The sequence below is a fragment of the Eptesicus fuscus genome, chromosome 11 (genome assembly GCF_027574615.1).
Source record: "Eptesicus fuscus isolate TK198812 chromosome 11, DD_ASM_mEF_20220401, whole genome shotgun sequence".
In the NCBI taxonomy this organism is placed as follows: Eukaryota; Metazoa; Chordata; class Mammalia; order Chiroptera; family Vespertilionidae; genus Eptesicus; species Eptesicus fuscus.
Window position 1 is genome coordinate 37,949,162 of NC_072483.1, and position 1,102,281 is coordinate 39,051,442.

Here is a 1,102,281-nt window from a genome sequence, read left to right on the forward strand (position 1 = left end):
TGGCTCGCGAGCCGCAGTTGGCCAACCACTGAGTAGGGGAGACAGGGGTTGTAGAAATTAGTGTTTTCACTAATCGTCTCAATGTACTTCTACAAACAAGTGACTGTTATCTTCTAAGGCAGACAATTTGCCTTTTTGCTCTAGCACCCACCTCCAAAACTTCAAGGCCCCAGGCAAGAGACAGTATACTCTTCACTGTTTACATCGTTTTCAAGGCTGACTAACTTCAACACGATGCCCATGTGCCATCCTGCTCACAGAATCGAGACTTGTTTTGTTGCTGGGGAAATCCCCCATCTGCACAGGTATGTGTCTGTGTGATAACTCAGATATCCCTGCATACCTCTCTGAATTATTAATAGAACCTTTGTTTTGGGTGCAACAGAGAGAGAAGACAGCACAAGTTTGCTGCTAAAGTACACCAGGAATTTCAAATGTCCCTGGAGAAAAGGAAAATGTGAATATTTTGAAGAAAGGGGGGAGAGGAAGGCACAGTCCATCTTATAAACAAACAAAGGAAGCTGGTGAACCCAGGCAGGCACTGGAAGCTCAGAGATCTCTTACAAAACAGGGCAGGGCCCCTTGAAGGGAGTGTCCCCCTCAAGCACCCTACCACATGAAAGCCATTATCCTCCTGTTAGCTTGCTTGCCGATCTAACACAGATTTCTCATACTTTCAGAACTGGGCATTAGATGCAGCATCTAACTAATGTTAAGAGAAAAAACTGAAATATAAAAATGAGACACACAGGCAAAACTATGAGTGCATGAGTAAGGTAATAATGGCCCCCACACACAAACTAAAAGAAGAGAGTACTTTAATGAAAGTGTTGTATGACTTTGAAATGTTATTAATGTCTTTCATGTTATATTGTCCTTTCATTTAAAAAACAAAAGGCCATCTGGCAAGCTCAGTGTTGTGAGAAGCCATTTTACTAGGCTTTTAGCATTACTCAGCACAATTCCACATACTTTGGTCCTAGCACGAACGACTCTCCCACTGCAGTTAACTAGACAAACGACTCTCTTAAAATGAGCTTTATAAGCCCACTTAAAGGGTAATAACATGTTGCCTCCCTTGGTTGAGACTTTCATCCTGATGGAGGCTATCGAACATCCTCAGAATAAATAACCCAGGCTCCACTCACCTCGCAGTGCACACAGCAGGCCAGGGCTTTTAATGACTCACGTGAGGCAGGGTATAGAAGACCCCACCTGCCCCCACTCCCCCCACCCCAGGGGCTGCCTTGTGGTGGAGCTCATGCACCAAAGAAGTCAGGGTGGAGACTTGGTCCTCCTACTCCTGTGGAAGCAGAGTGGGGAAGAGGCCACCAGAAGAAAAACACATAGGCCTCGTGTTCCCTGTTCCCCATCGTCTACTCACATTCCTACAGTTAAGCGGGCTCTTTGTCTCTTTGTAAATTATGCCATTCTTTTATTATATCCCTACGAGAGGCCCGTTGCACCAAGAGATTCGTGCAATAGGCCTTTCTTCCCCTGGCTGCCGGCACCGGTTTTCCTCCAGCACCCAGGACCCAGGCCTTCGATCTGGCTGCCACCTTCAGTCTTTGCTCTGGGCGGAGCGCCACTCCTATAGCTTCCTCTGCCCCCTCCCTCCCCCTCATAGCAGGCGTCCTGCCCCACCAGGCCCCTTCGAACCTGTATGCGTGCTGCCCAGAGGACTGGAGTGGCTGGGGGGCGGGGCCATCACCATCTTTGTCAGGTTAATTTGCATACTCACTCCTGATTGGCTGGTGGGCGTCGAGAAGGTATGGTCAATTAGCATGTTTCTCTTTTATTAGTGTAGATTTACAGTTATGTTATTACCGTGTAGATATTTTCCATTTTGAGATAATTAGAAAAGCAAAAGTGAACATGCTGTGTATGTAAAGCTCATGTTAAATATGTAGGGTTGGGAGGAGTGGAATAGAGAGGGGATGCCCTGTGGATTCTAATGATTTGTACCCTCCATATTTCTCCTAAGGGGTGGTTTGCCCTTGGATGCCCTCCTCGCCTTCTACAATGGCAGATATAGAGGGTAATCAATGAGATCTGGGCAACAAACCATCACATGACTAGGTTTTATGCTACAGACACATGTTGTCAATACAGTAGCCACAGACCAGGTATAGCTATTATATTTAAGTTAATTGCAATTAAAAACTCAGTTCCTTGGTTGCACCAGCCACATTGCAATGCTCAGATCACATGTGGCTTGTGGCTACCAAATTGGTCAGAGCAGACACAAAATGTTTCATCATCACAGAAATCCCTGTGGATCACCATTATTATAAACCTTGTTAATCATAGAAGGTATCCTCTTATCCTTCTCATGTCACCCTCAACATCCCCTATGAGACTGTGAGATTTGCTGAAAGCAGGAATGGTGTTTTGTGTCACCTCTAACCCCAGCTCCTAGTCCAGGGCTATGCAAGACATACAAATAATATGATTATTCTTTCTCTTTGCTCCCATAGTAGCTACTTATCTTGGTCATAGCACTTTAACACATTCCCCCCCCCCCCCAAAAAAAGTTTTTATTGTTTTAATTGAGATATAATTGATATATAACATCACATTCGTTTTAGGTGTACAATGTAATGATTTCATATTTGTATATAGTGTGAAATGATCATCACAGTAAGTCTAGTTAATAGAATTATCACACATAATTTTAAAATATTCTCTGGTGATGAGAGCTTTTAGATCTACTCTTTTAGAAACTTTCAACTAGACCACACAGTATTATTGACTAGAGTCACCATGCTGGGTGTTACATCCCCGTGGCTTATTTTATAACCAGGAGTTTGTACCTTTTGACTACCTTCACCCATTTTGCCCACTCCCCAGCTCCTGCCTCTGGAAACCACCTATCGGTTCTCTGTATATATATGAGGGGTTTTTGTACATTCCATATATAAATGAGATTATATGGTATTTGTCTTTCTCTGCCTGACTTACTTCACTTAGCATAATGTTCTCAAGGTCCATCCATGTTGTCATAAATGGCATGATTTTTTCTTTTTATGGCTATATAATATTCCATTGTGTATATATACCACAATTTCTTTATCCATTCATCCATTAATGGATACTTAAGTTACTTCCATATTTTGGCTATCTATAATAATAAAAGCATAATATGCTAATTAGACAGGAAGTTCTTCCAGACAAAGCCAGGTCTGCAAGGAAAGCCTGGATCCCGGGTGCCTGCCAGCAGCCAGAGGGAAGCCAGCCTGGGTCCTGGGTGCCAGAGGGAAGCTGGTGCCGGCAGCCAGGGGAAGGAAGGCCTATTCCTGCACGAATTTCATGCATTGGGCCTCTAGTTGTAAATAATGCTGCAATGAACATGGGGGCATATATCTTTTTCTGTTAGTGTACATTTCCCCCAACAGTGCACAAAGGTTTCTTTTTCTTCACCTCCTTTTATTTCCAACAACTCTTATTTCTAAGAGAAAGTTTATTTAGAAAGTAACAGAGGTAGAAGAATTGAGCAGTAGAAGAAATGAACTCAGGAAACAAGTTATAGAGGCAAAAGAAGGGGCCTTGGAGCTTAGGAAAGAGAAGGGTATTTCTTGCCTTTTTTATAAAATAGTCATTCTAACAGGTGATATTTCATTGTAGTTTTGATTTTCATTTCCCTGGTTAAAGTGATATTGTACACCTTTTCACGAATGCACCTATTGATCATCTGTATGTCTTCTTTGGATAAACGTCTATTCAGATCTCCTGCCCATTTTAAAATATATATATTTTATTGATTTTTTACAGAGAGGAAGGGAGAGGATAGAGAGTTAGAAACATCGATGACAGAGAAACATTGATCAGCTGCCTCCTGCACACCCGTCACTGGCGATGTGCCTGCAACCAAGATACATCCCCTTGACCGGAATCAAACCTGGGACCCTTCAGTCCGCAGGCTGACGCTCTATCCATTGAGCCAAACCAGTTAAGGCTCAATATTTTTTCTTAAAAGAAGTAACAGACACTGCCTGTTATCCTATACATGCCCTTGACCAGAATCGAACCTGGAACCCTTCAGTCCACAGGCTGACGATCTGTCCACTGAGCCAAACTGGTTAGGGCTCCTGCCCATTTTTTTTTAAATCACTTTGTTTGTTTTGGGCTATTGAGTTATATGAGTTCCTTATATAATTTGGATATTAATAGTTTATCAGATACATGGTTTGCAAATATTTTCTCCCATTCATTAGGCTTCCTTTTCATTTTGTTAATGATTTCTTTTGCTGTATGGAAGCTTTTTAGTTTGATGTAGTCCCACTTGTTTATTTTTGCTTTTGTTGTCTTTGCTTTTGGTGTCTCATTGACTTTTACTGATTTAAAAAGTAATACAGAAAAAAACTGAGAAAAATAATAAAAATCAACAGGTAATACTCCCACATATAAATAGCCACACTTAACATTTTAGAGTATTTTCACCCATTAATTTAACAAATAGATATTTTATTGTATAGTGAGGTATAATATGAGGTATGTACTGAGGTACAATTTGCTACAGTAAAATTCACCATTTTTGTATGATGTATGGTGAATGTAAACACCACCACAATCAAGATACAGAACATGCCGAAACCGGTTTGGCTCAGTGGATAGAGCGTCAGCCTGCGGACTGAAAGGTCCCGGGTTCAATTCCGGTCAAAGGGCATGTACCTTGGTTGCGGGCACATCCCCAGTAGGGGTTGTGCAAGAGGCAGCTAATGGATGTTTCTTTATTATCGATGTTTCTAACTCTCTCTCCCTCTCTCTTCCTCTCTGTAAAAAATCAATAAAATATATTAAAAAAAAAAGATACAGAACATTTCTGTCAGCCCCCAAAAGTCCCCTCCTGCTTCTCTGTGGTCAAACCACTCTCCCCACCCCCTCCTTTGGCAGCCACTGATCTGGTTCTGTTCCTGTAGTGTTGACTTTTCAAGAATGCCATATAAATGGAGTTATGCAGTAAGTAGTGCTTTAGTCTCACTTTCATCCTATCTAATAAAAGGGTAATAAGCAAATTAAGCATCACACCATCACAAAGATGGTGGCGCCCATAGCCACAAGATGGCGGCACCCAGTCCTCTCAGCCCTGTTGGAATCCCCCAGTCCTGGGGGGGCGGCCGCTGAGAGCAGGCAGCGTGAGTAGTCGTGGTGATGAGGCAAGCGTTCCACCCTGGCCGCGGAGGGCCTCTGGGCAGTGGGCATGGAGCAGCCGGGGAGGGGGTCGTCACCCCAGCAACGAGGCAAGTGTTCCGTGCCCGGCGGCAGATGGGCCTCTGGGCCACGGAGAGCTTCTGGGCAGTGGGCACAGAGTGGCCAGGCCCCGCAGAGAGCTACTGGCGCACGTATTCGTGCACAGGGCTACTAGTTTAGTATAATGCTTTTGAGATTCACCATGTTGTTGCATGTATCTGTTCATTCCTTTTTATTGCTGATTACTATTCTATTGTATGGATGTACCACAGTCTGTTTATTCATTCTATACTTGTTTTGGGTTGTTCCTAACTCTTGGCAATTATGAACAGACCTGTTATAAACATGTTTATATAGGTGTTTATGTTTGCATATGTTTTCATTTCTCTTGGGAGAATTCCTAGGAATTAGATTGTTAGTCATATAGCAAGTATATGTTTAATTTGATAAGAAACTGACTTACAAAATGGTTTTTACCAGTTTACATTCCCACCAACATGTTGTAGTTTCCTTTTAGTTGTTGAGCCATTCTAATATATTTCAGTGTGCATTTAATTTGCATTTTCCCATTGATTAATGATGCGGAGAGTCTCTGTATGTGCTTACTTGTTGTCAATATCTCTACTTTGTGGAGGTTTAAAAATATTTTGCTTATTTTTATTGATTTTTTAGAGAGGGGGTGAGGGAGAGACAGAAGGGGCAGAGAGAGAGAGAGAGAGAGAGAGAGAGAGAGAGAGATATTGGCACAGCACACTGGCCAGGGATCAAACCCACAATGTAGGCATGTGACTGGGAGTCGAACCAATGACCTTTTAGTGCATGGGATGATGCTCAACCAAATGAGCCACACCGGCCTGGGCACCATTTTGCTTATTTTTAAATTTGGTTGTTATTATCAGAAATGTGTTTTATAAATATTTTCTCCCAGTTTGCATCTGGTCTTCATTTTTGTAACTTTTTTTTTTTTTGAAGAGCAGAACTTCTTAATTATATTCAAGAACAAAGAGATATCTCTAAGTACCCGCCATTTGCTAAATGTTGAGCAGCACAGGAGATACCATAATGCTTAAGTTCATACTTTATCTTTTTAACAAAATTGGCACCTATTGGTTTCTAGCCTGCTTTTCCACTATCTTATTATAAATATTTTTTCACATCATTACATAGTGTTTTAAAGCATGACTTGTAATTGTGTACTCTCATGGCTGGCTATATTTTATTTAACTATCTCTATTTGGGGATGCTTATGTTGATTCCAATGAAAATTAAAATAAGAAACATATGATTACCATTATTATTTACATCGTTGTTTACATCTCCAATCATTTTCTTAGTATAAATGCTTACAGTTGCAAAGCCTGGGACTAAAGCATAGCACTTTGTTTTATAATTGTGTCTTCAAAGAGATTACAGATGTCTTGAGGCAAAGATGTAGTCTTCCCCTCCTTGTCATGCCAGTATGTGACAAACAGCCTGTCACGCTGTAGCTTCTCCATATCTCCTTGATGGATGGATAGTTAGAGAGAAAAAGTTTTCCATTGAACTTCGTCCTCTCTTCTCCCTTTGGTGAAAGAAAATTAGAGTTCCCTTAGCCATCTACCCTGCCCTCTCAGATGGAGGAAATAAGAAGGAAGTTTCCTTCTAGGAGAAAGCTTGCCAAGGAGATGCAGGTTCCCAGAGAGCTAGGTGACAAGCCCTGTTGCTGCTCAGCAACGCCCTGAAGGGGCCCCGCCCCCAGCCTGTATAAAGCCGGGGTGCAGTGGGGCAGCCACAGCTGGCAGGGCCTCTGGAGCACCGGCACCCACACCGGCACTGGCACTGGCACGCGCTATGGCAAATGAAGTGCAAGTCCTGCCCTCCCCGCTGAAAGGGGGCCATCCTCCCGCAGGTAGGCTGCCCACCTGCCCTCTGTCCTGTAGGTAGCAAGGGCCTCAGTGCTGCTGCCCTGCCATCTATGCCTTCAACCGGGAGGGGGGGGGGGCGCCCAGCAGAGCAGAGGTTCTCGGCCTCCCATGGTTACTCACTTCATGCAGCCTGACTTCCTCCTGTGCCTTTGATCTCTCTAGGCTTGTGTGTAAACCACCTGGGGGTTTGTCAGGCCCCACATCAATTAAAACCTGATTATGTGTGAGGGGACAAGGGATTGGGTGCTTGTGGGAAGAGATAGGTAGCAAGGTTGGCCCTTTCCTCCCTGGAAGGTGATTTACTGCCATGGAAACCTCCTCCCTAGAGGTTCCAGCTCTAAGACTCAGGCTCCGCAAGATACTGTACGTCATCTGACTTCACAGCCCGGCAAACCAGCTTCCTCAGCAAGGACAGCAACCGCCAGTCTCTCTTCCTCCTCAGGCATTTGGGTTGGGCGGGGGTATCGGTGATGTATTTGCCTGTCAACACGCTGAGGAGCACTTTCTAATAAGGACTCAGACACTGGAGGGGGCTGCCTGGAAACCGTGGCGTATCAAGGTGCTTTGCAAAAAGTATCCACAGTTCGTTTTCTCTCTCTCTCTCTCTCTCTCTCTCTCTCTCTCTCTCTCTCTCTGTCTCTTTCTCTCTCCCTCTCTCTTCCTCTTTCCCTCCCTCATTCCCCCCCCTCCCATTTTAAATGTATGCTACTTATATCAACTCTCTGGAATATGGAAATTAGTTTTATTGTACTTAACCGTATGTTCATCTAGATTGACTGAGGCATGTAGGCCTATTTTTAGCCAGTTTTATGTTCTTTCAACTGCCTGCCTTCTCTTTTCCTTTCCCCGTTTGCAAAATGTACTTATTGGTCTAACTTGGCACCTCTAAGCCAAGGTTATTTCAGTCATCTGTGCTGCAGAGGATGGCGGGAATAACCTCTGCCAAGCTGATACACTGACACAGAGGATCAGTGGTTTTCTGGTGAGCAGCCTTGCTGAGAGAGTCGGAATTTTCACTTGTTTCCAGTTCTGGGCTCCATGCCCTGTTCTCCTGTGGCAGATTCCTGACACTTTATATTGAATTGGATTTAGCAGTGTTTAACACTATCTCTATTTAAAGTTAACGTTGCTACCTAATGGTCAGGAACGATAAATGCTAATTATTAGAAGAGAAGTCATCGCACAGATGATGACCAAAAAAAAAAAAAAAGACACCATTCTCTTCTCACCACTTCCACCCCAATCCTTCGTCAAACAGTTAAGCCAAAACCTGATTTACTGAATTGCGTTCATGCACAAAGGACGCAGAGATAAACCTAACCAAATGAGCATTCGAATGAAGCCACCAAGAAGTTCCTGTCCTCACCACTAATGACTGCTAATTACTCTGTGTACATAGCACACCAGGAATCCATCAAGCATGTCACAATGCCTCTAGCATGACAATTAATTATTACGAACTGTGACACTACAGATAAGAGGTTTGGGGTAATTAGAATGGAGATGAAGGCAGACTTTTGCCTCCCCACTGAGAGCAAGGGAACAAGGAAGCCTCCTCCTTCCTCTGCCCTTGCTACCTATTTTAAGTCCAAACCGGTTTGCGATGGTGCACAATTTTATTTACGGAATAACAATAATTCATCACCAGAATTCCATCAAATCTTCACCTGATTTTTAATAAGCAATTTACAGATCCCGCAAAGTGGGAAGCAGGCATGATATGACGGGAAGGATTTGACATGGCCTTCGGAATTGGACAGATGTGGGTTTAAACCCTGCTTTCGTTCCACATCTCTGAGCATCAGTTTTCTCGCCTCTAAACCAGGGAATAATAACTAACGTGGATATTATAAGGTTGTGAGGATGATGAAAGGCGATAACCTCTGTAAGGTACCCAGCACATGAATGTTAATCCCCATCAAATGCAGGCCTCATAAAACACATAGCCATCAGGAGAAATTACCCTCCCCAATCGCAAGTCATCGGATGTCTGAGGGCTGCTGTACTAGATACTATTGCAGTAGGCAGAATAAGGAAAATGCATAGAAAATATACACATGCCCGCCCCATCGCAGTTAAAAATGAAACCACTCGAAAGTCAGCCAGCGGTAACTCTTTCCCACCTTCATGTCGAGTGCTTAGCAGTTTTTCTTTCATGTATATTAATATAATATATTGCAACTCCATTAGCCATGGCTATAAATTTATGCTGTGACACAAGACTACATTAAACATGAGCTGGCCTGGGCCCTAGTAAGCTTAGCTTTGGATTTTTGCTTTTTATATGCCTCACTCTCAGTTTTATAAGAACCTCATCACAGTGAACAGCCAAAAATGTGTGTGTAGAAGGTGATCGAGGAAGCCAAGTACATATGTAATGAACTAGAAAGAGCAGGAGTTCATGAGTTTTTCTGTATATTTCCTGCACTTTTTAATTCAGTTTTAGTCAAATGAATCGGAGCCATCAGAGAGGATACCACAGAACCCCCAGAGAGAATCCGTTTTCTTGCTCATTAAAGAGAGAACGGCCCAGCCAGTGTGGCTCAGTGGTTGAGTGTCGACCTATAAACCAGGAGGTCATGGTTCAATTCCCGATCAGGACACATGCCTGGGTTGTAGGCTCGATCCCCAATGTGGGGCGTGCAAGGAGACAGCCGATCAATGATTCTCTCATCATTGATGTTTCTGTCTCTCTCCCTCTCCCTTCCTCTCTGAAATCAATAAAAATATATTAAGAGAGAGAGAGAGAGAGAGAGAGAGAGAGAGAGAGAAAATGAAATTTGGGGATCAGATCCCCAAGTGTGAAACTAATGCAGAAAGTGGGGGGGAGCCATAGCTGCATAAGGGCCAGCACCATTAACAAAAAAAGCGGGGGGGGGGGGGCAAAGGCTTAATTCTCTCAACTTCAGTCTGCTCAAGTCAACTTACGGGGTTTGATCTGTGAGGTTTGAGAGATACGCTGGGAGACCCACTTTCCCAGGCATCACGGGGATGGGGTTTGATGACCACAAGGACAAGAATAACCGCATTCACCCCACACTGACTGTGCACAGAACCGCTAGACAGGGCAACACCCCTGCAGACGGACTATGAACCATCCTCCTCCTCCACAGAGGAGCAAACTGAGGTCAGCGGGGTTGTGGGACTTGTCTGAGGCTGCACACCTGGAGGGCAGTGGGGCTGAGGTTTGGGAATAAAGTGGAGCCCATGCCATGTGCTCTTGCTCTAAAGCCTTCTCTCCTTGCTCCCCACCTTCTTCGGATGGGGGTCTTCTAGGTGTTGATTGGCAGCTTAAAATTTGCCGAAAAATCAAATGTAAGTGCAAATGAAGAATTTTGCAAGCATTGAACCTTTGAATTAAGATCTTCACATAAAAATTATAAGTCACAAGGCGAAGTTTGCACAAACCTTTGTGGTGGTCAGTTTTTTCACATACATTTTCTACCAGTTAGTGAAGGGGAAAAGCTTAATTTTTCTGGCAGGCTTTTCTTTCTTTATCTTGACTGCCTTCTACAAAAAACTGCAAAATGTCTGGGAGATCTTAACTGCAAAAGTATTATGTAGTATTCTAAATTCAAGGGTCTATTTCTGGCATTGTAAACTACAAAAGAAGCCACAAGAATATAACTCTTTCTCAGAGATGGGCAAAGTTTCATTTTCCCCACATAAATTTTATTTTCTAATGAAACTATCCAAAAGAGTGTCTCTCTCTTTTACATGTTTTCTCTCTAGTTTATTGTGCTTATTGAAAGGACCTAAAGTTTTACCCTATGTATTCATATTCAAAGGCCTGTTAAAATGTTAAATCAGTTCACATTTCACTTCACCCAATTCCAGTTCATCCTTCTACAAAGGTTCAAAAGGCTATAGAGTCCCAAACACATAATTATGTAAATGTTACAAATTTAAATGAACTAATTTAGTTACAGTGAGACTTTGAAGAGGTCCCAGGAGTCAGACCTATCTGCCATAAGCAAAATGAACAAAACTCGACTGGGTTGGGTTGTAGATGTTTCTTTACAACTAGAGGCCCAGTGCAGATATTTCATGCACTTGAGGGGGTCCCTCAGCCTGGCCTGTGCCCTCTCACAGTCTGGGAACCCTCGGGGGATGTCTGACTGACCTGCTTCCCACAGTCGGCATCCTTAGCGCAGCTGCAGAGGCTTCTGGCTGAGTGGCGCTCCCCCTGCATTGAACATCTGCCCCCTGGTGATCAGTGTGTATCATAGCGACCGGTCATTCCACTGTTCAGTCGATTTGCATATTAGCCTTTTATTATATAGGATGGTTTGCTATATCCCAGGAGACCAGGGTAAGCAGTGCTCCTAGCAGCACTTTGAAGATGACCCTCCCACAAACTGGTTCCATCTGGTCCAGTTGCCTCACTGTAGAGAAAGACTTAATCTGTGTATACCTCCATGTATCACTATTGCATGGGAATATTGTCTTCTGCTTCTTTCTGCTGTACATGGCTGACCAAGTGGGATTACCTACCAGAACAAGAACTGTGCTCTGGACATTCAAGCTGTGGTTCACTTCTTGAAATCACTCATTTAAAGCCCACAGCCCTATACCAGAGAGGATTCAAAGACTCCTGCACGGAAGTAGAAATCTTCGGGGGGGGGGGGGGGGGGGTTTAATTTACCCTCAAATGTCTCTAGTTTATTGTTCTTAAGAATGAAGGACTCCCATGTTTGCATTTTTAAAAGTTTCCTTTTGTATTTGTTTTTCCGTTAAGTGCCTTATATTCTTCCAGAAGGGAGGGAAGTGATAAGTTTTCTTTTGTAAATACATGGGAAGCGTTAGAATTATAGTAAGGACTTCATAATAAGGATCATCTAGTTAAACTTCTACCAAATTCACCAAAGTCCTCCTCAGATATTCATGGCAGGTAGACTTCTTTCCTTTAACACACTGAGGGACAAAGGACATACGAGGCACGCTACATGACTCCAAATAACACAAACTGCTATATGCAGCCAGACTCTGCCTTTCTGGAATTTCCATTCTTTGGTCTTCATTCTCTTCTCTGGAAAAACATAAAATAAATACAAATAATAATAACTACACATTATGCTGTCCCTACCATGTACCAGGTGCTTATGTCACTTCTATTCTCTAGGACAACCTGAACAATCGGTACTATTCCCTTTTGAAGGATGCAGAAACTGAGCCCCAGAGGGGTTTAGCATCTTGCTCAAGGTCACAGAGTTCAGGAAGTGTAGAGCTCTTTGACCCCATATAACATTTCCTCACCAAGAAACCTTTCCTCGTCCCACATGACAACCCCTCGGATCTTTGAAGAGGCCCCTGCGCTCCGAGTCGTGGCCCCTTCAGAAGTGATCTCTCCCAGTTCCCTAGTCCTCCTGTGACCTGCTCCCTTCTCCACTCTGGTCACTCTCCTCTGGGCAGTCTCTGGTTTGTCAGTGTCCTTCAAATGAGTGGCACAAAACTCAGCGTTTTGAAGTTCACATTTTTAATTGTTGTTTATTTTACAATAACAATTTGCGCTAGACTGCATCTAACATTACAAAATTCTAGTGAGAAGCTTTTATAATCAATTAAAAAAACCAAGTTGGTGACTCAAAGTGACCAAATAGAGTTTATTCCATGAATACAAGAATGGTTTCACATAAAATATTTATTCATATAATTAATACAATCTATAATAATAAAAGCATAATATGCTAACTAGACTGGATGTCCTTCCGGACAACCCTCTGGACGAAGCCGAGGCTGCAAGGGAAGCCTGGGTCCCGGGTGCCAGAGGGAAGCCGGTGTCAGCAGTCGGGGGAAGGAAGGCCTACTCTTGCACAAATTTCGTGCATCGGGTCTCTAGTTAACAATAAGCAGAAAAATCATGATGTCTGTTTATGCTAAAAAGGCATTTGATAAAATTCAATATGTATTTGTAATTTTTAAATGCAATGAAATGGCACTAGAAGGATATTTCCTTAACATGATGAAATAATATATTTATGAAAATATATGTATTTACTTCTCATGTATATAGCCTTCTAAGTGCACATTATGCTTAATAGGAAAACACTAAAAAACAATTCTTTAAAAATTAGGGTGACAAAGATGTCCACTATCACCACTATTAAACATTATTTTGGAGGAACTAATATAATTCTTTTTATGTTAATCATTTTTAAACCTGGAAAGCCTAAGAATCGATTTAAAACTATAATAAACAATAAGAGAATTTAATAAGATTTAGATATAAAAATCAATAATAGTAATATAAGAACAACAGTCTGTTAGAGTTATAACAGAAGACTAGACCTCATTTATAATAGCAACAGCAATAATGAAGATAAAATTACTTAGGGAATAAATCTAATAATAAATGTGTGAGATTATGTGAACAAATTGCTGAGGGACTCAAAGGAAGATATAAACAATAAAAAAACACACCATATTTTTTAACAGAGAGCTACCAGGAATATAAAGGTACAAAGTTTTTCTTTTTAAAAATCTATAAATTTAAAGCAAGATCTTTAAAAATACCAATAGGATTTTTTATAGGAAATTATTAAGCTGGTTCTAAAGTTCATATGGAAAAATAAATAAGAATAGCTAGTAATATTTTTCAAAGGAAATGTAACAAAGAAGGACTAACTGTCAGATATTAAAGTATACTATAATAATTTAAATAGAGTTATAATGGCATATGAATGGACAGAGAGATTAATGGAACAGAAGTCCAGATATAGCCACTATAATATGTGTGTATGCATGTATACACATGTGTGTACATATGTATACACATGTAATATATACACACATATACATGAGTACTTAGTATATGATAAAGATGGCATTTCAAATTAATAGGTAAAAGATGAATTTTTAAAATATTATTAGGATAATCTAAAAAAAACTATTATGCCTCCACATGCCTTACACAAAATACATTCTAGAAGGGTCAAGGATTTAAATATAGCATCGAAGATTGATTTTGCAAAATGAAACCATAAAAGTTCTAGAAGAAAATATGAAATAATATTTATAAAACATCAGGAATTCCTTAGTGATACAAAACCCATAAGGGGTTGACGAAAATAGAAAATTGCTGACTGCAAAAACATCAACAAAAAAGGCAGTAACTGCCAAAATATTTTATACTTGTGATACATCTCATAGATAAACCGCTCCTATCTTATGTAATAAAAGCCTAATATGCTAAGTGTCCGGTCATCCAGCCATCTGTTCAACCAATCAAAGCATAATATGCTAATGATATGCTAAGGCTGCTCAACTGCTCGCTATGATGTGCACTGGCCACCAGGGGGCAGACGCTCCGACTGGTAGGTTAGCTTGCTGCTGGGGTCTGGCCAATCAGGACTGAGCAAGATGGGCTGGACACATCCTGGAGCCCTCCTGTGGTCCCTCCCCAGCTGGCCAACCTCCTGCGTCTCTCCCTACCCCTGATCATGCACTAGTGGGGTCCCTCGGCCTGGCCTGTGCCCTCTCACAATCTGGAACCCCTCGGAGGGTGTCGGGGAGCCGGTTTTGGCCTGATCCCACAGGCCAGGCCGAGGGACCCCACTGGTGCACGAATTCGTGCACTGGGCCTCTAGTGAATCAATAAAAGCATTAGAAAAAAGAATTTTAACAGCTCATGAAAAGAAAATATAAATGGCTTTTAATCACAGAAACAAACTCAACCTTTAATAAAATATAAGAAATGCAAATAAAACAATGAGAAAAAAATTTTTAAAAAGACTTATTGATTGACAAAATCAAACGTTTTCTAGTTCACATGGTTGCAAGGGACTTGGGAAGACAATTGCTAACATTGTAGCTGGTGAGATTGTACACTGGTGCAAGTTCTGGGAAGGGCAATTTGGCAAGATTTAACCAAATTCCAAATGTATATTCTTGAGAACTAACAAGATCACTTGTAGGAATTTACCCCATGGATATACTTGCATTTTTTAAAATTTTATTTTATTGTTTAAAGTATTACAAGTAGTAGTACATATGTCTCCTTTTTTTCCCCATTGACCTTGCACTTGTGCAAAATTCTGTATATATGAAAGGATATTCATTGCAGCATTGTTTGTAATAGCAATGGATTAGAAACATCTGAAATGCTTTAACATTTGGGAATTGGCTAAGTAAACACAGAATGTTCATATAATGAAATGTTAGAGATGCTAAAAAGGAAGATACATTTCTATATGTGTATTGAAATAGAACTTATTCCAAAACATATAATTGAAGAAATATATAAACAGATAAGGTGCAGACCAATGTTTATCTTATGCTACCATTTAAAAAATAATAACATGTAAGTAGACATATAGAATACTTGTGGATGAATACATGGGAAACTTGTAACATAGCAGCATTTAGGGAGATGAACCGGGGGGCTGGGAAATAATGGTAGGAGGGAGACCGCAGACCTTTTCATGCTCTTTGAATTGTGTGCTTTATGTATATATTAGAATCAAAGCAATAAATTAAGCAATCATTTTAAAAGAGCAAAGACTAAGTCAATTCACAAAGGCATGGAGAAATAATTTTCCTTATTTTTCACTTTATTGGAGCTAGTTTTAGAAAACTGTCCATTTGACATTCCCATAAAAGGAATTAATAGGTTCAAACGAATCAATGTCTGTTTAAGCTTTTTCTCATTTGAGCTTGTCAGATTTCAGATGAGCAAATTTCCTGGGAACAGAAAAAAGTATTTGCTTTGACTTGCATTCTGAAATGGGTCATTCCTTTAAAAAGTTGATTTCATCTGACATTGTTAAACACTTGAACGGCTGTTAGGTCATCTGTAGCCTGATTAACACTAGTTGATCTATTGAATGGCAGGATTACTAATGCATTTTAGTTGCTCACTACAAAATCTGAACTTGGCCAACATCCCAGGTTCGGGGTCTGAGATGAAAGGTGGGTATATGGTGGGATCAGAAGCATCTCTGTTGAATTAAATGCCTGTTATCACTACCGCCCTCACGTTTGACTCATTCTCAGAATCTGGCTTTTGGTTGAAAAAAGAAAAATGCAAGCCTTGCACAAACTTTAATCTTGTGGGAGAACAGGAGGGTCACATTGTAATTGTCATTTGCTATCTTGAAGAGTATAATTGGTTTGATAACAAGAAAAAATGTTTTTCAGTGAAATGCCTAAGGGAGTATGTTGTTATTCATCTCCCCAAATGGAAGATGTACCTGCTGCCTTGGAAAGCTCCCTGAACATAAACAAGCAGACCTCAGCACTTCTTCTCCCCATCTTGTTTGCACGAAACATCTTTTTTTCGTATCTTTATGCAGTTCCAGGGTAACTTTCTTATTGCTCTGCTTTAGATGAAAGTTTAGATCTTTAAAAAATAAGTTCTAGCCTGACTGGTGTGCTCAGTGGTTGAGCATCGACCTATGAACCAAGAGGTCACAGTTTGATTCAGGTCAGGACACATACCCGGGTTTAGTGCTCAGTCCCCAGTAGGGGGCGTGCAGGAGGCAGCCAATCAATGATTCTCTCTCATCATTGATGTTTCTATCCCTCTCCCTTCCTCTGAAATCAATAAAAATATTTTTTAAATAAACTAAAAAATAATTCTAAATTTTTCCCCAAATCTAAATGCATACCTTGAATAACAAAGCATGCCTTCTCTTGCTGTTCTAACCCTGACTCCCATATTGATGTTTATTTGTTTATAGTAAAAGCTGGAGGGAAGCGAATTTCCAAAAAACAAGAAATTGGCATCTTGGAGAGACACACCAAAAAAACAGGACCTGAGAAAACAAGGTAGGGGACTGCTTGATTTCTTTTCCTGTGTCACCTCGAGGAGTTTTCAGTGACTCTTCTTCCAGAAGTCAGAGGCCTCCCAGTCCCCCTAGGCTTTTGCTAAGCAGGGTTACAGACAGCCGCCAAGGTGGGGTGTGGTGGGGGTCAGGATCAGTGGTGATGCAGACTGGAGGTGAAAGGTGGCTACCTTCTGGAGGACTCTTTCTGGGCCCCCATCACTAACCCCACCCATTCATTCTCCCGCTCGCTGAGTCCAGCCCAGCTGTCTTGTACTTAAATGACACCATCCTCAATGCATTCAAACCTGACGCACATCCCTTTATCCTATCTTCACATTAGCCTTTAAAACAGGGTCCCTAGGCTGCCCTATTTTCATAGTATGCTTTCTGCTGAAGCAAATCTACTGAATTAAAAATAAATGCTTTTTAGTTGTTGTTTTGAATTCATCACTCAATTATTTAGAAACTATTCATGGCTTCTATATTTGGCATAGCAGGAGGGCCTATAGATACTGAGGCTGGTTTCTCCCTGCCCGTTCCACCATAACCTTGACACGCTGCACTATTCCCAGAGCTAAGCAGAAAGCTGTGGCTGGAGCCGACACGCACATGGCCCAGTCACTCTATGCCTTAGTTGAGGAAAACATGTGGAACTGGCTTGTCCAAGTAGTGTAATGATGGTGCTTCAGAGACTATTTCAAGGTGGTTTCCATAGGTGAGTTGGTGAGTATTTGAAAGGAGTTGATTAGATGCTCAAGGTACCTCCTTAAGAGGTAAAATGGCAACAGTCTCAGAAGGAGAATACGGAGGGACATAGACGATGGACTGTCTCTACCTCTTTCATATAACACATTTTTTTTTATCACTTTTAAACTTTTCTTTCTGGTTTCTGTGGGGGAGATTGTTTGAGGATCTTTTCTACATTAAAATAAAATACTCACTAGCCCCTTTAGCAGTGTTTGTTTCTCCCGAATCCAGAAAACAGCCATCACATAAGGAAAGCTGTGAGTCCTCTCTGGCGACCCAGCATGGAGGCCAGCTCCTAGAACACAGAGAGCACTCTGTGGATGATAACACATGGTTGTTGAATCACAAGCTGATTGATTTGGAACATGGACTCTTTCTGACTTAAGCATAAGCCCTGTTTATGTAACACACCGGGGTCAGGGGCTCAGCGACTGGAGTCATAGCTTGGAAATTACCTTCTCGTTGGCAGCCAGTGGACAAGTCCTATTTCTCTGCACCTCAGAAAAAAGGGGACTTACTGTTAATTCCAATGCCAGCTGAACAGTGAAGGAAGAGGAGTTGCCTAGAGAGTAATACAGTGGTGACTGGACCCCTCTTTTAAAAATGCAGTTTCTTTGTAATAGTCATTAAAAGATGGGAATTGGACTACTACAGAACGTAAACAGCAAGAAATCAACCTCTCTCCTCATTTGTCAGGGATAGATATGAGTAGGTAGGACCTAAAGCTTATGGAACTTGCGTGCCATTTTTAAAAGATAATAAAAGAAATTACCAGTGTGAAATGGCCAGGGCCCTCCCTGTGCAGTGAGCGGCGGTGCAACCGCAGCTTCACCAGCTGCACCATCAGTTCGCCCCTGCCCTCACCTCTGCTCCAGGAGTGTGTGCACGGGATGGGAGTGCCTCGTCTTCATGGACAAACAGTCCCCTTACATCTTCTTGGAGAATAGCTTTTGAAAAAAATAGACTCTGGCAAATAAGTTTCTAGGCATCATCAATCTATGTCTGTTTCCTAATAACGTGTACCAACCAACACAAACCATCCAGAAAAAGAAACTATGTCGAGCTCAGAGTTTCTGTCAAGAAATTGTACTGCAGGCTCGTCCCTGATTGAAACCCTCCTACAAAATAACCTGACCTCGGAAGAAGCCAGACACAATAGAGCGTATGCTATATCATTCATGTTATGAAGTTCACAAGCCGTCAAAACGAATCTATGGGGCTATAAGTCAGGGTAGTGGTTATCCTTAGGGGCAGCTGGTTAGACTAGTGTTTTAAGTATCTGAATATGTGCTAAGCCACGTACTGATAATAGGTGCACTTTTCTGCGTATGTAATATACTTCAATGAAAAGTTCAAAAGCAAAAGTAATAATAAGTTGGCCTATAAGGCTTGTTGTGGCATGTGGGCACAAGGAGGCAGGATTGTTTGTCTTTCAGATGTAGCCAAGCAGAGTGACGTTTAAAGGCCAAGTAGACCTGCTTCTGTATAAATCATTTAACCTCTTCAGTGGTTAAGTTTTCAGGTCCTATATGAAGTTTCTTTTCATCTTTTCAGTGCTATTATGAATGTTGCCAAAATACAGACGATGGATGCCCTGAATGACACACTGGAGAAGGTGAGCTGTGGGTGAGATGCATCATGGGATACTCCCAGACAGTACTCCCCCAACCATCAGCCTGCGTGGGTGAATGACCACTGAGGTGTTTTCCAGCTCAGAGGATCAATGTCCTTTTGAAAGAATCTGCTCTCAGTCCCAAGAACACAAAGAGGTCTTGGCTAGAAAAATTGTTTCTCCCAAATTCCTAGTGTCCATTCAATAAATCATCTCCAAAATAAGATAGAAAATAAAGCAAGAATCGTGACACCAAATTGGCAGGACTTTACCTTGCCATCCCAAATATTTCTCAAACACATTGGCATGGTTTTATAAAAAGGCAGCCCATGTATTGGGAATTCTACCGTTTTGCCCTTCCTCCCCAGCACTGCATTCCGGTGAGGCAGTATTTGACTGGAGGCGAATGTGGGTGGTGGAGGGTTGCACAGTTTTGGGCTGGAAGAAGGCTGGGCGCTGGCTGGCTTTGTCCAGAAAAGTCTGTTTAAATAAGTGGTTGAGTACTGCTATTGTTATTTCTATATCATGAATTTCTTCTAAGTAGCTCAACAAACTAAGAAAACTTACCAGAAAGACGGTGGTTTGGTTTTGTATTCAAGAGTTTTTTCAACTATGTAGGTGAGCTGAGTGAGAGCCTTATTCTTATTTCTGGAGGACAGATACATTGCATGTAAGGCAAGGAAGAGCCACTCTTTCAGCTGCTCCCACGTTAGCTGAAGGGACAGGACTGAGCATCCTTTATAGAAGGGAGACTTGTCATTACTGCCAACATTAGGGATCTGAAAGAGATGAGAGCAGAAACTGTGCTAGGCCTCTGAGTCCCCATCTGGCACTAGCTCTTCCACTTACCAGCTGTATGACCTTGAGCAGGTTACTTATTCTGTGCCTCAAATTTCTTGTTTGTAAAATGGAGATAAGAAAGAAAATACACTTCACCGTTTCATTGTGTGGAATAAATGAGTTCACACAAGTTAGCTCTTAGAACGGTGCCTGGCACAGTCACCTGTTTGCACTGTGCTCCGGGGAGTAGCATGGTTTCATGGCAGATAAAAAGGTACATCTGAAGTCCTGGGATGTTACGAGGCAGAGAATACAAGACAAGATCTTGATTATAGACGATAGCTACAGAGCCTTCTCATGTGGGGGGCCTGCTTCTCCCATCAAATAGATTTGAGGTGAGGTCGGAAGTGCCTCTTTGCCTTGCTGGGTTTACAGGAAGGGCAGGGGTGGAGGATGCCCTGCCAGGGCAACACCAGCTGCCCGCTCCTGCGTCCCACCTTCTCTTGCACCTGCCCACTAAACGCCTTTTCCTCAGGGGCAAGAGGATGCCACAGTTGTTGGTGAAACCGGATGGCACGTTCCTCGAGAATATATGTTAACCCAAAATGAAATGTTTAAGGACAGTGGTCAATAAAGGTTTACACTGTGTGTAGGTATGATGCCAGGGTTCATATATATATATTTTTATAGACCTACTAGAGGTTCAGTGCATGAAATTCATGCACTCAGGTTGAGGGGAGGTCCCTTAGCCCAGCCTGCGCCCTCTTGCAGTCCAGGAGCCCTGGGGGATGTCCCACTGCCGTGGAGGTGGGAGAGGCTCCTACCACCACCGCTGCACTTGCCATCCTTGAGCCCGACTTCTGGCTGAGCAGCACTCCCCTGGTGGTCAGTGCGTGTCATTGCGACCAGTCATTCCGCTGTTCGGTCAATTTGCATATTAGCCTTTTATTATATAGGATATGCATATGTCTGTGACATAGAAGGGTTCTTCCACTTTCAGTTAAAATACCAATTCTCTATTTCAAAGATAAAAAGGAGAGTCAAGTAACAACAACAATAATAATTGTGTTTGGAAAAACAAGACAATAGTGAGATGGTGTACTGTTAGAAATATGTTTAACAGCAACTATACATGTGAAAAGAAAAACTTTAACATGTAGCTCAGTGTTTACTGGGGTAGGAATGTGGCCAACACCGTATAGATTACTGGCTAAAACAGGCTCTGGCATCAGACATCAGATGCCTGGGTCTTATGCCGGCTCTGTCACTCCCTAGCTGGGTATCCTTGGCCAAGTTTCTTCACTTTCTGTGCCTCTGTTTCCTCATCTGTAAATGGGAATGTGATTAATAGTATCCACGTCAAAGTGATATTGTGAGAATAAAAGGAAGTTATATAACCCCTGCAAAGTACTTAGCACAGAGCCAGACACAACTAGCCCTCAGTAAGTGTGAGCTCCTCGTCCCAGGCAGATATCCTACAGGGCGCCATTTGGATTCCTGGGCAAAGGATAAGAGGCTAGAAAATCAAGTCCCAAGATTGCCATAGTGACTATCTTGAATATGGGAGTTAATGGATCCACATATTTCCTTACAGCTAAGAAAAATCCTCCCTGAATCCATAATTCAACCTGACTTGTAATAGGATTTCATAATAAAGGTCAACTGGGGTAAAAAGACCAATGCCTTTTAAAAGATAGATCTGCTGCAATCAGTGGTTGTCAGGAGCTTCAGTGAGAGGAGGGGTTGACCACAAAGGGATAGGAGGGAGTTTTTCTGAGGTGGGGGAGTGATGGAATGGTTCTGTATTTTGAGTGTGATGATAGTCACAGACTGTATGTACTTATAAAACTGTGCACTGAAAAGGGGTATATTTTACTATAGAAAAATTCTACCTTGATTTTTTTCTTTTTGTTGTTAGTCCTCACATGAGGATATTTTCCCATTGATTTTTAGAGAGAGTGGAAAGGAGAGAGGGAATGAGGGGGGAGAGAGAGAGAAAGAGAGAGAGAAACGTCGATGTGAAAGAGACACATCGATTGCTTGCATCCCACACATGCCCTGACCAGGGCTGTGGATCGAACATGCAACCCAGGTAAGTGCCCTTGACCGGAAATCAAACCCATGACCCTTCAGTGCATGGGCCAACATTCTAACCACTGAGCTACACCGGCCAGGGCTACACCTTAATTTTTCAATAATAAATATGTATGCCCTGGCTGGTTTTGCTCTGTGGTTGGAGCATCAGCCTGAGGACTGAAGGGTTCCCGGTTCGATTCCGGTCAAGGGCACATGCCTAGGTTGCAGGCTCGACCCCCAGTGTGGGGCATGCAGAAGGCAGCCAATCAATGATTCTCTCTTATCATTGATGTTTCTATCTCTCCCTCCCTCTCCCTTCCTCTCTGAAAATCAATAACAAAAATATATTAAATAAAATAAATATGTATAAACTATATGCCTTATACCAAAAAATTAAAAGGCATAAAAATCACGATAAAGATATTGGCATCTGCTGATAAATTTTCACCTGTATTATAATGATCCCTTCCGCAAAATATATTGTCACAAAGACCTAACAATATGCAATTGGTCAGAAGAAACACCTGCACTTATTAACATTCATTCATGCCCTCTGCTACAATTCTGTCTAGTTCCAAGAACCCATGTTAATTCTCAGATCAACTTAAGAACTTAGAGTCTAAGACTGTAAAAGTACAGCCCGACTCATAGGATCTCATCAACCATTCAATCATGGTAGGACATTTCTTTCCATATGCTGTTTATCTCAGGATACCCTACTTCAAAACCAACCGAGGGTTTAAGATTTGGGAGATTGAAAAAAACTGTACAAATCTAAGTGGAATTTCCCCTCCCACTATCTTCCCCACTCCTCCCTGCACACAGACCTCTGTCCCCACTACCTCTCCCCTTCCCTCCCCACCTCTCCAGCCCTAGATAATAACAGAATTCCTGTTGCCCAGTGACAGACCACAGAACATGGTATTCCTGGCAGAAGAAGGAGTTATGTAAGCTTGAAAACTCTAGGCTAAAAAGCAGGGAGACCTGGTCTGAGACCAAATTCCACCTACTCCTTAGAGATTGTTTAACCTCTTAGAAGTCCCATAGCTGCTCTGAGACTTATGTTTGCTCATTTACTTCATTTTTTAAGGGCAGGGATTGAGAGAGAATGGTACTGCCAAGTATAATGCTTCTCCGGATGGTTATGGAAGTTAAATTTGGCATTCGTTGTGAAGCCTCTCAACATGAAAGTATCCAGTTGAAACATCACAACAGGGTTGCGTTACGGTGTGGAGGGGGGTGGAATGTTGAAGCCCAGTTAAAGTTGGGGCCACTTTTCAAGTTGCCAGATGCGTCACCCATGCCCAAGTGAGGGAGATGGATGTGCAGTGGGGTCCTGGGGGAGAGGAGACGATCAAAGGCACCTGCAGATCTGGAAAGACTTCTCTGTTCCATGGATGAACGTGGCCGTAGGAGTAGCCTTGAATTTCATCGACTCAAACCGAATGTCTTGTTTTAAGCACTTTACCTAACGGGGTGTGGAAATCCAAGTGCCACGTTGGAAGCTAACCGCCGGGAAAGATGAATGGAGGCCCTGCCCGTCTGCAATACTACCTAACCTCAGGCTCTAACACGAACCCTGCCGCTGATTTTCCTGCAGCTGGGATTTCTTTCACAGCTCCAGTCCTAAAGACTTGTAACAGACTTCTTTTGCTTTTTCTCTGAAACCAAAAATATAGGTTCTGAGGTCACCGCTACCCAAGGTGAAGGTAAATTCTCAATGTGGGTGTTTCTACGGATCTGCTTTTTAAGTTCCGTGTGTTGGCCCTTATGTGATGGAGCCACGGCAGGACAGAGTCCTCACACCTATGCCAGCCTTGAATTCTCTCTCTTGTGGAGTTACCCTCGGTTCCCTTACCCTCATGAATCAGACAGGAAACAGCCTTTCATTCTACAAACCCGGTCAGTTTACAGAGACGAACGATGAAGAATCCCAGGCTTCCCTCAGTGAAGATGCCAGACTGAAGTCACAGCGGGCTGGAGGCTGCACTCTGTGGAGCTATCCCTACTTATTTCTAGTTCGGACTTGAAAATAAAATCTTTCTCTCTCCACTGATATGGAACCTAAACCTCAGAATTAGGACATTGAAGGGTTGACTGTTTTATTTACAGTTTCCATTCTAGTGGAGGACTCTTTGTAGACGCCCCCAAGTCCTTTCTACATTAGGATGTTCCTGCTGGAGCGGTGGGTATCAGAGACGGCGAACTTGACTCTCTTGCTGTATTTACAGGGTGTGGCAAAAGGAGGTTTACAGTTGTTCGTATGGAAAATAATACAGTAATTAATAAATAACAATACATAAACTGTTTCATGTACTCACAACTGTGAACCTACTTTTGCCCCACCCTGTATAAGTGGTGCTAGAGAAGCCTGTACTGCCCCCCCCCACCCCCCAAACCTGTCCATTTGTAATTTAATAATTATGGGCAGTTTCTCTAAGACGATTATCTTTGCTTGAATTAATTTCCACTTCCTTCTCAATCCTGTTGATTTGATTTTTTTTTTCTCCTAAGCTTTCCCAAACCAGATGTAGATGGCCAATGAGCCCCAGAGGCAGTCTCTCCCTCATTCTGACCTGTGGCAATCCCCTCCAGAGAAGCAGCTGAGCAGAGCTTTTAGAACCTCAGTTAAACGCCTTGGTTAAATGTGACCCCTAACCCTGTGCATTACTGATAAGAATGGAAAATGGTGCCATCCACTATGGACAATAGTGGTTGCCAGCGGCTAGGGAAGGAAGGAATGAGGATTTATTGTTCAAGGGGTACTCGGTTTCAATGTGGTACAATGAAAATTTCTAGAGATGGATGTAGTGACGGTTGCACAACAAGGTAAATGTATTTAATGCTACTAAACTATACACTTAAAAATGGTCAGAATTTTATGTTGGGTGTATTTTACAGAGAAAAATGTAAGCCCTAAATTGTGGAAATAACCCTGGAGATGAATTAATGCCACATTAAGCAATACGCGTGTTCCAGCAAACTCTCTCCTTTCCGCTTTGCTTTCCCATCTCCACCCATCATCACCCTCGCACCTTAAAAACAACAATCAACATCGTGGCTTCCTCTCCTCAGTCTCAACTTGTCATCATGGGCCATCTCACCTTGGCTAATTGCCCAGGTGTCTGTTATATCATAATTACTTGTTCATTTCCTTTCTCACCACCCCCCACCCCTTTACCGTACATTTACATTTGACTTGAAGTAACTTGCCAGGTTGTTCTTCCTACCTGTAATCTCTTGAATGTGATTTAGAGCTAACCTGAAATAATCCATCTGTTTTAGTTGATGCTAAAGACACCCAGTCTGGAAGAAAATCACTGAAGTCGGTGACCTCTTAAGTTTCCTTCTGGTTCTAATGTTTAAAGAAAAACAAAACAAAGCACTCTGCCTTTACCACACTATAAAATGCATGTCATGTGGCCTGATGATAACTGGTCTGACCAAAATAAAGGCTTCAGTGCTTTTGAAAAAGGATTTTTCTTCCTTTCTGCCAGAATGCTAGCATCAACCACCCTTGGGTTTAATTATTGTAAAAGAAAAATTTTAGAAAAATACTGATAGGCAACATAAGGAAAAAAGACTAGGAATTGCCCATAATTCTATCCCCCAGAGATAACCATTGTTAACACTTCAGGTTATATTCCTCCAGTGTGTTTAATTTTTTAAGACCAAGAATAAAGGACTTTCTAGTGTCAAGTTTCACATGAAAGGGAATGCTGTGTGCCTAGAGCTCAGGGACATTTGAGAAGAGATATAAGGCACCTATGTTTTCCTGGCTTAGGAGAGTCCAAACAAACCATAAACAATGTGATGCTTGGGGTCATGATCAGTTTATCTCCCCTTTTAGTTAATTTGAGTGTCAAGGCAAGGGCATCTTCGTCCAATGGTGATTAAGTTAAATTCCTAGTGAGCTGAGGCATTCCTCTTTTGCTTGCTAAGGAAGGTATCTGTAGGTGCCTTTATGTTTGTATCAATGGCTTGAAAAGTAGGAACCAGCGTAGACCCAAAAGGTCACTGGGTCCAAACTCTCCTCCTAGGAAAATTATATCTGAAGTCCTTGCAGCATTGGGCATCCTTTTGATTTTAAGCCATCCTTAATGTAAATTTCATAAGGTCTTTCGGTTCCATATGAAATTTATCTTATTGTCAAATAGTCTCAGTCTGTGTTAACTTAAATCTACTTAAGACTGTTTCCTCATACATGTCTTCTGTGGAGATGACTAATGAGAACTTTTGGTACCTGCAGCTAGTAAGTCATTCCTCAGCTTTCTTTTCATCAGGCTGTTTAGATTGAACCATATGAAACAGCCAATATTACACCATTTTTGACCTCTTAAAATAGAAGTTTTACATGTTTCAATCTAATAAATAACCCTAACTCCTTCTAACTTCTTACAGAGGTTCTCTACTTTTGATCTTTTGACAACTGAGCGGTTCTTTCCCTTCAGGACTTTCTCAAATGTTCCCGTAGCCTTCTTAGAATATAGTGATTCATATATGCATACTGGTGCCAAAATAATTGCTAATATTAGAAGACTGATGCAGAAATAATGAACCATTTCTACTTGTAAAATGTCACTTCAAAACACAGACATAACATATGTATTATGTATATTATTTTAATATAATACATGTTATAGTTTTACAAATTAGAGATAAACCAATGAGTGAAACCCCAAGTTAACATACTATGGACCCAGAGCTGGAAGTGGTATGGGAAAAAAAAGCAATACTATCAAAGTAGTAAACAAAATTGTGAAATTTCCATGACCAACTGTATTGCTTTCTACTACTTTAATACTTCATGGTCAAAAAGATCCAATATGCTTATTTTTTTCTTTCCTTCTCACATTTAGCTCAGCCATAAATTTCCAGCAATAGTGCACATGGCACATCAAAAACCCAGACCTGCTCTGGAGAAGGTCACTCCAATGAGAAGGATCTACATTATTCAACAGCCTCGAAAATGTTAAGCTGGGACGTAAAACACAGCCGTCTGCCCAACTGCCTTCAACATCTGACAGCTTAGCTAAAGGACTAAAACTTTCCTTAGGCTTAGTGCACTTGCTTGGTAAATAAAATAGCCTTTGTATCTTCTCTTTGGATGTTAGATAATAAAGCATCCCAAATTGTGAATGCAATGCATTCTGGGGCCTCATTTTGGTCCAGGACAAGATCCCATTGATAGTTACAGAAGAATTCTGAAGAATAAGTGGAGAATCCAGAAGACTTGACTCCTCCACTTTACCTCCTTGGACAAGCTCTCTTATCCTTGATGCTGACTCTGAGTTGTTCCACCCACAGTGAGTTCCCTAAGGCAAAGGTTAGAGAAGTGTACACTGAGCTTGGCGAAGACCAATATTCTGTGCAAACATCAGGAGTTATTCTTCTCCGTGTGTTTGTCTTCTACTTGAGGAGAAATGTCTTTCCATTTCACACATAAATCCATGGCTTAGTGCGGGGGGTGGGGGGGGGGGATGAAAAAATTAGATTCATTACAAACATATTCTCTTCTGCGAAGCAGTCAAGGATGGGAAGTTGAACTATAGTTTCAATAGGAGATTTGATCAGGGTCTCCCAGAAGGTTCATGCTCTAAAAAGAAATGGATTATGATACTGCAGGGTATTGTGGTTGGGGTATAGAAGTTGATTTTAATTGGAGGTGGGGCTAAGAGGGAAAGTGTTGCCACAGCTAAACCTGCTCTAGCTCTCCTATCTTCCACAACACACACACACACACACACACACACACACACACACACACACACACACACAGAACTTCATATACTCACATCAAATAGCCAAGGGCATCCTCAAGGGTTTCTACAGAGGTTAGCTGCCACTCACAATCCCACCATTCTAAACCTCTAATTAATAACGCTATCCATGATTCAGCACTTCTCTTTACCCAAGGACAGGGTCAGCACTCTAGTCCATTATTTTACAGGTTGACAACCCTTAGAGTATGACCTGGTGCCAAGCCTGTTTCTGATTCCTGGAAATCCAAAGGCACCTGGCTAAGGCCCAATTGTCATAATGATGTATCCCACCTCCTCCCCTGTGTTGTTTGGATCTTTTTCAGGAGTAAGAGAGTTGTTTGAGACAATATCAAGCCTCAGTCAGTGCCAGCATTAATCAATAAGACAGTCCTAACCACCTCCCACTTTTGCTTATCTTAGTTCTCAGTCTTCTGGGACTGTGGTTAGGAATATTCTAGAATGGTAAGTGTTGCAAGGCAAATAAATGCACAGAAGTTCAAAGTCAGCCACCACTTCCCCACAGTAGCAAAGTATAAGCCTGACGGTGGATGCTAGCTGGACCACTGAACTGAGATTAGGAGACGGGGGTTCAGCTTCTGACCCTTCCTAGGTTGTCAACCTTAAGCCACTCAACCTTTCTCATCCTGGTCAAACAAGGATAACAACATCTGACCTCCAGTTTAACCTTCCAGTGGCATACTGAGAAGACAAGAAGAAGACTACTCTTTAAATGGCTTATTGGGATTTGCAATAAGTCATTTAAAGAGTAGTGAGAGCAAGGTGGTACCAGGATGGCTGCTCTACAAGCTGACAGGATTATAGTAGTAGAACTAGAAGAGATAGTATAGGGTGGCTGAGCCTAGAATAAGAAATTCAAGGGAAAGCTAGATTTGGCTAGACAGAAGCAGGAAGGAAACTGGGGAGGAAGATAGGGGAAATGGGAAGCAAAGGTGGCAGCACTGCTTCATTCCACTTTCCTGAGGGTAAGATTAGTCCAACCACCCAAAGGAAGTGAAAAAGAAGAAAGCACCATTCTCTCTGTCAGAGATGGAAGATGCATTGTAGGGGAAGAGAGGCTCCTTGAAGGGAGCCTATGCCGTGAGGACCCCAGCATTAATTGAGGTCTACAATTTTAGTCATTTAAATCACCAAATCATGGAAAGTAATAAGTTGAGTGTGAACATATATGAATGGAAACTGGAATTATCTTGGAGAATTTATCAGGAGAAAAAGGAATAGGCTGATAAGAGAACTTTCTGGTAACATGACCGCATATGTAGAAAGCCAAAGGGGCCATTCCCTCTCTCTCCTGAGGAATAAGCCCTGCATGTGCCATGGTTCCACTCAATGAGAAGCCCCCTACGATGTGTTCACAGGCCCAGAAAAGCTATGGCATCAGGAGAGGAGATGTCAGGAGGGGCATGGCTACAGATTCGCTGGCAGATCCTCTTCTTTAGCTCATTTCATTTCAGTTCGAGAGACTGTGCTAGGCGCTGGGACACAAAGAGGAGGAAGACTCTGTTCCTGCCCACCAGGAGCTCTTAGACCAAAGGGAAGTAGGCATGCCAACAAGTCAATACAGGAGGAAGTTTAGGAATGACTTGGTGGTTGGGTGGGTGGGGAGCATGCTGGGGAAGAGGGTCATGAAACCAACCAAGGTTCATGTAGAGTCCAAAAAAAAAGTGTTGGCTATAGCAATCAATAACCCACATGCAGCTCTTAATAAACATATTTTAATTAAGCTTTTAATGGAAATTTTAAAACATACACAAAAGTTGACTGAAAATTATACTGAACCTTCAGGTGCCCATCACAGAGCTTCAAGAATGTGGACAACCTTGTTATATCTATGGTGTCCAGCCTCCCACTTCCTCTTCCTTGTTCCTCTCCCCTCTGGATTACTTGAGAGCAAATCCCAAACATCATAGAGACACTTCAGTATGTGAACTCAAGAGGTAAGCACTTGTGAGTGCACATTCTATCTCTTTCTCTCTCTCTCTAAACTGAATTTTATAAATATTATGGAGAAAAAGGGAGTATTTATGTAAACCATCCAAGAATCTTTCACCATAAAAGAGAGATGGGCATTGCTATGCTAGCCACAAGAGCCAAAAAAACCCAAAACAAAACAACACAACTCACACACAACACACACACACAGCTGAGCCAGTAACACCACAGAAATGACTGCCGGGAAATTTGAGAAAGCAGGGGAGCTAGAAAATGAAGATGCTTTCAAGTTGAATGAAAGAAAAAGGTAAACAAAGCTATTGGAAGTAAACAAGAGGTACAGGAAGAATACACTAGGGAAAACCAGCTTTTACTAAGAAAACGGATATAGAGAATATTTAAAAATAGTTATTTATGAAACCACTCAGACAAAACGTGGGGTAAGATAGGAACAAAAAGAGATAAATTAATGGCAGGAAAAACTAAAATTGATTTATTCAACAAACATTTATCAGGTTCCTCTTGTGTGATGGGTTTTCTTTAGAAACCCAAAACCAAGGAAGATACGGCTGGCATTTGTTACATATTATGTTTTAATCTGAATGTCTAGATGTCAGCTGGAGTTACCATCCCTTTCAAATAGGTAAGATAAGCTCAAACTACCATCCTTCCCTAGTGGATGTTCAAAGGCCTCCTACAATGTCTGTGAATCTCCAAGAGGGTTACATTGTTATGGTCACCTCTGATTTCCAACAAATTCATTCATTAAATGTTGTCCCTGTGTCCCACCATCCTGATCTGGAGTTAGGATTTAGCCCTTTTCCATGATTTCTCCAAATGTCTACTCCACAGATTTTAGTAGAGAGTTTATATCATAGTAACCAGACAACTTATAATAGGATATTAAATATCCTTGATTTTATATGTATGTCCTTATTCCATTACTTCCCATTCCCCCCCAAACCAGGATTATGAGCATCCCTGGCCATCACTCCCCTATTCCTCACATCATCTTGTTGGATGCTTTCCTCCTCCTACTCCCCCTTTCCTCACTTTTCTCCACTCCTCTTCCTCCTAATACCTGTTCAATTCCAAATCAACAATTAGTATTTCTTGGGTTGTCTTGACTCCCAGAAAACCACATCCTCAGCGAGTCACCTTACCCCAAAATAGTCTCCCTGAATCTAGCAAGTCAAACTTCAGCTGTCAGGATGTCAACATTTTCATCCAAATAGGATAGAATGGATGAATGATTAGTTGATGGATTAATTAAAAGGAGAAAAGTGACAGAGAACCCAAACCAAGAAAAATGAGGAGACAAAGGAAAAGAGAGAACTTTAGCTTAGCCAGCATGGCTCAGTGATTGAGCACTGACCTATGAACCAGGAAGTCACGGTTCATTCCTGGTCAGGGCACATAACCAGGGTGCCAGCTCGATCTCCAGAGTGGGGCTTGCAGAAGGCAGCCAATCAATGATTCTCTCTCATCATTGATGTGTCTATCTCTCTCTCCCTCTTCCTCTCTGAAATCAATAAAGTATTTTTAAAAAAGAGAGCTTTCATAGGAAATGTTGAAGGACTGAAAGAAAAACACAGACACAAAATTAGGGTGAACAGAGCTTCAACTAAAAATACATAAACATATAGAATTGTGAACATGATTTTGCATACAGTATTTCATGAAATCTTCACATGAATCATGCAAGGTGGTAGCTATCATTATGCCATTTTACAGATGAGAAAAATGAACCTCAGAGAAGTTAAGAGGTTCCCAAGGTTTTACAGCTTATTAAAAGGAGAAACTTCTATGGGAATTTTTAAAAATGTTTTTTGTTTGTTTTTTATTGATTTCAGAGAGGGAGAGAGAGATATGATGAGAGAAAATCATCGATAGGCTGTCTCCTGCACATCCCTTACTGGGATCAAGCCCGGAAGTAACTTGGACATGTACCCTGACATGGGGAATCGAACTGTAACCTCCTGGTTCTTGGGTCGATGCCCAACCACTGAGCACCACCGGCTGGACATCCCTAGTAATCTTTTAATCCCAAATCCAGAGCTGTCTCTATTACCCCATGAGAACACAGGCTAAAGCTAGATCTTGGAAATCTCCAAAATGAGAGGACCTGGGTGTAATTTTCACTTAAGAGATAGGGCTAAATTTGAAGAGAGAAACCTGTGTGTGAAAGGACTGGTTTGGGATTAATCCAATTCCTCAATACTGGAAGAATCAGTCAAGTTCAGATTTTCAGATTTTTGTTTAAAAGAGACAATATGGAAGTTTGAAAAATCATGACAGTGAGCCAGGTTGGGGGCAAAGGTACAATTTATAGATATAAATTCTCAAAAGAAAAATGAAAGCTAAAAAAAGGAAAATGCTCAAAGGATGTCTTCCTGTGTACAGCCGGAGGCATGAGGCTAGGGAAGATGTCAAGTGCACCTTGGGAAAGCAGCGAGAGCAGTGGACAAACAAAAGGTGGCCTCTACCGTGAAGTATTATCAGATGTAAGATGTGGTAACAGTGGTGTGGATTTTTCTACACGGGCTTCCCAAACCAGCCTAAATAAATGCAAAGGCATATTTTGAGTGACTTGTATGCCTATCTTACGAGCAGGCATGCCACAGGACCTCAGGCCCAAGTTTGCACTGGTGTTTCTAACCCCACTGGCGTAAATCATAAAATTATCAAATACCTGTGAGAAAAGAGAATAGGAAGACTCAACGCACAAATGTTCTTCATGAAAAAAAAAAGTTGCAGGATAGTTTCAAAGGAATACACAATGTGAGATAATCGAGTCATCATAGGCTTGCTAAAGTCAAGAAATTGCCCAAATTATACAAAGCCATATCTATATTAAAACAACAACTTAACTATGAGTAAAGTAATTTAGGTCAACAGTTTGGGTGCAGAAGAGTCTTTTTATTTTTGTTTCTGCTGTCTATCAATTATTAGTTTAAGAATCATTAGACTGACGATAGGGATTTATTCAGCTGCCGATGCTAGCCATTTGAATATAGTAGGATTAAGAATATCGTTAGCAAAAATGCTAGAGGTCATAAAATGTAAAGTAAAAAGGTCTTATCATTTCTATTTATGCAATGGTAGAGATTGAAATTAATTTCTTAAGACATAGGGAAGTGGGTAAAGAAGTGAAGAACCGAAGTTGTGCTCCCTAAAGATTTTAGCATAATAAAACATGTTTTAAAATGACACGAAGACAGCTTTCCAAAGAAATACAGCCAAAGACTTTCAAAAATAAAATAGATATTGCCACAGAAGCATTTAAGGGAGAGCACAGAGAGAGAAAACCAAGGTGAACACACCGGGGCAGAAATAGCAAAATCAAGAACAGATGAAATAGAAAGAGAGGCAGTGAGAGCAGAAAAAGGTCACGCAAGAATAAAAACACAGCCGTCAGAAATCTAAGGTCTGTGAGAAGAGAGGATTGTTGCAAGATTAAAATGGGCAGAACAGGGCAGGAAAAAAGAGCCTAGAGACAATGGCAGGGTTTAACCAAATGTATCAAGTGCAAGGAAAGATGAAGCAATGAGCGTGGCTGTGGGCTGACGAAGAAACAAGCGATCTGACAGCAGACATCCTGGGTCAAGGGGTTCAAAGCGAGCCGGGCTTTGAAGCGAGGAGGCACTGCAGGTCTGACAGACGTGCCGCTTAGTTCTATCAGGCTTTTAAGAACTGAGCAAACCGCTGTTTTCAACGGCAGGCACTTCAGAAGAAGGTGAAGAGACCTGTGCAATGAGAAAGGAGCTTGTGATAACATTTTTTAAAGGAAAGAGGGTAGATGTCGAGAACTATATAAGCATGGAGTAGGAGACAACAGAATACTCAACAAAGAAAAAAAAAGTTGGAATGTTATGAAATCACAAGACCTACCAGGGGCTTAGCAGGGATAAATGACAATGGGAGCTCCCTCCACTGTAGCCCTGCAACACACCAAAGGGAGACCCTGGGGTAGGAGATATCAGTCTATTTTTATCATGCCCAAATAAAGGCCCAGTATTGGCACAGCATCTGATTTTTTTTTTCAAAAGCAATCTGAATGTAGTTTTCTGTGAAATCTCCTTGGTTTTATATATTGGTTCAACTTTTTTTTTTTTTTTTTTTTTTTTTTTTTTTTTTTTTTTTACTGTGCGCTGTGCAGACCAAACAATTTCAGGCTATGGGTTGGGTTTGACCATGACCACCATTTTATATAAGGTGAGTTTTCACCTTGGGTCTGCACAAGGATGTGAAGATCCTGATGACCTGAGGGGTATAAGAGTAGGGCTTGCAGCATGTGTGTGTGTGGGGTGGGGGATGGGGGGAAGAAGTTAACAACAAGGAGAATCCAGCTGGAAGTGGGAGACAGAGAAGAAAAGGGAATGGCTTACTTCAGGTGGAGCTCAGCTTTGGTTTCTGCAGGTGGTAGCATTCTGGCAGTTACTGATGAAATCCTATCTAATAAAAGAGTAATATGCAAATTAACCATCACTCTGCTACAACCACAAGCCACACCCACCAGCCAATCAGGAGCGAGTATGCAAATTAACCCAACCAAGATGGCTGAGGCCACGGAGAGAGCAGGAGGGAGGCTTGGGTTTCCCCGGCGATGGAGGAAGCCAAGCTTTCCACACACCCTGGCCAGCCCAGGCCTCCACTCCAGGCTACAAAGTTTTAATTATAGAAGATAAATAAATCCCAACAAAAATGGCGGCAGCCATGGAGTTAGACAGAGCAGGAGGCTTGAGTTGCCCCTGGTGATGGAGGAAGCCAAGCTTTCCGCACACCCTGGCCTGCCTTGGCCTCGGCTCAAGGCTACAAAGTTTCAATTATAGAAGATAAATAAATCCCAGATTCCAGGGCCTCCGCTTGGGTCGCCAGGGGGCATGGCTGGCCTGCAAACCACCACAGACCCCTTGCCCAGGCTGCCCCATGCCCCAAGGGAACCCCCACCCTGATCTGGGACACCCTTCAGGGCAAACCAGCTGGCCCCCACCCATGCACTAGGCCTCTATCCTATCTAATAAAAGAGTAATATGCAAATTGACCATCACTCCAACACACAAGATGGCTTCTCCCATGTGGTCAAAGATGGCTGCCTCCATGTGGACACAAGATGGCCACCACAAGATGGCCAGCACGGGAGAGCAGTTGGGAGGGATCAGGCCTGCAGCGGAGGGCAGTTGTGTGTGATCAGGCCAGCAGGGGAGGGCAGTTGGGAAGGACCAGGCCTGCAAGGGAGGGCAGTTGGGGGTGATCAAGCCTGCAGGGAGGGCAGTTAGGTGTGACCAGGCTGGCAGAGGAGGGAATTTGGAGGCTTCAGGGCCTGCGGGAAGGGCAGTTGCGGGGGACCCAGGCCTGCAGGGGGGGCAGTTAGGGGTGACCAGGCCTGCAGGGGAGGGCAGTTAGGGTGACCAGGCCTGCAGGGGAGGGCAGTTAGGGCCAAACAGGCTGGAAGGGGAGCAGTTAGGTCTCAATCAGGTTGGCAGGGGAGTGGTTAGGGGTGATCAGGCTGGCAGGCAGAAGCGGTTAGGGGCAATCAGGAAGGCAGGCAGGCGAGCAGTTGGAAGCCAGCAGTCCTGGATTGTGAGAGGGATGTCCGACTGCCCGTTTAGGCCCAATCCTACCGGGATCGGGCCTAAACGGGCAGTCGGACATCCCTTGAGGAGTCCCAGATTGGAGAGGATGCAGGCTGGGCTGAGGGACACCCCCCCCCCCCCCCAATGCACGAATTTCATGCACCAGGCTTCTAGTAAAATATAAGGTTATTCAAAACAACACAGGAAAATCCAATAATATCAATGTATCTATATATATATATATATAAGGCTAATATGCAAAGTGTCCTCTCGGGAGTTCAACCGGGAGAGTGGGAGTTCAATCGCTCACTATGACATGCGCTGACCACCAGGGGTGAGGCAAGGAAGGAAGGAAGGCCCCGGCCGGCAGCTGGAAGGCCCCAATCGGCCCTGATTGCCAGCCAGGCCTAGGGACCCTAGCTATGCACGAATTTCATGCACCAGGCCTCTAGTAGACAAATAAAGAAGGTAGGCCTGTAGGATTTTTTTTTCTTCAAGGTTAGGAGAGGATAGAATAGTAGCTATCATTTATTGAGAATATACTGTGTATCAGGGGTCTTCCATTATATGACATCTCTAATATCTATAACAACCCATTTTACAGATGCTGAATGGGTTGTCCAAAGGGGTTAAACCCAAAGCACCCCTGTCCCAGGGCCTGCCTTTATGTTTTTCATTTGACATGGCAATCTTTCCCCAGTCATGAATATCTTGAATGCCTAGATATTATTCAGCAAATGAAGTACAGTAGCCCCCATTATCTGCAGTCCCACTTTTCACAGTTTCAGTTACCTACAGTCAACCACAGTCCAAAAATATTAAATGGAAAACTTCAGAAATATATCGTAAGTTTTACATTGCTGTTCTGAGCAACATGATGAAACCTTTCTATCTCACTTCATCCAACCTAGGACGTGAATCATCTCTTTATCCAGTGTATCCACACTGTATGCAGTCCCCTCCTGTTAGCCATATAGTAGGCCTCTCAGTTATCAGATCCACTGTAATAGTATTGTTCAAGTAATCCTTATTTTACTTAATAATGCCATTTTCACATAAGTTTTATCACAGTATATTGTTATAATTGTTCCATTTTATTGTAAGCTATTGTTCTTAATCTCTTACTGTGCCTAACTTATAAGTTAAATTTGATCAGAGCTATGTATTATAGGAGAAAACATTATCTAGAGGGTCTTGGAACATAACTCCCATGGATAAAGGGTGACTGCTTACTGCATGGACGAATCTTGAAAACATTAAGTGAAAGAAGCCAGTCACAAAGGACCATTTATATGAAATGTCCAAAAGAGGCAAATCTGGACACAGAAGATAGATTAGAGGTTGCCTAGGGCTGGGGTGGGAAGGAGAGACTTGGGCGTGGCAGCTAAAGTATATGGGTTTCTTTTCAGAGTAATTAAGGTGTTTCTGGAATGCTTTTGAAATATTTTATTTTAATTACCTAGATCTTGGACTTTAAATTGATATATTCAAGTAGGTTGAGGTAGCTGTGTGAGACTCTAGGTTTTTGACAAAGTCATGCTGAGGAGTGTGGGGTGCAAGGCCAGCCCCCTTTCTTTCCTTAGACCTCTCAGGCTTACCCCACATCCATATTTCTCTTTCTCCAACAGGAGCAGGCCCAGCTTGGAGTCAGGAACAAAAGAGAAAGGTCTGTAACCTGACCACCTTTACCACTGATGCAGATGGAAACAAACAAATAGATTTGAAACCAGGTGCCATTTATATTTTTTAAATTACTTTAGACAAAATGTCATTGAGGAATCTTCCTTTTTCCAAGTCCATTACTGAACTATAATGGGAGCAAGTACAACTGTTTTATTTAGGACTTTGGGGAAGTGGCAGGCATTTAGAAATGAATGGCTTGATTTCTACCAAAGGGAAGAAGAAAAAAAAAATCTTCTGAAACTGACTGATGAGCACTATTTGGAGTGTTTGATGAGCTCCACAGTGACACATTGATTTGCCTTCCTCACCTGTAACAGTAGATTGTCCAATGACCATTTTGCACAATATAAAAGTTAAGATGAGTCTTATGTTTAGGAAACATTTGTTTCCATAAGAAGACTTTCTAGTTCATATCATATCACCATAAAACCACAATGAACTTGATACTGTACTATGGTTATATTCTTAGGAAATATATACTGAAATATTTAGAGGTAGAGGGTCATGAACCTCAGATGGTTCAGAAACAAAATGATAGATAGATAGATAGATAGATAGATAGATAGATAGATAGATAGATAGATATAGATGGATGATAGAGATGGCGAGTTCATATAGAATAAAAGATTAACAATAGATCAATCTGATAAAGGGCACAAATATCTTCTTTGTGCTATTTTTATTTTTATAATTTTTTAAAAGTTTTAAATCATTTCTAAATCAAGGGTTAAAAATAAAAAAGACTCTAGGCCAGAGACTAAGAATACACTGTTGCTTCTCAAATGTTAACACACCCAGAATATAACGGGCCCATATCTGATATTACTTTATTTTTCCATAATTGCTTTAAATTGATTATATATTCATATGATTGAAAAATCCGAGCACTATAAAAAGGCAGATACTGAGAATTGTCACTCTGCCCCACTCCCACCAATTCAGTTATCTCTCACTCCCTGCAGGTAACCACATTTATTAGTTTCTGATTTACCTTTCCAGTGATTGTGCATGCAAATAGGAGTCTATGTTATCCCCTCTTCCTCACACTAAATGGGGTATGCTGTGCACACCAACCTGTGATTTGCTTTGCTCACACAGCAGTGTGTCATGTAGATCTCTCCATTCTGATATCACTGTAGGATGCTCTCTCTATTTGTAAAGAAATGGATATAATAACCACTTCCTTTAATTATACAGAATGTGCGCCCAACATACTGCTTGGCCAGGGGTTAAATTAAATGTACTTTGAATTTACGCTTTACAAATAACTAGAAAAGTCAACTTTTAAGGATGTCATAGGTCAAATTCAAAATGCTTAGACACTTTCTTCCGTATTCTGACCAGTTTTGAATATGAAGGAACAATAAAACCTCAAATATTTTCTTGAAAGGACACTGAGAAGATAGATGGGTTGACCACAGAGTTACTGACATTTTCATGGTTCCCTTTTAAATGCCTCATTCTGGGAGTTTTCAGACTATATTTGTTTTCTGTTCTGTACTCTACATGGCTGCAGCACAGAACTGTGAGGAGGAATTATGTTTGTAAAAAAAAAAAAAAGCTCCGAAATATTTGAAATATTATGACCAAATGAAGTACTTCTTTTCTATCTGCAATGCAATTCAATTCAGTTCAATAGACACTTGGCCTTGTACAAACCACTGAACTTTTAAAGATGGATAAGAAATTGGTCCTGAAAAAATTTTTTAATTAAATTAAATTTTTTAAAAAAATTGGTCCTGGCCTCAAGATGCTTACAAGTACAGCCAGGGGCCACTTAACAACAGGAACATGTTCTCAGAAATGTGTCCTTAGGCAATTCTGTTGTGTGAACATCAGAGAGTGTACCTACACAAACCTAGATGGTATAGCCTACTGCACACCTAGGCTGTATGGGGTAGCCTGTTGCTCCTGGGCTACAAGCTGTACAACATGTTACTGTATTAAATACTATAGGTAATTTTAACACAATGTAAGTATCCGTGTATTTAAACATATCTAATCATTGAAAAGGTACAATAAAAATATGGTATACTAGTAAAAGATAAAAATGGGCCCAGCAGGTGTGGCTCAGTAGTTGAGCATCAACCTATGAACCAGGAGGTCATGGTTCAATTCCTGATCAGGGCACATGCCTGGGTTGCAGGCTGTGCAATGGGCTGGTTCCCCAGTAGGGGGCATGCAGGAGGCAGCCAAATCAATGATTCTCTCTCATCAATGATATTTCAATCTCTCTCTCTCTCTCTCTCTCTCTCTCTCTCTCTCTCTCTCTCTCTCTCTCTCTCCTTTCCTTCTTCTCTGAAATCAGTAAAAAAATATTTTTTTTAAAAATTGGTACACCTGTATAGGGCATTTGCCATGAATGGAACCTACAGGACTAGAAATTGCTCTGAGTGAGTCAGTGTGTGGTGAGTGAATGTGAAGGCCTAGGGCAGCAATTTTCAACTAGTGTGCTGCAAGAATTGTTAAAACATGCAATTCATGACTGTTTAGTCAAGGGCACTGAACGCTTTTTCCCTAGATTATCAAATAAAAAAATGACAACAGCTGAACACAACAATAGCCATCCAGTGTGAATGAATCAAAATTATACCCTTTTTTTGTCAGATGGGAAAAATACATACTTTCTGGTGTGCCCCAGAATTAGTATATGTGTGCCATGAGATGAAAAAGCTTGAATACGGCCTGTGGAATTACTGTACACAACTATAGACTTTATAAACAATGCACACTTAGGCTACAATAAACTTATAAACAATAAAGTCAAGCACAAGAGAAGACCATGCAATCAGGAGACACGGTAAAGAAGAGATGCATGAGGCTGCTGCCAGCATAACATGGGATACTCTTACAGCAAACTTTTTTTTAATAAGTAAAAAGAGCATACTCTAAAATAACGATAAAAAGTATAATGTAGTAAATACATAAACCAGTAACATAGTTGTTTATTATCATTATCAAGTATTATGTATTGAACATAGTTGTGTGTGCTATACTTTTATACAATGGGCAACGCAGGTTTGTTCACACCAGCATCACCACAAACGCGGGAGCAATGCGTTGTGCTGCGAGGTTAGGATGGCCACAATGTCACTAGGCCATAGAACATTTTTAGCTCCATTATAACCTACTAGTAGCCCGTTTGCATGAAGATTCGTGCAATAGACCTTCATTCACCTGGCTGCCTGCACCAGTTTTCTGCCTGCACCAGGGACCCAGGCCTTGGCTGTGGCCACCGCCTTCTACCTTCTTTCAGGGTCCCGGTGCCGGCAGAAAACTGGTGCAGGTGAAAACTACACCCTAGCGTCCCTGTGACCCGATCGCAGGAGCGAGCCAACCCCCCAGGTCGGCTCGCTCCTGCGATCGGAGCACGCACCCGGCTGGCGCCCAAGGCCCGAAGCCCGGGGCTTCCCGGGCCTTGGGCTCCGCCCGCACCCCAGCGTCCCTGCGACCCGATCGCAGGAGCGGGTTCGGCTGGCTCCTGTGATCGGAGCAGGTGCTTCCCTTCAAAGGTTTCCTGGTGGGCGTGGTTGATGGGCGTGGCTTGGTTGGTGGGCGTGGCTTGGGCGTAGCGAAGGTGCGGTCAATTTGCATATTTGTCTATTATAAGGTAAGATGGGACCACCGTCATCTGTGGGGTCCATGATTGACTGGAACATCATTATGCAGTGTACGACTGTAATGTCTCTTTCATGTGCAGATTGCTACACTGTATAGACAGGCACTGTACATACTGCAGGAGCTCAAAAGGACACCTAGCCCTGCCTCATGAGAGAAAATGATCTAAACTGTAGACATGAGTAAAAGCTGATGAGAAATGGGAGGATGGGGCAGCAGAGGGAAAGGCCCTGAAGTTTCATGAGGACGTGAAGTACCCAGTGTAGCGGGGGGAATGGCAAATAGCTCAGTGTCATTAGAGTTCCAGGCGGTAAACAGCAGACGTTGTGGCTGGAAAAGGGTGACCTTTGCATGGCCTGCCAAGGAGCTGGGACTTGACCCTGGGCAGTTGTTAAAGGAAGGAGCTTGGGCAGGTTTGCGTGTGAGAAGGCTTATCTAGGTTTAGATGTGATGGATGGATTTGAGAAAGAGATCATAAGCAGAGAGCCATAAGAATGGAGAGGAGGAGGCACATTTTTAAAAGTTTTTGGAGTACAGGGTTTGATGATGATGGGCTGTGGGTGGGAGAAGATCAGGAAGACCCTGGGTTTCTAACTGGTGTGACTCAGGAATGTGGCTCCACTAAATGAAACAGGGAAACGGAGAAGATGGGAGGCAGTGATGAGTTCTGGCTGGGTCATGTGGAGCTTGAGGCTAGCAGGCAGAGGCAGCTAGGACTCTGATGACCAGAGGAGAGTCCTGGTATTAGAGATGTAGATTTGGACGTTGTGTTTGTTTCCTGAGGCTACTATAATAAATTACCACCACCACCACCCCGCACCCCCGCTGCCCAAAAGTAGCTTAAAAACACACAAATTTATTCTCTTCCAGTTCTGGAGGTCACAGGTCTGAAACCCATCTCACAGAGCTAAAAATCAAGGTGGCAGCAGGCTGTTCCTTCTAGAGGCTTCCAGGAAGAACCCTTTCCTTACCTATTCCTGCTTCTGGAGCCCACCTCTATTCCTTGGCTCTTCCTCCATCTTCAAAGCCAGCATTGTCGACTCCTTCCTCCCTTTTATAAGGACACGTGATTACACGGGATTCACATGGGTAACCCAGAATAATCTCCCCATCTCAAGAGGCTTAACTTAAACACATCTGCCAAGTCAAATAAGGTAGCACTCACAGGTTCCAAAGATTAGGACCTGAATACATATGGGGGCCGTTATTTAGCCCACTACATTTGCTGTTTGCATAATGTTAGAGTAAATGCAATCACAGGGGTGCAGGTCTATGGTGAGGAGAGCATTAGATGAAGAACAGAGGGCCGGGAACACCAACGTTAAGGGAGTGAAGGGAGTGAGCAATGGAAGAAGGAACCCAAAGAAGATGGAGAAGGAAGTCTGACAGGAAGGGGCGTGCCAGGAAAGAGCTGGTGTCCCAGAGGTGGGGAGCAGAGAGTAACAGAGAGGAGGAAGTGGTCAACAGATGAAGTCGGGTATACCATCCAGAGGTCCTGGTCATCGTTTCCATGGCAGCATCAGTGAAGTACCAGAGGTAGAGCCCATATGGCAGTGAGTAGCAGTACTGGGCCATGAGGAAGGGTGGACCCCCTTCCAACAAGTTGGCTAAGAAGAGAAGAAAAGAGATGTGCTGGCAGCTAGAAAAAAATGCAGACAGATGGGAAGTTAGTTTTATTCTGCTTGGTTTCTAAGAAGGTGTGAGTCTGTGGCATACTTGTAGGCAGTCAAGAAAGAGCCCACAGCCCTGGCCCGTGCAGCTCATTTGGTTGGGCGTCGTCCCGTGTACTGAAAGGTTGCCGGTTTGATTCCTAGTTAGAGCACGTGCCCGGGTTGTGGGCTTGATCCCTGATAGGGAGTGTGTAAGAGGCAACTAATCAATGTTTTACTCTCACATCCATGTTTTGCTCTCTCTCCCTCTACCTTCCTCTCTCTCTAAAATTAAAAAAAAAAAAAAATCAATAGACTACTGAAAGAAAGAAAGAGCCCACAGAGGGGAGAAGCTAAAAATTTGTGGAGGAGAGGGAATACCTAATAGAACAAGGTCCCCAAATAGGCTGATGGATGTGAATTTCAGGAGCAAAGATAAACAAAATTTGAAATAGGCCTATCCTTTGATCCAGCTTCTAGGAACTCTTATAAAAAAAAATCTTACCACCCCCCAAAAAATATTTTAAAATGCTCACATAAGAGAAAAAATGTACAAGATTCTTGAAAGATATGTACAAGCATGTTCAAGGTAGTGTTGCTTATAATAGGGTAAATTTGAAACAGCTTACATGTATATCAGCAAAGAATTAATTAAACTTTTTAGTTGAGAAAGCTTTTAAATCTTGGAGTGGAAAGGTTTCCCTATATATATTATTTCCAGACATCATAAAAGAAGGTGTTACAGAATTGATAACAAAGCAGACAGCTTCTGAAGACCCCATAAACAACTAAAGACTAAAAAATACATCTCGAGTCTAATATATAAAGAATTACTTCAAATTTATTTTTAAATGACCAAGCAGAAAAATGGACAAAATCTATAAAACTGAGCCATTCATAGGAGACAAAAATCATATGCCATAGCTAATAAAAATATTTTTAATGATCAATCTCATTAGGGATGAGAGACATGCAATAAGATACCATTATTTTACCTATAAGATCAACAAAAATTAGAAAGAGTGATATCTGTTGGTAAGATCATGAAGAAATAGATACTCTCAAACATGGTTGATAGAATTTAAATATATATAACAGTTTTAGAGAGCAATTTGGAAGTATCTATCAACATTTTAAATGTACCTGTCTTTTGACTCGGCAATTCCACTTCTAAGAATCTTTCTGTACATATAAAAAAATAGGAATAAATGTTTACTTTTACCAGATCATACTGTTATACTTGCCTGGACATGAGTTGAATGTCCATTAAGAGAAGAGCAGTTAGATACCTTATGTAGCAAGTATATAATGGAATGCTGGGGAGCTATTAAAAAGAATTAGATCTAGATATAATAAATTATATAATGCAGGTTTATAATATTTAAGTCAACAAAAAACACATACAGTTAAATTCCAGGTATAGCATAATCCCATTTTGGGAAACAAAAACTATTTCTACGAACTAGACAAAAGAGGGATTCAGTAAAACACACATCAACATGGATGAATCGCAGAGGCATTGTATTAAGTGAAAGGAGCCACACTCAATAGGCTGCATACTGTGTGGTTCCATTTATCTGAGCCCCTGGAAAAAGCGAAGCTATAGGAACAGAGAACAGGTGGCCAGGGCTGGGGTCAGAAAAAGGTCACCATAAAAAAAGCGCAAATGAGGTGTTTCGTGACAATAGAAATGTTACAAATCTCAATTGTGATGTTGGTTCCACACTATATGCATTTGTACATTACAAGGGGTAAGTTTGTGAATTGTATGTGAATTTTACTTCAATATATCAAATTTACCCTATTATTTGAAAAGTTCATAAAGATTCCTAGTTAACTGTTAATAATAGTTACCCTTGGAGAATGGGAGTGAGGGAGTATGGAAAGAGAAGAATGTTTCATTTTTTATACTTCTATGTAATTTGGGTTCTTTTTAGTCAGCATATACTACTTTTGTAATTTTTGAGAAGGTTTGATAAGTATGACATGCTCAAACAATGGAACATGATAGAGTCTTTAGAGGTAGGTTTGCGTCTACTAACACATAAAGGCATTCATAATCTCTATTAAGTAGAAAAAATCAAATTGTACAACAATATACAACCGAGGTTTAGAAAAAATACAATAAAATTATGTGTATTCATATGTATGCTGGGTGTCCCCAAAAATGTATACGCACTTTAACAGCTGATAGCACAACTGATGTTTCTTTCTTTTCAGATTTAACCCTTTGGAATTAATAATGGCAGCCAAAGTGTGTATACATTTTGGGGGACACCCTGTATATGTGAGTGTCTCTGTGTATGAGTGTGTGTGCGCGTGTGCGTGTGTGCAAACTAGAAGGGTATCTGCCAAATACTTAGCAGTAATTTAATAGCATTTACTTTGGGGAAGTGGTATCATTGTGGGTTTGTGGAGGGGATTACTTCTGTTTTTAACTTTGGTTGAGTAGCTTTGAGGATATATCATTTCTATAATTATAAAAAGCATTGTTTGCTTAAATTGCATAACTGAAAGAGGTTGACCAAAAGAAGGACTGTTGATCCTCTGAGAGTGGAGGCAAGGTCTGTACAGATCCAGGAAACTTTGTGGTTGGACAGTAGATAAAAGAGTCAGTAGCTGGGGCCTCAATTTTCTCAATAAAATAGGTCATCTGGTGAGAGTGCAGGGGAATGGGTGTTGGGGAGGCGGGAGTTTAAGGAAGGGGCAGAAGTCTGGAATAACTTCTAAGAGGTATGACGAGGAAGGACACCGAGGTTCACTGAAGAGTGCTGTCAGGGATGGGGGTTACACATGCCCTCAGGAGCTGGGCCATGAGGCGAATGTGGGAGGGGGAGGAGGGGGCTTCAGCAAACGGGGGCAGGCAGGATTATCCATCGTGGGTCTGGTGACTACCACAGCCCAGTGTCACCATGATGCCCGGAGAAGGCAAAAGTACCGCTCTTCAGAAATCATCCCATTGGAAATAGTGAAATAGTGGCAACTAATTAAATGTTTCCAATGCCGTCCAGGCCAAAACAAAACCTAACAGCCAGCCCATTGCTTAGCTGGGGTGCGGGGGTGGGGTGGGGAGGCAGGGTGGATTGTCCATACTTTTTTCTAACATTACCCTAGGTATTTTTTAGTCCCCTGTTTGCAGCCCAACACGTTTCGAAAAAAACATTTTTGTAATGTTGACATTATTCCAGGTGTCCACCTCCCCGCCCCCCTTTGCCTAACTCTGTCCAACCTCACCACCACACTATTGTCCATGTCCATCCGATATGCATATATGTTCTTTAGCTAATCCCTTTAGTTAGCTCAACATCTTTTAACTCACTAAAGCTTGTTGTGCTTAGAGGGAGGTGAGATACATTTCAGAATAACAATCAAAATCATTGCTCAGTTGTAATGTTCAAAACATACCTTTTTAAAACAATAGTTTTGAAATTAACGCTTTCAATGGCCAGAGTCAGGTCCTTGAGAGAGAAGAGAGCTCTTTGTGCTCTAAAAATCTCCTCTGAGGTCTCTAGAACAGGAGCCTGGCTCCCTCCGAGCCCGCAGGGGAAGGAATTCTGCAAGATGTAGGCAAGAGAGTTTGACCACTTGGTGGATGGGGTGAAGAGGTACGGCTTGGGGCACGACCTGCTTTCCTCCCGAATCCTTGGGAGGAGGCTGCCTCTTCCAAGCCCTTTGCCAGCATTCACGTAGCGACCTCAGTAAGACAAATCTAGACAGAAAGAGGGCCCGAGCTAGCCTCTCCTTTGATAAGCCTCTCTGACTCTCAAGAGACCTGGGTGATACCAGAATTTCCCACAGGCCTCAGAGCAGATGGAGAAGATGAGCTGAGAAGGTGGCCTGCAAGCCCACGGGTCACCATGGTGAGCGATGAAACAAGCCCTGGGGCCTCAGAGTGTACTGTCCAGAGCCCAGAAGACCTCAGGGTACCCAATGTAACCTGGTAGCCAACTGTTTCCATAACTGGACGTTCATCTAACGCAGCCCCACAGGCATGTTATATTGAGTGATGTGTTTACACGGAGTACTAACGTAATTACACATTGATTAATAGCATTGGTTATTTTCTCATGTTTGTCAGATTTTAACAAAATTAGGATCCATGCCCAATATTAACTCTGTACTGTACTGCTTACTTTGTTTCCTATTAAATACACATATAAACTTCTTCCCAATTTTTTTAGTTGCTGAAAGGAAACATCTTATCTTTTTAAAAAAAATTGTCTTTAAACAGTTAAAGATGGACCCAAGTTACCAGGGTAACCCATTCTGTGCATTTTTACTTGACATTCAAAATGAGGTCACAGAGAAAGCTGTTTATTCAATATAAACACCTCTTTTCTTTTTTAAGTCTCCAGAGAAAATTACTACCCAGGAATGATTTTTTTTTTAACTTGTTTTCATTTTCCCTGTGCCAGGCTGAGTATTCCTGAGAGAAAGCAGACCTTGTCAGGGAGTCCAGACTCAGTGCTGTAAGATGCAGTTCTGAGTAAATTCACATTTTTCCTATGGAGAGGAGCAGAAAGCAGGCTGCAAGAGAATCCGAGTGGACTCCTAGTTAATCTTTAGTTTTCACAGCACATTAGCCTGCCTTTTCTCTTCAGTGATGTAAGCATATGATACCAAGCTTCCTTGTCAAATAAACTAAAAGTCTGGCTTAATTCTATCTTCAACTTTGTAGCTAATATTTACCTGCGGCCTGGAGAAAGAGGTCACATGGGTCGTAGTGGAATGTATTTCTACACATATCATCTGACACTGTGGGAAATGGTGATATGGTTACTGCCACTTTATTTTTTTAATTTGTTTTATTTCTTTATTAAGGTATCACATATTTGTCCTCATCCCCCCATTCCCATCACACACCCCTCCCCACCCATGCCCCCACTCCCCTGTTGTCTGTGACCACTGGTTAGGCTCATATGGATGCACACAAGTCCTTTGGTTGATCTCTCCCCCTTATCCCCACCCTCCCCTACCTTCCCTCTGAGCTCCAACAGTCTGATCTATGCTTCCTTGTCTCCGGGTCTGTTCTTGTTCATCGGTCTATGTTGTTCATCATTTCCCCTAGATGAGTGAGATCATGTGCTACTAGAAATACACTTATAAGAACTGAAAATGAGACAAGCAATAATGGTTATGCTGAGAGGCAAATGAATCAGTCTGTAGTGAGTTTCTTTCTGGGCCAACAGTTCTTTTGAGTCCCAATTTCAATGTCAAACAGTTCCTTATGTGTACATGTCAGCAATGATATTTCAGTTCTGGATGGTGGACAAATGGTGGTAATGCAGGTCCGACCCTCTCTGGTTTGGTCCTGGGCAACCTGCAGGGACGCACAGCTGCTGACTGCTAGTATGGCAAGGCGTCGTCAGCGTCTTCCATCTTTGGATTGTTTCTCTTCTGTCTTCATGGCTGGAGTAGTCCTGTCAATTACTCTCTGTTGCAGGAATCCACATGGTCTCAGAGTTGTTTTCTGAAAATATACAAACATAGTCTCGACCAAAAGTTAATAAAGGAATCTTTTCTATAAATTTGACTTGTGATCCTTTTTCATTTTTTGCCCAAATGATTTTCCTTTGGCTTGTTTTGACACCATGTATGTTTTACATGGGTGTCTTGCTGTTAGCATTACAAATGAAAGTTAATTTTCTAAAGTAAAAATTTTCTAGATGTAATTTACTTACAGGATACTTTTGGTTACTGCCACTTTAAATGGTCAGGTCTGCCTACCGAAGGAGGTTCTTTTTGTTTCCCCAGCAATGTCCACTTATTTTCTCTAATTTTTCTTGTACTTTGCTATTGGAGACTTCTGTAAGATCTGAGGCTGCGCAGGGTCTAGTCTGGGAATTGGCAGACTGAGGGAAATCCTGTGTAAATGGAAGCAAGCAGTTTGATATCCTTGATGCAGTGGAGGAAATGCTCAGTTGTCCCTGTAGAGAGGGGAGAGATTTAGTGAGGGAAACCACAGACAATATAGAAATCCTTCATATTCTCCTTGGATTCCTGTCATGATGCGCGTACATTAATGTCACGTGTAAATGGAAGCAGGGTGCTGACTGCTGATAGGAGGATTTCCGGGCTTGCTGTCCTAGCTCCTTGGAGTCTTCAAAACTGGGAAGGGTGTGTTGTGGAGCAAAGGATCTTCAGGGAAAATTCTGAGAACCACTAAGTCTCCTGACTAGGCAGGTTTGTATCATACTTCAAACCAGGGATGTTATTTTTGTATTGCTATTGTATCAAATTACCACAAATTTCGTGTCTTTAAAAAATGCAATCAGCTATCTTTTTCCAAAAAAAATTTTATTGCCTTGGTTTGGCTCGGTGGATAGAGCGTCGGCCTGTAGACTGAAGGGTCCAGGGTTTGATTTCAGTCAAGGGCACATGCTCTGACTGGGAATCAAACCGTGACCTCCTGGTTCATAGATCAGTGCTCAACCACTGAGCCACACCGGCCAGGCACAGTTGGCTGTCTTACAGCCTTGGAGATCAGATGTCCAAAAGGGTCTCATGGCCGAAAATCAAGGTGTCGCAGAGCAGTGCTTCTCTCTGGAGGCTCTCGAGGAGAATCCATTGTCTTGCCTCTTCCAGCTTCTAGAGGTCACTTGGATCCTCCATCTTAAAAGTGCATCACTCCAACTTTTCCACTTCGGTCGTCACATCTCCTCTTTCTAACTTTGATCCAGTTGCCTCCCTTTTCTGAGAACCTTGTGAATACATTGGCCCGATAATCCTAATTAATCTTTGCATCACAAACTGTTAAATGAATCGCATCAGCAAGGTCCCCTTTCCCTTGGAAAGTGGCATAGTCACAGGATGTGGGGATGAGAACACGGACGCTGTTCAGCCTATCACACCAGGGCCGGCCATGCTTCCTCAAACCTGGGACTGACCTTGGTCTCCCGTCACTACAGCGGGTCTGCAGCAGCCCCTCAGTGCACCTTCCGCTTGACCCTTGACCCCCTCCACAGCTTGCTCCTGCTCTAATTCGTCCCAGCAGCCAGGACATAGCCGAACAGGCATAGATGAGAGCTGTCAGTCCCAGCGAAGAACCCACAGAATCATTTTAACCCACATGACATGATACGGTGAATGAGCATGAATTATGATACAATCGAAATATACCTTTATGTTTGTTTTCTACTGTCCTGTAAAACCGTGTTCAGGGAAGGGGCGATCCTGTCCTTGCCGCATACCAAAGGGGGCACTTGTTAGCATTTCAAGCAGGACAATTTTTAGGGTATTTAGCATCCCAGGCCCTTGCCCTCTAAAGGCCAGTAGCACCTTCCCCACTGATCATTATGACCATCGAAACCCTCCCACACATTTCCTGATGATCCCTGGGGAGGAAACCTCAGGCAGCCCCCGACTTCTCTGTCCTCTCTCAGGCCCTCGGGGAGTAGTTGTTTTCTGGTTCCTTCGGTTCACACACAGTCTCTGTCAGTAATCGGGATGCCTGATTCGATGCAAGAACCAGAACTCGGATGGATTTTGAGCTGCTGCTGGGAAATTCTGCAACACAGGAGCAGACTGTGGTCAGCTCCCCCGGATCCCACCCCGGGCCCCAGCTTGCTCACTGATTCGGCATATGGTGATGGGGGCCTTCTTTTGGGAGTGACGTCCAGGGCACCGTGACACCTAGTTGAAACTTCCACTTTAACACCTGATTGTGGTCAGGAATTAAGAGGAAAATTTCAAAACAAACAATTTAGAGCTGTATTCTCGATGGTGGAGCACATCTGAGGCTCTGAGTGTTCACAGCATTGTAAAGTACATACAGTTCATTTTTATAATCCAAACCTTTTCCGCTGAATTTTGAAGATAGTACTTTTGTCTGGAAGAATGTTTAGGAAGGTGTGTTTCTTTCCCCCCTCCCATTAAAACTGTTTTCTTGTATTTTCTCCTAATTTTAAACTTTTAACCCTGCTGCTTTATATTCCAGTCCCTGTCAGGTGGAGGTGGAGGAACTCACAGATAACTACCTTCTCATCCATGTTCTTTAAGGAATATCTGGAACACAGAGGAATGACTTTCTCAAATATAATGAAAATATAAAGACCTGTTTCACAATAACAACTACCACAGGCAGCGCTTCCCAGCTTACAAAGCATCTGCTCACAGTTTTCTCCTTTGATCCTTATGAGTTGAGAATAAAGCCAGTCCCATTTCACAGATGAGGCAAGTGAAGCCCACACAGAGAAAGAAGGGGCACTAACATGCAGTGAGTGCAGTTATGTGCTGGGTGGGTTTTTATACATTTATAATTTCATTTAATGTCCCTAGAGAATATACAAGGTAGGTATTATTATCACCCCCAGGAAACCTCAGAAAGGTTAAATAATTAACCCAAAGTCACACAGCCAGTACATATGCCTTTTGGCTGTACCATTCGATTAGTTTCCTCTCTTGAATTAAAACGTGATCAGTTACCCATAAAATGCTTTGATCTTCACCTCATACAAGAAAAAAAAAAGGGGGGGGGAGGTTTAGGCATGTTTTTTTGGATTTTAATGCCAGCAGAAAGCCAGATGGCCAGAAAGAGTAGACTTAAATTGTTCCCAATTTTGGCATTTAAGAGTGAGTGAAAAGGAACATGGATTTGAGGAAATGGTGCAAGGCATCACACATCCTTGTGACGTGATTACTTTGAGACCACAGTCAAGCCAAGATAAACACCGAATCATTTCAAGTGAGGCAAACACAACCCAGTCTCTATCTTGCTCATTAGGAGCCCAGAGCCTACAGCTCAAGGGGCTGGGGGCAGTGGGGGGCAGGAGGGGGAGTTAGGTTAAAGCCCCAGCACTCCTATAAACATTTCCAGGACCTCCTTCACCCTTTGTCAGCTGCACACTAAACAGCGTCCTCAGGGCAAGGGGCGCCTTCTTCTGCAGACCTCCCGCTGGGCAGGGCCTTCTACTCAGATTTCTCTCTTCACCTGTCATTTCAGAAAAGCCCTTGGCTCCCTTCATTGCAGAGTTCTTCTCGGCCCTGAGTACACGGGTTTTCCTGAGCCCCTTGACCCGGAGGTGCTGTAGCTCTTGCCCACTCTTCTATCCGGTGTGACGCTTCACCATGGATGGTATTCCTGGTTATCATTATGCGCATCCAAGCATGCTACAATCAAGCCTTTATAAATAATCGAATTGTGGCAGTGGACTGTGCAATGCACGCTCAGATGACGATATTTTACTAGACACAAGAGATTCTTAGGAGAACAAAAAGCATAGATACTTAGCAGTGGTGATATGGCTACCCTACAACAGCAAGCAAAGTGGGAGAGACTGGTCAGCACTGTGCAGAGGACCCTATCCAATAAGACGATGTGGTTATTATATGTAATTAATGGGAGAGAATTAAGAAAAGGACAAGGCCAGTCTGAAGTCTGAACAGCTCCCCAGAAGGAAACCTCTCTTCGCTGAACCCTGTAACCTCACTTCAAAGCACTTTATGGTGCCGATAAGTCTATACGCACATAGTGAACTTCTCGCCTTCAGTTAACAATGGAATCAAACCCTGAGAGTCATGGTAAGAACTCGTGCCCAGCAGCTGTTTCCCATCAAAGTGGTTAAAGCACTGATCGTAGGTTTATGGAAGCAGCTCTGCACTGCCCAGGCGTGGAGTTCACTGCTGCCCCACATTAGACTCTTTGGGGTTGTCAGGAAAAAGGGCTCAGATGTCCCGCCTTTAGTGGTGGGGGGTTATGATTAACACAGAAAAGTAAAATCCCAAAGTGTAGTATGTAGCTAAAACCTCAGGCTCTGAAGTCAGGCTAACTGATTCAATACTGGCTCTCCCATCCCTATGTTGGTGTGTAAATTATTTAACTTCACTCAGCCTTCATTTTCTCATCTGTAAAATGGGAAGATTAATATCTAACTTATTTAATTTTTGAAATTAAGTGAAATAATGCTAGTAAAGCACTGAAAAAAGTGTCTCATACTCAAAACAATGTTAGTTTTTTCTAAAATTTCACCATTAAGAAAATGAATCAGCAAGCCACAGACCAGGAAAAATATGTACAGCATATTTAGCTGAAAAAGTATCCATATTTAGAATGTATAAAGAACTGTTACACATCAACAACAAACAGATGAACCACCCAATTTTTTTCCAAATGGGCAAAAATCTTGAAAAGATACTTTACAAAAAAATGATATACAAAAGGGGTGTGGGGTGGAGGGGGTCCATGGGGGAAAAGGGAAACATCTGTAATACTTTCAACAATAAAGATAAATTCAAAAGAAAGATATACAAATGAGCTAAATGAGCACTAAAAAGGTGCTCAACATCATTAATCCTCAGAAAAATGCATATTTGAGGTACAATGAGATGCCATTTCACACCCAATAGAATGGCTGACATAAAAACGACTGACCGCTGAATGTTGGCAATGGTGTGGAGCAACTAGAACTCTTGTGCACGGCTGGTAGGAGTGTAAAAAGATAGTCACTGGGAAACAGCCTGCAGTTCCTCAGACATTTAAGCATACAGTACCCCAATGACCCAGAAATTACACTCCTTGGTATTTATCCAAGAAAATCCAAACATATCCCCAGGAAGACTGAACATGGATGTTTTTAGCAGCCTTATTCTTAATAGCCCCAAAGTGGAAACAATTCAAATGCCCATCATCGGGAGAAAAGATAAATTACAGAGGCGAACGCGGGCGGACCCTGCACCGGTCGCGGACCCGCCATGGGCCCGCCCGACCCCGGGCTCCGCGCCGCGCGAGTACCATGCTAAAGCCAGAATTGAAGCTACAAGATGGCTGATCAGGACCGTGGGGGCATCAGCCCCCTCCAGCAGATGGTGGCCTCAGGTGCCGGGGCTGTGGTCACCTCCATCTTCATGACCCCCCTGGACGTGGTGAAGGTCCGCCTGCAGTCTCAACGGCCCTCAGTGACCAGCGAACTGATGCCTCCCTCCAGACCCTGGAGCCTCTCTTACACCAAATTGCCCTCTCTCCGACCCACAGGGAAGTGCCTCCTCTACTGCAATGGTGTCCTGGAAGCCCTGTACCTGTGCCCAAACGGTGCCCGCTGTGCCACCTGGTTTCAGGACCCCACTCGCTTCACTGGCACGATGGATGCCTTTGTGAAGATTGTGAGACACGAGGGCACCAGGACCCTGTGGAGTGGCCTCCCAGCCACCCTGGTGATGACTGTGCCAGCAACCGCCATCTACTTCACGGCCTATGACCAACTCAAGGCCTTCCTGTGTGGTCGAGCCCTGACCTCTGACTTCTATGCACCCATGGTGGCTGGTGCATTGGCCCGCTTGGGCACCGTGACTGTGATAAGCCCCCTGGAACTGGTACGGACAAAGCTGCAGGCTCAGCACGTGTCATACCGGGAGTTGGGCGCCTGTGTCCGAACCTCCGTAGCTCAGGGCGGCTGGCGCTCGCTGTGGCTGGGCTGGGGCCCCACTGCTCTTCGGGATGTGCCCTTTTCAGCCCTGTATTGGTTCAACTATGAGCTGGTAAAGAGCTGGCTGAGTGGGCGCAGGCCAAAGGACCAGACATCAGTGGGCATCACCTTTGTGGCTGGTGGCATCTCAGGAACGGTGGCTGCCATCCTGACTCTACCCTTCGATGTGGTGAAGACCCAACGCCAGGTTGCGCTGGGAGCCGTGGAGGCTGTGAGAGTGTCGCCTGTGCACGCCGACTCCACCTGGCTGCTGCTGCGGAGGATCCCAGCCGAGTCCGGCACCAGGGGACTCTTTGCAGGCTTCCTTCCAAGGATCATCAAGGCCGCCCCCTCCTGTGCCATCATGATCAGCACATATGAGTTGGGCAAAAGCTTCTTTCAGAGGCTCAACCTGGAACAGCCTCTGAGCCAGTGAGAGGAGCGAGGGGATGAGGGCCCCATCTCTTCCTTGGATGGTGTGGGGCAGGAGTCTGAGCCAAGTGCCTTGTCCTCAGGGGAGGGGGCCTCATTTTTTCCCTCTCAGCTCAGCCCCAAGGGTACCAGCCCATCCGTTGGGCCTGCCCAGGCCCCTACCAAACAGTTTTCTTCCTGCTGGTCCTCATCCCAAGCCCCAAGGATAATCAGTTTTCCACCCAACCCCCCAAGTTCAAGACCAAATCTGTTCACTCTTTCCTCCCCCTGCCCTCTCGCCCATTTTCCTGTGTTTGTTGTAGCTGGGCCTGCCCCCAAGGCCCACAGAACCCTGGACCTGGCCGGTCTGAACCCACTGCTATTAATTCATTGAGTGTAAAGATGATGAAAAAAAAAAAAAGATAAATTACAGGATATCCCCCGACAATGGAATGCTACTCAGCCATAGAAAGGAAATAACAACAACATGGATGACTCTAAACCAGTGATGGCGAACCTATGACACGCGTGTCAGCACTGACACGCGTAGCCATTTCTGATGACACGCGGCCGCTGAGGCGGCTGCATGCCGAGGATGAAACATTTGCTGCTCCTGAGAATGAAACATTTGAGAAATAATGTTTTTTCCTCAAAGTGACACACTACCCGAGTTATGCTCAGTTTTTTCGGCGAAGTTTGACACACCAAGCTCAAAAGGTTGCCCATCACTGGTCTAAACTATCATGTTGAGCAAAAGAAGCTAGACCCCAAAGGCACCCTGTACTTGAAGCACCAGAGCAGGCACATTACACTATAGTGCTTACGGTACAAGAAGGATCGGCTAGGAAGGAGCACAGCAGGATTGTCTGGGGTCATGAAAATGTTCTCTCCAGTTTTGGGTGGTGGTTGCATGAGCATATGCATTTTTCAAAATTCACTGACTGCAACATTTAAGATCTGTGGATGTTGTGTTAAATTGTACATCAACAAAAAACAAAGGAATGCTATCTATTTCATCATTGTTACAACAAATCCCCTCCTCGGCAACACCACAGGACTGGTGCGGAACTGGAACACGACTTGCAGATGTACAAAACGCCAGCCTTTGGTGGTCCCATCAGAACCGGGCGTCTGTGATTTCCTAGGGAGTCCGCACTCCTATGACTCCGGTTCTCTCTCTGAGAGACTTCTACTGCTGTCTCTGTCTTTACTTACTCTGGCTCACCCCCAGGGGGAGTAAGATTTGGGGAGTTAGCGCTCTGTTGTATCCACCTTGCTTTGATTTCTCATACCCAGCCACCTCAGAAGCCTCTGCTGTCCTTGCTGGTGACATAAAGTTGCCTTTGTCAGAACTCTATTTCTTTCCAGCTTTATTGCGATATAATTGACAGCAAGTTTAGTTAACATCTGTCATCTCATATAGATACAAAAAAAGGGGGGATGTTTTTCACCTAGTGATGAGCACTCTTAGGATCCACTCTCTTAACACCTTTCAATTATACCATACAGCAATGTTGACTAGAGTCATCTCATTGTACATTACATTCCCAGTACTTATTTATCTGTTAACTAGAAGCTTATACCTTTGACCACCTTCGTCCAATTCCTCCACCCCCGCCATCTGCCTCTAGGCACCACAAATCTGATCTCTTTCCTGATTTTTAGGTAGTTTTTTTATTATTATTATTCATTTTTTTAGAGAGAGAGGAAGGGGAGAAAGAAAGAAACATCGATGAGAGAGAAACATCAACATCAATTGGCTGCTTCCTGTAAGCCCCCCACAGGGGATTGAGTGGCAACCAGGCATGTGCCCTGACCAGGAATTGAAATGGTGACTTCTTGGTGCATGAGTCGACGCTCAATGACTGTGCCACAACAGCTGGGCAGTTTTATTTTGTTTTTAATTCCATGTGTAAGTGAGATCATACAGTATTTGTCGTTTTCTGTTTAACCTATTTCACTTAACATAATGTCCTCAAGTTCGACTCATGTTGTTGCAAATGATAGGATTTCCTTCATTTTGATAACTGAATAATATTCCATAGTATGGGTGTGTGTGTGTGTGCGCGCGCGCGCTTAACTATTTTAAATAATGCAGCTATGAACATGGGGGTGCATATATCCCTTCAACATAGTGTTTTCGTTGGTCAAAACCCTATTTCAGGTCCAGTCTGTATGGCCAGATTGGCAGGGTGTCATGACACACTTCATGGCTACTTGGTCAGAGGCAGGAACTCAAGAGGCTGTGGGTGGGGGGCAATGGGAGGGTCCCTGAGCCAGTCATTGCAATGACCATGGTCTATCACAGGGAAGCAAAGCCCCTGGGCCCCCAGTTTTTACATCTTGGGCTCTAGTTTTGGAACACATGTCACTGCAGCAGGAAGGATCCAAATGACTGTGTTTTACACCCACATGACTGCTCTAAGACCTGGTGGTCTAAACGATAAAGTCACAATGTTACCAGAGCTATGTCACTAACTGTACGCTGCTGTCAACTGTTAACTCCTCAGTGACGACCAGAAAGACCTGTTGTAGGGACAGGATATTTTCAGGTTTTTAGGACCTGAATGGAGTACTTTTTATTTTTTTAATTTATTGTCTAAAGTTTTACATATGTCTCCTTTTTCCCTCGATTGACCCCTCCCCCCGAGCCATTCCCACCCCAGGCAAGCCCCCACCGCCCTAGTGCCTGTGTCCATTGGATATGCTAATATGCATGCATACAAGTCCTTTGGTTGCTCTCTAACCCCCCTCCCCTGCCATTTGTCTCTGGATCTATTCTTGTTCATCAAATTATGTTGATCATTATATCCCACATATGAGTGAGATCATGTGATATTTATCTTTCTCTGACTGGCTTATTTCGCTTAGCATAATGCTCTTCAGTTCCATCCATGGTGTTGCAAATGGTAAAAGTTCCTTCTTTTTTATAGTGGCGTAGTATTCCATTGTGTAGATATACCACAGGTTTTTAATCCACTCATCTGTTGATGGGCACTTAGGCTGTTTCCAATCTTAGCTATGGTAAATTGTGCTGCTATGAACATAGGAGTGCATATATCCTTTCTGATTGGAGTTTCTGGTTTCTTTGGATATATGGACTGAGGTTTTTTTGTTTTTGTTTTTTTAACAGAACTTGCATGGTAAGGAATTGGTTGAAATTAAGCAGAGTTTATGATACAACCCCTTTGCATTTGTGGGCTCAGTGAGATGAGGGAATTGAGGGGCATTTTGATGAGCAAGTTGTTGCTATTGATTGGAGACTGTTTAGTTGGTTTGTATTCATCTCTCAGGAGTAAGACCTTCCTGGAGCAAGCAACTCTATCCCAACATCCATTAACACGGGACAGAGAACTATTGTTCAGTTCTCACTGATTTACCTATAAAATTTTTAAAAACAATTTCTCACTTATTCTACTATAATCTCCTGCCTTCAAATCCAGCAATCGCAAAACAAGGTTTTGGTGTGAGTCTCAGGTAGGGGGAGCCCCCGGACCGTGAGAGCAGGTTGTGATAGGTGTCTATTGTTCCTTAAACCCCTATGAGACAGTCAATGCTTTTGAGATTGTATCTGCTCTTTTCATTGTATTAAGTTTCTGGCCTGGTCACCCCTAACTGCCCTCTCCTGCAGGTTGATCACCTCCAACTGCCCTCCCTTGCAGGCTTGGTCCCTCTCAACTGCCCTCCCTTGCAGGCCAGGTGCCTCCCAACTGCCCTCTCCTTCTGGCCATCTTGTGGTGGCAATCTGTGTCCACATGGGGGCAGCTATATTATGTGTTGCAGTGACGATCAATCTGCATAGTAGGATAGAGGCCTGGTACAGGGGTGGGGGCAGCTGGTTTGCCCTGAAGGGTGTCCCTGATCAGGATGGGGTACCCTTGGGGCGTGGGGCGGTCTGAGCGAGAGGCCTGTGGTGGTTTGCAGGCCAGCCACGCCCCCTGGCAACGCAAGCGGAGGCCCTGGTATCTGGAATTTTTTTCCTTCTACAATTGAAACTAGCCTGGAGCAGAGCCAAGCCTGGGGCTCCTTCCGAGGCCCGAAGCCATTTGTGGTGGGGTTATAATTGAAACTATGATCCAGGGCACTCTTGGATTTCCTCATTTGCAAAATAGGGATAACAAATGCATCTACCTCATGGAATTGTTGTGAGAATTAAATGAGTTGCATAAGTGTGAAGAGCTTGGAGACAGCTATTATTACAGTATCATTATTTCCTCTTTTCTCCAAGCCCGAACTCCAAAGCAATCTGTTAGGCCAGGAGCAAACATGTCTTGACAAGTTTTGCGGTGACACTCACACCTCACTTCTCACCCTCATAACCAGGAACACCAGTATGGCCAGAGTAGTCATTTGAAATATTGAGAAACTCACATCCAGTTGTTCCAAGTTCCTCAAGTGTCTTCCCCCACCACCAGCACCACCACCAGCACCTCTGTTTTCTCTCTCAGGCAACCCCTTTCCTGGGTTTCCAGAAAGAGCTCCAAGGCCCTGCTCAGCTCAGCTCTGGCTCCACTCTCCACCTCCGCTCCTGGTTCCAGCCCCCGGCACCCTTTTTGCTCCTTCCTCTCCTGATACTAACCTGTCCAGATAATAATGGGCAGTGTTTTTTAATGTTGCTGCAAGCCTGGGGCTATATTCAGGTGCACACAGTTATAAGTAAAGAGTCTTCGTAGGTTAATCACCTCAGTTTAATTTCATTTAAGAATTACTTACTGAATTAGGCATTATGTTGAGCTAAGGCAGTGGTTCTCAACCTTTCTAATGCCGCGACCCTTTAATACAGTTCCTCATGTTGTGGTGACCCCCAACCATAAAATTATTTTCGTTGCTACTTCATAACTGTAATTTTGCTACTGTTAATGAATCGTAATGTAAATATCTGTGTTTTCCGATGGTCTTAGGTGACCCTGCTAGCGGTTCTCAACCTGTGGGTTGCAACCCACAGGTTGAGAGCCGCTGCTGTAGAGTAGCGGTTATTACAGTTATGAAGTAGCAACGAAAATAATTTTATGGTTGGGGGTCACCACAACATGAGGAACTGTATTAAAGGGTCGCGGCATTAGAAAGGTTGAGAACCACTGAGGTAAGGGTTATCAAACAAGGGACTCTTCTCAAATCCTCACCTGGAGAGTGTCCTGGGCTGGTAAGACTGTGCTACAGAGCCCACCTCAGCCTCGGGGCTCAGCCAACTCCCTGGCTCCTGCCTGTTCCTGGCGACAGCCGTGGGTCTCAGGTTAACATGCTCTCCTGGTATCCAGCCACTTCCAGATTTAAGCCTTTTCCACCAGCAGCCTTCCCTGCTGCACCCAGATGGCCGGTTTCTCCTGCTTTTGTCAGAATTAGATGCAGTTTATCTCCCCGAAAGGGATAAACATACATTCCTGTTTCCCTACTTACTGCTAGGCACATGTCCTAAATGCGGAAGCCGTAATCACATCATATTATCAGACGCATCCACAAGGTGGGAGTTTGTGGGGGACGGACATTCACCACAGGCCTCCTTTTCTCAGCCTCCCCACGGTCTCAGTGTCAGCAGCAGCAGTCCTGTTGGCTCAGGAGTGGGAGGAGGCACAGCCTGTGTGAAGGAGCAGATGGCTGCAGAGGGGTGGAGGCTGGGCCGCTCCACACCCCCTGCCTGGCTGGTCCTGGCAAGTTCACTGACACAGCACAGCCAGGGCATGGCAGCAGCCGCCTCCCTGGTCTCCCACCTCCCCTCGCGCCCACTGCCATTTGTCTTCCACTGAGCCCGCCTCTCCTTGTCAGCAAGGAGCCCTATCACGCTCTGTGCAGCAGCCTTTGTTGACTCTGTAGCTACAGGAGAAAATGCCAGCTCCTTGGCTTGGCCCAGGCCACTTCCCACACTCCATAGCGTGCTCCTGTCACACGACCCTCCTGTCATTCCTAAAGTCATTCTACCTGCAGCCACTTCTACACTTTGCCCCAGGGCACAGGCTGTACCTTCCACCCAGAATTCCTAGGACCTTCCCTCACATCCTTCCCACCTGCCAAACTCCTATTCGCCCTTCAAGACCCACTCCAATAGCCATTCCTCTGGAAAGCTTTCCCAAAGGCCTTTGTGGGAAGATAGCTGTTCCCTCCTGGAGGTCCCCTTAGCACTGGATTCATACATCTAATAACACACATTTCAGGGTTTCTTATACTTTATCTGTTTACATATTTCTCTCCCCCACTAGATGGTATGATCCTCGGGTACATAATTCTTGCCATAAGTTGATGTTCAATATATTTAGTGGATGTATATATATAAAAGCCTAAACAACTGAACAACCGGCCGCTATGATGTGCACTGACCACCAGGAGCAGACGCAGGAGCTGCCCCGGGGTGGTCAGTGCACTCCCACAGCCAACCTCCCACAGCCGGCCAACCTCCCGTGGTCCCTCCCCCCTGGCCAGCCGGCCCCAATTGGCCCTGATTGGGACTGGGTGAGATGGCCCCTGACCAACCCCGCTCACCGGCCAAGCCAAGGGACCCCACCCATGCACGAATTTGTGCACTGGGCCTCTAGTAAGTTAATAAAAGTCTAATACACACTACTTACAGTTTCTTCTTAAGATTTCATATACTTCTTAGTACTGTCAATATTTCACACTTCCCCTTTTTCTTCCCCATTCACTCTTCCTGGGGCTTAGGGGTTTGAGGAAAAGGGAATTATAATGACTGTGAAGTGAGGCACCCGGGTCTCTAGAATCTTCTACCTGCCCTTTTCCGATGCCCTTTCCCTCCTTTGAAGCCCAGAGGGAGAGCACAGCCAAACCCCACCTGCCAGTGGGTGAACATGGGTGAGCCACTTAACATTCCAGGCTCATCTTTGACCTGAGAGATTGGCACACAGTGGTGTCTTAAGGTTATTTGTAGTTCTTTCACCTAACAGTCATAAAGAAAGCCACTAGAATTCTAGGCAGTCCCGACTCACTGGAAAATCACTTCTTCGCAGAGGCCTCTTCAGTGTCTACCTGTGAGTAAGAGCCACCTGGGGACAGCGCCCTCCTGTCCTGGTACAACCTTCCCCCCTGCTTGCCCGAAGCTGCCTCCTAGCTGCTGGCTCAGCACCTGGAGGACTTCACTTTGACTCACTGTGACGCAGCAGCCTTTCAACCGCTGCAACTGGAATAGTCCAGACTTCTCCATTCACAGATGTCTGTGTGTCCCCATCTCCTGGAGCTTTAAAAGCCACCACTTACACCTGGACTATTTGCAGAGCCACTCAGAAGTGAAGCTCTTTGTCAGGGCCTGGGAACCTCAGGCAGGTAGCACATTACACAACTCTAGGGGCATCCTCCAGGCCGACATCACTGTGGAGTTGTACATGCATGGGAATAATTCCCAGCCGATAGCAGCAAGGTATGCCGGGAAAAGGTGCCTTTTCTCACTCACACAAAGATACATTGAGGTTAGCTGCAGTGGTGCCCTCCCCGTTTTTAAACTATGCTAAAATAAGATTATGCAAATTGTGGTGAATTATTAATGTTTCCACATAAAACATAATATATTTTTAAATTGTGCTAAAATATTCATCACGTAAAATTTACCATCTTAATCATTTTTAAATGTAAAGATCAATAGTCTCGAATACATTAATGTACAACAAATCTCTGGAACTCTTTTCATCTGGCAAAACTGAAATTCCATACCCATGAAATAAATCTCACTTCTCTCTCCCCCTGGCCTCGAGCAACATCCTTCTGCTTTCTGTCTCTGTGGATGTGACTACCCTGGGCTCATCTCAATGGACACAAACACTCATTCCACAACACTGGATAAACAGCTCCTTCTCAAAGCAATCGGTGGCTCAGCTGAGCTTATCAAATAATTGTTTACTTTTTGAAGACTCACTCCAAAGTCCTAACTTCACTGTACTAACCAATCTAAGCTATTATATCATGAAGCTTGTCCAATCCCAATTCCGCCTGACATTGAAAGACCCACCTTAAACTAGACCCCAGAAACCTCAGAAATATCCCACCTCTGGGCACCCATCACAAAATCCCAAGCCCACTTCTTACTCTATGCCAAAATCATCTCCGTTATCCTGAGATGGGGGTGCGTGGATGCTGGAGGCACAGTGGGGCTCTGAGGGGCCTTCGCCTGCCCAGGGCCTCATCTTGGGGAACCTAGCCCTCACTGGCATGCCCAGGTCACCAGCAGTAGCAGTGACACCTGCCTCTGGCCCTGGCCCTGGGTGAGGGGAGAAGTGGGGAGCCCTACACCAAGGCCCCTCACGCTTACTTTGTTGAAGAAACAAAACCCTCGAGATTCATGTACTGTATTATGTAGAGAAAAACGTACCTAATGTTCCCCCCAAAAGACCGTATATTTTGTACTTTGTAAAGTGTTGATTAAAATGGAGACAACAACGGGAAAAAAATAAAAAATCCCACCTCCAACCTCCCTCTTCTGAGATGCTACTAAGACTTCACCAAGGTAGTGATCTCTACACAGATCAGCGGTCATCAACACAATTAAGTCAGTAAAAATTTTAATAAAAATGTAAAATAAATATGTTAGGACACAAAAGGAAACATGTAATGGGTTGGTACTTTTAAAAACGTTAGTTTTCTTGAAAAGAAGCAGAGCCTCATACCTACAGTTAGTGTGTTGCGGTAACGAATGGCAGGCACTGCAGTTTGTGTTTTCAAGCCTTCACTCCTGCACATTTATTTGTCAATGGCTGTCAAAACCAACGTTCTCTACCTGTTTACAGAGAACATAGCTGTCTCCACCCGTATTACACAAGGTACACTTCAAATACTTTAATTTTGAAAATCTTCCAGAAGAAACAATATATACACAAATAGTTAAAAAGGATGGGATTGGCAGCGATTCATAATAATCCCACTTCACAGTAAATCCCAGAGCTTGTAATTATAGCAGTTTTCAAATGCATCTACAGTTAAAAAAAAAAAAATCCCCTAAATTTTCTTCACCAAAACGTCATCATACATTTCCACTGTGTTTGGTTAAAAACTTCCCCAATTTTTCTTTTGCAAAAATCAGAGAATGTAGCTGAATGACAATAAACATTGATTGTATTTGATCCTTTGCCTTAGAATGAGGATTCAGTTCTTGGTGAAAATGATTGAGGCATTCAAAACATTGTCCTTTTGGTTTCTCCTGCAATCTAAGACCAGCATCTTCTGTGGTTTCTCCTGACAGTCTTCTTTAAAACGTCCATTTCCTCATGCTTTGGTGTCACAGGGTTCATGGTATTCTCCACCATTTCTGTGGGCCAGTCTTCAGTGAACAATTCGAAAGCTGAGCGTTTCACGGGGCGTTGTTCTAGGTTGATTCTGGCTATTTGCAAGTGTGTGTGTAGGGTCACAGAGAATGACAGAATTAAAGTTACTGTTTGTTTTCATAATCGCTGTGATTGATAATTTCAGATCTACAGTTTAGACTCAGGAATATATGACTCCGCTGTCCCCAAGTTGAGGCCTAATGGTTCCAGTTTATCATGAACCTCCTCCTGAGACAAATGCTTCCCTCTGAGTCCGCATGTGCCCTAGGCCAGCGGTATACTGGAAGTTCTCCAAATTAACGTCCATGATATTGAACACAATGCTTACAAAAGGATAGGAGATAGCCCTACCTGGTTTGGCTCAATGGATAGAGCATCGGCCTGCGGACTGAAGGGTCCCAGATTCAATTCTGGCCAAGGGCACATGCCTGGGTTGTGGGCTCGATCCCCAGTAGGAAGTTTACAGGAGGCAGCCGATCAATGATTCTCTCTCATCATTGATGTTTCTATCTCTCTCTCCCTTCCTCTCTAAAATTAATAAAATACTTTTTTTAAAAAAAAGGATAAGAAATAAAATAATGTTAAATGGAGACATGCATATTACTGATACTTACCTAAGCAGAAACCAAAGTAGTTGTTCAGAATTTAGTCCAGAAAAAAATTTTCATGAAGAATTATTTTATCACTATCACTGTTTAGACTTGCAGGCTGATGGTGATAATAAAAAGCAGACCCCTTTTTAGATGGCTTTATTGTTGTTTTTAAATTCCCGGTAGACAATGCGCCCCTTACTGCCTGCACAAACGGGGTTGTTCCCATTGCCAGCGATGGAGACTGAGGGACAGGAGAGATGCGGCTGAGACTGCTATGCACAGCAGCGGGACTTCTTCCTTGTAAACAGAATTTTCTTTAGGTCTCTGCGCCTCGGGGAAGAGGGCCCAATTCAGGAGAGTATACTGATTATCTAAGACTTTGTGTTAATTCCATTTCCTTGCCTGTGATTGGTTTAGCTGTGGGTATTTATTGAAGTTCTAGCCAAGGAGCCTAGAAGAAAAATCTGTTGTAAGGGCTTTCAAACCCATCAATGTGCCCCAAGCATTGCTTATAGCTAAGACTTATAAATAAATTACATACACACACACACACACATGTACATATATATTGGAAATAAGATGATACATACATATATAAATTTGTATATTAGAAAAATATAATACATATATACATATATATCATCTTATTTTCAATGCTTTTGTATGCTTTCGAGATTAATAAAAATGCATTCACATAAAAGAGGTACTAAATTCATGGTAGCTCTTTGTCTTTATGTATTTTTTAGTCAAAACATACTAAAAGTATAAATACTACCAATACAGGTTCATGACTTATCTTTATGTTTAAAAGGTTTCCTCTTAAGGGACAGCATTCTCTTGAACAGATAGCCATAGCATCAGAATTTTCTACCAACCACTAGAGGGCAATGTAAACCAGCAAAAGGCCCAACCGCCCAGTTCACTGCCACAGCCCTGAGAACACCTAAGCCTGATAACAACCACTTCATCATAATGGCCCATTTAGGCAAAACAATTCAGGTCCCATTTTTAAAAAAATACCTTTACTAATTCCCAAGAGAAATGTGTATAATCTCAAACTTAGACATTAAGTGCTCAGAGTCTAAGGTCAGAGTGACTGGGTTTAAATCTCACCTCCATCTGTGACAGCAGTGTGACTTTGGGAAAGTGTTTCTACCTCTCCGTTTCTTTATTTGTAAAATGATAGTAATAATGTAGTTAGAACAGTACCCACCTAGCACAGAGTGAGTATGCTCCATTAAGTGTCAGCTCTAATTAAAGGTTAAGCATTCAGGCTCTGGAGTTACACTGCCCAGATTCAAATCCTGTCTCTACCAAGTTACTTTCTTTTAAATATATATATATATATATTTGGTATTGATTTCAGAGAAAAAGGGGAGAGAAAGAATCATTGATTGGCTGCCTCCTGCATGACCCCTACTGGGAATTGAGCCTGCAACCCGGGCATGTGCCCTTACCGGGAATTGAACCATGACCTCCTGGTTCATTGACCTCCTGGTACATTGGTCGATGCTCAACCATAGAGCCACACCGGCTGAGCTTGATACTTTCTTTACCTCAGCGTCCTCACCTATTAAATGAGGCCAATAATATCAACCCTGTGGCAATGGCTTCAAGATTAAATGTTCTTAGCAGAGTCCCTGGCACATAGTAAAATGTAATATATGTTTATTGTTACTATTAATTTTAATATTCTTTTTATAACTACTAATGGTATCATTACACATGTAACAAAAAACTTGGCACTGATATTTGTGCCATTTATTTTTTACCTGGAGGCCACTTGAGAAATAGCAACATGGAGTGTGATTTCTGCTCACCGCTGTTAGATCTGAAGCTTTGCCTCTGCCAGAAACCAAAACGGAAAGCCTGTGCTTACCTGGAGCGTTTCGCCTTTGTCAACAATACATACGATGCGTGCCCTCTGTAGGACCTCCTTTCTCTTCCGAAAGAGATATTTTATTTGGATCCTTCCAGAACTTTGAGTTTCTGCTCTCAGACTGTGCACAGGTGTTTTCCTTTGTTTATTTCTGGATGGTTTATGGATCAACATGTCCGCTTTCTCCCCAAGCTGGTGCCTGCCTGGGTCTTACTTGTCATTGAGCATGCATGGCTAGGCATTGGTCCCCCAGTCTCTCCCCCCAACCCCCATCTCCACAGAGAAGCTCTCTTTAAAATAAACAAAACATACTTCAAAATGAATTTTTAAAAATCATCAGTCATTTTAAGTGTTTTATTATATCTGCCAGAAGAGCTTGATGGGGCTGAGCTGTTGCTTAGCATGTAATCTCTGTTAGGAAACATGCACACCCCCATTTTTTTTTTAATTTTAATGCTGGCAACAAAAAAATAAATTGACTTCATGAATTTACCAATAGTATCAGAGGACACATAGTTTGCCAAAATGGACCGAGAGGGCCACCTGCTTTGGCCGACCTATACATCCCACAGTTGCCAGCCAAACCGGTCCATTCCGGGCAGCGGATTGACTTCCCTGTTAGTTTTGCTCATCTCGCCTCTGAACTCCCTCTTCCACTGGACACCATCGCTGCTCAAATCAACCCCTGAGTGGCCAGAGCTCCAGTGGTGGCGTCAGGGAAAGACAGAGAAAGGGGCTGGGTCGGACGGCCACAAGCCCTGGATTCCTTCCAGGAGACAACGTCCCCGTGCTAGCCAGTGAATCTATTTTTACCAGGTTAGGAGTTCCAAAGACTTGTCCAACACGTCAGAACTTCTGGAGCTGGGCAGTTGGTGTTCCAGTGTGGTCATGTCTGCCCTTTCAATGTGACAACTGAAGCACTTTGTAGAACCTGAAAACAGTGTAAGACATTAAAAAGACACACACATCCCCCCAACAAAGGAGGAATTTTCATGCACTGTAGAAACCATTCAGAGGCAGAACATCACATCCCAGTGAGTATAATAGGGTCTTGCATCCCCCTCTCATTTGAACACAACTCTCATTGACTTAAAAGTGACATTTTCCAAACTGGCTGCAGGAATGATTTGTCCTCTGAACAAAGCCAGCCGCGTTTGTTCTGGTGGAATGGCTTCTCTTCTTTGTCTCCGGATAATTTGATACAGCATTCATTCATTCAAGTGCGACTCTCACTTGGAAAATTTCTCAATGAGACCATTTAAGAAATATTTTTTAATCTGGAGCTTTTATGACTTTCTCTAAGGCTTCTTTCAGCCTTCAGCCTTGCCCCTGGTAGCGTAATAGAATGGGCAAAAATTAATCTTTTGCAATAATTGTTTTTTCACAATAAATTTCAACTGAAAAGTGATCCTTTCCCCCCCTGAAAACTTAGTTTGGTTTATGCATGTGCAGTTTATGTCTACCATACAGAGAGCAGGGACTTTCTAAATGCTTCAAGATCTTTTTTTCCAGATAAAATGATAGGTTATCTGCCTTGAGACTTGGAAAGGAAAGGGGAGTCGCTTAAATGAATTCTGTGTCTTCCACATGCCTTAGGCTATTTCAGGAGGAGTAACAAATCTCTCAAGTATTTAGGAACAGTGCTGTGGAAACCAGAGCTGCAGGTAACATCATTTTCTCTGCTGGGAAATGCGCCCTATCACCCTAACCGGCAAGGGCTGGTCTCCTCGCTCCCCACCTCCTCCGGTTTCCTGTGCTTCTTGGACCCCCGAGGTCAGAATTCCCATAAATTTCAGTCTTTGCCATGTTCTCAGGGCAGAGGTGAGACGGGAAGAGGAGACTCCAAAGTCACATCTTCATTAACTCAAACAAAGTAGTCTTGCAGGGTTTACATTTTAAGCCTGTGCGTCTTCTTGATGGTTCCCATGGCTCTTGAAATAAACAACGTGAGGGGAGAAATATGATGGTCTCTGTAGCATTTCATTCTGAAAAATCACTTGTGCGGGAGAGGTGAGCGAGTGGCGCATGCCCGGGCGAAGCTCGCTGACTTGGCTTTCGCCCTCCCCTCCTCCTAACAAACCACCGGCTCACCAGTTACCACCATACCTGCGAGCACACAGGAAAGCCAAAATTAAAAGGTCTCTTTAACACCAAAGCGAAAATGGGACTAATCAGAAGGCGGTCTGGGTAGCTGTACAGTGTCTTGCCTTCAACTTCTGTTTTTAGCAAATGAACAGGGTTTTAAAAGAATTATCAGTATTTAAAGTCCAAGCAGTTCTTTAACATATAAACGACTGAGACAATCGATGAGATTGTTAAATATCAAAGAGGTCACATTACTACATCCTAACCATCCTAAATTCCCCCTTGAGTGAGAAGTGAACGATCACGTTCAGAAACACCTCATTGGATAAAGCTCGTCGTTGCTAATCTCCTCCCGAGATTTTGCTCTTCCTTTGAGCAAATTAACTGAGGATGAACGATGATCAAAAGAAAAACTCAAGAAGCACAAACTCCATAAATTGCTGGTGAGACTGAAACACAGATCAGAAAAAACAGTCTCCCTTTAGTCAGATCGAGATCAGAAGCAAAAGACAGAGACATAAGCAGGAAATAGCCTCTACAAAATAAATAGAGGAACAGAAGCTGGAAGGTTTGGAGTGGGGGGAGGCTGCCCTCCTCCTACACCTTCCTTGGCAGGTAGAGCCTGGACTAGGAGGAGCTCCCAATGTGTAACCCCCCACGCTGACCCCGTTCACACACACACACACGCACACACACACACACACGCGCGCACGCACACACACACACACACACGCACACACACACACACCAACTTTCTTTTTTATAAATAAGGTTTACACAGGGTCCTTGAGCCGAGTTGAAATGAAGAAAGGAAATATGCATAGAAGTTAAGAAAGGCTGTGCTTTAAAAAAAAAATAGTAATGTGAAAAATCACTTCTGGGATGCATCCTACAGCTGAATACTACCTGCATGTAAGGTTATTCCTTGTAGTATTGTTTGTAAAGAAATAATCGGAAACAACTCGAACATCCTTTACCTAGGGGACTGGTTAAATAAGCCTCCTCCCCACAATGGAATTATATGTAGCTGAAAAATATTCTAAATCTGAGGATACTCTGCAGGATATACTGGTGCTGAGCAATGTACAAAGTATGTCATTTCTGGTGTAAGGATGGAAAGGAGGTGGGAATTTATATTCATATTTACATGAAGTAGCTCTGGAAGCAAACCTAAATTAATGAGCTTGTTCTCTGAGGCAGGGCTTCATAGGGACAGAGATGGGTATGTCTCAACAAATCAACTTATAAAACAACTTTTGTTCAAACATGTAAATGTATTATCTATTCAGAATTTTTTATTTAAAATAATAATACAACTCATTAATAAAACAACCCAATTTTTTAAATGGGTGACAAATTTGGACACATCACCAAAGAAAAGATACGGGTAGTAAATAAGCACATATGCTCAACATCATTCGCATTACAGAAATGCAGATTAAAACCAGAATGGCTCAAATTTAAAAATCTGATAATATCAAGTTCTAAGGAGGATATGGAGCAACTGAAATTCAAAATGATGCAGCCACTTTGGAAGGCAGAGCATCAGTTTCCTACATACATTTACCATATTATCCGGCTATCCCACTCCTACATTTTGAACCAAGAGAAATGGATACATATATTTCCCCCCAGTCCCAAATAAAATTCCAACAAACTCGTACACAAATATTTGTAATAGTTTAATGATAGTCACCAAAAACTAGAAACAAGAAAAATGTCTGCCAACTAGTGGATAGATAAATAGTTATATTGTGGAATAACTACTTTGCAATAAAAGGAACGGACGACTGATACATGCAACAACCTGAATACTTTTCCAGTGCATTCTGTTCAATGAAAGAAACCAGACTCAAAAGGCTGCATAATGTATGATTCCATTTATGTGACCTTGTGGAAAAGGTAATACGATAGAGACAGAAAACAGATCAGTGGCCAGGGGCTGTAGGTGGAGAAAGATTGTCTACAAAGAGACTCAAGTAAATTTTGGGGGGTAGTGAAACTGTTCTATATCTTGATTGGGTGGGGGTTAACACAGTATGTATTTGTTAAAATTCATGGAATCGTATAACTTAAAAGGGTGAATTTCACTATATGTAAATTATATCTCAACAAATCTGTCATTTAAAAAATTATAATAATAAAAAGGAAGGAGATATGTTCAACACTTCCGTTTTGGAAAGACCACTCTGGTTGCTATGTGGTAAGAAGACTGGATTGAGCAAGAGTGAAAACCAGTTTTCAGCTATTACAATGGTCTTGGTCAGACATCTCTCCTGACCTCCAGGACCTGGTGGCAGCAGGAGGATGGAGAGAAGCAGGCCTATCAGAGACATTTTGGAGTGAGAATTGGAAGACTTGCTAATGGACTGGATGTAGGTCAGGAGAGACCTAGAATTATCAAAGCAGATTTTTGTATCCTATGTGTCTTAGTCCATCCAGGCTGCTATAACAAGAAGACTGCTGACTGGGTGGCTTAAGCAATAAACATTTATTCCTCATGGTTCTGGAGGAGAGGAAGTCCAAGATCAAGGCACTGGGAGATTCAGTGCCTGGTGGGGGCCCACTTCCTTGTTCATGGACAGTTATCTTCTTGCTGTGTCCTCACAGGGCAGAAGGGGCGAGGAGGTTTTTGAGGGTCTCTTTTCAAAGGGGACAAATCCAAATCTTGAGGGCTCTACCCTCATGACCTAATCATCTCCCAAAGGTCCCACCTCTAACACCATCACATTGAGGATAAGGTTTCAACATATGAATTGGGGGCAGCCGCGGGGGGGGGGGGGGGCGCGGGGCAGTGGTCCCACAAATATTTAGATTATCCAACAGTTCTGTGGCTAATTCTACCATGAATTACCTGCAGAATCTCCAGCAGAGTCTCTCAATGTATGTTAAGACTGGAATTATAATACACAAACTGGAGAACTGGAGGTCAGGAATCATTTTGTTGCCCTGGCTGGTGTGGCTCCATTGGTTGGGTCAGACATCTCTCCTGACCCAACCAATGGAGTTGTCCCGTGCACCTATAGTTTGCCGGTTTAATTCCAGAGAGGCACCAGCAAAAAGATGAAACTCTGTTACTTGTGTTTTCTGGTCAACAGAAAATTGCCTAACAAAGAAAGATGAGGGAAATGACTGAAAAGGATTCCATTTTTATTAATACTAACCATTATAACTTATTTGTATTATGTTTTTCTCTACAAAGTTGATTTCCAATGCTTGCATGTATATTTACTTTGGCTGATTATGGTGGGGGCTAAAAATATGACTACTTTTCTTCCCACCATCTTAGTTCTTCTAGATTGGCTAATAATGAACAGAGACAGAGTAACAGGAGAAAATCAAGAGTTTAATACATGCGCATGGGGAATTCACATAAACATGATATTCAAAAGACAGTGAGGCCACATTGGGAAATATGACATTTTGAACAAAGGAGAAAAGGCGGCGTACAGGATATTAGATTTCAGAAGTAAGAATGGGCTGTGTACAGGTAGTTGAGAGAGAGTGGAACATACGTGGCAGGAAGAGTGTTGCTAGGTGACTCAGAAACAATGGCACTCAGGATATGTAGCTCACAGGCCCCTGCATGAAGCCCTCTTATTTACCAGACTTAATTCAAATCAGGCTAAGGTGAATCTCCTCGGATCTCCTTCCAGAAGCAGGTTTTTTTTTTGTCTGAATCTTGAGCAGAGAAGGGAGGAGAGTCAAAGATTCTTTCTGAGTCTTTTGTTTCTAAATAAATTGCTTAAAATCAGTATCCCCCAAAGGCAGCTTCAGGGTGGCAAAACTTCGGTTCCCCTCCGGATGGACTGACAAGTGACTGCCTGTCAACCTAGCTTCCCATTAACATGCCGACTCCAGCTGGATCTCACAATCCAGAGCAGAGTGGTTGCCTTTGGGAACCTCAGTTCAGACTCATTTGGACAAAGTGGGTAAACCAGATATTTTTTTATTTTTTTGTAATTGTACAGTTTACATTCAATATTATTTTATACTAGAGGTCCGGTGCATGAATTCATGCACTAGTGGGGTCCCTCAGCCTGGCCTGTGGGATCGGGCTGAAACCGGCTTTCCGACATCCCCCATCGGGGCGGGCTGGCTGGACCCCACCCAGTGCACCCGGATTGCAAGAGGGTGCAGGCCAGGCCGAGGGACCCCACTGGTGCACAATCGGGGCCTGGGAGGGATGTGAGAGGTTGGCTAGCCAGGGAGGGACCGTGGGAGGGCTCCAGGGCGTGTCTGGCCTATCTCATTCAGTCCCAATTGGCCAAACCCCAGAAGCAAGCTAATCTACTGGTTGGAGCATCTGCCCCCTGGTGGTCAGTGCATGTCATAGCGAGTGGTTGAACAGCCTTCGCATATCATCAGCACATTACGCTTTGATTGGTTGAACGGCCAATCGGTCAACCAGACACTTAGCATATTAGGCTTTTATTATGTAGGATTAACTTCAGGTGTACAACATAGTGGTAAGACATTTATATAATTTACAAAGTAATCCCCCTGAGAAGTCCAGTACCCACCTGGCACCATACATACCTATTACAATATTATATACTACTAGAGGCCCGGTGCACAAATTCGTGCACTGGTGGGGTCCAGCTGGCCTGCCCTGATGGGGGCCATTGGGGCGGGCCAGCTGGGGCGGGGGACTGATTAGGGGTGGGGCCAGCCAGGGCAAGGGGCCACAGGCATTCTGGTCATTCTGCCATTCGGTCTATTTGCATATTACCCTTTTATTATATAGGATGCTCCATACTCTGTACTTTACATATCTGTGACTATTTTGTAACTACCAATTTGTACTTCTTAATCCCTTCACCTTTTTCACCCAGCCCCCTACCACCTTCCCATCTGGCAACCATCAGTTTGTTCTCTGTATCAAAGAGTATGTTCCTGTTTTGTTTGTTTATTTTGTTCTTTAGATTCCACATATAAGTGAAGTCATATGGTATCTGTCTTTCTCTAACTTACTTCACTTAGCATAATACCCCCCAAAGACCATGCATGTTGTCACAAATGGTTTCATTCTTTTTTATGCCTGAGTATTATTCCATTGTCTCACTTCTTCTTTATCCAATAGTCTATTGATGAGCACATAGGTTGCTTCCATATCTTGGCTATTGTAAATAATGCTGCAATGAATATAGGAGTGCATATATATTTTTGAATTAGTATTTTGAGTTTTTTCAGATATATTCCCAGAAGTAGAATTGCTGGGTCATACGGTAGTTCCATTTTTATTTTTTTTAAGAACTTCCACATTATTTTCTATAGTGGCTGCACCAGTATGTAATCCCACCTACAATACATGAGGGCTCCCTTTTCTCCACATTCTTGCCAACACTTGTTTGTTGATTTATTAATGATAGTCATTCTGACAGGTGGAAGATGATATCTCATTGTGGTTTTGATTTGCATTTCTCTGATGATTAGTGACATTGAGCATCTTTTCATATGTCTATTGGCCGTCTGCATGTCCTCTTTGGAGAAATGTCTATTCAGGTCCTCTGCCCATTTTTAAATTGGATTGTTTGGTTTTTTTCTGGTGTTGAGTTATATAAGTTCTTCATAAATTTTTAATATTAGTCATTTATTGGGTATATTATTGGCAAATATCTTCTCCCAGTTAGTAAGAAGCTTTTGCATTTTGTTAATGATTTCCTTTGCTGTTCAAAAACTTTTCAGTTTGATGAAGTCTCATTCTTTTGTTTCCCTTTCCCCAGGAGATACATCAGAAAAAAATATTACTAAGAGCAATGTCAGAGAGTTTACTGCCTATGTTTTCTTCTGGGAGTCTTATAGTTTTGTGTCTTACATTTAAGTCTTTAATCAAGTTTGCATTTATTCTTGTATTTGGTGTAAGACGGTGGTCTAATTTCATTTATTTGTATGTATCTTGTCCAACGTTCCCAACACCTTTTATTAAATAGACTATTTTACCCCACTGTATGTTCTTCCCTCCTTTGTCATGTAGATTGATTGACCATGTAGGCCTGGGTTTAATTCTGGGCTCTCTATTCTGTTCTATGATCTATATGTCTGCTGCTTATATGCCAGTACCATTCCATTTTTATTACAATGGCCTTATAGTATAGTATAGTATAGTATAGTTTAATATTAGGTAGTGCAATATCTCCAACTTTGTTCTTCTTTCTCAAATTGCTGTGGCTATTTTAGAATTATTTGTTCTAGTTCTGTGAAAAATGTCATTGGTGTTTTGATAGGCATTGCAAAAAATGTATAGATTGCTTTGGGTTGTGTGGACAACCAGATTTTGAAATGTCATGTGAAGTTCAACAGGAAATCCTTTCAGGTTTGTGCTAGTGAAAAAACGTCACAATGAAGGTGAAGACAATAACAAACGGTAGTAATAGATCTCAAACTTACAATGTAAAACCTCATATGTTATTTTTCATATACTAGTACACACACACACACACACACACACACACACACACACACACATATATATACACAAATACATTCTGATCATAAAAATAATACACAAAGGCTGTAAAACCCTCCCCCAATTCACTTCCCAGATATCCACTGTTACCTTTGGTTAGGTATTTATTCCTCTAGATTGTTTTCTACACGATACGTGTTTGAGAGTATTACTTATGTGAAGATAATTTAAAGTCAAGCCAAGATATAGACACTGATATTAATATTTCTGTGCTGATTAGGAGGAGGAAATTATATAAGGGATATATCTAAATTTCTCTAAGAGATATGTCTAAATAATTTACTGACTTTTGAAGTATTAGAGTTGTTTCCTTTGATGGTTATAGAAAATTCATGTAAAAGGGTAAAATAAAATTACAGAATCATCTGAGTCTATATAAAGATTCTTAGCAACAATATTTCAAAAAAAAGCTAGTACATTTAATTTATGATCATGACAGGGTTCAGAACATGCTACTTCAAATTACGGCCCCTTAGCATACTGCATATTTTAAGCTGAAGGGATTTGAGAAACAGCAGCTGCAGGAAGGACTCTCTGACCTTTCCTTCTCTCTGAAAGGTCATAAGACCCTTAGATAAGAAATGCTCTCCCTACTCCCAGAGAAAAGGAGCGTTCTTGTCTTCAAAGATGGAGAGATACTAAGAGGAATCCGCACAAGCAGGTCTTGCTAAGTCTCCCCCAGTTTACTACTCTTAGCTTATACACTTTTGTCCGATGACATTTTTCCATTACTTTTCACTCTTAATCAAACCTAGTATAAAAACACTCAGGTTTAACCATTTCTTGGGGTGTTCACTTTCTCATGAAGGCTCACATAAAACTTACGTTAAATACACTTGTATATTTTTCTTTTCCTAATATGTCTTTTGTTACTGAGCTCTAACCAAGAATCTAGAAGGGTAGGAGGAAAAGATTTTTTTTTCTTCAATATTAGAAAATATTTTACTTTGATAGACATACTTTCTAAATAATATAATAAATTATATGCCATCATGTATTTCACCATTTGAGTTAAGTATTTGGATTTTAAAAATAGTGATTAATAATTAGAAGGCAAATAACATCAAGATATCTTGTTTGTCTAGACCCAACCTTATTCCAGAAAGATTTTTTAAAAATGTGTAGCCCTGGCTGGTGTGGCTCAATTGGTTGGGTGTCATCTCATACACTGAAAGGTCGCTGGTTCAATTCCCTGCCAGGGCACACGCCCAGGTTGTGGGCTCAATTCCCAGTAGGGGTTGTGCTGGAGGCAGCCAATCACTGTTACCTTCTCACATTGATGTTTCTTTCTCTTTCTCTCTCTTTCTCGTCCTATCCCTCTCTCTCTAAAAATCAATAAGAATCTTTTTTAAAAACCCACAACCTTTAACACAAATGTGTTTTATATCATCTTATGCACAATTTCATTTAGTCATAAAAATTTGGGGCAATAAAAAAATACCCAGATATGGTTTAAAAAGTCAGCTAATATTACAAACTTTATAATTACAAGTAGCATTGAAAACAACCACAAAACAGTCCAGAATTAGATTCTCTAAAAGCAGAAGCAACTTCAATGCGTTAGCTATTTCTTTCCTTATATTTAACTCCTTGTTTTCATTAATAGCCTTATATTGAGTAAACAGTGTTAGTCATCATCTACTCACTTCCTACTATGCAAGATAAGGACTTAATACTCTTTCATCACCCGTGTACACACACACACACACACACACACACACACACACACACACACTAAAATAAAAGGCCAAAGTGAGAAGCAACAAGTGTTTATTTGAGATCCAAAAGAATAGTTATTCTGGAAGCACTGATTCAAACAGAAACCCAAATTGTATGCAGATAAGGAGGTTAAGGCAAGTGGTATTTTTGAAAAAGAGGAGGGAAATAATTAAATGAATGGGAGGAAGGAATTTGTGTGTTAATACCCAAAGAAGGAATGTCTGTAGGTGCAGACAAGCTAACATGGTGATCCTAATTCTAAAGAATGTCTTTAATTTTCAAACTGGTAGTCATAACAAACAGTTGCTTGGAATACAATGCTGTTTCAGGCCCAGTCCAATGGTTATTTTGTCCAATTTTAACATTCCATAGGTTTGAGGAATTAGACGTGCAAGGCAATTCCTCTGGCATGTCAGCTCTGAGTCCATTTTAAAGTGGCTGTGTTTATGGTACTTATGTATTGACTTTAAAAATAAATTTCATTTCTTTAAAAATGAAATCACAAGGTCTTTAGGTAGCCAAAACGAGATTATTTGAGAATAACACAAGAATTGCAACTCGGGAACAGCAACTATTTTGAACCATAGGAAAGTCTGGGGAGACAAAGGGAAGGTCAGCTTTTATGAGGCTTAAGGAGGAAATGGGGAAGGGCTGTGGTGGGGTGTTTTATTGGCTGTAAGCAGTGGGCAGCTTGTTGCTGGGTCAGAAGGAAATCTGCTTTCTTCCCTCTGGGGTCTTCACGCCACAGTGAGTGATCTGTGAGAGCCTCCCTTCCTGGCTACCCATCTCCATTTTTTTTACTTCAGTTTCCTTTGTTCGTTTTCACAATGTATACGTCTCTATTGGTCCATTTCTCTGGAGAACCCAGACTAATACAGCGTATTTGACAATTTCTGCCTCTCTTTTGTTTCCTCTCTGAAATCCCTATCAATCAGATATTGAACCTCTTGAATTGCCCTCATTAATATCTTTTCTCTCTTTTTCCAGCTTTTTGGTTTCACTTTTGAGGGATTCTTCACTTTTACTTTTCAACCCTTCTCTTGAATTCTATTTTTTTACTTAAATCAACATATTTTAATTTCTAAATCTCTTTCTTGTCCTTTGGTTAATCCGCTGCCTCAGCATCCTGTTTTTGTTTGTTTGTTGTTTTTTAAAATATATTTTATTGATTTTTTGCAGGAAGGGAGAGGGAGAGTCAGAAACATCGATGAGAGAGAAACATCAATCAGCTGCCTCTTGCACACCCCCCACTGGGGATGTGCCCGCCACCAAGATACATGCCCTTGACCGGAATCAAACCTGAGACCCTTGAGTCCGCAGGCCGACGCTCCATCCATTGAGCCAAACCGGCCAGGGCTCAGCATCCTGTTTTTATTTCACAGATGCAATATCATCACTTGTCTTTCTGAGGATATTAATAGTTTGTTCAAAGCTTTCTTGTGCTCCGGGCGCTGTCTTTGATTCTTCTGAGTTGCTTTTTTCTTGTGTGTGTTTTCTTGCTATTTTTTCATGTCAGAGGTTTCCTCAAAAGTCTGCCCCATCCTATTAAAAGTAAGGTGCTAAAAGGCTGATTGGAAGCTCTGAATACATGAATAGGGCTTGTTGACTGGTGAGTTTCACTGAGGAGTAATCAATTGGAACATGGACAGTTTGCTGGACAACCCTAAATGTCAATAGGTCTTTTTTCTTGGAACTTCTCCAAGGAATTGTCCAGTCTGCTGAGTGAAGGATACAATACGCCTTCCTGCCAGCATTCGGGGGCCGAGGGTGGGAAAGGCCAGGGCTGCCTTTGGTTCAATCCCACCTTCAGTTGTCCTTGAGCCCAGAGTCTCCTGGGCATACTTTCCCCATGGACCAAACCTCCCATCTCCTGCTGCGTTTGGAGGCATGTAATCACTGGACTTCAGGGAGAGAGGCAGAAGTCCAAGGGGTCTAATTGCTTCTTACACAAACTCTCAACCAACTTTCCTGCGTGTTCCCACATCTTGTCCCTCCTTGGAAGGTACATGTAAAAGGAGTAATCTGAATGTCTAAGGGAAAACTGGATGCTTAAAAAGAATCAAAAGAAAATTCCAAGTGAGGAAACAAAGGAGAAATGAAAAATTAGTTCTAATTGGGTAAAATATTTTTCAAAAAGCAGTTCGACGTGCCTAGTAAAGTGACTACGTGATTACCCACTGTGGGGGGGAGGGGGGGCTGCAGTCCCCGCTGATTTTTGTATACTGTGCTGTGAAGACAGAATGATTATGCCTGGCCCAGCTCTAAAACAGGAAGAATGAAGGTTTTAAATCACTGTTTTATTGAAGGGGAAACGCAGGCTGCACCAGAGGACTCAAAAAACCCAGGAAGTGAAGCGTAGCCAACTGCTGCCTAGGGCTGTGGGGGGCACCAGTCTGTACCTGGATCCAGACCAAGTCTGTTTCAAGTTTATTTGATTGACAACTTCACTTTGAAAAGAGTGTTTCACAGGACCTTTGGGAGCTGTCAAACTCTGCCCCAGGGCAGAAGATTAACTGCTCTGCGGACCAGCGGGGAGAAGCCTAGTAAATCAGAGGCCCCTTGTTTGTGGGGCTGTGGGCTTACAGGTGGCAATGTAGCAGGCTGTGCCTCCCTGCAGGCGCCTCGGGACTTCACAGTTTATGGGTCAGAACTAGTCATGTGGATGGGGAGGAGCATCTTAATTCATTCTCCAAACTGCTGACTGAAAAATGGTCTTGAATGAGCCTACAAAAGAAACATTTTCTTGAATTATCTATCTTCTGGAAGGAGCCCCAAGAAGCTGGTAACAGTGGTGGCTTCTGGGGAGGGAAACAGACCTTTTGTGTCTTTTCACAAGGGGTGGTCAAGTGTATCGGTTAAGAGCATGACCCTGGAAGCTTTGGTCTGTCCTGCAGTGGTTGTGTGGGATTTCAGCCTTCAATGGTCTTAGCTTTGGAACAGGGATTTAATGAGGATTAAATGAGTTAATTATAAGGAAGCAGAACAGTGAATGTAGCCAGTGCTATATAACTATAGGCTTTTATTATTACACCCAGAGGCCCAGTGCACAAATTCGTGCATAGGTGGGGTCTGGCTGGCCCGCCCCAATCGGTGTTGGGGGCGGGGACAGCCAGGGGGAGGGGCCGAAGGCCATTGGCTGGCCAGCCCCGCCCACTGATTGAACTCCCGGTCGAACTCCTGGTCAAGGGGACAATTTGCATTTTATTATATAGGATGTATTTGCGTGCATTACTTACTGAACATTTAATTTTATGTTTTTGTAATTCAGAAATATTTTTATAAAGCAAATAATTATCTCATAATCTTTTTTTGGATTTTATTTTTATAAAAGGTAGAGAAAATAATATAACAAACCCCACATATCCATCACCTAGATTTAATAATATTAACTTATCTATATTTGCTTCTTTTTTCTTAATCATTTTAAACAAAATTACAGAGCGTGACTTTTTTTTTACTCTTTTTAAAAACATCTTTATTGAGGTATAATTCACACACCATACATTCTACCTATTTAAAGCATACAATTCAATGTTTTTTAGTATATTCACAGGTATATGCAACCACCACCACAATCAATTTTAAAACATTTTCATCACCCTCAACAGAACCTTGAACCCTTTAGCTGTTGACCTCACTTCCCCTCACACGCCCAGCCCCAGGCAATCACCAATCTAGTTTATGTCTTTATTATACATTTGTCTATTTTAGACATTTCATATAAGTGGAATCATGCAATATGGCCTTAGTGACTGGTTTCTTTCATTTAGCATAATATTTTCAAGGTTCATCCATGTTGTGGCAAGAGTTAACACTTTATGTTTGAATAATATCTCATTGTTTATATATACCATATTTTTATTTTTCCTTCATCAGTTGATGGATATTTGGGTTGTTTCCAATTTTTAATACTGTGAATAAGGCTGCTATGAACATGATATTTTACCCCTAATTTTTTCTATTCACCTCTAAAAGATAAGGACACTTCCCCACAAATTAGCAATCCATCCAAATTAGCAATCCATCTAATAATCCAATCAAAATACAAATTTCTCCAATTTCCTCAAAATGTCTTTTGTGTTTTATTTTTTCAAATTAGAATCCAATCAATGACTTTTACGTCTCTTGGGTTTCTTTTAGGTAGAAGCGTGCCATTCCCTCCCCCTTTTTTCTGACATCCAATGGCAGCCTATGAGAAAACAGCAGATGGGGCTTACAATAGCCTCAATTCTAGTCAGGTTCATTCATTCTTTTTGTTGTGAGTTTGAATCTCAATCCACAAAATAAGTATAAGTGTCTTTTTCTATACAGAACACTATGAGCCCTGCCCTTATCTACTAAATGGTAGAAACTTCATCATGATCAGTTTCATCTTTCCCCAGGGTGGTGTCCAAGTTCCTGGGTGTTTACAGAGTGTGGACTGGTGTAGAAGGGTGGGTCTCCATGGCATCCACTGAAACATCCTGATTGCCTGCCCTCTATCTACTCAGCCCATACAGATCATGTGCTATTGATCAGTTTCCCTTGAGCCTGGAACAAGAGCTCCTTCGGTCATCTGTATGTTTGGTCTTGTCTGTCATATTCTTGAGCACACAAGAGACATTCTGTGGCTCCAGTTCTCAGCAGTGCGGTTAGGCATTTCATGAGTCTGTTTTAGGTCTGACTGTGTAGACCTGTGCAGGCCTCCAGCCATAGGTGGCTACTGAAAGCTTAATTAAAATATGGCTAATCCAAATTGGGATGTGCTGTACATACCAGGTTTCAAAGACAGTATAAAGAAGGCAAAATAGGAGAGGCCACGCGCCCCCGGGTCCGGGTGAGGCCATGTGTCCCTGGATCCGGGTGAGGCCTCGCGCATCTAGGTCCGGGTGAGGCCACGCGCCCGTGGTTCTGGGAGAGGCCACGCGCCCCTGGGTCCAGGTGAGGCCACGCGCCCCTGGACCCGGGTGAGGCTGTGTCCCTGGGCCCGGGTGAGGCCACGTGCCCCTGGGTCCGGGTGAGACCACGCGCCACTGGACCCGGGTGAGGCCATGTGCCCCTGGGTCTGGGTGAGGCCTTGCGCCCCTGGGTACAGGTGAAGCCGGATCCTGGGTCCGGGTGAGGCCATGTGCCCCTGGATCCATCCGGGTGAGGCTGGGTCCCGGACCCGGGTGAGGCCACGCGCCCCTTGGGTCTGGGTGAGGCCACGCGCCCCTGAGTCCGGGTGAAGCCGCGCCCCTGCGTCCGGGCGAGACCAAACCAGAGGGAGTCGGACCTGCATTACCACCACTTGTCCACCATCCAGAGCTGAGGGGTCAGTGCTGACATGTACACATAAGGAACTGGTGGACATTGAAATTGGGTCTCAAAAGAACTGTTGGTCCAGAAAGAAACTCACTACAGACTGATTCATTTGCCTGTCAGCATAACTATTATTGATCGTCTCACATTCAGTTCTCATAAGTATATATCTAGTGACATATGATCTCGCTCATCTAGGGGAAATGATGAACAACATAGACTGAGGAACAAGAACAGAACCAGAAACAAGGAGGCATCGATCGGACTATCGGGCCTCAGAGGGAGGATAGGGGAGGGGGGGGAGGGAGGGGGGAGAGATCAACCAAAGGACTTGTGTGCATGCATATGAGCCTATCTAACGGTTAAGTTCAACAGGGGGTTGGGGCATCCGTGGGGAGGTTTGTGGGATGGGAATGGGGGGATGAGGACAAATATGTGACACCTTAATCAATTAAGAAATTAAAAAAATTAAATTAAATTAAATTTTAAAAAAAGAAGGCAAAATATCTCATTAATAATGTTTATACGGATTACTTTGATTACTTGTTGAAATGCTAATATTTGGATATATTGGGTTAAATAAAATATTTTCATAAAATTTATCTCACCTGTTTCTTTTTATTTTCTTTAATGTGGCTACTTACTAGAACATGGAAAATTACACATGTGGCTCAAATTCTATTTCTGTTGGACAGTGTGCTGGTCTAGATTTTCCACAGGGCCATTTCTTCCCTGCTCTTCTATGCCACATTGACACGGGGGGAATTCTGGTGTTGCTTCAACTTCACAAGCTCTGCTCTGGAATGGGGTTCAGCAGGGTGGGAGGTACCACCTAGGCGCCTGTCTCAGGAACACACAACTGTGTCTCACTGGTTTTCTTTTCCTCAGTTACCCTTTCTCCTCCTAATTAGACCATATTTAGTCAGGATATGGATAAAATAGCTTTTCAGCGATCTTCTCTATCTGTTGTTCATATCCAACCTGAGCTTTTGAAAGTCAAAAACTAAGAATTGCCCTAGTCGGTTTGGCTCAGTGGATAGAGCATTGGCCTGTGGACTGAAGGGTCCTGGGTTCAATTCCGGTCAAGGGCCCATGCCCAGGTTGTGAGCTATATTCTCAGTAGGGGGCATGCAGGAGGCAGCCAATCAATGATTCTCTCATCATTGATGTTCCTCTCTCTCCCTCTCCCTTCCTCTCTGAAATCAATAAAAAATACATATTTTTTTTAAAAAAGCTAAGAATTTGACTCTGGTTCTATTGTGTTAATCTTATCGTAAGGCAGTTTGTGCATAGAACCCCCTACCTGCTTCTGGAATGAAGATATGATGAAAAAGTGGGAAATACTGAAAATGAATACTGCATCAGTTACTGTACCAAAACATCACCCATCATTCCAGAAACAGGTGCTGTGCAATGATTCTGTGACAAATGCTGTGTTAGAACCTGGGAATGCCATAGTGAATGGGACCCATGTCCTACCATCAAAGAGTACAGGTCTAATGGGTGGTTTACGTATGTAAATCCATAGGTGCAATGAAAGGTCAGAGCTGCTGCAGGTGAAATCTGTTCAGGACACAATGGAGCACAAGGAAAGGGCTAGACTGCTGTGGGCAGAGCAACCAGGAAATGCAAGTCAAAGTGCTTCAGAAACTGCAAAGAACTATGGAAACCAAACACTTCATTATGGACTGTCTTAGTGCCTCAGGGAAGTCACTCACTGAGCCTTAATTTCCTCAGCTGAGAATAATATGGATGGCTTTGACTGGTTCTCTCTACTGTTGTGAAGAAGCAATTCATTCAACAAATATACCAGACTGTTAGCTGGTGTGGCATTGACTGGTGGGATGATGAGTGACTACTATTTTGTTCTCTATTGCCCAATTTTTATATAATGAACAAGTATTACTTTATAATCCGTTAAAATGAGAGAACAATTTTATTTTAAATTTTGCCTTTGCTGCCAAACTCCTTGAACTAGTGGTCTATCCTGGCTCCCTCCACTTCCTCCCCATGCACTGAATCCAACCATTGTAATTTGGCTTCCACCCCCTCATCCGAAGGTCTCCCGTGGCCTCCCACTTTCCAAGCCAATGACCTCTTTCAACCCTCATCCAACTTGACTTCTCCATAGCATTGACACAGCTCCTTAAACTTTCTGAAAAGCACTGTTTAAGTTAATGTACCTATACTACAAAAATAAAAAACCATCAGCTAAAAGTCACGATCATAATACAACCAAGGCCATTTTGGACTATTTCCTGCTAGATTTTGTTTGTTTGTTTGTTTGTGGGGGTTTTGGTTTTTTGTTTTTTTGGTTTTTTTTTTGGTAACTTAAGCATATTTTTACATTATCACAGTTTGAATGTATACCCAATTTTGAATTCACACCTCCTTCTTGAAACTCTCCTTATTTCCACAAAACAATCCTTTTCTGGCTTTTCCACAATTCACCCATCTCTCAAACTTGCACACAAATGTGCAAGTGGTTGAGGGTCGACTTATGAACCAAGAGGTTATAGATCAATTCCTGGTCAGGGCACATGCCTGGGCTGCGGGCTCAGTCCGCAGTGTTGGGCATGCAGAAGGCAGCCCATCAATGATTCTCTCTCATCATTGATGTTTCTATCTCTCTCTCTCTCTCTCTCCTTTCCTCTCTGAAATCAATAGAAATATATATATTTTAAAAATTCAGATGCCTGGACCCCATTCTGCCCCTTCACAAAGATCCTATTGCATTAGGGTTGGTTTCCACTTAAGAGCCTACATTTCCTGATTTCTGTAGCATGTAGTCCAAAGACACTCCTGAGAAACACTATTGTAGACATATCCCTCCATTGCAACCAGCTAACTAACCAACTAAAAGCCAAAAGCAACCTAGAAAACCTATACTAACATTTCCTAATCATCAGATTCTCTAGGAATGAGGTCTGAGTATCTGTATTTAGATATTTTTAATCTCTCCCAATGATCTGATGAATCACTGTCTCAGTGATGAACACACTTTTTTATCTACATTCCCCGAACACATGGCTCACTTTCAAGTCTCAGAGCCTTTGTGCTGTCCATTGGCCTGGATTTTCATTCCTCCTCACGTTCCTTCTTGAAGCCCAGCACAAAAGTGGCCTCCTCTATTAAACTTCACAGACATTTCTCTTCTAGCTCCTCCATCTTCCTTTCTAACTCACAAATTAGAATTAGTCGATTAAATGTTTTTGTCTTTAGGCTGGGCAATGAGCTACTAGAGAGCAAGTGTAGTGGATGTATTAGTTATCTATTCCTGAGTAATAAATTATCCCAAAATGTATTGGCTTAAAAAAAATAAACTTATTTATTTCATAGCTTCTTTAGTGCAGGAATTTAGAAGCAGCCTAGCTGGGTAGTTTAGGCTCAAGTCTCTCATGAAGTTGCAGTCAAGGTATAGGTCAGGGCTGCAGTCAACTGAATGAAGGCTTGACCGGGGCTGGAACATTCACTTTAAACATGGCACACTCAAGTGGCTAGCAAGCAGGCGGCAGCTGTTGGCAGAAGGCATTAGTTCCTTTTCAGGTGGACATCTCATAGGGCTGCTTGAGCATCCTCACTGTGTGGTGGCTGGCTTCCTTCAGCACAGGTAACTCAAGAGAGAGCAAGAGGAAGGCTGCAGTGTCTTTTATGACTTAGCCTTGCAGCTTTCACATCATCACTTCTGCAGGATTCTATTGGTCATACAGGCCAGCCATGATACAGTGTAAGAGCAGATTATGCAAAGATGTAAATACCAGAAGCAGGGTTCATTTGGGGTCATCTTTGAGGCTGGCAACCACAGTGAATATCTGCTTTGCTTTTTGTCTGTTCACGGACCCTTTCTTTGTGTGGAGAACACCTTCTTCATCTGAGGTGCGTAACCTAGGCCTGGCCAATTGGAACACTCCACACCCATGGCTAGAGTGGTCAAAGGGATATGAGATCAACTAGGGCCAATTAGAATCTTCCTTGATTTTTGATATATGGATTCCAAGGAGGAGAGGGTCTCTATTCCTTGCTATTTCAAGCTCTGAGAATGAGCTAAGTGCAGCTTCTTACAGCCATTTTTCAGGTCATATTGGAGGAAGCTATCTTTAGTAAGAGAAAATGAGGCCGGCATACAAAGAGAGGCAGCGAAGAGCAGAAATGGAAAAAGAGAAGGGGATCTTGATGAAATACTTTGAGCACATGATCCAGCCATGCCTGAAATCTGCATCAGACTTTTCAGTTACATGAGTCAATAACTTTCCTTTTCTGTTTGAGTTGCATTCCTATCACTTGCAACCAAAACAGCTCCAGCAAATCAACAGAATCTTATTCTTCTTGAATTTCCAACACTGGGTTCAATTCCTAGTCCTAGTACTCAATTCAGGTCTGATGAATACATTAATTAATCTTTATGTTTTTACATAAAAGCATCTGATATATGCACACATTGGAGTTTTGTTGTGTTTTTTTTTTTGTGTGTGTTTTTTTTTTAAAGAATTGGCGATTTGCCAAGTAGGTAACAGTTACAAGAACAATCCTAGAACCTTGTAAAGTTTGGTGATCCCCATAGAGTCATTGTATTAGTCTGCTGCGCTCAAGGTCAGTTTCCAGCAGTTCTGTGTGATGTGGTTGCGTGAACGGTTCGCCAGAATCCTGAATACACACAGAGCTACGTGGAGAAAGGAGGACTGCTGGAGATGTGCGCCACGTTGCCTGGGTGACAGGGAAACGGAAAGGGCCCTGAGTGGACCTCTAAGCACTTGCTTATACAATATGTGGGTAAAATTATGTTTCAGGGAGGAAAGTGAGGAAATGGGTAAAGGACATCCATAGAATGTTGGCTGTGGGTTGGTGGTTTCTCGCCCCCCTAAGAACCATGCCCACAGAGGAACATGCCAAAGAAAGACATAAGATCAGATGTATAGCAACAGTTCACCAAATCGCTGTGCTAGTAATCAGATTCTCCCACTCTTGCCCCAGCTGAGGAATTAAAGGAACAGAGGGAAATATGGTTTCATGAAGGAATGTTTTGCTGTGGCTTAGATCAGTCAGTCGCCTCACACATGTGAACAATTGTTCTCACATAGGAAGATAGAGGGAGATATAAGAGGAAGGAAGTCAAGTATGGAAACGAGAGAAGCAGCTTGGCTGCTGCTTGCGTTTCTCTTTAAAGTCTTCTGATGCCCGGCAGCTTTGTTGCGTCTAGGAAAACTGCTATACACGCCATCAACCAAGTGACAGGTCTTTATATTTTTAATTCATCACAGAAGCCCTGGTGCCCAAATGATGCCTGACAGAAAAAAATCTCTGGTTGGTTAGGGCCTTTTCTCAAGCCAAGGAAAACCTCAGAAGTCCTTAGTTTTCCCCTGGGCTCTTATAGCACATTCAGTTTTCTTTAACTCGATAAACTCCCGTGGCTCCTGTCACTTACCGGCTTTAGAGAGAGGAGACACTGGTGTCTGTGACAGTCAGAACCTGGATTCTGGAGTCAGACTGTCTGGGTTCACGTCACTGCTTCCTCATTTACTCGATCCGATGATCTAGGCCAGTGGTCGGCAAACTCATTAGTCAACAGAGCCAAATATCAACAGTACAATAATTGAAATTTCTTTTGAGAGCCGAAAACCGACTTCTGCGCATTGGGCCACGAAGTTTCAATCACATTGTACGTGCGCGCCCACACGTGGTATTTTGTGGAAGAGCCACACTCAAGGGGCCAAAGAGCTGCATGTGGCTCGCGAGCCGCAGTTTGCTGACCACTGATCTAGGACAAGTCACACTTTGTGCCTGGTTTCCTCATCAGTAAATATGCAATAGCATCTCTTTATACAGTTGTGGCAAGTATTAAATGAAGAGAGAGAGAGAGAGAGAGAGAGAGAGAGAGAGAGAGAGAGAGAGCAAGCGAGCTTAGAGCAGTGCCTGACACACAGTAAGCCCTATTTAATTTGGATAATGTCATTACATAGACAAAACCCCATTTCGCTATGAATCTCCCTTGACTCTTTGTCATTGTATGTAGATGTGTGTGTTTTTTCTATTTCCATGCGGCCCTCAATTATTTTTTTCATTTAATACTTCTCATCGTAACTATTTGTGGGCCAAATGTTGTTAATAGGCTTAACCCAGTTTAATAGTACATGACTGTCAGTGTCTTGGGGCCTCTGCCAATTTGTGTCCTTAGAGCCTGGGCCTTTTCAAGTGCAAACACAGATTAGCAAATTAGCATGAGTCAGGCAAGTCACCCATGAATTCCAGACTCCCAACTAGAACCTTCGTGAAATGTTCACGTGAGCTGGACGCCATGCGTCCCAGCCAAGCGCCCCACTGAACCAGGTTACAGAATCCTGCAGTAAGAGGAGGGCACAGGGCTAAACCAACACCCAGGCCTAGAGCACTGTCCTGGGCTCCCCCAAAACATATGCCCCATTTGTTTAAGGGTGAGGTGCCTATGTGGTACCCATTCCCCAAAAAACACGTGTTTCACCAATGAGAAGTTATTTCTAACACCAAAAAATAAACCCTCTCGTGGCGCTGCAGAAACAAGTAGTTGATGAAGCTGTAGGAGGCACAGATTCCAAGTCCAAGGTCCCGTTTAGGCCCCTTCAGTTCTCATCAACCAGCCCCTGGAGTGCGTACTTCCCATTAGAGCTTCAGAGTTGATTAACAACGCCTCGGGTGAATGTTAAAGCTAACTTCTAAAGCACACACGTATATCTTGCTCTCTAAGCGGAACTATTTAAGTTGCGACAATATTCACCCAAGGTGGGTGGAATCCTCAGCCCGTAACTTGATGTTTCGGTGGCAGCGTACCTATTGACTGCAGTTTGTGGAGATACTCATAGGTTTCTCATCAAAAATGAATAATTAAAATAGCATCGACTGATAAAATGCTTCCTCTGCAAGGAAGCTCTTGATTTTACAGCCGCCGTAAAAGGTGATTTCAGACGTGGGTGGGTTGGAAGTGCTTCTGCAAGCGACGCGGCACATCAGAGCGCTTTAACACCAGGGCTATCCGGGGGAGACAGTCCTCAGAGAAATAGATTTTTGATGGAGCAAGTGGAAATTCAGAACGTAAATATCAGTGGATGTACACAGATCTTTTTCACTTGCGCTGTCTGTAGAGAACAACGTTGGTTTATGGTATAACAGCCGTGCAGCAGACACGGTAGGACAGAGTTCACTGGTGTGTTTATTTAGAACACACGTCATCCCCTTGTTTTTGAAATTAAACTAAAAGTAGGTCACAGTAGGCAAAACATTAAAAGGAAATATAGACATTTATTTTTAGTGTCCTTGATGGTACATAAGTGTGGCTCCAGTTAATTGCACAGAGGGCAGCAGGATAAAGGAGAGGAGGCAGAAGGAAAGAAAGATGAAGACAGGCAATTGCCAAAGACGGGCTTTGTCTAGTTTGAAACCTGAACTGAAGTTTGTTTTGTGCTGTTAGGGGAAATGAAGGAACCCTATGATTATTGAGGTGTAACAGTTCACTGGGGTGTAAGCATGGAACTATTTAACTGCTCCCAGCCTCTGGGGGGTGAGGGGGGTGGATCCCTGGGCATTGGGCTCCTTTAATATCTTTTTAAAAAATATTTTTTTATTAATTTTAGAGATGAAGGGAGAAGGAGAGATAGAAACATCAATGATGAGAGAGAATCATTGATCCACTGCCTCTTGCACGCCCTACATAGTGGGTCAAGCCCGCAACCTGGGCAACCTGATGGGGAATCGAACCATGACCTCCTGGTTCATAGGTCAACGCTCAACCACTGAGCCACATGGGCTCCCTTCATATCTTAATGATGTCTCCATCCAGTTCCATAACTTTCCAATCTATATGCTCAGTCCTATTTTTAAATTTCAATCTCAAAAACAAAACAACACTGAACTTGGATGTCTATCTGGTGGGAGTGTGAGATGTGTCTGCTCTCACATGCCCATCTTCTCCCTGTTTCCCAGGTTTGGAGGATGGAATGAGAAAGAGCATCTCCTTACTTGACTCCCGTAGACAGGGGAGCAGTGGGTGCTGCCACCAAGGTTGCTGCTGCCTCTCTAACACCATGTCTCTGGGTCATGTGTCCTGAGGCACACAGTCTCTTGCCTTCTGGCTCAGGCTCAGCCTCTTCTCTCTCTCAGCCCAGGCCTCCCCCTACTCAAGTGATCCTCTTGTCCAACACCCTGCTGGGTGTGGTATCAGCAAGATCTAGCTCAGCCACTGCTCCCTGCCACTGACAGGAAATTCTGTCCTTGCAGTGGGAATGCAGTCTGGAGCCTCATTAAGAGTGAGTCAGAGCACTTTGTAGGAGACAAGGGGAACAACAGAAAACAATCCATCATTAACTCAAAAGGAATTCACCATTCCTGGAAGTAAAGCTGTTGCAGGCTGAGGCAGGGAGTAGATAGAGCCAGCTTCTGATTCATCTCCTAATTCCAAACATTAATTTAATGCCCAGTGCACAAATGGAGAATACAACAGATGCTTTCACTGGTAAGGAGATACCCCATTTGATTTTAGCCAATAGGCAGAGAAGGGATCATGATCCCACTTACGACACACAGCTTCGCTTTCACACTTGATGTGGAGACTGACACCTCCATGCTCCCTACACCCACCTCTCCAGTGCCCACAATCTCTCCCTGATACTGCCCTGGCCTGAGGTCATATTCCTGAGGAAACATCTTTCTCACTGGAAGTAATCAGTTTTGATGCATTCTTTTTTGTTAATCCTCATTAGAGGATATTTTTCCATTGATTTTTAAGGAGCGTGGAAGAGAGAGGGAAAGACAGAGAGAAACATCAATGTGAGAGAAATACATAGATTTGTTGCCTCCTGTATGAGCCCTGACCAGGGCCCAAGCTGGGGAGGAGCCTCCAACCAAGGTACACAGCCTTGACCGGAATCAAACCCAGGACCCTTTGGTCCGCAGGCCGACGCTCTATCTACTGAGCCAAACAGGCTAGAGCTTGATGCATTCTTTTTGAGGCCTGATCCAAACACCTCTTTTGTGTACTCATAGTTACTAAACTTAATCTGTCAGGTGCTTTCTCCCAGCTCCCATATTTTCTGTACCCCTTTGGGAGTCAGAAACAACTCTAGGACTCAGGTCAACATACTATTTTAAAAAATATTTTCAAACCTAAACAAAAGTGGAAAGAATAGTATGATAAACTGGCATATATTCATCACCCAACTCAATAATTAGCAGCTCATGACCAATTTTTATCCTCACCTAGTCTCCCCCCTGGACTATGTATCTAAAATATTTGAACTCTTTTTGTTGTTTTAAACATAACTGCGATATCATTAACACACCTAAAAATAAAGAACACTTCTTAATTATTATTAAATATCCAGTCTGTATTCAGATTTCTGCTATGGCTTCATAAATTGGGACCCTAACAAGATTTATTTGTTGTATTTGATTGGAACATTTCTTGCATGAATCAGATTACACTAGGACCTAGTGACTAGGTTATACTGTAGCAGCAGACAACTCGAAAATCACAGTGGCTTACAACAGCTGGCGTTTAATTTCTGCTCATGTGAATTTCCATTGTGAGTCAGCCCCACAGACTCTTCACTCCTGGCCATGGACTGAAGCAGCAGTCCCTGTATGGGATGCACCCACTTCCTGGCAGATGGTATAAGGAATGGTTGAAACATACAATGACTTTTAAAACTTCTGCTCAGAAGTAGCAACCATCACATATGCTCACATTTCATTGGTCAAAACAAATCACATGGCTAAAGCTGATGTCAGTGGGGAAAAAGGAAGTATAATTTTCCCACAGGAGAGGGCAGCAAATATTGGGAATCTATCATACCTCTTAATCTGTAGGTTCCTCACCTCATCTTCACCCATCTTCCCCAATTTAGTTGAAGAAATTGGGTAATTTGAGCTGTAGAATTGTCTGTATTCTGAATTTTGCTCATTGCATCCTTGTGGTGCACTTATTTAACATGTTCCTCCATCACCTCTACTTCTTCTAAACCTGTAGTTAAATATAGAGGCATTATCAGATTCAGGTTCAAATTTTTGGCAAGGATACTTCCTAGGTGGTCATATTATATAATTTTAGTTATCTTCTGCTCTATAACAAATCATCCCAAACCTTGGTGACTTAAAACAATAGTAATCATGTATTATCTTATGGTGTCTCTGGGCCAGGAATTCAGACAGGGCACAGAGGATTGGTTTGTCTGAACTTTATGATTTCTGGGGTCTTAGAAGGAAAGCCTAGAGGCTGGAGAACTGAAATCATCTGATGGCTTGACTGAAGCTGAAGGTTCCTTGGTTAGCAAGTTGGTGTTGCTTCTTTTCAAAGTAGGCCTGTCCACAGGGCTGCTTGAGCATCCTCACAACATGGTGGCTGACTTCCCCCAGAGTGATTGATCCAAAAGACCAGTGCTGGAGCAGCAATGTCTGCTATGACCTAGCTTGTGAACTCAGACATTGACACTTCTATTGGTCACAAAATCAGCCTTTATTCAGTGTGGGAAGTCTCCACAAACGCCTAAATGCCAAGAGAGGAGTTTCATTGAGGGCCATCTTGGAGGCTGGATACCATATTATCAAGTAAGTAGCTTTTGAAGTTAAAAAAGGCAAGTAGAGATTATCTATACCAAGTAGTGTGGGATAATAATTGTCAGCATTTGAGATGTCATGGTCCAGTAAAATTTCAGGAAAAATAAGAACTAACTGGAACTACTAGATCTTTATTTTGTCATGCAAAGTCATTAAAAAAAAAAAAAGTCACCTGTTGCCCTAGCCAGTTTGGCTCACTGGATAGAGTGTTAGCCTGCGGACTGAAGGGTCCTGGTCAAGGGCACATACCCAGGTTGCGGGCTCAATCCCCAGTAGGGAGCGTGCAGAAGGCAGCTGATCAATGATTCTCTCTCATCATTGATGTTTCTATCTCTCTCTCCCTCTCCCTTCCTCTCTGAAATCAATATATATTTTTTAAAACCCACCTGTTAATTCTACTACTATTATTATTTCACTTTTTTATTTTTTGAGAAACATCAATTGGCTGCCTCTCGTATGCTCCTCAACCAGGGATCAAACCCAAAACCTAGATATGTGCCCTGACTGGGAATTGAACCACCAACCTTTTGATACATGGAACAACACTCCAACCAAATGAAGAACAACCTGTTAATTCTACTATCATTATTTTTTCACTTTTTTTGAAAGATCTGTTTCATTCAGAATACATGATCTCCAAATAAAGACATCATTCTAGATGAGGAGCAATGAGAACTCTCCTAAACTGCTGGTGGGGCTGTACATTGGGAATCCACTTGGAAAACATTCTGTAGTCAAGTTGAGGAGTCACGTGTTCTATCACCCAACAATTCCACTTCTAGGTATGCACCCTAAAGAAATGTGTACACACACACCAGGAATCATGTACATAGCAGCATGTTAGTAGTAAGTAGCCCTGAACTGGAAACAAACCAAATGCCCATTAATAGTAGAATAGACAGACAAACTGATACCTGTTCACACTGTATGATTCCATATAGATAAAGTCCTCATACAAACAATACTAGCGTATAGTGCTTGGGATGTATGCTTGGATGAAAAACTTACTTTAAAAAAGAGCAAGACTGTGATTATTATAAAGGTCTGGTGTGCTTACCTTTGGTGGGAGGGAGGGTTTTCTGACTGTAAAGAGACACAAGGTGGAGATGGTTGGGATGATGGCAATGTTTCATTTATTGACCTTAATGGTAGTTACACAGATATTGCTTAAAAACTCATTAAGCTTCACATTTTATGTATTTTTTCTACCTATTTGCTATGTTTCACCATAAAAAAGAATTTTTAAAAGGGAAAAAATTAGGCTTTTTAATAAAAAATTTTAGCTTTAGTGAAACTTAAAAAAAAAAAAAAAAAGGCCATCTGTTGTTTTTCAGCTCCGTCATCCCTCTCCCACCCCTTTCTCTATACCAGGATCTCTGGTAGTCCCAGCACTGGCAGCTTTACACTTGTGGACTCTCCCATGTCCCTGACTCAGTGGAGCAGGAGGGGATGTGGCACACGCAAATGCTCATCCCCCTTACACACACACACCCACACACACACACACCCACACACACACACACATCCACACACACACACACATTTACTCTCATGGGGCTCCCCTCTTTGTGCTTCAGGAGGAAGAACCTTTGTTCCTCTGCCCAGGTTGGTCAGAAGATGGAATAGCCTCCCCCTGACAAAAGGTCCCCCCACTTCTTGCTCCCAGGCAAGAATGACAGTAAAGTTGATGGCGCTTCTGAAAGGCACCGTCAGGAGGCCCTGCTGGCAGCCCCAGCTCCTGGCAGTGCCCGGGACTGAGCCTGTGGTGCTTAGTGGGGCAGCTCTCAGTACTGGGCCTGGATTTTGACACTGAGCACTTTACCCATTCTGTTTTACCACTGTTGATGGCACAGCTATTGTATGCCAGGAAGTATGCTATTGTTTTACATTGTGGAATGCTTTATAATTTACAATGTTTTATTTCATTTCCCTAACAAGCTTATGAAATTGAAGATATCTAATTATTGCCACTTTTTATAGAGGCCAATGAAGCTCCTAAGGTTTGAGTGTCTAAAGTCACGGTAAAGGGCTACCTATACCTCTGAAAACTTGCCATACCACAGCCTTTTGGCAGAAAAGTACCTCCTGGTGTTTCCTCAGACAGGTTTGCTGGATGGTGTCTCCTGACCCACCACCCATAGCTGGTTTGTCAGAGTGGTCATCTGACTCCAGGGCAGCCAAGTGACAGAGCAAAGATATATATGGGGTGGCTTGGGGAACATATCCGCCTAAACAGGAATACAGTGATTGGGTAGATGATTAAATTATCGTGGGAACATTGTGTGAAAAATACCAGGAAACTGTCGTTATAACAGGAAAAGCTAAAAGACACCAGAGATGAGAAAGTTGTACAAAGATACCCTAAGGCAGTCCGGGTCATCAATAAACAGGGAGTAAGAGTAAGGTAACTGTGAACAGAAGACACATCTCTGATGTAAATAGAAGGTGAGTTATCTAAATGGCATTGGCAGGAGCACTGAAAGCAAAGACCCATAATGACAGCGAAGCGACACTCCTGGCTTAGTCCAGCCTCTGCAGTTCAGTTCTCTCTCTCCCTCCCCCTCCCCCCCTCTCTCTCCTAAGTTTAAGTAGATGACAAGGTTATAAAGATATTGATCAAGGAAGACTGAGCCTACAGACAATGAATATTATATCTAATCTGATGACAAGCACTGACAGACAAGTGGTAGAGAGAAAATAAGGAAGTGAGATAATCAATCTAGGAAGTTTGTCATCTGATTAACAGGACTGAGAGATTAAAAAAAAAAAAAAGGAAGGAAGAAATTATCAGAGAAATCATAGAAGAAAAGTCCTAACAACTAGATGATGTGACTCTTCATAGGGTCAGGTCCCACTGAGTGCTCAGTGAAACAAATGACACAAACATACAAAAAGCCATGGCATATTTCACATAATCTCAGAACACTGGGGAGAAAGAGAAGAGTCCATAAGCTTCAAGAAAGAGAAAGGTGATACCTAGAGAAGTGGGTAGAAGAATGACCCCTGACTTCTTCACAGCAACACTGGATGCCAGAAGACAGTTTGGGGGGGAAGGGAGCTTATTGATTAATACCCAGCTAAATTGTCAATCAAGCTTGAAGGAAGAATAAAAATATCTTTAGTCATGCAAGACCTCAAAATATTTACCTTCCAGGCACCCTTTCTCAGAAAGCCACTAAAGGTTGGGCTCCAGCAAAATGATTGAGTAAACCAAGAAATAAGATAAGAACAACAATAATAACAACAAAAAATAGGAAAACACTCAGGCTGGTGCAGTTCAGTTGGATGAGCTTCATCCTGTGCACTGAAAGATCACTAGTTGATCAGGACATGTACCCAGGTTGTGGGTTCAATCCCCAGTTGAGGTGAATGGGGAGGTAACTGATCAATGTTTCTCTTACATCAATGTTTCTCTCTCTCTCTCTCTCTCTCTCTCTCTCTCTCTCTCTCTCTCTCTCCCTCTCTCTCTCTTCCTCACCCTCCCTCTCTCTCTAAAATCAATAAAAACATATATTTTTAAAAAATAGGAAAGCCACAAAGGGAAACCTTAGGCAGTACAGGACGCCTAGAGAACAACCACTCCCTATTGAAACAGGACGATGATGAGCTAGGAGAGGGTGGTCTCCAAGAAAAAATGATGGTTAATACATTTGAGAGTCTGGCAGAATTCCTGTTTTCATGATAATGTCTCATTGATTTATTCCTTTTGAAAAGAAATCATTATCTTTCTTTTCAAAATTTGATCTTTAGAATAAGTTAAAAACAACTTAAATTGCAAAACAAAAATCTATTTTTAGTCCATGAAAAATATTATTGGGATTTTGATTTAAAATTTTTCATACAAGTATAGTAGGATTAGTTGGGATAGCCTTAGCCAGTTTGGCTCAGTGGGTAGAGTGTTAGCCTGTGGACCAAAGGGTCCCGGGTTCGATTCCAGTCAAGGGAACGTACCTTGGCCCAGACCCTGGTCAGGGCTCATGCAGGAGGTAACCAATGGATGTGTTTCTTTAACATCTATGTTTCTCTCTGTCTTTCCCTCTCTCTTCTACTCTCCCTAAAAATCAATAGAAAAATACCCTTGGGTAAAGATTAACAAAAAACAAACAAACAAAAAATCATTTAGTATATATTGCTTGGTTCTTCCAGTTGTTTGCAATTAGCATCTATTTTGATTGCTTGATATCCATGATGTAGCAATTTTAAATATTCTTAAATCCCTGTGGCCAAAAAAGCTAGCTAGGCATATAGTTACTCAACTTTATCATGTTTCCCAGCATCCTTTGCAATTCTATCAATGAAATGTGAGTGGAGCAATGAATAACACTTCCAGGCCTAGACCAATAAAAATTCCCAGGCTTGTCCCTTCATGTCCTTTTCTCCTTCTCCATTGCTTAGAATGGTGAAGGTGACAACCAGAGTCATAAAGATGGCATGAAGATGGCAGAGACACTACAATCCAGGATTTCTGAAGGGCTGTGTAGATAAGAGCTGCGTGTACAAACACCTCCCATACTCCAGGCCCACTGCTACTGTTGGGGAAATTTGCTTTGAACTTTACAGAAGAGAGAAATAAACTTATCTTTAAGCCATGGAAAAAATTTATCTTTCTTTATTACTGTAGCTTAACCTACTCTAACCAATACAATGGCTAAATGAATATTGTTACACTTTTGGAGGGAAACTTGATAGTAACTACCAAACCAGCAAAAGCAGAAATGTTTTGATATAGCAATTCCATTTATAAGAATGTATAAAATACAGAAATACCTAGACAAGCAGGTAAGGCTTTATGTACCAGGCTGTCCACTGCAATATCATTCATAGTTAACAAAAGACTGTAGACAACCAAAATGTCTATCTTTAGGGAAATTATTAAATAAATGATAAGTTCTAATGAAATGCTATGCAGCTATTAAAAAGAACAAGACATGTATTATGAGGAGAAATTATGTCCTTAAATTATCTATTGAATAAAAATTTGCATGTTTCTAAGTTTTATAAAACAACCATATATGTATATAAAGCATGTAGCAATATATAAATACATATGAACATAAATATATTTGTATGTGCATAGAAAAATGTCTAGAAAGTTATGTACCACCTAGGGGCCCAGTGCATGAAATTCGTGTATGGGGAAAGAGGGTTGTCCCTCAGCCCAGCCTGAACCCTCTCCAATCTGGGACCCCTCGGGGGATGTCTGACTGCCGAAGGGATCAGGCCTAAACCAACAGTCGGACAACCCTCTCACAATCCAGGACTGCTGGCTCCTAACCACTCGCCTGCCTGCCTGTCTGATTGTCCCTAACCACTCTGCCTGCCAGCCTGATAGCCCCCTAACTGCTTCCCTGCCAGCTTGATTGATGCCTAACTGCTCCCCTGCCGGCATGATCGTCCCCAACTGCTTTCTCCTGCGGGGCTGAGGGGACTGCAGGACTCTGACTGGATGAGGCAGGGGACTGGGGGACTGAGGCTGGATGAGGCTAGATGCTACGGGGACTGGGTGAGGCGGGGCTGAGGGAACTGGGGGACTCTGGCTGGATGAGGTGGGGCTCAAGGGACTGGGGGACTCTGGCTGATGAGGCAGGGCTGAGGGGACTGGGTGCTGCCATCTTGTGGCCATGGGCATTGCCATTTTGTGAGGGCGTGGCAGTCATTTAGCATATTCCCTCTTTATTGGCTGTGGGTGCTGCCATCTTGTGAGGGTGTGATGGTCAATTAGCATATTCCCTCTTTATTGGAAAGGATATATTAATAATAGTAACTGCTGCAGAATAGGAGCACTGTTGTGACTTTAAATATGTTCATAGTCATGCTCCTCTCTCCAAAGGTAGGGTCCATTTTCCCTTCTATTGAGTGTGGGCTAGAGTGTGTGTGTGTGTGTGTGTGTGTGTGTGTGTGTGTGTGTGATTCCCAAGATTAGGTTATAAAAGACATTTGACCTTGCTCTGTATGTTGCACCATGCACCCTGGGCACAGCCAGCTTCCATCTTGTGAAAACAGTGTTATGGTGAGGTCCATCAGGCAAAGAACTGAGACCTGCTGCCAACAACTAGCACTGGCTTGCCAGGTGTGTGAGCGAATCTTCTTGGTTGTGGATCCTTCAGTCCCAGCCAAGCCTTCCTGTGGGAGACTCTGAGCCGAGAACCACCGCTAAGCCACTTTGGATTTCTGACCCACAGAAAGCGTATGCACAATAACACTGGGGGTGAAATTAACAGCGCCCCCCTCCCCTTTTTGGTTAATCCTCACCTGAAGATACCTTTTCCATTGGTTTTTAGAGAGAGTGGAAGGGAAGAAGAGAGAAAGAGAGAGGAAGAGAAACATCGATGTGAGAGAGACATGTCAATTGGTTGCCTCCTGCACATGCCTCTACTGTGGCCAGGTATGAAACCTGAAACCCAGGTACCTGCCCTTGACCAGGAATAGAACTTGTGACCCTTCAGTGCACAGGCTGACTCTCTAACCACTGAGCATACCGGCTAGGGAAACAGTCCCCTTTAAAGAAAAATAAAGAAAAGAAAAAGAAACCGGGTGAGATCATATATTGTTTTAAGCCAGTAAGTTTGGGGGTAATTTGTTCTGCAGCAATAGGTAATTAAAATGAGAATGAATAGAAGAGTCGGAGAGAACATTTTACTTTAAAAACTTTTAATATTCCTTTTCATTGTTTATCCTATATAATAAAAGGGTAATATGCAAATAGACTAAATGGCAGAACAACTGAATAGCCAATCAAAGCATAATATGCTAATGATATGCTAAGGCTGCTCAACCACTCACTATGATATGCACTGACCACCGGGAGTAGGGGGGGGGGGAGGGGAGGAGGGGAGATGCTCCGACCAGTAGGTTAGCTTGCTGCTGGGGTCCGGCCGATCGAGACTGAGCGAGATGGACCGGACATGCCCTGGACCCCTCCCGCGATCCTTCCCAACTCAATCGTGCATTGGTGGGGTCCCTCAGCCTGGCCTGCATCCTCTCGCAATCTGGGACCCCTCGGGGGATGTCGGAGAGCAGGTTTCAGCCCAATCCCACAAGCCACTCCCCTTGGGAGGGCGCCAGATGCAGGCCTCAAGCCTCTCCTGATTGGGACTGATTGGGCACGAGCCGATGGCAGGCACAGTGGGGCAGGGATGAGCGGGAGCGGCAGGTAGGAGCTGCAGGTGTCATTGGACTGCAGGATTTGGCCCGATTCCTGCAGGCCACCCAGAGGGACCCCACCCATGCACGAATTTGTGCACTGGGCCTCTAGTATTTTTATAATTAGCATTCACAAATTTTAACAAAAACATTTTAAATTAAAATGAAAAGGGAATCTTAAAGAAAAGTACTAGTTCATCATTTGCTGGACCTAGAAAGAACAATACGTATTTCAAAAACCATGTAAGAAACTCTTTCAATGACTGGTAGTGGTGACTGCATAGTCTCTAGACCAAAAACATATAAAATATCTCCTCCTAGTGACATAAAACACAAGACATAGCCAGTCATCAATCATTATTGTTTTTCTCAATGGATATTACCCAGCCATCCCTGCCTTGCAAAGGAGAAAAACCCCAGAGGGCCTTTCTTTCTGTTGTACAAATGTTTATGTTTGTGTTAACAAAGGACAAAGAACCCTTTTCTGATTTTTTCCCTTAGAGAACCAGCACTTAAACGTGCGGTATTGATGAATGGTAGTGCCATCAGTCAAGACACAGTTAAGAAGTGAAGCTTTAACATCTGCATCTTTCCCTTCACCTCCATAGCCTTCCTCTGAGATGCACCCATTAAAACTTCAGCATCTGTCTCTTGCTCACATCATTTCTTCTCTTCTACCCAACAAATCAGTCCAGCAGTTTGCAGAGTAAGGACTTCTAAAAAAAAACACCACTGACTTCATGACCTCCCCTGTTCATAGTCACATTTAATTCCTGTTGAGCTCATGGCACCAGGGGACTGACGTCTGCATCCTGTAGCAAATATTCCCATTATTTCTTGCTCTCCACTTAAAAACATTCTTCAGCTCTTACTAAAGCTAAGGGCCCCAGAGTTCTTTGTGTGAGTATTGAATGTGCTGGTATATGGGTTTTACCCATGTCCTAGATTTTTTTTAAAAAAGTGAATATTAATCTTGCCTGTTATATAAACTAAACATCTGCAATTTCCCATATGAATGATACCATCAAGGGAGGAAAGAGTGTAAGAGAAGAAGGGGGAAAGCCATTAAAAAGAGAGTGTTAGGCTAAGACAAAGGAATCTAGACCTAGACCGACTGTCTGAAAAGTTAAAGTAACCCGTTCGACTTGAATTACATCATCAACCCAAGTTGGGGGTGTTCGGGGCATTCCAGTCATGGCCATTCCAGCTCACCACCCAAGCCGTATAAAGTCTGCTCTCGACCTGCGCCTGTGCATTTTCAGTGTCCAGGCTTAACTGTGTTCAGACAGGAATGTCACACTTCTTTGACACCTGGATGTCAGGAAAACAACTGCCCCCAGTCCCCTCTGCTCAGATGTTAAAGCATCTACGATAACAGTCCCCAAAGAGAGTCGGGGTCTATACTGTTTGACTATGGAAAGCAGGTCTGACTGCTTTATGTCTCATTTGGATTGTGGTGGGCAAATAAGAGCGAGATAAAGTCTAAATAAACTGGCTCTGAAATTCCCATGCTTGTGTGGATTTATTTGGTCCTTTGATGTCTCCCCCCTCCACCTCCTCCGCCCCCCCCCCCCCACCATTGGAATGTTTCAAATGTGCACTTAAGTCACCCATAGAAAGGCTGCTAACGTAAATGAACGTGTGTTTAGAATGGGCTGTCATCTTAGCCCTCCCGGAGATGCAGAGCCCGTGAGACACACAGGGTCAATTGGTGTTACCTCTTCTGTTTCTTCTTTTAGACACGAGGGGCTGCAGAGTTCAGGCTGCCCTGTTCTTCTCGTCTCTCTATTTATTCAGGTGACTTACATTTGGGCTGTTATAAGGAGGGGTGACCCTCAAGTCTAGGACATTCCTCTTAAAATTGAGTTTTGACTTCCATGCCTGACTGATTATTTTAAGAGGACCATTTGAGTCTCTGATACTCTATCTTCACTGTGATTTCCATTTTTTTAAAAAAATATCTGTGGAAATATAGGAGTGTGTAATGTGAAGCACTTGACCTCATATTGTAAATGCTCTTCAAGTTTAAAAGCGATTTTTATCATAAAAGCAATGCTAAAGAAAAATTGAGAAGCAGGGAAGAAAATCCTCTGTGATCTATAACTCAAATATAAGTAGTGCTGAAATAGACCCAATCAGGGGAGAGGTGGGGCATCGACCCTTCCAAGCATATCCAGGTTGGTATGTACATATATATTCTATACATTTTTATTGATGTCAGAGAGGAAGGGAGAGAGAGAGAGAGAGAGAGAGAGAGAGAAGAGAGAGAGAGGGAGAAACATCAATGATGAGAGAGAATCATTGATCGGCTGCCTCCTGTACGCCCCACACTGAGGACTGAGCCCGTAACCCCGGGCATGTGCCCTGACCGGGAATCAAGTAGGTTCGTAGGTTGACGCTCAACCACTGAGCCATGCCTGTTGGGCCAGGTTGTATATTAAGGCCAGTGAGTACTGCTGCCTAGCAGCTCCAGAACTGAGGGTGCTGTAAAAGCATGCAGACTGCCTTTTACATGTAACATTGTATGACAAGCATTTTTAGGCAGCCTTCGTAAGAGAAGGAATTCTATTTCTCCAGATTTCTATATTTTTTTAGGAGTGTACTTAGAGAAATCAAAACCTAGCGGTATTAATCAACATCTTCAACTGTGGTTGGATACCTAAGGTCATACCTTTACCTTTGTAGTAGAAATGAGACACGATGTAAACGCAATCTTAAAAGCTTCAAGGACCAGCCTTTCCCTGCGGAACACTGCGTCCCCGGTGGAAGCAGGTCCCGGGTTCGCTGCCACGCTCGGCCCGCGGCGTCCAGGTAGAAGCAGGCTCTCCGGCATTCTTGAGTGTGCACTTCACTTCAAAATGTAAACCCCGCTCAGAATTAGTATATTCAGAGCAGTAATAGAAAAATATCGGCATCATGCTTTTAGGGAACTTTTCAAAATCTCAAACACTCTTTAGGGATTAAAGGGGAGAATTACATAATAGCAGGAGAGCTCCTTAAAGCCACTAGCTAGGATCACCCTGGGTGATGGGAGACCTTCTGAAGTAGTGACCACTTGAAGGTTTTGAGGAACAGAAACAGCACATTGCTGCCTCTCAGTTTGATGGCCCTGCCTGTCTGACCCACTTGGCATCCCCAGGGCCTCCTTCTCCACATCACGTTTCAATCACTTTTGTTTCTGGTCTTACAGGGTTCAGTTTCAGCTCCTTGGTTAGGTTAGTTCAGTTGGTCACCTCATTATACTAATGAGGCCGAGGAAGTATGGGCCATTTGGCCTTCTGGAGAGAAGTAACAATAAGCCCTTTTCTCCCCTTTTTACCCCCCACCCCTGTCCCCTGGGCCCCCCAAGGTTGTGAGCAGCTAAGCATGTTATACTAGGACCGTGGTCGGCAAACTGCGGCTCGCGAGCCACATGCGGCTCTTTGGCCCCTTGAGTGTGGCTCTTCCACAAAATGCCACAGCCTGGGCGAGTCTATTTTGAAGAATTGGCGTTAGAAGAAGTTTAAGTTTAAAAAATTTGGCTCTCAAAAGAAATTTCAATCGTTATACTGTTGATATTTGGCTCTGTTGACTAATGAGTTTGCCGACCACTGTACTAGGAGGCTTGGGGAAAGAATGGATAAAGCATGGACTTGGGAATCAGATAAAATTAAAATAAAATCTATATATTAGCCCTGGCCGGTTTGGCTCAGTGGCTAGAGCACCGGCCTGTGGACCAAAGGGTCCCAGGTTCGATTCCAGTCAAGGGCATGTACCTCGGTTGCAGGCTCCTCCCAGCCCAGGCCCTGGTCAGGGCTCCTGGAGGAGGCAACCAATCAATGTGTTTCTCTCATATTGATGTTTCTCTCTGTCTTTCCCTCTCGCTTCTACTCTCACCCGGTGCCCACAGCCACCGTTTCTGGGCTGGGCTGGGCTGGGCTGGGCTGGGCTGTGGGCTGCATTTTGCGCCATGGAGTCTTGGCAGCATCGGCTATGATTTGGTTGGCTATCACTCCGGGGTGGTGGCAGGGCCTGTGTCCCACTTGAGGGAAGCCAAGTGTTGGTTTGTCGGCACTAGGTCTGCGGTGCTGTTTCTTTTTCAATGGCCAGTGCACGACATGGAAGCTCCTCTGTTGAGTGTCTGCCCCCTGGTGGTCAGTGCATGTTATAGCTACTCGTCAGAAGATCGGACAGACACTTAGCCTTTTATATATGGAGATTACTGCAGCCTAACCCAACCTATATTGTTGATTCCCTCTCCTTCAACAACACAGTATAAAGACTGAGAGAAGAGGAACACTTTAATTCATGGACTGGAAGGCATCAGGTAGGTTTTCTGATAATCTGGTCCCATAGTGAAGTTATATTTCCAGAATGAAGCTTTTCTGGTGTTGGGGATGGATCCATGTTTCAATACAAGAAGAGGAACTTGGAGAAACAGAGAGGTGAGGGCAGGCTATTCATGGTGTCATATACTAACCCTTGGGGAAATCTTGAGACATCTCCTAGGGTCTTTTAAGTATTTCAGATTTACTCTTATGTGAATCAACAACATTCTAGTTTCCCTACTTCCCCATCCTCCTTCTTACTTAGACAGCATTACAATATTCGTGAGTTCCAATGAAACGAATCTATTATGTTTATAATTAAAAATAAAGAAAGCATTTCTTGGAAATGAACATTCTGTTCAAATGAAATTTGATTTTGGGGAAAAAAAAACTTAACATATTTAAATGCCTTATTCCTTTCCCTCTAAAAAATGTACTAGATTTAGCAATAAAATCATCTCCTTTGATAGAGAGCTAGCTGAATATAACCTAGCAGCAGCAACAAAATTACAATAGAATATAAAATTCTATTTTTAAAAGCGTTATTACAGCCAGGTCTCTGAATAATGAGAATGCTTACCAGCCCTAGTTGGTAATGGAGAACTGTATGCATTATTTTCCATAACCAAATTTCAGAACAATAATTGTGAACCTCTCTTAATGCTCAGTGCAGTGACATCTGACTTATCATCATGATACTTTGTAGAAACATAAAAGGTAACCTTATTAAGGTATGACTATAGGCAGGCAGTATGCTGAGTGCTTAAGTCAGGATTGTATTCAGCTGCATATAACAAAACCCTGACCACAGCGGCCGAACCAAATGGAGTTAATTTTTCTCATGCCACAACAAGTCTGGGGGTACGTAGTCCTCTCCTGGCACAGCGGCTTGAGAGCAACATCGAGCACCCAGGTTATTCCGAGTCCTGACCCACCATCCTTAGCATGGAGCTTTTGTTCTTAGTTGCAAGATGGCTGTTTTTCTTCCAGGTATCCCCATTCTATTCAGAATGAAAAAGGGCAAAGGGCAAGATACACATCCAGAAGCTGTCTCTTTCCTGGAAGCCCCTCCGTATAGAACAAAATTATATGGCCACCATAGCTGTGGGGGGAGTACTTTAGCTGAGCACATTGCCACTCCAAACAAAATCGCGTTCCTGTCCATCACAAAGAAACATAGACTAGATCTTGGGTAGACAACTAACGATAGTCTCAGGCTTTCGGAGCATTATCCCAGAACTTTGCAGCACAACTATGAAGCAGTTACTGCTATTTCCCCATTTTATACTTCAGGAAACCAAGGCATTCTATTTTATGTATTTTAGACATTTCATACCTTAGGAAACCCAAGGTTACACAGATGGTAGGTGGTTTATCTGGACTATGAAGCTAGGCACCCTTTGGAAGATGATTCTCAAGTAATCACAAAAGGCAAACATAGAAGGTTGGTCAAGTTGGGAACTCGCTTCCATAAGTCCTCTAACTGCTTCGTCAGTCACACGGAGAGCCAGCCCAGGGCATGGCCGAGGTCTCTCGGGCAATCTGCCAGCAGGTCCCTGGGGGAGGCAGTTATGCTGTCATACTTTCCCTGCTGTGACCACATACGAATAGTCCCGAGGCAGCTGTGACAAGCATCTGCATGAGCCTGCTAATGAGGCAGAGTTCATGAGTCCAAAAAACTTGGCAGGTCATGATTTGGGGAAGCACCATGGATTGGGGGTGGGGGGTGGGGCGTGAATCAAAGGCGTGGCCTTTCTGCCCCCCCTGGGTTTAGGGAGTTTTGTTTCAGGCAAGGTGTAAGGCACTTCCAGCCCAGGGAAAGAAGAAACTGTTTGGAAACAACAAATATTTACAAAAATTCAAACACTCATTAAAATACTGTAGGGTTTTGATTTTTGTGTTGTTTTTTGTTTGTTTGTTTGTTTTTTGTATTCACCCTGTTATCTTCATTCATTGCTGTAGTTAACTTTAACAGCCCCTGGCCTAGAGTAAGATACATGAAGTATAGCAACAAGAAGAAAGGCTGAGCTTACCAGCAGTGCAGGAGAGCAGAGGCTCTGGGAGCCAGCCAGTGTTCTCAGGTTGTAAAATAAAATCTCTAGGCCAATGGGACACTGGCCTCGGGCCATGGCAGTGATTAATGCCAGAGCTGTAAAAAGTGCTATGGTGGGAATGGTTAGAGGGTTGTCCTGTGTGAGCATGTGTGTGTGTGTGTGTGTGTGTGTGTGTGTGTGTGTGTGTTTGTGGTTTTTTTCTTTAAAGCAGCTTAACATGAAACACATACTTTTTAGTTGGTTTGGAATCTAAAAATAAAATTAAAGACTCCTTTACTTTTCTTTTCTAATTAAGAACTTAGGCAAATGTATAGACGAAAAGAAGCCTAAAAAGCTTTAAGTTCTAAACTAGTTACATCACTCCAAGTCTCCCTGATCTTTGTTCATATACTTTCATGCATTTTTACACAATTGAACTTATTGTAATAGACATTCTGGGTTCTACATGTTTCACGTAAACTTATTTCACGTGAACATTTTCATACTTATTTGAAATATGTATTTCTTTTTTTTTAAGCTTTTGAGTATTTTATTACATTAATTTGCCATAACTTGCTTAATCATCTCCCAATTGTGGAGCAAAGGGGATGTTTTCATGGTTTTGCTATTATACATGATGCCCCTTCCAACATCTTTATATAAGTTATTTATTTCTTTGTTGCCTTTAGGTCATTTCTTTCACTATGTTCCCCAAAGTGACATTATTTAGTCAATGGGTACGAAGAGTTACTTATCTTGGTGTTCCAACTTACAGTCTCATCCTATATAATGGAAGGCTAATATGCAAATGGACCGAACGGCAGAACGACTGGTCGCTATGATGAGCACTGACCACCAGGGGGCAGATGCTCAAGCAGGAGCTGCCCCCTGGTAGTCAGTGCGCTCCCACAGGGGAACGCCGCTCAGCCACAAGCCAGGCTCACAGCTGGCAAGCGCAGTGGCAGTGGCGGGAGCCTCTCCTACTTCCGCGGCAGCACTAAGGGAGTGGGCCTAAACTATCAGTTGGGCATCCCCCAAGGGCTCCTGGACTGCGAGAGGGCACAGGCTGGGCTGAGAGACACCCTCCCCAAGTGCATGAATTTCGTGCACTGGGCCTCTAGTCAACAATATAAAAATACATCTGCTTTTCTATCTACATCACAGGACAGTATGTGCTGATTATTTACCTGTTGTCTCTTAGCTCCACATCAACCTCCTATAATCCACTTAGAAATGCTGACTGGGGCTAGGAGCCTGCACAGCACCGTTCCCAGGCTTCATCCTAGCTGCTTCCTGTTAGATTCTGCCAACAGAAGGTGCCAGCAGGAAATGTGAAGGCATTTGAAGGAAAGATGGGAGAAGTCATAGTTTGCTTTCTTTCTGTTTCCTGGCAGTATCTCTAGGAATGACTTCATTTCCGGATGCCCTCTTCCCCGAGTTCCCAGCATCCTGCTTAGCACTCCCAGCGACACAGTAAGAAGTACAGGTCTGTCCTAGTCCAGGGTTTCCTCCTCCTTTGTCTCCCTCAGCTGCTTTCTGTCTTTCTATCTACTAACCTCGGGGCACCTACCTTTCCCTTTTTGACCTTTCAGCTCTCCCAACAACATAGTTTCCTGTAGTGAAGACTCTCTCTTTGAAATACCTAGTTTGGTTTCTATTTTCTTGACGAGACTCTGACTTATAAGCTGGGTCTTATCATTCTAATATAATACTTTATTAGGACAATATGTGTATAATTTCTCCCCCAAGTCCAATTTTGCATTTTTAAAAATTACTAGTGGAAACAGATTTTCTTAAACTGTAAACACTTCGTCCACTTCTCACTTAATTGCATGTGTTTTAAGGGTAACGATTAAAAAATCTCTAGAGGACTATGTTTATGTACATTATTTCAGTACATCAAATTACTTGTATTAAACAGAAAAAAATAAAAATAGAACTGTGAAGGTTTCATTAGCAAATATAATTGAATTGTAAACTTAGATTTAGACTTAAGATCTTTGTTCAGTTTTGTTAACTTATTTTTCTGTTTCAACAAATATTTTAGTAGTTGAGTGGTGGCCCCACAAAAAAATATGCCCATGTCTAAATACTTGGAATTGTGAATGTTACGTTATTTAGAAAAAGGGTCTCTGTAGATGTAATTAAACTAAGAGTGTTGGCATTAAGACTATCTTAAATGATCTGGATAGGGGCCCTAAACCCAACATTGAGTGTCCTTATAAGCAACAGGCAGAGAGAGATTGGAGACAGAAGAGTGAAAGATGCAGACACCGGGGCAGAGAAAACCGAGTGAAGATGGAGCCGGAATCAGGAAGTCTGCAGCCAGGAACCCAGAAGTGCTTAGAGCCATCTGAAGCCGGAAGAGGTGAGGAAGGGTTTTCGCTCTGAGCCTTCAGAGGGAGCAGAGAGCACCACCCTGCCTCCAAAATTGTGAGAAAATAAATGTCTGTGGCTGTAAGCCAGCAAGTTTGTGGCAATTTGTGGCAGCAGACATGGAAAACGAACGCAAACACAGTATCATTTCAATATGTACTTGTAAACACTATTTTTTTTATTTCAATTGTAATAATCAAAGCATTTATACATTAAAAGGGAAACGAATTGCCGAAACCGGTTTGGCTCCGTGGATAGAGCGTCGGCCTGCGGACTCAAGGGTCCCAGGTTCGATTCCGGTCAAAGGCATGTACCTTGGTGGTGGGCACATCCCCAGTAGGGGGTGTGCAGGAGGCAGCTGATCAATGTCTCTCTCTCATCGATGTTTCTAGCTCTCTATCCCTCTCTCTTCCTCTCTGTAAAAAACTCAGTAAAATATATTTTTAAAAAAATACATTTAAAAAAAGGGAAAAGAATCACATAAATATTGCCACGGATAGTTGGGTTTGAGCTACTTCTTCGTTTGTATCCATCTCTTATTTAGGATTTGTTTCCACCTTTTTTTAGGTGAGATTTATTACAAGTTGTTTTTGTTCTGTTCTTTTCCATTTTGCTGATGTTTCTAATAAGCCTTATAATTAGGCTTTTGTGTCATTTTATGTTCAAGGGGGGGGAAAAAAAACCATTAGTTTCTTATTGAGCCAGAACTCTTGCAATTAATTTATCTTTTCCTATCATTGTTTTTTTTTTCCTTCCAGTCCTCCTTATTTCATTTTCAACCTATTATCCTGTCCTCTTCCCTTTATTTTGCTTCTTATTATATCTGTGATTTCCAACCTGTTTTTTTTCTAATTGTGGTAAAAATCACCAAAGATGCCCTTGATTATTTTTATAATACTTGTTACCATTTATTATCTGCTATGCTATTCTATTGAAAAGTTGTTACAGCCTTGGCTGGTGTGGCTCAGTTGGTTGGGCATTGTCTCGTGCACTGAAAGGTTGCTGATTTGATTTCCACTCAGGGCACATACCCAGGTTTCCACTTGATCCTTGGTAGGGGGCATGCAGGAGGCAGCCAATCAATGTTTCACTCTCACATTGATATCTCTCCCTCTCTTTCTCTCCCTTCTTCTCTCTCTAAAAAACCAATTTAAAAAAAAGTAGTTACAATCATCTATATATATAAAAGCCAAGCGACTGGTATGACGGAATGCCTGGAACGACTGGACCAACCAGAACGACTAGCTGCTATGACGCGCACTGCTGCAGCCAACCGGCCCAATCAGGGCCCTGATCAGCCCCTCCCAACCTCCCACAGCCCCTCCCCCTGACCGGCCCCGCCCCCGATTGCCCCCCCAACCCCAATTAGGGGAAGGGTCGGCCAGCCAACCACCCGAAGCCCCTCCTCTCGGCCCTCCCAGCCCAAACAGCTCCCACTGGGCCAGGCTGGCCAGACCCCACCTGTGCATGAATTTGTGTACTTGGCCTCTAGTTTTCACTGAAAGTATAATTCATGTCAATTACAGAGGGAGGGAGAATGGCACAGAACCACACACAGAATCAACACATTACTTACAAACAACTTTAAATTTAATAAAAGGCACACTCCCTCGTTCTTAAAATGTCTTTTAGCCACCGATTGCAGGGAATTTCTGGGGTTGGGACGGTCCCTCATAAGCACTGCTCTGTGATTTTTGCTATCTTACAGTTTCCTCCTACCCCCTCCTCAGAAGCAAACACAAATTCCTCTCCTGTCACACTCAGAGCCATCTGGCACTTGTCTGTCATGCCTTGACCCCTAACTCACACTCAGGACCAAGGTCTCACCTCTGACCCAATGGATGGTTTCCCAGTAAAGACCTTCTAAAGGGAAATTCTGATGCCAGTTATTAACATAACAGTTTCACCTTGGGTTGCCAAGAGGTTAGATCACTTTGCTCAGGGCTCATAGCTAAGAAGGGGAGAACTGGGTTATGGATGCAGGTCTGCCTGCCTCTAAATCCCAAGGTCTTTTTGTTACAAACTCTCAACAAGCGCATTAAAGGTGGCTGTGTGACTTCTGAGTCTATGTTAGACAAGGCTGCACAGCTTCTGCCGTTGCTCTTGGAAACTCACTTTGGGAACCCTCAGCTGCCGTGTGAGAGGTATTGGCTATGCTGGGGCTGCCATGGGGAGAAACCACCTGGAGACAGAGAGATAGATGCCTAAGGAGCCCCAGGCTTTCTGTGTCTCCCCAGTCCGGGTGCCAGTCCCCACCAGAGCCGCATTCTGATTGCACCTGCATGAGGATTCCTGAGTGAGATTTGCCCAGCTGAGCCCAGTCAAACCCTAGCTCATTTTTCTATAAAGACATTGAGTGTGGGTGGTTTGGTGCACAGCAATAGATAACTGGGGGAAACAGCACAATTTGTGTTCATGCGGTATGTTCCTTGTCCTTATGGAGCACACATTCTAGCAGAAAAACCTGTCAGACTCACTCCGACCAGCTTTTAAGCCGCTCTGCCATTTGGTATCAGCATTACTTATTGAACAGAGCACTCATCTCAAGGGCCTCTGGATGTTATGTTTTAATATCTGGGGACGGTTTTCTGCTTTTGATTCATTTGTCATTCATTGGAAGGGATGATACACAGGGCCTTTTTTTTTTTTTAATGGCAGTTTTATCTATTATTATTTTGGTTTTCAGGTTCCTGATTTTTAAATATTAAACTTTTTGTTTTGAGACCATTGTTAATAACACATGCGGTTGTAAAAAATAATACAGAGCTCTCTTATGCTCTTCACCTAGTGAACGGCAAATGGCAATATCTTTAAAACTTGAGTACACCACAAGGTGTGTACATTGACACAGGAAAGACAAAACATTTCCATCATGACAAGGACCTCTTCTGTTGTCCTTTTATAGCAACATTACCCTCCCTCCAACACACACACCATCCTGACCCCGGGCAACCACTAATCTGTCCTCCATTTCTATAGTTTTGTCATTTTAAGAATCTATACATATAAAAGCCTAAGTGACAGTTGCAACCGGACAACTGGACGACCGGCCAGTAGCTATGATGCGCACTGACTACCAGGGGGCAGACTCTCAATGCAGGAGCTGCCCCCTGGTGGTCAGTGCGCTTCAACAGCCAACTGTTGGCCAGGCCAAGGGACCCTACCCATGCACAAATTTGTGCACCAGGCCTCTAGTAGTATATAAATATGTTATTGAGTGTGTAACCTTTCAGAACTGGCTTTTTTTCATTCTGCATAATTCCCTGGAGAGTCTACCAAGTCCTCTGCAACAACAGTTCATTCCCCTTTTTTTTTGCTGACTAGTATTCCATGACATGGATGAACTCTGGTTTGTGTGACCATCCATCTATTGAAGGACCATCTGGGTTGCTTTCTCTTTTTGGCCATTACCAATGAAGCTGCTATAAATATTTGTGTATAGGTTTCTGTGTGAACACAAGTCTTCCTCCCTCTGGGATAAATGTCCAGGAGTGCAATTGTTGGGACCTATGGGAGTTGTGTATTTTGTTGTTGTTTTTCAAACTGCCCAGCCATTTTCCAGAATGGCTGTATCATTTTATATTTCCACCAGAAATGTGTGAGTGATCCAGTTTCTCTGACTGCCATCTGATTCTGAATAAGATAATGTAGCTTCTCAGATAAATATTAGGACTTTCTCCCTCCCCCCCCCCCTCCCGATTGCATATACCAATTCTTTGTCCAGATTTAGACCTCTAACATTCTAGTTGGCTCCTAGGGACAGGATGAGGGCCTGGGGAATTAGAACCCAAGAGGACACCATCTAATTTTAACCCTCAGTGATTGCTGTCTTATTTTGGGTTCCTGACACCTTGTTTTAACCTGTTTCTATTGTTATTGTATCCGTAATCTCTTTCCCTTCAGGTGGTCTTTTCAAAGGCACTGAAAACCTTGAAGAGTGAGAGGCAATAGATTAGCTGTAAAAGCAAAAGGAGGCTTAGGAAGAGCTTTGCATTCACTGAAAGGTAACAGGGCTTTCACTACAGCTCACTAGGTAGTCAAATCAATCTTGACTAAGTAGCTGGTTTTTAGAGCAAATGCTCTAGATAAGGAGTGACTTCTCTAATGAAGCCAGTAGTTTAATTTCTCCTGATGATTACATAGTGCCCTATTTTCTCTTAGGCAGACATGACTCCTGTTAAAACCATTGAAACATTTAGACATGACAAACACGAAAGAAAGAGAGAGCAGAAGTTTGTATTTAAACATTTCTGCCCCAAATCTAAAATGTTCAGATCTTTAATAGACTTAGATAAGACTTCTACTTATTGTATTAAAATCCCCAAACTAGTTTTAAAATGTAGTCTTCTAGATGCAGGAATCTTGCTTTATACACATTTTGGCTTGAAAGTTGATTCTATCTATTCTCCATTGTTCTTTAGTGGGGAAACCTCTCTCCCTTCTAGAAAATTGATTATTATCATCAGCATCAATGGTATCAGTATTCCTCAGACTTTTCTGGATTAGGTGGATCATTAAAGGGGGAACAGCAAACTGATTTTTAAATGAAACCAGTTTCCGTTTGGCTAGACTCTCCATATTTATGCCTCCCCCGCCCCGCCCCCCCCTCTTAAACCAAAACACTTGGTAGGAGCTATTCTCCGACCTATAGTTATTCAAATAAGTATGCAGCTGCAAAAGTTTTGACTAGTACTTGTTCTTACAGAAAATATTTGTATGAATTCAAGCTCGTTCATGTTTATCAGTACTATTTCACAGAATTGAAAGGATGGTTAGTAATTAAACATGTGAATAAGTTGTAGTGGCAATTGCAAAGAATCTCATCTAGAATTTTTAAAAGATTTCCTTTAAATCAGTATGTTGTATAATTGTTTTTGTATGTCTATTTGCATAAAATGAGATATACCTGCATTGTTTATATACTACCAAGTTGCCTCTTTATAACACTAACACAGGAGAAAAATATAACTCTGTAAATGACTCCTGACTGCTATTGTTTGAATAAGAATTGCCAATTTACCCCCACATGAGCCTCTGAGAGCTTAAATGGAGTTATTATCTACTACTAAGTCATCTCTAAGGCTCTCCTCCTTTCACATTTGGCAAACGTGGCATTCTGGACTGCTCCAACCAAGCTTTTAGGCTGTTATTGCAAAGTGCTCCCAGGTAACAGGGAAGGAAAACATAGCTTATTATCTATTAAGTAAAAGTTAGCCCCTGTATTTTCTAATTTATTAACTGCTTTCCACCTTACTGTATTTAATCTTCCCCACAACCTTGCAATTTGACATTCTATGCTATCCTCCTTATTTCATAGATGAGGGACCGGAGGCTCAAGAAGTCTAAATGAATTGCCAGGAATTGCAATTTGCAAACAACTGCCAAGTCAGAACTGGAGTCTAGATATTATGACTCCTATGTCAGTGCCTTGTTATACAATTTGCTGGGAATAGGGAAAGAACCACTCCCAGGAGGAGATATGAAAACGCAATTGTAATACTCAAAGTTAAACAGCATATTTCTTTAAAAAAGTCACATATTTTTATTGATTTCAGAGATGAAGGGAGAGGGAGAGATAGAAACATCAATGATGAGAGAGAATCATTGACTGGCTGCCTCCTGCATGCCCCACACTGGGGATGGAGCCTGCATCCTGGGCATATGCCCTGATGGTTCATAGGTCGATGCTCAACCATTGAGCCACACCAGCCGGGCAAATGGCACATTTCTTTGTAAGCCATCTTAGCCAGACTCAACATTTATTGGAGGGAATAGCACCTGATTGCATTTCTTCACCCTTCCTGAACATGAGAAATTTCTATTTCCCCTTATTAAACCATTTCACCATCAGAAGATTGGATTAAATCTATATTTAAATTGCTAGTCAGATAGTATGCCATCTTCGATGAGGATCGAGGTATGTGCCCTTGACCGGGATCAAACCCGGGACCCTTTAGACCACGGGCCAACGCTCTATCCACTGAGCCAAACCAGCTAGAGCTACTCTTCCATTCTTATAAGGAAATGTGAACTCCTGAATCTATCTCCCTGCTTGCTTCCCTCAGTGGAGTCCTTATCGGTTTAAATAATTCACTACCCAACCCCTATTGGGTGAGTTCTACAATATTGGCAGGCCATATGCTAGGCCTGCAGAGGGGTTTAGATGTCTCATTAGATGACTCTTTTAATTTAACTTCCTGGCTAACTGTGCACAACTGTGGCTTTCAATATTTCTGGAGGGAGGTCTGCCATTAGTCCACTTTTGACCATGGCATTGGTATACATGTGTGACCACGGATCATTACACATGCAGGAACTGTGTAGCAGTATGTAATTTCATTGCTTTTCCCAACTGTTTTCTGACTATAACCCATTTTATTATCCCCCGTGTCTTTAAAACTTCTTTTCCTCTCCAAAATGTTAAAAGGGAAAGGGAGATTGAATAGACCAAAGCAGAATGAATTCTGTAAACATTAAAAGATGCTCTGAAGTAGGTGGGAAGTATTTGTGGGCTGGATCATTTTGAGTCTGGATTTCCTACCTTGCCTTGATTTTTTTTTTAAGTCCTATCTCAGGTTTTGTATTTAGTTACTACACTGTTTAAAACATTTCACTTCTCACTATGTATTCTATACTATATATTCCATAATAAACACTGGCTCTGATCCTAACTTAGGCTTGATTTAAAATAGAAGTACTTTGGAATCTGAGCAAGGGAAAAAGCATTTTAACACTCACAAGTCACATTCATTTCTCACGCCTTCCTCAGCCTATTGCCCTGGGCAGTAAATTGTAAGGTAAAATAATAGTTTATTATTTGTAGTTTTCTTTCACTGTGCTGAGAAATGGTACATTGTTGGCAAACTGACAGAAAATTAAAAATGGAATCCAGTATATTGTATGTATGTTTGGTGAATGTGTTCAACATGTAATGTTATGTGCTCTCTAGTGCTCTTTCAATTTTTTTTTTCAGATGGAATCAACAGCAATGTAATGAGTGAACTTTTTAAACTGAATGGCATGAGCAGAAATACCCTAAGAAAAGCGGTAACTCTTGCTTTTCCCTCTCCCTAAAAATACAAACAAACATCACCTAATAACTAACTAAAAGCATCTTATATTTTTAAAGGGAAAAGCATTAAGATTCTTATAAAAATATTTTGATTGACTTCAGAGAGGAAGGGAGAGGGAAAGGGAGAGATAGAAACATCTATGATGAGAGATAATCATTGATGGCTGCCTCCTGCACGCCTCCTACTGGGGATAGAGCCTGCAACCTGGGCATGTGCCCTTGACCGGAATCAAACCTGGGACCCTTCAGACTGCAGGCCGATGCTCTATCCACTGAGCCAAACCAGCTAGGGCTAAAATTCATTTTTTGAACCTGTGCTCAGCTAATACTTTCACACACAGGGTGGGGCAAAAGTAGGTTTACAGTTGTGAGGACTCAAAACAAAGTTTATTCTTGTATTATTATTTTGTAATCATTGTATTATTTCCCATATGAACAACTGTAAGCCTACTTTTGCCCCACCCTGTGTGTAGATGCTTAGAAAATATTCAAATATTTTTTACAGACTTGATCTTAATGTATCCCCCTTTTTCCCTTACCCATGAATTTTTATTCCTCGTTTTTGGCCTTGTTTTCTATTAAAATGTACCATTTTCACTTACAGCTTCAGACAGCTTTGATGTTCTTAGCATGACATACTGTATGTAATGTTAGCCGCTTAAAGCTGGGAATCAGATTGTGCATACCAACATATGTAGTTTGGATTATATAAGCACTACAGGAAGAAAGGGAGACAGAACCCTTGTGTACAAATTTCAGATTGCTAGTTGCATGCCTGTTTTGAATGTTAAACACTCCTAACTACGCAGTGATGAAGTTACTTCTTTAGTGACTGTGACTTCTGAAACTATAAAGACAACATTTTTTTTTTCAACTAATCTAAAGATGATGTCAGTAATTATGTGTTTTTCTACTTGCTACTTAGGGACTTCTGAGGATGGGGGGGGGGGGATGGATTTCATTGTCTTCAAAGCCCAATTTAACGAAGCAATTTCATTAAAAAAAAAAAAAAAACTTAGAGAATATAGCTTAGAAGAGCCAAGACAGAACATGATACAAATTATAAATTTCATCCACTATACATTTCACCCATTATAACGAATGCTGAGGTAGGGAATTGTAGCAGTTTATTTCTCTAGGATTGTTTCTTTTATATCTTAATATTTCAGATTAAACAAAGTGGAGTTTGTTTGTTGTTGTTTGTGTCATTCTTTTACCATGAAGGTTGCTCTCTAGCGTTTTCATCTGTTGTTGAAAGATTGGTAACTTTTATGCATTTCATCTCAGGAGAAATTAGATAAAACCTATTACCATGTTTTTCAGCAGCGAGACATTTCAGAGTGAAGGAATAAGTCAATAGCTGTTCTGGTTTAATAAGTTTACATTTTATTTTAAATATTCATATTCTGCTCTGCTGCAGGAAGAGTTTGAGGCTGCTGATAATGCTTACTGCTCAAATATCAGCCTAGCAATCCTCAGGCCTTTGAAACTACGGGTGAAAAATCCAGCAAATTTCAGTCATCTTTTATTTATGCAGAGCAATTGTGTGGCATTTTGCTTTCTTTCCCTTTGCATAAGAATTTTAAATTTGGGCACTCCCCTCCCCAGATATCTTTATACTGGAAAGTTCTGCGTGAGGTTGAAGTTTTTATGGGCGAACTTGTTTAAAACAGTTGTCTTTAAAGGCAGGTTTGCCACAGCAAGGTTAGAGGTTGCCAATAAATCCATTTACAGCAACTTCTGTATTCCTCGCTCCAGACACACCATTGGGTGACCCGTGCACAATGCCCGCAGGCCACACCAGGCAGCAGGAGTCCCGGTTGATCCTTCCTGGCCAAGGCCCCTCTAAAGGGTTAGGGGTATGGTCTAAAGTGTTAGGGGTACAGAGTGGGCTGAGCATCGCCCCCCCCCCCCCTCCGGGCCTGAAATGGCTGCTTGGGATTCCTGGGTGAAGCCGGTGAACCCAGGACTTCTGAATCCGTAGGCTCTATCCCAGCTCTCGCTGTGCTGGGGAATAACAAAACATTTTGGGAACTCATGAATTTAATTTACTGCTACCAACTGAAACAATAATAGCATCTTTGTGTTGCTCCTGCTGCATACCTCCTCCTCCCGCCCATTGAAGCCCTCCGGCGATGGAGCCCAGACAGCACAGGGCCAGCCCGGAGCGGTCCGAGGAGGCTGCAGGCCCCGGGACCCCTGGACGCCGAGGCAATCTCCGCTCCCTGCACATCACTAATGCGCTTTCAGGAAAGAAAAAGACACAGCAGGAGAGATGCCCCCTTTCACCGTCCACCTCCAGTGGCTCTATCTTGCCCCAGAAAGTGTGGGGAGGGAGGGAGAGGGAGAGGGGGGGGGGCGGGCGGGAGGAGAGAGAGAGAGAGAGAATGAATGAATTCAGGACAGCCACACAAGTCACCTAAAGCATTCAAGAAAACTTCAGCTTGGCTAATTGCTCCCATATGTCCTCCTCGGTTGTTTTTAAAAAGCAGCAAGGAGGGGAGGCCATGTCACTTCTCTGATTTTAAAGAAATGGGGGGGGGGGGGGGAGAGGAGGGAGAAAAAGACTATCCCTCATCGTCATCCAGTCCCGGAGGGGTCCAGGCTCAGCCCCTAGGGACTAGCCCCCAGTCCCCTGGGGAAAGCTAGGGACTCGACCCGGAGCCGTGGGGCGGGGAGCGCTGCGCCCGCGTCCGGCGGAAAGTTCTCGCTCCGCGTCCCGGCGGGTCCCGGGAGCCGCCGCAGCGCCGGGCGGGGCGGGGCGCGGGAGGCGCGGCCGGGCGGGCGGGCGCGCGAGAGGAAGGTGCCTTCGGGAACACGCGCGGGGGCGGGGACTCGGGCTGCCAATGAGGCCCCGGAGTGGGCCGTGCGGGGCGGGGGGACGGGCGGGATCGCAGCCTTCGCAGTGGCAGCTGCGGGAGCAGCGGTAGCCTCGGAAGCCAGAGGAGAGGCACCCGCCGAGCGCCGAGCCGACCGCGCCCCGAGGCCCGGCCCTGGGGGTGGGGAGTCGCGCCGAAGGCTGGAAACTTTCCCGGCAGGTAACTCCGCCGCCCGGCCGCCGCCGCCGCGGGCCTCCGGGCGCCCCGGGCTGGGCCAGACGCCGCGGTGCAGACGGGAGGGAGAGGGTCCCGGGAGGAAGAGAGGGTGATGGGGAGAGTGAAAAGGCGTGTGGGAAAGTTTCTGGAGCCTGCCCGCCTCCCCCTTCCCCGGGCGCACCCGGGAGCTTTCCGGGGACGGGCACGGACATGTTGTGCACCCCCGGCCTCGGCGCTGGCGGCTCTGGAGAGTCTGCGCCTCCCCTTCGCCATCCCCTCCGCGCCGGACAGAAGTGCCTCCGGCGGAGCTGGGGTTTGGGGGGGCTCCGGAAACGCGAGGCGGCACGCTCGGGTTTCGGGACCACCCCTCCCCGGCCTCCCCGACCCCTTTCTCGCCTTCTCCGTAGCCCTCGGGCTTGGCCAAGGCCTGGGCGCTGCGCCTGGTACCTGGGGCGGAGGCGGCGGCGGCGGCGGCGGCGGTGGAGAGGCGCGCCGGGCACCGCGGGGTCCAGGGCGCCCCCAGCGTGTAGGGGAGCGCGGGTCGCGAAGTTGCCGGGTGAACTTAAACCGGAGGGGAGGGTCGTAACGCCCGAGACTGGGCTGAAAGTCTATTGCTCAGCTTCCAAGAACACTGCGATGAGCATATCCACGGTGTTGGGGGTGCGGGGGGGTAGGTAGGTAGGATTAAACATTGAGGAGCTGAGGAAGACGAGAATTCTGTCAAGATTGCGAGTACCCCTGTTCTTGGGAGAGTTGGAAAGTGGTCGCTTTGGGGGTAACCTGTGTCAGGGCGCACCTTCTTCCTGAAGGACTTTGGGGTGCAGGCGCACAATGCTGGGGGTGTGCGGGGCTGCGGGCTTCGGCGCGGCAGCTTTCCGGGAACGGCGGGCTGGGAAGGAAGCCCTCGGCATTGTGTGTGGTGGTGGCGGATGGAGCGTCTCTAACATTGACGAGACTTAACTGTGCGGGGCTCCGGGAGGAAATGCGGCGGCGGCCAGGTAGGAACGCGGCGCCGCGGCCGGGGCGTCTGAAGATGCGGGCTTCAGACACGGTCTCCCCCTCCAGCTCACTCCGGGCAGCCCAGGTCCCCGTGCCCGGAGCGATGGGAGTCTTTTTCGGGAGAGCTGCGCCCCGTGAGAGTCAGGAAGGTTAGGAGGGCACCTTCATCTTGAACTTGACCCGAGTTGCCGCGCTGTCTGGGCGGATTACAAGGAAAAGAGAAGCCGACTCTTCCCCGTGGGATGGGCCTCGAACTCGGCCACAGAACGGAAGTGCCTGGCTCAGAACCTTTGAGGACAGGGCTCAGGACAGCTGGGGGGGTTTTGGGGGGGGGGGGTCGCTAACTCTGGAAATACCAGCCCACCAGGCTGCAGAAGTTACTCATGTGTTTGCAGGAAGGGCACAGAGAGTTGGTGTTTTCTCTGTAGAGGAAAGGAAGGGAGTCTGCATCTCTGCTTTCACCAGATCGACTGCTCTCTCTCTCTCTCTCTCTCTCTCTCTCTCTCTCTCTCTCTCTCTCTCTCTCTCTCTCTCTCTCTCCTTCCTGGGTCATCTTTATTCCTGCCAGGCTGGCACTCCCGTGATGGGGGTGGGGGAGGGGGGTAGCAGAAGAAAGAAGTTGTGACGCCTCTCTGGCCAGCGTGGAGGCATTTCAGATCTGCTCCTAGGAAGATTCCTGGATTTTAACAGCTGCTTCTTGATTGCTGGGAATGAAAGAATTTACGAGCCACTGAGACACGCTCATTATAGTAGTCGTCTGAAATGTTTTACTCATCTAAGCTACTTAAGGGATCTCACAGGGACCTCCCCTAGAGTCAGCCAGTTTCTGCAAAGTTTGTGTCAGTCAGAGCGCTTGGTTGGTGGTGTCAGTCGGAACACATGGTAGATATATCCTGGCGGTATGGAGATGAAAAGGGTGCAGGAGAAAAGGAAGTATGGTATCTGACATCCTTCAGGACTTCCTCCTAGGCTTGCTCCTGTTACCTGCCAAGTGAACTCCCGTCCAGGCTTCCGGACTGTTGTGATTTGACAATAAGGGATGGGAAATAGTGTCATCGATGTTAGTGGCGTCAGGAAGGTCCAGAAATAAGTTTAAGGTCACTTTCCATGGCCCTGCCTTTCAGTTGAGTTGCCACAAACTTAACTTTTGCAGGGGCTTGGAAACGATGGTTTTCCTGCTTTTTTTGGTTTAACCGCCAGAATGTCCAAATTATCATAATTTATGTCCACCGTGGAACTAAAACATAACTGATTCATAGTCAGCCTTTTTCTGCTTCCCATAACAGCTTGTAGAAAAAAAGAACATTTTGCCTCTTAACCACATGTAATTTCTTTGGTGCCATACTGGGTTTTTGATACTGGGTGATTGAGGGCACAATTTTAAAAACAATGGAATTGTCTCCATTAAATTTTCCACTTTTAGGCAACATCCCCTTCTAAGTTGCTGATTAATTCTTGATCTCCCCAGGGAACATTAAAACCAGTATCCCTGGGCTGATAGCGCTGTAATCCATATTATAATGATGCCTGCCAATGTAGCTGGAGGTTAATGATATGTTGATATTTCCATTAGGCATTTCTAACCCAATTGTTAAGGTTTTGTCTGGGTTGGATTGAAAATAGACTGCGAATCTCATAGCCTGAGAACTGGCTTTACTTTTATCTTTCTGATGAAAAGTTTAGTTTAACTTTTAAGTTATAGGAGTAAAGTTTACAAAAGCAAAATAAAGCAGAGGATTTATACAGATAAATAGATGCTCCTCGACTTAGGATAGGTTATATCCTGATAAATCCATCATAAGCTGAAAATATCAAAAGTCTAAAATGTATTTAATACTCCTAACCTACTGAACCATGAGTATCATAGCTTAGCCTGGCCTACCTTAAACACACTCAGAACACTTACACTGGCCCACAGTTGGGTAAAATCATCTAACATAAAGCCTAATTATATAATAAAGTGCTGAATAACTCATGTTATTTATTATGTGTATCACTTTCATACCATCGTAAAGAAAAATGTAAGTCGGGGATTGTGTGTGTGTGTGTGTGTGCGTGTGTGTGTGTATGTATGTCTGTGTACATGCATGCTATATCGGGGGGGGGGGCTTTAGTCCTCAGATAGTTTTGTCTTGAGCTGTCTAAATTTGTATTTTAGTGGTGTAAAACTAGACCCTGATCAAGGCTGTATAAGACTTAAACTTCTGGGCTGATAGTTCAATGACCTTTCAGCCATAAAGTTCTGTGACTCTCCAAAAGTTTGAGAAATGCAGGCATTCTGGAATTAGTGCTGTAATATTAGAACATTACTTTTGGGTTTATCAAGGGGTTAATTTACATGTTTTATCCCTGAACCCTGTTAAGTAAACTGAGACGGGCAAGTTAGATCAGTTTGTTCAATCCTCCTATATAATAAAAGGCTAATATGCAAATCAACCCAACAGCAGAACAACTGGTCGCTATAACACGCACTGACCACCAGGGGCAGATGCTCACTGCAGGAGCTGCCCCCTGGTGGTCAGTGTGCTCCCACAGGAGGAATGTCGCTCAGCCAGAAGCTGGGCTCATGGCTGGCGAGCACAGTGGCAGTGGTGGGAGCCTCTTCCGCCTCTGTGGCAGCGCTAAGGACCCCCAGGTGGACATCCCCTGGGGGGCTCGGGGTTATGAGAGGGTGCAGGCTGGGCTGAGGGTACACCCCCCCCCCAAGTGCACGAATGTCATGCACTGGGCCTCTAGTATTATCTATAAGTGGTGAAATTGAACTTGAACCTTGGTCTTCTTAGTCTCCCCTTTTCCTCTCCCATACCTCTGTTTATTCATGGAGTCACCTGTGAATTGGCTAAAAACTGACAAACAGACTAAAGTTAATCTGTGGCAGTTTCTCACAGTATTTTATTTATGGGTTATTCTGGTTTCAGAACCCCAGGGTTAACATCTATGCTTTGATGTCAGAGATTAAAAACAGTTCCCTAATAATGGTAATAAAACTTTCTCCCTTAAGAGAGTTCAGAAATTCACATGCCTCAAACTAATCATTTGTTTATTCTTAACTTCTTTTTTATTAAGTAGGCTTCAGGGTATAGTGTGATTTATTATCTGGACTAGTAACCCAGACAGCATTCTTAAGGAAATCACTTCTCAAATCTGTACGTCTTTTTAAAAATAAGAAATGAACATGTCATTTGCTTTTTATCTCGGTATCTCTCAGCTTAATTTACAAAGCCTGGATGAATGTCCCTTTTTAAAAATTAAAATTTTTTTTAAATTGATTTCAGAGAAGGAAAAGGGAGAGAGTGATAGAAACATCAATGATTAGAGAGAATCATTGATTGGCTGCCCCCTGCACGCCCCCCCATTGAGGATCGAGCTCACAACTGGGGCATATGTCCCTGACTGGAATTGAACCCGGGACCCTTCAGCTCGCAGGCTGATGCTCTCTCCACTGAGCCAAACCTGCTAGGGCTGAATGTCCCTTTTTTGGTGCCATCCTTCTTGGGCTCTTTTACTGATGTCTGGGTAAATCTAGTTTTGCAGTACTTTCTGTTCTAAATAAATCCTTCCCTTATCGTGCTATTGATTTAATGGTAAAGAAGTAGTAGGTTGCAGGTGACCCATTTCACTGTGACTCCAAATGTTTGTCCTGTCTACTTAAGGGCACCGAGTGCAAGTTGACACTCATCTGGAAGCTGGTATGGACTTTCTTTAGAAGGTTCTAAAATAAAATTATGCGCTGAACTATAGGCTCTTTTATGTCTGAGCAGACCATCTTCAGCTTTTTAAACTTATTCTAAGAAGAATATCTCTTCAAGATATTAAGCAGTGGTGTTTCAACCACAAAAAAGAGGATGTATCCATCAGTACCGACTGACTGGCTGTAAGGCTGCCATTTATTTCCTTGTGTGTGAGGAAAGAGAGTATTATGAAGCAGGGTTTGCTAATGAAGTTGGGAGACTTTGTAAACTGTGTACTGGAAGGGGTGAGAGCAGCAAAGCCAAAGATAGGCTTCTGGTTGTTATTATCAGGAGAATGGATTTTGAATGACGGGAGGACTATTGATAAAGAAGGTTATCGAGGAAACATGATGTTAGGGAGAATGAAAGAGATTCTGGTTGGTTTGTCTGGGTCGCTGCTGAGGGTTGCCCTTCTGGGGTAGATGCCGTATTTAGGGGCTCCTGCAGGTGTGTGTGACCAAGGAGCATGTCCTGGATGAAGAGTCCATAGGCAAGAATGTCAAAGACAAGTAAAGTCTTGCAGGGAGATGGCAAGTCCCTAGATTTCAGCACAGATTTTGCCCCTACCATGGGGGAATTATAGTAAAAGTCTCCCAGCCACAGTTATATATACTGGTAGATGTGAACCCAAGATACTCAGCCATATAGCCCAGAGCCACAGTGACTCACCACCGTCCCTGCCCCACCCCAGCATACCTAGGGTTACTTGTCTCTCACGAACAGTCCATTATTACCTCTGAGAGTCGGGGTGTGGTGGGGCAGTCTCTAAGAAACATTTGGCTGTGACCTTTTCATGCATATATAATCTTGCAAAAACAGGATCCTATATTTTGTGTGCTTCTGAAGAAATATGAAAAAGATTCAATACACAAGGGTCCATATAATGACTTGCATAGTTTAGACACAAGTATATAACCGTGTCTTGTGTAATGTGCTTTTCCCCCCTGTCATATCAGTACATTCTTCTTTAGCACTGTTTTAATGGCTTGTGTAGTAAATCTATTACATACCATAATTTATGTAATCAGTCCTTTTTTAAAAAAAAAAAGTTTTTATTGATTTTCGTGAGAGGCAAGGAGAGGGAGATAGAAGCACCAATGATGAGAGAGAATCATTGGTCGCTGCCTCCTGCACACCCCCTACTGGGGAATGAGCCCGCAACCCAAGCATGTGCCCTGACCTGGAATTGGACTGTGGTTCATAGGTTGACGCTCTGAGCCACAAGGGCCAGGCTTACCCAGTCCTTTTTGACAGTTAGGTATGTTAGAAAGAAATATCTCCTAGGCCATCAGAACCCTTTGGCTCAGATGTGATTCACTCATTAGATCTCAGGGCCTAACCCAGTGCCCAGCACATAGAGGCTGTTGGTAGCTTCATAACCTCACAGCATCAAGAAACTGTTTGCTCTTAGTTTCAATTTGGGAAAACCCTGAAGAGAACCCGATTGGCCTGATGCCAGCCAAAGGAGAGCTATGGTTGGCAGTCCCCATTCGACCCACAAGATGGGACTGTGGGGAGACAAAGTGTCCCACAAAGAAGGGGGTTATTGTTCATGGAAGAGGGAGGGAGCTGGGTAAACAAAAAGAGCTAGCTGTCTAATTCCGGATGTGATTCCACAAGTGGTATTGCTGGTCATAACAACATACCGGTATGCCAAAGGGTGCTCCTGTGATGTATACCCTATGGTCTTGAGAGTAGTGGACTTTTCCACGTTCTGTGGGGGTTTAAATCGCTGCATATCTTGGAACTTGTGTATTGAATTACTGCAAAAAAAATCTTGGGAGTTCATCATTATTCTCATGTAACCCATTATACGCCTCTCTCTCTCTGCCATGCTTTATTCTGAATCACTTGGGATTAGTAACATGAATTATTAATGTTTTTTGAGTGCTTGCTGACTCTGGACTGAATTTAAAAACAAACATCTGAGGAAATTAAATGTTAGAGTTGTTGTTTTTTTCTTCCCCCATTGTCCTACATACATAGAGTGCTATGGCAGGGTGGTTTGTTGCTCATACCACAGTGTTCCTTCATGTGGCTTAAAGCAACAGCCGTTTATTTGTGTGAGATCAGAAATTGGAGCGGGGCTCAGCTGGATGGTTCTTCTACCTGTGCTTAGGCTCACTCACGCTCTGGTGGTTACATGATTCATTGCAGGGGCCATTGCTGTAATAATTTACCACATTGCTTGACAACATAACCCTGCTTTTGATTAGTTTTCTGTTGGCCATGTACTTCAGGGTAAATTGTGTGTGTCCCCTACCCCAGGCAGTGTATCTTGATTAATCTAAGTCAACTTGAGTAATACCACACTTGTTGCCAGTGACAGGTTAGTGAATGGGGATGTGGCACCATATTGGGAACCTAAGGTTGTCCGAAAAATAGAAGAGGTTGTCATTCTGAGGCTCACAGAGTCCAAAGATGGAAGGTGCCTAAGACCACAGTGACTTTTCTAGCTGCTGAATTAACCGACCCTAGAACCACTGTGACTCAGAACTTCTTTTGTGAGAAAAATGTTTTATATTTTTAAAATATATTTTTATTGATTTCAGAGAGAAGGGAGAGGGAGAGAGAGCTAGAAACATCAATGATGAGAGAATCATTGATCGGCTGCCTCCTGCACGCCCCCTACAGGGGATCGAGCCCGCAACACAGGCATGTGCCCTTGACCCGGGATCTTTCAGTTCACAGGCCAACGCTCTGTCCACTGAGTCAAACCGGCTAGGGCTGTTTTATTTTTTGAGACAGCAATCTCCAAAGTGGAGTGTGCTAGGTAATTTAGTAGAGAAGGAAAGGTTAAAGTCTTATCTAGGAAAAAAAATTAAGTTTTTTAAATATTTAACAGGTGGTTGACACCAGTTGGTATATATGAAAGTCTCCTGTCACTTAGGTGATCTGAGGTCGCCCGAGGGAAGAGTGGGCATTGTACAACCTGGTGAAATTGATGATAGTACCCTCATTCTTATTCTTGGTCTTTGGTGAATTCTATCCATATAATGCTATCCAAGTAATTCTATCTATATAATGGATTTATGAATTATATTACCTAGTAATACACAAAATGGGCAAGTGGCTTAGAGTCTTGCAAAGAAAGTGTAATGATAATAAGTATACAGGAACAAGAAAATGTCTAATTAGGAGATTAGGAAATGGCTTAAGTTAAATTTAATATGCAGCTGGCCCAAAATTATGTATGGATTTGTATTAATAAATAAAAAAACCCATAAGACTACCGTTTGAGTGATTCTCATCCTTTAAAAAGTGTTTAATGTATGTTTTATGTACATACTACATTGGCATATACATGTAATTCATAACTCTAGTGCTTTAATTATGTGTAAATTGTAGAATATACAACTTAAAACATATTGGGTGTACATGTTTAATTTTTTTGCTGTTAGGGCTGAATGACCAAAAAATTTGAGACCACAGTTTACATGTCTGATAATCACTCATTTTTTGTTGCTTGCAGCTGAAAGTAGCAGAGCTGATGCAAGGACAAGTAAGAGCTGTGGCTGTTCCCTTTACAGTTGTAGCTTCCAAGACTCTCTGTGATCTGGGTCATAGCCTTCTTTTCCAGACCCCTCTCGGTGTCTCTGCAGATGCACTGAGCTCCCGCCCATTCTATGCCTGTCTCATACTGGGTCCATTTTGCCGTTGAGGAGGCTGCTCTCCCCTCCCCCACCAATGAAATTTTCATTGTCCGTCAAGGCCTTGCTCAAATAAATACTGCTTTCTCGTTAACATTTTTCTGTGATTTCCCCCTTGTGCATTTAAATGGTTCTTGCTATTTAAACCCCCTAGCACATTGCTGGTACATTCTTTATGATATTTTTCCTGTTTTGCCTTTTATTATTAAGCTGTTCCCCTGTGTGCTTTGCCTATGGGTTGTAGGCTTCTTGATGGTAGGGGCCTGTCTTGCCTGAGTCGTATTTTTTTAATTGCTTGTTTTCCCGTCTTGGAGAAATGGAGGCAGACTGGAAAGCCACAGTTGTTAATTACACACAGCTCATGCCAGTTGCTGTGGGGAGGTGCTCTGGCCTTCATCTCTCAACAACCTTAGGAGGGGGAGCACTTCATGTGCATGTAAGGGATGTGAGGGCAGGGAGTGCATGTGGCCAGGACAGGAGGATTCAGGAAGCAAACCTGGGTCATGTCTTGTCTGCCTTCACACCTGTTGCCTGTAGTTGCACATTGTCCTTCTCTCACGATGGATCACCGACACGGGTGAAAATGGGAAACGCCCTGGGATGATGGTGCAAAAACATCACTGGACAATCCAGGCAGATGCAGGAAGTTCAGAGCAGAGACTTCTCTCCTTGTGGAGTGACAGGAGAGTTCTGGCGGATGAGATGTATGAAGATCTAAATGCCTGTGGACAGCCGTCTGCAAGGACCACCAAGCGGAATCCTGGGAGCGGGGCCCTGTGGTGGGGTCGCCTGGAGCGTCCCTGTCCGGAGGCGGGAGTCTTGGACTCTACACCACTCAGCTGAATCAAATTATTTATGCCGATATTCTCTCCATAGTAAGGATAATTGAGGGTTGACAAGTTGTCGGCTTTCAAGTTGAGCCATGTTAAATATATGTTATCATGATGGAAAACAGACATCTCTCCAGGGTTTTGAGGGTCAAATGACAGAATGTATATGAAAGGGTTTTGAACGTTGTAAATTGCTTCCCAGATGCAAGGGAGACATCAAATTTGATAGTTTCCTTGTAGCAGTGACTTCTAGCTCAGATTTCTTTGTTAGCCATTTTTGTTTTCTTTTAAGAGTGTTTCCAAAGTTTTAAAGTGTTGAGGCTCTTAAATGGAATAGGATGCAGTTTTTCGCAAAAGAAAAAAAAACACACACACAAAAACCAAAAGACAAAAAAAAACCCACAAAAAAATCTCCAACCAGATATTAGTGGAAATCTTGCTATAAAACTTTTAACCGTGAAGCTCTGGCAGTTTTGAAAGCTCAGTGGTTAGAGCATTGGCCTGTGAACCTAAGGGTTGTGGGTTTGATTCCTGGTCAAGGCATGTACCTATGTTGCAGGTTTGATTCCAGCCCTGTGGCAGGTGCTGGAGGCAACCAATTGACGTGTCTCTTTCACATCCATGTTTCTCTCTCTCTCTCTCCCTCCTCCCTCCCTCCCTCCCAGTCTCTCTAAAAATCAATGGGAAAAATATCCTTGGGTGAGGATAAAAAAAAAAAAAAGTAAATAAAAAACTATAAAAAACAAACAAAACTTTTAGCCAGGAAGTAAGTAGGATTTGTGGTAAGATGAATCTGTCTTGGGATCTAGTTGTTCAACTAGCCAAAGGATGTGTTTATAACAATGGGACCACTTCTCGTGCATAAAGATGGAAATCTGGCAGACTTTGAGGTAAATTACTGGAAACCCTTAAGTACCACCCGAAAGACCGTCTTAAGAGTTTTGATTTTAGGTGTGTTTTTTTTGTTGTTGCTTTTTTAAATTTTTTATTAAGGTATTATATGTGTACATATCTTACCATTGTCCTCCCCTGATTTTAGGTTTGTGATATGTTTTATTACTGTGAAGCCAGTAACTTATTTCCAGGCGTCATTGGAGAGAGTTGGGGAAACCTGTGAAAAATCGTAAGGTAGTTTTGAAAGTGAAAACTAGATGTGGTTTGACAGCTTGGGTAAACTTGAAATCTATTCCGTTACAGATTTCCAAGTAAAATTTAACTGCATTTGAGGGAAATTTTACAGTGGTAATTTCATATTATAGAGCAAGCATGTCAAACTCTAAGGCTAACATGGGCCAAATAAACAAGGTCTAAGTTTATGTGGGCTGCAAAAAACAAAAGCTTCAGTTTTCATAGAAACGTAGGTTTATTCTAATAGAGACGTGCTGAATACAAAGGGCTTAAGTAAATGAGTAATCGTAACATAAAATAATAGAACATTTGAATAAAAATTAATATTTTTTCTTGAACATTAACTTACCAGACACAGAATAACTGCATAAATTAATAAGCATCATGCAAATAAACCTATTTTTCTTGTTCTCCAAAAGCAAAATATTTCCTGTTGTGGACACCAAACAAGTCAGTCCAAGACTAATGACACGGCAATCGGCTGCTAAAATATTTGCTGCTGGTATTAGTGGAGAGAAATGGTGCGTTTGCGCGCAAGGTGTGTAAGGGAAATGAATGCAACACGATTATAGTAATCAGTCATTATCAAACATTGTAGTTCGTTATTAATAATTATGTTCAACAGGATCTTGTAAAAATTAAGTTACGAAATTTTTATTAAAACATTTCTTACACACGGTTATACTGGCTGGGCCGCAAAAATATTCGTTGTGGGCCTCATGCGGCCCGCGGGCTGCGCGTTTGACATGCTTGTTATAGAGCGAGTCTGAATTAAAATGAAAACATGTTAACTTACAGAGTAAACATCTACTTATCTATAGATGCAAAAGATAGAAAAAGTGAGTAGCCCCTAAGTTGCAAATAGATGCACTAGTGAATTTTTTATTATTCAGAGTCCTTGAAACGTGTGTGTGATTTAGAGAGCTTACCTTTGGGAATTCCCAAAGTGGGTTCCATAGGAAACTTGGGTGATGGCTTGGGTGTTAAACATTTTTGGTGGTTAAATTTGATTCAGAATGACAGGGTATCTGAATTGCAATGTTAAAACACTATTCCATAAAGATTTATTTCTAAGCCCATTGATTTAGGAATATGCATGAATTCTTCTATTCTCAAGAAATTCTCAAGAAATGAATAGATGGTATGTAGGGAAAAACGTTTCTGTGTTCAAATAACTGGGACTATCTGGGCTACCGAAGTAAAACAGATATTTTTGTTTTTAACTGCAGGAATTTTGAGCACCCTTACAAATAATGTTCATTCTGAAGCTCCTTGAAAGGGAACAGAGTGTTTAGTACTTCCCAAATGCGTTGAGCTGTAGAAACTTTGGTGCAAAGCATCTTTTTGGCTAGAGAACAGTGTTGGGCTGCTTATTTTGCTGAAATATCTTAAAGGTAATTTCAGACATTACATAATTTCACCTAACAAACTTTCATATGCATTTGTAAAAAATATCACCACCCATTATCACTTTTAATAAAATTCACAGTAATTTCTTCATGTCATTTCGTTGTCCCCCATATGTCACCCTTTGGTTTTCTGAAACCAGGATTCAGCCAAAGTTCACATATTGCACTGTGTGTGTCATTGTTTTTGTCCCTTCAGTCTTTTTAAATGTAGACGAATGCTACCTCACCCCTTCTCCCTCTCCCTGACTTTTAGGAGAGACTGGTGGGCTGTCTCCTCTTCTGCAGTTGTTTCCTGTGGTGGTGTTTGCCTTGTCCCTTTGTCTCCTGTATTTTTTATAAAGTAGAGGTTAGATCTAAAGGCATATTTAGATTCAGGTTAAATTTTTTGACAAGAATAGTCCCTAGACTCTGCTTTTTTCTCCTGTGACTTGTGAATAGACATTAATTTAGCAATACATAAGTAGTCTTTTTTTAAAAAAGTATAAAGAAGTAAAGGCTGCCAGCCAATTTGGCTCAGTGGATAGAATATTGGCCTGCAGACGAAAGGGTCCCGGGTTCGATTCCAGTCAAGGGCACGTACCTTGGTTTCAGGCTCTTCCTCGGCCAGGATCCTGGTCGGGCTTGTGCAGGAGGCAACCAATTGATGTGTTTCTCTCTGTCTTTCCCTCTCTCTTCCACTCTCCCTAAAAATCAATGGAAAAATATCCTCGGGTGAGGATTAACAACAACAACAACAACAAAAAGTAAAGGCTTAGAGTATGTTGGAAATTAATTTTATTAGTATATCAAAGAGGTGCTAGTTTAATTTATTCCAGTTGTGGTTGGAACATGATGGTATTCTGAACAGTTGGCCTGGTTAAATGGGTATAAGTTTTCAGTATATTTTAAGACTAGAAACCATGTGCCTCTTGGGTAAAATGGCTTGGGTGTTAAACATTTTTGGTGGTTAAATTTGATTCAGAATGACAGGGTATCTGAATTGCAGTGTTAAACACTATTCCATAAAGATTTATTTCTAAGCCCATTGATTTAGGAATATGCATGAATTCTTCTATTTGATAAATTTTAACACAATGTTTTTTTGATAAATGCTTTTGCAATTTGAAATACAGCCATAAATCTAAGTATGCCCTCAGGGTGATAATTTTTCTTTTTAAAAACAATTTCTTTATTTTTCAATTATATCTGACATATGGACGATGTTTATATTAGTTTCAGGTGTGCAGCATAGCGATCGGACCTTTTTGTAACGAAGTGACTCAGAGCGATAGTTTCATGGGTACATTGTCTTGGAAACACAAGACATGTAAATAAAAGTTCTTATCGTTGCTGACTTTGCTAACTTAATTTGCTGTTTAAGGGTTTTTTTTCCCCCTTGATATCCTTCCAAGTGCTTGTTGTATGTCTGGGAAAAATTAAACATAAAGGAATTTTGTGAGTCTTAATGAAGAATAGCGTACTATACATAAAGTTGCTTTGTGTGATAAATGGTAGCTATCACAGGCAGTTCCCAGCACATTCTTATGTTTAATCCCTTAGCAAGCAAGAATACTGTTTTATGCATTAAAATTTGCCTCTTTTGAATAATAAGGTGCCTTGGATAGAACAGGTACTTTGTAACTAGAACAATACATTAATCTCTCTCTCTCTCTCTCTCTCTCTCTCTCTCTCTCTTCTCTCTCTTCCTCCCCCCTCCCCCTCCCCCTCTCTCTCCTTCCCTTCCCCTCCCCCTTCCCCGCCCTCCCTCCCTTCTTCTCTCCCTCCCTCCGTCCCTCATTTTCTTTCTTCCCCTTTTAAAAATACAAATATATAGGCTATAGTGGAAATTTGTGATCTTTGAAGCCAGATGCACCGTGGTTTTGTGTGTAGCTCCAGGCAGCTTACTTGACCTCTGTTTCTTTGTCTGTAAAATGGGGTAGTAATTCCTGTTTCATAGGGTTCCTGCCAAGACTAAAGGTGAAAACCTACATAAAACACTTAGCATGAGGCTTGGCTCATAGGTGCCCAAAACAGGTCCTTTTCTTTCTTTTCCTTCTCTTCACTATATTTTAAAATTCAGCTTTCTGGATCAGTAGTTTAATGGAAGTTTTTGTCCTGAGTGTTGTTGAAACTGCTAATTTTAAGGTGCTCGTTACGGAAGTCCAGATAAGACCTTGATTTCAAGATGATTTGTTTAGTTAGTTGGTTGCTTATATTAAAAGTTAGATGTTTAGCCGAAACCGGTTTGGCTCAGTGGATAGAGGGTCGGCCTGCGGACTCAGGGGTCCCAGGTTTGATTCCGGTCAGGGGCATGTACCTTGGTTGCGGGCACATCCCCAGTGGGGGGTGTGCAGGAGGCAGCTGATCGATGTTTCTCTCTCATCGATGTTTCTAACTCTCTATCCCTCTCTCTTACCCTCTGTAAAAAATCAATAAAATATATATATTTTTAAAAAGCTAGATGTTTATATGAAATGTTTTAAACAAACAAGTGGGGCAGTTTCAGATGGTAATTTATAGAAAGAGGAACCAAAGAAAAAAAAGGGTATTTTATTATTGGCATAAGGATACTGTTAACCAGCTGTCTGGTTTTAATGAAAATCAGTATTTTCAAAACCCATTTATTTAATAAGACCGAGAGAACATGAGCCGCTCCTCGACTTCAGTAGAGTTTTGTTGGTAGTCTTTGTTTTATTTCCGTGGCGTCTGTAGCACCACCCGCAAGTCCTAGGTGTGTGTTTCTGAAGAGGGCAGTCGCCAACCAGGAGAGCAGGCTTCCCTAGAGGAGAGGGTCAGCGTGTCCCTAAAGGGCCAGGTCCTCACCGTGGGGGACGGAGGCGGGGAGAACGCGCCTCACGGTCCTTGTGCCCTATTAAAGACTCACGTAAAGGGAGAAGTAAGTTTTGAACAGAAGTCAAGGAACACTTTGGAGGCTGCTTCAATAGACATTTATGGGCCTGGCCTTCTTGGCATTTATGGGTAAACCAAGGAGTGTTCCCTCTGGCGGCTGCCTTCATGGGTCGGCCGGGGCATTTGGTCTGGCTGTGGCTTACGCAAGAAAAGGTCTCAGGGACGGGGCTCCCAGGCTCCCCGCGCATGCAGGGCCAGTTCTCTGAGAATGGACTTGGTGCCCTAAGGACATGCAAGTCCAGCTGCTCGCGAGCTTCTTGCACCTTTCCCATACCGCTAAGCAACCGTTTCATTTATCCCTTCCTTTTGGAAACGGTTTGCTTAAGGACTCTTTAAGCTGTCCAGCTCCACATACCGAAAGCCAAGCTAGGAGGAGCCGAAGAGCGTGATTGCCCTCTCCCATCACGGAAAAAGTGAGGAGATGCCATATCTAGAGGGGTAGTGATGGCCTTCTAAGCCGAGGGAATTTTGAAAGACATTTCACCTTCACAGGATTCTTTTTTTTTTTTTTTTGCTTCCTTCATAAAGAGCAGCCTTAGCTTGCTCAACAAATATAATATCCTTATGAGTTTTAGAAGTAAAAAGTTACCATGAAGGTGTTAACTGTTTGACAAATTAGAAACTGTTTTCATTTGCGGAAGGGTGGTGGACGTCTCGCATTCATTTTCCCAACAAATATTTCCTGAGGGCTGTCACTGTGCCCTTCTGAGTGTGAGGCCCAGCTCTGTGTCAGAGGACACGAGTGCATGCATAGTACACATGCGAGATGTGTGCAGCGGGAGAGTACAGAGGAGGGGGAAGGAGGAAGAGGAGGAGGAAGGGGAGGAAGAAGAGGAGGTAGGGAGGAGAAGAGGAGGAGGAAGAAGGGAAGAGGAGGAGGAAGTGGAGGAAGAGTGGGTGACTGGAGGTGAAGGGTGCTAGGTGGGGAGAGGTGAGGGGCTCTGCATGAAGGAAGCTCCATGAGCAGAGGCCCAGAGGCATGACAATACAAGTCATGTTTGGGGTGTTGTTACTAGAGCAGATGGCGCTCGGCATTTGGGTACAGTGGCAGGGAGGAGGGAGCCAGATTGCACAAGGCGGCCCTGCCTGCCAGCCTGAGAAGTACGGACTTGATCGTGTAAAGTAAGCCTGAGCTGTCGAAGGTTCGGAAGCGGAGAGGTGATGTAATCAGAGCTGGGTTGGAGGAAAGCTTTGGCAGCGGTGGTGTGGAGGAGACCGGCGTGGGGACAGATGGGCGGCAGCGCTCTCCGTGATGAGGCTTTTGAAGGAGGTCAGGTGAGAGATGATGTTTGAGCCAGAGTTGATGGGAGGAAGAGAGCTCCTGTCCGTTGAATTCCTTTTATTGTGCATTTAGGGAGCATTAGCCCATGTCATCTAAGCAAGAAAACTTTTCACAGAGTGCTGTCGTCATCCTCCTCGTTTTGCAGAGAAGGAAACGGGCTCTAGGTCACCTGGCTCAGCCGAGATTTGACCTCAGGTGGACAGTCCTGAGCTTGTACAACAGAGGGAATGAGAACACAGAGAAGGCCGGCCGTGCATGGGCGGTGGTTTTCGGGGTGGAATGGAAGCTTCTTCCAGAACAGAAAAGGAATGCAGCAGGCCCTTGAATAACATTGTGCGGTTCAAGGTAATTTCTTTTGTCACGCCGCTGTGATGCAATGAGATGCGGTAGGAACTTAACCTGTCGTGTATAGCAGTCTAGGGCCAAACTGATTTCCTGACTCACCGCCGTTTCGCTTAAAGTCACAGAACCTGTGGATGATAAGTGAGGACTTACACTACTTGGCAGCTGACTGAAGGCAGAGAGGAAAGCTGTTGCCAGGCAGGGCAGCAAGGTTGGACAGTGAACGAACAAGTTACTGAGAACTCTCTCAGGAGGGGAGAGGCAGGGTTTGGGCCCCCCTGGGATACCCACTTGGAAATGCCAGGAGGCAGCTGGGAATTTGGTTCTTGGAGTGGCATCCCAGCCTCCCTGTAGACACCCCTGGAAGTCCTCTGGGTAGAGTTGGGATAGAACAACTCTAGGAGGGTTGGGTAAGTAGCCCCTAGTCCTAACCAGCATTGCACATGGGGAGCCCCTGGGGCACTTACTCTGCGCACACATTTCCTGGCCCTGCCCACGGGGGTTGGTTCCGTGGGTCTGGAGTGGGGTTTAGCGATCTGCATTTATATCAAGACCCTGGGTTGAGGGAGGCAGGTTGTGACGGGATCATGCTTTTAAGAATGGTTCATTTCCCTTCTTTCAGGGAGCTTTTGATGGCTCCTTCAACAGTATGATGTTGCTCTCTGGTAAAAAGCCACATGTAAGGAAATTTCTTGTTTTTAGGAATTTAGGTACATTGATATTTAATTCTGCCAAGGATGCTTTTTAGTTATTTGGATTAATACTCAAAAGTACCAAGCCCTAAGAATTAGGTTTGTGTTTTTGCCTTTTATTAAGTGGACCTTTGGCAAGAGATCTCTAGTGAAATTAGATTCTGAGTGTTTTTCTTGCTTCTGGAAAAGAGGTTGGAGGAGGGAACCTGGCACGTGGAGGGTGAGGAGCCTGGGGTTCTTGGTTTGCCTGGGACTGGCCTATGTTGTCACAGGTTAAAGGTCACTGAACGGGGATCTAATGTACAGCATGGTGACTGTATTTAGCAAAACTGTATTATATATTTGTAAGTTGCTAAGACAATAGATCTTAACTGTTGTCAACACACACACACACACACACACACACACACACAAACGGTAATTATGTGATGGGGTGGTGGTAAGTAATCTAATTGTGGTAATCCTTTTGTGAAATATGTATTAAATCATCACATAGACCTTAAACTTACATATGTTCTATGTCAATAATCTATATATATAAAAGGCTAATATGCAAAGTGTCCCCTTGGGAGTTCGACTGGGAGACCGGGAGTTCGATCGCTCGCTATGACATGCACTTACCACCAGGAGGTGGCATGGAATGAAGGAAGGCCCCAGCCAGCAGCCAGAAGGCCCTGATCGGACCTGATCGCCAGCCAGGCCTAGGGACTCTACCTGTGCATGAATTTCATGCACCAGGCTCTAGTATCTCAATAAAACTGGAAAGGAAGTCACTGAAAAATACTCAACTGTTTGAAATCTAGGTTTCAAACCCATCAACCAACTGGTTATTTGACCATCTACTTGTTATTAGTCATAACCACAGTCTGAGGTCCTTCTCCCTTTCCTCTCTGTCAATTGTGTCTTTTTAAAAAAATGAGATATAGTTGACATGTAACATCAGACTCCTTTTAGTTTCAGGTGTACAACATAATGATTCTATATTTGTATATATATTGCTAAATGATCACCATAATGGCCTAGCTAACATCCATCACCACCTATAATTATAAATGCTTTTTCCTTGTGATGAGAACTGCTAAGATTTACTCTCTTAGCAACTCTCAAGTATGCAGTACAGTATTGTTAACATCAGTCACATGCTGTACATGGTATCCTTAGGACTTACCTATAATAATAAAAGCATAATATGCTAATTAGACCGATGTCCTTCCGGACAACCTTCCTGACAAAGCCGGGGCTGCGAGGGAAGCCCAGGTCCCGGGTGCCTGCTGGTGGCCAGAGGGAAGCCCTGGTCCCCCGTGCCAGAGGGAAGCAGGTGCCAGCATCCAGGGGAAGGAAGGTCTACTCTTGCATGAATTTTGTGCGTCAGGCCTCTATTTTATAACTGTAAATTTTTACCATTTGACCCCCTTCACCCATTTTGTCACAGGTGGTGCTTTTGGATGAGTGGAGGCTTTGAAGCCAGGCAAACTGGGTTCAGGTCCCAATTTAGCCCCTTAGTCTCAGCGTGACCTGGGCAGGTAACCCAGTCTCCCTGAGCTTGTTTTCTCTGACTTTGGAAGGTGGTGGGTATTTTTGAAGGTTGTTTTGGGAATTGAGTGACATAAAGTCAAACCATGTAGACCTGAACCCAGCCATACTCCCTTCATCTTGGGAGGGGGCGCTGCCTCCCTCAGCCACCTGAGTGCCTGCTTACGCCAGTTGGCAGTGCATTTCTTTATAAGCATGACCTGCCTTGTTCTACCTTCCTTCTAGAATTAAGAGGCATTCTTATTTGGCTGAAAATAGGAAAGAAAGTTTTGTTGTTGTTCTGTTTTAGTGTTCAGCCTATTGGTCTTTTTTGTTGGTACGTGGTTACCCTTGGAATAATTTTCGCTTCTTTGTCTCCCCTTGTGAACAAGTTTGGGTTCATTAACTGCTTGCTGCTGATTAGTTCATTTTTTCTCATGTGTGGGAGGGAGAATCAGCTTCCTCTTGTTTTCCCACCTTTGCTAAATGTCAATCATAGGGCTTCCCAGCGCCCTGCCCTGGTGGAGGGGACAGGAGGCGGTCGGCTTGCTCTCTGGTTGATTTGTTCAGTTACTGAAGAAAAGCCAACTGAGCCCTCAACTTCGTGCCTGACTCTGTGCTAGTTCTTTTCCTTAAATCACCTAATTTCTTTCTCTTAAAGGCTATAAGAGAAAGCAGGCATTCTTACTGCACCCAGTTTTCAGATGAGGGCCCATGCCCGGCCCCAGCTCTCACAGCCGGGTAACAGGACCCTGGCACCTGCTCCTGCAGTGCGGCCGTTTTGTCCAACCCCTTGCCCATTGTGGGCATTCTGGGTGGTTGTCTGTGCAGAATTGGTCAAATTTGAAATCTTTTAAGGGTGTTTTCTGCCATTTTAGTCCTATATTGTAAATTATTTCTGTCTGGATATTTTGGGGGACTACAGTGCTCTTAGATCATCCAAAATAATTTTGAAGATATTCTGTCTTTCAGGACTGTGTATGTGATGTGACCTCTTCACTTGACTTTTAGCATCAAAACATGTAAGTGAGCCCTGGCCGGTGTGGCTCCCTATGTCCTTGGACAAGTTTCTTAATTTCAGGGCCTCGGTTTCTTCATCTGTAATATGGGTATCCATTGTACTCAGTGGTTAGAGCATCAGCCTGCATACCAAAAGGTCTTGGGTTTGATTCCCAGTCAAGGACATGTACCTGTGTACCTAAGGGTTACAGGTTCGATCCCCAGCCCAGTTCGGTTGCATATGGGAGGCAACTGATCAATGTGTCTCACATTGATGTTTCTCTCTCTTCCCTCTCTCTCTCCCCCTTCCTCTCTCCCTCCCTTTCACTCTCTTTAAAAAAAAAAAAATCAATGGAAAAAATATCTTTAGGTGAGGATTAACAACAACAACATGTAAGCAAGACCCTGGCCAGGTACCTCAATTGGTTAGTGTTGTCCCAATATGCCAAGATTGTGGGTTCGATCCCCAGGCAGGGCACATGCAAGAATCAACCAATGAATGCATAAATAGGCAGAACAGCAATTAAATATTTCTCTGTCTTTCTCTCTCAAATCAATAAATACAATTTTAAAAAGAAACACATAAACAGCAAAATGGAAAGAGCAATGAATGATTTTGGAGCACACTTGGTTTCTGGACAAGTTTCTTAACTTCAGGCCCTTGGTTTCTTCATCTGTAAAATGGGGATCATTGTACTCATGGGGATCATTGTACTCAGTGAGAAATAATGTTTGTACAGTACATCTAGAATAGGGCTTAGCACCTACTAGGTGTTTAGAAGTTTCCTTATTCATTTCACCTTGACTCAAGTTAAATATAATTAGTGTGCCCGACTTAGTACCAAACTCTGGCCCTCCAAAAGGTACGTAAGATAAGGTTTCTGTCTCGGAGGAACTTGAAATTTGGTGGTCAGGGCTGACATACACATTCACGATGAGGAGGTTAGGTGCCGAGACCTAGGGTGTAACTGGAGCTGATCCTGCAGCAGTTCCTGTGCCCCGAGGGTTGGGAGATCCTCACCTTCCAGGAGGGGTTATACCTGAACCCTTTCTGGAAATATTGAGTAAGAATTAACCAAGCAAAGGAAGGTGGGGTGGGTTTCAGCCAAAGCAACAGCATGAGCAATGGATGGAGTATTTCGGAGAACTATACTCAGCTTGGGTTTGGCTGGGAGCAAGGGAGTACTGGGAAGTGAGCCCAGAGAGCCTGGTGTCTGTGAAGGTTCTGGTGCCTGGCTAGGTTGGAAAATCAAAATGTAAGGAAAAATAATTATATAGATAGTGTTTAATGGCACTGTCAGACATTTTTGTAGTGCGGAGTCTGATTAAATAAATGGTGCGTCCATACAATAAAGTCATCTGCAGATGTTAAAAGAAGGGTTTATATGTGACCTTAAGGAGAAACTTCCAAGAGTATTATTATATTCTTGCCTTTGGGAGGGAGATGACAGTCTGGGACAGACGACGGCCTTGGATTTCACTGCAGACCCTTTTGTACTGTTTGGCCGTTTTTCGCATGCATGTATTTCTTTTAAAAAGGAAAATACTGTAAAGAAATGACTAATGTTGTGCATTATCAGGTGAGCCAGAAACCAAGCAGCCGGGAGTAAAAATAACTCGTGCGGCTGCACTGCAATGCTATTATGCAGAATGCTGGATTAGTTCATGCTCTGACGATAATACCATTCATGGGGGGTTTTAGAGTTTCCCACTTTCACATACATTATTTCAGTCAGAATTAATCACTTCCATCTGTGCTCTCACAGCAATTAAAATACTTTAGGAATTATAAATGCTAAAGGATGCCCTGTACAGTTTGGAAAAGGAAAAGGATGTTATTTGTTTGATACAACATCCATGTTCTTATTCCCTCCCATTCCTTGCATATGCCTTTGTAAAAAATGTGACTGTGATTAAAATACACATTCACTTATATAGACTTTTCTGTTTAATGTGATTTCATGCGTTTCCCCCAGGGTTGTGCCGTGGTTCCCCCTACCTTTTTGAATAGCTGCTGTTTTGTGGAACACGGTGGTTCCTGTACCATTGGCCCCGGAAGCTCTCTACCTCAGAACTCTCCATCACAGCTGTCTGCTTTTCTGGGATGAGGTTTATTTCTTCCTAGACCCTTGGGGCAGGGTAGCCTCTTTGTCACCACAGTGCAGGGCACAGGAAAACGGCTCAGCAAGTAATTTTTGAAGGAGTGGATGTTCCTTTTGGACTTTACAAGAGCACTTTATGGTAAAGATGGTAGATATGGTTGTTTTTGAGCCAAGGAAAGAAATTTAGGTTAAGCAGTCTTCCCAAAGTCACACGCAGCTACCTGTAAGGGGCTGAACTCAACCACAAGTTCAGTTCTCCTAAGTCCCTGTTCCTCTTTTCTTTTTTTCAACCCTCACCTGAGGATATGTTTTTATTGATTTTTAGAGAGAGAGAGAGAGAGAGAGAGAGAGAGAGAGAGAGAGAGAGAGAGGAAGGAGAAGGGTGTGTGTGTGTAGGGGGGAAGATGGAGAAGGGGAGGAGAGAGAGAAAGAGAGATTCGAAACAAACCGATCTGTTCCCTCCCATACTCGCCCCAACAGGGGATAGAACCTGCAACCTAGTTATGTGCCCTGACCAGGAATCGGAACCTGTAACCTTTTGGTGTGCATGACAACACTCCGGCCAACTAAGCTACCCATCAGCCAGGGCTTCCCCTGTTCTTAAAATCAGAATTTTCAGTTGGTTTTGCTGGGAGAAGAGATGGCTAGGTTTCATTTAGAATGAGTGAACAGGACTTTTGACCTTTTCATGAAATTTAATTGCTCTGGTATGTAGAATCTGAAGGTAAATGAACTGGGGTCAAACCAAAAGCAACATCTTTAGCAAGTTGTATGACCTCGGGCAAATCACTTAACATATCTGGGTATTGGTTTCCCATCAGTTGAACAGGTCTAAAGTGCATGTGGACACCTGCTGACCTCCACGGGGCTGTCATAATACATACGAGGTTTTAAGATGGCACTGTAGTAGGTGTTCACTGAATATAACTTTGTTTTCCTGATGGTTTGATGAAAAAGAATAATGCCAGTGTGGGTAAGGATGATGGGTGGATTAGTACTGTCACATAGTGTTGGGATAATAAATGGGGACAACTGTTATGGAGGGCAACCGTCAATGTGCTAATTTAAAACATGCCAGCCAACTCATTGACCCAGAAATTCCAGCTCTAGAAATGTATGCTAAGGTAATAATTATACAAACACATAAAGTTATATACATGGGTATTCACTGAAGGATTGCTTCATAACAACCAAAAGTGGGGAAATCAAATGTTTACCTCAAAAGGAGCTTAGGGGAAAACCTTGCCACCCATACAATGGAAAAGTAAGGAACTTCGTACAAGGCAAGAGGGAGCTGAGGGAAGTGATATGGAAAGATGTCTTCTAATTACTGTTGTTGAAAATAATAGCAGGTTACAAAATAGTATGCATGCTGTAATCACATTTATGCCTTTCTCCCCCTTCAAAGTATGTATTAAGTAATTATTTGACACATTTAAGGTTCTACCATATGCAGGTTCTAGGCTAGGCCCCTTTAAATGTATTTGTGTACATAGAAAAAAACTGCAAGCTATTTGGGTGGTAGGATTGGACAATTTTTCCTATTTAAAAGTTGTATACTGTTTTTTTCATTATTTACATACTTTGTTAATGTAAGAAGACATTCAAACCTGTGAAGAATTTTTGTGGGTTTGAGTCAAACTGTAAGCAGAATCTCAATGTATTGGGATAATGCTCCAGAGAATGGTGGTTTTTCACCTTGTTTTATACATGACAATCAAAGGAGGAGACGTTAAGTGGGTTACGTGAAATTCATTGGTGATAGATTAGGGAGGCAGGAAAAAGCAAAATGGGGAAACCTCTGGGATTGGATGAAAAGTAAAATGATAGACACATACTTCTTTTACACAGGTGGGTACGTGATAGCTGACAGTCAACAACTAACAAGATAACTAACAGTGAGGGAATTTGTGGTCTGCACCCAATTGTTGTCCCCGAGGGGTCCAGAAAAGGGGAAGTTACAAGTTACCCTGACATCCCACAGATATGTTATCTTAGATGCAAAAATACGATAGGCTTAGTAAAGATCCAAGTTGATCTTTTTCCCGGAAGATACTGGCCTAGGACATGACTACCCATTATAAACTGCTTTTTAATTAAAAGGTTTTAATTTCAGACCATCCTTTGTGGTTGCTTTAGGTCTTGTAAGTTTGCAAGGCCGCCACACAGGCCTTCCCTGAGTTAGTCAGGTTAGCATGTGGCCCTTTTTTGTCCACACTTTTATAGTCCATATTAAAAAAAAAAACACACACAAACATTTTCCTCTCCTCTTCAAAATATAGGTATTTCCTTTCTCCCCACCTCCAAATTTCAACCCTCAAACTTACTGCTTAAAATTTTAAAAGGTTAATTACTAAAGTTCTCTAGTGTTTTTTCCCCCCTCTAACTATAACATACTAGAGGCCTGGCATATGAAATTCGTGCACGGGTCCCTAGGCCTGGCCTGTGATCAGGGCCATCTCCCCCCACTGCCCACAGCCGGCCCCGCCCCCCGCCCCCACCCACCCCCAGTTCCTCGTTCACCATCGCGTGATCGGTGCCTGATGGCCGGGGAAGGGACCGAGAGGTCAGCTGTTCCTGCCTGCTCGCTGGCCCCGCCCCTGCTGCAGTTCACCTTCTGTGTGGGGGGGCGACCGGCAGGGCAGGGGCCTTGGCCTGACACTGCCCGAGTCCCCCACCACCCACCACCCACCCCCGGTTCCCCGTTCACCATCAGGCGATCAGAGCCTGCTGGCCAGGGAAAGGGACTGAGAGGTGGTCAGTTTGCCTCATAGTGACTGGTCCAGCAGTCTTTCTGGTTCTTCCACCGTTAGGGTTAATTTGCATATTACCCTTTTATTATATAGGATTGTCTTTTATCCTGAGTTGCTTTTACTCCTTAGCAAGTAGCATTTGAGTGCCTCCTGTGTGAATGAATATGCTGAGGTGTTTGGCATTAATTCTGCAAACATCTGTGGAGTGGATTTGACAGTATCACTCTAAATCACCTAAAGAGTGCTAAAGAAGTTAACGCATTTTAATATGAGAAACTCTTCAGGTGGTTTACAAAGAGTAACTGGTGTACTTGACATACCTAGTTTTAACTTTCCAGGGGGATTTCTATCTCAGGACAATGTAGATTAAACTGTCAGTGAGTCCTAACCTTTTTTTCTTCCATGGTTTATACATCACAAAATAGAACTGTTGTGTTGTTCTGCAATTAATGGTAGAAGGAGAACCGCTTTTGGGGGAACGGTGGAGTGAGTGGAAGAGGAGGAGAAAAATAGAGAGAGGAAGAGGGTAATACAGTTTAGAATACAAACTAAATTAGTCCTCATTGAGAATGAAAAAAATCAATCTCGATGTTTATGTCTCAATTTGAGATCTTCATATAGCCCAAAAGTTTTTATTATTTTACATTTGCAATCTTTTTTTTAACTTACAAATTATAATTAAGTTGATTTATTTGTGGGCTTTATAATATTATTTTACTAAATTGAAAGTCGTTAAACTATTGCATTGGGGCTTGAATATGCTTTTAGATTTTTAACTTGAATTCTTGGCATCATATCAATTATATTGTAAAAGAACTATTTTGAGAAAACTGATTAGATTTTTTAGAAGTGATACTAAAGGTATGTTTAAGTCTGCCTTTGAGTTTGTTGACACATACGGCACCACTCTAAGTGGAAAAAATACATGCTTGGAGCTCGACAGAGCTGAGGACGTATAAATTTTGCTAGTTTGGAATTGAGTGACCATTTATAGGGCTAATCCTCCCTTCTCTTGCTGGCTGTGAAGACTAAGAGAGAATGTGCATAAATCACCTGCTGCCCTGTATAGTTAAATGTTCAGCAAATACTAGTTCCTCCTAAACTTTCACTCTTTGTATGGAGATTCCCAGGGTGTGTTGCCAATGTGTTTGCCACTGTCCTGTAGCTCTCTTTGGGTTTGCACCTGTGTGGGATCTGTTCTCTAGGTGGCTGGCTGGTGGGCACAGGGCTGTGCATGAGAAGCTGGGAGTTGGTCATTATTGCCGTTGTACTTTTTCAGTGTAATGGATGGTTACCATGTGTTCATTTGTGCTACTCTCTTTTATAAAGCACTTTTTACAAATAGGGATGGGAGTGTAAATTCCAATGTAAAATGTTAAACTTTGAAAGCCCAGAGTTAGGCTCCTGTTATCAGCCACTTGAGTGTTTTCAAATCTGCTAGAGGCTAACCAGATCCTATTAGGTAATGCTCCCCATACTTACCCCCTGAGCGCCTTGCCAGAGGGCGGATTGCCAGAGGGCAGGGCACTTTCAATTGAAGCTGACTTGTGGCTGTCATTGCTTAAGGTCTTCCTTGGATTTTTATAGAAAGGGATAATGAGAAGACTTCTAAGTGAATGGGGGTAGGAGCGGGGGGTGGGGGGGGGTGGGGGGGGGCTTTAATGCCAGCTCCATTGACACTGCTTCCCGCCCCGAATTTAAATCTTTCCTGCCCTTTATCCATCCATGCCCTACATTTCTCAGGATGCTTCCTAGACACTCTCTGTTCCACTGTTACACTTCTGTCTGTATAGTAAGCATATTAGCACAGGAACCACTGTCTTTGCCTTTTATATGTTAGTTTCAGGTTATAGCTGACCCAAGGCATTCACCAGCCATGCAATTTTTGATCACATTTCTTTGCATCTTCTACCTGGATGTGATGTGGAACTTGGTACACAGCCCCTGATGTTGTTTCTTCCTGATTGTCTGGTCAAACACATGTCTTAGGAGAATCCTCTGTGAAGTTGCCCAAACAACAGTCAGTCATTCACTCAGTCTTCTTTCCTTTAATTTTGATTACAAATTAAGGCAAAAAGGAACACAAAAAATAATTTTTGGGCATGTGTCCTTTCAATGCTTTCTTTTCATAGACATACACATATATTACTTATGTTCAATGATACACTGTACTTTTTATTGTATAGTTTGCTATTTTTACATACACACACCTATGGTGCATATTAACTCATACTGTACGTATTTTATAAATGATTTCTAATGATTGCATGTATTTCATATTCCAGCCTATAGGTTGTAACATAGTTTTTTTTTAACTACTTACTTATTATTGAATATTATTTTTTAAAAATGATATTGATTTTATTGATTTCAGAGAGGAAGGGAGAGGGAGAGAGATATGATGAGAGAGATGAGAGAGAATCATTGATTTTGTTGATTTCAGAGAATCATTGATTGGCTGCCTCCTGCATGCCCCCGACTGGGGATGGAGCCTGCAACCTAGGCATGTGCCCTGACCCAGAATCAAACCATGACCTCTTGGTTCATAGGTCCATGCTCAACCACTGAGCCACGCTGGCCAGGGGGCTAAATTTTAAATAACACGGGAATGAGCATTCACTTTCCACAGTTATATTGAAAGAACTCCAGCAATTAGACTGTGTTAAAATCAACTTACCATAGTAATTTAAAAAATAAGTTTGAAGCCCTAGCTGGTTTGGCTCAGTGGACAGAGCGTCAGCCTGCAGGCTGAAGGGTCCTGGGTTCGATTTCAGTCAAAAGAGCACATGCCTGGGTTACGGGCTTGGTCCCCAGTAGGAGGCCTGCAGGAGGCAGCCGATCAATGATTCTCTCTCATCATTGATGTTTCTCTCTCTCTCTCTCCCTCTCCCTTCTTCTCTGAAATCAATAAAAATATATTTTAAAAATTAAATAAATAAATAAATTTGGAGAATCTGTCCATTTTATTAGTATCTGAGTTATCACGTTGTGAGGTACACTTAGAAATAAGTGTTAAAGTACGAAGGATAAAATAAAACATGTAGACCATTAGAAAGCAATGCCAGGTATTTAAATAGACTGCTTCTTTAGATAAAACAGGCACTAGAGAACTTAAGCAGACAAGCTATGCATCCATCAGCCCATGAATGAGTAAAGAAAATGTGGTATACTAGTATATAAACAATGGAATAACATTTAGCCTTAATAAAGAAGGACATCCTGTCATTTGTGACAACATGGATGGAACTAGAGGGCATTATGCTAATTGAAATGAGTCAGACAAAGACGAACACTGCATGTTATTTATATGTGGAATCATTAAAAAAAAAGTCGAATTCATAGGGACAGTGGAAAAGTGGTTGCCAGGGGCTGGGGGAAGAGGAAATAGAGAGTTTGGTAGAAGGTTACAATTGTAAGATGAATAAGGTCTGAGGACCTAATGTATAACATGGTGACTATAGTTCATAACACTGTATTGTATAATTTAAATGTGCTAAGAGAGTAAAATTTAAATGTTCTCACCAAAAAAGTAAATATATGAGCTGGATTTGTTCATTAACTCGGGAGGAATCCTTTCATAATGTCTATGTATTATCAAAACATCACATTGTACACTGTAAATATCTTCCAATTTTATTTCTCATTTATATCCCAATAAAGCTAGAAAAGAACTTTATGCAGGAACTGTATACAAATTAAAAAAAAAAAAAAGCCAGAGAGGGGTGTGTGCCCAGGGTGAATGCAGACTGTGACAGAAGAGTCTACCTGATTTACAAGTATGACATAACCTCAGCGCAGGGGGTGAGGACAAAAGGCATGAACCTAAGTAACGGGAAAATGGTGTTTTGACCAGACACTGGCAGGCTAAAGACAACAGGAACTGTACTTTTACACTGTACCCTAGTTGGTAAGGGTGTTTCTCATGGACGTACAGGTTAACGATTCTGAAACTACTTTACATGTATTCAGGAGTCGAACAAATAAGTACATGGATGGTGGATGGTGAGCTGGATTTCCCACTGTTGGAGAGGGACGTTACAGATAAGCAAGGAAGGCTGCAGTGAGTCAGGTAGTGCTAGGTTAGCACGGAGACATCAGTATGCGGTTATGTTTAGCTTAGGATAGATACAGAAGTCATTATAGATGTGTGATGCATTCATGGGTTAGTATGCATCTGTGCATTTCCTGGATCTGTCCACTGCGAGGGCTTGGAAGCAATGACACCCAGAAGCAACAACATACCCAGATCTTGGTTTCTAAATACCATTCTCCAATAAGAGTAACCAGGGCTCCTTGGAGAAATGGGTAATTATAGGTACAGAGCGTCTTGTATTGCCAGAATATAAGGAAGTGCTCAAAAACACACACCAAAGGATGTGGGCATGTCAAGAGGACTAGGAGCCAACAACCCTCAGAGAGCTCCCAATAGCCAAAGCGAGAGTGATTTAAACGACAAAATACACAGTGTAGTCCTGCATTATGACCCAAAGGAGTGAAATAAATATATATAAATTTATGTAGAGAGCAGAGCCATCTTCCTTGTGGAAGAATCCCCTTCCCCTAAAAAACAAAAAGACAAAAGCCTGTTTCAAATGGAGCTTCTGCCCCGGCTGCCGTCCAGCGCCTGCCAGGGACTCAGAGTTGACACTGCCCGTCCTGCCCTGCTGATCACAGAGGAGGAAGAAAAGTTGGAGAGGATGTAGGCTATGCAGGCACTTGCAGAGGTGATCACGGATGTGTGTGATTAGGGGACCATGCTTGACTGAAATGGATCTGTGCTTGGGGGCATGGGGCCATTGTGGGGTCCCAGGAAATAGCGGCCACATATTTCCAATACCTGCCTTGGCATTAACCAAGGTGGGCAGCTTTCAAGACAGCGGGAAGGGATGGCGCGTCTGGACAGGGACGGTGCTGAGCGTTCACGCTGTCAGGTATAACGCCCAAGCCTCCCTCCCCACAGCATTCTTCCCTCACCCCTGGTCCTCTGGGAAGATAAATAGAGCCGGAAGGGAGAGGCTTTAGCTCCTGATGGGGGGGTAGGAGGACTGATCAGCTCATCAATCAGGAGAGTGTAATTATACGGAAAGGACAGAAATCACTCCCCGAAGGCCACAGACTTGGGGATCTGCCCAGAAGAGGACTTTACAGCTGCTAACAGTAGCCCTATTCAGCTTGGGCGCATAATGATTTTAAAACTAATCAGGAACCAAAGCCGGAGGCCGGGGACAAACACAAATATCTTGTTGACAGAGCACACATCTAGATTTTGTCGGATAGGAAGTTGCTGAGGAAGGTCAGAGTGATGTCATGGTGTACGCCAAGCTTTCATCCTTAAACCGATGGGCCCCCGGGGCGCCATCTGCAGTTCCCCGGGGCCCTTCGAAATGGCTTCCTATAAAATAAATCGTAAGTTAGTTTCCAGAAATCAGTATGGAAGCCATACATGAAGTAAAACTAAACAAAGCAAGGAAATTTCCACCGGAGTTACTCGCTTCCTCTTCCTCCCTGGCCTTATAAATAGACCTGAGACTTATAATGATGGTCAGTTTTCTTATTTAGGACTTGAGTATCGTTGCCTCCCTAAGTAGCCGTCCAAAGTAAACTTCCCTTTCTGCTCTTCAGCCTGGACAACAGCGCTTATTCCTACCTAAGCCAGTGTCAGCTGGATATTTTTCATAAACTGCTATTTTAGGTTTTCTGTTTTGGTTGAGGAGGAAGTAGTGTTTTGTTTTGTTTTTTTTTTTCTTTCATCAAAGGAATACTTGTTCTGGGAAGGCAGAGGGAGGGATGTTTCTCAATCTAGATCAGAGGAAGAAAATGTATGGCATCATGTGCAAGTGGCTGGTTATGAATCTTAATCGGTCCTGTTTTTAATAAAACATTTTAATAAAACACTGCAGGGCTGCTGTGCTCACCCTTTGATTTATTCAATAGTTATTACCCCGACTGGGCGGGGCCCTGAGGATTCACAGCGGACCCTGAAGCCTCTGTTCTCAGGGAGAGACACAGTCAGAGGAAGTGGCACAGTGAGGTTTGCAGAAGTTAAAGGAATCTGAGGAGTGAGGGGAGACTTCCTGGAGGAGGTGGTTCTTGAGCTTCATCTCAAGGGCGTAGCTAGGTGAGGCCGTGTGGGTGGGGCCGAGAGGACAGCTGAGGCGTGGAGGGTAAACAGTGAGAGAGGTGTGTGTGTGTGTGTGTGTGTGTGTGTGTGTGTGTGTGTATGAGATGGGTGAGTGTGGAGGCAGCGTGGAGGCAGGAGGGAGCTGCAGGAGGGGCCCATGGGATGGTTGACGGGAAGAGCAGTGAAGGGGAGAATCCGGGCTGTGCATGTATCTCCATGGTGGGTCAGGAACAGGGGCAGGAAGTTAGTGCTGGCGTGTCACGCTGGCTGGGCTGGTTTTCTGGTTAAAGGGAGGAGAGGGCCTTTGTAGAGCAGGGTTGAGGGGAATGGTGGTGGCAGTTTGAGATGGTTGCTGAGGGGGATGGAAGGGGCCTTTTTTAGGATACTGAGGGCCTTTCTGGGTCAGAGACATTCAAATGTAGTGAGTGGTGTGACTTCCCTTTGGGAACGTTGGGTCCAGGGGTTCAGTGTGGGGACGCTGAGGTGTGGCATTGATTCCCACGGGTGAGACAGAAGAAGAGGGTTGCAGAGAATGGAGGGTGTGGCAAGGGCCTGAGTCAGATGATCAGCGATGGGGTCCACACTGCTAGGGAATGAAGACGGGGACACACTCCAGGGACCACTACAGGGACAGGAGGTTAAGAGTGTTGAGTTGTGCCCTCTAACTCTAAGGAGTGGCCCTGGGAATGGCAGACTAGAATCAGGAGCAAGGGGTAGAGGGTCACGTGCAGTGAGGGTGCCAGGAACTGGAGTCCCTCGGTGCTGTGTGCTGCGCTCTGCTCTCAGTGCTTCGAATTGCTCATTCAACAGCAGCTCTGTGAATAGGTGCAGTTATCACCCCCATTTCTATGTGAGGAAACTTAACCTCCCCAGGGCTTAAGTAATTGCCCAGGTCACATAGTTAATAAGTAACGGGATTCTAATCCGGGTGTCCAGGCCCCTCTGACCACCCCCTTCTTCACCCCTGCGCTCTTGTTGTTTTAGGAGCTGACCTCTGGCTGAAGAGAAAATTGAGAACGAAGTCTCTCTCCCATTTCTTTCCCAGTGAACAGAAGTTATCAAAAATAGGTAGGTGCCAGTGAGAACTCTGAGAGCCTCCAAGGAGGCTGAATTTTTACATGAGGTTGGAAGAGAGATGGGCTCAGCCAGCACCTCCCAGTGGAGAGAGGCCCTGTCAAAGGGTTGAGAGCGGGGATGGCAATTTAGTATTTAAAGGGTACAGTTTCCGTTTAGGAAGCTGAGAAAGTGCTAGAGGTAGATGGTGGTGATGGCTGCACAACATTGTGAATGTTCTTAATGCCACTGGAGTGTGCACTTGCTAAAGTGGATACATTTAACGTTGTGTGGATTTTACCACCATAAAAAATTAAAAGGTGATGGAGGGAGAAAATGATAATTGCTACCATTTATGAAACCTTTTTCTGGTACAAAATGGGAACTTATTAAATATATGAATGTATGTTGGGGGTTTTGCTAAATGCTTTATGCGTATTTTTCATTTAAACCCTGCTGGATAGGTGTGGGTGGCATCTCAGGTTTGAAGAGATTAGTCAACTGTCCCAAGGTCATGCATCCAGAAAATGGTAGAGACTGGTGCTGCCAGATCCCTCTGACTCCAAAGCCTTTAGTAGTAGCCCCTAGGAATTTAACAATAAAAAGAAGGTTCCAGAGTCTGTAGTGGAGAAGGGAGAGGGAGGGGTTGTTGGCATAGGGCTGGATGAGGAGGGGAAGGGGAGGGGGAAGGGGAGGGAGCAGCAGGACCACAGGATTGAGAGGTCGGATGCAAGGACAATCCTCTGGTGTCCAGGCTGTGCGTGGGCTGTGAGGGGGCTGGTGGGAAGTCCAGGTAACACTGACCTGGTCTTAGAAGGAGGTTGGGGCTCCAGAGAAGCATCGGACCCGGTATTGGGGGGGATATGTTTGCTGTCTTCAGACAGTCTTGTTGGTAGAAGATTCTTCCCAGATTGGGACCCGTAGTGGGAGGTGTGGACAGCGCAGAGATAGGGCTAGCCTCTACCTACTTTCCCCTCCCTCCCTCCCTCCCTCCCTCCCTCCCTCCCTCCCTCTCTCCTTCCCTCCTTCCCTCCTTCCCTCCTTTCCTCCTTCCCTCCTTTCCTCCTTCCCTCCTTCCCTCCTTCCCTCCTTCCCTCCTTCCCTCCTTCCCTCCTTCCCTCCTTCCTTCCTTCCCTCCTTCCCTCCTTCCCTCCTTCCTTCCTTCCTTCCTTCCTTCCTTCCTTCCTTCCTTCCTTCCTTCCACCCATACATCTGAAATCAACAACGTGAAGTTGAATTTAGGGGCATGACTATGGGGAGGAGGCAGTGGTGCGGAGGACTGACTGTTTTTCTAACGCGGACAGCAGATTCCAAGGGCGAGGTCAGACCATGGCCAACTCCCTGGCTTCGTAGCCGATCATCGAACGGCCGCAGATTTTCTTTCCTTTTAGCAGACTGGTATAAAACACATATATTAGGAAATAGACTTGACCTGGCTCCTCCCGAAGTTTTTGAGGTCGTAACCTAAGACTCCTAAGGTGTATCCTGTCCTCAGGGGTGGCCAGGGGCACTTGTGACCCCTGGCCGGGGATGCGGGCCTGTTCAGATATTTGAGTTTGGTGAGGTGTTTGTGAAGTGATCTTAGCTGTTTATGAGGGAAGTGCTCCTTTGAGAGTTCCTGTTATCATTTTACTTCTCGTGTTTACTTTGGATCCAGCAGACTCCTTTCAGTCTCCTGCTGGTGGTTTTAGATTCTGCACTGAAAGAAAGGCAGGCTTCTTGAGCAATGCTTGCTTCGTCAGTGGTGGCCATGGAGAGCGAGGCCTGTGTTCGTGATTACATAATAACGCTGAATAAATAAAGAGGTGCTCTCCTGGCAGGTCCTGGAAGGGCAGCCTGGGAGCCAGCATCACTAGGGATTCGGTTGCTCTGCAGTTAAATTTTGCAGCTGTCAGATGCGCAGCAGCAGCAGCTGAGCGGTAACCTCCAGGTGTAAATGGACCTTCATCAGCATCATCAGAAAGTGAGTCCTGGGAGGATCCAGTGCAGCAGGATGCTGCTATCTACCAAAAGTCGTTTGCAGAGCCTTGTTCCTGGATGTAATATGTTTTACCCCAGTAGCTGGCTGGATCTACCGAGCTTTGCAACAGTTCTTTTCAAGAAAAGGTAGAGGGTCAATAAGCTTGCTGGCACCAATTCTGATGAATCATTTAACTGTCCCCTTCTCTGCCCTTTTTCTCCGGCTGAGAAACATTTGGGGCTTAGGTAGAATAAGGCAAATTGGATTTCCCTTAAAATGAAACTAGGCCTAAGATAATGATGACTAAGGTAGCCCTTAGTTTAGTGAAATAATAATGGCTAACATCATAATGAGTGGTCATCTTCTGGGCCAGTGCCTTCCTGGTGTTACCTCAGGCTCCTGGAGAACAGGATCTTGTCTTTTGTTCACTGCTGTATCCCCCAGCCCAACGAACTGGGTAGGGACCCAATGGATGGCCTGAATGCAGATAAGCGTTCTGAGGCACAGAGAGGTTAAACGGCACGCCCAAAGCCACACATTAATGACAGATTCCTAGACAGTAGGTAGAAGAAGAACGTGGAAGGCACAGAGCATTATGTCCTCAGAAACCTCTTCCTGAAAACATCACTCACTATGATTTTAAAGTTGGCTTAAGTTTCGCAAAGTTAAATGTCTCCATTGATTAAAAACATGAATTTTTGAAAACTTTATTGTTGAAAGTATTACAAATGTCCCCCATTTTTTTCCCCTTTGACCCTCTCTACCCTGCTCCCGCCCCCTCCCCAGGCCTTCCACACACTAATGTTTGTCCATGGGCTATGTGTATATACATATAATCTCTTCCTGTTTAATCTCTTCCTGAACTTTTAAAATTCACTTTATTAAAATGAATATTATATGATATAGTTTTATAATTATAATGTTATGAGGACTAAATGAGAAACAACTTAGCATAGTGCCTATACTTTGTAAGTGCTATATTTGTTTGAAAATTTTCCTTGAGTGTCATTTATTTTTAAAAGGATGTTTGTTTACTTGGTTTTCTTTTTGAAGTAAAGACTAAAACTTATTTAAACTATGAAGACTATCTGTAAGAACAGACTTGAATGAGAAAATATCAGTCAAAGATATAATGGGAAAGCTAAGAGTGAGGTCTGATTTTAGTAATAAGAATATTATGTTACCATCTGAACACGGCATGAATACAAAATATTTTATTAGCCAAACAACTAGAATAAACATTTTAGAAAAAGTTGTCCATAGAGCACCAAAATTACATATTATAAGAGGGTGTTAGTGTTTGGCCCAGTAGCCTAAACATTTTTGACACAGCAATCCTATCAATAAAATACTGTTTGCTTATACCTGCAACATTTATGAATTATAATCACAAATTGTTTATAATTAAGCTATTTGCATTATAAAATACACAAAAATAAAAATAAAAGAATTAAGTGAACACGATTAGACATTCTAATATTTCTTTCTTATCCAGGAGATCACCTGTACCTTCCTCTTTTTATCTGTTTTAGAAGGACTGAAAGTAATCTAGAGAAGAAAGCACGCGGCACTTTTTGAGGAAGGGTTTGCTAGTTTTTTGGACTGATATGTGGATGAGAAGTTGACAGAGAGGTAGACCATCAGGCAGACTGAGTGTAGGATGTTTTGGGGTGTAAACTAGAAGGCTCTCCCTAGCCATCTGCTTGAAAACGTTGGTGAGGTGGTCACACTCCTACAGATTAACGTGTCCCTGTTAGAATGGTCTAAACCAGTGATGGCGAACCTATGACACGTGTGTCAGCACTGACACGTGTAGCCATTTCTGATGACACGTGGCCGCTGAGGCGGCCGCATGCCAAGGATGAAACATTTGCTGCTCCTGAGGATGAAACATTTGCGAAATAATGTTTTTTCCTCAAAGTGACACACTACCCGAGTTATGCTCAGTTTTTTGGCAAAGTTTGACACACCAAGCTCAAAAGGTTGCCCATCACTGGTCTAAACGCTTCCTCCTAACTAATTATGCCGGACATGCTGGAGAAAAAAAATATATAGTTCATATGCGAAGTATGCAAAATTGCTTTTAAGTTTGAAAGGTATTCCAGCTATTTGAAAGGAATAGACCTGAATGGAGTGGCAGGGAAGTCAGGTTAATCATTTGGAAGCGAGAAAATGGAAATAAGGTGAAGTCACTGGACTTGACTTTGGCAGGAGCTGTGGGCGGGTAGAGGGGCAGGGAGGCGGCCACTCTGATTGCAGCCCCAGGAGAGATTAGGGTAAAGGCTCCGGAAGAACAGGAGCAGAGGGCCTGGAGTGGGGCACTGACTGTCGTTATTGTGGGATATTTGGCAGTAAACTAGTCTTCGTTTCCCTACAAATTAACATTTTCTGAGACTGTCAGATAGTTCACCTGCTTTTGGATTAAAAGCTCACAAATGAAGGGATCAAGTTAACAAACCACTGTTTGGGTACCTGGGAGAGTCCTGTGGCAGCACGCACAGTCGACGCCATCAGCCTGGCGGCATCGGTGCCCATCTCAGGCCAGTGGGTGGTAATGACTTTGAATGGATTTGGGAGGATGGTTGGGGTAGACCATCATCTCCAGTTTTCTGTTATTCTCTGGGACTGGGTTAAACTGCTATGAAAAGTTGGGAATTCCAGACAGATTTAGAATCGAAGTGATTGTTTCTGAAGGAACTAAGAGCAGACTGGAGAAAGAAATGGTAGATTGGGCAAAGTTTCATTTGAAATTGTGCAAAACTATGTACTTAGTACTGAACAAAAGTGGAATCTGAGAGCATCTCAACAGTGATGGCATTTTATTGATTATCCATAGATTAAATACTTAAGTGCTATTGGAGTATATTCTGCAGAGCATTTCACAACAAGAGAGGAAAAAAAACCTTTCCTGAAAATAGGTGGGCCGGATAGTAAAGGAGTAGAAATAGCAAATAGGGACGTTTTTGGGTACCTTTCATTCCCTTAGCAACTTCCTTAAAAGATGGGATAAGTTTTCGTAAATGACATAATATCATTCAGAGAGCACCAGTAGTAAATATTTCTGTCCTCAGTTCTCTGTAAAAGAGGCTTAATCACGCTCGCTATCAACTGGTTGATGAGTTTGTGGCTTTGATGGTCGACCTGAGACACTGGGATAGCGGGCAAATACTTAGAAGTGACTGGGATCGAATTAGAAACTGATAAAAATAAGCATGTGGGGTTGCCGGGAGTCCTTGAGAAAAGTGACCTCACTAAGAGTGACTCAAGGAAAAGTTATACTGACTTCAGAAACATGACTCATCAGGGGAATGCGGCTGCCCTTCCTCACCCTTTGAATGAGAAGCCGTGGGAGCGAGAGCCGAGGGCCCGGCCTACGGCGGGCATGCCTGCAAACCCTGTGAGTCCTCCTCCCCACTGTCGGTCCACGTGGCTCCAGTGCACAGATTATAACCTGTCAGTTCTATTTCAAGGATGTGGGGAGGAAACAACATTCAGAAGTATGTGTTAGTAGAAGTGAATGAAAGCTTTGAAATTTTTTTTCTTCGGTGTGACCTTTGGCAGGTCACTGACTCACATTGGGTCTCAATTTCCTTGTCTCAAGATAAAAGAAAGGTTTATTGGAATAATCTCCTAGAGCCCCTTTGGGTTCTAAATGAGAATGTCCACTTGGAATAGATGAAGGTGGGAGGTGGCATTAGATAGCGCTACCTATGTGTGTGTTCCAGGTACATGATGTGCAATAGTTAGTCCACATTATTTCATTCACTGTAAGCCATACATACGAGGTAGGGATATCACTATTTCCATTTTATAAACGAGGATGAAGAACATGGACAGGCTCACTCAGCGGCCACTACATGAGTGGCTGAGCTGGAATACCCGGAGAAATGGTCCTAATAGCTGTAGCAGTGATCATCTGTGCTTTGAATGAAATGAAAAAAAAAAAAAGTCAGTGTTTTGGGTATTAGAATTGTTCTATTTTCCCAGAGTTTACTTAGAAGTAAAACTTATAAAGATACCAAGATATCAAATTCTGCTCCTCAAAGAGGAAAAACTCATTTTTTGGGGGGGATTATTGGGACTTGAAGGGGGCCAATAAATGACACCCCAGGTTTTCCTGCCAGTCTGAGTTCTGAACTGGTTCTGATAGAGACAGAAAAAAGAAGACATCAGGAATTCAAGTTGTATTTTTTTTTAAAAATGACAGAACTAATGTTGGAGAATATGACTTTAAATGCGTGTCAACAGTGGGCTTCCTAATACTGAATTCCACGATCGTCGGGCTTGCCGGGCTGCCCACAGGTAGTGCTGGGCATGGAGGCCTGTGTCCATGCAGCCGGACTGTAGAAGACTGAAATGTGTGCATCCAGGCTAGCCTGGCACCGGAAAGGGAGAGTGGCTGGGCCCCTGTCCTCAGCTTCAGTTCCCAAGCAGCAAGGGCTTCTAGGAAAGGGTGAGCGAGGGACCCGGAGAGAGACCCAGAGGTAAACCAGAGGCCTGCCCTCCACACGAAAGGAAACAGGAGCCAGGCAGACCCCGCTCCGTCCCCTTTGCCTCCCCACCAGGAATAAATGCTGTTTTGCTCCCCAAAGCCAACCACCTTTTGGATGCATTGATTTTCTTCTGTTTGAGATCCTGGTTTTGTAAGAGTGAGGTTGGATTTAAAGACAAAAACAAAACCAAAAAAAGCCATTAACCATATTGTTGCTGAGGCTGGTGTGGCTGTTGTGTCCATTTTAGTGGAAACAAATGTCCCAGGATAGATTCCTCACACCATGTTCTAAGAAAGTCACTGTAATTGAGTGTGCTGATAGCAGTGTCTTTCAGAAACTGAATTCAAACACGTTTGGAACTTTAAAATACCTTGGTATGTCTAGGTTTTTTTGAATCCTCCCTCGAGGATATTTTTTTCCTTTGATTTTTAGAGAGAGTGGAAGGGAGAGGGAGAGACAGAGAGAAACACCGATGTGAGAGAGGCACATCGATTGGTTGCCTCCCGCATGCCCCAGACCAGGGCTGGGAGACTGCAACCGAAGTACATGCCCTTGATCGGAGTCAAACCCAGGACCCTCTGTCCGCAGGCCAGTGAATGCTCTATCCACTGAGCCAAATCGGTTGGGGCTAGGTTTTCATTGTTGAGAGATGGTGAATAGATGGGAAATTTCAGGTAAACAACACGGCCCCTTCCCATCTGGCTGTTGAACCTCTGCCCTGCAGGAGACCCAGTTTTTAAAGATGTTCTCGCCCCTCATGCGCCATTTCCCCCTAAGACTAATGGAAGCTATTCAGACTGAACATTATTCTGGGCAACTGGCTTGTCATTTTCTAAAGGAACATTTTTATTCAACAAGTAAAACAGATTTGCCCAACTAAATTATTCATAGGAATTGCAAAACCTGTCATTTAGAGTGGATGTTGGGATATTCAGGTCATTTAGAAGGCTGTGGTTAAAAATAAAATGACCTAAATATATAGCTCTACTTTTTTTTTTTTTTAAGGGAAATTTAAGCTTTTAATTTTTGTTTGACATTGGTCCTAATTCTGTTTCTACTGGGAGTGCGAGTAACTATGCTTTCAGGGTTCTGAAGAAAGACAGTTCCTTCTTGTCTGTGGTCACTTCTCATCCTGTACGTGGCACTGTTCCCTATATGTGTCGCGACCCACAGGTTGAGAACCGCTAACAGGGTCGCCTAAGACCATCGGAAAACACAGATATTTACATTACGATTCATAACAGTAGCAAAATTACAGTTATGAAGTAGCAACGAAAATAATTTTATGGTTGGGGGTCACCACAACATGAGGAACTGTATTAAAGGGCCGCGCCATTAGAAAGGTTGAGAACCACTGCTTTAGAGGAAGGAGCATTTGAAATGTGAACTTGTCCCAATCTGCTTTGGGGCAGTAACTGGAGCATAAAATGTTGAAAATCAATTATGTATTTAGGGAGATGAAACAGGCTGACATATTGAAGGCGTACGTACTGTGTTCTCTTTGGTGGACAAAGCGGGGCAGTTATGTCCTATCGCTGCAGTAAAATTGTGTCCCAAGGGGGTGAGACACAGAGGATAACACATTCCGATGTACCCAAACTTCACCGAACACGAGACCATTTATGACGTACTTGCCATTAGTCCTGGGAAAAAGTCCTATCTTAAAAGTGGGCTCTGCTCTTTTGCTGGTTGGATGACAAAGAATCTGATTTAAAATAAAATACATTCTTGGCCCTGGCTTATAGCCGTGTGGCCAGTCTGCAGTGCATCATACAGTCTCTGTGCCAGCTAGGTGGGAAGATCCTGCGGGAGAGGTTAGAGAGGGTTTTAGATTTCTCCTGTAACCCGCTGTGCCTGACGCCGTGCTGACAGGCTACGCAGCCTTTATCGATTGGGGTGTTGCCTTGTATCCACCAGATTGGAGAGGCCCTTGAGGACTGGGTTGTGTGGAGTCTGAGGCCTCAGGGCTGGTGAATAGCTGTATTAGTCTGCAAAGGCGGCCATAGCAAAGTACCACAGACTGGGGGGCCTGGGCCACCGAAGCGTGCTGTCTCCCAGTTCCAGAGGCTGGAAGTCCCAGCCCAAGAGTTGAGGGAAGGACGTGTTCTCAGCCTCCCTCCTTGGCTTATAGATGACTGTCTTCTCCCTTGTCACATCACCTTTCCTCTGTCCACATCTGTCCCTGTGTTCAAATTTCCCTTTTTAAAAAATTATTTTTTTATTGATTTCAGAGAAGAAGGGAGAGGGAGAGAGGGATAGAAACATCAATGATGAGAGAGAGTCATTGATCGGCTGCCTCCTGCTCCCCCCGAACTGGGGATTGAGCCCACAGCCCGGGCATGTGCCCTCCTGGTTCATAGGTCAATGCTCAACCACTGAGCTACATTGGCCGGGCAAATTTTCCCTTTTTATAAGGACACCAGCCATACTGTGTTAGGGCCCACCCTGATGACCTCATTTTAACATGATTACTCTGTTTAAAGACCCTATTCTCCCAATAAAATCGCATCCTGAGGTACTGGGAGATAGGATTTCAACGTGAATTGGGGGGTGGGGGGTAGGGGGAGAGTGCGCACAATTCAGCCCTTAACAGCAGCAGATCCTGGGGTTACCCTCTCTTCTCAGTCTCCTAATTAAAGTGACTGTCCCGGCCCTGTTGAATATTTGCTGTTTGGTTTGTATGCAGCTTGGACAGGGAGGCCACGTTTCCTACTCACAACAGAAGCAGCCATGCTCCGCAGGCCTGCCATGCTGGTTGGTGGACTGAAGCCATTTCTCAGATGGCGAGAGTTTTGCTCCAGGCTGTTTTTCCAGGTTTAAAAACATTTATCTTCTCCCGCTTTGATGCCTGGAGTATAAAAATACTTGCCGTTTGATGTACACATTGGTTTTAAAGAGATGTAAACTGTGCACTTTGCCTATGATCTTTTCCCTGTTAGTCTTTTTGGAATCTTTTTTTTTTTTTCCTAGCAGGGGAAAATGATCCCCAGAGTTTGAGGGTTTAAATATAGGACTCACAGGAGCTGGTCTCTTAATTATCTGGCAGCGGTGGAAATCAGGGTACCAGGTAGTTCTCCCACTCAGCAACTGTGGGTTGGTACTCAGAAGGTAATTATTTAAAGGATAAAACATATTGCTATATGTTGAATTTTGAATTTTCAGTAATATTTAAAGGGATCTTTCCTGCCCCCAAATCATCAGTTTATTTAAGAAACTTCCAAGTGTAGTGCAGTTTCCTCTGAGAGAGAACCAGGTGCAGTTTGTCCGACTCAGTTTGTCCGACCCTCATTACAGGGAGGGTCCTGTAAATGTTCGGAAAGAAATACTTAGAGTGGTTCTGGGTTGGAAGACTGCAAACATATACTGGTCATACCTTTGGGTTGTGTGTGTTTCTCAGGTTAAATGCCGTTTTCAAAATTGCTTTAAAATTGCTTGTATAGAAATATATAATTTAATGAAGGACAGGTACCATAGAAAGTAGCTGTATGTAGAAATTTAAAAACAAGACCCTGGTTGAAATGGTTTGGGGCACGCTCTTGTGCGTGTTCATTTATAGCCTGGCAGGACTCGGGCGTGTGTGCATTTTGAATGCTATTCTAGGACAGGCGTGGAGATCAACATCTCTTGTCATGGTTGCCCAGCATCCCACAGCTCACAGGTAGCCATTTTTACAGTGCTTGGCGGGAAGCCTCCCATTCTGTATATTTGTTGAGAGAAAAGAGAGAACGAGGTGTGTGTGTGGAGCATTTCATAGTGAAGGAAGGGCAGCCCGACTGCTGGAGGCAGGTATAAAAGTCCATCCCACCGGCCTCACACTGTATTTGCTACAGATGCATTCCCACGAGGCCCCAGGTTGAGAAGAAAGCCCACTGCACAGCTGTTAAGATAATTAATATTGTTTTTTCCTAAACTATTATGGGAAATGCAGTACATAGTTGGCTTTTGAATACATGAACTTATAGTGCATTTGGGGTCTTTGTGATCATTAACGACTTAATTCTAGCAAATAGCAGCAGGCCGAATTATGTTGGCACTAGTACTTCATTTAAAAAAAAATTGTGCTAAAAGATACATAGCAAATAAAAATGTTTATTATTATAAAAATGTACCTGAAACTTATATGTTATTAACCAATTCACCCCAATACATTAATTAAAAAAGAGAAACAACAGGCATGTTATGCACTCAAACATTAAAAAAATAAAATATATATAACTAAATTTACATTTTAACCATTTTTTTAAATCCTTACCTGAGGATATAGTTCTGTTGATTTTTAGAGGGAGAGGAAGGAGGGAGAGGGGGAGAAAGAGAAACATTGATGTGAGAGAGAAACATTGATCGGTTACCTCCCCCTGTAGGCACCCCCACTGGGTATTGAACCCACAATCCTGGCATGTGCCCTGACTGGGAATTGAACCAGCAGCCTTTCGGTGTGTGGGATGACACACACCAGCCAGGGCCATTTTAAACATTTTTAAGTGACTAATTCAATGGCATTAAGTACATTTAGATTATTGCACAGTCATCACCATCATCCATCCATCTGCACACCTTCTTCATCATCCCCAAGAGAGACTCTGTACTATTAAACACTGACTCCTCTTCCCCCACTTCCCCCGCCCTTCTTACCTCTGTTCTACATTCTGTCTCTGTGACTTTGCCTCCTCTAGGTACCTCATGTAAGTGAAATCTGTAATATTTGTCATTTGTGTCCAGTGGGTTTAGTAATTCTCAAGTTGTATTTGAATAGCTTTTGCCATATGCCATTTTCTTTTGGATCATAACAAATTTAGTACATCATGTTAGAGTGCTGAAGTTCTAGGACAGAAGCTCCAAATGCATGTGCCTTTAGGGACCAGAAAGTCGTAACATCTAATATTTATAGAGCAGTTGCTGTGTATCAGGCACAGCTCTAAGCACAATTCCCCTCCCACCAGCCCTATGAGGTAAATGCTATTACTACCCCAGTTTTGCAGATGGGAAACTGAGAGGTGAATTACTTGCCGAAGACAGTAGCATGACTAGTATGTGGCAGAGCAGAGATGCTAGTAGCCCAGTAATCTCTGCTCCAGAGCCTGAGCCTGAGCCGCTCCTTGATTATGTGCAGGAGGAGTGGGCAAAGGAACATGGTCAGAGCAGCCCACCCAGCCCCAGGGTCAGGGCTAAATAAGGGAGCACTGGAGGTAAAGGTGCCACTTGGCTACTGTAGGTTGCTGCTGAGTGGGAATGCGGGCTCAATACCGCTGGCACTTCCACATTTCCAAGAGAAGTTAGAGCTCCTTGTTCATGTGCGACCTGTCAGTTTCTAAGTGCTGGCAACCTCACTCAATCACAAACACCCAGCCTGTGAGCAGCTAGTTGGAGACCTTTGCTCCTGAGGTTGCAAGATAACCTTTCCCAAATCCAGGGCGCTCTGCAGTTTGTGCCCTGGGGACACTCTTCACTTGCATTGTTTGGACCCAGAGGCAGGGCCTTGCAGATCTTTGCTTCCCCAGCTGCAACTTCCATCTAGCAGTTTTCTGATCGTGCTGGGCAGGCGAGTCTTTCCAGCACTCCTGCTTTCTTCCCACCTGTTGCCAAGAGTTCACTGAGAGCCCAATTTGAAACAAAACAAAGCCAGTCGCTTTTGAGAGGCTTATATCCTTTCATGGAGAGCTTCATAATTTATTGTTTCATTTTGGGCTCCGTTGATTTAACAACGCTGATTAAAATGGGACTTTAAAGTGTGTGTGTGTGTGTGTTTTTTTCCTTTCGAAAATCCCACAAAGAAAGGCAAATCTATGCTCTGTAGAACACACGCAGACCTGAATCTCCGTGTTTTAATAATGGCTGCTGGCATTTATGTCGTGCTTACGGCACACTGGCCACTGTGCTAAGGATTTTACACACCTTACTTCTTTTAATTCATACTCAATTAAGAATATGTGGATTTAGTTTGAATTTCAGAATTGGAAGAGCTTGAACACATCTCATCCAATTTGCTGCCTTTGCATATGAAGCTAGTCAGGGACAATGAGTTTAAGAGACTAGTCCAAGGTCATACATCTGTTTTACGGTACAGCCAGAGCCCTTTGGACACACTCATCTGTTGAGCGGTATAGACAAAACCCTCTTGCATACACACATCTGTTGTGTGGTGTAGCCATTGTCTCCATTTTTTCTGGCTTCCTGTCTAAGAGTCTTTTTCCAGACACCATAGTGCTTCTGCTTTTATCTTTCTGTTATCTGTGGGAAAACAGGGCTTGTTAAGTTAACGTGTAGTAATGTGTTATCACTCATATGTACCGCGTCTGACTGGTGGATCATTTCCAGGTACTGGAAATGGTTTGGTAGTACTGATGTGGTTTTGGACCGTTTCCTGTGCTTTGTGAGATGCCTGGAGTCTGGAGTGACCAGAGGCTAAGGAAAGAGACTCAAGTTCTTACTCATTGGCACAGGACCCTAAACTAAACGATGACCTGATCATCTTACAGATACTGCTGTCCATGAGAATGTTAGGAGAAAGTTTGACAGGTCGTTTATATATTGAGTATTGTGGTGGTCATCACATTTATTTCGTATTTGACCCCTTGCCCACACACTTCTGTAGGTGTCAGTGGTTCAAATCCATGTTTGAAGCTGGAAGGCAGGGTTTGGACCCTTTTCTCATTCAACTGAAAATTACTAAGGCTTTCCTTTTTAAAAGTTATTTTCTCAAGGACAAAAAAGTAACCTGTGCTTCTGGTTCAAAAATGTTTCAAAATACACAGAAATGTAGTTTTGTCATTCAGAAATTTACTGCAGATGTTTAAAATAAAATAGTAGGTTTAATTTTATTTAAATTGAACAGAGTACAACTGAACTTAAAACAGAAGAATTACCAAACTTAAGATATGTGGCTTTTTTTTTCTTTCTAAATTTAATGTCTCCCACAGACACTCAAAAAATTGCTCTAAAGTTTAAAAAAAAAGTATATGAAAAATACTGACAAGCCAGCCCAAGAATCCAGCTTATTGTGACTTCAGAGTTCCCATCTTTTCTACTTTATCATATTGTCCACATGCAAGAGAAGGATAAACAATAGATGGGATATAATTAAAAGCCAGAGTGTGATTCAGGCCATCAAGTCAAATTTGGAAGACTGGTGAGGAGACTTGTAAACTCTCATTAAAAAAATTTAAAACTGAAGATAGCTGAAAATTTTCCCTAGGGAAATTAATAGAGAGATCAACTTCTTTTCATCACTTCAAAATTGTACAAGAAAAGAATTCCACTTAAAAATAGGTTTGAAAACTCTGAATATACATTATTTTACTTGTTTTACAACAGCCTTTGGAGGTACTCCTACTCTGATCATTGAGGACTTGAAGGCCAATCCATGTTTCTCCCATCGATTCCCTCCCACCCACCCTCCCTCCCTTCCGTCTCTCCTTCCTTCCTCCCTCCCTAGAAGAAGAAGAAAAGAAAAAAGACTTGAAGGCAGTGGAGGGGAAGTGTTGTCACGCCCTGGAGGTGGCACTACTTGTCAGGGGAGTGGCCGGAATGCCACTCTTTCTCCATTGGTGCTCTCAGTGGTCTGTTATCAGGAAGGAGATGGAGATAATGCACAGGCACAGCTGTCACCCAGCAATCTTGTCCTCCCCAGCACAGTCGCGGTTTGGGAATTACGCAGAAGTGCCCTGTGTCCAGAATAGCTCGTTCATGTGTCTTACATGCACCTTTCTCCTTCGTGTGTGCCCGGGGTCTCTTCTTTTACCTGGAGGCCACTGGAACTGTGAACAGGGATGCGTGTCGGGGTTCTGCCCGTACGAAATGACAGCCTGGAAATGGGAAGTGGAGGCAGGCTGCACAGTCCGTAGGCTTGACTGGGCCAGGACACAGGCTGTGCAGCCTGACAGGCCTTCCTAAGACCCCGGGGCGGCACGGTGACTGGGTTTTTGTGATCACCCCAGACGAGGTCTTACTTTTAATTTCCAAATATTTATCTGGTGCATACCATGTCCTGGGCCTCAGGCATATTTCTTACAGAATAGGGGGAGCACATGGATTCATATGCAGATAAACGGTCATGTAATATGGGGTACATCATAGAGAAGAATGGGGTATAGTGGGAGCCCAGGGGAAATTGAGAGATCTGCTCTGGAGTGAATGGAGGGAGCTGGCAGGGACTTGGGGAGTGAATAGGAGTTGTCTGGGTGGAAAAAAGGACAGTCCAGGTAGAGAGATATCTTTGTATGCTAATAAGATAGCTGGAATCGGGGTCGTAAATGTTAGGGACAGTTTTACTGCAAATGGCTCTTAAAAGTCATCATAGAAATCGTCAAAAACATTCAAGATGTGGGGCACATAATGATCTACCAGCGTCACAAATACTAACAGTTTGACAATCTTGTTTTCTGACCGTGCGTTGTGTTTTCACTTCTAAAGAGTTCGGTATGCATCTCTTAACTGGTAAGGAAAGATGCCCACCCTCCGTGCCATTATCACACAATAAAATGAGGATAATTCCCTAATACCCATCGATATGAGTCTGTATGCAGGTATCCCCTGTTAACACAGGTTTTGCTTAAAGGGAACAGTTTCATTATCTAAAAGATTCATTTATTTAGCATTCCCAATGTTTCAGGAATGTTAGGTAAGTGAGGCATCACTCTAATATTTTTATTCCTTCCTTTAGAAATGGTTTATAGTTTCTCTGGTCTTATTTCTGACCATTTAGGTCAGACTCGCCCTGATGGAGGGCTGTGCCTTAGGACTTTTTATATTACTTATTTGTCCTACAGCAAGGCCATTTCTGGGGTTTGGAAAACACTCACCTCTGAAGACTAGGTTATAAATGGCGTAGGGTACTCGGAGCAGTTCCTTTGGTTTTGCTTCAGTTTTCAGCTGTCAGTGTTTTACCTGACACTACCCCGGTGGCCTTTGAAAGCTCTTTTCCTCGCAGGCCTTCTTGGCTTGTGTCTGCACTCAGTCAGGTGCCAGGCTCGTTGCCATCTCCACAGGCTCAGCTTGATCCTGCAGGGATCAGACTTCCTTCTGGAGCTTCCTCAACCACTCCATCCTTCTTTGGTTTCCTGTCCCCTCTCCATTCCCCCCCACCCCCCTGCACTCTAGACCTTAATCATATTCTAATCTGTACTGATTGTATTTCCTTTGCACAGAGGCAGTGTGAAGCGGTAGAAGGGATGGGAGCTTGGAAACTAGCATAATCTCAAATCCTGAGCCTGTTTCCTCCTCTTAAAAATAATTGTGGTAAAAGAAACACATGACATGAGATCTGCCCTCTTCCCAAAATTTCAAGAGTACAGTATATATATTTTTAATTTCTTTATTGATTAAGGTGTTACATATGTGTCCTTCTTCCCCCAATACCCCCGCCCCCCCTCATCCTCCCCAAGGAGTACAGTGTTATTAACTGTAAGCATAATGTTGTCTTGCAGATCTCTGAAACTTTTGCATTTTTGCATCACGTTATAGCCATTGAACAACCTTTCCCACTTCCCCCCTCCCCTCAGCCCCTGGCAGCTGCCATTCTACTCTCTGCTTCTATGAGTTTGACTGCCTTCGATATCGCATCTGAGTTGGGGTCATCTAGTATTTGACCTTCAAGAATCATCTGTGTTGTAGCATGGGATAGGGTTTCCTTCCTTTTAAAGGAATAATATCCCATTGAGTTTGTATGCGACATATTCTTTACCCATTCACCTGCCAATGGACATTTAGGTTGTGTCTACCTCTTGGCTACTGTGAATGGTGCTGCCCTGAGTATGGGAGTGCTAATATCTCTCTGGGATCCTGATTTCAGTGCTTTTGGGTAAATACCCAGAAGTGGGATTGATGACTCATATGCCTAATTTTTCTTTTCTTTTTTTAGGTTTGTAATAGGCAGCAGTGTGTCCCATGTAACGCGTGGCATACAGACTGGGTCTCCTTCTGTCTGGAGTCACAGGGCAGCCCCTCTTGTTCATGTGCATTTGCTCTGTTTGGTCATAGGTAGTTAGTCCTTCCTTCTTCACGAAGGCCTTACTGTTGTTGACCATGTTCAGTAACTTGGAGAATTATTTTAAAGAGATGCCATCATTTTCCAAGAAAAGAAAAACAAACTTTTATTCACTGGTCACTCAGAGCAGCTGTGTCACTGAGGAAGTGTTGACACTGCTTTTGGTTTTTAAATGACTGGTGTTATTCCTTCCCAGGACTGAAAAGAATGGCAAGGTTGGGGTTTTCGGGATTGTTCAGATCAAAAAGCAAAGATACAAAGCCAAGGCGGAAAAGCCTTTCTGTGAAATAGTGGTAGAAAGTAGAAAAAGGCTAGAATTCTGTAGAAAATGATGGGTTTGACCAGAAAATGAAGGTTTCTGTTTTGCATGTTATTTTGAAGTGGCAGACAGTTTAGCCAGCTAGTTTTTAATGTCTGATTTTTAAGGATCTTGATAAAAATGTACATATAAATCTAGCTTCCTTAATAGGGTTTTAGAAGATGACTTGATTTCCTTGGGGAGGAGTATTTATATGCTTATTTTCGTATTTGTGATTTTAGGAGTCATAGGTGTTAGCTTGGGAACGGTTTATAAGAATCCCTCTGATCCCCTTCCACACAGGGAAGACACAGTTGTAGCCATTTCTCTGATAGTCCTCAGGTTTTACCTTAGAGCAGTGGTTCTCAACCTTCCTAATGCCGCGACCCTTTAATAACAGTTCCTCATGTTGTGGTGACCCCCAACCATAAAATTATTTTCGTTGCTACTTCATAACTGTAATTTTGCTACTGTTATGAATCGTAATGTAAATATCTGTGTTTTCCGATGGTCTTAGGCAACCCACAGGTTGAGAACCGCTAGCAGGGTCGCCGAAGACCATCAGAAAACACAGATATTTACAGTATGATTCATAACAGTAGCAAAATTACAGTTATGAAGTAGCAACGAAAATAATTTTATGGTTGGGGGTCACCACGAGGAACTGTATTGAAGGGTCGCGGCATTAGGAAGGTTGAGAACCACTGCCTTAGAGCCTGTGAATGAGGGTGCCATGGCTTCAGCGTACCCTGTCAATATGGGGGTGTTGTCCTCAGGGAGAAGATAAATCCTATTTTCTCTTGCTTTGTCGATGTTTTCTTGCTGGAGTTTAGATTTTCGATAGGGTAGGATCCAGATCTTGTGACTTACTTGTTCTGGCCAGGGGACCCCCGGCTTCTTGTGATCTGAGTCATTCCCTAGTGAGGCCCAATTTGGGCCTGGAACTCCCTGCCCAGGGGTGGGGGACATGTGGTAGGGGCAGCAGACCTGGTGTTTGTGGCTGGGAGGAAGTACAGTGTGCCAGGAGGAAAGAGCGGGGGTTTTCAGTGCTAGTGCACTGGCACATGGGGCTCTGGGGTGACCCAGGGCATCGGAGTGGTCTGACACGGGCACCCATGTGCCCTGACCTTTGGTGGCCATGTGGAGGCGGGGTAGACCGCCAGTCCCCTGGAGGATTGCCAAGAGAAGGCAGCATCTCAGCCCACAGGGACTTGCAGGTTATCAAGAGAGAGGGACTCAGGCACAGTTATCATAACTGAGTAAGAGGGTGAGTGAGCCTGTGGAATGCAGGAGAAAGAAATCAAGTTATTAGACAGAAGGTCAGGGCCTGTTAAGCAACACGAGCAACTTGGCCCGAGTTGTTAAATCTCTCTTCTAGAATTTCTTGCTGGCTCGAGCCAGTGAGGGGAAGGTGGGGGCAAGGGTCAGGAAGCTTCAGCAGTAGGGGAGGAAGGGCCACAGAAGCTGAACACAGCAGGCCAGGCAGTCCTGGACAGCCTGCTCCGAACTGCAGAGACGTTTCCAGCGCCCGAGTGGGTCACTGCACCCTGTTTGTAAAAGATCGGATCTTAGAGTGTAAGTGGCATAGTCACCAATGAGCTTAAAACAAGACAGAATTACTTTTGGGAATCTGGAAATAGATTTAGTTTTTAGTTCAGTTTAGATTTAAAAAATCCACTGTAAATCATAACCTCATATTATAGAACTATGAATTAAATTCATTAAAGTACAGTCTTTACTGAACCTAAAGCAAATCAATATTTTTGCATGCTGTTACTTATCAAGACATAAATATGAAGTTACCCAGTATCATTTCTGAATGATTGAAATTATTTGAGGTTAGGTTGCTTTAGATCAAGGAAAAACTCACCCTAAACTTTGAGGTTCAGATAGGCACACCTAGAATTTATTCCTTGGTTCTATAACCCATGGAGATTAGATTTTAAGATAAACTGAAGCTTGCCCCATTAATCACAGTATCTAACATTTAAACCATTTTTTTTAGAAGTCGGTCTCTCATTTTTAAATTTTATTGGTTGATTGATTTTTAGAAAGAGAGAGAGAAAGAAACATCGATTTGTTGTTCCACTGAGTTATGCATTTGTTAATGATTCTTGTATGTGCCCTGCCCGGGGATCAAACCTCTGCAACCTTGGTGTATCAGGATGATGCTCTAACCATCTGAGTACTGGGCCTAGGCTAAACCTATTTAAAAATAATTTTTAATTGAGTTTATTGGGATGACATCCTATATAATAAAAGGGTAATATACAAATCAACCGAATGGCGGAATGACTGGTCGCTATGACGCACACTGAACACCACGGGGCAGACGCTCAATGCAGGAGTTGCCCCCTGGTGGTCAGTGCACTCCCACAGGGGGAGCGCTGCTCAGCCACAAGCCGGCCTGACGGCTGGCAAGCGCGGTGGCCCACCTCCGCAGCAGCGCTAAGGATGCAGGGAGCGGGCCTAAGCAGCAGTCGGACATCCCCCGAGGGCTCCCCGACTTCGAAAGGGCGCAGGCTGGGCTGAGGGACACCCCCCACTCAGTGCACGAATGTCGTGCACCAGGCCTCTAGTTGGTTAATAAAATGATATAGTTTTTAGGGGTATAGTTCTATAATATATCATCTGTGCATTGTATTGTGTGTTTACCGCCCCAAGTCAAGTCTCCTTCCATCACCATTTATCCCCCTTTACTCTCCACTTACTTCCTCCACCCCCCTTTTCCTCTGGTAATCACCATTTTGTTGTCTGTCTATGAGGTTTTTTTTCACACAGCTCCCTTATCTTCTCCCCTCTGACAGCTCTCAGTCTTTGTATCTATTCGTCTGTTTCTGTTTTGTTTGTTAGCTTATTTTGTTCATTAGATTCCACATATAAGTGAAATTATATGGTACTTATCTTTCTCTGACTGGCTTATTTCACTTAGCATTGTTGCAAAGGGTAAGATTCCCCACCCCCACCCCCCTCTTTTTTTTTTGCGGCCAAGTTGTATTCCCTTGTGTAAACGTACCACACCTTTTTTATCCACTCATCTACTGATGGGCACTTGGCTGCTTCCATATCTTGGCTATTGTAAATAACGCTGCAAGAACACAGGGATCCGTATATTCTTTTGAATCAGTGTTTCAGGTTTCTGTGGTTATATTCTCAGAAGTGGAATTGCTGGGTCATACGGCAGTTCCATTTTTAATGTTTTGAGGTAATTCTATGCTGCTTTCCACAGTGGCTGCACCAATCTGCATTCCTACCAACAGTGCACAACGAGGGTTCTCCACATTCTCGCCAACACTTGTTGTTTGTTTAAACCTTTTTTTTTTTTTTTTTAACTCCATAAGAAAGCAGGAAAACCAATACCTCTGGGGATTACAGAAATGCTTGGACTATTTTAAAGCACACTCATTTAAATGCCTCCCTCCCTAAGATCATCTGGCCTTAGGGCTTCTGGACAGATTGACCTGGCCAAGGAACAAGCCCATCAGCTGTGAGGGGCGATGATGGGGGCATGGTGTCCATGCAAAGTGGCAGTCTCTCTGCTCAAGGAAGTGTCTAATCTGGTGAGGAGCTTTACTCACAGATACAAGAGAAGGTGGATGAGAAGTGAGGAGTGTGTGCTGAGGTTGGGAGTAGCTAGATGGTAGGTTCCAGATCACAATGGCAATGTTGAGGGTTCTGTGCCTCCTTTTGAAAGTCTGTCCCTGTGCTCAGGGCTATTTGAGACCACACAGAGACAGTGCATTGCAGTTGGATACAGTGCCCGCCCCCCCCCCCCCCCCCCCCCTTTTAGAACACTTGGGTCTCAGGGACTGAGGTTGGCCTTGTGGGCATAGTCTCCCCCTGGATATAGTGGCTGGGGACCCACTGAAAGTGAAATAACCTTTCTTCGTGCCTGGGGTAAGCTCAGAGCCACTAAGTGTACTGTTTCGAAATGCTTTGTTTTTGGTGTCCTTTGGACACTTTTGGGGACTGGAAGGCTATTTAAACTCTAACAGCCTCTAATCTTTGGTTTCGGATTTATAAGTTGTCTCCTGTCAGTCATAGCTTCTCAGGGCTGTCATTGTGCCTTGATCTAGCACTCGCTCTCCACCCTCTTCATTTACGGTGACCTGGGAAACCAAATATTTCCCTCCTGCTAGAATTGTACCTAAAGGCGGAGTGAAATAGCTCTGGGGAGAGCCGGGGAAAGAGCTGTTGGATGGAGCTTGCAAGAGGTTGGGAAGTTCTCTTCTGAATGGTGCATGCATGTTGCCGCAGATTTTGGCAGCTGGGAAGACTAAATCTTGGTTCCCAGCTGTTTTCTGGATAGTTGAGGTTGCTAGCTTATGACTGCTTCTCTCTTTCCTCCACTGATATGCAGATCTTCTCTCCCACCCTTGCCAATTTTGGGAGGGAAAGGAGAGAATGAAAGTTTTCTCAGGGAAAGTGAGAAGAAGGTGAATGAGAGAAAAAGCTGGGACTGAGGCAGGGACTTCGATGATCTGTCAACCACTGTTCTTGAAACCTAAGATGTACTGGGCCCTGCGGAAGATACGGGGGGATGATGGCGATCCTGGCTTCACGAAGCTTCATGTTCTGTTGGGAGAGAGAACTAACAGACTGCAAACCCTCAGTTGAGAGTGGCAGAGACGTTTTGCGTTGAGCGTGAGTTCAGAGAAAGTGATTTGAGTCAGGAACGTGGAGCCAGCAGTGTGGGGCTCCAAGTGGTATTTGAGTAAGTGGCCGTGCAGTCCAGTATACATGGGTGAGAGCAGATACATTGGGAGGCCAAGGAGGAGGGTGAGTTGATGAAACCCCAGTTAGGAAGTGGCAGTGGCTATGGAGAGATTTAGCAGGACATCTGGTAAGTCCATTTCAAAGGCAGAATTGATGAGGATCTCAGACTGTGTATCGTGTCTGTGTGCTTGGCTGAAGTGCAGACTCTTGGGCTTTTCTTTAGTTTGGGGTGGTGCCCAGGAATAGTCCAGGTCTTTCTGGTACAGGTGGCAAAGGATGAGTAAGGCAAAGCTGATTAATTCCCTCATGAGGGACAGAAATTGGAAGGAGGCATCCAAGGTGGACAGCCTGGTTTTTGTCACTGGATTACAGAGCAAATAGAGAGCAGGTAACTAAGAATTATGTAACATGGAAGCGAGAGCGAACTTAGCTCCTCAGCTGGAGATAGTGTTCCCGCAGTCCTGACCCTTCACCCAGGGGCGCAGGCTCTCTTTTTTACCCGGTCACTGTCACATCGGAGAACATCATGATGCTAATTGAAATCAAGTTTGGGTTCAGCCCTCTTATGAGCCAGCGGTTTTATACCTAGGAAAGCTCTGTGCTTTGGGCATTGTAACCCCAGGCAGAAATCCTATAATGAGTGTGTGCTTTGTCACATTTGGTGAACAAGAAAATAGGGATTGCCAGTAAAAAAACACACAGAAGCTGCTAGTGCTGTTACTAGAAGAACCAAGAGAAATCATAGTGGTAAATAGCTTAGTAGTTTCTTCGCACGTGAAAGCCATCACGTTACATCACTTCTCACGTAGCAAACACTTGACAAAGGAATGTTCTTTACAGGTGAGTTTTGATACCTCTTGCCGACTCAATGATAGGAGCCAGCCAGCGCTCACTTAGGTAACGAACAGGCCAGTCTGTCCCCACCCCTGTCTTTTCCCTCAGCGGGGTGGCGGGTGGGGTGCACCTCCAGGCCGCACTTTGCCCCAGCGATCCCACCGGCAGGTTGTTACTTCAATTTCTTCCAGCTCTTCTCTCAATCCATTTGTATTTCTCCCATCCTCCCAAGAGGAAACACCCTAGGAATAGGTCAGGGGCTATGCATCAGAATCAGCGGGCCAGCCTTAAAGAGTACCAGCATTTGGGCCCCATGCCCAGAGATTCTGTTTCAGCTCTTCTGGGCATTAGGGTTTTTGAAGCTCCTCAGGAGATTCTGATAGGTGGTGAGGACCGAGGAAATACCTCCGGTAGTTGACAGATGTAACAGTACCGGGTACTAGCTGTACACCCGTCTCAAGGAAAATGAAAGCCTCACGATTTGAAATGCACATTGATATTTTGAAATAATGCCTTTTGCCACTCATGTCTCAAGTGTGAGCCGGATCCCCACAGAGTTCTCCTTCGCGCTACCTTCCTTCTTTATTGGAGCCTGCTTTCCACAAGCACCCAGCATTCCAATGAAACAAAAAACAAAAACGAGAGCTTTCTTTTAGGTTCTCTCTAGGATTTCTGGGGTATTGTTTTCCACTCTGTCCGCACAGTGAGGGTGACGGGAGCCTCCTGACGAACTCGGAGACGCCGCAGGTTGTGGCGGAGTGCCTTCTTCACGCCGTCTCACCTCTCCAGGCCTCGCTTTCTGGTGCAGCAGCATCAGTGCTGGGGAGCCCTGTCCCCCCGGAGGGCTTAGACTGTCACAGGGACTCGATGGTCACATGCCTCGGACCATGAATGCCTCGTCTTTGTTTTGTGGTCTGAGGAGACTCAGTGTTACATTTTTAGGAGGATACTTGAGAAAAAAATGTTACTTCTTTTGGATAAACAACTTTGAAGTCTCTGTTCATCCTTGAAAGAGAGGGATGACTAGGAGGTAAACTCTAATAATTCTTCTCAAAAACATTTTAAGGTTGTTGTGTGTTTTTTCTTGAGCCAATTGGAAATTAGATCTGAAAACAAAAAGTCCCTGAAGGTCTTCATTCAGTTAGTCTCTAAACTATTGTGTTTCGGTTCCATAAAAATTCCCCTTCAGCAAGTGTATTTTGTCATCTTTTGCATTTTCCCTGAGACTACTTTGTGGCCTAATGCTTCTTTTCCAATACTTTCTTGGGCCCACGTTTTGGATTGTGCACGGAAAAGGCCTTTGAACAGAGAAATGTCAAAACCAAACAAGTAAAAAGTTCCATCTTTTTGCCTATTTAAAATAGATTCTGAAGGACAAAAAAAATAAAGGAAAACGCAAGGCAGTTTCTGCCCTGCGTCCGGCCAGTGAGTGACCTAACTGTAGTTATAAGTAACTCCTCCAACACCACCCAAAGTTCCTCTGGTCTCGTTGACCTCCCTTTCTCCTTTCTGTAATTACCGAATACAGCCCTTAAAACCCACGTAGGGCCAAGCACAGAATCTGAGCTCTGTGATCTCCTCCCCACAAAAACAGGCTGCAGGGACCGTCCTTCTTGCAGGAAGCCACCTCGCCTTGGGACCTCTGCAAGCCTGTAATTTATCGTGGTGCCTTTGCGGTCTTAAAATCAGAAAGCACGCATCCCCTGCCCTACATGCGCTGCTGTAGGTGGAGAAGGGGCCAGAGAGAAAGGATGTGTGAACGGGACCTGTGACATCTGCTGTGAAGGGCACACTTCTCCGTGGGTCCTCTGGGCAGAGGGTCTGTCTGGCAGCGGGCACGCTGCGGCTGCGACGGATACCCTTTCCTACCGGTCTGTCCGTCGTGCTGGGACAAATGAGGAGCCCGCCTTTTCCGCGGAGGTGTGCTTTGTGGAAGGAGCTGGGCTGAGTGCTGGCGGCAGCTGGGAGATGGATGATTCCCTCCCTGGCCGCCAGGGCCCTCAGCAAAGCGGCAGGTGATCCTTTTTGTCAGCCAAGAATAGGAGGACGCCTCAGATACTTGAGCTGCTCTTCAGCAGGTGGTGCTGTCCTGCAGTGAATGCTTCCACGCTGCCCCCGCGAGGTCAGCAAGCTGGCGAGGAAGGAGCCCCGGGGGCTGGAAGCCTGGGCAGCCTGCAGGAGATGAGGCCTCTCGGAGGAAACTTCACACATTGGACTCGGGGGACCACCTGGTTCGTGGCGGAGTCTCCTCTGCATCCTGCTTGAATGAGAGCTCCGCGAATCTGAGCTGGGGGGCGATGGAACCCGCCCCAGGGGTCACCTGGTCTCCTCCCAGAGCAAAGCACCCTGCGCTCCTTCTCATCTTTGTTTGAAACCCTGGTGGGTAAGGGGGCGTGGCGTCGGGAGTTCCTCATTAAACAGACTTAAAAGGGAGGAAAGGCCTCAGCCAGCCTTGGTGTGCACAAACCTATTAGTGCTCCGGAGCCCCGCCAAGGGGGTTTGGTTGGCCCAAACCTGACTGCCCACGTTTTTGTCCTTTTTGGCAATGGAGCCCAGCCGCGGACTTGGGTGAGGGCTGGGTTGTCTGTGTGTCTGAGCATGGACAGCTCCCTTGGAAAGGAACTTTTCCCAGGATTGGTGTGACAGGATGTTTCCCAGGGAAAGACTGAGTCAGTCATGGGAAACCTCTCGTTGGAATCCTTTAGTCAACACACACGGTGGAGCATCCGCCCCTACCTGGGATCAGAGCAGGAGGAAGGTGTAGGGGACGGCAGGTGAGACCTGCGCTGGAGAAATGGGTAGGAGGGGAGGTCAAGGCAGAAGGAAGCAAACGCTGGAACACAGGTCCCAGCCAGGTGCTCTGAGTGCAGGGGAAGGACAGGTGACACCTGAGCTGAGTGTGGGGGAGGATCATTTCCGGAGTGGGAGGGAGGTGTTCAGGATGAGGGGTCAGGGAGAGCTAAGGCGTGACATTGGGGGGGCGGTGTTCGGAAGTGGTGAGCGTGGAGAGCTGGACCTGTGAGGAGGGAGGCAGGAGATATGGGAAGGAGGCATTCTGGTGGAGAACCTCAGAAACCCGAGTGTCAGAGGGCTCCTTGGCTTCTTATCTTAAACCTGAAACATTTCATTGTGTGCTGGGCTTTAAACCCACGAGCACCCCTTAAGGAGAAAATTCTGAGTGGTGGCGGAGGTCAGGGGGACCCTTCAGTGCCTTGCTCCAGGCAAGGGGCTTTCAGTGAAGGCCCCGGTCACCTTGAACAGAAGGTTTCAGAAGTTTTCTCAGGTTTGCCGGCCCGTCGCCCTGCCGTTCCCTTGGTGAACAGTCCGTGGATAAGCTGCTATCTCTTTCCTCTCCACCGTGGCGTCGAGGGGACTTGCAGGAGGTTGTAACTGGTGTTACACACTCTGTGCTGCGTGTCTCCCAGGGTGAGTGTGCTGACAGGTTTTCTTTTTCCCAGTTCCCCAGCTTTCTGTGGCCGGCTTGTCCGGAGGAACTTGGCCGGCGCCCCAAGGAGACAGCGCCTCTCTGTTGCGAGCCAGCGGAGCCCGGGGTGAGGCGAGGCGAGTGCGGCCTGCACCGACAGACCAGCCTTTCCAAGGTAAACTGGGAGCGTTTTGAAGGTAAATCTGGTTTTTATTCATACGAATTTAAGGGTAATTTAAACACAGCGTCTGAGGTACTATGTTAAAGTCCTTTTGATGATAGGGATGCTTCAGTTCATTCTTTTAAGACCTTTCTAATTTTACTTGGTTGTGCCCATTTCAGGGCTTTTTGGTCTCTTTATAGCAGGGGTCCTCAAACTATTTAAACAGGGGGCCAGTTCACTGTCCCTCAGACCGTTGGAGGGCCGGACTATAGTTTAAAAAAAAAACTATGAACAAATTCCTATGCACACTGCACATATCTTATTTTGAAGTAAAAAAACAAAACGGCAAAAAACACCCGCATGTGGCCCGCGGGCTGTAGTTTGAGGATGCCTGCTTTATAGTGTCTAGCACAGTCCTTTCCCACCGAAAACATGTAATGTGTGTTGAGTGAATGATTAGTATCTTTGGCTTACAGTTGGCATTCAGAGAAGCACAACTGATCAATGCTGTTCAGATTTTTAATACTGTCAGACTGGCTGTCTGTTTTTTATCATTCTCATTCTCCCGTTCCCCGTTCCCCACGAGGAACTCTGTGAAGTTTAATTACAAGCCCCTCCTTAGCTCCCGGGACACAAACGGGGGGACATTTACAACCCTCCTTACCTTCCTGCTCTCCCCCGGTTGGCTTTTCAGGGCCTCACCAGTTACAGCGGGCGCAGGCTCTGTCTCCCACCTGTTCTGCAGGCCGTCTTGTAACTCATTCCGAGCTGTGGGGTCCCCTTCCCCCAGGTTTCAGGGAGGATTTTCGGTTTGTGTGGCGTTAGGACGTCAGGGCCGGTGCTGGCCTTCTGCCTGTGGTTTTCCTGTACCGCAGCCCTACCTCTATGTTGCGAAAAAGAAGTACCTATTTCAGGGGGTCTAGTCAGACTGGAGGTTCCTGGTGGGTCATTTTTGTTGTGTTCGTCTTTTATTTGCATTCCCTATCTCCAGTGTGTAGCATGTAGTGGGGCTCAACTATTTCCTCCTTCCCCTACGAAGAGAGAGAATTGGCTGAGCGCAGTCTCCAGCCCCATCTTAAGTGAGCACAGCTTGGAGGACCGTCCTCCTGTATGCTCAGCTGCTTGCAGTCCAGGCAGTGGGGTGGGAATCCGAGGACAGAATGGTTGACGGGGCGGCTGAAAACCTCACTGGTCCTTTCTCTGTGCGTGTTGGAAATGCTCCTCCGCAGGAGGTGGGGGTCAAGGTTAAAGCTGCTTCCAAACCTCTGAATTCTTGAGACGCCCATGTGATACGCAGGTGCACTCTGCCATCTGTCTGGTGTGGCTTGCTAGCAGGATTTCCTATTCTGCACTCACCCCTCCTGCCATGCCCTGTTCATCCATGAAGAACAGAGCAGCCACACTGCTCCCCAAAACTTTGGGGGTGGTCCTTCTAAAGGCAAAGCTTCTCAACAGGAGCCTGGCAGGGGCGTACATATCGGAATATCCCCTGAAGCTTTAGAACGGGGGATACTGAGACGCGCCCAGGTGTGCCAGGTTGGAGTTTCAGGCGTGGAGAGGGAGTCCTTGCTGGGTAGGTTTGTTTCTTTTTAAAGCTCCTCAAAAGATGATGTGTGTAACTACTTGAAAAATATTTGTATGTGGAATAGATTAAAAAAAAAACACCACAAAACAAAAACCTCTTTCTTAGCCTGAGCAGATGTTTGAGGGGGAATTATTTTTGAACTCTCCTAACTAGTTTCACCAGTTTATACTGCCAACCCAAACATTCCCTTGTTGTGCCATAATTTGCATCGCAGAACCATTTTATAACTTTAATTTAAAATTGCCTGTGACAACACTTTCTACGGTTGTAAGTATACAAGGACATTGAAGAACAATTTACTATATTTAACAAGAGCTTAGGTTTATTTAGAAATCCAGGTGGGACTCTGCTCGCATGGAATTTTACTAAAGCATGCATAGATTTGCATACTGAAGCCAAAGCCTTTTGACCTGTGGTAATACAGTTCTGAAAGTAACATTGAAATAGCAATTTAAGTGTATTGCCCTTAGAGATTTTTTTAGACAGCACATTTATTTAGTAAGTTATACTTTTTTTTTTTTCTTCTCCAGGTTTTTTTGGGTGGCAGAGAATTAGCTAATTTTTATTTTCTCCTTCCCTGGGACCAACTTTAAGTAGGTAGGAGCTTACTAGGAAAGATAATTTTAAATGGTTTTTGTGGTTTTTAACTAGGTCCCTTTCTATGAAAGAAAATCTTACAACCCATTCTTGGGTGAGGTTTTAATAATATGATGGGTTTAATGGAAAATGGGGAGTTTCTATTTTGAAATCACAGAATTTTGCCGTTGGGGAGGGACCTTACAGAAGACCCATCATCTGGTTTCCATGGCCGCAACGTCATGGAAACTGCTCTTGTGAAGGTCGCAGTTGGCCTCTGATAGGACTCTTAACATGACTTTTCTGTAGCACTCCTCATTTGCAACTTTCTCCTCTGGGTTCCTGTGCACCATTCTTGACTGCTTTTCTTTTCCTTTCATTTCTTCCGAGGTCCTGCTGTGTCTGCCTTTAAATATTCCCGTTTCCTGGGCTTTCATCCTTGGTGGTTTTCTTTAGTCTGCTCAGCCTCTTTGGGGGACCTCAGGGCTCCCATGACTTCAACTACCACCCACAGGTTAATGGCCCTCAAGTCTCTCTCTGGTTCACCCTCATCTCAAGCAGTCTTTTAGGCATTTCTACTTGGATGACTCATATGTTCTCTTAACTTGTGATATCCAAACTGAACTAATTTATCTTCTAATTATTGCCTGCCTCCTGACCCTCTAACCCCCGGCCCCCCCTCCAAGTCCCTCACCCCCTTGCTTCTGTCTGCTTTCCCACTTTGGTCACTGGCACTATATTCAAGCCAGAAGTGTGACTCATCCTTCACCCTCCCCCAGACAGCCCCATATTTTAATTGGCCATTCAGGCCTATCATTTTAATGTTCTAAACAAGAGGGGGAAAGGCCATTCCACTGACATTTTATTATCATGGGCTTTAGAGGTTGTACTTGGGCCTATATCAGCAGCTCTAGTAACATGAGACAATTTTGACTATGTAGTATATATTTCATGCTAAGCATAGTCCCAGGTACTTCTCACGAGTTTATCTCTAATTTTCACAATGATTCTGTGGTATATCATCTCTGTTATAAATGAGGAATCTAAGTTTCACAGAGATTAAGTTATAGCCCAGGGCATGTAACGTTACATGGGCATGTAAAGCACAGTGGAGTTAGGATTTTGGGATTTTAAACCTATGGGCTGGTCTGCCTGACTCCAAAGCCTTCTCCATCAGGAACTGTGTTGTTTTAGACAGGTGAGTAGGTTGACTCTGTTGAGGGCAGGAACTGAGATTTATTCATATTGGTAGTGTGTCACACTATATTTTTCTTCTCACATAGGAGGTGCTAACAATAAGACTCTTAATGGCAAAGCCATGATCCGTGTCTTCATCTGGGTTCCATCCCTGGTTCTGTTAGCTGAGTGTTAGCTGTGCTGTTTGAGATTAGGATGGTGGGATCATGCTGCCGTGTCCTCAGAGGGATTTTTTACGAGAATCAGAAGGGATGGCACAAGGGAAAGCGCCTTAAAATTCGGGGATATCTTTGAGAAGTTCTTTTTCATTGTGGAAGTCAGTAATTGGCCCATTCAGGTGCGCCTCTCAGAAAGGTGGCCCCGAGCATTCTGTGTTTTGTTTCCTCAGAGGTCGCTCCTTGTGTCCATCCTGAGAAGAAAACGCTGTTGGCTTTCCTTCCTAGTTCTCCCCTTCCATCCTATTGTGGTAACAAAGTTTGTCTGAGGAGAGGGTCCCCTTTAATGAATACACAAAACCAAATTGTCATGGTGGGATTTAGAAATCACTTAACCATTCTGCGTCTTGATTTTTATTTTTATTTTTTTTTACAGAATTACCCTATAAGATTTGGGGTAATGTGTATTTCATAGGGTTGTTTTAACTGCAAAGTGACAGAGATAATGTACCTGATGATGGCAGGTCCTTGGTGAGGAGTAGCTTTTACTGCCCACATTTAGTTATCGCAGGCCTACACTCTCAGATGTTAAAAGGCATAAGCCAGCCTCTAAAGACAGGATTCCGGAAGAACTCCCTGCGATGCGAAGGGAGGGAGGAGGGTCTGAAGCAGGAGCGGGGACCCTGAGGGGCGGCATCATCATCATCAGCTGGGACTTGTGAGAAATATAAAGTCTCCACCTGAAACTCAGAGACACTTAACAAGCCCTACAGATGACTCGGATGCACCGTATCTGGGCTGAAGTTAGAGAAACCAGGCTGCAGGCTTTGGAGCGGTCCCGTGGGGTAGTGAGGGCCTCCCCAGGATGGTGGGAGGGGGTGGAGAGGAGATGGATTTGGTGATGGATTTAGTAACTCGATTGACGTTTATCAGACAAGGACGGAGGCCGTGAGGATATAGAGGCCTTGGGTCTGGTGGGACACAGGCTGGTGAGTGGGTTTTGGAGGTTGGGGGAAGAGGAAGATGAGCTTAGTTTTGGACATGTTGAGTTTGTGTTGCTGGGATTGATGCCAGCCAGCTGGGAATAAGTGCTGTCAAGGTAGCACAGGTAAAACCATGGGGAAGCAGATCTTTGAGCTGCCTCATAGAGCTGGCAGTTGAAAACATGGTTTTAAGATTTTTTTTTCAAGGAAAGCGGTAGAGAGAAAAGAGAGCCAAGATCAGTTGGTTTGGAATTGGGTATTTGAGCTTATGGCACCCAGTTTCTCTGTCAGAAGGCTAGGAATAAATGTTAGGAATACATGGTGATACAGTTTTAAGTAAAACCAAATGATCACAATAATGTTGGAGTTTTGTCATGATGCTGTCCTTAGGCCCCATGCTTGCGCAGCAGAAGCTGGTCTTACACATCATTTCATCTTGGGAGCCAAGGTCAGTGTGCCCAGGGGGCAGTTCTAGTGTCTTTCTCCAAGAGAGGAAGTGGAGTGCAGTGGTCAGGGCAGGCTGCTGCTGGGTTTCTCCGAGTCTCAATTTCTTGGCCTCTGTCAGTGAGGACAACTATAGTTCCTACCCGCTTCTTGTTGTGAGGACTAAACAAGCTGCCTCATAGGGGAAAACTTGGCAGTGCCTGCCGCAGGGTCGTCTATTGGTACTTTCATGGTGGTTTGTTGGACTGGTGGAGTAAATTTAGGCCTTCGATTTGTAGCAGATTTACAGTGTTAAGAGGAGTTAATTTTCAGAAGTCATAATATAACTCTGAGTTGGAAATGAAATGTCTTTGAGGTTTTCAATGAATTATTAGTCCATTGCAATACGGGCTTCTTAGGTTTGTGAGAAGGCAGAAAGGAGTTGGCTTGGGAAGTTTGAGTGCAAAAAAACAAGGACCAGATCTTTAAAAAATTGTATTTTATATCCAGCTTTGATGCAGACTAACTTAATCCTGTTGTACTAGAAAGATGTTACACTGAGACCACGAAAACAGTACATCTGTGCGACATCTTCATTAGATCTCGAACAACTTCACATCCTTTGTTTCTGATTCAAAGGCATTCAAGAAACATGTGTTCCTATTTTCCACTGGGTTTTAATTGGGTTTCCCCCCCCCTTAAACAGAGGCATTTGGACCACACACTCATATTTAGGAAGTAACTTGGTAGCTGTGCTGCATGTATGTGTACAAGGACCCTTCTCCGTTTGGAGACTGCAGCTTCTGAAACTCACCACTCCGCCACCCCACCCCCAACCTGGAAGAAAAGTGGCCTGTGTGCACTTGTCCGTGCACGTGAGGTTTCTGTGCCGCTTCACAATGCCCATTCTGTTCCTCAGGGCTGAGCCGTGTCTCATGCCGTCTGTATGTGTTAAGGGAAGTGGTGACAGAGTCCATGATCAAAGGTTTCACTGCAGACTTACTAAGGACTTTAATTGAGCCTTTCACTGGGTTCTACAGAACAGACATCTGATGTTCGTACATGGCCTGTCACATCACTTCTGGTGTAAAGCTTGAATGTCATAGGTTTGATTAAAATTCTATGGGACTCCTGAAAAAAATAACATCTGTAACCCAATGCCTAGGAATTAGCCTGTAATTGAACATTTAGCAGAAGTGCTTTTGGCTGCTGGGCCAGGCTTAGATGCCTTCAGGTGAGTGCCGAGCGACCTTCCCAGCTTTTCTAGAACCACACAAGGCTCGCGTCTTTCTGGGAAGTTTGGCTGATGCCACAGCTGAGACAATGAGCCAGACTTAGGTCATTTTATGAGTCTAGAAAAAGTCTTAACGCTCTTGCAGCTGTTGTTGTAGGCCCTAACCATGAAAACAAAACCCGTCTCGGTTACCCAGGATCCATGGGAAATTGGCAATAGCCCAACGTAAGTTCATGTATTTTGGACTCTGAATTATATTTATAAATCAGGGCATCCCCGGATTTAGGGCAGGCAGCTGGGAAACGGCCTGACTGTACCAGAGGCAGTAGGGGGTGGGAGAGGCCAAGCCTTGGGTACCACCCTCGTTAGGAAAGTCTGATCCAAGTAATTGCTCGATCTTAAATGTTTTTAAAATAGATAAGTAGAGCATCCAAGAAAGCAGCAAAACCAATATAAAGTATACCTGTCCCAAATATTTAACCTGGCTTTCCTGTTTTTGTATATTGTCTCCCTGTAAATTTCCACAGGTCTTTCTCCTTCAATACCAGGCTCATTACTGTTGGTGAGTTTGTAATTGGCGATGATGGACTTTCTGGTTAAATAGAGCTTTTACAGACTACTCTGAAAACTAATCATAAGGCTTGACATTGGCTTGCTAGGAGTGGTGCATATGTGGAATACTCAATCCTGCTAATGTTTGCCAATCAGTAGATTACTGTTTAGTGCTCTGAATGTCAGTGGTTCCATGAAGGGGATAAAACTGAGCTACTGTTTCTTTAGAAGCATGAGTTATTAGCCGAGCTCTTGGCAAGTCTGAGTAATTGTTCCAGGGAGTCTGACTCTGATTCTCTGGGTCAGGGGCCCTCCCCCTGGGGACCATTGATGGACTTCATTGGATGGATGTGAATTTGGATGGGTGGAAAAGATTTTACATCTTCATTTTCACTAACCTCTCACCAAAATGTGGCCTTTGCTTCAATCCTGAAAGTGGGCAGCAAACCATGTACTATCAGTAGCACCTGTGGCTTTGGCACACACAAATGAGATTTTTGTATCATATTATTGGAGGTGGTTTAAGCTATTACTTATGCCTATCACTGCCTAGAAAATTACAGTAGCTATTAGACCTGCAGCTGCATCTTGTATTTTGTGCATTAAGAAGCACACGTTACTATTATCACAGATTTGCTTTTTAAATAGTATTTTGATATCTGTGTTTCAATATAATTGATTTTTTTTTGTATTCATATTTTTAATGTCAAAATCATTTCTAAGCATTCTGACTAGAGGGTCTAGGTTGCTGAAGCAGTTCATGGCACTTAAAAGATTGCAAACTCTTGCCTTGGATAGCGCCCTTGTATCTTTGTCATCATGCTTTGAGACTGGGTTTGTTAACATTAAAAAATAAAGTCTTAGCATACTTAGCTTTTGTTTCCTGGCATAACTTGTCTTTGACTTTTATCATCTGGAGCTCTGGTATTCCCCACTTTGGGGCTATTAGAGTAAATGAAAAAATAAAGCCATTGTTCATTCCCATGCGACCTTTCTCACGGGCCCTGGTGGCCGTCCCCTTTAACACTGCTTACTGCCACCAAATGTGTATGGCCGGGAATTGTTTCCCTTACAAACTTCGGATAAAAGTACAGTGATGTGTGTGTTACTTGCTTTAGTTATGTGAAGAGAGGATGCTGTGTGGCTTGTATAAATTTGATTCAGCTCTTCACAGTAGGCATACCCTAATTTATATGTAAAATTTGATGTCTAAGATAAAAACTTTATGATATTGATTGTGTAAAACTGCCCAGAGAAAGAAAGTTTGGGCACCAGGCCATTCCTTGCCCCATCCCATCACCTTTTAACAAGCTTCATGCAATTCATTCAGTAAGAATCGGGCAGCAGAGGGCAGTTTTTGAACTCCTCTTGAATAGCATAGTTTCTACCTTCTGGGTAAGTGTTAGGATTAGGGGAAGCATTGCTCATTCGAGACAAAGGTCTCTGCCCCAAATGATCTTCCCCATGGGCAGTATGGCTCACCTCCCAGTGTTCTGGCCCTGGGCTCAGGAAGGGCTTGCTTATTCTAGAATGTATTTTGTTGAATGGTGCCTCCAGGCCACGTACTGACAGCTATGTAGTTTGAAAGAACTCTGATAAGTTGTATGCCTAGAAGAACTTAAGAAACTGAACAGCAGGTGTTTCTCAATAGAGGTAAATTCTCTTTTTAAAGATAGATTTGAGGCATGGGATGCTGTTCGGGGATAGTGTATGTGTCGCCAAATATGATTTTTTCCCCCTGCATGGAGATTTTGTCTATGATCACCTTACCAGGACCCTAGGAGCTAGTCTCTTTCATTTTTATCCCCCCCCCCCCCCCCGCCCACAAAAAAAGGAGGCATGAGATAGGGTTTGCATGGTTAGGCTCTGGAGCCAGACTGCCTAGATGGGCACCCCGGGCTCTGCCCCTATGAGCTGTGCTGTGTGACCCTGGGCATGTCACTAGCCCCTCTGTGACTTTGTAGAATGGAGGTATTTATAGTACTGTACCTTCTGCAGAGGGTGCGTGTGAGGATTAAATGACTATCCTATATAATAAGAGAGGAATATGCTGCCAAAACCGGTTTGGCTCTGTGGATAGAGCATCAGTCTGTGGACTGAAAGGTCCCAGGTTCGATTCCGGTCAAGGGCATATGCATTGGTTGCGGGCACATCCCCGGTAGGGGGCGTGCAGGAGGCAGCTGGTCGATGTTTCTCTCTCATCGATGTTTCTAGCTTTCTATCCCTCTCCCTTCCTCTCTGTAAAAAATCAATAAAATATATTTTAAAAATTATAAAAAAAAAAGAGAGGAATATGCTAATTATCTGTTGCGCCTTGAGGCCTAACGACCAACCGCCTAACGCCCAGATCACGGATCTGCAGGAGGGTGGGGTAGCAAACTACAAGCGGGCAGTGAAAAGCTACAGGAGGGGGCAGGGCAGCAAGCTATGAGGGAAGGAGGGAAGGGGAGGGGAGGAGCGGAGGGGAGGGGAGGAGCTACAGGACGGCGGCAGAGAGCTACTGGCGCACGGATTCATGCGCAGGGCTACTAGTATCCTATATAATAAAGAGGTAATATGCAAATTGACCCTCACACCCTCGCACAAGATGGCCACCCCCATGTGGTCAAAGATGGCTGCCACAAGATGGCTGGCAGGGGAGGGTAGTTGTGGGTGATCAGGCCAGCAGGGGAGAGCAGTTAGGGGCGACCAGGCCAGCAGGGGAGGGCAGTTGGGGGGGACCAGGCCTGCAGGGGATGGCAGTTAGGGGCAACCAGGCCAGCAGGGGAGGACAGTTAGGGGCGACCGGGCCTGCAGGGAAGGGCAGTTGGGGGCGATCAGGCCTGTAGGGGAGGGCAGTTGGGGGTTACCAGGCAGGGGAGGGCAGTTAAGGACGATCAGGCTGGCAGGGGTGGGCAGTTGGGGGCAATTGGGCCAGCAGAGGAGCAGTTAGGCATTGATCAAGCTGTCAGGGGAGTGGTTAGGGGTGATCAGGCTGGCAGGCGGGCCATCTCAGATTGCGAGCCGTCCCAGATTGCAAGCCAGCCATCCCGGATTGCGAGAGGGATGTCCGACTGCAAGTTTTAGGCCCAGGGATCGGGCCTAAACTTGCAGTCGGACATCCCCCGAGGGGTCTCAGATTGGAGAGGGTGAAGGCTGGGCTGAGGGACACCCCCCACCCCAGTGCACAAATTTTGTGCATCGGGCCTCTAGTATACATATAATGCTTAGAGTAGGGCCTGGAATATAGTTAGTAAGTAGTAAGTTAAGTGATGGTGGCCACACATTAGAATCACCTGGGGAGTTAAGAAACAACAAAAAGCCCACATGGGTATGGAGAACTCCCATCCTAATGAAATCAGGGCCTGGGGAGGCTGTAACCTGTTCAGAGCATCGTGGGGAATCACTGACAGCAGTGGAGGAGGGGTTTGATGTCTTGTATTTGGGCTTTAAGTGAAAGATCCTTCTGTCAGCTACATAAGGAGGAGATCTGTCAGTAATGAATAGCTGCCTTTCACCGGGCATCTTTGAAGTCATCTGACCTTTTTCACTTTGAGGCCAGATGCAGTGCAATTTAAAAAATTTAATTTCTTTAGATTTATAATACCAGACTTCATTCAGCTGACATTGATTGACCGAGTGGTTTTTAACACTTTTTGAAAAATGGACTTTCTGACATGTCCTCAAGGTCTCTTCTCCTTTCAGTCGAAAGGCCTCTCGCTGGGCCATAGATTCCTCCAGGGGCTCTTTTTCAACTGTGGTGGTTTACCTGCTCCTGTAATTACAGTGGTTTTATGAGCAAGAAATAAAGTTTCTTCCTTAAAATATAACACCTGCAGGGGAAGAGATCTGAAATTGTCCAGTCAAGCAGCAAAGGGAGCAGTGTTCCCATTAGAAGCGTCTGTGGAAGGCAAAGCCGCTTGCCCAAAGCCATTTTTTTTTTTTTTTAAATAAAGCCTCCTCCTACCTCCATTTGGGGATTTATAATTGTTACACAGCAAGAAAGTGGTCAGTGTGAGTTAGAAATCAGAGCTCTATTGTATGATACAAGCAGAAAATTCAACAGGAAGGAGAAGGGAAAAAGAAGAGCATATCATCAAGTGTGGTGGTTATGGAGCTCAGAGCCATAATGAAGGTTGGGACACGGGTCTCCAGTTGTTGTAAACTTGACTCTGAGGAGCACCCTGTGACCCTCATCATGCCCTCCACAGAGCTGTGTGGGAGAGGATGGGACAACATTCAAAGACTGGGGTTCATCTTCAAACCGTAGGTGGCTCTCCATGAGCTTTTGGCCTTATGGCTCCCAAGGCCCAGAGTTGACGTTGGCTTTCTCTCGGTTTTCCTTGTCTGGATCCATAACAACTACACTGTCACCTCCATGCAAAAGCCACCTTGGCTTTGAGGCTAGTATTCTGTGCTCTCCTGGTCATCTCTCTGTTCCCTCTCCCCCAGATTCATCAAGTGGCTTGCCTGGGGTTCAAGTCCCAGCTCCTCCTTTATTCATTGTGTGACCTTGGGAGAGTTGTCAATATCTCTAAACTTTTCTTATTTATGAAAAGAAAAGAGTATTTTATAGATGATATTTTGAGGATAAAATGAGATTATATATGTACTAGAGGCCCGGTGCACGAAATTCGTGCACGGAGGGGGGTTGTCCCTCAGCCCAGCCTGTACCCTCGCCAATATGGGACCCCTCAAGGGATGTCCGGCTGCCCGTTTAGGCCCGATCCCGGTGGGATCGGGCCTAAACGGGCAGCCGGACATCCCTCTCACAATCCAGGACTGCTGGCTCCCAACTGCTTGCCTGCCTGCCTGCCTGATTGCCCCTAACCGCTTCTACCTACCAGCCTGATCACCCCCTAACCACTCTGCTGCCAGCCTGTTTGCCCCCAACTTCCCTCCTCTGCTGGCCTGGTCACCCCTAACTGCCCTCTCCTGCAGGGTTGATCACCTCCAACTGCCCTCCCTTGCAGGCTGGGTGCCTCCCAACTGCCCTCCCCTGCTGGCCATCTTGTGGTGGCCATCTTGTGTCCACATGGGGCAGGATCTTTGACCACATGGGGGCAGTGATATTGTGTGTTGCAGTGATGATCAATCTGCATATTACTCTCTTATTAGATAGGATAGAGGCCTGGTGCATGGATGGGGGCCAGCTGGTTTGCCCTGAAGGGCGTCTGGGATCAGGTGGGGGTTCCCTTGGGGTGTGGGGCGGCCTGAGTGAGGGGCCTGTGGTGGTTTGCAGGCTGGCCACGCCCCCTGGCAACGCAAGCAGAGGCCCTGGTATCTGGAATTTATTTTCTTTCTACAATTGAAACTTTGTAGCCTGGAGCAGAGCCAAGCTTGGGGCTCCCTCCGAGGCCGGCAGCCATTTGTGTTGGGGTTATAGTTGAAACTTTGTTGCCTTAAGCGGGTGGGCCCGGCCAGGGTGTGCAGAAAGCTTTGCTTCTCCTGTTGCCGGTGGCAACCCTGGCCTGCTCTCTCAAGCTCCATTCTGCCACCATTTGTTTGAATTTGTTTACCTTCTATAATTGAAACTTTGTAGCTTGAGTGGAGGCTTAGGCCTGGCCAGGGCAGGCGGAAAGCTTGGCTTCCTCTGTTACCCAGGAAACCTTGCTCTCTGTGGCTGTAGCCATCTTGGTTTGGGTTAATTTGCATACTCGCTCTGATTGGAGGTGGGCTTGGCTTGTGGGCGTGGCTTGTGGGTGTGTCGGAGGTCAATTTGGTCAATTTGCATATTTGTCTATTATTAGATAGGATGTAAAACTCTTCATCTTACCTGATATGTAAACAAACACTAGTTAGAGGATAGTGGTTGATATCCCAAATTTTGCCTCCTGCATTAGCATCTGAATGATCCTTCCCAAATCTACACTAATAAAAGAGTAAGATGCAAATGGACCATACCTTCATGATGCCCACAAGCCAATCAGGAGTGAGTATGCAAATTAACCCAACAAAAAATGGCAGGTTAATTTGCATATGCAGGCACCAAGCAGCAGGGGTGGGGCGGGATGCTTGCATCATTGCCATGGCAACGATGCAGGCGTTCCACACCACCCCAGCTGCTCCAGGCCTCTGGGTAGTGTGGGAAGGTGGAAAGGCAGCTTCTGGCCGGAGCAAAGGTGGTGCCAGCAGCCAGGGGAAGGAAGGCCCATTCTTGCACGAATCTTTGTGCATCGGGCCTCTAGTCAAGAATAAAGTTTCTTGACTTCTTTGCTTCCAACAACCCTCACTTGAGGACATTCTACTTTACCAAGCCATGGTATTAGCTATTGTGTGGACATTGTCATTTTCCGGAATTGTCCCACATCCAAAATTCTAAAATTCATTAAAAAGGACCAGACTTTTTCATCCACTTACCCTGACTGTGTTTGCTCTTTGATGTCTTTAGGATACCATCTCTGTTCTCTCTGACTGTCATACCTCTGAAAGGCCTTGCTCTCTTCCTGTTCAGCTTTGATTCTTTGTGCTGTTCATCATGTATAAGCCACGTAATTTTGACCATAAACTTGAAAATTAGTACTTGGTACCAGAAAAATTCTTCTTAAACTATTAGTCCAACCCATTGTAGGAGAGAATTGCCATTGGTTTTGATTTTTTCTTCATAACAACCCTGGTACTCATTCATTTAAAGTTTGTTTGTTCATTTCTTTATTTTAGTGTTTGTTGTATCTCATAAGGTGCTTTGCTAGGTGCCATAGGGATTTATAGAGTTCAACATTTTCCTCTGTGATTCTAATTGGTAACCATGTATCAGTACAAAGTGGGATGTGGCATTAAAGACTCCTTTTGAGTACAGTGGCCTGTGAAGGCTTTATGGAGAAGGCAGTATTAGAGGTTGGTTTGCCAAATTCCTTCACAATATACAAAAAGGGCTCTTGTAGCCAGAAGGAAGTATATTCTTCATATTTTTCTCCAAAAGTGAAATTTCTTTTTTGCCAGGTAGTATTTCAAAATGAGAACTTCTCTAAACAAACTTAGGTATAGTCATTTTCCAGCAACTTGAAAGACCAGCTTAGGGGAGTCAGATATTTCTTTTAATCCTCGTCTGAGGATATGTTTAATTGACTTTTAGAGAGAGAGAGGAAGGGAGAGAGAAAAAGTGAGAAACATCGATGTGAGAGAGAAACATCAGTTATCTCCCATACGTGCCTCGACTGGGGGATTGACCCTGAGACCTAGGTATGTGCCCTGACTGGGAATCAAACCCTCAACCTTTTGGTGTACAGGGCGATGCTCCAACCAACTGAACCACCTGGCCAGGCCACGAGTCAGATATATTAAAACACTTTTCCTAAGAGAATTTGTGTTATCTTCCTACAGAATATCTTAAATATAGGTTGAAAGTGGTTTTAATCTAATAGGAAGTTTCCACTTAATTCTGTACATCAGAACTTAAACATTTGAGTTCAGACTTCCTGCCCCAAATGGTGTTAAATTTACATCACTTGTGACAGTCAATTGCTTATGCTTTTAATAACTCACCTTCACATCTGAAGTCGTTTTGCCCTAAGGCAAACCTAACTGTAAAGAAAAGAACAGAATGAGAGGTACAATTTGTAGAATAGGCTTGAATAAAGACCAAATGGTTGGGCCTATGTGTCTTAGGGAATAAATTATAACCTAATGATACCATATTTCCCAACTATGCAAGGTAAGCAAAACCAAAGGCTGATTCTTTACTTACTATCACGATTGCTTTCTGGTTGCTTGAGCGGTAGTCCACTCCCCTCTCCCACAGCTTTTCTGGACAAAGCAGCTGAATCCTAGAGAAATTCAGTGACCGGTTCCCAGTCACAATGCTGAGACCAGGCCTATTGGACTAGGTCTGTTGATTCCTAGGCTTTTTCCACCAGAGGGGGGAAAATGTGAGCGAGCCCTCCTGGAATTTCAAGTATTCATCAAGAGTTGGTTTTTCCCAGCCTCATGGGATCTCTTAAAAGAATGTTGAGATATGGTTCTTGCTTTCAGGAAGCTTCTAGAATGCAGTTTCCCGTGAATTTCCACCCACCAGCCAGTGCCCCCTTTGATAGCCTCCCTCCCCCACTTCCCAGTGCGATCTCTGTTCTGCTTTGTTTTCTATTATTTGCTCTTTTTGTATTATTTATCTTGTAGGTTGCTTCAACCCCCCACGGCCACCACCCATTTCCTTTCTTTTGATAAACACTAAAGGTTGCTAATGCAAAGAAAAGTTCTGAAGGTAGATACAGAAGAGAAGACTATTTAGATGTCTCATACCTTACTGTGTTGAGGAAAAAAATGTCGAGTCCCTAAAATTGAGGATGTTTTTGATGCCTCTTCCTTCTCTGAAATAAAAAATATATATATTTCTTTAAAACTATGTACATCTTGCCCTACCCAGTTTGGCTCAGTGGATAGAGTGTCAGCCTGTGGACCGAAGGGTCCTGGGTTTGATCCCAGTCAAGGGCACGTACCTGGTTGGTAGGCTCAATCCCCTGTCCTGGTAGAGCTGACTTCAGGAGATAACCAAGTGATGTGTCTCTCTCACATAGATGTTTTTCTCTCTGTCTCTCCTCCTCCCTTCCCATTCTCTCTAAAAAATAAGAAAAATATTTGGAGGATGATTAACAACAACAAAAATTATGTACGTCTTAGTTCCCAATGTTTTCACTTGTAAATATTGCTACTCTGGCTTTGATTTATTTGGACAAAACAAGAGAGACCCTTCAGAGACAGCTGTGCTCTGAGGTCAGATGGATAGTTGGGTGGGAGAAGCTCTTTCAACTGGAGTGTGCACAAAGGAAGTGTGTATTCAGGATAACTGGGTAAGAAGATTTTATTCTTACCGTGAGATTTTAAGGTTAATTCAGGTGTGGACATGAAGGGATTTTACAAAAGGCAGCATAGCATGTTCCTCCTTCATATCCCATTGCCTGATGTCACATGGATTTAACTGAGGTTTCTTGCATTCCTTGTGAATGAGGATATATAGGAATGTTCTTAGTAACTTATAAACCCCGATAAGTGTTGCTTAATTGCTTGATTTGGAAGAAATCTCTCATCTGTGTTCATTGCAGCCTTGTTAAATCTGTCAACAAATATTGAGAACAGAGTGGGTGCAAAGCCCGTGTTCTGGCTTCCGTTTGTATCTGTTAACCAATAAACATAGTCCCTGTCCTCAGCTCAGAGATTCAACTTGGAATTGTATAAACAGGCAGGATGGCAGTCCAGAAGAGGAAAACTTTTAATGCTTTTGCTAGTCTGTGATTTTAGACAAGTTGGTCATGGCTACAATAACTGCCATTATGATTACTTATGGAATAGAGTTTGGCTTGTATTGAATTCATCCCACTGTTTTATTGAGGCTAATTTTTATTATATTTTATATACCATGGGAATCACTGTGTAGAATGCTAACACATAGGCACATGGGAACATTGTGCCTATCCCCGAAGACTTTATGCATTAAAGAAGAAATCCAAGAAGGGAAAGTAAACTTGATAGTTGATTTAGTTTCTGGGGCTTTTAAAAGGAAGACTCTGTAGCATTTGGAAAAGTTAGATGTTGCATGATAGTAGAGAAATAAGGAAATGTGGGTGACTTCAGATCATTGGTCTTCAAAGGGTAATGGCATGTCCTCACATTTTATTTTGTTATTTATTAAATGAATATTATAGGAAATTCTCTCCCATTGGTTAATTTCAGTTGTTGGGACCTAGAGGCTGGTCGTTCCTCTCTTTCTCAAAAGTGTATAACTTACAGAAATGACAGCTGAAGTTCTCTGTGTTTTTTTTTCCAAATATTTTACGTATTCAAATCCAATCATATATTTGTATTACTTGCTATCCTAGAAACTAAGGTTTTATGGGGAGAAATGGAGGGATTCTATTTGGCCAGCATTTATTTGAGGTGAGCCTGTGTATTTTGGTCCATACTATAGTTAAAGTGAAAAAGGACACTATTTTTTATGTTTTATCCTGTAATGCTTGTCTGTAAGTGCTTCCTGACCCCATGTATTATCCCCAAGCAGCAACTCGATAGCTTCTGGCCGCTCCTTTTCAGTGTGTTGGGCTTGTCATTTAATCAGTTGGGTCTGAATGACTGTGTCTGGAAGGCTGGTTTGCATCATTTCTATGTGGCTGACTTCTGTGGCAGGACATTGTTCTCCCTTTTTAGGGGAAAATGGTAGTAGTTGACGTTGCGGTGGAAGGGATGTGTGTGATGATGCAGAAGGTGTCATTCAGGGAGAGCCTGCCGACTGCCTTCATGACTGCTTCGTGGTGGCATTTCCATTCAGGAATCTACCACTGCCTTCCTTTCGGAATTCATACTGGGGTCCGAAACTCGATATTCTCCAATAGATGGTACTTTGCAAAGTGACTTGCTTGAACAGAACTCATGAGAGCTTTTGTTTAAAGTCAGGGCATCCATTTATTTATTCCCAGAATGTCTGTCATCAGGCCAGGCAGTTGTGTGGGGTTGACTGGACCAGCCCACTCCCCACTGTTGTTAGGCTGACAAAGGAGCCAAATTATGAGGCGCTTCTCAGTGAGAACAGTATCAGGACAAGGGAAAGTAGCTATGTGATGCCAGTGTTTCATAGCGCTGGGCTCTGCAAGCCTGATGGTCCCCTTCTAGAATTGGATGTGGGGTGTGTGTTTATAAGTACATAGTGTGTGTTTGTAAGTGTCAGATGGGCTTCTGTGGACTCTATACCGCCAGTGTCGGCCCCTCCAGCCCATTACTATAGTTGCTCTCTCTGACCCCACACCCCCTTCAGATGGGCACAGTCTTTAGGTAGGTACGTTGATGAAATCAAGTTTCAATTAAGTCATTGGGACTCCTGGTGACTTTGCATAGCTCCACTCTGATCTGTGTCAATTTTAGAATTTAACTCACTGGGAATAGTCTTATTTTTTCTCTTCCAGGTGTGTGTATGCAGGGGTTGCTTACTTTTGTACTCAAGTATAATCAGTTGGTGTCTCCAGGTCATAGTTTGAATAGCTTTTGAGTATACATTTAAGTTCTTTCCCTTGACTTGCTATTTATGGAGGAAAGCAGGAGCTGGGGAAAAAAATTGCAGCAAATATTTGATAGCCTCGTTCACTTTAAGACCACTGATGTGGAAGATGTGACTATGCTAAAAACAGCTGAGCTCCCCCACAACAGGCATACACGGTGTCTGGGATGAGCTGCCCAAGTCAGTGTCTACCAGTCTTTGTCCTGTGGTACCTATTTCCAAGAGGCACGGTGGATGGGCTGTGGATTGGTGCCACCTGGGTGATTAATCAGGATTATTCTGGACCAGTTCAAAAGGGGCCTTGGATGAGCTCTTCAAGGTTTTTCTTTGTTTTATTTGTAAAGTGTATTGTCTTTGCTAAATGACAAACCCTGAAAAAAATGTCTGTGCTTACTAGGCATCTCTTTATTTGATTTTGCCTGCTATTCTTTTATAGCACATGCTGCCCTGTTTCTTTTAAGTGTGGCTGTAGGAGAGAGCTGTCTCTCCACAGTGTCCCTGTGGAACACACCGAGTCCTCTTCCAGATTCAGTGTTGGCCCTGTAGGTGGAATCTTTTTTTCCCTGGGTTCAACAAAATAAAACATACTTTTATTGATTTCAGAGAGGAAGGGAGAGGGAGAGAGAGATAGAAACATCAATGATGAGGGAGAATCATTAATTGGGTGCCTCCTGCACGCCCCCTACTAGGGGTTAAGCCCACAACCTGAGCGAGCATGTGCCCTGGCCAGGAATTGAACTGTGACCTTCCTGGCTCATAGGTCAAAGCTCAACCACTGAGCCATGCCTGGCTGGGCTCACAGTAGCATTTTTAAAAAGAATTGGGCTCTAAGTCATGCCCCCTTTATGTGTAAAGATTTGTTGGGAAAATGATTTAACTCCAATACATTTTAGTATCGCTTTCTCAAATTCTGCTGAAGATATGATCTCCCTAGTATTTCTGAGGTTTGTTTGCTTGTTGAATTTTTTGTTTGTGTGTTTGACTGCTGTTGCCCAAAGCCTTCATTGCTCGGAGAAGAGAGTGGGGCCCACAGGAAGGACGGAGGACCCTCGCTTCCTGGGAGTCTGCAGTTTGGATTCTGGCCCTGTGCTCATTAGCTGCCTGACCCCTGGGCAAGTCAGCCTCCGAGGTTCTGTGTCTTCATCAGGAAAACAAAGGGCTTGGAAAAATAAATACAGGCCTGGACCCAAATGATAAGGAAGGCCACCCTGCACACTTGCTGTGGTGGGATTCTGTGAATGGCAGGCAGGCAGCACACTCTCCAAGGCTCAGCGATCCCCTCAGCACCTGTGCTTGACTCTGGGGCTGAGAGGTCACGAGGGGTGTTCCACCGAGGGAGGCCACTTGGACCATTCAGCGAACGAGGCAGGTTTGGGAGCTCTGCTCTACCTAGGTCCGAGTTTCTCCCTGCCTTCCCTGCTCTCTCCTCTTTCTTCCGTTTTCTTTCAGCAGCAGCCTGCTTGCCTTCTACCTTCTTCTCTTTAGTGCATTAGCGATGATGTGCTGGGTAACACAACCCGCTCAGGTTTGTCACTGTTTGGAGTTGTCCAGCCATCTCATCTCATCTCAGTAGTGGAGGGAAGAGAGAACTAAAGGAGACGGCCCAAAGGATGAAATAATGGTCCTTTTGTCTGTCTCTTTGCTGTCGGATGGTTTCATGTTTCATCTTAGGCCTGGGCCATTGTGCTGTTTTTTTTTTGCATGCTCAGTACAACCCTGTTTAAAACTACAGCTGTTTTATTGGAAGGATTCAGCCCTAATGCCACTGGCCCGTGCTGCTTTCCTTCCCACCCCCAAAAGACTCATAACTGTTTGTAGTAAAAGCCCATGCTAGTGTGTGCTGTTTGATCACATCCCCTGACATCAGTTTTAAAATGTGTTCCCACTGTGTTTATTTTGCAATTGCTTATAAGGTATGTTTCATTCTGATAGCCTTCCCAAATGTTTTCCTTGTGGTTCTATAATCAGTAGCATCTGTAAAACATGCCTTGGACCATGTAGCTTCCTTCTTAATCGTTATCTTTTTGATTCTCAGTTTTAATGTTTTCTTTTGATGAACTAGGGTTGGGAGGACCCGCATTCCTATGCCAGACACCAGACAGTGATGTCCCCAGATCTACCCTCATAACCTTAATTAGATGTGGAATGCTGAGAATGCACTCCGTGTTTTGTTTGTTTATTTTTACTTTTATAGTAAGACAGTGAACTTCATTAAGAGTGATGAAACACTCGTGTCTTTAGCATTTAGTTCCCCGTCTCTAGTCATAGAAAATTAATGTAAAACTCAAGGTACCTTTATCTTATCCTAAATGATCTGTTTATTTGAACTCAAGTTACCGCTAATGTCAATATGCAGGTTATATTCTAACTTACAGCCGTTAATTCCTCTTCCCACCCCTCCTTTTCCCTTTAGAAACAAAGGAGTGTCGGAAATGTTAAAGGCTGTGCTGAAGAAGAGCCGAGAGGGAGGAAAGGGAAGCAAGAAGGAACCAGGTATGTGTACAGGAAGGAGCTGGGGTGAGCAAGCCTGGTGGGTGTGGCAGCAGGGCCCCAGCCCAGGCTGGGCCCATGTCCCTGCCTTGGGCACGGGTCCGAGAAGTGATACGTGTTAGAACAGACAGCATACCGGAGCTGTGAGAAACTAAATACATGTCTAGCTTTTTTATGAGAAGTGACTTTGAAATTGAGTTTGGGTTATGAACCGAATCCTTCCCTAGAAGACTTGTTCCTAATTTTGAAAGGTCATTCAGATCCAGAGTTCCAGTTTGAGACATTGTGGGACAGCAGATGTGTCCAGGAATTTGGTTTCTAGGAAGTTTTTACTCTTTTCCCACATGTAATTGCATTTTCTGTTTGACCAACTGCTGGCTGACTAGTCCTCCTCTTTTGAGTATCAGATTATCCCCTTAACAGGTGTCGCCCACTCAGTGCCAATTTTATTTTGATGAGAGCTAATTTGGCTTGGATTTCATTTCTGTGTGTAGAGTCCGATACATTTGTGGTCATTGCGACTCCATTCTAGTCCATGTGGAGAACTGTTTTAAGGTCATTTTAGTGACCACTCAGTATTACACCCTCTTTCTCTTGCTAGAAAAACTACACAGTGTCTGCCTGTATTGTGCAATAAAATTCTGTTAGCATGGATTAATTTCCCTGAAATGGTGTCATTTCACTCTAAATTCATGTTAACCCAGCGTTGGAGAAATGCTGGTTTTCCAAGTTACTGAGTGATTAGCATTTCAGTTCTAATTTCTCTTAAAATACAAAAAAAAATTCACTTATTTCCAAAACATCACTGAATTATAGTTAATTCCTTTATTCAAAAGATCTTGTAATACCATGTAATAATGTTAATATCTGTTGTTTCTGTACTTAGAGATAAAGTGGACGTTAAAACTTTTTTGATTCTGGAACCTAGACACGTTTTCTATTAGTTATCCCTTAAACCAAGCCTGCAAAATGGCACACTTAACCTTGAAAGTGGGGTCTTTGTGATAAAGTTGCTGTTAAGATCCCATGAGAAGCTTCTCTTTAATGCCTGAGTAAGCAGATATAAAGAAGAAACCAGTTTTTAATGATAGAAACAGGAGACCATAGTTAGCTCTTAACCTTAGAAAATCAAACTGTAGCTTTGAATAATTAATTAGAATTGTTACTATGGAGAATTTTCAGTTCATATCATTTCTATCCAGAGGGACACTCATCCCCTATTGGGTCATGGCCAAAACATCCTTCTCTTTATTTCTCTGAAAGCAATTAAAAATAATTAATTTTTTTTTTTTTTTTTTTTTTTTTAGTTTTGGCTCTTCTGACACTCATCCTAGGACCTTTATTATTTGATTCTTTGTAATTTTCAGCATAAAGTTAGATCCTAAGCTATCTGTCTAGAGCTGCCAACCAGCGGCCAGGGTCTCCAAGCCAGAACTACCCCCTTAGTAACAGAGTCTTTCACAGCAGTCCCAACTAATCTATATATATAAAAGCCTAATATGCAAATTGTCCCTTCTGGAGTTCAATAGAGAGACTGGGAGTTCAATCTCTCGTTGTGACATGCACTGACCACCAGGGGGCGGCACAGAACTAAGGAAGGCGCCAGCTGGCAGCCAGAAGGAAGGTCCAGGCTGGCAGCCGGAAGACCCCGATCAGCCCTGATCGCTGGCCAGGCCTAGGTACTCTATTCATGCGCAAATTTCGTGCACTGGGCTTCTAGTGTGAAATAACAGTATATGAATGATTTTGACAACCTGCCTTTCAGATGGACCAGACAGTGAACATAGTTTACATTTGAATTTTTTTTTATTTGTAGACCATGTGATTTTGGGTTTAATTTCCCTGAGCAACTACTATTGTGTTTTTGTTGTTGTTGTTTTCTGAATAATTTTTTAATAATAAGCCCCACACTATGGCTTTTCAGTAATGCAAACCAACTTGAAAAAAGCAATGAGAACATTTCTCATAAAACATCTGTATGGTATGTGCCTTTTTCCTCTTTAACTAGAACCCGGTTATATTAGTTGGGGAACAAAGCAGATGGAATTTTAAATCTTGAAGGTATGTCACAGATGATTGGGGAAAATACTTGGAATTTGGTCATTTATATGCTCAGCTCTGTGCCAACTCTCATTATATACGTAAATCAGATCTAAGTTTCTCTGTAAATTGAAGCTGGCTAATCTACTGAGACGGCTCTGAAACTTGGGTAATAATATCTCCTGCATATGGAAAAATTTTGCTCTACTGTTTCCAATTAAAACCAATCTTTGTTGTAAACACAAAGGAAAATTCATTTTTATATACTTGAACTTGCAATCATAGAAATTTAGGAAATATTTGTCTAAAATACTGAGCTCCGCTTTTCCTATCCTTTGTAGATTGTTTTTACAGACAACCTTGAACTACACTTTTATGTTGAACCTATTTTAGGAATTTGGAAAATGATCACTGAGTTTAATTTATTATTCTTCAAATGAAAATAAGTATTACTACGAAGTATTGAAAAGTTGTTATATCCTCAGCTCCTATCCCTAGAAGAAGATATCTCATGTATCTACTTTAAACTACTGGTAAATGTTAGCAGGGAGTGAAATTCAAATTATCTATATATATAAAAGCCTAGGCGACCAGTTATGATGGAATGACCAGAATGACCAGTTGCTATGACACACACTGACTACCATGGGGCAGATGCTCAATGCAGTAGCTGACCCCAGCCTGCAGGCCCCGATCACTGATGGGGCCTGCTGGCCAACCTCTCAGTCTCTTCTCCTGGCCGGCAGGCCCCGATCGCCCAATTGGGGCTGGGCCCCCGGGCTCGGACGGGGAACTAGGGGTGGGTGGCAGTGGATGCAGCCCCTTTCCCAGGGGGGCTGAGGGCTGGCTCCCTCCTTGGGGCCGGTGGCCAACCTCCCAGGTCCTTCCCCCCTGGTCCCTCCCCTGGCTGCCAGGCCCCGATTGGCCCGCTGCCTGCCCGCCATGGTGGCGGTTGGCCCCTCCCCATTGCCGGCAGGCCCCAATTGCCCGATAGGGGCCTGTCGGCCAACTTCCCGGTCCCTCCCTCTGGCTGGCAGGTCCCAATCGGGGCCGGGCCCCGGGCTGTGACGGGGTACCGGGGGTGGGTGCATGCAGGTAGCAAGGGAAGGAGGAGGTGGGGAGGCAGGGAGGTGGGGAACCACGTGGTGGCAGTGTGTGGGTGGTGAGGGAAGGAGGAGGCAGGCAACCTGATCGGTCCTGATCGCTGGTCAGGCCTAGGGACCCCACCTGTGCACAAATTTTGTGCACTGGGCCTCTAGTATGTATATAAAGTTTTTTGAAATATTAAGTACAGTGAGATATTAAACTACTGAAAGCCATTGCATGAACTCTAAAAATAGCAAAAGTCTTTTTTATGATTATGCTTTTTTTACCGAGGAAGTGTCTATAGCTGAGCAAAAAATGTTTTCTGGAGGTTATCAGATCAAATCGGAGAATGCAATATTAAAAACTTCAATACGTGTTTTGGAAAAGTAAATTTACCTTGTCTCCACCACTCCATCAGGGTAAATGAGCACTGTCTTTCTCTTGACCTTGAGTTAGGCCCAAGGGAACAAAAATTGATCTTAAACCATAATGTGGTGAGTGCCAGACGAGGGCATCTATTTTTTTTTTTTCATTTTTTGCTCTGTGCTCTTATATTAGGACCTTGATGTCAAAAAATAAGGTCTTACTCTTTTTTTTAAAGCTCTCCAGAGTAGTCTCCAACCTTCTACCATGCCTCTTTATTTTAAGTGACTTTTATTATCAGAACACTTCCATGTTACAATTATTAAAGTTATTTAAATTTGAAAATGAAATAATTACAGCACTCTAAGAATGGGCATATTCTGACATCAAATCTGGACTTAATAAGAGTTTAGAGTGAATATAAGAGTAACATAAAACATGAATGTATTTTCTGTACAGCAGCACTGTTTAGAAAATGAATAGAAAAAATAGTCCCATTTGATAATTGAAACAAAAACTTAAATAACAACCCAAGAAGAAATGTACAAGCCTTATATTGAAACATTACTGAAGGACTTAAAGGAAGACATGGAGAGAAATATCATATTCCTGAATGGACAGATTTGTTTTTTCTTAAACCACTAGTTCTTACAAAATTATCTGTACACTAGAGGCCCGGTGCACGAATTTGTGCACTAGTGGGGTACCTTGGCCTGGCTTGCGGGATCGGGCCAAAATTGGCTCTCTGACATCCCCCGAGGGGTCCCAGATTGCGAGAGGGTGCAGGCCAGGCCGAGGGACCCCACCGGTGCATGATCAGGGCCGGGGAGGGACCACAGGAGGGCTCCAGGGCATGTCCGGCCTGTCTCGCTCAGTCCTGATCATTGGGACGCCAGCAGCAAACTAACATACCAGTCGGAGCGTTTGCCCCCTGGTGGTCAGTGCATGTCATAGCAACTGGTCAACCGGTTGACTGTCTGCCCCCTGATGGTCCATGCACGTCATAGTGAGCAGTTGAGCAACCTTAGCATATCATTAGCATATTATGCTTTGATTGGTTGAATGGATGACTGGACGACCGGACACAGCATATTAGGCTTTTATTATATAGGATAGGATTCCATTTAATCTCCAATGATATCCCATTTTTTTAAGGCTTTATTTTTTTAGGGTTGTAGGTTCATAGCAACGTTGAGAAGGAAGCTACAGAGATTTTCTGTATACTCCCTGACTGCACTCATGCATAGCCTCACCTATTGTCATTGTCCCCCATCAGAATGGCACATTTGTTACAACTGATAAACCTGCATGGACACATCATTATCGCCCCAGACCCAGGTTTACATTAAGGTTCACTCTTGGTGTGGTACATTCTGTTGGTTTGGACCAGTGGTCGGCAAACTCATTAGTCAACAGAGCCAAATATCAGCAGTACAATGGTTGAAATTTCTTTTGAGAGACAAATTTTTTAAACTTGTATAATGACATCTACCAACGATTATAGCAAGATACGTATTTTCGCTGCTTCCAAAATCCTATCATTTTTCTTAACACAGCATAACCATTGGGTTAAAAAATTTACCTGAAAGAGAAAATGCTCAAGAATAGCTAAGGGGAAAATGAACGTGTGGGGCAAATGCATCTAAATGGCTGAGCCTGGGTCCTGTGCCTGGGCTCTAGCTGCAAGAGAGGCTGGACAAGTGTGTATTTGGACTTCTTAGCTCCTATAGGGCAAGGTGGACTTTACCTCCCCGCAAGACTTGCATTGCAGAGGATTCTTACCTTATACACATTGGACAGATCCCCTGTACTTCAAAAAGGAACCAAGCATAGAGATCTAGTGTCGCTCATTCTAATAGCTAGCTGCTGCTTCCAAGTAGTAAGTACATGGTACTTAGCTGGTGTTTTGGACCTTTTTCCTTACTGGTCTCCAAGAAATGAAATGTAATTTTGCCCAGCCGGTGTGGCTCAGTGGTTGAGCATCGACCTATGAACCAGGAGGTCACGGTTCCATTCCCTGTTAGGGCACATGCCAGGGGTTGTGGGCTCAGAGCTGATCAATGTTTCTCTCTCATCATTGATGTTTTTACCTCTCTTCCTCTCCCTTCCTCTCTGAAATCAATGAAAATATATTTTTAAAAATATAATTTTTATCTAGCATCTATGCTGTACTCTAAGCTCACTGTTGATAGTGGTTTTGTTTTTGTTTTAACCCTGGAGATAGTGACAGTATTTTGAAAGCGTTTGACAGGCAAGGCCTCTTGTCCTCCTAGAGAGGGTTGGTCCCTCCCTCTCTGTGCAGCCCTTCTCCTGCCCTCTGCCAGGCTTGAATCCATAGTCCTTTGACCTATCCAACGCTCCCAGTTACTCCATGTTGGTGTGGAAGTAGCTTCAAGTTGAGGCAGAAGAGCAACGTTCAGTGAAATTTTAATTGTGGTCCTGCCTTAATTAAAATACAGACTGATTAAGGAGAGGTTGCTTAATATACCAAAATAATTGTTTATTAGTCTTTTCCTTTCCTTTTAATTATCTGTGTGTGTGTTTTTCAGCAGGGGGGCTTAGTTTGAAGCAATTTATTTTTTAAAATAAAATTGACCTTCACCTTTTTGTTGTTAAAATCTAGCTGGTTGGCTAAAGACACTTGTAATGGTGTTAATTAAGGCATTAGATAGTCTCTAAGCTTGTGTATGTACTGAATTAATCTGTTAGTTTTGCATCTAATCCTTCACTTTGAATTTGTAGTAAAAGGAAGCTGTTTGCCTCTAAAGTTTAAAAGCCATTGATGTGATTGTTGAATGTGGTATTTTAAGCCATTCCAGGCTGCAGTCTGGTTTTCGGTGGTACCTTCTAAAAATGCCTCGACACAAACGATGCTTTGTTTTATCTGGAAAATATGAAGCTGCTTTTGATTATTCTGTGAGGCATTGCCCATTTTCTGTGGTTGTGGTCTATTATTTAGGAATTTAGTGCAGGGGCTGTCTTGCTGAGCTCTGGATATTTGGTTAACTGACCCCAAAAATGTTTCCCAAGCAACAGAACAAGCAGAAGTAATTCAATGAAAAGCCATTGTATTTCTCTTTACCAGGGCATTTGAACACATTCTGTAAAATATTAGGATATGCTTTAAACACGGGATGGGACCTGGTTGGATTTTACGGGGAGCAGTAATACTGCTCCCTTTGGTTTGATTGTTTCCTCTATCAGTTTTCTCTTTGTTGTCCCTCATACATGCCACAAAGTCTAGGTAAAGCACAACTTTTAGAATTAGAAGGTACAGATTCTAATCCCAGCTTGATAACTTCCCAGTTTATTTGAATGTAGACAACCTCTTAATTTGGCCAAGCTATTTTACAGGGATGCTGTTGGGTTAAATAAGAGAATATCTTTGTAACTCTGTCTCCCTTGACATCTGGCTTCTTCTAGATATTCAGTACAGCTTGGCTTTCTTGAGGAAACACCCTGGCTCCTTAAAGAACAAACATAACCCTCCTAAAACTTCTTGTTCCTTCTCTGTTGAAGAGAAAGCAGGAGTTATTGCAGGCAAAAGAGTGATGTTCTAGAAGCTTCTTTCCATGACATCCCACTTCAAAATACTGATTCTGCCATTAACTTTGGATACCAAAGGCTCTTCTGCTATCGGTACCCTTACCCTCATAACAAAAGTGGGAAATCTCTGAACTGTTGTTGTATGGAGGTTTATACTTCGAAAACCATTCATTTTACCTTTTAGCCTATGTCAGGTACTTACTTGTATTTTATCCTTTTTCTTTGTGAAGTTAAACGAAAAGGCCTGTTTTTCCCTTGCTCAAGGGATTTCAGGAGCCAGAGAGCAGCTTTAACAATAGATTTCAAAGTACAGTTTATAAAGTTTCTGGGGTGTTTCATCTCAACACATTTTTAGTTAATGAAGGTCTTTATATGTGGAAGCACCTGTCCCCGTTCTCTTTGTAGCTTCCCCACAGGCTTGAGGGAAATCTGAAGGGTGAAAGAGAGAAGGGAGGGAGCCAGTACTTCCTGGGCATTTATCGGGTGTCAGACACCTACACATAATGGCCCAAACTGCTCCTTCCTGCGCTGCCTGTTTCCTATGAGAGACATAATTAGAGAAAGCTCTGGACCGAGAAGAAGGTGAAGGCAAGGCTCACCCTGGATCTTCCACCTTTTATGGCCAAGAAGACCTCGAGCAAGTCACAGCCTATCCAAATCATCATAGAGGATGTGGCAAAACTCGGAAACAACCCTTACTTACCTGGATACGGTTTTGTATGTATATTTGTAAATGCAATAGGAAATGCAATTTAACAGGGAAATATAAATGAACAATTCAGAGTTCATTTTTCAGTCAAATCTAATGTTCACAAATAATTTTTTTTCATTAATGCTGCTTTTCTGTAAAAAAAAAAAAAAAAGCAACATAAAACAATGGTCGTAGTTTGTATAGACCTAGTTTTCAAAGAGCTTTGTCATGGGTAGCTTCTTAATTCCCATAAAAAAACTCGCAATTTGAATTTTCATGTGACCTATTTTCATTTCCTTGAAGGGGAATTCCATGGTTTTATTTCTATTTTACAGAAATGTAAAAAACTTGATTTCGTAGAATCCACTGGCAAGTATAGTTTCTGAGAGGGGAGGTGGTCTACCGAAGATTTTTACCTAGATTGACTTCTTTTCTCCATGGAGGATGATCTGCATTTATTATTCCTCTGAAGGGTCATTGATGAGGGCATTAGCCTTGCACTTGTCCAGTAGGATGGCCTTATGGGTAATGAGTTGGGTAGCCCTAGCCATGGGGTAGAGCATTAAACTGAGAGACCCTTTTCCACATCTGAAACCATGGAGTCAGAAAGTGGGATCTGTGTCTCTCTGCTCTCCTTCCCCCACATTCTCTCCCCTTTGGTGGCAGGCCAGTTATGACACATCCGCCATCAAAGCTACCAACATAGACTCAGATTCTTGTCCAATGTTCTGGGACCACAGCACTATCTTAGGGGGAAAAACACAAACAGGACCTGAGTAGCTGGTTTTTAATTCTTTACTCCCTTATAGTTTATTTGTGTCAGAGAGTTGACCATTTTTAAGAAAGTTTGGGGACATCAAACTGCTAGATTTGGTACATGATGAGACTCTGTGTGCCCTGAGACAGTCCCAAAGCACAGATGGTGGAGTGAGTATGTTTCTGGTACAGGACGTGCATGTAGGTGGCTGCAATGGTTTGGGCACTTGTCTGGAGTTTTTGTAGACCATGGACTGGCTTGTAGCAGAGGCTGAGAGCCCGGATGCAAACTCCAGGTTAAGGATGGGAGAGAGCCACCTGAACACTGCCGACATGCTGAGGGTTGCGTTTTTACTTCAGGTCTCAAAATTTAAAGCTTATATGTTTTTTAATGCTTTGTTTTTGTAAGGGTTGGTTTGTTCTCACCCAACTGTAAGCAAATTTTCTAAGTAACTTCAGAGTTAATGTTGAAAATGTTTTTTTCAAGTACAAGATCTTAAAAATATTTTGATTTTCGTTTTAGTTCATGCTGCCATAAAAAACACCATAGAGTGAGTGCCTTACACACAGAGATTTATTTTCTCACAGTCGTGGAGCATGGAGGTTTGAAATGAGGGCGTCAGCACAGGTGGCTTCTGATGAAGGTCCTTGCAGAAAGCTTCCTTCTCCCTGTGTCCTCACGGGCAGAGAGAGACAGCGGGCTCTCTGATGTTTCTTATAAGGACACTAATCTCACCCTCATGACTTCATTTAAACCTTATTCCCTCCCAAAGGCCCTATGCCTAATACCATCGCATTGAGGGGTAGGGCTTCAACATAGGAGTGGGGGTGGGGGGAGGCACACATAATTTGGCCCATAGCACTTGTCTTCATTATTCTCATTATAAATGTAATACCTTATTTCATTGATTATAAAACACACCATTTTGTGTACTACGAAGGAAGATATAACTGTCAATTAAACTGACAATACTTTGTTACTTAACATGTCTTGTATATTACTGAAGATTTCCTTTTTTACCTACGTATCTCAATTTTTTTTTCCGTAAAACAGAAGGAAAATGTAAATGAAATAAGTTGGTTGAGGTATTTTAAATTTATTTTCAGAAACCTATTCTTCTAAATCTTTTTTATACCTAGTGATCAACATCCATTCCCCACACTGCACCTTCTGCCGGCGAGGGCACTGCTGCTGCAGTGTTTCCTGAGGTCTTCACTGTTTTCTCCTGGACGCTCTTCCCAGCTGTAGACGTCCATTCTGCCAGTTTGATGCCATCCTTTGATGATTTCCAAAGGAGGCTTTCATGGAAGGCTTCCCGATAACCTCCAGGTTCTTATTCTTTCCGGAGTGGACCTTAAGTGGCTTATTGACTGAAACCTGAAAGGGGTTACAGTTGTCTAGTTACTCCACCAGACGTCGTAACCGGGCTTCGCACAGTCAGCGACCGCCCCATTGCAGCCGCTGCCTGGCCCATAGCGATTCTCGTATGCCATCAACTATTAGATACGTTTTGGTTTGGGGAAAGTTAAAGTGAGAATATATATGGATCTTTGAATCAATGCCCAGTGTAGTACGTGCACACTGGAGAAAATGTGGAAAATACTGCTAGGAGTAAAAAACAAAACGGAAACCCAAGATAGTCTTTTATCTTTTGCTTATCCTTTTTAATGTCTTTGAAAAATATCTAATACTTTATTGTACCAATATACCATGATTTTGTTTGGGTGCATTTTAATTGTTTCCATGTTTTTCTCATTCATTAAAAAATATGCAACATAAATATCTTTGTACAAATCTGAATATTTATAGGCAAGGAATTAATAGTGAAAGGAAACAAACTTTTCAGAAGCTCATCATGCCTCTTGCCAAACTGTTTCCTAGGATTGTATTGGTCGCTGCCTGTGTAAGCAGTGCGTGAGCATGCCTGCTTGCATGGCTCCTGCTAGTATTGGGCATTTGTGGATTGTAATCTTTGTTAATTTTATAGGTTAAAACATGTATTTGGTTTCAGTTCACATTGTATTTGTTTTTCACTCACATTTCTTTGAGATGGACAGACCTCTTTTCTTTAAATATCGAGTGCCCATTTACATATTCTCTTCAATGATCGTCTTATGTCCTTGTACGTTTTTTTCTGTTGGGAACCTATGAGGCTCTTCTTCCCTTTTCCTAGTGTTGTGTGGTCGTGGGCTTCCTTATAAAGTCACACACACAGGAGTTTTCATTAAGGTGTTCATAGTGAAGCTGCCTGGCTTAAATGGGTAGAAGTGCGTCCTGCATTTTTGAAATTGTGCTTGTGCTGAGGGTTGAGATCTTCTAGTCTGCCTGCTTATATTTAGACATTTATTTTATCGAGAAACCAGGATAGAAGCATAAAACAAACCCAAACGAGGTGTCCGGTTCTCCACAGCGTTGGAGAGCATCCTGCCTCTGAGCGCCGTCAGAAGGACTCAGTGCTCCCTGCCCCCTGGCTGTGCTGGAAGTGGCTCCTGGCAAGTTCCTGACTGAAGGCAGGGCTAGTTCCAGACAGTTAAGCATCTCAATTCCATGTATTTTTTAAAGAGAGAATCTTTTTTTAAAAAAATATGTTTTTATTGACTTTAGAGAGAGAGAGAGAAAGGAAAACATTGATCAGCTGTCTCCTGCACAACCCCTACTGGGGAGGGAGCCCATAATCTGGGCATGTGCCCTAACTAGGACTCGAACTGGCAACCTTTTGGTGCATAGGGTGACCGCCAACCAACTGAGCCACACCAGCCAAGGCCTTGGGTACCGTATTTTTAAGTGTACAGATTTTTACCCACGGCTTATATTTTCATATTCTTATGGGTAGGAATTATTTTAAACTAAGATAAAGCAATACAATAAAAGGTTTTAGATTTAGAAGGGTTTTAGAAATGGAGTTCAGTATCTTCATCTTTTTAGGAATATTTGGAAAAGAGGCATTGAGCCACTGCCTCGGGTCATGTAGCTAAAGTAAAGTTGGGATCGAAGCGTAGTTTTTGATTCTAGACTAGTTCAGTTTCTGCTGTGTCTCTGGTTGGCTTCCTTATTTTTATCTCCAGCACTGAGTGATCCTTGAAGTAGAGGACAGTAGATTTCCTTTATATTTATAATTTCTCTCTCCAGGGATATTTATTTTGATGTTTTGTTGTTGTTCTCTCCCTGCCCCCTCCCCAGAAGTGCTTTTTTTTTTTCCTTCACTGGAAAAATTATTTCTGAAATGCTTACAAGGAAGGTCTTAATCTAGACTCCGTCACTTTGAGTAATATCTCTAGTTCTTTTTCTGTATCTTAAAGCCCATTTTTGTTTGGTGTCCTTGAGACTATTATAAATCCATCCTATTTTTTTGGTAAAGCCATTCAAATACCATACCTGTAATAGTTAAATTAAAAAGAGCAATGCAGCCGTGGCCCATTTGGCTTATTGGATAGAGCATCAGCCTATGGACTGAAGGGTCCTGGGTTTGATTCCGGTCAAGGGCACATGCCTGGGATGTGGGCTCGATCCCCAGTTGGGGGCATGCAGGAGGCAGTCGATCAATGATTCTCTCTCATTATTGATGTTTCTATCTCTCCCTTCCTCTCTGAAATCAATAAAAAATATATATTAAAAAGAGCAATGCAATAATATTTAAAGTAAAGACACCATCTCCATTTCTTTTCTGCTTTTCCTTTCACTTTCTAAAGGCAGTTCATGTTAATGATATCTTATTTGATCTTTCAGGGTGGGACAAAAGCAGGCTCATAGTTGTATCCACTTTCAAATACAATAATTAATAAATAAAACAAGAATAAACAGTTTTGTAAGTAGGTTTACACTTGTGAGTACGTGAAACAGTTTATTCTTATATTATTACTTACTAGAGGCCTGATGCATGAAATTTGTGCAAGGGGCTCAGCCCCTGCTACTGCAGCTTCATCCGGAAGGACGTCTGGTCTAATTAGCATATTACCCTTTTATTATTATAGATTATTGTATTTGAAAGTGAATACTACTATAAACCTACTTCTGCCCCACCCTGTATATGTACACAGATCCACATACAAGTATAGATCCTTAAGAAAACCCACATAGACCTTACAATGTGTTTTATTTTGCAAATTACTGTGTTGATTGAATGCATGTTTCGACTTTTTTTATGTTAGCATATACTAATATATAGGTTTTTAAAAAGTTGCTCAGTATTATATTGGACAAATATTTTATAATTTATTTTATTTCCCTGTTGATGATTGTATCTTTTTTGTTGTCATCATTACAATCAGTACTACAGTGAATCCCTTTGTATACACTGCCTTTGCTTTCATGAGAATAGTTGTAAGAAAACTGGTGGTTAACAAATGTGTTCATTTATAATTTTCCTAGATTTTGTCCAATTGCCCTTCAAAAAGGAGGCATTAAATTACTATTCCACTTTTTGTATGTGAGAATGTTTGTTTATTCACATGTTTACCATGGTTATAATCAAACTATTTCATCGTTGCCAGTGTGATAGGGAAAAATTGTATCACATTGTTTTAATTATGCAGTTCTTTAGAATGAATTCAAACACATTTTTTTATGTTTACTGGTCATTTGAAACCGTCCTGCCTGAACTTGTAGATGGACTCTCCACATCTTACCAGCTGTGTCAACCTGAGTAAATTACTCCTGGGTCACTTCTGAAGATCAAATGAGTTAATATTTATCAAGTGCTCCAATCCATGCTTGGCAGCTAGTGTTTGATATATAAGTATTTGTCAAAAGTAAAGACTTGAATTTCTCTGTCCTGCCTGTTCATTTAACTTATTTTTCAAGCATGTCATGTTTAATTTTGAGTTATCAAACCTTAAAAAAAGTCATTGAAGGTATCCCTGATTTTTGGCAGAATTAAGTGAAGGATTCTGTTTTAATTCTGTAAGTTCAATGTTGAAAACTGACTGAGAGTTTACGGATCATTATTTCAGGGGGGTCAGCTTTCTGTCCCCGCTGTGTGAGAGTCTCGGCGCTGCTAATCTGATTAAACCTCTTAGAGCTCTGAGTCCTTAGCTCTAAGATTCTGAAGATTAGGAATTCTGGAGTTTCTCTCTCTCCATCCATGAAATTGTTACCATGGTTACTGGACTCCCCAAATCGTACCCCAAATCGCTCTGGTTTATGGAAGCAGCATCTTAAACATGAATAAGCACTCTGCTGGTTTGCCTTTAGAAAATTTAGTAAGAGGCCAGTTTGAACATACCCACTAGTTCTCTTTAAACAAGTCATTTCATTTTCTGAACTTCAGTTTTCTTGCCTTATAAAATGAAGGTAATAATCAATCTCTGTGTAAGTTAGTAATCATACAGGTCAAATGAAATGAAGGTTTTTGTTTTTTTTAAACTTTAGGCATGATATTGTTGATAATGTAAGGAATTTATTTGTTTTGCCTTTACCACATGGTATCCTTGGTTTTGGAAAATGCCCATTAATCAAGGAAATAAAATATACAAATATTTAAATTTCTTTTGGGGTTTTTTTGATAGTTAAAAGTTGGATTCACCGGGAAGTGGGTCCCCTGGGAGAAAATATGGCAGTACTAGTAAAAGTTGCTCTTGGAGTGTTTACTGTGCATCAGATACCGTGTTAAATACTTAGGAACAGTTACCTCACACAATCAATAGCTTATCAATAGAGGTTAAAGAACTAGCTTAAGACTACACAGGTACCAAGTGGCAGAGCCAGGATTTGAACCGTGTGTCGCTCTGTCTCCAAAGCCTGTGTGCAGGGCAGTACAGCAGCCAGGTTGCCTAGGTTCAAGTCCTAGGTCAGGTTGCTTCATCTCACTGTTTCAGTTTTTGCCTCTGTAAAATGGGGATGCTAACAGTATCGACTTCCTAGGATTGTTGGCTGTCTTGAGGATTCAGTGAGGTACAAAGTACTTAGAACAGTGCCTGGATTATAGCAAACGTTTTATGAATGTTTGCTCTTATTATAATTTATGGTCATTTCTGTACCATTTTGGCTTCTTTGCTTTTCCACCCCTTGGCCCTCCTTCCCAGGCGTTAGTAAATGGTGGCGTCTTAACTTTATTTCGTTCGTTTCCCTGTCTGTGTGGCACACGTGACCCTGGCCACTTCAGCTGCTGCAGATGGCCCAGAGGCTGCAGGGACAGCCAGCCGGGTCTTAGCGGAGTGCTGAGGGACAGTTGCTGTAAACAGTCCAGGAGGGCACGTGTTTACTGGGGGGGGGGGGGTAGGGGTGTGTGTGTAAGCCCTGAGTGCAGGACTCCTTAGCGGAGTTCTGCTCCGAGTGTGTGTGCAGGACAGGTGCTGTGTTCTTTGCCTCGGCTTTGCGAGCACTGGCTCTAGTAGCTGTCTGGCGATTCCGAAACCTGGCCGGTTCACTGGAGCTACTGTGACTCAGATTCCCATCAGGCCTCCTGACTCACTCACCAGCAGGGGGGCCCACGCTTCTGTATTGTGTAAAATGGTTTCTGAATGAGTAGCCAGTTTTGGGAGCCTCTGGCGTGCTCTTCGTTCCTGTGTGCATGCAGGGCCAGCCCCAGCCATCCATGGCAGAGGGGTGTGTACGTGTGACTTGGAGAACGCTCAGGGGAAAGAGCTCCCCCCTTTACCTAGTCAGCCCTGTTCTTGGCAGCCTGGAAAGATGAATTTCAAATACAGCTGTCCAAGCAGATGAGTGGAAGGATTCCATTACCGCAATAACGCGGGACGCTATTCGGTCAAAGTAGTTTGTCAGTCTGTTTTATTCGGTTCTTGTGTTTGTGCCGGCTCCTCATCAACATTGGCTTCTTGTCACACTCGCAAGTTAGACACACGAAAACTAATAGCTATTGAATACCAATTCTGATGTTTACTTCCCATGCAACTGCATGGAAAATGTTAGAGGGCGATTTTCCCAGAGTGAAATTCAGAGAATGAATGAAGCGAGTAGCTCGCATTCCGCTTTATATTTGAGAAATCACAATTAGAGTGGAATGTTAATACGGTCAGCTGTGGTGAGACAATATTGACATTGTTGCTAAGATATCTTACCCGGTATGTCATTGAGGCTGCTGTTTCAGCAACTGAGCAGTGGTTTATTTTTATTTTTATTTTTGTGGTGGTGATGCTGGAGGAGAAATGCAGCAAATAAAATGACAGAGGCAGAAAGTGTAGTCATATCATTCTCTCCCCACTCCCTGCCTCCGCAATGCAGGCCTGAAAAGGATCTTGTGAAACAGCCACATGGATTTAGGCTGCTTCTTTCTAGAATTGGTTGTATTGCATTTTTAATGTGTTTTTGTGGGGAAGAAACTTTAAATGTTGCCTAGAAACTTTGAGGCGTTTTCCCCCAAATGTTTATACATCCCATTTTCCTTGTAAGGAGTTGAAATACAATAAATGGCAGCAGCTCCCTTTTATTCTCTCTTTCTCTTGTAAGAAGGCCTGTTGGCAGCCAGCGTTGCTGACGGGACTGCCAGTGTGTGGATTTGCGTAGTTAGTGAGGGGGTGGTGTACTGGTTACGGTATTGTTCTAAAAGCCATTTCCCTCCACTTATTTTTCCACCCCCAAAATGTCAGCGTGTCCAATATGACAGAATGTTCCTGATGAGTATCATTCAGAGAAACATGACTTGCTAAATGATCTGTAGATGATAGTCAAAATTCCTTAAGCACCAAACAGTACTCTGTGCTTGGTGTACACCTTGGTTAAGGAATCCACATGGTGTGGGGAGGCAGACCAATGTGATTCCATGATTAGAAATTCTGACGGCCTGGGTTCAAACCTGGATTTTTCCCTTATAGGATGCGGGAGTCTAGACAGCTTAGCCTCTCTCAGCCATGGTATCCTCATCTGTAACAAGAGGGCAATGGCAGCATTTACTTTAAATGGGGTAGGATGTATGAATAAGCTAATGTATATCAAGTACTTAGCAAGGTGTCTGGTACACAGAGTAAAGTCTTTTTGAAAAATACATATTTTTATTGATTTCAGAGAGGAGGAAGAAGGACAGAAAGACAGGAAGGGAGAGAGACAGAGAGATAGCAACATCAGTGATGAGAGAGAATCATTTATCAGCTGCCTTCCCACTGGGGATCAAACCCACAACCTGGGTATGTGCCATGTCTGGGAATTGAATTGTGACCTCCTAGTTCATAGGTCGATGCTCAGCCACTGATCCACACCGACCTGGGCACAAAGTAAAGTCTTAATACTGCCAGCCTAACCATTCTCATCATTAGGGCAGACACCTTCAATGAGCATCCTATCTAATAAAGAGGGAATATGCTAATTGACCATCATGCCCTCACAAAGATGGCAGTGCCCACAAACAATAAGGAGGGAATATGCTAATTGAATGCCATGCCCTCAAAGATGGCGGCGCCCCCAGCCACAAGATAGTGGTGCCCGGTTCCCTCAGCCCCACAGGGGCAGCAGGCGCGCGGCATGGCTGGGCCCGCCCCCAGGCGGGCCTGGCCGCTCTGCGCACCTGCCTCCGGAGTCCCCCAGTCCCCTCAGCCCCCCAGCCGCACAGGGCCGGCCCAAGGCACAGGCAAGCTTTGGATGGCGGCTGCCCAGCCGCCCAGGGCCAGCCCGAGGTGCAGGCAAGCCTCGGATGGCAGCTGTCCAGCTGCCCAAGGCCACCGAGGCTCAGGTAACCAGGGCCGGCCAAGGCTTGCGCTGCCGGCAGTGGCAGCAGCAGAGGTGTGATGGGGGCGTCACCTTCCCCTGATTGCTGGGTTGGCTCCAGCCCTTGAGGGCTCCCGGACTGTGAGAGGGGGCAGGCCGGGCTGAGGGATGCCCCCACTCCAGTGCATGAATTTTCATTCACCGGGCCTCTAGTTAGATATATAGTTAAAACAGAGCTCATTATACATCCTTTGTGTTACTTGCGTACTCACTCAATGTGAAGTTCAGGGCACGTGTTCTCCAGCAGTCGTAGTGGGCCTGGGTGTGGAACCGAGATGCAGGATAGCTTTGGGAATCGGGTGTACAGTGTGTCGTTGCGGTCCCCAGGGCTGCCTCATTGCACTGCCCCAGGGCACCACTCACATAGAGGTGAGCTGTGTAGCATGGGGGTCCCACCCTCATCATTCCTCTCGTCACTCTTCTCCCCTCACCCCCAGAAGGTTATATGGAAAAAGAGTTTTCTATGTCCTAAATTAAAAGGGTATATTCAGGTGGTGGTTTGGGGAAAAGTTTAATGTTAAGAGAAGGATTTATTGGTTGGAGCCTGGAAGTGAAAAGCAGAGAAGTCAGTGTAGACAGAGCCAGGTCAGCGAGGTTCCTTTTAATGACTTGGAAGTACATACAGTAGTAAGGACCCTGGTTTTGGACCACATGGTGCTGTAGGAGGAAGCCAGTCCAGAACTTCACCATGAGAGCAATCAATGACATAGACGTCTGACATCCGTAAGACTGGGGGAGAGATGGCTATGGACAGGTGGACTAGATGGACCAGGGCACGTCTGAGCCAGGTCGACTGAGTAAAACCAGGAGGCATAGTCAGAGGTGCCTGGCTCTGAAAAAGTGAGCCCTCCTTCCCGGGGAGGAGACTCGGAGCAGGACTTTGATAGACAGGTCTGTGTGGGGGTGGGGGGTGGGGGGTGGGTGGAGGGGGTGCTTGTTGCAAAACCTCTGGGAGTTAAAAGGAAATTTATGTTTCAAATAAATGTTTAATGGAAAATAAAGTGTTTTATAAAACATTCTCATTATAAAAATCTCAGAACATAGTTCAACCTTAAAATGTAAAAGAAAAGGGGAGGAGAAAACACATTGATACTTTTCCACCCTCTTAAGAATCCCCACCACCTACATTTTATCGAAATTCCTCTTCAGTTTTTGTGTTGCATGTTATTTTCACGTTTTCTTCATAAGGCCTATACCAGTGATGGCGAACCTCTGACACGCATGTCAGTGCCATTTCTGATGACACGCGGCCGCTGAGGCGGCCGCATGCCGAGGATGAAACATTTATGTTATTTAAACTATAAATATCGCGAAATAATGTTTTTTCCTCAAAGGGACACACTACCCGAGTTATGCTCAGTTTTTTGGTGAAGTTTGACATACCAAGCTCAAAAGGTTGCCCATCACTGGCCTATACAAAACTGTGCATACTGGCTTTAAAGGTTTATTCCATGTGTTTTAAAAAACGTTGACCCTATGGTAAACTCAGACTCTTCTTTTGTGTAATTTCAGTTCCTCGGCAATGGAAACGGTCCCTGTGGTGCGTTACTCTGCTTGGTTGGGGGGAGTGGGGGCGAAGAGAGTTTTCTCTGCCCAGTGTCACAGTCACGTGAGAAACGTTAGCCATTGTTAGCAAGTTCTGGCACTGGGCGCTGTTGTTTGAAGAGGTCACCAGATAAAGTAAGAGGCCCTTTCTGCACTATGGGGTGAAGGCTATTGTTCGGAAAACACTCTTCCTGCATGAGGAGGGAGTGGAGGCAGAAAGGGACAGTTGAGGGAAGCATTTGAAGGCTGGGCTTGGGTTATAGTTTACTGCTTCTTTTTAAAATCATAATGTCCCCACTGTTGAGTAATTAAATGAGATTCGTAGGTAACATTTTTCTCAAGAAGGATTAAATAGAGCGTGCATTTTCTGAGCCTTTGAGTATCTGAGAATGTTTTTCAGTTGGTATGGCAGTTAATAGAAAACTTGGTTCGGTTTTACATGGTTGGATCATGCTGTTTGCTCCCTCAAGTTTCATAGGTGTGTTTTTTTTGTTTTTTTGTTTTTTGTGTGTTTGTTTTTTTGACTTCTGACTTTTGGTGTTGGAGAAGTATTGAGGGTGGAACTGTGTCCTCCAAAAAAAGATAACTTTGAGGTCCCAACCCTCAGTACCTGTGAAAGTGACCTTATTTGGAAGTAGGGTCTTTGTAGATGTAGATGCGCTTCTACCAGGATAGGGTGAGCCCTAATCCGTATGACTGACTTCTTTAGCAGAGAAGAATTCCCGTGATGGTGGAGGCAGAGACTGACCACCAGAAACTAAGATAAAGGCATGGGCCGGATTCTCCCCGAGAGCCTTCACAGAGAGCATGAACCCTGCCAACAACTTGGTTTTGGACATAGAGGCTTCAGAAGTGTGAGGGTACATTCCTGTCGTTTCAGACACCCCGTTTGTGGTTACAGCAGCCCTAGGAGCTAATACAAGAAGTCTGAGGGTGCTTAGTTGGGTGATTCCTTTGGAAGTCTCTGTGGTTTCGTAGCCCATTAATTTTTTAAAAACGATATACTTACCTGGATGCTTGTGATAATTTTTTCTTAAACCATCAGGTTTTGCCAGGGTGAGTCCAGGTGTGGGTCTCCCTTTAGGGAAACAGCCTACAGCATGGTGGGTCCTTTTATATCTGCAAAACCCAATTCAAAAAAGATTGTTTTTCTTTTCTTTGAGTTTTAAAAATTAACTCATATCCTTATTTCTTCTCAGAAACACCTTTTGCTTTCCATATTTATAATCTTTCCTCACATCATGAAAATGTTGGACCCTTTCTCAGCATCCTGGGGAGACCTTCTCAAGCTTGTTCATCACTGAGGACTTTTAAAAAATACATATTTTTATTGATTTCAGAGGGGAAGGGAGAGGGAGAGAGAGAGAGAAACATCAATGATGAGAGAGAATCATTGATCAGCTGCCTCCTGCACGCTCCTTACTGGGATGGAGCCCGCAATCCAGGCATGTGCCCTTGACCAGAATCAAACCAAGGACCCTTCAGTCTGCTGATGCTCTATCCACTGAGCCAAACCGGCTAGGGCACTGAGGACGTTCTGTAGTGTTAATTCTACTCTTTATGCCTGAAATGTGGATCCTAACTTAGTTATTGCCTTTTCTTTCCTCCTCTTTAATCGTAGTCTCACCTCTAGATAAAGTAATCCGAAAGCAAACACCATAGGGAAGACATGGAGGCCATGTTGCCCTATATTCTACTGCGGGTGCCATGCAGTTTACCGAATTTCTTCTCAGTCTTCTTTCTTTGAGTTTTCAAGAAGACATTTCTTTTCCTTTCACTAATGAGCTGTTGTCTCAGTCTCCCGCCACTTTTTGTTTTGGGGGGAGGGGTTTTGGCTTTTCATTGAAAGAGCAGAGGTCTCATCAGATCACAGTCTGTGTGGAATAGAACTTCATTTCACCCATTTAGGCTTAACATCTTCACATCTACACATGGCTCAATCCCATGTAAATCTAAAATGTTCATAGGCAGTGGGTGCACATAGAAAAGATGTCCACCACAGAAAAGCGCACACCTTCATGCACGCTCCCAGTTGGTCAGTTCCCGTTCCCAGAGGCAGCCACCGGTTCCCCTGTGTGCCCTTCTAGAACCCTCCCTGCATGTGCCCGTGTGAACGTTTACATATATTTATATATAAACATAGCGTGTGTATGCATACAGATACACTCACGGAAATACTTCCATGCACTCCAGGAATGTGCCGTTGGAATAATGGAAGCTTTATCTTAATCCTCGGATGGTTGAGGATTCCCTCAAGTTCCTTTCCTTGGGCACCTCTCCCACCTCTTTGTCTTGTGATCGGAACACACATCTTTCTGACCACCTTCTTGAGTCCGTGGTTATCCACCCCAGCTGCACATGAGCATCCCCCGGGGAGCTTCGAGGACCAGGCCTGAGCTGTACCCCAGACCTGTCAGGACAGCCTCCCTGGAAGGGCGTGGGCTTCCTTCTGGGCCCTCGGGGAGCTCCTCATGTGTGGGAGCAGCAGGCCTGGCGGGTCTCAGGATCTGAGTGTGGCGGGTCCCACAGGACCCGGGTATCGAACACCCCTGACAAAGAAATGTGGAGTAATGAATTCCACGCCCATTTAAGATGAATCCTGCAGGTTGCTGCCTCCCTGCTTCCTTCCCCTGGGCCAGGCAGAGTGGCAGGATGCTTTGTCCTGTGTGTCGGGAGTGGCATTCGCTGCCTTCACCCGGGCAGAGGCGGCAGGCCCCGAAGACGGCAAGAGTTAATGAATTACAGTACACAGTGAGACGAGGAGAAACTATTTGGGGTGCTCGATGACTAAACATCTATCTGGGATCCACTTTGCTTGTATGGTAACAGCATAAGGTGCGACTGAAAGGAAATTAACGATTGCGGGGCCTGGGCGCCTCCCAAGTGGAGCGTTGCAGGAGCGCTGTGGGGCTAATTAAGCAGCCAGCACGAGAAGTGAGAACAGATGAGGGAACAGCTTCTTCCCTCCGTGGCCCAGTACTGCGTGTAGACCTACATATACTATTTTTGGTTTTCCCTATTAAATAGACGAACGACGTAATGGTGAACGGCCTGTGTCAGTAGCCTTTTCGCAGGGCAGCGTTACCGAGGAGAGAGAGAATGGACTCCGGATGGGACTGCCTGGGTTCAAGTTCGACTCTGCCATGTGCCAGGGTCCTCGGGCAAGGTACTGGATGCTTTCTGGGCCTCAGTTTCCTTACTGAAGGAGGGGCATAAGGTTAGCACCTACGGCATGGGGTGGTTGGGAGGATAGGAAGGCATAGATATGAAGAGTCTGAAACCCTGTCTCAACACATAGTACGTCTAAAGAAACCATATTCATTATTTTTAAGGGTACCCCTCCGGGGCTTGGGAGTGGGGGTTTTTCTGCGTTCCTATATTCTTAAAGCTCTGCAACTCTAAATGATGACACGCCTTCAGGGGAAAACTTCAGCAGTCAGAGGAAACAAAAGCCAGTCTGTTTCCTCATCCTCTGTTTCAGGATATAAAGTGCATTTGGTTCTGCAACATTGAGTATTAAGAATAAACGGTGAAGATAGTATGTACTGATTTCTGTTTAGAGCCCATTTGGTCAAAGTTTTGAAGACAAAAGGCTAAACTTGTCCTATTGACCAGGTTTTTCTGTATCCTGGGGGTTTGCTGCTTTGTTGCCTTTTAGCAGTATTGTTTGGGAATTAGTCACAACTGTGTGAATAATATTTTGGAAAATTGCTTTCTCAGAAACATTCATCTTTCTTTTTTGGAAATGCGCATGAACAGTCAGTCTGGCGGGATACTTGGGGAGACCCTATAAGATGTAAAATGGTTTAAAGTGCTTTCCGTTTCAGGGAGTGCCTTCCGAAGTCTCTGAAAATGATATTGGGTCTTGTGGGAGGAAATCTTTTCCCATTTTCTAGGTTTCTGTAAATATATGTGAGTTATATGGTTATAAAACCTTACGTTGGAAAATACGTTTAAGAAACGTTAGTGCACTCCCGGGCAGGGACGGCATAAAAGATGCCTAACACATTTAATGCCCCAGTTAAGTGTATCGCCCGAGCCCCGATTTCTGGAACTGGCTACACAGAACATCTTTTCTCTTTCTATTCAGAGCCTCCCTTTCCCCTCCTCCACCTAGCCACTCAACAGCACAATAAATGGAAACCTTATTTCCTGCATCTGCAGACCTATTTACCTGAATGTCTGAGCTCACCCTGGCCTTTCTCAGGTCCTTCTGAAATGTGCTTCTGCTTTCATCTCTCTGGCTCCATTGCCCTCGTTCTTTAAAGCCTTCTCTAATCCCGCACTCCGTGTACTTTAATCTGTAGGGCTGGACGTGGCATTCTGCATAGCCGCCTTTAAGCATGCATTATCTCCCAGATTCCCATTCCTTCTCATTGTGCATTTAAATCCCTTTTCACAGTCTGTAAAAGTGGGGGGAAATAAAATGAACCATTATCAAAAGCCATTTTTGCCAATTTAAAACGCCTAATTGGACGGCTTTCTCCCCTTTGATGGTGCCATTATCTTTGCAAACTGTGACTTGGATTTGCAGGTCTTTTGTGTGTATGTTTTTGAGTATTTACTTACATTTATTACAGATAGGAAGAACCTTATGCCCTGTGCCCTTTCTAGTCTTTTATTTTTGGAAATCAGAGAATTTTGATGATTTTAAAATAAGAAAAGGTGTGTGTGTGTGTGTGTGTGTGTGTGTGTGTGTAAATGACAGACTGTATGTGACCTGTATAGCAAAAATGTACCAACCCCTTATAGAAGGGGTGGGGAATGTCCAGTCTGCAGGCCGTATAAGGCCCTCAAAATCATTTGGCCCTGCCAAGGCATTAGGGGTGAGTTAATTAAATGTTTGCCCAAATATAGCAGGCTAATTTTTAAGTTGATAATTTTGAATGGCCCACGAATGATGTTATAATATCCAGATGGCCCTTGGCAGAAAAAAGGTTCCCCACCCCTGCTTTATAGATTTAACTCATTTAAAAGCATGTCGGTTTAGGAAAATCTCCCCCACCTTCACCCCCCCCCCCCCAAAGTAAAGTCCTTAATCGTGTAGAGGAGTGAGCACGTCACAGCCTGAGCTGGCTGGTTGGGGAGACTTTGGGGGGAAGCCCTAACCTTCTCCTCATGGTTAACCCCCATGCTCCAGCTTCCTGCCTGTGAAACAATGGCTGGACCAGTGCTCTCTGGGTTTACCAGCATCTCGGGCCGTGGGTATAAACGTTCCACGGGAAACACCTGCCGGTGGAACGGGAGGGGGCCTGGCACATCCTTTGTGGTGGACGTTGTGGTTTTCATACGCGGGGGAGGATGCGCCGTCCTACCTGGCTGGGCCTTTCTGCTGCAGCAACGTGAAGTGTGCCTCCCATCACTTCATTGAGGAGGGAATGACACAGGTCACAGCTACAACAAAAACATCGGTTCCAGACTCACAGAAATGTGCCAGCCCTGCTGGTCTTTGCAGTGAGATGTTTTTAATTCCTCCTAAACCTCTTTAATAAGCATCTGCTGAGGAATGTTCAATCAGCGGAGAAATCCTGGTTTCTGTTGCCCAGACCATATCGTATAGTTCTCACGGATGCCCCTGAGAGAGTCTCGCCATCTGCCCTGGCGTCGGCTGCCTCCTTGTGATGCGCTTGCCAGACTGACTTTGACCTGAACCCCTTTGCCCTTGTGCAGTTAAACCACCAGGCTCGACAGCTTCTGTCTTTAGCTTCTCAGCCACTGGATCACCCCGCGTGCTTTGTGCCACCTGTTCATGCATAAAACGTCTCTCCCTTTCTTATCAAAGGAAGCTAGAAGCTAGGGATCGTTCATTGTGTCTGCAAAACAGACCAACCGAACAACATATTTGGGACTGATCTTACAGTGTGATGTCAAACTGAACTTGAAATGGAAACCCTTCCTTCCCAAACATCATCTCTCTAAGTCACGTGTTACTGCCGACCACATGAAACCAAAGTGCTGGAGAGCAGCTGTGCGAAGGCCGGAGGGCCTGATGGCTGCAGCATGCCTTGGAAGCTTGGAGTTAATAAAAATATTTGTATTGCTTGATATAAACAAAGTTTTGGGGCAGTTTTTCTAATTAGGAAACTCCAATTATCTTTTAGCCTTGAATCCCCAGTTTCTCTTGTATCCCCTTAGAGGATACTAAGTATTTAAGAAAATAGACCCTGTCTCAGTAGTGATCTTTACTTTTGATTTCTGGTATTGTCACAGTAGATGCATTTCTCCCTAATTTTGTGTCCCCATTCAAATTCAGGGAGTTGAAATCTGGGCTGTTTTAAAAAATTTTTTTTTTAATTTCAGATAGGAAGGGAGAGAGAGAGAGAAACATCGATGAGAAAGAATCATTGATGGGCTGCCTCCTGCACGCCCCACACTGGGGATCAAGCCCACAACCCAGGCAGGTGTCCTGACCAGGAATGGAACTGTGACCTCCAGGTCGACGCTCAGCTGCTGAGCTACTGGGCTGTTGTTGTTTTTTATAGGTCAGAAATGCTCGTGTGTGAGTGGGGAAGACAGTGCCTGTCACCACGCCTGCTCCTGTCAGGCACCCCACAGCCACTGACTGCCTGGGACGGTGGTATAGGGGCTTAAGGGCAGCCTCGGGGCAGGGTGGTTCTCTTCTAACCACATGGAGACCCAGTGCCGCCTCTTCAGGGCCCCACCCCACATCCTTTGTGTGTAAACCCGCTGGGGTTGTGGGCTGTGGCCTTAGTGCTTTCCAAGTTCTCCTCTGTCTCCTGGAGTTTCTGGCTAAACATCCAGGAATCAGGTGACCAGGCGCCATTCTTGCAGGCACAGCCCCTGTTTGCATTCCTAAGATGACACCCACGAGCTGGCAGGGACTGGTCATGAGAGCCACTTGGATAGCATTGGTCAGCCTAGTTTGCTTGTGAAAAAACTGTCTAACACTTTCCAGTTCTCCATATATTATTGAAAGCTTGAAGATGTTTTTTTTAAAAATATATTTTATTGATTTTTTACAGAGAGGAAGTGAGAGGGATAGAGAGTTAGAAACATCGATGAGAGAGAAACATCTACCAGCTGCCTCCTGCACAACCCCTACTGGGGATGTGCCCGCAACCAAGGTACATGCCCTTGACCGGAATCGAACCCGGGACCCTTCAGTCCGAAGGCTGACGCTCTATCCACTGAGCCAAACTGGTTAGAGCTTGAAGATGTTTTTAATCATCAGGATAATGATTTACCTCCTCCTCTGCCTGCACTTCCTTAGTTGCTTCTCAACGGGAGACAGGGAGGAGTTGATGGGTCAAGAGGAACAATAGGAGAAGCATCTGTGTCTGAGTACTTGAGGACTGGACTGGGGGGGGGGGGTGGTTTTCTTTCTGGTGAGGCTGGTCCTAGCCTATTCATTCTCTTCCAATTGCACCCTCTGTATTTTTTCTTTGGATCTGCTTACTCCAGAATGCTTAATTTCATAACAGTAAGCTTGTTTGTCCTTAAGTTCATTTAGGGACTGAATGCCAAGGAGAACCTGCTTTAATAAGTGAGCCAGGTTCCGGTCTCAGGACTAAGGGTTTGGGCTGGTTGAGTTACAGGAGGGGCCATCCTGTGCCATGGGGTGTGTGACGTGGATCAGATGAGAGAACTGGGGAGGAATGTTGAAGTGGGCTAGACTCTCCCTTGGAGGTTATTTTTGTTTGTTTTTGTTTTGAGGTTTTGTTTGTTTGTTTTGTGTGTGTGTGTGTGTGTGTGTGTGTGTGTGTGTGTGTGTATGTGTTTTAAAGAACTGGTAGGAGGCCAGAGAATTGTGGAATGGATCTTGGTGTTTGAATCTATTCTATTGATACCTATCTTTCTTTAGGCTGAAATCAAATCTTCTTGTGGGTCATTCATACTTGATCTTGATCTAATCTCAGATCAGTGGCTTTCTGAACCCATTGTTACAAATGAAATCAGACCAGTTGGTATGGTGCAGAAAAGGGTGTGGGGCAGTTTATTGATGCTTAAGTGGTGAGACTTGAAGTTTCTCTCACAGTGTTAAAGGTCCTTAAGAGTGGCAGAGAGGGGGGGAAAAGTTGTTAAAAATGTTCAGTGCCCACCCATATGCTATATGGGAATTACATTCTAAGAATGTAGTTCTTTGGAATTAAATTTGCTTCTACCTGTGATGGCTGGTCTAACCTAAGGTTTCCTTTCTCCACTCTAGGAGGTGACTTTGGTCCAGAGACTTCCCCTCCTGTCCTGCCCTCTGGCCATGGTGGCGACTTCTCTGTGAGCAGCCTTCCTATGGCTGAGGACACCTACAGGGTGAGCTTGGCCAAGGGTGTCTCCATGTCTCTGCCGTCATCACCTCTGCTGCCGCGACAGTCTCACTCGGCGCAATCAAGATCAAACAAAAAATCCCCAGGTAAGCAAGCAACAGAACAGCACCCAGACCGGGGTCTTGGATATGTATGCAATACACGCATTAAAATTAAGCAAAACTAGTGCCTCTAAGAAATCTGGGAGCAGGTTTTTCCTTTGTACAATGACTTCTGGAAAAAGGAAATCTTAAGAATTATGAATGGATTCATTTAGTTCAACTTGTATATAAAGTATATTGATTACCCAGGCTAGACTTTTATAAAGATTCCAGTCTTGTTATCAATATTAACGTTAACCATCGATTTTGTTGTTTTCTTGCTCATGAATTAGGGAACACTTTAATCTAAACACACTGGTGCACTTAAAGGTTTTGGATTTGGGCAAGTGTAATCTGATAACAGTTATTACTGTCAAGTGTCATATACCGATGTATTTTCTTTGATTACATCATCTGGCACTTGAACAGCTATAAAATTTAATTATTTGTGAAAATTCAAACTTGTAAAGTGTCAGGGAAGGGATGGATGGATTATTTGGTTAAAGTGTTTTTCGCTTTCCTCACGCTTACCAACTTTTATAGTTAACATTGCCAATACAAACCCAACGTTACTTAGCTTGGAGAGGTTATGAGTCAGATGTGCGGAAAGCCTTTCCAAAATGCTGATACCTGGGGTCATAAAAGTCCTTTGACCTTCTTTGAGGCTTGCTGAGTACTTGTTTGCTGAGGGTGGGATGGTTTGGGCCTTCCTGATTATGGGGCCAGCGCAGAATGCTCTCATCAACACGTCACGTGTTTGGAGTTAGTCTAAAAAGTGCCCCGGACTGTAAAAATTGTGTTTGTTTTTCTGGTTTCCTAAATATTTGTGTTTCTTGATATCAAGTGCATTATTTCAGAATCATTTAGTGGCTATTTGCAGTTGGTGGGGAGGTAAAATTAAGAAGGCAACTTTTAAGGCTGTTAGAAATGCGCTATGAGTTGGTGAGTGTCCAAAATATTTGATGATTCTAGAACTTTCTTATTTTGGACAAACATTGTTTACAACCCAGTCATTCGCTGGAACTGGGAGACCTTTTTGGTATGAAGCGATTTCCTGTGCCAAGGAATTTGACCTGTTTATCAGTATTTGGGGAAATTCCTGGAATGTCTTTTCTTCCTTCTCTTTGTCCTCCCCCAACCGCTGTATCTCTGGCAGATTTCTTCTTTTGAATCACAATTTCCACACTGCCTTTCTATAAACTCGGCACAGTGTTTTCCTTTTCCTTTAATCGGCCACATCACTTGTCCTTTGCCCTTGAAGTAGTGTGTTTATGCACTTCCCACGTCTGATGGTTAAGGACCGGGCAGGTGTCTTCTCTAAGCATCCCTCATCTACATAAAATAGATGATAGAATTCGAGCCCATCTGGACTCTCAAGGACCTCGGTGGAGGGTAATGCCGAGTGCAGAGAGTTGATTGTTAGGACAGTGTCTACCCTGTGGTCTGTGCTACTGTAGATGACTTGTTGCTTGAGTCTTGGGACAAGCACGCACTTGAGAGACAGGGAATACTGCACTTCAGATATAATTTCATTATTAATAACAAATTCACTCTTTGTTTTAGTAGGACTTAAATCTTCTTTTTAAATATATTTTTATTGATTTAGAGAGAGGGAGAGGGATAGATCGGCTGCCTCCTGCACGCCCCCCACTGGAGATTAAACCTGCAATCCTGGTATGTGCCCTGACTGGAATTGAACTGTGACCTCCTGGTTCATGGGCGATACTCCATCACTGAACCACACTGGCCATGCTTAAGTCTTCTTTTTAACTGTATTTGGTTTGTTTTGTTTTCAGCTTTATTGAGATACAACTTGACACATATCCATACAAGTTTATATCTGCATGTATTGGAAAATGATTACAGTAAGGTTAGTTGATGCATCCATCACCTCACACAGTTCCAGTTTATTTGGTTATTTAGTGGCACTTTAGTGGGAGGTTAGGTAGCAGCGAGTAGCATGGTGAGCCTGGGAAGTGTGGCCCTCCAGCAGGCTACAAGCTTACCTGCAGAAGGCCCCGACAAGGCCTTGGTCCTGTGTCCTGACCACATTACATGTCCTTGGTTTTGAGAAAATATCCAAGAGTTTGTTTTTCTCCATAGGGACAGCATTTACTTCTGCTAAAATCTTTGCAAGGCCTTATGAATAGAAGGAAATAGTTCTGCAACATCCAGCCTTTTCATCGAGTGAAGAAAATATTCTCCATATTAGAAACTGTGGGCCCAAATGCTAATTAAATACACTCAGCAGGCTCTCCTCCAGCGGAGCCGTGCTTGTGTCGGGCCCAGATTTGTGTCGCCCAGTGGTACCTTGGCTTTATTTTCTTCATCATTTTAATTCGAAAAGGAAAGGTAAGGGCAGGGAAGCTTGCTTAACAATGGCAGTGACTCAGACTCCATCAGAGAAATAAACTGCGTTTTCCCCACAGCGTCTTACACACAGATTTCTGTCTCAGCCATATTGTTGGAAAACTATCCAGAGCCCTGATGTTCTACCTGCCTGTAAAAATAGCTGGCATATGGTTGTGAACGTGCCCTGGATGTAAAAATGGCCGTCTATTTAAAGAGGTAGCCCTGTCGTTGCTAACCATACAGGAATCACGGTGTGCTGTGCCTGCAGCGCCCCTAGGTGTGGCGCCCTCCCCAGGGGCTCCCCCCACCTGAGCGGGATCCTGTCATCTTTCAGATTCAGCTCTGAAATTACCTGGATGACTGTTGTTCTTATTTTTAAGACAAAACCCCTTTCTCTTTTAAGAAGGTGCTTAAAAACACACACACACACACACACACACACACACACACACACACACACACACCACCCACCCACCCACCCACCCACCCACCACCACCACCACCACCACCACCACCACCACCACCACCAAACCTGTTTTACTTGTTTGGATAGAAACTCTTCACTAATTGACGCTAATCAAGCAACTGTCAAGGACAAAACTATTTATTCTAGCAAAGGTCAAATTCTATAAACTCCTGTTAATAGGCGCTCACACAGCCCGTATTAATGAAAGTTTGTATACGGGTACAGGTGGTGGTTAGCTCCTGGGCCATGGGAACTCTGGGCCAGACACAGTTTCATTAACCTTGCAGTACTGTGACCCTGCATTTTACGTGATTGAGTTTCTTACGTTCCACTTAGATTCCTAATTATTATTTTTATTTCCTCTCCTCTTATCTTGCTCCACTTGTTCATATATATATATATATATTTTTTTTTACTGCTAGTTGAAAGATGCTGTTTTCTGAGTATTTCAAATTTGTGTTTTTTTTTCTAAATGGAAAAATACATTTTCTGGTCATGAAAACAAGGACCAGTGTCCATTAAAGTAATTCTGTGGCTAGTGCAAGCCTTTCTGGATTAAGAATTCATTAATGTTTGTAGTGTATCCTTTTGTCTTCCAGAGAAGAGCAAAGCCCATTTCCTGTGGTTTGTTTATTAGTAACGTCATTAGTTACTTTCTATTTGGATTACATTTCCCAGGTCACTCCAGGCCCATTATGAGACAATCCAAAGGTCCTGCCTGAAGGAGAAGCGCCTGTTAAAACACTGCGATGGCTAGGACAGCAGGTGGTGACCAGCGGGTGGTGCTGCTTTTCTCACCCTCGCCTGTGTGGGGGCACTGGGTCCTGCCGGCTGTTTGCACCTTTGCTGCTTCCGGTTCCAGGTCTGGCTCTGTTGACAGAGCTGATGTAGCAGTTTTGAAAACCCCCCTGGCTGTCTGTTTCTTTAAGGGAAAAACCTCAAAGCGGACAGGCTGTAAAGTGGAAGTCATTCTGCCCTTTGATTCTTGGACCGTGAGTTCATGTCTGCCAGGCCCCGCCCTCCCTCACCCCCTAGAGTGTTTCTGTAGAAAACTGGAGATCCCAGCAGAGAGACACAACTACTCTAAGCGTTTTGATTTTTCTAGTTGTTTTTTATTTTTTAATCTACTCCACCTAAACCGGAGACCACATGTGCTCTGCCTTTTTTCATTTAATAGTATATCATGAGTAGTTTCCAGTTTGCTTGAAGAACTTGATATTTAATGTCCATTGTTTCCATTTCCCATTCCTGATTTTTAGCGAATTTTAATGTGCAGGTCAGTAGTGTTAAATACATTCACAGAGTTGTGCAGCCAGTCTCCAGAACTCCCGATGTGAATATTTTTGTCCAGTCATTGCAGTCATTTTTAATACACAGCTGGTATCTCAACCGTGGCGGTTCCCAGAAGTGGAATTACTGAACTGAGTGGACTGCGTATTTAAAGATTCTTGATACGTAGAGTCCAGCCACTTTCCAGAAAAGCCGCATTGATTTCGCATGCCCTCTGGCATTCTCGGAGAGGCTCCTTTTGGAGCGGACCTCTTCCGGGAACGGTGTTAAGTGGATGGCGCTGGTAGGTTCTTTGTCCCGCCGAGTTGTGAACTCCCGAGAATTAGGATAAGGAGGCTGAGGAACTCATTCTGGAACCTTCCTCGTTTGAACTTCTTCTGTCTACACCTCTCCGACGGATTTCCATTTTTTTTCTCTCCACGATACTGTCAGGGAAATTATCACAGCTGAGTCAGGTCAAGTTCAAGGTCAGAACAACACTCAGCTGGCTTCCCCTTTTAGCTGCCACCCCAGGTCTGTGCTTTGTGGTGAGGATCATGGAGGATCATAGACAAGTTAGCGTTGGCAAGGCCTCTATCGCACACCCATCAGGCCTATTTGCAGATACGGAACCAAAGACCGCGCATCTGAGTGGAACTTGCCCCGATGTACAACTTATTGGCGGATCTTGGCCTAAGCCCAGGTCCTCCCCTCTGTCTCCAGCACATTCTCCTATGCCGTCTGCACTGTTCTGTCTGTCCATTGTTGACCTTGGGGTGTTCATGACGTGGCTTTGTGTTCTGGCTGCATGTACGTGGGGAGGTCATAGGCTTACAGGTGTGCACACGTGTGTCTGAGGCTCCTTCTCGGGGAGGTGGAGCATAACACAGGGAACGCGCAGTCCAGCAAGCTAGTCCTGGGCTCTGCCTTCACCTCTGAGTGGTCAGGGCCCCGGTCAGGGATCGGACCTGCAGCAAGGATAGTTTTGCCTGCTGTGGTCAACAGGACAACATTCTGTTTTTCTCCTGGAGACTCGTTGGAGGGTAGCCTCCTCCAAGGAGTTACTGCCACGTGCAGCCATGATTGGGACACACACACTTTCTGTTCTGTGTTCACACCTAGAACCGGGTGCCTGCGTTTGCTCCACCGTGAACCTAGGACCTTTGCGTGCCATTTATCCCCCTGCCCCTGAGTCCTGGTTCACCCAAATAGGATATGGCTCGTTCCTCAAAACCACCCCAGAGTTTTAAAGAATACTGATGCCTGGGTCATACCTTCAGAGATTCTGATTGGATGCATATGAGGCATGGCCTGAGCATTGGGGTTTCTTAAAAGCTTCCCAGGCGAGTCTAACATGTACCACTGATGAAGAATGTGATTATCTCATAGTTCCTTTTCAAGAAAATACATAGGTTTTTGTTTCTTTATTTTCTAAATTTTAAAAATTATATTGCAGGAGGAAACTATATTACAAAAATGTACAAAATAAAGATACAGTAAATCTTGGTTTCCTTCATACCCAGAAAACAACTACTTCTGATGCTTGGTTGAATGTCTTTCCTGCCTTGTTTCTATAGAGATGTATTTGCCCATTCCCCCAACCACTGGACAAGTGGACAAGTAAGAGGTTCCCAGTTTTCCACTTAATAAAGAACAGCAGAAGAACATTCTTGAATATTAATTTAAAGGCATCTTTCTTTAAACAGACCAGCGATTTTCAACCCTTTTCATCTCATGGCACACATAAACTGATTACTGCAATTCTGCAGCACACCAGAAAATATATTTTTTGTCGATCTGACAAAAAAATAAGTATCATTTTGATCCATTCACACCAGATGGCTATTGTTATGTTGGCTGTTGTCATTTTTTAAATTTGACAGACTAAGTAAAAAGAGGTCAGTGCCCTTGACTAAATCGTCAGGTATTGCAAGTTTTAAAAGTTCTTAATGGCACACCAGCTGAAAATCACTGGATAGACTATAAAAGTGGGATTACTGGGTAAAAACTTACCAATGTCCAGAATGAGTTTTTATATACTTACCAGAGGCCCGATGCACGAAATTCATGCAAGACTAGGCCTTCCTTCCCCTGGCTGCCGGCACCGGCTTCCCTCTGGCACCCGGGACCCAGGCTTCCCTCACAGACCCGGCTTTGTCTGGAAGGTCATCCGGAAGGATGTCCGGTCTAATTAGCATATTACACTTTTATTATTACAGAAGATTGGTCTTGTGTGCTTTTTTCTTTGGGGAATATTTGTAATAGTTGGCCTCTGTTCTACTGGGGCATTATCTATGTCTTACTGAATTATCACAGCTTTCTTGTTTGTTTTAAGGCTATCAGTCATGTAGGTTATTAAAAATTTTTTCCCAGTTCATCATTTTCCACTTAATTAGGTTTACAGTGTTTTATGACTCACAGAAGTTTTTTATTTTCTCAAATTAAAATTTTTTCACTGTGATTTATCCCATTGCATTTCTTAAAAACAGCTTTATTGAGATATTTTACATAACATATAACTCATTTAAAGTTTACAGTTCAATGTGGGGTTTTTTTTTAGCATTTTTACAGGGTTATGAAACCATCATTACAATCTAATTATAGAACATTTTTATCTCTTTAAAAAATTCTCATTAGCACTCACTCCACATTCCTTCCTACCCACCTCTCATCTCAAACCCCTACCCCCCTGCCTTCAGCAACCACTAATCTGCTTCCTGCTTCTACATTTGGCCTATTCTGGGCATTTCATATAAATAGAATCATATAACATGTAGTTACTTGTGACTGGCTTTTTGCAGGTAACAGTGTCGTCTAGGTTCATCCATGTTGTAGCATGTGTCACTACTTCATTCTATTTCATTGCCAAATTTTTTTCTATGTGCATACCACACTTTAAAAATCCATTCTTCAGTTTATGACATATGGGTTGTTTCCACTTTTGTATCTTATGAACAGTGCTGCTGTGAACATTTATGTATGTATGTGTGTATTGTTTTTGTGTGGATGTATCCATTTTTTCCTCGGGTAGTACCTGGCAGTGGGATTGTGCCATCATATGGCAACTCTATTGGGGATCAAGCCTACAACCCTGACCTGGAATTGAACCGGCGACCTCCTGGTACATGGGATGAACCCCAATCAACTTAGACACACCAGCCAGGCTTTTTTTTTTTCTTCATATTTTTGATACTATTGTTTCAGGCACAGAATTTTTTATTTTGATGTAGTCCAGTTTACTACTACTTTTTTTTTTTTTTTTTCTGTCCTTCGATGTCATATCTAAGACACCGTTGCCTAATCCATGGCCACAGAGGCTTGCACCTTTGTTTTTTCCTAAGAGGCTTCCCGGTTTTAACTCGTCCATGTAGGCCTGCCATCCCTTTTGTGAGTTCATACTTTTGTGTATGGCGTGAGGTCGGAGGCAACCTCACTCTTTTACATGTGAATATCCAGTTGTCCCAGCAGCATTTATGGAAAAGATCATTCTTTTCCCACTGAGTGGTCTTAGATTGACCCAGGCATCGCTGTGCCCTGACCCAGCCTTGTTGTTCCACTTACCCCTTGGCGAATTCTCTTCTCTGTGCCCTAGGCCAGAACTTCCACTGTCCGAGTTGGCGTGGCTTGCATCTCTGCTCCATCCGGCCTTCCTTTGTGTCTCTCCTTTTCCCTACGTGAGAAATCACTTCTTACTGCAAACCTCCATAGCATGGTGCGCCAACTCCGTCCGCCCTGACGCGCTGGGAGCCCCGGGTCTTTGTGTGTTCCCCTTGGAGCCTGGAACACAGGGTCTGAGCCCCTCCTTCAGTCACCCTTGTGAGGGGCACAGGTGTGCACCTGTTCAGTGAATGAGACTTCAGTAGTGGGCATTCATCAACGGCGTATGGTTGGTTGAAATACTAATGGATATGGCAATGTAAACATAATGCTCCGTTACATTTATAAAGCTAGGAACACACCTTCCCTCATCTAGAGAGAACTGATTAAAGTCCTAGCTCTCTCTCAGGGCCTCGCTCTCATCAGGCAGCGGGCAAAGGGGAGTATGTTTTAAAGATATGTTTATTGATTTCAGAGAGGAAGGGAGAGGGAGAGAGAGAGACTGATCAATGATGAGAGAATCATCCATCGCCTGTCTCCTGCAGGCCCCACACTGGGAATTGAGCCTGCAACCTGGGCATGTGCCCTTGACCGGGAATTGAACCGTGACCTCTTGGCTCATAGGTCAATGCTCAACCACTGAGCCATGCCGGCCGAGCAAGAGGAGGATGTGTTAAACTGGGTTTGCCGGCAGCCTTCTCTGCCCTGCTTCTCTGTGCTCCCGCCACTCTCCTGTGTTCTCAGGCTTTGGCATGTTTGCTGCATGGTCCCCCCCGCCCCCTCATGCCCCCCCCCCCAGGTGAATGATGACTGCAGGTTTTATCCCGTCACACTTTACAGCAGTGTCAGCTGCGCCTGTGGTGGTGTCAGATGGCTCTGATGGCGGCTGGAACCAACCCAACCCCATGCTTAGAAACGAGCCTTTTTTATCTCAAGAAAATGGATGGGGGCAGGGGTAAGCGGCGGCGGGAATCTTCTTTCTGGTTGCGTCTGACTCACAGAGAAGCAGAAGCCCACGGAAGCCACGGCATCTCCGTCGCGCAGGAATGAACGTTAGTGTCGAGTAGGAAGGGACAGAAGGGGAGATGGGTGTTGCCGCTGGCAGCTCCCGTTGGCTGGGGAAGGTCTGTGTGAGCAGGGTGGCTGGCTGTGCTCCAGGCCAGGGGCAGGGTGTGCAGGGCCTGAGTGGGAAGTAGAGTGAGTGCAGGGTGGTGGTGTAGGAGAGAGGCCCATGAGAACCAGGTGCCTTACCACAGGGACCATGGGACCAGCGGGAAAGTCTTCAGTAGTCGGGCCTGGAGCCTTGAAACCCGTAAGCTTTGCCTCGCTCGGAGGGCTTACGTAGAGTAATGGCTAACCCTGTTCCGCACTGAATCCTTTCTCTGCACAAAGGTTCGGAGAAATACAACTGAGGAGACTCTTCCAAGGAGCTGTATGCCCTAACCGGTTTGGCTCAATGGATAGAGCTTCGGCCTACGAACTGAAGGGTCCCAGGTTCGATTCCGGTCAAGGGCATGTGCCTTGGTTGAGGGCACATCCCCAGTAGGAGGTGTGCAGGAGGCAGCTGATCGATGTTTCTCTCTCATCGATGTTTCTAACTTTCTATCCCTCTCCCTTCCTCTCTGTAAAAAATCAATAAAAAAATATATTTAAAAAAAAAAAAAAAGGAGCTGTAGCTTTCTTGTTACTTCCACTACCAATGAAGTCCTCCTTTATTGGTCATGGGTCCTAATTGGCCGATGATGAGTTCACTTAAAAAAAAAAGATTTTATTTTTATTTACTATTACTATTTTTTAATCTTCACCTGAGAATATTTTTCCATTGATTTTTCAGAGAGAGTGGAAGAGAGAGGGAAAGACAGAGAGGAACATCAATGTGAGAGAAACACATCGATGGGTTGCCTCCTGTATGCTCTCTGGCCAGGGCCTGGGCTGGGGAGGAGCCTGCAACTAAGGTACGTGCCTTTGACCAGAATCGAACCCGGGAGCCTTCAGTCTGCAGGCCAGTGCTCTATCCACTGAGCCAAACTGGCTAGGAGGGCAGATTTTAGTTTTTAGAGCAGTTTTGGGTTCACAGTGAAATGGACTAGAAGGTACAGAGATTTCTCATATACCCTCAGCCCCCACACAGGCTCAGCCTCCACCATTATCAACATATCCCACCAGGGAGGTGCATTTGTTAAATCAGTACCCCTCCCCTGATACTTCACTGTCACCCAGAGTGCCCATAACTTATCTTAGGGTTCACTGTGTAGATTAGACATTCTGTGAGTTTGGACAAACGTGTAATGACATGTATCCATCATTAGGTGTCACACTGAATATTTTCACTGCCCTGTTTCTCTCTCTCTCTCTCTCCACCCCACCTTGAACCCCTGACGACCGCTGATCGTTTTGCTGTTTCCACAGTTTTGCCTTTTCTAGAATATTGCATCGTTGGTTTCTTTCACTTAGTAATAGGCATTTAAAGTTCCTCCATGTCTTTTCATGGCTTGTTGGCTCATTCTTTGCAGCACTGGATAGTATTCAGTTGTCTGAATGTAGTACAGTATTTTCATTCGTTGACTTACCTAAGGGACATCTTGGTTGCTTCCAAGTTTTGAACAAAGCTGCTATCAACACCTGGTGCAAAGTGTTGTGTGGACATAACGCTTTCAGTGCCTTTGGGTAAACCCCAAGGAGCACGATGACTGGATTGTGTGTAAGAGTGTGTTCGGTTTGTAAGAAACTGCCAGACTGTCTTCCGAAGTGGCTGTGCCACTTTGCATGCCCACCAGCCACGCGTGAGAATCCCCGTTGCTCCGCGTCCTCACCCGTGTTTGGTGTTGTCGGTGTTCTGAGTGATCCCTCATCGGGAGACGGGGTAATGACCTCAGTGCTTCTCTCACAGGGGAGGGGAGGTTTGAAAGGAATGTGGCCTGTGAAGCCCAGGGCTGACCCTCCGGTTCCCCTGTGGGCTTGCTGTTTCAGGGGAACCATCTGCCTCAGAGCCCAGCTTCAGCTTCCTTCGTCCGTCTCGGTGGCCCAGAATGGATTCAGCCCCATATCCTCAGCCAGATGCCCTCCAGCGGGAGCTCACCCTCAGATCTGTGTGTGTTCTGGCAAGCACGTGTCTCCTGGATGTGCGGCAGGCTTTGTTCCCTGTGAACAGGACGCGAGAGCAGCGGTAACGCCCCGACGGCCTGACGTCTGGGTTCCCGCTCCTGCTCTGCCACCGACTACGGGTGTTACTCGTCTTCCTTTGGTTTGCACGGGATTTGCGATGAACATGTTAGGTCTGTAAAATTGCCCTGTGAGGGAAGCCAGCTCTTAGAACGCGTGTGGTAAGTGCAGAAATAAGAAATGAGGTGGAAAGCGGAAAGGTGGGATGCCCCGCCTCCGTAATTTGTGATGCTCCCGTGAGCTCCTGTGGAAATGAGAGACAGTGACTCATGGAGCTGATGGGGTGAGGATGTGCCTAAATGGTCCAGATTGGCTCGCCAGGCAGGGTGAGCCACACTCCCGTGGGCGTCGAGCAGTTACTGCCTGACACTGTGCATGAGGGCAGCTACAGGGCTGTTCCTTCCGCAGGGAAGTGAGGAAGCCAGCAGGTCAGGCAGAGACCTGCGTGTCGGGGTTCCCTCGAACATCCCTTACGTGGCCCATAAGTGCCATGTGCAGACACACTGTCTCCGGATGGCACAGCTGCTTTTCTTCTGCCTTTAACACAGACTGCCTTTTATTTGGACAAGCCCCAGACGAAGGAGATGGCTTGTGCTTAGGTCTGCATTGTACCAGAAATGTGTACTTCAGACACCAGAAGCCCATTATGTGAGGGACCGGTGGGGGCCACGACTGGCCGGGGGAGCAACAGGTGCATCTCTCCTCCTCCAGAATTGGCCCCGTTTTGCGGAGCAGATGCAGTTGACTGCATGTACGGCCACTGTGCCCAGGCCATCACTCCATGCCACACTGCACAGAAGTGTCACTCGAGAATGCAGGCACATTACTGGCCCTTCGGTCTGGGGCATTCGGATGTTTCACAAGGCCTCTGGATGTTGAGGGTCTTCAGGAATCACAAGAGAATATGTGCCAGTTGCACACATCCTGGAGTCTAGTGTTAATATTTGATTGGGAAATGTTTGCTATGGAAAGTTAGAGATACTGGACTGAGCCTCATGGGCTGTTGTGTCAATCAAAAAAAATGATTGTGGACTTCAAGTTCTTTAGCAAAAATTCAATAGAGATAGCCTTTATTTAAAATATTTCACTTTTACAAAACAGTGTACATTTCTTTCAGTTATGTAGTTCTTATTAGAACTAGATGTGTGTACTCTAAAATGTGAATGAGCCCTGGCTGCTGTGGCTCAGTTGTTTGAAACGTTGTCCCATGCAACTAAGGGTCGATGGTTTGATTCCCAGTCAGAGCACATACTCAGTTAATCCCTGGTTGAGGTGCAGGTGAGAGGCAGCCTTCCGGGGTTCTCTCTCCCTCTCCCCCTTTCTCTCTAGAATCAATGAAAAATGTATCCTTGGGTGAAGAAGGTATACATGCACTCATATGTATGCATTGAAGTTTGTGTGTGTGTGTGTGTGTGTGTATCATAGATTCTCAGAGTGTGATCTTTTTTATTTTTAGAAATTGTGATGTTTAAGCAGATCTTATCTCCGTTAGATAAGCTTGAATTCTCTTCCCTCTCTGCCTTCTAAATAGAGAATTTCTACCCAAGCTATCTATGCAGTGTCATGGAAGTTTCTGGCCCTGAAAGAGTAGCACAGACCTGGTTTCAAATCCCCAGTCCTTGTTCTCCATAGCCCTGTGTCCTTGGAAGTTACTAGGCAACCTCTCTGATTCTTGCTTTCCTCGTCTGGAAATGAGAAGAAATGCTTTACCATTTAGGTCTTTGAGAGACAGGGGGAATGTTTGTAAAGGGCCTGGCCCCTAAAACACACCCGAGAAATGCTGCTACTGCCCCAACTGGTAAGGTTAAGTGATTTGCCTCTCCCCCTTTGCCGGCCTCTCTCACACTTCATCCTCTTTTATTTTTATTGAATTTATTGGGGTGACAATTGGTAGTTACATACTTTTCAGGTGTACAGTTCTATTGCATTGTGAGTGAGTTCACCACCCCAAGTCAATTCTCCTTCCATCACCATTTACCCCCCTTTTACCCCCCATCCACCTATCCCCCTTCCCCTCTGGTAATCACCATACTGTTGCCTGTGTCTATGAGTTGTTTTTTTCTTAATCCTTCACCTTTTTTACCCAAACCCCCCCCCCACAACCCCTCCCCTCAGACAGCTGTCAGTGTGCTCTCTCTCTATGAGTCTGTTTCTGTTTTGCTTGTGTATTTTGTTCATCAGATTCCCACATATGAGTGAGATCATATGATACTTGTCTTTATCTGACTGGCTTGTTTCACTTAGTGTAATGCTCTCCGGGTCCCTCCATGCCGTCACAAAGGGTAAGATTTCCTTCATGCTCTTGACTTCAGTCTTCAATCTGTTTCTCTGACGTGAGGCAGGGAAGCCACCACCGCTTTAGTGCAGAGACCCTTCAAGCCTGATTTGGGTTAGTAACTGTTGAGGAAACCGTTCCAACTAAATTACTATTTGCATTTGCATTGGTAAGTTCTGGGCATGGTGTTGGGGACTAGCGGACCCATTCACAGCTTCTGTGGCAGCGACGTGTTCGCTATCTCATTGGTTTTCATTTCCCGTAGTGTGTGCTGCTCCAGCCAGTGTCTTGTTTACTTATTCTTGGTCCTGTTGTAGCTGCCATTGAAAGTGAGGAAGACCCACCCGTGAGAAACACAAGGAACTGAGTTTTGAAGGAGTGTGAGAAGCAATCCACCGGGAAGCAAACCCAGCATCTATGCGTTGTCGTGTGGTTTCGGGTTGAATCTGTGGGGCTGAGAAAGGCGCCCCAGAGTGGCCACCTGAGCCCTCTTAAGTCGGGAGAAAATGATGCCAGCCCACCAGGTCAGGAAGTACACACTCAGCAGTTTCTGAGGAATTGATGGTGACTCGGTATTAGCTTTGACTATATGTTTTTCTTAAGTTTGTGATGTTTTAATGAGCAGTCGAGGAATTCTAGCTCCTTTTAAGGCAGGAAAAATCTTATCGTAGCTTGATACCTGTGGCACCTTGACTTATTCTCACTGTGCTGCAGGTAGATTTCATCAGGATGCACAGAAGGGATAAAATAAAGACTGTTGAGTCTGACATGTTTAACCTGAGACGAGAAAGAAACATCCTAGCAGAATGCTTAAGAAAAATCACATTTTTATTGGGATTTTGACCCCCTTTCAGTATTTTTGTCGCTTACATCCCCCTGTTTCTTCCTTTCAAAGTGGAAATTCTTAGTTTGTGTGCCCTTGGCCTTTAAACACAGTCCCTTTTTATGGACTCGTGCCCTCTGGGCTCGTTCTCACACCCCCCCACACCCCCCGCCAGGTCTCCTGGACTTGATGGCAGCTAAGTTGGCACAATATTTTTCCAGAGCCCCTTTCATCATAAGAGGCTGCTGTGTAGGTGGATAGGACATTTTTGGGGTGGTGTCCTTTATTTTTCCGAATGGCCTCAGAGACACTCTGAGGAGCTTCCATCTTTTTTTCACCGAGTTTCCATAAACATTTGCTTCCTGCAGGTTTATTGAGCATCAGCTGAGTGTTGGAGCCTGGGCTCGAGGTGAGGTGGATGTAAAAGTAAATAAATACTTGGCCCAAAGCTTTGGGGACCTCTCGGTTTATGAGACAGGTAATGACAGTTAAAGCATTGAGGTGTCTACAAAGTTGTGACATCACAGAGAAGGGACAAACAAACCTCTTTTGGGGGGAGCCAATGAGGTTCCAGCTGTATGTGATTTTGGAGTGGGTTCTTGAAGGTTGAGTTAGGGGTTACATGGCAAGTAGGTGCTTCCAGGGGTTGGGTTGGACAGGAAGGCCGTCCCATCGGGAAAGAACAGCCCACATGAAGTCTGGAGGGCGTGCAGGCACGTGGCTGGAGCTCTCAGGGCATGGCGGGCAGGTGGCATTCGATGAGGATGGAAATACAGGGGGAGCCAGCAAGCATTTTATTCTTTTGGCAGTGGTGGTGTTTGACCATATTTTAGGTAGCGGGATGAAATAAATAGATTTGAATGCTCAGACAGTAACTACCAGTATTCATTCTATACAGGCCCTCTTGGAGTTAAGGAGACTGGTTGGGACTCTTTGCAATGATTCGAATGAAGTAAAGTGGTTTAAGCACCTGCAGTGACCAAGGAGAATGGAGGGAGGTGGAGGTCAATTTGAGAAAGTTTTAGGAAAAAAGAATCTATAGGTTGTAGTGACCTGTTGGATATGAAAATTAGGGAAGGAAGAAAAGTGCAAAATGGCTCAGGGCCAGGGCTTGCCAGGCCTTTCCCGCTAATGTCACACAGGAAGTACTGGCCCAGCAGTTGGGAGAAGTGGACTATCCCTGGGACACTGCCCTAGACTGCCCAGCAGACCAGAGAGATGAGGGATCCACCTCTCTTCACACCCTTACCTCATTCTTTCCACCCAGTTGGGAAGCTTGCTAGAAGCTTGGTTTTCTAGATGGGTCCAGATTCTAAAAATTGTGCTAATGGCTTTACATTTTCCCCTATGCACCAGGTAGTTACCAGGTGTCTCCAAGGTGGTCATTATTCTCGTATTTTAGGTGAGGACCGTAAGGCTCTGACAGGTGTAATGCGACCCCAGTTCTGGGATTCCTGTCCCTACGGGTGTAGATGCCGGTATGTTGACTACACTGTGGAATACAGAAACAGGTTGGTCAGGTAGGGACAGCAAGTTTGACCTTGAATATCTTGCATCTTGGTTGTTTCACACGCACTGCCCTCAAGGGAGGAGGAAGGATTTCAAGACAGGGCATCTGTGCCAAATGCTGTGAAGGTCAAGTACGATAAGGAATGGAAAGTGTTTGTTAGCCTTTGAAAATAGGGTAATTGATGACCTTAGAGTAGAGTCAACAAACATTCCTGTCATTGACCAGGTGTTGAATAGTTTAGGCTTTGAAGGCCACAAGGTCTGTGTTTTAACTACTCAGCTCTGCCGCTGTAGTGCAGATCAGCCGCAGACAATGCATAAACGACCACGCATGGCTGTGTTCTGCTTGCCCTTTATCTTTAAAACATGCAATGGGACAGGTTTGGCCTCTAGTCCTTCCTTGGCCAACCTGACTTAGAGGAAAGGAAACGGGGAGTGGAAACTTAGTATTTATTCAGTGCTTACCATGCCCCAGACACTTTAGATCAGGGGTCCTCAAACTTTTTAAACGGGGGGCCAGTTCACTGTCCCTCAGACCGTTGGAGGGCCGGACTATAGTTAAAAAAAAACAAAAACTATGAACAAATTCCTATGCACACTGCACATATCTTATTTTGAAGTAAAAAAAACAAAACGGCAAAAACACCCGCATGTGGCCCGCGGGCCGTAGTTTGAGGATGCCTGCTTTAGATAAACATTTTTAACCCTGAGGTACAGGTACCAGCCCCACTTAGAGTTGATGGAGAAACCCAAGAGTGTAGATGACTTGCCTGAAGGTTACACAGCCAGTTAATGACTGGCTGGGATTTGAACTTCAGTCTGCCTGACCCCAAAGCCCCCGGGTCATTTCCACTCCACTCCACTGTCACCCGGAACAGCAGCCTTAGGTCAAATCCCTCCCAAAAGGCATAGATGGCACAGAAGCCAGCAAGGTCTGCGTTCCTGCCGTTGTTCTGTGACTCCAGTGACGCTGTGTGTTTTTTGGCTTCACCCTTGTATTCGTCAGCGCGGGCTGCCATGGCCAAGTACCACACACCATGGGCAACCGCAGACGTTTATTGTCTACAGTTAGGAGGCTAGAAGGCATGACAAGGTGTCGGCAGATTTAGTTTCTCCTCAGGCCCGTCTCCTTGTTTGCAGAAGACCATCTTCTCGCTGTGTCCCTCACATGGTCTTTCGTCCCTGGTGTCTGCGTGTCCAAATTTCCGCTTTAAGAAAGAAAAAAGAGAAAGAACTCATGGACACGGATAACAGTGTACGGTGATTGTTGGGAGGGGCGGGTGAGGTGGGGGAGGTGGCAGAGGGTACAGGGGGGTAAGTAATGATGGGAAAAAATAATAAAATGGAAAAATTTTTCTTTTTTAAAGATACCACTCGGATCGAATTAGGGTCCATCCCAGTGGCCTCGTTTTAACTTACTTATTCAACTTCTTTAAAGGCTTCTTCTCCAAATACAATCACATTCTGAGATACTGGTAGTTAGGGCGTCAACATCTGAATTTGGGGGAACACAGTTCAGCCTGTCACAGCCTCCCTCCTCTGTGATGAGTGTCAGGCCACCGTGAGCCTGAATTCCTCATGCAGAAGGTAGAGGGAATCTTCTATATGCGAAGGTGTCTCTTAATTATCATTTGCACCTTGAGTGAACTTTTTAAAATAAACTTTTTATTTTAGAACTAGAGGCCCAGTGCATGATTGAATCATGCACGTGTAGGGTCCCCTACACGCTTTCGCTTTTCGGGTGGAGCTGGGTGCCTGTCTGCTGGTGCCGGAGCAGACAGGCACTTTTGATGGTCCGCGACCGCTGAGGGGGGCTACCCTGCTGTTGATGGTCCGTGGCCACTGAGGGGGGCTACCCTGCCGTTGAGAGGCACAGCTGGGTATCCACGGCAGGCCCCCTCAGCGGCCATGGATCTGGCCATTGAGAGGCACGGGGGGTGGGAGTCCCACCCCCTGCACCTCTCAACAGCAGGGTAGTCTCCCTCAGTGGCAGCAGATCCGTGCCTCTCAATGGCCGGATAGGCCACCCCGAGTCCCGCCCCCCAGCCTCCTGCCGCCCAATCGTGGGCGTAGCGGAGTGATGGTAATTTACATGTTACTCTATTATTAGATAGGATAGTTTTAATTTTATAGAGAAGCTCCAGAGATAGTTGAGTTCCCAGAAACCACATACCTAGTTTCCCCCAGTTATTACCTAGTACATTAGTATGACACGTTGTTACAAGTAATGAACATTATTAGCTAAAGCCCATACTTCCCTGGTATTTCTTTCATTTATACCTAATCTTATTCATTACATTTACTTGTCGTGTCCCCTTGGGCTCCTCTGGGCTGAGACAATTTCTCAGACTTCCCTTGGTTTTGATGACCTGGGCAGTTTTGAGGCAGAGCATACCGTTCAGGTGTTTTGTAGGATGCCCCTCTGCTGGGATTTCTGTTTTCCTCGTGGTCAGACTGGAGCTGTGGGTTTTGGGGGAGGAGGACCCCAGGCGAAAAGTGCCCTTCTCATCACATCGTGCTGATGGTACACACTAGCACTGTGACTCAGCCCAGTTTATAATCACCTGGGCTACCTGACCGGGTAGTGGTCGTCAGGTTTCTCAGGGTAAAGTTACTCTTCTCCTTACGTCCCTCTCCATGCTGTGCTCCTGGGAGGGAAGTCACTGTGCATAGCCCACCATGAAGGGTGGGAGTGATGCTCCCCTCCTTGAGAGTGGACTCTCTACATACATTATTTAGAGTTTTTCTGCATGGGAGGTTTATCTCTTCTTCCCCAATTTACTTATACTAGTACTAGAGGCCCGAAATTCGTGTGCAGGTGTGGTCCCTAGGCCTGGCCTGTGATCAGGGCCATCTTCCCCAGCTGCCTGCAGCCGACCCGACCCTCACCCACTCCCAGTTCCCCGTTCGCCATCGGGCGATCGGTGCTTGATGGCCAGTTCCCGCCTGATCATTGGCCCCGGCCCCGCAGCGGGTGGCCATCAGGCGATCAGAGCCTGCTGGCTGGGGAAGGGGACCAAGAGGTGGTCAGTGCGCCTCATAGTGTCTGGTCCAGCGGTCGTTCTGGTTGTTCTGCCATTAGGGTCAATTTGCATATTACCCTTTTGTTACATAGGATATCAGTATAGATTCATAGGTAGATGAAATGGCAGTGTTATACTGTGAGGCAGTGAGCCCTGAGGTCCTTTTGCAGCATCCCCCCTGCCCTCCACCCCCCAATGTTGCCTTCTTGGCTGCAAGTGAGGCTGATCAGCCTTTGCAGGGGCCTAGTATGTTGGAATTCTGTTAGGTCAAGCCTAAAATGGGGGCGGAGTTGCTGCCTCAGCAGTTTAATTCTGCCATGTGGACTGTTAACCATATGTGTGTTACCTGAAACCTTAAAGAAAAAAGCATTCATGGACTTCACAATGCTAATGGGCGCAAGCATTGTTGTCTTGCTGGTAAAGAAACACACTTCGGGATTTAGTCTGAAATTAGCATTGAAGCAGCGCCACCGTGTGGTCACTGCTGGAGGGTCAGTGTGTTCTAGGGACAGTTTTTGTGGAATTCCATGACTGCTGACCTGCATGCTGTCTAATAAAAAAGTACTTTTAAGAAAAAAAACAACATTGCAAAGTCTTAAAGAAAAGAGAAGCTGCCTCTGACCGTGCGTGTATACACACCCGGGTTCACATAAAAAGTAAACACTTTGAAGTTAAAATTCCCAATTTATTTCTTTGGGCATATTAAACTGTTAACTTTTAATATGTGTCTTAAGGAAAGCTTTTTCCTCCTGATTATTCAAAAACTGTTTAATAGCTGAAGTGTAAAAGGGCAGCAGGTTGAAAAATCCTGACCTTCTGGAGCTATTTTTCTTTGGCTGTAGGTTGTGGGCTTAATTTAATAGTTTCATTCTTCTTTGCCCAGATGTTTGAAGATGTTTTTGCAATCAGGCCTATGATGTTTAAGCGTCCGTGGAAAGCAGCCAGGGAGCCCTCTGAAGCTCACTGTGATCTGTGGGAATGTGTGTGTGTGTGTGTGTGTGTGTGTGTGGTGTGGGGGGGGGTGGGGGGGAGAGGAGGGAGGGCGGTTAGGAGATTAGCAGCTCTCTGCCTTCAGGAATGTTTACATCCACAGGAGGAGTCCTCAGATCCCGAGAGTTGGGTGCGTTGCTGGGATCCTTTAATGTGGCCTGTGGTTGACCAAGGTGACTACAGTGGAGATTTCGTGTGACAGCCTGTTAGAGCTGTTTTTTAAAAAAATAAAGCAGGTACTCTTTTTGTTGTAATCCATCAGCGTTGCCAGGAGCTCTAAACTTTATGTTTATTTTGATCCGCTGTTGAGAGGGCGGTGAAGTGAAGTTGCAGTTTCTGGGGCAGATGAGAATACCTCTAAAAGATGCTGACAGCCCCGCAGTTCTGTGGAAAGCCTTCTCTCCGTTGTGTCCTGCGCCCGGGACACTGAAGAGGTGAAGCGGTGCTGCTGAGGGGGTTGTGGCCGGCGGGGTCGCTCACGGCGGTTCCGCGGTAGGAGATGGCTCTGCCTGTGGCTCCTCACCTGGCCCCTAAGTCAGTGATGCCATGGGTCACCTGTGTCATCTGCCAGGGCAGCCTGTCCTGTTCGTACTTGAAAGAGATCATGGCTGAGCCCAAAATACCGCTTTGCTGCTGCTCTCGTAGGCCCCTGATGTTTTCCGGAGGTTTCCCAGATCATGGAAATCACGTGCTTTCAATGTGACCTCCTCACCAAAGGGCTCGGAGAAGGGCGTTGGCCTCAAGCTCGCAGCCTAACCTCTGCGGCGCCCCGACTCCCAGTCTCCGCGGAGCCTGTCGTGGGGGCTCTGGGACGGGCAGAGGCCGCTGTGTGTGGCCTGACACACCGGCCCTCCGACCGACCGTGCTCAGCGGGTGCCGCTGCTCCTCACCTCAGGATGGTGTCTGGGGCAGAGAGTCTAGTCTGTTGGGGACGCTGGCAAGCATACAGCGATGGCAGTGAGTCAGAGGCTGTGGAAGGGTCTAGAATTCAACTGAGGGACCAGAGCTGGGGGGGGGGGGTGAGAAGGGGAACAGGCTGTAGACAGTGATGGACTTGAGCTTTTTTCCCCTTCCTTTTCTCTCTCTCTCTCTTTCTTTCTCTCCCTCTTTCTTTCTAGGATGGGAGGGTCTTGAGCTCCTGAGTAGTTTGGAAGCGAGAGACTGACTGTAGACAGTGGAGCCGCTGTTGTTAAAATGAGCATTTGACGTCTGAGAGCAGCAGCAGCAGTTTGTGTACAGATGATCAGACTTTCAAATTATTGCTCAACGTATTATAAGTAAAAATTTAAACCACGGCTTTCCATAAGCCTTTAAATGCAATTTGTAAGTCTTATGGTTATAATTTAATTAAAATTAAACATTTAAAATGAATTTCACTTGAAGCTAAAAGTTACATATTTCAAATAGGAATCAAAGCCAAGCAGTCCGATACTCCATGTTACATTTTTAAAAACGAAAAATCCTCTCCTGGATACATTCCCTGCTGATGCCCAGTGATGCAAACTTATTCCTAAATATAACACCATTCGTCAATATTTTGGGTTTGACTCGTCACTTAATTTTCAGTCTTGCTGAGGTTGCCAGACCACCAGTATTCTAGATCAGCTCAGGCGAGGTGAGGTCAGGGCCAGTAATTCATGACCCCAGTAGGTTACCATATGGGGATTGCTTGGCTTCAAGTAAAAGACAGTCAAATACTACAGAATAGCTTAAACAAGAAAATAATTTACACTAGTGGCCAGATTATTATGATCTCTGAACGCATAATAATCTGGCCACTCAGTGTATATCCTATATAATAAAAGCTAATATGCAAATTGTCCCCTCAACCAGGAGCTCGACCAGCAGGCAGGCCGGCCAACTGCCCATGTCCCCTCCCCCTGGCCAGGCTGGCCGGACCCCACTCATGCACGAATTCATGCACTGGGCCTCTAACATACACATACATATACTATATATATTTTGAGTGGCCAGATTATTATGCGTTCTGAGATCATAGTAATCTGGCCACTCAGTGTATTTCTCTCTTTTGTTAACAGTCCGGGGTAGGTGGACTTCAAGGTGTCATCAGGAGCCAGGCTTCTGTCTTGCTGCTCACCTCTGTCTTAGTCTCCTGGGGCCGCCATAACATCCTGCACTCAAAAAGCAGAGGTTTGTTCTCTCCCCAGGGTGTGAGCAGAGCTGTGCTCCCTCAGGAGGCTCTGGGGAGGATCTGTTCCCTGTCTCTTCTAGCTCCTGGGGGTTCCTGGCAACCCTTGGTTTGTGGCTGCCTCCCTCCATTCCTTCTGTTTTCACTCGGAACCTCTGGCTGTGCGATGCATCATCTCCCTCTGCCTTTTGGTTAGAAAGTTCCTTGTGATGGCATTCCAGGCCCACCCGGACAGTAATCCAGGGTGAAGCTTTTATCTCAAGATCCTTAATTACATGCGCCTAGGTCACTTTTCTGAATAAAGTAACAGTTACAGGTCCTAGGGTTTTGGTCCAGCACACATCCTTGGGAGCCATTATAAGCTACCACACCCTCCTACCACAAGGTTACCGTGTGGTCCAGGATGATGGTTAGAGCACCAGCTGGCAGGCCACCGTTTCCTGCCAGAGGAGGAAAGCGAGAACGGCGGAAAGGGACCTCTCCCGGCTGGGTCAGCTCCCCTCACACAGCCTTCCTTGGAATGCCCCCTAATGCCCACTGTCCTCTCGCTGGCTGCATTTACCTAGCTGCCAAGGAGGCCGGAAAATGCAGTCTTACTCACACAATGCACTGTGCTGCTAAAGCATTTCTCAAAACGGCAAAAATATGACATGCAAATAGAAGAAGGTCATATGTCAAACCATTTTATTTAGCTCATTAATTAAGGAGGGACTGAGGGAGAGGTTAAGACTGGTTTAAATGAGGATTTGGAGTGCAGAGATTTGCATTCTCTGTCAGACAGAGTTCATTTGCATGGCTGTGGACAGGAATCGTTTGCATTGCTATCAGTTTTCTGCAGTTTGCAGAGCTGTGAAACAATCCAGTTGATAGTCAGGTCCCCACACCTATGCAATGAGACCAGCCTGGAGAGTCCGCATCACATACACCACCCAGCAGCACCCACTGAAGAGACTGTAATTGTTTTTTTGGTGTTTTTTTTTTGTTTGTTTTTTTTTTGTCTCTTTTGAAGTGTTGGGTACTTTTCAAAAACAGTGACCAGTTAAAAATTAGGGCTCTTACCAAGATGGAGGGGATGGTCGATGCTGGGCTGGCCTCTAGCTGTTTCTGCCTCTCGTGGGTCGGAGACCTTTGCCCAGGGTGGGGGCTTCATACAGCGAGAGCAGTGCTCCCCTACACAGATGGACCCCCTACGTGAGCCCCCCCCTTCTTTTTAATTAAGATTTTTCACTAAATTCTTTTTGATTTACAGAGCTGTGAGCGTTGACAGATGCATAGAGTTGTGTGACCACCACCGCAGTGAAGTACAGAGTAGTGCCTCATCCTGCCCCTTGGCAGCCAGCCCCTGCCCCCTGGAGAACAGCCTGCTGTCCACGCCCGTAGTTTGCTTTTCCAGAATGTCATGTACTAGTACATGGAGTCATACAGTGTACAGCTTTTTGAGTGTGGCTTCTTTCACTGCGAATAATACATTTGAAATTCATCATGTTGTAGTAGGCATCAGTATCTCTTTACTTTATTCCATGGCATGGATATACCATGGTTTATCCCAGGGGTCCTCAAACTTTTTAAACAGGGGGCCAGTTCACTGTCCCTCAGACCGTTGGAGGGCCGAACTATAGTTTAAAAATAACTATGAACAAATTCCTATGCACACTGCTAAGTTGGCTGCTAAGCAGGACAGGCAGCGGCGGCAAAAACACCCAGCGGGCTGGATAAATGTCCTCGGCGGGCCGCATGTGGCCCGCGGGCCGTAGTTTGAGGACCCCTGGTTATCCATTCACCAGTTGAAGGACATTTGAGTAGCTTCGAGTTTTTGGTGATTATGAATAGAATTGCTATAAATATGTGCCTACAGGTCTTTTGGGTGAATATACAATTTCATTTCTCTTGGGTCAGTCCCCATTTGTGGAATTGCTTGGTCACAGGGTGTTTAACTTTATGTGGAAATGCCAGTCGTTTTCCAAAGTGGTTGTACGATTTTGCATTCCCACCAGCAATGTAGGAGAGTTCCTGTTGATCTGCATCCTCACCAACAGTTTCTAATAATCAAAAATAGTTTTCCTGCATTGTAGCCGTTCTGCTAGGTGTACAGTGGTAGCTCGTTGTCTAACTGGGCCCTCTGAGTGGTCTCAGTGCAACCTAGTCAGGTTAATCTTTGATTAAATGGGCAAATCCTCCTATTCAGAGCAACAATTTTTATAGCTATTTCTCCATAGAAACTTTTGGATCCTACATCTGTCTTGTCTTTTCTTACCTTTGATTTTGACACCTGAGCACAGGTGCAGGGTTAGCTTTCATGGAGTGACAGGATGAGAATCGTTGTAAGTGAGCGCGAGGATGGAGCGGAGGAACATTTCAGGTGTTTCCTCCTAGTGGCCATCATCTCTGCGATGTAGGAGCTGAGGGTTCCTGTGTGGGGCACACGTGGGGTGTGCATGTGTGTGTGTAGCCGAGGTTTGTTTGAGGAGGATGGAGAAGTCTTGGCCACTGTGGAGGATGGAGGGAGAGCTGATGAGTGAGACACAGTACTGCTCCTCCTCTCCTGCCCTCTCCAGGATGGTTAGGGTGGACTCATGGCCCACTGGCCAACAGGTGGGAACCTCTGGGACCCAGGCCTTTCTCTCCCACTCCTTCCTTTTCCTTCCCCCAAGTCTCCTGCCCTAGACAGAAAGAAGGAATGAGGTTAGAACAGGATTCCATGGTAGCCACTGTGCTGCATGAATACTTGAAAAATATTCCCAAATCAGGAAATCCCTTAGACATTATTCATTTACAGCAAGTAAGTTAAATGCATTAAAAAAGCAGAAGGAGCCGAAACCGGTTTGGCTCAGTGGATAGAGCTTCCGTCTGCGGACTGAAGGGTCCCAGGTTCGATTCCGGTCGAGGGCATGTACATTGGTTGCGGGCACATCCCCGGTGGGGGGTGTGCAAGAGGCAGCTGGTCGATGTTTCTCTCTCATCGATGTTTCTAGCTCTCTGTCCCTCTCCTTTCCTCTCTGTAAAAAATCAATAAAATATATTAAAAAAAAAAAAAAAAAAAAGCAGAAGGAAACCTTTTCTTGTCAAAATTAATAACTATCTGAGTACCCAGCACTGTGATGAGCACTGTGAGGGAGCCAGCAAGAGGCAGGCTGTCCTGCTTCCGTGGGAATGGGAAGGGGGTAACACTCTCTCCCCACTCCTGTGCACGCCCCGTGGGAACAGGTCACCCCCACCTCATCCTCAGCCCAGCACAGGTCCTGCCTCTCCCCTTCCCTAGTCATGTGTCACTGGTGACTCTTCCTGTCTGATCTTCATACTTCCGTGTAAGCTGCCACAGAGAATGGGCTGGGTGTGGTATCGCTAACACCAGACAGGCCAACCCGAGTGTGCACCCGAATCCCTCAGTGCCCTGGCCTCACCTCAGGCTGAGAATTCACTTCTAACGAGAGCTCAGCTGCTGCTGTTGCTGCTGGCCTTGAGACCCCTCTCTGAGCACAACTGGTCTGAACCCACAGGGGAAGAAAGTGCTCAAGGACCCCGCCTCCCTCTTTTTGGAGTCAGTTAACTTGATCGTGCAGCTTAGGGCTCCTTTCCTGCTAGTGTGAAAAGCAGGAGGCCCTGCCCTAGTTCCCGAGAGACACGAAATTTCCATGTCCGGGAGGACTTCGATCCTCCAGAGACATTTTAAACCAAGGTTTGTGGTTATTCATTTATGTCACGGTTTGGTTAATGATTCTTACCCGCATAACGAAACCAACTGCAGGTATTACATTCTTTATGGTAAATTATAATTACTACCAGAGTTAGAGGAGGTGAGCGCTAGAGATTTCTCCCCTATATACTCACTCAGGTCTGAATGAAAACAAGTCTCGGACTGAATTCTGCTCATACGTAGATTTATTACCAGGTTGGCATGACACAGCCGTGTAACTAGTTCTGTATGTCTAGTAGAGTCCCAGCTCTGTCCCTTGCAGGGGTCAGTGCCCTGCGAGCACCTTGCATTCAGTGTTCACCTGTAGCAAGTATGACAGTATTTCATAGACAATGTACTAGTTTCCTATCGTTGCCCTAAGGCAGTGGTCTGCAAACCGCGTCTCACGAGCCACATGCGGCTCTTTGGCCCCTTGAATGTGGCTCTTCCACAAAATACCACGAGCGGGCGCGCACGTACAGTGAGATTGAAACTTCGTGGCCCATGCGCAGAAGTCGGTTTTCGGCCAGGGCGAGTCTATTTTGAAGAAGTGGCGTTAGAACACTCAAGGGGCCAAAGAGCCGCATGTGGCTCGTGAGCCGCGGTTTGCCGACCACTGCCCTAAGGCATTGCTATGAATGTATCCGCTCAACACAAACTTATCTCACGTTCCGAGGTGAGAAGCCAGGCACAGCGTGGCATAGCCAGGTGGGTCTTGGCCCTGGGTTTCAGGGGCTGAGCTGAAGGTGCGGCAGGGCTGTTTCCTTTATGGAGGCTCATTCAGGTCGGCAGAATCCAGTGCCAGGCGGCTGTAGGATTGAGGTCCCCATTTCCTTGCTGGCTCTGGGCTGGGGATTGTTCTTGGCTTCTGTAAGCTGGCTTCAATCCTGTTCTGTGGCCTCCTTGCTCCGTCGTCCAGGCCAGCAATCTGTCAGGTCCAGAAGGGCCGAGTCCTTTGTCCAGGACCACCTGCCCCCCCCCCCCACCCCCCCCCCCGCCTCATCTCATGTTCCTTGGGTGTGGATGAGGTCACAGTAGGAGTAATAACTCAGATTACACTGACTTGCTACCTTCCTCTCCTTACACAAGGCACTTGTAAATGGGTTTTTGGAAGTTTCTGGAAGCCCCCTAGGTGTGTGTCGCGTGTGCTCATGAGATGAAGACTGACCTTCACTCTTGCTCTTCCTGCTTTTGAGGGTTTCTGTGATTATTTTGGACCACCCAGTAATCCAGGGGACTCTATAGTTTAAGGTCAGCTGATTAGAAACTTAATTCTTATCCATCTGCAGAGCCCCTCACAGCAGTCCCCAGAGTATGTTTGATTCAGTAATGAGGAGACTGGCACTTTGGGGTGACATCTTTGGAGTTCTGCCTACCACAGACGAATTCCTGCATCCTGCTATTTTGCATCTGGGGCCTAGCCATTCTCTGGGCCTGGCGCCATTTACTTACCAAGTCTAGGGTACCTCTCCGAGGGCCTGCTAGTTCTTCATACCTGGGTCAGCAAGGGCCAGAGCGCGTCTGTGGTATTTCTAGTCAGTCCTCTTACTGCAAGTATCATAAATTTCACTACTGAAAATAGACTTCCAACTACCATTACACTCATTAACAAGGTCAGAAATTCAGCCAGTGTGCAAATCCACTTCTAACCCCATGTGTGCCCATTAGCATGTCCTTGGTGTTGGCTGGTGACAAGGATGGTTCACTAACTGACCTACTGTGGACTCTTGATTAAAAGCTAGTGAATTACTCCTGGAGCCTGTATTCCAGATTAAGACAATGAATTGCCTTTAGGTGATAGAGTAAAGCCAACTGACCCACATTTATGTCACACTGTGTATGTTGAATTGTTTTGAAATAAAATTCAAACGAGGTAATAAAGATTCTTGTCCCCTCAGCGGAGGTCCTCAGGATCTCACCCCGTGCCTGGCACGCAGTGGACTTGCAACAGATACCGGAGTAAATGAAGTGAATGAACGAATTTCTGTGCTTTACTGCATACAGCAATTGCATACAGTCTATAACAGCAGTCCGATCAAGCTGCACTGGAAGGAAGTAGAAACATCACTTGGATTATTGTTGAGCGAGGAGTTTATTGTACTCACAGTGCTGCAAACACGCACCCTGCAAACAGACTTGAAAATCTTTGTCCACGTCTGTCTCAATGGCGCCTGCTGGAAGGAGCATGGCTGCGTTTTGATACACTGCTTTCCCACTAGATTTAAGCACCTTTTGATAATGGATGTTTATTTACATCCACCCATTAGGCGATGACCCATGTTCCCCCTCTCACCGCCTTGTTTTCATTTCTTCTTCCCTAGAATTGAGTTCTAAATTTCCCAGACCCACCTGTCCTTGCGTGTGGATGAAGTCACATTAGCAGTAATAACTCAGGTTGCACAGACTTTCGACTCTCCTCTCCTTGCACAAGGCCCCAGGCCCTTGTTAAAGAAGTTTCTGGACGCCCTCTGGGGTTATGTCACCTGTGCTCATGACTAGGGCGGCTGCCGCTACCGCTGGTGCACTTCTCTCCTGGAGCCCTGCCCGCATCAGCTCCCAGTGCCCAGGCGTGTGTGTCGGGAGCCTCCGGCGGCCCTTTGTCGCTCCCTGGAGTAGAGCCGTCTCAAGCAGCGTTTTAGGTTTTACTTACAGCCCCTCCCCTGTTCCCACAGGAGAAATCCAAGTGATGGACAGACAACACACTGTGCTTGGAATTGTCCTCCTCTCGAGTTGAGAAGTTTTGACTGGGTCAGTTCAGCGTCTTGCTCCTTCCCTCATAGAGAAAAACCTTTCACAAGGCTCTCACCCCTCATATAAACCCAGGGTTGTGGGCAGCCCCACCTGGTCACCCACCTGCTTCCACTTGGCAAGGGACACAGCTGCGGGGGCGGGGGGGGGGGTGTTGTCAGCCCAGGTCTCTCTTATAGAGCGTTAAGTTTCCCCCCTTCTCAGTTCCAAGTTCTGTCTCCTCCTTTCTCCCCCCCAATACTTTCTTTATGGGGTATATGAGGGAGAGAGATCCAACTTTAGAAGCGTAGGTATCGTGCTCTTTAAAAACCCAAGCCTGGGTGCTGCCGGTTTACCGGAGTTTACCGTTTGGAAATGGCTATTGAATGACATTTGCGCTGGTGATAAAGGTTCCCCGCTCCCACTCCCCCAAAGGCCTCTTACTCATCTCCTTTTCCTCTTTCTCTCCTTGTTGTGAACATTTCCCAGTGTGAGATGAAAACCTAGACCAGATAAAATGGACAGGAACCTTTACTGTGAAAGGTCAAGATGCTAAAAAAACCCAAAAACTCTAAAATGATTGATACCACACAGTATCGTTTTTCACAGTCTCCAGATGTTGTGAGAAATGTAAGATCTGTTTTAAATGCAATAAATAGCCTCAGGTGTGCTCGTCCCAAATACTGCTTTCGTGTATATATATGTATTTTTAACTAAAACGCTCAGGAATGAAAAGGACCCCCTGCCCTTCTCTCACTGCCCGAAGATAAAGCCCAGTTTGGTTTATTTCTGCCATCCCTTTAAAAAAAAAATTCCTTATATGGCAGTTTCTAAGCAGCAAAATAGTCAGCTGTGTGATTAAAATGTCAAAAAGAGTAGGAAAGCTGGCCGCTGGGTAAAGTATGTTTACACGAAGGCTGGAGACTGAATGGGGAGAATGCGGTGCCTCCCAGGTCCTGGATGAAGTGATTAAGCGGGGGAGGCCGCGTCCCCCCTGACTGACAGGCCCTCCTGCATAATGGAAGGAGCTGGCAGGAGCTCTTGGCGTGCAAGCTGCACAAATGGTTACCTGTTTAACCTTTTTAGCACATTTTGTGTTTCTTTTCATCTTACGAGCGCTTTAACTTTGAGAGCCTGCTTCCGCAGAATCACATAGTAGAGAATTGGGGGTAGGGGTGGGGGCGGGGGATGGAGAATGAGGGAACTGGGATGAGGAAAGGGATCCATCCAGAGGTGCAATGAGGTGGATTTAATTTATGCTCAAGAATGATCCCCATTTACCTCAAACCTTGTAAACTGGTTAAGTTGGTGCTCCAGCCACAGCCCTAGACCCTGCTTAGACCCTGATGGGAGAAGGGGGTCTTCCTTAGAGGCCCCGCCCTGTCAGCTGCCCAGGAGTGATGGGAGGTGCGGCAGTGTGGCAGGGCAGCCCGCGATGCTAGATGAGCTGATTTTCAAGCTAATACTTGACAGTCTTGCCTCGTTTTTAAGAGCCTCTTGCCTTAAAACATAGTTGTAGCCAGAATACCATGCTTTCGGGGTAATGATTATGTGGTTTTGCATTCTGATCAACTTGGGGAGATTAACCTGATAGCGCCTGGTTTATGTAAAGGGGGGAATTATGCTAGGGAATGTTGAGCATTTCATTTTAAACAGGAAGCTGTGAGGAAAGACAATGGCAGTGGTTCCCCTGAGTCAGGGGGTGTTGGGGAGATGCATTGTTCAGTTTTGATCACTGTTGAGTGAACTGCACTTAGCACGGCCAGTGGTGAACCTGAGGAGGGGCAGTGAAGGATTAAAGAAAACAGACAAGAGAATATAGGTGGGGCCAGGTAGGATACTGTTCTCGGATGGAGAGGCAGTGCCACAGCCTATAAGGCGAGTCTTTATTTTATAGTCAGATCCCATGAGGCAAAGCAAGGGCGTGGTCAAGAAGTTTACAATGTTCTTGCGAGTTTTGAATCTACTTAATTACATGCACCTGAGAACTCTATCAAGCTTTGTTTTGGCAGCACTTGCTGCACCTCTTGCAGCCTACATCACTCAGCCACCTGGGACCACAAGTTCGGACAATAAGGTCAAGCTTACAGCCAATTGTGCTGGGAGGGCTTTGCCCTCCAAGTTGGGACCTACACATGGCTTTGCCATGCGAGGACTGTGCCCTCTCATTAGTCCGAGGCTTGAACCTGTGCAAATGCTGTAGCCGCTCTCCACATCTCCCCTTTTTTTTTGTTTTTAATCACTTCTATTTACATTATTCATCACAATCACTTGGACTTTATAAGGATTATTACAAAACTAGCGTTCCCGTTGCAGGAAAAATCCTGCAATAGGATTTCCTGCAGCACTCTACCCCGCCTCCGTTCCTCCCTTGTCGCCCGCCCCGCCTTCTCTGCCAGCCTGCCTGCTTTTCCCTTCTCCCCAGGCCCCGCCTCCGCTCCGCCCTTGTCACCCACCCGGCCTTCTCCACCAGCCCGCCTGCTTTTCCCTTCACCCCCGGCCCTGACTTCGCTCCTCCCTTCTCCTCCCCCCCGGCTTGCTTGCTTCTTCGAAGCTTTACTCCCTTCTTCAGCTCTTGGCTTCTTTCGACGCTGTCTTGATATGCAAATTAGCCGCCATCTTTGTTGGGGTAATTTGCATACTCGTCCTGATTGGTTGGTGGGCGTGACTTGGCTGGTGGGCGTGGCTTAGGTGTAGCAAAGGTGCAGTCAATTTGCATATTTGTCTATTATTAGTTTAGATTAGGAATTGTCCAAAACTTTAAGCTACTACAATAAACATAAAAGTAAAAACTTGCTCCTGTTAACTTGACATCAAAAGCTTTAGGCAAATTACGCAGCATAACCAAAACATCAAGAACAAAACTGGTTATTAACAAAACAACAACAAAATAATGTCAATGCAACACAGCAACAAGAGAGAAACTAAACCACATATATGTTAACATTTTCAGGACTATTTCCACAAAATGAAAGTTTCTTTTGCTGCTGGTGTATATCTACGCAGAGTCCTCAGATTTGGCTGTGCAAGACTTTACAGAAGACTGGCAGCTAACCAATGCTAGCATAGCCAGAAATGTGGCTGAAGGAGTAGCTTCCACTCCCCGCTTTTCTACCATTTGCTGGGCCTCAGTCATTAACTTATTCAGCTGACCCCATGTTGCACCTGAGCCCCTTGTGTAGCCTTCGTTATTTTCTTCCGCATCACTATCATCAGGGCAACTCTCAGTCTTTTGAACGGAGGGACAAGGAGCTTCTCTGGGTCCACCGAGGTGATGCACACAACACTCTGGCACCCAAATCGGCTGTGCTGCTTCCTTTGGAAAGATACAAACATAACCACTGCCCCACATCAACACCAGATCTGGTCTAAACCACTGTCCAAAAAATATTTCTTTTAGAGAGAGTAGATCTTTGTGTTACCTCAGGGCCCTTGAGATGTCACAAAACAGTCTCTCAGTTAACTTATTTTCCATCTTCTACTTTTCTAATCTACATCTTCCTTGGACAAAACTTAAGAAATTTAAGAATTTGACTACACTTCTTTGAGCATTGTTTTAGAGATCCCTTTCCTGAGATCCTGAACTTCCCATGTTTTACACCCAGCTGCTACCAAACCTTGCACCCTACCTTACTTTCGCTTTCTGCACATGCTTCACTGGAGCATCCTTTCACCTTACAATTATAATTCCCCCGTACTCAGGCCCCACGTTGGATGCCATATGAACCACGCTCAGCACGGCCAATGGTGAACCTGAGGAGGGGTGGTGAAGGATTAAAGAAAACAGACAAGAGAATTTAGGTGGGGCTAGGTGGGGCACTGTTCTCAGATGTAGAGACAGTGCCTCAGCCTGTAAGCCAAGTCTTTATTTTATAGTCAGATTCCACAAGGCAAAGCAAGGGTGTGGTCAAGATGTTTACAATGTTCTCCCGAGTTTCGAATCTACTTAATTTCCTGCACCTGAGAACTCTATCAAGCTCTGTTTTGGCAGCACTTGCCCTCATTTTTTTCGAGGCTTGAACCTATCCAATGCTGCAGCCGCTCTCCACAGTTGAGCACTTCACTAGGAATGTGGCCACTTCATTTAGGGGGAGTTTTTCATCTTCGTGGTATAGAAATAATTGTCATTGTCGTTTAATAGATGACAGTTGAAGTGTAAGATCAGTGCCTCCTGATTACAGTGGCCTCCACTTGTCCCAATTCTGAGGTCAGTCTGCTCAACTGACCACCCCAGGGACTCTTTGTCAGTAGCCCCTCATGGAGTGGATGCAGTAGCTCGTCTCATTCTGGGGAACATTCCTCCTGTTTTCTGTGATTCCTCAGAGTTCCTTTTCTAACGTGTTTTGGTGGCTGTCTTTAAGGGTAGGGTCTTTCCTGGACTGTCTGGTGATCCTAGTCTATATGTACTAGTAAGTGTGAGGTGCTAAAATGCTGATTGAAAATGGCAGGTATATATTGAGTGCATGCTATAGGTAGAGTAATTGACTGGTCAGAGACCTGCCTTTTTTAAAAATTTATTTAGAGAGAGAGAAAAACAAATTATTTTTATTTAGAGAGAGAGAAACAAATTATTTTTATTTAGAGAGAGAGAAAAACAAATTATTTTCTATTTATTTATGCATTCATTGGTTGATTATTTTTTAAAATTTATTTTTATTGACTGTGTCCATGGGCTATGCCTATATGCATGTAAGTTCTTTGGTTAATCTCTGCCCACCCCTGGCTGCCCCCTCACCCTCATCTTCCCTCTGAGATCTGTCAGTCTGTTCCATGCTTCCATGTCTCTGGACCTATTTGTTCATCAGTTTATTTTGTTCATTTGATTCCACATATAAGTACAATCATGTGATATTTGTCTTCCTCTGACTGGCTTATTTCATTTAGCATAATAATCTCCAGGTTCATCCATGCGATCTCAAAGGATAAGAGATCCTTCTTTTTTACTGCTGCATAGTATTCCATTATGTAAATGTACTACAGCTTTTTCATCCATTCATCTCTTGATTGGCAGTTGGGCTGTTTCCAGATCTTAGCTATTGTAAATAACACTGCTATGAACATAAGGGTGCATATGTTTGTTTTTTTTCTGATTGGTTTCAGGATTCTTAGGATATTTTCCCAGAAGTTGGATCACTGGGTCAAGCTGCAGTTCCATTTTTTATTTTTTTAGGAATCTCCATACTGTTTTTCACAGTGGCTGCACCAGTCTGCATTCCCACATCCCAGCAGTGTATTAGGGTTCCCTTTATCCCACATCCTCGCCAAAACTTGCTGTTTGTTGGATTATTGATGGAAGCATTCTGACTGATGTGAGGTGATATCTCATTGTTGTTTTATTTGCATCTCTCTGATGATTAGTGACATTGAGCATATTTTCATATGGCTCTTGGCCATCAGCATGCTTTATCTGGAGAAGTATCTACTAAGGTCTCTTGCCCACTCTTTAATTGGATTGTTTGTCTTCCTATGAGTTCTTTATATATTTTGAAAATTAACCCCTTATTAGACATATCACTGGCAAATACGTTTTCCCATACAGTGAGTTCACTTTTAATTTTGAGGATGGTTTCTTTTGCTGTGCAGAAGCTTTTTAGTTTGATGTAGTCCTAATTGTTTATTTTTTCCTTTGTTTCTTTTGCCCTAGGAGGTGTATTGGTGAAAATTCTGCTACATGAGATGTCTGAGATTTTACTGCCTATGGTTTCTAAGATTTTTATGGTTTCACAGCTTACATTTAAGTCTTTTATCCATTTTAAGTTTATGCTTGTGTGTTGTGTAAGTAGATGGTATAGTTTCATTTTTTTGCATGTACCTGTACAGTTTTCCCAACACCATGTATAGAAGAGACTGTCTTTACTCCATTATATGCTCTTGCCTCCTTTGTCAAATATATTAATTGACCATATTGGCATGGTGGGTCGATTTCTGGGGTCCGTGTTCTATTCCATTGATCTATATGCCTGCTTTTGTGCCTGTACCAGGCTGTTTTGGTTACAATGGCTTTGTACTATAGTTAGATATACGGTATTGTGATCCCTCCAACTTTGTTCTTCTTTCTCAAGATTGCTGCTACTATTTGGTGTCTTTTTAGGTTCCACATAAATTCTTGGAATATTTGTTTTAGATCTATGAAGTATGCTGATATATATATATATAGTGCTTTGGGTAGTATGAACATCTTAATGATGTTAATTCTTCCAGTCTGTGAACACAGTATTTTCTTCCACTTGTTTGCATCTTCCTTTGTTTCTTTCTTTTTTTTTTTTTTTTCAATGTCTTATAGTTTTCTGAGTATAGGTCTTTTACCTTCTTGGGTAAGTCTATTCCTAGGTTCCTTATATTTTTCATTGCAATGGTAAATGGGATTGTTTTCTTAGTTTCTTTCTGAGAGTTCATTATTGATATATAAAAATGCCACCGATTTCTGGATATTAATTTTGTTCCTGCTACTTTGCCAAATTCATTTATTAAATCTAGTAGTTTTTTGGTGGAGTCTTTAGGGTTTTCTATGTACACTATCATGTTATCTACAACTAATGACAGTTTTAATTCCTTCTTTCCAATTTGGGTGCCTTTTATTTTTTCTTGTGTGATTGCTATTGCTAAGACTTCTAGTATTAGGTTGAATAAGAGTGGTGAAAGTGGACATCCTTGTCTTGTTCCTGTTTTTTAAGGGAAACTCTTTTAGTATTTGCCCATTGAGTATGATGTTGGCTGTAGGTTTGTCATATATGACCATTACTATGTTGAGGTATGTTCCCTCTATTCCCACTTTGCTGAGAGTTTTTATCAAGAATGGGTGCTGGATTTTGTCAAATGCTTTTTCTGTATCAATTGATATGATAATGTGATTCTTAAAATTATGTTTCTGTTAATTTTAGAGAGAAAAGAAGAGGGAGGGAGGGAGGAGGAGGAGGAGAGAGAGAGAGAGAGAGCGAGAAAGAGAGAGAGAGAGAGAGACAGAGAGAGAGAGAGATGTGGGAGAGAAACATCGTATACATGCCCCAACCGGGGATTGAACCTGCAACCTGGGCATGTGCCCTGACCGGGAATTGAGCCAGTGACCTTTTGGGGCATGGAACAGTGCTCAATGAATTGAGCCACAGCATCCAGGATTGATCATGTGATTTTTATCCTTCATTTTGTTTATGTGCTAGAACACATTTATTGATTTGCGAATATTGTACCAACCTTGCATCCTGGAATAAATTCCACTTGGTCATGGTGTATTGTTGGATCCAATTTGCTAATATTTTGTTGAGGATTTTAGCATCTATGTTCATCACACTATTCGCCTCTAATTTCTTTCTTTGTAATATCTTTATCTGGTTTTGGAATTAGGATAATGCTGGCCTTGTGAAAAAAAATTGTAACTCTTCCCTCTTCTTGAGGTTTTTGGAATAATTTGAGGAGGATAATTGTTAGTTCTTCTTTGAATGTTTGATAAAACTCACCCATAAATATATCTGGTCCAGGACTTTTGTTTGTTGGGAGTTGTTTTTTTTAATTACTTCAATTTCTTTAGTTGTTATTGGCCTATTCAGATTTTCTGAGTCTTCCTGAATCAGTCTTGGAAGATTGTATGTTTCTAGGAATTTGTTCATTTCACCCAGGTTGTCCAGTTTGTTGGCATATAGTTGGTCATAGTATTTTCTCACAATCCTTTATATTTCTGTGGTGTCAGTTATTACTTCATCACTTTCATTTCTCATTTTATTTATTTGCATCCTCTCTCTTTATTTCTTGATGAGTCTGGCTAAAGGTTCATCAATCTTCTTTATTTTTTTTTAAAGAACCAGCTCTTGGTTTCATTGATCTTTTCTCTTTCTTTTTTTTTTTTTCTTTTCTTTTTTTATTAGTCTCTATGTCATTTATTTTTGCTCTGATCTTTAGGCCTGTAACACTGTGAACTTCTCGCTCAGGACTATTTTTGCTGTGTCCCATAAAATAGTCCTTGTTGTGTGTTCATTTTCATTTGTTTCCAGGAAGTTTTTTATTTCATCCTTGATCTTATTGGTAATTCATTCATTGTTTAATAACACACTATTTAGCTTCTATGTGTTTGAATGTCTTTGAGTGTTTTCATTATAGCTGATTTCTAGCTTCATGCTGATGTGATCTAAGAAGATACTTGATATGATTTCAGTCTTCTTGAACTTGTAGAGACTTGTTCTGTGTCCTAACATGTGGTCTGTCTTTGAGAATGTTCCATGTGCACTTGAGAAGAATGTATATTCTGCAGCTTTGGGATGAAATGTTCTGTGAATATCAATTAAATCCATCTTATCTAGTGTATCGTTTAAGGGTGCTGTTTCTTTGTTGATTCATTGGGTGATTCTTCTATGTGCCCTGTCCAGAGATCAAACCGGAAGCCTTGGTGTATCCGGGCAATGCTGTAACCAACTGAGCTACCTCACCAGGATAGGACCCTTCATTTCTTGGCATTTCCCCAACTGTGATTATTTATAGGTCTTTTCTCTTGTTGAGTTTCCCCAGAGAGAAATCCTTTAGTTTCTTCTTACCACAGTGGGCTAGCTTGTTGTTGGTGTTTTTATAACTAAGAGGGAGCATGTGTCCACATTGGACTCACCAATCTGCATGTAGAATTTTTTCTTAATCTGTTATTTAGTGTAGCACTCAAGAGTTCAGCTCTTACACCTTAATCAATAAAGAAATTAAAAAATAAATAAATAAATAAATAAATAAATAAAAGAGTTCAGCTCTTGAGTCTCCATTGTCTTAGTTTTCAACCTTTTCAGAGAAAAACTCAGTCTCCAGGATGAGGGAAGGGATGCTCCTGGTTTGGAGTGGGGGTGAGGTCATAAATAGATTTTCAACCCATTGTCCTGTGTTTGACCCCACCTGTGCCCCTGCCTTCAGAGGTGTCTCCTGTCTAAAACTGAGTTCTCCTGTCTCCCTCCCAGCACTCACCTTTTCTAGTCAGCTCCATCCACTGCTCCTTGGCAATCTGTTTCCAACTTTTCAGAAGTTTGGTTTCTTGCCTGTGGTTATCTCCTTTCCCCATTGGTCGCTTTTAAATCCCTTTAGTGCAACTTTAATGGTATTTTAAAAGGGAGTGAAGGCAAACGAGGGTTCATCTGCTATGTTTAATGGAAAGTGCGCACAAATTCTCTAATGAGCAATTGAGAGGGGGATGAATAAATCTCTATAGTTATAAACTTACCTTGTTTTATAGTGTTCGAGGCCCTGCTTTTTGTAAAAAGCTACTTAAATAAAAGGACCATGTTGGAGAGCCGTTGTTTATATTCACCTCATAATACTTCAAATCCTAGTAAAAGTTAGAAGGGATCAGAGACAAGTAAGCATGACTGTTCAGCCAAGGTCCATGGACGATTGGATGGTGGGAGGTTCCACTGCCCTGGCCTTTTCTATAAATGCATATTTAATCTGGATTTCCTACTCGTATAAGTGGTAAGGGGGATTTAGTATGTGGGTTTCACACCTGCACAGACCCCAAAACTCTTTGTATTTCTGCTTTGCCGTGTCTGGGCCATGAGCAGATTAACTGGTTGGAGCCTCAATTTCCTGAACTAAAAATGGGGGAAATAGTGCTTTTCTCCCAAAGTTATTAGGATTGAATGAATTAATATTTGCAAGTGCTTAGTCTTGTGTGACCACCTAAGACACATCTTATTTACTTTAGTATATTCCAGGTCTCCTTTTGTATCTAGCATCACTGCTCACTGTGGTCAGCCTACGGGCTCTTGATACCCTCACTCCTCAGTGCTGAGTAATTATTATAGTTAGCGGTTGGTCTCTGAACAGAACACAGTTCAGACAATTAAATGGGTGGGCATGAATGCTTTCTGAAGGCACTGCGTGACATTGGGGTTCGATGTTCCAGCCGTTCATAATGACCATTGTATGCCCATAGCACATAACCCACATTTTAAGAAAGTACTTACTATTAGAAAATATTTATGAAGGACGTATGGGGTAGGGAGATTGGAGCCAGGAAGTAGATCTTTTTAGATCTGCTGTTATATACCCTGAAGAGTTAATGTGAGCAGAAACTTACAGGTAACTCTTGTGTAAGTGGCATGGTTGCTGACAGGGGCAATTCAAATAAGCAGGTAATAATAATAAAGTTCATTATCTCTCCTAAGTACTTTAAATAGAAAAGAGCAGATGACCAGAGAGAAATACATCTGTGATCTCTTTACCGTAGTGAATAGGTCCCAAACCAAACATGAAGAAAAATTCTCATATTTGTCCTGATTCCGTTTTCTACCTGCCCTGTTCGGGCCCTTCCCAGTTTCTGGGTCCTCCACAGCAAATATCTTAGTTTCTTAGTTCCTAGTTTGCCCTTTCCCCTGTCTTTCCCTCCACACATATTTCTATATAGATATGTGTATGTCTTAGATAAAATCTGAATCATGCTTTGTATTCTGTTATGAAGCCTATATCATCCATCTATATTGTGAGCATATTCTCCCTTTTCCCCTATAACCATTCCATTTTAACCTTACAACAATCCCTTTCTGACATGGACAGATATTCCTTAGAGAAGAATTCCAAGTAATACATGTAAAGAAATGAGGAAAGTATGAAATCACCATTGGAGCACCTCAGTAATAAATGCTGCAGGCAGCACCACAGATGAGTGCTAAAGTTAGCTCAAAGTACCTCCCCCAAACACTTACTAATTACTGTGGTGTTTTTAACAAATTCCAAAAATTCCTTGACACTCTTTCCTCTGGGAGGTGGACCCTAATTCTCCTCTCCTTTGAGTGTGGTCTGAACTTAGTGACTCACTTATAAGGAGCAGAGGAAAGAAAAGGAAAACTGAAAACCTTATAGTGGAGAGACATGATAGACCTCCCTAAGTGATCATGGTTATTTCACCAGTAAAAGTCATGTTGAAATCATGAGATATTACAATAAGATGTGATGAGCGGGGCATGCCACCCCGTGGTGTCTTCCAAAAGCCTATAACCCAAATCTAATCACAAGGAAACATCAGACAAATCCAAATCGAGGGAAATAGTATAAAATACCGACCAGAAGGCTTCAAAATAGTCACCGTCATGAGAAACAAGGCAAGACTGAGGAATTGCCAGGAAGAGATAGGAGGGGGAGACAGGATGACTAAACGCAACGGAATGCAGTGGAATCTCAGATTGGATCCTGGAGGATTAAAAGGTTTCAGAAACGAGGGTGTCCAAAGTTGAAAAGTTGGAAATAATATCCCTATTTGTCTAGTACCATGCTACCATGCACTTCTTTGATAATGTAGTTTTTTGTTTAAGATGTTGTGCATTATATAGCTGTCTGGGAATTGGATTATTTTTATGGTAGTAGAGATGCTTTTGCAGGAAACCTTTAGATGGCAGCATCTCTCACCATAAACCTCATTCGGAACAGAATTTCTCAGATGTGTAAGATGTTTGACACAGGAGGATGCTCAGAATTAGGCTGACTCATCCCTTCAGTGTGTGGTGAGGGAGCCGAGGCCCCTAGAGGGTCAGGACCGTGGCTCAGGACTGTGGCCCCCTGTCTGGCCCCCTTCCCACCACCCTTCCTCTTAACCTGTGTGAAATGTTTCCTGGCTCTGTGGCCTTGTTAGAAGCCCACGTTCAGTATCAGGCAACCAAGGAAAATGAGAGTCCAGTGGGATTTGGGACCAAAATGTAATATGATGTTTCAAATGAGCAGACAAAATAGGTAATCTTTTTTGGAGGTAAGCAGATTTATTTAGATATAATTCTCATAGCATACAATTTATTCATTAAAGTGTACACTACAGCAATTTCTAGCATAGTCACAGGTTGTGCAACCATCAGCACACCCTAATTTTAGAACATTTTTATCACCCTAGAAAGAAGTCCCATACCCATAAGCCATCACCCAGTCTGCACATCTCCCAGCCCCTGTCAACGATTCATATTTTGTCTCTTATTAATTTGTCTCTTCCGGACATTCATGTGAATGCAATCATATAGTATGTGGTCTTTGGCGACTGGCTTTTTTCAGTTAGCACAATGTTTTCAGGTTTCACCCACGTTATGGGACGCCTGAATTAGAGCTCCATTCCTTTTTATTGCCCAATAATATTCCAGTGTGTGGATATATAACATCTTGTCATCAGTTGATGGACATTTGGCTGTTATGAATAATGCAACTAGGAACATTCACGCACCAATGTTTGTTGGAACGTACATTCACATAGAAGTGGAATTGCTGGGTCAATTGGTCACTCTTTGTTTAACCCTTTTGAGGAACTGCCAAACTGTTTTCCAGAGTGGCTGCTGTGCATTGCCCTAGCAATGTGAGAGGGTTCCATTCAGTCTCAGTAAGAATTCCAGATTTCCTGATAAGTTGGGGTTGCGGGAGAAGTGAGAGATTCGACTCTGAAGCTCTCTTGTATCTCTGATTCACATGCCGGACTGGCTGCTGCGCCTGTTTGCAGGCAGCCGTGTCAGCTGCCAAGAAAGCAGTCGTCTTCTCTGCCCCACACAGTTGCCATGCGTCACAGCCTGATAAAATGCCTGCATTCTGAGGCTGCTCTGAGTGTGTTGATATTACAGGCTGGCTGTTTGCAATCCCTGCCTCCAGACTTCGGAGCGACCAAGCCACCCAATCATCTTTGTCCCAGTTGAAGAAAAATTCCAAAGATAAAATCCTTTGCCACGAGCCATCCAGGTTCGAACATGTCAAAATCACTTACTTGACACACACCGAGGACAGCTGTAGGGACTTCACCGCAGAAGAGCAGCTTGGTTTCTGTCCAAGTTTACATTCTCAAAACTGACCTTACCCACTTCTTCTTTGGCAGCCCAGGCTGGACATTCCCGTGTCTGTACCGAGATGACTGTGTGTGTGAGTGTGTGTGTGTGTGTGTGTGTGTGTGTGTGTATGCGCGCGCGCGCGCTCAAGGGAGGGGAGTGGGCTGGCTCTTCCTTTAGGCATGTTTGGGTCCTGGTGAGGACACACACGGCACATGCTGAGCTTTGCATCTGGAAAAAATTAGCCACACTCAGATCTTTCCCACTACAGGTCCCGTCAGGAAGCCCAAGTATGTGGAAAGCCCCAGAGTGCCTGGAGATGCAGTTATAATCCCGTTCAGAGACGTGTCCCAGCCAACAGAGCCTAATGAGAATGGTAAGAATCTGTTTTCAATGATCCTTCCCCCCTCCTCCGCCCCCAAAAGATTGTACGTAAGGACTTTTCATTTCTGAGTGAAACTTGAGTGCCTCTTGCAGGAATGCTTTTGCTAAACTCAGTGTGTTAGGGAGGTTTTTTTTTCCCCCTCAGCTAGTTACAGAGGTCTGTTCAACTAATGTGCATTCTTGGAATTATGTGCATAGTGTAGCACTAGCTGAGTGGGTACATATGCATTGTTTAAGGGTTCACTCTTATTTCCTCTCAAGTTTGACCTCCCCGGCATGGGGGGATATGAAAAAGCAGCCACGAGACTGCTTCCAAGACTTTGTTTTGTTTTTTAGTACTCCATCGTTCTAGAATATTCAACAACAGGCTTTCACTGGAAAGCTGAAACGTTAGCTGCATGCAGCTTCTAATAACTAGCTTACTTAAAACCATCTGGTAGCTTTTGAAAGCTTATTTCTTAACATCTAAAGTTTTTCTTTAGGGGAATATAGAAGTGGGGCAGAAAACAACACACACACCCCAAAAACCCAAACTCATTGAAACCTTTTCAAGAAGACATTTTATATTTTGCTTTCCCCCCTATATCTGGAAATATGTGTAACAGGCATTACAAACTTACAGCATTTCATAGATGTATCAATAGTTCTTTATTTTTTTTAAATCAATTTAAGAATTTACTCCTTTGTTCCTTTCTTGGGGTAGGGGGTTGCCCAACTGACAACTCTTTGGTCTTTAATTTGTGTTTTGAATTTACATCCTATTTTCCTAAATAAACATGTTAAGGAACCCTGGCCTACGTAGGGAAACTGTTTTACCCTCAGTGTGGGCACAAGCTCATGTAGTAATGCTGAAAGAGACAGGAAAACACATCCATATTTGCACTTAGAAATAGCTGGCACCCTGCTCTCCTGAGTTGTGGGATGTGGGCATACAGCCCCTTTATGTGCTAACCACCAGGTGTGTATTCTGTGTTTCTACATTTTGCGTGGTGGGGAGTGGGTAGGAACATGGAGTAGGGTGGTAGTGCTGAAAATAAAGCTAAAAATGAATTGAGAGAGGAAGGATTAGCGAAATATGAAAATTGGGAAGCGGAGTTTGGGATGGGTGGTGGATGAGATGGGGCCAGGAGCTGGGCACGTGGAACAGGGAAGAGGAGGTGGTGTGTGCAGCTTAGCATGAGAAATTCCACCCTTTTTCCTCTGGCCAGGCACCCAGTCATTAGGCACCCAGTCAGTAGGGGGTTCACACTAGGATTTGTGCTGAGGGATATGCAGGGTGTGCGGTGATGAAGACTGGAGAGTCCACGGTGGTATCTGGTTAGGATGGCCATCCTACATACATGGGGACCCTCTTTGTTGTGAATTCATATGTGCAGGGTGTCCATGTGTTGATCTGTTCTCTCATTTATGTTCTGAGTGTTGAATGGAAAAATAAAACACTGTTCCTCTAAAGTAAGTATCAGTCATCTCCCCATTTCAGAATAAGCCTGCCACCTTTTGCCCTCATTCCCACCCCCAAAGTCTTTGTAATCCTGGGTGGTTATGTCCCTGGCATTTTGGCTCGTCTAGCCTCCATTATATAACCTCTTCCTCCCTGATGGAGAGTATTGTTGAGTTCCTGTCTAGAGTTTATGACTTCTGCTAGAGTGAGAATGGGGGAGAAATTTAGGATTTTCATTGGGCAAAGAAAAGAGTTTATAAATAGCTTCCATTGTCAACTTCCCTCCTCTTGCTCAAGGCGGAATTGGCTGTCTTTCTCGGGGTACGGAGGCATTCTTATGCTTGGCCGCCAGCTGAGCTGAATTCAAGTGTAGTGATTGATATTGCTGGAGTTGCCTGTAGTTTTCATGAGCACTCACTGCTAAGACTTAAGCTCTTGGATTTGACATCAGTCTCCAGGGAATCTGAAATTATGACATACCTGGGCTGTGAATAAGGACAAGAAGTTTCCAGACGTTTTGCATAGAATTAAAAAACAGGGTACGTTTTCTCTTTTTTAGGTGTCTGGAAAAGGGTGTTGTTCGTGTTTATGGGCACACGGTCGTTGTGTGGTTAGTGATGGTGTTGGTGGAAGACCAAGCAGAGTTATCTGTTAGTTGAGGAGGAGGTGGTTGCCTAACAGAATCCAAGTTGACAAAGAGCCAAGGATGCTGTGTTTTGTAATTCCCATGGAATCCTTTAAATTTCAATGGAATTAAGTTTGACATATTAACATGTACATTTTATGTCCAGGTCATTGAACCTACCGGAGAGGCTGGGCTGAATTAAAGCTAATTGAGTTTGAGTTTGACCCACGCCTGTACAGATCCACTTCTAGGGTTTCATGTCATCACTTAAGTTTTAGTTTAAAACTTGGGCTTATGCTTTCCATATTCCTTTGGGCATTTTTTTAAATCTCTAAGACATTTTTCCAGGTGCTGTCAATAATAGCATCTCAGTCTTCACCAGACTAACAAACTCTATGAAAATAGCTCCTAGCAAAGTGCTTTCAAAATTTCACATAGACTCATGAAATAGCTTCCTAAATGTTCTTCCTAAATGTTTGCCATACCCTCTCCAGGCTAGCTGCTTTGCTTTATGGTCATGTAGCTCCATAAATTCTTGATTCTTGGCTCTCTGTATACAATTTAAATCAAAGTAAAAATCAATGAGCACTTTAAAATTATTAATTTATAAGTAACTACAGTTACATATAAGTTGCGTATTTTAACTACCTGGGAAGTGGTTATATGGACAGATGAACATTTTTTTTTTAAACTGCTTTTTTTTTAAAATTTAATAAATCTTTATTGTTCAGATTATTACAATTGTTTCTCCTTTTTTCCCCCATATCTCCCCACCACCTGGTTCCCACCCCCCTCTCCCCTTACCTTCCCCCCACTGTCCTTATCCATAGGTGTATGATTTTTGTCCAGTCTCTTCCCGTACCCCCCACACAGACACCCCTTTCCCCCTGAGAATTATCAATCCACTCCCATTCTATGCCTCTGATTCTATTATGTTCACCAGTTTATTCTGTTCCTCAGATTTTTAATTCACTTGACTTTTAGATTCACTTGTTGATAGATATGTATTTGTTGTTCATAATTTTTATCTTTTTTCTTTTTCCTCTTTTTAAAGAATACCTTTCAGCATTTCATATAATACTGGTTTGGTGGTGATGAACTCCTTTAGCTTTTTCTTATCTGTGAAGCTCTTTAACTGACCTTCAATTCTGAATGATAGCTTTGCTAGGTAGAGTAGTCTTGGTTGTAGGATCTTGCTATTCATCACTTTGAATATTTCTTGCCACTCCCGTCTGGCCTGCATAGTTTCTGTTGAGAAATCAGCTGATAATTGTAAGGGTGCTCCCTTGTAAGTAACTAACTGTTTTTCTCTTGCTGCTTGTAAGATTCTCTCTTTGTCTTTTACCCTTGGCATTTTAATTATGATGTGTCTTGGTGTGGTCCTCTTTGGATTCCTTTTCTTTGGGGTTCTGTGTGCTTCCTGGACTTGTAAGTCTATTTCTTTCATCAGGTGGGGGAAGTTTTCAGTCATTATTTCTTCAAATAGGTTTTCAGCGTCTTGCTCTCTCTCTTCTTCTGGCACCCCCATAATTCTGATTTTGGTATGCTTGAAGTTGTCCCAGAGGCTTCTTACACTGTCTTCAACTTTCTGAATTCTCTTCTCTTCTTGCTTCTCTGGAGGAGTGTCCTTTGCCTCTTTGTATTCCAAATCTTTGACTTGATTCTTGCATTCCTCTAGTCTGCTGTTGGGTCTCTGTATAATATTTTTTATTTCAGTCAGTGTATGTTTAATTTCTAGTTGGTCCTTTTTCATATCCTCGAGGGTCTCATTAAATTTATCGGCCTTTTCCATGAAATTCTTGAAAAACCTTCTAACCGTGGTTTTGAATTCTATGTCCAGTCGTTTGTTCTCCTCCATTTCTTTCATTTGGGATCTGTTTCCTTGCCTCCTCATTTTCGCTGCTTCCCTGAGTTGGTTGGGTAGCTTTGTGTACTAGGTGTCCTATTGGTTCAATGGGTCAGCTTCCCAGTTACCTGAGGTGGACACTCTTGGTGTACCCCTTTGTGGACTGTGTGTACAGCCTTGTTGTAGTTAAGTCTTGATTGTTGTTGGTGTCACTGGGAGGAATTGACCTCCAGGCCAATTGACTATGAGGACCCGCTGTGTCTATAACGGAAGAATTGCTGTGCTGGAGACACATTTATGGGGCAGGACTTGTTCCAGTAGGGCTTTGGTGCTCACTGAGTCTGCCTCTTGAATGTGTCCCTTATGAGAGTGGTTGAAATCTGGTGTCATTTCACACCGACCACTAGATACCCTAGTGTCTGGATCTCCAATGGGGTGCAGGTCAGCTACTGTCTGAGGCCCCCCAGCAGGAGCTACAGCAAGAACTACAGTTTTCTCCTCTTTGCTTGGGCGGTTTTGGAGCTGTCTGACTGGAGCTGCAGTTAATTTGGTTAAGCTGCCACAGAACAGGCCATTTATATGCAAAAGCCACTGTGTGGAGCCTGGGCGGGTTTGTAGAATGTGTGGGGCGGGGTCTCAGGGCGTCACTAGGCTGGGGTGTGGCAAACAGCGATGGCTGCCAGCCAGCCGTCTCTGCCTTTCCGTGTTTCCAAGTCCCTGCATCCAGTCCTCCAGCACAGTAAACAATGATTGCTGAGCACACCTCTGCAAAAAAGTCACTCTCACTTTCCGGCCCGATGGCCGAGAGTCCAGCTTCTCCCCATAGGCATCTGGGTCCTCCGCGTGTCCCCAGAAACTGGATTTCAGAGTGATCGGGAGCTTGTCTCCCTTCGGGTTGAAAACAAGCCGCGTGCCCAGTCTCCCGCCACCAGCCCGATTCACGTGCCTCCGTACCTCAGCTTTTCAGCATTTGTGCTCCTTTCTCTTCTTAGTTGTAAATCTTCCACTCAGCCAGCTTTCCTGTGGTTCTGGGTGGTAGACGTTTTGTCTTTTAGTTGTATTTTTGAAATTGTTGTGCAAGGCAGCAGTTAGTTGTTTAACTTTGCCACCATCTTGGTTCCTCTCCCAGATGAACATTTTTAATGCAAGCAATGAAGCTGTTAAAAGTTTGAATTCATCTGGATACATCTTTAGGGAAAGACATTCTACTTTATTCAATGTTTTAATTTATTTTTGAAGAACAGCATTTTCTACTCCGGCAAAAAAGAGGGAATTAATAAGGTCCTCAAACAAAATACAATTCCTCTTTTCCTATCAAATGGCTCTGTCACACAGAATGAGTTCTCCACAAGTAAACCTTCTATCGTAAAGCAACATATTGTTTAGGGGGAAAATGTCATTTACCCACAAAATAATACCTTTGCCTTAAGGGCAAGTAAAAACCAGGTAAGTTAGAGAGGATTATTAAGTTATAATAGGATTCACAGCTGTGTTTCTTTAAATTAAGGGCAATGATAATCCATTTAGGTCTGCTTCAATCTGTCATTAGCTACTGGAGCAAGCTCTGATGGGGAGGGGTGAGAAAGTTTTAGGCTTATGAGTCATCGCTCGGTGAAGATCAATCTCAAAATATGATTAAACATTTTTTTCTGGCAGTCTGGTTAGCAAGTGAAACTGACACATACAAAACAGCAGAATCATTAAATGCCAAACTCTCTTATTGGGAGGTGTGGGTCTTTTTTGGATCTATGTTTAAGTTATTATCGATGCCTTATGTTTTTGGTTATTTTTTCAGGCATTTAAAAAGATGCAGAGAATGAAAAGATGTAAAGACTAATGACATTTGTCTACCCACTCCTTAAGTTAACAAATACAACATAACTGGTTTCTCCTGATCTTATTCTTCTTCCTTTCCCAAGGGATAACCTAGATCCTGCTATTAATTTTCAGCTTCTTCTTAGAATGGTGATGGACTGTTTGATGAATGGTCAAATAAAGTTTTATTAAATTAAAGTACAGAGAGGGGACACACCTGGTATGTGTGTGGTGAAGAGAGACTAGAGGTAGAATGTCCATTCATTCTCTACTTCCTTAAATAAATATTAATTACATTCCTATGCTGTGAAAAGCTCTATGTTGGATGCTATTTGAGATGGGTTATCAAGCATAGGTCTTTTCTTCACAGAGGCTTAGAGTCTGGTTGCGGATTAAAGGCCTGTGTACAGAGTGATTATAATGCGAGGGGGGAAGTCGTGTTGACTGATTCCAGCTGTGTGATGAATCGGGTGCACATGAAGGCACCAGGAAACACTTAATTGGTTGGACCTATGCCTTAAGATTTACCTGGCATAGGATGGAATGAGGCAGGAAGGAGACTAGGATCAGAGAAAGGCTGTAAAGTGAGAAAATGAGATCTCAAATTAGAACAGGATCAGGGAAGAAGAGGTGATGAATAGGAAGATTCATGAGAAATTGCAAGGGCCAGGAGCTGTTAGAGACAAAGATGATGACTTCCAGGCTTTTTATTTACTTACTTTAAATCTTTATTGTTGAAAGTATTATGTATGTCCCCCTTGTCCTTCCATTGACCTCTTCTAGCTCACCCCTGCCCACTTCCAGGCTTTGAGAGTACATTTAGAGCAATGGAGGAGAGGAAACCATCCATTTTAGTTTGAGTTCAGTTCCAGGTGGGTTTGAGGTGCTGGTGGAGCATTAGGTAAAAGTGTCCAATGAACAGTGGGAAAACCAAACTGGTGCTCAAGAAAGAGTTCAGGATGTCACCTGGGCAGCCATTTGTTTAGAGGAGATCAGATATGTTAGACCCGTGGTCGGCAAACTGCGGCTCGCGAGCCACACGCGGCTCTTTGGCCCCTTGAGTGTGGCTCTTCCACAAAATACCACGGCCTGGGCGAGTCTATTTTGAATAAGTGGCGTTAGAAGAAGTTTAAGTTTAAAAAATTTGGCTCTCAGAAGAAATTTCAATCGTTGTACTGTTGATATTTAGCTCTGTTGACTAATGAGTTTGCCGACCACTGTGTTAGACCAAGGACAAGGTCATTGAGAGAAGAGGACTGAGGAGCACCAGCAAAGGGACAGGAGAAGACCCCGTGAGGCCACATATATCCTGGAACCATGGATTTTCCCTCTGTGTGTCTTTTATGGTGGCTGCCACTTGCCCCTTGCAGGACAGTATTTGTAAGGTCAGAATATACAGGAATAACAAAAGAGGAGGTGGACTGTTCTAAACACCAATTACTGTGCTTAATAGGGATGTTTGAGGAGAGTTATGAAGGCGAATGAGTTTGAGTTGTAGGTAGGTGATAAGGAAGTGGAGTTGGTGGGGAATGACCCCTGTTTTTATCCCAAGGAGTTGAGAAGGTAAGGGAAGATGAGAGGTCAGTTATTAGGGTGAGGAGTGTGTGAGAGTATGGCTTATTCATTTTTAAAAATATATTTTTATTGATTTCAGAGTAGAAAGGAGAGGGAGAAAGAGAGAGAGAAACATTAATGATGAGAGAGAATCATTGACTGGCTGCCTCCTGCATGCCACTGGGGATAGAGCCCGAAACCCGGGTATATGCCCTGACTGGGAATAGAACCGTGACCTCCTGATTCATAGGTTGAACCACACCGCCTGGGACAGCTTATTCATTTATTTTTAAGAAAAGGGAGAATTTAATACAATTGGACACTTAAGGCAGAGGTTCTCAAAGTATGTGTAGGCTGCGGACTTCTAGGTGTTACTTGTAGGGATCCCTAAGATCGAAACTCTTTTCATCATAACACTAAGAAGGTATTCCCATTTCTCTTGCAAGGAGATTTGCACTGCTGGTGTGAATAATCATTGGTAAACCTTCTGATTCCTTAGTTCATGCCAAGGTAGGGGCACCTGCTATTTTAGGTCCACACAGGATGTTTTCCACCACCACTCACTTGCATCAAAAATAATTCACTGAAGAATGTCTTGATGAAAGACTAAAAATGATGAATGTTATTAAATCTTGACCCTTGAGTACTCATCTTATTGATAGTCTGTGCGGATGAAATGAGGTCTGCAGAAAGCACTTCTGCCTGCTGGAAGAGGCTGGTTGTCCCCCAGAAAAGCACTGGTGTGACTGCATTGCAAGCTGAACAGTCTTTTTTTTTTTTTTTTTCTTTAAATAGACCATCAGTTTTATTTGAAAGAATGACCAACAAACCGTGCTTATTCAGAATTTGGTATTTGACAGCCATTTTCTCTAATAGGCACAAAATGAATATCTATACTAATAAAAGGGTAATATGCTAATTATACCGGATGTCTGACCTCCTTCCGGACAAAGCCACAGTGGTGGGGCCGAGGCAGAGGCAGTTAGGAGAGATCAGGCCGGCAGGGGAGAAAGTAGTTAGAGGTGAGATCAGGCCGGCACGGGGGAGCAGTTAGGGGACAGTCAGGCTGGCAGGGGAGGGCAGTTGGGGGTGAGATCAGGCCGGCAGGGGAGGGCAGTTGGGGCAATCAGGCCGGCAGGGGAGGGCAGTTGGGGCAATCAGGCCGGCAGGGGAGTGGTTAGGGGGCGATCAGGCAGGCAGGCAGAGGTAGTTAGGGGCAATCAGGAAGGCAGGCAGGCGATGGGAGCCAGCAGTCCTGGATTGTGAGAGGGATGTCTGACTGCCCATTTAGGCCCGATCCAGTCTGCATTCCCACCAGCAGTGCAAGAGGGTTTCTTTTTCTCTGCATCCTCACCAGCACTTGTTGTTTGTTGATTTGTTGATGATAGCCATTCTGACAGGTGTGAGATACCTCATTGTTGTTTTGATTTGCATCTCTCAGATGATTAGTAACTTTGAGCATGTTTTCATATGTCTCTCGGCCTTCTACATGTCCTCTTTCAAAAAGTGTCTATATAGGGCCTTTGCCCATTTTTTGATTGGATTGTTTATCTTCCTTTTGTTAATTTGTATGAGTTCTCTGTAAATTTTGGAGATTAAACCCTTATCTGAAATAGCATTGGCAAATATGTTCTCCCATGCAATGGGCTTTCTTGTTGTTTTGTTGATGGTTTCTTTTGCTGTACAAAAGCTTTTTATTTTGATGTAGTCCCATTTGTTTATTTTCTCCTTAGTTTCCATTGCCCTAGGAGCAGTATCGGTAAAGATACTGCTACGACATGTCTGATATTTTGCTGCCTATGGGAACTTCTAAGATTTTTATGGTTTCCGGTCTTACATTTAAGTCCTTTAGCCATTTTGAGTTTGTTTTTGTGTATGGTGTAAGTTGGTGATCTAGTTTCATTTTTTTGCATGTATCTGACCAAATTTCCCAGCACCATTTATTGAAGAGACTGTCTTGACTCCATTGTATGCTCTTGCCTCCTTTGGCAAATATTAATTGAGCATAATGGCTTGGATCTATTTCTGGGTTCTCTGTTCTGTTCCATTGGTCTATATTTCTGTCCTTGTGCCAGTACCAGGCAGTTTTGAGAATCATGGCTTGGTAATATAGCTTGATATCTGGTATTGTGATTCCCTCCAACTTTGGTCTTCTTTCTCAGGATTGCTGTGGCTATTCGGGGTCTTTTTTTTATTCCAGATGAATTTTTGGAGAGTTTGTTCTAGGTCTGTGAAATATGCCATTGGTACTTTAATGGGGAGTGCATTGAATCTATAAATTGCTTTGGGTAGTATGGACATTTTAATGATGATGATTCTACCAATCCATGAACACAGTATGTTCTTCCATATGTTTATGTCTTCTTCTTTCTCTTTTTTCAATGTCCTGTAGTTTTCAGAGTATAGGTCTTTTATATCCTTAATTAAGTTTATTCCTAGGTATCTTAATTTTTTTGGTGCAATGGTAAACAGGATTTTTTTTTTTTTTTTTTTTTTTGTTTCTCTTTCTGTGAGTTCATTATTGGTGTATAAAAAAAGCCATAGATTTCTGGGTGTTAATTTTTGTATCCTGCTACATTGCCGAATTCCTTTATTAAGTCTAGCAATTTTTTGATGGAGTCTTTGGGGTTTTCTATGTGCAGTATCATGTCATCTGCGAATAATGACAGTTTTACTTATTTTTTTCCAATTTGGATGCCTTTTGTTTCTCTTTCTTGTCTGATTGCTATGGCTAGCACTTCCAGTACTAGATCGAATAGGAGTGGTTAAAGTGGGCATCCCTGTCTTGTTCCTGTTCTTAGGGGAAATGAATTTAGTTTTTGCCCATTGAGTATGATGTTGGCTGTAGGTCTGTCATATAAGGCTTTTATTATGGTGAGGTATGATCCCTCTATACCCACTTTGCTGAGAGTTCTTATCAAGAAAGGGTGTTGGATTTTGTCAAATGCTTTTTTTTGCATTGATTGATATGATTATGTGATTTTTGTCTCTCAATTTATTTACTATGACTTTTTAATTGAAGTCTGTGGTGATATTAATGAATGTGATTCTTTTGGTATTGTGTAATAAAATCCATCAACATTTGTAAAACCAGATCTACAAAACCAGTATTTTTGAAATGACCCAAAGCATGATGTTACAAAATTTTGCATGGGTAAAAATTCATTTGAAGCATAAAACAGACTGTTGGATTTTACTGTAACAGAGTACAAAGAGTTCATTGCTATGGATTCCGAATCAACATTGGAACTAACGTTTAAGAAATAGCTACTTGTCAAGTTTTAATGAGATATCAAAGAATATGTATAATTAACTAAAAAGGTTTCTCCCTTTCCCAACTACATATCTGTCTGAGGCCACAATTACTCACATATTTCAACTAAAAGAATATATCATAGTAGATTGAATGTAGAAGCAGACATTAAAATCTAGCTGTCTTCTATTAAATGAGACATTAAAAAGATTGGCACAAATGTAAAATAATACCCTTTTTAATTAACTTTTAAAATGAAAAATAGTTATTTTTTAAGTTGTAATGTTTATTAACTTAAAATTCATTAACATGCATTTTTAAATTATTATTATCATTCTTTAAATATATTTTTATTGATTTCAGAGGGGCAGAGAGATAGAAACATCAGTGATGAGAGGGAATCATTGATAGGCTGTTTCCTGCACGCCCCCCACAGTGGATCAAGCCCAAAACCCAGTCATGTGCCCAGACCGGGAATCGAACCTTTACCTCCTGGTTCACAGGTTGATGCTCAACCACTGAGCCATTCTGTCCGGGCTTAAATTATTATTTTTTTATTCCTAATGTGTAAAACATAAATATTTATAATCCACATAAGCCAAAGCTCAATTTTTAAGAATGAGCACTGACACCAAAGTGTTTGGTTATCTAGACTTGAGTAGCTGAGGACTTTAGAAATAAGAGGCAGGGTGAATGAAGAGAAAAAGTCTAATTCAGGATACATTTTGAAAGAAGAATGTTAAGATTTGGTGATAATTCAATAGGGGGTGGATGAGATAAAAAGCTTGATAGTGACTTGTATGTTAACTATGTTTTTTTTAATTAGAGTCTAGAAACCAACAGAACCAGTGCAGGTTCATGGGTGGATACTCCTCTATAAATCCTGTTTTGGGAGATCCAAGGAGGGGGGCATGGTTGATGGCTTAGGAGAAGGAGCAGCTAGAAAGAACAGGCAAATGCTGGTAGGTAAAGGGCACGAAGACCAGATGTTAGGCAAGGAGCAGGTCATAGATATGCAGAAGCAGAGGAAGGGATTTAACATCAATCAAAACCATGTTTCATTTATCAGACGATTCAGAAATACTGCCTTGGAAGCTGATATTAATGATCCTGCACCTAGTAAGTGGCTGGACATTGTCTGTAATGCCCAGAGCTCAGTAGAATTTGAGGAGGATGAGAGTGGAGAGGAGGCTTCCCTTGATGGGATGATCTTTGGTAATCTCCAGGGATCTTCACGGTTCTGACAGTCTGGCTTTAAGAAGATGGGAAATGAATGCAGTAAGTGTGGGCCAAGTTGGAACAGTTTGATAATCAGAAAAAAGGGGAGGGAATTTGTTCTTCTGAGGGAATGGTGAGTTCAGAAAATAGTTATATAAGACAGAAAAAATATAAACAGAACTGTTTTTTTAGGTAAGAGAAATGTAGGCACATTAAATATAGATATGAGTTCATGGAACCTGAAAATTATATGTTAGTAAGAAAAGGGGGCTCTTGGTGTTAAAATTGGTAAGACAAATGACCAACTTCGATATAGCATCTTATCTCAAAGATGTTTGGTTTATAAGGTGTTGCTCACATTTTTTTGAGCCTTACCAACATATAAGAAGTAGGTTTTGGCTACTTCCCTGGTGAGGAAATTAAAAAGGTTAACACTGTAAAGGGTCCAGAATAGCTTTAATGTGGAAAAGACCTTTTCTCTGAGACTGCGGGGGAGGATGAGGGAATGGCTATCAAGGGCACAAATAGGTTTGGAGTTACAGTGGCGGTAACTGGGGACCCAGTCAGTTTATGGACTACACACCTGAATGTCCCTGCCCCGGACACGGTCCAACATGTGTGAATAGCTAAAAAGAGGCAGACAGGAAGTGATCCAAGAAATTCCCTTTGCCCTTCTCCACATGATATTCCACAATGATATGATCTTTGAGGATTCTTTGAAAGTGTTGGGCGTAATATCACTCTCCACTTGCCTAATGGAGTCCTAAGGTGTAAAGCAAATTATTCTCTCAACTCCAAATACAGCCATTGTAAATTCTCTGGATATTTAAATCTGTGAGATGTAAAGCATTGTTAAGAGATGAGGTCTTTCTCTCATCCCTTAATCCCACTGGTATTGGGTACGTTACAGCCATTATTGATCAGTGATTTAATATTAACTGCACAGATGAAAAGAAACTAAATTACAGTATCCCAGTGGATTTTGGTTTGGAGGGTCATTTTGAAGTAAGAATTCGCTTAAAGAAAATCCTCTCTGGCTGTTCAGATCTCAGGATTTGGTGATCAACTATGGAGGCAGAAATGCTTTTCCATTTCATAGTCAAATGCATCAGAGTGAGTTCCCAAGCAGCTCATCTCTTCCAAATTGTCATTGTCACACTTTACCCGGGTGTCCTTCTTCCAGAATGAAAAGTTCAGTGAGAGAAGGCTTTGTGAGTTAGGGAAGGAAAGATGCAGACGGCTTGATGTGGATTAAGGAATTCAGACTGAAGGGAACTTCTGAGGTGGGGGGGAGGTCATTGGGATGACATTGTAGAAGAGAGTAATTTGAAAGGATAGTTGGGAAGCTTTCAGAAGAAAAATAATCGCAGTTTCTTAATGAATGCAAAAACTGAGATAATGTCTGATCACTCATTTCAAACCTCAGTAGGTTTCAGAACTTGGGTAGAAGCAAAGTCCACGTTGAACAGTTTCGAGAACAAGTTAATCGTGCATTTGGGTGTCTTGTCAATTCAGGCAGAAAGCCTGGAATTGCCACTGCTCCCCAGCTTGTAAGGGGGAGGTTTGGATGACTACTTCTCTTTGCTAATCTGGGCCGTGTGTCTGCAGATGCAGTGTGGAGGCAGCAGTGACTGGGCCAGGGGCACCCCTGTTCCCTGCAGGACCTACACAGCTGCAGGGTCTGGGAGCGAGCCCCAAGTGAGCCGTAGGCTCTTTGTCTTCAGGGTGAATTTTGTGGCGGCCAAGCCTGTGCAGCTGCTCTCCCTGCTTCCACAGCAGCTGCCAACTGGGAGTCGTTTCTGGCTCTTTCCCCAGAGTGTTTCAGGTCGAACTGGAAGCTAGACATTCTGGGGCACAGTCACAATTGGGTAGCAATATAGAGATTGTTTCGAAAGGAAAGGGGGGCGTGGAGCAGAGAAACTGCTGGGTTCTGCCCCTTGACCCACTTCTTCTTCTTTTCATGGGCATCCTGTTTTTTTCCTCTGGTCCAGCTGCCACCTGAGATAAAGCAGCCGCCCTGCCTGAGCCCTGGGCAACGAGGGTGGGACGGATCCTGTTCTGAAGTGGTTCAGCCCTTGGGTGTGCCTGGGTTGTGCCCATTTGGTTTGGTTCCTGCCTTCCTCACCCAGATGCCTGTGTACCTTGAGAATCAAAACGTGGTTGAGCTGTCTGATGGGAAGGGGCCTCTCTAGAGCGGCTGAGGGTGTGGCTGACTGCCCCTCGGGTGGCTCCCTTAACCCTGTTGGCTTGGGCCCACTTCCCCTTCATGTTAGGAGTTTGACTCCAATGATCCGGGGCTCTCTTAGCCCAGGCAATGAAGCCTGGGTTATTTTACCCCTAGTTTTCTCGAGCAACTACTAGTAAAAAACATCCACCTTGGTAAACAGCTCTTCTTCCCACCCCTAGTATTGGAAGTCTTTGAGAGGACGCAGGGGGTGGGTGCTTCCCCTTCATGTGAGTGAGGGTAATACAGGTGGTGCTCTCAGCTCTGCTTATTATGATTTTCGAGATTCCTAACAAAAGGCAGTCAGCATTGAACTTTGGTGCCGATATTACAACTCAAAGGTAACGTTGCTCTTTTGTTCTTCCCTTATTGTACTTTTCTAAGACCTGTTATCTCTTATCTGCAGATTTACACATCTAGGGAAAATTGGTTCATGAATGTACAGCTCTAGACAATTTAGCAGAATGAACAAAACATTAAGATGAGAGACTGTTACAAGTTGCATATTGTTCTTAAGCTCTAACTTCAGTAAGCAGTTTGCTTTCTACATTATTTCATTCCCTGATGGATGCTGATTTTAAAATGTAAGAGAGGTGTGAGAATAATGTGACTATCATTTTGTCAACCATAATTAAGTAATTAGGCTTCTGGATACAAGCTTAACCTACAGCTCAGCATTTACATCAAACCCAACGATAAAAAATTTCTTAAGTGCAAAAACCAAGACGACCAGCCTTAGATCAGATAAGAAAGGAAAGTTTTCCGAGCATACCCTGTGACATTCAGGTAAAGGTGCTTCTAGCTTTAATATGGAGTATGTTGAGAACACAGCCCGATTTTTCCACATTTGGATGGACCATAAGGTGTATTATTGGATCCTGTCTCTTGGGACACATTTCACTGGGATTTAAAAATCTTGGTTTCAACTTGGACTTCTGGTGATTAGCCCTTGAGTTGGAATCCTGGATGTCTGTCACTGCTGCAGGGTTAGGGTTACGGTTACGGTTAGGGCTCTGCAGAGCAAATTTCCACCGAAGTGCTCCTGCCCCCACCTTGCCAGCATGCCTGTTGCGTGTTACTTTACTTCAGTCTTCTGTGGGCATTGGCCACCCTGCTCTTAAAGAGGAAGATGAAGGCCTTCTTCTGCTTTTGGTGTCTGACGTGCCCGTTTTTCACATGACATGGAACTAAGAATAGCTTTCAGATAATAACACTGGGTTCTTCTGATTCAGGTCAAGTATTTCACCCTTTGCCCTTGGAGTTTCTCTTTTCCTAACGTGTCACAGCCTCTTAATGAGCATGTATTGCCAGAGGACAGGCAACAGTGTCAAACTTCGTGCATTTTATACAAATACACAAGAGCACCAGACAGGCCGCTGTGGTGCCAGCTCCCCAGATGTGATAGTGAAACTCCCCAGAGGGCATCTTCATTGTTTTCTTTCTTTGTTCCAGAAGCAAAGGCCGATAACGAACCGAGCTGTTCTCCGGCAGCTCAAGAACTGTTGACAAGGCTGGGATTTTTACTGGGAGAAGGGATCCCAAGTGCCACACACATAACCATTGAAGAAAAAAATGAAACCATGGTAATGCCCGAGGAGCCCCCTGCATCCCATACCTGCCCAGAGGATGAATGAAGGGACAGCCGTCTTCTCCCACCTGGAGGGCGGAAGTCACTGTTTAGTCAGATGAGTTTGGGCTGTTGTGTGTATTGAAATGTATTGCAACTTCTTGTGGGTTTTTGCAGGGGGCGGGCGGGAGAGAGGGAGGGGGAGATGCAGGAGGGTGCAGAACTTAAGAAAATGTCCACATTAACCTTCCGCAGTCACCACCTGGAGAAGAGTGGCTAAATGAATCCAAGTGGCTGAGAGGATTCCTCAGTAATGACGCTCCTTTTATCTTTATAGCCCCATTCTTCTCATGTGGCTGCTTTGGTATATGCTTTCCTGTGCCTTTTTTTTTTTTTTTTTTTTTTTTTTTAGCACTTGAGATTTTGGAGGGTCAGCGGGGTGAGGAAAAGATTTATAGGAGATGAGGCAGAGACAAAATGAGATGAAACCAAGTGGTTCATCTACCAGAGAGCACTCCCCATCCCGGGGCATGGCAGCCTGCCACTTGTGAGCCGAGATGTGTCCGCTGAATAGCAATGAGGGGCCGGCGCTGCTGCCCCTGCCAGGGTCTCTGCATGGGCGTCATGCCTCGGATGAGATCGCACTGGCCACCAGTCTCCCTCCCCCTGCCCCCGAGCCCGTAAATCTCCAGGAATTGAAGCGGGTTGCGGCGCCCGTGAAACATGACAAACACAGAGTTCCCAGATTTTCCGTACAGAGGTCAGAGGACCCATTTGTCTTCTGCAGACTTGAAATGAGAGGAAGTCGGCCTGTTTGCTATTTCTGTTTTCCAAACGTGCGTTCCCACTCAATTATTTCTGAGAGTGCCCTTGCCATAAAAAAAAAAAAAAATCAGCAGAACAAGGATGTTTTCCTTAAACTTTCGGAGACCGTGTAGATAGTAAGCTCCCAAGATTTTAAAAACTGTTTTCCACTTTCCTGTTTTTCTTGTGGTTGTTTTAGCATCAAAAGCAAAAGCATGTGTCGAAGCGTCCTGTGTGAGCCCTGCTAACTTACCTCCTTCCGTTCGTCTTACAGTGCACAGCTCTGAGCCAAGGCATCAGTCCTTGCTCCACACTAACAAGCAGCACCGCATCTCCTAGCACCGATAGCCCCTGCTCGACCTTGAATAGCTGTGTCAGCAAGACGGCAGCCAACAAAAGCCCCTGTGAGACCATTAGCAGCCCTAGTTCCACCCTGGAGAGCAAGGACAGTGGAATTATAGGTAAGAAGCACACTGCTCGGTAATGTAATGGCTCAATGCACGTCAGCCGGAGCGTTCATGCACCGGGCTCTTCCTGAGAGGGGTTAGCACGCTCTGTGAAGGTCGGTCGGTCAGGGCCCGCCCTCTTCTTTGCACAGCCGACAGAATGAAGCATCGGCTTTTACATTCCTTGGCGTTTCTTTTATAACGCTGGGCTCATCTGGGTAAAAAAATTTTCCGGATCGGATCTCGCCGGTGGAGTTCCAAGAATCTGCCCTCCTCACCAATGAGTTGCATTTGTTGGAGGTTGGGTTCCATCCGGACGCAGCAGGGCAGTGAAATCCAGGCATATCTCGAAGTCTCCCCAGTCCAATCTCAAGGTCACTCACGTCCCTACGTATTTCCAGGCGTTTGTTCTTTAGTTTCTCATAATGGGATTTGAGGCCAGGATTTTCTGAGAGTGGCTCCCCCTTGTTTATTTTCCCTCCACACTTTCATAGTAGGCATGCTTGTCCTGACGTGAGGGTCAGGAGACACGGATTGTAGTCCTGACTCAGGCTGCTCAGCTGCCTGACTTGAGCAACGTGGAATTGAGCTCTTTGCACATCTCTTTCCTCCCTAAAATGAAGCATTCTGATTAGTTTAGTAGATTCTGGTCCCAGGTGCGTAGTGGCATCGTCCAGGGAATTTAAGAGCCCTTGTTTTCACGTCTCATCCCAGACAGACTGCACTTAAGTTTCTGCAGGCGGGCCCGGACATCTGTGTGTCTCAGGTCTCCAGCTTGGCGCCCTTCAGATAACAGATGTGTGGGACCCCTGGAGGGTTGTTCAGGTCCTCCTCTGCTCTAAGACCGTGCTGCTGTTTAACATCTGTGCTCTACCGAACAATTCAGCTCCTTCCCTTTTGCTCCCATATTAATATGAAATCAAACGGAATGGCATGTGAGTTTCTGGTTTTCTTCAGTGACCTGCAATCTCTTTTCCAGTGCAGTTTGAAAATCCACGTTGCAGGTTCACCCAGTCTGTATTGTGGAGGTGGCCCCAGAAGGTCTGTGAGATTCCCGGGTCCGGTTTGGGGGCAGCCTGGTGTCGCCCTCACCATGGCTTTGTGTGGGGCCCCTCAGCATAAGGAAGGCAGCGTCTTCCCTCAGTTTTTACATGGATTACGCTCTTTGCTGGGGTTTTGTTTCGTTAATTGCTTTATTGAGATATAATTCACGTACTATAGTATTCACCCATTTAAGCCATTTAAGTTATATTCAAAGTTATACAACCATTACCACAATCTGATTTCAGAGCATTTCATCACCCAGAAAGAAAACCTATGCCCATTAGAAGTCACCCCTCATTTCCCCTCACCTCCAGCCCTACTCAGGCTACTTTCTATCTGTATAGATTAGCTGATTCTGGACATTTCATATAAATGGTGGGTGGAGGTTTTTGTAGCAAATTTAAATTCTCATCTCACTCTGCTTCCCCACCTGCTGTGTAGTCTAGTTCAGCTAACTTTTCCCTGTGTTACTTCTGTTCTCATGCCCTCATGTCCTCCCTCTCTCTCTGAGCTGCTCACCATTGCTAGATCTCTGGCATTAATCTGTGACAGCCAGGTAACTTCCTTTACACCATTCTTAGCTCTTCTGAAGTCCCCTTTCCGTACAGTTGATTTTCATTCAAGGAGTTGGCCAGTGCTACCATTTTGGGGGGGACAAAAAACTTTTCCTTTCCATTGTATGTTCTGGCATTGGCATTATATGCCTCTTACTATAACCAAGCCAGTTTCTTTCTTTTTTTTTTTTTTTTTTAAATTTCTTTATTGATTAAGGTGTCACATATTTGTCCTCATCCCCCCATTCCCATCCCACCCCTCTCCCCACGCATGCCCCAATCCCCTGTTGAACTTAACCGTTGGATAGGCTTATATGCATGCATACAGGTCCTTTGGTTGAACTCTCCCCCTCCCCCCCACCCTCCCCCTACCCTCCCCTATCCTCCCTCTGAGGCCCGATAGTCCGATCGATGCCTCCTTGCTTCTGGTTCTGTTCTTGTTCCTCAGTCTATGTTGTTCATCATTTCCCCTAGATGAGCGAGATCATATGTCACTAGATATATACTAATAAGCACTGAATGTGAGACGAGCAATAATAGTTATGCTGACAGGCAAATGAATCAGTCTGTAGCGAGCTTCCCCCTGGACCAACAGTTCTTTTGAGACTCAATTTCAATGTCCAGTAGTTCCTTATGTGTACATGTCAGCACTGACCCCCCAGCTCTGGATGGTGGACAAATGGCGGTAACGGAGGTCCGACTCCCTCTGGTTTGGTCTCGGCCGAACCCAGGGGCACGGCGTCACCCGGACTAAGGGGCACGTGGCCTCACCCATACCCAAGGGGCGCGTGGTCTCACCCGGGCCTGGGACCCAGCCTCACCCGGATGGATCCAGGGGCACACGGCCTCACCCGGACCCAGGCTCTGGCTTCACCCGGACCCAGGGACACTTGGCCTCTCCCAGACCCAGGGCCACTTGGGCTCACCCGGACCTAGGTGCACGAGGCCTCATCTGGATCCAGGGACACATGGTCTCACCCGGACCCAGGGACGCTTGGCCTCTCCCAGACCCAGGGCCACTTGGGCTCACCCGGGCCTAGGTGCACGAGGCCTCACCCGGATCCAGGGACACATGGTCGCACCCGGACCCAGGGACGCTTGGCCTCTCCCAGACCCAGGGCCACTTGGGCTCACCCGGACCTAGGTGCACGAGGCCTCATCCGGATCCAGGGACACATGGTCGCACCCGGACCCCGGGACGCTTGGCCTCTCCCAGACCCAGGGCCACTTGGGCTCACCCGGGCCTAGGTGCACGAGGCCTCATCTGGATCCAGGGACACATGGTCTCACCCGGACCCAGGGACGCTTGGCCTCTCCCAGACCCAGGGCCACTTGGGCTCACCCGGGCCTAGGTGCACGAGGCCTCACCCGGATCCAGGGACACATGGTCTCACCCGGACACAGGGACGCTTGGCCTCTCCTAGACCCAGGGCCACTTGGGCTCACCCGGGCCTAGGTGCACGAGGCCTCACCCGGATCCAGGGACGCATGGTCTCACCCGGACCCAGGGACACTTGGCCTCTCCCAGACCCAGGGCCACTTGGGCTCACCCGGGCCTAGGTGCACGAGGCCTCACCCGGATCCAGGGACACATGGTCGCACCCGGACCCAGGGACGCTTGGCCTCTCCCAGACCCAGGGCCACTTGGGCTCACCCGGACCTAGGTGCACGAGGCCTCATCCGGATCCAGGGACACATGGTCGCACCCGGACCCAGGGACGCTTGGCCTCTCCCAGACCCAGGGCCACTTGGGCTCACCCGGGCCTAGGTGCACGAGGCCTCATCTGGATCCAGGGACACATGGTCTCACCCGGACCCAGGGATGCTTGGCCTCTCCCAGACCCAGGGCCACTTGGGCTCACCCGGGCCTAGGTGCACGAGGCCTCACCTGGATCCAGGGACACATGGTCTCACCCGGACACGGGGACGCTTGGCCTCTCCTAGACCCAGGGCCACTTGGGCTCACCCGGGCCTAGGTGCACGAGGCCTCACCCGGATCCAGGGACGCATGGTCTCACCCGGACCCAGGGACACTTGGCATCTCCCAGACCCAGGGCCACTTGGGCTCACCCGGGCCTAGGTGCACGAGGCCTCATCCGGATCCAGGGACGCATGGTCTCACCCGGACCCAGGGACGCTTGGCCTCTCCCAGACCCAGGGCCACTTGGGCTCACCCGGGCCTAGGTGCACGAGGCCTCACCCGGATCCAGGGACACATGGTCTCACCCGGACCCAGGGACGCTTGGCCTCTCCCAGACCCAGGGCCACTTGGGCTCACCCGGGCCTAGGTGCACGAGGCCTCATCCGGATCCAGGGACGCATGGTCTCACCCGGACCCAGGGACGCTTGGCCTCTCCCAGACCCAGGGCCACTTGGGCTCACCCGGACCTAGGTGCACGAGGCCTCACCCGGATCCAGGGACACATGGTCTCACCTGGACCCAGGGGCGCTTGGTCTTTTCCAGACCCAGGGGCACGTGGCCTCACCCGGGCCTAGGTGCTCGAGGCCTCACCCGGATCTAGGGACACATGGTCTCACCCGGACCCAGGGACGCTTGGCCTCTCCCAGACCCAGGGCCACTTGGGCTCACCCGGGCCTAGGTGCACGAGGCCTCATCTGGATCCAGGGACACATGGTCTCACCCGGACCCAGGGACGATTGGCCTCTCCCAGACCCAGGGCCACTTGGGCTCACCCGGGCCTAGGTGCACGAGGCCTCACCCGTATCCAGGGACACATGGTCTCACCCGGACACAGGGACGCTTGGCCTCTCCCAGACCCAGGGCCACTTGGGCTCACCCGGGCCTAGGTTCACGAGGCCTCACCCGATCCAGGGACACATGGTCTCACCTGGACCCAGGGATGTTTGGCCTCTCCCAGACCCAGGGCCACTTGGGCTCACCCGGGCCTAGATGCGCGAGGCCTCACCTGGATCTATGGACCCCTGGCCTCACTTGGACCCAGGGGAGCGCGGCCTCCCCCAGACCCAGGGGCGCTTGGCACCTCCGCAAGAGTCCCGCCTCTCCCCGCAGGCATCTGGGTCTCCCACGGGTCCCCAGAAGCTGGATTTCAGTGTGATGGAGAGCTAATCTCCCCTAGGTTTGGAACAAAAGCCCCTTTCCCCCGCCACCAACCAGACCCACGCGCCTCCACACCTCATCCCCTCCGATTTCGCTGGTTTCCTCTTCCCTCTTAGCTATAAATCTACCATTCAGCCATCTCTCCTGTAGTTCTGGATGGCAGAGGCTCTGTCCTCCATTCGTGCCCCTGAAATTGCTGTGCGCGGTGGAGTTCGCAGTTCCTTTGTTTAACTTAGCCGCCTTCTTGATTCTCCTCTGTCAAAATGGCTTAAAGGGCTTGAATGTAAGATGAGAACTCCTAAGAATCCTCCAAATTGGTGTTGGCGGCCTCCGGGGCCTCGAGGATCTCACTGCGCAGTTCGGCCAGGTCGGTGGCGCGGATGCGCCCCTCCTGCAGAAAGATGGTCTCTTCCTTCACAGAGAGCCGCTGCGCCGAGTCCGCGGCCGCCGCCACAGCAGCTGCTGCGGCGCCCACGAGCCCATGGCCCCGGCTGCGGTGCTGACTGAGAGGAGCAGCCGCCTGGTCTGGGGAGACGCGAGCAGCAGTCGCCACCCTCACTAGTCCATGTTCCAGTTGTATTTCCGAAACTGCCATGTGAGGCAACACATCAGCCTTCACCTCCGCCGTCATCTTTTTCGAGTTCCCCAATTTGTTCTTCTTAATCCCTTGAATTCAGTCAACTCTACTGAGGTCTAGTGGCGCCGGGAGGTGCACGGAGAGGGCGCCCGGGCCTCCGTCCGGTGTGCGGGGCGCGCGGCCCGCGGAACCAGGCGCGCGGGGGCCTCGCGGCGGGGATGGGCGCTGGGCGGCCGCCGGGCTCCGGGCGCCGCTGCCGCCGCGGTGTCCCCAGTGCCCCGGGCCGGGCGGCCTGCGGGGGCGGCGCAGTTGCGAAACTGAGTGAGTATCTACAGTTAAGTCTTGATTGTTGTTGGTGTCACTAGGAGGAATTGTCCTCCAGGCCAATTGTCCATGAGGACCCTCTTTGTCTATATAGGAAGAGTTGCTGTGCAGGAGACATGAGGCTCCTGTGTCTGTGTCCCTCTGTATTCCTTGCAAACACCTCTGAGAGAAACGCGCCCTGGAGTTTCGCCCGCTGCCTGGAACTGGGTTTCAATGTAGTTGGAACTGGGTCTCAGCGCAGTCTGGCGCCTTTGTCTCCTTCCCAGCAGGGCCATTCAGTGGCGCAGGCAACAGTCCCTCCTCTGCGCGCCCTCCCGTGTGCGCCTCTGGAGCCGCCGCTCCTCTGTGCCTCTGCCCCACAGGCCAAATTCATTCCCCCAGCATGTGCCTGGCTTCCCAGGGTTTCGCCCGGAACTGGGGTTCAGTGCAGTCGGAACTGGGGTTCAGCACGGTCCGGAGCCCTTGTCTCCTTCCCGCTAGGGCAGTTCAGTGGCGCAGGCAACAGTCCGTCCTTTGCGCCCCTTCCTGCGCGCGCCTCTGGAGCTCTGCCTTCCGCCGCTCCTCTGTGCCTGCGCCCCACAGCCCAGATTCATTCCCCCAGCCTGTGCCTGGCTTCCCAGGGTTTCGCCCGGAACGGGGTTCAGTGCAGTCGGAGCCGGCGCTCAGCGCAATCCGGAGCCTTTATCTCCTTCCTGCCAGTGAACGCCGGCCAGGCCGTCAGCCGCCCCTTCCTCTCCGGCTCCATCCTCCCCGCAGGCGCGCGTGCTCGTGTCTCCGTCCGTTTCTCCATACCTCAGGCTTTTGCGGCTCCCCCGACTGTCCCCGTGGCCTTCTCCTTCTCCCCAGCTGTGGGCATTTCAGTCCGCCAGCTTTCCTGTGGTTCTGGACGATGACCGTTCTGACCTCTAGTTGTATTTTTGAAATTGTTGTGCCCGGCTGCGGGTTAGGTGTTTAACCTATGGCGCCATCTTGGTTTCTCCAAGCCAGTTTCTTGTTTTGACAGTTAGAAACTTTTTCAGTCATAAAAATATGACATTCATTCATTCATTCATTCATTCATTCTTCTCTCTCGCTCTTTTTCTCCCTCTCATGGAGAAACAGTGCTGCAATTTATAGAGTTCTGATGAGAGGAAAGAAAAGTTGCTGGTTGAGTTTTCTGTATTGTCCATGAAAGACCGAGCTGCTGGAATATTGAAGCCCTTAGTGAGTGCTTGATTGAATACAGGTCCGCTCAATCCCGGACTGCTCAGTTCCCTTATTACATGTTCTCCACAGCACCTCAGTATTTCCTTCAGTTGACTTTTTCTTGTTTTATTATTTACTTCTGTCTCCACATGGAAAGGGGTCTCATCTGTAGTATCCCAGCTCTCTCCTGAGCTCCTGGCTCGGTGTTGGGAATGAGAAATTAAAGAAGCAATGCAGGATCCCCATCCAAGTTGGCACTGTCGCATCTTTTAATGTCATCCGTATTTTAAGCTCTCTTGTCCTTATAGCTATAAATGACACATTTTGTGGCATTGAAGCTGTCCTTCGCTTTTTGGCTCAAGTCAGCGTGTTCCCTTCACTCAGCAGATGAGTGGGAGGCATTGAGAAGGGGCAGGTCCCTCTTTTACGGAAAACTCCAGATTGGAGACTGGGCGTCTTGTTGCTCTAGCTGGTCTGCAGGCAGCAAGGACGTAGGTGGCTGGGATGGAAGCGCTGAGCTGGTGGAAACGCTCCTCTGCGCTCTCCCCGTCGCTGGCCTGCAGAGTGACAGGCTGTTGCCAAGGGACACATTGAGGTGTGGTAGGGAGCAGGAAGAAAAGCAAGGGTTTCCTCTCCAGACGGACTGTAGCCACAGCTCTTTGAAGGGGCAGGAGTGGTGGGGCCGAGGAGGGAAGGCGGTTCCTCCTGAGTCAGGACAGGGTGTGCGGGCTCCGTTGCCCTTCAGAAAGCGGGCATCCGTGACTCGGCTGTGGGCCTGTGGTTGCTGGGGCTGCATGTGTGCTTTTTCTCCCTGAAGAACAGTGTTTGTTTTGATAAGGTGTAGCCTGGGAATGGCAGCCTTGGGGCCTCTTCAGTGTTTCACGGAATGAAATACTCAGGAACACAGTGATCCTAGTGGGCAGAGATGAAAGGGAGATAGCTTGGCTTTCTGTTTCAAAAGGCCTGGCAGCTGCTGCTAAAATAGGCCGATTCGGATCCAAGTTCCAACTTAAAGCCTGCAGATGAGAGGAGGAGGCTTTCCGCTTAATTTTCCACCTGAAGTTGTTTAAGATTTGTCAGTCCATAGAGCTCAGGTCCAAGCGGCAGAGGTGCTGGGGACGGCCGGTGTAAAGCCCACACAGCTTATGGCACTACACGCTTTGGGGAGCTAGTGGCTCCCGGAGTATCGGGCTCCAATCAGACGTCCATGGCACAGCATGAACACAAGTTATTTGGGACTTTCAGGGAAAGTTCAACCCATCCTTCAACATTCCTGGGCCTCCCCTTCCATGTAAGCTGATTTCCACCAGGCTGATTATATTTGATCTAAACTTTTCGCCCAGCAGTGCCAGAGGGGAGCTTGTTCCCACACGCCCAGACAGCCTCCTCGGGGCAGCCACGGGGTGCTCGGCCTGGGTCTGTTTCCACTGGCTTTGACATATTGCAGGGGAAGAGAGTTTTCCTTTTAGGAACTGCTTAGTAGGAGAAAAGGCGGGCTAATGACCATTAGAAGAATTTATTGGACCCCTTCCAGTCTTTCTCTGTGGAGGCCAGAGCTTAGCAGAGCCCCCCCCCCCCCCTCCCTCCAGCCTCTGTTCCCGCTTTATTGTGTTATACAGAGGGGAGTCCCACTTTATCCTATTTCAGAAGGCCCAGGTTCTGCCAACATAAATGCCTTTAGAAGTATAATAATTCTGTCATGTAGAAATACTGTCTAAGCTGAACGGGATTAACCGAATTCCCTATGAATATCTTCTTTCTTTCTTTATTTTTTTTAAGTGAAATTCCTTACTCTAAACGTATTGAAATCATTGGCATGACCTAGAAGTTAGTGTCTGATTTTTCAAATTGGACATGTGAAAACCTTCTCAATGTGAAACCCAGCTGTACCCAATCATCGTAAACTGGTTTCTCAATTACTTGCTTTGAAAGGGGGAAAACTTTATAAAGAAGTGGTTTTTAAAGGTGTTTCTTCCATGCCTGAGAAAACATTTTTTCTTAGTGATACTCCCTTGATGTAACTTGCTTCCAGCTGTTACAAATGGAAATTGGAAAAAAGTATATTCTCTTTGGAATCTGTGTGAAAACCAATCTGATTTTTTAAAAAATTTATTGATGAGAGAGAGAGAGACAGACAGACAGACAGACAGACAGAAACATTGATTTGTTGTTCCACTTATTTATGCATTCATTGGTTGATTCTTGTATGTGCCCTGACCGGGGACTGAACCTGAAACCTTGGTGTATTGGGACAATACTTCAACCAACTGCGCTACCCAGCCAGGGCACAATCTGATTTTTTTTTTAAAAGCATCACGCCAAAACCGGTTTGGCTCAGTGGATAGAGCGTCAGCCTGTGGACTGAAAGGTCCCAGGTTCGATTCCGGTCAAGGGCATGTACCTTGGTTGCGGGCACATCCCCGGTGGGGGGTGTGCAAGAGGCAGCTGATCGATGTTTCTCTCACATCGATGTTTCTATCTCTCTATCCCTCTCCCTTCCTCTCTGTAAAAAATTAATAAAATATATTTTTTAAAAAGCATCACTACAAATAGTGGGTTTTGAAACTTTTTTTTAATATAAACATATTGTTTAGTATTTGTTTATGTCCATAGCATGATCAACATTTTAAGTGTGTTTGTGAATCTGTTTTAAGAAAATGGGCTTTTCTCTATTAAGAAAGAAGGAAATTGGATATTAGATGAGGAAAAAAACAAACAATACCCAGCTTTTCATATCAAGATTTTTTAAAATAATTTTTCTGATCCATCAATACATGTGGCCAGGACGAGGACTTACAGGCAGCAATTAGAACAACTTCTGGCTGAGAAAAGAGGTTGTAGAAAGTCAGTCACCTCCTCTATTTCCTCCTTCCACTACCTGCAGGTCCCTGCTGACATGTATAATCTGCAGATGGCTTTTGTGGATGTGTTTCCTTTTGAGAGCTGGTGTGTGTTAGGACAGCTCCGGGGAGGGGGGTTCCCAGGGACAGTGGCCCTGTCTCCCCACTGGGCGTGTCTCCTGCACAGAGCAGGTGTGTTCACCTGCCGGGCTCCCCGACATCTGAGCCACCGCACTCCACCAGGCCAGGATGAGTAAGTGCCCAGAATTTGAAAAGGGGAAAGCGAGAGCCTGGGTTCTTCCTGCTGCCTTTCCCCCTGGCATTTGCTTTTGTCCTTCTCACGGTACAGCTGGGAGGCAGGTATGCATTTAGGCAGGGCAAGACCTTCGCAGAAACGTTTTTCCTGCAGGAGTGATTTCCAGCGAAATAATGACACTTGGATTAGTATCCTGCTGGTGCTTACTACTAGCTTTTGGTAATACTTGTCTTTCTGCTCAGTCGCTTAGGCTATTTTAAGAAAAGTTATGGTGGGCTGACTTTTATCTCCCTTGTCTCTCTTCTGTGCCCTCCAAAGCTTGTAAAATGAAAGTGAATCCAGAGGTAGCTTTAGACCTTTCATTTCCTGGACTTTGTGTCCAAGAGAGATGATCAGATGCAGAGAGAGGCATACAAAGAGGGATGAATTGTACTGTATTTTCATTTTTAACTTGTAAATCCTGCCCTTTGGATTTCATGCTAATGAGCTTCGTTGCCACCTGTATTGCCCTGTTTGCCACTAAATTGAAATGCTTCGGAACTGATTTGGTAATAACTGTTGTTTCAAATCTGTGACAATATTCATTTTACTACATTGCCTGCAATTTAAAAAAATCATCCTTAATTATAGACGCTTCCTTTTAATTTCCTAGGTGAAGGAGGAAAATTTGCCTTTACAAATGTAATTCTGTAATATATTTAATGTGGGAAAGAAATCCTTGGTGATGATTCGAGTCAGCAGAGTGCCTGCTATGATTTTATTCAGACTGGTTGTTCTGTCAATGGAGCAAGTATTTCTTGGCACCTACTGTGTACCAAGAGCAAGTTTGTCCAGTACTGGAACAAGGGACAGTACAGATAAGGCAGAGTATCTAGGTCAAAACTTGTCCACCTGTGGGAGCAGAAAATGGTCTGTTGTCCTGTGGAGGGTCTGGGCAAGTTGTCAGTGCCGAAAAGCGTTTAAAACGTGGCGGAGATTGACACCTGCGATGGAAGGTGTATGTTGTAGGTGCGTAATAATACCACCCACTAACAGTGCCTCGTGCTCTTTTCTGGAAGATTCAAGAACTTTGGGGAGTCTTTGGACTGTGTAAGGAGCTCCCCTGTCTGTGCCCTCGGTGTACAGGTTCTGTGACACGTTAAGCACTGTGCTGCGTGCTGTCGTTAGCAAAAGTCACGTTTCAATCCAGAGGCTTTTCTCTGGAGACTGCTCCTGCCGTGTCCGGCTGAATGAGGGCCGTGTGGCTGAGTGAGGCAGGCCTGCCCTCCTCCCTTCCCCTGCCCTACCCTCCCGACCGCCCTGCTCCAGCTGATCCTTGAGGTGTTTCCACAATCAAAAGCCTGAGGAATGCGCCTATGAATGCATGGCTCAGGTCCCCGGCCTTGCTGCATGTCATAGCAGAGCACGCCTTGCGCAATGCGGGGAGCACTGAGCTGGAGATTTGGTACAGAGATCTGTGTGTCACAAGCCAAAGCCCAGGGCATCTGCAAGGCCAGAAGGGGAGGAGGGCTCAGCTGCATGTTACACGGGGCTGGCCAGGAGGGCCGAGCGGTTGTCCATACAGAGTTGCAGAAGGAGAAGCCAGAAAGTTCCCCGGAACCAAAGGTAACTCAGGCTGCCACCCTCCCTGTGGCCTTCCAGGGAAGGGCGAGTTAGCCTGCTGCCTTCACCGGAGCCCTTTCCTCGCTGCGCCAGGGGAGATCAAAGGCAGCCACTGAAGGGAAGGTGAGCCTCAGAGGTTCCTGTGTGGCTGTCAGCTTGTGGGTGGGGCAGAGGGAGAAGCACAGGCTGGCACTTGTGGTCAGAAGGCCTCATGCGCGCTGATTTCATCCATGCCACCTTCCCCTCTGTCACTCCGGGAAATCCAAAGTATGGGTGGCAGCTGGAACCGTGTGCAGTGTGAGTGCCAAGGAGAGGACTCAGGAGGCCAGGGTGTTCAGATGCCGCTTCCTGGACTTGTCTCTCTAATCTTTTCCCATCCGCTATTCCTTCTTTGCTCGACCTTTCGAAAGTTATTCATGAACTTTATTCGGTCATGTGAGAGGAGGTGGTGCCTGCAGTAGCTGTGTTTTCCCTTTTTATTCATGTCTCCCCTGCTCTCGCTTTCCTAAGCAACCATTATGTTAGGTTCTTGTTGGAGCTTTAGTTCACTGGCCCAGTGGTTTCGCTCTTAAACTCTTCCTGTCAACCATTAAGTTGAATACAAAAGTTTTAAAAATGTCTGTGTTCTTTAGTGCTACTTTATTTTTCCTCAGTTGTACGGGGAGGAGAACGCTCCTGGGTGCCGATGATATAGGAGGCCCTTTGCATGGGCCCTTGTATCTGAGCTTTCTCCACAGTCCCGGGAAGGACAGAGGGTTGTCTTCATCGAGCCTGTGGAAAGGGAGAATGCGAGACGGTCATGGCGTGCTCGAAGAAAATGCCAACTTCATGTTATTTTCTTCTTTTCAAAATGTATACCTGTGTGTGTGGTGTACACTAACCAATTAGAATAGTGCATGCACATAATTTATAAATACATGTACTTGGGGTGCCGTCTCCAATATTTATACTAACGGGTGGCATGGTCAGGACAGTGTAGAGCCCCATTCTGGGGCGCAGCGAGGCCGGGGGCCTTGTGGGGCTGTCCTGCCCGTAGGGCTCCTGTGAGTACTCAGTGAGTTGAGATATGACAAGGGTTTAGGGCAGAGCCCAGACATGGTAGACACCATTACAACATTCGTTTAGCCTCTTGTGGCTATTTCCTAAGGGTACTCATTTATTTACACTCACTTCTCCCCCCAGTGAATGTGAAATGCTCACACATAGACATTTGGTAAAACAAGGTTTTTCTCTCAGTGAAGGTCTGCGTTGGGGAAAGGAAAGAAGGAGAGCAGGAGAAAAGATGAAGTCAGGAGTCAGGCTCTTATGATTTTATTTATTGTATTTATGCGTGGGAAGAATGTCTTCCTCTTAAGTTTCCACATAGTCAATATACAGAGAGAAATAGAACCAAATACATATGATGATGTTTGTAAGATAAAGATAAGAAGTGTACCAGTTCTTAGCATTGGGCCCAGAGATACGTACCCTGAGATCCTACCCACACCCTGGGTCCTCAGGAGAGAAGCCAAGGTTTGAACCCCAGCCCCTTGCATTTTTTTTACCTCCTGTCTTTTCTGCAACTCGGAAAGAATTCAGCTCTACCTATGTGTATATATTGGATATCAGTGAACCTTAGTTCCTAAACAGTTGTGGGCTAATGGTGTAGTCAGTTTAATTTTCTTCTTGATGTTCTTTTGAACCTATAACCTGATTTATATCTCATCGAAGTACTTGTTGGGCCCTGGGCTGAAACTGATTATTTTCCCTGGTTCTATTTTAAGTGTACATTCAACATAGAAAGGACCTTCAAAAAGCAAAGAGGGCGCGAAGGAAGATGGGAGGGAGAAGGCATATAGCTTCATAGTGGAGGCTTATATACCAAAACATTTGATGACTGAGTGGATCTCCCTCTCTGCTTCCCCCACCTCCCCACCGGTGGCTCCCTCCTGGCTGCTGTGAGCCCATGACTGGCCCCTGTCCAAAGCCCCCTGCCCAGGGGCTACTGTTCTGTTTTTTTAAATATATTTTATTGATTTTTTACAGAGAGGAAGAGAGAGGGATAGAGAGTTAGAAACATCGATGAGAGAGAAACATCGATCAGCTGCCTCTTGCACACCCCCTACTGGGGATGTGCCCGCAACCAAGGTACATGCCCTTGACCGGAATCAAACCTGGGACCCCTGAGTCCGCAGGCGGACGCTCTATCCACTGAGCCAAACCGGTTTCGGCATGGGGGGCTACTGTTTTTAACAAGGCAAACTTCATGAACTGCAAAATACTCCTTAGCCACGGATAGTTCAGAGCAACTTGTACATGGTGAGCACTGTGCGTGGTAAAAGGAGTGTGCAGTCAAAGAACTGGTATCAGACATACCATTAACTGTGTGTGTGTGTGTGTGTGTGTGTATGTGTGTGTGTGTGATCATTTTCTCCTGAGAAAGTATCTATAAGGGTGGGTTTGATGGTTCTCAGCCCCTCCATCTCTGTTCAAGGTTGTGGTCATGTGTATGTCCTAATATATTTTGAACTTTTTTTTTTTTTAAATAGTATAACCCTGTGCACTAGTATAGTAGGTCTAGTTAAATGTGCTGTTACTACAGAGGAAGATAACACATTGTTTGTGGCTAAAAATAATTTTCAAACTACACAGAGAGTCAGAAGTAACACATGTAAATCAGTGAGCAGTACCCAACCTAAGTTACTGCTACATTGGGAACACCATGTAACCTCACAGCTTGCTAACACGAGGCCTGATAAGTCACTCATTTACAGAATCTTGCCTGTTGGAAACATGTTTGAGACCCAGTCTGAGTGATGATAGCAAGTCTTTTGTTGCTGAGAGGATTACAGATGTCCCCATTTTCCCCCACTTTTACCCCCTCCACCCAGCCCCTGCCCCACCCCAGGCCTCCACCACACGTTGTCTGTGTCCATGGGCTATACAGATAGGGTGTCCCCCAAAAACGTATGCCCACTTTGAATGATTATACAGTCAGTGTTTATTAACATATAATTCATTTTCCAAATTTAAAAGAATCTACAGAAATGAATAATTTGTTCTGTCAATGGCCTGCTTTCAAACTGATGACTGTTCTGGTCCAGGCACTGCTGATAACACAAAGCAATGGAATCACAAACATCAAGAATAATTTTATTCAGTATTTGTGCTCTCTCAGTTCGTCAACTGTTGCCGATTTTGTACCATAAACTTGTATGTATCCCCATAAGAAATTCTAGTGGATAAATTTTCTGTGTTCAAAGCTTAGTCTGACTTCACCACTTATTTCAAATCAGTTAAACCTGAAAAGGAGTGAAAATTAAATGAGTTATTAGCTGTCAAAGTGTGTTTACATTTTGGGAGCTACCCTGTGTGCCCCCAAAATGTGTACACACTTTGAATAATTATAAAGGCAGTGGTTGTATTTCAACTGTGTTTTCAAATGTCCAGTAGCATTTTAGGAAGAATTTCCTTTGTTCAAAGCTTAGTCTGTCTGAAAAGAAAGAAACACCAATTGAGCTATCAGTTATTAAAGTGTGTACACATGTTTTTGGGACACCCTGCATATGCATATAAGTTCTTTGGTTAATCTCTTCATACCAAGTCTTAATTGGCAAAAGCTGCCATCTATACTGGCTGAAGGAATAAGATGTTAAAATTTTCGAGTTGTTAGGGAACTTTAAAGATTATCCAGTCTCCAAAAAATGTCAAATGGCACTTATTTTTTAGAGCTTTTTAAAATAAAGTCATCATAGTTAAAGTGTGTGTGTGTGTGTGTGTGTGTGTGTGTGTGTGTGTGTGAACTTGAAGGCAACTGGGTTAATTTAGGAGTTTGGATTTTGTTAGCCGGAAAGAAACACAGGAATTTTGCGTAGCCTGTCATCTGTTGTCAGAACCAGCTTTCCTTTGCTGGAGACTGGGGCTGCCCTCCCTGGTGTGCTCCCGAGGTCACGCAGGGAAACTGGAGAGGTGGGCCTTGATCTGCCCCATTGGATCTGCTTTAGGACTTGATGGTGCCTGAGCCGTGATGCAAGTACACTGCCTGGGCTTCGAGCCATGTAGGTGGGCCCGGTATCGGATCCCAGGGAGGAGGAATCTTGCGAAGTGGGGCAATCTTAGTGGAGTGTCTTTGTTGGAGGGCCGTGGCCTCAGAGCTTCTGGCTTCAGGGCCCCGGGGAGTGTGGATGTCGGAATGCTAAGTGCTTCACAGGAATACACTACTTTACTAATGAGATTATTGCTCATTAATGGCAATTAATTATTGCTGATGAACGGGAATTCATGTCATTAAAGTGGATAATGTGAGCAACGGTGAACTTCATGAGGGCAGTGGAGAGGCTCCTACTTACAAACATATCATAGCTCGTAACACCGTGCTTTTGAAGTGGCGCCCCTGTCTGGGCCTTCTCATCTCAGCCACTGTTTCTGCAGCTGGGCCTTCCTCCCCACCCACTCTCCTGCTCACCGCCGGGACCTGGACACTGCCAGGCGTCAGGGCCTGGGCGCTGTGGCTGTCTGGTGAGAACTGGGCCTTCAGCCCATTCCTTCGGTCCGGGAGCCCTGCCAGGCTGGCCCTGCTTCTGGGGCTGTCACTTGCCACAGGAAGTAGGGAAGTCCCTTGTCTGTGTTCCCACTGCTCGAGGTCTGGGTGAGGACTCAGATCCTTGGGGGTTTGACTCTGAAGTGCATGATACTTAGGGGAAACATCACTTTGACTTTATTTTTCACCTTAAGGATATGGACTCCAAAATAAAACAGACAACTCTAAAACCGAATAAATCACCCCCACCCCAGCCTGTAACTTAGATATTGGCACGGCCTGGGGACCTAATTAATTATAGCCTATTTCAGGAAAAGGCTTCTGAGTCCTAAATACTGGCATTATAAACGAAGGTTTGTAACACATGCACAACTTATTAACAGGGTTGCAATGAGTAATTAATTACCATGAGTAGTGAGCAATCATCCCATTAATAAATTAGTGTATTCCTGTGAAGCGCTTAGCAGAGTCCATGACATACAGTACCCTTCAGTAAATGCTAGTTGCTGCTATTACCACCGGCAGTAGCATTTTTAGGATAGAAAGTCATGCTTGCTATACTGACGCTCCTATGAACGGGAGGGCTTTTTTTTAATGGACCACACAATGAAGGGTGTGATGGATTCCAAACAGATAGGAGATGAGTAGTAATACTCCAGATAGAATACTTGGGAATAATAACAGACACCCAAAAGGTATGCCGGGCCTGTCACAAATAAATTTACACTTTAGTTGGAGACAGAATACCAACAATCCCGAACCAGTAGCAGTGAGGTGACAGGCGGTGTCTCTGACCACAGCTGGAATAGAAGTGTGTTCATTTGCTCACCCATTGAATTAGCAAACCTTTATTGAGCACTTAGCATGTGCCAGGCACAGTGCTGTTCAGAAAAGAGATCCAGGTGGTAGATAGTTGTTAACAAGGCTTCAGAGTGCAGAGGTGATTTTTAAATAGACAAGACGGGAATGGTAAGACCTGACTGGAGCAGCTGGAGCAAGACAGTTTTAGGATTGGGGCAGAATGCCCTGCAGTCACAGTGAGGAAATTGTTTTGTCTTCTTAGGCTTAAGGAGCATTGTAAAAATAAGCAAAACCCCTTCGGACCTTTGACCCCAGATAGCAGGCTCTGTGGAGCTAATTCACCAGCCTGCTGATAAGAGTGTGTGTCCTCCTGGTATGTGGATGAAACAGCTTAAACCAGGCGCTGGGTTCTGAATGCACTCTGACCCCACGCACTCCCATTTAAGTGGATCCAAACAGGGACACAGAGGGGTCAGAAGACATGGCCCTTGTTCTCAAGGACACAAGCCAGAGTCCTTGGTGAACATCACATATGGCTCAGGGCCTTGAAATTGGAAGTGGCTATTTATAGAAGCGACAGAGGGTGCGTACCGGTGGGCCAAAAGTAGGTTTACAGTTGTTCGTATGGAAAAGAACACAATGCTTAATAAAAAATACAAGAATAAACTTTCACATGCTCATAACTGTAAACCTACTTTTGCCTTGTCCTATATTGCTGTATTTCTTCATCATTTTCCTCTTCTGCCTAGACGTTCTTTGTGCAGATTTTCTTCCTTAGAGGTTAAATTTTAATTCTGCAGTCATGTGATCCTTCCCACACTTGTGTTTTCCTTGCGTTGTTTACATAGCGGCTTTCCAGTCTACGCCACTCAAGGAATAAAGTCCAGTCAGCCTCTCGGGCTGGTCCTGAACAGATGTTACAAAGCTTAATGCTAACGACCAAATTCTCTGCTTGACTCTATCACTGCATTTTTGTTTTTATGGATTTTTTTTCCTGCATCTTTTCTGCATGAACCATGGTGCTGCCCTGTCCCCCCTACCCCCGCCGCGCCCCCCCCCCCCCCCGTACACAGATGTTAATTTGGAAAAATTATTTAAAGGGTCAAAGGAATTTAATGAGATATAAGTTCTTTTGTGAGCAATTCATCTGTGTTAAAAAAAGAGAGGCAACATCATCTCCAAATCACACAGATATACCATTAACTCCAGATATGTTTAGACAGCTTTTTTATTATCTTCTTATCAGCGTTCTTTTTCCTCCCCTGTAGAATAATTTAGCAGTTTATATCTCCTATTAAGCAACATTCTTCTAATTTACCAAAATACATTGTATGAAGCAGACTTAGATAAAAATCTGTGTGGACCGGAAAACGTTCCCTTGATGGTGGGGAGGGCTGTGTGTGTGTGTGTGTGTGTGTGTGTGTGTGTGTGTGTGAATTCTCAACAGCCCCAGTGATGCCTGGCGGCCTTCAAAGTCTTTTGGTCTCTCATTTCAGCCACGATTACAAGTTCATCCGAAAATGATGACCGGAGTGGCTCCAGTTTGGAATGGAATAAGGACGGAAGCCTAAGGTTAGGGGTGCAGAAGGGAGTGCTTCATGATCGGAGGGCAGATAATTGTTCCCCAGTGGCGGAAGAGGAGCCCGCTGGGTCAGCAGAGAGCGTGCTGCCCACAGCTGAAGCCCCCGGAGGAGATGGTCCAGTCCCTTACTCTCAGAGCTCCAGCTCGCTAATAATGCCACGGCCCAACTCAGTTGCAGGTAAGGCCACGCTTCTCCTTAGGAGGGTTATCTTGCTGGGCCTGAGGTGCCCGTGTTCGCTCTCTCCCCTTGGGAATCTAATGCAGACACCAGCCGGCTTTGTGATCCGGGGTCAGGCACCTAACCTTTTCTAGACCTCCAGTGTACCCCTGCGGAAACAGGATCAGGCTCCCCCGGATGGTCTTTAAGGGATCCTACTGCTCTGGAAGTCCCCAAAAAAGTATACCCACTTAAACAGCTGATAGCTCAGTTTTGAAAAGGAGATGTGTTTTTAATAAACACTGCCTTTATAATTATTCAAAGTGTGTGTGTATACATTTTTGGGGGGACGCCCTATATTTAGACTCTCTTCCCTCTCAAAGAGCCATAAAGTACCAAAAATTCTGTCCTTGTTTTTGTTATTTGAAGCCTGAGTAAATTCATGACTTTGTATTACATCTCGGTAAACAGGAATCATACTTCAGAGTGAGTTTGTTAATCTCAGCACAAAGAATTTCTAATCCAACTTTCAAACTTAGCCTCTACCATTGAGGCCCATCATACAGATGGGAGGTCAGTTTCTGTGTAATTCTGTTGTAAGGGATCTCACAGCTTAAAACATGAGCAGCGGAAGTGAGGGCTCTCGGTTGAGGAAATGAAAGCAGGCACCCTGGGGCAGCCGGAGCTAAGAAGACATACACGAGTGGTGACTTGCTGCACAACTGGTCAGTGGGTGGTTGCAATCGAGGAGAGAAGGTTGGGGGTTGGGATGGAGAGAGGAACTCTGCGTCTGAGCTGACATGCCTGCTTTCATGTCCTGAGTTTCTAAACTCAGTGCCCTTGGGTTGAACTTAGAAGAGGAACTAGTTTCAGTCATTCTTTGTTACCAACACAATGCTTAAAATTTCTCCTCTGCTAATGTGTGGACCCAGGTCCTCCCTTCCTACATCAAAGGCTTTTCCTGTGATTTTTACTGCTCCTTCAGGATGTGGCAGGTCACTCTGGTTGTTGTTGGGTGCTTTGTTGTGTGTGTGGGGTTTTTTTTAACAACGAAACTCTGAAACAGCTTGATAAATAAATTGCCCTAATGGAAAAGTTCCGAGACACAACTCTAATTCGCTTTCAAAGGACATAAAGTGGCCTTATTCCAGGAGAGAGGCTTGGCGTGTCTGCCAGAGAGTGGTACGGGAGGGTTTATGAGTGATGGTTCTTCCAAAAGCTTTCGTGTCCTCCCACCACCATCCCGCTACCTACGGTGTAACATGTTGTCCCCCAGGCATTTTAGACCGGATTTACCTAGTTACAGTAAATGCTTCATTTGTGTTATCCCAGAACTTGATGGTTTTATTGACTTCAACAACATAGCAAACTTGTATTCAGTTTCATGGAGCTATTTTAAAATAAAGAGAAACATTAATAAATTAAGTCGACAGTGTTAAAAGCCCCCCCGTTTGGGGTGATGTGCCTGCTTGATGTTCTTTTATGGGCTCTCCCGCCCTGTGAAGTGACAGTGGGTGTGAGCTGAGCTTTTCCAGGCGTCGGCAGTGATTACGGAGCAGGGCTGTCTGGTTGCTGCTGTGTTCATTCATTAGCCTCTACGTATGCACTTGAGCAAGACCTCCTGTGGAACTGGGAGGGTTTTGCACTCTGGGTTTGAGCAGTGACTGCCTGGCCTAATGGGTTTGCTCGTTTGCTCTGCATTGCACATTTTATAAACTGAAAGCATGTTTTGTAAAGGAAATAGGCAAGTGCCTTCCAGCATCGTATGTGTTGACAAGCTGGGCATCTGGTAGATTTTTCATTGCCCACCCTCCTGACCCTAAAGCTGAGCCTCAGTGAAGAGGGAATGGCAGGATCTCTCAGGTATTGTTGAAAAGAGCAGAAGATTCAGGTGATCTGTACTACATGCAGCACTGTTTGTTTAGTGATTAGAAGGCACGCTGCTACAACAGGGAGTAGGCAACACTCAGTGTTTGAAGGGTGACAAATACATGAGGGACCCTATACTGCAATCCTGAGGAAGTATTTGCATGTAAGATCCATATAAACATAAATTCCATTTGCTAGGAAACATCCAGTGATTGAATGTGATGTATGCAGATTAAGGACCGGTGGGTGGAGGAAGGGGGATGCTGACCTCAAGGCACCCGGTTCCCGCCCCCTGGGAACACGGGTATGGAAACAGATGCCTCAGGTTGCCAGCTGTTCTTGTCATCGGGCCTGTTGCAAAGCACTGTGGTGGTCTGTTCACCATTAACCATCTAGCACAGTAAAATTTTTATGTCAAGGGTTATAAAAACAAGTTGGCTACGTTTGGAGATGGTTTCACTACACAGAGATTGTCTTTGTAAACGATTTGTTGGCATGGAATTGGTTTGCAGTCCTGCAGTCAGGTTATTACTGTATATCACGTCAAATGTAGGGCACGGACACCTTACTCCTTTATTAAAACACAGAATGAGAACCCTTTAAGGTGCTTTCTTAGATCATTTAGAAGTTGGGTAATTAGGGGCTATTATTTTTTACTACTTTTTTTTACCCTCCTTTTGAAATACTTCCTAGGTGGATCAGAGAACACTGTTTAGTTTTCAAGGAAACCAACAAACATCATTAACCAGCCAATTTTCTTAAAACTCGAACTGATAATGGCCTGGACTTAATGGCATTTACCTTTGATAGGTTAGTCCCTGATGTTTCAACAGATGCTTCTCTTTGCTCAGCTTAGATGAGCCTTCCTCTGCTTCTCCTTCCACTCCACCCACCCCCCTTCTCTCCACCCCCGCCCCAGTGAAACCTCTTTCCTGCAGCATGTGCCAGGGTACTCCTCACCCAGGTGTTGGGCGCAGTGTGTGTGCAGTAAGCGTGTAATTAGTTTAATTGTAGAGATATTAGCAGTAGGTTTATTGCAGCATGAAGTTACCGCTTTACCTCTGATTTTTCTCGGCCCTGAACAGTGTTTAGGATTTTGAAAGCATGTAGTGTTAGGTACCAGGAAATGAGTCTGAATCCTGTACTGTAATTCCCGGGAATCTACTGTAGGCACGAGTGAGAAGGCAGAGTGGGATCCGCTGGGAGGCCAAGGCTTCCCTGCCTCCACCCTCCACCCTCTCTCTGTGCCTTTGACGACAGCTCAGAAAGCAGAGGCAGCCAGCAGCTGGTGGCTTGCAGCCCTGCTGAGGGGTGGCCCATTTCAACGCAGCTTACTGGTGTTTGAATAGAGGCTGACAGCGCTGTGGAGTTACGGGGGCCAATTGTTGTGTACATTGGAGCTGAAACTGTGGCGACTGGAAATCTGAAAACGCATTTGAAACTTCATCTCCTGCATGTGTGTCAAACAAGGGCTTCTTTTACAATCCATTACAGTCTCATATTCTTAATCCTCTAGGTTGTCACAGAACTATAAACCGAATGTCTTGTGTTATATATATATATATATATTTTAATATATATATATATTTTTTTTTTTAATTGATTTCAGAGAGGAAAGCAAAGGGAGAGAGAGATGGAAACATCAATGATGAGAGAGAATCATGGATCTGCTGCCTCCTGCATGCCACCCACTGGGGATTGAGCCCACAACCCAGGCATGTGCCCTGAAGAGGAATCGAACTGTGACCTCCTGGTTCATAGGTTGATGCTCAACCACTGAGCCACACCGGCCAGGCCGAATGTCATGGGTTAAGGGGTCAGGAAGAAGGGAAGTGGGGCCCTGGCGAGGCTCCCAGCATCTTTGCGCTCGCCAGAGCTGCGGCCGCAGGTCCGACATTCGTGGCTGTTCCCATTCGTGAGCTGGCTCATGGGTTACACTGCTGGCTGTCCCTTCAGCCGCAGCCTGGGATGCGTGGGGGTCCTCAGGGTGAGGCATGCTGAGGAGAGCGCCATTTGCAGAGGCCCAGGTCCCAGGCAGGAGCCTGCAAATATGTTCCAAGCTGGATCATCATAGGAAGCCAGGGTGATGGGTGTGGTCCTGGTGGCCCACCACAGGCTGGTCAAGAAACTAGAAGCTGCCATTGGATTCCCGTAACCTAGGTCCATTTGGAGGTTCTGATGAGGAGTTAGCGGACTCTGTGTAACAGAGTGAAGCCCTGATGTGGATGTGCTCACGGTGTGTGAACATTGCGGCTATGCACTGAGACGGTGCAGAAGCACAAGTGTCTGCTCTTGTAAAGTCAGTGTCAGGTGTTTCTCCACGGACTGGGAAGGGGAGCAGGGCACGCTGTCACAGAGCCCGGCCATGGAGCCGGCCGGGAGGTTGTCGACTGAAGGAGAGGGTGGGGCTGCCGCTGAGGAAGGAGAGGACTGAGGCCTCAGAAGGGAAAATCGGGAGGGCCCACATCAGGCAGGGGGTGCCAGGGGCGTCAGAGCCAGAGGGTACAGCATAGGGTGGCCCTACCTGACTTCTGTCCCTTGAAGCTTGGTCCCACTGGTGGTTTCCCCAGTCCTTAGGAGGCTTAGCCCTTGGAATGTAACTCCCCCTCCCTCCTCCTCAGCCCTCAGATGACATCTGTGTTCTGTTGTCCTGGATGATCATCATATGTCTAAGAGCAGCAGGGCTTTGTATTGGGCCACTCATTCCACAAACCAAATTAGGTTAATTTCATTTAGATTTCCTTATTGTGACCTAGATATGCAATTCAGAGGAGATTTTTTTTTTTAAAGACAAAAAACCAACAACACTGTATATTTGTTTCTAAGATTTGCTGAGGATTAGTAAAATTATTTGCATTGTTTTTATAACCCACCTGTGTCTTTGCTGGAATAGACCCTAAATCCTTTTTAAAGGTACCTATGTGCTGCGAATCTTACAGAGGGAAATGTGATTAGTTCTCTTTAGAATTTAAAAAAGAACATACATATGTAATCTATCTATATATATGAAAGCCTAAGCAACAGGAAGACCGGCCCATCGCTATGACGCGCACTGACCACCAGGGGGCAGACACTCAATGCAGGAGCTGCCCCTGGTGGTCAGTGCGCTCCCACAGCAGGAGCACCGCTCAGCTGCCCGACGGGCGCCAGATGTCAGGCTCATGGCTGGCAAGCGCAGCTGCAGCTGTGCGAGCCTCTCCCGCAGACACTCCCCCTGCGTGCCTGAGTGGTGGCAGGCGCAGTGGGCCGGGATGAGCAGGAGCTGCATGGTGCCCAGCCTGGGTTCGGGCTCGGGCTCCTCCCCGGCCACCTGCCGCTTCATGCACTACTTTGTGCTGTGCGGGATCGAGGTGGACAGTGGGCTGGAGCCCAACGAGCTGGCGGTAAGGCCAGGCTGTGGCGGCGCAGAGGTCCACTGATCCCTGCAGGCCAGGGCAAGGGACCCCACTGGTGCACAAATCCGTGCACCGGGCCTCTAGTGTTATATAATGTAATATATAGATATACGTATATATTTGTGTGTGTATGTGTGTGTGTGTGTGTGTGTGTGTGTGTGTGTATGCACACTTTTGAAGCTTAGGAATATGTTTATTTCCAATGAAAGGCTACTTTTACTGCCAGGAGCCGACTTGCGGGTTGCGAACACTAGAATTGTACAGGCAGTCTGCTTGGTTAACGAGGCTGGAATTCTAGCAGCGGCGGGGTTCTCTGGGCTGTGCTGTGTGTTTGCAGTAGGACTGGAATTTTGTGGAGTGACACTTGATTGTCAGATGTCTTCATAAACACTTATGGTGAAATTTGTCACTTTCCAGGAATCACGGAGATTTTTAGCAACCGTATCAACATGACTTTCATTTAAGAATGAGGAGCACTTGTTTTTTTTTTGTTTTGTTTTTAACATTTTTTGGTAAACATCACTGGGAAAATAAATTGAGTTGGGTGAGCAAAATCAAAATCACCTTGAAGTAAATGTAGTTGAACGCCTGAGCGGGATTGTTTAGTGATTTATAATTCTAGTAGTTTGGGTATGATACGAAACTCAACTTTGAAGAGACTAAACTTCCGTTTCATGTTACAGCGACGAGCTCAACCAAATTGGAAGATCTGAGCTATTTAGACGGGCAGAGAAATGCACCTCTTCGGACGTCCATTAGGTTACCGTGGCACAGCACGGCCGGAGGTAGGGCGCAGGAAGTCAGAGGTATTTATCCTTGCATTGCTGTCCCCGTGGGTAGGAGCTCGTTGACGAAACATGGAACATCCGTGATAGCCAGCAGTTAAACATGCTGTCGGGGGGCGGGGGAGGAGGAAGGGAGGATTTAAAAGTTTATCTGGAAGGTGTGCTAGGGGGCCTTCCTTAATAATTATATACGTCTTAAAATATGATTAACTTCCTTCTGGAGTTGAAAAATAATTCTGCAGCATATTATTTTGAAGTGAGGAGTAGTTTAACACTCCTTCAATTTTTTTTTTTTTTTTTTGGTCATCAACCAAGAATCAACTTTGTTTCACTTTTTTGGGGTGGTATTGGCCACCTCCTACATCTACCCATAATGCACAGGTGTGTGGTCGATAGCATGGCCAAAAGGGGCAAAGCGCCACGACACCAGGTGAGAGCTGGGGCCCTGTCGCTAGGGAAAACGCATTTTCCTTTTACTCACACAGCATTGGAAGAAATGTGTCTTAAATATTCTTTGAGCTGAACTGATGAGCCATGGTGTGGCCCTTGGAATCACTTCCTCTAATTCTGTGTGTCGGCCTTGAGTCATGAGAATACTTTAGAGGCATAAAAGGACCAGAAAGTCATTTTAGTAGGATACGCTGTAGTGACAGTAGTGCATGATAAATGAAGTATTTCAGGAGTATTCATAGGATCAGATTGGAAATACAGATCCTTTTTGGGGTAAAACTGTAGGCTGTGTATACTAAGTGTAACATACATGCAATGATAAAGTGAGGTGGTTTTTTTTAGTGTATAAAATTATGGCATTCTTCTAAAATAATGGTCTTTTTTTCTTTCCTCAGCACGATTCGCTCCCTACAAGCCACAAGACATTTTGCTGAAGCCCCTGCTGTTTGAAGTACCGAGCATAACAACCGACTCCGTGTTTGTGGGAAGGGAGTGGCTCTTCCAGCAGATAGAGCAGAGCCTGCGGAACACGGAGCAGACGGAGAACAGAGGGGCGGTGGTGGTGGGAAACGTGGGCTTTGGGAAGACAGCGATCATTTCTAAGTTGGTGGCACTGAGCTGCCACGGAAGCCGCATGAGGCAGATTGCTTCCAACAGCCCCGGCTCGTCACCTAAAAGTATGTCTGCATTTAACTACTTGTCTGGCTTATTATATTAATATCCGATAGATGGAGGAAGTTGCTGCTTGGGTAGACATAAATTCCCGGTTTCCTCAAGTTTTTCCAGCTGTTCTGTCAGGCTTGCGATCGTGTGTTGAACTGTTTGGGTGTCCGTCTGCCCATCGTGGAGCTTGTGTCGCTGTGACCTCTGCGGTGAGGCAGGCCTTCCCTGGTGCCTCCCAACTGCAAAGCATGCCTCCCTCTTTCTGTGAGCAGAGATGAGCCCCCATCAAGTGCCTGGGGAATTTGGGGTCCTAAAACCGAGGTGGGGAGGCTCCTGGCAGGACAAGCCAGAAGGAGTCCGTGCAGAATTCTTTTGTACCCTGTGCTCTGCAGCCTTTGTCTTCCGTGCTGGATTTACCAAAAATGTAAAAGTCAACTTAGAAATGGGATGGAGTAGCCAAAGATGTGACTATTTATGGCTTATTTTATGTGTAATAAACACATGAAAAGAAAATGTCTCTAACATAGTGAACCAGGAACAAGTGAGCCATGCAAGATATTTTTAAAAAACAAAAATCATGTAATAAAAGAAATGAGAAACCAGTTCTCCAGTGAGGACAACTGGTGGGTGGGAGACAGGGCTGAGAGGGGACAGGTTTTCTCATGTGCACCTTCGTTCACTCATTAAGCTCTCTGTCTCTAACCAAGAAATATGTTCAATGTCCCACCATGCATACCCCCATTCTGATGTAAATGATGGAATTGGTCTCTTTTCTCTGTAGCTTCAGATTCCTCCCCGGATCTTCCATTCACTCCATTGCTTTCACCAAGTACTTCTCCCGGTGGTACCACCACGGCCAAAACGCCTGCTGGGTTGGGGTCTGACACTCCTGAAAACCAGAGACCGAGAGAGGATGCAGCAAAATACCTCGCGTCCAAGGTAATGTGCTCCTGGTCTACGAGAACTTGCAGAGAGAGAGAGAGAGAGAGAGAGAGAGAGAGAGAGAGAGAGAGAGAGAGAGAGAGAGAGGGAGTTGGGCTTCTGAAAAATGAATTATAAAAGGGATCTTGAAACGGAGACAGCAGTGGCTTAATGCAAAAGTACAGCTTTGGATAAAATTGTGATGGAGTACTGCAAGTGAAAGGTATTAATGAAAATAAATAGCTTCAGACATTGGCAGTGGACTCGTATTCATCTTAAATGATGGACTGAAAACTCCTCGATCAGCAGGCGGTATTCCTGCACTTCCACCAACCCACCCTTACGGCTGGAAGGAGAGCAGGAGGTTGGGAGCCTGTATGCGACCCCCAAGCCGATGCTCTGTTCCCTGGGGCCTCTGTCTTTCTGTCAGAGATTCCTTGTGATGTTGTAAAAGAGACTTGGCTGACCTTTTCTTCCTACACTCATGGTCGTCAAGATCCTTCTGAAATTTTCCATCTGCTCAGCTTCCATCACGGGTTTCAGAAGCCACCCTCCTGCGTTAAATCTGTTACATCTCGCTCCTGGTGAGCCGTGTGGGTCTCCCCAGCAGCAGCGGTGCGAGACAGTGGAGCTGGAGAACCACCGGGAGTGGGCGGTGATGAGGGGCTTCTAGTGAGGAAACCCCGGGCTGGGCCAGGAGGTAGGTACAGGGGCTGAAACGAGTGCTTCTCTACCCCAGATCCCTGCTCCTCACTTTCCATGGCTGGCATGGGCAGCCAAGAGGATTTCGTCCCCGTGCGAGAGTGAAAGGGACCACTCCTCCTCCTCTGAATGCTCAGGCGGGAACCCCCCTGTCCTTTCACGGGATAGGCAGGAATTGGGTGATTTCTGATTTTGTCCCTGTTGAACTTCTCCAGTGTCACTTGTGGTGTGGATGTGAAGAGGGTGAGGTGACTCTGACTGTCTGCTTCTCCCCCCCCCCCCCCCAGGTGGTGGCCTACCACTACTGCCAGGCGGACAACACGTACACGTGCCTGGTGCCCGAGTTCGTGCACAGCATCGCGGCTCTGCTGTGCCGGTCCCATCAGCTGGCCGCCTACAGAGACCTGCTGATCAGGGAGCCCCAGCTGCAGAGCATGCTGAGCCTCCGGTCCTGTGTGCAGGACCCCGTGGCTGCCTTCAAGAGGGGAGTGCTGGAGCCGCTCACAAGCCTGAGAAACGGTACCTCCAGCAGCCCCCCAGAGCCCCCACAGTAGTGGCTCAGAGTCCCCAGGGCTGTCCTCAGAAGGAGGGGTTAGCATGGTCCTGGGGTGGGAGTGAGATGGCGCGGGGAGAGGGTGTGGGTGGATCTGCATCCCCTTCCTCAGAGCCATCTCCCTGAGGCCCCTCCCAAACGGTGTAGTTTTATTTATTTATTTATTATTTATTTATTATTTAAATCTTTATTGTTGAAGGTATTACATATGCCCCCCCCCTTTTCCCCATTGACCCCTTCTAGCCCACCCCAACCCCCTGCCCCAGGCCTTCACCACCCTGTTGTCCGTGTCCATGGCTTATGCATCTATGCATGCAAGTTCTTGGTGGATCTCTTCCCACCCACCCTCGGCCCCGCCTGCTGCAGTCTGTTCCATGCTGTGGTGTCTCTGGATCTATTTTGTTCATTAGATTCCACATCTGAGTGAGATTACGTGATACTTGTCTTTCTCTGACTGGCTTATTTTGCTTAGCAAATGGTGTCGTTTTAAGTGAAGCATTTCTAACAAGTAACTCCCCAATGGACACATTTCCAAAGCAGCTAATTTGTACCTGTAGATCCTCTAGACGCTCCAGGAACTGCTGCCTGCCAGGTTTGCACTCCTGCATAGCAGGGGATAAAGTCGTTGTTTAGGGCAGTGGTCGGCAAACTCATTAGTCAACAGAGCCAAATATCAACAGTACAACGATTGAAATTTCTTTTGAGAGCCAGATTTTTTAAACTTAAACTATATAGGTAGGTACATTGTTATTAACTTAATTAGGGTACGTGGTATTTTGTGGGAGAGCCACACTCAAGGGGCCAAAGAGCCACATGTGGCTCGCGAGCTGCGGTTTGCCGACCACTGGTTTAGGGAGATTGCCAGCCTGTTTTGTTCAGGGCCTCTGCTCAGGTGAGTTGAACCTGAAGCCATTTCTGGAAGTCTGACCTTGAATATTTTACAAGGTCGGGGCATTAGTGCTGTTACGGGCCCTTCATTTTTTCATCCTCCCTCCTCCTCATCGTTTGAGCTAGTTTACCCGCCTTCATAGCACTTCTTCCAGAAGGTGCTGGAGAGAGGGAATTGAAGCCGATGTCATCATTTTTCCTCAGTTCCCTGGGCAGAAAGTTGGTGCTGATCAATAGGAAACTAGATGTAGGTTTGTAGGAGAGCTCTCACCCCCAGCTAGCTGTGTGCCTTGGGCTGGATGCTTCGCCCTTTGGGGGTCAATCCTTTCCCAGAAATCCACTGAGGGTGGTCTGTCAGTGGGGGAGGGGGCCTGAGGGTCTTTTCCGGATTTCCTCTGTGTATGTCCTCTTCACTGTGCTCGCCCAGAGACAGCCGCTTATGAAGAGCGAACTGTATCATATACACGGGCGACTTTCTGCCAAGTGTGTGTAATGCAATATGTTTCTGGAAACTGTTCTGTGAGAAGTGGTTTTCTTTTTGGCTCGGTGCTCCAGTTTTCATTATAAGTTTAATAGGAAATATGCTCCCATGTAAAACCATTTCTTCTGCCATATGGAGACCTTTTTAGTTTTTCCCAACACTTTAAACGGTGCGTTAAAATACACTGGGTGGTGCCATCGTATAGAAATGTATAATTTCTTAATTAAAAAATATTTTATCTTTCAGAGCAGAAAATTCCTGAAGAAGAATACATTATTTTGATCGATGGCTTAAATGAAGCTGAGTTTCATAAACCTGATTATGGAGACACGCTTTCTTCATTTATTACCAAAATTATCTCTAAGTTTCCTGCCTGGTTGAAGTTGATTGTGACTGTAAGAGCAAATTTTCAGGTAAAAAAAAAAGAATTTTCAACTCTATTTCCAAGTCCTTAATCTCAAATTTTAAAGTGATGAATGCTAACAATTTAAACGGTTGTAAACTATTTAGCTGCTGAATTGAAAACTATATTAACCTTTTGCACTCGGATGTCGAGTGTGACTCGACACGGTTAGCATTAGAATAAAGGAATCGAGAAAAAAGCAAGCGAGTGCAAAGGGTTAAGACTTTATGAAATATTAGTCACAGAGCCCCAAGTGGGCAAAACTCTGACCTTTTGCCCGCCCCCCAACCCCTCAAGGCACATTTATCACAGTGTCAGGTAAGTTTTCCATTCGCACTGAGCCGCACTTGTCCTTGTACACGGAGTGTCTAGCCCTGGTTCACCACTGCCCTGGAGAGCGGTGTGAGGTGTCTGGCAGGTCTCACAGAAGGTAGTTATTCCTCCTAGTGGCGGTTTGCCCTGCTCTGCAGTGGGACTTTGGTGTGTGTGTGTGTTTGTATGAAGGAAAAAAGGGATGGGTGACGAAGGGGATTTTTAAGACCTATTCTGAGAGAAGGCCTATCCCCTCCCCACCCCGCATGAGGTAGCATTTGCAGGGAGGGGAAGAGTGATTTTTTAGAATTCTCTTCCTCGTGTTTTCCCTCACTTGAACCCTACAAGTGTATCTCAACAACCATTGACGCCTTCCTTCTGCCTTGTTCAGTTTTAGTAAAGACGTAAGATGTTTGCCCTTTTATGATGCTGTTTATTTTACAATAGCATTTGGGTTCTTCCTTTTCTCATCAAAAGTGGCATTAGACCTTGGTCGAACTTGACGTACTGTTCGTGGGAATTGGGCCCATACCCTTTCCAGTCATGCTCCATCTGTCAGCAGAATCTGGCCGTCGGCGGGCACGGGAGAGGAGTGTTGCCCGAGGTTCTGTTAGCGTGCACGTGACAGGGGACTGGCTGTGCTCCTCCCGCCTCCTGGAGTCACTGCAATCCCTGAGGACATGTACTGACGTACTTCAGAAACGACAGTGGGAAGTTCAAGAAAACCCTCCAAACTCTCCTCTGCTGTGAATGGTCAGGGTGTGCTTACCTCGGGGCTGGGAGAGACGGTCGGGGACCAAGGGCTTCCAGGGAGCTGGTGCTCTGAGCTACTGGACCAGGTGTGCTTGACTTTGTGAAAATGAATGACACCGGGCAATTATGATGACGATTTGTGCACTTCTGGCTGTACTGCTTCCATTTAAAAGTTTACTGAAAACCAGCAACTTGAGAGAGCGACCGGGGGCTGTGCTAGGGTAAGGCCCCTGCGTGTGGGCAGGCCTCACTGGGCACGGCCGGGAGGCAGTTTCGGGTTTCCTGGCTCAGGCTCGCAGCCCTGGCCTCTGCAGGAGAGGGATGCCTCTTATCTCAGGGTCTGGCCGGGTTCTTAGAAGTACAGTGGTGGCTGTGTTTGCCCCTGTTATGTAACCGGTTGCACAATGTAAGGATGATGGGTGTCAGGTCCACGCGGGGCCTCACGGCCCCTTTGTGGGTCTGGCCAGGTGGCCTCGTCGCCGGGCCTCTTGCCTCCCGCTGGGCTCCGAGTGTTCGGATCGCGGCCTCAGGAAAGCCTTGACTGATTCCATCTCACATCAGGATTTCTTTCACATAAGCCTTTTATCTTCAACTTATCCTATTACACGTTTTAATACAAAATAATGAGTCCCTGTAATCCATGAAAATCCCCCTTGAAAGAAAAACCAGTGACTCTGGTTTGAAATGCAGCTGACATAAAAAAGAAATCGCCGTGCAGTGACACTGTGGGTTTTCTCCCCCCACCCCCTCCCCGCCCACACAGGAAATCGTCAGTGGGCTGCCATTCGTCAAGCTCTCCCTGGATGACTTCCCCGACAACAAGGACATTCACAGCGACCTGCACGCCTACGTCCAGCACAGGGTCCACAGCAGCCAGGACATCCTCAGCAACATCTCCCTGAACGGCAAGGCCGACGCCGCCCTCATCGGGAAGGTGAGCAGCCACCTGGTGCTGCGGAGCCTCGGCTCCTACCTGTACCTCAAGCTCACCTTGGACCTCTTCCAGAGGGGACACTTGGTCATCAAAAGTGCCAGCTACAAGGTGGTGCCCGTGTCCCTGTCCGAGCTCTACCTGCTGCAGTGCAACATGAAGTTCATGACCCAGTCCGCCTTCGACAGGGCGCTCCCCATTCTGAACGTGGCCCTCGCGTCCCTCCACCCCATGACGGACGAGCAGATCTTCCAGGCCATTAACGCCGGCCACATCCAGGGGGAGCAGGGCCGGGAGGACTTCCAGCAGAGGATGGAGGCCCTCTCCTGCTTCCTCATCAAGCGGCGAGACAAGACCCGCATGTTCTGCCACCCGTCCTTCAGGGAGTGGCTTGTCTGGAGAGCAGATGGTGAGAGCACGGCCTTCCTGTGTGAGCCCAGGTACAACGGGACGCTTTCCGTCAGCTCTCGGCAGGGAGTCTGATGGGCACTTGAGGAAGGAATTCCAAATACAATTCGCGTGTTCTTTAGTGGAAAGGCGACACAGAATGAAAAATTCAGGAGGGGCATTGGCACATTCTCTCTGCTGCTAACCCAAAGCCGCCCCCCTCCCATTGCTAGGACGTTAGGACTCCTGGGTACCTGTGGGCGAAGAGACGCCAGGCGATGCCTTGGTGTGGTTTCTTTGCCATCCATTCTCTTTCAGACCCCGCCCGCTGTCCCAAGGGCCATCCGTGGTGGGAAAGCGTGGTATCACCTCCAGGAAACAGCGGGCTTCCTGAGAAGCTGTTCCCAGCCACTGTCTTCCCCTGAGGGTCTGTGGGCTGACTGGGGCCCCAGCACCCTCCCCCACCCACCATGTAGCTTGTCCCCGGAATCGGATGTGGCTGCTGGCCCAGAAGGGAGCACAGCGACCACAGCTGGCCACGTGGTTTTGAGTTTGTGGTTTCGCTCGGTGTAGCAGGCTGCGATTTGTGGTCAGGGGGATTGAGGTTCAGATCGCAGATGCCCCTCTTAGGAGACGGTGGTAGGGCAGCTGCCATCACTGAGTTGTAGGTTCCACTGAGGATTTGCCACAGGGCAGGGCCCAGATGCAGTTCTCCTCCCAGGGGAGGAGGCAGCAGTGAGCTGTTGTGGGCCTGATGCTGGTCAGCGTGAGGTCAGGAATTCGAAGGTGCAGATACTCTCATATTAGGGTGTGTTCATGTCCGCCACCGCTGCCTGGCCCTGGCCCACGTCATCACTATCTTTAAGGGCTCCTGCTCTCTGTGAGTCAGAATTGCTCCTGACTCCTGCAGCACGTCTGGCCAGCTGCTAAATTGTCTGGCTGCTGTTTCATGTTGTGATAGTGTTATTTCCTAGGTGACACTGGGCTAAGAATTGCCCTTTTGAACCTGGTTTGGGGCCATAAACTGTAACTCCCAGGTTATTGAGCCAGACCATAATAACTAGGTAAATTGTATGTCATGGCATATTTAGGTCAGGGGATTTCCTTGGAGAAGTCAGATCATTTACTGGGAAAAGATAGGCTGTTTTGAATCTGTAGAGACATAAAAACAAGTTGAGCCCTGCCTGGGTGGCTCAGTTGGTTGGAGTGACCTCCCGTACACCAAAAGATTGTGGGTGCAATTCTGGTCAGGGCATATATCTAGGTTTCGAGTCAATCCCCGGTCAGGGCAATATGCGAGACGCAGTGGATCAATGTTCTCTTACATTGATGTTTCTCTTTCTCCCTGTCTCTTGCTCTCCCTCTCCCCCTTCCTCTCTCTCTCTAAAATTAATAAACACGTCCTCAGGCGAGGATTTAAGAAAAACACAAAAACAAGTTGAAAGATTTCAACAGTGGGTGTAAGTTTGTTACCGAGGTTTTGACTGTGGTCACAGTGAAGCTTCACTCCCTTTTGGGTGGCAGGTGGCGTTGAGGTCATGCAGCGTAGGGTAGGGCTGAGAGCGGGGTGCCTGATGGGTTGTCACCTTTGGTCGTGGACTGCTGAGCCCTGATGTGTTTCTATATGCAGGCGTGGGGACCTCCAGGGGCAGGGCCAGGACTAGGCTGCAGCAAGAGAGGCACACAGGTGCCAAGGAATTGTTACCTCTCAGAATTGTGCAAGTCAGCATTTACCCAAGACCCCTCTAGTTCTCCAACTTCCCTCAGCAGACAGGCAGTGTATAGAACCCTGTCGGAAGGGAGCTACTGGACTTAGTTCAGCAGAAGTTCTTGTGGACCCACTCCATGCAGGGTCGTGTGGCGGATACAGAAATTCCTGGGGTGAGGGCCCAGTTCTCGAGGGCTTCCCACACAGGAGGGCTTCGCACCCAGGAGGGCTTTTCACACAGGAGGGCTTCCCACACAGGAGGGCCAGTGAGGCAGCAGGGACGGTGCTGGGCGGAGCCACACTGCACGAGGGCCTCAGGAAAGAGGAGCAGCTCCCGCTGGGATGGCCATGTCTGCCATATGTTCCACATACATGTTACTGTTTGAGTTGGGCCTTGAAGGAAGGGTAACATTTCTCTGCCCACCTCAGTTAGTTGTAATATTCCCCCATTGCAGAGAAGAAAGAATCCAATACCCAGAGGCAATGGCACTTCATTTTTCACTTCTGCCCCTTTCCGTGAATTTTAAATATTCTCCAAATTATTTTTTCTGTAATGAAATTCCCATTCTGCTTGCTTTGCTTAATATATTGTGGACATTTTATAAAGCTGCTTGACTATCTTAGTGTCATTTTGCATGGCTGTGCAAAACTCCTAGGAGGCAAATGATACCCTTATTGTGGGGATTTTACATTGTTTCTGTGTTAGTGATAAATACATAAATATTGTGAATATCTAGGTGCTTTACAGGAGAGCAGGAGTGTGTGAGGGAGGTCCGTATTAAATCCTGTTTCCAGCCTAACCAGAGTGGCTCAGGTGGTTGAGCGTTGTCCTATGCACTGAAAGTTTACTTGTTCGATTCCCGGTCGGGGCACATACCTGGGTTGTGGATTCAATCCCTGGTCGGGGCACGCATGATAGGCAACGATTGATGTTTCTCTCTAAGCATGTCCTCAGGAGTGGATTACAAAAATCCTGTTTCATTAGTACCTTGTGTGATTCTTGCGCACAGCTTATTTTAATTCTCCAAGCACGGGTCTCCTCATCTGTAAAAAGAGGAAGAGCATCATCATCTCCTTGTGTAACAGTAGCTGTTACAGAGAGAAGTACTTTTTTTTTTCAAATCCTCACCCAAGGATATTTTTCCATTGAGTTTTAGAGAGAGTGGAAGAGAGAGTGAAAGACAGAGAGAAATATTAAAGTGAGAGAAACACATCGATTGGTTGCCTCCTACACGCGCCTCAACCAGGGCCTTGGCCGGGGAAGAGCCTGCAACTGAGGTACTTGCCCTTGACCTGAATCAAACCTGAGACCCTAAAGTCCACAGACTGGCCCTCTATCCGCTGAGCCAAACCGGCTGGGCAAGAGGGAAGTACTTAAGAGCATCTGCTTCTCCCCTTTATACTCCCTACCTTCCTCCCTGCCTCCCCCACTTCTTTCCTTTCTGTTTTTGATTATCCCTTAGGTTTGAATCCAGGAACAGAATTATCAAGTTAAAGAGTAAAGTTACTCAAAGCCTCATTCACATCACCTAGGCTTAAACACGACTCACATTTTACAATATTTGCTCCATCTGTTATTTTTTGTTGAAATAAATTATAGACTTCATGATATTTTACCTGAAATAGTCGGCTATAAACTTCAAAAAAAAAAAAAAAGATTTTCATACTTAGCCACAACACCATTACAACAACTAAAATATTAACACTAATTCACCAGTTATCAACACGTTTAGTTATGCTCAGATTTCCCCACTTTCTTCCTATTTTTTAGTATGTATGAATCAGGATGCAGATGAGGACCCTAAGAGACATTTTTATTGTGTCTCTTTTAATCTACAGATTCCCACCTTTTGTTTTTTCTTTGCATTTTATTTGTTTAAAAAGATCAACTGGGTCGTTTGTCCTGTTAGTTTCCCATAATGTGGATTTTGCTGATTGTATTCTCAGGGAAGTTTTTAATGTGTGTGTTGTGTTTTTTTTTCACCTTAATTTTCTATAAATTGGTAGTTAAATCTGGAGGCTTGATCAGATGTTATTTTACTTAAAAAAATTTTTTTGCAAAGATGCTTCATAGGTGGTAGTGAGTAAAGGAAGTACTTCCACAAGGAGACATTTAACATCTTAATGTCTCTCAGAGCCATTCCTGATCATTTCCTGGGTCCTTGGATTCTTTGGGGTTGCACAGGACTTTTAATCTAGGGCATCTACTTCATCTGATCTCCCATCTACTTTTCCCCACGTCATTGACTTGAGGAGTGAACGTGTAGCATTTCACTAGTTAGAAGAAGGCTGTCGTGAGGAGCGGGGGGTGCTGCAAGGCATCGCATCAGAAACGCAGGCCGTGTTCTGCAAGAACAAATCGCGTTTGACTGGAGCGCTTGTCACGGAACTGAGGAGCGGGAAGGGTTGACACAAAGGACGTGTTTGGGGATGGCGGCCTTTCGCAGCCATCTCTGAAGAACCTGTGAGGGTTGGAGTGAAGATCGTCAACGTGGACAGGAGTGTGGTGGGCGGGGCGTGGGGACCCCTGTGGCAGCCCGGAGTGAGTAGAACTTGGCTTTAGGGTGCTGTGGGGTGGAGACAGGCCTTGTTGACATGAGGTAGATGGGCATGGCTTGGTCTTGTGGGCAGAGTCGAGGAAGAGAAGGTGCCATATGAAGCCTCAGAAACCAGGAGTGGCCTTGCTCCCAGAAAGTGTAAGAAAGGCAGAAGGTGTGAGACTGTACCTGCGGGTGCTGACTGTACCTGTGATGTAAACAAGACCCTTAGTTTCATGGAGTTTACATTTGGTGACAGACGTAAGTAAGGTGATGACAGAGTGAGGGGTGAGGGACAGAGGGCGGGTGGTTCCAGAGAGAAAGCCCTGCCCTGTCACAGGGCTTCCCTCTGGCTCGCTCCACAGAGATGGGGAATCCAGGGGAAGCCCCTAAAACGACTTGAAGAGCACAGCTTCCCGCCGTTCTGTGTGGTGGTGCGGAGGTGCCAGGGTTTTGGGGTTTGTGCGGCGCTGTTCGCACCGGAGGGCCCAGGGTGCGGTGGGACGGGGTGTTGGTGACAAGCCTGTGTTTCTGGCCGCAGGAACGGGCACGCTCTCCTGGCGTTCATGTTCTCTCGACAAGAGGGCAAGCTGAACCGGCAGCAGACCATGGAACTCGGGCACCACATCCTGAAGGCACACATTTTCAAGGTGAGACACACACCACCGTGACGACGGCTCTCACTGCTGTCGTCCGGGTCTTGTTCAGTTCTTGGTTTTAGAGAATTTCAGCAGCTTTATCAGCCCTCTCAGCCCTCCATGAGCCCCATTCCAAACACAGCCCCTCCCTTCTCCCTAAAAGTAACCACTGTTTGGAGTTATAGTCACTCACCTGTGTATCTAAATGCGAGGGTCATGTATTTACTGTCTCTCCCCCCCCCCCCCCCCTTTAAGTCCCTTTTAAGTTTCTTTCCACCTGAACTTGCCATTTCATTCATTCCCTTTGGTTTCCTGGTTCTTTAGTTCTCAAAGAACATGAGTTACTTGACCTCTAGTTTGTTTGTTTGTTTCTGTAGTCGGACAGTTTATTTTACTGAATTTAGAATCACATTCAGCTGGAACTCTAGTTTTGCACCACCTGGATTTTCTGATTGTTTTTATTTCTCAGGATCTAGTTCATGATCCTCTGGATTTCTTATTTGGTAGTTGCACCTAGAGGCTTAATCAGATTCAGGTTTGATGTTTTCCCCCAGGGTGTCACGATTACTTCCTGGTTATACTTGGGGTTCACACTCCATGTAACTCTGTGTGGGGTTCCTGCATCAGGAGGCACAGCGTCTGTGTTGCCTCTCTGGTGGGATGCCATCAGCTGCTGCAGGTCTCTGCCTGGACCATGCACTCGGTGTGGGTTACAGAATGGTGATGTTTTCTCATTGATTCTTCCTTTGATTGACTGGAAAACTTCTAGGAAGAAAAGAAACTTTCTCCTCATCTGCCATCTCTTTCCTCAGGCCTACAGGCTGAGCGCAGAGGCAGGCTAGGTGCTCGCCCCTTGGTTTTCAGGAGAGAAGGCTCGCAGGTCCGGGCATTCTTTCCACAGCTCTCAGCGTGTCCGCTTGCACCCGCACCCTGGGGGTCCCACCCGCTTCAGCCCAGCGCTGCAGGTGGGGAAGGAGACGCTGAGGCCATTTGTCTCCGATTCCTTCCAGGGCCTCAGTAAGAAGACGGGGATCTCCTCGAGCCATCTCCAAGCCCTGTGGATCGGGTACAGCACGGAGGGGCTGTCTGCCGCCCTCGCCTCGCTCAGGAACCTCTACACGCCCAATGTGAAGGTGAGCGAGCCCTGTGCCCTGTGCCCGTGCCCATGCCTACTGCCCTTTTCCCAACAGTCCTGCCCTCCCCCTCCCTGGGCTGTGGCCAGAAGCCACGGAGGAGCTTCTGATGATGCTCTTCTCCGAAGTCGAAGTCGGTCCCTTTCTCTTCTGCCCGCTGGGCTAGCTTTCCCGGGGCAGGAAGCCGTGGGTGGGCGGGGCTGCGCTGTGGGCCTGTGGTGGTTTCAGAGGGATGTGATAAGGAAGCAGTTCACACAGAAAACCAAAGGCCAGCGGGAGAGTCCAGGGAAAGTGATTTTTAAATGCCCTGAGTTTCTAATCTGGACTACCTCTCTATGGCTCATAGGAAATTGCACGTCGGTGAGGGACAGAGTGATAGGGACACAGAGGAAACGGCCGCCTAGGTTTCGTGTACGTGCGTGTTTACGACCGTGGAATGCGTTTCAGGGTCGCCCGCTGCTGAGCCAGGGGCTTCCTCAGCCTTGGTCCGTGGCTGTCATGTCACCATCTTCTTTTTAGAGTAGATTTCAGCCCTCATTTTAACGAAGTCTAAGAATCTAAAGCACACAGAGGCCACGTACCTGGTTAAATCCACAGAGAAGGGGTAACCACCCCAAAGTGTGGGAATTACTGCTTTACCTGATGGCAGCTTGCAACCACCTTTTCCAGTGTAAACTGAAATGAGATCATAAATACTTTCACCTTTTAGATTGCTCACCCACCTCACCCATGTGCTGGACTCCAGGCCTTTCGGCCGCAGGCCCTGGCATGCCCGGCTGCCTGCACAGGCGCTGAGGCAGTTCCCAGGGAGTCGGGCCCTGCCTGTGAGCGACCTCCGTGAAAACAGTCATACCTGCCCCCCCTTTAGCAGGAGGGTGACCGACGTGGTCATGCAACAAAGGACAGACGGAGCCCTGTATGCTCCAGGCACGCCTTCCACGTCTCACTTTGGGTTCATCAGACTCAGCTGGAAAGGGCGCCACATGCCCCAGAAATGGCACTCCCGGGAGACTTCTGCACCTCTTCTCCCCGCCACCCCCCTGCTCCCAGCACCTCGCACCTTGGAGGTGTGACTGGGGACTTGGGCTTGCAGAGGGCTTCCCATGCCCAGTGGGGCTTAGCTCTGCCCCTCTTCTCCTTTCCCTGCCTTCCTGGTGGATTCTTTTCCTTCTCGTCCCCTGCAGAGGGGAGGGTGGCAATGCTGACGGAGAAGCCTGGGGTCAGAGGGACCTAGCAGTGCTCTGACCCGGGAGCCCTGCTGCCCGGTACAGGGCCCTGGGTGGGTTAGAGAAAGGCCACCGCCTCCAGGTGGACGCAGACGGGCCTTTGCAGAGATGAAGTGCCGCCTCGTGCTGGTGGACTTGCCCCCTCTGAGGGCTCAAGACTTGATGGGCAAGGGGCTCATTGGGTTTCAGTCTGACGTGCCCCTTGGCCAGGCGCCTGGGAGCAGAGCTCGCCTGGAGGACCGCTCCCGGGACCCTGTGCTCTGCCCGCCCCTTCGCATGTTTGCACCTCTGTCCAGACCTGAGGTTTGCGTGCCTGTGTCTCAGCTGAACCCCCACGCAAGCTTAAGGGGCAGGGGGACAGGGAAGCTGTTTTTGTAGTTACGGGAATTGGCTTCAGACTGCTGCTACCGATCAAAGGAAGCTCTTCCTGTCTAGATGGAGTTACTGGAAAAGAAAGGTGGCAAACACAGCTGAGTTTAGACCTCACGTAATAAAATATTTGTATTAAGAATTTTGGTTCTACTTAGATTTTATAGAAATTGGTTTGAATTTACTATAATAATGACATTGTTTCATCTTTTGTCTCAGCTAAAAGTGTACCTTTTGGCTTGTCCATAATTAAGAAAATTCTATAACAATGGCCACGAAGAAAGAAATAAAGAATAACAATGGCAATATCTGTTTTTACTATTTTAATGAGTTGCGGGCTCAGACATTATTCATCCCGTACAGAGAAATTTAAATGGGAAACGTCACACTCTGTTGAATATGAGCTTTTAAGACAGTAAATTGAAGGTACAGCATAACAATATAATGACCTGGACCCTCCTGGGATTATAAACTTTCCTGTCTAACATACTTGCACTTTTAAGAGTCTTTCATCTTCACTTCGTTTTAGAGAACTCCTGTGTCACCTACGTCTACGCTGTCCCTGAAATTCTACAACATGCTTATAGAATTTTGAGGCTTTCCATTATCCTTCTGTTTCCTTTTATCTTCCAAGAAAAAAAATAAAAGGGTTTTCACAGAATCTTCAGCAAATTACAGTAATTTAAAATTATGCATGCAATTAAGGAACTTTTTTTAGAGAGTATTAAATGTTGTCATACAGGCACGGATGTCATTTTGAGCAATAATTGCAGTTTGCCACTTTGGTAAATTAAAGTGACTTTGCTCCAGAATGATTGCTTGGTAGATGCATTTTAATTTTAATGGCATGCCAGTGACTTCTAACAATGGAGTCTCCCGTTACCAGGCCAGCGCCGTGCCAGCCCAGCCCTGGCGGCCCACTGGGGTCCTTGCCACCCGGCCTCCAGGCTCCCGTCCAGCTGGCTGCCTGGCTCACACTGTCCCATCAGACTGGCTGCCAGCCACGGGCTTCCCAAGGCTATGGACGTGGGAGAATTTGCGTTGCGATTCTTCCCTCGGCTGAAGGCAGGGAGGAGAGGAGACAGAGTTAGGCATGGACTTGGCCTTCCTTCCCTTGGCGGAGAGGGTCCAGGCGTGTTCTGCGTGACAGGCAGGCGGCACAGCACACTGTGTAAGCCTGCTATCGTGGCTGTGACCCTCCGGTAACGATTGAGGAAACTGGTACTCGCACCTGCTGACCATGCCAGCCAGCGCCTTGCCTACCTCCAGCCCCTTTTCTGCTTTCTTGCATTCATTAAACCCAGAAGTTTATAGATAATATTGGCATTTCTAAATGTTACCCAAGGAGACCGTCTGTGATGGTGGTGGTTGGAAAATTTCCATGTTGGGGGGGGAAATGTAGAGGACGAACCACTTAAACCCTGTCCTTGAATGCAGAGTAATCTTAGCTCGAGCTGCTGCTTACACCACTGACTGCTCTGTGGCAGTAGTTAGTTTTGTGCCCAGGAATAGTCTGTGCTTTGTCCCCTCTGAGCCTCAGTTTTCAAACCTATAAATTGGAGGTAACAAAAGAGCCTTTCTCATAAGGATGGGAAACCTCACTGAGGTGTTAAAGCTCTTGGAAAATACTGGACCTTTATTCCTGGGCAAGTGAATTATTCTCATTTGTGCTTTGTCTCCTTCCTGGAGACCGAGACTCGGCTGTAGGCACCTGAGAACTTCCGGATGTGTCTGTGGCTGGTGGCGAGAGGAGCTGCCCACCGTGAGTTTTTGTTGGGTCCAGGTGACTCCTGTCTGCTCTCAAATAAGCGTGAGGTCTCCTGCGCTCGGGGCTGGTGAACAGCTCGGGGAGAACAGACCTCGGGCGGCCAGGTGCCTGGGGCAGAGCGCCCTCCTGTGCCTTCCAGCGTCGGGGACCTGGGTTCCTGTCCCTTCTGAAGATCCTGTGAAAAGTGATTGCAATGATAGCAGTTGAACTTATTTAGCACTTCCAGGATGCTGAGGACTGTGCTAAGTGCTTTATGTGTGTCTGTGTATGTCACGTTCATTTTTAATCTTAACAACAACCCAGTGAGGTGAAGCTGTTTTTATCTCCACTTCGCAGATGAGAATGAGAGCAGTTAATAGCTTGCCCCAAATCACACAGCTGGAAGGTGCCTGGCTAAGAGCAAGCCCCGGCCGCACCGGGGCATTGATCACCGCACGTGTTTGCAGCCCTGGCTGCCAACCAGAATCACTGGGGAGCTCGTGCCCGAGCCAAGGCAGAGTCTCCACGGGGGCTCGGCATTGGAAACTTTCCGGCTCCCGGATGGTTTCAGCGTGCAGCAGGTGAAGAACCATGGGTTAGCCCTGGCCGGGGTTTCTCAGTGATCAGAGCATCGGCCCTCACACCAAAGGGTCTCAGGTTCGATTCCCTGTCAAGGGCATGTGTCTGGGTTGCAGGCTTAATCCCTGGCCCAGTTGGGGTGTGTGCTGGAGGCAACCAATCGATGTGCTTCTCTCACATTGATGTCTTTCTTCTCTCCCCCACCCCTCCCTAAAAAAAAAAAAAATCAATGGAAAAATATCCTCGGGTAAGGATTAACAAAAAAAAGAACCATGGGTTAGGGCAGTGGTCGGCAAACCGCAGCTCATGAGCCACATGCGGCTCTTTGGCCCCTTGAGTGTGGCTCTTCCACAAAATACCACGTGTGGGCGCGCACGTACAGTGCAATTGAAACTTCGTGGCCCATGCACAGAAGTCAGTTTTCGGCCTGGGCGAGTCTATTTTGAAGAAGTGGTTCTAATGCCGAGCCACACTCGGGGGGGCCAAAGAGCCGCATGTGGCTCGAGAGCCGCGGTTTGCTGACCACTGGGTTAGGGAAAGATCCACAAACCAATTGGGGGTTAAGCAGTAAAAATACCCATAGCATTGCACCATCAAAGGAAATGTTTTTCCCAATAAGCAGATGAAGTGTGAATTATAGGTGAACATTGGTACCATCCAGGTAATGTCTTATAAGGTATTGGCAAGACAGTTCTGAAAGTACACCTTCTGACATTGTTGACAGAGAGCACCTGTGGGGTAGAATGGGGTGGTCTACTGGCTGTTTTCTCAGGAGGCACCTGAAGAGCAGAGAAGTTGAGTAATATTCTGAAAATCACACAGCAAGTTAGTTAAGGGGCTGATTGTGAACTTAGACTATTTAACCCATCATCTTTTTCTCTTAGGTTATGGATCTCAAGAGGGGCTGGGATTGGTGGAGAGCAGAGAGGGTAACTGGCTGTCCGGGTCACCCAGGGAATTTACAAACGATTATTGCCAGTCCTGTGGTGACCAGAGTCTGGTGGGCCTCTCAGTGATAGGATGTTACGTGTTTTGGAAAAGCTGCCAGGATTCTCCTGTATTCCTCTGGGTACGAGTCGATTTCCTCGGCTTTGTAAGATCCCCAGGTATTTTCCCCAGCATTATCCTATTCTTTCCGTACTAAATGGTAGTTGCTTAAGGGGAAATCATTTTCTGAAAAACCCTTAACTTTTGTTTAGCACTTACCATTTTAAATACTTTTGAATCCTACTTGAGTCCTGCGCTGCTTTTAAGAGCAAACCCACGTGGATTTGTCTGGCAGAGGTGCCGCCTTGTGGTAAATGTCAGTGTTAGCTCAGGGACACCTTTCCTGGTCTCTCTTCCGTGAGTTCTCTGCCTTTCCACCCACAGTGCTGGCTGGCGGTGGGAGGCTGGAGGCTGAGCTGGTGCTCACCTGGGTGGGGCTAAAAGATGTCCCCCTCTGATGGTTGTAAGAAACGGGGTGAGTGCTGTGGGTCATGGGGTCTCCTTGGCACTTGTATTCGATCTTTCCTTCCTTAACTGTCACTGATGTCCTCGGGGTGGGGAGGATCTGATGGGGCATCCTGTCGGGGAGGGCCTTTATTTGCCACTCTTCTCTGTGAACTTTGGAATGTTACAGCCAGCACCTGGTGCAGGGCTGAGCCGGAAAGTGGGGTGTGAGGAGGGAATGCACAGCGCCTGGGGTTGATGCATGCATGGGGGTGTGGTTCTTGTGGACAAGTGTGTGCACACAAGTATGTGCACATGGGCAGAGTGGTGGGAGTGTGTTTTGTAGGGGCGGGGGGGCGGGGGGACTTTTCTCCGGTGTCCTGGCATCAGAGCAGAGACCTTTAGGAAGCAATCCTTTGTCAGTGGAATCTATGGGAAAGACGTTCCTGACAGAGGTAAAGGCCCCGAGGCTGGGGCCTGCTTGCCATTGGGCGCCCGCGTGGCCCAAGTGGGGAAGTAGAGGGGAAAGTGCTGGGAGAGGAGAGGGAGCTGGAGGGCTGGGTCACCTGGGGGTCGAGCCCCAGGGCAACCAGGACTCTTCAGAGCTTACACTTTGGGTTCTAACCTGTCCGTATGCTGCACACGATTCCAAGTTGTGTTCTCACCACCTAGTAATATTAATTTCTATCAGTTTGTAAAAATTCTGTCAGCTACTCTCGTGGACACATATCATTGAGAGAACTTGAATTTTATATGACTTGCCGTCTTCCTGCATCTTTTAATGATCCCTTGTGACTCTAGTCAAATGAACGACACGGTGTCTGTGGTTTCCACACCTCGTGGGCAGCCTGGAGGCCTGCCAGGGCCTGTCAGGGGAGTGATTGATGCTGGCCCGGGCCACTGAAGGGAACCGTTTGAAGAAATGCAGTGGGCATTTTAATAGGTGTTAAAGGGCTGTCGTTTTTTTTCAGTGATCTGGAGATATGCAGGAGACATTAGTAGAGCTACAATGTGCATACGGTATTCTATGATTTTATTTTAAAATCTCTAGGTAAACTCCCCCTTGGATCATGTCTGGATCCAGGTAACTTCAGTGGGTGGTGGGCGGGGTAATTGGAAAAGACCATTTTTTAGGAGTCCTGTGCTGCTGACAGTCCCAGGGGCACACGTTTTCATGCGTCTGCTTTTTCTGCACTTCCTGGTGAGGAAAAGACAGTATTTGCCTTTACTTTTGGCCTTGTTATCTCACTGTTAAGTATTTAATCCCGTGATGATCATCTCATTGCCAGGAAAAGGAGTTTTGTTTTTATCTGATTAAGCAGTGGTTTTTCAAAGTGCGGACCCCAGACCAGCAGCATCAGGAGAAGCTGGGAACTTGTGGAAAGGGCACCTTCTCGGGCCTGACCCCAGCACCCCAGGTCCAGTAGGTGGGGCCTGAGTCTGTGCTTTTAATTTTTTTTTTTTTAATTTTAGTTAAAAAACCAACACACAAGCCTGGCTGGTGTAGCTCAGGGGTTGAGTGTCGACCTGTGAACCTGTCATGGTTCTATTCCTGGTCAGGGCACATGCCTGGGTTGCAGGCTTGATCCTTGGTGGGGAAGTATGCAGGAGGCAGCCGATTAATGATTCTCCCTTATCATTGATGTTTCTCTCTCTCTCTCTCTCTATCTATCTCTCTCTCTCTCTCCCTCCACCTCCCTTCCTCTCTGAAATCAATAAAAATATACTTTACAAAAACCATATACAACAATATAAAATTTACTATATTAACTATATATATATATATTTTTTTAAATTACTTTATTGATTAAGGTATCACATATTTGTCATCAACCCCCCCCCCCATTCCCATCCCAAACCCCCCCACACGCATGCCCCCATCCCCCTGTTGTCCGTGATCACTGGTTGGGCTCATATGCAAGCACACAAGTCCTTTGGTTGATCTTAACTATATTTTTAAAATTGTCTTATTTAAGTATATTAGTGATATTGGTATATATTAGTGATATTGGGTTCAGGTGTACAATATAGTGATTTGACCTTTTTATACCTTACAGTGTGATCACCCCACTAATTCTTGTAATCACCTGTCACCATGCAAACTTACCACAATATTATTGACTAGATTCCCCTTCACCTTATTCATCCACCCCACCCTACCCCTGGTAATCATTCCTATGGTCTCTATTTTATCTTAATTATTTTTAAGTGTAGACTTCAGCAAAGTATATTCACATTATTGCACAGTAGATCTCCAGAGTTCTTCATCATGTAAAACTAAGTCACGATACTCATTAAACAGCTCTCATTACACCTTCCCCCTAGCCCTGGGCAACCACCATTCTGCTTTCTGTCTCTCTGATATGACTACTATAGGTACCTCATATAAGTGGGATCATATAGTATTTATCTCTCTGTGACTGGCTTATTTCACTTAGCATAACGTCCATAAGTTTCATCCATGTTGTAGCACGTGTCAGAATTTCCTTCCTTTTACTTTTTTTATTTATTTTTATTCATTGATATGAGAGAGAGAGAGAGAAGAGAGAGAGAGAGAGAGAGAGAGAGATTGATAGAAAGAGAGAGAGAGAGAGATTTGTTGTTCCACTTATTTATGTATTCATTGGTTGTTTCTTTTATGTGTCCTGACTGGGGATCAAACCCTCTACCTTGGCCTGTCAGGATGACTGACACTCTGACCAACTGAGCTACCCAGCCAGGATGAGAATTTCCTTTTAAAGGCTGACTAATACTCCATTGTACGCACAGGCATATACCGCATTTTGTTTATTCATTCAACCATTGAGGGACATTCGGTTTGCTTCCATCTCTTGGCTGTTGGGGCTAATGCTGCAGTGAACATGGCATTGCAGGGACCCTGATTTCATTGCCTTCGGATATATTCCCAGAAGTGGGACTGCCGGATCTTGGGGAACCTCCACACTGTTTTCCGTGGCTGCTGCACCATGTCATTCCCACCACGGAGAATGTGCCCTTGCAGCATATTCACAGGTAACACGGGTGCACACGCGAGTTGGAGAGCCACTGGATCGGAATGAGGCTACTGCCCCTCTCCACGGAAGTTGTTACAGATGTTGTGAAATTTACCTGAGAAATTAATCTCGTTGGGTGACATTCTCCAACAGGTGAGCCGGCTCCTGATTTTGGGAGGGGCCAACGTGAACTACAGGACGGAAGTGCTGAATAACGCCCCGATCCTGTGCGTCCAGTCTCACCTTGGCCATGAGGAGGTGGTCACTCTGCTCCTGGAGTTCGGTGCCTGCCTGGACGGCATGTCTGAGAACGGCATGACCGCCCTCTGCTACGCGGCCGCTGCCGGCCACATGAAGCTCGTGTGCCTGCTGGTCAAGAAGGGGGCGAGGGTAAGCAGCAGCCTTCCCCGGGGGGTGGGGCAATGTCTTCCTGTCCTCGTTAGAATTATCCCCCGGGCCAGCCTTCCATTTGTCTCTCCCTTCTTGAATCGCAATGAACTGAAATTGCTAGGTAAACAGAAAGGGTGAGCTCAGCACTGCCGTGGGATACCACCTGAGTGGGTGCTCCAGTGCGCAGCCTTGGAGAGCCAGGGGCCGGGTGTTCGGCTCCTAAACTCTTACTCTGCTTACTGTTGCCCCAGGGGAGGCAGGCTACCAGGGGGATTCCTGGCACCAGTGGCACGAGTAGGGCCATCCTTTCAAAAGCCTGCAAGTGCGGACCTAGATAGAACTTACCGGAATTTAACAGCACCAATTGAGTGAAAAGATCTACATGTTTCATTTTTTTTCCCTCTCTCCTTGTCCCATTTCATTTCATGCCTTTTTTTAAAAACAATAAAAATGAGTTCTGTGAGCTTAGAAGCCATGTGCCTGAGCACGTGGATCCAGGAGCCAGACAGCCCAGAATCCTTATTTCTCCAGCTGCCAGCTGGGACGTTGGGCAAGTTGTTGAGGCTGCGTGCCTCAGGCTTCCCACCTGTGAGATGGGCATGGCAACCGTGTCTGCCACAGGGCCGTTGTGTGAGCATTAAGTACGTCAATGTATTAACGTTATTATTAGATCAGTTACTCTGGGACTATCGATGTTAACAGATTGAATGAGAACAGTGCCAAGCTCACAGTAAACTCTGTTTAGGTTTACTGTAAGCATTTCTTGGGGGCCAGGGGGATGTGCTTTTGAATAACAATAGAAACAAATCGCTGATGTCTTTATACTAATTAGGATACCGAAGGTTCAACAAAAAGACACTAGGCTTCTAGTAACTGTGGGAGCCCTTTTTTATTTTCTCTCAAAAACACATTTGGGATGTATGGACTTTAATTTTAGCACAAGGAAGAAGAGAAATGTTGCTGAGAGGCCTTCCCAGTGGGCGCATTAGTGCACATCAGCACGCCTCCATTTCCACATCCAGACTGTGACTTAGCTTTATTCGGAGGCCAGACACCCCCTTCCATCCCAGCTGAAAGGTCTGTAGGAGGGCAAGGGTCACGTTGGTGGCTCTTGCAAAGCCTCTGGGTGGGGGTGCAGGGCATTCCCAGAATTTGGAAGCAAGGAGAGGCTGGACCCTCCGCTCCTCTTTCAGCCCAGTATTCCCGAGTTTAGACGGAATGACGCGTTATCGGCTGCCTTTGGGCCTTCAGGAGGTATGCAGCACTCGGACACTCTGTGGCGAGCTGGCCTTCCCGGCTCTGTAGCCACGCTTGACATGCTGACAGGTCCCAGGTCGCCTGCCTCCTTCCCCAATCTGTCGCCACTCAGAGTCCCTTCCTTGTTTAGAGCTGGGTTTTCCAAATACCTCCCTTTTGCCGGCTCTCCTGGCTTGGTGACTAAAGAACTGCTCTGTGCCCCCAGAATGTAGCCTGTCACAGCCCGTTAGAATGTCTTCCTCCAGGAACTGGAGTCGGTGAGCACAGGGCTTTGGCTGAGGTTTCTATCTGTGTCCTAACACGTGCTCCCCAGAGAACTCAGAGCTCCCAGTTGTTTGCTGGAGAGACACGGAGTGAGCAGGGTGCGCTGTGACAGTCTACAAAGGGAACCCGAGCCCTGGCCGAGTGCCTTCATTCCGTCGAAGTAATTCCAACAGGACTCTGTTCTCCGGAAAGACGCACTGGGACACGGACCCAGTACCTGTGTTTGCACACAGACAGCATTTGTGTGGGACCCATGTTCCCAGAGCAAAGGTGATGCTAAATGGTGACCTTTGCTCCTGCCTTCCAGTTGGACCACTTGGATAAGAAAGGCCAGTGTGCACTGGTCCACAGCGCACTGAGGGGCCACAGCGACGTTCTGCAGTACCTGCTGGCCTGCGAGTGGTCGGCAGGTGCACCCCAGCCAGGTGCACTGAAGAAGAGCCACGCCCTGCAGCAGGCATTGACGGCGGCCGCCAGCATGGGCCACAGCTCGGTGAGTGGGGCTGCGGGGTTCCCTCTTGGGGAACTGGAAGCTGTGGTGCACTGGGCGGGTACTTGTGCAGGTCGCCTTCTTCCGAGTTGCTAGCTGGTGATGCACGGAAGAAAAGAAGGTAAAGGAGGGTTTGGAGAAACAGCCTTTGGTTGGACCGTGCGTGACCGTGATCCAGGGTCTCGGCGTCACACCCTTCCTATGAGAGGAAGCCCCAAGCCCACAGTGTCAAGTGCGTATGTGGGCTCACATGACGGGGAGGCCTCTCCCACACGGAGTCCTTCATAATATTCATAGCGTTCATTCTCTACTCTTCCTTGTCTCTTTTTTAAAATGGATTGTTAAGAGAGGAAGGGAGAGGGAGAGAGAGTGAGAGAGAGAGAAACATCGATCCCGACCTGAGATGGCACCCCTAACCTGGGTATGTGCCCTGACAGGGACTCGAACCAGCCACCTTTTGGTGTCCTGGACAGTGCTCCAACCAACTGAGCCACCAGCCAGGGCTTCCGTGCCTTCTCTCTTCTACTTTCATCCTCTTGCCCTGCTGCCTTACTTTTTATCCCCACTTTGGTTCATTCTTTTGTCCTTGTGGTCTTTTAAAAATCACATGGAATCCGAATTCTAAAATTGTCCTTGAGTATTTGAAAGATTTTAAAAATAGAACCTCAGTGCTCTCGTAGCCTGTAAAAACGCTTACCGCTTCGCAGCTCCTGCGCTGAAGGAAAACTCCACCAGCAGTTCAGTAGAGCACTTATTTCTGGTAGACGTTGGCATTCCTTGGTTTGAGGTGTAATTGTCACCTCCTGACCAGTGTGTCTGAATTTAATATTTTACGTGCTCCCTTCTACGTATTTCTCTCCCTGTGTGATCCTCAAGCAATCAGAGTTGCCAGTATTTGGTAAGAGTTGTCCCTACAATGATTTAGAATAAATTTGGATGCAAAGCTGGTTGGCTGGCGCACTTTTGATATTTAAAACACAAGAGCAAACATACACACCTCTGTACGCATGCACACACACACACACACATTAAAAATACACATACATAATACTTCAACACAAATATATTGCATAAAGTTAAAAGCAGAAGCATATAAGAGGATGCAGCTCTCTTAAGAGAGTCATGAGAGATTTACACAAATATGAAATAATACCAGTCCACTTACATGTTTTAGTTCTGAAAAAAATACTTGTTTTATTTTTTTAAAAACCATATTTCATAAAAATACGTTAAATATTATTTATAATGGGTTTATGATAAGCTCAACTTGTTTTAAAGCTGGCTGAGAAGAATGCTGTACAAAAGCAACCTCAGCCTCGCCAGTAACAACTTCGTAGAAAAGGGCAGGATTCATTCACCACCTCGAAGGGTGTATGAGCTTCCTAATGCTGCTGTAACAAGTGACCACAGACTTGATGGCTTAAAGCAGCAGACACCCGTTCTCTTTTGGACCTGGAAGTCAGAAAGCTAAAGGTAAGGTGTCAGGAAGCCAGTGTTGTTTCTGGAGGCTCTAGAGGGGAATGGTGTTTAGCTTTTTTTCTAGTTTCTAGAAGCCATCTGTATTCCTTAGTTTATGGCCCTTTCCTTTGTCTTCAAAGTGCATCACTTTAACCTATGCTTCTGTCGTCCCATCTCTTCCTTCCTCTGCCCTGTTGTTCCTGTCCCTCTTCCAGGGCTGCTGTGATTATGTCAGGTGTATATGAGCTATGCCCCTGTAATTCAGGGCCATCATCCCTTTCAAGATCCGTAATCACATGTGCACATTCCCTCTTGCCATGCACGGTAACATTCCCAGTTTGGGGATGAAGATGTGGATGTATTGAGGAGCTGTTGCTCAGCCTACCCAAATGGGTGCAGATTGGGGGACAGGAAAATGGCTCTGCCCTCGCCTGCTCCTGCTGTTGTGCAGAGTGAAGGGTTCAGGGCTCAGATCCTTCCGATTCCCCTCGAGCCAGCATCCTGCCTCCACACCTGTGACCCCGCCTGCTCTTTGATGGGGACGATGCCCGCACAGGAAAGAATAATAACACTGTTAGTATAAAAATCATTTGGACAACGCTATTTATTTTATCTTATTGAAAAGGTATACACCGCCTTGTTTTCTTTCCTTGTGAAAATGGATTCACCATCTTCGGGCAATTTATGCAGAAGCTGCACTTTGTGTGATATCCTGTGTCCTTTGATGATTAGGCTGGCATATTTGGGTCACGTTGGAATTCATTAAAATTCCGAGTACTTGGTAATCCTGAACAATGTTGCTGAAATTCACTGCACCTTTTTTTTTTTTTTAATTCTCCTCAAAGTGAACGTGTGAATAGCATATGAATTATGCTTGAAAACGGTTTTCATTATATTTTCTCTCCTTGTGCAGCATGAGATAATCATGGTTAAAAAACAACAGACTCGCTCCTTTGATACATGGGGTATAATGATACATGGGGTATAATAAGCACATATGGCGATGAGAACTCATTAAATCACCTTGCCACTTCTGACAGGTGGTCGAGTGCTTGCTGGGACTGGAAAAGGAACATGAAATAGACGTCAATGGCACCGACACGCTGTGGGGAGAAACAGGTAATTATGGCTCCACGGCTTACAGTCTGGGCCAGCCGGATGTCGTAGCCCCCGTTCGGGCCTAATTGTCTTAAGGATGACTTGGGATACATATCGCCCTGTTGTTATTTTTATCCTGAGGCATTTGAAGCTTAGCAAATGAGTAGTAAAACTTTCCTAAAATTCAAATCATTTTGAATTAGACCAGCAGTGCCTGCGAATCTGATGACTGTCAGCTAGAAACACTGCGTCTGATGAACGTCAGCCAAAAAGACCTTGAATAAGGTGTTCCCTTATCCTAACCAGCCTGGTCTCCTGTGAGCAGGGGCAGGGCTGCCGCCCCGGGTTCAGATGAATCCAAGGTGTTCAGTGAGTAAGGCTGCGGCTGCCTGTGGAGTGAGAGCGGCCTTGGGCCTCAGGAGCTACTTAAAACACTGAGGCCAGGCTGCCAAGCCCATTTCCGTGGATGTGGGGGGAAGGGTGTGTGTTTAACTGCAGCATGGGGAGGGAGTGAGTGTATCTTAATGAAGGTCTGAGTTGGTTACTTGTCAGGTGAATATGGATAATGCTGCTTGGAGATTTTTCCATTGCACTGAATTGGTATCAGAATCATAGGACTCAAGTTACGAGTTGTTGTTGTTGAATGGGTGTAGCCAAGGGTGTTTAATGTGTGTGTCCAGGCTGTGCGCTGTGTGTGGACACAGTGTACATGGCTTCCATTTCTCCTGTGCAGATTTATTTCCACATGCTCCTGAATTATTTCCTAACCAGCCAAACGGTAGTGTGTCGAGTTTTATCAGCAAACTCATACTTAAGAAAAGCCTCAGGTGTTTGGGGGGTGAGGGTGGGGTGCAGGCCTGCACTTAAGGTCTCTGGCGCCCTCCCTCGGGGCTGCCACCGTGTGTGTGTGTGTGTGTGTGTGTGTGTGTGTGTGTGTGTGTGTGTGGCGTTGGTGCCAGCTGTCCTGGTGTCTACGGAGGAGGTGGCCTGGCCCCCATTCCAGGAAGAGTGCAGAACCCCGGACAAAGTTGGATTATACTTGGGGCTAAATGTGAGTAGATTTAAATATTGCCCTTAATTCTTTATGGAGTCTTTCCCCAACCCATTTAGATGGTATGGGCTGCTCTGTACGTTCATGAAAGAAAAGCTTCCGTCCACTTCCCTATCGTGTTGTGGGCGGCAAAGTAGGACTTTGCATGGTGCTTAGTCAGAGGGTCGGTCCCATTCCTGTGGTGGGTGTCACAGGTTTGGGCAAGTTCCTCGGCCTCCTTGTCAGATGAGGTAAATAGTACCTACTTTCCAGGATCGTGGTGAAGATAAGGAATCTCGTCCAAATGTACCCAATGTTAAGAACCCCGGGAACACTGTGCCTCAACATCCTGATTCATTAGGTCTAGGGGAGCCCCACACGCAGTTTCTTAGCAGGCATCCCAGGTGATTGTGGCTTCGGGACAGATGGGGAACCACTGGGGAAGCTGTGTGCAGGGACACAGAATGAGAGGTGCCCGTGGTGGCGAGGGGGGCCAGGTCTAATAGTAGTTAACACGCACACTGAGCCCAAAGGGGAATCCCCAGCCTTTGATACTGAAGATTTTTCTTTTCTGGAAGAAAAATCCAGAGAAGGACTGCATGTGGGGGCCCTGTGTGAGCGGTCTGCTGTGTCTCTTGCTGACCCGTCTTGAATTTTAGAATCCCCCACCCCCTTGAGAATCTGCTAGGCTGATAGCTAAAGAGACAGGTAAGAGAAACCACTATTCCCATCAGTCTTACTGAAAAGATGAATCACAGCTCAGCCCCAGCCTTCGGAAGCGCGCCCTTCAGACCACTTTGCAGCCTGGGAAGTACTCATGCCCTTCCTCAGCAGGCGCAGGGTGAAGGTCATCAGCCCAGAGTTTGAAGGATTTTTTTTTTTTTTTAACGCCAAGAAAAAGTTAATCACTGCTTCTTGGGTGTAGAGGTCCCCGATGGGCTCTCTGTGGACTGTGTCATAAAGTCAGTCTTGGCCTGACCGGTTTGGCTCAGTGGATGGAGCGTCGGCCTGCGGACTGAAGGGGTCCCAGGTTCGATTCCTATCAAGGGCATGTGCCTTGGTTGTGGGCACATCCGCAGTAGGGGGTGTGCAGGAGGCAGCTGATCGATGTTTCTCTCTCATCGATGTTGCTAAATCTCTATCCCTCTCCCTTCCTCCCTGTAAAAAAATCAATAAAATATGTTAAAAAATAAAATAGTCTTGCTGTCTCTGCATTTCCTATCTGGTACCTTTCTCCTGTGTTCCTTCAAAAATGACTGTCATTGTCTGCTACCCCAGAGCCTCCTCATTTCCAGATCTGTGGTTGTCAATGGCAGGTGCACACTGAAATCTGGCAGAGGAAGTCTTAAATGAGAGCGCATCTACAAACGTGGGGTACTGCCCAGATCGTGAGGCCGTGTTTGGGATTTGGCCACGGAAGGCCCACGTTACCTGAGCCCAAACGTCTCCTGGAGAGCGTGAGCGTGAGCGGGTAGGCCAGCTCGCAGTCCTCATCCTCACCGGGCAGCTGCCTGTGGCTCCCCCGCCTGCACGGCTGCACTGCTCTGTGTGCTGCTTCTAGTTGCTGGGGACCCTGAGAAGTGAAAGCGGTTGTTTCACTTCCTCGTTTTGTTTGGTCCTCATCCCTGGGTGTGGTCAGTGGTGTTTTGTGTCTGAGACACTCTAGCCTGGGGCTTGTCTGTCTCCAGCTGCAGCAGCTTGAGGGGAGCATCCCGAGTCTGATTCTGTCTGGAGAGTGGGACGTGGAGGGAACACCTGGAAGCTCTGGATCAATAATGCACTCATTATTTGTCTTCCAACCGTGTGTACGTTTCTACAAGTCTGTCAGTATTGCTTCAGCTGTGAGTAGCTGGTCTTTAAAATACCGGCTGCTGGGGTTGCAAGGCAGGGTCTCCTGGGTCTGTTTTTGGCTCACCTGCCTGGCGTTGAAGGGCCCCGTGTTTTCCGTGCAGTGACGCCCTGTTCCAGAAGTGGGGGCGCTAAATCTGTGCACAGAGTCCTTCCCCACTTTTCTGACGGGAGAGATGCTTGCAATCCCAGGGTATCTACCGTGTGTTGCAAATGTGTGGTTTTCATGCCTGGTGCTGATTGGAAGTAGCAGGTCATCCGTGAGAATGACAGCTGACAGTGAGAGGGAGGGGCCCCAGGGAACGGCAGACCTGTGTGAGGTCCCTCGTCACTCGGGCCAATCCAGGTGGGGATGGTGGGGGTGGAGACAGTCGTGCACGTTTAGTACCTCAGGTGTCTCCCTGCTGATGACCTCGTCACCAAATGTCATCGCAGAAGCGGGGTGGTTCCTATCTTGGGTTTAAAGAGACCAGAAAATAAATAGTAGATTTCATCTAAAATGGTAACAGTGCTTAGTTTAGGGTTTACGGCAGTAAATCTATGGCTTTTGGACAACTTAGGCCCGTGGTCGGCAAACTGCGGCTCGCGAGCCACATGCGGCTCTTTGGCCCCTTGAGTGTGGCTCTTCCACAAATACCACGGCCTGGGCGAGTCTGTTTTGAAGAAGTGGCGTTAGAAGAAGTTTAAGTTTAAAAAATTTGACTCTCAAAAGAAATTTCAGTCGTTGTACTGTTGATATTTGGCTCTGTTGACTAACGAGTTTGCCGACCACTGACTTAGGCTATCTCTGCCTGATTTACACAGCAGAGCTTTATGTAAGTTTCCCTTTTCACCAGCATCTGGGCCATTTGCTACTTATGTCTGTTTGATGTTGAGGATTCAGCCCTTCAAAACCAGTCCTGTAGTCCAGTAGCTCCTCGTGCTCACTCGGGAGGAGAAGTAGAGGGACCCGGAGAAATCGTGTTGGAGGGGAGGGATAAAGCCCTTCAACGCCAGATAGGTGAGCCAAAAACAGCCCCAGGAGCTGCTGAGGACTGGGCTTGTGGAGTGCCTCCCACCCAGCGCTCGGCCCTGCGGCCCCGGGCCCCTTGCTCCGGGGCACTCTCAGACCTGGTCAGACTGCCTCGGTCTCCTGGCTTCTGGGCAGCCTGCAACGTGACAGGAGCCCATCAGATGCTTGTGTGATCTCTGTCTCAGGCATTCCACAGCCATGACAAGTAAGTCTGGCTCCCACGACCCAACAGAGTTGCTGTTTCCATGTCGGTGCTGGATGTGAATTAGCCCAGCCTGAAACGGTCAGAGATGCTAGGTGCTCACTGGTGACCTCATGCTGTTGTGAATTGTCAGAGGAACTGTTCCCACCCTCCAGGCAACTCTCACGACTGGGAGCCTGCTGTCTGTGTTTCTGGCCAGAACTTCCAGCTCTTTGCAGGGTGTAGAGGCCCTTCTGTTCCAGCATTTGCCAGTTAATGTGCAAATAATGCCTGTCTTCTAAGCAAAGTCTGACCACCCCTGGGACTTGAGTCTGAGGTCTGGCAGCTGGGGTGGGGCCTTTCCAGGCCAGTCTCGGGGGAGAGGGTTCTCACACCTCTTTCCTTACTGCGTCATGTATTTATTTCATCCTTGATGTTTTAAAACTTTCACTCTTCTCTCCACGGAACTATTTTAGTTTCCCACTCTGTGGCCCTACCCATCCCCCTGGAGGGGGGATTGTCCTTCAGTTCTGAATGGCAGGTGGGCCCAGGTGTGAGCTTACCGCACCCAAGACCTCCCCAGAGCCAGTGCTTGGCCCCCGGGGACAGGATGCCTTATGGTTGAGTGAGAGATGACCCTTTGCTCATTGGAACTTGACCTTCCTTCTTAAGGAGAGAGGCGGCTGGCATTCACCTATGTATGCACACCCGGGCAGCGTTTCTAGGGAAAGGCTGGAAGGAAAAGCGTTTGTCCACTGCTTGTGGGGGCCCGTGGAGAGTCTGTGCTCAGGAGTCGCTGAAAGTATCCTGTGGAGAAGCTGAGGGACTTGCATTCGGTGTTGTGGAGGTCCTGGGCATCTCGCCCGCACTGCCGTTGGAGAGTACTTGTCCAGGCCTTCCTTCCTCTGCTCGGGTGTGTCCCAGGAAAGTGCAGAAAGGTCCCTGGAAATCCAGGTTTCTGTCAGTCCAGTCAGAAACAGAGGTTCTTGATGTCCTTGGTGTAAAAGCACGAATGAGGGACAAGCTAGGACCCCAGGGGGTGTGAGGAAACACAGGTAACCCAGGACCCCAGAGGGTGTGAGGAAAGAGGGTAACCCAGGACCCCGAGGTGTGAGGGAGGGGATAGCCCATGATGGGGTGGGGGAAATCCAGGATCCTAGATGGTTGGGAAAGGGGTGGTAACCCAGGACTTTGGAAGTGGGGGGGGGGGAGGACATTAGGGAACACAGGACCCTGGAGAGTATAGGAAAGGGGTAGCTCAGGACCCTGAGAGGAAGGGCTGGGGTGGGGTAACCCACAGCCCTGTAAGAGGAAGGACAAAGTGGGGGAATGTGGGACATGGGAAACGGGTAACCCAGGCTCTGGAAGAAGGGTGATGGGCATGGGGGTCCCCCTAACAGTAGAGGGGCTTGGGCGTTAGAACTGAGGGGACTGAGTTTGTCCACACCTGTCCCCTTCCTGCTCGGCAGACCCCTGGGGTTGGCCCTGGCCTGGGTGTGTTCTGAAGACCATGTCCGTCTGCTGAGAGGTCGTCAGATATCAGCTGGCCTGTGTGCCCTGCCCTGCAGGCAGGAGAGGGTGCGGAGCGGGGCCTGTTGAAAGCACAGAGTGGTTCTCAGGGCACATGACTGGTCGCTGGACCCCCGATGCTCACATCTCGTTGCTGTTTCTGTACATAGTCACCATTCCGGTGAGTGGTTCCTCATATCCATCTTTTTTTTTTTTTTAATATATTTTTATTGATTCAGAGAGGAAGGGAGAGGGAGGGAGAGATAGAAACATCAATGGTGAGAAAGATCACTGATCGGCTGCCTCCTGCACACCACCTACTGGGGATCGAATGCAACCCGGGCATGTGCCCTGAGAGGGAATCGAACCATGACCTCCTGTCGATGCTCAACCACGAGCCACGCCAGGCGGGTTCATATTCATCTTTAAAAAACAAGACTTCTGCTCTCCACATACGAACTTGTACTCATTTACATCGTGACAGCTGGGAGCCTCCTACCTACAAACACTGTTGCTTGTCTTTCACTCACTCCTAGGACTGCGGGTGCTCACGGCGCCATTACAGATCCCTATCGATTCTCTCACGTTCCTGTGGAAATGATATGTGGGTTCTTTCTTGCTTTCTTTTGCTTTTTTGGGACCGGAGGTGAGCTTGTCTAAAATGGTTCCGTGATCACACGGGCGCCCTGCGTGGCGACCCGCCCGTCACTGTCCTCAGCACACAGGCCCAGCCCTTTAGGAGAGCAGCCGGTTACACGGGCCTGAAATAATTCGGTGTAAGAGGATCTCTCAGAAACCAGAGCCCTCTCAGCACAGTTCGGAAGTGACAGCTGCTCAGAGCTGCGATCTTCTGGGAGATTTTTAGAACAGCGTCTGTATAAATGTGATTTATGTCACCCACATTTTAGGAAATAGTTTTTAAATGGAGTTCACGTTATGTATAGCACACATGATTCCTCAAAGCGTGTGAAGAGGCTCATTTGAATGGGGACGGCCCGAGGAGCAGCACACATCTTCCTGCCCCAGGTCTCCGTGTCCACGAGGCTGCGCTGCGGCGTGGGCCTTGGGAAGCCGCGTGTCCACGGTTAGGAGGGAGCACGGCCATTGTAGGCTCTCCTCACTGTCCCTGGGAGAACGCTTCATTGTTCTTCAGAGCGGAAACGTGTTTTCCTGCTCCCTGGGTCTAAAACAGCATTCCTGGCAGTTTGATTAGTTGGACAGTTTGAAAGGAGACCTCCTGGAGGCAGCAGCGTAGGAATAAAGACCTCAGACTCCAGTCAGACCCCCTGCCTCCCTGGCCTGCCTCCCAGGAGCTGTGTGACCTTAGGCAAGTTGTTTAACATCTCTGGGCGTTATTTTCATCATCGGTTGACACGGAGGAGTGCTACTTGCCTCACGGAAGTTGGCTGTGCATTACAGGGATGTGTGATTAATTCCATGAATCATCGCTCAGGAAGCACCTCACAGTGTCCTAGTACATTGTTAAACCGTGTCAGATCTTCCTGTGTTTGATGACATGGCTCCAGGTTTACTCAGCCGCTGGGTTTAATTCCTGACTGACACTGATTGGCTTCATGATTTGGGGCAAATAGCGTGACTCTTCCTTTACCTGCTGAAATGCACATAATCATCCAACTCCAGGGATCCTTGTTGAGGGGAAATGAGAATTCACCCATAGCATTGTGCGTAGAGCTCAGCAGTGTAAGAGTCCAGCAGAGGGGCTACGCTGCCAGGGCTGTGATAAGGTGATGATTAATATTAATTATCATTGTCACATATTAATTTATGCTATGCATTTGGACTTGAATAGTATTGAAATGTTTCAGTGCTAGAATCTTAGTTATTTTGCAATGCTTTAGAGAGAGGAAGAATAGAGAAGAACGTTGGTCACACGTGAAGTCCTGTTTAGTGGCAATTGCACATTTTGTTTCTTTAAAGAATTCCTTGGCAGCTGGAGGCTCATGTTTGATCTTTCATCTACGCACGGAGACCGACAGTGTTTTGTTGTTGTTTTTTAAAATAATTTTTATTGATTTTAGAGAGGAAGGGAGAAAGAAGCATCAATGATGAGAGAGAATCATTGATCAGCTGCCTCCTGCACGCCCCCTACTGGGGATTGAGCCCACAAGCTGGGCATATGCCCTTGACCAGAATCCGAACCTGGGACTTTTGGGTTCACAGGCTGACACTTGATCCACTGAGCCAAACCAGCTAGGGGTGACAGTGGAACTGGTCAGGTGTCCGAGTGTCCTGGTTCCTCAGGTTAGACCCTGCCTGTGTTAACCTCTCCTAGGGGCTCCGTGGGAAGTGGGTGGAGGTGGGGGAGGCCACGTGTTTTTTATGTGCTGCTTGGTTGCCACCTGTTGCTTTGTAACACAGAGTCCCTCTCCTTGACCCGCCCGGCCTTCCACCTGCCCCTGCAGGCCCTCCTGGGAGCCTTCTGCGAAATGGAGAACCATCAGGAAGGTGTTTCTGACGGGCCTGTGAGGTTCAGAGAGCTTGTGGGCAGTGCCCGCTTCCTGTTCATGAGGTCCGGGGCCTCCCCTGCCAGCCCGGGCTCCGTCCAGGCGGGGGTGCCCAGCCTCTCAGGCCCCTGGACGTGTCTCAGTAAGAGCAGTCTTCCTGAGTTTCACTGGGGCTGCACATTGCTGAGCTGAGGATTCCATCAAACAGCTGCCCGGTCTGTGTGGCGACGAGGAACTGATGGCCGCTGGGAAGGGTGTGCTTGTCTCCCTCCCTCAGCGATGGAAGGAAAGGCCTGACAAAGGCAGGCTGTGAGGCAGGCTGTTGATAAGTCTCAGCCCTGTTCCTAGGAGGTGCAGGAGCGGGTGTCGCCTGGCTTTTGGGGTGGCGGAAGTGGGGGACCTACCTTCATCCAGTAATTCCTCTGGGGCCAGCCTCTCTGAGGCCCTCCCTGTGACAGCCCAGCCCCGAACGGCAGCAAAGCCAGGCACAGGGCGTGCTCTCCCTCTGCTGTCACAGGTCGAAGGTCAGTTGTTAGAAAGTGGAGGGGGAGAGGCCGCCATTCCCAAATGTTTTTGTTTTGTTCTTTTTAAATCATGAAATCCCTAATTATATTTTACTTCTTAGATAAAACAGCTGAGAATTTCCCAGTGTTTGTGAACACTTTTTTACTTTTGTTTTCCTCCTTTACAGATGAGTGTGGTTCGCCCGTCGAGCCTTCAGCGGAGGTTCAAACCTCACTGCCTTTGTCGCATCCGATGGTTTCCAGCTTAGTTGCAACTAGATGGCTTTTATGAGAACCCCGCTGCTTACAACTTATATTGGCACTTTTGGTTTTTCCCATTTTCCACTCGTTTTTATAAGTGATGGGAAAAGCCAGTATCTTAGTAAATAAGTTGCACAAATAGAAGCAAGTATGCAGGCAGAGCTGAGCCACTGCCAGCCCTCCGCCACCCGGCCAGCAGGGAGTGCCCTCTGAGGGTGTGCGCCTTGGTGGCTAACGTGCTAGCCCCGGCCTCGGCGGGTGGTTTGAGTCATCAGTGTGTGATGTGTGAAGAGGTTGCTGCCTGCCTCTGTGGGTACTGACCTGTCCCCCTTCTCTCCGCCTCCGGATTGGAGACAGAGACTGTAGGGGAGAGGGTTAACGGTGTTTGACAGCGGACCTGCCATGGAACGTCACAGGCAGCCCTGTTTATGGAATGCCTGTGTCCCTGGCAAGGTGACAGTTGCATTTTTGTAAGTCACATCTCTAAAACGTAAGAGATCCCTGGAAACAATCCATTTTACAAAGAACTGTATTTCACTGATGTCAGTAACTTCATCCTGTCGCGTATCAGTTCGGTTTTCTTAAAGTGAGTGTCGGCCGAGACAAAGCTACTCATGCTCTGAAGACAGAAGGGACAGTATTGCTGGGGTATAATCGCTCAGAATCGTCAGGAAAAGATAGGCGCTTGCAGGGACATTTAATTACAATAGTGCCATCCAGTTAAGGAGTTTGCAAGTGAAAGAAATTGTGTCCAGTTTGGGTCCTAAAACATGGCACGTGGTTGTTTTGATTCGGGTTTCCTTGGCCAGCAGACAAGGCCTCGCCCATGACCAGGGCGCACCGTCCTCCTGCCCGGTCCCCTCTCCTGTGTTCTGACCAGGCCGCGTGCAGTGACCCGCGTTGGAGTCTGGTGGCCAGCTCAGAGGTCAGCCTGTGAAGCAGAATAGTTGGGATTCCTGAGCAGAGCTGTGCCTTGATTTTGTTTGTTTAAGCATGTGTTGAGGAGTCTTCAGTCTGGCTTATTCCCGAATATGGTATCCTTCCATCCTGTGGCTGCTGACACCCAGATGCAGCCGAGTCTCAGGGGTCCTGCGGGATGCGGCCCAAAGTACTCAGTCTCGGTGGGAAAAGGACAACACGGGCCCTGTTGTTTGCTGGCGTCCCTGGACAGTGAGAGCTGGTTAAGATTGTGTGTGCAGAGGGGGATCCCCGCAGGCCTGCGGGAACGCTGAGCCTCTCACAGCCAGGCTTCATCCCCTCCGAAGGAAGTTCATGGCTAAATGCACAGAAGACAGCCTGTGTGGGAAGAGAATGGAATCCAGCCCCGACGCCGGGCCTGGGGGCGCTCTTGTGTCAGCTGCTCCAGCTTCTGGCTTCTCTGGCGCCTCCTGAAAGCACCGAGCCCTATTTTTAGAGCCGGCCTGTCTCGGGGGGATGTGCTGCTGCTGCAGAAATTCAGTAGCAGCTGCAGCAGACATTCTGATTTAAAGGACCCATTTATAATGCGGACGGAGCTTGGTTACCGAATGAAAGAGAATGGAGTGTTACGGTGGATCAGCTGCTCCAGACCTCATCTCCTGGAAGCCCTGAGTGTATTCCTTCTCCTGGTGGCTGCGTACCTGCCGCCCTGCCCCTGCCTATAGCGTGTGTGTTTGTTCGCTCCTGTGTTGCTCGTCACGCTCAGCTGCCCGTGGAGGAGAGGGAGGAGGAGGCCCTCCCTGACTGGAGGAAGGGTGCAAAGAGCAGCAGGTCGAGGAAGTGTGGCTCACGGCCCGGATCTTCATCCCACGAGCCACTCGCAGGGCCCATGTTCAGATCCGTCCAGATAATGTATGTACAGGTGCCCAGCGGTTTAGGAATCATTAACGTTAGCATGATGGCAGGGGCACCTGTGCTGGGCACGCCCTGGGCAGCAGGCCAGGACCCTCGAGTGCAGACTCTCAGAGTGCAGACAGGATCACTTTGGCCACTGGTTTTCAAACATTTTGGATATGGGACCCTCCCACCCCCAGCCCAATGCACAAGTATATTCAACTGATATAAATTCTGTTCTGTTCATGGCATTTGTTTATCATTTCTTGTCAAGTTAGATGTAAAGTCGGCAACGGCGAGCCTGCGTATGCACAGGTGGGAACGGCCCGCGGCGGGAGCAGCAGGGACTCACGCTTTGTGTCCCCGTTGCATTCTGGTCGCACCGTCCAGAGAAAATCAGTCCTAACACGTGGCTCTCCTGTAGTTGTAAGAAATCCTTAGAACAGAAGGTGGAAGCGTTAGTAAGATTGCTGATGACAAGCCACTCCTGTCACACGTCCCCTGTGTGGGGCTCGGGGGCCTGTGGTGCAGGTGTGGGTGCCTCTCGGTGACACGTGAGGAGGTGACGTCACAGGCCCAGTGCCCTGCGACCCGCAGGAAGGTCTGTCAGGTCGTCTTTGTTCCTTGGAGGAACTGCTCTCTGTCGTGGATCAGGCCCCGACGTCAGGTGTATATCCTGTTGTGTGTGTGGCTCCCGGGGTTCACGCTGCTGGGCTGATGGGAAGTCAGAGTAGGGAAGTCCGCCTGTGCTGACAGGGGTTCTGAGGAGGGCGTCGGGCCGAGCCGTGCGTGGGGAAGGCTGCGGTCCTCAGTACTTGGCTGCCCGGGTCTCAGGTGCAAGAGCGCAGGACCCCAGGAGAGCCAGATGCAGACCAGGGACTCGCACGGAGCCGGGCCCACCCCTGGGCCTCTCCCAGGACGGCTGCAGCCGTGCCCGGTGTCACCGCAGGTGTGCACAGTCACCCTGTGTCTGCACTGCTGTGTTTTGTTTCTTGGAACCGATGTTGAGTTTGTGAAATGGACCCCTTGTGTTGCACTTAGCTGCACAGCGTTTATTGTCATTGCTTGGCCACTCCACTAGCGATGATGCATCCTCCTGCTGACGGCCCCCTGGGTTGCTTCCAGGGTGGGGCTGCGTGAGCCCGTGGCACGCGCCTCTCAGTGCACTCCGCGGGCACCCACCCCCGGGCACGTGTCTACAGGGTGCAGGGTTGCTGGGTGGTAGCGTGCGTGCACCTTCAGCGTTACTCAGTGGTGTCAGGGGTCCCCCAGTCCTCACTCCCACAGCGGCATGTGGGCGTCCCCACTGCTCCACATCCGTGTCTCAATCACTGGGACTACGGATGAGGTGGGCACTTTCCCCGGTAAGTTCATGGGCGTTCGGACAGACTGCACCTTTGCGAGCGCCTGTTCTGTGTCTCCCGTTTTCACACCGAGGTGCCGTACTGGTTAGTAGGAGGCTGGATCTGTTCTGGAAGCTGACATTTGTTGGCATGAGGCTGTATGTAAACACAGAGTGTCCCAGCAGGCAGCAGGAATAGACCGGGCATCACTCGCGACCTCTCCTTCCTCCTCTGCGTCATAGAGGATCCCTCCGAGGTGTCTCTACCCTTCGTCCTCAGTCCCTTCCTGTCCCCTTTTCTACTAAAAGCTTCTCGTCTGGCCTGGCACTGTCCCCAGAACCTACGTCTCTTCCTCTAGACAGTGATTCACATGACATAGCAGAGGCCCCCCTTTCCACTAAACCCCTCTTTTTGGCACCCCTCCCATTAAGAATCAGGACTTGGCGTCCCTGGGTCCGGGTGAGACCATGTGTCCCTGGATCCGGGTGAGGCCTCGTGCACTTAGGCCCGGGTGAGCCCAAGTGGCCCTGGGTCGGGGAGAGGCCAAGCGTCCCTGGGTCCGGGTGAGACCATGTGTCCCTGGATCCGGGTGAGGCCTCGTGCACCTAGGCCCGGGTGAGCCCAAGTGGCCCTGGGTCTGGGAGAAGCCAAGCATCCCTGGGTCCGGGTGAGACCATGTGTCCCAGGATCCGGGTGAGGCCTCGTGCACCTAGCCCCGGGTGAGCCCAAGTGGCCCTGGGTCTGGGAGAGGCCAAGCATCCCTGGGTCCGGGTGAGACCATGTGTCCCTCGATCCGGGTGAGGCCTCATGCACCTAGGCCCGGGTGACCCCAAGTGGCCCTGGGTCGGGGAGAGGCCAAGCGTCCCTGGGTCCGGGTGAGACCATGTGTCCCTGGATCCGGGTGAGGCCTCGTGCACCTAGGCCCGGGTGAGCCCAAGTGGCCCTGGGTCTGGGAGAGGCCAAGCGTCCCTGGGTCCGGGTGAGACCATGTGTCCCTGGATCCGGGTGAGGCCTCGTGCACCTAGGCCCGGGTGAGCCCAAGTGGCCCTGGGTCTGGGAGAGGCCAAGCATCCCTGGGTCCGGGTGAGACCATGTGTCCCAGGATCCGGGTGAGGCCTCGTGCACCTAGGCCCGGGTGAGCCCAAGTGGCCCTGGGTCTGGGAGAGGCCAAGCGTCCCTGGGTCCGGGTGAGACCATGCGTCCCTGGTTCCGGATGAGGCCTCGTGCACCTAGGCCCGGGTGAGCCCAAGTGGCCCTGGGTCTGGGAGTGGCCAAACGTTCCTGGGTCTGGGTGAGACCATGTGTCCCTGGATCCAGGTGAGGCCTTGTGCAACTAAGCCCGGGTGAGGCCACGTGCCCCTGGGTCTGGGAGAGGCCAAGCGTCCCTGGGTATGGGTGAAGCCAGATCCTGGGTCCGGGTGAGGCCGTGCGCCCCTGGATCCATCCGGGTGAGGCTGGGTCCCAGGCCCGGGTGAGACCACGCGCCCCTTGGGTATGGGTGAGGCCACGTGCCCCTTAGTCCAGGTGACGCCGTGCCCCTGGGTTCGGCCGAGACCAAACCAGAGGGAGTCGGACCTCCATTACCACCATTTGTCCACCATCCAGAGCTGAGGGGTCAGTGCTGACATGTACACATAAGGAACTACTGGACATCGAAATTGGGTCTCAAAAGAACTGTTGGTCCAGGGGGAAGCTCGCTACAGATTGATTCATTTGCCTGTCAGCATAAATATTATTGCTCGTCTCACATTCAGTTCTTATTAGTATATATCTAGTGACATTTGATCTCATTCATCTAGAGGAAATGATGAACAACATAGACTGAGGAACAAGAACAGAACCAGAATCAAGGAGGCATCGATCGGACTATCGGGCCTCAGAGGGAGGATAGGGGAGGGGAGGGGGAGGGTGGGGGGAGGGGGAGAGTTCAACCAAAGGACCTGTATGCATGCATATAAGCCTATCCAACGGTTAAGTTCAACAGGGGATTGGGGCATGCTTGGGGAGAGGGGTGGGATGGGAATGGGGGGATGAGGACAAATATGTGACACCTTAATCAATAAAGAAATTAAAAAAAAAAAAAAAAAAAAAAAAAAAAAAAAAAAAAAAATCCGGACTTGGGGTGGAAGGCACAGTCGCTGACGTGAGGGCGTTGGTGAACCTTCGATCCTAGTCTCTTTCCATTCAGGCCACCCTTGTCCTTGGCTGCTCCCACAGCACACCCCCCCCCCCCCAACAGCTGGCCACTCACTGCCTTCGGGGTCACACTGGGCTCCTTGCCGAGCCCTCGGGGCCCTCTGTGATCCGACTTCCCTTTCGGGGAGTTTTTAATCTCCAATCGTGACTTGCTACAGAGGTTCTAAGCTCCACAGAGGCAGGAATGAGAGGATGCGCTCTTGGCCGCCTCAGCCATCATTAGTTCTTGTTGGATGAAATGTCTGCCCTTCGGGTAAAAGGCCAGATTGGACAGTAATACTGATCTCTGTGTTGTGAGGCACTCTGTCCTGGTTATTTCTTGCTGAAAGGAATAATGTAGCAAACCCTTAGTGACTCCTGAGTCTGCAGATGGTGGCTCAGCCCTGCTCCCAGCGTAGGAAGGCTCCGCCTGGGGACCCATTTCCAGGACGGCCCGCCCGGTCAGCTGTGTGCTGAGAGCTCCCCGGGGCTGCCGGCCAGACCTGGGCTGCGGTTCCTCCCTGTGGGCCTCCCCCCGGGGCAGCACGGGCTTCCCCGCCGCTGGCATCTGGGTCCCGAGAATGAGTGTTCCCAGGACGCAGAAGTCGCTCGTCTCCAGGACCTGGGCCCAGACGCGGCCTCCTCCTCGCTGTGCCGCTGGCCTCAGAGCTCACCCCGACTCAGGGGCCGGGGCACTGATCCGTAGCCCCCCTCCTCTCCGTGCAGGAGTGTCAGAGGATGGGTGGCCCCGCTGACCACCACGTCCTAACAGTGTCCCCTGTGACTTCCCTCAGCCCTGACGGCCGCTGCAGGACGGGGGAAGCTGGACGTCTGCGAGCTGCTGCTGGAGCGCGGAGCGGCCGTGTCCCAGGCCAACCGGAGAGGCGTCCCGCCGCTGTTCTGTGCAGCACGCCAAGGGCACTGGCAGGTACCCCGCGGGCCCCGAATGCTTCGGGCACGATGGATGGGGACAGAGCTCACTCTCGCCCGTCACCCCTGGGCCCACCGTGGCCCCCCAGCCCCGGGTGTTCAGTGTCCTTGCTTCTGCTGGTGCTTGTCTGTACTGACAGAAAAGGGGTGCATTTGACAGGCCGCACAGGCAGCCAGGTGGGCGGGGACCAGGAGCAAGGCTGTCACCAGGAGGGAGACCACAGGGGCGTCCTGGAGCTGGGGCTGGGGCCATGGAGTGGGGGGCCCCCATTATAACAGAAGACGTGCTGTGGTGTGTCTGTGGTTGGTATGATTGTTCCGCGGGTTTGTCCAACCCTCCCGGAGGAAGAGAGGTTCTCTCGTGCTCTCCGGAAAGCACACGCTCCCTTTGGCCGGCCCTGCGGGTCAGCCTGGTTTCTGTCACTGTGTGTGAATGGCCCGCTGTCCTTCAGTCACGGAACACGGGGCCCTTGAGAGCAGCGTCCGGTCATCTGTTCCTTCATACCTACCCCATGCCTGGCCCCAGATTACACACAAGCAGCAAACAGATAAACGCATCTTACCATGTTCGTTATGGGGAGAATTTTCTAGACCCAAGTTTGCATCATGGTGTTGCATCTCTCCTGATTCCTGCCAGTTCTGTTGGTAGGAGCTGTGAATGCCGCCCCCACCCCCAATATTTCGGCTTTTCTCCTTTTATTTCCCAAAGCTTGGTGTGTAGCGTGCATTCCCTGTAACCCCCGCACGACGCCCTGGCTAATCCTCTCCCCTGGTCTGTTTCCCACGTCATGGGGAAGTTTGGAAAGCATCTGTTGGTGTATCAAGAACAAGAGAGCAATGGGAGTGTGCCCCCTTCTCCCTCCTGGGTGGTAGTTGTATGAGATGCTTCTCTGGTTTCCTGGTTTTGCTCCCCAACCTCATCACGTGCACTGTTGAAAGGCATGGTCCCAGCCCTAGCCAGTTTGGCTCAATGGGTAGAGCATCGGCCTATGGACTGAAGGGTCCCGGGTTCAATCCCAGTCAAGGGCACATGCCCAGGTTGCGGGCTCGATCCCCAGTTGGAGACGAGTCTCTCTCATCATTGATGTTTCTGTCTCTCTCTCCCTCTCCCTTCCTCTCTGAAATCAATAAAAATGTATATTTAAAAAATATATTAAAAATTTTAAAAAGGCATGGTCCCGAGTGAGACTCTCCAGCAGGCAGTTCTGCTAAAAATGGCCCACTGTGAACCTCAAACCATGCACCAAGCTGAGTCTCAGAAGGGCACATTGCATGGGGTGTGGTGGGTGAAGGTTTCCCTGCACCCCATCTCTCTGCCTTGCACCCCACCTCCCCTGCGCCCTTTACTACGGAAGTGTCGCTTCAGCCCCCTTTAGTTCTGCTCAGTTACCCATAAGCCCCGCTGTGGCTGTCGGGTCAGTACTTGATTGTGCTTGGCACCCAGGTCCTGTGCCTGCATGGTTTTAAATGTATACATCTGGAAGGAGATTTTGTTCACAGGAAGACGATAGAAAATTGTCACAGGCCACACGGGTTACCCAATTTAGAGGGGCTTTTAAAGGAAGAGAGTCCCTTTGCGACTTTTAAAGGTGGGCAATCCTGCCTGGGGATAGAGAACAGGGGGTACAGTAGAGCAGGAGGATGGTGACTTGGTGTGTTTATTTCAGATCGTGAGGTTGCTGTTGGAACGCGGCTGCGACGTGAACCTCAGTGACAAGCAGGGCCGGACACCCCTCATGGTAGCCGCGTGCGAAGGGCACTTGAGCACCGTGGAGTTTCTCCTTTCAGAAGGTAGCGGCGCTGTCTGCTCCTCCGGGGTTTCTGTTGGATGGACAGAGCAAAGAGCTTTGGCGGACTCGTTCCGTACTTTCTGATTCTAAGTTTACGTCTAACTGAACCAGTGGAGGGAAGAGGTAATGAAGCTTCGGCATGACAGGTCCCCGAGTCAGCCTCCGGCTTCACAGCACCTGCACCTGGGCTTTGTCTTGAGGGGTTCAGGGTCTGTGATTGGGCTTTCTTTTTCTTTCAGGTGCCGCCCTTTCTTCTCTGGACAAAGAGGGTTTGTCGGCATTAAGCTGGGCTTGTCTGAAAGGTCACAGGGCCGTGGTCCAGTTCCTGGTTGAGGAAGGAGCCGAGATAGACCAGATGGACAAGAACGGCCGCACCCCCCTGGACCTGGCAGCCTTCTACGGCGACGCAGAGACCGTAGGTACCGCCCGTGGTCACACTGCTCGCCTGCCCTGCGTGCAGGGCTGGTGCCACAGAGAAACCCAGACCCGAACCACATCCAGAGTGTGTGTGTGTGTGTGTGTGTGTGTGTGTGTGTGAGTGTGTGTGTGTGTGTGTGTGTGTGAGTGTGGTGTGTGTGAGAGAGTGTGAGTGTGTGTGTGTGTGTGTGTGTGTGTGTGTGTGTATATGTGTGTGTGTGTGTGTGTGTGTGTGTGAGTGTGTGTATGTGTAGTGTGTGTGTGAGAGTGTGTGTGTGCCTGAGTGTGGTGTGTGTGCATGCCTGAGTGTGTGTGTGTGTGTGTGCCTGAGTGTGTGTGTGTGTGTGTGTGTGTGTGTTGTATTGTAGAATATTTTTGTTTTTATTTAATTGTGTGACAGTCTATTCCAGAATGTAGTAAAGATTTGAATAGACTCTGAAAAGCTTAAAAATACATGATTACAAGCTGTATGTACAGTGGATACACACACATGCATGTGTAGTTTAATTTTCTTATAGTAATCCATATAAATAGAATTCTTATATAGATCATTTAAAAATCACTTCTATGTATATGAGAAATTGCTAATCAGATAATTAGCCGGTTTGTTTTAAAGCCAATATGGCATTGTCTAGAATGCTTTGGGCACTATCTTTATCTCTTGACTGATGCTTAAGCCTAATTGAGATCTAGGGGATAAAACCTTAATAAACTAAGAGCTGAAAACTGTTTTTCGGGGTGGAAACCATGTCTGTGTCAGGATTCACATCTCTGGTCCCCAGCAGGCACTAGAGGACTGCTCAGCCCCTTTAGAGTCACCACTTTTGAATATTTAATATGTCTAGTGTCAGGATTACCTAGAGCAGTGGTTGGCAAACTGCGGCTCGTGAGCCACATGCGGCTCTTTGGCCCCTTGAGTGTGGCTCTTCCACAAAATACTACGTGCGGGCACGCACGTCCAGTGCGATTGAAACTTCGTGGCCCATGCGCAGAAGTCGGTTTTCGGCTCTCAAAAGAAATTTTAATCGTTGTACTGTTGATATTTGGCTCTGTTGACTAATGAGTTTGTCGACCACTGACCTAGAGAGACAGGTGTTACGTTGCTAGAAGCTGTGGGCCTTGGAACAAACGCCATCATCGCCGGCACATCTGGGCCCTGATGCTTTTAAAAGGTAGTGACATTAGAGTTAAATGGTTTCTATATTTCCTGAGCATTGTAAACTGTCCTTAATATTGATTTTCAAAAACAGCTATTTAACTGAACCTCACCTATCTACACTTTTACTTTTTATCTTGTACTACCTTGCCAAATCCTATAGCCTATCAACAACAGGGAACAGTGAAGGAGTGTAGCATTCCAGTACCTTCTTAAAAACTTTGCTGAGCAAAATAACGTAAAATGTGCCACCGCAGCCATTTCTAAGAGAAGAGTTCTGTGTGTTAACTCTACTCACCCTTCTATGCAACCGATGTCTAGACATTCTTATCTTGCAAAACTGAAACTCCTTCCCCATTAAACAACTCTTCCTCACTCCCCCCTTCCCTGGAAACCCCCACTGCACCTTCTGTCTCCCTGCACTGGACTGCTCGTGGTACCTCATGAGTGGAATCTACAGGATCTGTTCTTTCCTGCCTGGCTTATTTCACTTCGCATTGTGTCTTCAAGGTTTATCCATGTTGTGGCACGTGACAGGATTTTCTTCCCTTTTAAGGCTGAATAAATAGTCCATTGTGTATATGCACTACATTTTCTTTACGCATTCATCTATCTATGGGCACTTAGGTTTTCTCCACCTCTTGGTTATTGTGAATAGTGCTGTTAAGAACATGGATATGTAAGTGTGTCTTTAAGATCCTACAAATTCTTTGAGATCTGCACATATTCTTTAGGGTGTAGACCCAGGCGTGGGATTGCTGGATCTAATGGTGATCCTATTTTTTAATTTTTTGAAGAACCTCCCTACTGTGTCCCGAGTGGCTGCACCATTTTCCCTTCCCACCAACAAAGCACAGGGTTCCTGCTTCTCCACATCCTCGCCCACACTTACTGTTCTCTGCTTTATTTTTTGTGTGTATGGTAGCCATGCTAACAGTGTGAGGCGGCACACCCTCATTGTGGTTGTGATTATTTGCATTTCCGTAATGATGAGTGATGTTGAACATCTTTTCATATGCATATTGGCCATTTGTATATCATCTTTGGCAAAACATCTATTCAGACCCTTTGCCCATTTTTAAATTGGGTTATTCGGGATTTTGTTGTTGACTTGCCGGTGTTGTTTATATATTCCGGATGTATATCCCTCTGTTGTCATTTGGAACAGCAGGCGGACTGATAGGGTGGATCTATCAGATCCACATGAAACTGGCTACCGTCTTCCTGTTCAGTAAGTGGAGCCATTTGAGTGGCCAGAGTGGTTTCTCCTGTTGTTCTCTGTTCAGCCCAAGTGACAACTATTTTATCGCATCAAACTGGGGGTTGTACCAGGGTCTCCAACGTGCCATCTTTGTAGTCCCAGTATTCAGGTCTCGTTCCTAAGCCTTGAAGTGCGTTATCATCGGGTCCCTCTGATCCCAAGCTGCTCCTCCATCCACCCTGCTGTGCCCCGCTGTGTGCGTCTGAGTGTCCCTGAGGTGCCCGTGCCCGGAGCCTCCAGCGTGCTGCACGGGCCTCCTAAGTGATTGGGGCCCTGTCTCTTCTCTGTGGCCCCGGAGGGGGTGAGACAGACGCATGCCCCTCCTGGGGGGCCTCCCTGCTGATTTCAAATGCACGTTAACAGAGCGGCTCTAGGCATGGATTGCCGCTGCTCTTCTCTGTTCTCTGTCGACTTTATTTCCATGCTAGGATCCCTAACGGCCAGAGGCACCAGCCATCAGGAGGAGCCGCTAAGCCAGGCGCTGCAGGTGGCCCAGGGACAGCACCCCTGCCAGGAGCCCCCCTCATGCCTCTGTCCCCCTGCAGGTGCTGTACCTGGTGGACAAGGGCGCTGTCATCGAGCACGTGGACCACAGCGGGATGCGTCCCTTGGACAGGGCCATTGGCTGTCGAAACACATCGGTCGTGGTCACGCTGCTGAGGAAAGGAGCCAAATTAGGTCAGTAAACGCCTCCGTTCAGCAGTGAGAGGGAGGGTGACCGGCTCCCAGGGTAAGCTGTCAGGTGTTCGGCCCTGGCCGGTGTGGGTCAGTGGTTAGAGCATCAGCCTGGGGCCCAAAGCGTCCTGGGTTCGATTCCCAGTCAAGACAGGGCCAAGAGCATGGGAAGAGGGCAGAGGGATAGAGCCGAGGCATCTAGAGTGGGGGTGATGGCAGGCTGCAGAGGAGCGCACGCGGATGCTAGAACACACACCTCCCCTGCCAGTGGTCACGGGCACGGCTGGAAATGAAGGCGATTACTATGGAGCCTTGTTTAATTTTACCCCTCCCAGGTGCTTGCTTAGTTCAGCGGCAGGTCAGCAGGGGTCCTGTCTCTGTCTGGGGCTGTGCTGCCGTCTGGAGGCCACAGGACACCAGCAGAGGTCCCTGCCGTGGGGTCCTGCCGCGGGGTCCTGCATGTGTGATCGCAGCTGGGCTGGGCCCGGGAAGATCTGCACTCCTTTCCTGCAAGGCCGCTGAGGCGCCTCTCACTGCATGTTTATTTTGCAGGAAATGCTGCGTGGGCGATGGCTACTTCCAAACCTGATATTTTGATTATACTTTTGCAGAAATTGATGGAGGAAGGAAACGTGTTGTACAAAGTAAGTGGTGTTGCCGTGGCCCGCGAGCAGCCTCTTAGTTTGGTGCATAGTGGGCGTGGCGGTGCGGCTGCACGGGGTCCACGTAGCGTGGCTTCAGTGGACGTTCCGAGAGAGGCCACTGGCCTCGTGCCCAGGCTTTCATGTCCTGACGGCAGAGGCTTCAAGGTAGAAAGCACTTCTCCTGTGTGAGAGCCATGATCTCTGAGGGAGTCCCTGTGGCTGTCCCCGTGGCCCGAAGCCTCGGTGTGAAGGCAGCGTTGCTCCTGGTTTAACTGGCACGTCCTACAGGAGACTCCTCAGTGCACGGAGCCGGGAGGTGCCGGAGAGGAGCACTCGGGAGACATTTCCGGAAGAGAGCAAGCCTTGCTCATCTTATTTTAGTGTCTTTAAGCTTCTAGAGTGTGAAACTGTTTCTAGAGATGTTTTTACTTAAGATATTAAGTAATATACACTGAACGAAGTGTTTCCCATTTCACCTTAGAAATGGAAATATGACTTACACATGAATAAGTCTGACTTCAAAGTAAATTTTCTAAAGCAAGACATCCGATTAGGCCAAAAGCGAACTTTGACTGGAGAGGGCCAGATAGTAACTAGGGGAGGCTTTGCTGTTTGGTCTGTGTCACCCCAGCTTCGGTGCTGTGTGGCCGAGGCAGCCGCAGATGACACGTGAGCGAAGTAGCGTGGCTGCATCCCAAACTGTGTTGGTAAAAATCGGCGGCGAGCCACCCTTGACCCGCAAGCTGTATTTTGCCAGCCCCCGGGTTAGTTAGATGCTTGGGCCATTTCCATAGATCACTCTTCTTTCCTCGTCTGTGATTAGATAGAATTAAAAGATTCTAAAAACAAAACCCTAGATTATGGCCATTTTAATCCTTTTTACCAGGAGACGACAGCACTTGCAACGTTTTTTAGTTTTTCCCTTTTCAGAATAATAACAAGTCAATAGGCATGTCGCATGACCCAGCAGGGGTCCTGTCTAGGAATCAGTTTGAAATTGAGTTCAGAGTGTGTACTGTTGCGGCTTTGAAGTGGTTTTAATGTGAATTTTGGTCGGCAATTATGTTAGAAATACCAAGCCATTTTCAGCAGGCCGCACACCTGCTGCGCGGAACCGGCTGAGCATAGGAGATGGATTTCTTGAGCCTTGAAGATGACGCCTGGTGCTGTTCTGATTTTTAAAACCCATGCTTTCGTTCCTCTCAAAAGAAAAAAATGATTATTCTGCAGCAAGACTCGACTTGCCTTAGGAACCGCATTGTGTTTTCATTTGATTTCTGTTATGCTTAGCATTAAAATATCTCTAGGAGATATAAATGATATATAAAATGAGAGACATTCACAAAAAGGTTTTCAAAAATATATAACAGAAGATAACGTGCTGTGTTAAGATGGACAGCTATCAGTTTGGCAGTTTACAGACGCCTTCCGCCTTCCTGTGAAACCGGCCTCCGTCTCACCTTGTGAGCCCAGAGCCCGGCGGCCGGCGAGGCCACGTGTGTTCACACTGGTTAGCGTCCGACTCTGGTTGTGGCGCTTTCTCTTCGGGACGCTTTCAGCGTGCCGTCCTGGTTTCGGCAGCGGGGGCAGAATGACCTCTTTAGGGCGTGGGAGCTTGTCTGTCTTGGAGCCTCTGGTGCAGGATGACTGTCTGTGATGTTTGGATCCTAGAAAGGGAAGATGAAGGAGGCAGCCCAGAGGTACCAGTACGCCCTACGGAAGTTCCCTCGAGAAGGATTCGGAGAGGACATGAGGCCATTCAATGAACTGAGAGTTTCTCTCTATCTCAATTTGTCTCGCTGCCGAAGAAAAACAAATGTAAGCTGTGCCCCTCGTTCCAGTCCTCCAGCCATAGCCTGTCGTTGCAGTGGGCAAGGCCAGCCCACCCACAGACCCAGGCATGGGCCCCCCATCTGAGCTGCGTGCACATTGCTGCGAACCTGGCGTATGGCCCGCGGCTCCTCTTGGATGACGGTCCTTGGGTCGCTCTCCCTGCCCATCTCTCCGGGTGCTGACAGCCTGCACCTGGGTGTAGTTTCCTCTGCTTCAATGCAAACTGCCCCTCCCCTCCACCCCTCCCAGCCGCATGGGGCCAGCATAGTCAGAGCGGCCCATCCCCAGATTCAAAGGGTAAAGTTCAACTCAACTGTATTGCAACCTGCCTGGAGCTTACTGTGTTTGCTCCAGAAGTTACGCCAGTAACTGCTTAAATTGCAACAAACAGTAGCTAACTCGGTTAATTTGTAACTCATAGCTAGTAGATTTGTTTTAGTACTTCTCTCTTCTACTTCCTTTTTAACTTCACCCTCCCACCACCAAATCTGTTGACCTGTCCGCTCCTGGGCCCGCTGTTCTGCCTTCCGTCCTGTTAGCGTGGATGACACGCCCGGGCCACCTCTGGGCTGACCCTCCCGTGTGTGCCGGGTCCATCTGCTCCCGCCTTCTGGTTGCACGGCTTCTACCAGTTCTCTCTCCCGCATCATCTGTTTTTGCTTCTCTGCGGGACCCTCCTCTTAAGAATATCAATACGCTTTAACTATCTCCTAACTTTAAAAACTAAACAGAAAAACAAACGTGCCTTGCCCTTCATCTCTCTCCAGTTTAGTCCCAATTCTCTGCTAACCTTTAGAGCAAAACGCGTTAAACAGTTGCCTGTAATCCTGTTCCAACGCTTCCTCTGACTCGTCTATTTAAATGTCGACACCAGGACTTTGGCATGGCAGAAGAATTTGCTTCCAAGGCGCTCGAACTGAAACCAAAGTCCTATGAAGCCTTTTATGCCAGGGCGAGAGCGAAGAGAAACAGCAGGTACCGTCTGGGGTTCGATGCGTGACTAGAGGAGCTGCCTTGTGCTTCCGGTGTCAGAGCTGCTGTGTGACTTGGGGGCTTCTGGCCCATAAGCCGTCCTGTGGGGCCTCTCATCCCTTTTCGTCCTAAAGGGGTGGCTTCCAAGAGGCACAGGAGTGGGAATTACTAGCAGTGGCTAAGCTTTTACTTTCTTCTGACACCTGCATGACTATTCCTTCCCTCCACCCCAGCTGACACCGCAACAGGAAGGTCCCACGTGTGTTGTATGATCAAGTAAAACCGCCCACTGGAGACTTGAAGTGGGGGTGGTGGCGAGGGGGCAGGAGGCATCGGACTTTAGAGTAAGAGGTGGTGTGGGGAGAGGGGAGGGGGGAGAGGGAGGATAACTAAGAGGATTCTGACAAACCACCGACTTAGGCCTGCCCTCATTCCCAGCCCAGGGGTCTTGATAGAGGCAGCAGGGCCCGAGTCACGCGGATCTGGCTTGGAATTAGCAGCCCCGCTGAGCTGAGTGACTCTAAGCGAGTGACCTGGGTCCTGCCTACCAGTGAGGGTTCCAGCCTCCGCGGCTCCCTTCTCGCATAGCCGCGCTGGGGTGGGAGCAGCTGCGTGCAGAGCATGTGTGTTCGCCTGGCGTGTGACTGTACCTTGTCCTCCACACACAGGCAGTTCGCGGCAGCCCTGGCGGACCTGCGGGAGGCGGTGAAGCTCTGCCCCACCAACCAGGAAATCAGGCGGCTGCTGGCCCGCGTGGAGGAGGAGTGCAAGCAGGTGCAGAGGAGCCAGCAGCAGAAGCAGCAGTGCCCGCCGCCCGCCCCTCCCACGGACTCGGATAACGAAGAGGAGGCCCCAGCGCCGGGGCCCGGGGACCCCTTTCCCCTGGAGGAGGCCGCCGAGGAAGGGTCTCCGCAGGACGGGCCGGTTTCCCTGACTCCCAGGCCCCACCCCGCGGCCCCGTCCCCGTACATCCGGAACCTTCAAGAAGGGCTACAGGCCAAGATGAGGCCCGCCTCTCCCCAGAACCGGCCCGGAGCCGCCCAGCCGCCCAGGGAGCCCGTGGCGCCGCCGGGCCTGGTGCTGCCGCCCGCCAAGCAGGCGCAGATCGTGAAAACCAGCCAGCACCTGGGCTCGGGGCCGGCCGGCGCCAGGAACGGGAGCCTGAGAATGCCGGGCCCTTCTCCGCATCCTCCCCCGAGCCCCATGCCCGGCCGGGTCTCGGCAGCCACCGCGGGCGGCAGGGGCCCGCACTCGCACTCGGAGGGAGCAGGCACGTTCGCCGCCGCCGGGGCGGGCCCGGGGCGGTTCGGGGAGCGGCCGGGCCCGGGCCCCGGCGTCCAGCTGCCGCACAGCGAGGGTGGCGCTGCGTTCCCTCTGCCGAGCAAGGTCAGGGGCGCGGAGCGGCTCCTGGCCCACGGCCCCGGCGCCGTGGAGGGGGCCCCGCTAGGCCCAGGCGGGCCGGGGAGCGGCAGCGACCTGCGACACCCCGCTTCCCTCGCCAGCTCGGGCTCCTCGGGGTCTCCCTCCAGCAGCATCAAGATGTCCAGCTCGACCAGCAGCTTGACGTCGAGCAGCAGTTTCTCCGACGGCTTCAAGGGCCAGGGGCCGGAGGCTCGGGTCAAAGACAAGGCTGGTCACCAGGCCCAGAGCGGCACCGCCGAGCACAGGCCGCGCCACACCCCGTTCATGGGCATCATGGACAAGACGGCCAGGTTCCAGCCGCAGAGCGCCGCTCCCGGCCGCGCCTGGCACGCCGCCGCCCTGGCCGAGGGGCCGCCGCCCCGCAGCCCTGCAGCCGGCCTGCAGGCCTCGAACCCGGAGAGGGCCTCTCTCAAACCGGCGGCCGGGTATCACGGCCAAGCCAAGGCCTGTGCCGCGCCCACCCTGGGGGCCAGTGTCCACAACGGGGCACCCGGCAAGGAGCTGGAAGAAAGGAAGTGCCCGGTTCCAGCCCACTGTCAAGACGCCAGGATCCCCAAGACTGTGTCTCACCTGTACCAGGAGAGCATCTCCAAACAGCAGCCCCCGCACATCAGTGGCGAAGCCCACAGGAGCCACCTTCCCTCCGCCAAGCCAAAGCGGTCCTTCATAGAGTCAAATGTGTGAGCCTGGAGAGGGGCCCGCTGGGCGGGGAATTTGGAAAACTGTGTTGGCTCTGGGTGGTAATTAAAGTATTTTTTTATGAGGGAAAAAAATTACTTTCCGGCCATATTTCTTTTTCTTTTTTCCTTGGGAGCGGATCAGGTTTATTTAAAATGTGGGATGAAATTACTTGGGTAAATACCAGAAGTCACCATCAATAAGAATGCTAACCAGAATTGAAAACTGCAATTAGTTATGCCTATGAAGTTAAACCCTTAAGGCAGCCAAATAACTTGTGCTTTTCTCTTAGGAAATTGTTTGGTTTTTATCACTTTTCTCCTAGCCTTAGCTATGTGATAAAATCATAATATTTCTTAGAGAATATAAATGTCTAGTCCTCTGCTATATGGCAAAAAATCATACTATTTCTTAGAGAATATAAATGTCTAGTGATAGTTTTAACTCATGACTAAATTGCCAGATGAAGTATTCTGGAAAAGATGGAATTTTCTAGTTACAGTTCCATTGAGTCAAATCCCAGTTTATATATCTATATATAAAATTAAGACCCCAGTGATTCTAGCTGAATGCGTGTGACTATAAAGGTTATATACCTGATTTTCTTAAGCAAAATACAGGAACAGCCAAGTATTGTTCCCTTCATAAGCTGTTCCCTGAAGAGGATTAAGCACTTATTTCTGTTCTGGTTTTCATTAAACATATTTTTATAGCACCTTTTTTGAGCTATATTCCCATTTCAAGGTGTTTTAATATTTGGAAACAGTGTAAGCTATTTGGAATCCTGATTGGCGGTCAAGTTGGATTTGGGCTAGAATACTAAGAACATAGCATTCTCGGTGACATAAATTAGCTTTCAGTTGGTTCCCAAACCGCTTTTAACAGGGATAGCACTCCTGCAACAAGCCTTCAAGGTCCTTTAAGGACAATATTTAATTTGAATCCTTAAAGTCTGGTTCGTTGGTTGCTTTTGTTTTATTACACAATCATTACTTTATAGTCACATGTTGTGTATATTAAATAGCCAAGTGTATCCAGACTTGTATATACTATTTCAAGTAGCTAATCTTTAAAAAAAAAAAAAGTCATATATTTGCATGTTCTTTGTAAACGTCATCCATACTGGTTATTGCACTGAACACTATATTCTCATGGCATGTTAACAGTGTACCAGTAACGGCACTTTATTTCATTTATATGAACACCTTTGAGGTGCTACTTAAGTTCAAACTGATGTATTATTCATTTGTAAAGATAAGGTACAGGAATGAGCCTTGGATTAAAGGTATTTTTATATGAAAATGGTGTGCTATTGAAGGATGTTAAAATGCTAGTTTGAGAGAGGTGGGAGTGTGTTTTATACGTTGGGATGTGAAATTTATTTTCTAGAATTGGGGAGAAGGAAGTTCTATATTTACAGAATGTTTTAAAAATGAATCATTGTAATGAAGTTCCTGTGAGCATCCTTATGGTTTTGTACGAATAGGAATCTTCTGGTGTTATTCTTCAACATTTGTTCCTGTTGTATTTTGTTGTTGTTTTATAGGTTTTTCATGAGTTCTGCTATAACTTCTACGGCTTATTTATTGTTTTCCTTAATATTTGTGAGTCTTACTCTTTTGTTACGTAGTTTTGTTTCTGCACAACTACTGTACTTTTCCACATGGAATAAAGACTATTAATAGAATTTGTTTTTGCATTACTTTAACTATCTGCCTTGCTTTACTCCAGGTGATCTTGTTACCCTAGAGCCGTGGTCGGCAAACTGCGGCTGCGAGCCACATGCGGCTCTTTGGCCCCGTGAGTGTGGCTCTTGCACAAAATAACATGGCCTGGGCGAGTCTATTTTGAAAAAGTGGCGTTAGAAGAAGTTTAAATTTAAAAAATTTGGCTCTGTTGACTGAGTTTGCCGACCACTGCCCTAGAGAAATAGTGAAAAGCCTATTTTCATAGTAATACTACTAAATGCCTATTTAATTTCATTTTGTCATAATTTTAAAATAAAGGTGTGACAGCTTCTAGAAATCCCAAAATATTCAAGGGTCGAAATTAGTCTTTTTGCCTGAAACAGGGAAGAAAGCATGAAGAACATTCTGTCATTTTCTTACCTGTTCTTGGTGTGTTTTTACTGCCAACAGGATCTTTTAATACTGTAACTCTCAAACATTTTGGCAACAGTGAACACTATTAATATAAAAGTTTGTTCTTCAGCACATTTGTATTCTTTTTTGGTTATAAGTGTATATTTGTCTATACACACATATTCCAGTTTCAAACTAATATGAATGAGAGTGAACATTAAACTATGTGGTTCTGTAACAAAATCCTGACGTAAACCTAAGTCAGTGATGGCGAACCTACGACACGCGTGTCAGCACTGACACGCGTAGCCATTTCTGATGACACGCGGCCACTGAGGCGGCCACATGCCGAGGATGAAACATTTGCTGCTCCTGAGGATGAAACGTTTGCGAAATAATGTTTTTTTTCCTCAAAGTGACACGCTACCCGAGTTATGCTCAGTTTTTTTGCGAAGTTTGACACACCAAGCTCAAAAGGTTGCCCATCACTGACCTAAGTATTCCCTAATACTACTGCAGGTTATTGTCTGGTTACAGCTATTACGAATAAAGCTAAATATAGTATTTTAAGTCCTTCTTTCAAGGTATATATTTAAGCTAAAGGTTACAAACTGGGTGGGAAGGAAAAGAGTTAACAGATAATTCTTGTTGATGACTTGTGTGAAGCTGCTAGTGTGACTGTTAGATTTTATTACATGACTTTATGATTTTGATATATTCTTAGGAAAGCTAAGATATTTGCTTCAGCCACGCCAGAAGAGGTCAAGTCTCCTTGGGAAGCTACAGGTCAGTCCTGAGGCCTGGGCAGCGGGCAGGTGAGTGCTGTTCCGTGTGGTCCCGAGCGAAGGGCGGGGCCGCCTGGAGAGGGCAGCAGAGGGTTCATGTGGTGTCCTTTCCCGTTCAGTTGTTTGTAAGTTTGTGGGGAGGGGCAGTTGTTTGGCTGGTTTATGTGTAAGTACTTCATTTGGTAAATTATTGGCATCCTATTTTTTTAGCCAGTTTGTTTAACAAGAAACTATACTGGTGAAATGTAGAAAAGACATAGTCATCTCTAACATTTAAAAAATAACCAAACTTTTATTGTTTTTCTATAAATGACTTTGATGATTTTTAGTAATTTTTATGTAAAAACCAGACAGGAAAATTACAAATATCAAAACAAAAGATATCTGGTCCAAATGGTAGGCTCTCTCAATTAAAGAAAATTGTTAAAATTACGTTAGCATCCTTTCTCTTTTAGAACACGTTCCCTTTTTATCCTCATAAGAATGCCTTTTCTATCCTCATAAGTAAGAATGTGAGAAGCATGTGTAATATGAAAAAACCCCACAAACACTTCTAGCTATGACACACACAGAAACTCAGCAGTACATTATTAGGATGACAAATTGTACAAAGCAGCAATTATAGAGAAAAGGCGTTTGGAGATTTCTGTGGTAGCTAGACTTTCCACCTTTTTTTAAATGTTTTGATTTCAGAGAAGGAAAGGAGAGGATAAAGAGAGAGAAACATGATAATCACTGATCAGCTGCCCACAACCCAGGCATGTGCCCTAATCACAGAATCAAACTGTGACCTCCAGGTTCATGGGCTCCCGCAGGTCGGGCTGAGGGGCTTCCCACCCCCCGTGCAAAAATTTCGTGCACCAGGCCTCTAGTATCTAATAATAAAATTGAGCATTGCAATTTAAAGTCAAAGTAAAACTTTATTCTCTAGAGGTTCAGATTTTTTTCACTGTATAAAAAGGCTTTTATAGTAAAACTAGAAAAGAGGTTAGATGTGTTATTTAGCCCATACATTTTAAAGAATTAAAATAGATACTAAGTGGTTTTTGTAGGTAACTAAATTTAAGAAGTTTACCTATCTCCTGTTTTGCTTTGAATAATGTCCAATTAGTATTTACCTTTAAATCATTCAAATGAGATCACTGATAAAATGTAAATAATACAATATAATATAAATAATTTTATTTTTGATGTGTCTCTAGCCATCGATTGATGGCCATTTTCAGAGTCCTATTTGGTGTAAGGACTGCTGAAGGAAGAACAAGGTTTGTCATGGGACTTGTACGCCTCTTTTTGCTGATCCAGTTTTCCATTGCTTCCTTTTCATATGAATAGCCATCTGAAACAAAACAAAACACATACACAAATTATTTGCAATGTAGAAAAAGGAAGTTAGGATCACTAAAATGAGTTGGATATAAAACACTCCATTGCCAAGGTCTTTGTAATATATCACTAGTGCCAAATATTTCTGCCACAGTACACTAATTTCTACCACTTAAGATGCATTAAGATTGCACAAATTACCTTGAACAGTGTCAGTATTTTACTGATTCATTTTTAACACTATAACTGAAAAAGAACGCTGTCAAAATTCAGATGTAGTGGAAAGGAAGAAAAGAGCCAGAGGTTACTGGTACTGAAGATACATAAGAAGAGATATTCTAGAACTAGTCCCACTAAGAACTTGACAGTGAAGGTATGTATGATGCAAAAAAAAATTTCAGATCCACTGGCTAAAATTTGCAATGCCATGTTCTTGCAAAATTCTTTGCCTTGGCACATAAAAAGATTGGAGTTTTTGCTTCACTACACCTTTTTATACTGCTAGCCCTTTCTCTTAAACTGAAAATGTTAGTCCCTTAATTATATGTACAAAGTTACCTATTTGCTTTAATCTACAATGCATACAACTGTTTCAAACGGACGATGCCTACATGTTACTATCAAGAGATCCAGTAGAGTTGTGTAATTGAAAAACTGTTTGAAAATCACTTGAAAAAAACTTCTGATTGTTTACCAACTTGACATATAATTTGGTCCGTTTCCGTCCCTTTTAATCCTTTCAGTTTTCAGATATTTGGTTTTCATGATTGATTTAACTCTATACATTCAAGTGGTTTCTAAGTAAAAACTGTAAAACAAGGTACATTCAGAGGAGTCCTTTCTATGTCCCTTCTCTTATAGGTAACCATATATATTAGTTTTTTTATTATGTTATTTTATTGATTAAGGTATTACATATGTGTCCTTATCTCCTCATTGCCCTCCAACACCCCCCACTCATGCCCTCACCCCCCTGTTGTCTGTGTCCATTGGTTAGGCTTATATGCATGCATACAAGTCCTCTGGTTGAACTCTCCCCTTTACCCCCACCCTCCCCTATCTTCCCTCTGAGATTTGACGGTCTGAAAGATGCTTCTCTGTCTCTGGATCTGTTTTTGTTCATCAGTTTATGTTGTTCATTATTTTCCATAAATGAGTGAGATAATGTGATATTTATCTTTCTCTGACTGGCTTATTTCGCTTAACATAATGCTATCCAGTTCCATCCATGCTGTTTTAAATGGTAAGAATTCCTTCTTTTTTACCACAGCATAGTATTCCATTGTGTAGATATACCACCGTTTTTTAATCCATTAATCTGCTGGTGGGCACATAAGACAGCTTCCAAATCTTAGCTACGGTAAATTGTGCCACTATGAACATAGGGGTGCATATATCCTTTCTGATTGGTGTTTCTAGTTTCTTGGGATATATTCCTAGAAGTGGGATCACTGGGTCAAATGGGAGTTCCATTTTTAGTTTTTTGAGGAAACTCCATACTGTTCTCCATAGTGGCTGCACCAGTCTGCATTCCCACCAGCAGTGCACGAGGGTTCCTTTTTCTCCGCATCCTCGCCAACACTTGTCCTTTGTTGATTTGTTGATGATAGCCATTCTGACAGGTGTGAGATGGTACCGCATTATCGTTTTGATTTGCATCTCTCGGATGATTAGTGACTTTGAGCATGGTTTCATATGTCTCTTGGCCTTCCTTATGTCTTCTTTCGAAAAGTGTCTATTTAGGTCCATTGCCCATTTTTTTATTGGATTGCTTATCTTCCTTTTGTTAAGTTGTATGAGTTCCCTATAAATGTTGGAGATTAAACCCTTATCGGTGATAACATTGGCTAATATGTTCTCCCATGCAGTGGGCCTTCTTGTTGTTTTGTTGATGGTTTCTTTTGCTGTGCAAAAGCTTTTTATTTTGATGTAGTCCCATTTGTTTATTTCTCTTTAGTTTCCGTTGCTCTAGGAGCTGTATCGGTGAAGAAACTGCTTTGGCATATGTCTGAGATTTTGCTGCCTGTGGATTCCTCTAGTATTTTTATGGTTTCCCGTCTTATGTTTATTTTTGTGTATGGTATAAGTTGGTGGTCTAGTTTCATTTTTTTGCATGTATCTGACCAATTTTCCCAAACACCATTTATTGAAGAGACTGTCTTGACTCCATTGTAGGTTCTTGCCTCCTTTGTCAAATATTAATTGAGCATAGTGGTTTGGGTTGATTTCTGGGTTCTCTGTTCTATTCCATTGATCTATATGTCTGTTCTTGTGCCATTACCAGGCAGTTTTGAGAACTTTGTTTTTTAAAAAAATATATTTTATTGATTTTTTACAGAGAGGAAGGGAGAGGGACAGAGAGCTAGAAACATCGATGAGAGAGAAACATCGACCAGCTGCCTCCTGCACACCCCCCACCGGGGATGTGCCCGCAACCAATGTACATGCCCTTGACCAGAATCGAACCTGGGACCCTTCAGTCTGCAGACTGACGCTCTATCCACTGAGCCAAACCGGTTTCGGCAGTTTTGAGAACTTCGTAATACAGCTTGATGACTGGTATTGAGATCCCTCCTACTTTGTTCTTCTTTCTCAGGATTGCTGCAGTTATTCGGGGTCTTTTTTTATTCCAGATGAATTTTTGGAGAGTTTGTTCTAGGTCTTTGAAATATGCCATTGGTATTTTGATGGGGAGTGTTTTGAATCTATAGACTGCTTTGGGTAGTATGGACATTTTAATGATGTTGATTCCATCAGTCCATGAACACGGTATGTTCTTCCATCTGTTTATGTCTTCCTCTATCTCTGTTATCAGTGTCCTGTAGTTTTCCAAGAACAGGTCTTTTACCTCCTTAGTTAAGTTTATTCCTAGGTATCTTAATTTTTTTGGTGCAATGGTAAATGGGATTGTTTTTTTAGTCTCTCTGTAAGTTCACTTTTGGTATATAGAAATGCCATAGATTTCTTGGCATTAATTTAGTATCCTGCTACATTGCTGAATTCATTCATTAAGTCTAATAATTTTTTATGGAGTCTTTAGGGTTTTCTATGTACAGTATCATGTCATCTGCGAATAAGGACAGTTTTACTTCTTCTTTTCCAATTTGGATGCCTTTTATTTCTTCTTCTTGTCTGATTGCAATGGCTAGTACTTCCAGTACTATGTTGAACAGGAGTGGTGAGAGTGGGCATCCCTGTCTTGTTCGTGTTCTTAGGGGAAATGGTTTTAGTTTTTGTCCATTGAGTATGATGTTGGCTGTGGGTTTGTCATAGAAGGCTTTTATTATGTTGAGGTATGATCCTTCTATTCCCACCTTGCTGAGAGTTTTTATCAAGAAAGGGTGTTGGCTTTTGTCAAATGCTTTTTTTGCATCAATTGATATGACTATGTGATTTTTACCTCTCAATTTGTTTATGTGATGTATCACGTTTATTGATCTGCAGATATCGTACGATCCTTGCATCCCCGGGATAAATCCCACTTGGTCATGATGTATGATCTTTCTAATGTAATGCTGAATCTGATTTGCTAGAATTTTGTTGAAGATTTTAACATCTATGTTCATTGAGGATATTGGCCTGTAATTCTCTTTCATTGTGTTGTCTTTATCTGGTTTTGGTATTAGGGTGATGCTGGCTTCATAGAATGAGCTTGGAAGTGTTCCTTCCTCTAGAATTTTCTGGAATAGTCTGAGGAGGATAGGTTTTAGTTCTTCCTTGAATGTCTGGTAAAACTCCCCTGTGAAGTCGTCTGGCCCCGGGCTTTTTGCTGGAAGATTTTTGATGACTGTTTCAATTTCTTCCATTGTTATCGGCCTATTGAGATTTTTTAGATTCTTCCTGATTAAGTTTATTTAAGGTTGCATTTTTCTAGGAATATGTCCATTTCCTCCAGGTTGTCTAGTTTGTTGGAATAGAGTTGTATGTATATTAGTTTTTTTTTGAAATTATAAGCAAGTATACTAGGTGTACTGGTTAATAATGCAGATTTTGTAATCAAAGAAAACACAGTAATTTCAAGAGAAACATCAAAAGTGCTTTATTCAAAGTAATGTCCATTGCTAGCTACACATTTCCCCCATCTTTCAGGTAATTTGTGGATACTGTCCCAATAGAACTTTCTTGTTTTGAAGTAAACCATTCAGAGACCCAATTTTCCACTTCTTCGTACGTTTTGAAGTGCTGCTCAGAAAGTGCATGTGCCGTTGATCAGAACAAGTGGTAATCTGAAGGAGCAAGGTCTGGTGAATACAGCCGGTGGTTAATACTTCCCAAACAAGATCTTTTAACATGTCTTTAACTGGTTTTGAAGTGCATGATGGTGAATCATCATGAAGCAAAATTACTTTGCCGTGTCTTCTGGCCCATTCTGGTCATTTTACGATCAAAGTGTGGTTCAAATTGATTATTTGTTGTCGGTAGCGATCAGTGTTAACAGTTTCACCTGGTTTTAGAAGCTCATAATACACCACACCTTCCTAATCCCACCAAATGCAGAGCATTGTCTTCTTTCCAAAGCAATTTAGCCTTGCAGTCAATGTTGATGGTTGTCCTGGATCAACCCTTGATTTTGCACATTTGGGATTCTCAAAATAAATCCACTTTTCATCGCCAGTCACAATTCGATGCAAAAAAGACTTCCTTTCATGCCATTGAAGCAACATTTTACTGATGACTTTTCAGTTTTCCATTTGTCTTTCGTTCAGTTGATTTGGCACCCATTTTCCTTTAAAATCCTTCCCATTGCTTGTAAATGATCGGAAATTGTTTGCTGAGCAACATTTAATCTTTCTGCAAGTTGTTTTTGAGTTTGACACGCGTCTTCATCCAATAATGCTTGTAATTGTTGGTCTTCAAACTTTTTCGGTTAACCTGGATGTTCTTTGTCTTACACATCGAAATCATCACTTTTAAAGCATTTAAACCAGTGTTCACAAGTATCTTGAGAAGGAGCATGTTCACCATAAGCTTCCCAAAGTATACAGTAACTTTCAGCAGCACTTTTCTTCAAAATAATGAACTAAAACTTCCCACAAATGCTCTTTTTTTGGCACGGAATTCAACATTTTTAGGCGTAAAAATATCTATGATGTTAACGCCTTCAGAAAATTTGACATAAGAAGTTTTGAGACTTGCTGTCAATACAACAAAATAGCATACATATCAAATCGCATATGTATCAACATATGTGTAACTCCACCTATTGAAAAAAATCCGCATTATTACACTTTAACCAAATGTCTGTGAAGCGTTTTCCTGTGCCTCATCTCATTTGATCCTCACAGAAGTCCTGGAGTAGGTAGATAGGAGACTTGGTGGAATCCTACTTTCTTTTCATTAGCCGGAAAACGGAGATTTAGAAAGTTTAGAAACTTGACCCGACTGAAAAGAAATGGTGGACCTTGATAATGACTTCAGATTTTTTCACTGTACAGAATATAGTCAAGCACTGCTGCAGTTAAACATTTTACTCTTTGTTCTACCTGCGTGTTCTACAATAATAATCTGCTTTGTGTTGATATTTACTGCTGTGTTTCTGACAATTACCTGAAAGAGAAGTTGGGGTGCTTCACTGGGCTGGAAAAAGTTTAGCTAAATCAGAAAGCAGGTCTCATTAAGCAAGTTTATTCTATATATATAAAAGGCTAAGTTGACTCATGCATGTGCAATACATATAAAGCTCTCGCTGGTGCCAATCACATGCGTGTTTCGATCTGTCATTGTCTATCGTGAATTTGGTTGACACTTCTATTATAGAGAAAGGGTGAATAGTGATATTAAAATATTCCAATTAATTTCCTTTCACTGTGCACGAATCCATGCACCGGGACGCTAGTGTTAAAGAGGCAGGAGTTATCTTTTATTCACTCTCATTCCTGAAGGAAAAGCTTTTCACCATTGATTATGATGTTAGTTGTGGGCTTATCTTACATGGTCTTTTTTTAAAAATATTTTTTTATTGATTTTAGAGATGGAGAAGGAGAGAGAGAGATGGAACCATCAATGATGAGAATCACTGACTGGCTGCCTCCTTTATATTGAGGATCAAGCCTGCAACCTGGGCATGTGCCCTTACCAGAAATAGAATCATGACCTCCTGGTTCATAGGTCAAGACTCAACAATTGAGCAACCATGGCCGGGCCTACATGGTCTTTATTATGTTGAGGTATGTTCCCTCTCCTACCAACTTTGTTGAGAGTTTCAATCATAAATGGATGTTACATTTTGGCAAATGCTTTTTCTATATCTATTGAGATAATTACACAATATTTATCCTTAATTTTGTTAATGTGTTATATCACATTGATTTATGAGTGTTAAAATATCCTGGTGTCCCTGGAACAAATTTCACTTGATCATGGTGTATGATCCTTTTATTGCTTTGAATTTGGTTTGCTAGTATTTTGAGAACTTTTCCATATATGTTCATCAGAAATATTGGCATATTTTCTTTTCTTGTAGTGTCTTTGTCTGGGTCATGCTGGTGATATAAAATGAATTTGGATAAGTTCCTTCCCTCTTCTGTTTTATGAAAGTTTGAGAAGGATTAGTATTAATTCTTCTTTAAATTATTTTTTAATACCTATGGAATATTAACACTCCATCTATTTTTCACTTATTTCTTTCAGATTTTGAGTTCAGGTTATCAAGGAATTTACCTGCATTTTCTTCTAGACATTGTACAGTTTCATTTTTATGTTTATATATCTGATCCATTTGGAATTAATTTTAGATGTACAATATAGGGAGGTAAAGCTATTTTTATCCTTTTCCATACGACTATTCAGTGGTAAGAATAGCACTTATTTAAATTATTTTTCCCACTGATTTAAAATGACATTTTTATCATTCACTGAGTTTCCAAATGCACTTGGATCAATTTCTGGATTCTTAAAAATTATTTTCCATTGGTCTGTCTATTCATGTGCCAGTTGCACAGTGTGTTATTTATAGTGGTTTTATAACATGTCCTCACATCTGGAAGTGCCAGTGACCGTCCTCTTAGTTGTGTGTTCTTTCCATTGGAACCTCATAATCACCTTCTGAATCTCCAGGGAGAAACCAAATAGTCTTCTTGACTATCACCATGTTATGTTTTATAGTTTTGTTGTGTCTGGTAAATTCTGCATATTTATGTCTAGAGTTTTGTTATACCTTTGTGTTTACACACATGAAAGTTATTTATTCCTCTTTCATTTAACTTGTTAAATGCTGATTAGCCCTATTAACCTACAGTCTCAGCTCCAAACCCATTTCTGTTTTGCCAGCTGGCTCCTTGTTAGATCCTAGACAGGACTCTCTAAAGGAAGACAGACACAGGGTGAAGGCTCCTCTCAGCACTGTGCCTGGCCATGACCATTCACCTGGCAGGAGTAGTCAGTACACTCTTCAGATTTATTTGCTTGCTTCATTGTTGGCACTGCCCAAATTTGTCTTATCTTTCCTCCTTTAGAGAAACTAGTGTCAGCTGGGTAGCTAGCTCCCCCTTCGTTGAGGCCCTGATAACCTCAACTTCTTCTTTGTTCCCTAAGTCCTAGAAATGGTAGATGCTTTCTGCAGATACTGTTACTGCCTTTTGCTTCTGTTGAAGATATAATTCACAGACTTGTGCAACCATCACCACAATCCAATTTCAGAATATTTTCATCACTCCATAAAGAAACCTTGCAGCCATTAACAGTCACTCTCCCTTACCTTGGCAACCACTATTTTGTCTTTGTAGCTATAAACAGAATCACACAATATGTGGTCTTTGGCATCTTTCACTTAGCATAATAATGTTTCTAAGGTTCATCCATGTAACATCTATATGTATTTTTTCCTTTTTTATGGCTGATTAATATTCCATTGAATGAATGTACCACATTTTATTTATTCATCCAATAATGGGACATTTGAGTTATTTCCACTTTTTGGCTATTACCAGTAAGACTACTATGAACGTTCATGTACAACCTTTTATGGCAACATATATTTTTAATTCTCTTGGATATATAGCTAGGAATACAATTGGTGGATCACATGGTAAAGTGTGTTTGAGGAACTGAACTGTTTGCAACAGCAGCTCCACCATTTGAAAACTTCTCACCAGCATTATTTCTTCATATCCTTAATACATTATTTTCCTTTTTTTAATTCTAGTCATCCTAGTGGATATGAAGTGGGATCTCACTGTGGTTTTGATTTTCATTTCTCTAATGATATTGTCTTTTCTAGTGCTTATTGGCCATTTATATACCTCCTGTGGAGAAAAGTCTTCTAATCTCTTGCCTATTTTTAATTGGGTTATTTGTCTTACTGTTGAGTTGTTGTAAGACCAATTTAATAAGGCAAATAAACAGCAGATTCTTGAATAATGTCATTCTGTTTAAAATCCTTTAGTTATAATGTTGATGAGATGGTGTAGGAACTTAATTCTTGTTTATGTTTATATCAATTAGCCTATGGTAAAATTGGATTTGTTATGTTATTTTATTTGAAGACAGAACATATTAGCAACATTAAGTGAGGACTTACATTTTTTAAAAAAGATACGTTTTTAATGATTTCAGGGAGAGAGAGAGAAACATCAGTGATGAAAAAGAATCATTGATCAGTTGCCTCCTGCACACCCCACACTGAAGATCAAGCATGCAACCTGGGCATATGCCCTGGCCAGGAATCAAATGTGACCTCCTGGTTCATAGGTCAGACCAATCATTGAGCCACACCCCGGCTGGACTTATATAAAAAGCTAAGAAATACTTATAATGTGTGTTAAATGAGCTAATTCACTTGCCACTAGGCTAGATAAATCTGGTAATAGCATGTTTTTAACCTTCCAGATGAAAAGGGCACAGGTTTATTATTAATGTTAGTTATATTCTATCATGATGACATAATACTGTTTGTGTTGTTTCTGATGGTGGTGCTTGTTGCTTAAATATGGTTTTGAATGTCAAAGTTTGAGATATTACTTGGATCTATTTTGGATGGAGAGGTATGATCAGGTCTATCACTGTGATTTCTCCTGATGCCAGCTGCAGTTTTTGAGTCTGGGACTGCACAGCTAGTAATGGTTGTCTTCAGAATTATATAGTATCCTCCTGTATCTTTGTAAATTTGGGGCATGTCTTAATTCTACTTTTGCAGACAAGTATGTAACCCCCTCTTTAGTTGTCTCATTTTTGCCTACCCTCTTATTTCTAACCTTTCTGAATCCTTTAGTTTGGGTTTAGCTTTGTTAGCAGAAATACCAGTATGTTTGTTAATAGTGCTATCATTCTTTTTTTATATTTCACCATAGAAAGGAGCTGATTTTATCTATGTTGATGCTTAGGAGGTTTGTATTTTTTTAATTTACTGATTATGTTTACCCTAATATCTTTTAAAAAGAAGACACTAAGAACATTAGTATATACTGGTTTCTTACTATAATATTCAAATTAGCTAGTAATCTTTTTCTCTCCCTCAGCAACGAAATTTCAAACAGGCTTTTGTTTAGTTAGCTTATTTAGTTTTTCATAGGTATATTATATCTATAGTGTGAAAGCATATTATCATCATATCATATTTTGTTGCCTTTAAGTGAATAATTTTTCCTTGCCTGCTTGTGAGTTGTCAGGTAGCAATGAATAAAATGTCAACTCCTTCACTCTAGGAAGGTACAGGTTATGTACTACCCTAACATTTAATATCAACTTTCCATTGTATCAGAAAGAGCAATACCCTGAAATAATCAACAGTTTTTACTGGTGGATCTACATTCTAGTTTTATATATTGTAAGGTTTGAAACAGTTCTACTAAAGTTCATCTCAAAGCAGCAAGAGGGGTTATCAGAGATACAAAGAGCTTTTCATCTATAAATTAAAAAGCAATGAGACATTATTATAACTAAAAATAAATAATTGGTACTCCTGGTTTCTTTTAAAAATCATACCTGAAATTTATTGCAACTAGAGTTAGCTTATTTGAAATCAAATGTGTCACCAGGGGGAAAACTGGCAATTTTGAAAAGAAATATATAGTGTACATTACATTCAGTATTAACTAGGTTTGTTTATTTTCACTACCTTTTAAAGTTTTCCTCCAAACAGTACCATCTGATTCTTACTATAAACCAACATCTTTAACAGGCAGTTCTAGCACAAGATCTAGTAAGCTCCATTCACAAAATTTTATTTCAAAAATCAGTTTAATATACTCTGATGAATGGGTTCTGGTAAAATACCTGTTATTTATAAGATACTTTCATTATACTACACTTAGAAATGGTAACTAGAAGAAGCATCTTTTTACATGGATTTGAAGCTTCCAGGTTCAAAAGGCTTCACCCTAGTGAAAGGTTCAAGTGAGAAATGGCCTGGACTCTGAATACTATCTCTGTTCAAGAAAAAAAGCTTGTCAGCCCACCTGTGGTCCTGGGAAATGTACAAAGCAAGCCCTACACTCTCTTCCCTTGCTGGAATTCCACAGGTACTATTCCACTTAAGTCAAAGGAGCACAAGCACAGGCAGACAAACGTCAAAAAAAATGAAAATAACCTGGGTATTTCCAAACAAATGAAACTAAGAAACCGTATACTATGAAAAAAATATTTAATACTCATGCAGCCACTGTTTCTCTAAGTTAGACTGCCCCAGAGCACTGTTGCCTACATTTGATCTGCAAACAACCTTATGAAGGAATTGAGTAACTTCCCAAGGTCACACTAATAGGGAATGACAGAGCTGGGGTGTAAACTCAAGCAGTCTATGCCCTTAGTCTACATGCCAAGCCAGATTTCCTGAAATAATGCAGCCAATGAGAATGTTAAATAGCATTAAGACAATCAGAATAGATGGCTGGTAGGTAGGTCTGAGAACTTTATTACCTATAAAGTCTAAAGATATGAGGTATAGAGAATGAGAGTGGCTGACAGTTTTCCTGAACTGATAAAAAGGCATGAAATTGCATTGAAGAAGCACGGTGCACCCTGAACAAGAGAAAAACACAGGTTATGTACGACAGGAAAGGCAGTTACACTAGCCATAGTTTACCCTAATGTTTAATATCAATACATATCCAGGAAAAACTAAACTGGTATTGTACTTGCACTGCAAAACCAAGCAAGAGAATGTGTTCTCTATACATAATTGAAATAAAACTTTAGAGAAAAAGCAAAGTGGTTAGACAGGTTTTTAATAGTGTGAACACTGATTTTTCTATTCCTCACTTCACCCCCAAATTAATAAAAATGTCAAGATTTTCTTAATGACTTAAAATGTATCTGAAGTCTAAATGGGCAAAGCCAATTTTTAATAAGTGTACCTATACATACTATGAGGAGTTTTTCTTATAGAATTACGTGGAGAACGATGCCTTTCAACAGAGTAAAGGTTAATTTGTAGCACATTCATACCATAAAATACTGTCCTGTAGTTGAGAATTAAGTAGTTCTGACCATATACTGTTAAGGAATATTATCTGATTCATCAAATAAGAGGAATTTTTCAAAAGTATGTATCATATCCCATATGTTAGAGATCAAATTATAAATGGATAGAAGGATAAACCCAGAGTATAGAAGGGTCTCCCCATTTCCAAAATACATATTTCTGTATGATTCTTCAATGCTATTTTCATAATTTAAAAGGATGAAGGAATACAAATACTGTAAGAATGTTGAAATACAGGCAGAAACAGGTCTTGGAAATTTTTCTGAGGCAATTAATTTAATAAAGTGTATGCCTTCCAATAAAGGACACATGATAATTCAGGAAAGGAAAAGGAGAAGGGAACTAGAAGAAAGCACAGTAAACTGGAAACATGTTGGAAGGAATTATTCCGAATGTATCAATCACAATATAAAGAAATCAGTTCAATTCTATTAAAAATGAGGATTGAGTATTTTTAAAATTAAAGCTAATTCAGCTTATGTTTCCCACAGGAAGGCTAAAAAGACTCAGGATTATGCTAGGTGAAAAAAGTTTGTCCCAAACGGTTATTTACTGTATGATTTCGATTCCATTCATACAACTCTTTAAAATGGAGGTGAGAAGAGAGCACGCAGGTAATTGCTGTAGATAGAAAAAGGCAACAGAAGTGGTGGGATCCTTGTGGGTTTGGAACTGTTTGTCCTGACTGATGGTTGATGCTCAAACCCCCAACTGGAGAACACTGTGTAGAACTTAACACACGTAAAACTAGGCAAAGTGTACAAGATACCTCTGTTAGATCTGTATGTGAATCTGTAATTGTTTCAATAAAAAAATTAAATGGGTGGCACCACAAAAGTTGAAAGACACAAGCAACTTACAATTCTGGTGAAAAGATTCAACCACTCTGAATAACTGAATGTTATATCTGTTCCTATGAGTATACCCAATAGAAATATATATATGCCAAAACTATGAATAAAGGTTCAGGGCAACAGTGACTATCAGTAGTAGAATGGACAAATAAATTAGTATATTCACACATGAGAATTAACAAATTACTGCTTTGTGCAACAGGGACAAATCACCCAAACATGATGCTTAATAAATGTTCTGATTAACCTATAATGTTAAAATAGACAACAGACAAATCAGGGTATTGATTACTCTTGGTGAAAAATTGTTCATGATGTATACTTATGTTTGAGACACAATACATTAAATGATGCCAATGAGACTATTTTAAGTTGATTAAAAAATTGCAGACCTCCAAGAAGAGAGAACATTCACAAGTCTAATTTGATGAACTAACCTATTAAAAGCTAGATTTGAGTTCATAATAACCTGGTTTAACCTTTTGCACTCGGATGTTGAGTGTGACTCGACAAGGTTAGCATCGGTAGCAGCTCTTTTATACTCTTTGAATGTATCAATAATTTGAAATATAAAAAAATCCAAATAAATAAGTTTGTATGAAAAGAAACTCCAGTTTTTTATTCTACTGCAGTGCTTTGTAAAATCTGGGGTATTTAAAAAAATTAAATCCCGAGTAGAATAAAGGAATCGAGAAAAAAGCAAGCGAGTGCAAAGGGTTAAAACTCTCCTACAAGTCTAATTTGATGAACTAACCTATTAAAAGCTAGATTTGAATTCATAACAATCTGATTTGAAACTCAATATCATGATGATTAAAAGCTAGATTTGAATTCATAACAATCTGGTTTGAAACTCTAGATCATGATGATTTCACTGATAAGTCTTATCAAACATTTAAGGGAAAAATAATAGTAATACTATACAAACACTTACCAATTCACTTTACGAGGCCAGAATTACCTTCATACCAAATCAGACATTACAAGAAAACTACAGCAAATATTACATCAAATCCAGCATATCTAAAGAGGGTAGCACAAACCCTAAAGGTTACACACACACACAAAATTCTACAAAATAGATCCAGAGACACAGAAAGATGGAACAGACTGAAGAATTTCAGAGGGAAGGTGGGGAGTGATTAACTGGAGAACTTATATGCATAGCCCATGGACACAGACAATAGAGCAGTGTAGGGCGGGTGTGGGGTAGAGGTGGTCAATGGGAAACAAAGGAGACATCTGTAATACTTTCAACAAAAGTTGCTTGTGGTTCTATACACTAATAATAAAAAACTATAGAGGAAATCCAATTTACAAAAGCACAAATAAAAGTAAAGACATTCCACATTCGTGGATTTGAAGACTTAACAGTTAAAATTCCCATGCTACCCAAAGCAATTACAATCCTAATGACTTCTTTACAGAAATAGAAAAATACATACTAAAAAATATAGATTTTCAAGGGATCCTGAATAGTCAATCTTGGAAAAGGAAAACAAAGTTGGACACTCACATTTCCAAAGTTACTACAAATTGACAGTAATGGTGTGGTATGGCATAAAGACAGACATGTATACCAATAGAATAGACAGTGCAGAAATAAGCCTTCACATAGTCTAATGTTTTCAACAAGGGTGTTCACACACTCTTGAGCACGCTTGCCCTTTCCTCCTCTATTCTCCTCCCAACTCCCCCACTCTCTCTCTGGAGCATGCACACACCTTTCCTCCTGTTCTTCCCTCAGGGGTGTTCTCTCTGCTTTCTTTCTCCTAAGCTTCAAGGGTCTTTCTTTTGTCTCTGTAACTTGTTTCCTGCACCCACACAGCCCAGCTGGTTCACTTCTACCTCTGTGACTTTCTAACTAATTGCATTAGAGTTCTTGACTCTGAATTCTTTCTTAGCCCAACTCAAGGATAGAGGTCTAATTCCACCATTAACCATTTTGTACATAGAAAACGTTAAAGATTCCATCAAAAGACTATAGTAAAATTGCAGAATATAAAATCAATGTACAAAAAAATCTGTTGCATTTCTATATACTAACAATGAAATAATGGTAAAAGAAATGAAGAAAATCCCCTTTGCAACTGCAACAAAAAGGATAAAATACCTAAGTTTATTTGTTAAAGAAAGTAAAGGATCTATACACAGAAAACTACAGGACACTGTTGAAAGAAATTGAAGATACAAAAAAATGTATGGATATTCCAGGTTCATAGATTGGAAGAATTAACATAGTTAAAATGCCCATATTACTTAAAGCAATATACAGACATAATGCAATTCCCATCAAAATCCCAATGACACTTTTCAAAGAAATAGGAAAAAAACAAAACAAAAAAACCCATGTCATTTATATGGAACCCCAAATAGCCAAAGCAATACTGAGAAAAAAAAAAGAAAAAAAACACAAAGCCATAATAATCAAAACAGCATGGTACTGGCAGAAAAATAAGACCCATAGATGAATAAAATAGGATAGAGAGCACAGAAATAAATCCATAATATATGAGCAACTAATTTTCAACAAAGGAGCCAAAAACATACAATAGAGAAAGGAAAGTCTCTTCAATAAATGGTGGTGGGAAAATTAAAAAACCACATACAATAGAATGAAACTAGAATGCTATCTGACACCATACACAAAAATTAACTCAAAATTGATTAAAGATTTAAAACATAGGCACTAAACTTATGGACCTTGGTCTCACAGGGGTTTTTGTGAACTTAACCTTAAATGCAAGGGAAGTAAAAGCAAAAATAAATGAACAGACTACCTCAAAATAAAGGCTTCTAAGGAAACTTTTTTAAAATAAAAGCTTCTACACAGCAAAAGAAAACAACAAAAGGGCAACCAACAAAATGGGGGAATATGTTTGCAAATATACTTCCAAGATATACAAAGAACTCATACAAGTCAACAACAAAAAAACAAGCCAATTGAAAAATGAAGAGGACCAGAACAGGCACTTGTCCCAAAAAGTCATACAAATGGCCAACAGATATATGAAAAGATGCTCACCCTCACTAGCTATTAAAATAAATGCAAACCCAACCACAATGATATACCACCTAACACCTGTTAAAATGGCTATTATCAATAAGACAAGAAATAACAAGTGTTGGAAAGGATGTGGAGAAAAGAGAAGCTTTGTACATTCTGATGGGAATATAAATTGGTGTAGCCTCTATGAAAAACAGTATGAAGGCTCCTCAAAAACAAAAATAAAAAACTAAGAACAACCATATGACCCAACAATCCCTCTTCTAAGTATCTACCCCAAAATTTTGAAAACACTTATTTATAAAAGATATACATACCACTATGTTCACAGCAGCATTCTTCACAATAGCCACGTCATAAAAACAATTTGTCTTTTGACAGATGACTGGATAAAAAAGACATCACATACACACACTACTCAACCATAAAAAGTAATAAATGGATATTGAGAGTATCATGCTAAGTGAAATATGTCAGATGGAAAAGAACAAGAATCCCTCTGCAAAGATTGCATCCATATGATTCCACTCATATGTGGGATATAAAACAGAAAGCAATGAACAAACAAAACAGAACAAAAACTTATAGACAAAGATAACAGTGGCAGGTAGCAGAGGGAAAAGGGTAGAGGGAAGATGAATAGGGTAAAGGTTGCCAAATATATGGTGATGGAAGAAGATTAGACTCTGGGTGGTGAACACACAGTGCAATACAGATGTTGTATTATAGAACTACACCTGAAACTTAACTAAGTTATACCCAAATACAATTTTTAAAAAAATGATGAGGTAAAGATACTAGGTAAAAAGAAAAGAAAAATTTATTGCCTAACAATATAAGGAATGTATTTCTAAACAATCATTAAACTCACCAAAAGAGTTATAAAATTCAATAACAAAACTGGAAAAACAGGTACACTTAACTATATTGCTATTAGCACTGTAAACTTTTTATGGATAGAAAAATCTAATGACAAATTTAACAAAAACTATCAAGACTGTTCTTTTTCATGTTCATAAAGTATTCTTTGATTGGCTAATTCTGCTTTGGGGCACACATGTCATGAAAATACCCCTAAATAATGGTAACAGCAGAAAGAAAGGTGTACCAAGATGTGCAGCGCTATTTACAATATAAAGATTTGTGGACTCATACATACACCAAATAGAAGAGTCAAACAAAATGTAGCATAGAGTCATAATGGAATAAAGTTATTAAAACTGAAAATTATGTAGACTAAGTCAATACTCAAATATAATGTTTTATACAAAAATTTAAAACAATATAATATGGACTCACTGATTACAACTATGTCATGTATGTATGTCTGTTTATTGGTAGATTAGAAATTAACATGGAATGATGCAGCTTTATAATTAAATTCTTATTTTGTAAGGTTGTTTAAATCATGATAGACAAACTAAACATAATAGCTCTGAACAGTCTATCCTAAAAAAAAAAAAAACCACAAAATTTTAACTTTACATTCTAGTAACTACACATTTCCCAAGTTTAAGTAAAGCTTGTAAAACTTACTCCCTTTGTCTCTCATCCAAATCTACAACATCCAGGAGAAACCAAGATGGCGGCATAGGTTAAACACCTAACCTACAGCCGGGCACAACAATTTCAAAAATACAACTAAAAGTCAAAACGGACATCATCCAGAACCACAGGAAAGCTGGCGGACCGAAATGCCCACAACTAGAAGGAAAGAGAAAACCACAAGGATAATCAGAGGAGCCGCAAATCTACAACATCCAACTTTATTCATTAAGAAATATACAATGTTTTTCCTAGAAATATATAACCTTCCAAGACTAAATCATGAAGAACTGGAAAATCTAAACAGACTGATCAGCAGTGAGGGAACTGAAATAATCATCAAAAACCTCCCCAAAAAACAAAAGTCCACGACCAAATGGCTTCATCAATGAATTTTACCAAAAAAATTGAAGAAGAGGCAATACTTTCTAATATATTTTATGAGGCCAAAACCTGGCAAGGATAACACACACATAAAAAGGAAACTCCAGACCAATATCTCTGATGAATACAAATGCAAAAATCCTAAACAAAATACTAGTAAATCGAGTACAACAATACATCATGACAAAGTGGGGTTCATTCCAGGGGCACAAGTTTGGTTCAACATACGCAAATCAATAAATGTAATATACATTAACAAAAGAAAGGATAAAAATCATGGGATATCAATAGACACAGAAAATGTATTTGATAAGATACATCCATTTATGATTAAAACACTCATTAAAACAGGAATAGGAGGAAAGTACCTCAGCATAATAAAGGCCATATATGATAAACCCTCAGCTAATATCATACTCAATGGTGAAAAACTGAAAGCTTTTCCTCTAAGATCAGGAACAAGACAAAGATGTCCACTCTCACCACTCTAATTCAACATAGCTCTACAATCTCTAGCCAGAGCTATAAGGCAAAAGAAATAAAAGGCATCCAATAGGGAAGGAAGAAGTAAAACTGTCACTTTTTGTGGATGACATGACTCCGTATATAGAAAACCCTAAAGACGCCACCAAGAAACTATTAGAATAATAAACAAAGACAATCAAGTTGCAGGATACAAAAATCCATTGCTATCCTGTACACTAACAACAAAACTTAAGAAAAAAAAAAAAAAGAAAAATAATTCTTTTTGCAATTGCAACCAAAAGAATAAAATACCTAGGAGTAAACTTAAAGAATGTGAAAGACCTATATACTACAAAACATTATTAAAAGAGATTGAAAAAGACATAACAAAATGGAAAAATATCCCATGTTCATGCATTGGAAGAATCATCATAGTTAAAATGTCTAAAGCAATATAGAGATTTAATGCAATCCCCATCAAAATCCCAATGTCATTTTTAAAAGAACTAGGACAAGAAATTATCAGATTTTATGGAACCACAAAGGACCCCGAATAGCCAAAGCAATCCTGAGAAAAAAGAATGAAGCTGGAGGTATCACATTACCTGACTTCAAATTATACAACAGAGCTATGATAATCAAAGCAGCATGTTACTGGCAGAGAAACAGACATACAGAATAGAGAGCCCAGATATAAAAACCACATGTACTAGTATATGGGCAGAAAATTTTCGACAAAGGAGCCAGAAGCACACATTGGAGTAAAGAGTCTCTTCAATAAATGATGCTGGCAAAATTGGAAAGCCACATGGAAAAGAATGAAACTGGATTACAGTTTGTCCCCATGTACAAAAATTAATTCAAAATGGATCAAAGACCTAAATGTAAAACCTGAAACAATAAATTACATAGGCCCTGGCTGGCTTTGCTCAGCGGATAGAGTGTCGGCCTGTGGACTGAAGGGTCCCTGGTTCGATTCCGGTCAAGGGCACATGCCCAGGTTGCGGGCTCGATCCCCAGTGGGGGGAGTGCAGAAGGCAGCCGATCAATGATTCTCTCTCATCATTGATGTTTCTATCTCTCTCCCCTCTCCTTTCCTCTCTGAAATCAATAAAAATATTAAAAATAAATAAGTTACATAGAAAATACAGGCACTAAACTTATGGACCTTGGTCATAGAGAACATTTAATGAACTTAACCTGAAAGGTAAGGGAAGTAAAGGCAAAAATAAATGAATGGGACTATATCAAACCAAAAAGCTTCTGCACAGCATAAGAAACTAACAACAAAACAGAGGCAGCCAACCAAATGGGAAATGATAGTAGGAAACAGTGGCTCCGACAAAGGTTTAATTTCCAAAATATATAATGAACCCATAAAACTCAACACCAAACACAAACAACCCAATCAAAAAATAACAAAAGACCTGAACAGACACCTCTCCCAAAAAGACATACAAACAGCCAACAGATACATGAAACGATGTTCAACCTCACTAGCAATGAGCAGAGGTGGGGAGCCTTTTTTCTGCCAAGGACCATGTAGATATTTATAACATCATTAGTAGCCCATCGCGCGATATTGCACGCAGTAGGCCGCCCGCCGCTTCTGCAGGAGCCGGCGGGAACCACAGCGCACTGCTGGGAGCCGCACAGCTTCCACGGGAGCCGTGCGACTTCTGCGGGAGGCGGAAGCGAGCCGCTGGCGCCCACGGGAGCCGGGAGGGACCCGCGCCAATTCCACAGGAGGCGGGAGGGAGCCGCACTGCTTCCACGGGAGGCGGGTCCGCCGTCTCCTCTCCAGGCCTGCGCACAGCCACGGAGGCTGCGGGCCGGCCCACCTGTCTCTGTCCGTGTCCGCTCCAGCTCTGGGGGGCCGGCCCGAGCCGGGGCACAGCGGCTCACTGGCTCCGTCTCTGTCTCTGCTCCGGGCCTCACCTGCGCGCGCAACCTCCTCCTGTCCAGTCATGACCCGTTATGGCGTCCCAGCCTAATTTGCATATTTCCTCTTTATCTATATAGATTCTTGGGCCACACGAAATTATCAACTTGAAAATTAGCCTGCTATATTTGGTCAAACTTTTCATTAACTCACCCTTAATGCCTTGGCAGGGCCAGACCCAATGATTTTGCACTATTTGGCTTTGGGCCGGATGTTACCCTGAATTAGGGAAATACAAATCAAAACTACAATAAGGTACCACCTCATGCCTGTTAGAATGGCTATTATCAACAAGACAAATAGTAACAAGTGTTGGAGCGACTGTGGAGAAAGAAAACCCTCATTCACTGCTGGTGGGAATGTAAACTGATACAGCCACTATAGAAAAACAGTCTGGTGATTCCTCAAAAAACTAAGAATAGGACTACCATAGGATCCAGCAATGCCTCTTCTGGGTATCTACCCAAAAACCTTGAAATCATGTATTTGCAAAGATATATGCACCCCTATGCTCATTGTAGCATTATGCATGGTGGCCAAGACATGGAAACAACCAAAGTGTCCTGCGATAGAGGATTAGAATACTACTCAGGCATAAGAAAGGATGGACCTTGAGAATATTATGCTAAGTGAAATATGTGAGTCAGAAAAAGCTAAGAACCATGATTTCACTCATACGTGGGATAGAAAACTGAAATTCATGGACACAAACAGCAGTGTGGTAGTTGCCAGAGGGAAGGGGGTGAAGGATGAAGAGGACTTAATATATGGTGACGGGAGAAGATTTGACTTGGGTGGTGGGCACACAATGCAATATACAAATCTTATAACACAGAAACCCGCACCTGAAACCTCTATGATCATATTAACCAATGTCACCCCAATAAATTAAAAAATATACAATATTCAATAATTTACCTCTGATATAATGAGTTTAAAAAACACACACAAAAAAACTACTTCCACGAAACAGAAGAGGAATTTTGAAATTTATCCACATTTATAAAACTTATGTGAACTGTCTACATTATTTATTCACTTAGCACACAGTATGCTCTGAAATTTAGAAGAGTATCACACATACCTGAAGCGATGACAGGATCCTGCATAAGCTCCCTAGTGATAGGACATATAAATTCATCAGGAATTTCAGAAGAAAGGGTTTTCACCTTTGTCCTGAGCTCTTCGATTTTCCTCAGAACTTTACTGCGCAGCCCTAGAGATTCTAAAAAGAAATTTACTATGTTAGGACTGGAGAACTCCTGGTAACCTTTATGCAAATCTTTAACAAATAGAGGAAGATTTTATGTTACAAGTAAAAACCTTCAGACACTGTTTACCACATTGAACTGTTTTCTTTATAAATCCTTTCATGAATTTTTATAGTATATTGTGTGGTTAATATAAATCAGCAATAGACTATTTATTCTAAGCAATCTTAGATTCTGAAAGTTCCTCTAGAATTTTAGATTGCTGAACAATAATATACGACACAAAATCAGAAAAGGTTTGTTATTAGTGATTAGACAAAAAAATTCCTAAAAATAAATTTTAAAGATGGTCAGCATAATAATGTAAACAACAGTATGATGATTGCCAGAGGAAAGGGGGATATGGGGAAATAGAAGGGGTAAGGGGAATAAATAGAGATGGAAAGACACTTGAGTCCGGCTGGTGTGGCTCAGTGTTTGAGCATTGACCCATGAATCAGGAGGTCATAGTTCGATTCCAGGTCAGAGCACTTGCCGAAGTTTCGGGCTCCATCCCCAGTAGGGGGCGTGCACAAGGCAGCAGATCAATGATCTCTCTCATCATTGATGTTTCTCTCTCTCCCTTCCTCTCTGAAATCAATAAAAACATATTTTTTAAAAAAGGGAGACTTGACTTGAGGTGGTAAATACACAATACAATATACAGATGACGTGTTGTGGAACTATATACCTAAAACCTATATATTATTATTAAACGGTCACCCCAATAAATTCAATAAAACATCCCATCTTATGTTTTTAAACTTTATGAAACTGGATATATTATTTGCTAATTCTCATATGAAACGCAATCACAAAGTTCATCTGTTTGTCTAAGACTGTACACGCGTTTCATTCATTTGTATTTCTACTTTTACCTTAAGTTTTAAAATTCTTAATTTTTAATTTCAGGAAGTTTAGTGTTACTAGCTGTTTACATGTTTAGAACAAGGTAACAGAACTACTTTAGGTGGAGGTGTTTGGGGTGCTGTGGATGGAAGAAAAGAATTACATTTCAGAATGCCCCATAGTTCCCATGAAAAGCGTATCAACTTGCTTTCTGTTTGTGTTTATACACACCTTAGGTCTGTTTCCAGATAAGTAAAAAGATAATGCCTTCCTCTTGGGCTGGTTTGTTAGCAATCCCCTTAGAGGATTGGCAGGGGTGGGTGGGTAAGGACTTAAGGTTTCTCAGCTGTGACACAAACATACTACATTGGCCCCACAAGGCGTAGGGGAAGAGGGGAACCAATCTGAACGTGAAGCTATGCTGCCTGCTGTGCCGTAAGCTGTTTAAATCCATTTGGACTCCCTGACCACATCAAAGGAAGTGTGGCAAGCCAACTTAGCAGCTGCCTGCCTCTTAGGGACTGCCCACTGCACACTGAGATTCCTACGTAATTTACGGAACCAAACTGAGGATTTGTTAAACAATTTTTTAAAAGCACCACAGCAGGTATACAATTAGATAGTAGTCATCTCATTTAAAGGGATAATTATACAACATCTAATAAGAAGATATAAAAACATTTAACATTCTGAAAAATATATTTCCCGTTCTGTCAAAAATATTATACATTGGCTAATATTTAGAAACTTATGTAATATTTGTAATAGAGACTATAGAAAGCCTCTTCAAAATATCCCAGATAAGAAAAAGTTAAATTGTGTGTAATCCTTGTCCAATTTTAATGTCATTTTAAAAAAGGAAGCAGTTACCAAGTCAAATCCAAAGAACTTAACCAGAAAATAATCCCCTTTTGTGACTGGGAGTTGGGAGTAAGTGTTGTTAAACTGAAGTGCTCAGAAAGGAAGTGCCCTTACCAGCTAAGATGGGCAATATCTGACTATACAGGCATACCTTCAACATACTGTGGGTTCAGTTCCAGACCAACGCATAATCTTTTTGCTGGCAGAGGGTCTTGCCTTCAATTTGTAGAAAAAACAAACAATGCAATAAAGCAAGGTGCAGCCCTGGCCGGTTTGGCTCAGTGGATAGAGCGTTGGCCTGCGGACTGACGGGTCCCAGGTTCGATTCCGGTCAGAGGCACATGCCCGCGTTGTGGGCTCTATCCCCAATAGGGGGCTTGCAGGAGGCAGCCAATCAGTGATTCTCTCTCATCATTGATGTATCTATCTCTCTCTCCCTCTCCCTTCCCCTTTGAAATCAATAAAAATTTATTTAAAAAAAAAAGCAAGGTGCAACAAAACAAAGCACAATAAAATGAGGTATGCCTGTATATACTATAACCCTGAAAAGGCATCTAGTTCTGAATAAGACGACAAGTTAAAAGGCCACCAACTCCTGTATCCTCATCCCCAACCCTTACTTACCCCTGGAAATGTTACATAATAAAGAATGATAAAGTCTAGCCCTAACCAGTTTGGCTCAGTGGATAGAGCGTCGGCCTACGGACTGAAAGGTCCCAGGTTTGCTTCCGGTCAAGTACATGTACCTTGGTTGTGGGCACATCCCCAGTGGAGGGTGTGCAGGAGGCAGCTGATCGATGTGTCTCTCTCATCAATGTTTCTGACTCTCTATCCTTCCCCCTTCCTCTCTGTAAAAAATCAATAAAATATATATTTTTAAAAAGAATGATAAAGTCTAGACACAACCATCAAACATAGAAAACAAAACTTAGGAAACCCGTGAGGAAACAGAGGAAACTGGATTCTAAAGTTGGGGGATGGGAGATGACAGCTTACAGCAGGGATGTGTATCCAGGAAGGGGAAGAGGGACCTTTCCACTTGTACCCTTCACTCTCCCCAACTTTGTCCTATAAGATCAGGGATGCAGCAGCAATGCCAGTGTTACCTGGAGGTGCTACAGCCTGGAGCCAACCAGCTCAGCCCAGCAGGCTGGTCATGAATCACCTCCTCACCCTCCACCCCCACCCAGAGAGAACAAGAGAACCAAAGCTCAGCTCTCAGAAATAAAATTTTGAACTACTTCGGATTTTTAAAAAAATTAATAATAAAAAATAACCCTCTGACTGATCACGAGAAGACAGGTAATCCTAAAATCTATAATCAGGAAAGAAAAACATGGCTGTAGTTACAGTATGGGTTTTCAAAAAGCCTTAGAGGAGATGGGAACGGTATAGCTTCTTAATTTAATTCCTCTGAATCCCCACATAAAAACAGACAACTAGATAGCAAAATGAAATCCCAAAGATATTTCCAACAAAACAAGGTAGCAAGGTATCCTTACGAACCCCACAATAGTATAAGTAGATGACGAAAAACCATCAACATCCGTAAGACCAGAAGTTGACAACTGTGTGGAAGGAAGCCACAGGATATCTGACGGGCCTGAGGAAGGGCGACCCTAACATGCCCAACTGGCACTCACTGGCAAGTGGGGATGGCTATCTAAGAGCAGCAGCTGAACTGGGATGCTCAGCCCACTCCAATAGGAAGGCCGCCCACAGTAACTAGATTTGAAGGGACCGTTTCGCCTTTATTATGTATAAAGAAAAAAAAATGCTAAATGCTCTATTCCTTAACAACACAGGCAGTTAGGCAACAAGTAAAAATCTACATAAGGAAGTACTGTACCATTAGGAATTGAAATTTGAAACTTTCAAACTCTAATGATGTTAAGACAGTGGATGTATTAAGTTTGAAAAAGCATTTGATATAATTTAATTTTAGGTAGAAAATAAAAATATCTCATTTGCTTTTATGGTTTCTTGGAAACACAAGATGAAAAAGTAAAGGTACCTTTTTAAAAAATATATTTTATTTATTTCAGAGAGGAAGGGAGAGGAAGTGAGAGAGAGAGAAACATCAATGATGAGAGGGAATCACTGATTGGCTGCCTCCTGCACGTTGGACCGAGCCTGCAACCCAGGCATGTGCCCTTGACTGGAATCAAACCTGGGACCCTTCGGTCCACAGGCCGACACTCTATCCACTGAGCCAAACCGGCTAGGGCGGAAAGGTACCTTTTGAAAAAAAACAAAACTCGTTCCCAATTAGAATCTATGACGGATAATTATTTGAATATTAAGTGTATGGGCTGACAAGTTATACCATAATTCCTTGGCATTTGTCATTCCAAGTTTCTATATTATATCATCTACAGCAATTCCAAACTCCAAATAGGTAGTATTTTGCAATATTCCTGAGACCAATATAAACCAAAAAGGCCAATGTGCAGATGAAAGTTATGTGGGTAGTGACTATGTGCCTAGCTTCACATCTCAGAGCCTTTCTTGCACTTCACTTTTCATACTTTATACTTTTTGAATGAGATATTAAATGCTATAGTGGAGTTCAAAAATTCGTGGACTCAGAAACATCTTAAGACATATCTATCTCAATGTCAAGGATCTTTTGTACCTATAATCTCTGTCTGGGACATTCCTTTTGCAAGTGTATTACTAGATACAAGGAGTTATTTCCTACCTAAAACTGTATGTCAATTACACCTTAGTTTTCATCAACACAATCCTAGAAAATGACTATTATCCTAGGTTAAAGCACAAGATTCAAACAGATATTCAAATCTACAGAAAGTTCCTTAATTGTTGATGTATAAAAGGCTTATTGAAAAAATATTTGATGGACTGCTTGATTCCCTAAAAATAATTTTTTAAGTGTCAAACATAATAGATATACTACTTTGGTCTCTAACACTCCAATATACTTTATTGCACAATTAATCAACTTCCTCTATATGATGAATGTTAAACAAATCATATTTATTCATATTGACATAGGAACCACTTTAACAGTTATAACACAAAGGCAAATAAAATTCATTGTCATATACTCATCAGTTTGTCTCTTAACACATTTTTTTTCCTAGACCCACTTTCAATTCTCTATTATTCCAATTTAGTGTTTTGAGGAAAAGTCTGCTTTTCTTAAAATTCAAAACAAAGAAATTCACTGTAGCTTAAAGTAGCACTTGTAGAAGATTAAAGTTAGCCTCTTGATCCTTTTCAATTTTGCAAAAACATTAAAATCTTTTATTTGAATATAAAAAAGTAAATGTCCTCATTTTTTTTACAAATTTATTTATTTACTACTTCATTCTGTGTTTAATTTGTTGAATTTGCTAACTTTCCAAATTTTAAAACAGATTCCTTATTTACTAGAGAATGTGCAACATTATTCTCTCCATTCATAATGATTTTCCTAATTCAGCTATTAGACCACCAAAGAACTTACTTAAATTGTGTTTCAATTTTGACTTGAGCCTGATACTTTCAAAATTTATTTCACACTTTAAAATGATTGTACCTATTAATCCAGAGACTCAGCCTTCAAAAACTATGTAATGTCATTGAATCTTTAAGAATTTCTTCTTTATCTGGCTATCAGAATAAAATTTTATTACTATTAATAATTTTTACTATGCTTCTGTTGTGTTTTCAAACATCATTTGTTAAAATCTATAACTATTATTTTACATTGTCAAGTGTTTCTGTGAGAAAGGTACTGTTAAGATTACTAATGAAGATGTTAAAATCACCAGAACTTAAAAAAACACACACACAAAAAACACACACAACACTACACATTTTCAGGAAGAGTAAATTATAAAGCAAATAACTTACTAAAGATACAAAAATAACTTTTTTATGGCCTGGGTACAAAACCATTTAACCCTAAGTATTTTCACAAAATCAGCATTCTGCTAACTTCTTAAAAGGCCATAAGCCTCAAAGAAATTTAAATAGGTTCACATACAATCTTTACTATATAAGGAAAGTATAATACTATACTTTAAAATGGTCCTTGATAATAAGCATTGTTATTTGACTCTTCATTAACAATAAATCTCATTATAGATATTCTATTTCCTAAACTTTCTGGTTAATTAAGATTTTACTATAGCATATTGAGAATAGTGTCTGTTTCTTATGTTTATTAGAGTATGACACTTAAGACTTCAAACTGTTTTTTATAAGGATCTAGTATCCAGAATACATAAACAACTCCTACAATTCAACAATAAAAAGGCAAATAAACCAATTTTAAAAGGGCAAAGGATCCAAATAGACATTTCTCCCAAAAGATTACAAATGGCCAATAAGCACTTGAAAAGATGCTCATGTCAGTAGGTAAATGCAAATCAAAACCACAATAAAATTGACCACTTCACATCTGCTAGAATGGCTATAATGAAGAAGATAGGTAACAACAGGTGCTAACAAAGATGAATTGGGATCCTCACATATTACTGGTGGGAATGAAAAATGGTACAGCTGCTTTGGAAGAGTCTGGCAGTTCCTCAAAATGTTAAATGTAGAGCTATTCTATTCCTCATTATACCCAAGACAAATGAAAACATATCCTATCTAATAAAAGAGTAACATGCAAATTGACTGTACCTCCGCTACACCCACCAGCCACGCCCACCAGCCAATCAGGAGCGAGTATGCAAATTAACCCAACCAAGATGGCTGCAGCCAGAGAGAGAGCAGGAGGCTTGGGTTTCCCCAGCAATGGAGGAAGCCAAGCTTTCTGCTGCCCTGGCAGGCCCAGGCCTCCACTCAAGGCTACAAAATTTCAATTATAGAAGATAAATCCCAACAAAAATGGCGGCAGTCATAGAGCTGGAGAGAGCAGGAGGCTTGAGTTGCCCCCGGCGATGGAGGAATCCAAGCTTTCCAGCGGGCCCAGGCCTCCACTCAAGGCTACAAAGTTTCAATTATAGAAGATTAATAAATCCCAGATACCAGGGCCTCCACTTGGGTCACCAAGGGGCATGGCCGGCCTGCAAACCACCACAGGCCCCTCGCCCAGGCTGCCCCACGCCCCAAGGGAACCCCCACACTGATCCGGGACACCCTTCAGGGCAAACCAGCCAGCCCCCACCCAAGCACCAGGCCTCTATCCTATCTAATCCTATCTAATAAGAGTAATATGCAAATTGACCATCACTCCAACACACAAGATGGCTGCCCCCATGTGGTCAAAGCTGACTGCCCCCATGTGGACACAAGATGGCCGCCACAAGATGGCCAGCAGGGGAGGGCAGTTGGGAGGGACCAGGCCTGCAAGAGAGGGCAGTTGGGGGTGACAAAGCCAGCAGAGGAGGGAAGTTGGGGGGGGACCTGGCCTGCAGGGAAGGGCAGTTGGGGGTGGGGGGGCCCCAGGCCTGCAGGGGAGAGCTGTTGGGGGGACCAGGTCTGCAGGGGAGGGCAGCTAGGGGTGACCAAGCCTGCAGGGGAGGGCAGTCAGGGTTGACCAGGCCTGCAGGGGAGGGCAGTTAGGGGCAAACAGGCTGGCAGGGGAGCAGTTAGGCATCAATCAGGCTGGCAGGGGAGTGATCAGGCTGGCAGGCAGAAGCGGTTGGGGCAATCAGGAAGGCAGGCAGGTGAGCAGTTGGGAGCCAGCAGTCCTGGATTGTAAGAGGGATCCCAAATTGGAGAGAGTGCAGGCTGGGCTGAGGGACACACACCCCTGTGCACGAATTTCATGCACCAGGCCTCTAGTATTCACATAAAAACAGACATGTATGTTCATAGCTACATAGTTGATAATAGCCAAGAAGTGGAAGCAACCCAAATGTCTATCAAGTGGTAAATGGATAAACAAAATGTGGTATAGCCATAGCCATACGATGGAATATTATTCAGCCATAAAAAGGAAATTAATACTTATACACACAAAAACATGACTGATCCCTGAAAGTATTATGTTAAATAAAAGAAGCCACATTTTGTATGGTTCCACTTACAAAAAATGTCAAAAATAGGCAAATCCATAGAGAGAAAAAATAGATTAGTGGTTGCTAGAGGCTTAGAAGAGATTGAGATTCTTTTGGAAGGTAAAAAATGTTCTGAAATTAGGTAGTGATGTATTTACTAAAAACCACTGAATTTTACACTTAAGAAAAAAATGACTTGAACACTGAAAATTACAAAAACTTGTTGCAATTTTTTAAAGACCTGAAAAAAACAGAAAAATATCCTGTGCTTATGGATTAAAAAGTTTAATATTGTTAAGATGACAGTAATCCTCAGATTAGTCTAAAACTTCAATATAATCCTTGTGAATATCAGGTGGCTCTTTTGCAGAGATTAAAATTTTGCATAAAATTCATATGGAAATGCAAAGAACCCAAGTAACAAAACCAATCTTGAAAAACAAAACAAAACACTTTTCAATTTCAAAATTTACTACAAATCTACAGTAATTAAGACAGTGTGATACTAGTATAACAGACAAACAGATCAATGAAATAGAGTCTAGAACTAAACCTTTGCACATATGGTCAATTGATTTTTCAACAAGGTACCAAGATAATTCAAAGGGGAAAGAACAGTTTTTTCAACAAATGGTGCTAAAACAACTGGATATCCACATCTAAAAAAATGAAGTTGGACTTCTACTTTATATCATTTATAAAAATAAAGTAGAAATTGATCACACACTAAATCTGAGAGCTAAATCTATAAAAGTCATAGAAGAAAACATAGGTGTAAATCTTTGAGACTTGGGATTAGGCAATGGTTTCTTAGATATTACCCCCAACAAAAGAAAAAAAAAAAACACAGATAAAGTGGACTTCATCAAAATTTAATACTTTTGTGTAGTAAAGGGAAAAAATATTTATATCTGATAAGGGCCTAGCATCTAAATTTATATATAAACAACTCAACAACAAAAAGACAACCTAGTTTTTTGTTTGTTTTTTAAAAATACATTTTTATTGATTTCAGAGTGGAAGGGAGAGGGAGAGATAGAAACGTCAATGATGAGAAAGAATTGATTGGCTGCCTCCTACATGCCTCCTACTGGGGATCAAGCCTGTAACCTGGGCATATGCCCTGACCGGGAATCAAACCGGTGACCTCTTGGTTTCTGGGTTGATGCTCAACAGTAAGCAACACCCAGCCAGGCACCTATTTTTAATATGGGCAAAGGATCTGAACAGACATTTCTCCAATGATATAAAAATGGCCAACAAGCACACTAATCACCAGGAAAATGCATATCAAAACCACAATGAGAAACCACAAGGATGGCTATAATTTAGAAAGCAAACAACAAGTGTTGATGATATGGAGAAATTGTAATCCCTATACACTGCTAGTGAGAATGTAAAATAGCACAGCTGCTTTGGAAAATAGTTTGGCAGTTCCTCAAATGTAAGCACAGAGTTACCATCTGACCTACCAATTCCATTCCTAATTATACAGCCAAGAAAACTGCAAACAGATGCTCATTCAAATTGTGCATGAATTTCCTAGCATGGAAATTATTATAACAGCTAAAAAAATGAAACAATCTAAATTCAATCAACTGAAGAATGGGTAAGCAAAAAGTGATAAATTTATAAAATGGAATATTATTCGGTCATGAAAAGACATGAAGTACTGACATATGCTACAACATGGATAAACCTTGAAAATCTGCTAATTAGTAAAAGAGGCCAGACACAAAGGCCATACAAAATGTCAAGAATAGGCAAATCCTTCAAGAATTAAAAACAAAAAAAAAAACAAAACAAAAAACAGAAGAAACCAAATAAATAAAGATGTAGAAATGAAAGAAATGTTTAAATTGTCTGAATAAAATACAAGTAAAACAACAACAACAAAAAATAGGCAAATCCTTAGAGACAGCAAGTAGGTTAGTAGTTGCCAGGGACTAGAGAGAAAGGGAATAAGCAGTGACTGCTAATAGGCATGGGGTTTCTTTTGAAGTGATGAAAATGTTCAAAATTAGGTAGTGGTGGTAACTGTACAACCCCATAAAAATACTAAAAACCACTGCATTGTTCACTTATAAAAGGGTGAGTTTTATGTAATTACATCTCAAATTTAAAAATATTTTTTAAATTTATTTTATTGAATTTATTGGGGTGACTGGTTAATAAAATTATATAGGTTTCAGGGGTACAATTCTACAACATATCATCTACATTGTATTGTGTTTACCAACCCAAGTCAAGTTTCCTTCCATCACCATTTATCCTCCCTTTACTCTCATCTATCTCCCCTCTCTCACCTTTCTCCCCTACGGTAATCACTATACTGTTGTCTGTGTATTTGTCTATGAGGTTGTGTGTTTTTTTTCTGCTTAATCCCTTCACTTTTTCACCCAGCCCCCCTAAAATTACAGTTACATGATGGCATAAGTTACCTAAACATTTATTTTCCATAATCCAGCAATTTTCCACCAGTGTGCTGCAAGAATTTTTAGAACATGCAATATCTTAACTATTTAGTCAGGGGCACTGACCTCTTTCCCTTAGATTGTCAAATAACAAAATGACAACAGCCAGCTAACAATAGCCGTCTGGTGTGACTGAATCAAAATTATACCTATTTTTTATCAAATCGGCAAAAAGTAATATATTTTTTGGTGTGCTGCAGAATTTTGGTAATTAGTTTATGTGTTCCATGAGATGAAAAAGGTTGAAAATCGCTGCCATAACCTAGTGAAAATATATTGTCCTCTACAAAGACATAATCTTTCGCTAATCTTACCAATTTTCAAATCATCAGCCAGGCTTTCTTTTGTAAGATTCAACAATTCTCTCCCATCGATGTTATTCATTTTGAAAACACCAACAAGGTCTTTCAAATCTTGTGCACAAAGCCACGCTGAGACATCATCTTCGGACCAATCTTCAGTGAACTGCTTCAGTTGCCCTTCTGTGCTCCTTCCTTAAAAACAAACAAAACAATCTCACAAACAAACAGGCAAGTGAAATAACAACAAACAAAAGAAAAACTGTTTCCTTTATATATTAAAAAGTAAATAAAAGGTCCTTAAATCTGTGTTTTACTATTTCAACATCCCTTTGAATTTTTTCAGAACATCAAATAGCATATATAATTAAAGTGCTATTTAATACATTAAATACTACTCTTTTGGAACTTTTTTTGCTGAATAAAAACAATTTTTCTTCATTATATAAAACTCTTATCAGGAAAAGAATTCTATTGGCTCTCTCATCTGCATATTAGCACCACTATTTGGTTAATTTTGGCAGTGATAAAAATAAATAAAACTCTTAAATTATGTGTCAGAATTGCTTGATGAGGCCAAAATAAAACCAACAAAATAAAACTATGATTTCTATTTTGTTTGCAGGCTATATTTATCTGAAAAAAAAAAAAAAAAGAGTATGGAGTATAAATAGCTTACAAAACTATGGGACGTGTGATATACACGAGTGTGCACCCAAAGTATTTACTGAGTTTTAACATAGGTAACTACTTTAACACTGTCTTCTCTAAAACTATTTTTAAATTATATTTAAATAAGGACATATACTTTATACTGAGGAAAGCAATGTTAATAATTTGTAAAAAAAAAAAAAAAATACTGAATTTCTGATTTTAGAGGTGAATGGGGTTGAACTGGGTTAAATATAATGTCCTTACTAACCTTGGCCAAGTGTTTCCGGGTCAAACTGCCAGATGTTCACTGTTTTGTCCATTGAACCAGTAGCAAGCAAAAGGATATTAGGGGCAAAGGCACAAGTTGTGACATACCTAGTTAATAAAAATAACTATTATGTATCCTCATACTAATTTTTTAATTATAATACAAAATAAGGTTAAGTTCAGACCTGGTATGCTGAGTCAATGTGTGAAGTATATTTTCAGTATTCTGAAAAACAAAACAACAACAACAACAACAAAATAGCTTTACATTTACTCAGGCAAAAGTTACTAATAAAAACTTGTTTGACACAAGTGGTTTATATACTCTATGTGTTTTGCCCTGGCCGGTTTGGCTCAGTGGATAGAGCGTCGGCCTTCGGACTGAAGGGTCCCAGGTTCGATTCCAGTCAAGGGCATGTACCTTGGTTGCGGGCACATCCCCAGTAGGGGGGTGTGCAGGAGGCAGCTGATCAATGTTTCTCTCTCATCGATGTTTCTAACTCTCTATCCCTCTCCCTTCCTCTCTGTAAAAAAATCAATGAAATATATTTAAAAAATATACTCTATGTGTTTTAATATTATTAGTTACTAATATAGGTTGAAACTTTACCCAATGAATAAAGAATAGCATCTACACCTAATAAAATTATCAGGTACCTATTTCACTCTTTCTTAATTATCAGCACTGATGTCTACTGCCCACTTTCCTAGAAATTTTTAGTATAATGTATTCTTGACTTTTGCTGATGTGTTTGAACTTACTAATAGTAACCTAAACATCTATTATGTGAAATAATTTGTATTTTTTCTATGACATTTGACTTGCACCTACTGCAAGACAAGTGAGTAGAAATTATTCACTTAGACTCTGAATACACTTACTAGTAGCTGGCCCTCCACTATCAGACTCATTGACATACTTTATGGACAAAATTTAATGTTATGATTGTTTTTGTAAAGTTAAAAATCTCATGACAATTTCATCAGAAATATTAAGGATCTACTTCGCCTCTTTTGAATATTCTTCCATTTCCTGCCAGACTCTCAGTGGTTCGAACCTCTATATGGAGGGCTAGTTTAGATTCCTGGTTTGACCAACGACACTTTATTTGCCATCTCCATTTCATTTGCTGGCATAGCTACAGCTTGAACACGATCATTGTAAGTCTTCCCTCAACACTGACTTCTCCTGGAGAATATTTTAATTAACTACATCTTCACTATATTTGAATGTTGATTTTTCTTCATACTCATGCAACCGGTCTTTTTTCATATGGTTTTACCCAAAACTCCCATTCTCCCCAAACAATTATAACCTACTCTTTCTCATAATGGTCTCCAAATCTAGCCAGGACTGGAACAGTGGTTGACCACTCTCAGCTATATACTCACATAACCTGGGGGTAAACAATTCACCCTTTGTTGTTATGAACACCTGGTGTAAAACTTTAAGAATAATTGATATAAAGTGATATTGTGGATGCTGATGCTCTTTACATCTGTATTTTCTTTGCTCAGATTAAACATCTGTCCATTTTTAAATCATTACTGAAATATGCAAGGACTTGTCCCAGAACCAGTACCTTACTTGCACAACTATTTCAGCATCTCTGAAATTTTTTTCTTCTTGCCTAACTAAACCTGAAGTTTAGTAGCTTAATAAATAAACATACTTTACACAGATCAAGATTTTTAAATACTTACAATGTCATACACTATAACAGACTTATCCACTGATCTTTAAAAGAAAAAAAAAAGTATGAGTGAAAAATTCTATAAAAAAAGAAAAAGAAAAATTCTATAAAAACAGTATAGTATCTATTTAATTAGTATTTTAAAATCATTTAAATAACTTTTTCAGAAAAGGCTAAAATATTGATATACATTTAGAATGCACTTTTTTATCCGTATAAACTTTTATTTAAACAACTACATGCCATATATGAAATTTATCAGAAAATGATAATCTTTATTAAAAAGTAGCATATGCAACTTATACTATATAAGCCATAAAGAGAATAAGAATTTGTCATGTATAAATAAAACACAACCCCATGTCAAGTTAGTAACTCAAAGGGAAAAACCACTACAAGGAAAAGGTATTACTTGCTACTGGTTTTTGTTTCAGATAGCATTGTTCTTTATAATTGACTAGAGGCCCAATGCACGAAAATTCATGCAAGAATGGGCCTTCCTTCCCCTGGCTGCCGGCACCGCCTTCGCTTGGGCCGGAGCCACCTTTCTGCCTTTGCTCCAGCCTGGAGCCGCCTTTCCGCCTTCGCTCCGGCCCGAAGCCACCTTTCCGCCTTCCCATGCTGCCCAGAGGCCCGGAGTGGCTGGGGCGGTGCATAACGCCTGCATCACTGCCCCCGGCCACTCGGCGCCTGTGTATGCAAATTAACCCACCATCTTTGTTGAGTTAATTTGCATACTTGCTCCTGATTGGCTGGTGGGTGTTGCAAATGTATGGTCAATTTGCATATTTCTCTTTTATTAGTGTAGATATGGCTGTGCCTTAATTACTAATCAATATAAAGGTCTTGATTGTGACCCATTTTTGAAAATTATAATTCTAAACTTGATATGAACTCTACATGGTTTCGGTTAATGGTATAAAAATTAAAAACAACCATCAGGGCCAGTGTTCTCAGTAGTTAGAGCATAGGCCTACACATCGAAGGGTCTCAGGTTCAATTCCTGGTCTAGGGCACATAGCTGGGTTTCAGGTTCGATCCCCTGATCTGGGCGTGTGTGGGAGGCAACCAATTGATGTGCATCTCTCACATCAAAAATCACCAGGAAAAAACAAAAACACACACACACACACACACACAAAAATCACCAGGGATTATTCCAGTGGTGGAAAAAAATCATCAAACAAAAAAAAGGCAATACTATACAAAGTACATAATGAAAAACAACAGATAAATATGCCCTATATGGTATTTTCCCCCTTTGGAAATGATGTTTATACCTCATGATATATGTTGCAAGGCAAGAAAACATAACAATGCAAGTGTTACTACCCTCTGTACAACTTTAATAAAAAATGTACTTATTATTAAAAGGTAGCTGATTATAGTCTGACCACAGGAATCATACCTATGGAAGCCTTAAAATTCCTTTCAATAAGAGTTAAAATTCCTTGTTTAGTAGGTTACTGAGTATTGATAATGCATCTTGAATGCAGCATCTGTGTCATATATTCAAAGTAAGAATTATACTTTAAATGTTCAAATGTAAAATAAAATACAAGAAAATGGGAATCATATAATGCATTTGGATGCCAAAAAAACACACATATTTATAGCATTAAATGCTAAATTTCAGCCAAAAACCTTTAAGAGATCATACTCACACCTAACATTAGTTGAGTATGTATATGCTAGACATAATTTACAGACATTTTTATGTAGTCTTAAATCCCTTAAGGTACAAGGTATTATTTCTGGAATATCAAATTCTTAGGGAAAACTCAATTACTTCTGAGCATCCTCAAAAAAGGAAACTAAAAGAAAATTCCAATTTCTGAGACTACCACTGGTACAGTTAAAATTAATTCATCCTAATAATATATAAATGAGAAGCTGGATCATGATTAGCAATCTTAAAAGCATTGTATTGGGAAAACAGAAATTAGGACAACAAGCAAGAGTTCACATATAGGAATAGCAAATAATAAGACTGAACAAATACCATGCTCATGGACAGGAAGAATTAACGTCATTAAAATGTCCATACTACCCAAAGCCATCTACAGATCCAATGCCATCCCTACCAAAGTTGAAGGTATCACATTACTTGATATGAAACTATGTTACAAGACTATAGTAATCAGCATGGTACTGGTATAAAAACAGACATGAAGATCAATGGAACAGAACAGAGTCCAGATATAAACCCATATCTATATGGTAAACGTCTATTTCATATCAAAATGGTTTAAGGAAATTACAACTAAATAGCTTACCCCGAGACTAGCATCTGTCCATTGTGAGAAAAAGCACAAGTCAGAACAGGAGCACTGTGCCCACTCAGCGCACTTTTATATTTTAACTTAAAACCTGAAAATAATAAGGTGAGAAAAATTAGCAAGCTGACCCTTAGAATTCATTCTTATGTCAAAGCTATTACACAATTATTTATTCAATTAATCTTTGAGTGCCCACAGGACACAAATGGAAAAAATTCCCATACAACTCAGCTATTGGAATCTAGTGTGATTAAGTGGTTTCAAAAGTTCAGAAATAGGTAAAGAAAATGGTGTGCTCAGCAAACATTAGACAAGGGATTGTTATAATTATCAAATTTTAAAAATATATAAAAGTTTAAAGTATATTATAATCTTTGTATTTGACTTTAAAATATATTTAATAATATTAAATATACTAGAGGCCTGGTACATGATATTCATACACTGGGAGGGGGATTCCCTCAGCCTGGCCTGTGCCCTCTCACAGTCCGGGACCCCTTGCTCCTTACCACCCACCTGCTTGCTGCCCAGCTCGCTGATTCTTAGCGCTCAGCTCACTGCTCCTTAGCGCTGCCATGGAGGCAGGAGGGGCTCCCGCCACCGCTGCTACACTCGCCAGCCGTGAGCCCAGCTTCTGGCTGAGCGGCGCTCCCCGTGGAAGCACACTGACCACCAGGGGGCAGCTCCTGCATTGAGCGTCTGCCCATTGGTGGTCAGTGCACATCATAGCGACTGGTCATTCTGGTCATTCTGCTGTAATGGTCGCTTAGGCTTTTATTATATAGACTAGAGGCCCAGTGCACGAATTCATGCACCAGTGGGGTCCCTTGGCCTGGCCTGCAGGATCGGGCCAAAACTGGCTCTCCGAAATCCCCCGAGGAGTCCCAGATTGCGAGAGGGCACAGGACAAGCCGAGGGACCCCACCCAGTGCATGACTGAGGCCAGGGAGGGACGTAGGAGGTTGGCCAGCTGGGGAGGGACCACGGGAAGGCTCTAGGGCATGTATAGCCCGTCTTGCTCAGTTCCGATCGGCCAGACTCCAGCTGCAAGCTAACCTACCGGTCTGAGCGTCTGTCCCCTGGTGGTCAGTGCATGTCATAGCGACTGGTCAACCAGTTAACTGTCTGCCCCCTGGTGGTGAGTGCATGTCATAGTGAGCGGTTGGGTGTCCTTAGCATATCATTAGCATATTATGCTTTGATTGGTTGAACAGACGACCAGACGACTGGACACTTAGCATATTAGGCTTTTTTTATATAGGATTAGTTAGTAATATACATATATCAATTTCCCAAATGCCTAAAAAGAATAAAATACCAGTAGCTTTTAAAATCTGATATTAAATATTTTCTCATTTCATAAATGAAAAATAATCAATGGTAATTTATACATCTTATAATTCCAATATATCTTATAACATGCCTACCAAGTATGGTAACACTAAAATCTTTTGCGGCTTTCTATAAGCTCTTGAATAATATCACAACTATTTTAAAGAAACTCAATATATTTTAGTAACAGCCTATAAAAATAATTATTAAGAAGAAATTGCCCTGGGGGTGCGAGGGGACAAGGAACTAAGTGAAACCTATAATTTTCTCAGACCTAATAAAAACTTTTTTGAAGTGTTAATAGCTCTTAAGATGGGCTAGTATTTAACTAAACAAAAAGATCATTAGAGCAAGTTTCAACAAAAGGAAAAATAGATATATCTGTTTTTATTTATTATTAAATATGTATTTTATTTCTATTCAAAATAGAAAAAAATACATTTTTATCTGGGAGAACAGACATGGGCATTAAAAGCACTGTTTAGAACATACAGATCATAATCAATCAGTAGGCATAATCAATCAAACAAAGCAAAAAGGTTAAGCTACCAACCAAATGAAGACCAAAAAACTTGCAATATGACCATAAGAAAAGGTTATATTCTCAAATATAAGATCCATATGTCCGTCTACTCTCCCCCACAGATAAGCAATTAAAATAGGGTACAAATGGCATAAATGCTTTATAAATTAACATTAATAAACTGTTATGTATATCTTTTTAAGATTTTTCTATTGATTTTTAGAGAGAGGAAGGAAGAGAGAACATCCATGTGAGAGCAAAACATTGGTTATGTGCCCCCTACCAGGGATTGAGCCCGCAACCCGGGTCTGTGCCCTGACTGGGAATCGAACATGGATGACACCCAACCAACTGAGCCACATAAGCCAGGGCTGCTATGTATATTTTTAAAAGAATCAGTGTAAAGACACATTTTCCAGACAATGTATAAAAAGCTTTACTTTTAAACAATTTTATTTAAAATATATTGTGTTATATTCCATAAATGAGTGAGATCATGTGATATTTATCTTTCTCTGACTGGCTTATTTCGCTTAGCATAATGCTCTCCAGTTCCATCCATGCTGTGAACAACATAAACTGGTGAACAAAAACAGATCCAGAGACAGAAGCATCGATCAGATTGTCAAACCTCAGAGGGAAGGTAGGGGAGTGTGGGGGTAAGGGGGATAGATCAACCAAAGGACTTATATGCATGCACATAAGCCTAACCAATGGACACAGACAACAGGGGAGTGAGGGCATGAGTGGGGGGGTGAGGGGGCAATGGGGGAATAAGGACACATTTGTAATACCTTAATCAATAAAGAAAAAATATATATATTAAAATATATATATATATTGTGTTTAGAACATCTACAAATATAGAACATCTATATATATGACTATGTTCATGGCTTCTTATAAGAATTTTACTCTGACAGGAACAGAAGGCAAAGGTAGGATAGACAAGAGAAATAAAGGAACTCTTATCCTCCTCAGCAAGTAACTGAATACATTACTAAGTGTAACCTAATATGCAATGAAATAACTACCAGGGAAATTTCCACAAAAAGAAATGAATCTCTTTCCTGATAATAGGCCCTTCTTTATACACTAGTATAATGACAAAGAGTCTCTCTTTGACCAAACTCTGCCAGATTCTTCTGAGTTGTCTTCTCAACTAGTCCTTGATCTTGGCCTATTAAGACTAACATAGTTTCTAAGAGCTCAAGGTTGCATCCCCAGCATGACTCTAGCCTCCTTAAAGTGCTTGCATGAGAAAACTCAAGGCTGTCAAAAAATTTTTACTATTTATTTCATCCAACACCTGAAGATAGGGTTCCTGACTCCCAGGCCCTGTGGGAAGTTAGTAGTTTAACTTCCTTAAGCTCCAATTAGCAAACCAAGATGGGTTTCACATGAATCAACCCCCCATCTTCCTGCTTTTTGTTAATTTTTCACTTCCTTGACTCCACAGAGCCCCTAGTTACCCACTTCCTTATTACCTTATTCTTCCTTTAAAATGCCCAGTCACCTCTGTATTACCTGAGGTTGAGTTCAGTTCATGCTGGACTCTTTTCCCTATTGCAATAGTGTATTACTGGTTAAAATCTGTGCTTACCACTTTACTGTCGCACTTTGTTTATCTTTCATAATAATTATGAACAAAATGTAGTCTGTGATATAACTGAAGCTTATTAGATAATAAAATAAGAATATTTTTAGGTGTCTGAAGTAAATGGCCAATTGACCATATATTTCAGAGTTCCCATTAAAATGGTAATAAAGGGCCCAGCCGGCATGGCTCAGTGGTTGAGCGTTGACCTATGAACCAGGAGGTCATGGTTCGATTCCGGGTCAGGGCATATGCCCAGATTGCGGGCTCGCTCCCCAGTGTGGGCGGGCAGGAGGCAGCCAATCAATGATTCTCTCTCATCATTGATGTGCTATCTATCTCTCCCTCTCTGAAATCAATAAAAATATATTTTAAAAAATAAAAATAAATAATAAAATGTTAATAAGGGAATTAATAAAGATAAATTCACATCAATGAAGAGAACAGGAACGGGGCATCAGCAAACCAGAAACTGAAACCAATTTTGGGAAGGCAGAAAGGGAATTAATTGATGAGGTAGTTCAGAGGAGTAATAGCCCAGAATGCCTAGAGAAAACTAATCTGCCCTAGGAAACTCCAAAAGATTTGGGATTATCAACAGCTGGGGGAAAGGAAAGTCTGAATGACACAAATATAGACCTGGAAATAGAAAAGGTAACTAAAGTCTGTTTGTGAAACAGTGTCTTCCTCCCTGACCTGCCACAGCATGTTGCTCCACAGCCAGAGGCTCTTCCCCAGGCAAAGATTTCTAAGGAAAATAACCGCCAGGGGAGCTCCAGGGCAGTTCCAGAGGTGAACCCCCAAATTCTCTAAGCTCCCAACCTCTCCCCAATAAGGGCAACTACCCACCTCCTATACTAAAGGGAAGTCAGCAAAACAAACCACATGTGCACAGAGCTTCTAAACATCCTACTGTCTAATTTTTAAATGTCAGTGGAATACAAGACCACCAGACATTTGCTTTAAGTAAGAACAAAAAAGAGAAAGATCAGGGTAAACCAAAAAAACAGCAAAGAGCAAACAAGGATGATCAGGACACAAGGGAACTTAAAAACAAAACAGTAAGCCTTTCATTGATATCCTGAGAGCTTTTGAGAGATCTTGCATTCATAAAATAAAAGGAGGACACTATGAAAAAGAAACAGAGAAGATGAGCTTTTAGAAACTGAAAATGTGATCGATTAGTTGAAAAAACTCAGAAGAAGATTAAAAGATAAAGCTAAGGAATTTTTCAATGAAGTGGAAAAAAAGATAAAAAGATAAACAGATAAATGTGGGAGGTGGGCGGGAAAACAGTCATAGAAAATCAGGTCAGAAGGTCCAACACAATTAATGGGAGTTATATAAAGAGAGGAAGGAGAGAAGAAATAACATAAAGGGACACTGTGTTCCAAAATTGAACGACTTCAGTTTCTTCACTAAAGGGTCACCTGAAGGAATAGTACAATGCACGAGGAAAAGACTCAAGAAAAACAATAAACAATAACTACAGTGAATAAATTTAAAATCTGGTGGTAAAAACCGTATTTATAGACTATAGAGGCCCGATGCATGAAGATTCATGCAAGAATGGGCCTTCCTTCCCCTGGCTGCTGGCACCGCCTTTGCTCCAGCCCACACCGCCTTTCGGCCTTCCCACGCTGCCCAGAGGCCCGGAGCGGCTGGGGCATGTGGAACATCTGCGTCACACGTCCTGCCCCGCCCCTCGGCGCCTGTGTATGCAAATTAACCCATCATCTTTGTTAGGATAATTTGCATACTCACTCCTGATTGGCTGGTGGGCGTTGCGAAGGTACAGTCAATTTGCATCTTACTCTTTTATTAGTGTAGATGTGTGAAAACCACCTAAAGTGTTGAAAACAGATAAAGTGCAAAGTGTAGTTACCTGTGTGTGTGCTGGCGGTGAGGTCACAATCAGCAGTCAGCACAAACTTTTTAAAACATTTGTATGTCTTACTCTGATTAAAAGTTCTTAAAACATTTCAATAATCACTCTTAGATATCCAGAGGACCTTAGGCAAAAAGATCAATTAAAATAGAAATTTTATCTGGATCACAAACAATTTTAGAGAACTACTAATTGAATACATACCTAAAATATGGCTAAAAGAAACAACCCAAATTTTGGTCTGGCAATCCTGACCACATGATGCCAATCGAAAACACTGAAGACCTTGTTCTCCATCTAAAAATGTAAATTTATTAAAAATAAGTACACAATAATTGATAAAAACATCTAAACCAACAATATTTCACTTTCTTATACTGACATGTTAATTCTATTCATTTAAACCAGGGGTGGGGAACCTTCGGCCCAAGGGCCGTATAAAGTCCAAGAAATCATTTGGTCTGGCCCTGCCAAAGAATGAGGGGTGAGTTAATTAAATTGAGTCCAGGAGGTAAGAGCAGGGGAGGCTCATGTGGAGTGACTTCTTTCCAGCTGAAATCTAGAGTGAACCAGGTGAAGGGTCCACATGTAAAACCCTTAGAAAATCTTAGAAACACTGAAGAAATGAAAGAAGGCCAGTGTGGCAAGAAAGTGCATGAGGCCACGTGTGATTTGAGATGAGGCAGGGAAACAGAACATGTAAAGTACTTACAGGGCTTGTGTTTTGGGATATGACAGTTCATCTTAAACATTATTTTAACAAGCCAGGATGGGTCTGAAATAGGGGAATGCCAACACCATCCTGCTGCTGTCTGGACCTGAGCTAGCCAACAAGGTAATGCCTGGCCACATGTGGCTACAGAATACTTGAAACGTGGCTAGTCCAAACTGAGACGTGACGTAATATACACAGATTTCAAAGACCTAGTACCAGAAATATACATATACTAAAGAGTCTGATATATTTCTTTGTCATTTCAATGTGATTAGAAAACATAATGGAAAAGGATGATGCCTTAAAATGAATAAAAGGGCTCCTTGTTTGATGAAACAAGAACCAAAAGTCATATACAAATTACAAATAGGATTCACTAGTGCTTAAAAGAATAAAGTGACTAACCAGAAACTGGCTGTGAAGAAAAATCGCAGCAGGTCATTCCAAGATCATGTGCTTTTTCACTATGCAAACATCTCATTTTATCATCCCACACTGTTAAGTCTCCACATGAGGAGCCAGTGACAAAGAGGTTTCCGTCGGGAGAAAATGCACAGGCCACCAAGGAGCCATCCTCAACACTACCACATCTGGAACAAAAGCAAAAAAAAAAAAAAAAAAAGGAGGTTTTCATTTCATAGCATCTTTTACTTTATAGCACAATTTCTTGGCTATTACAGAACTAGAAAGGGTCATAGATGTCTATAGAAGTAAAATATTTTTAGGCTATAAACTGAAACCTGCTTTCTAAAAATAAGAGGATTTAAACATTATCTTAACTAACATGTTCAAGCCAAACCAAAGTTCACATGCCTTCATATTATTTTCCCGCACAGCAAGTCAGTATGTATGGACACATGAAGATATACAAAACTTAACAAAAGTGATGACAACCAAAAATATAAACTAGAGTCACATATTTTTTTAAAAAGATGAAACTATTTTTATTGAATAACATGTTATTGGGGTTAAAGATACTTTCAACTTTTGTATTAAAATCATCCAAAAGCAATAGTAAGGCCTTTCACCTCATCTTCAAATGCAAGTTCTTTATGAAAAGAAAATGCTGTGAACGAGTTAAAATGATCTTGGGAAGATAAAGAAGCACTGTGCTAGTGTGCTAACAATATCACTTTCTCGTTTAGGGAAGATAAACTAGTAAAAAAACAATGACTGGTGCAGAGTCCCATCCAGTGCTCAAATCTATAGCAGTATCATTTTATATCATTAATCACATTCATTGGGGAACTACAGAGGCAGAATTCAAAGATTCCTCAGCTGACAGCTGTATTTCATTTCTAGAATATAACTTAAAGACATTCCATTCTCTCTGTGCTTTCTCCTTAAACAGTTTATTAACATCACTTGAAACACATCAGCTTCAACCCAAAGACCTAAACCTAAATGAGCAACACTTGTTTACCAGCTGGCATTTGTGCTCTGAATGATGTTGAGGGGTAGGGAGAAGGGAAGGTACATTAGGCTATTTTAATTGGTAACAATGAAATGTTTATGGTTTCTAAAGTACTTAATGTCACTGAACTGTACACTTAAAAATGGTAAATTTTGTGTTATAAACATTTCACCACAATGTAAGTACACAAAAGTACATAGTTTTAATGTTGGTAAGTTGTAAAAGAACATTACTCATGTAAATTAAATGATGTGTTTTTATCCAACAGTTTTTCAGGTGTTGGTGTTTTTTGTTTTTTGGGTTTGTTTTTTTTAAGTAATGATAATACAACACCACTCTAATCACAAGGCTCTTCCTTCTGGGCTTGGTCTCTCACCCAGCAAGAATCCCGTCAGGAAATAGTTGTGTCTCTTACTAGTGGGACATACCAACCATCATTATTATTATTATTATTATTATTTGTTAATCCTCACCCAAGGATATTTTTTCCATTGATTTTTAGAGAGAGTGGAAGGGAGGGGGAGAGACACAGAAAAAGAACCATCAATATGAGAGAGACACACTGATTGGTTGTCTCCAGAATGCACCCCAACCAGAGCCAGGGATGGAGCCTGCAACCGAGGTACCTGCCCTGGACCAGAACTGAACCTGTGACCCTTCAGTCCCAGGGTGAGGCTCCAACCACTGAACAACCCGGCCAGGGCCATTACTTTATTAAGAACACCTGAGCCAACGAGCTACAAAAATCAAGAATCACAGTAAACATCTGTTCTTATGACCTTCCGAAGACAGGTCAAAATATTTTTCCTTGTGATGTCTGAAATTTATCTGAATCTTAAAGTCATGAAAAAAAATTTTTTTTTCTTTTTTGGTAGGCCTGTTAAAAGGACTGAAAACGGAAAGGGTTTAAATATTCATACCTATGTAATTTGTATGACTGCGCATTCCACAAAGTAACAGTTCCATCAGCTGCCCCTGATACCAAGCAAGTGGAGTCTGGGGAAAACCGGCAAACCCTCACGGGGCTCCCACTGGGCTGTGCCATCACTGCCAAAGTCTGTCCATTCTGAGTGTTCCACAGGACAGTGGTTCCGTCTGTTGAACATGATGCCAAAACATGTCCTGCAGGGGAGAAACAGCAGCAGTGGACAGCATAGGTGTGAAACTTCAATGGAGAGTGCGCCAATTCAGTGAAGTCACTTAGGGAGTAGAGGCGAATGGTTTTGTCCAAGGAGCAAGTAGCCAAGAGGGAAGAGGAGAAGGCACAACAGTTGACATCGTCGCCATGATCAGCTAATGTGTGAATTAGTTTCACCATGTTCTTCAGTTGAAGTAAAATGTCCTGCAATTTTGAAATAGATAAAGGTTACTTGATCCTCGAAAGCAAATAAATGCCAACTTGAATCCATACACAGGGGCCAGAATCAATTTAAAAATTTGTTCAATGAAAGCTCCTACATTCATATTTTTAAAGGACAATGTATTGTACCAGGGATAAGGGTAATTTGGCAGGAAAAAAAATTTTATAAGACTATAACCTCTAATGATGATCACAGTCACCATCGCCATACCAATTAAGTTCCGTAACTCCTAAAACAGAACCTCCTTAACTTCAAATTGAGTTGACATTGAATATCTAAAATGTCAGATTTTAGTTTTACCTTTGAAGACTTTCCCTTAACTCATTATTTCTCCTCACAGTCTCATTCCAGATCTGCTCACCTCAAATCAAAGAGATTTTCACTATTTTAACAGTCTCGGCTGCTCCTTCCATAGGATGGAGCCAAGGCCATGCTCTGCCTTTAAGATGCAGAAGTGTAGGGTCCACTCATAAAGACTAACAAAAGGTTTCATTCAAAATATAAATGGCAGTGTAGTAAACTATCATGTCATGCGTTGTCATCTTGTGTGATAAAGAATAAAATGAGGTGAAGAACTAAATTAATAAATCCAGGAAACCAAGAGAAGGAAACTGACAAATTTAGAATAAAATCCAAACTCCTCACCAGGGCTTACAAAACCCTATATGATTTGGCTCTTGCCTGCCACGCTCCCTCTCCCTCATTTCTTTCCCTCCTCTCTGGCCAGACTCCTGACCTTCAGTCGTCATAAAGCGGTTGAAATTCTCTTCCCTTGTCGTTTGGGATCCTATTTTGCATGTAAATCTCAATTTCAGTGTCCCTCTTCAGAGAGGGTTTCCCAACCTAAAGCAGCCCCTCTCTAGCCTAGCACCGTGGTCGGCAAACTGCGGCTCGCGATGCGGCTCTTTGGCCTCGAGTGTGGCTCTTCCACAAAATACCACGGCCTGGGCCAGTCTACGTTGAAGAAGTGGCATTAGAAGAAGTTTAAGTTTAAAAAATTTGGCTCTCAAAAGAAATTTCAATCGTTGTACTGTTGATATTTGGCTCTGTTGACTAATGAGTTTGCCAACCACTGGGCTGGCACATCAATCCTCTGGGTAGCAATTACCACCATCTGATGTACTTATTTGTCTCTCCCCATTAGAATGTACGCTCTAGAGGAGTAGAGATCTTGTCCGTCTGGCTCATTCTATAGCCACGGAGTGTAAAACCGTGTTCAGGCACATACTGTGCTCAAGTAAATGCTTGTTGAATATTTATTCTTTTCCAAACCCCCTTTAAATATTATGTGGACATAAATGCAAAAATGAGAAAACTTAAAAGTTACCAATAGTTTAAGAAAAATTCTCACAGTGGAAAAAAAAATGGTGTAGAATGAGGTAATAAATAATCAGCTCTGAAGGGATAGGTATAACCTTGGACTGTAAAATTCAAATTTTGTTCTAATCTTACAGTAATCTCTACAAAAAGGTGGAGCATGCCTTTTCCCATTTTCATCTTAGCCCAAAAGTCCAGCCTCTTTTTTTTAAACATAAACTCCAATAAAGCCTGAAACACAACACACACACACACACACACACACACACACACACACACACACACACGGGTAAACTCCTGGTAGATCACCGCCTGCGTTATTACACTGAAAACAAGCAGGATCAGCGGTCCTCTCGGCGCACCCCATCCCCACGGTGCAGCGCCCACGGGTATTTCCCCGGCCGGCTGGCTCCCACGCCCCGCGGCGCTCAGCTCCCGCCGCCGTCCCAGGCCCACAGCCAAGCGCAGAGACCGGCCGGCCCAGCAGCTCCTCTGCAGGAGCACCTCAAGCCTCAGGGGCTGGGCGACCGCGGAGGCCTCGGCAGTCACGCCAGACGCTACATCCCCGGGCGAACGGAGTCAACTCGCCCGCGTCCACACACACATCCCCATCCGGTCCAAAGCAAACCCGGAAGTGCCAAGAATGCCCCCCAATAAAGCCCGCGACTCACTCCCCCGCACGCAGGGACCAAGCTTTTGCCCGACTCCGCGAGCCAGCCCGGCCGGCGCGGACTCAGCGGCTGGCGGGAGCCCGGCTTTCCCCGGCGCGGGGACGGGTGCCCCCGCGGTCCCAGCGGCCCCGCCCGCACAGCCGCGCCTCCCCCAAGTCAAGGTCCGGGCCTGTGCCCGCCGCGCACTTAGATCCAGACGGAGGGGTTCAGACACCCCGAGCGTGGGGTTGGCCCCAGGGCTCCCCCGCACCTGCCGCTGCCGCTGTTCAACTGGCCCATGGGGGCGGCCCCTTCCCCCTGGAAGACCAACACCGCGAGGGACCCGCGCTCAGGTGCTCCGCTAGCGGCGCGGGCCACGTGACCCGCAGGTGCGGCGCGGGCGGGCCCGGAGCAGGTGAGGCGGGCGGGGCTGGCGCCCGCTCGAACCCTAAAGCGCAGGAGCAGGCCCCGCCCCCAGGAGCCGGCCCCGCCCCCAGGAGCCGGCCGCGTCTCCGCGCATGCGTGCTCCCCCGTCCTCCAAGGGGCGGTCTCTGAGGTCCGACTGGAGGAGGAACAGGAGCCAGATTGAGGGAGAGTCTTTAGTCGCGTTTTTTTACTTTTTCCCCAGTTGAGGAAGCTGAGGTCCCAAGGTTAGCGAGTGCCTGAGATGTGCTTTTAAAGGAGACACTATCATATGTCCGGTTATTCCCGCTGAAAATGTATGCATTTCCTTCCTCTCCGCAGTCCTCCCCACTCATGAACATATTTACTAAGAAAACTGTTCAACAGAAATGACATCACTGGGCATAAGGGTTTCAAGATTCTTTTTATAAATATTGCCATATACACTTTCAGCAACACATGATTGTGTGCCTGCCCACATTTTTGACAGACTTGAGTAATATTTTTTTAACTTCACTACTTTGATGAGTAAAATTGGTTATAATATTATTTAAGTAAAGTATGTTAAAGAACCCCCTGCCTACACAGAAACCCCTGCCAGTAGTTTAGCATGGAGACGTTAAGGTCAATATGGTCTTTGTCTGTCCTGCAGAGAAAGGCAGTTGCAAAAAGGGAAGCCTTATTATAGCTACTCTCTGGTCTACAGTTTGCAATCTGCGAGATTAATTAAAATATATTGTAAATACACTAGAGAGACTCTATAAAGATCTTTGATCGCAGGAGTTAACTGGTTATCTTCTCTCACAGGACAGGGTCAAAACAGTTGGGACTTTGAAATGGAATGTTGAAGATCTGATGCATTCTTTTATTTTATGCAATTTAATTATGTAACTGTGGTCAGTAATTAATCCCACTTTATCATTAGTTTCTGTTTGTGTTCCTTGTAATAATTCTACTTGAGGAGTATAGAAAACAATGTTAAATTAACTGCTCAATTAAATAATAAGCAATACACGCTCTCAAGCTACAATTGCATCGGGAACAGAAGGGGTGTGAAGCAATTAGTCACTGATTACCAAAATGTATGGCCCAGAACTGAAAGGACAGAGAGGCGCTGGAGTAATCAGAAAAGGTGGGTGTAAGAATGAGTCTTAAATGTGGTTGAAGAGTGAGCCAGCTGAGGGATGATGAGCTTAGGAAAAACTGTTTCACAGTAAATACTCAGAGATGCCTTGGTGTTGTTTTGCTTTGCAGGCAAACCCAACGCCGCAGTTTTCAGAAAAGTTGAGCAGTGTAGAGTACAAGATGTAAGAACTCTCTTACGTGTTCAGTTCCCAAAACTGTATCAAGCTCAACACCTATGATATGTGCATTTGTGTGTGTATTATACTCCCAAAAAACAGTTAAAAAAAAAATCCATGAGAAGAGTGAAGGGATTCTCTCAAGCTGATGCAATCATTCACTCTCCACACCTAGTACCATCCACAGTGCCTTTGAGGAGAACTCGGAGGATCTGAGAACCTGGAACCCTGGGAGCGTGCTGTGTTACCTTCTGCATTATGGAACATTTTCTGAATTCTCTTTATCCTTTGCCCTTAAATAAACTGTACACCATCAAACTGGCCATCTTTCCATAACCACGTAATGAGAGTTGAACAGTCCTATGAGGTGGTGTTCCATATACAGGGTGGGGCAAAAGTAGGTTTTTGGTTGTATGTGAAACACAGAATTTATTCTTGCATTATTATTATTATTGTATTATTTTCCATACAAACAACCCCAAACATTGGGCAGCTTTTTCTTCTCTTCACTTAACCCACTGAGCAAAGCTAGCCAGGAGTGTGGCCATCTCTTGAAGGCACTGCAGGAAGTCCGGAGTTTCTGGACTGTCTTGCCACTAACCTTCATAAAGTCACTACCCTAAGGCCAACTATTGTTCTTTTGTGAGCCACTTTTAATCTATAGAGGTCAGTGTGGATTTTGCTCCAGAAAGCTTTGAACTGGACCAGAACAATGTATTAATTAAATAGATTCTGAGGTCATACTGTGCTCAAACCTTAACCATTTACTCCCTATTCTAGTTCTGATTCTAAATATGTTCAGCCATATTGTCCAAGTTTGCTTATGAGAGATTATACAATGAGATTAAGTGAGTAAATTAAAGATACTGCAACAACAAAAGGACCAACATAAAATGAATATAAACCACTTCTCAACATGAAATTCACAGGGTGAAATTAGACCCAAAGGTTACATTTCCTTGAAAATTAAAGTCCAAAGTTATAAAAATTAAAAGGAATTTGTTATATCAAATTCTCTTGTCCAAAGAAAACTACCCAGACGTTTGTTTTTTCTGTCTTGTCTTGTGGCGTTTTCTATGGAAATGTTTCCAGGACTGACACAAGCATTCGCGGTTTAAACAATCTTATTCACCTTTATCTATGTAGAATAATTATACCCGAGTATGTTTTTTATCAGACCAATAGGTACCAGGCCTAGACTCTCTTTGTTCTGCCTGGAACATATTTAATATGACTCATCTTTCCTGTGACTTCCTAATTTCTCAGGCATATTCCCTTAGGAAACAGGCAACATCTGTGTCCACACCTACAAGGACTGTATCACCTTGAAACTCAACAGTGAGCCAATGACTCTTTTGTTTTTAAACAGATTGACATATAATTTATAGGCCATACAATTCACTCCTTTATAGCATACAATTCGATGCTTTTCAGTATATTTACAAAGATGTGCAATAATCATCACAATGAAATTTTAGAATATTTTTGTTGTCTTCCCACTTTCTTGAAGGTATTATTTGCAGCACAAACTTTTAATTTAGATGAAGTTCAATTTATCTATTTTATTTTTTTTGTCACTTGTGCTTTTGGTATAGTATATGGGAAGGTTTTGTCTAACTCAAGGTCACAAAGACTTACTCCTACATGCATTATATTGCAAGTACATTCATTTTTATTTTGACTTTAAAATTTTTATTTTTCAATTACAGTTTACATTCAATATTATTTTGTATTGGTTTTAGGGGTACAGCATAATGATTAGTCAATAATGTACTTTACAGTGTTCCTAAGCATTTTCCTGGGTTTGTTTTTTGCTTTTATATTTAGGTCTGTGATCCATTTAGTTAATTTTTGTATGTGTTGTAAAGGAGAGGTCCAACTTTATTCTTTTGCCTGTGAGTACCCAGTTATTCCAGCACCATTTGTTGAAGACTGTTTTCCCCTTGAATTGTCTTGGCATCCTTGTCAAAATCAATTTCAGGTTTGTTTCTGGACTCTCAATTTTTTTTACTGATTATATGAGTCTCCTTATACCAGCATCACACTTTCTGGATTAATGCCACATATAGTGCTTTTTGAAATTGGCAAGTGTTAAGTCCTCTGATTTTGCTCCTTTTCAGGGTTGTTTTGGCTATTTTTGGTCTCTTGAATTTCTATATAAATTTTAAGAATAGATTGTCAATTTCTGCCAGAAAGCCATCTGGGACTTTGGTAGGTATTGTGAATTTGTAGACATCTGGGACTTTGGTAGGCATTGTGAATTAGTAGGCAATTTGAAGATTATTGCCTTCTTAACAATATTGTCTTCCAATCTATAAACATATGTCTTTCCATTTATTTAGGTTTCTTTAATTTCCACAGTGTTTTAGTCAATAGGACACACATTTGCACTTTTGTTAAAATTTATTCCCAAGTATTTTATTCTTTTGATGCTATTATAAATGAAATTGTTTTCTTAATTTTATTTTCAGAATTTTTTCATTGTTGGCATTCACTTGTTCATAGTATTCACTTATAATTGTTTTTATTTCCATAAGGTCAGTAGCAATGTTCCCTCATTCCTGACTTTAGTAATTTGAGTCTTCTTTTTCTCAGCCAGTTTAGGGAAAGCTTTGTCAATTTTGTTGCTCTTTCCATCTTTTTGGCTTAATTGCTTTTCTCTATTCTTTTTGTATTGTTCCATTAATTTCTGCTGTAACCATTATTTCTTTCCTTCTGCGTGCTTTATGTTTAGTTTGCTTGTGTTTTTCTATTGGAAGTTTAGGCTATGAATTTGAAATCCCTCTAAGCACTGCTTTGACTGAAGCCCAGGGCTTCTTTGCATTAATAAAATCCTATCATGCTCCTTTAGGTGGATTACAGTTTGAGTCTCCAAATAGCATACGGCATCGTCCACACAAATTCACAGCATCCCAGTTTCAGAAGGCCCTCCAGCACCTCCATTTTTCTCTGTCTCTCTCTGTTTTTCATTATCACATTTTTCAAAAGCAGTGTTTCCCCTTTTGAACCTAGGGTGATATACATTAGCAGTCTTTTCTGACAATGGTAGATTAGTCCAGTTCAATCTACTTGCTTTCCCAAGATCCTTGTAATCTTTTATCACACTTTCCTCTATTGTGCGTTCTAGTTCTTTTCTAGGACCCCTTTTTAGGTGTGGGATACAGAAATGGGATATGTCTTACAAAGCCTACTTTCTCCCTTACCCCTTCTAATCCAATGGCTTGATAGCCATTCTGTAAACATCAGGATAGGCTGGAATATGGTGACGTTACAATGAATCCCACTATCTCAGCGACTTAAAGCAAGAAAGTTATTTATTGCATATGCTGTGAATTGGTAGGGAATTCTGTTCATCATAGTTATTTGGGAACTAGGCCAGTGGTCGGCAAACTGCAGCTCGTGAGCCACATGCGGCTCTTTGGCCCCTTGAGTGTGGCTTTTCCACAAAATACCACGGCCTGGGTGAGTCTATTTTGAAGAAGTGGCGTTAGAAGAAGTTTAAAAAATTTGGCTCTCAAAAGAAATTTCAATCGTTGTACTGTTGATATTTGGCTCTGTTGACTAATGAGTTTGCTGACCACTGAACTAGGCTAACAAAGCATGAATCATTTTGAACATTACTAGTTGCTGTACCCGGGGGGGGGGGGGGGGGAAGAGAAATTAAATGGTTGGTTTGCAAGAGACACATATTTGCATTCAAATATCTTTGGCCAGAACTAGAAGTCAAATGGCCCCATTCAACCACAAGGAGTATAGGAAATACAATTTCACCATGTGCCCAGGGAGATGGAAAGCTAGAAGTCTCTGGTTTTATGGTATTAATGATTTTGCCAGATGGCAGATGTTGACCCCTTTGATAGGAAATGAGATCAAAGTTGGAGTCCTTCTTGGAAGGGGCTGAGGTCAAAGTTAAAGACCAGAGAGAAGGAATCTGGAAAGTTACAAAGAAATTCCACTTGTATTAGACGACCCATTCTTTTTCACCTACTGAATTTAACTGGGACTTGTTAGTTAGGCCCTTAATTATTGACACTAGAGGCCTGGTGCACGAAACTCATGCACAGGCAGGGTCCCTAGGCCTGGCCTGTGATCAGGGTTGATGGGGGCCTTCCTTCCTCTGGCTGCTGGCTGGGGCCTTCCTGCATTCCGTGCCACCCCCCGGTGGTCAGCCACATCATAGCGAGTGGTCAAACTCCCTGTCGGTGAAACTCCTGAGGGGACAATTTGCATATTAGCCTTTTATTATCTAGGATGAGCCTTTTCAACATGTCCCAGAAAAGAGGTATACTCTATCAGAACATGACTAAGCTTCAAGATATTATAAAGTAGTATGATTACATACTCATGAATTATAGTCCAAATATACATACAGTAAGAACTGTTCTTTTGAAAACAACTTTGGACAATCAAACTTTTATTCTTGCATAGCTGTTACCTAAAATATACTTAGAACCCCAATTTTAGTATTGCTTTCAGAGTGCGGTGCATCCTTTTGAATATTCTCCTTGACTAGAAGGCTTTATTGGCAAAGTTTTATTAGGTACCTTTAATATGTCAGATATTATACTAGATGCTGGATATTTAAAAATGTGTAAATCACAAGCTCTTGAGGAACTATGTCAGGTGAGAATGGAAGCTAAATAGCCCATAATAGTAATACTCTTAGTAATGGGGGAATATGAATTCTAGCTGCTCACTGAAATTTGGAAAGGAGAAGAAAACAAATTACATCCATATATAATGCACAAGAATTGCTATGTATACAACAAGAGCATGTCGATAAACATCTGACTCATGATGAACTTGGAAAATACCCAGAATTCCAATCAGATGGCTAGATATAACTTTAAACAGGCAGAACTAGAAAATGTGATAATAAAGAAATCTGAGATATTTCAATTTCTCAGGAACAAAATGTGCAATTTATGTGAGTTGTCCAGCAGGCCCAGAAGTTGTCAGGTACAGGGACTCGGTTGTGCTTTGCGGTGTCATGGAGAAGGGCTGGTTCCCCTGCCCCACCAACACCTGGATAAAACACTCCGAAGAACAACTTTCTCACTGTGTTGACTCTATGCTCACCTGGCATCTTTCAGGGGATCCAGTCTCTTTTCCTAGATATCATGGCACTGGAAACCTTAGTCGTTGGAAAGCAGATAGGGTTAGATACAGTATCTACATAAAACAAAAACTTCAAAAGGCAAATCAAAGTTGAAGCTGCTAATATGACTAGAGAAACTGCTTGATAGTTTCTGAAACACATTACTCAAATTCAAGCTCTGTAATAAATTATTAGCGAAAAATAATCCCAATAAACAGTGACCGTGGGTTGGGAGGTAGGAAAAAGGATCCTCCTCCACTGCGTGTTGGAGTGGAAAGTGGTCGCCTGGAGCGCGCAGATCCTCCTGACGGAAGATCCTAGAGAAACTGGCCACAGCAACAAATTACGCAAAACTGAGTGGCTTAAAACAGTAATAAACCTTTATTATCTCATCTTTTTTTGTGGGTCAGGAATTCAGGAGTGGCTTAGCTGGGTAGTTTTGGCTGAGGGTCTCTTGTGAAGTTGCAGTCAAGATGTCGGTGGGGGCTCCAGTCATCTGAATGTCTGCCTTGGGCTGAAGGGTCTCCTTCTAAGATGCCACAGTCACATTGTTGGTGAGCTGGTGCTAGGTATTGGCTGTCCCTTAGGGGTGCTACAACGTCCTTACAATACAGTATAGTTGGCTTTACCCAAGGATATCTTATTTTTTAAATTTTTAAAAAACGTTTTTATTGATTTCAGAGAGAGGAAGGGAGAGATAGAAACATAAATGATGACTCTCATCATCAATCAGTTGCCTCCTGCACTTCCCCTACGGGGGATTGAGCCCGTAATCCAGAGCATGTGCCTTGACTGAGAATCGAACTGTAACCTCCTGGTTCATAGGTTGACATTCAACCACTGAGCCACACTTGCTGGGCAGGGTATCTTATTTTTAAAAGAAAATGATCACTCTTGAAAAATCGTTCTTTTGTGTGTGTGTGTTTTATTTCTCAGTATGAGCCTCTCAAACACCAGACGTTATCATCAAATAAGCCACTTGTATACCATCTAATATAAACTAACATAAGCATGTATCATCCCTAAGGCAAAAAGCCCTCATGAAGAAGACTCCCCATGGAGCATCTGGCGGTTTTATAAACACAAAACCACAGCCTTTACTCATAGCACCACCTTGTTTCCTGCTCCACATGGTATTTTCTGATTAAGCACCAGCCCCTTAAGGCATCACCGCAATATGTGGTTAACAGAAACTGACATATTTACACAATAACAGCTGATTTTTATGTAAGTCTTCACAAACAGTCTAGGGATTTTGGAAAATACTCTGTGGCTTTGAAGCATTTTCAAGTTAGGAATATTTTCTTCCAAACTTTTCTATTCTCCCTTCACCATTAAAAGCCATTGCCTAAGGACTTGACCTAAGGGCCCCTCTGCACTAGGCAACAAGCTCCACACGGCAGCGCCGGAGCCCAGCAAGGTGTCACGTCACTTTTCATGAGTGCTGCACTTCGTGTCTCCTGACTTATTAGACTAATTTATATGATCGAAATTTCTTATTGCTCATGGGGTTATATGTCTACCAACAGAGACATTTATCAGAACAACACCTTAAAGTTTATTTTAATATTTTCATATTGAAAATGTAAAAAACCAACAACCACACAAAAAAAACGTGGTCCAGAGTTTCAGAGAATCATGAAAGTTCTATCACGTGACTTAATACCGACCCACCTTCCCCCAGCTCAATGTTCTTTGAACCACACTCTGCTGCTCCTCCCTTATGATTCTATAAAAATCAAATTTAAATTAATTGTTTTTTAAAAGACTATATTTTCAGATTAAGAAAAACTAAAAACTAGTTTGTAAAAGTCTTTATTGTATCCGTGCCACACATAGTAGTGAAAAATAACACTCCTAAAAAAAAGAATGCTACCTTTTCCACAACATTTTATTTTAAATAAAACTTCAAGTACTCTTACATAGATACAAAAAAAAGTCTGATCTATTTGCCTCCAACAGGCCACCACAACACACAGTAGATAAAACACAGTGGTTACAAATGTCTTTTAAATTTATTTCTGAGGCAAGGCAAATGGGAGGGAAATGTTTCTATGAAAAAATACTGTGTGTGTAGGAAATTGTCACAATTTTATTCCACATGGATACAAATGATTATACTTTAATTTAGGCCCTGGTGGCTTAAAATTATATAACAAAATAGAAAAAATGGAAAACTAATATCCCCTACACCCTGTTTCAAAGGCAGGCACTACCAAGATCAAGGAGACGCCACAGTGTTGGTAGAGGATAATTACTGTACAAGCTGTAGAGCTGTAATTACCTTCAGACTAAAATAAAATGCTACAGTCCTTCTAAGGCATAAACAATAATGTCTGCAAACAATATATACACATAATACATATTTAAAGCAAGACTCAATATAAACAATAATGAACAGTATATACATGTCAACTTTTCTTCACTGTCTTGAAATACAATTTAACTACACAAGTGATGCAGCAACATATATATATATATATAAATGTACTTGTAACTCTACAGTAAAGTTTATTTTTGGTGCTTTTATAGCACATCAGTGTAAACAGTTTAACTTGGCTTTGTTTTATATTTTAAAACATTCCTTGTTGTATTTTCAAGATTTAAAGCAATTTACTAGTTCTTCCTTTTCACAGAAAACGAAGATTCTGGATGTGGTTTAATCATAAATAATTCATAAAATTAAATACATTCACTAAAAAATAAACTACAAAGTAAAAAAATGAAAAATAGATATTTATTGAGAGGGAAAGGAGAACCATTTCCCACGTTAGAGCTCTGGTGTTGAATATTCAGTGCGATTTGATATATTTTAATTGCTATTGCACTATAACACCCTTTCCTTTGAAAATTCTTTGGGTGTGCTTCCCTGTTCTACCTAAATTAGCTGATAAATCACACAAACCAATAACCAAGGGCCTTGGTTGTTGTAGGAGTGAAGCCTTTAAAAATGGTATCATTCTTCTGATACTTTTTTTTTGTGATACTTATTTTAAGGAAAAAAAGTCATTATATATGTGCCTTGCACATTTATGTAAATTCAGTTCACATTGCTGGTCTCATTTGTCCTTGTTTAAAAGGAAAAAAAAGAGAGAGAGAGATTATAACTTCAGCTCACTTTGAAAGTATCTGTCCACTTTTTTTCAAAACACTTTCTCATACTGTGGCCAGCTCTGCCTATGTCAGAATCATCTTCATTAAATGTTTCACAGTTGTCAAACACAAGCCTGACATCCAGAGCAAAGGACTCAGGGCTCGGATACCTGAAAGAAAACACATGATTTAGAAGTTGCTTTGTTTTGTAACCAAATGAAGAGGTAATAAAAGGTAAAATAAAAAGGAAAACTGAAAGGGAAAAGAAAAAGATTAGGATACCTGCATTTAAAGTGATAGAAAACATATTATACCCGCTTATACATGGAATATGTAAAATAATTGCATGTGGTCTGAACCACATAGGATTTAAAGACAGATGAAATGGAAAAACAGATTTCTCTGAAAAACAAGATAAATTTCAACTTACTAGCATTTTCCCCACATCCAATTTCCTGGTTTACCTATATCACAATTCTGTTATAGGACTCATCCCATTTGATTCATTTATTAACACCCCTGACCAACCGTATCGCTCGTAGAACCCCTATTGTTCACATTCAAATACTTACGTGCACTAGATATAAGTGCTTCCTATGCACTGTCAACATTGTACTTGCCCTGTGGCTTCTACATACATCCCATTTCTCTTCTTCCCTCTTTAAATATGCTCTTTTTGCTCAAGTACTGGAAGTGTGATGATCCAAAAAAAGCAAAAAAGCATGTGCTGCCCCTTCACCCAAGATAGCATGATGAGGAACTGGCTTTCAAAAAGCAACATTGTCCCCGGCAATGGAGGAAGCCAAGCTTTCCACACACCCTGGCTGGCCCAGGCCTCAAAAAAAAAGCAACATTGTGGCTCAGTAAAAGAAGGGCACAGAGTGGGGTAGCTCTTTTAGCGGGATAGCCCACTTCTCTTTTTCTGTACGAACATGAGGAAGAGAACACGAAAATGAATGAATCTGCCTGAACTTATTGGTAAGAAAGGAGTGGTTTGTTTCAGGGCTTATGGAAATTCAAATTTAAATGAATTCCAACTTATGATAAGCCAGTACTAAGATAACTTTCCCATCATAAATACCTTTGCAACACACACTAAAGCTCTGAGCAACCTGATAAAAGTGGAGGTATTTTTTTGATGAAATAACTTGTACAGTTTCCACTCCCTCCTTCTTTTATTATGTGCAACAATAGAAGAAGTAGAATTTCTTTTTCTGTAATGAGCTCACAGAGTTAATTCAGGCCTTATTTATAACCTTATCCATTTCCTGTTCTTCTTGCAATTATTATTTTTTATTGAGGTGAAATTCACATAACACAAAATTAACCACTTTAAGGTAGACAATTCAGTAGCATTTAGTACATTCACAACACTGTCCTATCACCACCTCTATCTAGTTCCAAAACACATTGTCCTTTAAGCAGTCTCTCCCCATTCCTCCCTATTCCCACCTCCAGGCAAGCACCCATCTGTGCTCTGGAAATTTCTTATAAATGGAATCATATAACATGTGTATAATTCGTATACAACAGTTTAAAGCTGCTTTGAGAAATACTTATCTCTGTAGGCTGTTCCTTACCATAGGAAAGGTTAATGATTAATGCTGGGGAGACTGAGATCCCGGAGAGAATTCTAGGCGATGTTCGGAGTGAGATAAAGGCAACCCCACTCTGTGCCCTTCTTTTATAGAAGAATGGGCGCTGACGAAACCCAGCAGTTTTCATTAAAGTAGGCCCTTGCAGGAACCCTCTCTGTTCTACCCACTTCTAGTTTTGAAATATGAAATACTGTTTGCGGGTTTTGGTTCCAACTCATTAGATTGGGTTTAACTGAACAACTCACGCTGGAGGAGACTGAATCCACTGAATCTTGCCTCCCTCACAGCTGGCATCACAAACAGGATTGGAACAGACTGTTTCTCTGCCTGCCTCCGCGTGATCTCCTCCACTCACCAGGATTCATTCTCAAAAGGGAACTTCGATTATATAGCTCTTTTGGTAACTTTGTCTTAATGTGTAAGTCTGTTTGTTTTGGAGGTTTGGAGGTTGAGGTTCATCCTCTCCAAATTCAAAGAATCATGGACGATAAAGTCATGAGTTACTTTAAACATGGTCAAGTCTCCCTGTGTACATACATCTTGTCTTGGCATGGTGATTATAAAGTCCATTGTACTACCCCCTAAACACCCAATTATAGAAAAAGCAAGATCACTAGTCCCAATCTATACAGCAGCTTTTGCTGTTTGGTTCACATTAGAACCAATAGTTTTAATAATTATAAATGTTTTATGAGTTTATAGTGTTTTCTGGGCAGGTCCTTCCTATAATTAAAAAACAACAATCCTTTGAAAGACTGACATTTCAATCTTTAAAGAAATAAAGTAGTCATTTGGTCAATCTAATAAATCCTTTTATATGAGAGGGACACTCATTATCCGTTAAGCTCTGCTCAACTCTTCTAAATTGAATGTAAATTATGGAGCACGGTGATTTTCACCAAAGGAATGCCAGGAAGAACTAAATAATATATAAGAATGAGGATCATAACAACAATTATAATTACACTACAATTTGTAGTTAAAGTTCCTTCTTTCTCCATATATCCTGTGACTTTGCCAGAAGTGATGGGCACGAGCTACATTAAGCTAAACCGCGATATGGGAAGAAAGGGAGCAGGGAAGGGGTAACAAAAATACAGCTCATAGACACTGGCCATGCACATGTGGTTGCCTGCATGTGGGCTTGTTCTGTCAAGTGAACAGCCTCATTCTTGTGGCTCCAAGATGGGCCAGCCTCAAGAGCTAGTTAAATTCCATTAACAGTTGCTACTCTCTGGCAGGAGTCTGAGGTGGTCTAAGATCATGAACTGTGGCCAGCAAGTTATTCTTCAGACAGGGTCACAAAGAGAATATGGTAGAGAGGAGCAAATAATAGTTTTGTTCCACACTTAAAATACTTATTTTTGGAATCCTCCAACAATTCATAATTAAGTTTTAATACTTAAATTTTCTAATGATCTTCTATCTCGACATGTAATAATCTGACAACATTACAGGATCAATTTTTATTAAATCCACATGAGACCTTGTCAACACTCCACTGATGCCCAAAAGAAGCTCCAGCTCACACATTACTCACTTACTGTGGGAGGCTTCCTCCATACTTTTCTTCTCCTCCCAGGTGGAGTTCAGTGCCCTTCTAATGTCAAAAGCAGCTTTATCACACTCCTTTTTAATTGTTTAAATAATTGTGATTGACCTATCATCCATACCATATCACCCTAACCCAGTGATGGGCAACCTTTTGAGCTTGGTGTGTCAAACTTCGCCAAAAAACTGAGCATAACTCGGTAGTGTGTCACTTTGAGGAAAAAACATTATTTTGCAAATGTTTCATCCTCGGCATGAGGCCGCCTCAGCGGCCGTGTGTCATCAAAAATGGCTATGTGTGTCAGTGCTGACACGCGTGTCATAGGTTCGCCATCACTGCCCTAATCAAACAACAACAACAACAACACACACACACACACCCTCCAAAGAAGTCAGGGCTTCTATCTTTGCTGTAAGTTAATGTATTTTTGGCTCAGTAGAAAATTATCTAGCAATATCAAGCATTCAATAAATATTGAACTGAAATGGTTTACTTACTGTCCACTACTTAATTTCTCTCTAATTGTGGAAAAATCCATAGGCTTCTTTATAACTTTCTTATAACCAGGAACAAGTTTCAAGTTTACAGGAAGTAGAAAAGGCCATGCATCCTCATGAGTTTCCATTTCAGTGAGGATCATACTAAAGAGAACAATGTTTGCAATCAATATCTACGCTGTAGAATTATCTGTTTTCATTAGATACAAATGTAGCTTTTATAGTCTTTCAAGAAAAACAATGCAAATTGATTTATTAAAAGAGGTAAAAGAATACATTTACTTGCACTATAGATTTTTATATTTTCCTATTTATACAAATTGTGAGAAGTTCTCTAAACAAATAAAATGGGGTTATCATGAATATGTAGTGCATAGCAACTGAAATAATACCTGCAAAGAGCTAGGTCCTTGGATTCATCTTGTTTAGGTTTCTTAATAGAAGCAAAGCTTTCTTGCTTTGACAAGTTCATGGAAGTGCTTTCCTCCATCTTCCTCTTTTTCAGGTCTTTGTTTCCTCTTTTCAGTGAACTGCTTGCAGATGCAGAGTCTTCATCTTCAGTATCCCCTGTCAAAGGTCCTTTCTTTGCTTTCTTTGAATCACTAGTCTTTTTTCCTTTGACATGAAGTTTTTTGAATTTTAGAGTTTGACCACTCGCCTTTAATTTAAAAAGAAAATAAAAGTAAATGAGGTATAATAAAAAGATGTAGGAAGTTAATAATTTTATTATTTTCAAAAGAGATCTACAAATTTGTTCTCTTATAAGGCTGAAACCTAATAAACCTGAAAAATCCACCCTAAGAAATCTTAAAATGTGAAGACACTGATCTCAGGGTAACCCACCTTTACTACAGAACTTATCAGCAGCATTCCTTTAATTTAGATCACTCCACTCACTTGTTTAAAGATACAAAAAGACTATTATTTATTTATTTATTTAGTTAGTTAGTTAGTTATTGATTTTAGAGAGGGAGAGAGAGGGGGAGAGAAACACCAGTGATGAGAAACATTGATGGGCTGCCTCCTGCATGCCCTCCACGGGGATCGAGTCTGCAACCCAGGCATGTGCCCCAACCTGGAACCAAACTGTGACCTTCCGGTTCATAGGTCAACGCTCAACCACTGAGCCACATTAGCCAGGCCAAAAGTACTGTCTTTTAAGCACAATATAATAAAGAACAAAGATGAATAGAAATAAAAATATAAAGCACAATATAATAAAGAACAAAGATGAATAGAAATAAAAATATAAAGCTTGCTAATAAGAAAGTTGAAAAGGTAATTAGAAAGCTAGGCCAAGACATAAAAAATAGCTCATGAAGTACCCAATAGAGAAAAAGTCCTGTGTAAGATCAAATCTACTGGAAATAGATTTTATTTTTCTGGATAAAGAAAAAAAATGCATTTGCTATAAGAAGTCCACAAACTGTGGTTCTGAGGTATGAGCCAAGAAGTAGTGAAGGCTAAGGAAGAAAAAGAAAAGAAAAGATGTCTGTTTTGAGGAAAACAATAAAGAAATATATAAGAGATTATATTTGGAATCAAAGCATGTAAATTCCAGCTAGGACTCTGTCAGTAACTAGCTATGGGACTTCGTACAAAAGTATGTATAAGGCCCTGTTTTTCTCATCTATAAAATAAGGTGAACAACACAATTGGTAAGGTCATTCAAACTCTCAAATTACATGAAAGAAAATCTCAATGTGGCCTTATGCAATCTAACTGAAAATGCAGGCAGTGAATTGATGTAACCATGAACCCCCCTAACACAATTTAGAAATAGAAAAATAAGATGGAATTTTGAGTTGAATATTATAATATACATAACATATCAGAGAAAAGTGATATGCAAAATCACTGGTAATGTATGGGCTTTGTTTTGATTTTCCACAATAGTGTTTACACTCTTTTAAAAAATTATTTCATCTTTTACCCAGACTGTTAAGAAGTCTTAGAATGCAGAGCCAATATTTAATCTAGCCATAATTTAAAGTTGGCTGTATTCTTGCAATAAATTTGGCCAGAAACATTTCTTTGTAGTTCATATCAATTTTTTTGAGAATTTCATGATCTCTTCTAGCAGCACTTTTTGAAAAATTGCTCTTAATCAAGCAATTAAAAATATTTGGTTCTAGGGAACACTTTGTAAAGTATATGATTGCTAACTGCTGTGCTGTACACCTGAAACTAATACAAAATAGTGTTGAATGCAATCTGTAATTGAAGCATAAAATTAAAAATATATATATTTAGTTCCCTAATGGTGGCTAAAAGTATAGTTGAGATATTTTAAATTACTAAAATAATAAGGCAAACCATAAAACTAACACCTTCTTGATACCATAGCAAATAATCACTAACCTCTGTCACTAGCTGAAATAATTAAAATGTTTTACTAAGTCTCTTATCCAATAATTTATTAATTTTTATTCACAAAAATCTTACAGTTTTCATATAACACTGAGCTTTTAGCACTCTGAAATAATAAAAAAGAGAATGTTTACTATAATGAGAAAAGACCATTTAATGAAGATTAAATTAAATTACACTGAATAACTAAGATTAAATTAAGTTGGATTGAATAAAAACCAACAAAATTTCATAAATTATGGCCCAAAACTTCTAGTTCCTATTTGAACTAAAATATTATTTGGGATAATTTTCTAAGAAATTAATATAGTAAAAAAAAACAACACATGAAATTTAAACCACAGAAGCAAAAGACTTTTTGATATTAAAAAAAAATTAAATCTCTGTGTTTTTCTTTAATAAATAATGTTTATCAGCTTACCACAATAGACCATGCACATATACATACTTTCAAAAGTAAGCTTTTATACTATTACTCTGTTACCTGATTACTTTGTTCTGAGACAGAGATGCCCCCTAACCTACCATTCTCTCTATCTTGTTAAGAACCCAAATTCAAAAAGGAACTTCAGTATGTCTTAAGCAGAACCTATCGAATTACACACTCAAGAGCACATTTCTATTATGTCTGTCTATTTATACATCAGAAGTTGTGAACTGGTGGTTCACAGGCTATAAACAGCCCAGTCCATATGTTGTTTGGCTCATATAATGCTTGTGGAAATTCTGAATTTATAGCCAACACTTAATATTTGGGCAGACATGCATAAAAATTCCTAATCATGAAATACTTGTAGATCCTGGAACACTGGCACACAGGTCTATATGACAACAATTGGCTGGGGTTGAGTGGTGACTGTCCTATTTAAATGAGGGCATGACCTTCCTGTCTGCCACAGTCCCAGCCCTTTTGTGTCATTTGCCTGGCTTTCGTAGGTAATGCAATTTGAAACTTGTATGTGTGTGTGTGTTCATGAGTGTGTATCAATATGTATATGTTTACACACATCTATTTGATTCTGTGATTACGTATAAGTACAATAAAGCATCTGTGTATATATTGGCATATACATACATACACACGGAGAAAAAATACTTAATCACAATGATGCATGCAGAAATAACCATTTGAGAGTATAGTATAAATATTTGTAAGTGACAATGAATTACTGGAAAGATATTTTAAAACCTTAATTTCAAATCCTTATATCAAAATCAAATGCTCCTAATGTTTTTTATTGATTTAAAAACAACATCTAATTCACTATATTTAAAAAACAAAAAAAGCAGTGGCTTAGAAAGCTGCATTTACTTAGAAGCGTTTGGACGAGATCATAAAACTTCTGTCTCCTTTGGTGATTGATAGCCAAAATTCTAATTTAAACACATTTACTGAAAACAAAACCTCCTATAGCTTATCAGATGATAGCTCTAACACTTAAAACAGTGACTTGTTAATAATTCATATAGTATTAAGGAAACTATGTATAAATTGACAGTTATAAAATGAAAAAAAACAGTTTATGTACAATCAGTGAAGATAATTATTAGGTTACATTTAACTATATATATAAAAGCCTAAGCGACCGTTAAGACCGAACGACTGGTCGACCAAACAACCGGTCAACTGGTCACTATGATGCACACTCACTACCAGGAGGCATATGCTCAATGCAGAAGCTGCCCTCTGGTGGTCAGTGCTGCCCTCTGGTGGTCACAGCCAACCTCCCCCTAGCTGGCTGGCCAACCTCCCTCAGTCCCTCCCTGCTGCTGGCTGGCCCTAATTGGCCCCGATTGGCCCTGATCACTGACCATGCCGAGGAACTCTACCCATGCACAAATTTGTGCACCAGGCCTCTAATATATAATAAAAATGATCAAGTAATAAGAAATAAAAAAATGCCATTAGTAGTGAAAATGAGGCCATGTGGGACCCTCTGCTATTTTGCAAAATACAGTTTAACATAAACATGTTGCAGACATTTGAAGTTATTAAAACTTTCACACCCATGACCGTATTTGGTCCTCACAAATTACCATAAAGCAGATACTGTCCCTTTTTACAAATGATAACCTGAAGCTAAGAAAGCACTCTAATGTTGATAGATCAGGAAGGTGAGAAAACAAGCAAAAGAGACTGAAAAGGAGCAAAGGCAAGAAAAAAACCAGGTGAATGTGGGTTCCTGGAAGCCAAGTGAAAGCAGGGTTTCAAGAAGGAAGGAGTGTTCCTCTCTAGCAACCGTACCTGCTAGGTTGGGGAGGCCTAAGCACTGACCACGGAGTTGAGCAATGTGCACGTTACTTGTTCTGTGATAACAACAATTTTGGAGAAGCCGTGGAGGTGAAAATCTGACTGGAGTGGATTCAAGACTGAATTGAAGGAGAGACATCGGAGAGAACCAGGACAGAAAACACTAGAAGTTTTACTCTAAAGGGAAAGGGAGAACTGGGGGAGTGGACCAAGAAAGGAGTGAGGCCAGAAAGGGGGTTTTGTTTAGTTTTCTTAAGGTGGGAGAAATAGTAGCATATTAGTAGGCTGATACAAGAACTCTGTGGAGAAAGAGAAATTGATGATGGAGAAGAGAGAGTTGCTGGAGCCATACTACTAAGGAAGTGAGAGGGGATGGGATCTGAGGCACAAGTTGGCTCATCTGGGGCATTAACAGCTCCATGGCAACAGGAGAAAAGGTTGAGTATGTGAGCCCAAATACAGGAAGGATGGTGGGTGTGTTAGGTGGTGAATCCTTGAATATTTTCTTCTAATGGCTTCCATATTTTCAAGTGAACTTGGAGTAAGGTCATCAAATGAGAATAAGAATGGAGACAGGACCAGAGGTAAATCAGCATGCAGCATTAAAGGCCCCCTTAATGCCTTCAATTTAAAGGACTGGGTGTGTGTTTTCTAGCCATATTCAGATTTAAAGGAGCAGATGCTGGAGAAGTCAGGAGAGTTGGATTAGCCAGAATGCTGCTTTTACTAAGTGAGAGAGAGGCAAAGGAGCCACAGTTGGACGCTATGAGTATGATAATGGGATACTGTCACATTATAAGCTGGTTAGGAGGAAAGAGAGGACACGAAATGGGAAAGGGACAGTGAAAAGGTATTAAGATAAATAAATTGAAGGTTCTGGTTGAAATAAAAGAATTGTTGGAGTGTTAGAGAGGGTGGACTGGAAAGAAGGAGGAAGTGGACAGATGGATGTTTGGAATTGAGTTTATGAAGAGGCAGTATTACTGGTAATTATTAGGTGAAGAGATTAAACAAGAAAGAGAGTGACTGAGGTAGGGAACACCTAGCAGAAGCTGGCCCTCCCTGCATGCTGACCATTTCATACTCATTGCTCTTTACTTTATAACTCTAAAACCCATTTTTCCTATTTTGTCAAATTGCTTCTCTTGAATCAATTATGAGAGTTCAACGGTTTTTAATTTAAATGTGATTGGAGAGTGACTTAAAAATGCATATGAACTAGCAATTCTATTCCTACGTATACACCCAAGAGAAGTTAAAACATGTATTCATACAAAAACTTGTGTATGAATGTTCATAGCAGCATTATTCGTAACAGCCAAAATATGGAAACAACCAAAATATCTATCAACTGATGAATAGAGAAACAAAATGTGGTATATCCATACAATGGAATATCATTTGACATTTAAAAAGGAAATACTGATACATCCTAGGACATGGAAGAACCTTGAAAATATTGTGTAAGTGAAAGAAGTCAGACACAAGGGCACATATTACTTGATTCCGTTTATATGTAATGACCAGAAAAGGCAAATCCATAAAGTTAGAAAGTAGGTAAGTGGCTGCCTAAAACTGAGGGGATAAGAGGGATGGGGAATGACTGCTAATTGATATAAGGATACTTTTTTGGGGTCATGAAAATGTTCTGGAGTTAAACAGTTAAATGTTCCAGTGATGACTGTACAATTCTGTAAATATATGTAAAAACCCCCCAATGAATTGTATACTTTAGGAAGATGAATTTTATGGTATATCAATTATATCTCAAAAAATTCCCATAAAACTCTGCAATTAACACAAATAAACTCATAGATACAGACAACATATTGGTGGTTACCAGAAGGGATGGGGAATGGAGGGGAGGGAGAAATGGATAAAAGGAGACAAATATATGGTGACAGAGAGAAACTAGACTTTTGGTGCATACAAATATCTCTCTATATAAAAGCCTAAGGGACCGTTACAGCAGAATGACTGAACGACCAGAACAACCAGTCACTATGATGGGTACTGACCACCCCAATCACCTGATCGGTGCCTGCCAGCCAACCTCCTGGTCTCTCCCCTCCACTGGCAGGTGCCAATCGCCTGATGGGGAACAGGGAACCAGGGGTGGGTGGCAGTGGATGCAGTGGTGCCAGGCTGAGGCGGGTGTGGGCAGGGGACGGGGTGGCTGCCAGCAGCCAGGGTAAGGAAGGCCCTGGCCGGCCAACCTCCCGGACCCTGAGGCTTTTGAAAAACCTCTTTCTGGAGAGGCTTTTCTTCCCGCCCCGCCCCCGCCCAGCCGTGCGGGGGCGGGGGGCACTAGCCATGGGGCCACCTGCCATGGAGCCACCTAACCTCTCCCTGCACCCGATCAGATTGAGTCTGGCACATGGTGGGGTGGAACATCCCGAGCCGCTGCCCACAGGCGGGAAGCTGATGGGGGTGGGGCGTGGATGTAGGGGCCTCAGAGCTGGACCACCCGGCCCCCAGCACGCTCTCTGCCTGGAGGCGTCCAGCTGCAGACCTCCGACCCCATTAACTGGGTCAATGGTGGGGTGGAAAGCGACCCGGGAGGGTGAGGAAATGAAACTTGGGGCGAGTACCACGGGTGCAGTCCCCATGACCTTCCCCTCCCAGGATAATGCTGCGCTCCCTACCTCCCACGCACCAAGAGATAAATGTGGATTCGCAAGGAGGCAGGCCCCGGAGGAGCTTCAGCTGGGGGACGAGAGGAGTTACTTCTGACACCCCACCCTTTGCTTTGAGGCTGCATTCTCCTTCCCTAACACATGTTGCTTAAGTGCACGATGGTTTGTGTTTAGACATGCGATAAATGTGGGGAAAGCAAAGTTTTGTGCTTTAGAATAAAAGAGCCTGGAGTCTTTGGGGGGTGTCTGTCTGTCTGTCTCTCTCTCTCTCTACACACACACACTCACTCCTTCCTCCCCTCTTCCCTGGCCTGATAAATCTTCATGCAGAAAGTTAACCCCACCTTCTCACTGGAGTGGCCTCTGTTTTGTTTTATTCTCTCACAAGGTTTTTTTCTAACCTCTAAACAGGCAGTCAGACATCCCCCGAGGGGTCCTGGATTGTGAGAGGGCGCAGGCCATGGCTGACGGACCCTCCCCCCCTGCATGAATTTCTTGCACCGGGCCTCTAGTTGAATCATAATGTTACACACCTGAAACTTATAAAACGTTATTAACCAATGTTACCTCAATTAAAAAAAAAAAAAAAGGTTTAGTTTTCATTGATCTTACCTTAGCAATGCAAGCTGGACAAAACCAGTCCCCATCTGGTATAGTTGTTATCTTGGGTCTATGGCAGTAGGTGTGACAGCCTTTGTCACAGCCGTCACAAAGGAGGAGCAGTTCTTCATTATCTCCCTTTCGACAGATCTGGCAGTACTATAATACATGGAAAAGCATTTAAAATTAGCACTCTGCTATGAATAATACTTACTGGGATATTAAACAAACCGTCATTCCTAGTTTACATTAGTAATGAACATTCCGCTTGCTAACAAATATATAGTAGCCATACACATCTATGTATCTCTCGTTACACAGATATGGACCACATGACGGGTGAGCAGTTCAATTGGGGTAAATGCACATTTCAGGTACACTGCAAAGAACAAAGCTAGAGGTCGGGTGCCTGCACACACTTCAGAAGCATGTACACATTAACATATGAAATAATTAACATGACATCGGAGCACATAAAGCAATGAATAGCTTTAATACATGATGTTTTAATTTTTTAATATATTTCATTTTTTGCTTATCTTAGCATCCTCATGATATCCTGAGAAAGAAATAAGAGTTAATTTTTAAGAACAAAATTAGGTTAGCATTAGTATCAGAATTATACATAATATATATAATTTTAAAAAGTCCTTATATTTCTACTAAAGTATCCATCTATATTTTATAATTGATTAAAAAATGGGTCCAAACTAGGAAACTTTGGGAATCAATCCAAATCAAACATGTGTCACAAATGTAGAAAATGAATCCTACAGAATGATTACTTAGGGGAAAAAAATCATACAATAAATTAAAGAATTTAAGAGGTCATGATTTTTTTTATAGAACTAAAAATAAATTATTTCTTCTGTTAAAAAAGCTTCTAATACCATTAAGAATTTAACATATATAATACATATTCTGTATAACAAGTTTCACAAAGGAAAAGAAGGAAAGTTAGACAAGTAAAACTTTTAAGATGACTTTGAAAAATGTAAGTACTAACATTATATTTTGACATTTAGTTTATATCTCGTCATAGTAGAAAATGTCCTGCAACCAATATATTTAAAATGAAAATACTTAAACTATAAATCATTTATACTGATGTATAATTATGTATTTATGTACTCTTAAAAACAAAGTAGCTTAACTGTTCAAACTTCATTTTTTATTCTCAATACAATTAATCAATTTGGGAAAGACTAAAATAAGTCTTATATAACTCAATATATACATCAATGATAGCTTAAGAATCTTATTAAAAAGGCAGACATACATTATTTAACTTAACAAATATCAAATACAGTGTGTCCCCCCAAAAAATGCATGCACATTTTGAATAATTATTAATTCCAATTGGTTAAAGCTGAAAAGAAACATCAATTGAGCTATCGGCTATTAAAGTATGTATACAATATTTTTGGTACACCGTATATATGTAATATATATAATACTAAAATTGCATGTGTACTAAGAGCAAAAGCAGTAGTTTAATGTTGCAAGAGTATTTATTTTATGACCTTACCTAATACCACATTGTTTAATACCTAAAGACGGTGCTATTTTTCCAAGTTTGAGTTACATTTTTAAAACTTCTATTGCAAAAATATTCACTGAGAAATAACATTTGGAAGGTTATATTTAAATCACTATAACTAAAATTTAAAAATCAGATTAATGAACATTAAATTCTCACTATTTTCTACAATAGATAACTAAAAATACCATAAAGTCCGTTTCACATCTCACATTTATGTTTAAAAATAATTTTTTTCTGGCAATTATTAAGAAAGGGTGACAGATATTAAGCTCTTAACACTTTCAAAAAATCACAGTAATAATAGCTCACAATATGTTAGAACAAGTGTATTAACATTTGGTTTTAACTTCCTTGCTCCTAGAGCAAAATATAGTAGACGTTGCCTTTTGTTTAACATTAACAATAACATAAAGCACACTGTGGGCAGGATTATCTGGAGATAAATTACAACAGCTTCTTCCATCCTGGTAAGCTTTGTCTCTAGCAAAGAAGGTATATCTAAAGATATCGAGCACTTTGACATTTTGTTATGACTTATTATGAAGATTATTATAGGTACTGTTACATTTCTAATTAAAGGTTACAAAGTGTTCGTTAATCTTTGAATATGAGATTCTGCCTTCAATTTAAGATAATTTCATAGCAAGTAATGTATTGTTAAGCATTAAAAAAAGAAATGAAGATTATTAGAGATGGAGTTATATAATGATAAATGTATGTTAATATATGGTAAAGGTTTATGAATTTGCAAAAACTGAAATAAAGCTTTAGACAGCAGAAAGTAAGTATACTAACATAAAGGCAGATTTTGGTACAAGTTTTGGGTTTCTGTGTATAGGTTATAACAAAACTGACCACATCGGGATGACAGTTTTGGAACAGATTAGAAAAATAACTATACGAAATTCATTTTGATGTAGCAATTCAATCTTTTTTATTAATTATAGCCTAGATTTCACCAAATATATTTGAGTACATGACTTTAAAACTGACTTTAATGCTAATTTTGTGAAGAAAAAATTTTACCTAGCAAAAATGCTAGCAGATGAACTTAACAATGCCTTAAAATTTACGATAATTATAATCTAGGTTGGGAAAGACCTAAATTTGAGAATATCGTGAAAACTACAGACTCATTATTCCATGGACATTTTAGGAAGAAGTAGAAAACCACAGAAGAAACCAAATTTATTCGTAAAGAATGAATAAGGCCTTGAGTAGTCTAAGCATAGAGGTAAAAATGAAGAATGCTAAATTATTTAAGGATCATTTCTTTTCTTTGGGAAATGATTACTTTAAGCAAATGCTTAACAACAAATCTTGACAACAAATCTCATATATTTAAATTTTAAAGGAAACCTGTAATTCAGAAGCAAATGTTAAGCTAATTAGTAAAAGTCTACATATACTAGGTATTTCTATATATGATATATAAGAGGCAAAAGGGACATGTACATGATTTAAAATGATATCTTTCTGGAAAATATATGAAATATAGCTTTTATTTTGAACACATAGCATTTGGTGCCTGGTACAAAACAGGCCACTATCTCTCTATCCCTCTCTTCCTCTCTGAAATCAATAAAAATATAGGTATTTTTTAAAAAAGATCTATTCTTCAAGTCATCTATACCAGAGGCCAAATACATATCAGTGCACGAAGGAAGAGTTCTCTGCTTATATTTACTTCTCTAAGTATTTCTTAGGATTAAAAAATGAAAATTGATAGAAATATAAAGACATTTTAGGAATGCAATGAATGTAGTTACCAACTGGAATGTTTACAAGAGTGGAAGGATCTTCAAATATTTAGATTAACAACTATTACATTGACAGAATATAGAAGACAACTTCAGCAAGAGTTATAAACAATATTCAGCAGAGGGATAATCAAAAAAGAATACATTTGGTAGGTTCCTTCAGAAAGCTCAAAATAAGGAAGAAAGAGTCAAACTATGCAGAATAAGAATGAGCAAACTCTCAAGTACAGCATACATTATTTTGAAAATAAGTAATGTACAATTAAGGAAGATCTGAAGATTGGAAAAAATAGGACAAAGTAAATTAGTTATAGTATTTCTTAAATGAAAACACTTACAACTTTCATAATTGATTTTTCCCATGCTATTGATTTCTGTAACTGCTGAACGCACAGAGCTACCTGTGCAGCACTGCGAGCGTCTGACAGTGCCCTTCTCCATACCCTGAGCCCTGGAGCAATATCCTCTTCAATTCTGCATTGAAATATAGAAAAATTAAGTAGGTCATGTCCACATTTATGGTTACTGAATGTGCAACAATCATCACACTGAAAGCCAAGCAATGACAAAAACATGGAACAGCCAATAAGTATAAGGTTTAAGCAACTAAATCTGATGTAGTGCACAGACTGTGGCTACGTGCCTCAAAGCTTAGTCACAACCAGGTAAAATGTAAGATTACTTTGCAGGATTATCAATGCACATAACAAAAAAAAAAAGTTTTTACAAAGCACCATGCAAATAGCATGATCCATATGGATCAAATAGCATGATCCATATGGATCACAGACATACAAGAAGATACATAGATAACAGGCAATAGAAAATAGGCTCCAATTAGCAAAGAAGCACAATAATTTTTCAAGTTAATCTCAATAACCTACCCGTCACCATCACCACTAATGGATGGTGCAGGAGCAGGGACAGTAACTGTGCCCACATTATCCACTTTGATCTGAATGGTGGTACTTAAGGGGCTCTTCAGATACCTTCTTTCAATGTTCCGCTCCAAATCAGCCAGCCTGGTTACAGCTATATCTAGGGGGTTGTCACTCTTCCGTTCTAGTGCATGTGCACTGCTTTCTTCTTCGCCAGTAAATTCTCCATCATGCTCCTTGCACAATTTAGAGAATGACTTATGTTCAAAATATACCAAGTCCTCCCTTTCTGATGCAGGCTCTGGACACATCCAACCCTATATATCGAGAGAATAACGTTATTATGGTTTTCTTTTAAAATGCCCAGTGGGTGAATTACCTTTACTTAAAATTCAGCAGCAAACACCAGCAGATCTCAAGGATCTTTATTAAGTTTTTACCTTGTCTTTCCTAATGGTGGTGGGTAGAAACAAGAACAGAACATTAAAACAAGCAGTTATAAGAAAAATAAAAAACTTTAGATAATACGAAAGGTATAATGAAAACCAGTCAAGTATTCTGGAGACTAGATGCTTATTAGTTTCACAGGACCACAAACTGGGAAACACAACCCCTCAGCAGTCTCTGAACTTGGCTCTTCCTTTCCACTTGCATTCCTGCACCACGCACTGATGCAGGTCCTTGTACTCACCGTTTTCCCTCTGGCTGCAGGAGCTTTGCATAGCTGTTATGTTTGTCTGTACAGCTTTCCCTGTTCCTCCTCACCTAGTTAACCCACTCTCCCTGCAACGCCCATGTTAGTGTTTGCATCCTCAGGGAATCCTTCCTTGAGCTCCCTTAGCGGGTAAATCTCCCCATACAGGCTCTTCATAGGACCATGTAATACTCCACAGCCTGGTGGCAGTCCAATTTAATACTACTGTGCTTATTTAGCATTTTCCTACCTCTGAATTCCATGCAGGCAGGGAACGTTCTGTTTTTACTCATTTTATCTAAAACTCAGTGAAGGCAAATAGTAGGCATTTATATAATAAATTGTTATTATAACTCAGCTTGTTTATATTGATCCTCTAGCCTCAAGGATTCCCTGTTTAACAAAATCCAAACTTTTGCTGTGACATTCAGTTCATCGATCTACCTTCCTGTCTCATGTTCCCATTCATGCATCCTGCCCTGCGGGCAGATGTCTTGTGACTCCAGACATGTCCTGAGCTTGCTGATCCTGGTGCTGTGCGCATGCTGTTCTCTTCCCACCCTGGAATTCGTATTCTCTGACTGTCAGAGGATTACTCATCTTCTCAAGTTCCACCTCGGCTCCTACATGAAATCTGCCTGATCTCCTCCATTTCTCCACCAGAAACTGTGTATTCTTTTTCTAAATTCATGTGAGATTCTGTACTTCGCTGCAATCAGTTACCAGATTCTGCAGAGATGTATACATGTCCTATTATATGGCAAGCTTTCTGAAGGCAGAAACCATATATATTTTTTAAATTCTGTGGTGTCTACTGTCTGATGTGGAATAGGTATGTACTAAGTGCATATTAAAGGAAAATCAGAATGAACATTATCTTTTTTATTAAAAAATTTAAGAGATAATTATTTTATCTTTATATTGGGATCAATTCTTCCTCTTTAACCCAGTAGAACATTTAGAAAATAAGGATGGAATTCTGAATAGTACACATAAATGCATTAGGTACAAGTCATGTCACATGAACCTCATTCCCATTTTTTGAGAGAAATATGAAATAACTAAATCAAGGGAAGGAATCCTATAAATACAGTATATCTTGATTTCTACAAGGCAACTGATAAGACAAAAAAAAGGAAGACTATATTAGAGTAAGAGAAGTCTAGATGGTAAAAGACACTATATCCAAAAACTGGTGATAGATAAAGCTCGTCAGCTCAGAAAAGGTGTAAAGAAGGCAATGTAATGCATAACATAACTGCCTCTATCCAAAGGCTCTATATTTGGCCAATACACTTATGAATAACTCGGTTGATGGCTATTAAATGTTCAGGTGACTTAAAGTTTCGAAGAAAGTTAATATTCTTTATGAAAGGACTAAGGTTAAAAGTTTCATATGCTGAAAATGGTACCTAAATAAAATTAACAAAAATAGAACAATCTATATATACTAGAGGCCCGATGCATGAAAATTCGTGCAAGAGTAGGCCTTCCTTCCCCTGACTGCCGGCACCGGCTTCCCTCCGGCACCCGGAACCCGGGCTGCTTCCCTCCAGCCCCCGGCAGGCACTCAGGACCCAGCGGCTTCCCTCTGGCCACCAGCAGGCACCCGGGACCTGGGCTTTGCTCCGGCCCCAGCTTTGTCCAGAATGATGTCTGGAAGGATGTCCAGTCCAATTAGCATATTACCCTTTTCTTATTATAGATAAAAGGCTAAGTGACTGACCAACCAGCTGACTGGCTAACTGGCCAGTAGGTATGATGCACAGTGACCGCCACGGGGCAGACGCTCAACGCAGGAGCTGCCGCGACAGCAACTTTGCAGAGTGCCCTCTCGCGCTTCAAAACCCCTTGGGGGATGTCAGACTGCCGGATCCGCACAGGCCAGGCCGAGGGACCCCACCTGCTGGAGGGACCCCGCTCACTCCGCAGATGGCCTTTGAGCCCCAGTGCCGCTGGCTGGGGAGGGACCATGGGAGGTTGGCTCCAGGGCATGTCTGGCCCGTCTGGCCCAGTCCTGGCCCCGCCGGCCATCTTCTAATTAATTTCTTTTCAATGTGCACAAATCCGTGCACTGGCACTATATAAATTTTAAGCTCTGCAGTTTAAGCAATTAATCACAGAAATACTGCATGTGATAGAACTCACTTAAAAGCACTCTGAAAGAGGCTCAGAGATTTTTTTTTAAGCATATACTCAGTGAAGCAATGGTATGTATGATGTGGATGCTGAAAAGGTAGAGAATCCAAGTAGCATTAAGAGAAGTATAGCACTGGATTAAGGAAAGTAAGTCTCGTGAACACATTCAGACATCTCTATGTACAATTATGGGCATGATATTTTAAGAAGGGTATTGACACTGGCGTTTATTCAGAAGAGAACCATGGGCCCAGAAACCATTTCACAGGACTCATGGTTGAAAGAATTAATTAGCTTGTAAAAGAGAAACTTAAAAAGAGACACAGGATTTCTTTTTTGAGGAGCTGGAAGAGTCATTAGGCTTTTTATGTACTCAGCAATAGAATTAGGATTAGAGACTTGCAGATTTTCCTATAATATAAAAAATGTCCATATTATTGGAAAAATAATTTCTATTTTCTTTACTAAAAATAAAAATGAAAGTTCCACCTGCTTAATGTGTCTTCACAATAGCTAGTTCCCAGGCTAAACATATAACTCTGTTTTCCTTTTAAAAAAGAAAAACGGATTACATCTTTACAGGTGTTAAAATAATGTTTTATGGTTATTTTCATCACTTGTGTTTTCAGACTCAAGACTAATATAATTAATTTCTTAGAATAATTCAGCAATGCCTTATTAACAGGATGTTAAAACACCCCACTTAAAAAAACAAATTCCACTTATCTTAGCCACTGAGCACACAGTCCCAAAACATTTAAGCAGCCAGTAACTTGACAAGGTCAATGCACCAAAACTGAGGATGTTTCCAGAAAACTGTTCCAGGCCAAAAGAGCTTGGTGATATACTTCCCCAACCAATAGCCAATTTGAATTGGGAAAACTAGGTGGGGGGATGTTGCAGGAAAATAGGTTTGAGAGAACCAATAAAATTAAAACTAGCACATAGCAGCAACTAACCATAAGAGAGGACAAAGACAGACTACAGAAAGTAGATGAAGTAGTTGAAAAAGCAAAGCACACTAGGATCATTTAATTTAGGGGCAAAACCTCTTTGCATTTCCTGAGGGAATCATTATCTATTAATTGCTCTTTATACTGATGGTCCTGTGTCACCACCATAATTTAAATCAAACTCATTATTCTCAATTTAAGAAGTCAGTGTAATGCATAACATAAGCCATCCAACAAACATGTTAAAAATTATGGCACTAAGTAGAATAATTTTTATTTCTCCAGAAAATTAACTTGTGTAGAAGAGTTCATCTGTGGAAAATGCCAGATAAATGAGGCATTTTTATACTGGATTATAGTACCAGGAGGAGGATACATATAGTTTGCTAGCAAAATAGTTTCAGCAAATGATAGATTTTTGCTTCCCAAAGTTAGTAATTATGTTTGTGTCAAAAAAAGGATATTTTATTGCTCTGGAAAATGACATTTTTTTTTGAGATGCTCAAAAGTTTCCAACTGGCAGCATTAATTAGGAAGCAAAATTTTAATCATTCGATAGAATAAGTATTATGACATATATCTCTCATTTGAAAATACACCAAATCAAATTACATGGTGACTACATTTTCTAAACCTTTCCAGGTGTCTGTTTCACCCTTATTCATCATTAATCCATTTATTGTTAGAGACATCCCCACATTATCAATTGAGAAGAAAGACCTCTACGCTTCTCTTTCCAAAGCTAAAAATTCTTGCACAAAGATAAAGTCCATTCAAAAACAAGCCTAAGCATTGCTTTGTGACCTGGTAATGCTCTTTAGGTAAATAAATTAATTAAAACTTGACATATATATATATGTAGGGTGTGTGTGTATCATAATATAACCTACATTTGGATATAGCTATATATTCCAGTTTTAAATTACGTAGAATGAAAGTGTGACATATAACATGGCTTGTAAACAAAGGGGTTCCTGGTTCCAGATGCAACAGTATAATAGGAGTTTGATCGAGTATTATACTCTTCATGGGAAAAACTGTGGTATTCTGTTTGTGGTAAACAACTGCATACTGGAAGTGGTATTTTTTAATACTATAAAGGAGGCAGCAAGATTTAGTAAGAAGAACATGGGCTTGCCCTAGCTTGTTTGGCTCAGTGGATAGAGCATCAGCATGCGGACTGAAGGGTCCCGCGTTCGATTCCAGTCAAGGGCACATGCCTGGGTTGCAGGCTCCACCCGCAGTAGGGGGCGTGCAGGAGGCAGCCGATCAATGATCTCTCTTATCATTGATGTTTCTCTCTCCCTTCCTCTCCCCCTCTCCCTTCCTCTCTAAAATCAATAAAAATAAAAATGTTTTTTTTAAAAAGAAAAAAGAACATGGGCTTTGGAGTTAAGACTTAGTCTGAATCCACATTTAGCCACTTACTACACCTTGTTCCTTACCTGTAGGATGGGGAAAATTTATTCAGGATTGTTTTGAGAATTAAATGAGATAAAGTGAAAACATTTAGCACAGTAACTGGCACATATCAAGCATATAATAAATATTAGTTACCTTCCGTTATCCTAAAGAGATTTTATTCCAAGTCAATTTTACCTTCACTTGCAAACTTGCTGATGCAACTCTCCTTTCTAGATCTTCTACCTGCTGAAGAATACTCAAATCCATTTCCATTGCTTGCTCTTCTACTGACCAGTTCTCCACAATATCTCGAGTTACCTGGTTTTCTTCATTTTCATTTAATTCAATAATAGCAACTACATTTGAAAAGAAATTTATTTTAAAATCCACTTTATGCCTCAATGCTTTCTTCCAGAATGTGAATAAAATTCCAGAGACAACATGTACATGTTACTTAATACACAAATGCTACCTGTGCATATGCATGCAGCTTACTCTTAAAGGCGGGAATATTCTTTTTTTAAGAAACAAAACAATGTCTGCAAGTTGTAAAAAACTATAAGATAGTAATACCAACTTAATACATATACTCTTTGTTGAACAAGATAGAAAAAATGCCATTTAGTAATAAATTAAAAATCAAAACATACAAAAATATGGCTTAAGATAAAAGTATCAATTCTCAAAACTAAGCAAGCAAGACATCGCAGAAATCTCTTTTAGGAACATACCATCCTTATTCTTGATGCAGGCTTGAGTAATATAATCCAGGTGTTTCTGAATTTGTTTTTGTAATGCCTTTTCCCTTATTCCTCTGAGATGGAGCACTTTGAGCAAAGCTTTTAGGTCTTCTGGGTCAATAATTCTCCACCAACCAAACTGCATTTCTAAGTCAAAATAAATATGCAGATCTTTTACAAATATTTTGAATATGAAGTAATGGCACAATGCAAATAAAGAGATTTATAACTATATATAAAATCATCAAAGAAAGATTCAGCTATAACATAGAAATCTATGAGATAAAGTCAACGTACCTACCAACTCAATGTACCTACCTTCTGGAATAGGTTTTGGACTAGGAAAATCTACTGGTTTTGCTACTTCAACAGCTGCAGGTTGAGTTGAAGAGGCTTTCTCATTCTGTGGTACTGGAGATTCACTTTTACTTGAAGCAACGTTGGGAGTCAAGAAGGAATTACCATTTCCTTCAGATAATGCCAACCCCGATCCCAGACTAGGTAAAGGTGATGTAAATGGAATATTGGAAGTAAGCATGCCAGTGGACCACCCACAAAATTGAAGTCCCATCACAGATACTCCACTTTTCGTCTGCAAAAAAAAACAAACAAAACCAAACCAAGACAATTTAAAAGTAGAACAATCTCAGAAGTTTGAAAAAAATGTTAGGAATCTGAAATTTTTTAAGAATTCTGAAAAATATTCTTTCACTTATCACAATTACAGAAAAACTAAATATAATAACAACGTTAAAATCCATGTTATTTGCTCTGCAAAGTATTTTCCTTTAAGATAGAATATAATGGTAATAATTATAAAGTAATTAAGAAGCCTTTGTCTTAGACTTAGACTAGAAATCAGTAGTTCTGATGAAGCTTGGTGATACCAATTCTGACTCTCTTCAGTTTTTAAACTGTAGCAGGGATATAAATATTCAACTGATTTCCCTTACGGGAAAATCTCCATGGGGTCAAAGATCAAATAAAGCAACATGAAAATGAGTTACACTTAGCAATACTAACCTGAAGAGGTGATAAAGCAAATGGATTTAGGCCAACAGGATTCTGGGCAGAGGATGATCCAAGGAGAGGAGCTGGGGCAGGTGAAGGTGACTTAGACGGTGGCTGAGACTGAGGAGTCGCTGCAGAAGCAGCTGGCATATCGGCGTGGGTAAGCGAAGTGTCATCACAAGGGGTTCTGGGCAAAAGGCTAAACCACTGTCTGTTCTTTTCCGTCAGTGTTTTTAACAGCTGGTCGTTGGGGAGAGGGCTGTAGAACTTCCCTGGGCCGCCTGAACCAGCACTGAACAGATTATTGGAGTCTGCCTTTTCCATGCTGCTCGGTGTAGCTGCTGACTGAATGCTGCCTCCTGGGTGTTTCCCGCTGTTCTGGTAAGACACTGTGCACCCACTGGCACTACTATTTGGTTTGGGGGTCGTTACATCTGACTCAGAAGGCATCTTGGCTACTTCTAAAAGTTTGCTTAATTTTGAAAAAGAGCCAGGTTTCTGAAGAAATAGGTTTATGGTGTCTTTCTCTTTAGGGTCTTCCTTTTGCTCACAATGATCTGGATTTGAACAATTTAATGTATCCTCAGAAGTCTCAAATATTTCTTCTTTGATCTGAATACTCTCTGCCTTTTTCAGTTTTTCTCTTTCTTTTGCAATTTCTTCTAGTCCTACAATAATTGAAAAGTATTACGAATATCAATTATTCCAGATCAAATAATACTATAATTATATTTTAGTACAGTTTATCAAGTTACTAGTACATAAATATTTAACAAACTTTTCTAGATACTTAATACTCTTTTAATTTTTCCTTTTTTATAGACCAGATTTTTTGAACATTGGAACATAAATGTAATTGTATAATTAATTATTACAAAAAAACTAAAATACAAAAAATATTAAAAGCTCTAATGCATAGCAAAAAATACTATTAACTTTTTTGTATATATCCTTCCAGCATTTCTCTATGCACACACATACATACTTAAACCTATACATTTTAAAAAGGCACTCCTATTATATGCATGACACTTTAATATACATGCTTTACTCTGTAAAGATCCTGATGTGTCAATAAATATATAACTATACTATAAATGTTAATGGCTACAGAGTGATCAATAGAATATATCACAATTTAAATAATAAATCTTCTATTGATGCCTCTTAGTTGGTCCCAGTTATTCATTAATATAAGTAATGCTTTGAGTGATAAATGATCTTGTATCTGTATCTTTGGACTTGTATTTTTTTTTCCTGCTTTACTTATTTAGGATAAATGTATTTTAAAAAACACCTTACTGATTCCTAAGAGCTGTACTCTTCAGAGTTTTTGCAATACACTGTCCACCTGCTCAGTGTCGAGATCAACACCCATTCATACCAGAAGTACATACACAAGGGCATGTTTCCCTACAGCTTCAATGAAACTGAACGCTACACTTATTTTCTGTTTTTGTCAGTATCTGAGAGGTGAAAATCTAAACTGTGTTTTTTTCTGATCGTTGGTAAGGCTGAATATCTTTTTATAGTTTTTATTGGTATTTCTCCATTGTCAACTTCTGGTTCACATTTTTCATCAATGTTTTAAAAGTAATTTATGCAAATTCTGTTAAAAATACAAATTCACCACTTTATTGTTTGAAAAGTAACATACATTCAAGGTAAAATATTTGGTAAAGAGAGGTATAAATTAAACCCATTCTGCTCTACTCCCTTAGTCCCTCTTTCTAGTCATTATAGGTAGCCATGGTTCACCAATCACATCTATATATCCTTCCAGAAATCTTATTTGCATATGAGACTGTCATTTTACACTAGTGCATTTATTGGGCACTACTATTTACATTCTGCAATTTAGAAGTGCAACAGTGTTGCATACTTGGAGGAGAAAGAGATTGCATTTCCTAAACAAGAATACATTCAGGTAAGTGTACTGAACAACACCATTTCACTTTAGTATAAAATTCCTTGGCATCCTGGAGTTAAAGAGGAAAAATGAAGAATACTTGGTATGCTGGGCCCCTCAATATTCATCTCCTTCTTTGGTACCTGTCATGATTACAACAGGTGGTTAGGAGGTTCCTGTTGTTCATATTACAGATGAATGCATGGACACAAATGTCCATATTCTCCTGCTCTCCAGATGACACTTGCTAGCTACACCTACAAGAGGAGCAATTTTGATTCTCTCTTTTCTCCAAATAGTTCTAAATGTTTGATGTACACTCTCGCTGTAAGTGGGCCTTGTATACCAGGTTACATACAGATTTATTACATCATCTTACAGGCGAGAGGGAGTCATTCAAGGTTTTAGAATAGAGACATAATAGAAAGAGGGAACTATATAGAAAGAAGTCAAGGACAGCTGTAACAATCCAGGTACATTGATAAAGAACTTGATTTCAGTAGTGTTGCAAAGAGACTGACTACAGACATTGTGAAGAAGAAGTTGATGTCCTAGATAACTTCGAGTTTACATGCCCAGGTGACTGACAATGATGTGGCTTTTAGCGAAATTGAAGAATTTTTCATTGGTCTGGGGCAGTGGTCGGCAAACTCATTAGTCAACACAGCCAAATATCAATAGTACAATGATTGAAATTTCTTTTGAGAGCCAAATTTTTTAACTTAAACTTCTTCTAATGCCACTTCTTCAAAACAGACTCGCCCAGGCCGTGGTATTTTGTGGAAGAGCCACACTCAAGGGGCCAAAGAGCCTCGTGTGGCTCGCGAGCCGCAGTTTGCCGACCACGGGTCTGGGGTATAACTGAGGTTTGACTTTGTCCCACTGTTAGCGTTTCGAATGATTCTTATTACAGCTAAGGTAATGCCACTCACCTGGACATTGCTTTATTGGCTCTTGAGCTTTACCAAGGCTCTCCACCCTCAAGTGACTCACAGTTTTGCCGTTTTAAATTAGATTTCTACACTAAAACCTTTTGTTTTACCTCTAAGTGTTATTCTACTTCCCCCATAGAACAAAACTTTAATTTCATTCCAAACAAACTGTTCCTCTTGATTCCTCTGAGTCAGTTTAAAACATCACAATTTTCCCACTGAGGATTAATTCATCAAACCTGCTCTGATGCCATTTTTCTTACGTCATGTTCAATAATTTCTTACAGCAATTCTACCTTCAGGATATCTGTCTTCCCACTCTCCTTGTTTGTGCCTGAGTTCAGGGCCTCCCTCCTTTTACGTAGGCTACTGGAATGGTCTCACAACTCATTTCTCCATCCCTTTTTACTCTATTCCAGTGTCTACTTTGCTTCCAGATTCTTTTCATGTAGCTCCCCTGCCTAAGTTAGCCTCTGCCCTCAGGAGCTCACAGTCTAGCGGCAGAGAGTACCATGTATGCCAAACATTATGATAAAATACTAAGTAGGCTGTATGGCATTCCCCTGTTTTGAGCCCTTTAGGCACTTTGTGCTTACACCTTTGATGGCTCTGACCTTACTCTCTGATTTGCGAAGTCCTAACATTTCTTAAAGGTGCCTGTAGGGCCACCCCTAGATTGGAAAGTATATAGGATAGAGGTATATCAGGAAAGGCTAGGAGTTCTATAAATACATCCACAAGAACAATGCTATTTTTGTTAGATATTGGGGTTCTGCATAAGATTGTTTTATTTAAATTAAACTAAACACACACACACACACACACACACACACACACACACACACACACAACCAGAACAGTTTACCCATCTCTGCCACTTCCCCAGCAACAATCAATCTAGTCTCTTACCTATGACTTTGTTTGTTTTTTGATTTGGGGAGTGGTTAGTTTGCTTTTTAAAAAAGATTCCACATATAAGGCAGATCATTTGGTATTTGTCTTTCTCCAATTTATTTTATTTAGCATAATGCCCTCGAGGTCCATACACATTGTTGCAAATGGCAAGTTTCATTTTTATGGTTGAATAATATTCCATTGTGCAATATGTATAACAATTCCTTTACTCACTCATCCATAGATAAAAACTTGTCTATTATAAATAATGCTACAATGAACATGAAGGCGCAAATATCTTTTCAAATTAGTGTTTTGGATTAATTGGGATAAATGCCCAGAAGTGGAACCTCTAGGTCATAAGGCAGTTCAATTTTTTATTTTTTGAGGTAACTCATAGTTGCTGCACCAATTTACATTCTCACCAACAGTGCGCAAGGGTTCCCTTTTCTCCGTATCCTCCCAACACTTGGTATTCCATTGTCCTGATGATAGCCATTCTGACAAGTGTGAGATGATACCTCATTAGTGAGGGCATGTACGGGAGGCAACCAATTGATGTTTCTCTCTCACATCGATGATTCTCTCTCCCTCTCCCTTCCTCTCTCTCTAAAACCTTAAGGAAGAAGTTTAATGGAAAAGGAGGTAATCACAAATTTCAAACATGAACAAGATCTCAAGATGAATGAGGATTATGATTAGATTTGAGCAAGTTACCTCCAGAGATACTGTCAGATGGATGCTTGCTGCAAAGGTTAAAGAATAAACTACAAGTAAGAAAATTTGACAATGGGAAGGAAGAGAAATGGGCAGCAGCTATAAAAGACAATACAGGTGAAGACCTTTGTCTACTAAATAAGAAAAAGAATAGTTTATGCTTGATGTCAGAAAGAGCAGCATAAGAAAAATCATGGACAGAGAAGAAATATTTGTGAATAAATGGGGCATTATGAGTTCAAAAGGAATATGAATCAAAGTTTTACAACGTTTATTCACAAAACAAATTGGATTCTGGAAGCACAAAATATGTCAAAGGCATAATGATTTCTTACGTTATTTTGATTTCTTATATTATTATTTTGTAATAGATTTAACCATTCCTACCTTCACCACTCTCCATGCCTTCTACAAAAATCCCCCCACACTGGGGAAGAATCCAGTACCGGCGTCTGTAACGATCCTGACCAAACATCATCGAGCGTAAAGAGTGAGAAGCGTCAAAGAGCTTCCTTCTGTACTGACTCTGTTGCTGTTAAAAAATGATGCATATAATTAAGCTATGGGTGTTAAGTGCTTCAAAAATTAATATATAAGTAACTTTATACTTATGCCTTAGAGCAGATAAATTTCACCATTGGGAAAAGAAAGCAGAAGAACTAAATATTACTAGTCTGACTTCAATTTCAGTAACATTTATAAAGATCAACATTATTTTGAGGGTAATTGGAATATCTTTGATGCCACGGATTAAAAAGATAAATTTTATTTTATCATATATCTTAAGTAGCATATCTTATACTTGATGATAATGTTATCAAGTATTTTATAGAGCCAAAGCAAACTGGCTGAATTCTGTTGATTACAGTGTATAACAACTAATACTCATGTATGTAACTAACCATATCTGTATTTGCCTATTTTTATTCTCATACTGTAAAGCTAGGCAACATATGACAAAATTTTGAGATAAATTTGTGATGAAGTTAACAATGATATACAGGTATCTCATAATATTTTTAAAAACTCATTTTTTACAAGAAGTTGATCTAAAACTTCACTGATGCTACTGATATTCAAGTTTTAATACGAGTACAAAATATGTACAGTTTATAAATTCAATTCAAATATATTAATATAAAATAAAGCATAAGATGCTGAAACTATCACCATAAAATTTGACTGAATTTTAAAAGCAATTAATTCCAAGAAATAAAACCAGGCATTTGTAGATTCTGTATTTAAATGAAGAATATAAACCCTGATTAAGGTTACTGCAGCATCTTAAGAAGCATGCTTTTAACCTTGGCATTAAACTTTTAAGGTTTAGCTGAGAATGTTTCTAGACCTCCTCATTTTAATTACTTATAAAAAGCTTGCTAGCAGCCAGAAAACTAATCTCATACCAGGCAAAATTTTTTTAAAAACACTGCAAAAAAAGATAAAACTGTAATCTAAAAGTACTTACTTTACTCAGTTTTTCAATCTGTTTTTCTAGCTCTTCAACACTTGCTGCTTGGTCACCTTCATCCTATATATAACAAAATACAAGTATCATTTACCTGTTCTTAAAATTTACTTATTCAATCAATCAGCAAATATTTAATGAAAGCCTCCTATTGCAAAGTAATAGGATAGGTGCTATGGAAATGAATAGGAATCAGTTCTTGCTTTCCATAAACTAATAATCTGGTAGGGGACATAAAACATTACACTGAAAGGAAAAAACACCCAACACTAGGAAGCTATAAAGACCTTAGAGAGGTAGAGATTAGGAATCAGTTCAAGTGAGGGTGAGACAACTTTTTCTGGGATTCTTTACCAAGAGAGGCTATGTGGAAGTTATTTGTAGATAGACTTATACTTTTACATAAGCAAATCATTAAATATTTATCACTTTAGAATCATATAGATATAAAAATATATTTATATTTAATTAGCTACTGACGAATGACTAAGAATAATTAATCAGAGAAAAGAGGACAGGTCATACCAGAAAAAGTTTGACATATCTGGACATGAAAGGAACATGAAAAGGTAAGGTGGGAGATATGGCAAAGATGAGTTTAGGAGTGAAAAGTCTAGTGCTGCAAATGCTTGGCAATGAACAATGATCTGATCCTTTGAGGGATGTTGAATATCAGAACTAAGCTTTTCAAAGTTTAATATGGCAATAGCTGTAAGATGGCCTAGAGCAGGGAAAGGACTAGAACTGGCAAATCTAGTTAGTAGACTGCTGCAATGACTAAAGAGGATGTGGGCCTTACTAAGGAAAAAGAAATAAAGAAAATAGATGTAAGAGATTTTACATAGTTAGAACTCTTAAGTCCTGGCAACTGATGGATATGAAGCAGAGAGGGGTGTGGGAGATGAAGGAAGGAGTAAATTATGATGCTAAGGGTTTAAATCTGGGAGACTGCAAAAATACTGATACCATAAACTGAGTCATTTTTAGAACAAAGAAGGTTAAGTTATATTTTCAACACATTGAACTTTTAAAAGAAAAAATAACCCCTACCATATATAGTACTGATTTAATAAATGGAAAGTTTACATGTGATTAAATTTTTCATTCTAGAATATGAATATAGGAAAACTACCACCAAATTGTATGTTTTAGAGGAAAAGCACGAACAGAGGTATATGTGCTTCTTTGGGTTTAAGCCGCATTATTTCATATAGGCAAATTATGTGACTCTTCTAAGACCGTTTCCTTAACTGTACATTGGTGATAACATTATCTGCAACATGGGATTTTTGTGAGGATTAATAAGAACAGATCTGAAATCAATAAGCAGAGTTGCCGACACATAATGTGTAAATTTTTTTTCCGCAAAATTATACTTTATGAGAAGATGCAGAAACTTTCTTAGGTTTAAAAAACTAAGAAGTTGTTTTTGATGTTCAATTTCTATAAGCATTTTACAAAAGCTACACAGCCACCAACTTAAAATGAACAGATATTTCTAGATCAGTATGATTAGCTCCCCAATAAAAGGAAGTGAAAGGAAAACCTCAATAGTATCCCCATTATCTATCACATCCATTCGTTATCCAGATTTAGGGTACCAAGTTACAAAGGCATTTAGGCATATTATTTGTGCTAATGGTAACATAATATCTATTGGAAATTAAAAGAAATCTGAAAAGACAATAAGCTCAATGACCCTTGAATCCTGAATCTAAATAATGTGAAATAATACATCAAAGTTGCGAGGTATCAGCCAAATTAACTAACTGCCATTTCTAAGAATCTTCCTATGATGCAAAAGAAGCAAAATGTCTACTAAAGTTTTATTAAATGAAGATTGGCGAATAGTCCTTACAATTTTAAGAGATATGAAGGAGTTTGAAAGATCAGAGAGAAAAGCAACAACAAACTAAGAACAGAGAATCAATTCTAGCTGTGGTTCTCCATTTCCCAAACATTATATGCCCCAATGTGTCAGAATTTAATTGTCTGCATAAACTCTTACTTGCTCACTTGTGAGCTTAAAGCTCACATAGGTTTCAACACAACCTAAGTATAAGGGAAAGAGTCCATGTGCTGAAGGAATAAAGAGTGAGGAGAAGAGGGACTCATCTTTAAGACAAAGGGCTATGACTTAGTCAAGGGCAGTATCTTCTAATTGAAAGGGATCACATGACTCTCAATGGAAAGGTTACCTGCAATTAGTTTTTTAAGAAGTATAACAACACTCTACCCATACTTTAATCAAGTGGCCAAACGTACTTTTGGAGGAATAATGTGCCTATCTTTTCAATCAAGTTTATTAAACAGTTAAACGTTTATTTTTGTTTTGTTTTGTTAATCCTCACATGAGGATATTTTTCCATTGATTTTTAGAGTCAAAGGGACGGGGAGAGACAGAGAGAGAGAAACATTGATGTGAGAGAGAGACATTGATTGGCTGGGACTGGGGATGGAGCCTGCAACCCAAGTATGTGTCCTTGACCAGAATTGAACCCGGAACCCTTCAGCCCAAGGTCTGAAGCTCTATCCACTAAGTCAAACTGGCTAGGGCTAAAATTTTATTTTATTAGGAAATTAATAAGGGGCTACCAGTTCTTCATTATAAAGATTAACTCTCAATTAATTTAATTGAGCTAATTTGGCTTTTTAGATCCTAAAATATTTGTTATTTTTTAGTTTTTAAACTGTCTTCTCATATTAATAACAATATATACATTTGCTAAGATTGTCATCAATGAAATCCTAGAGTTGAACACTATAATTAAACACATAAAAAAACAAAATACTATATTAAGTGACACGTCTGGTCTAAGAAAAATTAATAATTTTTAAATCATTAATAACAATTTTAATAGTATTTATCTCCCTTAAAGAAAATAATGTGTGGTGTGTTAATTCTCCATGGGGAAAAAAGAAGCCAGGCGAAACATATAATTTCTGTAAATAAATTCTAATTTAGTGGGATAATTACCCAGTAAAATACACTGGAATCTCAATACAGGTTTGTCAATTTATGAGTCAACACTTTAAAACAATTTGTAATAATAAGGGCTATAAAGGGAGGCCAATTCTGTGAAAAACTGATTAATACTGATCAGAAATGTTTAATGCCTGCTATGGAAACAGCTCCACCTGCCAAATGAAGCAGATTGGTTATAAATGGCATCTTTTGTTTGGGTAATTACAATTCTAATGCCCAAATTATATACACTTCACATTATTTTCCACAGCATAAAATTATATGATCAAGTAGTTTCAAAAGTACATTATGAAATAATTGCAGCACGAAATCTCAATGTAGTCTACTTTTCAGATTGTGTAAGGCTCACTCAAGTGATTTTTATTATTCTGGTTTAAAATATAACATTTTGGAGGAGTTTTTGAAAACATTTTACATGTATGCTATTTTTACTTAAAAGAAGTGAGTAGAACATGATCTTATTTATAAGTACCTCTACATTATTATCAGGATTAAGTAAAAAATTTGATTCAGCAATTTATCATTGGTCTTGGTTAGGTATTTTCAAATATTCTATCAATAAAGTTATCCCTCTAGGCCTTCGTTATTTATAACAGTACTGAGTTGATGCAAGAAAGCACAGGAGTTGTTTCTGAAATTCCTTAGCTGAATATTCCTGGCATTGAGTATAGAAGGAATGGTTGGCTGTATAGTTCTTTGAGTATCATTCTGTAGCCCTAGAATTCTTTTAGGGTAAAAGATGAACTTCAGCTTTTATCTCTCTTTACACATGTCCAGTTCCATGGCTTATGGTAGCTTCCCTGAAAACTCACACAGACACACAGACACCTATCTCTATAGCCTTGTCTTCTTCCCTTTAGCCTGCTCTTCAAAGCTAACCCATTCACCATGGTTGAACTAGAGGCTTGGTGCACGAAATTCATGCGTGGGGGGGTGAGGGGGAGTCCCTCAGCCCAGCCTGCGCACTCTTGCAATCCGGGACCCCTCGGAGGATGTCCGACTGCTGTTTAGGCTGATCCCTGGGATCAGGCCTAAAGAGCAGTCGGACATCCCTCTTACAATCCAGGACCGCTGGCTCCTAACTGCTCGCCTGCCTGCCTGCCTGCCTGCCTGATCACCCCTAACCACTCTGCCTGCCTGCCTGCCTGATTGCCCCTAACCTCTCTGCCTGCCTGATTGGCCCTAACAGCTTGCCTGCCTGCCTGCTCAGTGCAGGTCATAGCAACGTTCTGCAGTTTGGTCGATTTGCATATTACCTTTTTATTATATAGGATACCTTCCAATATCATTAGGGACCTTATACCATTAATTATTCTCTTCATATCTTTAATCTTCAGCCCCCCCTCTCATTTTATTGACTCTTTCCCTCAACCAAAATTCATCTCAAGTCTTTCTACATCTGAAAAATCCTTGGTCTTTGTCGCCCTCTAGGAACTACCCTTTCATCTGAGGCACAATGCTTGAAATAGTCGCCTTTGCTTTCTCATTTTCTATTTATTGTTCTCAATCAATCCTAGCCTGGCTTCTGCTCTCATCCCTCTAATGAAATTGTGCTGACCTCTACCAGTATGTTGCCAAATCCAGCAAAAATTTACATCTCCTGATGCCTTAATGTCTGTTTATTGCACCCTCATTTTTTAAATGTTCAATTTTCTTGATTTTTGTTATTACTACAAGTATAGAAAAAAGTTAACACTGCAGACCTGACTACTACCCTTTGAAAGGCCTGCTTACAAGGTTGGCACTTAGCTGGTGTCTGGGAACTTGGATTTAAGGGTTCCCTGACCCTAACTGATAAAATCGGCTTACTAGACCTAATCTGTGTTAATAATGTGATTTATTCTGCTTTTCTACTGGGAGCCTGGAATTTTGGCACATGCTACATGGAGGGAGGGTACCTTTGTGGCCAGTCCCCAGCAAAAAAACTCTGGTCACTGAGCCTCTAATGAGAGACACCAGTACACAACACATCACATGTGTCACAAGTCATGCCTGGGAAAATCGCTGTGTGATTTTACTGGGAAAAGACTTGTGGCAGCTTAGGCCTGGTTTCTTCTGAACTTTGACTCACATGCCTTTTCTCTCTGCTGGTTTTGCTTTATTTCCTGTTGCTATAATAATTCATAGCCAGAGCATGACTAGATGCTGAGTTCTGTGAATCACTAACTCTGGAAGTGGACTCGGGGCCCCCAACTCCCTATAGAAATCTCCCACCTCTCTGTTCCATTTTCAACAGCAAGCCTTTTGGGCTCTTCTTAAATAGTGATGTTCCTAGGGTTCCAACTTCAGTCCACTACTCTATTCACTAAAGCAATCCCCTTGTGCAAACTTATCCACCTCATGATTTTAACCTATTGTCTATGTGCTAATAACTTCCAGATCTATATTTTCAATACTGAATTCTTCAGCCTTCAGGTTCTTAAATCTAACTGATGCTGAACATCAAATTCAACATGTCTAAAACAAACCTACCATCACTTCCTGTCTTCAATGACCTGCCTTCCCCTCATCCCCTATCATCGATTTATTCTGCTCCTCCTGATGTCTCTCTCCCTCTCTCTCTCTCTCTCTCTCTCTCTCTCTCTCTCTCTCTCTCTCTCTCTCTCTCTCTTTCTCTCTCTTTCTCAGGCAATCATAGCATGCAGTCTCCTATGCCAGATAGTTGGGAATCAATCCTGCCTCTCCTTCAGCCTACACTGTCCATCCTCAAATACTACTCATCCATCCTCCTAAATATTTATTGAGTCCTTTTCTCCTCCTTCATCCCAACTACCATTGGCCTAGTTCAGTGATGGGCAACCTTTTGAGCTTGGTGTGTCAAACTTCGCCAAAAAAACTGAGCATAACTTGGGTAGTGTGTCACTTTGAGGAAAAAACATTATTTCACAAATGTTTCATCCTCAGGAGCAGCAAATGTTTCATCCTCGGCATGCGGCTGCCTCAGCGGCCGCATGTCATCAGAAATGGCTACGCGTGTCAGTGCTGACACGCGTGTCATAGGTTCACCATCACTGGCCTAGTTTCAGACCCCTCACAACTCAACTAAACTATTGTAATGTCTATTGACTGATCTTCTCATCTCTAATCTTGCCCTACCCAAATCTATTTCTATTATCCACAGAACTACACAGTGAGTCACTTAAAAATCAAAACTGACTTAAAACCCTTCATTAGCTTCCTGTCACCAAAAATTAAGAAGTCCTAGTTCATAATTGGTGCATATGAGGCTCTTTAGTAACCCTGAAGCACCTGTAAGTAAGTCCCTTAAAGGACATACAGTTTCAGGCTTCTGTGCCCTGGTCATGCTATTCTCTCTGCTTGGAAAACTTTTCCCTGTATTCCTTCCAGGTTAACATTCAGCCCAGCTTGTAGCCTCAGCTAATGGGTCCAGAAAGCCTTTGTGAGGATTTATTCCTCAGAAAGGTTAAATGCCTTTCCTTTGTATCTGCCTAGCACATTGTAAATATCGCTATCAAAGCAGTTAACACTTAACACATTACAGTTTCATATTGCAAATCTTTCTCAATGAGACTGTAAATTGAGAGGGGACTTTCAGTGCCTTATGCATCTTTAATCAAAACTGCCTAAAGCTAGGCAATGCATAATAAACTGGTGGTTGAGACATACCATTTTCACAAACCTGACAACACTTTTAAGACATGAAGCATTGTATAAGATAGTATGTCAACAGAATGAAAGAGGACACCTAAAATTAAGAATCAGCATAGTTCTTTGAAGAACTGTGAAGTCATTATATAAATAGAAAAACTTAACTTCTTTTATTCAATGTAAGTGCCTGCTATCTGCAGGCATTCTATTTAATCAATATTTACTTACCCATCACAAAAAACTTTATGGTGAATATTGTAATACTCAGTTTTCAGATGAAGAAACTGAGGTAAGTAAATGTCAAAATGGAATTAAAATGCAAATCTACTTTACCCCAAATTCTGTTATTTTTCAGTGTTATGCAGTCTTTTTTTTTTTTTTATTTTTTTTATTTTATTGATTTTTTACAGAGAGGAAGGGAGAGGGATAGAGAGCTAGAAACATCGATGAGAGAGAATCATCGACCAGCTGCCTCCTGCACACCCCCTACCAGGGATGTGCCCGCAGCCAATGTACATGCCCTTGACCGGAATCGAACCTGGGACCTTTCAGTCCTCAGACCGACGCTCTATCCATTGAGCCAAACCGGTTTCGGCGAGTGTTATGCAGTCTTAGTTAAATATTGAAATCAACCTAAATTTGATTACCTCATCTTCACAGGCATCAGTCTTCTTTCCTTTTTTGTCTTCCTTATCTTCTTCATCCTCCTCATCTTCATCGGCTTGGTCATCACTATCGTCATCATCGTCATCGTCATAGTCACTGTCTCCTCCCTTCCTTCTTCGCTTTCTTCCTGGAGTGGGTGTCCCTAGTGGATGCTGTTCTTCTCCAAGATCAATCCCACCTGCAGTGTCTCTTTTGCCTGTTTTCTTAGCATGAATGATTCTGAGCCTTTAGTATTTAAAAAAAAAGATGAAAGAAAAGGCTTCTTTCTATACTTTTAAAAGAGCATAATGTGAGTTTTAAGCAAAAATACCTAATGGCATTTCTCTCACAGCGAGCAATAAATCAATGACATTAAAAATTAAAATTAAAAAATATATATATGTTTCCAGAAATTACAAAATATATTAACTTTCAAGAATTATTCTAGGTATTTCTTTGGAATTAGAACACATTTTAAAAAATAAAAGTTAGAAAGCTGAGAAGACGAATGGCCAAGTGACAATTCCCCATTCCATACTATCAGACTGAATAAATTTCAATTCAAATTACCACAGAAAACTACCCTTTAACCAGAGGTTGAATAATTTCAGCATATTTCCTGGAATGAAGCTAATTAAGTCTCAATTCTGAATATATTTGGATATGTTAGACTCTCTATAAAAGCAAATTTAACTAGAAAGCAATGAAGAAAAAGGTGTTAGCTCCAAACAGATTCTATTTGTGACAAAAGTAACCTGATAGCAACAACAACCTTAGAAAATGTGATGGCTTGACTTCTTTGAAAGAAAAAAGACAAATGGACTTTCTTCTAAGTTTGAAGTATCTGAACTCAATAAATCTAATTATGTCTTTTGTTCATTGCAAATCCTGGCTCTGAGTATTATTAATTTCATAACTCATCATAATTTGAAGCTTTACCTTTTCTAATTCTTAGACAAAATAAAGTTTACATGCTTTCTTTGGAATTCATATTTTTTCTGGGAAACTTGTACAAAGGGAAAGAGGTATATTAATTTTAATAAAAAATAACTTACTTGCGGAGTTTACCTTCTACCATCCATTTATCTCTCCTCAGGTTTGACATATAATCAATGTTCTTATCAATTTCACTGTCAATGCAAAAATTTATCATAAAACTTAAATTAATCCATTACATAATACATTAATATAGCAAGCAAATTTTAATGATTACTAATAAAAAACCATAAGTGAAAAACTACATTAATCCAGTATCATCATAGCTAAGAGATGTATAGAAAACTTTAAATGTCTACAATAATAGAAATGCATGACTCTGAAATATTTGGATTGATCCTTTTCCTAAAAAGATAAGGAACTAAAAGTAACATACTAATAATTAAAATCTGTAAAATAATGAATAGCAAGAACGAGATGAACATAGATTTGGTCGCCAAATTTCGAAATACTAGACTGGAGGACTTTGATGAGGTTAAGTACTTTTTTAAAGTACAAATTAATACATCAATAAACTAATACTATTATGGTTGCATTAGAACATAATAAAATAATAAGTAGCTGAATAATTCTCTGAATGGATACTAAGAAATCTTATCATCTAGCATCACAAGATGTGAAGAAAATGAAAATCCTGGATTCTTCCAATAGTGCTGGATTCTGCGACCACAGTAAAAGGAAATATTTTTGCATTTCAGTATATAAATAACAATTATTAAATGAACAAATTTTCTTTTTAATAGACTACAAAGAAATACATTACAATTTATTATTAGTCACCTCTGAATGGAGAGGTTCAGTGTAATTTTAATTTTTTTCTTTGTGCTAATCTATAACTTTGAAATTTTCTCTAAGCAACCTGCATTACTTTGTGATAAGAAAAATTCAAAACAGCAAAGAATCACCTGAAAAGCCTGGCACATGCTTACCTCACTACACTCTTGCTGCACGCCAGCTCATTGATCAGGAAAGCCAGGGCTGAGGCTTTCTGTGCTGGTGTGTGAGCCTGGAAGGCTTTGGTCTTCAGGCTCTCTGTGAGCTCAGTCTGTCCACAGTGGGCTTCCATAAAAATCTGCAAAATCTCGGAAACATTGTCTCGATTCACACCAACATTCAGCAAATGCTCTCCGAGAGCTGTTTTGGCCTATAAAATGTTGACATTTTTATCAGTATTGGTCATAACAATTCATAACATAAAACAAGATAATTTTTAAACGTTGGTACTAAATAATCTAGACATTAATGAGAACAGCTTTATTCATATTTTTGATGAAGTGAAGATAAAAAATATGCAAGAGATGATTCAAGTACTTGTAATATTTCTATTCCTCCTTTAAAGTCATGGTTAAAAGTCAGGTGGGGAGAAAAGTATATAAACTCATGGGTAGAAATTGTCTATTACACTTTCTTTGACCACAGAAACTATCCCAAACTTTTCCAGGCTTTATGTAGATATTGAGGGGATAGAGGGATTGGAGGTTCAAATGCACTATTATTATGTTGGCTGGCTCTATGGAATCATGGGTTTTATTGCTTGGTATACTTAGTGATTGGGAGATGAAGGAAATATAACAGATGCATCTGGAAGCTTCTCTATCTAAAAATTACCTATAGCAAAGCTTACTGAAATTTGTATCTTAATTGGAATTAAGATAACTGAATTTAATTGAGTATCATCCACTGAGCAGTACAGAGTCTTAACATGCTGGTCTGTAGGTGCCTTGATTAGCCTCAGTTACTCACAGTGATTCAGAGAGAAAACACAGTATAACTTCAGTAGGTGCACATAAGTTCTAATTGCTTTATGAATTATGAGTTCTGTTTTGCTGAATATCACTTTCCTTAAATCAATTTGTTTTTTGTGGAAAGTTAGAAGAAAAAGAGTAATTTGTGAATGATCTCCATTTTTAGGCTTTAGGAAACCAATTGTAACCTGAAGCAAATCTACATTTAACAATACATTTTAAAAAAATTGGATCAGTCTATACAATCTTCTGCTAATATGCTACAGGCAGCTATCAATACACTGATAGTACAAATTAAAAAAAAAACTTTTATATTTTGTTTTGTTTTTTACCTTGTATCCCGTAATTAGACCTGGATCACATACAGCAGCTGAGAGGAGCCTCACAAGCAAGTCTTGTACTTCACCCATGCTGTCCCCTATATTTAGCAATCCCTCTTGAAGGACACTCAGGTTTGGAACATCAATATTCACATCAAAGCCCAAAACTTTACCAAAGTTTCGTAAGAACTGCACCACCATGAGACAGTCTGAAAATGTACTTCCAGAGAGAACAAGTCCTGGAATACGAGGCAACTCTGGCAAAGGCTGAAAAGAAAGTAAAATAAAATAAATTTTAAAAGCCACGATTTGCTATCTTCTGAAATAAAGTAAGGTGCTATCTCTCTTTCTCTTGCATTGCTCCAGTGGTTTTCCCTCTGGACTGTAAGTTCCCTGGGTGCATTACTGCAACCCCAGGGTACTAAGCTTAGGATGTTGAATTCAAGTAACCATCAATACATTTTGGCTGAATACAATATAAATTTAGATCGCTGCAAAAGGGAACACGGACTTTTAATTAACTTACATGCTGAAAAAACATGGGTTACACAACTGGATCAAAATTTAGGTAACATTAAGAAGTGAACATTTCCACATACATAGAAAACATCATGGTGATTAAGAGAGAGGAGTGGGGATCTAGCCAGTTAGGCTCAGTGGATAGAGCCTTGGCCTGAAGTGTCCCAGGTTTGATTCCGGTCAAGGGCACATACCCGGCCCTGGTCAGGGTATGTGTGGGAGGCAACCAATCAACGTGTCTCTCTCACATCGATGTTTCTCTCTGTCTCTCCCCCTCCCTTCCACTCTCTCTCAAAAAAAAAAAAATCAATGGGAAAATATCCTCAGGTGAGAATTAACAAAGAGAGAGAGGGTGGGGGGAACAGAGGGGTGAAGAAAAGTCAAAAAGGGTATAGGGGAGATAAATGGTCCTGGGAGGAGATGAACTGGGGTGGTAAGCATACAATACAATATATTTGTGATGTATTATAGAATTGTACACCTGAAACCCATGTTACCTCAATAAACTTAATGTAAAAAAAGAAATATTTCCAAAATACCAAGGACATACTCAGTAGGACAAATGCCTTGATTTATTCTAATGATGGCGACTGATTTAAAAGTCTTATGAACAGTGTGTATATGTGGGCTCTATGGTTGGAAAGACTGGTAACATCTCTGGCTAATAAGTGGTGATAAATTACTATGTCCACATGACCAGAGCCCATGACCCTATCAAGAACTGCTTTATACTGCAAACAAGTCTTTAGGTTTCCAATATGTAGTGAAATATTAATACTGTATCAAGTTTCAGTACTAAAATTGGAAACCTGCCTCTTCTGCTAATTCTCAAATATGCTCACATATTAACATTTTAATGACTAAATTATGGTACCAGTTGTCATGCATATTTAAAAACAAATAGGTAGTCTAAATTAAAAACATTTTTGCCCATGAACTGGATTTAAAAACAATACTTTAAAATTTGATTGAGGAAAAAAGTGACTTGTGTTTCTATTTATCTACATTGGTGCTTGTTCAAAAGTGTTCCTCCACCCTGCACTTACTTAACTATCTAAAGATTTTTTCTACTAATATTGTGTGAAAACACAGAACTGGCTGATACTATACATATCTTTTGTTCCATCTGAAGACCATTTAATTCTGAGTTTTCTTTTATCCTAAACTATATCAGATATACACATATCTATATGGTTCTAAAAATGTATATAACAAAGCTAATAAAGTTAAGTTTAAAGCAGACTTATATATTTGATATAGTACATATGGATTTTAATAAAATAAAAGGGTGCAAGAAAATAAAACTCACTTAGGATCAAAACAATTGTTCACTCTGAGCTTATTAAATGTGTTAGCTAACCTATATACTCACTCTGTGCTTAGGAAATTTTATACATCCAATGGACTAAAATTAGTATGTTTACTTTCATTTTTATTTAAAATTATTCTAAGTAAATAAATAGAATACTAATAAAGTTAAATCCCCAGTATTAAACATTTGCTTTAAGCATTTCAAAAAAGAGATGATCATTATTTGTATACCAGATAAATATGGCATGTAATATAGATGCTATTGATCAAATATAATAATACTAATGGCCTGGTGCACGAAATTAATGCACATTAAAAGGGAATTAATTAGAGGAAATATTTTAATATTGCTATTTGCCCTTTCTCTATTACAATAGAAATGTCAGAGATGAAAGAAAATTAGTAAAATGAATATGAAAATCTCCCTCCTGTCAGTCTGGGGCACACCGCAGGACCCAGAGTCAAGTCCCTGCCCACTACCGCATGCGTTTTGAAAACGCAGGAGACCCAGACCCGGCTGGCCCCACCTTCGTCAAACCTATCTGGTCAGGGGGTGCAGCCTCAGGTGCCCCAGCCCAGCGCCCAGCGGGGGGTGCTGCCTCAGGTCCCCCGGCCTGGCGCCGGGTGGGGGGAGCAGCCTCAGGTCCCCTGACCCGGTGCTGGGGTGTGGGGCGTGGCCTGAGGTCCTCTGGCCCAGTGCTAGGGCGGGGGGCACAGCCTGAGGTCTCCCGTCAAGCCCCACTGGGCAGGGGGTGCAGCCTGAGGTCCCCTGACCCGGCGCCAGGGCAGGGGGTGCGGCCTGAGGTCCCCTATCAAGTCCTGCTGGGTGAGGGGCATGGCCTGAGGTCCCTGTCAAGCCCCGTGGCGGGAGGGGCGGGGGGGCATAGACTGAGGTCCCCTGTCAAGCCCCGCGTGGCGGGGGGCGTGACCTGAGGTCCCTTGCCCCGGCCAGGTGCCATGCAGGCTCAGGTCCCTGCTGTTTGGTCATGATGTTACGGCGTCCTGCCTAATTTGCATATTTCTCTATTATATAGATAGATATTACTGAGACAGTGTTAAAAGAGATGGTAGGCAGTATTGATATAATTATCTAGAAATACCATCTTTTTATCCATAGCAAACATAATTGATTTCTACTCTTAAGTGTGTAAAATCATGCCAGTAACCAAGATTATTTTGCTCTTTCTAAATTTCTACTTGTGTACTTTAGCAACATTACAAGATGGGAGACAAGACACACATGAGGTACTTTGGTTGGATGTCTTTCTTAGCTAAGATGATAAACAGTATGGACTCTGGAGTTGAACAAACTGGGGCTTGAATCCAAGTTACCGTTTATTAGCTGTGTAATCTTGGGCAAGTTCCTTAACCTATTTGTATCTCACTCTTCTCATCTATAAATGGGTATGAATAGCAGCTCCATAGGATTTTGGTGTGAATTCATATAAAGCACTTAGCACAGTGCCCAGCATGTAGTAAACATACTTACTATAAGTTAGCTACCATTACTAAAGCATTGAAGGAAGTTATCTATACTAATAAAAGCCTAGGTGGCCCTCGCGCATGACATCGTCACAAGATGGCCACCACAAGATGGACGCCACAAGATGGCCAGGTGCACAGTGGAGGTGGGGCCCGGCGGCCGCTCTACACGGTGAGCCCTGGGGGTCCCACGGCTCTGCACAGCACGGAGGAGCCATTCCCGGTGTCTCCACTACCTCGCGCAGAGAAGGCGGGTCAAGGCAGGGGAGGGCAGTTGTGGGCAATCGGGCCGGCAAGGGAGGGCATTTGTGGGCGATCAGGCCGGCAGACGAGGGCAGTTGTGGGCAATCGGGCTGATAGGGGAGGGCAGTTGTGGGCCATCAGGCTGGCAGGGGAGGGCAGTTGTGGGCGATCAGGCCGGCAGGGGAGGGCAGTTGTGGGCAATTGGGCAAGCAGAGAGGGCAGTTTGGGGTGATCAGGCCAGCAGGGGAGCAGTTAGGCATCAATCAGGCCAGCAGGGGAGTGGTTAGAGGGCAATCAGGCTGGCTGACAGAAGCAGTTAGGGGCAATCAGGCAGGCAGGCAGGCGAGTGGTTAGGAGCCAGCAGCCCCGGATTGTGAGAGGGATGTCCCAGATTAGAGAGGGTGTAGGCTGGGCTGAGGGACACCCCCCCCCATGCACAAATTTCATGCACCGGGCCACTAGTCTATATATATATATAAGGCTAAGCGACCAGCCAACTGGCTGACCAGCCGGTAGTATGATGCGCACTGACCACCAGGGGCAGATGCTCAACGCAGGAGCTGCCGAGCAACACTTTTCAGAGTGCCCTTTCGCATTCCGGGACCCCTCAGGGGATGTTGGACTGCTGGTTTCAGCATGATCCCTGCAGGCCAGGCTGAGGGACCCCACTTGCTGGAAGGACCCCACTCACTTTGCAGATGCCCTTCGAGCCCCAGCACTGCCCAGGTGCAGCCGGCTGGGGAGGGACCATGGGAGGTTGGCTCCAGGGTGTGTCCAGCCCATCTCGCCCCACCTGCCACCTTCTAATTAATTTCCTTTCAATGTGCACGAATCCATGCACCAGGCCTCTAGTAGATTATAAATCCTAATTTAAGTATCTATGGGATGTGGGGAGAAGTTAGATCTTTCTTACCTAAATGCCTGAATACCAAATAGAAACACAGAAATCCTATCAACTTTTACAATCCATCTGTGTAAATTTCTGCAGCATTTCTACTTAAATTAAAAAGGTCTGCAATACTTTACTTATATATAAAGAACTTCCATAATCAGCACACAGCTCCAGAGAGGCTTACTGGTGCTCATCCAGGAGAGGCAGATTGACTTACACTTGGAATCCCATGGCTCTAGTTAAAAACAAAAGCCTCAGTAGTTGAGCACTGACCTATGAACCAAGTGGTCACAGTGTGATTCCCGGTCAGGGCACATGCCTGGGGTTGTGGACTCAGTCCCCAGTAGGGGGTGTGCAGGAGGCAGCCAATCAGTGATTCTCATCATTGATGTTTCTATCTCTTTCTCCCTCTCCCTTCTTCTCTGAAATCAATTTAAATTAAATAAATAAATAAATAAATAAATAAATAAATAAATATATTTATATCTGGTGAGAACACAGGAAAAATTAAATTTATTAATAAAATGGTTTATATAATTACCTTTTGATCTGCTAAGCACATGTCTTCATTAGGTTTCTTTAGTTCCTTTGCAATTTCTAATTCTATTCTTCGTTGCTCTAGTTTACGCTCTTTATTTAATCTTTTCTCATCACGTTTTTCTTGCTTCAACCGTTCTTTTTCCTTCAAAAGAAAACCATGTCCATATATTCTCTTTAATCATTGTATGTGTTTGAAAACCTCCAGTTAAAATTTAAAAAGTGATCAAAGTTATTATTCCCATGAACGGAATCTTCTTAGGAGATTTAGGAATAGACTTGGAAATACACAGAAACAATTACATTGTTTTTCAGTGTATTCACCCACTGAATTCCAAAATAACCATATGTCTGTTTAAATATAAAATATAAATACTATATTCAACCCAGATTATTCCATTATGCAAAATTTATTCAATCTTTTCTTGGGTTATAATATGAGAATAAAAAATACTTATAAATAAACACAGATATATAAAATATACATGGGCAACTAAAAATTTATAGCATAAAGTTAACTAGCATTCACACAAATTTTTGTGTAGCTCCAGGAAGCAAGGAGGATTTACAGCAGGAAAGTGGAAGCAACATGTTTGAATTTGCAAAAGCAGTTCTTTCAAAGTGAACTAGCTAGTTTTAAGATAGCACCTGTGATGAAATAAGATATTATTTACCACTATAAACAACATGCTGAGAATGTAAAATGGGTTCTGAAGACAATTCTAAAAACTTCCAAAAAATGTTTTAGGTAATGGCAACAACATAGAAATAGTCATCCTTTCTCCCTTGTTGCAGGGATGACATTCTATGGGGAAAAGTCAAGAGAGTTAATATAATAATATCAGTGTCATTCCTTTACTGTCATACCTCAAAAAATATTCGTATTTATTTAGAGGAGAATCATCAGGCAATTAACAGAAGAATCATCAGGCAATTCTAACCTACCTCATACGTCTGACATATTAATGATGAGCTTACATTCATAAGGCTGATAATGTCTCTTCTTGATTTAAAAATCTTTCCATTTCCTTTATGTTTATTAAAATAAAGTCCAGCTCCTTACTTTGGAATTCACTACTCTATTCTTTTCGAAAATATCAACCACTTTTATATTCTATGTCAATTTAATGAAACTGTTTGCTATTCCTGATGAACACCTCTTGTCCCCTTACCTCCTTATACTGTTGCACTCCAATCAGAACGGTCATTATTCCCATCTTGCATATGTAAACCTTAATTAAACTCTACCACCTCATTCATATTACCAATTTCTTTTTAATTCTCATAATTCTTCCCTATAATGTTAATATCTTATTGTTTTTAATATTTAAAAATTTTAACATTTTCATTGCTTCCTGTACTATATTAGCATTTTTGTTCATATCTTAAACAACTCCATTTCAATGACCACTGGAAAGAGCACACTGACTGCTGGGGGAGCCACTCTAAGGGGAACTCAGAGAGGAGCAGAGAGAATATTCCAGGAGGAGAGCTGGGAAAACACAGTGTGTTTGAGAATTTGCTTCCAGTTTCAAGACTGCAGCATGGGTTGCAGATTGAACAGTTGCTGAATATTATGATACAGAGCCAGAGGCCAGATAATGAGAGCTTTTTATACAATATGCTCAAGTTAAAAATGTGCAATTTTATACTGCCTCTAAATTTCTGGGTTACTCATTTGTGCAGACACTTGGGAGGGACAAACATAATGGATGTCTTCTATCTTCAGTTATAAACAAACTTTGCATCAAAAAATGGAGTTCTATATATCCTATATAATAAAAATATAATATGCAAATTGACCATCACACCCTCACAAGATGGCTGCCTACAACCAGGCCGGCAGGGGGGTTAGTGAGGGACAGCCAAACGACTGAATAAGCAGGCTGCATGGGGCGACCAGGCTGGCAGAGGGGGCAGTTGGGGATGACCAGGCTGGCAGGGGGGGCAGTAAGAGGTGACCAGGCCAGTGGAGAGGGCAGTTAGAGGCAACCAGGCCAGCGGGGGGTGGGGGGGTGTAGTTGGGGGCGATTAGGCTGGTGGGGGGGCATTGAGGGGCGACTAGGCTGGCAGGGAGGCAGTTGGGGGCAATTAGGCTGGCAGGGGGGGCAGTGAGGGGCAACCAGGCCGGCAGGGGGGGCAGTTAGGAGTGACCTGGCTGGCAGTGGGGGGCAGTTTGGGGAGACCAGGCCAGCAGGGGGCAGGCAGTTAGGGGCAACCAGGCAGGCAGGAAGGTGAGCAATTAGGAGCCAGCAGTCCAGGACTGTGAGTCAGACATCCCCCAAGGGGCCCTGGATTGGAGAGCATGCAGGCGGGGCTGAGGTGACACCCCTCCCAGTGCACAAATTTTGTGCATCGGGCCTCTAGTTTAATAATAATAGTCAGGCAATATTTAGGAATTAGATATTTATAAATTTGATTCTTGCCTTCATCTACATTACTGTAAATTACTCTTTATTTCAGTTAGTGTAAACTTCATTTCTGACTGGTTCTTTTTTATGGTTTCCATGTCCCCCCACCTCCCCCTTTTTTTTTTATGCTGTTGAAGTTCTCACTAAGTTCATCTAATCTTCCCCTAAGTTCATGAGCATCCTTATAACCAGTGTTTTGAACTTTGCATCTAGTAGATTGGGTGTCACCATTTCATTTAGTTCTTTTTTTTTCTGTTGTCTTATTCTGTTCTTTCATTTGGGACATGTTTCTTTGTCTCCTATTCTGGCAGCCTCCCTGTTTCTATGTATGAAGTAGAGCTGCTAAGTCTCCAGGGCTTGGTACAGGAGCCTAATGTAATAGATGCCTTATACTGTCCAATGGCATAGCCTCCCTGTCAGCTGAGCTACCCCCTCTCTTGTCTAGATAAGAGAGAATCAGGTACAATATTTACAATAAAACTTAGAAAGGGATATGATAAATCAGGTACAGCTCTCCCTTTCCTAGCTACCTCTGTCCTCAGAAAAAAACACACAAACATGAATAGCATATAGAATATGCACCCTTTAATCTGAAGTACTTAGAAGTATAAAAAGAAATATCAGATAAAGAAAGAAGGAATTAAATGAAAATTAATTGCCTATATTGGAGCAATACAAGTTCTTGATAGGGCTGCCACACAAGGTATAAGTTTTAGAAATGTCAGGCAACCATACTAAAATATGAAACATAAATATTACATAAAGAAATAACTTAAAGCAAAATAACCCAAAGAAGCTGGCTCCCTGCTTTCATTTTTGCTTTCCTCAGCACTCCTGTGCATTCTCCACAGAATACCCAGAGTCATCATTTCAGGAAGTAAACCAGATTACATCTTAACACGATCCAATGGCTTCTCATTGCAACCATTGTAAAGTCCAAAGTCCTCACTCCCACACTATAGTCCCATATGCTCTGATTTCTGTCTACCACGCCAACTTCAATTTATGTAATCTGTCCCTTATGTACTATATTCCAGTCATTTTTGTCTTTTTATTATTCCTAAACAAATGGTCTTGTGTTTCTTATTTGTTGTTCATTGATAGATCAAATGTTAACTTGTCAAAGAGGCCTTCCCAGAACAACTAATTTTGCCTTTTCTTATGCCCCACCTCTGGAACTCCATTTCATCATCTCATTTGTTTTATACTTGTTTATGGTCTTTCTCTACCCACATAGTAAGATCTATGAGGACAGGAATCTTGTCTACCTTTTTTACCTTTATATTGTCAGTGCCTTGATTAGAGCCAAGTATATAGTGGGTGATAAGAAAAATTTTTTGAATGAATAACTTAAATTGAAAGTGGCAGCTAAAAGTGCTAAGAAAACAAATTGACGATAAATAAAGTCATTAAAGAATGAGTACATCATTATGTTTTCTGTATATGATTTTCTTTTATGAGCAAAAAAGAGAAAGAATTCATGGATACAGAAAACGTGTGGTGATTGCAGGGGGGAGGTTGGTGGATGGAGGTGGAAGAGGTATAGGGGAGATAATAAAATAAATAAATAAAGAAGAAAAAAAGAAAATACTTTATTTTACTCTAGGTGGTTGTTTTTTAAAGTTTAACTTTCAAGGAACTGTAAAAACACACTATAACAACATATATCATAAATAATTTTTTATCAGAATGTTTGAGAAAATCCCATAAGTAAAATTTAGTTCTCAAGAACTTGTTATACCTGATAACTATAGACTTGTGAATAGGACTAGATAATTTTACCAGTTATTCTTTCAATTTAAATTGTGTTCCTCTGTTAAATGGAACTTATAGATCTGTCATCAACTAAGTATTTAAAATAATTTTTAAAATACTGTTGTGTGTACAGCACTAAATTAGATACTGTGGGAAAAACAAAAGAATATTGATGCTTTTTATCATATCAGAGAGAGAAAGCTTCACAGTATAAATATTTAAGCAGTAACTAGACATGTGTTCTTACTGACAATCCAAACTTTCACCACATCTTTTATGTAAACTTGCACCTAAGTAAATACTAGTAAAACATTCCTATATGTACTTATCTATTTCTTCATTATTACTTAACATGCACAAGATGTAACTAGTGTAATGTCCATCATGGTTTCATATTCTGCCTCCTATTATTTCCTAATAGCCCTAGCTATATGTTATTCTGTTAGTAACTATTAAAAGAACAAACTTCACTATAAAGTTAAGGCCATATGATACTTAGGCAGAGCCAACTCAAAATTCTGAATTGGCCAATGGGTAAGCATTGATTCTATACCTTAATACATTTAGACATTTAATTATTAGATTGTAAACAAAAGAAAAATAGGACAAAAATGCTTAAAGAATTATGAGATTAAAAAATAATCTGCTTTCACCTTGTTAATTAAAGATCTCCTATAACATCTGAAATTGTTCTAAGAAACTCCCCATATCCATCAAAGAAGATAACACAAACACCGCTTTTTTGTTTCTTTGTGTACATTACACTGATCTCCCTTTTTTTTTTTTAGTATTAACTCAATATATTTTTCACTAAAAATAATTCCAAATTTTATTGGTTCTCTAATTTAGAAATCTTAGTTTTCCTTTATATAAATCCACAAGTAATAAGACTATGTAGACATGTAAATTACCTTCACCCTGGCCAGTGTGTCTCAGTAGGTTGGAGCATTGTCCCACACAACCAAAAAGTTGTGGGTTCGATCCCTGGTGAGAGTGTGTACCAGAAGGCAACCAACTAACTGACTGTTGTTTCTCTCTCACATTGATGTTTCTTTCTCCCTCTGCTACACTCCCCTCCCGTCTCTCTAAAATCAAAAGGCATGTCCTTGACTGAGGATTAAAAATAAAATCTACAAATTGCAATTTAAAAAATGTTAAAGTATATCTTAAAAAATAAATTTTCTTATAACTATTGTATTAATTTTAAATGTCATTAGCAAATCATAATAGCTTATAAATATTTTCATAACATACTATGAGAACAAATAATCTTTAGCCTCATAAATAAAACAGGTTTACTTCCAAGTATAATTCAAATCATATAAAATACACCTGCTTTCATTATTACTAATAACCAGAAACTTAGGTTGGTTTAAACAACATGACAAAGTAGCTCAAAACCTCCTGTTTCCTTTATAAAACTTAAAACTGTACCAGCCACACATTTATAATCACTTTACACATATTAACTGAATAAACTACCATAGTGATTGTATCAGAGTCTTCTGTATGTCTCCCCAAGGATCAATAAACTACAAAAGGTTGTTAAAACATGCATCTATCACAGAATGAGTGTGTCAGCTCTTTAGGAGACAAAACCATAAAATAGAAGAGAGTAGTTGAAGTTTTAGAAGTCATGTAATAAACAATTTGAAAGCAAAAATGTGTAACATCTCCCTCCACAATGATTCAAGTCATGAGAATACTTTATAATCCTATATTTATATTAATCACTACTCAGGGAAAATAAAAATATAAAGTACAATTGCACACATAGACAGTTTTATTTTAGTAAACACATTTTTCATTTAAAAACATAGCAAATGTACTTATATGACATACTTATATTGTACTTTTACTTGTATATTATTTTAAAACAAATGTAAAAATATTTTATATGAACTATACAATAAAAAGTTCAATAGTATGTAAGAAAGTAGGTTTTTGAAAGAACTGTTAACAATTTAAGTATATTAAAATATTTAATTATCTTACTCGAGAATTACAGACAATTTTACTTTTAATTTAGGAGACATTTGTATGACAGTAACTATTCTCCCAGTATTTAAAGATGTTTAAACAAAATAAGTACAGACTTGTGTGTAATACTTTGGTGTATATTAAGAAAATGTGATAATTGGTAGGTTTTATTATTTTAAAATATTATTGTATAACTATAAATTATAATGTAAATAAAATAATTTATAATATAAATAAAACAAAATATATTTATGAATTGTATGATTAATAACTTTTTCATTTGTTTAAACTTAATTTTCATAACATACTATTTTAGATATAAAAATAGGCTCTTTTTTTTTTTTTAAAGAAAAATAGGACAAAAATGGCCGGTTTGGCTCAGTGGATAGAGCACTGGCCTGCGGACTGAAGGGTCCCAGGTTCAATTCTGGACAAGGGCACATGCTAGGGTTGTGGGCTCTTTCTCCAGTGGGGGGTGTGCAGGAGGCAGCTGATCAATGATTCTCTCTCATCATTGATGTTTCTATCTCTCGCTCCCCTCTCCCTTCCTCTCTGAAATTAATAAAGAAATATATTTAAAAACAAAATAAAACAAAACAAAACTGCCCTGATCTACTCATACTCAATATATGACCATAAAAGGAATAAAAGAATATCATTTTTATTCTTTATATTTGCCTTCTGTAAATGGCTTTTATTAGCAATCTTATTTACACTTTTATTCTTCCGGAACCCTGAGGTAAACCTGTATCTCTTAAATTATATTTATGTGTTTGAAATTTTAAGTACAAGTTGCTGTCAAAAGAAATGTATTCTCCTTATTATGCTCAGAACAAACACCTAAGAGACCCAGGAGAATTGTAAAATGCAAAAGACATAGGCATCTTTGCAACATGGTCTCTAAGAAATGGCCTGTTTTGCAATATGATGAGTTGTAAAATAACAGGTCATTCTACCACATTCATTGTTTGGGTTTTAAACTTCCATAATTCTAACACAGAGTAAATGTTATTTCATCTATTTGTTATTATGCTATAGACTTCTAGAAATACTTTCATTTATAATTTCAGAGTCCCAAATAATATTTTTATGTGAGTAAAAAACTGATTCCAAAAGTTTACCCTATGTATTTAGGGCTGTTTAAAATATTCTAAACTTAATACACATTTGCTATCAGTGTTTCAACTCTGAAATGAAATTTAAATGACTTCCTAACTAAGACATTAGTAATACTTTGTTACAGAGAATTACGTTATTATGATTAAGATGCTAAAAAGATGTTTATTATAAATGACTTATATTCCAAGAATCCATATTTACTTCAAGAATTTCTACATTTAGTAAACTGGGCATGGGGGTGTAGAGGCATGAAGGCCAACATAAAATTGGTAGGAGGCATACAGGGAGGAACTGAATTGTCTGGCATTGAGGCAAGAGCTGAAGGGGCAGTTTTCTTCCAGACAGAAGAGCTGGCACGCTGACACGATTTCTGAGACGCCATCAACCTGGCCCACGCTTTTTCCCTGTCCTGGTGATTCCCTGAGACCCCATCCCACCCAAGTTGTTTCCAGTGGCTTTTCCACACCAATGGCATGCTACATCTCCCAGGCCTGGTAGAGTAGCCTAATGTAGTAGGTGTTCTGTAGAGGTCAGTGGCATAGCCTCCCCAATCACCCGAGCTGGACACTCCTTGTGGGCTGTGTACATCCTCCTGTTGTAGTTGAGCCTTGATTGTTGTTGGCAATTCAATAGGAGGGATTTACTCCTAGGCCTGTAGGCTGCAGGGATTAGCTATGACCACAGTGGAGGATCAGCTGTGCAGGGCCCCATGCCATGAAGTAAGACTTGCTTCAGTGGGGGCTCTGGTGACCACTGAGCCATCTTTTGAGTGGGTCCTTTGTGGAGGAGGTTGAGTGGTTCTTCAACAGAGTCTGAAGCTGTCCACCAGGTGTACTGGCTCTAAGGCCTTCCAGGAAGTGCAGGTCAAAGTCAGTTGCTCATGTTCCGCCATGGACCACCAGCATGAGCTACAAAGCGATCTGTAGATGGCTGCTACTCATGCTGGGCTTGGAGGTGCCCATCTACAAACCAAGGCCAGCTGCCACTAGTGCCTGGTCTGGGGCCACTAAGCAACAGGTATGGAGCAAGGGCATGCCAAGGCCAGATGCTATTTGTTTAACAGACTTTAGGAAAGTCTGAAGTATGAGCCAAGACAGGCCATTCATATGAAAATTCCAGTGGAAACAGCTTGGGTGGGCCTGCAAGTTGGTGGGGTGGGGTCTCAGGGAATCACCATGGCAGCCCCAGATTGATGGAGACTCAGATATGGCTCCTGCCTATTGGCTCTGCAGGGGAAGAGCTCAGAAAAGGAGCAATGGGCTTTGCCAGCACTTCTGTCTGAGAGAAGCTGCCCCTCCAGCTCTTGCCCTGATGCCAGAAAATTCAGTTCCTCTCATAAGTCCCTGAAGTCTGTCGAGCTCTGCCCCAGTGCTGAAACTCAGAATGAGCGTGTCTGCAGGCCCTTTAAGAGGAATACCTGGGACTCCAGAAGTCCTCTGTCTCATTGAGCCACTATCCCTGCTGGTTTTTACAGCCAGAAGTTATAGGGACTTCTCCTCCCTTCACTAGAACCCTGGGCCAGGGCTGGGTGGTGCTGGGATATGCCTCCTGATTTTTACCTGCCACATGTAGGTGTGGGACCAGCCCATTCAGCATCTCCGCCCCTCTAACCAGTCTCATGTGGCTGCTTTATATTTTTAGTTGTAGGAATTCCACTTGGCCAGACTTCACAGTTCTGAATGATGGTCACTCTGAAGGTCAGTTATAATTTTGATGTGGTTGTGGGAAGATGGGAGTATTACATTTAACTATGCCAACTATCTTAAAAGGAAGACCCCATTAATTCTAACTTGCTAAATGCTTATAGCACTTGATAATCTTACAATCCTAGGAAGCAGCTATCACCATCTCAATTTTAAAAAAGAAATAGTCTGGCCTGGCTTATTTGGCTCAGTGGTTGAGTGTCTACCCATGAACCAGGAGGTCATGGTTCGATTCTCGGTCTGGGCACATGCCCAGGTTGAGGGCTTGATCCCCAGTATGGGCTGTGCATGAGGCAGCCGATCAATGATTCTCTCGCATCATTGATGTTTCTCTCTCTCTCTCCCCCTCTTCATTCCTTTCTGAAATCAATAAAAACATATTTAAAAAGATGGGGAGAGAGAGAGAGAGAGAAGGGAGGGAGAGAGGGGAGGAGGGAGGGAGGGAAGGAGGGAGTGAGAGAGGGAGGGAGGAAGGAAGGAAGGAAGGAAGGAAGGAAGGAAGGAAGGAAGGAAGGAAGGAAGGGTCTGAAAAGGTTAAGCAAGTTGTTTCAGAGCCAGGATAGGAATCTGAGTCCCTCACACTCCAAAGCTCTAGTTATAATGGCCAACTGTTTAAATGCAGAATGTATTCCTTTGTAACATATATTATAACCTTTAACTGATTTCTATTAAATTCAAAATAAGCTCATTTTGATTTATTTTAATAGTTTTTTTATTCCGAATTATCTGTTAAAAAAAAGTCTATTTTAATTTTACCCGTAGGATGTTAACAATAATTTGGAGAGCAGAAGTCCATAGTTGGAATGACTAGTGTTTGAATTAGGACAAACAGAACTTGTCTAAGCATGCCATAATATTAATTTTGTGAAACTCTGATTACAGTAAAAAAATAGCTACTTTTATCTGAATGAATGCCATTCTCTACATTAAAAAAAGATACTTAAAATCTCAGTACAAAACATTAACACATACATTGGAATTTTCTTCGCATTCTTTTAATGTTCTAACACTTAGTTACTATCTCTAATCTTTGGTTTGCTTATGAAAACCAGTTAATCATGGCAAATCCATACTCTGAAAAACTTATATTTAAAAGAGCCAATGCTTTTGGGGAAAAAAACACTAATTTATGACCAGGTACTATTTTTCTAGAAACATTACTTACTTCTGCTTTCTTACGAGCTTCCATAGCTTTCATAAGCATCATATGTTGTCGCCTTCTCTCTCGTTCCTATTAGGCCAGATAAAATTAGGAAAATAACTCAATGATTGCTAATTTTCACAGATTAATTTTCAAATGGAAAACAAAACAGAACAACAACAAAAAAACTCAGTATAGCATGTTTAGCATTTATAGACAAGTCACAGTAAATACTAAATATAAGACAAGAATGGCCAGTCTGTGCATGTTTTAGTTCAGGTTTAGAAAGCAAATACAAGAACAATCAAAAGCAAAAAGGTAAAGCAATGAACATGGAGACAGTGTAAACAGAAGCATACAAGATTTACTTATGGTCAGTTGTGATGCTCCTTCAAAAGCTGGCAGAACAAAAAGCATAATGGTTGGCTGGAACAGGTCAGTTACCTTACATCTGCTATTAGAAAAACCACAAATATGTACTATATAGCCAATTAAACTAGAGGTTGTGTTGTTGTTAAATTTTTAGATCAGGCAGAAAGTGATTTATAATCACCTTAACGGCATGATTTCAGAATTATTTTCATTTTAAGCATACTATCATTTTGTAAATCCAATAAGCCACCAACAAATTAAAGTTTTTTTTAAAGCCTTTATACCAATTTAAACTAGTCGTGGTTCATACACTGACACCAATGAAATGGGATATTCCTATTTACTGATGTCTGCCACTTGATGCGCTGTTTAAAGCCACAAAAGCTGCACCGTGGGCTAATAAGTGGAATTAAAAATGCACAATATAAAAATAAGGTAAGCGCTGGCTTACTTTGACAATCTCATTTTCTTTAGAATAAAAAAAAATCAGTTATAATATTTAATCTTTTTTTGTTTAAATCCATCTGGTCCCATTAAAGGGATATTTCTAAAATTAATTCTAAAATTTATCTACAAAACCAGATTATATTTCATATTCTCTCATCAACCTAACTCAAAATTCCCATTGTATTCAATGGCAGTTTTGTGTCTAGAATGATGGGAGAGTATGGGTCATAATTGTCTCAAATTGTATAGTGACCTAACTTTCACTGTGACATCAGTAAGTAAATTTTTAGACGGCAACCTTATATAAGGCTTGCAAAATTCAATTAAAAATCTTGGAGATGGATCACACTTCTTGATAGACAGACAAGCAGATGTATGCAATGCACTGTGCTGTAAAGCCATGCAGCAGTATGTAATATGACAGCAGCCAGTGCTACACTTTATGCATTGCTATGACAACCATATATCACAACCAAATCACAATGCGGTGTTAGATGTACAAAAATAAACATACCCATACCATATCTAGTCTATGCCTCTCCAACTCCTGGTAGAAAGAGTTGGCACAACATTATGAAACAGAAATCACAAGAGTCACGAAACCAATTTTTTAACCCCCCAAAAGACACCAATACCAAAGCAAGGCAATAAACTGTAAGATGAAGGAAAAACTTAAGCAGGAATTATATTGGAAATATTTAAGAAAATATTTTGAAGATTTTTTTTCAAAATAGATTTAAGAAAAATGATAAAATGTACATTTCAACAAGTATATAAAAATATGTATACAGACCTGATGCTTCAGAAGAACAGCTTGTTGTCTTCTCATTTCTTTTTCCTTAAAGATAAGAAACTTTTAATATATAATTTTGAGGGAAGATTTAGAACATGCTACAAGTATTAAAAATTCCTTTTCTGAGATTCTATATTCTTCCATTAGATTAAAGTATACAATTGCAAATATTCAATCATTTTTAAAGTATGAAATGGCAATTTTATGTAGTTCTACCTAATACATAAAAGCTATACATATATGACAGTAGCAAGGATCTTTATTCAGTGACCTAACAGCACACTTCAATAGCAAGTTCATTGAAGTGACTACCTGGTGGTCAGCACATGTCAGATACAAATGGCACATGTATTTGTTTTATGATTTTACTACATTATGTCACAACCTTCAAATCTAGCTGATAAGAACTGTCTACACTCTGATACAGATTCCCAAATACACTCTATAATTAACAGCAGCTATCACATTTCTATATGCTGTATGTAAATGAGAGTGACGAGACAATGGGATCAGTTTGAGATTTTCATGCACCATCCCAAAGGGATGGAGCTTAAAACAAACAATTCTATGAATGTCACCAATTTAAATATTTTTATAAAAGGTAAGATATGGATAGCATGAATATTAAGGACAGCCATGAAAGGGGATAGAGTCTAAAGAACAAAGCAGGAGAGTAGAGTCTATGTGGAAAATGTAGCAAATAGTTCCCTGGCTTTATAAGATACATTGTGGTGGCTGTTACCAGAGCCATAGGATCACTCAGCTGTCCTGTATTTCAGTAATCAATTATCAAAACATTGGAAGGTAAGGAGTGGAATGTGTAAGGTACAGGTGTCCAAGTCTCTTACCCTTCATGCCAGAAAAATCAAAACCAAAACACCCCCAAACAACACTTGAAATTACAATAATTAACAATGGCTAATTTTATGATGGTAAATACCAGTTGGTAAAGGTTAGGTTTTTGTTTCTGTAGCCTTTTCACTTTTTAACAGTTAAAACAGGACATTAACAAAGAGAACGTTATAATTTAAGGAGAAAATAAGATTTGGGACACATAAATGACACATAATGGCTTGGGGAGATCATTCTTATCCAGCAAAACCTTACACAGGGATTACGCAATAGTCTGCACCTCTGATTTGATATCTGCTATTTAAGGAACTCAAAGTGTCACATAAAACCTGTATAATGAAATAAAAATATATAAACATACACTATACATACAATAAAAGCACACATTATACACAGGTATCTCTGCTAAACACCTTCTTAGTCATTTTGAGGACAGCTACTTTTTTCATATAACTGATACTGGAATAACATCATATAGTTTTTATTTTTGAAAAACAAAAACTCTGATTCTCATCTAAACTAACCTTTATTCGTTTCTCGGCCTCCAATAATTTGGCATTTGCCGCTTCTTCCTTCTTTTTCTTTTTCGCCTGTGCATGCAAAACAGGTCTCAAAGTCATGCAACAGCACCACAACTTCAAAATAATCTCAGACTTGAAAATGGAACTACATGCCTCACAAGGTACAAAACAATATGGAACATACAGACAGTAACAGATTTCACACAGTAAACAACATTATATTCAACATACTAATTTTATTTCTAATATGTAAACATTAAGTTGTACAGAAAATTCTCAAATTTGTAAGAGTATGTCAGCTTTTCTTATCTTCCTACTCTATTAAAAGTCTGAAACAATTGAGTGTTTATGTTACTTTAAAATTTAAGTTCTGGTTTTTAAAAGTAAAACATGATCACAATACAAATTAAGAAAATAGGATAAATTTTAACAGATACATACAGGTTATTTAAGAATAAATCAGTAACATTTTAAAAATTTGCACATATCCACTTTATTTGAAATAAAAAAATACTTGAAATCTGAAATAAAGAAAGCCATTACTCAGTAACATTTAAATGAAACATGGTAAATTTGATTTTCCCTACCTGTATATTGTGGTTAAATTCAAGGTGTTTTTTTATTTTTATTTTTAATATGAAACATAATCTTTCATGAAGCACATTTTGAATATCAAGATCATACTATCAAATCTGAGCTTCATAATCTTAAGTCATTACCTATCTAATAGCTTCATAACTACCTAGTAGTTATTCTCAATTTAGTTTAAGATAGGAATACTTTCTATTGGAGGGGTTTAAGTCAACTTATAATGAGAAAAGAAATATGTATATATTTCTAGAAGAAAAAAAAAGCCTGTAACATAGAAAACTTCAGCTACCTGGAGCCCCCAGGGAATAAATTATTCTATATAGCAAGAGTTTCTTGAATAGGTGAGAGGTTATAATGAATAACTTTAACATTAAAAGTTTATTTTCACTATTTTGGATGGAAGTAATTTTGAGACATATGCCTGCTTAGACATAGTACACTAAAAATTTGTTTTTTTCTTGATTACTTGGAACAATTATTCTAAACATCAGTTATTATATGTATAATTTGATAGAGTAATGTCTTTCAACTATTAAGTTGTTGAAAATTGCTTGCTATTCAACTAAAAGATTAGACTGTTAGTAGGCTTTTACATTCCTAGATATGCTGGTTGGAGTTTTTCTGTGTTTTCCCTTGCTATCTTTTGGCTATTGCTTTTGCTGATGTGAAATAGGTCCTCTATTCCTATCAGCTTGTGGGGAAGAGAGATATATTAGAAACCAGAAAACTAAGCTGGTTAAACATTTAAAATTTATTTTTACTTTTGTAATGTTTTATTTCTAAATTAAAAGAAAACATCTGACTATAAGTCCTGATGATTTTTTCAAAAGTAACGAACACGAGTTTTCACTCATGATCTTTATGACAATTATATTGGCTGTCCAGAGGTTTTCTCTCTTTCTTTCTCAGTTTTCATTGCTAGGATAAAATGGGCTGCTAAATAAGGTTCAGATAAGGTCTTACTATTACATTACATTTAAAGAGAATTTCTGATGAACATCCTATATAATAAGAGCCCAGCAACTGAAACAGCAGAACAACCAGAATGACCAGAGACCAGAATGACCACAGTCCCTTGCCCCAGCTGGCCCCACACCCCAGCAGGGACCCCCACCCCGATCGGGGGCATGGCTGGCCTGCAAACTGCCCATGGCCCCTCACCTCGGCCGGCCCCACCCCCCAGCGGGGACCCCCACCCTGATACGGGGCCCCCATCAGGGCAGGCTGGCCGGCCCCCCCCCATGCACCAGGCCTCTATCCTATATAATAAAAGGGTAATATGCAAATTGGCCCTAATGGCAGAACAACCAGAACGACTGCTTGACCAGTCACTATGAGGCGCACTGACCACCTTTTGGTCCCTTTCCCCAGTGGCAAACAGGGAACTGGGGTGGGTGGTGGTGGAGGGCAGGGCCAGCTGTGGGCAGCTGGGGAAAATGGCCCTGATCGCAGGCCAGGCCTAGGGACTGTACCCGCACATGAATTTCATGCGCCGGGCCTCGAGTATTAATATGAGTAAAAGAACTTATATGTAAAATTTTTGTTTTTGCAGACTTTAAACTATATGACTATATTACTTTAATTATATCAAATTTAAGAATACTACCTCTAAAATTTGCTGGGCTCGAAGTTCTTTTTCCATTCTGATTTGTTGTATTCTCTTAATTTTTTCCTGTAGGAAAAAATATGATAATTAAAGATAATAAAGTGAACTAAATATCTAGTTGAAAAGTATTTAAGTGGAATGAAATAATTTAAGATATAAGTACAGAATTACCAAAGGTTACCGTGGTAGCTATAACATTTAATTATTTAGTTTAACATTATATATATTATGTTCATGAAAAATTAATGTGATGCTATAAAATTTCTCAAAACAATTTATAAAATACAAGTGCTAAATAAGTATATAGAAACTAGGTAAACCAAGCTAATTAGACTCATTTAACCTGTGGATGTTCTTAATAAATTTTTTCAATTACAATTAATACTTTGAAATAAATACAGGAAAACAAACAGTGTATCAGGAATCAGAAAACCTAAGCTAGTTCTGTTACTGTCATTCATTGCATGATCTTGAGCAAATAACTACTCTTGTCTACAAGGAGAGTTGCTTGCACTTTCTCTGTGTGTCATAATTAAAATGCTTTAAAAAAAGATACAGTGCCACACAATTGCAATAGATTATTACTAGCAACAATTTAATTGTTGTAATTTCTTATTTCACATGGTAAATACCATGATGACATTGCTTTTAACTATCACAATAAGCCAAATTCAGAAATAATCTGTAACATTACTTAAAAATGGATTAATTACAATTTTATATTCTAAGGAAAGATTCATATGAATAATTGGTAGTCACAGTGTCTAAATTTAAGGTTTAGAATTTAGTGTTCTGAAATATTCAGAATAACTTTACAGTTTGAACTGAAAAAAAATCTTATACACTTAAAGCACATCATTAACAATTTCATGTTCATAAACTCCTTTAAAGGTCCCAAATTGGCAATGATGAGAATACAGGTGTGTGTTTTTTAAATCCACATTTTCCTACTTGCCAATTGCATCTGTCCTAGGATTTCCAGAACCAATATATTTTATACTTCTGTATGTTATAGTACTTATTCCAATTTTCAGATGCTAGTTTATCTTCTGAAGCTGTACTTTAACATGTTTTTAAACATTACCTTTTTGCAAACTGATGCTATTGATTCCCTATAGGGGTCTACCACCGGATAATGAGACTTCTGGAATTACTGTTCTGCTATTAGAAGACTTAATCACATTCTATGATTTTGCTATTGGAGATCCTATCATAGTTTTGAATATTAATTATAGCTTGCCAAAAATAAAAAGTCAAGTGTATCTTTTGTTTCATTTCCAAGTTGTAGATAAGGTTGTACTTAATCCATTTTGAAATACTTATTTAGATTAGAACTTAGGACCTAAGTAAAGCATACGCTTGATTTAATTTTTTGCTTTTGTCAATCATTAGGTTATAAAGGTGGTATCTTCTCATGACAGCAAAAGTCATTAATTGTTCCCTTATGTACAGAGATAGGTATAGCATCTTGGGCTGAGTTCATTCAGTCTAGAGCTTTATCTTAACTGTCCTAGTGATTTATATACAGATACATATATTTGGCATTGCTGTTATTAGCATTAGAAGGAATAAAAATTATTTTCATTAATTATTATCTATACTAATAAAAACCTAGCTGGTCCTTGCGCCCTCGTGCCATGCCCTCACGTAGGCACAAGATGGCCGCCACTAGATAGCCAGCAGGGGAGGGCAGTTGGGGGTGATCGGGCCAGCAGAGGAACAGTTAGGTGTCAATCAGGCTGACAGGGGAGTGGTTAGGGGGCCATCAGGCTGGCAGGCAGAAGTGGTTAGGGGCAATCAGGCAGGCAGGCAGGCAGGTGAGCGGTTAGGAGCCAGCGGTCCCGGATTGTGAGAGGGATGTCCTACTGCCGGTTTAGGTGCGATCCCGCAGACATTCCCCAAGGGGTCCCAGATTAGAGAGGATGCAGGCTGGGCTGAGGGACACCTTCCCCCGTGCACAAATTTTGTGCACTGGGCCTCTAGAACTACAATTGAGTACCCAATTAGTAAGCTGGGCACTTTACATAAAATATCGTATTGATCATAAAAACAACATAAGAGTTGAAATTGTCTTCTTTTTACCTAAGGAAAAAATGGAAGTTCTTAGAGAGTAAATATTTTGCCCTCACTCAAATAATAGGTACAGAACTCTGGTCAGATTCCAATGCCTTTGCCCCTCTGCTTCATAATACTGCTTCGGACTTGAAAACTGTCTGGTGATACCTCTGGCCTACTAGATAGAAAAAATAACCCAGAGGATAAGAAGCACATGGCACTATTTATTCTAAATCTAATGCTGACTTTAAAATAAGCAATACGGCCCTGCTGGTGTGGCTCTGGGGTTGAGTGTCGACCTGTGAACCAGGAGATCACGGTTTGATTCCTGGTCAGGCACATGCTTGGGTTACGGGCACAATCCCCAGTAGGGGGGATGCAGGAGGCAGCTGATTGATGGTTCTCTCTCATCATTGATGTTTCTCTCTCTCTCCCTCTGCCTTCCTTTCTGAAATCAATAAAAAAAATTTTTTTAATAAAATAGGCAATATGTAACTGACTAAGCTACAGTTTGATTCCCTTTGTTGGCAATGAGTAGTCAGATGGTATTCTGAAACTGGCCTCAGATAAATACCTTGATGAATATCTAAGACCAGCTCATTTATATTAATGTTTCTGGAAACTTGGAACTCAATGCCTTTTTGATAAGCAGCAAAAGCTATGTATTTGTTGGTTGTAGCTACTTCAAGACTTTAGGATTACAGAGCTGAATTTAAAGTGCTGATGAGATTTGATGGGTCTCTAGCCATTAGGATATAGGATAAGCTATTAAAATGTGTAACAGAAATAAGAGTATTTCACTTTAAAATGAGATATAAACTTAATTATATATATGTGTAATATGTAGTAAATATTAAAACTTAGAGTCTCTTTGGCAGAAACAATTTACTAAGGAAGGAATTCAAGTTTACAACTGACTACTTTTAATTACAGTAAAAGAATGAATGTACCATACAATTTGGGTTTTATATCTATCTTTCAAAAAGTGAGCATTTGCTTTGTGCCAGGTACTGTAGTAGGCACTTTTCTCTCATTATCTCATTTGATCTTTAGATAATGCAGTTATTTTTCTTTCATAATGGAGGAGATAGACTTAGAGGTTTATAATTCATTTAAGAGTCACAAAACCCTTTTTTATTTTTAAATATATTTTTTTATTGATTTCAGAGAGGAAGGGAGAGATAGAGAGAGAGAGAGAGAGAGAGAGAGAGAGAGAGAGAGAGAGAGAAAGAGAGAGAGGTCAATGATGAGAGAGAGGTCAATGAATCATTGACTGGCTGCTTCCTGCACTCCCCATGTTGGGGATCGAGTCCGAAACCCAGGCATGTGCCCTGACTGAGAATCAAACCAATGACCTCCTGGTTCAAAGGTCGACGCTAAACCACTGAGCCACTCTAGCCTGGAGCAATAGTCTTAAGTAGCAGAGCCCATATTCAACTCTAGGCTGCCTAAATACAAACTCTTAATTATGAATCCCAATTCTAGATCAACTCTCTCTAATCATACCGCTTTAGTCAATACTAGAAGGAAACTTAAAAGATAACCACATCAAATCCAACCCAAGCCATTTATTTAGCAGCTACTTATACAACACAATTGACTTCATTTCATACTTAAAAATAACTACTTGCTGTTTAAAAATTTTGAAGGAATAGGAGTCTCCCCCAATTTCCTTTCTGCTTTAATGGTTAGGTGAATATGTAAGAGATGGAAGAGTAGTTCACATATTCCCATCTTAAATGAAGTTGAATGTCTTATTAGGCAATGCTTTTCCCAGATGAATTTAAAAATTACTTCATCTACTGATACTTAATTTTGAAAACTAGATATGGGAAGAATATTGTAGATATACAAAAGAATGCTAGATAATAATGCTTTCTTCATTTTTTTGCAGTAGTAATTTATATTTTAATTTTTAACATTCAGAAGCAATGGGGCTTACTTATTCTATATAACTTGAGTTTAATTTTTTTACTAGTACTTTACATATTTTAGAACAAGCTTTTGTTATGAAAATTTGAACATTTAAGCACTATCCTTCATTATTGATATATTAATTTTAAAAGTTTGATAGTTGTCCAAGATGCCAACTCACATTCAAGTTCTATCAGGATATTAAAAGTACTTATATAAATTTATGTTTGGTGATCATTTTTCAGACAACTTGGAAGTAGGAGACGTGGTTTAAAAATGAGGTGAATTTTAAATAATGAAAAGGAAAGTTTCCTAAATAAGATATATAACATTAATATGAAATACTAGTGAAAATAAGGTGAGTATTACATATACAAATAGATCCCAAAAATAACACCTAGGTTTTAAAAATCAGTTCCAATGTGTAAACTTACCTGTTGTTTCATAATCTTTATCTGTTCTTTTTGCTTTCGCTTCTCCTCAGCGGCCATTATTGCTATGATGAAAAACCAAAGCACAGATACCATCAGAAAAGGAATGAAGAAGAGATGCCTTTCATGAATTATCCAATATTTATGCTTCAAGTTTATGCTCTCATTTAAATCACCCACCTTGTTGTTTTTTAGCTTCTTTGGCAACCCGAGCCTGTTCCTGCTTTTGAAGTTTTCTCAAAAGCTTTATTTGTGCTGCTTGCCTGGCTATTTCTGAAAAACACAAAATTTTAAAAAATATCATTAACAACTTTACATAACTGCCAATCTAAAAACAACCTAAAAACTCTGTGAAACTGGTATCATCAGGAAGGACACACTTTTTTAAGAAAACTGCCTAAGGTTAGAAACGAAGTAGTAGAATGGTGTGGCAGAAAATGTCATGTTTATTTCCCTTAAAAATTGCCAATCTATTTCATCAAATATGATCCTATACAGTAGGTCCTCAGGTTACATAGGAGATCCGTTCCTAGGGCACGACGTAATGTGATTTTCGCCATAAGTCGGAACCCACATACATAAGTACCTTTGTCACTCACATGGAACACATACACAGCAGTAATGAAGTCAAACAGTAAAAAATAAATAAAAGAAAGATAACAATTCCTGACCTTTACTTGTGGTAAATAAATAATAAAAAATATAAATCACATATGTACATACGTTGAAATAATGGAAATTTTTTAAAAATAAATAAATGGGAGATGGTGACGTAACCATGAAACGACGTAACCCGAGGACTGCCTATAAGAAACTACCCAAAAATGATGCTTCTCTTAATTCTCGTCACAGAGAATAATCTGAGCACATTTCTTTTCACATTTCATCTAATTGCCACTTAGTAGAAAAGTAGCTGCAAAAAACTCAATTTACCTTCAGTCTTAAAAACAACAAAATGTATAAAAAAGAAAAAGAACCCAAAATAAAACAAACATAAAGTCACCCCAAACCTAACACTTCAGCTATATAAATGCTAAAGTTTCTGAATCCAATGAAATTTTCATTTATGGAGAGAGACTAAATCTCCTTAAAAAAAAAAAAAAGCATAGAGTAAAGGACAACTAACTTAGTTCTCATAATTTTTAAGGATAAATGTATGACTAGAATAGACGGGCATAACAATGTTCCCAGTTCTTCATTCCTCCCTCTATCCATGTCATTTGCAATGTGACTCTGCAGCTCCTCTCATCAAGACATGCAATATATTTTCTTGTCCTTTGATTCTGAGTTCAGTCATGTGATCTTCTTTGGCCAATAGGATGTTAGCAGTTGTGATGTAAGAGAAGTTTGTAAAGTGTACTTGAACTCTTTCTACTCTTACTCTGTGCCTTGTCCTTTAGAATGAGGACATGTTTGGGCTAGTCTGCTGGAGGTTGAGACACATGGAGCCAGTTGACTGCCAACATTTGAACAAGAACAGCCAAGATCAGCAGTGCTTCCTTATGTACCTCAAGCTGTTGTCATCTGCACATTTAATGCTTAGTGGTGTACACCACTGACGTTTTGTGGTTGGTTGTTTCCCAGAATTATTGTGGCAATAGGTAACTGATACAGAAAACATGCAATGTCATGCTTTCTCTACCAGCAAACTTTGTTGGAATACTTCTAACTATAAAAGTGGTTTAACCATAACAACAAAAATCATTTCAGAAAATACTTTACATTAGACATTGTTTTAAACTATGTCACAGATGAAGTTTTAAGAAACCTATATATTTTTCCAACACCATTTATTTTATTTTATTTATTTAATTAGTTAGTTAATCCTTACCCAAGGGTATTTTTTTCGTTGATTTTTAGGGAAAGTGGGAGGGAGAGGAAGAAGGGGAAGGGGAAAGAGAGAAAGAGAGAGAAAGACATTGATGTGAGAGACATCGATTTGTTGCCTTCTGCACAAGCCCTGACTGAGGCTAGGGATCAAACTTGTAACTGAGGTATGTGCGCTTGACGGGGAATTAAATCCATGATCTGAGCTGATGCTCTAACCACTGGGAAACACTGGCGAGGGCCCAACACCATTTACTGAATAGACTACCTTTAGCCATTGTATGTTTTCGCCTCCTTTGTCAAATATTGACTATAAAGGTGCGTGTTTATTTTTAGGCTATTTTGTTCCATTGATCTATATGTCTGTTTTTATGCCTGTAGCATGCTGTTTGAATTACTATGGCCTTGTAGTATAGTTTGATATCAAGTAGTTTGATTTTCTTTTTTTTTTTTCTTTTGTTTGATTTCTCCAACTTTCTCAAGATCACTGTTGTATTTAGGCACTGTTGGTGGGAATGCAGATTGGTGCAGCCACTGTGTAAAGCAGTATGAAGTTACTTCAAAAAATTAAAGATGGAACTGCCTTATGACCCAGCAATTCCACTTTTGAGAATATATCTGAAAAAAACCCAAAACACTGATTTGAAAGATTTGCACCCCTATGTTCATTGCAGCTGTATTTACAATAGCCAAAATTTGGAAACAATCCAAGTGTCCATCAGTAGATGAGAGGATAAAACAGCTATGGTACCTTTACACAATGGAATACTACTCTGCTGTAAAAAGGAAGAAAATTTTATCCTTTGCGACAGCATGGATGGATAGACCTAGAGAACATTATGCTAAGTGAAATAAGTCAGTCAGAGAAAGATAAATACCATATGATTTCACTGCTCTGTGGAACTTAATGAACCACTAAACTAACAAGGAAAATAGAGACAGACTCATAGCTAGAGAGCAGGCTGGGGATGAGGGTGGGGGTGAGGAAGGGATTGAGCTAAAAAGAAAAAAGAAAAGAGAATGAATTCATGGACACAGAAATAATAACCACACCTATAGATTATATTCACCAATAATGAATATAATTGGTAACACCTGAATTACTTGAACACTATTAATTTCCACCACTTATAGAATGTTGTATAAATTTACATAATCTTATTTAATTTTTATAGCAACCTTATAAGATAGGCAACATTATGTCCAGTTTACAGAAGAATAACTGTGCTCAAGAAAGTTAAATAGCAAAGCCAAGATATAAACACAGGTCTTTCTGACTCCACAGTCTATATACTACTACTTCTGAAAACTTTTTTTTAAATATATTTTTATAGATTTCAGAGAGGAAGGGAGAGGGAGAGAGAGATAGAAACATCAAAGATGAGAGAGAATCTTTGATCAGTTGCCTCCTGCACAAGCACCACTGGGGATCAAGCACCACTGGGGATCAAGCCCACAACCCTGGCGTATGCCCTGACCAGGAATCAAACCATGACTTCCTGGTTCATAGGTTGACACTTAACCACTGCTCCATACCGGCTGAGCTTTCTGAAAACCATTAAGAAAATTTGAAGACCTTGAGATTTTAGATAAGAACTCAATTCTATATCCTTGTAACAGCTGAGATGAAGTTGGTTACTATGGCTGATTTTCTATCATCAAGACTTAAAAAAAGGAGAGGGGTCTAATTTTTTCTAGTCAACTGGAAGTGTTAATGAAAGATGAAAGGGAAGCTGATGCTAAGTATATCTCCAATCTAATAATGTTCATTGTTAGGGGGCTACAAGCATCATCAAAATTTCTGAACTACATGAAAGGGATCTCCTGTTCACAAAATACTTTGGGAAATAAAAATTTATCAAATGACCCACAGAGTCAGCAAACTCTAATAATAATAATACACCTGAAGGATACTGTTCTCATCTATGATAGTCCCAGGTAAAGATTTAAGAAGTGAAAACTTTCACTGAATTCTGTTTTAATGCCCTAAATATGTCTTAAAATATAAGATGTATTAAGTGGTTAAAAAATGTGGTGTAAGTATGACCTTTTGTTCTAAGCTGAATTGATGATCTCTAACAGAAGTTTGACATATATATATATATATTATAAAAAATATATATATATTTAAAAAAACTATAATATCTAAAGTTATATATTTGTGTATGAATATATCAGTCAATTTTAAGCCCAACACAAGTACACAGTAATTTTTATTTTTAAACCTTGAGGACAGAAAAACATTAAAAAGTAGAACTCATATTTTTTCACTTTAGCAAGGAAGATAACAATGATACAATTTTGATTAATTAAAAAATTATGTACCTTAAATTCTATATTCTGAGCAGTAGGAGATGTGAAGTAGAAAAATGTAAAAAAGTTAAGGACCCAATGGAGGAGGAGAATAAGTAAGAAACCTACAAAATTCTCTCAGACTCTGAGGAATCAACTATTCCAATATCTACTCATAAGAGATCTAGAAAATTCACTCAAGCTCTGAGAAATAAACTGTTCCCAATATCTTCTCTTTTATTTGTTTATCATTGCTGGATATATTGTTATAACTATCTTTTGAAATATTAATTTACAAATATATATTACTAGAGGCCCGGTGCATGAATTTGTGCTCCAGTGGGGTCTCTCGGCCTGGCCTGCAGGATTGGGCTGAAACTGGCTCTCCTACATTCCCCGAGGGGTCCTGGATTGCGAGAGGGTGCAGGCCAGGCAGAGGGGACCCCACTGGTGCACGATAGGAGCTGGGAAGGAACACGGGAGGTTGGCCAGCCAGAAGGGACCGTGGGAGGGCTCCAGGGTGTGTTTGGCCTGTCTCGCTCAGTCTCAATTGGCTGGACCCCAGCAGCAAGCTAACCTACTGGTAGGAGCATCTTCCCCCTGGTGGTCAGTGCACATCATAGCGACTCGTCGACCTGTCAACTGTCTGCCCCTTGGTGGTCAGTGCATGTCATAGCGAGCGGTTGAGCAGCCTTAGCATATCATTAGCATACTAGATGCCTGGTGCACGAAATTCGTGCACTTGGTGGGGGGTGTCCCTCAGCCGGGCCTGCACCCTCTCACAGCCTGGGAGCCCTCAGGGAATGTCCAACTGACGCAGAGGTGAGAGAGGCTCCTGCCACCACTGCTGCACTCATCAGCCATGGGCCCCGCTCAAGACTTCTGGCTGTGCTGCACTCCCCCTGTGAGAGCGCACTGACCACCCGGGGGCAGCTCCTGCGTTGAGCATCTGCCCCCTAGTGGTCAGTGCGCATCATAATGACTGGTCGTTCCACTGTTTGGTCGATTTACATATTGGCCTTTTATTATATAGGATTATGCTTTGATTGGCTGAACAGATGACTGGATGACCAAGCACTTATCATATTAGGCTTTTATTATATAGGATGGTTTAAAGACGCTGTATGTCTGCTAAAATTTCAAAGATAAAAGTTTACTTTGAAAAAAAAAAGTTTATTTTCACATAGAATTAGAGATATTTTTAGTATAGCACATTTCTTTTATTCTATGATGCATTTTTAGACATCTACAATCTGAATGTGTCTGATTTTCAATTTTAAACTGTCAGACTCTTATCTATAGTCTCTGAGATAGAGAGCTCTTATGTCACAATGCTTGAACAAACGTTCAAAATTTGCATTTATTTTACTCTTCTGAACCTCAAATTAAGTCCAGTTTGTTAGTCTAGGTCCATGGTCGGCAAACTGCAGCTCGTGAGCCACCTGTGGCTCTTTGGCCCCTTGAGTGTGGCACTTCCACAAAATACCACGGCCTGGGCGAGTCTATTTTGAAGAAGTGGCGTTAGAAGTTTAAGTTTAAAAAATTTGGCTCTCAAAATAAATTTCAATCGTTGTACTGTTGATATTTGGCTCTGTTGACTAATGAGTTTGCCGACCACTGGTCTAGGTGAATCCTAACAAAATATACTATGGAACAAAAATTTCTAACATCCCCTCATCTTAACTACCCCAAACTGTTACTGTAGAAGCCTTTTAGAAATAAATGATAAAGTGATTTGTTCCTACTTTCTTTTTCTCTCCCCCCCAAACATGCATATTATATCCCATACACTTGTAAATATTAGTAATAATTACTCATATACTATTTTATATACATAGTTGAGAAAGAATACACACACACACTAAGGTCAAAAGTAGTGAAACTGGAAAAGTGCTACATAATACAATAAGGGAGAACTATGTAACAGAATACAAACTAATTTGAAATTTACAAGGAGAAAAATCATTGGGTAAAAGATGAATAATTAACTTCTATTATAATAAAATAAAATTTAATTAAGTGTGCAAATATAAAGTTGTCATTTTGGGCACTATTAATATTTGTGTTAGATATACAAAACATGCAAGAAGAACCCATGTTTTGGGTATCAGTTAATATTAAGCTTTCTTATTTTATGCAAACAATGCACACTCCCTATTATTATACATTCTTTAGAAGAATCAGTAGTTTATTGGCAATACTGATTATAAAACTCATCATGTATTGCTATATCTGTTCATATATTAACTTTAAAAAATATCTTCACTAGTAACTATTCAGGGGAGATGAAAACCTTAATAGAAACCACAAAAAATAACATATTAAAGCAGAGAAAAATTTATAGGACATGAAGTTATATGCCAGGCAGTGAACTGCATGCCATTGGTAGAAGTGTGAAGTGGAGTAATCTTTTTGGAGATAGTATTTGCCTATTATTTACCAAAACTTAAAATACACATATCCTTTGATTCAGATATTTTATCTCTAGGATTTTACACTATAGATAGCCATACCTATAGAAGATATGTGTAATACATATGCATTGCAGCCTTAGTTATGATAGCAAAGATCAGAAAACAGCTTAAACTGTCATCAAAGAGAGACTGATCAAATGAGTATGGTAAAGCAATATGTGGCATCACTTACTACTACTATCAGCCATTAAAAGCATAAGGTGGATTTAAAAGCCTTGATACAGAAAGATGTTCAAGAAAATTATGTGGGAAAAAAGCAAGCTAATAGTATAGATACACTATAAGTCCATGTATTTTAGAAATCTAAAGGATATATATATTACATGTTATATTGCATATTTACATCTACATTATATGTATGAGTATGTATGTACACATTTCTGGATAGATTAACAAACTTAACAATTTTACTCATAAGTGTCTTTTATTTTTAAGTGAGTGTGAATAAGTGTCTTTTATTTTGTAACACTCTGTTCTATGAGCTTTTGTTGTGGATATCTGTTTTATAATAAAAACAAAGCAGCTAAAAAGAAGTCAATATTATAATGGTGTTTACATAAATAAAAATAAACCAGGCTTTTTATCCAGAAATAAACAGAACAAAACAAAACAAAAAACACAGAAGTAGTAAAATCCTGTTAGTCTTTTTTGTCAATTTTATAATTAAACCTTTATTTTACATTGACATATATGCTTATATATATACTAGAGGCCTGGTGCACAAAATTCATGCATTCAGGGGAGGTCCCTCAGCCCGGCCTGTGCCCTCTCGCAGGCCAGGAGCCCTCGGGAGATGTCTGACTGACGGCTTAGGTCCGCTCCCCGCAGGGAGTGGGCCTAAGTCGGCAGTCGGATATCCTTAGCACTGCTGCAGAGGCGCAGCTGGAGAGGCTCCTGCCACTGCTGCTGCGCTCACCAGTTGTCAGCCTGGCTTCTGGCTGAGCGGCGCTCCCCCTGTGGGAGCGCATTGACCACCAGGGGGCAGCTCCTGCGCTGAGTGTCTGTCCCCCTGATGGTCAGTACGCATCATAGCGACCGGTCGTTCCGACGTTCGGTCTATTTGCATATTAGCCTTTTATTATATAGGATGCTTGTGAACACAAGATACCAACACATATATTGATATACATTCAAACAGTCTTAAGAGGCTTCATATTTGTAACCTGTAACTCAAACCCTTAGCAGAATTACTTTAGTCAGCATTCTCTGTGTCAGATATAACAGGAGATATTCATGTTGATAATTCAGGTATAATTTAAAATCATAAATACATTTGAGGTTATTATGAGCACTTTATGCTCAATAAATGATCATTTTCATTGATCTTAAAGTGAATACATTCTGATTTAAATATATTAGATGGGCATTTTGAAATTATGTAATATTTCCAAACTGCAGAGGAACCCAAACTAAGAGCCTCAGGTTACTCACCAGTAATTGGAGTTCTCTGATTGAAAATTTACTCCACAAACCCACATATTTTGGTTATTCCCTTGTACCACCTCAAGGAATCAGGAGCTGTTAACCTGAGAATTCCAGAAGGTTGGCACAACCCTGAGGTGTGTGCCAAGTGCTGGCTGATTCCCTTTCTGTGTGAGCCTTAAAAGCTTATCACCGATCTTTGTAATTCTAAACACACAGGGTAGGATGAGTTTGTGAGTGTAGCTCTTGAAAGGAGCTCACCTAATCAAGAACTCCAGTTACCAGTGGGACTCCTAATTTTCCCATTTTTATTTTAACACAGATATCTACATTTTAGAAATTGAGAGCAGCGTCAAATCATTCTTAAGTCAAAAACAGAAGAAACATACTTTTTAGTGTGAGTATTGCAGTGTCAGATACATTACGCCTTTTACCTTGAGCTTGCAGTTTTCTTAGCAATTTGGCATCTGTGTTATCTAGAAATTCAGCACCGCCAACATTCGGAGGCCGGCCCTTCCGACGTCTCATCCTGGACTCCTCTCTTGCCCGCTGTCTCTCTGGATTTGGCGGTCTTCCTCTACGGCCCTCCATTGCTCTGATGCGAGGAATGACATCCTCTTCTTTCAAAAGACACCACTGCATTCCCTTTTAATCAACATTTTAGAGAAATAGCGTTAAAAAATAGACACAAGTGTTCAGTAAGTCAGAAAATTCTAGGTAAATTTACAGACATTTTGAAATGTATAAAGCAGGTACAATCCTTAAGAACTGTATTTTTAAAATTAAATTTATGTTTATATTTGTTCATGACCTTAGGCATATCTTTTGTATTCTAACTTTAAATACCTAAAGAGAACTATATCTATATAAACAAAAATTATATAAATAGAGCTATACACCTTAATCACCATTTCTGAATTATAATGACCATAACGTTGGCAGATAATTAAAAATACTAGTTGTGTGATGACACCTTATAGATTGTTCTCATGGGTTATTAGTACAGCCAAATACTAAGCTATTTCAACAATAGATGAAAGTATCTTTTTAGAGAAATCTTATAGCTAATAAATCAAGAAGAAATGCAAGAGATAAAGTATCAGCATTTTGCAATGTCTGATGAATTAATGGATCTAAGCATCAAACTTGCAGGGCTGCCAATCACCCACAAGAGAGACAACCAGATAGACATCAGCTTCCTGATAGAGGTCCACTCCATCATCCCTCTATACTAGTCTTGCCTTACCAAAAAAATCACAACTAGATTTGATTAAATCTCTAGATTTAATGACTATAATTTCACAGGAAAACAGGGTGAGAAGTGTATGTTAAATTACATAGCAAAATCCAGTCTATAGGAAATTACAAATTACCCATTTTCTTCAATAAATTTCAAGAAGTAAACAGATTATAAGGAGCCTCACAATATGTATTAAACAATCCCAAAGATAAGTGTGGACCTTACCTAGATCCTGATTCAAACAGACAAAGTGGTCAGAAAATTATAACAATTATAGGACAACTGAAAATTTGAATAAGGACTGATATTTGAGGATATTAAGAAATTATTATTTTAAAGTGTGATAATGGTACTGCAGTACTCTTGTAGCCTACAAGAGTCCCTATCTTTTATATAAATAAATTGAAATATTTACAGATGAAGTACGACATATAAGATTTATTTCAACAAATTATGGAAGAGGAGAAGCAGATGGGGGTATATGTTAAACAATATTAGCCACGTGATAATTTCTAAAGCTGATGATGGGTACATGGTGTATATTATTCTGTCTACTTTTGTGTCTATTTGAGATTTCTAATTATAAATTTCCTGACAGAAATACATACAACAGCATCATGCTAGTGTATTACAGGAATACTCCTGCTCGGTGTATAGATACAATCTGAGTCTGGTTTCCATTATTCTCCGTATGTCAATCAAAACAAGTACAATGTTATGTTTTCTTACTCATAGCAATATGTCCAAAGTAATATGCTCATGTATAGAAAAGGCATCCTTTAAAAACAATCCTTTGAAGAAATTGTTTTAGTATTCTGTTTCTTATTTTTTTCAGAGATAACTCATTTAGTGTGAAAATTAAGGCAATTTTATAAAATTATTTTTTTCTTAAAAGAATCTAGCTTAAAAGAATTTAGCTTGAACCTTTGTGGGTAATTCTGCAACCAAAACCAATAAAAAGTTCTCAAGTTCTAATTTATGCCATGATTCCTAACCTAGGGCAAGGTGTCTGTGAATACCTCATTAAATGGGTACTAAAGATACAAATAATACTCCTGCTACCAAAGCTGAGGACAGCTGCACCTACATTCCAAGCAGGGTATTTTATTTCATTCATCGTGAATATGTAATATATTTTCATCTTCACATCAGCTCTACCTAATAAAGAGGTTTTGGTTGTTCCTACAGCACAACTGAGGGAATTCAGGCCCAGTGAGGTTAAATAATTTTCTGAGGAATAGAGGCATTAAGGAATAGAACTGTGATCAAACCGCAAGACTGTCTCACTCTAAAACCTTGTTCCTGACCACTGCATGTACCTCACTGATGTTACAAACATGTTCTTTTACTTAGTAAGTATCTAATCATGATATTCAGACATGAAAGCACAGCCAAGATTATGTCAAGACAGAATTGTGTCAGAAAAAGCTTTCAGGCATATAGTCCATAACAACAGGTTAAAAGTAATAACTATACTAATTCTTTTCAGTAATTCCCATGTCAAAAATAATTTTTAAAATTAATGCTGAGGGCCCTAGGGGGCTTGGCTCAGTGAATAGAGGGTCAGCCTGCGGACTGAAGGGTCCCAGGTTCGATTCTGGCCAAGGGCACATGCCTGGGTTGCAGCTTGATCCCCAGTGGTGGGTGTTCAGGAGGCAGCCGATCAATGATTCTCTCTCATCATTGATATTTCTATCTCTCTCTCGCCTTCTCTCTTCCTCTCTAAAATCAATAAAGAAATATATTTTAAAAAATTAATGCTGAGGAAAATAAGTGTTTTTTTGCTGAGATTTCAAAGGAAGTCAATAGGAACAATAGTTAAACTAACTGTATATTTAGGCCATAAACCTCTAAGAAGGAAGCCATCAAGACAATTTTATGTTCATCAGTATGAGAAGCTTTTGATTAGTTTAGGTTTTCATTTTTCTATTCTGCTCTCAGGCACCAACACAGCATGCATCACATAAATTGAGAAATATACAAGTAACATCTGTGGCACTAGGAATAGCAGAGAGAGAGTGTGTGTGTGTGTTGAGGAATCGCATTCAGTTTTAAAGTATCTTATTAATAATAAAACCAACTTTTAGCCAAGATTTAAAGGGTTAAATCAACCTATCTCTTTTTTATCCAGTTACAATTTTTAGTTATGCTTTTGTTCATTGAGAAAAACATACCTATGTCAAAACAGGAATAGAATATTTTGGGCCCAAAACTTATCAGAGAAATATAGTAACACTAGAGGCCCGGTGCACGAAATTCATGCCCAAGCGGAGGGGGAGGGGGGTGTTCCTCAGCCCAGCCTGCACCCTCTCCAATATGGGACCCCTTGAGGGACGTCCGACTGCCTGTTTAGGGCAGTTGGATATCCCTCTCACAATATAGGACTGCTGGCTACCAACTGCTCACCTGCCTGCCTTCCTGATTGCCCCTAACCACTTCTGCCTGCCAGCCTGATTGGTGCCTAACTGCTCCACTGCCAGCCTGTTTGCCCCTAACTGCCATCCCCTGCAGGCCTGGTCACCCCTAACTGTCCTCCCCTGCAAGCCTGGTCACCCCTAACTGCCCTTCTCTGCAGGCCAGATCCCCCCAACTGCTCTTCCCTGCAGGCCTGAGTACTCCCCCCCCACTGCACTTCCCTGGAGATCCAGTCACCCCCAACTTCCCTCCCCTGCCAGCCTGGTTACCCCTAACTGTCCTCCCCTGCAGGCTTGATCGCCCCCAACTGCCCTCCCTTGCAAGCCTGGTCCCTCCCAAATGCCCTCCCCTGCTGGCCATCTTGTGGTGGCCATCTGGTGTCCACATGGGGGCAGGATCTTTGACCACATGGGGGCAGCCATCTTGTGTGTTGGAGTGATGGTCAATCTGCATATTACTCTTTTATTAGATAGGATAGAGGCCTGGTGCATGGGTGGGGGCCCGGCTGGTTTGTCCTGAAGGGTGTCCCAGATCAGGGTGGGGGTTCCCTTGGGGCATGGGGCAGCCTGGGCAAGGGGCCTGTGGTGGTTTGCAGGCTGGCCATACCAGTCGGCCACCCAAGAAGAGACTCTGGTATCTGGGGTTTATTTATCTTCTATGATTGAAACTTTGTAGCCTGGAGCGGAGCCAAGCCTCCTGCTCACTCCGTGGCTGCCGCCATTTCTGCTGGAATTTATTTACTTTCTATAATTGAAACTTTGTAGCCTTAAGCAGAGGCCTGGGCCGGCCAGGCTGCAGAAACTTGGCTTCCTCCATTGCCAGGGGGCAACCCTAGCCTCCTCCTCTCTGCAGCTCCATGGCTGCCGCCATTTCTGTTGGAATTTATCTTCTATAATTGAAACTTTGTACCCTTGAGTGGAGGCCTTGGCCCACCAGGGTGTGTGGAAAGCTTGGCTTCCTCCATTGCCGGGGAAACCCAAGCCTCCCTCCTGCTCACTCAGTGGCTGCAGCCATCTTGGTTGGGGTTAATTTGCATACTTGCTCTGATTGGCTGATGGGCATGGCTGGTGGGTGTGGTGGAGTGATGGTTAATTTGCATATTACTTTTTTATTAGATAGGATTATCACTTACATTTTGCCCTTGGCATTTAGAAAGTAATTATTTTCTAAGAGTATTGCATATGTTGGGCTACCTGTATCATCTGACTCCCAGATTTTAGAAAATGAGGAATGGATTGTTACAAAAATCAGAAGTTATCTTACAGCTTTAATTCACTGAGCAGCCAAAATAGTTGTAGGTATTTAAAAAAAAAGTATTTTTCTCAATAAACTTTCCCTTAAAAAAGCAAATACAATTTATATCATTTGATTAATTTGTTATAAGCATTTTGTCAATTAAAAATTATGCATGAAAACAGTTAATTTTTTCTTAATTTCTAAGAATAAGATAGCAAATAGTTCTTGAAAATAATCTTTCTTGACTAATATTTAAAAGATGAATAAAAAGAAAATCGATGATCAACATTATGGACATGGTGACAGATTAAGTCTATTACACCATTATAATTCCGCTTTCAAGAGCTAGTAATTTAACTTTAGCAATAACACATTCATTTCTATAAATACTATAGAGAAAGAAAAGGAAAAAAGGGGTTTACATGTTATTTCAGAAGATTAAAAATAATTAAAGTAAATAATTATATAAGTACACTATATACACAGTAATGCATTCTAAAAGTATACTAAAAGGCTATATTATAAAAATAGTTTCCATTACGTAAACATTTGTTGAGGCACCTACTCTGTACAAGGTATAACATTTTCTAAAAATAAACTAGAGCAAGCCCTCTCCTCAAAAGCCTGACATTCTTAACTAGGACCTTAGGCTCCAGCTGTTCTAATGCAGGTGATTCAAGGCCCACACCCTGAGTTGTAATGAATTTAAAGAGTTTAGAGGCTGGAACAGAAAGTTCTCTTGATTGTCCACTTACACAATAATGATGGTCTCAATTAGGGCCTGAGACTTAGAGCTAGAAAGGAAGGCAAATACATCAGTCTTTTTCTAGAGAGAGGACTGCCAGGGTGTGAAGGAGGAAAGCCTAAAGGGAGACCAAAAGAGTTGGGAGTAGTCTCTAGGCAACGTGGGAAAAGACATGATATGAGGTTTCCTTCCTGAACAAAGTTAAGATCCAATGTGGAGAAATACCTGAGAAAACTGGCCAATACATTTATTGCTCTTAGTCTTATATGCTTTAAAAACGAAATAAGCTTTAAAGAATTTATTTTGGGGAGAAAGCAGCTAAGTGAAGTAAACCAGTCCACCAAAAGCCAGTTCACTGAATGATCTATTTGCTAAATTACTGAAGATTTTTATTTGTTTAAGTTTTAGTATCACCAAGATTTTGCTGCAGCGGTTTTCCTTGGATTTGTAGTCCTGGGACACAAGGTGTCAGTTACTCAGGTTAACAATTGAGAAGCCTAGAGATTCTCATATGCTCAATGTTATATAAGTGAATGGATGAACTTTATTCATATTTTCCTGGATCGGGCCCCATACATATCCCAGTGAAACAGCTTTTAATCTGGGTAAGGTATCTGGTCTGATGATTCTGGGTTTGTTAGTCATTTAGTGAATTGATGATTTTTATCAACTAATTTTTGGCTAAATAGTTTTCAGTAAACTTAACTGTGGCTCAAGAAAACAAAGTTAATATTTTTTACTACTTTTCTCTTTGAAGGTATACTTTAAGAATCCTTTACTTCCTAATAATTACTTTATGAAAAAAACTTTTATAATGTTATACCTAAAGGGAAATTGATCTTAAAGACCTCTTCTAATATATATACTTCACATCATAGAGGAGGGAATTAAGATTTAGAAGAGTAGGCGCTTCAGTTTTTCAAAGTAATAGAGGATACAAAATTACCCTGCTAGGACACTAAGAAAAATCTTAGTGCTTAAGCAAAGCAAGGGTATCAGATATTTTTGACAGAACTTAACAATTCATATTTTCAGAAAAACATTAAAGTTAGTATCATGAGAAAAATAAAACTTTATTTGGATTTCCTTACATCTATTTCACAGTTTAGTTTATTTTTAAATACTTTATGGTGCCCAAGACAAGTAGTGAGTTTTAAATAACATAAACTTTACAGCATTAAGGATTCTTAATTTACTCTAATCATATAGTTTTTTAATATCATATACTGAAAGCACTTTAAAGATGTGAAACAATAAGAACAGCCATCTATGCTGAGAGATGGGTGTCAACTCTTAAAAACAGTGTAGAAATTATTTCCACAATGCTGGCTGTGCTTTCCAGTTACTTGCAGTAGGTTACCATCTAATAGTTATGACTTCCAAAAATATTTCGTTAGCGCCACACTTGGATTCATACATTTGGCCTCCTACTATAGGCCTGTGCCTCGCCATAAAAATCCTACCTGGTAGATTAGTGACATGAATTTCCAGACTTTTAGATTTCTGGTAGTGATCTCTCATGTTCTCAGAGCCACTCTGTGCACACGGCTATGTTGCATTAGGTGTGACAGTTAACAGCAGAGTTGAATTAGAACCCTGGTTGTTGACTTCCAATCTTTCGTTCTTTACTTATTGAAATAATTACCAGCATTACAACCTTGCCCAAAATCATGTGTTGCCTGCTTTATTGTGAAATCTTCCTTTATTCCTCATTAACAAAACTCTGATTTTATCTGGACAGCATTGTGCTTAGTGCTTTATTTCTCCAAACAATGAGCTCCTCTAAGTCAGTGATCATAATTTCTCTTGCTTTTGTACTTTTCAGTTTCTGTATGAAGACTAATTTTCCCTCAAAGCCAGGCTTTCAAGTTCATTTCTGTAGTGAAATGTGTTTACAATTTTCTTTATAGAAAATGCCTTTAGGGAAAATTTATTTGGAAAAATTATGTCTGGCACATTAAGTATTTGCCACAAATATTTACTGATTAAGTGACTAAGAAAAGAGGCTCTTTCAATAAGACTTACAGACATTTTTCTATTCTCATGGCCTTATGCCATTAAAAAGAAATACCTTTTTTAAAATAAAATAAAAACTTCTCAAATAGAAAAAGCAACATTTTCTCAGTCACTTTTAACTCCTTTCTTCTTTGTATATTTCTTTTTCTTTGCATTTTAGCCTGAACACAGAAGATATTCACAACTCAATGCTTTTGAACTTCCTGGTTGAAAAAAATAAACATGATTGTTGTATTTATGCTTAAATGTGTTTTTTTTTCTTTACAATTCACAAAAAATGCTTTTCCTAGATTATCATATACTTCAGGTAACCTTTGTCATTAATTTATTTTGAATCCGTCATATATTCATAATAAAAATGTGAATACCTTTTTACCTAAGTATATTTATGTAATTAAAAATAACCCTATTATTTACCAAAATGTGTCTAGCTCAACCTTACTTTCTATTATTCTGATACTCAAAAACAAAATAAAATGAAAACAAAGATAAAAATTAGGTTCAGCAAGTTCATTATAATGTGATGAAGAAGTCTGTGAGAAATCTATTTATCTTACACCTTTTCGTTAGCAGGTAGCCAGCCAGTATAGCATAGACTTATAAAGAGTACAGTTATAGTTCATTTTGTTCCATGAAAGTTATCATCCCTAAAATCTTGGTTTCTATAGAAACTGGTAGGAAGTGTTTGCTATCTAAGGATAAGTAGATAGTGACAAGTAGCTGATTCTACAAATCCTTACCACATTTGTAGACTGAAATAAATAAAACTGACAATGACTAGATTAAAGCCACATCCCCCATTTATTGGGTCAATCTTATCTATTTACTTGAATTTAATGGCTTTTCTTTTTTATAATTTTTAAAGGTAATCATTAGATTGTTTTCATGTAGTTAATGATAACTTTACTTAAATTTCAATAAATTTGAGCTCTCATACTCTACTTCTAATATTATTGTACTATATACTAAGTTAGCCAATATTTTCAACACATTTTTCTGTTAATAAATATATGTATAATTACTTTCTTAAGCTCAGAAATATACTGTGTCAAAAATGATTAACTTATACAAAATAACCATGGTTCCCTACTGCAGATATTATCTTGTAGCAGAAATTATCATCTTCTAAAATCCATTTGTAAAATAGAGTTTTGAAACACCACTGTTGTAATTTTTTAAATGCTTTAAACAAAATTAGAAGTTATAGGACAAATACTGGTGGGTTGTTTTGGTATGTTTTAAAATTTAAAAATGCTACAGACAAATTACATTTTTCAATGCAAATGTTTTGTTAGGAGAGTGATTAAGGATACTAATGAATCTCCAAATACAGCATTTCATTTGCTATTAAACACTGCCCGAAATATAGAAAGCTTGGAAAACTGTAGCAGTAGTATTTAAAATCATTGTTTACAATCTCCATGATTTTGGAAAACTGAAAGATTAGCCTTTATTGGATTATAAGGAATAGAAGTATTTATTTTTTAAATAAAAAATGTTTTTCAGGTTATATGTGCAATACAAGCAAATTTTAGAAAATATGAAATGAAATAGCATAGGAAAGAAAAAGATCTATTGTACCATCAATCATTACAACCATCATTAAACTTCTGAGGCATTTTCTTCCAATCTTTCAATATGCATAGTTTTGTTTTTCAAACTATACAGAGTAGGGCAAAAGTAGGCTTACAGCTGTTCATATGGAAAATAATACAGTAATTAATAAATAATATAAGAATAAACTGTGCTTCACGTACTCAAAACTATAAACCTACTTTTGCCCTACCCTGTATATAGCCATTGTGTCATTTATAGAACTTGTATAAAGGCAAACATTGTAAAAGCTGCAGATCATCACTGCATGATAACACTGTCTTTGTCCAAAACTATATTTTAAATCTTCTACAAAATGTAGGCCAATCAAAATTATTACACATCATAGCTACTCTAACAAAAATATATAATCTTTGTTCATGTTCATAGAATATTGTATAATTATGTACATTTCTAACTATATGCTTATATATACTGATCATATCATATATAGAAATGTACATGGCACTACATCTGTATGCATCTCTAATTAACGTTTTTGAATTACTTACCTTTATTGTTGTTCTCTAAAAGTATCCTAAAATGAATCCAACTATTTTTTTTTATTGATTGACTTGAGAGAGAGAGAGAGAAAGAGAGAGAGAGAATGTGGGAGAGAAAGGAAAGAGAGAACAAAATATCGATTGTTGTTCCACTTAATTATGCATTCATTGGTTGATTCTTGTATGTACCCTGATGGGGATCAACCCACAACCTTAGTGTATGGGGACGATGCTCTGACCAACTGAACTACCCGGCTAGGGCTCCAAATATATATATTTTTTAACTGAGATAAGTGCTCTCAAAGTTGTTATTATTTTCCTTCTGCAGCCTGCTGAAATGTTGGCAGCTTAACATATTCTGGATTTAGTAATTCATCATATTTTCTTGATTGGAATGATCACTCAGCAAGACAATATGCATTTGGAAAACACTGATTATGTTTAATAAAAAGTGAATGGATGTCAAAGAACAGTCTGCTCTGCCTAATGAGGCTTTAGAGATTAAATCTAATTATCACTGATAAAAAACTAAAAATCCGTATGTATTGAACAACAATTAGCTTTGTTCTCAGAACAAAAATCTATTGATCTGAAAATCATGAAGCTATCTTTGGCATAAACAAGTAAGGATTTGATAACACAAACCAAAAGATTACAAATGTAAATAATTTATAAGTAAAATTATTACTACCTTCTAATATGCTTTGTGACTAAAAAACTGATTCATTTTATATATGGAGTATGCAAAATACCACTGTGGTTCTAAAATTCTGAGAATCTGTTTGGTGACAGAGTAAGTCTGAAATGTAAATTTTTTAAAATTTAAAACATAGAAAAATATAGACTATATTTCCATAAAGACCAACCTCAGATAAACAGATTTTGGCATTTTAAAATTACCAGCAAAGAGATAAGTCAATTTCAACGTAATTTGTTCCTTAAAAAGTATTGAACAATGAAAAATAGGTTATACAATGAATGCAAGAGAACATTGTTAGGAACCTCGAGTTCTAGTTATGTCCTGCCTAATTAAGGCTGTGTGATCTTGGAAAATTTCCTTAATCTTTGAGCTCTCAAAATATACCTCTTGCAGAATGAGTAAGGTCTTTTTTATTTCTATCACTAGAAAACTAGAGGGTAAGGTAGAAAGGAAAAGCCTGCCTATCCACAATAGAAAATATTAATTGCCAAAAACAACAACACCTGTATGTGCACTAAACTGGGCCAAAAGGAAGAACGGTTCAATCAGGGAAGAAAATATCAACTTCAGTTGGCTGAGCATTTTAACCTTTTGAAACATTTTTATGCATATGATATCATTTTAACCTCACATAATCCTATGAAGCAGAAGTAAAATTATTAGTCTCTATTTTGCAGATAAAAAAATAGAGGGGACACTGTTTGTTGTTTGAAATCACAAAACCATTTCATGGATTAACAAGAATCTAGGTCTTCTCACTTCTTAGTAAAGATTTGTTTCAACATGAACGGATAGTTAAAGAAAAAAATAAGCATATGCAGCTGAATCCAAGTATGAAAAAAGGCAAAACATTAAAGAGAAAATAAAGAAAATGAAGTCTCTGTGGTAGGTTCTTCATTCTGATTAATGAGGTTGCATATTTAACCCTCAAGCTGAAAGGGAGTTGTCACTACAGAACTGTGTGAAATTCATTTAAAAATTCAATTTTTGCAAAAGCAGAAATTTTACTTAACTAATATTAAGCAAATTTGCACCTCCACCCCCCAAAATTACCCAACTTATGAAAATGGATCATGTAGCATGTCATAATCAAATGGTAAGATCCTTCCAAAAACTAAGACATATTTGTCCTCTTTTGATCTGACGTATAACACATTTTTCCTATTCAAATTATTTTTTAGAAAATGTTTACCTTCCAGGGAACTAAAATGCTTTACCGTATTTCACATGAACATGCAGATACTTTTATACCTGTATAACCTGTAAAACTACTGACAGAATTAACAAACAGGAAAAAGTTTATATAAAAATTTTTGAAAAAGACATTATGCCAAAGCTCCCTGCTACTGCAACAGTAAACTGAGTAGTGTGAGTGTTGAGTGTTTACCACAAAGGAGTATGTAGAGCTATACCAAGGAACTAACAGAGTGTAGTGAAATTTAATTCATTAAGGTTATGGTACTACTTTTTTGGTTCAAAGACTATACTTTTTAAAAAGTGGATACCTGCGGTCCATCTCTGGCTTCATAGAAGTCACCCACTCTTATTTTTGCACTGAAGCTGAAATTGTCCCTTGAGATATCCATTATTCCATTTCTGCTGAGATACTGAAAAAATCACATATTTTTCCACTTCAGGTTTTAATAATGACAACCCAGCTTTGATGTATAGGTATCTTCAGAACACTGTTTTGCGTATTCTACTACGGGGCTATGGATTTATAGGAGCTCAATTTAGCTGAAGTACATTAGTCCCAAACACACAACATTTTGCATCAAGGAACTTATCTGAGAAAGGAGTGTACTTTTTTTTTTCCATAAACATGCATAATAGGCACCAAATGTGTGTTATTTGGTGAAAAGTATGTACCTTTATTACTTCAGGGTACTGCCTAAGTTTCTTTCCACATGGAGCATAATATGCTACTTCTCCTTGAAGGCGCCCTCCAAAGTTTCTTATTCTTGTCTCTCTTTGCCAGCTATGCATAACAGAAATGAGAATTATAACATACTTAATTTTAAAAACTTTTAAAAACTAAAAAAAAAAATTAAGAATACATGCTCTTTAGAAAACATGAAAAATGCAAATAAAACAAATATTAAACCTCCTGATTATACAACTGAGATGTATTTACTATTAAAATTATTTTAATTTTTAGCTAAGTAATTCAATTGAAATTAATCAAAGACTCAAGTTATAAATATGAAACTCCATTAAATTTTTTAGAAATCTTAACTAGAATTACTTTGAGACATATTAACAGCATGTGTCAATGTGTACTGACTTTTTACATCTGAAAAGCTTTAAGTGAGAGGACGACAGTAAACCTGGCTGTCTGCTCTTGGAGAGTCATGTACTTCAGTGTAAAACTGCTCAGTTCCAATTAAACCATTTTAGGAAAACTCTGCCATGTCCCTTAGTCTTACAATGGCTTTCCCTGCCCTTAAATTCTATCTTCACAAAATCTCTGACACTCTCAATTGCACCCCTTCCCTTTGCCAAATGACTTGCTCTTGCTTATTTTTCAGTCATATTCCCACCTGGATGCATGCCCCCATCACAGCTCTGTCATATCTAAACACAGCAGTTACCCTTAATTTCAGTTTTCTGATATATCATCTTACTTGCCTTTCATTCTAGCTCTTCTCCAATAAATGCTATGCAGTATATTCACTTATTAAAGTATAGAATATGAAATCAAACATGCATAAATATGTGTGGGAAAAGCAAAAAGGGAAATCTCATTTTCCATACCCATATTCCAAAGGAATACGCAGTTCGCGTTCATCTGTTACTCTTCTTCTTTTGGAAGTGCCTTCAAGAAAATTCAGCCAGTTAACATAAAAGACTAGTTTACACAGGTGACAATTTTTTGATAGTTTTGAAGCTCCTCTTTAAATAAAAGATCTTAATGGCTTGGATTATCAGTGTTGTTCTGCAACTTGTACATTATTTTCAGATGGTTCAACAAAACACATTGTATAAAGTAGAGGGTTTCTTTGGTCTGCATGACAAAAGCTAGTCTTTCTCTCCAAAGAGAATACAAGGCAAGGTAAAAATATATAGTGTTCCTCTGATTTCATTATTTAAACATGGCTAAAGTAGTAGTAGTTTCAGAAAACCATATACTGTTGTATTCTTTGAAAATTAGTTTTAAGATGCTGATAAATTCCAACTGCTGGCTCATACATTTAAAAATAATATAATGTCTACGTTCATATAAATCCATAGTAAAAACACTAGTAGGTCTTTTAATTAAAGTACAAAGAAATCAGATTATGATTACATGTAAAATGTTTCATAGATGATGACCAAGTTTCACAAATACAAATACATACATTTTAATTAGTTGGATATCATACTGGCAAATGGAAGCAAAACTAGAAATTTCCAAGAAGAGTGAAATAAGTAAAACACAGTATTTTTCTATATGCCTCTATATCTTCTTAGCTATTGAAATGAGAATAGAGAATAGTTTTGGAATATTAATGTAAAAACTTTTAATGAAGACCTCTAGAAGTTTATAAAAGGTCAAATAGAAAAATATAGACGTGGTGTGTTAATGGAATATTAATGCTACTCACTAATACAAATGATTGGCGATGTGTTGGGCAGATATGCAATTGAATCTTAAGTAACCAAGTGAGCTCATTTTTCTAAAGTACAAAAAAGTCCACTGTCAATCAAATACTAAGTTGTAGAAGCATAAACTAAACACAGAAGCAGGAAAGTATTCAAAATCAAGAGCTGTCATTAAGCAGGTTCTAAAACTGTAAGCACAGAGAATAAAAATGGAAATGGGTCATATCCTTTGAAAATACATGCTGACCTTTCTTAGCCAACCTAAATCTAAGCTGAACACTTGATTCCAATGAGATCATCCTCAGACCACTGTATAAATAAGAATTCTTGCTATGGTTTGCCTTCTACTTTACAATAATAAAAATAAAGTGTAGGTACCAGAGTGTGGACTTGAAGTAAGTGTGGAAGAAGGTGTGCCAAGAAAAGCAGGTGACTGGGATTCAGAACATAAGGCAGCAGGAGCAGAGCCTGGGGCTTTTGCTATGTGGAGGTTACGAGGTGTTGAGTGAGCTGTGAGACTGATGGAAGGGCTTTTGACAGAGGAAGCTGTTTTATTCAGTTTCATTGAAGTTTTCTCTCCTTCAGTATCACTATCTGATTCATCTTGGTCTTTATCATCATCATCATCTTCTTCTGATCCTTCTGTATCTGATTCTGAATTACTATCTGATTCTGGGAAGTAAAAGAAGCATTTGTATATTATAACTAGATAATCACCAACAATTTGCAGTTTGTACCTAAATGGAATAGTTCAGGAACCAGCATCTGTGAATAAGAACTCAAATGAGCATCTTCCTGAAGCATAAATGTAAAAATTACTACCTGGCAAGCTATTTGAGTACAATGTTTGCAGGCTATAAAACCTCAAAATTCTTCATTAAAGTATCCATTTTACTCATAAAATAGTTCTCCTCATATGACACTATTCACAGGATGAGTTCTGCCTAGAGGCTTTAAGTCACTTTTAATTTAATGGAGAAACTAAAGTGTAGAGGGGATCGAATTGATTATTTAAACTAATAGATCTCAATAGCTTAAGAATTGTAGTTTACTATGAGAAAGAGAAGACTGGGACTGCCATCACCTTTTCATCTGCACTTTGACATGAAAGAAAACAATTTTCTGAAGGAGATTCCTGCTCTTTTGGCTGCAGTTATTCTATGTAGGTGTTAGGACTCCATCATGCTGCTCAGGCTTCACAAAAGACTGGGATTACTAACACAACTGTGGGGGGTAATTTAATGTTTAATAATTCAAGTTTGTTCTAGCAATGTCGTCCTATAAATGCATCCATTCCTACAGGTATGTAAAATCTATTCCTGGATTAAACTGGATAAACATAGGACTGATATTTGTACTGTATCTTAATGGCTTCCGGAACAACAGCTTTTGTGGAATTGTGTTTTGTGTAGTATTATCTGTCTACACTGAAGTTCATTATAAAGCTGTCTTTGACAGATGTTAATACTGACATTCATTATCTACCATGGAAAGTTGTGTTTATGGGAACACCAGAAAAAATATTACAGGAAAAGATGTTCTTGCCCTGAGTAAGTAGCTGTTTTTACCTCATAAATACTTTACCTTGCATAACTGACTATATTTCCCTATTCATATTGGTGACTAGCAAATTTACAATTGGATTTGTGGCTGACCAGTTAACAAATCCAAAAACTTTGATAATATATATTTCATCTTTGAATTTAAAATTTAAGCTATCTTGTATTTTCAATCTTCTGTGGAACAGGAAGGAAAGTTAAGGGGAAGAAAAATAAAAAGAAGCTAACAAAAAAAACCCCAGGAAGTGAATAAAAATAAAATCAGGAAGAATACTAAATGTTATTAAAATGCATTCTGATTGCTAACAGACATGCATAGGGATTTAGGTTTTTGCTACTTTCTGAATGACTGTGACACATTTTAACAAGTAGCAGAAGAGATGCAAAAAGGGATAAATTAGTTGCGCTGAATTAAGTGAAAATTAAGCAACTTCATGATTTTCATGCGTTATTTATATTCGCTTTAAAGTATTATTTGTTTAATGCTAAATGAATAACAAAGCTGAGAATTTTACTCAGGATTTCCAATTTCAGTTACGCCTATATTTTATCAGCTCTCTACAGAAATATACATAAGCTGTGTGAGACATAGTGAATGACATAATTATAAGCCTGTGACTTAAGAACCTCTTTTAAAATGTTTTGGTTCACGTAGCATTTACTAAAATACTTTAAATTTTTAAAATAGAAAATAACCTGATTGGCTGTCATCAGATTCATCATCTTCCTCATCTTCCTCATCTTCTTCCTCATCATCTTCCTCTTCATCTTCATTTGAATCTTCAGAATCTTTACTACTGGGAATGTCTGAATCTGTTCCTCTAAACTGTTCCACTAAAGATTTTGCAGGATGAGAGTGATGTGTTTTTACTGGGTTTACATTATTGCTAACTGCTTTTTCCTTCCCTTGACTATGGAGTATGGGAGAGGCAGAGGGCATCACAGCTGTTTGATTGCCAGGGGTCCTTCTTCCACTTGTACTCAAATTTACAGGTGAGGAAAAAGGGGTACTACTTGCAGTAGCAATGTTCTCATTAATCTTACTCTGCATTTTAGTTTTGGTAGTAAGTGCTAGAGGAGCTTCTTGAATGACACTTTGAATAACTCCATTTGGTTGGTGATTACCCAAAAGTGCATTTGTCAAGAATGGATTAGGGTGGTTGTTTTCTAGTGTTTGTTTTGGATGTGCTGGTGAGCTAGAGGTTCCTTTAGGATTTGACAAAGCTGCAATAACCTTCTTCAAGCTCTTGGAGGACTCCTGTTTCTTTAACTGTGCTGGAAATGTCTGTTTATATTGTTCCTGTTGAAACATAAGTTAAAAGAACAAATCAACAATAAGAACAACGACCGTCTGCAGTATCTGACAACTGCTTATATACAAATTTAAATCATGATTACAAGTGCTGTAAAAGTAGTGGCTGTGAAGACTGCTGGTTGCCGAACCTTGGCTAGACATAATATATTAAAATTCAATTAGTCCTTCCCTCTTACATATGTTTCCCGACTGTCCCCTTCTCTTTACTATTGCTCCCGTTTTCTCAATAATCCAAGCTTGAAACTCTAAAATTGTCCTTCACTTTTCTCCAAGTCAGTCAGTCATATTACTATGTCTTTGGATTCTTTCATTAAAATATTGCTCAAACTTAAGCCATACCATTTCTTCCCACCCAACTCAATATATGCTTTACACAAATGTCAATTAAATCTTAATATAAGTCTAATATTATATATTAGCTCCTCAGTCAAAAGCTTTAGTGCTTCCTCCACCATTGCCAACTTTAGAAAGTAAATACTTTTCATATAAAGTGCATACCTTTCTAGTCAAACCTGTCACACCCTGTGCACCCACATTTTATTATAACTATTTTCTCTGCATGAAGCATCCTCCTTTTATAAATTTTAAGCTAATGAAATGCTGTTCATTCTTCAAAATTCAACCAAGCAGCTTTTCATGCTTGTTTCAGCCAGAGAACATATGCCTCTATCCTTTGAGCATCTTGACCTCCTTATATTCTGTCCTGTACAACCTATAGTCAACGTGATATGAGGCTGATGGAAATGCTGGCTCAACATTCTGGGGGGCCAACTTTAGGGTGCCTTCAGCATATTATCATTGGAAATAGTATAATAAAAGTTTAGAAAAATTATCCTTAAACCACTAAGCCTTAAAATTTACATCTGTAAAAAAGGAATAAAAAATTATTTGGCTAACAGAATTGTCCTGAACAGAGTAAAATCATGGATTTTATTTATTAAAATAAATTAAAATTATATGCAAATATAAACTGAAATAGGATGATTAAAGCATTTTAAGTTATAGATACAAAAGATAAGATTCTGTAATGAAAATGGTTGCCTTGAAATTAAAATCAGTAGCGCTCTCAGCATTGGACCCGGGCTTTTAAAAATCAAGGCAGCAAAGATTTGTGGTGGGTATTTCACAGGGATAAATGCAGATGGAATGCCATACAAAATCACTTATGAAATATTTTAAAGCACTAGTACTAATTAGCAACACACAATTCCTATATAAACTTCTTCACTTAGAAAATTAAATTATTAATTTTATAAACAAAGACTATCACATAATATTCACACCCAAGGCATTGCCCCATAATTAATCAATATTTAATTAGTGAATAAAATATGGAAAATTCTAGCAAATAATTGCTTTTGCCTTTGGAAAATAATTTTATAGCAAAATTTTAATATTAATATGCTTTAACATACTCAATTTTAGTTAATACTTATATGATACTAGAGGCATAGTGCATGAAATTGTGCATGGGTAGGATTCCTAGTGGATGCCGGCTGCCAGCCAGGGCCTCCCTTCCCCCAGCTGCCTGACGCTGCTGCCGCTGGCTGGGGCCTCCCTTCCCGCGATTGGCCAGCTGGCCCCGCGCCCTGGTCGAACTCCCGGTTGAACTCCAGGTCAAGGGGACAATTTGCATATTAGACTTTTATTATATAGGATAACTACTGCATACCACAGTATATTGTATAAGTATATGTATAATGTATTTAAACTTCATATTTACATATACTGATTTAAATTTTCAGCAGAAAAACTTGTATTTTCATTTCCTAGAGCACAATTATGTCACATAATCATTCTGTGCTTTTTTATAGGTAGTAAAATTTCCCTCTAAATATATAGGATCAAAACAGTCATAAAAACAAAAACTTTCCCTTTAGTTTTATATTTTGTATTTTAATTTTCTGAAATTGATCCTCTCCAGTTCTGAAGAATCTCTTCCCATATATTGACTCTGAAGATTAAAAAAAATAACCAAAGATAGATATCCATATTTTATATCCAAGAATAATACCAGTTACTCTTTTATAGCAAACATGCTCTCTTTTTTCATTTGAGGGGTGGAACATAAAAAGTAGGGGAGAAAACTGAAACCTGTATAGTAGCAAATGTCTTTCAGCTTTAAGACATCCACTTGGATGACAGGAGTATAGGAAGAGATAGGTATGAAGAAGCTCTGATCTATCTCCAAGCTCTTGCTCCCAGGACTCAACCAGAGTCTCTGAAGACTACAGAAAAACCCTCTAGGCAAAACTGATAAAGAAAATTGACTATTGATCTATATATCCAATTAATGTATACTGATTTGAATTAAATGTCTACAGTGTAAGAGTAATAGAAGGACCCAATGATTAAATAACACCCAAGAAAAGCACAGAATAGTGAGGAAGGCAGATACACAGTAGATATCATGAAACAATTGAGACTATCATAGGACATAAAGCAAAATTATTTATTTTAGATTGCATATGAAGAAAAAGAGTTGGTATTAGGGAAGTATTTATAAAATGCCCTTTAAGTTAATACTAAGTACCAAGAACAAGTAGATAAAGTCATTTAGAATTGAGTCTAATGTGAATGTCCATTCACATAAAATATTTCCCATTAACAACCATTATTTCAAAAACAATGAATTATTTCATCTTAATCATGTTCTTTGAAATCAGAATGATCTCTGTTTAAGACACTTCTGCTCGTAAATTGTTATGTGATGTTGGCAAGTGGCTTAATCTCTCTGAGCCTTAATATCTTTATCTCACACGGTTTTGTAAGGATTACATAAGATCATATGTGTCGAAAGCCTAGCTTGGCTACATTTATTAAGCAAATATTTAATAAGTGACTTTCTAATAGGCAGTCATATAAAATTCTTTAAATAAGAAAGTCTTTAAAAAATTAAGAAACCTTTCATAATGCAAATACTTCTTGATGTTATTCGGTAAATTCATTTATCTTAAAGTGGAATATACATTAATGAAAATTAAAATAGCCTCCAAAATGTAATTTTTAATTTGCTTAATTTACTCATGGAGAGTCAATAACGTGATGCCAATAATAATACATTGTTATGATTGAATGGTTCATTACAAATTATAATGTGCATGGTATTATGATACCACTATCACTCCCTTTAATCAATGGTTCTCAAATCTGGCACATTTGAATCACCTTGGAAATATTTTAGATATGTAACACCTTAATCTCAAGACAAGAGAACCTGATTTAATTGTTCTGGGTGGTATTTCCTTTTTAAAGTTTCGCAGGTGATTCTAATGTACACATGAGAATTACTTGTTTACATTCTCAAAAAAGCCTATTTGTTGAAGTCATTTATGTTTGACCCTGTTCTTGATGTAAAACAAGAGTCAATGGACTAGAACAATGTGACTTTTTAAAGAAAGGCAGAATATTATAGTGGTTAAGAAAAGAACTCTAGTGCCATATTCCTAGGTTTGAATTCTAGCTCCATCACTAACTAGCAGTGTGATCTTGGGAAAGTTAAAGTTCTATGTGTCTCAATTTGATCATCTTTTACTGGTCATAACAACATTAGCAGCACTAATAGATATTAGTATTCAATGAATAAGTGCAAGTTCAGCACTTAAAACAATCCTTGGCAAACAGTACATGCTCTACGAGTGCTAGCTCATATTTAGTAAGTGTAATGATAATTTTTATAATCAAAACCAGTGTTCAAACAAAATAATATTTTCCTCTACTCCGAGCTCATTCTAAAATGTAAAGTATTGATCATTTAATTACTAGAATTTTACTGAACATATGGATGTAGACTATAAAGTAAATAAAATCAAAGGAAGAAAATCAAGTTGAAAAAATTTCTCTGATGAGTGGTTCTGGTGTTTGTGTAAATAAAAATTACTCAAAATATTTTGTATTTGATATTATTCACTAAGAATGGCAAAGGAAAATGAGTCTTTATAAAGAATTTTTACACTTAAAATTGCTAAATTATAGAACTATAAAGGTAAATGATTCAATAATTCATTTCTTTAAAAATATATTGATATTAGAAGGACATTATATTTTAAACAAAAGTGATCATGAAGTATGTCTTATTCAAGTATATTTATCTCCTTACTGTTAAATCATTAAACCAGGGGGAAAATGACTTGATTGTGTTGCCAAAAATATATTAAGCAGATGTACATACAAATATAAAATCAGAGAAATTTAGTTTGCTGATGTGCATATTTGATTCCTGGTGACTAGAAAAAGTATAAAAATAAGAGAAGAATTTAATTTAAAACCTGCATATTATAAGATTATATAAAAGCTCTTTTCCTAATAATAAAATTATTCTATAAATAATTTTTAACTCACCCGTTTAGATCGCAATTCACTGGTCAAAAGACTAGATTCTTCAGAGGTATTTTTATTCCCTGCTTTAAGTACATCAGGAGAAGGAACTATGAGTTTCATGTAAGTTTCCTTTTTGGCTTGATTTACCAAAGATAGAGGTTTCACATTGGACACCAATCCCGTAGACTGTATTACACTTGTGTGTTTGGTCACAGATTCCTCCTTTGCCTGAGAGCTTTGGAAAATAAATGGAAGCTGCTGTGACAAAACCTGAGGCTGCTTCTGCTGGGATTGGAATGATGAGTGGGTCTGGGATTCAGACACAAGAGGTAATGGCTGGTGTATTCTTTTTTCCTGGGCTTTTTCAGTTGCTTTCTGTCCATCTGCTTTTGGGTCTGAAATACCATGTAATAGCACCTGTAAATAAAAGTTAAAAGGCAGAGCTTAACATCGATTAAAAGAAAGAACACCAAGCAGGAAAAAAAGGAAGTGTTCCTAGTGACCTGTGATAGATATATAAAGCGCAGGAGAAATACAGTAAATATCTCTTTAAAATATTTCTCCATCTCCTATTCTGTCTTTTGCAAAAGTAAGAATTTGCCCTGGCCGGTATCTCAGTTGGTTAGAGCATCGTCCCAATACACTAAGGTTGCAGGTTCAACCCCCAATCAGGGCACATATAAGAAATCAACCAATGAATGCATAAGTGAAACAATAAAGCAATGTTTCTCTCTATGTGTGTTTCTCTCTCTTCTCTCTGTCCCTCCTTTCTCTCTTATTAAAATCAATTTTTTTAAAAAGTGAGAACTAAAGGCAATGATTAAAATTAAACTTTACAGACTTTGAGAGTCAGGATAAATAAGTTAATCCCTAAATACAAATACTGTGTAGATGAGGCCAAGGGAACTATTTATACCTGGTTGTTATTTTTATGTTGTGCTTCACTTTCTGAATCAGAATCATCATCTTCAGTTTCTTCAATACTTTGATCTTCTTCTTCATCTTCCTCTAGATCATCTGAATCACTACTACTAATGCCTTCACTTGAGGTGTCTGATGATGTGCCTGAATCACTATCACTGTTGCTAGAACTTTCCATAGCTTTCTTCCTTGGTTTCTGGATAAAGACAAGATTTTTAGAAAAATTCAAGTTTCAGTAAGAGGTAAGCTCTTTTAATTTTCAAATGATATTTTCAATCTCAAAATGTCACTTTAGGAAATAGGGAAAACTCCAATGTTATAAGGGTAATTATTCAACAAACTAATCAAATTAACTTATGTGACAGGAATTCTCCAATAAAATATACAAGCTCTGACATGTACAGGGTATGGGAAATCTCAATATAGTATATTATAAAATCCTATCTAATAAAAGAGTAATATGCAAATTAACCATCACTCCACTACACCCACAAGCCATGCCCAACAGCCAATCAGGAGCAAGTATGCAAATTAACCCAACCAAGATGGGTGCGGCCACGGAGCAAGCAGGAGGCTTGGGTTTCCCCAGTAATGGAGGAAGCCAAGCTTTCCACACACCCTGGTGGGCCTAGGCCTCCACTCAAGGCTACAAAGTTTCAATTATAGAAGATAAATAAATCCCAACAAAAATGGCTACAGCCACAGAGCAAACAGGAGGCTTGGCTCCACTCAAGGCTACAAAGTTTCAATTACAGAAGATAAATAAATCCCAGATACCAGGGCCTCCGCTTGGGTCGCCAGGGTGTGTGGCCGGCCTGCAAACCACCATAGGACCCTCACCCAGGCCACCCGATGCCCCAAGAGAACCCCCACTCTGATCCGGGACACCCTTCAGGGCAAACCAGCTGGCCCCCACCCATGCACCAGGTCTCTATCCTATCTAATAAAAGAGTAATATGCAGATTGACCATCACTCCAACACACAAGATGGCTGCCCCCATGTGGTCAAGATGGCTGCCCCCATGTGGACACCAGATGGCCACCACAAGATGGCCAGCAGGGGAGGGCAGTTGGGAGGGACCAGGTCTGCAAGTGAGGGCAGTTGTGGGCAATCAGGCCAGCAGGGGAGGGCAGTTGGGAGGGACCAGGCCTGCAAGGGAGGGCAGTTGGGGGCGATCAAGCCTGCAGGGGAGGGCAGTTAGGGGTGACCAAGCTGGCAGAGGAGGGAAGTTGGGGGAGACCAGGCCTGCAGGGAAGGGCAGTTGGGAGGGACCCAGGCCTGCAGGGGAGAGCAGTTGGGGGGACCAGGCCTGCAGGGGAGGGCAGTTAAGGGTGACCAGGCCTGCAGAGGAGGGCAGTTAGGGGCAAACAGGCTGGCAGGGGAGCAGTTAGGCATCAATAAGAATAATTTACAAAATAATAATTCCAATTATAAGGGTTATATACATGGAAGTTCTATATTTAGCTTTAGTCTTCTTTCTTTATGCAGATAGTAACTTAGTAGCCAAATATTTACATATAATATGCCAAATACACCTTTCTAGGTGTTGGGCTACAATGATGCTTAAGATAAGAGTAATTGCCTTCAAGAAACTTACATTCTAGTGGTAATGGTGGTGGTGGTAGTAGACAGATGATTAATATAAAAGCAAATAATTCCATACAGTAGTAAGTGCTCTAGAGAAGATAAGATAGGTAGCAAAGGACTTACGAGCTGCTTTAATTAAGGTCAAAACTTTAATTTTTCATATTTCACATAAAAAAAGAAAAATGTGATAAAGAAATATTAATTTCTGGAACCTTTAAGATTCTATAGGAAAAAGGAAATCTAAACTTGGAAGAAAGGAACATTAGGTCATAGAAAAGGAAAGTTTGGGGTTTACAGATAGACAATAGTAGTGGATAAAAAGAGGAAAAATCATGATATGAATTATAACTAAATACCTATATAACTTTGGAAAAGTTAAAATTCTGCCAACAGGAAGACTGCAGGGAGAAATACTGAAATGACAGAGCAATAGATTGAGTACAATCCAAAGTTACTTAGGAATATTTCAATAGTGTTTGTTGATAGATAAAGAACAAAATATAGAAAAGATAATCAACCAATTACAAAAGCTATGATCTTACAAATATGAAAGCTATGGTCTTAATAGAAATAGGGCCTTTCATGACTACTGGGCCTGGTGAAGGAAAGATAATCATCTACCTCTTTACCAGGAAGCCAAGTTTAAGCCATAGTTACAGATTGCAAATCTATACTCTTCCTTTGTGCCTTCTGAAATTTGATTCAAATCTAGTAAAATGCATAGAAGTGAGGAGATTCACTCCTGCTGTTTTATTTCACTTTCAATGGTACTGTCACGCTCCAAACTAGCAACTGTAATGCTTCCCCCAGAGACATGCCTTCAATAAGCCAACTAACAGTTATCACCACTCCCTGAGCTATCTTCTCTCACAGTAAAGCAGAAAGTGACAAGGAACCAAAGTAGAGATGAAAGGGAAACAATAGTAATATAGGAATATTAAGCCTACCATTTGTTGGAGAAACACTTCCTTGCCAACCAAATCTATTGTGTGTTTCTAAGCACCTATAGTAAGACTATGAAAATCATAAGGAATCTAAATTGAAGTTATCACCTTTTGGTTTCAGTAGGGGCTAGCTATGAAAGGAAAGAAATGAGGAAGCTATGGTGATTTAGCAGGAAGAAATAAACTCCTATTCCATGCCCAAGTCATCTGTGTGTTTTTTTATTTAAAGACTAGAGGACCAATGCATGAAATTAGTGTAAGAGTAGGCCTTCCTTCCCCCGGCTTCCCTCTGGCACCTGGGACCTGGGCTTCCCTCCATCTGCTGGCAGGCACCCGGGACCCGGGCTTCTCTCACAGCCCAGGTTTGGTCTGGAAGGTCGTCCAGAAGGACATCTGGAAGGTAGTTCGGCTGTCTGGTATAATTAGCATATTACGCTTTTATTATTATAGATGGCATGAGAAATGGGGCCTACACTTCTCAAGAATGAAGTCTAGATATGCAGACCCTAAATCTTTATGGTGCGTTGTTCACTAGTAAAGCTTGCTGCAACCCACAGATTCCTGGGTCCCAATTCCAAACAGCACACAAGGATCTTTAACACACCCGTAATGTGATTCTGATGCAGGAGGTTTTGCATAGCATACTCTGACCATGTGCAAAGTGTCTATGCTTTTTTATAAGGTAACAAATTTAGACCCTACTTAAAAAACAACAACAAAGGAGATATGAGCTGCAAGTCCAGATATTAGTAAAAAGAGAAAAATGAGTGTCAATATCACCAATTTCATCTCCTTAATTACTATTTGTGTGTGTGTGTGTGTGTGTGTGTGTAGTTAGTTCTTTTTCATTCACACATAATTAGGTAGTATGTCTGTAATGCCATTTAAACATTTAAAAAATGAGTCTTCTTAGGTTCATCAAAAAATAATCAAAGAAGAGCTTATTAACCGCACCGCCCCCCCCCAGCAACCCCCCCCCATTCAATCTGGAAAAGCATTTCAGAACCCTCTCATTGAACTTTCATTTCACTGTATACTTATTTATTCCAATAAAAAACTAGCACATAGTCAAGGCTCTTATGTACTAGGAATGCTTTAGTCTCTGGGGATAGAAGGGTGTGACAAAGAAACAACAACTCTGCCCTAGTGGGATCTGGCTGTAGAGAATCAACAAACATATATATAAGGGGTTTTAGAGATAAATATCATGACTAAAAAACAGGATAACTGGATAGATAGTGTGTGTGTTGGGGGTGGGGTGGGGTAAAGATTTAGATACAGATAGAACCTTTCTGAGCTGAGACCTAAATGGAGAACAAGCAAAGAATGCTTCAAGATGGGAAGCAGCAAAGGAAACGAGTTTGATGTGTTCACAGAATGGGGAAGCTAACTAGACTAGCTATGTATGGCACAGGGAACCAGGGACATAGGAGATATGGCAGGATAGACTGGCAGGGGTCTTACCACACAGGGTCTTGTAGGCCATGGCAAGGATTAATTCTAAGTGGGATAAGAAACTATTAGAGGGAGTGATTACATATGATTTAAAATCAGCAAACCATTTATGTTTTGGCTGTTGTGCATGGCAGCAGGAGCGGAACTTATTCAAACTTGAATTTTTTTTAATTTTTAATTTTTATTTTTTACCAACAGGCTGTGTGCATATTTTAGTTTGTGACTTAATTTGTTTAATTTAAAATATCTTTATTCTAAATAAACATGCAGACTAAATGAGGGACTTGGACTTAAGGATATTAAGTGAGCAGTACAAAATGATGTAACCGTATAACCCAGGAGGGATTATCAAAATTAACTGAAGAATATCTTTTCAAACTATATCAGAAGAGGACTAGGGAAGGAATTTTTTAAAAGCTTCTTAAAATTGAAAATTACTGGGTAAAAACTATAGGATCTTCTTCTTTAGCGACAATGCCCTTCATTTCCATTTTACTTCAACAGCCTACTACTACAATTCATGCCAGACCATGTATGATCCAAAGGTACTCATCTTCTGAAATCTTAAGTTCTAGTTTTCCTCATTTGATAACCCATGTCTTTCTAGTGTTATTTCTATGTAGATGTCTATGAACACCACTATGCTACCTCAGAATTGACCCCCTTTTATCATTAGAGAGGTGCCTCTGAAAGTTTTTAGTACCTGTTACTGGAAACACTTCTTACTTTAACAACACTGATTTTGTTTAGGTAGGTCAATGTAGAGTCCTTATTAGAACTAAGGAAAGGGTCTGTTTCATATCCATGCCTCCAAATTCTTGTTCAATGACTTGTACATTGTTATGGTACTGAAGATTTTAGATTTTACTAGATTTTAGCACTACTTCTAAGAGGTAGGATAGTGTAAGTTTTAAAAAATATGGACTTTCAACTTGTAGAAATATATATAGTCATATAGTCAGGGCATGATGTGTGAGATTTGTTTCAAAATACTATGAGAATAAGGAATGGATGGTGTTTCAGTCACTGTCTGGCATTCAAAGAAGCTGGCAGCAGCACAGATAGACCCTGGGAGCTCACTCTATTGGGAATGCCCTTGAAACAAATGATAAGGGAGGAGAGTAAAGAGCACTTGAAGAGCAACAGGTAGAGAACTTCTGGTCAAGAAGGTGGTGTAGGTGAAAGTGGTACTCGAATTCTCCTACAACCACATCAAAATTACAACTGAACTAGAGAATGACAGTCATTCAGAATCGCCTGAAATCTAGCCAAACAAAAGTCCTACAACTAGTGATTTAAAGAAGAAGCAACATCTAGACTGTTGGGAGGGAACAGGTGGGGCCCACACCCATGTGTAGCCACCCTGGCAATACCCTCAGGAGGGGAGGAATGCAGGTGATCTATATTTAATAAAGTTGATATGTCACAGCTTCCCTGGCATGATGTGGAAGAGGAAATCCAAAGGCTTATTTAGAGTGACAAAATATTGGAGTAGATTTACCACATTTGATTTGCACACCCAATACAATCCTCATATGCTTTTATAACAAACTAGAGGAGAAACCAAGATGGCGGCATAGGTAAACACCTGAAATTGCTGCCTCGCACAACCAATTAAAAACTACAACTAAAAGACAAAACGGACATCATCCAGAACCACAGGAAGGCTGGCTGAGTGGAAACTCTATAACTAGAAGCAAAGAGAAAAGCACACTGAGACTCAGAGGAGGTGCGGAAGTAAAGTGCAGAGGTACCGAGGCGCACGCTCGCACGGGAAGGGCTGGCAACTGAGTACGCTGTGGTCTTTTTCAATCAGGAGGGAGACACAAGCTCCTGACTGCTCTGAACTCCAGTTCCGGGCGAGACTCTGGGGACCCAGACTCATACATGGAGAAACTGGACTGTCTGGCTTCGGGCAGAAATCGAGGGCGGCTTTCTCTTAGAGGTGCTTGCAGCGATTACCGCGGGACACTGAGACCCAGGGGCCTCTTAGGGAAGGGCTGAGGATCAGCCATAGCTGTTTGCTCTGCCCTGTTGATTCCCTGAGACCCTCCCCCATCCAAGCTGTGCACAGAGGCTTTGGCATATGAATGGCCTGGCCGTTTGCAATCTAAAATTACCTAACAAACTGCAGCTGGGTCAGAGAGCCCCAGAACTTCCAAAATAAGGCCCAAGGCCCCACAGCAGTTTGCATTGCTTCACAGTTGGGCCTCATCTGGGTACCTCCAAAACCCAAACAAAGAAGAGGAATCTGCAGATCTCTCCGTAACTCCTGCTGGGTGGCCCCAGGCAGAGGCTAAATTGGCACCTCCTTGGAGATACAAGAGCCAGTGTACCCAGGGATCAGAGTGGGACCATCCAGATTACAACTCCTCAGATCCATAAAAGACACACTCAAGGGGCAGACTCAGTGAGCACCAAAGCCCCACTGAAGCATGTCTTGTCCCATAAGGGTGTCTCTAGCACAGAAGTTCTCCCATCTTAGACACAACTGATCCTCACAGCCAATAGGCCTGGAGGTCAATTCCTCCCAGTGATACCAACAACAATCAAGGCTTAACTACAACAAGACTGTACACACAGTCCACAAAGGGGTGCATCAAGAGTGTCCACCTCAGGTAATTGGGGAGGCTGAGCCACTGGGACCTATAGGACACCTAGCACACAAAGTCACTCTATCAACACAGGGAGGCAGCCAAATTGCAGAGACAAAGAAACAGGTCACAAATGACAGAAATGAAGGAAAGCAAACTACTGGATATAGAGTTCAAAACCACGGTTATAAGGTTTTTCAAGAATCTTCTAGAAACCACCGATAAATTTAGTGAGACCCTCGAGGATATGAAAAAGGACCAACTAGAAATTAAGCATACACTGACTGAAATAAAAAATAATATATAGAGATCCAACAGCAGACTAGAGCAGTGATGGCGAACCTATGACATGCGTGTCAGCACTGACACGTGTAGCCATTTCTGATGACATGTGGCCGCTGAGGTGGCCGCATGCCAAGGATGAAACATTTGCTGCTCCTGAGGATGAAACATCTGCGACTAGAGTCTTGGAGTTAGTTTTTTCCTCAAAGTGACACACTACCCAAGTTATGCTCAGTTTTTTAGCGAAGTTTGACACACCAAGCTCAAAAGGTTGCCCATCACTGGACTAGAGGATCGCAAGAATCAAGTCAAAGATTTGAAATACAAAGAAGCAAAAAACACCCAACTGGAAAAGCAAAAAGCAAAAAGAATCCAAAAATATGAAGATAGTGTAAGGAGCCTCTGGGACAACTTCAAGCGACCAACATCTGAATTATGGGGGTGCCAGAAGAAGAGAGAGAGCAAGATATTGAAAATCTATTTGAAGAAATAATGACTGAAAACTTCCCCCACCTAGTGAAAAAAATAGACGTTACAAGTCCAGGAAGTGCAGAGAACCCCAAACAAAAGGGATCCAAAGTGGACCACACCAAGACACATCATAATTAAAATGCCAAGAGTAAAAGACAAAGAGAGAATATTAAAAGCAGCAAGAGAAAAACATTTAGTTACTTGCAAGGGAGTACCCATACGACTGTCAGCTGATTTCTCAACAGAAACTATGCAGGCCAGAAGGGATTGGCAAGAAATATTCAAAGTGATGAATAGCAAGAACCTACAACCAAGATTACTCTACCTAGCAAAGCTATCATTCAGAATTGAAGGTCAGATCAAGAGCTTCACAGATAAGAAAAAGCTAAAGGAGTTCATCAAACCAGTATTATATGAAATGCTGAAAGGTATTCTTTAAGAAGAGGAAGAAGAAGAAAAAGGTAAAGATAAAAATTATGAACAACAAATACATATCTATCAACAAGTGAATCTAAAAATTAAGTGAATAAAAAATCTGATGAACAGAATGAACTGGTGAATATAATAGAATCAGGGTCATAGAAAGGGAGTGGACTGACAATTCTCGGGGGGAAAGGGGTGTGGGGGGTGCGGGAAGAGACTGGACAAAAATCGTACACCTATGGATGAAGACAGTGGGGCGGGGGTGGTAAAGGCAGAGGGTGGAGTGGGAACTGGGTGGAGGGGAGCTATGGGGGGGAAAAAGAGGAACTGTAATAATCTGAACAATAAAGATTTATTTAAAAAAAACAAACTAGAGGCCCGGTGCATGAAATTCATGCATGGGGTGAGGGGGAGGGTCCCTCAGCCAAGCCTGCACCCTCTCCAATCCAGAACCCCTCAGGGGATGTCCGACTGCTGGTTTAGGCCCGATCCAACCTGGCAGTCAGACATCCCTCACACAATCCAGGACCACTGGCTCCTATCCACTCGCCTGCCTGCCAGCCTGATGCACCTAACTGCTCCCCTGCCAACCTGATCACCCCTAACCACTCTGCCTGCCTGCCTGATCACTCCTAACTGCTCCCCTGCTGGTCTGATCACCCCTAACTGCGCCCCCGCCTGCCTGATCGCCCCTAACCACTCTACCTGCCAGCCTGATGCACCTAACTGCTCCCCTGCTGATCTGATTGCCCCTAACTGTGCCTCTGTCTGCCTGGTCGCCCCTAACTACGCCCCTGCCAGCCTTATCACCCCTAACCACTCTGCCTGCCTGCCTGATTACCCCTAACTGCCTCTGCCTGCCTGCCTGCCTGATCACCCCTAACTGCTCCCCTGCTGGCCTGATTGCCCCTAACTGCACCCCTGCTGGCCTGATCGCCCCTAACCACCTCTGCCTGCCTACCTGACTGATCTCACCCCCAACGGCTCCCCCGCCGGCCTGATCATGCCCCTAACTACTTGCTCCCCCATGCCGACCTGATCGCCCCCAACTGCCCTCCCCTGCCAGCCTGATCCCCCCTAACTGCCCTCCCCTGCCGGCCTGATCGCCCCCTAACTGCTTGCTCCCTCGTGCCAGCCTGATTGCCCCCTAACTGTTTTCTCCCTCGTGCCGACCTGATCTCGCACCTAACTGCTTGCTCCCCCTTGCAAGCCTGATTGCACCCCTAACTGCTTGCTCCCCCACGCTGGCCTGATCACCCCCTAACTGCTTGCTCCCCCATAACGGCCTGATCGTCCCCTAACTGCTTGCTCCCCTGAGCCAGGTTGATCGCCCCCTAACTGCTTGCTCCCTGTGCAGGCCTGATCTTGCCCCTAACTGCTTGCTCCCCCACGCCATTCTGATCACCCCCTAACTGCTTGCTCCTCCATAACAGCCTGATTGCCCCATAACTGCTTGCTCCCCCCATAACGGCCTGATCAACCCCTAACTGCTTGCTCCCCCCATAACGGCCTGATCGCCCCTAACTGCTTGCTCCCCCATGCCAGCCTGATCGCCCCCTAACTGCTTGCTCCCTTGAGCCAGGCTGATCGTCCCCTAACTGCTTGCTCCCTGCGCTGGCCTGATCTTGCCCCTAACTGTTTGCTCCCCCATAATGGCCTGATCACCCCCTAACTGCTTGCTCCTTGTGCTGGCCTGATCTCGCCCCTAACCGCCTCTGCCTTGGCCCCTGCCACCATGGCTTTGTCCAGAAGGAAGTCAATGTCTGGAAGATGTCTGGTTGACCTGGTCTAATTAGCATATTAACCTTTTATTAGTATAGATAAGGTCTAGTCAGGAGGCAGAACCACATTAGCAACTTGAACAGGGAAATTTTATCATAAAGAATTAGTAGCAGAAGATGAACTACTATGAGGGGAAAAAGAATACTGAAATGGGCCCTGGCTGGGTAGCTCAGTTGGTTAAAGCATTGTCCTGATACGCCCAGGTTGGGGTTCAATCTCTGGTAAGGGCACATACAAGAAGCAACTAATGAATGCATAAACAAATGGAACAACAAATCAATGTTTCTCTCTCTATCTAAAATCAATAAATAAAAATTTAAAAAAGAATACTGGGAAAGAAAATGAATGGAATTACCACTTCCTGTAGGGCTATGGTAGACTACTCTAAGATAAACTTGGAAGAGGGCCTCTTTCCTCCAAGTCCTCATTACCTAAGACTTAGCTTCAAACTCTGTTGGAGAGGATGTGGCTGTTGCCCATTGGATGGCAGAGGAGCTCACTGAGGTATCACAGGTGAAAGTGAATGCAAAAAAAAAATTGTTGGGAACCTGCTAGCTGGGGCACCAGTAAAATTAGTTGGAAAGCCACCCAGTGGCATTCCCCAAAATGTACTACAGTGGTCCTCCCTTATCCACATGGGATATGATCCAACCCCCAGTGGATGGATGACTAAAACCATAGATAGCACTGAACCCTATATATACTACGTTTTTTCCTATATATACATAACTATGATAAAATTTATAAGTTAAGGCACATTAAGAGATTATCAACAATCCTATATAATAAAAGCCTAATATGCAAATTGCCCCCTTGGGCAGTCATTTGACTGGGAGTTCTACCGCTTGCTATGACGTGCGCTTACCACCAGGGGGCAGCATGGAACATGGAGGATGTCGGCGACGTGGCGCTGGCAGCAGGCGGCAGTGGAGGCGCTGCTGGTCCTGATGGACCCCGACAAGTGTGGAACCAGGGCAGGATGGTGGAGCAGGTGAGCGGGTGGCGCCAGATCAAGGCAGGTGCAAACAGGGGCCTGATTGCCCCGCCAATCACCCCACAGACTGTGACCAGCGGCGGCGGTGGGGGGTGGAGCTGCCGCCCGGCTTCCAGGTACTGAGGGAGCCAGGCAGGGGGCTTGGCCCTGATTGATCGCCCTGTAGGCGGGATGGTGGAGCAGGTGAGGGGGCGGCACCAGGCTAAGGTGGGGTGCCAGGCGGGGCTGTGGGGCTGTGAGGGTGGGGGCGCGAGCTGGGGCCTAATCTCTGAAGGCCACCCCGAGGGACCCCACCCTTGCATGAATTTGTGCACCAGGCCTCTAGTAACTAATAATAAAGTAGATCAATTATAATATGCGAATGTGTTCTCTCTCTCTCTCTCTCTCTCTCTCTCTCTCCCTCTCTCCCTCCCTCCAATAATTTTATATTTTTCAGTCCAAACCTATTCTTGAATCTGTGTAACCATTCCTTACTTGCAATATATGGCTTGGTGTCACTCATTTCAGGGGATCCCTTGCTGAAGTCTCTGTATAGGTTCGATATCTGGTCCAACACACTGCTGTCAATTGGACTACATTTTCTGTTCAGGTCTTCCACCAAATAATTTAATGTCTTTTCTATCTTAACTAAGCACTTGTCACACGCTATGGCCATAACTTTTACAGTTAAAGTACAAGAGCAAAACTAGCACAAATTTCTTTGTCTTGCTTCACAATTTCACTAAATAAAAGATTCATTTTACTGTAGATCTTAGCAACTTCAGGATACTTTTTTTTCCATTTCTTATGTCAAGTGACCTTTCACCTTTTCACTTAAAGAAAGCACTTAACAGCTTCTCTTAGGTATATCCAAATTGTCAGCATCACTACTCTTGCACTTTGGGATCATTATTAAGTAACATAAAGGTTACTTGAGCACAGGCACTGCAATACTATAATAGCCAATTTGATAACCGAGATGGACACCCAGTGACTAACAGGTAGGTAGCGTATACAGCCTGGATACACTGGGCAAAGGAGTAATTCACATCCCAGGGGGGATGAAGTGAGACGGTGTGAGATTTCATCATACTACTCAGAACAGCACGCAATTTAACACTTATGAATGGTTTATTTCTGTGATTTTCCATTTAATATTTTCAGATGGTGGCTGACCACAAGTAAATGGAACCGCAGAAAATGAAACCACAGGCCGACAATGGGGGGTCTACGGAATGAGCTGTCTGCTGGGATGCCTGTGAAACTCACTATATGATGTGCACTGCTTAGTCTCCTACATACAACCAGCAGCCACAGCATAAGAACAAGAAGAAAACACTGGAACCAGGAACAGAAAACCCTTCCATTCCAGGGTTTCTCTGGAACCCACTTCTAACATGATTTAACATTGTGCCAACTGTCAAAACAACAAAAAGCAGCGTGGCTGGTGTGAATCTGTGGTTGAGCTTTGACCTATGAGCCAGTTAGTCCGGGTTCGATTTCCGGTCAGGGCACGAGCCCAGGTTGCAGCGTGATACCCAGTAGGAGGTGTGTAGGAGACAGCCGATCAATGATTCTCTCTCATCACTGATGTTTCTATCTCTCTCTCCTTCCCTCTCTGAAATCAATCAATCAAATCTTTAAGAAGAGGGTGAATTTAGAACTGAGAGGCATTAAATTGATTATCTGTACAGCAAATTGATTATCTGGACATAGCAAAATAAAGTTGGCCTCAAGGTGATAATTACTGAGCCTGGATAATGGGTACATAAGGTTATTATGCTATTCTGTCCACTCTATATTTGAAAATTACTATTAAAAAAGCTTTTCTTATTTGCTTTTGGCTTCCTAAAGCATGGGCTCTGGAGTCAACCTGCCTGACTTCGAATCCTGACCACTAACTGACCCACTATTTTAGGGCTGTGTTTCCCCATTTTAATAATAGTACCTACCTCATTAGAGATATGGGGAGGATTGAAATAGATATTACATGCAAAGCAATTTGTGCAGAGCTGGTATGTTCTCAATAAATCTTATCTATTATTATTATTTTCATTATTTACTGGTGCTGACAGTTTTAATTTTTAAGATACATGATATTAATACCACACCATAAAAATAAATATCCACAAAAATAGATCTTGGTAACTCATAATAAATTATTCCATAGACAAAGATGGTTTGACCTTTGGAATGCTACATATAGATCCGTTATAAATTTGTCCTTCAAAGAATAACTTACTTTATCCTTGATTTTGTCAGCTTTAGCATCCAAAGGCTGGTTTTTGTTTTGATCCTGATTACATTTTCGATTTCCTCCACCTGAGCTTATACTTTTAGTTTGTCCAACGGAACTGGAAGCAGTAGTGGATAGTACAGATGTGTTGATACCAGACACAGATGAAGTACTGTTTCCATTTATTGACCCATTTACACCTTGGGGGGAGAAAAGATGTTTATACAATAGAATTCATTCAACCACATAAAAGAATGAAGTAATGCTATATGCTATAATGTGATGATTCTTGAAAACATAATGCAAAGTGAAAGCGCCAGACACAAAAGGTCTCAACTTGTATAAGATCTATGAGATATTCACAACACATAAATCCTTTTGGGATGATGAAAATGTTTTGAAATTACATGGAGGTGATGGTTGCACAATGATGTGAATGCATTAAGTGCCACTGAATTATTCACTTTAAAATGGTTAATTTTACATTTATGTGATTTCACTTCAATTTTTTTTAAAACATCAAGAAAGATAATTAAATGCAAACACTCATCCTTTCAGAGCAAACTCCCCCAAACACTTCCTCAAGCAAAAAGATAATACTAAACCATCTAAAATGTTATTATAATTTGCAAATGATAATCTAACAACCATGAACAACAGAAATGCTAATAATCATTAAAAAAGAAGAATACTAGGGTATTAGTTTTAATCAACTTAAAGCTTAATTACAGAAGAAGTAAATATTATAGTGGGTTACATAATAAAGCTAGTGAGATACCGAGGCAAAAGCTGCAGAGTTTGGAGTTAGAAGACCTGGGTTCAAATCCTGCTATGCTACATCAATCTATAAGCAATATTTCCTTAAATAACTTATTTAACCTTGGTTGCAAAAAAAAAAAAAAAACACTACATGGTATTTAATGTTGGTGGCAAAATGAGAATATTTCCAATCCCGAAGAGTTATTATAAGAATTAAGCAATGCAATGTGAAAGTGTCCAGCACAATGTTTTATAAATATTATTAAACTTGAACTCTACTGATAATACATATTGAAACAGAGGGTTTTAAATACTTAATTTAAGTTAATACCTTTTTCAGGACCATTTCGATTACTTTTTCCTGCAGTCCTTGAATGGAATGAAGAAGAATCATGATTCTGGGCTGGAGGAGCAAACAGTGGTGGAATGCCCAGTAACGGTGGAAAGAAGGCTGCCCCTGTACGAGTATGAACATCTGCTGTTCGCCACCATTCTGCACCTCAAAACCAAACACCAGACAGACAAGCAAAAACATCTGAATTAACTTCCTAGTTAATGTAACAATGCTTTTTATATTTTATTCCTAAAAAATGGTTAAGTTTCAACTTGGAACAAAATTACTGAATCTTTCTAACTGAAAGTTTGCTAATTAGAAGTTATACACTCATTATTCCTCTCATTAAGATAGTATCCAGTGGTTAAGCATTGACCTGTGAACCAGGAGGTCACGGTTCGATTCCAGATCAGGGCACAGGCCCAGGGTTGCTGGCTCAATCCCCAGTATGGGATGTGCAGGAGACAGACAATCAATGATTCTCTCTCATCATTGATGTTTCTCTCTCTCTCTCTCTCCCTCTTCCTCCCTCTCTGAAATCTATAAAAATGTATTTTAAAAAAAAACCAAAAAGATAGTATCCAGGAATCTTCACTCAGCAGCCTCCTTGAGTTCAAGTTTATAAAGAACAAAGGTTTTAAAAATAAAATGGAAAACTTGGAATATTAAAGATTTATTTGACTCTGATGACTTTTACCATAGTAAAAGAAAAAAATATTTAATACCATACCAACCTATTTTAATGCCTTAGGATTTAAGATTAGTGTTAAAAATTTCCTCAAATTATATACATCATAGATATGGCTCTGATAAATCAGGTTGTTTAAACAGTAATACAAAGACTGTTGTTATCCAGTATACCTCAAATGCATTTTTGAAAGAAAAAGTTCTATACTCAAACAGAAACATAAAGACAGTAAAATCAGTAAGCCTTATTCTTTCTTTTCTTTTTTTGGGGGGTGGGGGTGGGGGAGCTAAGAATAAAAAGAGCTCAAAGAAGATCTCAAAATAACTAAGTCATATTAAAATATAAAAGATTTATAAAGTTTCTCCCCTTAAAGTTAATGAAAAGAAAATTGTAAACTTTGGCAATATTTCCTCTCATAAGTTACGAATAATAATGATTGTTTTATCACTGCAAAATGACTAAATGTAGAAAGTCACCAAAAAATGTAATTTAAATGTTTAAATGTTTTCAGTTAAAACTTCTAAAAACGGAGAGAAGCCAAATTTTATAGAATACGTTTTTCAAGGAAGGGTAAAGATTAAGGAAATATTTGAAAATAATCCAAAGGAAAGTCTTGTATTACCCCTTCTAAAATTTCAGAAACAATCTTTTCCAAATAACTAATCTGCTAGATAACCAAATTAGTTACAACCTCCGAGGCTAATTTTCCAAGATATATGCAAATATTTTTCCTCGATTATAACATCCATAAAGAAATTAGAGGGAAAAATCTCAACAATACAGCATGGGAAATTTTCAATATTGCCAGTATACTATATTATATGGTCTTTAAAGCGTTTCTAAGAATATCACTCTCCATTAAAAATAGGATGTAAAGTGATGTGCACCTTCATTATCTAATGGCAACCCTGCTTTAAAAAAAAAAAAAGTGACATGTTCACGGTGGCTACCATTCTGAAAGGTCTAAAAAAAAAAAACCAGTATAAGCAAAAAACTGCAAAAGCTATTCTTCTGCACTGCGGGAAGGCAGGAAGGCGCTGCTGGTGAAATGACACCAATGTATATTCAGCAGGGCCTGAATGATGGGAACTCAACCAAGAATAACTACACAAAGGCATTAATCATTTATCCACTGTTTAGATGAAAGAAGTGTATTTAGATAGGAAGAAAAACTGTGTATTTTGGGCTTATATCAGCACAGTTGGAATCTATTGTTATTTGAAAACTAGGTTCCACATAGCTGACAAAAAGGGACTGAGGTTTTCCAAAGATATTTATATTATTTAATATAGAGTCTATAATTAAAACATTACAGTTGAATGTATAGACTTTGTAAACAACCAGAAAATTGGTAAGGTAATCGAAGAGTAGTAAGATTCGAATATTTAGACATAAACTGAGGAAAAACACAAAAATGTACTTTAGAATGTCAATAGTACACAATAGGGACTAGAAAAAAAGACAACTGGAAACTGTGTGTAATAAATAAGCTGATACCGCAAGTAAAAAAACAAGTAAATAAGGTCAATCGAATAAAAAGATAAAAATTATAGGGCTGCTGATTACAAACTGTACAGATGTCTAATATTTCATAAAAAGTAACAATTTTTTGTTAAGTAACAGCTATTTATCTTCCAAATTGAAGAAAATAAAAAAAAAATTAGTCACAAACTAGCTTGTTTATAACGTGTTATGTACAAAATAAGGATTACATAAACCAGTACATGATTTCTAAATGTATTCAAAGGAGGTAACAGCATACAGCAACATTCATTAATCATATTCAACTGAAAGATTCCAATATTTCAGAGGCTATGCTAAATCTCAATTAGAACCTAGAAGATATAGTAAAATTTTTAAATCTCTCATACATGAGAGCCAGGTACTTCACAAAATTCATGGGAATATAAAATAAAAATATAATAACCCAAAACTGTATATTTTAAAGAAATTACCATGAAATACAATTTCAATATTAAATAAAAACAATTTTATTATACTAATGTCCATTAAATACTGCACCTGTTGATTTAATCATTTGAAATGCAGAATAATCTACATGTCCATAAAAATTTTAAAATAAATTCTTACTCATTTAAAATTCCTAGTAATTCCTTCCCTGTGTGTCTTCATTTATTAGGTCATTTCAAAAATTTGGCATTTTGATTACCCTTTTGAATAAAGCCAACTATAGAGAATTTAAATTTGTTATTATATCAAACCTACAACTTAACCCTTTGCACTCGCTTGCTTTTTTCTCGATTCCTTTATTCTACTCGGGATTTAATTTTTTAAATACCCCAGATTTTACAAAGCGCGGCAGTAGAATTAAAAGGTTAAACATGTCTTCTATAACTAAGCATAGTCTCTGTTCGTTTGGCAAAATAGTATTCTTCTACAGTCATACTTTCATCATTAAAGACTGTGTCTTATAACTATTTGTTAATCCATCTCCTAAAAACTATAAACAACATAACATATACTATGGTAGTATACTTTAAACTGTTTGGCCTAGTGCACAGAACATACTAAATTAATGAAAAGTTTATGTAGGTTAGGGGAATTAATTTTTTTCTGTACAGTGGGAAGTATTAGCATGGTTGAAGTCCAGAGAAGTAATTCTTTAGACTTGTTAATCATCATTCCAGTGCAGAAGGTATTGGATTTTAATAATAGAGTAATTACATTATTCTTTTAGAAATGCTCAAAAGCAATACTCCAATAAACCATGAAACAAACAAATTTAAGGTATCAGTAACTATCTATATTAATATCACCTATTTTGATTTTTATTCAGCAATCCTATATTTCAGAAAATATCTGTTGAATGCTTATCTTGCTAAACAACCATTGTAGAAACTGACTGAATTAAATTTCTATTAGTATTTTTTAAACAAATGTTAAGACTTAGTTTAAGACTTTAACTTTTTACTCACATTACCCCTCCCCACAATTCCCTCTTCCAGACAACTGAATGAAAGGAATATGATTCAAAAGACAGTACTTGAAATATACAGTTAACCATCTTTCCATCATATATATAGAAGCACTTCACAATTTATTACCCATTAAAGTGGGCAAGAGAAAATACTAATGATAATTACTAATTATGTATGGATTATGTGTGCCAAATGCTTCACTCAGCACTAACATGGCTTATCTGCTTTCATTTTCATGGGTACTATTAAGATGATAACCTCATGTCTCGGATGAGGAAACTATGGCTGAGAGGTCAGATTACTTGTTCAAAGTCACACAGCTAAAACACAGCAAAACCAGATTTAAATTCCGGTTAATTTGTGTTTATATTTATGCTAATTTTTAAACAACCCTTACTAAAATTTATTAAAGTAAAATTAATCACTGGAAATACTTAAAGTTTAGTCTTTCAAAATAATATAACAAGACAAATTATAGCATGTTTGTATAAGTTAAACTTTATTTGGTGTCTTACTAAATTCTCATAATCTGTAGAATTTGGGATAATTCTGGTCTTGCTGCCACATATGTGGTGCAAATCTAGAGTTGTTTTGATTGATTATAAAAGAATATATAGAAATTCAAGAGCCAAGCTCATCTTCCTGACAAAGTACAGAGAAGTGAGAACTCAAAATAACAGTCCAGAGATGTTTATTATAAGCACTAGACTTTAGTTTTCCAGTATGAGGTATTTTTTTACATCAAAGCTGAGAAAAAAATTCATCAAAAACACGAGGAAAACTTGGCTTAATTATTCACTTTTGGTGCAGATGCCTATTTCCCTGGCTAAACACTTAAGTATCTAACTGCATTGCCACATAGCACACATAGTGTTGTTTTTTTTTGCGCATGATAAATAGGACTGAGCAAATTCTTGCACAAGAGTTTTAATATACCGGCATTAGACTATTTCTTTTTGTTCAATTTAATAAATTACGGCTTGAACATTTTCAAGCTTTCCTTCTTTCCTTGAACACTGTTTGTAACAGATGTTTACCTGGAAAAGATGCTAGTTGGGGATGTGCGGCTAAGGCTGTGGGTGTACCAAGTGTCCCCAAACCACCAAATTCTGAATGCCCTGAGCTGGCTGAATGTAGACCAAAGACTGGGTGGCTGACCATTGGGAAGGCACTCGACACTGTGGACAGGTTAAACGGTTGATCCCCAGCTGCTCTGAATAAATGTCCTGGGAGGGAAAAGAACACACTTAAAGTTGTACTATAACAACAGATGAGATTTATCTGATTTTAGCATTCATAAATTAGATAAAATTTTATACTTTCTTATTTATTATATTTTTACTAGTATCTTGCATTTTCTTTTGCATTTCTATTCATCAATAAGATGAATAAGGTGTTACAGAATAAGATGTTTCTACAACATGAAAGTACTCAAGTAAATATAATTAAAATAAATGAAAGTAAACCTTATTTACTTTGAATTTGAGAAATTATGCTTTCAGCAAATCATTTTCACTAGTTATAGTGGTTTGACCTGCAGAAGTGAGTGAACTTTCTGTTAATAAATGCACATTAATATAGTATTAAAATGTCTTCACTCATAAGGAAAATAAAAACATCTTATTAATATAAGGTTCAAAACCAAAGAAATAAGTCCAGAATCTGTCACCAAGTCCTTACTCAAATTATACAACTAGGCAAAGAGATTTTAGTTTCCATGTGCCAGAACTAAAGCCATGTTCTCTATCCAATACTTCTTTTGATACCAAAAAGGGGATTATATTCTAGCCTGATAAAGCAATGTAGAATACAACATGAAGATTTAATGAATAAACTTCTTAAGATTATTTCTAAATGCACCCAAGGGCGTCTATCAACTTTGTGATATAAATATCATATTCAATTTTAATGTGTGACCTTCAATCTCCACTTTTACCCTAAAGAGAATCTAGTAGTAAGTGTCATACTTTGCAGGGAGTTGGCAGAAAATCTGTTAATACTTGGAAATCTTCCTTTTACTTCTAAGAAATAATTAACTTTCCCTGGCTTGATACTAAGAAAACAATATCAAACACCACACTCCAGGCTATTTTAAGAATTTACCGTGTGAAAGGTACTGTATTCTGTGTTAAAATAAGAATACGGTTTTCTGCCGAGGCCGGTTTGGCTCAGTGGATAGAGCGTCGGCCTGCAGACTCAAGGGTCCCAGGTTCGATACCGGTCAAGGGCATGTACCTTGGTTGCGGGCGCATCCCCAGTGGGGGGTGTGCAGGAGGCAGCTGATCGATGTTTCTCTCTCATCGATGTTTCTGGCTCTCTATCCCTCTCTCTTCCTCTATGTAAAAAATCAATAAAATATATATATATAAAAAAAAAGAATACGGTTTTCTTACTATCTCCTGTTTATATCAGACCTGGCTCTGCAGTTGAATGTAAGTAGTTTTAACACAATATGTTTGAAGTCAATGTATTAAAAGTAATTTTTTTTAACATTTAGCTATTAAAGATATCTCTTCTCTTTGCTTTTTTATTCTTTGAAAACCAAGAGGAAGGGTCCGGCCGAGACCAAACCAGAGAGAGTCGGACCTGCATTACCACCATTTGTCCACCATCCAGAGCTGAAAAGTCAGTGCCGACATGTACACATAAGGAACTGGTGGACATTGAAATTGGGTCTCAAAAGAACTGTTGGTCCAGAAAGAAACTCACTACAGACTGATTCATTTGCCTGTCAGCATAACTATTATTGCTCGTCTCACATTCAGTTCTTATAAGTATATTTCTAGTGACACATGATCTCGCTCATCTAGGGGAAATGATGAACAACATAGACTGATGAACAAGAATAGAACCAGAAACAAGGAGGCATCGATCGGACTATCAGGCCTCAGAGGGAGGGTAGGGGAGGGTGGGGAGAGGGGGGAGAGATCAACCAAAGGACTTGTGTGCATGCATATGACCCTAACCAATGGTTAAGTTCAACAGGGGGTTGGGGCATCCGTGGGGAGGGGTGTGGGATGGGAACGGGGGGGATAAGGACAAATATGTGACACCTTAATCAATAAAGAAATTTTAAAAAAAAAGAAAAGAAAACCAAGAGGAAGTCATCAAAAGGCAACGATATGCCCTGAAATAACACTGTACTGAAATAACACTATATTTTTTATTGAAGTAGTAAGATTTAAATAAATTGTATCAAGTCACAAGTATGCCTCACATCATCCTATAAGATAAAAAGTTGTGACTGGGGGTCAAGGTTCCACTATAACAAAGCACTGAGCAGATCCCACAGGGAAGATCCTCCAAGTATCTTTATGATGAAGGCCCACAGAGGAACTGTCAAAGGGGAGGACAAGGGAAGGACACAGACGTGGGTATCTTTTCTAAGTTAGCCAATCTTTGTTTTTGTTCATCAAAGCCTATACAGAAAATCTGTGAATTTGATACTTATGTGTTATCAGAGTTTCAGACTGCATTAGCATTGAAGTTGAGTTAAAACAAAACAGTGCATGCTACTGGGAAAAAAGGTTACTCAAATATCACAACCTTCAAGAGCTGTGAGAGGCCTCAAGAAAGAGAAAAAGAGAGAGAGAGGGAGAGAGAGGGAGAGAAGGGGAGAGAGAGGGAGAGAGAGGGAGGGAGGGAGGGAGGGAGGGAGAGGGAGAGACTGTATGTTTAGCAAATTCTCAAAAATCCAGCTAGAATCTCTAAAAAAAGAAAAATGAGCCTGTAATGTTAAGAACCAGTATTTAATTTCAGATGTGACTGCATATAAAGTCCCTGGTTCTCACCAATCAATTCAACTTCCTGAATCTGATGTCCTTAATCAAATGTTTTATTTAAAAACATACTACGATCAGTTACAGCTTCTTCCACATCATTTTTCTTGATAAGCAAGCTGAATTGAACAATCTAGTTTGGGGATTTTAAAATCATTTGTCATTTACATTTTAAAAAAGAATAATTCTTAAATTATATTTGTTATATATATAGCAGTGATTTAACACAAACAAATGAGGGTTAAAGTCAAAGCTACACAAAATATAAAAATTCATAACAGACTGAAATTATAAAGGGTCAGAAACTTATAGAAATTCTTCTACAACAGCTAATGAATTGGCAGTAAGTAGCATTCTTAGATGCATAGTTAAAACGTTGATTGTATTGTGAAGAAATAAATGAGCTAAACCTTGGAGACTCATCGACAGAAAACATGAGCAATACCTAATTGCAGCAATAATTAAAAACTAATCATTCAGATTTGATAACAAAAGTTCTTTTTTTAACACTAAAAAGAGTGACATCTTAGAAGGAACTGAGTAGACAATTTTAACAAAATATAAGTTTATTTACCATAAATGTAAATAAAAAAATAAGTATAGTCCTGTATACAGAATTACATCTGTAGCTGACAACATTACAAAGAGGCACCCTTACTCTATTTCGTTATTCTTTCTTACAACATTCATGATGAAGACAGTTAAAGCATAGAAAGCACCTGAGTGGCAGTGGAATCTACAGTATAGGGACTATTCCTTGTTGGTGAGGAAAGATTCACTTCTGCATTTAGTAAAGAAGACGAGGACCACATAATAATTATAGTGATGCCATGCGTTATCAAAAATACACATTAGAGACTTTCTCTGCTATATATGGATAGAACTGCACAACAGAAGGGAAATAATTTCATACTACATCTCACAATTTTGAGTATATTTTGCCTTTTTAGCAAGAATCTATAAAGTCAGTAATACAAAAAAAATTTTTCTTATTTAAAGGCTCTGAAACACTGTATGTAATTTTAGTATTGTTTTTCTACCATCTTTTAAAAAACACAGATACTGATTCCATGTAAAAATCTTCCAGAATTATTGTTACGTATTCAGCAGGTTCAGTAATTCAGACATTTCATGAATCTACCTATTAAATATCAGGTGCTATGTTTAGTAATTGGCATATAAGGAGGAACAAGAAATAATCCTTGACCTCCTGGACCTCATGATTTGACCATTAATTTAAATAGTATGACTACTTTTTATACCACAGTGTATAAAACAAATTAGTATTTCAATATTGTAAACTGGTACTGTCATATACAGGACTAAGTAATAGATCCCAAATACCTAAAGAAGTGTCTCATACATAATAAACATTCAATAAATATCTGATGAATGAATCAATTCACTACTCATTAAGAGCAGAGGAGGCATATCCCTGGGACTGATTCCAAAGGCCTTCGATCCAACCAGGAAGTTGTCATTTGTTACCTCCAGAGCAAAGCTATATAATGGCCTAGAAAACTTATTAGAGTTCATTTATCATCTAATTTTTAAGTCTTAGTCCTGCAAGTTCATCTCTTCTTCCTTTCCTTTCTTCAACAATTGTTTCCTGGGCATTTATTTTTGTGCCAGGCACTTATTGAAGATACAATGATAAAAGGAAATAGATATGGTCCCTGCTCTTTAAATGTAGATGAATAGACAAATAAACAAAACACCACCAACTGTATAATTATAAATTGTGAAGAGTACAATGAATGAAATTACCAGGTGCAAAAACAGATAACAGTGGAGACTTCTCTAATTAATGTCTGAAACTGAACATAAGAAAGAATCAGCTTAGGAAGAACTTACAGAGGGAGAGCATGTCTGAGATCCTTAGTTGGGAAAGAATGTTTGTATCTAAAGAAGCTAAAGGTCAGTCAGGGAGGCAAAAGGTAACAGAACAAAGTGAGAACAGTTCCACATAAATTTGAAGTAGACAGGGATTAGATCATGGAGGGTGTATTAGTTAGATTGTACAAAACACCAAATTCAAAATTAGTAAAAAGATGAATGTACTGGCTTACATAATACAAAAGCTTTTGGAAAAGTCTGATTGAAAGTTTTCCAGAACCAAATTTCTCTTTCTTCTCTGGGCTCAACGTCCTCAGACAGGCCTTCTCCCAGGTTTGTGGGAGTAAAAATTCCAGAATGGCATCTCTTAGTCTTTCATTAGACTGATTTGCATCATGTGACCATTCCTTAACGGTTAAGGCTTAACCAATCACTATTGTTTGGGAGATATGATGTTTGGACTGGGCAGATTGGGTCACATGCTGCCCATGAAGTCCTAGATGAAAATCTTTTAAAAGAAAGTTATTTGGTTTTTTCTGTATTTTTGGGGGGGCGGGGAGGGAAGGGACAACTTCAGATAATGGTGGAGTAGTAGGGAAGTGGTTGCTTGAATCACCCACAGAGGATAATGATAAAGTCTGAATTTAAAACAACAACAAAACTAAAGATATGAGAAGGCATCCAAAAATAGAGAAAAGCCAGAGGAAAGTTTAATCTGGAAAAATGGTAATGAGAAGGGGTAAAAAGTGTGACTTTGTGGTGTGTTGATCTGATACTGCTGCCTAAACCTCACAGCTATGACCACAAAAAACAGTGGAAGAAAAGGAGCAGCCTCATCAACTAAAGAGGCCAGTGGTCAGAATCCAGGACTGAAAAAAACATCAGAAAATTTAAAGGGGAAATCCTGGCAGTGAGCAAATCACAAAAAGAATGAGACCCCAATTCAGAGCTTCAACCACCCAAATAGCTAGCTGTAAGTATACTGTGCATGAATGAGGAAGGTCCCCAGGGGCATGGCAAATAGCCAGCAGAGAACACAGAGAAATCTGCTCTTGAAAGACAGGGCTACACACAGCAGATCTATTGAATTTAATGTGTTTCTTAAATGAATGAATTTCTTTATCATGATTGGCTTAGACAACAGAAAGCCTGAAGTGTCGGAGGGCAGAGTCCAAAGCTGGCAGGGCAACTGGAAATTAGAGGGTAATCTTAGAAGCAAGCAAACCACAGGGAGAAGGAGACTCAGCTCTGCCTAAGTTCTTGGCTGTCCCAACAATGGTCACAGGCACAAAGGAGAGCCACAGGAGGCCAGACTGACAGAGCAGCAGTGAGGAGACAAAACACGGAGCACAGATGATCATCAGTATGTTTTTTACCACAATGTAACCAAAATGGACATTAACAAAAATTTAAATGCTAAATTACTGACTTCTACACAACCCATCAGTCAAAAAATTCACAAAGGAAAATAAAAAAATTTTTTTTGACTGATAATGAAATGAAAACATACAAAAAATTGTGGGATACAGACATAACAGTACTTAAAAGGGAAATGTAGACAATAAATGGATATATGAGAAAAGGAGAAAGGTCTTAAATAAGTGATTTAAGCTTTCCCTTAAAGAAATTGGGAAGAAAGAAGAGGAAATCACACCCACAGAAAAACAAAAGGAAATAACAAAGGGCCAATATCTATGGAACAGAAAATTGTGAAAATTCAATGAAACCCAAAGCTAGTTTGCCAAAAAGGTCAATAAAATTGATAAAGCTCTAGTCACAAAGGAAAAAAAAGAAAAGACACAAGTTACTACTATCAACAAAGAAAAAGAAGACATCACTACTAATCCTATAGACAGACATTCAAAGAAGATACTATTTATAACAACTTCATGCCCATAAATTCAATTACAGATAAGATGGATAAATTCCTCGAAAGACATCAACTACCAAGGCTAACTCAAGAAGAAAAAGATAACCTGAATAGTTTCATATTGATATTTAAAAAGATGAACTCATGTGGTTTACTATCTTCCAACAACAATAATTAAAAAAACACCTTCCAAGCCCAGATGACTTCACTGGTGAAGTCTACCAAATATGTAGGGAAAAAATAATGCCAGTTCAATATAAACTTTTTTCAAAAATGGTTTTCAAGGAGGAAGGAGTAGTCAACTGTGTCAATTCAGCCAAGAGGCTGAGTGAATGAGGACAGGAGTGACTTTGGTGTAGGTTGAAATATACATGAAAGACAAGAAAAAGGAGAAAACACATGCAGCTATACCTTTTGAAAAGTTTGGCTATAAAGCAAGGCAGGAAACAGGGCAACAGCCAGAAAAGTGTTTAAGGTAAAAAGAGGTTTTGGGTATATATTGTTTTTTAGGTTGGCAGATACTAAGAACAATTAATGGTACTATATAGAATGAATGAAGTCCTTGAAAAGTCATTTATAATCTTTAAAAGGAAACAGTAGATATTTACTATTATCTGTGGTAATTAAGTCTGTATTATTTTGAGCTAAGAATTTATTCTATTTGGTTTAATTTACATTGATACATAGAACAGTCACTAAACGATATTTATAGTAAGCATACATGAGCTATTAGATGCAATAATGAAATATTATTTTTCTGAAGAAAAGAACTGTTGAAATTGGAATAAAGTTAATATATACGTATCAGAAATTTATTACAATACACAGCTGGGGAGGTAAGGGTAGCTATCACCAGATAAGTTCAAATAGGTAGATAACTGGCTCACTTAACATTTATCCCAACCTCCTTTTAGGGTCCCTTCCTGTGATGCAAAAGCTGGGCAGTTAAAAACTACATTTTCCAGTCCTTCTTGCAGCCAGAATTCTGGATGTAATTTAGATTCTGCCAATCAGATGGATTTGGAAAGAATTAAAAACTAAGTTAAGCTGTCAGACTTGCAGCACATGAAGTATCCTTTTTGCTGGTGTAGATTGAACAGGCAGCACAGAACAACCCTGGAGCCAGTTACATCACTGGACTGAAGTGGCACGAGCCATGGAGCTATCAGTTGGAACAGTGGTATCCTGATTAAACCAGAGGCAGTTTCCTTAAACAGGTCAATTCAGCAGTAATGCACTGAATCATTCTTGGAGCCAGCCCTTCAATCTATATATATAAAAGCCTAAGCGACCTTTCCACCATTCGAATGGTAGCTATGATGTGCACTGACCACCAGGGGGCAGACGCTCAATGCACAGGCATAGAAACATGGAACAGACTGATGAATCTCAGAGAAAAGGGGGGCAAGGGGAAGGCGGGAAGAGATTAACCAAAGATCTTATATGCATACTAGAGGGGTCCCTCAGCCTGGCCTGCAGGGATCGGGCCAAAACCAGCAGTCCCACATCCCCCGAGGGGTCCTGGATTGTGAGAAGGCTGAGGGACCCCACCAGTGCACAAATCCGTGCACCGGGCCTCTAGTAATTTTATAAGCACCTAATTCCCAGTATAAAATCACTTTCTTCTTAAAATAGCTTTACTGCTTTATGTTATTTTTAGTTGATCTGACTGATACATTAACCAACAACTCCAACTAGTGATAGTTCCCAAAACAAGAAGATAATTCATTCTATCACAACTGGCCTGATAACTCATAACCATATAATTTTCCAAGGAATACTAAATGAGAGGTAAGTGAAAGCTTAAAAGTAATATGTACATTACTTTGGAGGTCAAGGAGGATTTCTTAAACAAGGCAAAAAGCATAACCATAAATTTAAAAATGTATAAATCTGGGTCCTGGCTGATTTTGCTCAGTGGTTAGAGTGTCAGCCCACGGACTGAAGGGTCACAGGTTCGATTCCTGGTCAAGGGCGCATACCTCAGTTGCAGGTTTGGTTCCCAGTCATGGTCAGGGCACGTGTAGGAGGCAACCAATTGAAATGTCTCTCTCACATCCATTTCTCTCTCTCTATTCCCCCTTCCTCCCTCCTCTCTACTCTCTTTCTAAAGATCAATGGACAAAATATCCTCTGATAAGGATTTAAAAAATTGATAAATCTGACTATATTAAAATTGGAAGACAATGTAGAATAAAAAAGACACACCATAGACTGAGAAAAGATATCTTCCACAAACATAACTGGAAAAAAAAGATCAGCATCCAAAATATAAAAAGAACTCATAAATCCATTAAGAAAAAGACATACAACCCAATAGGTGTATGAACCAATGCCCTAAATAATCACTTCAAGTAAAGAGGAGATCCAAAAGACTAAAAACTTATAAAAGGACACCTTAATGAAACTCTACTTCATATTCATCAGTGACAAAAATAAAAAAGTCTGACAATGACAGACTTTTTTAGGATGAATGATAGGCATCAAAATTCTAATACAAAGCCAGTGGGAAAAATAAACTGGTACTACTGGTAAAGTTAAAGACATCTCCAGAAAGTATGCTTATATGCATTAGGATCCATGTATAATAATAGCCATAGCATTGTTTATAATTGGCAAAAGTTAGAAACAACTCCAATATCCATCAGCAACAGTGTAGATATAAAAATGGATGCATATTTCACATTTCTCATTACATCACTCCTCACTCAGTTGCCCAAATAATGTCAGGGCTTCAATCTCCCTCTCAACATTACCTTACCCAAATTCAGTCATTATATCCCATAAGAATCGACTCCCTAAATATTTCTGGAGCCTTGTTTCTTTCTCCACCTCTAATAACTCCTTAATCTGGGACCTTATCATTTATCACCCAGATAAATATAAGTACCTCCCCTAAAAGTCTTCTTTTTCTCTAGTCTCATCCCCATTGCAAACTGGTGCACTACATGGTGGTAGGGCTGTCAATTTCAAAGCCGTGTGATCATATAAATCCCTCCACCTGGATGACATACAAATAAAAGCAATGTTTACCATTTACTAGACACCAACTATGTGCCAGGCATTATCTCATTTATCCTATAATGTTGCAAAGTGGGTGTTATTGTATCTGTTACAGATGAGGCAATCAAACCTCAGAAAGGAGTAACTTACCCAAATTCACACAGCTAATAAATGAACAAGCCAAGACTCAATTTCAGGGTTTTGCAATAGAAAAGTCCTTGCTCTTAACCAACACATTATTCTGCCTAAATTCCTAAACATGGCGTATGTAAGTTATACATGATATAACCTTGGGCTATTTCCCAGGGGCCTCCTGCGCCTCTGTCCCTCTGTTCCACTTAGCCAGAGCAGACATTACCACTCCATTCGCTCCTTTTCCTTACTAATAACTTCTATTTTATTCAGGATGGCAATATGTTCATCTAAAAACTATTTTTCCTGGCCTTCCTTGAAGCACAGTTCTGAGGAAAGAGATGTAAGTGGAAAACTCGAGATGGCGTTTCTGGGAAAGCTCTTTAAAAGGGGTTGTATGCACATATGCATAACCCATGGACACAGGCAACAGTGTGGAGAAGGCCTGGGGTGGGGGGCGGGGAAGGATAGAAGGGGTCGATGAGGTAAAAGGGGGGCATTTGTAACACTTTCAACAATAAAGATTTTAAAATAAAATAAAATAGAAGGGGTCAAAGTAAGCTGGCCATTTTTGCTGTCATATCCCTCATACCCCCTGCCTTCTTCCTTCCTAGAAAACGGTGCTGTGGTGGATCAGTCCTCATACAGCCATGAGACACACATATGAGCATCCAAGTCCCTCACTTCAAAGAACGAATTTAAAATTAAAAGAACTTCAGGTATATAATGGCATAACCCACCCAGCATTGCCTATCTATGGGCTGGTGTATTTATGCTTTCCTATTCATAGTTAATCATTATCATAACCGACACATACCCTGAGTTGTGGCCTTACTGACCAACTTATAATTTCCCCAATATACCATGATTTGGCACATTTGTATAGAGCCAGGTGGTCTGCAATTATAAGATGCCTATGTATCTTTATTTTATTTTATTTTAAATTTTTTATTGTTGAAAGTATTACATGTCTCCTTTTGCCCCTCTGACTGCTCCTCAGCACATACTCTCACCCCCCTACTGTCTGTGTCCACTGGTTATGTTTACTGGTATATGCATGCATACAAGTCCTTTGGTTGATCTCTTACCCCACCCCACCCACCCTCCCCTGCCTGCCTTAATTTTAAAAAGAAAAGCAGGCATACTCCAGCTTTAACTAGAGACGTTTTAAACAGTTTACCTGTTTTATACATTCAGCATTTTTATATGTTTTGTTTGAAGAGATCTACCTAAAAAAAAATGGATTGAAAACCACTGGCCTACAGCACAGCTTAAGTGTAACTGCTATTTCCCAAATTCTATCTTTGTATTAGGTCAAATGAGCACAAATCTCAAGCAAATCCACTCTTTAAACTAGTGGTTAAAATACCACTCTCTCACCTTTTACCTAGAGCAATATTGCAACCATCCAAATATCTGTGAAACTGGCAAGCAGGATATTGTGCACCACTTGGTCTTTCACACAACAGTTCTGGTAGCATATTCCCTACACCACTCAGGGCCAGGGAAAAAGTCTACTTTTTCCCGAGGAACTGATACGCTCATTAGCACTAGTATGTGAGTCATGCATCCCATTGTTTTCCTTTTACTCTTTAACAGCTAGTTTGTTTTTGTTCAATATTGGTGGCTTTCTTTACCTAACATCTTTTAAGAGCCTATATTTTGATATTTTAGTTAGTTGTTTTGTTTACTATACCAATTGAAAGCTGTCCCAAATTATTTTTTAGAAGTAGGCAAGCCATATATATATATATATATATTGATTTCAGAGAGGAAGGGAGAGGGAGAGAGAGATAGAAACATCAATGATGAGAGAGAATCATTGATCGTGGAAGTAGGCAAGTTATTTTTTAATAATAATTTAAAGGGAAAATATATATTCTATTTCTTATATTCTAATAAAATCAATAAAATACAAATATACAGATTACCTCAGATTAATTAATCTTTTTTCCTACATTTTCATTGTTTTTAGATAGAAGGAGAGGGGGAGAGAGAGAAACATTGATGTAAGAGTAAAACATCGATCAGCTGCCTCCTGCACACTCCCTACTGGGGATTGAGCCTGAAACCTAGGCATGTACCTCTACTGGGAATTAGGTGCACGGGAAGACATCTAACCAACTTAGCCAAACTGGCCAGGGCAGATTAATCTTCATTGCAGTGCTATTTTCTATCCATATTACAGTAATAAAACTGAAAAATGTTCTGTGAAAGGCAATCCTCAAAGGCCCCTACATGTTATTGGTGGGTATACCAAGAGTACAATGCCTTGACCACTCTTTAACCAAGCCATTTCTCAGGATTGCATTTGCAGTGGTCAACCTTGAAGGATGAGGTAACATCTCCTTTCAGACAAAGGGTTTGTTTTCTTTAACTAAAAGCAAAAGTAGAATCCCCAAGCTCAGTATTCCTAAGCTGTGACACAAACTCACTGCACATATAAGATCCAAGTGGGCTGCTCTGTATCGCCCCCATGGGACTTGGGAGGCATGGGAAACCAATGCCAGCATGATGCTCATGCTATTTGCTGTGCCATCCTATCCTATATAATTCTATATAATAAAGAGCTAATATGCTAATTAGACAGGGCAGCAGAATGATCTTCCGGAACAACCTTCTGGAATGACCAGTGGGTGGGGGGCTGGGCCATGAGGCAGCCGGGGCTGCAAAGGCCTACTCTTGCATTGGGCCTCTAGTAAGTAATAAAATCTCTGACCCAAGAGACTCATGTTTTCTGCCACATCCATAATAGGAAGAGGCTAACTTGTAAGTAGGTATATCTCCAATCCTCACAAGGTATTGATTCAAAAGAAATTTATCATATAAAGTTTGAAAGCAGGTTTGAATCACAACCTTTGTAACTCAGTGGAATTCCTGTAGACATACCATTAATGGAGATGACAAGACATTGGTCAATTAAAATAATTTTAAAACAACAGAATGTCCTTCAAGGGGCCATTAAAGAACTGTTGAACATTTTAAGATGAAAATTCTGTTTGTTGTCTTTATACATCAAAAAATTTTGAGGAAATTCAAAAATTGTTTAAGATAAAGAGGCCAGGTATGTTATTACTCTATGATTTCATTTTAAAGAGGAGAGAATTATCAGACAATGCATAGGCCAAAAATATTTTATCAAACAAAACAGGAAAATGTGACAAATTGAATTAAGAAAATTAGGTGTTAGAAGTTAATACTAGGCTTTACTTTAAACATAAACTACAACCCTGTGAAAGTTAAAAACTAAATATTTTCCTAAAAAGTAAAAAAAAACTCAGGATGTACTCAAGGTATTGTGTTAATAAGTGATATATTTCTGAACATAGAAATAAACTATACTTTCAATGAAAGTATCAACATAAAAACTCTACAACCTTTTAAATTAGAAAATAAATAATAAAATGATAAAAATGTATTCCTTTCTACACAAAGAAATTTCTAGACAAAGAAATTTCGAATGTTACCCAGCAACTTAGTACCCCATCCCTTTCTGAAATTCCCAATTATCATTAACAAAAAAACAGTGCCCTAATTTGACTAATCAGAATCACAATCTATTCAGAAAGAAGTGTCACTAATTCAGAAAATAAGTGAGAAATAGGTGACAGCAAAGTGTCTAGAAAACTCAAGGCTCTGTATTCAAATATATTATGGGAACGATCAATATAAAAAAAGGACATTTCGCCCTAACCGGTTTGGCTCAGTGGATAGAGCATCGGCCTGCAGACTCAAGGGTCCCAGGTTCAATTCCAGTCAAGGGCATGTACCTTGGTTGCAGGCACATCCCCAGGAGGGGGTGTGCAGGAGGCAGCTGATTGATGTTTCTCTCTCATCGATGTTTCTAACTCTCTATCCCCCTCCCTTCCTCTCTGCAAAAAATCAATAAAATATATATTTTAAAAAAGGACATTTCTATAGAAATACCATATATATTAAAGACTAATTCAAAATAGTTATAAGATGCAGAAAAGAAAAGTTATAAAAGTACAACTCTCAAATCATTTAGAGAAAGTAACTTGAGGTAAAATGCCAATTGTGGTATCACCTTTTGAACACAGCATATCATAAAAGCTACTCATCATTTATATATAGCTATCATTTTGCATATCAGGGAAGTATGGATGAAGTCATTAAATGTTAACCAAGATTTTACAGGGTGCAGGAGAACAGGGATTTCATTCATTTACTTTTTTAATGCAATGCTATTTCATTTTAGTTATTTTATAATTATGAAGAAAATTTTAGAAAATTACTCTGATAAAACAATGACAAAATGATATCCTTCTTGTTATTGTTCCATTGATTTAAAAATAAACAAATATTTATTTGGCAAATTGCTAGGGTATTTTGTTAGCAAACATTCCATATTTATGCATTTCATTTACCCAAAATTGCAAATCTAATATTGAAAAAGTAAAATACTATTCAGTTCTACTGCTTATAAAGGTATGAAATAATCTATAAGATTAAAAATATTTAAGATTAAAACAGTTCCTATTGATAAAGAAGTGACTTAATCAAGTTTAGGTGTTTTTAAAAAAGGATGTATTCTACCAAACATGTGCTTGGGCAAGAAGTCATTCTGGGAGTTAATTGAAAGTACCTCCTATGGGGAAGGTGAGGGTGGGTGGGTGGGAAGAGATCAACTTGTATGCATATATGCATAACCCATGAACACAGACAACAGGATGGTGAAGGCTGGGGGAGAGGAAGTGGGGGTGGGCTAGAAGGGGTTAATGGGGGGAAAAAGGGAACATGTGTAATACCTTCAACAATAAAGATTTAAAAAATAAAAGTACCTCCTATGTAATTAATTAAAATTAAGGGTATTTTCACTTCTGAAATAAAGCTCTCTTTTTAGCAATATAAACTATGTTCATGTTTAAGAGAAACTTGCCATGCTCTAAACTTTAAAAACATTTTCCATTCGGTAAATGATCTGCCTTTAGTGTACACTAGTGAACTGAGATAGTTAGAGTTTGGTAAAGGTCATTTCAAATACTAGGAGCAAATTTAGGGCAAAGTGTTCACAGCATTGGTACCTACTCTGATCACCAAGGACTCATTTGTATTTCTTCACTCCCTTAATGACCTATTGTTTTAAAAAGACTTTGCATGTATTAATTTATTAATTGAAATGGTGACAGCAACATGAAATTTACAAAGAGAGCTTCCAATAAGCATGAAACACTTGTAATAAACAGTGCTATAGAATTTCAGAAAAAGCAGAGACTAGAAGTTAAACCTTACAGGTCAATGGAGGCATTGAGAATAAAACACTAGGAACACAAATTAACAAACGGATGGCATTCTAAAATTGAGTCAATAAGGATATTCACCACATGGGTTGATTGCAGAGCTAAGCGAAGCAGCTCCAGTGGAAAGGCCGCCTTTAGAAACCGATGAAGCCACAGAAGGTATAGAAGATGAAGCTGGTACAGTAGAGGAGGCTGTTGAGGATGGTAACCGTTCTCCAGACTCCATATCTACGAGGGGGAGAATTGTCAGTTTTAGATAGAATTAGTCAAAAGAGTTAAACATACTTAAGATAACTCAAACATTTAGGCATAATTTGTAAAGATATGAAATAAGTTTAGAACATGTTCTTCAGAAAGATAAAATATGGAATAAATAAACCAATATAATTAAATCTAAAATTATTTCAAAATAAAAAGTAAAGAAGAAAACAAAAACACTAAGTTTGGCAATAAAAAAAACACTCAAAAAATACATATGCATTGGGGTTGAAGAGTATAAACCTAATCATGAAAGAAATGAATATACAGATTACATTTGATAAGATACATCATCTGGGTTCCAAGGCTGTGTCTGGAGCTTATTAGCTATGACATTAGCTTATTACATGTATAAATTATGTAACTTCTGTGAACCTTCCATTTCTTCATGAGGACTATGAAGATGTAGTTGGAAGGATTAAATGAGATAATGCAGATAAAGTGCTGAGTACCTAGCATTCAATAACTGTCAGATTTTGTTTTTATTACGTGAATGACTGTGTGTATAATGAGCCATGTGCATGTGAGGCAGTAAAAGAAACCTTAAGGTATTTTTAGATTATTGCTTTCAAGTAAGTATTTCAGTCATATCTATTTATAGATTATGTATATGCTTGGAATGTTATCATATTTTTTAGCCAGATACCTTTTGTGTTAAGAATTAAAAATAAATGCCTTACAATTGTATAAGTACCAATGGTAGCATGTTTTTACTGTGAAATTTTCAAAATAAGCTGGAACACACATATAAATAAAACATCAGTACATTAATTTTCAGTTGGAAAACATAATTACTCTATGATCAAATGAGTTATTATTCATTATTGAAGCATACTACATAAAAATTGGTAAAACCCATTTATTCAGATTAAGAAAAATGTGTGCATTAAAATAAAAGCAGTTTGGGTATCCAAGAACCATTACTTCCCAGATTTCTGTTATGGTCAGAGCACCCAGATCTGATACTTGCACTCCTGTAATAGCCTCTCATTCTAAGGCTGTGTGTTAACAATACCACTTTCATGTAAGGTTCCAAATCACCACTAACCAACAGACTCTTTTTGGCCAAAAACAGCCCATATATCACAAGGTCAAAATGTAATAACATAACTCCCCCACCCACAACACACTTATCTAAGGAACAATATCAACTAGTAGGTACATCTTTTAGTTTAGGACATTTATCCTCCTATATAATAAAAGCCTAATAGCTAAGTGTCTGGTCATCCAGTCGGCCATTCAACCAATCAAAGCATAATATGCTAATAATATGCTAAGGCCCCTCAACCACTCGCTATGACGTGCACTGACCACCAGGGGGCAGACGCTCTGACGGGTAAGGTTAGTTTGCTGCTGGGGTCTGGCCAATCAGGACTGAGAGATGGGCCGGACATGCCCTGGAGTCCTCCCGCAGTCCCTCCTGGGCTGGCCAACCTCCCGCATCCCTCCCCGGCCCCGCCGTGCACTGATGGGGTCCCTCGGCCTGGCCTGTGCCCTCTCACAATCCAGGACCTCTTGGAGGATGTCGGAGAGCTGGTTTCGGCCCGATCCCACAGGCCAGGCCAAGGGACCCCACTGGTGCATGAATTCATGTGCTGGGCCTTTAGTAAGAGTATATTTCCTAATGCATAACTTCAGAATAATTTATTTAGAAAGTCAACCAGATAGGATAAAGATTACTACAACTAAAAATTAACATATAATACTACACTAAAAAATAAATTAGTTGATATGAACAAGAAAAAATCATTTAGAAGATGATGGAGTATAAATGATTTGATTCATTATCAACCTTTCCCAAGTTCTAAAGCACTAGCTCACAGCCAGGGGTGACTTTCCACTAGGTAACATGGGGCAATGTCTGGAGACATATTTGACTGCTACACGAGACAGGGTGCTACTGGCATTGTGCAGATAAGACCCAGGGATGCTGCTAGGCTGCTAAACCTCTTAAAATGCACAGGACCCCCTCCCGAGAATTACCTGGCCCAAAATGTTAGTAGTGCTAAGATTGAAAAAATTAGATCCAAAGTATCAAAAACTGCATTCCTTGGAATTCAGTTAACCAAAACTTTGTTAAGTAGTAACTCTACATAATTATTATAATAAAATAATTCAAGCTGATTTATTACCACTGCAATAAATGAGAAAATTATATTCAACCTCTCTTTTATGTCAGCATTCCTCTAGAGTCTATTGCTTTACATTTTGCCCTAATTGTATAAACCTGATAATGCATGATATACAATGAATACATATTGTAATCGTCACTCATGCCAGGTAACATCAATTTATTGCATTTTACTAAGATGATATTTACCTATAACAATTCTGAGAACAGACAAAAATCACAATTACCACAAACAACTGTTTCACTGCCTGATGATTTTCTAGAGGCCAATAAGATTCAATGATCAGTTGTTAATGATAATACTGTTCAAATTCATTCATATCAAATGTTTTTTGTGTGTAATCATAGAGTTTATGAACACTGACATCTGCTATATGTAAACCTGAACAGGTGCAAATAAAGAAGGGCAAGGCGTGTTGGCTAAGAAATACAAACATGGTCAGCTGCCTGATGTTTCAATTGCATGATTTTTTCACTATTGAGAAAATAGGAGCAATAGAATAGAATGAAGATTCAGAAAGTAAACATTAAATTAGACTTAGAGATTTCTCCTAGAAGAGGTTTCCTTTTTTGTGTGTTAATCCATGCTAGAGAATATTTATTCCTTTGATTTTTAGAGAGGGAGGAAGGGAGGAAGGAGGGCAAGAGAGGAGAAAGAGAAACATCAATGTGAGAGTTTTGAACTTGTGTTGGGTACAAGGGCATGTATTGTTACTGTTGTTTTCTCTTAATTCTAAGAAAACTGAAGACTATTTTCCCCACTCTCCTCATATCTTTAGGACCAGATGATAGAGCTAGGGGGATAGGAGGAGTGGGGAGGGAGGGAGGGAGACTAAGATTTTGGAGAGATACAGCATCATTGAGAGACTAGACTATCAGAAAGAAAAAAGATCCTTGCTTTGAAGTAATTTTTAAGTGGTGACAGTTTTCATGAGATTAAAATTCCACCCTTCATCCCCATCCAGGAGATAGGAAGGTCTGTGCTTACTGTGCTTTACTCAAGCTTCCTCTACATAGACCATCTAACTTGCCAGTTAGGACTTCTTGCCATTGAGACAATCCTTGACCCTCAACAGTGGTGCACATTATCCTACTCCTGAGGTCAAAGCTGTCTGGACTAGACATGACCCAAGGAGACAACGGCTGGCCAGAAACCTAGGACATGTATTCACTGCCTCTAAAAGATGCTATAATCTAATAAAATTCTCTCTGACATAGACATTTTAACTAATAGAAACAGGGGAACTTGGTGCTGAGTGGGAGATCATAAAGTTTGTGGTCCTAAGAATATGGAAACTAAGAAAGAGTGGGTTGGAAAAAATGCTGGAAGAGCAAATGTACAGAAAAGCTGGGTGGTCCTGACAGAGAAGATGAAAGCATGGCCAATCTCAGGTTCTTTTCCTTAGACATGCCTTTTTTTTTTTTTTTTTTTTTTTTGTGTGTGTGTGTGTGTGTGTGTGTGTGTGTGTGTGTATAATTGATTTCAGAGAGGGAGAGATAGAAACATCAATGATGAGAGAGAATCATTGATTGGCTGCCTCCTGCACACCCCATACTGGGGATCCAGCCTGCAACCCAGGCATGTGCCCTGAACGTGAATCGAACCTGGGACCTCCTGGTTCATAGGTCGACACTCAACCACTGAGCCACACCATCTGGGCGCCGTTTTTATTTTCTCATATGCCCTGAGACTTCTCTCTATCCTTTCAAATATCTATCATTTTAATTGAATTTTAAGGGGTTATTGTTATTTGCAATTGAAATAGAATTGCCAACAAACTCTCTAACAAATGTCAAGTTTAATCTCATCTTTTCTCATCTTTGTTCATGTTTACACCACTGATCCATATTCTGTTTTTCCTTTTCAACAATGCAAATATGTGCCCCAGAGTCACTGTATCCATAAAGCTGTATCTGACTAATATTAGGCCACAACTTCCCATCTTTGAACTATAGAGCATTTTAGCTTTTACCCAGAAAGCTGCTAATTACACTGGCTTTTTACTGCTCTGTATTTGTTTTATGAATTCACTGTATTATTCAGCACATAGCAAACATGTCTATTGGGTCTTAAGTTTATGAATCAGTAAAATGGGATTAATTACACGTACTTCAAAGAGCCATTGTAAAAAGAGTGCCTAGCACACTTCCTGCTGGTGTTTTGTGTTTATATGAATTCGAAGAAAATATCTTTAATTTCTTCAAACTAAATATACAAGAGTGGGAAAACAGCTCATTGAAAATCAACAAAGTTTCTTTCCTAAGGCAAATGTGAGCAAAGGTTAAGTTAAAAAGGTAAGTTAAAAATGTCAAGGGTGCCCTGACCAGTTTGGCTCAATGGATAGAGCATTGGGCCATGGACTGAAAGGTCCCGGGTTTGATTCCTGGTCAGGGCACATGCCTGGGTTGCAGGCTCAATCCCCAGTAGGGGGCATGCAGGAAGCAGCTGATTGATGTTTCTCTCTCATGGATGTTTCTAACTCTATCCCTCTCCCTTCCTCTCTGTAAAAAATCAATTAAAAATGTATTTTTTTTTTTAATGTCAAGAGCATTTTGACTTCCAACCAGATTTCTTTCACAGGTAAAACCGCAACAGATATACAAGAAGTACAGTAGGCTATCCTGTCAACCTGCCTCTCATTGGTGTGATCATTAGTTTCACTATAGATAACAATATAAAGTTTTATTTTAGATAACAATGACGATTTCAGTTTAGTTTTTAGATAACCAAAATAGTAAAATTATTTTTCCTGAGATATTAACATAATTTTATAACTTCCATTACTCAAAAATTTAATTTTATTCAGACTATACGTTCTTTTTTTTAAATAATTAGGAACCAAGTTTTCTCCTTTATGACACTGACAATCTCCAAAAATTCACAAATAGTTACGATAATGCCCTCTAAGAGTCTCTTCACTATAAAATTTAGTCAATTTATTTATTAATGTCCTTCCAAATATGCCTCTTCTACTTTCCTCCTAATTTATTATTTTCTGAATTGCATATAATTTGTCCATTTCTTATTGTACTAGACAGGCCCAAATATTAAGATAATACTGCTATGTTTTACTGGATGATTCAAGGCCCTTCAGATAACTGCTCAGAGGGAATTTAGCGGCCTAACTTCATAATACAAATCCCTAAGTACACATCCCAAATGTGTCTTAATATGACTTGGGCTAAATACATGAAAACAATTAACAGTTAAATACAGTGATATAGCCTGGCTGGTGTGGCTCAGTGGTTGAGCATTGACCAATGAACCAGGAGGTCATAGTTTGATTCCCAGTCAGGGCACAAGCCCAGTTGCAGGCCTGATCCCGAGTAGGGGGCATGGAGGGAGCAGCTGATCAATGGTTCTCTCTCATCATTGATGTTTCTAGCTCTCTCTCCCTCTCCCTTCCTCTCTGAAATCAATAAAAATACATATATGTAAATATATAGTGATATAATGAATACAACTATGAGCCAGTTTTTTTTTGGGTATTTCTGCAAAGTAAAACAAAGTACCAACTCGATAGTAAAATCATTCTAAAAATGAGCATTGAGATGATAAAGAAAATTTTAATATTCTTTATAAATAGCTTACTGATTATTAAAATAATACATGTAGTCTGATGATAGAGCCATGTACACCTACTGGAACTATAAAACTGTCTACACTTAAAATGCTCAACTAAATATTCTACTTCAAATATTCCAAAATTGAGAATATTTGGGTTCCTCAAAAAGCTAGACAAAGCATTACCATATGACCCAGCAAATCCCCTAAGCATGGAGAAATGAAAGCATATATCCACAATAAAACTTGTATACGAATGTGAAAATAATCCAAATGACTCTGAGCTAACAAATAGATAAATAGAATGTGGTATATCCATACAATGAAATATTATTTGGCAATAAAAAGGAATGAAGTATTGATTCATGCTCCAACATTGAATAATCTTAAAAACATTATGCTAAATGAAAGAAATCTGTCACAAATGATCACATATTGCATGATTCCATTTATATGAAAAGTCCAGAAAAGGCAAATCAAAGAGATAGAAAGTAGATCAGTGGTTGCCTTTGGCTGTAGGAAGGTAGGAGAAAAATGGGGAGTGACTACTAATGAGTACTGGGGATTTGAGGAGGATTAGGAAAATATTTAATTGATTGTGATAATGGTTGCACAACTCTGAATATACTCAAAACTGAATTGTATATTTTAAATGGGTCAACTGTATGGTACGTGAATTATGCATCTATAAAGCTGTAATATGTAGCAAAAAGAATATTCAGATCTTGTGTTGATAAAATGTATTTGATTTAATCCATTCTCTATTGAAATTTTAAAGTCAGCATTCTCATTTCTAGCCTCCAAATCCATGACTAAATGTAAAATGTCCCTATTATCTTTCATGTGTACTTATCAAACTCTCTCTCAGGAACTCAGAGATATATAGTAGTGTACACACACACACACACACACACACACACACACACACACACACACACACACACACACGTTAAACTTGCTAAAGCAATATCAATTCAGTTTGGGAACTAACAGGTTTATCAAACATTATAAATTCCTAAGTACTTACCAGACCTGTTCCACAACTCCATTCCAATTATAATAGAGGGATTTAACAGAGATAAATAAGCCTGAGATTGTAAACCACACCATGTATTTACTTTTTTCTGCTGGCTCTGCTTTTTTAAATATCTTTTCTCTATTTGTACCATCACCTTAGTACAATCCTACATTAGTTCTTACTGCAAATACTGCAATGGCCTTTTAAGGGGTCTCTCTGCTTCTCTTTTTCTTTGATCCTCCACAAAGCCACAGTAATCCTATTTTCGAAAACAGTAATCCTTTTAATATAAAAGTCTGACCGAGCCACTCTCCTACTTAAATCTTTCAGAATCTCTACGTCATACGTATGGCAAAATCCCAGGCCCTCTGTTTGGCAAAGAAAGCTCTTCTTCATGAGGCCTCTGCCTTCCTCATTGGTCTCACTCTCTTCTCATACAGTAAGGGACTAAACGCTTGCCATTCCTCAAATATACTATGGTCTTCCCTGCATTCATGCCATGTATCTAGTACATGATGGTTCAATCTCCCTCAAATGTCCATCTCTTCTACCCTGCCAAATTTCTATACATATTCTAGGTCTCATCTCATGCATTCCCTACTCTGGGGAACCATTGTGACTCCCAGAGGAAGTCTTGGGTACTCCTTTCTTGTTGCACTTGTATATTTCCTAATTAAAAGCACTTGTAACATTGCACTATATAGTATAGCAAGTTTCTGTTTTCAAATCTGATGTTCTCCCACACTGTGAGATCCTTAAGAAACAGGGACAACTGCGTATTATCTTTAGAGGTTTACTAGTATAACCTACCTAAAAGGCTTTGAATGAAAATACATGATAATCGTGAAAATTTATATGGAACTTGATAATTTGCAACAACAAAAAAAAAACAAACAAAAAGTTTACACATATGTTCTCATTTTACCCCAAGAACAAATTTTAAAGTAGGTAGGTCTGGTATTATTATTTTAATATCATAGATGAGAAATTCTGAGTTAATATCTATCATCAATTGTCAGGGGTTTTTTTAATGAAAAAAAAAAGATTTAGGAAAACCTTTCCTTATATCTTACACATTTTTAATAAGAAACAAAAATAAGTAGGAATAGCTTATTAAGTTTTCATAAATGCACTTGTTAATAATTAAACAAACTGCTTATCAATTTTCAATTTCTGAAGTGGAAAAATGTCGGCCAATGAGACGACATATTTCCTTTAATCTATCACTCCAAATTCAAAAACAAGTATGAAGGATCTGTAAGAGGGACATATATGTGTCAATCACAATCCTAATTTTGAAGCCACTCTCCTGTTTTTACTTGATTCTACTCTGGGTCTGCCACTTCCATCAACTTTTTATTCTTCCTCAGTTTTCTGACTTGATGGTTCCATTTATTTTATTGTGTAAAACCTTAGCTTCCCATAATAACTGTTTTGATACACTATACTAACTCCAGTGTTTCTGGCGGCTTTTTGGAGACCTCTGTGCCCCCCACCCCCACATCCTTGTCAAAATTGGTGCAAAGTAGTCTTTATCCTGCATCCCAAGTCTTTTATAAGTTAATCCAAACACACTACCATAATTGTAGAAAAAAGTTACTTTATCCTTCTACTGAAGCAATCCCACTCTGTTGTATGAATATCAACTTACTCAAATGATCCTTTTAGTCTTCTGTAATTTTGTACTTAGAAAAACACATTTTTATCATTACTTATGTTTTCTTATCCATCTAAAATACTGAATTTCTATAGGGTGATTATAAGTATTCTAAATAAATAGAAGAAAGGTGTAATAATAAACAACCACATCTCATCTTCATTTCCCCAAGTAAAAGAGCCAAATAACAAGGAAGAAAAGGGCACTGGGAATAAGAAGGCCTAGATTCCATTTCTAGGTATGGTGCTAATTAATAGTATCTGGTACTAATTAATAGCATCTTTGAATTGTGGTTTTCCCATATGCTTGGAACTTTACTTTTTACATCAGTAATATTCTTCTTTTAACGTTCTCCTGCAAGTTTACTTCAGAATGCTCAAATGTCATATCACATTGGCCTTTCCTGCCCATATTACTTAAAAGTCATCACCACATCACCAAAACCATTTCTCCTTTAGACCACCTAAATTACTATATATTTTATTTATTTTTCTTATTTATTGTCTGACTCTCCCACAAGACTGTTAAGTAAAATATCTATTTTGTTCACTTCAATATCTTCAGAACCCTAAAACAGTCCTGGCACAAAGAATGTACTCAATGAATATTTGTTGAATAAATGAATGAATGAATACTCATCTGAGAGGATTAACAAGTTAATTCCAAAAAATCATCAACCTAAGAAAGTAAATCAGAAAATCTCTTTAAAAAGTGTCCACAAACTAGTCAAGTAAACCGAATAAAATGTCTCTACTTCGCTTTTTTCTAAATATACTATAAACTTGATAATTAATGCAAAAGCATCACTCTTTATTAGTACATTTATCCTATCATGCAATAAGCCTGACTTATCAAGCACACAGTACAGATTCTTCTATTGGCATTAAGACCTCTTCTAATTTTAATAATCTGCTGAAACATAAAGATTTAATTTGCCATTTAAGTCATCTATTTGTGCCATAAAATCTTTTCCATATTTATACCAAACTTCCCAAATTCATCACAGGTAAAGAGTTAAAGTCTACTAGTTCATTAGTGTTAGCTAATTGTACTTAAAACATAGCAATACCTTGGGGTCAGTTGAATCACACTTGGTTCATATTGAACACCTCTCTCAAAACATTTATCTAAATGAGATGACACTTAGCTTGTATAGCAATATAATTTTTATCTAAATATGAACTACTATATACAAATATATAAAAGCACAGGTCCAGAACATTCCTCTAACGACATTTCTTTCACATGAATTTATTTGGTTCTGCTGTTTGATCCATATATATGGGTTATATTTTAAACAAAGGTACAGAGAGCAATCACGTTTCAAAATCTGCCTTAGTAAATACAACCTGAATTACAAACACAATCAATTTACTTTACATCCTGATAGACAGGAGTAACATTACGAATATGACTTACCCAATATCCTCAGATAAAAGGAATAAGCCCACAACAAATGGAGAGACTCGTCCACTTAGAGAAAACTTGGCCAATAAAAAATCTTAATTTAGAATCTAGTGAAACAAAGGAGTGTCTGACTTATTTCACAATAGAAGAGAATTCCAGCATAGTGTCTTCACCTACTAGGTTTTCATATATTTACTGTTAAATGAATTCTTTACTACATAAAAAAGTTTTACCCTAGAGCTTCTTTAATGCTATGATTCTCAATCCTAACTGTATATTAAGAGACAATAGGGGGATCTTACAAATACAGGGAGGGAGGCAAAAGTAGGTTTATAGTTGTGAGTATGCAAAACACAGAGTTTTTTATTTATTTGTTTGTTTGTTTGTTTGTTTGTTATTTATTATCATTAATATTAACCTACTTTTGTCCATCCCTGCATTTATAACCATGCCAAGGCCCCAGGATAAACAAGTTAAATCAGAATCTCTGAAAAGCTCTCTAGGATATTTTAATGGGTAACCAGGGTTGAAAACCATTGCCAGAGTGCTTTAAAAATTTCAGTTCAACACTGCTATATTACATCAATTTTGAGGATCAAATAAGAATAATGATCAACAATGTTTACTACATTGTTGCCCTGCGGTATAATATTCAGAATGTTGTAAGACTGACTAAAATGAAAAAAAGAAAGAAAAGAAGGAAAAAAGGAAGAAAGAAAAGACCTGCTAAAATGAAGTGGTGTGCGATATTATGATAAATACAAAAAGAGTTAAAATAAAGACAGCCTGGATAAGAAGATTCCCTGAGAAGAAGGGAAGAAAATAGAATCAATCCACATCTTAAGATCCAAAAGACAGGTGTGAAAATAAAAATATAGAAAATAATTCATACAAGTAATAGCAGATTTTACAAAGTGAGCTTCTAGAAACTAGAACTGACAACCAAATACTTGAAAAATAATTGTCTTTACTATTAATGAAGGCTCTGAATAAGTACACGTGTGTAACTTAACTATATACTTAAGACTGTCTACCCTGTGTCCAGGTGAGCACTCAGGGTGGCTGGTAACAAGGGTAGGTATGAGAACTCCCAGCCACCCTCTGTCATAACAAGGGCATAGGAATCTGAACCAAGATCTCTCCTTTCCAAGAGTTTTCTGCCTTTTCCCAAAGAACTCTTATAAGGGCTGATAAGTCAGCTATAAATAGAGCATTTAAACCAAGGTTTACATATGCATTAGACATACTGAAAAGAAGTAGGGAAAACAGGACTGCCACTCCTCCAAAATATTTCTCTATAAGTACATTAGACTACATGTGACTAGGTAAGGCTCTCCAGCCACCCATCAAACCCTTACCAGGTAACCCTTACCATGGTCTATCACTTTCTGAAACTCCATCTCACCCATGCATAGAGAGATCCAGAGTGATGGGAAGAAAACTGGACCTAGCAATGAAACATACTATTCCAGCTAATCAGAAGATTTCAGTTGTAATATGCCATATTACAATTTTAGATACCTTATATAAAATAGACTCATTCAATATTTATCTTTTTGTGACTGGCCTTTTTCACTTAGCATAATGTCTTCAAGGTTCACCCAACTTGTATATTGCAGAATTTCCTTCTTTTTTAATGCTGAATAATATTCTATTGCATTCAATTAAGCAACTTTGTCATTCATCTGTTGATGAACATTTAGGTTGTTTCCACACATCTTGGTTATTGTGAATAGTGCTGTAATGAGCATAGGAGCAGTAATATGTCTTTAAGATCATTATTTGAATTATTTTGGATAAATACCCAGAAGTGTGATTGCCGGAGCACATGGTAATTCTCTTTTTAGTTTCTTGAGTAATCTCTATACTATTTCCTTTAGTGGCTGCACCATTTTACATTCCCACAGTGTGCAAGGGTTCCAATTTCTCCACATCCAAGACAACACTTTCGGTTGTTTTCTTTTATAAGAGCCATCCTGAAAGGTGTGAGATGATATCTCACTGTGGATTTGATTTGCATTTCTCTGATAAATAACATCAAGCATTTTTTTCGAATAGGTATTAGTCATTTGTATGTCTTCCTTGGAATAATGTGTGATAAAATCCTTATCCTATTTTTTATATAAGGTTACTAGTTTTGGGGTTTTTTTTACTATTGTAGAAGTTCCTTATACAGTATATGTATTTTGGAGATTAACCTTGAATGAAATACTGCCAATATTTTCTCCTATTCCGGAAGTTGCCTTTTCATTCTGCTGATTTTTTCCTTGGCTGTGCAGAAGCTTTTTCATTCAATATAGCCTCGCTCATGTATTTGTTTTTAGTGCTTTTGATGTCATATCCATGATATCACTGCCAAGACCAAGGTCATGAAGCTTTTCCCTTAAGTTTTCTTACAGAGTTTTACTGTTTCAGGTCTCACATACAAGTTTTTAATCCATTTTGAGTTGATTTTGTATAGGGTAGAAAATAAGGGTCCAATTTCATTCTTTTGCATGTGGATACGCAGTTTTCTCAACAATGTTTGTTGAACAGAATAGTCTTTTCTTATTGTGTATTCTTGGCATCCTTTCTGAAGATCAGTTGATTGTATGTGTGCAGATTTATTTCTGGGCTCTCCATTCTGTTTCACTGGTCTCTAAGTATGTCTTTATGCCAGTACTATATTGTTTTGATTACTATAGATTGAAAATATATAGAAAGTGTGGTGTCTCAGTCCTTGTTCATCTTTCTAAAAACTGATTTGACTATTTGTGATCTTTTGTGGCCCCATATAAATATTAGAATGGTTTTTTCCTAGCTGTATAAAAAAGTGCCACCGTGACATTGATAGGGATTGCATTGACTGTGCAGATCACTTTCAGTACTAAACATTTTAACAACATTGTCTTCTAATCCCCCTCTTTAAATTTTCTCTTTCACTTGGTTTTTGATCCCTTTAAATTTTTACTTTTTTATCAGCTCAGCAATGCTACATAAAAACACAAAATATTTTATTTTTCAGTAGATTATTCAAAGTATTTAAGTTTACCATAATTCTGTGTTCAAGTGATTATTGTTGTTTTTTATTTTATATTAGTGTCCCGGTGCACAAATTCGTGCACACTGAAAGGAAGTTAATTAGAAGAAATATTTTAATATTGCTATACGCGTCTTGCTAAAAGAAAAGAAAATAGGATTCTACTGAGTCTCCTATCTACCTACTCCAGCACTTCTGTGAGGATCAAATGAGATGAGGCACGGGAAAACACTTCACAAACATTTGGTTAAACTGTAAAATGTTTGCACCTGGCTATAAAGCAAGTAGGGTTCCCAGGCTGAAGAAACTCTAAGGAGGCTAGTCACTAGGGAGAGGAAGCCAGGCGTTGCTACGTGACATCATTACCCAGTGCCCACAGCCACCGTTTCCAGCCAGGCTGGGCTGGGCTGTGGGCCACATTTTGTGCCATGGGTCTTGGAGCATTGGCTGCGATTTGGCTGGTGTAGTGGCAGGGCCTGTGTCCCACTTAGGGGAAGCCGAGTGTTGGTTTGTCGGCACCAGGTCCGCGGTGCCGTTTATTTTTAAACTAGAGTCCCAGTGCATGGATTCATGCACCGGTGGGGTCCCTCGACCTGGGCCTGCAGGGATTAGGCCAAAACCAGCTCTCTGACATCCCCCGAGGGGTCCCAGATTGCAAAAGGGTGGTTCTTGGGTGGCACACCCCAGAATCGGACTCCCTCCTCTCTGGTTCTGGGTGCGTCACCCGAGAACCGCAGCTGCCAAGTCACTGCAGCACGGCAGCTCCTGCATTGAGCATCTGCCCCCCTGGTGGTCAGTGCATATCATAGCTACCGGTCGGCCAGTCACTTAGGCTTTTATATATATAGATGGCCAGTGCATGTCATGGCAGCTCCTGCATTGAGCGTCTGCCCCCCAGTGGTCAGTGCATGTCACAGTGACCAGTAGGATGGATGGACACTTAGCCATATATATATATACATATAATTTCATTTTTCCTTTTAACTAAGTGAAAACCTATTTCCCAAAAGTTTTTCCCAAGTCTAACCTTTGTTAATGACTTAGAAACCCCATATCTAGTTCTATGTTCTTACTCAGGTGTGGAAAGACTCACTGGGCTCAAATCAACATTAAGGCAACTTGCCTCAAACATTTGAACAAACAAAACAAAATGATTCCGTGAACTATCCTGTGTAAATTTCTCAAAATTGCTGGTTATTTCAAATTTCTTATGCATCAAATATTCTCATATATAACCTTTGATGGGAAATTTAAATGAAACTTCTAATTAGTCTTTCCTTTTCTTTCTGAAACTTACTTTTCTGATGTTCTGAACAATATTCTTTTCAGGATGACCTATAACATCTGCTATTACTATTTCCATACTGAATCTACAAGTATAATTCATTATTGTTTATATGCTTATGATATTATGTAACCCTCCAACAGAAAGTTATAATTAGGTCAAAACATTTTCCTATTCCAGTATTGCTACCCACTTCCTGGGACATACATAATCTCATCAAGCCAATGAAATAAGGGTGCCTTTGGCTTAGTGGTCCTTCACTGATCCACGAAAATATAGGTAAACACAGTTCCCTAACTCACATTGAATTCCAGAATTTTCACTTTTAAGAGTCATCTTAAAAATATCAAGTGAAATGCCTCTAGACTTCTCTCAGACTTATAAAATATAAAATGTTAACATATATGAAGTAAAATAAATTAATGTAAAATTATGAAAAGAATATATTAAGAATATTTTCCAGTTAAATATAATTAGGAATGATTTTACTTTATAATTCAAACGGGAAACTAAACAATAAATGTTAAAGTTGAACAGAACTATACTAAGTTATACTAATTACTTGTGCAAACATTCATATTTAATGTTTTACAACAAATTGCTACAGACTAAGAAATAGAAATTTGATGACCATGTACAACCAGAGAACTTATTTTATTAAAATTCACTTTAAGAGGTGGCTCTTTAGACATACACATGTTCTCATGAATAACATATGGCTTTCTCTTCCCTTTTTTTTTTTTAAGAAAAGTATATGGCATATGCTGAAACCAGTATTTATTTAATCTAATCTTTTATATACTTTACACTATACTAGAATAAAAATTAATGCTTGATGCAGTCACTTTGGAAACGTTTGACAGTTCTTCAAAAAGTTAAACACAAAATTACCACATGACCTAGCAATTCCACTCCAAGGTACACACATACTCAAAAGAATTGCAAGCAGAGATTTGAACAAATATTTGTATATCTAAATGTCCATCAACAAATAAATAGATAATAAATGCAATATAATTTATTTAAATTTCACTCCTAAAGAGCAGTGAAGTTCTAATACGTGCTATAATACAGATGAATCTTGAAAACAAACAGTATACTAAGGAAAATAAACCTGACAAAAAGGACAACTATTATATAATGTCACTTATAGGAAATATCTAGATTAGGCAAATGCATGGGGGGGGGGGGAAGTATGTAGATTCCAGTTCACCAAAGGCTGGGAGGCAGAGGAAATGAAGAGTTAGTGCTCTATAGTTTTTGTTTGGGGTGATAAAAATTTTGGAAATAGTGATGATGGTTGCATAACACTGTAAATGTAATTAATGCCATTAATTGTACAGTTTAAATGGCCATATACTATATATTTTTTTATAGTTCTTTTTTAAAAAAATATATTTTATTGATTTTTCACAGAGAGGAAGAGAGAGGGATAGAGAGCCAGAAACATCGATGAGAGAGAAACATCAATGAGCCGCCTCCTGCACACACCCCACTGGGGATGTGCCCGCAACCAAGGCACATGCCCCTGACCGGAATCGAACCCGGGACCCTTGAGTCCGCAGGCCGACGCTCTATCCACTGAGCCAAACCGGTTCGGCAATATACTGTATATTATATATACATATATATGACCCTAACTTTAAAAACTTAATAGTGTAATATACCAAAACCCACTGGATTGTACACTTTAAATGGGTGAATTGTATGACATGTTAATTATATGTTAATAAAGATGTTATAAAAATTAATTAATGTTTGAAGTCTTTCTTCAATGCTTGAAGCTCAGTTCCTTTTTCCTTAAAGAAGCCTTCCAAGATTATTCTAGTGACCCTTCTCTTAATGTCAACTCCCCAGGCACTCCAATTAATCATAGTTCAGTATAATTATTAAAAATAAGCAACAATAAAATGCTTCTAACAGGAAATTTGATTGGCCAGTCATTTTCCTTTTTCCCCAACTGAATCAAAGACAAGACACTGCCAAAATAAAAAAAAATAATAGAGAAATACACTAACACTTAACATGCTCTAGTCCTCCCTTCTCCAGGGGTGATATACTCCAAGACCCCTGTGGATAGTATCAAACCCTATATATGCTGTTTTTTCTTATATACACATACCTATGATGAATTAGGCACAGTAAAAGGTTAACAATAACTAATAATAAAATAAGACAATTATAAAAATATACTGCAATAAAAGTTATGTGAAACTGGTTTCTCTCACAGCAAAATAGCACAAATTTCTTCTTCCTTCTTCACAATTTCTCAGATAGAAAATTCATTCTTACTATAGATCTTAGAAACCTCAACATATGATTTCTTTCCTCATTAAGCCAAAAACTTTCACCTTTTTACTTAAAGGGAGCACTTAACGACTTCTCTTTGGCATATCGGAATTGCCAGCATCATTACTCTGGTGCTTTGGGCCATTATTAAGTAACAAGGGTTCTTTGAGCACTGTGAGATGAACACAAGCACTGTGAGACCGCGACAGTCCATCTGATAACCGAGATGGTTACTAAGGGATTAACAGGTGAGTAGCATTCACAGCATGGACATGCTGGACAAAGGGGTGATTCAAGTCCTGAGCAGGATGGCAACCGATTTTAACACACAATTCAGAACGGCACACAATTTTAAAACTGTTCATTTCTAGAATTTTCCATTTAATATTTTCAGGCTATGGTTACCCATGGATAACCGAAATCATGAAAAGTGAAACTGAGGATAAGAGGGGACTACTATATAAATATTTTTATGCGTAAGAAGAAATGTTCAGAATATATACTTCTAAATCCTGAACAGAATTAACTAAAATATTAAATTAGATAATTTAGCTATAATAAAAAAGGGTATTTGGGGGACAACCAGAACTTTTACTTAAAAAGTTCATTTAGGGAGTTTAGGGGACTGGTGAAGGAATTAAGAAGTACAAACTGGAAATTACTTTATTATGTAAAGTACAGCATAGGGAATACAGTCAATAATATTGCCTAAACTATGTATGGGGCCAGGTGGGTACCGGAAATATCAGGGGGGAACACTTTATAAAGTATATGATTATCAAATCATTATGCTGTACACCTGAAACCAACACAAATAATACTGAAAGTAAAATGTAATTGAAAAAAATGTTTAAGCTTATTTAATGATTACAGTGATCTTAAAATAAACTCTACATATGTATTTGGGATATAATGAAAATAGAAGCCTTTAGAGAAAGGAATAGGAAGGATTATATATATTAGAGGCCCAATGCACGAAATTCATGCAAGAGTAGGCCTCCCTCCCCCACCCCCCCAACCCGCCCCCGCTGCCAGCACCAGCTTCCATCTGGCACCCAGGACCCGGGCTGGTTTCCCTCCGGCCGATGGCAGGCACCCAGGACCCAGGCTTCCCTCGCAGCCCCGGCTTCATCCAGAAGGACATTCGGAAGGTCTCCAGTCTAATTAGCATATTGTGCTTTTATTATTATCGATGAGATATATACATATATATATATGTGTGTGTGTGTGGGTGTGTGTGTGTGTGTGTGTGTGTATATATATATATATATATATATATTTGTTTCTTTGAAAAAGCAGCATAAAATCTTGAGAAATAAATAAAACTGCACACTTAAAATAGTTACATATTTACAGAACAGAAATATAAATGCTAGGTAAATTTCTTACCTATGTCATTAGTATATGCTTAAAATGATCTTTTAGGTTAATAGACTATTTTAATTCACAGCAGGTTGTTCTTTTTTAAAATTAGTACTTTTTAAATTGTGTAACATGTTTTTGCAAAAATATTTCTTTTCTGCAGAATGTTTGAAATACTTGGTCTTAAAAACATATCATAAATGTAAACTATTAACTCACATAAAATTTAAGAAATAACTTATATTTTGACCTAAAGGCAAACGTTTTAAGTTTTTAGAATATGGCATCATTACCTCAAAAGTAAATCTGTTTCAATGAACAACTATATTTCTATTCCCTCCTGAAGTAGAACGATCTGCATAGAACAACCTATGTCACTTTTTCAGTGAAAATCTCCACTGGCATCTCAGAGAATATTACTTTTCCAGCCAAAACTCACCTATTTATCAAATTCACTTCCCCAGAAAACAGCTGATAAAGGAAGCAAACAAAAAATGGCTTCCACCAGACAAAATATGTACATGAGTTAAAACTCATTCTTCATTAAATCTTTATGTCCTTAATCTCTGACATTTTGTAATTTATATTATTCCAAAAAGCTTGGGTTGTGATTCCCCAAGTCACAGCACATTAGAAACAGAGATAAAGATGATGATAGCAGCTGTAATTTTCTAAGCACGTATTAAGCACTACACTGGGAATGGGGGCTAGGAGTGGAGGGAGCATCAGTAGTAGATAAGTGTACTGAAAGTGACATAGGAATTCAAGAAACCAACAAAAGTTTTGATTCCACGACCAAGAATCTATAAACCGTGTATCCCAAGGGTATCAGTATACAATACAGACTAATGTTCTAAAGACAACTTCTTGAAACCTCAAACAAAAGTCAGAAATTTTACAAAGCTAAAAATACCCTACATTTTTAAAATAAGGAGCAGGGCAACAGAACCTAAAGACCTAGAATTTGAATCCAAACCCATCACCTAATATATCAATGACCTTAAGCAATTTTTATCTCCCTCAGATTCAGATTCTCCTAATGTAAAATGAGATAATATTTACCTTATGGCACTATGTTGAGAATCAATGTATCTAAAAGTACCCAGTACAACTCATAAATACAATATCCATTGAAATACTCTGAAAATTTAACTACCTCAAGTAATTTGTTCTTTGAGGTAAACAATTTTGTCACTTTTTAAAATTTATTACTCTTTAGATGTTACTCTGTAGTTCATAAATACATAAAGTAAAAAATGACAAGATTCCTGTAAGTATATAAAGAATGCTCTCAAATCTCATTAAAACCACCTCTTTGGATAAATCCAATTCATTCTTCAGCCTCACTATGGATGGTACCTTCTCTGGAAAGCCTTCTCAAAACATCTACTTTGCACCTGGCTGGTGTGGCTCAGTAGTTGAGCATCGACGTATGAAGCAGGAGGTCAGGGTTCAATTCCCAGTCAGGACACATGCCCAGGTTTCGAGCTCCATCCCCAGTAGGGGGCGTGCAGGAGGCAGCTGATCAATGATTCTCATCATTGATGTTTCTATCTCTCTCCCTCTCCTTTCAATAAAAAAAATATTTTTTAAACAAAATACACCTCTACTTGAATATCTAAGAGACATTTAAAAAGCTACCTCATCTAAAACCAAACCCCCGATCCCCAATTATTATTCCAACCTGCTTCATCTGAAGACCTTCCCTATCTCACAGCTGATTGAAAAATCATCTTTCTATAGCTGCTCAGCCAAAAACCTTGGTGTCATCTTGTCTTCTCTTTTTCTGATATCCCACATCCAATCCATCAGAAAAAGCTTTTGATTGTACCTTATAACATCCAGACTTTGAATGCTACCACCCTTCTCCAAGCCACCACCATCAATAACTTAGCTTACCCTAAGAGCTTCTGACCAGTGAGTGGTCAAAGCCTTGCTACAATCTACAGTTGACCCTTGAACAACATGGGTTCAAATTGCATGGTCCACTTACATGCAGATTTTTTTCAATAAATACATACAGAACTGTCAATGTATTTTCTTTTCCTTATGATTTTCTTAATAGAGTCTTTTCTTTAGCTTACTTTATTGTAAACACAGTATATAATATATATAATATACAACGTACTAGTTTGTTAATAGACTGCTACATTATTGGTAAGGTTTCTGGTAAAGAGGTTATTAGTAGTTAAGTTTTCGGGTATTCAATGCTATCATGAATTTTTGATTACACAAGGGGTTGGTGCCCCTAGCCCCTACATTGTTCAAGGGTCAACTGTATTATCAACGTGGCAACTAAAATGATACTTTAAAAATATCAGCCAAATTTACTGAAAGCCCTGCAATGGTTCCTCTAAGTCCCACCTACCCATTACCTCTATCAATACCTCCTTCTACTCCTCCCCTTCTCCCAAACTCTGCTCCTGTCACATTGGCCTTTGTTCATTGCCCTGAACACTCCAGGCATGCTTCCTGCCTCAAGCCCTCTGCTTGGAAGGCTCTTCCCAAAGATATACACATAGCAACCTTCCTTGTTCTTGCAACCCACCACACCACAGCCTGTTCTACTTTTTCTTTCCTCCATAACACTAGTCACCTTCTAATACACCATACACTTTATTATGTACTAGGGGCCCAGTGCACAAATTTGTGCACCTTGAAAGGAACTGTGGGCCACAAGGCTGCGGTGGGCATAGGGGCGGGTGTCGGCCCATCCTCCATGCCCCCTCCTGGCCCCTCCCACCACGGCCCCAGTTCCTGCTGCCGCAGCTCCCACGCACTGACTGCACTGGCCCCGCTTGCACCCGCTGACTGCACGGAGCGATTGGGGCTGGCACCATCAGCAGGTGCAAGTGGCAGCTGCTGCCTCGATTGCCCCTCAGGAGCAAGGGGAGGTGGAAAAGCCCTCAGGGGCGATCAGGGCCAGCAGCCCCTTTACACCTCTTGACGGCGCCAAGCAATCAGGACCAGTGCCAGACATCGGCAGCAGGTGAGAGTGGGGCCGGCACCGGCAGTGGGTGTGAGTGGTGGCTCCAGTGCTGGCAGCGGGTGCAAGCAGGGCTGTAACTGGCAGTGGATGTGAGAGGTGGCTGCAAACTTTGAGAATTTCTTTGCTGATATATCCCATGTACCTAGACCAGCACCCGATCACCCCTCAGGAGCAGGGGGAGGTGGAGAAAAACTGAGGGGCGATCAGGGCCAGCAGCCACCTCTCACATCCACTGCCAGTGACAGCCCTGCTTGCACCCGCTGATGGCGCCGAGCGATTGGGGCCGGTGCCAGGCGCTGGCAGCGGGTGCAAGCGGTGGCTCAGGCGCCGGCAGCGGGTGTGAGTGGGGCTGGCACTGGCAGCAGGTGCAAATGCTGGTTGGGCGCATGGGAGCAAAGGATTTTCAGTAACCACCAGAGGCTCACCCCAATGACAGTGACTGGTGCCCTGCCTTGGTCTGGCACCCCCGCTCACCTGCTCCACTATCCCGCCACAGCCGACGCCCACCATGTTCCGCGCTCTACCGCCTGCTGCGCACACCCCCTGGTAGTCAGCGCATGTCATAGCGACCGGTTGTTCGGTTGTTCTGCCATTCGGTCTATTTCCATATTAGCCTTTTATTATATAGGATTATGCTTATTGTTTATCCCCCACCCCCACTATGATACACAAGAGCAGGGACCTTTGAGAGTTTCTTTACTGATATATCCCATGTACCTAGACCAGCACTCAATCAATGCAAATTAAATAAAATACATTAGATACTGTTTTGTGTCTCTTTTAGCATCCTGTGCTTACCCCTATTATATCAGTTAACAAACTATGGTAATAGCCTGTTAATTTTCTTCCTCTTCCACTAAAGTGTAAATTTTTTGAAACAGGGGATTTTCCTTCCCATCAACCAGTACTTCCTTACAGTGCCTGACACTTAGTAAGCACTCCATAATATTTGATAAATTGTTGGATGAAAAAATAAAACCACTGAGGTCAAATGTGTAAGCACCTTTATTATCTCCAAAATATAAACACAATGCTTAAAGCATGACACTGAAGACTGAGTTCTGGATTCTAGATTCTGTTAGAATTGGTCTGGCTCTAGCACTGACTAGAAGACATTGATCAAATTATTTAAATTATCTACAACTATTTCCTTTTCAGTAAAAATGGGGGCAATGATGTTACCTGCCCCTCATGTGACTATTATGAATATAAAAGGTGACAGTTCAGAATATGCCACTCCAAAACATGCTGCTCTGGCATATTGACTATTTCCAGTTAAGGGCATTCAAAAGTAAACATAAGAAAAATACTCTGACCTTCCTTCTTTTCCTTAAAATCAGGAAAGGAAATTCCTATATGAAAGCTGTACTCCCTAAACCAAAAGGAAAGTAACATTCTGATCACCAAGGACAAAAAGTTGAAACCCAAAGAATTCTACACAAAAAGACTTTAGTCATATATCTAAGAGATATAATAACTTGGTAATGATATGTAAGAGTTGAGCATAACCAACAGTTCTTTTCAAAGTAAAAGGTCAGTTATATGATAATAGAAATAAAATTTTCTGTTATTTCTTATCAAATAATTCTTATATTCCTTTAGCCTTCCCACATAGTTTAGTTACTTTTCAATAATTGCCTCTTTGTTCAACCTAATGTAAAACAAGTAGGTTTCACCATTTCTTTGGATCTTCATTCCTTATACAGACTCCCATGTCACACAAAACTTGTATTAAATAAGTTTGTATGTTTTTCTCCTATTGATTTGTCTAATGTCAATTTAATTTTCAGGCTCAACCAAAAAGAATTCTATGAGGGTAAAGGTAAAGGTAAATGTTTGTCTCTCCTACAATAGGATTGTATGAGTGGTTTGCACTTATTAAGCATTTAGTAAATGACATATATTACTTGTTATTACAAATTAAATTGAGGACCTACTATAAATCCTACTTCAGTAACTAAGCTAGAATATTCACTAGCTGATCTGTAGAATCTCTTTAGAGATTCTATTATGTGCCAATAATTTTTATCAAAAATTACTGAGTTACCTAAAATAACTGATAAGCATTTGCAAAAAAAAAAAAAAAAAAAGTACCTTAACTCTCAACAAAAATAAGACTCTATTCACATTATCCCAGAATATTTTTAAATATTTCTGGGTGCTTGATGCTATAGCCATCTTTAGTAACTAACTTCAACATTTAATAATTTCATGTTTCCTTTAATATGATCAGAATACCTAATACTAGAGTTTAAAAATTAAACATCCTACTATTTAGGTAAACTATAGTTATAGACCTAAATAAATATATACATTCTTTCCTCTACTCTGAATAATCTTATTTCAAGGAAAAAGGCTTCTGAGAATAAGTTAAATAATTTAAGTATCTAGCTTTCCACCTCTGACTTTAGTCATGTATCCAACAATAGGTATAATCCTTTGGTAATGATATATTAAGAGTTGAGCATAACTAACAGTTCTGTTCAAAGTAAAAGATCAGTTATATAATATTTATTTTAAACCTTACTTTATATTGTTTTATAATAGAAATAATATTTCTGTTATTTTCCTGTCTACTATGATTCCTAAATGGTTTCCTAGTCTACAGAGTCAGTTCTCCATTTTATAAAATACTTCTGAAAACTCATTTTTTTATAGTTTGTACTCTCATAAAGAAATAAATAAACATACGTATTTTACTTAGCACTCATATGGGCAGCAGACAAGAAAACTTAGATAAGCAGTTTAAGTGATTGTCCCAAGACAGATGGAGTGACTGCCAGCTTTAGGATTAAAACTAAGAAGCTCTTTATTTCCTTCTTCTATGCTGAGGACTTAATATTGTTTTTACATCACAAGGATCTCTGAACTAATTTAAGAACAATAACTTAATAATTAAAACAATTATCAACAATTATGACAACATATGTAAATCCATTTATGAAATTTATTAAATACAAATACAATTGCTTTATGCAAATATTCCCTGAATAAATAAATCTGATTTACTACTTAAGTTATTTTTTAAGATTTTGCTTAGAATGCCAAGAAAGTGAAAGCTTAATATAATTTATCTTTTCATTGTCTTCTTAAAAAGCTAATTTCTTTAATCAAAAATCTACAATAAGCAAATGAGTGGTTGGATTTGATACCAAACAAAAATACTTTTTCATTCAGAGAGAAAAAAAAAAATCCCCCAAACTTAAAACAGTAGTTTCTACTCTAATTGTAAACTTCAACTTCAGTTTGTATTTATAATAGATATATCTGTGAAAAGACAGTGATAAAAAGGAAACACCAAATACTATTATTGCATTTACAGGAAAAAAAGACATACAGTATAACATTAAGAGCTTACTGTGGAGAGAGGGTTTAATCAGGAAGTAGCCATTATCCTTTCGATTCAGAGCAGTGACAGCACTCCAAAACAACAAGCCGTGAAATTTTTCAGTTAAAAGGCATGAAAGAATACCTACTATTGTGTCCTAGCTGTGCTGACCCCATAGGTCACCATATGTCTTTTATCAAAAGCTATCATGAAAACATAATCCAAGTAAGCATTTACAATGCTGTATTTGTTAAAACACCTAAAATCTACCTAACACAACCTCTCTCTCTGTTACTCACAAAACATGGCTGTCTTATTCAGAGATTAGCAATTATTGTAATGAGATACTGTCGGAGAGGGTCAAATAGTACTTCCTGCAGTTTACACATCTTGATTTCCTGGTAAACAAACTGAAAGGCAGGTGGAGCACTTAGATCACCAGTAACCGTGAATGCTCACGTGACAAAACTAAACCAGGTAAGGAGACGTCTTAAGAATTCAACCCTTTCTTAATTTTATTAATGTCAAAACAGACAATAAAGAGTTATGGCTTTCTTTCTTTCTTTTCTTTCTTTCTTTTTTTTTTTTTTTTGGAGGGTTTATTCCAGACATGCATTGGCACAGAGTTTAGAATAAGGAATGCATGAAAAAAAAATTATTGAATAAGCACGTTTTAAAAATTACTTCTGGCAACTAAATTGTAAAATCAAGGAAATGCTAACAAGGTTTAAAAAAAAAACTAAGACTAACTGCTTAAAAACAAAAAACCTGCTAAATATAAGGAAAAGTCTTTAAATTGAAACTGCTTCAGGAAAGTAGATAAAAGAAGTCTCTGAATTAAAGAGCAAATTACATTTCAGTCAAAGCATAAGCCTATTCTTATTAGAACAAGCTTCTGCAAAATAAGACTCCTTTATAACTTATGTGGCAGTTTTGAAAAAAATTTTTCAATGATATATTTAAAAAGATTACATAAAGCTATTCCTATCCTCGTTTTAAATTCCTATTTCAAAAAACTCCCCACAAAATATTTACCTATGAGCATTTTTAAAAACTACCTATATTGTTAGTTTGAAAATGAACTTTCCTTATCCTTAGTTTTGTTCCCCAAATTGCTGTTTTTTCACTCTTTAAAATTTCTAGTATAGTTGACTGAGGGTTGATTTAAATTAACTAAGGGTATAAAACAAACACTCTGTGAAAAGGATAAACTAATTCACTACTTTAAAATATTTAGGAGATTTTTTTAAAATCTACAAAATTGCATTTCTCTTAAAAATTCTATGTATACTAAATCCATGCATCTCTGACATACATGCTTTGATTTTAGAGCAAATAGCTCTTAACAACCCTTTTTATAATCTATAATAATAAAAGGGTAATATGCTAATTAGACCGGATGTCTTCCAGGCGTCCTTCCTGACTAAGCTGGGCCAGGGGAAGCCAGCTGGGGTCCCAGGTGCCTGCCAGGGGCCAGCGGCCAGCGGCCAGCGGAGGGAAGCCCAGGTCCTGGCCAGAGGAGGGAAGCCCAGGTCCTGGGTGCCGGAGGAAAGCCAGTGCCAGAAGCCAGGGTAAGGAAGGCCTACTCTTGAACAAATTTTCATGCATCGGGCCTCTAGTAAAGCCATAACAAAACATTTAATTATACTACTTCAAACAAGTTTATATTTGCAAAATAAAATTCTAAAATATTTAAGTAGAAAACAAATCAAAGTGTCGATAAAATCAATAACAAAAAGAACACCCAAGTAGATAACTGCCAAGAGAACATAATCTTAGAATAAGTCTCATTACAAATATTTAACGTGTGTCATTTGAAAGGAATATGTATTCAATATGGAACAATATTAATGCAAGTCACTAATCACCACCTGTACTTTGATGACACATGAAATAGCAAATTTTCAGAAAACTATGACTAAGCAGTTACTTCCAATTGGGTTTCTTAGTCAAATTAAATAATTCAAATGTCTATAGTTTTCTGGAATGCAAAACATAGTCCTTTATTTCCTTTATAGAAAATTTAAGATATAATTCCTACTAAACATGTAGTTTTGACTATGTAATTCAAATATCAAAACAAAACAAAATTTTAAATTAGAAAATTATTTCAAATATCCATGACTATCTTAGTTTCCCACAATGGGTCAAATTTTGAAAACAATAAAATAAAAATATAGAGGTAAAGAAAATAAATTTGAAATTTTGTTTCATTCAAGGTAGCTCTTATCAAGAATCAGCAAGTTTGGTATTAAGAATTTACAATTCAAAGAGCAGGGGAAAAACTGGGGTAATAGGTAGGTTGCCCTGTGAGTTAGGGGAAACCCCACCACCACCACCACCACCCTCCCACCCACTGAGCTGACAAATGAGAAAAAGGCACCTTTTTCTCCATTAGGATATATTTCAGCTTCACTTGTTCTCTCCGTCAGGCACTCTTGTAGGGCACACTTAGCGCAACAAACTACACCTGATAGCTCTGTAAAGCCAAAAACTTCAGAAAGGATTCCCCTAACAATTCTAAATTCTCACAGAGGAGATTAAGAAATTCTTACAAAGGCCTTGGCCGAGTAGCTCAGGTAGCTAGAGCATCATCGTTGGGAAACACCAAAGTTGTGGATTAGATCTCTGGTCAACCAAAGTTGTGGATTAGACCTCTGGTCAGGGCATATACAATAAGCAACCAATGAATGCATAAGTAAGTGGAACAACAAAAAGGTGTTTCTCTCTCTCTCTCTCTCAAATCAATAATAAAAAAAGAAAAAGAAATTTGTGCAAAATAAAGGAGGCAGGGGAGGGTACACAAGAAGGAAGAAAATATCTTATTTGCTTGCCTTCTGTGTAATAAATAGGCGTTCATGGTTATTTATATCCCATATTATTCCAAAACAAAGACCAAATTAGAAAATACTCTCAATATTATGTATTTTACAAACAAGTACCAAAGCTCTTCCTAATACTCAGAATTGAGAGGAATTTCTTGTATACTTTTTAAATCAATATTGGGCAATACAATAACTTTCTCAATAGTATCTTTACAAAAATCAAATAATATTTCCTCAGCACAAGCCAGGGTCATAACAATGTAAAGTTACCCAGAAAATAAACCATTTTGCAAGGAAGCCTTATGTTTAAATCTAGGTCTTTAAACAAACAAACGAATAACAATGTCCAGAATCTTGTTAAATTTAGTTCATTTTCATATTCCAAATTCATATTTCATTTTCTAAATTCAAGTTCTTCTGCTGGATAGGTAAGTAAAATAGGCATGTAAGCAATAACTGTGGCTCCAGATCAGATGAAGACAGAAGACTGGTGGGTAGGTCCAGACTTTTAAATAGGATCTCTCTTCTTAACTTAAAACAGTTCCTCTCTTCTTCATTGGTGACCTCCTATGATTCTGCTCAATTCAACAGCCTGGGAGCCCAATCCATGATGATTTTTTTTCCTACTCAGTTTAGTATTTCTAACTAAGTAGAGAAATCTGACTTAGAGTTTCTAGATTCCTATATTCCCATTCAGTCTGCTCCAATTTTGATTCATTTTAGAGTATGAATCTTTGCATACTTTTATAGGATTTACTTATGTTATTGGGTTGAAATACACAGCAATATTAATATAAAGGGAACTTACTATCACGACTTTATTAAACAAGAAAAATCAAGGTCCACAAAGGTAGTATCTCAATATACCATGTATCTGGACTAACTACTACTAAAAATAACAATGCTACAGTTTGATTTTCACATGAGGTAAATAGATAGAGGCAAATCATATCTCCCATTACAGTTGGGTTGGTCTTTTCTTTGCCTTCCAAAGATGCCAAGTTTATGTTCTCCCACCTCCCAAACTATGTTTATGTTGTTTCTCATTGCTTCCCAACCTCATTATCAGTTTAGATCTCATCACTTTCTGGATGTTCCTCCACTTTCAGAGCTGACTATCTGGGACCATTATAACTTCTCTACATGATTTAGCTATATAATTCAATCTAATTATTTAGGGATCTCCCTACTAGATTTTACAGTTCCTCATTTTCTATTAACCACTGCGAAGAATAAAATGCAAACACTCTAAGTACCAATTAACTTTAAACTGCTATACATATTTATAACAGCTCATGTTTTTCCAACATAACCAAGATATTTACTAGGATTGCATCAAGTGAGCCAGAGGGCAAATTTTTACCAGATAGGTCATTTCTAAATGGTATCTAATCAATTCATACCAAATAAAACCTTGAGCTTGTCAAAAGAACTTTAATTGTGCTGGGCCAGAGTGGCTCAGTGGTTGAGCATCAATCTATAAACCAGGAGGTCACGGTCCTATTCCTGGTCAGGGCACATGCCCGGGTTGCAAGCTCGATCCCCAACAGGAGGCATACAGGAGGCAGCCAATCAGTGATTGTCTCTCATCAATGATGTTTCTATCTCTCTCTCCCTCTCCCTTCCTCTCTGAAATCAATAAAAATATATTTTTTTAAAAAAGAACTTAAGTTGTGAGGAAAACCTTTGAGAACACCACCAAATTATTGTCAGACCTCAAAATGACTAAAATTAAATGACAACTGTTTGATCCATATTTGAACTCATAAACATAACCTAAAGAATCATGCCGTTTAGTCTCTTATTAAATAAACAAAGAGTAAGTGTAGCTGCTGAAACTTATTATTTCTGAATTTCCTATTTTAGGAACATTCAAATCTATGTACAGTAATCTTAACATATAATTTTTGCTCTTGCAAATGGTAACAGTATTTACATTTGGCATAATACACTTCCTCAACGTTTTTCTTGCAATAAGAAAGTCCACTCCTAACATTTAAAAATATGTTAGAAAGTATATGCTTAAGAAGCTCACATTAATAACAGCTTAAATTAATTCAAGATTATATTTTGTTTGTTTTAAAAGTTATAGGATAATTTAAATGGTTACATTGTTAATCACCTCATTATTGTTTACTTCACGGAACAAAAGTAGGAAATATATCTGTAATATAAATAGAAAAGCTTTTGGACAAACTTAACAACAAAAGAAAAAATATATAATTCAATTTTCTTTCTTTTCCTAAAAGGAAAATTGAAAACAGTAAACCAAAGAAAGCTACAAATATATATTTTTCATTTATTTCAACATAATAGATACACATAGAGCCTGTGAGAATACAATATTCATTTTGCTGCAGAAGAACAGACATTGCATAACAATGAGATTTGCTAATGAAATCAACCATCAGCCTGGAATACATATGTATTAAACCAAGACCTCAGTGTCATTTTCTTTTTGCATCGTTTGTTCTTTCTTTCATTTTTTATTGACCTTGTCAATATTATTGTCCGTTAGATTTTGGAACTTTGGTAAAACAAAATCACGACTATAACATTATAGTGTACTACATTTTATTCATCACATTTATTTTTAATGTAAATTCCAACTGTTCTGCTTCTATAAACACTATTAATGTACCTTTGGGGGTTAAAAATCAATGGCTGCTACCAGAAGAAACAAAGGAGGTTCATTTCTATACAATATTTTTGGATCAGGTCTGAAAAAAACTTTGATAAACATGATATAAATTCCATATGAAAACTTTTATAGCAAAGTTAGTGCTTACTTAATATATAATTAAAAATAATACATTTTAATTATAATAAATTCCTCCAGCAATTTCTATTACTCACAAGTGAAATAATGTAGAGTTGATATGAATATCAATATGAATATCTTTAGATAAAAATCATATTTTCCCCCTAAAAATACTCTGCTGTTCTGGTCTACAAAGTTAATTAACAGTTTCCATTTATCAAAAATAAGGAATTCTAGAATTTTCTTAAAGATTTATGATTTAGATTTATGATTTTATCATTATACTTTTCTATAAAAACCCAAAAGACAATTAAAGTATTTGATATTATATATGTTTAAAAAGGTATTAAAGTCCCTCAGAAATTATTTAAATGTTTGAGTATAAGCTATTTAACTAAATGACTTTGTCTTGTTGGTTGCTTATTTACACAAAATAGGCTTTCAATTCACTTGTGCTACAGATAAAATTAAAAGCTTAACCAGCTGTGGTGTATAATTGCTACTAAATCATGATAATAATAACAGCTTTTTTAAAAAAGCAATACTTACACCAACGAAAACAGCATTAGCAAAACAAAATTGTTCCCTATTTTCATTTTTATAATGACTTAATGTCTAACCTCAAACAATATCCTATAAAATAACAAAAATCATTCAGTAGTACAGTTTTGTTGGAGATAAACCCAATGGATATTTCTTATTAAGTTTAAAGTCTCTGAAAGTTGCCACTGACAGTCTAATAGTTCTCAAGGCTAACTATTTTTAAAATTGTGAAGGATAATCACAGACCAATCATTAATCCACACACAAAGTATTTCCTTAAAAAAAAAAAAAGCCCATACATTTTTATTAAAATAGCAAAATATAAATCAGACTGTAGAGAGACAGTCTAAACAAATGCCTATGGCAATACCAAAAACCTACTTTCTCTAGGGCAAAAAACGTAATACAAATGTGGTGACAAACTTGGGAAAGTCATCTAGCTCCTTGCTACTCAAAGTGTGGTCCACAGACCACTGATATTTAAATTGCTTGTCAGATATGAACAATCTCAAGCCCCAACCCAGACCTACTGAATCAGAATCTTATGCACATTAAACTTTAAGAAGCCAGGAATTAGAAAATTCCTCAGCCACCTAATAATTCCTATACCAATTCCAAAAACTTCTGATATTCTAACTCCTCAAAAATCCATATTAAAATGCAGAATATTCATAGTATAAACAATTAATTTGTCCCCACTCAAAGCCAATTACCTACTATTTGCTTAATTATTTGAAGTCTCATATTCATAAGGACTACTAGTTTTAAATTTGTGGTAATACATTATGAATAAAAGGCAGGAATAATATCTTTTTGGAAGATCTTGGCAAATATTTAAATAAACGGATAAAATTGAAGTATTTACACTCTCTTAACAACTCTTTCAAATCATATTAAGAGTCCTTTCTTAAATAAAAGCATGTGTCCATTGGTTAGGCTTATATGCATGCATACAAGTCCTTTGGTTGATCTCTTCCCCTTACCCCTCCCCTCCCCTACCTTCCCTCTGAGGTTTGATGGTGTGATCGATATTTCTCTGTCTCTGGATCTGTTTTTGTTCATCAGGTTATGTTATTCATTATAGTCCACAAATGAGTGAGATTATATGATATTCATCTTTCTCTGACTGGCTCATTTCGCTTAGCATAATGCTCTCCAGGTCCATCCATGCTGTTGCAAATAGTAAGAATTCCTTCTTTTTTACCACAGCGTAGTATTCCATTGTGTAGATGTACCACAGTATTCTAATCCACTCATCTGCTAATGGGCACTTAGGCTGTTTCCAAATCTTAGCTATGGTAAATTGTGCTTCTATGAACATAGGGGTACATATATCCTTTCTGATTGGTATTTCTAGTTTCTTGGGATATATTCCTAGAAGTGGGATCACTGGGTCAAATGGGAGTTCCATTTTTAGTTTTTGAGGAAACTCCATACTGTTCTCCACAGTGGCTGCACCAGTCGGCATTCCCACCAGCAATACACGAGGGTTCTTTTTTTCTCCACATCTCACAGGTGTGAGATGGTACCTCATTGTCGTTGATTTGCATCTCTTGGATGATTAGTGACTTTGAGCATGTTTTCATGTATCTCTTGGCTTTCCTTATGTCCTCTTTCAAAAAGTATCTATTTAGGTCTGTTGCCCATTTTTTTATTGGGTTGTTTATCTTTCTTTTGTTAAGTTGTATGAGTTCCCTATAAATGTTGGAGATTAAACCCTTATGTGTGATAACATTGGCAAATATGTTCTCCCATGCAGTGGGCTTTCTTGTTGTTTTGTTGATGGTTTCTTTTGCTGTACAGAAGCTTTTTAATTTGATGTAGTCCCATTTGTTTATTTTCTCTTTAGTTTCCATTGCCCTAGGCCTAACCAATGGACATAGACACCAGGGGGGTGAGGGCATGAGTGGGGGAGGCAATGAGGGGATAAGGACACATAAAGGTATGTAATACCTTAATCAATAAATAGAGGGGGGAAAAAAGCATGTGAAAAAGCCCAGTATAGTAAAATAATAATAATAATAATAATAATAATAATAATAATGGGGGAGGAGGCAACCAGCAGTAGCCAAGTCATCGCAATAGAATCAAATCTAATAATAGACAAATATGCAAATTGACCACACCTCCGACACACCCACAAGCCACGCCCACCATCCAATCAGAGCGACTATGCAAATTAACCCAAAAGAAGATGGCTACAGCCACAGAGAGCAAGGTTTCCTAGGTAACAGAGGAGGCCAAGCTTTCCGCCTGCCATTTCCAGGCCTAAGCCTCCACTCAAGCTACAAAGTTTCAATTATAGAAGGTAAACAAATTCAAACAAATGGCGGCAGAATGGAGCTTGAGAGAGCAGGCCAGGGTTGCCGCCGGCAACAGGGGAAGCAAAGCTTTCCACACACCCTGGCCGGGCTCACCTGCTTAAGGCAACAAAGTTTCAATTATAACCCCAACAGAAATGGCTGCGGCCTCGGAGGGAGCCCCAGGCTTGGCTTGGCTCCGCTCCAGGCTACAAAGTTTCAATTGTAGAAGGAAAATAAATTCCAGATACCAGGGCCAACCGCTTGGGTTACCAGGGGGCATGGCCTGCCTGCAAACCACCACAGGCCCCTCGCTCAGGCCGCCCCACACCCCAAGGGAAACCCCACCTGATCTGGGACGCCCTTCAGGGCAAACCAGCTGGCCCCCACCCCTGTACCAGGCCTCTATCCTATCTAATAAAAGAATAATATGCAGATTGATCATCACTGCAACACACAATATAGCTGCCCCCATGTGGTCAAAGATCCTGCCCCCATGTGGACACAAGATGGCCACCACAAGATGGCCAGCAGGAGAGGGCAGTTGGGAGGCACCCGGCCTGCAAGGGAGGGCAGTTGTGAGGGATCAGCCCTGCAAGGGAGGGCAGTTGAGAGGGACCAGGCCTGCAAGAAAGGGCAGTTGGAGGTGATCAACCCTCCAGGAGAGGGCAGTTAGGAGTGACCAGGCCGGCAGAGGAGGGAAGTTGGGGGCAAACAGGCTGGCAGGGGAGCTGTTAGGCATCAATCAGGCTGGCAGCGGAGTGGTTAGGGGGTGATCAGGCTGGCAGGCAGAAGCGGTTAGGGCCAATCAGGAAGGCAGGCAGGCAAGCAGTTGGGAGCCAGCAGTCCTGGATTGTGAGAGGGATGTCCGACTGCCCGTTTAGGCCCGATCCCACTGGGATCGGGCCTAAACGGGCAGTCGGACATCCCTCAAGGGGTCTCATATTGGAGAGGGTACAGGCTGGGCTGAGGGAGAACCCCCCTCTGTGCACGAATTTCGTGCACCGGGCCTCTAGTCAATTCATATGATTCCTCAGAGTTCAGTTTGAAAGATTCTGACTTAAAAGGAACTACTTAAAAGTCTAAAAACAAACTAAACAACTGTTATACTAATCACAGAGCAAGTTTAATTTACTTATAGTGTTTTAAAGAACACTAGATAAAATTACATAATTAAACATTTTTTTCTAATTCAAATTGGCCTTTCCCCAAATAGGTCTAACTGATGAAGTTGGATTCTATTAATGTTACCTTTAATTAAATTGTTTTATTTCACAGTTTGTCTACTATACATAAGACATTATGTTATGTGCAACAAGGACAATACAGATGAACTGACAAAGTACTTATCACCTTGGAATGATAAGACAAGTATATGGGGTATAATAAGTGCCATAAAAGCAATCTACAGTTGACCCTTGAACAACAAGGTTTTGAACTACATGGGTCTGGGTATACGTGAATTTTTTCAATAAAATACTACTATAAATGTATTTTCCTTGTGATATTCTTATCAACATTTTCTTTTTTCTACCTTACTTAATTCTAAGAATACACTGTATAATGAATATAACATACAAAATATTTGTTCATCAACTGTTTAAGTTACCCGTAAGGCTTCTAGTTAACAGTAAGCTATTAGTAGTTAAATTTTGAAAAGTCAAAATTTATATGTGAATTTTCGATGAACCCCTGCATTGTTCAAGGGTCAACTGTAAATATTGTACTACTAGAGGCCTGGTACACGAATTCATGCACCACCGGGGTCCCTCAGCCTGGCCTGCGCCCTCTGGCAATCTGGGACCCTTCGGGGGATGTCAGGACTGCTGGTTTTGGCCCAATCCCCGCAAGCCAGGCCAAGGGACCCCACTGGTGCACAAATCTGTGCACCGGGCCTCTAGTATGCATAAAAGATCTTTGGTTAATCTCTTTCCACCCTCCCCCCTTCTCTCTGAGATTCATCAGTCTGTTCCATGTTTCCATGCCTGTGCATTGAGCGTCTGTCCCTGGTGGTCAGTGCACATCATAGCTACTGGTCGAACAGTCGCTTAGGCTTTTATCTATATAGATGGGAGCAAAATTAACTAAGGGTATCAGAAAAGGCTTCACAGAAAAGTGACATCTTAGGTGGGCCTTAAAAAATGTGTGGGATTTTGAAAGGCAAAGACAGCCAAGTGGCGGAACCAGGAAAAAAGGCATTCTAAGTGGAGGGAAAACATATGCTGAGGACCAGAGAATGAAAAGCCTTGGGTGTACTTGGAAAATAGCCTGAGACAGCTTGCAAGCTCTCCAGGAACCAGGAGTTGTTCATTTTATATCACTAGCTATAAAACTACAAAACTCTAAAACCTATAAAACTCAAGTGTTAATATTACCTGTATAGCATAATAAGATCATTATCTACTGTTTGAATGAATTAATAAATGAGTGTAATTTAGTCTGGCTAGTATGTAGGGCGTGTAGAAAACAATAGGAGATATGGCTGACATAAGGATCAGGACCTTATTGGAGACAACCTTGAGTAGCATATTAAGTGCTTTAATTTAACATGGTAAACTACTCGCATTAGAAATATTGATCTAGCAGTTTTAAATAAAATGGATTGGAGCAGAAAGAGACTTCCAATAAGGATACTACAATATTCTGTCTGTTGCAGTAGTTTAAGCAAGAAGTAAGGAGTCTGAACTAAGGTGGTAGAGTCAGAAATATGGAGATAAATACAAATATTAAAGATAATTAAAAATGTTTTTTACTTCTTGGCTGGTCAAAGTAGAGCAAGAAATAAAAAATTTTATTGTATATGTAAAATCTGTTGAGATTTATAGCAGGTTCTATATAGAGGGAGTAGTAAGGCAAAAATTAAGAAAACCCAAAGGTTGGCAAAAATGTAGAGCAAGAAAACTCCTATGCACTGTTGATGTAAACTGACATAACTACTGTGGAAAGAAGTTAAGCAATACATAGTAAAATTGAGGCTGTATGTAGTCTATATACAGCAATTCCACTTTTAGAAATGTAACCCAGAAAAGTTCTCGTACATGTGCATAAGGTGTCATATACAAATATGTAAATTGCAGCACTATTTGTATAGTGAAATATGGGGAAATGAATAAAATACTCTGGTATGTTTATGTAATGAAATATATATGACTGTATACAACAGTTAAAATGAATAAACAAGAGCTACACATTGTTAACATGAATATACATTTTTAATATACAAACATAACCACTTGAGGGAAGTAAAGGTTTTATTTGTTCATTTACTTCTAGTTATCATTTTGTTTAAGATAGGACAATCCTAAATAAACCAAGAAAGGAGATGATTTATGAATGATCAATCAAACAAGTCTCTGGAGGATACAGAAGAGAATAAAAATCAAAAGGATTGGAAGATTCGGTGAGGAAGTAAAACAGTTTTTGTTTGGTTTTACCAGGGCTTATCTACACTAATAAAAGAGTAACATGCAAATTAACCATCACTCCACTACACCCCCAAGCCACACCCACCAGCCAATCAGGAGAAAGTATGCAAATTAACCCAACCAAGATGGCGACCAGCCACGGAGCCAGCAGGAGGCTTGGGTTTCCCCAGCGATGGAGGAAGCAAAGCTTCCTGCACACGCTGGCCGGCCCTGGCCTCCGCTCAAGGCTACAGTTTCAATTATAGAAGATAAATAAATCCCAGATCCCAGGGCCTCCTCTTGGGTAGCCAGCAGGCGTGGCCGGCCTGCAAACCACCACAGGCCCATCGCCCAGGCCACCCCACGCCCCCAAGGGAACCCCCACCCTGATCTGGGACACCCTTCAGGGAAAACCAGCCGTCCCCCACCTGTGCACCAGGCCTCTATCCTATCTAATAAAAGAGTAATATGAAAATTGACCATCACTCCAACACACAAGATGGCTGCCCCCATGTGGACACAAGATGGCCACCACAAGATGGCCATCAGGGAAGGGCAGTTGGGAGGGACCAGGTCTCAAGGGAGGGCAGTTGTAAGCGATCAGGCCAGCAGGGGAGGGCAGTTGGGAGGGACCAGGCCTGCAAGGGAGGGCAGTTGGGGAAGATCAAGCCTGCAGGGGAGGGCAGTTAGGGATGACCAGGCCAGCAGAGGAGGGAAGTTGGGGACGACTGGGCCTGCAGGGAAGGGTAGTTGGGGGGGGACCCATGCCTGCAGGGGAGAGCAGTTGGAGGGGGGGACCAGGCCTGCAGGGGAGGGCAGTTGGGGGGGACCAGGCCTGCAGGGGAGGGCAGTTAGGGGTGATCAAGCCTGCAGGGGAGGGCAGTTAGGGGCAATCAGGCTGGCAGGGGAGCAGTTAGGCATCAATCAGGCAGTTAGGGGAGTGGTTAGGCGGTGATTAGGCTGGCAGGCAGAAGTGGTTAGAGGCAATCAGGAAGGCAGGCAGGCGAGCAGTTGGGAACTATCAGTCCTGGATTGTGAGAGGGATATCCGACTGCCAGTTTAGGCCTGATCCTAAACAGGCAGTTGGACATCCCTCGAGGTGTACCAGACTGGAGAAGGTGCAGGCTGGGCTGAGGGACACACACCCCCATGCACGAATTTCGTGCACCAGGCCTCTAGTCCTATCTAATAAAGAGGGAATATGCTAATTGACCCTCACACTGTTGCAAAGATGGTGGCGCCCACAGCCAATAAGGAAGGAATTCCTAATTGACTGCCCCAACCTCAAAGATGGTGGCGCTCACAGCCAATAAGGAAGGAATATGCTAATTGACTGCCCCGCCCTCAAAGATGGTGGCGCCCACAGCCACAAGATGGCCCCTCAGAGCCTCAGTAGCCTTGGGCTGGCCCAAGGTGCAGGCAAGCCTCAGGTGGCAGCTGCCCAGCCGTTCAGAGCTGGCTCAAGGCTTAAGCAAGCCTTGGGTGGCAGCTGCCCAGCCACCCAGGGATGCCTGAGGCTCAGATAACCAGGGCCGGCCGAGGCTTGCACTGCCATCAGTGGCAGCAGCAGAGGTGTGATGGGGTGTCGCCTTCCCCTGATCGCCGGGTCACCTCCAGCCCCTGAGGGCTCCTGGACTATGAGAAGGGGCACGCCAGGCAGAGGGACCCCCCTCCAATGCATGAATTTTCATGCACCGGGTCTCTAGTTTATTTTATAACTGGAAGTTTGTACCTTTTGCCCACCTTCCCCCATTTTGCCCATCTTCCCCCCTCCTAGCTCTGAAAACCATCAATCTGTTGTTTGACTTATGAGTTCAGTTTTATTTTTGTTTTTAAAGATTTCATGTATGAGTGATATATTATGGTATTTTCCTTTCTTTGTCTGATTTATTTTACTTAGTAATATTTTCAAGGTCCCTCCATTTTATTGCAAATACCAAGGTTTTCTTTTTTATGGCTGAATAATATTCATACATACATACATACATACATACACACTACATTTTCTTTACTCATTCACTCATCAATGGACACAGATTGTTTCCATGTATTGGTGATAGAAGAAGGAAAAAACAACATATTAAACTTTTTAATTTGAAGTAATTATATATTTACAGAAAGTTGAAAAATAGTACAGTGAAGTCCCATGTATTCATCCCTCAGTTTCCACCAATATTTACACCTTGCATAATTATAGTGCAATATAAAAACCAGGAAACAAACTACAAAGTGTATGTATAGTTCTAAGTCATTTTATCACCTGTGTAGATTCATGTAACCACAAAGATCTCTCTGCTTCTCCTTTAGTCACACCAAACTTCTCTCCTCACTATCCCTAATCCCTGGCAATAAATAATTTGTTCTTGACCTCTATAATTTTGTCTTTACATAAACAGATTCATGGAGTGATAGTTTGAGATTAGCTTTTTTCACTCAGCCTCATGATCTTGAGATCTATCTAACTGTTATATGGATCAATAGTTGATACCTTTTCGTTGCTGAGTAGTATTGCATGGGATGGACACATCATACTATTTGGCCATTCACCTGCTGTAAGGCATTTTGATTGTTCAATTTTGACTATTACAAACAAAGCTGCTATGCACAAACACATACAGTCACTTTGTTGGGATAAATGCCCAGGAGTGTGATTGTGGGGTCATGTAGTAAGTATATGTTGGTTTAAGAAACTGCCAAACTCTTTTCCAAAGAGGCTATTACCATTTTGCATTCCCACTAGCAATGTGTAAGAGTTCAATATCTCCACATCCTTGCCAGCATTTGATATTGTCCCTATTTTTTATTTTAGCTGCTCAGATAGTTCATTTTGGCATTTTCCTGATGGCTATTGATGTTGAACGTCTTTTCTTATGCTCATTTGACATCCATATATCCTCTTTGGTGAAATTTCTTTTCATGTCTTTTGCCCATTTTCTAATTGGACTGTTAGCATTTTTACTGTTGAGTTTGAGAGGTTTTATATATCCCAGATATGAGTCTTTGTCAGATATGTGGTTTTCAAATATTTTTTCCTAGTATATAGCTTGTCTTTTCATTGTCTTAGCAGGGCCTTTTGTAAAACAAAAGGTTTTAATTTTCATAAAGTCCAATTTACTGTTTTTTTCTTTTATGGAATTGTGCTACTTGTTTCATGTATAATAACTCTTCACCAAGTAGGCCCAATAGATTTTCCCTTATATTTTCTTCTAAAAGTTTTATAGTTTAAAGTTTTATATTTAAATACATAATCCAAACAGATTTTGAACTGGAAAAGAGGGAATTGATAGGTCTGTTTATCGTAAGATCTTCAACTACCTAGTAGAGTTAATTTCATCATTTAGTGGGTATCCACTTAAAGTATGAGACACTTAAGATAGGTACAAGCTATAGGATGTAGATAGTAAGCACAAATACATATTTTTATTTAACTGCTTTAAGTTTTCCAAAATTATTTGACCCTGGAACCTTTTTTCATACATTACATTATTCAATTAATGTTCAACTGAAAATACTCCGGGAACTGCTTGTTTAGCAACAGTATAGGCTTTGGTTAAGCTTAAAGCATAATTTTTTTAATCTATTCTTAAAAACAAGAAGACATAAATCTTAAATGAAGGTTTATGTGAAATCTTTGTGGCTTCATTTATTCCCCTCCTTCATCACGACACCACTCCAGGCATGAAGGTTTCCTTATTGTTCTTGGAATAGACCAAACACAATCTCCTTCCGTGTTGGCATTTACTGTTTTCTTTGGAATAGTCCTCACCCAGATATGTGCATGACTCCCTCCCTCACTTTCTTAAGATCTCTGTTAAACTGTCATGTTATTAGAGGCCTTCACTGACCACAATATAACAAATACTAACTCTACAACTCTGGCACTTGTGATCCTTAATTTGTTTTATCTTTTTTCACAGTGTTGGTTACCATCCAACATACTGAATATTAGTTTATTAACTATTATCTCTTTGCCTCACAGACTGTAAGCCCCATGAGTCCAGAGTCTGTTTTGCGAACTGCCTTATCCACAGCACTTGCATGTACTAGGCACCCAATTATTAGTTGTTGAATAGTTTAGTAATCATCATTTAACCTTTTATCTGAGTGTATTTTCTTCATATTAAAGTATATAGTAGGTGAAATAGCTATGTATCAACATGTCCATGGATAGATATAGTATTCTCCTTTATGATATTGTGGTTAATATTTTTCATGTCCATATTCTATCTAAAAAGTCTGACCAGTTTTATCTTTTAAAAAGAAAACTTACTTCAGGATTTTGGGAGCTTTCTTCTTCTAACCTTTCCTATTTTTCTCCAAATGCAAGACAACTGTGAAAATTGTTTTATAAGTTTTTCTTAAGAAAATGCACAGACATTTTGTATAACTGTTGTTAAATACCTCATTAATTGCACTTCTTTAGACACTGGCTTGCAAAAGGCTATAACCTGAGGCACTAAATACAGCAACCTTGACTATCTAGAGCACAGGGCTGTTTTCTTCCATGATATATAGTGCCTCCTTTCTATAACTTGAGCAATTGTCAAATGCTTTAGTAGGTTTTAGGTGTGTACTGCTTCCACTTTTAATATTAGCCATGACTTATTGCTCTTCAATGTAAGTCAATTGTCCAAATGAACACACTCCTGGAGACTCAAAAGTGGAAAAAGTTCTCACTGATATAGGCAACAATTTTCAAAACAACTCAATATAAAACCTACAAAACCTGTAAATATTTTAATATAAAATGCAGTATTTCTAAAAGAAAGCACTTTTTAAAATACTCAAAATAAGTCAACACAAGATATATATTTGAAGTAGTCCTGATTTAAACAAAATATATTGTTTAAATATATTCTTAAGAAATCAGAACGCAGCACATGTATATATATCTTTGCAACCCAGATATAAACTCTCCGTTCAACAAAATTCTTTGTATACAGCAATGCAGTGATGACAGACTAAAATGAAAAACTTGATTTTTTTCAATAAAAATATGTGCAGTTGAACAGTAAATAAAAGTCTCTAAAATCATGTACTATCATTATGCAGCTGTCATGAATAAACAGGTGTATTCTGTGGTATTCTAAGTTTTGTTAAAAGAGAGTAGTTTCTTTTACCTTCATAGCTAAAAATATTTTATATGTATAACAAGTAATAATCTAGGAGTCACCTCAATAATTCATTAACACCTAATGTTTTCCATGAACTATTTAAGTGACCTTGGTTAAATCATAGTTTCTGAGACTCTATCTCTTCATCTGTAAAATGAATAGGTTTGTCTAGAATTTTAACATACTCTCTAGCTTTAATGATGTGTGATTCTGAGAAAATATTTTTAATTAAACTCTATTGTTTTTACTCTCGCAAACTGAGAGATATTTTTTGATATCAAGAAATGCATGTTCCCTTAAAAGCTTACTTGTTTAAAAACTAGATAATAAAACATATTTATGTTTCTCTTTAATGAAACACCTCAATTTGTACTGAAATATGATAAGTACTGTTTATCTACTTTAGGTGCATAAAAGCTCAATTTATTGGCGCATAAGAAAGAGTCCTGAATACTAGAAGGTCACAGTCTGTGTGCTGAGCTGCTAGCAAAACATCTATGATGCTCCAAAGCTGCCATTTTTCTTCCTTGACAAAGACTCCATCTGCCACTGAGCCATTTACAGCCTCCAAGTCAGAATATCAATGATTTCCAACCATTCTGTAAGCCTGCTTTCACCTTGACATCACCTCTCTAATACATCTGAAGCAGATGATACATATATCCCCCACTACAAGCATGAAACCCGTGCTTTATTCACCTGAGAAGTATTTAAGCTGCCCTCTAATGTACCATTTTTATTCATGCTGAGTTGTAAAGGAATTTTAAAATGTATATATTTGCTATAATTCTTGTTGCTTTACTTACATGCTTTAAATCAGATATGTTTGTAAAACTTTAAAACCTGAAAAGACTGACTAGGTGGTTTTCAATAATGGCTTAGTAACTATGACAACAAAACTACATCATACTTTCATTTAGTACAATTTGCTATAAAATCATTGCATAAAGAACATTTTATTTCCTTAAAAATTGAAGACATTAAAGCAATGAAGAAATGTTGATAAAGGGTGTAGTTTCGTACTTGAATCAGTGTTCTTAACATTGTAAACAAGTGAAACCCATTTACCTAGCAATAAGAAACCCAGGCAAATTTTCAGTTCTATTTTGTTATTTTCCTTAGTAAATCCTTAGAAATAGATTGCAAACTACCAAGAACATTCAAAAACTCTTCTTCAATCCCTTTTAAGTAAAAATAGTATAATCCTTGGTCATTAATATTTATAAAAGCAGAAATAGCTTATTTAAAATATTACTTTTATTTAAAAGTAATCCTGTATAAAATAATGAATTAAGGCCTATTACATGCAAAACATTAAGTACAAAAAAGTTTAAAACAATATTCTTGGCCCCATGCAGAAGAAATAAATGCACTCATGAAAAGAGACCTAAAAAGACAAGGCACTGACTGTTTAGTGAGCAGAAGTATGTTATACAAGAAGGAATTCTGGGTTATAGGTTAGGATAGGGGCTTAATCACAAGGAACAACAACAGCCTGTAATTATTGGAATCGAGAGTCTAGGTCAGTGGTCGGCAAACTCATTAGTCAACAGAGCGGCAAACCGCGGCTCATGAGCCACATGTGGCTCTCGAGCCGCAGTTTGCCGACCACTGAGTTAGGAGACTTAAGTCTAATTTCATCTCTGCTCTGAACCAGCCAAGAACTTATGTTACTCATGTAACTCTAGTAAAACCACTTATTCAACTGTAAAGTGATAGCTAACGTCTTCCTGCTCTAGCACACTATGATAACGGATATCACTAGTCTTGATGTGAAATGGTTACAGACATTAACTGACTCTAGACTTTAAGTGGCACTTCAATTAGGTAGATGTAGCCAGTACTGGGGAGCAAATGAGACTTGAGTTGGTTCTTGAAGGATGTACAGCATTTGAATATACAGGGTGTCCCCCCCAAAAAAGTATACACATTTTAACAGCTGATAGCTCAATTGATGTTTCTTTTCTGATTTAACCCATTGGAATTAATAATTATTCAATGTGTTTATACATTTTGGGGGGACACCCTGCATACTCAGAAGTTGAAAAAGAATCTTCTCAAAAAGGAAGTAGTGCAAACAAAGGTGTGGAAAAAGAAATCATGATTTCAGATATGTTAACACGTCATTATTATCCACAATGAGCAAGAAATTTAAGACAGAGGAACTAAGTAAGTTAGTTTAGTGATCTAAAAATGACCTAAATAGGGTGGTGGTGGAAGAGAGAGGAAACAAAGGATGTGAAAGACCCTGACGCTATATCACAGGCACTTAAATTTTGAATATCTAGAGCCAGAGGAAGAAGAGTAGTCCAAAATGATACTAGGGTTCATATATTTATGTAGAAAATGGTGATAGGCCATTTTCTAACAGAAATAGGCCTGTGATTCTCTTTCTAAAATAATATGAAAAAAATAGAATATATTAAAAAGAAATAAATTCACCTAATGTTCAGAAACAGAACACTGGATTAGGAATTAGACACTAATGCTGGCCTCTCTGCCATACACTGGCTGTGTAACACAGAGTCAGCCATTCTAAGGTTTGGTTTTCTAAAATGAGCACTAGACTTGCTCTGGCCAAGAAGCTCAGTTGGTTGGAACATCGTCCCAATATATCAAGGTTTCAGGTTCAATCTCCAGTCAGGGTACATACAAGAAGCAACCAGTGAATGCATAAATAATTGGAACAACAAATCAGTCTCTCTCTCTCTCTCTCTCTCTCTCTCTCAAAAATAAATAAATAAATAAAATTTTTAAAAATTTTAAATGGGTACTAGACTTAATATGATTTGGGGTTTCTTCTCAGTTTTATATATAACACAGCATCCTCATTTCTGAGCAAACTTGTAGTTGTAGAAGCAGGTAATATTTTGAAGTAGTTGCCTGGCTGGTGTGGCTAAGTGGTTGAGCATTGTGATGTATGAACCAGGAGGTCATGGTTCAATTCCCAGTCTGGGCACATACCCGGATTGCAGGCTGGATCCTCAGTGTAAGGCATGCAGGAGGCAGCCGATCAATGACTCTCACTCATCATTGATGTTTATATCTCTCTCTCCCTCTTCCTTCCTCTCTGAAATCAATAAAAATATATTTTTAAAAAGTCAATTGAAAATGGGCAAAGGGTCTGAATAGACATTTATCTAAATAAGGTATACAAACATCTAATAAGTATGCAAAAAGATGCTCAACATCATTTAGCCATCAAGGAAATGCAAATCAAAACCACAGTGAGATACCACTTTGTAGGGAGCGGCTACATCGGACAGGTTCAAGCCTCGGACTGACTTGTGGCAAAGCCACATACAAGTCCCAGCACAATTATAGCCAAAAGGCTATGGTTGTAAGCTTGACCTTATAGTCCTCCCTTGTTCCTAGGTAGCTAATGGGCTGTGGGTGGTGCAGCAAGTGCTGCCAAAACAAGGCTTGAGTAATGAAATAGATTTGAAACTCGCAAGAACATTGTAAACATGTTGACCACTCCCCTTGCTTTGCTTTGTGTGATCTGACTATAAAACAAAGCTTTGGCTTACAGGCTGGGTCACTTTTTCCTCATCCAGGCAGTGATCCACCTGGTCCCAACTGTATTCTCTTGTCTTCTTTAATCCTTCACCACCCCTCCTCAGGTTCACCCCTGGCCATGCTGGACAAGGTTCACCACTTCACACCCACTAGGTTGGCCATTAAAAAAATGTAAGAAACTGCCCAGCCAGGTGTAGCTTTGTCGTTCAGTACAGACCTATGAACCAGGAGGTTACTGGTTCAATCCCAGGTTGCAGGCTCAATCTCCAGTAGGGGGCATGCAGGAGGCAGCCAATCAATGATTCTCTCTCATCATTGATGTTTCTCTCTCTCCCTCTCCCTTCCTCTCTGAAATCAATAAAAATATAGTTTTAAAAATACTCAGATGTCTCTCAAGTCTACTAAATCTGTAACTTTTCCCACCACATCCCCACACCAGTCTATTTTGTCACTAATATTTTTAGTTGAAGAAAATAGGTATTTTTGTCTTCTAAAGTTTGCAGTTGGGACTTTCCTGATTTAACCCTCCTGGCATCATTTAATATGTCCCTCTGTCCTAACTATATTTCTTATAAATTAGGCTCATTCATATCCAAATATTTTTTCTGTTTGTTTCTGGTTTTTTTAATATGGATAGACAGTTTCATAGTGTACCTGTGCACTTTTGTTAGCAAATACATGTCTTTTTTATGTAAAACAGGAATGATAAAGTTGTTAGGAAGATTAAATGAGTTAACACAGATCAAATGCTTAGATTAGTGTCTGGTCCACAGCAAACCCTTCATAAACATTAGCTCTCATTCTTACACTGCATATAGAGAATCAATAAGATTTAAAGTCAAAATAGATGAGAGTTTTTGAAGAAGTAGTTGCAGGTAACTAATATTTTTAGCTTAGGTAGCTGAGTAGATGTTGATATCACTAACCAATATAGGCTACATGTAAAGAGAGTAAGGTTTATACGACATTGGAAAATAATGAGTTTAATTTTAGACATGTTGAATTTAGTGCCTGTGGTCAGGTACCAATGTCACATACAGAGCTGGAAATAGAAGTCCTAAAATTTTAAAAAGAGATCTGTGGCAGAAAATGAAGATCAAATGTTGAGAGGAAAGGGAACTCAGTTGTCATAAAAGACTACAAGATCATCTGGAGAAAGAATTGGTAAAATATAGAGAGAACTACTTCAAGAAAAGGAAATGATGTATGTAAAAAGATATGCAGACAAAAGCATCACTATATATGTTGGCTATAGGAATGGTATGACTAAAAACAATTTATGTGTTGCAAAGCAGAGGGAAATGAAGTTATACAGATAGGACATGACTAACTTTGAATGGCTTTGATAATTACAGGTAATTCAATTTAAGTACAAAATGGGAAGACATTGAAGAAGTCAGCAAGACAACTGACGCTATGCTATGGCAACATCATACAAAAATATACCACAACAGAATTAGAAAATGTATTTGTTATAGTACTCTAGATTTAAATTTATGCCAGCTTTACTTCCATCTAAGGCAGGGGTGGGGAATGTCCAGCTATCGTTTGGTCTGACCCTGCCAAGGCATTAGGAGTGAGTTAATTAAACGTTTGACCAATTATAACAGGTTAATTTTTAAGTTGATAATTTTGTATCTCTCAAGAATGATATTATAAATATTCAAATAGCCCTTGGCAGAAAAAATGTTCCCCACCCCTGATCTAAGCTAAAGAGAGCACGACATAGGCACTGTGGCTTCAGGCAATATCCCAAAAGGAGGAGATAATGTCTTTAGTACCTTTCCATATCCATTCTCCCTTCCCTTCTTCTCTTGTGTCGCCTCTACTGGGGAAACCAGTGCTCTCGAGCTGCCATAATTATATAAAACTACATTTTTTTGCAATGGAGTACTGTCTTCTTCCCTGAAGCACTCTGGTACCTCTCTACATTCGGTTCTAGCCTGCCATGAAATCTTTCATTCTCCCTTGTCACCCTATGTATCTTTTGATTATCAAATTAAAATAATTCATTCAACACTTTAAGTAATCAAAATCCTAGGGGATATTTAATTTTAAAAAGGGGATTTTGTTAACTTGTATGAATTTCAAATTGTTAAAATGTATAGCCCCTACATGTTTTCTATATGTTTATCCATTTTGGTTCAATCTGACAGAGTCTCAACACACTAATGACACCAGCATAGGCCAGTTTATTGCATAAATACTGCTGTGCCACTATTGGGTACAAGGCATTTTAACAGACTTTTAAGGGGATTGCAAGAATAAATGAAACATAATCTATGCATTTACTAGATTGTAAGGACTTTACAAACTAGTAACTGAAACAGCGAAACAAACAGCTCATCTCATAAGGCACATAAGGACACTATAAGAATATTTATAAGGGGAAGGGGAGAAGTAGAAGAAGGTATAAGGGGAATAAATGGTGATGGAAAGAGACTTCACTTGGGGTGGTGAACACACAATACAATATACAGATCATGTATTATAGAATTGTACACCTGAAACCTATATAATTTTATTAACCAATGCCACCAAAAAAAGAAAAAATAGCAAAAAAAGAAATATGAGACCCACAAATGAAAAAATATTTCAAGTCCTATGAGCCTATTAAAAAAAGAATATTTCTGAAACTTAAGTTATGTATAGAACCTTAGAAAGAAAAAAATGTCTTGTGAACACGTGTTAATTTAAATTAAATTACTGAAATACATAGAAAAGTAAAACTATGGATAAGAATAAACTCTTCTCCTGGCTTCAGTCCGATTCACTCATAGTACTAAGGAACAAATTTATAAAATAAAAGCTACAAAACTAAGATTTTAAATTATCACATGATGTTTTGCTAAAATGAAATCATCATAGTCAACATAAATATGGTACTAACTGCTACTTCCCATTATTTTCCAACTAGAGGCCCAGTGCATGAAAATTCATGCACTGGAGGTGGGGATCCCTCAGCCCGACCTGCCCCCTCTCACAGTCCAGGAGCCCTCAGGGGAGGGAGGCAACCCAGCGATCAGGGGAAGGCGAAACCCCATCACACCTCTGCTCCTACCACTGCTGGCAGCGCAAGCCTCGGCTGGCTCTGGTTACCTGAGCCTCAGGCGGCCCTGGGCAGCTGGGCAACTGACATTTGAGGCTTGCCTGCGCCTCAGGCATTGGCTGGGCAGCCGCCATCCGAGGCTTGCCTGTGCCTTGGGCGGCTGGGGGGCTAAGGGGACTGGGCGCCACCATCTGTGGCTGTGGGCGCCATCTTTGAGGGTGTGACAGTCAATTAGCATATTCCCTCCTTATTGGCTGTGGGTGCCGCCATCTTTGAGGGCAGAGCAGTCAATTAGCATATTCCCTCCTTATTGGTGTGGGTGCTGCCATCTTTGCGACCACATGAGGGTCAATTAGCATATCCCATCTTTATTAGATAGGATTACATTTTAGTTTGGCAGGACTATCTTACAGTGCAGTGTCTCTGAACAATTTGAATTTCCCACCATTTTTTTCTACTCACAAATACAAAGCTTTAATTAAGCTTACTCTGATGTCATCTGGTCTTCACTTGGTACAAATGAAGCACTTGTACAGATCAAATCTAGTTTTGTTCTTTACTCATTAAACATAATTAAGCATAAGCATAGCCCTGAAAGTTCATGATAATAATTGGTTATAAGGTAAGCATCCCAGATCATACAAGAATATGCTTACATTAATTTCTTTCATATTAACCCCCCAAATTTTAAATTCTTATAACAAACTCTTTCTCTTTCCCCATAGAAAATGTATCTACATACTCAGATCCAAAGACTCCAGTGTTGAGAAACAATGCTATAATAAAAATAACAGCTACCAGAAAGGCAGAAATGATAAGGAGATTAATTTCAACTGCAAAGGGGATCCAGAGGTTTTATGGGGGAGGTAGCATTTGAGGACAGCTGTGACATTTGAGTTTAGTGCCAAGTGTGTACGTTTAAATTTCCTTTCCGTAAGATTAACAATGAAACTATAAAACAACCAAATTTTTAAAAGACATGTAGGAATATTCAGTAGCAAGGGCGTTAAAAAAAATCATGAATTTTAAGAACAAAAGTTGAAGAGTTTCTTTCTGAGAGGAAAGAAAATTGCAAGCATCAGATGTGCTATTCACAAAATGACTGGCCTACTTTGCATCTTGAAAAGTTTATATGTACTGTCTTACATTATGATGGAAATGTACCTATTGATGTTACGTTTTTTAATACATTCAAATAAAGACAGAATCAGGAATATTTATATCAGTTAGAGTTTTTAAGACCTATGACATGCTAACTCGGGTATCCTTTTGACGTTATACAATAAGGAATTTTCCATTTTTATCAAAATCTTTTCTCCTTCAGTTTTTCTTGGTATATTTACAGAAAAAAAGAATGAGTCAAATATCACAATCCCAAAACTCAACTATAATACCCTCTTCTCATCTCTAAACCAGTTTCTGCAAAATATATTTGTATTTTATCTGCTACGTGACTAAAGTTTCTGTAACGTACATCTCACAGAATGTGCATTGGTGTTGTAGAAAGTTTGAGAGGAAGAGAATGATGTCTAACAGATTAAAGTTTATGTCACTTTAATTCAGAAAATATTTCCTTAGTCCAGGTACTAGACTCCTTGCTGATTACAATTAAACACACACAACACACACACACAAACACACACACACACACACAACAAAAAACACCAGCCTTGGTCAGGTAGCTCAGTTGGTTAGAGCGGTGTCCCAATATGCCAAGCTGCAAGTTCAATTTCTGGTCAGGGCACATATAAGAAGCAACCAATGAATGCATAAATAGGTGGAACAACAAATCTCTCTCTCTCTCTCTCTCTCTCTCTTTTCTCTCTCTCTCTCTCTCCCCCTCCCTCCCTTCCTCTGTCACTAAAATCAATAAAGAAAATTAAAAACAAACAAACAAACAAAAACGGAATTGAGATATAGACAGGCCAGTGTGGGCAGAGTGAAATTATTAGGGACTTTCTATCTTATATTGCCTTGCCCATTCTTAGTTTGTGATTTCCATTTTTTTGTCCAATTATCACATCCACATTTCAGCCAGAAAGGAGAAAGGGGGAGAAAAAAGGGAGAACACCTCCTTCCATTAAGGATACTTTCTGCAAGTTGCACACAGTACTTCTGCTTATGTATTTTTAGCTAAAACTTAGTCACATAACCACATCTAGCTGCAAGGGAAGCTGGGAAGTGATATTTTAATTCCACATAGTGATATGCTGGAGAAAAAAATAATAGAGGAAGAAAATTGGCATTAGGGGACAAGGATCAGCCATAGCCACACTTGGTTATATCTTACCTGTTACAGGTGGCTGACATTTTAAATTTATTATATAACACTAATATTTCCACTAGTGTACACATTGTAAAATTAAACAGTAATTCCTTCTAAATTTCAAGTTTTAAGTTAAATATTTCTATTGGTAGAAATTAATTAATCTCTATAAAATTTAAATAATATTCATAATAAAATTACCAAGATGACAAAAGGAATTTTAATAAAAATGGAAAAAGATACTTTACTTATTTTAAAACTTGCTTTGTAACCAATTATTAAGTATATAGTAAAATACTAAATAAAACTTTTAAAAAATAAAATATAGCCATTGTGTTAATAAGATTACATATAAACAAACTTGATGTAAGTAAAATTACATGAATACTCTCAGAGAAGGCAAGATTTGAGAAGAAATAAATCTATGACTTTTTTATTATACTTCCCATAAAGGCTGTTTAGAAATTTTTTTTCTATGCAATTTATTTCATGATTGAATTACTCATGGCTTTAAAGCAATATTCACCCAGTACCTGTGTTTTTTAAGATAATTTAAGAGTCTTTTGCCAGGCCACTCTTTGTCAAGTACAGCTTCATAAGACCATAACATATTATGCATCTAATATTTTTGCTGCTGATTAAATAAGAAGTGGTAGAGTTTATTTTCACGTAGACTTTTTTGTTCTAAATCAAAGTATAAAATGTCTTTTAAAAATAATTAAAATGTCATCATAGATTGAAGATGGATTGACAGATGTGTTCAGAGATTTTTAATCAAGTAAGAGGTGATAACAAAACAGGATAGTGAAAATTATAATGGGATAAAGCAAAACCAGTTTTAGGCCAAGATCTCACACTACGATGATGATGATCATGATGAAGGGTCAAAAAATTTAGTATGTATCATTCTCTGTGCTGTGCTTTCTCAGCATTACTTCATCTAATATTCACACAACTTCTGAATATAAATATATCTCTTCTTTAGAGAGAAGACTGGACCTTAGACTATGTAATTTACTCAAGATCATAACAGCTATTTAAATATCAGAGCACAAACTTAAAAGGTGTTTCTGATCCCAGTTCATGTTCTTTACCACTACACATATTATTTTCTTTCAAACTCCCTGGACCTTGGTTTTCTCACCTGTTATATATGAAAAATGTAGCACAGTCTGAACTGTTTTAAAGTTCATTCTCACCTTTTAAGATGTTCACATCCTAGTGAAGTCTGGGACTCCCTTCCCCCAAATAAAAGCACATTAAATCAATAGACCTAATCAATCTCCTTGCTGGAGCTTGTGCAGCCAATCCTCTTAAATGTATGTAATACATCATTTTACAGGTGAAGATACTGAGGCACACACAAAGAGGCTGACTGAAGGTCACATACCTAGCATATGGTATTTGAACTCTCTCTTGTTCTAAAATCTATGCTTTTTCTATACACCCTGTTTCCCAATGGTTTAATTTTGGATCTTCATGTATTAATACTCTTATTTCAATTTTAATATAAGAAAACTAAAGATACTAATTAATTTATCTCTTTCTGGGATATTTATGATTACTGGAAAACATCTGCTTAATATTCATTTGCTAAGTACAACTGGAAAACATGTATTAAAATATGCAAAATACAAGAGCAAACATGTTATCAATAACACAGGAATAATAAAAATTAAGCATTAGCAAACTACTAGGGAGAGAGAATCACTTTCAATTAGGACGATTAGGGAAGGCCTCGAGGGATGACTACCTGTGGACAAGGCATCAGAAGAAATAAAAGCCTAAAAAGAAAAGAGAATATTCTAGAAAAAGGGAATGACATGAATGCAAGTATGGAGCCAAAATGTATAATTGAGGTAGAGTATGTAGTCTACACTGGGTACAGTTTAGGATTCTTTCTCTTGATTATAGGTATTTGGCAGGGAAACATGTGCGAGCTAAACTAATTAGGGATTTTGAATACCAAATTAAATAATCTGTATTTATCTTGTAGAAAATGAGAAGTCACTAAACATCTTCAAAGAGAAAATTTTTTAAATGTTCACTAGTTTTAATGCTTTAATAAGATTAAACTGAGGAGCGTATATAGACTTCAATGGAACTAATGTTGGCCAAGAAGAAGCAATATCAGAAGATTTTGGCATTTCTATGGATTGTAACATGGGGGGTGGGGGAGTGAATAAAAGTTCTCTGGAGTTCTGAAAATTTCTGAGAAAAAAAAATCAGGTGTACATTATATAAAATATAAATACTACAACTTTAGCACTGAAACAATCTATAATATCCCCCTCTCTAACCACAACTTTCTGCTCTTTTAGCTCTTACTTTATCATCTTATTTCATCAGCTTCTCTATCTCTGATTAGTCCCTTAACCTTTCATTTTCTCTAAGTACTCACTTTATTCCAGCCCCATAGTCAACACTTGAACTGCTCTCTCAATAGCACTCTCAACTGAAGTCAGTGTGGAAATCTGCCCTCTTTTCTTCACTCAGGAGGATGGAGAAATCCTCATGACCCTGACATTATTACAAAGTAAGAGTTTCTATTTTCAGGCATGTAGGAACCTCTCAAATGAATACTTAAGTCTTTAACTTATTTAATATCTGATAATATTGAATAGCACCTCTCTTTCTGAAATTCTTAAATTTACAACAATTGCAATTAAATACTCTGTAAATATTACCCTCAAAATGGACTGTAAGAGTCAGCATTTTTAAACTAAAAAACAAAACAAAACACACACCTTATTCATCCAAAGGTAATTTTAAACTTCCTTGATTATAAAAGCACTAGATATTAAACACAATGCTGCTACATAAATATATTAATATTTTGTTGTAAATTATCAGAGCAATAAGTACTAATTAAGAAAAAACAAACAAGCACAGAGCTACAAATCAGAAATAGCTAAAATGCTCCCTTAGGAAAATGAACATGCCATAAACATCTATAGACTCTATGATGAAAAGCCTTTCCAATACAATAAATTTTCTCCTTGGTCTCTAAAAAATGTTAAACTTAATAATGAACAGGTTTTCCAAAACATGTTAAAACATAAATACAAAAATTATCTATCTATCTATCTATCTATCTATCTATCTATCTATCTATCTTTCTATCTATATTGCATTTTTTATAATTACTGCTTCTATACTTAGTAAACAACTAAAATAGGATTAAAGAAGCAGGCTTATTGAGTAAATCATTTACTCAAAATGTATGTCTGTTATTTAAAACTAGAGGCCCGGGAGGAGAAACCAAGATGGAGGCATAAGGTATACACCTGTACGTGCTGCCTCTCACAACCACACCAAAACTACAACTAAAAAACAAAACGTCTATCACCCAGAACCATGGGAAAGCTGGCTGAGTAGAAGTTCTACAACTAGAAGGAAAGAGAAAAGAGCATTGAGACCGGGTAGGACATGCACAAGCACGGAAAAGCAGAGGTACAGAGGCACGCGAATCGGGCTGGTGGCTGGCAACTGGGTGCGCTGTTTTTTTTTCAATCCAAAGGGATACACAAGCTCCCGACTGCTCTGAACTCCAGTTTCCGGCAAGACTCTGGGGACCCAGACTCCTATGGGGAGAAGCTGGATTGTCTGCCATTGGGTCGGAAAGTTAGGGTGGCTTTCTTGCAGAGGTGCATGCAGGAATCATTGTTTACTGCACTGGGGCGCAGGACACGGGGATGCAGAAACGCAGAGACACAGAGAGGGCTGACTGGCAGCCATCACTGTTTGCCACGCCCTAGTGATTCCCTGAGACCCAGCCCCGCACAATTTACAAACCCACCCAAACTGTGCGCAGCGGCTTTTGTATATGAATGCCCTGCCTATTGCAGCTTAACCTAACAAACTGCAGCTCCGGTCAGACAGCTCCAAAACTTCCAAACCCCAAGCAAAGAGGAGAAATCTGCAGATCTCGCTGTAGCTCCTGCTAGGTGGCCTCAGACAGTAGCTGACCTGCACCTCCTTGGAGATCCAGGAGCCATTGTACCTAGTGGTCAGTGTGAGACAACAACAGATTTCAACTCCTCACAACCATAAGTGACACACTCATGTGGCAGACTCAGTGAGCACCAAAGCCCCACTGAAACAAGTCCTGCCCCATAAGGGTGTCTCTAGCACAGCAGTTCTTCCATTATAGACACAGCGGGTCCTCACAGCCAATTGGCCTGGCGGTCAATTCCTCCCAGTGTACCAACAGCAATCAAGGCTTAACTACAACAAGACCATGCACTCAGCCCACAAAGGGGTGCACCAAGAGTGTCCACCTCAGGTGATTGGGGAGGCTAAACCACTGGGCCCTATAGGACACCTACCACACAAAGCCACTCCATCAACACAGTGAAGCAGCCAAAATGTCGAGACAAAGAAACATGTCACGAATGAAAGAAATGGAGGAAAGCAAACTACTGAACGTAGAGTTCAAAACCACAGTTATAAGGTTACTCAAGAATCTTCAAGAAACCACCGAGGAACTTAGTGAGACCTTTAAGGATCTTAATGAGAATGCCAAAAAAATGGAAAAGGACCAGTCAGAAATTAAGCATACACTGTCTGAAATAAAGAATATACAGAAATTCAACAGTAGACCAAAGGACCCCAAGAATCAAACCAAAGATTTGAAATATGAGGAAACAAAAAAACCCAACCAGAAAAACAAAAAGAAAAAAGAATCCAAAAATATGAAGATAGTGTAAGGAGCCTCTGGGATGACTTTAAGTGTATCAACATCCGAATTATGGGGGTGCCAGAAGAAGAGAGAGAGCAAAATATTGAAAACCTATTAGAAGAAATAATGACAGAAAACTTCCCCCACCTGGTGAAAAAAATAGATTTACAAGTCCAGGAAGCGCAGAGAACCCCAAACAAGAGGAATCCAAAGAGGACCACACCAAGACACATCATAATTAAAATGCCAAGGGCAAAAGACAAAGAGAGGATCTTGAAAGCAGCAAGAGAAAAACAGTTAATTACCTACAAGGGAGCACCCATACGATTGTCAGCTGATTTCTCAACAGAAACTATGCAGGTCAGAAGGGAGTGGCAAGAAATATTCAAAGTGATGAATAGCAAGAACCTACAACCAAGATTACTCTACCCGCAAAACTATCATTTAGAATTGAAGGTCAGATAAAGAGCTTCACAGACAAGGAAAAACTAAAGGAGTTCATCACCACCAAACTAGGATTATATGAAATGCTGAAGGGTATTCTTTAAGAAGAGGAAGAAAAACAACATAAGATAAAAATTATGAAAAACAAAGTGACAACAAATACATACCTATTAACAAGTGAATCTAAAAATCAAGTGAATAAAAAATCTGATGAACAGAATAAACTGGTGAATATAATAGAATCAGGGGCACAGAAAGGGAGTGGACTGACAATTCTCGGGGGGAAGAGGGTGTGAGGAGTGCAGGAAGAGATTGGACAAAAATCTTACACCTATGGATGAAGACAGTGGCAGGGAGTAAGGGCATGGGGTGGGGGGCGGGAATTAGGTGGAGGGGAGGTATGGAGGGAAAAAAGAGGAACATCTGTAGTAATCTGAACAATAAAGATTTATTAAAAAAAAAAAAAACTAGAGGCCCGGTGCATGAAATTTGTGCGTGGGTAGGGTCCCTAGGCCTGGCTGGTGATCAGGGCCAATCAGGTTCCCCGCCTCCCCACCTCCCCTCCACTTCCTTCCCTTGCCACTGATCAGGGCCTGCCGGCTGGGGGCAGGAGGATAGGGAAGCCGCAGGAGGTTTCGATCCCCAGTTTGAAATGTGCAGGCAGCAGCCAATCAATGATTCTCTATCATCACTGATGTTTCTATCTCTATTTCCCTCTCTGAAATCAATCAAATATGTATTTTTAAAATGCAAGGTTTTTAGAGGAAGGTAGGGCAAGGGAGCTATAGCTGGGCACTGTGGGCTGAGGAATGGGCTGTAATGACTGAGAATGTCTATGACAACACGGAGTGTGTGCTGGAGCCATCACTGGGATCATTCATCCCCAAGAGGTTTTGATTCCAGATGGGAGGAGAAACACGGAGATCAGCAGGCCTTCCTTAGCCTAGAAGGTGACGCGGGCAGCAGGAGCAGGCTGTCCTGCTTCCCTACAAATGTAAACACTTAGTGTAACTGGACACAGACATCAGTCACACAGCCAAATCAATGCCCAGCCAGCCAGCCCTGGTGGCTGTGTCCTGCCACTCTCTGGCTGTGCTGCAGCACTATTGGCCGGGGAAGCTGAAGCCACGCCCCCAAATGCATGTAATATACGAAAGGGTAGACAAGAAGTTGGAAGCCAGAGGTGACGTGGCACGGCCTGGCAGTTGTGTCTGGAGCAGGATGGGAATCGGCTGTCTGCGCATCACGTTGGAGTCAGAGGGGCTGTGCTTCCTGCACGTCACCAGTGAGTTGCCACGAGCTGTGGGACCAGGGGGCAGCGGGGTGGGGGGGCACCGCCATGGTTGGTATGTGGTCCTTCGCGGCATGCCAGCCAGGCCGGAAGGGACCTAGGGAGGCTTTTCCCTCCTGGAGCCGCATTTTCCAGGGCAGCAGCATCCGGCCACTTTTTTTTTCAATTTTTTTTATTAGAAAGTAAGCTCTGGGCTTGCGGTTCCTGGGGTCCCTGGGCCACTGCATGCACCTCCAGGCCTCGCTGCCCCCCTCTCCCTCCTCCTGAATTGAGGGTCAGCCCGGCCTGTGCCTTCTTGCAATCCAGGACCCCTCAGGGGATGTCCGACTGCCAGTTTAGGCCAGATCCCTATGGGCAGTTGGACATCCCTCTCACAATCCAGGACCCTTCGGGGGATGTAGCAGTGCACCAAGTAGCAGGCGGCCAGGGAGGAGCCCGAACCTGGGCCGGGTGCTGCGCCCCTCACACTACTCCCGGCCCACTGTACCTGCTGCCGCTGCTCGGTAGTGCTGCAGCGGCTTCGGGAGAGGCTCCCAGCGCCACCACAGCTGTGCTCACCAGCTGTGAGCCCAGCTTCTGACTGAGCAGCACTCCCCTTGTGGGAGCTCACTGACCATCAGGGGGCAGCTCCTTCGTTGAGTGTCTGCCCCCTGGTGGTCAGTGCACATCATAGCAACCGGTCGTTCCAGTCGTTCTGCCGTAATGGTCACTTAGGCTTTTATATAGAGAGGTAATTTTTCAAAAACGCATAAAATCTCATTACTGCAATTGAGAATTTACTAGTTTGAATTTTATAATAAAGAGGATCAAGGCCTTAGATAAAGTTTTTCTTTAACACATTTCATTATACACAGTAGAAATTAACACTTTGAAATTAAAAAGAAAAAGTATCAGTTACTTAAGAGAACTATCCTTTTTCAACAACTCTCCATATTTGGAAGACTCTTTATAACTCATTTAAATGTCAATAAAACTTTTAAGGAAGAAGCCAAAAAAATCCTTTCAAGGCTGTTTTCAGTTTTGCCTTAATAAGTGATTATAGTATCAAATAACCTTATTTTTATAATTTTTTCCTAATGTGAAATGACTGTAAATGTTTTGTCATTATTTAGGAAAAGCAAAAACTAAAATGATGATGTTCAGATTATGATTCAGACAAAAATATGTTAATACAATTTCAGTTATAAATTAAAAGTAATTTTCATTTTTGATGTTTTAAAATCATTTAAAGCAACATTTTAAAAGTCTTTAATAACTAGAAGTATGAGTTCTGATTCATTGAAAATATAAACATTGAATTGCCTATTGAAAAAATAATACTTTAAATTTATAAATATGTGCTAACTCAATTCTCACTTTCAAAGAAAAATATCCTTAAAAGCTTAATTTTGTTCTTACTGTGATCAATGTAGTCAATCTTGTGACATCACTGTTGAGAAATCTGCAATAGGAAAGCAGAAATAGAATTTAGCTGAATCATACTTAAGTAAGCAATTTCATAAACTAAAAAGCTTAGAATTTCTCTTTCTTTATGCTGTAAGTCATATTTAAACTGATACACAGTTGTCAAGAAAAGTGCAATTAGCACAATATAAATAAACATAAAACACTTGAAGTTTATTTATAGGCCATTATTATAGTAGGCCAAGTGCACAGATTCGTGCACATTGAAAGGAAATTAATTAGAAGGTGGCTGGTGGGGCGAGACTGGGCAAGAAGGTTCAGACATGCCCTGGAGCCAACTCCCGCAGTCCCTCCCCGGTCAGCCACACCTGGGGCGGAACTAGGGCTCGAATGGCATCTGCGGAGCAAGCGGGGTCCCTCCGGCAGGTGGGGTCCCTCAGCCTGAACTTCAGAGATCAGGCCGAAACCAACAGTCCTACATCCCCAGGGGTCTCAGAGTGTGAGAGGAGGTCATTCTGCAAAATTGCGGTCGCTCAGCAGCTCCTGCATTGAGCGTCTGCCCCCTGCTGGTCAGTGTGCATCATAGCTACGGGTTGGAGCATCTGCCCCCTTGTGGTCATTGCGCATCATACCTACCGGTCAGAGGTCGGATGGTCGCTTAGACTTTTATATATAAACTAGAGGCCCAGTGCACAAAATTTGTGCACTGGAGGAGGGGGGGTCCCTTAGCCTGGCCTGCACCCTCTTGCAGTCCAGGAGCCCTCGGGGGATGTCCAACTGACATCAGTCAGACATCCTTAGTGCTGCTGTGGAGGTGGGAGAGGCTCCCACCACCACTGCTGCACTCGCCAGCATTGAGCCTGGCTTCTGGCTGAGTGGTGCTCCCCCTGTGGGAGCCCACTGACCACCAGGGGGCAGCTCTTGCATTGAGCATCTGCCCCCTAGTGGTCAGTGTGCATCATAGCGACCAGTTGTTCTGCTGTTCAGTCGATTTGCATATTAGTCTTTTATTATATAGGATGGTAGATTATATTTTGCTTATAATCAGCAACACCCAGGGTTAATATAATATACTATATTAGTAAATGAATGATAGGGCATTTGGGTTAGTTTTTGTTTCTAAATATTTAGAAGAAGAGAATTACAGTGTCTTAAATATAGTACAAATAAAAGATAGGTATTGCTTATACCTTTTCCTCTAATATTAGATTAGCTGCTCAGTTTATGGCCAGAATATGATCTACTTATTATCAATTAATAGGAAAAACTGCCTCCTGGTAATCCTTATGAACAGTGACAAAAACTTTTAAAATTTGAAAATATAATGGAGAAGAAAGTACAGCCTATAAACCAAAGGGAAGTTATAAATTAAAGTATTTCCCAAGCTATATATGATTTATAGTTCTTATCCCTGTAAAATCTAAGCTTTTAGATATTTCTTAATTAAAGGTAAGTTTTAAACTGTTTAGTGTTAAAAAGTAACACAAAATTGCCATGTTTTAAGATTCACAATGGGCTCTCATGGATTATTTCATCAGATCCTCATAACAATTCTTTCAAATAAGCAGAAAAAGAGGTATTTCTTATTAAATACTCAGAGAAAATAGAAAAGATAGATACATGACTTGTCCAAGCACACAAAAAAACTGAGTTTTCCTTGGTTCCTTTTTTATATCATACAACTTTCATCCAATGCATCCTGCCATTGAGTTTTCCTCCCACTGTCCTGAACTCAAAACCACTTATTACTGCTTCTCATTTTACTAATTCAAGCTATTGCTCTCCTATATTACCATTATAGTTTCCCTTCTTCTATTCTTAACTCTGTGACAAATATACCAGCTCACACCACTCTATAATTCAAAACTGTTCAATGGCTTACCCATCAGGATAAAATCCACAATACCTATCATGGCACTCACTCTCTACTATGTTCCAGTCACAGTGGCCTTTTTGATATTCCCCAAATATACAAACACTAGTAGCCCTGCGCATGAATCCGTGCACCAGTAGCTCACCGCCGCCCTCCAGTAGCTCTCTGCCCGCTGCCCCGCCTCCTGTAGCTCCCGCCGTCCTCCCCACCCTCCCAACCCCCCTCATAGCTTGCTGCCTTGCCCCTTCCTGTAGCTCTCCGCCGCCCACTTATAACTCGCTGCCCCACCCTCCTGCTGATCCGTGATCCAGTCTTATGCTGTCAGTCGTTACACTTACAGCGTAACAACCATTTGCATATTACATCTTTATTATATAGGATGTCCCTCTTTGGCACCTTGACCCTTGCTATTCTCTCAGCCTGGAGCAACTGTCCCTCATATCTTTATATAGAACTGCCTCACTCACTTCATTCAGATCTCTTAACAAATGCCACCTCCTCAGAGAAGCTTGTACCACCAGAGAATATTTTTAGCTAAAAGCTCCATGGGAGAAGATAACTGGAGCACAAGTAGAGGACCTGGGACCCAATAAGCACTCAGTAAACAGCTGCTGAATGAGTAAGTGAATAATAACTTAGTGACTTCCTACTGCATCTAGCACTATGCCCAGAGGGAAGTATAAGCAAAAATTTTTACAGTTATTATTAAGGAAATTATGCCATAACAACTTATACATTTTAAAAAGTCACTGCAGGGAAAGTTTAGGAAGCTTTTTTTTTTTTTTTTAATGCAAGGTGGGGGGTGGTGTAAAGGCGCGCTAATTACGGGTGTGAGATCTGGATACTGAAGATGAGGAAATGCAGAGAGAATGGGAAACCCAAGATCCAACTTAAATGGAGAAATAAGAGGACTTGATGCTAGATTAAGTACAGAAACAAGGACAGCAGAGAATGAAATATTACCTCAAAGGTTACCATAGGCTACTCAAATGGAGACGTTTCCCATTAACGGGTGGAAAACGCAATTTAGAATAGTTCAAGATTTGTAAATCAGTCATTTTAAAAAGTACAATTGCTTCAAGCTAAGAATATGAATGAGTTCACCAAGGGAATGAATAGGTGGGGGGGCTTAACCAGCAGAAATTGGGGGATAGCTATAAATAAGGCTAATGGGAAACAAGAGAAGTGTGTATGGTGTTTTATTGAAGTCCAAGAAATAAAGAAATAGAAAATATACTGATTGAAGGCAAAAGAGGAAAGATTTGTACAGAGGAGAATGTGTTAGCTTTAAATGATGCATAGAGGGGTCAGATAAGACTGTAAACTTTCTCTAAATTATCCAGGCCCCCAATGTATCAATCAGATCAGAAGCTACACAGATAAAACACATTACTCTCTATATCCAAAGACCTGACTTCAAGGAACTACTTCCTAACATTATGCTCTCAACTTTAATCAACACTAAAAAAAAGTCTGTAATGGTAAGATGTTTATACAAAAAGTTTTGTGAAAGAAGCAATTAAACTTTCTCCAAAATTCTGTAATTCAAATAGGTATTAATTTTTAAAAATAATAACATTTGTAACAAAATAAAACAGCTTCTGTAACTGAATAAACAGAAAAAAGTAAATGTTCCATTTCATATTTTATTTGAGGGGGAGGGGGGGAGTACAAGATAATTAAGACAATAGACAGTTAAAACTTCATACTTTATTTAAAGCCCTAAAGCTTATAGTATAAAAAAATGGTAAAGGCATTCCTTCATCATGGCAGCAATTTTTGCAGATGGTTACTGGGTACTTGCACATGCAGGAGAAAAAAAAAATACATGAAATTAAAATCACACTAGAGCCAAAACTGGTTTGGCTCAGTGGATAGAGCGTCGGCCTGCAGACTGAAGGGTCCCAGGTTCAATTCCGGTCAAGGGAATGTACCTTGGTTGCGGGCGCATCCCCAGTAGGAGGTGTGTAGGAGGCAGCTGATGGATGTTTCTCTCTCATCGATGTTTCTAGCTCTCTATCTCTCTCCCTTCCTCTCTGTAAAAAAACAATAAAATATATTTTTTTAAAAATCGCACTAGAGGTTAAAGGCAGACAAATCTTATGTCTTCTCATAAAAATCTTTAAGTGGCTTTTACAAGGAAAAGGCAATTCTTTAAAATCATTTTGAAACTAGGGACTATATTTCAATTACAAAAATAAAAAGTAATACTACATTTTATGAAAATATAATTCAACTAATATATTGGTAATGTGCTATTTCTCTCTACAAGTCACCATTTTAATAAATATGCACACAGAAAATCTCAACTATATTTAGTCTCGGAAAACATCAACCAATGTTAAACTGTAGGGGAAAAATATTAAGTCATGATACACAATTGTATGAGTATTTTTCCAGTAGTTAGCATGTAACTAACTATGTTTCTTCCTTGTCTGCCACAAAACAGAGAAAGTCTTTCCTTATGTAATCAATTTTAGCACACAAATCTTAACCGTTACTTGACAACACTACCTATGTTTCAATCTATTTATTCCTATCTAACTTATTGAAAAGATTTTTAAAAAACAACCCACAAATGAACAGAAAAATAAGTCTGTCTTTTCTCAACTCATTCAACCTGAACATAGAAAGATATGCTGATTAACTCTAAATTAATTTAAAATAATAGTCACTAAAATGCTTAATCACTTATTTATATATCAGTTTCATGTTTTCTCTGTGTTCTGTTTTTTTCAAGGTATGGTTATATAATAAAAATTATTTCTGAACTTTACATATGAAAAATAATCTCGAAAATCAGAAGCTACTCATAGGCTGTTTCAGTGTTGCAATCTTACATTGTACAATGGAAAGTCAGTGTCTATCACTCTTTTTTTATTAATTTTTTTTAGAGAGAGAGAAAGGGAGAGGGAGAGAGATAGAAACATTGGTGTGAGAGGAACATGGATCGGCTGCCTCCTGCATGCCCCCTATTAGAAATCAAGCTGGCATATGCCCTGATGGGGAATTGAACTGGTGACCTCTTGGTGAGTGAGATGATGCTCAATCCACTGAGACACGCCAGCCAGGCTATCACTCTGTTTTTAAAGTACCAAAACTACACATAATTTGGCACACTCTTTTAAGGTTTTATAAAAATCTAAACATGTTTCCATCATCATCTAGTTATTTCAAATCCTGACCATTATTTTTTTTATTATTACTAGTTGGGGAAATATGGTAGAAAAAGAAAGCACAGGCTTTGATAAGCAATACTTCTTCAGGAAGAAAGGAGCATACCTGTAAATAATAGGAAACTATATCCTGGGAAAGTTGGTGAGCACCTGACCTACTACTAATGGAATGCACTATCCAGTGTTGTGCAATGAAACGTTCTGCGATATAGAAATAAATGTTCAATATTTGTGCTGTTCGGTACCCAGCCCATAGCCAAATATGGCTACTGAGCACTTGTAATATGATTAGTGTGATTAAGGAACTTACGTTTAAATGTTAACTAATTTTAATTACTTTAACTTAAATTTAAATAGCCACCATATGGCAGTGCAACTAGGTATTTCTAAAACCAGAGAAGGATTTAAAACTGTAAATGATCCTACTAAATATTTGAAATATTCTTTTCTCTATTTTTTAGAAATGGGGGGAAAAAAACAACTGTGTTGGGTAGGATATGTTCATTTCAGAAAAAGTGCTGAAGAAATTTTATTATCTTCACATAAATTTCACATTTATGTTTGGTGGAAAAAAAGATTTATATTATCATAAATCCTTAATGTATTACAGTGCTTGTAAGGGAAAATAGTCTTAGGGTTTTAGAAAACTTTTATGCTTCTTTAGGTGCATTTATATTACCTGGTATTTAAAATGTCCAACTTGTTTTACTTTGTTCCCTGATATACTTTGTTCACCTTCATTTACTCATGTACTCATGACTAAAACGTCAACACAACACAGAAAGAAAATTCTATTTTATTAACAATTTTAACAGTCCTGATCCTTGGTAACTGCTTTTGCTATCAAATTATTTTCTTTTCTTGTTGTGTCATAAGGAAAAAAGATGAGCAAGCTTTAACATCAAGTTTCAACTAAGCATGTAACACGGTATATATGAAAGAAGACTGCCCTCACAGTCTAAAGTGGTCATACAAATAAAAGACATCATATAACACCAAGGGCCCAGTGCACAAATTCGGGCACCTTGAAAGGAACTGTGGGCCGCGAGCCAGCCCTTCCCGCTGAGGCCCCCGTACCTCTGTCAGCCTACAGACACGCTCCTGCTGCCGCTGCTCCCATGAGCTGACAGCGCCGGCCCCACTTGCACCCACTGATGGGACCCAGGCGGGACCGTGGTGCGCGGAAGCAAAGAATTTTCAGTAACCACCAGAGGCTCACCCCGATGACAGCAACCGGTGTCCGGCCTTGGTCTGGCACCCCCGTTCACCTGCTCCACCATCCCGCTGCAGCCAACGCCTGCTATGTTCCATACGCACCCCCTGGTGGTCGGTGCACATCATAGCAACTGGTTGGTCAGTTGGTCGGTTGTTCCACCGTTCGGTCTATTTGTATATTAGCCTTTTATTATATAGGATTAATATAAGTTTTGTTAAGCAGTTTTGCCAAATTAGAAAGGCACCAATCAATTTAGATAATCTACAAGCAGCAAAGCTTTCCAGTGACAGACACTGACTATGTTGGTATCAAGATTCAAAGTTGTTTTCTCATGTCATGGAGGAAGATATCCAAGGTAAAAAAGAATAGAAAATGGGCAGCTTGAAAAGATATGGGTTTCAAGTCCAAGCAGTACTTTTGGTGCATCATACTCATTGAATGCTTCCTGTCCTCAGATTCAATTGGAGATCTAAGTAGAGTATGTGGTAAAATATGAGATGTGCTTCTTTCCTTAATGCTCACAGAGGCTGTGAAGGCAGAAGTTGCAATGAGTCCTGCCACATTAATCCCTGCTAACATACACTGAAATTAATAAAAAGGTTAGAGCCTCTTACCCTTAAAAATGGACAAATGACTTAAAATAAAGTATTCATGCACTTATAGAACTGGAAGAAACAAACAGTTTTATAGGTTCACCAATTCAAAGCCATCAATATTTTGCTGACTGTAATTTTTTGACCAACAAAAGCAAGATCATCAATGCCAAGGTTCTATACACCGGCACTATGTGGCTTTGGAGACCTCACCAGCCTTTCTGGTGGTTAAGTAGACCTCTAATTTAATACTCCCTGCTGTTGATTAATTCAATACCTGCTGTTAGAATTAATAGTCAGAAGCCCATTATCTACACCAGAAATACTCAGTAAATTAGAAAGTGATGACTCAACAGCCTTCCAAGAGAAGTCTAGAAGTAAAGCAAATGACAGTTTCTTATATTAAAACCATTAATTTGTCATATCACAAACGAAAACAAAGTGAGGTTTCCCATAAGAGGGCTTGCCTTAAGCACAAAACAAAACCAAAAGCAGCCCCTGACCAGTTTGGCTCAGTGGATAGAGCGTCAGCCTGCGGACTCAAGGGTCCTGGGTTCGATTCCTGTCAAGGGCATGTACCTTGGTTGCAGGCACATCCCCTGTAGGGAGTGTTCAGGAGGCAGCTGATTGATGTTTCTCTCTCATCGATGTTTCTAACTCTCTATCCCTCTCCCTTCCTCTCTGTAAAAAATCAATAAAATATATTTAAAAAAAAAAAAAAAAACCAAAAGCAAAAAGAAAGATTTTGAGAGGGGAGAGAGTTGAGGGAAGGGAGGAAGGGAGGGAGGGAGGGAGGGAGGGTAGAGGAATAATCTTTTAAAACCTTAAAAAGATGATTTACCAGGATCCTAACTTTTTGTCACCCTCTCCACACTACTACTCTCTTCAACCAAACTCACTATCAGTAGTACTACTTCAGGTAAAACCAAATATAAATAGATGGCATTTAAAAAGCACTTGCATTATCAATGATTTCACATTTCTTACAAAATTTCACTATCCTTCCTGCAAAAACCGTCATTCCCTCAAAATGTATCATATTCTTGCTTTCCACCATTTGTCCTTATTGTTCCGTGTGACTGAAACTTCTCTAGAAGAAATCTTTCCTATAGGTAAACTCACAAAAATTTTAGACAAATAACATAAGGTTTATAACATGAAGTTTAACTAGAATTCAGTGGTTAAATTCATATTCTGTTGATAATAATAAAAACCATGCAAACAAAGTACAAATGGCTATTAAACTTGGTGAATTATTTTAATAATTTAAGTATAAACTGTGTTTTTCCAAACTTTATAACTCTATCCTTTCAACATGAATTAGCACTTCTCAAAATCTTTACTAAGTTCATAGGTTTCTGCTTTAGATCTATAAATGTGCACCCAGAAGAGGAAGAAGGTGGTAGCACAATCAACACATGTTGAAACTTTCTTGGGGTTAATATATACACAATATCTAAAAATGAACTAATCTTTTAGGGGGAAGTAATATAATAAAGAACTCCATTTGAGAAAAGTTTTATGCTATTTTAGCTACATATAATTTCTCCAACTATAAGTTCTTTAGAGAATTCAACTCAAATTGCAGCAACACAGAGAATGAAAGCTTTTAGAATTTACTATTAACTAAGTTAAAATACATCTGAATATAAATTGAGGAAATTTTCGTTTTTATCAAAATTAGAGTTCATCTTAGCCCTGTCAACAAATGCCACATCAATCAATAATTTACCACTTGTGAGATTGCCTTTTTTAAAAACCACCTCACTTGATCAAGCCAGCAAACAAGACAAACATAAGCTCAAAATTTTATAAAGGTCTCATGTACAATAATAGCTAAAAGACTGAAATGAAACTAATTCAATCCAAACCTTCAAAAATCCAATTCAGACTATGGCTACGGAGATGGGTGAGGCAATTAAACAATCTAACAATACACAGTGAAAAAAATGTTAGATCCAATAACTAAAGTTGCTATCACTAATTTAACAAATACTAGGTTTCAAATAATATGTTTAATCTTTTCTATTAAAAGAACTTTGGTACGAATATTTAGGGGTATTAAATATTATTACTGCTGTTTTGTTTTTCTTAGAACTCTTGGAGAATGATTTCATTATAAAGAAGAAATCTAGTCTAAAACTTTCCACAAGAGACTACATAACCCTGGTCCTCATTCAGAATATTGGTATACAGTATATTCATTATGTACCTTAGGCAATCTCTTAGTACTTCAGCTTGCCATACCATAATTATCTATTTCACAGGGATGTTGTGAAGTATAGTTAGCTATGCTTATAAAAATTTTTTGAGGTGCAGAGATGAAAGAGAGATGCAAGGCATAAATACAATTAATTGCGATGTATCTGTTGAAAAAAATGCCATTTAAAAATATTTAAAGCAACATGGATGAATCTTAAAGACACTGTGCTAAGTGAAATAAATATGTGCTATAGACTGAATGTTTGTGTCCTCTGCCCCGTAATTCATGTTGAAATCTAATCCCCAATGTGATGATATTTGGAGGGAGGGTCTTTGGGGGTGATTAGGTCACGAGGGCAGAGCCCTCTTGAATGGGATAAGTACCTTTAGGAAAGAGATCCCAGAGAACTGCTTGTCCCTTCCACCATGTGATGTTATAGCGAAAAGACGGCCATCTATGACCCAGAAAGTGGGCTCTAACAACACACCAAATATGTCAACTCTTTGGTCTTGGACTTCCCAGCCTCCAGAACTGTGAGAAATAAAGTTCTGTTGTTTATAGCCACCCAGTCTGCGATGTTTCGTTATAGCAGCCCGAATGAACTAACAGTCAGTCACAAGAGGGCAAATACAATATGATACATATATTGTGATATGAGGTACTTATATGAGGTATCTTGAGTAGTCAAATTAATGACAGAAAGTAGAATAGTGATTGCCAGGGACTGGGGGTAGGGTGAAAAATAGAGAGTTATTTTATGGGTACTGAGTTTCAATTTTGGAAGATGAATATGTTCATAGTGATGGTTGCATAACAATGTGAATGTACTTAATGCCACTCAACTGTATACTTTAAAATGGTTAAAATATTAATTTTAATGTTATGTATATTTTACCACAATGATAAAAAAAATTAACAAGCGTGAAAATCAGAATATAAATCATAAATCAACATTAGATTTTTCTCATTCACTAATTCACACATAAAATATTAATAAATCAACTAATTTATTTGTTCATTCATTCCATAACTATGAAGCATCTTCTTTGTGGCAGGCACCAAGCTAGATCTGAAAATACGGCACTAAGGAGGACAGTCTCTGTCTACACAGAAATAATAGAGGCCTGCAAAACAATAAAAAAAATACAAAAATCTTATCCTTTCTCATAGTGTTAAATACTACAAAGAAGGGAAAGGAGATGGAATGGCAACAAAGGCTTCTCAGAGAAGATTATTGTCCTGAGACCAAGAATGAAGGAAGAAGGAACACTTCAGGCACGGAGAGTAAAAGCCAGTGCCAATGCCCTGAGGTGGAAAGGCTTTGTGTTTTCAAACAATGGCAGGAATGCACAAAGCTGTTGCACAGTAAGTTAGGAGACAGTGGTAGAAGAGCCAGATAGGCACAGGTCAGGGAGGGCCTGGAAAGGAATAGCAATAGTTTGGATGTTATTCCAACTGTGATGAAAGCCATACGGGATGCTTTCACTAAGGGCGTGACATGATCTGATTAAAAAGGACACTCTAGTCACTGTATACAGAATAATCTTGGAATAGGGAAGGAGGAAAAGAAACTAAATACAGAAACCAGTTTAGAAAACAACTATAGTAACTCAGGTGGAAATGAGAGATAACTTTCATGGTAGCCATGCTGGTGATAACAATGGTTGGATATTTGGTTGCTGATGGACTAAATCAGTGATGGCGAACCTATGACACGCGTGTCAGCACTGACATGTGTAGCCATTTCTGATGACACGTGGCCGCTAAGGCGGCCGCATGCCGAGGATGAAACATTTGCGAAATAATGTTTTTTCCTCAAAGTGACACACTACCCAAGTTATGCTCAGTTTTTTGGTGAAGTTTGACACACCAAGCTCAAAAGGTTGCCCATCACTGGACTAAATAAAAGCAAAAAGCATCATTGTCAAGGATAACTCCAAGATTTTAGACCAATCAATTGGATGAATAATGCTGCTAAGGACTGAGATGGAGACACTGTGGTAGGAATAGGTTTGGTGGTGGTGGTAATGACTGTGTTAAGAAATGAAGAATTTGGTTTTGGCAAAGTTAAGTACCCAAGAAGAGTTTCAGGGAAGATGACATGACCAACGATGACATTGCTGCTGGGAAAACACTTAATCTTAGGGCTGAGAAATGGCCATTGGATTTATCAAATTTCACTAGTGCCCCAGACAAAAATGTTGTTAGTGGAGTGATAAAGACAAAAGCATGAATAGGATAAGTAAACCAAAGAAAGTGTGATGAAGACATAGAAGCCGTATATACGAACAACTCTTTGAAGGAGTTTTGCTATAAAGGATTGAAAAGAAATGGTACAGTAGCTAGAGGGGAATGTGGGGTCTTGCAAGGTTTTTTTTATTAAAATAGGGGAATTGTACAGCATTTTATATGCTCATGAGATGATCTAGAGAAGGCAAAAAATTATGGGGAAAATTACAGAAGCAAAATCAATTATTACTAAGCATCTAATAAATGCATAAATCTGACCTTGCTGCTAGAAATGCAAAGATAATAAATATAAGACATGTAAGTAATTTAAGGATTATATTAAACTATATTGAAAATCATAGGGGAAAATGCCACATGTAGATAATTAAATTAAAAACCATTTAGAAACTATATTATTTTATAATAGAGGCTGCCATGTTAAAATATTATGCAAAGCAATGTTGACATATTTTATGATGTGATGTCAATGTCCTTCTAAGCTGCACACATGCAGCTGCACAGTGTAAAAATAATGCCATAAACAGGTTTCACTTCATTATGCACAGTGGGGCTTAAATAGGATCAACATTAGACAAAGAGTAAAGCCAGCAATTTTAAAAAACATCTCCAATGAACTTCCCCATTTCCCTCTATTTTCACATTTGGATTTCCAGAACCCCCACTCTTCTGTAATTCATCACTCTACTCAAAACAGACAGCAACGCACATACCAATCATTTACCATACACAAACCTTCATCATTTCCAGAGTTCCTTCTTTGCTTACTACTTTCCACCATGTTCCCTTGCCTCCTTCAAAAAAGCCCAGTTAGCCCTAGCAGGTTTGGCTCTGTGGATAGAGCGTCAGCCCTGCAGACTGAAAGGGTTTGATTCCTTTCAAGGGCTCTAACTCAGTTGTAGGCAGGATCCTCATTCCTGGTCAGGGCATGTGCTGGAGGCAACCAATAGATGTGTCTTTCTCACATCCATTTCTTTCTCTCTGTGTCTCCCCCTTTCCCTTCCGCTCTCTCTAAAAATCAATGGAAAAATATCCTCGGGTAAGGATTAACAACAACATCAAAAGGGTAAAAGTTAGATAGTTAAAAAAGAATTTGAAAGTCATAAAGACAACTGATTAATTACATATTAGTGTAAATTAATTTATGTTATTCAAGCACATTTGCATTTTAAGCTTTTTTAATTATAAGATCCTTTATCCCTTATATATCTTTATGCCTTCTCCTGTTCTAAAATAAGATATAAGGTAATATACTAAGGTATATAATATACAAAAAAGTAAGAAATTGAGAGTGATGAAAATAATACCAGGCCAAGAAAGATAGTTTTAAAAATGCATGCCATAAGGCCCTGTACTCTTTGTTACTGGGGGACCAAATATATAGCTTCGAGTTTCCTGATAACCAGAGCAAAGAAGAAATGACTGTTGGTTGCAGATTTTGTTCATTTATATTATTCACAGTATTCATACAGTGATAATAAATCATTTTCTTAAAGGAAACACTGCTCTATTTGTTACTGAGACCTGTGGAAAGTCATCCTATTGAATTGTCAAAAATATTCCAGCAATAAACAAAATAATGAGTTTGGAAGGACTACTTATTTAACATCCCTCAGAAACTGGTCTAGGGCATAGTGCTTAAGAGCATTTCAATTGCTAAAACAACATGGTTAGAGTATTTTACTCATCACTTTAATTCAAGGATAAGATATGAAATATCCAAAGCAATATTCTATGTGTTTCAGGTATTCCTCTCCAAACTATTCTAATTTTTAAATTCACTATAAATGTTTTAAGTTGAGATAAACTCCCATAAAATTTACCATTTTATTTTCTTAAAGTTTATCTGTATTGTTGAAAGTACTACAGACGTCCCCTTTTTCCCCTTATTGTCCCCCTCCACCCTGACCCTGCCCCCACCCCCAGTCCTTCACCACGCTATTGTCCATGGGTTATGCATATCTATATATATAAAAGCCTAAGTGACCAGTCAACCATTAGACCAGTCATTATGATGTGCACTGATCACTAGGGGGCAGACGCCCAATGCAGGAGCTGCACCCTGGTGGTCAGTGCGCTCCCACAGCCAACCTCCCGTGGCCGGCTAACCTCCCACAGTCCCTCCCCCCTGGACTGGGAGAGACAGGCCCGACTGCTGGCCAGGCCGAGGGACCCCATGCATGCACGAATTCGTGCACTAGGCTTCCAGTACAAAATAAGCTTCAATAAAAATACAGGTATAGATGTAATGCTGTACTTCTATAATTATTCACTTCTTCAAGTTTTATAATATTAAGCAGAAATAGTATAAAAAGATGTGAATATAATGTTTGTTATATTTAAAAGTGGGTAGATTTAGGATTTAAAAAATAATAAAAGATATTTAAATTTCTCATAAAAATTTTTAATTCAAAATTTTAAAATATTTTACTTTTTAAATTTCTTTATTGTCATAATATTAGAAAATCTATATAAATAAAAATTTCATCATTAGCAATTAATTCTGGGAGACAGTTTTTTTGTTGTTGTTGTAGTCTACTTTAATTCAAAGAAGCTAAGTCTAGGATATAGAAATTTTTCATGGTAAAATAATAAGCCTTGTGTAGTTTCTGATACACAGTACACAGTAGGTTTTCAATACAACTTAGGTTAAACTAAGTTCTCTATCTTATCTGTGCCTTACCTTCCCCTTAGATGCAATACCAATATGTGGAAAATAAAGATTCTGATCTTCGGTTTAAAATTTCAAACTTAAAATGTTCTTACTTAGAAATCAATTTGGCTATAGAAAGATTATTTCATTCTAGTATTTTTAATGGAATTTCACTGTAGAAAAGGGCAAGAGATAAAAAAGTAGAATAGGCCCTAACCGGTTTGGCTCAGTGGATAGAGCATCGGCCTGCGGACTGAAGGGTCCCAGGTTCAATTCTGGTCAAGGCCATGTACCTTGGTTGAGGGCACATCCCCAGTCGGGAGTGTGCAGGAGGCAGCTGATCGGTGTTTCTAACTCTCTATCACTCTCCCTTCCTCTCTGTAAAAAATCAATAAAATATATATTTTTTAAAAAGTAGAATACAGATGTTCCTCGACTTATCATGGGAGTATGTCTTGATAAACCCATTGTAAATAGAAAATATCCTAAGTTAAAAATGCATTTAATACATCTCACCTAGCAAACATCATAGCTTACTTAGCCTAGCGTACCCTAAATGAATTCAGTACACTTGCTTTAGCCTATAGTTAGACAAAATTGTCTAATGCAATAAACAGACTGTCAAGTATTTTTTTCTGTTGTAATCTAATTTAACCCAAAGAAGCTAGGTCAATGCATTAAGGTACAGAAAATGTTTCATGGTAAAATAATAAGCCTGTACAGTTTCTGACACAGCAGGCTTTTAGTACACATCTGTTAAACTAAGTTGTGTATCTTATCTGTTTATCTCCATGATCCTGTGGATGACTGGAAGCTGAGGCTCCCTGCAAATGCCCAGCACCAAGAGTACTTGTTTGTCATATTGTTAGGATAGTAAAAAAATAAAATAAAAATTCAAAATTTGAAGTACAGTTTGTACTGAATATGTTTAACTCTCTCACACCATTGTAAAAAGTAAAAAAATAAAATCATTAAGTCAAATCATTGTCTATACTGGAAAAAATCTCCCCTGTATTATCACCCTGAAGTGAGAGTGACCCTGCCTTTTCCGGTCATTTATAGCCCCAGGACATTGCTTACCCTTTCTCTATCTTCTTCCCTTTTGTCAGACAAAAAGCAAACTTTCTAATCTGTCACCTACCCTCCAACCCCAGTTCCAACTCTGAGCACTCCCTGCAGTCTGATAACGTGAGCTGTGAATATCTCTATTTCTAAATAACTTACCTCATATTGTTAGGATATTTCCTATTAGTTTGTCCCTTTTCACTAGATTCCAAGTTCCATAAAAGCAATGGTAATGTCCAAGATATAATAGATGCTTATATTTGGTCTTTGTCCCTGATTCCTGGCACAGAATTTCAAAAGGCTCTAGAATTTAATTTTACTGTCTTTGTATGCTGGTGAGATGACTCACAGGGTAGGGGTGTGTAGACAGCTTCAGAATAGGGGCTGGTGACCAGAAAAACCAACTACTCAATTAGAGGGTTAACTTTCAGTTCTGCCCCACTCCCTTAACTCCAGAGGGAGAAGGGATTGAGATTGAGTTCAATCACCAATGGACAATGATTTAATCAGTCTTGCCTATATAATGAAACCTCCAAAAATACGCTAAGCAATAGGGTCAGGGAGCCTCTGAATTAGTGAACGACAGATGCACATGCCATGAGGATAGTGTTCACTGACTCTGGAGACAAAGGCTCCTAAACTCAGGACACTCTGGACCTAACCCTATGTACCTCTTCATCAGGCTGTTCATCTGCACCCTTTATAATAAATTATAATAGTAAGTATAACACTTTCCTGAGTTCTGTTGAGTTCTAAAGGGGGAGTTATAGGAACCTCTGATTAGTAGTTGGCCAGGCAGGAAAGAAATATAGGTAGCTTGGGGACCCCATTTGCAGATGGCACCAAGAGTGAGGACAGCCCTAACTGGTTTGGCTCAGTGGATAGAGCGTTGGCCTTCGGACTGAAGGGTCCCAGGTTCGATTCCAGTCAAGGGCACATGCCTAGGTTGCGGGCTCAATCCCCAGTAGGGGGCGTGCAGGAGGCAGCCAATCAATGATTCTCTCTCATCATTGATGTTTCTCTCTCTCCTTCTCCTTTCCTCTCTGAAATCAATAAAAATATATATTTTTAAAAAAAGAGTGAGGACAGTCTTGTGGGTCAGAGTCCTTATCCTGTCAGATCAGCTTAGGTCTGAATAATTAGTGTCAGAGTTGAATTAAATTGATGGAGACACAGTTGGTGTTGCAGAATTAAATAAATTGTTGCTTTTGAAAGAAAAAAATACTAAGTACATTTATTTAGGAAAAATTAATGTGTGAAAAGTAAACTTCTAAAAAGTAAACAATTTTAGTTATTGTAGCCATTTTTTTATCACTTTTTAGCATTTGATTTTCCTTCCTTGCTATTCTTTTATATTAAATTTTTCTATGTAGATAATGCTTCCTATGAAACTTAATATTAGTTTTAAGTTTACCAAGACTTACAAGTGTATTATCAAAAACAAAAATCTGATTCTCCTTTATGAAAGACAGAATTTAGCACAGACTTACCTATCTCATCCTACCCAATAATAGACAAATATGAAAATTGACTGCACCTTCACTACACCCAAGCCACGCCCACCAGACCAGCCACGCCCACCAACCAATCAGGACAAGTATGCAAATTACACCAACCAAGATGGTGGCTAATTTGCATATCAAGACAGCTTAGAAAGAAGCCAAGAGCTGCAAAAGGAAGCAAAGCTGCGGAGAAGCAAGCAAGCCGGGGGGGAGGAGAAGGGAGGAGCGGAGGCAGGGCCGGGGGAGAAGGAAGGAGAGCAGGCAGGCTGGCGGAGAAGGGAGGAGCGCAGACGGGGCCTGGGGAGAAGAGAGAAAAGCAGGCGGGCTGGCAGAGAAGGTGGGGCGGGGGAGAAGGGAGGAGCCCAGGTGGGGCCAGGGGAGAAGGGAGAAAAGCAGGTGGGCTGGCGGAGAAGGCGGGGTGGGGGAGAAGGGAGGAGCCCAGGCGGGGCCAGGGGAGAAGGAAGGAGAGCAGGCGGGCTGGCGGAGAAGGCGGGGCGGGGGAGAAGGGAGGAGCCCAGGCGGGGCGGGGTAGAATGCAGCAGGAAACCCTATTGCAGGATTTTTCCCGCAATGGGAACGCTAGTAGTTATCATAAACTTGAGAATAGGACTATATTTAATTAGAATTTTATTTTTCAGAGATTAACAGAGTACTTAAAACATGATGGGTACCACTAACTAACTTGAAGAGAAATATATTGTAAGAAAAAAAATTCAGATGAAAGACTGGAAATGGGAAGAGGGAAAAACACTTAATAGAAAACTGAAAAAGAAAGGAGTACAGAATGGGAAATACTGAATTTGACCAAACAATATTTTGAGTGATCTTCAAGAAAGTAATTTTAGATAAAAAACCATGAAAGGATAACAAGATCACACAGAAGACATGAAAGAACTTGTTGCAAGAAATCTTGTAATAAGGGACCCAAAGTTGCCCCCAAAAAATGTTGAAAAAGAAGTTGGGGGCTCACAATTCCTGCTTTTAAAACAGGGGTGGGAACCTTTTTTCTGCCAAGGGCCATTTGGATATTTATAACATCATTCATGGGTAAGGTGACCAGACATCCCGCTTTTGGCGGGACAGTCCCAATTTTTAACAATTTGTCCCGCGTCCCGCGGTGTTTTAAAAAAGTCCCGATTTTTGGAAAGAATGCACAACAAGCTAGGGAACGGCGGGAGAACAGGAAGGGATTTCGGCGGCCATGTGGCTATTTAGCCAGAATATGAGTTTTATATTATTTTTGTTAATTTTATAATGTTAAACTTTAATAATAACAAATAATTGTTGAGAACTGATTATCGAGAACTGCTTATCAAAGTTCGCATTGTTGATCAGTTGTTAGAATTCGACCACTATTGTTTGGACTTAATGAACAATGGCATTTTTTGGGATTGGCAACGACGAAAACATTTTGTAATTGTCTCTCAGAAGATACACATCGTACTGCATGCTAGTAAGCTAGTTAAACAAGTGATGTCACTACAAATCAGCTATTCAGATAATTTAGGTAAGTAATTTATTTATTTATTTCATAAATACATAAATTTTCTTGAATTTAGCAGACAGTACTGGTATTATTTATATTTTATAGTGGCGGCAAAAAGTCTAGCGCCAGCCTTGAAAGTGACACGACTTACGTTACGGCAAATTCAGAGGAAAAATAATACAAGTTAGTATTGTTATTATTTAGAAAGAAATATAAGATTAAAATAATTTTTAAAATATAGTTACTTTATAACAATCAAATTAATTTAATTTATAAACTAACAATAAAATATGTTCATGTAATTATGTACCTACTTACTGTGTTTTTAAGCAATATGTATATAATTTATAATACAATGTTAAACTATTTTTTTTAGATTTTTAACATAATGAGTAAGAAAAGAGGATGCAAATTCAATGATGATCTTAGAAGTGAATTTCCTTTTATTAAAAAAACCAAAAGCGATTACAATATAGACCAAATTTTTTATCAAGAACCGCCCCCCCACCCCCCGGGCCAAAACTGGTTTGGCTTAGTGGATAGAGCGTCGGCCTGCGGACTCAAGGGTCCCAGGTTTGATTCTGGTCAAGGGCATGTACCTTGGTTGTGGGCACATCCCCAGTAGGTGGTGTGCAAGAGGCAGCTGATCGATGTTTCTCTCTCATTGATGTTTCTAACTCTCTATCCTTCTCTCTTCCTCTCTGTAAAAAAATCAATAAAATATATATTTTTTAAAAAAAGAACCCCCACCCCCCTCCGTCCATGGTGTCCCGCTTTACCAATGTTAAAATCTGATCACCTTATTCATGGGCCAAACAAAATCATCAACTTAAAATTTAGCCTGCTATATTTGGTCAAACATCTAATTACCTCAGCCCTAATGCCTTGCCAGTTCCAGACCAAATGATCTGGCAGACCTTATAGGGCCCTCGGGCTGAACATTCCCCACCCCTGCTATAAAAGTTACTACAAAGCTACAGCAACCAAAACAGTGTAATATTGGCTTAATGCTAGATATTTAGATCAGTGAAAATGAATTGAGAGTAAAAAAAAAAATAAACCTTTACTTTTATGGTCAATGGATATTTGACAAGATTGCCATAACAATTCAATAGGGGAAAGAATGTCTTTTCAATAAAAAGCACTGGGACAACCGGATGGCCATATGCAGAAAAATAAAGTTGAACCCCTACATCATACCATACATAAAAATTAACTCAAAATGAATCAATGACCCAAACATAAAAGCTAAAATTATGAAACTTTTAGAAGAAAATACACGTAACCTTGAATTATGCAATGATTTCTTATATATGACATCAAAAGCAAAATAAGTCAAAGCACAAGAAGTCAAAGGAAAAATAGGTAAATTGTATCTAAATGTAAAATGTTTTGTGCTTCAAAGGACACTATCAAGAAAGTGAGAAGGTGAGCACCAGAATGGGAGAAACTATTTGCAAATCAGATATCTAATATGGGAACTGTATCCAAAATATATATTAAAAACTCCTTAAATGCAGTATTAAAAAACAAATGACAATTTTTAAATGAGCAAAGCATTTTAATAAACATTTATCCAAAGTAGATACACAAATTACCAAAAAGCACAGGAAAAGATGCTCAACATCATTAGTCATCAGAGAACTGCAAATCAAAACCACAATGAGAAACTCCTTCACACCCACTTTAATGACTAAAATGAAAAAGACAGAACATAACAAGTGTTGGTGACAATGTGAAGACCCTTCAAAGATTGCTGGTGGGATTATAAAATGTTGCAGCCACTTTGGTAAATATTTCTGTTTCTCAATAAGTTAAACAGCGTTACCGTATCACCCAGCAATTCCATTCCTAGGTATATAAGCAAGAGAACTGAAAGCATGTCCACACAAAAATCTACATGTGTGTAGTTTTTGTACATGAATATTCATGGCAGCATTATCCATAGTTGTTTTATACATTTGACAAGTATTCAAATGTCCATCACTGATAAATGCATAAACAAATTGTGGTATATTCCTATAATAAAAGATTATTTGGTAACAAAATGGAAGTACTGATACATGCTACGACATAAATGAACCTAGGAAATATGTTATGTGAAAGAAGCCAGTCACAAAGACCACATCTTGAAAGACTCCTTTTATATGAAATGTCCAGAATAGGAAAATTCATAAAGAAAGTAAATTACTAGAAATAGGAAGTGACTTCTGGTTTATATGAGAATTTTCATGGCGTGATGAAAATGTTCTAAAAATTATATAGTAGTGATTATACAACTCTGTGAATAAATTTAAAACCACCAACTTGTATACTTATTTAAAAGGGCGAATTAGCCCAGCTGGTGTGGCTCAGTTGGTTGAGCATCTTCCCATGCACCAAGAGGTCACCGGTTCAATTCCTGGCTAGGGTATATGTCTGGGTTGTGGGCTCGACCCCCAGTAGGGGGTGTGCAGGAGGCAGCTGATCCATCGATGTTTCTCTCTCATTGATATTTCTATCTCTTTCTCCTTCTCCCTACCTCTCTCTCTAAAAAAATATCATAAAAACATTTTTTAAATAAATAGAAGGGTGAATTTTGTGGTATGTGACATATCTCAATAAACCTGTTTAAAAAAAACAGTTAAGAGACACTTAGTAGATATTGAGAGGCTCCAACATATAACTAATAGGAGGGACATACGAGAAAAATGGAGGATGTGATAAAGAAACAATATTTGAAGAATTAACCAGTATTTTTTAGAATTGAGGAAGAAATCAATTTCTCAGATTGAAAGTGTACATTGTGTTCCAAGAAAGATAATAAAAATATATCCACATCTAGATACATCAAGATAAAATTGTGGAAAAATAATAGATGTCAGAGAAAAAGACAGATTACCTCATAAGAAATGACAGACAATTCCTCAGCAACAATAGAAACCAAAACACAATAAAGTAATAACTTCAAAGTGAGAAATTTTATATAAAATATGACCATCTGTTCCTTAAAAATTGGTTTATGTTTTTCTTACTTTGGGATGTTAATTTTAATGCTAATACTACTTACTGACTATTCATTTATTTGGACTTTTAAAAATCCTGACACAATTTGCTACTGTATGTTTCTCCAGGAAATTTCACATTTAATATGACTTCAATTTTAAAGAGATATAGTTGTTCACTTTATTATATTACTTTTTAGGTGGATGCAATTTAAAGAATTTTATGTCTTGACAATTCTTAATGAAAGCAACCCTTTATCATTAATTTCTCTCATCCCAGATAAAATTCCTTGCTTTGATATTTACTTTGTTTGAAATTAATATAAATAATCCAATATTCTTTTGATTAGTATCTGTAGAGTATATCATTAATACCATTTTATATTTAACTTACCTATGTCTTTATTTATTTTGTTTAATCCTCACCTGAGGATACATTTTTTATTGATTTTTTTTTAAAGAATTAATTTTTTAAAATATATTTTATTGATTTTTTTACAAAGAGGAAGGGAGAGGGCTAGAGAGTTAGAAATATCAATGAGAGAGAAACATCGATCAGCTGCCTCCTGCACACTCCCTATTGGTACATGCCCTTGACCGGAATCGAACCTGGGACCCTTCAGTCCTCAGGCCAACGCTCTATCCACTGAGCCAAACCGGTTAGGGCTGATTTTTCTTTTTTAAGAAAGGGGAAGGGGGAGAAAGAAAAAGAGAGAGAAGGAAAGAGAAACATCGATGTGAGAGAGAACATTGATTGGTTGCCTCCAGTATGAAACAGGGGATCGAACCCACAACCTGAGTATGTGCCCTGACAGGGAATCAAACCTACAACCTTAGTGTATATGGGATGACGCTCCAATCGAGTAACATCAGCCAGGGCTATGTCTTTATATTTAAAACTAGAGTCCCGGTGCACAAAATTAGTGCACGGGGGGTGGGGGAGGGGACACTCAGCCCAGCCTGCACCCTCTTGTAATCTGGGAACCCTCGGGGAATGTCCGACTGCCTGTTATCGGGCCTAAACCGTCAGCCGGACATCCCTCTCACAATCCGGGACTGCTGGCTCCTAACCACTTGCCTGCCTGCCTGCCTGCCTGATTGCCCCTACCTGCTCGCCTGCCTGCCTGATTGCCCCTAACTGCTTGCCTGCCTTCCTGATCGCCCCTAACCACCTCTGCCTCAGCCCCCGCCACTGTGGCTTCATCTGGAAGAACGTCCAGAATGACGTCCAGAAGGCATTCGGCTGTCTGGTCTAATTAGCATATTATGCTTTTATTATTATAGATGAGTTTCTCCTCAACAGCATATAGTATGGTCTTAGATTTTTATCTAATTTGGCAATTTTTCCTCTTAATTGGTATATTTAGATAATTTACATTTAATATAATTATTAACATCACTGGATTTAAATCTTCCATCTTGCTGGTTGCTTTCTACTAGTCCTTTTTTTTGTCCCTTTGTCTTCTCTTCTTGCCTTCTTTTGGATTAAGTATTTATTATTTATTTATCTTGAAAAAGAAGACAAAGAAAAAATACATTTTATGAAGCTAGTTTAATTTTGAAAGCAAAACCAAACCAATTTTAGTTGCGAAATCTTAAACTGGTAATATTAAAATATATTAACAAATCATGATTAAGCAGGTTTTTTACAGAGAATGCAAGAATGGGTCTATTTCTGAAAAGCTATTAATGCTAGTTATAATTATCAATGAATTATATAATATCTTCTAAAAATGCAAAATAACATTCACTAAACTTAACTCTAAGTTGTGATTAAAACTCTTATCCAACTTAGTGGAACAGTAGAAAAGTTCTCTGACATGACAACATATTAACAGTCACAAATAATAATTAAAATAAACATTCCAACAGAGTCAAGAAAAAACTAAATGTTTGTTGTTACTACTTGTATTTAACATTGACTAAGTGTGTAGGATTTCAGGCTGGCAGCCAAGCTGGTACCAGTCAGCAGCCAGCATCAACTTGAAGGCTGAGCAAAGATATCTCCCGATTATCCCAGCCCAGAGCTTTCGAGCCAACCCGACTTCCGGTCGCTTCATCCGCGGCAAGCAGAGCAGAGAAAAGGCAACCCTGCTACACTGTTTAAATTCCTGACACCATGAAAAGTAATAAAATTATTTTTGTTATTATAAGCCTACAAGTTTTGAGGGATTCACTGTAACAATAAAACAGTAGGCAAAGATTTTTTAAAGTATAACCACAAAGTAAAAAACTAAACTAAATTAACAATTTTTAAACTTCTATACAACCAACACATTTTCATCAAAGTGAAAAGTCACTGAGAAGACATCTCCAATACATATAACTGTGTAGCATATATGTATAATAAAAAATACACAGCCTAATTTTGAAAAATGGGCCAATAATACGAACAGACAATTTACAAAAAAAATTTAGATGACTAAGATTTCAACCAATCAAGAAATAAAAATAACAATCAACTATCACTTAATAACCAGTCAGATTGGTAAAAATTTTAAGTCTGATAATATCAAATTCATTCAAGATCAAAAGAAATGGAAACTTGCATCTACTCCTTGCAAGATGACATGGTTCAGAAAAACCAGGGATTTACAGCAGGTGGCAGTATCCCCCGACCCCCACCTGCTGGGGGTGTGGATGGCAGGAGCTTGGGGGTTCACTTGAGAGCAGTGGAGGGGTCAGCCTGAAGGTCAGGCAGGTGTGGTCTGCTGACAGCCATGAGGTGAGAGCTGTCCCAAGTCACAACACAGACCTGTGACCTGTGAAATGTCCATTGTACAGCCCTCAGAGAGCACTGTTCAATGCTAATCATTTCAAGGTGCCAGTTCAGCTGTAGAAACATACCTTCTGTAACTCCCACAGCTATGTGTAAGAAAACAAGTACAAGAATGTTCCTGTGACACTTACCGTGAAAAGTTATAAACACCCTATGTATCTATTATTAGAACAGATACATTAATTGTATTTTACTCATACAATGAAATACTATTCAGTAATTAGACTGAATGATTTATATTACACGAATAAACATGGATAAATCTGAAAAACAGATTAGTGAAGAAAAAGCAGGTTGGAAAATGATACATACAGTGTAATGCTATATAAGGTTTTAAACATGCTAAACAAAAATACATATAAACATGTGTGATACAAAAATGTACAATACTTTCATAGGAGTAATCATCATAAATCCCTCTTCAGTGAAGAAAGGAAGGAGAGATAATGGTGTTGGGTAGATTATATATGAGATTTCTTAAATTTAAATTTAGATTTAGACTATTGTATAACAAAGATGAATCTCTGAAACCATAATGTAAATTGACACAAAATAATATTTTATTTCTATTACCTGTTTTCAGTTATTTAACACAATAAGTTGAGCCCTGGCCAGTGTGGCTCAGTTGGTTGGAGCGTCGTACCATATACCAAAAGGTGGCGGGTTCGATTTACAGTCAGGGCACATACCTAGGTTTCCAGTTTGATCCCCAGTTGGGGCATTTACAGGAGGCAACTGGTTGATGTTTTACATTGATATCTCTCTCTCTCTCTCTCTCTCTCTCTCTCTCTCTCTCTCTCTCTCTCTCTCTCTCTGAAATCAGTAAGAAAATAAAGTAAGTTGAAGCATGTGGCAAAGGTTAATGTTTATTAAAGTAACATAGTAGGTACCACACATGCATTTTCATTGTACTATGTTATAGTCTGTTTGCAATGTGTTAAAACATTTTAAGTTTTAAGAAATATAAACATGTGGATAAAAAATTGCAAGGGACTGTGGAGAGGTTGGGGGATTAAGAAAAGTGAAAGGATTTGAAATCTTGATTGTGGAGAAGACACAAAATTCAATATATTAAGTGATATGATTACTAGTGAAAATACAGTAATTTAATAGCATAAAAGCAATTTATGGAAAGATTTGAAATGGTGCCATTTTTAGATGCTCCCTTAATACATTTAATTATGTATAGATACAAAACATACTACTTGAATTTTTCTGCTATAGAAAATGAATATTTAGACAGGTAATAATCAAAGACAAATCTCTGAAACAATAATACAATTTACACAAAAAATATTTTACTTGTTTGTAGGAACATTTGAAGTTACCTGCATTCTAGAAGACGTATCTCTTTTGGAGGATACAGTAATTAAAATGCAATGAATTCTGAATACCAATATTTCAATGGAGAATGCTTTGATTTTATTAACTAACTGACACAATTTAAAGGGGATCTATTGTGTTAATCCATAATAAGAAGCAGTCATAATAGGAAAAATTCTACATATCTTTATCAGTCAAGCTGAAAGGTAAGTTATCAACTATCTGAGATTATTATATTTTACTAGTGGCCTGGTGCACGGATTCATGTACATTGAAAGGAAAATAATTATGGTCGGGGGCAGGGCCACCACCCGGCTCCCAGGTGCTGAGGGAGCCCTGCCCCCCACCGCCACCGCTCACACCCACCTTGGCCTGGTGCCGCCCGCTCACCTGCTCCACCATACCATCGGAGCCAGCAGCACCTTCACTGCTGCCCACTGCCAGTGCCGCGCGTACAACGCCCGTCATGTTTCGCGCCACCCCCTGGTGGTCAGCGCATGTCATAGCAAGCGGTCGAACTCGGTCAAAGGACCACCCCAGGGGGAAATGCATATTAGGCTTTTATTATACAGGATATACATTTTGATAAAACAGGAACATTAAGAGCAAAAATAAAATCCTTTTTAAGTACAGCAATTTATTAAACAAATACCTTTTACTTTTCTAATTTTTGTTCTGAAACAGGAGGAAACATCAAAACAGTTTAAGAATGCTGAGAACCAAAACTCCAAATTGCAAGATTTAAAATGGTAGGTGCAAAGTAAACAAAAGTTGAAGTACACCATTATAGGAAAAGGAAGTCATATACACAATGAAACTTTTTCCTATGCTATATTATTTACTAATTAAAATAATGATGCTAAATAATAAGTCTTTTTTAAGAATATATTATATGTGTAGGACTATATTCTAGGCAACTGGTCACACCTAGATCTACCATATGTTCTTTTCCTTTTTTTTTTTTTGTTTAAAATAAAAATAATAGCCCTGGCTGGGTAGCTCAGTTGGTTAGAGCGTTGTCCCAATAAACCAAAGTTGTGGGTTCAATCTTCGGTCAAAGCACATTAAAAAAGCAACCAATGAATGCATCAATAAGTGAACAACAGCCCTGGCTGGTGGGCTCAAGTTTGTTGAGCACTGATTGTCCCATGCACTGAGAGGTCACTGATTCAATTCCTGGTCAGAACACAGGTCCATTGAGGGCTCGATCCCCACTAGGGGGCGTGAAGGAGGCAGCCAATTGATGTTTCTCTCTCTCCTCCTCCCTTTCTTCCTTCCTGTCTCTCTAAAATAAAATTTAAAAAACCACACAGTTTTTAAAAAGTCATTAGTAAAAAAAAAAAAAAAAAAAAGTCATTAGTTTAAAAAAGATCATGTTTCTCTCTCTAAAAATCAATAAAAAAATAAACATAAATTTTACCGTCTTAGCCATTTTTAAGCATAGAGTTCAATGGTATTAAATATATTCACATTGTGCAACTATCACCACCATCCATCCCAATAACACCATATGTTCTTTTAAGAGCACTTAAATAACATCCTAATTTTGTTCAGTGCAACTAATGGATAAAAGGGCAAAACAGAAAGAAAGTTCAATGAGTTAACTGCAATGAATAGAAGATAAAGGTCACGTACAATGCAAGTATTCTTATAGTACTCTTGCCTGGAATGTGAAACCTGAACCTAACCAAGAAGAAGCATCAGAAAACCCCAAATTAGAAGCATTTAGTTAAAAAGAAACTATGGGGGATATTTTCTTCAAAAACATTGATGTTAAAAATGATAAAAGCTGTAAAAGTTACAGATGAAAGGAAACAAAAAGAACTGATAATTAATTGCAAAACTTAATCCTAGATTGTATTTATAATGAATTAAAGAAAAAACACAAAGAACAATATTTAGTCAACTAATAAAAACTGAAATATTCACAGGAGATTAAAGTTTTGTAAAGCTTTACAATTTTCTGAGGATACTGTGCCCTTATTCTTGAGAATAAGGATACTGTGCCCTTATTCTTCATATACACTGAAGCATCTAGGGGCCATTACTCTTAAATGGTTCAGAACAGCAAAAACAAAAAAGCACGTGAATTTGGAAAAAAGGATAAAGGCCATATTAGATATTCTATAATATTCTTATTCTTGCAACTTTTCTGCAGTTTGAAATTATATATGAATAGTTTAAAATTGTACCTAATTAGATAGAAGCTACATATGGAATTGTAATATACAACACTAAAGAATATAAGAAATTGTTAGCATATAACTCTTTAAAATTAATTTAAATAAAAATATAAAAAGCACAGGTAATTTCAAAGCACTGTCAGCTTAACATACCTAAATTGTGAACAATGTTGGATATGCCTTTCATGAAACTTGGATAAATATTGGGGTCAGATACATCAGGACATTCTGTATCTTTGTCAGTAACTTTGATTAAGATTCAGTATGGGAAATTACCTCTTGCAATGCTTGTTTATAATTTTCTAAATGCTGAAATTTTTTTTGCATCATTGAATTCAATTCTCGCTAACATTTCATATGTCAAAATGATTGGTTTTCTGTTGATTCAGCCAGTGTGGGGATAGAAAAATATAATTCAGTAACAGATATAAGTGTGTCCTCTTAACCAAACTGTCAAAACAAAATTTGGATCACACTGTTCTTTTATAAACTCGTGAGTTTTTTCTCATGGCTAAAATGTCGCTGTGTCTGTCTCTGTGTATGTTGTACATGTGAGATAACTTTCTACCTCTGGATGGCATTGTTAAAATTAATGCAATAAATTAAAATTAACTGATTTGAAGGCAAGCACTTATAAGGATTGGTTATTCTAAAATTCTCACATATACAGAAACTAACTCAAATGCTTTTCACAGTCTCATGATCTAAGATTAATCCTTAGCAAATAAAATCTACTTTAAGCTTGTTGGTTTAAGTAGAGCAGACATGTCTTTCGAGTTATTGATATAACATGTAACATTTATATTTCACCCAGGATTAACAAAAATAAGTTCAAGTTATTAGAACTGATAAATGAATTAAGGATAGTAGCAGGATACAAGATAAATATCCAGAAATCAGTTGCATTTTTATACACCAATAAAGAATTATCAGAAAAGGGAAACTAAGAAAACAATCCCATTCACAATTGCTTCAAAAAGAATAAAATCCCTAAGAATAAATTTAACCATGTATGTAAAATACCTGTAATTAGAAATTGAAGAACATACAAATTCCAATAAATGGGAATGGAACCTGGCAACCTATTGGTGCATGGAAGTACAACTTTGAATTTAGTTACGAGTATCCTAAATTACTGTGTTAATCTGAACCTCTCCTAAAACAAAATTAAAGAAAAAGTTCAGAGAGTGAATATGAAAGGACTAAGCAAGGGATGACTGGGTTTTCCTATGGTTATTACTTTTTATTTCAGGATAATCTGCACATGGATAATCGACTTCCATGATGGGCTATGAACATTTCACCATTTTGTTTATTCTTAAGAATTCAACTAATAGTATGCATGACTAGGCAATGAAGTTACAAAACTAACCATGAGTGAATGATCAATGGAATATGGTTTAGAGACTTTGTCACCCATCTATTTTTGAAACTTGAGAATAAATAAACTGTAGAAAGTCATCTGACTTTTTAATATGTTTTACTCTAGACCAGTGATGGGCAACCTTTTGAGCTTGGTGTGTCAAACTCGCCAAAAAACTGAGCATAACTCGGGCAGTGTGTCACTTTGAGGAAAAAACATTATTTCGCAAATGTTTCATCCTCAGGAGCAGCAAATGTTTCATCCTCAGCATGCGGCCGCCTCAGCGGCTGCATGTCATCAGAAATGGCTACGCGTGTCACTGCTGACACGCGTGTCATAGGTTCACCATCACTGCTCTAGACTATGACTGTATAAAATACCTGAACTAGAAGCATTGATCTTTATGAAAATGTTCTGAACAGGCATATTTCCAGAAATTCTAAAACATTTTCCTTCTTGAAGTCCACCTAAATGAATAGAATCTCAAGAGGTTTTATTCAGCTATAAAGCTATTATTGTTCTTGACAAATTAATTTTAACAAATTTGACCACATTTCTACCATTATATCATTTCTAAACTGTGCTGTTATATAAGAGCTTTAAACTAAATAGCATCTAAGTTCAGATACTAAAAATCTTTATGATTTGATGCAATGCTATTTCATTATCACCTGCATTTACAAATTCAGCATCAAATTTCAGAAGGGCACTGGACTCAGGAAGAATACCTATGTTCTTGTTCACTAAACAACTACTTATTCACTGTAAAATGAAAGGACTGATCACCATACAACCTAAAGAAAATGTGGCAGAAAACATATTTTAAATGTTCAAGAGAGAATAAAATGAAAATAGAAAATACAAGAAAATTCAATTCAACGGGCATTTACCAAGTGCTTTCCATATTTTAAGCACAAAGTTATGGATTAAATAAAACTGTCATTTAGAATTAAATCACAGCATTTGCCATTAATTACTGAACCTCTCTATGTCTAAAGTTCCTAACCTATATAATGAGGTTTGCAGAATCTAAATCCTTAACTTCTCAAATTCCATGTTGACAGACTAGAAATAGGGATAGTTCTCCCAAAGCCACAAAAAGTGTAATTTTAATATGATTATGAAGCCCTCATAGTGTATACTTAAAGATATCAAAATTCCAAATGATAAAAATTTTAACGTAACTTGATTTTAAAAGTTCCAAAATACATCCACATTTAAGGGAAGAATCCCCATATCTTCCTTTATTCACAGGAACTGCTTTTAGACTCTGTCAAGTTAGAAGGAAACTAAGCTGAATTCTACAAACAGTAGTCTATTATATTAGAACCAATACTCACAAACATTAGTAAAATATTTTCCCTTTAAAATCTAGATATGTATTAAATTCCTATAAAACAGCTTCAAAATATCACAAAGTCATAAGTTACACTCACAAAATATATTTAGAAGTTCAACTAAATCTGGTACCTTACTGAGAATCAGTATGGGAAATATGAATTTGAATTCTCAATTTATCATACACAAGCTGTCTAATTTGGGCAAATTATTTGACCACATCTCAGTTTCCTCAAGTGTAAAACAGAATAACTATAGAACTTTTCTCACAGAATTCTTATGAGGATGAAATACATACAGGCAAAGTTCTAATCACATATAATCTATATATATAAAAGCCTAATATGATAAGTGTCCCTCCACCCATCCTACCGTTGGCTATGATGCACACTGACCACCAGGGGGCAGATGCTCAACACAGGAGCTGCCCCCTGGTGGTCAGTGCCTCCCACAGCCTACCTCCCATGGCCGGCCAACCTTCCACAGTCCCTCCCCCCTGCCAGCCGGCCCCAATTGGAACCTCCCACGGCCCCTCCCCCCTGGTGGCCAACCTCCCACGGCCACAATCGCCCCGATCACCAGCCAGGCCGAGGGGCCCCACCAGTGCATGAATCCGTGCACCGGGCCTCCAGTACTAGCATAAAAAAGATGTAAACAGACAATTTACAGGAAAAAGAAAAGTGACAATTATGTAAAAATATATTAAATCTCACTAATAACCAAAGACATACAAATGTGAACAATCTTGAGTCATCAATGTGCACCAATCAGATTATCAAAGGTTAAAACAACAACGAAGTACCTAGAATTGAGTAAGGTGTGGCAGTGCATTCACTCTCATACTATTTTAGAGTGTAAATTGCTACCATTATCTGGAAAGCAGTTTGGTAACAAATACCAAAATTTTGATCCAGCAATTTCATTTAGAAATTATCTTGTATAAATAATCACAAGGTTGTAAAGTCAAATCTGCAACAATGTTCAAGATGAAACTATTCCATTTCCAAAATTAAAATAATCTAAATATTTATTAATGGGCATTAATAAAATTATAGTATATCCATAAAATGACTTTGCAGTCATTAAGAAGTGATTGGTATTCTCTACAATCATGAAAAAAGTGCTCTACAACATACTTTGAGTAAAAAGGCAAATTAAAAAACAGAGTACGCCCATTATTTATAAACATGTATATTGACAAAGAAGAAAAATTCAATGATACAACGTTTAAGTGGTTACCTCCAAATAGTAGGATTTGAGTGATTTAACTTTCTTATGTGACTCTTTCTGCATTACTTAAACTTTCTATATGATAGATTTTCTTTATAATAAAAAAACTTGCTTTCATTTAAATAAAATAATTATAGAACTAAAGAGGAATACCCATTCCTCCTCCAATCATTATTTTCACTGCATAAAACTACCAATCCAAGCAAACATTGTGTGAGGGAGGGAAAACATACTTTTGAATGTATCCTAAGAATAGATGAACCTGGCAGCTCAGGGAAAAGCGAGAGTAAGACCAGTTATGGTGACCAGTTTCAACAGTATCTCTATTGTAAAACATATCTAGAATTAATCTAGATTGACTAGAGTCCTCCTACACACTACAAGAAATAAAAGTAGGAACCTGAATGAGGAAGAGAAAGACAAAAGAAGTAGCTAAGAAAGCACATTCTTAATATTGCTTTTCCAATGACTTTCTTCCCCCTTTCAATTCTATTTTGTATTGGTTTCAGGGGTACAACTTAGTGGTGAGACTATCATATACTTTACATAGTGTGCCCCTCAATATTTCTAGTACCCCAACTGGCACCACACAGATCACAGTATTACTGACTACTTTCCTATGCTTTACATACTTCCCCATGACTATTTCGTAACTACTAATTTGTGCTTCCCAGTCCTTTCACCTTTCACCCAGTCCCCAAACCCCCCCATCCCCTCTAGCAACCACCAGTTCTGTGTGTCCAAGAGTCCCTTTCTCAAGTGACTCAAAGTAATTGAAAGAATTATTTAACATGAAAAAGAAACTAGAGGACTTAAGTGGTTTCAGGAAAGTTGACTGAAACCTAAATTGTTTTAACTTGTCATATGCTGATATAAGAAAAACCTGAGAACATACAAATATTAACATGTCCTAATATCAACACATGAAATCTATTTTTTCTCTTATGAAAAAATTCTAGTGCTTAACTTCCCTATTTGAAATCAAGAAAAAAAAATACTATACAAAGAATAAGTTCAAAGCAACAAGGGGAACATGAAACAAGAGTCAAGAAGCGGAGAGTATGGTTCCAATTTTAACTTATTCAGTCTCAATTCCCTAATAAGTAAAATAAGAAGATTGACAAGAGCTCCAAATACATTTAATAAAGCATCAAAAAATATGACATGCTTTTTGAAAGAACTGCATGCTCTGGAAAAAAGAAGTTATATTGCTGAAGTACTAGTAAATTCAGGGAATTCTGTACACCATTTACCTACCCTCTTTAGAGAATCATAATGCACTATACTGCAGAAAAGAAAATGTTTTACTTTGTATAACACACTGTTTCTCATAATTAGTGACAAACTAACCAATAAAGAAATGATTTCAAAAGCATCTATCTTTGTTATGGAATGAATGTAATGTACACATGGTGACTATAGTTAATAATATTGTATTGTACATTTGAAAGTTGCTGAGTAGTCTTTTAAAAATTCTCATCACAATAGTAGCTATGTATGGTAAGACACACTAACCACATTTATTGAGGAGATCTTTTCACAAATAACAAATCATTATGTTGTATACTTCAAACTAATATAGTGCTATATGTGAATTATATCTCAATTTTTTTTAAATCCCCTTAAAAAGAATAAGCAAATTTGGGGGTCATTACCATTTAGATGCTATCTAAATCCAGGGAGTTGGATTATTTCACCAAGAGAGTAATTATAATGAAAGAATAGAAGTTGTGTAAGGACTGAGGCCTGGGGCATGTGTGGAGAGATGAACAGGAACCAGGGGACAAAAGGGAAAATGGAAAACTAGGAAGGGTCATAGCTGGTTTGGCTCAGTGGATAGAGTGTCAACCTGCAGACTGAAGGGTCCCAGGTTCGATTCCAGTCAAGGGCACATGCCTGGGTTTCGGGCTTGATCCCCAGTAGGGGACATGCAGGAGGCAGCCAATCAATGATTCTCTCTCATCACTGATGTTTCTATCTCTCTCTCCTTTCTCCCTTCCTCTCTGAACTCAATAAAGATATATTTTTTTAAAAGAAAGAAAAAAAACAGGTTTTCTGACTTAAAAAAAAAAAAACTAGGAGAAAAAAATAAAATTTTGAAAGGCAAAAAAAAAAATGTTTCAAGGAGACTAGAGTAATAAACTGTCAAAAACTATGTGTGTCAAGAAAGATGAGAACTGATTAAATTCAGGGATCACCAGGGCCACTGGTAAGAACAGGTTCAGCAGAGTTGATATGAAGCCAGATCAAGAAAGAATGGTAGGAGAGCATCATAGGTAGCAAATACAATTCTGCTAAATGAAAAGCAGAGAATGAGGATAATAATAAGAGGAAGTAAAAGGTCAGGAGAGGAATTTTTTCCCCTAAGTATGTTGATGGTAATAGTAAAGAAAGGAAAATGGTGATGCAGGAGGAAGATATTTGACTAATATGAAGAGGCTATACAAAAACAGGAGTGATTATCCATCTAATAAAACCTCAGTTTAAGCCTCAGTCGGGTAGCTCAGTTGGTTAGAGCACTGGTCGCCAACCGATGGTCCGCAGACTACTGGTGGTCTGTGAGGTCTGAAAAGTTGGTGACCGCTGGGTTAGAGCATTGTCCTAATACATCAAAGTCGTAGGTTCGATTCCTGGATCCAGGCACATACAAGAATCTGCCAATCCTATATAAGAAAAGGCTAATAAGCAAATTGTCCCTTCAGGAATTTGACCGACTGGGAGTTTGACCACTCACTATGACGTGCGCTGACCACCAGGGGGCACTGCAGAATGAAGGAAGGAACCTGCCAGCAGCCAGCAGCTGGGGGAAGGAAGGCCCTGGCCAGCAGTCAGCGGCACAGAACAAAGGCAGGCCCCAGCCGGCAGCCGGCAGCCGGCAGCCGGCAGCCGGGGGAAGAAAGGCCCCAGCCAGCAGCTAGAAGGCCCCAATCAGCCCTGATTGCCGGCCAGGCCGAGGGACCCTGCCCATGCATGAGTTTCATGCACCAGACCTCTAGTGAATGAATAAATAAGCAGAACAACAAACTGATGTTTCTCTCTCTCCCTCCCTTTCTTTCTCTAAAATCAATAAAGAAAAAAGAAAAACATGGTAATTTCTAATTAGGAAATCCATCCTCAAAGAAAAAGGACTGGTTGGCCCTCCCCATAAAGAGATTTCTTTTTAAATAATCACAAATGAATGAGAAGGTCATAAGTTATTACATGTTTATATATATGTATATTTTTTATGATATACCATTTTGACCTTTTGATTAAATTAATAACTATAAGCTCCAACTGCATTGGCTAAGAAACTTTTGTCTCTGTAAGTTCCGCAAATAATGGTTAGAAGCCATTTTTTAAAAATTCTCTTCCTCCTTAAATAAGAGTCTTTTTTCTGATACTCAGAATTATCGAACTAGATAATCAAATAGATATTTGCAATGTGTTAGTTTTACAGCTTTAATATAGTGATGCCCTCATTAAGTAACTAGGACTTTGTCCCTATGCTAAATGGCATCAGCCCGAGTGCTTTCAAGTTCTCTATCTCATCACCAGGTTTTTCAGCTGTGACCTGTTTGCTGCTTGAATGCTTAAATAAAAATAATTTTTCAACATTTATTGGCATAAATGACTTTTTTCTTCACATGGCCTACTAATTCCATACTTTTAGCAAAAGTCATCTGACATTGCTTAACTTTAAGTATGAGTAAGGCATATTTATTTTTATTTTTATTGTTGAAAGTATTACAGATGCCCCCTTTTTTTCCTCATTGACCCCCTCTAGCCTGCAACTGCCACCACCACCCCTCCAGGCCTTCACCACACTATTGTCTGTGTCCATAGGTTATGCATATATGTATACAAGTTCTTTTGGTGATTTAATACTTAGAATTTAAATATATTGATAAGTCATTTTGTGTGGTAAAGATCCAGATTATTGTTTTGACACTAATATAATTATTTCACAATTTCAGCCATAACCTTAAAATATCTCAATACAACTGTAAAATTGTTGCAATTTAATTGTTACTTTATTGAAGATCTAGACTTTGTGGTAATTATATCATGACTAGAGGCCCAGTGCACAAATTCGTGCACCAGTGGGGTCCCTCAGCCTGGCCTCCAGGATCAGGCCAAAACCGGCTCTCCAACATCCTTGCTTGGGGCTGGGGAGGGACGTAGGAGATTGGCCAGCCTGGGAGGGACCACAGGAAGGCTCCAGGGCATGTCCGGCCCTCTCACTCAGTCCCGATTGGTCAGACCCCAGCAGCAAGCTAACCTACCAGTTGAAGCATCTGCCCCCTGGTGGTCAGTACACATCATAGCAAGCAGTTGAGTGGCCTTAGCATATCATTAGCATATTACACTTTGGTTGGTTGAACGGACAATCAGACGACCGGACACTTAGCATATTAGGCTCTTATTATATAGGATTAGAAGTGTATAAGTGGCACAGCGAAAAATGATGAGAAGATCTCAAGACGAAAAGTTATTAATTCTCAAATATAGTAACCTTCCATTTTGAGACCCAAATAGTTTTGTTTGTTTTCTTTTTTTGTGTGGAAGGTAGAAGGCTATATATACAGATCTGCTGAGCAGAAGTAATCAAATCGCCTAATTCTATATAAAAGTCAGAATTTTTCTTGCAAGTTACTACTAAACTTTAGGTACTTACATTAAAAGTGATAACTAATCTTCAGTTTAGCAACTTTAGGCTCATAAATTTCTTACTAAAAAAAAAATTCAAGCAAGATTTACTAATTAGCCCTAACGGGTTTGGCTCAGTGGATAGAGCGTCAGCCTGCAGACTGAAAGGTCCAAGGTTCGATTCGGGTCAAGGGCATGTACCTTGGTTGCAGCCACATCCCCAGTAGGAGGTGTGCAGGAGGCAGCTGATCCATGTTTCTCTCTCATTGATGTTTCTAACTCTCTCTCCCTCTCCCTTCCTCTCTGTAAAAAAATCAATAAAATATACTTAAAAAAAAAAGATTTACTAATTATTTTCCCTTTTGTGTATCCAAACACCAATGGCATAATGAAAGTCAAAATGATGGTCATTTTGATCACCAAAAAACTTAACATAAAGAATAACTAACAATGTATTGAAAAATTAAAATTATTCAATATAAGATATACTTAAACTGGCATAATATAAACACTAAAGCTAAAATAATATAATGCATAAAAGCTAGAATTTAGTTTTTCAGTTAACATTTTGATCTTACAAGGTCTTCTATGCGTGAAGTTCACTGCTAAGAAAAAATAACATCTCTTCTCCCTCAACTACATCTTCCACAATACTAATAGAGATACCTGTTCTAAAACCTAAATCTGACTAACCATGTCTCTCCCTCTTTCTAAAAACTTAATAAAAAGAACCTACAACTTAATGATGTCCCATTACCTGCAAGTCTCTTTATTGCTTCTCTAAGCTTCATCTTCTAACATTTGCTAGCAGCACTTCCTGCAATACCTGAGTACTTTAACCCTTTGCACTCGCTTGCTTTTTTCTCGATTCCTTTATTCTACTCGGGATTTAATGCTAACCGTGTCGAGTCACACTCGACATCCGAGTGCAAAAGGTTAAGTCTGCCTGTCCTTTCCTGCTTCTCCCACTTGCACATACTTCAATTCATTCTTTAAAAATTTGCTAAGATATCAATTTGCTTAAACATTAATATTTATTGACTATGACTATATTACCAAGTTTAAGGTCTAGGACTATATATTATACAACTTCTGAATGAAAAGATGCAGTCCTTGCCCTCAAAGAGTTTGACAATATGGTGACTTTCTCCCTGAAATCTTACCCCTCACAGAGCTACCTCTTTACATTAAATCTAATTCTTCTGATGTACTTACCATACTCTATTGTGATTATTTACATGACTGTTTCCCCTACTAGCCTGTGAACAGGGAGACAAGTAACTGTTTTTCATCTCTATAGTGTCAGCACCTAGCCAAATGAATTACCAATAGTTGCTCAGTGCTCAATGAATTGTAGTCAGTATAGCATGAGAGAAAAAAAATTGCCAATGAAAGAAAATGTATTTTACAGCCACACTTTGTTATTTTACAAACATATTTAAATGAGATTTAATTTTAATCTATAGCATAACAAATATTAGCTATATTTAGGCATTAATTGTGAGTCATCTTAGAAAACAATAACTACAACATATGACTTTAGCCCAGTGTTTCACAATGCTACTAATATCTTAGATGGGACAATTCTTCACTGGGTGAGGCTGCTCCAAACCTTGGAAATGGTTAGCATTGCTGGCCCTTCCTGCTCAATATCAGTAGCTCCCTGACAGTCTGACAAATCAAAGCATCCTACATATTAAAAAATGCCCCCTAGGTGAATATTTCTCCAGAGGTGAGAACTGCTGTTTACTTTTGTGATTTTGCTCAATTTTATTTGCAAATAAGTAATCTACTCCATAGAGAATAGTTCCTATGCATCTCTAAAACTAAAAATTAATCTATATATATATATATATAAAAGCCTGGTCGACCGGTTGCTATGACACACACTGACCACCAGGGGTAAATGTGGTATAATGAAGGCCAAAATGATGGTCAATTTGATGCTCAATATGCAGGATCGGGCTCCCTCCTGTCTGGATCGGGCCTGCGGGAATCAGGCTCCCTCCTATCTGGATTCGGCTCCCTCCTGTCTGGATTAGGCCTGTGGGGATGGGGCCTGTGGGGACTGGGCCTGCGGGGATCGGGCTTCCACCCGTCTGGATCAGGCCTGTGGGGATGGGGCCTGTGAGGACTGGGCCTGCGGGGATCGGGCTTCCTCCCGTCTGGATCAGGCCTGTGGGGATGGGGCCTGTGAGGACTGGGCCTGCGGGGATCGGGCTTCCTCCTGTCTGGATCAGGCCTGTGGGGATCAGGCCTGTGGGGACTGGGCCTGTGGGGATCGGGCTTCCTCCCGTCTGGATCAGGCCTGCGGGGATCAGGCCTGTGGGGATCAGGCCTGTGGGGATCGGGCTCCCTCCTACCTGGATTCGGCACCCTCCTGTCTGGATTAGGCCTGTGGGGATCAAGCCTGTAGGGATTGGGTCTGTGGGGATCGGGCTCCCTCCTGTCTGGATCAGGGCTGTGGGGATCGGGCCTGTGGGGATCAGGCTCCCTCCTGTCTGGATTGGGCCTGAGGGGATCAGGCTCCCTCCTGTCTGGATTGGGCTCCCTCCTGTCTGGATCAGGCCTGTGGGGATCGGGCCTGTGGGGATTAGGCCTGAGGGGATCAGGCTCCCTCCTGTCTGGATCAGGCCTATGGGGATCAGGCCTGTGGAAATTGGCTATCCGACATCTCCCGAGGGGTCCCAGATTGTCAGAGGTCGCAGGTCAAGCCAAGGGACCCACCGGTGCAGGAATCTGTGCACTGGGCCTCTAGTATACATATAGTTAAAAATTTATTATGAAATCATTTCTTCAAATATGAGATACAGATTAAATATATTTAGATACTCTACCCTAAGGAGATATACATAAGCAAAAGAGACTAAACAATCCATTTAACTGTAGAAAAAAATAACAGCTCTATTTTTATTGGGGGGGAAATAAGAAAAGTTTGCTAACTACTAACAATAATATTTAACATGAGGTTAAAACAGGCAGCACCCATGAGATTGGATGTTAGACAGTTACGCATCCCATATCGTCTCCAGCTACCCAGTGGGAAGTGTTAATTCCACACTGTAGAACAGGAAGCAGTGGTATCCTTACTCATTTAGTCAGCACATTGTCCAGAATCATACTGTACAGGTCTATGGTAAACTGGATTTACAAATTATATTAACTATTTTAAATCAACTTTCACAAAATAAGAATGACTTTAAAAGATTACTCCAAGAAAATCATGGATTGAATTTGTTGTGATTTGAACATTTATGTCCTCCCAAAATGTATGGTGAAATCCTACCCACAATGTGATAGTGTAAGGAGGGAGGGCTTTGGGGGATGATTCGATAATGAGGGTAGAACCCTCACGAATGGGCTTAGTGCCTCGTAAAAGACCCCAGAGAGCTCCCCAGCTTCTTCCACCATGTGGTCTCTGAGCCAGGAAGCAGGCTCTCACCAGACTCAGAATCTGCCAGCACCTGGATCATGGACTTCCCTCCCATCCTCCAGAAATCTGAGAAATAAATTTCCACTCTTTATAAACCACCCAATCTATGGTATTCTGTTATATCAGCCCAAACACACTAAGAGTATAATACTAGTAACAGAATCACACAAAAAAACAACATACGAAATGTCAAAGCTGACACTTCTGCTACAACTTATCAGCCACTTTATGAGGAGAAAACAGGTATGATCTCAGCCAAAAATAATTATATACTTAATAATAAATTATTTGGAATATAGATAGCAACTATTAACAACCATTACCTTAAGTCTCCAATGCACTTTAAGAAATTGGCTAATATGAACCAGGAGGTCATGGTTCAATTCCAAGTCAGGGCACATACCTGGGTTGTGGGCTCGATCCCCAGTAGGGAGCATGAAGGAGGCACCCGAACAATGATTCTCTCTCATCATTGATATTTCTCTCTCTCTCTCTCTCCATCTCCCTTCCTCTCTTCATCACTAGCAAAATATTTTAAGGTAACTACATCATCTTTATCTCATCTTATTTTCATTATATTTATTGGTGTGTTGTATATCTTACATAATTTACTAGAATATAAGTAAATTCATATTGTTCATAAACATATATATATATGATCTATGCCTCAAAATATTTTTACCGATAGGGAAGCAGAATCAAAATAATTTAAAGACCATTATTATAGAAGGTGGAGCCTAAATATTATGTAGTGTAAAAAGAATTTCCCAGACCTTAGAGTGAACCAGATTTAAAGACAATATTAAAAGAAGACACCCATCAAAAGAAGCAATGATTGTTAATCACCCACTCAAAGAAAAACCAAGTAAAAGTTCTTCAAAAACAAACAAAAATAATGCCTCTTTGGAAATAGATGTAACATAGGAATTAAACATTTTAAAGGCAAAAAGGAAAAAAAATTTGAAGAAAGAAAACTTCTAGCAATCTCTAGTAGTTCATGTATTCATAAAGTAAAAATTAATATACAAAAATTTCACTTAAAATGGAGTTGGGAGACTAGAAGAGAGAACTCTAATATGTGTGGTCACTCATTGCACACTACTGACTCCAACAGGAAAAGAAGTACCTTGCATCTCTAACAGGAAGTGATACTACATTACTCCCTCAGCAGGAGGAAGAAAAGATTCCTCCTTGCCCAGTAACAGCTGAGCCAGTAGGAGACTGCTATAACTAGCTAAAGAGAAGTCACTATACTTGGAACTTTCCATTTCCTCCATTAGAGTCTTCCTTTACAACAGCCCCTTCCTAGTCCATTAAAAGAGCTTCCTCTCCTTTGTTCTCTGTACATGTGTTTGGTTCACCATTAGACCACATATCCCAAATTGCAATTCCTTGTAATTCCCAGATAAACCCAATTTTGGGGAGAAATATCTGGCTATTTGTTTAAGCTCAACAACATGATCAGATTTATCTATATCTCAAGAGGAAAATAAAAAATGCAAAGAAGCATTTTATAAAAATAACATTTTACATGTTAAAATTTAATTATTTAAAACATTAGTTCTTGCCGAAACCGGTTTGGCTCAGTGGATAGAGCAGTGATGGGCAACCTTTTGAGCTTGGTGTGTCAAACTTCGCCAAAAAAACTGAGCCTAACTCGGGTAGTGTGTCACTTTGAGGAAAAAAACATTATTTTGCAAATGTTTCATCCTCAGGAGCAGCAAATGTTTCATCCTCGGCATGCGGCCGCCTCAGCGGCCGCGTGTCATCAGAAATGGCTACGCGTGTCAGTGCTGACACGCGTGTCATAGGTTCGCCATCACTGGGATAGAGCGTCGGCCTGCAGACTGAAAGGTCCCAGGTTCGATTCCGGTCAAGGGCATGTACATTGGTTGCGGGCACATCCCCAGTAGGGGGTGTGCAAGAGGCAGCTGATCGATGTTTCTAACTCTCTATCCCTCTCTCTTCCTCTCTGTAAAAAATCAATAAAATAAAAAAATAAAAAACATTAGTTCTTAACATGATCAACAAGTAACAGTCTAGCTACATTTAATAATATGTTTAATTTTTTCTTCTAAGAGTTTAAGATCAAATCTATTTTTCAGGGTTCACTTAATGTGAAAATATTTTGACCACATTAGGCTTACATCACATAATATCAAATCTCATTGCCCAGAAAATAGATATTATTTTATTCCTATGAATGAAAAGCACACTATAAACATTTAAAGATATATAACAGAATGAAATACATAGTAGTCTAACCATTCACAGGAATATAAAACTTTTTCATCCTATTAGAACACCTCTTTCCTAATAGCTTTCTAGGCAAATGAAAAATTCTGAAGCAAATGAGAGTTAAGTTCCAGGGTTACTCCCCCTAGCCAACAGGCCTTAAGCTACTTTCTTGTTTCTATTAAAACAGGAGTTGTAATGGGACACAACACTAGCTACAGGTAAAGAGTCAGAATGCTCATTAATTTCAGTTGCTGGCTGTCTTGCCAGTTCCTTGGTCTACTTCTATTTCTATGGTTAAAAAAGGTAGAATCAGGAAACAGAAACAAATTCTTTAAGGTAACAGTTAAGCGGGGAGAGTTAAGTACTGAATGGCATGTATAGTAATTTAATTTCTTTTAATTTATTTATTGATTTTAGAGAGAGAGAGGAAGGGAGAGAGTGAAACATCAATTTGCTGTTCCACTTATTTATGCATTGATTGGTGACTCATATATGTGCCCTGATTGGGTTTTGAACCTGCAACCTTGGTTTATCGAGATGATGCTCTAATCAACAGAGCAACCAGGCCAGGGCTGCAGTAGTTTTAAAAAAATAATCTAAAATGTAAAAAGAAGGGAATCACAATTCATACAATCTTAAAAATACTCAGAGAAGCATGCTAATACTGTATTTTTTTTCCCTTGATTGTTTTCATGAAGAAGTATTTACATTTTACTTATAACTTTTCTAAAAATTTCATTCCACCCCCACTATGGGTGGCCAAAGCCCAAAAGAAAACAAAAACCTAAAATCATCAGATTCACTTTCTGATGCAAAATTCACAGAACTAGAATTAAGGCTTTTAACTCTGATAGCATATTTTGTTACTAATTAGGACTTCATTTAGACTTTTATTTTCTTTGAAATAGTTGATTCTAATATGACCTTTTAAGTCAAGCAAAGCAGCTACATTTAAAATTAAATATAAACCTTTTGTTAATATGATATGAGCCTTTCATATATGTGTGTATATATATATGTGTGTGTATGTGTGTATGTGTGTATAAATATATATATATATGTATATATATATCATATAACACATAAGTATTTCTGGAGTCATCTTAAATTTATGAGTATACAAAATCATGACTTTATTATTTTCCATGTTGCTTTATGTTCAAAGTTTTCTTCTTCCTCTACCACAGCATTGTCACTCCATGAAGTCTATGTCACTGTCTCTCTCTCTCTCATCACTCACTCCTGGGATAGCAAGCAACCATGTCAGAAGCAGCATTATGTAAGTGACCACGTGACTAAGATCTGACGCCTCCTGCCAACATCCAACAAGAAAAAGAAACTAAGGAGCTGTGAACTTGGCAGCAGATCCTCCAGTCCTAGCTGAGTTTTGATGTGACTGTTGTCCAAACTGCAAGTTTGATAGACACCTCATCAGACATGAGCTAAAACCACCTAAGTCAATCTCAGACCTATAGAAACTGAAATAATAACTATTTGTTGTTCTAAACTGCTAAAATTTAGTGTATTCTACTAAACAGAATTAGTAATCGAGATAAAGTATCTTATTTACCTTTTTATTTCCTCCCTCCCCAACTCTTAAGAGTTCCTTGCCTAAAGCAAATACTTAATGCCAAAGTAAAGCATTAAAATCTAATGAAATTTGGACAAAACTCATACCAAGCTTACTCTACTGCTAAGAGAAATACAACTGGGTATATGCATTTTTTTAAAAGTGTTTTGTCCTACAGCTAGGACTCTAGAGATTATAGCTATTGATATTTATTACATTGAAAATTCAAATTTAGATATTATTTTATACATTTATTAATACATTTGAAGACAGCAATAATGAATACATCACAATTAACATAAATAATATCTTACTATTGTTATGAAAATACTTTTGACCTCATAGATCCCCCTAGAGGTAATCAATGACCCCAAGTAAAGTATCCATTTGTTCTAGAATATGAGAGACTGATACTGAAGGATTAACTTGGAAAGTGAATTTTATATGCCTTAATATATAAGAGCCAATTCTAAAAATAAGCTATGAAACATTTTAAATCTTAGCATTTTCACTCAACGTCGATGGGCTTGCTTCCTTGGGATACTGATTAATACCTTCATCTTCAACATGAAAGGCTATTCTTCTCCTGTGTAAATGTGCCTAAGTAATAGAAACATGTCAGAGTCTGAGGAAAGACATGTACCAGGTACTTCAAACTATTAACTACAAAAATAAGAATATTAGGATAAAGGAATAAAGATTTCTCTCACTTATGAACCAGATGTTCATGAGAAAACCACAAGCCCAAAATGGAGTCACTTCTGCTAAACACCCAAAATACTGAGCCTACATTTCATAACTGACCTAATTGCCCAGGAATTCCCCAAGAATGTAATTTTAATCAGTCTGGAATTTTCTGGGGAGTACCAATGAGGTATTCTGTCACATGGGCCCTCTCCATCCTCCCCAAAGGAAGCTGAGGCTATCTGCAAGATAAGATCCCCACCTTGTCCTAAGGGAAGATAACCTTCCCTGAAACAATCTTTTTACTTTTGCTGATAACTTTCATATCCTGTCCAGTTTCTGCCTATAAAAGCCTTCAATTTGTATAGCTTCTTAGTGTTCCTCTCTAATTGCTAGATGGAATGCTGCCTGATTCATGAATTACTCAATAAAGCCAATTAGATCTCACACTGACCGAATTTTTGTTCTTTAACACAGAAAAAATATTATCTTCTATGTTTATTTTTATTGTTACTTTGACTAAATAGGTAAGCAAGTATTGTATCTCAGGCACCCATGATTATACATTATTTTTTTATTTGAACTTTTAAAGTTTTTATTTAATTTACTGAGGTGACATCACGACCCGAACGACCAGTTGCTTTGAAGCACACTGTGGTCCCGATAGGTCCGCCCCCCCATCCCGCACCTGGATCAGGGGCGGGGCCGGCCAGCCAACCTCCCTTAGCCCCCTCCCCACTGGCCAACCACCCGCGGCCCCTCCCCCTGGCCAGCCTGGCCCCAATCGGCCTGATGAGGGTGGGCGGGCTGGATCCCACCTGTGCATGAATTCATGCACCAAGCCTCTAGTTTGATTAATAAAACTGTATAAGTGTCAAGTGTATAATTCTACAATATAGCATTAGTTTATTGTATTGTGTGTTCACCATCCCAAGTCTAGTCACTTTCCATAACCTTTATCATCCTTTCCCATGATTTTACTTTAATCAAGCCACATATCTTCTAACAACTCTCAATTTTGCATTATCCTAATAATATCCTAAATATAAAAATATAAAACATTTTACAATATTTTATACTAAAATTATCTTTGCAATTTCCCAATGTGCCTCAAGAAAACAAAAAAAGAGTTGTTACTTCTACCAGATTATTGCTGCTAGAAAAATTTAGGTTTGTTTGATAAGTTACTATTTGTAAGAGTGCATTGAAAAAGCTGTTAAACCAAGAAAGACATGTATCTTTCTTAGGTTACGTTTGTAAAGGTAAAGTGTTATTAATAAATATTTCAAAAATTTTGTTTTGTGAGAAAGTCCCTAGAGATGTGTCAATGTTCTCACTGTCCTTTATATTTTTATTCTCAGGGAAAATAATTATTTTCATGAAATAGTTAGATACTGTACTCCAGTAGAGAATTTTACACTCCTCCATTCTATTATTAATTTCAGTAACAAATTCACCACAGCCATTGAGTCTCTGTTTTCCACAGATAGCTGTTATTTTACTCTGATATTTCCTTAAAAGCTCTACCACAAGCTATAGGCCAGAGTTTGTGTCTTCAACAAAAGAGAGGTTCAGAGTCTGAGAAAAAGAATGTACCAGATACTTCGAACTGTTAACTCCGAAGGTCAGAATATGAGTACAGGCTCCTAGGGTAATAGCTCTCAAACAACTCTCGTACCATCTTTGAGTCAAGATTTCCAGGACCCTTTTTAATCTACCAGCAAACACCTTCATAACAGTAGATAGCTAACCCAAACTCAGCTAACCCAAAAGAAACAACAAAAATTACATAGTACTAAATGAACTAATGATAGAAAGTGTATTTGATTGGAATATTGTTGATACTGTTTTAATGTTTTATTTTCTTCCTTCTAAAGCTTTCTATAACCAAACAATTAGTAAACTCTGCTTCTATAAACCAAAATGAGACATTTAAAATACTAACTTTCACTAACTCTCAGAATTCAGAAACTCTTTAGAGAATCTCCTTTTCTTCTTAAAAATATTTTATTGAGCCCTAACCGGTTTGGCTCAGTGGATAGAGCGTCGACCTGCGGACTGAAGGGTCCCAGGTTCGATTCCGGTCAAGGGCATGTACCTTGGTTGCGGGCACATCCCCAATAGGAGGTGTGCAGGAGGCAGCTGATCGATGTTTCTCTCTCATCGATGTTTCTAACTCTCTATCCCCCTCCCTTCCTCTCTGTAAAAATCAATAAAAATAATTTAAAAAAAAATATTTTATTGATTTTTTTTTTTTTTAGAGAGAGAGGAGGGATGGGAGAGGGAGAAAGAAACATCAATGTGAGAGCAGAACACTGACCAGCCGCCTCCTGAACTCCCCCTACTGGGGATCAAGCTTGAAACCCAGGCATGTGCCCTGACCGGAATGTGGCCAGCAAACTTTTGGTGCACTGGACCACATCCAACCAACTGAGCTACACAGGCCAGGACAAGAATCTCCTTTTCATAGCAATAGAAATATCTGCATAGATTCAATAATAATTCGCCCTCCTTTTCATCAGGACATAATTGGACAAACTTATTGAGCAATAAATGTTTTACCTGGAGTGTCACATTTGAGAACAATGCTCATTAAAACAGGTATAACAACGTTGACTTTACTTATAGAGCCAATGCCTACTAAGCCCTACCAGGAAAACTGGCCTGGTCCCTGGCTTATAAGGGCTCAGCCTTACAGGTGATAAGGAAGATCGCTTCACAGCAGGCCACGAATCTTAAAAATTTGAGGGATATTTAAGGATACTATTATAGGTAAAATCTGATAGGGTCCTAGGCTTGCTTTTCTACCCTGAGAAAAACAAAAAACAGTGGCTTTTAAGTGTCCTAGCTGAGATTCCTTATGAAAAGTTACAGTCACAGTTAATTTTGTAGGCTCGGTAGTTATACAATTGTATACAGCTTACAGATATGCAAAAACAAACTCAAGGAGCCCCATGAGGTTGTTAATATTCTTGCTGCATCTATGAAAATAATCAGCCATACATCATAATGAGACCAGCTTTTTGTGGGGATCAAGAAAAATCTTTAACATTCCTATGATCACAACCCTCCAAAACTCTTTCCAAAACCATTTCTTCTAAGCAATTCAAACACAAATATAATTCCCCAATAAACTTAGGAACATGTGATTATCTATAACAATTAAGAATATAAAATTAAGGCCCTGACCAGGTAGCTCAGTTGGTTAGAGTAGTGCTAATATGCCAAAGTTGCAGGTTCCATCACCCGTCAGGGTACATACCAGAAACAACCAATAAATGCACAAATAAGTGGAACAATGAGTTGATATTTTTCTCTTTCCTCTCTAAAATTCATAAAGCAATAAAAAATAAAATTAGATAAAAATATACAAATTAAAATGAAGTTATTCCCATTAAGAAGACAATTTAAAAAACAAACATTCTCAGAGTCCAGTGGCAGAAGTATAAAATGGTACAATCCCTTCTGAAAAGGTTTTCTGGTTATATGAAAAAAAACCTTAATATCTGAATAAGAGAGCACCATCTGCATTATCATTCAAAAAAACCCACCAGAAAGAGCCAAAGCCAGTGGGTGGAAAGCCATAATCAAAGAAGCCAGGGAAAAGAACAATATTATAACAAGACTGATTCCATAAACATATACCCCAAGGTACTAAAAGGTACAGATTTTAGGAAATAAATGAGAATATTACATGATGTTCCAACCCATAACCTGCAGAATTAAAGTTCAGGAACATGGAAGGCTTATAAGAGAAGTGGAGATCACAGAGCTTGGGACCCATGGTCACAGAGCAAAAAAACATCAAGGGCTACCTTTAGCCTCATTGTTTTAATTTCCTCAACCTATTATTAGGGTTGAAAAGGAGCCAGCTTTGCAGGTGATGATCAAATTTGACTAAGCAGACATAAGTAAGCACTGACTCACCATACAAAACTCATAATCCACAGTATTACAGGGTGGCCATTTCCCAACCCCCCCCCCCCCCACCACACACACACACACAAACACATATCTGCCCGTATGCCAAGCTCTCCGTGAAACAGGGGAACTGCCTAAATCAAAGGCTGGTCTTCAAACATAAAAACACAGGTGTACTCATAACACAGACCTCAAGAGATTCAGAGAAAAAGTTTTAGGAGAAAACATTTTCGATCTCTATGTCCTGTTGCCCAGTTCACCACATTGTTTACCTCAAATATTAAAAACCAGCAACATCTAAGTATTTTGTTACAAGAGGTAGAAGCAAAACAACAAAAATAGACAATATTTTAAAAAGTTGGCCACCAGTTATCTAGTACAACATTCCTTATAATAGAGATTTTAGAGTATACAATGGAAATGTGATATAACATGTGTTGATGGGAAATTGGGCCTTAGCATGTGCATTAAAGAACAATTTTACTCGCAAAAAGAAATAGGAAAAAATCACATGTCAAAAAAAAAGGAAAATGTTTTTTAAAATCTAAATAACGCCCATGGACACAGACAATAGGTTGGTAAAGGCCTGGGGGGAAGGGGGACTGGAGCAGGTAGAAGGGAAAAAAGGGGAACATATGTAATACTTCACCAATAAAGATTTAATAATAATAACCCTATATAATAAAAGCCTAATATGCAAATCCACCGAATGTCCGAACAACCTGTGGAACAATCGGTTGCTATGATTCACACTGACCACCAGGGGGCAGATGCTCAATGCAGGAGCTGCCCACAGCCCACAGGCCTCAGGCCAGGCAAGGTGGGTGCCAGCAGGGGCTTCCCAAATCAGGGGGCAGGGCCAGCAAGCGGGCAGCACCAGGCCGGCCAAGGCAGGTTCCAGTGGGGGCCCCCCTACCACCCCACCAGTCACCCCACAGAGGGAGGCAACCTGTGGCGGTGGAGGGTGGGGCCGGTGAGCAGGTGGCGCCAGGCTGGCCAAGGCAGGTGCCAGTAGGGGCCCCCCAATTGCCCCACCAGTCGCCCCACAGATTAGCCCTGATTGCTGGCCAGGCCTAGGGACCCTACCCATGCATGAATTTCATGCACCCGGCCTCTAGTAAAATATAAAATCTAAATAACTGGGCAAGTTAATTTTCACATGTCTGTAAATAAAAAAGTATTAGAATACAAAATAGCCCAACCAGTGAGCTCAGTGGTTGAGTGTCGACCTATGAACCAGGATATCATGGTTCGATTCCCTGTCAGGGCACATGCCAGCATTGTGTGTTCAATCCCCAGTAGGGAGCATGCAGGAGACAGTTGATCAGTGATTCTCTCTCATCACTGATGTTTCTCTCTCTCTTTTCCTCTCCCTTCCTCCGTGAAATATATATATATATATATATAGTATATGTATAATATATATATTATATACTGAAATATATATATGTGTATATATATATTTAAAGTGGTCTTTAAAAATGCAAAATAATTATAGTAAATGTAATACAAGTATATCATTAATACTTAGGAGAATTTATAAATATCATATATATTCACTAAAATTTCAGTGTAATAACAGGCAAATGTCAAAGAGAAATACAACAGGTTAAGTTACTGAAAAATTGCTCACTCTAGTCACAGAAATGCAGATTAAATAAGGTACAACTTTTCACAATGGAATTAGCAAGAACTAAAAATGATGCATAGCCCTGACTGGTTTGGCTCAGTGGATAAAGCGTCAGTCTGCAGACTGAAGGGTCCCGGGTTCGATTCCAGTCAAGGGCATGTACCTTGGTTGCAAGCACATCCCCAGTAGGAGGTATGTAGGAGGCAGCTGACCAATGTTTCTCTCTCATTGATGTTTCTAACTCTCTATCCCTCTCCCTTCCTCTCTGTAAAAAATCAATAAAAATATATATATATTTTTAAATGATGCATCTACCCAATGCAATGAAGGTATGGTAAAATAGGTGCAGTTATATATTGCTAGAGAGATATAAACTCATATAATTCTTTCAAAAGCCAAGTTCATAATACATATATTAAGAACCTTAAATTATTCCAAGCCCTTGACCCAGTAATTGCATTTCTGGGAATTTATCCCATGAAATAATGCAAACAACAACAAATGAAAGCATTATGCATAAAAATGTTCATTGAAACATTATTTATAAAAGTAGGAAGGAGGGAATCAATCTATCTATCTATATGCACATGCTGCACTATTAGTATTATATTGGGACACAGAAAAGAATCAAATAACCGTATCGTGAGGTAGAAGGTTGGGAGGATTTCACAAAAGTAACTCTTCACAAGAGTATTAAAAAATAAGCAGATTTTACCAAGAAAAAAAGAAGGGAAATACGAATTTCATACAGAGTACATCGGGTGCAAAATCATGTCATCATGAAATTCTATATTCAAGTATGGTATATCTGTAATATGTTTAGAACATGCTGCTTCCTATCTCGCAATGGTTTTCAGAAAGTGATGTTTTCCAGTGGTACAAACACACACAGAACAATAAACACAAATATAAAACATTAGGCTAGCTGGATGTGATTATTCATCTATGTATAATCTGATATACCAGGAGGCATGTTAGAAGGGTTTTAACCTTTTGCACTCGGATGTCAAGTGTGACTCGACACGGTTAGCATTAGAATAAAGGAATCGAGAAAAAAGCAAGCGAGTGCAAAGGGTTAAAAAAGAGATGAGAGTTTGACTTAAGCTAAACTCATCATGAGGTTGTATGATGTATTAGAAAGAATATCTAACTACTGGCAATTGGTAAGCCACAGCCAATCTCTCTAGTTCTCACTTACATCACCTTAAAAGGAGAAAATAAGTGTTCAACTACATCAAATTATTGTTATAGTCATGTGAAATAGATTTGAACATAAGGTAATACAATCTCCTACCTCCCAAACTAGCTCAACCTCATTCCTTTAAATTATTATGTACCTCATATTTATCCCTCTGCCCATACACATTGCTACTAGTCTAGTATTACCACCTGACACCAATTTCTACAATAAACACTGGTCTTTCTTTCCATTTAACAGATTTCTTCCAACTCTATCTTTCTAAAACAACTTTTTAATCATGTCACAACGCTGCTTAAAAATCTATTAGCTAATCCAAATTTCCCTTTCTAACTTACTTATTATTTTCAAACAAATTTTAGGTAGGTTTCCCTCCATTCATTTCTTTGTTCAGGTTGCCATTCTAAGATAAAGTATCTACAACCTCCTTTAAAGCCCAACTGAAATTGAACCCCTTTAATTCCAAACCATTTTTCCCTTTTACATTTAGAGATATCAATAGCAATACTTAAGCATATGAACTATCCTGAACCATGCTACCTTCGCATAGAATATAAACTCATATTATTGGCGGGAGGGGAGTGTGGGTAATATCTAGTTGGCAGGTTGTATTAAAAAATAGTAAATATTAACTTTGACATGGACCACACTGGAGATGAATATACTGTTTCTCAATAAGTCCAGATAAGTCCAACACAACCAATCTGGCCACTAGCATTAAAACAAATATAATTTACTGAGTTCCAGATACTCATAGCTGGCCTGCAATTAGGAGCTATGATACACAAAAAATATTTATATTAAGACCTAAGAGCCACACTTACTGTAAGACACTCACACTGCAAGAGCTACTGAGGAACAGAAAGCACCTGATTCATGTATCCCACCTAGACCAGAAGTTCACTGAGTAAATGATGGCCATTAAAATTGTTTTTTCCTTCCCTACCCCCAGTTATTTTCCTAACATAAATAACTGAATTTCCATAAGTTAAACTCACAAAAGACGAGACTTGACTCTATGTATACCCTTTCTCTCTAAATAAATTACTAACTCCTTGAGCATATTACAGGCCATGCATTTTATTCTGGGCACCCTGAACTTTTTCCAGTTATTAAGATAGATGCTGACCTGATTCTTGTTCTCAATTTATTTAACTAATCACTACTGCCTAATATGAGATTATTAGCACATCACAATAATACTAAACATGAGAAACTAATAAGCGTTTTTTATTTGTTTCTCTGGGTAACTACAGGACTATTTTTAGCTCACTTGTGAAGAGCTGAGATTACAAATACAGAAGCAAACATGCCAGATACATGTAATTAATTTAGTTGGTACCTCTGGGCTTCAGCTGTAACATATCAAATGCTACCTACTTAGAATAAAATATTTGCAATGAGTCCCAAAAAATGACCTAGTTCAAAAGGTGTCTCACATTAAGATGAAAAAGGTCAAATTCAAGGTACTATATGTCATAGCACACTTCATTAAAAAACAAACAAAACCCAGTAAATTCTAGTCACTTTCTATTTGGAGTGTTTTGTTTTTTTCTTCCTGAGCATGGCTTCCTCCTACCCTCCCATTTCACACATAGTACAAAAGCACTTACACATTCTTTAAACAAGTTTTTTTCTTTTATGAGTTTTGGCAAGTACACCTATGAACAGACTTTCTGGAGAGAGAAGGGGAAGGAGCTTTTACCTAACGTGCCAAAGTTACTACATGTTCTCTTCCTGGACCAACTGTTTACTGTTTACACAGCCCTTCCCTAACCCTTTAACTTCCGACTTCAAATCCCCAAGGTCTGATTATAGATATTTTCTCAACAAGCTTGCAGAAAATATTAATGACAACACACAGGAATTCAATGTTATGACACTTAGACCACAATGAAGAAAATATTTTTTTCCTTATTGATTTTAGAGAGAGAAATATGGATGTGAGAGGTACATCGATCAATTGCCTCTGCTACATGCCCCCACTGGGAATCAAACCCCCAACTTAGGTACCCGCCCTGTCCAGGAATCGAACTCTCAATCTTCCAGTGCACTGGACGCTATGGTCACTGTTCCAACCAACTGAGCCATGCTTGCCAGAGCAATGGAGTATATCTTGATACTCAATTATATAACAATGCTCCACTCCACTTAACCTCATTTAAAAGCCTCCCTTAACACTGTTTATCCTTTTTGTTGTTCCTACCCACCTCCTAACAATACTTCCATTAGCTCTGAAGTAGCCCCTCTTTTAAAATAGAGATCTGACCCACAACCTCTGTCGGTTACTGTTGCCTCACAGACCTATTGCTTTCAGTATGCTACACTAACAAGCCATAAAAGGAGAAACCGGGGGAAGCCTTGTGGAGGTCAGAGTAGAAGCAGGTGTGAGTGGGTCCAGCAGAAGGAGACATGGCTGCCAAAGTGTTTGAATCCATTGGCAAGTTTGGCGTGGCCTTAGCCCTTGCGGGAGGCGTGGTGAACTCGGCCTTGTATAATGTGGATGCTGGGCACAGAGCTGTCATCTTTGACCGGTTCCGTGGCGTGCAGGACATCGTGGTGGGGGAAGGGACTCACTTTCTCATCCCCTGGGTACAGAAACCGATTATCTTTGACTGTCGCTCTCGACCCCGTAACGTGCCAGTCATCACTGGCAGCAAAGATTTACAGAATGTCAACATCACCCTGCGTATCCTTTTCCGTCCGGTCGCTAGCCAGCTTCCCCGCATCTTCACCAGCCTCGGCGAGGACTATGACGAGCGCGTGCTGCCGTCCATCACCACAGAGATCCTCAAGTCAGTGGTGGCTCGCTTTGACGCTGAAGAACTCATCACCCAGAGAGAGCTGGTCTCCAGGCAGGTGAGCGACGACCTTACGGAGCGAGCCGGGACCTTCGGGCTCATCCTGGATGACGTGTCCTTGACGCATCTGACCTTCGGGAAGGAGTTCACAGAAGCAATAGAAGCCAAACAGGTGGCCCAGCAGGAAGCCGAGAGGGCCAGATTTGTGGTGGAAAAGGCCGAGCAGCAGAAGAAGGCAGCCATCATCTCTGCTGAGGGCGATTCCAAGGCCGCAGCGCTGATCGCAAACTCGCTTGCTACTGCGGGCGATGGCCTGATCGAGCTGCGCAAGCTGGAAGCCGCGGAGGACATCGCCTACCAGCTCTCTCGCTCTCGGAACATCACCTACCTGCCTGCCAGGCAGTCGGTGCTCCTCCGGCTTTCCCAGTGAGGCCTGCCCAGCCCGCACCTGCTCGGCCCCGTGGGCCACAGCCCTGAGGAGTCTTAACATTGTGTTCCCTCTGCCCCTCCCCCAGAATCACTGTGAAATTTCATGATTGGCTTCAAGTGAAGGAAATAAAAGTAAAATCACTTCAGACCTCTAAAAAAATAAAAAAAAGGAGAAACATCATCCTGAGACTTATAGACTGCTCCCTGATTTGTTTCAGATCCTCAAGATGAGCTTTCTTGCTTTTTTTGGTCACCATAATGGTTTAGGTTAACAATAATCTTTCTTACAAGGAAGTTCAAAAGTATGTTTCAACCATCCTATCCTATATAATAAAAGGCTAATATGCAAATCGACCGAACGGTGGAATGACCAGTCGCTATGACACGCACTGACCACTAGGGAGCAGACACTCAACGCAGGAGCTGCCCCCTGGTGGTCAGTGCACTCCCACAGAGGGAGCACCACTCAGCCAGAGGCCCTGAGCCGGGCTCAGGGCTGGCAAGTGCAGCGGCGGTGGCAGGAGCCTCTCCTGCCTCCGCAGCAGCGCTAAGGATGTCCAACTGCCAGATGTCCAACAGGAGCCAGCCTAAGCCGTCAGTTGGACATCCCCCGAGGACTCCCAGACTGCAAGAGGGCGCAGGCCAGGCTGAGGGATTCCCCAAGTGCATGAATTTCGTGCACCGGGCCTCTAGTGTCATCATAGAAACTGGAAAAGATGTAAGTATGGCTTCTCTCTAAACTCAGACACAAAATAGCCTTCTACTTCCACCTTTCATTTACCTCAAAACTCATCATCATACAAGATAACAAAAAATGATTATGTAAACGTTTTAAGGTTTCCTTCTGAACATTTCTTGCAAGCAAATATTCATCACAATTTTGCAAATAAGGAAAGTAAAACCAATTTCATTATCTTAGTACAACAATAATAAAGTTAGGTAAAGACTAACCACTGAAAATAAGACCTTGTACATTTACGTTTGAATTTTTTTTTATCTTTTCTTTTCATGCTCTATTTTTAGTGTGATTTATTATTAGTGAAATTCAGAACTAATAGAATTACAAGTTATTGTTGGTCTTCTTCATTCATCCAAAGGAACTAAAAAAAAAGTAGAAGAGTTTTTTGAGTCAGTTATCAAATCCCCTTGGAAATTGAGAAAAGGGAAAGCAAGGTGATATTCTCCCTGCTCAATGTTGTTAACAGATATGACCACACATTAGGTTTCAAGAAAAACCATTTATAAAAGCACAGGAAAAGAACAAAGTAGGGAGTAGTTCTGGTTAATGCCATGTGAAACACAATATTTTGAGTAACTTTGACCAGAAAGGGTAGTTTTGTCTATTTTAACCTGCCTTTACAAACAACACCTATCATTGAAACTGATTAACCCACCTTCTCTAGAGAAAGCCACACAGTCAATTGTGAAAGCTATGGAGAAAGAAGAGGATCCCATACCATTTTCTTTTCCTTCTCGGAGAAGTGTGGAACAGGGTGATCTCAAAAAGACGGCAGAACCACAACCACTCCCATTGCCCATTTGACCTAGCTTTATTTGTCATATAGAGGACTCATGGTGTCCTTTTTTGGATCTCTGAATATTCAGTTTACTCATTCTTCTTGGTCTAATTCAATGCTACTTAAACCAAAGAGCCTTTCTAATGATTCCAACCAGTAGTTATCTCTGCCCTATTCTGAGCTTTCACAAATTTTAATCCACAGCTCTCCCAAGATTGTTTGAAGACAGTATTAACATGACGAATGAAGGTAGCTGCCCCCCTTTTCCCCTATTATTATACTAAAACAATGAGTATATCAAATACCTGTGATTCTCCTGTGGTTGTCTTTAGTTAGTTGATTCATTTCTTAAGTAATGGCTAAATTGTCTACTGTTTTTGTTGGATTACTAGTATTTTTAAAATTGAGTCCATTACCTCATATTTCTTTTTTATATAAACATGAATCTGAAACAAAATCCAAAACCTTCATTTTGGTGAAAATATAAGGTCTTCTGTCCATCTGATTTATCAAGTGGAAAAGGAAGGGAAATTAGATTTATTTGAATTTTACTCCCTTTTATTTCCACAGCTTATTCTGTGATGAGATGCTAAAGAGCAGGGAAATAGTTGAAGGGACAATAGTCAAAGGGAGAGAAAAAAAGGGCATAGAATAATTCACAAAATGACTAATTTAACCTCAAATAATGGCAAGTTAACTGTATATATAGTTATTATCCTACACAACTCAAAACTAAAATGTAACACGTCGTCCTTTAATAACCTTTGAATTTATTATTTAGAAAAAAAGTACAGCCTACCATCAGCTAGATTAAATTTGGCCATATATTCTGTTATATTACTAACATATCCAGCCATTTGTGAAGCCAAGAAAGAGTAAAATGTACTCTTAGGACTGGTACTCAACCTTGAAGTGCTGAAAGCTACTTCATCATCTACTGTGGGGACAAACACATGCATGCACATGTGAACCTAACACTTTGTTGTGTGGAAAGCTCAGCATAAACACCGTCATTGTAAATCACTGAGGTATCCATTCCTTTTAACATACACAAATCAAGGCAGAGCTAGAGCTCCCTGTGATTCCTACAAGGATATCTGAAATCACATATAACTTTTTTCTCCTCCCGCTTTTCTCACTGAAAGCTTGAAATGTGGAGGTTATTTTCCTCTCCCACAACATGCAGGAAACTATCATAGCACAACTATTTTACACATTATCATTTAAATACTGTTAAGACCACAGTTGTGCTTAATATTCCACAAATGACCCAGAAAGCAGAAAAGACCTCATTAGATTCCTTCTAAAAAATTAGAGTTATCTTTCTAGTTTTATGTTTAGCATTATCCTAATCCAATTATAATGTCTTGATTTTCCTTCCCATTTTGCCTTACAACACTCATAAACTAAAAGTAGTCACTTTTCTGCATATTGGTTGAAATTGTTTTATAGGCTAATCAATTACAGTTTCCTAAAACTACACATAACTATAAAATATAATTAATAATATTTTCAAATCAAAGATAATTCAGTTATTTATCTATGATCAAAGTCATAAAACATAATTTTCCAAAAATTATAATGGTTGTATAATTTAGATTTGTTTGGTTTGGGCCAAGATGAGATACATGATGAGTAATATATTAATGACCTTTTACACTTGGTTCCTTCAAAGCTTCTTCATTTTATTCAGCATTTAGTTTAAATTAAATATTTTAAATTGAAGCTGTTCTATGTTGCAAACACAGCTAAAATGAAGAGCTTCTGTGGCAGCAGTGACCAGATTTTAAATGCAGGTAGATCAATAAAAATAAAAAAATAAAAAAAAACACCAAGCACAGGCTCCATGTGTGAGTGGAATGGTTTATAATAGCTTGCAAATGACTATGTGCTTGCTGTAACCAGCTGTTCTTAAATTATGAATATGCAACCAATTCATGTTAAAGCCAAATCCCTGCACTATTTCTACAGAGAAATCCCAGTAGTTTTGCTTGTTCTACATGTTAGCTCTGTTAAGGATACAAATAGCAGTAAGCTTCGGAACAAATAGGACCAAACTATTGGCATTTTATGCACTGGGTCCATTATCACAGCAGGGGATGTCAATCATTGGGACATTCCTATAACAGCTCAGGCAATATGACAATGATCTTGGGGGTGGGGGGGAATCAACAATCTCTGCAGCATACTCAAAGTCCTGACAACCTAATGCTTTCTTACTTCAGCCAATCAGATTGTCAAACCTGACCTACTAGAAGACTTGCATCAAGCTTGAAACATTCAAAAGCATCAATCATAAAAACAAAGACAGGACATTGAATTATACAGTATTAACCTCCAGGGTTTGCATACAAAGACCTTAGATTTATTTATGTCCCAGTGAGTTAAGAGCTTCAGTACACCGTTCTTTACACCAAACTGACTGCCAATTTGATGAACCTCTCTGCCCTCAGCAGGAGTGCACTGTCTTTGATTAATGAGTGCATGCTTGTGGAAAAGTGTTAAGAGGAGAAAACAGAGGAAAAACACACAATTATGTCTACATATAGCTTAAGTACCAATACAATAACTACCTTCCAAACAAATGCTCCTTTTTCCTTATATACACATGCATACATGTGAACAAACAAAATTAATAAAGGTTCCTATCTATACTGGTATATCACCTTCATTATTACTATTATTTCTAACACAATTTTTATTTTGAATGAAAAGCATTCAAAAACCTAAGTACAGGTCAAATTTCATATATTATAAAAATAACTATTATTAAACCTCACCCAAGGATATTTTTTTCCATTGATTTTTCAGAGGATGGAAGGGAGGGAGAGAGACAGAGACATTCCGCACTAGCACGACTGGGGTGGGGGATCAAAACCTGTAATGGAAGCACTTCCCTTGGTCAGAACCGAACGCAGGAGCCTTCAGTCCTTGGGCCAATACTCTAACCACTGAGGAAAACCTGCTAGGTCTACACATAACTATTTTAAAAAACAAGTTGAAAACTCCCTATGTTATATAGTAATTTTTTTAATATGCCTCATATTCTTTAAAAAGCCTATTCATTTTGAAAACTCAATGTTTAACTTATAAATATAAGGACTATTAAATATTTTATATCTCAAATTGTATTGATTTGCCACAAATCACAGAGCATTCAAAATTGATTTAAAAGTCATGTAAATTCATTTTATTTCTTTCAGCAAAGATGTCAATATTTTATAACTCCATATGTAACTGTAAATTAATTAAATATATTTATTGCCCAAAATGTCAAAGTTATATAAATTAAAATACTTATGAATTAAAGTTTTAAGCTTTTTATGACTCTTGTGATTAGAACTGCCCTCCTTTAAGAAACCCAATGAGGAAAAATTCCTACTTAAATTATGGGATACTAAAAGTAAGCTAAGCATTCAGATTTCTTTAAAAAATTTTTCATTTAATATATAACTCAATTTCACACAATCTAACTTATGACTATCTTCACTGACACAAATATGTTATGAGTAAATGTATTTCTTAAAAATTTTATCACAGGCTAAGGTAATGATCTTCTTTTTAAGAAACTGTATGGCTGTTATATAGAAGGGTGGAGAAAGCATATTACCTCAATATAAATCTTAACTTTAGTCTCAGTAATGTATGATCTATAAACTTATGATTTCAGGAAACTATAATCCTGCAATCACTCAACAGTGTACGGTAAGTGTTTTAAATCTATTTATATTGTATAGTAAGTCTTTTTAATGGGATTTAACTCAGCAAATTATATATTCTAATCATCAATTTTACATTTTAAGTGTTTTAAAAGCAAACTATTTTATTTGAAATATAAATTTTATGCTCTGAAAATCTGTTTGAATGTATATTTAAAGATTTAAAAATTAGAAGTCAATAAATATTAGGACTAGAAAAATCTCTTAACATTAACAAACTACATTATATCTTTAAACTTATCATCCTAAAGTCTTCTTACAGAAAATTTGTTGTTGTTGTTGTTGTTTTCTGTTGGGATTATCACTGTTTTTCCTCTTTCCTTCTTCATATCTCTTCTCCCACCAAGAAGAAAAAGGCAGCAAATAATCAGAAAAAGTAGAGTACAGGCACCAAAAGAATGACCATTTTAGTACCACAGTTTGACAGTTGGAACTATCAAAAAAAGTTATTAGTGCAATAAATATATGATTTCAATTTTTAAAATAATTAAATGACAATTCTTTAATAATATCTTCATCACTTTATAAAGAAAATTAAACACAAAGCTGCCCATTTCCTCAATAATTCTTTTCTGAATATCTTTTGCAACAAGTTTAAACAAATATTTAATCAAATTAGTAAATATTTATTAAATAAAGCACAATATTTTTAAAACCTCATGGTATGAAATATTTAACTTTATAATTTAAAAATCTCATAAAATACCTAACTAGGTAATTTAAATAGTACCTCAGGACATCAAGTACATTAAATGTCATTAAACCTTGGTGACACAATTTTATCTAGGAATCAAAATCACCACATTACTTCGTTTATGATAAATCATACCTTCTTTTGGTAGTTCTAGCAAGGACTAGGTAAAAAAAAAAAAACAAAAAAAAACAACACCTCAAATAACAACTTAAAATCTTTCTTTGAGAAATCTTTAAATCTAAAAGTAATCAAGTTCTAACACATACTTTCACTAATTCAAGGAGATAAGACAGAAAAAAACATGAACTTTCATGCAACTGTGATATCCTACATCTTGTATAGTAACACAAAAGTAGCAACAAAGACATTAACAATTGCAGTTCAAGCTGGGAGTGACTGTTCTGTTTCAATTCAATGACACCACTAATGGCTTCTTAGCAGCTCCATGAAATCAACCAGCTGTCAAGTTGATGCATCAGAAGGAACAGTTATGCACTCCCATAAGAAAAAGCAACACATCAGGATGTTGGGCAAAACATCTGCTCCTTTAACAGTGCAGTTCTAATAAACATGCAAACAAAGAAATAGGAGAAAGGGCAACAGGACTAAAATTCCAAGGTTTCCATTACAGTCTTATATGCATTTTAAATAAAAGGCTCATAAAAATAAAAACAAATTTCTGCCAAGTTGGATACTTTAAATTATACCATATCTTTTGAAAATGCTAGTTATAACTACTCAGATTCTAGAAAGGTAAAAACTACATTAAAAAATCTTTACATTTTAAAAATTGAGAGTAAAATCATTTTCATGTTATGCACAAAACTCAAATATTAATACTAAAATATGTTCTTCATTTAATAAGTACTTAGTAAATTATGTCAACAGTAAATCTAGTAAGTGCATTTCCAAGACTGAATAGTCTAAAAATATTTTTCAGTAGTGTTTGAAAGACTAAATGTGTTATACTTCAATATTATTTTAACATATGAAAACAGTAAAGATATTATTCTCTGGATTTTAAAATATGTACCTACTTCTCTCAAACCATTTTATGACTATAACAGTATTAAGTTCTCATAAATAACTTCCTATGTTTAAAATATACAATTTGATTTCCTAAAAAAAAAAAGAAATAAGTTTATTTGTCATCATATGCTTAAAATAATTTTACATTTAACCATTCATTTCAAACATTTGTAAAATCTTACTTTTTTCTATCTGATACTTACAAGTGCCTCAATGTTGCCCAAATTATTGATTATGCAGCACAGTGACAATGTGTATAGTGTTTACAATAGGTGTGAGACATCAAATATATTTAACTACCATTTTCTTAAACTGCTTATCCTCTGTTGCTTGCCATTTGTAATCTGCCAAATCTTCTAGTCCTTTGTTGCATGTATAATTTAGAACCATCTGTTCTATGTGCTTATAACTATTTAAACATTTTTACCTACCTACAATTCACATAAATGGCAGACATTCAATTCAGTCAAGCTTTCTATATAGCCTTTTACATAAAGCAAATTCCTAGATAAAAAGCATAGCAGATAACACCAAAGAAGACTGCTACAGAGATAAAAACATACCACATACAAGTTTTTGTCTTAGACAAACCTTTTCATGTATTCAGAATTGTTTCTATTATTTTTTGAATTAATTGTAGTCAATGTTTTTCCCCAACCCAGAAGACAAAGAGAATGCAAATTAAATACAGACAGTTTCATGTCCTTGTTAGAAGAGAAGTAAATATGCTGACTGCAAATGACTACAGGAGACAGAATTCCACTTTCCCATTCAATTTACAGTGCTTCTTATTTATATAGCAGTCAGTGTATCATTAAGTTTGATCATGTGACCAACTGAACTTTTGTGAGGTAAAAAACTATTTTAGACAGCAAATTTAAACAACACCGGTTTTTATTGTTTATCTTTTCATAATGGCTGACAGGGCTCATAGCTTGAGGTTATAAAATATATTTTAAAATCAATTCTGCATTTTAAATACTAACCACATTTTCACCAGTCGTTTGACTTAATATCTGCTATTAAATTTAAAAAGGATCCAGGACCTCCAAGTATTTTCAATGGTTATGTATTTTCAAAATATAAACACATATGTATAAAACAGAGTAATTACAAAAGGGAATCTAGGTAATCTAAAATAAGTATACCTAAATATTAACCAAACTGATTAAAGAAAATTCCATAGCAGAGAGTGAGATAAATAAAAAAGGGAACAAGCAGATTAAAAATAACATTTGAAACCCTCAAAGAATAAAAAGCACGTAGACAAAAAAGCTAGGTGAATACCAACTGACACTATAAAACTTTATACCATTTTTTGCACAATTTTCCACCTGTTACCAGAGCATACAATGTGTAGACACTGAGGTTCATTTTTGAGAACAGAACACAAAAATAACCAGTACAACTTATCCTTAATCAGTAAGTGGCACGGTCCTTTAAAACAGGGTGGGGGGGAATAAGCGAAAAATTGACTCTTGGGACAAATACCCAATAAAGTTTACATGACGTCACTGAGCCCCTGAACATTCCCTAAACTTTGAGTCTTATCCAGACACACTTTTTGCCTTTCTAAGGCTTCTTCCCCTTCCTCAAAAATAAAAAAAGAGAGAGACTTGGGAATAAAAATTGCCCAAGATGGCGAAACGCTTGTTGTTTAGAGGGCAGAGGGAAAAAATGGAGGATATTGTAATATACACAAAGGGATAAATTTCCACAACTCGGCCAAGGACTGCAGCTGCTTCTCCCTTCACAAGGAAGCCACACACAAAAGACACAGCCGCAGAGCCAGCAAAGAGGAGAAAATCGCCCCAACAGCAGGGCCAGCTCTGACTCTCCGAACATTTCCTTCCTCCCCAAGTCCCAATTCTGGGGTTCGTGGAACTACTCTAAGGGGAGGGGAGCCGCGAAGGGGAAAGGGGGGAGGGGGCCATGAGGATTAAGAGAGCGAAGAAGAGTTGCGAGCTGGCGGCGGTTCCCGGGGAGAGCTGCTCCGAGACAGACATTTCTGTAGGAACAGCCCTGCTCCTCTAACCCCGAGTGTGCGACACACAGACCTTCCAGGTATTTTCCCAGTTCCACCTGCCCCCACCCCACCCCACCCCAGCCCACCCCAGCTCGTGTTCTGTCCACTCGAGAGCTCCGAGCCCCAGCGAGAAAGAGCAGGAGGCCCGAACTGGGGTGGCAGCGCAGCTCATCAGTCCGGCAGGAAAGAGGGGGCGGAGGCAAAAAAGGGCAGCAGTGGGCGGACGGGGGGGGGGCGGGGGGGTAACCTCGCAGCTACCCCGGCGAGAAGGGGGGCAGTGGATATTCCCGGGTTGGAACAGCGATCTCAACCAGGCCAGAGATGGTTGTTTTTTACGAAGCAAAACTGTTGGCGGCGACCAGAGCGCCGGGAGCCGAAGGAAGGAAGGGGGACGCCGGCCGGGCGGCCGAGCAGGGCGGCCGGCACAAAGGACGCGGACGCCGGCGGCAGCTGCCCGCGCCGCGGAGGCACGGCCCGCGGCCCTGCTGGACCGAAGTCCCGCACCGGCAGCCAGGAATAAAGTTTACGTTCTCCTGAGACCGCACCCCCCACCTCCCACCCAGGACCGCGCCTCTCCGCGTCCTGCTCCCCCAAACTCCACTCGGGACCCCGAGCACCACCCCAGCCTCGCAGCCAGCACAACAAAGAGACACACCGACCGGCGAGCGTAAACAGCCGCGGCTGGGCGAGCAGGGCGGGCAGGGCGAGCGCCTCGAGATAGCAACTCCGGAGTCTGCCCGGCTCGCTGGAGCGTAGTTTCTCCTTTTCTGTTTCAGCCGGCCTTAGAACATTCGGAATTTTCATTTTCACCCGCACCCCTCAGACCCGAGGATTTCTAACTCACCTTTACTTTCGAACTGAGTTGCGGTGGATGGGATTTTTGTCTTCCCCGGATGGCTGAAGGTTACGATTTTTGTTTTTCGTTTTGGAAAGCCCAACACCTCCTTATTCCTGTTATTTTTGCAAGAAAAGTAGAGAGTTGGAGTGGAGGTGAGACTTGTGATCGGGAAAGCCCTGGACTCCCTCCTGCTCCGTCTTCCGCCTCTCTCTCTCTGATTAGTTCCTATCCAGCAGCAGATTGAAGCAGGAGATGATTCTTCTCAAGGTTTGTTCAGCAGCTTCACTTCTAGGCGAAGGCTTCATGAACCAAGTGACGTCAACCAACAAGGCTTCTCTCTCTCTCCTCTCTCTAACAATGAAAGTTGCTGTTAACAAGGGAAAAAAAGAGAGAGAATTGTTTATACCATTTCACTTCCAATAATAAATGACCTATCAGCTCCTAAAGGAGCCAAGGGAGGGAGGGGGTTGCTTCTTCCTCCCAAGAATCCTGTAGCTTTAAGTTTGCACCGTTCCTGGTCCCAGGAAAAAGTTAGGAAACTTAATGTTTTGTTTTGCTTTGCTTTTAAAAGCAGAGAGGACAGAAAATGAGATCGAAAACGGAATTTTTCAAAAACGTAAACTGGAGAATCGGGAGCATAGATTAACCATTTCCACCTAAACTTTTTTTGTCCGTAAACTCAGAATTTGGTTGAAGTCCACAAGCCAACTAAATTAATATGCCAAGAATTCGTGGGTGTTTGGAAATCAAAATAAAAAGAAGGACGCAAGATTGTCCCGGGATTAAACGCTACTGCCCTAACACGGGCAAGTTAAACTATCTGTAATGTTTATGCATGGAGTTAAAATTTAAATAAAACACTTTAAAATAGTAAACCGTTTTAAATTTATAAATTAAAACTGTAAAAGGTAATCTCAATAGTAGCTCCCTCCCCCCTCCCAATTTCTGAGAGGTTAAAGGGGGGGGATAGCTAATTGTAGGAATTGAACACTTGTAAAAATATCAAAGTTAAGTAAGACTGGTAGCCCATTGCTCCATCTTTAAACTACACACGAGTTATGCTATTTGTCTACTCCAAAAATTTCTTCCAACTTTGTTTTTTACCCTACTATTTTTCACAATTCCAACATTCTGAAATCAGTAAAGTTAAACTAAAGGTAAAGTACAGCACATTCTCTTCCTGCACACACTCCATAGTTAGTTAAAAATGGTTTTAAAAGAAGTCTTTACCTTGGTAATGCTCTATTACCCAATATGATAAATAATTTTTAAATTTTTCATTGAGGTAGTGTTTTTCCCCCCACCAGCACATTAAAGTCTCAAAGTTCATATAATTAAAAATTGCATAATTTAATTTTCAGGATGAAGAGCAAGGGAAAGGAAAGCTCTAGAAGAATAATTTGACCATATATATTTGTACATCTATGTGTGGATAAATGTATCTTAAAAGACGCTATTGTTTTATGTTTCCTCTTCAGCCACTGGCTGTGAGTTTAATTGTGCTGGAGGATCTTCATTAGTATTAACACATGGGGAGATTTCACAAAGCTGCTTCATTAGGGGGAAAAAAAGAAAGCTTGGCAGACTAGGTCTTTTTGCATGCACTGAGAATGTCAGCCTTACCTCGGTCATTTGTAACATAATAAGTGCAAGTACAATGATTGCAATGCTGAAGCACTGGGGGAAGGGTGGAAATACTGCCTGTCTAATAGGGATATCTGAAAAGAAGGCTGCTCATTACATAGTAAAATATATGCTAAAAATTAGTGAAGATGATGGCTCAGGAGACTGATGCTAAATAAATTAATGTGCTGATATGTTTTTAATTATTATTTTTGTAGTAGTTTATTTCATTCTCAGGATTCACATTGAGCAGCAAAGCTTGTGCTAGCACTTATTGATTTTTTTCCCCTGCCACATTCCCGGAATACAGATTTTAATCATTTCACTACACCACACTCAGTAATTTCATTAAAAACTGGAACCTTCCATCCCAGAAAAGCATTTAATTTCAATGACATACAATTTCTCTCTTAGCAGAAAACTGTCTGTACAGTAAAAGCTGGCCTAAGGTTCAAATGCATAATTTAATCCTGAGTTTTCCATGCTCTGCATTCCTTTGAAGCTATAATTTGAGTAACTACCTAATAACTATAATAAGGACAATAATTCCCTTTAATATATTATTAACTCATATTTAATTAACTCAGAGGCCAAGCTCTGTACATGTATGACTGGGTCAACAGTTCTACAATTTCAAAATTTACTAATATTGTTCCAGAAAAAAATATAGATTAAAATATAAGTAAATGCTAGCATTTAGATATTCTATAGAAACTAATATGCGAAAAAGTTCATGCATGTTTATACAATAGAGGACATTACTCATATAAACAGTATTTTAAAACAATTGGAAGTAAACAAGGCCTTCCCTAATATTTCTATATATAAAGTATTATAATATTTCAACAATCCATTTCTGATAGTTTATGCAATCACTAGCATAACTGTTAAAAACATTCAATTTTGAAAGGATTAAAAAAGGGCTAGATTCAAGTCTCAATTTTCATAAAGAATTCCTTTAAAACATTTTTTGAAATAATATTAAATGGCATATTTGATTAGCTTGAATAACTAAGAATATATCTTTTTTTTAATTGAATCTATTGGGGTGATTTAGTTAATAAAACCATAAGGTTTCAAGTGGGCAACTCTATATAACACATCATCTGCAAACTGCATTGTGCACTCACCACCCAAAATCAAGTCTCTTTCCACCACCATTTATTCCCCCCTTTTCCCCCTTCCACAAGGATATATCTTTTACTTGAATATTCTTTAAAATATACTGCAAAGCATGGTGCAATTTTTGGTTCAAATAATATTTTGAAATAATATTGGACTTAAAGATGGCACGTTGGTTTTCCAAACAATTGGTTTTATGAGGACATTTAATTTACATTGCCTGGTTTTTAAAGAAGAAACCTCTGGGGAAAATACTTGACATAATAAAATTCAATTGCTAATTTAACATTTAGATATATGGCTAAAAAACAGAAAAAATGGTACACATGCAATGAAAGGGATTAACTCATATAAAACTTACATTAAAAAAACTCCTACCATTCTACTGGGTAATTTTAGACCACAGTTCTAAAAAAATTTTAAAGAGTATGTACATATATTTTCAAGTTGATGCCACAAACAAAACAAAGTTGTCTTTTCCTTGGTTAAATGATGAAGGAACTTAAAATAAAAGTGTCCTCAAAATGTTGGTATTAAAAGTGGTGATAGTGAAGAACTTGATTTTAGTGTCTTTAAAATATTTTTAAACTATTTTTTTTATCATCAAGGGCTACGTATATAGTTTGGAAAATATTTTTGCAACATTCTCAAAGATAAAATGCAGTTCCATGTAAATCAATGAATTAAAAAAATAATTGGTAAATGAAAAAGTCACATAGATTGATATCTAAAATTCAAAAGCTGAATTCCTATATTTCAGTAAAATAAAGCTTCAGTTTTTATACTAAAATATATCAAATAATTTGGTAACTCAAATAATGTTCTTAATCTATACTTTTAAAACTGTCTTTTAAAAAGAAGGGTATACTAGAAATTTAAAACTGAATTACTCCAATATTTGATACCCTCTTACTAAGAAGTTGTGCTTAATTATTTTTTAATATGATTCCTTCCCTTTTTTCATGTTATCACATTTGATTGTCTGAGAGATTACAACATAGTCATAGAATTGAGGGGGAAAAAACAAAATAATTACTATCGTTATAGAACAACTTGGCTCCCATAGCATTTAATCTTCTGCCTACGATCATCATCTAAATTAGTACTTCATCATGTACAGAATTATAAAAGAATTAAATGATCAAACAGATCTTTTCCAATATTACTGGTAATTATTTCTATATGATTTACACCTATCCCACAGACTAATTATGCCACCACTAAAGACTCAATTGTTGCACTTTCTTCTTTAAAGCAGCATCTATTTTAGGACCAAGACAGAAGTTCATAAATAGATAGATATGAAAGTAAAGATGAATATCTCATTTATCACTATAGGTATTGCACATGGACCTTCAAAGAGTAAGAAATTGCCCTGTACAGAGAACAAAGTCTAGGAAGGCTGACTACAAAAAGTCCAAAGAATGAGAGTTCAAAATAGGAGAACAAGCTGGCCACTGCCATGTCTTATTTCTGTTTCATTGGTACAGACTAATGAAGCTTTATTTGTTTGTATTCACTGAACAAACATTTGAGTGCTTGCTATATCCTGTGCACTCTGCTAGAGGCTGGAAACATGAAAAGCTCACAGTCTGGTTGATGTTGAAAGTGTGAAATTCCTGGGAGATTAGAGACTTACATAAATCACGTTATAAAGATACAAATAATAAAGTTTTGCTAGAATAAAGAGGATGGGGCAACAAATTCTGACATAGTCTTTTAAAAAAAGCTTTATCAAAGAGATGCCTTTTGAACTGCATCTCAAATACTGAAAGCTTACGGGGCAGAAGGAGGAGGGAGTGGATTCTAAATGAAAAAAAAAAAAAAAAAAAAAACAACTAAGTTTAAATATAAAGTGCCACTAGGTCTGGTATCCATCCACTTGCGAGAAATTCAGTTGTAACAATAATATTCAATGTGAGCTATGGAATAATAGGGTAAAGGAGGAAAAGGAGGCCAGAGGCTATACCATTGATGGTAAAGTGGTTGAATTTATCCTGAGAGCCAACTAAGGTCAGCAAAGGAGTGACATGATCGACCTTGTTTTCAGGGAACAATAACTGTGAAGCCAGGGCAGATGATAGACTGTATAGACTGTATGCTTAAGAGTGCATGCGAAAGATGGTAAAAGACAGTGGCTTTGGGGATTTAAAGCCAGATTTTTTTTAAAATGTAAAATGTGGATTTGGTGACCAACTGAAAACAGAGTAAAGGGAGAGTAAGAACTGAATGAAGACTACAGAGATTTCTGGCTTAGGGAATTGGGCATACCAGAGTCATTAAGGAATGTCTAAGATACATAAGGGAAAACAAATCATAAGGTAGTCTGGAATTAGAACTTGACATTATGCTTTATAAGTCATTTTATTTTTTAATATTCTTTATTGATTAAGGTATTACATATGTCTCCTTTTCCCCTCATTGCCCCCCTCCCCAGCACATGCCCATGTGTCGGTGTCCATTGGTTATGCTTGTATGCATGCACACAAGCCCTATGGTTGATCTCTAACCCACTCCTTCTCCCCTCCCCTGCCTTCTCTCTGAGGTTTGATAGTCTGTTAGATGCTTCTCTGTCTCTGGATCTATTTTTGTTCATCAGCTTATGTTGTTCATTCTATTCCACAAATGAGTGAAATCATGTGATATTTCTCTTTCTCCGACAGGCTTATTTCGCTTAGCATAATGTTCTCCAGGTCCATCCCTGCTGTTGTGAATGGTAGGAGTTCCTTCTTTTTTACAGCAGCGTAGTATTCCATTGTGTAGATATCCCACAGTTTTCTAATCCACTCATCTGCTGATGGGCACTTAGGCTGTTTCCCAATCTTAGCTATGGTAAATTGTGCTGCTTGAACATAGGGGTGCATATAACCTTTCTGATTGGTGTTTCTGATTTCTTGGGATATATTCCTAGATGTGGGATTATTCGGTCAAATGGGAGTTCCATTTTTAACTTTTTGAGGAAACTGCATACTGTTCTCCACAGTGGCTGCACCAGTCTGCATTCCCACCAGCAGTGCATGAGGGTTCCTTTTTCTCCACATCCTCACCAGCACTTGTCGTTGGTTGATTTGTTGATGACAGCCATTCAGACAGGTGTGAGATGGTACCTCATTGTCCTTTTGATTTGCATCTCTCAGATGATTAGTGACTTTGAGCATGTTTTCTTGGCCTTCCTTATGTCCTCTTTCGAAAAGTGTCTATTTAGGGCAACAGACACGTTTGATTGGATTGTTTATCTTCCTTTTGTTAAGTTGTATGAGTTCCCTGTAAATTTTGGAGATTAAACCCTTATCGGAGATAACATTGGCAAATATGTTCTCCCATGCAGTGGGCTTTCTTGTTGTTTTGTTGATGGTTTCTTTTGCTGTTCAGAAGCTTTTTATTTTGATGTAGTCCCATTTGTTTATTTTCTCCTTAGTTTCCATTGCCCTAGGAGCTGTATGGGTAAAGATATTGCTACGACATATGTCTTATATTTTGCTGCCTGTGGATTCCTCTAATATTTTTATGGTTTCTTTTGAATTTCTTTTTGTGTATGGTGTAAGTTGATGATGTAGTTTCAGATTTTTGCATGTATCTGTCCAATTTTCCCAACACCATTTATTGAAGAGACTATCTTAAGTCCATTGTATGTTCTTGACTCCTTTGTCAAATATTAATTGAGCATAGTGGCTTGAGTCGATTTCTGGGTTATCTGTTCTGTTCCATTGGTCAATATATCTGTTCTTGTGCCAGTAACAGGCAGTTTTGAGGACAGTGGCTTGGTAATACAGCTTGATATCTGGTATTGAGATCCCTCCTACTTTGTTCTTCTTTCTCAGGATTACTGCAGCTATTCAGGGTCTTTTTTATTACATATGAATTTTTGGAGAGTTTGTTCTAGGTCTGTGAAATATGCCATTGGTATTTTAATGCGGAGTGCATTGAAACTATAGCTTCCTTTGGGTGGTATTGACATTTTAATGATGTTGATTTTACCAATCCATGAGCACGGTATATCCTTCCATTTGTTTATGTCTTCCTTTATGTCTTTTTGCAATGTCCTATAGTTTTCCAAGTAGAGGTCTTTTACCTCCTTAGTTAAGTTTATTCCTAGGTATCTTAATTTTTTTTGTTGTGATGGTAAATGGGATTGTTTTTTTAATCTCTTTCTGTAAATTCACTGTCCTATATAATAAAAGGCTAATATGCAAATCAATCGAACAGCAGAACGACCAGTAACTATGACGCACACTGACCACCAGGGGGCAGACACTCAATGCAGGAGCTGCCCCTTGATGGTCAGTATGCTCCCACAGGGGGAGCACTGCTCAGCCACAAGCTGGGCTAATGGCTAGCGAGTGCAGCAGTGGTGGCGGGAGCCACCCACCTCCGTAGCAGTGCTAAGGATGTCCGACTATGGATTAGGCCCATTCCCCAGGGCTCCCGGACTGCTAAAATATATATATAAATGGCTAAGTTGACGAATGTCATGCACCAGGCCTCTAGTCTATATATATAAAGGGCTAATATGCTAAGTGTCTCTCTGACTGGTCACTATGACGTGCACTGACCACCAGGGGGCAGACACTCAACGCAGGAGCTGCTGTGATGCACACTGGCCACTTACAAAGAAATGGCACAGCAGGCCTGGCATCGACAAAGCAACACTTAACTTTTCCCAAGTGGAATATAGGCCCTGCCACCATCCCAGAGCAGCGGACCACCAAATCGCAGCCATGGTGCTGAGACCCCATGGTGTAAAATGTGGCCCATAGCTCAGCCCAGCCCAGAAACAGTGGCTGTGGGCGCCGGGTAATGACATCACAGAGCAATGCCCAGCTACTTCTCCCTAGCGACTAGCCTCCTTGGAGTTTCTTCAACCTAGGAACACAACTTGCTTTATAGCCATGTGCAAACATTTTACACTTTAACCAAATGTCTGTGAAGCGTTTTCCCGTACCTCATCTCATTTGATCCTCACAGAAGTCCTGGAGTGGTAGATAGGAGATTCGATGGAATCTTATTTTATTTTCATTAGCCGGAAAATGGAGATTTAGAAAGTTTAGAAACTTGACCCGACTGAAAAGAAGAAATGGTGGACCTTGAAAATGACTTCAGGTTTTCTCATTGTACAGAATATAGTCAAACACTGTTGCAATTAAATATTTTACCCTTTGTTCTCCCTGCGTGATCTACAATAATAATCTGCTTTGTGTTGATATTTACTGCTGTGTTGCTGACAATTACCTGAAGAGAAGTTGGGATGCTTCACTGGGCTGGAAAAGGTTTGGCTACCTCAGAAAGCAGGTCTAATTAAGCAAGTTTATTCTATATATATATAAAAGGCTAAGTTGACTTGCACATGTGCAATACATATAAAGCTCTCGCTGGCACAAATCACATGTGTGTTTTGATCTGTCATTGTTGATCGTGAATTTGGTTGACACTTCTAGTATAGAGAAAGGGTGAATAGCGATATTAAAATATTTCTTCTAATTAATTTCCTTTCAATGTGCATAAATCCATGCACTGGGCCATTAGTTGGTATATAAAAATGCCATAGATTTCTGGGTGTTAATTTTGTATCCTGCTACATTGCCGAATTCATTTATTAAGTCTAATAATTTTTTGATTGAGTCTTTAGGGTTTTCTACAGAGTATCATGTCATCTGTGAATAATGACAGTTTTACGTCTTCTTTTCCAGTTTGGATACCTTTTATTTCTTCTTCTTGTCTAATCATTATGGCTGGCACTTCCAATAATATGTCGAACAGGAGTGGCAAAACTGGGCATCCCTGTCTTGTTCCTATTTTTAGGTTAAATGGTTTTAGTTTTTACCCATTGTGTATATGTTGGCTATAGGTTTGTCATATAAGGCTTTTATTATGTTGAGGTATGATCCCTCTATTCCCACTTTGCTGAGGGTTTTTATCAGGAAAGGGTGTTGGATTTTGTCAAATGCTTTTTCTGCATCAATTGATATGACTTTGTGATTTTTATCTCAATTTGTTTATGTGATTGATCACTTTTTTTTATTCTTTTGTCCTTTTAAAAAAATTTATATATATATATATATGTATGTGTGTGTGTGTGTGTGTGTGTGTGTGTATATATATGCCTAAGCAACCATATTACCAGAACGACTAGTCACTATGATGCACACCGACCACCAGGGGACAGACGCTCAACACAGGAGCTGCCCCCTAGTGGTAAATGCGCTCCCACAGCCAGCAGGCCCCTGTCGTCCCTGATAGCCGGCCAGGCCTAGTGACCCCACCCATGCATGAATTTCGTGCACTGGGCCTCTAGAGTGTGTGTGTAAAATTTTATTGATTTCAGAGAGAAAAAGAGAGAGATAGGGAGATAGAAACATCAATGATGAGAGAGAATCATTGATTGGCTACCTCCTGCATACCCCCTACTGGGGGAGATTGAGCCCACAACCCTGGCATGTGCCCTTGGCTGGAATTGAACCTGGGACCCTTTAGTCTACAGGCCAACGCTCTATCCACTGAGCTGAACCAGCTATGGTTGTATCACTTTTATTGATTTGCGGATATTGTACCATCCTTGCATCCATGGAATAAATCCCACTTGGTTATGGTGTATGATCTTTCTAATGTAATACTGGATCTGATTTGCTAGAATATTGTTGAGGACTTTGGCATCTATGTTCATGAGGGATATTGGCCTGTAATTCTCTTTCTTTGTATTGTCTTTATCTGGTTTTGGGATTAGGGTAAAGCTGGCTTCATAGAAAGAGCTTGGAAGTGTTCCTTCCTCTTGAATTTTTTGCAATAGTCTGAGATGGATAGGCTTTAGTTCTTCTTTGAATGTTTGGTAAAACTCCCCTGTACCCGGGCTTTTGTTTGCTGGAAGTTTTTTGATGACTGCTTCAATTTCCTCCTTAGTTATTGGCCTATTGAGATTTTTTGATTCTTCCTAATTGAGTTTTGGAAGGTCATATTTTTCTAGGACTGTGTCCATTTCCTCTAGGTTAGTTTGTTGGAATAGAGTTGTTCCTAGTATTTTTTTTTTTTTTACAATCCCTTGTATTTCTGTAGGGTCTGTTATTTTGCCTCTTTTATTTCTGATTTTGTTTATTTGGGTCCTTTCTCTTTGCTTCTTAGTGAGTCTGGCTAGAGGTTCATCAATCTTGTCTATCCTTTCAAAGAATCAGCTCTTGGTTTCATTGATCTTTTTTTTTTAAATATATTTTATTGATTTTTTACAGAGAGGAAGAAAGAGGGATAGAGAGTTAGAAACATCCATGAGAGAGAAACATCGATCAGCTGCCTCTTGCACACCCCCTACTGGGGATGTGCCCGCAACCATGGTACATGCCCTTGACCGGAATCGAACCTGGGACCCTTGAGTCCGCAGGCCAACGCTCTATCCACTGAGCCAAACCGGTTTCAGCTCATTGATCTTTTGTATTTTTTTTTTCTCTATGTAATTTTTTCTGCTCTGATCTTTATTATCTTCTTCCTTCTGCTCACTCTGGACTTTTTTGTTGCTCTCTTTCTAATTCTTTAAGTTGTAGAGTTAGAGAAATTATTACCAATTTTTCTTGTTTTTTGAGGTAGGCCTGTAATGCTATGAACTTCCCTCTCAGGACTGCTTTATAAGTCATTTAATGGGATTATCAGAATCAACTGAAAGAACTTTTTCAAAATGTACATACCCAGGGCCAATATCCAGAGATTCACTAGGTCTGGGGTAGGACTTAGTTCCTCTTTTTTCTTTTCTTTTTTTTTTTTAAGTCTGACAATGCCTCGATAAACACTCCTGATTAAGGACACTATGCTAAGCACAAGCTCATTATAAAATTCATTTGGAACTTAAAAATCAGAAAAAGGCCGAAAACCCTGAAAAATTCGAGTGTTGGGAGTGGTGGGTGTCCATCATGCCAGATGTTAAAATATGCTATAAAGCCTTTATACTTTAACATTTGGTATTGGCATGTGAATAAAAGACCAATAGAATACAATAGAAAATTGAGAAATTGACCCAAGTGCATATAGAAATTTAACATAAATAAAAGCTATATTTCAAAGAAGTGAGGAAGAGATGGACTCTTCTTTTTTAATACATGGTGGGATAACTAGGTAGTCATAAGGAAAAATGAATTTGAATCTGTTCCAAGAATAAATTTCAAAGAGACCAGATATTTGAATATAAAAATTTGAATCATACAAGTACTAAGATAAATTATGGGTCAATTCTTTAATTGGAGGGTAGGGAAATTTTTTCTAGTAATGGTAAAAACTAAATGCAATAAAGTGAAATATTGATAATTCTCAATATCTGAAAATGAAAAGCTGTTGTATGGCCAAAAAATAATATAAAACATACCGCAAGCAAAGTATGAAGTCAAATGAGAAACTGTGAAAAAATATTTATAATTTATATAAGAGACATGTAATATCTTAACTATAAAGATTTCCTAAAAGAGAATAAAAGATCAACACCCTGATAGAAAAATGGCAAGAGATGAACAGATATTTTACAGAAAAAGAAATGCAAATGCATTTTAAATACACAAACATTCTCAATCTTGCTCATAAGAGAAATGCAAATTAAGAATCACTGAGATACTAATTTTTAACCAACAAATAGGCAAAAATCCAGAAGTTTCACAACACACCCTGTCATTGAGGCACTTTTGAAGAAAAGTGGCACTCTCATATATTGCTTGTTGGAGTAAAAAATGGAAAACCCAACAAGAAAGAATTTGACAGTATTTAGTAAAGTTACATATGCATTTATTTTTCAACTAGCAAATCTCACTTCCAAGAATCTGACCAACACTAAAAAATATATAAAATAGGTATATAAGAAGTTATTCATTGAAGCATTGTTGATTATAGCAAAAGTTTGGAAATTCCCAAGTTTCCTTTGTAGGAAAATGGTTGAATTAGTTATGGTACACATACACAGTGGAGAACTATACAAGTATTAACAAGGAATGAAGAATGTAAGTACTATACAGTCAAGCCCAGTATATATTGTTAAATAAAAGGAAGATGGAGATTCCCAGCTAGTTTGGGTCAGTGGTTGAGTGTCGCTCTATGAACCAGGAGGTCACAGTTCGATTCCTGGGCAGGGCGTTTGCCTGGGTTGTGGACTTGATCCCCAGAGGGGGGCATGCAGGAGGCATATGTATATATGTATATACTATACTAGAGGCCCAGTGCATGAATTTCATGCACAGGGGGCGGGGGATGTCCCTCAGCCCAGCCTGCACACTTTCCAATCTGGGACCCCTTGAGGAATGTCCGAACACCCCTTTAGGCCCGATCCCACTGGGGTGGTTGGACATCCCTCTCACAATCCAGGACTGCTGGCTCCCAACTGCCCTCCCCTGCAGGCGTGGTCCCCCCCAACTGCTCTCCCCTTCAGGCCTGCCACCCCCAACTGCCCTCACCTGCAGTCCTGGTCCCCCCCCCAACTGCCATCCCCTGCTGATCTGGTCTCCCCCAACTGCCCTCCTCTGCCGGCCTGGTCACCCCTAACTGTCCTCCCCTGCTGGCCTGGTCACCCCTAACTTCCCACAACTGCCCTCCCCTGCAGGCCATCTTGTGGTGGCCATCTTGTGTCCACCTGGGGCAGCCATCTTTGACCACATGGGGGTGGCCATCTTGTGTCTTGGGTGTGACGGTCAATTTGTATATTACTTTTATTAGATAGGATACACATGTATCCTATCTAATAATAGACAAATATGCAAATTGATTAGATAGGATACACATGTATCCTATCTAATAATAGACAAATATGCAAATTGACCATACCTCCGACACACCCACAAGCCACGCCCACCATCCAATCAGAGCGACTATGCAAATTAACCCAAACCAAGATGGCTATAGCCACAGAGAGCAAGGTTTCCTAGGTAACAGAGGAAGCCAAGGTTTCCACCTGCCCTTGCCAGGCCTAAGCCTCCACTCAAGCTACAAAGTTTCAATTATAGAAGGTAAACAAATTCAAACAAATGGCGGCAGAATGGAGCTTGAGAGAGCAGGCCAGGGTTGCCGCTGGCAACAGGGGAAGCAAAGCTTTCCGCACACCCTGGCCGGGCTTACCTGCTTAAGGCAACAAAGTTTCAATTATAACCCCAACACAAATGGCTGCCGGCCCTCAGAGGGAGCCCCAGGGTTGGCTCCGCTCCAGGCTACAAAGTTTCAATTGTAGAAGGAAAATAAATTCCAGATACCAGGGCCTCTGCTTGGGTTGCCAGGGGGCGTGGCCGGCCTGCAAACCACCACAGGCCCCTCGCTCAGGCCGCCCCACACCCCAAGGGAACCCCAACCTGATCCGGGACACCCTTCAGGGCAAACCAGCTGGCCCCCACCCCTGTACCAGGCCTCTATCCTATCTAATAAAAGAGTAATATACAAATTGATCATCACTGCAACACACAATATAGCTGCCTCCATGTGGTCAAAGATCCTGCCCCCATGTGGACACAAGATGGCCACCACAAGATGGCCAGCAGGAGAGGGCAGTTGGGAGGCACCCGGCCTGCAAGGGAGGGCAGTTGAGAGGGACCAAGCCTGCAAGGGAGGGCAGTTGGAGGCGATCAACCTGCAGGGGAAGGCAGTTAGGGGTGACCAGGCCAGCAGAGGAGGGAAGTTGGGGGCAAACAGGCTGGCAGCAGAGTGGTTAGGGGGTGATCAGGCTGGCAGGCAGAAGCAGTTAGGGGCAATCAGGAAGGCAGGCAGGCAAGCAGTTGGGAGCCAGCAGTCCTGGATTGTGGGATGTCCGACTGCCCGTTTAGGATCGGGCCTAAACAGGCAGTCGGACATCCCTCAAGGGGTCCCATATTGGAGAGGGTACAGGCTAGGCTGAGGGACAACTCCCCTTCCTGCACGAATTTTGTGCACTGGGCCTCTAGTATACTATAAAGGATATACTGTTGAAATAACTGTGCATGTTCTTTTTAAAAATTGTGTTAAATGTCACTTGGAATATTCTTCTTTGAATACTTATGCCACCAACTCCACATATAATTAAGTTCATTTATTTTATTTAGCTTTCATTTTTATGGCATTTTTAATATTAAATTTGTTTTATAATTATGCAAATGATTTTATGTTTCCAACTTTATATATATTTATATAATATATATTTATATTATATGTTTATATACATATTTTATATATATACAGCCAAATCATTCATCATTGATGTTTCTATCTCTCTCTCCCTCTCCTTTCATCTCTGAAATCAATACAAAAATGCGTATACACACACACACACACACACACACCCTGGCCAGTGTAGCTCAGTTGGTTGGGTGTGGTACTGTGCACTTAAGGGTTGCCAGTTTGATTCCGGGTCCAGGCAAGAGCCAGGATTATAGGCTCTACCTCTGGTGGGGGGCATGCAGGAGGCAGCTGATCAATGTGTTTCTCTCACATCAATGTTTCTCTCTCCCTCTTCCTTCCTCTCTCTCTAATAATCAATAAAAAAATATTTTTTAAAAAAACTTTTAAAATAAACAAAACCATTTACCTATAAGGAGAAAGAAAACAGGGTGGTAAAGATAAAATAGTAGGAAGATTTCTCATGAAACTCATTTTATATAATATATATATATATATATATATATATATATATATATGTAATATAAATATACATAAAGTTGGAACCATATAAAATCATTTGCATAATTATAAAACAAATTTAATATTAAAAATGCCATAAAAATGAAAGCTAAATAAAATAAACTTAGTTATATATGGAGTTGCTGGCATAACTATTCAGAGAAGAATATTCCAAGTGACATTTAACACAATTTTTAAAAAGAACATGCACAGTTATTTCAACAGCATATCCTTTATAGTATATACACTAAGAAAAAGAAATTTAAAGTCAGAACAACAAAACAGGAACTTAAATTATCCCTAATCAAATTTTTATGGTATTGATTGGTAGTGGTGTAATTTTGTTGCATGTATAGTATGAGAAAAAGCAAATAAGTTGGTGTTTTTGGAAGTCAATTTTACTATGGGACAAAAAAGAAACATAAAATCAATGTTACATAAAAACACTGTGATCCTGAATTTGGAAAAAGCAAATAAGTTGGTGTTTTTGGAAGTCAATTTTACTATGGGACAAAAAAGAAACATAAAATCAATGTTACATAAAAACACTGTGATCCTGAATTTGAACTGGGTATAGCAGAATGAACATTTTGTATTTAAAAATATCTATTTCTTCATTTAGTCTACTGTAAATGCCAAAAAAAGGGTGGGGGAATCATCGCAATAACAAGAAGCAGACATCTGTGTACCCAGATTATGGTCGCTAAACACCGTTTGTCTTTGAAAAGAATTCCTGAAGCAAAGGCTGAGTCCAGGTTTGGGACAGGAAATGTCCAAAATAAGCCTAGAATATCCTATCACACCATTAAGTGTGAAAACTATCAAAGATTATTGGGGTCACATTGAGAACCTATTTGAAGAGGCCAAATTGAAGTGGCTCCTACTGGTCAAAGATGAATAACTACAATGGAATGAAATATAATAAATATATCTTAATATATGAGTTCATAATAAGATTTAGAAAAATTCATTGTTCATCTCTGAAGGATACTATGAAATAATCTTATTATTTTGAAAACTGGTAAAGAAAACAAATTAAGAATTTATTCAACATTTCCTATCCAATGTGCCTTAGGTTACCTAATTTGAAATTATGTTTGTATGTACATATATATGTTTATATGTATATGTGTGTTCTATATAGTATATATACATATATCTTAAGATTTCAAATTAATGTTTCTTTTTTTATAAAATAATTTTTAAAATGTTACTGATGTATACTAACAGTTATTGTGATCAAGTGTACAATTTGTTTATTCCAAGGCAGACAAAACAAAGAAGGAATATGATACCATTATCCTTATCTATCTCTATATATAAAAAGCCAGCGACCAGAACACCAGAACGACCGGAACCACCGGTCGCTACGATGCCCACTGCGGCCAGCACACCTGCCCAATCGGCCGGCCAACCTCCCATGGCCCCTCCCCCCAGCTGTTCTGCCCCTGATCAGCCTCTCCCACTCAGATTGAGGGTGGGGTGGCTGGCCAACCACCCCCCGCAGCCCCCTCCCCGGCTGGCCTCGCCCCTGATTGCCCCCCCTACTCCAATAGGGGGCAGGGCCAGCCGGCCAACCTCCTGTAGCCCCACCCCCTGGCCAGCCCCACCCCCGATGGGCCTCCACCACCCTGATCGGCCTGTGGCCCCTCCTTCCAGCCAGCTCCGTCTCCAGCCCACCACCCTTGGCCCCTCCCCCAGGCTGCTGGCCCCCGATCAACCCCCCAACCCCACAGCCCCTTTCCCGACGAGCCATCCAGCCAACCTCCCACTGTTTCCTCCTCCCGACAGGCCCGGCCCCGATCCGCCAATTGGGGCCAGGCCGGCTGGACCCCACCTGTGCATGAATTTGTGCACTGGGCCTCTAGTCTAATAAATAAGACATACCAAATCAATAAAACAAACTTAAAACGTTAGAGTAACATATCAAAGTTTTTTAAAGTAATTGTATTGCAACTGTATAGACATCATTTTTATGGTCTTCTGCATAGCAAGCCTCCATGAAAATGAGGGGCAATAATCTATAATAATAAAAGCATAATATGCTAATTAGACAGGATGTCCTTTCTGGACATCCTTCCTTCTGGACAAAGCCGCAGTGGGTGGGGGCCATGGCAGAGGCGGCAGAGGCCCTGGCCACGGTGGACAGGGGCTGGGGCCAAGGCCCTTGCATGAATTTCATGCATCGGGTCTCTAGTAATGAATATATTTAACTTGATTGAGTTAACTCCATTACCAGACTGTTGCTCACCCAAGGCAATCTTATACAGCTGTGTAGATCATACACAGCACCACTCCATGGACAGAATATACTGAATCCGGGTCATATCAGTTCCTGAAAGTCAAAAGTTAAATTTTCAGAAATTTTACAAGCTGGTTATTAAACACAGTCATTCCCATAAACAAATATTTTTAAATTTAAATAAAATATATTAAAAACAAATAAATACATGAAACTTATACATTTTATTATGCTTTACTATCATCTATGCACTTGAAGTTATTTATATCCATTGTACTAGTATGGCAAAACAAAACTATACAGTATTTAGTTGTATGCTACTGCCTGTTTCTTCCCAACATTGTGATCAGTGATGTCACATTGGTAGCTTGAAAGACGACTGTGGGAATGTTTACATGTTGGAAATTGGCAAATACTACACATCAAGGCATAACTTAATGTTTTGTCAATAGTCTAGACTATTAGGAAAGTGATGGGAAAATGTTAATGCAAATTGAAATAGCACAAAAAATGGGAAAATAAAAATTTTCCAATTTTTGAAAACTATTAACAAATTAGCAAGAAGTCATATCAATGATGAAAATTTTTTTTATTTACATAAGAAAGCATACATTTTCCCTATCAGGTTTGGCTCAGGGAATTAGAGCGTTGGCCTGTGGACTGAAGGGTCCCAGGTTCAATTCTGGTCAAGAGCACATGCCCCGGTAGGGGGCACGCAAGAGGCAGCATATCAATGATTCTTATCATTGATGTTTCTATGTCTCTCTCCCTCTCCCTTTCTCTCTGAAATCCATAAAAATATATTTTAAACAAATAAAGTATACATTTTTGTTACCAGAAAGATATTTACCTGCACACCTCTGCTGTTGGGGAGAACCACAATCACTAGCCCGTGAGTAGTGGTGCACAGTCAAATTTAGAGATGTTAACACCCCCAAATATTTGACACAATGTGATAAATACTCTACTGGAGGAATTCAAAGTAAAATGTATGCACATTAGAGAAACTGATTATTTTTACTGGGTGGAGATGGGGGAAGGAGAACTCACATGATAATTTGTGAAAAGGTCCATGTCTTTTTTAGTGATTAGGCCTTGTTTGCACTGTAGTCTGTCTTTAATGTATTATTTTCAGCGTTAAACTTTGTAATAATTTAGCCCTGAATTACAGTTTCAAGCTATTCAATGTACTGACACATGCCATTTTGGAAAACCCTCAGAAATCAAAGAAATGGTCTTTTTTAGGGTCATAAAGAAATATTTTTATCTCATATCTGATTTCAAAAATTCATATGAATACTTTCCCTCTTGATAGCCACCATCTTTCAAGCTGGAAAACGAAAGTTTTGAAATCACTGCTCATTTATTTTTACAGCATTCTCAAAAATATAAACTCAAGGTCCAAAATTCAATCAGAAGCACAATTTTCACTACTTTCTTTAAAAACAATAAAAAATGGCCAGTGTGGCTCAGCTGGTTCAATTCCAGGTCAGGGCACATGCCCAGGTTGCAGGCTCGATCCCCAGTAGCGGGGCGTGCAGGAGGCAGCCAACCCATGATGTTTCTTATCAGTGTTTCTATCTCTCTCTCCCTCTCCCTTCCCTTTTCTCTAAAAATCAATAAAAACATTTAAAACAAACAAACAACAGCAAAAACTGAATCAAGCCAGTGTGGCTCAGTTTGTTGGGCACTGTCCCATGCTCCAAAAGGTTTCTGGGTTCAATTCCCCATCAGGACACATGGCCAGGTTGAGGGCTGGATCCCTGGTAGGGGGTGCAGGAGGCAGCCCATCAGTGTCTCCCTCTCACATAGATGTCTCTCTCTCTCCCCGTCTCCTTTCCTCTCTTTCTAAAAATCAATTTAAATTCTTTTTTTTTAAAGAAAAACAAAACCGAATCAAAATCAGAGCCCATATTGTTTACAGACAATTATGCTCTAGGAATAATGTAGTTTGAGAAATAATACTCATGTCAACTCTACTTAGTATAGTGATGTTGTTCCTTGTACTCTGTCAATACTGATTCCAACACACCTTTCCCAGAAAAATTTTTGGTTCACATTATAATCAAACCAAATTTTAAAAATGTCTTTCTCTTTAGCATGGATTTCTAATGATTATAAAACAACAACAAGCTGTCAAGTGCTCCTGCCTCATAAATGAACTGTACATAGGTAAAAAGTTTATTAGTACTCTTCGTACAAGTTTCATCCAACTGAAAAGTATCTATTAGCATGTACATGTTAGAGTAACTGTACTTTCCTGTTGTATATTATTGATATTGTAGTGTCTAAAGTAGCACATTAAAGGAATTTTGCCAGCAGTTAATTCTGACTTCTCACCAGATGTAATTATTTATTATTTTGCTGCTGGTTTAATAAACTTGGCAACTGTGTGGTTTTGCACCTGCTTTTTCTCTGAGTGCAACACAGAGAAAAAAAAAATTGGGTTCAGTTCTTTGAGATTTTTTGAGAACTACTCATGAAAGGCAACACAATTAAACAGTTCCTTAGCTTTAGTGTCTTCTCCACCTAAGACAAAAATACTGGAATGCATTATTTTGTGCTTATTTTGGGAAGATTTTACTATTTTACCAGAATAGTTTACAAAAAAAAAAAAAGTCATTAGGTTTTGTATAAAAGAGTCAATGACTTTAAGATATCCGTAGCCCAAATAAGTTCAAATTAGTTTTTTATAACCCCTCCTTCTCACCTCATCTACCTATAACCTTTCTCTCTCCCATTCTTCACGGAGAGGCAATCCACAAGAGAGAGAGAAATTATCCTAAGTGAAGCAAAACGAATGACAAAAATCACCTGTAAACAAGGTAATATAAACTGGATCTTTAAAAAGGGCAAAAAAGAAATTTATAACTGTGAGCTACCTACTATGGCTGCACTATATGAAGAGAGGGAGACAACTCAGGTGCAGTTTTTGTAATAGAGGAATTGGGTTCAGTTCTTTGAGATTTTTTGAGAACTACTCATGAAAGGGAACATGTCACTTCTATAGGGAGATAGCCCTCAGAAGTTAGATCACTTCCTCCATTCAGTTCTGCCAGGAAATCATCCCTAATCCTTCACCTTTCACCTTTTCGTCATCTCTTCCCAACAGCTGTTGATATTTTCACATACCAAGAACATTGTAAGGAGACCCTAGACATCTATTCCTCTAGTATTTTAGGTGTTTTATTGATGAATCTTAAATTCATCATTAATCTTGAGATTAAGATAAACATTTTGGGAGGAGATGCGGGGCTAGATACCATACATACTATGCTGATATTCTCTCCACTTCAGTAATTCATGCTGTGAATTCTAGTCACCTTTATCATCACAAACTCTCGTAATGTTTTCTCAATTCCAGGAGTCTCTAAACTCTACATCTATTGTCCTGTCCAATGACAGAGCTTGAAAAATCTTTCAAAGCAGTAAGTTGAAGCAACAGTAGAGATCATCTTGTTTGATTCCTGTCTTCCCGGGGAACAATGTCATTTGTTACCTAATGTCCAACAAATGTTTTTTGAGAAAAACATTTTTCATAGATTCTTTTTTCCATTTATTTCAAATAGGAGGGTAAATATTATCCAGTTACTCCATCTTGTTCAGAAACAAAAGCCCCTACTAATTTATTTTTTAATATATTTTTATTGACTTCAGAGAGGAAGGGAAAGGGAGAGAGAGAGAAACACCAATGATGAGAGAGAATAATTGATTGGCTGCCTCCTGCATGCCCCCTACTGGGGATTAAGCCTGCAACCTGGGATTGAACCAGTAACCTCCTGGTTCACAGATCTATGCTCAACCACCAAGCCACACATGGCTGGGCAGTTTCTTATATTTTCTTAATGGTCAACCTAATGGGTGTGAAGTGGTATCTCACTGTGGTTTTGATTTTCATTTCCTTGATGACTAAATAATGTTGAGCATCTTTTTGCATACTTTTTAGCCATTTGTATACATTCTTTAGATAAATGTCTATTCAGACCCTTTGCTCATTTTTCAATTGACTTTTTAAAAAAATTTTTTATTATTGATTTCAGAGAGGAAGTGAGAGGGAGGGAGAGATAGAAACATCAATGATGAGAATCATTGATCCGCTGCCACCTGCAAACCCCCTATTGGGGATTGAGCCCACAATCCAGACATGTGCCCTTGACCAGAATCGAACCTTGAACCCTTCAGTCTGCAGGCTGATGCTCTATCCACTGAGCCAAACTAGCTGGGGCAAGTTGCTGAATTTGATACATTTAAGCTGAAATTATTCTCTCACTACCCTTTTATGTTCATAGGATCTATAGTGAAAAACTTTTCAATCTTAATATTGGTGGTGTTTATTTATTTTTTTCTGATCATCTATGTACAGATATAGCAATTTTGTTTCTTTTTTAAAAATCATCTTTTGGTTTTGTCCATTTTCTCTATTTTTTTCTTTTTGTTCTGTGTTTCTGTGGTTAATTTCTGTTATCTTTATTCTTTTCTACCTGTACTTTACTTTGGATTTACTTTTCTTTTTCTACCTTCTTAGTGTGGAATCTTAGGTCACTGATTTTAGAACTTTCTTACTTTCCAATTTAAGGAATTAAATCTGTGTTGCAGAGTAAACACTGTTTCATCTGCTTGCCCCAAATTTTGATATGTTGCATTTTCACTATTATTCACTTAAAGTTATTTTCTAATTTCCCTAGTGATTTCTTTTTTCGCCCTGTGATTTGTTTAGAAGTATGTTGTCATCCTAGCTGATTTGGCTCAGTGGCTACAGCATTGGTGTGCAGACTGAAGGGTCCCAGGTCCAATTCTTGTCAGGGGCACATGCCCAGGTTTTAGGCTCATTCCCCAGTGGGGGGCATGCAGGAGGCACCAGATCAATGATTCTCATCACTGACGTTTCTATATCTCTCTCCCTCTCTCTACCTCTCTGAAATCAATGAAAATATAGATATAGGGGGATCCAAGATGGCTGCCAATGGATGGCAGGCTGCAAAATAGTGTGAGAGTGAAAAAACTAAAGGAGAGTGCGTGGACATGCGGGGAATGTCAGTATTTGTGAGTGAGGGACAGCTATATTCCAAGGGGCTGTTGGGGACTGGCAGACCGGCACCCTGACCAGGCAGCCTCTACTGTGGTTGAAATCTCTCCCGGAGTAGCCGGCTCTGCCTCAGAGGCCGCACCATCTTGAAGGGGAAATGGCTGTGATTGCAATCCCAGCCTTACCTTCAACTGGGGAGATCTCGGATACCTCCCAGGACCTTACAACCCCAACGCCCAAAATCCAACCTCCCTGACCACGGGCACCTGGGAGGTCTGCTCAAGGGGAGACAAAGCAGAGCGAATTCGCGGACGGGCCCTGTGCCTTCTCACAGAGCAGAAGGAAAAGCTGAATCAAAGAGCACCCACCAGGAACTGGCAGATTAAACACAGCTGGCAATCCGTGGATGGGAAGGTCAGATATTGCCTAGAGAAAGTCAACACAGGAGAGAGAGAGCTACATTACCAGAAAACCTGAGAGGAGAGATCATGGGGAGACAAAGAAACAGCCTGCATATGAAAGAAAAGCAGGCATCACCAGAAAAGGAAGTAAATGAAATGGAGGCAATCAATATGACAGAGAAAAAATTCAGAACAATGGTCATAAGGTAGCTGAAAAGGATGGAAGACAAATTCAACAATATGTGTAAGAACCAAGAGGAAATGAAGAAGAACCAAGAAGAAATGAAAAATGACATCGCTGCAATAAAGAACTCAATAGAAAGCATCAGCAGTAGACTAGAAGAAGTGGAGGACCGCATCCATGAGCTAGGAAGTATCTAGAAAAAAAAAACTTAAAAAACAGGAGGAGAGCCTAAGGGAACTTTGGGACAACATGAAATGAAACAACATCTGCATAATAGAGGTACATGAAGGAGAGAAAACTGAGCAAGGAATAGAAAACATGTTTGAAGAAATAATGACAGAAAACTTCCCGGATAATGGGAAGAAAAAACTCACACAGGTCCAAGAAGCTCACAGAATCCCAAACAAGATGAACCCCAAAAGACTGACACCAAGACACATTATAATTAAACTGGCAAACACCAACGACAAAGTAAGAATCTTAAAGGTTGCCAGAGAGAGACAGAAAGTTACCTACAAAGGATCTCCCATCAGACTAGCGACTGATTTCTCAACAGAAACACATCAGGCCAGAAGGGAATGGAATGAAATATACAAAGGCATGCAAAGCAAGGGTCTGAACCCAAGAATACTATACCCAGCAATGCTATCAATAAAAATTGAGGGTGAAATCAGCAGCTTCACAGACAAAAAGGGACTAAGGGAGTTTATTACCACCAAACCAGCAATGCAAAAAATGCTAAAGGGTATGCTATAAAAAGAAGAAATAGGAAGAAGGAACACAGCCATAAAGAATAAAAATGGTGACAAACAAGTACATATCCTACCTAATAATAGAGTAATATGCAAATTGACCACACCTTCGCTACGCCTAAGCCACGCCCACCAGCCAATCAGGAGCAAATATACAAATAACCCAACCAAGATGGCTACAGCCACTGAGAGCAGGAGGGTTTCCGCAGTAACAAAAGAAGCCAAGCTTCCGCGCCTCCTGTTGCCAGCCTAAGCCTCCACTCAAGGCTACAAAGTTTCGATTATAGAAGGTGAATTAACTCCAACAGAAATCGCTGCTGGCCGTGGAGTGAGCAGCAGGCTTGGCTTTGCTCCAGGCTACAAAGTTTCAATTGTAGAAGGTAAATAAATTCCAGATACCAGGGCCTCCTCTTAGGTTGCCAGGGGGTGTGGCCGGCCTGCACACCACCACAGGCCTCTCGCTCAGGCCGCCCCACACCCCAAAGGAACCCCCACCCTTCAGGGCAAACCAGTCAGCCCCCACCCATGCACCAGGCCTCTATCCTATCTAATAAAAGAGTAATATGCAGATTGACCATCACTGCAACACACAATATAGCTGTCCCCATGTGGTCAAAGATCCTGCCCCCATGTGGACACAAGATGGTCACCACAAGATGGCAAGCAGGGGAGGGCAGTTGGGAGGCACCAGGCCTGCAAGGGAGGGCAGTTGGAGGCGATCAACCCTGCAGGGGAGGGCAGTTAGGGGTGACCAGGCCGGCAGAGGAGGGAAGTTGGGGGCAAACAGGCTGGCTGGGGAGCAGTTAGGCATCCATCAGGCTAACAGCAGAGTGGTTAGGGGGTGATCAGGCTGGCAGGCAGGTGATCAGTTGGGAGCCAGCAGTCCTGGATTGTGAGAGGGATGTCCGACTGCCCATTTAGGCCCGATCCCACTGGGCAGTCGGACATCACTCGAGGGGTCCCAGATTGGAGAGGGTGCAGGCTGGGCTGAGGGACACCCCCCCTCCACACACAAATTTCATGCACCGGGCCTCTAGTCAATAATAATTTTAAATATAAATGAATTAAATGCCCCAATCAAAAGACATAGGGTAGCTGAGTGGATAAGAAAACATGACCCATATATCGGCTGTCTACAGGAAACCCATCTTAGAACAAAGGACTCACATAGACTGATGGTGAAGGGATGGAAAAAGGTTTTTCAGGTGAATGCAAATGAAAAAAAAGCTGGGTAACAATACTTATATTCGACAAATTAGACCTAAAAGTGAAGGCCATCACAAGAGGTAAGGAAGGCCACTTCATAATACTAAAGGGAGCAATTCAACAAGAAGATATAACTATGAGAAACATATATGCACCCAATGCAGGAGCACCCAAATACATAAAAAAATCTTCTGGAGGATATCAAGGGAGAGATGACAGCAATACAGTCATAGTAGGGGACTGTAATACCTCACTAACACCACTGGACAAATCCTCTAAACAAAAAATCAGCAAAGAAATATCAATCCTAAATGACTCACTAGATCAGATGGAATTAATTGACATCGTCAGAACATTCCACCCCAAAGCCACAGAATATACATTCTTCTCAAGTGCACATGGGTCATTTTCAAAAATAGACCACATATTGAGCATAGGCAAAGTCTCTTCAAATTCAAGAAGATAGAAATCATATCAAGCATCTTCTCAGATCACAATGGCAAAAAAAAACACTAGAAATCAACTATAATAAAAACAATAAAAAAACCAAATACCTGGAGGCTAAATAGCATGTTATTAAACAAAGACTGGGTTATCAAAGAGATCAAAGAAGAAATAAAAAGCATCATGGCAACAAATGACAATGAAAACACAACAATCCAAAATCTATGGGACACACAGCAAAAGGAGTTTTGAGAGGGAACTTCATAGCTCTGCAGGCCTATCTCAAAAAACAAGAAAAGATGGTAATAAATTATGTAACCCTACAACTCAAAAGAGTTAGAAAGAGAGCAACAAGAAAAGCCCAGTGTAAGCAGAAGGAAGGAAATAATAAAGATCAGAGTGGAGATAAATGACATAGAGAGAAAAAAAAATACAAAAGATCAACAATACCAAGAGCTGGTTCTTTGAAAGGATAAACAAGATTGATGAACCTCTAGCCAGGCTCACCAAGAAGCAAAGAGAGAGAGAGGACCCAAATAAACAAAATCAGATATGAAAGAGGCAAAGTAACAACCGATCCCACAGAAATACAAATGATTATGTAAAAATACTATGAACAACTCTATTTCAACAAAATTGACAACCTAGATGAAATGGACATATTCTTAGAAAAATACAAGCTCCCAAAACTCAATCAAAAAGAATTTAAAAAAAAACCTGATTAGGCCGATAACTACCGAAGAAATTGAAGCAGTGATAAAAAATCTTTCAGCAAACAAGCCCTGGTCTGGATGGCATTACAGGGGAGTTCCACCAAACATTCAAAGAAGAACTAAAACCTATCCTCCTCAGACTATTCCAAAAAATTCAAAAGGAAGGCACACTTCCAAGCTTTTTCTATGAAGCCAGCATTACCCTAATTCCAAAACCAGATAAAGACACCACAAAAAAAAAAGAACTACAAGCCAATATCCTTAATGAACATAGATGCTAAAATACTCAACAAAATTATAGCAAACTGGATCCAGCATTACATTAGAAAGATCATACACCATGACCAAGTGGGATTTATTCCAGGAATGCAAGGCTGGTACAATATCCAGCAGTACATAGTTTGATCTTCTTTTTTTTTATCTACTTCCTCTGCCTTTTAATTGTAATGTTTAGTTCTTAATGATTTAATACAATTATCATTACTGGATTTTATTCAACCATTTTTTTTGTTGTTCTCTCGGCTGTTAGTTACTACTGTTCCTTCTTTTGTGTCTTTTAAAATTTAAATAATTTTTAGTATTTCATTTTATTATTACTACTGGCTTATGAGCTACACCTCTTTGTATTTTTTGTTAGTGATTTTTGTAAGGAATATAATATGCATCTCTAATCTTTCAGAATTCAACCAGAATACCTTTTCATGTAAAATATAAACATCTCACAAGCACATAGGTCTCTTTAATCACCACCCCCACAACACACACCATACTTTGTTATAGTTTTGAATATTTCCTAGTAGTTTTATATATTTACTAGAGGCCCGGTGCATGAAATTCATGCACTGAGTGGGTCCCCCAGCCTGACCTGTACCCTCTCACAGTGCGGGAGCCCCGTGATCAATCGCCCCAAAGAGGTAGGCCCTGCCCACCCATCTGGGGCTCCTCAATGGATTGCCCCAAAGAGGCAGGCCGGAGCTGCGGGACCCCCGGCCTTGCCGAGCGAAGCCACAGGACCCGCCTCTGCGCTGCACACGCAGCATCAAGTCCCTGCCCACCCGCGTGCACCCCCTGCACACGCAGCCTCCTGGTGATTGCTTGTTATGGCGTGAGGGTGTCATGGCTTGAGGGCGTCACGACCACATAGGCTTTTATTAATAGGATTTTATTATACATTTATATATTACATCTGCATACCTTGAAAACACCAAGGGCAATGTTATAATTTTATTTTAAACATCCATGTCCTTTTAAAGAGCTTAAGAGGATAAAAATACTTTTTAATTTTTATCTAGATACTTACCATTTCTTATTCTCTTCAGTTGCTCCTGAATATCCAAGTTTTCTGTAATATTATTTCTTTTCCCTTTGAAGAACTATCATCACCATTTCTTGTAGTACAGTTCTGCTGGAGACAAATTTCTCTTAGTTTTCCATTAATAAAATTATCTTAATTTTGCCATCATTTCTGAAGAATATTTTCATGGGACACAGAAGTTTGAGCTGACCAATTTACTGTTTTAGCTTTAAAGTCTGGCTGCTATGATTTCTGATGAAAAATCTGTTGGCATTTGAATCATTGTTCTTTTGTATGTAAAGCATTACTTTTCTCCTGTCTGCCTTTGTGATTTTCTCTTTATCTTAGGGTTTCATATTATAATGTGTCTAGGTATAGTTTTCATCAAATAGTCCTCATGGTTCTAAACTGCACTTTAGCATGCCTCATCCCTTGATTTTCTGTTATATCCAATATATAAGTCCTCTAATTCTGGCCCTCCCTTACTATATACTTTCTTCACTCATCAGCTGTCAATGTTGGAATGGCCAGAACTACTGATTTACAAGTTTATATTTTATCATTCAATTGAGACATTAGAGCTCCTTAGCAATACAGTAATTCTCTCAGAGGACCATTCCAAGTAAAAGCATGCATGCATTAAGAGAGAAAATACATAGCAACACACTACAAAAGACATTAAAAACTAGCTTCCTTCTAGAAGACACGATGTCAAATTCTTGTTAAAGTTTATAATATTTTTAAATAAGTTCAAAAGTAAAAGTTTCCACTTTTAGAAGCAGAGAACAGATCAAAGATAATTATACTTTTAGGGGTGATTTTACCAATTACACAAAAGAGAATTGTCCAGTCTTTCTGAAGTTTTCAGAGGTCTACTGAGTCAGTGAACATGAACTCTTTTTCTCAGAAGTACTCAAGATATTGGTCAAACTAGTAGAAGCAAAGTGTTCACATATTCTTAGTAAAGAATCTGATATACTTATGACACCGAGATCAAAGACCAGAAATGCTTATGCTAGTTGCCTTTCAGCATGTATTTTCCCTGCTAATGGCCACTTCTCAGGGATATATAGTTTATAAACATATGAGTAAGTCCTTTTATAAAACAACTAATATATTTAATATGGTTAAACTACTCTTACAATGGTTCTCTCGTTAGCTGCCCAAGTATATAGTCATGCTGTCAGACTTCAGAGAGAACTGAAAATTCTTCAATTCATGTTCATTTCAGGAACCCTACTCCTTTGTTGTTTTTTCGTTTTGCATATATTGTTAACATGGTATAGTCGACAGTATTTAACTTTCAATATAAGTAAACATTCAAGATTTTTGTATATAAGAATAGCACTCTAGTGGCAAGAAAATAGTAATTTTGCTTAAAAAGACTTCTCATCCTCATGTCCTAACTGGTTTGGCTCAGTGGATAGAGTGTCGGCCTGCGGACTGAGGGGTCCCAGGTTAGATTCCAGTCAAGGGCATGTACCTTGGTTATGGGCACATCCCCAGTAGGAGGTGTGCAGGAGGCAGCTGATTGATGTTTCTCTCTCATCGATGTTTCTAACTCTCTATCCCTCTCCCTTCCTCTCTGTAAAAAATTAATAAAATATATATTTTTTAAAAGACTTCTCATAATCAATAGGAAAAAATAAAGATTTATGGAATTAAAAGTAAAGATGAAATAGTATAACAATTATGAATATACTTAAGGATTATAATTTAACTAATTTATACTATCGTACTTGTTAAATACACGAATTGTAACCTTGTAATCACTAGTTCCAAGGGATCGCATTCTACATAAATAATCTTCAACCACTGTCAATACTGTCTACTTTTTCTTTCTTATAATTCTCTCAATTTGAAAAGATACACCATAAAAATAGAATTGTGTGGTTTTCATTAAAATATAAGAGATAGAAATTAGATAACACTGCATCTTGTGCAGCATCCTGGGTCCCTAGAATCCTTGTTGAAATAGACAGTTGGCAGTGATACTAACCAGAGTGAAGGTTTTCCAGGGATAAGCAGCACCTACTTTATTTTTTCTGGAGGAAGGGGACTGTAATGACTCCTCCCATTGCTTATTATTCTGGGGAGGTTTTGCCAGCTATCCTTATAAGTACACAGCATACACTTAGCATATTTCTGGGAGTTTATTAGGAGGCAGGTGAGTTACAGGTCAAACCCCAAGCTTTGTCTAAAAGCAGGCCACGAACTTCTTTGAAGGTTCCCTCAATATACTTGTAACCACATATTTAAGTTCTTATATCAAACAGTAGAGGCCTGGTGCGTGAAAATTCATGCACTGGAGGTGTGGTCCCTCAGCCCAGCCTGCCCCCTCTCACAGTCCGGGAGCCCTCAGGGGCGGGAGGCAACCCGGCGATCAGGGGAAGGCGACGCCCCATCACAACCAACAGTTGGACATGCCTCTCACAATGTTGTTGCTGCTGTTGCTGCTGTTGCTCCATAGCATCTCTCTGTACTGTGTTTCATACTCGCCATGCTGGGGTTGCACCGCAGGTTTATGAAGTTCAAGGCCTGGCCCTAGGGGTTCAGGCCTCCCATTGCTTGCTGCTGCATGGCGTTCAGATTCAGCAGGATGGGCTAGAGCTGAAGGCCGGGCTGGCTGGCCACTTACTTGGCTGTGTGCTATTTGATGAGAGCTGCCATCGCTGAGGGGTTTGACTTGAGGATGTTGAGCATGTGTTGCTGCTGGGGAAGCTGGGAGACTTTAGGGTCTGCAGCAGGTCCTGCAGGGCACCTGGAGAGATGTTCTGAGGTGGCTGCACCTTGGGTCTGCATAGACATCAGGGGTCTGGGCGTGCCTCACATTGACTGTTGCTGGAGGATGGGTGCCGGCTGCCACTGCTGGGGCTTGGGCAGCAGAATAACAGGCCCACTGACTTGATTGGGTCACATTCAGGCCCACGGTGGCCATCTGGCTCTCAGGGGCATACCGTTGTTGGTGCTCACCCAGTACAGATGCTGCTGCTGCTGTGCCTCACGTGTAATCTGCTGGGCACCTCCACTGCTGCAGGTGGGCCTGGGCGGGGGGTGGTGGGGCTGGCACCTTGTTAGTGGGCTTCCCAGTGCAAACTATGGTGGGGGGGCTGAGTTCTGGCCACGCTAGAGAAGCCAGCTAGTGACATGCTCACAGGTGAGGTCTGGGGCAGAGTTGGGGGCTGTGGTGTCCAGGGTGTGCTGGGATGCAGTGTGGGGGGCCAGGGTGGTGCTGAAGGAGGGGAAGGGAGACTCGGCTGGGGCACGGTGCAGGAGTTGATGGTGGCATCCACTGGCGCATGAGCTACGTGTGCTGCCGGCGGTGCTGTGTCTTCTGCTGGTGGAGCTTCTGCTTGATGTTGAGGCAGTAGGGAATGGGGCATGTGTTTTCTTGGCAGTGTTTGGCATGGGAGCAACAAAGGGCCATGAACTGCTTGCACACTCCGCAACATCCATTGGTCTTGCGCTGGCAGCCCTTGGTGTGCTGCACAACCCACCTCATCTCCTGGCAGGACGGCTGCGGGCAGTTGGCGTTGCGGTACTGGTGGGCATGCTTCAGGGACTGGATGCAGCACTGGATGGACTGGTGCCGCCACTCCGAGAAGCTCCTGAACTGCGGCTCACCCGCCACCACTGCGGGAGCAGAGGCAGCCCCGCCTACACCGCTTCTGCTCCCCCTCCTCCTCTGCTCCGGCTCCCCTGCCTCCTCTGCTCTGGCTCCACAGCAGCGGTTACCACCTCCTCCCCAATGGCTCCCTTGGCAGTGGCAGCGCTGTTTCCTGAGCAACCAGCAGAAGAGCTCTCAGGACCCTCCTGCCTGGATTTGCCAAGAAACAGGCTGTTTTGGAGCCAACTTTTATTGTACTTGCCACGGCGATGAATCAAGCATTCTGCCAGGCCACTCACGCTGCCCGCTCTCAGCAGTCGCTCCCCCGGGACTAGAGGACTTTGGCGGGACTGAGAGAACTGGGCGCCGCTACCTTGTGGCTATGGGTGCCGACATATTTGTGATGGAGTGACAGTTAATTTGCATATTACCCTTTTATTAGATGGGACTAGAGGCCCGGTGCACGAAATTCATGCACGGCTGTGTGTCTCTCAGCCCAGACTGCACCCACTCCAATCTGGGACCCCTCGAGGGATGTCCCACTGCCCGTTTAGGCCCGATCCTGGTAGGGTAGGGCCTAAATGGGCAGTCCGATATCCCTCTCACAATCCAGGACTGCTGGCTCCCAAATGCTCACCTGTCTGCCTTCCTGATTGCCCCTAACTGCTTCTGCCTGCCAGTCTGATCACCCCCTAACCACTCCCCTACCAGCCTGATTGATGCATAACTGCTCCGCTAACAGCCTGTTTGCCCCTAACTGCCCTCCCCTGCAGGCTTGGTCACCTCTAACTGCCCTCCCCTACAGTCCTGGTCCCCCGCAACTGCTCTTCCCTGCGGGCCTGGGTCACCCCCAACTGCCCTTCCCTGCAGGCCCAGTCTCCCCCAACTTCCCTCCTCTGCCAGCCTGGTCACCCCTAACTGCCCTCCCCTGCAGGCTTGATTGCCCCCAACTGCCCTCCCTTGCAGGCCTGGTCCCTCCCAACTGGCCTGCCCTGCTGGCCATCTTGTGGCGGCCATCTTGTGTCCACATGGAGGCAGCCATCTTGTGTGTTGGAGTGATGGTCAATCTGCGTATTACTCTTTTATTAGATAGGATAGAGGCCTGGTGCATGGGTAGGGGCCAGCTGGTTTGCCCTGAAGGGTATCCCGGATCAGGGAGGGGGTTCCCTTGGGACATGGGGCGGCCTGGGTGAGGGGCCTGTGGTGGTTTGCAGGCCGGCCACGCCCCCCAGTGACCCAAGTGGAGGCCCTGGTATCTGGGATTTATTTATCTTCTATAATTGAAACTTTGTAGCCTTGAGCGGAGCCAAGCTTCCTGCTTGCTCTGTGGCCTCAGCCATTTTTGTTGGGATATATTTATCTTCTATAATTGAAACTTTATAGTGGAGGCCAAGGCAGGCCAGGGCTGTGGGAGCTTGGCTTCCTCCATTACGGGGGGCAACCCAAGCCTCCTGTTCTCTCCAGCTCTGTGGCTGCCACCATTTTTGTTGGGATTTATTTATCTTCTATAATAGAAACTTTATAGCCTTGAGTGGAGGCCTGGGCCGGCCAGGGTGTGCAGAAAGCTTGGCTTCCTCCATTGCCGGGGAAACCCAAGCCTCCTGCTCGCTCCATGGCTGCAGCTATCTTGGTTGAGTTAATTTGCATACTTGCTCCTGATTGGCTGGTGGGTGTGGCTTGTGGGTATAGCGGAGTGATGTTAATTTGCATATTAGTCTTCTATTAGATAGATAGAATTCTAAGGATTAGCAAACCATTTCTCCAAAGTCCATTCCTTAATCCTTGGTGAGTTATTATTTAGCCAGTAGCCATGAGGTATACACTTTTGGTACATACATCGTCACTGTGCTGCATAATCTCTAATTTGGAATAATAGATTTCGATACATTTACAGGTATGACTCTACTGAGCACAATTTGTTCCTTTTGAACATCATCTTAAACTTAGAGCTTTTTACAAATTCAACTGGTTCCAGTTATTATAATCATGGTCTTTTTTTTTTCATGTTTGAATTATCAAAATTTAGCCAATAAAAGATCTTTGAAGTTGGCATCTTTGTAGGTACTTCCAGGCATCTTGGAGAGTATTCTTGCTTCTCACAATAATATTTTTCCTGACTGTAAACATGAAAGCAGTTTTCTCCAAAGAATTCTGGCTCATTTCAGTGGACAATGGTATTAGCAGAAAGCCAACAAACAAGATATTTAAACTCCAATGGCTTTAGTTTCCTTTCTAGATCATACTGATAATCCAGGGCTCCTTGGAGAAATGGCTCATATTAAGGCTGAGAAAGAAAATGTACAAGACAAGCATAAAATATCTTGTAATGGAAAAGAAAAAAGTGCTCAAAAAATGAGATACCAAGAAATAAATTTAACAAAAGAAGTATAAGACTTATATACCTGAAACAACAAATCATTGTTGAAAGAAATTAAAGAAGCTCTAAATAATGGAAAAATATCCCATGTTCATGGCTTCAAATACTTAACATTAATAAAATGGCAATATTCCCCAAAATGATAAGAGATTCAGCACAATTCCCATTCAACTCTGAGATACATCCCCCAACCCAGAAAGCTGATTCCAGTATTGATATGAAACCCACAAGGGAACTGAGAAAACCAAAACCATGCTGTAAAAAAAGAGAACAAGGTTGGAGGACTAACACTTCCAAAATTTGAAACTTACTACAAAGCAACAGTAATCAAGACAATGTGGTACTGGCATGAGGAAAGACATGCAGATCAATGAAAAGAATTTAAGAGACCAAAAATAAATACTAACATCTATGGTAAATTGATTTTTGACAAGAGTACCAAGATAATTCAATGGGAAAAGAAAAAATGGCACTGATAAAACTGGATATCCACATACAAAAGAATTAGTTGGATCTCTACCTCACACATACACAAAAATTAACTCAAAAATGGATCATGGACCTAAATAGAATAGCAGAAACTATAAAACTCCTAAAAGAAAACATAAAAGTAAATCCTCATGACCTTGGGTTAGGCAATGATTTCTTAGATATAACCACAAAAAGCACAAACATTAAAGAAAAAAACAACAACATAAATTAAACCTCATTAAAATTAGAAACTTTTATGTTTCAAAGGAAGCAAACAAGAAAGTGAAAAGACAACTTACAAAGTAGAATAAAATATTTGCAAATAATATATCTAACAAGGGACTTTTGTCCAGGATATATAAAGAACTTACTGTTAAAAAAAATAAAAATAGGGAAAGGATATAAATAGACATTTCTAAAAAAACAAAAAAAAAAACAAAAAAACATGTATAAATGACCAATAAGCACATGAACAGATGATCAATATCATAAGTTCTTAGGGAAATCCAAATCAAAACCAGTAAGATATCATTTCACACCCACTAGGATAGCTAAAATAAAAATGGTAGTTAATAACAAGTTTTGGTGAAGATGTAGAGAAATGGGAGCCCTCATACATTGCTGGTGGGTAGAAAAAATGGTACAGCTGCTTTACAAACCAGTTTTCAATTCATTCATCAAAATGCTAAACATAAAGTTACCATGTGACCCAGAAATTCCACCTCAAGGTATATACCCAGAAGAATTAAAAACATATGCCCACACAAAATCATCTACATGAATGCTCACAGAAACACTAATCACAATAGCAAAAATATGGAAACTACCTGTTCATCAAATGATGAACTGATAAACAAAATGGGGTATTATCCATACAATGGGATATTATTTGGTAATAAAATATAATGGCATACCAATATTTGTTTCAATAAGGATGAACCTTGAAAACATTAATTGACAGAAACCACTAAAAAACAATAACATATGCTGCCCTGGCTGGTGTGCCTCAGTTGATTGGCCATCATCCAATGCATTGAAAGGTTGTGGGTTTAATTCCTGGTCAGGGTACATGCCTGGGTTGCTGGCTTGTTTCCTGGTAGGGAGCATGCAGGAGGCAGCCAGTCAATGTTTCACTCTCACATTGCTGTTTCTTTCCCTATCTCCTTTCCTCTTCCTCTGAAAAAAATCAGTTGGGCATCCCCCGAGGGCTCCCGGACTGCAAGAGGGCACAGGCCAGGCTGAAGGACCCCCCCACCCCTGAGTGCACAAATGTCGTGCACTGGGCCTCTAGTCTATCTACACTAATAAAAGAGAAAAATGCTAATTGACCGTACCTTTGCTATGCCCACAGCCAATCAGAGCGAGTATGCTAATTAACCCAACAAAGATGGCGGTTAAGTTGCATACGCTGAGGGAGGGAGGAATGAAGACTGAAGAGAGCTTAGAAGGGAGAGGGAGGAAAAATGGAAAGCAAGGTGGCTGCCAGAGGGAAAGCACGGCCTCAATGGCTGTGGCAGGGGGCGGGGCGGGGCAGGGCGGAGTGGGCGGCAGTGGCAGCGGCAGTTGCGAGCGTGGCCGTGGTGGCCGCTTGCAGAAATCTTCCTGCAAACGGGCTCCTAGTATATATATATAAAAGCCTAAGCGACTGAACGACCGGTCAACCAGTCACTATGATGTGCACTGACCACCAGGGGGAAGATGCTCAATGCAGGAGCTGCCCCCTGGTGGTCAGTGCACTCCCACAGTGGGAGTGCCACTCAACTGACTGATGGGTGCCAGACACCGGGCTCATGGCTGGCAAGTGCAACTGTGGCAGCGTGAGCTTCTCCTGCCTCCGCAGCAGTGCTACTGAATGGCATCTGCAGTAGGCACAGTGGGGCTGGGATGCGCAGGAGCGGCACAGCGCCCAGCCCAGGTTCGGGCTCCTCCCAAGCCGCTTGCCGCTTCACACACTACTACATCCCCGAGAGGTCCCAGATTGCGAGAGGGCGCAAGGCAGGCTGAGGAACCCCAGGCCTCTAGTATGCATATAAGCATAACCCATGGACATAGACAATAGTGAGGTAGGCCTGGAGGGGGTGGGAGTACAGGGTGGAGGAGGTCAATGAGGGAAAAAAGGAGACATCTGTAATCCTTTCAACAATAAAGATAAATTTTAAAAATCAAATACTTATTATTAAACCAAAAGTTAATTTTTTGTTTTTCTATAGTCAATTTTATCAAGTTTATTTTCTTAATGTGGTTAAAAAAATTTCCCTATCTTAGATAATACAGGAATTCTTCCATGTTTTTTTCTAGTACCTATATGGTTTCATTTTGTACATTTCCATTTTTCACAGTTAAATTCAGAATTTATTCTGGTGTATGGTGTGAGAAACTTTTCATTTATAGCTTTCCCTTTATGCCTGTCTAGTTTATCCCAGTAATACTTATTTAAAAGTCTTTCTTTCCCCATTGATCTTAAATGCTATTTTTACAAATATGCTTGAGTCTAATAATGGACTTTTAAATTGTATTTTAGTTGGCTGGAACTACTATTTCAATTATAGTAGGTGTATTATGTATTTTAATATCTGGAAATACTAGCCTCCCTTTATTGCTCTTCTTTTCATAATATTCATGGTTATTCTTGCTTTTTTGGTTCTCCCTAATAAACTTTATAGTCCATTTTTTCTTGCTATCAACAAACAAAAAACCCAGAAGGTATCTATCTGTATTGAGGCTTAAATTTCAATTTATAAATTAACTTAAGCACAGCCATTATGGCTCAGTGATTGACATTCAACCTATGAAAGAGGAGGTCATGTTCAATTCCCAGTCAGGGCAAATTTCCCAGGTTGCAGGCTTGATCCCCAGTGTGGGGCATGCAAAAGGCAGCCAATCAATGATTCTCTCTCATCATTGATCTCTCCTTTTCTCTTCTTTTCCCTTCCTCTCTGAAATCAATAAAAAATATTTTTTTAAAAAAGAATAATTTACTTTTTGAAGATAAGGTTTATATCCAAAAATAACATGTCTTTATGTTGAGTCATATCTTCTTTAAAATATTTTGTTTCATGTGGTATTAGGCATTTTGTATTAGATTTATGCTTAGTTATTTTTTTGCTCTATTATTTTTCTTTTGCTATTGAAAATTTATTCTTCTCTTACCATTACATCTCTGCTTATTTCTATGTCCATGTGATGTTAATTTTTTTTTGTTAAGTTTATAACCTGCTATTTAAATGCTCTTACTGCCGAAACCGGTTTGGCTCAGTGGATAGAGCGTTGGCCTGCGGACTCAAGGGTCCCAGGTTCGATTCCGGTCAAGGGCATGTACCTTGGTTGCGGGCACATCCCCAGTAGTGGGTGTGCAGGAGGCAGCTGATCGATGTTTCTCTCTCATCGATGTTTCTAGCTCTCTATCCCTCTCTCTTCCTCTCTGTAAAAAATCAATAAAATATATATATTTTTAAAAAAAATGCTCTTACTGCTTTTACTAGTTTTTCCATTTACTTTACATTTTGGGGTTTTATGAATATAGAATTATACCATCTGCAAACAAATAGTTACCCCTCTTCCTTTCCAATATTTATGCCTATAAATTCTTTGTGTTGTGTAAAAATTGCCTGACAATATTAGTCATCTTTATCTTTTCCTGGACTTACTGGCAATGATTCTATTGTTTCCCTATTTTTTAAAAAAACATTAAACACAGGGAATTTGATGAATACAAAACTGTAGGAAAGGCTGAAGGAACAGGTTCTAAGAAGACTCTTTAAAAATGACTTCCAAAACATCTTGAACTTGATGGCTAGCAACGACAGCCAAGAGGAGCAGAAAGGTTGCCTTCATTTCATTTCTGCCTTCCAAATTTTGCAGGAATGCATCTTATTGGAGAAACTTAATGTGCTACCCTAGCAGCACGAGATTCAGCAAATGAAAGAAACCACTAAAAAACAATAACATATGCTGCCCTGGCTGATGTGTCTCAATTGATTGGCCATCATCCAATGCATTGAAAGTTTGTGGGTTTAATTCCTGGTCAGGGTACATGCCTGGGTTGCTGGCTTGTTCCCTGGTAGGGAGCATGCAGGAAGCAGCCAGTCAATGTTTCACTCTCACATTGCTGTTTCTTTCCCTATCTCCTTTCCTCTTCCTCTGAAAAAAATCAGTAATTATTTTAAAAAAAAAAAACCCATATACTTATGATCCCATTTACTACATGCAATGTCTAGAACAGGCAAATCCATGCAGACAGAAATCAATTCGTGGTTACCTAGCATTGGAATGGTAGAGGTGAGAAAAGGAGCAGGAATTTGGATGATCGGTAATTTCATTTTGGGGTTTGAAAAATGTTCTGAAATTAGATAGTAATGATGGTTGTACAACTCTAAATATACTAAAAACCACTAAACTGCACATATTTTAAGTGGGTCAATTTTATAAAACTTGAAATATATTTCAATAAAGCTATGAAAAATGCATAGCCTGAATTTAATGAGAAAACAAGACAAACCCAATTTTAACAAAACTATAAAACAAGTGGATTATACACTTGAAAAATGTTACTTTCATAAAAGACAAAGAAAAAGCCAAAACTGGTTTGGCTCAGTGGATAGAGTGTCGGTCTGCGGATTGGAAGGTCCCAGGTTTGATTCTGGTCAAGGGCATGTACATTGGTTGCGGGCACATCCCCCGGTGGGGGGTGTGCAGGAGGCAGCTGGTCGATGTCTCTCTCTCATCAATGTTTCTAGCTCTCTATCCCTCTCCCTTCCTCTCTGTAAAAAAATCAATAAAATATATTTTTAAAAAAAGACAAAGAAAAGCTAAGGAAGTAGTCCACATTTTAAGAGACTAATAAAATACGATAATTAATGGAATGTGTGACTATACATGAGGAAAATCTATATATATAAAAAAGCATAATATGCAAATCCACCGGACAGCGGAACAACCATTTGCTATGACCCGCACTGACCACCAGGGAACAGACACTCCACGCAGGAGCTGCCCCCAGCCCGCAGGCCCTGATCGCTGGGTGGTGGTGGTCAAGGGTGGCACCAGGCCAAGCTGGGTGCGAGCGAGTGGGGCCCAATCGCCCCGCCGGTCGCCCCACACAAAGAGGGTGACCAGCATCAGGGGGCGGGGCCTGCAAGCGGGCGGGAACAGCCAACCTCTCGGTCTCTTCCCCCGCCAGCAGGCTCCCAATGGGGAACAGAGAACTGGGGGTGGGTGGCAGTAGACAGGGGTGGAGCCAGGCCAAGGCGGGTGCCAGCAAGTGGGGCCCCGATGACCCTGCCGGTTGCCCCATACACAGAGGGTGACCTGCGTTGGTGGCAGGGGGAGGTGGTTGCCAGCAGCCAGGGAAAATCAGCTCTGATTGCAGGCCAGGCCTAGGGACCCTACCTGTGCACGAATTTCTTGCATCGGGCCTATAGTAATTGTTATAAAGAAAAACAGGGACAAATGTGACAAATACTTAAAGAGGATCACATATTGTTATATAGTAGTATTATGTCAGTAATGCATTCTTCTGAATTTTGTAATGTAAGAGAATATCCTTGTTTTTACAAGATAAGCATTGAAATAAAGGTTAAGGGTTATGATGCCTGCCTATTCTTAAATAGTCCAGCAAAATAAATAGCAATAGTAATGATAACAGTACTAATGCATGAGTGTATAAAAAGAGAAATAAAGCAAACGTGGAAGATGCTAACAGTTATGAATTGAGGTAAAAGGCATAGAAGAGAAAATTCTTCCATAAGTTGAACTTTTTATTTTTAAAAATAAACTGATGAACAAAACAGAGCCAGAGACATGGAAGCATGGAACAGACTGATGAATCTCAGAGGGAAATGGGGATGGATAGAAGAGATTAAACAAAGAACTTATCCTATATAATAAAATGCTAATATGCAATTGGAACAACCTGTCGCTATGACGTGCACTGACCACCAGGAGGCAGATGCTCAATGCAGGAGCTGCCCCCTAGTGGTCAGTGCGCTCCCACAGGGGGACTGCCACTCAGCCAGAAGACGGGCTCATGGCTGGCGAATGCATTGGCCCTGGTGGGAGCCTCTCCCGCTTCCGCAGTAGTGCTAAGGGCTTCTTTGGTACAAGAAGGCACAACAGAATGCAATTTAATGAATTCTTAATGAGCCAAACAACTCTAAAATCCCTTTGATTCCTTACTCACACAAAAAAAATTGTGTATACATTATTTTTTAGATTTATCTTTATTGTTGAAATTATTACAAATGCCCCTCCCCCTCCACTACCCCTTTCTACTTCCTCCCAGGCCCTCCCCACACTATTGTATGTATGCATTGTTAAACTATTCTCCATTTCTACACAAGATAGGATATGAGGGAGTAAGTTCAAGGTAAATAATGTGATAGCAACATAAAACATTATAAAAGAAAAAACCTTTCCAGTTATGGAATTATGAAACTAAGAAAGTCCATTTCAAGAGATAGCAAAGTCAGATCAAGTAAATATTTTCCTGGGATTATTAAGGTACAATTTTATCTAAAATGATGTACAAAAAAATGATTCTCCAGATTTCCTGAATGATCCATTCTTTTTATATTTAGGAGCATATCAACTCATTAGAAAATACAACAAAATCTTAGTTTTTCTAAATGAAGGCTTCAATGATTTCTTATCTACCAGTGTTGTTTAATACATCCAGGTAGGATATGAATCAGTCCTGGCCGGATAATTTAATTGGTTAGAGTACCTTCCCAATACACCAAGGTTGTGGGTTCAATCCCTGGTTAGGGCACATATAAGAATCAACCAATGAATGCATAAATAAGTAGAACAACAAATCAATGTTTATTTCTATCTATCTCTCTTCATCTCTCTCTAAAATCAATTGCTTAAAAGGATATGAATCAAACTATTAATTTTATTTTTTACAGTATCTTACTTTATTCAAATACTAGTCTGATCATACATGGTCCAAAACCATTCAAATAATAAAACAAAAATAAAAAGATGTCAAATATTGGTCTTCAAACATTATAGCCAATGACACCACACTTGCCTATGATCTCTCACACATAAAACCACAACCACATCTCAGTGGCCACCAAAAATTTCAGCATACCTTCCTTGTGAGCTGTTTGAAGCTACTAGTTTGAGCACTAGAGATTTTTTTTTAATAATTACTAGTATTTTTCTTATTTTATTGATTTCAGAGAGGAAGGGAAAGGGATAGAGAGATAGAAAAATCAATGAGAGAGAATCATTGATTGGCTGCCTCCTGCATGCCCCCAATGTGTATTGAGCCCGCAACCTGGGCATGTGCCCTTGACCGGAATTGAACCCGGGACCCTTCAGTACACAGGCAGACGCTCTATCCACTGAGCAAAACTGGCTAGGACGAGACTTTTTCTTTTTTTTCAAGCTCTGGATAACTGTAAGGATCTCAACAGGCATGGGAGGAACCAGTTCAACCTTGGCATAGTGCCAAAATATGGCCGACTGAGGTTTCAAGTATGTCATAGCAGTGTCAAATTATTAATTTTAGTACAGGAAGTTTTACAAGGATTCTGTTTACCTGATGATCTATTTACTAGGTACCTTCCCATTAAGCAACACCAGAATCTGAAACCTTTTATTAAATTATGAATCATGTCTAAATTTCCTCTTCAGAAAATTCTAGGTTTGGACAGTTAATAGTTGACCCCAGTCTTTAAAATTCTCTATTAAGAGTAAATAGAGAATTTACTATTGTTCAGAAAAACCCAGTGGCTATGTTTGGCTTACAGTGCAAACCCTTTCTTTAAAAAATGTATTATCTGAGAGAGTTTTTTAAGAGCAGCAAAAATAGTTTCATACTATTTATTTGCTGCTTCTGTTGATATTTTTAAACTACTGTGTCTTGTGTATGGCCTGAAACTGTTAAATAAATCAAACCTTTAAAATGAAACAAGTTTAAAATCCTTTTCCTCCTAATTCAAATACCTCTATTTTCTATTATACAATTTTACTATATTTGTCATCAGGATGTGAATCAAATGGGACCTTAGCTATATATGTATAAGTTCCTTGATTTTTGCTCTAAGATAAAACAAATCATCATACAAAATAATTATAAGCTTTCTTCTTCCTACAAAAACTTAGGAAACCCTAAGAAGGAATAATATGTTTAGTAAACTTATTGATACTAGTGATTTCTTTGTGATGCTTTGTAGCTATGTGTGTGTCTATATACTAGTATATGTACACAGTCCTGTTCAGTGTTATATTTTATTTCTTCTAAATGACACTAGTAGACCTTAAATGTTTTTTATCCAAATGGAAAAGTTAAAAGTATACAACCACTAAAATCGAGTCATTCAAGGCAAATCCATAGAGACAGAAAGTAGATTAGAGGTTACCAGTGGCTGGGGGAGTGGGAAGTTACTGCTTAATGTTACAGTTTCTGTTTGTGGTGATAAAAAAAAAGTTTTGGAAACAGCAGATGATTGCACAATAGTGTGAATGTAATTAATACCACTGAAACAAAAACGGTGAAAATTATAAAGTTTATGTTATGGATATGTTACCACAATTTTATAAAATGGTCAGAAGAGTAAACTTTATGCTACATATATTTTAAACACAGTCTTACAAAAGGGGTCATTCATTTACAAGAAGGGTTACTCAGTTGAAAATTGTTACATTTAGTTAACAAGATACAAATACAAAATATATGATAGACTCAGATTTCCATTTCTGAGCTAGATTTTACCTAAGAATTTCAGTTATGTAATAATCTACTATTCATTCCAATTATGTTAGGTTATTCATTTAAACTATAATAAATATGGTCAAGCTTTTTAACTTTAGCTGAGTCAACATACTGAGGATGAAGCACAAACAACTAAAAACCCAGGACAGACTCCTTAAAGAAAATGGATGTCAGCCCTTATTGGGTAGAAGTCCTGTACTGTGCTGCAAGGGAATCTTCAATAATGATATGACACACAGATACCAAAGCTTATATAATTATCAATAACCATGTGCATTTGCCTGAAAAGGAATAAAACAAACTATGAGATAAGAAAATTCTCAATAAATAAGACAATTTTAACTCTTTTCCTAATTTCCAGTACTCTAACAAACTATTTGCAACACAGCACACTGGTATTTTGTAATAAATCAATTCCTTAAATATATTCTTAATGTTTTGTCTAGCTATGTTTTTGCTAATTAAAAATTACTAATAAATCATAAAATTAACATAAAATGTATCTTTTAAAAGAGATAAAAAATGAGCACTCTTTTTCATTGTGTCAAAGAAGATGGAAAACCCCCCAAAATTTTCAATGTTAAATTTTATTTCTTTTTTGTTATTAAATTTTATTTCTGATTTCACATCTATCTTTAAACATGTAGCAGGACAAAATAAACCCATAAAACAATGAATATCACATATTGTGACAACAAAGCGTCATTTAAAAAAATTGTGGTGTCAAAATATGCTATTTGAGAACAGATGACCTTATTCTTAATTCAGAAGCTTAATTTCTACCACATCTAGATTCCCATAACATTTAGAATGATAAAAACAAGTACTTTTGTAGATTTGTCCTTCGATTTCTCCCCCTCCTTTCAGGGAATTATGCTAAGTTTGTATTAAGTTACTTAGAAGTACAAGAGAAACAACAAATGCTGTAGTGTTTTTATCCCCACCTAGTGGTCTAAAATTTCTGTTCTGCATGGAATTAAAAAATGAATACTTAAAACATAAAAACCAAAAAGAGTTATCTGGCAAAATTAAAACAAATGAAAACTTTACAGCTAAGAGATGTTATTAGATTATCTAACATTATTAGACTAGAGGCCCAGTGCACTGTGGGATAGCCGCTCATCCCAGTCAGCTGAGCGGTGCTCCCACTGTGGGAGTGCACTGACCACCAGGGGGCAGCTCCTGCGTTGAGCATCTGCCCCCTGGTGGTCAGAGCATGTCATAGTGACTGGTCGACTGGTCGTTCTGGTCATTCTGCCATTCGGTCGCTAGGCTTTTATTATATAGGATTATCTAGTCACATGCTATTCCAACTAGAGAATGCAATGTTATATCAGGAACATGTGAAGCCAACAGAAAAAAACATGGAGCATTTTCCTAGAGCATCTATTTTACTTAATGCTATGTATGAAGGCAAACACATTTCTGGAGTAAAATGCTTATTAGGAGTATTTCAGTTTGATAAGCAGAGGATTTAAACATCTCATTTACAGAAAAAGAGCAATTAAATGACTTGAGCAATTAAATGACTTGCCTGAGTTCACTCAAGCAGATAGTGATAGAAAAGTATCAATAATTCAGATGTTTTATACACTTTCCATTACAAAACCAAGTTAATAAAACACAAAATACTAACTCAACTGCCAAATTGCTATGCACTAGGGTGGTTTTTTTTTATACATATAGAATTTCTTAAATCTTTTAATCCTCAGAATTTTTCTTTCACTTCCTATCATAGCACATTTACAACCTGAAACTAAATCAACATCCTATTCTACATTTTAAATAACATTTGTTTAAAATTATATATTAAATTTACTTTCTTGAGAGTACTTACATAAATTTTTAACACATGTACAGATTCATCTTACTACCACCACATCAGGATACAGAACACTTCTATCACCAACACCACCCCCAGAATTCCCTGTACTATACCATTGTAGTCATATATTCCCACAATTCCTAGACCCTGATAACCACTAGTCCAATTTCTATCAATATAAATGTCTTTTCAACTGTAGTTTACAAAGGGAATCACACAAAATGTAACCTCTTGAGAATAGCTTTTCTCATTTCAACATGCTGCCTTTGACATTCATTCAAATTGTTTCATGTATAAACTAGAGGCCCGGGGCACAAAATTCGTGCACGGGGGTTGGGGGGTGTCCCCTCAGCCCAGCCTGCACCCGCTCCAATCCGGGATCCCTCAGGGGATGTCCGTCTGCTGGTTTAGGCCAGATCCCTGCCTAAACTGGCAGTTGGACATCCCTCTCATAATCCGGAACCACTGGCTCCTAACTGCTCACCTGCCAGCCTGCCTAATCACCCCTAACTTCCCCCCCTGATGGCCTGGTCGCCCCCAAATGCCCCCCCCCTGCCAAGCTGGTCACCCCCAACTGCCCCCCGACCAGCCTGGTCACCCCTCACTGCCCCCCTCTGCCAACCTGGTTGCCCCTCACTGTCCCCACCTGCCAGACTGGTTGCCCCTACTGCCCCCCTGCTGGCCTGGCCACCCCCAACTGCTCCCCCCTTCTGGCCTGGCCACCCCTCTCGGCCCTCTCTGTGGTCTGGTCGCCCCTCACTGCCCCCCCTGCCAGCCTGGTCACCCCTCACTGCCCCCTTCTGCAGGCCTGGTTGCCCCTCACTGCCCCCCCTGCCAGCCTGGTCAACCCATGCAGCTTGATGTTCAGTCATTTGGTCACCCCTCACTAACCTCCCTGCCGGCCTGGTCCCCCCCCCACACACAGCTTGCTGTTCAGTTGTTAGTGTGAGGGTGTCCTGAAAAATTTGCATATTACCCTTTTATTAGTATAGATAATTGTATATTTTTCTTTAAATATATATATTTTTTTCATTATTAATTTCAGAGTGAGGAAGGGAGAGGGAGAGAGAGACATCTATGATGAGAGAGAATCATCGATCAGTCACCTCTGGCCTGCCCCCACCAGAGATCAAGCCTAAAACTCAGGAATGTGCCCAGACAGGGAACCTTCCAGTTCCTTGGTCAACACTCAACCACTAAGCAACACTGGCCAGGCTGTTATGTCTTCTTGATGAATTGACTTCCTTATCATTATAAAATGACCATCTTTGTCTCTTGTTAGAGTTTTAGGGTTAAAATCTATATTGTCTAAGTATAACCATCTCTTCTCTCTTTTGGTTTCTACTTGCATAGAATATCTTTTGCCATCCTTTATCTGTGAATCTGTTTTATTAAAGCTGAAATGAATCTCTTATAGGTGGCATATAGTTGGATCTTGTTTTTTAATTCATCCTGCCACTCTATACCTTTTGATTGGAGAATTCAGTTTTTACATTTAGAGTAATTATTTACAGGTGAAGACTTATTAATGTCATCTTATTGTTTTCTGACTATTTTATAGTTCAATTATTCTTTTTTTCCCTTGATACCTGTTTTTGTGGATTTATGATTTTCTGTAGTGTTATGCTTTGATTCCATCCTCTTTATCTTTTTGTGTTTCAATTGTATGTTTTTACTATGTGGTTATCATGAAGCTTACATAAAATATCTTATGTATATGTGTTTATTTTACTCTGATAACTTAGCTTATGTTTTTGATATCATTATTTATATATTTTTGTACTGTGCACCCTTTAACAAATTATAGAAGTTTTTAATGCTTTAACCTTTATAATACCTAGAGTTAAGAAGTTAACACATCACCATATTGCAGTATTAGGGTATTCTGAATCTGGCTGTATGCTTATTACCTTTACCAGTGTGTTGTATATGTTTCTATTTTTTTATGTTATTAAGTAGTGTCCCCTCCCCCTCCTCTCCCCCCACCCCTCCCATTGAAGTCTCCTTTCATCATTTCCTGTTAGGCAGGTTTAGTGGTAATGAACTCCCTCAGCTTTTGTTTACTAGGGAAAGTATTTCATCTTCAATTCTGAAGGACACGTCAACTGGGTAAAGTTTCATGGTTGGCGGTTTCTTTCTTTTAGTACTTTAAATATATCATCCCATTCTACTCTGGCCTGCAAGGTCTGTGCTGAGAAATCCATTGCTGATCGCTTTATGTGAGTTCCCTTGTAAGAGAGAATTTTTGTCTCTTATTGCTTTTAAAATTCTGTCTTTGGTTTTAGACAGTTTTATAATATCTTGGAAGATTGTTTTGTTTTGAAATTTAACATCATGAACTTGGATGTCTAAATATCTACCCAGATTTGGGGAGTTCGTATCCATTATTTCTTTAAATAAGCTTTCCACCCAGTTTTCCTGTCTTCCCTTTTAGGACTCCTGTTTTGCACACATTATTTTACTTGGTGATGTCCCATAATTACCATAGGCTTTCTTCATTCCTTTACATTCCATTTTCTTTTTGCCACTATGATTGAAATAATTCAATTGATCTGTCTTCTTGATGTTCTGCTTGTTCAAGTCTACTGTTGAAGCTCTCTACTGAATTCTTTAGTGTTGTCATTGTATTCTTCAGTTTCCAAACTTTTGTTTGATACTTTTTTTGTTTTGTATTTTTATGTAGAACTTCTTTTGTTCTCCTGTTAGATTGAAATTGATTATCTGTGTTTTCTTGTAGCTCTCAAAGCATCTGTGGAACAATTATTTTGAATTCTGTGTTGGGTAATTTCTGGATGTCCATTTACTGGAGGTTTATTGTATTCATTTGGTGGAGAAATTTTCCTGATTCATGATCCCTGTAGACTTGCATAGGTAGCTACATATTTGGAGAAGCAACATCTTCCAGATGTTATAGACTGACTTTGGTAAGGGAAGCCTTTCACCTGTGAGTGGGAACACACTGGATCATGCTGTAACCTTGGTTCTAGAGGTACAGGATGCCAAGTGTGGGGCATGTGGAAGTACAAAGTCCAGCAAGGGCATGCTATCCCCTTGGCTCAGGCTACTGGGGTCCATAGCATTGACAACTGTGTTGTCCTGATGAGCACTATAGGTCTGCAGTGGCAGCAAGGGCTGCTAGTAATCTCAGTGGCTTTTCCAGGTCTGGCAGCTTGGGACCAAGGCAAGCAGTGGTGGAGGGTGGAGCCAGTGGTGTACACACATATACACATTTGGCTGCAGGGATCAGCTGCAGGTGCTTTTGTAGTGGCAGGGTCAGTTGTAAACATACACATACTTATGGGGCCAATTATAGGCTTACACACAACTGCAGAGGCCCTGTCAGTGTGCTCTCCTATGGCTGCCCACTCTTATGCTGGGTTCACATTGCAGTGGAGGCTAGTGATGGGGATGGGATGGGACATGCAGGTGCACAGCTGGAGTGGCTAGCTTCAGGTGAGCACCATGATGCCAGCTATTGATAGGAGGCAGGCTCCGAATTGGTCCCACAGCAGCTGCAGGGCCCTGACTATCTGTGTGCTCCTCTCTAGATGCACATACTCCCCCAGCCGGGGGACTATAGTGGAGGCTGATGATGGGTGTCAGGCCAGTGGCATTCAGAATCATAGCTGGAGGGGCTAGCCCTGAACACAGCAGTATGGGTCAGCCAGGTAAGTCTAGGCTGACATCTTCCACTCATACAGCTGCAAAAGCCCCAGCTGGCTGTGGTTGTGGCTACTGGGCTTCGGCAGGAATGGGGAGAGACTCAGGAAACTATTATCTTAAACTTGTGCATGTGCAGTGGGCTATTGTTAGCTAATTCCTGGAAGCATAATCTGGAGAAATCTGCTGCAGAGATCCTTGGAGGAGGTGTTAGCTGTTGGCTTTGTCAGTGGTAAAATCTGCTGAGTTTGTTTGCAGAGCCGGAGGTCTCTGTGAACCTGTATCATTCTAGCTGCATGTCTATTAGTAATAGCCTTTGCTTTTCTTCCTTTTACCCAACTATCTCTATACATCTCAGGTTTGCTTTTCTGGGCAGGGTGAAACTGAAGCAGTACTTCATGTAGTGCACCTGGAGAAGATGGTCACTTGCTCTGCTCTTCCTTTCCTGGTGAGAGGAACTCGGAGAAGTTCCTTCTTAGTGCTGAACAATGCCAGATTGAGGGATGGGATGATGCAGGCAAAATGAAGTTGTTTTCATTCTCTTCTTGTTTGTTTGGTTTTTTTTTCCCACTGTCGTGCTAAAACTTCCTAAGTCAGTGGTCAGCAAACTGTGGCTCGAGAGCCACATGCGGCTTACAAGTCGCGTTTTGCTGCTCTGTTGATTAATGAGTTTGCTGACCACTGTCATATACTACCCTTTACCTCTTTGCACACAATATGCCACAATTGCCTAATCCTCACAGCTTCCAACTACACGGTAACATTTAGTCTAGCAGTGGTCAGCAAACTCATTAGTCAACAGAGGGGCAAACCACGGCTCGCGAGCCGCAGTTTGCCAACCACTGTCCTAAGTGAACCTCAGAGGTCTCACAGAGTTGATTTGATGCATGGATAGCTGTCCAAATCCTTGATCTTTCTGGATGGATGGGGAAGCTGGGTTCTCCTATGCCACCATTTTCCCCACAACCTCTCCTAAAATTTTATCAATTTTTTAATGTGTTTGAAATATAGGAAAGGAGTCCAAGTTTGTACTTAATAAAGCACAGACTTATTATCAAATCAGCATCTGACACTAGGCTGGAAGAATTAGCTTAATACAAAGGGTGACAAATGCGATTTTAACAGTTTTTTAAATGACTATAATCTTACCCTCCTCCTCATTCTACATCTTCCTCTTCTTCCTTCTCCTTCTTTATCTAAGATTATCTAAGACTAGAGGCCCCGTGCACAAAATTCGTGCACTTGGGAGGGTCCCTCAGCCCGGCCTGCGCCCTCTCGCAGTCTGGGAGCCCTAGGGGGATGTCTGACTGCTGCAGAGGTGGGAGAGGCTCCCGCCACCACTGCTGCGCTCACCAGCTGTGAGCCTGGCTCAGGGCTTCTGGCTGAGCAGCATTCCCCCTGTGGGAGTGCAATGACCACCAGGGGGCAGCTCCTGCATTGAGCGTCTGCCCCCCAGTAGTCAGTGTGCATCATAGTGACTGGTTGTTCTGCCATTCAGTCAATTTGCATATTAGCCTTTTATTACAGAGGAGGATTAGGCCCCCTTTGCTCATATACTTTGGATTTTTTTTCTCGTATTAAGACTGTCCGGAACTACCCTATCTTTCTTTCTCTTGCTCTGTCTGTGAAAAGTCACACATTTGTAAGGCAATAGGCCTAGGATTAAGAATGCTACAGATCACCAACAAAAAGTACTGGTGAAGATGTGGAGGAAAGGGAAACATTGTGCATTGGTGGTGGGGTTGTAAATTGATGTAGCCATTGTGGAAAACAGTATGGAGGTTCCTCAAAAATTAAAAATGGAACTACCATATATCCCAGCAATTCCACTTCTGAGTATTTATCCAAAGAAAACAAAAACACACATTCAAAATGATACATGCACTCTTATGTTTACTGAACCATTATTTACAATAACTAAGATATGGAAGATACCTAGGCATCCATCTTTTAGATGAATGGAATATTACTCAGCCATAAAAAAAGAATGAATTCTTGCCATTTGTGACAACATGGCATGTGCCCTGACTGGGAATGAAACCAGCAACCTTTTGGTACGTAGGACAATGCCAAATCACTGAGCCACACCAGCCAGGGCTGATGTATAGTTTTATTTTGTGAACATAGTTTTCATTTAATTTCTCTTGGGTAAATAACTGGGAATAGGATAGTTAAGTTGCATAGAAGTGCATATTCAACTTTCTAAGAAACTGCCAAATTGTGTTCCAATGAGCCTGTACTCCTAACATCCTTTCTGAAGCACCAAGTTACCCATCATTTAAACAAAGAAAAAAAGTGTTCATAAAGAAAAAATGGAAGAGCCCTGGCCAGTGTGGCCCAATTGGTTGGAGCATTATCCTGAACAGCAAAAAATGGCAGGTTTGATTCCTGGTCAGGGCACATACCCAGGTGGTGAATTCAATCCCTATTCGGGGCATGTGCAGTAGGCAACTGATTGATGTTTCTCTCTCACATCTGATATTTCTCTCTCACATTTCTCTCTCCCTCCCTCCCTCCTTCCCTTTCTCCCTCCCTTCCTCCCTCCCTCTCCCTTCTTCTTTCCCTCTCTCCCTTCCTCTCTAAAATCTATAAAAATAAAATAAAAAATACTAAATGGAAGAGATAGTTTTGGGTTAGACAATACTGTTTACCAAAATTATAGGATAAATTATCAATAAAGACAGAAATAAAAACAGAAAAACACATTTAAGAGTCCACATAGTTTTATAGACTCCTAGATATATTTAATAACTCTAGAAATCATTTAGTAAATAATGGAGGAGCAATATTGGATAATAGCTGAAAAATTCCCAGAATTAAGGAGATATTTAAATCCACAGATTGATAATGCATAAGTAGAATAAAGAGAGTCACACCCAGACATATCATGATGAAAATGTAGAATATTAAAGATAAAGAGAAAATCTTAAATCTATCAGAAAGAATAAACAGATTACTAAAAAAATGAAAATTAAGACTGAGACCAGGCATTTCACCAACAATAGCAGAGGCCAGACAAGAATTTAAAAAATGTAAAACTTGCCGAAACCGGTTTGGCTCAGTGGATAGAGCGTTGGTCTGCGGACTGGAGGGTCCCAGGTTCGATTCCGGTCAAGGGCATGTACATTGGTTGCGGGCACATCCCCCAGTGGGGGGTGTGCAGGAGGCAACTGGTCGATGTCTCTCTGTCATCAATGTTTCTAGCTCTCTATCCCTCTCCCTTCCTCTCTGTGAAAAAATCAATAAAATATATTTTTAAAAAATGTACAACTTATTTTATATATGAAATATTGGGATAAAAAATATTTCAGAATTTATATTTTATGGGGGCATGAAGAATATGAGAAAATTAATATGGCCCATATTAAATAGTACTCCCAATAGCAAGCTCTGAAGAATAAGGCATATGTAGTGAGGCAAGAAGAAGGGAACTCAGGTTAGTTCCAGAAGCTTCCACAGAGAAATGATGAGATAGGGACATCAGGGTAGAGAAGACCTGATAGAATTGTACTTTGGAAGCTGCAAGTTACATCACCACTTTACATGCTTTACCTTGTTTCTCTGTACTGCTTGTGAAAAAGTATAAAGAATTTCCAGATAAAGAAGTTAGTTTCCAGATCTTTTCTCGCAAAACCCCACTCCTGCAAAAAATCCCTCTCCTACTCCCCAACGTCCACTCTTAACTGTTTTTTGGTCTACAATTGTATAACAGAATTTTTCAAATTTGACACATACTCAAAATAAGAAATGTATTTTACAACCCAGAAATCACTCACTTACACACATAAATATCTGAAATAAATGTTTCAGTAATAGCAATTACACTACTATGTGCCAAACATTGACATTTTCTGTTCTGTTTTATTTAACTTGAAAAATGCTCATTGTGACTTACTTAATTGATTTCATAACACACTATTGGTATCAACCTGCAGACTCACAATGATTCAGAAATTTTCTACACATATATAAACATGTTTACATCCTTTTCATATAAATGAAATTAGACCACACAAATTATATCTTTGTTACAACTGTCTTTATTTCATATTCCTTTTTACTAGTACATTATTTGTTAACTAGAGGCCTGATGCATGAAATTTGTGCATGGATAGGGTCCCTAAGCCTGGCTGGCGATCAGGGCCTATCAGAGCCTTCCAGCTGCCGGCTGGGGCCTTCCTTCTGGCTGCTGGCCGGAGTCTCCCTTCCCTGACTGCCAGCCAGGGACTCCCTTCTCCAGCTGCTGGCCGGGGCCTCCCTTTCCTGGCTGCCAGCTGCTGGCCAGGGCCTTCCTCCATTCCACGCCACCCCCTGGTGGTCAGCACACATCATAGCAAGTACTCAAATTCCCAGTCTCCCGGTCTAATTCCAGAGGGGACACTTTGCATATTAGGCTTTTATATATATAGATACTCTTAGTGCCACTAAGAGTTAAATCATATATTCTGATTTGCACACTTTCATAATTCATTATTCTATCCCCCAAAAAATTTATTTTCTAAAATACAGAATAGAATCATCTGTAGTAGTAATCTTCTTATATGTCACAGATCAAAGAGGTATTTTTAAAACCTCCCCTAAGAAATACAACATTTTCATATACAGAATTTCCTGTCAAACAGGCCAAGCTGTCCATATCATACCTATTTACTAAAGTGGATTTTGAGGGTGGAGGTATCATTGCTTGAAAGAGTTATGAGTAATGTCAAGATCTCCTTTATTTATCCCTATGCTATGCCCCTTTTATGCATGCTTGTTGAACTAGACTGCTTACTTGTTTTGTTATGTGAAGTTTTATGAATTTAATAATAGATGTTTTCCATAAGAGGAAAATATGACAAAGTGTTTCCACTCTATTTAAAAGATGCAAATAAAATATACAAAAATGTTGAGGTTATAGTATAATTTTATTAATAATTTCCAGATTCCAAGTAAAACATAAATATAATTTTTATAAAAAATAAGCACCTGTGAATTAAAAAATGTAACATTTGCTAACTGACAAAATAGTTAACTAAGGTAGAACACTTAAGAAGAACAAATAGGACTGTATCTTACAACTTTTAACTTTTTTTTTACTTTTTATTTTAAAATTATTTCAGACTTACAGAAAAATTACAAAATACTACTACAAATCACTCAATTCCAAGATCCTAATTTCTAAATATCATTCTCCAATAAAAGGAACAAGGGCTCTGGAAAAATAATCAATTGTAGGGCTAGGGCAGAGTAAATACAAACAAGGTAAGAAGCAAGGAACTGCAGTACTAGAAAGCAAGGAAATGCTCAGAAACCAAAACAATGGAGATATGTCAAAAGGCCATAGGAGTCTACCAGAACTCCAAGAGGTCAAAGTTGGAATTATTTGAATGACAAAATAAAAAATTTATTAGATTATAACCCAAAGAATAGAAATAAATATACGAGTCCAGACAAATATGAGTAAATCATACATAAATAAAGAGGGGAGCCCTTGCAGGTTTGACTCAGTGTTGGCCTGCAGCCTGAAGGGTCCTGGGTTCCATTTTGGTCAAGGACACATGCCCGGGTTGCTGGCTTCATCCCCAGTAGGGGACATGCAGAAGGCAGCCAATCAATGATTCCCTCTCATCACTGATGTTTCTCTCACTCTCTCCCTCTCCCTTCCTCTTTGAAATCAATAATTTTTTTTTTTTTTTTTAAAGAAGGGAGAGGGGTCAAATCTTCCCTCCATAGGAATCTAAATACAGTCAACCTTCTTTTCTCACACACCTCCCATCTGGAATAATTCGGTTCTCCACCAAGTTGTCCACAAAAAAAAAAAAAAATGTCTGGATTGTCGAACCAAACTTCGGTTACCAAACTGACAACACTTTCAAGCTGATTCCTCAGTATGACAAAAAGTGTCTCTCAGGCAACAAAGAAAAGAATGGGAAATCAACTATTAGCACAATTTTAAAACTTAAAGAGGCAACCAAGAGTGCTAATGTTGTGAAAGAAACAATGATCACAGGCAACTGAAGAGGTAGAAAAACTGTTGTTGACTTGGATAAAGGAAAAACAGCCAGTGACAGCACTTTGGAGGCAGTGATACATGAACAAGCAAAGACGCTGCATGCTGACCTGAAAGACACCCCTGGAACAAGTGTTAACAGTGGTTCCTTTAAGGTTCAGAGAGGGTGGTTCGATAAATTTAATAACTGTTTATTTATAGTTAAACAGTACTTAGACATGTATTGTAGGAGAAGCTTCCTCCATGTTGTTGCTCAGAAATTTGGAAGACATCTCCCTCTGGGCCCGCTGGCGTTAATAAAGACTCCTAATTAATTGGCTTGTTAAGGCGTCCTCCGTTCCGCTCACTGATTTACGATACAACATTGTATATAAGAAAGATTAAAACAGGGAATCTTTTTGGGGTCTGGAACAGATTACTTCAATTTACATTATTTCTAATGCTAAAAAATGACTCGGTTTTCAAACAAATGCTTCTCAAATAGCCTTCCTGAAGGAATTGAGTTGGAGAACCGAGGTTTCACTGTAATGTATGTAGAAACTATCCCATCCAGGAGGTAAGCTTCAACTTTAACCTGTCTCCCCGCCACCAGCCAATGCTTAGAGCATTGGGCTGAACTTAGTGACTCCCTTCCCAACAGAGTGGGAAAAACTGGAAGTTTAAAGAGAAGAAACTTGACAGATACCACCTTCACCAAGATATCAAGGTTGGCATCCCCAGAGATAACTCTGTTGATAGCATTTACCCCCTGATATATGGTGATGAGAAATGTACTTCACCTCTATAGTATTATTTCAAAAAACTCATTACCACTGTCTAATCATGAGAAATACATAAGACAAACCAAAATTGAGGGACATCCTAAAAATATTTCACCAAGTACTCCTCAAAACTGTCAAAATCATGAAAAGTAAGGAAAGACTGAGAAACTGTCACAGAACACAGGGGATTGGAGAGAGATGATGAATACAAACACAGTGGAGTACCCTGGTTTGGATCTTGGAGCAGAAAAGGGACACTAAGGGGAAAAAATAGTAAAATTCAATTCAAGTCTGGAGTTTATAGGTACACTCACAGAAAATCAGTGAAATCTGAATAAAGCCTAGGGCTTACTTAATAATAATGTTCTAATGTTGGTGTCTTAGTTTTAAAAAATATAGCATAGTAATTTAAATAGGCAACATCCAAGGAAACTGAAACTGGGTCAGTACAAAGAATGTCCACACACACTTCACTCAGATTCCCAAAACTTAAATTTTTACTATATTTACTTTATCAGTTTCTTTTTCCTCCTTCAATCTTTTCTGAATTTGATAACAACTTGCAGACATCATTCCCCTTTACTCCTAAATGTTTTAATGTATTCCCTTAAGAAGTATGTTTATCAAAATAAGGAAATTACCACTAATACAATACAATCTAGAAACCCTCACATTTTGCCAATTGTTCCACTAACATCCTTTATAACAAAAATGGAATAAAATAATAAAATAAAAATGAAATGATTGTTTCTGTCTTAGCCCATGATCCATCCCAGGGTCATACATTATATTTAATTATCCTATCTCTTTAGTCGTCTTTGATCTGGAGCAAATTCCTCTTTCTTTTTTATTTTGACCATGACATTTTTAGAGTACAAGCCACTAACTTTGTTAAATGTGCTTCAATTTGGGTTTGAATGAGGTTTCTTCATGCTTAAGTTCTAGTTATTTATATATTTGTGCAGGAATACCACAGAAGTGATGTTAATCTCTTCTTAGTGCATTCATGATGTCTATTTGACCCATTACTAATAGTGCTAACTTTAGTGACTTGATAAGATAGTGGGTCCAATTTAATAAAATTGTTACTTTCTTCCATTAGTGATTAGTATTTGTGGGGAGGTATTTTGAGGCTGCAAAAATATCTTCTTTGTTAACTCTTCATGTATTAGTTGTAGGATCCATTGATGATTCCTGTCTGAAATATTAGTAATTCCTGGTCATTCTTACATATTTGTATTTCCAAATGAAGTCTGTATCAACTTGTCTAGTTTCATAAAAAAGCATGTTGGTATTTTTATTGAAATTATGCTAAAATCATAAATTAGGGGAGAACTGTCTTTTCACTGGTTCAAATCTAGTTTTGTCTTTCAGAAGTCTTTTAAAGTTTTTATCAAATAGTTTTTGTACACTTCTTGTTACATTTACTCCTAAGTATTTTATCTTCTTTGTTGTTATTGGGGTTTTCCCTACCATTATCCATTATCTCCTCTAACTTGTATATATGTAGAGGATATTGAGATCTGAATGGTAAAATTTATAGCCTGCTGAAATTTGTAACTATTTTAACTATTCAGAAAATTAGTTACTGAACTATTTTATCACCTAAGTTAGTTTTAGCATTGATTCTCTAGGGCAGGAATCCACATTTTCTGTAAAATGTCAAAAAGAATATTTTCAGCTTTGTGGGCCAAATCATTTCTATCACAACTATAACTATCCAACTTGGTCAGTGTAGGGCAAAAGGAGCTATAAGCAATACGCAAACAAAACGATGTGACCAGATTAGGCTCCGGTCTAGTTGCTTATCTCTGTTCTAGAGTTTCCAAATATACTATTGTCATTTGCAAATAGAAATAATATTAAAAATTTTTATCTCTACTAATTTCTCATTTTATTGGACCGCAGCATATTCCAGTCAAATGTTGAATAGTACTGGGTATCCTTGCCCTGTTCCTGATAGTATTAGTGAAAATGTTCCCATTGTTTCCCATTAAGCAACACATTAAGAAAATATCGGTTAATTCCTATTTTGTTAAAATTTTTATTACGTATTGAATTTTGCTGAAGGTCATTTTAGCATCTATATATGATTTGTCTCCTTATATTCATTAACTAGAGGCCCAGTGCATGAAATTTGTACACTCAGAGGGGGTGGGCATTCCCAAGCCTGGCCTGGGGCCTCTCACAATGTGGGAGCCCCGCGATCGATCTCCCCGAAGAGGTAGGCCCCGCCCACCCATCCGTGCTCCTAGATGGATTACCTCAAAGAGGTAGGCCGGAGCCAGGAATCCTGCCCCCCGCGTTGCCACGCAGAGCTGCCAGGAACAACCCCTGGCATTGCCACTTGGAGCCGTGGGACCCACCTCTGCACCGCGCATGCAGCGTCAAGTCCTGGCCCACCTACGCCTACTGTGCACACAGCCTCCTGGTGATGGATTGTTACGGCATGAGGGCGTAAGGGCATCACGGTGTGAGGGTGTGACGACCACATGGGCTTTTATTAGTATAGATATGAGGGCCGAATATTGAACTAACCTGTGTTCTTAAAATAAATCTCACATGGTCATGGTATTTTCTTAATATGGCATTGGAATTTGTTAGCTAATATTTCCTTAGTACTTTGCATCAGTATAATTGATATTAGTGTGTAATTTCTTTTTTGTACTTCCTTTAGGAATTGGTACTATTTTCAATACTCTGAAACAATTTATAGAGTATTGAAACCATCTGGTGCTTTTTTATAGAGTAGTTTGTTCACGTTTCTCATTTTTTGTATAGAAGTTGGACTATTTCAAATGTGGTTAATTTTTATAAACTATATTTGCCTCAGAAATATATTTTTCATCTACGTTTTCAATTTTTTTTGCAAAGCAGTTTGCAAAGTAGGGTCTTATGTTTTTATAAATTGAAATATAATTCACATATCATAAAATCCACCTATTTTACAGTTTATAATGGAACTCCATCCCCTCTCCCAAGTTCATATGCTGAAGTTCTAACCCCTAGTACCTCAAAATGAGACTGTATTTAGAGACAAGGTCTTTAAAGAAGTAATTAAGGTGAACCTGCCCAGTGTGGCTCAGTTGGTTGACAGTCATTTGTGGACTAAAGGTCATCAGTTTGATGGTCAAGGCACATGCTAGATTTCAGGCTCCATCCCTGGTCAAGAAGAGCATGAGGCAGCCAATCTATGTTTCTCTCTCTTTCTCTCTCCCTAAAAATAAGTAAAGATATATTTTTTAAAAAACTAATTAAGGCAAAATGAAGACATTTGGATGGGCCTGATTATGACTGGTGTCCTTATTAAGAAGAGATTAAACATAGACAACACACAAACCAAAGGATAACTATGAAAGAATACAGGGAGAATATGGCCATCTACAGCCTCAAGAAGGCTTCAGAATGAAATCAACCCAGCCAACACCTTGATCTCAGACTTCTAGCCTCTAGAACTATGAGAAAGAAATGCTATTTAATTTTTTTTATTTGATTGATGAAACATAGATTTGTTGTTCCACTTATTTTTATGCATTCATTGGTTGATACTGACCAGGGACAGAACTTGAAACTTTGGCCTTCCAGGATGACACTCCCAACAAAGTGAGCTACCCAGCCAGGGAAGAAAAGGTATTGTTAAGTCACCCAGTCTATGGTATCTATTATGGCAGTCCTAGCAAACTAATAAAATGTACAATTCAGTGTTTTTTAGTATATTCACAAGTTTATGCAACCATTATCATAATCTAATTACAGAACATTTTCATCACTGTAAGAAGAAACTCTGTACCATTAGCTGTCACTCCCAATTCCTGTTTTCCTTGGTCATTGACAACTATTTTATAGCTCTACTAGAGGCCCGGTGCACGAAATTCGAGCAGGAGGGGTGTCCCTCAGCCCAGCCTGTACCCTCTCCAATCTGGGACCCCTGGAGGGATGTCCCACTGCCCATTTAGGCCCGATCCCAGGTATCGGGCCTAAATGGGCAGTCAGACATCCCCCTCACAATCCAGGACTGCTGGCTCCCAACTGCTCGCCTGCCTGACTTCCTGATTGCCCCTAACCACTTCTGCCTGCCAGCCTGATCACCCCCTAACCACTCCGCTGCCAGCCTGATAGATGCCTAACTGCTCACCTGCCAGCCTGTTTGCCCCCAACTTCCCTCCTCTGCCGGCCTGGTCACCCCTAACTGCCCTCCCCTGCAGGGTTGATCGCCTCCAACTGCCCTCCCTTACAGGCCAGGTACTCCCAACTGCCCTCCCATGATGGCCATCTTGTGTCCACATGGGGGCAGGATCTTTGACCACATGGGGGAAGCCATATTGTGTGTTGGAGTGATGGTCAATCTGCATATTACTCTTTTATTAGATAGGATAGAGGCCTGGTGCAGGAGTGGGGGCCAGCTGGTTTGCCCTGAAGGGTGTCCCGGATCAGGGTGGGGGTTCCCTTGGGGTGTGGGGTGGCCTGAGCAAGGGGCCTGTGGTGGTTTTGCAGGCCGGCCACGTCCCCTGGCGACCCAAGCGGAGGCCCTAGTATCTGGAATTTATTTACCTTCTACAACTGAAACTTTGTAGCCTGGAGCGGAGCCAAGCCTCCTGCATGCTCCACGGCCGGCAGCCATTTTTGTTTGGGTTAATTCACCTATAATTGAAACTTTGTAGCCTTAAGCAGAGGCCTGGGCCCAGCCAGTGTGTGCGGAAAGCTTTGCTTTCTCCATTGCCACAGGCAACCCTGGCCTGGTCTCTCCAGCTCCATGGCTGCCGCCATTCTGTTTGAATTTGTTTACCTTCTATAATTGAAACTTTGTAGCTTGAGTGGAGATTTAGGCCTGGCAAGGGCATGAGGAAAGCTTGGCTTCCTCTGTTGCCTGGGAAACCTTGCTCTCTGTGGCTGTAGCCATCTTGGTTGGGTTTATTTGCATACTCGCCCTGATTGGCGGGTGGGCGTGGCTTGGGCACAGCAAAGGTGTGATCAATTTGCATATTACCCTTTTATTAGGTAGGATGGATTTATTTATTCTGTACACTTCATGTAAATGGAATCATATAATACGTGACTTTTTTTATTGTTTCTTTAACTTAGCATGATGTTTTCAGGGTTCATCCACTTTGTGCTATGTAGCTGCATTACACTACTACTTATGGCTGAATAATAGTCCATTGAATGGATATAGCACATCTTACTTACTAATTCATGCATTGATAGACATTTAGGTTGTTTTCACACTTTGGCTATTATGAATAATGATACTATGAACATTCATGTACAGGATTTTATGTGACACTAGAAGCCCGGTGCATGAAATTTGTGCACGGAAAGTGTGGGGGGCGTACCCTCAGCCTAGCCTTCACCCTCTCCAACCCGGGACCCCTCAGGGGATGTCTGACTGCCCGTTTAGGCCTGATCACAGAGATTGGGCCTAAACCGGTAGTCGGACATCCCTCTCACAATCTGGGACCACTGGCTCCTAACTGCTCACCTGCCTGATCGCCCCTAACTTCCCCCCTTGCCAGCCTATCACCTCTAACTGCCTCTGCCTGTTGGCCTGGTCGCCCCCAACTGCCCCCTCTGCCAGCCTGGTCACCCCCAACTGCCCCCTCTGCCAGCCTGGTCACTCCTAACTGCCCCCCCTGCCGGCCTGGTCGCCCCACGCAGCCTGCTGTTCAGTCGTTTGGTCATCCCTCACTAACCCCCCTGCCGGCCTGGTCGCCCCACAGAGCCTGCTGTTCAGTCGTTACTGTTATTGTGATGGTGTCCCGGATAATTTGCATATTTCTCTATTATTAGTATAGATTGTTTTCAATTTTTTAAAACTATTTTTTATTTTTATAGAGAGTAAGGGAGAGGGGGAGAAGGAAACATCAATGTATAATGTTGATTTCTGGCTCCTGCACATCCCCTACCAGGGATCCAGCCCAAAACCTAGGCATATGTCCTGACCAGGAGTTGAACTAGAAACCCTTTGGTACATGGGACAACACCTAAGCAACTGAGCCACACTGGCCAGGGCTGTTTTCTACTCTTTTTGGTATATACCTAAGAATGAAATTGCTGAGTCATATGGCAACAATATCCAACTTTTTGAACTACCAACTTATTTTCCAAAGCAACTGCATCATATTAGATTCCCACCAGCAACGTGTGAGGGTTCTAATTTTCCACATCTTTACTAACACTTGTTATTCTCTCTTTTTTGTTTTATTTCAGAGTGAGAAAGGGGGCAGGGAGAGAGAGAGGGAGAGAGGGAGAGAGAGGGAGAGAGAGGAGAGGGAGAGAGAGAGAGAGAGAGACAGAGAGAGAGAGAGAGAGAGACATTGATGTGAGAGAGAAACATCCATCAGTTGCCTCCTTAAGGCACTTGACTGGGGATTGAAGCCACAACCTGGGCATGTGCTTTGACTGGGAATCGAACCTGCCACTTTTCACTGGATGCTCCAACCATCTGAGCCAAACTGGACCAGGGCCAGTCTTCTTTTGATATAGCCACCCTATTATGTGTGAAGTAGCATCCCATTGTGATTTTGATTTGCATTTCCATTTCCCTAATGAAGGATGGTATGGAGCATCTTTTTGTGTTTTTTTTTTAACCATTTATTGGCATTGTCAACCTATCAACAAGACAGGTATTTTCCCACCCATGATATGAGATTGTTTTCAAGTTTCCATAACACGTGTGCACATATCTTCACCTTGAAAATGAAACATTTCAAGCTTTAGTCAGTGTAGATTCTTCTTCACTTGCACAATTTTTATGCTGCTGTCAGAGGTTTTCTTGGCTTTGAATTCCATTTTTAGTACATCATGGTGATTTGATATACATATACATTGTGAACCACTCTGTATATGTTTTTATTGCCTTATAGCATTAGCAAGAAGTTCCATGGCAATGTTGAAAAGGACTGGTGAAAGGAGACAACCTTGCCTTTTAACAGATAGGAAAGCTTCAAGTTTATTATCATTAAGTATCACATTAGCTGTAGGTTTTTTTGTAGTCTTTATCAAGTTCTCCTTAAGAATGTTCCCCTCAATTCCTAATTAGCTGAGAGTTTTTCTCATGAATGTGTGATTAGGCCTGTCTTTTAGTGAGCCAAAGCCTCTGGACCAGGCGTCCTCAAACTACGGCCTGTGGGCCACATGCGGGTGTTTTTGCCGTTTTTTTTTTTTAACTTCAAAATAAGATATGTGCAGTGTGCATAGGAATTTGTTCATAGTTATTTATTTTTATTTTTTTTATTATTATTTTTTTTTGTTCATAGTTATTTTTAAACTGTAGTCCGGCCCTCCAACGGTCTGAGGGACAATGAACTGGCCCCCTATTTAAAAAGTCTGAGGTCCCCTGCTCTGGACTATGATCATCACAAGAGTTTTTCTGTTTTGTTTTTTCCCCTATTAGTTTAGGTCAGCAAACTCATTAGTCAACAGAGCCAAATATCAACAGTACAACGACTGAAATTTCTTTTGAGAGCCGAAAACCAACTTCTGCGCACGGGCCACGAAGTTTCAATCGCACTGTACGTGCGTGCCCGCACGTGGTATTTTGTGGAAGAGGCCAAAGAGCCGTATGTGGCTCACGAGCCGCAGTTTGCCGACCACTGGTTTAGGTGAAACAAAATGGCTAGAGTTGGATGGAGTTGTGTATTTCCCATCTATATAGAAGGCTAGAGCTGGTTAGAGTTGGGTATTTCTCTTTTGCAGAATCTGATAAAACCTCAGCAGGTTAGATTCTGGTTAACTAGTTTTCCCTGAAGGCAGGGTTTTTTAGGAACAACAGAGTGCTCAGATGTATTTCAAAATGGTTCCTTTTCCTTTCCCCCTGCCGAAGTCCAATGGGATTTTTCTCTAATATTTACTGTGAGAAAATATTGGTGGAGCTCTTGGAGGTGAATCTCACAATATTGTGTGGTCCCCCTATGACTGGGTCTCACTGGAGTTCTTTTAAAAAACACACATATTTCTTTGATTTCAGAGAGGAAGGGAGAGATAGAAATATCCACGATGAGAGAGAAGCATTGATCGGCTGCCTCCTGCATACCCCCCACTGGGGATCGAGACCACAACCCCGGCATGTGCCCTTGGCTGGAATCAAACCTGGGACCCTTCAGTCCGCAGGCCAACGCTCTATCCACTGAGCCAAACCAGCTAGGGCTCCCTGGAGTTCTTAACTGAGTTATCCACACCAAGTCTCCAGCAATTCATCAATTATAGATCTATTAGTTTCTGCTCTTGAGCCTCTGCTCCTGTAAGCAGTAACTCCCTGTATGTCTCCATTTTGGGGGTTAATAATTTGCCTTATATCCTGCCCTCTCTTATGGTGCCAAGAAGACTTGTTGATTTTTTAGTCTGTTCAGCTTTTCACTTGTTGGTAGGATGGAATGGAGGCTCCCAAGTTCTTTACATGTAAATCCAGAAACTAGATTTTTAACAAGAATATATGACCCATTCTTAAGGACTGAGGACAGTATAATCTGTTTTCCCATACATAAAGGTAATTTACTCATTCATCTGTTTGAATTGATGGGAAGCCAAACTCAAAATATTTAAAACTTCAGGCAAAAAGAGAAAGTCTCTTTCTGCTACTTTAAAAGTTATAATGTAATTTTAATAGTTGTGTATTTTTAAAATGCCCTTTACATTCTATTCTTCTGAAAAGTATGGTTCTTTTTCACCTACCTTATATTAATTTTTGTTTATTTCTTTTCCACTATACATTACTTTACTGCATAAAATAAATCAGGAAAATTGCAGGTAGTTTGTGCCAATTTTGTGGTGAAAAAAAACAAAAAAATTCCACATGTGGTTCTGCCAGAAAGAAAACAAGTCTTCTAAATAGGATGAAAGTTGGTCCGACGGTTGTGGGTTATTGTTAAGCTAAATAGGATGAAAAAATGTCTATTCAATGTCTAAGTGTTGCTTTTTTCTCATTTTTGTTTGTTTATTTATTTTTGCTTTTCCTTTTAAAAATGTGTCTTTTTGTTTAATTTTTTTCATATTGGTTGATTTTGAAGCAAAGTGTTGTCGTATATAGTTCTTTCCATACATTTTTCAATATAAAGAATAAATGCTAATCCACACTAATAAAAGAAATATGCAAATTGACTGTCACTTCACGACACCCACCAGCCAACCAGGAGTGAGTATGCAAATTAACTTCATCACCTCCATGGAGACTGACAGCAGGGAGGAGGAAGCTCCCAGCACGGCCTGCTTGGCCGTCGCTGTGGCGACCAGGGAGCAGGCAAGCGCGGCCACAGGCAGCACCCAGCATGGCCTCAGCGACCCGGAAGCAGTGAAGCACAGCCTGCAGGTAGCACCCAGCATGAGCTGCTTGGCTGTCGCCACGGCAACTGGAGAGCAAGCAAGTGTGACCCACAGGTAGCACCCAGCATGGCCTGCCTGGCAGTCGAGCAGGCAGGCCCCGCAGAGAGCAGAGAACCACAGGAGCAGGCCTAAGCCGTCAATAGGACATTCCCTAAGGGCTCCCGGATTGGAGAGCGTGCAGGTCAGGTTGAGGGACCCCGCCCCCATGCACGAATTTCATGCACCGGGCCTCTAGTAAATAGCATAAATATAATAAATAATTTCTATGTGGTTTTCTTCCAAGCATAGGTAAGACTAAACACTAACAGTTTTTATTTTTGGACATTATCAAGAAGTATTATTAAAATTTAACTTTAAATTCTTTAACCAAACATTTTAGATACAAATTTTCATCTACCAAATTAACTTTTTAATGCTATAATTTGGCTGATGTCATATTTATTCAGATTTAAAAATATTATGAAGCTTATTAAAATCCTGATCTACAATATTACAAAAATACCGTATTTTCCAGCGTATAAGACGACTGGGCATATAAGATTTTCCTGGGTTAAAAAGTTGTCTTATACGCCGGAAAATACGGTAGATTGTTGAAAGAGAAATCTACTCTTCCCCCAAAAAAGAGCTTACCAAATACCGTATTTTCCGGCGTATAAGACGACTTTTTAACACAGGAAAATCTTACACGCCAGAAAATACGGTAATTGTATTTTAGAAGTACTTTAGCTATCTGTTTTACTATGACTAGTAGCACAATTGATGTACCAGGAAAATATTTGGCTATCAACCCAAGGAAGTAAAGTCTAACACAAAACAGTTACAACAATATATTTATAAAACTGTTAAAATACATAAATGGAGCCCAGCTGGTGTGGCTCATAGGTTGAGCATTGACCTATGAACCAGGAGGTCACAGTTCAATTCCCAGGTTGCAGATTTGATCCTCAGTAGGGAGCATGCAAGAGACAACCAATCAATAATTCTCTCTCATCATTGATGTTTCTATCTCTCCCTCTCCTTTCCTCTCTGAAATCAATAAAAATATATTTAAAAAAATAAAAGAAATAAAAGACATAAGAGGGAAACAAATATTCAGTATAACTATGTATCATATTTTCATTCCTATTCTGGGACCCTAATATCTAAACATATTAAAAAGTTTCAATTCAAGTTATTATTTGAGATAAAGTTCATATGATTAAAAAATACCTTAATAAATGGATTTGAAAACAATGAAATAATCACTTCTGAGAAAAGCCTTCCCACAAATTTAGGCATAATTAACTAAATACAAACAAAAAAATGAATTGAATTAATATCCTCTAAAAATTGAATTAAAATATAATGTTTTAAAGTGCACAATTCTTAGCTTGGAAGAGACAAATATTCAAACCACCACAAAATCAAAAACCAGCAACAACATGTTTACTTGCTGTGCTAATGCTAAGAATTACAAACATTAAAGATAAATGAAACATTTAAAGCATGTCACCATTCTTATGTCATTTATGATGACATAATAGGGAAAATGTAAGATTCGTTTTTTTTTTTGTTCAACTTGCTATCAAGAGTGGCTAAGGTTCCATGGTGAAAAACTTACACTGGACCATAGGATAGCAAACAGGGTTATTTAAGAAACTAAGTAGTATGTATGTGTGTATGTGTATAGTTTTGTTTAAATTATTATGATATACAAAGTACTGATGAGGTGTTTTTAAATAACTGAAGTATATTCAATGGCTGTAGCAAACTTCTGAGAAAGAAAAACAAGAATAGTACGGGGAAAAAATAAATTAAACTAAGTCCAAGGCAGGCTGCTAATATAATATCAAGTATATAATGCAATGCCAGTAAAATTTATTGGTGATCCTGGAGAAAATAATTACCATTTCTATAATTGAATAGGTAGGTGATAGAAATGCAGAATAGTATTAATAATACAAGAGTAAGATTCAAAATATTATTAAAATAATATTTAGTTTTCTGCATAGTTTATAGTTCTGAATAGTTTAGTTTTCAAAATTTAAAATAATACAGAAATAAATCCAGTATAAATCTGAAAATTCAGTATATAACAAAGGTAGATTTTCTAATCACAAATAACAAATTAAGGAATGTTACTGTCACAACTGGCTATGCACTGAGAAGAAAACAAATTGGATCTTATTATTACATTCCACATACAAAAATTCATTTGAGTTTAATTTTTACAGTCCAGGAGTAGGTAAGACTTTTTAAGCTAAGCTAGAAAAGCAAAAGTGATAAAAGAAATTGTAGACAAATTTTATTATATGAATGTACCTGTGGCAAAAGATATTAAATGATAAGTTAGACAAATGAGAGTTGAAAAACTGGGGTAATACTACAAATTGAAAAGAAAGGATAATCAACCAATACAAATATGTATTTAAAGTAGTACTTTTGATTGAAAAAATATGATGAATATACATGTTGAAATTTGATGTTGTTTTATAAAATAAATGGTAAAAGATAATCCTTATATAATAAAGAGCTAATATACTAATTAGACCGAACAGCAGAACAACCATCCAGACGACTGTCCAGACGACCTTCTGGATAAAGCCGGGGCTGCGAGGGCAGAGGCCCTTGCATGAATCTCATGCATTGGGCCTCTAGTTTATATATATGTGTATATATGTATATATATGAGTATCTCTGATGTGCATGTGTGTGTGATATAACTATTCTTTTAAGAATGTATGACCATGGAGCCCTAGCCAGTGTGGTTCAGTGGACAGTGTTGGCCTGTGGACTGAAAGGTCCCAGGTTCGATTCTGGTCAAGGCCATATGCCCAGGTTGCAAGCTCCATCACCAGCAGGGGGTGGGCAAGAGACAGCCAATCAATGATTCTCTCTCATAATTGATGTTTCTATCTCTCTCTCCCTCTCCCTTCCTCTCTGAAATCAATCCTATATAATAAAGAAGTAATATGCAAATTGACCATCATGCCCTCGCACAAGATGGCCACCCCCATGTGGTCACAAGATGGCCACCACAAGATGGCCGGCAGGGGAGGGCAGTTGTGGGTGATCAGGCCACTAGGGGAGGGCAGTAAGGGGTGACCAGGCCAGCAGGGGAGGGCATTGGGGGCGACCGGGCCTGCAAGGGAGGGAGGGCAGTTGGGGGAGGACAAGGCCTACAGGGGAGGGCAGTTGGGGGCAACCAGGCCTGCAGGGGAGGGCAGTTGGGGGCGACCGGGCCAGCAGGGGAGAGCAGTTGGGGGCAACCAGGCTGGCAGGGAAGCCAGTTTGGGGGACCAGGCCTGCAGGGGAGGGCAGTTGGGGACAACCAGGCCTGCAGGGGAGGGCAGTTGGGGGCAACCAGGCAGGCAGGGGAGGGCAGTGAAGGGCATCCAGGCCGGCAGGAGAGGGCAGTTAGGGGCAACTGGAACGGCAGGGGAGCAGTTAGGTGTCGATCAGGCTGGCAGGGGAGTGGTAAGGGGGTGATCAGGCTGGCAAGCAGAAGCCATTAGGGCAATCAGGCAGGCAGGCAGACAAGCGGTTGGGAGCCAGCAGTCCCGGATTGTGAGAGGGATGCCCGACTGCCGGTTTTGGCCCGATTCCTTTGGGATTGGGCCAAAACCGGCAGTCTGACATCCTCCAAGAGGTCCCAGATTGGAAAGGGTGCAGGCTGGGCTGAGGAACCCCCCCACCCCCAGTGCACGAATTTCATGTACCAGGCCTCTAGTACAAATATATTTATTTATGTTTTTTAAAAAAGAATGTGTGACCATGCAGAAAATAAATGCAAAAGGATGCTCACTAATTTTGCAAGAATGTTGTGAAGTAGTAAATAGAGACATGAGAGCCAAATTTAAAAGGAAAAGAGAAGGGGGGGGCATGGGAGATAAAAAAAAAAAGTGAAAGAAAAGGACTCAACCAAGATGGCGGCATAGTTAAACAACTAAACTGCCGCCGCGCACAACAATTTCAAAAATACAACTAAAAGACAAAACGTCTACCACCCAGAACCACGGGAAAGCTGGCTGAGTGGAAGATTTACAACTAAGAAGGAAAAAGAAAGGAGAACAAACGCGGAAAAGCAGAGGTACGGAGGCGCGCGAAGCGGGCTGGTGGCGGGTGACAGGGTGTGCAGCTTTTTTCCAACCTAAAGAGAGATAAGCTCCCAATCACTCTGAAATCCAGTTTCTGGGGACATGTGGGGGACCCAGATGCCTATGGGGAGAAGCTGGACTCTCGGCCATCAGGTCGGAAAGTGAGAGTGACTTTCCTGCAGAGGTGTGCCCAGCAATCAGTGTTTACTGCGCTGGAGCGTGGGACGCAGGGACTTGAAAAGGCGGAAAGGCAGAGGTGGCTGATGGCAGCCATCGCCGTTTGCCATGCCCTAGCCTAGTGATGCCCTGAGACCCCGCACCACCCTGAGGCCCCGCCCCACACATTCTACAAACCCGCCCAGGCTCCACACAGCAGCTTTTGCATATAAATGGCCTGTTCTGTGGCAGCTTAACCAAATGAACTGCAGCTCCAGTCAGACTGCTCCAAAACCGCCAAACCCCAAGCAAAGAGGAGAAAACTAGTTCTTGCTGTAGCTCCTGCTGGGTGGCCTCAGACAGTAGCTGACCTGCACCCCATTGGAGACCCAGAATCTAGGGTATCTAGTGGTCAGTGTGAAACGACACCAGATTTCAACCACTCTCATAGAGGCAGCCTCAGTGAGCACCAAAGCCCTACTGGAACAAGTCCCACCCCATAAACGTGTCTCCAGCACCGCAATTCTTCCGTTATAGACACAGCGGGTCCTCACAGCCAATTGGCCTGGAGGTCAATTCCTCCCAGTGACACCAACAACAATCAAGACTTAACTACAACAAGGCTGTACACACAGTCCAAAAAGGGGTGCACCAAGAGCGTCCAGCTCAGGTAACTGGAAGGCTGACCTGTTGAACCAATAGGACATCGAGTACACAAAGCTACCCTATCAACTAGGGGAAGCAGTGAAAATGAGGAGGCAAGGAAACAGATCCCAAACAAAAAAAATGGAGGAGAACAAACGAATGGACATAGAGTTCAAAACCACAGTTATAAGGTTTTTCAAGAATTTCATGGAAAAGGCCGATAAATTTAATGAGACACTCGAGGATATGAAAAAGGACCAACTAGAAATTAAGCATACACTGACTGAAATAAAAAATATTATACAGAGACCCAACAGCAGACTAGAGGAACGCAAGAATGAAGTCAAAGATTTGGAATACAAAGAGGCAAAGGACACTCCTCCAGAGAAGCAAGAAGAGAAGAGAATTCAGAAAATTGAAGATAGTGTAAGAAGCCTTTGGGACAACTTCAAGTGTACCAACATCAGAATTATGGGGGTGCCAGAAGAAAAGAGAGAGCAAGACGCTGAAACCCTATTTGAAGAAATAATGACTGAAAACTTCCCCCACCTGGTGAAAGAAATAGACTTACAAGTCCAGGAAGCACACAGAACCCCAAACAAAAGGAATCCAAAGAGGACCACACCAAGACACATCATAATTAAAATGCCAAGGGCAAAAAGACAGAGAGAGAATCTTACAAGCAGCAAGAGAAAAACAGTTAGTTACTTACAAGGGAGCACCCATACGATTATCAGCTGATTTCTCAACAGAAACCATGCAGGCCAGACGGGAGTGGCAAGAAATATTCAAAGTGATGAATAGCAAGAACCTACAACCAAGACTACTCTACCCAGCAAAGTTATCATTCAGAATTAAAGGGCAGATAAAGAGCTTCACAGATAAGAAAAAGCTAAAGGAATTCATCACCACCAAACCAGTGTTATATGAAATGCTGAAAGGTATTATTTAAAAAGAGGAAAAAGAAGGAAAAAGTAAAGATAAAAATTATGAACAACAAATACATACCTATCAAGTGAATCTAAAAGTCAAGTGAATTAAAAATCTGAAGAACAGAATAAACTGGTGAACACAATAGAATCAGGGGCATAGAATCAGAGTGGATTGATAATTCTCAGGGGGAAAGGGGTGTCTGTGTGCGGGGTACGGGAAGAGACTGGACAAAATCATACACCTATGGATAAGGACAGCGGGGGGAGGTAAGGGCAGAAGGGAGGGTGGGAACTGGGTGGAGAGGAGATATGGGGGGAAAAAAACAATTGTAATAATCTGAACAATAAAGATTTATTAAATTAAAAAAAAATGAGGATAAAAAAAAAAAAAAGAAAGTAAAGGACTATACTATAACTAGAGGCCCGTTGCGGTCCCTTAGCTTGGCCTGTGGGGATCGGGCCAAAACTGGGCTCTCTGAAACCCCCCGAGGGGTCCTGGATAGTGAGAGGGCATAGGCCAAGCTGAGGGACCCCACCGGTGCATGATCAGGGCTGGGGAGGGACTGCGGGAAGGCTGCCTTGCCCAGTCCTGATTGGGACCAATCGGGGCTTGCTGGCTGGGGAGGGGCGGTGGGAGGGCTCCAGGGTGTGTCTGGCCCATCTCACCCAGTCTCCATCAGCCAGACCCCAGCAGCAAGCTTACCTACCTTTTGGAGTGTCTGCCCCCTGGTGGTCAGTGCGTGACGTAGTGACTGGTCAAATGGTCAGACACTTAGCATATTAGGCTTTTATTATATAGGATAGCTAGTATGTATGATGCAATCAACATATACATTGTTATAAAGTTGTACACATATGTGGACATGAAAAATATTTAAGATAAAAATGGGGCTCTAATCAAACTTGCCAAAGGAAATACCAAAAAACTTCATATCAGTAGTTGGATGCTCTTCTGCTTGTATTGTCATAAAATATAGTCTGAAGTGGCCATGGAGGCTGAGCAGAGTCCTGAATTATTATGATTCTGAAATTGTGTGTTTGAGTTTAGCTTGACTGTATTCAAGGAACAGGAAGAACCTCCCTCTTGGGAGCATACCCCACCTTTGCTTTCCTCCTCCCACCCAGGTGTATTACCATTAGCTTCCGCACTGTGCACTCCAAAGCTCCAAGGGCCCCTCCTTTACCTCTACAATTGTTTCCTAAGCCCATTTCTTCTATAAATTACTCCTACCTCTGCGATTTCCAAATAAATATTCTCTTATTTTAAACAAAAGGAACAGGGTCAGTTCAATACTTAAGAAGATGTTTAAGGGACTTACGTAATATTAAATAATAAATACTACATATTAAAGTTACCTATAACTAAATAGTAGATCCTCAAGTTGGTTGAAGCTCCCTTCTCCAGGGATCAATGATATTCCTATATGAGAAAAAAATTGGCATCCTTATAAGCACTCTTCCTATAAGCACTCTCCTTTCATCCTAGGTATTACCTCCTGTTCCTCAAAAGTTTAAGAAATAACCAACGTTCAAAAACGATTTGATTTACAAAAAGCAAATATAACCATACTTTTTTTCAAAATCACACCATTTACACAAAGTAAAGAATGTCTATAAGATTGCCCTTGCCGCTCTAGCCGGTTTGGCTCAGTGGATAGAGTGTCGGCCTGCAAACTGAAAGGTCTCAGGTTCAATTCCAGTCAAGGGCACATGCCCAGGTTGTGGGCTCGATCCTCAGTGGGGGACTTGTAGGAGGCAGCTGATCCATGATTCTCTCTCATCATGAATGTTTCTCTCTCTCTTGCCCTCTTCCTTCCTCTCTAAAATCAATAAAAATATATTTTAAAGAAAGAAAGATTGCCCTTGCCAAAGAGAGGCGTCTTAGAAAGTTAGGATAAGTTAGGATGAGGGTTGATAAAAAGTGAGGAAGTCCTGGCCAATATGACTCAGTTGATTGGGTGTCATCCTGTGCTCCAAAAGGTTGCTGGTTGGCTTCTCCATCAGGGCAGATGCCCCAGTCGCGGCTCAATCTCCAGTGGGGAACGTGCAGGAGGCAGGTAATCATGCTCCACTCTCACATCAATGTTTCTCTTTCTCTCTCCCTTTCTTTCTCTCTAAAAATAAAAATGTTTAAAAAGTTGGGAAAACAGGGACTATGGAATTGAATATATGAAAAAGAACTCTATAAACTATGAAGTAGCTGAAGAAATAGTTAAATATAAAAGTAAAGGGCTGCTATGACCATGACCAAAGGACAAATTTATAAAGTAGAAAGGGAAAAAATGAGTAATAGTAGTATGACCCTAATTTAGAGAAGAAGCCAAGTTAAAAAATGTAAACTAATGTGAGTAGTGTGGGCAAGTGGTGAAAAAGATTTAGATAGATACTGAAAGGTGTGTCATAAGGAGAAAAAGTTCAGCAAAGGAAGGTCATGTGGAGGAACTCAAGTAAAAAAGGCAACCATGGAATCTAAGTTGGTCATAATAATTGTGATTTCAAACATTTTGCATATCAAATCATTTTTTTCTGATTTTTCATTCAGAAAATAGTCATTATTGTACCTATTTGTATCCACAACTCCTATAAATTTGTCTTTAACATAGGAAAGGCTCAATTATTTGTTGGTAATGATAATTTCATAGAATTGCAAATAAAAGAAAGTGCATTATAAAAACAATAAAAATTAACCATTCTCAAAGAATAAAAATTTATAAGTGGTCTTGACCTATTTACTAGTATCAACAGGAAACTAGAGTCTGGAAGGTCTGTTTGTTTAGCTTAGAAAATTGGTACCACACTCACCTCTGCTGATAACATCAGTGCTGGGTGGGGATGAAGCCATAATCTGCCAACATCTGAATCATCCTTGCCAGGTTAGGGGGTTCTGCAGAGAAGTTACTGCTACCAGGTCTGACTGCCATAGCTCAGGAAATTGGTGCAGTCATTCCTCTTAGTGCAGAATACACTTGAGAAGAAGTTTAAGAGACCTATGTAATATTAAGCCCCAGAAAGATAGCATTAGTCATGGTTTGGACATGGAATGTAAGAGCTAACAACTGTGGAATGCTTACTGTTTCAGGAACTGATGTATTATCTTATTTAATGCTTTCGACAACCCTATGGGGTATAGGCATTGTTATTAATCCCATTTTATAGGAAACAAGTCCAGGCCAGTGGAAGGTTAAGAAATTGTTCAGGATAACAAAGGTAGCAAAGTAAATGGCGGAGCTGGGATTTGAACCCATGCAGTCTGGTACTTAGGGTGCGTATATTCATAACCACAATGCTACAGGTAACCTTCAAACAGGCTGGAAGGAAAAACCCATTTTCTAAAAAGGGCACACTGATTCTCTCAAAAGTGATCTGTGTTCATTTTACCCCATATTAGCTGCTTAATCTTAAACTCACATTCCAAAAAGCTAGACTGGCATTTATGAGCCAACTTTAAATAATAGTAATCCAATTTTAAATCTTTAACATCCATAATATTTTACAACTTACAATAGTGAAAATGGACAGTCTCTTAGTCTCCAAGACAGCGAAAAATGGGGATGGTAGTAATAGTGCATTCCCTCCAGATTAAATGACAAAGAAATACATATAAGCGTCATAATTCATTTATTAGAATTACTTGAATTCAATGAATTGCTTAAAACAACCTAGTAAAATAGGTCACTTTAAAAATCAAGTGCTGTCAGCATATCGGCAAGTTTCAATATATCTCCGGACAAAGAACTTTTTTATGTTTGATACATTCCTCAGAATCACCTAAATCCACATGACATTATCAAGTCCACATAAATTATGGCTTTTCCTCTCACCTACTCTTGTATGTATTAGTATTCATTTACATCTTAGTTTATCACTTCGGTTTTTTGGGTTTTTTTTGGTGAAAGTTTCGTCTAATTTCATCAGACGATTAAAAAAATTTTCATCAGATCATTTGCCTTAGTTTTCCTTCCTCTTTTTAAATGGATGCAATTTTTACTACGAAATCTGTTGCTACACTACCAAGTATCAGTGTCACTATTGAAAAGTATCACCACCCAAACGGCATTACCGATTAAAAAAAAAACAAAAACGTCAGGTTGGATCGGCTCCCACCCTGAAAGGGGAGGGCTGGCAGACATTCAATGGGGAGGGCCGGGAGGAGGGGAGGTCGGCAAAGGCAGTGCTTGATTCAAGTCGTAGCTAAACATTCCCAGCGCCACTTACCAGGCGCAAAAAAAAAAAAAAAAAAAAGGGGGGGGGGGGGGCTGCACTGTATTTCGAGCAGTGGGGCCCCGCGGGTTTGCGGGAGGGGCTGAGAGCCTGTAACCGGGACTCGGGTGCCAGGGAGCGCAGGGCTGGATCAGAGCCCCTCGCCACCTCGGCGGCGGCGGCGGCGGCCAAGCAGGGCCAGGCCTTCAGCGCCCGTCTCCGGGCGCCCGCACACTCGCCGGCCCGGCCGCCAGCCCAGCGGACGACCGGCCGCAGCCGCTTACCGGTGGCGCCTCGCCGCCTCCTCCGGGGCAGCCCTCCAACGGTTGCCGCAGTCAGAGCACCACCCCGCGGTGGGGCACGTCGAGTCCGCCGAGCGCTCTCCGATTCCCGCAGCGCCGCCACTCTCGCGAGAAGCCGGCGGAGCCCGAGAACTGGGAGGAGGAGGAGGAGGAGAAGAAGGGAGGGGCACTTAACGGTGGCAGCTGGTTCTGCGCCGGATCCGGGAGAGAGGGGCGGGCGCCATTGTGCTTCGCTGCCGGCTGCTCTGCCTCCGCGTCCTCGCGCTCCGAGGAGGAAGGCGGCGGAGAGGGCGCAGTGAGCGGGTCGCGCCCCGTTCAGTACCAGCCCCGGAGCGGAGGTAATGGGCTGCGGAGCTCGGGCTTCCCGGGAGGGCGGGGGGGAGGTGGGTTAGGCCAGGCCGCGGTGGGGGAGGGGAGGGACCGAAGTGCAGGCCTGAGGCCGCGGAGGCCGCTTCCTCCTAAGCAAGATGGGGCGGACGAGCTGGATTCGGGTGCGAAGGGAGGCCGGTGGCCTTCAGGAAGTTTGTGACGGACGGAGGGGAGCAGACTGTACGCCTTTTAGACGCACGGTGGCACAGGGCACGGGGCTGGAGCCCTGCTTTGGCCTCTGGCAGCAGCCCTTTCCGACTGGGTAAGGAGCGTCCTCCCCGCCGAGCCCCGCGGGCCGGGAGGATCACGAGGGGGCGGTGTGGACGCGAGGTGGAAGGTGGGGGGGCGGCTTGAGGCTCTGCCAACCCAGCCTCGAAGGGAAGGGGCTGTCCCCTGCCCCTCGGGTGCTGCGAAGATTTGCTTAGTGATCGTTCCCGTTCTTGAATATCGTGACACCTGGGGGAGTTCTTTCTGTGCTGTGGTACATTGTGGGTATTTCAAATTGAAGTAGGTGGTGATATGTAGGAAAAACGGACCTCAAGGCGTAAGAATTAAAAATATGGAAGCCACCAGCAGTAGAACACTCCCTCATTTTGATGAAACTGCGTAGGGAGGACTTGAGAACGTGTGCGAACACGCACCAAAAAATACTGAAATACTTTTTTTTCCCTACGTATAGATGTAGATAATAGGTACGGGAACTCTGTCTTGGTAATAAAGTCGTCACGACTAGTATCGTTTGGCACTTTCAAACGTGCCAAGTGAAATTGAATTTGGTAAGATTCCCCCCCCATTTTTGTAGAATTTTTGAGGTATTTTTTCTTTTTTTATTAAGTCTCCCCTTTTCTTAACTCCTATCCATCCATAATCTGTATAGAGCTAAGAGGTAAGGTTAAAGGTGAAGTTTTGACTTAAAACAGTGTAGATTTTTTTTCCCCATGAGATGGGGGTCCGTATTTTATTTACAGCTCTACAGCATTGTGTGAAAGAACAGTGGTGTATCAAATGATCTGGTCTTGATTTTGCAGCAAATTATTTAACCTCTTCATATTTCCTTAGAAATACAGCAGTTAATTCCTAGACTTGATGTGAGGATTAACTTAGATGAGGCAGACAACACTACTGGGGGACCTAATGCTTGCAGAGTTAATTTTTAATGGACACAAACAATTTGAATTGTACCTAACGCCCACTTGTTGAGGAATTGTTGTCCAAATAACCTTAAAATTCTACTTTTTGCTTGTTCTGTCCCCCACAGATGGCTCACAGCTTCACACAATATATATTTATATAAGTTCTCTAATACGAATGTGATAAGAACTTTTACAACTCTTATTTTGCCTTATGTTATACCACAGATGTAAGCATAGTCGGGGGGTTTTCAACCTCTTGCATGCTGGGTAGGTGTCTTGAATAAAATTTAAAATTCCTACTTATTTAAGTACAAGTGATTTATCTTTCTGCAACGTTAGCAAGAGAGCTTCTTTTCCTAGATGAAGCACAAAGATGCCCCTATTTAGACATGCCACATATGTTTTACTTGAAGTTCTCAAATAATCAACTTGGATATAAAAAGTCATCTGTGGCACTCATGCAGCAATGAGTTTTAATCAGCCCTGTATTCACTTCACAAAACTCTCCATCTGGTATGTGTTCAAGAGTTACCCACACTTTACTATTGTATTTTAGGAAAATAATTGTAATAGTGAAAAATTATCAAATAATGTAAAACATTTTTTGATAATTTGTTATTTGTTGTTTACTGGTTTCTAGATGAGGGCTTCACGTTTCAAGAATGAGCTTGACACACAGCGTCTGCCCTCCAACAGCTCACAGTTTAGTCATCAGACTAATATATAAACAACTACTCCTATTATCTTAGTGTAAGTACATAATAGTACCTTGGGAGCACAGAGGACGGGTGTTTATCCTTGGGGAAAATTTTATAGGAAGTATTGCTTTAACAAAGATGTGAAGGATGATGACTTAAGAGTTTGATAATGAAACTGCAAAGTCATGGTATCATGGTTTTAGGAATGGACAGTTTTTCCCCATAGCTGAAACAAATTGAATGGAAATTAGAGCAAGCCATGAAAGACCTGTATTGTTTACAAAGTTAGTGCTCTGCTGTTGGGAATGAAGAGCTATTGCATCCCTGAGCCAAATAAAAATGATTTTTAGATTATCTTTGCTGATACATACTTCTTTACTACGGATACTTAAGTGCCAGTAATAAACTGGGAAATGCACAGGCTTTCTTCAAACCTCATTTTCAACCAACAAATTAAACTTAAGAAGTAATGAGTCAAAATAAAAGAATCAGCCAAAACCGGTTTGGCTCAGTGGATAGAGCGTTGGCCTGTGGACTGAGGGGTCCCGGGTTCGATTCCAGTCAAGGGCATGTACCTTGGTTGCGGGCACATCCCCAGTGGGGGGGGGGGGGGGCGCGTTCAGGAGGCAGCTGATAGATGTTTCTCTCATCTATGTTTCTAACTCTCTCTCCCTTCCTCTCTGTAAAAAATCAATAAAATATATTTTTTTAAAAATTAAAAAATAAAAGAATCAACAGCTGATCACATTAAGATGATAACCAGTTAAAATGAGTAAGATTTTGAGTTCCTACTAAGACCTACTTGAATTCATTAATGCAGAATTCTATTACAGTGAAATAATTTATCTTCTCACAAATCATTATTTTACAAGAAAATATATCTGTAATACAGTTGCTAGTCATAAAATGAACCCAAAAGCAGGGGCATAAACTTACAATTAGAGAGTTATTTGGCTGAAGTTTAATTTTTATTGACTTTAATTTTTAATTTTTCTACTCTGGTCTGAACTCATGGTCAAAGCTGGTTTTTCTCGTTCTCTGTGACTATACCGGTTAGACTAGATAAGTTGAACACCTGGTTTTCAAATCGCCTGCTGGTCTACTACAAAACCCACTTTTGTCAACAGCTTTAAAAGAGGGCATATTTTTTTATCTTAAAAGTTAGTTCTCATCTTTCCATTATAATTATTGCACTTGAATGTAATGTATTTCTCACTTTCCAGAAAAAAAACCCAAAATGGTTTCCACTTACTGAATGAAGATTGAAACTTTAGACATGAATATTAAATACACTTCAAAGGAGAACAGATTATCTCAAAGTACTGTGGTGTAGACTTAACATCATAGTCACATTTTCTCATGGGGATATTGAACTTTTTCTAGTTATTTTTTAAAGATAGATCTATCTTTGTGTCTTAAATATTTATAAGACCCAAGAAATTTTATGCTTTCCTCATGTGACCTCCCTTAGCTTCCATGTCTCCATGTTCACTAGGAAAAATAAGACATTAGAATTTCTTATTGAGAAAAAAAACTTTCCCCAGAAGCAGATTTTTTAAAAAAGAATATACCAAGTAGGGGTAAGTAATAGAATTTTTACTATGTTTGTAGTTAATAATTGGTAATTACAGTACATTGTTGTTGTCTTTTATAACTCTGGCCTTCATGACATGTATGTATTGTGCAGTAATGTGCTTTTGGTAATTCAGCAACTGCAACTCACTTGGATATTTAGGGCAAATTCTCAGTTACCCCCTGAAATAGAATCAGATTTTTCTTAGAAACTGACATGATAATTGTAGGAAAGTGAAAATTAGGTTTAGATTTTGAAGCTTTATGGCTGTATAGCAACCCACCTCACCATCTAGTGGATTAAAGCTACTGTCAGTGTAAGAAAACATTCAAATCTGTGAAGAATTTTTGTGAGTTTATTTGAGCCAAACTCAACAAATACCGGGAAGCAGAATCTCAAAGAATTGAGATAATGCCCCGGAGAATGGCACTTTATTGTTTACGTTACAATCAAAAGAGGAGATATAAGTGGGTTACATGAAATCCATTGGTGATAGATTAGGGAGGCTGGAGAAAGCAAAGCAGGGGAAAACCTCTAGGTTGGGTAAAAAGTAAAATGATAGACACACCATTCTTTTACTTAGGTGGTTGCAGGAGACTTAACAATCAACAATTAACTCAATCACAATGAGTCAAGAACAGCATGGTGCCTGTCTGTGCTTTGAGGGGTTTGGGAAAAAAGGAAAATTGTACTTTGCCATTCCAGCAATATGTTATCATAGATGCAAAAAGACAATAGACAGGCTCAGTTAAGGTAAGATTACAGCCTAAGTAGGGCATAACTACCCACCATAAACTGCTTTTAGTTTAAAAAGTTTTAATTTCAGACCATCCTTTGTGGTTACTTTAGTTCTCCAAGATTGCAAGGCCACCACAGAGGCCTTCTCTGAACTAGTCAGGTTAGCATGGTCCCTTTTTGGACACACTAATGTTTACTATTTTTTTTTTACACTTCTGTATGCCTTTTGGGCAGGTATACTGGTTTTGCCCAGGTTCATTCATGTTCATCATTCAGCTGGAAGATTTCTCAGGCTGGAAGGTCCAAGATGGCATCACTGACATGACTGACAGTGGTGGTGCTTTTATGATACGGGGGTTTCAAGACCAATCTAAGAGAGGGAAAGCGGAAGCTATAAGACTTCTTACAGCTTGGCAAATCATATAATGTCACGTAACGTGGCACATTCTTTTATTTTTTTAATCTTTACTGTTGAAAGTATTAATGTATGTCCCCCTTTCCTCCCCCCCCTTCCCATTAACCCCATTTGAGCCCACCCCATGCTGCACATTCTTTTAAAGTAAATCACACAAGACTAGCCCCCATTAAAAAGGTGTGGAATTAAGATTCCACCTCTTACTGGGCAGACCAGACCAGCAACATCACAATACAAAGGGGCCTGTGTGCTCAGATGGGAGGGATTTATAATTTACCACAGGTTGCTTCCAACATTTTAAAAACAGGCATCCTTAATGATTGGGATTTGCTTTAAAATAGAGGGTGGTAAAAACAAGATAGGTTAATTGTTGAAGATTGTTGATTGGTACATAGAGATTCATTATTGTCTCTACTTATATTTGAAATTTTTCATAGTAAAAAATATTTGGTGCGTACTCACCTATCTAAACTGCATTTAGTGAAGTGATTTTTAAAATATATATATATATTTTTATTGATTTTTTTTTTTTTTTTTTTTTTACAGAGAGGAAGGGAGAGGGATAAGAGAGAAACATTGATGAGAGAGAAACATAGATCAGCTGCTTCCTGCACACCCCCTACTGGGGATGTCTGCTTCCTGCACACCCCCTACTGGGGATGTGCCGGCAACCAAGGTACATGCCCTTCACTGGAATTGAACCTGGAACCCTTCAGTCCACAGGCCGACGCTCTATCCACTGAGCCAAACTGGTCAGGGCTAGAGAAGTGATTTTAACCTTTTCTTCCTCTTAGTATTTATTAGAATAGTACTTGATTGTTTTATATTTCCTACTTCCTTTGTAGTATGTAGCTACTAAGGAGTGTAAACCAGCAAAACAGCAATTTTGAAAGAGAATTATTTTTAGGAGTTCTTTATAGAGTTTATTGTAATACAAGTTGTAAAAAAACAACAAACCCACGTCTTTTAATTTGCAAATAACTTTCCTTTATTTATCAAAGTAAGACCAAGTACATTAAATAAATTTTGGAAAGCTACCGTATTTTCCGGCGTATAAGACGACTTTTTAACCCAGGAAAATCTTCTCAAAAGTCGGGGGTCGTCTTATACGCCAGGTGTCATCTTATAGGGCGGGTATATCCCAAACTCTATATTTTAACTGGAAAAGTTGGGGGTCGTCTTATACGCCGGAAAATACGGTAAGTATAAGGAAGGAAACAAAACCCAGGGACATAGTAACATGTTAATAATGCTATTTCCAAATTTTTATGCATGTGTTTATATAAGTAAGGTCTATAAGTTTCTTTACCCTTTAGTAATTATCTTCCTGTACATAAATCTGATATACTTTAAATAAAAAGTCTTTTTTTATTTTGCCCTGGCCAGCATTACTCAGTGGTTAGAGCATCAGCCTGCACACCAAAGGGTCTCAAGTTCGATTCAATTCCCAGTCAAGGGCACGTACCTGGGTTGCAGGTTAAGTCTTTTTTTTTTTTTTAACTGTTAAAATTCATGCTCAAATAATGAAAAAAAACTAATAGAATGTCTACTAAGCTGTTCATATGAAAATCTTTTTTTGACATTGGTGGTATTACTTGATGATAGGTGGTGTTTGCTGAATACATGCTATGTGCCAGCAAAGTTCATAATATACCTGTGAAGTTGATACTATTATAATTCCCCTTTTGTGGGTGAAGAAATTAAGCATAGAGATTACATCTAGAGGCACAACCAAGTAAAGGACAGATTTCAAAGCTTGTACTCATAACTATCATATTTCTGTTATCATCTGTTTTTCCATGTTTCATTCTGGATGATTGGTTTCTAGCCTATTTCCCAGTTCCCTAGTTTTCCAATTTTGCCAAGTTAATTCATTAGTTTCCCACTTTTTTAAACATTGGGGCTGTCTCTTCTGGTTTCGTTGATTCTTATCTCTTGGCATTGTGTTGTAAGTTTTTCCAATTATCAAACATTTTAAATTAAAAAAACCAGAGACTGTTTATTATTTATGACTGGATAGGGACACTCTACTTCTGTCAGACTGTTAGTGTGGTGGGGTTGCATTGGTTTAGTCTGAAGTTGAACTGGGTTTGGGCTTTATTATTGCTTTATTTACCTTCAAAGTACTACAATAGTGGACTGCCACTATGTGGTACTTAATGTGAAGCTCAGAGGCGGGGAGTATTTCTTTCAGTATTCTTTCACTAGCCTCAACTTCCTGTAGGTCCTGCACATCTGTATCACAATGGGGTCAGATTGTCTTAAGTCTCAATAGACTGCTGTTGCTTCTTATTTGGAGCAAAACTCATGGTGATTGGGGTGGTTCTTAGATCTATGCATCCTCCTCCAGTTATAGGCAGGGTCTGTACCTTATTCTCACAGGTGGGGCTGTCCTAAAATTTCTGCCCTTCTCCCTGCTTCCTAGAATTTAGAATACAGGCAGACCCCTGCCACTGCCCCTGTCCCTTCCAGCTGATTTCTGCCTTGTATTGGTGGGGGATCGTGGACAGGCAGGTTTCATAGCCTTTCAACGTTGAAAGATAGCTGCCTATATTAGTGCAGAGTCCTTGCAGAAAGTGGCTTTCCTACTAATAATAGATAATTTCACCTTGTACTCACAAAGGGTCTGGATCATGGATGAGTTTCATATGCCCAATGTGGTCATACTACAGAAAAAGAGACTTCATATATCTTGTCTGTCATTCTTTCTTAGGAGTACTCAGTGGAAAACTTTGGGAAAAATGCCTTATGTTGGGGCTCCCAGAATTTCTAAACTGTCATACTAGCAAATATTTAGCCTTCAGGAATATAAGAATTTGATAAAATTTGGCTGTTTTTTTAGTAGCTTTTAGGGTGGCCACCTTTGTTTCATCTCTCCTTGTCAGAGGGGCTTATCATTCTTTGTAGTTCAATTCATCTCGTGCCTTGCAACCTCAGTTCTGGTGGACTCAAGAAAAGTGATTTAATAAATTATTTGGCTTACCCTTATTATGTTAGAGTAGGAATGATGTTGTCTTGTAGCTGTCTATGTACTAAGAAGAGATGGAATACTTCCCCCCCAATTTTGATTTATTTTGCTTGAAAATATTCAAATAGAGAAGAGTTGGGACAATAGTAAAATTAATATTTGGATGACCTCACCTACATTCAGTAGTTGATAATTTGCCACATTTACTTTATATACTAGAGACCCAGTACACGAATTCGTGCACCAGTGGGGTCCCTTGGCCTGGCCTGCGGGATCGGGCCAAATCCGGTTCCCTGATATCGCCCGAGGGGTCCTGGATTGTGAAAGGGCACAGACCAGGCCGAGGGACCCCACTGGTGCAGGATTGGGGCCTAGGGAGGAACACGGGAGGTTGGCCAGCTGGGGAGGGGCTGTGGGAGGGCTCCAAGGTGTGCCCAGCCCAACTCACCTGGACCCTACCAGCAAAGCTAACTTACTGGTTGGAGCGTCTGCCTCCCGGTGGTCAGTGCACGTCATAGTGAGCGGTTGAGTGGCCTTAGCATATCATTAGCATATTATGCTTTGATTGGTTGAACAGCCAACAGGTTGACCGGACACTTAGCATATTACGCTTTTATTATATAGGATGTTATATGTAATTGTACACATAGTACTTACTTCCTAAAATATGTAATGTTATTTTGAAGTATTTATTAGTAACACTAAGTTGCAGACATCATGACACTTTACTAAAATTCAGTCTTCATTCAAACTTTCTGTTTTATGAATCAGGATTCAGCCAAGGTTCGTGCATTGCATTCAATTTTGTTTCTTTAGTCTCAAACTAAAAGAGTACAGTACTTTTATATTTTTTCTTTGTGACGTGGTTATTTGTGTAGCTTGTTTGTTCTCTACTAGATTATAACTTCTTGATAATCACTATCCTAGTATGTTCGATGTTGTCCCCTCAACTCCAACCCTTGTTTAGTATTAATTTTAATGTGTCTATCACATACTAAGCACCTAAAAAACCTATCTGTTAAATGAATGAAAAAAACTTTAAAAAAGATGCCTTGTAGTACCTCACAAGTGGTTAGGTAGAAGTTTTTCAAGGACTATGCATTTTAAATTTTTTACTATTTTTTTTGTGCTTTTGACCTACAACTTATGCAACCATATTATATAAGCTCTCTGGTAACACCTACATTGTCGAAATTCCATCAGTTTATGTAGAGAAGCTGCCAAAAATAGTTTCATATAATATAATATATCTCTCAGAGGACTCTGCCTCTTTGTCTTCTCAAGAGGTTTGTTTTAAGCAGATTTCCTATTAGGTTAGTTTCATTCTGCAAGTATGCAAGTAAGTATTGGATATAAATATAGTCAAAGTAAACTACAAGAAGTATGATTAAAAAGAATCATTGTTACTGAAAACCATCTATAGGCCTGCATCTTTTAAAAAGCACTTTGTCTACCTGTTTAAAATCTTCAGGTTACAAATACAGTTCCTTGTTTGTATTTTAATAGATTTTTTTTAGTAAAATAACAAATCTACTACTTGTTAAATCATTTATGGATTTTTTGCCTGTCAGTGTTAAACCATTAATACTCTTTGTACTAATGTATGCTTTCTTTAAAGGTCCAATTCATAATACACATCTTTTTAGTTAAAAAAAATTGTGCAGACATGCATATATAGTTTATAAAAAGCTAAAGCTTTCATATGCTTTATCAACCAAACCAGGTCAAAGAGACTGCACAAGCACTATTAATAATTGTCCTGAGATAATGAGCACAAATTAGGACTTTTCTGGCCATAAACTGGGACTGTTCTAGGCAAACCGGGAAATATGGTCATCCTGCTTTTAAGGAAAACAATAATTTTTTGCCCCATCCTTTACCTCATCCCCAGTTCCACTTTCCAAAGGCATCAACCCTCGACTTTTTAGTTCTAGGATTTATTTTTATATCTCCAAATGATGTATTTAAACTGTTTATGATTTTTCAATATTCTTTGTGTTTTCCTTATTCACCATTGTCTTTATTTCCCTTACCCATCTTCATCCCACAGCATATTTGTCACAAAATCAATAGACTGTTTATATAATTATAACTGTAAATATTAAGTGTGCACCCCAAAACAGTACCTTCTTTCTTGTACAATAGCTCTGTTTTCCCAACTTAGAAAATTAATTTATTAAACTGCCATTTGTTCAGCATTTTTCCAATTGTATCATCTTTGACAGAATAGTTTCTATTTGATGCTTTTTTTTTTTTCCTTAGAACTTTGCTTCTATTATCAGTGATCCTGTCCAGTCTCAATAAGTTGTTCCCTATGCTTTCTTCATACCTTTGTCAACTTTCCTGGGTATTGTGTTTGGTTCTTTAGTTCCTTACACTCCTATTTTTCTACCACATGCTCTTTTAGCTTCCTTCGGTTTTTGTTTTGTTTTGTGATTGCTTTCTTAAAAAATATTTTTAAGTGTTTTGTGTTGTTTTTTTGTTTTTGTTTTTGTTTTATTTCAGGGAGAGAGAAAGGGATGGAGAAACATCAGTGATGAGAGAGAATCATTGATCAACTGTCTCCTGCACACCCCCCTACTAGGGATCGAGCCTACAAGCCAGGCATGTGTCCTGACCAGGAATCTGAACCTGGTCTCCTGGTTCATAGGTTGAAGCTCAACTGCTGAATCACACCAGCTGGGCATGTGATTGATTTTTTTAAAGATCTTGATGTCTCAAAATGTATCCTCTCCATGTCACATTTAGTTGTCTGATTGGAATTCAAGGCTAAACACTTCTCAAGTTATTGCTTCATTGTCTTAAAAGTTTTAAAAATTGTAATGAAGAAGCCATTCTAATTACTTTTGTATGACCTGCTTTTTCACTCTTGTAACTTGCTTTTATTTCTGTTGTTCTGAAATTTCAAGATGATAAATTGTGCTTAGTGTTAGTCTCTCTTTGATTTGCTGAGTACCCTAGTCCTTTCATTGTGTGAAAAAAAATTTTTAAATATATTTTATTGATTTTTTACAGAGAGGAAGGGAGAGGGATAGAGAGTTAGAAACATCGATGAGAGAGAAACATTGATCAGCTGCCTCCTGCACACCTCCTCTGGGGATGTGCCCGCAACCAAGGTACATGCCCTTGACTGGAATCGAACCTGGGACCCTACAGTCCACAGGCTGACGCTCTATCCACTGAGCCAAACCGGTCAGGGCTCATTGTGTGAAAATTTATATCCTTTAATCCTTGAAAGGTTCTTTGATTCCTTTGCTAACTTTTTCATTTTCTTTCCTCTCCTTCTGTAACCATATTATAGTCTGATCATAATTGCCCTTGACAATTCTCCTACTTTTTATTTACTAGTACATTTTCTACTTCAGGGAGGTTCACTCAATTTGTTTGTGTTGATTATTTCAATAGATCACATTTTAAAAAATACCACATTTTGAAAATGCACAAGCACATTGTAGTCTGATTGCTTTCTCAAGCATCCTATTATTCTTTTACTAGAGGCCCGGTGCATGAAATTGTGCATGGCGGGGGGCGTCCCTCAGCCCATCCTGCACCCTCTCCAATCCGGGACCCCGCGGGAGATAACTGGCAGTTGGACATCTTTCTCGCAACCCAGGACTGGTGGCTCCTAACCACTTACGTGCCTGCCGGCCTGATCTCCCTAACTGCCAGCCTTATCCCCTAACTGCTCTCCTCTGCCGGCCTGATCCTCCTAACTGCTCTTCCCTGCTGGCCTGATCTCCCCTAACCACCTCTGCCTCAGTCCCACCACCATGGCTTTGTCCGGAAGATGTCCACTCTAATTAGCATATTATCCTTTTATTAGTATAGATAAATGATTGTCATCCCTTTGAGATGCTTAAAGGTAATCTGGCATGTTTAGCTAGAAATTCAAAACTGACCTTTTTTCTGATGAACTTTTTTATTTAATCATATCCCATAGTATAACTTTTACTCTGACTTATTATTAGCTAGATATTCTTAGCTGAAACATTTTAATTGATATCCTATATAATAAAAGCATAGTATGCAAATTTTCCCCTCCACTGGGATTTCAACCAGGGGGCGGGGCTGGCCAGGGAAGGGAGGGAGGCCCTGGCCGGCCGCTAGGGACCCTACCAGTGCACTAACTTCATGCATTTGGCCTGTAGTTGATATATTTGTTGTGTGTCTCCTACTGCAATATAGACCATAGGTTTTATTAATGTTTTTTGCCCTCTTTATCCTTTTTCTGTCATTCCTGATACCATGATTTTATGACTGATATTATTGAAAAAGGAAATTCTTTTGTAGTGACTTTTCAAGTAGAAAGATGTGATTGATCCAAGATTTAGTTGGTAATGAGGTTACATGCTGAAAACTAATTAGATATTTTTAACTTAAATGTTTATATTTGAATGTTTTAATAAAGCAAATATACCTTATCTAAGCTGCACATAAAGTAAGTGAAGTGCATCTGTTTCCACTTACAGGACAATTCTCCTATATAATAAAGGTAATATGCAAATTGACCATCATTCCAACACACAAGATGGCTAGTATGGGAGGGCAGTTATGGGCATCCAGACCAGACCAGCAGGGGAGGGCAGTAGGGGTGACTGGGCCAGCAGGGGAGATCAGTTGGGGGGTACCAGGCCTGCAGGGGAGGGCAGTTAGGGGCAATAGGGCTGGCAGAGGGGCAGTTAGGTGTCGATCAGGCTGGCAGCAGCATGGTTAGGGGGTGATCAGGCTGGCAGGCAGAAGCACTTAGGGGCAATCAGGCAGGCGAGCGGTTCGGAGCCAGTAGTCCTGGATTGTGAGAGGGATGTCCCAGATTGGAGAGGGTGCAGGCTGGGCTGAGAGTCACACCCCCCCCCCCCCCAGTGCAAGAATTTCGTGCACCGGGTCTCTAGTAAGGGAATAATTTTTGATCTTGAAAGTTGGTAACTGGGAGAAGTTTATGAGATTATTGTGATTTCTTTTTATTTATACTTTTGTCTTTATTATCTTTCTACTCTCGAGACTGGTGGCATTTCTCAGTCATTTAGAGGCCTCATTGTAAATCCTTTCCCTAGGAAACTTAAACATGTTTGTTTGTTAATTTATAAAAGTACTCTTGATAACAATATTATTGTAACAGTTTAAAACTGGAAATAATCCAGTGTCCATCCACAGTAGAATGGGCAAATAAATTGTATGTATTGGAATACTGTATAAACCATTTGGAGTGAACTTACAACTGCATAAAACAACATGAATGAATCTCACAAATACAATGTTGAGCAAATAAAACCAGATATAAAAGAGTACATATTGTATGATTTCATTTATATTTAGTTAAAAAACAGGTGTAGCTATGGTGTCTCTTGGCATAGGTTAAGAGGAATGTTTAGTGAAGAAAACCTAGAAATTTTACTTTGAGAAGGGGCGATAGGCAGGAAAGCAAATTACTATAGCATAAGGTAGTATGTTCCTATATACTGGTACTAAAACCCTAATATGTAAATTGACCGAACGGTGAAACGACCAGTCGCTATGACGTGTACTGACCACCAGGGGGCAGACGCTCAATGCAGGAGCATCGTTGTCGTCATCGTCGTCATCCCCCCCCCACCCCCACCCCTGAGACGGAGGCACGACCAGTGGTGGCAGGGCCAGGCCTCTAGCCAAGGTGGGTGCCAGCGGGAGCCCCCCGATTGCCCTGCCCACCAGTTGCCCCACAGATTGGCTCTGATCTCTGGCCAGGCCTAGGGACCCTACCCTATATATTGGGAACAGTCTCTTAGATTTAAAAATTAAAACCTGGCAAGGCTACTCTAACACTGAAAAAAAACAGGATGATGCAACGATGACATGCATGGACTCTGGCTTGCACATTTTGTGGTCATCCCTGATTCTGACACTTATAATTGTGTGACAAAGCCAATTAACTTCTCTCTGCTTCAGTTTTTCCACCTATAAGATGGGAAGAATGGTACTACTGCCTCAGAAGGATCATGTTATGCACTACTTTTTATAATCAGGGCAAAATAATGTAACTGCTCATAAAACAAGATGCTTTTCACCTGTATGGAAAGGATCATCACTGGTGCATGTAATGTCCCGGATTGTGAGAGGGGTGTTCAAAACTGGCAGTCGGACATCCCCAGAGGGCACAGTCCTGGCTGAGGGGGTACCCCCCTCCCGCGCTGCACGAATTTCGTGCACCGGGCCTCTAGTGTTTTAATAGAGGTATGTATAAAGTGGAGGCACAAAAAGAAAAGTGCTTGTTTTAAGACCTCATCCAGGAATTGAATGGGAACTGTGTAGACTTTTTCAGACTCATACAAAGACCTGTGAGAGCATTTTGTGTTAAGCTAATAGCTAATGTTTATGGTAAGAGTATTGAACACTAATAATAGGTAGGAATAGCAAGATAATCAAGAGCAAATTGGTGTAGGATTTTATCTGGAGAAAAAAAATTGAATAAGGAAAAGAGGCCAGGCTTTGGAAACAACAAACCTCAGTTCTTCATCTCACTTTCATTATGTGTGCTTCATATTATGGACAGTAAGGAACCTTTGATAGACTTTGGAGAGGGGTGGGATGATGATAGTCTTATAATTTATCATCCTACATACTAGAGCAGTGATGGGCAACCTTTTGAGCTTGGTGTGTCACACTTCGCCAAAAAACTGAGCATAACTCGGGAAGTGTGTCACTTTGAGGAAAAAACATTATTTCGCAAATGTTTCATCCTCAAGAGCAGCAAATGTTTCATCCTCAGCATGCAGCCGCGTGTCATCAGAAATGGCTACGCGTGTCAGTGCTGACACGCGTGTCATAGGTTCGCCATCACTGTACTAGAGTATAGTTAATTTGCATGGGTAATTCTTGATTTGAGCTGCTTGCTTTCCCAAAGGCAATTTATCTAAATTTGTACCTCATAGGAAACCTTAAGAATGGAGTCTAAACCTTCAAGGATTCCAAGAAGAATTTCTGTTCAACCCCCCAGCTCTTTAAGTGCTAGGATGATGTCTGGAAACAGAGGAAGTAATTTGAATGATACCTATCACTCAAGAGACTCTTCATTTAGACTGGATTCTGATTACCAGGTAACTTCTTAATATGTACAGTCTCTTTCAGAATCCTTGGGGCCACATGTGTCTTGGATTTTAGGTAAGTAGTAGAATATGTTTAGAATACCCTCAGCTGAATTTGAGACATCAGAACTTATGTCTGCAGCAAAATGAATGATCATTCATAACAAGCAGCAAAAACTTAATGGTTTTCAAATTGCTTGGACTTAAGAATTTTGAATGAGGGATTGTGATCTTATTAAAAATGATCATACTCTCCAAGACTTGGAAACATTTTTACTTAAAAAAAGCAAGTATGAATTTAAGTATACATTTAATTGAGTTAATCAATGTAGGTGACTGTCAATGAACTAGAAATGCATCCTTTGTTACATTCATTTATCTGACTTTTCTCTGAGTATACAAGGCAGTGGTGGAATAATCATTGTTAAGTGTTTTTGTTTTTTTTGCATTATGGACAAATTTTGGGACTTTTTTACGGCTAGTAATGACTGCACTAATTCATAATCTATATAAAGCTACAGGTGCTACTCTTAATGTAACTAATTTTCCTTCAGACTGACAGTTTTTGGAAAGGTTTATTAGGGTTATAACATCATAGTTGTATAAACCTGTAAATCTTAGATGGCATGACTTGTAAGTTTAGTGCAATTTATCTTATCTTTTAAATTTAAGTTTATTGCATTATTGTCTGAACAGAATTAAATCACACTTGATTTGCTAGAGTCTGATGTTTTGGTAACTGAATCTTAAGAGAATCCTTTAGTGAAAATTTCTGTCAAGTATTTTATATATTTATGTATCATGTGATATAGTATATGACAGTCTTGTGAAAATATTTCTACATAATAAAAAGCACTTTATAAAATATTTAGAGAAAACAAGAAGTAATTTTTCTAAAATGTCCATATCTAAATACACACTCATAAACTTTAAATCTTTTTTTTTTTTTTTAAATATATTTTATTGATTTTCTACAGAGAGGAAGGGAGAGGGACAGAGAGCTAGAAACATCGATGAGAGAGAAACATCGACCAGCTGCCTCCTGCACATCCCCCGGGGATGTGCCCGCAACCAATGTGCATGCCCTTGACCGGAATCGAACCTGGGACCTTTCAGTCCACAGGCCGACGCTCTATCCACCGAGCTAAACCGGTTTTGGCCATAAACTTTATATAAACTATTTGCTTAGACTCATTTTCAGTGTTAATTGATATTGTGGGTTTTTGTTTTGTTTTTTAATTTTGTTGGTAGACAAGCATATACTTGCCAGAGGCCCAGAATCACATCCTTTGTATTCTATAAAAATGTTGTAGGTTAAATGATGTTACTTACTAAGAGCACAGAATTGTTCCCTCCTCCCCTCCCCTGTATTTATAGAAATTTGTCTTCTGATGCTTGTCTAATTTTTCATACAGCCTCTTAGTGAGAAACACAAGACTCTGAAACCAGACTATATGTCCTGGATTGGAGTATTGTTCCACTCATAGCAATGTGAACTTGGGCAAGTTAACTTCACATCTTATTTTCCATATTATTTAGTCAATTGGGTTGTTAGAGTTAAATGAATTAATACATTGAATGAGAATAGAGCTGCCACATGGTAAACACTACATAAATGTTAGCTCCTACATTTTTTTATTATAATTTCAGTTACACTATGGATTAAATAATATGGAAACACCTTATTTTTATATAGTGTTTGATATTTCATGAATATTTTCGACTTTTAGTTTTACTTATATAGGACACATACTTATTTGATAAAATAAAGATCTAAAATCTGAAAAGATTAGTGATTTTTCTTAGAAAATCACATGATTAGTAAATATGTTCCTGAGCTTAAGAATCTATTAGACTTTTGGGTTGCTTTGTTTCTTTGGGGAAATGGGGAAATGGAGGTTCTAAGTTTCGAACAGTTGATTTGCTAAATATATTTGGATTCTCGGCCATTTGAAAGCCGTGTTGCCTCTATTGTTAATCTTGTTGATATTTCTGTTACTCCATCTTTAAATTTTGGTTACAATTTAAATGGTTGAAAACTATGATCATCTCATCTCTTTGGTAACAGTAAGTAGAATTTTAGATATTTTAAATAGAAATTGTATTTCCTATTAGACTGTTGATAGTAAAAAATTTGGGAGTATTCTCTGAATATCTAATTGTTTATGTTACTTTTCTATGTTTTCTGTAATTTAATTTAAGCAGCTATTTCCATTATTTTTGTTTTTTGCTTTGTTGATAGTGATTACTTTTAATATGAAATAATAAAGTAGGGTTTTTTATGAGGTTCTAGGTGCTTTTTTCAGTTAGTGACATCTTTTCTAATTTGTAGATCAACTATTATAGTACTTAATACCATTGCATATTTTTAAATAGTTATGTTTCTAGAGAATTAAAGGATTAAAAGAATTAATTTGTGTGTGTGTATATGCTTATCTACTATAAGAGTACTTCCCATGGAAATAAATATGTATATACATGTGAGTACATGAATTTATGTATGACCCATGAGAGTGGGTCAAGGTTATAAGATTGATAGGCATTCATAAGCTCTGCAAGTGTTTTAAAGTTAAACTTGGACTCTTTCTTGTTCTGGGCGCCAGGGAGATCACAGGGAAGAACAATCAGCTTTATAAGGTGTTTTGTTCATAAGGAAAAGAAATAACCCATTTCTCAAAGGAAGCAATGCTGTGGCACTCTGGTCTGAAAGGGGACAGTGAATGATATAATTGACTGTTGTTATGTAATATTCATACTATAAATATATATACCTAATACAGTGAAACTTGTGCCTTCTGTCCAGTCTACCCTTTTCATCTTCTACACTGTTCTGAGGATATTTCTAGGAAGTTGATCGGATAGTATTTCCTCCTTGAGTAGTTTCCAAAATCATATTTATTTGCAGAAAAACTATTCAGTAACAATTTGTGTAGTCCATGCATAATTAGAAAAATAAGGCTTGTGTTATATTCCATTTTTAACCCTTGTCAAGAAGTGTAACACTTAACATTGTTTTCCTTTTTTTAAGATTCTTTAATAAAATGAACTATTTACCACATACATATTGAAATTATTATAAAATATTTTTATTTTCCCTAGAACTCACTTTTATTTTAGTCTTCAGTGTCTCCAATGAATTTAGGACCATTTCTATAATTGAGGTTAAAATATTATGTTCTTATTTAAACCTACGTTTTTAAGGAGATAAGCTAATCTTTTCTTTTTTTAGGCATTATGTTAGGTATACTGCCTAACCATTTAATGAATTGAACAGAAGTAAAATAGTTTGTACATTGTGAATAACTTGAGTTTTGGGTTGTTTTATTTTGTGTTCATCAGTTTATACGTTAATAGAGAAAAACCTTGAGCAAAGAGTTTTCAAATATGCACTTTTTTTTTTTATCTACTTATTGCTTCACTGATGAAGAGATTCCAGATAATAGGGTGTTTTTTTTTTGTTGTTGTTGTTTTTAGCAAATTAAGCACCATGTCAGTCACTAGTGACTGACACTATACTTTCCGTCCAGACTGGTCAGTCACTGGTGCCGCCAGCATATTGGTGAAATCGGATATTGCAGGCTAGAAGACAAAACAGGCTTGGTGCTTAACGTGTTAAACATACTGTTTAATAGTGTGTTACTATATTCTTAACAATGAGCATTAGATTCAGGATAAATTTTTATTGAAAAATTTTATTTTCATAGTAGAGTGTTCACAATCAGTTTTATATATTAGTGCCTTTATTGGCATTCTGTCCACCTCTAAGAATAGGAAACAGGTTCCTCAGAAGGTTGAAATATTAAACCAGGAAAACAAAATGAATAAAGTTTTTGCTTTTGAGTATTTCCTAGCCAGATGTTTATATACAGTTACATAGAAGATTTATTACTCAACAATATACAATTTCAGTATAAAATAATGGGGCAGTGGATAAAAGGGAACAAAGATTATGAAAAACATACATGGTAGAAAAATTTGGTCCTTGGGAATGTATTACAATATTGTCAATTAAATTTAATATCGAATGCAAGCATTTTGTTCCTGTAAAATTTTTTTTTAAACTTAACAGTCTACATCTGCGTCAGCAGCTGCATCTCCATTTCAGTCGACATGGTATAGTGAATCTGAGATAACTCAGGGTGCACGCTCAAGATCACAAAACCAGCTACGGGATCATGATTCAAAAAGACCTAAACTTTCCTGTACAAACTGTACATCTACCTCAGCTGGAAGAAATGTTGGACATGGTTTAAATGCAGTATCAGGTAAGAATTAAATTTTTTTTCCCATTTTTTTTTTATTAAGGTATTATATGTGTACATATCTTACCATTGCCCCCCCAAGAATTAAATTTATGTAAGAATTACACCATATGTATTTTGGACTAAAGCCCTTTTCCCGAGACCTGGTATATATTAGGCAAATAGAGCCAGTGGAGTTTCCAACATCTTCCCTTAATAGTAAGTTAGTGCTGGAATTGAAATTAACTAGAATAGCCGAAAATGTATGGTGATCAAATTGGTAAAAGTGATGTGTATTCTTCTGTTGTTATAGGAGGTAAGTTACTAGGAAAGCCAATTTTTCTGAAGTAGACAAATATTTTCAAAGCTTATCTTCTATACCTATAAAAGCCTAATGTGCAAAGTGTCCCCTCGGGAGTTCGACTGACCGGGAGTTCGATTGCTTGCTGTGACGTGTGCTGACCACCAGGGGGTGGTGCGGAACGAAGGGAGGCCCCGGCTGGCGACTGGCAGCTGCTACGGACTCTACCCATGCACGAATTTCATGCACCGGGCCTCTAGTCTTTTATAAATGAGAAACATTGTGGTATATATTTATTGTTTAGAAAATATAAAAATCCTTTATTTAAAAAACAGTTTGTGGTATTCTACTAGTTCTGGTAGTAATTAGAAAACCATGATTCTAGCCCTCTGATTAGATGTACAAGTCACTTAACCATTCTGGGATTTAGATGGCTTATCTGTAAAGCTTTATGCTTGGTATTTTGTACTCACAGACATATTTGTTGTACAAATTGAAAAGATCTTTTGCTGAGAGGTTAGGAGGCTCCCTCTTCACTTATACTCTTCAAATGAAATACTATCCAATACCTAACATCGTTTTAAGGTGGTGCAGAACTTGTGATGACACAATTGGATATAAAATTCTTAAAATGCATATGTATTACCAATTGAATTAGTGTAAGCGATTCCTTTATATATTTTTAAAACATGTTTTCATTGATTTTTAGAGAAAGGAAGGGAGAGGGATAGAACCATCCAGGTGAGAGAAATAACAATCAGCTTCCTCCTGCAAGCCCCCTACTGGGGATCAAGCCAAAACTCGAGCAGGATAGAGTTTAGTGTTAGAGAAGACTGTGTTTTAATAGGAAATAATTTTGTAAGTAGTGAGTTCATTTAGTGAATAATTTTATGTTTTGCTAAATTTTTAATATATTTTGATTGATTTCAGAGAGGAAAGGAGAGGGATAGATGGAAACATCAGTGATGATAGAATCATTGATCTGCTTGCTGCCTCCTGCACACCCTCTACTGGGGATCGAGCCTGCAACCCAGGCATGTGCCCTGACCTGGAATGGAACAGTGACCTCCTGGTTGACACTGAACCACTGAGCCATAACAGTCAGGCTGTTTTGCTAAATTTTACTTCTGATTACAACTGTGTAACTATGGGGATTTCTGTAATACATGACAACCTCCCTGTATAATACTGAAAATTTTTTTTTGTCATTAGAAACCTTAAAAGCTCTCTCTGAATTAAAACTTCTTTGATTATTTAAAGATTCTTGGAGACATAGTCAAGTTCCCAGATCTTCATCAGTGGTACTTGGATCATTTGGAAGTGACTTAATGAGAGAGAGGAGAGATTTAGAAAGGAGAGCAGATTCCTCCATTAGTAATCTTATGGATTATAGTCACCGAAGTAGTGATTTCGCAACTTCATCATGTATGTATAAACTGTATTGTTACATATAACTTAATCTGATAATGTTATTTTCCTCTTTATATCACTAAATTACAGTACAAAAGAATAAATGAAGTGAATCTTATGAAAGTTTTAAAATAGTTTAATGTTTCCTAGTACCTTATTTGTTGTTTTGTTTTTAAAAATGTAAATAATTTAAAAGTACATGAATACCCAGATTCTATGTGCTGATAAATTTTTTACTTGCTCTTTTAAGAATGTATGTGCCATAAAGTATACTAAACAATCCTTGTATATTCCAGTATAATTTGCCTTATGTAGTGTAATAAGTAACCAATTATGTATAGTAAAATTTTAAACTAAAGTTTGAAATCACCATTTTAAGCAATTTAAAATTACCTTAATTTAACTCAAATGTGCTTTTGTTTTCATTTAGTCGAAATAACCACACTGTCAGTGCACATAAGCTTGAGCTTTTCAAACATAAATACCATAAAACAATAATATTAAGTAACTGAAGACAAAAAGTGCTGATGAAGTAGACAAATATAGCAGGCAAAAGTGGAGCTTGATTTATGTAGAAGATACATTTGATTTTAAAGGTTAAGTTTATTTTAAGTAAATGTATTGGGGCAAATCTTTGCTTATTTAAGACAAATGGGGACATCTTTTTATTTGCTTGGTTTTGAATGGATGACCTTTAGTAGATGGTATCAGTAGCTTCTAGATTGGGAATATAAAAGTACAGGATAGAATAGATTTATCCCTTAACAGTTTCTCTTTTCCTGAGGCTGCATGTATTAGCACACTAGTAATCTAGGTTTTAAATTAGGTGTATGGGTAAGCATTCTTTATAAAGGAATGCTATAGATTTCCTCATCTCATCCCTATGGAATTTAGAACCACCAATGGTGTACTTTTAAAATCTTAGATGTCAGGACTCTATTCTGATTCATAGCTCCCAGCCAGTATTAAAAAGCAAAGGTATTTTAGATGAGTAACCAGGGATAAGAATCATTGCTGTTACATTGAGGGGGGTGGGGTGGGGATGGAGACATTTTTAGCTTGTTAGCAGGGTTTGCCATAAAATTACTAGGGTGATAATACTTCTATGAAATAGCCTTTATACTTACTGCAGAGTAAGAAAATTTCCCAAACACTGTCTCCTAGGGTTATTTTGCTTTTTGTTTGTTTGTTTTATTTTTAAAAAAATCTTTATTGTTAAAAGTATTACTTGTCCGCCATTTTCCCCCATTGATCCCTTCTACCCTACCGCCACCTCACGCTTTTATTTGTTACAAGAGTCATTTACATTGAATTATTTGGCACATTTAAAATACCTTATTTAAATGTTAGATATTCTACCCTATCAATTTCTGGTCAACAGATTCAGCTGTTTTACATTCATCAAGTTGGTAGATTGATGTTTGCCTCTCATAAGCTCTCATTTCTTTTTAGATTCTGTATAAAGTATTATGACTTGATACAAAAGTGCTGGATTTCACCAAATGTATAGAAAGAGAAGCACATTTATGTTTTTTCCCTGTAATAATAGTTAAGCTGTGTGGTTATAATGCAGCACTATTAAGTTTCAAACCAGTGTTTCATTTTGGCAGTAATTAGTCATTAATAAATGCAAGTTTTATTAATAGTCAATTTTTTTCATGTAATTGCCTATTTTTCCTTTCTTTCAAAAACAGATGTTCAAGACAGAGTTCCTTCTTCATATTCACAGGGAGCAAGACCAAAAGAGAACTCAATGAGCACTTTACAACTGAATACATCATCCACAAACCACCAAATGCCTTCTGAACGCCAGACTGTACTGTGTTCTAGGGATTCTAGTAGAAATTCTGTAAGATCAAGTTTTTCTCCAAGGGAATTGGAGTCTCTCCAAAGCAATACACAGCCTGGATTTTCTTATATTTCAAATAGAGGTGAAACCTCAACCATAAGCAATTCAGATAGGGTTGGTTCATCTCAAAGATCATTTCAAGAATCTTCTGACAATGAAGGTAGACGTACGACAAGGAGATTGCTGTCACGTATAGCTTCTAGTATGTCATCTACTTTTTTTTCACGAAGGTCTAGTCAGGAATCCTTGAATACAAGATCATTGAGTTCTGAAAATTCATATGTTTCTCCAAGAATTTCTTCACAGTCTCGTAATGCAGCATCAACTTCTGACGTTCTTGATAATAGGGCATCTGAAGCTTCTCAGGGATTTCGATTTCTTAGGCGAAGATGGGGTTTGTCATCTCAAAATCATAGCACTGAGCCAGATTCAGAAAATTTTAACCAAGAATCCGAAGGTAGAAATACAGGACCTTGGTTATCTTCCTCACTTAGAAATAGATGCACACCTTTGTTCTCTAGAAGAAGGCGAGAGGGACGAGATGAATCTTCAAGGATATCCACTTCTGATACACAATCTCGATCTCATATTTTTAGAAGAGAATCAAATGAAGTGGTTCACCTGGAAGCACAGAGTGATCACCTTGGGGCTGCTGCCAACAGATCACAAGCACCTGCAGCATCCAGCAGTGCTGCTACAGGTGGCTCCATGTCAGATTCGGCTCGCAGTGGAAGAAACACAGGAATGACGGGGATCCTTCCTGGTTCCTTGTTTCGATTTGCAGTCCCCCCAACACTTGGAAGTAATTTGACTGACAATGTCATGATCACTGTAGATATTATTCCTTCAGGTTGGAGTTCATCTGGTGGAAAAAGTGATAAAACTAAAAATGCACCTTCAAGAGATCCAGAAAAACTGCAGAAAATAAAAGAGAGGTAAATTTAAATACCTGTCTTAAGCCCATAAAGCAAGAGCAGATTAGAGAAAAAAGTATTTGTAAAATTTTAGGCTTCTTATAACAATATCTAAAATTTGTTCCCTTGAAATTTATAGTAAGATACGAGCGTTGATAGAGATGAAATGGATGAGAATTAATAATGGAAGTAGGCACTAAGGTGTCTACTACATCAAGAAATAATCTAAAGATTATTTTTAAACAGGTTTGGATATAGAAGCACACAAAGATAAAAATCTTTTAACACTAGTCCTTGATGGACTAGTGCTAAATTGGATTGGTAAGGAGGCCCAAGTGGTCATGGATTATTAAGATGATTACTAAGATGATTTATGTACTATTTGTCATTCTCAATTTTATCTTTTAAACATAAAATTATTTACACATTTTTAGTTTTGTTTTTGAAGTCCCAAGTATATACTGAATATTTTTTATATATTGTGACCATTTGATAGACCAGTTTAAATTTCAGACTTTTAAAGAATCTTTATACTAATCTTTTATACAGTTGAAGTTTGCTTAAAAATGTCTGGTGAAAGTGGAAAGGTGAAAGATCAGAGATTGTAGAACCAATTGGATTATTAATTTTGTCATATTAGTTTTTCCATCTAGTAAAGTAATTTTAATGATGAAATGGGATAGGGTAGTACATGTAAAATATATGTATAGGAAGAAAAGACTATGTAAAGCTAAGGTTATAGAGTTTTGTTTGTTTTTGTTCATAAAGGCCTAATGTTAATGTAATTTGGGGGGAACATAGCTTTTACTATCATTTAAGATATTTTTTTTTGTACTTTTAAGAAGAAATACATTCAAAACTAATTCTGGGAATAAAGGAAACTTCACATGCTTTCTGAGATGTTGGACATTGGGCTACTATGTTCCATTTTTCCTTAAAAGGACCAATTGTACCATGTGACTCTTCCTGCTTTTAAAATTTCTGATTTTTCCTTTCTTGGAGAAAGATTTACTCTGCCCTGATAGTATTAGTTTTAACATTATTGTAGCAGCTCCCTCTGATTGCAAGCTGTCTACTGAGGAATGTAGTTACCACTATTACAGCTATTATAACTAATAGTTATAAATATTTCATGTGCCCACGTTAGGTTAATTTGAGTGCAGTGGTGTAAGCAGCAGGTTAATTTAGTGTTTTCCAGGGAAACAAATTAAGCTGGCACCATCCTCTCTGGTTAGATTAAAAATTTAAAAATTTGTTGGTTATTTTGCCATAGAGTTTGTGTGTCTGTGTGTAACCCTTTATTGTATTTTTTTTGCTCATGAGGATTTTAAGACACTACATTTAAATTATAGTAGTTCCCTCTTACCTTCGGTTTCACTTTTTGTGGTTTTAGTTACTTGTTAACTGTGTTCTAAAAATATTAAATGGAAAATTCCAGAAGTAAGCAAATTCATAAATTTTGTGTTGTATGCTTTTCTGAGTATCATGATGAAATCTTATTCCACCTGGCTCTGTCCTGTTCATGATGTGCTCATTCCTTTGTCCAGTTGTCCACCCTGTACAAACAGTACAATAAGATACTTTGAGAGAGAGACCACATTCATATTACTTTTATTACAGTATATTGTTATAATCACTATGTTTCATTAGTTGTTAATCTTTTATTGTGCCTAATTTATAAATTAAACTTTATTCTAGATGTGTGTGTAGGAAAAACATAATATATATATAGGGTTTGGTACTGGAGATATTGAAATGTACTCCCTGCATATTGGGGGGTGGGAGGCTATTGTAATAAGAGCGAAAAAATTAAATTTCCCAAGTAAAGAATAATTAAAACAATGAACTGTAGAAAGTTAAATCTAAAGGTAAAACAAAAATTGAAGTTGTATCTCTGGTTAAACCAGGGCATGAAAGTTACCTAGCAGCTGTATATCTATTCCTCTTTCCACACATCTACTAGTATTGTTAAATTTATTGTGAACCAATATAATCCAGATTTTATTTCAGTAACAGTTTAACATTAAGTATAATCAATTTACTGAATACCTCTTTTATGCTAGCAGTGGACTAAACCAATAGGGATTTTAACAAAAAATTAATTTCTTATTATATATTGTTCTACATTTAAATTATTCTACATGTCAGTCTATTAAGTAGAGTACATAGGTTAATGAAAACTGCTCCATACTTAAAAGCCTACCCAAGAAGATTTAATAACAAAACATTGTTGGGGATGGGGTAAATGGAGAAATTTAAAATCTATTTTTCTGTAATTTAATACAAAAAGCTTATTTTGTTGTTTTGACAATATGTAAATGGGAAGTCACTAGGCTGTATTTCTTCAAGGCATTCAAGTTGTTTTAAAAGTTTTGGGCTAGACGGGGGTGGGATTGAAGTAGTCTATGATACTACAGAAATGAAAATCTCTCAGGAATACTTGTAAAGTGATTGAAAAATATGGAACTTAAGCTAGTACCAAAGACAAAATTACTTAAATCATTTGAAGATAAGTAATAGGATAGTTTATTTTATTTACCTTTAAAATGTATATTTTAATTCTCATTGTTAAGGTTTTTCATGGTGGTTGCTGTTTATTGTTACTGTTTTTTCCTAATCAGAGAGAGAGAGTGGGTAGAAGCAAAAAAAAAGATACTGTTTGGGCCCTAGCTGGTTTGGCTCAGTGGATAGAGCATTGGCCTTCGGACTGAAGGGTCCCAGGTTTGATTCCAGCCAAGGGCACATGCCTGAGTTGTGGGCTTGATCCCCAGTAGGGATGTGCTGGAGGCAGCCTATCAATGATTCTTTCTCATCATTGATGTTTCGCTCTCTCTCTCTCTCTCTCTCTCTCCTTTTTGAAATCAATAAAGAAATATATATATATTTTTTAAAAAAGATACTGTTTGGGATTATATATGACTGGAAATGACCGATCAGGATTAGCTTTGAAAAAAAGGAAATCTGCCTTTTTTTCCAGCCTCCTTTTAGAGGACTCTGAAGAAGAAGAAGGTGACTTATGTAGAATTTGTCAGATGGCAGCTGCATCATCATCTAACTTGCTAATAGAGCCATGCAAGTGCACAGGAAGTTTGCAGTATGTCCATCAAGAGTGTATGAAAAAGTGGTTACAGGCGAAAATTAACTCTGGTAAGATTTAAATTTTGTGTATTTTGTTTTCACAATTTTCCCAAGAGATGTATGCTTGATTGCATATTAATTAGCAAATTGTTACAATTTATTGTCAATTTTATATTCTTACCAAAGTGTCTTGATCGTTTTTTGAAGCAAAAACATTAAAGCGCATTAGTCTTATATCATAACTTTAATTTATACTACTATTTTTTATATTCCATTTACCCAATAGACAACTTCATAGTTTACCATGTAAGATCCTTTTGAAAGATTTGTTTCTAATGCTATTGTCTAATGTTGTATAGAAATAATGTTACTGTAGAGACTAATTTGTTTCTTGAGTAAGTGCCTGTTGTGAAACCAGGCACAGTTCTATTGGTGAGGTATAGAGTGGTAAACAAACCAGAGGAGTTACTTGCCTTATGGGGTAATATTGCGTGTTATGAGGTAATATTGCATGTTAAAGGAATGACTTGTTGAGGTGATGACATTTAAACTGAACAGAGAAGAGCCAGCTAATCCAAGAATGAGGGCAAGAGCATTCCAGCAGAGGGAACAACTAGTGCAAAGATTTTAAAGTGGCAATGACTTAGAACTGAATGAAGCTTGTTTGGACTATAATTAGTGGGCAAGGAAAGGGGTTATACAGTTGAAATAGGAGAGATTAGCAGAGGCTAGCTCATTTAAGACTTCAGAAGCTAATGTCTAAAGTTAGATTTTTATCTTAATTATGAGGGGAAGCCACTGAAGGGCAGTGGAGTGAAATGATCTTTTATTTTTGCTGCCATGTGGAGGGTGGCTTTTAGGGGGACAAGAGTAGCAGCAGAGAAGCCAACTAGTAGTCTATTGTGGCAACTAACCAGAAGTCTGTCTTATAAGAGAGAGTTGGTGATGGAGGTGGTACAAATAGGTAGGGGTGTGTGTGTGTGTGTGTGTGTGTGTGTGTGTGTGTGTATTTTGGAGGTAGACTTGCTGGTGGATTGGATATGGTGGAGTGAAGGAGAAAGAACAATTAGGAAGCCCATATTTTTGTCATGAGCTGCTAAGTAAATGGTAGGTTCATTTGCTGAAATAAAGAAGACTGGGAATTGAATAAATTTGGGAAAGGAAATCAAGAGTTTTGTTTTGTAAATACTATGTTATGAACTGCTTATTAACCAGATGGAAATGTCAACTGGACAGCTTGCTAGACAAGCTGGATATTTCACAGGATATTAGCACTGGAAATTACAATTTTGGGAATCATAAGCACATACGTAATATTTTTAGTATTGGGATTAAATTAGGTCATTTAGAATAAGAGCAGATATCCAAGAAATTAGCCCAAGACAGAGCCTTGGGACACCCAAACGTTTAGTGGGAGCAGAAGAGATTTGAGGAGCGGACTCAGTCTAGTAAAGAAAAAAAGCTTAACAAGTAAGTGTTGTGCAAGCCAAGAAAAGGAAGTGTTGTTTTAAGGAGGGTATAATCAACCCTGTCAAATATACTACCAAGAGATACGAACAAAGAAATGACAGTTGGGTTTGGTGGCTTGAATGTCCTTTGTAGCTTGTCTCTGGAGTGCTGGGATCATAAGCATGATTAGATTGGGATTGAGGAGAGAGAGAGAGAGAGAAAGATGGGATCCAGGGCACAAGTCAAATAGCCTTTAATTAAGGTATTTAAAAAAAATTACAAGAAGGCTAGAAGGATCAGTTGTTTAGGTGAGAAGATGCTTGGATTGCTATATAATTGCTTCTGTTTTCTTAGTTAAGGGGGAGGTAAGGTCTTCAGATGGTTAGGGGACAGTTTTAGAGATTTTGATGTGTGTGGAAAATACCATTCTAAGGTGTTTTTAGGAAGTGTCAGCTTCATTAAAATCAGTGACCATGAATATGCTTCTCAAGTGAGATAGATACATGTAATTTTATTCTTTTCCCATTGTTATTTATTTTACTTTATTTATCTTTATTATTGAAAGTATTACCGATGTCTCCCTCCCCCCCCCCCCAACTCCGCATTGACACACTCCAGCCTGCACCAGCCCCCTCCAGGCCTTCACCACACAATTGTCTGTGTCCATGAGCTATGAATATATGCATATAAATTCCCCAATTAATCTCTCCCCTCCACCCATAAGCCCTGCCTTTCCTCCGAGATTTGTCAGTCTGTTCCATGCTTCTATGTCTCTGGATCTATTTTCTTCATTGGTTTATTTTGTTCATTAGATTCCATATCAGTGAGATCATGTGATACTAATATTTCTCTGATTGGCTCATTTCACTTAGCACAGTACTCTCCAGGTCCCTCCATGTTGTCTCAAAGGGTGTAAGAGATCCTTTTTTTTTTTTTTTTACAGCTGCATAGTTTTACATGGTGTAAATGTACCACAGCTTTTTTATCCACTCATCTACGGATGGCCACTTGGGCTATTTCTAGATCTTAGCTATTATAAATTAATGCTCCTATGAACATAGGGGTGCATACATTCTTTCTGATTGGTGTTTTTGGTTTCTTAGGATATATTCCTAGCAGTGGGATCACTGGGTCAAATGGAAGTTCCATTTTTAATATTTTGAGGCAATTCCATACTGTTTTCTATAGTGGCTGTCCCAGTCTGCATTCCCTCCAGCAGTGTGTGAGGGTTCCCTTTTCTCCACATCTTTGCCAGCACTTGTCATTTGTTGATTTGTTGATGATAGCCATTCTAACAGGTGTGAGGTGATATCTTATTAGCATTTTAATTTGCATCTCTCATGATTAGTGACTTAGATAATTAGTGATGTTTTTCGTATGTCTCTTGGTCATCTGCGTGTCCACTTTGGAGAGGTATCTACTTAGGTTCTTTGCCCATTTTTAATTGGTTTGCTTGTCTTCCTTTTGTAAAGTTGTATGAGTTCTTTATATATTTTGGAAATTAACCCCTTATCAGATGTATCATTGGCAAATATGTTTTTCTTTTGTTTTTAATTTTATTGTTTAAAGTATTACAAATAGTAGTACATATATCTCCTTTTTTTCCCCCCATTGACCTTTCCCCAGCCTTCCCTATCCCCTGTCGCATGCCCTCATCCCACCCCACCCCCCAGTGTCTTGTGTCGGCAAATATGTTTTTCCATGCAGTGGGTTCCCTTTCCATTTTGTTGATGGTTTCTTGTGCAGAAAGGAGCTCTCTATTTTGATGTAGTCCCATTTATTTATTTTTTTAATATATTTTAAAAATTGATTTCAGAGAGGAAGGGAGAGAGAAAGAGATAGAAACATCAGTGATGTGAGGGAATCAATGATTGGCTGCCCCTGCATGCCCCACACTGGGGATCAAGCCCGCAACCCAGGCTTATGCCCTGACTAGGAATCAAACCATGACCTTCTGGTTCATAGATCAGTGCTCAACCACTGAGCCACAATGGCTGGGCCCATTTGTTTATTTTCTCCTTAGTTTCCCTTACCCTAGGAGATGTATCAGCAAACATAGTGTTGCTGCCTATGGTTTCTTCTAAGATTTTTATGGTTTCACTACTTAGATTTAAGCCTTCTGTCCATTTTTAGTTTATTCTAGTATATGGTCTAAATTGATGGTCTATTTTCATTATTTTGCATGTTTCTGTTCAATTTTCCCAACACCATTTATTGAAGTGTCTGTTTACTCCATTATATGCTCTTGCCTCCTTAGTCAAATATTAATTGAGCAATTAATTGAGCATAATGGCTTAGGTTGAGTTCTGGGGTCTTTATTCTGTTCCAGTGATCTATATGCCTGTTCTTGTGCCAGTACCAGGTTGTTTTGAGTACTGTGGCTTTGCGATATAGCTTGATATCTGTTATTGTGATCCCTGCAATTTTATTTTTTCTCAAGGTTTGCTGTGGCTATTTAGGGTCTTTTTTGGAGGGGGGGTTCTGTATATGAATTTTTGGAGTGTTTGATCTAGATCTGTGAAATTTGCCATTGGTATTTTAATAGGGATTGCATTGAATAGATAGATTGCTTTGGGTAGTATGGACATTTTAATGATGTCGATTCTACCAACCCATGAACATGTTATATTTAGAAGCAGTTTTTAGATGCCTGGCTACAGCCACAGATTTGAGTTCAGTGGGGTTGGGATCTTTTTTCTTTTTAAATATGTTTTTAGAGAGGAAGGGTGAGGGAGAGAAACATCGATCAGCTGACTGCCTCCTGGGAATGCCCTGCCAAGAATTGAACTGGTGACCTTTTGGTGTTTGGGACAACTTCTAACCAACTGAGCCACAGCAGCCAGGACAGGGTTGGGATCTTTACCAACAAATATGGTGAAGGCAAGGGTATTTGTAAGGCCATAATTGTGTTTATGGTAATTAAAATCAGGAGGGAATAAGTACATCAGAAATTGGATAGTGAGAAAATGGTAGGGTCAGTCTCATTGCCATTGAAGAGAATTGCCAGATTAGGTGAGTTAGAATTATGAGAAATTGTAGATACACAGGAGGAAAGGATAGTTAAAATAGAAATTTAGGGTTAGTGCAATAAACTGTGATGACAGGGCCAAGGGTATGACCATACAGTTGGTAGTTGTGGTGGGGAAAAGTAATATTGGAAGCAAGGATGTTGAGGAAGTCAGAGTCAGAAGTAAATGGTCTACCAGGGGTCCTCAAACTTTTTAAACAGGGGGGCCAGTTCACTGTCTCAGACCGTGGGAGGGCCGGACTATAGTTTTTAAAAAAACTGAACAAATTCCTATGCACACTGCACATATCTTATTTTGAAGTAAAAAAACAAAACGGCAAAAACACCTGCATGTGGCCCGCGGGCCGTAGTTTGAGGACGCCTGGTCTACGTGGATGTTGAAATAGCCAGGTATAAGTTGGTAAAGAAGAGAGAGAGGCAGGTGTTCAAATCATTAATTATAAATATTTCTCTCTTTTCCCTGTCCAGCTGTCTGGTTCCTGAGTAGGGGCAGCTGAGGATTGAGAAAAAGAAAGAAAGAGACAGACACAGAGATAGAAGGAAAAAGCTGAGGCCGGGTGGGACAGCTGTCCTCTGATGGAGAGACAGTGACTCAGAGCCAATATAGCATATTTATTTTATACAGCAAAATACCAGGAAGTTTTACTAAAGCCTAAAACAAAGGAGATTATGTGCATTCTTGTGGTTTCTTTGTAATTGTCACTTCTGGGTGAGCCCAGATAATCGTGTTTGTTCCTGGTGCTTGGCTGGATTTAGATGATGAAACTCACCCCCTGGCACCTGAGCTGAAGGTCAGGCTGACAACACACCTGCCTCTGGCAAGGTATGTTTCCAGGGCATGGCTCTGCCAGGCACCGATGGATTCAGATGACAATCAGCTCAGGGACCTTTGCCAGGCGCTCTCTACAGTTAATGAATGAGGAGGGACTTGGAGGTTCAGAACAGCAATAGGTGTTGCGGGTCTCTTGTCCAATTTCCTGGTTTTGAGGTAGAAGACGGTTGTGAGGTAGAAAAAAGGTACAGAAGAGGCAGGGGGCACTGGTTCAGTCATGGAGTTGAATAGATTATTCAAAAAGAGATTAGTTATTAGAAGAATTTACCATGAGTACCTCTGGTAAATTCACAAGTGAGATAGATACATGTACCATGAGTACCAGAGCACATAGTGAAGTGACTAGTAGGGTGAGAAAGATGAGAAATTAGGCCAGATTAATAAATATACGTAATTGTGTGCGATTGAAGGTCTGATAGTGATACTTTGGAGACATAGGCAAATAGGTTTTGACGTATGATAGCTTTAATTTTAATAATCTGCTGGAGGATTCAGGTAACCTGTTGAAGCTGGAGATTATGAGACTACTAGAAAACATTTTTCCTAAAGCCTGGTAGCAAATGTCTTCTTGGGGTGGGGGTCTTATTTTTTCTTTTAACCTAGCCTGATCCCAAAGGATGGGCCATTTCATCTATAGCCTCTTCTTGGCTGTATGGTGTTATGACAGCCTCATAGGCTTTATTAATCACTGTGCTGGAGTGTTACTAAGATTAAATGAGTGCTCAGCATGGTTCTTGGCTCTTAGTAAAGGCCTAGAAATGTTAACTAGTCCCAAAATGAAAAACAACGTGACTCACTTTCTAATACATTTGCAATGAGATCGTTAGTGTTGTAAGTTAGATGAACCTAGATTGGAGTAATGGCTCCAACACTTAACTATAGGATCTTGAGTAAGTTTTCTTAATATTGGTTCTCTATCCTGGCTACTGATCAAAGGTATCCATTGAAATTTTATAAAATACGGATGCCTTAGATCCACTCCTAAAAGTTATTAAGAAGGTTTGAGGCGGGTCTTAAGTTCCATCATAACTATAATTGAGTAATACTTTCCTTGTAGGATTATTGTGAAGGTCACATGAGATGAAGTTTATAAATAGTTCCTCTCAGTACTGGGCACATGGTAAATACCCAAATGGGGTATATAAGATTATTAGTACTTTTTAAGATAAGTACTTTTAAGAAATGATCAAATGAATATAAATATCTCAAAAACTGACCCTTTCTGATAAATTTTCACAAGCCTTTCTTATATTTATTATAAAGACCCCATCTGGTAGAAGATTCATTCTGGTAGAGAGTGATATAAACATGCATTAAGCAGTTGCTGCAAAGATGAATAAATGAAGTTGAGTACAATTTTAGGCAAATGTCAGGGCCTACTGAATGTGGTAGGAAATAATGCTAAAAGAATGGGTTAAAGAATGTTGGGATAAATGGGTTACTCCTGGCTGGGTATGGCCTTTTGAACACCTTCTGCAAGTTATTTATTCCATAGAAGAGAAAAATAAAGCCTTAAGATGTGAAGTAATTTGTATTGAATGATCTCCAAGATCCATATTTGGTGATCATCATAGTTTTCCTGCTTCTGAATCAGAGAGTAGTTTTAAGAAATTCCTCATAAAAGAAAGCCTTCTAAATGTCTTTTACATTGTTTATATTCTCTATCAGGTCACATTATGGACTTAACCTGATTTTAGTTCAGTGATACAATTATAGTGACTATCTTATGTAATTTGACTTAAGCATGTTTTTGAGACAATATAACAACTTATTACCTCAGAATAACATTCACTTTTTTTTAAGCTATTTTAGAGAGAATGCATGTAAGTTACTACTGCTGTCTTGGAATCTATGCCAAATTTTATTACTTACAGAATTGTTGTTATTAATTAGCACTAATTCTAAGTTTTATGAGCTCTTTAAAGACAGGGGTTACTAATTATTCTTTTTCTGAATCTGTAATATTGCACATAACAAGCACTCAACAGATGCTAGTTGAATAGAATTTGAACATCTACCCGGTTACTCATGTGACTTCCTTTAATTTTCTAAACATTTTTTTCAATTTAAAGCCTTATCTAAAAGCAAATACAGTGGGGAAAATGGCTTTATGTTTAACTAGACAAGACTGCTACCTACTAAATTGGAACCAGAGCTTAAGAGTAATCAAATGTTGCATGCATATGAGACAAAAGGAGCTTTTTAAAAAAAATTGTGGTAAAATATATTAGTAAAATTTTCCCTTTTAAATGTTATTAAGAGTACAGTTAATTCAGTGACATTGTGTGCATCCAGAATGTTATGTGACCATAACCATTATCTGTTTGCAAAACTTTTTTTATCACTGCAAACTTTCCATTAGGCAATAATGCTCTCCTCCCTCCTCTCCCCACCACAATCCCTGTTAACTTCTGATTTACTTTTTCTCTGAATTTGCCTATTCTACACATTTCATATAAATGGGTTAATGTATTTATCTTTTTTGTACCTACCTTATTTTGCTTAGCATAATGTTTTCAAGATTCATCTATGTTGTGGCACGTATCACGACTCCATTTTATGACAGAAAGGAGCTGTTTTGATCTGGACAAAAGTGGCTTTCTTTTTTTTTTTCCTCCCTAACCTAGGGAGGGCACATTCCTTAAACCACAGAAGGTCTTAGGTATATATTGTCACATCAAAGATACTGGTCTGGGTATATGCAACTAGTTGTTTGAGATACTATGTTATTAAACATTGTTTTAATGCCATCTTGCCGATGTACTTAAGGATGAAGGAGGAAGTGCAGATAGCATTCCATTATCAGCTTCCCAGGATCAGTAATGTATGAGTATCTAGTAGAAAAAAACAGGTATATAAATAATGGGTGGAGGCTTAAATACCATAGAGTAGCACCTGACACGCACTCTAGGTATTGGCTGATTGCTATTTTAGGAGACATGACTAGTTTATGACAGTAATCCAGTCTATCTCCTTCCCTCCCTCCCTTTCAATTTTCTATATCCTAAGCTTAAAACTTAAAGGAAAATGTTTGGTGGAGCCATAACAAAGCTAAGGTTCACTTGTAATGTACTGTTTCACCAGGTTCTTCCTTAGAGGCTGTGACCACCTGCGAACTCTGTAAGGAGAAGTTACAGCTCAACCTGGAGGACTTTGACGTCCATGAACTGCACAGAGCTCATGCAAATGAACAAGTTAGTATATTTTCCCTCGTTGGTAAGTGTCTCTTCTATGTTTAAAGGACAACTCTTGAAGAAAAGATTTAAAACATGGTCAGAAAACCGGCATTAAAATAATAAAAATATGATCACTAATTTTTAAGAGCTTTAAATTTTTAAATGTTGAGATGCTTAAATTATATAATTAGAATTAAAAGCTCACTTCTTAAAGGAAAATTTAGGGGGGGTGGAGGTGGAGAAAAGATGTTAAAGGAGATTATTAGGATGATCCTAGAGCCATGCACTATATCCAAGTGAGCTTAGCATATTTGTTATTAAGAGAGATATTTGATGGTGAGGAAACTCATGAATCCTTAAGAAACACTTTTTAAGTGAAGGGGTAATGGACCCCCCCCCCCCTTTATTTTATTGACATGTAGTTGAGATAACATAAAAACCACTTAAATTGAACAATTCAGTGGTTATTCGTACATTTGCAATCTGCAACCACCACCTCTATCTACTTCCAACCCGCTTTCATCTCTTCAAAAGAAAATCTCATACCCTTTAAGCAGTTTCTCCCCATTACCCCCTTTTCCACATCCCCTGGAAACTACCGGTCTATGTTCTGTTTGTTTGGAGTTCTCTGTTCTCAATATTTCATGTAAATGAATAATGTAGTATATGGTCTTTTGTGGACACTTTACTTTTAAATGTGGGAATAAATGGATACCCCTGAAAATCTGATTAAAACCATGAACACGTCTTAAAAAATACATAGACACAAAATCTGTATATAAATTAAGGGATTCCCAAGTTCCTTGAAGCAATTTGCTTAGATCCAGTTTAAAAATCGATGATCTAGTGCAGCGGTAACCAACCTTTCGGACTTCACGGACCACCAGTGTTCCTCGGACCACTGCTGATCTAGTGAATGAAACATTAGGCAGTTGTAGTATAGATGTTACTCCAATAGTAATTATTGTTATTCTCTAGTGAATCAGTTGTCCAAAAAATACCATTTAAGCAAGAAATTTTCTTAAATCCCCAAAGGAGTCTCTCTAGACAACTGAGCATTAGTACTTTAAAGAATGGTAGAAGAGTATGGAAAGATGGAGTAATGCAAAAAAATATTTTTTTATTCTCAAAATGAGAGTAGGTTTCAAAGGATGGTTTTCTCCTGCCATTCTTCCTTTTCTAAGTACTCCATCATGTCTCTTAAAGGTGGTGTTTGGCTTTTCAGTTAAACCAGGAATGTTTGTACTGTTCTCCAGTGATTTTAATGATCCACATCTTAAGTAATTTGGAAGTGTTAGGAAATAGGTGGAGTCATTGCTAAGAAAGCTTCCTGGCTTTAACTTCTTTCTTCTTTGTGAATCATGGATTCTGGTGGCCTGACAACCACCCCCATTTTAAGTGATGAGTTTAATATTAATACAGTTTAGTATTTCATTTCCAGTGGCTTCATTTTTTTCGAGATGCTAACCATTAACATTTTTTAAGTCTTACGGGTATATAATTTTCTTGTAAGTTAAAAATAAAAGTAATTAAGTGAAGCATTTAAAGAAACATTTAATCAATTTTAAATTTCATTAGTACTCTAGAATCTGATAACTTGCTGAAGTTGATACTAATAACGTATAGTTCTTAACTTGCAGATTAAGTTAATTACCAAAATGGCACAGCTTACAGATAGCTTGCTATATAAAAACTACAGGACAGTTCAGATTATAAAAACACTATATGATTTGTAGTCTTAGCCTCAAAACAATAGGATAGTTTGGAATCAAAGAACTATTTGAGCAACAGTTACTCTACTTCCTTTTTTAGTCTATTTTTTTTAATTACCGTGGCCTTTAAATTAATTGTATTATATAAGAATCATTTGACCTATCAGAATAGGTTTTAGTTATATAGTATATATTGAGTTAGCTGTAGATGAAGTGGTAATTTTTAAGTAAATATTTACAGTCATTTGTGCAGTGAAAGTGCTTATGAGCTTTATAAAGAACCAGATTCATTCTATAATCATATGACTTAAAAGTCCCACTTTTATATAAACCATTACATAAAGGAAGACTATATGAGATTAAAGAGGCTATTTACACATCTATTCGGACTCCTTATTTGGCATTAGTAAAATTTTATGGCATTATGAAGGGTGGCCCTTTATTTCCTGTTTTAAAAATATTTTTTTTTACAGAGAGGAAGGAGAGGGATAGAGAGTTAGAAACATTAATCAGCTGCTTCCTGCACACTCCCTACTGCAGTGGTTCTCAACTTTTCTAATGCCACGACCCTTTAATACAGTTCCTCATGTTGTGGTGACCCCCAACATAAAATTGTTTTCGTTGCTACTTCATAACTATAATTTTGCTACTTCATAACTATAATATCTGTGTTTTCCGATGGTCTTAGGCTCTATAGCAGCGGTTCTCAACCTGTGGGTTGTGACCCACAGGTTGAGAACTGCTAGCAGGGTCGCCTAAAACCATCGGAAAACACAGATATTTACATTACGATTCATTAACAGTAGCAAAATTACAGTTACGAGGTAGCAGCGAAAATATTTTTATGGTTGGGGGTCACCACAACATGAGGAACTGTATTAAAGGGTCACGGCATTAGAAAGGTTGAGAACCACTGCCCTACTGGGTATGTGCCCTTGACTGGAATTGAACCTGGGACCCTTGAGTCCGCAGGCCGACGCTCTATCCACTGAGCCAAACCAGTGAGGTCTATTTCCTGTTTTAATAGATGGCACCATATCTCTTACTAGGAGCTAGACATGAATGAATATATTTCCTCTAGTTTATCAGTGTGCTATGACTATCAATCTCAAGTTTACTAATTTTTCATTCTCCTTTTTCTTTTGTTTGCTTCTCTTTTGAAGGCTGAGTATGAGTTTATCAGCTCTGGTCTCTACCTAGTTGTGTTACTACACTTGTGCGAACAAAGCTTTTCTGATATGATGGGAAATACAAGTGAACCAAGCACACGAGTCCGAGTAAGTAATGATGGAGGGGGGAGAAGGGAGGGTGTGATGTACCAGATGTTTGCTTTGGAAAGCAGATTGTTTTATATGCTCATATTCTATTTCCTTTGAGGACTTCTTGTGTTAAAATGTGTCTTAAAAATGAAAGTATTGTAGATTTTAATAGAAATTGCTATCTTCTATATCAAGCAGCCTAATTTTCTCATAAAGCTATTTTAGAGAATTTTCTGGCTCTTAAAGGTAATTGGAATATATTTCAGTGAAAAACAGAATTGGAAACACTAAGGGGGAAAAGTTCTCTTTTTAATTGGGCGGAGAGGAGGATGCCTTAGAAATATAACCTAGAAATCTGAACTCCAAAAAACCGTGAGAGAACAGGAAATTAACTTCCATTTATTTGTTGTCATGTAAAAGCTTACCAATGTACTAATTTCTAAGTGAGTCCATAATATAAACTATTTTATTTTAGATAATGGACTATTTGGTATTTGCTCTGTACACTGTTACCTTAATTTAACACTTAAGCTAGCTGTTAGGTAGTCGTAAATGATACAGTTTGCCTCAGTGTACCAGAGGAAATTTGCATGCTGCTACCTTGCCCATTTTTTGTAGCAGAGGCTAGGGCCACCTACATCTCATTACTGTAATAATCTGAACACTTCATATCTTTAAATATGTTCATAAACCTTTTTTATGTAAGTGTTCATTTTAGTGACAATTTAACAATTTATGGTATTTTTTAAATTATAAAAATGTATATTATACGTTGGTAAAACATTTTTCTGTAACCATTATATGCACATTATTATACCTGTGAGCCAGTTAACAGATTATTATCATTGAGGAAAAGAGAATGAACAGTCTTAAGACCATCCAGAATTTGAGCAAAGATCTCTTGACTTCTTAGTATTTTAGAAATCATAGTACTACCTAAATCTAGTTAATGCCATAAAATGACTTCTCTCTTAAGAATGAATAAACCATATAAAGTATGTAATAAGGTCTATTGAGTTCATGCCTTTTTAAAAAAGCTGTAGTCAAATTAATATTAAAGTGCAAGTCATTTTTATGGTTTTAAAAAAATACAGAATCAGGTGCAATACTTCTGCACATTTACATAAGAAAATACTCGTTTTAATTTTCTGAATTGACCACTAAAATTGAATTCATGAATCCAATTTCTAAATTTTTTTTCATAATTGTTGCGTTACATTTATGCAAGAGAAATGTTATTTGATACAAATTCTGCATTTGCTCCCAATTTCTACATGCTTAATACGATTAATTTATTATGATTTATAAAAAATTTAATAACAATATCCTTAAGCTTAGTAATTTTTGATGTGGGTCGAGAAAGACCCCCCTATTTAAAGGCTTAAAAATGGTGTTTGACTTTTTAAATAGAAATGAAACTCCTATACTGAATCTCTCTTCAAATCCATTTGCAACATTTCAACTACTGTATTTTTTTCTGCATTGTTTCTAGTTTATTAACCTTGCAAGAACTCTTCAGGCACATATGGAAGATCTCGAAAGTAGGTGGAATTCCCCCTTCCCAGACTTGTTGAATTTACTGTTGCAAATTAAACTCACAGAGCAAAGCCTTAAGTATATATTCTCTCAAATTAGAGCTTCATTTATAGCCTTAATAATACTATTGATATGGGAAAGACGGCTGAGCAACTGACATTAGGTTTTTTAAAACATTTTTTTAATGGCACTAATTTTAAAGTACAGAAGGATCTACTTTTAACCACCAGTATATTACTTTTATTTTCAATAAAATTTTGTTTCTGATCACCTTAATTTTCACACTTAAGACGTTTGACTACTAATCAAATGACACTTTTTAATCTTTTAGATTTTTGTATTTGTGCATGAAATTTTATTTGTTATTCAGCTTTGTTAGATCATAAAAGATTTTCCTGGGTTTATGATAGTTGTAGGAAAATAGGGGTAAAAGAGCGCTAATTCTGAGTTCATAACAGAAGCCATAGTTGGTGGGTTGTTTCTTTTTTGTTTGTTTTGCTCCTTGTTCAGGTCCTCATGGACATTTTTAGATCCTGTTCTAGCATTAGGTCTTCTGCCTGGGCTCCTATATGAAGGCATTTAATGTCCAAATCTTTACAGGCATCTGTACAACATACCATCTTCTCAAAGTCCTACAACCTCCATGGTGCTTCATACCAGGTGGACGCAGATACTTGTGGCTCTGGAATAGTTCCTGGGACTCCAAGATTACCCTGTTTAGTACTTTTTCACCCAAAGCAAGTGGTTCCCCATGATCAAATTTGAATGCACTCTTCGAAGTGTTTTAAAATATGTATTCTCCAATTGATTACCTTCTATATCATCTTCAAAATACTTGAAGTGTTGTCTGTAGTGTGCATAACATTTTCATCCTTAGCGAGTGTTCAGCATCTTTTGAAATAAGATTTGAGGCGGATTTAGTTCTCATGAGAACTTTTTAATTCTTTGAATTTTTTGTCATTCTGTGCTATTTTTAAGTTTTAAAAAGATTTAGAGGTACAACCAGATAATGCTTTTTAGAATTTTAGTTAGTATGTGTAAAAATGGTATATAAAAGTCAAATGGTATATGAAATGATATGAAAATCTTTTTTTCTTTGTCATCTTATCCCCTTTTTTTGTAAATAATAATTTATAGTTTGTCAGATATAATTTCAGTGAGTATTTCCCCCAGATTGTTTCTTTTTTTTTTTTTTTACATTCTCTTTTATAATTTAGTTCCCTACACATAACAGTGTCAACTCCTAAACATGAGAGGAAAAAAGATGGAGGTGAAATATATTCAAACTCAGCTGAGAATGAGAGATGTTGTGGGTTCTACAAGTTAACTACCAAATAAATACCAGCATATTAACATTTTGAACATGGGTTCTGACTGAATTTTCACCTGTGGAGTAAATAAAATAGGAAACATAAGTTCTTTACAAAGCAATTTACTTTTAGTTTGCTACTGCTCCATGATACAGCATAAAACTTAACCCCTTGTGTTTATGCATTCATGAGCTTTATGCTTGGTATCATTTACTAAAGATAAATTAAGTTTTCTGCAAGATCAACAAATAGACTGAGAAACTGTAAATGTAGCACAGTTTTCTGGTGGAAGGGTACTCTTAAATTATCTAGTATTGACACAAGAAGAGTAAATGCTCTTGATAATAGGGGAAATGGTAGTTCAATGTTTATTTTAGTGAGCTTCCACTTTCCTCGACATGTAGAGCAGTTTACAGAATACTTATGTTCTTCCTAAAGATATTTCAGGATGTTTCATATTAAATTTTTTTTTAATACATATTTTATTGATTTTTTTTACAGAGAGGAAGGGAGAGGGATAGAGAGTTAGAAACATGGATGAGAGAGAAACATTGATCAGCTGCCTCCTGCACACCTCCTACTGGGGATGTGCCCACAACCAAGGTGCATGCCCTTGACTGGAATCGAACCTGGGACCTTTCAGTCTGCAGACTGACACTCTAACCACTGAGCCAAACCGGTTAGGGCTCATAGTAAATTCTTGAACCACTAATGACTCTAAAATAAATTGAGATCCGAAATGTTGCAAAATGATAAGTTTCTGGCAATGTGGAGTTATCGGAGTAATTTCAACAAAAGGTTTTTACTGAATCCAATTATTTTACTTTAGGCTGTGTCTATAGAAAGCTATTTTGAATAACTAAATAGAGCTTTTTCTAGGCATTGTATAGACACAGCTTTGATGTAATTTGCAAGAACACCCATAACCTATTCTGTGCACATTTTTTTCCATTCTCACCGGATGCATCAAAACATGTTGCAGTAATAAGCCAGACTCAGGTGTGTGAGAGCACTTGTTTTAAGTTCACTTTTTCTCTATTGAAACTGGCTAATACGAGTACAGACATCTCAGAAACTTTCTAGAAGATTTTCTTGAACCACATTTTAAAACATTTTTGTTTTTATAGAAACAAACATAAAAAGATTTGGGAGTGGGGCGTTGTGGAATGGCATTACCCACAGTCATACTACCCTAACCCTGTCATAACATCATTTTGACCGAAGAGTATACTACATTGGGATTTTATTTTACAAGTCATTGCTCTTCTGGCTTCATATTTACACTTCCGTTCTCATCCCCCTTAAAATCATTCTTGATCATCCTCTTTTCTTTCAACAGCTTCAGAGGATGATTCTGAAGAAGATGGAGAACATAACAGAACATTTGATATTGCCTAACTTCATATAAGACAAATGGATGATCTGTTAACAAGTGTTTATTAAAACTGGCAATTAAGTATGAGTTAATTTTGTGGGGGAATGCCTATTAAATACATGATATAAAGAAAATGAATATATATATACATATATGCACACACACACACATACGTATGCGTGTGTGTGTGTGTGTGTGTGTGTGTGTGTGTGTATATATATATTCATTCTCAAGTGTTGCTGAATTAAAATTCTACTTGCTGGACCTTTTAACATGGCCAGTGACTCTGATGTTAATAAACTGGTAATCAAAAGTATTTTTCTTTTAGGTGAGTGGGGAAGTGTTATATTGTTTTAAATAAGCAATGCCTACAACCCTTTTTTTGTTCTGATTATTGTAGTCATATTTATGAAAATGGTTTGTGTTTTAGCCCTTTGCTAGTGAAAAAAAAAAAAGACAAAACTATGCTTTCAAAATAAAATGCCAAATGGCACCTAATTATTTTTCCTTTTAAAATGCCTTAAGTTGCAGTCTCATTTACATAATCATTTGCTTCCAGTGTTTAAAGAGAAAAAAGAATGAGTAAGGGGGAGTAAGTTATGAAGAGCATTATATTAGGTGTCCAAATTGACTTTAAATTCTAAATTTATTTAGCAGTGATATCTAATTTTTTTAAAAGTATATAAAATTAAAATGTATAAATGATGGATACATTTTTGTATTGATTTGAAAAATGCAGGTTATATTTGATAGGCCATAGTATGTAGATATTCCTTTAGGAATATTTCAGCTCTAAATTATACCAGAATTGCCAGTCAAGTGCTATTTGGTAAAAAGAAAATTATTGCAATCTCAAGTTAATGGAATATTTTTAAATCCCACATTGAAAGTTTAAAACACTGGTTTTCAGTATGTTTTTTAGTGTTGTCACTTATTCGTAAATAAAAACCTGTTTGAATCCTCATCGTTTTTAACTGTTCTTGTTAATCTGAGCATTTATTTAGTAGCTTACTATTTTTCACTACATTGGAGAACAAAAGAACTTTACCTTCACCATGAATAGATCTACACTGTGGTCATGCGTTGTGTATAGTTCCAGAACAGTATATTTTCTCTGTGAGCAACCATAGCATACACTCAAAAACACTTTCAGATGGTTTTAGGTTGAATAAAGTCTTAGGCCATGGCAACAAACTACTTTTTCCAAATATAAATAGAAACCATGTAATTTCTCAAATCAGAATCAACACTTAGTTTGTTGGTCTTCATGTAAAACCTTAGCTCAAAATAAAGTATACTGATTGATTTACTTTGTAGCTTGAAACGTTTGCTTTTGGTGCTCAAAGTAGACTTCAAATCTTATAGCAAGAATTTTATTAAATTTCCAAATTCCATTTCATACAAAAATATGTTTCTAAAACATCTGCTCAACTTTACTTGTTAGTTTTACGTTCATTACCTTATGTAAAGCAAAAATGCTAATTTAAGAAGGCCAGTTTCTGTATCTATTCTGTGCGTCCTTAGGATTGTTTTGAATTTGAAACATTTATACTTTTACTAGAACTCAGTATGAAAACTAAAGTGTCTTCTGCTTTAACCTACAATGTTTTTTATTTGAAAAATTAAATGGTAAAATTCCATTGGTGTACATACAATTTTATAGTTTTTTAAATGCTAAGTGACAGTGGTTTGAGCTATTCTTGTAGTTCTTAGCACTACATATTTAATATTGTATTTGCTTCTGATACCCTGTAAATGTAAGAAAAATCTTCCATTTGTTATCACAAACTCTGAAAAATGGGACACTACAAAAATTGCAAATTCCTAAGAAAATGTAATGTTATTCTTTCTAGATATCTGCCAAATTAACTAGACCATAATCTTAAAGAAAACAATTTAAACATTCTGAGTATAAATAAACATGCATATTATTTGTTAATAATAAAAATATAGATTTGAATGCTCCAGTTAATCTGTTGACCTTTAAATAGAAATAAGGGCCTGTTTACAGATGTTCTGATACATAAAGAAAATTAAGATTTAACATTTTATTACCAGGGTCCTCTAATAACTTGTTTGAGAAATGAGATCAAACACGGGAGTGGGTGAGGGGTTAGTTTAAAACAGCCATTTTGCAAGAGGTGCCATTAGGTAGAAGTTAATCAAAATGAACAGAAGGAATTAGTTGTATGAGGATTGAGTGGAGGGGAGGGGAGATTCTGGAGCAGCACTAACCAGTGAAAGTGGAAATATTTTAAATTGCATGTGAGTTGAGCACTTGAAATGTTACTAGTGCAATTGAGAAAATGAATTAAGTTATTTTTACTTTAAAAGCCACACGTTTTGTGGGTGCTACAAGTTAACTACCATATTGGCCATTGTAGAGATTTGTGACAATAGGAAAAGGTTTTAAGGAAGAGATTGGGATCGTCCTTAGTTCTTAAACTCCTAGAATCGGAGTAGGAAAGCAAGAAGGAATTCCAGTCTCATGTTCACTATCTTTAGTATCACTTAACTAGAGGCCTGTGCACGTGAAATTCATGCATGGGGGAGGGGTTGTCTCTCAGCCCTGCTTGCACCCTCTCCAAACTGGGACCCCTCGAGGGATGTCCGACTGCCCATTTAGGCCTGATCCCGGACATCCCTCTCACAATCCAGGACTGCTGGCTCCCAACCACTCGCCAGCCTGATCACCCCCTAACCACCCCCTGCCAACCCGATTGCCCCTAACTGCCCTCCCCTGCCGGCCATCTTGTGTGTTGGAGTGATGGTCAGTTTGCATATTACCTCTATTATATAGGATAGCTGATCAATAATACCCTTCTAAATCACCACATGAAAAAATTTAAAGCTCTTACAGAGCATAATTGTATAATACAGCTGCTATAACATTTTAATACCATATAGCCTTTATCATTAATAAAAGTGCCATTAATTGTGAGAAGGGAAACATGACACAAGCTGGGACTGTTGCCTTTGGTCAAACTTGATAGTGTGGACTATGGGTTATTGAGAGAGGACTTAACTGAGCTTTTGTGTTTCTAAATGGAGTAAATATAATTGTATATGAACTATATACATTGTTTTCTAATTGTTTTTAAGCTATAAAGAACACTAAGGAAAACAACTCTCAGGTTTTTTCCATTTTCTTATTTTACCCCCCAAATGATTATTTCTCACCCTTAAATTGTCCATGAAAGGTGCTGAAAACTTAAGCGTCATCACTACCGTATAGTACAGTGTTTTTCTGCATTTTTTGCTTATGTCATTGAAAGATAAAGGTCAATGCTGGAGGAGTATAAGATAACCTTATATAGGAGTATGTCTGGTGGTAGGGGAAAAGTAAAGGGGCATTATGATTCAAGTGTTATCCTTACTACCTGCCTCCCACCACCTTCCTGGTATGGCTGTAGTTTTTTTGTTTCAAAAAATTTTATGAAATTCTAACACTTTGTGATCAGTGCTAAATACTGTGTGTTGTCCAAAAAGTAATGAAATAGTAAAATTATGCAACTTACGTGAAATAAAGTGTTAACATCCTTAAAATTTTCTACATCTAAATTCCAAGGGAAGATGAAAACAGAGGAATTATCTGCCATAGTAACCAGCATGTACTCATATATCTCAATATATAGTATAAAGTTAGGTTTATTCCCTGTGCATGTTTATTAATAAAAGAGCAAGATGTAGTGATTGCTAAAACTAGGCTGTAGGTAGAATTTTTTTTTTCCCAACTATAAACTAAGGTGATTCAAGTAAATGGGAGGAGAGAGGGAAGGTGGAGCAGGGTAATACAAGTAGAGTGGGTTTGGGGTGGTTTTTGTTTGTAGGTTTTTTTCTGCTTGTGCTTTAAGCTTTCCTTCAAGTAAAAAGTAACATTTGGGGAGGTGGTTAAAACCACTAACATACCTTAAGATCATTCCTTTTTCAAATGCAATGAGGGATGGTACTGAAATAAGGATATATACCATAAAAACTCATTGTGAGGTTTTATATTAAAGTCCTACAAGAATCACTGCCAGTGTATTTGATGTTTTAATCCAAGATTCCCAAAGTTTCAGTCAAATTGAACAGCATGTTCGTTTTCTTCTGCAACTACCAAAACACAGTTGTCGTTATAAGGCGATTGGGGTGCAGCTGAAAAAACTGTGGTGAAACCAGAATGCAAATTTCTTCTGTACAGGAACCAAACTATTGCTCCCAAAACTGTCAAAATCACTGTGCTAGCAATCACCAAAGCTGATATCAAAATGTGGTTATCTGTAAAGGAAAAGACAAAAGAAAATATGGGAAATTAGGTACATAAATTGCTAATATTGTATTGGGGGGACACTAATAGTTTTATCATGTAAATACTTGCCTATTTAGGGAATTTCCCACACTGTTGAGAAAATTAATAAAATTACTATCAAGGTTTATATTTCTTTGCTTGAACACAACTGCCATATTTTAAATTTTCAGGTAAATTTTGCAATTCTCTAAGATTCAAAAATCCCTTTTTGTTTTTTGAGTTTATTCAAGTAACTATATATTTTTGTATTCCTGAAGTAATTGTGTACAACCTTGCAGTTTTGGCTACCAAAACCTTGGAACCTTTCTGTAAGAATTTAGTTCAATAACTCAAGCAAAAATCATTCTGTTTAGGAGTCAGGAGTAGGACAGTGCTTAGAGGAAGGTATTTGTATTTCATAGTAAAAGTAAATGAAGAGAAATACCAGAATTATTTCTTCTTTAAAAATGTATTTTTGCATTAAGATTACTAAAATAGTCTCATAATGCTCTTTTCAGCTGGTGCTTGTTAAAGTGAGACTTGGAAATGTAAAGCTTAGCAAGAAAAATGTTGCCAGAGGTTAAGATGAGGAAAAGCCATTGATATTTCTAAAATATTTTCAGGCTTCTTTAGAGACATTTAAGTGAAATGTTAAGCCAAGAAATCTGTATACTGCAAATGGGATTCTTTCATAATTAGTAGTTTTTATTAAACTTAGCCCATTTGTAGTATAGCATTCTGACTTGACCAGTGTGGACATACTACTTTAATTTCAGCCTATTAATGAATCCTATCTAATAAAGAGGGAATATGCTACTTGACTACCACGCCCTCACAAAGATGGCAGCACCCACAGCCAATAAGGAGGGAATATGCTAACTGAATGCCACACCCTCAAAGATGGCAGCACCCATTCCCCTCAGTGTGCAGCATGGCCAGGTCCGCCCCCAGGTGACTGGCTGCTCCACGCGCCTGCCTACAGAATCCCCCAGTCCCCTCTACCGCCCAGGGCCAGCCCGAGGCACAGGCAAGCCTCCAATGGCAGCTGCCCAAATACCCAGGGCTGCCCAAGTCTCAGGTAACCAGGGCCGGCCTAGGTTTGCGCTGCTGGCAGTGGCAGCAGCAGGTGTGATGGGGGTGTCGCCTTCCCCTGATCGCCGGGTTGCCTCCTGCCCCTGAGGGCTCCTGGACTGAGGGGGCAGGCCAGGCTGAGGGACCTCCCTCCCCCTCCAGTGCATGAATTTTCATACTCTGGGCCTCTAATGTATAATAATCAGTACTAACTACTTAAGTGATTATATGACAACTAGAGGCCTGGTGCACGAAATTCGTGCACGGAGGGAGGGGTGTCCCTCAGCCCAGCCTGCACCCTCTCCAATCTGGGATCCCTCTCACAATCCAGGACTGCTGGCTCCCAACCACTCGCCTACCTGCCTTCCTGATTGCCTCTAACCGCTTCTGCCTGCAGCCTGATCACCCCCTAACCACTCCCCTGCCAGCCTGATTTATGCCTAATTGCTCCCGTGCTGGCCTGATTGCCCCTAAATGCCCTCCCCTGCAGGCTTTATCACCCCGAACTCTCCTCCCTTGCAGGCCTGGTCCCTCCCAACTACCCTCCCCTGCTAGCCGTCTTGTGGTGGCCATCTTGTGTCCACATGGGGCAGAATCTTTGACCACATGGGGGCAGCCATCTTGTGTGTTGGAGTGATGGTCACTCTGCATATTACTCTTATTAGATAGGATAGAGGCCTGGTGCATGGGTGGGGGCCAGCTGGTTTGCCCTGAAGGGTCTCCCGGATCAGAGTGGGGGTTTCCTTGGGGCATGGGGTTGCCTGGACAAGGGGCCTGTGGTGGTTTGCAGGCCGGCCACACCCCCCAGTGACCCAAGCGGAGGCCCTGGTATCTGGGGTTTATTTGTCTTCTACAATTGAAACTTTGTAGCCTGGAGTGGAGCCAAGCCTTCTGCTTGCTCTGTGGTGGCAGCCATTTCTGTTGGAATTTATTTACCTCCTATAATTGAAACTTTGTAGCCTGGAGCGGAGGCCAAGGCAGGCCAGGGCTTCAGAAGCTTGGCTTCCTCCATCGCCGGAGGCAACCCTAGTCTCCTGCTCTTTCCAGCTCCAAGGCTGCCACCATTTCTGTTTGGATTTATTTATCTTCTATCATTGAAACTTTGTAGCCTTGAGTGGAGGCCTAGGCCGACAAGGGCAGGCGGAAAGCTTGGCTTCCTCCATTGCCGGGGAAACTCAAGCCTCCCTCCTGCTCTCTGTGGCCGCAGCCATCTTGGTTGGATTTGCATATTCGCTCCTGACTGGCTAGTGGGCATGGCTTGTGGGCGTTGTGGAGGTATGGTCAATTTGCATATTACTCTTATTAGACAGGATAGTCCAAAAAAAGAAAACTTTAGTCTGAAAGAGCATGGTAATTAAGACTGGCATAATAGACATAACCACACTCCTTAACTAGTAAATTAAAATACCTAGTATCTTAAGAACTGAATGGCATTCTGCATTGGTAGGGCATAGTATATATATATACTCCTTGTGTTTTTACATCCTGCAAGTGACCTGTGCTCAAGTTGCCTCCAGGGCTTTTGTTTGGCTGGCTTCATTCTACTGAGATGTGGAGGGATGCCAGTCTTGAGGCAACTAATGAGTTGGGTGTTAAAATTATGTTAAGGTTTTCTATCTGGAATAAAGGTTAGTTCTACATTAGAAACACTTACCTACTAATTATAGGAAAAATTCATTGCCCACTTTACTAAGTATTATATAATACTAATTTTAAAAACTAATTAAAAATAGCTCTTAGCAAGGTAAATAAGTCTTGCTTAGGCCTAATAAAAGGAAGTTTAGGAAAGCTATAACATAATTAAAACAAGCTCTCCACATTTCTCAAACCCAATCTGACTTCTCAACCAAAGGTCTCATTACTAAATGCAGAAACACATGTATATTATTTGATTCTTGTATCTACTATAGCTGGACTATTAGCCACTCAACTTTGACATGTAATCACTGACTTCCCTGACATGCTCTCCCCATTTTTCAAACTGTTCCATTCTATGTGGACTCAAAATTCTGCCTGGTTGGTCTTAGTCTTTTGAGTTTTTAAATATTTATCGGTAGGTATTGTGTGTAGCTGATGCCTCTCCCCACTACCAAGGCTGTTCTACCTCAAATTCTCTTAAGTGATGACACCAGTAGCCACTGTAGAATCATCCAATATAGGAACTATCCTAGACTTTACATACACTAGTCATGTCCTTTTTCCAGTCTGACTATTCCTCTTGTCACCATGATACCTTAGTTTTAACACTGCCGCCCAAACTACATAATCGATCTCTCAAAAATATAAATTTGTTGGATTTTATAATTCCAAGCCAGTTTGCATGCTAACAGTGTACATACAATCCCTATATTTTTAACTTTTTTTTTTTTTTTTTTTTTACATACGGAGAAACGGGCACGGGGTTTAAATGACTTGTAACTCACGCATCATCTTCTGTAAGCTGGTGCTGAATCCAATTTGGTCTAACTACCCCTTTTCCTGTGTGCTTACCACACCAAGTGCAGCCACTTTCTCTTGACAGCATTCTTCCCCAGGACTTCTTGTAGCTTAACACTTGCATGAAAGGGAACTTCCTGTTTGCCAAAAGTACCTCTCCACTTAACTGCCCTGCTTGCTTCAACTTCCTGGTACTATTGTTACTCCATAAAGTCATAGACTAAACAAAATGCCTTTATGATAGGCTTTCAAACATCCTTTCATTTCCTTTACGTCTTTATTGTGCTCAAATAAAGCCTTTCCTGGCAACCCTATTTTTAAAAGCATCCCGCTTTCTCTCTTATCTTTTTTTCTGTAGTATGTGACATCATCTGACATATATTGAACCTTCCCACTAAGATGTAAGCTTGAGACCAGAGGCTGTTTCTGTTCACTGCTCTGTCTTTAATGTCTAAAAGAAGAAAACCTTGCACATAATAGTTACACATATGTATGGGATATGTTTTTTAATGAATTTCTAGTTTTTCAGAGATTACTGGACTCTAAAGACCAAATGTTGCCAGACCTTTTAAACTATTCCTGAAATGGTTTTGAGATCCAAAGACCTACCTGATATTTTCTACTCATGTTTCAATTTGCATAACCTTTTCCCTCCTAAGTATACATGTTCATTGCTTGAAATACATGGTTCTGCAAGGTAGGCTATGAAAAAAAAAAAAAACTGCTCCAGCCCCTCATCCTTAATTTCTGTTCCTTAAAGGTAACCACTCCTGTTACTGCTGTTACTTGCTTTCCTGCTTCTAAGAAACATGCTTACAACTGCTTTCCTTTAATTTCTAAAATATGGTAAAATATACAACAAAATTTATCATCTTAAATACATTTCAGTAGCATTAACTACATTCACATTGTTGTGCTATGTTACCACTATTCATCCATAGATCTCTTGCAAACCAGAAACTACATGTATTAATAACCCCCCATTATCCCTTACACCAAGGCCCTGGCAACCACCATTCTACCTTCTATCTCTATGAGGTGGACTACTTCAGCTACCTCATATAATTGGGATCATACAACATTTACCCTTTGTGACTAGCTTATTTCACTTAGATTAATGTCCTCCAAGTTGATGCATGTTTAGCATATGTCAGAATTGCCTTTTTAAGGCTGAATAATGTTCCATAGTAGTAATATATACCACATTTTGCTTATCTATTTGTTGATAGATATTGAGTTGGTTCCACCTTTTGGCTATTGCAAATAATGCTGCTATAAATATGGGTATACAAATACCTCTTTGAACCTTCCTTTCACTTCTTTTTGGGTAAATACTCAGAAATGGGATTGCTGGATCAATGGTAATTTTTAATTTTTTGAGGCACTACCATACTGTTTTCCACAGTGGCTGCACCATTTTACATTCCCACTAATAGTGCACAAGGTTTCTATTTTATTCACATCTTTGTCAAAACTTGTTTTTTGCTGTTTTTTAGACAGCCAGCCTAATAGGTGTGAGGTTGTACTGTGCTTGATTTTTTTAGATGTTACATGTTGCTCCTATAGAAAAGAGAAATACGTACAAATTCTTATTTAAATACACCTCTTTGATCATAGTTATACCAATGGCAAGCCCTAAACAGAGAAAATGCTCATGGTACATATACCTGATAAAGGACTTGTATCCAGAACTTATAAGAAAAAACTAATCAATAACAAAGGGAACAAAAAAAATAAGGGCAAAAGACTTGAACAGGCATTTCACAAAAGATACCGGAATGGCTGATAAACATGGTAAGTGTTCAACATCATTCTTCATCAGGGACTTGAAAAATTTACAATAATTACATATCCAGCTGAATGGTAAAAATTAAATAGCATGATAAGTACCATCCTGGGATTGGTAAGCAAGTGGAACTTGTATACACTTGCAGTAGGAATGTAATGTGGTACAGCCACTTAGAAAAATTACTCAGGCCCGGCCAGCATGGCTCAGTGGTTCAGCGTCGACCTATGAACCAGGAAGTTACCGTTAGATTCCTGGTCAGGGCACATGCTTGGATTGCGGGCTGCATCCCCAATGCGGGGCATGCAGGGGGCTGCTGATCAATGATTCTCATCATTGATGTTTCTATCTCTCCCTCTCTGAAATCAATAAAAATATATTTTACAAAACTACTCAGTGGTTTCTAATAAAACTGAACATATTAGCTACCCTATAACCTTGCAATTCCACTCTGGAATATTTTTAAACATCAAATTGTATTTTCTCATTGAATTTTTTATCTGTTTTTGTTGAAATGACTGCAATCTTTTGTTTAAAGAAACTTGACCTCAGTTATAATTCATGAAACATCTGTCTTAAAGCTTTATTAAATGCATCTTTTGAAAGCTACAGGTAATTACGTGGTTCAAAAGCAAAATTATACAAGGCAAACAATGAGAAGTCTCCCTTTCTGTCTCCATTCTACTCAATTCCACTCAATGAAAATGAGACTATAGGTCCAAAGAAACATTTGAAATTTCATAGGCAGCTCTATCATATTAGTGCTAAACTAGAAATGATCCAAATACCCATAACAAATAGAATTGGCAAAACTGGTATATTTATAAATACTATGTAATAATAGAAAAATTATATATGTATATACCTGTATGTGTGTGTGAATATATATAACACAACATGGATGAACTAAAATTCCTGAGTGAGAGCACCAGAGTTAACATTTATGTGAAGTTCAATAAAAGCAACTATAATACATGGTGATAGAAGGCATAGTGTTACCTTTGGGGTGGATGGGAGTGGAATGGTCATTCATGGGAAGGTGCATGATGGAACAATTTGTGTGATGGAAATGTATCTTCATGGTATACACAGGTGTATATATAAGCAACCATCAAGCTGTACATTTAAGATTTGTGCAGTTTACCCTGTTATTTATACTTCAAAATATGGAGATTAAAAACTATACTATCCAATTGGCAAAAATCCAAAAGTCAATGGTATATCAATATCAATAGAAGTTATGTGTTCACTTTCAGTGTAGCAATTATATTTCAGGTAATTCAGATAAACATTTTTGTGCAAGGTGAAGATGTTTTTGTGCAACAGGATTCACTCTATAACAGAAAATGTCTGGAAATAACCCAATAGTCTGGAGCTGGTTAAATCCATACAATGGAAGTGTAAATAACTATGTATATCCATACAGTGTAAGTATGTAGTTATAAAAAAGGAAGATCAATCTATAGGTAATGATATGGAGAGAGACCTAAAATATACTAGTGAATAAAAAGGGGCAAACTAAGCCTAATATCTCAGTTGCTTACTGGCAAAAGAAACACTAGGCAGTTGAAGAAATGGAAATGATACTTAGTAAAGATAAACACAGAATGGGGAAAAGATGGGAGACAGATTTTTCAGGGTTTGCCTTATACAGTTTTGCTTTTGAACCATGTAAATACATATATTAACGTCAGCTTTTAAAAAATGTGTTTAGGAAGCCCTCAAGACATATAATTACAACTGAGGGGAAATTTTTTTGAACAAAAGATAGTCATTTCCCACAAAAACATACTGGAGTTCTATGAGAAAATTTGGTGTTTTAAAAAATGTTCATTTCATGCATAATTGCAGTTAATCATATTTAAAATGTCAGTCTTATTACTAAGCTAAGAGACCTTTCTACATTTGTATAAAAATTGTTCTACTTTATGTTAAATAACTTTTTAGAGAGGGTCATTAGTGAAAAAATTTTAAGAAAAGACCATTACATACCTGATAAATATTTCTTTTCATATGGAACTAAAATACAAAAGAAAATAAAAATTAAAAATTTTAATATTCTAAGATTGCCTTTAAATACTTTCAAAGCAGTTAAAAATGAATTCTTTAATATCTTAATAGTATCCATTCCTATTTCTTGGTATTGCCTTTATCTGTTTTGAACTTAGTTTTAATAAAAGATGTAGAGGTCTTACAAAATGTATTAGTTTGGTGGTGGAAAAAGAATGAGGCTCAAGAAAAAATGAAGTGAGGCAAATAAGAGGAATTTGGTTGGGAGAGTGTAGAAAACATTAAAATTAAAGTACACAATTGTAACTTTTTACCTCATTAGCATGGATTTACTCATGATATAAGATGTTTCAAAGTTACAGTTTAATTAAAAATTTGGTTTATATAATGGTTCCCTAAGGCACAGTAAATGAACAGCAAAAAACAAACACACAATAAATACTGGAAGCTGAATGCTACTATCATAAAACTATGACAAATTTTATATAATTACTATAAAACACTAGTCAAGAACTCTGCTGAAGCAAGTAAAAAAAATATATCTAGCTTCAGATATAAAGAAAGGAAATAATCAGAGGCAGGTGTATAGTTTTGGTTTACAGTTAAAGTAGAAGGAGGCATTACTAAAGATGCAAAATGAGAAAATGGCTGTGTCTTTATTTCACACACTCCAAAATTATATTTTGAAATTTTAAGAGTCTTTAATGAAAAAAAAATTATTTCTAAAATTTAGAACAAACATTCTGTAATGTTTAATAATAACATCAAAATGTTGTGGGTCAGGCCCTGGCTGGTGTGGCTCCGTTGGTTGGAGTGTTGTCTTGTGCACCAAAGGGTCGAGGGTTCAATACTGGGTCAGGGGACATACCCAGGTTTCAGGTTCCATCCCTAGTCGGGAGGCACCCAATGATGTTTCTCTCTCTCTCCCCCCACTTCCTCTCTCTCTAAAATCAATAAAAAACATCCTCTGGTGAGGGTTTTATTTTAAACTTTAATGTTTCGGGTCAGGATCATTTTGTTCACTAGAAAGTATTCTGATGGATCAAAAGAAAACTTATATTTTAATCCAGAATAAATTATAAACTACAATAAAAATTTTCTTTGCCCAAAGAAAAAATATTCATTCTTGTACAGAATCAAATTCTTTGTAAACTAACATTAGAATCCTGGAATCTTCATTCACCACTTCCACTGTTAAAATCACAGGCAAAGGGGCTATAATTCCTCTGAACAACAGAATGAACTTTGACCTCTTACAAGCTCTAAGAATAAGCAGACAGAATAAAAGTATGTGTGGTTCAAAACAAGCCAGTCAGAGAAAGACAAGTACCACATGATCTCACTTATATATGGATTCTAATGAACAAAATAAACTGAACAAAAAAGATCCAGATATTGAAGCATGGAATAGACTGACATATTTCAGAGGGGTGGGGGAGAGATTAACCAATGAATTTATATGCATATATGCATAGCCCATGGACAGACAATAGTTCGGGGAAGGCCAGGGAAGGGGGCCAGGGAGACATCTGTAATACTTTCAACAAAAAGATCATCTCTTTTTTTTAAGTATGTGGTTCACCTGATCTGGCTCAACCTTGGAAATGTAAGAGAATTAATGCTTGACTTCCAAGAGATTTGAGCACAAACCACCCTAATATATCCTGAAGTTTTATTCCCTCCCCTGAGGCATACTTATCTCAAAATTATTTCAAAACCATCTTTCCCACGCCTCTTAAGATTGGAAAAAGGTCTTCAATTATACTTACTAGCTGCTTTACAGAGGGCTCCTGGCACAGAAGAAACTTCACAATTTCCTTTTTTCCATTCACCGGTGGTGGTGTGCAAAAAGGCACAGGTGTCAACCAGATCCTCCTCCTCATCTTCATCTGTCCACTTACCAAAAGTCATATTTGACTTATCAAACCACTTGAAACTCTGATCTGTCAGGTAAGAATATTTTCAACATTATCAGTATAAAACCCAAAGGGTCTAGGATTAAAAGGAGAAAGTTAGAAAGGAATGTCTAGTCTACACATTTGGTTGTAGGATTTTAATTAGAAAAGAAACATATCCTGTGTACAGGTCAATCAGAGGTATCGGTTCAAGAAGGTTCTGTAGATCTCATATTTGTACAGAAAAAATATATTAATGGGAAATAGCCAAGAAAATAAATTATTAATAGGAACCTTAGTAATTTCATTTTGAAAATATTTATGTATTTTCTATTTTCTGCAGTGACAATAAATACATTTACATGATACAACCTTGATAGCTGTCCATCTGTATCATAATCATTGACAGTGGTACTGATTTTTATAACCTTACCATATTATAAAATTATTGAACCTAGAACCACATTTTAATCCAGGCAAAAGAATCAACTTTGATTCTCACATGTGAAACACATTGAGCTGCACAGGGAAAAGCTGTGGTACAAGTCATGGGTGACGCTGAAACTACAGTACTTGGACCTTGAACTAGGGAATCCTACCTAATAACAGACAAATATGCAAATTGACCATACCTCTAACACACCCACAAGCCACACCCACCATCCAATCAGAGCAAGTATGCAAATTAACCCAAACCAAGATGGCTACAGCCACAGAGAACAAGGTTTCCTAGGTAACAGAGGAAGCTAAGCTTTCCGCCTGCCCTTGCCAGGCCTAAGCCTCCACGCAAGCTACAAAGTTTCAATTATAGAAAGTAAACAAATGGCAGCAGGATGGAGCTTGAGAGAGCAGGCCAGGGTTGCCCCCGGCAACAGGGGAAGCAAAGCTTTCTGCACACACTGGCCGGGCCCACCCGCTTAAGGCAACAAAGTTTCAATTATAACCCCAAGACAAATGGCTGCAGGCCTCGGAGGGAGCCCCAGGCTTGGCTCCGCTCCAGGCTACAAAGTTTCAATTGTAGAAGGAAAATAAATTCCAGATACCAGGGCCTCCACTTGGGTTGCCAGGGGGCGTGGCCGGCCTGCAAACCACCACAGGCCCCTCGCTCAGGCCGCCCCATGCCCCAAGGGAACCCCCACCTGATCTGGGACACCCTTCAGGGCAAACCAGCTGGCCCCCACCCGTGTACCAGGCCTCTATCCTATCTAATAAAAGAGTAATATGCAGATTGATCATCACTGCAACACACAATATAGCTGCCCCCATGTGGTAAAGATCCTGCCCCCATGTGGACACAAGATGGCCACCACAAGATGGCCAGCAGGAGAGGGCAGTTGGGAGGCACCCGGTCTGCAAGGGAGGGCAGTTGAGAAGGACCAGGCCTGCAAGGGAGGGCAGTTGAGAGGGACCAGGCCTGCAAGGGAGGGCAGTTGGAGGTGATCAACCCTGCAGGAGAGGGCAGTTAGGGGTGACCAGGCCGGCAGAGGAGGGAAGTTGGGGGCAAACAGGCTGGCAGCAGAGTGGTTAGGGGGTGATCAGGCTGGCAGGCAGAAGTGGTTAGGGGCAATCAGGAAGGCAGGCAGGCAAGCAGTTGGGAGCCAGCAGTCCTGGATTGTGAGAGGGATGTCCGACTGCCCGTTTAGGCCCGATCGGGCCTAAACGGGCAGTCGGACATCCCTCGAGGGGTCCCCTATTGGAGAGGGTACAGGCTGGGTTGAGGGACAACCCCCCTCTGTGCACGAATTTCGTGCACCGGGCCTCTAGTTAAAGAATATAAAAGAAAGTGACCAGTTTTACTAATGTTAAAGGGAAAAACAGGATATATCTCAAGATAAATAGCACTTACCATCAGTGTCAAAAAACATGCCTAGTAGGATATCATCTGGGCCTTTCCATTGCTTTTTCAAAGTGTCCAGTATAAAAGCATTTTCTTCTTCATTGTGTATACTTATCATGTCTGCTCCTGAAATCATTTTAGGTAGGGAAAAAGTCACCATCTTCCCAGAACCAATGAAAATCACATGAAGTATATAAAATTATATAGTATTAAAATACATAATTATACTTTTACATTTTTAATTTAGCTTTAAAATATGCATATCTGAAGAGCACATAATTACTCATGAGAAAAGTAAAATAATGTGATGTAAATTGAGCAGAAATATTTTATACTCTATTTCATTCACCTAGAGTTGGTAATCTCATTAACATGAAAACAAACATCATGAAGAGGCTTGAGCAGTAAAACACATTTAATGTATCTCTCAACTTTTTCCCACTATACACTTTAACGATCATGGGCCCTCCTGTCCTCATTTCACAAGTATGGAGGGGAGAAGCTCTGACCACACTCAGGAGACCTACAAAGGAGGGCAACTTGCCTCAATAGTCCCAAGACCTAGTCAAGTTCAAGTAACAAGCAGCGTCTCTGACTTACCTCATTTACCTGGCCTTCATGCTCCTGCTGCCCAAAGCCCATTCCTTCCCATATTTTCCCTGTTCATCCTTAGAACTAAGTCCTGGCAAATGACAAAGGTGGTCCTCATTCTCCCTAGGTAGTGAATTGATTTTTCCTGTGACTCACCAGGTTCAAGAGGAAAGAGCAACAGCCACACATATTTTTGTCTCACGTACATTAACTTTTACTAGGTGTACCAGTTAATAATGTGGATTTTTTTCAATAGATGGAGTTATACATATGTTGATATATATGCGATTTGATATGTATGCTATTTTGTTGTATTAACAGCAAGCTTCAAAACTTCATGTCAAATTTGCTGAAGGTGTTAACATCATAGATATTTTTACGCTTAAAAATGTCGAATTCCGTGCCCAAAAAAGAGCATTTGCAGGAAGTTTTAATTCATTACTTTACTTTGAAGAAAAAGTTGTCATATACTTTGGGAAGCTTATGGTGAACATGCTCCATCTTAAGATACTGTAAGCGCTAGTTTAAACGCTTTAAAAGTGATGATTTCGATGTGAAAGACAAAGAATGTCCAGGTAAACCGAAAAAGTTTGAAGACCAACAATTACAAGCATTATTGGATGAAGATGCATGTCAAACTCAAAAAAACTTGCAGAAAGATTAAAAGTTGCTCAGCAAACAATTTCCGATCGTTTATAAGCAATGGGAAAGACTTTAAAGGAAGGAAAATGGGTGCCACATCAACTGAACGAAAGACAAATGGAAAACCGAAAAGTCATCAGTAAAATGTTGCTTCAACGGCACGAAAGAAAGTCTTTTTTGCATCGAATAGTGACGCGATGAAAAGTGGATTTATTTTGAGAATGCCAAACGCACAAAATGATGGGTTAATCCAGGTCAACCATCAACATCGACTGCAAGGCCAAATCACTTCAGAAAGAGACAATGCTCTGTGTTTGGTGGGATCAGGAAGGTGTGGTATATTATGAGCTTCTAAAACCAAGTGAAACCATAAATACTGATCGCTACGGACAACAAATAATCTATTTGAACCATGCTTTGATCGTAAAAAGACCAGAATGTGCCAGAAGACACGGCAAAATAATTTTGCTTCATGGTCACGCATCATCACATACTTTAAACCAGTTAAAGACACGTTAAAAGATCTTGCCTGGGAAATATTAACCCACCCGCTGTATTCACCAGACCTTGCTTCTTCAGATTACCACTTGTTCCAATCGATAGCACACGCACTTTCTGAGCAGCACTTCAAAAAGTATGAAGAAGTGGAAAATTGGGTCTCTGAATGGTTTGCCTCAAAACAAGGAAAGTTCCTTTGGGACAGTATCCACAAATTACCTGAAAGATGGGGACATGTGTAGCTAGCGATGACATTACTTTGAATAAAGCACTTCTGATGTTTCTCTTGAAATTATCTTGTTTTCTTTGATTACAAAATCTGCATTATTAACTGGTACACTTAGTATATCCTTATATTCGATAAGCTACATAGCCCCCTATAGATTTTAGCAGTATCTTCGCTTTCCCGAGATATTTAACCTTGTTTCTTAACCCAAAGATTCCCTTGCAAAGTAAAAAATAATTCCACTGTCTTAATTGGCTAATACACATAAGAAAACAGTAGTGGAGTTAGTTTCTATCATGATGGTGTATGATTTTGCAAGATAAAACAATGAATTATGATATCGAAGCTTGTAGCATCTGGAAATCTGGTGGGAATGATACATCCCCCAGTAAAGATAGAAGTAACGAGGAGCATTCTAACACCCTTTCAGCTGTACTCAGCTAAATGAGTAATATAACATGTTCCTAAGAAAAAAGGATTCTGTTATTACTTTCACTTCTATTAAAAGAGACAACCAAGAAATTTAACTACAGAGGGAAGAGAAAACTATAGAGCCAAAAAATCTACCTTTAAAGCATACCTTATAGTTAAGAAACTCACAAACTGGGCAGATGAAAGCTCTATTAGGAATAAAAAGTAAAAAGGCAAACACCTTAATAAAAGAAAAAATTGATCTGAAACTGAAAAAGGCAATTCACCCTCACAAAAAAAATATAACAACAAATACTGTATGTGGAAAATGCAATCTTACTGGTAAAGAAATGAAAATTAAAATAAGACTTTCAGATTAAACAATGTTGGCCATAGTTGTAGAAAACTAGGAACTCGTAAGTGGTTAGTCAGAGAAAAATCAGTACAATTTTTTTGGAGACAATCTGGCAAGCCCTTAAAAAAGTACATATTCTCTGACCTGCTGATCCTTAACAATTGTGCAAGTTAATATTAGCTTGGTGCTCAAATGAAAGAGGCACAATCACTAACATTCCTCACTCGTTGCTTATGTCGCTGAGAGACTCGAAAAATTAACATTAGAGGTTGGCATATATTAACTATGGCATATCTAAGCAGTGGGAAAATGTTCAGTTATTAGTAAACTAGAGGCCCGGTGCACGAAATTCGTGCATGGGGGGCGGGGGTGTCCCTCAGCCCAGCCTGCACACTCTCCAATCTGGGATCCCTCTCACAATCTAGGACTGCTGGCTCCCAACCACTTGCCTACCTGCCTGCTTGATTGCCCCTAACCGCTTCTGCCTGCCAGCCTGATCACCCCCTAACCACTCCCCTGCCAGTCTGATTGACACCTAACCACTCCTCTGCCAGCCTGATGGACACCTAACTGCTCCCCTGCCGGCCTGATTGCCACTAACTGCCCTCCCCTGCTGGTCTGGTCACCCATAACTGCCCTCCCCAGGCCTGGACTGACCTGTGGCAGGATCACAAACAAGTTCCTTTGGAGGGCAGACCCCTCCCAGCATAATTAAGCCTGATCCTGTAACTGATCCCTAGATCTTTCCTGGGTAGCTAGTGGGCTGTGGGAGGGGCAGCAAGTGCTGCCAAAACAAGTGAAACTTACAAGAACATTGTTAATTGCCTTGTTTGTCCCTGATTATAAATAAAGCCTCAGCTTTGCAGTCTGGATCTGTTCTATGGCCTCAGCCAGGCACAGAAAGATCCACCCAGCCCCAGCTTTCAAATCTATCTCTGTGTCTCCTCTCTTTATTTCTAATATTTCTCAATCCCTGGCTGCCTCCACTTAGAACTGGTTCGTTCATCTTTCTTTCCGCGCGGGACGTGGAAAAGGGAGATCCCTGCCATGTTTGGCCCCCGCCGCATCAGGCCCCTGCAATTAGCTATGGCATATCTAAGCAGTGGGAAAATGTTCAGTTATTAGTAAACTAGAGGCCCGGTGCACAAAATTCGTGCACGGGGGGCGGGGGTGTCCCTCAGCCCAGCCTGCACCCTCTCCAATCTGGGATCCCTCTCACAATCTAGGACTGCTGGCTCCCAACCACTCGCCTACCTGCCTGCTTGATTGCCCCTAACTGCTTCTGCCTGCCAGCCTGATCACCCCCTAACCACTCCCCTGCCAGTCTGATTGACACCTAACCACTCCTCTGCCAGCCTGATGGACACCTAACTGCTCCCCTGCCGGGCTGATTGCCCCTAACTGCCCTCCCCTGCTGGTCTGGTCACCCATAACTGCCCTCCCCTGCAGGCCTGGTTCCCCTCCCAACTGCCCTCCCTTGCAGGCCTGGTCCCTCCCAAATGCCCTCCCCTGCAGACCTGATCCCCCCAACTGCCCTCCTCTGCTGGCCCGGTCACCCCTAACTGCCCTCTTCTGTTGGCCATCTTGTGGCGGCCATCTTGTGTCCACATGGGGGCAGCCATCTTTGACCACATGGGAGCGGCCATCTTTGTGTGTTGGAGTGATGGTCAATTTGCATATTACTCTTTTATTAGATAGGATATATATTCTACTAGAGCAGTGGTTCTCAACCTTTTTAATACGACCCTTTAATACAGTTCCTCATGTTGTGGTGACCCCCCAACCATAAAATTATTTGTAATTTTGCTACTGTTAATGAATCGTAATGTAAATATCTGTGTTTTCTGATGGTCTCAGGCTCTAGAAGGAGACTTAACCAAAATCGGAAAACCTGGGGACACACATGAGGCCGGCACTCAAGTCTGTGTCCAGCAGGAAGGGTACTTGCTCCCCACCGCCCCAATTTTACAAATGCTGTGCTCCTTAGGGTAGTGCAAATTTAGGATGATTTTGGTTTCATTTTAAAAATATTTGCATATGTGTTTTTCTAAGTTTTCTACAGTGATCATGCCTTAGTTGTGTAATTAAGAAAGAACTTTGTAAAGAAAAATAAGACTGACATTAAAATACTTAATAGTATTTTAATTAATCCCAAATCAAGATTCAGCAAGATTCTCTCAGTCATATCTCCAGTTTTAAAAACTCTGTGATGATTTTCTTATCAGTTCTACCAGCTGTCACCTCCTGTCTATTGAATGTCATATAGACTTTCAATCTGTTTTACCCTAGTATTTACTTACTTATAATTTGAAATGTGACCAAAAATGCCACACTAGAAAACTCCTCAAGGGAAATACTTTACCATGTTACACTGTAGGCATAAGTGTTCAGATTAGTTTTTCATCCTTTTCTCTGACCTTGTAGCAGCCAGTGGAATCCAAATGATTTTTAACATTGTAATCTAATTAAGTACTGTATACACTTAAATTACTATGTCATTTTCTTTAACAAATGACAGCATAAGACCCTGAAGAATACATGCACACAAGCAATTTTTTTTAATGCATTATTAGTGACACTACCTGCTGAGATGTAATTTGGGTCTTTAATTCTTTTTATGGCTAGTGACATAGCTCATAGATCACAAAAAGGAAAGACTGAAAATACTCATTTTTTCAATTATAATGATAATATATAAATTTAGGTTAAATGCTTCAAAATAAGAAAAACTTTAGCCTCTCACAATTATTTTCCTAAAGGAATAATAGTATCAAGAATAATGGAGAGGTAACATCAAGTAAATTAGAACAAAGCACAGGGAATATTTCTAGATATAGCTCTTTGCAGCTCAAAAGGTAACAAGTCACTTATTGTGTATACTAGTACTAGTACATACTCTTATGATAGGTTTATGATATGATTTTGTGAGGCTGTGAAGATTTAATAAATCCTAATGTAAACATTCTAACAGTCCTTGTGCTTTTGTTCTGCATACATAGAAAACACTGAATTAATATCCACTACTGTTCTAAACCAAAACACGATCCTATCCAAAAAATAAGAAACAGCATTATAAACACATTTTAGCTAATTTTCTGGCTCATCAATGAAATGAGTATTTCCATAGTGGAGGTAAATAAAAAGGATTATCACATAAATGGTGAGAATTGTATAAGAATTTTTTAAAAATCAGTAAGAAAAGCTGAATTTATACATTTTAACTGGGTGGGAAAAATTATTTTTCTTTTGACACCAGACAAATTGTATAAGCAAATTTACATACAACAATTTAAAATTCTAAATGGTTTCCCAGTTTGAACAAGTAGAGTTAATGGACTCTGAAACAAGCCACAAAGTTGCTGGGTGTTTTCAATTTTGTTTTGCTTTGCTAAAGAAAAATAGCAAATACAGCTAACCACAGTTGAGTTGTAGAGGAAGTCAGTCACAAGTATTAAGTATGCCTCTGTATAGTAAGCAGCTGCTTAACTGCGTAAGATAAGTATTAAAGCTGGACAATGAACTTCCACCTTGTTCAGACAAGCTAATAAGAGTATAGGAACCTGTCCTTTCTTGGCTCTCAGCCTCCAATATCATTAATTTCTGCAACTGAAATCTGGTTTATGTCTAAGTATCTCTCTATATAAAGGCCTAATATGCAAAGTGTCCCCTCGGGAGTTTGACCAACTGGGAGTTCAATTACTCGCTATGACGTGGGCGGACCACCAAGGGGCAGTGTGGAACAAAGGAAGGCCCCGGCCGGCAGCCAGCAAGCAGGGGAAGGGCGGCCCTGGCTGGCAGCTGGCAGCCACTAGGGACCCTACCCATGCACGAATTTCATGCACTGAGCCTCTAGTACCTAATGAAAAATGGTTTTCTTTCTTTTTATTTTGTTTTGTTAATCCTCACATGAGGATATTTTTTCCATTGCTTTTCAGAGAGAGTGGGAGGGAGGAAATGGAAAGAGAAAGAGAGGAAAGAGAGAGGGGGGGGGGGAAGAGAAACATTGATGTGAGAGAGATGTCTGCCGCCTGCACCGCCCCAATCGGGGTAGGATGCAAACCCACAACCAAGGTACGTATCCTTCACTGGAAATCAAAATCCTTTGGCGGGGGGAGACCCTTTGGTGTGCAAGCTGATGCTCTAACTACTGAGCACACCAGCCAGGGCATAAATGATTTTCTTAAAAAAAATAGTTGTAAGGGAAATTCCATTTTAAAATCTTGTAAGACCAGCAAAATTCCTATTATTCAATTTCCTTGAAATGAAACCAAATGGACATGTTGGAAATTTTTTCTTTTTTTCAAAGAGCCAATGTTCGACACCATTTAGCAGGCAAGAGTTTTTCCAAAGGAAACAATAACTATGTATTAAGTACTATGTGGCACTTACTAGGATTAAAAACTTCTATTGCTTACATGTATTCCTTCTATGACAAATAACTCTTATTTTAACTAAAATATTCCTAATACAATTTGATAGTATTCCAAATGTTATACTGGTGGGTTGTCAGAAATTGTGTCTTTTAGGTAAAGAACATTTCTGAATGCTGGAGTGATTAATATGCCTGTCAAAATTTAATGAAATTATCTACAGATCTCTAGATCTTAACCCTTTGCACTCGCTTGTTTTTTTCTTGAGCTGCTACCGATGCTAACCGTGTCGAGTCACACTCGACATCCGAGTGCAAAAGCTTAAAGAACAATAAAAAGCATGTTTAAAGAATCAATGACTCTCATCTCACCATCATAGATATATCAGTTGAAAAAGATGCTAGTTTACAACATCATAGGTTTTTTAAACCACTTTTTACTTTTCAATTACAGTTGAACATACAGTATTAGTTTCAGGTGTACACCCCAGTGATTACACATTATTTAACTTACTAAGTGATCATCCCAATAAATCTCGTAACCATCTGACATTATACATAGTTATTAGAATAGTATTGACTATATTCCCTATGTTGTACTTTACATCCTCAAGACTGTTCTGCCACTACCAATTTGTACTTCTTAATCCCTTCAACTTTTATACCAATGCCCCTACCTCCCTCCCATCTGGCAACTGTCAAAACGTTCTCTGTATCTATGAGTCTGTTTCTATTCTGCTTATTTATTTATTTTGTTTTTTAGGTTCAATTGCTGATAGGTATGTATTTATTGCCATTTTGGTCTTTTTATCTCCTTCTTCTTCTTAAAGAAGGCCCTTTAACATTTCATGTAATACTGCTTTGGTGGTGATGAACTCCTTTAGCTTTTTCTTGTCTCAGAAGCTCATTATATGTCTTCTGATTCTCAGTGAAAGCTTTGCTGGGTAATCTTGGTTGCAGGTTCTTGCTTTTAATCACTTTGAACATTTCTTGCCAAACCCTTCTGGACTGCCAAGTTTCTGTTGAGAAATCAGCTGGAAGTCTTATGGGCACTCCCTTGTAGGTAACTAAATGCTTTTCTCTTATTGCTTTTAAGCTTCTCTCTTTGTCTTTAACCTTTTGCATTTTAATTACGATGTATCTTGGTGTGGGGGCCTCTTTGGGCTCATCTTGTTAGGGATGCTCTGTGCTTCCTAGACTTGTATGTCTATTTCTTTCACTAGGTTAGGGAAGTTTTTCTGTCATTATTTTTTCAAATAGGTTTTCAATTTCTTGCTCTCTCTCCTCTCCTTCTGGCACCCCCATGATGCAAATTTGGTACTCTTGAAGGTGTCCCAGAGGCTCCTTACATATCTTCATTTTTGGGGATTTTTTTTCTCTTTTCTATTGTGATTGGATGGTTTTGTTCCCCTATATTCCAAATTTCTGATTTGATTCTCAGCTTCATCTACTCTTGTTGATTCCCTATAAATTATTCTTTACTTTAGTTAGTGTAACCTTCATTTCTGACTGGTTCTTTTTTATGGTTTCCATGTGCTTTTTAGTGCTGCTGAAGTTCTCCCTTAGTTCTCAGGGGTGACCTCTACAGTTGAGATATCCCTCCTGATTTTTATCTACCACATGTGGGTGTGTGACCAGCCCTGTTCTGCAGCTCCACCCCTCATCCAGTCTGTTTGTGGCTTCTTTGTTAATCCCCTAGTTGTAGGGCTTCTGTTCAGCTATATTTCAGGCAGTTTTGAATGATGGTTGTTCTGTAGTTTAGTTGTAATTTTGATATGGTTGTGGGGTATTCTAGTACCGCATTTTCCTATGCCCCCATCTTGACTAGAAGTTCATATCATAGTTTAATTTTGAGCCAATGATGATCACAACAGTTAGAGGCTTAACAACAGGATGCACTTTGAGCTAAAAAGTCAAATATATAAAGAGCACCCAAGTAGACCTTTTTATTTTTATTTATTTATTTTAGATCTTTTTAAAAATAGCTTTTATTTGAAATATTTCACTGTCCTAGCTGGTTTGGCTCAGTGGATAGAGCATCGATTTTGGTCAAGGGCACATGCCTGGGTTGCAGGCTGATCCCCAGTAGGGGGTGTGCAGAAGGCAGCCAATCAATGATTCTCTCTCATCATTGATGTTTCTATCTCTCTCTCCCTCTCCCTTCGTCTCTGAAATCAATAAAAATGTATTTTTAAAAAATAATAAAATTTTTCACCATATAAAGTTACAAATGTATTTCCCAGAGAATATTGAACATACCTCCTAGCAAATATCCTTTCTCTTATTTTTCTTTAATGTACACTTCTTTACCACAGTCTTACTTCATGGTCCCTTGTCACCTGATGTCTGCTCACACACATGCCTGTAACAGCACTTTCAGGGCAGAACAACAGAGTGACCCAGAACTCTGGTCCTAAAGTCAGACACACCCTGGTTTGAATCCTGGCTCTACCAATTAATCCCCTAGTTGTAGGGCTTCTGTTCAGCTATATATCAGGCAAATAACTGAACAAATAACTGAACTAAATTTCTTCTTGATAAAAGAAGGTTTGTTATAATAATTGAAGCCAATTAAAATATACAGTGTGCTTAAGCATAGTGCCTGGCACAGAGCAGGCACATTATTTAGACACTGCTGTTGCTACTGTTCTGCCACTCTGCTAGGACAGCAATGTGCGGTATAGCACAGAGTACATGACCAACAACACTCTTCCACCCAGTTCCACTGCCTGTGGCTTGTATATTGCAGAATATGGTTATGATAAGGACCCAGGGAGATACAACAAAACGATTGTTTTTAAAGAAATTGGTAAACATTATTTACTGATTTCTGAAAGGCAAAAGAAAAAGAATAAACTCCTTACCATGGTCAGTACACTGATTTCTGACATCCTCTATGCTTTCTACTTTGATGTTTTCTTGAAGAAAAATGTAACAACTGTCTTGGAACTGAACCCAGGTGGATGAAGGACAGTCTACGTGGAAAAAGAGAAACACTGTTCAGTAACTTGAAAATAAGAATTTCATTAATTCCTACAGATAAAAATACTAGATTTTCACAGAAAAAAGGAAAGGCAATTGCCCTTGTTAATTCAGCAACAAGGCTTTTTATTTTTGTTAAAATAAGAAATTGACGAGTGTGACAGTAATTTATTTTTTTCCATTATACTAATATATGATGGAAAAGAGAACTGAGCAAATGAATCTCTTCTGGTTTTACAGAGCAAAGTTCTAAGTCTTTGGGTTGCTTAGGAATTCAGACATAAATTATAGCATTATTGCCAAGGCAACAAACTATCAAGGAAGACAATCAGAATTACAAGCTCTTTTTAAGGTTACCTTTGTAGCATGCAGTCACAATTCCAAAAGTCTTAGTTTTACAAGATCTTTTTGTTAAAATTATACTTCCAAGAACAGAGAAGAAAACAAGTTGCTGGATTATGACTATTCAGACAAGTTTTCCTATTGCACTGGAAAACAAGATTGATGTTCTTCTGAATGTTCTTAATTATCAGCTCATCAAAGCAGATTCTTAGAACGAGTTCTAGGAAACATAATGTTTCTCTCCCTCTGCAGTTGTGAGGTAGAGGCCCATCTCCTTTGTTTCTGTCTCGGTCTCTCTTGTTGTTCGTTATACAGGTGTACATTTTAAAGCCTTGTTCTAGGACTCTTCATTATCAGCATTACAAGCAAAACAGGCCTGCCTGTAAGAGCTTGGTTTCAATGGCCAGAATGGACAAAGGATTCAAGGTATTGACTGAATTTCAGTGAATAAAGGAGCATCAGGCATGAAGCTTCCATATTCTCTCAGGTCTACATAGGGAAAAGCACTAAGATTTTACACATTTTTATTTTTTAAGTTCTGTATGTATTATAATTTAAACACAAACAGGATGCCTTTCTACAAAGATCAGAATTTAACCATCAGCTATGTTAGTCTAAACTCAGCAACTTCGATTTTACTAGGCTCAGAATATGGCAGGGACCAGGAGTTGTCTCTGGTACTAGATCTCAGCACAGAGTACATGACCACCAAGATAGATTATTTCCCAGTCTTCTAGTAACTTCTGGATAATAAGGTCTGAGTAGAATGAAACGTGTAAAATGTGCCCAGCCAGTATGGCTCAGTGGTTGAGCATCAACCTATGAACCAGAAGGTCATGGTTCGATTCTCAGCCAGGTCACATGCCCAGGTTGCAGGCTCAATCCCCCAGTAGGGGCCATGCAGGAGGCAGCCGATCAATGATTCTCTTTCATCGTTGGTGTTTTTTTTCTCTCTCTCTGCCTCTCCCTTCCTCTCTGAAATCAATTAAAAAACAATTTTTTAAAGGAAGAAGTGTGCTGCTTGGACCATATGTCGTCTTTCCCACTGGCTAGAATATAGTTAGCCATCTCTAATCCTGTAAACAATGGAAGCAGCCTAGGAATAACAGAACGACAAGACGGAAGACGAAGGATCCTAGGTGGAGCCATCATATCGCACTCAAGTTGTAACAAGAAAGAAAAGGAATTCCTGTGTGGCTAAATCCACTGTTAATTCAGGTCACTGTTATAGCAGCTGGATCAATAACCTACTTAGTACAATGGGCTACTTAAAATCATCCTGATGTATGAGACCTGAGTTTTTCCCTGGCTTCGTACTGCTGGCTTCTTTTACTAGTAGTAGTTAAGCCATGCAAGATGCACGAGCATGAGGATAGGTGTTTCAAGGTACAAGTTATCTCTGTATGGGTTTTTTCTTTCCTGCTGTTTTATAAATACTTGCATTACACTTGTGACTGACAACCTTGGTTTGAACTCCTGGAAATCTAGTACTTCCCCATAATGGTGGCTTAAAGGTAGTTGAATAGGGATGTTTTAGCAGCAAGCACTTTCCTTTAGGACAATGCTCTTAGTAAAATATTAAGTAAAACAAATCTCTGGCTATAAAATTGTATGTGCAACATTTAAAAAGCAAGGAAGTCCAGAAAGGTTCAGGAACTGGACAGACCAGACACCTTTATAGGAGGAGGGTTCAGGGATGCCTTAAAAACAACGTGCTTGGCTGAAAGTCTGTATAAGAGCAGCTAGATCCCCTTCCTGAGAAACAGTGCTCAATGATCTCACTTTCACTACACACCTCTGCTGCCTTCTTCAAAAGTCTGGCCCTTACTTAGAACGAAAGACTTTTTAGTTCTCCAAAACCACTTCCAGATCATCAAACGTTATTCTTTGTCTGCTCATCCTTGGAGGTCCAGGCCATCCATGTATACCACCTTCTCCAAGACATCGCCACTGGAATTTATGTTGACTTCTCTTCTAAAACACCATCCAAGGCTGGGTAAGGTACCAAGAGAAACATGGCTTTGAAGTCAGACTGACTAGGGTTTTTATCTCCATGGTGATACCTTGGACAACTTATTTCCTGTGTTTCCTCAAGAAAAAACAACCTCCTTGGATTGTTGTCAGCTTTAGGTAGGCATCTACAAAACTACACAGCATAGGGCCTAATTTAAGGAAGGTGCTCAAAACATAGCTTCCATTATTATGTCTATGACTGGTATCCTTATCCACTAAACAGTGACCTTTCTGACAATAGGGACTTATTATTAAACTTTGGATCTCCAATGCCTCAAAAAGCTCTTGGGCTATAATAAGAATTTAAAAACTTTGCTGAATGAATGAATCCTCTCTACTTCATCCTTAAATAGCTTACTTTATCACCTCTTCAGCAGCTTCACACACTCTCTTTCCAGTGTATTCATCTTTTCCTTCTAGAAGCATGAGAAGTTTCTGATATCCTGTAATATAACTGGATTGAATTTGCTGCCAATTCTAATACGTTTACTAACGTACTCTTTAAAAAGTAAACTTTTTATTGAAATACATCATACAATGTGTAAGTCATAAATATACAGCTTGAGTTTTCATAAAATGGACATATCCATGTAAATTATCAGCGAGATAAAGAAACAGAACATTAACCCCTTTTGGTCACTGCTTCCCTCCAAAGGTAATCGCTATCCTAACTTCTAACACCATAGATTAGTTTTGCTGTTTTTGAACATTGTAGTAATGAAATCATGCAGTATGTAGTCTCTTGTGTCTGGCTTCTTTGATAAACATTACTTTTATGAGATTCATTCATGTTGTAGTGTATCGTCATAGGTTGTTCTTTCCCATTGCCATCTAGTATTGTATGAATTTATTCATTCTTCTGTTGATGATATTTGGATAGTTTCTAATCGGTGTCCATTACAAGTACTTTTGCTATAAACACATTGGGCATCTTTTGGTGCAAATATGAAGCTTTATCATGGGTATATTTCTAGAAGTGGAATGCTGGGTCATAGAGGTATACCTGTGACTAGCTTTGGCAGATACTGCCAAACACTTTTGCAAAGTGATTATAATTCTTACAAGCAGCAATTAGGCTTCAAAAAAAATTCCAGTTTGATAATATTTGTTTTGTAATTAGAATATTTCAATTAATATTTAATGTAATTACTGATGCATTTGGGTTTATAGCTACCATGTTACTATTTGTTTTCTATTTGTCCTACTTGTTTTCTGTTCCTTTTCCCCCCCTTTTGTGTGTGTGTTTTTTTTTAGATTACTAAATATTTTTAAATTCCATTTTTTTCTTTTAGCTTATTAAATAAACTTTCTTTAATTTTATTTCTGTAGTGGGAACCCTGAAAATTACAACATGCCACCTTACCTAAATTTAATTGGTACCTAAAATAAGTTAGTACTTTTACCACTTCCTAGACAATGCTAGGACCTTATAATATTTTAATTTCATGGACCTCCCTTCCTTTGTGTTGTTTTATTACTATTTTGCATGGTCAATGTTCCTTTAAACACTTATTTACCTACTCTGTTGTTCTTCATTCCTTCTTACATTTCTGTGTTACTAAATGTCTCTAAACTACCTTCATGTTTGAAGGATATTTTTGCAAATACAGAATTCTAGAATGGCAGCTTAATTGTCATTTATAGTAAGAAGTAACTTTATTGTTTTGACTTTGATCATGCCTATTGAGAAATTCAGTTGGTCCAACTGTGGCTCTTTCTGGCTGCTTTCAAGATTTTCTTTGTCTTTAGCAGTTTGACAGTTATATGCCTAGTTGTTGTTGTTTTTTTTAATCCTGCTAATAAATCAATGTACTTCTTGAATCTGTAGCTTATTTTCATTGGTCACTTTTTGGAAAGTTCTTGGCTATTATCACTTCAAATAATACTTCCACTCCATTTTCTCCCTCCTCCCTTTCTGGGACTTACATTACATATGTATTACACTTTTTACCATGTCCCATATGTTCTCTTTGCTCTTTTACATATTTTTGATACTTGTGGCTCACCATGCTATATATACTCTTGTTCTTTCTGGTTTACTAATCTGCTCTTCAGTTTTAACAAAAATGCTGTGAAACCCATCTACTGAGTTCCTAATGTCAGTGACTTTCTAGATACAGAATTTCAATCTGTTTATATTTTTATAGATTCTGGATCTCTGGTGAAATTCTCAATCTTATTCTCTGAATCCTTGAACTTATTTCAGTTATTTTTAAATCCATTTCTGATAACTCTGATTTCTGAGTCACTTATTGGTGTCTTTTTAGTTTTTTCTCTCTTTTGGCCTGTGTCTTGTTATGCCTAGTAGTTTATTTATTTAAAATCAAATACCAGAAACTATGTAAAAAAATTGAAGAGACTCCCAGTGATGTTATTCTCCTCTACAAAGGAATCTGGTAGGCAGCTCAAGTATGAAGATTACCTTAATACAATCAGGGAGTGAGTTGAATTGAGGAGGTGCCATCGCCTTTGTGAGGCCCAGTACCCACGGGTCTCAGTTGAAAACCTGGATCTTATCTAGATTCCCTCCTCTTTATCAAGTTAAAACTCAAATTTTTGTCTCCTTAGACACCACGAGACTGCCAACAACTATGCTCTACTTTCAGCTGCTTTAAATTTTGACCATTCTCCTAAGGGGAAACTAATGCATAATATTGGGCTCATCTCTACTGCTTAGCAGTTCTCTAAGATGCAAATTCGATTCTTATGTGATTTTTATCCAAGTTTTCTAGTTGTTCTTAGTGGCAGCATTAATCTCCCACTCTATTACAGTCAGGAGCAGAATTCTCACTTTTACACTTCTGGAACAAGTTGTCAATAACTGTTTGTCCATCTAACCATCATCCTTCCAACAAATATTTGCTGAGTAACTCCTATGTGTTAGCTAGAATGGGCAGTGCTCAGGGGTAAGGAGAAAGAGCTATAAAGAGGATTGAGTCCCACACTTAAAGTGTTTAGTCTGACGGGAGAGTCAGACATATAAATATGATATATATTACAAGTGTATGATAGGCAAAATGCACAAAACTATTAAAGAATGAATAAATCATATTCGGAATAAGGGACATTTTAGAAAGGAGGCAATACTGGAGCTATGACTCACAGGATAAATGAGTTTGCTCTGCAAAAAAGGAAAAAGTGAAAGAAAAAAACATTCCAGCACAATGATAGGCACCTAATAACTAGTAAGGAGTCAAGTATTCTTTGACTGAGTAAACTAGGCAGGTCTCTCCCTCCTCCCCCTTCTCCCACCAGATAATAGTTTCTATATTAGGACAAAATAAAGAAAACAGTCATTTCCAGATGAAACTCAAATAGAAAGTCACAGGGCAGATATTATGAATTGCAAACTTTGATTTTTATTCTTCTCCTATTTTTTCCTGTTTCCTTTTGCTGTATTTTCTTAAGCCTTATGGAATTTTTAAAAAATGGAAATGGGAACGGACTCCATTACAATATTTACGGTAATGACACCTGAAACACCTTTATAAATCACTGGAAGTTCTGGAACCACAAACTGACAAATGCTCTTTTGTTTTATTTCTAGTCAAAGCTATGCATGGTATTTTCTATTGGTAATAAAAAACTCAAGAATATTAAAAAAACAAAATGAAAAAAATATAAAAAATCAATAGATTTAAAATACTGTTACATGAAATAACAGTGTACTGAACAGTCTATTAAGTACACAAAGATATATTTGACACCAAGTGAGGTGAAATTTACAAATTACTTTTGTACATTTGTAGTTCTTATGCTTTATAAATTACTAGAGGCCCAGTGCATGAATTTGTACACAGGTGGGGTCCCCCACCCTGGCTGGTGATCGGGGCTGATCAGGGCCGGCTGGGCGGGGAGCGAGGGGCCGCGGGGGACCGCAGGAGGTTAGCTATTGGAGCGCACTGACCACCAGGGGGCAGCTCCTGCATTGAGCATCTGCCCCCCTGGTGGTCAATGCGCGTCATAGCGACCGGTCATTCGGTTGACTGGTTATAATGGTCACTTAGGCTTTTATATATAGAGATAATGAACTCTGATATGTAACGCATCTACTGATTAAAGTATATTCCTACTTTGGTGGCAGCTCATGTGTCAATTCTCCATGAAGGACGCAACTCTCTCCTTCCTGTAACCTGTGACTCCTTGGAACTTCTACCGGACTTTGCACTACACAATATATGAGAGGCCCTTTCTGGTGACAAGGATTACCCCAAATGACAGAGATCTACTGCAAAGACCTATGGGTGATAGGAAAGCTGAAGCTCCCATCTCAGCAGTCAAATGGGCCTCGTAGGGTTCTTACACCAGGTCCCTGCCTTGGCTGCTGCCTAGCTGAGGGTAGTCAGCCTTTGATTGTGGGTTCAATCCCATCAGGACACATACAAGAATCAACCACTGAATGCAAAATAAGTGGAACAACAAATCAATGTTTCTCTCTCTCACCCTTCCTCACACTCTCTAAAATTAATAAATAAATAACTTTTTAAAAAGGAATTATGCTAACTTTTGATGACCTACACCCACACTCATATGGCACTGATCAAATCCTGTATGCCAGTTATCTGATACTGATCCTATTTTCTCAATTGGACTGTGAACTGCATGACAACAGAGACCATGCCTTAAATTTAACCCCCCTCCCCCACACACACACATACCTAACCATCACAGTGTCTTGTACATAACACGACATAGTACGCAGAAAAGTGGGCAGTGCAGCATTCTGACTCAGCATATTAGGCTATGGAGAAAAGTCTGGCTCTGACAACATGATCTTGGCTATATGTAACAACCTGCCGATGCCCCAAGTTCCTTATTTGTAAAATGGGGATGAGACCAGTACCTATCTCAGGAGGTTACTGTGAGAAAATTGTTCTAGAGGCTACAGATTCCACCGTGAACAAAAAGGAAAAAATTCCTGCTATCCTGGAGCTCATATTCTAGTTGAGGCAAATACACAGAGACAGAGTAGGTAAATAAAATAATATGTAGGAGGTGTTTTATATTATTTCAATTGTTAAATAGAAATTAAACTTTACAGAAATTTGCTTTATTGATTTTAGAGAGAGAGAAGGAGAGAGGGAGAGGGAGGGAGGGAGAGAGAGAGGGGGGGAGAGAGAGAGAGACTGATTTGTTGTTCCATTTTTTTTTATTGAGGTATTATATGTGTACATATCTTACCATTGTCCCCCCCCCCCAAACCCCACACCCATACATGCCCTCACCCCCCCCCGAGTTTTGTGTCCATTGGTTATGCTTATATGCATGCATTCAAGTCCTTCGGTTGATCTCTTATCTCCCCCACCTCTCCCTAACCTTCCCCCTATAATTTGACATTCTGTTTGATGCTTTACTGTCTCTGTATCTATATTTTTGTTCATCAGTTTATAATGTTCTTTATTATCCATAAATGAGTGAGATCATGTGGTATTTTTCTTTCATTGACTGGCTTATTTCACTTAGCATAATGTTCTCCAATTCCATCCAGGTTGCTGCAAATGATGAGAATTCCTTCTTTTTTATGGCAGCATAGTATTCCATTGTGTAGATGTACCAGTTTTCTGATCCAGTCATCTACTGACAGGTACCTAGGTTGTTTCCAAATCTTAGCTATTGTAAATTGTGCAGCTATGAACATAGGGGTGCATATATCCTTTCTGACTGGTGTTTCTAGTTTCTTCAGATATATTCCCAGGAGTGGGATTACTGGGTCAAATGGGAGTTCCATTTTCAGGAAACTCCATACTGTTCTCCACAGTGGCTGCACCAGTCTGCATTCCCACCAGCAGTGCACGAGGGTTCCTTTTTCTCCGCATCCTCGCCAACACTTGTCGTTTATTGATTTGTTGTTGATGATAGCCATTCTGACAGGTGTGAGATGGTACCGCATTGTTGTTTTGATTTGCATCACTCGGATAATTAGTGACTTTGAGCATGTTTTCATGTGTCTCTTGGCCTTCCTTCTGTCTTCTTTTGAAAAGATTCTATTTAGGTCCGTTGCCCATTTTTTTATTGGATTATTTGTCTTCCTTTTATTAAGTTGTATAAGCTGCCTGTAGATGTTGGAGATTAAACCTTTATCAGTGATAGCATTTGCAAATATGTTCTCCCATAAAGTGGGCTTTCTTGTTGTTTTGTTGATGGTTTCTTTTGCTGTAAAAAAGCTTTTTATTTTGATGTAGTCCCATTTGTTAATTTTCTCTTTAGCTTCCATTGCCCTAGGGGCAGTGTCAGTGAAGAAGTTCTTTTGGCATATGTCTGAGATTTTGTTGCCTGTGGTTTCCTCTAGTATTTTTATGGTTTCCCGTCTTATGTTTAAGTCCTGTATCCATTTTGAGTTGATTTTTGTGTATGGTGTAAGTTGATGATCTAGTTTCATTTTTTTGCATGTATCTGTCCAATTTTCCCAACACCATTTATTGAAAAGACTGTCTTGACTCCATTGTATGTTCATGCCTCCTTTGTCAAATATTAATTGAGCATAGTGATTTGGGTCGATATCTGGATTCTCTATTCTGTTCCATTGATCTATATGTCTGTTCTTGTGCCAGTACCAGGCTGTTTTGAGAACTGTGGCTTTGTAATACATCTTGAGGTCTGGTATTGAGATCCCTCCTACTTTATTCTTCTTTTTCAGGATTGCTGTGGCTATTCGGTGTCTTTTTTTTATTCCAGATGAATTTTTGGAGAGTTCTTCCTAGGTCTGTGAAATATGCTGTTGGTATTTTGATGGGGAGTGCATTGAATCTGTAGATTGCTTTGGGTAGTATGGACATTTTAATGATGTTGATTCTACCAATCCACAAACATGGTATGTTCTTCCATATGTTTACATCTTCCTCTATCTCTTTTTTCAGTGTCCTGTAGTTTTCCGTGTATAGGTCTTTTACCTCCTTAGTTAAGTTTATTCCTAGGTATCTTAGTTTTTTTGGTGTGATGGTAAATGGGATTGCTTTTTTAGTCTCTCTTTCTGTAAGTTCACTATTGGTGTATAGAAATGCCATAGATTTCTTGGCGTTAATTTTGTATCCTGCTACATTGCTGAATTCATTTATTAAGTCTATTAGTTTTTTGATGGAGTCTTTTGGGTTTTTTATGTACAATATCATGTCATCTGCAAATAAGGACAGCTTTACTTCTTCTTTTCCAATTTGGATGCCTCTTATTTCTTCTTCTTGTCTAATTGCAATGGCTAATACTTCCAGCACTATGTCAAACAGGAGTGGTGATAGTGGGCATCCCTGTCTTGTTCCTGTTCTTAGGGGAAATGGTTTTAGTTTTTGCCCATTGAGTATGATGTTTGCTGTGGGTTTATCATATATAGCTTTTATTATGTTGAGGTATGCTCCTTCTATTCCCACCTTGTTGAGAGTTTTTATCAAGAAAGGGTGTTGGATTTTGTCAAATGATTTTTCTGCATCTATTGATATGACTATGTGATTTTTTTCTCTCAATTTGTTTATGTGATGTATCACGTTTATTGATTTGCGGATATTGTACCATCCTTGCATTCCTAGGATAAATCCTACTTGGTCATGGTGTATGATCTTTCTGATGTATTGCTGGAGCCGATTTGCTAGGATTTTGTTGAGGATTTTGGCATCTATGTTCATGAGGGATATTGGTCTGTAGTTCTCTTTCATTGTGTTGTCTTTATCTGGTTTTGGTATTAGGGTGATGCTGGCTTCATAGAAGGAGCCTGGAAGTGTTCCTTCCTCTTGAATTTTTTGGTATAGTCTGAGGAGGATAGGTTTTAGTTCTTCCTTGAATGTTTGGTAAAATTCTCCTGTGAAGCCGTCTGGCCCTGGTGTTTGTTTGCCGGAAGCTTTTTGATGACTGCTTTAATTTCTTCCATAGTTACTGGCCTATTGAGCTGTTTAGATTCTTCCTGATTGAGTTTTGGAAGGTTATATTTTTCTAGGAATATGTCCATTTCCTCCAGGTTGTCCAGTTTGTTGGAATAGAGTTGTTCGTAGTATTTTGTAACAATCCTTTGTATTTCGGCGGGGTCTGTTGTTGTTCCATTTTTATGCATTCATTGGTTTTCTTGTATGTGCCCTGACCAGGGATTGAACCTGCAACCTTGGTGTATCAGGATGTCTCTCTAATCAACTGAGCTATCCGGCCAGGAGAAGGTGTTTTCTATTTAGATGGGTTATTAGCCAATCTATTGCTAAGTAGCAAATTAGCAGCTTAAATCAACTAAAAAGCTTTATTATTTCACACAGTTTCTCTGGGACAGGAATTCGGAAGCAGCTGCTTAGCTGGGTGATTCTGGCCTGCGGTGTCTCATGAAGTTGTAGTCAAGATGTTGGCCAGGGCCACAGCCTCCAAGAAGGCTCACTCATACAGATGGTGAGCTGGCGTTGGCTGTGGGTAGGAAGCCTCAGTTCCTCACCACATGACTTCTCCACTGGGTTGCTCAAGGGTCAAGTGATTCCAATGAGAACAAGGTAAAAGTGCAATGTCTTTTATAATCCAGCTTTGGGACTCACACTCAGTTATTTCCACAATATCCTATTGGTTATACAGGTCAGCTCTAATTATACAGGTGAGCTATACAGAATATGAATACCAGGAGATGAGAATCACTTGGGCCATCTTGGAGGCTAGCAACCACAGAGAGTGATAAGCACTAAGGAGAAAAGTGAAAACAGAGAAACAAGTACCTTAGTGCAGGGTAGGGGTTTGGGTTGCAATCGTAGAAAGGTGTCTAAGAAAGGTCTTATTATAAGGATGACCTCTAAAAAGTGATCTGAATGAGCTGAAGGAAAAAGCCATGTGGATATCTAGGTCAGAGAGAGGGAATAGCAAAGATTCGCTCTGAGATGGGAGTGAATATGATGATGATGATGATAATGGTAATTATAGCAAATCAAAGAACATTGTTGAGCAATTAAATAAGCAATACATAATAAGGCCAAAGAGAAAAAAAAAAACTATAGGCAGGAAAATGTAAAAATTGTTGATTCACTTCCTCCAACCTCTCAATTGCCTTCTCTGTAGGCTCATTTCAGCATTAGCAGAAACTCTAGCTAGCTGATTCAGCGCAGAACCCTTCTTGCCATGCTCCAGATCAGAGTGTCTACCCAGGAACAAGCTTTACGCATTGCTCAAGCGATGCAGTTTTACTTTGAGAAGAATAATGTTCAAGTAGAGACTAGATACCTCCCGTGAGGAAAGTCGGTGAGATTCCTAGACTTCATGAGCAGAAGGTTAAACTAAGACTTTTTCAATGTTAACCGTCCTTGCTATAATCTTGCCTCCCTAAAATATTGCCATAAGTTTTCAGGTTCTATAAATATTTTCTATAAAACATCCTATATAGCCAAAACCGGTTTGGCTCAGTGGATGGAGTGTCGGCCTGCAGACTGAGGGGTCCCGGGCTCGAATCCGGTCAAGGGCATGTACCAATAGGGAGTGGGCAGGAGGCGGCTGATCGATGTTTTTCTCTCTCATTGATGTTTCTGGCTCTCTATCTCTCTCCCTTCCTCTCTGTAAAAAATCAATAAAATATATTTTTAAAATCCTATATAATAAAAGGCTAATATGCAAATAGACCGAATGGCTCAACAACAGGAACAACTGAACAACCGGTCACTATGATGTGTGCTGACCACTGGGGTGTGTGTGCAGAACATGGTGGGAATTGGCCATGGCGGGATGGTGGAGCAGGTGAGTGGGGGCACCAGACCAAGGCGGGATGCTGGTCGCTGTCATGGGGCGAGCCTCTGGTTACTGAAAATTCTTTGCTTCAGAGTGCCTCAGTCCCACCTGTGTTGACCTATGAACTGGCAGGTCATAGTTCGATTCTCAGTCAGGGCACATGCCTAGGTTTGCTAGCTTGATCCCCAGTAGGGGGCACGCAGGAGGCAGCTGGTCAATGATTCTCTCTCATCAATGATGTTTCTCTCTCTCTCTCATCATTGATGTTTTTCTCTCTCTCCCTCTCCTTTCCTCTCTGAAATCAATATAAATATATTTAAAAAAATAATACACCTAAACCAGTCTTCATGGATTTTGTAACTTTATAATTCTATTGATTTAACTAGTGCAGAATTTTAGGAGCCTGATGAGAAATTTAAAAGCTTGTACTTAACCTAACTCCAAACGTTTCTATATCGTTTCTCTGCCTAAAATTACCTTCTACTGAAAGAAGAAAATGGCATATCCACAGGAATATTGTGCATTACTGGCTAGCTGCCATAGAACTCTCTGTTCTCTTATGATTTCTTTTTTTGAACCATCAGGCACAGAATAAGAGGAAGTGATCCTTGGGACATACTTGTTCTGAGTGTTAACAAAGGAAAGGCAAAGATTACATATTTTTTTCTTTGTCAATAATAAGACCTTTGCCCCCCTCCCATTAAGATATGAGCTGCAGTCACTTACCGTCCAACAAGGGCAACTGTGGCAGAGACAGAGGAGGAAGAGCCCTTTATCCCCTTTATTGTGTGAGGAGGAGGGAGTGGCTGTTCCAAGTCCCTGACTAATCCAGAGCCCAGCGTGCTGGGCTGCAGGATCTCCCTGAATCTCAAGGAAATCCAGCCTCTCAGACACTCCATCTCCTCTCCACACCACCCTTACCACCTAGCTTCCAAGGTGCCCATCGCCGCCTTGTCCCCCTCCTGTGCCTTCTCGGAAGAGCTGTCATGGTATTTATTCATTGTATGGGGATACCAGTCAGCGTTACTCTGCACCTCCGGGGCATCACTAGCCCATTTTCTTAGAGAGTCAGTTTTAAGATTTACCCTCAAAATCTAAAATAACCCACAAAAGGAATGAAATATTTGATATGTGTTAAAAAAAATCATCAATAACACCGTTGTAAAACTAGTTTTTAACACATGAGCACATTTATAAAAGCTTCTCAATAACGAAAGAAGTCCTGAAATAATATCTAGTTGCAATTTCACTTTTTCACTGGAAGAAAAATAAACATTTATTAACATTTCAAATACAAAAACTATGTGAAATAATTTCCCTTGAAACATAACTGCGCCTTCCACAGGGTCATAAAAAGTCACATCAATAGATTAAGAGGATTTAAAGCTATAAATTCAACTATAAGATGAGTTCATAGCAGTGGTAAAATAATTTGGAAGAAATTACAATCCCATTACCCCCTCACTTTTTAAACCATTTATCTAAAAATGTTTTTTATTATAAATTAGAAAAAAGTACAGTGACATAAATCAAAACAAAATAAGACTCCCCGAGATAGTCAAGTCTCTGCTATTACGGAGCTTCCTCCTGGTAAGGGGAGTGACAAGCAAGAAAACAGTGAATAAGCAAGAATGGGGAGGAAAAGGAGACATCCGTAATACTTTCAACAATAAAGATAACTTTTTGTTTTATTATTTTTTTATTTAAATTCTTTCTGGTTTAAAGTATTACAGGAGTCTCCTTTTTCCCCCATTGACCTCTCCCCGGCCTCTCCCACCCCCCCAGTACATGCCCTCATCCCCCTACTGTCTGTGTCCATTGATTATGCTCATATGCATGCATACAAGTCCTTTGGTTGATCTCATTTTTTTAAAAAAAACAAGATGCATTCAGATAGTATTAAGTGTTTGAAGAAGATAAACATGGGGATATGACAAAGAATGTGGGGTGTTCAGGGAAGACCTGAGGAGGTGAACAGATATGAATGATGTGGGTTGGGGCCACTATGCCAAGGACTGGGAAGGGCGAGGCTGGTCTGGGTGGAAGAACCAGCAGGTGCTTGAGTCCCAGGAGGTCAGTGTGGATACAGAGAATGGCAGGAAGGGTGGTAAGAGATGACAGGAGCACCTCACCTAGGGCTTGAAGGATATGGCAATTCAAAATTAGTAACCTACATCTTTACAAATTAGTGTTTTCATATTCTTTGGGTAAATACCCAGAGAGGAGTTGCTGGATCTTATGGTTGTTCTATTCTTAATTTTTAAAGGAACCTCCATACTGTTTTCCATAGTGGCTGTACCAGTTTACATTTCCACCAACAGTTCCCTTTTCTCCATATCCACACCAACATGGATTATTTTTGTCTTTTTGATAATAGCTATTCGAATAGGTAAGAATGGCTTTTGATTTGCATTTCCCTAATAACTAGTGATGTTGAACATCTTTTCATAGACCTGTTTGCCATCTATATGTCTGGGAAAAAATGTCTATTCATTCTGCCCATTTTAAAATCTAATTGTTTTTTGTTGTTATTGAGCTGCATCAGTTCTCTGCAGCATTATTTACAATAACTAAGATGTAAAAACAACCTAAGGGTCTACTGATGGATGAATGAACAAAGATGTGGTATATATCTATAAAGGAATACTACTCAGGATGGATCTTGTGGGTACTATGCTAAGTGAAATAAATCAGATAGAAAAGAACAAAAATCATAGGATTTCACCCATATGTGGAATATAAAACAAAAAAAAAGTAACAAAATGAATAACAAAGTAACAAAATAAAAAACCAAAACAAATCCATAGACACAGACAACAGAATGGTGGTTACCCGAGGCAGAGGGGATGGAGGGAAGGTGAACTGGATAAAAACTAGACTTTGGACAGTGAGCGCACAATAGAATATTCAGACATAAAAATATAATGTTGTACACCTGAAATTTACATAATGTTAATTAACTAATGTTATTTCAATAAATTTAATTAAAAAGTTTTTTAAAATACAAAGAGGACTGCTTCCACAAAGAGCTAAAAAAAAAAAAATTTAGTTACCTAAATTCTGATCCATGTGCTAACCACAGAATGAGGATTTACTCTGAAATGCTTATATTCACTCATCTTATGCCATCCATGGGAAATCACTGACCCAGTAAACATACTGATCATCTACTAAATGCAGAAAGAATTCTTTAAAAGGAATACCATAGAACCTCATTCAGGAATTTAAATAATGTTTTGCTCACTGTGATCTCCAAGATAACTAAAAACAATATAAGAACACTTACAAAATAAATTCCAAAATACCAGAACAATAACAATGATCTCCATGTCAACATTAAATTCATACTTCATGCAGCAATACCATACGAGCTTTTCTGTTGAGGTCTTGCCATTCAGCTAAATCTGTGAAAACCTTGAAAAGCTTTATTGACTTAGTCCTAAGCCAAATGTGATTCTTTTTTTTTTTTTTAATATATTTTATTGATTTTTCACAGAGAGGAAGGGAGAGGGATAGAGAGCTAGAAACATCGATGAGAGAGAGACATCGACCAGCCGCCTCCTGCACACCCCCCACCAGGGGATGTGGCTGCAACCAATGTACATGCCCTCGACCGGAATGGAACCTGGGACCTTCCAGTCCGCAGACTGACGCTCTATCCACTGAGCCAAACCGGCTTCGGCTCCAAATGTGATTCTTGATCTTGTCTGGATGGGAGATTTGGGAAGTATTTCGATGAAAAAAATATATACATATATAGCTTTTTAGCCCTATATCATCAACATGTATGTGAATGTGTTCAGTAACCATACACATCCAACATACATCCCTGTAAAGTGGCACTCATGAGGTTTTCTAGTTGCAATAACTACCCTTCATTTTGTATGAAGAGAACAAGGGAAGGAAACCAGATTTCCCAGGCCTGTAATAGGTACCAGACATAGAGTTTTCACCTAATGCTCACAGTTAGCGCTGTGAGGTATTACCTCCATTTTACTAACGTGAAATGAGTTGGGTAACTTGTTCAAGGCCACACAGTTTGTGTACCTAACTCCAAAGCTCACGCTCTGCCTAAATCAATCATGAAAGCCTCCTTACTGAGAGAAGCTGATGAATTAATGGCATTAATGTATTCAACGGGCACTTTTCTTAAGCTCTTGAAAAGCCCATTTACTGACGTTGGGTGAACACACAATACAATATGCAGATGATGCATAACAGAACTGTCCGCTTGAAACCTCTATACTTTTCGCGAAACAATGTCACCCCAATAAATTCAATAAAAATTTAAAAAGAAAAAGAAAAGCCCATCTAGCCATCCTGCACTTATAAAAAGGAAAAAGAACAAAACTTTCCTAAAATAGCTTGTCCTCTATTGATCAAAACAGCTTTTCTGAAGAGAGATATCCAAATCTAGGAGTTGATTTTTTTTTTTTGCTAAAGTTTAACAAGAGAAGAATTTTTTGACTAGCCTGAAGTATGAAGGCATGGCCACCCAGAGGGTGGGTTACCCGGCATTTAGATGTTACCGGAAACGTGATGAGGGCCATGCTTAAGGTGGGCTCCAACAGCCCCTCTTCACAGATCTCCAGTCCAGCCCTGTCTTAGGAAAAGCGGATGTGCAGTCTGAGCAGTGAGAACATCCGCACAAACTGTTTCTGCTCCTTCACGGGCATCAGACGACACAACTGGTCGTAAATGCTGGTGGACAAAGGGTTTAAGGGAAGGGGCTTCGGGTTTTTAAGCAAGTTCTGAGCTGCGGACTCTCCTGCTGCCTCCATCACTGAGATCCTTTAAAATATTCCTGCCTGCCAGCAGGCTTCCAGCAAGAACTTACAAAATGGCAATGAAATTCAGGAGAGAGGAGGGGGGGGGATCACCCTCTTGCATAATCACTTAATTCAAACCCACACAAGTATTCACCGAGTTCTTGTTTGTTTTGCTCTGTAGTTCCTGGAACCGTGCCTTCCGCGGTGCTTGGGGATGGAAGTCTTTCCCCAGAGTTCACCCCAGCCACATTTTTGACATGCTTGCGCAGTAATTTTGTTTTTTAAAAAAACACAAAAACCACATGTTCAACAGAATTGTATTTTCCTCAGGAGTCCTTTAGGAAATGACGGACTAACGTGTAATTTTTTTCATCTGTCACTTGCACAACAGCAGCCCGCACTTAACGACCTTGAAATCACACGACTTAAGTGGAATCCAAGCTCAGGCTGCTGTCGTCCCGCTAGGATCCAAGGGTTATCTGGCTGAACTGTTTTCCCGTTCCAGCAACCTGAACGCCAACCCGCTGGACAAACAACGCGGTGAGCAAACGAGGGCCGGCTTCCTCCCGGCCCCGCCGTCCATCCCCGCAGCGCGCAGCTGGGGAAATCTCGGCGGCCAACTTCCCCGCTTCTCCTTTCCGCCCCAAGGGGCGCGGAAACGACTCCGGTCGGTACTCTACGTCCCTCTGCGCTCCAGCCACTCAGCCCCCGCTTTGGGGTCCCCCTCGCTGCGAGTGGGGTCTGCGCTGGGGCTTGCACTTGGTCGGAAGGGAGAGGGTACTCTCGGAAGCTCGGCGACCCCTTCCCCCGGGCGCCCTCCTGGAACCCACTGAACCTGGAGGGTAGTGGGGGGAGGACCGACCCCGGGCCCCGCGAGGGCGCACGGGGTGGGCGCGCAGGTGAGCGAGAGAGACCCGGGCGGGACGCAGCCCCCCGCGCCGCCCAGGGACGGGGTAGGAGATGGACGGTGGAGAGTCTCGGCTGGGCCGGGGGCGAGGAGGGGGCGTCGCAGGGGGCGGGGGCGACTTACCCGCGACAGCGGCGGCGGCGAGGCCCAGCAGCGGCAGCAGGACGGCGGGCAGCGCGGCCCCGGGCATGACGGCGGGTGCGGGCGCCCGGCGGCGCGTCTCGGAAATGCGGGGCGGCCCGACCCCTCCCACCGAGCGGCCCGCGGAGGGCGGGGGCCGGGCTCGCCCAACCCGCGGCGAGATCCGGCGGCGCGCTGCCCGCTGGACCGGCTCTCCAAAGCAATTTTTAAAACTTTTCATGTGAATCGAATTAATTTCAGACTCCCAAAAATCTTGCAAAACATCGTACAAAGAATTTTTGTCGCCCTTCAGCCAGCTTCTCTAAATATTCACGTCCTGTATGATGCCAGTGCCATCATCAAAGCCAAGAAAGAACGCTGGTGGAATTTCATGGATTGTCTCTCTAATGTTCTTTTTCTGTCCTCAAACCCAGTCCAGGGTCACTCATTGCGCCGACGTGTGATGTCCCCTTGGTCTCCTTTAACATGGAACAGCTCCTCTGTCATTCTTTTCTCTCTCTCCAGGTTTTAAAACGTTTTATTTGCATATTAAAAATATTGCGAATTCTAAGAAAAGAAAAAAAGAAAAAAAGAAAAGAAAAGAAAAGAAAAGGAAAGAAAAGAAAAGAAAAGAAAAGAAAAACCCTAGCCGGCTTGGCTCAGTGGGTAGAGCGTCAGCCTGTGGACTGAAGGGTCCCAGGTTCGCTTCTGGAGATGCCTGGGTTTCGTGCTTGATCCCCAGTGGGGGGCGTGCAGGAGGCAGCTAATCAATGATTCCCTCTCATCATTGATGTTTCTATCTCTCTCTCCTTCTCCCTTCCTCTCTGAAATCAATAAAGAAATATATTTTTAAAATATTTCGAATTCCAGTAATTAAAATCATTTTAACAAACAAACAAACAAAAAGGCACTCTGATTAAATTGCATCTTACAGCTTGCAGGACACCTTGGACCAGCTTGGTTTTTACTCCAGGTTTCACTATCGTCCCACCCAGCTGCTTCTTTCACCAACATCACCAACGTGCAAGCTATTTTCCTTCCCTGCCGGCCAGCCACGCAGGTGGGAGAGGCAGGCACGGCCTTAGTTGTCAGCAGTTCTCTGGCGTGAAAAGAGGCCGCGCAGGCATTTAAACTGACCCAACGTCTTTGCACCTTGCAAAGGTAAACAGCTAAAAGAAGTTAAGATAAGAGGCCAACGCTTGTGGCATGTACAGTGCATTTTGGCGGTGCCTCATTACGATTCGCCTGCTTGCTTCTCCTGCTCAATCCTGTTCCTTTGGATTTTCCCCTTACGTTTCTGTCTTCTTTCATTTCGATTTATAGATTTTCTCAATCTCAGCCACATCGGGTTGTAGACGTGGCTGCAGAGGAACAGAGTGAGATGTACAAATGAGAAAGAGTCCACGCTGCCCAGAGACCGCCTCTGTTAGTCTGTGTTTCCTCATGTCCACAAGTTTGAAGAGTACTGGCCAGTTGTTTTGTAGAAAGCACTCAGGTCCCGTTTGTCTGCTGTTTCCTCCTCAGGGAGATTGGGAGAACGGGATTCAGGCTCCTTTCGGCAAGGGCACCTCCGAAGCGATGTGCATTGCCCAGGAGGGGCAGGTGTTAGGGTCTCACGTCACTGCCGATGCTACCTGGGATGGATTGGTTAAGGTGGTGTTTGCCAGGTTTCTCCTTGGGATCTCATGGCCAGAAACCTCTCCAAAGGCTCCTCCCGGTGGACTATGTCCCTCAGATAACTCTTCTCTGCCACCAGAGCTCGGACTAAAGTTCTTTTTAATCTATGTTTGCACAGCCCTTGGAAGAAACCAACCCTGTCGATACCTTGATCCTGAACTTCTGGCTTCCAGAACTATAAGACAATGAATTTCTGTTGTTTTAGCCAAAACAAACAACAACAACAACAAAACTGTGCTTGCTCTGATGTATGTGTGAACTAGGCAACTATAACCGGAATGGAGAGGGCCTCTGGACCAGACAACACCATGCTCAAGCCGGGGCCAGCTGGGCTGCTTGTTTAAGCCCTGACAGAGCCTCGTGTCATCAGCAGAAGAGTCCTGCAAAATCAAGTCTGAACCCAACAGTAAAAATTCAACTCAATTAGAAAGGTACAAATGACATGAACAGACCCCTCACCAAAGAAGATATGTAGGTAGCAAATAAGCATCTGAAAATACATTCAACAGCATATATCACCACAGAATTGCAAATTAAAACAAAAATGGGATACCACTATACACATATTACAGTGACCAAAACCTGGAACACTGACAACACGACAGGGCAGTGAGGATGTGGAGCAAGAGGAACTCCCATTCGTGGCCGGTGGGAATGCAAAAGCGGTACAGCTGCTTTGGAGCCAGTTCCGCAGCTTCTTACAAAACTAAATATACTCTTACTGTGGGTGCAGCAACTGTGCTTCTTAGTATTTACACAAACAAGTTGAAAGCTTACATACACACAAAAACCTACACACAGATGTTTATAGCAGCTTTATTCAGAATTGCCCAAACCAGAAAACAACCAAGATGTCCTTCAATAAGTGAATGTATAAACAAAGTGTGGTACATCCATAGGATGTAATTTTATTCAGCGCTTCAAAGAAATGAGCTATTAAGTCATGAAAAGACATGGAGGAACCTAAAATATGTATGGCTGAGTGAGAGAAGCCAATCTTAAAAGGTTACATATTATACGATTCCAACTATATGATATTTTGGAAAAAGGTAAAGCTATGGCAACAGTAAAAAGATCAGTGGTTGCCAGGGGTAGGCGGGGTTTGGGGGCAGGGGGTGGAAGAGTAGGACAGGAAAGGAGACATGAGTAGGTGGAGCCCAGAGGATTTTTAGGGCAGTGAAACTATTTTGTATGATACTGTAATGGTACATATATATCATTATACATTTGTCAAAACCCACAGAATGTGCAACACAAAGATGAACCCTAATGTAAACTATGGACTTAATTAATAAACTATTAGTTAATGTTGCATCAATATCAGATCATTAATTTTAACAAATTTTAGTACACTAATGCAAGATGCTAATAATAGGGGAAAGAGGAAGAGAGGTAAGAAAGTATATAGGAACTCTGTATATTTCCTGCTCAATTTATTGTAAACCTAAAACTGATTTTTTTAAAAGTTAAATTATATTCTAAAAAAAAAAAAAAAAAAAAATCAAGTCTAGCCCTTTCCCATCCTTTCTAACCCTTTCCATGCCTGTGTAGTCCAGTCTGAAGGGGAGTGATTACACCGAGGAAATCTGACCAATGAGGTCTATAAGGACAGTCAGAGTGTCAGAAGTGATAGGGGCCATTTTCATTTACTGATAAGGAAACGGAGGCCCACAGAAGGGACATGGCTGACCCATGGACACACAGTGAATGCCAAAAGTCCACGTCTCCTGCTGAACTGTCCTACCCACGCCAGGTTCAGCCCTTTTGCCGAAGTATCAAGATCTTGCTCAACTTATTTCCATTCTTCTCTGGCTATCAATAAGGGGTTTATATTCTAAACTCACATCTGAAGTGAATCCTTCCAAAGGTACACTATGTTTATATATTTAAACATCCTAATTCTGGATTCTTCTGTCTTGCTAACTACACAAGTAAAATGAACAATTCTTTTTTTAAAATACGTTTTTATTGATTTCAGAGAGGAAGGGAGAGGGAGAGAGAGATAGAAACATCAATGATGAGAGAGAATCATTGATCGGCTGCCTCCTGCACGCCCCACACTGGGGAATGAGCCCACAACCCGGTGTGCGCCCTGACTGGGAATTGAACGGTGAACTCCTGGTTCATAGGTCAATGCTCAACCACTGAGCCACGCAGGCTGGGCTAAAATGAACAATTCTATGCAATTGTGTAATTGAAAAAGTTCTCTTCGCCGCCCCCCTCAGGCACCGAAGTATATTTTTATCTATGAGGATTACTTTGCATTAAAATAAACCTCAAATAATGGTTAGGTTTATAAAGAAGTGGCATCCTAATGAATCAATTTACTTTAAGCAAATCATCTATTTCAATAGTGTTTTGTTCCTAAGTCACTTGAACTAAAAAGAGGTATTTTTCCCCCCACTGTTAACTCTGGTGCACACTTCATTTTTAGTTGCTAATATGACAAAATAGGCTACTTACTGCCTCTGCGTGGATTGATGTGGTATTTTATTAAAATCTCTCACTATTCTGCCCTGCTTTCCAGCCACACCACATACCTTTTATTTGTCTCTCTTTCACTCCAGCTTGCCTCCTCTTTGATCTCATTCCAGGCCCCAGGCCCTGAACTTCATTTTTCCAGGGCTTTTATTTCTCCCTTCTTCATCTAGCCTGGATATCATGCCCTCTCTCATTCCTCTGCTATATGTACCTGGCCAATGAACCTGGGTCTCTTTTTTCTTTCTTTTTCTTATTAAAAATAAAAGTCTCCCCAGCGTCACTGAGATATAATTGACATACCATTGTGTAAGTTTGAGGTGTACAACATGTTGATTTGATACGCTTACATATCATAAAATGAATGCGACTGTTAGCTAACACTTCTCTCTCATAATTACCATTTATTTTTTATGGTGAGAACATTTCAGGTTTACTCTTAGCAACTTTCGAGGACAAAATAAAGTATTGTTAACTATAATCACCAGGCTGTATATTAAATCTCCAGAATGTATTCATCTTATAATTGGACGTTTGTATCCTTTGTCCAACATCTCCCCATTTTTCCCTCCCCCAGCCACTGGTAAACACCCCTCTATTCTCTGTTTCTGAGTTCGGTCTTTTAGATTCCACATATAAGTGAGATCATACAGTATTTGTCTTTGTACGATTTTACTTAGCAAAATGCCCCAACTTTCATCTATGTTGTTGAAAATGGCAGTTTCCTTCTTTCTCATGGCTGCATAATATTCAATTGTGTGTGTGTGTGTGTGTGTGTGTGTGTGTGTATATATATATATATGTATATATATATATATATATATATATATATATATATATATCACATCTTTATCCATTCATTCATTAATGGACACTTAGGTTGTTTCCATATCTTGGCTATCCCATATAATAAAAGGTTAATATGCAAATAGACCGAATGGAGAAACGACCAGTTGCTATGACACACACTGACCACCAGGGGGCAGACACTCAATGCAGGAGCTGCCCCCTGGTGGTCAGTGTGCTCCCACAGGGGGAGTGCCACTCAGCCAGAAGCTGGGCTCAGGCTGGCGAGCGCAGCGGCAGTGGCAGTACCCCCCCCCCCCCCCCCCACCAGTGCACAAATTTCGTGCACTGGGCCTCTAGTTGTAAATAATGCTATATCTCTTTGAGATCTTGTTTTCATTTCCTTAGGCTACACACCCAGAAGTAGGATCGCTGAAGCATATGGTAGTTCTACATAGGTTGTCACTACAAATATATGGCTTTTAATTCCAATATATATTGATTTCAGAGAGGAAGGGAGAGGGAGAGATAGAAACATCAATGATGAGAGAGAATCATTGATCAGCTGCCTTCTGCATGCCCCACACTGGGGATTGAGCTCGCAACCCAGGCATGTGCCCTGACCAGGAATCGAACCATGACATCCTGGTTCATAGGTCGATGCTCAACCACTGACCCACACTGGCTGGGCATCCTCCATCTATTTTTGTCTTGGTCATTGTCCTCTCTTATTCCCCTTATCAGGTATTTAAATTTTTTATTACTCTCTTCAGGCTGAGACCCCATTCACTACTCATTTTCTCATCGGGTAGACAAACACTGTAAAATACTCACCTGCTCTCCCCTTCTCCTTCATGCAAACCCTCCTCTTGTGGCCTCAGAGAGGAAGGCGTTCTTCCTCCCATCCCACCCAAACCCAGTTCCTCTTTCTGTGGGCTTAGAACTGCCCCTCTCGTCCCATCTTCTCCAAGACCTTCTTCCATTAATGACTCCTGCTCTCTTCCCAGCATCTTCTCTCTGCCGGCTATTTTTGTTTGTTTTGTTCCCCCTCCCCCTCTCAACTTCTAAACCTGTAAATTCTTTACCCTCTCCTTTGGAAAAAAAAACAAAACCCTTCAACCCCCCTTCTTCCTCTAGCTATGGCCCAATCCCTCTCCTTCCCATTTCCATCATACTTCTCAAAATTTCACGTCCCCCATTTCCTAATTTCCCTTTCACTTTCTAGCTCAGTCTCATCTGGTTCTGGCCCCACAATTCTGCTGCATTTCCATTGGCTAAGATCACCAGTTTTCCTAATTCTTAGAGTCAGTTTTATCTGACATTTCCTCTCTGTGGTTTAGCAATTGGATCAATATTGACTTGATCCTACATTGTATTAAAAGGGTATTTGGCTCAGGAACCAAGACCCTAGGGGGAAGGCATTCTTTCCTTCCAGACATAGTTCCTCTTCCTGTGGGCTTAGAACTGCCCCTCTCGTCCCATCTTCTCCAAGACCTTCTTCCATAGTGACTCCTGCTCTCTTCCCTGCATCTTCTTCCTGCTGGCAGAGAGATAAAAGATAAAAGACTGAACTAAGACAGCTAATAGTAGAGATAGACACTTGGTGAGAAGGCTTAGATAACATTGACAGAATTGTTGAATTAGGAAGATGATAAAGGATTTGTGGATAACCTCTGAGTTTCTAGCTTGGGAGACAAGAGATATGGTGTCTTCATATTAATGGAAAGAGACTATAAGAAGAAAAATCTGGGTAGGGGAATAGAAAAAAGTTTCCAAAGTTCTGCTCGTGACTAATTTAGCTTGGAAAAAAGAGAAACACGTATAAAGTAAATTTGTTGAGCTGTAGATATTGGGAGAATATTTTAATTTAGAGTATACATGGAATTAGAGATAACTTCGTACAGCTCACGAGGTCTTGCAGAAAAAAAATGTCTTTGAGATTTAGTTAAAATTTGTCTTCTTAAGCAAGATAAAACAGTTGAACTAATAACAATTAGATCTTCATTTCTCCAAGAAGGTTTTAGGATTAAATGAACATAATATAGAGGAATCTGAATCTCTGACTGTCCCTAGCATAAACTCAGCGGTGGGGTCAGGATTGGGGCTACCAACACTGTAGCAGTCATTTGCAGGGCAGAATTACCAGAGAACTAGGGTGTCTGGTCCTAGTATCAGGCAGGGGAACGTGCTATGTGTGGGGGAAAGTAGGGAAAAGAGGCTGATCACTGGCATCACTTCTGAATTTGTCTCTGAGACCTGATGGTCAGGTCTGTTTGGTTACATTTTTAGGTGCCTCATGAGAGATCGATTTTGTCAGCCCATGTGTGGGGACTGGATTTGTTAGGCAAGACTGTCTTCAGTTCCCCTAAGACAGTGGTCGGCAAACTCATTAGTCAACAGAGCCAAATATCAACAGTACAACGACTGAAGTTTCTTTTGAGAGCCGAAAACTGACTTCTGTGCATGGGCCACGAAGTTTCAATCGCACTGTACATGCGCGCCCGCACGTGGTATTTTGTGGAAGAGCCACATTCAAGGGGCCAAAGAGCTGCATGTGGCTCGCGAGCCGCAGTTTGCTGACCATGGCCCTGAGACATCTGAACAGAGGAAATGGGAAGGGAACACCATATGGGCAGTTCTGGTCATGCTGAGAGGGCTTTCATGCAGATTGTTCAGTGGGAGTTGGACAATTGACTTAGAAGTGGTTGATGAATGCCTTGGGATGGAAGGTAGTGAACAGGTTCAATGAATGAGAAGTGGAGCATAAATGGAATTTCTGCTGATTCGATAGTTAAAAGACATGCTGATTCAGACGAATCTGAAAAAGAGACTAAAATCAAACATTCAGAAATGTAGGAATGATTATATTTATTCTTCAAAAAATACACACAGAATCTAAGGAATGCCTTGCTTTACAATAGCTGCTCACTTTATTTCTTGTCCTACTGTATACCTAACACAATAAAGCCCAATTTAGAGATATTTTTTTAAACAAGGATCAACAATACTTTTACTTAAAAAATAATACAACTTCATTGCAGCATCACTACTATATACTAGTACAGCTGAATTTTTCACATCACGTCGTTTTAGTTCTTTGAAGAAAGTCTTAATAACTAAAACTGTACAAATCTTAGGGCAAGATAACCAGTCTAACAAATTTAATAAAAAAATATTTCAGAACAACTACAATATAGTTTTAGACTATACTAAACTTGTCTTAGATAATTATTTACAACTTTATTATAGTATAAAAACTCTAAACTTTAAAATAAATCTGTGGATTTTATACAAAAATACTCTAAAGTACAAATATAAGTTAAATGTTGAATAAAACATTCACCAGGTCCAGTGGAAGTTATTAAGAATATATTCTAGGTGGTAAAATATACAGTGGTAACCCAAAACAGTGTTTCCTTAATCATTCATAATTTTAAATATTTTAGTAGTAATCACAAAGTTTATAGTTTCATTATATAATTTTCATTTTTACAATTACAAGATATACACTTTCTTTCACAGACTACTCTTTAGCTCACTAAAAAGTAAAATAAAAAAGACTTATTAGTCAAAAGTTGACATGTCATGTACATTATATAAATTGTAAAATTTTCAAAATCTCTTAGCTGATTCCCTTTAAAAAGGAAACAGGTATATGTTGTACATAAGAAAAGACAACAAACCCATACTGCTACAGGGTTATCTAATCAACCTAAAAACAGTGTTCTCACATGTGAGAAAAATATTAAGTACCAAATCTTCTTTAACAGCCACTGTTTTATGAATAATTATGAATGGAACAAAATTTTACATTTAAGTAATTTTGTATAAAATGTATTTGGACTAGTATAAGAAGCATTTTGCCAGGAGGTACCATTTTGCTGTGTAAAAAATAAGCATGCCTCTCATTTAATACTTTCCCTCAAATGCTACAAATGACATTTTAAAACAATGTTGACATTACTTAGAGTTCTGTTTTTACCTTGAGGTACTAATTTTGCATTTGGCCAGATGTTCATAAAAATTAAAAGGGAGATGTATGACCTAGTAATATACCAATTTAAATTTTGAGACATTATGTTAAAATGTCATTAAGACATACGTATTCTAGTTACCAACCACATTCTTACAGAGAAAATTCACATTAAAATTATTACCCTACAAACAATTTGGACTTTAGTTTCAGCTTCGGTTCCTTTCCATTCTGTTCAGTAGAGTTATATGCATGGCATTTTTGAATAATTAAACATGGATACCAGAATAGCAACTAAACAATTGAAAAAGTACTTAAGACTTGTACTTGGGAAGAGACTAAATACTGACACTGGAAAAATTTTAAATGGCTCATTTTTCCTAACATGTTAGTGCAAATTAGCAAACTCTTAGAAGAACTTAGTCATGGAAAGAAGGAAGCATAATCTCATCTTCATTCACGCCTTGTTCATATCGGACGGGAGAGAAGCCTGCCCAGTGCACACGTTTCTTTCGGAAGAGGAGCCAAGCCAGGCCGCTGATGAGAGCTAAGATGATGAGCACGGCGAATGCAATAAAGATTCCTCTGTAATCAGGGCCTAGAGCAGGGAAAGGTTTGACATTGGAGGAGAGGATATAAAAGCGATTATTATTAATTTTATGCATTTGGCAGTGTGTCACATAAGCAAACCTTGTACAGATTAGGTACAGTTAAGTACTTGATTGTTTCAGAGCATGAACACAATTCAAAATCACCACCAAACACTTAAGTGCTTTTTCCCCCAAATTTAACTATTTTCCTTTTCATTCAAATCCTTTTCATTAGTATAGCAATTTTCTTACAAAGAAATTGAAGCTTCAATGTCTCCTGCTCTTAGACATCTTCCCTGATAACCCAACCTAGAGTAGCTATCTCTCTAGTCTCAATCACATAGTTTATAACAATTTGATACTTTCCTTTCTTCTAAATATGGACTTGCTTCGTTACTTATTATCTGTCTTCCTCTACTAGATTATGAAGAAAAGGTATCTCATTTGTCTTGTTCCCAGGTGCACCCCAGCACATAGAACAGGGCATGACGCAGAGACTCAAAATATCTGCTGAATCAGTGAGTGATTATACAGATACTGATGGAAACCTTTATGCTAGATCTTTAAAAATGTTGCTGTGAAAAAAATTTAGAGCTCTTTGGCTAGAAATCAAGATTTTTATGGTTATTTTATATATCAACTCATGCTGAAACATAAGTTCAAATTGTGATTTCTTACTGATATCCAAAGTAATTCTAATTAATCAAATCAAGTTTTGGAATGCTGTTAAGGTAATCATTAGTTCTAAGGGACTGAGGAAAAAGGAAGCAAACTGCAGAATTTAATCTTTGAGCTTTTAAATATTTAAACTATAGAATAAAATACATCTTAAGAACATTTTCAAAGAAGTGACCTATCTAATATGCTTCCATTTTTCTTAGGAAAGCATTGTATAAAATTGAGACTTTTAGTAATTTCCTCTGGAAGTCCTAGGCATCTGGTGTACTAATCATCTTTGGTAATCCAGTTTTCTGAGGGAAAGAATCTCTATGACTTAAGATTTTTTTAATACACATTAAGGACCAAATGCTTTAGGAACTAGTAAAACCCTTTGCATATTATTAAATTGTACATTTATTTTCTAACCTGTTCTGCAAAAATGTTTCTGAAGGACAGGTTACATACTTACTCAGAGGGACTTTGCAGACAACTCGCCCGTAGCCATGTGAACATTCAACTTTTATCCAAGTTTCATTTGAAGCTAACAAAACGCTACATTTTCCACCGTTGCTCTTACGTTTATTTGCCCATTTGACAAATTTCACTTTTGATTCATCTAACCAATTCCAAGATTTATCTAAAGAAGGAAATTAAATATGACTATGTTTATTGCCACTAAATTACTAAAGTAAAAAGGCTTGTAGCTCATACAGTGTTGTGCCACTACTTAAAATGAAATTTATTAAAAGTGAAAAAATTTAAAACTCAGTCCATCAGTCGCGCTTGTCACATTTTAAGTGCCCAATAGCTATATGTGGCTAGTGACTACTATATTGGACAGGGCAGATGTAGAAAGTTCTATTAGACAACGTGGGTATAGTATGTAGTGTTTTGATTAAAGGGCAGGATTCTTGCACATTTATTGCGAGAGAGTAGATTTCTACAGACCTTTATCTCCCTCCCTCTCTTACCCCTAGTGAAAAAACTCATTATTAAAAGTATGTTGGTGGGGAAGGAAGGGTCCACCTTAACTCCATCTTTTATTTTCCAGCTGAGGTAGCACCGCCTTGTGGTGATAGTGTAAACACAATTTACAATTCATAAATAGTCAACTTTGAATCCATTCTTTTGTTTTGTTTTGTTTTAATTTTTATTATCACCCCCCCAATCAATATATGGTTTTTATTGCATCTTTAAAATATCACAAATAATTCTGAGGAATAATTTGGCATCTTGCTGTTTCTGTAGCTGGACAACTTAGATCTTATTCATCAGCCTGCTGAACTGTTTTGTTTTCAGAAACATAGATACCATCAAAAATTTTTCCGATCTCTGTGTTTTTAACTATTGTGGCTTGCTCAATCAAAGCAGCTAATGTGAATACAAATTCAATGCCATTTCCTTCAAGAATCAAATCTTTCTGGGCTTGAGATACTGAACAAGCAATACCTGATCTCACCTGAACCCTGCAGATTATTTTTTGCCCAAGAAATTTCTGACTTCAACAAGAGAACCACTGTCCTGAATAATGGTGTTGATGGGGAAGTGAGGGTACACAGATCTCATCTTGTAACGGAAGCCCAGTGTAACTAACACCTTTGACCATGTTTTGTACATGATTTCAGATGGTGCTAACGGTGGCCAGTTCCTTTCTATTTTCCCACCATTTGTCAACCCAGAGCCTCTTCTTCTTCTTCCCAGGGAGACAGAGTTCTACATTGATGTGACAGAAGTCCCTCTGCAGGGTGCCTCTGAGGCCCTTCGCAATAACTGTGTCCTTCAGAGTGATGTTGACATTATCTGAGCTGCTGACAGTCTGACTGCTCAGAATGTACTTCATAGTCACAGTAGGTGGGGCAAAGAGCTTGAGTTTTTAATTTTTTAACTATTTATTTTTAAATTGAATTTATTGGGATGACATTGGTTTACAAAATTATATAGGTTTCAAGTGTACAACGCCACAAAACATCAACTGTACACTGCCCCAAACAAAGTCTCTTTTTGACAAGTGCTTAACATTTTGAAATTCACATTTCAAATATTTAGAATTAAACTTTGTATAAAATATGAAACAGACTTCCTATTAGTCTATTGAATTTGTACCATGAATTCACTCATTATCAATTTCAAGTTCACTCAAACCCTGCATCTGTTATTCTTTGTTGAAATACTAGAAGCTCGGTGCACAACATTTGTGCACTCAGGAGGGGGTGGGGTCCCTCAGTCTGGCCTGCGCTCTCTCGCAGTCCGGGACCCATAGGGGGATGTCCACCTGCTGGCTTAGGCCCACTCCTCAGCAGACATCCCCTGAGGGGTCCTTAGCGCTGCCGTGGAAGCAGGAGAGGCTCCTGCCACAGCTGCTATGCTTGCCAGTCGTGAGCCTTGCTTCTGGCTGAGCAGTGCTCCCCCTGTGGGAGTGCACTGATCACCAGGGGGCAGCTCCTGCATTGAGCGTCTGCCCCCTGGTGGTCAGTGCGCATCATAGCGACCAGTCGTTCTGCCATTCGGTCGATTTGCATATTAGGGTTTTATTATGTAGGATTCTTCCACAGATCTTTTTGAATGAATTCTTTGCAATTTTACTAAGTTACTTTGAAAAATAAAACAAATTGCTATGAAGATGAAATTTTTCTCTATGATAAAAATGTTCCAAGAGGGAGGGAAAGAACAAGAAAAGAACTTTCTGAATAACAGAGTTATAAACTGGGAAAACTTGGGGTGATAGACATGAGAACTCCAAGGGAAGTAAGACTCCTTGTAGGGGCACGGGGAACACAGATATTGCTGTAGAAGAAAAATAGATCCTATTGGTCTAAGTATCTTGAACTTCTAACAATGCCAGTTGGTTTCAACTGATTTTCTATTGCATCAGTGTTTTCCATCATTACTAATAAGTCATTCACTTATTCATTAGGAATTTATAAGCCTTGAAAACAGCCAGCAGACCTAGCTTACTCATCAATAAGAAGCATTTGAATTAAATACCATTTGACATTCTTCAGCAAGGCTGACTTGGTATTTAGGACAAGTTAGAGCTCTCCTTGCATACTGCACACACAAAGATGTCACTCACCGGCAGGATGCTGAGATAATCCAAGCCAAACTCTCATGGTGATGTTATTATTTTCCCTCATCAGTCTGCTCACGAATTTATTCTCATCTTCATCCTCTATGGTAACAAGAGTTGCAGAATGATCTGTTGAAGGAAAACAAACCCCTAACTAATTAGCTTTATGCAAACTAAGTTGGTGGTTTATTCTGAGTCTTTGAGAAAAGAAAAACTATCATGATCAAGATCACTGAGAAATTCAAACTTTACAGAGAATGTTTTTATAATCTGATATTGGCATTAATAGCTTCCTAAAAAGTTAGAAATATTTCTAGATTGAAACTTTGTATAAAGAAATTTCATGTGTGTGTGTTTTACCTACTACATTTACGTGGTGACCTTTTAAAATCTTGGAACTGCCTAACCAGTGAGACTCTTGTGTATGAACAGTTCATCATAAGAAGTGGGGTACGTGATGGTAGAAAGGTAGGTTCCCCTATATTTTCTCTTCAACAACAATTCAGCACTCTCTCTTCAACAACAATTTTTGCATAAGTTTGCTTTTGTTAAAATGAAAATTAAAGCAAATATGTTTGGGGTGTTAAGGAGCATTATCCTTCCATTTAACATTATTTTATACATACGTGCATTTGGTCATGCCTATTGTAAGTTCCTAAATATAGTATGGAAGTGAAAGAGTGAATATGCTTGAAGTTTGATAGTTAGCCCCAAACTCATAGAGAACATAGCATCAGGCAAGAGATAGACATAAAATAATAACTAGACTTTGAAATCAATCCTAAATGGAATCAGATAGTCTTCAACAGCAACAAGCCTATCCACACTTGAACTTTTGTGGTAGGGTGTATTTAAAGGGCAAAGGAAAGCCTTTATTCCATTATACATCCCACAGTATGCAGGTACTTTATTACATAATCCTATGGAGGAAGGCATTATCACCATTTTATAGATGAGGAAGCTGAGGCTCAAGGAGAGCAAGTAAATTGGTAAGGTCTACACAGCTAGCCAATTATAGAATTAGAAAGTCAATCTCAATCTTTCTAATGATAAGTTTTAAATGCTCACTATTTGCAGGGCACTGACCTACATTTACAAACATTACCTCATTTCATTCATTAATACAACAACCCAATCTTTACCCAAACTTTGGGTAAGTACTACATTTGGCTCTTCAACAATGGGTTTGAACTGTGAGGGTCCACTTATACAAGGAATTTTTTTCAATAAATATACAGTCGGCCCTCCGTAACTCTGGGTTTGCATCCTCAGATTCAACCAACCTTGGGTAAAAAACAGTATTTTCCATCTGCAGTTGGGAATCCGCTGATGCGGAGGGCCAACTGTATGCATTGATCTATGACATTTTCATATGAGGGTCTTGAGCATCTCAAGATTTTGGTATCTGTGGGGATGGGAGGTGGTTCTAAAACCAATCCCCAGTGGATACTGGGGAATGACTATATATTTCGGAGAATCAAAAGTTATACACATGTTTTCTACTGTGTGGGGTCAGTGCCCCTCACCCATTTGTTGTTTAAGGATCAACTGTATTTTTATTCTCACTCTTTTCAGGTGAGAAAAGAGAAACAATTATTTAAGTTCCACAATACCACTCAGCTAGTAAGTGTGGGAGCTTGGATTTGAACCCAAATCTGTCTGCCTCCAAAGCTTAAGTGTTTAACATGCACACGCACACGACAATAACAGTAAACCTTCCTATTTTCTCCTTTAGGAGCCAGAGGCTTCTGACCTCCAGAGCATATATGCATATACTAGTATATAGCTCATTATAGTTCCCATCACATTATCTATCTATCTATCTATCTATCTATCTATCTATCTATCTATCTATCTATCTATCTATCTATCATGTGTTTTATGCATGTGTGTGTGTATGTCTGTATTATGTATGTTAACAAAGAACAGTTCCCACACAAAAGTTCCTATCATATAGTTAAGCAGTAACATGGAGATTTAAAAAATCTTCCATGTGTCTCTACAACAATTAGCAAAAAATAAAAAAAAAAAAAAGGAGATAGATACCATCTGCCTAGCTACACTGATACCCAAGAATACAGGTCTTCTAGAAGTCATTTCACAGTTTGACCACTGGCTAAATTTATCATGGGAGAGCGTCAATCATTGCTGCTTATCCTAAAGTAGTTCTATCTGAAGACGAAAGTCCTGTCCCTGTGGTGTTCAGATGATGTGAGCCACTGCTACTGCAGAATGGATGAACAACACATGCTTTATGCTACCCTGGTCAGGCTAAGCTTATTTATTAATAACTAAGTGATGAAAAATCTACAATTTTGCATTTGCTACTTAACCAACTTTATAAAAAATTTACCTCTTAACCCCTTCATCTAAGTAAATCTAGCTATATTTAAAACTGTTTCCTTGTCAGTATTTTCACATAATAATTTACTTATTTTTCATTCTACTTCCTCCCACTTACTTTTATTTTCCATGTACTTATTCTTAGATGGATCATTTTTAATGGCTATTTCAATATTCCATTGAGGTCATACATCATAAAATACTTAACCACTTCCCCACTACCAGGCAATTAGGTGATAATTCTATTATCAATTGTGTCTGCTTTAAAAATATTTTTAAAAATATAATCATTGTTTCAAATGATTTCTTTAAAAACATTCCAATGATTATATTATTGAATCAAAGAAAATAAATGAATTTTAACTCACCAAGTTCTGAACAAAACTGTTTGGCTTCTGAGAAATTGTGCAATGCCTGGTCAGATGCATAACAGTAATCCCTGTACTGGATCCACTGGGGTCCATTCCCTTTTACCGCTGGGCATCGCGATGAATATGTAAGAGGGGATAGCTCTGGAGCTATAAAAATGTGAGACAATTGTAAAAATGCACAGAAAAATTAACTGACTTTTGAGTATATATTCTAATTAGATTTTTGGAATACCATTTTTAGAACTTAGACGATAAAGGAAAGTACTTGCCCTCAAAGATGGATTTAAGACTAAGTTAAAAACAACTGGAATGACACAATAGGAAAAGAAGCAAAGATTGGCTAGGCAGGCCTGTAAACTACTTTGAAATAATAATCACAATTCTTTGGATTCCTTTTTATTTTGATAATAGAAACCTTGTTTTACCTTGCCATATACTGTACACAACTACTTTTAAAAATCACAACCACAGATGAAAATTAGGTAATGTGTTTACAAAATGCTACATGTCAGCAAAGAAAAACCAGTCTCAAACAAAAAAAGGGTAGGTGTGGCCTCTCAGCTTTTAACCGCACCCCCGCTTGGTTTCCATTTAAAATGTTTAACTTTTAATTGTGCTGTATCACACAGGAAGCCTGTGTAGCAAAGCCTGTGCCCCTGATTATTAATTTCCACAGAAGAGAGCATGAGAACTGGAAGGTAAATTGTCAACAGGCTATTTGTGAGGTCAGATCATCAGGATCAAAGCTCTGACCTGGTATGGTCAGTCATCTCAACCCCAGCTATTCTTTTGTGTGCATTCTGCATGGTCTGTGTGTCCTGCAGTAACTGAAGGCTCTTCCTGCCTTTTTTCCTCCATGTCTCAATTTGGTAGGTTCTTCTAATTTGTGGTCCCAGTGGTTCCAGAAGAATGGCTGCTGCTGTTTCCTTCTTCATCAAGAGATGTTCTGACTGTTCTTAATTCCTTCTTCTGTTTCTCTATCTTCTGTTTCTCTAGCTGGGCTTGATCTTTTTTGAACTTTAGTTATTTGATTGGCCTTTGCCTCCATTCTTTCCATGAACGCTCTTGGTTTGAGCTCTAAGTCTCCCTTCAGTTTGACAGTTGATAACTCCTGGATAAGTTTCCTAGTGACTGGTGATCAAAGGTCATTGCCAAGTCCATCTGTAAAGTCTGCAGGACTTGTAACAGGTCTACATTAACGCTGCTGATGGAGAGAGACATTACTAGCAAGTGCTTCCTTTTACCACCTTGTGAAAATAGTTGCTTTTTCAAAAATAAACTGCCGACGACTCCATTGTTGCACAAGACAATGATCTGCGTTGCTTCATTAGATGCAAAACATATTGAACATTGGCTCCCAATGCATGGCTAAGACTGGTGGACCTTCCTGAATTACTTGGCTTTAAAACTACTAGGAACCCTTGGAAATACCTTATCTTCAAAGTCCACTCGTTTCTATCCAGTCTGCATCTGGGCCGTCTTAGGCTGCAAACGGTTTCTTTCTTTACTGCTATTCATGGAGTTTTACTTCCAACTCTTGCACTTATTTTTTCTGCAAGGGCCAGCAATGAGAACCAGAAGCTTCAGAGACCAATCCCGCAGCAGGCCCTGGCCGCCCAGCACGCCTCTGCAGCTCCTGGTGGTCTGGGTTCTTGCGCTCGTCCCCAAGGCTCACGCTCTACCCATCAGAAATGATCTCAAGTACAGCCCCTGATGGAAGGGGCTCTTTTCTCAATTTTAAGGATCATATAAGTTTGGAAAATGCTTAGTTACACAACATGCAACAGACTTCCTGACCACAGAGACTCTCACAGCCATCAATCAATATGGTAGGCCACCTAAAGCATTTCCCCAAGATACATGCTGTGGGACACTTCTTTCAAAGAAGAATCCCAGTCTTTGAAAACACTGCTAAGTGAAACTGAAGCTCACAAATTCTAGAGTTAAAACTTCCCTAGTGATGGAACTACCGAGTATCTATGAGAACAAATTCCCTGACCGGGTATATTGTATTTATTTCTCTTTACAAAGTATCAAAATTATCTTTGGAGGACTTGTGAATAAACCTCATTTAAAAATCTCTAAAAATTCCTTTGAGTACTTAATCAAATGTATAAAACAAGCATTATATTTTAGTAAATACACAGTTATTTGAAATCAAGTCTTACATTTTGTAGATTTATAGCAAATAGCACCATCTCTACGAGAGTTGCATTCGTCATGTTTCCAAATTCCTTTTGGATCCACGAGAACACAATTCCCAGGAGACTGTTTATCTTTCCATGGCTTGTAGTCAAACGCACTGCCATCAGACCACTCAAAATTCGATTCTGTGCCCTGTTTTAAGAATGATAGAGACAACCTGAATCTAGATGGATGAGTTCAAAAAGAACATAAACAAGAACATATATACTTTAAGAAATGTTGAAGTGGAGCATTAATTATTTGCTTGCAAATGTTGTAGGTCTGGACCTATTTGTAAAATCAGGGATTTACTTTTGATGCACTGATCTGAGATATTTGCTCTGGCACAATTTAAGTAGGATTTTAAATTTAGAGTCAGTTTTTATACTCTATCTTTAGATTTATTCTGTTTAAGGACGAGTTTATATAACACTTGAAATAAAACGATGTGTAAATGGTTTCCACTTATCACAATTACAGATTTACAATTCCAGCATTGATATTATCTTAAATATTGTTTTTTATGTTTTACAGTTTTGTGGTTTGTGTCTCTGGCTACATCCTTTTTCATATTACAGAAGCCAGTAATCAGCAGGGGACTGGAAGAGAAAACTACTTCCCAAGATTACTTTTGATTTTTCCTTGATTCTATAATCCTAATTCACCATCCTTTATTTTATTTTCCCCATTGTCCTAAAGATTATTTACACTAGGCCTTCAATTCTAATTTAAATAGATGGCTATTTTTTTTTGTATACTAGACATTATTGTAGCTACATGAATATAATAATTAATAGAACTCAAATAGTGGCACAAAAGACGTGTTTACTAGTAGAAGATTACTCTCAAATAGTGCTAATTTCTAGGGGGAAAGTGGCAAAAGTATATATGTTTACTAGTCCTAATGTTAAGAATTTAACTTGGCAATCGTCATTATAATCCTAGATTAAGGAAAATAATTATCACTCCAAAATCTTACAGATGAGGAAATAAGCTTGCAAATGTCAACTATCTTGCCCACGATCACCCAATATGCAAATGGAAGATCTGCCACCAGTGTGGAACTCGGGCTTTTCTGATTCTGTACTCTTTCCTTTTCACCAGCTTTTCAATTGGTCTCCCCCAAACAGATCAGAGAGGTGTTGTTGTGTTACTCATCTGCTGGGCCCGGGCAGTGTTGAGGGCCACGGCAGTCCCGGCCACAGGCTGCAGTGCACCCTACAGACATAATTTTCAATTTGTTCTATATTGTGGAAAGGCGAGAAAGCACTATGTATGCTATGCTAACTGAGTCCCAGGACTTAATCTGGTGCTATACTTCGCATTGATATTTTATGTTCACATTGCCAAACATCTAACAAATGTGGGAAATTTCTGGACAACACAGCAATACTCACGTCATGACTTGAGAGCCCAACCCACAGTGGAAATCCATCCCGCTTTGCGATATCTTCCAGGAAGAGCTGGCCCTTTGGGTCATGGACACTTGCCAAATGACCTCCACTCTGAGAGCACATGTTTACTGCTTCATACCATGTCACTGTTTTTTGAATGACACTGTAAATGCCATCTTCAAATGGAATAAACCGTGGCAGAGTAGTATTATATGCTTCCTTGTAGTCAACTAAAATATTTAAATGAAAAGTGTTCATGATTAAATTTAACTGTTGGCCAATGTCACCCAATCTATTTAATAAATATTAAAAGTAAAATACATATGTGGGGTATTTTACATACATATGACAGGTCATACAATTACTTCAAAAGTTAAATAAAACTGGGTTGCTTATTAGGAAGGAAGGTCAAATGCATACTTCATTTTTCTTCTTCCCCCGGCACATCTAACAGGTCCTTAAATATGACAGTAGTCTGGCTGATTAAGAAAACGGCATAAACATCGTCTTTCATTGAAGGAGCTCACATATTACTTGTGGACAGAAAACAACAACACCTCCAATCAGGGCAAAACAATTACCTGCTAGAATGTGTGTAACTACTAGAGAAGGAGACATTCCTCTGAATTAAGAGAGTCATAAAGCCTGCTGGAAAAATTAGGTCTCCAGACGTTAGGCTAGGTGAAATTAGGACTGAAAAGAAATGAGGTAACCAGAAAGTAAGCTGAAAACAAACAAACAACAACAACAACAACAACAACCACATTGATGAGGGTATTTCAAAGGGACACAGATACCAAGTGAAAGAGTGTCCAATGTCCAGAGCTGGGACAATCTGGTCAAAAGATTAAGTAGTATAGTGAATCGGATTATATTCCCAGTATGACATGTAACCATGAGCCCATACTGATATCAATAAATGACTGAATGATTTTTTTTCAATTACAGTTTACATTCAGTATTATTTTGTATTAGTTTCAGGTGTACAGCATAGTGATTAGACAATCGTATACTTTACAAAGTGTTCCCTCTGGTATTTCCAGTATCCACCTGGAGCCACATAGTTATTAGAATATTACTGACTATATTCCCTACACTGTACTTTACATCCCCATGACTGTTTTGTAACTACCCATCTGTACTTCTCAATCCCTTCATCTTTTTCACTCAGTCCTCCACCTCGCTTCCCTCTGGCAACCATCAGTCTGTTCTCTGAGTCTATGGGTCTGTTTCTGTTTTCCTTGTTCATTTATATTATTCTTTGGATTCCACATACAAGTGAAATCATATAGTATTTTTTTTCTTTGACTGACTTATTAAATGACAGTAGATTTTAAAATGTTGAAGAATAGAAAAAACCTCCTGTGTGGTCAAATTCCAAATAAAGTATGTAGATACCACCCCCTTCAGGAAGGTGGAGAGTAACTCTCCACTGAGTAAATGTGGACTGAGTACAGTGCCTTCCTAACAAAGAGTATGTTGTGGGAAGGGGAAAAAGAGTAACTTTGCAGTGGGAAAGTCTGAAAACATTACCTAGAGCCAGGTGACCAAGATTAAAATCAGTAGTGATAATCGTGTTGATAGCATACCCTTCATGTGATATGAGAATGACACTACTTCTGTGGTTTTTCACTAAACTCCAAAACCATAACCCCAGTTTAATCATGAGGAAAGAATGAGGGACACGGTACAAAACATATGACCGGTGCTCTGCAAAACTGTCAAGGTTACCTCTGTAGCACCTCTCATGGGACGGAATCCAGAGGAAGCACTCAGAAAATACAATTACAAGGTTCCCACCAGGGGAGCTAATGGCTTTATATTCTCTTTCCCTGGAGTGGAAACTCTGCATTAGCACACTCACCCATTTCAATTTTGCAAGCAAGAATGCTGTGCTGATGAAAGGAATGTATTTCTTCAACAGCATCAAAGGTATGGATATCCCAGAAGCCATCAGTACTCAAGCCAGCAAAAAAACGGCCATTTTTTATAGCTGGTCTTCCCGCTCTCCAGTGTGTATAGGACAGCATGGTCTCATCAGACCACATGAGAGAATTATCTAGAGAAGAAACATTTTTTTCTATGCTTAGAGATTAAATCAATACTTGAATTACAGTTATGAGGTTAATATTTCAATCTTAACTTTTCTTTCTTCTTTACTTCCTAAAAGGTTATATGATTATGTGCATCTCTCTGAAATAATTATAACAGTGAGTCATACTTATTTTCAATGTTGAAAGTACAAGTTATAGACATGAAAATAAAAATTTACTTATAATTCCACCATCCTGCAATAACTTTACATGTTGTTATCTTTCATCAAATATTCATTTTTTCCTACATATATGTTTGACTGCAATGAAAATGAATGTAACTATTTTATAAAAAAATAATTTATTATAAGACTAGTGACAAATCCCTTCTCTGGACCGAAATCATACACAATTGTGCACAATTATGTCAACTGGTTTTTGACAAGAGTGCCAAGACAAATTCAATGGCGAATAGTTTCTGGGAGAATAGGATATCTATGTATAAAAATAAAAAAATGAGGTTGGACCCTTTCTTTTCACCATATACAAAATTAACTCAAAATAGATCACATTGGGTGAGGCTGGGTCCCAGGTCCGGGTGAGGCCACGCGCCCCTGGGTCCGGGTGAGGCCATGTGTCCCTGGATCCGGGTGAGGCCTCTCGCATCTAGGTCCTTGTGAGGCCATGCGCCCTGGGTCTGGGAGAGGCCACGCGCCCCTGGGTCCAGGTGAGGCCTTGCGCCCCTGGTCCCGGGTGAGGCTGGGTCCCTGGGTCCGGGTGAGGCCACGCGCCCCTGGGTCCGGGTGAGACCACGCGCCACTGGGCCCGGATGAGGCTGGGTCCCTGGGCCCGGGTGAGGCCATGTGCCCCTGGGTCCGGGTGAGGCCTTGCGCCCTTGGGTACGGGTGAAGCCGGATCCTGGGTCCGGGTGAGGCTGTGTGCCCCTGGATCCATCCAGGTGAGGCTGGGTCCCGGGCCCGGGTGAGGCCACGCGCCCCTTGGGTCTGGGTGAGGCCACGTTCCCCTTAGTCCGGGTGAAGCTGTGCCCCTGGGTCCGGCCGAGACCAAACCAGAGGAAGTCGGACCTCCGTTACCACCATTTGTCCACCATCCAGAGCTGAGGGGTCAGTGCTGACATGTACACATAAGGAACTGGTGGACATTGAAATTGGGTCTCAAAGAACTGTTGGTCCAGAAAGAAACTCACTACAGACTGATTCATTTGCCTGTCAGCATAACTATTATTGCTCGTCTCACATTCAGTTCTTATAAGTATATATCTAGTGACATATGATCTCGCTCATCTAGGGGAAATGATGAACAACATAGACTGAGGAACAAGAACAGAACCAGAAACAAGGAGGCATCGATCGGACTATCAGGCCTCAGAGGGAGGATAGGGGAGGTTGGGAGGAGGGGGGAGAGATCAACCAAAGGACTTGTGTGCATGCATATGAGCCTATCCAACGGTTAAGTTCAACAGGGAGATGGGGCATCCGTGGGGAGGGGTGTGGGATGGGAAGGGGGGGATGAGGACAAATATGTGACACCTTAATCAATAAAGAAATTAAAAAAAAACAAAAAAAACAAAAGAAACAAACAAACAAACAAACAAAAAAATAGATCACAGATCTAAGAGCCAAAACTATAAAACTCTTAGAAGAAAACATAGGAGAACATCTTTATGACCCTAGGGTAGGCAAAGCCCTCTTAGATATGCACAAGTGATAAAAGAAAAATATACATAAGTTGGACTTCATTAGAATTAAAAATTTTGTGCTACAAATTATACTATCAAGAAAGTGATGGAAGAAAATACTTGCAAGTCATTTATTCGACAAGGGACTTCTATCCAGAATATAGAAAGAATACTTAAAATTCAACAATAAAAAGGACAAATAATATAAAAAAATGGGCAAAGGGTCGGAACAGAGATTTCTCCAAAGATGACGTACAAATTGCCAATGAATACATGAAACAATGCTGAATAGTTTCAATCATCAGATAAATAAAATTTAAACCTCATGATAAATCACTCAGACTCACTTGGATGGCTATAATAAAAAAGACAACAAACAAACAAAAACTGCCCACAAGGGTTGGCGTAGATAGGGGAGAAATTGGAACCCTTGATGGAAAACGGTACAGCAGCTTTGGAAAAACTGTCAGTTCTTCAAAGGATTAAACAAATCCAACAATTCCAGACCAAGTATATGTCCAAGAGAAATGAAAACATACATCCACAAAAACTTGTATATGAGTGTTTATGGCAGCATTACTCACAATAACCAAAAAGGTGAAAACAACTTAAATGCCCACGAACTGATAAACAGATGAATAATTAATTTGCATATGCAGACACTGAGCAAAGACTGAAGACTGAAGACTGAAGACTGAAGATAACTGAAGACTGAAGAGGCTTGGCTTCTCCACTGCAGCTGGAGTGGAGAAGCCAAGCCTCGCTGCGGCCGGAGCGAAGGCCTGGGTCCTGGGTGCCAGAGGAAAACCGGTGCCGGCAGCCAGGTGAAGGAAGGCCTATTGCACGAATCTTTGTGCAACGGGTCTCTAGTTAAATTATATACCTTAAATGGCTAAATCATATGGATGTGACTATATCTCAATAAAGTTTTTGGAAAAACAAACTGCTAGGCCTACTGAAATTATGAATTGGTATGAGGAGTGATGTCATTACTACCTACACATAATCCTGGTTGTCTGGCTGTTTGTACCTTTCAGTGATCACCATCTCCCTGCAGCAATGTAACACTAGCAGTTCTGTACATATGATTTTGTTCTTTATTGCTGCTTTGTATTACCTCATGTATCCTAGTCCCTCTTTCCCTCTCCCCAAATGTTAAAGTTACAATTTCCTGACCGACACAATGGGCAAAGGTGTATTTCGGAAGTTGCTATACAAAAAGGTCACGTTTTCATTTGAAGTATCTTTCAGTTGACATGTGGCTTCTCTTAGCAATGTCTATTCATGGCCTTAAATTTGAAAAGTTCAGAATTTTAAAAAACAAAACAAAATCCTTTGTATGGGTGGCATACAGTTCAATATTATTTAAGTGTATCAAGGTGATAAAAAAATCTATGGGTATAAAAGAATTAGATTTAAACAAAATTTGCTTGAAACATCTCTCTACATGTTGCTCATATGGCTACATATTTTAATAGGAATTTTGTTACTCAGACATTTTATTAAAAATTTTAGGATGATTAAAAGAAAGTCTAGAGATCCGAAAATGCTTTTCAGAATAGAGAATACATATTCAGTTGTTTGTGATAATACAATTAACAAAATACATCAGAGGGTGCAATTGAAATCTCGAACTATATCCTGGGTGTGGTCTCTGCTGCTCCATAAGTTCACTATTTTCTCAGTCACTTTCAGATAAAGCCTGAGAACTTTCCATCTAGTTTCCTCTGACACACCCCCGTCCCCCCCCCCCCCCCCCCGTCCCGCACCTGCCCATTTCTAAATTTAAGGGTATTCAAGTGTCATTGAAAAAAAGACTTGGGCAACTATGTCCTAGTATGATGAACTCATCTTCAACTGGCAACCCAGATCTTACCAATTGCTTGATAGCTTAATTTTCGTTAACTAATTTGCAAGCCATAAACATTTAAGAAATGCCTTTGCAACTCATTCTAAGAAAGACAAGTTAGATAGCAAAGAGAAGGCTATTTTTAAATGGTCAGATTTGAGTAATTTAGTTTCTTTTCCTACCCCACCTCTGACTATCATTGTCCTGTGCCCCTTATTATGGCCTGTTTTTGAATAAATGCATACTTTTTGATGCTTTATGCCCAGAGAGTGATTTTCTTTTTTCTAATTCCAAAACTTTTATGATTTTAAGAACATCTCTAGTTGAGTATCTTTCTAAATTGATCATAATGAACCTATTATTAGAATCTGTGCTTTACAAAATTTTGTAGCAATTAACTTGGATTTGTGGTATTTACACCCAATGTCAAATAGTCTATCCTGTTGTCAATCTATGTATCTGATTTTCCTAATGTGTACCCCAAGCCAATGCTATAAAACCACAGGTGCAACATTAGCAGAAGTGTAATTCTGTTCTCACGCATCCCACATACACAGTACAGATACAAAGTAAGTACTGGAGATATATATGGAAATGTGATCACTTTTAGTCTGGAACTGCTAGGAGGGAAAGTAGAGAAAAATTTATTTTTCACCATTTAACTCTAAGCTTGGTGGTAAAGACATTTTAATAGCAGAGACATAAAAAAATGTTTCATATTGATATGTTATGCTTAGTGCATTAATGATAATTTTGTATATTAATAAACATATACTTTAAAGAACTACTGGTATGCTTTTATAGCTTGATAAACAAGTAGTTTATAAAAAGTATAAATATAAATAGAGAAAATCAGATTTACAACTTACTTTCATAAATTAGACCTAACATGACCCATGACGCCATATAATTAAAGTGCAGAAGTTGCTCAAGAACAAAGTTATTCTCTTTTTCATCTCGAATACTCAGAATATGTGATTTTGGATCTGTTAAATAAAAAAAATAGTCAATAATTTAAACAATAATTTATCTAGAACACTTTATTTGATTTAGAAAATGTTATTTCCAAGTTTAATATACCCCTAAACTTAAACAATAGCAGAAAATAAGAAAGACATGTCAATTAAAACTGTCTCGTTGTACTAAAATGAATAGGTTAAGAAGTTTTAAAACATTTTGATGATAAATAAGGTCTTATAGACCAGTGACAATCTAGTAGATGAGTAGAGTATTTAAAACTAATTCACTTCACCTTTTCCCATTTAAAGCTTATTTTGGGTTGGTACAATTCCACCTGTATTTATGATACATTGTCAAAGACTATAATAAATAAAACCTCTTGGATGTGTTCTAAGATAGAGCTTCCTTTGTCTTAGCGATCACTCTTAAATTAGGGTTAAAAAAAGTTTTTGTTTCCCATAGTGTGTTCCTCAGGGAATTAATAGGAGTTCCTCAGAAAAGAGCTACGTGGATAAAAACTTTGCAAACACTTGGTAAACAAATCAACTAGTTCATTTAGCCAGTATTTCTTACAATATATGCAAATGCACATTTGATCATCTGTAACAGGAAGCGATGGTGTTTCTTAACCTTGTTCTTTTTCTAAACATCCTCTTGTGTAGAACACCTCTCAAGACCAGTGTTCAACAGAGCAGACTTTGGGGGGGGGAGGGTAATGGCTTGATATTTCCCATAGGCACTTTCCGCAAAATTCATAGGTCCCTTGTTCAGAAGTTCCAAATCCTCAGTGGATCGCATAGGAAATATCTGAAAAGTCTTCAAAGTGTGAAATATGTATGCGTTTTTTTAAAGCAGAGCAGCTTCTTTGTGGCTTATCTAAGCTTCTGATCACTCAAATGAACTTTTCATTTTGCCCAGAGTCCCCTCTATGTAGTGATATTTCTTTCCCTTGTGAAGTAGAACCCATTTTGTTTACACCTGTAAAGCCAGAGTTCTCTGATGAATGGATAAAGAAAGAGGTAACTGCTGTACCTTCCATTTTAATTAAAAACAAATTAATGTAGAAATTAGAAGATGAGTATTTTTGAGATCTTGTTACTAGTGCTAATTAGAAATATTTATAACACAGGCAAGATTTTAAAAAATGAGCATAATGCAATATATAATGCCCATATAATATACTTACTCAGTTTTTGGCATCTAGAATGAACATCATCTTTTGTTACTGCCTTGTATCTATTCTTTGCTACCAAGAAATTGTAGCAATAGTTCTGAAATGGTATCCATGGAGTATTTAAAACAGGAGATGGACAACGAACACTGTTAACTGGCTTGACCTCTTTCTTAGTCTCATCTAGAAAAAAAAATTAATGGTATGAATACTAATTTCAGATATAAGTGCTAAATCCTGTGTATAGTAATTGGACTTGATGAGTAGGAAATATTCAGGAAGCCAAGAAATACTAGCCTGGTGATGCTTGTTCTGTTTACATTCAATATAATGTGACCTCCAAACTGGCTTTCTTAAAATATATTTTATTGATTTTTTACAGAGAGGAAGGAAGAGGGATAGAGAGTTAGAAACATCGATGAGAGAGAAACATCGATCAGCTGCCTCCTGCACACCCCCTACTGGGGATGTGCCCGCAACCAAGGTACATGCCCTTGACCGGAATCGAACCTGGGACCTTTCAGTCCGCAGGCCGACGCTCTATCCACTGAGCCAAACCGGTTTCGGCCAAACTGGCTTTCTTTAGGAAAGAAATTATTTAACGCAGTAATTTTCTTTCCCCGGCTGTGGAGTGAGTGGAAGAATGTAAAAAATGAGGTTAACTGTAGTTTCTGTCTTCCTCCACCTCCAAACTTCAAATACAAAAGGCCGCCTCACAGAAACTATACAAACATAATAAAAGGCACTTAACTATAACTTTGAGAGTTCATCTTCAAGTGTCTGGTTACTGATATCTTTTCTAATTTTAAAGGAACATTTAATGAAATATGTGATGTATTAAGTAAGTTATTGCTTTAACAAAAGCAAACAGAAATAGTTTAAAACCTGACATCTAGAAAATCTAATTACGGCTCCCCCCCCCACCCCCACCCCCCGCCCCATTCTGTGGAAAGGCCATCCATCCAAGAAGATGCAAGTGTAGACATGCTCTACTCAAAGCCCATGGAACTGCGTGGGTGTGCAGTAGAGAGGCCTGCCAGTCTCTCCCAGCTTATAACCAGTCCCTCCGTCTGAGAAGGAGTGTCTTTTTTGTGCCCCAAACCCACTTGGGGACCCCTGGCCATTGCAAGACCACTTTCCTCTGAGTGAGCTAGAGATTGCATACCTGACTCAGCCAAGTCCTTCAGACTCCCTCTAAGAAACTGAAAAGTGGTATTCAGGGACAGTCACCTCCAGTGACGGGTGCAGGTGAGAGCTGCAGAGCCGCCATGGGTCACCAAGTGCACAGAGAAGCAGAGAGCAGGTAAAGAGAGGAGCGCAGGCCCACAGAGAGAAGCAGAAAGGACAGGTAGAGGATGGCATCAGCTTCTGATTTCCATTCCTCACAAGCCTTAGCTCTATCCCATTTTTTGAGGATCTAAAATTCTTCTTTTGGTTTAAAACTAGCTTGAGCTGGTGGCTGTTACTTACAACCAAATGAATGTTAATAGTGAGTCATAGAAGAAATTGTAGCTGATAATACAAATTGTGAAAGGATTCCCACAAATATACAATTTTCTATAAGACTATAAACAGCAAACATATGCAAATAAGGCCAATGGGGATTTAAAATTAAAAGGACAATTACCATTGTCAGCTGATAAAGATAAAACATGTCTAAATTAAAAAAATTAATGACAGAATATTTAATATATTGTATTTTTGAATACATATTTTCACAAATTTTGTTGTTAAAAGAGCATGACTGTGCCCAGTCGGCGTGGCTCAGTGGTTGAGCGTCGACCCATGAACCAGGAGGTCACGGTTCAATTCCCGGTCAGGGCACATGCCTGGGGTTGTGGGCTTGATCCCCAGTGTGGGACATGCAGGAGACAGCCAATCAATGATTCTCTCTGATCACTGATGTTTCTATCTTTCTCTCCCCCTCTCTTCCTCTCTGAAATCAATAAAAATGTATTTTAAAAAATAAGAACATGATTGTAATTTTCTTAGAATTTCAAAACCAGATTTTACAAAACCACACCCTTCGTGAGATTAATAGTAATTTGAGAAATAAAATATCTGAATTTAGCATACTTCCTGGATAGTAGCAAATAGCACCCGGTTGGTGGTCATCGCATTCCGACGTTTTCCAGAATCCATCCGTGTCTAAAAACACACAGTCCTCCAGCTGCTCATTGTTTTTAGCCCAGCGACTAAACTGAAGATGTTTCCCATCTGACCAAACGTAGTTGAGTTCATCCTGCAAAGAACGAAAACACATTTCAAGTGGCAATACTTCATGTAATCCCTTTTGTATTGTTTTGGCCCTCATGGTCCATTTAATGACTTTTAATGTTATCTTGTATTTAACACACACTCACATAGCACTTACTATGTGCCCAGGACTGTTCTAAGTGCTTTGCAAATGTTAACTTATTTAATCCTCATAACCATATGAGATAGGCACTAATAAGCCTATTTTACCGATGAGGACACTGAAGGCATGTAGAGTGCGCAAAGTCACGTGGAACATAAACTGCAGGGCTGCTATTCTAGTCCAGATTGGCAGGTCCTGGCGTCCATGGTCTGAATGATTACACTATGCTGCCTCACACATCATTGGCATTGTTGGTTGTTGGAAATCAGAAAGCTAAAGTGGAGTGAAGACCCCTGTTAGGCACTGATAAAGTTAGAGACAACATGTAGTCGTGGAGAGAACATGGGCTTCAGGGCGAAGCACACCTGGTTTTGAATTCTGGTTTGGTCACTTATTAGTTCTTGATTGTGAGTTTACCTCGCCAAGTTTCCATCCCCTCAGCTATTAAATGGATGTGACACTGAACCTCCTGGGTGGAATTAATGGCACAACACGTGTAAAACACCTGACTCAGTGGCTAGCTGGTACACACAGAAAGCTACATACATGTTAGCTCCCTTCCTCCTAACCCCGTGGTCGGCAAACTGCAGCTCGCAAGCCACATGCGGCTCTTTGGCCCGAGTGTGGCTCTTCCACAAAATACCATGGCCTGGGCGAGTCTATTTTGAAGAAGTGGCGTTAGAAGAAGTTTAAGTTTAAAAAATGTGTCTCTCAAAAGAAATTTCAATCGTTGTACTGTTGATATTTGGCTCTGTTGACTAATGAGTTTGCCGACCACTGGACTAGGAGATGGATTGTGGGATACAGTTCTGTCTGAGGCCTCACACAGTGACTCAAGGAGCGAGGCTTTCCTGAGGCCCAAGGTTAATTTTGTATCCCTGGCTTATTTGGAATACCGGGCAAAGGCCACACACAGTCTCCTTAGTGAACCCATAATAGCAAATAAGGTCAAGCCTCAACATCACCAATGTTTCACTCTGAGCTGTTCTCCACCAGAGTTTCAGTTGTCACTTGTGCTCAGTTAACCCCCAGGCCATGTGGCTTCAGATGTAGCCCTCTGGCCACGTGACTATACTCGTATGACCCTGGATTCCACCCCCTTGCTATACTCCCAACTAACCCAGGTCCTGGGCCTCTGGAACTTGTATTCCTCATAGGTTAATCATCTCACACACTCCATCTCTTTAATGAGTACTAAATCTCTTTATTAAGACTATCCTTAGCTGTTACTGAATTCTTTTTAAAAAATACACTTTTATTATTGATTTCAGAGAGGAAGGGAGAGGGAGAGAGGTAGAAACATCAATGATGAAAGAGAATCATTCTTTGGCTGCCTCCTGCATGCAGGTGTCCTGACCGAGAACCGTGACCTTCTGGTTCCTAGGTCGATGCTCAACCACTGAGCCACGCCAGCGGGGCTCTGTTTACTAAATTCTTGACCTGTTTTTTAAAAGAAGTTAATTTCCTTCCAGCACTCACAAGGGAAGGCTGTTTGTTTTTCCATTTTCAAATCCCATAGGGCCATGAGAATGGGGTAGTAGGTATTTTTATCTCCTTCAGTCATTTCCTTTGAGGTTTATGCCCCTCTTAACCACTGCCAACTTCCAGATTCCTTGTCTCTCTCTGACATTCACTATGGATCTGGCCCATCTGCTCCTTGCTGACATTCACTAAGGGGGTGCCCCAGGCCTTGTTCCAACCCCTGGCCCTCCCACTGACTTAGGAAATCTATGTTCACGTGGGTGATTCTCCCAGTTCCCAAGTTGTCTTGACACTCTCTACTTCTACGTACTTTTACTGCCACAGACTCCAGTGACCTACTGCCACAGTCACACTCTGGATTTTACATTTCCCAGAACTGCTGCACTGCGGATGCTGCAAACATGCCTTAGGTAAGGCCAACAGCATTTTCTGCATGAATTTCTACAAGAAACTCTAACTAGTCTCTTATCTCTAGATTACTCACTTCCTCCCCCACCTCCCAGAATTAATTTTTCCTAACTAAAAATCTGATATTGTTGTTACCACGTTTAAAATCTTTCAATACCTTCACATTGCTTTCAATGTAAAGTTTTATTTATTTATACCCTGCCCTGTCCCAAAGATTTAAGGCATCTTTATGAAGATACATACTAAACAGCTACATGGAATTAGTTAAAATAAACAGTAATAGGGGCACAGAGAAACATAGGTAAAGATTGAAAAACAGTATAAGAAACAAGACCCAAATCATTACGGGGGGTGGGGTGGGGGGAAGCTACAAAACAATATGATCCAAATTATCTTAAAAATAAATACATGTACATATAAAAATAACTTGAAGGATATATACCCAATGAATAAACCATATTTATCACTAGGCACTGGGATTACAGTTGATTTAAATATTTTCTTTTAATTTACTATAACTTTATAAATTTTCCATAGTGACAATATTGCTTTTGTTTCAGAAGTTTAAGGTGATTGAAACCAGAAAATATAATAACTTATTATTAGCCTCACAAGAGACACAGGGATGGGTTTTATATGGTAACAAACACCAAAGAGAAAGTAAGGCAATGTTATGAAGAAAATGATGCTGTGAGGTCTGGGAAAGCAGTTCAAGCCCATGATCTGGCTTGACTTGGGGCTACATTTTAAAATATCCAGCCCAGCAGGTGTGGCTCAATGAATTGAGTGTCATCCCATGCACCAGGAGGTCACCGGTTCAATTCCCAATCAGGGCACATGCCTGGGTTTCGGGCTCGATAACCAGTAGGGGGCGGGCAGGAGGCAGCCGATCAATGTTTCTCATCAATGTTTCTATCTCTCTCTCTCTCCCTCTCCCTTTAAAATCAATAAAAACACATTTAAAAAAAATATATAAAATATCCAGTCTTGCCCTGGTCGGTGTTCTCAGTGGTTAGAGTGTTGGCCTGCACACCAAAGGTTCTTTTCCTGGTCAAGGGCTTGTACCTGGGTTACAGGTTCGAGCCTGGCCCTGGTCAGGATGTGTGTGGAGGCAACCAGACACATAGATGTTTCTCTCTCTCTCTCACTCTCTCTCTCTCTTTCTTTCTCTCCCTCCCTCCCTCCCTCCCATCCACTCTCTCTAAAAATCAGTAGGAAAAAAATCCTTAGGTGAGGAGAAATAAAATAAGATAAAATAAAATATCTAGAGTCTTGGAGAAACTCTTCTTCAAGCAATTTCTAAATACTGCTTCTTTTAAATGAGTGTCTGGTAACTGCTGGTGGTAATGAATCCATAGTTTGCCAAAGATAAGGTTACTTCTGAGTCTATTCTCCAGTTCAGCTCTGGGTTTATGCTAGGACTGAATTGTCTTCGATCACATTTTCTCCAAGCAGCCATCTTGATATACTGAGATCATCCTAAGGTATACATAACTTAGGTTTGCTTCATAAGGCAATGGACTTTCTCTCCTACTCTGCCCATTACCCTCTCTCTGAGAGTAGTTTAGGAATATGGGTCTAGGTGACTTTTATCTAACTAGGGCTTCACCAGTCATGCACTGTGCAGACGCAGGGGCCAACGTTCATATTACAATCTTTGTAAATGGCACCTCCTATGCACTGCATAATGTATGTAGCCTTATACTCCAGCCCTATATCTTATCCTTATAATACATCTCAGTGGGCAGAGTATCAAAGTACTGCATAGAAGGCCTAGAAAAGAGACAAAATGGCCTATAATGCTGAGAGGAATACTACAGCTTAAAAGAAAATCTCTATTAATTATAACCCAAAGCTTCAGTAGCATAAATACTCCCATTTGTGCTACCTGTATGCAGTTTAGTGTTGGGAATGGATAGAAGACGAGCATTCCTTGCTGGGCTATGAAATGAATGGGAACTACCCAAGACATCGACCCCGAATCACGGCTTAAGATGTGGCAAAACACTATCCCTTCTTAGAGTGTCTTCATTTCATTCTGCTGATTCCAAAAGGGATAGGAAGGACTCTTCAGCGCCATCCGTAGGACTTCTACACACCCAGCCCCATCTGGTTTTTTAATCCTTTCCCTCTCTTCTCTTGAGGAGACATGGAAGCTCCTGATTCCAGCTCAGTTGTTCATTGGAATAAATTAAAGAAACGATCAGCTACATCGGTCCACTAGAACTTTTTCTTAATCCAAACAATAAAGCACCAGATCTTCCAACAGTGGAAAGATGACTGCCACTAAAAACTATCTACTTCATGAAATTCACTGGAGTAAGGTTTTATGATCTCTGGGTGTTTTTTTTTTGTTTTTTTTTTGTCTGATAAGAGACAGTGCATAATAAAAAATGCTGCAGTCCATCACCCGATCCTGGCAGTGGGGACTGAAAACTTACATCTTCACTGGAGAGTCCAATCCACAAGGAGGAGTTACGCAGGACCGCCTGCACGGTTAGGAACGCCTGCTGGTACGGGTCTGAGATGCTCACCAGGCGCATGCCATGTTTCTGGCATTCCCTCAGAGCCTCGGGCCACGTCAGAGTCTTCAGGATTATTTTGTACAGATTATTTAGGTACTTTACAGTCTCTAAAGTATTCTGTAAAGTCTGTCTGCCTTCAATGTCTGTGTGTAAAAAAAAAAAGACACAAAAACTACCCACTCTGTGAGTCATAGGACATTTAATGTACTTTAGATATTACTTATCTATTAGTTTATGTTAGATTTTGGGTGGGAGAGCTAGGTATGTCTTCCTGTATACCTTAGGCAAAATGTATGAACCCCCAACATTTGTTTTCTAAAATTAGAAGAAAATTCTGTTTTAGCTGACCCGATTTAGGAAGGAGAAAAGCTATAAACAAAAGTAGCTTATGAAAATATTTCCATTTCAGGTTGGTGTCAAATACTTGCTTTGTTTGAACTGCTTTAACAAGAGGGATTAATTTAGCAAACAGTTCTTCAGAAGTACATAGATTATTTACTTGAGAGTATCACTACATAACAAAGTTTTTTAAAAAAATTGTGTTAAAAACTTATTGTGATTAATGAAAACAATTTAATACCTCTTAAAATATCTCTTTGAAAATATGGACAATTCCTATTTTTATGTATACAGTTTAGTTTTATTTGGATTATAAGAAGTCATAGTGATCCATTTATAAATGTAATCACATCTTTTTTTAGTGCTAAATTTAACTGTGAATGTTTATATTGAACTAAATTTAAAACATTAAGTTTTTTCTCCCCCTTTTCCCAGGATAGAAAGTAAAATCTAAAAAAAAAAAGCCAGAGTAGAAAGGAGAATAAAATTCAACCATAACTTATCGTTAGACAATTCCTAATAACAAATTCCACCTGATAGTTAATTTTGATATTTAATTAAGTATAATGATAATACTTGAAAAAAAATCACATTCCATTTGAGATACTCCGACTCACTGAACCAATATGAATTTAGTCGTGCTGACATTTTAAGAAAGCTATGTGATCACAAATTAATTTTAATTCATTTATAAGATTTTTGTTTAAAAGTACTGTACATAACTAACATCATAAAGTCCCACAGTTATTTAGATAATAACCCATACCTGAGTATTTCTGACAGAGAGACAGAGTGTGGTGTTCACTGCAGGATGTGAAATTCCACGTCCCAGTTAAAGGTGACTTTCGGTGGTTGAGCATCAGGGCACAGTGGTAGCGGGACTCTTCGTCAAAAATCTAAACAAAGAGGCAAACAGAAACAAGCAGTCTTGAAACCAACAGTCTGAAGATCCCAGCAAGAATGATCCCTGAAAAGGGTTCTAACATCATGTGGTTTTGTGAGTAGTTCCTTCAAACTTCCAGGGAAAGATAGTGACTCAAACTGACTCCTAATTCAAAACACAAAGGCAGAAAGCTACGGAGTTCATCTAAGGAAGCTCACATGATCAGAAAAAAGATCTAACAATATAGCATTAAAAAACTCTATGAACACAGATGAAAACATTCCCAAATAAAACCCTAACAAATCTAACTTGGTAGAATAGTAAAATAATAATCCACTCTGAGCAACTAGATTTTTTTTTTTTTTTAGCAACTAGATATTTATGAGAAGATAATGATGGTTTAATGTAACATCTATTAATGTATTGTACCAACTGCCAATAGGCTAAATGGGAAAGACTACATGACAATTTTAATAGATGCTGGAAACAAGTTTTAGAAAACCCAGTACTTATTCCTGAATAAAAATTCAAAATAAGCTAGTTATACAATAATATGTCTTAAACAAAGGGACAACATCATATACATAATATAACAATGAAAGACTGCAGATAGGCCCATGAGAGTTTAGATCAAGTCTAGGAAGGTGTTTATTACCCCTGGTATTTACCATGGTTCTAGTAGTTACACAATATGTAGTAAAGCATGAACTGTTATTTGAAAATTATGATTGTCTCATTAGGAAACATAAGGAAACCTAGTGAAAATCTCTGAGAAGTAATAAGGGCTTTTAGTAAGATGGATGCCTATGAAATCTATATATATAAAAGCCTAAGTGACTGTTACAACCCGTCAACTGAACAACCAGTTGCTATGACATGCACTGACCACCAGGGGGCAGGTGCTCAAAGCAAGAGCTGACCCCAGTGGTCAGTGTGCTCCCACAGCCAACCTCCTGTAGCCGGCCAACCTCCCACGGTCCCTCCCCCATGATCGGTCCCGACTGCCAGCCAGACCGAGGAACCCCACCCGTGCATGAATTCGTGCACTGGGCCTCCAGTAAATATATAAAAATCCCAAACAATAGCTTTCCTACATATCAGTAAGAAAATCAAGAAAAGACTGCCATCTCAATGGCAGTAACAAAGACAACTGCTATAAAAACTTCCTTGAGAGATATAAAGGAAGACTTGAATACTATATTCTTGAACTAGAAGAGTAATAAACATATGTGAATTATCCCTAAAATAGTCAGATTGTCCTCAGAATTTTTTTATTTAATTGTTTTGAATGGAAATTGACTAAATAATCATAGTTTGGAAGAATGGACAAGAATAGCTAAAAATATCTTAAAGGCAAATAATTAAAGATATCCAGACCTATTATATATTTTTAAACATGACAAAATTAGAATATTTAGATCTGTGATGTTGCTATATAAGAGTATATCTCATATACACATACACTTCATATACAGTATAACAAAGAAGGCAACCTATATCTCCTTTTAAAAAAATGTTTTTATTGATTTTTTCAGAGAGAGGAAGGGAGAGGGAAAAAGAGATAGAAATATCAATGATGAGAATCATCGATCCACTGCCTCCTGCACAGCCCCTACTGGGGATTGAGCCCGAAACCTGGGCATGTGTCCTGACCAGAAATCAAACCATGATCTCCTGGCTCATGGGTTGACTCTCAACCACTGAGCCACTCCGGCTGGGCCTATGCTGCTTTTAACAAATGGAAATAAATGCAATAAATAATGCTAGATAATTAGCTGGGATTAAGGAAAATGATTACATAGTCATTGTCTAGGATGTATTTCTAGAATTCAATTTTTAAGTTAATTTCTTAATCTTTGCTCTTTGTACAAAAGGTGGTTTGTATCCAGCAAATAGGGAGGACAGAAGCTGTGGGCAGCAATCTCATGATATAGGCAACTATGTATACTAATAAAAGCCTAGGTGGCCCTTACACCCTCACACCATCACAAGATGGCTGCCCCCATAACGTCTCAAGATGGCCACCACAAGATGGCCGGCAGGGGGAGGGCAGTTGGGGGTGACCAGGCCTGCAGGGGAGGGCAGTTGGGGGTGATCGGGCCGGCAGGGGAGCGGTTAGGGGGTGATCAGGCTGGCAGGCAGAAGTGGTTAGGGGCAATCAGGCAGGAAGGCGGGAGAGCCAGCACTCCAGGATTGTGAGAGGAATGTCCAACTGCCGGTTTAGGCCCAATCCTGCAGGGATCGGGCCTAAATCGGCAGTCAGACATCCCCGGGGGGGGGGGGGTCCCAGATTGGAGAGGGTGCAGGCTGGGCTGAGGGACATCCTCCTCCCCCCCACTCTCCCAGTGCACAAATTTTGTTAATATAATGCCTAATCTCATTTTATTGCTTCTTTACATTTAGCTCCTAGGGAAAAATGATCATTAATGACCAATTTTGTACTTTTTGCCTCAGGAGACTGGAGCTGACAGCTTTAAATCCCAAAATATTAAGTAAAGCATTTATAATTGCTTCTGTTTGCAACTCACTACTTGATAGTTTTACATCATCATGACATAAGGGATGTGGATCTGATGCTATTGTGAAAAATGAAGGCATACACATGAAGGCTAGAGAAGCTACTGCTATTATTGTTCTTCTTGTGACAGTCTTATTGAGATACAATTGATAGACAATATAATTCACCCACTGAAAGCATAAATTCCATAGGCTTTAGTATATTCAGAGTTGTATAACCATTACCCTCCAATCAATTTCAGAACATTTCACCTCCCCCAAAAGAAACCCCGTACCCTTTTCACCATCACTCTCAATCCTCCCATCCTCTTTAGCCTCTGGCAACCACTAATCTACTTTATGGGTATTTCATATAAATGGACTCACATAACAGGCCCTTGTTCTTTTTTTTAATATATTTTATTGATTTTTTACATAGAGGAAGAGAGAGGGATAGAGAGTTAGAAACATCGATGAGAGAGAAACATCGATCAGCTGCCTCTTGCACACCCCCTACTGGGGATGTGCCCGCAACCAAGGTACATGCCCTTGGCCGGAATCGAACCTGGGACCCTTGAGTCCGCAGGCCGACGCTCTATCCACTGAGCCAAACCGGTTTTGGCAGGCCCTTGTTCTTAATCCAATAATTTATGGAAGACTCGAGAATTTCATAGAGCTACATAGATTACTGATTCCAAAAAACTTACATTTGTTGGTATTATTAGCCTCCGACCAACCAAGAATGGGTGAAAGTTACTGTATGTCAGCTCTCTGTTATCTATCCATTTAGTTATTCTTTCAAAGGCTGTCCAGCGCAAACCAATCCATAGAGCATCTTCCATATCCGGAAGCAACGATGTAATAAAATCTGTCAGAAAGAGATTTTTAAAAAAAGCATTTGACTTATTAAAAATAAAAATATACTAAAAATGTCAATGATTACCTCCTGCTTATCAATCATGATAGTCTTTTACCTACTCTGTACAAAAAATAGTTTAGCAAGATTTAAACACTATGTAGATTCCCCTCAGCCTCCCAAAACTAACGTTGCCCCCAGATCAGAATAAAACATGCTTCCAAAACAATTCTGCTACCTTGTTCTCTTTGGCTCAGCACTGTAGGAAGGGTGCCACCGTAGGTGTGACAGGTATTGCTTGCTTCAGAAAACGTGAGAGACTTGGGTTTAAGCTTTAGAAAACACTGCAAACAAAGAACGTATATGAAGCATAAGATTCCAGACACGGGAAAGCTCACATAGGAAATAAATGTCTCATCTTTTAGAGGGTTGCTAATTTTTAAAAAATATTTTATTGATTTTTTACAGAGAGGAAGGGAGAGGGATAGAGAGTTAGAAACATCGATCAGCTGCCTCCTGCACACCCCTACTGGAAATGTGCCCACAACCAAGGTACATGCCCTTGACCGGAATTGAACCTGGGACCCTTCAGTCCGCAGGCTGACGCTCTATCCACTGAGCCAAACCGGTGAGGGGAGGGTTGTTAATTTTTGGTCTGTATCTCACAGATATGGAAATTTATAAAGTAGTACTATAAAAATGCAGATCTACACTCCCTATATAAACAAATGAAGAGTGGTCTTTGAACTACTTTTTATATCTCCCATTTATTGAGTGCTTCCTCTGTGCTAAACAGTTTGTATAATATTATCTCATTTAATTCTCACAACTGGGGAAACTGAGGCACAGGTATAGTAAGTAACTTTACTCATAAGTGAAATAGCCATAAAATGGTATGGTCAGCAGTTAGACCCCATTACATGTGATTTTAAAGTTTGTATTCTTAATCATCACCTCCTTATATATAAAAAGAAATCATTTAAAAAAGAAATTATTTCCCTGTCCCTTGGCAGAATATTTTGATTCAATTTACATCGACTGTGTAAACTTAGTACCAGTACTTTGGGGGGAAAAGACTGTTCTAATTTTAAAAAAATCAAAATATACCCCTAATATTTCAGCTTTACTACAGATGTTTCTAGCTGTCAGACACATGTCCTTTTTCTTTTTGATGTTATAATCATACTAGAGGCCCAGTGCACGAATTCGTTCACCAGTAGGGTCCCTTCGCCTAGCCTGTGGGATTGGGCCAGAACCGGCTCTCCGACATCCCCCAAGGGGTCCTGGATTGCGAGAGGGTGCAGGCTAGGCCAGGGGACCCCACCAGTGCATGATTTGGGCTGGGGAGGGATGTGGGAGGGCTCCAGGGCATGTTCGGCCTGTCTTGCTCAGTCCCGATAGGCCAGACCCCAGCAGCAAGCTAACCTACAGGTCGGAGCGTCTGCCCCCTGGTGGTCAGTGTACATCATAGCGACTGGTCGACTGTCTGCCCCCTGGTGGTCAGTGCACGTCATAGCGAGCAGTTGAGTGGCCTTAGCATATCATTAACATATTACACTTTGATTGGTTGAATGGCTAACCGGACACAGCATGTTAGACTTTTATTATATAGGATTAGTGTGACGTAGTATGTTCTAAATTGTGTTCCTTAAAACATTCAACAAAATGTTTTTATTTCATCTTACATACAGAATGAAGTGGCTAAGGGCATACAAGTCATTGTGTGGCTTCTAGAAGACTCTAGAGAAAATACCCTGAGCCTGAGCTTAGAAGCCTCATGGCAGAGGAAAAAGACAAAAGGAGCCTGGCTTTGAAGAATTCGTAGAGTTTACATACCAACCCCAAGCTGCTTACCTTCAAACTTCTTTTATGTAATAGAATAAATGTTTTAATACTGTACCTATCTCTCTTTTTAGCAGTCAAATATGTCCCTAAGAGATACATATACCAATATGGATTATGCATCTCAAAGAAACAAGTATAGAATGTAGCATTTCCCAAACCTATTTAATCATAAACTACCTTAGAGGCAAGATCAATGATTAACATTTGGTTGGCATATGTGTAGTTCCCAAAAAGTAGTTTGGGAAATGCTAGTCTAGTTTGATTAGTAGATGTTGGGTGGATGTTTTCCATAAGGGGGAAAATTTATCAGCCAGAAATTAAGTCAGTTTCCTATATGCCACAGAGATAGTCTTGACTTCAATGTATTACTATCCGTTGATACTGGAACTTCAGCAATTTAAGTGCGAGTAATAACAGAATAGGAACAGACTATTTTGAAAGCTGTAGGCATGACTAACTTGAGAGTTAACTTGATTTCTGACTAAGGTGAGATATTGAAATAAGCAGAGGCTGTCTTAGTGAAGTTATTTGATGGATTGCCATTCTGTCACTGGCCATACAAGCATCATGAAAGCAATAATCGTTTGCACAATGTAGCAATTCTCTTTTTTTACCTTATTCAGAAAAGAAATCCAATTCCCAGAGCATTGTACTTTAGCTGCTGAATCTGGACTATATTTCTCTAATGAAGATACATTATATTTTTCACAGATGAAGGGCAACTTGGTATTACAGTCTGCTGGTTTATTTAAGTCTGAGAAATGAAAAGCAGGATTACTGTGGTGAGATTTTCCATCCAGTACATTTTAAAAACAATCCAGTCATAAAGAAAGTCTATTTCAATTAATTCCCAGATGGTTAAAATATAGTCCTTCTCTTCTCTAGCCATTTATGTCTTCTAGCACTATTCATATCAGTAGGTTACAGCATACCAATATTGCCTATAAAAATGCGCACATATGGCGTAACAACCACAGTTCCCACAGTTCCCGATGGCGGGAAATAGAGTTGAAGGAGGCTAATGAAAGGGAAAGAGACCAAAACTATATTTTAGAACTGCTGCCTGTTCATCTTTGCAAATCTGTCTACATGATTATTAGTTACGAAAGTGGTAAGTTTACTTGTAAGTAATTACTTTAGGATAAAGGAAGTAAAAAATATTCACAGTCAAAAGTAACTTTACTTGCACATGGAAATTGTGCTATTGTGGTTAGCAATAAGTCAGAAAAAATAAAGCTACCAAACACATAATCAAAGGGAAAACAAAATTAAACTAGTAATTGAACCTGAATTTCACGTTACATAATCAACATTAAAGGATTTGGGATTAATTTTACCGCTAAGCCAAGTCCTGGCAGATATGTATAGACATTCCTGTCCAAATGTTATAGGAAAGTGATGCCATGAATGTCTTGAGCTGAAAGAAAATGAGAGATTTGACAACTTAGAATGTAGTTACATGTCCAATTCTGGTGTTTACTATAAGTAATTTTAATTCTAAATTTATGCCATTATTTTATACCCCTTAATTCTTGATGTAAATATGCAAAAGGACTTGGTTTCTCTAATCTAGGCAGTTTATGGATTAATGCACAAAACTAATTATGAAAAGTAATCCATTTAGTCCAATAGGTGTGGCTCAGTGGTTGAGCATCAACCTATGAGCCACAAGGTCACCAGGAGGTCACGGTTCAATTCCCTGGTTGTAGGCTTGTCCCCAGTAGGGGGCATGCAGGAGGCAGCCAATCAATGATTCTCTTTCATCATTGATGTTTCTATCTCTCTCGCCCTCTCTGAAATCAATAAAAATATATTTTTAAAAGGGTAATACATTTGTTAAAAGGGAATTTGGGACTGCTTCTTTCAAATCACTTTATAAAGGTAACATCGATAATAATACATACTACATAAAATGACGATCTATTATTGGCTGCTCAGGGGTTCTCACCCACCACTTCTGCTCATCACTAGATATCTGAAAAACAAACCAAATATCCATCTTTATATGTGCTGAGTTTTCTAGGAGAGTTTTAATTTAACCCCATCCCACCATAACCACAAAACACTAAGATTTCCAAACATTCCATTACTTTGCTATCTAAATTACAAAAACCAGGTCCTTTTACCAAAAGAGTAGCTTGAAAACTCTTTGTATATTCAAAGGCCCTATTTTGCATATAGAAAATATGCTTGCTATAGTTATGGGCATATATCAATTGGACATATAGTGTCCTATTGCAACTAATTATAAAGATGAACAAATTATTTTTCCTCCAAAAAGCTATTTTGCAAAGTTAGTTATCAGTAGAAACAGAAACTCAAGTTAACTATGAAGTTAACTTTTAGTAAAAAATGTGATAAGGATTTAGGATAATTTATAATATCTATTGCTGTTCATTGTATAAATTGATATTAATAATTAGTGTTGAATATTATAAAACATAAGCAATTAAAATTAACATTTCTAACAAGAAATGAGGGATTTGAATGTTGTTAGGCAAATTTTACTTGAGAGGAACATTTAACTTTTGTAGATTTTGGCAAGAATTTTGAAAAAATATTAATGGAATAAATATAAAAATAGGAACAATATTTAAAAATACATTCTTTTAAAATTACATTTGCTATTTTGTTTTTGATGGCTTTTAGTCCTGCAAAAGATGTTAAAGTAGCCAGGGAGCTATGATTGCTGGCGCAATATAGGACAGCTTCTTCATAGTTTAAGCGAGGTTCAGGGACAAACCAATATTCACTCCCTTCTATTATAACTGGAGGTCCATGAATTCCAGCACGCTCTAAAGAAAAAGAATATCAGAGTTATGACTGTGTAAACCAAACTGCACCCTCTAAGCATGGATTAATGTTCAAAACTTTTTAAAATTGTAATTCATTTAGACTCCTGGCTCTCTCTGGGCAGGGCAGTGCTTCCTGAGGACTCCTGAGCCAGTGACTGCCACTCAGAGTCACAGAGAAAGACAAATCCACCCTCGTAGCCTCATCCCACCACAGCCAATCACCTCCCTCCCTGGAGATACATCTCAGTTGAAGATGTGATAGAGAAGAAACTGTCACTCAGGCCTGGGTTTAAATAAAGTAGATGCATTATGGAAAAAGTAAAGGCGGCTTTGGCTAAATTTCAGTTTTCTTAACTCACCTGGATTGTACCAGTCTGGTGTTTTTGGAGTACGACCTGTATGAGGAAGAAAGCAAGTGGCTCAAGTTTAGTGTCCAATGACAGATCATCGCATATATCAGTCAAGGGTCTTCAATCTACAGAGGGCTCACAGTATTGCTGAGGTTTGTCCACTTCTGGCTGAACCATTTCCTTTCATGTTATGATCACTTCAATTTGAATTCTGTGGGGCCTACGCTAAAGCTATTATAGTGGCAATAAAAAAGCAGATCTGTTGAATATTAATAAAGTATCACTAGCAGTTCTCCACCTTATACCATGAAAGTCACGAAGGAAGACCAGATGGACAAACATAGCTAATAATTAGAAAGCACAAATAAGGAAATGCACCTACTGTATATATTACATAGAAGCACTAAGGAATATGCACCAAGATAATCATCATTGTATGCCGAGAACCAATTCCAGCATGTAATAATTACAAGAGTTTTACCAAAAGGTTGGTGAAGCTTGGGGAGCTCAACAGGATTGAGTCACATGTAGTTTACCTGTTGGAATGTAGGAAACAGCTACAAAGCATTTCCCCCAAACCTGAATAGGATGATTGTTAACTGCCAGACAGCCCAGGGCATTTTATTGACTCCTGTTGGCCAAACACCTGAACAGCTATAGGCTATTCCCCAAACTGATAATGTTTCTGTACCCTTTGATACCGTAACATTTGAAGTGTATATTTCCACCTTGCCTTGGGACAAATTGTGTTTAATAAAAGCACGGGTCCTTGGTCAAGGGTAATGCCTTCTAGCTCCTTCAGCTGGAAGCTCCTCTGACCCCCAATGCCTTTCAAAACTATCTTTCGTCCATGGGCTCCTTCTTAATCATCTACGCGTAGCCCTTTCTCCAGCCCTTGGCTGGGAAAAAGAACCCTGGCAATTGTAGGATGAGGTTATTCAGAAACCACTTCTCCATCTAACGCAGTTTGAATAATTGTTTTGTAAACCTGGGTGGGTAGAGTTTATTGTCTCCCAGGATATCCTTGGAAACAATGTGCAATGATCTGGTACCGAACCTTTTGAGAAGGTGAAAGACAAAACTGGGAGGAAATCAATGAAAATCACTCAGGCTTCCTGGATAGACACAGAGGAAAGATTGAAGTTGGATGGGCCAATGTCCAAATGCCCTCACACCCTTTGTGTTGAGATGTGTGGGTCAGTTGTTTAACTCCCCGAGCCTCAATGTTCTACTCTATAGAAAGTGAGACTCTACCTCCTAACTCACGAAGTCTGTGTGAAGTTCAGGTGAGATCGCCCGGGGGAAGCACCCTCCACAGTTCCAGGCACAGAGCAGTTCCTCCCAGGATGCTGGATTGCTTCCTTTTCCCTCTTCATTGTGTTTTTAGGTCTCATAGATTTCCAGTCATCATTTTATGAATCTTAGAAATTACAGAGTAAAATAGCTGTTCCTAATTTTGTTGTTGTACCAGGGCATAATACAAAAGACTGCCTGTGTATCCAGCATCTTTGGTTTCTCTCTCAGTCAGTTCTCTGCATGTTGGATTTTTTTTTAAACCAACAATGCTGCCAATCTGCTTAAAATGTGTACCTTCTTGATTATAATCATGTGTTGGGGGGATACTATGTCTAAACTGTAAAATTTTTTTTTGTTAGTAAGAAAAGCAGAATACAAGATTTTTTTTTTTTACAAAAAATTACAAATATGACTAAAAAAACTACAGGACACTGGAAAAAGAGATGGAGGAAGACACAAACAGATGGAAGGACATATCATGTTCATGGATTGGTAGAATCAACATCATTAAAATGTCCACACTACCCAAAGCAATCTATAGATTCAATGCAATCCCCATTAAAATACCAATGGCATATTTCACAGACCTAGAAAGAACTCTCCAAAAATTCATCTGGAATAAAAAAAAAGACCCCGAATAGCAGCAGCAATCCTGAGAAAGAAAAACGAATAGGTGGGATCTCAATACCAGATATCAAGCTGTATTACAAAGCCACTGTTCTCAAAACAGCCTGGTACTGGCACAAGAACAGACATATAGACCAGTGGAATAGAATAGGGAACCCAGAAATCAACCCAAACCACTATGCTCAATTAATATTTGACAAAGGAGGCAAGAGCAAACAATGGAGTCCAGACAGTCTCTTCAATAAATGGTGTTGGGAAAATTGGTCAGATAAATGCAAAAAATGAAAATAGATTACCAACTTACACCATACACAAAAATAAACTCAAAATGGATAAAGGACTTAAATGTAAGACAGGAAAACCATAACAATCTTAGAGAAATCCACAGGCAGCAAAATCTCAGACATATGCTGAAGCAATATCTTCACAGATACAGCTCATAGGGCAATGGAAACTAAAGAGAAAATAAACCATCAACAAAACAACAAGAAAGCCCACTGCATGGAAGAACATATTTGCCAATGTTATCTCTGATAAGGGTTTAATCTCCAACATTTACAGGGAACTCATACAACTTAACAAAAGGAAGATAAACAATCCAATCCAAAAATGGGCAACGGACCTAGATAGATGACATACAGAAGGCCAAGAGACATATGAAAACATGCTCAAAGTCACTAACCATCTGAGAGATGCAAATCAAAACAACAGGGAGGTACCATCTCACACCTGTCAGAATGGCTATCATCAACAAATCAACAAACGACAAGTGCTGGTGAGGATGTGGAGAAAAAGGAACCCTCATGCACTGCTGGTAGGAATGCAGACTGGTGCAGCCACTGTGGAGAACAGTATGGAGTTTCCTCAAAAAACTAAAAATGGAACTCCCATTTGACCCAGTGATCCCATTTCTAGGAATATATCCTAAGAAACTAGAAACACCAATCAGAAAGGATATATGCACCCCTATGTTCATAGCAGCACAATTTACCATAGCTAAGATTTGGAAACAGCCTAAGTGCCCATCAGCAGATGAGTGGATTAGAAAAGTGTGGTACATCTACACAATGGATGTAAAAAGGAAGGGACTCCTACCATTTGCAACAGCTTGGATGGACCTGGAGAGCATTATGCTAAGTGAAATAAGTCAGTTGGAGAAAGATAAATATCACATGATCTCACTCATTTGTGGAATATAATAAATAACATAAACTGATGAACAAAAACAGATCCCGAGACAGAGAAGCATCGATCAGACCGTCAAACCTCAGAGGGAAGGCAGGGGAGGGTTGGGGGAAGGGAGAGAGATCAACCAAAGGACTGTACGCATGCATATAAGCTTAACCGATGGACACAGACACTAGGGGAGTGAGGGCACAAGCGGGGGTGGCGTGGGGGGGCAATGAGGGGGATAAGGACACATATGTAATACCTTAATAAAGAATTTAAAAAATTACAAATATGTGTGTATGTACAAAGTATCAAAAATATTAAAATGTTATATTTTGGAAGTGGCTTTATAGGTCATTTTCCTAAAACATGTCTATGACTTATTTTTGATATTATTTTCTCAATTAAAAAAAGAATATTTTAAAAGTATATATAGGCCTGGTTGGTGTGGCTCAGTCGGTTGGAATATTGTCTTATACACTGAAAGGTCGCAGGTTTGATTCCCGGTCAGGGCACATACCCAGGTTGGGGATTCCATCCAGTTCGAGGTGCATATTGGAGGCAACGGGTCAATATTTTTCTCTCACATTGGTATTTCTCTCTCTCTCCCTCCTCTCTTTAAAAATCAATAAGCACATATCCTTGGGTGAGGAGTATATATATATAATAATGTACACCTGAAGCCTATATAATTTTATTAACCAATGTCACCTCAATGAATTAAATAAAAATTTAAAATATTGTAGCTTGTCAAATATCTCTTTTGGAAAAGAGGGGACTAATTAGAACCAGCTGGACATGTAATAAAAAAGGCATGAGTTAGAGAAAAGGTATGGTGATTTAGGCTACTAAAGAGGTGAACTGCTTTGAGAAAACCAGAAAATACGGATTAGTACAGAAGAAAATCAGAAAATACAGATTAATACAGAGCAAATTTGGTTGCTCTAATAACCAAGAAAATATCCAACAAGGTGAATGTGACACACTATAACTTAGAAATTTAGAAACTGCCAAAGGGAAGTTAACATAACATTTAAACCTTGGATCAATCATTGATTGCTTCACATGATTGGGAATGAGCTGAGAAGGAAGTTCTTTAGTTTTTAATTTTGTTTCTTCATGGGGAGAGCAGGGGTGTGATTATTTAGAAGACTTATTTATTTGGCTAATTGATGTATGTTTGCTAAGTTAGTTAATTCCCTTCTCTCTTGTTTAAAATAAATAAATATACAGTAAAGAAAAAGAAATTTAAAACCACGTGCTTTTGTAAATTTTTCCTGTGGTTACTGATTTGTCATTTCTAAGGTGTAAACTCGGGTTTGCGCCATCACCCAAACAGGAGGCTGGGTTGCAGCTAGCAGTGAGGGCACACTGGAGGGAGCAATGACTCTCTGTGGCAGCCTCTCTCCAGTGCTTCAAACAGGAGACTTTATCCAAATTAACTATACATATTAGTTATGCTTCCACTTCTTTAAAGGGTATCCAAACTGCTTTTTCTTTGTTTGTCTTTCAGATCTAATCAATACTCAGGAGTAAGTCAGGTATAATGTCTTCTTTAAAAAAAACCCATCAGCACGCGCACGCACGCGCACACACACACACACACACACACACACACACACACACACACACTTCCCCTTTTATTAATGGGCAGCCAGTTTGCCTTTGTGAAAGAGACTTGAAAGCTACTGTATCAAAAGTCATGTCTGAAGTTCTTTTAAAGGCAGTATGGTGGCCTTTTTTTAAGGAAAAAGAACAATTTTCTCGTAGGCGGTATAGGTGGTCCCATGATGCAATCTTTGGGTTCTTTAAGAACTTGTAGGAGGATATACCTTAGGTTTCAATAATCTGTTTAGATTCAATTCAGAAATTCATTTTGAAACTTTCTTTACATTTACCACTAACAATTTAATATATTTAGTATCTACTTAAAATAATTTGGGAGTTAAAATCTTAAGATTTTCCTTTTTAGTCCTTGCCATTTTCTTAGTAGAAAGGACATCTACTTATTCTCCTTTCTCTCCCTTTTGTCACCAAAAGGTAATACTAGTCAAGCTAGTTCCTGAATTTGAATTACATAAACTATTAGCAGCTTTTGAGTTCATTGAAAATTATTTCTAAAAATTACAGGGAAATGCTGGAATTTGATTTCCTGATTCATATACTTCATTCTTCTCACACTTACCTTCATTTTGAATAAAAATAAAAATGATCCCACCATGGCTGGCATTGCTCAGTGGTTAGAGCATTGGCCCCACACACCAAAGGGTCGTGGGTTTGATTCAGGTCAAGAGCATGTACCTGGGTTTCAGGTTCATTCCTGGCCCTGGTTGGGGCATGTGTGGGAGGCAACTAATCGATGTCTCTCTCTCACATTGATGTTTCTCTTTCTTCCTCCCCCCTCTCTACTCTCTCTGAAAATCAATAGAAAAAAATATCCTCAGGTGAGGATAATAAAAAACCAAATTATTCCCTCTGCCACAATGCTTCTTTTATTTAAAAATAATCTTTCATTCCAAGATCTAATCACCCTAAATTAGCTTTAAATGTTATCTTCTATACAAATTCTTTCGTGATAAAAGAGAAGGTACCATCAAATTTCAATAATCCAGCCTTCTAGGAGGGATAGTATAAGGCAGGATGGAGCTCAATATATTAATTGCATCTTCAAAGGTTTTTTAAAAATTATAATTATAGACTAAGATGCTCTCTTACAATGTCTCCATGAAAAAGACAGTGAAAAGGGATAACTACCACTTACCTTTTGGAATCTGACACACCCATTCCAGTTTTGTATCACAAGCAAAAGGCCTTAAATAAATATATTCTCTGTCATTATGGAAATACCAGCCTCTTCGCCATAGCCTCTGCATGACCTGAAAGAGGATTGCATATTATTTTGAAATTGATGCAACCCTTATAAAATACTAAGCTGTTTTTAACTCTTTTAGCTCACTTTTTTTTAATGAAAAAGTACATGAATGGAATTCAGTGTTTAAACAGTAAAAGCCTATGCAAACGGCTGATAAAGGGATATATCATAAGATCATGTTTGTGTCCAAAATGTAAATTATTGTGCTTTTTTGTTGTTGTTATGAAATTATAGACTCTTATACCATCAAATTTGGGATAGGTCAAGCTAGAAAAGAATAATTGGTTCACTGGTTTCTAAACACTAGGCTGTATTAAAATAGATCTCTGAAAAGTGACATAAAAGTCTGGCATCAGGGGCCCAGGCTCCTTCTTCGGTGTTGGTCTGCATTCCTAGGATGTTGTCCTTCTCCACATGGTCCAAGATGGCGCTCCACAAATTCCGGCTGACCAGCAGGGGAGAAAGGAAAGGGGACGGCACGACCTGGGAGGAGCATCCATCATTTTTTTGGACTGTTTTTTCTTAAGGCCAGCATTCTTGTGGGTACAGTGGCCGGTGAGGTAAGATTCTCCTTCTAGAACACGACCCTGGCTGGCCTTATTCCTGATGCAGTGGCTTTTATTTATTTATTTGGTAGATTTTTCAATCTTTTCACATATGGGGACTCTGAACAGAAGACAGTCTGTTGCATCAGTGTTCTAGAAACTTCACAAGCTTCTCTGAAGTTTTCACCTATTCATGTGTTAAATTGGGAATTCTATAAAAATGGTCTGATACTATACAGTTTATTACTGGAACAGCTACTTTGAAAATAGTGCCTTTCAGTGGCCTTCTCAGTTCTTTGTCTCAACCTTCCTGTAACATTTCTGGTCAATCACCTTCTTGAAGCTATTTTTGGGCTTACATAGTTAAGATATTAGCTAGATGTCTCTTTTTTTTCCTCATCTTGTTACATTTTATGTGTTGGCAATTCCCCCAAACCTACTTATTGGCCCTTTGATACTTCATTTTATATACATTTTCCCTCCAATTCTAGTACCTTGGTTTCTACTCACTATATTTCTTACTGCTAGGTTGGATTCAAAATATCTAAACTAAAACGTACTATATTCTCCGTAAACCAGTACTCCTTCTGACTGTTTCCATAAATGCCTAGTCATAGTAGACATAGCATAGCGGGCTCAGACACGTGGGCTTAAATTTTAGTTCTGTAACCACATAAGTTACAGAGTTAGAATTTCTTCCTTGTAAGATGAATACAATAATAATACCTACCTCACAAGGTTGCTTAAGTATTAAGTGAAGTAATATATGTGACATGCCTAATACTGTGCCTGGCTCATGACTCAACAAGTATTAACAGCTGTATCACCACCACCGTCTTCATTCTCCCATAAAACATATACTTTGTCCTTGCATAACACTTATACTTTGCCTGCCATAAGTCTTGTAATTACTTGCTTACTTGTGTTTATCTCTAACTAGACTGTAAGTTCTGTGGAGACAATGACTGTGTTATACTTTGTCATAATTGTATCTCCAAAGTGTTACAGACTTCTTGGGCATATTACTTACGAAATGGATAAATGGATCAATTCTGCAAAGAAAGATGCATAACTCGTTTTTTTATGTTTTTTGATCCTATCTGTTGCATCTTGAAATCTGTCTCAAGATGAGTCTTCTCACTCCCTCTTTAGGTCATGTCAAAAACTTTGAAAAATACTCTGTTGCCTACCAAAAAAATGTACAAAAATGTACAAACTTAGGCAGCAATCTTTTCCCCAACTTTGTTTTCCAAACAACACCAATTAAGACTTCTTGATCTGTATTCTGTCCCCCTCACTGCCTTACCTTCTCCCTTCCACTCCTACTTGATTTTACGACACTTCCTCTTAAAATTTCCCCATTAGAGAGCTTTAACCTATCCTACCTGACCAAATCCCATCCCTCCTTGAAGGCCTCATTCAAGTCCCACCTCTTTCTGGAAATGGGCTACAGGAATCGTTTCTTCTTCTGAGTTTCATTAGCCCTCTTTAGCCCACTCATTTAGGCTTATTACTGCACAGCAACAGAGCTGTCTTTCCTGAATATGAATTTTATCTTCTCAAATTAAGTATAAGTTTGGTTTCTTGAGGGCTGGGCCATGTGTATACTTCTTACCTCCCATCACACGTAATACCACACACAAAAGGCACCCCGTGGATCTGCGCCAGACTGCACACGATGCCGGATTTATTGTTAAAACATGCAGATTTCCCATCGTTGTACTGACCTTGACAGCAGCACAGTCTCTGACATCGTAATCCTGCTGGAACTCATTTTCCATGATAAAAGTAGACACCTTCAAAGACAGAGAGGCTTGAGAATTTAAGACTGATGCATAAATATTTGCAATTTAGATGTAATTTAGGCAGCTTTAATAATTCAAGTGTGGTCCTAGGCCAAGGAAGGAAAACTTTTTCATTTCCTTTTCTGTCTGAGGATGCTAAATCATGAGAGGATTTAGAAAATGTCATAATGTCATCAGTTTCCAAACAAAGGAAGATGACCGTTTTGAAAGTGGAGGTTAATGTTGTATTAATTTCACAATTGGAGTCACAGAATCAGGGGCTGGCAAAATACTTTTTTTTTTTTTTCGCATGTGTTAAAATGCTAGTGGTTGGGTGAACTATTCTCAGATATGCTCTAATTTGAAAATGAAAGCCAAGGAATTTCACATTTAGAAAGAATATACAACAGTGATGTGGAGTGAATATTAAATATTTGAGAATTATCTGCTCTTATAAGTGTTACCTAAAACTCCTCTTTAGGATAATGTAAATATTTGATATAATATTTAAGGAGTTTTTAGGGTTCCTCCAAACAAATTATTTTCCTAAAGTAAGGTGCTTTCTTCTTCTTTTTGGTTAATCCTCACCTGAGGATATTTTTTCCATTAATTTTCAGAGAGAGTGGAAGGGAGAGAGGGAGGGGAAGAGAGAGGGGGAGAGTGAAACATAGATGTGAGAGAGACACATCCATCGGTTGCCTCGTTACACATCCTGACTAGGCCTAGGGATCCAACCTACATCCCAGGTAACAGTGCCCTTGACCGGGAATCAAACCACGACTCTGGTGCGTGGGCAGACTCTCCAACCACTGAGCCATGCTGGTCAGGGCAAGGTAGTTTCTTTTTTACATAACTCCTATATTTTTAAACAATAAAAGTAAAAGCTTTTATTGTTTAAAAATATGAAAAAAGAAAACAATTACAAAGAAAAAGAAGAAATTAATTGTATAAGATGATCACTGTATCTATATAACTATATTTTTATATATTTGGATTATATAGAGAAAGCCTAAACATATGTTTATTTTTTAAATAAATTGAGGTTAGTAGCTTGTTTTATCCATATTTCATATTTATGAATATATTTCCATTTCAATAAAGATAATCTACAAAATTAATTTAATGGTTGCATGGTATGTGCATGTATTATTTAGTAATCAACTTACTTGTTATTGAAACAAATACTAGTTCAATATTACCCCAAACAAGAAAGTTTAAACTTACTGGTGTACGATCACTCCATTGCCAAGATCCTTGTAAGTCAGGGCTCCTTTTATTCAAACCTATCCACAGCCATCGCTCGCCACTATGTAAAAAGGAAGTGTTAAAAAAAAATTGAGCATGGCCTTTGGCAAAAATACTTAGCATTCACATGTCTAAAATGCTTAGGAAGCGTAAGTTTTTCCAGAAGACCTGTCACTAACGGAAAAGCAGTTTTAAGCTATATAAAGAAGTTTTCTGAAATGAAACCAATCCCTACATTTGGGTAGCTGTGAAAAAGTACCATAGTTTTTTAAAACTAAATTTTAAGTTATTTCCTTTGCATGAAAGGCAAAAACTATTCCACTTTGAACTTAAGAAAAAAGTATATGATTATTCTAAAACTTTTACTGCAGAGTTTCAATATTAGCAATGTCATCAGATACAGTTAAATATGACAATGGCATTTCTTTAAAGCATCTGTCTATAGCACTGTCAAATACTGTCTCTTTAAAATGCAGAACAAACCATTTGGCTAAATTTTTATTAAACAAGGTTCTTTTAAAAAAATATATTTTATTGATTTTTTACAGAGAGGAAGGGAGAGGGATAGAGAGTTAGAAACATCAATGGAAGAGAAAGCTGCCTCCTGCACACCCCCCACTAGGGATGTGCCTGCAACCAAGGTACATGCCCTTGACCGGAATCGAACCTGGGACCCTTCAGTCTGCAGGCCGACGCTCTATCCACTGAGCCAAACCGGTCAGGGCTTAAACAAAATTCTTTAACAATTATTTAATTCCCACTGCCCCTAAAATTTAAAGTAAACAAGTATTTTCTAAATGCCAAACTCCATGGGCTATAGCAGAACAATATAATTAAGCAATCACTGAAGTGATTATATTTAACACTAATAACTATGATACTTTTAAAAATATATATATTTTTATTCATTTTTTACAGAGAAGAAGGGAGAGGGATAGAGAGCTAGAAACATTGATCAGCTGCCTCCTGCACACCCCTCACTGGGATGTGCCCTCAACCAAGGTACATGCCCCCGACAGGAATCGAACCTGGGACCCCTCAGCCTGCAGGCCGACGCTCTATCCACTGAGCCAAACCAGTTCGGGCAACTATGATACTTTTATGTACAAGTTATGTACATGCAACGGTGATACAGATAAGTACAAGACCTACTATCTATTCTCAAATGGCATATAAACTAGTCAGGGAGACAAGATATATGTGAACAAAGAAATTTTAAGACTATGTTTGAAAGACATCAAATTATATGACATTTGCATACATTTTTAACACTACAAAAGTTCAGTGAAAGGAAAGGTCCATGGTTTCTGCAGGAAGTCATTAAACAATCTGTGAAGATGGGAGGACTAAGACAGTCTTCTGAGTGTTTACCGTATGCCAGTATTCAGATTGGCTGAGAAGAGAAAGGAAAGGTAGTCCAAGGAAGAATATAAACAACAATACACAGAGGCAGGGACATACACTACAAGTGATTTTTTCCCCCTCAATGAAATTTATGCTCTAGCCAGAGAGATACTTCCAATATAAATAGAAGTGATATAACCCTAAAAAATTTTTCTCCTCCTCTAACCCAATTTGAAAATATTCTGTAAAATGTATTACACTTTCTAGGCCTTAACAAGTAGGCTATTTTCCATGTAATATTTTTTTGTGTGTGATGCTTGTTTCTTTCCATATAATTTAACTTTCTGATTCATATGTATGTATGATCACTACATATGAATGCATATTATATTGCATAACTATATATACATAGAAATATTATATGTATATAAATATAACACACATTAGAGAAAGGGTAGGATCAAAATCTAAAATTAATCCTCACTCTCAAGCTCAGTAGAACATATAGGATATATGGAAGGTACAGCTAGCTATAAGACCACTGGAAAATACAAGAAGTCTGCATTTAAAACATTTGCTAGTAAATCAAAGGCTAGAGCAAACTTAGTTTTAATTTAATTCCTTATTTTTTAATAAAATAATTGCTTTTCTTTATGTCTTTACTCAACATTCCCTTGTATTTTAATATCAATAAGCACCTATTCATCTTTTCAACTTCAACCTTTCAGCTTCCTGCAGTGGAATATCAGGACTGCCTCCTTTCAGTTTTGACTGTTGTATTGTATTGTTTCATAGAGAAAGATCACCAATTTGCAGACTTTAAAAAATTCCATGGAGACAATTAAGTCCGCTTTGAACTTAGCAGCTGTAAGAGGAATTTGCAGTTTGGTGTCTGCAACTAATCAGAGCTTTCTTCCAGGCTTGCAAATGTATCATACTTCCCATTGTTGAATATCTAAACCACAGGGTTGAGGCAATTGCCATATATATTATAATTAAAAATAGATGGCTGAAATAAAGAGGAGGTTAATTTGGGGAATTTGTGCAGAATTTTGTGTTGCCCTAAAATAATCACTAGGTAGTTGCTCTTCTTTACACAATCAACAGTACAAACATAAAGATAATAAAATATTATTTGCCAAAGATTCTTTAGAGATGTGTCTCCAACATGTCCACCCAGTTTTCTCTTGGCTTCACTTTTTCCCACGTAGAACCTCTATCTTCAGGCCCATTTCTGCCTCCTCGGCTGTATCTCAAGTACAATTTCCTAGAGAGTTGAGTTTGCCCTACTGTCCCAAATTTATAATTTTCATTACTTCCTGAGTTTGAACTTCATTTCAACCCAGACATTTAGAGTTTTCAGCTTCCATTTTAAGAGACACATTTGTGTGTTATAAATATATAAGAGTAGCTATTTGTGTGTGTTTTCCTGTGTGAGAAGAGGTAGAAAATATTTTCTCAATTACAGCTTATTTCTCACTTGACCTGATTTATCTGTAGGCAAATAAAGAGAAGAAATTGGAAATTACATTACTCATTGCATAGCTTTACTGTGGATTTTAGAAAATTTGAGGAGAAAAAATTGACCATAATTAGGGACTCAAATCTCCTGAAATTTTATCTCTATTTATAAGTTTCTTTTAATCCAAGCACTAAGTATACTGTTTAAGACTGTTAGGGTGAGAAGGCATTGCGTGAAAGGTTAATATGTGTATTTGTGTGAAAATTCCCTCTCAGCCAAATTTCCTGCTGCATCTGGCTTCTGAGGAAAACAGTATCTCAGCCATAACTTCTAATAAATACTATTTGATGAGGGCGCTTAGTCTGCAAAACCCTAGATTTATATCTAAATCCATTCATGCCGCATCACAGGAGGTAGTGCACACAGCAGCAATGGCATTGCAAACAAGGCTTTTCTTCTCTAATCCTGTGACTATTTTTTGCTCTACAATGGCTTTCCCTGGTGGGCTGCCATTAAGAGTTGCAAAGATCTTAGAGCCTTTAAGACTGGTCCACCATGAATCCTTTTCATTGAAATACAAATAGAGATGTGGAATGTAGATTGTGAGAAGTACAGCAGTAATCTGACTTAACTCTTTGGCATGCAATACACAATTTGGGCAGTGGACATCTTACTGAGAAAGGTCAATTCCTGCAATAAAAAGCCAAGGTGTTCAAGGAATAAGCTTTAGAATCATTCTTCTGATGTAAATAGGCTTGCTTCCTTCCTTCCTTCCCATGGTCACAATATTGCTTTTAGAATATGCTGTCTTTCTAAATATAGCATGGGCAAACGATCTCATTATTAATGGAATGCACAAGCAGACAACACAATCTGCTTAATATGGCATTGTGTTAGCTGCTGGGGTAGGACTATAATACAATATAGTCCTTAAGAGTGAGAGGATTGTGGTTGTTTTTATTTGTGCTTTTCTGTTTTCTAAATTCAATGTGCATTACTTCTGTGGTCAGAAAAAACACACACCATTGTACATTCTGTGGTACACTAAATGTTAACTGTTTATAACTTGGAGCTAGGATTTGAGGTGATTTTTATTTTCTTCATTATTATTTTTCTATTTCACAAATTTTACATAATAAACTTGCATCACTCTTTAAATTGGGGTTAGGAGCCTCAGCAAGTGTGATCAGAAACTAAGAAACAAATCAAGAAAGCTTTCTTATTTATCACTCAGACTTTAGTTTTTATTTTTAATGTAATCTATTTTGCATATAGAAGCCCTTAGGGATCACTTATGTCACATGTGATATTCTATTTCCCATCAATTGATTCCCACAAATACCTATCACTTCATTGCTTAGTACTTACCCATGGCTCCCTGTTCCATTTAGTTTCGTAACCTCTTGCTTGGTGTTATTCAAAATCTGATTTATGCCAGTATTTTACTTAAAAATACTCTAGCCTAGACAGCATGATATGTGTGTGTCAAGTTTGAGATCTGGGGGGTCTGTAAGTTACCCTGCTGAAATTCTTACTTCAGGGAGGACCAGCAGGGCACGGAACAGCCATGTTCTAGAGGCAGTCACCTCAAGGACATCTGTCATTCAAAGCCACACTTGAGGCTTTGGTAATTAGCAGAGTCAGTGTCAGAAATCGTTTTATAGCAGTGAAATTAGAAGCTTGTTGTTAATCAATGTATTAGAAATAGACTCATTGGTGAAACTGAACTTATTTAAGAAATGAGGAATGGCTAAAATATTTAGAGGCTCTCACCCTTCAGGGAGGCATATTAGAATCCGGTGAGGCTAGTAGCTCCTACACCACTGGCAATGGACCTGGGGCTTGGGCTCCAAATGGTCACATGTCCTGTTGTGGGTCAGGTGGCTGGGACTGCATGACTCTGACAATAATGAGAACAGAGTCCCACCTCGAGAATGTTGTCACATCTACCCCAAATAAGCCTGCCACTCAAGACAGTGGTGGAAACAGCTAAAAAGACAGACTGCTGGGATGTTGTCAAGCTTACCAGTCAGGTGGTATGAAACATTTTGTGCCTGCTTCAATGAATGCTTGTTTAATAAATGTCTGTTTGTGTGGAAAGACTTGGTCTGAGTTTTGCATTCATTATAATCTACCCCTCAAGGTTGAGGGGAGTAGGTAAGAAACACTCGCCTTAAAAGGAACCTAAGAGTTAGTATATTCAAATGAGCTTAAGCTGCTCTGCAATGAAATTTTATATATTAATTTATTTTTAAAGATATATTTTTATTGATTTCAGGGAGGAAGGGAGAGGGAGGGAGAGATAGTAACATCAATGATGAGAGAGAATCATGGATCTGCTGCCTCCTGCACAACCCCTACTGGGGATCGAGCCTGCAACCCAAGCATGTGCCCTAACTGGGAATTGAATTGTGACCTCCTGATTCATAGGTCAACACTCAATCACTAAGCCACGCCGGCCAGGCTGAATTTATTTTTTAATTTTAATTTTTATTGATGAGAGAGAGAGAGAGAGAGGGAGAGAGACAGAGAGAGAGAGAGAGAGAGAGAGACAGAGAGAGAGAGAGACAGGGAGAGAAAAACATCGATTTGTTGTTCCATTTATTTATGTATTCATTGGTTGATTTTTGCATGTGCACTGACCAGGAATTGAACCCACAACCTTGGGGTATCGAGATGACACTCTAACCAACCAATCTAAACAGCCAGGACTGTACATTAATTTCTAATGCTAGAAAATAAGCTCTAGAATACCTGAAATTCTATAATAGATGCTTGATAAATGAATACTTATGAAACATAGGTATTTTATTTTACATCAGGTTCCCAGCACACTGTGGGTATTTAATACACATCTAGAAAATGTTGAAAATGTTCACACATTTAGAAAATCACTCAAAATCTTATTTCCCAGAGATAATAATTATCTTTTTGATGCATTTTTGCAGTCTACTTTTTAATGTAAATAGTACAATTTTTACTCTTTTATAATTTGCTTTTTCAACCACTTAATCTATAATAATAAAAGGGTAATATGCTTATTAGACCAGATAGCCGAACGACCTTCTGGATGACCTTCCGGATGAAGCCGGGGCTGCAAGGGCCGAGCCCCTTGTGCAAATTTCGTGCATTGGACCTCTAGTATATTATAAATATTTACATGTTATAGTATTATTTTTTAAAAATCTTAATGCACAGGAGGTGGGGAGAGGTAGAAAAAGGGAAAGGGGGGGATATATGGTGATGGAAGGAGATCTGACTGGGGTGGTGAACACACATTATAATATACAGATGGTGTATTATAGAATTGTGTACCTGAAACCTATATGATTTTATTAACCAATATCATCCCAATAAATTAAAAAAATATATATAAAAAATAAAATAAAATCTTAATGCACAGGGGATAATTCCAAACAAAAGTCAACAATAGTGATGATAATAGCAATCTTTATCTTTTTCTGACTTTCACAGAAATGCATTTCATGTTTAACCATTAAGTATAATATGACTATGGGTTTAGCTATTCTACTATTCTTTTTTTTTTTAAAGAGAGGGGAAAAGAGACAGAAACATTGATGTATGAGAGAAGCATCCATCAGTTGCCTCATATGCACCCTGAGTGGGGATCGAATCGGTATGTGCCCTGACCGGGAATCAAACTGGCAACCTTTTGATGCATGGGAATATGATCCAACCATCTGAGTCACACTGGGCAGGGCTCTTCTATTCTTAATTTAACTATAATTTATATGTTAATTATATTGATTAAATATGTTAACTATATGATATATTTATATATTAAGCCAGGAATAGTGAATTTTACCAGATGCATTTTCAGAACCTATTAAGATGACTGCATCATATTTGCCTTGATATATAGACTCAACCTTATATTCTTTAAAGAAATCCTACATTGTCAAGGTGAGTTATTCTGAGGGTTATAAGGTAGTGGATTAAGAATATGGGCTCTAATGGGTTCAACTATTATCCTTTCCTTACTAGCTGTATAACCTTGGGCAAGTTTTACTTCTCTGTGATTGTCTTCTCATTTAGATATACCGGGCATAGTAATAATATCTGCCTCATAGGTTATAAGAATTAAATGAATAGATAAAACACTTAGGACATTTCTGGCACATAGTAAACATTATCCAAGTGTTTGTTATTAAATCAGCAGTTGGTATTTACTTTTTAAAGTCTATTTATGAGGTTGGTCTGTAATTCTTTGTGCTATTGTTGGAAGGCTTTGGTATCAGACCCAGACTAGTTTGTGGAAAAAAACACGGATGCTTGCCTTAGTTTCTATGTAGTGGAATGCAAGCTCTTGCTTGTATTATTTAAATACTTGGTAATGACCTCTTTTGTAAGATGTGAAGGAATTCACATATAGAACTATATAGTTCCCATTTGTTTCTTGGAAGATATTCACCGTCAACTTTTTCAGTCTTCCATGGCTATTGGATTATTGGGTTTCTACTTATCAAATTAATTGTATAATAATTGGTATTTCCCTAGAAATTGTTCATTTAATAATTCCACAGAATTATGCATAGTATTCTCATCAATTAAAAAATTTCTTCATGAAATGGGTTTTATAATCCCCTATTCAGGATTCATTTTAAGTATCTGTTTCCTTTTTTATTTTCATGGTTTAATCATCAGTAGATTTTTTTCCCATCCTGTACACTCTGGTCTCGGTGTCTTTGCTTACATTCTGTTTTCCCTGGCTCCTTCTCCTATCTTACCTTTAAAAATATTATCTTATTTTCCAAGAATATCCTTTTTCATAAAAATGTTTCCTATTATGAAATCCTCCCAGACACATTTTCTCCCTCCTCTGAATTCCCAGGGCCCCTCGTTACCTACATGCTAGATTTTCCACTATAATTCTCTTGTCCCCAGTTATTCCGTGCAAAAGGTGGGGCCTCTGTCTCCCTCATCTTTGAATCCCTCATAGCGTCTTACACACAAAAATACTTGATATTCAATGACTGCTATGCACTGAATGACCCTTTTAGATAATAAAACATGTTAATTCTGAATATCTAGAGGACATCCAATTTAGCATAGGAAATCTTCTAAAAGAGTTACCTGAACTGGTCCGTTAAGTAGTGAAGAAATTCCTTTATTTCCTCCACATGATGGAAGCTAGGAAGGTGTCCTCCAAGTGCTTGGCAGAATCTCTCAGCTTCTTCCCAGTTCCTCTTTCTTACAATTCTTTCTATATGAAACAGCTTAACAAAATAGAATGTATAATCATAAAATACCCATTATTTTAAAATCAATTATAATCAAATGTATGGGCCTCTGAAATGGATTCGTATAGATGTAATGAAGATGTAGGTAAATACGCATCTAATGCGTCACTAAAGGCCAGCACAGGTGCCAGCCACTGTGTCCAAGCGATGACCTTCCTCAGCCAGGCTGGGGAGCTGCTCCAATAATTTACCATGTCCTCCTGCCTTCCTAGGACCTGGACAGGCCAATTGAACCAGCAGATAAGGCTGTAAAGGATACATATGAATGTATGTGCTAACAATATCATTCTGAACGTAATTACACTGAGAACTGCACAGGAAGTACAGAACTATTTTCTGATGAAGAAGAATCAAAGGGCAGACTGCGCTGCTGTGGGAACACTGACCATTTCTTGGGTTTGTGACGACTAATGCTGTGCCAAAAGAACCACAGTCACTGCAAAAGAAGAGGAGGAGGAGCAGAGGACATGGTGGTAGATTGAATTATTGGTCCTGATTCCTCAGTTCCCTGTGATATAATTATATATTCTTGCCATGACCTCCAGGTGGGTGAAGTCTACTTCTCTGTACATTCACTTGGGGCTCTACCATGTGACTTGCTTTGATCAATGGGATATTAATGAAGGTAAAGTGAGCAGAAGCCTAAAATGTGCTTACATGGTTCAACTTGACTCTCAGGTTCCAGTGATTGACTGTGAGAAGAACAAGCCCCTGTTGGCTGCTGCCTGCTCAGCCTGAGACCCAAACTGAAGCATAGGAGATCCCAATGCATAGCCTGGAGGCCAGCAGAGCTGACCCACAGTTGAAAGCAGAGCTGACCATTCAAGCCCAAACTCTATCAATCAACATGAGACTAAGTGTTTATTGTCACAGGCTCTGAATTTTGGGGTGGTATGTAATGATTTCTTTGTGGAAACAGTTAACAGAGAACCCCCTCCTTTTTTTTTTTTTTTTTTAAATTGTAAGACGTGATAGAACTCTTCTTTTGGTAACAAGAATTAGAGGGACAGGAGAATCATAAGCAAAGTTTCAGCATGGCATGAAGCTCACCCAGCTTTCCAGAACCAAAGAACCCCAGGGAAGAATCAGTTCTGACTGTGGCCTGCTCTTTTGGGTAGGACATGAGTTAATGTGGGAAGAGCTGTCTGATGCCAGAGATTCATTGATGCCCTCCCTGACAAGGACATGGACTTGGATTGTAGATGAACAACTTCACTGAGGGATTGAGTGAGAATGTTACATTACCTTATAACAAGAAAGACTTGGGGGGAAATTTTGCCAGCCTTCGGGACAGGGGTCTTCAGGCTTGGGGGCTGCTTCTTCGGGCTCAGCGGGCGCACTGCCTTTCTTGCAGATTGAAAGTGCTCTGAAGCTTCTGCAGTCTTTTACCTCCCACTTCCCAAGGGACTTTCCAGTGGCCATAGCCACGCACCCGCCTGGAGACGCTGGGGTTGAATGGGAAAGTTTAATTAAAAATTACATTTTAAAATTAAAGTCCAAACATTTCCCAGTGTCCTTACTCTTATCTGAGCCAAGGTGGGGAGAGAGAACAGGAAAGAATCATGGCTTTCATAGTAATAATGATGATGTGATAATGACAATAGTAATATAGAGGAGTGTTTGCTAATGCCAAGTACTATTCTAAGAGGATTAAATGGATTGAATCCTCATTAAAAAAAAAAACCTCTATAGAGTGGATTCTGTTGTCATACTTAGGTAGAGTGAGGATGAGTGCCTTGTCCAAGGTCTCACGTTAGTAAGTGATCGGCCCAGGACTGGAATCCAGTCCTGCGTGCAGTGCTGTACCCTAAACCATTATGCTGCTCAGCACAACCTACGTGGTTTATATTAGCTTTGAACCACTTTAAACAACTTAGTAAACCTCAAAACAAAACCCTTAAAGATTCAGATTCAAAAAGGGGCAGGTACAATAAAGGTACTAGTAGAGGAGGTATATGTGTGTTTACTATTTACTTTATGGTAGCTTAAATTTTGTTCATTCATACAACATTAAAAGATAGTTTATATGATTAGATCCATTTTCCAGATACGAGTAAGTGACTTGCCCACAATCATAGTTAGTGAGTGGTGGAGTCAGAACTCAAACCCAGGTTTGTCTGGCCAGGTGCCATGCTCTCTTTTCCATTATACCACACTGCCCGAAGTGGGCAGAAAAGAGCATACACTGGAAGTAATGAGGGCAACTCCCACTGAACAGAGACACCATATGGTCTCACATCTCATACTTACACATGGACAGTAAGAGGAACAAGGACCTGGGAAATAAAATGCTGTGTTACCCTGGATGAAAGTGCTATTTTTCTCTGGTTCTGCCTCCTACTACCCATGATAAACCAAGCTGGCTGAAGCTGGGAGTAATCATGGTAAGGAAAAGCTTAATGTCAGACCTTCTGGCTAGAGGACTGAGAGAATAGACATTGTAGTTACTTCTTTTTTACCGCAGCATAGTATTCCATTGTGTAGATGTACCAGTTTTTTAATCCACTCATCTGCTGATGGGCACTTAGGCTGTTTCCAAATCTTAGCTATGGTAAATTGTGCTGCTATGAACATAGGGGTGCATATATCCTTTCTGATTGGTGTTTCTAGTTTCTTGGGTTATATTCCTAGAAGTGGAATCACTGGGTCAAATGGGAGTTCCATTTTTAGTTTTTTTGAGGAAACTCCATACTGTTCTCCATAGTGGCTCACTCATTTGTGGAATATAATGAACAAAATAAACTGATGAACAAAAATAGATCCAGAGACAGAGAAGCATTGATCAGACCATCAAACCTCAGAGGGAAGGTAGATAGGGTGGGGGTAAAGGAGAGAGATCAACCAAAGGACTTGTATGCATGCATGTAAGCCTAACCAATGAACACAGATACCAGGTTGGTGAGGGCATGAGTGGGGGGGATAGAGGGGTAAGGACACATATGTAATAACTTAATCAATAAAGAAAAAAATAAAAATAAATAATAATTTAAAAAAAGAATAAATAATACTTACAATACATTGCCTCCTTAATTATCACCCATTGTGGATAACAGAAGCAAACACATTCAATTTTGGAGTAAGAAGTTAAGAAGCAGAGAGATGAAAATATAAAGTGCTTCACAATGAAGCTTCTAGATTTGGCTTGAGACTTACATGAAAAAGATAAAATAAAAATACTGACACCGAGGGTTCTAGCCCTATGCCATTAGAGGGTGGTTTCTGAGAACTGAGTTTTCTAGACTCTTTTATTGGGTTATTACTTCCAAGGACTTAATAAGGAAGACATATAGTCACTGCTTCTATTTATGGTCCCATAGATAGATTCTAGTCTTGAAGATCATAATCTCCCTCAGATTTCAAAGGCAAGCAAAGAACATATAGAACATATTTGGGAGATATGCTGCATTTCACAAGTCACTGTATTCTATTACTTTAAAGGCAAAGACACTCACCTGGCTCAAGAAAATTCCAGTTGGAAAAGGTTACAGACCGCTTCACTCCACCAACACTTGCCCAGCTATACTCTCCACTTGAATCTACATCTCTCAGGCCAGTCCAGAAGTATTTTTCTGGAGATACACTATACTTCTTAATCATATCATTCAGGAATTCTTGCTCAAATCTACAAAACAAGAGTCAAATTAGCAGGTATTTTCACAATGATTGAATTACTGTATAAAATTGAAGATGCACCTTTTTTTAGAAGGTTGGTTAGCAAAGGAACCCAGAGATAAAAGTTCACTAGTACATGTATACTGGTGGTCGTACCTGTTAGCTATAGTCAGATTGCAGTTGGTTCCAAAAGGGACCTCATCCTTGTAAATCTTGTAACAGGTTTCTCCATGTCTCTTCCAGCCCTAAATCAGAGAAGAAATACCATCAGCCACACTGTCTTCCAGACTTGATGATGCCTCCCTCTAACAAGCAAGATGTTTTGCTAACATCTCACAACTTATGGAAACTAAGGACATAGGCACCAACTTCATACGCATGAGGAGGGTGGGGTAGAATTTCAGATAACCTCCACAAGACTGTGAGCCTGTGTCCACAGAAGGTGTGTCTTAGTTCTCTCTACCACTAGTGCCTACCTCATCATAAGAATATAACATTGTTGGTTGACTTGTCTTTGAACAGGAAGAACATAAGTAAGGGAAATAAAGACATCAGCATTGAGGATAGTAACCATATACATTTTTATAGAAATTCTTGAATAGGTAACTCTTTCCTAGAACTTTTTTTTTCTTCTGCAAGAATACTGATTTGCTTTGCGCTCTACCTTGCTCTAATGTAAATAAACAGAAGCTAGTAATTCTTCTACTTCCCTTACCAAGAAGGTGTAATACTGCTTAGAAAAATGTATGCAGGAGTTTTACATACCTCATCTGGAGGACACATCTTATCAGCTTGTGCATCACTCATTTTTTCTCCCTTTTTCTTACATACATATTTAAGTTTCTCTTCACATGACTGGACTTTCCACTGACCTAGCTTTTAAAAAATAGAAAAAAATTTTCCTATAAGAGATATTATTTGCCATATATTTAGACTTGAACTCTAACATAATTTAAGTCACGATAGCTTCTTCTCATGAAACTATGGGGGATAGGGGGTAGGGGTTTTGAAAGACAGGGATAGGGCAAGAATGAATATAAATGAATGATGAAATCTGAGAACATACTCCTACAAAATGCTACCCAACCAGGCTGCATTATTTCAGAATCACCTCAAGGTCACAAGGGAGATGAATTTCAATTTTCTTATACAAGCGAAAATAAAACCATCAAAGGATAGAAGTTGGAGAGAGAAGAACTCAGCCCACACACAGTTGCCAGTGCTCTAGTCTTCTTCCATATGACATGGCCAAAGTGAGTCCACAGGCTAAAAACTTTTGGGCATGTCAATAACCTTGCCCAAACATGTACTAGTGAACTAACCTTCCTGTCTGTTTCCTCATATGTAAAATGACGATGGTTAGAATAGCTTTTCTCCAGGAATTCTAGAATCAAAAGTTTCTTCAAACTCTACTTCAGCTTCAACTTCAAAGTTCTCTCTGTCAAATATTCTACTTAATATTAATTTTGCTTACTTGACTAACCCATCCTGCTTCTTCAAATTAAATTTTAATTAGTCAATAGTGATAAGGTTTCTGAGAACAGAGTTTTCTAGTTGGACATTGGAATGCTGCCTAGGTATGCTATCAGTTCACTCTTGCCTATGGGGAGTCATTTCCACCTTTGACACTCTTCTAAAGGCATCTTAGATATCCTTTTAAATAGAACAGCAAATGTGACAACCTTCTAAATTAATCTTTGACAACTTTCTAAATATATCTTTACCCTTGAAACACTTCTAAATACATATACCACTGATTGTTTCCACTAGAATCTCTCTAGAAAGTCGGGAGACACAATCAGCTTCCTAAATAATTAGGAGTCTACAGGAAAGTGATACAAATCAAATATAGAGGTATACATGTTCTTTCTGCTCAAGATACAGCATGTTCAATAAATGTTAAAGCATTCTACAGGAGCAAAATGCTCTCTGAACAAGTTAGACTTAAATTTTGATAAAATTATTTTTTTACTTCTTTAAAAAAATTTAAATGTATTGATTGTAGAGAGAGGTAAGGAGAGAGAGAGAGAGAGAGAGAGAGAGAGAGAGAGAGAGAGAGAGAAAAACACTGATTGGTTGCCTCCTGTATCTGCCCCTACCGACTGTTGAACCTGCAATCTGAGTATGTGCCCTGACCAAAAATCAAAGCCACCACCTTTCAGTGTACAGGACGACACTCCAACCAACTGAGCCACCCCGCCCAGGGCTTTTTTACTTCTTAAAGTAGGATTAATATGAAACTTAATCTGAATGTGAATTCAGAAGATGAGATTTTTCAACTGGCTACATGTTAAATATCACACCAATGGTCCTCAGAGAAAGCATCTTATTAGAACCAACCTGGCACTGGAATCTGAGTTCTAAAGCTAAAGGGATCCTCTTGATCTGTTTCAGACCAGAGCAGATACTCTCAGACAGAAAGTGAATTGCTTACTTAGTCATTGTTTTATTTACTTTTTTCAGTAGCTACCAGAAAGACACTCTCCAAGGCTCTTACCTTTTATTTTCTAGCTTAAACACAAATATCCCCACCAAATATTATTATTATTATTATTATTATTATTATTATTATTATATAAATAAACCCAGGAGGTTTCCTACCTTTCCTGAGTAGGAAACACAGTTGGGAGTCTTATTGTGGGGAACACTTGGTTCATTTTCATCCCAATATGTTAGAGTAACGTCAGTACCATCTGACCACTGAAATAACGCTGGTGTGTTTATGTTCTTAAGACCTGTCCATGTCTCTTCTTTGGCATCTAAAAGAAAAATGTTTTGCTTGTTTGGTTTTACTCAATTACATACTTCAGTGTGTACATTGCTACTGATTTTTACATTCTGATGTGGGGTTTTAAGAACCTTGACAGTATTATTTTTTCATTTAGTTTTAATTCAAAAGATGGCATTCTTATTTATTTTTAAGTATAGTTGGTATACAATCTTATATAGTTTCAGGTGTACAATATAGTGATTTAACATTTTCATACCTTATAATGTCATCACCCCACTAATTCTAATAAATCACCTGTCACCGTGCAAATTTATCACAGTATCATTGACGATACTCCCCTTCCCCTTTTCACCCACTACCCTCACCCCCTCCCTCTGATAACCATCCCTTTGGTATTCTTAATTGACCTGTTAAAATGCTGGTAAGTTAGGCAGACTGAGAGATGCAGACTTTTTAGATCACTCATCAGGTAGAGCACACAAGTGGAACACCTGTACTATGACCTGTAGGCTGGCTGTTCCTAATATCTGGGTTAGATAATTCTTGCTTTATGGGGAATAATAAAATTATATAGATATACTCATAGATATTCCAATTAGAATAAGAATATTGTCCATCACCACCCTGGTAAAACAACTGACTCCATGCTTACAACAGAGCAGGTATCTACTATTAGTGAGTCCTAGGAAGTTATAATACTGGCAGTGTAGTATATTTTTGTTCTTCAGTCTTTAGCTTCAAATAATTACAAAAGTGAAATAATCATCACTCAAGTATTTGGAGAACTTAAATAGAATTTAGCTTATGAGAAGAGAAACATTATCCAATCAACTAGCTGCCAATGTGGCTATTTAAACTTGTGAATTAATTAAGAATTCAATATTTCAGTTGCCCTCGCTGCATCTCAAAAGCCACAAGTGGTTGGTGGCTACCATACTGGACAGCATGGATTATAGAAAGAACGATTTCATCATCACAGAAAATTCTACTGGATAGTGCTGAGCTAGAAGGATCTAATTGTAAGCTTTCCATTCCTGCTAAGAGTCTGAAAATAGGAATACTTTAAAATGTTTTAAACCTCTCCAGTAGGATCTTTTAAAAACTTACCCCCATTATGGAGTTTTGTCACTACCACTTCCACATCTGCTAAAGAATGAATGCTGATGAGGTCACTGCTGAAGTCTTTGCATTTCGCATGTGCCGAATCCCAGGAATCACTTTCATTTACCAGCAGATAGCAAAATCCATTATTTGGCAGCCAGTCTGCATCACAGCGGGTATCTGAATATGGCCAAATATCTGGGAGAAAAGCAGCTATTTATATTCCAGTAAAGACACATCTATTTTGAATCAATAACATTACAAATTCTTCTTTCTTGAATCTTAAGGCTTCTGAAAAACCGGGGAATGTGATGTCAGATAGTACAGTGACATGAATTTGTGTGCCCAAAGCCTACACAGCATCATCAGAGTGATTGCAGGGATTCAGATAATGATGGGCCTTGTGCGATGCAAATGTGTTACGTGGCTGGGCTCAGACCATTTCAGGAGGGATTGCCGGTAGGCCTAGTAGGCAGAAGAAAGGTGTGGGGTCAGCCAGTTGCCCACAAATCTCTTCCTTGGCATGGGATTTGTTTAGTTCCCTTCCAGTTTTGGTGATGAGAGATGGTGAGGTCAAGTCTCCTTTACATGTATAGTCAGCTTAGCAGGGGCTGTGCATTAATATTCAGTGTTCAAATGAATCCTCCTTTGTTCAAAAGGACGGGCAAAGACTTAAGGAACAGAGTCAGAAATTCATACACTCCACACCGAGGAAGGGCATCAATAGTGGGGGGAATGGGTGGCAGAGGACATCTTTGGACTCCTCTCTCCTCCCCTCTGCTCTACCTCTAGCCCTCACGGAATCAGCAATTCTTCTTGTTGAGCATGAAGAAACTCACCCAATGATGGTAAAAAAGATTAGAGAAAAAGAGTGGGGCACAAAACCAAAAAAATGCTCTACCCTTCTCAGCAGAACTAGAAAGTAGCCTGGTTACTCAAGACTTCACCGGTCAGGAACTGCTTGGAATGCTTGTTATACAAAACACAGCATTTTAAAAATGTCAACAGTTTGTTTTTCATTAAAGGATAAAATTCAAGTTCAGCTAGCTTTTCTCACTTGCAAGATAACAATTAATTGTAAGGTTCTGAAACAGCACTTACTAATATTATATTTTATAATTATGATAAAGATACAGAGAGAAGAAAAATCACCCATAATTGAACAATCATTTTCCTATTTCAGCCTTTGTCTCCATGAATTCATATTGTTACAAGATTAAAATGATAAGTAGGCATATCATTTTGTTCTGCTCTTTTTATTTTCCTGCTGGCAGAGTTATTTCAATAAATACATATTATTCAATCATGTGGAAACATGATTTAGTTAATAATTACTACTTAGGAGAGTTATTTGATCTATCATTAGCCCCCCTGGTTTATTTTCATTTGTGCTATCTTTTCTATGATGCCTTTTGTTATATAAACTAAATTTGGTATGAATCAACTTGCAAGGTAAATGTTCATTTTTCCCTATCATTTTAAAACATGCCCCTTTAATCTTGATTCTATGTACTTATTTTTTAATCTTAAAAAGATAGCTTTATGCACCTATGTGGATAAGAAAATTGATGCTTTATTCCCTTCCCCCAACATCCCTCAAAGCACAACATTTAAAAATCTCCCATTTTCCTACCAGCTTTGAGTATTAGTTTTCCTTATTCAGGATTTAATCAAATGCCAGGGATACGGTGGGCATTGTGCAAGATAGAAAGGGCACTCCTCCATTCTGTCAAAGACTCCTCAAACTTCTCTGCCCCTCAAAAAATTCAGCTGTTTTGTGCCTCTCTTATCCCCAAATTCCCTCCTTGTACACATTTTGTCCTTTTGCATCTCCCCTTTACTACCCCATTTGTCAGCACAAAGACCTGAAGAACCAGCCTGGAGAGGGACAGACAGAGGAGGGGTGGGCATTGTGGGGCGGGAGGTGGGAAGGCCCGGGAGGGTTCTGTGTCGTCCACTTTGACTTCCCACGGAGGCAGGTAATAATAGGTAAAGCTGGAGTGTGCAGCAGCAGCACCAGGACGCTCACAGAGCGGACGGCTGGGTCCCACCCTAAGAGTTTCTGACCCAGGAAATCGGAGGTAGGTCCCGAGAACCTGCATTTCTAACAAGCACAGGCGATGCTGATACGCTGTCTGGGGGCCACACTTTGAGAACCACTGCTCCAGAGAAAAAGAGCCACTGTGAACAGAAATGTACTTCTTATCTAGAATACCCGCGTCTTCTCATGGGGATATACTGAATCAAACCTTTATTCATATACAGTTGATAATATCTAACCACAGGATCAAAGTCAATACGTTCAGCATTGGCAGTACCAGATAAAAGAACGGCAGAAATGGGTATCCGAAACGGATTTACTTGACTTCAAAAAAACTGTAATTTTAAGACCGATTAGATTAAGTGGGAAAGATACCTGTTAACTCCACTGTGCTGTTTAATGATTTCTTGCAAACATAAGGCAGCTGAGCTTCACAGGAAAACCTCTGCCACAGACCGGACATGGCGTCCATGCTCGCACAGCTTGACCCACCTATCACAGTTGCACTGAAGGCATCTTAAATGATAAAATTTCCAAACAGTTAAAAGAAGAAGATTGGAACCAGGGTGATGGCTAGTAAAAGTAGTTTGTATTTTTAGTTTTCTGCTTTTAAGGAAACTCAGAAAATAGTTAAAACTGTCCATTAAGTTGAAATGTATAAGCCTCAACGGACAATCTTGTGCTTAAATATGTCTTTCTCCTAAAATACAAAATACAGGGGGAAATACTCTGATATACTGTAGTTAATTTACAAACCAAAAACCAAACCTCCGTCCCCAATCAACTTTGATGTCTTATCTTGTGGTCAGTAAGTAGCTCTTAATCTGTTACTCTCTACAATAAATATACTAATTTATGATTCTGTAATGCCTTTAAGACCTTGAAATAATAATAATGAAATTTCATTCAAGTAAAATGACCTATTGGTATTATATTGTAATTAATTCATTTTTTCTTATGTATGCAGAATACTTTTGTGCTGAAGTTAAGTGTTAGCTTTTAGGTTCTACATTTGTCAGGAGCCTAAGCTTTTATTTCTTAAAAAGATATCTAAACCTTCTTTTGGGGGAAATATCTTTTGGCTAACTAGGGTTTTATTTACAATAAATTTTTCTTTAAGGTATTTATTTGTGTATTAAAATACAACCATTATGTTGTCAGTAATTGGGTGCTACAAAGGGAGATCCCAAGAGTTTTAAAATGAGGAAGTATTTCCATGTTAGAGTGAAGCTGCAGATGAAATACATGTGGGTCAGTCATATACATGCCAAGTTCCCTAAGGGACACAGAATGGCTCCTGGGCCATGCAATGGGGCTCATTCTGATCTTACTTGAAGATAGAGGGTTGCTCTAAAGGTCAGAGACAGATGCTTATTTGCCCATGGTGTGGTTCAACTTGACTGTGATGGTATCCACTTGACTACCGTATAATGGCATAATGGCTATAATGACTAAGCTTAAAAGGGCTCAGGAAAAAAAATTTTTCTGAGAGGTAATCATAAGAATTGTAAAGATTTGAAATTTTTATAAGACCTCAGTGAGTGGGAAGCTCTTTTTTTTTTTTTTTTAATTTGGGGCTTTGGCTCCATGCAAAAGGTAGAGGAGAGAGTAGTTACCTGGGTCCCAGTTGAGAAAGTTTAATGGCTTGTGGTCTGACCATTCCCAGCCTCTAGAAGAGTACAGCTGATTTAAGCCAATCCAGAAGATGCTTGCAATGCCTTCTTTTTCTGTAACAATTACATAATTTTAACAAGTGACCAAATTACCCAATTTATTATCTAAGTCAGACTATCTAGGAGGGTATCTATCCCACAAAGCAAGAGATGCTGAGAGACAACAACACTTCAGACTACCGAGAAACCCAAAGGCTGATCAGTTAATTCAATTCTGATTTCTCATTAGCGTGTGTGATTTCCTTTCTTCTAAGGTAAGAACAGACTTCTCAGAATAGCTGTTTCACTACTTTATTACCCTCTTGTCAGAAAGCAGATATATAGTCAGGGATGTAAAGTACAACATAGGAAATATAGCCAATAATTTTGTAATAACTATGTATATGGCAGATGACTACTAGACTTATCGGGGTGATCACTTTGTAATACTAATCACTGTGCTATACAACTGAAGCTAATATAATATTGTATGTCAACTGTAATTAAAAAATAAATTTAAAAAGAAAGCACTTACATACGAAAAGTAGTTTCCATTTCAGATCTAGATTTTGAGGATCTGATTGTATTCCATTAAGCATATATCATTTGCCAGAAAATAAAGCTACAAAAACCAAAATGACAGTCCTGCCCTCATGAGGATTTGAATCTAGTAGAAACAGATGTGGATCCCCAAATGGTAAAGTGCTACCAGCATTGCTTCAGAAATATGTACATGAGGTGTTCTGTAGGCAATGTAATATACATCTGTAGAGTCCAAAGGAGATATTTAAACTGGAGATACAGAAGAGAGAGAGACACATACACGTATGCCACTGTGGAGAGGTATCATTCTAATTTATTATTTGACAACAAGATTCCATCAGTAAGAAAAAGAGAAAGACAGAGAAGCAGAAATAATTTAAGTAGTGAGGCTAATTGCAGAAAAGCCACACAATATGCATATACCCATAAGCAATGGGTCCAATCTTGCATGTATGGTCCATGTGTATTGGAAAAACATGTAAAGAATTGTGAATTATTGTAAGGATTTTCACACCACTGGGAAGGAAGTCAACAGAATTACTTAAGAACCTGGTAAGACTTCATCAACATCATGAAGGAATAATATGAAGATACTCAGGGCCAGTTAGAAGAGATAGAGCAAATGATGAAATGGTCTACAGAAGACAAGGATGATGTTGACAAACAGGAAGAGCTGACAGGTTGATAATATCTATAAATTTGTTAAAATAGTCTCAGTAGTAAAGCACTTAATAACAGTTTCTTAATTCCTCACAGGGAATTATATATGATATAATATTGTATTATATGTAATCATCTATATATATACTAGAGGCCCGGTGCATGAAAATTCATGCACTGGAGGGGGGGTCCCTCAGCCCAGCCTGCCCCCTCTCACAGTCTGGGAGCCCTCAGGGGTGGGAAGCAACCTGGCAATCAGGGGAAGGTGATGCCCCCATCACACCTCTGCTGCTGCCACTGCCGGCAGCGCAAGCCTCGGCCGGCCCTGGTTACCTGAGCCTCGGGTGGCCCTGGGCTGCTGGGCAGCCACCATCCGAGGATTGCCTGCACCTCGGGCCGGCCCTGGGCGGCTGGGGGCTGAGGGGACTAGGGGACTCCGGAGGCAGGTGTGTGGAGCAGCCAGATCCACTTGGGGGCAGGCCCGGCCATGCCGCGCACCTGCCACCCCAGCGGGGCTGAGGGGACTGGGCGCTGCCATCTTTGAGGGTGTGATGGTCAATTAGCATATTCCCTCCTTATTGGCTGTGGGTGTCACCATCTTTGTGAGGGTGTGATGGTCAATTAGCATATTCCCTCTTTATTAGATAGGATATATACATATAAAATATAGTTATATTTTTATATAATTTATTTGTACATTAAATTATATATACATAAATTGTTATTAAAGTATGGATATGTTTTCTACATGCAAATCACAGATATATATATATATATATATATATATATATATCTGTGATTTGCATGTAGAAAACATATTCTACATATTCTATATATCTGTGTGATATATAGATAGAATATATATCTGTGTGATTTGCATGTAGAAAACCGTATGCATTCTTTACTTTTTAGTAGATGCATATCTATGTGTTTTATACAGAGAAAACTATAATCACATATACATCTGAGTGATTTGCATATATAAAACCATGTCCATACATTAAGGGATTTTTAAAAGAGGGTTATTTTAAACATACACAATTTTTGTCTTATTGCCTGCCTCAAACAGGTGATTCCATTGGAACTGACACCAGGGAATGGGCGAGTTCCCCTGGGTAGGGGAGAAATAGCAACAGCAAACACAAAAGAAGCCACGAGCAGTAACACAAACACCAGTGTTCAAGGGATGGACAGGAGTCTGGAAAGAGGGTGGTAGGTCCAAGGCCCAATTATCACTCCACCAAAAAGGAAATGTGAGGATAAAAGTAAATTACAAAGATACACTGTGCTTTCCAGGGGCTTGCCTGTGAAAGAAAGAGATAGGGCTGCAGGAACTAAGAAATATATATATTTGTGTCTATATTAATGGTAGAAGTTTAAACAAGCTAATAGCCTTTTGGAGAAGAATTAGAGACAGTTGATGAAAATACAAGATAGGAGAAAAAGCTGGTGTGGCCACAAAGAACCTTGGGGAATGAGTTAACCTTGAACAAGCTGCACGGCTGACAGTGCAGATACAGATACATTTGTAAGTATTAGGGTGAGAAATAAGGGTTTGCTTCACCTTTCTCAAGGAACTAGCTGGTAAGGATACTCTGCTAAGGAAGGATAAGGTGGGTATTTGAGGGAATTTTGGATTCACCCTTTTCTTTCACTTGTTAGCACAAGCAAGGGCTGCCAACGCTTGTATACAAAGACCTTGAGGATTTAATATAATGTAAATTTCTTCCTGTTAGTAAAAGCAATGAATTTTCCAGCATTCCTAAAGAAGTCCTGAAAACTATGACATATTTATGGTACTCTAGACGCGACTATACCCTGACATTCAGAATTCCTTTCATTCTTTTCTAACTGGGGACACCATGGAGGGTCAATCCTTCCCAAGTTCAATGCCCTTCCTCCCATGAAGTCTTTTCAGATAATCCCCTGCAGGAAGTCTAAATAATCCTATTACCCCTTCAAAATTATTTTATTGCTTATCTGCACATGGCAAGTACACATTTATGACAGACCAAAATGACCTTTGGAAGCTGTCAGGCTCCGACTCTGCTTCATTACACTGTTCTATTTGTGATCTGTACTAAAGACTTACTCTTCACTGGAATCATAGCATTTTAAAATTGTGACTGATAGAAAATGCTAAGAACCATATGATTTTATTGATATGTGGGATATAAAACTGAAAGTCATGAACACAAACAGCATTGTGGTGGTTGCCAGAGGGAAGGGGGTGGGGGAAGAAGGAGGATTAATATAAGGTGACAGGAGATTTGATTTTGAATGGTGGGCACAGTGCAATATACAGATCTTGTAACATAGAAACCTACACCTGAAACCTATTATGTTCATGTTGACCAATGTCACCCCAATCAATTTAATAAACAAACAAATAAACAAACAAAAATCAACCAAAAAAAAAAGTGAGTTAGCCAACAGGAATTCTCTTTATGTGTCTTATGCCAGTTGGACGTGAATGGGAAATGGATAAATCATAAAGGGCACAAACTTCTTATATGACCTGGACAATATGGAGCTGGACTTTTTTCTACATAGTCCAAGCAAGAAGTTGATCAATTTGAGACACTACTTACCCCCCCCATCTTTGCCATCAAGAAATAGACCATTGTTAGCGTAAATCTTCAATACCTAATCAATAGGCAAGCCCACTGAGGAAGATATTTCTTGACTGCCCCTGAGACCCCTGTTCAGAGCTGGCCCATATTTCTATTCTTCTCCTTACAATAAAAGACTACAGGGCCTGCTAACGGTCATGCATTTGGGATGAGCCAGATGAGAGCCTCTTTAATGCATCATAAAAGCCACAGTCAGCAGGGGCCCTGACTTAGAAGTGTCCTAGTCTTGGGGCACCTTCAAGATGGCTCAGAGTGAAGAGCCCCTCAAGGCGGGGGCAAATTAGGAAAAATGAAAATGTGCTGTTCCTGCTCCAGGGACTGCTGGGCCCTCTTTGGTTGCTTTGGGGTGAATCTGTGGTTAGAAGTCCTCTGGGAAGGCCAGACCATGGGAAATCTGTCTCTCAAATAAAATCTAGTGAATATAAGGAAACATTGCCCCTTCCCCCTGGCCCCTGTATCAGTAAAACATAATGAGAACAAAACTAATTAGGTGCAGGGCAGGCAGAGAGGAAAAAGAAAGCTTTTTCAGACTGTATTAGACTTACCTTCAAGGGGCCTGCTTCTGCTTTTTTTCTGGCAGATTCCCTGGTCCCACCCAATTAGTAGCTAACAAACCAGAGGTTTTTTTTTGGGAATAACATTCTCCAATATGCTCTGCATATGTACAACTCTTATTTCCCAACTATATAAAAAACTTTGATCACAAAATCTGTCTTATTCACTTTGGTTGGCCTCCCTGCTCCTAGCCCAATGGTAGTTTTCAGTGAAGGGCCACTTAATAGAAACTTTAAGATATTTTCAAGACTTAGAAACTCTGAGTTTCAGATGTTAAAGTGCAGCTTTCTTGGGTTCTGGGAAACCAGAAATTATAATTAGGCATATTGATATGCCTAAACAACACTTGATAGTAAAAGAGAAGCTTGAAAGGGATGTACCTCTAAGTAATTGATATACATAAGGTGTAGGAAGTGTCTGGCCAGGGGTAGGGGCAACTGGGCCCTTTAACATATTATCTCACTTTTATGAGTTACTAAAGAAAAGTAAATCCTGTAACATTCTTTTACAAATGCATCATTAGATTGTTTGTTAGGGTGTTAGTAGTCACACTTTGACATTTCTCCCTCATTATAATCATCACTATCCAAATAATAGTCAAGGAGGCTTACATTTATTGGCACTTTTCACTCTAACAATATTTAGTGAGGTTGGGAATATAATTCTAATATATAATTTATATATGATATAAATATAATTTATATATAATATAAATATAATTCTAATTATAATATAATTCTATTGCCAAATACTAGCCCATTAGGTTTATTTGATGGATTTCCATTCTAGAGGTCTAATTATTCAAGTATCAAACAACAAAGGAAAGGTTAAAGTAAAAGTAAGAAAGGAGATATTCATAAGGCTTTAGCCAAAAAGCATGACAAAAGACCAGCAGACTTTTAGTGATGAAGAGATATAAAGCTATGTAAGAGGAGTAATTAATATAATAAAAAGTAAGGGCTCTGGAGTTATATATGTTGATATTCAAATTCCAATACTGGTATTTCTTGGCTGTCTGAGTATATTATTTCTAAGCATCAATTTCCTTATCTGTAAATTGGGACAGATACTTGTCTCTGAGGTTGTAATGATATTAAATTGTTTAATTTATCTAGAGATATTAGGGCTTTGCTTATTGTTAGCATTTATCAAATATTTATGACTTTAATAAAAGTGTGACAGGATTTATCTGAATTAGTCAATAGGTATTTAATACATAGCAGTAATGCTTAGAGTTTTGTGCAAAAGGAAGAAACAACCCATGAGGTCCATCTCTGCCTGCAAAGAATTTAATAGTCATATAAAAGGTGAATGCAGGTACATGCCTGATACAACTTGTTTTCAAGTCAGACTATGTTCAAATTTTGACTCTGCTAATTACTTGTGGGTGGCCTTGAACAAGTTACATTTCCTCTTTGAGTCTCACATTCCTCATCCAAAAATGAACATAATAGAAATAACACCTACTTCATAGGGTTGCTATATGGGACTCAATAAGATAATGTCTAAAAATCATTTAAACATCTCTCTAAAAAATCATCATCATATACTATGATTTTTTTTTCATTCATTGAAGAAATCATCAGGGACTCAATAACTTGAGTTTTGAAAATAATGTAAAAAATTTCTGTTTATAAACTTCTAGTAAAAGAATAAAAGATGGGCAACAATCCTACAGAATTTTGCTGAGTTTATAAAAGAAGTCTTAAATAAGTAGACTACTGAGTACTCTCATATAATTTTATTGAGTATATAAAAGAAGTCCTAAATAAGTAAAAAGGCATACCATTTTCATGGATGAGAAGACTTAAAAAAATGTAGTGACAGTAATGCCTTAATTAATCTATAATTCATGCCATTCAAAGTCTCAATAGGATTTTTTATTGAGAATAACAAGCTGATCCTTAGATTCATACGAAAGAATAAATGGTAAAGAAAATAGCCAAAAAAATGAATAAGGGAGAATTTGCTCATCCAGAAAATAAGATTTACTTTGTGAGGCAGGACTAACTAAAACAGTGTGGAATAGATAGAAAGACCAATAAATAGACCAAAAGAATAGAATGGAGAGGCTAGAAATAACCTATATATCCTAAGGTTTATATTTATTAGAGATGGCATAACAAATCAGAGGGGAAAATGTAAAATAAATAGTGCTTGGTAAACTTGACTATCCATCTGGAGAAAGATAAATAAGATTCCCAGCTTTACAAACTCCATTACAGATGGATTAAGGATATAAATGTGAAAAGCAAAATAACAAACTTTTAAAGAAGACAAGAGAGGATATCGTTATCATTTTAGGGCTAAGGAAGGATTTGCTAAATAATATAAATAAGCATAAAACATTAAGGAAAAGATTGGTAAGTGTAACCAAATTAAAACTAGCATATTTTTTTTTTATGATGAGGCAACCAAAATAAAGTGAAAAGGTAAAGACTAGTAAAAGATATTTGTAATCCTATAACAAAAGATTAGTGTCCAGAATATATAAAAAATATAGCAGATCAATATGCAAAAGACCAACAACTCAATAGAAATGAAGCAAAGGACATGAACTGGCAAATTACAAGGTGAAAACCTAAATGCTCAGTAAACACAAGATGCAAAACCACATTAACTATCAGGGAAATGTAAATCAACAATGCTATACCATTTCACATTCATCATACCAACCAATTAATAAGTCTGTTAACACCAAGTGGTAGTGGAAGTGTAAACTAATACAACCACTTTGGAAAGCAATTTGGAAATTTGATTAGAGGTGAAGAGATGTGCACACCATGTGTTAGCAATTTCTACTCTAGAGAAACTCATACATGCTCAATGGGACACATACTAGGATGTTCCTTGCAGAGGTGTTTGTAATAGCAAAAGCTGAAAACAACTTGTTTCTCAGTAGAGAATAGATGAATTGTGGTTTATTCATACAATGTAACACTATACAGTGGCAGTTGAAAATGAATAAACGTACATATGGGTAAATAAGATAGTATTTGCATTATTGTAAAAGAACAATGGTATAATGAAAACATATATAGGATTTATAAATATGTATAAGAGCACTCAAGGGATGGTTATTTTGAAAGGTGGGCATGGGGCTTGAATTCTGCTAATATTTTATTTTTTAAAGGGAAAGAGGGAAGGAGAGAGGGGTAAAGAGAAAGAGAGAAAGGGGATCAATCCATGTAAAACAGTATGACAAAATGTCAGTGAATATTTATTTAGTCAGGGTGGTGGCTGCATAGGTCTCTATGTGATTATTTTCTACTAGAGGCCGGTGCATGAAATTCATGCACTGGGGGGTAGGGGGGGAGTGGGTGTCCCTCAGCCCAGCCTGCACCCTCTCCAATCTGGGACCCCTCGGGGAATGTCCCACTGCTGGTTTAGGCCCGATCCCTGTGGAATCGGGCCTAAACCAGCAGTTGGACATCTCTCTTACAATCCGGGACTGCTGGCTCCCAACCACTCGCCTGCCTGCCAGCCTGATTGCCCCCTAACCACTCCCCTACCAGCCTGATTGACGCCTAACTGCTCCCCTGCTGGCCCGATCACCCCTAACTTCCCACCCCTGCCAGCCCAGTCACCCCTACTGCCCTCCCCTGCCAGCCCAGTTGCCCCCAACTGCCCTCCCTTGCTGGCCCAGTTGCCCCTAACTGCCCTCCCCTGCAGGTCTGGTTGCCCCTAACTGCCCTCCCCTGCAGGTCTGGTTGCCCCCAAATGCCCTCCCCTGCTGGCCTAGTCACCCCCAACTGACCTCCCCTGCTGGCCTGGTTGCCCCTAACTGCTCTCCCCTGTCGGCCATCTTGTGGTGGCCATCTTGTGACCACATGGGGATGGCCATCTTGTGCAAGGGTGTGATGGTCAATTTGCATATTACCTCTTTATTATATAGGATTATGTCTACATGATGTTTTAAAAATGTTTTCATAATTAAAAACTTAAAAATCATCACCACCCCACAAACAAAACAAAACAAAATCCTATCCACTCCATGTGTCTACATCATTAAATCCACTTTAAGGTTTTTTAAAACTCTACTTGCCCCTGAGGACGGTGCTTGTTTAACTCACACGGGAAACCATCTAGTATGACTCAGCCATCTTCTTTACCTTCCTCGAGTTCTCCAATTTTCAATGTTCAGAGAGTTTAATGTTTACCTTTTAAAAAATCCTTTCACTTAGGCTGAGGGTAGCAGTTTAATCCTGCAATCTCAACCCATTTTCTGAACATTAACCTCTTTTTGGTCTCCATCACAATGGATGGAATAGGATTACAGTCAGTATGTTTTTGCTTGTGGGTTTCAGTATTGAAGTTTAAACCCCAAGATAGAAAAATATAAACATAAAACAACATACCTGAATGTGTAGAGGAAGACAGACAACCTCTTTATATTTCGGCAGTTTGCTCTATTGTGTATAAGTTAAACGTACCTTTAAGATAAGTTAATTCGGCATCACTGTTAATGCTCAGTAAGTCAGCTCCTTGATTCTGACATGAAACATAAGCTTCTTTCCAAGAAAGAGCTGCCTGAGTATTAAATTGGTAGCAACTTCCCATCTGCTCATTCTTTTCCCAATTACCTTCACAGCCATTTTCTGTTGATAAAAAGATACGTTAGTGATCATAAAGTAAGGGTGTAATGTTTACTATTACTTAGAATGCTTATAAGTACTGCGATTCAATTTGCATACTCTAGGGATATGTTTAAATTGGGGATTATTGCTTGACTAGACCACAGTTTGATCCTTTGGTTACACAAAGGATTTGAAGTCACAGGACACCCAATGACTCAGGCTGATTAAAGCTACCACTCTCCTACTGACCACCCTCCCTTTATCCCCTATCAAGTACAATGCCATATTTTAGCCCATACCTGCCTTCTATCTATGGGTAGGAAACTTCAAGTGTGCTCACACTTTTAAGCCCCCAAGTTAATGGAAAACAAGCTCACATGAAAATGGTGGCAGACTGCAGAGGGATTTGCCCACGGCCTGCAGAGAAACTATTGCATGAGTATGTCTGTGTGTAGACATGCTGCTTAAATACTCAAGATTTAGAACCCAGGTGACTACCTTATTAGGAAACTCAGTCCAAGTTTCTCCTTAATAGTTTAATAGATAACTCAATATATAATATATACTAATCAATAATACATAATTATCATTATACATGCATTTGTACATGTATGTGTGCATATGTATACAAACATATATGATCATAGTATAATGTACCTATTCTTTTCTTTAACAAATATTTAAAAAGCGTGTATCATTTCAGACAAAAGGCTTCAAGTTACATTCTGGACATGACAAATAGGTCTTGATACAACTGGTTCAAAAATATACTCAGAGACTCCCATGTGCTCTCTAGAAGAGGGAACATGGTGTGTCCTAGGCTTCCCTTGGGGGGTTTCCAAAGGGCCTCCATAACCAGTCACAGGCCACATGGCCTTTCAAGCTGGAAGGGCCCTTAGATACCATCTTGGCTAACGTCCTCCTTTCACAGGCGGGAACAAAGGTCTAGAGGTGTTAGTGCAGAGCTAATCAGAGCTCCGGCCTCTCCATCTGGGCTGTTGATCTTCTGACTGGCTAACACTGCTCCTTCCGCCGCTTTAGAATGGCCCAAACAGCAACAGAGGCTGCTGTGTCATGTGGTGAACACAAAACAGGTGGATTGTTAAGTATACTGCCTAAAGGTCCCTTATTACCACCAGGCCCTATGCTTATAAATCCAGGAGCCCCCAGTGCAATAGCAGTGTGTTTATTACTATAAAATAAAATCTCATGGTTTAGCAGTCCTTGGGTTTGAAAAACTCAGTCTTGCTTCTTCCACAAAAATAACTCTGGGAGGCCTACGAATACATTAAAAATCCACTCTCCCCTTGCCATGCAGAGGAGGCTAAAGGCAATGAGACACATGCCAGTCAAGGCTGCAAGTCAGAGTTGGATAAATATGTTGGGAATAAGGATCAGGAATCCTGGGATCTCCATCAGGCTCTACACCAATGGGGTCTGACCCTGACAATCCGGGTGTTTGTTGCCCCTCAACCTGAGAAGTGAGGGTTTGCACTGGATAAACTCCACATTCCCAATCATATCTAAAATTTCATATCCAGACTACTGTTATATTTACATGAAATTGGTGCCTGGTGGACCGAACTCTGCTTATCAATTAAAGATGAAGCAAATATTGGCTTTTTACCTTGCAGTAGGTTCCAGGTGTTTAAAAGCCTGTGCCTCTACCTAGAAAAGTGATTATCAAAGTGTGGTCCCAGACCAGCATCATGAGCATTATCTGGGAACTTCGCTACTGACCAACCAGTGGACAAGCTGACTGGGCCCCACTCTAAATGTACAGAATTATAATTTCTGGAGGTGAGCCCCAGAAATCTGTGTTCTAACAAACTCCCCAAGTGATTCTGTGGCATCCTGAAGTCTGAGAACCACTGGCCCAGCATAAACCTCAATTGCCTGGAACTCTGCATTTTGAAGCTCGGCTTCCTCGAGGAGGTATGAGCATGACTAGATCAGAAGGATGGCTGCTGAGTAAGGCAGGATAGTACAGTTGTTCAGACAAGGTCTGAGGGCTGGATTTCCTGGCTTTAAATCTTAGCTCTGAAATTGATTAGCTGTGTGACTTCAGGCGAGTGACTTAACCCCCCTGTGCCTCACTCACTTTGCTCATCTGTAAAATAAGGTTGTGTGAGGATTGCAGGAGTTAATAGAGGTTGAGTGCTTAGAATACTGACACTTGGCAGGGCCCTATCAGTATTATTACTTGGGTCTGGAGCTGTTTGCTTTATCTTTACTACAGATTCCTCTAACCTAGTGCCCATTAAAAATGTTTCTTGAAAACAATACTTGAGTACCTACCACAGTTCAAGTACTGTGATCCCCTGTAAATCTCAACTGATGGGCAAGAAAATCTGTCTATTATATACCAGATAATAATACAACTGCTACTTTGGTCTCTTTCACTCTAAGGAACAGTCAATTCTTTAGCACATCCTGAATTGTTTGCTTCATGTAAGACACAATTAGAAAACATGCTCTGATCAATATATCGGATGGCAGAGGGAACAATTCACCAATTTTGAGACGGTCAGGGATAATGTCTCTTTTGCCCCCCACTCTTTGCTTCAGGCCATAAACATATTTAAGTGTCCACCATCCTAAAAGTGCTTTTTCAACCTATCTGCCCGTCGGACCACCACCTTGCCTCTCTTTTTCTTTTCCATAAAACTTAAGAGGCTTACTCACCTTCTGTTCATGGTGTAGTCCATTATAACCCAGCTTCCCTGACCACTGGTCTTTCAGATTGCTCTGTTAAAGGTCACCACTGCCCATGCCTTTTCTACTTCCTCTCCGAGAAGTATTTGTGCAAAATACCCTCTCATTATGTGTCTTCTGTGACACCATCTTGTCTTTGTTCTCTTAATGGCCTACTTTCAAAAGCAGGTTCATAGCTACACATTAGTTCTCCCTTTCCTCAAATATATCCACCTTATTTAGGATTATATTTGTTATAATCATTTCTGAATACCTTGGACTCTTCCTTCCCCTTTCGCCTCTGGGAAATGTTATCTTTTTCTTTCCATATGTAAAGTGTACTAGCCCATACATACCTGGGTTTAAGCAGATACCCCACTCTTGATCATATTCATAATTTAAGGTGGTTGCACACCATGGCCCACTGTGCTCTTCATCAAGGATGCATTCGTGATGCCAGGTCTCATCAACTAAGAATGGAAATTCACAAGGTCTCCCATAGGAGTTTCCATCTATGGTATATGTCTCTGTGGGGAGGTGGGGGGGGAGAGATAGAGGAAAGGAGAGTTAATCACTGGATAAATTAATCACTGGATAATCAGCTTCAGTTAACTAATTTCTAAAACTGCTTTGGAAGAAAGGCGGTTGTTTTCACTTGTGAGCATACAGTATTTGGGCAGGCTGCGTGGTGTAGAAATTCACAGCACAAATGCTGATTGCTCAGGTCTGGACTTGAATGCTGGCTTCGCCACTGACCAACGGTGTGGCAGTGGACAAGCTCTCCAACCTCTATGAGCCTCAGTTTCTGCATTTGCAAATTAGGAAGAACAGTACCTAGCTCATAGGTTTGTTCATGAGGATTCAATGAGGTAATCCATGTGAAACTTCATTTATTGTGATATGATAAAGAGCTAAAACACCGTGGCTTGATCAAGTGAGGATCACTTGGCTACTGTGGTTGGCAGAGTATTTCACCAGAAGGGGTGCCCTGCCTGAGATTAAACTCTATATTCTTTTCTTTAGTAAGAGTGGGGCCAGTAAAATACCTTGGAATCACTGAAGCGGGGTGTGGACTTTGGAACTCACTGTGGAGTTAGAGACATGGACAAATCGCTCCGTTCTTCACCGACTGGTGGTAGAATTGAGGCTGTAGGTTTTGAGGAAGTGGGAGGAAGAGTTGCTGGATCTCTGAGTGAATTTTTGGAGAGGGGCAGCACATGGTAATTCAGGTTATAAAAGAAGAACCAGCTTCAACTGGGCAGTCATAGGACCAGCTGGTGACCAACGAGGCAGCAGAATCACTTTGTTCATTTTAATAACTTTCCCTGGTACACTCATGGAGAGGAACTGAAAAGTTATTTTAACCTCAAATATGCCTGGAAATACTAGAGGAAGTGCTCAATACTTACATTAATAACAGATCTCTTGGAAGGGTGGTTTTTTTTTTTATAGAACAGCTAACCCTATAACTATTTTGGTCACCTTTTTCCACATCTGTAATTTTTTTAAAACTATGGTCATTACCAGATTAAAGAATGGCTATTAGGTAAAGCATAGGAATCAGATCTTATCACCTTTTACCCGGTTAGTAGGGTCCCTTAGAATGTCTCTTCTATTTGCATAAAAGTGTACTTAAGATAGTATTTGGTTCCACATTCTTTATTATTCTCAAATGTTCATTTAACTGAAGTGTGATGTGGCAGGATAGTAAGAAGCTAGGAAAATTCCTTGACAAGTAGAATAATGGAAACTGAGCCTCAAGACAAAGGACTCATCGCTGGCTCTCTTGTCAGAGCACGCCCACACTTTGTATTTCTGCTGTTTTTCTCCTGAACTCTAAGGGTCCCACCAGACTTGCATTCATGGGCTTACCTCATGAACCTGTCTCTAAGGCCCCCTTTTCTCTGACTTTCTCTCTCCTGTTGCTTCTTCTACCTTCAGCCCTTCCTTCGTTTCACAAACATGCTCTCAAAATCAACTGGACTTGCAGTGTGAAACCTTTCCCCACTACAGGCGGGCCCACGGCAGACAGACCCACCCTGGACCCAGACCCCGTATGATAACAGTGAGACTTAACTTAATATTCAACAGCAATACAGCAAAAGGTAAGAATAATTTAGATGTCTTTATTTGCCAAAAAAATCTTTTGGTTTTGTTTTCCTCTGACATATAAATGGATCTGAACAGGGTATTTCTGTTAAAGAGTAATTTGTCCTTATATTTTATAAGGATCCTGCGTATAACCTAAGTTTTGTTTTTAACCATACTCAAACTCCCAAGACCTCATGACCAATTTCTCTTCCCATATTACAACACTTAATAGGAGAGTCCCTGAGCACAATGACTATTAATTATAGAAACATCAGTGTGTGCTTTTTTCTCTTCTAAATTCTTGTGTTTCTCAGACAAAGTGCTTTCACATGCATTTCTTTCACTTCCTCATTACCATAAGCCTCTGAAGTCAGTAGGGCAAGTATTACAAGTGAGCATCAATTGGCTACTGTGGGTGGCAGAGTATTTCACCTGCCTGAGATTACACATATACTCTATCTTCTTTTCGTTAGTAAAAGTGGGGCCAGTAGAATACCTTGGAATCACTGAAGGTGGGTGTGGACTTTGGAACTCACTGCGGAGTTAGAGACATGGACAAATAACCCTGTGAAATCCCCGTTTTGCCGCCTAGTTAAATGAGTCAGCCAGTCCCTTAGTAGTGAGTGACAGGAACGGGCTCTTTGATTAGAGTCCTTAACGTCTAAGGACAACTTGTGACAGCAATGGCTGTCTTCTCAGGTTTCAAGTTATGTTTCATAGCGAGAAGCTGGGCTTCCTTTAAAAAGCTCTCCTATTCACAATATGCTCTGCAGAATGATGGGCATATAACAACCACCCCAACGGCAGCTGTTAAATTATGCCCACTATTCACTATGAGTTTTATTCTCACACGTTTCTTTGCTGCTGCTAGATCTCTTTAAATGCCATAGGCTTCTCTAGAAAAACAGGCTTTCCTGAGAAGAACCATCTCTGAATGGGGATAGCAGCCTTTAAAAAGATGAGGCACCTACATGGAAAAGTAATATAAAATTTTTTTTGGTAATATTAGACAAAGTATCTTCAATGGTTAAAAGAAGTTGGCAAGCTTCTAAGAGCTGCTCAAAATTTAGAGAGCTCTATAACCACGGCTCCAATCAAAGTCCATTTCCTCTGCATAATTCACCAAATGTTCAAAATATGAAGAGTGCTAGCAAGGCCAAGATATCATAATGATATAAATGCCTATCTGGATCCTAGTCAAAGCAGTTTATTCTTAAAATGTATACAGCTAGTTTTCTCTGATGAACATGACTCACACAGGATGGGGGTTGGCTAGAGAGGCAGCCCCGGCCACAATGACAAATAAATGTTCTTATATTAGAAGTAAAATAACGTATACAGCAAAAGCCAAGGGAGAAATACAGTAGCTATATTTGGGGAACACAATCCTGCCATGGAGCTGCAGCTTTGCTGGAACAAGCGTGGTAACTTTGGACTTTGCTTTGCTGCAACTCTGGTATCTTATCTTTCTTTCCTCTATATAGTTAGATAAGAAGCAGAGCAGGGACCCGTATGGGGAGTCTGAGAGACAGCAGTCCTAGAAAAAGTCCCTAACTTAAGACAGCAGTTTCTAACATAAGAACAAGAAGGGACTACATAGATTTGAGCAAAATTGCCAGGACTTAATATTTGATTACATTCGAACGAATAGTGGGAGAGGAAATCAGGCCAACTCTAGGGTGACTTACAGATTTCTGACATACTTGACTTGGAAGGTACCAGTCACCAGGAGAGGAATGGTAAATTTATTATTTATTATTCTCAAATGCTCATTTAACTGAAGTGTGATGTGGCAGGATAGTAAGAAGCTAGGAAAATTCCTTGACAAGTAGAATAATGGAAACTGAGCCTCAAGACAAAGGACTTACACATTTTAAGAATAAATAATAAATCCTGAGGTTTAAGTTGACAAGTCAGAACTACATGTGCCTTCTCTTCGAAATTTATAAATTTCTTATTTCAACATTTGCTGTTCCAAACACTATATGTGGGAACGCCAAGAAACCCTTTACGCCCCTTTGACTCTCTCTGGGGTGGTGCCCTAGATGGGTTCTCAACCTTTTTGGGGCCACCGGTCACTTTGACAGTGGGCCCCCTTCTCGGAAGAATATTATAAACGCATAAAGTCAAACACATCGGACTACAAAGAAAACCTGTTATACTGACATGGAGGCATTTTGGGCACTGGAGGAACTTCAAATTACAACTATGTCCCTCAAAAGAATTAGAGGCAAGAGACAGAAAGAGTCCTGTCAAGAAAATTATACTTTCCGATCCCTGAACAAAGACAATGAAACAAGTAAAATCCAGTTCAAAAGGTATTTTGTTTCGTTCCACGTTTTCTCTTAGTTGCCAAGTTGGAGAAGGCTCGACAGCACAAAATTTAAACGTGCCATTAAGAAGGCAGTTGCTTTTTAAGGCCAGGGGGAAACTGGCTAGCAGAAACAGACCTGTCCAAATAGGCAAGGGCTGAGGATCGAAGAAAAGGAAAACCCCACCCCTAATTCTCTAATATTTCCCCGTAACAGCAGAACCTGACATCTCAGAGGCAGCTGCATCTGCACTAGAACATAGAAGGGGGTTCCCTCAGGACAAAACTTGCACAGATAAGGGGAAAAAATGGGAGGCCAGATTACACTTAAATGAACTTTAAGAGAAGAGGGGAAAAAATCTCTGTAAAGTTGTGTAAATTTACAAAGAAGAGCAAAGGTGAGATAATAGTTAAGACTTAAAAGATAATTAAATATATACTGAGTGGCCAGATTATTATGATCTCTGAACGCATAATAATCTGGCCACTCAGTGTACTTATGTATAAGGGAAAGCTTGCAAATCTTGATATATCAAGGGACCAGGAGATAGTGGTCTCCAGCCTCTGGCTAGTAAGTCCTCTTGTTTCTTTCTAACTACCCACAATGCAGTTCTTATACATGGAAAAACCTTATTTTAAAATCCCAACTCTGTGGTCAGTCTACACTGAGTGGCCAGATTATTATGCGTTCAGAGATCATAATAATCTGGTCACTCAGTGTATATGTATATCTCAACTTCTGATGTAATTTAGAGCAACATAATGAAAAAAGACTTGCTTGGGGGATAGCTATTTACATTTAGAGGTTTGAAAAATAAATCAGCTTGTTCTTTTTCAACTTCAAAATTCCTTTTGATCAAGTCTCTAGACTCAGAACAAAGTTCACAATCAACTCCCCAAAAGGCAATAATCATGTACTCATTTTTGGAAGCAATTGAGAAAAAGTTAACTATCACAGTGTAATAGGCACACCAAAAATAAAAATAAGTACATAAACCCACACGAGGCGCCTAAGTTTTTCCATTACATCAAAATCTGCAGATAAGAAAAAATATATTTCAGTTTTTTCTTTCTTTTCTCTTTCTTCTTTTATAATTTAAAATAGGTCCAACTTTACTACATCATTTGACTTTTGTCCTGTACGAAGGATTTCCTGTTACCCTAACTTTTCCTTTTCTCTGGAGTTCAGGACGTAATCATGAAAAGTATGTCAACACATGCTCAGGCATCAGGGAGATTTTCAGTTCCAGGGTGGCACAGAATTGCTGTGTGACCTGTGACAAGACATGTACCTCCGTCTCCCAGCCTTGCCTGTAACAGAGGGCAAACAGCACCGAACCCACAGGGATAGTTCAGAGCTACTGCCCAGTGCCTGGAACTGAAGACTAGCTCACTGCCCATACCCCTGTACAACTTTGTGGTCAGTTGTGCATGTTTAACAGCACATTTACCAAACACTACAGCAAAGGAGTCCAAGTCCCTCTCCGATACTCACCATGGTAAGGCTGGGCACAGAGGTTTTCCCCCGAGCCTCCTTTCTTCCAGCCGTCAGATGAATTTGTGCTTGCTATGGCGAGTCCACCCTTCAGGGCCAACCTGGACTGGGCAGCTCCATACAGAGAGTGGTGCTCGCACTTCCACCACAGCATGGCTCTGGAGTCACAGCTGAACATCCTCAAGGAGTCCGTGGGCTTGGTAATATCGAGGCCAAGGCACTTCTGGGACTGCAAGTGAAAGAGCCGATGCTGGGACACCCACTTCCACAACATGCCCTCGGTTTGGTCACACTCCTTGGCTATTATCCAGTCATTCAGTGGCTTGATACACTGGCCCGTGTTTTCATTGACGATGGTGAATGGATCATTCCCTGAGTCAAGACAGACAAAGAAGAGGTTTCAGGATTCTGAATTATGTGGCCAATGTGCCTTGGCCCCTGCTGGCTGGGGAGAATGTGAGCACCGTGGGACCGTTCCTACCCTCCACGCTGTGTAAACTGTGATGGACTACAAGGTCAGAGGACAGTGGTGGCCAGCGAGGCAGTATGGTGTGGGGGACGAGCCTGGGCTCTAGGGCCCCTCTGCCTGGGTTCAGTCTGCCTCTGCTACTTGCTAGTCATGTGATCAAGGCAAGTTATTTAACTGCTGTACCTCAGTTTCTGCTGTTGTAAAAACAGTACTTCATACAGTAGATGTGAGGATGAAATGAGCTTATACATACAAAGCACTTAGAATAGTAGGTCTATTGTTATTATTATTCCATGAAATGGCACCCCCCTCCTTTATTTAACAAGATAAGGAAACTCCTTAGTTTTCATTTCCTTAAGACAGGTGGTTTACAGTCAATGAAAAATTCTGGACAACTCTGTCTTGCTTCCACTTTACTATGGCAGGTAAATTAGTACATGCCATTGACGTGTCTCAGAGGAAATGGGCAGGTAAATTACTACATGTCATTGATGTGTCTCAGAGGAGAAGGGCAGACTTCTGAGGGTCCAGAGGAGATGGAGGTCTGGTTCTGAGGGAAGAGGGGAATCTTGGCCAATTCCATCGTAGCACCTCCTGGAAGGTGAAGGGAAACCCTAGGGAGGGGCTGAGGGTAGGAGGCTTATGGTGTGAGTCACCTTGGAGCCCAAATCTGAGCCTCAGCAATCACCTGAGCCACAGGATTTAAGACCCAGTAGGATCGGACAATGGAAAACTCAGAAATAACCAGTGTTGAGCTGAAGGCGAAAGAGAGGAACCTCCCTGAATGCTCCCGGCAGTTTTGCACGAGCTGGGGAAGTCGGCAGTAACAAAGAAACCGAAATTCTGTTAACCTGGTGAAATGGGACCTCAGAATAAAATGTAATTTGCTATTATGAAAATAAAGTAATGCATTGTTTCTTGCACACCTAAGTTTGTGGAGCAAGATTCACATCTGTCACAACAATCTACAACTGAACAATTTGATCAGTGCTTTTACAAAGAAACATTTTTTTAAAGTTATAGCACATCACTTCATGTTGATGAGAGTAAAGCTGAAATAGTTTTGACAAACTTAAATAATCACGATCAATGAACCAAAGTATTCAGCAGAAGGACCTATAAAATGTTAGTTCCCAAAAGGCACTTTCATTTTGATGCCAGTTTCACAATCACTTATTTGACTAATATTAAACACCTTTTCTAATAATAATTCACCGGCTTTCAGAGTGACACATTTTCATTCAAAGGACTTGAGGGGGGATTTAACTATGTAAATAATAAACTATAGAATTAAGTCCAATTCCAGTTTGAACTTTGGACAGAGCTTTTGGTTTAAATAGCAGCAGCAGCAGCTACAAGAGAAATGATAGGAACAACAAAATCATTTAAAACTTTGTTATTTCTGCTTTCAAATCTGTATTTTAAAATTAGCATAGGGTTGAAGCTAAGTATGTTTGTCCTTACTCTTTCTCCCTTGACATCACTCTTGTCATTCTCTACTTTGTGGACACAGTTTGGGAAGATAGTCAACCAAAAAAGAAAACGTACTATCTTAGAAGATTATTGCTCACACTTTCTCTAAAGCCCTCCTCCCACATTTCCAATAGCCACTCAGCCCCACGATGTAGCTCTTTATTAAACTATTCTCTCTCACCTCTCCAAAAATAAATCTGGTGTTCCCAGGTATCAGGAGTTACTGCAGAAAAAGAGAAGTCTGCTCCTGTAAAAAAATAGGTGGCTACCACTCTTTGCTGTGGCCTCACTGCTCTCTTTCCTGGGCACTCAGCTCTGTGCCCCTCCACCCCAACCAGGTGAACTGGACACGGAGCAGCTTTGCCTATCTTTGTGGCTTGGAGTTCTAGATTTTTCAGGTTGCCTCTGCCAAATCCAAAGGATTAGCTATGGCTCTCAGGGCAGTGGCAGTGGATAAGAAGTTAGGGATCCTAGATTAAAGACCTATCTCTGCTACCAGTTAGCCAGGAGACCTCGGAGAAGTCACTTAATCTCCCCAGGGTCTTCATATCTCCAAAAGTAAGATGAAAGTAGTGGAGCATAAGGTATCAAATCCACTTCTAATTCTAACATCATATGCTTCCAGAGGATAACAGTTTTCCCAGTCTTGCAGGTTTTATTGGTCTTTGCTAAGTTCATTGTATATTGTTCTTTAAAAAAATATTTTTATTGACAAAGTTGGAGGGATCACAGTACCAGATATCAAACTATATTACAAAGCCACTGTTCTCAAAACTTCCTGGTACTGGCACAAGAACAGACATATAGATCAAAATGGAACCGAACAGAGAACCCAGAAATAGACCCAAGCCATTATGCTCAATAAATATTTAACAAAGGAGGCAAGAGCATACAATGGAATCAAGTCAATCTCTTCAATAAATGGTGTTGGGAAAATTGGTCAGATACATGCAAAAAAAAAAAAAAATGAAACTAGACCACCAACTTTCACCATACACAAAAATAAACTCAAAATGGATAAAGGACTTAAACATAAAATGGGAAGCCATAAAAATCTTAGAAGAATCCACAGGCAGCAAAATAGCAGATACATGTTGTAGCAATATCTTTACAGATACCGCTCCTAGGGCAATGAAAACTAAGGAGAAAATAAATAAATGTGATTACATAAAAATAAAAAGCTTCTGCACAGCAAAAGAAACCATCAACAAAACAACAAGAAAGCCCACTGCATGGGAGAACATATTTGCCAATGTTATCTCCGATAAGGGTTTAATCTCCAACATTTACAGGGAACTCCTACAACTTAACAAACGGAAGATAAACAATCCAACCAAAAAACGGGCAAAGGACCTAAATAGACACTTTTCGAAAGAGGACATAGAGAAGGCCAAGAGACACATGAAAAAATGCTCAAAGTCACTAATCATCTGAGATATGCAAATCAAAACAACAATGAGGTACCATCTCACACCTGTCAGAATGGCTATCATTAACAAATCAACAAACGACAAGTGCTGGTGAGGATGTGAGAAAAAGGAACCCTCGTGCACTGCTGATGGGAATGCAGACTGGTGCAGCCACTGTGGAGAACAGTATGGAGTTTCCTCAAAAAGTTAAAAATGGAACTCCCATTTGACCCAATAATTCCACTTCTAGGACTATATCCCAAGAAACTAGAAACACCAATCAGAAAGGATATATGCACCTCTATGTTCATAGCAGCACAATTTACAATAGCTAATATTTGGAAACAGCCTAAGTGCCCATCAGCAGATGAAAGGATTAAAAAACCGTAATACATCTACACAATGGAATACTATGCTGCTATAAAAAAAGAAGGAACTTTTACCATTTGCAACAGCATGGATGGACCTGGACAGCATTACGCTAAGTGAAATAAGGCAGTTGGAGAAAGATAAATATTACAGGATCTCACTCATTTGTGAATATAATGAACAACATAAACTGATGAACAAAAATAGATCCAAAAGACAGAGAAACACCAAACGGACCATCAAACTTCAGAGGGAAGGCAGGGGAGGGCAGGGTAGGGTGGGGTAAGAGATCAACCAAAGGACTTGTATGCATGCATACTAGTATTAGCATAGCCAATGGACATAGACACTGGTGTGGTGGGGGCTTACCCTGGGGGTGGGAGTGGCTGGGATGGGGGAAAAAGGAGACATATGTAATACTTTAAACAATAAAAAAAAAATTTTATTGAAGTTATTGGGGTGACACTGGTTAATAAAATTATATAGATTTCAAGTATATAATTCTATAATACATCATTTATATATTGTATTGTGTTCATCATTCAAAGTCAAGTCTCTTTCCATCACCACTCCCCCCCACCCCCCTGCCGCCCTTTATCCTCTTCTACCTCCTCCCAACCCTCTTTCTCTCTTGTAATCACCATACTGTTATCTGTGTCTATGAGTTGTTTTTTCTTAATTCATTCACCTTTTTCACCCAGGCCCTAAGTCCTCTCTCCTCTGACAGCTGTCAGTCTGTTTTCTATCTATGGATCTGTTTCTATTTTGTTTGTTTATTTTATTCATTTGATTCCACATATAAGTGAAATCATATGATATTTGTCTTTCTCTGACTGGCTTATTTCACTCAGCATAACACTCTCCAGCTCCATCCAGGGTGTCACAAAAGGTAAGATTTTCTTCTTTTTAACGGCCAAGTAGTATTCCATTGTGTAAATGTACTACAGCTTGCTTTATTTATTTATTTATTTATTTTTAATCTACTCGTTTATTTTTGGGCACTTAGGCTGCTTCCAAATCTTGGCTATTGCAAATAACACTGCAACGAACATAGGAGTGCATACTGCATATTGGTCTTGAACCAATGTCCACAACTTTATTATGTCATACTAATGTTAGCAGCATTTTAGGTCATTCTAATCACATTTGTATTGAGCATGTGCACTAAGGTGACAGGGATGCTTTACAAATGCTCTTCAGAAGAGAAGAAATAGGTACCCTTTTCCATTTATTTCTGGGATTCCTGGAGGTTTGACAAGCTTGTAGAGACCATAGGAGAGGTGTAATGTACAGAAGCATGGAATAGTTATGTTAAAGAGGAGTTGCCCAGCTTCTTACCTAATTGCAACACCTAAGTTTCTAGCTACTTGCTCATTCTAAACTTGTCTTTTACCCTAGTATAAACATCAATGTGGGGTACATATATTTTTTTTGAATTAGTGTTTTGGGTTTCTTTGGATTAATTCCCAGAAGTGTAATCACTGGGTCATAAGGCAGTTCCAATTTTTTTTTTTTTTTAGGCAACTCCATACTTCTTTCTACAGTGGCTGTACCAATCTGCATTCCCACAAACAGTGCACAAGGGTTCCCCTTTCTCTATACATGTGCCCCTATGTTCATTGCAGTATTATTTACAATAGCCAAGATTTGGAAGCAGCCCCAAGTGTCCATCAGTAGATGAGTGGATAAAAAAGCTTTGGTAAATTTACACAATAGAATACTACCCTGCCATATAAAGGAAGAATATTTTACTCTTTGTGACAGTATGGATGGATCTGGAGAACATTATGCTAAGTGAAAAAGCTAGTCACAGAACAAGTACCATATGATTTTACTCGTATGTGAAATGTAATGAACAAACTGAACTACCAAGCAAAACAGACAGACTCATAGATAGAGAGCAGACAAACAACTCTGATTAGGGGGAATATTGGAGAAAGGGGTGTGCAGGGTTTGAGCAAAAACAGATTAAAAAAAAGAGAGAACTCATGAACAATGCGGTGATTGTGGGGGGGATGGGATGGGGATGGGGTGGATGGAGGGGAAGAGGGCATAGAGGGGGAAAGTGATGATGGAAAAATAAGTAAAATAAAATAAATATCAATGTTTCACATCTATACTAGTCACTTAGCATAGGCATTAATTATTGATATGATTTAAGGAAACTTGTTATTAGCCTTCATGCATAATGTATAAACATTCGTCCATAATATATAAGCTAGGGAGAGTCTTGTCTCCTCATGATATGGCCCCATCTTCCCTTACCCTTAGCAGGAGCTGTTCAGTCTGCCTCAGCTTGTGACTCTATTGGGATGGTAGGTTGAAGAGTGAGAAGGACTGAGAAAGTGTGAAAATAATTTCTTATTTAGAAAATTTGTTAAATAAAGGTGAATAAAATATTTCAGAAATGCATTACACTTTGAAAAGATATAGAGCAATTTACAAAAACGATCCTTTTTTAATAGCTTTATATTGCATCTTGTTCACTTAACAACTTCATGCTGGTCCTATATGGAATTTTAATGTTTCTCTCCAAACATAATATTGGGACACGTCTAAATGGCAGAGGTTGATAAAAAGAAGCCCCATCACCCCCTAGTAGCACTTTCTGTATGCTTTATTTTATATAAACATTCTAGTGGTGTTTGAGAGGAAATGGCTACGTAGCATGATCATAAATTGAAAATGAATTTTTAGTATTTTCACATCCATCAATGGAAAACTATTCTTATTGTCTGATCATTAAGTAATTCCTATCTTACAAGCTCTAAACCAAAGAGCTTTGCCCATTCCAAAGAGAAGCTGGACGTCAACATTTTATAACCACAGACAAATGGAGAGAGGGAGATGCTTGGGAAGGCCAGAGGATGCAGCGTTTTTAATTTCAGGGAAACTCCCACAGCCCACACGGTTGAGCATTTTTTGGAGTCACAAAATCTTGTGTTCGGTGTACAGGTGCAGCAGGAGGCAACGGGAAGTCTGGGTTTGCCAGTTCAAAACGGGTCCTGAAGTGACGGTTGGGACAGGTCCTGAATATGATGGCAGTCCACCAGAAGCCAGAAAGTCACGGAGCCCAGATTGAATGGTGTGGGCTGGTGAGAGCCTCAGCAGTTCCTGAAGGATTGGTTTCCTTCAAGCTGTTAGCTCTCCAATGAGGCAAAAAGGTAAACGAAGCCATTGGCACCTCCCCAAGAACGCAGAGGTACTCCTCCAGCATCTGAGCAACCGAGACCACCTGCACACGCCTAGCCAACATGTGATGAGATGCATGCGGTCAGCAGCATTGTGAAGCTGACAGACTGCCAAACAAGCTACGGAAATGGCTGGGGTTTCAAACTTCCAGTGCTTTCTTTAACAGGACCACAAGTCTGGTCTGAGGGTGTGAGAAAAAGCCAACCCAGAGCAGCTGCTAATGGGGAGGAAGGATACAAGAAAACAAATGAGGACCTAGTGCAAGGTGGTTGCAGTTAACCCTTTGCTCTTTGCTTGGGGTTGATGAGAAAGGCCAGGGATTGTAGAGTTTGCCAAATTCTGTCCGAGAGACAAAATAGATCCGGCTGCAACAGATGTAGATAGAAACCAAGTGTTTAGTGACTGAAAGGTTAGTGTGTTCGACTGTAAGTTAGTTGCTGCAGTAAAAATGTTCTCCCTGGATTGCGGGGCAGGCTTGATTAGAATTCTCACAGCCATAAAGGACTTTTGGTAGCTTCCAACACAGAGAGGGTCAAAGAAGAATGGAGAAGTGGGAACCAGAGGAGGGTCCCGGAGGAGGGCAGGGTGATGTCACTGACACTCCGAGAAACCTCTTCCCAACACTCTCTGAAAAAAAGTCCAACTTGCATAGTAACTTAGTTCACCTGCAAAGAAAACAAGATCCACGCCCAATGTGAAGTTTTCAAAAAATTCCCTTGACCATCTTTTACTTCCTCTTACAGCAAAGACAAGCGGTGGGTGGGGACTCACAAAGTCTTCGGCACCGCTCTGCCAAGGCAAAAAGAGAAAGCAAAAGCAAGCTCCAGTCGCTGCCAAGGGGGATGGTGAGGCTAACACTACCTAGAGCATCTGCAAAGGTGGTAGGTTCCGGGTCCTGCTTCCACAGTGGGAGGCAGGAAATCTCAGGGTAGGCGACCTGCCCTCCAGCGAGAGGCTCAGGGTGAGCCTTTGGGGGTGATCAGCCAATGAGGAGAAAGGGCTGCTGCTCCAGGCACTGAGGGGAGGACACCACAGCAGTCAGAGTCCCGATCACTTCAAGAGACATGGCTTAACCTGACTTCCCTTCACGTGCATCCCTGGGCACGGCGAAGTCGGGAAATCATTACTCATCCTTGGCGCTGCGGGTGGAGAGCGCCTCTGGACACTCTAAGCGGCAAAAGTGATCCAGGGGATGGGGCGGGAGGAGTGCTGAGAAGCCCTAGACCCCAGGGGAGCAAGTTGGAGGAGAGAGGATGAGGGAGGCGGGGGGAGGAAAGACCCAGAAAAGACTCTGCGCCTCCCCTACGCTGCGCTCCTAGCCCTCGGCTCCGGAAAGGCCCGGCCCTCCCACGCCCCACGCCGCCATCCTCCAGTCCCCGCCACCCCGACCGAGGGCAACGGAGCACCTTCTCCCCAGACCTCTCCTTCGGCTCCCTTGTCCGGCTCCAGACCCCCGAGCAAAGCAGCGATGACGGGACCCTGGAGCTCAGCCCTAACTCTGAACCGAGGGAAGTCAGCAGCCCTGGCAGCGTCGAGGCCCCCCCCCCCCGCCGGCTGGCGGGCGGACGCACCCTCCCCGGTTACCTGCGCGGCCAAAGGGCTCCGCCAGCTCGAAGCACCGAAGGAGCAGCACGAGGAGCTCCGCCGCGCAGCGAGGGGTGGCCCAGCGCGTCCTCATCCTGAGCCGGCCCTACCGGGTGCCCGGGCGCAGGTGACACCCAGCCTTTCGGGTGCGCCCAACCTGCCCCACCAGCGCCCTTGCCCTTAGGCTCCCCGGGCGCGCTGGCCCCGCCCCCGCCCCCTCAGCCAATCGGATCACCGTGAAGTGGGTCCCCGGGCGGGGCGGGGCGGGGCAGGAGGCGGGAAGGTGACGCACACGGAGCTTTGCGCACCTGTGACGGGCGGGACCGCGAGGAGGCGGGAAGTGATCGCGCGCCGACGAGCTGTGAGCCGTGCAGACTGCCGGGCTTGGGGGTCCTGGCCCTGCCTCTGATCAACCGAGTCCCCGAGACGCGGCTGGCTGGGACCTGGCACTGCCCCAGTGGCTGGGTTCGACCCGTTTAGGACTTGTCCTCTGCCCAACGCTCTGGTCACAGGTGGTTTCTTCGTGGCGTGGCTCGGTTAGAAGAGCAACCGCATCCTCTTGTTCTTCCAAGGAGGAAATGTACATCCGTTGTGGTGCAGCTGTGGTCAAGCCAAAGGGTTCAGTCGTCCTTGGCAACGTCTTGCGTGTTTTGGTAGAGCAAACAAAGGTGAGGTAACGCACGCCGCAGTTGACCCGCAGTTGCAAGAACTATTCCAGTGACTCTACAGTATTTCCAAGATGATTTAGGCTTTGTAATCATCTGATATTTGCAAGTAAGATTTAATAATAATAATATAATTAATAATAATCCATTGAAAGTGTGGAAGTCTGTGCCCCAAACAGGCCATTGTGATAGTAGGATTCATTCTCTCCCCGTGGGAACTGCTGCCATTATAAACAGGGTGACCTAAGTTGCCTGGAAATGAAGGTGCTGTATTTTTAAACCCGTGTTTACTGAGCACCTGTTTACTCAAGATGGCTCCCATCCCTGCCCACCAAAAGGTGAACAGCCAGGTTGTCTTCCCGATTCCAACTGCCAACGCTTTGCTGAGGCTCCAAACCTCCCTTGGCTCTGTTCTCCCTCCAGACTCCCGCTTTTCAGTGAGGTAGAAACATTGAGCCCTTGCCATCACGGCGACTGGGCCCCTCCCAGGATAAGATAAAAAGACATCCCTGGACTTGTATGCATGCATATAAGCATAACCAATGGATGCAAAACTCTGGGGGGTGAGGGCATATATGGGAGTGGGGTGGGGGTGGCAATGGTAAGATATGTACACATATAATACCTTAATTAAAAAATTGAAAAAAAAAATAAACCCTCAAAAAAAAAAAAAAAAAAAAGACATCCCTGCCTCGCAAGCTTGCTGAGTACAGACAGTCCTCGGGTTACGTCGGACTCGACGTTCGTCGTTTCGTGGTTATGTCGCCATCTCCCATTTATTTTTTAAAAAAGTTCCATTCGACGTATGTCCATATGTGCTTTATGTTTTTTATTATTTATTTACCACAAGTAAAGGTCAGGAATTGTTATCTTTCTTTTAAATTTGTTTTACTGCTTCACTTCATTACTGCTGTGTCTGTGCTCCATGTGAGTGAGGCAGCTTACAGAGAAAAGTCGCCCTTCGTAGCTCCGTAGGAGCGGATCTCTGACGTAATGGGAGGACCTACTGTACTGGGATCGCGGAGGCGCACACACAGTAACGCAGGGCAGAATGAATGGGGAGACTGGACGAGGCCTTGAAGAATGGGTAATGGGTAGGAGTTTGACCAGGCACAGCAGGTGGGAAAATGTAATGCAGCCTCAGAAGACAGTTGAGTCCATGGTGGCTGCTCTGCCGGAAGCCATGTGTGCGTGTGTAATTGAAAGTCGCTGTGGTGGGGATCTCAGCAGAAATGACAGCAGAAAGGTGAGTTGTGGCTATTTTTTGAAGTGCCTTGAATACGATGTAAAGACTTTGACTTGATTCTCCAGGGAATGGGCAGTGGAAAGAAAGTTCTGAGTAAGAGACTCTGATACTGCTCGGATTCCTCCGCATCTATTGCTGCTTGCCTTTCTGATCCTGCCCAGGTTGGAGCTCATTGAGGGCATCAGTCTCATATTCTGTATGATCATGTCCTGAACACTGAGTACTAGGCCTGCCTCAGAGTAAGCTCTCAATAAATATCACTGAATTAATGAATTCTTAGAGCTCCTGCCTTAGCCTAAGGCCACATGAGCTCCCACTTTCATTATATTGCAATAGTTTCTCACTACAGCACAGTTGTTACCTTTTCAGGCAAATGAACCCTTCTAAACACTGTTTGGTACATGGCACCTTCATTTTACTCGAATCCTTGGTCGAGTAACTCAGTAGATAGAGGTGATGGGGAGGAGACTCCAAGCTCGGCATGCTGTGAGCAAAATGACAGATCTCTGCCACCCACTGGGTGCCTGGCCACTGTGCTGAGCATTTCCCATGTGCTCTGCTATCTAACAGTCATCCTATGAAGATACCACAATTATCCTCATTTTACAAAGGCAGACAAGGCAGACAAGAAAGATGACTTGGCCAAGGTCAATAACCACAAGTGAAGATAACAAGATGGAAATCTGACTTAGGAAATTTGCATGAATGTGTGAGAATGTTAGTATTTTATTCTCAGTTACATTTAGGGAGAGGGAAAATGAGTTTTTAGGACCTTTAAAGTCATGTTTTTAATTATAAAATATATCAGATCTAAACCAGAGTAGCTATGTTTGTAGGCCTCTTCTTGATCATATGTACCTTACTCCCATACAGAAGGAACCACTCCTTTGAATTGTTTATCATTCTTTTCTTTCCAGTTTTCCCATATCTGATACATCCCTTACACATTATCTATAACGTTGCATATTTTTTATTTTTATGTAAACAGGATCATTTCAAGTTGTGTTTTTTTTGCCACTTACCGTTTTGCTGCAAATCATGCGCATGACATTCATTTGTGTTGGTGTGTGTTCCTATAGTTCATTCATTTTTACCTGATGTTCCATTATAAGGATAAAGCACACTTTATCCATTCTCTTGTTGGTGGACACTTGGTAGGCTCCAGGTGGGTAGTGTGCTGTCCTTAGCAATGCCTCTGTGACCATTTTTGTTCATGTTTCCTGGTGTACATTGCTAGATGTTCCTGAGGGTATGTTCTTAGAATGGAATTCCTTGAGCATAAGGAATGTTTAGCATCAACATTATTAGACAATGCCAATGTGTGCTCCAATTTGCACTCCCAGTGGTGTAGACAGGCATTCACATTGCTGAGCATTTTCATCAACACTTGGCATTTTAAAACTTTGGTGTGGGATAAATGGTATCTCATTTTGGTTTAAAATGGCATTTCCCTGATCACTAATGAGGTTGAACATACTTTTCAATGTTCATTGGTTATTTGTATTTCCCTTTCCAATTCTTGTACAAGTTATGTGCGTGTTTTCTCTTAGATCTATTCCCTGGCCTTCTTTGCTTTGAATCCCAAGGGAGTACTCTGCATTTCCCAGGCTCCCTCACCTACTGCCTTCTGGTTATGTTCAGTCGATGGAAATTCCTGGCAGGAGATGGAAATTTGGGAAGGGGAGAACCCAAGGTGTTTCTCTCTTCTCTGCTTCGGGAGTGGCTGTGTCTCTTCTTTGGTTCCAGCTCCTGCCTGGACGTTCGCCCTTTGTGGTTCAGTTCCCTCCTGCCACCTTTCCTTTTCCAAGGTTCTAGCTCCCACAGGGTAGATCTGGCTGCTATTCAGATAATACCATCTCTTCTCTGTTCCTCAAGCCTCCTGGGCAGTAGTAGCTTCTTGTAGTTGTTACATTCTGGGTAGCCTCATTAGCACTTTTTTCAAGCCTCTACAGCATCTCTGTAACTAGTTATTTCCCTATATTAAATTTCTTCTATTGAACTATCTAGCACGGGTTTTGTTCTCTTTACTAGACCTTGATGATACTGATTTATCATACCAAAAACAAAACAAAACAAAACCATACCTGAGACAGCAACCAAAATTCAGTAAGGTATGAACATGAAATACTGTAAATGGAGTTATAGTATTCAACTGCATGGGAAGTTGTAATATAAGAAGAGCCAGTCTGGGATGCATTTAAACTGCAGTTTTGATGATATCCACAGATGGTCCCAGGTGTAGTAAGAAGTACCCAGGAGGCCTAGGCAAGGGCTTGGTCTAAGAATAAATTTTAAACAACTCCCACTACACCATGATAATTATGATCTGCATTTATTCCTGGTCATAACTAAACTCATGAGGACTATAATCATGGACATAGACATCCCCCCCCCCAAGGCAAATATAAGGTTGTAATTCATTTACTTTAAAAAACACACACAAAAAAAAAAAATTAAACAAATCATCTTGTTAAACTAAATTTCCTCCACAGACTTTAAACTATAGAATTCTCAGATGAGGAAATGTTCTGCTAGGATGCTACAGGACATTGACACAAGAGACAGGACAAGGAGCCTATGTGACTGACTCATTCACTTACTCAGCTTATTCTCATGTACAGATGCCAAGGAACTGTGGAAGTAAGAGCTCAGATAAATGAACTCTGTATTTGGAGTCCAGGATATACTTTCTCACTGTATAGACAAGGAAACTGAGGCTCAGAGGGTTCAGTGACCATTGTGGATACAAGAAGCATTAGAAAGGTTAGATGCAAACCCTTGAGATTCATGGGCAGAAAAACACCAAGGGCGCCTGCTTTTAACTGAGAGCAGAGGTGAAATTTGGGCACGAGATGATGATGCAAGGGTGGATCACAGGTTAAGAGGATGCTGGTGTTGGTAAGATTGTGTTGGTAGGAGTGTGTTGCAAAGGTCAGTAATGTATTTTCAGTAAGAGTGTAATTTCTCAAGATGGTGGAAATTGTCTAGGAAACATTTTCGTAAAAGATACATATTTGGCCCAGCCAGAGTGGCTCAGTTGCGTGAGTATAGTCCTGTGCACCAAAAGATTGCTGGTTCGATTACCGGTCAGGGCACATACCCAGGACACCCAGGTTGCACGTTCGATCTCCGGTTGGGGAGTGTAGGGAAGGCAACCGATTGATGTTTCTCTGTCATGTCTCTCTCTCTCTCTCTCTCTCTCTCTCTCTCTCTCTCTCTCTCTCTCTCTCTCAGAATGTCCTTGGTTGAAGACAAAAAAGAAATAAAGGGTGCATATTTGGAGATTAGAGAAATAATATTAGTGATACAGATGATTTTCTGGATTAGGGAAATGTCATAAAGGGGTAAGTTTGACTTGGGCAGAGACACGTGTTCGCCATGTTTTAGCAAAGAGGCAGGAACCGGGGTGAGGTGTTTGCTTTTGACTCATGTAGTTGGAGGCTCTTTTTTCGGATTAACTGAATCCATTGCCAAAATCTGTTCCAAGAAAACAACAGTTTGAATGATAGTAGTAAATAACCAAAGCCCAAGAGTCCTTGCTCCTCAGGGAAACTGATCAGGTTTACATTTTAGAACAATTATTTTTCTGACTTTAGCAGAAGATTGAGAAGGTTACCTGCTTTGGAAATTAGAATGTGATGTGACCCTATATCAAAGCTGACTTGTAACCCATGGGCAAAGTTCAGGATCACCGAAGCTGTTAATGAAGGATAAAGTTACGAATGCTGGCTTACTGATTTTCAGAAACATTTATGAAGTGCAATAATCCTACAAGGAAATTTAACTACTGAGAGGTACGCCACTGTGACACACTGCATTTACCAATTTCACTATTTATTTGCCTTTTGTCAACTCACTAGTAGTATCTCCATGGTCCAAACCTTTTCCTCTTTGAGTCCCAGTTCCAGCTCCTCAGGGGCTTCCTCCAGGGAGAGGAAGGTGCAGCTTTCTTTGCTGATCGCCTGGAGGCCACCTGATGTGAGTTCACCATGTCTCTGTTTTTCCCTCTGTAAACTTATTTTTTTCACAGTCTTGGAGGAGAAGCAGGCCCATTTTTCTTAACATAACTGCTCTCATCTATATTCCTTCACATATTCTGCACACCAGACCTTTGTCAGTTGTATGTATTACAAATATCTTTTCCAAATTTGAGGTTGCATCTTTTCCTTTAAGGTATCTTATAGACTTGTATTTAGTCAAATGTATAAATCTTTTTCTTGATAAATACTTTTCACTCTTGTTTAATGTGTGCATTTCCCTGCACACATTAAAATTTTTTCCTTGACACATTTAGATCTTTTAATTTACTTGGGATGCATTTGAGTAAATAGGAATCGCTTTTTTCTATAAATAATTAATGATCCCAACACATCCCTTTCTCACTGATTCATAGTACCACCTCTGTCATACATATACACTTCCATAAATGCATGGGACAATATCTGTGCTCCGAATATAGATTCATGGGGAAATTTTCCCATCTTCGCACCAATTGTAGCACGTTGTTTTTATACATTATATTCTTAAATAAGTTTCACTTTCTGGTAGGGGAGACATTCCACTTATTTTTTCTCTTCAAAAATGTTTTGACTCTTCCTGCCCTTTTGCTCTTCCTTCTGAACTTCTGTGAACATGGTATTGCTTTTTCTTTAGTTTGGTCTTCAGTTGCTGTCCCAATTATGCCCCAATTAATTAATTATCTGTCTAGACTTAGTGGGACAAACGCAGGTGACCAGGAGTCAGCAATAACGGCCTATCCCCCGGTGCTTCAATGTCTAGACACCTGAGCCGAACCGGAACACATGACACACAAGACAGAATTAGTATGCAATCACACAGGGTTTATTTACCTATTCCTAGTGGGTCCTAGGCTCCAGCAAAGGCCACCTGGCATGCACACTGAAGGACAGACGACGAAAACAGAGACAGGCAGGCGGCTGCAGTTAGTTCAGGCTCACACAGCAGAGCAATCAGTGCTTGTCTCATGGAGCAACGTGGAGTCCTCCTCTTACCGGGCAGGAGACGTTGACTGAAGAAGGTCCCAGGCTTATATAGACCGAAGTAAACAACTTGTGTCCTGATCAGTGTGGGCCAGTCAGTGTGCCTTATGCTAGGAGCAGGGCGTTTACACTTTAAGGGCTCAGGGCTTTTACATCAAGATAGTGGGGTGTTCATTAATTTTGGAAGTTACTTCACACAATAATTATTTCATACATTAGAGGGGTTTCCTTATGACCATAACATTATTATAACAGTTGTGTCCATCTGAATCCTAAACCAAGAGAGATGTACCTGATTTGGCAGTTGTTTGGGTTCCACTGAAGGCTTGTTTTGTTTTATTTTTTGAGAAAATGACTTTAATTTATTGGAGGCCAATTATGTGCCCAGCTATACTGTTCCACATATTTTTACCTACAGAGTCTCATTCAATCCCACAATTAGCTAACAAAGGAGAGTTCATTTCCCCACATGAAAGACAAGGCAATAACAATCATGTAAATTCTTATTGATAAGATAGTCTGCCTGTTACTGGAATTGCCTGCCTGGCCCCCAATTCCCAAATTTAAAAAAAGAAAAGAAAAGAAAGACAAGGCAATAGCCTCAGAGAAGTTATATCATTTGCCCAAAGCCACTTAGCTGAGAAATCTATCTAGGGCAGTGATGGGCAACCTTTTGAGCTTGGTGTGTCAAACTTCACCAAAAAACTGAGCATAACTCGGGTAGTGTGTCACTTTGAGGAAAAAACATTATGTCGCAAATGTTTCATCCTCTGGAGCAGCAAATGTTTCATCCTCGGCATGCGGCCGCGTGCCATCAGAAATGGCTACGCGTGTCAGTGCTGACACGCGTGTCATAGGTTCGCCATCACTGGTCTAGGGCTTCTGGGCTAGACTGGAGGTCAGAGGCGCTCAGATGTCATGCTTTGCTGTCCCTGTTATAGCCAGTGGGAGAAAGGGCCTGATCCAACTCATGTCAGGATTCCTTGGTCTTCAAGGTGCCTGGAATGATGGTGGGAACCCTGATTCCCAGAACACCAGAGGAGGTGATAGGGTTGGGTGACCAAGGTCAGGAGGGGTGGGGTTGGGAGACTCAGGCTTGGCCAGGGCTGACACCTGTTCCTAGCAACCCTATGGCTTGGACCCTTCTCCAGGTCAGGCTTCCTGCACTGAAGTGTTTCTCTTGCCCCAAATATTTATGAAGAGGTATGTGTGTAAGATTGGAGTGAAGGGAGGGCAGTCAGACCAGGGAAACTGGGCAGCCTGTGAGGGGAAGGGAGCTTTGGGAATGGCAAATGATCCCAGCTGCCACTATGATCGCAGCAGAAAGGTTTGGGAGAAGGTTGCTCCTGCCCACACATTCCAGCCCACGTTAGCAGGGCCAGCATGCTGCATCCCTGCCTGTCCCCCCTCCGCTGATGCTGGAAGGAGGGTAGAGCTGGTCTGTGGGGGGCTGCCCATAGTCATCTCCATATCGTAACCCTGACTGGACTTGTCCCTCAGGTTGTCTACCTTCTCCACAAAGCTGCCCCTTCAGCCAGCCCTTCAGCCAGGCTCCTCTGGTTCCTCGGTGTCCCAGGCAGTTGCAGCCCCAAAGGTGGTCTCCCCTCACCCCCACAGCCCACTCTGCAAGGCAGCTGATGCCAGGCTGGGTGCATGGGCAGGCAGCATTGCAGAGCCCATCCAGTAGGAGCCAGGCAGTGCTTGGGCCACCACAGGTCCTGGCCTTCAAGCCTTCAAGCCATGTCTGTCCCTATTTCCTGTCCCCAACTGTGGGTCCTGGTAGTGGCTTCTCAGGAGAGAGAATGTGCAGCATCAAGGCTCCTGCAGGGCCCTGAACCAGCCCGGGGTCTAGGCTGTGGGTATGGCAGGAATGATCAACAGAGAGAAAGAAGGAAGGAGAGGAATCCTGGCTACATCTGGCCAGCAGTGTCCAGCCGCAGCATAGGTCTGGAAGAGGACAGCTTGGGCCCCCTGGGGGAGCTGCGAGGGGCAAGCACGGCAGGTTGGCAGCACTGGTTTTCCAGTCCACCTGGCAGGTTGGCAGCAAGGGGAGAGGCAGGAGCTCTGACTCCTGCAGCTGCATCTGCTGGTCAGACCACCATAATCCAGCTCCCAGGCAGGCTGCGGAGGTAGGAAGACTTATGGCGGTGGCTGTCAAAGCCACGGGGTTTCCTCCATGGAGGTTTTTGAATGGAAAGGCTGACATGCCCAGAGCCTTGTTTGGATGATATTGGTCTGAAAGTGGTAGCAATTTCACTGGAGACTAGATAAATCAATTGAGAAATGGATCAGGACTCTTGCAAAGGTCTAGGGCAGGGGTCGGCAAACTCATTAGTCAACAGAGCCAAATATCAACAGTACAACGATTGAAATTTCTTTTGAGAGCCAAATTTTTTAAACTTAAACTTCTTCTAACGCCACTTCTTCAAAATAGACTCGCCCAGGCCGTGGTATTTTGTGGAAGAGCCACACTCAAGGGGCCAAAGAGCCGCATGTGGCTCGCGAGCCACCGTTTGCCGACCACGGGTCTACGGGAACAATAATGGAAGTCTGAATTTAGTGGTAGAAGTAGTAATGGAGATAAGATAAACGTGGAGACAGATGAACCAGAAGCCCTGAAAGAGAAAGAAGCTAAGACTTACAGAGGTACTTTAATCTGTGGTGGTGAAAACAGTAAGCGTAGAAAAGCAGCTTCCTGCTCTCTGCCTCTTTTGGAAATAAGTGTTGTTCTCTGAAGTCTAGTTCAAATACACCTCTTTCCTAAAGCCAACCCTGATTCCATCAGCTAGAATGAAAATGTTTGACACGTTTTTATTATGTACTAGAGGCCTGTTGCACGAATTCGTGCACAGGTGGGGTCAGGCCGGCCTGCCCCCATCCGGGTCGACTGGGGGGAGGGGCTGTGGGTGTTTGGCGAGCCAGGAGGAGGGGCCGCAGGCGGTTGGCTGGCTGGTCCCGCCCCCTGGTCGAACTCCCAATTGAACTCCTGGTCAAGAGGACAATTTGCACCTAGGCTTTTATTATATAGGATAATTATGTACATACTCACCACCCTTCGGGAGCAGGCACCACATCTTCCTAGTACAATTCCTTCGACTGCAAAGGAAAGAACAGTGGATGCTATTTCAATAATAAAAGTTTCAGCCTGCACTTGTTGCCTAAAGAACACTGTTCCACTACCCCCTTCTTTTGTGGGCAGAGTTTAGACTGCTATACTAGTGGAGTAACCACAAACAAATTTGGTAGAATATTTATGGGCCTTTATTTTCTCAAGTCCTTCAAAGATCCCTTGTATGTTTTGTGATTTCATTCATCGTGTGGCTTTTTTTTTTGGTACAGAGTTATTTTTATATTGTGACATCTGTGTGTGAGTTAAGGTAAGTAGTTATCGAGTTTAAAGGATTTTTTAGTGTGTTATTATTCTTACAGTAAAGTAATTTAAGCTGTAAATCACCTACCAGGTCACTGTATGCAATTTACAGAGTGAATGATAGATACCTAATAATTCAAAAATTAAAAACAGAATGCCACCATAAATAAAAATGTATCCTTGCTACCTTGTAAATAGCTGTAATCTTTCTGCCCCATGGGTGGTCAAACTTCCCCTGTGATTTAGTTAATGGAAAACCTAAGGAGATACTGTTAAGGTTCTTAAATGTGGTTCAACCTCACATTGCTCTTAGAAGGGTTGATTTCTGGAGTGTGTGTGTGTGTGTGTGTGTGTGTGTGTGTGTACATGCATATCTGTAGGAGTGTTTTCCCTATTGATGCTATACTCTCAGGTTTTTTTCTTACATCTTTGTCTCTCATATTTTAAGGTATTGCTTTAATGATTGCAAATGACATACCATAATTGTCATACAGGATACAGAGTGCACTTTAGTTTCTTCAATATAACATACATAGTTCACAATTGTTGCCTTCATTATCTTGCCATACTTATGCCCAGCAGGTATGAATCTGAGTATAGTCTTAGGAGAGATCTCTGGCTCTAGGCTTCCGCTTCCCTCACTCAGAGAGGCTACCATCTCTCATGGTCAAAGCCCCTGATGCAGGGTCTGCACAGATGATGATGCTCTGTTCCACAGGACCCTGTAACCCCCATCACATCTGATTAGATCAAGGCTGGGTTCCTGTCTCAAAGACGGCCCGTCTCCATGTGGCGTGACAGAATATGAAACAGCTTTTTCTGAGATGGGTTCCCCAGAACCAGGCCCTAGATGATTTGTGTGAAAGTGCCCTGGGTGAAAACAATAGGCAGGTCCAATCTAGAGTTTGTCTATCACAGGACTTTTGAGATAAGTATTCCCAGAAAAAAACCAGAGTAGTGGGAACAGGGGGCAGGGAAGGAAAGTAAGACCAACAAGCTTGGGATGGCAAACAAAGCACTGCAGAGGTAACTTGCCACAATTCTGTGGAGAAGTTTGGAGACAAGTAGATTGCATCACAGACAATCCCATCAGGGGTGAGGGAGCTGGGTAGTTATACTCTCATATTTGTCAGTCATTGGCTAAGGGCTGACCCTGAGGGGGTATAAATTCCCAGGCAAAGTCTGCTCTTCATACATGCAGCAAAAGCTGGCCTCAGGCAACCCGAGCCCAGCCCTCCAACAAAGAGGTGTGGGTGCTGGCTGTTGAGAGGCCAAGCCCTGGAGACTGAAGTCCACTAAGCTGGCACAGCCATCAGAGCACTGTCTTGGGTTATACAGGGACTATTGTGATTCATGGAACTAGTAAGATCTTTTCTCTGAGGGATCTGGGTCTGACATACACAGAGAGTTAGCAAGCATTTAAGAGGCAGCAGGATCCAGGAGCAAGGGACGCTGAGAGAATTGAAAAGAATAGAAGCAAAGCTATCCAGAATTTATATTATTTGTGTGTGCACATGTGCCCTGGCTTCACTGGGCTGTACTTTCTCATTCCCCTGGGGAAGTGGTCTTTCACTTTTCTATCACTGCGTTTGTAATGACCGAATGCCTTAAATACAAAGTAAGGACAATAAATAGGCATGACGCTCCCTCCCCGCCTCCCCTGCCGCCCCAAAGAACCTGATGTTCAAATTGTTGGGTCCAATTACTTTATTTTTCTGCTTCCTTCTATTTTCTTCTCACCCATTTATGGCAGGTGAGGAGTGGGTTCTACTTGGGAGGCTGACTATATTGTTACTGAAATCATCCTTCTGTGATTTTCAATATGAGTTGTGGATGTCTCTAATGAATTAGTCTAGAAATTGAAGGTGTTGCCTGTAACACTTCTCTGCCTCTCTAACAGGGCCAACTTCCTGGTGGGAGGGTAGTTGCTACAAACGGTGTGATTTGACACCAATCCTTGGACTATGCATACCTCAGCCTCTTGTCTTCCACCCAGCCCCAAACTCCCCCATTTATTATGCATGTGAACTCAGAATATTGGAGTTGTTAAAATGAAATGTTTTCTGGAAATAACCCATGTCACTTAACAATCTGTCTAAGTTTATGTGTTCATGTGCAGTGATGTAGCTAAAGAATTACAAAACTATAGTTCCACAGAACAACTGTTTCTTACAATCTGGGATAACTTTCGAATCTGTCTTAGTAGTGAGACTTGCTGGAGACAGGACTTAAACCAGATAAATGTTAAATTAGCACAGGAACTGCCCACTGGACATTTTTTTTCTTCCCAGGCCTGGCAACCTTATCTTCCTATCTGACATTATAAGGAAACATTCAAGTAATACTAGTACCGACCATTATGTAGATAAAGGTTAGGTATAAATGAGATCAGGGAAGGAGGAAATGATTTACAAAGCCAGTATCGCATGTGATAACAAACACAAAACAAAGCAATTAATCTTGAAACACAATGTATGTGGAGTTGAATTCAGAATGCCAAATAGTCTAGGTCTTCCCAAACCAAAGCACTGTGGCTGTATTTATGCCATTGCCTACATCTGACCTGCACCAAGGCCTCACCTTCTAGTTAAAATAGTACCCGAGAGTCCTCAGCAGTAATAATGATATGACTATGTTAAATTTTTTAAAAAGCAACAATATTCTTTAACTAACATTTATTGAGCACCCACTTTGTGCTTATTTTTCTTATCTGTAAAATGGGGCTAATAATATTACCCACTTCATAAAGGTATTGTGAGAATTAAATGAAAGAAGTAGTTAGATTAGCACCTAAATGCATTCAGATTAATTCTAGTATATAATAACTGGTATTTATTATCATTATTGTTAGGTACTAAAGTCATTATTGGAGATTTAAAAAAATGGACAAGATATGGTCCTTCTTTTCAAGTAGCTCTGAGCTTAATGGAAAATGAGACATGTGAAGAAGCATGTATGATTTGGTAGGATTCAGTGCATCAATAGAGACATGTTAGCGTCAGGGTCCTGGCTTAAAAGAGGGAGTGGTTAATTTCACTTGGACAGGGAAGAGAAGATTCTTCAGAGTAGGAGGCCACTGGGTAACATTCAACTCTAGGGGCTGAGAGAGGTTGCTATATGGGAATGGAGTCAAGGACCTTCTAGTAGTGGGACTTGTATAAGTAGTGTCATAAAGGCAAGGCACAGTGCAGCGCATTTGGATACCCAGGAGTGGAGCAAGGTCTGTCGGTGCAAAAGCGACCAAAGGGAATGCTGGACGATGAGGTGGAACCATATCAAAAAATGATTCTGGCCAGTGTGGCTTATCAGTTAGAGCATCAGCCTGCACACCGCATGGTCGTGGGTTTGATTCCCAGTAAAGGGCACATACCTGAATTGCAGGTTTGATCCCCAGCCCTGATCAGGGTGTGTGCAGGAGGCAACCAATCGATGTATCTCTCTCACATAGATGTTTCTCTCTCTCCCTCTCTCTCCCTTCCTCCCTCCATCCTTCCCCTTTACTCTCTCTCTAAAAATCATGGAAAAAAATGTCCTGGGATGTGGATTAACAACAACAACAACAACAACAACAAGGTTCTGTGTGCAGCAGTCAGGAACTTGTACTTTATCCTCTGAGCACTGCAGACCATTGAAAGGCTTTGACCAAAAACAACAACAACAAAGATATATTTAGATTTATATTTTAAAAAGATGACAAGATGATTCTGGCAGCTATGGATACATTTAAAGTTGTTATACTGAAAGAGCTATTAGAAAAATCCAGACTAGAGATACGAGAGTGGTAATTAGAAAAGTAACAATGGGAATAGAGAATAGATAAGAAATAAAGGAGATTACATAGGGATATAGACTATAATAAACTGCAATAGAAAGTTAGAGATATAATTGTTATTTATACCATAATTGGGCCTTCCCAATTATTCTAAAGAAACTTCTCATTTTAATAACTCTCAATCCATGTACAATCAAGATTCTTTGCATTTATTTTCTTTTTCATTATCACTTTTTTTTTCATTTTTTTAAAGAGAGGAAGAGAGAGAGAGGAAGAAACATCAATGTGAGAGTACAACATTGATTGGCTGCCTCCTGCACAACCCCCACTGTGACCCCTCGATGCTGGCATGTGCCCTGACCAGGAATTGAACCAGTAACCTTTCAGTGCTCAGGATGATGCCCAACCACACTGGCCAGGGCTGCATTTCTTTTCAAATTGCATACTGTGGGTTTTGTACTTTTCAATCAAACTTGTCTCCATTTCAATTATAGATATTGGAGTAGAATAAAAGAGTCAGCAATAAAGCCGCAATGGTTATTGTAGCGTAGCTTGTATTTGCCATAGTCCTTGGCTCTGAAAGGTGTCAGAATGAAGAGTTTAGGAATATAGCCAAGATAAAAATGAGAAATCTTGGAGGTATAAGGAAAAAAATGGACTGTTAATGGTAATATATAAAGATTATATTGATAGATGTTAGTGAATTGCTCAGTTTAGAATATCAGCACTATACGCAAAGCTGTCAATGTCATTTCATATTTAAACTATTAAGTGCATATTTAAGCTGTGCAAATCACTTGCATTCATTTCATGGCTAATCAATCCAGTCTGAAATTGTTTGCCAAATAGTAATGGGATTTTCTCTAACAGCCAGATACTTAAGTCACTAGACACCAAATTAGGGGCTAAAAAAATTAATTCAGCATCCCAGGTAATTATCAGCTTAAGACAATATTGTGTTGAGTCCTGGCATATACTCTCTAACAGCAGATGTCTTTGTTTTGGACCATTTTGATGATCTCAGTAACTCTAGCATAATAAACTAATGATGCAAATTTTTTTTCATTTTAATTTCACATTGTAGATGGAGCTGATGGCCTGTAATGTAACATATTATCTGGTGCAGCCAGGGCCTAAATTAGAACAGCAACAGTGGAGAAGGAGAGCAGGTGACATATGCTGGAGCTATTTGGAAGGTATGATATCTGGAAGTGGAAAGCGAGAATTGAAATAATAAATTCCAGGTTTCTGAAGTGGGCTAATCTATACTACTAAAAGGGTAATATGCTAATTAGACCCGGTCAACTGGCCATCTTCTGGACGTCCGAATTCCTTTTGGACAAAGCCATGGTGGTGGGGGCCAAGGCAGAGGCCATTAGGGGCAATCAGGTTGGCAGGGGAGGGCTGTTGGAGCAACCAGGCCCGCGGGGGAGGGCAGTTGGGGGCGAGATCAGGCCAGCAAGGGAGGGCAGTTAGGGGTGATCAGGCAGGCAGAGGCAGTTGGGGGCGAGATCAGGCCAGCAGGGGAGAGCAGTTGGGGCAAGATCAGGACGGTAGGGGAAAGCAGTTGGGAGTGAGAACAGCCCAGCAGGGAAGGGCAGTTAGGGGCGATCAGGCAGGCAGAGGCAGTTAGGGGTGATCAGGCAGGCAGGCAGAGAGTTTAGGGGCGATCAGGCAGGCAGGCAGAGGGGTTAGGGATAATCAGGCAGGCAGGCAGAGGTAGTTAGGGCGATCAGGCAGGCAGGTGAGCGGTTAGGAGCCAGCAGTCCCAGATTGCGAGAGGGATATCGGACTGCCAGTTTAGGCCTGATCCTTGTGGGACATTCCCCAAGGGGTCCCCAATTGGAGAGGGTGCAGGCTGGGCTGAGGGAACCCCCCCTCAGGCCACTAGTGATGGTATAATTTGCTGTGATAAGGGAGAGAGGAGGAGGGGGAAGACTTAAGGAGTAGACAAATTCTGTTATGGATTTGAAGAATTTGAGGTATCTATGGTATGAATGTGGAGGAATTCACTAATCCATTAAACCAGGAATTCAGGAGAGATTTGAGAGCATCAGTGTACAGGGAATAGATAAATTTACAGGAGTATCTAAACAATGAAGAATTCTAGGGAATACTAATGTGGGGGGAAAAAGAGAGAGAAAGAAGAGAGAGGAGGCATAAAGAAGTCAAGAAGAAAAGGTAGAGGAGAAAAACCAGGAGAGACTATTACTTACTTATAGAGAAAGTAGAGGCCCAATGCATGAAATTCATGCAAGAGTAGGCCTGCCTTCCCCAAGCTGCCTGCACCAGCTTCCTTCTAGCACCTGGGACCTGGGCTTCCCTCCGGCACCCAGGCTTCCCTTGCAGCCCCAGCTTCATCCGGAAGGACGTCCGGTCTAATTAGCATATTATGCTTTTATTATTATAGATTGTTTAAATCAGTGGTACTAAACTCTTTAAATTGTGTATCCAAGCAATAATTTTTAAATAATCTCCATATATGAATACTTATTTATGAATTATGTACATATAATATTTTAATCCATATAGTAACTATAAGAAACTTAATTTATTAAAGTTTTAGACATAGAGTAAATATATTTTACTTAGCATAAGATGCATATTTTCCCCATTTTAATGTCTACCCATCAGGGAGCTGAAATGATGTCAATATCCATACATATATGAACTTAATCAAAACAAATCATACTGTCCTTATCTGTAAGTTTAAATAAACATACTTGTAAGTTTAAGTCTAAAAGAGTTCTTGTAATAAATATTAGCTAAACTTGTAAATGACCAAAAAGCTGTGTTACTTCATTGGTAGTGTTTCTTTCTTAGTGATACCTTAAATAATGGTGCATTTTATCATCAAAAGAGTTTGCAATGTGTTTATTTCCCATCCAAGTGAATCTTCTTGTGTGGACCACTTTGGGACTGGGTTTAAGTCAAGAAGGGTCAACAGTGTGGAACACCTTGAAGAAATTAAATAACATGTTATCTTAAAAAATTGAAAAGCTTTTAACAACTCAGTCATTGGAGGCCTTGGTGGAGGCAGTGTCAACAGTGGAAGAGGGGCAGCCAGATTGTGGAGGTTCACAGACTAACAACAAGATTACTTTCAAAGCATACTCACTGCATGCCAGACACTGTGCTGATGAAGCGCTTTTATTCAACCCTGAGAAGAAGTTATGATTATCCCTGATCTCAGATAATCAGTGCCTTGCAGAATCTAAGTGACTTACACTAGGTCACACAGCTAAGTAAGTGGTCCGGTCCTAGCAACATGTAAACCCATGTTGACCATTTCAAAAGGTGAGCTCCTAAAAAAATATGCAGGAAAGTCTTCCGGTGTGAGGTTAGTCAGTGGAGAGTGTAGTAGACAACTACTCTTCCAGGCAGCTTGCCCATGGACAAGAGCAGACAGGAAGGGAAATGGCCACGTTAAAGAAGGGCTGTTGTATTCTTTTTTTCTTTTAAAGAAGGGTAAGAATTGAGATGAAGGGAATGAGGCAGGAAAAAGGGAACTTGACACAATTAGGCAAGAGAGCTAACAACTGCTTGCAAAATCCCTAGAAGTCTAGAGCATAGGAGGGAAGTTCAGCCTTGAGCAGGAGGAGGTTGCCTCCTCCACTGTGGGAAGGATGGTGGTGAGATCTGGAAACAGATAGAAACAAATATGGAGGTTTTATGGGGACAGCAGGGAGAAGACATGGGGACTTCAAAGTTCATGTTGTTTCTTTTCTCTGTGGAGTAGGAGACAAGGCCATTGCTTAGGGGGTGTGTGGAGTGAGGAGGAAATGAGTAGTCATCAGACTTGATAGGGCCGTTATTAAGGTTTTACCAGTAGCTGTGGGGAATGAAAGCTGTAGTTCACTTGGCACCTGCCAGAGGCTATCCAATTCTATGACACTAATATGCATGGGGTAGGATATTTTTCCCCAATGAAGTCTGCCAGCTTGGACCTAAGAACCAGACAGTTGGATTGACGCAATGAGCTGGGATTTTTACACTCTATAGAGAGGCAATGGTTGGAAGACAAGGCGGTAAGGGAATCAAAGATAATAAGAAAGGTGGAGGGAGCTGATAAACTGGAGAAAACTGGGGTATCAAAGTGCTGGAAGTCTCAGTGAGGTCATTGGTCTGGCAGATGTAGGGTGAGAAGGAGAGCGAGGAAGCTGAAGGAGAGAAGAAAGTTGGACCCAGGCATTCGAGCCTTCAGAGTGGGGACAGGTATCTCCCACCCTCACAATGACCATCCTTCTAAATGCTCTCCTTTATGGCAGAACTGGAAATTTGAAAATGACATTTCTCTGATGCCCTTGCCAGTGGAGTTTCAGTTTAGAACCCTCCCGCTGCCGCTGTGGGCAAGTGCATGAACATCGACAGATGGCGGACATCTGGGCAGACATGCCAAGATTTCCAGGCATCCTCCTGTGAATCGCCTACAGGAACTGCAGAGGGCTGAAATCCTCAGCAGCGGTTTTTACCATCCATTGAGTTCCAACAGTGGCTTCGCTGACCTTTGCTCTCCAGGACTTCCCAGATACTGCGTAATCCTCTAATTTTCTGTATTAAATACATTTACTCGACTTGCATAGAGAGCTTTCTGTTTTTCTGGCATAACCTTGGCTAATACACCCCACCACCCAATTATTCATTTTTCCTGGATTATGAGCTTTTCCATGATCACCTCAGTATTGGTCAGGGGCATATCTGTTTGTCAGTATTCTTAAGAGTCTCATGCTCTACCGACTGAGCTAGCCAGGCACCCCGTTTGTCAGTATTCTTAGTTGCAAGCAACATAAAGGAAATATAGCTAAGTTATAAAGAAAAGAAATTTGTTGAAAGGACTTCAGCCTAGCTTATGGAATTGCTGGGAGGGCTGGCAAACCAGACTCTGAGAGTGAACCTAGGGCAGTAGATGGGAGACAGATAAAATCATGGGACAGACCCAGTGCAGTGACTGACACTGCTGACCTCCGAGGCGGTATGCCTCACTGATGAATCTAAGATTTGCCCCTCTGCCCTATAAACAAAGGTGGCAGGCAAAATGAGGGTCCACCTCTCAGCTTTTAGAGTGGAAGCTCTGCCTCATAAGGGGGAGAGACCTCAAACAAGAAATTCAGATGCTGGAAAGCCTCACAATTGATAATGTGATACTCTAACATGGTGTGTGTGAGCACGTGCTATATAGTTTATACCTTCTGTTTTTTCTGGCAAACCTTCCAAATGCTCCTTGTCCCCACTATGTGTACTTCTTTAAGATCCAGCTTCGTCCTTGAAACCTACCCAGTTTAAAGGTGTCTGCTTCCTGCCCTGAACTCCCATAGCAGTTTGTATCTTGTGTGACCTTATTCTAATTTGTTTTTATGAATATTTGCAGTTAAAAATATTCAAGGTATAGCATACTTAAGGCTGATCACTCACCCTTAGAAGTCATTTAATGTGGCTAGCTCATCAGCTCCTTGAGGGCATGGATTGCCTTATAAATATTTGTGTTTATCACAGTTTCCAGCATAGTACTTGCTTATGGTAGACATCACAAATATTAGTTACATTGAATTAAAGTTCCCCACCAGGATTTGCTTGTCCCCATTTCCATTCTCTCTCCCAGCCACCTCCCTCTACCACCACGGGCTTGTCTTGGATCCCAACCCCTCCCACATCCTCTAGGATCTTATTTCACTTCTTTTCTTCTGAATTTTCAATCATCCTCTTTCTAGATTCCTGCCCAGTGACCTGAAAAGTGCTCAAATGTCACCTTTTCTAAAACACCCTTTTTTGCCTATCCTTCTATTTCCACATTTTAAAAACAGAATAGTTTACAGCCTCCATGTCACCTCACTCTGCCTCCCTCTCTTCTTTTTCTTGAAGTCTGTTTTATTTCCTCCTAAAGGTACCCGTGAGTGCTGTGGCCTGATCCGGAAACTTTTTGCCTGCATCCTCTTTGGCCTCCCTGTTGTTTGCCGCCAGTGACCATGTGACCAGTGATCCCCCCCACCCCTTTCCCCCCTCACCTCTCTCCTTCCCACTCTCTCCTCTGATGAAATTGCATCCTGATTCCTCTGCTGCTTTTCCTTCCTCCTTGCTTTAGTAAACTTCTGTCAGTTTTTGGCTGCTTCACATCTGGATCCCTGTCTGTTAGGGGAGATCGCGCGGGGCGAAGGGAGGGGGGAAGGGGAAGAGGGGGGAAGGGGAAGAGGGGGGGGAGGGGGGAGGGGGGAGACAAGCAGAACCCTCCGGTGGGTGAAGGGTGTACCTCCCCTCTTCCTCCCTCTCCTCCCCTCTGGCTGCCAGCCTGCTGACTCCCTGTGCCCTGTCAGTCAGAGACTCCTGTCCAGGATGGTTAGGAATTATTTCTGCAGGTGGAAGTTGCACTAAGTCTCCTACCCCAAGCAAGGGCGAGGTGTCAGCTCGCTGAGCATGCCCTGCAGACAGCACTGCAGTGGCGGCGTCCTTACCAAACTTCTGTGGCCTGTGTGAGCTTGTCCTGGCTCACAGCTGCCAGCACATTTGGTTCTTGTTTTCTGAGCCTGGTTTTCCTCTTCTCACTCACTGTGAGAGAGCCCCACTTCCTTTTCTGCTTAGGTGAGCCAGAGTTGGGTTCTGTGGTTTGCTCCCAAGATCCCTGTCTGTTACATTTTCTTTTCTTCCTCCTTCCATCCCCTAAGTGAAGTTACTACTCAAGGCTCTTTCCTTGCTCTCTTTTTTCACCATCCACACTTTTTCCACTGGTATCATGTTTCCCAGGTAGCAGTTATCACCTTTATGCAGATTTCTCCCAAAGCTTTTTCTAGATTTCACCTCTCTCCTGAGCTCTAATCTAATCTCACGTTTCCAAATGCACACACCTGCATGTTCTTCTGATGCATCAAAATCAACAAGACTAACACCCAAACTCAGCAACTTTACTGCTCCTCCAATTTATCTTTCTTGCTGAACACCCAGACTTTGGATTTTTCTGTTGATGCCATCTCTCATATCCCCACACAGCACCAGGTTCTTTTCATTTCTTCAGAACCTTCCTTTCCCTCATACTGTCATTACCGTGTTGTTGCCTGAACAATTGTCATAGGCTCCCTACTGAGCTTGTACCTCTAGTTATCCCCCTGAATCAACTGGACACATATGGTCAGACTAAATTTCCTAAAGCACAGTTCTAGTCATATCACCCTGTTCCCTGCCCCTTCAAATATCTTCAGTTTCTCCTGATAAAGTGAAAAGTCTACAGCCTGACCCTCAAGCCATCCATAATCTGATCCTTATTTATTCTATACTAGAGGCCCGGTGCACGAAATTTGTGCACTGGGGGGGGGGGCATGTTTCCCTCAGCCCAGCCTGTGCCCTCTCGCAGTCCGGGACTCCTTGGGGGATGTAGCAGTGCACCAAGTGGCAGGCGGCCAGGGAGGAGCCCAAACCGGGGCCGGGCGCTGCACCACTCGCGCTCATCCCGGCCCGCTGCGCCTGCTGCTGCAGCTCGCAGCTCAGTAGTGCTGCCGCGGAGTCGGGAGAGGCTTCCACCACCACAGCTCGCTCGCCAGCCGTGAGCCCAGCTTCTGGCTGAGCAGCGCTCCCCCATGGGAGCGCACTGACCACCTGGGGGCAGCTCTTGCATTGAGCTGGTCAGTGCGCATCATAGCGACCGGTCGTTCTGCCATAAAGGTCACTTAGGCTATTATATATATGTAGATGTGGGATATCTTTTCTTTACACTTTATAATGTGATCATGTTCATACTGTCCCACCCTCATGCCTTTACTTAGGGTGTTTTTCTGGTGTATCTTTCTCTGTAGCTCAACTCAAGTGTCAACTTAAGTGCCAAGTCAAATGCCATCTCCCGTATGAGGTCCTCCTGCTCCCCTCTTGAAGTGCTTCTCAACTTTTAATATGTATATGAGTCACCTGGGCATCTTGTTAGAATGCAAATTCTGGTTTGGTAGGAGTCATTTGAAGTTTGGGATTCTACATTTCCAAGTTCTTTGTTGATATCGAAGGTCCCTGGGCCACACTTGGAGTAGTAAGGGCCTAGAGAGAAGCTTGTCCTTTCACTAAACCACAGGGCAAGATTCCAGGGCAGGAATTGTATATTAATAATTTACAATATTCTACAATCTTTAAAGTACCAATTTTATCTCCTCAAAAATAGGATTGGGCTTGGCTCATTGCTATTTTTGGTTAAATGCAGTGACTTGATCAATTTATTTTAATGAAAATGAATATGCTTCTGGTATCACCTTCTTTTCTTTTCCATACCCTAGTTACCCTCCCTTTTTAGTTTAATTGGTTTTCATATGGATAAATATGTGGGAAGAAGGGGGTTGGCTATAGGGTAACATGTTTAAGATAATGCTAATTTTGTTAAGATAATAGCTATTATTGTTATAGCTAGGGTTCTTAAATGGAGAAAACAGAATCCACTCTAGCTCAAGCAGAAAAGTCATTTATGAAAGTACATCAGGCAGCACATAGAATTGTCGAGAGGGTCAGAGACTACACAGCAAATGCAATGTGTAGGACTCCATGCCACGCCCTTTGGGGGTTGACTCAAAGCTCACCTTGTACTTGAAGTCCTGGGACTTCAGCCACTACTGCTTCTGAAAGCTGTATGTGTCTGCCACCACCCTGGCCACAATTGGTTCTGGCTTCATTTTTCATGTGTGGTAGTTTCCAGTGTGTAATAATCCATTCCTTGGAGAAACCAAGATGGCGGCATAGTTAAACACCTAAACTGCAGCCTCGCACAACAATTTCAAAAATACAACTAAAAGACAAAACGGACATCATCCAGAACCACAGGAAAGCTGGCTGACTGGAAATCCTACAACTAGAAGGAAAGAGAAAACCACAAGGAAAATCAGAGGAGCCATAAAAGCCTGAGGTACGGAGACATGGGCGCACGTGTGCGGAGAGGATGGAGCCAGAGAGGATGGGGCGGGAAGGAGATAAAAGCTCCAGACTGCACTGAACCCCAGTTACGGGCAAGACCCTGGGGACCCAGGCTCATACTGGGGAATCTGGGCTATAAGGTGGAAACTCAGGGGAGCGGCGAAAGGCAGAGCTCCGGAGTCGCGCACGTGAATGCACGTAGAGGACGGACTGTTGACTGTGCCGCTGAATTGCCCTAGCGGGAAGGAGACAAAAGCTCCAGACTGCGCTGAACCCCAGTTCCGACTGCACTGAACCCCAGTTCCGGGCGAGAATCTGGGAATCCAGATTCATTGGGAGAGAGACTAGACTGTTTGGCAGCGGGCGAAACTCCAGGGCGCCTTTCTCTCAGAGGTGCTTGCAGCGAGTACCAAGGGACACTGAGACCCAGGAACCTCATAGGGCGGGGCTGATGGGAAGCCAAGGCTGTAGGCTCCACCCTGAAACTCTACCCCATCCAAGCTGAGCACAGAGGCTTTTACAATTTTGCAAGTCTAGTTGAATAAGGCTGTCTCCCGGTGTAGACACAGCTGATCCTCATAGCCAATTGGCCTGGAGGTCAACTCCTTCCACTGATACCAACAACAATCAAGACTTAACTACAACAAGGCTGTACACACAGTCCACAAAGGGGTACACCAAGAGTGTCCACCTCAGGTAACTGGGGAGGCCGAGCCACTGGCCCATATAGGACAACTAGCACACAAAGCTATGCTACCAACTCAGGGAAGCAGCGAAAATGTGGAGACAAAGAAACAGATCAAAAACCAAAGAAATGGAGGAAAACAAATGACTGGATATAGAGTTCAAAACCACGGTTATAAGGTTTTTCAAGAATTTCCTAGAAAAGGCTGATAAATTTAGCGAGATCCTCGAGGATATGAGAGAGACCTTCGAGGATATGGAAAAGGACCAACTAGAAATTAAACATACACTGACTGAAATAAAAAATATTATACAGACACCCAACAGCAAACTAGAGGAACGCAAGAATCAAGTCAAAGATTTGAAATACAAAGAAGCAAAAATCACTCAACTGGAAAAGCTAAAAGAAAAAAGAATCCAAAAATTTGAAGATAGTGTAAGAAGCCTCTGGGACAACTTCAAGCGTACCAACATCAGAATTATGAGGGTGCCAGAAGAAGAGAGAGAGCAAGATACTGAAAACCTATTTGAAGAAATAATGACTGAAAACTTCCCCCACCTGGTGAAAGAAATAGACTTACAAGTCCAGGAAGCACACAGAACCCCAAACAAAAGGAATCCAAAGAGGACCACACCAAGACACATCATAATTAAAATGCCAAGGGCAAAAGACAAAGAGAGAATATTAAAAGCAGCAAGAGAAAAACAGTTAATTACCTACAAGGGAGCACCCATACGATTGTCAGCTGATTTCTCAACAGAAACTATGCAGGCCAGACGGGAGTGGCAAGAAATAGTCAAAGTGATGAATAGCAAGAACCTACAACCAAGGGTACTCTACCCAGTCAAGCTGACATTCAGAATTGAAGGTCAGCTAAAGAGCTTCACCGCGCCCCCTGCTTTTCCTTAATGCATATGTGTGCCTCCATGTCAGCAGTTAATTTTCCCAGTTTCTCTCATGTGTGATACCTGCTAGAAATAATTTTCCTAATCAGTTTGTAAAAAAAAAAACAATCAAACTATCTACTAGGATCTGCCATGTCTTAAGAGTGTTATCTGATGGTAGGCATCTTACAGGTTGCACAGTGTCCAAATTGCTGTGGCAGGTTCAATAATTCTAGATAAGAAAAAGCTAAAGGAGTTCATCAACACCAAACCAGTATTATATGAAATGCTGAAAGGCATTCTCTAAGAAGAGGAAGAAAAAGAAAAAGGTAAAGATAAAAATTATGAACAACAAGTACATATCTATCAACAAGTGAATCTAAAAATCAAGTGAATTAAAAATCTGATGTACAGAATAAACTGGTGAATATAATAGAATCAGGGGCATAGAAAGGGAGTGGACTGACAATTCTCAGGGGTAAAGGGGCGTGGGGGGTGCGGGAAGAGACTGGACAAAAATCGTACACTTATGGATGAGGACAGTGGAGGGGAGGTAAGGGCAGAGGGTGGGATGGGAACCAGGTGGAGGGGAGCTATGGGGGGAAAAAAAGAGGAACAACTGTAATAATCTGAACAATAAAGATTTATTAAATTAAAAAAATAAAAGCTATTACACAACCAATCTATGCCTTGTGTTTCACAGAATATTTTAAAGCAACTGACTTTCCTGTTTCTGTAGCTAAACTCAATCAGCAAGGCCTCTTCCTCTTCCTGTGTTCCTCTTTTGATCAGAAAACTTTGCACCAGGACCCTAGCACAGACAATTTAATTAGGTCCTATATTTCATTCAGAATGACTTTTTGTTTACAACATCATGGTAAGTACCGTTTCTTTTTCTTTTTCTTTTCATTATTGATTAAGGTATTACATATGTGTTCTTATCGCCCCATTACCCCCCACCCCCCCACTCATGCCCTCACCCCCCTACTGTCTGTGTCCATTGGTTAGGCTTATATGCATGCATACAAGTCCTTTGGTTGATCTCTCCCCCTTACCCCCACCATCCCCTACCTTCCCTCTGAGGTTTGACGGTCTGATCGATGCTTCTCTGTCTCTGGATCTGTTTTTGTTCATTGGTTTGGTACCATTTCTTATCAGGTCTGATATATGTTACTCTTGTGGTGCCCCACACTGTCCAATACACTCATGGCAATAAGGACTTAGGAAATAAGATATGGACATCTTCTCTTCTCTTTCTTCAACTCCATGGTATGTGATTTTCAAACAAATCAAAAGGTCCTTCTTGAAACCACTGCGCCCCCCCCCCTGCTTTTCCTTAATGTATATGTGTGCCTCCATGTCAGCAGTTAATTTTCCCAGTTTCTCTCATGTGTGATACCTGCTAGAAATAATTTTCCTAATCAGTTTGTAAAAAAAAATAAAAATCAAACTATCTACTAGGATCTGCCATGTCTTAAGAGTGTTATCTGATGGTAGGCATCTTACAGGTTGCACAGTGTCCAAATTGCTGTGGCAGGATCAATAATTCTACATTTTGAGAAGAACCGTGCAAACATATTGAGACTAGCATTTATAGCAACTACATAGATGCCAGCGCAAATACATCTTGGGCTCTTTTGTGTAAATAATCTTCTGAGAACATTGTTTTTTATTGTTGACACTTTGCTGCAGGTTTATAAGATACGCTTAAAATTCAATTTGCTCCCTTGAGTGTTTTTTTTTTTCTGTGAATCTGGCAGCATAGTAAAACTTTTCTTCTAGAAGGCCCAGAATCAAAGTGATAAAAAAAAAATTGTGGATTAAAAATGATTTTTTCTTTAACCTTGGAAGCTTCCTATTTCTCTGTTGAGATATTTTTTTTTTCCAGGAAGGAACTGTAGTATAACGATCTGATTGACAATGATCCCAGCTTCCCCAAACACTAGCTGAAAAGTTGGGGGCAAATTCCTGACCCTTTCTGACACTCATGTCACCTGCTTACTTCCCAGCACCAGTTACTTTCCCCTTTCTTAGATATGACTGGCATTTTAAGAAAAGTGTATTTCAGTGCTTGTCTCTCCCTAGGGTTATAGAGTGGTTTTGTGTATGTCGAATGTTCACAAACTGTCCATCTCTCTTTTCTCCCTAACGTGACCTTTCTGGTGGTGGTGGTGGGGTGACGGGGAGGAAGAATGAAGGAGAATTGTAGAGGTTTCTATGAATGAATACTTCTGCTTCAGCATAATGTTGGTATTTGATCAAACATAAAAAGCTTCAAGCTTTCAGTGTCCTGCTGACACCAGTATCAACAAAGCATTGAAGCGGAAGCTTCCTGGCGCATGATTAGAGGGAGGTTTTACTTCACTAGCTTTAAGACTAAGTATACCTTTTAGTAGATCTTCCTCAAGGATAAGCTGCATCATACATTATAAATCAAATTCGAGAGCTTTAGTAAAGGACCCCTGATAATTTTGTAATGTATTATCACCATGTTTTGGAAAGGCAATAAATGACTGCATTTTATAGTGTAATTTAAAATAATAATATGGATTACAGTTGTGTTCAGTCATGAAAGAATAATTTAACAGTATGGGCTTATAATAACCTTTTTTCCCTTGACAGTGTCCACTCTTATTTTAGCCCAAGAAGGGCTTACTTGGGAATGGTTTACTATGCTGGCTAGTAGGACTGAACACGTGTTTCTCTGGAATGTTATGTCGTTTTTTTGGAAAAGCTTCACACAAAAAAATGAAATCGAAAGCTGGAGAATAAAGACTGCTGAGGCCTGGCCAGCGTGGTTCAGTGTTGAACTACGAACCAGGAGGTCATGGTGCAATTTCTGGTCAGGGCACGTGCCCGGGTTGAGGGCTCAATCCCTAGTAGGAGGCATGCAGGAGGCAGCCGATCAATGATTCTCTCTCATCGTTGATGTTTCTATCTCTCCCTCTCCCTTCCTCTCTGAAATAAATTTTAAAAAAATAAAAAAGACTGCTGAGGAGAGCCATTTCGATATCAAAAGCATGGCCCATGTTTGGGAGCCTGCTGTATCAGCAGAGCCTCCAGGAAATGGGTGGCTCAGGAGAAGTGGTAATTGAAGAGAGTTTAATGGAGAAACTGTTTATAAAAGTGTGGGAATGTTAAGGGGAGCCACGAGGGATGGCGAGGCACCCAGGAACTCATACAGCAGCATCCGTCACCACCTCATGCCTGCAGAGCCAAGCAGGTTTGCTGCTCCTAGATCTGGAAATCGCTGAGCTATGGGACAGGGACAGGTGACAGGGGCTGTGGCTTCAGTGGGAGAAAGTGGGTCACAGTTACCTTGCAACAGGGCAAGGAGGAATCCAAGAAGATTAAAATCCCCAACCTTTTTTTTTTTTTTCTTTCTTCTTTTGAATCTCTTTCCGGAGTCTCCCATTGGGTTGGACCCAACCGAAGCTGGAGAGCAAAGACGTCCAAGTGATAGAGTCTGAGGCACCAAGCAGGGTGCAGACAGCTGGAGCGTGGGTTTGGAGGAATATCCAGCACACACCCAAGCCTGAAAGTGAGGAATGATCTTTATTTATTTATTTATTTATTTATTTATTTATTTATTTATTTATTTAATATATATTTTATTGATTCTTTACAGAGAGGAAGAGAGAGGGATGAGAGAGAAACATCGATGAGAGAGAATCATCGATCAGCTGCCTCTTGCACACCCCTTACAGGGATGTGCCCGCAACCAAGGTACATGCCCTTGACCGGATCGAACCTGGGATTTCAGTCCGCAGGCCGACGCTCTATCCACTGAGCCAAACCGGTTTTGGCAGAAAGTGAGGAATGATTAACAAAACAATACTCCTGACATATATGTGACCAATGAGAATCTAAACTGAGTGATTTTCTATTTCCCACTTCTCTGCTCTCCAGCCTTTACCAAGAGAGCCCCCCGAGTTATATGACTTTGCAGAGCTGTTTGTTTTATATCTTTTATTATGTTGGAATGCAACCCGCTGGATTTTAAGAAGAATGCATCGGTTTCCAGGAACACAGAACAAACAGAAACAACCCAATTCCTGCCACTGTCCAGGACTGCAGGAGGAAATCTTGCCATTCACAAGCTCCATCAAAAACAGCCTAAAGTAATTTTGCTTTTGCTTGTCAGGTATTCTGTATAGCTTCCCTGGGGTTCTAGCCACCCCCTCCTGCACCTCCTTCCTTTAGCTCCCTACTTTCTCCTTGGAGCTCCTGGCCTGTTCCACACATCTGTTTGGATTCCAAAACAGAATTGCAGTTATGTCACACCTTCCCAGGTGTCTGAGTTAGCTGAGAAGCCTAGCTGCCATTCTCTGATTTTATGTCCTCTTTCATTGTCCCTGCTCTACCACGCCCTTCATTCCTCTGAGCCTCCACCTTTCTTACACGTCGCTGGGGCCAGCTGCACCACAGGTACCACAGACTACTGATGAGAGCTCGGACCTGGGCATCACAAAATTAGGTTCTGATTCCAACTTTGCCACAAATTAGCCATGTATCATTGGTCAAATCAAAGAATATTTCCTAGATTAACTTTTGTCATCTGGGAAATAGGGTGCATGAAATCCATCTGTGATCCCTAAAATACTGCCTTGAAATAAATAGAATAAGAATGGTGGAAGAGGTCTAGTTGTCTTCACAGAAAATGGAGGCGAAGGGGACATGGGTTGGACCTTGAAGATCACAATGTGTCCCAGGACCTGGTTCTCGGTTTTTAAGCCACAGAAACTCACTCTTGTTCGGGACCAGGGGATGCCATGCCTTGACTCATCTTAAGTAAACACCCACAAAAGCTGAGGTAGAGAGTGTAAGGCCCGTTTATGATTGCTCTGTCACCTAAGTAGGCACCGCGCACTTGTTCTTCAGTCACTGCACCAGGTTCCTTGGGTCTAGAGCCCTTTCCAATGAGATTATCCCCACCTGGACACCTCCTCCACAGTGTTCTGGAGTCTCTACTGCCCCACCCAAATCACACAGGAGACTGAGGTAGCAGTCACAACGCCAGTGAATTACTTTACAATTAGAAATTTAAGAGCACTTACGCAATCAGCACCTTCTCTCCAGCTGCATGGGAAATTTAACTGCAATCACAGCCATTTCCTTGATTGTATGCAATCCCTCTCCTAAGGGTCTAATGTACTCAAAGGCTGGACATGAGACATTCTCTTGACACTAGGCAGACCTACACTGAGAAACTGAGAACCCAAATCCTAACTAGAGACTTTTAGTGAGTGTAGAAATGGAACAAAGGAAGTTCTGCTTGATAGCACAAGGAAAGATGGCCTGGTAATGCATCCATCTCACCCACAGATGTCCTTGGAATCCTAGAATCCTTTGGCTGTCTCTGAGCCTGTTTCTACTGGGGACAGATTCCTCTCCCCGTCCCCTTCCTCAGCACCTTCTTGCTTTCTTTTCTCAGACATGTTTAACCAAGTTACAGTCTCCTGGGGAGCTATTTTCTCTGTTGTAGATGACTTGCTTATTTATGCTCAGATCCAATCTGTGTGGATTTCAGAGTTAAGTTCTGAGGGAGCGTCCCACTTCAAATTTGGAGTAAGCCTTCAACACTAACAGCTGAAGAAGCTTAACATTTCGCTGCTCTGCTGCTCAGCCACACCCTCCGTGAAACATGCTGTTAAAGAGCTGCTGCTCCTTCACTTCCTTCTTACGATGAATGCGGGTTGATTGGGTTGGTCCACAAATCCATTTATGTCAATTGTACTGGGTATTGTAATTTTATCATTTAAGTTATATTAAAAATATGAGTACCAAAAAAACTGTGAGTGTGAAAGGAGAATTCTTAATGAAAACTAAGCTAAAAGCTTTGCAAAGAATTGATAAAGGTGCATAGCTAAAAATTCTATTGTTGAACAAGACAATTATAAATATTGGGGAAAAATATAAAAATTTAGGGCTTTGCAGCCAAATTGGCCCACGGCTACCTTTAAATTTTCACTCCTCTAAAGACACTGAAACTGGGGATTGTGAACAAAATCTTATGGGCATGCTTTATGCAACAGAAAGCAATGGTAAATGAATGACAATGTCTGTACACCAAATATTTGTGGATAAGCATATATTTATCCACTAGAGGCCTGGTGCACGAAATTCATGCCCGGGGGGGGGGGGCGACTGGGGGGAGGTGTCCCCTCATACCAGCCTGCACCCTCTCCAATCTGGGACCCCTCAGGGGATGTCCAGCTGCTGGTTTAGGCCAGGTCCTGGGGATTGGGCCTAAACCGGCAGTTGGACATCCCTCTCACAATCCAGGACCGCTGGCTCCTAACTGCTCACCTGCCTGCCTGCCTGATTGCCCCCCAACTGCCCCCCTCTGCTGGACTGGTCGCCCCCAACTGCCCCCCACCAGCCTGGTTGCCCCCAACTGCCCCCCCCCCTGCTGTGCTGTTCAGTCGTTTGGTCATCCCTCACTAACCCCCCTTGCCAGCCTTGTCGCCCCATGCAACCTGTGTTCAGTTGTCTGTCCGGTTGTTTCAGTTGTGACAGCCCCTGGCTTTTTATATATTAGGATGTGTGCTAATAGCAAATGAAATGTTTAACCTAAGTATGTATCTATCAATTTTTATGATTTCTCACTTCAACTGATAATTTTGATTCCCTGACTAGAGGCCCAGACTGAGTAAATGAGATAAATGGGCTTTAAATGCAGAACAAGGAAGGATAATAACAATATACAATGTGATAATGGCTACCATCCATGGAACTACATTTTTAAAACAAACACAGTTTATTATTTAAATGTAACATTAAATGTACTTAACATGCAAATACAGATGATCTTCTAAAGCAATATATAAACAAGGAGAACTTCTTCACTAGTCTTCCCTGGGGGTGTGTAAATTGCCATATTAACTGCAGGGAGTGTCTGTAGTGAGTACCAGCATCACCAAGCTCTCTGATCTGTCCTTGTTGCCAGGAGGCTCTGCTTCCTGTGGATGCGCCCCCTGCTGGCAGTGTGCAGAGAGACTTTTTCTTTTGTACCTTTAGGTGTCATCTTGGAGTAAAAGGGAGTGAAACAATTTCTTGTCTGACCAGAAGAGCCCTTGCTTGAGGAATACACAAGCGGATATCTAGCCTGAGCAAACATTGCATTAATTCAGGCATGCTCAGTCTTGAACAGGGTTCTCGTTAGTTTCCACAGAACCACATTTTGAATGAGGAACTTCAGAGTCCTTGGTGACACACTGAGGTAAACACTTCCTGTTAAGTGCCTACCTCTTCCTATTCTTTTCAGTGTTTTCCCTGGCTCTCCTTGTGGTTCTGGGTCTCCCCTTCACCCCAGAGTCTATAGGAACAAGAGACCAGCTGATTCCTACGTATTTGAGTTTGGTTTCCAGCTCCTACCAAATTCTACTGTCTAAAAAGGTAAAGAGAAAAATTTAAATAATCTCCTGGGGATATGACCTCCTAAGCTGAGGCTGAATAAGCTCAGGTTAATTCACAAACCACCATCTGGAAATAATAATAAAGTCACAATTTCAGAGTTGGGGGAGGGGCAAGAGACAATATTAATATAGTCTTTTAATAATTTGCCATATTAAATTCAAAATATATTTATGTGAAAAAATACTCTGGAAAATGTGCAATGCTTGAATTTAATGGAAATGAGAGACTTAATGGGAGAAATAAAAGAGCATGTTATATTAGTTTTAAAAATCAATTTCCATTATTAAATAGAAGCACAGGAAACAAACTGAAAATAGCATAGATCAGGATGTCTTTTTTTTTTGCAAAAATATAATGGTATTGCTACTCATAATTACAAGAAATGGATGACAGTATTTTAAATGAGTTAACTTTGGCCCATCATGCTCACTTCATGGTGTGAAGAAAACAGCACTTGAATTATTTTCCCCTTAATTTGTTCTAAATTACAGCAAAGTGCTCTGCAAGAAGCAAGTGCTTGTGTTAATTAACTCTGAGTAAAGAAGGTCACTGGTATACATGGGACTCACTTTGTGTTTTTCTTTTGTGTTTTTTTTTTTTTTGATTGGAGGTACCAAAACAATTTGAATTTTATCTTAATTTATTTTAAAATAGAAAAAAAAACCCACACAACTCTTTAACATTCAGATATTTTACTTTCTTCTTCACTTTGTCTTTTATATCTATTCCAATCTCCCCAGAGAATTTTATGCTAATGCAATATATTTTTACTCTTGAAAATATTTTATTCATCACCTTGTCATATTTGCCTGCAGTAAATATATACATTATTTTAGAATTATTTAAAAATTTCTCCTGTGAATATAGGCTGTGTTATACACTTTTTCTATACTGAGTTATTTTAATTATTACCAGTACACAATTCATCAGAACAACATAAATATATTATAACAGTTAATAAAATCAATCTAGAGATTCAATGCACTCCCCATTAAAATACCAATGGTATATTTCATAGACCTAGAAAGAACTCTCCAAAAATTAATCTGGAATAAAAAAAGACCCTGAATAGCTGCAGCAATCCTGAGAAAGAAGAACAAAGTAGGTGGGGTCTCAATACCAGATTTCAAGCTGTATTACAAAGCCACTGTTCTCAAAACTGCCTGGTACTGGCACAAGAACAGACATATAGACCAATGGAATAGAATAGAGAATCCAGATATTGACCCAAACCACTATGTCCAATTAATATTTGACAAAGGAGGCATGAACATACAATGGAGTCAAGACAGTCTCTTCAATAAATGGTGATGGGAAAATTGGACAGATACATGCAAAAAAAATGAAACTTAGACCACCAACTTACACCATACACAAAAATAAACTCAAAATGGATAAAGGACTTAAATATAAGACAGGAAACCATAAAAATACTAGAGGAATCCACAGGCAGCAAAATCTCAGACATATGCTGAAGCAATTTCTTCACTGATACTGCTCTTAGGGCAATGGAAACTAAATAGAAAACAAACAAATGGGACTACATCAAAATAAAAAGCTTTTGCACAGCAAAAGAAACCATCAACAAAACAACAAGAAAGCCCACTGCATGGGAGAACATATTTGCCGATGTTATCACCAATAAAGGTTTAATCTCCAACATTTACAGGGAACTCATACAACATAACAAAAGGAAGATAAATGATCCAATAAAAAAATGGGCAACTGACCTAAACAGAATCTTTTCGAAAGAAGACAGAAGGAAGGCCAAGAGACATATGAAAACATGCTCAAAGTCACTAATTATCCGAGAGATGCAAATCACACCTGTCAGAATGGCTATCATCAACAAATCAACAAATGACAAGTGCTGGCAAGGATGCGGAGAAAAAGGAACCCTCATGCACTGCTGGTGGGAATGCAGACTGGTGCAACCACTGTGGAGAACAGTATGGAGTTTCCTCAAAAAACTGAAAATGGAACTCCCATTTGACCCAGTAATCCCACTTCTAGGAATATACCCCAAGAAACTAGAAACACCAATTAGAAAGGATATATGCAGCCCAATTTACAATAGCTAAGATTTGGCAACAGCCTAAATGCCCATCAGCAGATGACTGGATCAGAAAACTGTGGTACATCTACACAATGGAATACTACACTGCTATAAAAAAGAAGGAATTCTTACCATTTGCAGCAGCATGGATGGAACTGAAGAGCTTTATGATAAGTGAAATAAGCCAGGCAATGAAAGAAAAATACCACATGATCTCATTCATTTATGGAAAATAAAGAACATTATAACCTGATGAACAAAAAGATAGATACAGAGGCAATAAAGCACTGAACAGACTGTCAAATTAAAGCGGGAAGGCTGGGGAGTGTTAGGGAGGGGGAGAAAGAGATCAACCGAAGGACTTGTATGCATGCATATAAGCACAACCAATGGACACAAGACACTGGAGGGGTGGGATGAGGGCATGTGCCAGGAGGTAGGGGAGGCTGGGGGGAAGGTCAATGGGGAGAAAAAGGAGATATATGTACTATATGTAATACTTTAAATAATAAAATAAAATCAAAGAAAAAAAACCCCAGTTAATAAATAGTATATGTCAAACTAAAATGTTATAGGTAATGCATGTCTTAATGAAATTGATGTATCATAGACAAGTTAATATTAATTTAATATTGTTAGAATAAGTCAGGATTCAGCATGGATTATTCCCCCGCCCCATCCCCACCCCCCATTTTTTTTTTTTTTTTTTGGTAGTCATATGTGCTGAGAAACTCAGGTTGAAATTGCTGGTGCTCACCATAGTCAGTTACCCTCTCCTCTGAGTACACTGGGAAACCTTTCAGACTTCCTTAAGGCTGGACCATGTGACTAGTTCTGGCCAATGGTATATGAGTGGAAGTGCCATGTATTGCTTTAGGGCATCACTGGATAGCATGCAGCCCATATCTATGAGTTACTGCTTGTAAGTGAGCTGCCCTGGAGAGCCAATGAAATCATAGCAGGCTTTGCATGACCAAGAAGTTAACTTCTGAGTTTCGTTTCTAACCACTGACATTTAGAGGGTTTGTTCGCTTCCATAACATATCCTACCTTTGCCAACTAATATAGAAAATTTTTCATGTAAATAAATAGATGGGAATGAAAGGAGGTTTGTCATAGCTATACTAGAGGCCCGGTGCACAAAATTCGTGCATGGGTAGGGTCCCTAGGCCTGGCCGGTGATCAGGGCCAATCGGGGTCTTCCTTCCCCTGGCTGCCGGCCACCAGCCGCCAGCCAGAGCCTTCATTCTATGCCACCCCCTGGTGGTAAGCGCATGTCAAAGTGGGCAGTCGAACTTCCGATCAGTTGAACTCCCGAGAGGACAATTTGCGTATTAGCCTTTTATTATAGAAGACTAGTGGCTCTGTGCACGAAATTCATGCACGGGGGGTTCCCTCAGCTCAGCCTGCACCCTCTCCAATCGGGGACCCCTTGGAGAATGTCCGACCGCCGGTTTAGGCCCAATCCCTGTGGTCGGACATCCCTCTCGCAATCTGGGACTGCTGGCTCCTAACCGCTCATCTGCCTGCCTGCCTGATTACCCCTCACTGCCTCTGCTTGCCTGCCTGATTGCTCCTAACCCCGGAGCCACTGTGGAGAACAGTATGGAGTTTCCTCAAAAAACTGAAAATGGAACTCCCATTTGACCCAGTAATCCCACTTCTAGGAATATACCCCAAGAAACTAGAAACACCAATGTCTGCTAGCTCCTAACGGCCTCTGCCTTGGCCCCCACCACCATGGCTTTGTCTGGAAGGAAGTCGGACATCCGAAAGATGGCTGGTCGACCCAGTCTAATTAGCATATTACCCTTTTAGTAGTATAGATAGATTATATAGGATAGGTTTGCTTAAATGCGGGGGGGGCGGAGGAGGATCCTTTTTCATCAGGAGGAGATACTCTTGGCAGACAAAAATACATAATCCTTGTATCTGGACTGATAGCCAGCCATATGCACTGTACTGCCAAACTGGTCATTAAAAAAATTGAACCACTTTCTTACACCTTACACCAGTGATGGGCAACCTTTTGAGCTTGGTGTGTCAAACTTCGCCAAAAAACTGAGCATAACTCGGGTAGTGTGTCACTTTGAGGAAAAACATTATTTCGTGATATTTATAGTTTAAATAACATAAATGTATAATTGTTATATATAATTGTATTTAATAAACCAAAAACTAACTATTTAACTTACCTGCTTAGTGACTTCTTTGTTCATCCGTCAGTCGGTTTCTTTTGTTGGTCTTGATATTATTTAGCTTGTGTGGGGTGCCGTGAACTAAGATAAGTGAGGGGGAGGGGGAATTCTTTAACTAACCTGCCTATTAGTGACTTTTTTGTTGCTGAATTTCATTGGCTAAATCTTCCATTGAAGGTTGGTATTTTGTACACTTCAGGCCCAAGCAAGCGCTACTAACTTCATCTGTCAATCTGTTTCTTTTGTTGGTTTTGATATTATGTAACACTGAGAATAAGGCCTCACAAAAGTATGTAGAGGGAAAAATTGTGAGTAAAGCCATTGCTATATTTTTCAGGGTGCTAAAAGTGTCTGGTAGTCGGTTCCAGGCACTCCAAATTTCCTGTTCGTAGTGGCACTCCTCTTGATTCTCCAAGCGGCACCTTTCCAGATTCTCAAGCTTTGACCTCAAGTCGACAAACACCTGAGCCCAGATACTGTCTTGAAATTCTGCAAGTTGCATCTCCAAATCATCAATTTGCATCCATTGGAAACCATTTAATTCCAAACTACTGTAGACTACTACATCAGGATACTTAATTATTTTCATGGTCTGTTCTAGACTTCCAAATTGACTAAATCTATCACTAAACTGGTCAAGTAACGAGTCTAAAACATGCTGGTACTTCATATGCAAGAGTTCCATTTCATTTTGTACAGCTGCACTGGCCTTCTCAAAATACTTTGTTACTCGAGGAAAATACTTATAAGTTTTAGTTTCTACATCTCGCTTGAAAATTTTAACTTTACTTTCAAAAGCTTTTATGTATCCAAACATAACGTCAATACTTTTGCCAAAACCTTGTAACTTTAAGTTCAGTTCATTAATATGAACAGAGAGATCTGTAAAAAACATCAGGGTGTTGACCCACTTATCATCATTAAGCTGAGGAAAGTTTCCCAGATCCTTATCGTCAAGAAATACCTTAATTTCTTCAAAGCACTCCTCAAAGCGCTCAAGAACTTTGCCTCGGCTCAGCCATCTTACATTATTGTACATCAGCAGTCCACTGTAGGTGGAATCAACCTCCAGTAAAAGTGCCGAAAATTCTCACTTGTGAAGGGGGTGAGCAGCTATTAAACTAACTATTTTTGTAACAACTGACATTAAGTCATTTAAGTTGGTGAATCCTGCCTTGGCACATAAAGCCTCCTGATGGATAATACAATGAAAAGGCACAATCGGATGTCCAATAGCTTCTGTAAACAATTTGACAAATCCGACTTTCCCCCCCACCATATTTGGTGCCCCATCTGTCATCACTGACACAACTTTAGAGATATCAATGCTTAGGTCACGAAATGTTTGTATAACAACCTTACATATTTTGCTTCCTGATTTACTTGTTGACACTGATACTAACTTTATCAACTCTTCTCTCATTGTGAGACCATCAGAATATCGACCAATAATGGCCAACTGAGCATGTGATGTGACATCAGTAGTTTCATCAAGAGAGATCGAAAAATATTTACACTTCCTTATGTCTCTCTTTACTTGATGTTGTATGTTTGTGTTCAGTCTCATTATTCGGTCTTTTATGATATTTCTACTGAGTGGTAACTCAGATATTCTCTTAATAATTGCATCTTTATTCTGCATATCGTGAAATAGAACTGGTGCACATCTTAGGAGAGTTTCTTTAATAAATTCTCCCTCACTGAGCGCTTTTCCATGCTGAGCTATAAAGTGAGCAATGCTCAAACTTGCAGATGTTAAATTTGTAGAGCCTTTCATAAATTTAAGGATGGAATTAGATTGGCTCTTATAAAGGTGTAGCTGCCTGGAAATGTATTCCTTCCTTTCATCCTCACTTTTTTCCAAGAGCTGGGAATGATTAGTTTCAAAATGTCTATTTATATTCCATGTTCTGCTTACTACCATTTCAGTACATAGAACGCAAAATGATCTGCCATTTTTTTCTATAAAGCCATACATCTCTGTCCATGTCTCTTGAAAGGGTCAGCCGCTGCTACTACCACTTCCTTTACTTAACCTTAGTTTTTTATTTTTTGGGTTCTCCATCAGGGGGGCAGTGACAGAAGATAGAATTATAGATAGCTTGTTAGGCCTGCAGGCAATTAGGGGTTAACTAGCCTAACTAACCACAAAATGGTGCATATAACTGTCTTTTAGGAAAAGGCAGGGTTAATAAGCAGAAATAGGGTTTAATAAGGATGCACAACAGTAATAGTGGTGAAATGGAGTCTGCACTATGGAGCAAGATGGTGTTCCTTATGTGAATTAAAATGGCTGCCGCTATTTCTAATGGCAGGAAATGGCACCCATAGCACGCCACAAACACTCGCCTCTCCCAGCCTCCCCCTCACTTGTCTCAGTAATGATGGATTAGAAATCCATGACACCCCAGAACAGTAGATAATGGTTGCTGTGGTTAACTGTTATTTGGTTACTGGTAATGGCAGGGCCCCCAGAGATGTGTCCCCTGCTGCGTTCCGCTGCTCCCTGCTCTGCCGGCGGAAGTGAGGGCAAAGATCCTGGCTTAACCGGAAGTCCCAGAACTAGACTCTCTGTGCTGGACTTCTGTTGTTTTGGCCTACAGAACTCTGACACAGAGTGTCTAATAGGGGAGGATGAAACATTTGCGACTAGAGTCTTGGAGTTAGACTCTAACTCCAAGACTCTAGTCGCAAATGTTTCATCCTCAGGAGCAGCAAATGTTTCATCCTCGGCATGCGGCTGCCTCAGAGGCCGCGTGTCATCAGAAATGGCTACATGTGTCAGTGCTGACACACGTGTATAGGTTCGCCATCACTGCCTTACACCGAATAGCTGTTGCCCTTAAAATCCCTCCTCAGCCCCCATCTTAGGTTCTGCCTTTGCAGTTCACCCAGATTTGGTTCTGATTGGTCGGTTTCTATGCCAGTCAGCGTCTCTGGGTCTATCAATGGGCCTGATCAGAGAGGCGGGGCTGATCAGCAGCCGCAGCAAAGGCCTGAGAGAAAGAGAGGCGCGGCTGCTGGCCAGGCCCCCAGAGAAAGAGAGAGGCAAGGGCTGATCAACAGCTGCCACGGAGGTTATAGATCAGACCCTGCTTCTCTCTCCAGGCCTCTCTTCAGGCCTGATCCGCAGCCCCCTTGGCAGTCAGTGCTGGGTTGCCATGGCAACCCAGCGCTGACTTCTGGTCGGTCAAGCCTTCGGTCGTTTTGGATGTTATGGACCCTGGGTTTTTATATATTAGGATAACTCCATTATTTGAATTATTTTCTCATATGTGCCAAAAATCACAGTGATCATACATTAAAAATTATTTTCATCATCTATCAACTGACAATTTGATTATGTTCTTCTTGAATTTTGCTTAAAGTAAAGAACTGGAAACACTCAATTTGCAAAATAATTTGCTACCCAGTCATTAGAATGATTAACTGTCTGTCAATTTCTTAGAAGTAAAATTAAAAGGCATTAGAAATACCTTTCAAATGACTATTGATTATGCATACTATTCTTTCATTTATAAACACTTTATTTTATCTGATATACAAGGTAAGGATGGGAAAAATGAAATATTGTTAATTTCATTATACTTCAATAAATACTTTTTTTATTAAAATGTCTTTATCTTAATAAGTACTTTAATCAGAACACTAGAGTTGCAAATTTAGTTTATTCAACTAATGAAAAATATTCATCATAAAAACTTAATTGGTAAGGCCAGTTTTCATTGTCAAAACCGTGAGCCCAATAAGACAATGTTCAGAAAAAGTCTGATTTTATTTTTCAACTCAACAAGTATGCTATTACTCATCCTTAGAAATCTAAGATAGATAAATCTAAGAGCTCTGCCATGAGCTTTTTACCAGGATAAAGTTACGACATCAGATTTTTATCAATATCTACACTCTCCTTACTTTCACCAGATTTTCTTTCCAGGGGCTGGATGAAAGAAAGTCTTAAACAAGGTGGTTATCATCTCTGATGTTCCACTATACAATGCATATTAACTTAGAATATCCCAACATGGAATTGCTAACTCAACACTTCACTCTTAACAGAAAAATGTATGGACACAGGGAACACATGAGGCCGTGCACTGGGCTTATAAATCCTGTATTAGAAGATGCTGCACTGACATCTTTACTTTGAACATTTTTCTTTGGTGCCAGGGAGGCTTCCCCAAAGTGAAGGATCACAGTAAGATTTGGAGTAAAAGCCATGTCATTTTTTAAAGCTAAAGACAAGCATTTGTGCCAAGAGATGTAGGAACTAAGAATCAGTATGACACCATAATCTCAGGGTGTTCTCATGCAACCAATCCTAAGAAAGGTTGTATGAAGGTTAAAGATTCTGGAAACTAAGCTCCTTAAAAATACCCATGCCCCTCTGTCCCTTGGAAATCTTTATGCACCTTCAGGGTATGTGTCCTCAGTTTGAAGACTTAGCTACATAATTAATCAAACACGTATCCAAGTTAACTTCTTCAGAGGCAGGAGACCCACTGGAAGACTCCAAGGCTTTAGGAGATGGAGGCCTGACTAGGGAAGAACTGGGACTTGCCAATAACTGAATAAAACCAAGTCCCCCTACAAGCTCACTTCGGTGTGGAGGAGGAATGAACCTTTGCTTGTTAAACCACCAAGACTTTGGGATTGTTTGCTACAGCAGGTAGCCTCCCCTGACTAACAGAATAGCAGATGGTGCTGGACAGGGTCTCACTACTGCAGGGATGAAGTAGCCTTGTAGCCAAGAATTGCAATGTCCAGGTAGGGAATTGAATAGGAGTCACAACCAATTCTCCTGGGATTAGGTGGTGCCAGAGAGAGGCGGGATGGGGCCAAATCAAAGAGAATAGACTACAGGTTGCACCAAGTATAGACTTCATGGCAGATTCCAGCAGAATTCCCAAGAGTGGGGCCAAACAACTACCTTCAGTGGACACCAGGTAACACACATCCACAGTCAGTTATCATCTTCTCCCCCCAGTACCGCAAGGACACACCAAATTCTCATATATCCATCCAGCGTTTCGAGGAGGGAAAGGAAACTCCAAAAGACTGGACCTTTATCTAAAGACACCATCTAATCCATGCTTGATAGGGATGGGACCTTTCAATAGAAGAAACATTTAAACTGCAAGAAGACTGCTGGGATGGGAAGAGCCATTGGACTTAACAAGAAAAATCCAAGATTTTCCATTACCTAGAGTCTTAGAAAATAACTGATTTTTCTTTGGAGGGGGCACATTAATTATGCATAAAGTGTTTGTAACCCTGCTACTTTTTTCTTTTCAGGCTTCAGCTGTGAAATCAAGTTCAGATTAAAAATAGATATGGAAAAATGTTTATTAAAGTGCACATATATGAATAAAACAGACTACTTCAGTACTCTCTATTTCTGAACTTGCAGTATTGTGAAGGACTGCATGGTCTGTCCATAGGGACAGAGTCTCTGGAGATGTGGTTCAGTATCAAAGTACAGAGCATTGACAAGCAGTACAGTTTCTTTCTGCAGAACCAGTTTATGAATGACATACTTGGCCAAGTTGTTATGTGTGACTATTCCACTTCAACATAGCTTGACTGGAAGGATAATTGATTAGCTTTTTTTTTTTTTTTTTTTTTTTTTTACCAAGTCCACTGAAAAGACCAGAACAGAACTCTAATTTCACCTGATAGATTGTTAAATTGGGCTTTTATACTATCTGGTTAGTTCAAGCCAATCATTCTTTTGAGTCATAAATATACAACTGTCACATAATATAATATCTTAAAAAAAATAAAGTCTTCAAACTTACAAAAAATATGGAAGCTGATTGTTCCAGTGTGTAAACTACACACACAACAGTAGCAAAGAGCTGCTTTGGGAAGCTGTATTTACTGTTTCAAGCTATGGGGACTTCATTCTGAGGGCATGCTCTTCAGATTGTAGTTCTAATGATGATGGTTTGCCACTGAGAAACGTACTCATACCTTCTCCCGGAGCTCCACCTTGTGACTAGTGGCCACCAGCTTTGAGGCAGTTGGTTGTAATAACTAAAATGCACACTCTAGGGAGACCCTGATAACCCCCAGTTTTTCTCGATCCTGGGACCTTACTTAATATTCATAACCAATTGATATTTTCTGCTCCTGCATTTCTTTACTGGTTTACTGCCCATTTTCCTTCATTAAAAAAGAAGTGCCCTGAAAACAGAGATCTCATGGACCTGCTTACCCCAGTATCTCCAGTTTGTAGAATGGCACTTGGTTCTTAATAGGAATTCAATAAACATTTATGGACTGAGGAAACCCTTAAATATTGATGGTGAAGTCATGTTTCTTTATAATAAGTTAAGGAAGGAAGATAAAATCGGTCATTTTAAATTTACAGACGGTAGCATGCTTTTAATCATTATTTACCCACTGCACTTACTAGTTCGACACAATGGAGTTGGTTCCCTGGAACCACAGTTTACTAAACAGAACACTCCAAATAAACTCCCTTAAATAGCAAAGGGCTCTAAATTACTGCTGGAGATTACTTAGTGCTGCTCAACATATTCTTGAGTCTGGTTCTAATGGAACTATAATTCAGATCTTCAATTTTTCCCCTTTAAATTCAAGTTACATTCTACATTTTTTTTTGGTTGTTAGGAGTGTTAAATATTATTTTATACCTTTAGTTTTTAATAAAACCCATGAGTTTTAACAGGATTAAGATCTCAATAAATTTCTTTTAAGCTTATCTCTAAGATATTTTTAACTATCAAACTTAGTCATCATTTAATAATGGAATATTTTGGGCCACATTGTGTGGTTGTTTATGAAAGCATGCTGCTAACCAAGATTTTACTATTTAAAGAAAAGTAAATTTTCTTTTCTTTTAGTTTGAGAAATCAGAAGTAATAAAAATGAGCCACCCTAAATATTAGTTTAGAGCCCAGAACCTGTCACTTTTAAGCTTAGAAATCAGTATTTTCCAAACCCTGCTGTTAAAACTGATTGAATTAAAAAGATTGCATTAAAAACAGAGAAGAAACCTCACAGGAGGTTTTTCCTTTTCCTATCACATATAAGTTTACAGTTTTACATCCTCTCTTTTCATGGAATGAAAGTGGGTAAATGTCTAAATAGCTGAGTTCTAAAATTCCCCCCAAAATACTTGGTAGAAACATAGTAATGCAAAAACTGTTATTAACATTGGTTTGAGAGTTTTTGAGAGGGAGTTTCTTTTAATAGTTCTTGTTTTCAGAATAATAACCATTGTGTAATTTCCCCTTTGAAAGAATAGATCACAGTTGCGGGAAATGAATAAATCAACACCCATCTAATGTGGTTACAATTCACAGTATAATGGCATCTGGTGTGTAAAGAAAAATACAGATGAGGCTCTCCTTGTGGTCTTCTTTACTCGTCCTCATGACTGTGGCTTTCTCTGGCTTCATTACTGTTGGTCATTGTTCTCAAGATCTGAAATGAGAATATTTTCTTCCAAATGTACTGCACTGAAGTTGGTTGTGGGATAGTAAGGATTCCGAAACTCCACGAGCCTCCTGAAGGCACCACTGCTGTGCTTGTTTATGCAGAAGGCAAGTGTGGAAATGGCCAGAATTGCTATCAGTGTCAGCGCTACTGCCAATGGTACGATGCTGTGACTTGGTCCTGAAAGAAGATGAAAAAAAGGGAAAACTTCAATGGCAATGAAGTACAACAGACACCCTCACATAGTTACTTTCTATTTTATTACTTCTAAGAAAAATCAAAATGTTCTCTACTGCTCCAAACATACCTTTTCCTGGATGTTCCTTTGCCACGTGAATATCTAAAATTAAATACAAAAGAAAATGAGATGAAGTTTTTCTTTTAAGTCAGCAAAATGGTGTCATTATTTGTAGCAGGGCTCAGCAAACTATGGCCTATGGGTTAAATCTGGGCTTCTGTTTTTATAAGTAACTAGAGGCCTGGTGCACAAAATTCGTGCAGGGGAGAGGTGTTCAGCTCGGCCTGCACCCTCTCACAATCCAGGACTACTGGCTCCTAACTGCTTGCCTGCCTGCCTGCCTGCCTGCCTGCCTGATTGCCCCTAACCACTCTGCCTGCCTGCCTGATCGCCCCTAACTGCCTCTGCCTCTGCCCCCGCCACCGTGGCTTTGTCTGGAAAGTCATTCGGCTGTCCAGTCTAATTAGCATATTATGCTTTTATTAGTATAGATGTTTCATTGGAATTCAGCCACATTTCATTTCTGCATTGTGTGTGGCTGTTTTCATGCTATAGTGGCAGCAAGACAGAGACCATATGGCCCCCAGAGCCTGAAATAGTTTTATCTGGCCCTTTACAGGAAAAGTTTGCTGACCCCTGATTTACAGTAATCATTGTTAGTGCTTACAAACACATACACTGCCTTTTTTAAGCCAAGGAATTCCCATTCAGTCTCAGCACTGTGCATTTTGTTTGCAATAAAAATGTGAGTAAAATATATCTGAGTAATTCCTGAATATTTGGATTTTAAAAGCTTTAGATGCTAGGTGGGTCCACATTACATAGGGTGGAATCAAAATGAAGAATCACCCTCTGACTTTACCCACCTGCCTCCAGTTTACATATAAATCCTTTTTTCTCTTGACATGGGGATAACTGCCACACTCCTTCAGGGATCCTCAGGGCAACACACAGATGAGGTTTGATGTGGTCCATCTCTGGCTTCCGAATGCCCCAGTTTGACTGGTCTGTGGGAGTTCCATCAAACCACTTCATGGTTTTATCTGTGGAAAAATTGCCGATTTAAAAATGGCTGTGGGTTATCTAACCTACGAAGACTAGAATGAACCATAAAAAGCAGCCCCTAAATTTAATGAGATTCTCTCCTTATCTGGTGCTTTTAACTCAGTAAGTACAGTTATGAACTCACCTTGTGAACAACTCCCGATTCATTTTAATGTAGTTCCAATTTAGTTCACCGAGGATTTCATGTTTGCTAACATAAGTTTGGATTTTGAAATATTTCTTATCATTATAAGCAACTTAAGGAAATCATTTAATAAACTAAACTAATAACATAGAAAAAAATCCTTTGAAGTCCTAACATCTATGTCATTACAAAATGGCTCACTTTCTAAAAGAATTTTACAGTGAGTTTCTTTAAATAGCAAGCCAGTGGCATACCAAAGGGTGGGGCCATTGGAGAGTCCATCCATGTGTAGGAAATGAAGGGGTGCATTATCCGAAAAGGATTTAAAATCAACAATAAAACTAACTAAAAGTCAGTCAGCTTTTTATCACCATGTGCTAGAAATTCTAAATAATGTCAGTGATTGAAATAATACTGCTTGCCAGGGTAGACCCACCCTCTACTTTGGTACACCACTTGTTTTATAGGATTTGAGCTGTCCATACCACTTAAAATAATTGTATTCACTTATACTTTCAATAACCATAATTTAAATAAAGGAAAGAACACTATGCTCTCATTTGAATATAAACTTTGGTTGTTATGGGTAGCAAATAATTCTAGTAGCATAATTCATCACTGAAACACTAAACAAATTTAATACTATTTACTTTTTCATTGCTTTTATTACTGCTAAAATTATTAAATCATCAGACAAAAAATTAGATTGCTTACCAAATGTTACCATCACACTCTATTGTGCTTTTTAACACCCAGAAACCTGGTTTTGGTGTCTATGACTCAGTCTGTGAACATAAAGTTCCAGTCAAGCATCTTCATGTACATAAACTTGTTTGTTTGTTTTCATTTGGGGTTATTTCACAGGAAAGGATAGTATAGAGAAAAGCGTTAGCAATGTTTTTGTTTGTTTGTTTTTTGGAAGAAATGGCTTTAACACGTGTGCTATATTTACAGCAAATCTATCCAAGGAGAGTTTTCTGGTTTGTAGAGGCCGTTTTCACCAACCTTGACCACCATGTGCTTATTCATGCTCTCTCCCCTTTTCTACACCAATTACTTACTGTCATCATCAAACTGAGCATTCAACCAAACCATCCGGACAGAAGAAACAAAAGCAGAAAGCTCTTCTAGGAGAAATGAATTTTCAGCCTCATCCTTGATTGTCAAAAGATTCGATCCTGTAAAAGACAAACAGCAAATGAACAAATACTTGTGTTTACATGTAAATACAATTTTAAAAATGTCTCCCATACCATAATTTGTAAAGCTCAGGCTTAGAAAAGCGAAAATTTCCAGTGTATGTAATTGATTTTTGGTGAAAAATGTTAAAGCAAAACCACATTTATTAAGAGATACAAGTTTTAATCTCAGAAGTAAAAGCATAGAATATTAATTTTAGGGAACATAAAAAATCTGTAATTCAAAAGCATTCAAAAAGAACATTTTTTTTTTGTGGGGGGGGAAGTACAGTATTTTGAGACATCATCTTAAGTTTTAAAGTTTTATACTGGACATTTAATCCTATATAATAAAAGCCTAATATGCTAACTGTCTGGTCTACTGGTCTGGTGGGCAGTTCAACCAATCAAAGCATAATATGCTAATGATATACTAAGGCCACTCAACTGCTTGCTATGATGTGCACTGACCACCAGGGGTCAGACGCTCAATGCAGGAGCTTCCCCGTGGTGGTCAGTGTGCTCCCACAGGGGGAGCGCTGCTCAACCAGAAGCCGGGCTCATGGCTGGCGAGTGCAACGGCAGTGGTGGAAGCCTCTCCCCACTCTGTTGCAGGCAGGCGGTAAGGAGCAAGGGGTCCAGGACTGCAAGAGCCCTGGACTGCGAGAGGGATGTCTGATATCCCCCGAGGAGTCCTGGACTGCGAGAAGGCGCAGGCAGGGCTGAAGGACCCCACCCGTGCATGAATTCGTGCACCAGGCCTTTAGTTTCATATATTAGCCATCCTCCAAATAAACGTAATACTATTTATTTTTTCAGTGTTTTTATTGCTGCTAAAATCACTAAATCATGAGACAAAAAATTAGATTGTTTAATAAAATATCATGAAGAAACACATTGACATAGCCCATGGTCCCAGACAATAGTGTGGTGAGGGCCTGGGGTGGGGCGGGAGCCGGGTGGAGGGGATAAAAGGGGAAAACAGGGGGACATCTATAATACTCTCAAAAATAAAAATAAATTTTAAAAAAGAAGGAACACATTGAAAGTATGTTACCATCACAAAAGAATTACCTTCCTTTTTGCAAAATTCATGAGCAGCTTCAAAACTCATACTGTCTAGGACTGTAGAAAAACTGTAGCAATTACTTTTGAATTTTATCCAAGGAATAGATGTTTCAGAGCACAGCTCTGGGTGTCCAAATGGTCTTGTTTCTATAAACAAAAATCAGTCATGATTTCAGTGTGGTGACTGAGTTGGGATGAATATCGCATTACATTCTATGAAAGACCAAGATAAATATATGTAATGAGATTTTCATGGTAATAGTCTGAAGAGTGGTTTAATATACATGATTACAAAACTAGGACTGGTTTATAGCATTTCTAGCAGAAATAACCTTTACCTACACATAACAGGGTATAGAGGCTTACCCTGGGTAAAGTGGCTGACTTTCATGTTTACCATTAGTATCATGGGATATGATTCTTAGGAATACTGGCAGCTGAATGAAACTTGCAAAAGGCAATTCCAAAGGCAATGTACAAAATTTATTACATTCAGTGCTGAATATTATAGACTTAGCAAATCCTTACCTGCTAATCAACCTATTAGAGAAAATAATGCATTCAATCATGTATCACATCACATCACATCACATCACATCACATCACATCACATCACATCACATCACATAACACAGGGAAATTTGGGGTGGACTTTGCTTCGGAGGGCACGCACAAGAGTCAGACACATCACGCTGAGATCCTAGGTAGGTGGCTGTGGGCCTGATATGTAACCTCCCTATACTTTGGTTTCTTTGTCTACAAAAGAGATCTAACGACAACATCTTTCTTACAGCTTGAGAAGTTTAAGTTGAGATAGTGCCTGATGCTTCTAAAGCACTCAATAAATGCAGTGATGTTGAAAGGGAAGGCTAACTCTTGTGGTGTTTTAGAAGCAGAATTGTCTTTTCCAAAGTATGACTTTTATCCTGAATTATTTTGATCTGAAGTTACATAAAGTGCATGCTATTTGACTTATAATATTCAGAATGTAAAAAGTAAATGCACTTTTACTAAATGAGAGATTCAAAAAGAGACCAACTGGTGTTAAGGAACTCTATGTACACCACAGCAATCAAAGGAACAGGGTCTGGTATGATGGGATACACAACACACCAGAAAGCAAGGAAACTTGTCTGCTACTACTGGGGCTGTTGATGGACATCTGTGAGATCTTCAAGAAGCTATTTAATGCTCTGAATTTGTTTCATACAGGTGAACTTTAAGTATAATGAGATGTTATTATCATCTTAACATTTAAATATATATGTGATATAGACATAAATATCATTGCCATTATTATCACAATAACTCTAGAATCCTATTCATTGTTGACCTAAACATAAACCCCAGTCTGGCATTCAAGGTCGTCCATTCTCCTAACCCACATTTCTAGCTGATTTCATACCTCTCCCTTAACCATAATTTGTGATGTAGGAAAATCTCAATATCAGCTTTGCCCTATACATGCTCAGTCCTTTCTTCCCTCCCTGTCTTTGTCCAACCTTTTCTGCTCAAGATGTCCCATCATTGCCTCATTTACATCCCGCCCATTCTTCAAGGGAAATCTCCTCAGTCAAGTCCTTCAAGAAGTCTTTCTACGTTTTCCAAGTGGATATGATGTGATTTTTTTCTTGCTAACCCCCACAACACTTGCTACCTCTCATATTGTTTGGTAGCCCTGCCTTGTATAACAGTTATTTGTCTGTACATCACCTACCAGACCAAAGGCTTCTTGAGGCAGACACTCCTTACTACTCTTCCTCATAGCTCCTGCTTAGCACACTGCCTTGCATACAGTAGGTGCACAGTACCTATGTTTTTAGTTGAATAGAATTGAACCTACCAGTAGGTACATGACAAATGGCTCCTTGCAGAAATGTCTCACAGGCTGTGCTACTCCAGCACCCATTGGTGTCAGCAAAAACACAGTCACCCAGCAAGGATGACTCATCCTCTTTCCAAAAAGTGAAGGAGGATTTGGTGCCATCTGACCAGTCAAAACTGAGACCATTCTGTGGAGGGAAACGGAGCCATCATTTCCTTGCCAAGACTTCTGTTTGGACATCACCCAATGCTTTTTGGGCATCCCTCACTCCACACACAGATTTGTATTTCCACATCTTAGATGTCTATTTCAGGGGGTCTAGGACAGCTTGTGAATATGGCCTGACAAAAAAAGAACATCTGCCTCAAGAGATGTCTTCTTTAGTTTTGGGGAATCCTTGGCTCCCTGCCACCATAACTTCCCAGCAAGCAATCAGAGTGAAGTTGGATCAATACCTTGTTCTTTACACCAAAATAAATTTCAGATTGATCAAAGATTCAAACATAAAATTGAACATATAGAAGTGCTAAAGAAAACTTGGCTAAATATTTTATACTCTCAGTGTGGGAAAAATCTTTCCAAGTCTGATAGAAAATCCAGAGGCCATAAAGCAAAAATCGACTGCATAAGTTAAAACATTCTGCAATATGAAAACACAGTCAACAACCATAAACACCATCCTTTCACCTATCACACTGGCAAGGATTAAAATTTTGAGATATTCAGTGTTGGCAAAGATGTGAAAAAACTAGATGTTATCATACACTAATGTTGGCATGTAAATTACAGGTACTACTTGTTAAAATTCAAAGTGTACTTAGCAACTTCACTTCTGGGAACTGATCCTACCTGCAAAGGATATTTGTTGTGCATTGTTGGTTATTGTGAAAACTGGGACGAACCCAGATATCCATTCAGAGGAGAATTGTTTAATAAAGTGTGATATATCCTTACATGTGTTAGATTTTTATGTACTGACATTGAAAGCTGTACAAGGTATCCTATATAATAAGAGAGGAATATGCTAATTATCCATTACACTGTAATGTCATGACCAATCTACAAGTGTTGGAGAGCTACAGGAGGGCGGGGCAGTGGGTGGAAAGCTACAGGAGGGCACAGGGAGCTATGAGCAGTGGAGAGCTACTAGCGACGGTGGGCGGGTGGCCAGCTGAGGCAAGCTGCAGCAAGCTACTCACTCATGGATTCGTGCAAAGAGCTACTAGTATTAAATAAAAAAAGCAAATTTAAAGATAGCATATCTAGTAAGTTCTCATTTGTATTTAAAAAACAATATACATATTCATCCATTACATTTACATATATGTGCCTATACAGAAAATTTCTAAATGACACACCAGAAATGGTTAACAGTGATTGACTTTGGGGAGTAGCACTAGAGGTCATGACAGAATTGATTTACTTTTCACTAATTTGAGTGTGTGATATTTTTATTAAAGAAAAAAGAAAACGTACAAAACAAAACAAAACAACTTACTCTCCAAACTACATTCCCAGAGGAGAAAAATAACCTACATGGTAAATGTCAAGAGATACTGAAGTTATTAATAGCCAAATTTCTAAACAGGAAGTATGATTCGTTTCTCTTGGGAAATTCTTAAATGCAACAAATTACCCAAATAAAGGTGCCTGAGTGTAGGATGTGTTCCAGTGCATGAGGAAGCATCTTGAAATTTCTCAGAAAATTTCATAGAACCTTTGAAGGGCATTAATTTCCAGAAACTAGGCAAGTGAATATTTAAGAAGGTGTTCATATATTGTGGTCATAGGCTGCTCATAAGGTTGGTCAGTAGTTACTCCATAAACCAATTACCTAAATGTTACATTTACTATTATTTCTGGGGAAATTTTTTTCTGTGCTAATTTCAGTGGCTAGCCTACTGAGGAAGTAGATGTGAAACGGAACGAGGTGAGGATTGTCCAAGGGATCTGAGGACACCTACATCTGCAGTGAAGAGTCCAATCCAGTGGGCATGTCCTAGCCGGCTGAGGATGACAGTGAGGAAGGACTGGTGATACTGATCTGTAATGCTGACCAGTTCTGCTCCATGCAGCAGGCAGGCTCTTATTGCTGTGTACCAAGTCATATTTGCACTGATTATTTTGTAAGTTCTGTTTCCATAGTCCAAGGTGTTGGGGATTGGGTACATATCAGATGTATTTACACCATGTCCAGAAGTATCTAGAACAAGAACAACAACAAAAATCATTAGTAGCATCTGGAGGAGGCAGGGGGAGGCAAAGCTTAGCATGGGAAGCTGCCACAATGGTCCCTGCTGTTGTTAACAGCAGCGCTTTTCTTCTCAGAATTGACGACTTCAAACTGAGGACACTACCTGAAAGCACAGGTGATGCTAAAGAATTCAAAAACTTAGGACATTTAATGAATGAGTTTCTTTAAAAAATATAAACCTATAGTAAATGTCATTTCTAGAAGGTTTCCCGTTTTGAACATCTTTTGTCAAACTGACCAAGCTGGTGGAATGCATGTGACCTCAGGTAGGTTTCCTTCTGCTGGATCTCCTTGGCCTAACACATGTGCTCTGGCAGAACTTAATACTTACAAGAGAATGTTCGCATATGCCACATCATCATATACTGCACTGCAGACATAATTACAAGTGAGCATTCTCAAATATAACACTTTATTAAACTTTTCAGACTTTATGATCGTTATCATGTTTAATGTTTACATGTATACATACATTGTATAAAGAAGCTTAACAATTAATTAACACTTAGAAATACAGCCCAGCTGGCATGACTCAGTGGTTGAGCATCTACCTATGAACCAGGAGGTCACAGTTCGATTCTTTGAAAGTCAGTGGTTCTGCTTTCTACTTCTGAGATCTTTTTTAGGAAGATATAATTTTATTTTATTTACTTTTTAAAATATTTTTTATTGATTTCAGAAAGGAAGGGAGAGAGAGAGAGAGAGAGAGAGAGAGAGAGAGAGAGAGAGAGAGAAACATCAATGATGAGAGAGAATCATCCATTGGCTGCCTCCTGCATGCCACACACTAGTGATTGAGCCCGGCTTTTTGTTCTGTCTTATATTATGTACTTGATAGGCTACATTTTGAGAAATTAAAATAAAAAAACAAGGTAAGGGTTTCTTAAGTGTCTGATCCAAAGTGGCTTGGATTTTGTTCTCTATATTGGTTTCACTCCATTTGGGCTTGAAAAGGAGCATGGTAAGGTGTGGACAGGTCAGAAGACCTGTGACTCAACTCTAGTCCTGACCCTACATGGCTAAGCAACCTTGGGAAATTAGTTAATCTCTCAAAGCCTCACATTTACAGTCTGTAAGGTTACTAAGATCTCCTAAGAGGGGTGTGGGTAGAATTCATTGAGATCTCTACAAAGAGCACTTACGCTGGTACCTGGGATATAGTAGGCACTCAATAAATGTTGCTTCTTGCTCCCCTCTCCTCCTGTTGTCACAATCTTCCAAATAAAAATGAAAAAGTGGGAATTCAACTTTTACCTGAAAATGTTACCTCAATGCATGTTATAAAACCAAAGTGAAATTAACCAAGTAAATTGTGATGGACCACACTTTTATCATGTTTATTTTTGCTAGAAGTCTGTTTGTTAGCCTAAGTTATTTAGGATGAAGTGTAAGGCTATTTATATAAAATCAAATATCTAGTTTAAAATGTTAACAATTAGTAAAATTAAAGTAACTAAAATTTTTTGTATATGTGATCCAAGCACCCATTTAACTGTGTTCCCCCACTAAGTTGTACATCTGTATTTTCACCTATATGAATTTCTCCTTATGTAGTTGATTCCATCAGGTTTCAAAATATAAGTGACTTTGAGCAACATGATTTTGCCACTCATTTCCCTGAAAAAGAAAGATCCATTGGAAACCAAGTTCCAAATTGGGGGTGTTGACTTTGCCCTTGACTCTCTTTTTATTCAGACATTTTATTCTTTCGTGCAGATTAGAATTTGAGTAATCACTGTAGACTATAAGAATTTGAGTAGTTGAATAATATGGTTTGGAAATAATAATAAAAGAGTCATTATTTATTAAACATATATAACCCCATATATACAGAAAGTCTGTGAAATAGTTATTATTCTATTTTATAGAGGCAGAAGTCAAGGTTCAGAGAAGAAAAGAAACTTGACTGACCACTTATTTACAGAGGTAGGGTAGGAACCCAGTGTGAGCTCCAGAGCCCACGCTCTCCACCACCACTACTCTATACTATCTCCAAAAGAACATATACATTGTTCGTTCCCAAATATCAAAGAGAGAAAGTGGTCAGGAGTACATTTCTAGAAGAGATCAACCTCAAGGTCGTGGAATAAAATAATTGTATTTAATTTGAGTGTGTTACTTATCTTTTCCAATCCTCAAGTTCCTCATTTGTAAAATGGGGAGACTTTTATCTACTTCCTAGATTCGTCATGAGGATTTTATGACATAATGCATATAAAGCCAAGGCACAGCGCCAGGTACATCATAAGTATGCAAAGACATGGCACATTGGAATTACTTTTTTCCCTGCAAGACTCCGCTCTTCTCATAATTCTCTTGCTATAACTGATCTGGTATTTCTTTCAGTTCCCAACCACTATTGTGATTGATACCAGTGAACCAGGAAACAGGGCTTCCCTGGAGCTGCTTTTCCAAGGATGGGTTAATACTTAACGTCATTAAAGGGTCCACATGTGTGCAACAGTAAGAGCTATAATTCCTATTGCAAGTAAGCATATATACTAGGTTGCCCAGAGTTCCACACAGCTCCAGACACAAAGTATGGCCTTCTAGGGTTGCATAGTACAAGGAAGCCTAGCCCTCAGTGAAAGCATGAGCTATGAGCTATTGTTGTTGTCCTCACTTACAGGGCATCCACACTGTTCATGGACTGCATTGGTTACTTGTGGTAATATGGTTTTATTACTTCACACCACAAGTCATCTGGTGTTGTCACCATCAGATCAAGAAACATGCTGCATGCCATGTTTCGTTACAAAGACCGTTTTTGGCATTCCAAGACAGGAGGAAGTATTGAGTTGGTTTCTTTCCTTGATTCTTTTTTTTTAAAAATACATTTTTATTAATTTCAGAGAGAAAGGGAGAGGGAGAGAGATAGAAACATCAATGATGAGCGAGAATCATTGATTGGCTGCCTCCTGCACGCCCCCTACTGGGATCAAGCCCGCAACCCCGGGCATGTGCCCTTGACCAGAATCGAACATGGGACCCTTTAGTCTGCAGGCCAATGCTCTATCCACTAAGCCAAACCAGCTAGGGCTTCTTGATTCTTTTCCAGCATTTAGCAATTCTTTTAATTGCCTGAACAGACATATAATCCCAGAACAAAGCAATAATACCTTTCCATATGACCAAATGGATGCCTAAACTTGGCCATCATTCATGTCGTCTTTACAGTCTGTAGAACCCCACTAGAGGGCGTAATCCTGGGTTAGCAGAAATTAAATGACTATATGTATGTAAATATCAAAAAAAAATCAGTGCCTGGCACTGTTAGCCCTGAAACTGTCAGTTATACAGCATGTAAAACAAAATGGAAAAGAAGAGTGAACCATATAAATGAAAGGAATAAAGAAGCAAATATTTCTTACCCTGCATTTTCTCACAAACAAACCCATAACCTTCTTTTCCACAGTCTTCAAAATACCATTTTCCAGTGAAATGAAAATTAGTATTACTTGACAGCAAAGCACAGAGAGGAATGTGCTTTTGAACTTCGGTGGTGTTATGACTTGGAATCTAAAAGAATAGATTTTTCTTAAAGGTAACGTATAACATTATCATAACACTGACATTTTTATTAAGGACATAATTTTAAAAATTCAAACACCATTTTTCTTTTGTTTGCATTTAATAAATCTGTTCATAGATCACTTCATAACCTAAGACATAAATAATTCTTGTGATGAGTAAAGTAATTGCATTTATAGAATATGTGAAAATTATATAGTTACATTATTAAAATTAATATATTAATAATTGAATAATAAAAATTTATGCCTATAAAATATAAGAAGTATAAAAAAAGTTTAGTAAATAAGCCTCGAGTAAAATCTCTTGCCAATTTCTAAAAAGTAAATCTTAAAACTTACATTTATTATATCAAATGGAGACCAGTTAGAATATGCCACAGGCTTTCCACTTAGCCATTTTTCATAATCATCATTTTGTAGCCCTATCCACACATCAGTGGTCTGTCCATAAAGATTCATAGTAATGAAAGCTGAAAAATAAGAATACATTATAAATTTCAATACTTTATAAACCATTTGGGTAATCAGCCAATTCTGTTTATAGCTATGATTTTATTTAAATGACATCAAGACTTAATTACCAGTCAATTGTCAGAATTTGTTATTTTGTCCTTATTAAGGTAATGCAGTCTTTCACTTTTGTTTCAGTTTAAATTGACAGAAATTAGCTGGCGAAGCCTGGGATTTCATCGTATCATTAACAAAACAATTTCCAATGTTCATTCAATGCCTTTCTTAACAAAAGACAATTTATTTGCTATATTTATATTAAGTATATAATTGCCTAAGTATCTAATAAAAGTTCATAGGTGAATCTAAAGGAATCTAAAAAATTATGCCATGCAATTACAATAGACTTTACTCAGATTATTTTAGCCCTTTGAAATACAGATCAGATCTATGTCTTTATTCTCTTTACTGCTACTGGTGAGACAAAAGGTTCCAAACCAACAGTTTATAAGCAATGCAGTGCACGAACTTTTATAGATGTCATGATCTAAACCTTATAGGTAAAACTGGAAAATTCATGAAAATATTGATTTGGAAATGTTAGTATTTTGAGGGACTAGTTTAATAAATACTTGAATAAAAATAGTTATTTTTGCCTGATGAACATTGACTACCTTGCTCCACCTCGTTTTCAATGGTGACCAGTGTCCCCCCTTCTTCGACACAGAAATCTTGAGCAGACGTCCAGTTCTTCAAACCACTTGGGCCTTTGGGGATTTTCACCAAAAGGCACTATAAAAAAATGTCAAAAAAACACACCAAAACTTCCGTTCATTTCCATATTTTTATAATGAATTAAACATTTCCCAAAGACACAGCGGATCAGCCTTGAAAATTCTTTATAATTTTTTTGCTCAGAAATGACTCCAGTATTTAAATTCACTATGAACTTGGAATCAGCCATGTGGTCAGCAAGTGCATGAGGAAGAGCCAGAAAAAAACCCACAAAACCCACAAAAAAAGTCCCATGGAAAGAGAAGCTAGGGCAGGACCTAGGGAACCCAGGAAGAATACACAAAGGGGAGGGTGGCCAACATTGCTAAATGGAACACAGAAGGAAAGCTGTGGGATTTGGCAGTGAGAACTGATTTTTGCTCATGAGAGAATCCGTCCGGGTGTAGCAGGGGTTACTCATTACAGGAAGAGAAATGGAGCAGTAACTACCAGGCAGGACAGGCCGAGTTGAAGAAAAGCTTCCACTCCCAAAGCTCAGTAAAACTTAAACATGTTAGTAGGGCCAGATGGAGTCAATCAGGCGGGGGAGGGAGAGGGAGAGGGAGAGGGAGAGGGAGAGGGAGAGGGAGAGGGAGAGGGAGAGGGAGAGGGAGAGGGAGAGGGAGAGGGAGAGGGAGAGAAAGGATATAACAACAGATCAGGCTAAATTCCAGAGAAGTCAGGATAGACTTTATGCAAAGGGTACTCCATGGGGATATTCTCTCATCAATGAACATAAACAACTCTGGTTATTAATAGGTCAGATTTCAAGATCTTGCCATTGACAAAATCCCAACTACAAGATAATTCTAGGGTAGCATGGTATCCTTCCCTTGAGAGAGCTTCCTTTCCCATCCTCCTCTGGAATGACATCCTAACCCATTTTTCCTTAATTTCTAAATTTTTCTGCCTCCCATTCCTCCCCCTGTCATAAATTCCTTCAAAAGCAGAGACTAAATGCTGTCCCTCTTTGAACATCACAACAAAGAAGGTCACCAATTAATATGTATGGAATGAAATACAACCCAATGGAATTTGAAATTGCAGTCAAATGACATTGTGAGATATTCTAGATTTAGTCTAGTGGCTCTCAAATGGGGCCACTTTGTCCCTCAGGGGATATTCTGATAATATCTGGAGACATTTTTGGTGTCACATCTTAAAGTGGGGGGACTGCTATAGGCAACTAGTGAGTAGAGATCAGGGAGGCTGCTGAACATTCTCTAATGCACAGGTCAGCCCCCCAGAACAAAGAATCCTCCAGCCCCAAATGTCAATAGTGCCTCGGTAATTCTTTTCAGGACTCAGGTCTGATCATGTCACTCTTTAGTGCAAACCCTTCAGTGATTTCCCACTGTTCTTAGTATAAAAAGCCTGAAGTTGAGTTACCAACTAAGAGAGGAAGTAAGTAATTTTCAATTCTGGTTCCTTTTACCTTGTTTGATTCACAAAGAAGCAGAATTGGTTATAAAAGATTTTAATTTTACAACAACTGCCTTTTTATCTATTTCCTTCATTTTTCCTCTTTCCTCTAATTACAAATTCCAAAGAGAGGCACATACTAATTATTAGGAAGTCTTATCATTTAATGTGAATTCACCTTGTATTCAGATAGTCACACTAATGAACCATTCATAAATACCAATGAACCTCATAGGTTCAGTTAGTTCAATAAATCTCTCCAGAAAAACATACACACACACACACACACACACACACACACACACACACACACACACACACACACACACACACACACACACGCTTCCCTCTTCTTCGTTCCTTCCCCCCAACATTGGCTTCAGTCAAGCTTGACTGTGGCATATTGTCAGGACTTCATTGTTTCTAAAAATAGGACATATTTACTAGCACACTTCAAAATGGTGTCATTAATAATTAAAGCAGACAAGCAAGATGAAGTACAGCATCCTTAATTTTAAATTGTTTATTTACTTACTAATTTACAAGATGTGGTCAAGTTGAATGGATCTCTGATTATGACTGTGAATTAAGGATATTCTCCTGTATTCCCAACAAGTTTTGAACATAAAGTTCTTTTTTGTTTCAAAGTCATTTCCAGCTTAAAATCTGAAAATAGAATTCATGATCCATCTGCCAAACTTGGTCCTTTCCAGTGTGCTGACTGACATTGAATGGCCTGGTCAGTGCTGCATTTATACCAGCCTAAACCTGGAGTCTTCCTCACAATCCCACTCCATCATCCCTTCAATCCTATCACTTGGAAATCCCATTTCTCAGAGCCCCCCACCATTCCCACTGCCCCACATTGTTTGTCACCATCATCTTAGTTCAAGCTACTAATAATCTCTTGCCTGGACTACTTAATAGCTTCCTAACTGCCCTTACTGTTCTATATTGGCACTGTAGCTTGAGTGATTCTTCTCCAAATTCAGTCCTGATCATATATTTCTTTAGTTAAAGCTCACAAGGATTTCCCATTGCTCTTAGAATAAAAACCAGAAACTCTAAGACGATATAACCCTTGCCTACTTCTTTTGTCTCCCCTCTCATATTCTACATCTCTATGCTTCCTTTGATTTCTTAACTATATCACATTCCCTCTCACCACAGCACCTTAGCACATGCTGTCCCCCCGACTTTTAATGCTCCTTGTCCTTTGGACCACTTCAGTCAGGTCCTCCTATTACACATTTTATAGAACTTTGTAACAATTACTCATCATATCTGTCACAACTTTAAATTATACAATATTTACCTGGTTGATTCATTACTGTTTATTCTCCCTCAAATCTATAAACTCCCAAAGAGAAGGGATTGTATATATTTTTCCTAACCATTGACTTACAAATATCCAATATAGTTAAATGAATGAATAAAATGCTGTGAATTTGAATACATTTTTTTTAAAAAAAGAGGAGTGTTTCTTAAGACTATGTTGTGCATGAAATAAAATACTAGCTAATCCCAAACTAGATGGCTCAAAACAGCTATTAGCACTCAATTCAGGTCCTTAAATAAAAATGTGTAAATAGAAGTACAAAAGTTAATCTAACACACACACACACACACACACACACACACACACACACACACACACACACACACTCACACACTTAGAATTTCTTCCTCCTACAGTTCTGCTGTGACAAGTCTCTTAGATGAACCACTCTTTCAGGGGTAATCCCTGGTCAAGCCTCTTTCAGACCCTCAAACACAGAGGAAATCATTTGTAAACATTAGAAAAGCTTAACTTCTGGTATCTCAGTTTTAAAACTCTAAAAGGTGGCCCTTAATCAACCAAGTTTTTTTTTTTTTCCTTAGAGATAAAAAATAGAAATTAATCCTAGAAAGATGACAAAAAATAAAGTTTGATGGGACAGAATATATTTGCAACTCATTCAGAACTGTGATGTGAGCAATGCTTGTTATTGCTGTCTCCCAATTTTCCTTCTGTAGCTTTTAAAAAATTAATCAGGGGGACCATGCCCACGGGGCTTTCCACTCCTCTCAGCTATCAATCAACTTTTCTAATAATCTGATAAAGTCGCTTATTCCAAAGTATAGATGACAGATGAGTCAATCTCAGAAATATTTCTCTTAAACAAAATAAAGGAAAGTGTTAAGGCAAATGTGAGTAAGCCTCTTGTGGTGGGGATTTAGCCATTGATATGCAGGGTAAGGCACTGTGGGGTGGAGGCACACTAGGGGGCTCTGAGCTCACACTCTGTAAAAGGTCACCTTCGTGTGAAGCCTGCTGTGATGGTTTCCTTAGTAGTCAAATCCTCTGAATGGTTGGAAGACCCAGTTGTGACTGTTGCATTGCTGGGCAAGTGTTGGCTACACATTAGAATAATGAAGGAAGATTTTTAAAAATACTGATGCCTGGATCCCATGCAGATCAATTAAATCAGAATCTTTAGAGTGTCACCTGCACCTGGATATTTTGTAAAAGCTCACCTGCTGAGCCTAAATATATGATCAGGGGTGTGAATCCATAATCTAGCTGTTAGTTATCAATAAAGGCTTTTGTTTGTTTTTTTAAAAAGGATTCTGAGCTACGTGCAAGAGTTTTAATCCTGCTCCACAGACAGCTTTGGAAAGCCCTTCTGCTCTCATGTCTGGGTCTGTGCTTTGCTCATGCCCCTTTCTATTCATTTCATTGCTTGCTCTTTGCCCTGGGTCTGCTCCACTGTCATGCTACCAGGCCCATGTATGTGTCTACATACTCCCTATGCCTACACAGGAGGAAACATGGAATAGAGCTAAGCTGTGTGGATAAAAATATTTGGGGAAGGATGATAGCCAAGGACTGAACCAAAATGAACCATTGTGATTTATTTCTCTAATGCCAAGAATTTAATTGCCATTAACATCCTCTTTTATACATGGGAGGAATTATGAGTTAGTAACAAAAACAGTTGTGTTCATGTTTTGGGGTTGGTCACTGTCTGTATAAAAAATGTGATATTTAGACAAGATAAGCATTTCTTTGTACCTGTTCTCTAAGACCACTGCCAGGATGCACTTGTTATAATAGTAGTAAATAAAAACCTAGCAGCTACAAGAATTAACTATAAGTGAATCAAAACCTAAGAATAAGAGCTTTTTTAGAAGAAAAAATATGACATCAAATGCAAAAAAGAAAAATTAGATAAATTAAGCTTTAAAAACTATGCACTTAAAAATGGAGAAGATTGCCCTAACCCCGTGGTCGGCAAACTGCGGGTCACGAGTCACATGTGGCTCTTTGGCCCCTTGAATATGGCTCTTCCACAAAATACCACGGCTTGGGCGAGTCTATTTTGAAGAAGTGGCGTTAGAAGAAGTTTAAGTTTAAAAAATTTGACTCTCAAAAGAAATTTCAATCGTTGTACTGTTGTTTTTGGCTGTGTTGATTAATGAATTTGCCGACCACTGCCCTAACCGGTTTGGCTCAGTGGATAGAGTGTCGGCCTGCAGACTGAAGGGTCCCAGGTTTGATTCTGGTCAAGGGCATGTACCTTGGTTGTGGGCACATCCCCAGTAGGGGGTGTGCAGGAGGCAGCTGATCGATGTTTCTCTCTCATCGATGTTTCTAACTCTCTATCCCTCTCCCTTCCTCTGTAAAAAGTCAATAAAATATATTTAAAAAAATAAAAATAAATAAAAATGGTGAAGATAGTAAATTCTACATGACATGAATTTTACTCCAATTTAAAAATATCAGTGGGTGCTCAATTAATGTGTTTAACATCCAAATGGCCCCATTTCACAAATTAACAATGAGAGGAAGATCACAAAGGAGAGAATGCCCTGCCAATGCAACTGAACATACAGATTAACAATTGGCTGTCAATGAGCAAAGAGCAAACATTTATAATTTGGGATGCATTTTAATGACTTTCCTAAGGCCTATAAAGTTATCTATACTAATAAAGGGGTAATATGCTAATTAGACTGGACATCTTCTGGATGTCCTTCCGGACGTCCTTCCAGACAAATCCACAGTGGCTGCAAGGGCCGAGGGCCGGCAGTGGCGGCGGCTACGAGGGCCAGCATGGAAGAGGCGGTGACTGTGAGGGCCTAGGCGGCAGCATGGGAGGAAGAAGGCAATCGCGGCAGCAGTGGGAGGAGGAAGGCTTTAGTGGCAGCCATGGGAGGAGAGACATCCCTCCCCTCCAGTGCACGAATTTTTGTGCACAGGGCCTCTAGTTTTATTATAAAATGTAAGGAGTGGAGAGGAAGTCTCAGCCTTAATTGAGGCCATATCAGAAATAATAAATCTGGTTTATAATATCCCCACTAGCAATTAAATTTTTTTTCAATTCTGCATGGAAGCACCTGCTTTATGAGGCTCAAGATCACATTGACTGAGCTATGTTATTAGTGGGTCAATTCATTAGGCAGGCAGAGCTCTATGCAGGGACGTGTCCAGCCAGGGAAGACATAAGAAGGACATGATGGAGCCTGGGCCCCCTGAAGTTAGTTGACAACTTATTGGGAGCAGGATCTAGATCAGGCGTCCCCAAACTACGGCCCGTGGGCCACATGTGGGTGTTTTTGCTGTTTTGTTTTTTTACTTCAAAATAAGATATGTGCAGTGTGCATAGGAATTTGTTCATAGTTTTTTTTTTAAACTATAGTCCGGCCCTTCAACGGTCTGAGGGACAGTGAACTGGCCCCCTGTTTAAAAGTTTGAGGACCCCTGATCTAGATCTACACATGCACACATGTGCGCGCACGCGCACACACACACACACACACACACACACACACACACACACACTTGCAGGGCTCACACTGGCATACAGCATAATGAATGACAGAATATACAAACTCTGAATATACAAACAAAGGGTGGCATCAAGGCTGTTTCTCACAAACACTTCTTATCCCAAGAGGGTTATCCCTAAATGGAAAAATTCTCAAATCTCTTGAAAGTTGTGACAAAAATATTCCAGGTCCAGTTTTCAAAGTCAAACCCACTTTTTGATTACTTTCTAGAATTGATATCTACAAAAGAGAAACAAAGGCAACTTTTTGAAAATAAGTTTACCTTATAGTTAAAATACAGCCATCCTTTGGGACACATTCCGTGCTGCTTTGGTGTATCTTTCTCTTTCTCTACGGGCCAAAACCTCTTTCGCTTACAGATGCTGGGCATAGAAACTGAACACTCTTCAGTGGCCCAGAGTCCTGGAGGGGAAAATGGGTTAGAAATGACTAGAAGCAATGGTAACATTCTCTATTGATCAGTGTTTTTATGACTGCCTCAGTTTATCAAAGGTTGTTTTTTAAATCTAGAAACTGAACTAAATTTAACTACGAATCATAGAGTTCTCTAGTGACCAAAGCTAATTGGTCAAGGGGCAAAATCAGTAATTCTAATTCAATAATGCAAATGCAAAAATATCTAAACAAATACTGCAGTTGAAATCATAGAACTGATTAAAGTTCTAAGAATATTTGACTTCATTAGGAAAATAATATTTTGTAGAGTAATGCCTTTTTTAAAAATATTCAACTTCAATGTAAAGAGAGAAAAAAGATTCTAAAACAATAGATGACCATTTCTACTTTATAATTTGTTTGAAAATATAATAATGTAGAAAAATTAACTCACAGACTTCTCAGAAAGGAGCACTCCTTAACACTGACCTTTAAACAAAATAGGCTCACATCTAGACATGCCCGCAGGAAACATATCCCCAAAGTCCTTAGCCTCCTGGAAGATGTTTTTGAATATAGAAGAGCTATATTTTCAGAGAAGATTATAGAATGTATTTCATTAGCATTCAAGCTATAATTTCAGAACCCAGGGCAAGGATGCATGGAAATTGCAAGGACAGATTCAGTTTTCTATGTGAGAGATATAAGCCAAAAATATGTTGGCATTTTGAAGGGGGGGCTGGAATGTTATTTTAAATGCAGATTAGCTGCTATACCTCCAGAATCACAAAACAGCCTTTCTTGTAGGCTATTGTGACACCTGCTGGCAAAAGCGAGCTGATTAACCACATGGTTTTTCTTTTCCTGACTTTCTCTGTAGATGCCCTTGCATCAAGGATTGCTTTCCATATTCATCCTGCTCCTGACTTTGGGCACAGATTTGTTATGGATCTGTTAGAGTCAGGGACATCATTACTTTTTATTGGATAAAAAGAGTGGGATGGATATAAGTGGGCAATCTATATCCAAATAACACTGTACTGATGAGTAGAATTTTAAAAAAAAGTCTTCAACATAGATATACTTCTAAATCCCACTTGCAAACAGTTGGTGTTCTAAAGTAAGCAACAATTAATGCTAGGTATTTTTTCCTCTTTGTTTATTTTAATTAATTAATTAATTTATTGTTGATAGTATTACAGATATCTCCCATTTCCACCTTCCTTTCCTCCCCTCCTGCAGCCCCTACCCACTGCCCAGGTCTTTATTACCCTATTGCCTGTGTCCATGGGCTATGCATATAAGTATATAAGTTCTTTGGTTTACCTCTTCTCATTTCCCCAAACCCTCATCGAGGTATATCAGTCTGTTCCATGCCTCCCTGCTTTGGGTCTTATTTTGTTAGTCAATTCATTTGACAGGTTTTTTTTGTTTGTTTTTTGGTTGTTTTTTTTGTGTGTGTTTTTTAAAGCCATACTGAATTGAATGAAATTTTTTCTTAAATGGGAAATTGGAAGTAAATTTCTCAGAGATTAAAGATCTGGCCAATTATAAATCAAACACTAGAAAAAGATAAAAAATGGGCTCATATTGGAATTTCATAGAGAACAGTATTCACCACACATATTTTTGACCCACTTTCAATGGACTCATTTTTGATACTTTTTAATTTAGTTCATGAGGAATGCCTTATCTGGATGTAAATTAATTTCAAGAACATGAATTCATGGAATAAACTGTGGGAATGGCCATTCTTAAGCCTTAAGATGAATGAAATTGAACACATTAAATTCAAAAGCAAAACGACCAAACCAAACTTCCTCACTGAGCTAATGCAATGAAAAAGAGATGTCATGCCTCCTGAAAATGATCAGTTTGTATTATAAACCTAAGAATGGATGAATAAAATCACCTGTTATGGATGAAATGAAGCCACATCTCTGGCTGTGGTTATTCTTAGGCCCTTCTCTTCCTTTGTCCCAGTTCTGATATATTACTGGTGCTCCATCTCTCCAGCTGTAGGAAAATTAAACATTTTAAGGTCTTCTCTCATTCTGCATTTTCAATCTTCAACACCATTCTTGGAGTATTGGGGTATGGATTGAAGGCATTATATATATATATTATTATATATATTGTTAATATATATAGTATATATTAATATATATATTAATCCTCACCCAGGATATGTTTTTATTAATTTGAAAGAGAGAGAGAGAGAGAAACATTAATGTGAGAGAGAAACATTGATCCATTGCCTCTCATATGCATCTGGACTGGGGATTGAACCCGCAATCTAGATATTATGTCCTGACTGGGAATAAAACTCGCATAGTGAATGGGAGGACACTCCAACCAACGGAACCACCTGGTCAGGGCTGAAGGCATAACATTTTATTAAATTAAAAGAAATACTCATGTGTTGGGTTAGGGAAATGAAAGTTTATAAGCTAAAGATAATGTTTGAGGCTACTCAACAAATTGATCACTAAGATCTAGCCCAATCATTCTGTAAATAAAATCTGCCAAACAAAATTAAATGCTAATTAATCTAGGTCCATACCGAAGTTCACCATTGGCTCTTTCTTCTTGAAGTCCAATCCACCAATTTACACCATACTTTGACAGCTATTTTTTAAAAAAAGGAAAATGTCAGCATTTATTCTACTTGTTTTCCCTTTTCATTAGTAAGATTAATGGGGTTGCTGGTAATAGCTTTCTATTCTTCAGTATTTTACCCAATTATCTAAAGAAGAGTACACTGAGGCCTACCATATTGAGAAAACCTGAAGCTTCATTATTCTAAGATATTCCCTTCGCATTTTGAAGGAAATTGGAATCAAATATTGAATATTCATACAACATGCAATATCTTAATTACAACTTTTCCTATGTATTTAAAAGTAAATTTTCTCTCAGAATAGGGATTTAAAAAGTAATATGGTAAAGTAAAATACAATGTGAATTCATTTTTCTTACTAAGAATTTAGTGGTTTATCTTCTTAGTGATTTATGAAATTTTCATTAATGAGCTTATAGAGGCTCATTGTATATGTCACTCTATTTGAAAAACAATTCAAGGCACAAAGACATCAATAGTGGAAAGATTTTGAAATTGAGGGATTAGTCTGGGGAGCTTTCAAAGTGAGTATTAGCACCCTCCCCTTTCCAATCACATAGTGAGACACAATATAGGACAAAAGAATACCACAGAGTTTCCAGTGTTTGACAACTAAAATATCCTTTATATGTTTTATTAATCTTACACTATTATTTATCACACAGATCTCAGTACAATAAAATACAAAATACAAACACATGCACACATTGCACATGCACACACAAACACATTAGAACAGGTGTAATACTAGACTTATGACCCAGGAAATTGAAATTCCCTCCTCAATTATAAAAGAAGAGGCAGTAAGGATTTCTCTGAGACTTCTAAATCAATATACTTTATGCTGTGTGTGTAAAATGTAACTCAATTTTATATGCTAAAAACTTATTTTGAAGGCATATATTTAAATTTGTACTTCCATTTCTTCTGTAAAGACTTGAGAATACATGTCAAGATATATATATATATGCCATATGAATTTCAGATCATTATAAAACAGTACCTCATATCTCTCTAACATTCTAATTTATAAACAGGTATTTTTACTCCTTAAACAGTGTGGCTGTCTGCCATATCAGCAATTTGAGAACAATGCAAGATGGAGCAACAATAATTTTGTATCCCCGAGGTGTTGTTTCATGGACGTGTGCATCCATGCTGAATTTAGAGTCCCATTGTCAGGCTCTGGAATGGGTCCACTGAGACTGGCTGTGAACTCAGTGGGAGAACCATGACACTTTCATTCACTCTAAAGAGGTCTCATGTGCAACAACAGTGGAAATCACGGCCTGATTGCTCACTGCCCCAATTAAGGACCTTTAAAGAGAAATTGTAACTACTGCATTGTAAGTGGCATGTTTATTACCACCTCAGTTATAGCATGGTGATCCTCCACATGGCACATCATAACCTGTTGTGATATGGAAGACAACTTCACAGGACAAGCTAAAAATCCAATACGAAAAATGGCTGTTTTAAATTTTAGCATTCATATACTACCACAACAATAGAAGACATTAATATTCTTCAAATAAAAGAATATAAAAATGTGATATGCTGATTTCTAATTCGCGTAGCTCCTCAAAAGAGTAAGTGTAGTCTTTTTCTATCTTAAGTTGAAATGGAAAACCACATCTTACCATTTTCTGTATATTGTGACTTTTCAAACTTAAAAATACTATACTCTTGTAAGTAAAAATATTGTACTGTTGTAATTTTTTAAAAAAATGTTTTTATTTTATTATCATTTTTAATCCCCACAGGAGGATATGTTTATTGATTTTAGAGAGAGGAAAGGAGAGAGAGAGAAACATTGAGGTGAGAGAGAAACAACCTTGCTTACGCACCCTGACTGGGGATCAGTCCTGCAAACTGGGTATGTGCCCTGTCTGGGAATTGAACCTGCAATCTTTTGATATAGGGGATGACACTCCACCCAACTGAGCCACCCAGCTGGGGCTGTACTGTTGTAACTTTAAAACAGCCACGCGTTTCCCAGATACTCCTTGTCCCACATCTGTGCTTTATTTTCCTCCATGCCATTTATCCATTCATCTTTTTATAGAACTCTGTGTGATTCTATTAACTTGTATTGATTACAGTCTTTTTCCCCAAACTAGACCGTAATCTCCAAAAGGGCAGGAGTTTTGGTCTATTTTAATCACCGATAGAGCCTCAGTCCCTAGTAGAGTAGACTCTGAATAAATATGTGTTGAATGAACCTCATAAAAGCAATAACACTCTACTCATTCACTATTGTTGCTAGGAATGAATAAAAGGGATGAAATGACTGACCAACATTGTAAACCCATGTTTTCATTATTTTCTCTTTATCTCTATAACAGAGAAAAACCAATTCTCAAAAATCTATGGCTTTTAATGAAACTTAAATAAATGTCTGAAGTCAAATTTAAAAAATCCCCCAAGGACAGAAGAAGGAGCTAGCTCTAAATTTCTTATGGTTAAATGTATTCAAGTACCACTCTTATTTTGCTGAGGATGAATTCTTGCTCATGTGCAGAATGAATTGTGAGGAGAGCACCGCCCAGCCAGCTACAGATAAACTCAAAGGCGGACCATTCAGAGGCATAGGTATGGAAAAGGTACTCTGCGTCCTGATAAAAGAGCCAGGGTTCATCTGAAAGAAAAATAAACAATGCAAATAATGCAGAAAGTATTGACCAATATAGTGCAGCCTTAAATAAGATAGGCTGTAATGAACCCCAAATTTGTAATTTGGTTACTCAGCATTGAAAAAATTGTGTGTGTTTAAATAAATATATTTAAACATACATAAATAAATATATAGCTTGCTCACTTTCCTTGTTCTGTCTCATATAAGAAACCTTCATTTGTATTCAAAGGTCTGGGATAGATGCATATTTCAAAATCATGGGTACTAAAAATGGAGTTAAGCTATGATATTGGTCATTAATTATATTTAATAACATTTATCAATTTGATTACTTACTGATTATTTGTTAATTTGAACAAATTAGTTCTAGATTGATGTAAGAAAAGAGGCTCAACTGCTGAACTGTAATAATACAACTATGGTATATAATAGCACATAATTTGAAGTTCAAGAACTGCCAGGATAGTTCTTACCGTACTGGTACCAGGCGGGAATCTTGGGTTTCACATCTGTAAAGTAAAAGCAAACCACCCTGAGTAACCACTCTTCACAGATGTGCTACCTCTGACTTATTTTAGCTCTAAACACAATATTTTGTACTTTGTCTTTTAAAAAACCATTTAAAAACCAAGTACATTGTGCTATTTGAAATATGGTTAGTTCTCATACTTGAGGAGGAGGCTCTGCTTACAGATGGAAGGATGTGAACACTTGCTGAGGGCCTACTGTGTGTCACACACTATTCTAGGTGCTTTCGCTCATTCATTTGACAAGTAATTTTGTTTGATTGTAATGTCACCACGACATTTCTTCCAGATTGTACTGGCAAAACACAATACGATATAGTCAGTTATCCTCACTTCCCATTAACTAACTTAGCATACAGCACTGGTGTCATTTTTTAAAAAAATTCCCCTATGATTCGTTCTTTGCTAAAATAGTGCAGTTTGGTTCATCATGAAGGCTACTGGTTGTGATCCAAGATACTTGCATTTAAGATCCCTGTAACTCTTCACTTGGGAAAATGCTATAGATTTTTAAAAAGCAAACATATAGTAAAGATCTCGTTAATATTTTTACCTCTTGGAATTTTGCATATCCATTCACGCTTGGAACCACAGTGCGAGGGCAGCAATGTTTTATTTGCTTTATAAACAGCACAATTTCTTGTATTATCTCCAAAATAAGTATTGTCTAAAAATGAAGAGACAACCTGCAGCAGATGAAGTTCATTATTCCTTAATGACGATTCCCCCACAAAAAAAGTTTCAAAAGATCATAAAAGGCACCCTTGTAAAGAAACCGCCATAGACTTCTGGGAGAAGCTCTAGAAAGGTCTGGATATGATTCCAGTTAAAGGTTGTCCCCCATTTGTGAAGAACCAGTGAATCAAATCTTAGCAAATTTTCCTAAGGATGATCTTTTCTTAAAAAGAGGCATGCTACTCCTTTCTCCAGATGAGCAAAGCAGATGCATGCTTCTTTCCGAACTTGCACTATTTCCTCACTAGCAGGATTAGGCTAGCTACCGTGGGATCCTGAGTAAACTTCTCAGAGGCTCAGGGACTTGTCGGATTTGGGTCTCACCTTTGGTGTCGATTGTTTTGTACAGACACTAAGCTTTTAGTTTCTAATCACTAAATTCCAAGTCACCACTAGCTTGAATCAGGAAACTATCCAACACTTTCCATGAATTATCACACAATATGGGTATTCAATAAAGACTCAACACTTTCAATGATTTAATGACTGTCTGGTAGAAGAGTGGATGGAGAACAAGTAAAAGTAGGGTGAAATTTTGGGGAAAAAGAGGATGCTTTGAAATCATTTGTACTCCTCTTCAAACATGTACACAGTCATGGAATTTAACTTCAATATCTGTGAGCTCCGACTCAGAGAACAGCATGAGGTTGAATATTCACTTTATCTAGTGGGGAGTGAGGAGGAACTCAGGGCCCTGCTTCATGGCTTTGTCTCCTTTATTCTGAACCAAATTGTCTATTCCTCTCCCGTTACTAATGAGTTTGTTTTAGTAAAATGAAATGGAGTGTTCTCAACCTCTATGGAGCACACATCATTTACTTTTTTTTTTAAATTGTTGACAGTATAACAGATGTCTCTCATTTTCTCCCTTTTTGCCCCCTTCCACACAACCCCCACCCCACCCCAGGCCTTCCCCATACTACTGTCTGAGTCCATGGGTTATGCATATATGCATATATGTTCTTTTTACATCTCTTCCTGTTCCCCAACATCCCTGCCCCTACCCACTGAGATCTGTTGTTCTATGTTTTTAAATGCTATAATGACATTAATCACCCAACAGCAGGTTGGGGTCAGATCAATCCTTCTGTTATGCCCCTTCTGCTTGCTAGGCCTTTGTTTCTTCATCAGCATAACAGATGGGTGGGGCTGGGTGATCTTTAAGATCTCTTCCCACTCTCTGGTTCTGATGCCCTTTTTAAAGAGGCAGCACATGGGTGGAAACTTTACTTTTTTAACTAGCATGCCCTATTATTTTCTTCTCACTGTAAGCATATAGCTTTTCCACAGGTCTCTTCCTTGACACAAATTTGAATGCTCTCTCTGTTGCGGGCGTAGAGTTCCTATTTCTCTATCGGTCTTTACTATTTCAAAGTTTAGCTACTGATATTTTGCCAACTAGGAAACATACTAGTAATATTGTGGCTTTGGAGGCAGGCAAACCGTGTACCAGTCCTGGCTCTCCTTTGTATTATTTTAGGCAAACTATTTAATCATTTCAGTACTCACTGCATTGAATTGTTGTAAGGATGGAATGAGACCATGCAGGCAGGACTGCACTCAGCTCAGAACTTAGAAGGGAGTTAGAGCTCAATAAACAGGAGCTGCAGCAAATGCTCGCTGCAGGCTATTGCTAGCCTCCCCATTTCACAGGCGCAGCGAACAACTTGATTCTGCCTGTGCCCTCGGATGGACCCCGTTTCAATCTGGGACACTGCTTCTGTTTTCTTCCCTATCCTCTTGAGAAAAAAATGTGAGCATTCCTCACTGACCCCGAAAAAACACATAGTGCTAAGTTCCTCCTTTCCTTTACACAGGTGTTTACAAGTCTGAGGCTAACGAAAAGCAAATCTTTCTTTCTCTTTCCTAATATCTTGCTCTGGCTGAGAAGGGGGTGATATTTTTAAGACTGGCATTTCCATCCTTTTAGAGGGAGATGAAATGAAACTGATTCTTTTCCTTGTGGCATGGATGAGGGTCCCACGTTCACATACTAAGGAGCTGGGCAGGAGAGGGAGGGAGGGGTAAAGGAAGCCTGGTATTGTTTTAAAGAACAGTGGCTTCTTTGCTGGAGACTCTTCTGATGGTGTGAGGACCTTTCTGGAGATTTTGATCCTTTTCAGGATAAGCTCCTACAAAACTATCTGGCCTCAGAACTAGCTGGCTGGCCAAGGTTTCCCAGGCATTCCTGAAATAACTCTTCTGGCACGAAGGTCTGGTGTCGTTTCTGGTTTGGGTCTGAGTCATGGGAAATAGGGTCATTATTTCCAGGTTCATTTGCTTGATCTATCAAGTGGTTCCAGGGCCACCTGTTTTGAATTCATTTCCTTTTCTCTGGGTGGGGAAGACTTACAGGGGTTCCATCGGACCACTCCCAAGAGCCAGCGTTCAGGGGATTTCTTTTATTGAAACCGATCCAGAACTGCCTTTCCTCTGTCCTGTGAAGAGAAGAAATAGAAACTTGGCCTTCCCCTTTGAATTCACCACAGTATGAAAAAGGCTCAAGTCAGTATTGATACGGGCAGGAAGCAGCTGATGCCGCGGGCAGGGTTGATCAAGTCAAATAAACATGTACAGAACATCTCCCATGTGCAAAACCTGAGGTCTGAAATGAACTGAGAGAGGATTTAGCCTCTGCTTCCGGTTTCTCTTGGTTTGTGCTGTGCTCATCCGTGATGTGCAGTTGGGGGAGAAGCCAGCCCCTGTTGAGAACACGGCTTTCTCATGTTCGTTAGGAAGGGCAACACCCTTCAATCAGGCCCGGAACACATGAAAGCCAAGTTGGTAAGAGATTTTGGACTTCACTCTACTGTGCTGTTCATACTACTTTGAGATGCTTTGATTTGTGGCTCTTTTGTCACACGCTCATGCATTCTCTGAAGGTTCATAGCCCACATTCCTGTTTAATAAAAGGCACACGGCATGTTTGCGGTTTTTGTTCAGATCCCAACAGAAATGTTTCCACAGCGAATCAGCCTGAGGCACGGTGGGTTAGCTTCAGCAGTCACCACCGGGTTAGACGTGGCGAGAAGCCCCACAGAGAACCATCTTCCTTCCTATAAGGCGGAGGACAAACATGTCACGCCCCAGAGGACTCAAGCAAGCAAGCAAGTGGCTCCCTCCTCGGCTGACTTCCATGTATAAGACGTCCCTTGATTTTCAGTCTAACAATTTTAGAAAAAAATAGAGTCTTATACATGGAAAAATATGGTAACCTCCACATCCTAGGCTGGAAGTCCACACTACCCTCCCTGTATGGAGAAATTTTTATTCCTTTCCTCACTGAAATCAGCATTCTACAGTTTTTCTGCTATATACTGGCTCCTAGAACTGGTATTTATTTTCTCTCCATCAATTTCTAAACTGGTATAATTTCTAATAATGTCATATAATAATATAAAAATAAAATAGTAACAAAAAAGCAGTGCCCCAGGAAGGGGAAGTATACTAGTATATGCTAACTATGAGAACTGGTTTATTTGCTGTAATTTGGCATCAGACTTAGCTGAACTCCCTGGAAGTCAGGGCAAAAATAAAGCATATATTACATAGCTTTTGTGATTAGATGCTGAAAATCAATAACTTGATAGGTGCTTGGCACTAAATTCATCTAAGAAATTCCAAGCGTGAGAACTTATGTAAATAGAAATGATATTTGATCTTACAGCAAACGTGGAAGCAGTTAGCATGTGGTTGTTTCATACAGCAAAGCTCACTGTGTATAAGTATGTACATGTATTTTGCAATTGGATAAAGTCATGAAGCAAAGTTGCAACTTAGAACAACGGAGACTATCACATATCCTTTGGATCTGTGGCCCCCACCCCCACCCCTGGCTAACAATTCAGTTCACTAGGCAGTTTCTTGAACTTTTCTTCAACCTCAGAGAATCTGATTCAGCAGCTCTGGTGTGAGACCAGAGGGCTCTGTGTTAAAAGGTGTCCCAGAGAGTGTGATAATCAGCAGGTTTGGGAATCCTGGTCTCAGGTCAGTGTTTCCTGCAGAGACTAGGAATTCTATGGGATGTTGATAAGTGTTTTAAAAAACACACACAACAGTTTTGTGGTCAGAGGAAGTGCTTCCGTCTAGAAGCTTTTACAATATTAATGTATATGGCAAATTTCCAAGATTGTACTTTGCTTTGCAAACATATTTAACCACAAGATCTGCCTCCTCCCCTCCCCATAGTACGCTATAACACACACACATTGAGGAGAATGTCAGACTCCTATTTTAAGGCCATTTTTAGATTTTGGAGATGAATAATTTGTTAGATATTACATATTAACCTTCCTATGGCAGTGATTTTCAATACTTTTCATCTCCTGGCACACATAAACTAATTACTCAAATTCTGTGGCACACCAAAAATATATATGTATTTTTGCCAATCTAACAAAAAATAAGTACAATTTTTTGCTCCTTCACAGCGGATGGCTATTGTTGTGTTGGCTGTTGTCATTTTTAAATGTGACAATCTGAGAGAAAAGGGGTCAGTGCCCCTGACTAGTCAGGTCTTGCATATTTTAAAAATTCTTGTGGCACACCACTGTGCCGTGGCTGAAAATCACTGTCTTAGGGGATTGCCCCAAAGGAAACTTACGGGGAAGGCTAGGGTGTTCCTCAACAAACAGTTCTGGATTTTCTCTGCGATGGAGGCAAGTGTTTCATAGACACTCCAGATTTCCAGAGCTTGGAGCAGAGTAGCTGGTGTTAACTTGTTCTCATTAAATAAATGGATGGAGCCATGGAGGCCTGACCCCCGCTTAGTCCACAACATCCTTGGGGGCAGATTTTTATCTGTCATGCCTATTAGATTCTCAGTCTGCTGTGCATATAACAGTGCCCTTTTTATAGAAGATATGCCCAAAATGTGTACTGAACTGACGAGAACATTCTAGATAAAGAGTCCAAGAGCTGGGAAGACTCACGAAAAGAGGTCATGGTGGCTGCCTTTAAATATTTTAAAGTAGGTTAGACTTGATCTGTGTTGCTCTGGCTTACTAGAAGGTTGATCTTTGAAACCAGCCTTTTAGGGGGAGATATATGGTGATGGAAGGAGACTCGGCTTGGGGTGGTGAAGGCACAATACAATACTAGTATACAGATGATGAATTGTATACCTGAAATCTGAATAATTTTATTAACTGATATCACCCCAATAAATTCAATTTAAAAAAAGAAAAGAAAGGAACCATCCTTTAACAATGGAATGGGCTTTCTTTCTCCCAGGTAAAGAGCACTCTGAAACTGAAAGGCATCATGCAGACAGTGCATGACCCCAGGGATGGAGTAGAAGGAATTCCCGCCTGTGGGTGGAAGGCAGCTCAAGATCACTTATGCTTTCTTCCCATTTAAAAGTAATTAACTTTCTAACTCTATGGAATTCAAAGATTCTATAAATTTGCAAGATGGACGCAGGTAAGTGAACATGTAAAATAAGGGTTGGATTGGATTTTTTTTTTTTTTAATCAGTGGGACTTTGATTTTTTCAAACAAAATCTGACATGGACTTTGATTATATACAAAATAACTAGAAGTGGAGCTGGTTGGAGCTGCTCTGGTGAGTCAGTGAGCAAGGAACCAGGAGCTCTGCCTACTAGACCCCTTCCTGCTCCTCAGTCAGCACTTGGAAAATCACTGGGCTAGATAATTTCTGAGTTTGGCAGAAAAGCTACAAAATTCTGACTTTAGGCACAGAAAAGGTTTCAAATATCAAAACAATGTCACTTGGTTCTTTGTTTTATGGTATGAGAACTTGGTGCAATATACATATAAAATTATATGTATATATTTTTATTTCATATCCAGAAGCTAATGGGTTTTAGGCTTAAAACAAATATTTGAGATTTTAAACAAATATTAGGGATACTCATTCCTAAGTAGCCATTACTGGGAGACAGAACATTTCACTGTAATTTTCGAAAATTAACAAGTATTTACCGATTAAATTTTGAATGTAAAAGCTCATTCACAAAATTCTCTTCCTCGATATGGGCAAAGCTTGCAAGATGAGCTCCAAATTCTTCACAAAATGCTTCAGCTTCTCTCCATGTTCTTTTCATCAGTACTTTTTCACTATGAAATACCTGTATAGTAAAAGAAAATAGAGTTGACACTGTCACAGGAAAGGTAAGGCTATTTGATTCTGGACACGAAAATAATAGTAATTTAATTGTTGTCATTATTCTTTATTAAAGCTTGAGCCAGTAGGAAGAAATAGCATTTATTGAATTAGAATGTGTCTATTGTAAAACTATTATCTCATTTTATTCTCACAACAACTTTATGAGTATATAATAAACTGTTTTTATCAATGAGCTGCTTGAGGATTCTTTTTTTTTCTCCTAAATTTACTGTGACTTGTCCTTTAATAAATGTTTGTCAAGAGATGAGGAAAGTCAGACTAAGACAGATTACAAAGTTCAGGTCACACAGCTACAAACAGGCAGAGCGAGGATTAGACCCAATACTCCCTGCTTCCAGAGCCCATGGATTTCTGTTCCTCCAGATTGCCTTCTGACAAATTAGAATTGGCTGAATGATCATGAATCTGGCTGACCCATGGCAAGAAATGAAAAATGAGACCTGGGACCTAGGGCAGGTCTAAGTCTAGGGTCTTTGGGTCTGAGTTGTGCCTAAATTTTCTGCTGTTTCTCAACTGTCCTATTTTTTTCAGCAGTCCTCACAGTAACAGGAAGAAGTCAGTCAAATGAAGGGTCTGCTTTTGATTTTTATTTAAGATCAACGATGAGGGACCTAAGACCCAGAGCCCTGGATCCAGTGCCTCTGCAACCTCCTCATTTTTAACTGCCCAACACTAAGCCTGAGCCTCTGGTGCCAGCCTTCTCGAGACTCTGATCTGCTGAGACCAGAAGGAATAGGTTTCCCAGTCCTGTGGACCATAGCACAGCCTTTCCATCTTTTAAATTATATGTCAAAACTCACCTCCTTTGGGAACCTTTTCTCAAATCACTTTAAATTAATAAATCCTACCATCATACCCATCAAACACACCAGACATTTGCTGACGTGTTAGGGTAATATATAGTAGAAAAAGGAGTTCCAAGATCAGGAATTTATTCCAACTCTGTCAATAAATAGTTGTGATCTTGGGTAAATCACTTCATCTCGCTAGCGTCAGCTTACTCCTTTCTAAGGTTCAACTTGTTGCTCTGTGAGGTCACTTCTAGGCCTATTATTGCATGAAGTGAATATAGGATTACACACATGGATATTTAAATTGAGTGCATTCACAGGTATTTCATGCCATCTATAGGTATGCAATATCTCTAGAGAGAGAGGCCATCTTCATTCTGCTTTGCATATGCCAACATACCAGAAAAGAACTTTCTCCCATGATTTTGGAAATCTCTATTTATAAAATGAACCAAAGACAAAACCATCAAACAAAGACATATTTCAAAAATAAATATTTCTTACAAGAAGATTGTAGGTGCTGATTTAAATCTAAGATCTAAAGCTGCTTTGCAAAAAGACATTTCTTCAACATTTATTTACATACACACACATACATATCAACTGTGTGTATTAATGTGTTTTATCTTTAGGTGTCTGGCAAGCTGCAAAAGCTATCCTTAGCAGCAGAATGGTAGTATAGTATTCCGTAATATGGACTTTATTCATTTGTTTACACATGATATGGAATTACATCATTTTCATACCCAGAACAATAGTGACTGGGAACCCGATATCAATCCTTATGAGGAGGACTTCAGTGTCACCAGGGATATGTCATTCTTTTGTCTTAAAAATTATTTTGGACTACAACTGAAATGATAGAGACAGTTGACAAATATTAATCAAGCACCTCTGTGTGCCAGACACTGTTCTGGAATAAAGAATTTGGGGTACATGGACAAAATTGAAATAATGTTGGTCCAGTTGAGAATGCCCATGTAACCTTGACCTCACCTTGAAGCAGCTGGCCAGGCCCGGCTCTGACTCCCAGCTTAAATAGCAGGGGTGAAAGGGCCATCTCTCTTCATGCTCAGTTTTCTCCCGGCTTTCCACTGGCTGCTTGCACAGGGACTTTGCTTTAAAGTGCGTACAGTCTTTCACTTCCCAGCGGCCAGGTGGATTCCTTCCTCGCATGACAACACAGCCACCACTGTAGCCTAAAAGCAGAAAGCGACACTTTTAACACCAGTCAACTAGAACACTTTGTGCTCAGAAGACCTCTTTAGAGTGTTGAATAATTGACATCTCAAAATGAAGTACCCAGACGAGAACAGTAAAGGTGAAAAAGAATGCTTTATTGGCATAATTGTCTCATTTCTCATCCTCCCTGGAGAAAAGAATTGAAGATGGAAAAGTGAGAGAAGAGACACTATGAAGCTTGAAATTTGGACATTTTGAGCTTAGATGGCAAATGATGGAAAACTAGGAGCTGTTCCAACCTGAAAGTGAAATATCTCCCATCTCATCAAACACCAACATCCCTCTACGTTGAATTATTGAGTTTATAACTGTGCAGAAAACAAGTTTAACTCACCATTTCTTGAGTATGTATGCATGTTGTGCTTTGAGATGCCAATGTGACAAACAACAATGAAAAAATGCATAGCATGTATCCTCTGAGAAGTAGGTTGAGCAGGAAATAATGTGCCAGTGATAGATTCAAGGTATTTGCAAGGGACACAACAGAAAACCAAACTGTAAACCATGGTAGAGTGGAGGGAATGAGATAAATTCTAAAGCGGGGTGAAATTCTGGGGGCAGGAGTAAGGGAAGACTTCAGGAAAAGGAAAAGACCTTCTAGTTATGGACAAAACTGCATTTTATCCTTTTCTGTATGTTTGAACATATGGAAAAATAAAACATTTCCCCCATAGAAACAACTTCTAAGTTAAGATCCTCAAATTTGTCATCAAATCCACACAACTCATAAGATAGCCAAAAAGTACACTTCAAATTTCAGGGCACCGTAGAAAATAATCCCATTCCAAAAATAAGATAAAAACTGAGAAAGGGCCCTAACCGGTTTGGCTCGGTGGATAGAGCGTAGGCCTGCAGACTGAAAGCTCCCAGGTTTGATTCCAGGTCAAGGGCATGTACCTTGGTTGCGAGCACATCCCTAACAGGAGGTGTGCAGGAGGCAGCTGATTGATGTTTCTCTCTCATTGATGTTTCTAACTCTCTATCCTCTCTCTCTTCCTCTCTGTAAAAAAAAAACAATAAAATATATTTTAAAAAAACTGAGAAAGGGTGAGCTTTTTTCTTGAATCCAGAGTGATCATCTAATTAATTAAATCAACATTCAACAACAAGAAAATGGTGCATCTACATCTATATACCAGGCTAGGCTGTATATAAGCTGTGAGAGACAGAAGGATAACACAACACAAAACAAACAAAACCCATCTCTTAATTTAGTGTGAGGCACAGACTCATAAAAGCTTAATTGCAGGCAACATAATGTGGGAAGTGCTATAGGGACCATGTGTCCAGATTTCTGTGGGAGACTTCAGAAGGATGATGGAATCTGCCTAGGAATATCAATAAAGAATTTGCAGAAAGTAACATCTGAGCTGAGCTTTGAAGGATGAGAAAGAGAAAGGAATTTTCAAAGAGTGCTTATAAAAAAAAAAGCAAGTGATTATAGATGAAGCATCTGAAGACTTGTGATGATTCTGGACCTAAAGGGGCTTTTAAAAATGTTCTCACTCAGTACTAGATATTTGTCTTGCTTAATTTATCTTCAGAAGTAGTGGTTTCATTTTTTGTTTTGTTTTGTTTTGTTTTTAGATACAGGGCAATTACCTTTGGTTGTTTTATGCTGACAGAAAGACTAAAGAGAGGGAAAAATGAAGACAGAAGAAAAAAAGATAGACAAGATGTACAAAGAACTTCTCCTAAAGGAACGGGGGAGTGTAAAATAGAGAAAGAATAAGGGAGCTGAAGAACAACTGCTTATGTCTTCAACAATCCTGGGTGCACTCTGGGTAGAACAGTAATAAGACAGCACCCATCTGCAAGAAGCTCACAGTCCTGTGTGTGTGCACCCTGACATATCAAACAGACCTACAAAGGTGAAAATGACTCCTCTTAAACAAGGAAACATAATTAGTATGACTCACATAGAATAAAAGCAAGTCAAGAGAAAGTTGGTCCATAAAAAGGTCATTAGTGGGTTCCATTGACTAGAACAGCTAGTTAGTGTTAAAGATGGAATGCTGGGAGCCAGACAAGGAGGAGAGATTATAGCATGTAACCACAACCTCCCATGTATGCAGCCTTGCAGTACTGCTGAATGCAGTTTCAAAATGCAGCTCACAATCTAGCAGGTCATCCTATATAATAAAGAGGCAACATGCAAATTAACCCTCACACCCTCACAAGATGGTTGCCTATGACCAGGCTGGCAGGGGGGTTAGTGAGGGACGACCAAACGACTGAACAAGCAGGCTGCGTGGGGTGACCAGGCCGGCAGGGGGGTTAGTGAGGGACGACCAAACGACTGAACAAGCAGGCTGCATGGGGCAACCAGGCCAGCGGGGGGTGGGGGGGCAGTTGGGGGTGACCTGGCTGTTGGGGGGGGGGCGGCAGTTAGGAACGACCCGGCTGGCAAGGGGGCCAGTTGGGGGCAACCTGGCTGGTGGGGGGAGGCAGTTAAAAGTGATCAGGCCAGCAGGGGGGGCAGTTAGGGGCAACCAGGCAGGCAGGCAGGTGAGTGATCCCAGGGATCGGGCCTAAACCGGCAGTCATACATACTCCGAGGGGTCCTGGATTGGAGAGGGCGCAGGCTGGATGAGGGACCCCCCTCCCCCCTGGTGCACGAATTTCATACACTGGGCCTCTAGTGAACAATAAAGGAGATGCTGCATGCTCTGTATGATGAAATTCTAATGAAACTGAACTGTGGAAATCCACATGGAAGCTCAAAGTCTTATATTAGTAGGCAGCTCTAGTGAATAAGGAAGGGACCCATGTACTCCCACCTGTTTCCTCCATCCTTCCTTTCCCAGAAGCCTTTGACTTGGAGCCGGAGGTCTAGGGTTCTAGTCCCAGCACAAACATTCAGTGATTCAAAACTTAAACAGATTATATTCATCACACGAAAAAAGCTTACTAGAATATGGGGATAATAATCTCTTTTCTTCTCGTGGGTTTGAATGAAAATAAAATGAAACGATGTATTAAAAGGCACCCCCAAAAATATCAAGGGCTACATCCACCCCTAAGATGTTCGCTTAGAGATTCTTATTTTGGCTGTTTTCCTTAAAAAGCTGGAACTTTGTGGCATGAGTTCTGCCTGCAGGTTCAAAGAATTTTTATAAAGCTTGAATCAGCAAGTTTAAAATGTAATGTACTTTTCTGTTGGCCTTGCATTTTGCCTCACTTTCCCCCATCAGACAGTGATTAAATAGCTTTGGTTTTGGATACTATGGATACTCAACTCATCTTCATTAGCGGAGAAGAGATGTCTGTGAACGGCTATGAAGATGCGAAGTGCTGCAGGAGTGTTACTGCTCTTCTAAAGTGTTAACTTAATGGAACATTTGACCCAAATTTTAGAATCTCAGCCCCAAAGAAGCAGTAAAGTGGTGTAATAAAGGGAGACTGGGCTAAGGGAGGTATAAACTGAATTTATAATCACATATTGTGGGGATGCTTGCAAAGCCAAATAATAAGGGCAGGGTGTGGGAAAGAGCAGAGGTGGTTTTTCTCCCAGAGAAATTGTTCTCAAATTCGATAACTCGTTTGCTTCTCCCTTTGGAGAAGAAAATCTATCATCCTATTCCAAAGTGGTGAAGCTCACATTTAAACTAATTCTCCTAACCTGTCTTACTCTCCCTCAAACCCTCCTCCCCCACTCTCTCCCTCACACATGAGTGGAAAAACTTTCAGTCTTTTAGGAAATTCCAGTTCACCATTTCAGTCTCTTCCATTTGGCAAAGCTATCTCACCATATAAAATGAACTGAGCTGGGAAAGCCTCCACTTTCCTCTTCTCTGGCCAAATACCTCAGGGCCAGGAGGGAACTGTAGCTGGCCCTTCCCTTCTATCTATCTACCTATCTATGTACCTATCTTCATATCTATGTATGTATCTATGTATGTATGTATGTATGTATGTATGTATGTATGTATCTATCATCATCTATCTTTATTTTTTAAAATCTTTATTGTTGAACGTATTACATTTGTCCCTTTTTGTCTCCCATTGACCCCTTATAGCTCGCCCCTGCCACCCCCCCCCCCCCGCCCCAGGCCTCCACCATCCTATTGTCTGTATCCAAGGATTATGCATATATGTTTACAAGTTCTTTGGTTGATCTCTTCCCACCCACTCACCCCTGCCTTCCCTCTGAGATTCAACATGGAGAAAAGTGAAGCCATTGGGACAGGGAAGGCATTCTGTCTATCCGCCTGATACTGTGTAGGTTTTTTTATATGGTCCATTCCCTGTTGAACTTCAATAACTATTTGAGGCAGATATTAGTATTTGCAGTTTGCAAGTGGAAAAACAAAGGCACAGAGGCTTAGTAACTTGCCTAAGTATACATAGTTAGTGAGGACTTGTTCTAAAATTTGAAAGCAGATTTATTTGAATCTACTATGAGACAATGTTAAGGTACAGCGTAGGTGGGCATTCAGTAAGTTGTCGAATGAAGGACTGAACCTTCCCTTCAGATAATCTGCCCCATTTCCATGGAGCTCCCTCTCATGCCCCTGGCTATGTTCTCTTCTTTGTGTGGCTACAGCGTTTTCCTGAATATCTATGACCACATCTTTACCTTGTATGACAGTTACTCATATACTAGTAATTATATAAAGCACTAAAGGGTGCTCAGATTGAGTTTGTCGTCACTTATGTGGTAGTCATTTCAGACCTCTGAGGAACCTTATAGTGGATCGGCTTGTCTATCGCTGCCTGAGCAGGCTTTTTGCTACTCCTCGCTCTGAGCAGGGCACTTCCAAGAAAACAGATCAGCCTTCCTTTCCTGGGACCCATTTTCCTAGCAAATTTCCCCTGACTTGGGACAGTTGGGGTAAATGTGCGCTGGCGTTATCCCCCGTGTGAAATATGCTTGTTCTGCAGGGGCATCTAGATCTAGAAACACAAAACTGCTGTCACAGAGCCTGGGTTTGGGATGGATGCAAAACAGTGATTTAAAAGGGTTGCATAGATGTACAGACATCTGTGAAACGCTAATGTAACTTGGGAAAGCACTTTTGAATGTCCTATCTAGTATGGACTCATTTGTTTTCTTTCACTATTGAGCAGCCTCCATTTACATTGAATCTTTAATCAAAGTACAACAAAGTCCATTTTAGTTTCAATGCATTAGCATCCCCCTAAATGAGAAAGGCCCTGTTTGTCATTTTCCCTTTAATTAATGGCACTAGTTAATAAGGATCAAAATTGTTTTTCCTGAATAGTTACTTCTCTCAAAATACCAAGTACCACAGAGTCTCTTTGTTGCTGTTGTTTTGATAAAAACCTCAGAATTTCCTACTGCTTTGAGAACAGGGAATTTTGGCATGAAAGAAAAGAAATGCATCCAGAGACAAATGGCAGGGGAAGGAGGGGGTTAGAGAGCAACCAAAGGACTTGTATGCATGCATATTAGCATAACCAGTGGACACAGACACGGGGGCAGTGGGGGCTTTCCTGGGGTGGCAATGGCTGGGGGGGGGGTGTCAATTGGGGAAAAAGGAGACATATGTAAAACTTTAGACAATAAATTTAAAAAAAAGAAAAAAAAGAAATGCATACATAAAACAGGTTAAGCAAAACCCTTGTAGTCCTAAATTCAAATTGAAAATATCAGTTTGAACTTGATATTTCATCACACACACACACACACACACACACACACACACACACACACACACACACTTTCTAGCTGTGTTCACTGAAATAGCCTAGGAAGAATACAAACCAACAAGCAGTGAACACTCCTATGTGTGGATTGTGATACTGAAATAATACCATTTCCCATGAAGATGAACCAGGGTTCCTTGATGAAATGCGTGTTTCTAGATCCAGATCAGAAATTTACATTTTGTCAGACCAGATAGCAAGAAAGCTATGAAGACTAGCAGTGTTATTAAGAGAACTCAGGAGGTTGTGCTTGAGTTTTTCATTTTCATTAAAAAAAGATAACAATTGCAGTGGATTAAAACATATCAAACATATTTAAAACCCTTACTTCATAGTAATGCTAAAAAAACTGGTCACTGCTCTAGATTATTTGGCTCAATGGATAGAGCGTCAGCCTGTGGACTGAAAGGTCCTAGGTTCGATACTGGTCAAGGGCACATGCCTGGGTTGCGGGCTCGATCCCCAGTGTGAGGTGTGCAGGAGGCAGCCGATCTATGATTCTCATTCATTTTTTTTTAAATTTAATAAATCTTCATTGTTCAGATTATTACAATTGTTACTCTTTTTTCCCCCTATAGCTCCCCTTCACCTGGTTCCCACCTCACCCTCTGCCCTTACCTCTCCGCCCACTGTCCTCATCCAGAGGTGTACGATTTTTGTCCAGTCTCTTCTAGCACCCCCGACACCCCTTTCCACCTGAGAATTTTAAGTCCACTCCCTTTCTACGGCCCTGATTCTATTATATTCACCAGTTTATTCTGTTCATCAGATTTTTTATTCACTTGATTTTTAGATTCACTTGTTGATAGATATGTATTTGTTGTTCATAATTTTTATCTTTACCTTTTTCTTCTTCTTCCTCTTCTTAAAAGAGTACCTTTCAGCATTTCATATAATACTGGTTTGGTGGTGATGAACTCCTTTAGCTTTTTCTTGTCTGTGAAGCTCTTGATCTGACCTTCAATTCTGAATAATAGCTTTGCTGGGTAGAGTAATCTTGGTTGTAGGTTCTTGCTATCCATCACTTTGAATATTTCTTGCCACTCCCGTCTGGCCTGCATAGTTTCTGTTGAGAAATCAGCTGACAGTTGTATGGGTGCTCCCTTGTAGGTAATTAACTGTTTTTCTCTTGATGCTTTTAATATTCTCTCTTTGTCTTTTGCTCTTGGCATTTTAATTATGATGTGTCTTGGAGTGGTCCTCTTTGGATTCCTCTTGTTTGGGGTTCTGTGTGCTTCCAGGACTTGTAAGTCTATTTCTTTCACCAGGTGGGGGGAAGTTTTCTGTCATTATTTCTTCAAATAGGTTTTCAGTATCTTGCTCTCTCTCTTTTTCTGGCACCCCCATTATTCTGATGTTGGTACACTTGAAGTTGTCCCAGAGGCTTCTTACACTATCTTCAATTTTTTGGATTCTTTTTTCTTTTTGTTTTTCCAGTTGAGTGTTTATTGTTTCTTTGTATTTCAAATCTTTGACTTGATTCTTGTATTCCTCTAGTCTGCTGTTGGGTCTCTGTATAATATTTTTTATTTCAGTCAGTGTATGTTTAATTTCTAGTTCGTCCCTTTTCATATCCTTGAGGGTCTCGCTAAATTTATTGGCCTTTTCTAGGAAATTCTTGAAAAACCTTATAACCACGGTTTTAAACTCTATATCCAGTCGTTTGTTTTCCTCCATTTCTTTCGCTTGTGATCTGTTTCTTTGTCTCCACATTTTTGCTGCTTCCCTGAGTTGGTAGGGTAGCTTTGTGTGCTAGGTGTCCTATATGGCCCAGTGGCTCGGCCTCCCCAATTACCTGAGGTGACACTCTTGGTGCACCCCTTTGTGGACTGTGTGTACAGCCTTGTTGTAGTTAAGTCTTGATTGTTGTTGGTATCACTGGGAGGAATTGACCTCCAGGCCAATTGGCTGTGAGGATCAGTTGTGTCTATGCCGGGAGAACTTCTGAGCTGGGAGTCCTCTCTTCACACACCCAAGCGCGTGCTTCCAGACCTCTGCCTTTTGCGGCTCCCCTTAGTTTCTGCCTGACAGTCCAGATTCCCCCCATATAAGCCTGGGTCCCCAGGGTCTAGCCTGGAACTGGGGTTCAGTGCAGTCGAAACTGGGGTTCAGCGCAGTCAGGAGCTTTTGTCTCCTTCCTGCTAGAGAAAGCCAGTGGCACACTCTCTTCGCGCACTTGCACGCGTGCCTCCAGACCTCTGCCTTTCGCGGCTCCCCTGAGTTTCCACCTGAGAGTCTGCAGTCGGACCTGGGGTTCAGCAGTCGGAAGTTTTTGTCTCCTTCCTGCTAGAGAAAGCCAGCCAGGCACTCAGCCACCAGCGCATGCGTCTCCGTACCTCAGCCTTTTGCAGCTCCTCTGATTCTCCATGTGCTTTCCTCTGTCCTTCTAGTTGTAGGATTTCCACTCAGCCAGCTTTCCTGTGGTTCTGGATGATGTTCGTTTTGTCTTTTAGTTGTAGTTTTAAAATTGTTGTGCGAGGCAGCAGTTTAGGTGTTTACCTATGCTGCCATCTTGGTTTCTCCTTGATGTTGTCCTTAATCATCTCGATTCTTGTTCATTATTGATGTTTCTATCTCTCTCCCTCTCCTTTCCTCTCAGAAATCAATGAAAAAAAAAAAAAAACCCAACACAAAACTAGTCACTGTTACAGAATGCTTATCCTATCTAATAAAGAGGGAATATGCAAATTGACCATCACACCATCACAAAGATGGTGGCACCCATTCCCCTCAGCCCCACCAGAATCCCACAGTCCTTTTAGCCCAGTTGAGGGGGTAGCAGGGGCATGGTGCTGCCAAACCTTCCCTCAGCCCCCCAGCCGCCCAGGGCCGGCCCGAGGCACAAGCAGGCCTTGGATGGCAGCTGCCCAGCCACCCAGGGCCACCCGAGGCTCAGGTAACCAGGACCGGCAGTGGCAGCAGCAGAGGTGTGATGGGGGTGTCGCCTTCCCCTGATCGCCGGGTCACCTTCTTCCCCTGAGGGCTCCCGGACTGTGAGAGTGGGCAGGCCGGGCTAAGGGACCCCCCTCTCCAGTGCATGAATTTTCATGCACCAGGCCTCTAGTAAACAAATAATCATTTAAAAAACTAGTAAAGGGAAGGAATTAAGCATTTATTCTGTCTTTCCTGTGAAAACTGTGTCACAAAGTAACAAAAATATTAAAAGAAATTACACCTTTATAAAACTGTACTCCCTTCCCCAGCTACAAATGAAAAAACCCTTCATGGCCCTACCCGGTTTGGCTCAGTGGATAGAGCATCGGCCTGCAAACTGAAAGGTCCCAGGTTTGATTCTGGTCAAGGGCACATGCCCAGGTTGTGGGCTCGATCCCCAGTAGAGGACTTGCAGGAGGCAGCTGATCCATGATTCTCTCTCATCATGGATGTTTCTATCTCTCTCTCCCTCTTCCTTCCTCTCTGAAATTAATAAAAATATATTTAAAAAAAACACACACACAACTTTAAAAAAAAAGAAAAAGAAAAAACCCTTCATGGATCAATGGATCTAGGCATCAACAAATAAAAAAGTAAGAGCCAGGGCCAAGAAAAAGAAAAACCTAGAGATTAAAGAGATTTTAGGAGACTTATCAACCAATTGCAATGTGTGAAAGTTTCTAGGATCCCAATTCAAACAAACTGTAAAATACATTACATAATATTTATGAGTCATTTAGAAATTTGAACACTAACTAAAGATTTGTTATGAATTGTAGTTAATTACTTTTAGGTATGATAATTGTATTACATTCATTTTTTTTTTTTAAATAAGTCTTTATCTTTTAGAGATAATACTAAAATATTTATGGATGAAACCATATAACGCCTGAGATTTGCTATGAAACAATAGGGAAGTGGGGGTAGTGGGTAGGGATATAGGTGAAACAAGATGGACCATGAGTTGATAGATGATGACACTGGGTGATGGGTATATGGTGGTTCATGATACTATTTGGAGTACATAACACAAAGTTGAAAAAAGTGGCACAACTATGATTCCACTACAGATCGACTATGTTGATAATCTGACGTAGGAGAGCATCTTGGTTGAGTTTATAGAAAGGCTGAAGGCTTCCTATTCAGTGGTCATATAGTCAGTCTGGGCTGGATTAAGATTTTGACGTGTGTGTGTGTGTGTGTGTGTGTGTGTGTGTGTGGACAGGCAGGAAAAAAATGATTTAGGATGGTGTTTCTGTGAGCTGCAATTTAAAAGAAAAAAGGAAACACAGGGGCTCTTATATTGCTATTTCCTTCCAAAAAGGATTTACATTTTCATCTTATTCAGAGACAATTTACTCAATGTCAATCAGCAGGAGCTGCCAAACTGAGTATCACGGTATTATTTTTGCTTCAGGGAAAAGAGAAAAAGAGTAGTGCCACTCAAATTATAGCAGAAACTCATGAATGACAAGGACCTCTGCTTCAATTCCAGCTTTTAGACATCCAAATATGCCCCAAGGAAGGTAGCATTAAAAACCAAGAATTTTGTCTACTCAAAATGCATTAATTTATTTTGACAGGCATAGACATTCCAAAGTATATTAGAAATGATACCCGAGTGTTTTTTTTTTCCCTTCAGTAAAAGTATGACATGGAACTTTATTAATCTCTGCATTTTAATACTATTCCTAGGTCTGTAGAATGAGAAGGTTGTTTATTAAGTGAACTGGGATGCTTCTTGTTTAGAGCTATGCAAAGTCACCAGTTACTATATAAATTTTCGAAACTGATGCTTATATACTCAAAAATATCTTGTCCTAACTTCATCTGGCATACATCTTTAAAAAGTACAGTTTTATAAAACAAGAATAAGCTGTATATTTGAGAGTATCTTAAATTCACAGGAAAACAGTGGAAAGTACAACTTTATTTAGGCCCCCTGCCCCCACATACACAAACCACCCCCTATTAACATCCCATACCACAATGGTATATCTGTTAAAATCCATAAACCTATATTGACACACCATTATCACCCAAAGTCCACAGTTTAAATCAGGGTTCACTCTTAGTGTTGAACATTCTATAGGTTTGGACAAATGTATAAAGACATATGTCCACCAACTGACCCTTCCCACTAACAAAATTCTGGCAACCACTCATCTTTTTATGGTTCCATAGTTTTACCTTTTCCAGAATGTCATATGGTTGAAATCACACAGTATGTAGCCTTTTCAGATTGGCTTTTTTTCCCTTAGCAATATGCATTTAAGTTTCCTTCATGTCTTTCCATTGCTTGATAGCTCATTTCTTTTGAGCACTGAATAGCATGCCATTGTCTGAATGTACCCAGTTTAATTATCCACTCACCTACTGAAGGATATCTTGCTTGCTTACCAGTTTTGGCAATCCATGTACTGTGTGTTTTTTTTTTGTGTGTGTGAACGTGTTTCCAATTCATTTGGGTAAATACAAAGGAGTGTGATTGCTGGATTGTATAGTAAGAGTATGTTTAATTCTGTAAGAAACTGACAAACTCTTCAAAAGTGGCTGTACCATGGGAGAACCAAGATGGCGGTATAGGTAATCACCTATACTTGCTGCCTCTCACAACCACATCAAAACCACAACTAAACGGCAGGACAACTACCACCCAGAACTGCAGGAAAGCTGGCTGAGAGGAAGCCCCACAACTAGAGAGGTGAAGAAAGAGCATTGAGACTGGTAAGCGGTGTGGAGACGCGGAAAGTGCTGGCACCTGGATGTGCTGCTCTTTTAACTGGGAGGGAGATACAAGCTCCTGCTTGCTCTGAACACCAGTTCCAGGCAAGACTCTGGGGGACCCAGACACATACGGGGAGAAACTGGACTGTCTGGCATTGGGACAGGAACGTGAGGGCAGCTTTCTCTTAGAGGTGCTTGCAGTGATCATTGTTCCTGCACGGGGCGTGGGATGCGGAGACCCGAGGACCTCTCTGGTGCAGGGCTGACAGGCAGCCATTGCTGTTTGCTCCGCCCTGGTGATTCCCAGAGACTCCTCCCCTCCCAATTTACAACCCCACCCAAGCTGTGTGCATCAGCTTTTGCATATGAATGGCCTGTCCTTTTGCCTAAAACCTGTCAAACTACAGCTGGGTCAGAGAGCCCCAGAGCTTCCAAAAGAAGGTGCAAGGCCAGGCAGCAGCAGCGGCCTTGCTTCACAGCTGGCCTAGTCTGGGCACTTCCAAACCCCATACAAAGAGAAGGAATCTGCAGATGTCTCTGTAGCTCCTGCTGGGTGGCCCCAGACAGTGGCTGACCTTGCACCTCCTTGGAGATCCAAGAGTCAGTGTACCCAGTGGTCAGTGTCAGACCATACCGGATTACAACTCTTCACATCCATAAGAGACACACTCAAGGGGCAGACTCAGTGAGCACCAAAGCCCTACTGAAGCAAGTTCTGCCCCATAAGGGTGTCTCCTGCACAACAGATCTTCCAGTGTAGACACAGCTGGTCATCACAGCCAATTGGCCTGGAGATCAATTCCTACCAGTGATACCAACAGCAATCAAGGATTAACTACAACAAGACTGTGCAAACAGCCCACAAAGTGGTGCACCAACAACGTCCACCTCAGGTGACTAGGGAGGCTGAGACACTGGGCCCTATAGGACACAAACCACACAAGGCCACTCCATCAACTCAAGGAGACTTAGCAGCTACCCAATATAAAGAAACAAACACAGGGAAGCAGCCAAAATGCGAAGACAAAGAAACAAGTCGCAAATGAAAGAAATGGATGAAAGCAAAAGACTGGATATAGAGTTCAAAACCACAGTTATAAGGTTACTCAAGAATTGTCTAGAAACCTCTGAGAAATTTAATGAGACCCTCAATGATATGAAAAAGGACCAATCAGAAATTAAGCATACACTAACTGAAATAAAGAATAATATACAGAGATCCAACAGCAGACTAGAGGATCCCAAGAATCAAGTCAAAGATTTGAAATACGAAGAAGCAAAAAAACACCCATCCGGAAAAGCAAAAAGAAAAAAGAATCCAAAAATATGAAGATAGTGTAAGGAGCCTCTGGGACAACTTCAAGCATACCAACATCCAAATTATGGCGGTGCCAGAAGAAGAGAGAGAGCGAGATACTGAAAACCTATTTGAAGAAATAATGACAGAAAACTTCCCCTACCTGGTGAAAGAAATAGACTTACAAGTCCAGGAAGCGCACAGAACCCCAAACAAAAGGAATCCAAAGAGGACCACTCCAAGACACATCATAATTAAAATGCCAAGAGTAAAAGACAAAGAGAGAATATTAAAAGCAGCAAGAGAAAAACAGTTAATTACCTACAAGGGAGCACTCATACGATTGTTAGCTGATTTCTCAACAGAAACTATGCAGGCCAGAAGGAAATGGCAAGAAATATACAAAGTGATGAATAGTAAGAACCTACAACCAAGATTACTCTACCCAGCAAAGCTATCATTTAGAATTGAAAGTCAGATAAAGAGTTTCACAGACAAGAAAAAGCTAAAGGAGTTCATCACCACCAAACCAGTATTATATGAAATGCTATTCTCTAAAAAGAAAAAGAAAGAGGTAAAAATAAAAATTATGAACAATGAAGTGACAATAAATACATATCTATCAACAAGTGAATCTAAAAATCAAGTGAATAAAAAATTTGATGAACAGAATAAACTGGTGAATATAATAGAATCAGGGGCATAGAAGGGGAGTGGACTGACAATTCTTGCGGGGGAGGGGGTTTGGGAGGTGCGGGAAGAGATTGGACAAAAATCTTACACCTATGGATGAGGACAGTGGAAGGGGGTAAGGGCATGGGGTGGGGTGGAAACTGGGTGGAGGGGAGCTTTGGGGGAAAAAAGAGGAACAACTGTAGTAATCTGAACAATAAAGATTTATTTAAAAATAAAGTGGCTGTACCATGGAACAGACTAATAATATATCATTGGTAAGGGGTTGGGGATGCAAAAGAGATTAACCAAAGTACTTATATGCATATATGCATAACCCACGGGCACAGACAATAGTTTGGTGAAGGCCTGGGGATGGGTGGAGGGGTGGAGGGGTAGAGGGGATTACTGGGGAAAAAGGGGACATCTGTAATACTTTATATTTTTTTCCATTTTTTTATTAAGGTATTATATATGTACATATCTTACCATTGCCCCCCCCCCCCCCTCACTCCCAAACATGCCCTAACCCCCTGGAGTTTTGTGTCCATTGGTTATGCTTATATGTATGCATACAAGTCCTTCGGTTGATCTCTTATCTCTCCCAACATCTGTAATACTTTAAACAAAAAAGATAAATTTAAAAAATAAAACATATGCAAAAAAAAAAAAGAAAGTGGCTGAACCATTTTGCATTCCTACCAGCAATGTGTGAGATAGTCCTGTTGCTCCACATCCTCATCAACATTTTGTGTGGTCAGTGTTTTGGATTTTGGTCATTCTAGTAGGTGTGCAGTGATATATCATTGTTTTGATTTGTGAATAAAACTTTTTTTCCTCAATTTCCTAATGACATATGATGTTAAACATTTTCATATGCATATTTGCTATCTATATATCTTCCTTAACTTAGGCCTTTTGTCCATTTGTAAATTGGGTTCTTTATTTTCTTGTTGAGTTTTAAGAGTTCCTTCTATATTTTGGATAACAGTCTTTTTATCAAATGTGGTTTCGGCAAATACTTTCTCCCAGTTTGTGGCTTGTCTTCTCATTCTCTTGATATTATTTTTCTCAAGCGGAAATTTTAGTTTTAATGAAGTCCAGCTCATTAATTATTTATTTCGTGCATTGTGACTTCCTTGTTGTATCTAAAAAGTCCTTTCCATACCCAAGGTCATCTAAATTTAGTTTTATTTTCTTTCCTCTGGAAGTTATAGCTTTGCTTGTTGTATTCAGGTCTATAATCCATTTTGAGTTAATTTTTGTAAAGGGTTTAAGGTCTAAGTTGTATGTAATATTTCTTATTACCTTTTTAATGTTCATGGAATCTGTAGTCATGTCCCCTCTTTTATTTATAATATTGGTGTCTTCTCTCTTCTTATTTAGTGAGCCTGATTAGGGGCTTCTCAATTTCATTAATATTTTCAAAGAATCAGCTTTTGGCTTTACTGATTTTTGGTTTCAATGCCATTGATTTAAGTTGTAATTCTTTTTTCTGCTTACTTTGCATTTAATTTGCTCTTCTTTTTTCTAGTTTCCTAAAGTAAAAGTTTAGATTATTGCTTTGATCTTTTTTTTCTAATACATGCATTCAATGCTAAAACTTTCCCTCTACACACTGTTTTCTCTGCACCTCACAAATTTTAATAAATTGTATTTTAATTTTCACTTAGTTTAAAATATTTTAAAATTTCTCTTGAAATTTGTTTTTTGACCCATGTGTTATTTAGAAGTGTACAATTTATCTCCAAGTATTTGGAGATTTTCCAGCTATATTTCTGCTATTGATGTCTACTTTAATTCCACTGTGGTCTGAGAGCAAAAAATGTATGATTTCTATTCTTTTAAAGATGGAAAGGTGTGTTTTATGGCCCAAATGTGGTATGTCTTGGTGAATGTTCCATGTGAGTTTGAGGAGAATGTGTAATCTGCTGTTGCTGTATGTTATTATCTATAGATGTCAATTATATCTAGTTGATTGATGATGCTGTTGAGTTCAACTTGGTCCTTACTGATTTTCTGCCTGCTGGATCTGTCCATTTCTCGTAGAGGAGTGTTAAAGTCTCTGACTATAATAATAGATTTATCTATTTCTCCTTGCAGTTCTATCCGTTTTCCCTCCTGTGTTTTGTCACTCGGTTGTTAGGTGGCTACACATTAAAGATTGTTTTGTCTTAGAGTACCGACACTTATCATTATGTAATGTCTCTTTTATCACTGAAAACTTTCCTTGTTCTGAAATCTGTTCTGTCTGAAATTAATATAGCTATTCCTGCCTCTTTTGATTAATGTTAGCATTTCTTCACCCTTTTACTTTTAATATATGTGCCTTTAAATTTAAAATGGGTTTCTTGTAGACAACATATAGTTGTGTCTTATTTTTTTTATTCATTCTGATAATCTCCATCTTTAGTATGTTTAGTCCTTTGACTAATACTTGATATCATAGTTATTATTGTGTTATAACAATATTTATCTTTCCTCAGGGAAGAACCTGAAGTCGCTAACCCACTTCCTCCAGATACAAATTTAGAGATAACCTACTGCTTATTGTCTATTGGAATAGCCCTGATTCAGATCCATAAGCAAGAAAGGGGCCAAGTCACTCAAATAGGAATTCACACTAAGAGAAAGGGGTGTGGAGCCTAGGTTGGTAACTTAAGCTTAATACAACAGCTTTAGGCTTATTCCACAGGGGCTAGTTCAAGTGTAGGTTGTGGCTAAAGCCATTAACTTCTCTGGAACTGGCTAACCTAGCACAGTTTCGTGCTTTGGGATCCAGAGCTGAGCACACCTGAGTGAACTGATAGAGCTGTGACTCTGGCATCCTGCTAAAATACCACTGAGTCCACGGAGGAGATGGACTAACAAGAACGTTACCTAAGTGATGGGCCAACATTCTTCAGCAAGGCACAGGGCAGTGATTGTGGACTGATGAAAGGCGCCCACATGTGGGCATTTACTGTGCCTATTCACTGTGAAGTATCAGGAACTATTCTCAACTGAGTAAGCCCCTGGGATTATCGAACAGAATTTAAGAGGGAGCAATTGGACTTCTGCTAATAAAGGCACATATGGCCTTGAGCAATGAATTACACCTTGAACACGTCAAATGACTCATATGGATTAGACTTTTAAAAATGACCGGCCATATGTCACCCCCCTGGGAACCTGTGGTAATTGTTTTAGTTGATTTATGCATTAAGAAAACATTAAGGAAGAATCAAAGGAGGTGGATCAAAGGATAGGAATAATTTGGAGCAAAGGAAACAGGAGGGAACGGTGGTGTAGCAGTCCCCTCTACTCACGAGGCTGATGGGCATTCCAGTGTGTGTACCGCACCGGCTCAGACATCTGCCCTGCTGTCTTCCAGGTGTATTCTCCTGTGTCATTCTGGTCTTGGAGAGCTATCCAAAAATAACTGTCCTTTGTTTTTACCACACTACTGATCAGACTGGTAATAAAAGCCTGTTCAAACCTTAAACAGGGGGAAAGGAAATGGTTATAGTAAGTTTCTGGGCAATTAAAAATGCCATTAAAAAACATAATAAGGTGCACAGAATGGCACCAGAATAAACATTTCTCATGAATTCTTTAGAACACGAAGCAGAAAAATACCCAAAGACCCTGGACATCATTCATAAAGGCAAAATGTCATTGTAATTCCCAGAAATACACGCATGAGGAGAATTTGACTCTTACAGACAGGGCTTAATTCTTTCAAGGACTAGGGTTTAGCTCCAGTTTCGAAGTATAGGTGGTAAAGCCCATGAAGCCAGTAATAATACATTTTTTTGGCACAATATGTGCCTTACTTTGCAATCACACCCCATGCAGCACACCTCAGCATGAGATGAGGGGTGGCCAGAGGGGAGGAGGAAGGATATTATGCTTTTTTGGATGAGCATCTGCCGGCAGAGTTCACATGCACCCACTCTGCACACTTGCCTGGTGAGAACGAGACAGAGATTGGAGTAGCAATTTTATGTCTCCCAAGTCAGTTTTTCACAGGTACATGGAGTCCTTGACTTATTCAAATGTGTTCAGATATGCAAATTCATTGAAGATAAATTTAAAACCCTAGAAATGAACCCAAGGAAGTGCAGCCAGTAACATTTCCTCCAAACAGCTGAATGAGTTAGTGTTCATTGATTGGGGGGAAGGCTCCCTTCCCAACCCAAATGCATCAGAAGCAGAATCTAGAAAACTTGTCTATATGCTTTCACATGACTGCCTGAAAGAAAAATGTGTTAAAATTTAACTAGCATTGGAATTTTAAGCAAAGTTGGAAACTATCTTGAAAAATTTATTTTCAGTACATATAACATTCTGAAGAAACATTTCAAACAGGGCTGATTTTTTGGCCAGACTTGCTGAGTCAGTGGGAAAGGAAAGGCCTGATGAAATTACCCAGGAAACCTAACAAGAAAGCAAATTAGACTTTTTCATCCAATTTTGTGTGTTTTTTTTCATAACCATGCATCCTTAACTTGCACAGGGAAGCAAAAGCAATGGGGCCATTTAAGAATAGAGGAGTCTCAAAGGAAATAGGGGAGCAAGGGGAATGACACAAAGAAGTAACATTTTAAACTGCCTGATGAACATCACTAGCAGCAGTTAGAGGTCTTAGTTGTCCGGGATCCTCATCTTGGCCGAGCACATGGATTTTCATCACGCTTTAGTAAGTACCTTTTGCAGGTACCTCTATGAATAATCTGACCAGCACACATTTGAAATTAGAAAAGTTCTTTTGTAACCAGATTGCAGTGGCAGAACCTTATGTAAAGGTGCTTCAAAAGGAAGGAGGGTGAAGGCAAATATTGAGTCAGGTCACTAACATGCCCAGTGCCTGAAACTCCTGTGCTAGGAGGCCAGCAAGGCACTGCACCATGGAGGCTGTGGCCAGGAAGCCATTCACTGTGCTGGTTCTAAGAACCCAAGGGGCATTGCTGGTTCTTCCATTAGCTTCTACCATGACATCTATCAGGTAATGGAGAGAAATAACATTGTCTGTGAACTTGGACTCTAGTATCATTATTCATGACAACATTTTGCTTTTGTCCCTTGCTGGTTTTAGATTTATTTAGTCCACTCTGGTTTGCTATTTTATCTCCATTTATCATTGCTTAAAACAATAGAAACCTTCCGCGTTTTAATTGGCAAACATATTTTTTAAAAGTAGTTGCATATAATACTCATACATTAAATCCTAAAACGTTCAAATCAAAACAGGGTTCTAGTTTTCTCAGTCCAATTTAGAAGATGGCATTGTTAATAAAGAAATTCAGCAAATATGTCTTTCTTTTAAGCCATATATCCTAAGAAATTAACTCTGGATAACAGTATGCAATCTCTTGAGTGTTTGTTTTGCAACTGATAAAGAGACAAGAGAACATTTTATAATCTTTACCACTCTACTTGGCTTCAAACACTAAAAGGGTTGCAAAACCTCTACCTTTACAGTAATAGAGCAGACGACCTTTAAAGTCTTTCTTGGCCTTGTGTTTTATAATTTCTCATTTGCAAATACTCCAGAGCTTTATGGTATCTAGCCTTTTTGTTTGTTTTCACTGAAGTTGTTTAATGCAAATGTCATGATTTAAGGAACAAAACATAACCATATGTACATGGTTTTATATTATTATTGAGCCAGGATAAAATGTTATCTCTAAGGAATTCAGTAAACATTTTTTTGTTGTTATTCTTATAAAAACAACACAAATGATAAAATATTTAACTTGTGTGTACCTACTTATAAAATCAAATTTTTTAGGAAAATAATTCTTAGAATCAGAAAGAAATTAATCTTCTAATCAGATCCTTTAAAACGTTAAGAAATCAAATGTGGGAGATCCAAGCTGGCGGCGTAGGTAAACATCTAAACTGCTGCCGTCCACAACAATTTCAAAACTACAACTAAAAGACAAAACGTTTATCACCCAGAACCACGGGAAAGCTGGCTGAGTGGAAGCTCTACAACTAGACGGAAAGAGAAAAGAGCATTCAGGGCACAAACACTGAAAAACTGAGGTACGGGGACACACGCGCGATACGGGCTGGCGGCGGAGCCCCGTTGGCAGCAGGCATTGCTTTCTTCAACCTGAAGAGAGACAAGCTCCCGATCTCTCTGAAATCCAGTTTTTGGGGAGAAACTGGGCTGTCTGCCATCGGGTTGGAAAGTGAGGGTGGCTTGCTTGCAGAGCTGCGTGCAAGAATAATTGTTTGCTGTGCTGGGGCACGAGACGTGGGGACGCAGTTGAGACAGCTCACTGCCAGCCATCGCTGTTTTCCACACCCTAGCCTAGTGACACCCTGAGACTCTGCCCCGCACAATCTACAAATACACCCAAGCTCCAAGCAGCGGCTTTTGCATATGAATGGCCTTCTCTATTGCAGTTTAACCTAGTAAACTTGCAACCCGGTACAGACAGCTCCAAAGCCTCCAAGCTCCAAGCAGGGAGGAGAGGACTGTGGTTCTTGCTGTAGCTCCTGCAGGGTATCCTCATACAGTAGCTGACCTAAACCCCATTGGAGATCCAGAAGCCAGTGTACCTAGTGGTCAGTGTGAGACACCAGATTTCAACTCCTCACATCCATAAGTGACACATTTGGGAGGCAGACTCAGTGAGCACCAAAGCCCCACTGAAACAAGGCCTGCACCATAAGCGTGTCTCCAGCGCAGCAGTTCTTCCATTATAGACACAGCGGGTCCTCACAGCCAATTGGCTGGGAGGTCAATTCCTCCAGTATACCAACAGCAATCAAGGCTTAACTACACCAAGACTTTTCACTCAGCCCACAAAGGGGTGTACCAAGAGCGACCACCTCAGGTGATTGGGGAAGCTGAGCTACTGGCCCCTATAGGTCACCGACCACACAAAGCCACTCCATCAACACATGGAGGCAGCCAAAATGTGGAGACACAGAAGCATGTCATGAATAGGAGAGATGGAGGAAAGTAAACTACTGGATGACACAGAGTTCAGAACCACATTTATAAGGTTACTCAAGAATCTTCTAAAAACCGCTGAGAAACTTGAAGAGACCTCCGAGGAACTTAGTGAGACCTTCAAGGACCTTAATGAGAATGCCAAAAAAATAAATAAATAAATGGAAAAGGACCAGTCAGAAATTAAGCATACACTGTCTGAAATAAAGAATATACAGAAACTCAACTGTAGATCAATGTACCCCAAGAGTCAAACCAAAGATCTGGAATATGAGGAAGCAAAAAACACCCAACCAGAGAGGTGGAAAGAAAGAAGAATCCAAAAGTATGAGGATAGTGTAAGGAGCCTCTGGATGGCTTTAAGCGTACCAACATCTGGATTTTTGGGGTGCCAGAAGAAGAGAGAGAGCGAGATATTGAAAACCTATTGGAAGAAATAATGACAGAAAACTTCCCCCCACATGGTGAAAGAAATAGACTTACAAGTCCAGGAAGCACACAAAACCCCAAACAAGAGAAATCCAAAGAGGACCACACCAAGACACATCATAATTAAAATGCCAAGGGCAAAAGACAAAGAGAGAATCTTAAAAGCAGCAAGAGAAAAACAGTTAATTACTTACAAGGGAGCACCCATACAATTGTCAGCTGATTTCTCAACAGAAACTATGCAGGCCAGAAGGGAGTGGCAAGAAATATTCAAAGTGATGAACAGTAAGAACCTACAACCAAGATTACTCTACCCAGCAAAGCTATCATTCAGAATTGAAGGTCAGACAAAGAGCTTCACAGACAAGAAAAAGCTAAAGGAGTTCATCACCACCAAACCAGGATTACATGAAATGCTGAAGGGCATTCTTTAAGAAGAAGAGGAAGAAGAAGAAAAAGGTAAAGGTAAAAATTATGAACAACAAAAAGACATCAAATACATACCTACCAACAAGTGAATCTAAAAATCAAGTGAATAAAAAATCTGAAGAACAGAATGGACTGGTGAATATAATAGAATCAGGGACATAGAAAGGGAGAGGACGGACAATTCTCAGGAGGAAGGGGGTTTGAGGGGTGCGGGCAGAGATTGAACAAAAATCTTACACCTATGATGAAGACAGTGGCGGGGGGTAAGGGCATGGGGTGGGTTGGGGAATCAGGTGGAGGGGAGCTATGGGGGGAAAAAAAAGAGGAACACCTGTAATAATCTGAACAATAAAGATTTATTATAAAAAAATAAATAAATAAAAAAAAAAAGAAGAAATCAAATGTGTGTTTTTAGTGTAAGCAAGAAAAATATATCTTAAACTTCCATCAGTTTAAGGAAATTGTTGCTCATGTTGCTAAACATTAAATTTTAATTTAAAAATGCATTTGAAGATAGCAATACACAGTTTTGGCATACATTGACCAGTATTTTTATTTCAAAATAAATGTTTTGCATTTCAAAAGTATATACTTCAAAAGGAGGTGTTTTTGTTTTGTTTTTAACTCAAATCACTAATTGATCATTACATTTTTTTCATCAGGTTAGCCAGTGATATGTAGCTGAAAAAAAGATGTTTCTTGTCTGTGAACAACACAGTACTTAGCAGATAGCAATACTGTAATGATTGCATTTGTATTACCTGAAAAAAGAGATTGAAAAAGTAATACATTGGAAGTAGATTCACTAGAGAGCTATTTCAATTAAAAAACCCCCAAACACCTCACAATGGGATTGGGTTAGAAAGGACTCAGTTTTGAACTGAGTAATTACAATTGGATTTCTCCCAAGAACACAACAATTAACATTTTAAATGGATTTTAAAATAAGTGACTCTATTGCTGAACTAACATAAATAAAGAGTAGAAATAGAATATCAGTAGATTTGAAATGGGAGACACACATCATGATCATTATTGCCAGAAGTTTCTGGTGGCATTCCTCAAGAACTAGCAATGTTAAGTTTTTGAATATTGTTTCTTGCAAAAAGATAGAAGAGAAATACAGACTTAGAAAATACACAAGAACAAACCCCAGAAGAGCAAATACCACACTATTAATGGCAGTTACCTCTGGGGAGCAGAGTAGGATTGTTTGAGAGGGGAGGATAGTGGAGGTCAGGGGGCACTTTCACTTTTTAGTCTACATTCTTCTGGTTTGCTTGAATTTGTATCAATGAGAATGTTTTTATTGTGTAATTTAAAAAGGGGTAATTAAAATATGTTTTAAAAAGAAAGTTAACTGCATTGTACCAAAAATACAACTAATAAACAAATTCTGTAAAGTTGTCAACATACAGAAATCAGTTGCATTTTTATATACTAACAATGAACAAGCTAAAAAGAAAACCACAAACAAATCCATTTATAATAGCATCAAAAAGAATGAAATAGTTGGGAATAATCTTAACCAAGGCAATGAAAGAGTTGTACATTGAAAACTACAACATATTGCTGAAGGAAATTAAAGAAGACACAATTAGATGGGAAGTTATCCCATTAATTGGAAGACTTATTCTTAAAATAGTCATACCACCCAAAGCAATCTATAGATTGAATGTAATCTCTATCAAGATCCCAACAATATTTTTTTTTCAGAAGTAGAAAAGTCCATTTTAAAGTTCATATAAAATTTCAATGGACTCTGAATAGCAAAAACAAAGATAAAAAGAAGAACAAAGTTGGAGGTCTTACACTTCCTGATTTTAAAACTTACTAAAAAGTACAGTAATCAAAATGGTGTGATACTGGCATAAAGAAAGACATAGAGACCAATGAAACAGAATACAGAACCCAGAAATAAACACTCATGTATATTGTCAAATGATTTTTGACAAAGGTGTCAAGACAGTAAGGGAAAGGGCAGTATTTTCAGCATGGATTCAGGGGAAACTAGATTTCCACTTGCAAAAGACTAAAGTTGGATTCTTATCTTACACCATTTACAAAAATTAACTCAAAGTGGATCAAAGACCTAAATGTAAGAGCTACAACTAAAAAACTCTTAGAAGAAAACATATGAGAAAATGTCATGACACTGCATTTGGCAATGACTTTTTGGCTATGACACCAAATGCCGAGATAGCAAATAAGAACTAGATAAATTGGACTTAATCAAAATTAAAAACTTTTGCACATCAAAGGGCACTATCAACAGAGTGAAAAGGCAACCCATGAAATAGAAAAAAATATTTGCAAATTATGTATCTGATGAGGAGTTACTACATAGGATATTTAAAGAAATCTTACAACTAGTAACAGAGAACAATTGAAAAAAAATGGGCAAAGGACTTGAATAGACATTTCTTTAAAGAAGATATACAGATGATAATAAGCACATGGAAGATGCTCAATATCATTAATTATTACAAAAATGCAAATCAAAATCACAATGAGACACCACTTCATACCCATTAAGATGTCTATGAACAAAAATGGAGACAGAGAAGCATCGAACAGACCGTCAAACCTCAGAGGGAAGGTAGGGGAGTGGGAGGGAGAGGATAAGAGATCAACCAAAGGACTTGTATGCATGCATATAGGCATAACGAATGGACACAGATAGTAGGGGGCAAGGCCATGTGCTTAGTGGATAGAGCGTCGACCTGCGGACTCAAGGGTCCCAGGTTCGATTCCAGTCAAGGGCATGTACCTTGGTTGCGGGCACATCCCCAGCAGGGGGTGTGCAAGAGGCAGCTGACCGATGTTTCTCTCTCATCGATGTTTTTAGCTCTCTATCCCTCTCTCTTCCTCTCTGTAAAAAATCAATAAAATATATTTTAAAAAAAGAATTTAAATTAAAAAAAAAAAAGAACAGAAAAGAACAAGTGTGGCCAGGATGCCAGGATGTAAAGGAATTGGAACACTTGTGCACTGCTGGTGGGAATTAAAATGGTGAAATGGTGCGGCTAAAAATGAGTATAACTGTTCCTCAAAAAATTAAAAATCATTTTATCATATGAATAAAAATATACCCAGAAACGTATATTACCCAAAATAATTGAAAGCGGGGATTCAAAAGATATTTGTACATTCATATTCACAGCAGCATTATTCACAATAGGCAAAAGGTAAAAGCATCTTATGTCTATTGATGGATGAATGGATAAGCAAAATGTGGTGTATACTTACTATAGAATATTATTCATCCTTAAAAAGAAAGGAAATTCTAACACATGCTCCAAGAAGGATTAACTTGCAGGATATTAGGCTAAGGGCAATAAGCCAGGCACAAAAGGACAATTACTGGGTGATTCCACTTACCTAGAGGAGTCAACCTCATAGAAACAGAAATAGGATGGTGGCAGCCAGAGGCTAGGGGCCAGTGAGAATGGAGAGTTATGTTTAATGGGTACAGAATTTCAGTTTGGGAAGATAAAAATGTTCTGGGGATGGATGGTAGTGATGGCTGCACAATAATATGACTGTAGTTAATGCCACTGAACTGTACACTTGAAAATGGTTAAAATTATAACTTTTACATTATGTATATTTTACCACAATAAAAGTTAACTGTAAATATGTTTGGGAGATATGGTGGTTGCAGAAAAATAACGGAGCTGTGAATACGCTTGAAAATAATGCACATTTAAACTTAGGAGAAAATGGGATATTGCAGGATTTCTCACTTTTGGCAAAATTCACAAAATTGAATGGCATTTGGATTATTTTGTACCAAATATTCCATGACTGATTGATTCAAGATTTAGATACACATGCATTTAGGCAATTTTCCATGGTAACTTTGGAACGCAAGCTCTGCAGTCATGCTCTGTCGGGATGCAAAGTGGCCAGGCTTTAAAAAATTCGGTAACAGTTAACAAGCAAATAAAATTCTGTTATTCAGCAATAGGGGTCTGTTTTTCCTTCCTTCTTATCCCACAAAGTGTTAAAAGTTCTAGATCAGGAGCAGTTACCGGATAACAAAAGAAAGAAGTAATTTGTAGCAGGTGGCTCTAATTGTGCCTATCAAACCTGTCGCTCAGTTGTGCAGAAGAGTGGAAAATCAATTAGCAACTACAAGCTTGGGTACTGGTGAGTGACAGGAGTGCCTTAACTCAAAGGGAAATCAGTAATAGAAGAAGATGATTACCCGGGCGGCTAGTGGACACTCTTGGATCTGGAGGGACTTTCCATTGCCAAACCTTCTCAGACAAATTTTGCTGTTGAAAAATATCTGAACATGTATTGTCCCTCAAAGAGCCGTGCAGTGTAGGTTTTTATATCTTACCCTCTTGGGGTCTGAATGAATGAAGTTCAGGAGTACGAGGCCCTTCCTTCCCTCACCCTGCATGTCCCATGTTGGAGTCACTGCTTTGGATGTAGACATGTTTACAGAGCAGTGCACATGTGTGTTACCTGCCTGGGACAAATGCCTCACTGAGGTGAACCTGTGGTAAGGCGGGGAGGTTGGCTGGTGGCTGAGTAGCATGCCAGCACAAGGTCACCTGGGCGGGCCTCGGAGGTCAAGGCTGGGACAAAAACAAGCTTACCTGTGCCATAGTTCTGCTTTAGAGTTGGACCCCACATTAGCATTGGCTACTGAATACAGTTAATCAAAGAAAAATTTAAAAATATTCACAGCATACTCTTATATTTAGCTCTGGGGGAAATAAAGCAGCAGTATTTTTCTAAACACTTTCTATCATTTGTATGAAAGTCCCCAAAGGTGTTTAGAAAATGGAGCACTCGAGCCAAAACCGGTTTGGCTCAGTGGATAGAGCGTTGGCCTGCGGACTGAAAGGTCCCAGGTTCGATTCCGGTCAAGGGCATGTACCTTGGTTGCGGGCACATCCCCGGTGGGGGGTGTGCAGGAGGCAGCTGGTCGATGTTTCTAGCTTTCTATCCCTCTCCCTTCCTCTCTGTAAAAAATCAATAAAATATATTTAAAAAAAAGAAAAAAAAAAGAAAATGGAGCACTGGAACTCTAACAGATCTGCCTTACCCTGGCTCACTGTGGCACTATGGGTTATCTGTAATGTCACTTCGAGTTTATCCATTTATTGTGTTATCCTACATTCTTATTTTCTTTACATATCTATTTTCTATTTCTTCAGCTGCTGGCCTGCAAGTAGCAAATAAAGACGATTACACCACAGTTTTTCTTTATTTGCTACAACCTGCCAATATGGTGCCTCTCACAAAATAGGTATTCAATAAATAATTTTCTAATAAACTCTTGACTATTGAATTTTTACAAAGTCAGATAATATATGAAAAATAGTTAACACAGTACCAAGTATATGACAGGCACTCAATAAACATTACACACACACACACACACACACACACACACACACACACAGAAAGAATAAGACATTTTAAAAAGGTCAGACAATTAGACATATTTTCTTCAGTGAAAACATCATTAATTAAAAAGTAATTAATAAAAGAGCATAGTTTTTTGGCCAGGCCCCTGAATAAAGTCCTATGTTGACTTGCAACCCAAGGTACTCTTGAAACCTTTTGAGAGGATCAACAAATGGAGGATAAAGGCTTTTTCCAGGCCTGGGAAGGAGAAAGGTAGAACTAAAAACAATATTAGCTCATCAAAGGTAGAGCTATCCTCCACAGGAAGGGTCTCCTGAGCATAAAATGTTTCACCAGGCAATTTATTTTGCCAATGAAACCATTGTCCTATTTTCTGGTATTCATGGGTATTTAAAAATTTTTTAAATCCTCACCCAAGGATACATTTTTATTTTAGAGAGAGTGGAAAGGAGGGGGGAAGGGAGGGAGAGGCAGGAGAGGGATGGAGAGAGAAACAGTTGCCTCCCATTCACACTCCAACCGAGGATCGAACCCGCAACTTAGGTATGTGTCCTGACCAGGAATTGAACTCACAACCTTTCTGGTGTACCAGACAATGCTCTAACCAACTAAGTCACCCAGCCAGTGTTCATGGGTATTTTAGAGGCAATGCCTAGGTAAAAAAAGAAGTTACTTGTTTGCAGGTGCTATAGTTTTTTCATGGAACTACTTCTGTCTTCATCAGGGAGGAGTCAGTTTCACAGCCCTCACTGTCCTCCTGATACGATAGTGACATTGAGGCCACTTCTGCCTTTGGTGCATTTATCCTCTGTGACACATCGTAGCACACTGTGAATTGTACAGAGTGTCAAAGGGCACGGTTTCTCTGTTAGCATCAAGAAGAAACTTGTGCACTGAGGCGTCTAACTCTAAACAAACAAACCTAAGACTCAATGGGCAAGCTTTTGAATATTTGAAACCTCCACAGTTTAGTTATACTTACTTTTGTTCTAAAAAAACAAAAGAACACAACATGACTCACACACATTAAATTTTTAAAAAATTAATGCTAACTAACATATTTCTTTTCTATTACAAACACTTAGAAGTGCAATCTAAATGCAACTGAATATATTAGCAAAGCTAGATACTTGATAAATCTTTATGAAAAGTAAAAGTCACCTTAAATTACTCAAAAATCAATTGAGGAGTAACATCCTACGACTTAAATTCATCTCAACCAATGATTTAGTTAATTTAATACTCTATTGTATAGTACACTTAGATTTTGATCAGTTACTTATTATGGCTAGATTTTATCATTCCAAGGGCCCTCACGTCAAAGCACAGTCATGTTTCTGACAGAAAGTTTCTATTTTACCTGTTTGTAATGGTCACAAGTGCAGGAGGACAGTAATAACCACTGGCGGCGTGGTCAAAGTTTCGAAGTACGGTGTCAATTTTGTAACAGAACCCACTATGTCTCTCCCATCCCTTAAAAGAGAAAAAGGAAAATAATTTGATTTAGTTAAATAGAAAAAGATCTTTTTTATATATTCACATATATGTATATATATATATTATCAGAGAGGACGGGAGAGAGAGATAGAAACATCAATGATAAGAGAGAATCATTGATTGGCTGCCTCCTCCATGCCCCACTGAGTCACACCCAGCTGGGCTTTTGTATATTCTAATTTACTACATACCCCACTATCTTCTCTGACCCACTCAAAACTCAAAAGTTGAACTTTGTCTTGACAGATTTGTATTCATTCTATCGGGTAATGCTATTAGCTACAGCCACTTTTAGATTTATTTAATTCTTAAAGCCTAAAAGTTTTAATTAACTTAAAAACATAAAACCTTAAAAGCAAATGAAAATAAAGGGACACTTTCTCAAGATTCTGTCTCTTACACATACACACACACACACACACACACACACACACACACACACACACACAGAGGGAGGGAGGAAGAGGGAGGGAGGGAGAAAGATAAACATATAGAATTTCATACAAATACAAATGGTTCCTACAGGCTAGTAGAAATTAATAGTGTTGCCTTTGAAGACAGTATGCATGGGTTTGAATCCAGGCTCTACCCCCATGAGACATTATTTGATCTCTCCATGTCTTAGTTTTCTCCTCTGTAAAATGGGGGTAATCATAGTATCTAGGGGGCTTTTGTGAGAATCAAAGGAGACAATGTAGGCAGAGACCTCGGAATAGAGACAGGAACTCAGTGTGAGCAAAGAGGACACATGTATCTGGATCACAGTGTATATTTTCCAGCTTTCTTTCTTACTGCTATCCCATGTTATCCCATTGAGATTCACTGAGGTTAGGGACCGGGGTAAAGACACAGACTCACGGACAAGCTGACCTGGAACCCAATTCTGGGGCAACCTAAGATGGTCTTGGCTGGATCATCATGCATTCAAATGGAGATTGGCCAGAATATATATATTTTTGGTAAAGATTATTCCTAAGCCAATTGGTTAGCCTTCTAGAGAGAAAGCAAGCGTGCTTTGGCACTCAGACAAAAATGACAAATATGTGTTTCATGACTCAGCCCTGGGAGCAATGAAGGGTGCTCTATTATTTAAAATCATATGATACAGGGGACGTACATTCATTAGTCTTCCATAACTGAATTATTTTAGTTATTTTTCCTTCAGCATTATAAAATCACATCATTTATAGCTATTTTCACCAGTTTTAAAACACACTTCATTCTGTGCCATACCAATGCTTGCCAGACTTTGATCAGCTATACAACGATTCCTGCTATATTCTCAGTCTTGCAGTGAATTAAGTAAAACTTATTTTAGAAATAAGCAATTTTAGTTCAAAACATATTGTCCAATGAGGTGGGGGTTACAGGAGTCCCACATCCAGCCAGCCAGGATGTGCTCTGAAGTCACTCCTTTAACATTGCTCCCAACCTTACCTGCGTGGGTCACAACCCCGGCCAGAGGCCAGAGCCCCTCGTGGGTCACGCCAGGCAGGTTAGACTGCCTTGGTACTTTGCAAGGACAGGCAGCGGAAGCCTGACAATTTGACCTTCCTGACAAAGTATTCTTTCTTCATTGGTGGTTTTTAGATCACAGGCTGCTTAGCAAAACAAAAAATCCAAGAACCGAACAGACTAAAAAAATGTGGCATAGCAATAACCAGAAAAACAAAGGCTCTTTACTATAAGCCTTTGTGCACATAATGGAGTGGGAAGAATGACTGATTGTATCCATGACTATCCTTTGTTCATGAAGTGCCATTTCATTTTAAATGAAATGATGATGATGATAATACTGAAATAATTGCTCATACTGTGCCATCCCCCAAAAAGTGACTCAGAGGGAAAAATAAACCTTTTTCTTTGTTTTAAAATTATCAAGAGTTATTTTACAAATTAATTTTGTATGTGCAGACTGCTTAGAGAATTACATTAAAGCCATTGTCAAAAAGAAAGGCGCCTTTTGAAACCATACCCACAGACAGATGATGCTTAAAGAAATTAATGGGAATTTTGCCCTAAAGTTGAGAACTGGGTCTGAACTCCGAATCTTTAAATACTGGTGGTGCTGGACAAGAAAGGAAGACAGGGTACAAAGTTCGAATAGAACATCACTTCTGTTCCTGCTGTGTAAGACGCTAATTGCCCTTTCAACACAAAACATGTTGAGTTGCCTTGAAAGACACAGTGAGATAAAATTTTTTCAATATTTCTGTTTATAGAGATTAGATCAGTGATCAGTTATCACTAATTCAGGAGTTATAATCATTAGATAAAATGTTCAGCAACATGTCAGCTATGGCATGTGTATGTTCAGTTAGAGTATGAAGAGTCATGTTTACGCACTGATTAATAAATCAAATGCAGTTTCTGGAGAAATGGATTATTGTTCAATCGGTACATAAATAACTGGATTAGAAAAGAAAATAATTCAAGCAGGATTGTATAAAAACCCAGTTTGAGAAAATTTTGATATTCATGCAATCTAAAAATCTCCAATATTTAAATCCAAATTCGTGTGTGTGTGTGTGTGTGTGAGTGTGAGAGAGAGAGAGAGAGAGAGAGAGAGAGAGAGAGAGAAAGAGAGGAGGGGGAGAGAGAGAGAGGACATGAGAAGGTATATTGAGGACACTGATAGGTATATTTTTTGGTAACTTTCCTGCAGGATATTATATGTATTTTTAAAAATTAAAACATAATTTTCTACCTTGTAAATTTAAACCTAAATATTAAGTGTTGTTGATTAAAGTACTGAAAATGCTTTATTATTTAAAATACGAAAGTATTTTTATTATCCAGTTCCAAACTAATAAATATATTGTGAGCGTGCACTTCTCTCCCTTATTGTATCTAGTCAAATACTTCAGTTTAAGAAAAGGGAACAGGAAAGCAAGCGTTTGGATGCAGAAGTTCACTTTCTGGCTCAAAGGAAGGCATTTGCTTTCACTCTGACATCCCACAGGAAGCCTATGAAACCCCCAGGAGACAGGGCATCGCGTGTACAGATGGTATAATAGTATCATTTACATTTATTTTATCTCAAAAGAAGAGTAGTCTTAGGTGGAAGAGGATGGCAAGCAAACCCTCACAGAGCTATAAATCCTCCATGTGACTCTAGCTGATAATTGTCTGGTTTGTTAAAAGTAGCCCACACTCAGAACGAAAAGGAGGAGGGAAAGAGGGTAGAAGGGAGGGAGGTAGGGAAGGGAAAGAGAGGGAGGAGGGAGCGAGGCAGGAGAGAGAGGGAGAGAGAGGTTCACTATAAGTCGATGGGAATAGATTTTTCTATTATGAAGGCCCTGCACCTAAATCACAAGGTTAATGGCACTTACCTCTGGACAGCCTGATTCAGCGTCGGAGAGCACGTGGCCTGCTTTCTCACAAATGTAAGAAAGCGCCTCTTCACAATGTCTAACTTTCCAGTGTCCTTCCTGAGGGGGAAAGTATTACAAGATGAATGAATGCCCCCCCGTTACTGATGCTGATAGGTAACACCCATATGCTGAATAAAAATATGACTAATAATAAGTGTTTCAGGATGGAGGAATGTGTTAGGATCTCCTGCTGTCATGTGAGAGGACTGCCTCTCTCTGCCTATGAGTGAGAGGCCCTGCTCTCCGCAGTGTGTCAACAGTCGCAAGGCATGCAATCCTGATCGGTGGGCAGAAGGGGACCAGCAACAAATACTCCTTGACGTGTGCCAGGCTTCATGTTGAGTGACTTTCATATATTATCTCAGTGTTCCTGTGAGGTAGGCCTCACTGTCATTTAAAAGATTAGGTTTAATACTTTGCATAAGGACCTGTAGGCAGGAAAAACTGGACCTCGGACTTAGTACCAGGTTCAGCTGGCTTTACATTAAGCAGCTCTCAATTTTTCTTTTGAAAAGATGGGTGAGAACAGTAATTCTCAACTTCTAGTGTGTCCCACAATTATCCGGAGGGGTTACTAAAACACAGATGACTGGACCCCATGAGCAGTGTCTCATTCAGTAAGTCAGGCGGGACCTGAGAATTCACATTTCTAACAAATGTTCCGGTGATGCTGACGCTGTTGCTGTGGGGCCAATCACGTGGATGGAGCTGTGCTCCTGCCCTAGGGAGAATGCTGCTTCCCCTCTAAGTGGGAGTACGACTGCTAATAGATTAAGACTTTATCCTCCTTTCCAAAGAATTTTTAATTTTAACCCAAAGCAGACCGATAGGCTAAAACTATACAGTTCAACTTTTAGGTGGTATCTCGGGCAGGCTGAGCTTTAGGGGAATGTGGAGCCCTTCCATGACCCTAAGAAACATCCTCTGTGGGAGGCTGACACCGTCACCTGTAAGAGCAGCCTGAGCCCTCCCCGGTGGCGTCTTCAGTTACAGGAGAGCAGAAGGCACACTTGTGGTTGCTTAATGACTACTGGATGGATGGATGAATGAATGAATGGTTTCCTAGGTTCTCATATTCAAATGTGGGCTTCCACCATGCTTAGGTAACTTGTTCACCACAATAATTATATTCATATTGCGTTCTACATCAAGGGAATAAATGTTATTTATTATGCATCTACTGTTTAAGGAGCTACTGAGCTGACAAAAAGGGGGCCACAAAAAGCACACTTACAGAGCCCTATCCTGACATACCCAGTGATATTAACCCCTACCTTTATTCTCTGAAAAATAATTTCTCTGTCCAAATGTTGGCTCTCGTTCTGTGAACATGCTAAATGAAATGCCCATGTTTGTCAAATAAAACGGGAGAATGTCAGTAGGAAATGAAGGTCATCTCTGTTATATCAAAACTAACGAACCAACAGAGCACCGAATGTTGTAGAATAAATTGTGGTGGCTTTCAGCGGAGTCAGAGCCAGGACAAACATTGAGAGAGCCCTGTGACTCGGAGACACTGCCTCGCCGCTGTAATTGCAGCGGCACATATCTGGGGCAGCCTTACAGGGTAAAACAATCAAACACGTGCTGAGAAACTGCCCGTGTCTGATTGGCACAATTCCTTTGTCGAGCTATTTAAGGAACATGGATGAAAGTGCATTCTGGAGGAACTCGATACAGGGTGATCTGAAAGAGTGAGAATGCCCACCAAATCCCAATAACCTAAACTCAGCCAGTAAGTTCAGCAGCTAGCTGATCAAGAGAGTAACTCTATTCTAAACACATAAGAAGCCCTTCAAAGGGCTTGGGATTAAACTAATTCTGCATAATCAGATGTTTTAGATAAAAGAGAAGCTCGAGATGTTAAGGTCACTGGGTCCATTACACTCATCCAAGGAAAAGAGCAAGATTTTCCCATTGATGCACAATGTTCAGAGGTAGCACACACTGTTGAAAGCCTTTTATGTTAAGAAGATAATGGAGCTTAAAAGCCATGACTCTCCAGAGTAATCTCTCAACACCCCAGTCCTCTCTAGTCTTCATCACCCTAGACAACGGCACCACCTCCGCCAAGATGATGGTGGCTCAGGCTATAAGCTTACCTCTCCCGCACCCCCACATCTCATTTAACAGTCATTCCTGCCTTCAGGATCCTTGGATCTGTCTGCTGTCTCCACATTCACTACACTAACTCAACCACTGAGGAGCCTCCAAACTGCTTTCTCTGCTACCACTTCATCCCGCCCCAATCTGTTCTCTATGTAGCAGCCACAGTGACTGTTAAAAATGTAAATTAGATCTTGCCCTCCATTTCCTTGAAGCTTGAGAGTGGTTCCTATCCTGGATCCATAACCCGCACATTTTGGCATTCCTCTTGCCCAATCTCCTGCCACCCCCTCACCCTTCACACCTTTTCGCCACACTGGCCTTTCGGGTTATCAAACGTGGCAAGCCGTGGCCTGCCTTTGGGCTTTTGCACGAACCACCCTGCCTGGAATGTTCTTCTCCCTGCTCTTCAGGAGGGTTTTTGTTGTTGTTCTTTAAGTCCCAGCTTACATGTCACGTCTTCAGAGTCCCTTCCCTGGCAATTCCATCTGAAGTAGCTGCCCCAACCATCATGTCACCCGTTTCCTCAGAGCCATCATGACAACTGTCATCACCCTGTTTTCCCTGTGGGTACATGGTTACTGGCCAGCAGGGAAGCTCCATGAGGAGCAGGGACTGTGCGGTTCTGGGTCTCTGCCACAGCCCAGACTCTGCAGGCGGCCCTCCATACAAGTCCAGCAAAGGGAGCATTGAACAAACAAATAAACTTACAGATTTCTCAGCTGAGACACATAACTGGCTTCTATTTGGAAAAATTTGGGGCTCAAGTGTATGCCAGTTAGTAAAGGTGACTGAAGAGCCATTAGACCATTCAAAGGAAACTGGAGTTTTATTGCTGCTCAAACCAATCCATGTTTCGGATGCATTTTCTGTAAGAGACAAATATAAACTACTTACAGGAATCTTATTATATGCAAAGGAGATAATGCACTGGGACTATTACCAAAATCACTTTGCAAGTGATTTCTTCATGTGATGAAACCTGTTTAAGTCTTGGTAAAAATACCCGCTTAAACCTTTTCCCCTACACTGTGCTAGCTGATCTGCTTGATACCGGCCTTAGACGTGAGGCAGAGTGGGAGGTACAGCCAACGCCAGGACAATGCTTAAAAACAAGTCAGACTGCAAGTCCCAGATCCTGCTGGGACTCTAGATCCTGCTGCTGGAAAGAAAGTAGATCTGGAAAGTTTGTTTTTGTTTCTGCCTAGAAAAAGGAAAAACATGAAGGTCTATTGGATTAGGAAAAGGGCACACACAAAATAACTTTTAATGGTAGTCTAGCTTTATGATACATTTTTTTTCTCTTTTTTTTTTTTTTGCCATGGGAAAAAGGAGCAGAAACTCTTAAAAGCATGGAAATGGAAGCAATGGGGTTGCCTGAGACATAAATAAAACTAGACAGCCCAGGTAGGGTGAAAAGACCCCACGTGGCTGAGAGATATGCCCAAGTGCCGCTATTGATATGGAGGCAGCCACAGGATTCTGTTAAACACCAATGGGAAAGATGAGGAGAAATGACAGAGACAGATTTTGTTTTCATCCTAAATTAAAATCTAACTTGAAAAGTTCCTCAGAATAGAGTCTGGAGATTTTTTTTTCATTTAAAACATTTACTCTAAGTCAGTGATTTTAATATTTTCTGTCAGAATTCTATATTAAATACATGACGTAGATAGAGGCAGATCCCCTTTGATGAACTAAAGCTGGGTGGAAGCCTAGAAACTTGGAACTCCCAAACATGTCACAAAGCTTGAAAAGCACCACACGAAATAAATTATCTATTTTCACTGGCTAAAGTTGTTTAAATCCAATTGTTTTTCTAAGCAATTCCTTTTAGTGCTTAGATTATATGACCACAGCACATTACTGCTATCCAGTGGCCATAGAGCTAAATTACAGGTTTAGGGTTTTTATTAGAAGTTTCAAGAAATAATATTTGCTCCTTGCTCCTTTAAGTATATATCTATATATATATATATATATATATGAATATCTAATATATCTGGCATATGTGACATGTTACAAAGTTTCTGAGCATGTATTTTGTAAAAATCCAATGAATTTGCACTTCTGGGTATTATTTAGAAACTTCAGATATATGTGCCACAAATAAGCACTTTTAAATAGCTTAATTTAGAAGTTACTATAGTATATCTCATACCTCTTAAATCAAAGACATTTGGCACTCACCATCTCCAAGGAGGGTTACAAGAAACTCCACCTCTGCTAACGAAGCTATGTCTATCAATGCACTGTTATCAGACTGGCAAGAATGCAAAGCCTCATTCCAGGTCTTTCCTTCTTTCTGAAGTTTATAGCAATTCTGATTGTGGGGATTCCAGCCGGGCTCACAGTGGGTAGCATAGTATTTCCAAGCATCTTTTTCTTTTTAAAACAACAACAACATAAACAAAAACAATTTCATTTCCCACATTTAAAAAACATTCCTCATTACTCTTGATATAAATATTATTTTTAATATAAGAATAAATATAAGTGATGACATCAAAATATGATGAAAATTTTGAGAAACAGAAAAATGAAACAATAACATAAATTATAGGATTCCAGGTCTTCAGAATTGAGAAGGACCCAATCTATGACCCAGACCTAATGGATCCCAGTGCTTCATTTTCCAGATGCGCTTTCTAAGGCACAAAGAGGTAAGGAGGCTTGGCAAAGGTCATACAGCCAAAGCTGAGAGTCAGGACTAGGTATAAAATTTACCAGTTATAGTTCTCCATTTTTAAAAATATTTTCACACTGAAAAAGGGCTGTTATGAACCATAATTTAAATTATATTTTATATACAGTGCTAGAGGCCCGGTGCACGAATTCATGCACCAGAGGGATCCCTGGGCCTTGCCTGCGGGGTCAGGCCAAAATTGGCTCTCCAACATCCTCCGAGGGGTCCCAGATTGTGAGAGGGCACAGAGCAGGCCGAGGGACCCTGTCGGTGCATGATAGGGATCAGGGAGAGAGGCGGGAGGTTGGCCAGCCAGGGAAGGACTGTGGGAGGGCTCCAGGGTGTGTCTAGCCCATCTCGCTCAGTCCTAATTGACCGGACCCCAGCAGCAAGCTCACCTACTGGTCGGAGCATCTTTCCCCTGGTGGTCAGTGTATGTCATAGTGACTGGCCTACTGGTCGACTGTCTGTCCTCTGGTGTCAGTGCATGTCGTAGCGAACCCATTGAGTGGCCTTAGCATATCATTAGCATATTACGCTTTGATTGGTTGAACAGTGGACCGGATGACCGGACACTTAGCATATTAGGCTTTTATTATATAAGATGTCGGTGGGGATAGATATTTATCCTGGGCTGAAAAGAGTCAGAAGTTCTGGCCAATTCCTCTAGAGCAGAGATGACAAGTAGCTTTCATCTCGAGGGTCAGTCTGCATGCCCGTGGTATCCCTCTGGATTCTTAGGAATGCTGGGTTAGAAGTAAAGGAAAATGGTGTCATGATGCTCTGAGATTGCAGGGGAATGCAGGGGTGTGCATGGCAAGTTTGGACTCTTTTCTTCCAGGAGCTTGCCCCCAACCTGGTGATAGCATCTTTATTTTATTAACCACAACTGAGTGCCTCCCTTAAGCACTATTTTAATTAGTTGCAATTCCACTGCAGTATGGGAAATGACATTCTTTTAAAATTGCTTTTAGGGCCCTAGCTGAATTGGCTCAGTGGATAGAGCGTCCACCTGAATTGAACTAGGACCCTGTGGACAGAAGGGTCCTGGTTCGATTCAGGTCAAGGACACATATCTCATTTGCAGGCTCCTCCCCAGCCGGCCCTGGTGGGGCATGTGCGGGAGGCAACCAATCGATGTTTCTCTCACATCGATATTTCTCTCTGTCTTTCCCTCTCTCTTCCAAAAAAAAATCAATGGAAAAATATCCTTGGGTGAGGATTGAAAAAAAAAGAAAAGAAAAAAATTATTTTCAGGGCTCTGATAGCAATTAGCACCACAGCTGAAGAATGTAGAACATTTAGGTATCATCTACCAAGTGGTTTTCAACTTAAAAAACACACAAAAAACACTCTTTTAAAAATGGGACCTTAAGCTTCACTCGAAAGGTAAGATAAAAAGATAAAACAGGAGCTTCTCCAAAGAACTCTTATCATATATACATAACCCATGGACACAGGCAACAGTGTGGTGAAGGCCTGGGGCAGGAGTGCAGGGGGCGGGCTAGCAGGGGTCAATGGGAAACAAAAGGGGACATATGTAATACTTTCAACAATAAATATTTTTTAAAAACTAAAACAAACAAACAAAACAAAAACAGGAGCTTCTCCGATTGAAGTAAAGGTAGACTCAAGCAAAGAACCTGGGGATCCTGGAATGCAGTTTGAAAACGTTGGAACGGATCATCAAAAGGACTTGTTGAACTTGAAGCGACAGTTACTAATCCAAACAAATTTAGCTTAACTGCCCCCATTTCTGGTCTCTGGCCTCAGTTAGTAGATCAGGGGAGTAGATAAAACAAGGAAAAAAAGGGCAGTAGGAGGGAGTGCAAGAAGCCATAAGAATGAACAAATAAAGAAGGAAGAAATGGAGAAAGGAAAATGGTAGGAAGAGAAGGAGGGTATGAGCAATTTCAGCACATTATTGAAACAATGCAAAATATCTTTACATAAAACAAAGGCACAATACTTCTATCCTGCTCCCGTAGTCTACAATACCCTGAGACTTAGCTATGTAAAGAAAATTTAGAAAGTTAAAGCCTGGTTGTAAGGAATAATATTTTAAAATGATAATTCAGCTTATTATTTTAAATCTAGAGTTGTTTCTGATTATTCTGGTAATGATTCTTTTAACAATGGTTAGGTTTTATCTCTGCTTTTTAAGTTAAGACATTAATTCCCACAGAAACTAAAAAGAGGTAATAGACCTTAAACAGACAGAAATAATTGGATGTCCAGGTACTAGATTGTAATTAGGTAGTATTCAAGTTACACCTAAAAGTTTTGTATGTTATTTCAGAAGGAGGATGTCTTACTATTTAGAGATATAGCGTGTGATAGAAAATCAATGAAGCAAAGAATTTTCTAAAACTGTTTTCTAATTTACATTTAATTTCTAGGGCAACTATCAATAAAACTCAAAATTAGAAGAGAAAAGGAAGCATTTTTTTAAAATCCAGAATGATTAAGAATGCAAATTTTTTAAAAAGAGAGGAGGAAAATGCTTAGGTTTTCAAATGCTTAGGTTACTCTGCTTTAGTTTTAAGTAAAAACCTAAATGCATGTGTTAAATTCATGGTGCCTTTAGAACAAGCATGTCAAACTCAAAGGCTAACACGGGCCAAATAAACAAGGTTTAAGTTTTTATGAGGGCCACAAAATAAAACAAAAGCTTAAATTTTCATAGAAACATAGGTTTATTTCGATTGAGACATGCTGAATACAAAGGGCTGAAATAAATGAGTAATCGTTAACATAAAACAATAGAACATTTTAATAAAAATTAATATTTTTTCTTGAACATTAACTTACCAGACACTGAATAACTGCATAAATTAATAAGAGTAATGCAAATAAACCTATTTTTCTTGTTCTCCGAAAGCGAAATATTTCCTGTTGCGGACACCAAACAAGTCAGCCCAAGACTAATGACACGGCAGTCGGCTGCTAAAATATTTGCTGCTGGTATTAGTGGAGAGAAATAGTGCGCCTGTGTGTAAGGCGCATAAGGGAAATGAATGCAACATGATTATAGTAATCAGTCATTAGCAAATGTTGTAGTTCGTTATTAATAATTATGTACAACAGGATATTGTAAAAATTAAGTTATGAAATTTTTGTTAAAACATTTCTTACATACTGTTATATTGGCTAGGCCGCAAAAATATTTGTTGTGGGTCGCATGTGGCTCGAGGGCTGCGAGTTTGACGTGCTTGCTTTAGAATAACAAATATTATCTTGTTATACATTTTTATTCCTACAAATACAAAACTAGCCTTAGCTAAGTTTAAATTATGAGTTATTAGCAAAAATGGAGGACTTTGACTATATTGAAAGGACAAGTAAGCAACTCATAAGAGGAACTCAAAATGAAAACACTTACCCACTACTTCCTGATCAGAGTGATTTAAGTATTTTTTACAGACGTAAGGTAAGGTGGCCTCACAGTCCCGAACTCTCCAGGCATTTGGCATAAATGGATTAAATGTCCCACAGCGGTATTCAACAAATGGCTCAAAACTTATTTCTGAAAATACAGTGTTTGTGTATTTCATGTTAGAAGCAAAAGCAGTTAGTTTAATCTGTATTGAAATGTAGCCTTAGCATCCAGGAGACATTCCTTCTCTTTGACATATACGGTAAATCCTTTAAGACCTTATATTTGTGATTTTGCACTTGAAGTCCAGACTTGACAATGAAATGATTTTCCAAAGTTGGCAATAGTGGATTTTATTGTGTTAAAGCAGAGAAAGTTTTGCTCTTTGTGGCTATTTTTAAAACAGCTGACTAGAATCTTGGCTCTGACCCAGATCTTCTTGCAACCTTGGCTAAATACACAGCTTACCTTTTTGGCCTCCATTTTCTTGTCTGGAAAAGCCTTACAGGAATTAAGTCAGGCTTAACATTTTTTGTAAGCCACTTTCAAAAGAATTTTTACATTTCATATGGGGGTAAGTGCTAAGTGATATTTTCAAATAATCTATTTAAAATATTTAAATATTAGTTATTTTTATCTTCGAGTTAATTTTGAATACTCTCTATGCAATTGTTTTAACAGCACATATACCAGGTATATGTGGGAAATACTGCTGTTTCAGGCTGCGGGATGATGCCACCTGTTGAAGGTAAATAAAATGCCGTGGGTACCTGGGTTCCAGTTCAGATGGCTGAGCGGGGTTCTGTCGGACCACTGCCAGCCAGCATGTTCATCCAGCTGGTTCAGACCCATCCACACCTCCACTGCTTCACCCCTTAAGTGCTCTGAAATGAAGAGAAATTAGTTTTAAAAAGATCAATGTTACGTTTCTTTCTTGTTTTTCTATTCCTGGAGCACAGAGTCATAAATTAACACCAGTCAATGACAGAAAGGGTTTAAGTGCTACTAACCCCACTCTGGTGCTTCAGAGTAAAGAAGCCAGCCTTGTCCAGCTGGCGTGGCTCAGTGATTGAGCATTGACCCAAGAACCAGGAGGTCACAGTTCGATTCCCAGTCAGGGCACATGCCCGAGTTGCAGACTAGATCCACAGTAGGGGGCATGCAGGAGGCAGCCAATCAATGACTCTCTCTCTCTCTCTCTCATCTCTCTCTCTCTCTCTCTCTCTCCCTCTCCCTTCCTCTCTGAAATCAATAAAAATATTAAAAAAAAAAAAAGAAGAAGCCAGCCTCTCCTTGTCTTGAGAAACAATCAGTCTCCTGGAGGCTCACTGAGAAGTGTATAAGCATCTAGCGATGCTGCCTCTCAGTGGTTGTCAATCCATCCGAGTGCATGGTTACGACTTTGAGACCATTTCATTTGTGTGCACTTAGGGTTACAGAGGGTGATGGGGAAGTATCCAGGGCCACACCCAGAAAGTCTTTCTTTGCTCCCCACATGTGACTGGAGACTTCAGCTTGGAGACTCAGGACTCCAGCTGAGGAGTCTAGATCCAAGTGACCAGAGGACCCAGAGGGATCCGTAGCTGGTTGGCACGCAAGGGCCATGCATGAAGCAAACGATTCTTCAACTTGGGGTGAGAAGTGTTTCGGTCAGGCTGGCTCTGTGGCCCCTACTCCTTCCTAACCACTGCGCCACAGCGCCTCAGGTTTTAAGTCAACGCCATTTTGGTTATAAATGCTATGTATAAACATGTGCATTGACACATGTTTTGATCTTCTAATCAAAATTGAAGAATTAATGGAAATCTTTCTTGTGTTTTTTTTTCTTTTTGTGCACTTGAATTTAAAAAAATTATTCTAGAATAAACATGTACTACTTGTACTATAAAATATGGGGGTTGGGGAGACAGTGTGAGAAACATTTAGTGAAAGTGACTAATTTTGTGACACTTTCAAATATTGCCACTTAATCTTATTTATTTATTTATGTAACATTGGTTAATATAGTATATAAATTTTACAATTTGGTATCTGTCTGTTATTGCATGCTCACCACCAAAAGTCTAGTTTCCATCCATCATCCATATTTTACCTTCTTTTCCCATTTAATCTTTTCATCTATAAAGGAGAGCCTTGTTCTCTCATGGTTCATCTGCTTTGGAACCCAACTTTTTTGCACCAGATGTAGGAGCCCTGCCCGAGACTGAGGTCCTGACAGATAAGAGTTGTAAACAGGGTGGCTACATGTCCCAATTTGCCTTGAAAACTCAAGGTCTATGTTATGTTGTTAGCTCCAGAGTAATGATGAATCACAGTTGTTTTTACCCCCAAAAGAGTCACAGTCTGGATGATCCATTGTACAGTCACCCAGGTTATAGGAGTCAGTGTATTCACTTAACAAGGCTGCAGCATCCTCTGTGGTTGGACATTTCAATATAATATTGAGCAACTGGAAGAATCTAACACAATAAGGAAAGAGAAAAAGGTGCTTTATAATTTTGAGAGCCCAGAAATCACTAAACAGAAATAGCATAGCATTCATGGGCCCTGCCCTTCCAAATTCCTAAGGTATTAACGTGGAATCTCTTCCTGATGCTGATTAGTTCAGTCCTTTCAATGTCGTTGTTTGATTAAGTCATATACTGATGGCAGAGGGCAGAATGGAAGATGGATGGACAAGACGGAGAAATTTTCACATTTCATATGGTGTAAGTGCCAAGTCATATTTTCAAATAATCTACCTTAAAATATTTAAATATTAGTTATTCTTACTAGAGTTAATTTTGAATACCCTCTGTGCAATTGTTTTAACAATACACATAAAAAATCATTGTGTAATTTATAATCTTGTTTAAAAGTATCCAACCAGTTTATTTTACTTTAAGACTAAATTGATTCATAATTCTATAGTAACAAACTCAAACCTAAATTCCTTTGGATATCTCTTGGCACTGTGAAAGCTTAGGTAATCCCATTTACCATAGTTAGTGTTCATCAGTGATAGTAGCCTATTCTCATCATGAAAAAACACCTTGATCAGAACAGGCTTCTCCATTTATGAACAGACTTCTGTTTTCCTAAACAATCCCCCCCTCTAATTATAGAATTGTGGTATTTAAATTAAAATCTCTGACATATTTTTAAATTGTTATTTAAGTTAGATGAGCAAGTCCAAACCCTCTTATTAGAAACACTGACAGTGAAGATAGGTAACAATTGTAATTCATAAGTGGTATGCAAAATTTTCTATGAAAATCATTACAGTCTAACAATGACTTTGGAAATGGTGTTTTTCTAAAATGTGATTCACTCAAATCAATTTCAATGATGATTTTTCACTTTTGCATGTCTGTGGGGAAAGGAGCAGGCATGCATTTTTCATGCATTTGTTACAATCTTTCTGGAAGATATTAATGACTTCTCCAAACCTTAAAACATGCTTCCACTTCCACCCAGTGAATCTACTTCTACAAACATCCTATATAATAAAGAGGTGATATGCAAATTGACCCTCACACTCTTGCACAAGATGGCCGCCCCCATGTGGTCAAAGATGGCTGCCACAAGATGGCTAGCAGGGGAGGGCAGTTAGGGGCGACCAGGACAGCAGGGGAGGGCAGTTGGAGGTGACCAGGCCTGCAGGGGAGTGCAGTTGGGGGCGACCGGGCCAGCAGGGGAGGGCAGTTGGGGCAACTGGGCCAGCAGGGGAGGGCAATTAGGGGTGACCAGGCTGGCAGGAGAGGGCAGTTGGGGGCAATCGGGCCAGCAGGAGAGCAGTTAGGCATCAATCAGGCTGGCAGGGGAGTGGTTAAGGGGTGATCAGGCTGGCAGGCAGGCAAGCGGTTGGGAACCAGCAGTCCCAGATTGTGAGAGGGATGTCTGACTGCTGGTTTAGGCCTGATCCCACAGTCAGACATCCCCCTGAGGGGTCTCAGATTGGAGAGGGTGCAGGCTGGGCTGAGGGACACCCCCCACACACACAGTGCACAAATTTTGTTCACCGGGCCTCTAGTAGAGAAATAATTAGAGATCTATACACAAAAGTATGTGCAGGTGTGGTTTATAATAGCAACAAATAAATTAAATAAAATAAATAATTGTATCTATCTATTCCTATCTATGTATATCTATGTTTATAGAGATGGACAGATGTTCATTATATTAAGATAAGTAAAATAAGTATAATACCAAACTGTGTGCATGGTACTTAAATGGTTAACACACGAATGTTTGTTGTGTGTACCAGGCACTTCTCTAAGATTTCACATGCATTATAACATGTAATCCATATCGCCAAGAGGTAAGTATTATTATTAACTAAAGGCCTGGTGCATGGGAACTGAATAGCTAAGATCTCTAGCAGAGCAGGGATCTGTACCTAATGTCCAAGTCTCCCAGATCCACTTGCTTTAGCTGTAAGCTCTGAGTCCCTTGCTTGGGCCTCAGCTTCTCTTCTACAAGGGTGAGAAAATAAGGAACATGGGTGCCAAATGGAATGGCCTGGGTGTGAATTTGGACCATATTAATAAACGAAAAATATTTCCCATGGAACTTTTCCTCCCCAGAATATATCTTCGCATATGTGGACGTAATTGTTAACAATCATTTAAATTGTATCAATATCAATGTCCTACTTACTCCTTATGAAACTTTCTTCAGCCTCATCTGCAATACTTAGTAAAGCACCACCTTGCATCTGGCATGATGCATGTGCCTCGCTCCAGGAGAGAGAAGAAAGCAGGTTGAATTGGTAGCAAATGTGTGAATTGAGATCCTTCTCCCAGACAGCATCGCAACCCATCTCTGCCGATGCTAGAAATAAAAGCCATCAAACCATTAGCTGTAATATTTTTCTCTATAGGGCAATATACTTCTAAGAGGAATTTGAAATGGAATGATTCCAAACTGCAGCCTCTAAAACTTCTGTACCTTATTGATTCCTGATTAGGTCTCTAGGATGAAATCTGCATTTGTATCCCATTGGTACTTTATGGTTATACTCTTTCAAGATTTAAAGGAACTTCTAGAAATTATCAATAAAGAAGCTCTGATCCTTTCTGGGGAAAGAATAGATGCCATTTTTAAGAGAAGGAAATAGAAATGAAGGATTTATGAAAATAACACCTGAGTTCTTTAAAAAGTAGTCATTTAGAGCTTTATACTGAAAGCTGTGTGACCGTAAAGGTTTATTTGTGGTAGATGCAAGCGTGATTTCAAAAGGCTTCCCTCGCCAAAACCAAAATGTTAGAAGAAATGAAAGAGATACAGTTGAAATATGAGTTTATAGAGAACACAGTTTTCACATAAACACTGAGAACAGGAAAACTGATATTTAATTTTATAAAGTTCTTTCAGCCAAAGGGAAGAAAAGCCCTTATAAAACATTGACCAACAATTGCATAGTATGTTTAAAAGTAAATTTAATAAAGTATAAAATGTGGATCTGAAATCTGAAATTTATTGAAAATGAAAACCTAATTTGGATGCTTTTGCTAAAACCCAAGGTGAACTAAGCAGCTACAATAATTACCTGAAATCAAACTCAGCCAAAGAATTTCCCAATGTAGAAAATGTGACCCATGCTACAGCATGAGTGTAAGTGATGGACAGCAATCTGCTAAAACAGCCTTTCCTCAAGTGTGATCCGCAGAAGAGTACAACTTCAAGAGCTCCCCAGGGAAATCCAGGACCTCACGCCTGTGTAGGTAGCCTTCTCTAAGAAACTCATAATGTACATTCGCATCTCAAAGGCTCTAAGAAGTAAAGAAAGAGCTTAACTTTATTTCAGTATACTTCAAACTTATCTGACAATGCGTTCTTTTTTGTTTGCTTTCTTTTTCCCACTGTAATAGTTAGATAACTTTGCGAATGTGCAAAGTTTGTTCCATGTCTGTTTGCCACATGCTTTCCCCAGAACTGTGTTGGTTGACCATAAGTTATCAAAGCACTTATACATCCAAAGTTGTCTGGAGAGTTTCTTGACTGATACATGTATTTATAGAAAGATGCAAGATTGTAGGAGGGTAGCAAACAAGTCTACCAAGTAAAACAACTGTAGAAAAGGAAGAGAAAGGAAGGACATTTTCAGGCACCATCTTGCTCGGGTGGCTGAAATGTCTGAGTCCTGAGAGATTGTTTTCAGTTAAAAATGCTAGGCCGTCCCCAGCTGGACAGCACACTCTGCATTATCAGACAGGAGTTCACCCTGTGACAGCTGAGGCTATGAGGGAGGAGCAGGAGGACGTTTACAATGAAAGTGTGCATAACAATCATTTAGCCAGCTTGTAGAAAACCGGCAGATTCCTTGTTTTCTGAATCAGGAGGTCAGGAACTCGCATTAAACACATTCCTGATTTTCAGGCAGATGGTGCATGAAGCAAACACCAGCTTAAAAGAAAAATTCAAAGCACTTCCCAGGAGGGCAGGTCTGAGTAGCCTTCTGTACTAGAAGGTTAGTAAGATGTGAGAAAGGGAGTTGTAGGGAGTGGATGTCAGAAGCCCTGGGAATGGGACGGAGACAACTCCTGCCCGGGGTAAAGATTCTACAATAAGTCTTAATTATAAACCTCCGGGCCGCGACCATATCATGATAAGAAAAGGTCTAGAGTCTAGAGGACACTTCAATTGACCTTATCCTCATTTTGTCCTCTCAATAAGACAGAGATGGAGCTATGCGGACACAGCCTTTTGTAGTAACCTGATTGAATTCTATACCTTAAAGTTTAAGGCTTAAACAGTTAAGTGAGAGGCTTGCTAGTGATCCCGTCTGTGCGCAAATGACATAGCTCGGTTTTCTTCGATTTCCCTTGGTTTTGGATTATCTGTGCAAAACCTTAAGGTTAATCAAAAGGAAACTTCCAATCAAATGTTTGCAACAGGTGTCCATATTCTCCTAACAAGTTCATTTGGTTTTAACTAAAATGTAAGAATTTCTTCTTTTGTACAGCCCGTTTCTCTATGTGGGCTGTGTGCCAGTCACTCCACGAATCTTACTGGGAGGTTGTAGTGTAACAAGTGGAATGGAAATGCCACCCTGGACCAGGGTGCTGTGATGTGCTACCCTGCTCTCCCTTCAGGACGGAAGGCCTTCTTTCCCCAGATGCCAGGAGAGACCTCTCGACTCAAGGACTGCCTTGGCTGAAGAGTTTCTTTGCCTGATGTCACTCTCCCTTCCCAAAGGCAGCCGGCTAACAATGATTGAGCAGTGCAGGGCAGGAAGTCCTCTCTCTTCCCAACACGGGGCACATCCACCTTGAGGACACCTCAGAGGGTCAGTCCAGCCTGCATTCCAATCTTGCTCTCTTCCCTTCCTTTCCACAGGTGTTGATCCAGAGAACAACCCCCCAACACACCTCCTGAAGGTTCATCTCTGCCTCAGAGACCGCTCCCTGGGGAGCCACTTGGCACAGACTCCCATCTTGGCCTAGGGTCCTTGCATCTATTTATTTGCTTCTTCATATATAATCTCCCTTCCCAAGGCACTGAAAATGCAAGATGGAAGGCTGGTGTCTAACCCATATTTATCTTGAAACATTCAAATATAAGGGCTAGAATTATGTTATATTTCTTTGTACCTTTGGTTGTCTTTATATGATCCCTTGAGGGAGGCAACTGTGTTGTATATATATATATTTATATATATATATATATATATATATATATATATATATTTGAATCTCCTACTATTTGGGGAAAAATTACCAAAATCTTTTGCCATGATGCTATAAATAAGTGATTTTCCTCCTTTCAAAATACACCTCTCTTATAATGAACTAAGGTATATTTCTGTCAGCACTGATTTTATCATAGATTATGACTGAGATGTAGCCACTCCTCCTTGTCTATTAATGTGTTTTATTTTTCTTCCTTAAGGACACAGCTTTGCCATTGTCTCTGCTGTATTATCTTGTTCCTGATCTTAGGGAGAAAACATTCAGTCTTTTATCATTAAGTATGTTGTTTGTGGGTTTGTTTGTTTTTAAAAATAGATTCTCCTTATCACTTGACATTCCATTCTATTCCTAGGGATATTTGTGTGTGTGTGTGTGTGTGTGTGTGTGTGTTCATGAAAGTGTGGAAATTTTGTCAAATGTTTTCTGTATCAGTAGATGATCATGTGGTTTTTGACCTTCATCTTATTGATATGGGTATTACTTTAATTGGTTTGGACTTTAAACCAATCTTGCATTCTTGGGATAAATTCCTCTTGGTCATAGTGTACAACAATTCTTTTTATATGTTGTTGAGTTCTGTTTGCTATACTTTGTTGAAGATTTTTGCATTGATATTCATAAGAAATGTTGGTCTGTAGCTTTCTTTTCTTGTAATATCCTTGTCTGCTTTTGGCATCAGGGTAATAGTGGCCTCAGAGGGTCAGTCCAGCCCGCAAAGAATGAATTGGACAGTGTTCCCTCCTTTTCCATTTTCCCATTTACCCTTTAATCCACTCAGTCTGGCAACTAGAAGATATCTTGTCAAGGCCATCAATGACTTCCATATTGCCAAATCCAGCAAACACTTCCTTTCAGACCTTGTCAAATCAGGCCCTTCGGCAGCATTTGAGCACCCTCCCTCTCCTTGCCACTATACTCTATTTTCTTGACTTCACATGCCTCGTGACCCTTCTGCCTCTTTGGCCACCTCTTCTCCTTTACTGGTTCTACTTAAACTAAATGTTTAGGTTTTAAGACTTGGCCCTGAGTCTCCTTCCTTTTTATTTCATACATGCTCTAGACTATTTCACCCATTCCCATAAATCCCTTCCTTTTTATTTTATACATGCTCTAGAATATTTCACTCATTCCCATAAACCGCTTCCCAATAACTTTCAAATGTATAGAGACCTTTATGTCTAACTGCCTAGTCCACATTTTCACAGGCTTGATTCACATATAACATGTCCCAACCTGAATGCTTCGTTTTCTCTTCCAAATCTGTATCTGCAATGAACTTATCTATGCATGTCAGAAAGTTTTGATCCTAATTAACTCCCACTTTCCCCTTTATCCTCCAAGTCTGTCCTTACTAATGAGAGTCCAACTCCTGGTTAAAAACCTACAAGTACATTTTTAAGCCTGATCATAAGCAATTATAAAGGCTTTACCTGGCAGGCCTCATGGGGGAAAGTTGTCCTCCCCACATCAGACTTCATACATAGCCAAGTTCAAGGGCACTCAAATAATTCCAGAGGTTGATATCCTAAAAATGTATCAAACTAACTGCATGACTTTCCAGCTGTGTATGATATGCAACCAAGAGGGACTAGTATGACACAAATTGCCTTGAAAGAAACCCAGAGAGATTCCTATACAGGGGTGTGCAAAAATAGGTTTGTATGGAAAATAATACAATAATTAATAAGTAATAATACAAGAATAAGCTGTGTTTTGTGTACTCACAACTGCAAACCTACTGTTGCCTGCTCCTATATGCCATCCTTGTTCCTGAAGACCTATAGTGACGGATGTTTGATCACACCCTTCACTGCTAGTGTGTTTGTGTTTATTAATGCTACACTTAAATTTTGCTCTCTTACTATCAACTTTTTAAAAAAGGCAGCATCATTTTACATTGAGATACTAAAAAGAAAATCCATGTAAGAAAGAGGAGATACAAAAGTACAAATCTTTACTTTATTCCACTCACTCTTCTCTGTCTTACCCATTTGATGACCCTACTGAAAGAGCTATAAGTTGACTCAAATTTCAGTGTCTAACACATCACTTTGAGTTATGTTGGGTAGAAATACTATTCAAAACCCAAACTCTGCACAGGAACCAAAAATAACAAGAAAGGAAGAACACTGGTACTGTAATTCAGCACTGTACAAATAAATATTCTCTCTGCAGGTCGTGGTAAAGGTCAGGAGAGCTGGAATCTGGCAGGCTGTAAAGCAGAGGAAGCTTTGAGCTGTAGGAAGCTAAACAAATAGATAGTCTTGTGAGTGAGAAGCCCAGAGCATCGCTAAGCTCAGGCTTCCGCCTGGGAAATCATAATTGGTTAAAAGTGACCAAGGATGGTGATAGTGTTCTTTGCAGAACCTCAAGGAGAATATTGTAGTTAAACAAAAAAAGTCCCACCCTATCCAGTTTGGCTCAGTGGATAGAACATCGGCCTGCAGACTGAAGGGTTCTGGTTTTGATTCCGGTCAAGGGCACATACCTCAGTTGCATGCAGGAGGTAACCAATTGATGTGTCTCTCTTACATCGATGCTTCTCTATCTCTCCGTCTCTTCCCTTCCCTTCCACTCTTTAAAAAATCAATGGAAAAATATCCTCTGGTGAGGATTACCCTCCGCGCTCCAAAGTCCCTACTATTAAGATCATGTGAAATACATGCTAAATTTTTGGTATTGGTTTATTTTTAATAAGGAAATGTATTAGGGATGGAAATGGGAAGAGAGGCTGATACAAACAATATGACATCTAATGCAAGAACCCAAGGAATGTAGGGATTACATGCACATATACCTTCATGCAAGCATTCAGATTCAGATAGAAAAGGCTGATGATCTGACAGTATTTTCAGTATGAAATACTTTCATGCTAGTTGTTAAGCTGCTGTCCTGAGCTGCTTGAGTGTCCTTTGCTACCCTAGTCTCCTTTGCACTTCCCTCTCCCCCTTATCTCCTCACAATCCAGCAGCTAAGGGATTAATACCAGCAGCAAGAGTCTGGGACTCCTAACTCCCACCTTAAAGTCTCCACTCGGACTGGTCAATAGCCCATACCATATTGATTGTTTAATGTCTTAAGACCACCCTAGTATATTGATGTATGTTGCATAGAATCACCTCCATATTATTTTTGTCTGATGAAGAATTATCTGCAGCAGGATCACCTTGGGCACTTGTCAAAAATGCAGATGCTTGGGTACCACACACTGGACCCACTGTGTCTCTGGGAGAGGGCTAGGATATGCATTTTTAACTCTCCCCCAGGTGGTTCTAGACTATCATATCAACTATAGTCTGCATTTTCTAGCACAGAGAAAATCTGTCTTACATCTAGATACCAAGTTCTTTGAAGGGAGGGTCTTAAGTCCTAATCCTCTTGGTATTCACCACTGTGCTTACCTACTTTAGTGCTGTTGACAGACAATAAAGAGGAAGGGTTATTGGTTCAGAGTGCATGCTGAAAGAATAAGTTAGGTTTGATGATGACAATAACGATGATGATGATGATGATGATGGCTTATCATGTGCCAGGTCCTATGATAAGTGCCTTAGATGCATCATCTAATTGGTTCCTCTCAATATCCTAATAGTACTGCTATTCTCTCCATTTTGTGGCAGGAAACTGAGACTTAAGATCTCATCATGGGGAGGAAGGACTCCAATATTGGTCTGTTTGATTTCAACACCTAAACTCTTTCTTATTCCCTAAGCCATACTGGCTCTTAGGTCACAAAACAATTCTACAGATAACTTATCTATCAGATTATTTGGAGTTAATCTCTTCAGTTTGCTTTTGTTTCAAATTTATTTGCTGTATTTTATTACATGTGGGGAGGGGAAGGTAGGCATAGAAGATGAGGAGATTATAAAAACTACTAGAGGCCCAATGCATGAAGATTCATGTAAGAATTGGCCTTCCTTCCCCTGGCTGCCAGCACTGCCTTCACTCCAGCCAGAACCGCCTTTCTGCCTTCCCACGCTGCCCAGAGGCCCAGAGCGGCTGGGGCAGTGCAGAACGCCATCTTTGTTGGGTTAACTTGCATACTCACTCCTGATTGGCTGGTGGGTGTCGCAAAGGTGTGGTCAATTTGCATCTTACTTTTTTATTAGTGTAGATACTCTGACTTGCAGGAACCAAGGTGAAGGAAATTGAATATAGAAAGTAGAAGATATATATAAATATTACCCAATACTTAGGAACCATTGTAAACATTTTATGTAAATTAAATAAATTAGTAAAGTACTAACTGATAAAAAAAAAGTTAGAATATTGCAAATGTCACTGGACCTTGAAAGTCAAGTTACGAAAGGAAAAGATTTTGAGGTTATACCTAGAAATCGAGTAATAAGAAAAGGGAATCAAGATGAGAACACATAGTGGAGAAATAATGAGAACAACTGCCATTTTAGAAAGGTCGTCAAGGGCCCAGCTGATGCCTGGACTTGATGATGGCAAGACAAGCAGTCTGGACTTGGAGAAATTAAGACACCTCATGAAAGAGAGTGGACTGAAAGGATAACTGAGCTTTATACACGCTCAGGTTTGTTTTTAAGTATTTTGCCAGAAGCTGGGGTTAATGAGATCACAGAGTATGATCATTTGATTCTGGTTAAAGCATCCTTATACACTAAGCTTAATGAAAAATGGCTAATTAACATCTTTCGAATGTAAAGAAAAAGGAATAGACATCAGGATTGTCCTTTCAAGGCAAAAAACAAACACAGAATCAAGTCTGGATAAATGGAATCAGAGTGCTTATTCAGACTTCAATATATCAATGCCTGTGCTTTCCTTTAGATACAGGTAACTTCCCAATCATCCTTGATTCATTCATGACAGAGCGGGAAGAGGAGATTCACTCTTACTGGGATCTGGGCAAAATCCCCACTTTTCGTCTCTTTCGTATCGGCTGGTCGTGGCACACCACAGTAAGTTGTCTTCCCGCCCTTCCCTGGTGCATTCGTGATGCCACTGGTGGTTATACTGGAAGGGAAACATGCATGGTGTCCCGTGGGCGTTCCCTTTGAGTGTATACAAATCTAGGAGAAGAAAAGGACAAAGTCAAATAAGTATTATGCCAGCTTCATCTTTGGAAACTATCATAGAGTGAATGCATTTTTTTCATAACTGAAAACCTACAGTGGGCAAAACTCTTGCTAGACCACAGAGAACCCTCAGGACTCCACTGTCCAGTGAGTGTAAGTGTGCAAGGCTGAGTGTGGGTTCACAATGGTGTGTGCACATGTTTATGTCCTTGGATATTTACTATGGTGCACTACTATGGCAGCAAACACATTTGTGAAAGGATGAGAAGGAAAATTTAATGGAGATTTTACTTTAAAATATCACCTATATCAGTGATCAACATCTGAAAATCAAGAGCTTCACAGGCCTTCATTAATTGATTCATCCAACAAATATTTATTGAGCATTTAATGTGCTGAGCACTGACGATATAACAGTGAACAGACTGGCAAAAGTTCCCTTTCATAAGGAGTTTCTGTTCATAAGGGAGAGACAAAAAGAAAACAAATACACATATAAACGTAATTTCAGGTAGTGATCAGTACCACGATGAAAAACAAGATAGGGGTAGGAAGACAGAATGACTGTGTGTGTGTGTGTGTGTGTGTGTGTGTGTGTGTGTGTGTGTGGAGAGAGAGAGAGAGAGAGAGAGAGAGAGAGAGAGAGAGAGAGAGAGAGAGAGAGAGAGAGAGAAATAGAGAAATAGAGAGAGAGAGAGAGAGAAGGGGCACTATTTTGGATGAGGTGGTTAGTGAAGGCCTCTCTGAATAAGAACTGGGTGAAGCAAGTGTACAAGTATTTGGAAAAGGGTTATCTGGCAGAAGGAACAGCAAATATGATTTGCAACAAGACTTGTGTGGGATGAATGCAGAGGGCCACGCAGGAGGGATGGGAAGTGGGGGCAGGGAAGTGGAGAGTGTCAGCTCACAGAGGCCAGCTCTGCCACATTATGAACTTTGCCCTTTACTCTGAGTGTAGTGGGAAGTCACTATTGGGTTTTGGATGAGTAAGTCACATGATCAGATTTCCATTTTTAAAGAAAATCTGGGTGCCATATGACAAACAGAACCCATGCAGGGAGGGGGCAAAGAGGGATAACTAGCTGGGAGGCCTCTACAGTAATCTTGGAGACATGGCAGTGCCAAGGTCTGCTTTCCCAGAGCCTTTCAGTAATCCGCCACCCTTGGCCTTCAGCAGGAAAGGACAGCTTTTCATGACTCACCTGGGGCTCTCTGTGGTGAGGGGGATCAGGGCCACCCTTGAGTCACTAGGTCCTGGAGGGAAAGGCTGGCTGTGGAGACACCCACCCCTTTCCCACATTGGCAGGGGCTGGACTGAACTAACCCTGCATCGACCCTAGAGGTTAAGGCTCTTTTGAGACTACTGGTACTTCAGGACACATCCTCTTGCTTCAGTCCCTGCCTTCTACTAGCTCTTCCCTGCATGCACTGTGAGTGTGGGTGTATAGCTAAAATGTTAACATAAAGCCAAATGTCATGTTCTCCCTTAGAGCTGTAGATTGTTGGGAGAGCTGGTTTGTAGCACTTGCTTCATTGTAGTGAGTCCTGAAAATAACTTGTTTTTAGCCCCGTCTCGTTACTCATTTCTTGGAGATACATACATGAGAAAGTCCTGACTTGGATTTTAGGAGTTCCTTGCTCTGCTTCCTAGGACTGGTATAACTCAGAGTTCTTAGAAAGATTTGCTCTTATTAAGGCATAATTCTACTGAGCACCATGAGGGCAGGGACTACATCTGTCTTGTTGGCCTTTTAAAGAAAATGCCTGGCCCTGGGCCTGAGAAACAGTCAGTGTTTAATAAATGTGTGACAGAGGATGAATGGATGGATGAGAGAATGAAGAGCACTACCAAACAAAACCTGAGAAACCGGTTTAGGGTGTCCAAATTTAATATGTTGCTTTTATTTATTTATTTATTTATTTATTTATTTATTTATTTAATTTTAATTTGTTTAAAAATGCCAAATATTACAGAACTGTGAAAAATGACCCCCCCCCAAAAAAAAAAACAACCACACACCATTATTTTCCATTCCCTAGCACACACTAAATAATCCCTAACAACAGTCTGTCTTTAGATGTCTCTTAATGTGACATCACATGGATGCCAGCAAGCACTGGAGGCACTGAGTGGCCTGCAGACATGCTCCATCCCTGGGACTGAGTGTCTGCAACAAGAGAAATGGTGGCAGGAGAGGTTCTTATACTCATCCTGCCAAGTCATCAACTTCAAAGACCTTTCCTTCTACCTTAATTTTCTCTGTTCCTCTTGTTCTCCTGTGCTTTCTCCCCTCCCCAATGATTCCAAAAGGTTAAGTGTTTTCTCCTCTGATAACTTTAACTTGTGAGAAATTCTGCTTCTTTAGGAGAATTTAGCAAGTCCCAAGACTCCAGTCACTTTTTACATTAAGTGAGTAAGCAACTACAAAGTATTTGGCAGAAGTCCCTTGAAGGTCTGGATGCTGTGTACCTCTTTCATATAACATACTAGAGGCCCGGTGCATGAAATTCGTGCATGGGTGGGGTCCCCCAGCTCAGCTTGCACCCTCTCCAATCTGGGACCCCTCGAGGGATGTCCGACTGCCTGTTTAGGCCCGATCCTCCCCTGCAGGCCTGATAGCCCCTAACTGCCCTCCCTTGCAGGCCTTGTCCCTCCCAACCACCCTCTCCTGCTGGTCTGATCACCCACAACTGCCCTCCCCTGATGGCCATCTTGTGTGTTGAAGTGATGGTCAATTTGCATATTACCTCTTTATTATATAGGATTTTACAAATCTTAACTTATGGCAAACTTTCTAAATATATCATTTCATGAGTACTTTGGTTTATATATACATGTATATATATATATATAAATATATATATATATATTTTACCTCTGTGCAGATATTCACAAATGCCTTCACTGCCTGACATGTAGGCAATCCACTTATGAAGGTTTTTCCAGGAGGCCACCAGCGTGTTGTGCTTCACCTGCACCATGTACTGCAGCGGGCCAGTGATCATCTTCCTGTTACAGTGCCACCTCAAGGAAACGTGGATGGAATCACACTCGTAGATACTCAATGGCTGCTCTGGATCAGATAAATTCAGGCCCAGGCAACCGCTGCCTCCGATGTTAAAGAGGCCGTGGTTGGAAACCCATTTCCACATCATGTACTTGTTTGGTGGTTTGCAGTTCTCCAGGGTCAGTACAGATTTGCCTGCTTGAATGCATTTCTTGAGGCTCTCACTTTGGATAACGAATATTCCTTTATCTGAAAGAGCAAAATAGAAGATGGGCATGGTCTTTCGTATATAATTACCTAGTATCATGAGGATGTGTAAGTCGTGAAATGTCACCATTGGCAGTCGTTTTTAACAGATCTGGAGTCGATGGGTGGGGTCCACCAGGAAGGTTTGTTTGCTCAAAACAGAAGAGTTTCTTGGGAAGCATAAATGGGTTCATTAGAGCTCATGGGAGACCCCTGACCTACCAGTAAAACCCCCATGGCCCTACAGTAACAAAGGCTACCTGTTAGTCCACTCAAGAATTTTCTGATAGAGAAGGAGCTCTCCACAACTGGATAGAGAAGAGGCATTGGGAACAATACTCAGGGCTAAAGGGAAGGGCTGTGGGGTGCCCAGAAGTATGGTGACACTTCAGTTTTCTCCAGACAAATGCCTGAATGTTAGGAACATGGCAGCTGAATCAAGAGCCACAGAAATAGAAATTTCTACCATTAAATTCCTGCTGAAAACCCAAAGGACAGAGACAAAGTGCTCCTTTGTGTCTTGACACAAGATGCCATGCTGGTGAGAAAAAAAATGCTTCTCCATGTTTGCTGTCTGTGCTGGATCTATCAGGAGTAGAACAGTGGGGACCTTTGCTATGGGGATGGCCTCTTCGTAGGAGCAGCCTTGTTGGGTGGGACTGGCCGGAGCAGATAGATGCCAGGACACTAGCTGAGGCCACACACTGAGCTACACAAAAGGTGTAAGAGCACCATGTTGGCAGCAAAGGCACACAGGCCATATGGAGATGTGCAAAAAGTAGTCATTTGTGATAGAGCTTTGAGCTTCCAACTCCCCAGAGCAGAAAGAGGGATCTGGGTGAGTTCTCTGGGGAAAAGCTGGCAGGGCCTGGAAAACACCTATTATAAACTAGAGGCCCAGTGCACAGATTTGTGCACTGGTGGGATCCCTCAGTATAGCCTGCAGGGTTCGGGCCAAAACCGGCAGTCCAACTCCATCTGCCGCTCCTGCTCATCCTGGCCCCACTGCGCCTGCTGCTGCCTCCACTTGGTAGGCTTGCTGCTGCTTTGCTGCAGTCTCTGGGCTGTGGCAGCCAGCGTGAGCCCTGAGTCTGGCATCTGTCAGTCAGCTGAGCGGCGCTTCTGCTGTGAGAGTGCACTGACCACCAGGGGGCAGCTCCTGTGTTGAGCGTCTATCCCTGGTGGTCAGTGCGTGTCATAGTGACTGGTCGACCGGTCATTCAGTCGCTTAGGCTTTTATATATATTGACTAGAGTCCCAGTGCACAAATTTGTGCACCAGTGGGGTCCCTCGACGTGGCCTGAGAGATTGGACTGAAACTGGCTCTCCAACATCCCCTGAGGGGTCCCAGATTGCGAGAGGGCACAGGGCAGGCTGAGGGACCCCACCAGTGCATGATCAGGGCCGGGGAGAGACCGCGGTAGGGCTCCAGGGTGTGTCTGGCCCATCTTGCTCAGTCCTGATCAGCCGGACCTCAGCAGCAAGCTAACCTATTGGTCAGAGCATCTGCCCCCTGGTGGTCATTACACATCATAGCGAGCAATTGAGTGGCCTTAGCATATCATTAGCATATTATGCTTTGATTGGTTGAATGGCCAACCAGACGACCGGACATTTAGCATATTAGGCTTTTATTATATAGGATAACAATTATGAACTTGTCCTCAAGAAGGTGGATACCATATCTAACTTTTTTAGTCTAAGCATGGACAGTCCTGAGCATGGTGATTAAACATGCTGGCAGGTGCTGCTTAGGCCCTGGTTGCTGAGGTCACTCAGCCCAGTGTCTGGTCAGGTCCAAGGGCTCTTTTGTTCTCTCATTAGCTAGGTTTTTCTCTTATATTTTACTTCTGTCCAATCTTCTAATATCTGAAGGGACATTACCAGGTTCCCTTAAAATAGCTGCAGTTTATGGCAAGTCGTGTCATGTAGCCATGGGATAGCAGGGACAGGCCGAGGTCTTCTAGTGACTTGGAACAGTGTAGAACAAGCCTCCTCACATATCAGCACATGGGAATTACGTGCTTTTTTTTTTTTTTTTTTTTTTGGTGAAAGTTCTTTTTTCTTTTTCAAAGTTACTGAGGCCAAGAGAAGCTGATTTACAATAACGAAAATCACTTAACACATTGTTAAAAAGACTGTCAATATATAAATGAAGGTTAATTTCACTTAATAATCTGATAATCCCACTTATAAACATATATTTGAGGAGTTAAATTCGTTGTCATAAAATTGCTTTTATCACCAGACATCAAAGCGAAAAAAGAAGGGAATGTGAGGCGCAGTCCGGGCGAGAGAGTGAGTGGTTTTAGGGAGATTTCATTTAGATCAGGAAATTTGTTTTCCTAATGAAGGCCATGTCTATATGGTTATTAGTGATAGTCATTCAAGATCAAATCTTCCTCTTGCCAATGTGATATGGATTCTGATAATTAACCTTCTCTGCAACTCTCCTTTTCACCTTTTCATGCCTGGATAGAGTGTTCACCTTCATTTCTGTTGTAATCTACTAATTACTTTCTAGCCCAGAGTTCCACTCATTTTTTTTTTCTAAAGGCTAATTATCTTACTATAATTGTTCTGTAGTTTGGCTTCTATCTAATATGTATGTTCGAATATACACAGCTCTGCAACTTACTGGCTGAACTTCAGCCCTCTGGGTTTGCTTATATTCCTAAGATAGGTGGCTAGGCGACTCGCTAGTGGATGAAAACTCTGGAATCAGGCAGAGCTGCCACAGACCAACCTTGTAACTTTGGGCAAATATCTTGATTTCTGTGAGCCTCACTTTTCCTCTGTGAACTGGAAATATGTCTCATAGGAATGTGAAGAGTTTTCCATTAAAAGCTACATGTAAAAGAATAAAAATAGACTACTGTTTGTCCCCATATACAAAAATTAACTTAAAATGGATCAAAGAGCTAATTATAAGGCCTGGAACAATAAATTACATAGAAGAAAACATAGGGACTAAACTTATGGACCTTGGTCTTAGAGAGGATCTTATTAATTTGACCCCAAATGTAAGGGAAGTAAAGGCAAAAATAACTGAATGGGACTGTGTTGAGCTGAAAAACTTCTGCACAGCAAAAGAAACTGCCAACAAAACTAAAAGACAACCAACAGAATGGAAGAAGACACTTGCAAACAATAGCTCTGACAAGAGGTTAATATCCAAAATATATAAAGAACTCATAAAACTCAACACCAAACAGACAAACAACCCAATTAAAAAATGGGCAGAGAGCCCTGGCTGGTTTGGCTCAGGGTCTTAGGTTTGACTCCCAGTCAAGGGCATGTATCTGGGTTGCAGGTTTGATCCCTGCCCCCCTGGGGCCAGGGTGTGTGCTGGAGGCAACCAATTGATGTGTCTCTTTCACATCAATGTTCCTGTCTGTCTCTCTCTCTGTCTCTGTCTCTCTCTCTGTCTCTTTCTCCCTCCCCCCTCTCCCCCCTTCTCTCCTTTCCACTGTCTCTAAAAATCAATGGGAGAAAAAATATCAGTGAGGATTAACAGCAACCAAAAAAAAGGGCAGAGGACCTGAACAGACACTTCATCCATGAAAACATACAAATGGCCAACAGATATATGAAAAGATGCTCGATTTCACTAAGTATTAGGGAAATACAAATCAAAACTACAGTGAGATACCACCTGTTAGAATGGCTATTAACAAGACAAGTAATAACAAGTGTTGGAGAGATTGTGGAGAAAAAGAAACCCTTATTTACTGTAAACTGGTATAGCCACTATGGAAAACAGTATGGAGGTTCCTAAAAAAATTACAAATAAAGAAACTTCAGTTGGTTGGAGCATTGTCCTGTACACCAAAAACATTGGGGATTTGATCCCTGGTGGGGGTGTATAGGGGACACAACCAATTGATGTTTCTCCCTCACAATGATATCTCTCTCTCTCTCTCTCTCTCTCTCTCTCTCTCTCTCTCTCCTCTCCCTTCCTCTCTAAAAATCAATAAACATATCCTTGGGTGAGGTTAAAAAAAACCCTCTTCTGGGCATCTACCCTCCAAATTTGAAAACACTTATTCGCAAAGATATATGCACCCCTGTTTCACTGCAGCATTATTCATAGAGCCCAAGACATGGAAACGATCAAGGTGTCCTTCCATAGAGAATTGGATAAAGACTATGTGGTACAATGGAATACTACTCAGCCATAAGAAATGATAAAATACTGCCATTTGCAACAACATGAATGGATCTTGAGAATATCATGCTAAGGGAAGTAAGTTAGGCAGAAAAAGATTTCATTCATATGTGAGATATAAAACTGAAAGCAACAAATAAACAAAAAAGAAAAACAAATAAAAACTCATAGGCACAGACAACAGTATGGTGATTACCAGAGGGAAGGGGGTTTGGGAGATAGTAAGGGTAAAAGGGTCAAATATATAGTAATTAGAGGCCCAGTGCACGAAATTCGTGCATGGGGGTGTGTGTCCCTTAGCCCAGCCTGCAACCTCTATTACAATCCAGGACTGCTGGCTCTCAATTGCTCGCCTGCCTGCCTTCCTGATTGCCCCTAACCTCTTCTACCTGCCAGTCTGATCACCCCCTAACCACTCCCCTGCCAGCTTGATTGATGCCTAATTGCTCCCCTGCCAGCCCGATTGCTCCTAACTTCCCTCCCCTGCTGGCCTGGTCACCTCTAACTGCCCTCCCCTGCCAGCCTGGTCACCCCTAATTGCCCTCCCCTTCTGGCCTGGTCCCCCCAACTACCCTCCCCTGCTGACCTGGTAACCCCTAACTGCCATCCCCGGCAGGCCTGGTCCCGCCCAACTACCCTCCCCTGCTGACCCTGTAACCCCTAACAGCCCTCCCCTGCAGGCCTGGTTCCCCCAACTACCCTCCCCTGCTGACCCAGTAACCCCTAACTGCCCTCCCCTGCCAGCCTCATTGCCCCTAACTGTTCTCCCCTGCTGGTCTGGTCCCCCACAACTGCCCTCCCCTGCAGGCCTGGTCACCCCTAACTGCCCTCCCCTGCAGGCCTGGGTCCCCCCTAACTGCCCTTCCCTGCAGGCCCAGTCGCCCCCAAATTCCTTCCTCTGCCGGCCTAGTCAACCCTAATTGCCCTCCCCTGCAGGCTTGATTGCCCACAACTGCCCTCCCTTGCAGGCCGGTCACCCCCAACTTCCCTCCCCTGCAGGCCTGGGTCCCCCCTAACTGCCCTTCCCTACAGGCCCAGTCACCCTCAACTTCCTTCCTCTGCCGGCCTGGTCAACCCTAACTGCCCTCCCCTGCAGGCTTGATCGCCCACAACTGCCCTCCCTTGTAGGCCTGGTTCCTCCCAACTGCCCTCCCCTGCTGGACATCTTGTGGCAGCCATCTTGTGTGTTGGAGTGACTGTCAATTTGCATATTACTCTTTTATTAGATAGGATGGAAGAAGATTTGACTTTGGAAGGTGCACACATTATGCTATATACAGATGTTATATCATATAATTGCACATAGAAACCTACATAATTTTATTAACCAATATCACCACAATAAATTTAATTAGAAAGGGAAAAAAAAGAGTATTCCATTAAATAATCCATGCAAAATACACCACACACTATCTCATCATGGGAAGACCTCAGTAAATGTGAGTTGTCATTATTGTTATTATTATCCCTCTGGCTTCCTGATTCTTGATCTGTAGACCCAGCTATAGATTTAGTTGAACACCTATAGAGTGCTAATCTGAGCACCTCCCAAAGACTTCTCTTCTTACATCATTAGAACGAAAGCTCATTTTTACTTTAGTTTCTGTAGCATACAGTGGGTGCAGAAGTATTAGTTTTAAACAATCCTTAAATACCAAGATATCACTCTCATGGAGGAAACATATTCTTCATACAACCAGATAACAAAATTGTTGTCTTGTTTGCTCTACTATATGTGCAACTGTGAATTAAATCTTCGTTTATCTTTTACACTATTTCTAAAGTCCATATTGCAGCTCTTTTGTAGGAAAGAGAAAAACATACAATGTCAACAAGCAGTTGATGGGTGTGGTTTGTGAGTAAGTGGATATGGAAATTAAATATCAATAAAATTTGGGGTGAATAATGTTTTTAAACATGCAAATTATGAAGTTAAGAGAAAAGGAGTGGTAGAATCAGAACATCTGTAGTTACTCCAGTGATCATAAAAATACCTTTGCAAAGTAGAAGGTATTAGACAAACAACCTTGCCACTCAGTTTTGGGCTGCTCTTACCTTTCCATGCCCAACTGCCTTTAGAATGTAGCTTTGGAAAAATTCTTCAGAATGTATCAAAACAAGAAGCTCTGGCTTATCAATAACGATAACCCTGTCATCTCTGAAAGAATACTATGTCATGTTGAGCTAAAAAATGACCCAAGCCCACTTTCCCATTAAGCTATAAGAGAATCTGGTCCTAGCAGCATTATTCTCCATAAATTCACTGAAGAGAAAACAATTGTTTTCAAATGAACTATGGGGAGACCCAACCTAGGTATCAACATTCTGATTATCATTATATGCATATATGGGTTGCCCGAAAGAAAAACATAATGTGAAAATAAGCCACCATCCTTAGAGTCTATCCAGATTTCAAAAAGAATGAAAATCAAATGCGGGAGGAATCAAGATTGATTATATATGTCAAGGACATCAGTTCTGCTTGAACACTGATTAAGTGATTAATGAAGTACTGCCAGAATTACTAAATCTCTTTGCAGTAAATGTTATTACTTCCCTTCATAATTATAAGTTTAGGGGGAGAAAGTGGACTGAATTACTAGAAGAAATTTATAAACTAAATTTCATTCTTTTTTCCTAAATAAAATCCTTGTAAGTCAATGGTTCTGCTGTCTACTTCTGAGACCTTTTCTTAGGAAGATAATTTTATTTTATTTATTTTTTAAAAACAAATTGATTTCAGAGATGAAGGGAGAGGGAGAGAGAGATAGAAACATCAGTGATGAGACAGAATCATCCATCAGCTGCCTCCTGCATACCCCTTACTGGAGTTCGAGCCCACAACCTGGGCATGTGCTCTGACCCAGAATCAAACTGTGACCTCCTGGTTCTTGGATCGACACTCAACTCCTGAGCCACACTGGCCAGTGCTGGAAGGAATATGAACATGGCAGAGAAGACTAACTTTACCCATAAATGCAGGTCCATGAACTTCAGAACTGGATGGAGCTGTAAAGCTTATTTAATTGAATCATTCCTTTACACCCCTCCCCAATTTAATTTTGCCTTAAAAGTTTTATGCCCATATACTCAGTGAGGACCATATAGGTCTATGCATAGCTTTCCTTACACACATTCATTAATAACCCAGAAAGAAGACAATTAACTGCTGTATGTCATTGCAATTTAAAGTAAGAGATTTGTCATTTCAAGCAAACATTTATTGAGTGCCTGATATGGCATATGTTTGGAACCCTGCAGATAAAAAAGTATATATGTCATAGCGCTTGCCTTCAAGGAACTGATGTTCTCCCTGGGAGTATTTCATAAAATGTAGAGAAAGAACTTAAAGTATATTTTGACATGACAGGTATAAACACAATGATGTAGAATCCAGGAGCAGAAGGGGTCAGTTTGACTAAGAAGATCAAATAAATCTCTCTCTCTCTCTCTCTCTCTCTCTCTCTCTTTCTCTCTCTCTTTCTCTCTCTTTCACACACACACACACACACACACACACACACACACACACACACACACACTTTCATTCAACAAATATTATTTACTAGCGTTCCCGTTGCAGGAAAAATCCTGCAGTAGGATTTCCTGCTGCACTCTACCCCGCCTCCGCTCCTCCCTTGTCGCCCACCCTGCCTTCTCCGCCAGCCCCCCTGCTTTTCTCCCTTCTCCACCAGCCCGCCTGCTTTTCCCTTCGCCCCCGGCCCCGCCTCCGCTCCTCCCTTGTCGCCCACCCCGCCTTCTCCGCCAGCCCACCTGCTTTTCCCTTCACCCCCGGCCCTGCCTCTGCTCCTCCCTTCTCCTCCCCCGCCCCCCCCCCCCCAGCTTGCTTGCTTCTTCGAAGCTTTACTCCCTTCTGCAGCTCTTGGCTTCTTTTGACGCTGTCTTGATATGCAAATTAGCCGCCATCTTTGTTGGGGTAATTTGCATTTGTTTGGTGGGCATGGCTTGACTGGTGGGCGTGGTTTGGGTGTAGCGAAGGTGCGGTCAATTTGCATATTTGTCTATTATTAGATAGGATTGTTTGGTGGGCGTGGCTTGGCTGGTGGGCGTGGCTTGGGTGCAGCGAAGGTGCGGTCAATTTGCATATTTGTCTATTATTAGATAGGATTAGGGATCTAATATTTGTCACACATGGAAGTACATTGCTGAACTAGACTAGCATGGATGCCTGTCCTTGTTATAGACAGAGAGTTCAGGGTGGTGGAAGAAGTCTATGGATGGAGAAGTGACGAGTCAGGTAAGGGGGCATTCTGGACAGAACAAAAACCATCAAAGTTTAGAGGTGATAAAAACAATCAACTGTAGGGTGTCGAGAGCCTAGCTATATACAAGACTTTGGTAGTTGTAGAATACGAAGTTAGAAAGAGATGGTTTGGGGTAATTTTACAAATAATTTTATTCAGAAATTTGTATGTTACTCTTCAGATGAAAGGGGGATTTTGGAACAAGAGAAGGCATGACCAAGGCTGTGGTGTGGAATACAAATATGAGTGGTGAATCATTCAACAAAAACATTTACTGAGCACCTACTGTGTGCCAAACATTGTTTTAGGAGCTGAGAATACAGACGTAAAGGCAAATGTCCAGGTTCTGGCCCCAGAGGAGTTCTCATTCAGGTGAGATGGGACAGTCCATGAGTGGAACTGGAGAACAGTCTGGGGACTACTGCTATGATCTAGTAAGGGAGACAGAAGGTATCAACTCAACTGGTGGTGATGAGAAAGGAAGGAGGGAATGGTTAGACTCCAGCCACCAGAGAGAGAATACACAGGGGGAATAAATGACAGGATTTGGTGATCAGTGGAATGTGAGGATTCTGGAAAAATCCAGAATGACTTGTTTTCTGGCTTCAGGTATTTGATTGGTTGCCAGATGCCTGCCAATCCCTAGGATACCGTGAGGTTGGAATCTAGAGCCTGGGACTACGATTACAGCTTGATCCACGTGTTTAAGCAATGCCAACAGGGCCCTGGGGAGGTTTCTCTTGAGGCCTTCCCACTTCACTCTTTGCATCCCTCTGGTCACCTCCACCTCCTGGTGGTGTCCCCTTCTGCTTTACACAGATCTTCTCTTAGAACTGGCTGAGAGTTTGAAGTGTTAAGTAAATAGCTATAGCTTGAAGAATTAAGCCTTGGTGAGTTTTCTGTACATTTAACCAAAAAAAAACCACTTTAAACAAACAAAACAACCATTCCTAAAGGCATACTCTTTTTTAGGCAAGCAAAGGGCTTCCTGGTATTCAATAAATTATGCTATGACAGTGGCCATCTAATCCAATACACACATAACATCAGCCTCGGTGCTGCTCCATGTTAAGGGAACTGGAAGGAAATGTTCAAGTGCACAGCTCACACCATGTGCAATGTTTAAGACAAGCTATTAGGAAGCCACAGCTTGCCAACTGCAATCTAATTTCAACCTCCTACGCCAATCCCCTGGGTTTAAACCTCTTCTACTCCATCCACTCACACAGCTGGTGCAGGGCTCACACACTTCATGCCTGGTATCCTGTCTCCAATCTGCGCAGTTCCTTGCTGTTCTGACAGTATTTCAGTTTCGGAAGGGAAGGGGTCCAATCTGTAACCCAGGTAAAGGGGAGCAGCTTCTCTCTGGAGACGGACTGACCTTTTTCAGCTGCACAAATGTGGGTCTGTGCCCTCCAGGGAACAATGGCTTCAGGTCGATCGTGTTCCTGACATTCCTCTGTAGCAGGAAGGGATGTTGTAATTGGCCGAATCAATTCCCATTCATGGCTGAACGATGCAGAAAATCTGGATTCCTAACAGGACTTTCCAATCCAATAAGCAAGGAATGTCTAATGCTTGCAGCACGTATATTGTACTTGAAAGAACAAAGTGAAAAGTGTGCCTGCCCTTCGTGGTCCTCTCTGACTGAGTATTTGCTTTTATCCTAGATCATCTGAGCGTTGGTGTTTGTCTCTTAACAACCTGACAGCTCCTAACAAAGCCTGTGCCTTCCATTAACCAACTAAAAAGTGCAGTACTTTCTAAAATATCTCTTCGTCCCGCCTCAGAATTTCCTTCTCTTTCCCTGCCCGAGCATTGTCCTTGACTTTGAGCCTTCTGTATTCTCCTGCAGCTTCTGAACCTGGGTAATCACCACCTCCACAGGCCGGTGGACCCCTCTTGCTTAATCTCCTTATGTGTTCTTTCCCCCTTTCTTCCTAATCTCCTCAAATTGTCGTCTCAAGTTCCGTAAGGCATACAATACTCCTCTCACAGGAGGGGGAAAATGAAACCCAACTTAATCAGCTCCACCAGGCTCCGGTTTTGTGAGGATTCAAATTGCCTGCTACCAACCCCTGTGTGAAGTGGATTAACTCTTTCAGACTGTCCTCGCCACTCCCTGCCATTCTCCTTCCCGCCCCTGTCCCTCCTTCGCTGCCCATCTCATTTAGCAGTAGTGCCCCTTGCAGAAAATCTTATTATCGCTTTAGAAGTTCTTGGGTGTATCTGGATCTTACCGATGAAATGTTAAGTGGAGTTGCACACATGTTTCTTCTTTTTGGCTTTTAGTTTATTTCTCCACCATTTTGCCTTTATATTGAACTCTGAAGTACCTAACAGACATTGCCAGTGTAAATATCCTTACTGACAGCGGCCAGGTTATCTTACAGACTGTGTTGATGACATACCAGCTCAGTCACCAGGGAGCCTCGTTCATTACAAAGAGCAAGTTATGGCAAGAAGACACAGTAAGACAGAACTTTCTTACACTTCCCTCACAAACACTGGCATGTTGAAGACCTGGGGGAATATGATCTAAAGACTTGGTCGTCAAAGCAAACAAACAGAGAAGGACTCCACCAACAACAAAACAACGCTGGGAAAGACGTGACGCCATTGAAAGCATGTTTATGAGGACTAGCCATTTTAACTGCTTTGAGAATATACCCAATGAAGACAAGTATACATTTACTAAAGGGGGAGACAGAAATGAAAAGAAAACCACGTTTTAATGGTAAGTATGTCCTCCGTCCCTGTCATTTGCACAGGCTGCCATAACAAACTACCACAGCCTGAGTGGCTTAGACAACAGGAAAGATTGTCTCATAGATCTGGAGGCTATAAGTCAAAAATCCAGGTGCTGGCAGCGTTGGCTCCCTGCTGGTGTAGGAGGGAGGATCTGTTCCAGGCCTGCCTCCCTGGCTTATCGACAGATGCTTATCTTCTCCCTGTGTTTCTTTATGTCATCTGCCCTCTATGCATATTTCTATCTAAATTTCCCCTTTTTTGGAGGACATCGTTTATTAAATTAGGGCCCACCCTAATCACTTTATTGTAACTGGATTACCTCTGTAAAGACCCTATCTCCAAATAAGGTTTCATTATGAGGTATGGAGGAGTTAGGACTTCAACATATACATTTTGAGGGAGACACAATTCAACCCATAACTGGCCCATGCTTCCTATTCAGGCTGGCTGCCTAATTTGCAGGACCCAGCATAAAATGAAAATTCAGGGCCCTGGCTGGGGCAGGGGAGTTGAGTCAATCTACATTTCCCATGGGCATGTGAGTGATTGCAACTTCCATGCCAGAAGGGGCTGGGAACACATTCAGTGCCTGGATTGGGAATGGGTGATAGGTTTCCGCGTAGCCCCCACTGAACATAGAGAGGTGCTGCCAGCTCAGGGGACAGCGGCTGCCTTGCCCTACCCTTAGAGGCCACTGGCCATCCACTCCTAGACCCTGGGCCTCCAGTCCTCAACCCCAATGCAATCTGATTGCCAGGAAGGTGGAGGGTAGGAATATGAAGGGGAGGCTGAAAACCCATCCAGGGAAGTGGGGACTGAGCTTGAGGAATGGCTTTAAGCCCCTGGCTCATGCTCCATTGCCCCATGAGACTTCATGCCCAAAGCACAAATTCAAAGTTAAAAATGTGTAAGAATTCCAAGACTGCAAACCACAGAGCATTAACGCCCAAGTTCAAGGTCTTTCTGAGCATGGGTCCTTAGGAGACTGCCCAGGTTACATGCCCACAAAGCCCACCCTGTTCTTATTTGTACAAGGCTAACACTATAGGAAAAAGACAGTGGAAAACTGCAGACCATTTCTTTGAGGGTAGAGCTGCCTTAAGGTAAAGAGCATCTGCCTTGCTTTCCCCATTTGCACAACAGCTTTAAAATTAGTGCTGGCCTCATCAGACCCTGATAATGATGACCTCAATCCCTATGGGCACTGTATAAATAATAATAAGTAAAAAGCAAATCTTAACTCTGAACATGGCTAACACAAAATAGCAGCAAAATAGAACAAATATTATAGTTAAATAACCACTTGGAATTTCCTGTTTATATTTTCATAATTGAAAAGGAAACTTCTCAGGCTCATAGATACAGAGATCAAACTGATGGTTGCCAGAGGGGAGGGGGTTTGGGAGCCTTGGTGAAAAAGGTGAAGAGATTAAGAAGTACAAATTGGTAGTTACAGAATAGTCATGGGGATGTAAAGTACAGCACAGGGAATATAGTCAATAATACTGTATTGTAATAACTATGTACAGTGCTGGGTGGGTACTTGAAATATCGGGAAAACACTTTGTAAAGTATATGATTGTCTAACCACTATGCTGTACACCTGAAACTAATACAAAATACATTTTAAAAAAGAAAAGGAAAGTTCTCAAGAGCAGAATGCCAAACACTGGAAACAGTGAACATTTCTTTTTATTGATTTTTTACAGAGAGGAAGGGAGAGGGATAGAGAGTTAGAAACATTGATGAGAGAGAAACATTGATCAGCTGCCTCCTGCACACCCCGTATTGGGGATGTGTCTGCAACCAAGGTACATGCTCTTGACCGGAATCAAACCTGGGACCCTTCAGTCCGCAGGCCAACGCTCTATCCACTGAGCCAAACCGGTTAGGGCAACAGCAAACATTTTTTATTAGCATATTTCTTTGAAACTTCGGTAGTCTGGAAAGTGCCATAAATTAAAAAGTCATGTGGACACACAAAAACAGAAACCTCTTGCTGTTTTGTTTAGCTCTGTTTCATTAGAACCTAATTTATAGAAATTATAATAATATTCCTCCATTTTTATTGAGTGGCTTTATAAAATATTCTTCTCCAAGTGTTTATAAGGTGTTGTGTTTGTTTTATAAACTGTAATATTTCCTTTTCCTTTGATCAATTAAAAATATAATTTATGTTCCTAGGTTTGAATTGAAACATCTCTTCAAAACCTTCTAAGGATAATTTCTAAAGGAAAATGGATGCACAGGTCTATACATGTTTCAAGTATGTTACATTGATAGATCATAAGAGGATTCATCACAGAGGGATGAGTTCAAAAGAGGCAAAAAAAAGGGGGGGGGGGATCATTTCTTCAGAAAACCTGATATAAATAAGCAAATTGTTAGGTCAAGGAAGGGGAGTTGAGGGGACAACTGAGCTCTCTGTGTGGCTCAACCTTTCCAGTGATTGGCTTGGAATCCCCATTGTGTGGTATCAGTTACCTCGCCAGCCAACAATGGGAAAAGAGGTTAGGAGCTTAATGAGAAAGAGCAAAAAGAGCTAGGAGAACTGCAAGTCCATTCTGACTCTCAAAAGCTCAGAGGAAAGGAGCCAGTGAGAGAAACTGAGATGAGAATTGCATGGAGTGGAAGCGGCCTGAGAGATGACCAACAGAGATGGGAGAAACAGAGTCACACGGCTAGAGTGATTTGTGATCAGGACGGGCAGTTAGACCAGTGTCTGACATGCTTTCACTTCAACTCCAAATCTTCAGAGTTTAGGAATCACCTAGAAAAGTAAAAAGCAATCAATAGCTCTGCACATTTTTGCTTTATGAGCTATTCACTCCCACATGTGGGAAGTACTAGTTTGGAAAAGGAGGAGCTGCAGAGAGAGTAAGGAGACTTGCCTCCAGTTCCTCTTGCCACAAAATTAAATCACATGCTGCCAATCAAACATCAGGATACAGAATGACCTATTTAATAGTCACAAGGCTATCCAAGAGTTCTTCGAATTAGTGTTTACTAGTAAGTGGCTGGGTCGAATCCCCACTCTACAAGTTCCTATAGACTCATTACTTAACCCTCCTTGATCAGTGAAAGAAGAGTACGTATTAACAGTACCTGAGTTTGGTGAGGATTCAATGTGTTAACATATGTAAAAGGGCATGTAGTAACCAATCTCATATGTTAAACACTACCAGGAACAGTTGAGAGGAGGCTTTTCACCTTTGCATTAGGAATGGAAGCTACGGGGTAAGGACTTCTCCCCACTGCTGACTCCAGGGGTGACTCTCATTACCCTCCTTCAGAAACCTCTCCCAGGTGGCACCCTGTCTTTCCTTCCTTGACCCTGGGGTAAGGAAACACCCTGAACCTCTTCCTCACATTCACTATGTGACACCAGCAGATTCTCTGTTGTCCTCCCCACTCCAAAGCCTTTAACTTGCACACAGATGACCCAACACTTGGTCCTGGAGTTTTCTTCACTGCAGGTTATGGCCCATTGAATGGGTCATGAGGTCAATTACAAAACAAAATAGAATGGATGAGAGTAGCAAAGCAGCTGCACATCCTATTAAGTAAGAATATTTTTTGATGAAACTTTTTTTCAGACATGGATGTCTGTACTGCTCTGGACGCTTGTTTCCTCAACCTCCTCCGCTCCGAGGACCTGCTCTCCCCTTCAGTGACCACTCCTACAACCAAACCTTGGATCTGGTCACTGCTGAGAACGACTCTACCTCCACAACTCCTTGTTTCCATTGGATAGTCTACCCCTCTGATTCTGCCATTTCTCCTGTCTCCTAACTTTCACTGAGTCTATTATTTTTTATTTTCTTCCTCTTTACCCCATAGAAGTCTTAATGCAAACTTTCTGCTCCTTAATATTTCTACTGGGACTGACTTTTTAGCTTGGGTCATCAGCGTCTTTTTTTTTTTCCCAAGGGAAATTGCTTTAACCTTCCAGATGGTCTCTTTGCTGCTCTTCAAATTACCCTTTTCATGTCCCAAACTGACCATGGCATTCCTAAACTTCAAAGTGTGATCTGGTTTTCTTTGGTCCAAACTCACAAGACCCTTCTCAGCAGTACCAAATCACCAATCAGATTTCCCCCTCTTTTAAGCATAGTCCCTCCAACCAAACTCTTCATTCCTCATCTCTCTCTATAGGCTTCCAAATACAGACATGTCACAGCTTCTTGTCCTGCCATGACCCTATTCTGGGGGGTCTGCTCATCCACAGGACCTGTTGGGGCAGCATCCCTGTGTGCATCTCACACCCCTACATGGCCTACCAGCCGTGAGAAGGCCTCTGATTCCAGGGCAGAGCACAGGGACTGGCCAGCCAGCTGTGACCAGTGTGGCCAGATTCCTCTCCCATGAAATTAAGGAACTCTTCCAAGGAACTACACATGAAAAGTCCTGCAAGTTGAAGCAGAATAAACTAGTTCACAGAAGGAGAACCAAACAGGGACCATCAAGCAGCCCCTGAGAGAAAGAAAGGAAGAAAAAAATATTTGGTTCATTCCCGTGGCTTGTTCTTGGTTTCCCAGAAGCCTTGGGTCCCCTTGAGATCCTGGCACCCTTACATCCAGCGCCTGCCCAAGTGACCTTCAGAGCCCACTGTCCTCCATTCAAAGGAGCCCAGACTAGAACTTTCAGCCTGTTGAACTACTGCCGCCCACTGCGATTCTGTACCTTTGCACATACTCTGTTTTCCTGGAAATGTCCTAGCTCCTTTTCACATGTGGCAACTATTTACTTACTCTTCAGCAAAACAAATGCCCTATTGTGAGTCCCCAGTCTCTCAGGTCAATCCCTCCTCTGCATCCCTTTCACACTGTGCTCATTCCCTATTATCATAACACCCACTGCACTGTTTTGAAATGGCGTGTGTTTCAGTATCTGTCTCTGGACTCTCAGCCTCTTGGGAACAGTATCTGATCCTGACCATATTTTTGTCTCCCCGATCTGTGGGTGAGTGGAAGATTCTGCGGGTTCCCTGCCCTCACTGCCGACCCTGGAGGCCACTCACCTGGCACAGTTCTCATTTACCTGGCCTGACTTTCCTTGTCTCCCTGCCTGACAGAGCTCCAGGCAGTGCAGAGCGCCAGGAGATTAGTGCCCCAGGAGGGGCCCTCCATCAGTGCCGGGTGGGGGTGGGAGATGAATGTCTGTGCTTCCTGCCCCTCACTGGGTCCCTCAGAAGGACTTTTGTGAAATTGAAGCCCATTTACCGATAATGGCTTTCTTCTCTTCCCTGTCTCATATCCTCACTCCTTCACCGTGCCTTTTAGAATCACCTCCCAAGTAAATTACTTGCATCCAAATAAAAACACACCTCAGTGCTTGCTTTTGGGTGAACCTAAACCAAGACAGGGAGATGAAGCACATAGTGCTTGACAGACAGAGAATGAACAACTGAGGCCTCCAGCTCCTTGCCCCTCTTCCCGTTGGCATAGGATGTCGAAAGACACCCCCACCCTCTCCACCCAGTTCAGTCTTTTCTCCAGATAGGACCCCGTGGTCAAGCCCTTGGACCTCATGCGCATCAGCACTTCACTTTCCTTGGTCACTGGCCATTCAGAAGAGCCTACCTTGGCCATTCCCACAACTGATACAGCCCCGGGCTCCCAACACTCTGGCTTCTGGGAAGCTGAATGTTCCAGAGGAAACTCTCCTATGTTGGTTGGGGCCATTTCACATATATAATTGTCAGCCCTCAATATAGCATCAAAACCCGTTTACTTGTCCCCCAATTCATTTCCTTTAGCAACCTCCACAGAGACCATGCCCACCTTTCCCCAGGATGCCCCACTTCCTTCTTCACTCTTTCTACTGTCCTCCGAGGGTATGGGGTACTTGAGGATATGGTAAGTAGCATCCAGTTTCAGCACTTGTTAGAAGAAAAGGTTCTGATCCCAGAACCACAATACAGCCCCTTAGAATAATCAATTAGAGGCCAGAAGACAGACTGCAGACATGCCACGTATGGTGCTGTGCTTGGGGCAAGAAATAATTGCTACCGGCTGCCAACCTGTCAAAATGGTCTGGACTGGCCAGAGGAAGAGGGCCTTATGATGAAATTGAAACAAAAGAACAACTCTTAAGTATTATTGTTAGGTTCATTTTTATATATGAGTAAACTGAGAGGTTAAGTAACTTGCCCAAGATAGCAGAGCTGGTAAACAGTAGAGCCGGGATTTGAACCCAGGCAATCTGATTCCTAGAGCCCATGAATTTAACTACTACATGACACTGCATCTACTTATTTTTAGTGCAAAATTATTGACAAATGATTGAAAAGTCAGCACAATACCATCAATTATCTACCCCCTGACTCCCCCACAAGGCCGGGATGCTTATAACACATATCAGAACAATCAATAATACATATCAAACAATTCAGATAAAAAAGACTACGTGCATAATCTGCCTTGCATTATTCCATATCATGTATTAGTGGATAGGTGCATATTTTTTTCCTAGTTAATCTGTGGATGCCAATCATGGCTAAAAGCAAGTCAGTGTGGTGCATTGAACACAATGGTAAACTGAGACACCCCAAAACACAGCTATATACCTCAGCTTCCATGCCTGAAAAATGGATGACTAGAGTAGACAATGTATCAGGTCCCTTCCAATGCTAAGATTTTGTTTTTTTCCATCTGTGTACAGGCAGGAAAAACTTGATTTCAAACCTGTCTAGATTATACTTGAAATTTCACTGATGTGGGTGATTGGAGTCCAGGAGGGGAGCCTTTCTGAGGACTGGGACACTCCATGCCACATAATCTCTGTGCTCCTTAGAATGCCAGAGGCAGCGTTTTCATATCTGAAGAATCTCTGTGCCAACTGTGTCATATGGTAACTGTCATCCAGAGCATATAGGAAGTAGCAGGTGGTCTGGCTTCAGAGCGTCCTTGAGTACTAAAGAGAAGGCACTGCTTAGAAACCTCTCCGGCCAGGATTTGGGTCGGCTACATATAGAAAGGATTAGCCCATCAGTGTTAAACCCTGCTCAGAGGATCACAGCGCATTCTCTCCCTGTGGCTGGGTTCCAGCTCCTTTCCCATGGGCTGCTGCTGCCCGGTTCCAGATACCTGGTGCTCAGGCAAAGCCCACACTTTAAAATGGAGTAAGTACCGCACAGTAAACTCTTAGTGGCCACGGAGCACACCGCAGGTCAGATGTGCATCCACAGAAGCATTTTACTGAACCGACCGAGGAGGGAAGAGGCCTCTGACCTTTGGCCGCTTTGGAAATAAGAACTGCTCAACCTGTTCCTGACCACGCCTCCTGGGAGTGCTAGAGAATACAGTTCAGAAAAGACACGTCTAAAATGTATGCACAATATGTTGAGAGGGAGAACAATGAACGGAGACATGGGTGACACCTTGTTTTACCCCCTCTCCGAACTTATCCCCAAAGGGAGAGGGGATGGCGGCCGCCCCAGGCTCCTGCTGGCTGGGTGAACTTCCCCCTGCATCCCTTCACACGGAGCCTCCACTTGTGGATGCTGTCTTCTCGGTGACTCAGTAACGGGGCCCCTGCAGGACAGCCTCGCACGTCTCTTTACACATCCCTTTACCAATCTGACGCACAGTCGGTGCTCAACAAATGTTTGGTGAACTGGCCCGTGTGTGCGCACATGTGTTGCAGGTGCGGTGGGAGGCGGGTTACTTTGAAGGAACTCTGGATCCCTGGGGTGCCCCGTGCCTCACCAAGGATCTCACTTAATCCTCAGCCGTCCTATGCATATCGCAGACCCCATTGTCCTTAACGAGCGAAAATGAGGAACGAAAACGGCAACTTGCTCCAGTTCCCACAGCTGCTCAGGGCCACAGGGGCGCCTCTCCCCCAACAGGTCTGAGAGGCGCTAACAGAGAAGATTAAGCTTTCTTGCCCTCCGTGGGCCACTCCACAGGTGCACTTGCTTAGGGAGGGGACAAACTGGAACATCTTTCTGCCATCCTTTATCCGAGAGATGCTCCCCCCAAATAAACAATTCTCGGTAGCGTTACGTTTTGAACCGCCTCCTAACCTCCTTTGCCCGGCTCGGCTCGTGCGCGGCCAGAGTTGAGCAGAATTGCCGGCCAGCCCAGGCCCCGCCCCTCCTTGCGCCCCGGGCTGAAGCCTGGAGGATGCGGCGCCGAGGAAGGGGGTGCAGGACTCGGAGGAAGGGCTGCAGGGCTAGCTCGCCCTGCAGATATGCAGCCACCGGGTAAACTCGGCCTCCCTGGCTGCCCTCGCTCGCCGCCCAGGTTCGCCCTTTCTCCACTCCCTTGACTACCGCAGCCCCGACGTGCCGATCTGGTCCCTCCACCCGGGGCACACTCACCCTGCCACTCGGGAACCCGCTCGGGAGAAGGAGCCGCCGGCGCTCCCAGCAACAGCAGCAGCAGCAGCAGCAGCGACCACGGCAGCGGCATCGCTAACCACTAGGCTCGCCGGGCGCCCAGTGCCTCTGCCGCGGGGGCCAGCGCCTGGGCCCCAGCGCCTGGCCCTGCGGCGCCGGAGGCGGAAACTCAGAACCGTCGCGCTCCACCCCTCCCGAGGGTCTCACTCAGTCACCCCCGTTAACACAGTGTGCGGACACACGGGGCTTGGGGCTCGGAGACTGGAAAGCCGCGGAGGTTTTCACCGCCCTACCCACCCCGACTCCGAAAAGGGGGAGGAGGAGGAGGAAGGGGTGGACCGTCTGCCCATCCCAGAAATTCCTGCCTGTAAGGTGGGGGGAGGCGTTGGGGTGCGCGGGGAGGCTGCCCTGTGCACGCTCCTCCTGCTTCCAGCGGGGTGAGGGCGTGTAAATTAATTGAGAATCTCTGGGACAGGAAGTCCGACATCTGGATTTGCAAACCACCCGGATTCCGGTAAACACTGCGGGTTTGGCAGCAGGCAGCTTGGGGTAAACCAAACTGCTCCGTGAACCCGGGCTCCTTAGGGGCGCTCTGGACCCCCCTCCCCTGGAACGTGGACAACTGGAGGTCTCTGAGGTGCCGTGCAGGGGGCTGCATGCTCCTCACTGCAGAGTACCCCAAGGTTCTTCCATTCTTGAGCTCCTTTCCGTTTTAAAAACAACTTTCCCCTTCCATCTCCTTTCATTTCCCATTCTATCCCTCGTTTGGGCGTTGTCCCATTATCTCATTTTATAGCTGAGAAAACTCATCCAGAAAGGCAAAGTGATTTGCTCTGTTACTCCTTAATCTAGCAAATGTAACTCCTTAAACTGGTAAGAAGGAAAACCCTGACTAGATTGTAGTTCTAACTGCAGTCTTTCAAATCACCAGCAGAACACAAGAAACATTTGATATTCATGAGACCTTGCCGAACAGGATCTTGACATTAGTGATTAAAATATGAGAAGAAAGCAAGCAAAGGAAGCTTGCAGATAAAAAGGTGCCATCTTGGAGGACCTTGCCTTTCTCAGCTGATATTTTTTAGCAACACTGTCTTAGATTTAATTCTGCACCCCCTCCCTCCATTCATATGTTGAAGCCCTAATCCCCCAGTGTGATTGTATTTGCAGATCAGGCTTTTAGGACTTAAGGTTAAATGAGGTTGCAAGGGTGGGGTGCTAGATAGGACTGGTGGCCTTATAAGATGAGAGAGAGCAATCTTTCCACCCGAAGGCACCAAGGAAAGGCCATGTGAGGACAAAATGAGAAGGTGTCCATCTGCAACCCAGAAATAGGACCCTTGTCAAAAATCTTGATCTTGGACTTTCCAGCCGCCAGAACTGGGAGAAATAAATTTCCGTTGTTTAAACCACCCAGTCTAGGCCCGGCTGGCGTGGCTCAGTGGTTGAGCATCGACCTAGGAACCAGGAGACCACGTTTTGATTCCCGTCAGGGCACATGCCTGGGTTGCAGCTCCATCCCCAGTGTAGGGCATGCAGGAGGCAGCCAATCAATGATTCTTTCTCATCAATAATCTCTCTCTCTCTCTCTCTCTCTCTCTCTCTCTCTCTCCCTTCCTCTCTGACATCAATAAAAATATATTATAAAAAATAACAAGATTTCTGCTTCCAAAAAAGGTGGAATAACTGTAACAACAAACAACAAATACATGAAGCAATGGTTTTCAAGACACTGGACATCAGGCATTAAAGGATAGTGATCCCTGAGAGACAGGAAACATGGTGGGAACAGCAACAGGTGCATGGCAGGCCCAGAGGTGAAGTGCTGTCAGGTTGCTCCAGAGGGAACTGAGGGAAGTCTGTGCAGGGCTGGCTGCCACAGAGGTGGCTGGACTAAGAGGTGTGGCTGAGAGGATGTACGAGACTCCAGTGTGTGTCCCTAGCCAATAGCATATCATTTTATATAGAAGGCAGCATCCCTGCCTGAATATATGTTGAAAAAAGATGCTTTCAATATACCAAACTATATAGACTTCAAGCACGAAGTATTTAGCAATCTCTCCTATGGCCTCAGCACTACATTGTGTGCTATGGGAATAGCCCCGAAGTAGATGAGTCAGCTCTGTCTGAGTGGGCTGGCCTCCCCTGCAGCACCCAGGTGCAATGCACGTGGCATCGTTAGGTAGCACAGTGCAACACTGAGGTTCGTCTTTGGTGAGGTGCAGTGTTGTGAGTCAAAAGGAGAGAGGCAGGAGGATCAAGCAGGGTCAGATGTGCTCAGATAGGGTGGAGGAGGGGGTTGGGAAGAAGAGGTTATTATAGGATGGGAAGAAGTTGTGAGAAAAAATACAAAGGTCGGAATGAGAAATGTTTATGTGAGAGACAGAGAGAGTAGGCGGGCCTGGCTGGAGCAAAGGGCAGATATTGGGGCACTCTGATGATTGAGGGTAGCTACGGGACACTGGGCTTCCTCCCACTGGCAGTGGGATCTGGCTGTATGGGATTCCGTTTTATCTTCTAAATAATGAAAAAAAGAAAAAGCCTTCCCTGATCCACAGCAGATAATATTCCAAAGTAGCAGTGCTGTGAATATGAGCAGGATAAAAAGGGGAAACAAGCCATATTTTATCTCCAGAGCAATTAGTGTAATGAACAAAGGTGATGACAGCTTCCTGGCCTACTCACATCACATTTCCCATTCAACGATGGGAAGACTCAGAAAAAGCGCTAATCTCCATGTCTTCCGGAAGTATTGCAGCTCTGAGGTGAAAATCTGTGGCAGAGAGCCTTTCAGCCTTCAGGAGAATGATCCTCCCCCATAACCCAGTCCTGTGTATGTTTCAGATTTATGAAGCAGGGGAAGGTAATGGTTAAAGGAGGCTCTCTGCCACCCACCAGCAGGTGGCTTAGCCTCAGCTTCCTTCTGTGTAAAAGGCGGCATTTGTTTCATAGAGTCACTGTATTAAATGAGATAGGTTTGTGCAGTGCTTGGCATGGAGTCTGGTGTATTGTCAGCACTCATTCCTGGGAGCTGTGAGTGTGTGGGAAGGGAGCGGAGCAGCAAAGAGAAGAGCGACAGAGAGCTCAGAATTACATGCTACAGAGCACTGTCTGTAGGAGTGTCCCCTGACCCAGCTTTGAGCAGGCCACCACCGCTCTGCACCTGCGGGCCTTTGTACGCCTTTCCATGACTCAATTTGTCATTTTGAATTGGAATTTGTTATTTAATTATACCTCTCACTTGAATGTGAGTCTCTTGAGAAACCAAATATATTTTCCTTCTCTTTGAATCCCCAGGGCAGCAAAGTTCCCGGCACTTAGTAAGTTCTCAAAAAGTCTCTGCTGAGTGAATAAATAAATGAAGAAAAGAAAGAATAGGCTTGAAAGGAATATAGTATCTCTAATCATTTGAAACTCAAGAAAGATATTAGAAACCCGAATTATGTTGAATGAAATCATTGAAGACATTTTAGAGATTTAAAACTCAATGTATGGGTTATAGTGAGGGTCAAAATTTATAATTTTTTGTGCGTGCATTGCAGGAATCAGGGTCTCAGCAAGAAAGGGTGAGACCCGATTTATTGTGAAGGTTTAATGAAAAAACTGTTTTCAAAGGTATGAGCAGAGTGAAAGGAACCAAGCAGGACGGTGAAGACCTAGTTTCTAACCAAGTGCAGGAACCTGCCATTACTACTCTGGGTCTGACCGATCAAGGTCAGGGAACAGTTCAAGGAACCTCATGACAGTTGTACCTATGGGACAAGGAACATCTGACAGGACAGGAGAACAGTAACTACTACCAAACGGAAGCCTGAGCGAATAATTAGCCTGTCCTGTTTTCTCCTGCCCTCTGACCTCTTCCCAGTAGCTGAACCCAGCCAGAAGTCAGTGGGCAAGGAGTCCCCAGAAGTCAGCTCGCAGAGCACAGAACAGGGTGGAGAGCTATGGACAATCAGTCTGGAGAGACAAGCAGAGAATATTCAGCCTTCTATCAATCTTGGTACTTGTGCAGAGGATCCAACGAAGAACAGGACATAATGATTCTCTGCCTAAGTCACAGAGTTTAGAGTCTAGTGGGAGAAACAAACAAGTCAAACAATTATAGTAGAGTACAATGCATGTCATGATATGAGGATGTATCTGAAACATGATAAGCACTTAGGGGGGCATGTATCAAGGCTTGGGGCTCAGAGAAGGCTACCAAGAAAAAGAGGCATCCAAACTAATATCTTGAATATGTAGCTGACTTCAAAAGATACAGTTAAGCCGAAACCGGTTTGGCTCAGTGGATAGAGCGTCGGCCTGCGGACTGAAAGGTCCCAGGTTCGATTCCGGTCAAGGGCATGTACTTTGGTTGCGGGCACATCCCCAGTAGGGGGTGTGCAAGAGGCAGCTGATCGATGTTTCTCTCTCATCGATGTTTCTAACTCTCTATCCCTCTCTCTTCCTCTCTGTAAAAAATCAATTAAAAAAAAAAAAAGATACAGTTAAGAGAATGGGAAGAAAATCCACCAGCGGGGACAAAACATCTGCAAATCATATATCGGATAAAGAACTTATATCTAGAATATATAAAGAACTCTCAGATCCAATAGAAAGAAAACAAACAATCCAAATAACAAATAGGAGATTTGAACAGGCACTTTACCAGAAAAGCTATACAGATGGCAAATAAACACATGAAATGATTTTCAAGACCATTAGGCATTAGGAAAATGGAGGTTTAAACCACAATGATATACTACTATCCACCTATTATAATGGTTAAAATGAAAAAGTCTGACCACACTAAGTGTCAGCAAGGATGAAGGATGAGGAGAAACTAAAACACTGTTGACAGGAATATAAAATGGTGCAACCACTTTGGAAAAACAGTTTGGCAGTCTTTAAGAAAGTTAAAAAAAACCACATATAACTACTTTGTTTCCTATAGCTGCCATAATAAAGTACCACAACTAGGTGGCTTAACACAACAGAAATTTATTCTCTCACAGTTGTTTAGGCCATAAATTCAAATTCAAGGTGTCAGCAGGATTGATTCCTTCTTGAGACTCTGAGGGAGAACATGTTCTATGCCTCTCTCCTAATTTCTGATGGTTGCTGGCAATCTTTGGCACTACTTGGCTCATAGCTACATCACTACAATCTCTGTCTCTATTGTCACCTGGTCTTCTTCCCTGTATATCTCTCTGTGTTTTCACATGGCTTCTTATAAAGGACATTAGTCATTGGATTTAGGGCCCACCCTAACCCAGTATGACTTCATTATAACTAATTGTACCCCAAAAGACCCTATTTCCAAATAAATCACATTCTGAGGTCCATTCCAGGTGGACATGGATATTGAAGGACACTATTCAATCCAGTACAATGACCATCTGATCCAGCCATTCCACTTTTACGTATTTATTGAAGAAAAATGCAAGTATAGTCCATACAAGATTTGTACACGAACGTTTATAACAGCTTTATTTGTAATAGCCAAAACTGAAAACAACTCAGATGCCTGTCAAGGGATGAATGGATAAATTTAGGGGTATCCATACAATGCAATACTATCTACCTAATAAAAGAGTAACATGCTAATTGACCATACCTTAATGACACCCACTAGCCAATCAGGAGTGAGTATGCAAATTAACCAACAAAGATGGCGGGTTAATTTGAATACACAGGCGCCAAGCAGCCAGGGGCAGGGTGGGACGCTTGCATCATCGCCATGGCAACAACGCAGGGGTTCTGCACCACCCCAGCCGCTCGGGGCCTCTGGGCAGTGTGGGAAAGCGGAAAGGCGGCTCCGGCCAGAGCGAAGGCACTGCTGGCAGCCAGGGGAAGGAAGGCCCATTCTTGCACAAATCTTCGTGCATCAGGCCTCTAGTTCAGTAATAAAAAGCAGTGCACTATGAATGCATGCAACAACACAGCTGCATCTTGAAATAATGCTGAGTGAAGGAAGCTAGACCAAAACAAAACAAAAAAAAGTGTATATTTTATGATTCTTTTGTATAAAATTCTGGAAATATAAAACTAATCTATGGTGACAAAATGTAGATTAGTGGTTGCCTAAAAGGGGATGGGAATGTGGGGTAGTGGGAGGAAAGGTACTTGAGAAACTCTTGTAGCAAAGATATTAGGTATTGAGATAAGAAATTCTGGGAACATTGAAATTAAATGAAAACCTGGGGTAGGTCCAAAATCATGTTTAAAATCTTTATGCTAAAGCCAACAGAAAGCCATTAAGGGATGTCATTATGACCAGATTTATATGTTACATTTTAAAGAGAATGTTCCTGCTGTAGTATGGAGAATGGATTGCAGGGGAACAATTCATAAGAATTAAGAGGCAGCTACAGGAGTCCAGATAAAGAAATGAACCTTATGTGGAATACACAGGAGACAGTGGAAGGCTGGGAGAAGTGAGTACACAGTGTGAAATGTTTAAGAGGAAGGATCATCAAGACTCAGTGCTTGACCAAGTATGTTGGGGAGAAAGAATGATGTCTCATTGGGATCCACCCAATGAGAAAAAGTTTGGGGGAGGAGTAGGATTTTAGTTTTTGATATGTGTAGAGGCTTATGGGACATCCAGGTCGAAGTGTCAGGGGGCTGTTGTATATATGGGTATCAATAGCAGAAACAGGATGGGAGTAGAGATTTGGAGCATATACTAGTATGTGGTTGATAATTAAAGCCATGGGAATAGATGCTATTGTTGTAGTTGAGAGAGAAGGGAGAAGGTCTGAAAAGAATCTGATGGATGAGTGGGGGTTTGTAGAGAGAAATCTGGGGCCAGACTGTCAGTTTCAGATCCTGGCTTGTCACTCACTAGTGTGTGACTTCAGTGAGTTGCATGACTTCCATATACCTTCATTGCCTCATCTGCACAATTGGCATAATAATAGTGCAATTTCATTGGGTTGTTTTAGAGATAAAATGAATTAGTATCTGAAAAGTGCTTAGAACAGTGACTAACACAGTAAATACTCAGCAAAGGTAGTTTTTATTATTAGCTGTTATTACTTAAAACAAACAAAACATATTTTGGGGGCAAACAAAGAATGGGTATTGATTTTGTTTATTGCTGGGTGGAGAGAAAAGCCATATTCTTATCTCATTTCTTTTTAGTAGCTGCCATTTACGAAGGGCTTGCCATGTGCCAGGCTTTGCTCCTGGTATAGTGGTTAAGAGGGTTAGACTGCCTGAATGGGAATCTGTTCTGTAACTATGCCAAGCCACTACACCTCAGCCAGCCAGTGTTCTTTCTGCAAAGTGGAATAATAAGAATGTCCACCTGACCTTGCAGCATTATTTACAGTAACCAAGATATGGAAGCAATCCAAGTGCCCATCAATAGATGAGTGGATAAAAAAGTCCTGATGCATATATACAATGGTATATTACTTGGCCATTAAAAGGATAAGATCTTACCATTTGTGATAGCATGGATAGACCTAGAGGGTATTGTGCTAAGTGAAATAAGTCAGTCAGAGAAAGATAAATACCAAATCATATGCAGAATATGTACTTATATGCAGAATCTAAAGAAAAAAACAAAATTGAAGTAGACTCATAGATATAGAGTACAGATTGATGGTTGCTAGAAGGGTGGGGAGTTGGGAGACTGGGTTAAAAAGGTGAAGAGATTAAGAAGTAAAATTTGACATATAAAAAATAGTCACAGGGATATAAAGTACGACATAGGGAATCTTACCTTATAATAGACAAATATGCAAATTGACCGCACCTTCGCTACGCCCAAGCCACACCCACCAACCAAGCCATGCCCATCAACCACGCCCACCAGGAAACCGTTGCAGGGATGTTGGGGTGTGGCGGAGCCCAAGGCCGGGAAAGCCGCCCGAGGCTTTCCCGGCCTTGGGCGCCAGCGGGGTGCCTGTGCCGATCACAGGAGACCACTGGGGGTCGGCTCCTGTGATCGGGTAGCAGGGACGCTGGGTGCAGCCGTGCCCAAGGCCACCGCCCAGGGCCAAGCCCGGACCCTGAAAGAAGGCAGAAGGCGGTGGCCACAGCCAAGGCCTGGGTCCCCGGTGCCGGCAGAAAACTGGTGCAGGCAGCCAGGTGAATGAAGGTCTATTGCACGAATCTTCGTGCAAACGGGCTACTAGTCTATTATAATAAAAGCATAATATGCTAATTAGACCAGAGGTCCTTCCAGACGACCTTCTGGTTGAAGCTAGGGCTGTGAGGGAAGCCCGAGTCCCAGGTGCCAGTGGGAAGCCGGTGCTGGCAGCTGGGGGAAGGAAGGCCTACTCTTGCACGAATTTTGTGCATCGGGCCTCTAGTATAGTCAATAATATTCTAACAACTATGTCTAGTGCCAGATGGGAACTGGAAATATCAGGGGGAACACTTTGTAAAGTACATGATTAGTTTATCTAACTACTGTGTTGTATACCTGAAACTAATACAAAATAGTATTGAATGTAAATTGAAAAATAAAATAAAATAAATTGTTCACCCCATAACATATATTGGAAAGCACACATAACCTGACAAATATTAAGTGCTCATGAAATATAACTATGATTATTAGATAATACCCACAACAATTACTCCATGAGGTAGGTAGTTCAGTAATTATATACCAATGAGGACACTGAATTTAAGTGACTTATTGTTAAAGTCCTACCCTGGGCTATCCATTAACTTCATGTAATAATCTATCTCATTAAGAGGTAACTGTACCATAGATAAAATAGAATATATTTTATATGACATGAGTTTTTAACCTTTTTAATATGTATTTTTAGCAGCTTTCCCTACCATTAATTAAACAGTTCTGGATGTGTTCAAAATAGTACTTTGTGTCATGTTCTACCATGGTATTTTAACTAATAACACCCACAGTGGCTGGAGTACTAAAGGGTGAAAACAAATGAAAATTAATTGGGTCAAGGGCCAAGTTCAGTAGTGAGTTAATGAACTAGTTTTTCACCTTAGTCCAGGCAGCAATTTACATCAATTTAATTTAATTAATGGCTTTCCCTTGTGTGGTATTTAGCCGGAAAGAAAGTCCCACTCACTTGGAAGTTTCAGTTGATTCTCCGTTTTGATTAGGTCTGCCAGGTGTCTTCAGTCTGCCCTGTCAATCTGTAGCTGATTTCTGCACATTCATGTTCTCCTTCGCCTTCCCGTGTGAAACCTGGGTGGAGGATGCGCAGAGGAAGCAGGCAAAGAGCCCGGCATCCCTGAAAGAAAGAGGAGAACCCTCCGCAGAGAAGCTCTACCAGCAGCACATGCTCCCTGAAATGTAGCTAGCCCAGTGATGCTCAGCCCTCACTGTGGTCAGAGTCCCCTAGAGAGCTTTTTAAAAACCAGCACGCAGAGTCCCATCCCCAGAGGTTCTGATTCCAGCCATATGGGGTGGAACTCCAGCATTAGTATTTTTTAAAACTCCCAAGGTTATTGTAATGTGCAGCTAAGGTAGAGAACTTCTGGGTGGGTCTGTGCTCAGAACCCATGTTAGGTTCTGAATAGTTGAGGGCAGAAGGTAATATTTGGGATACAGAAAGGAAGTGAAATCTGCAATAAACCCCCCAGTTGGGGGAGAGCAGGCTAATTTTAAAGGTAAAATTTCCAATTGGCTGTAAAATGACAAAGGGAGGGAGAAGCATGCCGTGGGAAGCCACAGCGGACATGGCGTGGCTGTCAGGTCGGAAAGGTGCTGCCTGACTCCAGTAGCCCCCATTGGGAACCAGCGAATTGCCTTCTCAGCCTTGATTTTCTGGTTGCCACCCTGTGATCTGTAACTTAGAACTTACATAGAAAGGATGGGGAGGGATCAATATTTATTTAGCACCCATTAATCATTTTCTAGCAATTTAGATATTTTACTCCATTTAATATTCAGAAAAGTGTACAAGATAGTTTTTGGAATCACCAATGTGCCTTTTAAATAAAAACAACACAGAGTGATCACTGCACCTTTTGATTTTCATCCAAAGACAACCCCAATAAATCCAGGCGGAGTCTGTGGGTGTGTTCACATATGCACGAAAGGGAGAAGGAGGAGGAAGGCAGATGAGTTACAATCTTTCTTCCTTCACTCAGAATAATTATTTTGAAGTACAGCCAGGTCGTTGCATGCACGAATAGTTCATTAATAGATGGGTTAAAATCTTTCTTCCGTTATTTCTTAGCTTTTTACTTTTGTCAAATGACATAATCTTGCTGAGTTTCCTCTCTACATGTGAGACAATAAAATCCGACCTTGCAGGATCGTTGTAAGATAAGCAATAACGTGAGCCAAATGCCAGCCACAAGCAGGGCCCCAGGAGCACAGACACAGCCGTTCTCAGGGAGGGACATGATCCTGAGGGATCAGGGACAATGAGCCCCTGGCGTGTTCAGACTTGTCTTATCGTGCAAGTTTTATTTTATTTATTTATTTATTTTAAACTTTGTCTCTTTTTATTGTATTTATTTATTTTTATTTTAATCTTCACCCGAGGATATTTTCCCATTGATTCTTCAGAGAAAGTGGAAGAGAGAAGGAAAGACGGAGAGAAACATGGATGTGAGAGAAACAGGATTGGTTGCTAGCCCCGACCAGGGTCTGGGAGGAGCCTGGAACCGAGGTAAGTGCCCCTGACCGGAAATGAACTCAGGACCCTTAGGTCCGCAGGCCGATGCTCTATCCACTGAGCCAAACCAGCTAGGGCATGCAAGTTTTATTTTTAAGTCAATTCAAAATTCTAAAGCTCAGGGTAGAAGAGATAATGGGGATTAGACATGAGCTAGTCATGGGGCTCTAAAAAGAAACTTGTAGATAAAGGTTTCACCTATATCTTTTAGGTTAAACTGGGTAAATATTAGAGTTCAGTGTAGCTTTCTGAGAAGGTCTGCAAAGCTCAGCACATAGAGCACTAAAAATCGGCAAACCTGTTTTATGTTGCTGGTTCTTCTAGTACTCATCCAAGGCATGCTGCTGAGCTTTTCCATAGCTTAACTTTTCCTAGGTTAAAACAGGAATCACACTGTTATCAAATGTCTAGATTTTGGAAAAGGAGAAGATATGAATGCTTAAATGACCAGGAATTCATGTGTATAACTTAATTTTTCCTCCATTATATTTATAAATAGACTAGAGGCCTGATGCATGAAATTCTTGCAAGAGTAGGCCTTCCTTCCCCCGGCTGCTGGCACCAGCTTTCCTCTGGCACCCGGGACCCGGGCTTCCCTCTCAGCCCCGGCTCAGGAAGGTTGTCCGGAAGGAAGTCCGGTCTAATTAGGATATTACGCTTTTATTATTATAGATAGTAGTTTTGTTCCTCCACAATGGCTTTATTTATATTTTGTTATTAGAAAACAGCAATCTACTTAATAATAGGGTAATATGCAAATTGATTAGGATGCTGTCACAGTAACAACCGGTCAGCAGGCTGCGAGCGCAGTGGATGCGGGGGGGGGGGGGGGGGACTTGCAGCATTGGGGACGCAATGGCAGCTGCTGCTTGCCCAGGGCTGGCCCAGGGTTCAGGCAAGCGGCTGATGGCCCCTGCCACTTTCCCAGGGCCAGCCCCAGGCTCAGGCAAGCCGCCGATGGCTGCTGCCACTGCAAGAGCCTGAGGCTCAAGCAATGAGGGCCGGTGAGGCTCAGGCAAGTCACAGTGGCTGTGAAGGCTGAGGCTCAGGCAGCCTCTCGGCTGGCATTGGCAGCAGCAGAGGCATCATGGGGACATGGCCTTCCCCTGATCGCTGGGTCCCCTCCTGCAGAGGGAGGCCAGAGGCAGCAGCAGTGAGAGGGTGATGCGGGCGGTGCCTTTCCCTGATCAGCCGGTCGCCTCTGGCAGAGGGAGGCCAGACTGCGGTTTAGGCCCACAGTAGGATATACCCTGAGGGCTCCCGGACCGTGAGAAGGGGCAGGCCAGGCTGAGGGATCCCCCCAGTGCACGAATTTTGTGCACCGGGCCTCTAGTGTGTATATATATATAAAAAGCCAGCAACTGGAACTCTGGAACGACCAGAACGACCGGAACTTCCAGAACGATGGGGCGCTATGACACCCACGGTGGCCAGCGAATCGGTCGGATTGGGGGGTAGGGCCGGTGGCCAACCTCCTGCAGCCCCTCCTCCTGGCCAGCCCCGCCCCCGATGTGTCCCCACTATCCTGATTAGCCAGCAGCCCCCCCCCCCCTGGCTGGCCCTGCCCCTGTTCGCCCCACTACCCTAATAGGGGGCAGGGCTGGCTGGCCAACCTCCTGCAACCCCTCCCCCACCCGGCCCCAACCAAAATCAGCCTCCCACCCCAATCAGGGGCAGGGCCACTGGCCATACATCTGTGGCCTATCCTACCAGCTGGCCCCACCCCCGATGGGCCCCCACCACCCTGATCAGCCCGCAGCCCCTCCCCACAGCCAGCTCTGCCCTGATTGCCCCCCCACACCAATTGGTGGTAGGTCTGATCAGCCAACCTCCCACGGCTCCTCCCCCAGTTGCTGACCCCCCAACCCCATCAGGGGTGGGGCCTGATGGCCAATTGCCTGCGGCCCCTACCCCCAGCTGGCCCTGCCCTGATCAGGCCCCAATCAGGGCGGGCCAGCCGGACCCCACCCATGCATGAATTCATGCACTGGGCCTCTAGTTTAGTAGTATAAGGCCAGAAACCTCAGCCTTTTAGACTCAGATCAATGGGTTAAATAACATTTTTAATATATTCCTAGTGAATGCAGTGAAGCATTAAATTATCAAAGGCCTTTGTTGTAGCTTTATTGAGATAAAATGACAAACAAGTAATCGCACAAATTTAAAATGTACAATTTGAAAAAATTTGACATGTCTACACATGCATGGAACCATTATTACAATCAAGATAATGAGCATATCCATCATCTCTGTAAATTTCACGGAGTTCCTTGATAGCCCTCTCTCCTATCCATCCCATCCAGACCCCAGTCAACTTTGGATCCGCTTCCAGTCACTACAGATTAGTTAGCAATTCCCAGAATTTTACATAAATAAAATCAGACAGTATATACTCTTTTTAAAATCTGGCTTCTTTCACTCAGAATAATTATTTTGAAGTATGGCCATGTTGTTGCATGCATTCATAGTTCGTTTTTTTCTATTGCTGAGTAATATCCCATTGAATGGCTGTTGAGGGATATTTTAGTTATTACCAGTATTATACTATTACAAATAAAGTTGCTATGAAGATTTATGTACAAATCCTGTTTACATATATCTTTTTTAACTTTTCCTGGGTAAGTACCTGTGAGTAGAATAACTGGATAATGTTGTAGTTATATGTTTAACTTTTTAAGAAACTACCGAAGTGTTTTCCAAAGTGTCTGTGTCATTTTACATTCCCACTGGTTTATGTGAGAGTTTTAGTTCCTCCATATCTTGTTCTGGGTGGAATTGTGTTCTCCCAAAAGTTCTTGAAGTCCGAATCCCCAGTGCTTGTGAATGTGACCTTATTTGGAAAGAAGATCTTTCCGGATGACCAAGTTAAGATAAGGTCATCGTGACTGGTGTCTTTATGAAACGTGGACACTTGGACACAGGGTCAGACATGCACACCATTGCGGATGAAGGCAGAGATGGAGGTGATGCATCTACAAGCCAAGGAATTCCAGGGATGTCCAGCAAACCACCAGATGCTGAGAGAGAGGCATAGCGCAGAGCTTTCCCTCACAGCCCTCAGAAGGAGCCAACCTTTCTGACACTGATTTTGGGCTTCTAACTTCCAAAACTGTGAACCAATAAATTTCTGTGGTTTGAGCCACCTAATTTGTAGTACACTTTGTTGTGGGAACCCTAGGAAGATAATACACCTGCCAATACTTGGTATGGGATTATTCTTTTAAATTTTAGCTATTCTAATAGTGTATGGTAGTATTTCACTGTGTTTTAAATTTGCATTTCTCATACAGCTTGGTGACTATAGTTAATAAGTATATATCGACCACTTAAATTTGCTAAGAGAGTAGATCTTAAATGTTCTCACCAAACAAACAAACAAACAAACAAAAAGTAACAATGTGAAGTGATATGTTAACTAACTTAATTGTGGAAATCACTTTACAATGTACATGTATATCAAATCATCATGTTGTACATTTTAAACAAAATTTGAGCAGCTTAACTTCATGTAAAATCTTAGAAGCATGTTACTGAAGTCTCTGGGCTACAATGTCTGTTTTATTTAAAGAGAATACTTCAGACCCCCAGTCTTATATTGTGAAGGATTCTAAGAATGGAATATCAGGTTTTTACTCCAATTTCACCAAAATGATATTGGGAGGAATGATATTGGAAGAGGCTGTACTAGGCACCCACGCTGAGAAGCCTGCTAAGTGGTCCCCGCAAGCCAGCAGCTACCCCTTTCCAGGCCAAGCCAGGCCTGCGTCCGAAGCTTCCTATTTATCTTAGGTAGTGCAGGGGGGTTGGGGACAGGGGGGCGCACACTGACCGGGTCTTCCCTTCACCTTTCTTTTCCCAGGCTCCATGAAGACTATTTACCTTCCATTAGCCCTGTTTTCCCTCAGGTCACACAGTAGAAAATACCATCAATTATCTGTGGTTTTCTTACCCAAGTCACATTCCAATCCCACTCTAGTTGCCACCCTTCTACTTTTAAACCTTCAAATCTTCCTGAACCATTACTCAAAGATGGTCTCTTGGGTTAGTTCTACAGGGGTTAATCATCTCCAGTCGTGCTGATTTCTATTGGTTTCATTTCTGGACTGATTTAGTTTCCCGCTCTGGAGATGGCATCTTTCCCTCTGTGGGCTGGGGAAAGATGCTTGTCTTAAGCCAAACCACCCACATAGCACAGCAGTACGTTCTGTACCATTCCACTCCCTCGGTGTGATGAAATCCTGCCTTCGGGATTTCTCCCTGGTCCTTTGCCTTCAATTGTATTCCTTGAGGGGTGTGTGTGACTCACCTCTGTGAATGACAGAAAATCTATGCATCTCTTTACTACATCTTTCTGTTTTGACTTGCACTTTTTATTCAGGCAAATTCCTGTTTGTTAGTAAGAGCAATTATTTTCAAGAAAAGCTAAACCCAAAGCTGAACTGGTTTTGGCTTGTTGGCTCAAGTTTCTTTAAAAAATGAAATCTGAAAAATAATCACTTGTGTTTATTTTTTCATAAATAGTTGTGGCCTTGTTATTTCCAGGAGTAATCTTAACTTTGCCTGTTGGTCCTCATGACCTACATTATTCCTGCACTCCTTGTCCCCAATTTTCCCACTACCTTTCTGGTTCTCAGAAAAGCTGTGATTTGTTTCATGGGCTATACCCCTGGGAGGACTAGCTGGGGAAAGGACCGAGTAAGATATATTATTGTGGAATTATTCTTAGAACTAAACAATGAACTCTAAGGGGCCACAAGTGTTAATTTGAGAAATGTGGCTTTAAATTGTTTTTCCTTTGTCTACATCCAGATTAAATATATCTACCCTTGGAGTCCCAAACCTTTCTAAGTGGCAGTACTCAGAGGTATGAATAGTCTTTCTAACATTCAGACCTGAATTGTGTTGCCTGTGTTCCTTACCAAGGTACCTGGAAGAATGAGGGACCCGTTCTGAGGTTCACATTGCCCTGTAGTTTCTGGGAATTCTCATGGAGCACCTCACATGCCCCCTGGCAACTTGTTGGTGCTCCTGAGGCAGCTGCCTCCCACAGCACCGTGCCCAAGCTCACAAGGCTGCTTCACACTCCACTGCCTGAGCCGTGCACCTGCCTCCAGGTCCCATCTGAGGTTCCTGTCACCCACTGTGTTCCCTGTATCTAGGCTTCTGTTCAACCTGCAGCCCTGGCAGGTACCTTCTCTACTGCTGCCACTCACCTCCACTCCCCAGCATGATGCTCTGCCTTCTGAACCTACAGAGCCCATCTTTCTCTTCTGTGTTCCACTCTTCTCAAAGGGGCCCCACAAGAGAATTGCTTGGGCTCCAAGAATTTACTAGGTCAGACTTCAGTTTATGTAGAATTCTTTTAAGGGCTGGTTTAAGACGCTGTCATCATCTTTACCCAGAATCCGCATTCTCCTTTTCCTATCTGACCCTTGTTCTGAGTTATCTAACTCATGGTATCAGAGACCTTTCTATATTATTCTTTATCATCATTTCATGGATTTTTTTCCCCTTAAAATTGTCTTCCATCTTACCTCCTTCCTTCCCCATTTCTCTAATCATACCAAGACCCCAACCTTGGAGATTCTGTTCTTTTTCCAAGAGGGGGAGGTTATTGTAGGCACCCAGTTAATGAAAATAGCTACTATTTGCTGAACATTTATTGAGCATATATGTTAAATATTTTAATATATTACTTCACTAATTCTCACCAACCCTAAGAAATAAGGGGACTATATATAATAGTGATATAACACAGAACCAGGTTGAGGACAGAAATGTCTACCAGATTGTTCTTTTCCTGGTGAAATTCTTATATGTGAAGTTAAGGCCCAATTAAATATTCACATCCTGTTACTGCTGAAATCCAACCCTGGGATAGTAAATGGTAACTTTGAGTGCTGAGAAAGTTGCTCTGCAACTATGGTATAAAAATAATAGTGTGTGCTTTCTTGTGTCCATCTGAAACTGACACCATATTTGGGTGTTTTTTTTTTTTTTTTATAGAATATATTTTATTGATTTCAGAGAGGAAGGGAGAAGGAGAGAGAGAGACAGAAACATCAGTGATGAGAGAGAATCATTGATTGGTTGCCTCCTGCATGCCCCCGACTGGGGATCGAGCCCACAACCCAGGCATATGCCCTTGGCCAGAATCGAACCCGGGACCCCTCAGTCCGCAGGCTGACGCCCCATCCATTGAGCCAAACCAGCCAAGGGCTATATTTGGGTTTTTGAATGAATCACAGAATTTTATTAAAGCATGGGTTGGTTATCATTTAAAATGAGTAGTAAATTTGATCAGATCAAGCAATGACTGACTATGACCAAGAAAGCCTCAGAGAAAAACATTGTATATTTTCTTTTTTGACTCTATGACAAATATATATCTTTTATTATGTCCAGTGTTTTCAATTTCCATCTAATCTAATCTAATAATAGAGGAATATGCAAATTAGCCAGGACACCGTAAGGTCACGACTGATCTACAAGCGAAGGAGAGATACAGGAGGGTGGGGCAGTGAGCAATGAGTGGTGGAGAGCTACCAGCAGCAGCAGGCAGGGTGGCCAGCTGAGGCAAGCGGCAGTGAGCTACTCGTGCATGGATTCGTGCGCAGGGCTACTAGTTTATTTATTTATTTTTTTCTCCAATTCCATCTCCTTAGTAAAAAAGTTTCCAAGATCTGACACACTTTTTTTTTGGTTAATCCTCAACCAAGTATATTTTTCCCATGGATTTTTATTTTATTATTATTATTTAATCTTTATTGTTGAAAGTATTACATAGATCCTCCCTTTTCCCCCATTAACCTCTTCCAGACCATTCCTGTCCTCCTCCCCCCGACCCCACAGGCCCTCACCACCCCATTGTCTCTGTCCACGAGTTATGCATATATGCATACAAGTTCATTGGTTGATCTCTTCCCACCCACCCTCCCCTGCCTTCCCTTTTAGATTCAACAGTTTATGCTTTTATGTCTCTGGGTCTATTTATGTTCATCAGTTTATTTGGTTCATTAGATTCCACATATAAGTGAGATCATGTGATATTTATCTTTCTCTGACTGGCTTATTTCACTTAGCATAATGCTCTCCAGGTCCATTCATGCTGTTGCAAATAGTAAGAGTTCTTTCTTTTCTATTGCCACATAGTATTCCATTATGTAAATGTACCACAGTTGTTTTTTTTATCCACTCATCTGCTGATGGGCACTTAGGCTGTTTCCAAATCTTAGCTATTGTAAATTGCACTGCTATGAACATAGGGATGCATTTATCCTTTCTGATGAGTGTTTTGGGCTTAACTCCCGTTGGACCTAGTGATCCCATTAATTTTTAGAGAGAGTGGGAGGGAGGGGGAGACACACACAGAGAGAGAGAAACATCGCTGTGAGAGAGACACACACCTATTGCTTGCCTCTCACATACACCCCAACTGGGGCAGGGATTGAGCCTGCAACCAAAGTATGTGTCCTTGACCAGAATTGAACCTTCAACCTTCAGTTCTCAGGCCAATGCTCTACTGAGCAAAACCGAAGGGAGCAGGGCAGCCATGAGGACAGCAGTGTGTGCCCTCAGTGAGGACATTGTAGGAAGAGGGAGTATCTCCCATCAGACAACCAGTTCCGCCCATCTTATATAATGAAGAGGTAATATGCAAATTAACCATCACACTGTCACAAGATGGCTGTGCCCACAGTGGAGGCGGGTTCCCATAATGAGCGATCAGCAGGGACCTGAGGCTGTGTGGAGCTGGGCCGGGTGGGGGACTTGAGGCTGCACCGCCTGCCCCGGTGCCAGGTTGCGGGACCTCAGGCCACACCCCGCTGCCTGGCAGGGCTTGATGGGAGACCTCAAGGCATTCCCCCCACCTTGGCCAGGGGTTGGGGGACCTTAGGCCACGCCCCCACCCCAGTGCTGGCCGAGGGGACCTCAGGCCATGCCTCCAGCTTGTTAGGGCTTGACAGGGGACTCAGGTTGCACCCCCCACCCCGGCGCTGGGCTGGGGGACCTGAGTGTGTGCCGGGGGATCTGAGGCTGTGCCCCCTTCCCAGTGTGCACTGGGGGACCTGAGGCTGTGCTTCCCACCTGGCGTGCATCAGGGGACCTAAGGCTTCACGCCCCCATTGGGCGGGGCTTGATGGGGGATCAGAAGCTGCACCCCCCACCTGGCGGGGCTTGATGGGGGTGGGGCTGGTGGGGTCTGGATCTTGCGTGATTTCGAGGCACAAGTGGGTGGGCGGGGACTTGACTCTGGGTCCCATGGCACGCTCCAGACTCTGATAGGAGGAAGATTTTCATATATATTTTACTAATTTTCTTTCATCTCTGACACTTTTATTTAGAGAAAGGGCAAATAGCAATATTAAAATATTTCCTCTAATTAATTCCCTTTTAATGTGCACAAATTTCGTGCATCAGGCCACTAGTTTAACATAAAACAGCAGAGTTTCCAGAAAATACTGGTATGGTTATGAAAGTCTGTTGCTGCTAAGAGGAGATTCCTTGACATGCTAAGACCCCTACCTCCAAAACATGAGAAACTTCCACCTAGAACACAGAGTTTTGAACTTCACTCATGGGTTCATAGGGGCAGTCCTACAAAACACCTGCCTTAAAGGGTGGCAGGCAAGGCTATAGAATGAGAACTGAGCCGGACATGGCCCACACTGATTCTCCAGCTCACTAATTCTATTGGTTAGAGTCCAATGCCCTGAAAGGGCCTTTATTTTATAACTAGATTTTATCATAACCCTGTAGTAACTCTGCAGTTAAGCCTTCATGGCTCAGTGCTAATCCATTACTACATCTAGAAAAGCAACTCCAGAACATGTCCTACCAGGGGCAGATGAGTAGTAGCACCTTCCTTTGCATACAGAGGAAGGGATAGAGCAGAAGGTGGACCCAATCAGGGACGTTCAGTATAGAACAGTGGTTAAGACTGAGGGCTTTGGAGGGAGATATGCTCATAGTTGATACTCAATACATGGTGACTTTTATCATTGTTATGTCTTCAGGGTTTATAAGTGAGTGTAGCATAATGGTTAAGGGCATGGATTTCAGATCCATATTGCTTGGATTCAAATCCTGGCTTCAAAGCTTGCTAGATGTGTGATCTGGGCAAGTTTACTTAACATATCTGTGCCTCAGTTTTCTAATCTGTGAAGTAAGAGATAATAATGCCATCCTGTAGGATGGTTATGAGCTCTAAATGAATTAGATTTTATAAAGCACTTGGAACAATAGGTGTTACCTATTTTTACTAACAATTACAGCTATTTAATGCCAGTAAAATGAGAAAGAAGTAATACATGTGTATAGTAAGATACACTTATTTATATTAATAGATATAAATAAATAATTAAGTAATAGCTATAAATAAGTCTAGTAACATACATAGATATAAATAAGCCTAGTAATTAACATACATAATAAAAGGGTAATATGCAAATCGACCGAACTACAGAATGACCGAGTGCCGCTCAGCCACAAGCTGGGCTGACGGCTGGTGAGGGCAGCGGAGGTGGCGGGAGCCTCTCCCACCTCAGCAGCAGTTGCACATTCCCTGAGGGATCCTGGACTGCGAAATGGCACAGGCCGGCTGAGGGACACCCCCCACCTCCACTCCAGGTGCACGAATGTCGTGCACCGGGCCTCTAGTAAGAAATATGTGTTTGTATGTGCTTGTATGTGCTCACACATATCTATATTAAGTATTGCAAAGCCGATTGGATGAAAAAAAAAAATGGACATAGTGACTTTTTACCAAGTCAGATATTGACAAACAATGGAATTTCATGATGCACTATCTTTAGAAGTTGACCTGCAACAGCATTGGTTGCTATGCAAGGAACATGAAAGTAAACACATTTCTGGCTGAAAGAGCAAATACTATTTGAACAGTAAGTTTCCTAATAAAACATGACCTAGAAATTACAAAGGTCAGATTGAAATTTCACACTGAACTAGAACCACTCATAAAGTCTTAAAGTCGTTAATCACGCCTGATAACGTGTGTGGGCCGAATGTATGCCTTCCAGGGTCTGGTTTATCTTAGGACCTGGCTCCAGGACAAGCTTAGGAGATAAAAAACTCCTGGGGTGCTCATGCTCCTCTCTCTTTGTTGGTTGTGCAGCCAAGTGGGAGAGAACAGTGGGTCAAGTTTTCCAACCTTTGATTCACGTTTTAGATGTTTCCAAAGCACAGAGAAACAGCATTTAACACCGGGTTTCACAATCCAAAGAATGAAGGTTTCACCATCCAAAGAATGAATGTCTTGGCCCTAATGGTGTGCTCAACCTACTGGTTGCAAAAGCCTCATCCAGAATATCAGGCATCTAGTTCTAGAACATCCTAGTCCAAAGTCCAAAATCCAATATCCTAACTTCTTAAAAGAGCTACTTCAGTTTTTTGTTTTTGTTTTTTTAACTTTTTAGTTGTGTTGAGTTGAGTCTGTTGCAGTATAATGAAATTTAACAGAAGGGAGATTTCTATCACATTTCATTCAATCTCTGTTTCACATTCTCTCTAAATAAGGAATTTTTTTTTTCCCCATTTAGATTCCCATAAGGTGAGGATGCTACAAAAGGGTTATGAATCATGAACATTTAAATAAATTTGCTCTTTTGAGAGATCAGTTTTGAGAGGTCACCTGTAGTGAAAAATATTATTGGTGAGATTGCTTCTCTAGTATTGTGTCCCTTCAAGAAGTATTAGAAGGATGTGTGTGGAGAGATGAAGGAGAGAGCAAATTGGAGGACTCTGGGTTGCTTTGGGAAGACTTAGGGTCTGCCATTTGGGGGGTTTCATAGGAGTATTTCAGGGCACAATTGTTTCTTGTGTTGAGGAATCTTAAAGGGGAATCAGGACCAAATTAAATATACCACGTGAAGTCTCAGATGAAACCTCCTGGAGCTTGGCCTTCTCACCCCCAATATGTTTTTATTGATTTTTAGAGAGAGAGAGGAAGGGAGAGGGATAAATAGAAATATCGATGAGAGAGAAACATCATCGATTGGCTGCCTCCTGCATGTCCCCTATGCGGGGATCGAGCCCGCAACCTGGCATGTGCCTTGACCGGGAATCGAACAGTGATCTCTTGGTTGGTGAGTCAACACTCAACCACTGAGCAACACTGGCTGGGCCTCACTCTTATCTCAAAGCCCTCAGGCTGCAGGCCCAAAAGGTTGAGGACATTTGCATGAATAGCCAATCACCCCCACCCCATCTATCTCATTCTCAATAACACCCATACATAGTTGCTACCTTAAAGACTGTTTCTTTTTCCTTCCCACGTTTTGCAATCTTTCCTGGCTCTCCCCCAGGTAAACTCTTTTGTTTCCCCTTCCCTAATTGGCTCAGTGATTTTCTGTTCAGGTCAACTTACCCTGGCATTCTTCTTTTCAAATTTATGTTTCATTATAACCCAGATCAGCTGCCACTCTGGACTTTGGCACAGGACTTGATGTGGCCCCCCACCCCCAAGGGAGTGAGGTGGAAGCAGAGGCTTTCCTACCAAGGGGACTGGGTGAGTCAGTGCTGGGGTGACTCCCAGCTTAGACCTGGGAGACAGGCAGGCCAAGTGGATCTGGGATGTGGATAAACTGAACCCAGTACTCTGGTAATATGCATGTAATTGTTATTATCTTCTCTTCCAGTTGGGAGTATGGGAGCTGCTTGTTTTGCTCATTGCTGTGTGCATAAGCCTAAGAATAGAGTCTGGCATATACTAGATACTTAAAAATACTGAGTGAATGACTTTATTGAGCCCCTGCTGGGTGTCAGGTATTGTTAGAGTTCCTAAAAGAGACAGGCATTGGCACCATTTTACAGATGGAAAAATAAAGGAACTTTGGGGAACTTCGTGTTCCTCAAAATGGGGGCGGTTTGTGGATTTCCAGACCTCCAGCCTTAGTGTGTTTCGGCACAAAATTACCCTTGACCGGACTTTCTCTTTCCTTTTGTAAGGAATGGGCCTTTCTAAGACATGACTTTTTCTAGGCTGATTTTTTTCGTTAGTATTTGGCCTCTCTGTTTTTGTTTGTTTGTTGGTTTGTTTTTTTCTGATTAGGAAAACGAGCATGGCACCATGGAATCTGCCAAATGGAGGCCCAGAAGAATGGCACTGCCTGACCGCATTAGTACGCTAGGGCTGTCACGCAAAGCACCCCAGTGTGGATGGCTCAAACAACAGAAATGCAGCTGCTCACAGTTCTGGAGGCTGGAAGTCCCAGATCAAGGCACTTCGGAGGCCTCTTGTTGGCTTGTAGATGGCTGTCTTCCCTCGGTGCCCTGTGTGGTCTTCCCTCTGTGCACGTCTGTGTCCTAATCTCTTTTTCTTGTAAGGGTACCAATCACAACAGATCAGGGCCCAACCTGATGATCTCGTTTTAACTTAGTTACCTCTTTAAATACTGTATGTCCAAATGCAGTCACATTCTGAGGTACTGGGGGTTAGGACCTCAGTAGTATACGAGTTTTAGGGTGGGGACCACAATTCAACCCATAACATTAACCCTGTTTTCAGAAAATATGCGGTAATGTCCAGGCCTGTTTTAAAAGGCCTCGTAATGGCAGTGTTATAACCAGGCAGCAAATTACAGCCTGTTTTCTGCTGTCTCTTGCGTCCCGTGGCTGCCTCTTTCTGCTCTTCTCCTTGGCCCCCGTCAGATCAGCAAGGCGGTCAGAGCAGGTCACACAGGGATCCAGAAATCCAAGAAGGGGGTTTTGTACCAAGTAAATAAAAGGAATTATCGGCCATCTACGGCTCATTGTTTAAATTACCATGTTTATTTATGTCAACACAAAATACAATAAAACAACTTACAAAACCCATTTTATCTTCATGTAACATAACTCTTCAGTGAACAGAAGTACTACTGTTAATGTTTTGGCCTTTTCAAGGTCCAGCCCTGGGTCAAAACAGTATTCAGACAAATAGCAAATTCTTCTCTCTATATATACAGGAGGAAAACTTATATTTTCTAAAATCCCATTCCAGTAACAATACAGAAATGTCACATGTCGAGGTGAATACTACGGTTGTGCCATCAGAATTGCAACTTCCTTGTTGCTCTAGATTTCCCCAGACCTTGGGCTTCAGTCGGGAAGTAGGGGGCACATCCGCCCTTCAGGTTTCCAAGGTGATTGCTTAGTAATTGTTTACTGTAGCTGTGTACTCCACAAGTGTGAGATTTACCTGAGTTATTAAGAAACCAGAAATAAAAAGTCTCCAAGTAATCAGTGTGTACAGATCTACCTGTAAGACTGATGAGATTTACCATAGAGTAATCTGCTCCAATTCAGTGGATAAGCGCGAAGCCTCCATTACAGAATGAACTCTTCACGTAGCAAAAGACTTCACATTGTAATTTACTCAAAGGAAATAAACATGGCACAAAAGTACAAGACTTCACCTGTAATCCAGAAGTCTAAATGCTGCATGTTCTGTCCAACAAATGAGAGTTGCTGCTTAACTCACAAGATCTTTCTATCATTTCACTGACTAAGGAGTCAGCCTCATGCTGCGGAAAGAAGACATGGTTTGGAGCTAGAAGGTCTGGATTGTGGACCAGTTCTACTTACTCTCGGAACCCTAGTTTCCTTACGAGGATCAGAGGAGAAGAATGTGCTTTGTAAAGTAGTATTTACTGTAAGAAATGTTATTCTGCAGTGTCCATCTCTTCAGTCAATTTAAGGATCCCTATTCACCGCCATGTATTTTGCAAGTAAAATCTTACTTTTTAAAGTAAATATATCATGCATATTTACCATATGCAGCTGAAATGTCAAGTTAGGTTATGCAAGTGGGAAAAGAATATAGGTAAGGAAACCCATTACGCACGAGGGACTTTTGTACTCTCGATGTGCTTAATTTAAAACCACTTAAAATGTTGTTCCTTTTGTAATATGGGGGCTCTTGTTGAATAAACTAACCATTTAAAGTAATTCTTTAACAAGAAATTAAAACTTTCATATGGTAATTACAGGGGTTAGAAGACTGTGAAACTGAGTAAAATGGATTGAGAAATTTGGGGGAAGCAATAGTTTGAAGACTCAGAAGCATGTGATCTGAGTGTAGAAGTTTATTTTGGGGTAAGTAACTGAAAATAATCTAAATGATAGGCTTGTTATTTTTGTTTTTTGGTGTGTTTTTTTTTTTTTTACTGGCGACTACCTAAAATTATAAATTACTTCTTCCTCATCTGTAAAACAAATAAAACACTTATTTGTGTATCTGACTTTTAGGTTCAGACA

General features: G+C 40.9%; 8 protein-coding genes, 4 long non-coding RNA genes and 1 other non-coding gene across 33 annotated transcripts; 7 read left to right on the forward strand and 6 right to left on the reverse strand.

Moving 5' to 3' along the window:
* The first annotated feature begins 7,000 nt into the window (after positions 1-7,000).
* Positions 7,001-27,162, forward strand: DAPL1 (death associated protein like 1). The gene is made up of 4 exons (XM_008138662.3): positions 7,001-7,078; positions 16,772-16,859; positions 19,160-19,220; positions 26,933-27,162. The coding sequence occupies exons 1-4, from the start codon at positions 7,021-7,023 to the stop codon at positions 27,047-27,049; spliced, it is 324 nt and encodes a 107-aa protein (XP_008136884.2). The 5' UTR covers positions 7,001-7,020; the 3' UTR covers positions 27,050-27,162.
* Positions 27,163-52,964: 25,802 nt separating this feature from the next.
* Positions 52,965-54,493, forward strand: LOC103298553 (probable mitochondrial glutathione transporter SLC25A39). Of its 2 annotated transcripts, XM_054722940.1 has the most exons (2): positions 53,302-53,399; positions 53,441-54,493. In XM_054722940.1, exons 1-2 carry the CDS (start codon positions 53,302-53,304, stop codon positions 54,144-54,146), a joined length of 804 nt encoding a protein of 267 aa, XP_054578915.1. In that variant the 3' UTR covers positions 54,147-54,493. The 2 variants fall into 2 exon arrangements, with proteins under 2 accessions (XP_054578914.1, XP_054578915.1); XM_054722939.1 differs by having other exon boundaries at positions 52,965-54,493.
* Positions 54,494-89,739: 35,246 nt separating this feature from the next.
* LOC114230511 (U2 spliceosomal RNA) lies at positions 89,740-89,929 on the reverse strand. The gene has a single exon (XR_003616434.2). It is a non-coding gene; the product is annotated as a U2 spliceosomal RNA (small nuclear RNA).
* Positions 89,930-175,256: 85,327 nt separating this feature from the next.
* Positions 175,257-359,382, forward strand: TANC1 (tetratricopeptide repeat, ankyrin repeat and coiled-coil containing 1). The gene is made up of 26 exons (XM_054722812.1): positions 175,257-175,343; positions 195,388-195,467; positions 222,315-222,515; positions 263,542-263,646; positions 279,086-279,213; positions 280,276-280,462; positions 298,725-298,988; positions 304,915-305,016; positions 305,862-306,143; positions 306,911-307,068; positions 308,040-308,271; positions 309,921-310,087; positions 311,906-312,513; positions 317,247-317,355; positions 318,354-318,476; positions 326,975-327,211; positions 329,040-329,225; positions 331,721-331,799; positions 346,712-346,845; positions 348,515-348,638; positions 348,877-349,052; positions 352,017-352,149; positions 352,699-352,790; positions 354,462-354,608; positions 355,498-355,598; positions 356,264-359,382. Exons 2-26 carry the CDS (start codon positions 195,407-195,409, stop codon positions 357,699-357,701), a joined length of 5,574 nt encoding a protein of 1,857 aa, XP_054578787.1. The 5' UTR covers positions 175,257-175,343; positions 195,388-195,406; the 3' UTR covers positions 357,702-359,382.
* On the reverse strand, positions 239,084-248,769 carry LOC129150674 (uncharacterized). 2 transcript variants are annotated; one of them, XR_008557402.1, is made up of 3 exons: positions 248,466-248,769; positions 246,379-246,611; positions 239,084-239,170 (listed from the first exon to the last, which is right to left on the reverse strand). It is a non-coding gene; the product is annotated as an uncharacterized LOC129150674 (long non-coding RNA). The 2 variants fall into 2 exon arrangements; XR_008557403.1 differs by having other exon boundaries at positions 248,457-248,769.
* Positions 359,383-360,920: 1,538 nt separating the features above from the next.
* BAZ2B (bromodomain adjacent to zinc finger domain 2B) lies at positions 360,921-667,675 on the reverse strand. Of its 7 annotated transcripts, XM_028141153.2 has the most exons (48): positions 667,295-667,673; positions 603,713-603,755; positions 545,891-546,037; positions 530,966-531,154; positions 526,299-526,460; positions 525,215-525,408; positions 512,456-512,656; positions 511,561-511,956; positions 506,601-507,204; positions 504,724-505,017; positions 503,518-503,578; positions 502,633-502,741; positions 502,269-502,370; positions 490,750-490,960; positions 482,481-482,573; positions 482,304-482,365; positions 477,901-477,966; positions 475,707-475,772; positions 474,331-474,375; positions 474,052-474,084; positions 472,743-472,808; positions 462,614-462,754; positions 457,638-457,892; positions 456,490-456,704; positions 455,620-455,694; positions 454,567-454,810; positions 447,325-447,387; positions 446,244-446,388; positions 441,417-442,072; positions 440,712-440,985; positions 440,385-440,540; positions 439,849-440,009; positions 434,470-434,780; positions 433,924-434,059; positions 430,295-430,441; positions 422,818-423,083; positions 422,426-422,569; positions 418,804-418,948; positions 406,477-406,898; positions 404,548-404,732; positions 403,632-403,724; positions 398,085-398,178; positions 395,819-395,852; positions 394,300-394,340; positions 394,116-394,222; positions 393,209-393,388; positions 382,588-382,728; positions 360,921-361,900 (listed from the first exon to the last, which is right to left on the reverse strand). In XM_028141153.2, exons 3-48 carry the CDS (start codon positions 546,033-546,035, stop codon positions 361,743-361,745), a joined length of 8,088 nt encoding a protein of 2,695 aa, XP_027996954.2. In that variant the 5' UTR covers positions 546,036-546,037; positions 603,713-603,755; positions 667,295-667,673; the 3' UTR covers positions 360,921-361,742. The 7 variants fall into 7 exon arrangements, with proteins under 7 accessions (XP_027996954.2, XP_027996980.2, XP_054578898.1 ...); XM_054722921.1 differs by lacking the exons at positions 360,921-361,900; positions 382,588-382,728; positions 393,209-393,388; ... (6 more) ...; positions 406,477-406,898; positions 474,052-474,084 and adding an exon at positions 416,080-416,214 and having other exon boundaries at positions 434,575-434,780; positions 667,295-667,675; XM_054722922.1 differs by lacking the exons at positions 360,921-361,900; positions 382,588-382,728; positions 393,209-393,388; ... (6 more) ...; positions 406,477-406,898; positions 474,052-474,084 and having other exon boundaries at positions 417,485-418,948; positions 434,575-434,780; positions 667,295-667,675.
* LOC129150691 (uncharacterized) lies at positions 562,642-587,973 on the forward strand. Its single transcript, XR_008557412.1, has 3 exons — positions 562,642-562,686; positions 568,580-568,611; positions 587,471-587,973. It is a non-coding gene; the product is annotated as an uncharacterized LOC129150691 (long non-coding RNA).
* On the forward strand, positions 656,594-657,664 carry LOC103283385 (prohibitin 1-like). Its single transcript, XM_054722934.1, has one exon. It carries the CDS (start codon positions 656,648-656,650, stop codon positions 657,464-657,466), a length of 819 nt encoding a protein of 272 aa, XP_054578909.1. The 5' UTR covers positions 656,594-656,647; the 3' UTR covers positions 657,467-657,664.
* A 15,969-nt stretch (positions 667,676-683,644) lies between the features above and the next one.
* Positions 683,645-741,131, reverse strand: LOC114230487 (uncharacterized). Of its 2 annotated transcripts, XR_003616406.2 has the most exons (5): positions 740,914-741,131; positions 739,232-739,416; positions 737,786-737,849; positions 693,894-693,995; positions 683,645-683,960 (listed from the first exon to the last, which is right to left on the reverse strand). It is a non-coding gene; the product is annotated as an uncharacterized LOC114230487 (long non-coding RNA). The 2 variants fall into 2 exon arrangements; XR_003616408.2 differs by lacking the exons at positions 683,645-683,960; positions 693,894-693,995 and adding an exon at positions 731,444-731,646 and having other exon boundaries at positions 740,914-741,126.
* Positions 741,132-741,203: 72 nt separating this feature from the next.
* MARCHF7 (membrane associated ring-CH-type finger 7) lies at positions 741,204-783,445 on the forward strand. Of its 8 annotated transcripts, none has more exons than XM_028141140.2 (10): positions 741,204-741,269; positions 755,731-755,895; positions 759,953-760,148; positions 761,686-761,850; positions 763,530-764,619; positions 767,576-767,745; positions 776,070-776,179; positions 779,037-779,150; positions 780,625-780,673; positions 781,269-781,476. In XM_028141140.2, the coding sequence occupies exons 2-10, from the start codon at positions 755,743-755,745 to the stop codon at positions 781,421-781,423; spliced, it is 2,202 nt and encodes a 733-aa protein (XP_027996941.2). In that variant the 5' UTR covers positions 741,204-741,269; positions 755,731-755,742; the 3' UTR covers positions 781,424-781,476. The 8 variants fall into 8 exon arrangements, with proteins under 8 accessions (XP_027996941.2, XP_027996942.2, XP_054578904.1 ...); XM_028141141.2 differs by lacking the exon at positions 741,204-741,269 and adding an exon at positions 743,077-743,183; XM_054722928.1 differs by lacking the exons at positions 741,204-741,269; positions 781,269-781,476 and adding exons at positions 743,086-743,183; positions 783,318-783,445.
* Positions 783,446-784,710: 1,265 nt separating this feature from the next.
* On the reverse strand, positions 784,711-925,086 carry LOC103283379 (lymphocyte antigen 75). 2 transcript variants are annotated; one of them, XM_008138647.3, is made up of 39 exons: positions 924,921-925,086; positions 916,425-916,796; positions 910,884-911,054; positions 907,690-907,854; positions 898,830-898,940; positions 897,589-897,729; positions 895,179-895,370; positions 893,942-894,099; positions 892,106-892,216; positions 891,497-891,585; positions 891,181-891,350; positions 888,974-889,173; positions 887,562-887,704; positions 879,641-879,722; positions 878,360-878,428; positions 875,977-876,091; positions 870,132-870,167; positions 869,597-869,772; positions 868,882-868,952; positions 868,315-868,394; positions 867,592-867,731; positions 865,371-865,476; positions 864,984-865,144; positions 861,664-861,793; positions 860,475-860,701; positions 855,861-856,026; positions 853,800-853,967; positions 852,523-852,639; positions 847,937-848,131; positions 846,076-846,302; positions 844,663-844,831; positions 842,492-842,641; positions 839,787-839,909; positions 837,183-837,350; positions 808,615-808,725; positions 798,668-798,784; positions 796,696-796,869; positions 794,909-794,935; positions 784,711-787,613 (listed from the first exon to the last, which is right to left on the reverse strand). In XM_008138647.3, the coding sequence occupies exons 1-39, from the start codon at positions 925,012-925,014 to the stop codon at positions 787,411-787,413; spliced, it is 5,625 nt and encodes a 1,874-aa protein (XP_008136869.2). In that variant the 5' UTR covers positions 925,015-925,086; the 3' UTR covers positions 784,711-787,410. The 2 variants fall into 2 exon arrangements, with proteins under 2 accessions (XP_008136869.2, XP_008136871.2); XM_008138649.3 differs by lacking the exons at positions 784,711-787,613; positions 794,909-794,935; positions 796,696-796,869; positions 798,668-798,784; positions 808,615-808,725 and adding an exon at positions 834,342-836,061.
* LOC129150690 (uncharacterized) lies at positions 825,914-867,031 on the forward strand. Its single transcript, XR_008557411.1, has 2 exons — positions 825,914-826,062; positions 866,824-867,031. It is a non-coding gene; the product is annotated as an uncharacterized LOC129150690 (long non-coding RNA).
* A 39,649-nt stretch (positions 925,087-964,735) lies between the features above and the next one.
* Positions 964,736-1,077,715, reverse strand: PLA2R1 (phospholipase A2 receptor 1). 4 transcript variants are annotated; one of them, XM_028141133.2, is made up of 30 exons: positions 1,077,404-1,077,715; positions 1,057,516-1,057,896; positions 1,054,460-1,054,633; positions 1,046,557-1,046,730; positions 1,042,689-1,042,802; positions 1,041,925-1,042,068; positions 1,038,047-1,038,241; positions 1,036,568-1,036,725; positions 1,033,709-1,033,807; positions 1,030,240-1,030,352; positions 1,018,993-1,019,162; positions 1,002,139-1,002,341; positions 1,000,147-1,000,292; positions 996,557-996,641; positions 994,022-994,154; positions 993,415-993,450; positions 992,787-992,944; positions 990,250-990,314; positions 989,599-989,702; positions 987,574-987,713; positions 980,957-981,074; positions 980,172-980,302; positions 979,671-979,818; positions 976,010-976,248; positions 974,064-974,232; positions 972,227-972,367; positions 971,036-971,152; positions 969,652-969,828; positions 968,855-968,887; positions 964,736-968,727 (listed from the first exon to the last, which is right to left on the reverse strand). In XM_028141133.2, the coding sequence occupies exons 1-30, from the start codon at positions 1,077,492-1,077,494 to the stop codon at positions 968,510-968,512; spliced, it is 4,374 nt and encodes a 1,457-aa protein (XP_027996934.2). In that variant the 5' UTR covers positions 1,077,495-1,077,715; the 3' UTR covers positions 964,736-968,509. The 4 variants fall into 4 exon arrangements, with proteins under 4 accessions (XP_027996934.2, XP_054578900.1, XP_054578902.1 ...); XM_054722925.1 differs by lacking the exon at positions 1,041,925-1,042,068; XM_054722927.1 differs by lacking the exon at positions 1,077,404-1,077,715 and having other exon boundaries at positions 1,057,613-1,057,671.
* Between the last annotated feature and the right edge of the window lie 24,566 nt (positions 1,077,716-1,102,281).

Bases quoted from the DNA above. Each gene is read 5' to 3' on its own strand.
- TANC1 (XM_054722812.1), top strand. From the start codon at position 195,407: ATGTTAAAGGCTGTGCTGAAGAAGAGCCGAGAGGGAGGAAAGGGAAGC. The intron at 308,272-309,920 runs GTACCTCCAGCA...TTTATCTTTCAG, and splicing joins GCTCACAAGCCTGAGAAACG to AGCAGAAAATTCCTGAAGAA. The intron at 327,212-329,039 runs GTAAGCAGCAGC...CCTGCCTTCCAG, and splicing joins TGGTCAAGAAGGGGGCGAGG to TTGGACCACTTGGATAAGAA.
- MARCHF7 (XM_028141140.2), top strand. From the start codon at position 755,743: ATGGAGTCTAAACCTTCAAGGATTCCAAGAAGAATTTCTGTTCAACCC. The intron at 767,746-776,069 runs GTAAGATTTAAA...CTGTTTCACCAG, and splicing joins ACAGGCGAAAATTAACTCTG to GTTCTTCCTTAGAGGCTGTG. The intron at 776,180-779,036 runs GTTAGTATATTT...TCTCTTTTGAAG, and splicing joins GAGCTCATGCAAATGAACAA to GCTGAGTATGAGTTTATCAG.
- LOC103283385 (XM_054722934.1), top strand. From the start codon at position 656,648: ATGGCTGCCAAAGTGTTTGAATCCATTGGCAAGTTTGGCGTGGCCTTA.
- BAZ2B (XM_028141153.2), bottom strand. From the start codon at position 546,035: ATGGAGTCTGGAGAACGGTTACCATCCTCAACAGCCTCCTCTACTGTA. The intron at 512,657-525,214 runs GTAAGTTATTCT...GTCTTTATCCAG, and splicing joins CTGACAAAATCAAGGATAAA to AAACCAAGGAAGAAAGCTAT. The intron at 394,341-395,818 runs GTAAGTATTTAA...TTTGTTTTTCAG, and splicing joins CTGTTATAGTGTATGACATT to AATACTGAAAATATACTTCA.
- LOC103283379 (XM_008138647.3), bottom strand. From the start codon at position 925,014: ATGAGGACGCGCTGGGCCACCCCTCGCTGCGCGGCGGAGCTCCTCGTG. The intron at 889,174-891,180 runs GTGAGTGTCTTT...ATTCAACCCCAG, and splicing joins CTGGAATTTTCTTGAGCCAG to CGTCTCCAGGCGGGTGCGTG. The intron at 856,027-860,474 runs GTAAGTTTTCAG...CGTTCTTTGCAG, and splicing joins TTGGACTCTCCAGTGAAGAT to GATGAACTCAACTACGTTTG.
- PLA2R1 (XM_028141133.2), bottom strand. From the start codon at position 1,077,494: ATGCCGCTGCCGTGGTCGCTGCTGCTGCTGCTGCTGCTGTTGCTGGGA. The intron at 990,315-992,786 runs GTACTTGAATAC...TTTAAAAAATAG, and splicing joins TCCTCAGCAAAATAAGAGTG to CTGTCAAAGTATGGTGTAAA. The intron at 980,303-980,956 runs GTAGTCAATGTT...CTTATTTTTCAG, and splicing joins TGAAAACGAGGTGGAGCAAG to CTTTCATTACTATGAATCTT.
- DAPL1 (XM_008138662.3), top strand. From the start codon at position 7,021: ATGGCAAATGAAGTGCAAGTCCTGCCCTCCCCGCTGAAAGGGGGCCAT. The intron at 16,860-19,159 runs GTAGGGGACTGC...TCATCTTTTCAG, and splicing joins ACAGGACCTGAGAAAACAAG to TGCTATTATGAATGTTGCCA. The intron at 19,221-26,932 runs GTGAGCTGTGGG...TCTCACATTTAG, and splicing joins TGAATGACACACTGGAGAAG to CTCAGCCATAAATTTCCAGC.
- LOC103298553 (XM_054722939.1), top strand. From the start codon at position 53,070: ATGGCTGATCAGGACCGTGGGGGCATCAGCCCCCTCCAGCAGATGGTG.